General features: G+C 38.3%; 5 protein-coding genes, 1 long non-coding RNA gene and 1 other non-coding gene across 53 annotated transcripts; 3 read left to right on the plus strand and 4 right to left on the minus strand.

Annotated features, from left to right (window-relative positions):
* The first annotated feature begins 2,366 nt into the window (after positions 1–2,366).
* On the plus strand, positions 2,367–32,225 carry BCLAF1 (BCL2 associated transcription factor 1). 4 transcript variants are annotated; one of them, XM_033406538.2, is made up of 13 exons: positions 2,367–2,521; positions 8,780–8,883; positions 10,645–10,758; positions 11,616–12,527; positions 13,808–14,473; positions 14,617–14,786; positions 17,150–17,255; positions 18,354–18,438; positions 20,915–21,090; positions 22,204–22,384; positions 23,468–23,614; positions 29,196–29,408; positions 29,567–32,225. In XM_033406538.2, the coding sequence occupies exons 3-13, from the start codon at positions 10,655–10,657 to the stop codon at positions 29,570–29,572; spliced, it is 2,766 nt and encodes a 921-aa protein (XP_033262429.1). In that variant the 5' UTR covers positions 2,367–2,521; positions 8,780–8,883; positions 10,645–10,654; the 3' UTR covers positions 29,573–32,225. The 4 variants fall into 4 exon arrangements, with proteins under 4 accessions (XP_033262429.1, XP_033262444.1, XP_049551534.1 ...); XM_033406545.2 differs by lacking the exon at positions 2,367–2,521 and adding an exon at positions 2,894–3,034; XM_033406553.2 differs by lacking the exon at positions 23,468–23,614.
* Positions 32,226–41,402: 9,177 nt separating this feature from the next.
* Positions 41,403–59,071, plus strand: MTFR2 (mitochondrial fission regulator 2). The gene is made up of 7 exons (XM_004263788.3): positions 41,403–41,871; positions 42,497–42,609; positions 46,522–46,626; positions 47,081–47,193; positions 48,483–48,718; positions 50,192–50,543; positions 55,652–59,071. Exons 2-7 carry the CDS (start codon positions 42,547–42,549, stop codon positions 55,836–55,838), a joined length of 1,056 nt encoding a protein of 351 aa, XP_004263836.1. The 5' UTR covers positions 41,403–41,871; positions 42,497–42,546; the 3' UTR covers positions 55,839–59,071.
* Positions 59,072–91,262: 32,191 nt separating this feature from the next.
* On the minus strand, positions 91,263–571,561 carry PDE7B (phosphodiesterase 7B). 9 transcript variants are annotated; one of them, XM_033406591.2, is made up of 16 exons: positions 571,120–571,561; positions 568,868–568,924; positions 482,459–482,508; positions 457,980–458,205; positions 313,856–313,916; positions 175,352–175,435; positions 136,024–136,175; positions 133,956–134,019; positions 131,899–131,994; positions 129,740–129,840; positions 128,166–128,297; positions 112,872–112,963; positions 107,427–107,571; positions 105,368–105,464; positions 100,380–100,460; positions 91,263–94,965 (listed from the first exon to the last, which is right to left on the minus strand). In XM_033406591.2, exons 5-16 carry the CDS (start codon positions 313,860–313,862, stop codon positions 94,730–94,732), a joined length of 1,287 nt encoding a protein of 428 aa, XP_033262482.1. In that variant the 5' UTR covers positions 313,863–313,916; positions 457,980–458,205; positions 482,459–482,508; positions 568,868–568,924; positions 571,120–571,561; the 3' UTR covers positions 91,263–94,729. The 9 variants fall into 9 exon arrangements, 7 of the variants coding, with proteins under 7 accessions (XP_033262482.1, XP_049551554.1, XP_004263837.1 ...); XM_049695597.1 differs by lacking the exon at positions 457,980–458,205; XR_007470664.1 differs by lacking the exons at positions 313,856–313,916; positions 457,980–458,205; positions 482,459–482,508; positions 568,868–568,924; positions 571,120–571,561 and adding an exon at positions 240,649–241,564 and having other exon boundaries at positions 91,263–91,689; positions 91,781–91,860; positions 93,095–94,965.
* Positions 571,562–700,196: 128,635 nt separating this feature from the next.
* On the plus strand, positions 700,197–946,666 carry AHI1 (Abelson helper integration site 1). 32 transcript variants are annotated; one of them, XR_007470456.1, is made up of 34 exons: positions 700,197–700,353; positions 700,735–700,797; positions 705,448–705,515; positions 707,382–707,506; positions 719,580–720,151; positions 723,418–723,596; positions 730,038–730,142; positions 730,979–731,198; positions 732,185–732,377; positions 735,785–735,880; positions 740,241–740,426; positions 741,562–741,714; positions 745,503–745,635; positions 749,198–749,321; positions 753,257–753,486; positions 755,075–755,181; positions 757,736–757,854; positions 760,173–760,303; positions 761,821–761,961; positions 773,350–773,546; positions 777,299–777,325; positions 790,992–791,109; positions 819,875–819,930; positions 852,454–852,616; positions 856,237–856,337; positions 882,947–883,012; positions 884,500–884,549; positions 907,443–907,615; positions 910,323–910,587; positions 911,833–911,913; positions 912,562–912,714; positions 916,982–918,880; positions 937,573–937,861; positions 946,569–946,666. XR_007470456.1 is itself a non-coding variant. In XM_049695194.1 (29 exons), exons 3-29 carry the CDS (start codon positions 705,506–705,508, stop codon positions 907,443–907,445), a joined length of 3,708 nt encoding a protein of 1,235 aa, XP_049551151.1. In that variant the 5' UTR covers positions 700,198–700,353; positions 700,735–700,797; positions 705,448–705,505; the 3' UTR covers positions 907,446–908,678. The 32 variants fall into 32 exon arrangements, 17 of the variants coding, with proteins under 17 accessions (XP_049551155.1, XP_049551151.1, XP_049551153.1 ...); XR_007470451.1 differs by lacking the exons at positions 937,573–937,861; positions 946,569–946,666 and having other exon boundaries at positions 916,982–917,153; positions 918,197–929,694; XR_007470452.1 differs by lacking the exons at positions 937,573–937,861; positions 946,569–946,666 and having other exon boundaries at positions 916,982–917,153; positions 918,752–929,694.
* LOC125960617 (uncharacterized) lies at positions 932,966–953,732 on the minus strand. Its single transcript, XR_007470464.1, has 2 exons — positions 953,307–953,732; positions 932,966–934,520 (listed from the first exon to the last, which is right to left on the minus strand). It is a non-coding gene; the product is annotated as an uncharacterized LOC125960617 (long non-coding RNA).
* A 12,497-nt stretch (positions 953,733–966,229) lies between these two features.
* On the minus strand, positions 966,230–1,001,273 carry MYB (MYB proto-oncogene, transcription factor). 5 transcript variants are annotated; one of them, XM_004263790.3, is made up of 16 exons: positions 1,000,836–1,001,273; positions 996,295–996,412; positions 994,197–994,268; positions 992,601–992,693; positions 992,136–992,356; positions 990,190–990,424; positions 988,779–988,859; positions 988,220–988,324; positions 986,669–986,923; positions 985,400–985,762; positions 983,746–983,888; positions 982,420–982,534; positions 982,202–982,327; positions 980,972–981,082; positions 978,482–978,589; positions 966,230–967,504 (listed from the first exon to the last, which is right to left on the minus strand). In XM_004263790.3, exons 1-16 carry the CDS (start codon positions 1,000,856–1,000,858, stop codon positions 967,388–967,390), a joined length of 2,286 nt encoding a protein of 761 aa, XP_004263838.1. In that variant the 5' UTR covers positions 1,000,859–1,001,273; the 3' UTR covers positions 966,230–967,387. The 5 variants fall into 5 exon arrangements, with proteins under 5 accessions (XP_004263838.1, XP_004263840.1, XP_033262597.1 ...); XM_004263792.3 differs by lacking the exon at positions 985,400–985,762 and having other exon boundaries at positions 1,000,836–1,001,264; XM_033406706.2 differs by lacking the exons at positions 985,400–985,762; positions 1,000,836–1,001,273 and adding an exon at positions 999,703–1,000,568.
* A 38,213-nt stretch (positions 1,001,274–1,039,486) lies between these two features.
* On the minus strand, positions 1,039,487–1,039,593 carry LOC117197222 (U6 spliceosomal RNA). Its single transcript, XR_004477761.1, has one exon. It is a non-coding gene; the product is annotated as a U6 spliceosomal RNA (small nuclear RNA).
* Between the last annotated feature and the right edge of the window lie 68,018 nt (positions 1,039,594–1,107,611).

Raw genomic sequence — 1,107,611 nt, forward strand, 5'->3', positions numbered from 1 at the left:
CACGCGAGCTCAGTAGTCGTGGTGCGGGGGCTTAGTTGACTGGAGGCATATGGGATCTTAGTTCCCCTACAGGGATAGAACCTGCATCCACTGCATTGGAAGGCGGATTCTTTACCACAGGACCACCAGGGAAGGCCTGCATTTATCTTATTAATAAGGTTAGTCATTTGTTTACAATTTATATTTCTTCTTGGAACAATTTTCTATTTTTATTCAATGTCTTTTTGTTAAATGGGCTCTTGATTTTCCCCGTATGTTTCTCTCCACATTATTTGTATTTTCAACAGGAAACAAGAGAATGGAACAAAGAATGCAACTGTAATGGTGGAATTTCAGGTTTTGAAAGTAAAAGAAGACAATACAGTGAAGTACATAAAACATGATCTAAATTCAAGATCCTCTAATTTTGGAGGTTGGTAAAAGCAAGTATCTCAAATCAAATGGATTTAATTCAAGGGAAGCCTGGACTGCTTTTTATTGAATTCTTCAGGTATTCAGTAACACCTGTATCTTGGTATAGAACTGATCTTTTTTCTTTTGATTTCGAAATACCTGATATTAATTTGGAATGAAGATTCTGTTATAGAAAATGTATTTGAAGACGCTAAAGCAGAGAGCTGAAACAATTCTCACACCACTAGCGGTTGAGACGTACCTCTAGGTATTTTGAGGTATTTACTATTTACTAAATTTAGAAAGTTTTTATGTTTACTGTAAGTGCAGTAAAATTTACACACACCAGATACAGAGGAATTTTCGGTAGATTTTACTTGAGAGAAGGTGAGTATAAACCAATTTGCAGTCATTATTGTAATGACAAGAATACCGCTAAAGTGTTCCAATGTGTCTTGTCTCCTTTGTTATTACCTCAGGTTATTTGAAAGCACAGTTATACTACCTCACATTGAAAGGTGACTTCATTTTCAATGCATTTGCAATAGAATTGCAGAAAAAGGCTTAAGATAATATCCGAGCTTGCAAAGCACTGCTGTCAGATTTTTGTGTATTTTGAAAAAATGGATAAGGGCTTTTAGCCCTAAGGGGTCCACCCTCCCCCTCCTTTACCTGCAGAATAGTAGAGTTTTGTATTAAGCCATCAATGGTTAGGTTTTCTTTTTTTTCCCTTTTAATATAGTTTATCCATTCAACATATATTTACTGAGCACCTACTAAATGCTTGGGACTTATCAGTGCACCACATAGGCCAAAGATTACTGTTTCCACATTCTGATGGTGGTGATGGGGTGAGGGGCAGGCTGTACAACAAGAGAAAACTGAGAATACATCCCATGAAAATCACGTATTTTTTCCAATTGAGCTGGTATATTGGATTGTGAGGAGAGAACCCCCTAAGTACAGTGTTAAATTCACAACTAGGGCCCAATACTGGACTACATTTAACTGACCGAAGACTGGTTGCTAATTACAACTTTGAAATCCTTTAAGGCAGTTTACGTGCCTAAAGAACAAAGTTATAACGATTTTAGGCCCAAAGGAAGTAAGTGCAGCAAAGTATTAATAGGAAACGCGCTATATGGCTCCTGCTGAAATTCTATCCAAATCAAATGTGGCTTGCCTATTTATAACCTGATTTATATTTTTGGCAGATTAGACTGTGTTTCTCGGCCGGCACAACTGATCGTTAAGCTTCGTGCTCTGCTTTATTTTCATGCTCATGCCAACGTCCCTAGGTTCCGAAGTGGTAACGCTTCAACCACGTCCGAGAAAAAGCAGCATCCTCTGACGCTAAACAGCCAAGAAGCCTAAGCCGCTTCGGAGCACTGCGGCGTGAACTCCGCTACGCGCGGTAGACTTGGTGTGACGCCACTCAAAAAAGGGACTTAGATCGTGGCCATTTTTCTCCTTTCTAAGTGCGTCTGACATATTTTCTATCAAAGCAAAAGCAGCACTTCCTGGTTTCCAGTTGGCGTCGGAGAACTCGGCGCTTCCTGGCGTAGAGACGCAGTGTGCGAACAGAGCAGCCCCTTGCCTCCGCGTCTTTTCCTCAGTGTGAGATTATCCTTTTGCTTCTGGCCTGGTCTGAGTTGGCGCCACAGAAAGCATGGACCAGACGAACAAAAAGTGGGGGCGACAGAAAAGTCCGGAGGGTTCCCTCAACGCAAGGCAGAGAGGCCAGCGTACCCAACTGTGTGGACCATCGACCTCAGGGCCGAGCGACAAGACCCCGCCCACTGTCTACCGCCACCCTGGCGGAGGCGGCTGCTAAAGGCCGGAAGGCGGGGCCGCCAGATCATCGCGCGAGACCAGCCACGCGACTTCCCAGAAATCCTCGGGAAACATCTTTTTAACGGCCAGGGAGCCGGTTTAGGGCGGAGGGGGTGGGCGGGGCCTGCCCATATATTTAGCGGCACCGGAGGCCACGCCCCAAATCGGAAGTGACGGAGAGGAGCTAGCGCGTCGAAGATACCTCTATGGTTTTCCTCCCGTGCTTGAGTCGGGAAATGGCCGCGGTGTAGTTACGAGGAAGATAAGTCCCGGGAACCGTGCTTCGGCGTGTCAGGTAGGCCTTGCGTTGCATTCAAATCACTCAAAGGGCAGTGTATGTCGAGGAGGAATGAATATTGTTGAACCTTTTGTTGGTAGTGGCGGGTTGGCGGCGACAGGAGAACCCAGGAGACCTTGCGCCGTTATTTATGCGTTTCCCGGTCAGCTTTCCTCAGGTTTTCGAGGCACTACGGCCCGAAAAGGTGGGGGTGGGGTGAGCAGCGAGAACGGTGTGCGCGCGCGCGCGCGCACGCGGCTCCGAGCCTGGCTCGATACCCACAGACCGCGCGGCCTTCTCATGCGCTTGCGCAGATCTCTCTCTTAATCCCTTCCCCCATTTCCTCAGCCCGGACCTCTGCTCGCGCCCGACTGAACGCTCGCCTCGCGCACGCGCGCTTCCTCCTCCCTCCCTTCGCCGCCTACGGCCCCTGAGGCGGCCCGAGGTACAACTTGTGTTCGCTTCTCGCCACCTTTCTTCCCGGCCTTTGGGGCTTTGATAGGATCACTGACGTGCAGCGAAGTGCTTTGGGTAGGTTAGCTAACCCCTTTCCGCGTCGTTTGAACTCCTTTTCCCCGGCTTCACGCTCCCAGTCGGTTTACGCCTTATTTTGGTTACCTCACTTTGTCTTAGGATCCTATTCCGCTCTTCAGACCCCGGCATCGCCTCCGGGGTTGCGGGAAAATTGTCTTCGGGGCTAATCTAATCGGGCCCCCCGGTAACTCTGCTTTGAAGCGAAAGTGCACTTTTGACTGTAGGAGTTGGTGCCTAAACACGGTTTCCTAGTTTGGGTAGCGGGCCTTAGTCGATGGATCTAAGAACGGCCCCGCCACCCCCGGGCCTAAAGGGCAGTTGTGTAGTACACGCGAAGCCACGTCCTTTTTGCGAGAGTTTCAGCCCCTTGTACCTCGTTAGAAATGTTGTAGCCGTGGTTGGTACAGTTGGTGGTATACATGGAGCGGAGTGGTGAGTTGAGGTTAAGGACTTTGCCCTCATTTTATTTAAGTCCGTAGTTGGCTTTATTTACTTTTAAGGTTTATCTCGTCATAATCAATTAGCAGTACTGGCAGCTACTTTTCGATGTCAAAATTTTTTTTTTTATAAATCATTTTGAATTGAAAAAACTGAGACTAAAGTTGGAGGCAGATATGACCAGAAATGATGTACAGAGATTAGCTGCTTCAACTTGTATCTTTTTGCAGCAGCGCCTTTAAAATTTTTTTGGTATTAAAAAGCAAAACAAAATTTCTTATCTCTCAATGTGAATTTTCCTTCCGATTGGACTGTAGCTGGGAAGAAGGATTGGGCTGCAGGTCAGACAATAAACAACCTTTACAGAGGAAAAACCCCTACCAGTTTATTTGCATTATTATGTGATCCTAGCCAATTTAGGGTAGGTAATCGAATCGAAGATTTGTGTGTCTGAAATAACTCACTTTAGGTGAACAACCTAAAGCCTGTTTACTGATGGCAGTTAGCTTTTTTTTTTTAAATACCACACTTTCACTGATACATTGTGGTAAACATTGAAATCCCTCTTGATTCAGATAATTAAAATGGTGGCAAAGGAAATTTTTTAGGCAGAGCTGATTCTTGACTTGGAAGAACAATAGTATTTTAGTACTTGGAAATAGACCTGTAAAAACTTGTCACTTGCTAGGGTCAGGTCTAGTTGAGTTTATTGAATGACTTAATGTGGGCAGCTAGCTGTACTAGATTAGCTATGTGAGTCACGACTTAACAGAAACGAAGAAAGTCTTTTCAGTTCTACATAGAGCTTTGGATTGGGAGTTTCCAGAAGCTACATTCGAAATCATTAGTTGACTACTAGCTGAATTCTCCTGTGTAACTTACAGTGATTTATTAAATAACAAGAAGTAGGTAAGGGAATCAAGAAGTCCAACTTATATCTCTGGGTAGTAAGTGTAAATGTTGTTTATAGTTGTAGGTTAGGAATTTGTTCATTTTTCAACTCCAGTTTCTTAAACAGTGGTTATCAGTATTACGTCGGAGTCTTAAATATTTAATGTTTTATTTGTCCTCAGGGCTGGGAAAGAAACAGTCTACAAACATTAATGTAGTAATAATACAGGCCTACATTTGTGTATTATTTTGGAATTTTCAAACACTTTAATTTTACTTGATCCAGTATTTGTCCTTATACTAGGTGGAGGCCAAAAAAGGTAGAAAACTTTTTAGGGCTACATGAACCAGGGATTGGCACACCCTGGTCTAGAATGAAGGTATTCTTTCTTTTTCTCAGTTATGTGCGCTTTTTTTTTTTTTTTTTTTTTTTAAAGCAGGCTGACAAGGAGCTGGACAAAGAACTAAAAATTTGCAGCTAAACCTATCATTTTTTAAAGCTTTTACTTGTGGAAATTTTCAAGCACAAAGTAGAATAGTGAACTGTTTGTTATCTAGGTTAAATAATTATCAGCATTTACCAATTTTAATATTTGTTTTTTTCTGTTTTTTTAAAATTTTTATTTTATATTGGCATATAGGTGATTAACAGTGTTGTGTTTCAGGTGTACAGCAAAGTGATTCAGTTATACATATACATATACCCATTCAAATTCATTTCTTCTGGAGTGTTTTAAAGCAAAATTACTTTTTTGTAATGCTGGTTAATGCCATATCAAAAATATCAAACTTAAATATAGTAATCATTTGAAGCAGAATTAATAAACTGCAGTTAAGACTGTCACAGACCAGGTTTACCAATAATGATAGTTAACATTTGAATGCATACCATGTGCCAAACTTTAAGTTGCTTACATTTATTAGTTCAGTTTGTTAATTTTAAACCTATGAGTAAGTATCGTAATTAACCTTATTTTATAAATGTGGAAACTGAAGCTGGAAGAGATTAAGGTAATTTGTCCAGTGTTGGACAGCTAGTTAATGGTCAAGCCAGAATTTTGAACCTAGTCAGTTGGAGTAAGAGTCATGGGATATTAATTTTAGGATTATTGAAGATGTGAATAGCAATAATTTGTTTACAAAATCTGGAGCCCAGATTCCCTGAGTATGATCAAATTAAGACAGCTCAAGTATGCTTGATAGGGTAACCTAAAGAATCTCTTCTGGAGGAGCTTCAACTTGTGTATTTTGTTGAGCCCAGTTGTCTTTGCTCTTTCCATCACTTGTGTTCTAGCTGATCATTATGTTATTATTATTATTCCATAAACGATATGCTCTGTTAAGATATTTAAGAACTTTATTTATTTTTGGACCTGCTGCCTGGCTTGAGGGATCTCAGTTCCCTGACGAGGGATTGAGCTGGGCCACATCAGTGAAAGCCCAGAATCCTAACCACTAGGCCACCAGGGAACTCTCTTTAAGAACTTTATTTAAAAAAATAAAGCCTGACTCATTCTCTTGTGTTCTTCACTGGTTGGTGAATCATTTGGATAAAGGTGCATGAAGCACTTTATTCTCTATCTCTTTTTACAGTGTGTTAGTAAGTGATCTTGTTTAGAATAGAGGGAAGATTGATTTGACATTTTGAATTATATATGTAGGTTATGGCCACATCAGGCACCTGTCAGGGTATCGGAGAGAGCACAGGAGATCTTGGTCAAGTTCTGGATTAACTTTTTACAGTCTGTGACCATGGGCAGCCTAAAAGGGCAAACAAATCTCCTGTTTTTGCCCCCAAATTTGCACTTCTTCCAGATACTTGAGCCCAAAACTTAGAATTTAGGAGCACCATTGATTTTTCGTTTTCTTTTTTTTCAATTCCCTGTGCTTCATACCACTAACAATCTGTGAGCAAGTACTGTTGACTCTATGTACTTCCAAACCAGATTCTGGATTTGCTTCTTTTTTCTTTCTTTAGTGCTACCACTTTATCCAGGCAACCATTATATTGAACTTCAACCTTCTAGTTTGTCTCCAAGTTCTTCTTTCCAAGTTGTTCATGCTCTACCCAGCAGCCATCTTAAATCATATGGTGTGACTTCCCTGATCAGGCTTTCCAGGGCTTTCCCATTACAGTTAGAATAAAATCTAGACTCTTTACTCTGGCCTACTTACTAGATGCTATTTGATTTGCTCCTTTCCTGTCTCTCCTGTTTTATCTTATACCCTCTCCTTGATCAACCTTCTTACTGGTCTTTTGTCCTGAATTTGCTACATTTGTGTCCTTTGCCTAGAATGCTTTTCTTTTCTTGGGTCTTTGCAATGTTCCTTGTCTTTAGCTTAACTGTTACCTCTTTAAACACGGTTCAAGGACCCACCGTAGTAGTCCTGCTCTTCGCCTCTTGACATATTACTTTTTTGTTTTCTCTCTTCCCCTAGCTTGAACATAAGCTCCAAGAGAGTAGGGAACTTAATGTTTCACTTAAAGTGTTATATTTCCTACACTAGAATAGTTGTGCCTGGCTTGTGATAGGCACCTTTGTTGTAAATTCATATGAATTCTGAAAGCTTAAATTCATCTGAAAGATGGGGTTAAATATGTAGTTTCTAAGATTATGAGGATTAAATCAGGTGATTTTATTTAAAGTCACCTAGCACAGTTCTGGGCACATGGTTGGTAGTTAAATTTGCTGTAATTTGTTGATTTCTGTTCTTCTTTAGTTGTTTTTGGGAGGGCAGGGACCTTTTACAGTTATGTCTCCCATAATATTTAGCACAGTGCTTTGTACATAGATTTCATTAAAAAAAAATGGAGCAGATTACAGTCTTTGTACTATCTTAAATATTAATATATTATTAAATGTTAAATATAATTTACATTATATATTATTAAGTATATTGTGTGACATTTTATATATGATCATTGAGTTCTTGGTATGGATACTTGAGAATGTATTCATAGATTGTGAACAAGAATGTATGTCTCATCTACTAGTCTAACAGCCTACAGCCCCTCCTTCCTCACTGCTATTTCTAGTGTATATTTTCTTGGAACTTCAGAAAATCATCACTTGGAGTAAAGAGAGATTTGGCAGTTGGTTCTTCTCTGGATATATAGAAATTAAAATTAGCCTTTTAGAATTGTTTGGGGGAAGAGTTAGCTAAAATGAGCCTTGTATCACTTCCAGCAGTGAATCAGTAGTATTGGACTTCTAGGTCAGCATAAAGTTTCATAACAACGCACCAATTTAGATGATGAGAGGTTTCCTCTGCCCACTTGGGGGATTTGATATTTTTAAAACTAAACATGCAAGGACTTTAGAAATCTTTTTGTTTCTGTATCCATGACCTTTTGTTTTTGCTAATTTTTATTTTGGTGTATTTCCCTTAATTGCTAAGTTTCTGAAAGCTCAGATCTCTTAATCCCCTCAGCTGTAGGGCCATGGGTATTTAGGGGACATATTCTTGATTTACCAGTTTAATTTTAATTTCTTCTACTTTGTATTTTCATTGTTATTACATTTTTCATTGGATTGATAACTTGGTAAGATTCACAGATTTTCATATTAATGTTTTTTTTTCATTCAAGCTGGTTTATGAATTCCTTGAGTATAGGCATGTACAATGTTAATTGTTTAGTTTCTGCTCCCCTAGTGTTTTTTGACTGTTCTTTGCACATAATTGATAATCACTGAATGTTATTCATTAGGCTAAGTTTTTCAGTAAATACTGAAACTGCTTAATAGTCTGTGCAGAATTTAAATTTATTTGCATAGTAATGGTAAATTAGGAAGAGCATTGGCTTCCAATAGATACTTGTTTCATCTACTGGCTGTTCTTTTATTGGAACATCTGTACATGTATCAAAATGCTTTTAGGGACAAAATTAGAATTACTGTGATGGCTGTTACACGAATTTAAAAAAACAGCTTCAAATGAAACCAAACTGTATGAAAGGAAGTGACCAGGAGAGAATAAGGTAAATAGCAGAGCACTAAAGTAAACTCATATTGTACTTAAGTTACGAACTGTAGCGTTATGAATACTAACTATAGATACACGACATGTTTTGATATACCAAGATGGCCACTTATGCCAGCCACTTTGGAATTTTCTGATAGGATGACAGCATAGCTTCTGTTTTCTAAAGCCCAAATTGCTAAAATTAGAATTCAGGTGTTTGAATTAAAGGTGCTTCAGTTTCATAATGCACTACTTGATTGAAACAAAAAAAGTTAAGTTCCTTTAAGCTTTTGTGGTTAAAAATTTATTTCCTTAATCAGTTTTCCATTCCCTGAAATATTTAGTGCCTTTATTAAGAGTTTTTTATAGCAGTGTTGAGTGTGATGCCTTGTAAACAGTGGATTTTTAATTAACCATAATTCAAATTCATATTTTTTTTATCTTTGCTAGGAGTTTGAATTTAGAATTTAATTTCTCAGAACATTCTCTCCAGGAAGAATTTTACAGTATCTCAAAGACTTCACTTGATTGCTTGATCCTGCATAAAACCCAAGGTAAATAATATCCTTTATTCTAGTTTTCAGTTTTGGCTTATTTAAGAAAATGTGACTTCTGAACTCATGATTTAGACTGATTAAAAGTGATGTGGTCTGAAACTCTTGGGGGCTTTCTGGTGGCTTGTATGAAGTAAGCCAGATTTTAAAAGATAGTTTTAAGGAAAAGATTGTCTATCTCTTCTGCTTCTAGGTTGTGTGCCTGCTTCTACTTCTATAAACACATCTGCTTAAAGACTCAGAACACACAAAGTTATTTAAAAATAAAACAAGACAAAATAACTCTGCTTATTTAACTACCTTCCTTTATGCATGCAAGAGGAGGTCTGTAACTTAGCTTTTTTCCCCTTATGTGGGTGTTAAGGTAATTAAAATTGATTGCTTATTATGTGCTAAGCATTGTATTAAGTATATTACATGTATCAACTTGTTTAATCCTCACTATAACTCTGAGGAGAGTACTGTCTTTATGTATTTCCTAAGTTACTTGGAATTAAGAGTGAGAGAAGACAAAGCTGGTATTTGTCTCTTTGAAGATAGATATGTTTTGTTTTAAAATAAATACTTGACACCCCTTGAATTTGTCATTTATGTGGTTTTTTGGTGAGGAAGTATGCAGACATCATTGTCTCCTCTATAATTCAGCTCATCTTAGTACTTTCAAATAGTATTTCATAATACTGAGCAAAGTCTAGGTAGGTCAAATAAGTGCCCTAAAACATTTCGGTAGTAGGAGAAATGGTTTAAATATATGGCAATTGCAGGCTATTAAGAAAGTTTAATGAGTTGTTTTTTATGGAAAAAATTACTTATTTTGTATAAGTTAGTGGAAATTTGGAAATAGTGTAGCAGGAATAAAGTTGGGAGGCATATGTATATGTTTAATTTTGTGAAGAGTAGATCTTATAAATCATTTAGTCCTGTTACTGATTTCTGTGAGGTCTGATTATTGTATTAGATACTAGGTAGTGTTTAGAAAAGTTACAATACTGGTGCCCAAGTTCTCTTTTTCGTGTAGTTCCAAATTATCTCTTTCTTGCAGCAATCTCTTCAGTTTATTCATCTTTTATCCTTTTTCATCTTCTCACCAGAAGGCTACAGGGTGAACCTAGGCATTGTCACATAAGTCCATTTTTATTCTGCAGTCATGACTATTGAAAGCAGAGCCATGGCTCCAGCTGTTCAGACTTAGTGACCTTTATTCTACTAGGAGACTATCCATCACCATTCCAAGCAGTATTGTATACATGGAGTGGTCAATTTAGTCCCATTTCAAGGCCATAAAGCACTTATGATGGCAGTCGGGTAGGTTTATTCTGTATTTTTTAGTATTGCGCCACTTGTACTTTCTTTTTTTCAGGTTCGTTATCTGTAATACTCTGATGTTATTTATCTTTTTTACAGGAGAGGTAGGCATTTGTATTGGGCATGGAATAACATCTAACATGCTGCTGTAGTGTGATATCATTGCTCTTTCTGGCTTCTGCAGCTGCTGCCTTTTTGGATTGAGGCACATAGGTGGGGCAGTCCATAGAAATCTTCTGTTGTGTCTTCACTATACAGTACCTGTCATGTAGGTGAAAATACAGTTTTAGTTAGGGATAATTGACTGTCTTAGTACTCATATGAATAATGATGAGTAATATCCTTTGAGAAACTTACGTCTTGTAAATTCAATTTGTATCCGAAAATAAGTTAAATAATTGAAACATTTTCACTTGTATTGTGATTTTAACCTTTTTCACTCTCTCATTTGACTAGGAGAAAAGAAATGGGTCGCTCCAATTCTAGATCACACTCTTCAAGATCAAAGTCTAGATCACAGTCTAGTTCACGATCAAGATCAAGATCACACTCTAGAAAGAAGAGATACAGGTGAATTACTGTGCTTTTAATTCCTTAAATAATGATAATAATCATATCAGCTAATACTTATGAAGTGCTTACACAGAGTGCTACATTCATTAACATGTTTTATTCTCAAAGAACCCTGTGAATGGATCTATTGTTATCCTTGTTTTAGAGTTAGTTCACTGGGGGTCTTGGAATGTATTTCCTGCAGATAAGCGGGAACTGCTGTAATGTTAAGAGATGAATTGGATAATGTAAGAATTATTTGACAGTAAGCAGTCTTTGCATACTGTTTCATAGTTTCTCATTTCTGACTCTGAGGTCTCAATAGGTTTATTGTTTAAAAATTATAAACTCTGGTTGTCTTTCTTTAAGTAGTAATACATACTTAACATAGAAAATAGAGACCACAAGTTGAAAATAAAAGTGACCATAATTTCATTATGAATTAATACTTGTTTATGATTTTCCTGTACTATTTTTCTAGGCCTAAGTTTTTATTATGCATGCATTTAGCCAATGGTATTTCACTGGTGAATATTCTTCCATGGCATTACATTTTCTTTTAACACTATCACTTTAAGTGCCTGCATAAAGGTACTGTAATTTGTTAGTGTGTCCTGTTGTTGGTTGTCAATTTTTTCCCCTGTTTTCTGTGCCTTCATTCCTAAGCCCTTTATTTTCTCAATATTTACCTTAGAATTGAGATTTTCTTCATTGAAAACAGTAAACTTTTACTTTTGTATAAATGAGGGCTTTTTAAAAAATAATACATTTTTGGCTTTGACACTTTATTTACGTGTTATATTCAACCAGAAGTATTTGGGATGGTAGGATGTAATAGTTTATTTTTCTTGGATTGATATTTATTTCATTTTTAGTTCTAGGTCTCGTTCCAGGACATATTCAAGATCTCGTAGTAGAGATCGCATGTATTCTAGAGATTATCGCCGAGATTACAGAAATAATAGAGGAATGAGACGACCTTATGGGTACAGAGGAAGGGGTAGAGGGTATTATCAAGGAGGAGGAGGTAGATATCATCGAGGTGGATATAGACCTGTTTGGAATAGAAGACACTCCAGGAGTCCTAGACGAGGTCGTTCACGTTCCAGGAGTCCAAAAAGAAGATCCGTTTCTTCTCAAAGATCCCGAAGCAGATCTCGCCGGTCATATAGATCATCTAGGTCTCCAAGATCATCCTCTTCTCGTTCTTCGTCCCCCTATAGCAAGTCTCCTGTCTCTAAAAGACGAGGGTCTCAGGAAAAACAAACCAAAAAAGCTGAAGGGGAGCCCCAAGAAGAGAGTCCTTTGAAAAACAAGTCACAGGAGGAACCGAAAGATACATTTGAACATGACCCATCTGAATCTATTGATGAGTTTAATAAATCATCAGCCACATCTGGTGATATTTGGCCTGGCCTTTCAGCATATGATAATAGTCCCAGATCACCTCATAGTCCTTCACCAATTGCTACACCACCTAGTCAGAGTTCATCTTGCTCTGATGCCCCCATGCTCAGTACAGTACACTCTGCAAAAAACACCCCCTCTCAGCATTCACATTCCATTCAGCATAGTCCTGAAAGGTCTGGGTCTGGTTCTGTTGGAAATGGATCTAGTAGATACAGTCCTTCTCAGAATAGTCCAATTCATCACATCCCTTCACGAAGAAGCCCTGCAAAGACAATCACACCACAGAATGCTCCAAGAGATGAGGCTAGGGGACGTTCCTCATTTTATCCTGATGGTGGGGATCAGGAAACTGCAAAGACAGGAAAATTCTTAAAAAGGTAAGAACTAAGAGAATTTAGATTATAATATTAATACTTCTGATCTTTGAATTCTTTTTGGATTTTAAGGCTAAAAATTGCATTGTGATGTGTATTTAGCTATTTTTACTCCTGACTTCCTTCTTTATAAGATAATTCCAAGTTGGTTTTATTCGTATCTTGTTAACTTTGGAAGTGAAGTATTCTAATAAATGTTTATGAAGCTAATTCATATTCATCCTTTTCATTTTATCCATTTTTAGTCAGTCCAGAATTGAGAGTATAAATGAGAAATTGAGTAGCATAAAGCATAACTAATGGTTAACATGTTGTAAAAACAGTAAAAACAATATAACTAATGGTTAACATGTTGTAAAAACAGATTAATTTTATAAGTGTTAGCTTATTTTGTACTCTTCACCATTATAAAGTGACCTACATAAATAATGCAATTATATTACATGTTCTTGTGTGGTATTATAAACAGTCCAGCTACCAGTTTTTAACGAATGTGCCTGACTGTAGAAAAGATAATAAATGGTATTTCTTACTCAAGTAAACATTTCAGAGAGATACTTGGTTTGAATTCTAATTTCAAGCATTGCTAAAGGTTACTAAAAAGCTTAATGAAAATGGGTTGCTAAGGTAGTGTGATTGACTTACAAGTGAGGGAATACTGCAAGCATGCTATTTATGATTTAGTGCTATACAATCTAAAATTAATTTTCTTAGTGGACTGATACATAGTTTCTACTTAATGTTGCCAGAAAGCATCATTTTCTACTGCAAAGTATATATGAACTATTTTGTGGTCTAGATAGACTATTAAATATCTAATATTAATTACCTTGAAGTCCACTTTTTTGAAGTCTTATTTATATTAGATAAGTGAAATAGTCTGAGATTTTGAGTATAATCATAAGTAGAATTTTAATAGATAAGTATATTGTTTATTAGTGGTTTTTAGCCTCAGAAATTAAGCTGTGTTGTATGTTCTAGAATCTCTGGAAATTTGGATTTGTTAGTGCAGAATTGTGGACTATAAATAGAACAGGTTTTTGAGATGGCTTTACTTTTTTTAAACTTTAGGAAGTCTAATGTGTAAATTTATTTAAAAACAGTACATAAGCTGTATGGATGCTTTTAATGCTTTTTAAAAGTGGAATCTGAAAAAGCACTTTTCAGTAGGGTTTTTTCCTCTTATTACTGGTCCTGTGATATTGGGAAGCACAATTAAGTATGCAAGTGATCTGCAATGAATGCAATCCAGAGTTACCATCCTCTTCTTTGCTTATTCACAGGTTCACAGATGAAGAGTCTAGAGTATTCCTGCTTGATAGGGGTAATACCAGGGATAAAGAGGCTCCAAAGGAGAAAGGATCAGAGAAAGGGAGGGCAGAGGGAGAATGGGAAGATCAGGAAGCTCTAGATTACTTCAGTGATAAAGAGTCTGGAAAACAAAAGTTTAATGATTCAGAAGGGGATGACACAGAGGAGACAGAGGATTATAGACAGTTCAGGAAGTCAGTTCTTGCAGATCAGGGTAAAAATTTTGCTACTACATCTCACCGGAATACTGAGGAGGAAGGACCCAAGTACAAGTCCAAAGTTTCATTGAAAGGCAATAGAGAAAGTGATGGATTTAGAGAAGAAAAAAATTATAAACTTAAAGAGACTGGATATGTAGTGGAAAGGCCTAGCACTACAAAAGATAAGCACAAGGAAGACGACAAAAATTCTGAAAGAATAACAGTAAAGAAAGAAACTCAGTCACCTGAGCAGGTAAAGTCTGAAAAGCTCAAAGACCTCTTTGATTACAGTCCCCCTCTACACAAGAATCTGGATGCACGAGAAAAGTCTACCTTCAGAGAGGAGAGTCCACTTAGGATCAAAATGATAGCCAGTGATTCTCATCGTCCTGAAGTCAAACTCAAAATGGCACCTGTTCCTCTTGATGATTCTAACAGGTAATCCACACTGATACCTAATAAATAATCTGTGGGTGGTTAGTTAATAATCCAGTTAATTATTTTCTGAATGTACTTACCATTTTCATATTCAAACCAATGGTATATTTTGTTTGTATGTGTCTGTTACCGATATGCTCCAGACCTGCTTCCTTGACTAAAGACAGGCTACTTGCTAGTACACTTGTCCATTCTGTCAAGAAGGAGCAAGAATTCCGATCCATCTTTGACCACATTAAGTTGCCACAGGCCAGCAAAAGCACTTCAGAGTCATTTATTCAACACATTGTGTCCTTGGTTCATCATGTTAAAGGTATGTTTAGTATGTTTCTTATCGTGAATTAAAGTTATCTTGTAAGTAAAAAAATGAACAGCTATGTGTAATGATTAATGCACCCCAGGGCTAGCAAGTATATATAGACTATTAAAGTTTTGGAAAAATAGCACTACACGAAAGAGCTAACAGTCTGGTTAACATTAAGACCTATTTAGTAAAGTGATTTTTAATATTTAATAAAGTGATTAAAATGCTAAATAGAATTAAAACATACCCTAAAAATCTGTATTATGATAAAACATGACGTAGATTTATACAATGCTAAAAGGCTTTTTGAAATGTACCGTAATACTGTATTTGAAGTGCAGGGTGCTTACAGATTATCTTTGATTGCATGCATGGGACTTGTATTAATGTACTCTTGGCATTGGATTTATAACAAAGTGGGGCAGTATTGTTATTATTAAGAATTTCTTTTTAACTTTTAAAGAAACTTGAAACCAGTGGGGAAAAACAGTATTAATTTCCTGTGTTAATTTTGTATTAGTTAACTTGTTATAATATTTGGCTTTTTTATATGATAAATAAACAAGAAAAAACATTATTAGGAGTTTTAAAGGGGAAGAATTTCAAGAAATTTATAAGTATGTTGGGTAAGTAGTGATTCTGTGAATAGTGACTGATTAGGATAATAATTATGACATTTCTTTAGGTCCTGGGGTTGATAAGGGTGTTCGTTTCAACTGAGTAGTGATGTTCTATTTTCACTAGTACGTAGTTTTAGTTTCAAAGTTACTAATAATTTTCAAAGGTTTTAGCATGTGACTTTTTGGGCAAATAGAACTTGTTTTTATTATTTTGGTTTTGTGTTTGAAAGGCAGTTTACTTTGAAATAGTTTCTTACCCAGGAATCTCCATGGCTGTTGCTCTGAAAAGCCGTTTTCTGAAAAGTTTGTCTTTGGATGTGAGAACAACTCATAATAGCTGAAACTTGCCTTTAGCAAATTCTTTATGCATTTGATATTTCAAAACAGTGACTAGTTAATGAATTTCATTTTGACTGTAATTATTTAAACATAGTAACAAAAGAGTTTTGTTATTTGGCTATAACTAGGTTTGTGAACCAGTTTATGACCATATTACTGTGGTGCATAGAATATGAAACGTTAACATTTTTTCTTTTTTCACCTTTTTTTGACCTGTCTCCACATTTTACAATTTATTGGTGAATTTTGAGATCAGGTTTTCATAAAATTTTTCCTTTTTCGTTTTCCTTTTTTTTTTAAAAAAGAAAAAGAATTGTAGTTATGTTTCATTATTCATATTGTGCAACCGATCTGAACAGCTCTTACTTAACATAGAGCTGAAAATGCCCAGTGATGTTTTCTTTTTCATTGTAACTAGGTCCTGGAATATGTTTTGAAATGGCAAATCCATGTTTCAAAGTAAAATAGCTGTTGAAAGATACAGGCAAAGTTGAATCTTCTGTCTTCCTGGCAAAAATGGCATAAAAACTGAGTTGCTAGCTCAAATTCCTGGGTTTCATGGAATTATGATTGAGGCACTACCCTTGTAGTGGCCGTTTCAAGTTTTAATGATTGGTTATGAGACATGTGCTGGATATTGGGCGGTAAGTTGACACAGATGTATGTTGACCTGTTAAGCAGATAGCTTGCTTCATAATGTAACATTTCATGACTTTATACGTCTTTCTATATTACATCTACAGCATATTTTGAAATGGTTTAAAAACTAATCAGTATTGCTATTACTAATTTTAAAGTTGTTAAAAGAAAGACAAGACAATAATATCAAATGTGCTGTCAGGTTTGCCAAGATGCCAGAGTTTTGGAGTAATTAGTGTTAATTGATTTAAAAAATATTTTTCCAATTGAAATGGCAGTATTCAGTTTTTTCTTAAATCCAGTTTTTGTTGTCAACATAGTTCTTGCTGAAATACTTTGATTAGCTTACTAAAACTAGCTGTGTAGTTACCGTAGCATTTTTTGTTTCCTGCAAATGATTACTTGAAGTTAACTTCATTGGTTCATATTGGCAAGGCTTAAGGACATTCACATATTGTTCCTTTTTGTTCTGTTTGAGGAAGTGTAGTGCATTATTGAAATGGAATTAGAGACTCAATTTAATATATTTATTGTTCTTGGTCTATATGCAATATTGACAGGGACCTGTGAGGAACTTTGCATCAGTTACCTGTTGAGGTACAAGAAGTTACAAGGGACAGGGTAGGAGTTCTTTGTAACACTTGGTTCTCTTCTGCTAGGTTTCTTGAGTATTTTTATTTTTCTTTTCACCTGCTACATGCCCTTCTGTCACAAATGAAAATGGCTCTTAAAGTAAAGATAACTAACTGGGCAGTGTTTCTCCTAAATCAACAGAGCAATACTTCAAATCAGCTGCAGTGACTCTAAACGAGAGGTTCACCTCGTATCAGAAAGCCACTGAAGAACATAGTGCCCGGCAAAAGAGCCCTGAGATACACAGGTAATGTATACTGGGCATGTAAAAATGTTGTTTTGATAGGAAGATGCTGTTCAAACAAGTTTATGTTGGAACTTTAGACAAGATATATGGAACTATGTGGATGTTATGACACAAACGAACTTTGATTTGTAGCTTGAATAAATATATTTCCAATCTTGAAAAGTTTGTAATTTACTGTTTCTTTTTAATTTTCAGTTTTATTTGGTTTAAACTGGTTGTTAGAACTTAAAACACTAATTCTTATCACTTGCCAGTATGAAATTAAATAGTTACAACATCTGTATGTTGGGAGGGGGTTGGATGCCTAGAGTAAGTAACCCTTGAATTAGATTTACTTCCAGTAAGTTTGTAAAATTAAAATGCTTGGTGAAAGGTAGAATTGTTTTTCATGAAAAGATCGTGAATGTTGAAGTCAGACGGTTGTATTCCAGTCCTTGCTCTCTCACTTAATTGCGTTGTGATAAAAAAGTTATTTAATCGCTTAACATTAGTTTTTCCCATCTACAAACAAGAATAACAGTGCCTGTTTTGCAGGATGGTGGTGACAATTAGTATTGATTATAAAATATCTAGTTCGGTGCTTAATACAAAGTAGGTATGGTTTTGGTGGTCACTGCTGAAGAGGCACTGAGAAGATGAAACTGACACTAGCTTAAAAAGGCAAGGAGAGGCACAGAATAAAACTAAAGATCTACTGAATCTGTAAAAATATTGGAGATACTTAACAAATAATCCTATTTGTGTATTCATTGATACACAATGATTATAATTGTATGATGATTAACACTTAAAATGATAATGTCCAATTTAATCAAAACATGTTTTCCTTTTTTTGATGGTTAAAGTAAGCTTGATATCTTAAAAGGTCAGGCTTCATTTATATATAAAAAATTGGTTGAAGCATTTTAATTCATTTTTAATATAGTTTTTATTTCTTAATTATCTATTAGGAATTAGATTAATAATCTTGCTGTGCTAAATTAGACAACTGGGAGAGAAACAACTGTCTAGTATTTCCTTTACAAAAATGGACAATTTTAGGAATTTGTGGAACCATAAAGTTAATGTGACTACAAATAGACTTTATTTTACATTAAGGAGAATTGACATCTCTCCAAGTGCCCTGAGGAAGCACACGCGTTTAGCAGGGGAAGAGAGAGTTTTTAAAGAAGAAAATCAAAAGGTATGTTTTGAATGGACCTTTTTTTTTTTCTCATGTTAACTTCAGCTTAGTTAATGATGTTGTACTAATAAGCATAGTTTGTTTAGGCAAAATGTTTAAGGATATCATCTGTAACTTGTAAATACATTATGTATATATTTATGGTAGCATATATAGTGTACTTTCCTAGAAGAAATTAAGCTGACACTTGTACTATATATCTAAGTTAAACCAAGAATAATTTTTTTAAATGCTACTGAAAGGAAGAAACTAGTTCTAAGAAAAGGGCAAAGAATCAATGAGTAGACAAAGGAAAATTATAAAAGCAAAGATATAAATTATATTAGGGTTTCTGTTAGAGGTGAAATGGATGAGCCAGAATATTCCTTGATTTATGTGTGCCTAAATTAATATCTCTAGGTTCTTCACAGAGAGAACAAGAAGTAATCTCCATGCTACTGGGCATTTTTGATCTGGACTAAGAAATAAGCATTCTAAGAACTGGTTTACAGATGAACATTTGGAACAAAAACTGTGTTATGGTTTTTGTGGATTGTGGGGAAGAATGCTTTTAAACTTGAGAAAGGAGTCTGAATGACTGGAATTACTGGCGTTGGGGTCGGCGGACTCTGAGTATGGAATTCAGTCGTTAAGGGACTCTGATTAATTGATAATTTGAAATTGACATTTTCAAAGTAGATTATATGACAGTCCATAAAAGTCTAGTTGAAATATGGAGCAAGGTTAAAAGGGAGCAACTGTCTGTTGTAGTGAAAAGGCTAGGGAACCTGGAAGCGTATTGCTTGGTTCCAATTCTGGCCATCACCAAGTACTGTCTCTGTGATATTAGGAAAGTAATTATCTTCTTGGACATTGGTTTTCTAATAGGAAGAGTGAGAATACATCTATCTTGCAGAGTTGAATAATTGGGCTGTTATGAAAACATTGGCATTTTTATTACTAGAAGCTGTTATTAATGGTTGTAGTATATAACCATTTTAATTAGGCATGCTATTAATTCATTAGATAAGAAATTTAGAGCTTAGGAAGAAAGTGGTTTCTTTGCATGGGGCACATTAATCTTGGAAAACCAGATTCTGAGAAGTGAATGCTAATTTTGGCTTTTACTTTCAATACCTTGGGTTCAATGTTGGTTAATTTTGTTTTGCCCACAATTTAGTCTATTCTTGTACTCTGACAGAGTGAGTATCTTCCTTCTCTCCGTTACTCAGACCGATTTTGATCGAGAGGAGAGAAAATAGTGATAACTAATGGAAGGACAAGAGGATATGACATTGCTTTTTATCCTTTATCTTCCTATCTGAGTGAACAATTAACATATATTTAGTACTATGTTGTTTATATATATGTGTATATATATGTATGCATATATATGTGTGTGTATATATATAGTTTGGCCTTTACAAAATACTTTCACTTTTATTGTTACTTGTGGACTTGGTAATAATGTATTACTAGGTGAATAGGAAGATTTTTGCTCTTGATTAGATTTTTCTTGTTACAGTGGGAGCAAATGGGTGAGTAGTTGGTATCATTTGGAGATATGAATGTTTATGAACATTATAGCTAGACTTCCCAGAGTACTTCTTATTGTTTAATAGTAGCAAGGATGTCCACATTGCTTAGCATCTTACTGATGTATAATTTTTCTTCATTCCTAGATGCCTCTTTCCATCTTCCTAAATTATATAGTATTTGAAAAAGCAATGGAACAAGAAGGAGGTGAATTGTGACCCAGTTAAACTAATGTCCGTTGCAATACCTGAATTGAGAAAGGGCAGTATATGGCCCAGATACTGAGTACAGGATTGGGAATAATATCTTTCTGGCTTTGTTTCTACCCTTGTTCAACCTCAGTTGGTTTCATTAATCATATTACGCTTGCATGTTATGGAAATTACAGAATACTTAACTTTTGAAGCGGTTTTTATTGGGTTGGTCAACTTATATGGGAAGAGCTTGATGACAACGAGGCTTAAATAATGAGAACTATTACTTTAGGATCCCTTAGCTTTATAGGCAGATGGCTACACCCACAACTGAGTATAACCTCTATCATTGTTAAACTATATAAAAAACCGTTTTGAAGGATGATAAATGAGGATGTGCTGAGTACAAAAATAATTGTATCATATTACTGTATGAAAGTTTATTATGGATTGCTTTGAACAAAAACCTATGACATTTTCAAGATGATTTACCTTTTAATAATTTCCCCAGTCCCATTATACTTGCGTACACAAATGTTTAGTGAAAACATCAAGTACATTTTTAAACAAAAACTAAGTATGGAAGTAGTATGTTACTCATTCTTTTCTGATACTAAAATGCCAGCTTAGAAATTGGCATAAAATTTGGTTTTGTGTGTGTGTATATATATACACACACACACACACATATACATACACGCACATATATACGTATTTTTGTCCCTATAGTTTCCCTGAAATCTGTATTTTATATCTGTCTTTTATAGGGAGATAAAAAATTAAGGTGTGATTCTGCTGATCTTCGGCATGACATTGATCGTCGGAGAAAAGAAAGAAGTAAAGAACGGGGGGATTCCAAGGGCTCCAGGGAATCCAGTGGATCAAGAAAGCAGGAAAAAACTCCAAAAGATTACAAGGAATACAAATCTTACAAAGATGACAGGTAACTGTTAAAACTGTCTGAGTTAGGTTTTAGCTTCTAATTAGCCTTTAATAATTGTCAGCTTAATTGCTTTCAATTTTGACTGTGTAATCGAATGTTTAAATTTAAACAATTAAAATTATTTGTTTTACAGCAAAAATATATTTGTCTTTTACACGGCTTATGGTGGATGAGGACAAAAACTTTGGAATAGCAAGCTAACACTGAAAAAAAAAATGACAAATTAATGTGTCCTATTATCCAGGCTACATCAGGAGGTTGGACTTCAATGCAGTGCATTTCTAGAAACAGTTTGTGTAAGAACTTTGGTTCGTTATGCTTGATTCCGCACTTTTTCAACTCATAACACCCAGAGTACAAGAATTTTAAACTGATGTCTAGTGGTTTAACATGGGAGAGATGGGGGGGAGGAAGGACTAGTTTTTTTGAAATAGCAATGTGTATTAGTCTTTCAAAGTAATGTTTCCATGGATACTGTTAGAAGTGGTAAGAGTTATCGCAGGTATGACCTTTTCGGGTGTTGGATTAGAATCATGTAAAATTGTTCATCATAGAGTCAAATAAATAACAGGAATACTAAGAAGTATTATAGATAATTGTTTTCCTTGCTATTCATTAGGTAAATGGTGGATTTTACTTGTGTTTTTTAATTTATGACTGGTATTTGTAATGTCATATGCTTTTTATTTCAATAACGGAGTTATGGCCTAAACGATATCAACTGTTCTCACCCAGGGTGTACAAACTGCATTCATTTTGAAACATGGCCTTAAGACCATTCTTACTTTTTCCTACTCTTCTCTTCCTTTCCTTAAAATAAAAATAAGTTTAAAATATTGAAGAACTGAACCTTATTCTTGAAGTTGCCAGACTGCTAGTTTCTAACTGGCATGTCATACCATGTTTTTCAGTAGTCATGTAAAACAAATATTGAAGGAGAATGGAAACAGACTATGTCAGAGTTTAACACCCAATCATTTTAGTTGCATAATAATTTTAATAGGGGATAGTTTTTTTGACTTGAAAAATATCCCTCTTATTATAAGATTCAACAGGGGGTCTTTTTATCTTTTTAAAAAATAGCACACATTTTTTGTTTGCTTTATTTTGCAGTAAACATAAAAGTAGAGAGCAAGATCATTCTCGATCTTCATCCTCTTCAGCATCACCTTCTTCTCCCAGTTCTCGAGAAGAAAAGGAGAGTAAGAAGGAAAGAGAAGAAGAATTTAAAACTCACCATGAACTGAAAGAATACTCAGGCTTTGGAGGAGTTAGCCGACCACGAGGAACCTTCGTAAGTAATAAAATTATCTTTGATCATTTGGTAGAACTTTACTTAAGAGTACTATACATAAGGAAAGTAAAATATATGTTTTAGACATTGTTGTGTGAGTCATTACTCGTATAGCCTTGAAAAATAAAATGGTATTTGATATATTGTCATTAAGAAATGCCATTTAGGGGGAGTGAGGAAGGGCTTGGAGCTGGGATGATGCTTTCTTTGTATATAAAGTAAAAAATAAATGTTTTTGCCTGATTTTAAAAGAATAAAATGCCATTTTGAGATTTAGAAGCATCTATATAAACTAGATAACTTTTCTTAACATTGGAATCAGTAACTGTACATAGTGCTTAGAGACCCAAGAGTCAAGCAAAGTTAGTGATTGAGATCCATTTCTTTAATCACTTAGTCCTTGAAAAAAGTCTTGAAACAAACAAAAAAATCCATATGTTCATCTCTGTATTGACAGCTATTTTCATTTTTGCCTATTATCTTCAAGTTCTTGTTTATCCGTGTATCAGTCATAGAAATTACATCTTTTCTGTTTATTCTACATAGCATATGCATTATTCCCATGTTTCCATAAATTTGTTACAATTGTTAATTTAATGACTTCATAGTAGTGCATCTTCTTGACTCTTTAATTTCTAGATTCAGATTTCTACCTTGAGCAAGTATCCAGTTTGTTATTAGTGGGGTTTACTAATTAGATGATTTGGGAAAGAGAAGAGCTTTGCCTGTATGGTGATAGGTGTAGTTGAACACTTGGGATGTTAGTGTTAGGAATTAGACAACTCTTTTGGCTAGTAGAAGGGAAACAAACCAACTTGATTATTTAAAAATTTTAGTTCAGGCCTTGAAAGTGCAGCATTCTGACTGCACTGTTAACTAATTAGGTTGACTGCATTTCTTCTTAACCTACTCAGCTTTCAGTAGGCAGAATTTTTTGCCTCCTTACTGGCCTCAGTGGCCATGAAGTTGAGATTTAGGAAAGAAATTAGGGAATGTTTTTTGTTACTGCAGTAAAATTAGAGTTTGCATGTAACTTAATACCTCTTGATTTCACTACTAAACAACTTTGTTAATGTTAATCAGTTTCGAATTAGAGGCAGAGGAAGAGCCAGAGGAGTTTTTGCTGGGACAAATACTGGTCCAAACAACTCAAATACTACTTTTCAAAAGAGACCGAAGGAAGAGGAATGGGATCCAGAATATACCCCAAAGAGCAAGAAGTACTTCTTGGTGGGTGTTAGAAATCTCTGTTTATTTGGTTTGCATTAATTTTCAAAGCATACTGGGTGAATACATTTGAGTACAGGTATCCACTACTATGGGAAGATTTCACCATCATATAGGAAACTTTTAAAATAAATCATTACCCAGATGATTTTGAAGTTTTGAAAATGTGGGTCCCTTTAGTCCTGTTTATACTTTATTGATATCACCTATGGGCTGATCAGGGTAAAGTAAAAATATACCTGATTTGATAGCCACATTCAGAGAAGAACAGTAACTTGTTTCGTATCTGTCTATAAGACGGTAAAAGTTGTAGAAGCTTCTAATTAAGATTTACTTTTCATCATCGCAGCTATTTGTTTAATTGAAAGACAAGGAGAAGAATTCTTTCACAGTACATGTAATTAAGGTTCTCAGGAGGCTGTTAACTTTTATTGGAGTAAAAGGAAGATGAAAAATTACATTATGGAAAAGTTGCTAGATACACATTAATTTAGTGCTTCCTTGTGATGCTCTTCTCTCTGAAGTAGTTTTATAAGGGATGAAGCCAGAGGAGGTGGGTCCTGAAAGATTCTCTAGGTAATGATGGAAATTTTCTGCACTTTGGCATGGGAGAAGAGGGTTTTTTCCTGTATTATAGAAACTTGAGGAAACACCAAAAACTATTACCAGAATACTCATTTTTGTCATAGCTTCTCAGGGAAGTCATGTTTTAGAGACTATTTCTGAAGACTAATTGTTTTGTCGAAGCAGGGAGGAAAATAGTACTGGATTTTATAGAAATGTATCTTTCATTTGGCTTTTTATGAATATATTTGAATAAACCTGAATGTCCATGCCATCAGCTAAATTAGAGTTATAGAGCTGTATTCTGAAGTAGATCTATATTTTGTTTGAAGAATGGGCATTGTAGCTGTTTCAAAAACTAATTTCCATTTGCCTCTTTTTGGGATACTTTAAGGACCAAGAGTCTGAAAAAGTTAAGCATAATGTTTGCACAGCATATGCTCATGTGAGGAGAAATTTATGCTTGAGTTGACAGTCTGGAAAGTGAAAGGCATTTTATTCAGTTACAGAAAAGTTTAAAAGACCTATCTCCTTTTCGATTTAAGAATTTATGAATAGACTGCTGTTTATGCTGTAGATGGAAAGATAAATATGATTTCAATTCTTGGCTTACGAGACCTAGTAATGGAGAACATTCTAAATACATATGGTGGATTATTGCAAAGGAGATACTGATTAGAAGAGACTTCGTAGACGATATTGGATTGAATCTTGAGCTTAAAAGATGAGCAGGTGTACTGTAAGAAAGCAGGAGTGAAACATCCTTAAATAGAGAACTCCAATACTCAGATGGCGAGATGATTGGTGTAAGTTTGGGAAAATTAAGAAAAAGCGGGAGCCAAATTTTAGAAGGCCATAATACTTTAATAAATTTGGATGTTAAGCAGAGTTTGGAAAATCATGGTTGTGACAAACATATCTGGGAAATAATTGTTTGAACTAAGGGGCTATAGGTTTGGGAAAAGTTTAAGGAACATTTATGAAGGCTTATTCAGGGAGCCACTAGTCGGGTGTTGGTAGTGAGAAGATGGAATCTCTCAAAGATAGGGAATAAAGGGGAAAGCAGCTAATTTGAGGTGAAGATTAAGTTCTGTTATTGAAGTGCCAGGCAGAAATTAAGTGGAAGTGTGCAGTAGGCAGTTGCTAATGCAGATCGAGAGAGAAAAAAGTCTAGGAGCCATCATTCAGTCACAAAGCCACAGTAAGATCATCCAGTCAGAAGAGATTAAAAGGCCAACCTTGCAAAGGAGGGGTGAGGAGTGAGTGATTGTAAAAATGCCAGACAAATAGAGCAAATGTGAAAGGACAAAAAGTTAAGAGGGAAATGAGAGGTGAACAAGTAGATAGTAATTGTTTAGCACCCTTAAACATTTTACGAATATTTAATTGAGGCCAGACCTTCATTTTTCTATGGTGTTCTTTCAGTCTCCAGTATCATAGTTTTTATCTTAAATTGGGACATAATTATTTTTTATTGTCATACAGCTAGGCGTTATAGTAATTAAGAAGAGTGTTATTTAACATTTTATATGTTGCTATTCTGGGTTATGTTTTAAAACCTCCATTTCTATATAAATATAGGCATACACGTGCATTTGTCACAGACTAATGCTTACTAGAAGTAAACTTAACGCATCACATTTTTTCTTATAAATCAGTTTCCAAAATTAATTATTTTGTTAATTAATGAGCTATTGGAATGACAACTCTGGTTTTTACCTGGGAATTTAAAGTTAAAATATTTTGCGTAGTCTGAATAGGTCTGACTTTTCAGACAGCTAGTGTTGAGAATAGAAATATTAAAAAAAATTTTTTTTTTTTTTTTTTTTGCGGTACGCGGGCCTCTCACTGTTGTGGCCTCTCCCATTGCGGAGAACAGGCTCCGGACGCGCAGGCCCAGCGGCCATGGCTCACGGGCCCAGCCGCTCCGCGGCATGTGGGACCCTCCCTAACCGGCGCACGAACCCGTGTCCCCTGCGTCGGCAGGCGGACTCTCAACCACCGCGCCACCAGGGAAGCCCTTAAAAAAAATTTGAGACTAAATGAAGTTGAAAATTATAGATTCCCCTAGGTTTTGACACACATGGAAATTTTGTCCAGAGTAATGAAGCATTTAATACTTAGTAAAAATAATGGATAGCATTTATTGAGCATATATTATGGTAGGCACCATTCTAAGTGTTTCACATATATGAATTTATTTTCATGCTTATGAAGTCCTTTTGAGGTAGGACCATTATTCCACTTGTATAGATGGAAAACGCAGAGGTACAGAGATTGAGCAGCTTGACCAAAGGTACATGGCCAGTAGGAGTGGGGTCAGGATTTGAACCCATGCCTTGGGCTCCAAAAGGTTCTTACAGCTCGTATCATTTTTCCTCCAGTACTGAGTAATAGTAACATTTGTTGCATTCTTAATCTGAAATTTACCTTCTCAGAAGTTTGATTTATGCAAAGATAAGGTAATGTTTTCAATAATAAGTATTCCAGGAAAGATAATAGTCTTTAGAACCTGAAATTCTCTGGAGAGGTGAGAGTACGTGAAGAGTTGGAGCAAGTGGAAAAGTACTAAAATGGGCAAGTTCTCCATGTTGAGTTGAAGTCATCTGAGGAAGAGAAAATCCCTGTGGGGAAGGATGTTTGGGTTGGCGCTTTAATAAATTCACTCTTTGAAACTTGATCATTCTATACAGAAGAGTTCAGAGGATTCAGAAGGTCTTGGTTCTAACATGGCCTCCTTTGTTAACATATTGTTGGCTGTGTATTATAACTATCTGACATCCTCTTTGTCATCTATGAAGTAATTAATTTTAATTAGTCTGTAACAGGACTAAAATCTTGGATGTAAGAATTTGAGGATTAAGAGTTAGTATGCTTAGGGACTTCCCTGGCGGTCCAGTGGTTAGGACTCCGTGGTTTTACTGCAGGGAGCATGGGTTCAATCCCTGCTCAGGGAACTAAGATCTCGCATGCCTCTTGGCGCGGTGAAAAGAAAAATTAAAAAGTTAGTGTGCTTAGCATCAAAATGTCACTTAGGTATCTGCCGGGATACCCTCTGAAAAACACAGTGTGATCTTGGAGCTTTTGTTTTCTTTAATTTCAGATGATTGTATGTTTAAAAGTAATTGCTAGTTTAACTGTAGTGTCTGGCTTTGCCACTGCTTTTTCTGTTTCAGCTCTTAGCTACCTCATACGGTAACTATTTACTGTCACCAAGATACCTAGAAAACGTATTCTGTGGATGATGGGCATAAGGGGCAGTGGAAAAGATTGACTCTGTGGCTTTGGGCAAGTTACTCAGTTTCTCTGTGCCTCAGTTTCTTTATATCTAAAATGGGGTTAGTAACAGTATTTTACAGGGTTGTTGTGAGAATTAGATGAGTAATAAGCACCATATAAACTTTATCACCACCGTTGATTGCTTGCTTGTCAGGCACTGGGCTGGGCACTTTTTAACAGATCGTTTATGTTTCTTCAAGGCTATCTCTGGTTTTTTTAAATGAGGAAGTAAAGTCGCACAGTTTCTGTTAAGATTTAAACCCATGCCTCTGGCTTCAGTGGCTGTTTGCTTCTTCCTACAACTCCATGGAATACTGTGTAAACACCACAAACAAGAAAGCATAAAGGCTATATAGAGTTAGTTGTGTTAATACCAAAAGGGAGCCTGAAATTATGTAATTGTGTGTGCATATTATTTTGAGTGGCAGACTATTTTAAAATAGTCTATTTTGGGTTTACAATTGAACTTTCTGACATACTGAAATTTACACTTTTGATAGTTCCTAAGTTCATTGTTTGAGTCATGCACACCTCTGCCTAGTCATCTTTTATTGGTTTGATAAAGCTAGATTATTAGAAGTGGGTAAGGACTCTTTCATATAGTCTGTTAATTACATGTGTGAACTTTTCAAGTGATTCAGGAGGGTGATCTGTATTACATGAATATGCACAAAGGCACATTGCATGTTTTGAAAATGTGTTCATATTATGTGTTTGAAAAGTTTTAGTGACCTTTGGACAGTTGATCAATATCAGTACTCCATAAGTTGTACTTAATGTATGTAGATTGTACTTGTGTACAGTATGCAACATTGTTTGCATTATGCCTGTTGTCTCATAAAGGGGTGTCACTCCCATTTTTGTAGGTACGAACTTAAAAGTAAGTTTGAGGTGGGCAGCAGTTAAATTACATTACAGGAGAACTTTGGCTTTTTGTTTTGTACTTTGGGATGTAATACTCTTCTGCTTGTCGACAAAGTCAAGTACTTTTCAGTTTTACAGATGTTTTGATTAAAGGAACAATTTGTAACTTGGGGAACATGTGTTTTTGGATGCAGCTAATGAAAAATTAAGGTTGGGCTGTAATAACTGCAGTATTTTAGGTTAGTGAAGAAGAAAGAAGTTGAGATATTACTCTAGGGACCACGCCATCATGATTTGGCTTGTGAAATTTCCTTGCCAAGAAGACTGATGTGTAATACACATTGATTTAGATTTAAATCTCAGTAGGATTTTTAAAATCTGTTGCTATATGTAAACTATAATTCTTACCACCTGTTTTATTTAGTAAATGTTACTGATAATGTAATGATATTTTTATGCTTTGTTGCATATTTATGACTGAGGTAATTTTTTGGGGGAAAATATCGGTTATTTTATCATTTATACACAGTATAATATACTTATTAATAATAAGTGGACTTAGACTGAAATAAAAACGGAAAGCAAAAATAAAAATTTTGAAAATTGGCAGTAATTTAGCAGTTGAGATTCTCCAAAAAAATTGGACAGCTCTCAAATGCTTGGGTTACGAAGCAATGATGTAACTGTTTGCTTTCATGATGGAGTATGTTTTTGTTGAAAAATTCAGTTTTATTGGTTTTGTTTTGTGTTTTGGAACAGTACCAATCTCATTTACCCAATCTTCAGACAATTTATACCATGACTTATGATTGGGGATATAATCATCTTCCTTACAAGAAAGACATTTCATTGATGATTGTTTTTAACCTTTCTGTAGCATGATGACAGAGATGATGGTGTGGATTATTGGGCCAAAAGAGGAAGAGGTCGTGGTACTTTTCAACGTGGCAGAGGGCGCTTTAACTTCAAAAAATCAGGTAGCAGTCCAAAATGGACTCATGACAAATATCAAGGGGACGGGATTGTTGAAGATGAAGAAGAGACCATGGAAAATAATGAAGAAAAGAAGGACAGACGCAAAGAAGAAAAGGTAGAAATTTCCAACTTGTTAGTGATTCTTATATTTTCTTATGTTACGGGTTTGGTGGGCCAGTTAGTTAATTAATTTTTAGGAACGATGATTATTTTGGATCATTTTCACTCTTCATATCTTTGCTAATCTTTCTCTTTTTTTTTTTTTTTTTTTAGGAATAGTAAATCTGAAGTGAGATTGCAACAGAGAACAGAACTTGCACCCACCATTTTTTTACATGATTTTTGTTTTCAAATAAGAATGTAAGCATTTTACTTAAATTTTACTGTTTGCAAGTAGTAGTCTAGAGAAATTTTGTTTTAAGTCTTCAAATATCCTGAAAAATAGTAGACTGTATGTTGGAAATTGTACTGAAATAAAGTAGAAAATTGTTACGTACCATATTTGTAACTATCAACTTTTAAAAAAAATACTTTTACTGTTTTTGTTACATGCATTGTAATTCTGCTTTGTCTATAAGATATGGTCAAGTACAGCTCTGTGAAAGTTATGATTCTCTTCCCTCCCTGTTTGTTAATGTTTATTCTGAAGTAAACGTTAGCTCTACATACAAATCCCTGAATAGCAGTTGTTTATAGAAACCACACTAACTATTTTAACTGTATACATCTGTTTAACATTCTCCTTAATTCAAACACACTACATTGTAGGGTGACTAATTTTTGAAGTGTACCATGGAAAAAGTTGTTATTTTGGTAAACTAAGCTAGTTTAACACCTCAGCAAATGTTTAAGAAGGAAAAAGAAACTTTGCCAATCGTGAAAAAAGTACAAGCTGTTAAAAGTTAGATTGAAAAGTATGAGAATATTTTTCTTTTTTCTTTTTTTAACTGAAAGCAAGCAGTGGCCTATATACAAACCATTCTTAGGAGCCTTTACTATTTGAGTTCAAAATTCAATATTCTCTTTCTATTCTTCCCTGAAAGTTTGAGTCATGGTCTTAGATATCAGCTATTGTTTGAGAGAGGAAACTGGTTTGCAATAGTACAAATAAAAACTCCCTTCCTACTGAACGTCTTAGACTTTAAAAAAAAAAAAAAACAGAACAAAACCTGTAATCCTGGCGTTGGTATGGAAGAGGATTATTCTGCAGAGTAACTTGATACATTAAAAAGACGTGTACCTGATGTCATACCTTACATATTTATTTGAGCTTTTGGACAGCCAAATCATTAGTTTGTAGTCTAACCATAAGGAAAAATAGGCGAACAGAATATACTGCTCATTAGTGGTATTTTAAGTAACTTGTTTTTCATATGTCACCAATAAAAAGATCTGACAGGAAGTTTGTCACAGCATTGATCTAACTTGTTTTTTATTTTTTTCCATATTTCAGTTGCAGTTTGTAAAATGGGTTTTCTTTTTCTTCCCAAGGGTTCTATTGTTCAGGAAGATAATCTTTCAAATGTGAATTGCCTTTATGTTTATGATATCTCTTAGAAGGAATGAAAATCCAAAATAGTAAATTTCAGTGTTTAAGTCTGTCTGCTCTTAGAGCATATATAAAAGTAGTCAAATTTCACTTGTTAATTCAGCAACTGAATTAGTTTTTATGTTTGCATTAAAAGGAGATAATGCTTATTCTGTTAGTGTAAACTTTTAAACATCTTAAGTGTATGGCTCTTTCATCCTCACTGATGGTTTGTTTACAGGTGCTCTTCTAGCACCTTAACTGCAGTCAGAGGCATTAGCTAAGAGCTGTATGAGGGAAAAACATGAAAACAAAACTCAGTATATGTGATGTTCATGGCCCTAAGATCCTTAAGTATTGCATCATTATTTTTATTTTGTCTTTCTGAAATTGTTTGAGCAGAGGAAATACTGTCAAAGGAACTATGTGTTGCATTAATCAGGGCATAACTAATATTCTCCTAGTCAGAATAATAATTAATTACATGCTAAAGCAACATGGATTTGATCTCTGACACAGGAGAATTTTCACGACCATTTTATTTTATACAAATAAATTTAGCTTTTATTTTAACAGTTATTATTTGGTTAGATACTGAATCTCTATGCATGTCTATAAATGTGCAGTTTTGCTTTTCCATGTAAGACAACAGGAAAGGGGAACCTACTGAGAAATTACTTTAGGGAGTAGGAATAAAGCTACCCAAGTCCTACCAGCAGGTTATATTTTAAGTGCAAATGCGTTGCTTTAACCCAAATATGTTAATGATTTGGTTACTTTTATTAAATAAAATTGAGGAAGGAGTATCCTATTAGAATATAGTAGGAAGGGTGATTGTGAAAACACTGCAATAGAATGCCATTGTGGATGTTATTTTTTTTTTAGAGCCAAGCATATAAAAAGCCTGTGTGAATTTTTTTAAACCGCAATTTAACACCCTACTTCATGACATGTTATAAAAGCTGAATGGTTCCTCTTGGTAAGGATATTTGTTTACAAGTGCTAGAAAATAGTAACTCCTTGATAACCTGCATTAACACACTTCCTTTTGATTAGAGAAGGAAAATAAAAATGAACCAAAGGATATTTCCAGAAGGGATTAAGAAAGCTGTTTTAAGAAGGCCATGACTCAGTCCTTAGGTGTGTACACCTTTCAACATCGTAGGAATTTTAATTAAAAAAGCAAAATTTGTTTTTCCAGTTGTAGCCTACTTTAAGGAATTACTGTTTTTCCCCTTTTGTCACAGTTAAAATCAAGTGTTGGGAATTCAGTTATAATTTGAGTAAAAATATATCCAGTAAGAATGAATGTAGATGGCTAACTGATTCTTACTCAGTGTGATGTATAATGCAACAGGGACCCTTGTAAATTGTCATATGCCAATAAAATGTCATAAGTGGTAATAGCTGTTGTTTGTTTACCTGATTTTGAGACTGTTTCTGTGTGTGTTCTGTACAACTGATGGCAATGGCTTATGTCTCATTTTAGAATACCAGCTTATCTGTTAGTAAAATTACTAACAGGGATGATGTGGCTTTTTGAGGGTTGATAAATACTTTATAAAACTGCTCAAATCCCCATTTATTTTTTATTTTTTCTCCTGGGAAAATGGGAAATTTTACAGTGAGTAATTCTAAGCCATTGTTAATACAGGAATTTCAGACTTCTAGTCTAGCCTTCCTGTTCCTGTGTTCATACAGGAACTTGTCAGCCATAATATTATGATGGAGAAATCAGCATTACTTCTCTTTCTTTCTAGAAATAGTAGTCAGTCAATAACTAAAAAGTGTTTTTTCTTGTTTTTTTGGTTTTTTAACTTAGTCTTTGTTCACTTTGATTTAGATCTGGTGTGATTCTTACCATGCCCCTCGCATTTTCACAGAAATTTGTGTGCTAAGACATACATTTTAACTAATACAAATGACAAGTTATTCCTCAAAACTTTGTTAAAGAAGTAAGAACTCTGTACATGTATGCTGAACTATACTGGGTAATTTTAACACTATGTACCAGTTACCTACATAAAAATGTGCTATTTTATTTATTAGGGACATTTATTTTTAAAGAGAGTTAGTTGCTTTTTTCTTTTTCTCTTTGGATTTTTTTTTTTTTCTTCCTTTTTTCTTTTTGGGCACGGCATGTGGCATCTTAGTTCCCTGACCAGGGATCCAGTCCTTGCCCCCTGCAGTGGAAGCGCAGTGCCCTAACCACTGGACCGCCAGTGGCTTTGGCTTTCAACTGGAATCCCTTTGGGAAATACTTTGTTCCATATGGAACAGTATTTCTTTCACTTTCAGAAAGAGAAGTACAGAGACCTAAGTTTATGAAGTTGCTGAATAGGGAAGGGACATGGAGAAATAAACTTCACCTTCATGGGATTGTATTTGACTAGACTCAGTCTGTGAGTAGTAGATTGTGATACATCCTTTAACAAAATTTTAGAATATTATCTGTTACATACATTTAGGGTTCTCAAATAGTTGAAGCCATTATTGTTAAATCTGAATGTCAAGGGTCTAATTGTTCGGTTTATTGAGGTAGATGTTAAAAATTTGGAGTCTATGTTAATGAAGTTTTAAGTGAAAAAGTTATTAGTTTCTTCGAATTCAGGAATATATTGAAATTAGTTATTGTATTCCATTGTCTGACTTGAGAGCTTTAGTAGAGGTGTAAATTTATGAGCTGGACTCATGTTTTAGAAGCATTCAGTAGTGATTAGTGTGTCAGGTACGCAAGTGAAGCCAAAGTTGTACATTAAGTGTGCTAGCTTTCTTTATATTGTTGTATTACCTCCTAGTACTTTAGCTTTTAAAAATGGATCCCACTGGTTAAAAAAGAACAGGCATTAGGATGCCACTTACCACCACTACTAGGAGAAAAATTCCAAACAATGTGTCTTAATTATAATGATCTGTACATAAAGATTTTTTCCCAAGGATGTGTTAGGCATTTCACAACAGTGAGCCGATTTACAGTGCTCTTAAAGTGCAGATGTTAATCTTGATTCTTGCAAGTAGAAAAGGGTTGGGTAAGTGGTTTTAATGGTATTCTCCTAAGAATTGGGATCAGATTTTTCTTAGTAATCTCTTAGGGTTGCCCAACTTCCTGATTCAGTAATGAGTCGTCCTTTTAATGAAAGTAGATGATATATATTTAAAATAGATAACCAACAAAGTCCTACTGTATTTGTACAGGGAACTCTGCTCAATATTCTGTAATAACCTAAATGGGAGAAGAAGTTGAAAAAGAATAGATAGTTGTGTATGTATAACTGAGTTGCTTGGCTGTACACCTGCAACTAACACAACATTGTAAATCAACTGTAGTCCAATATAAAATAAAAACAAAACAACCCACCCCCCAAAAACTACCCCCAAAATAAATTAGGAAGAGCAAAATAAAAGTAGATGATAGTTAAGTACAGCGTACAGTTAGGTGACGAAAGGCTGTACTTTCACAGCATGAACTCTGTATTTGGCAATGATAACTTCTTGGTATTGTCATAGTAATTGCAAATTCCATGGCTTGTAAAGCGCCACTTAAAATTAAGAATACCACTCTCACCCAGTCTAGTCCTTGAGTATGGGAGGTCGTAATTTTTTCTGTCTTGTACTGGAAGGGGAAAACTAGAAGCCTTTTGTTTTTTGGCCGCACCACGCAGCTTGTGGGATCTCAGTTCCCTGACCAAGGGTTGAAACCGGTCCCCGGCAGTGAAAGCGCCAAATCCTATCCACTGGACTGCCAGGGAATTCCCTAGAAACTTTAAGCTTCCAGGGTACTTCTAAGCCTGCCATGAGGGTAATGTTAAATACACTTGGAATATTTTTGAAAGATTGAGTATCACCAAATGTAGACATAAAAAGATACTTACAATACAGAATTTAACTGGTTAATGTCAGTATACAGTTATTTTTTTATGCCTTCATTTGGTGATACTCAACTTTCAAAATCAACGTGTTGGCTGTTTTTCACCCCTGTGATAACTGTGGTAAAGATGCTCATCATTTGCCCCAGTTGCTGCAGTATAGTCTTCTGTTGACCTTTTAATTGCCATCTGTGGGATGTTTTTCAACTGGAAGTTGTCTTTTTTAAGCTAAAAATTCTTCGATGACTTCTCGTTGCCTAAATCTTAGGATGACCTATAGGAATTTCCTGTGAGCAGCTTTTTTTTTTTTCCTTTTGCCTTATCCCACTCCTTGTTCACTTACCTATCCTAAAATCTTACACCCTACCAAAAATCCTAAAAGTTCCTCTTGTCCTCATTCCTTTAGGCTGGCAGCTCATTCTGTGTATGTGTCATGCTTTGCTAGAATAAATGTTTAGTACTTAGCATTGTGTATTGTGTAAGACATACATACCATAGGTATGCAATAAATGCTCCTTGAGTGTATAAAAGAAAGCATGTTAACTGCGTGTGGATATATAGAAATTTGATTGGTATGAGTCAGTTAACGGCTCCTGCTAAAACTTAAGTCAATCTAAGCCACCTTAAAAATGAGCTGAACTGGAGAGAGTTCAGATTGCTATGAATAGAAGAGTTGGAACCTTAATCTTTTTATACACGGCTCAAGTTACCTCTTGTGTGTTGTTTTGGAGTACTGTGATTTTAAGGGAAAACATTTAGTATATTTAAAGGAAGGAGAGCCAGAAGCTTGAGGTCTGAAATATTGTCATATGAATAATTGGAAAAGGTACATTTACTATAGAAAAGTGATGACCTGGATGAGTCCTTGATAGCAGTCTTCAAGTACTTAAAGGGCTGTCCCTTAGAAGAGGAAATACAGTAAAATTCGGATCACATAGGACCAGGAAGAGCATTTGATATCACTTTGCCTAGCCTCATCGTTTTAACATGTTCCATATTTGGAGGGCAGAACCAGAGCCAGTGGATTAAAATCATAGATATATAGACTTTTGTTGACTCAGTGAATTAATTTTGATAACCAGATATTTAAAAAGAGTAGGCATTGACATAAATCACAGCAATATCTTTTTGGATCCATCTCCTATAGTAATAGAAATAAAAATAAACAAGTGGGACCTAATTAAACTTAAAAGCTTTTGCACAGCAAGGAAACCACAAACAAAACAAAACCCCTACAGAATGGGAGAAAATATTTGCAGACAATGCGACCAACAAGAGATTTGATTGGTATAAGCCAACTAATAATAATCTCCAAAATATACAAGCAGCTCATACAGCTCAATATCAAAAAAACAACCCAAAGGAAAAATGGGCAGAAGACCTAAATGTTGATGGCCAAAAGGCACATGGCAAGATGCTCAACATGGCTGATTATTAGAGAAATGCAAATCAAAACTATGAGTTACCACTTCATGTGGGTCAGAATGGTTGTTATCAAGAAGTCTAGTAATAATAAATGCTGGAGAGGGTGTGGAGAAGAAGTAACGCATTTACACGGTGGGAATGTAAATGTAAATTGGTGCAGCTACTGCGGAGAACAATATGGAGGCTCCTTGAAAAACTAAAAATAGACTTAACCATGTGATCCTGCACTCCCACTCCTGGGCATATATATGGAGCAAACCATTCTGAAAGATACATGCACCCCAGTGTTCATAGCATCACTGTTTACAATAGCCAAGACATGGAAGCAACCTAAATGTCCATCGACAGAGGTATGGATAAAGAAGATGTGATATATATGCACAATGGAATATTTCAGCCATAAAAAAATGAAATAATGCCATTTGCAGCAACATGGATGGACCTAGGAATCATATGATATTGCTTATATGTAGAATCTTAAAAAAAAATACAAATGAACTTAACACAAATAGAACCACAGACATAGAAAACAAATTTATGGTTACCAGAGGGGAAAGGGTGGGGGAGGGATAAATTAGGAGCTTGGGATTAGCAGATACAAAATAGATAACCAACAAGGACCTACTGTAGCACAGGGAAGTATGCTCAATATTTTGTAATAACCTATAAGGGAAAAGAATATAAATTATTATTTTTCTGTATACCTGAAATAAATACAACATTGTAAGTCAACTATACTTCAATCAAAAGTAAAATTAAAGGAGTAGGCAGCTTGTGAATATCATAGTTTTCTGCTTATAGAAGTATGGAGAATCTGGATATCTCCCTAGCAGGAATACTGGGCTACCTGAAGCTGAACTTTTTTCTAGCTATCTGAACTACTTAACTACATTTTACTCTCAGGTGCTTGCTTTATTAAACTGTGTGTTATCAACTGAAATTACCTGTGATAATTAAAAAGAAATGCTGTATTATTGCTACAGTTTTCAATGTGATAGGAATGAACTTCAATATTTAAGACTTATGCCGTATTCTTTTTTGAAATATGCTAAATATTTTGATGACTGTCTTACAGTAGCAAATTATTTGCTACTGTAAGACAATATAAGTTATTTGGAATTTTTATGAAGTAGAGTTTTTTTTTCTTTTTCCTGTTACTCAGACCATGAGAGTTTTGAAAATTATGAGTTGATTATTGCTAAAAAATGAAAAGGACTAAATGGAAGTATTAGGAGTAAAGATGTTTAACGGGACTGTCTGGATGATCCAGAAGCAGAGTAAAACCAGGACATCCTTTAACTATGTTTTCTGTGTTCTAGGTTTTAATCAACTCTTTTTAAGTGTTTGAGAAAGTCAAGGCATATCTCTGTGGACATACGATTGTATCAGAAAACAGTATAGAATCTATTAAGTCATATGGATTTTCTAAAACTAATGGAACCAGAAAAATCAAGCTGCCATTCACCTTTATGCTTTTAGAGAGGTCTAAATATTTTTGTTCAAAAATAGTATAAGTAGCCAATAAACACATAAGACCTTTGGATTCAAACACTGCAATAACCTAGGCTTTTATATGTTATTTAAAGGTTCAAATAAAATAATTCCTGCATTTAGACTTATTTAACTTAGATTTTGTAATTTTAATATATCACAAGTAAATAGCAATTTATAGATATATAGTAGGTATAGATACATAGGTAGTAGTTCTCAACTGTGTTTTACGTTACTTAGTCATTTTTATTGTCAATACAAAAAGCAGAGATTTTCAGGACAGTTTAGTTTGAAACATGATTTTAATATCAAGGAAAATCTTGGTCCTAATTAATGTCAACTAATACTTAAAAGTTTTGAATAAACAATTGTAAAGTTTTAATGAACCTTTAAGAAGTATGTAATCTTTTAAATAGTGCTGGTTGGTTTAAGTGTGCTGCATTACTACTGCCCCTGAGAGGTTTCAAGCATAGGTAGCAGAACAGAAGGAAAAAGGCCCTAAGTATTATTTTTTTTGAAATGTAAAACTAAGTGAACTTTCTGGGCTGGGCATGTGCATCCCAATCTGGATATCACCTTTTCATGACATCCTATGGTTAAGGTTGGAGAGGCTATTGCCTACTTGTTAGAATGTTACATTGTATCCTGCCCCATTAAGATAATTATAGTAATTCCAGTACTCCTAATCACCTAAAACTTAGCCTTGTGTCAGAGGCTAATGGGGTTTCAACTGGGCAGTTGGCAAGATTGAGTACACATCTTTCTAGCCTCTGTTCAAGCCAGCCCTCAGCCTCCATTTGTTCACTGGGAAAGTATGCCTAGCATTGGCTGTAAAGTGAATAAATTATTGGTCTCGGGGATCCAGTACATAGTGTGATGATTAACTATAATGTATTATTAATGGTTCTGGGAAAATGGAAAAAATACATCTAGATAACAAAACCAGTTATTTTTGGACAGCATTTACAATTAAACTAGGTTACAAGCTTTTCCCACGAACCCACAAATATCGGGATGGGGACAAAACACCAACCTGCCTGGTACTGATATGTGAGTAGGAGTTAAGAATTGGGGTAGCATCTGACAGGCTTGAAAAGGAGAATCTCAAGTGAGCATACTAAAACGGAGTTTTTCCTCTCCAATAGTGAGCACAAGGTACCCACAGTAAGGATTAGAGAGACTGGGATACTTTACCTCAGTGAACTCTCAAAATGGACCTGTCAAGGCAAGACTCCTTTTAAGGACGGGACCCCACACTGAGGAGAAAGAACTGAAAGTGGAATCCTAATTCGCAGGGTAGACACGGTGGATTGAGAGGGCCTAGATTCAACTGTGGGAGGGGAACACAGCCAGGAAAATCTTAGAAAGCATGCCATCAAATATTTGAACACAAAAATGACAGAAAAGGTAAAAAAGATTTACTGAAATTCTGCATCATTCTAAAAGTTCACGAAAGTAATTTCACTTAAAAGTAATAGAAAAAAATGTCAAATCGTAAAAGGTTGTCAAGATGTGGTATGTATGAATGCTTTAGTAAACAAAATGGAGGAAGGATCACTGGAGAATTAATTTTAGAGGGAAATTGTCAGCAAAGCATTCATGGAGATGTAGCATTTGACCTGGGCCCACCGTGTTGTTACCTAAATCAAAGTTGAATATTGAGCTCTATTAATAATGCACCCTGGGGCTTCCCTGGTGGTGCAGTGGTTGAGAGTCCGCCTGCCGATGCAGGGGACACGGGTTCGTGCCCCGGTCCAGGAACGGCTGGGCCCGTGGGCCATGGCCGCTCAGCCTGCGCGTCCGGAGCCTGTGCTCCGCAACGGGAGAGGCCACAACAGTGAGAGGCCCGCATACCACACACGCACACACACACACACACACATACACTAATAATAATAATAATGCACCCTGAAGGAGGCTTTAGTACCACTGGTTTCCCTTCTCATGCTCTCAAGGGATATTCTCCTTTTGCACCTATTGTGTGCTGTTTGATATCAGATTGGAAAGGGAGGCGGTTATAAGATCATTATTTATGAAGGCAAAAGGGAAGGACAAGGAACTTGAGAAAATGCTATGTAGGGTCGCTGATCCATTTGCATTCTTTTACATTTGTCCAGCACCCCTCTCCTGCTCCTTTAATCCTTATCTAGCCTAGACTACTGGGCCTGTCACTATAATCACTGTTGTTCTGCCGGTTTCTTCGTTTCAAATCATTCTTGGTGTCTGTTTTCTCTCATCCCATATCCAATTATTTTATTCAACAAATACTCAAATAATTTATCCAACCATTTTATTGAACGCCCATCAAATATACCAGGCAGTCTTCTAAAGCTCTGGAGATACAGCATGGGTCAAAACAAATTTCCTATTCTGGAGTTTTGTTTGGCAGTAGGTGGAGCATAAATATACACGGTATAAGTGCTATAAGGAAAAATAAATCGTGGAGAGAGATGCTCTTTATATATATTGCTCAGAGGAATCGTCTCTGAGGTTTCTACTAGAATGTAAGCTCCAGGAGGGCAAGGACCTCAGCTGCCTTGCTCATTACATTCCCTGTGCTTTAGAATGATGCCTGGGACATAGTACATTCAATGTTAGTTTAATGAATAAATGTTATGGACACACAGAAATTAGTTGAAAAATTCTCCCTTTTTTTTTTTTTCTTTTGCTGTACGCAGGCCTCTCACTGTTGTGGCCTCTCCCGGTGCGGAGCACAGGCTCCGGACGCGCAGGCTCAGCGGCCATGGCTCACGGGCCCAGCCGCTCCGCGGCATGTGGGATCTTCCCAGACCGGGGCACGAACCCGTGTCCCCTGCATCGGCAGGCGGACTCTCAACCACTGCGCCACCAGGGAAGCCCCAATTCTCCCAGTTTTTGACAGTGTTGCTCAGCAGCAGACACAGTTGATCCTAAATTATATGTCACTCCAATGCATTTCTCACTGAAATGCTAGAAGCAGTAGCTGTTTTTTTTTTAATAATTTTATTTATTCTTGGCTGCATTGGGTTTTCGTCGCTGCACGTGGGATTTTCTCTAGTTGCGGCTAGTGGACGCTACTCTTCGTTGTGGTGCGTGGGCTTATTGCTGTGGCTTGTTGCAGAGCATAGGCTCTAGGCGCATAGGCTTCAGTAGTTGTGGCACGTGGGCTCAGTAGTTGTGGCACACGGGCTTAGCTGCTCTGCGACATGTGAGACCGAACCCGTGTCTCCTGTGTTGGCAGGCGGATTCTTAACCACTGCGCCACCACGGAAGCCCAGTAGCTGTTGTTTCTTATGAAGCCAGTAACCTCAGATCAGAATTGAAAATTGGGATATCACCTGCCAGGACTTGGTGGTCACTTTACCATCGTAGGCTAGGCCAGATCAGCATTGGCAGCCTGGATAACCTGGAGCGTTTCATGAACGAACATTGTAAGTACTGCAATGCTGCAGATTCCTCGATGACAGCGTTTAGCATCTGCTAGTCGCATAAGCATAAAATAGATGTTTGCTGAATAGACGAATGAATTATTAAACAAATCGCGACATTCCACGGCAAGCGGACTTGGGAGAGCGGCCCCACTTCGGGTCTGTATGTAGAGGATGACACACTTTGCCTGCGAAGATCTGTGTGGGGCACGAACTCCGGATCGTGGGCCTGATCCAAGGGCCATAATGGCTCCATACTCTGGGCTGTAGACACCGGTATTATGGGAGCACCCGGGAAACCCAAAGGCGAGTCTTGAGCATGCGTCATCGTCCCTGCGCTGCCTGCCCCGCCCACCTGTGCCTCTAGGCTTCTATTGGCTGCCTCGCTGAAGGCCCGCCCTCTTGAAGGAGGAAGACACTCAGTAGCCAGTCTAAATAACCGTAAATAACCTGACGTCATTACGTAACCAGTCACAAGCAACGATCTTCAGCCTTGTCCAATGAGGTCGGGCACGGGTCATGGCCCGCGGAGTTTAAGTTTAGTCGCGGGACCCGGAAATGGTGAGCCCATTGTGGAGGCAAGGAACAGGTTCGGTGGCGCACGGGCGGAGGGCCGCGCTTCCAGCTGAGTTGCCCCGGCCGAGTGAGGGGCTACAGGGCCAAGCCCTGGGCCAGTGGAGGCGTCGTCACCGCCCGTGGCAGGCAAGCCGAGGCGCACGGGCGGACACGTGTGGACGTCTGAGCGCTCCCGGACCAGGACGAGTGCACGCCGGGCCTAGTCCTCTGCGGATTCCGCGGCAAGGTTCCTTAACGACTGCTTGAAGTTCCCGTGATTGCCGAGAGGCTGGGCTTCGGAGGAAGGTAAGCCAGGCGACCATGCTGGGTTAGGAGAGACGCCGAGGGAGCTTGGGGCCAAAGCGAGTGATGTGACTGGGCGCTAGTCTCGGCCTGTTATTTAGTAGTTAGGTGACTAAGTCACGTCGCCTATCTGGGGTTCATATTCTTGAAAATAAGCAAGGAGGTGGGTGGTACTCCGATACGTTAGTGAGGAAGAGCTACCGTTCCTTTTGTCAAAGCCTTGAGTCGGCCCCCTGACTGCTTTCAAGGATGGGTTGAACTCATCCCTTCTAAGAGTCTCAGCCCAAAGCTTTCGGAGAGAGGGCGCATCGCTGTTGCAACTAACTTGAAGGCTTCCCTGCTAAGTTTCCAATTTCGCTGATTGATATTTATTAACCAGGTCCCTTCAGAGGCTCAAAAAAATCCTATGAATTTTTAATGCAACTTAACTGATAAATTGAAGTTTCTTTTACCAACCCTTCCCCATTCCCCCGTTCCTCTTTTTCTCTCCTCTCATTAAAGTAATGCTGGCCAGAGAGATTAGTTGATGGTGTAATGTGTAACCAAAGGAGTTTTCCAATTATTTAATACAATTTTGTGCGGCAGTTATTTATCAAGAATAATGTTTTCTAATTTTTTTTCCCTTAAGGTATCAAGAAACAATGTTTCCTTAAATTTGCTTCTGTATTTGCCTCATCAATGTCATTCATATTGAGTATCTTAAGAGAGATGCTGGAATATTTTGGTGTTCCTGTAAACCAGGTAAATATCTTTTAATGGATTTGAATGAACCTGTTGTATTTGTTTGAGGTCTTATTTTAGAAATGATTTATATGTCAACACTCAAGGCAAAATTGTTACTTCTCTATAGGTGTAACAAAGGCGAGTTTCCTTTAGTATAGCTTTGATAGTTTGAGTTAAAAAAGGGATAAGATTATCAGGAACCCATTTATTTGATAGGTCAAATGCCAACGAAAGATACAACCGAAGCAAAAGATAGACATGACCTTCATAGATAAAATATTTAAAAAATATCTAGTGGCTTTATTTAAGGTAATTTAAGTTTGATACTTGGATATAGAATGGCAAGTTATAGCTCAGCAAATTCAGAATAAATATTAAGGAGAGAGGTTGGCTTAGGTGCGAGAAGCATAAGCAAATCAAATTTTGTCTACTTACTGAGTAGCTATGACATCTAACACAATATGCTTGTTTCTGTAGGTGATGCAGAGTAGCAGTACATGGTTCTTGTATTCATGATGCTTAAAATATAATATGAGATATAAGAAACGTATAGAGATAACTGTAATACAGGACTGAATATAAGAGAGACACAAAAATAATAGGGGGGCTTACAGAAAATGGGCAGATTGTTGCTGTTTGATGTTGTGAATTAGAATAGACAAGGATAATTAAAATGTTTTAAACAAAAGTTGAAAAATGATGGAGCCATTAATATAAATGGACAATTCCATACGTGAAACTACTTTGAGTAGGGAGATAAGTCATATGTGCTGTTGGAATATATAAATACAAAGGTCCTGCAGATAATTGGGTATATGGTTCTGGAATGTAGGAAAGAAAAGAGATTCAGATTTGGAGTGATCGACATTCTTTTGATATTTGACTTTGATGACACGTAATGGAGGATGTCACTGGATGTTATTGAAGCATTTTGAATTTCAGAATTGGAGAGATTTAAAGACAACAAAGACTGAGTGATTGTTGAAGATTTGCTTATCAGTAGATTATTGATGCCTTTAGGGATTTCTGTAGGTGGAGGGTGGCAGCTGAACTGTAGTAGTTTGAAGAATGATTGAGGAAGGGAAGTGGCATCAGCATCCTTCTTTTGAAAAGTTTGTGAAAAGAAATTGAGAGAGGCCATCAATCTGAAGGAAAACTGCTTAACCCAAAAGAGCATGTGTTCTTGTTAATGGATAGTGGGAAATTAAGTTGGATAGATAGAATAGGGCTAAGTGGCAGAGGACCTTTGAGAATGATTGGAGAATGAATATGCAATTCATGGAGTATGTTGTGGCAACTGAGCTGGCAGAATTGATGGAAGGTTGTGAGGCTGCCTGATGGAATCAGTATTTAATGGTTAGAGCCGGGTGCTTGGATATGATCAGATAAATTCAGAACCCTTGCCATTTAAAAGCAGAGGAATGGCATGACTTTGTGCAGAAGATTCTATGAGCTGATGACTTTCAAATCATTCTCTCTAGCCCCAGTTTTTCTCAACTAGTCCTATGGCTTCGATTTTTACCTGTCATGTATTCTGTATGCTGATGATTCCCAAATCCATCTTTCTAATGCAGATTGTCCCCTAAGTTCTAGAACTGTGTATCCATCTGCTTACGGGATGTTTCCATGAGGATGCTGATAGGATGCTACCTCTGTATCTGTGGCTTATAATAAACTTCGTTTTCCTTATGGGATCTCAGGAAAAATGAAAAGGCCAATTTTTAATGCTTTTTGAAGAGAGAAAATGCCTCCTTTGTGTTGAAATCACTTCCAAAAGAACAAACGTTATGTCATATTTTGGGGGAGGTTTCCTGTGGGAATAGTTTACACTAATAGGGGAAACTCCAAGCTAAAGAACAAAGTTATTATTTGAGTTATAGAAGCACATTTCATTTCTGTTATCTTAAGAACTGACTACTAGAAAATGTATTCCACTGTAAGTAAAGCATTCTTTTTTTTCTCTTTTTAAAAATTGAAATATAGCTGATTTACACTATTGTGTAGTTTTAGCTGTACAGCAAAGTGATCAGTTATATAATATTTCAGATTATTGTCCATTATAGGTTATTACAAGATACTGATATAGTTCCCTGTGCTATGCAGTAGATTCTTGTTGCTTTTCTGTCTTACACACAGTAGTTTGTATCTGTTAGTCTCATACTCCTAATATAACCCCCCCTTCCCTTTCCCCTTTGGCAGCCATAAGTTTGTTTTCTACGTCTGTGAGTCTGTTTCTCTGTTTTGTTTATAGATTCATTTGTAGTATTATTTAGAGTCCCCATATAAGTGATAATATTTGTCTTTCTCTGTCTGACTTATTTCACTTAGTATGATATTCTCTAGGTCCATCCATGTTGCTGCAAATGGCAATATTTTATTCTTTTTTATGGCTGAGTAATATTCCATTGTGTGTATGTATGTGTGTATGTATGTATGTATGTATATCTACATCTATATCTATATCTGCCACATCATCTTCAACCAGTCATCTATTGATGGGCACTTGGGTTGTTTCCATGTCTTGACTATTGTAAATAGTGCTGCTGTGGACATTGGGGTGCATGTATCTTTTTGAATTAGAGTTTTCCCCAGGAGTGGGATATTGCTGGATCATATGATAACTCTACTTGTATTTTTTTAAGGAACCTCCATGCTGTTCTCCATAGTGGCTGCACCAATTTACATTCCCACCATCAGTGTAGGAGGGTTCCCTTTTCCCCACACCCTCTCCAGTATTTATTATTTGTGGACTTTTTGATGATAGTCATTCTGACCCACATGAGGTGATACCTCGTTGTTTTGATTTGCATTTCCCTAATAGTTAGGGCTGTTGAGCATCTTTTCTTGTACCTGGTGGCCATCTGTATGTCTTTGCAGAAATGTCTATTTAGGTCTTCTGCCCATTTTTTGATTGGATTGTTTGTTATTTTGATATTGAGTTGTATGAGCTGTTTGTATATTTTGGAGATTATCCATTTGTCAGTTGCATAGTTTGCAGATACTTTCTCCTATTCTGTAGGTTTTTTCATTTTATTGATGGTTTCCTTTGCTGTGCAAAAGCGTTTAAGTTTAATTAGGCCCCATTTGTTTATATTTGCTTTTATTTCTTTTGCCTTAGGAGACTGATTTAAGGAAATATTGCTACAATTTATGTCTGAGAATGTTTTGCCTATGTTCTCTTCTTGTTTTATGGTGTCATGTCTTACATTTAGGTCTTCAAACCATTTTGAGTTTATTTTTGCGTATGGTGTGAGGGAGTGTTCTAACTTCATTGATTTTCATGTAACTGTGCAGCTTTCCCAACACCACTTGCTTTTCTCCATCGTGTATTCTTGCCTCCTTTGTCGTAGATTAATTGACTGCACATGCGTGGGTTTGTTTCTGGGCTCTCTGTTGTGCTCCATTGATCTATATGTCTCTTTGTGCCAGTACAACAGTAAGTAAAGCATCCTTAAACTGTTTAGGGCCTGCTTCATTTATTCCCCTTTTTATTCCTCCTTTAAAGGAAATTACATGAATATACTCTGTATTACTTCACTGCTTGAAAAATTGAAATTGTCCATTTTTCATTGGGCCCAAAGATGGGATTTTTAGCTGGGAGGAGGGGAGACAATTTTTCTGAATAAAGTTCCCCAAGATATTTGGCCATTATCAGAAATAAAACAGAATGAATTTGTGGTGCTTTCTCAAAAGATCTTTCTTCCTGGAATCTGTATATGTTAACTCCCATCCCCCTGCTTCCCACGTTTTTAAAGACAGATATGAATAAAGTTTAATTCTTTGAAGAAAATACTTTAGAAGTATGCCATTCTATATTTTCTTTTTAAAAATAAATGATATTGCATATTTTACATTTTTTCCATAAATAATATCAATACAAACATGCTCAATAGGGTACTACTTTTTAAACAATGCTTTATGTTTAAATAGGTTTTGCAGATTTGGGAAAATAAAGACTATGGATCAGCTCGGAGTATTGTTCGTATTATTGGGAAAATTCTTCCTTTAGAACCTTGTCCCAGGCCTAATTTTGAGGTAAGTCAGTCAACATGCATTGTTTAAGTACCATGTGTAAAATTATCCCAGGTACTCCTAGGGACATAGGGTAGAACAAAAGAAGAAATGTTTCCTGCAAGCCAAAAAACCTTTAGTTTATCCTGGAAACAAGTCATTTCACGTGTGTCTTTGTCTTTATTTTTTTAAGTAATTATATCCAAAGATTGGCAGATGCGAAGCAACCCCTGAGTAGCTTATTTCATTCTTCTAGTTTATGTTTTATGTTGGATGACATTCACTAAGGGAGAGAATATTGCCACATGTGTAGACTTTAGAATAATTATTTTCCTCAGTTTTTTTTCTCGCTAATAGGTGTATGTTTTTCTATTGCATATCCTTTTTCCTTTTCACTCTTGTGGATTTTTAATTTACACAAATAGTTTCCACGGGCATGTGTCTTTCCCCGACTCCCTGACTTTCTTTTTTCCTTTAGCTGATCCCACTCTTGAACTCTGTGGACCCAGCTAACTGTGGATCTGTAGTCCCATCTTTTGCTGACGTTTTGTATGTGACGAATGATGAAGAAGCCAGTTATCTCAGATTTCGGTAATTTTTCTACTTATCTTGGAAAGTGGGGTGTGGGCTATAATCTGAATTCTTCCACATGGTGAAGTATGTTCAGACTGATCGAGCCTTTTTATTTGTCTACCTCTGTACTGCGCTGTGTCCTGCTAATGTCTTCCTAATAGGGATGACTGGTGTTTTCTCATTTTTAGCCAGTTTTTTCTTTTTTTTTAATGTATTTTATTTTTATTTATTATTTTTGGCTGTGTTGGGTCTTCGTTGCTGTGCGCGGGATTTCTCGCAATGAGCTGGGACTACTCTTCGTTGTGGTGTGAGGGCTTCTCATTGCAGTGGCTTCTCTTGTTGTGGAGCACGGGCTCTAGAGTATGTGGGCTTCAGTAGATGTGGTGTGTGGGCTCAGTAGTTGTGGCTCATGGGCTCTAGAGTGCAGACTTGGTAGTTGTGGCGCACGGGCTTAGTTGCTCCGCGGCATGTGGGATCTTCTCAGACCAGTGTTCAAACCCACGTCCCCTGCACTGGCAGGCAGATTCTTAACTACTGTGCCGCCAGGGAAGCCCCTAGCTAGTCTTTCTTAATGCACATTTAATCCTCACCCCAGGCCTAGGAAGGAATGATATTAAAAGGATATAAAAATCACCATGTTCATTTTTGGAGAAAGCTCTTTCCTATACTAAATACTATATTTATTTTATATATTTAGCCAAAACTTATATAGTGTTTACTGTTTACCAGGCAATGATGTTAAATATATTTCAACATTTGGATGTTTTACTGCTTGGTAATACTAACTTAGCTGTTAGTGTATTCAGATACAGGCTGAAGTACAAAAGGGTCAGTTATTCAGAAAAACTGGCTAAATTTATTCTATATCAAATTGGTTTATAAATTTTCAAAAAATTAGAATACGGTAAACTTACCCCAACATAACAAGGAATCCTGTAGGACCTTATATTCCGAATATGTAGAATTTCTAAATAAATTAACTTTATTTCTAAATAAATCAATTTGTACTGTGTTTGAAGTTAATAGATAGGATCATTATTTTTGGTTTACAGTCTGTAAGCAAGATGTGTTCCTTCATTCACTGACCGCTTATTGGTCACCTATTAAAGTCAGCATTTGTTCTGGGTACTGAGAATATAAAGTTACATAAGATGTTTGTCCTCAGTGAGTCTAGAGACCATTATAGGGTAAAGAGAGCTATTCTGGTTTTGTTTTGGTATCTTTATTCTTTAACTGAAAGAATTTATTTCTAGAAAATTTTTCTTCCTCCTTCTCTCTCTCTTTCCATTTTTTCCTTCCACCTACAGAAATAGTATATGGAAAAATGAAGAAGGGGAGAAAATTGCTTCTTTCCATCCTTTGCAACTAGTTGAAGATCCATTGACACCTGCTCTAAGGCATAACAAACCAACAAAAAGTGATTGGCCTGAAAGTGAAGCTGCAATTAAAAAAATAGCTGCCCTTGAAGATGAGCTAGCTTTTCTTCGCTCTCAGATTGCTGCAATTGTGGGAAGGCAAGAACTGAGAAACAGTACAAATTCTGGTGAGTAACGCTGGATTTTTATTTCAGTTGGATGATACTCATTTAGTATTTCAGTCAGTGTGGTTCTGAGTAAGAAAAGAATGTTTGCTGCTAATGTATCTTATGAATGACATTAAATATGAAACGATGTTGGGTGTATATATGTGTTACCTCTGATGTTTATTGAGAATAAATTAAGATGCATTTGTAGTGACAGGGATGGCTTTGGTTTAAAGAAGAGCTAGCTATGCTGCCGAAGATTGTAGTTTTGTATTGAAAAGCCTGTTTTCTAAGTACAGTTGTCCCTTGGCATCCGTGGGGTGTTGGTTCTAGGACCCCTGTGGACACCAAAATCTTAGGATGCTTAAGTCCCTTATATAAAATGGCATATTTACATATAACCTATACACATCGTCCATCCTCCCATATACTTTAAATCATCTCTAGATTACTTATAATACCTAATAAAATGCAAGTAGTTATAAATATAATGGAAATGCTTTGTAAATGGTTGTCAGTGCATGGAGGATCAAGTTTTGCTTTTTGGAACTTTTCTGGAGTTTTTTTTTTTTTTAATTCATATTTTTGATCTGCGGTTGGTTGAATCTGCATATGTAGAGCCTGAGGATATGGAGGGCTGACTGTAAGCTTTTCTAACTCCGTAGAAAAGTGTTGGACATTTAAGCGGAGGGATGCATTAATTTGAGACAAGAGTATAGATTTGAGGCTTCATATATATATATTTGTAGTTTGAAGTTATTGCTGCTATACTTCCACCAAATCTAGGTGAATACTGTTTTCCAGATGATTCTTTTTAAAATTTTTAGAGATGTGACTTGCTTTAAATAATATACATACACACACACTATCTGTATGTATATAAAAACATCCATATAAACATATATATAATTTGTGTATAACATAATACTTATATAGTATTGTATATTTATAATTTATATTAAATATTATATATACTACTGGGTAATAAATGAGGTATGATATATACACTTTTTTAAAAGCAGTCGTGTTACACATGATTTTAGGAGCAAATCTGTTGTGAAAAAGTTAAGTATTTGGTACCCATCGTAGGCTCCTGCCTAGAAAATATATGCCTGGGTGTTTCTACAATGTCATCATTAGAGTGAATATATCAGTTTGCATGTTTCTAGCCACAAGTTGTTGATCGTGTTTTAGCTTTTGTAAATAGAGGATGAAATTCAGATTGTATGTGAAAAAAGCACTTTTAATTTTCTCTTTAAAATGCATTCTCCCCCTTCCCCTACACAGAGAATCCTAATTGGATTAAAAATGAATTTACTGTTTGCTTGACTCTTTCAGAAATTACTAAGCAGATGGGATTGCTTCACCTTCCTGGCCACAGTATCATTATTTTAGTAGCATTACAGAATTGTTCCTGTTTTGATTCTAATTAGTGTTACGTGTTATATTGGAGAAAATTTTGCATGGTTTTTCAACAGACCACATTTTCTTTAGGCTCCTTGGACTTGAAGAACGACGGACCTAGTGGTTTGGGACACATGCCATCATCAGGGACTACTCAACTGAGTGTCGAACCAGATTCGTTTTCAAGTTCAGTGTTTCCCTCTCGTCCTCCTCCACCACCGCCTCCTCAGGTTTCTTCTCTACGGCCTCCATGTTCTCCTCTCGTGCAAACAGCCTCTAATAATATTTGTGCATCAGATAATTCAGCAACTGAAGTGAAAAAACAGCACCCAGATACTAGGAAAACCAATTTTAGTCATCATTCAAAAAACCATAAAGATGTTCCAAACATGTTGGATGTTCTGAAGGATGTGAATAAGGTTAAGCTACGTGCTATTGAAAGGTATGTTGTCATAATTTGAGAAATGAACCCAAATTTTATCAATGGTGTTTAAAGAAATTATTATATTTATCAAAGTAAACATATATAAGTCTTCTCTGATTCCTCTTTACCCCAAATACCCCTCGAGAGAGAATCATTTTCAGTTTTTTGTGACTCTTTGTTCTAGTGTCCTATCTCCATATTTTTGAAACAACGTACTATTTTTGCTATTTCTTGATATTTTAGTTATATTTACTTGCAATTGTTAAAAATCTGGAATACGTTCTCTTAGACATTCTACCCCCTAACACACGTGCACACACACTTCTTATTACATCTTCCCGATATGGTTAAGTCACAGTCTTTCCTTAAATCCGTGTTCAGAATTTATATCCTTACTATAACAGTAAACATTCACAGGTAAGCCATTTCATATACTATGACTACATTTTGTTTGTTACTAATTTTATTTTTTATTGAAATTAATAATTGCCTCCTTGAATCCCCCCCACCCCGGAAATCCCCTCACGGAGCCCTCTGTCCTGTTCTAATCTCACCTGTTGCTCTAAACTTCCTACATTGTCATCCTAAGAATTTCCTTCGTCATCATGGGCATTCTCTTTGTCCTGTGTCGCATCACCCATTTCCTGGGTGTCATATCTTCTTCCTGCAGCTTCCTGAGGAGTGCATGAAAGGTAGATTTAAGACCTTGTATATCTGAATTTCTTTTTCTTTTATTCTCACACTTAATTGCTAGTTTGGCTGGGTATATAATTGACAGAAAATCATTTTTCCTCAGAATTTTGAAGACATTTTTCCATCGGTTTCTAGCTCTCAGTGTTCTTGTTGAGAGGTTAATGTCGTTTTGATTCCTGATGCCATGTATGAAACCTGTTTCTTCATTTTTTTTTTTTTCTTGCGGTATGCAGGCCTCTCACTGTTGTGGCCTCTCCCATTGCGGAGCACAGACTCCGGACGCACAGGCTCAGTGGCCATGGCTTATGGGCCCAGCTGCTCCACAGCATGTGGGATATTCCCAGACTGGGGCACGAACCCGTGTCCCCTGCATCAGCAGGTGGACTCTCGACCACTGCGCCACCAGGGAAGCCCCTGTTTCTTCATTCTTGAAGCATTTAAGATCTTCTCTTTGGTCCTGGTGTTCTTAAATTTCATGGTGATGTGCCCTGGAGATTTCTTTTTAAGTTTCTTGTGCTGAGCATTTACTTCAAGTTCCTTATGCTGAGTTCACTTATTGATTGAACTCAATCAGTTTAGAGTTTTATGTCCTTTATTTTTGGAAATTTCTTATAACATTTCTCTGATAATTTTCTTCTATTCTTTCCTTCTGTTCTCTTTTCTTGGAAAGCCTATTAGAAGTTTGAATGCCAGAATTATTTGCCTTATCTTCATATCTTTCCTTTACTGTTTTCTTCTCTTTGCTTTTTTTTATTGTACTTTTTGAGAAAATTCTAACTCTTCTATTGTTTTTCCTGTCATCACTTGTTTTTTGGGGGTGTGGGTGGGGTGTGGGGAACTGTGCAGCTTGTGAGATTCTAGTTCCCTGACCAGGGATTGAACCAAGCCCTCGGCAGTGAAAGTGTGGAGTTCTAACCACTGAACTGCCAGGGAATTTCCCCCATCATCATATTTTTAATTTGTGAGACCCATTTCTTTTTCTTTGAGTGCTCCTTTTTTATGTCTTCTTGCTTTTGTGTGTCTTATGCTACTGAAAATATTAACTACAGTTTTATTCTTAGTTTTCTTCTGCTCTTGAATTATGTTCATTTTTCCTGAGTTCCTTTTTCCTCTTATTGATTTTGGTCTCCATTTATAGTTTTGGAGCCTTATTTAAGTATCTGGTGATTTGCAGCTATGCATTTATATTTAAAAGTGAGGTACGGAAAAGCTGATTGAAGTTTCTTTGTGTGAGGTGGGATTGCCAGCTGGTGGGCTTCACAATTTAGTGACTGAGGAGAGAACCTTGCCATTTTGTTAGCCAGATCCCATATTTCAGTAGCTGTATGTCTTTTCTTTGGGACTAGAGAGTTTTTCTAGAAAGTTCTTCATTCTCCTTGGTCAGAAGAGTTGGGGATTTCACAGGTGGTGCAAGCTAGGTAGTTTGAGAGTTGAGTGGGGAAAGGGCAAGGGAGGAGCATATCATTCCATATGTGGACTTTTCCTCAATCCGTCTGTTTTCAGGAAGGCAGCTTACCTCCCATTCTCTTCACTGTCATCAGCTTTCCAGCTTTCAACATTTTGTTGCAATTCTTATCTACTCTCTCCTCTCGTAATCTCTTTGTCTTTGTGGGTTTACATCTTTTTCATTTCTTTGCTGTCATTTTAGTAGGCTTTCACAGAGATCTGCCATGTTCACCTGGAAATTCCTCAATGAAGTTTTGCTGAGAAAATAAATGTATTTTCTGTGTAATAGTGTTAGGACAGATAAGTCATTTCATTATCAATGAGGTTATGATTGATCCTTGTATGAGGCAGCTAGTACAGAGAAAAATCTTACGGTTGTACGTACCCATTTAGTCCCAACTAGATCTCTTACTGGTATCGTCGGGCACAGTCAGTGTAAAATGATGACTCTGTGGCTGTTACCATCACTGGAGAAATGACTGAAACGCCAGTAGACTCGACCCTCCACCCCTCTATTCTCTCATTTTTCTAACAACCGATCTTGTTTCATACATTACTGCTAAATCCGACGAGACTTCCCACATCTTTACATTTACAAATTTACTCCCCATGTTCTCTGCCTTCCATTTTGTTATTGCAAATGAAGCATCCTTGATCATGTCCATTGCTCTCCCCTTGGTCGCTGGTTCCCCTTCTCTCTAAGCATTTCACTTAAAATTCTCTCTTCTGTCTTCTGCACAATCAAATTTTCCATCTTTATTCTTCTCTTCACACTTGAGCATTTCCCATCTTCAAAACATGTATACCCTCAGCTATTATAGTTTCTCTGTTCCCTGTCTGGTATAAATTCTTGGTGTTGTTTATAGTTTGTTTCCATTTCTCACTGCCTTCTAGTCACTGTAATATGGTGTCTGTTCCCATCACTCCATTGAAAACTGTTCTTTCAAGGTCTCCAGTGACTCCATGTTGCTAAATCCAGTGGTCAATTCTCATTGCTCTTCTTACTTGACCTCTCAGCAGTGTTTGATACAGTCCTCAGTTCCCACCTCCTTGGAACACTTTCTTCACTTGGCCTTGAGGAAATCATGCTTGGTTTTCCTCTTACCTCATTGTCCACCTCTTATTTCTTTGCTGATTCTTTCTTCTGGACCTGGTCTCTGAATGTTGGCATGTTCAAGGCTCAGCCCTCAGCACCATTCTTCTCTCCACCCACATTGTTTCCTTGGGTGATCTCATCTAGTCCTAGGCTTTAGATACCAGCTAAATGCTAATGATGCCCACATTTATTTTTCTAGCCCTGACCTCTCCTCTGAGCCCCATGCCTACTTCACATCTTCATTTGCCTGTCTCACAGGTACCTCATGCTTCACATGTCCAAAACAGAACTCTTCCTTCCTACCTGTTCCGTCCTCTACCTTGAAAACTTGTTCTTCCCCCAAGTCTTTTGCTTCTCAGCAAATGGCAACAATATCACCCTCAGTCCAGACATCTGGAAATCATCCTGTTTTTTCATTTCCTTTCTATCCCACATCCTTTCCGTCAGCATACAGCTCAAATTTATGTACCCTCAGTGGTCCTCACTGCCACCTTTCAATCTAAGCCACTATCTTTTTTTTTTTTTTTTGATGTGGACCTTTCTTTTTTTAAGTCTTTATTGAATTTGTTACAATATTGCTTCTGTTTTATATTTTGGTGTATTGGCTAGGAGGCATGTGGGATTTTAGCTCCCCGACCAGGGACTGAACCCACACCCCGTGCATTGGAAGGCGAAGTCTTAACCACTGGACCACCAGGGAAGTCCTGCCACTATCTTTTTTTTGCGGTACGTGGGCCTCTCACTGTTGTGGCCTCTCCCGTTGCGGAGCACAGGCTCTGGATGTGCAGGCTCAGTGGCCATGGCTCATGGACCCAGCCGCTCTGCGTCATGTGGGATCCTCCTGGACCGGGGCACAAACCCGTGTCCCCTGCATCGGCAGGCGGACTCTCAACCACTGTGCCACCAGGGAAGCCCCTTGCCACTATCTTATATAGCTTGGACTTTTGCAGTTGCCTCCAACCTGGTCTCTCTTTTCATTCTTGCCTCCTTATCTGTTCTTCATATAGTAACCAGAGTGACCTTTAAAAATTGAAGTCAGATCATACCATTCCGCTGCTTAAAATCCTTTGGTGGTTTTCCATTGCGCTTAGAATGAAATCTTGACACCTTGCTGTGGCTTGGAAGTCTCTCTAGGATTCAGCCCTTATCTCTCTGACCTCACGTCCTACTTCCCATCTTACTTAACTGCACTCCAGCTATACCTGTTTTTCTTTTTTCTTTTCTCACAGGTGCCAACCTCCTTGCGATGCATCCACTGGATGTTTACACTAAAATTGACTGCTTGTCATTTCCTTAAAGAGAATGTCACCTCCTTTAAGAGGCTTTTCCTCATCATCTCATTGAAAGTGCTTTCAACCTAGCCACTATCACATTTCCCTCTTATTTTATCCACAGCACTGGATAATTGCTGTCCAAAATGTTCTTGCTTACTTGTTTTGGTGTAACACTGTCCTGCCACCAGTGTTCTGTGGAAGTAGGATACTGCTCTACCCCTGAAGCGTAACATAGAACCTGGTAAAATAGGGGGCATTAAGATTGAATGAATGAATGAACAGTTAGCCTGATGTTTTTCTTTTCTTGAACTCCATAGTCCTTTTAAAAGCTCTTAAATATTTCTTTAAATTTTTCTACCGACTGGAAAATTAGAAAATAAAAAATAAAGATGATATTTGATAAATCCCAGGTTACAACGGATTGTGGTAGAGCCTCACATGGGCTCTCAGCTTTCTGATTACTAATCCATTGTGCCCTCCAGATTTGTTTTTTTTTACAAGGCAAAACATTCCAATCTCTTGAAGATTGTAATATATTATGCTTATATTTCTGCTGTGTTTGTCAATAAGGAACTTAAATTACACAAAGTTTTAATTTATTCCATTTTTTTTTAAAGGTCCCCTGGGGGCAGACCCATTCATAAAAGGAAAAGACAAGACTCACCTTGGGATCCAGTGTCTTTAATATCCCATGCACTTAAGCAGAAATTTGCATTCCAAGAAGAAGATTCCTTTGAGAAGGAAAATAATTCCTGGGAGTGTTCTCCATTTTCTAGTCCAGAAACTTCAAGGGTGAGATTATAAGTTTAAATCTTCAGTTTTTCTAATGCGTATTGTTCGTGATGTATCTTTGCCTTCAAGTTCCTTGAAGTAATTAATTATGCAGAATGGGCTTAAAATTGTTGATGCTGTGTGCTGCTAATGTTTCTGTTGTTTGTGTTGACTTTCACGTTCATTTTTAGCTTTTAGCGTACTATGAAGTTTTTTTGAGGTGAGACACTTGATTTGAAAAATACTTGTGCATAAGTTTATAATGGTTTATCCTGGGCACGTGCTAACTTGACATTGCTGTCTGCAGTATGAACTGGGTGTCTGAAACTTTGAGAGGACCAGAGAAAAATGGTGTGATAGATTCAACCTAACCATATTTAAATGTGAATATTCCCAATATTTTTTCCGGTCAAATATGAAGATTGAATTATTTAGATAAATAGGACATTAACTGTGCTTTTAACAAAGCAGATGAGGTCATAATTACTTCAATGACCATGCTCATTGGATACTTAAAAAAACTCATATTTCAACCCTTGACCCTTAAGATTGCTTCTTTCTTGAAGTGTCTTTTCTTTGGTTTAGATACAATCCAAATCTGGGGGGGGTGGTTTTCCATCTCATAAACTAGTTGAGGTAGTAAATAAGAATAAGCCTTAGGAATGAGAGGAGAGTGAAAGATGGACAGTATATACAGTCCAGTGGGTGGCTTTAGAGTGGCGGACATCAGTCAGACAGCAAAGGAGATGGAAAAACTAAAAAGCAGATGGCAACTCAAAGAGCACAACAGAGCAGGGGAAAATCATTCTACTCAGTTTCAGCGTGTGTGTGGTTTCTAAGTTACCGTTGTGCCTGTAAAATAGCTGATGCTTATCATGTTGACTCAGAAGATTATATTCTTAACTCTAAGAAGGCAAAAAAGTATATAGTTTACTTTAGAACTGTTACAATTAAAATTACAAATGTGTCTAAGTGTTCAACATTTGCATAGAAATTTGTAACTGGCAAAGTACTTTTTTTACTCATCTCATTTGACCTTTGCAGCAATATTTTTTTCTATCGAAGTATAGCTGATTTACAGTATTGTATTAGTTTCAGGTGTACACCATAGTGATTCAGTATTTTTGCAGTTTATACTCTATTATAGGTTATTACAAGATAGTGGCTATAATTCCCTGTGCTATACAGTATATCCTTGTTGCTTATCTGTTTTATATATAATAGTTTGTTAATCCCATACCCCTATTTGTCCCTCCCCACTTCCCTCTCTCCTTTGGTAACCACAAGTTTGTTTTCTATATCTGTGAGTCTGTTTCTGTCTTGCATATACATTCTTTTTGTTTTGTTTTGTTTTTAGATTCCACATATAAGTGACATCATACAGTATTTGTGTTTCTCTGTCTGGCTTATTTTGCTAGGCATAATATGCTATAGGTCCATCCATGTTGCTGCAGATGGCAATATCTCATTCTTTTTTATGGCTGAGTAATATTCCAGTGTGTGTGTGTGTGTGTGTGTGTGTGTGTGTGTGTGTGTGTGTGTGTGTCTGTGTGTGTACCACATCTTGTCAATCCAATGATCCGTTGATGGTCCTTGGGTTGCCAATATTCCCTCTTTTACACATGAGGAAAATGAGTGTGAAAGTGGTTAAGTGATCTGCCATCTGACATCTAAGTGGCAGAGCAGTGAATAGAACTTGGTTTATTAAAATTCTAGGATATTTGAAAACCTTCAGTTATCTCAGAAATTCACTTAGGTGGAACACATAGTTTCCCAGTGACAGTGGATCAAGGAGGTATTACTGGTTTGTCTTACACTGTTCACTGTTCTTTTCACATTTTCTTTCCAGCCAACTACAAGCATCTTAGAGAAAGAGCCATCTCTTTTTGTAAATTTTATAGCACCTTGCTTAGGGATGGGCACATAGAGACTCAAATTGTAGTCTACGGAGAGCTCAGTCTGTGCAGCTGTGACTGTCCTGCTCACTTTCATGTCCTCAGCCCTGACTGAGCACAGTGCCTGACATGTAACCCGCTCTTAAACAATTACTTACTGTTGAATGAGTTAAGCCTCAAAGGGTTATTTGGTGTTTGTGTTGCCATTCTTTTTTTTACATCAGAATAGTTTCTGTGTTAAATATTTGCTTCATTTCAGTTTGGACACCATATTTCACAGTCAGAAGGACATTGAACTAAAGGAAGAACTGACAAACACAGCAGGTATAGCCCAAGCCACGAGCTACAGGGCTAGTGTCTGCACCTACAAGGCAGGATTGCAGAAGTATGCCAGCATACGTATCCCTACATGTGAAAGGATCTCACCTCCTGTTAAGGAAGTTAAATGTAGTCTATACACTGAGGTATATTAGTGCAGAGGTCTGAAGGATCTTGACTCTTAAGAATACCTGTCTCTGGTTTTAGAAGATCCAGCAGTTAACTGGCTACTGATGGTAGTTAGGGAAATGGATCTTTTTTTTTTTCCCATGTATGTTAATGTTATTAAAAGCTGAATGTATACTTTGAGTGATTCTCCTAAGAGCTAAATAGTAAATAATTTAATGTTTCTCATTAGAGAAGAGTAAGGTCTCATTATAAGGTGACAGATGCCATTTAATGGATTAAGAAAATGTAAACTAAGTCTGTATTGTACTACTCAACAGATGATAGTACATTTGGATTTTTAAAAACAATTTCTTAAAGCAATTATGACTTTCTAACTTAAGAGCCTTTGAATCTTTTAAAAATTGGTAGTGATCGGGGCTTCCCTGGTGGCGCAGTGGTTGGAAGTCTGTCTGCCGATGCAGGGGATGCGGGTTCGTGCCCCGGTCTGGGAGGATCCCACATGCTGCGGAGCGGCTGGGCCCGTGGGCTGTGGCCGCTGGGCCTGCGCGTCCGGAGCCTGTACTCCGCAGTGGGAGGGGCCGCAATGGTGAGAGGCCCTAGTACCGCAAAAAAAAAAAAAAAAAAAAAAAAATTGGTAGTGATCTGGTTCACTTGGCCTCCAGCAACTTGGAGATTTTCAAAGAATATAAAATTATAATTTGTTCATTAAGATAGTCATACTTTGAATCATAGATTGAACCTCCTGAAAAATCTTCCTGAGGTGATAAAAGAATTAGAAGCTGATTTTGACCGTTAAATGCTAGATTGTAGAAGTATTTAAAGAATCTTCTTGATAAGTTTTGCCTACACTTGCTATGTAAATATGTACGCTTACCACTTTATTTCCTCTGTTCCTTTGTAAATAAATATGATTTTTTGAACTTGTTTGTGTTTTATAGCAGTTCCAATTCACGTTCTCTCCTCACTACATTTAGCACGTCTGAACTGTTTTTGGAAAGAGGGTTCTGTAGTTAGTTTCTTGGTCAATGCAATGAAACACAGAAAAGTTTGGAATAGGTGTTTTGTCCTTCTGCCAATACTAATGTGGTGTGGGAATTTACATGTTTCCCTAGAAATGGAGCTTAGGTTCCATTTGGAGGAACTCAGCACCCACCCATTTTACAGGCTCTCCCCTTTCGGAAGAGCCCAGTTTGCTCACAGGTTTCATGTTATTGTGGTAGAGAGTTGGCTGCCTGGTAACCCCTATTTCCGACCCCTTTCTCCTGGCACCTTCCAGTTAGGGGTGGCTGTGCAGCATCCATCTTATAGCCATGAGAAACGGGCTTGAATCACAGAGATGTAAACCCTGACATCACTGAGCTGCTGAACTAACACCAGCAAGAGCCATCTCCACACTTCTTGTTACATGAGAAAGAGAAATAAAAAAATATGCATTGTGGGTTTTCTGTTACTTGCAGCCAGAAGCATTCATGATGATACAGCAAGTACAGCAGTGTGACTTCCATACCTGCCTGTTACTCCTTCTGTGTAGTTTTCTGATACTTCTTATCCTGTGTCAGTAGTTTGTTCTTGCTGTTGTTCCTGCCCCTCCTAGCCATTGCTCCCACCCTGCCTTTTCTTCTCTCTTGTCCTTGTAATTAGAGTCCTCTTCCTCTGAAATAACTGCTTTTTATCCCCCGGGGTAGTCTTGCATTTTCAGTTTTATTGTTTCCTTATTTAGAAATGTTTAAGGAACAACCCCTCCCCAACAGCCAGCAGAAACCTTTGGAAGATACCATTTTCTGCTGAGTGAAATCGATTTCTTAAGAAACCTCAAGTTAGTTTTTGGGGGGGCTTTTCTGTTCTACTTCAGAATGAATTTCCTGCTTGCCCAAAGCACATGTCAGCACCACGATGCATCAAGATTGAGTTGCCTTTAGATTCACCTCAATTTAGAAGTCTCACTTCCGATGTCCTGGGGGACACGAGACCATGCCCTGAAAGTCCCCTTCAGGAGGCCTTCTGAATAGCCTACACTTGGGCTCCTGGTGACTTAATGTTGACTGTAGAGTTCGTGAGGGCTTAGGCTTTCATTATGAATCTATCTGTAAATTATCTAATACCTAAGTGTTATTTATAACATTTTACTCTATTTTAAACTTGTCTGAACATATAGTGAGTGCTGACACTTTCTGTTCTTGCAAGGTATATAAACGCCAACTTCTTTTCCTGGCTCTAAAGCATTAATCCTCCCACTTGCCCTAGAAGAGTCCCTCCTCTCTCCTCCCTTTTCCTTGGATGCCTTAAACTAACTTGCATTCTCTTTCTTGATTGGCTGCTAGTTAATCCCTAGAAAAGAATCAGGGCATTTGACAAAACATTCTAACACTATTTTATATTGGAAAAAACACTGGCTTGGTAATATAGACCACAGGAAGTTAAAGCTGTTTAAAATCTTGACTGGTTGAGATGTGCAGATGATAGCAGTGATTGTCAAGGCAGGGAGGGGAGATGGGACTTCCTAGGAGGATGTAGCAGCATCTGGAGGGCACCCATAAATTGAAAATATTGGCATGGGACTGTTATGGGGATGGAGTATCAAAAGACTTTGCTTTTACAATGAGAATGCATTTGTGCTTTAATTATGAAATTTACATAAAAATTGGATTGGGAGAGAATTACTTGGAAGATGATTTAGATGAGAGCAATGGGGAAAGAAGACTTTTAAATGTGTTTTGCTGGATATTAAGCACAGACTCTCCTTAGACTAGAGAGGTTGCATATGCAATTGCGTTTCTTATAAATTGAAAATCAATAAAACAAAACGAAAAATGGGTCAGTGGGAATGAGGTGTGAAATTTTTATGTCAGAAAAGGGCTACTGCAGGTTGGGTCCTCTGGGAGGTGGACTGTGAGATGGCGATTAATGTGAGGAAGTCTATCTGGGTGTGTTCTCAGGATCACACCCCTGCAAGGGAAGGAAGCAGAATTGGGTGAGGGAGAAGCTGGGCTGTAATGCAGCCTCGGCAGGGGCCTCAGCACACCCTGGAGGGTGCTCTGAAGCTGGGGTAGCCCTCATAGTCGTCTCCCATTGCTCTGAGGGTGCTGGGTCTTTATGTCTTTACATTGACCAAACATTGAGGAGTGGGGCATGACCTTGAGCAAGGCATCCTTCAGCCAAGGGCATTTCCACAAGAGGTTTATCATAGTGGTGCATCACAGTCCATTAGAAGATTAGCCATCCACAGAAGACATGGGTTCCAAAAATGTTGCAGGGCCCAGCGTGCCTTCCACTGCCATTAGCCTTCAGTAGTATTGACTGTCCAGAATTACCAGAACCCATTACCCTGTCATCCTTCTCCCAGGCTAGTTCTTATACTTATTTTCTTTAAAATTTTTGCAGTTTAAAAGTTGGGGACGAAAGAGGTGAGAATGCCTTTCTGTCTCCAAATATCCCCCTTCAAAACCCCCCACCCCAGGGTTTCTGTGTGGGTAACCTATGGTTGGTCTTTCACAGCTTTGTCCTTTTCTCTTCATGGAAATTACTAATGTTTCCAAGGACTCAGAAGCATTAAACAGTTATCTCATTGTGTGGCATTGGGAACCAATGGAAGAAGTGCTGGAAATGTGCCGGGAGGACTGAGTTATTACTTCTTTGGACCCCAAGCTCCTCAACTGTAAAATGAAGAGGTCAAGCAGGGTGTGCCCTGGGGTCCAATGTGTGATACTAACATTCTATGACTGACTTGCTTGGGTAAAAAGAGACATAATCATAGCTCAATTGAAATGGAGAATCATCTCCTGCTTCAATCTACTGCTGGATAGGAACTAATCAGAGAGAGAGGCAGAAGATGGAGAAGGAGGGCATCCAGGGCTTTCCTGATCACAAATCTCACCTCCATTCCAACTCTCTTTATAGTTTTCTTGCAAAAATAATAATAGAAATAAGGAAGTGGTGGGGTTTCCAAAAACAAAAATTGTAACTTTCAACCATCTGGGGAAGGCAAAAATCCCATCCACCGCAGCTCTCAGTTTGAAAGTAAAGTTGTACCGCACACAATCAGGATGTTACTTAAGCGTGCTCTTAAAAGAACACATTGTGTGTGGCTGATAGGGTTTTGGTGCTTTGGCCGGGTGTCAGGCCTCTGCCTCTGATGTGGGAGAGCCGAGTTCAGGACATTGGTCCACCAGAGACCTCCTGGCTCCACGTAATATCAAATGGCCACATAATATCAAACGGCGAAAGCTCTCCCGGAGATCTCCATCTCAATGCTAAGACCCAGCTCTGCTCAATGACCAGCAAGTTACAGTGCTGGACACCCTATGCCAAACAACTAGCAAGACAGGAACACAACCCCACCCATTAGCAGAGAGGCTGCCTAAAATCATAATAAGGTCACAGACACCCCAAAGCACACCACTGGAGGCAGTTCTGCCTGCCAGAAAGACAAGATCCAGCCTCATCCACCAGAACACGGGCACTAGTCCCCTCCACCAGGAAGCCTACACAACCCACTGAACCAACCTTAGCCACTGGGGGCAGACACCAAAAACAGCGGGAACTATGAACCTGCAGCCTGCGAAAAGGAGACCCCAAACACAGTAAGTTAAGCAAAATGAGAAGACAGAAAAACACACAGCAGAAGAAGGAGCAAGGCAAAAACCCACCAGACCAAACAAATGAAGAGGAAATAGGCAGTCTACCTGAAAAAGAATTCGGAGTAATGGTAAAGATGATCTGAAATCTTGGAAACAGAATGGAGAAAATACAAGAAACGTTTAACAAGGACCTAGAAGAACTAAAGAGCAAACAAACAATGTTGAACAACACAATAAATGAAATTTAAAATTCTCTAGAAGGAATCAATAGAATAACTGAGGCGGAAGAACGGATAAGTGACCTGGAAGATAAAACAGTGGAAATAACTACTGCAGAGCAGAATAAAGAAAAAAGAATGAAAAGAATTGAGGACAGTCTCAGAGACCTCTGGGACAACATTAAATGCACCAACATTTGAATTATAGGGGTCCCAGAGGAAGAAGAGAAAAAGAAAGGGACTGAGAAAATATTTGAAGAGATTAGAGTTGAAAACCTACCTAATATGGGAAAGGAAATAGTCAAGTCCAAGAAGCACAGAGAGTCCCATACAGGATAAATCCAAGGAGAAACATGACAAGACACATATTAATCAAGCTATCAAAAATTAAATACAAAGAAAAAATATTAAAAGCAGCAAGGGAAAAACAACAAATAACAAACACACAAGGGAATCCCCATAAGGTTAACAGCTGAACTTTCAGCAGAAGCTCTGCAAGCCAGAAGGGAGAGGCAGGACGTATTTAAAGTGATGAAAGGGAAAAACCTACAACCAAGATTACTCTACCCAGCAAGGATCTCATTCAGATTTGACAGAGAAATTAAAACCATTACATACAAACAAGAGCTAAGAGAATTCAGCACCACCAAACCAGCTTTACAACAAAGGCTAAAGGAACTTCTCTAGGCAGGAAACCAAAGAATAGGAAAAGACCTACAATAACAAACCCCAAACAATTAAGAAAATGGTAATAGGAACATACATATTGATAATTACCTTAAATGTAAATGGATTAAATGCTCCAATTAAAAGACATAGACTGGCTGAATGGTTACAAAAACAAGACCCGTATATATGCTGTCTACAAGAGACCCACTTCAGACCTAGGGACACATACAGATTGAAAATGAGGGGATGGAAAAAGATATTCCGTGCAAATGGAAATCAAAAGAAAGCTGGAGTAGCAATTCTCATATCAGACAAAAGACTTTAAAATAAAAACTATTATAAGAGACAAAGAAGGACACTACCTAATGATCAAGGGATCAATCCAAGAAGAAGATATAACAATTGTAAATATTTATGCACCCAACATAGGAGCTTCTCAATACATAGGGCAAATGCTAACAACCATAAAAGGTGAAATTGACAGTAACACAGTCATTGCAGGGGACTTTAACACCCCACTTTCTCCAATGGACAGATCATCCAAAATGAAAATAAATAAGGAAACACAAGCTTTAAATGATATGTTAAACAAGATGGACTTAATTGATATTTATAGGACATTCCATCCAAAAACAACAGAATACACTTTTTTCTCAAGTGCTCATGGAACATTCTCCAGGATAGATCATATCTTGGGTCACAAATCAAGCCTTGGTAAATTTAAGAAAATTGAAATTGTATCAAGTATGTTTTCCAACCACAATGCTATTAACTAGATATCAATTACAAGAAAAAAATCTGTAAAAAATACAAACACATGGAGGCTAAACAATACACTACTAAATAACCAAGAGATCACTGAAGAAATCAAAGAGGAAATCAAGAACTACCTAGAAACAAATGGCAATGAGAACACGACAACCCAAAACCTATGGGATGTAGCAAAAGCAGTTCTAAGAGGGAAGTTTATAGCAATACAATCCTACCTCAAGAAACAAGAAACATCTCACATAAACAACCTAACCTTACACTTAGAGCAATTAGAGAAAGAAGAAAAAAAAAAAACCAAAGTTAGCAGAAGGAAAAAACTCATAAAGATCAGATCAGAAATAAATGAAAAAGAAGTGAAGGAAACAATAGCAAAGATCAATAAAACTAAAAGCTGGGGACTTCCCTGGTGACATAGTGGTTAAGAATCTGCCTGCCAATGCAGGGGACACAGGTTTGAGCCCAGGTCTGGGAAGATCCCACATGCCGCGGAGCAACTAAGCCCATGCGCCACAACTACTGAGCCTGCGCTCTACAGCCCGTGAGCCACAACTACTGAAGCCCGCCTGCCTAGAGCCCGTGCTCCACAACAAGAGAAGCCACCGCAATGACAAGCCTGTGCACTGCAATGAAGAGTAGCCCCCGCTCGCCTCAACTAGAGAAAGCCTGCCTGCATGCAGCAACGAAGACCCAACGCAGCCAAAAATAAATAAATTTATTTAAAGAAAAAAAAAAACCCTAAAACCTGGTTCTTTGAGAAGATAAACAAAATTGATAAACCATTAGCCAGACTTATCAAGCAAAAAAGGGAGAAAACTCAAATCAATAGAATTAGAAATGAAGTAAGGAGAAGTAACAAATGACACTGCAGAAATACAAAGGATCATGAGAGATTACTACAAGCAATTATATGCCAATAAAATGGACAACCTGGAAGAAATGGACAAATTCTTAGAAAAGGACAATCTTCTGAGACTGAACCAGGAAGAAATAGAAAATATAAACAGACCAATCATAAACACTGAAATTGAGACTGTGATTAAAAATCTTCCAAGAAAAAAAAAGCCCAGGACCAGATGGCTTCACAGGCGAATTCTATCAAACATTTAGAGAAGAGCTAACACCTATCCTTCTCAAACTCTTCCAAAATATAGCAGAGGGAGGAACACTCCCAAACTAATTCTGTGAGGCCACCATCACCCTGGTACCGAAACCAAAGAGGTCACAAAGAAAGAAAACTACAGGCCAATATCACTGATGGACATAGATGCAAAAATCCTCAACAAAATACTAGCAAATAGAATCCAACAGAACATTAAAAGGATCATACACCATGATCAAGTGGAGTTTATCCCAGGAATGCAAGGATTCTTCAATATATGCAAATCAATCAATGTGATACACCATATTAACAAACTGAAGAATAAAAACAGTATGATCATCTCAATAGGTGCAGAAAAAGCTTTTGACAAAATTCAACACCCATTTATGATAAAAACTCTCCAGAAATTAGGCACAGAGGGAACTTACCTCAACATAATAAAGGCCATATATGACAAACCCACAGCCAACATCCTTCTCAGTGGTGAAAAACTGAAAGCATTTCCTCTAAGATCAGGAACAAGACAAGGCTGCCCACTCTCACCACTCTTCTTCAACATAGTTTTGGAAGGTTTAGCCACAGCAATCAGAGAAGAAAAAGAAATAAAAGGAATCCAAATCGGAAAAGAAGAAGTAAAGCTGTCACTGTTTGCAGATGACATGATGCTATACATAGAGAATCAGAAAGATGCTAGTAGAAAACTACTAGAGCTAATCAACGAATTTGGTAAAGTAGCAGGATACAAAATTAATGCACAGAAATCTCTTGCATTCCTATACACTAATGATGAGAAATCTGAAAGACAAATTAAGGAAACACTCCCATTTACCATTGCAACAAAAAGAATAAAATACCTAGGAATAAACCTACCTAAGGAGACAAAAGACCTGTATGCAGAAAACTATAAGACACTGATGAAAGAAATTAAAGATGATGCAAACAGATGGAAAGATATACCATGTTCTTGGATTGGAAGAATCAACATTGTGAAAAATGACTCTACTACCCAAAGCAATCTACAGATTCAATGCAATCCCTATCAAACTACCAATGGCAGTTTTCACAGAACTAGAACAAAAAGTTTCACAATTTGTATGGAAACACAAAAGACCCCGAATAGCCAAAGCAATCTTCAGAAAGAAAAATGGAGCTGGAGGAATCAGGCTCTCGGACTTCAGACTATACTACAAAGCTACAGTAATCAAGACAGTATGGTACTGGCAGAGAAACAGAAATATAGATCAATGGAACAGGATAGAAAGCCCAGAGATAAACCCACACACATATGGTCACCTTATTTTTGATAAAGGAGGCAAGAATATACAATGGAGAAAAGACAGCCTCTTCAATAAGTGGTGCTGGGAAAACTGGACAGCTACATATAAAAGAATGAAATTAGAACACTCCCTAACACCATACACAAAAATAAACTCAAAATGGATTAAAGACCTAAACATAAGGCCAGACACTATAAAACTCTTAGAGGAAAACATAGGCAGAACACTCTATGACATAAATCACAGCAAGATCTTTCTGACCCACCTCCTAGAGAATGGAAATAAAAACAAAAAGAAACAAATGGGACCTAATGAAACTTAAAAGCTTTTGCACAGCAAAGAAAACCATAAACAAGACGAAAAGACAACCCTCAGAATGGGAGAAAATAGTTGCAAATGAAGCAACTGACAAAGGATTAATCTCCAAAATATACAAGCAGCTCATGCAGCTCAATATCAAAAAAACAAACAACCCAATCCAAAAATGGGCAGAAGACCTAAATAGATATTTCTCCAAAGAAAATATACAGATTGCCAACAAACACATGAAAGAATGCTCAACATCACTAATCATTAGAGAAATGCAAATCAAAACTATAGTGAGGTATCACCTCACACCAGTCAGAGTGGCCATCATCAAAAAATCTACAAACAATAAATGCTGGAGAGGGTGTGGAGAAAAGGGAACCCTCCTGCACTGTTGGTGGGAATGTAACTTGATACAGCCACTATGGAGAACAGTATGGAGCTTCCTTAAAGAACTAAAAATAGAACTACCATACGACCCAGCAATCCCACTACTGGGCACATACCCTGAGAAAACCATAATTCAAAAAGAGTCATGTACCACAATGTTCACTGCAGCTCTGTTTACAATAGCCAGGAGATGGAAGCAACCGAGGTGTCCATCGACAGATGAATGGATAAAGAAGATGTGGCACATATATATAATGGAATATTACTCAACCACAAAAAGAAACGAAATTGAGTGATTTGTAGTGAGGTGGATGGACCTAGAGTCTGTCATACAGAGTGAAGTAAGTCAGAAAAAGATAAACAAATACCGTATGCTGACACATATATGTGGAATCTAAAAAAAAAAGGGCAGGACAGGAATAAAGATGCAGGCGTAGAGAATGGACTTGAGGACACGGGGCGGGGGGAGGGTAAGCTGGGACGAAGTGAGAGAGTGGCATAGACATATATACGCTACCCAATGTAGATAAAATAGCTAGTGAGAAGCAGCTGCATAGCACAGGGAGATGAGCTTGGTGCTTTGTGACCACCTAGAGTGGTGGGACAGGGAGGGTGGGAGGGAGACACAAGAGGGAGGGGATATGGCGATATATGTATACATATACCTGATTCACTTTGTTATACAGCAGAAACTAACACAACATTGTAGAGCAATTATACTCCAATAAAGATATTTTAAAGAAAAAGAAATGGTTGCCATTTCAGTTTCTGTACTCTGTGCCAAATATTCTTACCAAGGAGATGTGGTCTTGGGGTGGACACTGCGGGGAAATTGTCTGTGCGTCCCTGAAAACTTCTGTTACTTGGGAGTGGGCTGTAATTTACGTTTCAGGTGATAGCAAATAGCTGTCATTTTGAATGGCACTGATGTGTCAGCTCCTGTTCTCTTAGTGCTTAACATATATTGACTCATTTAATCCTCATAACAAGACAAGGTACTATTGCTATTCTCATTTCGTGATGAGGATTTAGAAGTGGGGAACCGGAGGAACTCCCCCAGATTTCCACAGCTGGTACGTGGCCGAGGTGGGATTTGAACACAGGCAGATGGGTTTTCAAGCACACACACACGCACACACACACACACACGCATATATTTTCAAACACATATATTTAACCCCTGGGAAACACTGCCCATCTTGTAAATTTGTTTACTTGGGTGTTTAGAGTTTGCCTTTTTCTTGAAAGTATTTAAGGCAGGATAAAACCTGGCAAAATAAACTGAGAGGGAAAAAACCTATATACTGCAGTTTTCTGTATTTGCCACAAGAGGGAAGTATAGCATTAGAGAGCACCTAGGCTGATGTTAAAGCTACTAACTAGTTATAACATTTGAATGTCAAATTTTTAGAAGTTATAGAAAAAATGGGGTTGGATTTAGTATAACGTGCAAAAGCATCTTATTTTAAAGCATAATAATGAATTACAAATGACCATGGCCTTTATCAATCTGAGATTACATATGTTATCAAGCTAATTCAACTTTTTAAAAAAATCGAAGTATAGTTCATCTAAAAAATTTCAGGTGTGCAGCAAGGTGATTCAGTTGTACATAACAGAATCAGATTCTTTTTCAGATTCTTTTCCATTGTATGTCATTATGAGATATTGAACTTAGTTCTCTGTGTTATACAGCAGGTTCATATTGTTTATATGCAGTAGTGTGTATCTGTTAATCCCAAATACCCAATTTATCCCTTCCCCCTCTCCTTTCTCCTTTGGTAACCACAAGTTTGTTTTCTATTTCTGTTTTGTAAATAAGTTCATTTTTATCATGTTTTTAAGATTCCACATATAAGTGATATCACATATGTCTTTGACTTACTTCACTTAGAATGATAATCTCTAGATCCATCCATGTTGCTGCAAATGGCATTATTTCAATCTTTTTTTATGGCTGAGTAATATTCCAGTGTATATATTTACCACATCTTTATCCATTCATCTGTTGATGGACATTTAGGTTACTTCCACATCTTGGCTGTTGTAAATAGTGCTGAGATGAACATTGAGGTGCATGTATGTTTTTGTAATTCAGCTCTTTTCCCAACTAAAAATAAATATTCTATAATTCAAAGATAAAAGCAAGAGATAGCATTACTTAATTGCTAAACTTAAAGATTGCAGTGAGATTCTCCTAAGTTCTTCAGTATGAGTACAGCTATTATTTCACTACTAGAGAAAAGCACAAGGCTTATTATGAATAATAGGATTATAGTTTTTGCTTTTATTCCAGTAATAATTAGTACCTTAAAGTGGTGGAATTTTTATTAGGTATACCATAACTTACACTTGCAAATATGTGTTGCAAAGACATTATAATTGTTTAGAAGATCACCCTCCCTCCATTCCTCCCCCACTTTTGTGTTAGCCCGGCATCTTCCTGCAGTTGAGATAAGCCTTGTCAAAAGCTAATCCGGAGAGGGGTATCAGTGATTTCAGATCCACCTGCTGGGGCATGGAAGAATGGTGTGGTACTGGAGGGTCCCCTGAGTGGGATGGCACTCTGTCCCATGTGGTTTCAGGCTTTGACTAGGTCTCTGCCTAGTTCCCCCAACTAAGGACACTTGAGTTCCCCCCTCACGGTCAGGTTTTCAGCCTTGCCCTAAACAGCTGGTAGCCAGGGAGCCTGTATTGTGTCTGCTCTAGCCAGCCCTTCTTCTGTGGAAACCAGAGCAAGTCTTCTGCCCTCCATGGTTCTGCTGCCTATGGTCAGTGGTGATGATAATCAGTCATGGTAGCTAAATTCATTGAACATGTAATTTGTGCTGGTCTCTGCACTAGACACTTTACAAGTATTAACTTGGTAAGTCATATTCCCTTTTTTACAGATGAGGAAACTGAAGAGCAAAGAGGTTAAGTACTTTACCCACATTCACTTTACTAGTAAGCCGCTAAGCTAGGGTTCAAACTCTGAGTTCTTGCATGATAAACCAGCCCCTTTCAACAGATACCAACCACTTCCTCATCTAACCTCCAAAGGCAACAAGTAATATTGGTCCCCAAAGCGCCATGCTAGCCTAACTCTGCTATGGCATTTGCTGTTTTTGCAGTATGAGGATTCCTACTCATTTAAAACCCAGTTTAGACAGCACTTTTCTCAGAAGCCTTTTTTTTTTTTTTTTTGGCCATGCATGTGGGATCTTAGTTCCCTGACCAGGGATCGAATCCATGCCCCTGCAGTGGAAGTACGGAGTCAACCACGGGACCACCAGGGAAGTCCTCTTGGAAGCCTTTTCTGACTCTCCCTTTCCTCTAAACCCTCCAGCAGATGTTACCACTTACCATCAACCGGGCTCTTCTCTCTAATTGCTTCTGGGGCTGGCTTGTCCCAACTCCACTGGGTGCTTCTGAACAACTTGAAGGTAGAAACTGGGTCTTACTCATCTCATTTCCTTCTACATCCAAGTGCAATCATAGCAGCAATTAGTGAGCACTTCGATGTGTTAAGAACGATGCTTAGGATATAAGTTATCTCATTTAATCACAACTCTTCAAGAGAGATATTTTTATCATTTTACAGACAAGAATGGAGCTCAGAGAATTGCTACCAACTGGAAGAGCTGGGCTTGAACCCAGGTTTGTCTGACCTCAGAGCCTGTGCATGTAACTATTGGACTCTGCGTCTTTTGTTGACAAATGTGATAGAAAATGACTTGACCTAAATGTATTTAGTTAAAACTGCATCTGTTATTTAGTAACAGACTTTATCCAAAAGTATAAAAAATAATGCAAGTTAATTGCTGAAATTCAGGAAGCCAGAAGATTTCAGAGCTGGGGTTTAAACCAGGGCTGCTGAGGCCAGGGCTGTTGCCCTCAGTCTTTGTGGCACGTGTTTGGAGGGAAAGAGCTTGCTCAGGCCAGGCTTTCTTGGCCGGTAGGTCAGGCTGGAACCACTGACTGCCTGAACCACCCACGGGATGGTGAGGCCTTCGGCCCTCACAGGACCACCAGCCTTGGGCCCCTGGTTAACACCCCTGACCATGCGTAGACCCTGGTGAGCAGGTCTGCCCCGCCTAGATTCCCTCCCACTTTCTGCTAGGTCTGTGTCCCAGGATGTATAACAGGAGAGCCTGCTCAAGAATTGCCTCAGAGTCTTTGGAAAACTACTTCAGCAAGAGTATCTTTTTCTCCTCTGAGGATGAATTTGATTTCTGGAAATAGACAAGTGCCAAATCTGATGAATGAGTGGATGATCAAGCTGGATGATGTCATGACTGGTCACGAGTGACCTACGACTTGCAAGTAATTCAAGTGATTTTTCTTGCAAGGACTGTTGTAATCTGGCCCTGAAGGCATTTCCTGAAGGCTGGTTCCAAAAATATTTTTGAGCAATGGCTACATTGGGTACATTATCCGGGATGACTTTTGGAAGCAAAATACTCATTTAAAATATTTTAAATATAGAATTTCTGATAGAAGTGTCAGTGCATCAGTCATAGGACTTTAAAATCATCCATGTTCTGTGATTGGTATTGCTTGGATAGGTGTTTGGTCCAAGATTTAAAATGTTAGTTTTAACAGATGATAGAGTAAAATTTTGGATGAAGATAAAATATTCTTGTCTACTTGGGTCCAAAGCAGGTTAGTTTTGATAAAAGCTACCGAAGTATTACATCATAAATACATCTGTTTTCCTATATTTTTAAAGATATATGTGGGACTTTCATACCTATCTGTTATTTTCTACTCGAACTGAATATTCTGACCAAATTTAGTCATTAAGAAGGTAGATGGAAGGTAAAACATCACAGATGTTGATTTCTTTTCCTTTAATGAAATCTGCCTGTGGTCAGGAATCCCTAAACTCATAAATTGTTGACACTGGTGATAATCAATTGAACGTGAAAAAAACTATTTTCTTGAATTCTACCAGTCTTTGTACATTTCACCTACTACGTGCTGTGTTAAGTATTAGTTTCATAGTTTTTATTTTTGAATTTGTTTTGGCTCGCAGCTTGTGGGATTTTCATTCCCCGACCAGGGATTGAACCCGGGCCCCCTGCAGTGGAAGCGTGGAGTCCTAATCACTGGACCACCAGGGAATTCCCAGGTTCATAGTTTTTAGTGCAAACTTTATTTTGTAAGAATTCCAGCTTTAGTCTTTTTCCACATAATTTCAGAACTAGAGTTTTAGGAAAGCATATTAAAATGGGCTCCTGTGCATTCTGTTACAGTGGTTCGTTTCCTTTTCCTCTGTCCTGATGTGACGGGGGCAGTTGTGATGAATTGAAAGACCACAGACTGGACATTGGGAGACTGGGGAACTAGTCATTGCAGTGACTCAGATGTATCAAATAATATTAGCTAAGTCTTAAATACTATATGATATCATTTATATGTGGAATCTAAAATATGACACGAACTTATCTACGAAACAGAAACAGACTCACAGATATAGAGAACAGACTTGTGGTTGCCAAGGCGGAGCTTGTTAGGGACATCAGCCTCAAGACTATGTAGTTGTATGTGCTATTGAACAGATATAACCGGGAAATCCTCGTTTCCCCTGGACTGAACCTTATTTTCTCTATGAGTGTTGGTTATCCATCTGAGATGCCTTCCTGGGGTTAGATGTTTTCAAAAACGTAGGGAAAAATATCAGTTGTTTCTGCGTCTGAGGTGCTCTTTCCCTCTCCTGCTCCCCAACCTTTCCTTCTACTCCCGCAGCTCAGACTTTCTTCCAAACACGAGGGCAGAAAGAACCAAAACCCCTGAGGATCTGAGAAAGATGAAGGGTTCATTACTAAGCCTTCCTATGAATCTCTTCTGCGGTACCTCCCACTGCCTTCTGCAGCTGGAACAGAGTTGCTTCTTTATACAGCTAAACACTGATTTTTTTTTAGAAGTATAGAGGTAATAAAATCATATTATCCCAAATCAGGAAATAAAGCAAATTTGAGGAATCCCTTGCTAATATGACTACTTAACAATTTACCGTAATTTATTTCGGCCCCCTTTCCTTTTTTTGTACATTGTGGGAAAACCTAGGCTTGGTTGCTTCTTGTCTTTCTATGCCGTCTTTGTGAAAAGAATCCATTCAATTTAGTCATTGGGAGTAAAGTAGAAATTACTGACATTTTCCCTGAGAATTTGGAGGAGAAGCCCTATAGGTTCAGCTTCTGCCCCAAAGGGCTTATTGAACCACTTCCCAGCCAAGGTAGGTCCCCAATCCCACCTTCAGAAGAAATGCTCATGCCAGCTGCTGAGAAGACAATTTTTGTTTATGTTACTGCGATTGCAATCACACTGCACATACAGTATTTTGCTCTTTCATTAACATTATCATCTAAACATTTTCCAACTTTTAGTGATTGTACAGTATTCCACTGAAGACGTATCCTCTTATGTACTTATCCATTCCCCCAATTGTTAGACACTTAGATTGCTTTTTTCTTTTCTTTTGTTTCCGATTGATCAATAATGAATATTTTATTTTCATTGGGTTACTTTTTTAAACATTTTAAATTTTAGTTTTTTTAAGGTATGCTTGGTTCACACATATATGTAAAAATGTAAACATGACCTAAAGATTTACAAATCAAACCACATTCCCCAGCCCCCAGCTCTCCAGGTCCCCTCTTCAGAGGCAACTGTGTCATCAGGTCCTTCCAGAAGCAGTCTAGGCACACTCTATTCGTGGACGTATGTGCGCCTCTTTCTGTTTTACTGCTATGAGGCTATAGGGCTGCTGCGTGCAATGTGTGGTTTGTGCAAGGACCCTGCCCTGAGGCTGCTTCCACTTAGAAAATAGGGCATGGTTTACTTCCACCAGACGCTATCCATTCTCTGAGCCGCGCGTCTGCAGGGGGCAAAGGGGCAGAGCAGAGGAGTCAGCTTGAGAGACTAGAGCCCTGGGTGGCTAATCCTGTATTTAACTAGTTAGCTCCTGATGGAAATTTGGGTTATTTCCTGTACAAACTACAACCTTGTACCAAAAAATGTCTACATGCATATTTGTGGATTAAATTCTTGGAAGTGCAGTTGCTGACAAAAAAGGCATATGTAACGGTACCCCAGTTCACACTGAGGAAGTTCATGACCAGCGCTGGCTGGTGATGTAAAGACTTGCCTGCTTCGGAGACTTCAAGCAAGGGCACTCTTCAGGGAGAGTCTGAAGGGCCGTCCAACCCTGTCAGGCTCTGGAGCCAGGTGGCCTGGTCTCAGTGCCGCAGACAGTGATTTAACCCTTTGGTCCTCAGTTTTCTCACACTAGAAGAAACCAGAGGACCAACTTCACAGGGCTGTTGTGAGTTAATTCATTCAAAGCTCTTAAAACAATACGTTGAAAAGTGCTTAATAAATGTTAACCGTTATCATTATCGTGATCGTCGGCCTGTTCCTGGAATTTTGGGCAGGCTCTCTGAGAACCTCAGTGAGGCCTGCGACGCGTTCACATTTTAGGTCCTTTTGATTTGAGTAGCATCTCAGGTCACTGGATTTCAGTTAGGGTCGACATTTGTGACGAGTTCTCCCTCTGATTCCCTGTATAACTTGCCACTGGGTTAGCTGTCAAAATTTGAGACTCTCTTGGGCTTATGCTGTGTCCTCTCTCCAGTGTGGAGTTCTTCTCTGCCTCTTAGTAAGACCGCAGCAGTGTGCATAGTTCCAGCAGTGTGTGTGAGTGTGTGCGTGCGTGAGTGCACACGTGAGGTTGGGGCATGGGGTGATTGCAGTTGTCGGCCTCGTTCTCTGGACTGTCCCTAGCCAAGATCCAGTTGCAGGGACCTTGCCAGTGTACTGCCAGAGGCAAACAAGCGGTGGGCAAGGAGGAGCAGGTGTCCCCACTAACTGACTAATTGGCCTGGCTCTTGACCTCATTTTTCCATGTTCCGAAAGGGTTTCGGCAGTAGCACCAACTGCCAAAGTTAGCTGAATGCTGCATGTGTATAAAACAGCTTGTGCTCCATCAGAGGTTGAAAAATTGCTTTTCCTAAAGGTGATGACAATTTTCAGTGTTGCAAAGGGAACAAAGGCAATATTTGCAAATTATATTTACACGTACATCAGTACGTGTAGATATAATTCAAATAGCAGAAACAAGGCATGGGAGTATGGTCAGTCCTTTTCTCCACATGGAGATGGTGGGTGTGTGAGTTGCCTTTTCATTATGGTGTGGCTGGCAGTACCCACTCGGGGCCTGGGGCTTCTGTTGGTAGTTTTTGTTTATGTCATTTTTGCAAAATCAATGCGGGTGTTTGAAGCACTCAGGTTTCCTAGAGGCTATGTACTTGTTACAGATTGCCTGTGAGCGTTCCACGAAGGTTCACAGAGCTGCCTTTGGCCAAAGGGGCCTGTTTCAATAGCTCTAAATCGCTCTCGCCGTCTGAGCTCATTCATGTCTGGCGCTGAAGACAGATTGTGCCCTTTCTGTAGAGCCTGCATTTTTTACTCCTTCCTTTTTTCTTCTTCTTTTAAGGAATGGGGCTCTGTCTCCTTTGTTTCTGCCTGTCTATGAGATGTGTATGGGACTGAAGCTGTGTCATTACATTTCCCACCCAATTAATTACACAAGTATTTCTGGGTGGGCGCAAAGTTAATATGGTCTCATTTCTTTCTGTGTTCCCCAAATATTTCCCAGTGATCTCAGCAGGGTCATTTCTGTGGCTTGCTTCTGGTTTCACTAGTCTTTTTGTGAATGTGTTTATTTATTTTCATTGTGATCATACGTAAAATGCAATTTTAGAAACATGTTCTTGTTTTAAAGAGCAAACCAGATGTCAAAGCCCTTTGGTTTTGTTGGTTTGCTGTTCGATTCTCTGGTAGATGTCACAATGACTGTTAATCCTGGGCAGGATTTTACATGAGAAAATTGAAAGGAGTCGTCATTTTCTTGGAAGTTGTCAAAATATTACAAAATCAGGGTTCCACATTGAGCGAGGCCTTTGTTCACTCCAGCCCTGTGTCCACTTTGCTATTGACAATAAAGGGTCATTTATAATAATGATGATGATTCTATTTGTAAACTCTCTACTGTCTACTGAGTACTCTCATGGACGCAATCTTATTTGTCCTCCAAACTGTGCTATGAAGTATGAGGTAGAAGCATAATAATTATCTGTGACCCTTTTTGACCCCCTCCAAAAAAAAGGCAATTTTAAAAGACTCTACTAAACAGAAAAGGTGGCCATGCAAGCTAAGTGACAGAACCTAGTCCGAAACCCAGGCCTTGTTTCTGATGCCAGAGCTTCTGCTCTATTGAGGGCTACTAATCACTGGGTTTGCCTGAGACTTAGGGAGTTCCCAGGATGTGGGCCTTTCCATTTTAAAATGGAGACAGACCTGGACAAAGCAGAGTATTGGTCACCCTGCCACTCTCTGTCACCCCAACAGACACCTGTGAACGAGGTTGCTGCTCTTCTTTCAGGGCTCTCCATTCATCACACTGCCCCTTACTGACCCTACCTTCTCATATGGGGGTCCCTGCCAGGCCTGCCTCCCATCCCCTCACCAGCTCTTATTTTCTATTTTTCTAGGGCAGGGCTTAAATCAGAGAGGGCCCCCATTATAGGAGAAAGGGGGCTGAACTCAAAACCAGACGTCTAGTCCCAGCTCCACATTTTACTCTCTGTGGGACCTTGGGCAAGTAACTAATTAATGTCAAGTCCCAGTTTACTTGGTTACAAAATGGGGATCATAAGTCCTACTCTATCTACATGACAGGGCCCTTTTGAGATTCTGCTGAAATAATGTATGTGAAAGCAAACATGAAGAAATACAAACTTGCTCATTTTTCACTTTGGAATAAAATTTCTGTGTGATTAAACTTAGGACACCTGACTAAGTTTTCTAGTCTCGTCTCTCTCTGTGGATTTGCCTTTTTACCTTCAGGCCTTTCCCGTTTGCCAGATACCCTTGCCCCAGTGACTAGTTGTCTGTTAGTTCCAGAAGTGACCGTGAAGCAGTCATTTGTTCTATTTGGAAAGCTCAGCTCTACATTTGTCTTGGTAGATTATCAAAGTCCCCTTTTACTACTACCTGGAAACTTCTGTAGTTTCTATAGTCTTATTATTATTACTAACTGGGCCTAATTTTCTTGATTATATGATAATGCATTATCTCTTTTACAAAATGTGTTCCGTAAATACAGATTTCCTTCACAGAGAATTTAGATTTCTTCTGCTCTGCTGTCCCATCCTCTGGCCCGCTGCTCTCTGTTTTGAATTCTCAGATTTGTAGCTTGGCGATACCTCATCCCATGGCCACCTTCCTTCCACCAACTTCTGAGAGCTCCCAGCCAATGAGGGCTCCTAGAAGATGAAGCATTCCAAATTCCCCCTGTCAGTTCTTATGTTCCTAAGGAAACAAAAATATCTTGATTTCTCTCTCTCTGCTTTATCTTTCATGCTTTATCTTGGGGGCTAACCACTTAGTCAACACCATTTCCCCCACGTCCTGAGCACTCCAGCAGGACCTTTTTCCTTTGACCATGGTTACACCTTCAAGCTGGGCCTGTTGTGGCTTTTTCGCTGGCCCTACAGTTGTACAATGATTGCTTTGTTGTTTTACTATTTACTGAACAAGTTCTTGTAAAAATCCTTCTCACAACCCATTTATAAATTCATAGATACTTGTAACTAAGTTCACGCACATATCTTTTCTCGTCAGTGGGAAACTTGCTTTCATTCTTACAACTCCAGAATCTTTTTTGACTTCTGAAATGTGGAAAAGTATGGAAGCATCAAATTAAAGGACTAAAGCTCATGAAGCCACTTACAGCCAGCCGATCTGGTTTCCAGGTGTTAAATCATGTGCTCATTCATTCATTGTTTCATTTTGACAAACTTTTCTTGAGCACTGTTGTTTTAGGTGTTGGGTTTCTAACAGCAAATAGTACACAGATTATATTCTCAAATTGCTCAAAGTCCAGTCAGTGAGACATGCACATAACCAATGGTGAGAATACTGAATAGTAAGTGCTATGGTAAAGGGTGCTATAGCTGTCCAATGGAGGGCCGCCAAATCAAACAGAATTGTTTGAATTGGTCCAGAAAGGGTGAGTTGAAGAATGAGCATTCCCATTGGAGAAAAATGCAGGTGGGAGGGCTCATAGATGGGAAATAACACGGGAGCTTCAGAAATCAGCAAGCGTTGACTGGACTCAAGACTGGGGGGAGCTGGGGAGGCAAGAGGGAGGGTGGGTGGGATAGTGATTGCGAGAAGGCTATAGAGATTGGGAAGCATTCAGAGTATGGACCTTAGTGTTCCAAAGAGTTGAATTTTTCCATGAAAGGCCACAGGGGGGACCATTAAATGGTTGCAGAAAGGTTAATTAGCTTAGCATTCTAGAAAGACTACTGGATTGGCAGAATGACTGTGATATATTTCAGATGGGGAATTATGAAGCCTGAACAAAAGCTGTATGTGTGAAATGGAGAGGGGCGAGGGATGAATATCTAAAAGGTAGAATCAATAGGGTGAGAGAGAAGGAGGAATTATAAAAGACTTCCAGATTTGTTTTGGTTTGGCTGACTAGGTGGATGGACACCTTGATCATTCACCAAGATAGAAAATAAGCTTCTTTTGTGGAGAAGATGTGTTCTGTTTTGATACATTAGGCTATATTGGCAGTTTGGGTTTGGAGAAGATGTAGATTGGTAACCATCATCCAAATATATCAATAGTTTTTAAAGTCTTGAGTTGAATGAGGTCACCAACGAGACTTTATAGGGTGAAAGGGTCAGAGGGCCAAGGATGGTACCCTTGGGACACTGACATTTTAGTAGTGAGTGGAAGACACAGAGACTTCAAAGGAGACTTAAGACTAGGGTGACCAACTGCCCCACTTTGCTCTGGAGTAAGGGGTTTTTCGGGATGAGGCACTTTCAGTGCTCAAACTGGGATGGTCTCAGACGAACTGGGATGGTCGCCCCAGAAAGGAATGGCTAGAAAATGTAGGGAGAACAATCTGGAGAATATGATGTGAACAAGAGTGTTCAAAGGAAGAAAGAGTGGGCCCCAAATGACAATGCAGGGAGCATGTCAGGTAAGCATAGAAACGCCCTCTGAATTTGGAAAGATGAGACGTTTCAGGAGCACTTTTTTCTTTTTTAAAAAATTTATTGAAGTATAATTGATTTACAATGTTGTGTTTAATTTCTGCTGTATAGCAAAGTGACTCAGTTATGATATATATGTTCTTTTTCATATTCTCTTCCATTATGGTTTATCACAGGATATTGAATATAGCTCTCTGTGCTATACAGTAGGACTTGGAAAAATTTTTCTTCATTTTTAGAGCTGAGTAATATTCCATTGTATGTTTGTATGACACTTCATTTATCCATTCATCCTCCAATGGAAACGAGGGTTGCTTTGATCTGTTGGTTATTGTGAATATTGCTGCTACAATCATGGGTTTACAAATATTATTTCAAGTCCCTGTTTTTAATCCTTTTGATATACACTCAGAAGTAGACTTGCTGAATTATATGGTAATTCTATATTTAATTCTTGAGGAACTGCCACAATATTTTCCAAAGTGGCTCCACCATGTTATGTTCCCACCAACAATGCATCAGGTTCCAATTTCTTCACATCCTCATCAACACTTGTCTTTTTTTTTTTCATATTAGTTATCTGAATGCCTGGCAAGTGGTATCTTGCTGTGGTTTTTATTTGCATTTCTGTAATGAAGAGTGATGATCACTTTTTTCATGCTCTTGCTTGCCATTTGTACATGTTTAGAGAAAGTTCTCTTAAAGTTCTTTTCCCACTTAAAAATAAGGTTGGTTTCCTTTTGGTTGAGATGTAGGTATTTTTATTTTATTTTTTAAATTTTTATTGGAAATGGGTACTTTTAAGATAGAAGATAAGAGTTCATGAGAAGTGCAGGCAGAGCTATAGGATCTTTTGCAGAGCTTTTTAAATAACAAGATTCTAGTCTTTTTGCAATCTTGGTTATTCTGTGCCAACTATTGTAGAATGTACACAAGAAGTGAAAATGATCTCAGGTTCCTGGGTGAGGGAAAGGTAAGTTTTCTACTTTTCTATGCCTAAATTATATCTGGTTATGTTTTGATAAGCTCTTATGATTCCCTAAGTGAACATATTTTATTTGAGCCAAGACCGTGGACGACCTGGCCCTTGAATCCCATTGAATCTGGTTTAGGAAGTTGTCCTTTCTCATTCCCCTTTCCATAAACTGTGCAAGCCTCTGATGGTTATTTTTCCTTTACATGTTTCCTACATGACTGGAAAATGAATACTTGCAGTATTGAGATATTAGAGTTCTTAAGATGAAAAAAAAAAAAGGCCTTTAAACATCTTAGGATATGCCTGAAACTAACACAACATTTAAATCGACTATACTTCAATTAAAAAAAAATCTGAAATATGACCACAACTAAAAATTTTAGGAAATGGAGGAAAAATCAGAGAAGAGCATGAGGTGAGAACTGGAGAAGAGATGAAGGAATTCTGCTTGGAGCTTTGTGAAGAGTACCTCTGCCACTGGAAGCAGAGAGTCCTCATTAGCACAGACAGGGCTCCATCCTCCTTGGCAGTTGCTGTCTGTGTCTTGTTTGGGACTCTTCCAAATGTTGTGCTTTTGCTCCCATCTCACCAAGACGTTGGAATTTTGCCTCATTTATTCCTAGTAAGTTGTATGGCTCTGTTCTAAGCAACTTAGTGATTATGCTTTACCAGCATGGGCAAACGATGATGAAGGGAACATGATCGGGTAGGAGATACTTGAAACAGGAGCTGGAGTTACAATTCTGCTCCCAGGTGTTGATTTACAGGTTGCTCTGCCCAGTCCTTGGTTGGCCGCTCCTGGATATTTCCTTTTTTTTTTTTTTTTTTTTTTTTTTGCACTCTTTCTCCTTTTGATAACCTTAAGTCTTCTATGACTGTTTTGTCTGAGGTTCCATTTAGCTGAACAATCATTCTTGGAGGACCTATTATCTGCTAGACATTTTGATCTATTCTGGGTTTGAAGAGATGAATCAGACAGTTTCAGGGAAGACAGGTATCTGGAAGCATCGACCCCAAAGTTAAGACAGTAATCTTGCAACATCTACCATGGAAGCAAAAACTGAAATATATACTGAAAATACTGCATACAGTAACCCTCCCTCCTTAAGCTCTGAGCAAGGTGAGAAGGTCAGGAGAGCATGTTTTCATGTTTCCTGTTCATATGACCATTTAACAACGAAAAAACTTATTAAGCTGCTGGTATGTGATCCACACTCCCTTGATCCTTGTAACAAACCCATGTGTGGTACTGTTATTACCCCATTGATGTAACAGGGACACAGAGGGATTAAGAAACCCTTCAAGGGGTAAACAGCTAGTAAGTGGCTGAGCCAGAATTCCAGTTCAGGCAATCTGCCTGTAACCCCTCCTCTATGCTGCATCTCCACTGCTCACCACTAGAAATCACTGGAGTGGTACACAACTGCTCATTAATCATTAATCATGGGGGGATGGGGGAAGGGAAGAGTTACGTCTCAAATGTTGCATTCTTTGGGTGCGTGAGAAACGGTAGTAGCCATCTAAAGCCATCCTCTATTTTTCTACCAACGCTTTTTTGGACTAATCCAACGTCCTAGTATAACTTCAATACATTGTATTTCAGTGTAATGATTACCGACTTGGGTCTTGATTTGGAAATTACACTGTAGTTGAAATTGGTGCTTGTTGTTGGTAGTAGAATTACCATATAACCTTTTCATTTCTAGAGAATATTGGATTATAGACCCTGTGATTCTAGGAGGAGGAGGGCCTCTGCACATAATGTTAGCAGAAGATGTGGTTGCATTGGAAAATCTTGACTGAACTCTCTGGGATTCTAAATAAAAATTCCAGGAAGGCTTGAAGGCTTCTGGGCAGCAAGATCACTTCCAGGGAAAAAGAGATATTTTCTAGTGAGTTCTCAAATTTCAAGAATGGCCTCTTTCTTAAATTAAATGTTAATAAGAAATCACTGTACACGGGGTTGCTGTCTAAGCAATCTCTTTCTCTTCATGTTCTCCATTGCTTTTTGAGAGCCAACTCTGATTAAACGTAAGAGGGCTTGAGTGGAACCATTTTTTCCCAGCTATTATCTGGGGCTCTTTTTCTCCCTGAACTGAATGTGGCCGGGCACAGGACCCTGAACTTAGATTAAAATATGGAAGTTGCTTGATTTATACTTTACAAAGGGATTACATGCATTTCCAATGTAAGTATTTATCAAAAATCATTTACTTATTAGTATCCTCTTTTAGTCTTTGCTGCTACTTGATGTTCTCCATCATTAAAGAGTGGCCCACTTGCTTGGTCAGGGGTAAATTTCTTTCAATTTTTCAGACTTACTCTACCTTTCCATTTTATCCAGAAAACTGGCAGGTTTGATGACCCTTCCTATTACAGCAAGCTGCCTGGGCTCACAGTTGATCTCTGGAGACACAGTACAAAGGAGACTTAAAAAGTGTTAGCTACAGACCCTATCTCTGCCTCCAGACTACACACAGAATCTATAACAGTAGCATTGCTGGGCTTGGAGTCCCCAGAGAAGAAGCAGAGCTGGTTGTATGCCAAGATCTCCAGGTCATTGCTGTTTCTTAAAGAGCCTGATCCCACCACCCCTTCCTAGCCTAGGTTCTCTGGGTTTGGAGCCCCTAACCACTCTCTGGGTAACTGCATGTAAATTGCTGATGCCCAGAACCTCCCTGGGACCATCACAGTCAATCCAGACCATAAGTCACCTCGTCCAAGAGCTCCGGGCTCCCCTTTCCCCTAAGGCTTGGAAGTGGATCTAGGAGGACTCTGTAAATCCCTGAGGGTCTCCTTTCAGCCACAGAGGGAATGTTCGGACCAGTTCTCTGGGCAGTTGAATGTCCGGCTTAACCCACCCTCCCCCACCTGTTTTACCACCTAAGAATAATGCTTCCGCCATTCATTATCTTCTTCCATTGCCTCATACCCCATGTTATTCTGATCTAACCTTCTTTTACCAGAGTCCTCCTTCCTGACCCTTATATTATGTTCTCTGGAGCTCCCAGAATAGGATAAACACACAATTATGCACTCTATCTCTGCACCTGACATTCCTTTATCCTTTATGCCTCAATAGAAAAACTGTCCCACCCCCAAGACTCTGCTTTCAAGATGCCTCTCAAATGGAGGCCATTCGTTGCCAACTGTCCTTCATGTCAGTGTTGGGAAATAGGATCAGTTCCCCCTTACATCTTACTGCCACTTCTCGACCATTAATTCTCTACCCTCATTAAGGGATCAAAAACTCTAAAACTCTTCCTCCTGGGGTTCTTGACATGTAGCAGTACCACCCCTTTGTCTCTGCCATCACTGATGTTCCATATTCTCTATTTCAGTTACTGGAGAGGTCCCAGGCTTCTCACCCCAAGTCCTGCCATCCTGTGTGTCACGATTTTATTACCAAGTCGATAACTCATCTGCCACCAGGTCCTTTTTTTTCTTATCTACATTAACTTTCTCCTCCATGTCCTGAAGCTACCCACTCCTGTGGCCAACGCTCCTGGATCTGTCCTTACATCTAATTGCTTTGCTTCCAAAAGAATAAATGAATAAATAGATTGGAGTATCTGGAACATTAATGATGATGAGAGTGAAGAAGCTGAAATGTGGAATAAGAATCACATTGTCATCTCCAGATGGCAGACGCTAGAGGGATTTTCAAGACTTTTTTTTTTTTCTAAGACAGATCTGAATTAGTAAGGGAAGAATATAGGAGAAAGAAACAAAGATGTGCTTTCGATCCTCCTTCCTGTAAGACTTCTCCAGACTTTCCCCCCAAATATGCAAAAACAACCATATCTCAGACCTGAAGCAATCTGTCCCAGTAGCCTCACTCAGGGGAAATCTGGAAGACGTGTAGGTGCTGTGTGTGTGTGTGTTGGGGACGATGCCATGGGAGGCAAAGCACAGGGTGGATGGGTGAGGAGTGTCAAGGCTGAGCAGCAGCCCCCTTCCCCACAACATTCATGTCTACCTAGAACCTCAGAATGTGACCTTCCTTGGAAATAAGATCTTGTAGATGTAATTGGTTAAGATGAGGTCAGACTAGATTAGGGTGGATCCTGATCCCATGACTGGTTTCCCAAGGAACACCTGGAAACCACCAGAAGCTAGAAGAGACAAGAAAGGATTCTTTTCTGGAGCCTTTAGAGCACCCAGGCTCCGACAACACCTTGGTTTCAGGCTTCGGCCTCCAGATCTGTGAGAGAATACATTTCTGTTGTATTAAGCCACCCGGCTTGTGGTAATTTGCTACAGCAGCCCTAGGACACTGATACAGCAGGGGAGTAGTAATTTTGTTTCTGCTTGGTTATTCTTCCTTAAATGCTTATTTTCCTTCACATGTTAAAGAACAATCAATACAAGCTCACTCACCTTGCCATTTCTCCTCCTTGCCTCCTGTCTCCATCGACAGCCTCATTTGAGTTAGAAGAATTGAATAACCTCTTGCAGCAAACGGAGCATAGCTCCACCAGTGTTTTTAGTTGATAAAACCTACTAAGTGGCAATAGTATACAAAATAGTGTGCAAAGCACTCCGAGTACATTAGCTCTAATTCTCACTCCAAAGCTGCAAAATAGGCTCTATTATTATTGTTTCTGAAGCAAAATTAAGCCTCAAAGATCACTTTTTACAAGTGATTTGTTTTATATGGACAAAGTTGAATGATATACTTGCCATCTGGTCAGAGCCTTTGCCAACCATGTGTAAAAAATTTGTGTCCCTAAAACAGCTCTAAATATAACAAGGAAGAAACAAGGACTATGTCCAGTCATTGCTTGCTCCGTGCTTTGTTTTCTGGCCCCAATAAAACTTTATTAACATATTCAAGTCAGGTGTCCTCCCCTTCCCCCTTAATCCCAAGGCAATTTTCCATGACACTCGCACAGACCCAAACTCTCCGCAGACTGAGGCGTGCACACAGCCCTTGCTCTGTGGGCTGCTTCCCCCATTGGAGGCTCTTCTCATCTCATCTTGCTCAGAGGCTGGTACTGGGGCCTCCGGGATTCACTGTGTAGAGACTGCGATCACCATCAGGGCAATGGCCTTTGGCTGTCTGCCTGGCTCTTATGTAGGTGGTTGGTAGAGTTAAATGTTCCCTCAATCATGCTAAGAACTGGAAACCTGCTGTTAAAGTGAAAGTTGATCAGAGTGAAAAAAAAATCTCAGCCTTCCCATTAGAGTTTAAGATCAAGAAAGCTTCAGTTGCAAAAAGTTATTTTTTGGTAAACTTTTAGTGGGATGATTGATACATTTTTAGTAACTAAAGTCAGTAGAAGCATCTAAGAACTACTTCACATCTTGTTACATAACCTGAGAATTGAAAGATCTATCAGAACTTTTTGTTCTTCCCCAAGTCAGTCAGGTTAACACTTGAAAATTCCTCTGTAATTCTAGAATATATTTCTCACTTATGCTAGTATGTGATACCGTTGGTATTTTGTTTGCATTTATAAGTTATTTTTCTTCAAGTGTGGATGAAAGTCCATTGATATGTTAAGTCTGACTCTCTGGTTAGAAAGGTCCAAACAAAAATGTAACAGTGGGAAGTGGAAAGGGATAAATAACCCCAAGAACTGACCCTTCATTTTGATCCCTTAGGCATACTTTGCTGACAACTTAAAAAATGCACATGTAGTTGCTTCCTGGGAAAAAAAAAAGCAGGAGTCAGTTATGTGTGATTGCAAGTGCTTGAAACAAAGATAAAATAGGAGATTCATCTGCTGCTCTCATGTTCCTTTGTAAAGATGAGGGTTGGGATTTATCTCTGTCTTTTCTTGGATTGTGTATTACTTTTATTAGCTCTGCAAAGCTTATTAGCTCTGCAAAGGAAGTAATTTAGTGGTCCTTCTGTAGGTTTTTTTCTATTTGGATGGGAAAAAACTAGAAATCTTTGGGCATCAAGTTTTTTCAGGGGAATTATCTTTGCCCTCACCACTCAGAAGAGTAGGCTCATAAACTGGGAGGAGAAAACCTGTTGTCTTCCTAAATCATGTTCCTAGAAACAAAGCAAGTCTACTGGATAGAAATCAGCAAAATCAAAAAACAACATCTGCATTCAAATTATCGGGACATTTATTGTTCCAATAGGAACTTGTTTGTTTGGATTTAAATGTTAACATATTTTTCTGATATGATTTTCAATTTATCAGTCAAAAATGTGTTTTTTCATTTAAGAAACATTTGTTTTGTACTTTCTGTACTACACTGTGGAGAATATATTAAAAAGGATAGTTATTCCTGTTATCAAGGAACTTGTAGATCAGGGGGCGAGGGAGATGTTGGGTTTTGCTAATACTTAATTGAGTGCTTTCTGTGTGCCAGGCACTGTTCCAAGTGCTTTATATGCATGAAATCTTTCAATCTTCAGAAACTCTGTGAAATAGGTATTATTTTTTATCATCATTTTACTGATAAAGAAACTGAGGCACAAAAAGTTTGGAAGCTTGCCCAAGGTCAGACACCTAGTAAGTGGTAAATTCAAGCCACAAACTCAAGCAAGTTAACCACAATGTTATATTAAATCTCAAGTTGGGCAGAAAATACACACACATATCAATAATAAATAATAATCACTGACAAAACTAAAGCAAATGATAAACAGGGAGATCATTGTGGGTTGTGGTCAAGGAATCCTTCATGATATGAAACCGAAATTAGATCCAAACAATATCATTTATATTGTCTTCTTGGAACTGTGCATTAGCATATGGGAGGTTCACAGAAGCATGCAGGAGAGGAGCCTGGGTGTTTAATCCATTGTTTCTTAAATATCTTTGGCTATGAAGCCATTTTTTTTCAAGGAATACTTAGCACCTTTTAGCATATGCATTATCAAGCATAGTTTGGGAGAAGAGAATCTCTTTTAGGATCATCTATTTACAGAGACTCTCCTGGATTCTCAACCTCTGCTGTCAGTGGCCAGAATCTAATATTACAAGAGGAAGGGCCACTGGAAATTTCTATGGATAGAATTTATAGGATATAAATGGAATTCATGAAAAACTTGACAGTGTATCAAGTTTTGTTTGTTAACTAAATAACCGGGTTGTATTATCATTACCTCTAGGAAAGCCTTGACAGACTGGTTCTCTCTGGTTGGGCTGAGGAGTACTTACTTTACAGTCAGAAAAGACAGTTCCTTGTTTGTCCCTGGTCTTATTAGTGTATCCTTAGTACCCTAGGGACACTGTCTTCCTCTATAATCATTTTTTACAATATTTTGTCCATATTATAAGGATTGTTTTATAGTCAAACTGGTCATCTGTATATACAATCATGCTCAATGTCTAGTAATGGGTCTTGTGTTTTCTTTTGCACAAAAAAGTACAACCTAGAGAGAGCAAAAGTCATATCCCAACTCCCACTTTGTAGATTTTTGTTCTTTAAATGATGTAAGAATTTATATTTGCTGAGTACCCTCTTTCTGCTAGAAACCATGCTATATGTTTATCTATGTCCTCTAATTTTGACCTCACACTGCCCTGGGAGGTAGGTGTTCCTCTCGATTTATACATTTGGAAATGGAGGCACAGAGAAGTTAAACTGACTGCCTGGGGTTAAACAGCATGTGATAATGAGGGATTTGAATTCTGGTCTGTCTGACTCCAAAGCCTTCACTTTTGAAACTCCACCGTACCACTTCCTTAAAAGGAAAAAATTATTGGAGATTAAATCAGCACTTGCAATACTAGAATTTAAAGTGTTTCAGGCAATTGAATCAAAAATACACTTGCTTAGATGACTAACTAAGCAAGGCAATCATGCATCTGCAAACCATATCAGCTAAAACTTAAAATTTGTCTAATAATCTCTCTGGTTTACTTAAAAAAAAATCATGGACTGTTTCACAGCTAAAAGCTCCTCATTTAGTCATTATTCAAATGTTTGTCTATTACATTCCCACGGAGGCAGGACGGAGTCTTCTCCCTCCTCGGACACGTTGTTAGGAAATGCCTCTGCATTCCGCGCCCTGCTCTAGGGCAGGCAGTAAACTTTAGCTGAGAACACATTTGGAGATGTGTGAATGAGTGAACCAAGTGTATCCTGGAAGCACCAGCCCATGCCTGCTCCTGCAGAGCCTGTGAAAGCCCAGCAAACTTTTTGGGGACTGACGCAGAGGACCAGAGCTATCACCAGCTGGATTTGGGGCTTTGGTGGCATAGATGAAAGGGAGATAAATGCCTCATATTTTGTTCTTAGGAGCTGTTTCCTTCACAGAAATTTCTGACAAAACTGGTAACAAAAGATACACTATCTTCTACTCTAGAATATAGAGGACTAAACAGAAAAGTAGGCTGTAGTTGAGGCAAGAGTTTTCATTGAGTAATCTTTTTACCCAATCTTGTAATAAATGAGTACATAAACTAATCAATCTGTTTTAAAAAAATATATAGAAATGAGTTTGTCTTCCCAGTGTAAGATCACTAGCATCTCTTTACTGCATTATTCTCCATATATTCTCCACATTCTTACCACGTGTGAATGGCTATTTGTAAAGCATCTTATAATTTAAGAGGAGGGAACTTGCGTCTCTGAAAAGCCTACCACGTACCAGACAGAGTGCTAGGTGCTTTTTGTATGCAATCTCTTTTAATTGCCGTAACAAAACCAGAAACAACACCAAAACCATAACAAAACCATTATTGTCTAGAAATAATTTTGTAGACGTTCAGTAACTTGCCTGAAGTCACAGAATATGTTAGTGACAGAACCAAGACTGGGACCACTTTTGTCTCCACATCTTATCTGCACTATATTACATTGTTCTCCAGGAGGTAAGCCCTCACAGATGTCCTCATGAAATCTCTAAGAAGAGTTCACTGGTAGTGCCAATCTCTGACACAAGTCTGAACGCTCTGGAGGGATTGGGTCTTTTTATATCCCAAGTATCTAGCCCAACCTCTGGCACATAGTAGATCCTCAATCAGTATTTGTTGATTTACATTATTCCAATTTCCAATGAGGAAAAGGCAATTGTGGCTTGCTGATCTCACAAGGTTACTGACTTTGGTTGTGATAGTCCTAATTTTTCCAATCCTGTTTTCATTGGGGTAAGGCTACACAGTTATGGAATCACTCTGACTGCCCAGATGGCATTTGCTTTTACTTATCCCTGTATAGTTCATGTGTGTGTTACAATCCTAGGTCAACACATTTTACACAATAAATAGATTCTTTTTTCCCTTGAATTTCCTACTTTATGGCAGTGACCAATATTGCAATCATGACGAAGTTTAAATCAAGCAATGTTGCAGTAAGCTGAAAGGAATATAGACCCTTGACTTGAAAGACCATGGTCTCATAAGTTCTACAGGAGTTAACAATTGTCAAACGGAAATTTCTTTTTAGTGAATTCTGTTTTCCAAATTTTTGACTGTGTGACATAGCAAAACAGCTTGTACAAATACACTTACTTGCTTACATTTCTACATGTAAATAAAAAGATATTTTGTGAGAGACTGAGAGCAACAAATATTGTTTGTTGAAATTTATAGTTTTACACAAATGAACATACATTACCAAAGAGAAGAACGAATGCCAGTGTTTTTCTGTATTATGGAAATTCACACACACACACACATACATACACACAAAACAGATTAAAGGACACTACAAAATATTTTGCTTATTGGCACCACGTAGATTTTCACACTTAAGACATTTTCTGTCATTTTTAATATTAATATTTGGATAATAAAAATTTGCCAATTGAACTATTCTTTAAAAATATACTTTAAATATAAATACAAATAAATAGCTCTATTTTGCCTCTTTGGTATGAAACAGCATATACTATATTTATTGCAATAAAAGATTTTTCTTTAAAAAAAATTGATTTAAATTCAATTGCTTACATAGGCTTGGCCTATTTGACGATGTGTCTGCTAGGTTCCTGGGTACATTTGAAAGTCATGTCTGACCTTTACTTGGGAAACCACTGGGGGTCCCACTTTTTTTTTTTTTTTGCGGTACGCGGGCCTCTCACTGCTGTGGCTTCTCCCGTTGCGGAGCACGGGCTCCGGACGCGCAGGTTCAGTGGCCATGGCTCACGGGCCCAGCCGCTCCGCGGGCATGTGGGATCCTCCCGGACCGGGGCACGAACCCGTGTCTCCCGCATCGGCAGGCGGACTCAACCACTGCGCCACCAGGGAAGCCCTGGGGTCCCACTTTTGATTTTGATTGGATGATACGGAGTATGGACAAATGAAAAAAGTGACTTTGCATTCAGACATGGAGAAGCATTAGGGTATCAGTGAGATTCTGAATACAAATCTTAACAAAATGTACGTGAGGAGACTATGTAAAGATATAAGACTGTTCCTGGGAACCATGGGTGGTGGGTTTTTTTTTTTTCCTCTATTTCCAGATAGATTTAGACACTCAGTTGTCCTGCCTGAACTGTTCTATTGTTCTTGCTGGCTTTCAATCCTGAAATGCAAGACCATAGTTTTCACAAGTAAGTCCACTATGTTTCCACAACCTAAAACATTGTACCTCATTCTCATTCATATATGAATTTGACAAATGTGGATCAGAAAAATATCAGAACTCAGGGGAAATGCAGAGCTGAATGGTGGCCCTTTTTCCCTATCTTGGTACTAACTGGCAAATGATGGCTTCATGGACATGGCTGTTTCTGCAGTCCCTGGTGGAATGAGTCCCGTGGATCATGGCTGCATCTGTGCTCTTGACCTTGACCTTGAATCTGATTGGTTGGCTGGTAACATGTTACCTGGTGAGAATCAGAATATTTTCATACTGCAATATTTTTAAGAAATTATCTTTATTTTTAATTGTTTATCTAGACATGCCAATGGATATTTCGGCCACATTTTGAGCAAAAATTCACAAGGTGTGTTTTTTTTTTTTCCCAAACCTCACGTGTGTACACAAAACAACACAATTGTAAGGGTTTGCGTAAAAGAACAAAGCATAAGAAATACAGTGAGATACAAGCTCATAACCAATGTTCAAATCAGTGAGCAGATCTGATTCAACATGAGAAAAGTTTACAAAACAAGTCTGTGGCTTGTAGGAAGCACTACCTGGTGACAGCTTTGCAGGACACGCTCCACATCCCATTGCGGGAAGCCTTAGGCAGGTAGAAACAGAGCAGGATTTTCACTCAGCCTAGCAGGGAGTTATGGGGAGGTCAGCGTTCCAGGAACAAGGTTCTGACTGTTCACAGGTGCTGTAAAAAGAAAAAGGCTTTGCCTATCAGGCCTGGCAGTGATATCTATTCTCTCTCTCTTAATTTGATTTTAACTTTAGCTTTCACTTACTAAAAATAGCTTTTTGATTCCTTTCTTCTCAAGCATTGACGGAATTAAACTCGGAAAGTCAGCTTGTGATGGTCCAGGGACTAAGAGAAAAAGAATGTGAAGATAAAGCCCACGGATAATCCAACAGCTGTGTCTTAACTAGTAATTGGACACTGGACACCTTCTATTGAAATATTGCTAGAGAGCCACCAGTAGGCAGGAAAAAAAAGTTTTCATATTCTTTTTCTTTTTTTTTGTCAAAAAATGAGAAACTCAAGAAATCTCCAGATGGTTGAAAGAAGGAGACAAATGTATCTAGTTTATGCATCACATCTCATTTTGCTTCAAATTTGTATTGTACTAGTAGCTGCTTCATAGGCTCAACTGTTAGATATTTAGTAGTTTTCTCTGTGAGCTCTTCTTCAAGACCTAATACACTTTTGTCCTATAAATTTGGAACTACTAAAACCACGTCCAGTCTTATTTATTTAAATTATTACATAAATATAGTTTAAACAAAGTCCATTTCCTAAACTCAAAGTAGAGGCTCCATTAGCTAAAATAGCATCTTCTTTCTTATCTCTACTGTATCTTCCCCAGTAATTGCTTTCCTTGATTTGATCTCATGTACATTAAAAATAGACTACTCAAAAGCCCAAACCAAACCAAAATAAGAGAGGTTTGGAAGCAGAAATACATTCAATACATTCTCTTTCGGGGCTTCACCAAGCTGAGAGCTTCAGAGTATTAAAGCAATAAAAAAATCATGTGTCAGTTCATAGTTATTACAGGAAAAAACCCAAAGTTAGTGTTAAGTTTTCACAACTTCCTTTCTTACCCATATCAATAATTTCAACTCATCATCCACCCATTTCATGAAGTTTTCACACTTTCTTTAGTACCATCTGACAATCTCTTCTGCTTTAATGAAAGTACGACTAACTTTCCAAATTTCCTCTAAACCTTTATTCTGCAAGCCTCAGTCTTTCTGCAGGAACTTAATACAATCCAGTCAAGTTTCTAACATTTCATTTGTACGTTAGGAGGAAAGAAAAAAAAAAAGAGTTGCACTTAGGAAATGAGAGTTAGCTGACATTCTATCAGCTTGCGAAACACCTTGATAGTGGCAGAAACAATCATAGTATCATTCTCCCACTACCACATTGTTTAAGGTAAAAAGAAAGGGGGCATTGCCAATTTTCATCTAACATTAGTTATGCTAGAGCTTATAAAGAAAATGTTCAATGCACAGAGTTTAGCTGACTAGAGAAGAATGCTGTAATAAATTGATTTTCCGGCCAAGTATATGCAGAAAAAATGGCAACAAAAACCTACCCAGGAAGGTAAATTCTATCAGACAACTGAAATATTTTCTTTCCTTAAGTTATGTTAACGTCTGCTAAACAGTTGCGTAGTTGTTCACATGAAATGAAGGAAAAAGGAAAATCCAGTTACTATTGACACCAAAGAAATGCACGCCAACCATAAACCAAAGAAATGCACGCCAACCATAAACCAGAGATGCTTTGGTACTGTAGCCAGAACAGATGACAGCGTGCTAGGGGAGCAGGGAAGTCCCTGATGGATAGATGACGGGGTCACGGAAGGTTTGTGAGACCTGCTATGTGTCCCGCGAGGCTGACACACTGCCATGTCCATGACAAGAGTCGTATAAACACAAGCTTATCAGCTGGCTTGTTAAAACAGAGTGCAACATCGCTGTGTTGAAAGTGACTTCAGGCTTGCTGAAGGGTCTTGTTCATCTGAGGAAACAATGCTTGGTGCCACAGATTAAACACTATGGTCTCAAGCGGAATGCATGTGAAGTTTCCAAAATATTTCCTCAAAGACTTTATTCAGTTTTGCTTTGTGACCTTAGCTGGAAAGCATAAAGATGGACATGGGAAGGCAGTTCAGAAGGACATCTGTGAGGATTTAAGTTGGGCAGCTTACAGAAGATGAAAGATGTTTAAAGTTAAGGCCTTTATCTGCAAACAATAGTATATTAATAAACTCTATACCATATTTACAAATGCATTCTCTTGTATTAAAACTAACAGTATTCTGTTCACAGTGCCATTGTTTATACAGGTAGCAATCCCATAATACTCATGTATTTTGGCATGGGAATCAGTAGCGCTTGATATTTACAGAGAATGTACAGGTGTGAATATAAACATGTCACTGAATCTGAGTTATTGATAAAAGACAGATTGGCAAATGGTGCAGAGGAATGAACTGTACAGCACCTTCCCCTTGGATCGGATAGGAAACGTGGTTTCTTAATTGAGAAGATGCCAAATCTCTGACCCAAAGTGGCATAAAGTCCGTAAGAAAACAGTGAACCCCCTGTTCGAGTTTGGGTACATTGAGTAATGTTTGCCCATAGTCTTAGATCCATTGTCTAGTGCATAAAATAGAAAAGTTAAAAAGATTTATTATTATTTTTATAATAATAATTATTATTAAAATAGAAGGTACTTTCTCTCACGCTCTCATTTGTGCTCTTGCACCTGAAACCAATATCCTTGGAGTTCCAAATATGCTGGTGTTTTTGTCATGCAGATCAGCAGTCCGAGGGCCAACGCTAAAAATTCTCTGGACTTAGGAAGTGCCGCCTGTCTCAGTGTGACCCAGGACCCGAGGGGCCCATGGCAGGAGCACCTCTTTCTTACTCCCCAGTCTTCACCTCGAGGGCCAAGCCGGCCCCTGGAATCAGCTCCCTCATGGCGGAATGGAGCTGCTTATTTCGGCAGCTAACGCTGAGGTGACGGATGGCTTCTGTACACTTGGAAAAAGGGAGGCAGGTGAGCGGGAGGAGGGTGGCGTTCCAAAGAGCCCCAGGACGACACCCAGAGAGGGGCTGGGTTTACCGGCAAGAGCCCCTCAGAGCATCTGCCCTCCCAGAGGCCTCTGCGCGAGGAGGCTGGCACTCTCAGTGTGCAGAGCAGGGGGCAGGCCTGGCTGGCACTACGGGGCGTCGCCTTCGGTCACGGTCTGCCCCTCAGCCTCGGTCCCTGGGCCGGTGTGGTCTGGGCCGCCGCTGCCACCGCCACCGCTGCTGCTTCTGCGCTGGTTGGGCAACAGCCTCTTCCACTGGGCTTTGTTGTGCGCCAGGTGGCTTAGCATGCTCTCAGACAGGGCGCTGTGTCCCGTGAAACGGGCCCATTCACGGAAGAGGGGCTCCACGATGTAGGTCATGAAACCTGGAACAGGCAAGGCCAAGCTCATCACCAGCAGGGCAGTAAGACCTACTTCTTCCTCCCTAACAAACATGACTGGGCCCACGATGTGCTGGGCCCATGTGTAAGAAGGTCACCAAGATGCAGTCCCTGCCCTCAGTGTCGAAGCATAAGATATGTCACCTGGGGCTTGGCATCTAACCTCCCAGTGCCTCAGTTTCTGCAGTTGTAAAAAGGCGTTAAGAAGGGTACCAAACCCATAGGGTTGTTATGACAATCAAATGTGAAGATGCTTAGAAAGCTCCTGGCACATAATAAACACTCAATAAATATTGGCTATTATTATTTGAAGAAGGGAGAAGACATATAAAGAAAAAAGTAAAAAACAGTTTGTGCTAGAACTAAGGAGGGTGGGTGGGGGATGGGAGGAAAGAGCAAATGATACCAGGAAGGGGCACCTCGTTGGTTTAGACCATCTGAAGAATTGATACATATACTCCGTAGGGTATTTTTTCAGGATTATCATTTCACAGTTTTGTCTTACTTTCAATTATGTTAAACAACTAGGTGTAGGTAATAAAAGTTCATTCGTCTTCAATACAGATTTTTACCTGCATAAATGTTCTGCTTGAATGACTAGATAAGATGGATTGATATGAGACTTCTTTGTTTGCATGTCTGTTCTCTTAATTATTTTAGCCTTGTTGCTTTCTAACCATGTTTCACTGTTAATGTGCCTTCCATATTAAACATGATTTATTAAAGCAAAGATAACTTCCAGTCTAGGCTGGAATAACTGAACTCATCACAAATTTGGATATATTTAGGTTTTATTGTATTTCCCTGAAATGTAGGTATGGGGAGAAAAGGCAGGTGTTTTTCAGCTAACGAAATCTTCCAACAACTAACCCTGTATGTTTACAGGCATGTGAATTATAAGGCTTGATTTGATTATCCTTTTATTGGACGAACAGCAGATACTTGGCCTTTGAGGATGCTATACAGATGAAAAAAGAATGCAGCAAAGCAAAATTTTATTGTACATGCCTGCATCATCTCATCAGATGTGAAATATGATTTCAATAGTATAAGATTATTTTAGATTACCTGAACCTGAGGAGGAAGGTTAAGCCAGTGACTTACTGTCTACATCTTGATAAGGTTATACAGGGAGACAGCAAGAAAGGATTTCATTTTGGAATGTCCTTGCTTGCTATTCTTGAATTTTCTTCACCTCCTTCACAATCTCCATATCTAATTTTGATATCTTTCATCTTAAGAGAGATTAGATATTAGGTATCTAAAAAGATAGTGTGCAATATTATACTATTCTAAAGTTTAAGTTGTGAATATTTATCAGGTTTACCTTAAGTATAAAAAAAGTTACAAATCCCACATTTAAAAATCCAGTACTTAAAAATCAACTCATTTTCTTCCTGAAATTACTCTGGAATTATACCTCTGTATTTCTACTCGTCAGATACAAAGACCTCTTATAGGAGATAGAAGAGTGATTTTAAAGTCTGAAGAAACACCATGAGGCAGTTTTTCACATGAAGAAAGGCTTCTGCACTTGGGAGCCTGCCCCATAGGTTCCTTGTGTATTTGTGCAAACCTCCCTCTTCTCTTCAAGCGATGTAGAGCCTGACTTTGCCGGGATATTATCTTCCTGGAGTGGTGGGAGTGGGGCAGGGGAGAAATGATGGCTTCAGAGTACACAGGGATTGAAGGAAAGCCTCTTTCTCCTCATCTTTCTATAGGCTGCACCAATTAGAGATTCATTTGATTTAATGCCTTCTTTTTTTTTGCGGTACGCGGGCCTCTCACTGCTGTGGCCTCTCCCGTTGCGGAGCACAGGCTCCGGACGCGCAGGCTCAGCGGCCATGGCTCACGGGCCCAGCCGCTCCGCGGCATGTGCGATCTTCCCGGACCGGGGCACGAACCCGCGTCCCCTGCATCGGCAGGCAGACTTCCAACCACTGCGCCACCAGGGAAGCCCTGATTTAATGCCTTCTTTTTAAAATGTAGAGTTTGATGGGGAGAGGGGAGGAATATGGGTGTGTGTGTGGGGGGTGGATATTAAATCCCTGTCTCACTTGGGTAAATATGAATTACTTAAACAGAAAATCAGGTCTAAGCCTGAGATGGCTCTCAGGAAATCCTCACTGTGGATTGGGAAAGGAAAAAGAGAGGGGACATTTTCAATCCCAGGGTAATCAGAACGGAGGAACTAGCTGCATTATTTAGCACCCACTGGAAAAATCTTTGTCTGGGAGCCTGGAGCCCACAGTTCCCATTAGATTCTGTTGATCTATTTGGGTTTTTCCAGTTTAGTCTGATCTACCTATGCACACCACACCTCCCAGCCTTGAACCTACAGAGCTGGGAGATGTGGAACAGAGACAGAAAGATTTATCTACTAAGGGTTGTTTTATAATCACCTCTTTCTCTTTATTGGTGTGCTGGTGTAGCATCCATGGGATTTTCCTTTTCATTCAATCCCCATCCCATTTTAAAAACAGGTATCTATGGTAACCACATTTTCCTGAGCTGAAAATCAGGACATATGATCTGACAAAATAAGTGTGTTCTCATGACAACAAGAGAATAGAATCTCCGAAATCAAGTCTGTCTTGTAAATCTAGGTTGTGTGCTTAATAATGTGAATGCTTTTCTCTGGGGGCTCAAAATGTCTTTAACAGGTGCCTGGCAAATTTCTTTCTAGCCAGAATTTAGCAAGCTGGGTCCCAGGATTAGGATTTTGGTTGGGGGTCTATTCCTTTTGAATTGCATCTGCAGAATTTCCTACTTGATAGGGCATTGGATCCAAAGAGGCTGAGGCTGCATTTCTGTTGATGTTGATGCCCTTCCCCCTCCCCTGCAATTCTGTAGCTTCATCTGCTCTGGATTCTTGCAGGGTTATATTTTTTATAACAACACCCCTCTCCCTTTTTCAGGTGGATGAATCGGTTTAATTGTAAAAAGAACGTAACGATATTAAGGGCATTTTGGAAAAAAAAAGATCACCAGTAATCTCAGAGTTCCAACACATCTATTTTAACATTTGTATATTCCCTTCAAATTTTTTAAACTAGATAAATTTTGTTCCTATTTCCTTAGGTTGACTTTGTGACTCTTTTGTGGGACTGTGGGTTCAACTTGACCCTCAGTAATTGGAAGCATATCTTTCTAACTGGCTCTGGTTTTCTCAGTTTTCAACTGATGTTTTCAGGTGACCCTTTCACTCCCAATCTCCAGGCATTAAGCCTTGAGCTTGCAGAGGTTTGCAACACTGTGAATGTGTTAAGCTGTCTGAGGTCTGTGGGAACTGGTGAAGAACATGAAATGGTACATGTCAGGGCCATAGTTTATAAGTAAAGAGTTAAAGTTCTGAGTTTTTTTTTTTTTTTTGTAAGTTTATTATCTCTGCTCTAACAAATCTTGAAATTAACATGCAGCCTTTAACTGCTATATTTCACTTATGTGGCAACATGTTTTTATTTTTTAAATTTTATTTATTTATTTATTTTTTATACAGCAGGTTCTTATTAGTTATCTATTTCATTTATTTTTTTACATTACCCAAAGCAATCTATAGATTCAATGGAATCCCTGTCAAACTATCAATGGTATTTTTCACAGAACTATAACAAAAAATTTTACAATTTGTATGGAAACACAAAAGACCCCGAATAGCCAAATCAATCTTGAGAAAGAAAAACAGCTGGAGGAATCAGGCTCCTGGACTTCAGACTATACTACAAAGATACAGTAATCAAGACAGTATGGTACTGGCACAAAAACAGAAATATAGATCAATGGAACAGGATAGAAAGCCCAGAGATAAACCCACACACATATGGCCACCTTATCTTTGATAAAGGAGGCAAGAATATACAACGGAGAAAAGACAGCCTCTTCAATAAGTGGTGCTGGGAAAACTGGATAGCTACATGTAAAAGAATGAAATTAGAACACTCCCTAACACCATACACAAAAATAAACTCAAAATGGATTAAAGACCTAAATGGAAGGCCAGACACTATAAAACTCTTAGAGGAAAACATAGGCAGAACACTCTATGACATAAATCACAGCAAGATCTTTCTGACCCACCTCCTAGAGAAATGGAAATAAAAACAAAAAGAAACAAATGGGACCTAATGAAACTTAAAAACTTTTGCACAGCAAAGGAAACTACAAACAAGACGAAAAGACAACCCTCAGAATGGGAGAAAATGTTTGTAAATGAAGCAACTGATAAAGGATTAATCTCCAAAATATACAAGCAGCTCATGCAGCTCAGTGTCAAAAAAACAAACAACCCAATCCAAAAATGGGCATAAGACCTAAACAGACATTTCTCCAAAGAAGATATACAGATTGCCAGCAAACACATGAAAGGATGCTCAACATCACTAATCATTAGAGAAATGCAAATCAAACCTACAATGAGGTATCACCTCACACCAGTCAGAATGGCCATAATCAAAAATCTAGAAACAATAAATGCTAGAGAGGGTGTGGAGAAAAGGGAACCCTCCTGCACTGTTGGTGGGAATGTAAATTGATACAGCCACTATGGAGAACAGTATGGAGGTTCCTTCAAAAACTAAAAATAGAACTACCATATGACCCAGCAATCCCACTACTGGGCATATTCCCTGAGAAAACCATAATTCAAAAAGAGTCATGTACCACAATGTTCACTGCAGCTCTGTTTACAATAGCCAGGACATGGAAGCAACCTAAGTGTCCATCAACTGAGTTTGGTTTTAATTGGAGGGAACTGCAAGGAACAGAAAGACTTGCTTTAAACATAGATGGAATTGGTAGAGTGTTTCAAGGAGTGATAGAAACAAACAATTACTTTAGAGGCATTAACATCACCGTTTAACATTTTAGTGCAATTGACACTTGAGAGTGTGGTCCTAAGAGAATGAGACTGAAAATCCATTTTGAAGTGAAGACTAGAGAAGCATGGGATCCCATGTCACATGGCTGGTGGGGCCTGGGCCTGGGGACCAAGCCCCTAGTATTGAGCATTGAGGATGAAGGGTAATGACCAAATTGGAAGGATCCTGAACTGCAGATTTCCCACCCTTCATGTCCTAAAGAGAGTGCGAGCTAATCCAATCTTCAGCAGCCAATAGTTGATTCTTGTTACTTTCCTCTACTCATTTGGTTTTGATTCAATTCTGAACTACAAAGTTAATACAGGTTAGTTATTAAGGGTCTGTAACAAAGCCTTTACCCTATTTTTCATCTCAGTTGGTAATTAGTCATGACTAGAGTGTTCATTTGGACTCAGCCATTCAAAGGGCCATTGATTAAACCTCTCGTTTGGATCTTGAGAAAGCTGTGTGTAGATCTTCTTAGTGACTCTTAGCAGAGGTGCTGAAACTGTTGATTTAACATTAAAATTGAATTCGACTCACCAATTTGTATACTAGGGATTGAATCTTTCTGTTGATTGCAAAGAGGACTGATTTCCAGTTCAAATTTCTGTTCAAGGTCACCTAAGAAGAAAAAAGAAGAAACACATTGGTAATCGAGAACCTATAAGAATGAGTGTTGATAGTTTTAATGATCTAGTTGGAAGAAGTTATCTGGGAATTACTGTTCCCTGCCTTATCACTAGGAACCCTTTAGCAACAACTGGCTCTGCCCTGCTCTGGTAGCTTCTGCGAAAATTTAAAATATCAGAGTATCGACGATCATTTACAATAGGCTCATTGTAAATAGGTATGCTCTGGGATTAGAATAAGCTTTTGAACAAAAATCTATAAAAACAAGAAAATGAATGGCCAGTTTCCTAATATGAGATGGAAGTTCTGGTTTTAAGTTGCAGATTAAGAAAACAGGTTTTATGCTTTTTCCCTCCTTTCACTCTGCCTGACCCTCATCTGGTTTCACCTAAACAACCGGGAATAATTAGTAGGCAGGAAATCGGGAAGAGGAAGTAGAAAGATCTCATTTGAAGAGCATCTCTGTAGCTACAAAATTAATCCAAAATAAGGGTCTGGTATCTTTCATTCTTACTCCTTAGAGTTTTACTTAGTGTAAATGAAGGTTAAAGAAAGTATAAAGCTCAGGATGATCTTTCTTTTTAATGTCTCCATCAGCTAGAGCAAAAAAGAAATACATCATGCAAAGCTTTATCAAAGTATTTTATCAATTCTTCCTGAAGGTGAAAAATTGTGCATAATTACTTCATTGGGAAAAACAATCTGGTTAATCAGTACAGAAGCTGGGTCTCAGAAACACTTAGCTGAGTTCAGTTGTGAGTGCACTCCTCTAAACTAGAGGAGAGAAACACATAACATTTATATCATGCTTACTGTGTGTCAGGCACGTTCTAAGCATTTTACCTATTTAATTAATTTAATCCTCATAACAACCTCACTATAACCCCCATTTTACAGATGCGGAAATTGAGATGAAGCGTAGGGAAATATGTTGACCTAAGGTCCTTCTGCCAGTGAAGAGGGGAGCCTGGATTCCAACCCAGAAAGTCTGGCTTCAGAGGGTCTGCACTTAACCATTAAGCTAGGATCTTTTGAGATGCCACATGTCTGTCATTTTCCCTAAGACTTTAGCCATGGCTCCCATGGTCTCTCGGGCCCTCGTGATTCTCAAAACTGATGTGAGGAAATCACTTTGGCTTAACTGAGGAGTTCAGGGAAGTCAGATGATAATAGCCTTCTGAGGGCAGAGCATGACACCATTTAATATTAAAATGAATTCTCCTAAAGTTGGTTTTACTCCTCACCTCCATAGTTCTGTTAATAGTGATTTTTCAGTTAAGTCTGACACTTTGGAGGAGTTGTCTTTGATTTTTCCCTTCCCTCTACCCTCTGTATTGAGGAAGCAAATCCTGTTTACTCCTCTGTTGAAACATCTATTTTCCCTACTTTCACTCTGCCTGACTCTAGTCTGGTTTCTTTCTTTCTTTCTTTCTTTTTTTAAATTGAAAAATAGTTGATTTACAATATTATATTCATTTTAGGTATACAACACAGTGATTCAATATTTTTATAGATTATACTCCATTTAAAGTTATTATAAAATATTGGCTATATTCCCTGTGCTGTACATTACATCCTTGTACCTTTTTTAAAAAATTTAATATTTATCTTTATTTTATTGTTTTTTTTGGCTGCACGGCATGTGGGATCTTAGTTCCCTGACCAGGGATCAAACCTGCGCCCCCTGCAGTGGAAGCACAGAGTCTTAACCACTGGACCACCAGGGAAGTCCCACATCCTTGTACCTTATTTATTTTATACCTAGAAGTTTGTACCTCTTAATCCCCTATCCCTATCTTGCCCCTCCCCCTTCCCTCTCCCCGCTAGTAGCCTCTAGTTTGTTCTCTGTATCTGTGAGTCTGTTTCTGTTTTGTTATATTCATTCATTTGTTTTATCTTTTAGATTCTACAGATAAGTGAAAACATACAGTATTTGTCTCTCTCTGTCTGACTTATTTCAGTAAGAATAACACCCTCCAGGTCTATCCATGTTGTTGCAAATGGCAAAATTTCATTCTTTTTTATGGCTGAGTAGTATTCCATTGTACACATACACCACATTTTCTTTATCTGGTTTCTTTATAACTCATTCTGATTTTTTGCTTCTTAGATAGTTTCTTTCGTATTTCTTCTGCTTCAGTTATACATGTTGCCCTAATTGTACTTTCTAAGATGACTCCCATTGCCATGTTCTCTGCTTCATCATGGTGTACAGGGGCCTCAACAGATCCTCATATTCTCACCTTCTATGGGATCAAGCTGGTCTATGAGGCAGGGGGATGGTCTGCAGTGCTTCTGTCCATTTCTGCTCCTCTCTGTCTAGACCACTGGGACTGTCTGCAATGATGGAAATGTTCTCTGCACTGCCCACTATAGTAGCCCCTTGAAATCAGATCAAGAAAACTGAGGAACTAAAATTTCCATTTTATTTAACCTAATTAATTTAAATTTAACTAGCTACATGTGCCTCATGTTTATCCTATTGGAAAGTGCAGTCACTACACATCCTTGAATACCCAGCTCAGATTCTGCCATCCTCAGCACTAGGTCTTCTCCTGTGACCTCTACCATAATTGGTCTTCCAATTGGATCATTTAGTCATTCACTTATTTCAACATATATTTACAAAGCACTGCACATTTCAGACACTTTGTTAATCAATGTAGAGAATACAAAGAGGAAGATTGGAGTTTCTCTCCTCCAGGAACTCTACTGGTTAGTATTTTGAGCTTATGAAACATTAACTATAATTCTTTGCCTCCTTCATGACACCCCCAGTGGGTCTTTGCACATAGGAAAATCACAGCTTTGCTGAGGATTAGACAAGGCTGGAAGCAGATGTTCGACGAAAACTTCTGGGAATCTTGGTTCATTGAGAAATACCAATCTGCAGTTACAATAGGACAGAAATTCTACTTTTTTAAGGCACTGAGGGGACGAGGGTGAATGATGTCTGAATCCTATGTCTGTTCTGAGAATTTAACACTGTCTTCCTAATTCATGGGATCTCATCTTCCTTTCCCCTTCTGTCCCTGACCTTGATTTTAGGGTTTTTCCTTTGCTCAACATCACAAATCATTAAAGATACTTTGGCTGGGACTGTTAGCAGTCTGTGGAAGCCCAAATCCTAAACTGAAAGCCAGAAGAAGATTAGTCAAAGTGATACAAATGGTGCTTTACAGAATTTCTAAAAAAATAATTCAGTATGGAGGACAGGAAGTTTGGATAACCCGAGAGTCTGGTCTTCTCTTAAATAAGCTGAACTTCTGCTAGACCATAAGGCTATTAAATAAAAAGGACCCGACATACCCTCTGAATTCTCCTTTCTCTGCTAGGAAACATGCCACAGCAAAGTGTTTGAAAGCGCACCTTTAGTGATCAGAGTTACAAATATTCTAGGTTGTTCTATCTTATGATGCTGCACATGCAGATTATTATGAGGACAAGTTTTTGCCAAGATATCTTACAGATTACCTTTATTGGTAGATCCCACTGATTCCACTTAGTTAACAACTTCCACTCACCAGCTCTGTGGGCCTTACCATCTGCCCAGGGGACATGGTCCAGGCCCCAAACTGCTCATAATCCAAATAGGGCTCAAGATAAGCAAATGAAAGGGTTAAACTCCAATCAGTGCCAACAAGAATGCATGACTGAGTCAAAACCAAGAGGGACAGAGTAGAATCATTGCTTGATCAAGGATGAAGATCCCAGCCCTTTTCTCGCTATGCTATTTCCATATTTTCTGTATCTTATAGTAAAGAAAGTATTTATCTTATCTAACCTGAAACCTCCTTGCTCTAAGTTCATCATATTTCCTTTTGTTTTTCTCTCAGTGGAGATTTTATATCATGGGCAAGTAGAACTGGCCTTTTGTTTTCTAACCACTCACACTCATTTGAAGTGAAAGGACACAGAGAGGGAGCTCCGTGAGTGCTTTTACTCAAAGGAAAGAGATGCGGAGCACAGCCTGCTGGTCCCACATGAACCCTATCCGTTCTGCTTTGTCTTCTGTCTTTGGGACCATCTCAGTGTCACTGACACATCTTTCCACGGAGGCTTCTCCAAAAGGCTCACTGTTGCTACTTGACCTCCCCACAGAACTGGTATGTGGGACACTTCAGGCTTTATTTGTTCTCAGCCTCTCAGACCTGATCCTGTCACTAACATCAGGGCACTGTTGTGCCTGAAAAAACATCCCGAGCCCTGAAACCGGGCCTGAAGAAACAAGCTGTGTTTAAAGGCCAAGATCCCACCCAACATCAAGATCCTGCTGTTAATTCACTGCTTTACTTCTGAATGAGGTTAATCTCTTAAAATTTATACCCTAACTTGGGGCCACTTGTCTTTTCACTGTATATATTTGAGAGGACGAACACTGGCCAGCTGTGCTCTATTTCATTATTCACTTTATTTAAGAAAGTGAGGGAAAGGAATACAAAAAAAGTCTAAGTCCTTCTGTCAGAGTGGAAAACATTGATCCCAAATGGCATTTAGCCTTTAGGCTGTGCTCAGCTCATAAAAATGAAGGTCAGAGTAAAAATCAAACAGTCCTGCACATTCTTATATCCACAGAGAAAAACCATTAACAAATTTTATATATATATATATATATATATATATATATATATATATATATATATCGCCCTTTTGCTCATTTTTACTGTACCTCATTATTACCTGTTTCCACAGTAAATCAGTGTTATTTATTAATATTTTCAAATTATTTCCAGAAAAGGGCTGGATGGTTCGCAAGAGGGTTAAAAGAGAAAGGCTGGGATAATACGAGTTGATGAAAGAACAAATGTCATGATAGATGATCCATTCCCTGTTTTCTTAGGATAAATGCCTGAAAGGAGAAGGGGCAATGAAAAGTCAGCTGTCGGGTCACTACTAACCTTGCCTGTAGAATTCTTCACAGACCCTTTCACTCCATTGCTTGCTCATCTCCCAGATTCTACAAGGATTGCAAATGTCAGCACACTTCAAGGCAATCTGAGGAATGACAGGGCAGGGAGAGAGGGTCAGAGGATGATCTTTGAGCAGCAAATGCACCCCAAGCCCAAGGGGCCATCAGACCTGCCAGTCGGCCTCATGGTACCAGTCCTGTATTTATAGAGGCTCCCCTGACGTGCCTCTTCAGGAAAACAGCACTTATTCATCATGGCACAAAACCTTCATTCAGAACTCCCACTTTATAGCAGTGAGAAGGAGAGAAGAGCCATCACCCAAGGACACGGAGCTACCTGGAGGAGACTTGGGGCAGGCAGGCCAAGGAAAGCCGTGGCCTGTTCCTGCTGCTCCACTCCTTGTGGGCAGGGAGGCCGCAGGGGCCCCAGCCAGGCTCAAGTGAGATCATTGGGACCTCACTCACTCTCACAGTGGCCACACTGACCGAGTCCATACATTAAATTATTTGTGTTTGCATTTATATGCCCGTGTCTGTGTGAACAAGCTCAGACTGCCAGCCAGGGAGCTGAGTCATATCAAGCCTAGGAGTGTTTGGTTTGCAGAGATAAATCTGGGCCTTCTTGGCTTTGCCCACACTGTTCTGCATCTGGGATACAGCTTTTGTCAGAGATGCTGACCCTAGGAGGGTTTCCTTGGATTTCCAGAGAAATAAGTTCTCCCCCTTAACTACCAGCTGCCGAGAGCCCACTGCCCAGATGGGCTTCTGGTGGTGTGCCCGTCCATCAGCAAGGTCTGTTGGTTTGGACCGAGTTCTTTGGGATCATAGAACTGCTAGCAGTGCTGGGGTCTGGGAGAGCCTGAATCATATTAAGTTGCAAACCTGGTTGGTTCTTCATTTCCTGGTGAATGGGGACACCAGTACATGTTGGAGTAGGTCAGGGGCAGAAGTCCTCTCCAGGTTCCGCCCTTGAGGGATTTGTGTGTGTTAGCAAGCTTTCCTTTTGAAATGCAAGTGTCCAGGCCAAATCTTTCAGCTAGTCACAACTAGGCTTGAGTCATTAAAATCAGGCGTCTGTGGCACTCAGGGACGAGAAGACTAGTTTGGGAAGAAAGAAGGAGGGAGATACAGTTTTACAGCTGGGAGGAGGGTATTTCCTTAAAAGGATGGAGCAGTTGGACAGCTTCCAAAGGCAGCCTGAAGGCATGGAAGGGAAGAAACAGTATGGTTCAGTCTACCACGTGCAGGTCCACGTCCGTGGTTAAAGCTGGCCTATCTAGATGCATCCAGGATTCATCCATTCAGTCTTTTGTGCCAAAAGGAAAGAAGGAAAATGAGAGAAAATGGAAGATCAAGCAAAAGGCTCTGGTTTGGATACAGCAGGTCAGACTTCTGCTTCCAAGGTCCACTTCCTATCTTGTTCTTTCTTAACTTTCACAAATGGCTTTTTGCCATGGAAGGAAGCAGAAAGGGTTGGGCTTGATATGATTCAATGCATTCAATTAAACTTAAAATCATTTATTTATTGGTGCCTAAAAATGGTAAGACTAGGTAAACACGTCTGAGCCTCAGATGAAAATATGAGTTAAGGTAGTAAAAGGAAGGAAAGCAGGGTTTAATTAAATAGGCTTTAGGTAGAGGAAAGATACTCGTTTTTCAATTTTCGTTAGTACTATAGTTAACATAATATACTTTTGTATTAAAGAAACAGTTTTCCACATTGCACAGGTGTGACAGTGATCAGCTCTATATCAAGGCACAAAATGTGGTAGATGCTTACTGCATGCAACTACACAACTCCGTTGTGGTGAAGCAGTTACCAAACAAGGAAAAATGAGATATTATCAACTTACTGATGTGAAACCCAGATTTTACTTGCTTGGAAACCACTTAAAAATTTCATGTCTCAAAGTTTTTAATAAAGTAGGTCACTGCTCTAGCTTATACCATGGGAGATCTTTCTTCTCAGATGCATTAAAATGATGGATCGTGTCCTTAAGTGTTATACCCAGTGAGGGTAATGACTTCTTTTTGTTGTTGTTGTTTACCTGAAGCATAAAGTGCCTGTCGTGTACATCCTCCAGGCTTAAGTCTTTATTGTGGAGGTGAGCTTTCAATCTGGTCAAAAATTCATTCTGTCTGTTGATGTCTGTTGCCAAGATCAAGGAGCCCAGCTGCTGTTCAATATTCTGTCTGCATCCACAAGAATGAAAGAGAAAACACACACACAAAGCAAATTCCTTTGAGGAGGGTGATGGATTCTGTCATCATCAGGTGGCTTGTACTCTCATTTCTGCCTCTGATTCTGTTTATTACACAGAATCCCAGTCCTTGCAGCCCAAGAGTGATTCTTTCACCCACCATCGTTTCTGTCCTTGGATGGGATGTATGTCAAGGACTGGACAGAGAGATTGAAACCATGGGTGAACAGAGTTGTGGCAGTTTATACATTCCCATGGTTCCTATGGGTGGGAAGATCGAAAGCCAACGAGAAATGTATGCTTTAAGGAGGACCCAGAAAGAATCACAGGCATTTGAATTGTGCTTTTTATAGAGTTCAAACCAACTCAAACTTTAAGATTTGCATGGGGAGAGAAATGGGCATGATAATAGTAACAGTAATGAAGACAATAATAGCGACTGATTCTGTGGAATGGAAAGACCCATCAAGGGGACAAAACTGATAGGTTGGAAAGAGATACTGGAACTTAAAAAAAAATCACAGTTGATTAAGGCACCATTCAAAAGCAGTGGTCAAGCAATATATTGGTCAACAGATGGTATATGGAAAATGGGATATTTTGGAAAACTAAAATCAGAGCTTATCCTCACATATGGAAAGTAATCAATGGGAGGAATATCCGTACCTATTTTTAAAATTCACCTTTAAAAATGAAGTATACTTAAGTAGAGAGCATAGAGTACACATATACAATTTAATGAATAAATATCAAATAAACATCTTACAATCACCATCCAGGTCAAGATCGTTGCCTGCCAGTACCCCAGAAGGTCCTCATTGTGTCTCTCATCCAACCCCACCTCCCCTCAACCCCTGAAGTAACCACTCTCTTGACCTTTGTTTTAATAATTTCCTTGCTACTTACAACAATTTTACCACCTGTGTATGCATGTTTAAATAATACGGTTTAACATTAACTGCTTCTGCACGTTAAGTTATGTGATAAGTATCAGTTTGTGACTTGCTTCTTTAGCCTAACATATTTTTGTTGTTGTTGTTGTTTTTTGCGGTACGCGGGCCTCTCACTGTTGTGGCCTCTCCCGTTGCGGAGCACAGGCTCCGGACGCGCAGGCTCAGCGGCCATGGCTCATGGGCCCAGCCGCTCCGCGGCATGTGGGATCTTCCCGGACCGGGGCACGAACCCACGTCCCCTGCATCGGCAGGCGGACTTTCAACCACTGCGCCACCAGGGAAGCCCATAGCCTAACATATTTTTGAAAGTCACCTAAGTTGATGTGTGAGCTGTCGTTCACCCATTTTCTTGATTATATTGTATCCTATTGTAGGACTATACTTCAATGTATTTATCTGTTCTACTTTTGATGGTAACTTGAGTAGTTTCTAGCTTTTGACTACTATGGAAAAAATGACACAATAAACACCCTCATGTACCTCCAGTTACACATGTGCAAAGTTTCTCTAGGGACTATATCCAGGAATAAAATTATTGGATCAGAGATGTTCATCTTCAATTTCTTAGATATTGCTGATTATTTCCAAAACAGTTGTGTAAATTTACACTCCAAACAGTAATAGATGAGGTTCTCATTGCTTTATAGTCTTACACTTTACTTTTTTTTTGCCCATTTGCCAATGTCATGTACCTCATTATAATCTTAATATGAATTTCCTTGATAACTAATGAGGTTGGACATATTTTCATGTGTTTATTGGCCATTTCTATTTTTTTGGTGAAGTTTCTATTCTCGTCATTACCTACTATTCTATAGGGTGGTTTCTGTTTTGTTTATTGCTTCTAAGAGTTTTTAATATATTTCCAATAATGGTCTTTTGTCACTCATGTGTTGCAAATATCTTCTCTCACTCTGTGGCTGGTCTTTCTGTTTTCTTTATGATGTCTTTTGATGAAAGGAAGTCTTAATTTTTAATATAGCTTAACCTAAAAATATTTTTATTTAGGTTAATATTTTTCTCCTATTTAAGAAATCCTTCCTACCTCTGATGAAAATATTCCCTACATTATATTCTAAAAGCTTTATAGTTTCATCATTCACATTTTTGTTTTTAAGCCACATACACATCTTTAATCTACTCCTGGACATTAGAAATAATCTCAGAAAACAGGCAATTCACAAAAGAACTTTAAAATGTTCCCAAAATATGAAAAGATATTAAATATTCTTAGTGTAAAAAAATATTAAAACAGCTATGTGATACTATTTCCCACACTTTTATTGGCATGGATTAAAAGCAACTGCTAAATAATATGATGAATTAATGAATTATTGTGATACTTAATGCTGTTGACGATATGGGGAAATCTTCCTTCTTATTCTCTGTTAGCCAGAGTGTAAACTGGTGCAGTGTTCCTGAGGGTAATTTAGGAATTAGTGTTAAAAGCAATAAATATAAATAATTTGACCAACAGTTCATCTACAAATTTACTATGAACATGTTAGTAAAGATACAGTTAGTAAAGATATATGTTATGAGAATGTTTATCCTATTGTTTAAAATAATGAAATCTAGGGAGAAAAATATCACAAGAATTCATAAATAGGAGATTGGTTAAATGAACCATGTTACAAGCATACTATGCAATTATTTCATATGATGATGTATAGCTATATTTATTGACATGGAAAAATACCATGTTTTATTGTTATGTTTAAAAACAGGATACAAAGTATGTAAGACATGATCTCTATGGTCATAGAGAAGAATTTGGAAAGACATATAGGGGAATTATGAATGATTTTCACTTAAAAAATAATTCTCAATATTGTATGAATTCTTTAAAAATATGAATATTTATTAAATTTATAACCAGGAAACATAACTATTTTAGTTAGGTGAAATATTTCATGAACCAGGTTAAAAGGCAAACTAAAAGCTTCAAATAATATTTACAACATATAACAAATGGTTACTGTAGTTAAAATACAAAAATTTCTTACAAATGAATAACAACATTCAAAAGAAAATAAGAAAAGATCAAACGCAAAATTTTGTTCTCTGAAGAAATAACAGTGGCCAGTAAATACATGAAAATTTTTAGTCTCTTTTGTTATCAATGAATCTCACTCTCTCTCTCTCCTTCTTTTTCTTTCTTTCTCTCTCTCTCTGTCAAATCTGCAAATATTTTAAAAAGGTAATAGAGATAAAACTCAATTTTGGTGACGGTACATTGGTAGATTTTCTCATAATCTACCAGTGGGAATACAGGTAGATGCAGCTTTTTGGAAAAGCAATTTGATAGTATACAACAAGAACCTTAAAAATTCACACCTTTCTTTCTGCAATAACTCCTAACCACAAACAGTTTCTGAGAAAATAGAATATCGTAGTTTGGGATAAAAATATATGTTTAAGGATGCTTGTTAAGCATTATTTGTAATGACATAAATTTGGAAATCATCTAAATTCCCAACAATAGGCAATAGTCAATACAATTTGATGCAATGGAATGCAGTACTTTATTTTAGCAGCAGGTTTAATGATATGGAAAAAGACCTTTACAGTAAGTGAAAAATAGCAGGACATACACTGTATGAGATAACTTCCCCATTTCTTTAAAATATAGTTGTACTGAAAAAAAGACTAAAAGGAAACAAACCAGCCAGGTTAACATTTGCTATTCCTGGACTGCCGGATTACCAGTAATCTCATTTTTCTTCTTCCTATTAGGTTGAATCATATGAAACTGCCAATATTCTACTGTTCTGGGCTCTCAAAAACAGCAACTTCATATGGTGCAAACTAATACTTTTCTGATTTTTTCCTTAGTGTGTATGGTTAACCTGTCTTTCAGAATCAGAAAAATGATTTGAAGGCATTTACATGAGGACAGGATACTCACTATGAGTAGGATGACCGTAAATTTCATTATAAAGTCCTTTCACGTATATTATTGCATAACAGTTTTTCTTCTAGCAAAAGCAACTTATAACACTATGTTCCACAAAAACATATAAAATATAGTATTTTTATTTGGAATCCATAGGGATGAGTAGAAGTATCTTAGGAAATGAATATTAATTGAGCAATGAGCAGGATTAAGGAGGGCATTACAGGGACAAATCTGGTCCCAGGTTCCTCCTCCCTTTTTCCTGTTGTTTTATTCCTTCCTGTCTCCTTCTCCTTCCTTCCCTTCTCTCTTTCTTTGGCTTCCTTACCATTCACCTCTTCCTTCCTCCTTCTTACTTGATTTTTTGCTCTAGTTTTTAGTTCTTTTTGCACTTAATTCTTTCGATCTTTGCAATGTATTGTTTTAGTAAGAGGCACGAGTTTTTATTCCATGTGTGAGGATTGGTTTTATTTGGTTTCGGGGGTAAAATGTTATCAGAATTGAAGTTCCTTCCACAAATTCCACTTCCTTCTGGGTGCTAGGGAACAGCATGAGATAGAATCAGCGTGCCAGGGGTAAACGTGCGAGCCCAGAGCATCCTGCCTGCTTTACCGAGAGACACCACGTGGTCCTTGACCTTAAGTTTTGTGCCCTTCAGAAACATGGTACAGGGATCTATTTACTTTTTCCCTCCTAGCTACCCTGGGTTCTGTGCATTTGAATTAAACAGAGAGGAATTAGCGGTGACCTTGGAAGACAGTGCAGCAGCTAAATTAAGGCCAATATGGTACAGCAGCTAAACTGAGGCCAGGTGGAAATGAGGCCATGGTCTTGGATTTAGTAGGACTCGACCTAAATACCCGGGCTAACAAACAGTGGACCAGGAAACTAGTTCCCTTTCTGTTTAAAATGCAAGAGACATAGGTAAATTCCTGGTGAAAAAAATTGCTGGGGCCAATTCAGTTACTTAACAAAAGACATTTTAGAAAAGAATTCCTGACTTCTTTTGCTAAGACTGGCAATAACAAAACACGCTTTATTGAACTAGGCTTCAATCTAGCTTGGGAACTCCTGTGTTCCTTCTTGATAAATATTTATTATTTGGATCTACACAGGAGGACAATTTTGCTAACATAAAAGACAGGAATTTGGCAAAGCACAGCGTTGATGCCGAAGAGTGTGAAAGCTGAGAGCTGTTTATTATCTCTTTTCCTGACGTTAGGTCCTACACTCTCCAGGCCCTTTCAGAGTTCACAGAGGGATTCTGGTTTCTGGGTTGCTGTAACTGACACCGCATCTCCTCTGATAGGCAACCAAGGCAGCACGGGCCGGAAGCACAGCGGGCTGGCTCCCTGCCATTAACCCTGGCGGTCTCAAGCCCAAGAGAAAGCGGCTTATCTCTAATGTGTGGACATCGGTATGTTTCATCTCTACGTCACTTACGTCATTTCCTTTGGCAAGTGAGCCAGAAGTCTTGATTCTCGAAGCATGCCGATCGTAGATCGCCAGTGGTGATTCTCCAGCACAGACATATTCTAGAAAGAAAGAAAATTAAAACTATAAATGGGGGAGAAGCCAGATACCGATCTCTCTCACTGAACACAGCTCCGTGGAGGCCAGTATTTTCCCTCTGGCCAGTTGGTACCTGATGACATAGAGGCAGAGCAGAAATACAAAATAAAACAACCGCAGGCCTATTCTCAAGGCTATAATAATAGTGTGTGTGTGGGTCAAGGCCCCGCTGACCTTCCACCAGAGGGCTGAATGCGGGTCTATTTCTAGCAGCCGCAGTCCTGTCTCTGTCTGGTTTTGAAAGCGCATTCAGGTAACAGTGTAGAAGAAAGAAAGTGAGGCAGTAAAAGTAGGTAGTAATGGATACCGTAGGGCTACGTGCATAATATAATCCCAAATCACACTACTCAACAGAGCAGAGGCAGGCCTCACAACCTCTGGTGTGATATGCGCCCCAGTCAATGCAGTCTTGTTTTGGTGGCTTTGTGGTGATTTATTATTGTGGACACTAAAGTCTGAGAACCACTGTCAGTTATCTTCGTGATCAGTATATCGGCACTTAGCCCATTAGGTCTGGGTTTGAATCTACAGTTGCTTCCTTGTTCAACTATCTTGATATTTCTTCCTTTGTGGAAACGTCTACTACATCCAATCTCTCCTTTGACCTTAAGCATGCTGCCTGTCTGAACATTAGCTAACCATTTAAATAATGAATATTTCTTACAACCTATTGTGTTTTGTTCTATATTAGCAAACATTATGGCCTTACCACTGACTTCATTTACAGAGAATAGAACTCTTCTAGTCCCCAAGAAATCTTTTCCCTTTGTTTTCTTATTTATTTATTCATTCTCCATTTTGTTTCAAGAGGTGTTATAAACTTACAAAAAATACGGGAAGATAGCATTTATTAAAAGTGAGGCTAAATTGTCAAGGCATGGAAGCAACCTAAGTTTCCATCAACAGATGAATGGACAAAGAAGATGTGGTGTATATACATACATATATATGTGGTGTGTGTATATATACACACACACACACACACACACACACACACACACACACACAATGGAATACTACTCAGCCATAGAAAATAATGAAATTGTGCCATTTTCAGCAACATGGATGGACTTGGAGGGCATTATGCTAAGTGAAATTAGTCAGACAGAGAAAGACAAGGACAGAGATATCACTTATATGTGGAATCTAAAAAAAAATACAACAAACTGGTGAATAAAACGAAAAAGAAACAGACTCACAGATGTAGAGAATAAACTAGTGGTTACCAATGGGGAGAGGGAAGCGGGGAGGGGAAATGTAAGGGAAAGGGATTAAGAGGTACAAACTATTATGTCTAAAATAAGCTACAAGATATATTGTACAGCACAGGGAATATAGCCAATATTTTGTAATTGGCTATACTGGAGTATAACCTTTAAAAACTGAATCACTATAGTGTACACCTGTAACATACAATATTGTATATCAACTATACTTAAGTTGAAAGAAGTAGGGGGCAATTGTGTGATTCTGCTTATATGAGGTACCTGAAATAGTCAGATTCAGATTCATGGAGACAGAAACAATGGAAGTTCCCAGGGGAGCTGAGTGAATAGGGAGTTATTGGGTTGGCCAAAAGGTTCGTTCGGGTTGTTCCACACCATCTTCCGGACAAACCCGAACGAATATTTTGGCCAACACAACATTGTTTTGTGGGTACAGAGTTTCCGCTTTGCAAGATGAATTCTACAGCTTGATTGGGGTGATGATTGCACAACAGTGCGAATGTACTTAGTACACTGAATTGTACACTGAAAAAGGGTTAAGATGGTAAATTTTATATTATGTGTATTTTGCCACAATTAAAAAAAAGTGAGGGGGGCTTCCCTGGTGGAGCAGTGGTTGAGAGTCCACCTGCCGATGTAGGGGACACGGGTTCGTGCCCCGGTCCGGGAAGATCCCACATGCCGCGTAGCGGCTGGGTCCGTGAGCCATGGCCACTGAGCCTGCGCGGCCGGAGCCTGTGCTCCGCAACAGGAGAGGCAACAACAGTGAGAGGCCCACGTACCGCAAAAAAATAAAAAAAAAAAAAGTGAGGGGAAAGAAGGAAGGAAAATAATATGGAGACTGATGGAGCCAGGACAGACACTGAAAACTACTCCATCATTATGCAACCCCACTCTTCTTGCCACTGTATCTGTGCCATCCGTGTAATGCTCAACTTCTTCAGCAAATGGGAAAAGAGAATCCCCCAGGAGTGACACAATCTAGGGTCTATTAGGAAAAAACAAGTTCAAGAAAACTGCAACTATTCTTGGTTCTAAAACCAGGTCATGATTTCTCCCCAGGACTTTGTAGAATGAGTTTCACGAGGTGGAGTCTTATTCCAACTCTCTGTACAGGCTGCTCTATTGCCATTCATTTCTCTTTGCCAAGGAGTCATTATTCCTTATGCACCACTTGACCAGGTTTGAACCTGTGATGAGATTTTGTTACTTTTATCAACCAGTCTATTATCTCCTTTTGGGCATGAGCTACACACAGCAAAAGACAATGTTTATGAGAAATAACATACTAGACTAATTTGTTTTGATTGTAAAGATTTATGAGAGCAGAGAGTGATAGGTTAGTGTGATGTAACAGATGTTCTATCCCTGCTGTGACATTTAATTCAGTCACTCATGAGCATTCACTTGCAAGACTAATTCAAGTGGATGTGACATGAGTGCCCTCACGTGAGTTTTTCAAGGGGCCAGAAAACTGTAACAAGACCTAATGATAAATGACGCCATATCCCTGTTGAGTGGAACAAAAGCGTCTGGAGAATTGTCTTAAGCATTGTTATTTATGCCAGCCTGACTTAACATCTTCATTAATAATCTTCCTGAAGACAGAATAAACGGATACTTGGGAAATTTGCTGGTGAAACCATATTTGGAGGTTAGCACCAGAAAAATGGGAAGAAATGGAGGAGGCCTGGACGCTGGCACAGAATAAAAGAAAATAGCATACATATTACAAACACAACCTTTCATGGAGCTGTCTTTATAAATAAAGTATGTTTTGGCCAGAATTGTGTTGGAGGTAGGGGTACTCCACTGGATGCAGAAGAAGAAAATAAGAGAAGTTTAGGGAGGGGGGATTAACATTTCTGAAGCACCCACTGTGTGCCAGGCCCTTTACATGATCTCATTGAATTCTCACATAACTGTCTACTGTTTTAATCATTAACTCACAGCAAATGAAACCCCAGGTTTCTCTGACAGGCCACATAGCTTAGTCAGTAACTGAGAAAGGCCTTCAACCCAGGTCTGCCAGGCGTCAAGACCTAAGCTTTGCACACCTCCACTTGCTGTCTCCTAAGAATTACCTCTGTTCACCCACATCCAAGCATTCAGAGGCCTGACATTTATAAACTGATGAATGCCTACAGTTATACTTAATTTTCCCCCAAGTCATCTATAGTTGCTGCTTTAAAAGTCAATGGTTGATTGTTTTAATTAGATGTTAGTTTCTAAATCCACACTGGAATCTTTGCACATACCTCCAAATCTGGTGTCACTTCAAAAAATCTTGTAGTTTGAGTGTGTTATGAGTTGAGGAGATTTAGATTGTCGTGGGGGAGAATTCATCCTTCAGCCACTCTCGACCCTCACATCTGAACAGTCTCTGAGTTCTGTTGGTTCTTCCATCATGGCGTCTCTTATACCCATCCCTTCCTTTCACTGAAGTGACCATATTTTAGTGCTTTATTATCCTTAATTATCCTTCCTTCTATTCATCCTCCCTACAACTTCCAGAATGTGACTTGTTTATTTGACAAAATTTTTTACCATCTCCCTAATCATTGGTTGAAATATAAACTAATATTTTTTTGAACACCTCCTAATATGCCAGGTGCCATGGCAGGCACTGGGGGTCTAAAGGTGAATAAGACAAAATTGCGGCCCTCAAGGAGCTCACCTAACTTCAATATGATTGTGCCATCTGCCTTCTCCCATGCCCTGCTCCAAACTCTACCTTGGTGTCCTATCAGATAAATTAAGCTTAACTCCTTAGCTCGGCATTCAGTGCTCTCTAAAAATTGTCCCAACTATCATTCTGTTCCTATATGTTTGAGATAATTGAATACCTTTACCTTTCCTTTCCTACAAAGGTCTTATAGTCCAAATAAATGACACCATATTAATAAAACTATAACTTATTATTTACATTATTAAATTATTAATACATGAAAATGTCCTTTCCTTTTGCCACTTTCATGCCTTTCAAGGTAGTTTATGTTCCTCAAACTCCTCTATGTTTCCTTATCAAACTAAAACCTGTCTTCCAAAGTCCAATTCAAACACTCCATCCACAAAGCCACCTGCAATGAGTCCAGTTAGAGGCGAACTTGCTCTCCTCTGAGTCCTATAGCTCTTCTTCTCGGCATTCCTCAAGTCCTGAGGCCAGTTGGTCTCAGTCCCGTTGATGTGTGTGACAGTTGTGTATGTACTTCCTGTTCTTCTTACTAGATTATAAACTGTATGTGAGTAGGAACCCTGCCTCGTTGCTTTTGTATCCACTCAACTGTGTGCCTTGCACAGAGAAAGTGCTTTCTATTAATTTGCTAAGTATATAACTGAACAAATTACTTGATTTCATTCAGCAAACATATTGGACACTTACTATGTTCCAGGCACTGTAATATGTGCTTGGAATATATCAGTGAACAAAAGAGACAGAGAACTAGAGGTAGCAGGGATAGAGAGAGATAGATAATAAACAATAAGCACAAGAAATACTTTGGGAAAAAAAGTATAGCATCCAGAAGATAGCAAATGCATGGAAAGAAGGAAAAGTAGAGCAGAATAATGGGGATTTGAGAGTCTTTGGAGGGGTGGGATGGGGAAGGTTAAGTAGTCAGGGTAAGAGGTGAGATGAGAGCGAAGACTTGAAGGTAGGAGGGAGCTCACCATGCTGATGAGGGAAGACTGTTCCAGAGAAAACAGCTGAAGTAAAGGCCCCCAAAGGGGAGCAAACAGCTGTGAGGTCCATGTGCAGCGAGGGAAGAGAAGTATGGGTACAAGGAGTTAGAGAGGTAATTCGATACCAGATCACGTGAGGTCTTCCGGCCATTGTAAGGATTCTGATATTTACTCTGAGAGAAATAAGGATCCACTGCAGAAGTTTGGGAGGAATGCAATTATATGGCTTAACCGTAAGTAAGATCACTTTGGTTGCTATGTTGAAAATAGACTTTGGTAGGGGATAAGGGTAGAAATAGGTGTAGAAGGTGGGGGGAGAGGGCAGTTATCCAGGCAAAAGCTGATAAAGGCTTGGACGAGGAAAGTGGAGGTGGTGAGATGGTTGATTTCTGGATCTGCTAGGATGGCTCAGTGTTTAGAGGAGTCTCATCATTGTCCAGAATAAAGATAACATTTCCGAGTCTCCTTTACAGCTAAGTGGAATCATCAGGCTAAATTCTGACCTATTAAATGTAAGCAGAAATGTTGTGTGGGATTTTAAGGAAAGTTGTTTAAAGGGAACTGTTTCATCTGGGAGAGGCTTCTTTTGCTTTATCCCTTCCTTCCCTCTCACTGTCTGGAATGCAGCAGGAATGGCTAGAGCTCCAGCAGCTAGCTGGGCAATGAGGACAAGTGTCATACCCCAGTGATAGCAGATTGAAGAACTGAAAGGATCTTGGGTCACTCATTCTTAATTTTGTGAAGCCACCACGCCTGCCCTGGACTGCCAGTATCCAAACTTCTTTTATAAAGGATAGAAACAAACTTCTACCCTTGTTTAACTCACTAACACACCACATTATTTAAAGTTGCTTTATTATCTTCCATATCATCCCAAAAGAGTTGATAAAAAGACCTTTTCAATGTCTTAATCTAGAATAATGCTTGGGTTTTGCATAAGAATCTTAATAAAGAATTTTATAACTAAAAAAGAGTGAGGTGAAATCACCTTAGTAAAGTCTGAAACACACGCGTGGGCTCACGCGCATCTGCGCGAGGGCACGCACACACAAACGCGCACTTCTTATTCCTGAGATCAAACATTGCCATCTACTAGGAAAGACTTTCCTGGTTCTCCAAACAGAACTGACAGCTCCCTCGTCTAGCTCCCCATTCCCAACCCAAGCTTCTATCCTACTGTCCAAAACACCTTATAACAACTTTGTTCACTGGCCTTGCTCCTACATATAAGTAATTTTCACATGTTTTGTTCATTTACTCTTAAAATAGTCTTGAAAAAATTATGGTCTCCCTATGCTTTTAAAAATTGATATCTAAAATCACAGATTTCTACGGTAACAAAAGATGTAATAATGTCTTGCATTTTTGTGAATATTGGTGTTTTAATATAAAATCATTATATAACTCTTATGCATTAAATGTATCTAAGGGAATCAAAATACCAATGGCATTTAATACCTATTAATCACATGTTTAAGAAAACACATGAATAATTTATTTTTTGTCAAAAATTTTAAATTGATTTTTTCCCTCTAGAACTACATTTCCATTCTATTTCCCCATAGAATTTTATTTTAATGCAATATATTTTGATGTGTGAAATTCTTTCATCATCACCCTATCATATCTCTCTGAAACAAAAATAAGTATTGATATATAAATTGAATCTTTAATTTAACAAATTTACTTAACATCAGGCTCTAAGTAGTAAATATTTTTCCAGCTTGGGTTTACAGTGCAATTGCTATTGGTAACTAATTGATGAAAATACACGTATACTGCAAATTTGGAAAACATTATGCTTAAGAATAAAAATGTTTTGGGACTTCCCTGGCGGTGCAGTGGTTAAGAATCTGCCTGCCAATGCAGGAGACACGGGTTCAAGCCCAGGTCTGGGAAGATCCCACATGGCGCAGAGCAACTAAGCCCGTGTGCCACAACTACTGAGCCTGAGCTCTAGAGCCCGCGCACCACAACTACTGAAGCCCGTGTGCCTAGAGCCCGTGCTCCACAACAAGAGAAGCCATCGTAATGCACACCGCAATGAACAGTAGTCAGAAATAAATAAATAAAAAAAAGGAATAAAAATGTTCTGACAATGCATTTATTCATGAGATGGCTGGGAGCATTATAGTACCTCAGTTATAGGAGATTTCCTTGAATATTTTTAGTTCCTTTGGTATTTTTTCACACTGGGGCAATATACAATATTAGTGCAATTGGAGCAAGATGCAATACGCAGAATGGATAAGAGATATGTCTTTCTTTTGTACGGTGGGAACAGGGTAACTGTGAAAGAGGAGTGGAAAGTAGAACTGGCTTGACTGTCCTGCAAGCACATTCCAGGTAGTTCAGTTTGAGGAGCTGAAAATGAATTCTGTTAGCACTATTCATGCCTGTGTACTCCTGGGAAAGTCTTCGCGTATCCCCACGGGCACACATGCCTGGTTTGAAGCTGCTGCCATACATGATTGCCATTGAGAACAAGGAGCATATCTTATTCATCTTTGTGCACCAGTATGTGGCACAGTGCCATCTAAATAAATATTTGCTGAATGGATACTAAGTCATTAACCTCCAAACCCCCAAAGTTCCGTAACTGCAAAAGTTTAAGTAATTGTATAAGTACCAGAGTCCTGTTAATTTTTTAGTCAATAGCTGATAAAAGCCAGACTTGGAATCTCCTGCAGTGAAATCCTTAGACTCAGGTAAAAGTCAAAGAGGCTTTTACAATTATTATAGCAATGGGCTCTCTCACTATTCGCTCACAGATGACCAGGATCAGGTAAACGACTCCAGAAATAACATATATCAGATAGCATTTGTCAATTGCAAGGTAAACAAATAGGAAGATCATTATAAAGAATTTTCCAGGATGCTTCTCAGTCTTCATGGTGTACTCTTGATGTAGGGAAGTAATAATGCAATAATTAGCACAAGTACCTACTAAGTGGACAGTACGGGGATGTGCTTTCTCGTCTGTGTGCTGCTGTCTCTCAGATTTCCCCTCTGGGTCCCTGTGTGCGCTCACTGTGGCCAATATTCCTCATTTTTCAGTGTTCCTCAGGTTCTGTCTTTCTTGCTGCATGGGTCCAAACTGTGCGTCCATCCGTCTCTCCATCCATCTATCCATCCACTTACTCATCCAGCAAACGTCCCAGCACCCAACGAATATTCACTAAAGGTGAGGACTGTGCCAGAGGCTGAGGATACAGCAGCGGACGAGGTAGATGCCTAGAAGCTTGCAGGCTATGGGGGATATGGACGTCTAATCAGGAAATGGCGGTTTAGAGAGAGAAACGCCGTGATAGGGGAAGTAAGAGAGGGCTGTGAAATCATATAGCAGGGGCATGGAAGATGGATTTTTAAAGAAAAAGAAGGCTTTCAGGAGGAAGATCTGTCCAAGTTGGGATCAAAAGGATGAGTAAGTTAGAGAGGAGTCCGGGAATGCAGGCAGTACAGAAACTATAGCACTGCCATGGTTACATTTCATTAAAACAGGCGGAAGGAAGAAGAGCACGTGTGTGAAGACCTGGAGCATGAGGGACACTTTATACCTTCCCTCCCTGTTTTATTTATTTTTTAATCATTAGAAATGATCACTTTCAAACATACTACATATTTCACTTATTTTCTGATTCCCCTAGTAGAAAGCAGGGATTTCTATTTGTTTTGTTTATCTTCTGTACGGCCAGCACTTGGCACATATGTCGGCTCTGGGATTCTGAAAGCGGTTCAGACTGGATGATGCATAGAGCCTGGGAGAGTAACGGTGGGAAGTGGAACTGGGAAGCGTAGTGAGGGTCAGATCATAACGAGGCTTGTAAACTGGGTTAAGATATTTGGACTCAACCCTGAGGGCAACGGGATTTTAAGCGGGCATCCAAGTGTCACAGTTGAGTTTCAGGAAACTCATTCTGGCTGCACAGTGGCGGAAGGGTTGGAGACAGGCAAGGCTGAGTGTAGATGACAGGATGAAAGATGATGGTGCCCTGCTCTAGGGGAGGATCTGGCATGAGCAGGCTGGGAGGTACTGGTATTTCATAGGCAATGGCCAAATTATCTTTGTCTTTCTTAAGAGGGAGGTGGCTCTGCTCCTACAGACTCACTGGCTTTCACAGCAGCTCAAAGACCAATATCAGCAAAAGGTAGATTGAAAAAAAGGAGATGCTCATCAGAAATGCTCATGGAGATCTGAACATAGGATGAGATGATATTGCTTTAATAGCCATTTAAATCCCAGCACTGTTTTGGAATCCCACAGTAGGTACAACACCCCTCTACTTTCAGAAGCAGCAGCTCAGCAATCTCACATCATTCCAATGAGAATGTGTTCTAGTGTCACAAACTCTTCATACCTGTAGTTTTATTAATAAGAATAATCTTCACTGTAAAGTTGAGAGAGTAAGCATCCACCTTTGTGGCAACAAAACCTACCAGAATTTATTTTGAACAAAATAAAACTCTTCAAATCGCTACTGCAAAACCTTTATTTCCCCTTTTATCTGAATAATCAAGTATTTTCCACCCTAAGAAAAAACAATCTCTTTGTTCTAGAATAACAACACATCTGGCATTTAATAAACCACCAACACAGGTTTTCAAGTTAAACCGAGAGTCTCTTTGTCAAAGAGAATCTGGCAGAGCAGATTTGCTATCATACAGAGCAGCTTTAAACTGTTGTTGTTATTTTCTCCTATTTACTGGACACTTTCTTTGATTAAAATACTTAGAGTGACGTTGATAAACTGAGTCTGCTGTACAACAAGACTCAGAGTCAATTATACCTTTTAATCCAGTGGAGGCAGGAAGAAAAACAACAACAGGAACATAGTCTGTGTTTTCATTTTTAATTGCTCACGAAACCGGGAGGCGAGACTCCAGAAGATAATGAAGTCACTGAGTTCTTCCCTAACAAGCCCAGTGGTCTCCTTGGTAACGCTGCAAGGGCCCCAGCCCAGGAGGTCTCAGAGGAACAGAAGCTCCTTGAGTCCTAAACAAGAGCTTGGCCCTTGAAGAAACTATAGCACTGCCATGTTTACTGCCTGTTGGAAGATGTCTTTCTCTTGTTTGATCTGCATCTGCCGAAGACACTGCTCTCACAGGGAGCCCGAACATTGATTGCTGTCCACGGGGCGGGCCTGTGTTCAGATCAGGGCCATGGATGTGCCACATGCCAGCTACCTCACTATGAACAGTGGAAACTTTATGAAACAGAAACTCAAATTTGAACCTCCTTTTTACAATTTTCACTCCACTTTCCAAAAACACCTTTCATGAGACAGAAATCATGAGGTTACATATAATCTTTGCAATTGCTTGTTTGAGTAGAGGTTATAGGACCATATGGAAGGAACATGTCTTCTGGCTCTAACTTCATATTTATGGTGCAGAGTCATTAAGAATAAAAAGTGGTTAAAAATGCTGGCCTCTTCTAAGTGCTTGTGGTAAGTGACCAAGAAAAATGATTATAAACTTCTGCAAGACAAATAGAGAATGTAATAAATACAATATTTCATGGAGCAACTAATTATTAATTATTTTATTCATTAGGTTGTTCTGTCACTAGTTAATATGTAGTTGGACTCTATCAAAAGGAATCAACTTTTTTATATGGTTTATTACAAGATATTGAATATAGTTCCCTGTGCTATACAGTAGGTCCTTGTTGTTTATCTGTTTTATATATAATAGTTCGTATCTGCTAATCCCAAACTCCTAATTTATCCATTCCCCCCGGTTCCTCTTTGGTAACCATAAGTTTGTTTTCTATGTCTGTGAGTCTGTTTCTGTTTTGTAAATAAGTTCATTTGTATCATATTCTAGATTTTAAATTGAACTGAAAGCAATTCCTTTTGCAATTGTAATAAGCAATATCATGTCTGATTTAACGGTTACTTTGCAAAACTGCTGAACCCACATGTTGGAGGATTGGAGGGTGGAGGGACAGAAAATAAATTCTCAGCTGTATCTCTCACATCCTGTTAGGTACACTCAGTCCACCACGGACACCTGGACTGCTTCCAGTCTGATGAGAGTGGTGCCAGGTGGAAATGCCTTTATGGTCTTCATGTTGAACTTGGGTTGGCAGTTCAGCTAGTGAGTCTGGCCCACTAGCTGAACTGGACAATGGAGAGAACTGGACAATGGAGAGAACTGGACAATGGGAGAGAGCCCTTTAACTTGGCCTTCACTCCAGCTGCCCTGGCTCTCTCTTTATCTCAGGGCAGAAGCACAGGCTGGGCCTTATGCAATGAACTTCTTATTTATTAGAACTAAAAGAGCACAGCCAACAAAAGGAGGGAGAGGAAGCCCTCTTCCATTTTATCTCATTTATAGTAAGTCTGGATTGTACAAAGTCACGCACAGGGTGTTCTCAAAGCCCCATAATTCCTGGCACATCTTCTTGGCTATTCTCGACCAAATGTGTGTTCATGTGCATGTACAGTTTTTGTATATATATATATGTATATATATATATACACACACACATATATTACACAATATGTGTATATGTATTGTGTAATATATATGTATATGTATGATGTGTATATATATTTTTTCACTCATTATCACAGTTCTTAATATATTCTGGATCTATAACTCATTTTAAAATATAAGTCATGGATCCTCTCCCTAGAAAAATGTGTAAAGGTACGTCGTCTGAAAAGCTGCATATAGTTTCCTGAAAGCTTATTTATGTCTCAACCAACAGGCCCTTGGTAGGCTAAAAGGCTGTATTTCCAAAGATTTTAAAGTATCATGTGTTGTTAATGATCTTGCTGAGTTGATATTTTATGTAACACGATTTTTTTTTCTTGAAATTGAAAACCTAAAGAGTTATGCCAGTTCTTCACTGACAATGTGAAATGATTTTCTGACCCAGATCACATTCTGTACAGCTAATCTACAGTGTGTACAAAAGGGAGAATATACACTTCATCATAACATGCCCAAGTCATTGAACAGAGAGCAGGGGCCATTCATGACAGGACTATATTCAGCTCAAGGACACAGAAACAGTCCATTTGCAGTTACTCTGGAGTTGTGGGTTTTCATCCCCAAAGTACACCAGTTTATGCTGCCTTTGGTGTCACACTCTCTGCCCTGCTACTCAAAATGTTACTCACACTTCAAGGCCCAGTTTATATTACTCTCCCTCCATGAGGTTGATTTTTGTTTTTTGTTTTAATTTTTTTTATTTCCAGAAACCATCTGCAGAATCAATTTCTCTTTCGCCTCTGTCTTCCCATCACATTTTGTTTGTAGCTAACTACCGTAGAGCACTTAGCAAAGGCTCTCCCACCTTAAGCTATTGATACACGTCTATAACCCTCCTGTCTCTCTCACTGCGATAGGAGAACCTGGAGGAGAGCTCTTACTTTCCTGCACATCACAGGTGATCAATATGAATTTTAGAGGCAGTATGTGTGGTGCTTAGGCACATGTGGCTCTGGAGATAACAGTCTTGAGTTCTAATTCCACCTCTGCCATTAATTAGCTGTTTATTTTCGGGAAAACCCACTTGGATTTCCTAATAACAATTTTCCTCTTTCTGGAAAATAGGTATGATGATAGTACCCACCTAACTGGGCTATTGTGAAGATTAAATAATATAATAGATAAAATCACTTAGCCCAGTGTTTGAATCATAGTAAGTGTTGAATAAAGGTTAGTTATACAATTCATTGAACTGAATTTTAAAGGGAATTTTCTTTATCTTTTTGGAGCTCCTTCATATAGTTAATAAGAACGGTATATAGCCAGATGTAAAAGCCATCATATATATATTTTTGGACAAAATTAAAATCTCATATTATTTTTAGGTCCTCTTAACAATTTTTACTTTAATATGTAAAGTCCCAAGTTGGCTGATAAAATTTCATCTTTTATACTAGCCAGCTCTAGGATATTGGAAGTATCTTTATGACATTAAGTGATGCTGGTTTGCCCTCAACACTGTTCCTAAAACTTAGAGACATGGATCTCTAGCCTCCAAGAGAGCCTAAGACCATTTGAGCAGGGGACTGATGAAGACAGTCTCTTGAATGTGGCTTTTGAGTCCTATATGCCAACTTCTGTCTAGTCATTATGAAGAGGATCCTTCTCTTCCCTATCGAGCATCAGGCCAGACAATTCAGATGGATAAATTCACTGCTAGAAAAAAAAAAAAATAGCTCACTTTATTGTTGTAACATCTTTGGATACAAAGAACAGCATGGGGAAATTTTGTCTTCAGAGGCTTTACAGAAAAGCTGTTTCTAGGTATGCATGCGGAGCTATCCATGCGTATCTTTGGCTCTAACTCCTCCAAACTTTTTCAAACTGGGATTAAGTTTTCTTGGATTTCGCACATATTGAGCATGTGAGTTTGAACCAATGTCCAAGGGCTGGGATTGTATTTTATTTATCTCTGTACTCCTAGATCCTAGTATATCATCTGATGCACGCAATCAATAGTTGCTAGTTCAAAATATACAAGACTGTACGTTGTGTTGAAAAGCCTGCAGAATTTGGTTGTATAGGAATGTTTATTTTTAACAAAGAGATTAAATATTATCAAAAATTATCTGTACTTCTTCAAAAGTTTAAGGAATCCATTTATTTGAGAACATTTTTAGTATATGAACAAGTAATTGCAGTAGCTTTCTTTTGAGAATCAGTTTTTGTTAATTAGCAGTGAGTAGTTAATGAAATTCTACATTCTTGGTTTTTACATCTTTAACATCTGGCATATTTCTTTCTGACTTTCTGTCTAAATGTGCATTCGTTACGTCTTTTATATACGCTACATGTCAAAGCACAGCTTTATGATCCTTATTTTCATGGACAAATCAGTCAGTAGCAGTACATACTCTCTTAAACTCCATTGATGTGATCTATTTGATGATAAGAAATTAGAATTAGGTAAGCATTTACATTATATGGAAGTAGATCAAGTAGCCAGTCTTGTTGCTTGATTTTCTTTATTTAATTAAAGACATTTGAAAAGTCAGAATTAAAATATGACAGGAATAGAAACTCTATTTGGGAGCTCTCAGTTCAGTCATTCATTTTTTTTCCGCTGGTCAAATTTTTAATGTTTTCCCCAAGCAATAAATTTAGCTTCTGAGACTGTTTAGAAAGTTTAGTTTTCATTTTATTTGTTTAGTTTTCAGCTCATCATCAAAAGTTTTTCTAAATTATGTCACCCTGTCCCCTCTTTATGGTCATTTCTATCCCCGCTCCAGGTGCTGGCTGACAGACCAAGAGAGCCGAGTGCTGAATTATGTCCCAGGGGATCCATAAACCTCGGAATGACAATTCCTACCTGGACCAAAAGCTAATCAACTGGATGGAAAAAAGCTCTCTTTCATGTTTCAGTTGTACTTTATCCTCAAGCTGCACTGTTTTGTATAACGCAACTGTTTTACGGGAATCCTTTAGAAATTCCTCCCATACTGAATTTTTTCAAAAGATGCACTAAAATTGAGATCAATGACTCCTTTGAATGCAGTGATTTTGTTAATGACAACCAAAGGTCTCCCCCAAACCATGTTGAAAATTCTGGGAGTAATTCATTTATGATATAGGGTTATAATATCTGAAGTAATATCACAGATAAGAGTTCTTTGGGCCAATCTACTCGTGCTGTTGAACAATTTTATAACAACAAAGTACGCCTATTGTCTTCGATAACATACCTCTGACTCAGAGGCCAAAATGTTCAGAAATGGCCCTGGAGAATATAGCCAATATTTTATAATAACTATAAATGAAGTATAATCTGTAAAATCTTTGAATCACTATATTGTATACCTGAGACTAGCATAATATTGTAAGTCAACTATACTTCAATAAAAAAATAAAAACATGATTAAAAAAGAAATGGCCCTAGAGACGTAAATCTGAATTAGGATTGCACCTGGTAGTATCATTTATAGAAGTTCTACAAGGACTGGCTTCAACTGGCCATTCTATATTAGATGGTTCCTATGGAGACAGATAGTCTAAGACCATGAGACAGTAGACTCAGGAATCCTGTTTGACTTAGAACAATTTCAAACCTGCTTCAGAGCAAATTGAATTCCTTGGATATCCCTGTAAACCAATTTAATCTTCCCTGGGGGACACTCTGAACCTATTTCAAACCCATGCTCTTTGGCTGTGGTCATCATTGAGGCTGACCCTGAATGAAGGCTATCTCCAAGGGTGAGATTCAGGCTACAGCACTGGGCCTAAAGCAGTTAGCCATATTGTATCATGTTGGCTCCCTTACCTGATATAGGTTGGCAAGGTGGTGGTTTGTTTTGATCAAAAATGGCTGGTTTACCCCTGGATGGTCAACATCGTGGGCTGCGGCAGCCAGCAGTCCAAGCATGATGTCCAGAGGTGTGAGGGAGCTGGCGAGCTGTTAAAGAATTGAATGGGGAGATTGACTGGTGTGTTTCCAAAAATAGGTTAGCATTTGTTTTGGCTAAATCGCACTGAATGAATCATCATAGTATCGTTCAGGCCTTTCATCCAGACCTTAACCTTCTGAAGCTGTCAATAAGGTAATAAAACCATGGAATCGCAGGAATAAAGAAAGGGCTGTGAGGAAAGGAATTAAGCAACTCAAATTGTGTAGCTCATCCAGGTGGCCTCCCCTTCCTGCTGCTACTGTCTTGTTTTGTTGTTGTAGTAGTATTACCTGTTGGCAACACTGCTCTATAGTGGGCGGGGAGAAGGCAGAGTCTAAAATCAGCCTTGCTCCTAGGAAAGCTGTAAGTGAAGGAAAAAGCTGAAGCCAAAGCGATGGAAAAAAATCCCTTGTGTATTTCAACCATCCAATATATCATTGCCACTTCTTCGAATATGAAATCCACAGTGGGCTGAATTGCAAAATTTGCATATTTCTTCAATGTGTAATAAATAAAGTGGGGGAATGTGTGAGAATCTGTCTTTTTTTTTTTTGGCTAGCTAGGAAAACAAGCAGGAAAATGGGAATCTAGTGTTAGCTTTAAATACACAACTGTGCAATCTATACAATTTTCAAATTACTTAGGGATTAAATAACAAAACCTTTAATGTCTTTGGGATATTTTATAAGGATAAGGCATACCCAGTTTTGTCTTGGGAATGCCTATCTGGCATCTGTATATTTAGTGGTTGATGTTAAAACTGATTGAACTAAACAGAGTCTTGGACTGAGATATAATTTTCCTTGGATATCCAGGGTTTGATAACCCTAAAGAAACCTCATCCTGTATGTTTTAACAGCTAGGTTTTATATGTCTAAGAAATGCCTAGGTTTTAAGTAACGAGCGTTACTGTAATGTTTTAAATTTTGGATTAATATATTGCATCTAGGCATATTTTTAAAGAGGTTTTTGATGATCACAATTTGTCTTGGGCCTGAATCAGGATGCCTAGTTGCCTCAGTAGGAAATGCAGCTGAGTCTTGAGGAGTTTTAATTCTATTTGTTGATCAAAAACCACGAGGTGGGAGACTTCCTAGAAAAGTTCAGTTCTGGTACTGTTGGTGGCAAAGGTTCAAGGCAAAAGCAGCTAACTTTTGTGATGGTTGAAGATATCTAGGACGTAGATTGTCATAGAGACGGTTGTTTTCATCCTAATGCAGCCTTGAAAATATATAAATTATGAAACAGAACCTCTGAAAACTTACATCCTCTTTCATGACTATTATACAGTTTTCAGAGCTGATGCTGAAACCTTAATAGAAGCAATATGTATTCATGCTATAAATTGGCCCATAACCCAGTCGCTCTGATATGTCAGGTGATCTGGGACCCGGCAGGTAGTTTACATGGCATTTCCAGATGGCCGAGGAGGCAGCGGGTCTTGCCTTACCTTTGGCTCCTTTAGGTAGCAGTGCATGGCCTGGGTGACGTCGGCTGCGTGAACAGCATTGTGATAAGGGTTTTGGCTGTGGTAATCTTCTTGGACCATGACTAGGAGGTAAACAGATAACTCAATCAGCTAAAAACAAAACACAAAGGACATACTAGCTCAGACTTATTGAGGGTCCCTTTTGCTTAAAAATAACAGTGTCTCCAAAATGTGCAGCCTGGGGATGCTTTAGAAATGGACACGATTTGCCAGCTTGGCAGTTCTACTAGGTTGATTTCAGTGGAGAAGGAGGGGGAGGGAAGAGGGAAGAAAGGCTAAAAGGATTTGTGAGGCCCTTGGGATTCCTCACCACCTTCATAAATCACCCCTCTCTGGCATTCATGAAGGCTCTCATTCATTGGAAAAATAAATATGTAGGAAAAGGGCAACTTTATTTCACACTATAGTTTAATTATTTAAGTTTGCTGCCATTTAAGAATAATGTGCCAATAAAAGAGGTTTCCTTTTAAAGAGACCTACTCTCATCCAAAGGTTGCTTTATCACTTAAGTAACAAATACTGACCAAAGCAAATCTGGGGATTCTTCAGGCAGAAATTCATAGATCCAGCTGAGGAATCCTTGGATTTATTTCTATCTTATTCAGATTAAATGATCATCTTTCTTGCCCTTCCAATCTAGGGACCGGAGTGTTCTTGGAACCAAATAGAGACACAAGGAAGGCAATTTGAATTTGCTATTTACAGAAGCTACTTGCCTGCTTCAGCTAATAACTAAGGCAATGTCTAGGATGCAATATATTCAGTGTGTATAGAATGTCCTGGCTTTCAAGTGTGGCTTTGTTCTCTCAGTCCAGCTATGACTCTGGCTCTGGATTCCAGTGTTATTTCTGTCATTGAATCTTTGCCTTTTCCCCATGTACTCTGGGTGCATACACACGTCCAAAGTATCTGTGCTCTCTCTCTTTAGACAAATCAAGATTATTTGGCTCTATTCATGGCCATTACCTTTGCTCAATCAGTCTGAACACAATTAGCTTGAGGTTATCTGTGTTTCTGGAATGAGCCATGCTCTGGCTTGTTTCCAGTATTTCTGTTGTGCCACATGTACCTTTTAATCAGCAGGTTTATTTGACTATTATATGAACCCTGGCTCTATTACTTATCTGTATTGGGCAAGTTACTTAACCGAAAGTTTCCTCCCTTTCCTTCTCTATAAAATAGGGATAACAACAGCTCTGATCTCAAAGAGGTGCTGTAAGGATTAGATGTGTTAATATATGCAGGTTCTTAGAAGACTTTCCAGCGTATGTAAACACTATATAAGCCTGGTGGTTGCTGCTGCTGTTGTTATCACCATCACCATTATTTTGTCCTTGATGCATCAAGTCAGCTTCCAAATGCAAAGCACTGCCATGTGCCAAGTCAAAGAAGCCAGGAACACACTACGAGGCAGAGGAAAGTCATTTGGTGACTAAAAATGTGCCCTGGATAACTCACTGGAAGATAAATAAGAATATGCATGAAGTCAAATGAGATCTGGGGCTGCTTCTTGATGAGGAGAGATGGTGGAGTTGAGTGGGAAGACGGTAGGCTTTCAAATCAGACAGACCTGGGCTTGGACTGCAGCTCTGCCAATTATATGTTGTTGACCTTGAGCAAGTTACAAAACCTCTTTGTACTTCTCCTTACTTATGGGCCAAATGGTGATAATAGCCAACTTGCAGGGTTGTTGAAGCTGTTAGAAATAACATACCAAAAGCCCCCTGCATACAGTGGGTGCTACACACATGGTAGTTCTTATCATTAAAAAAAAGCCTGTTGAATATTTCAACAACTCATATCCAGAGTGGCATTATTTGAGGAATATTTTCTGGGATTTTGTTCATACGTGAGCAGATCAGTAACTTCTGTGACAGTTATTTGCTCTTGAAGGTTGTCTTTACATAGCCTTTATCTCTTTTAAACATAACTAATCAGGTAAGCATTTTTTCCAGTGATTTAAATAAGTAAACTTATTTTAAAATTAAGATGAGATAATTTAAGACTAATATGAGGTCTTCATCTACCAGGCTATGGCTCTTGCCAATTTATGTTAAAGAATATTGTAGACTGCCATTTTTCAGGGGCAAGGGGGTAGAAATAAGGATAAAAGGACTTACCTAAAAACCTGTGTAAGGTCACCATATCTAACTTGAAGTGGTGAATGAGCCCATGGGCGTTGAAGAGGTGGCACAGCAGTGTTACCAGGCTGTTTCCTATAGGGGAACAGCCACCTGTTTTAATCCATTTTCATCACCATTAAAATACCAAGACTAGCAATAGGATCCAAAGTTTCTGTAATGAAAGTTCTCTGATAGGATCATTTCTTTTCCCCTTTAGATTTAAAATTATTCAAGTATAAAGATATTATTACTATGTTCTGGTCCCATATTTTCTCTTATTGTACAAGTGAAATTAACTCAGACCTTCTCCCTATACTAAAGGCAATGAAAACATTAAGAGTTAAAAGGAGTCTGCCTACTGCAGTATCAGGGACACATACACGTGTGTGTGTGTGTGTGTGTGTGTGTGTGTGTGTGTGTGTGTATGTGTGTGTGTTTGTATGGTTACTTTTTAAAAGACATAGTTTAATGGTCACTTGAAATGTGTCTTAAGTTGCTTCCAATTGACTCTTACATTTACAGGGGTATCTAAGCCACCACAGTGCCTATTCTTCTTTTGGAAAATCACCGAAGATGAAATTTGACTGTGAGATATTTTATAACTCAAGCCAGCAGAGGTGCAAAATTGAAGCTACAATAACTTGTAAGCATTCAAGAAATACTGTTCATTAGAGATAAGGATTTTAAATATTAAAAGCATTATAAAGTTTATGAAAGACTTTGAAATGTACCAAGAAGATGACTGGCTGTCTTAATTGGAAAACTAGGTGTTGCCCAAGCACACTCTTCCAGGGTACCTGGTTCTATGTGTTTCTGTAGCTTTCATCATCTTTGAGCTATTTCACAACAATCAAAGTTGTAGATAACTGATATTATTGCAGATGATTCTTGGCTGTATACATGCAAATGAAATTAGTGAGGTGGAAATACAATTGATTTCCCCCTCCCAGTTTCTCACCTATTTACAAATTCATTTTGCCATTTCTTTCTGCTTTTATATGTATGGCTCTTTGAATATTCCTTTGAACTAGCTGTAACATTTTACTGGATCTCTAATTAATTGAGTTTAATAAAATCATTGATGTGATCACTTCATATCTTTATGAGAGTCGTGATTATACTCTCTTTTTAACAAATACCATTGAACAAATTCTTTGTTCATGGTTAATTTCATATACTGGTCCCCATCTCTCAACTGATTTGAGCAAAGCGAAATGCAAGATTATGAGATACAGCCCTATATGGTCTAGTTATCTTTCCACAGTGTAAAGCTCAGTTTCATGGTCTTAGGCCGTATCTCTCTCCACTGTGTGGTGTTTGTCAAGAAACAGAATGGTGAGAAAACCATCTGTAATGACTTAAAACACAAGCCTGTAGATGACAGGACATGTGACGGTCAGCATTAAACGTGACGTCTTTCATTGGCTCCCTATTATCAGCATTCGTTTAATGGGCAGATGAAAATATTATAGGATTTTGTTGTTTTCTTAAGGGAAGCCTCTATAGGCACAAAAATTTAAAAAGTGGAAACAATAAGAAGGTCTACTTTTCCCTTCAGCTGCAGCCTAAGTGTTTACACTCTATCCTCAGGAGTTGTTTTCTTCTCATGATGCCAAACATATCTGAACAATACCTGTAATGGGGCAGACTCGCTCACTTAATAAAAGTGCAAAACCATTGGCCCAGTAAGAGTCAGGACTGATCAGATGTGTTTTTATGTTTCTAGTTTTCATTGACTCACAACAAACTCCTTCCTTTTGCATGTGGCCAAAGTATTCTGCAAGGAAGGAATCTAATCTGTGGTTTCTAAATTGCTTTGGAAACAGCAAGACCAGAAGGAAACTGTCTTAAGTTTTGAGGTCCAAATTCAACCCTTCTTCTTCATTTGAACTAATTTTCCCTTGCCCTGGTCCTTCTTGAGTGGCTGTAGATTTATGAATGTGGGAAAAGAAAGAAAAAAGAATAACAGTGTTTAAAAATATATTTTGTTTTTCACAAAATTAATCCCACTTTAATGGTGTGTACTTTAGTGAGAATTCTTTTGGGTGACTTACCATTTGTCAAGCGATCAAACAAGAAAATGTCAAAATCCCACATTCCCACTTTGGAGAGCATATGCTGAAAAGACAAACAAAAGCCAGCACTCTCATGAATCATAGCGGAGACTCAAATATTTACTTTGAGACATCGTGAATTAAACAATTAAACAGTTGAAAATAGCATACTACTATCTATGTATAACTGGTTTGTAGTAAGACAAATCTTACTCTGCAGCCTAATAACAACAGTGTTAAAGGGACAGGCTCCGGAATCAGACCGCCACATCCTATGTTGGCTGCATCGCTTACTGGCTGTGATACCTTGGGCAAGTTCCTTAACTCTCTGTACCTCGGTTTCCTAATTTGAAAAATGTAGCTGATAATACTATTGCTTCAGAGGGTTGTTGTGAAGATTAAATAAGGTAAAACATGTAAAAGTGCTTAGAGCGGTGCGAGTACATAGTAAGCACACGATAGATACCTTTTAAAATTGTAGTTCCGTTAAGTCTCTACATCACAAACTACTATGCACTTAGGGGAGGAGGTTTACAGTGAACTTAAAAAAAAAAGAAACCTAGATGACTGATGAGCACACTACTCTGCTCAATGTGGATGAAATGTGAAATTAACCCCTGTAACAGACAGGAAACTGAAGTGTGGGCAATTGAAAATATTGGGTACTTTAAAGACCTACTGTTCAATGTAGACTTACTGTGCTATTTTTCTTTTTAATAATACCCCCTGATTGGAATTAGATGGTGTTAACTCTCAGACACAAAGTTGCAGTTGCTGATTCTATCCTCACTGTAGCTCCTGCGACTGCTTTCCTCTCCTCTCACAGGCCCTGCTTCCCGTAAGGACCAGCTCACTCTCCTCTACCTGCCCTTGAATGGCCTCCCTGTGTCTTTTGATAAAATCCAACGGCCTCATCATGGCACACAAAGGCCTTCAGAACAGCATCAGAAAAATGAAGGGATAGTAGGTTTTTGGTGAAGTCTAGTTTGAGTGAGTTTTTATCCAAAAGTCACACAATTCTAAAGGCGGAGCCAAAATTCGATCTCTGATCCTGACCTCTGGTCTGTTGTTCTTTCTACATCTCACCGTTGTCTTTCTTGAGAGGTCCCCACAGAGAGTGCTCTGTCGTGGATGCTCCAGCACTGGGAGCTTAGCCTTGCTTTCTCCTCCTCTCACCAAATGAAACCACCAACCAACCAACCATTCACTCAATCTCAGACCTTGGGCTGTTACAAGGAGTGATATTTGCTTTCTTTTTGTAGACCTAATGTGGGAAATTAGTTCTTCTAACATTACTTGCTGCTTATTTCTTAATAGTATATACCATTAGAATGTATTTCTTAATTGCATATAGACAGCATAATATTCCTTATCATAGGAACTATAAGATATTACCTTTGACTTCTGTTTAAACTGAGGTGGTTTATTCCTGAAATTTAAATTCCTTTGGGAGTTTGGGCTAGAGATAACCTTTGAACTTTTTTTAGATTGTCACACATTAGATTTCTACCCTCTGTTGGATCAATGCATTGCAAAAATAGTTGTCAAATTAGTAAAATTTTTTTGAATAAATTAAAAATTATAAAAAAGACAGTGCACTGTATTGATAGCCTAAAGTGGAATTAAGAGTTGGTAATTACTGGGTTAATTTCAGGGTAGCTATTATGGTGAGATAATTCAACGGGTTAAAAAATTCATTCCTTCACTGGTAATCGGCCAGTCCAAAACTTCATTTTATTTAGTGTTGTGCAAATGTGTTTTGCACATTTATAAAAATCAAAATAGCTAGCATGTGCTAGGCATGAGTATATTAAGCATGCAAACATGCTTTGCCTTGTGTAATCCTTGTACCACCCCTATGAGGTGAGCGTTTCTATTACTTCACTTTATATTTAAGGAATATAAAAGTCCAGATGTGTTGAGAGGCACGGAGCTCTTCAGTGACAGAAGTAAAGACTCAAACCTAGGTGCTATTGGGGGGTGGGGGTGGGAGGGATGGGGAGTAGAGGGGGGCACATGCTCTCAGCCACTGGCCTGGTATGAGGCGACAGAGGGGTAACTAGCTCACCCTTGCTTGTCCAAGGTAGTCTTCATCCAGCAGGTGGAGCGGGGCTTGCGGTATAATTCCACGAAGCAGCCTTGATGCATGGAAGTATCTTTGAAAGCTTAACAGTCTTTTTACCTTTTTCTTGGTGCCAATTTCCCCTGAGTGTGTTGTATCTGTGGAAAGTAATCAAATTCAGAAGTTATATATTTAAAAAGCCCCATTTTTCTCCACTATGTAAAACTACAATGTACTATATAAAGGAGAGAAATCCAAGAGATGCTCTCCAGTGCTTTCTTAATGCAGACCATTTAACCCTGCATTTGCAATTTTTCTAGAAAAAATGATATTTCGTATATGTTACATTCATTAAAATGAGATATTTCTGACTAATTTTGGAAGACATGAAATACATGAATTAAAAACTTCATTTTCTTATGAATGATGCTGATAAACTTAGTGAGTGAATTCACATCCTTCTGCATGCATTTAAGGAACAGTTATGCTTTTTTTCCTGCTATACTGGAGCTGAGGTTCCAAAATTTAGAACACGTTCTCATCCTATCCTCTCTCTAGTCTGATGAAATCCTTCACCTGAATTAGAAGAGCTGAGAATACACTAGCTTAGACATGAGGAGATGTTTCCTAATGTCCCAGGAACATCAGCGGTAAAGGAATTAAAAATCTCAGCGCAAGAGTGACCTAGATTGCCATGACGTGAGGCAGAGTGGGTGTTTATTTCTTGATGGAGTATATTCTCTTTTACTGGTGGCCATAAAAATCTGATCCTGTCAGTACAGATATTTTAATACTCCCGTCACATTTGCCTTTTAAAACTTGACTGTTGATTGTCCAGAAATACCCCAAGCACATTATTTGAATGTCTGTCAAGGTATGTCTCATCTCAGCTGAAATTCTATGAATCACTCAGCCACATAAGTGAATTCTGCTGCCAATTTTAGATCTGGAGTCAACTGAACAGTCCTAGTAGGAAAACGTACAGTTCATATACAAAGACATTTTGGGTTCTCTCGTGCCTCCTCCCATGTCCCCTTTTCCTTTATAGAACTCAAAATCACAGTGGATATTAGAAGCCCAGGAATCAATGGGCAAGGGTCTCCTTGGCAACGTGGCACTCCCCAAGGGCAGGGAGTGACCAAACTCAGTTCGTTACTTGGATTAATTATGCATGCAAGGACTTAATTCAGGGCAGACAACACCTACTACTTTCTGAAAATGCCACCTGATTAAAATTCTTTTTATTTTTAAAATGGTTCTAGATTTCATGTGTGGGGAGATGTAAACAAAAACATAAGGAGATAAGAGGCGTAAACTGAAGTTGGGTGCTTAGGCTCACATCAATATTAAAAATGGCATATATAGACTCAATTCTACTGATGGCTTCTCACTCATTTCTATTTGTTTATCAAGTTAAGGTACAGGATAAAGTGGTTCATTCATTAAAAAAAATGTTTTGAGGGGGGACTTCGCTGGTGGTGCAGTGGTTAAGAATCTGCCTGCCAATGCAGGGGACACGGGTTTGATCTCTGGTCCAGGAAGATCCCACAGGCCACAGAGCAACTAAGCCCGTGCGCCACAACTACTGAGCCTGTGTTCTAGAGCCCCTGAGCCACAACTACTGAAGCCCGCGTGCCTAGAGCCCAGGCTCCGCAACAAGAGAAGCCACTGCAATGAGAAGCCCGTGCATGACAACGAAGACTAGCCCCCGCTCGCTGCAACTAGAGAAAGCCCGTGCACAGCAAGGAAGACCCAACGTAACCAAAAAAAAAAAAAAAAAAATGTTTTGAGGGAATTCCCTGATGGTCCAGTGGTTAGGACTCGGCACTTTCACTGCTGGGGCCCGGGTTCAAACCCTGGTCGGGGAACTAAGATCCTGCAAGCTGCTTGGCATGGCCAAAAAAAAAAAAAGTTTTGAGTGCTACTAAGGAACAGGCACTGTTCTAGATGCTTGGTGAGGTCCCTCAGTTCTAGATCCTCCAGTGAGCAAGACAAAGATCCCTGTCCTCAAAAGCTTGCATTCTAACATAGAGAGATAGACAATAAACAATAAACAACAAAAAAGAAGTAATGTATAAAAAGGTATTAGAAGCTGGTATGTGAAAGGGTGAAGGAAGAAAGGCAGGGAATGAGGGATCCAGGGTTCTGTGTTAGCGTAGTCAGGGTTGGCCTCATTAGAGGCTACGATTTGATCAAAATTGAAGGAGATGAAGGAGCTGGCCGAGCAGATATCTGGGGAAATGCCTTCCTTACAGAGGGACCAGCTCGAATAACCCTAGAGTGGGAACGTGCTTGGTTGGCTGGCATGTGGGGTGAGCAGCAGTTCAGCGTGGATGGGGAGGAAAGGAAAAGGAAGGAGTAAGAGATGTGGTCATAGAGCAAAATGGGTATGTGTGTGAGAATTATGCCCTGAAAGCTATTGTGACGGCTTGGGCTCTACTGTCAGTGAAATGTGAAACCACCACAATGTTTTGAGAGGAAGAGTAATATGGAAACACTTAACATTTAAAAAGGGTCACTGTGGTTTCTGTGTTGAGAAGAGATTGTAGCAGCAAGCTTTGATGCAGTGAGATCTGTTATGAAGCTATTGGAATAATCCAGGCAAGAAATGACGGCTGGTTAGATCATGGGGGGAACAGTGGAGAGTAGAAGTGGAGGGATTCTGAATATACTTTGAGTGCCTTCAAGTTTTTGGCCTAAATAACTGGGGGAATGGAGCTACCATCACCTGAGATGGGGAAGGCTACAGGTGGAGCAGGTGTCGGGTGGATTTCAGTTTTGTACATGTTGCATTTGGATGTCAATTGGAGATTCAGGTGAAGATGTCAAGTAGAAATAAGTGGATATAAAAATCCAGGGCTTGGGGGAGAAGACTGGGTTTGAGATACAAATTTGGGAGTTGTCAGATGAGATTAACCTAGGGAGGGAGTGTAACTACAGATGAGAAAAGCATCAGAATCTGAGTTCTGGAGTACTTCAACTTAAAAGGATGTGGAGAAGAGTAGAGAGAACCAAAGGAGATTGAGAAGAAGTTATCCTGCGGGGATGGACGAAAACCAAGAGTATCATTTCCTGGAGGCCTAGTGAAGACAATATTGCAAGGAGGCAATATTTGATCCTCAGTTTCAAATGCTGCTAATAGATCAAGTATAATGAAGACTGAGAATTGACCATGGGTGTATACATCTGTCAAAATTCATTGAACTATGCCCCTAAAAGAGCACGTTTTATTGTATGTTTAGAAGCAACAACACCCAGTAGCTACAGGCACATCTAGCACTCAAATTTTGTTATTTAAATACAAGTTATCACTAAAATGAACCAGATAACCTTGGTGAAATGGCCAAGTCTAGGACTCGGGCAGGCAGAATCAAGATGAACTGTAACTTCTCGTAATGCCAGAAAATAAGGGAGAGCTCAAAAAGTGGTGGGCTCATAGAAAAATGACAGAGACAATGTGAAGGGGGTCCCTCTGAACAAATACGGGAAAAGCTGAAACTCAACCTGGATAATAGAAGAGTGGATTATAAACCATCGACTGAAAGAAGACTCCAGCAGTCCATACTGTTAGTAAGCAAGCGAGTAAATAAATAAGGGAAAGCTCTTCCTTGCAGTGAGTGCTGACCAATAAGGTAGAAGAAATAATAAGCGTTAGTTACCATTTTGCAACCTTTATAGTAATAAATGATTCAGGCCAAGATCATTAATGGACAATAAAATTGTTAAGTGAAAGCTTAAAAAGCAACAGGATAATTACATAGCATCAAAGTATCTCTTCACAGATAACTTATTAATCGGAAAAGAAAAAATGGACAAATATAGAGGGGGCACCATCTTCACTAACTATTCAAAGTTAACATCACCGGTCATAGGAAAAGCTGGCATCTTACTCTTCCTGATGTAATTCACTGAGGACACAACATCACCTATTCAGTGTTCCTGCCCCAAATGCACATCCCATCCCCCAAAAGAGAAAACATTAGAAAAACCCAAGCTGAAGCATACTCTATAAGTAAACAATCGGCCTGTACTCTTAAAAAAAAGTCAATGTCATAAAAGGCAAAGAGAACCTCAGGTATTGTTTCATAATAATGGATACCAGATATAGTGCGCTAAATGCAATGCACGGCTCCAGACTGGATCCTGGATCAGAAAAAAATTTCCATAAATGACATTATTAGGACAATTTGTAAAATTTGGATATGGACTTGTGTATGAGATAATAATATCCTATCTATAAATGTCTTGAATTGGATAGCTGAACTGTGGTTACATGAAAGAATCCCTTGTTCTTAGAAAATACATGCTGAAATATTTAGGGATAAAGGGGCATGCTGTGTACAACAAACTCAAGTGGTTACGAAGAAAGTAGCAGCAAGGCAAATTGGGCAAAATACAATAATTGGTGCATCTGGGTAAAGGGTATATGAATGTTCTTTGCTCCGTTTTTGCAAATTTTCTATAAATCTGAAGTTATTTTGTAATAAAGAGTCTAAGAAGAGAGGGACTGGGAAGGGAGAAATCTGAGGCAATGACATGGAGTATATTCAGCTCTCAAGGAGTTTTGCTACGTAGGGGAGCAAAGAAACTTGGCGATATTTCTATATAGAACTATATAGAATGAAATCAAGTGTGTCAGTAAAGAAATGAAATTAATTATTCCTGTGTTATGTAAACCTAAAAGGAAATATCCATACAATGATCTTTCCTTTTTTTTTATAGTCTATGAAAATCGCCCAATTTTAAAATACTAAAAGAGAATTTCCTATGTGGCTGAGAGCATGCTGTGTTTACATAATAGAATGTAAAGCAAGCAACTTAAGACTGGATTATGGAAATATGCCACGAACGTAGCGAATTGAAATTATGGATTATTTCTTTGTCAACTTCCATTCAGCTTCGCAGGTGGTATAATATTTTAAGCAGAGTCATAGTTAAGATAATGACACTTGTCATATACAGTAAGCATAGGTGATAGGAAACAATGGTTTTTAGCCACTAAAATTATCATTTTGACTCAAATATTGCTAATCTAATGATGCTGTGAGCTGGAGATATCAAGTTGAGAGCCATTTTTTTTCCTTAATCAAAGAGGAAAACAGCAAGATTCTCTCCTTCCCTACTTATTATTTTCACCTTGTCAAATAGATGATAGTCTACCAACATGATAATGTATATCTCTTTCAATCTTTATTTCAATTTTTGATATTTTTTGTCCTAATTTTTATTTTAAAAATATTATGTTAAAAAATGAAATATTTTAATTACTGAATTATTTGGTACCTTCTAAAATTTTGAGCCTGAGATAAGTGCCTCACTTGTCCCACCTAGTTTTGGCCCTGTCTTGCATCTTTGCAGCAAAAGCTCAGATAATGTAAAATATATTTAATATTGAAATAAATCTATGTATAGATAGATTTATTTATAAAAACTTCTCATACTTAATTTTTTATAGTAGTGTGTAGGTTAAAAAAATGTAGCATATAATGTCATTCACCGTGAGAGTTTCAAAGTTTTGGAACCAATTAGCTGTAATGATGTGTATTGTTATTTGTGCAATTTCAAACTTATTGTCTGAGATGAGCAGGTAGATATCTGCCAAGTTACAGTATTCACTGGTGGCCAATATTTTCTAAAATACCAAGGCAAGTCATGACTATGCCATTTAGTACTGCTATCTGGGTTATTCCTTAATACACAAGAAAATAATTCAGAAGTGATGCTGGGTGACCATTTATAAAAACAATAGGGCTTAATTTTCTTATGTGAGGACGTTCATAAAGCTAAATGAAAAATAAAATCCTCAAGGTAGCTCTCTAAAGAAGAAGAGCATTCCATAATGAAAGAAAAATAAATTTATTTTAAAACAATACTGATAACTAATTTATCAACTGTCATTTAGGGAGCATTTTGTGCTGTGAGATAACGGAAAAGTAGGATATAAACTGAAGGTATAGTTGGGAGAAAAAATCCATATAAAGAACAAATTGTGAATAAATCACCATGCTGTATAATAATCCTAAGTATTACTTTTCAAAGTGCCAAAATGTTTTATACAGTTATTGAATCAGACCTGACACATTTGTTTCCAAAAGGACTTTCAGTGAATAACTAACATATTTTTGCTTTTATTATTAGGGGTAAGTGATAGGCATTTCTGGAAAGAAATTTAAATGATTAGCTAAGCTAAATTTTGCAGATAGCTCAGTTAAAATCAGCTTGCAAAAATTTAAAAAATCTTAATGTACGTAATAATAAAATACTGGGTTTATTTAATACTTTTATATAATTAAAAACTTATTATTTAAAGGCATTCACAGCTATCTTAATGGTGTTTTTTGTTTGGATTTTGTTGTTTTATAGGCTATGGGTCTCCATAGTCTCATTTGGAACAGTTATAAAATGGTGCTCCAGAATGTTTCATTGCCTAATCTATGTGCACATTGACCCTGATTGTGAAATTCATTTTCTGTTTACTTGTTCTTTTACAAATTTCACAAATTGTGCATATTAACACATTTCTGCACTATTTAGAAACTAATTTTAGGGTTATGAAGTTTATATTGGCACTGCTGATATGGTAAGTTTTAAATTTCACAAGTTGGGGTCGGCTTAAATGCAAAAAATGTTAATAAAAATTATTTTCATTTTGAGTATCTTCTCTATGGCATATTTTCTTTACGGGGGGCTGATAAATTTTGGTACTTGGAGAAATCTTAAACCTAGAATAAGTATCTGGGATAAAAAAAGTTATAAGCACACTTATATGATGAGGCTGTTTCTGTCGACTGTATACATAGTTCTCCAGCAATGTCTATATCTACTGTTCCCAGAATTTGAATAGTTAGTAATTGGTGCAGAAGTAGCTCAGGTGATAGTAAGAACAAAAAGCGCTTTTAGGTTTAAATGAGCAGAACTTGCTTCAAGCAAACATGGAGACCCAACTCCACAAACCTAATATCAATACTTTCAGAGCATTAATTCTACTGAATACTTAAAATAATGTTATTAATAAATGCCCTAGGGCTTCCCTGGTGGCGCAGTGGTTGAGAGTCCGCCTGCCGATGCAGGGGACACGGGTTCGTGCCCCGGTCCTGAAAGATCCCACATGCCGCGGAGCGTTTAGGCCTGTGAGCCATGGCCGCTGAGCCTGCGCATCCGGAGCCTGTGCTCCGCAACGGGGAGAGGCCACAACAGTGAGAGGCCTGCGTACCGCAAAATAAATAAATAAATAAATAAATAAATAAATAAATAAATGCCCTAATCTGATAATTATTGTACTAATAATTATAATACTTATATATTATGTAAGTATTATATAATTATATATAATTGTTATATCATAATAATTATAATGAAATTCCTTGCTGGGTTAGTGGCTATTCATATGCTTTCTATATTCTTACAGGATTTTAAATATGTCGTACTATAGAGATATTGGTATAAATAACTTATTACTCCTCTAGGTCAGAAACCATCTTATCAAACTTTGTAACCCTTTGTATCTAGTGCATAATCTTGCTCATAATGGAAGCTCCATACAAAATTTGTTGCTTTAATCTGAATCAGTTCTCTCAATTAGTTTATAGAAATATCATTTTAAAATAATAAGCCAATTTGTAAAGTGTGATTCTAAAACTTACACTTGTACGTTAGCTTTTTTTGGAAAAATTTATTTATTTATTTATTTATTTTTGGCTGCATTGGGTCTTCATTGTTGGGTCTTAGTTGCCGTGCGCGGATTTTCTCTAGCTGCCGCGAGCGGGGGCAGTGCGCGGGCTTCTAATTGCGGTGGCTTCTCTTGTTGCAGAGCTTGGGCTCTGGGTGCGTGGGCTTCAGTAGTTGTGGCTCGAGGGCTCTAGAGCGCAGGCTCAATAGTTGTGGCGCACGGGTTTAGTTGCTCCGCAGCATGTGGGATCTTCCCTGACCAGGGCTCAAACCCGTGTTTCCTGCATTGGCAGGCAGATTCTCAACCACTGTGACACCAGGGAAGTCCCTGTACCTTAGCTTTTAAAATCATTTTCTCAACCCCGCAAACGGAGTTCCAGGGACCATGTCCTCCTGCTACTGCCATTTCCTGTGAGTGACCTCCACTATAACATTGTGCCCCGTGTGACTGCAAATTTATTTACACATCTTACTTTCTTATTAGGCTGTAAGCTCTCAGAGGCCAGATTCCTGCTAGTTTTCTTTGAATTTCCACAATATACTGCAAGATATAGGTGTTAAATATATGATGATGGAATTAAATAACTTTCCTGTGTCTGTGCTCCAGTTTTAAGTTCAAGAATGATGAGTCTTGGAGAAATCAGGTTAGGATTCTAGTTTTAAATATGTAGTTTTAAAAAAAGATGAAAAAAGTTAGTGTGATTTTAGGGGCCCTGAAGCACAAATAGCAGATTTACAGAATAGCTCTTTCTCTTTTATTGCCAATTCTACTAGTTTAGGATTCAGGATTCCTGCAAAGTGGGAAGGTTAGTGGAGTTGTCCAGGATGGCAATTTTCTTGAAAACATTCATGAGGGTTTTAAGATTGAAACAACCACATGCTGAGATGCAGTTTCCCTGTAGATATAATTTTTAAGTAGACTACTTTAAAAAAATGAAAAAAAAAACCTAGTAAAGAGGTTATGTGTAGAAAACAATATCAGTGGATTTCAAAAGTGTATAATGTGGACTTCTAGTTTTTTTGACGAGGTGCTGAATGAGACTAGTGCTCATTTCAACATGTATTAAAGACTTCAGTTTCATGTGCTTCAGTCAAATCCCAGCTTTCACAGATTAGTATCTCTAGACATTAAAGTCTCCATTTCTTCCTAAAATAACCAGATGCTTTAAAATATAGAAATGATATTATGATTTTGATACATGATATATATAGAAAGCCCTAAAGACTCCATCAGAAAACTCTTAGAATAATTGAATTCAGTAAAGTTGCCAGATAAAAAATCAATACACAGAGATCTGCTGCCATTCTGTACGCTAATAACAAACTATCAGAATGAGAAATTAAGAAAACAATCCCATATACAATTGTAATCCCATATACAATTGTAATCCCATATACAATTGTAATCCCATATACAATTAAAAAGAATAAAATGCCGAGCAATAGATTTAACGAGGGAGGTGAAAAATCTGTATACTAAAAATTGCAAGACGTTAATAAAAAAATTTGGAGACAAATAAATGGAAGGATATTCTGTGCTCATCAACTGGAAGAATTAATAGTGTTACAATTTACATACTACCTAAAGCATCCTACAGATTCAATGCAATTCCTATCAAAATTCTAATGACATCCTTCACAGAAATAGAACAAACAATCTGAAAACCACAAAAGATCCTGGATAGGAAAAAACAACATTGAGAAAGAAGAACAAAGCTGGAGGCATCACACTTGCTGATTTCAAACTATTTTACAAAGCTATAGTAATTACACAGTATGGTACTGGCATAAAAACAGACAAATAGATCAATGGAACATAATAGGGAACCTAGAAATAAACCCTTAACATATATGGTCAATTAATTTATGACAAAGGAGCCAAAATTATACAACGGGGAAAAGATTCTCTTCAATAAATGGTGTTGCCATTTGTGACAATATGGATGGACCTCGGGGGCATTATGCTAAGTGGAACAAATCAGTCAGAGAAAGACAAAGCTGTATAATCTCCCTTATATGTGGAATCCCCAAAAAAATCAAGCTCATAAATATAAGGAACAGATTGGTGGTTGCCAGAGGTGGTGGCTGGGGGTGAGAGAAATGGGTGAAGGGGGTATTAAATGTTAAAAAGAAAAGAAAATACTATGTCTATCCTGATCTTTCAAAAATCATCAGTGCTCATAAATGACCATATTTGTTTATTTTTCCTGTACATATTGCCAGCAGTCAGAAAATGGTGCATAGAAACTAATAATGACCAAAGATATTATTTGTCCTGTAACATCAAGTGTGGAGACTGTTCTCACGTGGGTCAACATATATTTAAGACAAAGTCAGTACAAGTGACCTTTAAGATCCTGGAGTAATTGGATTGAGATAAAATGTAAATTAAATTCCTTCTGGAGAATTTAATCTGGAGCATTTTCTAAGGTCTTTAATAGAAAAGTAAGAAAATCAGTTGTGATATCAAAAAACAAACAAAAATACACACAATGTAACATTAACAACAATAAACACACACACACACACACAAAAGGAAAGAAACAAAAGGAAAACAAACCCAAACCAAAAGAAAACTCATCATTACCTTAAAATTTAACTTGAAGTTGGAAAATCAATTTGGGTTGAAAGGAGCTAAGTTATTTTAAGTTTTCTAAACTCAGGTCTTGGACAGAGATGTATTAAAGCTGCACGTCATTAGCTCTTGTACGTATGACAAATACTCACGACTTCTTGATGGCTGTCACTAGAAGAAGAGTTTTGCTTCAACACTGCCACAGAGTGGGAAGAGGTGGAGGAAGAGGAGTCTTCTTTAAGGCAAAAGGAGAATTGTTTCTCTAGCTCTACTTTCTAACTTGTTTATTTATTTTATTTTATTTTTAAAAATTTTTATTGGGGTATAATTGCTTTACAATGGTGTGTTAGTTTCTGCTTTATAACAAAGTGAATCAGTTGTACACATACATATATCCCCATATCTCCTCCCTCTTGTGTCTCCCTCCCTCTCACCCTCCCTGTCTCACTCCTCTAGGTGGTCACAAAACACCAAGCTGATCTCCCTGTGCTATGCGGCTGCTTCCCACTAGCTATCTATTTTACGTTTAGTAGTGTATATATGTCCATGCCACTCTCTCACTTTGTCACAGCTTACCCTTCCCCCTCCCCATATCTTCAAGTCCATTCTCTAGTAGGTCTGTGTCTTTATTCCTGTCTTGCCCCTAGGTTCTTCATGACCTTTTTTTTTTTTCTTAGATTCCATATATACGTGTTAGCATACCATATTTGTTTTTCTCTTTCTGACTTACTTCACTCTGTATGACAGACTCTAGGTCCATCCACCTCACTACAAATAACTCAATTTCGTTTCTTTTCATGGCTGAGTAATATTCCATTGTATATATGTGCCACATCTTCTTTATCCATTCATCTGTCGATGGACACTTAGGTTGCTTCCATGTCCTGGCTATTGTAAATAGAGCTGCAATGAACATTGTGGTACATGACTCTTTTTGAATTATGGTTTTCTCAGGGTGTGTGCCCAGTAGTGGGATTGCTGGGTCGTATGGTAGCTCTATTTTTAGTTTTTTAAGGAACCTCCATACTGTTCTCCATAGTGGCTGTATCCATTTACCTTCCCACCAACAGTGCAAGAGGGTTCCCTTTTCTCCACACCCTCTCCAGCATTTATTGTTTGTAAATTTTTTGGTGATGGCCATTCTGACCAGTGTGAGATGATATCTCATTGTAGTTTTGATTTGCATTTCTCTAATGATTAATGATGTTGAGCATTCTTTCATGTGTTTGCTGGCAATCTGTATATCTTCTTTGGAGAAATGTCTATTTAGGTCTTCTGCCCATTTTTGGATTGGGTTGTTTGTTTTTTTGATATTGAGCTGCATGAGCTGCTTGTAAATTTTGGAGATTGTCAGTTGCTGCATTTGCAAATATTTTCTCCCATTCTGAGGGTTGTCTTTTCCTCTTTATGGTTTCCTTTGCTGTGCAAAAGCTTTTAAGTTTCATTGGGTCCCATTTGTTTCTTTTTGTTTTTATTTCCATTTCTCTAGGAGGTGGGTCAAAAAGGATCTTGCTGTGGTTTATGTCATAGAGTGTTCTGCCTATGTTTTCCTCTAAGAGTTTGAGAGTGTCTGGCCTTACATTTAGGTCTTTAATCCATTTTGAGTTTATTGTTGTGTATGGTGTTAGGGAGTGTTCTAATTTCATACTTTTACATGTAGCTGCCCAGTTTTCCCAGCACCACTTATTGAAGAGGCTGTCTTTTCTCCACTGTATATTCTTGCCTCCTTTATCGAAGGTAAGGTGACCATATGTGCGTGGGTTTATCTCTGGGCTCTATCCTGTGCCACTGATCTATATTTCCCATGTTTATTTTTTAAAATTGCCATTTCTCAAACCAAGCTATGGTGACAGATTGAGAACAGTGGTTATTTTTGGAAGGTAAATACCTGAAAGGAGACACTAGGGGAGTCTTGGGTGCTGTAGCTTATCCGTGTGCTCGTTGCCCTGGTGTGATCAGCTTGTGGAAATTTATCAGGTTGCAGTCTCATGGTATGTGCACTTTTCTGTGTGTGTATTATATTTTCACTTAAAAAACTTTTTTAATGAACAAAAGTGAAGGGTCAACTGCAGATGTCCAGCCAGGACCAAATCACCCAGCTGGCCCTCAGAGTTATAAGCAATAATAAATTGTTGTTTTAAGATTAAAAAAAAATTGCCATTTCTCTTTTATGTTCTTGACAGTGAAGAGAAAACCAATATGGCTGATATCAGTCATAGAATAAACTCCCCCAGTTCACTGTACCCACACCTGCTGCTTCATTTCTAGAAAACGTGCTCAGAAAGTTTTCAAGAGGGTCAAAATTCTTGTCCTCCTCAACCATCCAATGCACTGGGTTTTGGCAAAATGTGCTGGTTTTAGTCTATTGTTTTGCCTACCAAAAATTCCATTCCAACCCATGGATTACGAATCTCTAACTTCTGGGGTTCAGGGATAGTTGGAAAACTATTATTTCCTTTTTGTAAGGAGGGGAAAAGTCTTTAAAAATAAGCTCTTAAGATTTCTCTGGGCAATAGAGAGGTTTTTCAAAATCCCAGTTTGAATGAAATTTAAATGAATTAGTAAGCAGATCAAATTTCCTCAGTTTTAAAGGAGAAATATGTGCCAGGCACAATGTGGTTTTATTGAACCCTCTGCTTCTCAGAGTTTGAAATGTTTAGCAAATCCCAAATTTTGAGGGCAATGGTTTGTGGTGAGCAAATTGAGGTGACCAAACTTTCAGTTGATTCTAAGTCTCCAGAGGTTAAAAACTGCTGCATTAACTCCCTAGTTCTCAGCATATATTTAAAATAAGTGTGGTCTTTTATCTGGTGATATGTGTTTGGATTGTTATATTTCACTACAGAAATTCCAGATGTGTGTTGTAATGTACGTCTGCTCCTTGCCTTTCACTCTGTCTGCCGGTCTACACTCCCTGCCCCAGGAGAGTAGACTAACCCTCTGATTGTCTCCAGTTGTCCCCTCCAATCTCTCTCACCTACCACTGACAGATTTATTCCCCAAGCTCAACTCCTACCATGTCAGCACCCCCCACCCCACTCCAAATTCTTCACTGGCTCCCCAATGTCTACTTAGTTATATTTATAATATTTATTCTGGTATTCATGGTCCTCCACAATGTGATGCCAACTTAGTTTTCCATTTTTGTCTCCCACCAGTCCCCTTGCAGATAGATAGGTCTCTGTTTTCGCTGTTTTTTCCCCTGCCAGGTCCCTCAAACTTCTGTATGATTCCCATACTCCTTCTCAGTTGAATACTATCTCCATCTATTGAAATGCCATCAGCCTTTCAATAGCCCACCTCAAGTAATCCCTTCTCACTTCCCAGTCAGATGTATTCAGATCCTCTGTGAGTCCCCCTAATGCTTTACAGTTGGTATTGGAGTAACCTGCGTTCTTAGCTCTCCTGCTATGTAGCAGTTGCTGCACACACTACTGTAAGCCCTGTCAGGCTAGGATCATGTCTTGTACAGTACGGTGGCTGGCTTAAAAGGTGTTCATTGAATGAGGGAATGAAGGAATAGGTGATTATTTATTATTAATTTTTAATCATTTAAAAAAATGGAAGTATTTACAATGTTGTGTTACAGCAAAGTGTTACAGCAAAGGTGTACAGCAAGGTGATTCAGTTATACACATATATACATCTATTCTTTTTTCAGAATCTTTTCCATTATAGATTATTACAAGATACTGAATATAGCTCCCTGTGCTATACAGTAGGTACTTGTTGTTTATCTATTTTATATATAGTAGTGTGTATATGTTAATCCCAAACTCCTAATTTATCTCTCCCTGTCCCCTTCCACCCCATCACTGTTGGTAACCATAAATTTTCTTTCTGTATCTGTGAGTCTATTTCTGTTTTGTAAACAAGTTCATTTGTATCATTTTTTAAGATTCCACATATAAGTGATATCATATGGTATTTGTCTTTCTCTTTCTGACTTACTTCACTTAACATGACAATCTCTAGGTCTATGCATGTTGCTGCAAATGGCATTGTTTCATTCTTTTTTATGGCTGAGTAATATTCCATTGTGCATATATATCTATATCTATCTATATATATATATCTCACATATTCTTTATGGAATAAGGTGATTATTGGTTGAGATATAAACTTTTTATTTTTCCTTTCTCCTGTGGCACATTATCTTTCTCATGATAGATACCACCACAGAGTTGTTGAATTGAATGAATTGTCCAGAGCAGGGAAGATTCATTCATCTTACACAACAAATAACAGGGTGATCTGCTGTGCAGAAGAACTTGAACTTCTATTTCTTTTCTGAATTTGTTGGGTTTTCTGAAATGATTTTAAGTATATCTTTAGAATAGTGGTAGATTAGTACTAAGTGTATCCATCAGTAGAGGCCTGGATAGGAACATGGATCTCCAAAAGCTTTCGGAAAAGGATCATTTATATTTTATTCTTTGGAAAGGAAGTTCATCTAAGTGAATTCCTTTCTCTTTATGGGTTACATAGCTGCTTGAATTATAGTTCACTTGAGTGGATCCTCTGATTCAATGGATTGAATCAAGTGGGTATTATATGAAGGTGGAATATAACTCTTTAAATGCAAATATCCACTCTAGTAAAGCTTGAGATTTTTACTTGTACATTGAGATTTGTCTCTTATGGCACATGGCTGTCTGTGGGTTACAGTGGCATCTTAGTTGTAATCACATCTGCAGCTCTTGGTGTAGGACACTGTTAAGGAAACGCTCCCACTAAGACACCATTAACAGGCCATGGAAAGCTATAGATTTTCATATTGAGTTAGATCAGAGAGAAGAAGGAATTGTTTTAGATGGTTATTCCAGTGTCCACTTGCATGGGTACCTGAACTGTCCCCAAAGGTATAACTGATATACTTAATCTAGAACAAGCACCCCTGGCCTCCTATTCCAAGCAAAAACAGGGCTTGGGGCAAGGGGGTGATGGGACTAAGAAATATTGAGCACCTACTAGTTAGTTTACATACGTCATCCTACTTAATTTTCAGAAAAGTGGGTATTGTGAAGTTGGTATTACTAGGTATATTCTACAGATGAAGCAATGGATTTGGAAAAGTTTACTAATTTATCCAAAGTTGCACAACTGATAAGTAGCAGAGCAGGGACTGGAACCCTGGTCTAGCTGATCTTTCAAGATGCTCTGTTCATTATATTCTGCTCTTTATAGGAAAGGACAAAGGATAGGGGACATGTGGCAGCCCAGCACGGGATCCTATTTTCCCTGAGGCACAGTGATGCATCAGTACTCAAGGAATCTCAGATTTCCTTCCTTTTTTAAAAACATAGTAAAACAAAAGCAAAAGACGGACATTTCAATGTAATTCATAAATACAAGTGTTTTAAAAACAAAGATTTAAAGGTTGAAGATTAAAATCGGTATCATTGAACAGGAATGTCAGAGTGAGAAATACTGTAGGGCTAATATTGAAAGACAACCTGTAAAATAACTAGAAAACAACCAGAGAAATAAATTCATAGCAAAACTTGGAAGTGATTCTTTGTATGTAACTTTCCTGTTTCTCTCACTAAATGTACAAATGGAATATTGGGAGGTAAATAATAAATCACTTGTGGGTTTTAAAATTGAAAACACATGTATTACTGACACTGACTTAAATGTGATTTGATTATTATGTTATTACACAAAGAAATTCACAGACATTGGTTAGTACCTCAAGCTTTGGAAAAGACAAACATTTTTGTTGTGTACATAGAACAGAGCGGCAGTTTCTGGGGAAGGGAAAGAGTGGGAGGTACTTGGGCAAACAGGCTGCTCAAAATAAAACTGTGACAGGATGCACACAGGCCTCGTGTTTAACCATTTCTGAGCCGGGCCTTAAAGTCTCCTAGGATTTTTACCTGAAGGGCGTCTGCTGATTCCGACGTGGTCTGAGAGTGTAATCTTACACTTGTTTCACATGGCCCGTGGGCTTTCTCTCCTTTTCTCCTGTCTTCTTCCCTCTAGAAGACACATCTATCTTTTATGTGTTTTCTGAATATTTCTAATTACCTCTATAACGTTAAATAATATTCTAACCAGGAATGGTTATTTAATAAATATCTAATATCCTTTGGTAGGTGTCAATGAATGAAAATGAAGTCCTTTAGGCATGAATTGGCCGGTTTTTTTCTGAGTCTCTCTTGGTGCTTAGATCTAAGCAGTGTGGTAAACACTGGGAAAGCTCCACCCACAGATATTCATTGAGCACTTACTCTGTGCAAGCTACTGTGCACTTGAATCCACAGAATTTTCAAGACAGTGTTTCTGCCCTCAGCTACTCAGAGGAAGGTGGTGGGATGGCCTCGTCATCACCTTCATTACTTTTGTTTCCACTTCAGCTGTGGTGGGTAAGGGATACTTCAATATAAAAATGCCTCGAAATTATCATATAAAGTGGAAAATATGAGCAAGAGAAAGATTATTTGTCTAGTGGGCTCTACGCTCAAGAATATGATGATTCACTTTGCCCCTTGCCCTGGATGGAGTCAGAAGCCTATCTTTCCACAAGGGATAAAGGCTAGATGGTGCCTGGGATGTACGTAGGGGACGTGGCAGGGTGGAGAGGGTGAGAGGACAGAGCAGGAGAAAAGGAATGAAGAAGGGAGGTCAAAAGAGGAGGGACAGGGGTTCCCTGGTGGCGCAGTGGTTGAGAGTCCGCCTGCCGGTGAGGGGGGCGTGGGTTCGTGCCCCGGTCCGGGAAGATCCCACATGCCGCGGAGCGGCTGGGCCTGTGAGCCGTGGCCGCTGGGGCTGCGCGTCCGGAGCCTGTGCTCCGCGGCGGGAGAGGCCGCAGCGGTGAGGGGCCCGCGTAGAGGAAAAAAAAATAGAGGAGGGACATACAAGCACCCGTTGGAGGTGGTCTCTGTACTAACGAAAGCCAATCTGAGAAGAAATGTAAGGAATTTGTTGTAGCACCCTCTGAGTCCCACATGGGTTTGCGATTTCCTACCAATGAGGTCATGTTTTTCCTGGCAATGGACTGGGTCTTGCATGTTCTTCCAGATGAGGTGAAGCCTAACTGCAGGGGTAGAGTAGTCAGTAAGAAATATGTTCTTATTCTTAGGACTACAGAGTCCATAGAGCTCTAAAAACAAGTTTATAGCAGCCTGTGTTAAAAAAAAAAAAAGTGAATATACGTACAACCTGGTAAAGCTGTAGAAAAACCCACTCAAGTAGGAGCTGTGGAGATGCAAATGGCAAGGAGTGAAAGTGGAGTGACAAAGAAATGCACGAAGAAGTATATGAAGTGTCTGTGCTGAGGTTTCTCTTGCCTTCCCCATCGTTCCTCTTTAGCACTGGATTGCTCAGAGCGAAGAGTTTAATTGATGCGCCTGAGAAGAGGCAGAGAGGGAGGGAAGGCAGAGACATGACAGCTGTGGAATCAGTTCAGCTAAAGGACTTGTGGAGAGACCCAAAGAAGGACTGTCCGTGATTGTCTCAAAAGCTCATCTCTCCTTTTCCTTCCCTCCCCTTCCTTTCCCTTTCCTTCTTACTTCCTTCCTTTCCTTCTCCAAACATTAAATAAGGGTCTACTTTGGTCCAGACGCTGGGTGGTGTTGGGGGTGAGAGATGATGATGACATGGCCTCTTCCCCTCAGAGAGTTCCCTGTCAAGAGGGGAGCCCACTCCTGTTCCTCCACGGCAGTAATAGTAGAAAACCGTAATCCTGGCTTTGGAGGGTGATATCTCTACTCTCTTGGGACCTCCAACTGCCCTTCTAGCAGGCAGCTAGTGTCGCTGGGTAACTAAGCAGTGCCCTCAGGGTGTCTGGGTCTCCAGGAGCGGCTATGACGCCGTGATAGTGCTTGTGCCAGCGTTTGTCCCTTCTTCACGTAGGTGAGCCGTGTTAGCACGATCCTACCGCTCTACTTGGAGTCTCAGCCAGTGGGGCTATCTAGCTAGGCAGAGCCAACAGACTGTGATAAAAGAGTGTAATTCCAAGGAAAGAGCCTTTGGTCTATAGTGAGCTTACCAGGCTCAAGCCTTGGTTTTCCCATTCATCAGTCTTCTGGGTAAAAGAATTGAAATTAATCCACACAGTGCATGCTCAATAAAGATTAGTGGAATGGGTAAGGACAGCCCTAGTCAGAATGCAACTATCATCTGGGAAGAGTCACTTAACCAATCAATGAATACCTTAGTTGACTTAGTTCACAATTAGATAGGCAACATCAAACAGATTCTGATGGAAGGGGCAGAAGGAACAGTCTCAAGCTTGGGGTTCTATCTCAGAAGGGCAGCCTCTGCTTTGGGGAGAGCTGGAAGTTGGGGTGGAGAGGCTGAGAGAGGAGATAGAGGATGTTGGAAAGTCTTCTCCATCCTTCCCAGTGGTGGCTGGTGTTCTGCACTGGGTTCCCATAGCAACCCCACCTCTCTGTTCAGCAAAGCAGTTATTCATGCACGGCAGAATTGTCATATTTACTTGTTTTCTCACCCACTAAAATGTTAGTTCCTTGAGGGCAGGAGCTATGCCTTAATGACCTTTTAATCCCCAGCATTTAGCACAATGGAATGAGTTAAAGAAGGTGTGAAAGTCAAAGAAAAACTTCATCGATTTGGTAATTTTGCCCAGAGTTCCCAGTTCTCCAACAACAACAACAAAACCCTGAACTAATAATAGCTATCCTCATTCCAAGTTTATAAGCAGAGAAACAGAGTACCGAAAGGTTAAAGAACTCGGTTAAAAAAAACCAAAACAACAAAAACCTAGAACAAGTAGAAGAAGAGGCATCAAGAGTTCCCACCTCTCAGTAACTGATATTGTTTCTTTGTCTCCCACAATAGAATTAATAATTTTAAAAAATCAGGTTCTGCTTCAGCTGAGGTGTTTTAAACTTTTCATTTTCTGCAAATAAAGCTCTGTTAGTTGTTTTCAATGATCAGCTTTCTGATAAGAATTAAGAGGATGGATGTCAAATGTCACTTGGGTAGCTTGTGTTTGATTCAAGTGTATGTGCTAAGCCAGCTTTCCCAATGTATAGAAATCAGTCCCTTTCTCAAAAAGCCAGGGTCTCACTCTTGGTAAAAAGCAAAATCTGCCCAGCTTCTTCAGTGTCCTAGAGAACATCCCTCTCTATGACAAGTCATACTCTGCCCTCTTGATGACCTGGTTGGGTTGACAGATTTCACACTGTTTAAGAATGAAGAGTGAGGAGTGTGCTCTCTGGAGACTCTCCAGAACGATTCTTCAAAGTGTCAGAAAGATCACAACAGGGCGTAAAGTTCAGAAGTTCAGTTAAGTTTAAGGTCCCTCACCCTGGAAAGTTTTCATTAATTTTTTTTTTCTCTTTCTTGTACATCCCAATGAATGCTGCAGTTGCAAATTTCTCAGCATGACTTGGTCAAAACCCACTCAAAATTATGCCAAGAATCTGCTTTTAAAGCTATGCTGTCAAAATTTGCAGCCCTAGGAGGCTTAGATAATTCGGAAAGTATCCGATTTTCAGTAACCAGATTTCTAGCTATATTGAATTTCAGATTCTTTCAGGAGCCCCAACTCTGAATATTTTTCGTAAAAGCAACAAACTCTCTGAAATTTACGTTGAGTACTTATTCTTTACCAACTGTAAGCCAACAAACTTTCCAGTTAACAAGCTGTAAACAATAAAACTCCTGTAATAATAATAAAATAGAATATTTTTATAGTTGCTTTAGAAGCCATAGAGCTAATGTTTTATATTTAAGATACTTTAGAACCAAATGCTATCACTGATAAACAGAAAGCTCAAAGTGCATTAATGACTACCCATTAGTTAGCAGTGAAAAGCTTAAACAGCGAAACCCAGGAGCGCTACTGGATTTATGAGATCAGCGTGGGAGGCACTTGGGAAATGTTGGGGGCATTTTTGGTCACCACAACGACAGAAAGAGCCTGAACAGAATTCAGTGGTAGGGAGCCAGGAACACTGGATGTGCTGAAGGGTGTGGGATAGTTCCACACATCAAAGAGTTGTCCTGTATCTTGTTCCAACTTTTCAACGGCCACTCAGGTATTCATGTAGGTGAAAAGTCTGTTTATAATTATCTGAACCTGGAACCTAATCCTGTTTCCTTGTTTTACATACAAGCACAAAATATTCTTTTGCAAAGTTTAATATTCCTTTTTCAGGAATGCAACTACTATGCAAATTAAGGGAGGAATGGAATTTTGGCAGGGAGGGGTGGTGGGCAGGACTCTATCAGAAGTCGTTCTCCATCTTGGGAAATCACCAGTGGCAAAACTGCTTATGATGTTGGATTGCGTTACCTACGTAACACCCTTGCGCCAGTCTGTAGTAGGAGCTGTCATTCACAGCGATTCTGCATGGAGATGCAGTATTTAACTACATCATTGTGCCTTCTAAGGTGATTATCCCCAAGGATTTACATATTGAAAACATGATTTAAGTCACATGTTGCTTGTATTGTACTTTTGCTTTCTAATACAGCCAGGACCTTAGATTGATTTTCTTTCGAACTTATGTGAACAAGTAGGTTACAGATTTCGTTTCAAGATAGTATAGGAGGACATTATAAATTATGTGCTATAAAATGGAAGCACTGAGTCTGAGAAGGTTAAAAGCCATTCTACCATATAAAAACTTAGCTGGTGAAGGTGGTAAAGCAACAGACTTCAGTCTTGTAAGACGGTCCTCATAAGGATGCAGGATGTGTCTTGCTCCACGCAAGAGCTAAAGTCAGAGTCTCCCCCAGTTTCATTCATCCACCAGCCATTATTATGGTCTTTACCATATCTACTTACACCACTGTGTACCTAGTACCTTTCTTTAAATCAAGTGAGTTCATTTTTACTTAAGTGTATCTTGTATTAATTTGGTATCAATAAAAAATAGATTTGATGTGCTAGTTACATTTTCCCTAGTACATTAAAATAAATATGTAACTATTAAAGGAAAAGATCTTCCTGTAACAAGAAGATCTTCTTGTGTACCCTTTGGTATGTACATCACACTTTGGGAAATGGTGCTATAAATGATACATACTAACGAAGGCTATAGGCTTGAAAATACAGCTTAAGGGCAAAGGATGATTCAGTCATATGTTTGTGTTTTTTTTGTGGTACGCGGGCCTCTCACTGTTGTGGCCTCTCCCGTTGTGGAGCACAGGCTCCGGACGCGCAGGCTCAGCGGCCATGGCTCACGGGCCCAGCCGCTCCGCGGCATGTGGGATCCTCCTGGACTGGGGCACGAACCTGTGCCCCCTGCATCGGCAGGCGGACTCTCAACCACTGCGCCACCAGGGAAGCCCCAGTCGTATGTTTTAATTTTCTTTATTTACAAAGAACATATGTTCCTTTTGCTAAAATATATATATTGCATTTCAAGTATTAATGCTGTGTCACAAATACGACTACTTTAGAATGGAATATATGTAATATGGTAGCTGTACCACATAATGTTGCTAGTCTTCATGAAAATACTCTTTACTGAACTCTTATTTGAAAAACTTCTTGTAACAAGGCAAACCTTCAGCCACTGTTGTCAGCATATTATGTACAAATTAACTTTAGTAAAAATAGAGTATGCCATCCATAGTAACAAGTCTTTTTGAATAAACACTTTAAATAATATATTTATTCATTCAACAAATATTTGTCAAGCCCCTACCATGTGCAAAGCATTGTTCTGGGCACTAGGATACAGCAGTGAACAAGATAAAGTTTCTTTCCTTGTGTAGCTTATATTTTATTGACATAAGATGGGAATAAAAGCAAAATTGATTTTCATTAGTTCCAAGAAGGAAGACTAAGTTTGGCATCAGGGGATGTGCACACATGATACTGTCATTTGGCATAATTTTATACAGCAAAGTGATTTTAATGTTCTTTTGTTTAATGTTTAATGTTCTTTTAACAATATACTATTTTGTTGAACTCATACAGTTCAGTACCAAAAAAACAAACAACCCAATCAAAACATGGGCAAAAGATCTAAGCAGACATTTCTCCAAAGAAGACATGCAGATGGCCAATAGGCACATGAAAAAATGCTCAACCTCGGTAATTATTAGAGAAATGCAAATCCAAACTACAATGAAGTATCACTTTTTGATGATGGTCAGATTGGCCATCAGCAAAAAGTCTACAAACAATAAATGCTGGAGAGGGTGTGGAGAAAAAGGAACCCTCTTGCACTGTTGGTGGGAATGTAAGTTGGCGCAGTCACTATGGAGAACAGTATGGAGGTTCCTTAAAAAACTAAAAATAGAGTTACCATATGATCCTGCAATCCCACTTCTGGTCATATATCCAGAGAAAACTATAATTTGAAAAAATACATGCACCCCAATGTTCACTGCAGCACTATTTACAACAGCCAAGACATAAAAGCAACCTAAATGTCCATCAACAGATGAATGGATAAAGAAGATGTGGTATATATATATATACACACACATACATACATACACACACACACACACACACACACACACAATGGAATATTACTCAGCCATAAAAAAGAATGAAATAATGCCATTTGCAGAAACATGGATGGACCTAGAGATTATCATATTAAGTGAAGTAAACCAGACAGAGAAAGACAAATGTCATATGATACTGCTTATATGTGGAATCTAAAAAAAAGATACAAATGAACTTATTTACAAAACAAAAATAGACCCACAGACATAGAAAACAAACTTATGGTTACCAAAGGGGAAAGTGGGGGAGGGATAAATTAGGAGTTTGGAATTAACATACACACACTACTATATAGAAAAGAGGTAACCAACAAGGATCTACTGTATAGCACAAGGAACTATACTTGATAATTTGTAATAACCTATAAGGAAAAAGAATCTGAAAAAGAATATATATATATCTGAATTACTGTGCTGTATACCTGAAATTAATGTGACATTGTAAATCAACTATACTTCAATTAAAAATATATATATATATTATTTTGTTGATGCTTTGCACATATGTCTCATCCTGATTTAAAATTCCACTCCACAATGTAAGAAGTGTAATTTAAGAATTCCTTAATACTTCAGCTCAAGTTTTCATCTTTCATATGCAATTTAAATTGTCCTTAAATCACCTTGAGTCACCCTTCCTTAATATTCATGCCATTAATATCATTGGTAAATGGTTATCAGAGCCTCTTAATTATCATTTAAAGGAGTATAATGTGCCTTCTCTTCATCTTCTCTATTTAAAACACTTAAAACATAATACCAATGGGTGATTTAAGGTGGTAAGAGCTGTTAAATAGGTAGGTCAAAAATACTCTAAGAGAACATTCCTGTCATAAGACTATAGTGACATGTCTTACTAATTTCCATATAGTGGGTGCTTTTTACTTACCCAACTATTAATTTTAGATGAAATGCATCCATTGTATTACTCTGTTAGTCATTTCCAAACAGCTGAAATAAAAACCCACTGCTTTAGATTATTTTCAAAGTCTCAGGTGGTACCACTGGCCTGTGCAAGTTCAGCAAATGGGAAGTTTACACATAAGAAAGCTAAAGTCTTCACAAAGATTGTTTTGAAGTTCCAGGTAATAATTGCTATTAAAAATAATTGACTCTGAAGAATTCTAAGATTCTGAGAAGTCATGAGTCACTGAAGAAAAACTAAAAGTTACATCTCAAATAGCTTTTGTTTTAGGAATTTTTGGTTCTATTATAATTCTTTCAAAACAGGTTATTTGTGTTTGGCAATTCCCAATTAAGAGAATATTCAACTGACTAGAATATGCTTGTCTTTCAATATATTGATAAACACTTATCTTTTAAAACATTTCCCTCTGAGGTATTATCATTTATTTGTCTTTGAAACTAATTTTTTACATGAAGATTAAGATGCTTTGGCAGTGCTATCAAGAATAGTGTTTACATTTTGGAGACCTAATATTTCCCCTTAAATAATTGTTGCTATAATCAAGAGGGACAAATGTGGTAGAGAAAATACTCTAAGAGAAGAGGTCCCTTAAAAGAAGGAAGTTTGTTGTTTGTTTCCTTTCCACTGTCAGAGCTAAGCCCTTAGAACACTGCCTGACAGAGTAGGTGCTCAATACATATCTATTTAGTGAATAAATCAATGAAAAAGAGGATCCCAGCAGCCTTAGTGTGTCTGGAGACCTGCCTAAGGAGGATGCCATCGTCATCAGGGCGCGTGGTGGGGAGCCTTCCAGCAGAGGGTTATGGGGGATGATCCCTAGAATCTACTGTGTGGCTTTGCAACCTGTGTCCCATACAGCTATGTGGACTTCTGCATCTTCTTGGTGCCTCCACTGCCTCATGTCAATTGAAGATAATAATAATTAACAGAACCTACCACATTGTTAAGAGGGATAAAAAAGGTTATACATAAAAAGTGTTTAGGGGCTTCCCTGGTGGCACAGTGGTTGAGAGTCCGCCTGCCGATGCAGGGGACGCGGGTTCGTGCCCCAGTCCGGGAAGATCCCACATGCCGTGGAGCGGCTGGGCCCGTGAGCCATGGCCGCTGAGCCTGCGCGTCCGGAGCCTGTGCTCCGCAACGGGAGAGGCCACAACAGTGAGAGGCCCAAGTACCGCAAAAAAAAAAAAAAAAAGTGCTTAGCACATTGAACCCTCTCAATAAATATCAGCTAATTTGAGTTATAATGATACATTTTATATTGATATCAGATTGAGATCCTAGACTTTCTATGTAACAATTTGAAATAGAATTGGACATCAAGAGCAGTATATGGGGTTTTTATAAAGCATGTCATTAAAGGAGTCTTGCTCTTAGGTATAGGAGATTGGACTAAAGGTGTTGAAGTGGTACAGAATGCACTTTCATTGTACAGCCAGGAATCACTGGCCATTCCTTTGTAACTTAGTTTTAATATTAAAAAGAAGCAACCACTTGCTGTGCAAGGAACAAGGGAGGAGAAAACGTATTTTTCTTTACACACAAGCCTTCAGTGAGTCTCCATTTTATTTTTTACAAAGTAAATGACAAACTGATATTCAAGACAGCCCCTGGTATTGTTCTGAACAATCCCCATGGTTTAGTAAAAGTTCAGCCTAATTTTACATCAATTCTGATTACATTCCCTCCAACCGTGCAGCTCTCTCCCTTCAACACTGCACATTCACTCTAGGATTTGAAGGCACTCAGCTTTTGAATGAACCCAGCTTTTCCCCACCTCTGGTCTTTCTTTTGAATGCACTTTAAAAAATTTCTACTTATAAAAATCCAACTGTTGTCCAAGTACCAATGCCAACCCCTCCATGAGGTCCTTCACTAGAATGACCAATGCTCTCTCCATGGGAGCCTCCTTGGCACCTGTCAGTTTATCTGGTGTTAATTTCGCTGGTGTTTGTCTGAGTTGTGTACCAGCCTTTCCCCAAATGTTTTGTTTATCTTTTATCTCCTGTAGCTCATATCCTGGCACTCAGTATATTCTCGATAAATATGAATTGTTTAGTTTACCTTTTCTTCTTAAAAGAGAGAGAGAGAGAGATTTACTCCAGGTCTTCCAAGGAGAAGGTGTTTTGGGTGGATTTTTAGTTTCCTGGTCTTTACCAAGAATTGTCTCCAAAATAGAAAGCAAAGCGAATCTGCTAAGGCAGAAAAGGAAAGAATGAGAAAAGAAGAGAGGAGATGGGGGGACTTTGCTTTTTCACTTGGCAAGGATTGTCAAAAAATGGTAGGTGGGAGAGGGAAGGGGGGTACTAGGGCTTGCAATCTACACTAAGGTTAAGTTTGTTCTACTTGACGGATTCTTGGTGACTCTTGGGAGAGAAGGTGCTAGAAATCTTCACATTGCCACAGAATCCACAGACACTGGGGGAAGAAGAGCAAGGAGGAAACGTCTCCCAACCCCCGCCTAGACATAAACTAGCTGCTGCCACAGCTGTCTTCATGTGATGAATTGGCTCCTGTGGGTGGTCACCGGGTGGGTGTGCAGGGCAGAGACACTGGAGACAGAAGTAAAACTTATTTTCATCGACATTCCTTACAGATTATATTACCCACAGAGCACAAGTAAGCCCAAGAACGAAGAGAGGAGTCTTTGACAGGAGGTTATCATTTTCTTTTGTTTTCAGTTTTGCACTGTGGGAGATGTGGGAGAGCGGGGCGGGGGCGGGGCGGGGCAGGAATGGTGACAAGCTTATCTATACTGTGACAAGCTTATCTATACTGGTCCACGCTGTGAGAAAACGGGAAAGCAATGACACCGACTTAGCTGTCCCAGGTGGGGCCAGGCCACCATGTTGTTGCTGGAATTTTCCTTTAGTGGCACCACAGCTGTGGTCCAGCAGACGCTGAGTGCTGGTGGCCAGGTGGAGCACAGAACTCTCTCTGGGCCACAAATGCATGGCCGTCAAGCTCAGAGGGTCCTCCAGTGCCCTGTCTCTACCACCCTCCACCTGGCTTCCTACTTCATGGAGAGATTGAAAGTCACTAGGTGGGACATTCCTTACCATTTTGCTACAAAACCTATAAACCTATAAAACCTCCTACTCTGCAGACATTCTTGTCTTCGTTCTGTCCATTCTATTAGATGAGCTGCCTCCTTTTCTAAGGCCAGTCCCCCTACTATGTTTCCAGGACATTTTGCTCTGTTGGGGCCCCAGGCAGGTCACCCCAAAATATGCCTCAATGGCATATTGATTATTTTGAATTAAAATTACTTAAGAAACGGCCAATGTAAGAGGGATGCTCTGATTTTCCTCTCTGTCGCCCTGAAAGCAGGAAATCAACCTCTCACCTGAAAGGTGCACTCCTTGTATCTGGAGGTAGACGGACACCCTGATCATGGACGACTGGGAATTTGGGCTGAGACGCTTGCATAAACAAACCTTATTTCTTCTTCTAATTTACAAGCCCAAACTCTGTTTAGTTTCTTCACTAACTGGGCACCTCAAACCTAAGTTTCTTCATCCTGTCAATTCCTCACAAATTTATTCTGTGTAAAAAAGTATAAAAGTAGCCTGCTTTGGCCACTTCTTAGGTTCCATTTCTATGAGTCCTTCATGCACATGAATTAAAATTTGTTTCTTTTTCTCCTTTTCATCTGTCTTGTGTCCATGTTACTATTTGTCTCTCCACAAGAACTCAAGAGGGGTAGAGGGGGAATTTCCCCCTCCCTAAATAACAACTCCCAGTTATGACTTTTCTCTCTCATATATTCCATTGTTTTTTCTCAACTAGATCTTTCTCACCATAATTTCATTATGCTTCAATGTCTTGCAAAAACAAAACCAAAATACTTCCAGTCCCATGTTTTCAGCTACCATTTTCTCTCTACCACTTTATTTAGAAACGTTCTTGGGAAAGAGATGTGTCTGGCATTGCAGGGGGAAGCTCCATAAATATTTGTTGAAAGAACGAATAAGTGAAAGAATGAAAAACTGAAGAGGGTTAGTGAATCACTGCCTTCAGTATAAGTCAAATGTGTTATGTATTGTATACTCTTCCCACAAAGCACTTCTACATATGGTCATAGAGAAATAGAAGTATGAATAACCGTAATAATAAAAGCCCACAGTTATTGAGGACCTGCGCTAGCACTTTACACACATTTACCCATTACTTTTCACAATAAGCCTATGAGGTCTGTACTCTTCAATCCTTTTCCGGCCCAGGAAGCTGGAGCACAGAGAGGTCTGGGAAGCCGCTGCTGCCGGAATCGTAACCCAGGCAGCTGGCTCCCACCAGCTTCAGGGAGAATCCTTGTTTTATCTTTCCTCTCATCACAAGTGGTAAAAGTTATTTTATATCTTTAAGTTGACGTTTAAATAAGGAAGGCCGTGTGACTGTGTGGAAAAACAATGTCAAACGGCCTGAATCCTTACTCTTTCATTACCTTGCAGTGAGTCACTTGGCCTCTCTGTTGTTTTGCTGGTTGTTTTTTTTGCTTGTAAAACTGAAAAACAGGGCTGAAAGATCTCTTGAGTGCCTTCATTTAAAAGCTTTGTCAAATGTAAAGTGCTGTTTAAATGTGAATTAGAAGTTTGGTTTCATGTTCTTTGGAATAAACCATCTTTAAAGGACAAGCCATCATTGTGAAGTACCATACGTGGCTTCGATAACTACCCAACCTCACAACTTCCAATCAGTTTTCCAAGATAGCCCAGTAAATAATGTTTTCTGGACCATGGCTGCAACTTCGTTTGCTGTGTGCTGATATTACTTTATTTAGGAAAAAAGGTAAAGATTCTATTTCTGGTCAACATTGAGTTTTTTTCTTTTCAATAAAATTTCATTTTTTTTCTGAATATAAAAGGAATAAATGCTTATGATATAACAAATAGAAAAAAAGAAAAGAGGGAAATAATAATCATCTAGAAATAATTCCTGTTAAAATTCTGGTGTATTTTTAAAAACATAACTGAGATCTTCTTTTAAGTTACGCGATTTGTATCCTGCTTCTTTTTACTTCATGTATTATAAACATTTTGAGAAACTGTCTTTCAACGATGCAGTTTGCATGACAGGAAATAACCAACTCCCCCTGGAGAAAAATTAAAGCAACCGGTGGCAGCCTCAAATCTGACTTAAATTTGTCACAATAGTGATTCCATTTCCTTCTTTGTGGGGACAGTTGACAAGTGTCCTCAGCTGTCACCACCACACCCTTCTCTTTCTTATCAAAGAACACAAGGTCGGGTGATGAAATGAGCAATTTGTCACTCGGCACTGTCTGCCAGAACAGTAGGAATATTGAAAAACAGTTGAAAAGTTGCAAAATCTAGTATTTAGGTGTATAATTACACATTTCTTGTTAAGTTATAGAAACATTTGTTCAATGATATTGAAGCATTTCATACCAAAAAGGGAATTGTCTAAATGTACTATAAAAAGAAAATAATGATTATAATGTAAGAAAAATACTTCATATGAGTAACTGGCACTTAAAAGGAATGTATGGCATACATGTATTGCCTTTGAATATGAAAAGCCATATATAAAGAAGAATTATAGTCCAGGATGGTTAAGCACTTGTGCTCTGGCATTGTATTTTTGAGGTTTGAATTCTGACTAACAAGTTATTTTCTGGGAGAGTTATTTCTCCTCTTTGGGCTTCAGTTTCCTCATTTTAAATAGCAGTGCCTATTTCATAGGGATCTTGTGGGGATTAAATGAGCCGATCTGTGCAAAGTATGTAATACAATGTCTGGAACCTAAAGGCTCCACACATCTTGGCTATTATTATTATCATTTGATATGATATGTGTGTGGCATAACTGACCTATGTCAGTGGTTTCCAAATACTCATAGAAGGTCCAGGTTTGCTGCATCAGATCACCTCAGGATGTTTTGAGAATATACTATCTGGAGATTCAGGTTCAAAGAGTTTGCAGTTACAGTGTGATGGATAGTTTCTTGGAGATATGGTGGGAGCACAGAAGCGGGAATAATTAGTTAGCTGGGAGGGTTGAGGGAGTCTTCACAAAGGTCATAATGCTGGGCCAGGGCTCGAGCGGTGAAGACAGACAGACAGCTCTCCCTATCCGCAGGTTTCGTATCCGCGAGTTCCGCATCCGCGGACGAGGAGGACGGATTGTAAGGGATTTGATCATTCGCCGATTTTGGTATCCGCGTGGCCCAGGGCTCCTGAAACCAATCCCCTGTGGATACGGAGGGACGAATGTAGATGTCTCCTAGGAGGAGGTGGCCAGGTAGGCGTATACTCAGCAGAGGCAGTAGGTACATCTAAAGTTAAACTACATCTATTGAGGACCTATTAGGAGCCAGACGGGCTGCTGGACACATTGATCTCATTTACCTCTCACCGTGACCCAATGAGTCTGATGTTACAATGTCCTTCCATATGTGTGGACATTAAGTAGTTTGAGCATCTTTCCCACACTCACAAAAGATGTAAGATTGAAACTCAGGTCTGCCTTGCAAGTTCATCGTCTTTTTGCCAGTCTCCTTTGCTGACTGCGGTTCAGTGGGTGCGGGGATCTAGGTGGGCAGCCATGGTGGACCCGGCAGAGAAGCAGCCTGTGGGGGTGTGAAGGCCTCTTATTTCTAGTGCTCGCAGCAGCCCTCCTGTGCTTCTCGGCCTTGGGGAGCCTTGCCTGAGAGGGCTCCACCGCCAGCCACCTGCATCCTGGACCTGGGGTTAAGCACCTCCTAGGTTAAGGCCGTTGTGGTGACCGTTGTTAGGTGCAGTGACATTGGCCACCTTCCCTTGGGATTTTCCTCTGTAATTGCTGCCCCTTTCCTCCGCATGTGTTCTACTGCCCTCCCTCCTAAGGTTACTTATCAGTAATAAACCACCCAGGTGCCCCAAGGCAATCTGGTTTGCTAGTTAGAAAGAAATCAAGATCTTGATCTTGTGTGTTAACCGTGAGATCTCAGTTTGGAAACACACAAAAGATTTTACGGATGGAAACACTGTATTTTTCCATATATAGTTCAATGGGGACCATGGTGAGTCTTTTAGATCTTCTGAAACTTTGAGAGTAGGGTGGCAATCAGAGGACATAACCCCTCATTTTGTTTATTTAATGAAGCCACAAGAGATCGGCTGTGACTGCTTCTGGGTAGGTTGAATTTAATTTTATTTAACAAACAAGTCATTCTAGCTCAGTGACTCAGAGGGAAACTTCAGTCAAAAAAACTTGACTTACTCTTGCTTCCCTCTATGTTTTACTGTCTCCAGAAATCCAAAGGCACCACTATGCCAGAAATACTCCAGGTGGGTTAGGGTTTTATTCAAGGAAATGCTGCAGTAGAAAATTGCCATTTCTCTGTGCTGTGTTCAGGTGAGTCAGCAAACCCTCTGGGCTCTGATATAAGCAGCCACGTTTGTACCAAATAGAATCCATGAGGGGAGGGTTGGGGAGAGGTGTCTGAACTGTGATGTCTAAATTATTTCTCACAGAGGAAAAGAAATTGCTGGTGAAACTTCCTTCCTTGTGGGCTTTCTTGTCAACTGTCTTGTGCTTTGCTAAATCAAGCTTATTCTAAACTAATACTCTAGGAGCATTTGAACAAAGTAGTCGTTGATTTTGTGATACCTATTCTGGCCATATGGCTCATGGACGGATGTGACTCCCAAGTGGAGCTTCCAAAACAGGCCTCTCTGCCCTGCACTGCAATCCCTTATTTCCAGCTTTCTCCTGGACATTTCCACTTGACTCTCCTGCAAACAACTTGTCCTGACTGAGCTCACTATACTTTCCCCACCACCCTCCACTTTCCTCACCACTGACCTCACCTCCAGATTTTCAGATGACCAGACCAACCCCTGGAACGCCCAGTCTTCAGTATCAGCATTTTATCTCCTTTTCTCCACATCATGTCTGGATTTATACTTTATTTCTACTGCCATCATAGCCTGCCACCTGACTATATTCCTTTTGATTCATTGGGTCTGTTCCCCCTAACATACGGATGTGACTTAATTTTCTGAAACACTACTTAATTCACGTTTTTCTTAAAATTCTCTAGCGATCCTCTTTGCTTTATGAATCAAGTTCAAATCCTTTATCTTGGCATTCCAAGTCTTTTCATTTTCTCTCTAGTCAACGTATTTTACTACTTTTTGGACCTTCTTCCTACTCAGTGCTTAATATCTCCCATATGTCAGCTCAGTCTCGCTTCTAGGCAACTCCTGAACCAGCCAACACTCTGCTGTATCTTTTAGATTTCAGCATGAGACCATAAAGTCCTGTTCTCCTGCTCAGGGCAATTCAGTAATCTCTGCCTTCTCTTGTCTCTGATTTACTGTCCAGTGTCATTTACTTAAGAACTAGTTCATTTATGCTCTTGTATGGTCCTTGGTATAATGTATATTTGTCTTATCCATCTAATAGGGTTGTTAGTTCTTTGAGGGTAGAGGAATATCTCAAAGTTTCCTTTTAAGCACTCGGAATCTTCAGCCCAGGGATGTAGTAGGTGCCATCCCACCACCCCCCAGTCTTTGTTGCCTGGAAAGGAATTATTTGGATATTTGTGTTTGGTGCATCCAGCAGACTCCAGTCCATTGTCATCGGAGACAGGAGCCAGCCATCATGTAAAACGCTGTCTCAGCCCGGTGGTTATTGGTGTGGCCCACGGCACCTTGGCCTCACGGCCTGCTGGGCATAGAGCGAATGTTTGGTGAATGCATGGATAACAGCCCAGAGGAAATACTGGGCTCACGTATTCAATTTTCTGTTTTTCATCACTCAGATAAAAAATCAATTTGTTAAATGATGTCAGCCAGGTTAATAGAAGGCAAGGGCTATTTTCAGTTCTGGCTTTAGAGGGTGAAAACTCTTTCTTTTTGAATATGGTTTTCCTCAGACAGTCAGGGCTACTGCATGATCTCTCCTGACTTCTCTGGCTCCTCCTTGAATATTGCATCCCCCAATAACATTTACAGCTAGTTGAGTAGAAGGGTGGACGACTCTTTCCTGGTTCCTGAGGTCCTGAAGCCCTAAACACTGGCCTCTGTGTGCAGCCCTCCTTCACATCATCGTTGTTTCAGAGCTGCTCATGTTTTAGTTCCTCCGGAAAGCCTTCTCTCATTTCCCAAGATAGAGTTAATTCTTCCTTTCTTTAACTTCCCCCAAGTTGATCACGCTCTCCTCCGAATCTCGTTTACACATATGTTTCTCGTATTATGTGTACTCTTATTCTAGACACATGTATTATTAGATGTGTCAGTCATATCAAAATGTATTTGCTTATGTCTCTGTAAATTCCTTGAAGGCAGTGGTTATGTCTCACGTATATTCGTGTCTTTGGGGCCTGGCATACTGCTTATCCTAAGAAGTAGTCCGCTGATGGCCAGTGATAAACAGTGAACGGGAGCGAGGGAAACAGTGTGGACACCATCAGGTCTGTCTTCTGCAGTGCAGTGGCGTTTCGGTGGCTGACCATCCTACTGGTCTGGCGCTTCCGCATCTGAAGTGCTGGGAGCCTGCAGCCAGAAACCCCGAGTGCCCATCACGGAGTACGTTCCAGGTGAGTCAGAAGGCATCACAACCACAACCACAACCAACGCCTTGCCTTTCTCCCAGGGGAAGGCAAATATTGAACTTTGAAATTGTGGGGCGTTAACCTTGGAGAAGTCTGAGCTGATCCCAGCCAGCGCCTCCCTCCTCTGTTTGGGGAGCACAGGGCTGGGGGCCGGGGTTTGGGGCTGGTGGGATATCATCCTCTGAGCATGACTCCTTTCAAATCACAGTAACATTTTTTAAAGGATGTTTTTATTTTATTTTCTGTTTTTAATATATATATTTTTTTGGCCGCGCTGTGCAGCATGTGGGATCTTAGTTCCACGACCCGGGAGCAAACCCATGCCCCCTGCAATGGAAGCACAGAGTCTTAACCACTGGACCGCCAGGGAAGTGTCTATTTTCTGTTTTTAAATGTTTATTTTTTAAAACAATTTGAGATATAACGACATAGAACATTGTGTAAGTCTAAGGTATACAAACGTGTTGATTTGATACCTTTATGTATTACAATATGATTACCACTGTAGCGATAGTTAACACCTCCATTCCTTCACCTAGTTATCATTTCTTTTTTGTGGTGAGAACAGTTAAGAGCTCTTGGCAACTTTGAAGTATATAATACAGTACTGTTGACTAAAATCACTATGCAGTGCGTTAGATCTTCAGAACTTATGCATCTATTACTTGCAAGTTTGCACCCTAAACAATATCTCAGCTGTCACATTGTAGTTTAGGTTCTTTACATTTTGTGTGGCTCTCATAGGTAACATTAAAAGTTATCATTCAAGGGCGGGTGAGGGGAGGGATAAATTAGGAGGTTGGGATTAACATATACACACGACTATATACAAAATAGATAACCAACCAGAACCTTCTGTGTAGCACAGGGAACTATACTCAGAATTTTGTAATAACCTATAATGGAAGAGAATCTGAAGATAGTATGTATATTTATATTTATATCTATATCTGAATCGCTGTGCTATACACCTGAAACTAACATGATGTTGTAAATCAACTATACTTCAATTTAAAAAAAGTTATCTTTTAGAAGATTACTGAAAGGCTGTTACCATCTGCTACGAATTCTCTCTTAGAAAACGGAGTTTATAATCAAATTGCCGCCCCTCCCTCTTTAAGATGGGGATATCACTTAGCACCAGATGGTTTGTAACATGCAGGGTGGCTTTTGGGTGACTCATTTTGTGAATGTATTTTATATTTCTGCAGGGTGTAATGTGTTTAGATGGAAGCTTTTAAAAAAGCATTAAAAAAAAAAGCATTTGAGTCTCGGGGTCAATTCTTCATAAAAAGGTCAATATATACATGTTTGCAAATATTCTGTGTTGGAAATAATGATCAAAGGAAAATATTTTGGTAGTGCTACTAAAATTACCTCATGCTTGTGCAGCTAAAATGGCCCTGCCTGGAGAGGCAGATCTGGAGGAATAGAACTTTAAACATCAAGATTAGCAAATTAACTGACAGGAAAAGCCAAATAGCCAATTAACTTACTATTGCACAGCCCCGGGGCTGGTCTCGAGCTCCAGGCTCTCTGTGGCAGCTGATCTCTGGTGCCCTAAAACCTCCAGCTGATGCTCCTTCTTTCTCTCAAGCTCCACAGTCACTGGGCATGTTTGTTTTGTATGTCACTTCCTTTGCTGAGCCAGTGTGGAAATCACATCGTGTTGCTCTGAAGTGGTTGCCACGGGAACATCTCCACCTAGTCATTATCTACTCAGGCTCCTGATTATATTAAGCCAGGAGACAGAGATGTAGCAGGGGTCACTGGAGCCACCTGCTCTGCAGAAACTGTAATTGCTTCTGCGACGTTCATCTCTGGCCACCCGTCTCTCCGAACACTCCTCTACATTTTCCCCTCTCTCGTTTCCCCCCAAACAAAGTCAGTAAATGAAGTCAGTATGTAGGAAATCAGCATGGGGATAAGATGAGCCATTACATTCCCATCCCTCCTGCCCTCCTCCAGTTCTCTGTTTTAGAACCTCATGTGGATTAAAAATAACTGTCACCCTTTTTTCACATTCTGTTCTGCCCCTCCATGCTTAGAGATAAAGATGACTCTCTTCTTTAAAAGTCTATAATTCCTGTGTCCCACACAATGGTGCTGAAGTCACAGTTTCCTGCTACTTATCCAGAGAAGCTTCTAGAAATTCACATAGATGCCTCTTTTCTAAATTGTATGAAATATCAATAGGACATGAAACTGGCTATTAACAAGTAATTTTATCTCACATGTTTCTATTGATCTGGATGAATTTCTTATGAGGAGGATTTTCTGATCTTTATTCTCAGATTGCATGTGACATAGGAGGGGTGTTGTCTCAGAGTACTTTTTGGGGGAAAAACCATACAATCCATTGGCCTTGTAATTTATTGTCCAAATAAGGATGTTTTGGGAGTTGAAAAGTGGCATTATTAATGGGTATGCCTAGACAACAGGTGTAAATTAGGACCATCTCCGGCAAACCAGGTATATATTGTCACCTTAAATGTAGATGACAGGTACATGGGCATGGTAGTACTATGCCCTCACAGAATATGGGGAAAGGAGCACCTCTTGCAAGAAAAATGTGTGCATTTAGAAATTATACTTGCGGAGTTTAAAATCTGGATCAGCAAGAGTTTCCCTTTTTGTTTATACTTCTACTGCATGTAAATTTTGTTAATGTGAGACCATTCTTAATGTAACGTGATGGCACTGGGAATTGAAAAGAAAAAAAATATGACATTAACAAAGGAAAACAGACTGGACTAAATGTGCCTATATTGATGTCATAAACTCTTTTACCCTGATTAAAAATCTAACTTAAACGTTGGTAACTTTTTTCTGTAAAGGGCCATATACTCAGTATTTGGGGCTTTGCGGGCCATATGGTCTTTGTTGCAACTACTCTGCTGTTGTAGGGTGAAAGTAGCTGTAGACAATATATAAATGGATAGGCATGGCTGCATTCCAATCAAATCTTGTTGACAACAACAGGCAGAGTAGGGACACAGATTTGGCGCATGAGCTGTCGTTTGCCCATCCTTGTTCTAGTTCTCTGTTTGAATATCTAGAGACTGTTCTGATAGAAGGAAAGTTATGTTAGATATGAATTCTGATGTCTCCTGTCCTGTTGTGACAGGTTGGGGGCTGTGGCTAATGGGGCCCATGGAGAAGTACAATGGGTCTTACTACTTAGTGTACAGTTTTGCTTAGGCATGTTTCAGCCATTCAAGGCATAGCTGAGGTGGGTGGTAGAGGGTAAGCCATCAGGGACACTTTGGACAGGGAATGGCAGCCATGTAGGTTTCAAAAAGCCTTTTAGGAGGAATGCTGTAGGGATGCAGACACAGGGAAGAGAGGCTACGGTGATTCAGTTTTTCGTACAAACTTTTTTTTTTTAAAGTCCTAGATGAGATTCTACCTTGGGAGAGTGTGCAGAACTGCAAGCACCTGAGGAAAATGTATCTGTGCCTATTCTTGGAAAAAACTGACTCAAAATTAAGGTAAATTACATTTAAAAATCACTTTAGTTTGGCACTTATCACGTAGAATTGGAATCAGCTGGTAAAACTAAAAGCTTTAGGAGGAAGTCTCAAAATATTCTCAGGGGTTTATTTCAAATTTTTTATAAAGTTATATTTAAAATGTTTCCCTTTAGGCAGAAAGCACACACTAACAACTCAGGCAAACCACAGCAAGGACATGAAAGAGATCAAAGAGAATTAAGTAGACTGTATATGATAAGGCAGTAGGAGATGTGACACATGTATTATATCTTATGTGACTCTATATAACATAGATATGCACACATCTGCTGCTACTTGGTGACAATCTGCTTTAACTGTAGACTAAGGAAACTGTGGAGAGTGACCACAGTAATGTCATTGGTTCTAGACAATGGAATGGGTAGTATCACAAATAAGGAAAAATCTCAGAGGGCTTCAGTTCTATCTGATTTGTTTGGTTAAATGAAGAGGATGATTGACATTTATAATTATTTAATATAATCTTTTCAAGGGGACCCTTTAATTGGTCAGTTAACAGGAGTTACTAAGATGTCAATAACTCTAAAGAGAATATCCTTTCGGATCTTGTAGTCTATCTTGGGATGTGGTTTTCTGTATAGAGGAAAAAAAATTGAGACCACTTAGAAAACAAAGTACAGTGAAGGCAAATTATTATTGCCTTAGCATATGTTACTGATAAAGAAATACGAGTGAAAGAGTTATCCAGAGTGGAGTGCTGAGCAGAGGAGAAAGGGAATTGCAGGATGGATGGCCAACACTCACTCAGCAGGTGGGAGGTCATGAGCAACAGGCAAGGTGAAATGGGGATGGAGGGCAGAGAGTCAGGGGAAGGAGGCTAGGGTTGAGTCCAGGTACCAGGAAGTTCCTGGAGGACCTACGGCAGAGGGATGACAGGATGGCATCTGCTTACGATGGTCTAATATTATGTTGTGAATAATATAACAGCGAAGTATTATCTGCATTGAGTTTCTCTTCAAATTTTTATAATTTCCAGTTTTTTTCAGCTTAAAAAGTATTAAAAAAGTATTAAAAAAATCCAAGTGTTACAGAAACCTAAGATGTAGACAGTTAAATATTCCATAATCCCACCTGCAAGGATAACTATCATTAGTAGTTGATGTTGCTCATTAACACTAAGATAAACAAAAAAAGTTTATCATTTGGAACCTTGGAATTTTAAGGAGAAATGTCTCCTATTTTCCTAGTTTGTTCATGGCGTATATTAGGACCCATGATATAACATCTCATTTACTATTGAAAAGAGGCTTTTTGGTTATTTTCTGCCTCTGACCCTAGGTATGTGATGCCGTTGAGAGTCCTGGTCTATATAAGACAGTGAATTGGACCCTTGCTTATCCCCGCACTGCTTGGTGGGACCATATGGCTGGGACCTGGAAATCCATACAGGCTAGGGGCTGTCAAAAGGATAACTTCCATGGGTAGCTGGAACAACGCGTTCAGGGTTATAAGGCGGGCTAAGAGACACCATCAGAGCTCCCCATAGGCTGTAACCAATATTGCATTAGTCTAGGAACTCGACTGTATCCTCTAAAATGCATTTTTTTGGGTCTGGGTGGGGAACGTTGTCTCTAGTATGAAAAGATTTACTCCGAATCCCTGTGTCTCTGAAAGAGCTGAAAAAACAGATACTGCACAGTGATATGGGAGGTGGACAAACCAGGAGAAATACACACGTCCATCTTTCCCTGGCCTTTGGCAGATCTAAGGATCAGAAATAGCAAGTTGCAGTTCCTCCTAGTAATTTTCAGGGGTCAAGGTAATTCAAATTACCTCTTGAGTTGAACTCGTTTATGCCAAAGGGAAGTAATATTTTGTGGGTACAACCCAGCACTTTGAAATTTATGGATGAGAAGTGCTATGAGAACCACATACCGAAAACCTTGGAGCAAGTTGTGAAATTTATCCATTTTCTTCATTCCCCACCCCCAAGTCCCAAGTGAAGGATGATTGTGACAGTTAGAAGACATGAAATCTGGAGGGGTGGCTGGTACTGGTTTGGGTTTCCAAAGGAACATGAAATTAAGAGAATTATAAATCAGAGGTGGAGCAGATCTCCAAAGGAGGAATAGTATATGAAGGGGAAAGTTAGAAATAAATGAACTTCTGAAGTAGTCATACTGGAGGAAGCAGCAGCAAGTGCAGGCTGAAAGGACTTTGCCGTGGTGAAACGTTTTACCAGGGATGCAAGAACAGACCTCAGGACTTAGATTAGATAAAGAAAGTAAAATTAGATAATGGATGGTTACTAAGGGCAGCTGTACAATAGGTTACCCTGTGGGGTTTTAAAAATAAAATAGAATCTCCTCTAGTCTAGTCCCGGCTGAAGGTGGAGAGAGTGTCCTGGATAATGAAAGGAATAGCTTCCTCGTGTCAGGCTTCACTGTTTTCAAGATTTACATTTCTAAAGCTGGCGTGATTTCACTGGACCCTCATTGAAGCTCTGTGAGGTAGGGCAGGGCCCGAATGACTTCACTACTAAGGAAATCTAAAGACCAAGGGTTAATTTGCAACTGGGCAGGGAGAGATGGAGGAAGGAAGGCGGACCTCCAAGGGTTTTGAAGTTCAGAGGGAAATGAGAATTTTTTTTTCAAGGAAACATTTGTTCCTTTCCAGGTACACTTGATTACTCACTGTTAAGGAGGCGGAAGTCAATGAATGGGTAGGAGCCGCGGCGTTCAGCAGGAACCCCCGTCTGACCCCTCAGTCGTACATCTCCTAGAAAACAAAATCCAAGCAAATGTTTGAAAACGTTGCCAAGTGTATTCACTTTTCCTCTGTAAATCCTCCTACCCACTTATGTCACTGGAACCTACACCAAATAACAGGGGAAAAATGATTCCATTCACCTTGTTTAAGAGAGCGCTATGTGGGAAGGGATATTTAATGAATGCTGAGTGTAATGAACTTGGCAATATTCTAACAAATGAAGCAGCACTCCTTTCTATTTGCCTGGAAGATAGGTCTGTGAACATTTTGGTAACTTACAAAGTTTCCATAGTCCTTTTTATTCTTCCTAGTGCCATAAAGATGAAGCATCTTAATCTGGAGGACAAAACGGTGTGCTGGGATTATAGCTTTTATTCTAATTAGAAGTTTTAATTGCCCACAGTGCTATTTTTCAGCACAGTTTTTGTTTTTTGTTTTTTTCCGGCTGGCATCCACCTTACTTGTTTCTCAGGTTGTATCATTCATTGACCTGCTTGAGAATCTGCTCAGATCAGGGCCAGTCTAGCTCCGGGTACTTTAGACCCTCAGTCTCCCTTGCACTTATGAGTCTGTAGAATTTCTAGCCCTTATTCATTTGTAGGTTTCCTTTAATGTCTGTGTTCACCTTCCCTGATTAAGGAAAGTAGTGAAGTTGAGTGGAAAGGTTTCACGTGGACTTCAGAACAAGGTAGACCTTGGATAAACCTGGCTCAGACACTTGCTAGCTGTGTGAGCTTAGAAAATGTATTTCTCTGAGCCTCAGTTACTTCACTTCAAGGTGTCATTGGTTGGAGAATCTAAAATAACACTTGCTGCCTGGAAATAAATGCTGGTTTTCCTTCTACAATCCTGCAAGGCAGGGATCATGCATATTATGTGTTTTGCATTTCTCTGTAGTGCTTTGTGTGTTGTCTGGTACTTAGCAAACTCTAAGTGAATGTCTTCTATTAACAAGAATAGATATAATGACCAAATTCACTAATTAGTACATATAATACGGAATCAGAGGAGAGGTAAAAATATAGTAGACCTAATATATTTCCGGAAGACTTGAATTGGGGAAGGTTTCAGTTCCAAGAGTGATGCTTCCATTTCCATAAACCACTCTTTCCAAGACAAGAGGTGGCACTAGGGCCTCAGCCTACGAGTACAAAGCAGGAACAGTCTTCTCTCATTAACTCCTGGAGTTAACCAGAGCCTGGATGAGATCTCCATCAGCTATAACCCATGCAATTTACAGTGTTTAAAATATCCCTCACAGATGGGCCTTGTGTACACATGGGCTTGTAAACTGTAAGCTGTGAGCCCTTGGGCTATTCTTTGCTTTGAATTTTATACTGATGCTTTATTTAATGTTTTGTATAATCTGATACTGTAGTGTCATATTGATATTAAAGAACATTACAATTTATGGAACACAGTAAAGTGGGAGGAGGAGAGAAGAGATGGAAAAGTATATTTAAAAATATGAATATAATCTGACATTAAAAAAGAGAATGCTAGTATTTGATAAATTCGTGGGGCTGGATGGTCAATAGTCATAGGAAAGCCACCAGAAAAAGCTGAGGAGTTTTCCTCTCCTCGAGTTGTCTTCAACACCTTATGTTTGTAACTTTCTAAAGAGTTTACAAAGCACTTTCACAAACATCACTGTATATTTATTTTCTTGTTTTTCTCATTGGATCTTCACAATAGCCTTGTGAGGAGAGTCATATTATTACCCTTACTTTATAGGTGAGAAAATAGAGGCTCAGAAAAGAGGGTGAACGATTGCTATTCACCCTACTGGCCCCAGCTCAGGACTCAGACCCCTTAAAGGCACTCAGTAGACTGACTTTATGTATGTTTAAACTTTTATTATTTTTTATTGAAGTGTTGTTGATTTACAATATTATATTAGTTTCAGGTGTATAGCATAGTGATTCAGTGTTTTTACAGATTATATTCTTTTAAATGTTATTACAAGATAATGACAGCAATTCCTAGTGCTATACAGTATATCCTTGTTGCTTATCTATTTTATACATAGTAGTTTGCATCTCTTAATCTGATAACCCTACCTTTCTTCTTTCTCCCCTCTTCCTTCTCCCCTCTGGTAACCACTGGTTTGTTTTCTGTATCTGTCTCTTTCTGTTTTTGCTATATACATTCACTTGTATTAATTTTTAGATTCCACATATAAGTAATATCATACAGTTTTTGTCTTTTTCTGTCTGACTAATTTCACTAAGCATAGTATTCTCTAGGCCCACCCACGTTGCTGCAGTGACAGAATTTCATTCTTTTTTATGACTGAGTAATATTCCATTGTGTATCTATACCGTATCTTCTTTATCCATTTGTCTATTGACTTTAATTGACTGCCTGAGTTTATGGTGCTTTAAGCTTATAATTAGCAGGGCCAGTCCTTAAATCTAGCTTGTTAAACTTCATAGGCAAAGATCTCTCCTCTCAATACCATTGATTTTTTGTCTATGAAGTGTGTGCACCTGGTTTTTAAAGTTAAAAAAAAGTCATAGACCTCCACATGATAGAAGCTGTGCTTTTAGTATTTATCAAGAAAATACAGCACGTTAAAAATGATACAACAAATGCAGCATTGCCTTTGAATGAATTTATATTTTATGAGTGACAGTAAGATAGACACACACTTGAAAACCTAGGCAGACTGGGACTTCCCTGGTGGTGTAGCGGTTAAGACTCCGCACTCCCAATGCAGGGGGCCCGGGTTCGATCTCTGGTCAGGAAAATAGGTCCCACATGCATGCCACAACTAAGAGTTTGCATGCCACAACTAGGGAGCCAGCAAGCCACAGCTAAAGAGCCAGCCTGCTGCAACTAAGACCTGGCTCAACCATATAAGTAAATAAATAATAATAAAAGAAAACCTCTGCAGAGATGAGACTGTCTTCATTTGGTCTAAAGCTGGCTCGGCTTGTGGATTTGTTCACCTGTTGTGTCATCCCTTTGGGCTTCTCCTATGGGTTTCAAGCTCACTAATTGGAACTCACTTCCTCACTAGTATTTGCTTCTCAGTGTTACCAAAGAGTTCATCCTGACTTTGTAGTTCTGAAGATACTATTTTCCCAGAAAATTTCTGTCTAATATCAATGTGGGTTTTAAAGCCTCTTCCAGAGTTTATTCCATTTGTCCATCTGAGGGTCTAAGGCAGAGGTGGCCCGTCCTCATGACTTTAGATTTAGACTTCAGATTTAGAGAAATCGTGAGGAGACGGCACCAGGTGGCGGAACGGGTAAAGGCGGGGTGGTGGTGATACGCTGAGAGTCAGGAAACTCTTGTTACTGAGAGGATCAGAATTTTGCCACCTTGGTGACCTTGGGCAAATCAATAACTACTTCGAGGTCCAGTTTTCTAATATTTAAATTTGCATTATATAGCATTCCCCCCCCCACCTCCCCACAGGATTGTTGTGAGGAAATTATCAGGTGCCTGAAAAATAACATGATGATTAACATTATTGAATACTTATGCTGTGCTGAACATTTCACATGCGTTATCTCATATCATCTACCCAACAACCCAACGAAGGAGGTATTATTATTATACCGTTCACAGATGAGGAAACTGAAGCTAATGGAAATTTGATATTTTGTCTGTGCTCAGAGCTAGTGAGTGGGGAGCTCATGCTCAAACTCAGAACTGGCTCCAAAACCCATGTTCTTAACCAACCATGCTCCTATAGCATCAGGATAAAAAAACTGTATAAACAGTTAAGCATTAACTTTTTATTGCATAATGTATGCTCTGATTGCTAGTTGCCCATAAACCAAATATATATTCATCATGATTCCAGGAAACTAAATACCAGGGGAATCTACCCCCTTGATGAATTTGAGATTCAATCAGATAGATGCTGTTTATTCAAACAGCAGTTCAGTGGAAATGGGCTGCATGAATAAGACGACCAAATCCTGCTCTGGATCAACAAGGCATTTATTATTTTCAAGTAAGAAATGGAAAGCGATTATTAAAAATATTATTCAGCAGAACTCAAACGACCTGGCAACTAATTTACCGAAGCTCTTAATTAAGATAATTTTTTTATGATGCCAGCCCACTTCTGAGAAAAAGAGACAAGTAACAGTGAAGCATGTTGATAGAAAAGATACCTAAACAAACAAACAAAACAAATCAACAACAACAAACTACAAAACCGGAAAGGTTCCGTTGCAGTGTTTATTCTTTCTGTAACTATTATTATAGTCTTGGAAGCAGATACTCATAAACCTATCCATGGCCTTTAGGTGTGGCAGCTAATTGCTTTGAAGAAGGATGAAATCATATTAAAAATACTAGTGAGGCAGGAGGCAGGACAACTGTAAGTGGGCTAACAATGCATTTTAGAAATTCTTCAACATGAAAAGTTAAATACAAACAAACCAAAGATTCCGTAGCTTCAGTGTTCTATTGAATCGAAGCTTGAATGGGGTAAAACGAATGTTTTCAGTATATATTTCTCATATAGAAAGTTCTTGCTCCTTCTCCCTGCTTTCATGAGCCCCTTCTGATATTAAATTGCTTCAATATGCTCGTGGGAAGAGAGAAATCATTCAGTAACCATGGTCCCTGGAGGAGCAGAGGCCACTGGTCCGAAGAACAGAACGAGTGGCGTCCTACTGCACTGCTTTTACTGGCCCACGGTCTCAAGCAATCATCTGTTTACCTAAGGCCTTATATCCAAGCTAAACAATTACTTTGACTATTCATTAGACCCTTGTTTAACTGAAGCAAATTTTTTTCTGGCAAACGGAAGGTGCAGTGGAAGCAGGGAGGAAGCGTTGACAGCTCAGAATCGTGTCCTCGCTCTGTTCTTATTGTGTGCCAAAAGGAAACAAACAGCGGGGGAATTCTTATTTTGAAAGGGCTGCTTCTCTTTTGCCCCTTCAGGCCGAAAACATAACATGTCGTCCTCGGGTATTTAAAGCTGCCAACACAGGCAGAGAGCTGAGACAGCCACTCACCCTCCCGGGGGACGAGGTTCCAGGATGGACCTCTTGCCCACTTGGCCTCTCAGGCCGTCTCTGCTTAATAAAAGCTTGGGAGGGAGCAGACGTTATGTGGCCTCTTATGTAACTGGCAAAGAGGGTGGAGACGCTGACAGCGATGACAACTTACAGTGGCTGAAACACGGGCCACATGACGAGAACCAGACTTTGGCCTCAGTCATGGTGTCAAGGTCATTTCAGGGTGGGGAAAAGAAGCGAGAAAGGAACAGAGCAGTAGCTACTGTGCTCTGATGGCCTCTGAGACGAAGGAAGAAGATAACGAGAACAGCTGCAGGGACCACGGGATAGACATTCATGGGGCACCACAATGAACGAGGAAGATGGTCGTAGAGTCAGAAAGGTGCTATTGGGCCACCATTCTGGCAGGAGAGAAGACGCTCCCGTGAAAGGTATTCCTTTGAGCCTCCTTAGACATCTCTAATTCATGTCACTGCCACACACTTGCAAAATGAAGGCAGAGAGAAGTCAGATCCCCAAATCTCACACTGGAACTTTCAACAGGCTGCACTGCCCCAGAGCTGGCGGCTGTGAATATTTCAGATGACTACTCTCAATTAGCAAAGTGAATTATTTCTCCTAAGACGTTTATCTAGCCAAATAAAAAGGAGAAAGTTTGTGCAATTTAATCACTCCACAGATTTATGGGATAGGACAGGCAGCCAGTGTAGATGAGTCAGGCAGAGAGGGCTGTTCTGAGTACTGTGAGCCCACGTGAGATCCAAGATGGCTGATGACACCCCAGTTTCCCACCCACAGGTTCAATCTTCTGCTTTACTTTCCTGAGTGGGGCTGGGCCTGTCTGGTTACTAAGAACCTCTCCAGTGGTCTGTTGCACTAATTGTGTCTTTCTGGGCTGTCGCTGAGAGAGCTTTGTGTGTTGGAAAGAGAGGAACCAGGAGTTATTTGTCCAGAAACCATGCTTTTGGCAAAAGGAACAATATAAAGTTTTCCTTGCATGTGCAACAAGTCCTTTTTTTTCTTCTCTTTGAAAAAACCTTGCACTTTCTGTCAAAATCAGAGAAAGGGAAATTTCACCAAGTTAGAGTTAATGTTCTATTGCCTGTACTTTATTACCTTGCAACTTCAGAATTATTAAATACTTCGTGACAAATGCACATTTTGGGACTTAAATGCTGCAAAAGTGAATATATAAATAGCAGTGCTTTTATTCTTTAAGGCGGGTATGGTATGTTTTAACTCAGACTAGACATTCTTTAGCTTGATGGTTTTACAGGGGGAAATGAGAAAAAAAGTTACAATCACTAGGAACACAGAAGACTAAGAAAAAAAGATATTGAACAAGAAGCAGCAGGAATGCCTAAAAAGAATTCCAAGAAGCTGTAAAAGAACTTAAAAGGACACCAAGCACATGTCTTCTTGCAAAGATTGAGAATAAGGGGAATAATCTGAGGAGTCAGTTTAGGGAAGACGTGGTCTGGATCTGCCTTAAGTAATGAAAACACCAGTGTAAGCTTGCACAATATTCACTTATTTCTGGGATAATGCTTTTTACCTCCAGAATCTCACCGAAGCAAAGCTTGCTATTTTTTAATAAATGTATAATACACACACACAATGCCTGGCACGTCATAGGCACTCAAAAAAACCTACAAAAGAACAGTAGCTATTATTATTATTTTGTTGCTGTTCTGAGATTCCTGTGCCCTCCCCCACCACAGTAGGTATTATTTAGGAGAATTTCAAAGTCAGGAACTGTTTTAAGGACTGTACATGTATGAGCTGGTTTAGTCCTCATAACCATCCACCTGAGGTAGGTATGTCTAACATCCATGTTGTGCTGAGGAACACAGTTTGTAAGTCACTGAACTGGGATCAGAAGCCAGGTGGCCTCGGGAGCCATTGCTCTCTAAACCACTGCTGTGCAGAGCCAATGTCTCCATTCTTTACAACAGTGACCAGTCAGAGCACCCATGATGTTTTTCATGGCTTTCTTGACCTTCCAAGGCTGTGTTTTTCCTCCCTCTGCTGGGCAGGTCAGGGTTAATGAAAGTCAGTACCAAAGGTGTGTCCTGAGGAAATCAAGATGCTTCATGTCTGTACTATAAGCCCAGGACCACAGGGAGTGCCACAGATCATGACACTAGAAGCCACGAGTCTCAGATGATGCAGGTTAGACTACAGGGAGTCTAGACTCCACTGGAGAGCTAGGTATCTTGTAGGGAAGTAGAACTTTTGGGTAAGTGTGTCAGCAAAGGGGCCAATTCTAGAGCAGGCTCTGAGGAGACCCTAGACTAATTCAGTTCCTTTTGATAAATTGTCATGCAAAACATTATACAAAGTGTTGGAAAGTAGGTGGGGAAAGGGAAACGCAAATGAACAGAAGATGTCATCCTGGCACTAAGATCATTAATAATCTAGAAGAGATTCATAGAAATGAGTAAATATGGTATAAAGCCAGAAGGAATCTAACTTTTAGTGATACTGGGATATTTGGGTTTGGATCCCTGTCTCAGAAGTGCTGTGAGGTTTTATGATTTTATATGGATAAATAACTTGGACATTTCTGGGTCTAAAATAACTTCCTAGTAATCTACAAAACTGTTGCAGTTAGTAGAACTGAAAGAGAATCATTTAATGTTCAATTAAACAATTTAATATAATTTTACATTTAAAAGGACTTCACATTTAAAAGGACTTCACATTTTAGAACAATGATTGAAGGTATGATTTAGACTCTCATACCAGGTCTGCAGTAAGCAAATTTCTGTGGGTACAGGTGAATAATTTAAATTAGAACACTCTTTCTGAAACCACTTGTCACTAGGAAGAGACGTCCTTTGGATTTCATGAGTATGTTAGCTTTCTGGAAAAAAAATATACAGACAGCAGAAGAGGTGGGGGAGGAAGAAGCACAGAATGAAGAGGAGGAGACAGAGAAGAGGCTACAAAGAAAACGGACACAGGGAGGGACCGAATCCTGCAGCTGAGGGAAAGGGAGGCGTCAGAGATAATTTGTAGATTTTTGTCTTGCATAACTGGATGGTTGGTTGTAGCCATCACAGAAAAAGGAAATTCTCACAGAGGAGTCATTTCATGTCCTTCATTTGATAAATGATATTTAATATAAATGATATTTATGAGACATGATATTTTTGGCAGGCAATACAATGGTGAAGAACCTTGGGAACAGTCTTTGCCTCATGGAGTTTACATTCTCTTGGAGGGGACAGCATAGAAGAATTATATGCATAAATGTAAAGTTGCAACTTTGGGTACTGGAACAAAAGAGAGGTCTATTGATGTTAAGAAAGTTACAATGAACTTCACTTTGCTAGGGAGGTTGTTGTGAGCCTCCCCGAGAAGGTGACATTTGATCTGAGATCTTGGGAATAAACAGGAGTTAATTTAAGGTGAACATATGTCCCGATTTGCCCTGGAAAGTCTTGATTTAGGCCTATTGTCTCTCCTGGTGTAATCAGTAGTAGTGCCCCTTTCACACTTGGAAGTATTCTGACTGGATCATACATTACATGATTACCCCGAGTGCGGCAATCCAGGCAGACAGGTGTGCATGTCCAAAGGCTTTATTGCAGGAGGATGGTGTGTCTGAGCTCCTGTAACAAGACCTAGTGTGTATCATGGGAAAGAACAAAGCGGATGTGGTGGGGCATGATGCACAATGAGGCTGGAGAGGTGTCAGGGCTTTGCAGGACAGGCTGAGGAGTTTGACCTTATTCCAAAAGAACTAGGAAGCCATGCGATGGTGTTAAGGGGGAGATGATATAACTGGATTCGCATGTTGAAAAAAACAACTTTGGGTGCACAATAGAGAAGGATTGGAAGGGGCAAGAAGGACTAGTTAGGGGATCATTGTATTGATAGTAGTCCAGGTGAGAAAAAGTGGTGGCTTGGAGTATGGTAGTGGTCCTGGCAGAGAAGTGAATAGACTTTAGACATATTGAGTAGGTAGAAATGACATGTGGAATTGCCTGGGAGGTCTGAGGGAGAGGGAAATATCAAGGATAATTCCTAGATTTCTGGCTTTTCGTAACTGGATGATTGATTATGCTAACCACAGAAAAAGGGAATTTTAAAAGGACCAGATATGGGAGAAGTTCATGTGATCAACTTTGGCTACACTGAGTTTAAGTGTTACTGTTATTTCAAAGCAAAAATGTCAAGTAGGCGGTTGGACATATGGGTCTGGACCCATAGGGAATGTCTGGGATGAATATATAAATTTATAAATCAAATAAAACTACAGGCATGTATAAATTTGCCTAGGAAATGAAGTGATAAGTGAATAGGGCCTGGCATCCAGGGTTAAGCAACTCTAACATTTAATATCTTGCTGGAGGAGGAGTCTGTAAAGGAGAAGAGGCAGCCATAAAGATAGGAAGAAATCCAGAAGCTCATTTTGTCATGGAAGAGAGTAATTCAAGAGGGAGGGAATGGCTTTCAGATAGATCTTGGTGAAAGCGTAAGTGAAAGGAGGATTGAAAAAAGTCCATTGTGTTTAGCTGAGTGACAGTAGTGTGAAATAGAAGCAGAGTCCTTTGGGCATCACATGGAGTTGGGAAATTGGGAAGGTTTTATTAAGGAGCCAATATTTAGATGATCTTAAAAGATATGTAAAATTTTGAAATTTTACAGTGTTGGCTTGCAGTCGATCCAGCTATGATGATTGAAATGAAGGGAAGAGATTTTAAGGAGAAAATCATGCTGATCTTAAGAACATTGGTAATCCATAAGATTGATATTAATAACAAAATATAATTTGAAAATTGCACAGAGGATAAAACAGCCCTGGTCACGAAAATGCCTGCAAATTTTTGCAAAATATAGTGATACCCCGTCTAATCACTTCCTATACCTAAATATACTTCAAGAAAAAATAAACAGCCTCCTGGAAATCAGTGTCAAGGAGAGTACTTGTTGGGAAGAAAAGGATGGGCACATTAACGAGAAGAAATATAATTAATAAGATAAAATACCAAGTCCTAATATTGTTGAATAATTTCTTGTTTTCTTGAACTTTGAATAATTTGAGAGAAGTGTTTCAATGTATTGTTTGTTTTCATGTGCTTCTGAACTTCCTGATTCTGGCCGGGAACAAGGACAGACCTGCCAAAATACTGCAAGAAAAGATGTTGCTGATCACGGGCAGGAAATACTCAAAGTCCCACGAGATAGCCTGTTCTTAGGAGACTTCCACATGAAGTCTGCTGACCTCAGAAGGACCATCAGGCCACCACACTCACTGCTGGAGCCTGCTCAGGGTTAGGAGGTGTTTGGGAGTTCTTCATTCCAGGCATCCGTGCCAACATGGCACTGGAGATTCTTTTAAACTCCAAGTGTTGTTCATTTTTTGTTTTTCAGAAGGGAAACAGATGGCAAAAACTGGACTGAGTTGGGAAATGGTCGAATCTATTATGTTACATCCATGTTATAGGATGTTATTTTGCTATTAAAACCTGTCACTTATATTTCTATAGTAATCGCTAACATTTATTGAGCATATAGTATGTGCTAGGTAATGTTTGAAGTACTTTTCATGAATTAACTCATTTCATCCTCTCAATAGCCCCCTTAAATAAGTACTGTTGTCTATGTCGTACCTGGGAGACAGAGGTGTTAAATTACTTTTCCAAGATGATGTAGTCAGTGAGTGTGAAGGCAGATTTGCAACCAGGATGACTGGCTCCACAGCCTGTGTTTTCAACTAATATGGTACAATATGTCTGTTCAAATATGTCTTGATCTGAAGTGAGAGCCATGGTATATAGTTAAGGGAGGGTGGGTATTATGTAGTATTGAAAAACTATCACAAAGAAGAAACCAATAATATGAGAAGCTATTTACTACCTCTATGAACTTGGTAACTATTAACCGTTCTGGGTTTCATTCAATCTTCTGTTTTGTTAAATAGGGATAATAATATCTGCTCTGTATACCTCATAGAAGGTAGGAACCAAATCATGTGGATAAAAGTGCTTTGTCAGTCGTCTTGTAATAAAGTTTATTATTAAGAATATTCTTATTGATATTGCTATATAAAAGTTAAACATACATAATATACTACACATTATATAAATTCTATATTGAATTATATTTTGTATATTGTATAAATAATATTATTGATATTGCTATATAAATCTAGGTCATTGTTAAAATAGATTCAAACAGAGTAACATTACTGTTTGATATATAATTAAATGTGAGTTGGGGCTTCCCTGGTGGCGCAGTGGTTGAGAATCTGCCTGCTAATGCAGGGGACACGGGTTCGAGCCCTGGTTTGGGAGGATTCCCACATGCCGTGGAGCAACTAGGCCCGTGAGCCACAACTACTGAGCCAACACAGCAAAAATAAATTAATTAATTAATAAACTCCTATCCCCAACATCTAAAAAAAAATGTGAATTAAGGGTGCTATAGTCAAATGTGCTTGTGAAATGTAGAGGTTTAATAAAATTAAACTTTTAAAAGTGGCAATATTATGGGCTAAATTGTGCCCTCCATTCATATATTGAACGTGTAACCCCCTTAGTACCTCAGAATGTGACTATATTTTGCGATCTGGCCTTTAAAGAGGTGATTACGTTAAAATGAGGCCATTATGATGGGTCCTAATCCAATCTGACTTGTGTTTTTATAAAAAGAGGACATTAGACACACAAGGAGACACGAGTTTTGTGTGAGCCCAGAGAAAAGGCCATGTGGGGACATAGTGAGAAGGTGGCCATCCGAAAGCCAAGGACAGAGGCTTCAGAAGAAACCAGACATGTTGATACCTTGATCTTGGACTAACCTCTAGAACTGTGAGAAAACAAATTTCTGATATTTAAGACACTCAGTCTATGGTAGTTGTTAGGTAGAGAGGCTGCTTCTACTGTCAAAGAAGACTCGTCGGAATTTGGGGGTTCAATGTCCCCAGCTTCATCAGGGCCTTCTCATATGTCTCCATTCCAATTTTCAGGGTCCCATTCCTTCCCACTCAAGGCCCTCACTTTAATAGTAAACACCCTCCAATGTTGGAAATTCAGTTTGTTTTGTAATTCAGCCATTAGCCGGATGAGATTCTGGGCTTGGCTTTCAGGAATCTCAGCTTTGCAGCTACAGGAAATGAGTCTCTTTCAAGGCAGACATAGAAGCTTTCAGGGTCATTTATACAGCACTTGAGCTGGAAATTTGAATCCCTGAAGTCATTCTTTTCTTTTCCCACTTTGTCCAGTAACGTTAGGAGTAACCAGCCAATCTCATTATTCTTGTTAGTTTGACAAAAAATTTGAAGGGATTACATACATGCGTACCCAGAAACTTGCCTCTTATACATGTTTGGTTAGGAAAATCTATTGTTGATATTTTGCATATCTCTATTGCCACATCACACTATGAACTCATCAGTGTTCCCTTTACTAATGGGAATAATTAGCATCCTTAAATCTAATCGTATTAGACAGCCAATCCCAGACAGCCCAGACCAATTGAGAAAACCCATCCTTAAGATTGTTCCTCTCGAACCACTCTTGTTACCAAAATCTGTTATTAGTCAGGGTTTTGTTTCTCTGAAGAACCCTGACTAATACGTGTGAGATTTTTTGGATTCTTCCAATTATTGAGCTTTATTGTGAAGGTGAGATCATACAGAATTTCCCAAACACCTTTGTCCACAAAACACGTTTTTCAAGTATCTTCTAAGATGACTATTTTGAGGAAAATAATTGGGTATATACTGTTCTACATGGAGCATGTGTGTGTGTGTGTGTGTGTGTGTGTGTGTGTGTGTGTGCGCGTGTGTGTGTGTGCGTGTGCGTGTGCGTGTGTGTGTGTGTAATACTTAGGTCAAAATCTCAGCACTGGAAGGAGCTTAAAGGTCCCCTAGTGCCCTTCTCTGGTACCATCACTCTTTGCATTCTTGTCCTGTATGACTAAGTCTACACATCTGGTTCTAATTGCTTTTTTGGGGTACAGACCAACTGGATATTTATTCATTTATTCCTCAAATTGTTTTGAGTGCCTACTATGTGCCAGGCCCTGTTCTAGACTCTGAGAATATGGCAGTGAAGAGAATAGACAGAACATGCCTGCTCAGGTTCCAGTGGAGGCAAGACAGATAATAGACAAAATTAACAAATACATTGCTGATGGGACCTGATGTAAGTGCTCTGGGGTGAATAAAGCAGGGAAGGCGTGAGGGAGTCCTGGGTGGGCTGGGTGGGAGGTGGGACTGAGGTTTAAATAGAAGAGGGTGTGGGAGGGCTGCTCGGAGGTGCCTTGGAGCAAAGACCTGAATGAAATGTGAGAGGAGCCATGGGGCCATCTGGGAGGAGAATTTCAGGCTCAGGGAAGAGCAAGCACAAGCCTGATATGTTCTAGAAATAGCAAGGAGGCCAGCATGCTGGAGCAGAGAGAGTGTGGGGAGGAGATAAGGGCAGAGAGGTGACAAGTGGGGAGGGGTGGGCAAGGAGGGGAGTCAGAAATATCAATAGTTTAGAGACTCAGAGAGAAACGGAGACACAAGAAGGTTTTGAATAGAGAGTGACATGATCTGACTAATGTTTTTAAAGGATGGCCCTGGCAGCTCTGTTGCTGATCTCGGGTGGCCTCTGTCTGCAGTGGCTTGAAGCAGGATTTCAGTTCCCGGCCAGAGGCCAGACATTGAAGTCAGGCCGTAGCAGTGAGAGCGCTGAATCTTAGCCACTAGACTATGATGGCCAGTGGCCAGTGACAAGGCCCTGGCCCATCAGCTTTGTAGAAATAAATTTCCACAAAGAGACGGAAAGAAGTGAATCAAGTGAAGTGTTTATTAGGAGGAAAAAAAGGGTATGTGTGGACAGACACACGGGCGGACTCAGAGAAGGAGTCACTTGTGGTAGTTTGAATCACTTATATGGGGCATTTCTTCCGGTTTCCTTTGGCCAGTCAACTTTCTTTGCCTGGTTCTGAGTCCGTATTTGGTTTATCTCAGGGTCCTCCCATGTTGGTGTGCGCATCTCTTAGCCAAGATGGATTTTAGCGAAGAGGGCTTTGGGTAGGTTGACATCACTCCCTTTTTGACCTCCACGGAGCCTTTCTGCGCGTGTATAGTCGGGAAGGTCTCCTTGAGCTTGAGAATGAGAACTATGTGGTCTCTATCTTTTACCTGGGCAGGGCTCAGCTCTTCTCTCCCTCCTGCTATTTTGGAATATCTGTCCACAGGGGACAAACTCCAGCTGCTCAGCCCATCTATCTCCTGCCTCATTGGGAATAGACTGTTGGGGAGTTTATACATTTAGTAGATTCCCAAACAAATGTGGTCTCTTTTCCTATAACCCAGGTGCTGTCTTGTGTCCTAGTTAGGACAAGTCCAGTCAGCCACCAAGGCCCGTTACTGTGTGCCGCTCCCCGACCCCCAGAGTTGGTCTTATCACGTAGCAGGGGTAGGCGCTCTATTAAAGCGTGTATATGCAGGGCCCTCTCTAGGAAAGGGGGCTAAGGCCCAATCAACATTCTTCTGGCATCATGGAGAAGGCAGAAAATTGGTCAAGTCGCATGATCATGTGGCTACTTCATTCATACAAGTTCCCATCAAATTTATAAGTACGTAGGATACAAATACATCTATTTTAGGGAGAGGTGTATTTTAGAATATTTTATTATCTGTAAAATTAATTAAACTGGTCCTAGCAGAATATATACTTGGAAGAAAGACCTTGCAGCATACTGACTTGGAATAGGAACTATTTAAGAAGCAGATAAAATATAAAAGTCAAGAAACACTGGCTCCTATAGAAACGGTCCCTGAAACCTGCCCTTCCGTGCCTGGACTTTACTTACGATGGGGTTGATTGGAACATACATTAATTTGCCCACTCAGGACTCTGCTCCCTTGCCTGTTTACACAGCCGTCATAATTACCCTTGGCGACTAAGCTGAAGTAGAGGTACTTTATAAACAGAGATCATTTGATTTTTTTTAACCAAATAATATTCAGACAACTTTTGCCTTTTTTCTAGTTTTCTGACACTTTCCAACTCTCCATAATTCCACCAGGATTATTGACAGGAGTTTAGCAGATATATCTGCGAATAGTTGGGATTATAATTCACTAGACCCAGAAACTTGAATTTTTGCAAAGTGGCCCTTGTTTTTGTCTATTGTTTGTTTTTTTGCTTTCTTGGGCTTCCATTCCAACCCTCTACACTGACCCTGTTTAAAACAAAGCTATACCTTTTCTACTTTGAATTCATTCTTTTGGACAAAAAGAAAGAAAAAAAAAGGGGTGGTTCCTGGGCCATAGGCTGGTTCTTTTCCATCCTTGTTCTTTAAAAAGCATTTTAAGAAATCCTTTAAAAAATCCTTTCTCATTGGTTTGCATCACGCATTTGTGTTTGCCTTTGGTTACATGAATCTTCCTCTGTCTTTTGTGCATGTTATTAATAGTTTAAAAAATATTTGAACTCATCAGAGAACTTTTTATACACCTTCATTGACTTCTTCAGGTAAACCTCTCTATTCTTGCTTACTGAGATACCTTGTGATCTCGATATAATGTGATTTCTACGTTTCTTTCCTACAAACCCAGAAGTCCGAGAATACATCTTAGCTATCACTGGGAAAATTATGCCTGAATTAAATGAATAAATACACATTCTAATAAGTTTGTATTTTAGATTTTTCTGTCCTTATCAAGTCTTACAGCCTTTTAGAATCTATTTTGATGGCAATATACATTTCCCTTTATGAAATTAAAGTCTAACAATGTCCCGAATTCCTTTCACTACATCATTTTCCTCTTGTGATAATTAAACCCAGAGAAACAGTTCTTCATGTCCAAACCCAATTATGTGATTTTAATCTGTTTGAATTTGAGAACTGGAACTGAAAAACAGATCCAAATATATGAACTCATTCTTCTGGAGATGATAAATGAATAAACAGTAATATTTGTTTTCAATCAATGTTCACTGACTACCAATTATTAATCTATTGTACTCATGTATTATTATATTAGGAATTTGTGAGCAATATAATATAATGTTCCCCTCAAGTGATATTGGGGGACAAGTCTTTTAGTATTAATTGCTTAGTTTTTCACATCTGATATGCTGCTGCTTATGGCTTTACTCTTAGTATGATTGTAACTGATGGATGGATTTTGGCACAGTATGTAATTCCTTCTGCACTGAGTAAAACCTGGTGCTCTGTATTGCTTCTCACTTTAGACGCTCAAGATTCTACCATCTGTATTTCTCCAGGACTTCCCTGCTTTTTCACTTCATATCATACATAGAAAATAACATTTGATTCCCACTGGGTTGAATGTATCTGGTTGCTCAAGTTGAGAGCCTTTAGAACTGGGATCTTGGCTGCCCCCCGCTTGCCTGGATACCCCAGGGACTGAGGGTGATCAACATCTCAGCACACTGGAAACCCATTCACAGCACATTGGTTGGGGAACACTGATCTGTACAACTAAGATGAAGCTACCTGGATACAGCCCTCAGAATAGCTTATCATATGTTTGATTTATTAGAATATATACTTCTTGAGGTCAACAGACTTCACAGAATCATAGGCTCAGTCTTCAGAAAACTATTCATCAGCAGGGATTGGGCAGGGTGGGGTGAAGGTCATGGAAGATTGGAGTAGAAGGAGTGGACTGTCATTGAAAGCAAATGTTTTATTTCTCTGAACTGACATGGCAGTGACCTGGAAAAAGATAAGCTCTTGCCTACCTTTAACTTTCTAGTCATATGATTCAGCAGGATACTTAAAATTATTTTTCCCATTATACTTTCAAACTGGTCAGAATTTTCCCTCTGCATCCCAGGATGGGAGCGAAAAAGAAATTAGACTAACATTCTACTCTGTTTCACAACCATCAAAGATCAGTTGTTTTCAATCACATCTTCTGACTTAATTGGTCTGGGGTGAATTTGGGCATAGGTATTTTTACAAAGCTTCCCCAGTGGCTCCAATGGGAAGACATGGGTAGGAACTACTGATGAGTATCCCATTTTGTAACTGAGCACATATGTGAAAGGACACATCCCAAAGCACAATCATCCAGCAAAACAGAGATGAGACATGAGGCAAAAGCAAATAGTACAGGAAGCAATATTTATATTAAGCGTCATCTTTGGGCATTTCTGAGTTGTGTCTCGTGGGATTTGGGCACCTTAGTTGGGGAAATGGATTGTCACTGCTCTGGTGAGCTAGGAGAGGTTTTGTGGAACAAATCAACTTAAAGAACATTTTGAAAGAAAAAGGTAGTGAAAATTTGGGGTATGAATTCACAGACCAGGAAAAAGAAGGGCCAGAGCAGCAAATGGAGAAACAGATGGAGGAGTGGTTTGCTTAGTGAAAGAGAATTTGCAGGGGGTGGGTAGTAGAGAAATGGGAGATAAAGACCCTTGGCCTTCCAACGAGGAGCTCAGTCACTGAGCAAAAACTAGGGTGCTCCACAGGTGGCCTGGTTCAGATTTAGAAGGGGAACTGGCACATTTTTTCTTGGATTGGGCAATCAGAGCTGAGGAAGGACTTTGTCAACAATAATCTGTACTCACACTCAAAGAAAAACTACATCAAAAATAATACAGAATACTACCATGGAAAATGTTTACTGACAAGATTAAGAGTGCAATAAGGTACAGGTATATTTCATATTATATAGTATAAGGAAGTTACAATTCAGGTTCTGAAGAAAAATACAGGTAACGATCCAAAGCCTAACTTTATTATACAGCATCTGTGAAGCCATCTCATATCTCTATAATCCCTCCAACGAGAAGCACAAATTCTCCAAATTCCTAAACAAAGAACTTTAGCAACGACTTATTACCAGCTTTATTGAGGATTTACTTTTGGATCTTTTCTAGAATTTTCAGTGTCACTTTTTTCTCTAAACCTTAATGCTCCACACATGTTCGGGCTTTCTCATAGCTAAGTGAATGGCCCCATGCTCCCCCGTCAATGGAAGGATATTATTCCTGAGGGTACAAAATGAACAGTCATTTCTGGGTTTTCAAGGTTAACGCTGATAGAGCACTCTTTGGATTAGTTTAAAAACCTCATTTGGTGTCTTGCAGTTATCTCAGAGGGTCTACACAATCACTAGCCATCACTGTGTGTATCACTAAGACAGTTCAGAAAGACGGACAGTTCCAGGGGGATTATATGCCTGTGACTGGGCAGAATATTCGTAACTCCAAATAGCTAAAAGTGCCTTCTGAGCACTAGAAATAGAAACTAAGGTAGAGAGAAAAAGACACACAAAGAAGGAAATGTTTAGAATGTTAAGTCCCCGAGGGTGAGAGTTCTGCCTAAATGTGACAAATATATGTCATAAATTAAAAATGTTCAATAAATATTTTGTTATTTTATTTTATTCAAATGCATTTTTTCCCACTTGGGAGTATGCCCTATATAAAGATGCATAAAATGTTCACTTTGGCAAACTCATTTCCATTCATTTCTTGTTTTTCGGCATTCGGAAAATCTACAACGGTGTCAATATAACATTCTGATTTTGTTTTTCAACTTCCCCATTCATTTACTTGGCTTTATACAAAAATAATATTCAAAAGATGGCCCCAAAGAAAATATGCTGGGTACCAGGGTCATCAAGTGAACAACTGCATCTTTCTCTGAGAAGGGAGCCGGGGAAATGGACCAAATTGCAGGAGGTAGAAGCACATGTTTGTAGTCTTCTCTTTTCTCCATTTTTAATAGCACGGAACCATTTATTTATTGACTGCTTGAAATAAATTCAAATAGAAGAACTTTGTAAATGCTGCAGTCTCTGGTAAGACCTACCTGGTGCCAATCTTTTTTGTTATTTATGAGAGGGCTTCAGAGAGCTTGAATGTCTACTCTTTTCATCCAAGAGCTTGTGTTGTTGTCAGCTAACGCGCTTTTGTCTGGAAAAGATGCTGGACGATAATTCACAGGCTCACAATTCTCCTAGGACTGAATCGGGACCCCATCGAGCCTTACACTTAAGCGGGTTCTCTGAAGAGTATTTCACTGTTTCTAAGCAAGCAAGAGCATTTCACAGCTTCCTCTGTTTTGTTCCCTGTGGGTAGGTGAGAAAAGAGGGCAGGCTGTGGGGTCAGGGTCCTGACAGGGAAGACTCCACCCCTGGAGTTCTTATGGCTCCTTTCATTTACTTGGCTTTTCTTTCTCCAATTTTTAAATTACCTTAGATTTTTAAATAATGGCTTTGTTAAGATATAATTTACATACCACACAATTCACCCATTGAAAGTGTACAATTCAATAGTTTTTAGTACATTCACAGATATGTGCAACCATCATGACGGGGAATGTTCAACTTTACAACATTTTCATCACCTCGAAAAGAAACCCCGTACCCTTCAGATATTACCCCCGTAGTCCTCTATCCCCGCCCTCCTTGGCCTCGAGCAGCCACTCATCTACTTCTGTCTCCACAGATTTCCCTGTTCTGGACATTTCATATAAATGGAATCATATAATATGTGGTCTTTTGTTCACCTGGCTTTTTTTTTTTTTTTAAGAAATTTCATCTTTTTTTTTTTTTTTAAAGAAGATGTTGGGGGTAGGGGTTTATTAATTAATTTTTGCTGTGTAGGGTCTTTGTTTCTGTGCGAGGGCTTTCTCTAGTTGTGGCAAGCAGGGGCCACTCTTCATCGCAGTGCGCGGGCCTCTCACTGTCGCGGCCTCTCTTGTTGCGGAGCACAGGCTCCAGAAGCACAGGCTCAGTAGTTGTGGCTCACGGGCCTAGTTGCTCCAAGACATGTGGGATCCTCCCAGACCAGGGCTCGAACCCGTGTCCCCTGCATTAGTAGGCAGATTCTCAACCACTGCGCCACCAGAGAAGCCCCTGTTCACTTGGCTTTTAATCCCATTTTGTCTTATGACATTTGTAGTCATGTTGTCTTGCATTATTGTGCTTTGAAAACTTTTAGTGTGTCCCTGCCTTTTCGCCTCACGTAGCTTATGGTCTCCCTGAGTGAGGGCCACCCGGCAGAGACGGCACACCTTCAATCAGTGTTTGTGAAATTTTGAACCAGCTTCTCTTGTTTCCTTTCCTAATACAAAGAGAAGTTCTCTGCAATCTCTATCTAAAGAAGGTCATCCCGCTTCACTCCCGCATCATGAAGCAGTCTCTTCTCCCTCCAGCACGATGAGACTTCATAACACCTATAGTACATGTACAGTACGTGTGACAACATGCTAAAAACCCAGGTCTTCATCTCCTGTCCTAAGCTTTCACTACACCTGTCTCCGTCTGCTCCCATCTCTATTCTGTCCAATTTTCAGGAATGTTCCTTAGCAGCCTACTTGCTTGGTTTGAAGCTATCCTGGTAAAAGAAATCAGAATAACACTGAACTTCAAGTTGTGTGGATACTGGTATGCTGGCAATAGGATGGATTACTCCACAGGAATGCTACTGATGGTCTACTCTTCCTTATGTGATTTAGAGAAAAGACTTCCTCCCACCGGGAGTGACTTGTTGAAACCATGGAAAGTATGATCGTTTTACTTATCTATTTATTTGATTTTCTGAGATAGTTCTAAGAGCAAAAGATTTACCAATTTCAGTTGTAGAACATAACTCCTCTTGCTGCACATCCACACTGCATGACCAACTAAACAGGCCTATGAGAACAAATTGCGCTCAAACTAGGAATACGCATATGTATATATTTCTCAAAGGGACATATGCATGTATGAGCATTCTTTTTTACTGCCCTTTTGGAGAAGACTATGCTATTTAATTAGGAAGCTTTGCATGCCTTAGACATATTGGAAAGGAGGGACATGAGGTTACTACTTTCTAATTGTTTGTCTAAGTTAACGCTTCGGATCTCAAAGAACTGCTTACGTACAGCCAAAGTGAAAGTTAACTAGGCCTCATGTTTACAGAATTGACTTAAATTCCAAGCCTGAATAGAATTTGGGGAAAATATCTCTTGCTCTTCCTACTCTGTGGTAAACAAACTTAAAGGAAAATGTACTTTGTCCTCTCTGCTTGGAGGTAAAAAAGAAGTTTCTTAGGGAAATTTCGAAGTACTGCTTTTTGTTAGCCAAAATTTCTGGCTCCCAGCTAGCGAGCTTGAGAAAATGGATTGACCCATATGGGCTGGTGCATTAGTCACCCTTTGAAGTTCGCTTGTGTTTGTTTATATCTGCACCCTTCATCAACCAAAGATGCCAGCCAGGCTATAATCAATATTTAAATCGTAAAGTTATTTGTTATAACAATGTAAAATGAAAGATTTTACATTGTTTCCCTCTTCAGTATCCTCTCTTTCTCATTCCAACCTGTGAAGGGAGAATGCGTGATTAAAGAAAGGAAAGGACGTAAGTAACTGCTATAATTTTGACACATAGACACGATAGGGCCCCTTTCTAGTTGGCATGGGAAGGCGCTCTTTCCCCCAGAACTTGGCCCAGCCTTCCTGCAGCTTGGATGGTGATTGGCGCATTCCCTTGCCAATGGGAATAACAGCTGGCTTCTCAATATTCTCCTACAGCAGCTGCCGCATCCACCTTGGCGCTGGTTGCACACAGCTTTAGCCGCTGACGTTCTCAGGCTGTTGCTAAGTGTCTCTAATAACAGTACTTTCCATTTTACGCTTTTTCTTCTGAGCAAAATACATGCATCTTCAACCCTTAGTCAAAGGGGGTGCAATGAAAAATAACCCTAGGCTGAAAGGCACGCTCAGAGTCAGGTCAGTGTCAAGCTTTCTGTAAATTACTGTGGTCGGGAAAAGAGAAACTGGATTTCTATATTTACGAATATTGTGATACGTGCCTTTTGGAAAAGTTTCGACTTGAGGCCGAAGTGGAATAAAAGAAGAGTGAAGAAAAGCAGAAGTGTATGGGAATATTTAAAAGTCATTAAGAAATGAATTAAAATACTGAAAGTGTAAGTTGCATGTAGACAGGGAAAGGAATACTAGCATAGGGGGAGATGCAAGACAGGTCCAGACTATGCGGAGTGGTGCAGAGTACTAGAATATTCTCCAAGTGCAGGAGTTATAACTCCAGTTACCCAGATACACAATCCAAACAGAGAAAATACAATAATTGGAAAAGGTCTCTTCTGACACAAACACATCTTGATGGGGCCTATCGGGAAGTGCTGCAAAAGAACTGTCTGTTGGACAATAATTAAAAATACCTATGTAAGCAAGAAAGCAATCACAGCCTAGCAGGGGATTGTAAAACTTGGCCGATAAAGCAACACCTTAAAGCTATCTGGGGTAAACATTTTGTGGATAATACTCCAAAAATCTTACAAAGCTCAGAGTTTAATAATCACCTGCAGGTGACATGAATTCTAAAATACTGCTGAGTCCACAGTGTGGTCTCTGCAGCTCAGTCAGACTCTGTCATCTCTGCCCAGTGAGGTAGAGTACAGTGAAACCAGGGATTAAAGTGGGCAAAGACACGCAGTAAATACAACACCTAACATTCACTTCCCAGTATTACATGGGGAGCTGTTCTGGGAAAAGGGTGAGAGCTTCATAAATTCATTTTACTTTTCAATATTGACTTTTCTTTCCACCACTTTGCCTCAGTTCTTTGCCTTTAGCCCTGCATCCCCTGCATAACCAGCATCCTCCTGATGAAAGTCAAGATTTCCAAATCTGCCTGGGGATGTTAATTGAGTCCAGCAGCCAAAAGTCAGCCTGGCAGGGAGCTGTTTATCTGAACACCCAGCCGCCCCATGCATCACAAAAACAAGACCAACTGGGCTACCAGCTTAGAAGTTTTTGTCTTTGCTTTTCACAAATCCCCATAAATTTCAAAACAGACTAGTACCAGGACAGCACTTTTGGCATAAGAATGCAAAGTCAAGACACAAAAAAGAATTTCCTGACTTACTCTCTATGTGTAGTTTCTATGAAAAGAAAAATTCCTTTTTTTTTTTTTTCCTCCTGCTTCTGAGAAGTGAATGGTGTGGCAGGAAAGAGTGGTAGAATTTTTCTTTTCCTGTTTCAGAGTTGGGAAGCGAAGTCAGACTGTGACATAAAAGGCTCACCAACAATAAGGTCCTATATCTTTGGTGCCTCGGTTACTGCTTTAAGACCCTATGAAACGCGTCTCAATGCAATAGTGCACTTTTGAAAAGATTTATTGTCAGGCTTAACTGGGGTGGGACAAATGCCAGAACGATCATCTCCAGGATGTGCCCTGCCCATTCCACCTGGCTTTCCTGCAAGTACTAGAACTAAGCCGTAGAGACCGGCCATCAGCCGGCCTGGAGCTGAGACCCGGAAGGTAAAGGAGGGTGGAGAGAAAGGGAGGTGGTGATGGGTGTTTTGGAGAGAAAAGGAGGGCATGGAGAACTTGTGGAGTGTTTTTTCCACTCCTTGAAATGAGATGAAATTAGTGTCTCCTTGCCCCCAGATTATATGGAACCCGTATTATTCCTAGGCTTTGATTTACTAAAGCATAACAAAAAATTCTCCCTAAAGGGAGAACATAAATACTTGTACATTTTAGATGCCCTGGCCTGCAAAAAGACTCCCTAAACCAGTTGAAATACGATAGATTTCACAGTTCTGAGGCAGTGTCTGGCACTAGCTTTCTACCCCTAATACTTATACAACACTTTATACTTACAAAATGTTTCACAACCACCTATATTAGCTAAGCCATAATTAACCATTCTGACAGAGACTACTGTTGTTTATCTTAAATCTCAGAAACATGAAATTGCCCCCAACTATGAGGTAATTAATCATTGAGGCAATAGTGTTGATCTTTCAGGCTGTGAAGTTTCTCTTCCTTGTTCTTTCCTTCCCTTCTTGGAGATCTTATCTCTAGAGTTCAAGCTGAAAGTACATTTCTGGTACGGTTCTCTTGATATTTCATATGTAAGTGCATTTCAATCCATATTAAGTAATTTCCCATGGTATCAATTGATTTGAGATAGCATAGATTTGGCCAGTAAAAGCTTCTGTGTCAGGAAGACCACTCAACTTCATTGAGGTTGATCTAACTTTTTTTTTTTTTTGCGGTACGCAGGCCTCTCACTGTTGTGGCCTCTCCTGTTGCGGAGCACAGGCTCCGGACGTGCAGGCTCAGCGGCCATGGCTCACGGGCCCAGCCGCTCCGCGGCATGTGGGATCTTCCCTGACCGGGGCACGAACCCGTGTCCCCTGCATCGGCAGGCGGACTCTCAACCACTGCGCCACCAGGGAAGCCCTCATCTAACTTTTAATGAACTGGGATATTTGGGTTTGACTCTCTTTCTCAGAAGGTTGTGAGGCTTCATGACTTTATATGAATAAATAACTTTAAAATTTTAAGGATCGAAGTGACTTCCTAGAGACTCTATAAAATGTCCCAGTTAGTACAATTGAAAGAGGAATATTTTAATGTTTAATTTTTAAGTCAAACAAAATTGTACATAGAAAAGTCCTTCACATTAAGAACTATGATTGGAGGTGTGATTCAGATTCTCACACCGGGTTTCCAGTAAGCAAGTTTTTATGAGCACAGGCAAACAATTTAAATTCACCAACTCTATTTTCAGAAACCGTTTGATATTTGGGAGATATGTCTCCTGCGTCTGATGAGTTTATGGCTGTCTGAAAACCAGATAGAGCAGGGGAGCTGAGGAAGGGAGAGAAAGACAGAGGAGGAGGGCAAGAAGGGAGAAAGGAGGAGGAGAAGGACATGAGGAGGCTCCAAAGAAAATGGTTAGTGAAGGAGAGCCAATCATAATCCAGCTGTTCCAAGCCAACCAAAGCATCTGGTTTCTTTAATTCAGGACACTTCATACTAAAAGGCCGGCTGTTTACACTGTATATTTTGAGTTATTTAAACACTCTCTTCCAAACCATGGGTTTGCAACTTCAGGGGAGGCTTTTCAAATGTGGCTGAAAAGTATCCCCACATCAATATCACATGGCATGAACGATATGGAAAGAAAGAGAAAAGTTATAGACATTTTAATAGTCGTTAGCATGCCATTTCAGACTATTTTATTATAATTTTCTGAGAGGACTGAAAATGTCCCCAAGTCAGCCTCTATACCATGCAAATGAAGCCCTGTTCTCTATACAGGTGGGCACAAATGCAAGTGGGCATGTGCATGCCCTCAGATGTATGGGGTATCTATCCATAGGCTACTCTAGCCTGTGTTCCAGAAATACTATTTACATTTTAACCAAAACACGAGCCGAAAATACACAAAGGTATCAAATCCAAGAAGAACCTATTTGGAACCTTCTGGAAGGACTGTTTGGGGTTCAGTCCTCAGTCCTCTCACTGTTTCTTCACAGACCCTCTCTCAGTGAACTCCTCATTGACAGGGCTTCAGTTTTTCACTTCTAAGTAGGGGTGACCCAGCAGGATCCTCCAAGCCACTGTTCTTACCCAAACTCTAGTCCTAGATTTCCAACGATTTCCAAACACTTCCACTTCATCGCCCCACTATCACCAAGATGTCCAAGACAGAACTCAGCATTGTACCTACACCAATCCTTCCTCGATCTTTACATTTATGTAACTGATGCCATCCTTCTCCTGGTCAAAAGAGCTGGAAACCTTAGAGTCCGTTTCAACTACCTTGTCTCATCCCATATAGCCCCCATGTTAGAGAAGCCAAGCCTTTTACCATTTTCTTTATAATATTCTTTAAATTTGTCCCTTCTTTCCACTCCCATTGCTCTCTCTTCACTTGATACCCAAATTACTCAAGAATTTCTTGCTTGATTTTCCTGTATGAGAGACTGAAAGACATATACCTGAAAGGCAAAGACCAGAAAAGCTTCTGAATATCATGAGTAAACAGAAGGAGCTTAACTCTGCCTAGAAGCGATCCACAATTCAAAACCACTCACAAGAAAACAAATTCATAGTGAGGCATTTGGCAAGCCATTACGTTCACAATGATACCGTGAGACAGGTTCTTACCCATTTATCTTTTTTGTGGTCCAGGCCAACTGCATGACTGGACCTGAGCTGATCACTGCAGCCCTTCCAGTGTCTGGCAATATTTGGCAAACCTTGCCACTTTCTCCAGGTTTACTGATCTTTGACTTTTAAACTCAGGTAGGATAGAAGTTCAGACAGAGGAACGTTTGCTGCCATTTCTCAAGTCTCTCCAGCTGGGACTGTTTGATCTCATCAAGAGCCGTAACTGCAGCAACTTACAGACCAATAGCGACAGCAGTGCCCAAGGGGGAATACAGCTGATAAACAGGAGGCGAGAGCTGCGTGGTGAGGGGATAGCCATAAACACTTAAGGCCTCAGTGTGACAACTTTGTGGCCTATGTAATTCCCATTGACGTCAATTCCATGTTATGGATATGGAATTGTTTAGGACCACAGGAAGAAAACCTTACATTGCTTCACGGATCAGAGTTACTCTCACTCAAAGCTCAGAGTGTGGTCCTTAGACCAGCAATATTGGTAGCGACTATAAAGTTGCTAGGAACGCACATTCATGGACCCTACACAGACTGACCTCCTGAATCATAATCTCTGGGATTAAGGCCCAGGAAATTAGTTTAACAAACTCTCCACCTGATGCTTATTCATGCTATAGTTTGAGAACCACTGTGCCAATGTATGATGATAATAACCAGATATTAGCAAACAATCAAATAACTACGCAAATAAAAATGAGATAAAGAACGATTTGAATAAAGGGTCTATTTTCTCTTGTACTTACAATTCTTAGCACAGAATAAATTTCAGTAAACATTGTTGACTAAATGACTGAAAGGGTCTTATATAGGTTGATGCCAAAATTAAAAATATTGCACATAGCAAATGATGTCTTAGATTTCTTTGTTTTGAGAGTCACTGAAGTCTAGAAAACAGAACACTAATCTGAGAGGCAAGGCTTTCAAGGATAATGAGAATCAGTTGTGATGTGCATAGAACATCCAAAATGTGCTCTTCTTCTGTTTCTTGCCTTAAGAATGTTTCAATATTTCATATTTCAGATGCCAGTGTAGATGTTCTGATAATAGCCACCCCTCTCTCAAAGCAACTCTTAAAAGACTAGTTTATTTTATAATCACTCAGTTACCCTTGAAACTATTCTAGTTCCCTTCCATTTGTCCAACTGGTTATCAGATCCTGAAAATTTTACCTCCTAACATTGAAATCATATCACTGGGCACTTTCTAGACCTTCAATACTCCCTTAATTTAAGCATTAATTTCTCGTTTGAGGCACTGTAGTCACAATCAGTATGGTGTCTCTCTCTCTCTCTTCTCATGTGTGTCCCCTTTTAGTCCAACCCCTACAAACACACCACATAAATCTCTCTGAAATTATGAGTCTCTCTTGTCATTGCCATGCTTAAAAGCCTTCAATGGCTTTATATCACTTTCAGAATGAAATACAGGGTCTCTCATCATCTGACCCTGTCTGACCTCCAGCCTTATTGGTTTATTGTACCAACCTCACCACGTTATCTGCCCTTCTGCAAACATTGTGCCATTCTCCTTTTTCACTGTGCTGGGACAGTCCTTCCCACCATCACTGTTTGGCTAATTCTTAGCTATCCTTTAAGACTCAGTTCAAGCATCCCCTCCTGGAGGAAGCTTTCTTAGACCCCCTCCCCCTCCCCCATTTTTCAGTGGGTGCCTCTCCTCTTTGCAGTATTCCCTCTTAGCATTCATCACATCTTACTTCTCTTTTTCCTTAGAGCTTCTTAAGGATAGGAGCCATTTCTTATTAATGTTTGTAAAAATGACATGGCTCTCTCCCTGGTGCATAGCAACTGCTCAATAAATGTTTATTAAGCAAAGGAATGAACAAATTAATAAGTAAAGACAAGAGCCCTTCCAAAGACTTGCTCCTTAGGATGCAGAGATGAGAAAGACCTCCATGTCACATGGGTATCACTGAACACAAATGGCTCATAAGCAGAGATAAGACAGTTCATATCAAATGAGAAATGACTCCAAGTCTTCCTACAGACCTCAAACTGGGCCATTTTGGGAACCTATAGAAATTGAAAATCGCTTTTCATGCTAATATTTTCTTCTCATATTTCCATACTCCTATTAGGACTGGGGGAAGATGTGTTGAAATGAAATCCAAAAGGCCATTTGGAGGAAGTTAAAATTTAAGTGGAAGGAGGAAGGATAAGAAACCTTCTGTGAGAATGTTTGTTCTCACTGCCAAACTTTTAGTCTCCAGAGATTTAAGAAGGGAGTTTGTGTGAGACTGGAGAGCACGTAACTTTAGGTGCTTATTCAAGCTGAACATAAATTTTGAAAATCTGAAAGTTTATCTTCTCAAATTATTGGAACAAGCCTGTGTATTATGTTCCCTAGAGACACAGGGACCAAGAAGGGGGAGGGGTTATTTGCTCAGCCTGAGAACATGATACTGAACACATGTTTTTTTTCCCTTCTATTCTTTTCCTCATCGTGATAGCATAAGACCTAGAGGAATTTCAGGTGGATGGTTGGTTTGGATCCAGTTCCCAGACCCTGCTGCTCATTAATTGTCCTTGTTTTATTTATATTCTGAAATTTGGAGTGATTTTCCCACGCTGAAGTAGGATGGGACCCAATCTACCAGGCAGCACCTACCCTCAAACTCTCATACTCATTCTGAGTGAACAAGAGCCATGATATCTCAATCAATGGAGCCGAGTGTTATGAAGAGCGTTATTCTGGTCACAAGAACATCTGGAAGTCAGGATCTTTGAGAAATCACTGGAAATGGTGGGAAAGGCTTCCTCTTTGCCTTCTTTATCCAAATGGCTGGTTGCTGAGTTGTGACTTCTGGCTTCTACAGTGGGATTTAACCCTGCATTATGTTGACAAGAGTCAAAAGTCAGAGCCCTTGGAAAATTCAGGTGTTTCCATAAAACCTCAGCCCTTAAGTGGTCTGTGTCTGAGAAACATCTGGTTCCAACACAGTACTGTCCAATAGGATGTTCTGCAATGACGAAACTATTCAGTCTTGTCCTATAGTGTAGCCATATGTGGCTGCTGAGCCCTCGAAGTGTGCTTAGTGTAACTCAGAAACTGAATTCTAAACTTTATTGAAGTTTCATTAATTTAAATTTAAGTAGTCACACATGGCTAGTGACTACTGTATTGGACAACGCAGTTTCAAGATACGGTATTAATGTGTAAAACAGATACCCTGAGCGTGCAAAAGGACGGTTTTTAAAAAAGAGAACACATCTTCTTTATCCATTCATCTGTCGATGGACAAGATATGGTACATGTATACAATGGAATATTACTCAGCCATTAAAAAGAATGAAATAATGCCATTTGCAGCAACATGGATGGACCTGGAGATTATCATATTGAGCGAAATAAGCAGACAGAGAAAGACAAATATCATATGATATTGTTGATATGCGGAAACTAAAAAAAATGCTACAAATGAACTTATTTATAAAACAGAAAGAGACTCACAGACTTAGAGAATGCACTTATGGTTACCAGCGTGGAAGGGTGTGGGGGAGGGATAGATTGGGAGTTTGGGATCGACATGTACACACTGCTATATTTAAAATAGATAACCAACAAGGACCTACCATAAAAAAACGTAAAAAAATAAAATGTGCAGGAGACTGAGGGAAGTACCCTCACCCCAGAAAAAAAATTAAAAAAAATAAAAAGGAGAAAAAAGCCAGGGTACTACCACGCCTGATGGAAGTTTATCTACCTGTTAAGAGTATAGAAGTCTCCCAGTTAGACAACAGTATGAAGGGCATGGCCCCATTTGTATAAAATTGCATGTGTGTTCATATAGAGACGTCTGGAAAGGTATTAACAAAATAGGTTTTCCTGGGTGATAGCATTTGGGCTATTTTTTACTTCGTACTTTTCTGTTTTTTAAAAAATATCTGCAATAAAAATGTATAATTAAAAAAAATTTAAGGCTGTTTTATAAGAATGTATAGTGTACATCTTTCAACATTATTTAGTCTAAAATGTATATGTACTTTTTAAACATAAATTCAGCTACCTCTTATGATATGATTTAAACTGACCAAAAGAAGGCTATTGGGCTTCCCTGGTGGCGCAGTGGTTGAGAGTCCGCCTGCCGAGGCAGGAAACATGGGTTCGTGCCCCGGTCCAGGAAGATCCCACATGCCGCGGAGCGGCTGGGCCCGTGAGCCACGGCCGCTGAGCCTGCGCGTCCGGAGCCTGTGCTCCGCAGCGGGAGAGGCCCGCGTACTGCAAACAAACAAAAAAAAAAAAAAAAAAAGAAGGCTATTTAGGAGTTGGGGTAGGTTTTCGCACACAAAGTTGGGTGTCCCTCTTGCTAATCAAAAAACCAAAGAGATTCTTTTTCCTCTTGTCTCCTTCAGATACTAGCTTTTTTTTTTCAGGGTATTTAAAGTTTTTCACCATCATTGGAATTCTGGGATACCCTTGCAGTATCGTCACTCATCTGGAGCTGGGATGCTCAGATACCCAAGACTACTTTAACATTGAGGTTTTTCAGGGAATCAGTTAGGTGTGGACTAGATAGGATCTTTCTGGGGTGGGTGCAGGAGGCGTTAATGTCTGATCACAAGAGTTGTCAGGTGGGCACTCGTCTATTTTCCTTAAATCAAAGGTGTTGTGAAGGATGAGTGGTCTTAGCTAAATGTTGGAAAGGCATTCTAAGAATGCAATCTTCATCAGACACCTATCCAAAGACGAGTATAGCCTGTATTGAGCCCTCACTGGCATAGGGAGTTTTTTCCAGATGAGTTAGTCCTTTGAAGTCCTGCTAAGCCGTATATATCCTCTTTGTACCTAACTTACAGCTCTGCTCAGTATTCTTGCAGAAGAGGACCTATGCTAAAACATCAACCTCATGTGATCTTTCTTTCTTCGATTTATCACCTGGCTTCCTGAAGCGCTCAGCTCACACGGAGCTCAGCGCCAGGCTCACAGTCAACTGAACTGAACATTCCGTCTAGTAGCTAACCTCAATTCACCCTGGGATGAGATTAGAATCAGGCAGCCTGGCCAGGTTTGAATTAGCGATGCATGACTACATAGGATTTCAAATAATCATGGAAACCATTGTGCATGTGTGTGAGCCAGACTGGACCTTCAATGTTCATGTTCATGATCAAGGAACTCAGCTTTTCAATAAACAGCAAAAGAAAATATGCCTTACATGAAAAACATAAAAGTCCAGGATTGATGGAACCTCTTTACAGGCATCATTACAGGAACATTATACAATGTGATAATAATTTTAAAGACTTACATTTATAAAATTCTGCTTTTTGGAATCTTTAATATTTATTAAAAATACTTTTTCATTTAGAACCATGTTGAAATATGTACTTCATATGGGCTAATTAACCTAATATTTTAAATTTAATTTAAACTTTTATATAAGTAATATGGCACATAGTTTAAAAAATCAAGTAATATTAAGAAGCTTACAACAATCAAAAAGCCATCCCTCTTCTCAACATCCCCTCCCAGTCCCCAGTCAGACACGCTGCTGGTGGTTACTTTTAAGAGTTTCAGTTTTTTTAAATGATAGCTACCTCCATACTTCTAAATAATATTTTTATATTTCTGTATCTTGATTTTCAGTTTTAGACAATTGGGCATTAGCACTCTTATACATCCTTCTCCCCCACACTTTCTGTTCTTTAATCATTCCAATTTGAGTTAAATCATAGGCATTATTATAGTCTTAATATTTCACAGCTGAACCACACTGGGTACTATGTTGACATTTTCTTTACTGTATACTTTTTTTTAGTTTGCTTAGCTTTCTGTGAATCCTAAATAATGATAAACCACATTAATATTGTCCAGCACAACAGGTGTGATATTTTTCTTATCTTGTTCATTCTGTTTTAGACCTCCTTCCTATAGCTCTTTGTCACGGTTCTCCTGGTCATTCTCTCCTTCTCTCCTGTGTTGGATTTTCTAATTTTTGCTTGCACTCTCTTTCTCTCTCTCTCACACACACACATTCATCTCTGTCTCCATCATCTATCTCTCTGTTTGTTTATATCCTGATTTGATGGAACACATTCTCTTCAAGCTCCCTGACAAAGAGTACATGAGAAGAAAAAAGTTGACATCTTGCATATCTACATATGGTTTGTTGCATCTTTATTCATTGTCAGGGATTCAGAGGGACTTAGCCATTTTTTTCCCAGGGACTCCCAAATATGAATAACTTGAGATCTTTTTCCTGGCTGGACCACTTTCCACAGTGAACTGATTTCAGTGCTGCTAGTTAGTAGACATATTTTGACTTCATTCCTGTGACTTTAGAACGGTGACCCACTCTCTCCCCAGGTGTCTCCATGTTCCATTGTCCAGAACCTTGCTGGCTCAACCTCCCCAGAGAGTAAACCCCAGTATTATGCCAGGGTAGAAGGGGAGGATTTGCTTGGGTGTGTATGTGGGCGGTGTGTGTAGGGAAGAGATCTGGGGATCTAACTGCAACCCACATAGACTTTGTACCAATTCTTTTATTTTTAGCACTCTCATATCTCCTTTACCCCTTGTTGATGGCTTCAATTCCTGAGGGTTTTAAGGTTTGAGACACAAATCTTCTTAGTTTGCCCAGGTTTCCCCCTTCTGAACTTAGTGGTACTAAGAAGTAAACATAACTCAGGCATCACCCTCCCATCCATTTTCCATCCTCCAAATGTATCTCTTGCTTACTGGTGTCTCCTACACTCTTATGTCTTTGGGGGTTTATTCATTTCTTTTTACTGTTGCCCCATCATGGGCTTTTTGGGATAAACAGGTGTGTTCCATCTACCACATTTATCTTCCCTATTAAAAAGTAAAGACAAAACATGTTGTCACTGCATAGATGCAGAAATTGAGACACAGAACATAAGATACATAATCAACACCCTAACTAAATGAGTGACGTAGTTAGGGCCAAGGTTTGCTTTCTTTGCCTCTGAGCAGTCCTGCCTTTTCTTGAGGCATTGTCTGTCCTTGAGGGTTTGTTATGTAACCCAGGTAACTCTTCTCAACGGTGAGTACCATTCCCAGGGATCACTCTAACAAGAGGGGTTCCTAGAAGAGGGAAAGGATGAAAGGGAAGGGGCAGTTAGGGAGAAAAGGCCATCAATCCATATGTATTGTAGGCATTCTGAACTGTAATCTGCAACCACACTTCACCCAGTATTAGGTCTTCAAATGGTAAAATGGTGCCCCTGCAAATTAGAACACACAAAACCCCATACAGCTGGTGGAGAGACGGCACAGCTCTCATCCTTGTTATAATGTGGGACAGTGAGAGCATCGTGGTCATGAGTGTGTCACAGCTTTGTGCCAGCTCTAAAATATCTCATTTATTATGTACAAAAAGGAGAAGTCATCAACAGATCTAAGCAATACAGTTCAACACACTTGCCTTTTTGTGAGAATCTCAAGGGGGCGGGTCTTTCACTTTGCCTAATGCTTTGTAATCCTGGCACATGAGTAATAATTTACATGATACTGCAGCTGTCAGAGGACACCAAGATAATTTTCTGATTCCTCCAGTGCTTTAATGTTTTGAACAATTCAAGTTTCAAAGAGTCTAAAATATGCTTTTGCTGTGGCTAAAGAGAAGCACTCAGGAGAGGAGAATCAGAGACATTACACTGAGGGAGACCGTGGCTTGAAAACATTTTATTCATTAACAAAGATGTTGATCAAAGTCTTTGATTTGTGAAGTTGTTTCAGAACTTTTCCCTCATTACAGTTAACAACTGAATGATCTCACGTAGAGGAAAGAAACCTAGTTTTCCCAAATTTCTTTTTGTCATTGGAATGGGGTGGGAATGGATTCTCTACCAAGGAATTAGGTCTATTGGGTAGCATGTGGGGAGTAAAAGGTTTCATTTGATTCACATATGGAATTTCTGGTGAAATTTCATTTTTTTCTGTTTGCATTTTACTTTCATAACAAGTTTTTAGAAAATAGGTTGAGATTCTTAGCTAGAAAGATTTAAATGATCATCACCCATGGCCACTTATACTCTGATACGCTTTGGTGATTTCTTTCTAGATTTATACTATATGTGGCTATAAAGATGCTGATATGGGCTGAATTGTGCCCCCCCTTCAATTTCATATATTAAAATCCTAATTCCCAGTACCACAGAATGTGACTGTATTTGGAGATATGGTCTTTAAAACGGTAATTAAGTTAAAGTAAGAACCTTAGGGTGGATCCTAATCCAACATGACTGGTGTCCTTATAAGAAGAGAAAATTTGGACACAGACAGGCACAGAGGAATGATCGTGTGGAGAGAATGACCATCTACCAGCGAAGGAGAGAGGCCTCAGGAGACACCAACCCTGCAGATACTTTGGACTTCTAGCCTCCAGAACGGTGAGAAAATAAATTCCCATGGTTTAAGCTACCTGGTCTGTGGTACTTTGTTAGGGCAGCCCTAGCAAGCTAATACAGATGCCCTTATTTTGGGACTCAGGAAAGAAAATTTTCACCTTTATTTAACCCAATCACATTCTTTACACAAAAGGGGGGATGTCTTTAATATATGTTGTCCCAAGACCTACCACAATGCCTGGTATAGAGAGGCACTCAGCAACACACTTTGAGTTAGGTACACCCTCCTCAACATCATTCAGATGGAGATCCTCGGCTGTGGGCCTAGTTGTGTGATATTGTGGGATGGGAACAGGGCCACAGTGACCTGGATTGTGAAATGGAAGGCAGATGTAAGGGCAGCTGCCCCTATTGACACTGCCACTTCAGATACTCCGTTAACACGCTTTAACCAGGAGAGTAGGCCAAAGTGACGTAAGAGCCAACACTGTTCTCAGAGCAGACCAGCCACAAGCAACACTACTCCCTGGGACTTCTCCAAAAAGAGGAGGGTGAGCTGAGTGGCTCTTAGCTGTTCCTATCAGAAGGTACAGGTGAGCCAATAAAAACCACATGACCAGCTTTATCGAGAGCTGCTGACAAGCCCAAAGGTCCAAAATGGACACCTGACCCATGTCTGTTGTCAAGACATTATCCACCATGGCAACCGGGCCAGTTTCCACTGCACATGCTGCCCTACAGCTCAACTGAAAAGGATCAAGAAAGTCAGGATTCCAAATATCAATAGCATCACCCTGTCAAAACCCCTCCTGTGACCTTTCTCAGAAGAGGAAATGTAATGACAAAGTGAAAGCTAGCCGGACTATCCATGTCCAGAAAAGTCTTCAGTGGTCTAGCTTCTATCTGAAATACTCTGTCCTACCAGTCGGTCACAGTCTTTCCAAAGGGTAACGTGGCACTGTGAAACTTATGCTAAAACTGATAAGTTTTTGGAAGACATGTTTTTTCTTTCTTAAGATCAGTGGAAAAATAAAGCAACAAAATTCAAGCATCAGCTAATGCTTTGAGCTATCTAATCAGGTCCCCTCCTCCCCTGCTATTTCCTATCTGTGAACCTTGTTCAATCCCTTCATAGCACTGATGACAATTTCGATCTGTCTCTCTCCCTGTCTCTCGCCCACCCTCCCCCTTCCTTACTTATTTTCTGTTTTCCTCATTAGATTGTGGCTTCCACGAGGGCAGGAACTATATTTGTTGTGTTCGCCAATGTATATTCAGAACCAATTATAGTGCTTGCTGCATAATCGTTGTTCAAAAAGTATTTGTTGAGTGACTGGAAATTAATGAAAAATATCAATGGAAACTAAGGAAAGAAATTGATATCTATTTAGTTCTTACTGTGCTGTGTACCTTATAAGGCACTGTCATAAACTCATCTCATTTAATCTTAAAATATGAAAATGATGTATTCTGAACACCATTTTTCTGATGAGAAAACTGAGGCCCAGAGAAGTATCATTTCTTGGTGCTCCTGTAATTAAAGTGGAATGAACTATCTCTCGTTTCCTCCCTAGTACTTTGAAAATAAAATTCCTAATACTTTGGAATTCAGCTTTATTTTATATGCATATGTGTGGCTTCCCCCTACCTGCCCCATCTTTTCCTCTTGTCCAAGCTTTCTGATGCTTTAGTGATTCTAAACTTAGAGAAATGCTGAGGTGAAGGTGAAGGTTGGCTGCAGAGACCATGGCAGCTCAGCTACAAAACAGCCTGTGTGATTTTATTTTCATTGGTTATTTTCAATATATTTATTGGTTGGTAAACTGAACCATGTTGACTTCCTCAGCCAAGTTTCTTACAGTGCAAATGGCACATTAACGATGCAGGTAGTAGTGAAAGGAGTTAGTACTCTTAGGTGAGTGCCTGAATCTGAAATACAGATGGGTAAGCCATGAGTGGGTCGAAGGTTCAAGGCAGTCTTTTCCAAACCTCTCTGGTTTGGAAATCTAACTAGAAACCTCCTGGGGTCAAGGTTTCTGATGAGATTCCTGGAGCTTCTTGGTCCAGGCGTGGGTTTGGAATACTTGGGAAACAGTCGACCACAGGGATCTCAGGGCTCCTCATTCTGGCTCGGTTGGGAAGTGCTGAGCTGCATGAAAAGTAGGACACTTGAGGGGGTTGTGGAGACTTTTTCAAACCTCAACAGGAATTTCAATTGTTCATTTTGGGTAGGAGTTTGGGTTTGGTTCCTACTAAGCCCAAATAACTTGTTTTCTACTGACTTTAGATTTTTTGATTTGAGTCGTAAGTGTTCAAGTAATATTACGGTATTTTAGTTTGCTGATAATAAAAAAGTCAATATGCTGCAAATTAAAAAAAAGTCAGAGTGCCATTCTAAATGATCAGAGAGTTTTTTTTTCTTTTGTGTTCTAAAGTATACAAAAATATGGCATAAATGAATGTCTAAAATGCTCTTCCAGCTGGATCAATTACTGACCTTTTTAAATAAAGGAGATTAGAGTACACTTAATATTTTTTTCCTTTGAACAATATTGTCATTAATGAGATCCAATTATGCCAGTATTAATATTTGAGAACCACATATTAATATAATCATACAAAATGTGAAAAATGTAGGTCTGAAAGCAAACTGTGTGGGTATTCATAGAGTTTAATAAATACTCTACCTGGACACCATTGTGAAATTATACATAATTTGCCTTAACCTACTGAATCTCATCCAAAGGAACTCAAATGGGATGGATTTCTTTCTCCTGTTCAGTTGGAATCTGAAGACTCAATCCACTTCTAATCAAACTTTTCTTGGTATCACATCAGTATGTTATGTTACCACCTGTTTTTCAGTATAAGTAGCTGTTTCTTCAAATTGGTTTTAAATCTTGCTTCTGCTTTTTTAGGCTTTGATTCTTTAAAATACAGTGCACTATATTTTAAATTGTCTGTAGCGTAATATGTATGTTCAGGAAGAGTTGACCAGTGGTGGTAGTGGGGAATTTCTAATTTTTGATATTTATCAATTTAATATTCAAATTTCGGTAACTTTTGTGCTCAGTTTAGCTTAGATTTGCTGTTTGAATAACACTTTTCCTTAATGGTGAATCAGATTGGAGATAGAGAGAGGATATACCACCTCTTTAACTTTAAACCTTATATTTACCATTCTGAATTTATTTATTTATTTATATTTGCGGTACGCGGGCCTCTCACCGCTGTGGCCTCTCCCGTTGCGGAGCACAGGCTCCGGACACGCAGGCTCAGCGGCCATGGCTCACGGGCCCAGCCGCTTCGCGGCATGTGGGATCTTCCCGGACCGGGGCATTAACCCGTGTCCCCTGCATCGGCAGGCGGACCCTCAACCACTGCGCCACCAGGGAAGCCCTGAATTTATTTTTTTAACATTCATTTTTGTGATATTTTTACCAAGGCAATTTATCTCTGAGTTATTTCCTGATGGAGATACTGTGATTTTAACACAGTAATAAAAACAGAGAAATAAACTAAATTTTAAGATTACTTTTCATATTTCATGATTGTATATTATAGAAAAACGTTTTCAAAAATGTTGGAAGCAATTCATTCATGAGACCCAGTTTAATTTAATTGGCTAGATATCAATTTAAAACATTTAAGATAGACAGTACATTACTAACTGCACTCTTGAATGCCCTCAAAACTCTGCACATTTATATAACCAAATGCTTTGCAAGATACCAGTCATGCATTTTTGGGGACAGGTTTAAACTGGTTTATTTCAAGGATTTAAGTTGAAGGGGAAAATCATGACTTTCTGTTTGAGGACACGTTCACTGCCGATTATTTTCAAATTCCTCCTTGAGTGTGATCTAACATGACCTCACGTGTCCGTATTTACACACACGCGTGCAGTCACACGCAGTCTTTCAAATGGTTTAAAGATTGATTCACAGTGCGCAGAGAGCATTTTCTCTCTTATGATTTGTCCCGGTTTGCTTACTGCTTCCAGCTCCTCTGCCTTTCAAGTTTCATAGAGAGCACATTTTCAAGTTATTTCAAGATTGTTTTTCCTTTGCTATGAGGATTAATGCGATGTGGGGCAGCTAACCATTGAACTGTTTTTAGGATGAAAACATAAATCACGAACTTTCCTTTCAGACTGAATTTCTATTTCTTCTTCTCCTGAAGAAAATCAAGAACGAGAATTTCAGTTCCTTCTACATTAATTAGAAGATCATTGTTTTCTGCTTTTCCTCTTCCTGACCTTCTCTTTTCATTGACTCTGAAAGGGAAGTGTGTGCAGCACTCGTTTCAAAGGAATGATTGCAATTTGGCGGTAAATTATGCAAACTCCAATTAGTGATCCACAAGTTGTTGAAAAAACAGGGTCCGATGTGTGGGAAATACTGGGCGGCTCACTTCCAGCAACTTGAAAAACACCTTCCTTGCTTAGATGTGAAGCCACATCTATATCAACATGAAATGCTGGTCAAAGTCACATCTGCAATAGTTGAAATGGAAAACCAAACCAAACCAAAAGAAGAAAAAGTAGTAAAACACCTTCATTCTAATGTTTGGTGCACAGAAGTCCTTACACATTGCTATTCAGGTCTTAATTAGAATGTCCTATATAGTTTTTGGTTTTAAAATTTATTTTTTAAATTAAAATTTTTTTTATTGAAGTACAGTTGATTTACAATATCATGTTAGTTTCAGATGCACAGCACAGTGATTCAGTTATACTGAATATATATATATTCTTTCTCAGATTCTTTTCCCATATAAGTTATTACAAAATATTGAGTATAGTTCCCTGTGCTATACAGTAGGTCCTTGTTGGCTATTTTAAATAACAGTAGTGTGTATATGTTAATCCTAAACTCCTAATTTATCTTCAGGTTTATAATTTAAATACTGTTCACTTCTCATTCACTCATTTTGATTAAAAATATTTATGTTAAAAAATATTTATGCTCAGTTATGGGTGTACAGCTCTTCACAGAGTGTGGAGTCCAGTGAGATGGGGGTGAAAGTGGACAGTAGAAAACAACAAATGCAGATGGTTAGAGTTGAGAAACAGAAATTTCATGCTGTCTCACTTAGAATTGGGATTATTTAGTCTGGAGAAAAGTGGGTAAACTGTTACTATAAAGATGTCTTGGGCTGAAACATTTTATATGCATACCTTATCTTTTTATCTGAAATGTTTCTGAGAATGAAGGAGAAAAACATTATTTCTAATGTGTGAAGGAATTTTCCTACAGAGATAAGAAGTGGGTGTCCAGAGGAATACTCTGGGAGTCATTGACAAAGATGCAGCCAGAACTGGCTGGTTTGTGCTCTATCTCCCCGTCTCTTCTGCTTTGGTTGCTATGTGATGTTGTACAACTTTAGTTTTCTTTTTAAAGAATATTTACCATGGTACTGTATGTAACAGAATATACTGCATACCTGACAATTTTTTTTAAAAATTCCCTTTTATTTTAGATGTCTTTTTCCATAATTGGTTTGCATTTGCATAGTGAGGGCTGATTAACTATTTTTTCTGTTGCCGAGGCCATGCCTGTTCCATTAATTTGTCCAAAAGCATCAGATTCTCTAAGGGCTTTGCATTTCTCATAATTTAAGGATGCTCTAATAAGAAAACGATGGCTTTGTATATAAGCATCAACAAGGTTTCATTTCTGTTCAGGGTTTAGTTCAGAATCGTCCCACATTCTCTGACCATACAGCTGCCTTCTAGAAGTACCAAATCAAACCCAAATGGCAAACAAGACATCCAGGGTGCACCTTTGTTCTCAGGGCTCACTGAGTCATCCTGGGGTGGGAGGGCGGGTTGCCCTCAAGGACAAAAACTTGGGCACAGCACTCAGTGCTGCTGTGTAAGGAGGATGCGGACGACTGCACTGCCTCCCTGGTACTTCCTTCTGGACTGCGACTACGTCAGACTGACTGAAAATAAGAAAAGAGCCACATGTGGACATGCCTGGATAGCACTTAAAAAAAAAAGAAAGAAAGAAAAACTTTTATGGAAACCATTGGAATGTAAGACGCTTTGAGGAAGCCCTGTGGCAGTGGTGTGTGAAATTGATGACCTGATCGTAAACCACCGGTTAGAACTCCGAAAATCATAGGGGGAAATACTATTTTTGTATTATTACTAAGAACTGATAAAAATAAAGAGCATAGCTTACTGCTTAACTGCTCAATGACAGCTGTTACTCTAGAAAATGGATTTTCTGAGATTTATGAAAATCCTACTCAAACATTTTTTTTATCTAGAACAAAATATTTAGATGAACACATCACAGAACCACCTTTCCACCTGATCAGATATACTGAATTGTGTAATTTAATAACATTATTGCATATACAGCCATGCACCGTGGATTCCTTGTCTGCTTCTTGGGTTGGGTTGGGTGTACCCAACCCAAAGGAAGGCAACACCTTTGGCCTCAGGGTATTTGGAAGTGGTGGGAAGATTCTGAACAGAGTCCTTCAATGCTTCCTAAACTGGAGGTAAGGGAACAATGCTCCTGGCACCTGGGATCAGATTAGATGCTTGTTGAAGATCATTAGACTATCATTAATTACAATAGAAGCAGTGGACTTACAAAATAGTCAAATCAAGTCCAAGGTCTCTTCGTAAATTAGGCTGACGCTCACAAGCCTTCGCCTGGCTTCTCATATGAGGGAAAAAGGATGTCAATTTCAGTTTTTTCTCATGTCATTTTACTCCTGGGACTTCGCCTCAAAGGTAGTTTTGTGAAGCGAATGTTTAATTTGATAAGCTTATTTGTAGGAGAAATGGTTATTAACATAATGATGTGACACCTTCAAGGTAAACTGAGAAAACCCTGCCAGCCCAGGTTTCAGCAGCATTCCCAGGGAGCTGCTGCTAAATTCTCCCGTCCCCAGCTGAGTCTAAGTAGGTGTCTCCTCCATGGACTTCTAGGCACATGTGAAATTGTGCTCTGTGGTACTTGGGCTTGTTGTCTATAAAGGCTAAGTGTAAATGTCACACACACACATACACATGCCACCCTCATAAACCTACAAACATTTGGACTCTGTTACTTGCATTGTTTATTCATTATTCACAACCAATATTTACTGAGACTCTACCATGTGCCAGGTACAAAGCAGTGACAAATACTGTTTTTGTCCCTAAGGGGCTTACAGTGTTTTGGGAAAAGGTAGAAATTAAACATATAATTACCGGCTTCATAAAGGAGAAGGGAGGGTGCAACAGGAACATGGCTTAGAGACCTAACCTATCAGGGGCATCAGGGAAGATCTTCTGGAAAGAGCGACCATTAAACTGAAGACAAGGAAAGCAATGCTTTATGGGCTGTGAGATGGACTCCCTTTTAGAAGGAGGGGAAGTAAATGGAGCTGATGGTCTCACCTCATTGTCAAGTTCTTGGTCGAGGTTCCAGACGTGAAGGTAGAGACAACTATTTGAGACAGCTGAGAAGGGGTCAGATCAGGCCAGGGAACCAAATAGGACTCAATCTGAGACCCTCAGAGCTTCAAGAGAAGAATGGTATCCACTCAGGCCCCACGTTTGAGGGAAGAAGTGGCCTGTTGTCGGTTCCTCCTCTTGAGCCCCTTGTCCCCAGCCTCGTATCCAATGAACTTGCCACCAACAGAGAAGCAGGCGGGTAGCTTTTGTATTTACGAGAATTTTTTTTTTTTTTTGCCTACTGTTGGGTGATTTTGGGCTCCTCTCACACACAGACAGAAAGTCATTAGAGGTAATTTGGTTCTTCTTCTTTTAAAAGCATTTGTTCGACCTGTTTGTGCTTTTCCTTTATAGCTGCAATGTTAATACAGCTGCACTTTCAGAAAAATTTTAGCTACTAATAGTCTTCTGTTGTACACGAAAACAAATCCCCGGGTAAAAAGATGTACCGTTAAGAAGTTGTGAATATTTTGATAGTTTTATCATATGGTAATAGAATCCTAAACCAGATGCTATTCCACACGTTGTATTAAAAAAAAGATTGTGTTCTTCGTTCAACCTTATTAATTAATTAAATAAACGTTAATGGGTATCTGCCTTGCCTGGGACAAATGGGTGTTGGAGGGAAATTTATTATGTAGCCAGGGAAATATAAAATATACAGTAATAACTATAGCACAAGCTAGAAGGTAAAAAAGACAATGTGATGGGTCACAGGTGTGGAGGTGTTTATTACTGAGATAGTAGGGAAGGCGACAGGAAGGTGGTGATTGGGCTGATCATTGGACAATAAGGGCATCTGGAAATTAGAGGTTTGGGGATGAGGCATGAACGTCCACGGGAGATAACTTTGAGTAAATGTTCAGAGGGAGGAAATAACAGTGAGTATGTGAAATAAAAGTATTCTGTTTTGCTGGTGCAAAGGGGAGGTGAGGCAGAAGAGTGGAGTAAGGAGTGGGGCCAGCTCATGGTTTGTCTCAGATGTCAGGTGAATGGGAAGCCGCTGGAAGACTCTGCGGCGGAGCGGTATAAGCAGAACTCTGCCTTGGATGGGGTAACCTGTGTTTAGGATGGATTCGTCTTTAGGACGTACTGAAAGCAGGGAACTCAGATAGAGGACTAGGGCAGCAATCTATGTATGAAATAAAGAGGTCCTGACTTCCCAGGGTGGTGGGAGACATGGGCTGGAGTGTGTGGGTGGGAAAGATATTAATGGTTGTATACAGTTCCTTTGACTTTGTAAGATATTTCTGGTTTACTTTTTAATCTCAAAATATCCAGTTGTGGTTTTCAAGTGCTATCTGTGAGCTTTATCAGCTACTGAGCCAGATTCTCTATGTGCCTAAGTTAATCAGATGCTGTTAACTCAGGCAAACTCTGCTTACTCTTCCAAGCCACTGGCTACAATTTTGTAATTCCTTGCATTATTTTTTCCCTGTATTTACTTGAAATTCATTTTCACATATATTGTCCCTTATAGAGCCTTGTTTATGTAGGCAGGGTAATTAATATTAGTCTCATTTTACTGAAAACCTGCCCAAGGTTATAACAAATATTCGATTAAAGGTTCTTTTTCACTGTTTCTTATTGTCTCTCAATCGGCCTCAATTTTGAGGGTTCAAGCTGATCTTGAGACTCTGGAATGGCCACAGGAAATCTACTCCAAACTCAGATCAGTGTGGTCGGTTCCTGCTTCCCTTGTTTCTCCTCCCCATACCTTCTGCCCCACAAGAATTCAGGATGGCCTAGAATCAACTGATAGATTCTAGTGCATTCCTAGGACTATCTCAGCCTTCAGTTCAATCTGGGGCCTTGAAAATGACTGCAGATCCACCCTCGAGAGGGGTTTGGACTTTGAGGTTGGGCTAGAGCCTAGCTGGGCATTGGAGGTGGAGAGGAGGGGGTGGTGGGAGGGAAGGGATCTTTTCAGGACCCCGGAGCTGCTGTTCTCAGGCCTAAAATGGCCTTCTTCTATTTTGTTTACTTGGCAGCTCTCTGATCCTCTGAAAATCCTCCACGGAAAGAGGCTTTGTGCCATCCTGGTTAAGTGTGGGCTCTAGAGACCCCAAATGTGAGTTCAAATTCTGCCTCACTAGCTGTGTGGCTTTAAGACAACTATCCTAACCTCTTGGTGGCTTCATTTCCCTATCCACAAAATAGGATAATAGGATTTACCTCATGAGGGTGGTGAAAGGATGTAAAACATTAGAACACAGTTTAGTTCATCACCACACTGCACCCTCCAAGGCCATTAAGCTTTCACTCCTCTGTTTTCTCACAGACCCTTGCCTTCTATCACAACAAGCATCACATAGTATTTTATTATTTCCATTTCTGTCTTTTCACTAGACCATGAGCTCCTTAAGGGCTGGTTCAGTAATGCTAATAACCCATGTTTGAGGTCTGGCAATGTACCAGGAACTGTGCTAACTTACACACTAGAAGACTGAGGACGAAGAGGTTAGATAGTTTGCCAAGAATCACATACGTAGTAAGCAACAGACCAGGATTCAAAGCTGGGTAACGTTGGGCGGCATTCTCAATCGCTGGCCTGCAGTATCCTAGTCTTAGTCATTTTTGTACCCCCTGGGGCCTGGTGCAGTGCCCAACATGGATTAGATGCTCATTTAATGCTTAATGCTTGATGAACGAGTTTGATGGCTTCTACCCTATGGGTGGTCGAGTTTGAATACATCTCATGTGACCTCTGTGGGGTATTGCTAAGTAGCTGAAAACATTGAGAGGTACTGTTGTCCTGGTTTTCACAACCTCTCTGACTTTCAGATTTGGCAGGCAAGCCCCTTTTTCCTTAGATGGGGGAGGGAGAGAGGAAGAAGAGTCATTAAAGGTTAAGTTCATTGCCTAAGAATTCCTGATTTTAGACTAGTTCTCAGGCCTCTCTAATCTAAAACAACTCTCCTCGAATTGGTGCAGAATTTCTTATTCTCTTGATGAGACTCCCCTGTAAACAATGCTATTAACACTAACATTGATTCATTCGGAAGTAAAGCTGTTTGTTATGCTACTAGCTAAGAACTGAATTTATTTAAGCGTCAAATAAAACAGAGGGTGGCCGTCATTTGTGTCATTCATTTACATTCATGAATTCAAGAAATCATTATTGAGCATCTATTACATGGCAGCCACCACGCACAGCATCATGTTCTAGGAAACAGTATGACAATCCTCCCGCTGGGGTTTGCCCTGAAAGAGCAACCAAAACAACTCAAAGGACTTTACTTTTCTTATAGAAGTAGAATGTATCAGAGAAGTGAAAAGAACCCTAGACTTGGAATCAGATGCAGAGGATTACGGTCCCTACTCTGTGGTAGAGTGATAAAACCTGGAGTTTACTGAGCACCTACTCAGTGGCAGGTATTATTCAAAGCCTTTTCATCTACTATTATTATTATTAAATGTAAAAAACAGCTTTATTGAGATTCATTGACACATAAAAATTGTATACATTTAACATATACAACTTGATGTTTTGTTTTATGTATACATCGTGAAATGATCACCATAATCAGGCTAATTATCATATCCATTACCTCCATGTGGCTATCATCATGCGTATGTGTGTGTATTGAGAAGATTTAACTTAAGATCTATCCTCTTAGCAAATTCCAGTGTACAATACAGTATACTGTTGGCACCATGTTGTGCATTAGATCTCCAGAATTTCTTCACCGTGTGTAACTGAAACGTTGTACCCCTTGACCAACATCACCCCATTTTCCTCTCCCCACAGGTGCTGCCAACCACCATCCTAACACTCTACTTCTACGAATTTGACTGTTTTAGATTCTACATATAAGTGAGATCATGCAGTACTTCTCTTTTTGTGTTTTGCTTAGTTTGCTTAGCGTAATGTCCTCCAAGTTCATCCATGTTGTTGCAAATGGCAGGCTTTCCTTGTTTTTTTAAGACTGAATAATTTCATATATATGTTTATGTATATATGTTAAAAATAAATATATATGTATCACATTTTAAAAAATCCATTCATCCATCGAAAGACATTATATGTTGTCTCCATATCCAAAGACTTATTTCTCATTTATCCTTTCATCAGCTATGTGCTTCGGTTTCCCGTTCATGAAGTGGAGTAATAATTCTGTATCTACCTCACTGGTTGTTACGAGGATTAAAGGAGTTGCTACAAATGTGAAAGCTCCTTGCACACACTAAACCTCTATCTCAAGGAATCCATTATAATAAGCTTTTTTTTTTTTTACCACAATTTATATTTTCTTACAATTCATTCTTTTTCTCTAATTTATTGCCTTTCTTATTCTGTTAATAAAGTGATTTTAGGTTCTTGTTTGTAAGCTTCTTTTTAAAAAAATTTTATTGAAGTACAGTTGATTTACAATGTTGTGTTTAATTTCTGCTGTACAGCAAAGTGACTCAGTTATACATATATATGTTCTTTTTCATATTCTTTTCCATTATGGTTTATCACAGCATATTGTACATAGTTCCCTGTGCTATACAGTAGGACCTTGTTGTTTATCCATCCTATTTATAATAGTTGGCTTCTGCTAATCCCAAACTCCCAATCCTTCCCTCCCGCACCTCCCCTCCCCCTTGGCAACCACAAGTCTGTTCTCTATGTCTGTGAGTCTGTTTTTCTTTCGTAGGTATGTTCATTTGTATCATATTTTAGATTCTACATGTAAGTGATGTCATATGGTATTTGTCTTTCTCTCTCTGACTCACTTCGCTTGGTATGATAATCTCTAGGTCCATCCATGTTGCTGCAAATGGCATTATTTTGTTCTTTTTTATGGCTGAGTAATATTCCATTATATATGTATACACCACACCTTTTTATCCATTCATCTGTCATGTTAGCTTCTTACATAAAGCCACTATCTATCCTAATTTGGCTGTTTATTTATAAATATGACTTTTAATATTTTAAGTTTTCTTAAGATGGGCAGTGAAGAAGAGAGGGCAGAGGAGACAGGTGGAGAAGAAAACACAGGGAGAGAAAAAAATGACATAAATCAAATGTAAGCAAAAAGAATCACCCCTTCCTCCATCAAAATTAGGGACAGGATGAATGTCTGGGATTATGACCCAGATTTAGAAATAACCCTTATTCAGGAAAAAAGCTCTGCAAAATGGTAATTAGCTAAGGAAGAAGGAGGGATTAATTAGATATTCATTTTTATCAATTAAATTTAAAATAATGATTCATTTTGATTCTGATGCATTCTAATTTTTCAAACTAATATTCTACATCAGAACACAAGGGTTTGAATTGCTACTTAATGTTTCATGCTCAATTTCTTGATTCCAAACTGCACTGTAAATTCTCAAGAGGAGGGGGTTGTAATCTGTATTTCTTCGTATCCCTCTCCAAGTTTGGCAGAGGTCTAAGTTTCGGTAGATGGGGAATGATCAATTTATAGCAAATACTTTCAGTAAAGTGATGTTCAATGTTCCTAATAGCATCATCACTATTTTCTTAATTGAAAAATAAGATTTTAGCCTTTTATGTATGGAAGCAGTTCATTTATTTCAACTGCGAGGAGGTGAGAGCTAAAATCCTGAATGTGAAATAGTTAAGAAAACTGAGAAGCATGATTTGGGGAGATTAATCAAGTGGACTTTAGGATAGTATTCAAACAGCCACTACGTTCTTGGAGTTTGCATAATTAAAATGGAGAAATTTATGCCTAGTGCCTTGGTTTTTCTTGATCAAATGCAGCAAAACACCCCCTCACCCCTACCCCAGCCCTTGCCCAAGTTGTCATTCTGAGCTTAAATCAAACGTGGGCTCGGTTTCAAGTGACTGTGCCCTCCTGGCACGATTCCACCAGAGTTCCGATCTCCACGGTTCACACTTCGGCTGGCTGTGGTGCAGAGAGAGGAACGTTTACATCTGCATAGCAAGTAGGAAGGTGCCTTTTGATTCCACATCCAGGGATTTGATTAATTCTGCATAACTGCATTGAGGAACTACAGAGCGATCAGAGCCAGGGGTGGAGTCTGCATACATTCTTCTACCTTCTCTCTGCCTCAACAATGAGTCACTTCTAATTCCTACCCTGTAAAGTTACTATTACACCACCTCTGGTCCAAAGCACAGGTCAACCTGACATGTCAACACCGCTCAGGCTGAACAAGTGCTCAGGGTGGCTCATTCATAATTCATGCATCTGAAAAGTAGATTGTGTGTATTTAGGTTGCTGACTTCCCAATCCTATTTCTGATACTTTCATAGAAGAACCTAAAGCCTTACATTCTATTAAACGATTTTTTATGTAAATCACTTTTTTCTTTCAAATGGAATTCATTTTGGTTTAGTAAACGTTTAAAGTAAATAAACATGGTATAGTATGTTTTCCTCTGCATTCCGTTAAATACCACCTATGAAAATCCCTCTTCCCTCTGCCCCTCCCTTTCATCTTTCCCAAATCCACGTTTTACAGCACGAGCGAATACCAACCAAGACTTGAGCTGATAAGAGGTGAGGTATATAAGCTTCCTGAAACTAATATTGCTCAAAATGTTGGAATATCATATACTAGGGCTACAAATGAGTTGTTCATTCTGAACAACTGGGATAATTTTTACTAGTCCTATTCCCCTAAAAGCAATTAGCCAGATATTCTTTTTCTTAATCCCCTTTGATTGTTATTTCTACCCTGCTGCTCGGTTCCCAGGAAAGAGACCTTGGAGGTGGGGTGGAGGCACAGTCTTTGTTCAACAAACATGCTGGTAGTTCTGAATATTTTCAGGTGTCCTTGGACATTTTGGGGAGAGCAGATGTTATATGATTTCAGGGTGTCCTTTGTCTCCAGTTGAAGATCGTCCGACCTCTGAAATCTCATGAGGAAATCTAATGGTTTTTCTTCGGCATAACTAGAAGACATCAACTCCTGCCAGTTTCATTAGGAAATGAGCTATTACGTTGATCTCCTTACAAAACCCCTGGTCTCTGAGAAGTTTCTCTCCCTGTGGTAATTTGGATAGGTCTGCTGCTTGTCAAAAGTGATCAGTCTTGATTCCTAAAAAGCTGTGGCTGGAATTCTAAGGGCAACCTGTTATGAATTGGCTTTTTGCATTAATAAGTCTTAAGTAGATATTGTCCCAACAAAATGGTAATCTAGAGGCTAGGTTCAAGTAAAAAACCCTTTGTGATTAAATAGGTTTTTGATGTTAAGTGGCCATTCATGCCATAAATAATTGACTACTCAAAAATAACACAAGCCTCTCACATTTTACCTCATTTTAGCTAAGGATTTAGTTGACAAATGAATACTGGCAAATTCAGTGTGCTTTTAGAAATTACTTTTGCATGTACTTTGACCCAACCAAAACTTAAATTCCATTACTTCACCCCAAATCAATCACAACATTTTGGCAACTGCATGATTAGAAGTATTAGTTTTCATTGTATATGCTGATGTATAATGGATGAAAGTTTGATTAAGAATGATAAGTAAAGGGTACTTTCAAGATTGTATCACTGGAATTGCAAGTATAATTAAGCCAAAATTCTGTTCTATGACTTTTCTTCCCACTTTATTTATGACTCAGAGTAATGCACCTTAGATGAGGGAATATTAATTAAGTGCTCCCTGCTTTTTCAATGATAAACTAAAAAGCTACCTTAATACTTCTGGGTAATTATTAGAAATAAGAACAGTGTGGGATAATAATCATTAACACTTACAGAGTACTTACTATGTACTAGGAGTATGCTAGTTTCTTTACAGAGATCATCTGACTTAATCCTGCACCTAAATCACTTTCTATTGTTATTTCCATTTTACAGATGAGAAAACTGAGGTCCAAAGAGTTTAGTAAAGATACAAAGCAGTCTGACTCCAGAGCCCATCTTTTAACCATGATAATGAAGTAAAGAGAAGTATCTCCAATGACAGGGCTAAAGGGGAGTGTAGGGTAGTAGGCAGTTATTAATTTTTCATAAGATTAAAAGAAAAGAACATAAACCAGAAGCATAAACCCTATAAAAATGGAGTCTATTCCCCAAGGAGTTGAGAATTGAAGCCTCTCTGAGAAGTGCAGCTCTTTATAGTCTTTAAATTTCAGCTTCGCGGGGGGCAATAGCAAATATCAACAATGACTACAGAAAGAACTCAGCACCCTCACAGGTAGGTCCAGAATTATCCTGATTCAAAGTAATCTTACAGTAGTGAGTATACCGCACACATGGTCTGCATGCATGTTGGTTGGTCCTTAGTTTAATTTTGGTTTTCAATTAAAGTGCAAAGTTATTCAACTTGGTTAGTTTGGCAAAGACTGTTAATACAAGTGTATAGCAACTGTTGATAATAAAGGGCTCACCTTGACCTTGGCGAGCTGTGAGGAAGCGCAGCTCAGCTCTAAGAAGTTAGAAGCTATAGTATATGTAACAAGCCTTTCTACTGCATCCAGACTCCACCTCCTCTATTTTCTGTGCCACCTTTGGCATTATCTAGCTCAGGCCTCTTTCTTCCTTTTTAAACCCCATTGTTCTTTTCAGAAAGCAGGTGTTACCCTGCTCAGTTATGCTTCCCCTCATCTTTCAGTCTTCTATTCTTTTCCTTACTTATTTTGCAAGATCATCGTCTGGTATATTATACTTGGACAAAGCAAAAGCCTGTTTTCTTTCTGACATTAATCTGCCCCAACATACACTGGTAACCCTCCTCGGTAAGTTTATTTGGAAGTGGTCTCAGAAAACATGTCTGGACTGCACCTCTCAATACACTTAATACCCAGCGGCTCATCACTTTTGCACTGAGTAGGAATAAATCCACTTTTTTTTTTTTTTTTTTGGCGGTACGTGGGCCTCTCGCTGTTGTGGCCTTTCCCGTTGCGGAGCACAGGCTCCGGACGCGCAGGCTCAGCGGCCATGGCTCACGGGCCCAGCCGCTCCGCGGCATGTGGGATCTTCCCGGACCGGGGCACGAACCCGCGTCCCCTGCATTGGCAGGTGGACTCTCAACCACTGCGCCACCAGGGAAGCCCAATCCACTTGTTTTCAATACTTACTGTGCTTCCTTGAATATAGTATTTATCTTTTAATCTAGACACACACATTCTTTCCAGTTGTCTGAATCCTTGGGAAGTATTAAAATGATTTTGACTGAGCAGAATGTTAGGCGAAGTGTGGGAAGTGGTTTCAAATAAAATGAAATATGCATTCAGATATTATTAATGCTGAACTTTTAATACAACATGTGTGTTTTGAGTTGTCTACATGGGTTCATACACTGTAGAAACACTGATGAAATAAAGGGCTTAGTTGTGGTACTCAAAGTAAAGCGTATCAGGTAAAAAACCTGGTAGAGTCAAGACTCACCTATGAGTTAATTAGGACCCCTTATCGATGTGTATTTAATTAGAGCCAAATGTCCGGCACAACCAGAGACAAATATAAAAACACTTCTACCATCTAAGAGCAGGAATCTGCTTCTTAATTTTTCTCTTTCCATTTTAATGATTATAATGGCAGGTATGACCATTAGGAGACTGGTAGAACTGTTTGACATTCCAGGGGCTATGACCTAACTTAATACATTCACAAGAGCTGAACCCTTCGCTGAAGCTACATGCTTTCATTCTCACTCCTCACAGTTTTACACATGTTCTTGACCCTGTTTTATGTCTGACTCCTTATTGCGTCAGACCACCCCAAAGCCACAACGAGGCCGCCTCACTTTTGGCTCCCAACGAATGGTCGCTATGGAACCATCTTTCACTGAGAAAGTCTGTAAAACTCCCTCGTGGTGAGGCACCTCTTCACAGCTGCATATCAAACTCCTTGGAAGGACATCCTCCATTATTATACAGAGAGCTCTTGTCAAAACTTGCTCCACATACCCAAAGCCAGGAAAAACTTTTTTTTCCCAGCTACAATGAACGCTGTAACCATCCTGTTTCCCATTTTACCTTGCCTGCTAGTAAGTTTATATCTCAGTTTTGCTCAATTACTTTGCATATTTTTTCTCCTTCCCTCCTACTTTACTGTATGGTTTTTGTTTTTTATCAGGACAGGATGGTTTTATGTCTTTGGGTCCTTATGTTTTATTATAACCTTCTTAGAAGCTTACAAATCTTTTTAGAAATAGATGTTATATAAATAAGTTCTTATTCTCAACTTTTTTTATTTTCAATTTACATGTAATGCAATATTGATTTAAATCTTGATTTACCTCATCCTCTGGGCAGCCCATACATGTACCTCTGCTTACGATCTAATGGTTGAGTTCCATAGTTTTGGTTCTGAACTTATGAAAACTTTTCATAGGGGAATTTATTCCCCATGTCATTTATATCTAACCAACCCATACATATTTTATTGCTGTGGAATGGAGGTGGTGGTGCCCAAAGAAAGGTGATAGTAATGATGACTGGAGTTACTGAATACTTTGGCATATTTTGGGTACAGTAATGTATCTTTTAGCATATTATCAGAGACATTTCATAGCCAAGGCTTAGCTGTCAAGATTGGAAATGTTAAACTTTGGGAAGCAAACTCATTTTGAGACAAACCAGTTAGTTTCCTACGTCTTACTAACCGTCAGCTTCATCCAAGATTTACAATGCACGAAGCAAGCTGAATTGACTATAGGACCAATATAGAGGCTCTGTGTAATATCTTTGAATACCTTCATGTTGACATTCATCCATAATTCACAATTTCAGGATATGCTTCTTGGGGGGAAAGAGAAGAGGGCAGGGGCAGAACAACAATGAGAGAGTTCAAAAGGGTTGAAGATGCACTTGGGGTATTTGGATTGGCACTCTAGCGCTCACGGATGCTTGTGATTGCTTATCTGACCTATCTAAACTGCTGACGTCAAAAGAATTAGGCTAGAAATCTTATGATTACAGCTTTTCTTGTGATCTTTTCTGGTATTTCCTGTTTCCTGTCAGGCCAAATATACTTCGAGAGAGGGTTATTTTATGGCATCTCACCGTTTCTGTCTCAGGGAGAGCCAGAGGTACAGGGAGCACCAAGTAAAAATAATGGACGACATCACAAAGCTCTATCCGCCACCACTCCCCCATAGTCACTGACATTTCTTCTTAAACATCAAAAAAAGTTTCTGTAATGGTTCAGAGTAGGGTCTTATTTTTAATGGAACGAGGTCTATTATTCATTAAAAAGAAGCCACTTCAATTGTGTTTCTAACTATTACCTTACTTGGGTGACAAGAAGCAGGCAGGCTGTGCCTGGTAAAATGCAGGCTGCCAAGGAGGCTGCTGAGAGAAGGCAGACAGTTTCGGAGGAAAAAGGAGGAAGAACAGCCTCGAAAGCCTACACTTTTCCTCTGGAAACACAAACACCTTGTAGAAGCAGGAAAGAAAAAAAGGGCGGTTGGGGATGAGCTTCATCAAATCTTGCCTAAACGTTGCTAAATCTTCAACTTGCTTTCTGAGCTTGGCACCGTGTTTGCAAAGACAGCCCGAGGGATTGAGAGGTTAACCCTCAATGGTTTATGGGCAAATGCACTGCAGACCCAAGCTTCCAACAGCCACACGTACTGGCTCTGTCTGGCCCACACCCCCCTGCAACTCTATCTCCAAGCGACAGGCGGAAAGAAGAACCACGGAACAGGATCACAGAAGCATCTCATTTATGATGGTTTTAGCAACCAGCAGCTACCATCTCTATTTATCTCATACGTAACTTCCTTTAACCCCACGATCCTGTTTAAATTCTCAGCTCTAGTATTCTTTCCTGGTGAACAACTCACCTTTCAGTGCATCGCAGGCCCTCTAGATGGGGAAATTCACAAAGAGAGGGCTTGGGATATGCCCCCCACCACAATTCACAGTCAAAGTACGAAAACAAGAAAAAGATGTGTATACATACACACGTAAGTATGCGTTTACGGGTACATATATAACGAACTTTGTTCGTGTAAGATGAACACCACACGCTATTGAACGCAATCACAGAGATGTTGGCGCTCGGCAGTGAAAAGGACAGAAAATTAGAATTAGAGAGATTATCATGTAGAGAGGCATTTTTGGAGTGGGGAGACTCAAAGTTTGGACCACGGCAGAAAGCATGACTGAGTCAACGGCACGGCTGTACATCAAGGAACCTCGAATTGTCTCCAAGCATGTTGTGTAACCTCCAAGTACATTTAATTTTCTTACTTAAGAAAATGCAGTGGTTTAACTAGAAGATCTTAAAGGCACTTTCTATTATACAATGCAAAGAATTCTCTACTTTCCACTTAACAGTTTTCAATGGTTCTGCAAAAATTAACATTTCTTGTTCAGGGGCAACCTGGTCTTATTAATGTCATGTCTTTCTATTTTTCTGTATTCTTTATGCCAAATATCAGACCAAGTTAACTTGACTAATCTCCATTTCTCCATCATTTCTTGTGATTTTCTGCTTCTGTACCTACATTCATGTTAATTCACCAAGAAAGTCACCTTGTTACACCTTGTTGAGATCTTAACCATTTTAAAGACATAGTTGTAACGACCAGTCCACACAAAGCCTTTGTAGGTCACTCTAGAGAGGGATGAGTTAACATCCAGTCCTCAAGGATTAGCTGTCACACTTGGTTTATATTTGAGGAAGTAGTTTTACCTAATCAATACATAATAAGCTACATAAGAATTGTGTTTTTCTTATACGTTTTCTCTTGAAAGAACAGTTTGCTTAAAACAAATGGCAACCTGAATTCAGGGAGAAACGTGACTTGACAAATTAGGAGGGATAGGCTGTTCCGAGATTGTGAGGATAAATTGTGTCAGGTTTTGAATTTGGGGAAAAGATAAGCACGACTTTGAATGGGAGGTCTGGATGAAAGAACATTAAGGATGTAAATCCTTCAGGACAGGCTGGTATCAGGTGGCACAGGGTGTTGGCTTGATGATTTGCGTATTATTTCCTGTAAAATGCTATAGCACTTGGGAAAGTTGGTTTGTAAGTTAAAGAAAAAATATTCATCATCTCAAAATTCTCAATATCTACCTAATACGGTCAATGAACACCAAACTGATGGTTAAAAATCCATTGGTATCCTTACCCCAAGTCCAGCTCTCCACCAGCCATTGTTGCTAGAGCGACCTTTTGAAACTAAAATTTATCACTTCCCACTTAAATTATTTGAAGCCTTCTCATTGCCTGGAGGAAATACTCCTTAGAAAGGCAGATGAAGCCCTTGGTAACCTGTCCCCCAGTTTGCCTTTCTAGTCTCATCCCTAGCCGTCTTCCTGATATACTTCATATCTCACGACTTGGCATTGCCCAGAATTTCTTGCATTTGGTCCTACTATTTCTTTTTCCTGAAATGTCCTCCATTTCTTCTTCATTTGGAGAAATATAACTTACTTTGAATGGTACCTCAAAATAACCTCCTGTCTGAAAACTTCTTTACCATCCATAATACAGAGAGAATTAATCGCTCCCTTGTGTGTTGGCACAGACTTTGTGTAGCTACCTCCAGTGTAACATATGTCACCTACCTAGCCTGCCCTATCTATCTACCTGTGACTGTCTGTCTGTCCAACCATTCATTCGTCCATTTACCTCAACTTTCTTGGTTCATGAATTTTTATTTTTTTAAGGAACCAAAACGGTGTCTGGCACATGATAATCACTAAAAATCTTAGTTGAATAAGCAGTCTTAATCTTTCTTCAGTGTTCCCAGAGAGTATTATTTCTACTGTATCTTAAAACATATGCCATTCTGCCTCGGTATCAGTAAGTTACTTATAGATCTGTGTGTTCTAACAGGTCATAATCGCTCTTCCTTCTGCTTTCCTCCCTGGTACATTAACAATGCTACACACTGAGTAGACACTCAAAAGATAATTATTCAATTGAATAATTGAATAAACCTAGAAATTTGAATTATTTACTTCCTTTTCTAAGTATCTTGAATAAACAACCAGTAAATATAGGTCTCAATTTCTTCTATTTCTAAATGGGGAATAAATTCCCATTCAACTGATACTTATTGTACAGTAGAATAAGCTAAATACTTGTATGTAACATCAAAACATCATTTTCTATTCTGTGACCTAGAATGTTCCTAATTATTTTTGGAGTGTTGGAGACATTTTCAAAAATATTTTCAAAGCAAAATTTGTTTTAGTCCAATTTTGTCTATTCACATTCTAGGTGCATTTATCACCAAATCAAAGAATAGGGCATTTAGGATGAGAGAGGGCAGAAATCATCTGCTTGAGAGTTTATAAAGTCCAGTGAATTCACAATTCTTGATTTTCTATACCAATTTAATTGACAAGGAAATACTTTCTTTTGTTCTACTGTAGAATTAGGGATTGATCCAAGAAAAACAGTGCAGAACTCAACTAATATTCAAGAGAGATAACAAGGGCAAAAAAGATAGGTGTACCTAAACCTCAGGTGAGTTACAGAGAGGATAGGGAAGGAGACAGCAGTTTCTGTGTACCACCTACCACGAAGGAGGCAATAATGGCTCCTATGATGACACTTGAAAAAAATATTGATCCCTGTTATCATATGTAAGGCTACTGTTCTTTCTACCAGTACATGCCTCCCACCCCATCTTCTCCCTAGGGGCCAAGGTGCAGAGAAAGGAGAAGAACTCTAGAAATTTCCAATTAGCACATTTAAGCGATGATAATGTAGCAGACCTGACCAGAGTACAACGCACTGTATGATTATGACGACAATCCTAATTTGCATTAGATAGAAAACCTCAGCTTTCAATGTGGAACCTGATCATAAAGGTGTGACTTGCACACATCCTGCTTTGTGCATTACGATCATTCAGCTGAACTTTTCAGTGTCAGAGTCCTGAGATGGTTACTGAAATGCACATGCATATTTTTGGAAAACGTGAAAGAGGGAGTAGAAAGCGGAGAATGACTGGGTTCGGCACATGCATGGGAATGTAACTAAAATAAATAATATTGAGCATGCGGTACTCAAGTACAGGGCTCAGCACATGGTAGCACAACCAGTGGATAGCGGAGAGCATGTTTTTGGAAATATATCCATGTGATTTTTCTTTTGCCCTCTCTTGTGTGTATCTTCCCCATCCGTCCCACCAGAGGCAACCATTAGGGATGATTAGGAATGCTATAGCAAGAAGGAAAGGAGAGTGAGTCAATATTCATAATTTCATCTTCAGAGTAAGGGTTTTCATTTTTGTTTGTTTGTTTTCATTTGTGTGTGTGTGTGTGTGAGAGAGAGAGAGAGAGAGAGAGAGAGAGAGAGAGTTTGTAGCAGAACAATGATCTTAATAACTGGTCTTTGTGGAAAGATAAAGAGACTCTCTACAGTCATTTGTCAGGTCTCATTAACATTGAGAGGTAGGCTGTGGATACGGTTTCTTGTCCCTTCCACGTTGAGGCTTCTTACTGGAAAAGAGGATATGGCACAGAGTAAGGCCATCTACTCCTGACACCCTGAAGAACTGTGGGAAGAGAAGCAAAGGCAGAGCCCAGTGGTCAGATGGACATGCTTCCCCGTCTCAGACCGGCACTTTATGTTGCGTGTGGTCGAAACATTCAGTTGAGTGTGCGGGAGCCCAAGACACATTCACCAGATAGTACCCTGGAGAGGAGCAAGGGGAAGGAAAGTATTTATCCAAAAGAAGTCATTTAATCCAGAAGAGACTGACCACCACCTCGTTAACTAGTGAGTTCAAATTTTCTTACCCCTCATTAGGGTGGGTTCAAGGAAGCTTTGATTAGTTGAAGAAAAGAAACAGGCTACATGTATTGTACATTTGAGTGTGGGAATTTGAGATCCCTGTGACAGATGTTTTTAACAGTGACTGTTTCCTCTTCATTTCTGTATGTGTTTTTGATTCCTCTTCTTACACTTGGATCCACTTTCTTCGCAGTGTCCTCACCTCACTTCCTTCTCCTTGGTGCTCTATGCTTGGCCCCACCTGTCTCCTTCTCTTTTCTTTCTCAATCGTTTTCTTCAGCAAGTTCTATTTACTTTTCTGAATACATTTTTTGTCACCGATCCTCTAAATGAGTATGTCTTTGGGTTTTCCTAAGTGCTCATCAAGTCTGTAGATTTCTGTGCCATCCAAAAAAGAGATGGAGAAGGAAGCAAGAAAGAGAATCTTGTGCTTTGGCTTTAATTCCAGAGGTCGAGGAACATCTGGAGATTTAATGGGAAAAGTTCTAACGATTACATTATATGTCCTATTACCCTTGGTTATTGAATTTTCTTTTAAAATACCCTGACTAAAGTTTGACATTCATTCCCATTATATCTCTCACCACGATTTTACCTTACAATTTTCTGGATTCTTCACCTTTCAATTTCTACTACCGGGTACGTGCAACCGCATCCTACTCAATCTCTCTTGAAATCTGTCCTTTTCTTTCTAGGGATTTTGTTTTTCTGGAGTAGTCCTGGACCCTTGGACTCCTTTTAAGGCCATACACAGCTAAACCCTGCTTTGCCTTTGTCAAGTATGCCTTCCAACTGCATACAAGGTTGACTTTTAGGGTTTATCTTGTTACTAATGATACAGACTGTCGTGTTCCCTTAGCACTGTGTGAGAGCCCAAGAATAACAAAATGTTCAGGACAGGGGCTTGCTTTATAATCTATAAAATATCATGCCATGTGGATATTTTAGGTGAGGAGAAGTACTCTGAAGGAAGGGTCTCTGATAATTTTGTATTTTGAGGAAATCTGAGACAAGTGCACAGATACAAATCCAAACTCTTGGGGTGATCTCTTAACATTTTGGAGATGGAAGTCAATTCTAAATAGAAATCCATGGAAAGGCAGAGAGAGATAAATAGAAAAACAAAGAATAAGGTCTACATTGTGTGTACATCTAGGCTAGAGCATTGTATTAAATCACAAGTACTTTGAACTTTGCTCCCTATCATATTTTTGATATGGTGATACGCACTACTATGTATTATGAAGTAGACTGATAATTAAAGAGAGAAAATGTCAGATAATAGGAGAGGGCACACACTTTGAGTTGCTTTTGGTCTTTTAACAATAAAGCTTCTAACGTTTTCCTTTTAGAAATTAGATGCAAAAGTCAATGCTTTGCTGCTCAGTGAAACCAGTCTTGTTAAAAAAAATAAGAAAAAAGAAAAGAGAAGCTGTTTCCAGGCAAAGAGCAGAGGACATGGGAATAACATCCTCTATTCAGCTCCATGCCCCCAAAAGCTCATTTGTAGAACCGGGTAAACACACACCTTCCGCATTCTATTTTTGAAATTACATTGAGGAATATACAGACTGTTATCTGTAAAAGAAGCAACTTTTGATACTTTAGTTGATGTAAAATGTTCCAAGATTTATGAACAGAGTAATTATTTTAAAAGTATATAAAAGCAGGCATAATTTACATGCATTACTCTAAAATTTGGTAATTATCAGTAAATGACAACTCTTCTATATGAAGAGAGAACTGTCTCGTATTAGTTTTGCACATACTTTATACCTTTTAAATGGTTCTGACATCCACTCTTGTGTATTCTTTTCTTTTACTTTAAAAGCCGTAATGACTAATACTGATCTTCTGCCACAATATAAGTTTAAAAATGACTCCATCAAAAGCAAGAAATAGAATTCATATTTCTTAAGTAATCGTGCCTAGAAAAGAATGTTCATTCATGCATTTAATGGCAACTCATAAGCTATTTTATTCCTTCTGATAATTTTCTTTTTTTCACTTATCAAAGTGTATTGAGTGGCTGACATGTGAAAGATGATAGGGAGAACACAAAGAAAATAGAATGTTCTCCAGATTCTCAAAAAGCTGAAAGTCTAGGAGGGGAGGAAGAAAATGTATATTAATTATAATAAAATAAAGTGGTTTGCCTGTGAAATAAATACAAAGAAAATTCTGTAAGACTTCAGAAGAGAAAGGCACACCCTTCCTCGGTAATCTCAGAAGGGCTTTGTGTGGGGAACGGCGTGTGAGTGAGGTCTTAAAAGATGGCAGAAGTTGGGGACATGGAGGGAAGTAATTTTAGGCATTGGCAACAATGAGCAGAAAGCACGTAGGAAGCTGTGGGATGCTTGTCCTATCCGGGTGGAATATAAGTGACAAGTCAGGTGGTAAAAGTTAGCGAGTTTCAGAGTGTGGAGTGCTTTGAATGCAGGATGGTAGAATTTGGATTTTCTCCACAGACAATGGAAAAATCATTGAAGGATTCTGAAGAGGGGGGAGATCTATTCTGATTTTTCTTTTGATGTTATTGATCTAAATGATGGAGGAGAAAGAAGAGGGGTGGAGAGAGTACTGGAGTTGGAGGCTATTGGAAGATTAGACCAAACAACATGAGGTTTGGCTAAGGGCCATGTAACTGAATAGAAAGAAAGCAATGAATGTGAGTAAGTTGTTGAGGAAATAGCAGCGATATCAGTAATTATGCTAGTGAGCACTTGCTGAGCCTGTGGTAGGATGTAGGCTCTTTTTTAGGCACTGTTTTGTATTATCTCACTTAATCCTCACCTTTTTGCAAAGGTGCTGCTGTTATTCCCGTTTTTTAAAAGAAGGGGAAACAGAGGCACAGAGAGGTGAAGTAATTTGCACAGTTCACACAGTCCATAAGAGAGAGGCAGGACTTAAAATTAAAAAAATCTCAACTCTGCCAACGACACTCTTAACCTATTCTATGGAATTGGAGAACCGGTGGGAGCGGTTTTTTGTTTTTGTTTTTTTTTAAATGAACAAGTGAAGGGTTATGTAATCCACATGAACTGGGAAGTACGAGGGAGCAGTTTTGAATCTGGGTTTCTGCAGGAGTGATGCCATTTATGAAAACTAGGAGGTCTGGTGAAGCACAGGTTTAGTTCAAGGAGTGATGACGTGTCCCAGTTTTCACTCAAATTTGCATTCACATTTAAAGAATGGATTGACTTGTCAATGGTTATTATCTAGGATAGCTACAGGATGAGTGGAGGCTAATGTCTACAAGAACATAGAAAAATGCTTTGAATTAATGTCAAGTTATCTACTGTTAAGACTAATTGATTCTTTGATCAAAGCAATTTGTCCTGCTTTGAATGAAATCATTAATATTGAGGAGTATTTGAAAGTGCGCTTGAAGTTTTTACTAGTGTTTTTGAATTTTACTGGCCAATTTTTATAGCCAGTACTTTCAGTTGACATAGAGGTTGAAACTAACAAATGCTTGTTTTCACACTGAAGTTCTAGATAGAATTCTGATTCATAAATTCATAATTGTTCTCTTCTTATTAAGTTTGATTGCCCCCTGAATCTTTGGTGCCTACCACAGTCCGTGGTATACACTACACGTCTAATAAATGCTCCTTGATTTATAATAATAAAAGTGTTCAGTCTTCAACATATTTAATTTATATCATGCTTGACACTTGAGATATTTAAAAATAGCCTCTTTGTCAATCTGAATTGTATAGTTCTGGAATCAGTGAATTGTTTCAGAGATTTTCCCTTCCGAAGCTGTTTGATTTTTAGGGTTCAGTATAAAGCAAATTTCTGATATTTTTATTCTTCTTGAAGACAGGACAAGTTACAATGGCTATGGGGAAAATGAATGCTTTTTTCTTTTGAGGGAGGTGTGTGTTTTATACATTTCTGTAACCAAAGGCTGTTGAAATGGAAACAAGCTTAATAAATAAGTAAAACATAATGTAAAATTTAGACCAGAGATACCAAAATGAATGGTAAGTTCCACAGCTGCAGAGTTTGCAGGTATTTGGTTGAATTCTGAAGTCAAATTATTTATTCAACTAAGACCAAGTCCTGCTAGGGGATGTCTAGTCTTAGGTTGCTGACTAGAATCACAATTAGAATAATATTTGCACTCAGAGCATTTAAGAAACCGTTTATTTATTCCCCATCCTTCTTCCCTCTCCTCACTCCCCACTTCTGGGCACGCTCTGACCACCATGCTTTGAAGCTTATTTCCTATTGGTAATAGATGGATAATCTCCCCCTGGGAATCTTCTCAGCACTGGAAACTTGGACCTAAAACTAAAGCCCACAGAATGAGTTTAAAAATGTAAAGGAGGCACAATTCTTTGACTTATTTTCCATGGTAATATTATTTTTCTGCTTTGACCAAGGCTTATATTGCATCCACAGCCTCCGTGTTTGTCCAGCTACATGTAATCAGTAAAACAATATCTTGGTTTAAATTGAAATTACCCAGCTTGTGCCTCAATCATGTCAGTTCTGTGGATTAGACTTGGATGACTGAGATGGTCTGGTTCTGACACAATGTCAAGGTCTGGACAAGTTGTTTAGTCTCTAGCTCATTATTCACCTCGTTTGTGTTAACTAGACAGTTAGACCATCCTTTGTTTGCTTCATAGAGGGAAAATGATGTGAGTATTAATACAATTAAATACTTGGGTAAGGGGTAATGAACTGAGCTGACACTCCAACTTTGGGCATGCCGATACGTTCCAGAGTCCCTCTCCAGGGCAAACAGTGCCTCTGCCCATGTCCAGCTCCTGGGGGCACGCTTAGAAGTATGCACCTGGAGGTGTGACTTTGAAGAGCCTCTCTTCCTCCTATCATCCCCCATTCCCTCCTCCAACCTATTGCTTTAAAAGTCGCTTTAGTCTCCAGCAAAGATATTCCCACTTCCTCCTCCCTAGCTCGTCCTTGCTCTCTTCAGGGGACTCTGTTCCTGTCTGTCTTCCATCACTCACAGTTCAGTATATTTCATCTTAAACATCTCTCATGAATACATATGTATGCATTTATTTTTCCATAAATCCTTTTGCTCTCTCCCTTTATTACCTAAGCAAAATCTCAGAACACTTTTCTATTTCCCTTATGAGAAACAAAGTTCCAGTCTTGACTAAGGAGTATGAGGACAAATAATGATGCCCTTCACTAAGGAAAAAAAAAGCTGGAACTTTTAAAGTTAAATTCAACTTATTAAGAACGGTGACATCCGTCTCTAAAGTTCTCTGGACTGTTGGTTCTCTTCAGAAGTTCTGCAAGTTCATGGTTTTTAGAAATGTAAACTCATTTATCTGTTATCACAAGCAGTTGAAATATACATAGAATGTTATAGTATTTAATTTTCCTGTTTTTAGTTACTAGCATGGCAAAAAACTGTGTGCTGTAAGTGTAAGATGTTAAGTTCCTACAGGCAAAGAGAGTAAAGGAGAGGGAATAAATGACTGTGGGAGAAGATTTGGGGGTGGGGATGGAGATCAGAAAAGTCATTACAGAGAAAGGGATGCCTGAGCTGGACTTTGTATTTGAATAAAAGTTTTCAATGGCCCAAGCCAAAAAAAGACATTCTAAGCATAAGGCAAGGCTCAGAGGTAGGGCACCAACTGATGCATGTTGATGAACAGTAAACTGTCCCATGTCGTCAAAGCATAAATTGTTCGAGGATTCTGAGGCAAGGGTCAGATTCCAGAAAGAGAGGGAGGGAGGGAGGGCGGGAGGGAGGGAGGGAAAGAGAGAGAGACCACCATGTGTCTTGGTGTTTTCTACTTAAACCCCTGTACTCAAAATGAAGACAGTTTAAACCATCTCCTTCTAAAAGTGGAAAGATTCCAGGCTTTTGGAAATATTCTACCCTCACCATCACGCTGTTACGGTGAGAATGGCACAGAAACTTGATGTGAGGAGGAAATGCAGCCTCAGCAACAAGATGAGAGAAACAATAAGACAATTTGGAAAGTGAAGCAACTTGCCTTTGGGGTTTCAACATATGGCCCCATGCTGCGTATATGAACGATAATGGCTTTATGTCCATGTCAGAAAGTGTGAGCCCCTCATCTCCTTGAGGCTGGGGAGGCAGGGAAGGAAGAAGAGAAGGTAAACAGATAGCTTGTGGGGAGGTGTTGAAATAGAGCTTGGCCTCCTGGAAGGCAGGATGAAGGGACCAACAAAGCAGGGGCAGTCTCCCTGGGAAGCAGCATGGCTGCTGAGATATATTCCACAAAGGGTGAGGCAGGGGTCCAGGGGCACATTAAGACTCAGTTAGCTCAACTTCATAACATCCAGAAAAATGTAGCTTTTAAGTGACAAAAAGTTATAGGGGTTTTGTTTTCTCTCTGTAGTATTGCTTTTTCAGGAATTAGACACCTGCTAGTATATAATATAAAGAATAATACACACATATCTCTACAGACATGCTAACATCTGTTAAATTAAGTAGTTTTACCAAAAGTGTAATTTGAAACATGCATTTTAATCATTTAATATACTGAAACAAACCAGAGCAGCAGAAGTTGAAGTGTCACAGTTAAGTTTTCTGCCCAGGTGGGTTTTTCCATTTTTCTTGTACTCACATGAAATATGGGATGGCTTTAGCATTACCTCATTTTTTCTGACCAGGACCCACTTCCCTGGGCATCCATCTCCCAAATGCCACATAAACATCAGTCTCATTGGTTTCCTTCTCTTTCCTAAGTATTCGTTGTTTACTAGAGACCAATACTGTTGTTTTTTTTAATTCCTTTCCAATCTTTTTTTTTCTTGCCCAGAGCATTATTTTTTAATAATGTTCGTTTTAGATCATCAGGCAACTTAAAAAAGGTTTCTGCATAAATGATTAAAAACAAGATTAGCTGAGTTTTGATTTCCTAGTCTTTTTCCACAAGAAAAAAAGAGAGGTACTTTTTGGTATTGCTTTTCCATCTAGGCCCCCATCTCTCACCAACAATGGCATGTCAGGATTCCATGCATAGGGCTAGCCAAAACTTCAAATGCATAAACACATGCTCACATTCGTTCTTCTAAAGCAAACCATCACTTTCCAAATATCTACCAATATATTCCCCTAAGGAAGAGTGCATCTTGTATTCTTAGTGTACGGAGTTATCAGAGTCCCATCCTCCACAGGGATCCTAGGTATGTTTGTGGTGTGGTACCGCCTGTTAAAAACACAGCAAAGTGCTCCTCAACTGTCCCAAACACAGCACATTCTTAGAACATAACAAAGCTCCTATGAACCATCATTTCCAGATCTGTGAGTTGATTTTTCCTGATACCAATGGAGAAATTTGTATTATTGTCATTTGTCAAAAGGGAAAACTGAGGCAAGGAAGTTTATCAACTTTCTCATGACATAAAAAACAACCAGGCCAAACTCAGTCCTGGGAAGATTTATACATGCTGTAGTTCCACAGTTTAAAATGAGAAAATATATTTTAGTTTCCATAAAGCATTACAAAAAAGCAACCCAAGAAGAATATTCTCTCAGAGGTAACTGTCTTGTCAATAAGAAACTGCAGAGGCAGGATAGACACCCAATTTAAAGAGCACGCAATTTCATCCCCTCCCTATGGAGACTGAAACTGAGGAAATTTCACTTGTTTAAGCCACAGGGCAAACAAGTGACAAGCTAAGCCCAGATCCCAGGTTTCTTGATTGTCCGTCTGTTCATGCTCCTACTCCCACATCGCTCTTAATTTTAAGATGCATTTCTATAATAGAGCAAACGTTCATTAACCACAGCCCTCGGGCCCTATGCTGCAGTTTGTCTTCCTTCCTTTTCCCATTTTTATTTCGTGGGCTCTCCAAGGAAGGGACTGAAAGTCATGAGACTTGGCCCTGGTACCTTTCACACCTCCCACAGCTGATTTACCTGGAAGGCTGTGGAGAGCATCTTCATTCTCCAGAATGCCTCTCTGTTTGGTCGCCTGCAGCTCACTTTTGGATTTCCAAACCAGCTTTACCATCCTGATCATCTCTGGCAAGTCCCAGGGCAGCGGCCCCTGCTGGCACACCGGCCGGCTGCCCAGGGAGGAGGGCAGCACACCTTCTGGGGCCGTCCACCTTCTGCCCAGCTCTGCCGAGTGGAAATAGCGCTCGAGCACAGGCATTCTGCCCTGGTCTCCAGAAGAGGAGGTCGCGCTGCTGCTGCGGCTGCTACCAGAGGGGAAATTCTTCCCAGGCAGGGGAAGGCGAACCCCCGGAAAATCCTCTCCAGCTTCGGAAAGGCAAGCCTCCTCCAGCCTGGCAAAGCCCTGTCCCTCCAGTCCCTCCACAAACACTGACGATGAGAGCGACTCACTTCCCAAGGTTTCTCACTGGTGAGAACGGTTCCTGTCCTCCTGCCTTAGAGAGAGAAAGCATTTTTTTCCCCCTTCTCTCTCAGGCACTGACTTTGCAGCACTTAATTAATCCCAGGCTACAGCTGGAACGACAGCAGGGGGGAAAAAGGCCATGGAGGCTTTAGCCTTCGCTTTTTCTCTCTTCTGATTTATTTGTTCTCGAGTCTCTTTTGGTGCTTGTCAAAGTTTGTCAAGTGGCTTGTTTAGCCCTCAGGGACTTCAGGCAAAGATGTGGGGCGGCGCCCCTTTGCCAGCCTCCCAGGGGGTCCTCCAGAGACCAGTTACCTGAAGGTGTCAGGTAAGGAGTCACCCCTGTGGTGCAGGAAACCTAGACGCTTCCCTGGCTCCAGCCCTGCAAGCATCAAGGAGAAAACAGGGGAAGCTCAGCATCGCAGCTGCTTCTCTCCGGAAGGTCTGGCTGGGGGCCACCTTACCCTCTCACCACAGTGTGCGCTGGACTGGGGCTCTTCAGAAGGCTCTTGGGTTGGTCCTGGGCACCACGGTTCACACACTCCCCTCCTCCACACCCCTCCCCCTTCGCTGTCACTTGCTTTTCAGCAAACTTAACTGGGTTTGGCCTGTTAGTCAAATCCCTTTGTAACCTCAGCTGCCCTTCAGCTGGAAGGGAAATAACATTGAATCACATTCCAAAGCTAACTCTGAAAGAAGTGAATTGGGGCAGCATCAAGGTCCTCGTGCAAACGTGCGGTGCGGTTGCAGAGTCTGGACAAATAGCTGGGCATGGTTAAAAACTCATTTCAAAGGACTGGTAATTTCCTTTAATAATAATTTTAAACTAGATTTGTTGGGGGCATAAATGACAGTGAAAAGAAAGTGTTGAAGGTTCACTTTCCAGAGACAGAGCGCTGTGGACATAGTATTTTGGCCACAAACTGCTCCCCCCACCTGACAGTGGTTCAGTTGAGGCCGGTCGCGGGCCATGTGTCTTGGATCCTGAGGCTCAGAGCTGGAGACACTTACCCTAGAAGTCAGAACCCTTGCAACAGAAAGGGATGGCCCCTGGAGCTAGTGTGCAAAGCCCTGGACACAAACAAAAGTGGGATGCTATTATATTTGGTACTTTTGCCAGCAAATTGGGTTTGTAGGAACAATTTGAACTTGTGCATTCACGTGAATAGCTCCTATTTTCTTGGGGAGGCCATTGTAACAATCCCATCTTTCTCTCCTTTTCATGTCTCCATATTGCAAAGTGCATTATTTTGCTTGGCATTTTATTTTCCTGATGTACAATCTGTTGCTTCTGCTCTACATTCTTTTTGGGGCTGTTTTATCACACAATCATCTGATGTTTCTTTAGGGGAGAGCAGAGGGGACTTGGAGGAGAGGAGAAAGACCATTGTAGGGTGTGTATTATTTTCATCGCCCTTACCTCATACTTTAAAAGTTGAAACTAGCAAAGGCTACTGTAATTTTGTTGTTGTTGTTATTATTATTCCTCTAAACCCATGGTTAAGGAGTTTAGTTTTCCACACTGAATTAAGTGGCTTTTCTTTTTTCTGGATGGAAAAGTACACTGGCAAACCTACTGTCTTTCCTAATAGGCAAAGAAGGGTCAACATCTTTTTTTTTTTTTTTTTTTTTTTTTTTTTTTTTTTTGCGGTACGCGGGCCTCTCACCGCTGTGGCCTCTCCCGCTGCAGAGCACAGGCTCCGGACGCGCAGGCTCAGCGGCCATGGCTCACGGGCCCAGCCGCTCCGCGGCATGTGGGATCTTCCCAGACCGGGTCACGAACCCGTGTCCCCTGCATTGGCAGGCGGACTCTCAACCACTGCGCCACCAGGGAAGCCCTGGTCAACATCTTTTAAGGATAAAAAACAACAATAAAAGACATTTAAGACACTGCTTCTTGTGAGTTTCATGATTAAAATATCGATCAAACAGCTCTTCCTATTAACAACCAGATATTCATAAACCCAACTAGGGAATAATCAATGATCCACTTATGAGAAAGATGTGCCTTTTTAAACTTCCCTCTTTATAAGGGATGAAGGGATTTAAGCCTCAGTCTGACAGTTTCACCACTTCTGACAGCCCTCCCAATTCTTATCTTACCCTTCCATCAGAATGGAGGCATTCAGGCTCTCTAGAATTGAGACACTTTTATTTAATAAGCACATGTAGGCTGTTGTACTCCATTAGCATATTTCCTGAATAATGTCTTATACTCACTCCTCAGTCACAAACTTCCTTGACATAACAACCGAAGAGTTTCCTAAGTGTTTGACTATTTTTATTTTTGTTCAGTTATTTTGCAATAGTACTTTGCATCAGGATATCCTGACCCTCAGAACAAAGGGGTTAAGAACAAAGAAAACAAGTATATGGTATAATATGTCACATACGCTAATGTATTAAGAATATAACTCTTCATTGCACATATTTCTTCAAGAATGGCTTTCTTAAAAAATCCAAGGATATGAGTTTCCACTGTATTTTCTATATTGTCTTACATATTTCCTCGTAAAAATATCTCAGAGAAGTTGCAAAACACTGAATCACTGAACATGAATACTTCCTAGTGGAAATGGATTAGGGCCAAGCAAATACCATCTTAAATTTTCATTCTCAAAGAGGAATCTCCTTCATCTGGATATTTGAAAATTAAAAATATTGCACAATTAAAACCAAAAATTCTCCCCAACATGGGATTATCTTCACTCCAGGGTAGAAGTGCAGAAATACCACAAGGAAGGTCATTCTCATGGTATTTCTGGCTCACATAGAAACAGGAAGTACAGGAAATCTTGCAAGAAAGCTTGGCTCAGGAGAATTTTGGCTCAACTGCAGGTTCAAGAGAGTGGGATAAACCGATGAGATGCTAGCACTTGTTGGACTAATATTGCTATCCCTCACAAATTCTCTGAAAGGTGGCTTTGTTCCATTCTGTAGGCTGGCATCTCTTTTGTCTTAAAGACAGTTACTTTAGAAAAGCATGTCTGTAAACCTATGATTTTTCCCTTACTCAGTGAACATCATTCACCTATTATTATACTAGGGATGGGGAGAAGGGGCTGATGGGGAAGTTCTGTGCCCTGAGGACTCATGGAGCAAAGAGGTCTATGTGACTCTGTGACTTGTAAGATTCTTATAAGTCTTAATATTTGTAACTAATGTGCTACAAATAGGAAATTTAAAATGGACTTTCAAAATAATTGCATTTTTTTTCAGGCATTGTGAGTCAACCTAACATCCCGGTAAGAGGGAAACAGCGTAGTTCTCTTCTTGTGTGAAGGAAATGTAATGAGAACTAACAAAGTCAAAACCACTTGTTCCAATGGATACCTAATTCTATCAAAAATACTTTGCTGTGTGTTTGCAGCTATAAAGGAAAGAATTGATAACCACAATGCTGAAGTATATGACCAAGAAAAAAGATTTGAAGACATAATGTTTTAGAACCTGGATTATCTTGAAGAATTTCTAGTGTTCTGGGGGCTATGTAAAAATCTTGTGGACTTATGGCTAGGCAGATAAGCCCTTATTATATATGATTTTTAAAAGAAAATATTAACAATATTAAATATTTCTAATCATTTCAGAGAATGTACATTTTTTAAAAATGGAAACTTAGAAATACACATTCATTTCAATTTTAGATTATTTTGAGTCTAGCAATAGATTTTCACAAAACGTCATTTTAATTAAAGTATTCTCACTCAGATATTTTGCAAGTATTTTAAATACTTATTTTTTTGCGGTACTAGGGCCTCTCACTGTTGTGGCCTCTCCCGTTGTAGAGCACAGGCTCCGGACGCGCAGGACCAGCGGCCATGGCTCACGGGCCCAGCTGCTCTGCGGCACGTGGGATCTTCCCTGACCGGGGCACGAACCTGTGTCCCCTGCATCGGCAGGCGGACTCTCAACCACTGTGCCACCAGGGAAGCCCTTAAATGCTTATTAACCCTCATCCTGCTTCTATATTTAAAGAAAAATTTCAAACTATTGTGGGAGTTTATTCATTTTGTCCTGGCCTTTTCTCTCCATCAGTTCAAATACGGATGTGTAAACACACACACACACACATGACCACCCGAGGTTTCACAAATGCAATTCAAATGAAATTCAAAACGAGCAAGGGAGGAAAAACCGGTCTTTCAACTTTGTTTAATGTAGTCTAAGTAGAAGAAGCTCAAACAATTTACAGTGTCCTTCAGGAGAAATAGAAATGTAATAACTGTGGCCTTAACTAATCTCAAGGAATCATGCCAGCAAGCAGGGAAAAGGACTTGGTCTACAGACCGACCATAGAAGGCAGCACATATTTCCCTTGTCACGTGGAAAGGGAGGAGAGTGGTGGGGCAAGATGAGGAAAGGCGAGGTGGGGGGAAGTAGAAGGGGGCTGAGCTGACAGATTCATAGTTTGATTTCACAACAGGTTTCTAAACTACAACCAATTATTCCCTTATTCACTCTGCAAATATGTATTAACAGCTAGAGCAACAGCAGAGGAGAGAACCTCTTGTACCAGCCCTTGGGTCCTTTCTCAGGCACTGGGACCTGTCTGGCTTCCCTCACCTTGATTCTGATTTTCACTGTGGGTTAGGTCTTCTATTACTTTTCTTTGGATATTTAAAGAGAGAAATCAGGGTTTGAGCTGGCATCAGATCTCTATCCTGGCTCTCAGATATCTAACTAATGCTGTTTACTGTCTCTGACAGTTAACCCACAACAAATGAGTCCAATAACACAAGGGTTGAGAACAAAATGGCTGGAAGGGGCTTCCCTGGTGGCGCAGGGGTTAAGAGTCCACCTGCCAATGCAGGGGACACGGGTTCGTGCCCCGGACCGGGAAGATCCCACATGCCGCGGAGCGGCTGGGCCCGTGAGCCATGGCCGCTGAGCCATGGCCGCTGAGCCTGCGCGTCCGGAGCCTGTGCTCCGCAACGGGAGAGGCCACAACAGTGAGAGGCCCGCGTACCGGAAAAAAAAAAAAAAAAAAAAAAAAAAATGGCTGGAAGAGTTGATTTTCTCCATCTGGCTCCTCCTCCCTGCTGTTCTTTCCAGGACTAAACACCCGATGCTTTGCTGTGTGATGATGGCATCCTCTGGCTGAAACCTTCCTGGGATTTCAGAAATATTTCTGATTGTCAAAGATTGTAAGTGGTGGTAGAGTACATTTTTCATAGTTTCATGTTTGAGGGCGTGTCACCTTCTTAAAAAATAGCTACAATGATGAAATCTCCAAGAAGTCCATCAAGACTACTTATCTTAGGGTTATAAAAACTGTACTTCAGTCTCAGTTCACCACTGAGCTTTGCCTCAAACGTAAGAGATTTATTTATAAATGGGTATGACAGCAGTAACGACCTCATCTATCACATGGGGATCTTCTAAGAGTAAAATAAGATTAAAATGTGAGTGATTCGTAAGCACTAGTGTGCTGTAAAATTTCTGAGTGATTGTTTTTAAGCTAAGAAATCATAATTGACAATTTATCTAAACTCAAATTTTGGCTCTACTTTCCTGGGATCTATAAGAAAACTGACAAGTCAAACCCCCCATCCTTGAGTTAGGTCCCGCTTTGGAAATTCATGTTCCCCATGAGGATGGAGGAGTAGAGGAAATCAGAGACAGGGGTATTAGAGAGAGTATTGGAGAGTGGCCCCATGGGAGAGATAGTGAGGGATTTAATGGTACAAAGGTGAGGAAAGGTGGGCAAAGCGATTGACGCGTGAATGAGAGCAGATAGATAAAGGACAAAGTATGTGTTAAAAGAAGGGTCCCAGTAGGATAAATATTCACTGTAACTGCATTTTGGAGGTGTGATAACGGTCATGAGTCCTGTCTAGGGTGTAAGCCTGCAACCCTGCTTTACCATGGGTTATTTAGTGTTCTGTATCGATTCCCTTGATTGGGAATTTCAATTTCAGACCACAGTGACTAACGGGTATGTTTGATGTTCATGAGCTGTACAGCTTTGTGTCGTGTGCTGTGGTAGTGAACATGCGTCTTAGGCCTCCCCCGGCCTCATTTCTCTAAACAAGTTATGTGGGCCTCCAATTTTTTGCTTGGGGTCTATATTCCTCAAACATTTTAATAATTTTGACAGCTCCTAGCTCATCTCCATTTAATTGACAAGTGTTTTTCAAGGTAGTATAGTATGTAAAACCAAATACAGTGTTTCAAAAGTGGCTTAAAAACAGTCTGACATATGCTTTACTTCTTTTTTAAAAAATTTTTTATCGGAATACAGTTACTTTACAATATTGTGTTAGTTTCTGCTGTACAGCAAAGTGAATCAGCTACATGTATACATATATCCCCTCCTTTTTGGAGTTCCTTCCCATTTAGGTCACCACAGAGCACTGAGTAGAGTTCCCTGAGATATACAGTAGGTTCTCATTAGTTATGTATTTTGTACATAGTATCAGTAGTGTATATATGTCAATCCCAGTCTCCCAATTCATCCCCCCCTTCCCCCTTTGTTCTCTATGTCTGTGTCTCTATTTCTGCTTTGTAAATAAGATTGTCTATACCATTTATTTTGCAAGTGAGATACATGGATTCTGGAAGCTCTCAAGAATTAGCCCAGGCTGAGAAGACCTCAAGGAGGCAGGAGGGGAGATTGTCCAGACATCTTCAAAGACCTGCTGGGAAATGCCCGAGTGAGGATTTTTCCCTCTTAATATAATCAAAATAAACTAGTAAGATAGAAAAATATTATTAGTATAAACAACATAAAAGGAAAGTGAGAAAATGGTAAGGAATAAAACCTTCTAACAGTACCAATTTTCCCCCCTTGGCATTCATTTATGTTTATGTTTACAGAGTTCAAAGTCAATTTGGAAGAAGGAAGTTTCAACTATATGTGTATGAAGTGTAATCCTACTGCCTCTTCAAATTATTATTTATTTTTCCCTCTTTCTTTCACTTATTACCTCCTGGTGATTATGAATTACGTAAAACATCTATGCCAAAAGGTGTCTCTCACATGCTGTTTTGAGCAATGCTTTTCAGATGTTAGTGTGCAAACATATCACCCGGAGATCCTATTAAAATGCAGATTCTGTTTGGGCAGGTCTGGCTGGGGACCTGAGACCCTGCATTTACATGAAGTTCTCTGGGGATGACAAGGCTGCTAGTCTGCGGTCCACACTCTGAGTAGCAAGGCTAGAGGATTACTATGTGGCAGGTATTTTCTGCCTCTTCCACGTTAGTTATTTATGAAAGAAAATGCAGCAAAAGTGCCTACCTTTACGGGAACATTTTTTTTTTAACATCTTTATTGGAGTATAATTGCTTTACAATGGTGTGTTAGTTTCTGCTGTATAACAAAGTGAATCAGCTATACATATACATATATCTCCATATCTCCTCCCTCCTGCGTCTCCCTCTCACCTTCCCTATCCCACCCCTCTAGGTGGCCACAGATGTGTTAAGACTTTTGAAAACAATCAATAGTGGCTCAGGATAAGTACTCTCAACTGGAAATAAGCAACCAGGACTGCAATATAAGAGCAAGGGCTATATGTGCAGGGACATTCATGATATTGAACCACTGCTTGGCTTTTGAATTTTGTTTCATTAATTTCTTTCCCTTAGAAATTAACTTTAAAGATAAGGTTGAACATCCAGTATTGGCCACTGTGATGAAGAATATATACAATGGAGTCAACTTCAAAACCAAATGGTAATTTTTGAAAGTCTTTCCTCACCAAATGTCAAACAAAATTTACTTAGGCCAATTTTGCCAACCCTCTGTCTTTCCAGCATTTTGTTGGGCTACTACTATTGCTATTTTCAGAATGACTGAAATACAGGCAAGGCTCTGAGTCTTTGATCTTCATCATCAGGGATATTCTCACCAAGACCTACTCCTTCATTTGATTTATTAAAGTCTATGTAAAGCGGTCTTTGGATGAAGCCTGGTAATCTTTCCCACTGTAATATTCCATGCATGAAAGAATGGTGACCAGATGATTCCACAAAGCAAAGATGGAAGAAAAGAAAGTAGGCATTCATGGCACTATAACCAGCGAGTGGCCCATGGTGCTGCTGACTCAGAGAGATGTACTGTAATTTCACAGCCTCGGCGAAATACGAAACAAAACACAAAAGATAAATAAACTCTGCAATGGGCTGCGCTCTTTACCATGTATCACCTGGAATTCATGCAGCTCCTGGCATGGTATTCGTGGGAAAGTGATGCCAGAAGCAAAAGGCATGTGAAATCAACTGGGAGACAAGAGTAAATCCAAAGCACAAGGCTCGAACACTACCAGGTTTATATGATTAAAAATTTGTACAGTTAACTGAATAAGAACGCTTAGAATAAATGGAAGCATCTGCTGGTAATTGGAAACACAGTTTGCTGTATTTTTTTCCCGTTGTTTTCCCTGGTTCTTTCTAAGGCTAAGCGCTTTGCTACAGTGATGAACACCTATTTTCCTGTCATCTACAGGAGTAACTTAAAAAAAAAAAAAAGGGAAAGCTGGAAGATAATGGATTAAAAATGAATATATATCATGGTTATTTTTAAGGTAATTTTAGAACCTGTTTTCCTCTGTGATGGCAGGAGAATCAAGGGTGAAAAGTAAAGGTGAAGCTTTTTAATGTATAATGTATAGACAATATATACTACTCTCTGTGTAGTATGGTACAGGGGATCCAACGGAACCCCCTCCCCCACCCCGCTTTTTTTTTTTAACATCTTTATTGGGGTATAATTGCTTTACAATGGTGTGTTAGTTTCTGCTTTATAACAAAGTGAATCAGTTATACATATACATATGTTCCCATATCTCTTCCCTCTTGTGTCTCCCTTCCTCCCACCCTCCCTATCCCACCCCTCTAGGTGGTCACAAAGCACCGAGCTGATCTCCCTGTGCTATGTGGCTGCTTCCCACTAGCTATCTACCTTACGTTTGCCCCACCCCGCTTTTTTGATATGTAGTGTTGCTAGAAGAATAACAGCAGTATCATCAATGAAAGAAAGCCTAGCATGCTGGAGTAATCGACAACACTGGTGCACGTATGAGATCTTAACCGTCTAAAGATTCTCTAAGAGTTTCATTGTGGTAACTTTCTTTTCCATCCCACAGTTAAATTCTAAGATTTGCTCCTTCTAGTCCATAAAATATCTAAAATGATTGCAAATCTTTCTGTCTCTAAGATATCGTTACCATGGGTCTCACTCTATTTTCTCATCTGGACCTCTGGGCCCTCCTACTCTCTGTCTTCCATGACCTTCTCCCTGAATCCGTTCTGCAGTCTGATCATGAGACTTCTTGCATTCTTTGTCCTCTTATACATCTTTGTTTTTGACATTCATGTTCTGCTGCCTGTTTAGTGCAAGGTAAAAATACCTACCTTTGACTTGCATGTGTTCACATACCTTGCGGCTCTTAGGTTTGTGTGTCTGGATTAGAGTATACGGGGTCAACTCCAGAACCACTATAACTAGGTTTTTAATAAATACCTTTTTAATGTTGTTATTACTTCTTTGCTTTCAAAGTTTGAGGAGTAAATTGATTGAGCTACTTCTAAAACGTGTTTTTCAAGTCTCTCATAAACCGTTAAAAAAAGTTCAGTGAAGTCTTATTTATCTTTAAAAGTTTTGGTATTGTGAATTAGACATACCTTATAATCATGTCATTTTCTAATGTGTAACAAGTAAAAAGTGATGGCAGATATTAGTACTAATTCGACACAAAGAGAATTATTACTTAAAGAAACAGTACAAATCCCTTTGCTGGGCATTCAATGTTTTCAAAAATAAGTTGCCACTGACCTAGTCCTGTAAACTCACTCAAATTTACATTTAACACTCAAAATTCCTATGGAAATCACACTGTTGCCCATACATGCTAGGTGCACTGTGACATTCTGCATGGTAGGCAGAATAATGGCCTCCCAAAGATGTCCACATCTTAATCCCTAGAGCCTGTGAATATGTTAGTTTACATGGCAAAGAGGAGTTAAGGTAGCAGATGGCATTAAGGTTGCTAATCAGCTGGTGATAAAATAGGGAGACTCTTCTGGATTACCTGTATGGGCCCAGTGTAATCACAAGGGTTTTAAAATGTGGATTCTGGGGGCAGGAGAGTCAGTGTCAGAGTGACGGGATGCGAGAAAGACTCAACTAGCCAGTGCTGGCTTTGAAGACAGAAAGGAACCCCCAAGCCAAGGAATGAGGGCAGCCTTTCAAAGAAAAAAAAGGCAAAAGCTGGATTCTCTTTAGAGCCATCAGAAAGGAATGCAGAGCTGCAGACACTGTGATTTTGGCCTAATGCACCCATTTTAGACTCCTAATCTCCAAGTCTACAAGATAAAACATTTGTGCTTGTTTTAAGCCACTGAGTTTGCGGTCATTTGCTACAGCAGCAATAGACAACTAGTATGTTATTGCTCACATTATTCTTCTCTTTATTGGGAAAGAGTTTCCCATTCACCTAATCTGAAAAAAGTCCCACTTTCTTCATGAAGTCTTTGTGCCCCACTTCAAATTGCCTCTTTTATTTAAATAAAGCAGCACCTCATCCATCTTATTTATCTGTAAGATAACTTGTATCACTATTTGCCTTTGATGCTCTGGCTTGCCTTTCAATTTAGACTGCATTGTTTCATACTTTGTAACATAAAATCCTGGTGATGTATCCTTCCTTCCTTCATTCATTCTGCATTTACTGAGTGGTTAATAATTTACTGAGTGTCCCATGCTAAGTGCTTTATATACCAAACCATAGTCCCTGTCTTTAAAATTATTTACAAATTTAGTGGAGAAACAAACATATATATAACTAACCATAAAGCACAGTGAACTGTAGTGTTAACATATAATTGTGGACAGAACAGGTCTCAATTAGTGTTTGTTATTAATAACGATGAAAACCAACTTTCTTCATTAAATTTTTTCTCATTATCTTGACAATTAAGACAATGTCTAGAACTCCTTTTAAAACAAACAAAAAATCATGAACTATATTATATAGAGTTTGTATATCTCCAGGATAACATGGATAGTTGATTATATTTTTGTTATCTTTTACGTGCTGATAGGATTTCTTTAAAGTTTAGCTGTAATGACTTCTAAAACTTCAAGAATCTTCTCACCACTTTTCTCAGGTGAGGTGGCACCATGTTCCTAGTGAATTGGCAGCTTAGGGAAAGTTCTTGCTCCTAGATAGCCAAGAAAGACAAATCATGTAATGCCAGGGTTTTAAGGGACTTTAGAGATAAATTAACCATTTCAATTAGATCATGCCTTAGCTCAGGCTGACGACAGGCTGGGTGGCTTAAACAACAGAAATTTATTTCTCACAGCTCTGGAGTCTGAAAGTCTGAAATCAGGGGGTCAGCATGGTCGGGGGCGGGTGAGGCCCCTTATCCCAAGGCTGCCTTCTTGCTATATCCTCATGTGGTGGAGAGAGATCATCTCTCTTGGGTCTCTTCTTATAATCTCATGAGGGCTCCACTCTCATGACCCAGTTACTCGCCACATTTGGATTAGGGTTTCGAGATAGGATTTTTGGGAGGACACAAACATTCAATCCATGGAAGATCACTTTCTAATTTTACCAATAATGACAGCATAAGCCCTGGATTCTCACAGACCTGAGCTTAAGCATTTCCTTTGAGTGCTTATGTACCCAATACGGTACTAAGCATTTTATATGAAATGCCTTATTTTATCCTTACAAGAACCAGGATGAGGTAGGTATAATCGTGATCCCCTGCGAAAGTAATTTGCTCAAGATTCAAATGCTATGACGCTTTAGAAGAGTGACTTGAGCCAGGGCAGGCTGATTCTAGAGAATGCTCTCTTGACACTACGCTACGCTATCTGTGTGGCTGGGTGTTGTATAAAGCAGTAGGAACTCTGTTGGATTCATGGACTGCAACCATATCTGGCTGTATCATAAACATTTACATGAGGCAAGTCAGAAGGAAAGAAAGAAAAATTATGACACCCCAGCACCTATTTCTATAACTGTTCTGCATGGCAGGATTATATCTTGTGTTCCTCAAGCCATATTCACTGTGGTTATGACTGTAGCCACCAGGTGGGACTTTAGATTTCTGCCACAACCTTCATCCAGGAAGTGCTGAAGAAGGTCTTCCTCTCTCAGGATCATTGGAGAGAAAGAACGTGGTGCACACAGACATTTTTTTAAAAATTAGATGAATGTCCGGTCTCCCTTCAGTAATGGGATGGTTTCCTCAAACCAGAATGTACACTCCTAAAATTACCTTATCCCTTATGAAAAGTGACTTGATTTACCCATACCATCCCTTGTGATTGCCAACGCCTTGCACTGGAACTATTCGGGGGTATCAGAGTAGTTTCTATGTGATTTAAACATAACTGCAGCAGCAACTCTGCCGTCTCTGACCTAAATCTTGGATCTGAAGAACCGGAGAACAATGATGTGAAATTGGTGAATGGAGACGACTAGATTTACTCAAGACATTGGAGGGATATTTTCCTTTTGGAGTCATTTAGCAAGGCTGCTTACAATATCACAGTGCCAGCTGCATCTGTGCTTTCTAAACAGCTTGGCTAGAAATGGGGGAAAAAAGAGCCTTAAAGTGTTTCCAAGTGTTAAGGAAATGACTTGGGTCACTTTTTGTATGTACAATACATGTGGGGAAATCCAAATCTGGTCCCCAGCTGATTTCTGTCCTGGGGTAATAGATCAGAGATGAAGTTGAGGACAGCTACGTTTCCAGTGGGCCAGGCATCTTCTGTTTTCTGCCTCAGCTCCTTTCTTTGGGTTTACTTCCACATGGTAGATTTGGTTACCTAGTCATTTATATTCACAGTCCTTCTACTAGGGAAATATAAACCTATAAATTTCACATCTTTATATAGGAACTTCTTTATAAGTTGTTGCAAAGTGACAGAACTCTTCAGAAATGTCCCTAAAGAAAGGAAAGTTCAAACCCTGGGGCAAATCATTCCGATGTTCAGAATGCTCAGTTTCTTTTGGTATTCACCTGGTCCTGTCCCCAGTAATAATTTATCAATAAATTAATTCACTTATTTGAAATAACAGTAAATACTCTAAATCTTTGCCTGACAAGACCCAATTAAGTCTAACTATTCCATTTGTCCTTCTACACATTTGTCCCTCTATCAATTATAACCGATGCCTTGTTTTATTTAACAGCTGTCTCTGTGTTCATCTTGCATGTAAATTCTGTATTTCATTTTTGTGATGTTACATTGAGTACAGGTACTCGTTTCTTTGATAGCTTCCTTAGAGCACCTCTCAAGTGGTCAAGGTTACAGTGAATGCTGAAATAGCACTATTGTTTCTGTGGTAAAAATAAGAAGAAAATTCTGTGGGGCATAGCCACTGCATTTCTGGGAAACCTCAGAAGGGATACTTGGTGTTGCAAAATCAAGTACTCTTTTTGACCTAAACCATATACTGGTTTTCCTGAAATTATTGAAGGGTCAGAACTTTTCCCCACTAACATGGTTGGTAAAGTCACGTTTTCCCTCCAAAAGCACAAATGTGCAAATAAAAGATTGGTTATAGAAATCTACTTGAGATTTCTTACAGGCCCTACCCAGTTGTTTCTTATCTCTAACCTATTGGACAAATGTGCCTCTTACATTGATTTTCTTCAAGTTGGCATGTCTTGGGAACTTTTCCTTTACAATCTTTGGAAATAGAGTTTTCAGAAACAAAACAAAAACCAAAATAGCCTCTATCTTTCAGTAGAACCAGGGTGTTGGAAAAATTAGACTGAGCTCTTGGGACAATTGAGAGGACTAAGTGAGAGCATTCGCGGAAAGTACGTAGCGCAAGGCCAGGCGCAAAGTAGGCATTCAGTAAAAGCCAGCTATGATCATCTCCTCCAAATTATCTGCTCTCTTCTGCACGGAGCTGGCACCAATAGCCCCTTTAGCTCTGGGTGTTATTGGTAGAACCAGAAAGTGATATACAGAGGGTAAAAGATAGAAAAGGTAAAAGTGGAGGTGGGGGGATAAATTAGGGGTTTGGGATTAGCAGATACACACTACTATATATAAAATACATAAACAGCAAGGACCAACAGTATAGGACAGGGAACTATATTAAATATCTTGTAATAACCTATAATGGAAAAGAATCTGAAAAAGAATATATCTATATGTATAAATGAATCACTTTGCTGTACATCTGAAATTAACACACCACTGTAAATAAACTATACCTTAATAAAAGATTTTTAAAAAAGAAGTAAAACTAAGGGAAAAAAAGGGTGTGTGTGTTTGGTATGGAATGGTCAAGGAGATGGGGGAAAAGAAGACAAATAAAAAAAAAGAAACTACAGACAAAAGAAAAAAAAGTATGGCTTTTCACTACCAATGATCATAAAGGTTACTCCAGGACCCTGGAGAACATCAGTTGCTGGGCCCTTCTGTTCAATAGTGGTCTGTTTCTATCTCTTTTTCTCATGTTCTAACTTCTAACATGAGTTTCTGATCATCTGGAAGGTTCTCCAGATCCAGTTCTATAAAACATGGGTTAAAATTATTTTTTTCTAGTGTGGTCTAAATAGACAGCCATAGACATTGAGTACTGAACTAGTTTCTCTTTAACTCTCTAGAAACCCATTACAATGTAATTATTCCTAGAGAAGAATTTTTTTTAAAGTCATTATTTCCTCACTTTCCATCAAAGGATGTAGTTACTGAAGTATCAAATCTTTCTTGGTAAGGCACAGTCATCTGTAAATCAGTCCCTTAGGACTTTGCAAGAAGCATGCTCCTGGCTGGTAATTAAAGCACTCTGGGAAACTCCTTTACCTCTTCAGGCCTTAAGAACATCATTTAGGGCATTAAAGTACCAATTTTCTAAACAATATCCCTGTGGTCTGAAAAAGGTAAAGCAACTTCAAAAAGACTTCTTTTTTTTTTTTTTTGCCATAGGACGGTTCCTATAATAAGAGAACTCAGAGCTTTCTTATGAGAGTGTGAATTGACTTTTGCTCTAAAAGAGATTGTAGAAACTGACTGTGTTAAAACAAACTAAGAATGGCTTTCTTCTCCACCATCAGGGGATCAGGATGGTGAAGGAAAGGTGCTCTGTTCAAGGAGCTTTGGGGAGCTGTAATTATAGAACCACTCTGAACTGTCCTTTCCTCAGCCCCTCTACTGAAGACTGGAGAAGGGCTGTTGGTGAGACTAGTGTCGTGTGGGACCAGGGGACAACTCCGGAGATTTGGGGACCTCAGTCCTACATCAAAGATTCAAATGGAATAGTTCTAAGCATCAACTTTTCTTTAGGGTTCTGTTCAACCCACTTTAGGGGTTGAAGAATATCTTTGAGCTTGTCAGACCTGGCAATATCCTGCTGTTCTGGGGTCTTCTGCACTGAGAGATGAGCCTGGACCAAGAGTGACATTACTACCATACCATCGATCAGAGCAGACTGTTTTCATCAGGTGTAGTAGATACCTGTTCAGTGAATGAATGACCATGTACCCCCAAGGGGCCTCATGGGCAACTAAAAACAGTTCCATAATTTGGGAAAAAAGCAGGAGTGTCACAGTGGCCTGATGGTAACTCAGACAGTGTAGGACTGTATTAGCAAATAGTTGGAAAGAAAGAAGGTTTCAGGGTTTCCTGGCAGTGGGGTAAAATGGATGAGTGAGCTGATTTTTTTTTTCTGAGACCACCCTGTTTCTCTCTGTCCCTTTCTTTCTCTTTCTGGTTTCCACCTGTAACCTCTGAGACGTAACAGAAATAGTGTTTTGTAGTTTCTCCCACCCTCTCTGCCAGCACCCTCTAGTGGGACAAGTAAATCTGATCTCAGAAGGAGCTCAGTCACTACCCACCCGAGGCCTCAGGCCAACTCTGGGAAAAGGTCAGGACTTTGTGCGCGGCACACACAGGCTCTGCACTCAGCCCCCACCAAGCTGCTGGCGCCGGGCAGGGAGGTCAGCCCTTCTCATACCTGAAGAGCGGTGGCTTCCACCTCCTGCACTGCGGGTATCACTGCACATGGTCAGGGCAATGGGACAAAAGGGATCACTCTGGCTCTACAGGCGCCAGGATGAGGAAAATCAACGACAGGGCCCAAAGAATGCAACTGCTGGGGACAAAAGGTTACTACACATTAACAATCAGTCTTCACAGAACATTGAGTAGGTGCTCGAGGGTGGAAAAGAGATCTTTTGACCCTAGATGACAAATGGTTTTCAGGTAGACTCTGAGGCACAGGACTTCATTCATCTTGCACTTGTCAGCGGCCACGGCAGGAAGGTAAACTGAACAGCGCTGAGCAACAACTATTTATGAAGCACCTTATGAGCCTGCACTAGTCTAGGCAGGAAGCAAAGCTTTAAACAAGGCAGACTTTACATTCCAGTGAGGAGAGCCACAAAGTAAACACATAAACGCGCACAAAAATACATTAACAAGACTATAAGACTATATTCGGTCGTTATAAGAGCCATCATAAACAAAATTAATTAATTACTTAATAGACGCTAAGGGGGTATTTTCATTGTATGGTCAGTAGAGGCCTCTTGAACTAAGTGATGTTCAGGCTGAAAATTAATGACAAGGAAAAGCCATCCAGGCAGAGATCTGGGGAAGAAGATTTTAGGCAGAAGGAACAACCGAGGGAAAGACCCTAAAGCAAGAACTAGCTGGTTGTGACTGAGAAACGAAGAAGAGTGGGTGACAGGGAATCAGTGAGTGAGGGAGAAGGTGGTGTGAGATGAGGTTCTGAGCAGACAATGTTGGGCTGCGTAGACTAGTGATGATCTTGGATGTCGTTTCGAGTGGGATGATAAACCGTTAGAAACTTTCCAGAGGAGTGGCAGGATCAAATGTAGTCTGTCTAAGATCATGCTGGTAGCTCTGCTGGGAAGGGATTTTATAGGATCAAGAGTAGAAGCAGACATTCGCTAGCAGGCTAATAAAATTCAGGAAAGAAAGAACAATGGCTTGTCTAGGGTGAGGCTGAAGGAAAAATGCTTCTAGGAAATATTTTGGAGGTAGGTCTATAGAATATACCCATGGATTGGCATGTGAGGGAAAGAGGGCAGCTGAGTTCTAGTATCCTAGTTATTTGTTGGAATGGGAAGAATTATAGTTAGATGTGGTGCTAGTCAAGCATTTAGCTGGATATTGGGAGTTTGGGATGCCTTTCGGATACCCTAGTCAATGTTAAGTAGATAGTCCCAGTATAGAGTATAGGGGGAAAGTCAGTCCTTACATATTAATTTGGGAATTATTGGCATATGAAGGGATTTAAAGAAAAGAAAACAAAACACTTTGTCCAGTTCAGTCCAACTGCTTCCATCCCAAGTCAACACTTATGGAACTAAGTACAGTAAGTGCTGAAGGTAAAGAGATCAGAAAGCCCATAACCCCAGAGGGAGGGGCAGAACAAAGTGTGTATGATTGGCATAACGCAATGGTAAAATGGAGGAAGGAATAGATACAAAGCAAGCTATACTGTGGGACAAATAATTATTCCTGGAATGGCCAGGGACAGCAGAGACAAGAGGTGATCTGAAAGACAGTCATTTGATAGGAACAATTTTCTTGTGAGTTCCTTGCTTTTAAAGTAAGAACTTATTTAGAGACCATTGAAAGTAGATGCGATTGGTTGCAGAAGTTTTATGGACAAAGGAAAATTCCATTTTTAATGGCTGTTTGATTTTGGAGAAGGCAGTAATCACTCTAGGACTTATTCTCCTCTGTGAAAAGAGAAGATTGAGTTGAAAGCAGTTTCTTGCCCCAGAGAGATGGTAAGATAGGGAATCATGGTCTGTAAGTTATTTTTCTGATATATTTAAAAGCTATCTTATATTATCATACATATTTCAATATAGCAAATGGCTTAATATATAGATATGTATATATTTATAAGCCCATTATACATATGTCTAGTAGAAATAAAATATTTAGCCTTGATATACTAATAAATTAATAAAATAAATTGCCTTATGCAGATTGCCAAAAATGTCAAATTTTTAACTTTAGTTATATCAGCTCAGTGAAATAAAATTGTTAACACCTTGTTGAAAATAAGGTCTAAGTGATTGTAGTTAATAAAGAAGGAAAAGGAAAAACGAAATAATTATTGCCAAATTAAAACAGTTTCATAGACAAAATATTTCAAACCGTGGAGTACTTTGGGGGAAAATGAGAAAAGGCGTATTTGGAGGTGCCCATTTTGAGCCTCTTGTGGCTGGGTGATAAAAGTATCAATGTCAGCCCTGACAGCTATACTAGATGCTTGACTTCTTTGTCACTTAATTTCACTCTTTGTGAAATTTAAAAATTTGTTTTCTGGGAATTAATTTCTTAATCGTATAAAACAATGTAATTCTCTCAAGGCACCCTGTAATTTACCAGAAGAACGTTGGTTACAGAGTCCTGGAATGTCCTTTACTTTATTCATCTTACAGGGTTGAACCATTTATTCCCAGAGAGTCATTTACTAACCTCAGAAGCCGGTCAATTTTAAGAACAATACTTGGCATTTCTGTAGTATTTATTTCCAGGATTGTATTTAAAAAAAAAAAAAAATCCACTTAGTAGTATGCATATTGACTCCATGAAGTGGATACAAGCAGAGACTACATTTTTATAAAAACAGAGAGTAAGCTGGATGGGTGGCCATGAGACAATACTGGGCCTCCGGGGGGAAGGCGGGGAACCAGGCATACATCACCGAAGGTGAGAGGTGCTTGGCCACCAAGATCAGTTAATACATAGGCTAAATCCATATTTAGGGGATTAATGAAGCAGGGTCACCAAAATTTTCTTATAATAAAGATTTGTTTTTTGATATACATTTTTTTAAAGTATGGAAATAAATATCTTAAGAAACATCAGAACTTTGCCGGACTTCTTTTTTTTGCGGTACGCGGGCCTCTCACTGTTGTGGCCTCTCCCGTTGCGGAGCACAGAGCGCAGGCTCAGCGGCCATGGCTCACGGGCCCAGCCGCTCCGCGGCATGTGGGATCTTCCCGGACCGGAGCACGAACCCGTGTCCCCTGCATCGGCAGGCGGACTCTCAACCACTGCGCCACCAGGGAAGCCCTGCTGGACTTCTTTAAGGAGATGAAGATTTCTTTATTGTTTTGTTTTGAATTACTTAGATGAGGGGGCGCCGTGTTCTCTTCGTTGCTTAAAGGGTTCAAAGGTTCTCATTTGACTTTAAATGTCACGATGGTCCAGATACATGCTAAGTGTTGGCCTCCTTTTTCTTGACTGGGTTGGGATCAGGATTGTTCATGATGCTGAGGGGCTGATCACATTTAGTCAGGTTGGCCATAATGCTCAGGTGCTGAGTCCACTGTATGATTTTTCCATGTCTGTCTAAGACCACCTAGGATAAGGACCAAAAGTCTTCAGGGGAAGAATGTAGTCCCAGAGTGATCACCTATTGATCTAATCAGCCTGGAGCTACCAGGAAATTGGGATATATAATAGGAGTCTGAGACTAAACAGGGAACGTGTTGGAGTAATGCTCTAAACAAAGAGACAGGTGAAAGGAAAATCAGTCCATCTCTCAGGTGATGTTTTGTCCGGTCCTCACTTATGAGTTTCCCAAGGACTCTGGTTGGGTGGGGGGAGGTGTGTCTTGCTGATTTACGCTGAATTCAGTAATCTGCATTCTGGGGCTGAATATATTATGTCTGCCCATCATACTGAGATTGGAATTCTTCTGGGGATCAAATGATTTGTTCCCAAACGCATGAAAAACTACAGATAAAAGTCAGAAGACAACTGTGCTTTAAAAAAATCCTGTTACTATTTAATAATTAACAAAATTTTAATTAATTGAAATTTTCCCTGGTTACCTTATCCACAGACATCATAGTCCCTAACTTCTCAGGGCTGTCAGCTAATGTTGTCAAAGTATGTTGAAAGAACCTGTTCAGTCCAAAATGCTCAAGGTAGGTGGGAGGGAGGGAGACTCAAGAGGGAAGAGATATGGGAACATATGTATACGTATAACTGATTCACTTTGTTATAAAGCAGAAACTAACACACCATTGTAAAGCAATTATACTCCAATAAAGATGTTAAAAAAAATGCTCAAGGTAAAAATTCTTAGGAGTTTCCTTGTTTCCAGACAATGTGCTCATTTTCTTCCTGACCACACTTTATGATAAAAGTTGCCAATTCCTTCTTAAATGGTGCAAGAACCCATTTCCCATGCTAGTCAGTGAATGTTTGCATACTGCCTGACGTAAGAATTGCCTTTGGTACAACTTTGATCAACCAATTCAAAAAATTATACACAGTGAAATAAAGTCCCGCAAGCCAGAAATTAGCTTATGTGGTCAAATTTTCAGGATTAATAATGAAAAAATTAATTTTGTCAAAATCCTTTAGCTAGCTAATACTACCAGCAGAGGAAGTGTATTTAAGTGATTTTTTTTTCCTGCTGATACTTCTTATTTAATTCCCTGACCCAAAAAGAATAATATTTGGATGGAATTTGTTTTTTATATGAACTGTGTAACACATTTCTCTTCTAACAATTTAACAGTTTAAATGACTTTATTATGACAATTACTTCAAGGACTCCTATGCTAAATGGATCCAGGCTACTATGGTTTTTAAAAATTTTGGGTCAGCATTTGGCAGGATTTTGGAAGTCATTTTTCTTGCTTTCAAGGCAATTGGCTGTAGAAACCTGTCCCTACCTTCTATTGCTTCAAATCTTTTAGAGGTGAAGGAGATCTAGAGATATAAACTCCTCATTATAAAATAAATATGTCATAGGGATGTAATGTACACTATGGTTACTATAGTCAATGATATTGTATTGCAAATTTAAATGTTGCTCTCATTATAAGAAAAACAACCTTTAACATTTTATGGTGACAAATGTTAACTAAACATTGTGGTGATAATTTTCACTGTATACAAATATTGAATCATTATGTTGTACACCTGAGTGGAATGTCATATATCAATTATACCTCAATTAAAAAAAAAAATCTTCTAGAGGCTGTGAGACGAGATAACCAAGCTGGTTAAGTATACTTGAAGCGCATTATGCTTGTGAATAAGTAGGCTTAGAGATAGCTACTGGGACTTTCTCTTAGAACGCACAGGTGAGAATGCCAGCTACCTTGTCTTTTATTTTATTTTGGTTTACTTCTGATTTCCCTGTTCTGTTCCAGATGATTGAATTCACCCAAGGCCTGCCTGACCAATACTTCATATACTTCAGTAGGTGTGGCGTGTGCAGGGTAAGGCCAGGAGCTCTGGAAAGGATCTCAGTTGAAATTCTGGCTCTGTTATAATCCTGCTGTATGACATTGGGCAAGTTACTTTACCTCCCAAGCCTTAGTTTCATCGACTGGAAAATGAGAATGAAAATAAACACTCTTCTGAGTTATTGTGAGGATAAAACGAGGTGTGTGGTACGATAATAGCTAACATTTATAGAGCATTTATTATGTGCCAGGTATGCAGTTAGCACTCATAAATGGTAGCTCCTTTAGACATAACTGGCTTTGTGCCCTTACCAGTTGGACTTAACACAATTAATCCACTGAAATCCTCACACACTTTTTTCAAATGCCATAGAAAATAACAAGAAGATAGTAAGGAATGCATCAGAAAGAATCTACTGTGTACATTCACCAGGTTAGAAATTTTACTTATATTGTATCATCTAATCATCTCCACACCCCTTTGAAATGGGACCTATTATCTCCATTGTACAGATGAGAAAAGTAAAGGCCCAGAGAGGTTGTTTTATATTTTCTTTTACATGACAACAGAGAAAGCAGCCATATAAACAGAACACATACAGTACAATTGAGAACTTAATTCTGTAAGAGTAAATTACAACACTGACATTAATAATCTAGTTAATTTCTTCTTGTTTATTGGCAAATCATCACATTTTCTCTTATGGAGTTAAAATAATAAAATGTAAAGCATCTGTCCACATATTAAAAATAGAGATCAAATTCATTTTATTCTGCTTAACATAGATGTTCTCATAGATCCTTGCATGAGTAAAAGGCTAAATTACTTTGTTTCAATCATAATACATACTGAGGCTTGCTTTTGCTGCCAAAACTGTTCTCTGGTTTAGAAAATTTCCCCTAGGTCACTTAGAAGTATTCCCAGAAAAGATGAAAATGCCAAAAACCTGGTCAAAAAGTTTTTCAAGTATTGCACCAAGTATGGAAAGAATCCGGGAATCAAGAATGTATATTTATCTGGTCACAAGGAGAATAGGGGTTATCTGAACGCCACCGACTCAGTGTTTGTCACTGTCATAGTTGGCAATTTCCCCCTCATTCTCTTGCTAATTTCATGTACCGTGTGGTCAATCATCCTACCTTTCTCTTATTTTCAATTTTATTACTTATTCTCAGGAGAAAAGGCACTTGAGAAAAATTTCTTTTGGGGGCTCCACCTTTTCAAAGGAAGATGCAAATTCAATGTAGTAAATTTGTAATTCTATTTCCATCTTTAAAAAGAAATAGCGTTCAGGCATTGGTCTGCTCTGTCACCTTGAGTCAGAAAACAGCTCCATCTGGTTTATTTAGTTTTTGATAGCTCACACTTCAAAGAAAGGCAAGGGTTATATCCTCTGACAACTGTGCAAGCCTGCGCAAGCAAAAAAAAAAAAAAAAAAAAAAATCTTCCCCAACCCCTGCAGTGATCAGTATGTATATCCTGAAGCACCAGAGATCTGATGACGTCTGTTGTGGTTTGCTGACTCCCAACAGACTTGATTCTGCAGGCTTAACTCAGGAAAAAAAAATCCCACTAGCTTCAAGTGAAATTGTGCCCAAGTAAAGATTACTAATAAAAATATCGTGGAATTGGGCCCTGGTGCTACTTTTGGTCTTAAAATTCTGTGTGTGTAGCTGTATGTTTGCACATGGGCACACCTATGTGTATTTTAACTTCATCATACATATTCAACGTAATCTTTTAGCATTCCCTGTAGCTCTAACACACCATTTAAGCTTTCAGGCAAGAGCCTGGCAGCAACTCTTCATATGCAACTGGCTTAACTTTCCATTGATACCCATGTGGACTCCCCAAGGTCAGATTTGTTTCTTAATTCATGGAAAAGTAACAGAGGGCCGGTATGATTTATGCATTATCATTTCAAAGAGATGAGGCTTTTGAATAGAAATATAAATCACCAACTTTTAATTTCACCTATAATTTATATTCTACCTACTTTCACAATAACCCCAGTATATTTCTAGCTTTGCCTTGGTTATGCAATTGCTGTCTGCTTTGGATACCCCATCTGCAATACAGTGATAATAATACTTGCCACCTACGTCATTTCACAGTGGTGTCTTAAAACTAATGAATAGAGGCCGGCATGAGCCCAAGGCTCTTTGAAATACAACAGCTTTATAGCTTACGAATTATTTTCAACTGGGCTGAAAGTTACACACTAGATATAGTTCTACAAAAAACTGCAAAATAAGAATGTACTTGTAAATTATGTAATTAAAATTGGTTTAAAAATAAATGGAATATATATTACATTGCTAAAATTTTAAATTGCTAAAAAACTTATTATGAAATATTTCTATAGAAAACCTGAGAAAATAATATAATGAATATTCTATGCAAATTAATACTGACGATGGTTATCAGCATTGGTGGTGTTGTAGGTAATTTTATTTTCTTCTATATAGGTTTCCTCTATATTGCAAGTTTCCTAAAATGAATATGTAGTTTGTCCAAAATCAAGAAAAAAATCTCAAATATTTTTATAAAATTTAACTGGACAAGATAGAAAGCAAATGTCAGAGCTTTTAAGAAAAAATCCTGGGCTTCCCTGGTGGCGTGGGGGACACGGGTTTGAGCTGTGGTCCAGGAAGATCCCACATGTCGCGGAGCAACTTAAGCCCGTGCGCCACAACCACTGAGCCTGCGCTCTAGAGCCCGTGAGCCACAGCTACTGAGCCCACGTGCCACAACTACTGAAGCCTACGCCCCTAGAGCCCGTGTTCCGCAACAAGAGAAGCCACCACAGTGAGAAGCCTGTGTACTGTAACAAAGAGTAGCCCCTGCTCGCTGCAACTAGAGAAAGCCCAGGCACAGCAACAAACACCCAATGCAGCCATAAATAAATAAATAAAATTTATTTAAAAAAAATTCCTTTGCATTTTTTGGGATTCGACATTAATGACATAAATGCCAGTCCTACAGGACTTGAGTTTGAACCCAGTTTATAATAGGAAGCTCAGAGAAAACCTATCATTTAAGGAAAATATTCAGTGTCTTTGTCCATATCCATATCTAGTTTTTCTTTTTATTCACAAGTTTGTATGGTGTGTCAGCAGTTAAAATTAGTCTTATCTATTTAACTAGCACACTACTGAGTGTTCATAAATTTAATGTATTCAAAAAGTGCAAAAGGGAGACTCTAACAGGTAAGTTATTACTGCTCCCCATCACGCCTGTCACACTGGATTTCTCTGGATTCTAACCAATATGCTGCCAGCTCTCTCATCTCCAGGTCTTCTCACATCCTGTTCCACCTTTCTGGAACATTACCCACACTACTTCACCAGGCTCATTCCTACACATATTTTAGTTACTTTGGTCCTCACCTCTTCCACAAATTGTATCCTGATCCTTAGACCAAGTTTGATGGCCTCCCATATGCTCCCCAACATGGATGGCCGTCCATGTTCACCCCTAAGAGCATGCTTATCTTACCTATAACCTCTGATCTGAAAACCACTTGAAGGCAGAGACCTCTGTACCTGGCACACAGTAAGTCTAACTCACTAGATAAGAACTGCTGTGACTTCTCCAGTGCAACAACTCTTTCTCTCTACTGGATTTGGGAAGAAAGAGAAAGACTTTAGTCTTGGTCATTGTCATCATGCCTTGTGTTTTTCTCCCATAAAAGAAAAGAGTGAACGAAACTTTTAAGATTTATTACAAGGAAATTTTAATTTAACTTGTTGCATAATTTATTTAGTTAAATTTTTTATTCATAAAAAACACCTTGGCTTTGTCTTAGAGAAATGACTACATACACAGAGGAATTTTAAAATAAAAAAGATGAAAAAGATTTTTTTCCCCTCTGACTATTGTAAGTCTCAAAGGCAGGCATTTTGTTAGTTCTACACATGTTACATCAAAGATAACATGATTTGTGCTTCTTCTTTGAAAACTATCCTACATCTGTAAGTCATTAGCTTTTGTCTGGCTCTTTTGTTATACTGGATGAAATCCTTGAATGCTCTGTGTCTCCATTTTTCTAACTGTAGAATGGGGCTAATTTCACTCTCCATAGTGGAGATAATGTTAGAAAAAAGATCATGCCGAATACAGATGTTAGCTGGCTACTAATTAAAATGGAGAAAATTACCTTCACATTAGAGTTTTTTTGGTCAGAGTATTCTCTTTAACCAAAGGAATTATAACCTTCTTTTTCTTATATGTTTAACTAGCTCTTTCTGCATATAGACTTTCACACTTCCTTTCTTCAGTTCCTAGCTAAAATGACGGAATTGCTGAAAAACCACAGTATGGTTGAAAGGTGGCTCCGTAAGCACCCACAAGAAAGGGGAGAAGACATTAACACATTTTCCTCGCTCCTTAACTTTTCCATATCACAACTCTGAAACCATCTGTGAACAGACACATTCATAAAATGAGTAAGCTAGGTCAAAGTAAGCAGTTACTTAAGCCAGTCTGGTTGCATCTCTCTAGGTTAAGTCTGCATGTCTGTCCCTGAAGGAGTCTTGATTTCTCCCATTCTCTAGAAGGAGCCACAGTTCACAGTGCACGGGGCCGAAACCAGACCAGAAGAGTGCAAAGAGAGTCAGAGGAAAAAGTGAGCCCCGAAGGCCTCATTTTGTTCACAGTGGCTCCTCCTGAGCAAAGAGAAGGTGGGAAGGTGACTGTGGGCCGTGGGCTGGGAAGGGAGTGGGCCCCCAGTGGAAGGTACTGAGTTGAGGGAGAAGCTGGTAAATCAGGGAAGTGAAGGGGTTGCTTGAGTGCTTTTCTTAGTTTATTTTTTTCTTCAATTGTCACAGATATGTTATTGGCTTGGAATTGGATTTGCCATCTCATGAGACAGGCACACACAGAACAAAGACACTAAAGTCTTAACCAAGGGAGACACATAAACCATATTCTAAACCATTATCATTTCCTAAAAACTTCAATTCCCCCAATCCAATAAAAGCTACACTCTTAAACTTCTTCCTCTTCTTCTTCTTTTCCTTTTTTTTTAAAACAAGAATCTAACAACAGATGCCTACACAGCCTATGAATCCAAGCCCAACAACCCTGGATAACATCAGAGATGAAGACCTAACTGAGGCTATTTCACCAAGTTAGCCACTGTCCATACGGCTTGTCCCATGTTAGTTCAGGCACTTAGAAATATACACACACCTTAATGCTTCCCAACTCTGATCCATCCACAGTAAGCCTCTGGTTAGCCAAGATAGACAAGTTCGGGTAAAAAAGGAGAATATTATTCAAAAGGCCAAGATCCACATTTGGACACAGGGATACTGCAGTCAGGCAAAAGAGTGATTCCAAGGTCAGGCTGCTAATAATAAAGGATCTATTATGAAATGATAATTATATTTTCCATTACTTTTTCTATATGATTCAGATCCTGTAATATTTCAAATAAAGAGTGATAACTGAGCCTTTTGTGACCTCAAGTTAGTCTTACTCTGAGAGGAAAGATGCTCCATGTTTAAGATTCACTCGAGAAGGGAGATGACTAAATACTGGGACTCACTGAGTACAGCCAACTCTGTAACAGAGTGGCTTGGGAATTCAGGGCAAATTGTACACATATTTCTGCTATAAAGAAGAAAAAGGAAAGTAAAAACTATATATATATATTATTTTTTACTGTTAGAAGTGAAAAAGCACTATTAGGATGAATTTCTTTCCCCATCAACCATGTGCAAAAGTAAAGCAAACAAACCCCAGTTTGTGATTAGGCCTGAGATGCGAGTAAAATGTAAATTCAACGGGAAAGTGGTCCATTCAGCACATGACATGGACTAGAATTCTGGGTGAATGAACCTCCCCTGCAGGAAATCTGGGAGCGCACGTGCAACCTCACCAGGCCTTCAGGGGCTGGACTCTCAGACTTGTTTCTCTGGCCTGACCTTGTTCTAGCCCTAGAACTTGGACTGTGATGGTTTCCCCCTAACCTTCTGACCCTGACCTCCTATGCTCCCAGTTCTGGAATCCATTTCTCATTGCTGTGTTTCTGACCTTACTTTCCGTTTAGAGCTTCTTGCTCTCTTTGATTCAGCTAACAAACCAGAAGCTGACTTCACATCTTATTAACTTTGTCAAATTATTGGCTAAGCCTAAAATATTTCTTTTAGGAGATAAGAAAAAAGCTAGAATGTGAATTGAAGAAGGGCAGGGTCTAGGAATGGAATTAGGTCCAATGCCTACCCTTGCCCCTGTGGGTTAGAAGTTCCTAAATCCTGGTATAGACTGTTGAAGTGTTGACCTCAAAAGGCAAACAAAGATTTATGAACTCTGTGATTTTTTTTTTAATTGTCACCTGGTGGTTTGTGAAAGTTTCCAGAAATATCTCTCAGGATATACACTATCTATTCCCTCCCCAAACTAGACTGACCCCCAGGCAACTTAGTTGCCAAAATCCTTTGATTTTTCTAGTTCCGAAGAGTTGTTACTTGCCTCTTCACCTAGGAGTCTGCAGCACAGAAAAGGTCATTCTGTTTCCTCTTCCTTAGCATATAGGAAAATTATATTTCCCAACCTCCCTTGTAGTAGATTTGGGACCCATATTTCTGAGTTCCTTCTATTTCTTTCTTTCTTTTTCTCTCCTTGCTTCCTTTCTCCCTCCCTTCCTTACTTCCTTCTTTCCTTCTTTCCACTGTTTGAATCAGTGATAGAAAAGGAATGAGAATTGTAATGTTCTAGTATCACCTTTTGGAGTTTTAAAGCTATGGCTGTCAATTTTAAGGAAAGGTTGAAAAATAATGCAAAATGTATATCACATTATATAAATAAATGGAAACATTTCATTTATTAAGATAACTAATTTGCATTAGTTTTTTACTTAGTCTACAGGAACCAGGCTCACTACAGTCTTCACAGTTTCCTTCATTGTGGTCAGAATTCCAACCGGTGGCAGAAGGAGTGATGGCCAAACTGTCTTCACTATACAGGCTGACCTGCAAAAACTATGAAAGGCCCTCTTCCTCTACCTCCAAGAAATATATATATTATATATATATAATCATATGGGATTTTTTTTTTTTTGCGGTACGCGGGCCTCTCACTGTTGTGGCCTCTCCCGTCGTGGAGCACAGGCTCCGGACGCGCAGGCTCAGCGGCCATGGCTCATGGGCCTAGCCGCTCCGCAGCATGTGGGATCTTCCCGGACCGGGGCACGAACCCGTGTCCCCTGCATCGGCAGGCGGACTCTCAACCACTGCGCCACCAGGGAAGCCCTAGGATTTTTAAATTAAAATGGTTTCAAAATACATTATATCAGCTAACTCTAGCATAGTCTTATGAGATAAAATTACCATAGCGTATGAATAGAGCATTGATTAGAGATTTTCCTAACATCACGCAATTTACAATGGTAGGATAACTTGGAAAATTAGCTTTCTGACTTCATTTCTAGTGGTTGCGTGCCTGTGTGTGTGTATTTGTTCGTTTTGTAAAATGTGAGAAATGCTTCGTGTAATAAGTGGGAAATAAAAAGGACAATATTAGGACGGGAAGAATCATGTATAATCCCCCGCCCACCAACTATTGTTAACATTTCCTGTTTTCTTTCTAGTCTTATCCTGATACATGCATAGCATATATTTTATATTATACATATATAATAGTTGGCATGATATCATGTATACCATTCTGTGTTCTTTTTCACTTAACATTGTAAGAAAACAGTTCTCTTTGTCATTAAAACTTTTCACAAATGTAGCGTTTAATGGCTGCATGATGTTTCAACATATGCTCCTATGATAATTAAATTCATCTCTTCCCTATTCCTAGGCATGTGGATTGTCATTAAATTTTTGGTTCTTATAAATAACACTGCTGAAACATCTCTGTACAAAAACCTTTTATGTATTTGAGATTATTTTCTTAGGATAAATTCTTAGTAGTGGAATTACAGAAAAAGAACAAATGCGTATGTTATCTTTCCCAAATGAACTACTTCCTCTGCTTCTTGAAATTATTACACAGTCAGTAAACAACAGCAACAGTAACAGTCTAGCTCAGGAGCACAGGCTTGAAGCGAACAATGATTCCCAGCTTCCTTCTGGACCCGGAAGATGGACCTGAGTGATGTGCCTGAGTGTTTCTTATCAGCCTTAATATTTGGCCACAGTATTATATTTCTAAAGAACTGTAATTGGAATTTATTGTGACTAACCCTCACAGCACCCCTGTGCTCTAAGTGGGGATTGTTATTTCTTAGGGAGGGAGAACGCCAAACAATATATTCCCTGTACTCTGCTCTGGGCCCTTCAGATTTATTCATACAACTGCTGTGCACACTGGAAAAGAATTAGGGTAACTAGCTGGATTTTTCTTCTCTGTATTGGATCGAAACAACCAGGTCAAGATAAAAGACTACATTTGGGGTCAAATGGGTATATTTCTGCTGTTTAGCATTCTACAATGGGACAGAGAATGAGTTAAAAGAGAGGATAGGACACATCTCTTCTCTGCAACAAAGCTAGATTGTTTAAATGGGTTAAATCAACAGTGAATGAAGTCACAAAACACTCCGCCTTGTCCTATATTGATAAAAATCTGCACTTTTGTCTCTGTCATTTTCCTGTCCTTTGTAATGGTAGAATACTAATATATTACTTTCTCTATTAGCTTTTGGGAGTCTATACAAATATGTAATTTAAAGGAAATCTAAATATATCATATAAAGTAGTTGGTGGCTGGATCATTTGGTAAATCAACGGGTTTCTGAGTGAGGTTAATTTTTGCTCAAAAATATTTATGACCTAAATAAGAGCGAGTATCATTGCTTGATTTATTTGAATAAGTAAAGCTAGAACTCTAGAAAAATCAGTTTGAAAGACAGGTTTGTTTATAAATGAGCCAATAATCATGTCAAAATGTAAAGTCATGATTTTGAAATTAGAAAATTCTACGCTATTATTCTCAACATATTTATTTATGTTTGCATATTTGACACTAAGGAATCTATGTCTTCTGGGAAAGGTTCTTACATCTAAACATATATCAGCAACAAGTAGAGATGTTTTTCTCAGTTAAGGGTGAACTTTAAATGAGATTTAATTAACTTGGAGGAACAATGTTTTTAAATCAATCTCTCTCTTTCTGTGTGTGTGTGTGTCCCTTTATTTAAAGAAAACTGAGAAATTAAGTGTTAATTAACAATTAAATTAAAAAATAATTCCTATATAACAGGATTTTAAAGAAAACAAACTTTTAAGTTTATTTTAATTCCTTTTCCACTAATTTTTATTTTCATGTATACCCAACTGTTCCGCTGACAAATATGTTAACTAGAATATTTATTTATAACTCATTAAAATTATGCTTTAGTAAAAAGCCTTTATATGTAATAGATAATGGCCAAGGCTTTGAACTGGTGTCACTGGGCTGGTAAGATTATCTGTTTCAGGCCAGTCAGCCACTCAGGACAGAAGGTACCTTGTTCTGTACATGGCAGAGATAGTAGGTACGTTAGTCAGCTTTAAGAAGTTCGCCATGGCTATCTTTTTCTAACAGCAGGGAATACTTTCCTGTTCTCCTCAGAAAAGACCAAATTTCCATTTGTACACATGGCTTTCCTTGCCCACTGTCACCCCTGAACTAGCTCACAAGAAGGATTCTTACTGGCTATGGTTCCAACAAAAAATAGTATTTGTATCTCTTTCAGAAGTGGACCTTTTAAAAAATAGCTCTTTTAGAATCTTTAATGTTTTCAAGATCCTGGGATTCAGGCACATTTCTAGGGACACACACTGCTTCCTTTTCTTGGACCTGTCAGAGCAAGTTTCAGGTCTGGGGCTGGATTCTGATGGACAAGTAGGAACTAATTAGGTCTAAGCATGTGTGTGGCTGGGGGGTTAACGTTTGGAAGGTGGAGGTGGGGGCCAGAGGACCCTGAGGCCTGAAGGAGCCACGTAGTAAAGGCCAGGGCAGAGGGGGCTGTGAAGGGGCTTGGTCTCATTGACTATAAACTGCGGAGTTGGGGGGCGGGGGGAACACAGGACAAATCACAATGAATGGGTCTAATTCTGAATAATCTGATTCTGGGGTGAGGAAGTTCGACTTGATTTGATGGTAATGGGCAGCCAGTACTTACTCCTGATGAGAGCGCTGTTTTATAAAGGTTTGCTAGAATGAGCAAAGAGTGAAACTGAGCCCTAGGGCTCTTGACCAGCTTTGTTTTCTGTCCTTCCAACTGCTGACAGTACTCACTGTTTCTATTCCACATTTCTTCTTCAGTAATGGCATAGATTTAAATGAGAACTTTATTATCTGCTGTCTTATATAATATGTCTATTATATTGGGTAGCATTCTCTGCTTATTCAATATGTGTTTTGTAGTTATTATGAGGAGGTCCTATGTTATTTTTTACTCTCAGCAATGTCAAAACCATGATGGATCCTCAAGAAGCACGTGTTGGATAAAATTAAAAACATGAACCTCTTTCCCCTTCTAATGTAATAAAGGCAAGTTCTTGACTTTAGAAAGTCTACTCCAGTTGCTTCTTTTTGGTGTATTGTGGGTTCGTCTTCTATAAATCGTGGAGACATTTCAGTTGATTTTGAATGAGTCAATGGTTTTCTGATTATGAATCCATTTATATAAGGGCTTAGCTGCAAAAGGTTAATTAGTAATTAGATATCTCCTTACTCCAGGTAGGGTGCAGTCAAATATATCTTTGGTGAAATAGAAACTTCAGATGCAATTTGTATATTCAACCCTATTAAGGAGCACCATCTAATTTTTTCCTCTAGTACTGTAACTTTGTATGATACATTCATCTCCTCATTTTTATATGAAATGAATTATTTCTTTCTACTCATCCACTTTAGTAAACTTATTTGTTCTTAGGTGTTTCCTTAATGGGACTCTCTCACACATATGTACACGTAATCCAATATAGGGAGAGGAAAGAACTATTGATAAAATTTCTAGGGGTTTCCTTGTGCAGGGGATTAATAAAGGAAGGGGTAGTTTAAGGACAGACCCTAGGTCCCTCTTAGATTTCTAGAAGTTGTTTTTCAGGCTGCTGTTTATTACTTTGCTTACTCAAGTTAATTATAGCTCTCCCCCTATGTCTATCTGGATAGACCCAAGTTTTTAAAAGGGCTGGTCCATGCACATTTGACTGGTAAAGGAAAGAAAGCATCCTTTTTATTACCACCAGTGCTTGTCTTGTGAGAGATAGGAAACTCAAAGTTAAACTTGAAATCTGTACCTCCACATTGGTCACTTTGTTAATCTGCCCGAATTTTGAGGTTCAATCTGCCTTAATGCTCACCATTAATTCAGCCCATCAGTTAACCATAAGCCCTTTAATAATAGCCCACAGGAATTCCCTGGTAGACACAACTTTCTGGCTTGTTTGGAAATTATACAAGGCCTCCACATAGAAATGGCTGGGACCGTCAACAGACATGCTCTTTTTACCTAGTTTGAGGAGGAAAAAAGGCAGCTTCTGTGCCAGTTTATAACAGCCTCGCTTCCATTTCAGCTGTATCAGTGGATCTCAATCCTGGCTGTACATTCGTCACCTGGGGAGCTTTAAAAAATATCAATGTTTGTGCCCCATCTTAGATGCACAGGGGCGAGGCTAGAGCATCTGAATTAAAAAAAACTTCCCAGGTGATTCTAAGGGTTAGTCAGGATTGAAAAATCACTGAGTTTAGGACCAAGAAGATATACTCCTCTGAAAGAGGACATAGGTGATACTTTCAGTGTTACTGTGGCAGGCTGAGATGTTGATGAAGACTAGACTTTCCATGTCTACTTTTAGAGTCAGATACAGGATAGCTTCCATCTCCCTCCAACCAAGAGTCGACCTATCAGAGAGCTCTCTCCTTTCCTTTTATGCCACCTACTGAAATGTGACCTGACCCAATACTGTGGAGGTTGACCAGACTTGGGGGTGTGGGGCTGGGAGAAGCTCAGCTCACAGTGACAATGGATGAGGTAACTGAGCACGGGTGACACAAGCATCTGGGCCAATAATTGGTTTCATAACTCATTGTGTGACGTTGGGCAAACCACTGAATCTTCCTAGACTCTTTTTTTCCAGTCAAGTACATAAGAGGTAATAACCCCATGCCTACTTCACAGGGCTGTTGCGAGCATCACATGAAATTACGTCCCTGAAAGCACTTTATAAACTCTAAAGTTTCATATTTCATTGAAGGTGATATTCCCACTTGTGTAACAGAGTTATTTTGAAGTGTCTTGTGTGTTCTTTCGATGGACCAAACACTGGAAAATAATATTTTAATATCTGTAGATGAAACATGAACAGACATGGAGCTCATATCTTGCATCATATTTTCCTACATTTGTTATCATTTATCCCGATGGTAAACCATTCACGAAATCTAACTACAGGGAACAATTAAGTAAAAAAGAAAAGCCAATCTGTTTATTCTGATATTTCAAAGCTAGAACAGAGAAAACCTAAAGTATTATATTATCACAAATGCTACTGAATATTTATTGCCCATGACTATGTGTTAGGCATTGTACAATGCAGGCTTAATTTGACTTTAAAGAGATTATAAACTAAAAATAAACTGAAGCACAAATAAATGATACATATTTGAAATCTAAAATGATCTGGAGTTGTCACCTAAAACAGACTACTTATGAAGTGGAATTTTTTTCAGAGGCTGCTTCGGTGAAAATTTCTAGACTAACATAAGTGGGAAGAAATGGAGAGGCAGCCACCTTCAATCTTTGCTTTGATTTATCACAGTAACGACGAAGATGGAGAAACTATGGATTACAGTGACAATTTTGACTGACGTATTCTTCGGCAAGGAAGTTCTTTTGTGGATTCAACAACAATAAAAATAAAAACAAACTAAAAATCCTCAAGAATCACATGAAACAAAACAGTTTGATTTTGTAGCTACAGGGGGGAAAAGAATCCGTTTTCATGAAGGTCTTCAAATGAATACACTTGCTGAAGGTAATTCGAGGCATGGCTGTAAAGTCTTGAAAGTTCACAGCCTCTTTTTTCTTATAGCTCCCTGATCACTCCCATCATTGGAACCCCTCTCTTTCTGCCTTCAGCTAGTATTCTCCTGTTTGTCATCACACTTAGAAAATGATTTGTTACGCATGACTAAAAAGCATCCACAGAAAATACTACCTAAACCATGAGCTGTTTTAATCTATTATTATAGTAGGTACTATAGTAGGTGTAGTAGGTACTATAGTAGTATAGTAGGTAAGCCCTCACCCTGGGTTTCCAAGAGAACACAAAGCTCATCGTTCTCAAAAGTGAGTGTGCATCAGAATCACAAGGAGTGATGTCGAAACAGATTACCCTGCCCCAATTCCAGAGTTTCAGATTTAATGGGTCCCATGTTGGGCCAAAGAATTTGCATTTTTAACAAAATCTCCAGTGATGCTGAAGGAAAACACTTTAAGCACCATCACTTTAGACTGACCTTCTGTGACTTTGTCTTGTCTCCCATTTTATGGATGAGCTACCTGGGGTCCAGGATGCTAAATGACACCCAAAATGTTGATAAAAACCGCGGGTTCCTATTACCAGGCCAATGTTTTTTCTTACTGAGTTCTCTACCTTCATATAATGAGAATGTGTGTTCTATTCTCTCACTTCAAGGCATTCAAATGCATATTTTTTCGTCTCAATTTCTTTTTCATACTGTAACCATAGTCTGCAACAATGCACTCCCTATATAATCTGTATTATCCATGCTTTTGCTTTTTATAACCTTTGTTTCTGACCCACAAGCATTTCAATGAAGCAAACTTTCTTCCGTTAATGGAATCTGTTAGTAAATTTCCCCCTAAATCTAACTGAACTTTTTAGAAGAGGCATAACCAATATTCAAATCTAATTGGAATTTCACATCTTATTAAACATCTGCTGCTCATGCAATAACGCAACAGCAAACAGGAGGAAGAAAACAGAAAGAAACAAAAGGCCCTGGATGATGCACTAAGTGGGTAGTTCTTGAAAAACCAACATGGACCACTGTAGTTGAAGCAACTTTCTAGCGTGAATTTGATTGATATGTTTTTAAATACCTCATCAGATGAATCATTAGCGCTCTGAAAATAATTTTTCATTAATTTGATAAATTTGTATTGAGCTCCTGGTAGCGGGCACCACAAAACACAAGAAGGAATACAGTGAGGGATAAAACAGATACTGTCCTGTCTTCATTATTTCAAATTCTAGTAAGTTTAGTCAGTCATTGGAACCACACACCTTTTATCAAGGTCTAATCGATATCCATTAGGTTGGTTGGATTTTCAGTTGGTTTAAACAGAACTGATTTTTTCAGAAGAGAGAGTAAATTAATTTGTATCTTTGTTAGAAGAAAGTGAACTCATATATTTCCAATATAAAAAAAGAGAGACCGGGTGCTTTATTCTAGAACTTCGATTATTTAAAAGTAGGCAAGATTACATAAGGGATACATTTCCTTAGTACTGGCAGATAACTGATAAGACAGACCAATCTTAGCTTAGATTGAGATTAATTTTTCTTACAACAGGCTTAGTTACTATTTTTGGGGTCATGAACCTCCATCCGTCTGTCCTTTCCATAGAAAATACACAGTTCATGAAATAAACAAAACGTATGCCCTTAAAACAAAATAAACAAAACAACAACAATAAAACTCTTATCTCATGATTCACTTGAGATGAGATTTTTCCTAATTATCAACCAATTCCTTGGTTTATAATTCTTTTCAACCACTTGGTCTGAAAATTATATTTCCTTTGAATGCTTTATCCTAAGCGCATCCCTAAAAGGAAGAGCACATTTTGGATCCCCTCTCCTACCCTTCATTAACACAAAATAATATTGTATATTTGGCCCTTATATTCTTTCTCCTACTCACATTTGGATCATTTAAAGACTATCATTAGAGGCTGAGCTCTTAAAACATAGCATCTTAGGGTCAGAATGGACTCTGGAGAGATCTGGTCCCAAGTTCTGCCTGATTCAAACTCTGCCGCTAGAATGTCTCTGAAAGAACATTGTCAGTCTGAATGAGTTCAGCGCTGAAGACCTTACTATCTAATTTGGGGGCAGTTCTCTTTATTAGAAAGTTCTGTCTTATACTTTTCCAAAATCTACCTCCTTCTAATTTCCACTTATTCCACTCTGGAACTATAAAGAAGTCAAGTCCTTCTTCAATATGCAAGTCTTCAAATATTTTCAACAAATACTTGTGGGCTGTGTCCTCTCAGATTTTCCTTCTTAGCTTCAAAGAGCTCTGGTTCCTTCAACATCAATACCGCTTATGATATGATTTCTAGTACTTTGGCTGGTTAATCTCTTTTCTCTAGATTCAGTTCTCCTTTTCATCAATCCACATGATCTACAGTGCTTAGATTGGGCATAATATTACAGGGAATAGTACCTCTATAAGACTTTGTGTAATTCGCAAATGTGATAAGCATGTGTTATGGACTGATTGATCGGGTCCCCTGACCCCCAAATCCATACGTTGAAGCCCTAACCCCCACTGCGATGGAATGTGGAGATGGGGGGTTTGGGGAGGTAACGGGATTAGATGAGGTCATGAAGATAAGGCCCTCATAATGGGATTACCGCCCTTATAAGAAGAGACCCCACAAAGCTTGCTCTTTCCCCCTCTCTGCCACAGCAAGAGGGGGTCCTTCTGCAGACAGGCTCTCACCAGGACCTGACCGTGCTGCCACCACAATCCCAGACTTCTAGCCTCCAGAACCGTAGGAAAATACACTTCTGTGGTTTAAGCTACCCAGTCCATGTTATGGCAGCCCAGACAGACTAAGACAGTTAAAAAGAGAGGGAAAATATAATTTTGACTGCTTGGTGAAATTACTGTGATTTACTCAATAGATTATTTGAATTTTAAAAATACACAAATACCTTGAAAATCTTGCTTATGATTTATAATTTTCACTTTGAAGTTCTATGACTGTTCTGAAAATAGACAGCTTTGATATATAGTTTCCTTCCCTTTTATCACTTACATAATAAATGTGTGTGTGCATATGTGTGTATGTATGTATACACACACACACACATATATGCACACACACGCATATGACTTTATTGTTTGTTTCCTGCTTGGCAAATGTTCACCTTCTTATGTATTTATTAGCGAATCAAAGCAGAAAGATGAGCCACCCTATGTGGAGAAATGCACCTTGTTCAGTTAAAGTGTCTTATTCTTTCTCCTTTGGAAGAAAGAAGTGGGAGTAGTTTTTGCAACAGGTTACTAGCTGTCATCACTGTGATCATGAACACAGCCTACCTTGGGAGCAGATAAACATCTCCAGTAACAAGTGGGATCTGTCATATGTAAGTTAACTCAACTACCACTGTCTGCGGGCGTCCAAGGAGGGAAGGCTCAGGTCTGGTTGCCTCTACACACTGCAGTTACAGATACAATGCACGTGTACGTAGTGTTGGACTCTAATATTAACTGTACAGGGAAATCCCCAATAATCTAATCCGGGAGCCACACCACTCATCTCACAAGTCGGAGGCCTGGGACTCACACTCAGTACAGACTCCAGAGGGATTGTGCCCCCAATTCCTGTGAATTGGCATCACCTTATCCTTGCTGTTAACTCAAAGGGACTCCTTGCAATTCTGACCAACTTTCACCTGAGCTGAGACTATGATCCGGAATCATTTAAAAATGGCTAAACTCTGTTCATGATTGTTCCTCTAAATGTGTCAGCCATTATAGATCTGTTACAAGGTTAAGGATCACTTTTGTTACTGCGGGGAAAGTTTCAGTTACTAGTAAAGATAACCTATTCTGGACAGAGTTATTACTTCAAAGATATTAGGTCTACACACACCCTCCTTTAATAAGGTAGAGCAGCAAGTTTACAGGATTATCATAGCTCCCTCCTAGAAGTTTCCAGAGTAAACTTATTTGGAGGTAAATGTACCAACAACAATCTTGTTTCCTCTTCTCACCCCTTCTGCTCCACAGGTAACAAGACTGTCCCTAAGATGAGGCAGATCATAGAATGGGGATATTTTATTCTCTTCTCCCCCAGACTGTGGCCAGCCTCATCAGATTCTTGGTCTGAGACAGACTGGAACTTTGGGAGGAAAAAATAGGCTATCCTAATGACTAGAACTTTGACGAATAATATAAAACATTTTATTGGAACATCAACATTCAGAATTTGTTTCCTTCATAACACCCCTTTCTGAAAGAAGCTTCTTCAAGAAATTGACATGAATACAGGTTCACCACATAAAGGAGATTTGGGAAAAATAAGCAGGTAAAGAATTGGGATTGTATTGTTCTCGTTTCTCCTGTGTTCTTCAGACCTGGCAGATGGAGCTGTCCAGGGCATATTTAGCATCAAATATGAACAGAGTACCTGTGTCACCCTGCGTGGGGCCATCAAGTGAGGATGCCGACACTGAAGACATAACCGTATTTTAACTTCCTAAACACTAGCCTGGTCCTGTTCTGTAAGCAAAGCTTCATCTAGTTTCTTTAGTATCCAGTTTGTAAAATGCTTGCTTAACTTGGTTGCCATTACACTTTAATAAATGTTTTCCCTTAAATAAACTATATTAATAAATTGACCCAAAGTCCACCATTTTGCAGTGTTCAGGAAGAACATTTTGGTTTGGACATTTTCACACAATGCACTCAGAGGAGAGGGCGAAAAGGAAAATGTCATCACCTCAGTTACTGAAATTACTCTCATTTTAGAGATATTTTGGTAAACGAGTCAAGGCAGCTCACACAGCCATCAGCCAGTCTTCCCTGCACGTATTCAAAACAAGCTAGGTTTGTGTTCTCTGCAGATTCAGTAATTCGAAAGCTTCAGCGACGACGAGGAAGCAGACACTGAACAGAGCTTTGATTCCAGGGTCTCTGGTGAGCAGCATGGGTACCTTCTAAAACGTGCAAGGCTGAAATCTCTGCTAGAGAAGTAACTGCACTGTAATTGGATCCCAGGAGTTTTATTAACAGTGGGAGGGGAGGGGAGTTGAGAGCATCAGCTGGGTGCCTGAGCGACAAGCCTTGCAAACACCCTGCTCTACGGGATCCGGAGATGGAAAAGCTGTTCTCCAGGGCTCAGTGGCCCCTGTGTGCTGCTGCCCTGATCAGGACTATCAACAAGGGTGCTTCTCTGACCCATAAACTTGCCAGTGCATTGAGGAAGTCTTCAGTTGCTCTGAATATGGAATGCTTAGAATTAAGCCAGGCTTGACTTGAGCTAGCTAAAAGATCACTGGTTCTATCTTTCCTACATTCAAAAGCCATCCAGGGGACAGAAATACTTTTGGGCACTCCAAACTATGTTTATCTGTCTTATCTTTTGTGTGGATGCAGAAATGTGGTTATAGATGAACTAAAATTGTCCAGAGCAACTTTACTTTTTTATTTTGATGCAGCAACTTTGCCAAAGTGGAGTCTATGTCCAAAGAAATTGTTCCCTTTCGAGATGTGAAAGAGAATCTTTGGACTAATCTTTTTGCTCCTTCCCAGCCCCCTCTTCCCCATCCATTTTCATTTCTCCACCAGTCTAGAAAAATGGTAGAATACTTTGGATCCCCCAGAGTAGTGACATTTTGGGGACTGTCTGAAGACTTCTAGTTTTCTCTCCTACCCAACTACAGAAAGCTGCAGCCTGGGGGTCTTTGGGGCCCCCAACAGCTTGGTTCTGCTCAGCCAGGAGGGCAGAGGGCACCATAGGACAGTTGTGGCTGAACAGGGGAAACCAAACTATTTGGAGGGTTTTGTTAATTTCCCAGTGGGGTTTCCCCTCTGAATTTGTGGCAAATACAGTAACACGACACTCTCTTTCCTTTCAAGAACAGTCACAGAGAGAGGAATGCAAATGATCAAAGTGTAAAGTCTGGTGCTTAAGCAGGGTTAGCCTGGTAGCAAAAGGGCAGGTGAAACGGGTGGTGGTGTCCAGTTTGCTTACGGAAGACTTTAATTTCATTCCATGGCTTCTAAGGGGATGACAGTGGTTCTAGAAATTTCTCCAAAGCTCCTCCCATCTTCCCTTCCATGTAACCTTTGAATTTTTATTTGTTTGTTTCTGTTCTGTTTTCCTTAGGATTGGTGAAGACTGGGTGGAGCTAGGCAGGTGGGATCAGAGCTGTGTAGCACCAGACTTAGTGCTCTGAGCTCTCCCCAAGTGCCCACTCTGTACTTCACCCACGTGATCTCAGCGTACCCTCACAGTGACTGTTTCCATAATTGCAGGCGACGAACCCAGCATGTTACAAGCAAGGAACTTTGTTATCAGAATTCAAGCTCATGTTTGATTCCAGAGCCCAGGCTGTAACAACTGCAATAAGGAATCATCTTTGCTCTTCTCATTTTTCTTACATTAAACCCCAGTCTAAATCTTACTTTCTATATGAAAATTCAATACTCTTTTTTTGGCCTGGAATGGCCCTGGATTGGGTCTGTACAAAAGCCACCACATGCCATGTGAGACACCACTGGTCATTCATCCCATGGGCCCCTTTAATTGGCAAATTAATATAAGCATTTGTCAACCAATTTCTGTAATCAGGGGAATTAACTGTTCAAACTGAAAATGTCTATATCACTTAGATTAGATGAAGATATTTTGAAAGAGAATAGAAATATGGTCTGGGAGGTTCTAAGTTAGCAGTAGCCAGGAGCTATCATTTCTGAATGTGTGCTAGCATCTGAATGACATGACCCTTTTTTTAAAAAATTGGGAGATTACAATCTGCTTCCAGGTCTTCTGATGAATAACCTTGATGTCTTAGGCAGGGACTCCAATATGCGTCACTCCTTACCTCAAGCAGACTGTTTTATCAACAACGCTGGCTGATGAAAAATCTTCCTGCAATTGTTTTATTCTTATTCAAAGCATGCCACTTTCCCCCATTCCGGCTGGTCTAATAGGTGGATAAAAGAATTGCTAAAAACACACTGCAGGAGCATCTGCTTCTGAAGAAAAACACACCAAGCTTATCTGCTTCGTTCCTGTTCCTTCAGAATTTGTAGAATATTGAGGAAGTCTATTTTGCAAGAGGTTACTAACGACGGGAGTAAATGCTCTTGGCTTGGCGTGCAAGCACACACGTATGGGAAGTGAAGAAACTTGATAAACACTGAGCCTTGATGGCAGCAACTGATATCTTCCAAGATTTTCAGGCCCCAGGTGCAAGAGGCAACAGATGCCTGGAGCGTTTTGCAATGGATTCCAGGTGTTTATACTGAAGATCAATACATTTTTATCTTTAGGAATCAATGAAATCTTACAGAGTCTGCAGAGAATTTGGGAAGGCTTAGAGAAATGCCTATAGGATAGTTGGGAAGTATTTTCATTAAAATGCTCAGATATGAGACAGGAAAAAGAAAGCAGTTCTTATTTAGAAAAGTTTAATGCCATGACCAAAGTATTTAAGTTGGCTTAAACATTTTTTTAACAGGCTTTAAGACAAACTCAGTAGTTACTTAAGACGCATATTAAACCCTGCAATGACTAAGAATTCAGGTGCACAGCCTTGCCCCTCCTTATTCTTCTGCTGGCAGAGTGTTTATATAATGTGGGTAGTTTTCCTCCTGAAAATGCTCAGCTGCTATTATGCACATCAAAATGTAGTTTTGAATGTAGGAGACAGATTCTGCATAAATTACCTGGATAATTTCAGCTGGGACATAGCCAGGACGCTTTGGCTACCATCCGTGGTTCTGATGCTGGTTCAGAACCCCACAGGTATCGCTGAGCCAGCCAGAATCCATGGCTTCTGTAGACCCCAGCTGAAATTTGTGCACCTTTACCTGTAATATTTTGAGACAATGGGTAGCACTGTGCCTATCTTGTCTTAAGATTTTTCTTTACCTACTTGCCACAGTGACTGAAATGGCTCCATTAGATATTCATTCCTTTGGGGATATAGCATATTCCCTTAAAGAAAAAAAGCAAATATCCAAATATTTCTTAAATATTTTGATTTAATCAATGTTTGCCAATTAAATTACCATTAATGATGTGGATTGGTTCATCAAATCTCTTTTCTCCATGAAAACTAGGTGAGAACCAACACTTAGGGATTAGGAGTTTTGATGAGGTGAGTTGTTAGAGGATGGTGAGAAACTAATTATTTAGAGAACATAAGGGTCTTCTCAGAGAGGACAGGCACCCCTGAATAAACTCCACTCCATGACAAGGGGAGATGAGCACCCAGGGGCCAGAAGAAGGCCATGAAGTTATGTGCTACACTTTGCAGGGAAAAAAAATGGAGTCACTGTATTGGGAAACGCTCCAGCCCACATTCCATAACTGCTATATGGGAACCACAGACCAGCAGCAGCAGTATTACCTGGGGGCTTGTTAAAAATGCAGAATCTCTGGCCTTATTCCAGACTTAATCAGAATTTACATTTAAACAAGATGACCATGTGATCTGTATGCACAGAAGCACAGGTCTCTAAGACTGGATTCCTCTGAGTTATGGTGTCGTACGTGAACCACCCCCTAGTGGGTTCTGATTGGGCAAGAGATGTACACCAGATCCAAGCTGGGCCAATCAAATTCTCACTCTGTATTTCTATATTAAGACAAAAGCAAATAAGAGACAGGGAGAGAGGGAGAAGCTAACATGTGGACCTCAGAGTCAGAGGAAGCTGGTCTGCAGAAAGAGAAAAAAAACGAAGCAGAGGTTCAGAGAAGCAGACACAGGCTCTCTAATTCCTATTTCCAGTTCCTTCCAAGTCTGGCCAAAAGATTTACTAACCGTGAGTTCCGCAAAGCCCCCCTGGGTCCTTATAATAACCCCTCCTTACTTTGTGCTTAAGCCAGCTTGGCATTATGTTTGATACTTGGGGCCAAGAGTCCTAATATATAAAGCTGGCATGAGTCTGAGTTGGGTCTAGAAAGGGGAGGCAGGTAGGGGCCAAAATATAACTACAGGTTTGTCTGATTTAGCCCAGGTAGGCACAAGCGATAATATACTCATTATGTGTGAATGCTCCACAGACCTTCTGAACTAATGAACTGAGGTATTGTTCTCAATCTTTTGAAGTGCATTTTTATGCTAATCTCAAGCAATCCCACTTCAAATTCGGAGTGCTTGAGAGATGGTCATCTGAGTTGGCCAGTGTTTTTTAAACTACCCACCACTTTCCTCTCCATTTCTCTCCTTTCTTACCTCATCCTATTCACTGCTCCTGTTCTTGGCCTCACCAGCTCTTAGTGATAATAAATTGGTCTCTGTCCCCAGTGTGACCCAATGAGAGCTCTGTCAATCACGTTAGAAGACCCATCTCACCTTTGACTAGGGTCTGGAAGCTACTCTGTTGCTACTTTCTCTTTGATGAGCATAACCTTTAGGGTCTGGGTGAGTGAGAGGTGGCATCCTTTAATGTCAAGAGAAGTAAGCCTGTTTGACTAGTTTTCTGCTTGGGTCTTTGGATACTTGAGTCTATTCAAGTTTTCTTGGTGGAGCTATATGTAACCAAATCTGAATCCCAGCAGAGGGCAAAAGGATTCTGGCCCCTCATCAAATTCCTTCAAGCCTATTTCTTTGGAGCTGGGTGATGTGTCCACCCATCTTCACATGACCAGGGCTGGATCCCCAGACCTATGATCCCATAGTCATCACTGATACTATGAACCTCCCAGAAGTCCCTCCCCCATACTCCAGACTGTTCATCTGCTCCAATGGGTTGGCTACTGCCATTGGATTAACCAGAAGCAGGATGACTCTGTCTCTCTGGACCACGTGATGTAGACTGTTGGCTTCTTGCAGGGGCCTGTCCTTGTGCCCTAGCTGATCTCAGCTCCTTTTCTCCACCATGTTAACCATAATACTGATAGTTGTGACAAGTTGACCTTAAGCTCTATTAGAATACACAGATTTCAGAGGATAGATTTCTCTTCCTCTGTATCTGAACATGCTCATAGAGGTCTAATGCTAGGTAAAGTCACCAATGCCCATTATGTAGTGCTTATATGTAAGGACTTCTAGATAATGAATGGGTAGTGAGTACATGATTTCAGGACCTAATATAGCCTGGGTGAACCAGCAAGAAGCCCAAACCAAGGGAATGTTAATGCTGATATCGCCAAAGTCATTACTGTATTCCTTGGATATCACAGACTATTTGAGAATCGTGAGGAATTGACTGCCAAAGCAAAAAAAAAAAAAAAAAAAAAAAAAACCAAAACAAAAAAACAAATTAGGGAAAATAGCCCAAGAACTGAACTCCAGGTAAAGAAATCACACAGGACCTCTGAAACATTTCCTGACATTTGCTGCTGTTTAAAAGATGACTGAAGAAACCTTCCCATTTCACTGTTTAAATTGTCTAGATGCCTTTTCAGAGATCCAGAGAAAGGTATAACAAATGAAGTCTAGAGATCTAAAATGATCCAGGGAAAAGTATAACAAATGAATTCCAGAGACAAAAAAAAAAAAAAAGACAAAAAGAATCCTGCATCTTCCTGGAGCTCTGTTGCACCTGCTTCCTCTCTGCCCTGCTAACAGGTGTCTTATCACTGTAGAGTCTCCCCTGTGAGAGGTGTGGAACAGAGCTCCCAGAAGCAGTCATCAGAGAAACAGTGAAATTGGCCCCTAAGGACCACTGTGAGAGCTGAGAGACTATGGTGATGACCAGAGGACCCTCAAAGCTCCCCCTTTTCCCTCTTCTCCCCAAGTGGTCCAGGAAAGCAAAAGTTGAACTGTGGAGAACACTAGCTAAGGAATAAAGAGTAAAAGTTCAGAAAGAATTAATTTTCAGTTCAATCCTCCTTGATAAAAATCGTTCTAAGGGATTACATAGTCCCCTGGCTTCTATGAGTATGCCAAACTCATTTTAAAATACTCAAGGTCCCTGACTGATGATGGTTTGGCTAACGATTTTTCGACTTTACAGTGGTGTAAAAGCATTATGCATTTAGTAGAAACCATACTTCAAATATTGAAGTTTGATCTTGTCTTGGGCTAGCAATATGCTTGAAGATCCTCTCTTATGATGCTGGGCAGTGGCAGCTCCCAGTCAGCCACGCAATCAGGAGGGGAAACGACTGATACACTTACAACCATCCTGTGCCCAGACAGCCATTCTGTTTTCACTTTCAGTACAGTGTTCAATAAATTACATGAGATATTTAACACTTTATTATAAAACAGGCTTTGTGTTAAATAATTTTTGCCCAACTGTAGGCTAACGTAAGTGTTCTGAGTACGTTTCCGGTAGGCTGAGCTAAAGCTATCATGTTCAGTAGATTAGGTGCCTTAAATGCACTTTGATTTAGAACATGTCCTACTTAGGATGGGTTTATTGGGACATAACCTCATTGTAAGTTGAGAAAGATCTGTAATTTGATTATCTGTGATTTAATAAATGGGTTGTTTTCAGGGCCCCCTATAAATAGATTTCTCCGATGTCTGCCGTGGTTTGGATACTAGAACGCTACCATTTCTGACTTCTCTGAGCCTTGCTTTTCAGTAAAAAAATCTTCATATAGGGTTTCCCAACGTTAGCAAATGCTGCTTTCTGTTGCCATTCACTCCTTTGCCTGGTTGGAGACATCCTCTGTAGGTTACTGTAATATCTCACCACTGTGAGTGAGTCTAGGTCAGGTCCATTTCTTTACCACCCCAGTCCTGGCGATGGCGCCATATTTGCTATGGGAATTATATCGGTTCTCTTGATTTAATTGTGTTCTCTACTCTCACAGCTCCCAAATCTGTACTTTTGAGACTTGTATTTCATTTAAAATCTACCCTAAATTTCTTAAACTTAATTTGGAAGGCTTGCTTTTCCCTTGAGCCCGATACATTGAAAATAGAGATCTTGTTTTCATTCTCCTGACTTTCTTGTCTCTGTCAGAGGCCCCACAGTGATCTGTTAAGGGCATGTGAACACTGTAAGGCTCTCCCTCCTTGGAGAAATTCAAACCTGCACTCACTCTTGTCTGTGATGGTATTAAATTACATATGGCTCTATCCAAAGGCAGGAGGGAAGGGGCTGGATTTGGGTCTTTAAAGGACCTACTTTTCACTTTCTCCAAAGCTCATACCCTTCCCAGTGGAAGGGAGGTTGCTTCTTGTGATGTCCCTCTGGGTGTGAGAGAGCAGAGAGGAAAAGCCCTTGAGGGGAGTGGGGCAGAAACATTTTGGAACATCTCTCTTCCCCCTGAGAATCCCTAAAGCAGAAGTTGCAAAATGGTGGCCTAGTGAACTTGGCTGCATTGTATTTAAAAGAAAGGAAAATGACATGACCTGCCATCATTTACAAATCAGGGTATTTGCACAGATATCTGAATTTCCAGATTTTCTTGGAAAACTCGTAGACTTCGCTACGTGAAGTTGGCATTCCCTCCTGGCATCGTGTGCAGGAGCTGAGCTGCGTGCTGCAGGCGGGACACTTACTCTCCAGGTGGCCTCAGCACTGCCACTGTGCCTTGTATTGAAGCCACTCAGTTTCACTCTTATACATCACGCCTCTGGCCTGGAGGCATGCGAGTGTGTGATCTCCAGGAGCATCCCTGGAGAGGGACATTTGGAGGTTTGCAAATCCACTCATAGAATCAGCAGCACCATATTTGGAAACAATAAGAACTTGACACATGCTTATTGAATTGATGTGATTTTGAATCTTTGGACGAGAAAAGGTTACACGAGGAGGACTCTAGACTTGAATGATAACAGTGATTATATAGCTGTAGTTAAAGAACTATAAATCTTGATTTTGTTCAAGTACAAGAAATGTCTGTCACATATTCCTGACATATTGAGAATACACTTTCTGGGATTTAAGTGCCTTGTTATTTTATCAAGCGTCCTGCTAAGAAGTGACACACGTTTCCCAACCACCCAGCCTATAAAAGAGAGCCAGATTGCTGCATATACAATGCTGACTATTTCCCAGTTTGTTCAATCTGAGCCACTGGGGAGAAATAGTCTACTTTCATTTCTTTCACCTTAACCAGCAACATCTTTGAATATAAATCACTAAAATTTTCAGCGGTAATTGCCTGGTATCTCAGGGTCAGTGTCTTAGGGGACAAAGTGAACATCCATAGAATGAAAATAAGAAAATCTAGTTATTTGGAAGATAAAGAGGATGAGATAAAAAAAAAATATATATATATATATATATATATACATTTCATTCAATTTGAATGAGAGGAAATTGATAGCATTTAAAATATTCCAGGTTTATTTTGAGGATTGATGAAAAATAATGCATGGAAAGCACATTGCACAGTCTGGCAACTAAAAGAGTCCAGTAATTGTTAGCTATTGTTAGTTAGTTTATAGATTAGCCTTGCTCTAAGTATCTGAAAAGAACCTATCTTGAACACTATATTGTTAAGATGTTAGGGGTGATTTAGTCTTGGTCATTGATTGGTGTCACTCTCCAGTTTGGAATTTCCAAGTCTCCACATGGGGGCTGAGGACCCCTTGGACATGGAGACTGAATCATCTTCCTGCTCCTGTAAGTGGGGCTCAAAGAGCCAGGTAGCAGAAGTAGCTGGTGGTGCCTCAGTCTGGTAATTGTTCTCCATGAGGTGACTAAACTGTCACAATTCTAACGGTCATCTTCTAACAAAACATAATTTATTACAGAAAATGAAAGACAATATTAAAGGGATTAAAATAAGCCCCAAGACCTTGGGCGGAGTGGACAATTGTTTTAATTGCAATTTCTGTACCTTCCTCTCCCCATACCCTCCCCCTTCCCACCTTAACTGGGCCAAGAGCATCATAGCTGTCATCTATCTGCCTTGGGTTTCCTTTCTATTCAGTCCATCACCAAAGCTCAGGAAAACCTCATGGCTTATTTCAATGAGCTGCATAATTTGATGCAACAGTGGTAGCTAAAATGGTTCACTTTCAACCAACAGAGTACTGATTTATAGAATTGACACGGAACTTATTATTTTTTAAATAAGAGTTCCTACAAAAAATAATACTTCCCATCCAAACAGTTCTGAGAAACAGAATGTGATTTTTTGCTCTTGTTTTTGTTTTGTTTTTTTTTTTTGAGGGGGAGTGATTTAGCAAATAAACACACTAACTTCAAAGATTTCCATCTTGTTTTCATGTAACCTAAATGAGATTAGATGACTAGTGATTTATGCTACCACAATCTTCTGTTGCTCCCCACTTTAAATAAAAATATGGTTATAATTAAAATCACATGAACTTGATTTTTTTAGCTTCTAAAGAACAAGATGGATGACTTGATGATCGCCAAGAGAGGCTCTGGAGTGTCCTCATAACATCAAGCCACGCGGCTCTTGCGCTGCATGTCTGGGGTGTGCGTAATGTCCATTCACTAAGGCATTAGAGCACAGTCTCTATTAGAGCGGAAACAATAACCACAGCAGTGGCAACAACCAAACAATCACCACAACTCACACTTACATAAGGCTTTGTACTTTGTGAACTACTTTCACTTGTACTTTTATTTGCTTTGGACCTCTCAGCAGCCTGGTGGGGTACGTGCCATGGGTACTCTTGTTTCCATTTCTGATGAGAAAACTAAGGCTCAGAGAGTCGAAGGGACTCCCTCAACATCGTGCAAAAAATAAGTGGCAGACTTAGAACGTACTATGTCTTTGGAATTCTGATCCAAGGATCTTTGTACTCTAACCCTGCAACTCAATCATGTCACTACTTTCTGGGGTTTAAAATAAAATTTTCCTGTCATACAGAGTGAAGTAAGTCAGAAAGAGGAAAACAAATACCATATGCTAACACATATATATGAAACCTAAAAAACAAAAAAAATGGTCATGAAGAACCTAGGGGCAAGACGGGAATAAAGACACAGACCTACTAGAGAATGGACTTGAGGACACGGGGAGGGGGAAGGGTAAGCTGGGACGAAGTGAGAGAGTGGCATGGACATACATACACTACCAAATGTAAAACAGAAGGCTAGTGGGAAGCAGCTGCATAGCACAGGGAGATCAGCTCGGTGCTTTGTGACCACCTAGAGGGGTGGGATAGGGAGGGTGGGAGGGAGGGAGACACAAGAGGGAGGGGATATGGGGACATATGTGTATGTATAACGGATTCACTTTGTTATAAAGCAGAAACTAACACACCATTGTAAAGCAATTATACTCCAATAAAGATGTTAAAAAAATAGATAAATAAAATAAAATTTACCTTTGGACACCACCCATTCCCATGTCAGGGCTTTCACACATGTTCATGGGCTGTTCTCTCTTCCTGGAATGCTCCTTCCCCAGTCATTAAAGTCGACTCCTGCCCAGATAGGGTCTGCCTCAAACAGTGCCTCCTCTACTGTTTTAGTTTGCTGCTATGACAACGTAACACAAACTGGGTGGCTTAACCAACAGACATTTACTGTCTTACAGTTCTGGAGGCTAAAGTCCAAAATCAAAGGGTTGATTCCTTTGTGGGCTATAGGGAAGGGTCTGTTTTAGGCCTCTCTCCTTGATTTGTGGATGGCCATCATCATGTTCATATGGCATTATCCCTACAGACACATATCTGTGTGTCCAAATTTCTTTCTTTTTTTTTTTTTTTTTCAGTACACGGGCCTCTCACTGTTGTGGCCTCTCCCGTTGCAGAGCACAGGCTCCGGACGTGCAGGCTCAGAGGCCATGGCTCACAGGCCCAGCCTCTCCGTGGCATGTGGGATCCTCCCAGACCGGGGCACGAACCCGTGTCCCCTGCATCGGCAGGTGGACTCTCAACCACTGCGCCACCAGGGAAGCCCCAAATTTCTTTTTTGTATAAGGACACCAGTGATACTGGATTAGGGCCTACCCTAATAATCTCATTTTACCTTAATTATCCCTTTAAAAACCCTGTTTCCAAATACAGTCACATTCTGAGGCACTGGGGGTTAGGACTTCAACATACGAATTTGCGGGGGGACACAATTCAGTCCTGAACACCTGCCTCCTCAACGCATGTCTCTCTCGACCTTCAACCTCCTGCTCCCATCTCAGTCAATGGCATCACCGTCTGGCCAGTTGCTTTGGCCAACTCTTCACGATTCTCTCTTTTCTTCTGTTTCCTACATCCCATTCATCAGTTAAGTTTCATCAGCTCAACCTTCAAAATATTGCCTGATTCCAAACTTCTCACTACCCCACTACAGCTTTCCTAGCCCAAACTACTAATCTGCTTGAACTAAGGTCATCATTTGTTTCCAGCGGTCACGTGCAATCTATTTTCTGCACAGAAGCAAGTGTGACCTCTTTAAAACACAGGTTATGTCATGCCACTCCCTGTTCAAAACACTGCATTTCGAACAAAATCTGAACTTTTTGTCATGGATGAAAGACCTGCTACTTAAAATGTGTTCCTGAGATCAGCTCTATCAGTATCACTTGGGAGCTTGTCAGATACATGGAATCCTGGGCCCCGCTGAAGACTTACAGACACAAAATCAGCATTTAGCAATATTCACAGGTGATAGGTGTACATTTTAAAGTTTGAGAAGCACCGGCCTAGAGAAGCCTGCAGGACCTCCCATGTGTGTCTTCCAGCTCAACTCCTTCCCACTACTCTTACTCTTGTTCTTCCCATTCCAGACTCTGGCCTTGCTGTTCCCACCCCTTCCTGGCTCCGTCTCTCCGCCTGGAATGCGTCCTTAGAGACGACCCTACCTCCATCTCTCCTATCTCTAAGGCTACCTCCTCCATGTCACTCTGTATCCTCCTTATCCTGCTTTGTTTTTCCTGCATAGTCTCTATTACTACCTGAAATTGAGTAAGTATGTGTTTACGTAATTTTTATTTATTTCCATCAATCAAATGTAAACTTCACAAGATCAGAGATCTGGCTTACTTTACTCATGGCTATTTTCTCCTAGGCAGAGAAGAATGGCTGGCACGTCGTAGGTACTCAATAAACATTTGCTGAAACAATAAATATCTAGACTTTTGGTACAAGATAGGTCGTTGTTTTGGTGCTGATTCAATTAATTATTTTCTTCAGTAAACACTCAGGCTACTGTTGACTGTAGCATGGCCTTTTACTAATTTACCACTCTTCATAATTATCCCACTTGGGTTATTTTTCTTCTCTTCTCATCCCATCTCCCCTCCTTCCTCATTGGAAGAGCCATGGGGTTATTTTCCATTATACAGTACATTAAGAATGGCTAGGAATGATAAAACAGGCAGCTTCTACTAAACTTTCCAAAACAACGTGAAATAATATAGGCTTAATAATGATTTTATTGTACGGTAGTTACTGGCTAGAACTTCTGAACTTGAAGTTTTGAAATCTAAGAAACTTTTAAAACTCCAATCTTACTATAAGATCTTGGCAGTAAACTCAGCACAGATGGTAGCAACATTTCAAGCTGTGCTTGCAAACTAGTGACCTTATCTTTTGATCTGTGAGACCCCTTTGCTCTTTAATGAGCCAGGGAAGATTCCGAAATACCATTAAATACCAGTGAGCTCTGATTAGTTCTTCCTTACAGAGAAGGTTCTTTTTAAAGCTATCCCTAGAAAAATACATATTTTAATACGTGTATATGATGCGTAGGAAGAGGCCATTTTAAATTGAGATTCTTGAGTCGTTTGTTTCAATATGAATTTAAATCTGCTTCGGTGTGGTCAAAAGCAGGCCTTTCTTCAAAAGCCACAGTATTCTTGCCAAGTCTTCTGAACAGAATATTTCTTCAGAAGTCACTGACTTTCTCTTTTCTCAGCTACCTTGGCTTGGGGGCTTGGGCACTTGCAGTCTCAGTGGGCCTTCAGGTCCAGCCCAAGTGGCCCTGGCTCTCTTTGGTTCTCACTTATGTCTTTTCTCACGTGATCTCTTGCTGTTACCTCTTTATCCCAGGGTTCATTCTGCCAAAAGCTTTCCTACAGCATCAATGTGTATTTTTGCAACCAGAGATAAGCCAAACCATTCAACTGAATACAAATTAAGCATCGGTGATTTTTAAAAAGGACAAATATGGACATAGACCCTAAAAAGTTAATCAGGAAATTTATTCCAGGGATATTTGCTGGCCAAGTCTGCTAGTGGCAGTGCCCAAAGGCAGAAATGTTGTCACTTCTGATCCCAGATTCAAGACTGCCTCCTTCAGATCACTGTCGCAGCTTTTTGAAAGTTGAAATATTGGTGATGGCAAGTCTGTTCAATTAGTTATCTTGCACTGAAGGTAAACTACAGCAAAAGCTAGTTCACTCAACTACCTTACCTGGGTCTAGACAATTGTTTTTTCCCATGTGCTTTACTCATACCACTTTATTTTCAAACTCATAAGCAATGTAGTTAAAGTAGGAGTTGGTTAGGGGGTTGTTCGGAACATTTGAAGGACAAGGCATTTGAGACAGAGAGACATTGTGACATAGTTCTTAGGGGAAGAGGCAGGACATGAAATCAGGTCTCTGGACTCTCAATTTAACACATCCATTAGAGTTTTCTGGGGCCATCAGTGCTTCACCAGGATTAGCATGAAACAACTCAGAGGGGATGACCAGGTCCTGGGCTGATGTGTGTCCATGAATATCCACATGTTTTTAAGAAAAATGCCACTGCAGGGAAGGGACCAATCATGCCCCATTCTCTGCTACTACAGCCTTTATCCTTAGAGCCAAAGGGGCGGATGGTATAATGTTAGAAAATAAGAAGGCTGGGGAAGGGGGACATCACTGTTTCTTCCTATCTCTGCTATGAAGCATTAGTTCTAGGATTACAGTAGATGCTCAATTATTGTTGGCTAAACTGAACAGACAACTGTATATTGTGTTTTGGGTCTCTTTCTCTGAGTTACGTTATATTGTTTTGTCTTAAGAAATTCTCACACATCTTTCTTTTGAGGTAAAATTCAAGTGAATGGGAGCGGAAGAATGATGGTATTCTCATTTTCTAACTGAATAAGTCAAAGAACACGTTGGCATCGGTCCATGGCTCTCAGACAAAGTGGGCTTCAGAGAAGCCAAGTCCGTAACGATGTACTTCATCCTCCTTCTCAGGGCCCACGTTGCAACTCCAGGGGGCGCCATTCACATTCAAGTCTAGGTCAAGGGCACGGTGGGGCTTGTGGGTGTGCCGCCTTCCAAGAACCCGGTGTCTCTGCTCTTTGCCATAAGACTCTCGGGCCTTGCTTAACTCTGTTAGTATTTGTAGACCCTTATTTTACTTTTTTTAGCTTTTTTAAATTTATTTTTTTAACATCTTGACTGGAGTATAATTGCTTTACAATGGTGTGTTATTTTCTGCTGTACCACAAAGTGAATCAGCTATATGCATACATATATCCCCATATCCTCTCCCTCTTGAGCCTCCCTCCCACGCTCTGTATCCCACCACTCTAGGTCATCACAAAGCACTGAGCTGATCTCCCTGTGCTATGCGGCTGCTTCCCACTAGCTATCTATTTTACATTTGGTAGTGTGTATATGTCCATGCCACTCTCTCACTTCGTCCCAGCTTACCCTTCCCCCTGCCCGTGTCCTCAAGTCCATTCTCTACGTCTGCGTCTTTATTCCTGTCCTGCCCCTAGGTTCTTCAGAACCTTTTTTATTTTTTTTAGATTCCATACATATGTGTTAGCATACGGTATTTGTTTCTCTCTCTCTGACTTACTTCACTCTGTGTGACAGACTCTAGGTCCATCCACCTCACTACAAATAACTCAATTTCGTTTCTTTTTATGGCTGAGTAATATTCCATCGTATATATGTGCCACATCTTCTTTATCCATTCATCTGTCGATGGACACTCAGGTTGCTTCCGTGTCCTGGCTATTGTAAATAGTGCTGCAATGAACATTGTGGTACATGACTCTTTTTGAATTTTGAAAACACTTACTTTTAAAGATAATAGAAAAAGGAGACTTTTCCCTTTCCTTTGGTTTTTAATGAAACTGGTTTCCTGAGTAGACCATTAACTATGATTCCAAGCTACTATTTAGGAAAGTAAAGAGTCTAAGAGGGAAATGTAACAGAGATGGGTCCTTCCATCAAAACAAACAAACAAACCAAAAAAAGCCACTCTAAAGACAAGTTAAATAAAGAAAGAACTCCCTTAAGGAGGGAAAATTTTCTAGAGGTGAGATTGCCAATCACCTTTCTTTTCTAAATCCTAATCACTTTAAAGTGATAGTTCCTCTAGTTGAACTTTCTAAGTTAGATGAACATTAACCATTTCACATATCTGGCGCATGTATATAACATACGGTGTTAAATCTGTTCACCGTTATTTTCCTAAATACATCCTTTCAAGTACCCATTTCAGGACAATGGGAATATACTTCTCCAAAACCATAATGCAAGCACTCTTTCTTTACTTTGTTATTTTTTCAAACGAACATAATATATCCAGTACTTTAAAACGGAAGTCAGCTCATGTGACACCAGTGCTCAAAAATTTCTGATGGTTCCTCCTCTCCGGCTGAATAAATCCAGAGGCCTCACAATGACTCACAAGGACCTGGCTCCCAGGACCTCTCAGCTCTCTTCCTCGTCCCTGGGCCTCTGCGCACTCCTCTCCCTCTGCTCCTTGGGTTGTCCAGGCTGCCTGCTGCTTCAGGACACTCTTCTGCAGAGCCTGGCTATGCTCACCTCGGGGAAAGCTTTGTCAGCTCTAGTTAAAATCTGCACCACCGCTTCCACCCTAACCATCTTTACCCTACCCTCCATAGGCACCCTGCCTTATTTCTTCCTTAGTAGAATTTCTTCCATTGTCATCTTTAAAATTCAATATAAGATTTATATTATTTACAGCCCATCCCTCACCCTCATATGCCCCTAGAATCTAAGTTCTGTTAGGTAAGGAGTTTTGTCTGTTTTACTCACTGCTGTTTTTCTAGTGCACAGCAGAGTGTACACACTTGCTAGGTACTCAATACCTATTTCTGTTGGACAAATAGCATTATCAGATCATATAGTTATACAATATTATGTTTTATAAACTCTGGATTAACCAGGTTCATATTATAAGCAAAATGTCACACAATTTTTTCTTCCCTAATCATTAACTTATAAATGTAGATTAGAAATCTCAGTATAGTGCTACTGTTTAACTCTGCCCTTTGTCAAGACAACGGTTATGGGTGCGATTTAGAAGCTGTGTATTTTTAGGGAAGTCACTGAATTTCCTTCCAGTGGACGGTTTACTTTAAAAATGAACCCAGAAAACCCTTTTTATTTGAAAAACAGATGGATTGCTAAAGGGGTCACAACACATTTTAAGCTGCCTGTGAGAAGACAGTAAATGATAGAGCCTGAACAAAGGCTCGCCTGTCTCTTAGTTCTCAGAAAAGCTTGACACCAAGGTCCTGTCCCTGGACAGTCTCTGAGAGCCTCTGCGGAGCTCGCCGAAGCACCACTACACACTGCTTTCAGCCTCCCCCCATGTATTTTTACCCCTCTTTAATGTTTTTAAAGTTACCAGCAGCCCCCTTCCCCCCCTCCCCAGATATACATAACTTCCGCCATAATCAATATCCCCCATAGAGGGGTACATTTGTTACAATCAATGAACCAACACTGACACACCATCATCACCCAAAGTTCCAAGTTTACATGAGATTCACTCCTAGTGTGGCACATTCTGACTTTGGACAAATTTATAATGACATGTATCCACCATTATACAGAGTATCTTCACTGCCCTAAGGTCCTTCTTTTATGTTTATGTTTTTCTATTATAAGAGTGATACACACTTGACATACACACGCACACACACACACTTCCAAAAAAATACAAATAAATAAAAGTAACACATGCTGATGGTAGGAAAGCTGTGAAATACAGAAAAATATGATGAACCAAGTAAACTTTTTCCCTACCACTAAAAATTGTACACGCACGTATGCAACCTTTCACATTTGGAAAACCACAGTATATGTGTAGTTCTTTAAATAGCTTTACATCAGCAGAATCTTTCTTTATTTGAGACAGACTTTAGGACACTCAGAGCCATTAAACATTTCTCCTTGTCTATTCTCCAAATACTGCAAGTAAACTAACTGGTGGTGCAAAATAACTACCTACATACCTTTATTCCCTTAGACAAAAACCTTGTGGTTTTTGGGTCCCAGCTGAGAAGAAAGGAACAAAATAGAGATCTTGAGCTTGGAAATGGGCAATTGCCTTTGTGCGCTTTTAGCCTAATGAAAGCTGCACTCTCTTGAAATAACTGAAGCACTTCTTGGTACCACCTCGAGGGGATCTCTGGGGTGAAGGCAGACTACGTGTGTGTGTGTGTGTGTGTGTGTGTGTGTGTGTGTGTGTGTGTGTGTTCCTGCATGCATGTGTATCTGTGTGTATGTTACATCTTATAATTCTGAGAACCTAAGGAAGTTCCACAATGTTTTGTTCTGCATTGGTCTATAGCATCTGTGCAATGAGCTCTCTCCCATCCCTGATGCAATGGGCTCTTTAGTGTGTTTGTTCTGGAAGGCTTCCATTTGCCACAGAACCACAAACCTCAGTTACTTGACTTTCATATTGTTTGGCGACTTCTGTGCTATTTCATGGGCTGTGTTTCAAGGGATGGCACTTTATTTTTTATTATTAGTTAAAAATTTTTTATTGGAGTATACTTGATTTACAATGTTGCGTTAGTTTCAGGTGGACAGCAAAGTGATTCAGCTATACATATACCTATATCCACTCTTTTTTAGATCCTTTTCCCATATACGCCATTACAGAGTATTGAGCAGAGTTCCCTGTGCTGTACAGTAGGTTGGATGGGACTTTAATCTGTGACACAAGGCACAGGATTGCTGGGATGACATGCATTCTGCAAAGGGAATGGCTGATCTCAGAAAGTCCATTTGTTTGGGAGAAGGTGACTCTGTGAGAGAGAATTCAATAAGAGCCCAACTCATCTCCAAGATGTAGCAAACGGAGTAGTGGTTCCCCCAAGGCACAGTTCATGTTACAAACACCTCTTCATCTATGTCTAGTTCGCCACCAGGATAAGTTTGGCACTTGTCAGGTGTAGGTTTTAGTAAAGGAAACAACAATAAGAAACTATCTTTGTATCCTTAGAAATCAGAAAAAATCTGCCTAAAATCTCTCTTATTACAAAATGAATGCTTAATTTTTGTTGAACACTTGAAAAATATAGAGAGACAAAAAGAAGGAAATAAAAATCATCCATTATCCCAATATCCAGGTAGCCAAAAACACTTCTTGAGTATTGGGAAATTATAATTCTCTCATTCGACTCAATTCTGATATTGACCAATGGTGAGCTTCCTATCTCCACCTGGACATACCCAATACTGAGAGAAACTCATAAAAAGAGAAAAATGGGGCTTCCCTGGTGGCGCAGTGGTTGAGAGTCCGCCTGCCGATGCAGGGGACACGGGTTCGTGCCCCGGTCCGGGAAGATCCCACATGCCGCGGAGCGGCTGGGCCCGTGAGCCATGGCCGCTGAGCCTGCGCGTCCGGAGCCTGTGCTCCGCAACGGGAGAGGCCACAACAGTGAGAGGCCCGCGTACCGCAAACAAACAAACAAACAAAAAGAGCAAAATGAAAATGATTTGTTGCTTCATTCCTAAAGCAAGTGTGAATAAAACCCACGAAAACAACATATGAGGGTTAAACTTCGAATCCCTATGGCCATGTGATTTCATAGTGAGGGACTAGCCTCTTGAGTTTTCAGAATTAGATGCTGTAATTATAATTTTCTAGTATAACTTCTATTTTATAACTTTAGATCTGTAAAAACGATAGTTGTGTATTTTTTAGCGAAAGAAAAAAAAAGGAAATGATTTATCTCAACAAAAAAGAGTGTTTATTTATGAACTGGGGTTTTGCTGTGGGCGGGGAAGGACTAATTAGGATCATTTGTGGGATATATAATTCCAAGTGGTCAACAAAGAATAACTGTTCGTTTGGTTTAAGCAACAAACTCCATCATCTCATTAATGTTCATTGATAATCAAAAAATTAAATGTACCTGTTTTATTGCTACTATTATCAACGTGATGATCTGTTTACATAAATGCTAATCGTGATCTTCATTAAAGGCTATTACATGAAATGTTGTTTGTGTTGAGTTGAACGATGATTTATGTATTCTAACTTTTACTCAATGATAATTATCGAGTGTTAAATTGTTTATGGGACTTTCATACACAGCTGGTGGGAGGGTAAGTGGCTACAGCCTCTTTGGAAAACTGTTTGGCAGAATCAGTCTAAGTTGAATATGGACATGCCCTATGACCCAACAGTTGCAATTCTAGGTAAGTACTCAAGAGACAATGTGTAATTTTGTGCACAAAAAGACTTGTACAAGAATGTTCACAGCAATGTTATTTGTAACAGTCCCAAACTAGGGAGAGCCAAATGTTCATTACCACTAGCATTAATAAATAGTCACATGCACATACACATACATACACATACACTGGAACAGTCTACAGCTGTGGTCAGAAATCTTTTTCTGTAATATGTTAGACTTTGGAAATCATGTGGTCTCTAACACAGCTACTCAACTCTACCAATGCAGTGCGAAAACAGCCTTAGACAATATATAAATGAATGGCAATATTCTAATAAAACTTTATTTACAGAAACAAGCGACAGGCCAATTTTAGCCCATAGGTCATTATTTGCTGATCTCTATTCTGTAACAAAAGAAAACAGAGAAAGAATGAACTATAACTGTGTGCAACAGCATGGATGAATCTCATAGACAATGTTGAGTTAAAGAAGGTAGACAGAAAAATATATATACTTTTTGATTCCATTTATAAAAATTTCAAAGGTAGGGGATAGTGATAGAAGCCAGTGAATTAGTATGGATCTTTGGGAGGTGATGTCTGGGAGGAGGTGTGTGTGAAGCTGTCTACACTGGTCTGTGTGGTTTTACATGCATGTGTTAACTTTGCAAGAATTAATGAGGTGTACACCTAAAAATTGGGTATTTATCATAATTTAAGCTATATTGCAATAAAATGTAAGAAAAAATTTTCTATCTAAATATATCAGTAGCTAAACAAACTAATAGCAGGGGAGTTAGAAGTGCCAATAAATATGCGAACTACAATTTCAATTGTTGAGGGATATCAGGCTATTGATAAATATAAGCTTGGACACATGTACACATATTAGTTCATATATACCAATGTTAAATACATTAATTGAAAACTTGCTCTTTTAAAGATGCTAACATTTGAAATGCATCTTCCAAGAAGTTTTCCCTAAAAGAAAGTAAAGAAAATTGACATGCATAGTCAAACTTTCTTTTTTAAAAAAAAATCAGACACTTCTCCATTTCCAACAGTACAATTGCTACAGGGAAAAAATTCTTTATTTATTGTAATGGCCTAAAATTTACACGACTCTGTGTGGTTACAAGTCTGAGCCCTGACCCTGAACTTCTGGAGTCCAGGCAGGTGGATTAGGTTGAGAGAAATGACTGGCTCCTTCTCCTACTTGACTCTCAAAGCTGCTTTCAATCTTAAACGCCTATGAAAGCAACATCTGAAAAAACTAAGCTCCTTCAAATATTGAGAGGTTTGCTTTAGCCTCTGTGATGACCAAGTTCCAAATGTCTTTGCTAAATTACCCACAACGTGATCATAGTCATTCATATACTGCTTCCCAGAATCATCTTGGCATTTCATTATCGACCATGTTGTACGCATGATCCATGAAAGAAGACTCCTTGACACAAAAAGTGAGACAGCAGACAGAGGACAATACCTTTTCCCACTGACTGCTTGGTAGAATCAATTATTAACAAACCCGTTCTATAAAGAAAGTAGTAATTCAGGAATAAGATGTTGTACTTTTCCTGAGAAATGTGGAAAATGTATTTCTGAATTCAATATCTACTTCCAAAACGTTCAACTACATTTTTCCAAGTATTTGATTTTCTAAAAGAAGACAAAATATTGAAATGCATTCTCTTGACATTGCTATATAATTTTATGGTTTAAAAAATTTTTTCCAGCTCTACTAAGGTACAATTTAAAGAATGTATATATTTAGGTTGCACAATGTAATCTGTTAAAGATTTATGACCTGATGGTTTAACATATACATATATAGCAAAATGATTACTACAGTGAAGTTAATTAGCACATCCATCACTTCACATAGTTACCATTTTTCTTTTGTGGTAAGAATACAAGATTTACTGTCTTAGGAAATTTCAAGTACACAGTAGTCTTATTAACTATACTCACTATGCTGTACATTAGAACACTGTAACTTATTCATCTCATAACTGGAAGTTTGTATTGATGGAAGAAATTTTCACATATTGAGGTATGGGGAAATCATTCTGGCTTATACATGATTTAACTTGAACTTTTGGCTAACCAAAACAGCCTGTCTGTGGCCTATTAAACATGCATGGTGCATCTGTTTGAACCATTAAAGAAAAGAATGCATTTAAAAATCAAAATGGAGTAACTGTGGTTCAGGCACCCAAAATGGAAGTAGGTGGCCATGGTGGATGTGGTTTCAGACACGTTCCTGTATTACTGAGAACTTGAATATTTTGAACTGTATCAGACTCAAGGACATCACCAGCTGTTCTCAAGACAATATCTGCTAGCAGATGCCAGCTGCAACCTCAGAGTCTCAAGGGCTACCCTTGTAACTATGCAATCATTTCCAACCCCAATCCTTGCTTAATAAACACTCTTACTTCTCACCAGCTCCAATGTTAATTCTTGACAAATGACTTATATAATTTTGTGGGTTTTACCTTTATAATCTCCCCCGCATTTTGTAGTCTAGCAGAGCACAATTCAAGTACTTCTTGAATCTGTGCAATATGATTTTAGAAAGAAGCTTGGTATGGGAAATATTTTTATAAACTTACTATACATATTGCAGACACTCTCAGATTTGTAGTTTATGATGATCACTGAAGATACTCATGTTCTCCAATCTTATGGAATTCTATATCCTATTAACATTTCTGGCGTTATTTTCTTACACTTATGAATGTGAGGGTCTCTTTCGGAATGAAGTTTTCTGCTGTGCCAAATAGAATTAGAACCCTCAGAGTCCAGAATTTAGTTAAAGATAAAATGACAAATATACAAGATTTCATAATGTTAACTACCTCATTAGGTTACACGCCATAAAACCTTTTAAATGTTGACTAGACACCAAATGTAGTAAACTCATATGTGGTTGACTACCCAAACGTAGGCAAAAGCAAATTCTTTGCATTTGCTTATTGTTATATATAACATACCTTTACATTTGCTTTTAAGATTTTTGCAGTAAAAACTCAGTAATTAATTTTGATAGTGTCCAAGCTAGCCTCACAAAAGTTGAAAACTTGCATTAATCTGTCAGTGTAAAAGCTTTGGGCTTATGGAAACTGAGCTTTTCTTTATTACCAGTTAGCTGTCTCGTTGGAACTGATATCCTGGCAAGTTAATAAAATATCTTTTGACATTTAGATATGACAAAATCTTATAGCTCAAAGACAGCAATTGATATAATGGGAGCAAATATTTATTTCATCTAAAATTATCTTTTGGTGTATCTTTGATAATATACATTACATTGTCTCATTCTTTGAAAATTTCTATATTTGTGAATGTTTATTATCTAGACACATTAGAAAATATTATATACTTACAGCTGGCAAGGCAGGTGGTTTGAGATTGACAAGTTGGGACCTCTTAAGCCATGCTGAATAGCTAGCTATCATGTATAATTTGTCTGTTAAAAAGATTGAACTATTACAGGGAAATACAATTATAATCTGTATTCCTTCCAGTAAAAAGCCCAACACTGTTTTGGGGTCAAAACAGAGATAACATTGTCTCTGGAACATTATAAAAAATGCAGTTTGATGTATACAAGGATTCCTAGGGGGACTCATCCTGAGATCAAAAAGCCTTTGAATGAAATTTGTGAGAGGGGAAAGTGAACTGGAGAAGGAGTAGCTGAGGAGGAAGAGGGAGTTTGGATGTGATTGGCCAGCGGTGGGCGCAGCTCAGGAGACATTGGTACTGTCAGAGCTCAAATGGCTTAGCACCTTTGGTCTCCTTGACAACTGGGAAGTACAGGTGGAGGCATCCCCTTTATGAAAGGCAAGTCAGAAAAGAGAGTTCTTGACGCACCACGAGCTCAGAGGAGGACTTAAGAGGCGAATACATAACCTTACGCTTTTCTTCTATCTTCATTCTGAATTTTTTTGGTGCTTCTTTGAAGTTTTAGGCCAATTCTGGGTGCTAGGGATACAAAGATATTTAAATAAAATGGACACCTGCTCCCTTGAAATATGCAGGCTAGATGGAGGAATGGAGAAATAATTCAATATTTGCAGTATGAGAGAGAGGCGCTTGTGAATTAGGGTCAAGGAAGGCAGCCCCCTGACCATTGCAGAAGGAGCAGGCATCAAAAGGAGAAAAGGGTAGGGTGTCCGTGAACAGGGAGCATCTGAAATGCGTGTTGGAACACATAGCTTGCGTTTTACATTTTATGTTTAGTGACTGGACATTAGTTCATAAATTCTAACCTTAGAACTGCTTCAAATAATTACCCATTTACCCCTCTTTAGTTGGTTCTTTCTCATTTCCGTCATTAATTTCAGACCTTCACCTACCACTTTCTGCTTGCCTCCGCTACTCTCCTTACTCTCATCAGAATATCATGCTTTCTTCTTAGAAAGAAGGGAAACAATTAGATGGATTAGTCTCAGTTTCTGCCCTCAGATATGTGTCACTCCGAGAGATGTGTCTCTATCCTTACACTTCCTTGTCCACCATCACCACCTTTGCCCAGTCACAGTGTGAGGGGGGTTTAAGGCTCACAATTACTCTCTTTCTCTTCAGAAATATCCAACCACTTCCTCTACTCGCTCTTTCCTCTCTGCATCAAAATATCCTCAAACCTTTCCCATCTTGAGAACTCCTTCCAGGCACTGTCAGATTACCCACCTTCCTTTCTAAGACAAATTTCCTGAGAGAGTAGCACCCCTCCTCGGTTCTCTTTATTTAGCTCCATGCTACCCTCCTGACCCTTTGCCCTTCCACTAGCTATGCTCTTGCTGATACTATACTACCTTCAGGTTGCTCAGTCCAAGAACACCTTTTAGGCTTGATCTCATTTGACCTCTATGGTGTTTCACATTTTTAGCATGACCTTCCTTTGGAAGTCTTTCCTCTTGATCAAGATGATAGCATTCTGTTTTTCCTTCTGTTTCTCTTAATCTTAATCTCCTACCTACTTAGGCTTCTTTAGACTCCTCTTGAACCTGCCCAACTCTCCAGTGATGTTTCCAAGTGTTCTAAGGTGCATCTCCATCTCACTCCTCGCCTTCCCCGGGGCGTCATCATCGTTGATAGGTAGTCACCACTGCCTACCAGCAGATCACTCTCTGAGCTCCAGACTCTCTTCTGCACCTGAGAAGTCCTTGGGCATCTCAGTGTATTATGCCCAAATTGAACTCATCATTTCCCCCATTGCAAATCTGATTCTCGAATACTCTCCACTGGGAGTAGGTGGGGGGAAACACATCTCTATCTGTTCTCTATCTACTTAGCTATATTTCCTACATTCACTCCATTGTAAAGTCCTATCATCCTCTCTCAAAGTCCGCTGAATCTCATACCTTCTGTCCTCCCTGACACTGTCTTAGTTCAGGCACAGACTCATCATTTCTTTCCTAATTATTGCTGCAGTTCCTTAAGCTGGTTTCTTTCTTCAGTCTTGTCCTCCTCCAGTGCATTCTCTATTCTGACCAGGTGATCCCTCTAAAAACTGTATTTCACATTGTAGCTCCCCTGCTTAAACATCCCTAAATGGTCTTTACCCTGTTATAAGATTCCTTATAATCTGCCCCACCTTCCTCTCCATGCTAATTATCTTATCATTTCTTTCCTCTTATTCTGTTCTCCAGGCATAATGACTTCCAGTTTCTCTAACTGGTCACATTAAGCATCCTGTACCCGCTGCTCCTGTTACCTAGAATTGCCAATGCCTTTCACAGCAGGCTGCCCTTTTCCAGCCTCACAGGGCTGTGAGTTGCTTCTCTTTGACACTCAGCTCCTTATCACCACTTGCACAGACCTGTCCTGACACCCTTCTCCCTCCCATAACACCCTGGCCCATCCTTATTATGGTTTCTCATGCTATGTTGTCATTGCCTGTGTCGTTGTCCATGCCCCACTGGATTGGGAGCTTCTTGAGGGTAGGAACCAGAACTTCAATGTCTTCGTATCCCTACACTGGCACACAGTATGTACCTATAAATGTTGGTTGATTGAATACTTTTTTTGAAGTGTAGCTTTGTGCGAAGGATGATAGGTCTCATTTTCTCTTCCTTCAGACCGAAAATGAAGCTAATACAAGACTGGCACATTTATATTTTGGGCGTTTGATAACTTCAGTTCTGATAGTTTGACCTTTGCTTGTGTTGTTGTTCTGCAGCTAGCTCTTATCTGAGTTCTGGTTTTCAGCTGCAAACAAAAGTGTGGTGTTTGGTTGCTGTGGAAATGCTGCCACATTCCTCGGAAAACAACTGTGAAACTAGCAAACTTATTTTCCTTATGCAAGACAATATTGATTTCCAAATAAAAATTTTTGAAAGGCAGCAAGAGAATGTAAAAGCCTTTTAAATGATAAACCTCAGGGTGAAATAATACTTTGTATGTTCTTGTAAATATAGAGAAGACGAAATAATAATCCTCCTCCTGTTTTCTTAACCCAGTGTTCCAGCTGCAGAATAAAGGGTGGTGACAGGGATTCTACCTAGCTCACTATTACATCAACTTTCAGAGTAACACTAGTAGGGGGGTAGGCATAGAGTAGTGCTCAAGAAATAATTGGTAATCACCTATATTTTTAGGATATGTTCTAATTGCCTATTTGTAGAGAACTATGTCTTTCTCATCCTGTAACCCAGAGTAGTATGCTTGGGAAACTCTCACTTAGTTCAATTAGGAGATGACCCATTCCTTGGCTGAGTTAGCAGAGGGTTTTAAATGCTATACCCATCAGTCTTTGGCACATCTGGGCCATGCTTTACAGACAATTGTGCTGTTTTGACAAATGCATCAGCATGTATCTCTTCAGCAAATATTAAGCTCCAGTGAGGGGCTAGGTGGCTGGACCCTCTTCCAGATGCTGGACCCTTCGCAGTAAATAAACTAATTCCTTGTTTCCATGATATTTACATTCTGTATATATGGGTGTGTGGTGCAGTGAGACTGGGAGAGAGCGATGAACAAATCAAACGAATATAAAATACATCATTTGGGGCTTCTCTGGTGGCGCGGTGGTTGAGAGTCCGCCTGCCGATGCAGGGGACGCGGGTTCGTGCCCCGGTCTGGGAGGATCCCACGTGCCGCGGAGCGATTGGGCCCGTGGGCCGTGGCCTCTGGGCCTGCGCGTCTGGAGCCTGGGCTCCGCAGCGGGAGAGGCCACAGCAGTGAGAGGCCCGCGTACCGCAAAAAAAACAAACAAAACAAACAAACAAACATCATTTGGTGATGAGTACATTGAAAAGTAAAACAAGGCCAGGCCCTGGGTGAGAGATGAGGATAATGCTGTCTCTGTCGTCCCTTGGGAATGTCCAGGTTTCAATTTGTTCTCTTTTAGATTTAGAAAATATCATCCTTGGACATGCATATAGGAGTGAAATGATGTACTCACATGATAAGAATGAAGTGCTTCGTAAGTGTAAGACGAAATTAATTAGTGGGAATGTAAATTGATACAGCCACTATGGAGAACAGAATGGAGGTTCCTTAAAAAACTAAAAACAGAACTATCATGTGACCCAGCAATCCCATTCCTGGGCATGTACCTGGAGAAAACCATAATTCCAAAAGATACATGCACCCCAATGTTCATTGCAGCACTATTTACAATAGCCAGGACATGGACGCAAACTAAATGTCCATCAACAGAGGAATGGATAAAGAAGATGTGGTACATATATACAATGGAGTATTACTCAGCCATAAGAAGGAATGAAACTGTGCCATTTGCAGAGATGTGGATGGAACTAGAGACTGTCATACAGAATGAAGTAGTCAGAAAAAGGAAAACAAATATCGTATATTAACACATGTATCTGGAATCTAGAAAAATGATACAGATGAACCTATCTGCAAAGCAGAAATAAAGACACGGACATAGGGGGCAAACGTATGGACACCAAGGGGGGAAAGGGGGCGATGGGATGAATTGGGAGATTGGGATTGACAATATATACACTACTATGTATAAAATAGATAACCAATGAGAACCTACTGTACAGCACAGGGAACTCTACTCAATGCTCTGTGGTGATCTAAATGGGAAAGAGGGGATATATGTATACGTATAGCTGATTCACTTTGCTGTACAGCAGAAACTAACACAACATCGTAAAGCAACTATGCTCCAATAAAAATTTTAAAAAATTAATTCAAACTCCCAAGGCATTTTAATCTCAGTAAATCAAAGTTAAGCAACTTGAAAGCTTTTGTCTTTGAACATAGACCTTCACTTTTATAAAGTTAAGTGCACATAAAATAGTCCTTACAATAATCTTTCTTTAATAACCTATGATGATAATATGCTTATTTCTAGGTTGCAAACATGTACTTGAAAATATCTATTCACTTGAAGCAAACTGAAACAGTTTAATATTGAAAGTATATCAAAGCTGTCAGTTTGCATAAAAAATACTACTAATATTAAATTAAATGCAAGAACTTAGAACATTTTAGTTATTAGTATAAATAAAATAATATTTATATTTCTAGGACTTCTAACAGTTTACTGAATGCTTTAATATTTGTTGTGTTATTTGATCCTCAACAAACCTAATAAGGTAGATAATAATATTGTTATTATTACTTCTTATTCCATTTTAGGGAGGAATAAACTGAGATCTATAACTCTTAAGTGACTTTCCTACGACCACACAGTTTTTAGCTGGTCCAGATATTTAAATGCCCTGTTCTTTCCACTATGCCACCAAAGTAGTGACCTACTTTGATAACAGATATTATGTTGCCTTCAAACAGACTGCGTATTAATTTCTAAGAAAAAATGTATAGACCTCAAAATTGTCCACATACAAAAATCACAGGCAGATGCCAGTGATAAGAGCAAAATTTTAAAATAAAAAAACTCCCAATTTTATTAGATGAAAAAGTGAAAAAATATCAATTTTTTTCCAGTATAAAAGATGACAATATTGTACTTCTTAAATAAAATACTATGATATCTGATATCAAAGAGAAAAGAGAAAAGTAATATTCATTAAAATAATCAAGCCTAGAATTCAGGCCATCAGTTTCAAATATACATTGGGTTAAAATTATTTAATTTCACAAGTATTTGGTGAACAGCTGTACTCAATACTGCCCTGCAGACACTAGTTTATAGAATATTCTATAATACCCTCTATGTAAATTAAAAAATGCTCTCTAACTGACTAAATAAAAGAGACCAGAATGCTCTTTCGTTTGGTACTTCTGTCCTTTTTATAGCCAGTGGTAACAGTCAAACTGTCTATAATAAGGCCTCAAATTCCTTTCCAATTTATCCTTTTATACTGCTTGTGGCCTGAAACACTTACTTCCCTCTCCACTCCTCAGTTTTCTTGTATTTGGGCTTTTAAAAATGGTCATGTATCTACCTAGAATGCTGCCTCTTTCTTGGTCTTTGCATATCAATCCACGTGTCTTCATATCCCAATTGTATGCACTCTTTTCATCTTCTGAAGTTCCAACACACTTTATTTCTTTTCTATCATTTGTCACTCTCAAGCTAGCATTGCAGATTTTGGGGTTTGGGGCTTGAATCTCTGCCTGGAATGTAAACCCTCTGAGTGCAGGGCCTGTGCTCCACTGGTCTTTGCATTCCCAGTGCCTAGCATAGTACCTTGCATATAGTAAATGCTCAATGAATATCCTTTGAATGAATATTAGATGATGCCTTTGAGATATGACAAAATTTTGAAGAACATATTTAATATTTTTTAAAATTGATCTCACATTTGCATAGATTTGTCTTTTCAATTGCTTTGAAACTGTTAATGTCATAATAATTTACTGTTTGTTTATTATTGTTTATCATCAATTTGCTTATTTTCAGTTGTTATTATTTATTTATTAATTTATTGACGCATAAACCATATCTAGGGCATCATAGCAGGCAACATCTCCTCACAGAACATCACATTCTGTATTACCAGGACAACCCCTGGGCTGGAAGGGACAGACATTTTTATTACCACTTTGCAGAAAAACTATAAATTGAAGTCTGAAAGATGAAGCAACTTCTCAAAGTACACAGTTAATTTTTCAGAGGTTGGACTACAAAGTAAGTCTCTCTGTGCTCATGTTAAATGTTAATAAAATATTGATCTTATGGTATTCTATTTCTTTGAAAACTGACGATCTCTTGAAATGATTTATAAAAAATTTCAAACAGAAACCTGACAATATGAACACCCTTTTCTAAGCCATGGCAGATAAGAAAGTACGACCTTACATTCTAATGCTATGACACCAATCAGCATGAAAGGAATCACCCATGAAACAAAAGCAGGGCCACTGAAAATTTCAAATTGTAAAATTACAAGGGAAAGAAGGGCACCAAGTCTGATCGGGAACTCTTTTTAGAAAGTTTCTTTTCCCAGGATTTAGCATTTCCCAGACAGAAGTTAGCAAATGAACTAAGTGAATTAACATCGATCATTTTATGTAGTTTCTTTAAATACTCTTGGCTCTTTGTACCCTAGCAGTTTCATTATACTTTGAAAAATAAAATCCTTTTAGGAACCGGCCACACCTCATACATCAATTGTGTAATGAGAGATAATTTCTCTTTCACTTCCTTCTTCCCTTGGTTATCAATTCATTATACCTAATTAAGGTACACATCTTACTATACAGTTGAGTACCCTTTGATATAGTTCTGTAAACTTTGAGGTCTATCTTGATTTGAGAGAAATCTTATGGCTAAATTGAGAAAAAGGAGGGAGATGGGAGTTAGCAGTTTTGAACTCCTTAAGGGTGAAGGAAAGAACAAAGCCGCATTTATTACAATTTCGTACTTAACATTGTCTACATTTTACCCCTCTGACAGAATTTTAAGGAATAAATAGTAAATACTCAGTGTAGCCAGCTCTGCACTACATCTTTATTTACCTTCATATCCAACACGAACTATTCCCCTGAACATAGAAATGATTGCCTGTAAGGCCCACCTATGACAAGAGTTTGCTCTCACTTAAAATTGCTTTGAATTCAGTACTTCAGAGTAACTTCAGATGAATTTTACACTTATGTCTCATTGAATGTAATGAGCCAGAAGTATGGGTTTAATGAGGATGACTTGTTCATGGATGTCATGAGGTAAACGACTCAAAGCATAAAAATTGTATTTTTCAGAAAGGTCTGGGGAGACACTGGTGGGACAGAAGAAAAGTGCAAATGGCGTGCCTGGCTAGTGACCGTCTTCCCTGTTCCATCTCAAATGTGCTGAAGCACAGCTGGGGCCAAGGCAGGGGCCCCAAACCTGGTGTGTGAGTGGGTAGAGAGGGAATGCCGGAGGGGGTGAGCCAAGAACTTGACACTTCAAAGCTCTGAATGTCTTAGGTTGGCCTCCATTAGGGAATCTCAATATTGGGGTGGCATAAAGATCAGAGTGAAGTTTTGGAAATGCAGACTTTATATATTTGGTTTTCTTGTTTCAAAATTTTGATTTGTTCATAAAAAGGTTATAATGTGATCTGCAAAAACACAAACTACATTCATGACTTAGAAACACTTAGAAAACTTAACAGTCCCTTTAAGCAGCAGAGACTCCTTATCCTTTACTGTTGAAGATATAAAGTTTTCTCAAGAAATGCTTCGGGAAGTCATAAAGGCACGATCACGGGTTCCTCTCAAAGGAAGCAACAAACTAACTCAGATAAGACCTCAGACAGTGGTGAAGCGGAGGTTTGTTGTTATTTCCGTGTTACGCAGATGCCCCTTCTTGATAAAATATGTGGTCTAAGATGTGGTCTCAGTTTTAGTGAGTTACAAGTTCATGCCTTGAGTTTCTCTTGTTTCTTTTAAGGGAATAAATCATTCAACTTTTTTCATTATCTTGCACACTATTGCTGTGAAATGGTAGCCTTTGGCTTCAGGTGGACACATGCTAATGGCGGATTGATCCATCTGTATTGATACCCATAATAGTTTTATTTTGGTATTCTCTTTCATCTAAGATTTCAAAGGACTCTGTAAATGTTTCAGTTAAATTTTGTAGCAAACCTCTTAAAAAGAGAAGTAGGAAAAAGTCTAAGCCTTCTTATGTGTAAGCTCCTTGAGGGCATAATTTTCATGATCGGAGTAACTCCAGCTCACTAGACATAGTAATATCTTCAACATTCAATAAATATTTACCATCTACTTTAAAGGTAAAATGTACAAGTGTTCTTCCTATTCCATCTTTAATTATCCCACGCCCTTAAACTAATAAAAACTTCCATTTTCATGGTTCCTTTATATTATTTAGTTCTATGTCCCTAAGAAAATAGAAATCTAATAAACTAATGAAACCTACAAGCTTAATAATATACTGCTATTGCCAAAGATATCTATATTTTGAAGGAGAGGCTATGTCTTAATTTACTTAGAATAAATGATCTAACTATGTAAGGTACTCTGGATGGACTTCATCTGTGACATATTTAAGTACTCAGTTAATTGTAAATCTTATGACAGTGGTAGTAATAGAAAGCTGATTTATATAAATATTCTTCTAATTTGGGGAATTTGTGTAATTTGTCAGATTCATTGGGGGAATGCATTTGGTGGCCAGGAGTGTCTTCTGGTTAGGGTTATAAACCACACCATATTATCCAGAAGAGATGGAAAGATGATTGACTTTAAGTGAATTCAAGTCTATAGGCAGTAGTAGACAGTCTACTGCTGTCCTTGTCCTAGCTATAAACTAATCAAGCAACTCACATGAGAGCTCGTACAAGGAAAAATTCATCAAAATAAGTTATATGTTCATGTGCTTAAAGTCATCATGAATTAAAACTGATTCATGTTAGTAGATCATGTAGAAGCTATAAACAAATAATATTTTAGTGGGATTAAGGTCCTATAGTATTCGATCATTTGTCACAAATTTCCTTCTGTAAAATGAGGATTATAATAGCACCAAACCATACTGCTATTGTGAAAGTTAAATGAGTGAGTTGATGAATAGATCTGATGCGGTGATGAGATGGTCTCCCACATCCAAAGCTGGGATATATGGCTGGACAAAGGAAGTTTTTCTGCTTCCATCTCTCTCTCTCTGTCTCTCTCTCTGTGGTTTGTACCCTGCACTTAGCATTCTGAGGCATTTTCATGGTTAAGGGAAAGGAATACTGGACATTTGAAATGGATTTATGGATGCTATGCTATATTCACTGTTCATGTGCTTCTAATAGAATGTTCATTTTCCAGTGGCTATGTTACTATATAGCCCCATCCTAATTAAAATAAAAACATATAAGAACTGCATCAGAAAAGTTTAAAATACTAGCACAAGAAAATAAGAAAGATCAGAAGACCAGGAAAATACAGTGTTTGTGTCTGGTTTCTGTTTTTGGTTTGTTTTTAGGTAATGAGCAACTTCTGATTATTTATTACCTGATTATCTTGAATTATAAATTACCAAGATGTTCCCCTGCCTCTATCTTGCTGTCTGCTTTTGAGTCATCTTACCAATAACCTAGGCTGCCAACATATGAGGTAGCCAGAGAAAACAGAAGGCGCTAAAATGAATAATTTTTTTCTTTGCTTATGAGTATGGTTCAAAGTTGGAATGGATTAGGGTGAAATTTTGGTGGAAGTCAAATTTAAGGATTATTTTTATTTATTCATGCTACTGCTTTGTTCTATTACTATAATTACTGAATTAAAAGTTCATTGAACATAGTTTAGTGGCTCAAATAAGATCTAAACACTAGACCTAAATTTTTACAGATTAGAAACTTTCATATCATGATTTGGCTCATTTCTCATTTTGAGGTTAAGTGCATCACTTATATTCTCTGTACTAGTTTTCTACTCTATAAAATGAGGAAAATAATATCAACTTCATCTTTTAACGGAATATTATATATTAAAGAGTTTGTGAAAGGCACTGATGATACATCATCCCACAAGAACAAATGATTATTCATTATGATGCTGCAATTTTTATTACAAATGCAGTGTGGGTAACTGCGGTGCTGACTTCAGTTTAGTTCAAATGTATATTCCTCCCAGGCACTGTAAGTAAGGGCTTTGTGCTGTGGTGTAAATACTTAATAGTTTACTTGCCTAGCATATGATCTCTAGTTTAGGAATTACAATGTGATTCTTCTTACTTTCTCATCACAGTTGCCTGAATACAAAGCACCCAATACTATGTTATGTTGATGATCCAAGAAAAAATTTGAAAGACTCAGAAGCATGGTTCCTGACTTACTGACAGTTATTAAAATCAAACCCTTCTTTATCATCAAGTGTTCCACATACAAACGTGTTATAGCTGTCTATAAACCTATAAAATAGCCTATTAGCCTCTGCAATATGGAACAAGAGACAATCAGTAAGGCAACAGAACAACAGTAAGCTCACATGACATCAGCATGCTTAATAGATTTTAAATGAGAAGGCTTCTTACCTAGCATGCAAACACATTTGACATTCTGATCAGGGTTTTCAAACAAGATTTCGCCACACCTCTGAAATAGAAAGAAAGCCATCATTATTTTAAGATTTCCTATCAGGGTTCCCAAAGCAACATGTCCATGCAACCTGACATCATCATGACATTATTCTGCTCTTCATGTTTTCTTTAGTTGCCTGAGTCTAGGGACTTATGTCATGAGCAGAGACTTTCCTTGTAGCAAAATATTTGAGAGGTAAATTGGGGACAGACTGTTCCTGCATGCCTCATGCCCCTGCCTCAAGCTGATCTGTGTTTTCCTATGAGGGGTCATGGCCAGAGACGCACCCAGTGTCCAACAGTTTCTATTTCAATGGAAGATACACAGTCTATTAGATCTAGTAATCTGAGGTGAATGACTCTCAAAATTGGCTCTTATTCAGTACTGAAATTATCCTAAGCTACCTACTCTACAATCAAGCAGACATTTTCAAGTACAAACCTAGGTGGCCTACACTTAACTCTCTGAACTTGGGAACTCTGAACTCTCTGCACAAATAAGGAAATGATGAAAAAGTGGCATTCATAATCCTTTTCCAGAAGCATCGACTCATGGAAATATCAACTCTCTTATCTACATCTCAGTTTTAACTTGCATCTTAACATTTCTGTACAGGGCAAACTCCAGAGATACAATCAGTTATTTAAGAATAGGCCACATTTATGTATATGATTGACAAATGGTTAGTACCTGAATGTATAAATAAATCCTCCAAATCAATAAGAAAATAATAAATAATCCAATGGAAAAGTGGATAAAGGACATAAGCAATTCATGGAAGAGGAAATCTGAATGGTCACTAACAGAGAGGACATATTCAACCATACTAATAATCAGGAACCAGCAAATAAAAGATAAAACGAAGCCTATTTTGAGCCCATTGATTTGGCAAAACTTAGAAATCTGGCAAAAACAAGTTTATCAAAAATGTAAAGAAATGGATCTTCTCACACACTGTGGGTTGCAGTATAAAATGATGGAACCATTTTGGAGAAAAACTGGCAAAATCTTACTAGATTTCTACTTATTACTTACTAGATTTCATTCTTACTAAGTTGAAATGTGCATACACTATGACACAGCAGGTCATCTTCTAGAATGATAACTACAGAAACTTTACTGTTCAGCTACAAAACAGATAAATGTTAGTCATACATTGGAGTGCTATATGGCAGTTAAAAGTGAAAATGGGAGGAACACTCCAAAACTCATTCTAAGAGGCCACCATCATGCTGATACCAATACAAACATGTCACAAAAAAAGGAAACTACAGACCAATATCACTGATGAACATAGATGCAAAAATCCTCAACAAAATACTAGCAAACAGAATCCAACAGCATATTAAAAGAATCATACACCATGACCAAGTGGGGTTTACCCCAGGAATGCAAGGATTCTTCAATACATGCAAATCAATCAATGTGATATACCATATTAACAAATTGAAGGAGAAAAACCATATCATCATCTCAATAGATGCAGAGAAAGCTTTTGACAAAATTCAACACCCATGTATGATAAAAACACTCCAGAAAGCAGGCATAGAGGGAACTTACCTCAACATAATAAAGGCCATATATGACAAACCCTCAGCCAACATGGTGGAAAACTGAAACCATTTCCACTAAGATCAGGAAAAGACAAGGTTGCCCACTCTCACCGCTATTATTCAACATAGTTTTGGAAGTTTTAGCCACAGCAATCAGAGAAGAAAAAGAAATAAAAGGAATCCAAATTGGAAAAGAAGAAGTAAAGCTGTCACTGTTTGCAGATGACATGATACTATACATAGAGAATCCTTAAGATGCCACCAGAAAACTACTAGAGCTAATCAATGAATTGGGTAAAGTAGCAGGATACAAAATTAATGCACAGAAATCTCTTGCATTCCTACACACTAATGATGAAAAATCTGAAAGTGAAATTAAGAAAACACTCCCATTTACCATTGCAACAAAAAGAATAAAATACCTAGGATTAAACCTACCTAAGGAGACAAAACACCTGTATGCAGAAAATTATAAGACACTGATGAAAGAAATTAAAGATGATACAAATAGATGGAGAGGTACACCATGTTCTTGGATTGCAAGAATCAACATTGTGAAAATGACTCTACTGCCCAAAGCAATCTACAGATTTAATGCAATCCCTATCAAACTACCAATGGCATTTTTCACAAAACTAGAACAAAAAATTTCACAATTTGTATGGAAACACAAAAGACCCCGAATACCAAAACAATCTTGAGAAAGAAAAATGGAGCTGGAGGAATCAGGCTCCCAGACTTCAGGCTATACTACAAAGCTACAGTAATCAAGACAATATGGTACTGGCACAAAAACAGAAATATAGATCAATGGAACAGGATAGAAAGCCCAGAGATAAACCCATGTACATATGGTCACCTTATCTTTGATAAAGGAGGCAAGAATATACAATGGAGAAAAGACAGCCCCTTCAATAAGTGATGCTGGGAAAATGGGACAGGTACATGTAAAAGAATGAAATTAGAACACTCCCTAACACCATACACAAAAATAAACTCAAAATGGATTAACGACCTAAATGTAAGGCCAGACACTATCAAACTCTTAGAGGAAAACATAGGCAGAACACCCTATGACATAAATCACAGCAAGATCCTTTTTGACCCACCTCTAGAGAAATGGAAATAAAAATAAACAAATGGGACCTAATGAAACCTAAAAGCTTTTGCACAGCAAAGGAAACCATAAATAAGATGAAAATACAACCCTCAGAATGGGAGAAAATATTTGCAAATGAAGCAACTGACAAAGGATTAATCTCCAAAATTTACAAGCAGCTCATGCAGCTCAATATCAAAAAAACAAACAACCCAATCCAAAAATGGGCAGAAGACCTAAACAGATATTTCTCCAAAGAAGATACACAGATTGCCAACAAACACATGAAAGAATGCTCAACATCATTAATCAGTAGAGAAATGCAAATCAAAACTACAATGCAATATCATTTCACACTGGTCAGAATGGCCATCATCAAAAAATCTACAAACAAGAAATGCTGGAGAGGGTGTGGAGAAAAGGGAACACTCTTGCACTGTTGGTGGGAATGTAAATTGATACAGCCACTATGGAGAACAGTATGGAGGTTCCTTAAAAAACTAAAAATAGAACTACCATACGACCCAGCAATCCCACTACTGGGCATACACCCTGAGAAAACCATAATTCATAAAGAATCATGTACCACAATGTTCACTGCAGCTCTATTTACAATAGGCAGGACATGGAAGCAACCTAAGTGTCCATCAATAGATGAATGGATAAAGAAGACGTGGCACATATGTACAATGGAATATTACTCGCCATAAAAAGGAACGAAATTGAGTTATTTGCAGTGAGGTGGACGGACCTAGAGTCTCATACAGAGTGAAGTAAGTCAGAAAGAGAAAAACAAATGCCATATGCTAACATATATATATGGAATCTAAAAAAAAAAAAAATGGTCATGAAGAACCTAGGGGCAAGAGAGGAATAAAGACACAGGCCTACTAGAAAATGGACTTGAGGACACGGGCAGGGGGAAGGGTAAGCTGGGACAAAGTGAGAGAGTGGTAGTGTATATATGGACATATATACACTACCAAATGTAAAACAGATAGCTAGTGGGAAGCAGTTGCATAGCACAGGGAGATCAGCTCGGTGCTTTGTGACCAGTTGGAAGGGTGGGATAGGGAGGGAGATGCAAGAGGGAAGAGATATGGGGATACATGTATGTGTATAACTGATGAACATCGTTATAAAGCAGAAACTAACACACCATTGTAAAGCAATTATACTGCAATAAAAAAGTTAAAAGAAATAAAAATAAAAGTGAAAATGAATTAGGGCTACATATAGTGTAAAAACATGTTATATGTATAATATACACATATAAATATATAATATTCAAATTGTATAATATTTAAATCTTATAAAATATATAATGTTCAAATCATGTAAAATATATAATATTCAAATCATATAAAACATATATAATGTTTAGGGACTTCCCTGTTGGCACAGTGTTTAAGAATCCACCTGCCAATGCAGGGGACACGGGTTGGATCCCTGGTCCGGGAAGACCCCACATGACGCGGAGCAACTAAGCCTGTGCGCCACAACTACTGAGCCTGTACTCTAGAGCCCGGGAGCCACAACTACTGTATCCATGTACCACAACTACTGAAGCCCATGTGCCTAGAGCCCGTGCTCCGCAACAAGAAAAGCCACTGCAATGAGAAGCCCGCGCACAGCAATGAAGATCCAACGCAGCCAGAAGTAAAATAAATTAATAAAAAAACCCAAACATATATAATGTTTATATCATGTAAAAGTATCATACTAGGTAAAAAAAACTGTCTCCATGTTTTAATGAAGTTAAAAATATCTAAAAATAGCACATGTTGTTTATGGATACATTAATTTACAGAAAAAGCATAAAAACAGGCAATGAATAAGGAACATCAAATTCAGGGTAGGGGGAAGATATACAGAGTAATGAAATGTTGGAGGGCATACAGGGGTTATCAACTTTTTCTATAAAGATTTGTTCCTTATTCTCTGTTTTCTGTGCTTGAAATATTTCATAATAGGAAAGAATTGTCCCCATTTGCAACACTGTGAATATAAAAATGGCCCTTCATATTCTGCCTCTCTACACACGTCTCCCATGGGCTTATGGATGTCATTTAGTACCAGGCTGGACTTGTTTTTTTTTTGGACTTGTTTTTACCATTTATTTCCTTGTCTTTAGAAAGACTGAGGGCATCTATTTTGGTCCATTTTCCTCTTTCTTTCACTGTTCACAACTTGGTTAATTCCACTCCCGTCAATCTTTATTGTACTTACACTTAAAATATTATAAGACAAAGTAATTTCTGGGCAAAACGATTCCCAGATGAAAGAATTCATATTCTTCACACCTAATGATGCAACCTCCTGGTACACAGAGGCACAGGTTGAGAGGAGAAAGGATGACCCAATTACATTCAAATCAACCCATTTTCTGGGATGACCTACACTGTGCACAGAGATGGACAGTTGGTTCAGGACCACGAAAAGGAAGGAAGCTGCTGGCTTGTTAGACTCCCTTGGGCAGGTCAAGCGAATGGACTGTGGAGGAGGAAGGCTGGGTGCACCCGAAGGTTGCAAAAGTGCACTGAATACTAAACAGAAAGTACATAGCATGAACTTTTTCCCTGGCTATTCTGCTGAACTAAGTATCATGTGATATTTATCATGTATTTAATCTCTTCAGACTTCATTTCTCTGTAAATAACATGGGGATGCTAATAGATGCCACAAAGTCAGATCAGAGAGCAAATGTGAGGATTAATGATCCGTGGAGTCTGATCTGACTCTTGCTGTTTTGTTTGTGTTTTGGCAGAGTTTAAACCCTTTCGAATTGCTAAGATCCATTTCCTGTATTACCTGCTTTTTAAAGTGGTATTTTTTTTATGACCTGAGTTAATCATTATTTTTAATTGAAAGATCAGATGTTTCTAAAGTGTTTTCAGCCTCTTGGTGAAACAAAGTGCTAGGAAGCTCTATCAGTCCATATTCTGGGTCCTACAGGGAAATAACTCTGGAGTGATTGCCTGCCCTTTGTTAAGGATGAAAGCCCACGCATGTGCTAGGATGGAAGAGCTCTCCTTCTTTAATTGCAGGGGCTTGCAGTGGATGGTGGCTAACTTCCCACAGCTACCCAAGTCCAAAGGCAGCCTTACATATACCCCTTCTAGATGCAGGTGGTGTGGGTGTGGGTGTTCCATGGGGGTCTTGCTCCCTTTCCTGGATGCTAACAAATCCAGGAGAAGTTTGTAAAATTCCCGTGAAACTTGCATTCATTAAAAGCCATGGCCTGCCTGGGTTCAGTGACCACGCAAGCTAATGACCAAGCAGCAACAGTGGGTGCAGTGGCCCTTCCAATGATCACAAGACAGTCCTTTTCCTTGTCTTCATCTCCCTGGCTATCTGGGAAATGGATGAGGCACGTCTAACTAATTCTGTAATTGCCCTGCTTTGTAAAGTTACCTGATGATGGTACCAGATTTTAAAGCAACGCCCAGAAGGGAATCTGATTGTTCTCAGTTCTCAGGACTTGAAAAAAACCAGATTTTTTCCAGTGCTTTTACTCATTGATACCAGTGTTTACAGGGCCTTTGCTGCCAGGTTCCTGCTTGCTGTGCAACCCAGGGTGATGACCCAGTTTAGGAGATTAATTGGGCTAAGCCACAGGCTTCAAGTCTCAGAAAACCACAGGATCTGCCGTGGGGGAAGGTCCCATGCCTTCCTGGGTTCTCAGGGCTGCAGCCCTCCTCGCTTGTGGCTCTTCCTGGTCATGCATGCTGGGACTCCCCAACCCAGCACCTTGCTGCTGGATGACCCTGACTTTGATCCGGTTCTGATTACCAAGCTTCTGCCTGATTCTCAGAATCCCATCTCTCCAAAGAATCTCCATCTTTGTTTTGTCTTCTGTGCCTAAAATAATGAGACCACCTTGCCTTGCTTGTTTCCATCACTCCCAGCTAGCAACGCCCCTACATAACGACATGGTTACTGAAATTCCTATCCAAGGGGCTGGAGCCCTGCTAGCAACAGGGAGTCTCCTGGTACACGCTCTCCTCCCATAGCACAGAGGCTATGCTACATATGAGCTCAGGTGTTCGTATGCCTATTTTCCTCATAGACCATGACGAATCAAACCACTTTCATTGTTAGCATTTTTAACATGTCTCATTATTATAACCTTTGTGCCTTATATATACCAGACCCTTAATAAATATTTGTGAACTAGCTAAAATTTCTTTAGCCCATACTGTGGGCTAAGCACTGTTCTATGGGCTAAGCTATGCATCTACCATCTTGTTCTCTGATCATACCCTTTTAAGAGAGTAGAAAATTGAGGCACAGAGAGTACTACTCACTATAGAATATACCCTGCACCCCCCTGCACCCCCGCCAATGAGTGAGAGAATGAAAGCTGACAGCTTACTTAATGCTTGACTAGATTCCCAAATACTGGCTACTGCAGGCTTCGATATTGCCTTGGCCAAGTACACCAGGTCTATTTACAGCCCCTCCTCTCATTCATTAGTCACTGCTGTTTGCACGAGTTGCCACCTGTTAGAATATAGGCTTTGGATCAGACTGACCCAAGTTCAAATCCTGTTGCTTCATGCGCGTACTTACTATATCATCATGGGCAATTTATTTAGTTTGCTAAACTTGCTCTCTCATCTGTAAAGTAGGGTAATATTATCTACATCATAGTATCATTGCAAGTTTAGTTTTTAATTATAAGCAAGAATGTACCAATTTAAATTACTGTAGATGACATAATAATACAAAAATATGAATTAATAAATTGAACTCATTCATTATAATTTGATTTTAATACCCATATTATTAAGATTAAAAATGAAGAAATACTTCTAATTTTAAAAGTCAGAATATTTCACAAGTTAGTTGCTAATTTTATTTACTAAGAATTTTCTATATTAAATCTTAAATTTATCTTTTAGTCAGGAAGAACAAGATGGATGTTATAAAATACTGCATCTATTCTAATACATTAAAAATTTATATCAAAAACACTTAATTTTCATTAGTTTAATTATGTGTTCCAGCAAAATGTACAATAAAGTATATTTCTCTTAAGTAGACTGTATATTTTCCATTACTTTCATCATAAAATTAGTTGTGAAAAATTAAGTGTGATTCAAAGAAATCACATTTAAGTACTCGGCAAACCTGTTTTCTTAAGGGAAAGTTATATCTGAAGTGAAAATAATATTCAAATATTAATAATAGTACCAGATTATACTCTAAAGAAAAAAAGTTAAAGATAGTGAAAAGTTTACACATTGTTCAATTGGCAGCACTCCTAACTTTCTTAAATCAGTTAATGTTTTTTTTTTGCTTCACATAAGATTTCATACTCTTTTTTTTCTGAATATTTGTTAGCACTTGAATGTACAGGCATACCTCATTTTACTGGGCATCGCTTTATTGTGTGTTTTACAAATTGAAGGTTTGTGGCAACCCTGTGTCAGGCAAATTTATTGATGCCATTTCCCAACAGCATTTGCTCACTTTGTGTCTCTGTGTCACATTTTGGTAATTCTCACAATATTTCAAACCCTCCACCAGCAAAATGATTACAACTCACTGAAGGCTCAGATGATGGTTAGCATTTTTTACAATAAAGTATTGTAAAATTAAGGTATGTACATTGTTTTTAAAGACATAATGCTGTTGCGCACTTAATAAATGATAGTATAGTGTAAACCTAACTTTTATATGCACTGGGAAACCAAAAAATTCATGACTCGCTCTATGGCGATATTCACTTTATTGCAGTGGTCTAGAACTGAACCCCTGATATCTCTGAGGTATGCCCATGTTGTTCTCTCAGCAGGCCTGTAGCAACTAGTCTTTTCAGGTCAGGTATCTTGATATTTTTGGATGGGAGGAAACATTAGCAAACAAATAAAACCCAAGACAGAAATCTTTTTGGCTTGGAGGTTTTCTCCAGTATCAGCTGAAGCAATAACTGTTTTCCACAAGCAGGTAATGTTAAATATTATCAGCAAATAATTAATAGGCTGTGATTCTTTGATTATTTCCTTCCCACACTTACAGCTTTTTTTTTTTTTTTTTTAGCAGAAAGGAAATTAGTAAAGGAAATTAGGTGTTTATAAAATCATTGGACGAGCAGGCTATAGGCTGGGCCTCCAGGAATGACTCAGACAAAAATGCAGAATTGATTCGTGAGGGGAGCTGATGGTGGGCCACAACTGGGAAAGTGGACAAACAGAAGGCATCGCTGGAATTGTTGGTCCAAGGTCACATCACCATGGCAGTGATCCAGGGATTAGATAGCTCTGGGCACAATTGCCTCTTGACACCCACGGAGCTAGTGACTAAATGTTGGAGGCTACTGTAGATTTCAGAAAACCCAACATCTCCATGACTGTACTTGATGGACCATTCAACCAAACAGAGCAAAAAGAGCCTCTGACATATGATTAGACCTTTTTTAAGAACAAAAATAAAAAGAAAACTGAGTTTCCTGATCTGAAAAGTGCTAATCATGGTCACTGGTGGAAAGGGAAGCCTATCTCATCTGCCCCCAGAGGCAACCGAGACAACCTGGAAGAGGCACGTCCTCAGCACAAGTTACCTTCATTCCACCCTCACCCCATCTTTAAGTACTTGGATTCTGCAAGTTTGCCATTCAATATAAGAATTTCTCTAGTGAGGATTTTAGTAAATAAGGCAAATGCCTGTATGCTGATGCATCTGTTTTCTTTGATCATCCCTTACGTGTCTAGCACAATGACTAATGCATAACGGCACTCTCACTGCTAATTAAATAAGTGAATAAATAAATTTTTACTGCAATTCTGTGGGATATAGTTGAGATTTGGGATTATCTGGGGTAGCATGAGAGGAGAGTTTTTCTGGTTATTTATGTATACACACCAGTGAGTGCTGCCATTAGATGCAGCCATGTGATGTGGAGCTGCAAAGGGGTGGTGAAGGGGAAACTTGACATTGAGAAGACATCTCAAAACATCTGGGTCACTTCCCATCTCACATTTTCCCCAACAAAGAACTGAATGGTACTAATTAAAGACAGACTCCTGGAAGATCAGCCTGGAGAGAACATGGCTTAGGTCTGCAGATCATAAAAAGATAGGCTCTGTTAAGGGACTGCACTCCCTAAAGTCTAACAGGGCCTGGAAGCCTGGGACTACATTACTATCTGTCAAATTAATGAATGAACATTCAAAAAGACACCATTATCAAGTGCCTACTCTATGTAGGCATTATATTGTGAGGATGGCCAAAAAAAATCAAATGAGATTTAGGCTAGATCCTGTCCTCAGGAAGTTTAGAGCCTGGTCTGAAGTCAGAACATGAAAGGCTATGGGCACCCTCGATGGTGGGCACCCAACACTGCCTGGGGCTACCAGAAGGCTTCTAAAAAGAGATGACAACAGGAAGAAGTTGGCTGGCAAAAGAGAGGGCTCCTCCTGGCAGAGACAGCTGGCTGTGCAAAGCCCAGAAGCCCTGTTAGAATCCTTCAGTGGCCTTCCAGGATGGGAGCAAAACTGTGATGGGTCAGGGTGAAGGGCTTAATCAAAGTGGCCATCACTGGTAGATGGGAGGAAAGTAGAGGATAACAGTGATTCTAAAATATATATATATAAATACATATCTATTTCTTGGCTGGGATAGTGAGGCTGGGTTTGCTTTAGAAGAGCCAAGATGCTCAATGAATTCTTTTAGCAAGGTGACAAATAATTACAATACTGTGGTACCAGACATCACTCACCAACAGTATTGGCTGCAATCTTTCTGTCCATTTCTACCTCAAAAAAGGTACCAAGCCTGAGGTGTTTTTTAAGTCCTTTTTCTTGGATCATATGCCTACGGCCAAAAGAACAACCCCTAACTACCCAGCTGAAACCTCACGAGAGGCCGACTTCTGCTACTGATGGAGCCATTAGCACCTAGTGTTGATCCCCAGCTCCCAGAGGTGCATCTTCAGAGGCTCCAACTTCCCAGTGGCCGAGTCCCTTCTACCCTGTGGGTGGCATAGTCAGGCCTTGATCTCTAACGACTGTGCAGCCCTCGGCACCCTGGTGCCAGAGGACGGCGGATTTGGACCTGGGGATGATTTCAGCTCAAGCTCATGTTTTCCTTTCTAAGTTTTTCCAGTGAAAGAGCAGATTTCCACCCCATTGCAGGCTGTTAAAACGTCAGACTAACAAGTTTTCAACAATCTGTCAGTGCAGATCTCCAGCAACGACCTGGCACTGTCTGTGAATCGGGGCCTCATCGTCCAACCCAACCTCAGCCAGTCAAAATAAGAGACGCACCAGCAGAAGAAAGAAAAAAGATAATCACCTCGAGCTGAGCAGAAATTCTTCACAAAGCCATTGTTGCCAACAGTCAATAGCAAATCTGTGGGCTGCCTAACCTGAGGTGACCCATCAGGAAGGGCCATCCCTCATAAACCTCTAATTAGCTATGGTTAGGAGTGACTTGAAAGATAGTAATGCTATTGCTGTTGGAAAAGGAGCCTACCAGCTTTTAACAGCTTTGTTTTTTTCTTCAGTCAAATGTTAGCTCAATGCGTATGCTTTCTATCAGCATTTTATTACACACCCCTGTTTTTAAATGTTTAAAAACTACTTATTATAAACCAAAACTTGGAAAACCCAATTTCAGCCCAAGAGTAAAATTTTTTTTTTTAAGTTATTAAACTAACATCCAGAATACAGAACTGTGTTTCCTGTCATGTCGGCCCTGGACAGTAGAGGGCACCAGGAAGGCTGTATCTCTAACATGCAGTTGGACCCCCCTCAAGGGAGATCCCGGGATTAGATGGCTCACAGGTTCAGCATCACTGTGTTAGGTTATTTTACGCCCTTCGGTTCCTGCAGACCTTCTCCTCGTACCACTTTTAGTCTTGAACTCCACTGCACACATCAAAATGCACATTGAAAACCACATTTTTCATCGTGCAAAACAGTGGCAATAGCCTCTGGGTAAGCCCAATTTTAGCAGAACCTGTACCTGTGAGGGCTGATGGCATGTGGAATATAACTGGGGTATCTCTCTAACGCACCCAGTTATAGGAACTGAGTGGGGATCTTGGTCCAAGGCACTTTGGGTTTCTGGTATGAACTCTGAGAATTCTCCTCCATCAGACACAAATAACTATGCCACAAATCTTGATAAACAGAGCAAAAATTGTGTCAGAATTTTGCAATATAATTTCATCTTTCATCCTCTCAGAGCCCCAAGCGTTGATAACAAGCTACAGCTAGTTTTCAGTGAGAAAGATAGACACTTCTGTGAAAGCAAACAACTAAAGCCATAACCATTTCGCTCTACATAGGGACTTCTGAAAGGTGAAGTCCATAGACGCTTTGTGTTAGAGCAAACAGAAAGCAGTACAGAGAGAGGACAGATTGGTACATATAGTGGAAAGAACTTAGAATACCTGGATTCAAATCCCAACCCTATCCCTCACTAGCTGTGTGATCTTAGGCATGTCTTATCTTTTTGAACCTCCTTGTAGAAAAGAGAGAGTAACAATGCTCACCCTTCTACTGAAATAATGTAATATGTGCGAAAGCATCTTGTGTACTCTGAAACCCATCATGGGGCCTGGTGTGTTCGGTGTTTTGTGGAATTTCTTCCACAAAACAGGTGGAAGTAGGAGAGGGCCGTTTGGTGGTACTGTGTACAAGAGAGAGATTTTATGAGGGATTTTATGAGGAGAAAACGTTTGCTCCTCCCATAATGGAGAGCACTGGTCCTTCAGAGGGTAACCTGCAAAACCAGAGGTCTAGAGAACAGAGGTCCGTGGGGCAGGATAGAAGTAGTAAGCTCGGGCTGGGTACGAGTAGCAGCCTTTGAGAAAGTATTTGAGAAAAAGCAAAGTCTAGTGTGAGGTGCAGATCTGAAAGAATGCAGGAAAAGGAAGAGGGCCTGTGTGAGGATTTGCACATTGGACAGGGCAGCTCCAGTACCATAAACAAGCACTGTTAATCTGGGAGGGACCTGGGAGACCATTGTGGCCAACTAAGTCACTTTATAGATGCAGCAAACCAACAAGTCCCTGTGGGGTCAGGTGACTTTCCATTCCAAGGTGTTATGACGATCAGAGTATGGGCTCTTGAGTTCAAATCAAGACTTCAGTATTTACTAGATGTATCACCTTGGGCAAGTTACTCAGTAATTCTTTGCCTCAATTTCCTCATATGTAAGATGGAGATAACACTACTGCCTACATCCTGGGTCCCTCACGAGGATCAAATGAGGATTAATATAAACACCTAGAATAGTGTCTGGTAGAAATAAGTACCCAATAAATTATTATTTTTAGGAGTATACAATTATTTAGAAGCAGAGAAGCCATGAAAACCATAGCTTTTTCAACTGCCATTCAGTGATGTTCCATGTTACCTCCTTATTTTGGACATTAAGCCATTGCCCTGGGCTCAGGCCCTCTGAAGCATGCATAAAGGGACAGAAGCCAGCGGTACCTGTTAGATGGGAGTGCCCAACAAATATTTATTTAATGAATGAATGGGAAATCAGAGGGCAAAGAGCAGATTGAAAACTGGACCAATCCTTACTAGACAACTATCTCCAGTTCCTGCAAGGGAAGTGTTTGAAGGTCTGAAGTCAGGTCTCATTTTTTTTACTGAATATTTCATTCAAAATATCCATTCAGCAAAACTTCATTGGGGGCTTTCCAATTCAGTAAAGATGCTGACATATCTGTAATCAGCTGCTTATGCTGAACTTATTTATTAAGTTCAGTAGAACCTATCTCCATTTTGATTACATTATTTTCAAATAATTCTTGTGTGCGTCTGAAGTCCTAATTAAGGAGGAGTAAGCAGACTTTTTGTGTAGTGGAGCTGCTGACTGTAGGAGGTTCCTATAGACCATTTGGTTACTGGACTAATGCCCAGGGACTATCTAGCCCTGCCCGATGCACCCTTATCCTTGGCATCAAGGAAGAAGGAAGAACCCAGATAAGTTTGGGGAAGTGGAGATTTCTCATAGGTGATCAGGTACACTGGCTACATCCTGATGGGTGTGGAAAAGCTTCTGAATAGCGTATTCCGATTGGATAGGGGAGAGAGGAACTTGTTATTAATCAAGTCCTCAGTGGGCGGGGGGAGGTGTTGAAGATCATGCGATAAGCTGGAAGGGTGTCTCTTCCGGGTACCATAAACTGTAGGTGCAAAAGTCTAAAGGCGATTGAAGAATTGAAGGAAGTTAAGAATGACTAGAAGGGGGCTTCCCTGGTGGCACAGTGGTTGAGAATCTGCCTGCCAATGAAGGGGACACGGGTTCGAGCCCTGGTCTGGGAAGATCCCACATGCCACGGGGCAACTGGGCCCGTGAGCCACAACTACTGAGACTGCGCGTCTGGAGCCTGTGCTCCGCAACAAGAGAGGCGGCGACAGTGAGAGGCCCGCGCACCGCGATGAAGAGTGGCCCCCACTCGCCGCAACTAGAGAAAGCCCTCGCACAGAAACGAAGACCCAACACAGCCAAAAATAAACAAAAAAATAAATCAATCAATTAAAAAAAAAAAAGAATGGCTAGAAGGAGATGAGGTTCAGAGAATGAGGAGAACTGGGGAGTGGAGAGACAGGAGGCTGGGGAAGTTGGCAGGGACTACATGATGCACGGCCCTGTGGGACTCCATTTAGTGATTGGACAGCAGCCTGGATTCTGTAGACCCTGGATCTGAAAGAAGTCACTGCAGGTCATGAGCCATCTGTTCAAGGCAGTAGAGAAATCCCAACAGTGTTTAGAAAGCTTTTGTAACAGGAATACACGTTTGCTGACCCGTGTTGTTCTTCACAACTCTTGGCAGTACCCTTCGGTGGCGAGAGAGTTCTGCTACGTGAGGGAAGCACCATCTTATAATTGAGTGTTTAATGACATTATCCCAATTATCCCTAATACTTCTGGCACTCAACGAAGGCAGGGAATTCCACAGAACTGCTCACCCATTCTCACTCTGCAGTATTACCTCACACAGGGTGTTTGCAATCAGATAGATTTCTCTAGATTTAGTGCATTCCATATGACCCTTACGAAGGGCAGATCATGGAAATGAGACTGTGACTTGCTATATTTCCGAGTCTGGCAAGAATATATTATGGAGACCAGGGCCTTTCAACTCCTGAGTATGGTGAGGGCTGGGAAGGCATGGAAAGGGGTGATTAGCAGTCAAGACCCTGGATGCCAGGAGGTAGAGGAACTAGGCGCCTGGAGCGAAAGTCCTTCCCTAACACTTGAAAAGAAATCTCCTCAGAAACGACTGGGAAAGCATGCTGTACTTCAAGAAAATCGTTCCTTTATTGGACTGTCACCTCCAGAGTGAAACTGAACCAGAACAGGACTCCACGTTCCTGCCCTTCAGGCCGACGCAACGTGCAGCAATGCCCCGCTCTGTCCTCCCGCTGCCCCTGGAAGGCTGACGCTGAGCGCCTGGAACAACAGCCTTTTTGTCTGACCTGTGTGCTGCCAACAATATGTACTCACAATGGCTCAACTCCAGCCATCTGGTCGAAGGGTCCAAGCTTTAGACATTGTTTTTCTTGATTTACACTGCAATTTCCAAGCTACTTCATATGACCCTATAGACAGCAAAACCTTAATAGATAATATCAACAGTATCTCCAAATCCTCGCACAGACGTCATGATTCAGAGATTCATGGGACCTCATCCAGCCTGTAACTGAATGAATATTTACTCAGGACAAAGGAGTACTTATAATGTGCTCCCTGCAGCTCAGGGCAGTAATGCTCCTGTACATAAACCAACAATTAAATGTAATCCTATACACTTATAGTTTTAAAAGAAATTCAAACCAGTCCTTGGAATTAAATAACCCCAGTGCTAGAGAAAATGACTTCCAGAACATCAAGCCTAACATGCAAACACAGGGCCTCTGAGCCACAAAGGAACAAACACTTTTCCACAGGGATAAGGGCCTGTTGTATAACGACTTGTGAGGTCAAAGATCCAGATGTTCCCGTAGACAATCAAAAAACTATTGCTGGTCAAACTGTATTGACCATCTCCATGTGGACAGCTCTGAGACATGGCTCTGGCCTCAGAAAGGAGATTTCTGTAAATTCTACTGGCAATCAGTGGCAACCCCAGGCTAGAGCTGGAAAATCCAATATCTTGGAGAAGTAACCTGACGGGTTTTATAAGCTGCAAGTGAAAATGAAAATCCATGAAAATAAGTGTTTATTTTGCTAACAGTTATATTCTGCTTTGGTATCGCTTACTCATTCTCACAATCTACTTTGAAAAGAGCAATATTAGATAGTCACCTCCTCTTGGGTCTCTCTCACTTCATGAAGGTCAAGACTTTTGGTCTAGAGCACTGCTGTCCCCCAGCTAGATCAAGGTCTGTTACATCCTAGGCTCTCAATAAATATTGCTTGAAAAAAGAATGAACAAATGAGTTGGGACACAAATATACCCAATCCCTTCATTACTATATAGCAGTCAAGTTAAAAATCTGTGAGATGGTGTAAATTTAAATTGAAAGACAAGAATAAAGGACTAAAGTTATACTTAAAATTTAAATAAGCTCATTTGCAAGTTTTGATGCCATTACTCCATTAAGAAGTTGGCATCTGGGGTTGTGCAGTGAATCTATATACTATGAATTCGTTTAAGTGGAGTCCAACCCGAAGGCAAAGATTTCTCCAAGTATTATAGCTTTGAAAGATAATTGTCCCTGGGGAAAGCAAGAATCATAAATGCTTCTATTCTTTAACCAGCCTCCCTTTCCACTGACAAATATTACTAAAATTAAACAATGAAACAAAATTTCTCTTAACTCTCCTTGTCAGTCCATGTCAGGAAAATAGAGGTAATACCTATATTTTATCTCCTTAGTATATGCTGAAGGGTTAAACCAGCAAAATGCTTCCAATGTCTGAGAAGAAGAATTGTATAAAAGTCACTTGGGGATTATGTGGACGGGCTGTATTGTTGATAGGTTATGGCTCTCATTTTAATCACTTTATTGCCTCAAGATCCTCTGCAGCCTTCTTACAAGTAGAGATGATCACTGATTTAAGATTTAATTCTTAATGGTGTCAGTGAACTCGAGGAATACTGAAGATCATGCTTTGTTAGCTTCCCAGCAAATCTCCCTGTGAAACTGACATTGCAGTATGACATACATTCATCAAATAATAATGCTCATTAATTAACTAATGCTCTGCAAACTAGTAGGTTTCGGCTTATACTGAATCTTTTTAACCTAATGACGTAAAACTGTTTTCTCTATGTATTTTTAGCAAAGCAAGAGAGAACTTGAAACAATAATAGCAAATAACCCTAGAAATAAAGTAATGCTTATAGACCCATTGTATTAATTTAGCAACCTTGAATTTCAAAAGGGTAGGCTATTTAATTATAGAGGCTGTGTCTTAGCTTTGAATTCTGGTATCCAGCAGAATGTTTGGCATAAAACTAGTGTCCAATAAATGCTCTTTAATGCATGGCAGAATGCAGAAAATAACACAAACCAAGGAATGTGATCAGCACTTACGTTCTACTAAACTCAAGACATATCAACACAAGCATTTCTGGATATCACTGTTAGGTATGAAACATGTGTTTGTGTGTGTGTGTGTGTGTGTGTGTGTGTGCATATACACATATGTATACACACATATACTATATATATATCATATTCATACACATACATGATGTATATCACATAACTCTGCTTTCTAGGGCATTGTAGTTTAGCAGTTAAGAGTCCAGGCTCTTGTCTGGAGTCTCATGACAGTGAGTCTGAACCCTAGCTTCACCATTTCCTAGCACTTTGACCTTGGAAATTGGCTTACTCTTTCTCTCTAAGCCTGTTTCCTTACCTAAAAAACTGAGACAATACAGAATTGTTAGGAGATTAAATGAGATAACACACATAATATTCTTAGCGCAGTGCCTGGTACACAGGAAGTGGACAACATATGCCATCTATGACTATGATACCCTTACCCTCTGGCCTTCATCAGGTCAAATAAACAAAGAAGGAAAAGGCTTCCTTTTCACTCTGGATATTGTGAAATTCACCTTGCCCTCCAATCAAAGTGCATATTTGCTGTTTCCTGAGTTTGTCTTGCAAGTTCATGTCTGCAAATCTTTGAGGAAGTGTAAAGAAGTGGCAACAGAGAGCTTGGGCTTTGGAGTCCAGCGGCTGGTGGGTGATGTCTACCAGCCATGTGACCTCAAGAAACCCTCTGAACTTGCTTCATTCTCTCTAAGTTAATGTGATAAAATCTACCTCACAGGGTTGTCCCGAGCATTAGACGTTATCAGTAAAATTCTTGGATCCACAGTATTATGACATATATGAACACATCTATGTAGTTATCTATCTCTGCTCTAGTTTTTTAACTTCAGTATCTTTCCTTCTCCATATGTTCAAATTATCCCTATTTTTCATGGTCCGAATAAAATGGTGATCCTTTATGAAGCTTTCTCGATTTTTTTGGAGCCTAAGTTAACCTTTTTCCCTTCTGAATTTCCTGTAATTCTTGTAGCTACCTTCCACTTTTTTTTTTTATTGGAGTAAAATTGCTTTACAGTGTTGTGTTAGTTTCTGCTGTACAATGAAGTGAATCAGCTATATGTATACATGTATCCCCTCCCTCTTGGACTTCCCTCCCACCCCCTGCACATCCCACCTATCTAGGTCATCACAGGGCGCCACCTTCCACTTTCTACTTGACATTTTCGTTACTTTGTCTATTAGGCCATCTGGATTAAGACCTAAATCCAGATCTACTTTATTTACTTATTCCATTTATTTCCCATTCAGCCTCTGGAATAGTGTATATATCTCTCTCCGTGCGTGTGCACGCGCGTGTGTGTATGTGTTTATGTACATGGTAATGAAAAATATTTAACAAGCATCTGTCTTTAAAATCTTGTTACTACTCTGCCTTAGTCTACAAAGATGTTGAGGTAGATGTTTGTTTCTCTTTGTGCGCATATGTGCGTGTTTATACACCGATCATCACCCCCATACACACACCTACACGCAGGTATATTTCAACGGGCTTAAAGTCTGGAATTAAAACCTCAAAATGTTCCAAAAAAGAATATGTAGTACACAGTGTTAAACTCATTGTGGAATTCTGTTCTTCATGTTGAAATCTCCTATTTATTTTGAAGTGATTAAGAGAGGACACATTCTCTTGTAACACTTCCTGTAATATATTTTGTTATTATTCCAGGAAAATTTTTGATCACTGTTACTCACTTATTACAAATGAAAATACTAAACTTTTGGAATCAAGGAAGTAATAGTCAGTTGCTTTCTTGGCCTGCCACCGTTCATACCTTTCACTTTTACCGCTGCCAACATTCTTTTAGAGCCCTTTGTTCCCGAAACATTTCTTCATCTAAACCCCAAGCGTAATTCTTTTTATTTTCAAAATGAACGATCTTGATGTTGGATAACACTTTCAATGTCATCTCTACAAACAGGTCATCAGTACTTCATATGCTATTATCTACATCAGATAAAGAATATTCTTTTAAAGAGAGCACTTAGTTGAAATTGATGAACAAAGGAATAGAATTACGAAATTTGGTTAAAAATAAAATTCTAAAATCAAGATCTGATTTTGAGTATTTTTAAGTTAACTACTCATTGGGTATATGTGTTAGTTTCATGAAATAATTACTAGTCTTTATTTTATTTTCAAATTTTAGACCTTTATGTGGCTTCTACTCCCTAAAAAGGAAAATTAACATCTTTTCTGACCTTTAATGTGCAAAACCTTTAATGTAAGGCAACTTTTAAGGAAGACAAAGTATCAGCCAACCTATTAACAACTGATGTTTCAAATAAGTGGTTAGGTGAGTTGGCAAGAATGATTCCTCATAAGGAAACTATTTTGATGGTCAGAATAATACAGCCAAAGAGTTCTTTGAAAAAATGAACTATAACAGACTTTCAATTGCCCATATAACTCCAAGTAGCCCAGAAATCTTATGGTGAGTAATAAAGTAAATGTATATTAAACTTTTTGTCATGAATACACCACTAAAATATTTGGAATCTGGGCAATAATTTTATAACATTTTTGATTTCTCCCTTATTTGCTAGCTCAGTTGCACAAGCCAGCGTCCTAGGTGTCTTCCTTGATTTCTTCCTTCTCCTGCTGCTTCCCACTCTTATCTCCTTCAGCCTCAAAACAAGTTAATGAATTTTCAAGTGCTTTTGTTTCTACTTCTCAAATCCATCTACTTTCCCCTGTCCCACCTCCAGCACTTCAGTTCCCATAGCACTCTCATCCTGTGCTTAGATTTCTGCACAGCTGCCTCATACATCTTTTCTTCGCGTCACCTCCCTCCATTCTAATTGTCACATAGCAGCTAGAATGGCCTCTGAGTCTGATTCCATCACTTCTCTGCTTAAAAGTCTTCCGTGGCTACTTTTCTTATCATCATAACCTAGAATTCTTAGTCTGGCACACAAGGCCCTTCATCCACAGGCTCTTGCTCCCCAGTTGTGCACTTGCTCTAGGCTTACTAAGCTACTTTTCCAAAGCCTTACTGTTTTGCCTCACCTGCACCTTCACCAAGGTGAAGCTCCTCCTTATCTATCTTTCAGGTTACAGCTTTGACATCACCTGCTCCTCCTACGGGCCTTCTTCAACCTCAAGGTTCTACTGAGTGCCTCTTCCTAGCCTAGGTAAGGCTCCTAGCTTTTGTCCAGTTACTTTCTTGGTGCCTAATGCAGTGCCTCCTACTTAAATGTTTGCTGAATGAAAGAAGGAAGGAAGGAAGCAGGGGTAGAAGGACATATGACACTAATAGAACAAAAGGGAATACAAACAGAAGTCTACCTAGTAATCCAAGAGTATGTCCAAAGTATGAGAAAATTTGAATTCAGAACAACAGCCAAATAAACAATAAAAACCCTTGACACTTTTTTGATACCAGAGTTTTTGTCTTGCTGAAGAACAAAGACTTTTGGGACTGAGAGTAACGTAGGCTAGGTGCATCACATATTTACTATTTGTTAACAGCACCCAAAAATATCATTAAAAAAGAGCAGAATCCAGTGTAGGGGGATTGGTTTTAGTTTTGGACCTCTGCTTATTGTGTAAATACAGAGACATAACTTGCATGATCTGTTGGCATTTTAAAGTTTAGATTTATTAAAGAAAAACCGTCACGATCAGAAATTTCAAGACTAAGTACCTCCTTTCTCCATATCAGCACACACTAATATATTTTGGGACCAATCTTATATATGACTAAACATAGAGCTAAAAAATTATACAAGCAGTTACAAATTTTTATGAGGCAAATATCTAATCACTTGCAAGTTTTAAAATACATATAATTATCATGTTAATTTTATGGTCTTGCCACTTTTAGTTTGTGAACTAGACTCTGCCTTTTTGCTTACTCTCCACCCAAAAGAGATAAGGAAATTTTATATGTTTTTGAAAAATAAATTCAATTAAGAAAAAGACACACTTTCTATTTGAGGCGACCTCATTTAAAATGGCTGAAATTTAAAACACAAATTCAATATTAAGCAGCGACAGTGGCCTTTTTAGGTGACCCATACCGATATATCATTGCATGTGAATAAATTTCACCTGTCCACAAGATCCAGCTTAAAGACCACTTCCTGGTCTATCACCCCACCCCTCACGTCACACTGTTGTATTAGCCATATGTGATTTCTCTTTCCTCCAGATCTTCAGGCCAACTTTCATTTTCCTCTAAGCTGCCTTGTCTGCATTATAAGCAACATCTTTATGCTAGGATTCATTACTCCTATTTAGATTTTAAGCTCATTAAAGGGTGGAAATACTTCTCTTTGGATCCACAACATGACCTAGATAACACAATTAATTGTTGAATTAAATCTCTGAAAAATAAAAGTAACAAACATTTATTTGTTTTTGCTATTGTGTTTCTCATTTCATTACTAATAACACTAATAAAATTCCAAGGCTTCTAGTAGCATGAAAACTCGGCAGTTACACAGTAACGCTTCTCTCTTGAGAATCCCTTTCTATGTAATCTCTTTTTTTTCCTCGCTTCCCAGAATGATTCCTAGATCCTACGGATACAATATTCTCCATATATATGTATATATATATATGATTTATTCATAACCACTTCTGTGCATTCATCCAAGATGAACTCTTACCTCATCTAACTTCAGTAATGTGGGACCATGGCACAGTGCACTGGCTCACGTACTTTCCTCCAAGAAGGCTCTTATAATTAATCTCTCTTAATTTGGATCAGTTTTCCAAATTGCCTACTTCAATATGTATTTTATTTAATATACTTTTGTATTTAAAGAAAATATTCTGCGTGATATGTAAGATGTGTTGATTCTCAAACTCTATTTGGCATAAAAGTTATCTGATGTGTTTGCTAAAATGGGTGGTCCTGGGCTGTACCATGAGAGAGAAAAAGAAGAGGACTCAGGAATTTAAACATCTAAGAAGCACTCCTGATGATGCTGATGATAGTATCCTTTGATGTTACCTTGGGAGATGCTGGCAAAGCAGAACACATTTCTAAGAGTGAGGAGATCTGGGTTCTAGAGCCAGCTCTGATCCTGGGCAAATTCCATGGCTTTTGTGAGCCTTAGCTTCCTCATTGGGAAAACAGGAGAGTTAGGCTAGATGTTTCTCAACTCCTTCTGATCCTAATTTTTTTTTCTTTTGTGATTTTCTTCCAAACATAGTCTAGTAATAAGCAAGGAGCAGACCTTCAAACTGCCCCCAAGTCCCAGGAATATAGAAATCCTGAGTCCCAGGTCCAGCTCTGTGACCTTAGGCAGGTTTCTTACCACTCATGGTACATGGTACAAGCAAGGTACATCAGGTACGTAGAAAAACAGTCTGACTAGAAGTATACTGTTTTGTAAGCAGTAAGCCCTTTAGTGACTACATATTCTGATTTTTTTTCCAAAAGAATCATTTTTAATTCAAGGAAAATGAGTGAAATTAGCTAGGAAAATGAATTTGAATATTATATTGCAATGACCAGATTTAAAATTGGCAGAGTTCATATATTTTTAACAAAAAGGGAATTTCCCAGTAATTCTGTAAAACATCACTCATCTTGCCAACTTTTACACCTCAGAAAAATATTCAAAATATACTATCAACTAAATTTTCTCCTCCCAAGATCAGTATTAACAAACATAACTAACCTTATGAACTACAGGAATTACCGTACTTTTATAAATGAGCTGAAAAGAGTGGTTTAAAAATATAATGTGACTCTTTGTAGCACTCTGTATTGTAGACTGTAGCCTAGAGAAATAGTCTAGAACTGAAATTTCATTCTACCTTAGCACGATAGGAACTATTAAAAATATACTCTATTTAAAATTGATGGATACACACAAATCACTGAAGTCAAGAAAAGTCTAAGAAAGGCCTGTTTTTCCATCTGGATGGAATATAATCCAGTGGATTGATAACAAAATACTGGTTTTGGTTTATATTTTTTGTGTGTTTTATGTGATATTTCACTGCCTTATGGGAACTCTTCTGTTAGTCTATTAAGAAACACCTAGTGTTGACATTCAATTCACTGTTTCAGAAAACATCTTACTAATAGCTTGCTTCTTGCGAATAGAAATTTGCTTCTTTTGGCAATTTTGTTTTTAGTCATTGACAGAAGTTAAATGGCATGTAGCAATAGGATTTAGAAACCCCAGAAAGACAAAAAGACTGTTTTGATAGTCACATTTAAATAACCATAACCTGTGTTCATGATTAAACAACTTCTTAGTTTCTATACATATCTATACATCAGAGAAATGCACATCAAAACCACAATGAGATACTACCTCACACCTGTCAGAATGGCTATAATCAAAAATTCTAAAAAATAACAAATGTTGGCAAGAATGTGGAGAAAAGGGAAACCTGGTACACTGTTGGTGGGAATGTAAATTAGTGCAACCACTATGGGAAAACAATATGGAGGATCTTCAAAAACTAAAAATAGAACTACCATATGATCCAGCAATTCCACTCCTGGGTATATATCCAAAGAAAAAGGAAAACACTAATTCAAAATGATACAGGACCCCAATGTTCATGGCAGCATTATTTACAATAGCCAAGATATGGAAGCAGCCTAAGTGTCCATCAACATATGAATGGATAAAGAAGATGTGATACGTATCTACAATGGAATATTACTAGGCTATAAAAAAGAATAAAGTGTTGCCATTTGCAACAATATGGGTGGACGTGGAGGGTATGATAGTGAAGTAAGTTAGAGAAATATAAACACTATATATTTTCACTTATATGTGGAATCTAAAAAAAAAGAATGTAACAAAACAGAAACAGACTCACAGATATAAAGAAAAAACTAGATATTACTGTGGGGAGAGGAAGGGAGGAGTGTCAAGATAGGGGTAGGGGATAAGAGGTAAAAATTACTATGTGTAAAATAAGCTATAAGGATATATTGCACAACACAGAGAATATAGCTAATATTTTATAATAACTTTAAATGGAGTGTAATCTATACAATATTGAATCACTATACTATACGCCTGAAACTAATATAATATTGTAAACCAACTATAATTTAAAAATAATAAATAATTTGTTTAGAAAAAAACTACAGTGAAGAAAAACAAAGTCTATAAAACACTTAGAAAATTTGCCTGTCACATAGTAAATGTATAATGAATTTTAATTACTGAATGAATACATGCATTTAAAAAATTATTTTAGTGTTTCTGAGACTTATGCACTTTTTAATATCTCAAGAGCCTTCTCTCTTGTCATTGTTATTAAAAATATTTCATCCTATGGATAGACTTTAATATCTATATTTCCGTATAACACAACAATTAAGCTGTTCCCAGTTTTTTAAATAATAAAGAGCACTGTGATTAATGTATTTTCTTGAACTTTTTATCTTTTGCTCATTATATATTTATTTACTTATTTTTTTAACATCTTTATTGGAGTATAATTGCTTTACAATGTTGTGTTAGTTTCTGCTGTATAACAAAGAGAATCAGCTATATGTATACATATACCCCCAATATCCCCTCCCTCGTGCATCTCCCTCCCATCCTCCCATCCCACACCTCAGTGGTCACAAAGCACTGAGCTGATCTCCCCGTGAGATGCAGCTGCTTCCCACTAGCTATCTATTTTACATTTGGTAGGGTAGATATGTCAAAGCTACTCTCTCACTTCGTCCCACCTTACCCTTCCCCCTCCCCGTGTCCTCAAGTCCATTCTCTACATCTGTGTCTTTATTCCTGTCCTGCCCATAGGTTCATCAGGACCATTAAAAATTTTTTTATTACATTCCATATATATGTGTTAGCATACAGTATTTGTTTTTCTCTTTCTGACTTACTTCACTCTGTATGACAGACTCTAGGTCCATCCACCTCACTACGAATAACTCAATTTCGTTTCTTTTTATAGCTGAGTAATATTCCATTGTATATATGTGCCACATCTTCTTTATCCATTCATCTGTCCCTGGACACTTAGGTTGCTACCATGTCCTGGCCATTGTAAATAGAGCTGCAATGAACATTTTGGTACAAGACTCTTTTTTTTTTTTTTTTTTTTGCTGTACGTGGGCCTCTCACTGTTGTGGCCTCTCCTATTGGGGAGCACAGGCTCCGGACGCGCAGGCTCAGCGGCCATGGCTCACGGGCCCAGCCGCTCTGTGGCATGTGCGATCTTCCTGGACCAGGGCACGAACCCGTGTCCCCTGCATCGGCAGGCAGACTCTCAACCACTGCGCCACCAGGGAAGCCCAAGACTCTTTTTGAATTATGGTTTTCTCAAGGTATATGCCCAGTAGTGGGATTGCTGGGTCATATGGTACTTCTATTTTTAGTTTTTTAAGGAACCTCCATACTGTTCTCCATAGTGGCTGTATCAATTTACATTCCCACCAACAGGGCAAGAGGGTTCCCTTTTCTTCACACCCTCTCTACCATCTACTGTTTGCTGATTTTTTGATGATGGCCATTCTGACTGGTGTGAGGTGATACCTCATTGTAGTTTTGATTTGTTTTTCTCTAATGATTAGTGATGTTGAGCATCCTTTCACATGTTTGTTGGCAATCTGAATATCTTCTTTGGAGAAATGTCTATTTAGGTCTTCTGCCCATTTTTGGATTGGGTTGTTTGATTTTTTGATACTGAGCTGCATGAACTGCTTGTAAATTTTGGAGATTAATCCTTTGTCAGTTGCTTCATTGGAAACTACTTTCACCCATTCTGAGGGTTGTTTTTTGGTCTTGTTTATGGTTTGCTTTGCTGTGCAAAAGCTTTTAAGTTTCATTAGGTCCCATTTGTTTATTTTTGTTTTTATTTCCATTTCTCTAGGAGGTGGGTCTAAAACGATCTTGCTGTGATTTATGTCATAGAGTGTTGTGCCTATATTTTTCTCTATGAGTTTGATAGTCTGGCCTTACATTTAGGTCTGGAATCCATTTTGAGTTTATTTTTGTGTGTGGTGTTAGGGAGTGTTCTACTTTCATCCTTTTAAATGTAGCTGTCCAGTTTTCGCAGCACCACTTATTGAGGAGGCTGTCTTTTCTCCATTGTATATTCTTGCCTCCTTTATAAAAGATAAGGTGACCATATGTGCGTGGGTTTATCTCTGGGCTTTCATCCTGTTCCATTGATCTATATTTCTGTGTTTGTGCCAGTACCATACTGTTTTGATTACTGTAGCTTTGTAGTATAGTCTGAAGCCAGGGAAATGATTCCTCCAGCTCCGTTTTTCTTTCTCAAGATTGCTTTGGCTATTCGGAGTCTTTTGTGTTTCAATACAAACTGCGAAATTTTTTGTTCTAGTTCTGTGAAAAATGCCAGTAGTAGTTTGATAGGGATTGCATTGAATCTGTAGATTAATTTCTTTCATCAGTGTCTTATAATTTTCTGCATACAGGTGTTTTGTCTCCTTAGGTAGGTTTATTCCTAGGTATTTTATTCTTTTTGTTGCAATGGTAAATGGCAGTGTTTCCTTAATTTCTCTTTCAGAGTTTTCATCATCAGTGTATAGGAATGCAAGAGATTTCTGTGCATTAATTTTGTATCCTGCTACTTTACCCAATTCATTGATTAGCTCTAGTACTTTTCTGGTAGCATCTTTAGGATTCTCTCTATATAGTACTATGTCATCTGCAAACAGTGACAGTTTCCCTTCTTCTTTTCCAATTTGGATTGCTGTTATTTCTTTTTCTTCTCTTATTGCTGTGACTAAAACATCCAGTGCTATGTTGAATGAGAGTGCTGAGAGTGGTCACCCTTGTCTTGTTCCTGATTTTCGAGGAAATGATTTCATTTTTTCACCATTGAGAATGATATTGGCTGTGGGTTTGTCATATGTGGCCTTTATTATGTTGAGGTAAGTTCCCTCTATGCCTATTTTCTGGAGAGTTTTTATCATAAATGGGTGTTGAATTTTGTCAAAAGCTTCTTCTGCATCTATTGAGATGATCATGTTCATTCTCCTTCAATTTGTTAATATGGTGTATCACATTGATTGATATGCATGTATTGAAGAATCCTTGCATTCCTGGGATAACCCCCACTTTATCATGGCGGGTGATCCTTTTAAAGTTCTGTTGGATTCTGTTTGCTAGTATTTTGTTGAGGATTTTTGCATCAATGTTCATCAGTGATTTTGGCCTGTCATTTTCCTTTTTTGTGATATCTTTTTCTGGTTCTGGTATCAGGGTGATGGTGGCCTTGTAGAATGAGTTTGGGAGTGTCCCTCCTGCTGCTATATTTTGGAAGAGTTTAAGAAGGATAGCTGTTAGCTCTTCTCTAAATGTTTGATAGAATTTGCCTGTGAAGCCGCCTGGTTCTGGGCTTTTGTTTGTTGTAAGATTTTAATCACAGTTTCAATTTCAGTGCTTGTGATTGGTCTGTTTATATTTTCTATTTCTTTCGGGTTCAGTCTCAGGAGGTTGTGCTTTCTAAGAATTTGTCCATTTCTTCCAGGTTGTCCATTTTATTGGCATATAGTTGCCTGTAGTAACCTCTCAAGATCCTTTGTATTTCTGCAGTGTCAGTTGTTACTTCTCCATTTTCATTTCTAATTCTGTTGATTTGAGTCTTCTCACTTTTTTTCTTGCTGAGTCTGTCTAGTGGTTTATCAATTTTGTTTTTCTTCTAAAAGAACCAGTTTTTAATTTTATTGACCTTTGCTATTGTTTCCTTCATTTCTTTTTTATTTCTTTCTGATCTGATCTTTATGATTTCTTTCCTTCTGCTAACTTTGGGTTTTGTTTGTTCTTCTTTCTCTAATTGCTTTAGGTGTAAGGTTACGTTGTTTATTTGAGATGTTTCTTGTTTCTTGAGGTAGGATTTTATTTCTATAAACTTCCTGCTTAGAACTGCTTTTGCTGCATCCCATAGGTTTTGAGTCATCATGATTTTATTGCCATTTGTTTCTAGGTATTTTTTTATTTCCTCTTTGATTTCTTTAGTGATCTCTTGGTTATTTAGTAGTGTATTGTTTAGCCTCCATGTGTTTGTATATTTTACAGGTTTTTTTCCTGTAATTGATATCTAGTCTCATAGCATTGTAGTTGGAAAAGATACTTGATACAATTTCAATTTTCTTAAATTTACCATGACTTGATTTGTGACCCAAGATATGATCTATCCTGGAGAATGTTCCATGAGCACTTGAGAAGAAAGTGTATTCTGTTTTTGGATGGAATGTCCTATAAATATCAATTAAGTCCACTTGTTTAATGTGTCATTTAAAGCTTGTGTTTCCTTATTTATTTTCATTTTGGATGATCTGTTCATTGGTGAAAGTGTAGTGTTAAAGTCCCCTACTATTACTGTGTTACTGTCATTTCCCCTTTTATGGCTGTTAGCATTTGCCTTATGTATTGAGGTGCTCCTATGTTGGGTGCATAAATATTTACAATTGTTATATCTTCTTCTTGGATCGATCCTTTGATCATTATGTAGTGTCCTTCTTTGTCTCTTATAATAGTCTTTATTTTAAAGTCTATTTTGACTGGTGAGAATTGCTACTCCAGTTTTCTTTTGATTTCCATTTGCATGGAATATCTTTTTCCATCCCCTCACTTTCAGTCTGTATGTGTCCCTAGGTGTGAAGTGGGTCTTTTGTAGACAGCATATATATGGGTCTTGTTTTTGCATCCACTCAGCCAGTCTATATCTTGTGATTGGAGCATTTAATCCATTTATATTTAAGGTAATTATCGATGTATATGTTCCTATTACCGTTTTCTTAATTGTTTTGGATTTGTTATTGTAGGTCCTTTCCTTCTCTTGTGTTTCCTGCCTAGAGAAGTTTCTGTAGCATTTGTTGTATAGCTGGTTTGGTGGTGCTGAATTCTCTTAGCTTTTGGTTGTCTGTAAAGGTTTTAATTTTTCCGTCGAATCTGAATGAGATCCTTGTTGTGCAGAGCAATCTTGGTTGTAGGTTTTTCCCTTTCATCGCTTTAAATATGTCCTGCCTCTCCCTTCTGGCTTGCAGAGCTTCTTCTGAAAGATCAGCTGTTAACCTTATGGGGATTCCCTTATATGTTATTTGTTGTTTTTCCCTTGCTGCTTTTCATATTTTTTCTTTGTATTTAATTTTTGATAGTTTGCACAACATGTGTCTTGGTGTTTTTCTCCTTGGATTTATCCTGTATGGGACTCTCTGCCCTTCCTGGAGTTGATTGACTATTTCCTTTCCCATGTTAGGAAAGTTTTCAACCATAATCTCTTCAAATATTTCCTCAGACCCCTTCTTTATCTCATCTTCTTCTGGGACCCCTATAATTCGAATGTTGGTACAGTTAATATTGTCCCAGAGGTCTCTGAGATTGTCCTCAATTCTTTTCATTATTTTTTCTTTATTATGCTCTGTGGTAGTTATTTCCACTATTTTATCTTCCAGGTCACTTATCTATTCTTCTGCTATTGATTCCTTATAGAGAATTTTAAATTTCATTTATTGTGTTGTTCATCATTGTTTGTTTGCTCTTTAGTTCTTCTAGGTCCTTGTGAAACATTTCTTTTATTTTCTCCATTCTATTTCCAAGATTTTGGATCATCTTTACTATCATAACTCTGAATTCTTTTTCATGTAGACTGCCTATTTCCTCTTCATTTGTTTGGTCTGGTGGGTTTTTACCTTGCTCCTTCATCTGCTGCATATTTCTCTGTCTTCCCATTTTGCTTAACTTACTGTGTTTGGGGTCTCCTTTTCACAGGCTGCAGGTTCGTAGTTCCCGTTGTTTTTGGTGTCTGCCCCCAGTGGGTAAGTTGGTTCAGTGGGTTGTGCAGGCTTCCTGGTGGAGGGGACTGGTGCCTGTGTTCTGGTGGGTGGGGCTGGATCTTGTCTTTCTGGTGGGCAGGCATGCGTCTGGTGGTGTGTTTTGGAGTGTCTGTGAACTTAGTATGATTTTAGGCAGCCTCTTTGCTAATGGGTGTGGTTGTGTTCCTGTCTTGCTAGTTGCTTGGCATGGGGCGTCTAGCATGGAGTTTGCTGCCCGTTGGGTGGATCTGCATCTTTGTGCTGAAATGAGATCTCTAGGAGAGCTCTTGTCGATTATTATATGGGGTCAGAAGGTCTCTTGTGGTCCAATGTCCTGAACTTGGCTCTCCCACCTCAGAGGCTCAGGCTTGACACCAGGCCAGAGCACCACGACCCTGTCAGCCACACGGCATTTAAATTTCAAGTACTTCATCCATTTCGGTGACAAAGGTGGTTTAGCAGCTATCATTACATTCCTTTAAACTTCAAAGTGCTTTGGGTCCTTCCAAGATGAATGTCCTTTCTTCCTTGCCTCTCATTCCTTAACTTATTTTCTGAAGATAGCAATGTTTACAACATGCCATCCCGCACACCCCAATCATCACACTTCAGGATACAAATGCCACACAAGTAACACCCCTTCCTAGGGAATCTTTTACCAGGTCAGGTACAATGATGAACTGGTGAGATCCCTATGGTGTCCTCCCTTTCGTCTTTGCCCTCACACAAATTCACTCCCCAGTCCACAGCAATATGACTTCTGCTAATACCATTATATTAATCCAAGAGTTCTTAACCTAGGACAGTAGAGTCTTAGGTTTTCAGACAAATCCACAAAGAAATGTCTACAGTGTAAGTTCCAGTTTAATCAGATACCTGAGGGGCTCACACGCTGCTGCAGTGACTACCTTCGCCGGCCGTTCCGTACCCTTCCTGGTGATCACAGCCGCCGCCACCGAGGAACTGACACTGACTAACAACAGCTAACTACTCGCCGCCACCGAGTCCACCGCGCGCTCCTGGCCGCCCACAGCCCCCAGCCCACCAGCCTGCCCGCCTCCTCCCAGCCCCGTGCGCCCTGTATTTTTACATAAATGTCTTATTATTTGTTCAACACACTTTTCTAGAACTGGCATTATTGGATCAAATAATATTATAATTTAAAAATTTTCTTAATACTTACTGTCGAACAGATTTCCAGAAAATGTATTTTAGTGTCAACTAGAATTGAATGAGGTTGACTGTGCACCTTCGTAATATTAATCACTGTGTATCTTAAAAAGCTGTCAGTTTGATAAGCAAAAAAATATTATTGTTGCCTTAATTAGATTTCTTTGATTACTAGTGAAGTTTAATGTATTCACCATGTATTTCTAACTGCTATTTTTCTCTACTACATGGTTAGTAGTATTAGTTGATTCATATCAAATCTTCACTTATTAAGGATATTAATTTGTTGTCATATTTTGTAAGTATTTTATCAAGTTTGCATTTCTGTTTTAATTTTATAAAATTTCTACATACAACTTCTACATTTTTATACTATCAAGTTTAACATTTGGTCTCTCCTCCATGACTTTTATACCTAGAAAGACCATTTCATATATACAATATTTTCTTCTACTTTATATGGTTCTTAATATGTACAATCGACTATTAATCTAATTTTTTTGGTGTTCTGCTTGAGGCTGGTATAATTTACGTTTTGTTCTAAATAGTCAGTTTTTGCTGTACCATTTATCGAATGATCCACCACTTTCTCATTGCTTGTGAAGCTTTGCTCACCACATATTAGGTAATTTCCCATGTAATAAAGTCATCTAGCCTCAATTTTATACACCTTTAAATACTCTACCAAATATGACGTTATACAGATATCTCCACACATCTCATAAATTACTTTTGATTATTTGACTCAGTTTTTTCTGTGGAGCTCCTCCAAAACAGGCCAGACATCTTCTTGGTGTCTGCCATACCTAGCGCAGAGTTTGGCACATAGTAGGCACTCCACATACAGTTGTGGAATTGCATGAACTTTTTTCATGAGAAATGTTCTGTTCTGTGCAACAAAAGGAGGAGCACAAAGCAGGCTACATAGACTGTGTTAGCTACTTTAGTTTCTTTTCCTTCTTTCATTTTTAAATAAACACTAATAAAACAGGATTGATATCTCTTGAGAGTTCTAGTAAAGCAAGGAGATTTTCCAGAAGGTGGTTTCATCCTTTTATTGAAAGCATCTGTGTCACAGCCCCTGGCATAGACCCAAACAACCTGAAGTGGCTGGCTCTGGGAAATCACAGAGATAGAACACAGCCAAATTCTGAGACGGAACAACATGTAAAATCATACTGCATCTTAAATTGATGACCAAGAGGAAAGATCTTTCTGCCTCATCAAATCTTATAAAGCAAGGTGATTTATGATGTCCTTGTGAGCCTAGTAGGTAACAAGAAAAATATATAATAATGCTATTTTGTAGACTTGGCATAAGACTCTTACGGTATTTTGTAGTTAATTTTTCTACTTTCATTTTCTCTCTCTATGTTTGGTTTCATATTCGGTGTTTTATAATAGATATCCATTTTCCATGAAACACTCTTAAAGCATGAAAAGAAATCCTCTGCGAATATCATCTTAGTGAATAGGCACAGCAATGAAGTTATATATCTCAGAAGATGAAAATGCCATATACTTCCTCTCCAATACGATACATAATTACTGAGAGTCAACCCTAGATGATCTGTATAGTAGGGTGGTAGACAGCATTTAAAATCATAGCTGAACTCCGACTGATTTATTTATTTATTTATTCTGGAATGGTTCCTGTACTTACATATGAAGAAGAGAGTGACTTATCCCCTTGGGAATTCACAGCACATCAAACCAAATTAGGCAGCCAGGCAGCTGTGACCTGCTTTTGTAAGGGCCAAGAAAGCTATAGAGTTTCACTATTGAACCCTGCAACTCAAAATGATTCCCTGGTTCCCATGCCATTTGGGACCCAGAAGCAACTCACTGACCCATAAAAAACACCACTCTGGGCCTGTGTTTTCTCTTACAGTATCCAGAATTGTACACGAGGAAATAAAGACTTTGATGTGAGAGGTCTTGAGAGTGGCAGTCTGCAGAAGAAATGGACATAGGAATTAGAATGAACAATGTTAGCTAAGAAGAACTTGGATTCAAATTTTACCTTACACAGTGGAAAGATTTACCTCATGTGGTGAAAATAACCCTCGTGAACTGAGTTCTAATGCCAATGCTCATTTCGTGGATGTTGAACTGCAGGAGGCAGAGTCAGTCAGCTGCCTATTCTGCTGAGTCTGACTCCGTACATTTTATTTTTCATTGCTTTAGGGATGATCTTGGGAAGGATAGGAGACGGAATGAGTATTGAAATTAGAGGTTGGCATGAGAATGCAAGGGAGAGTTGAAGCTTTCTTTGGTAGTTGGAAGGGAAATGGAGAACAGGTTAGAAAGAGACTCTAGGTTTTTGTTATTTGGGGTTTGATAATATTCCTCCAAATTCTGAAGCCCTCACAACCTACAAGTAAGTGTAGCTTTTGGAACCTAGTTTAACATTCTCTGAAGGCACTGAATAAAATTGTGAGCTATATTTTATTCATCTTTATTAGCATATCAGCCTTGTTTCTTGAAGAAAATGAAAATCCCTTCCTACAAACAACAATTCCTCAGGTAGTCTTCCTTGAAAAAATAAAAATACCAACACTTGGAGTATCCAGTTTGTATTCTGTTATGAAAATTTTAATATAAGGGAACCTATCATAATGGAAACAGTTTAATAAGCAGGGAATTTTCATGTGCTCATTTCTGTAAAAACTCTACTATTATTTTTCTTCCTAGTTTGGTGACAAGCAATATGTTCTCTTGGCTTTTGTTCAGGGATAAAGCTTGCAAAACCGCCTGTTGGTTTCTTTCATTGTTATTGTTGCCACTGGGGGAGCTTTCACCACCACCATGTCACCCCATCAGCCTCCTGAATACTCCCATTCATCTAAGAAAAGCGTTCATTCCAAGATAACCTTTGCCATCTGGATTCTACCACAGAGTGTTAGGATGGAGACTGAAACAGGAGACAAGCGGTGGTTAGTTGGAAATAGCTTATTTTCCAAGAAACTCCATTTCTTTACTGATGTTGTACTCAAAGAGGAGTGAAACCAAACCAAAATATTGTCCTCAGCGCTCCCTGATTTTAATAGGTGATTTCATAGGTGGCGTCTGACCACTCCCAAGCTCTTTCTGTCTTACTCTCTGTTGCTCTTTAAACAAAGCTTAAAAATGAATTAGGAACTTTGCTGGTTCCTCCTAAGAGAAAAAGAATTCACCAGTGGCAACTACCAGCACCACATTGTTTATCAGAACATAAAGTTCGGTAGAAATCCCACAGTGATGTCATCCCCCAGCACTTGCTGATGAAGCTGGAGACGTTTCCAAGACATTTTCAACTGGATTGGACACTCTTTGCAGGAAATGGTCAACCAGCTCACACTTCAAAGGCCTTTCCTTTACTAGGTTACTCATAAAAGAAGTGGAAAGTAACCTAAATCATAGACTCAGTCTAAATCGGTATTAGAAGGATTCCAAGAAATTTCATGTGCTGGGATTATTTTTCCATGGGTCAATAAGTTAACTATAATTACTGATATTTAGGTGAATCTCCTTCTGAAACATCGTTAAACTAGTAGAGCCTTGCTATGGGAATGGAAAAATGCTTAAGAAGACATACATGGATAACACACAAAATCAGTCCTAGAGAGAGACTTATCTTGCCAGAGGTCAAGCCATAAATGGTTTGAAAGGAAAATTATCCACATTGGTAGAGGGGACCATGTGTAGCTGGGAGCTGAACCCTAGGATCAAAGAAATAACTTTTCAGAAGATTAAGAAATCAAAAAGTTGTATATATTTATTTAGAAGGAAGAAGGTGCATGGAGAGGAATTGACATGCTATATGCCAGCTGAGGTGCTACACCTTTAACTTGTTTTTCATCTATTATGGTAAGCTGTTCTATATTCTAATTGTAAAGGATGTTATAGGGGACTCAACAGATACAGCCACATTGTCTATTAGTAGAAATACATCATAATCTTGAACTCTCTTCTATGAAGGAAATTTTTGGTTGACACTAAAAATATCCTTATTAAATTATTATTTAAGTTAAGTAGATGACCAAGCTACACTTAGCAAAGGTTCGTCACCAGCATGAAAAATGTCTGAGTGTTTTAATATTCAGAGGAAAGCTGAGACAAAAATACAGCCTTTTAGAGTTAGAAGACCTACAGCTAAGTTTGGTTTTCTTATTATAAAATAAGGATAACAATATCTACTTGAAAAATCTATTGTAAGGACCAAATAATCTAATTTTAAAGAGCTTTGTAAATGGTAATAGTAATGATGATGATAAAAGCAATAGGTTAAGTTTTACTGAGTGCTTGCAGTAATGCCAGGCAGTATTGCCGCCTGAATTAGTTCCTTTAATTTTCACAACTCTCTTGTGAAGCATGTACTATCCTAATAACCATTTAACATATAAAGTGAGTCAAAGAAAGGTAAATAGTTTGCTCAAGGTCATTTAGCTATTAAATGCAGAGTCTGAATTTAAACTTGGGTCTTGTGTTTCTGGAGTTACTTCCCACTGTAAAGTTCATATTGAAATATTAAGAAAAACAAAATACAGCGTGTTTTGCCTAAAGACCGCCTGTGTAGTAATCACAAGTGCTCTAATGGGGCTTGTGCAATCACAGCAGGAATGTACTATTGTCATGTTGAGAAAAGAATATATCTAAAAGTGGTTCTAGGGAGAGATAGAGCAATTTGCAGCAAATTGATTACTTAAGTGTATAATTTACATAATCTGTAATAACATTTTATTAGGTGGCTGTATCTTAGATTTTTTTCTCTTAGCAAGATTCAGGAAGTCATAACAAGACAAAGTTACAGACGTAACATCCGGAAGACTGGATCCTTAGGTGAGCCTCCTGAAAGGCTCCTTGTTAGATCAAAAGGCATGGAATGTTCATTATCTGCTGCCCTTAATTTTCAATTGAAACTGAAGTAAGAGGCTTTCAAAAAAGGAGGCGTACGGTAGCACAGGTGGAAAGATTGGCTTGGATTGTTATCCTCTCATATTATAGCCGGAGGAGTTCTTTTATTTTGAGAAGACATCTGTGATTCTTTCTACAAGCTGAACACACATTTACCCTGGAGAATGACTCCCACATGTGGTTGACCTGAGAACGTGGTATGATATCTTGATGCTTTCATATTTCCCCCTATTAGGAATAATAATTTGGGGAGTGTTTTAGATTAGTACACAAGGCAGTTAGCTTTAAAAAGTTCCCATAAGACCACAGAGGAAATAAACACAACCAAAACATTCCCCATGTTAAAACATAACAGCAGACTTATAGCGATAATCTGATTGGGAATGTTTCATTCTTTATAAAATGTTAGATGCTTTATTTCAAACATGATAGGACTCTGTACTTACTCTCTGCCCAAGCAGAAATGGAATGCCTTAAAAGCCATAGATATTGTATGTCTACTTTAAACAAACACCTTTGTGACATCTCTATTAATCATACGTAAGAACTGTCTATGATAAAAAAGTAAATTTGCTTCAAATAAAATTGAAATTTCAAATATTTTTCCAAGTTCCCTCATAAAATACATTCTAACATAGAATCGCATCCTACAGGAATATAAACTTTAGCAGGACATATGCTATCCTAGAAAATACTTTCACTCTGCTTTATAGTTGCACATATATAAGTAGCAGTAAAGAAACAAAATCGGAATTCTGGTTTCAGAGATGACATCAAATGTGAAAGATGGAGAAAATGCCTGAGGCCTAAGGCTTCATATGCTTTTTTTTCATATTCATAAAAAACGACGATGGGTAGCTTCCCTTGCAAGCCACAATGAAGGAACCAATAGTGATGAGCTCATCTGGCCATAAACAATGGAAAGATGGCAAAATACGTGAAGCAACTACTCTTGGGTATTGGAAGATACTTAGCACAGAACCATGGTCGCTGAGAGGGAGGAATCACATGATGAGAGCTCCTTGATTATCCCAGATATATGCATAGACACAGGGAAGTGGAGCCAAAGCAGCACACAGTGGTCTTGCCAAGCTAAGGAGGCAGATACTCCTTGGGGCTGATGGAGTGGCTAGAATTCTGGAGGAGGCTCCTGGAGAGAAGAGAACTGGGAAGTGCATAAAGAAGAAACAACAGAAACATCCAGGAAGGTTGCTTTAAGGCTTCGGAAAAATACTAATCTGCTCATGCCCAGGGCAAGACCTGTGAGGTACAGCAGGGTGGAGCTACTAGGGAGCTGGGAGCAGAAGGAAGATGCCAGGGGTACCTTGGGCTGGGAGTTGTAGGAGGTTTCACCAGCTAGAGTAGAGAGGCCTCACTGACACTCTTGATGAGCAGTTGAGATCTGAAAATCACCACACTTTAGGAGGAAGGCCATTCTTTTCCTAGAGTAAGGGTTGTACAAAACCTACCCTAATGAATCTTAATAACAAGCCTTAATAGAGTTAACTGATTCATAAATAACTTAACCTTCTAGAGAACAGAATTTGATAATTATTAAAGGAAGACAACAAAATTCAGATTCACAGCAAGTTAGAATTCAAAAAATCCAGCATACCCCCCCAACAAAACAAACAAAAAAACCCCCAAAACACTAAATGTACAAAGGAATAGAAAAATTTAACCTGCAACCAGAAAAAATGTCAAGAGGCAAACCTGAAATAACAAAGATGCTGGAATCAGCAGAAAAGCTAACACTCCAAAACGCCTCTTTTTTATACCTAAATCTTACTCAGCCTTCAAGGCTCTGGCCTTGACGAGATGGTTTGCACAATAAACCTTCCATATTGGGCAAAACAGTATTATTCACTTAAATGAACAGTAAGTTTTTGAAGGCAGGGGCCATAACTGTCTCTAGCAGAAAAGCCAGTCTATTTCCAGCAAAAGCCATTAGAAGCCTAGCATAAGAGTTTACCATGTTAAAAAAAAAAAAGAAAAAAAAAAAAAGAATATAATAACTAATATCAACATGCTAAAGGATTCAAAGGAAAAAGATCAATATAATGAATAAATAGATGACAAATCTCAGTGGAAAACTGAAAAAGACTACTAAATGAAATGTTTAGAACTGAAAAATTCAATATCCTAAATTAAACACTTGCTTGGTGGAGCTTGGCAACAGATTCGATATAGCAAAAGAAAAAAACAAGTGACAGTGAAAACTGGAAAATTAAAACTACACAAAATTGAAGCACAAAAAGAAAAAAAAGTTTAAAAATTCCCTGCAGACTTTTGTCAACTTTAAAAGTTAATTCTAAACCATATATGAAAATGCAAAGGATCAGACCAACCACAAGCGCTGAAATTGAGACTGTGATTAAAAATCTTCCAACAAACAAAAGCCCAGGACCAGATGGCTTCACAGGCGAATTCTATCAAACATTTAGAGAAGGACTAACACCTATCCTTCTCAAACTCTTCCAAAATATAGCAGAGGGAGGAACACTCCCAAACTCATTCTACGCGGCCCATCACCCTGATACCAAAAACAGACAAAGATGTCACAAACAAAGAAAACTACAGGCCAATATCACTGATGAACATAGATGCAAAAATCCTCAACAAAATACTAGCAAATAGAATCCAACAGCACATTAAAAGGATCATACACCATGATCAAGTGGGGTTTATCCCAGGGATGCAAGGATTCTTCAATATATGCAAATCAATGTGATACACCATATTAACAAATTGAAGGAGAAAAACCATATGATCATCTCAATAGATGCAGAAAAGGTTTTTGACAAAATTCAACACCTATTTATGATAAAAACCCTCCAGAAAGTAGGCACAGAGGGAACTTACTTCAACATAATAAAGGCCACATATGACAAACCCACAGCCAACATCATTCTCAATGGTGAAAAACTGAAACCATTTCCTCTAAGATCAGGACCAAGACAAGGTTGTCCACACTCATCACTATTATTCAACATAGTTTTGGAAGTCCTAGCCACAGCAATCAGAGTAGAAAAAGAAAGAAAAGGAATCCAAATTGGAAAAGAAGAAGTAAAGCTGTCACTGTTTGCAGATGACATGATACTATACATAGACAATCCTAAAGATGCTACCAGAAAACTACTTGAGCTAATCAATGAATTGGGTAAAGCAGCAGGATACAAAATTAATGCACAGAAATCTCTTGCATTCCTATATACTAATGCTGAAAACTCTGAAAGAGAAATTAAGGAAACACTGCCATTTACCATTGCAACAAAAAGAATAAAATACCTAGGAATAAACCTACCTAAGGAGACAAAACACCTGTATGCAGAAAACTATAAGACACTAATGAAAGAAATTAAAGATGTTACAAACAGATGGAGAGATAAACCATGTTCTTTGATTGGAAGAATCAACGTTATGAAATGACTATAATACCCAAAGCAAACTACAGATTCAATGCAATCCCTATCAAACTACCAGTGGCATTTTTCACAGAACTAGAACAAAAAATTTCGCAGTTTGTATTGAAACACAAAAGACCCTGAATAGCCAAAGCGATCTTGACAAAGAAAAACAGAGCTGGAGGAATAGGCTCCCAGACTTCAGACTATACTACAAAGCTACAGTAATCAAGACAGTATGGTACTGGCAGAGAAACAGAAATATAGATCAATGGAACAGGATAGAAAGCCCAGAGATAAACCCATGCACATATGGTCACCTTATCTTTGATAAAGGAGGCAAGACTATACAATGGAGAAAAGACAGCCTCTTCAACAAGAGGAAAAACTGGACAGCTACATGTAAAAGAATGAAATTAGAACACTCCCTAACACCATACACAAAAATAAACTCAAAATGGATTAAAGACCTAAATGGAAGGGCAGACACTATAAAACTCTTAGAGGAAAACATAGGCAGAATGCTCTATGATAGAAATCACAGCAAGATCCTTTTTGACCCACTTCCTAGAGAACTGGAAATAAAAAGAAAAATAAACAAATGGGACCTAATGAAACTTAAAAGCTTTTGCACAGCAAAGGAAACCATAAACAAGACGAAAAGACAACCCTCAGAATGGGAGAAAATATTTGCAAACGAATCAACTGGCAAAGGATTAATCTCCAAATTTACAAGCAGCTCATGCAGCTCAATTTCAAAAAAAACAAACAACCCAATCCCAAAATGGGCAAAGACCTAAATAGACATTTCTCCAAAGAACATGTACAGATCACCAAGAAACATGTGAGAGGATGGTCAATATCACTAATCATTAGAGAAATGCAAATCAAAACTACAAGGAGGTATCACTTCACACCAGTCAGAATGGCCCTCATCAAAAAATCTACAAACAATAAATGTGGAGAGGGTGTGGAGAAAAGGGAACCCTCTTGCATTGTTGGTGGGAATGTAAATTGATACAGCCACTATGGACAACAGTATGGAGGTTCCTTAAGAAACTAAAAATAGAAGTACCATATGACCCAGCAATCCCACTACTGGGCATATACCTTGCGAAAACGATAATTCAGAAAGAATCACGTACCACAATGTTCACTGCAGCTTTATTTACAATAGCCAGGACATGGAAGCAACCTAAGTGTCCATTCATAGATGAATGGATAAAGAAGATGTGGCACATATATACAATGGAATATTACTCAGCCATAAAAAGAAACGAAATTGAGTTATTTGTAGTGAGGTGGATTGACCTAGAGTCTGTCATACAGAGTGAAGTAAATCAGAAGGAGTAAAACAAATACTGTATGCTAACGCATATATAGGGAATCTAAAAATAAAATTAAAAAAATGGTTCTGAAGAACCTAGGAGCAGGACAGGAATAAAGATGCAGACATAGAGAATGGACCTGAGGACAGGAGAAGGGGGAAGGGTAAGCTGGGACGAAGTGAGAGAGTGGCATGGACATATATACACTACCAAATGTAAAACAGATAGCTAGTTGGAAGCAGCCACATAGAACAGGAAGATCAGCTCAGTGCTTTGTGACCACTTAGAGGGGTGGGATAGGGAGGGTGGGAGGGAGACGCACGAGGGAGGAGATATGGGAATATATGTATATGTGTGGCTGATTCACTTTGTTATAAAGCAGAAAGTAACACCATTGTAGAGCAATTATACTCCAATAAAGATGTTAAAAAAAAAAGATGATATGAAAGATAGCTATGACACTTGGTAAGAGGAAATAGCAAGGCCCAAACAGTATGTAAAGGATTAAATTAAATAAAATCATGTTTAAAAATAAAAAAGAAAATGCAAAGGTTCTAGAATTGCAAAAACAATCTTGAAAAAGAAAAATGTTGGGGGATATTTGATTTTAACTTTTACTATAAAGCTTCAATAATCACGATAGTGTAGTATTGCTCTACCATACATACACACAAAATAATTTTATGTATCTCAGACCTAATGTAAAAGTGAAAACTACAAAGTTTCTGGAAGAAAACATAGAATATTTTTGCAACCTTGGCGTAGGCAAAGATTTCTTAGATAGAATATTGAAAAGACTAACTTAAAAACATTTTTGATAAATTAGACTTCATCAAATTGAAACATTTGCTCATGAAACATATCTGTATTTTATAAAATATATCTATTAATGTATATTATAAATTACATTTATATATTATAAATACATTATGTAGATATACAAGTAATCTATAATATTATATTATTAATATATCATATATTACATTACATTATATTTACTTATATTTTATTATGCTTTTTCCAAGCCATACATAGAGAGAAACATATATCTGACAAAGGAATTGTATACGAAAATATGTAAAAAAAACAACTACAACTCAGTCAATGAATTACAGTTCAGCAATAAACAGATAACCCAATAAAAAAAGACAAAATACCTGAGCAGATACTTCATCAAGGAGAATATACAAACGGGCAAATAGCACAGGATTAGTCATCAGGGAAATGCAGTACCACCACAACGAGATATCACCACACACCCATTAGAAGGGCTAAACTTTAAAAAAAAAAAAAAAAAAAAAAGGAAAACAATTTGGCAAGGATGTGGAACAACTGAAACTTATACTTTGTGGGTGGAAATGCAAAGTGGGAAAGCCACTTTGGAAAACAGATTGGCAACGTCTTCTAAAGGTAAACACGTACCTACTCTATGACCCAGTAATTCCACTGCTAGCTATTTGTTCAAGAGAAATAAAAATGTGTCTTCACAAAAATGCTTGAACAAAAATATCTGTAAGCGTTTTAGTCATAGTAGACAAAACCAGGGAACAACTAAAATGTCTACCAACAAGAGAATGGATAAACAAATTGTAATTTATCTGTATGAAGGAGTGCTAGTCAGCAATAAGAGGAAATGTCCAACAGATACTCGTTGCAACTTGGATGACCTTCTGAACACATCAGGCTGGGTGAAAGAAGCTGGCCATTGATGGCTTCTGGAGGAGGAACCAAGATGGCAGAGTAGAAGGACGTGCTCTCACTCCCTCTTGCGAGAACACCAGAATCACAACTAGCTGCTGAACAATCATCAACAGGAAGACACTGGAACTCACCAAAAAAGACACCCCACATCCAAAAACAAAGGAGAAGCCACAATGAGAAGGTACGAGGGGCGCAATCACAGTAAAATCAAATCCCATAAGTGGTGGGTGGGTGACTCACAGACTGGCGAACACTTATACCCCAGAAGTCCACCCACTGGAGTGAAGGTTCTGAGCCCCACGTCAGGCTTCCCAGCCTGGGGGACCGGCAATGGGAGGAGGAATTCCTAGAGAATCAGACTTTGAAAGCTAGTGGGAATTGACTGCAGGACTTTGACAGGACTGGGGGAAACAGAGACTCCACGCTTGGAGTGCACACACAAAATAGTGTGAGTATCGGGACCCAGGGGAAGGAGCAGTGACCCCAGGGTAGACGGAACCAGAACTACCTGCTAGTGTTGGAGGGTCTCCTGCAGAGGCGGGGGGTGGCTCTATTATACCGTGGGGACAAGGACACTGGAAGCAGAAGTTCTGGGAAGCACTCCTTGGTGTGAACCCTCCCAGAGTCTGTCATTAGCCCCAGCAAAGAGCCCAGGTAGGCTCCAGTGTTGCGTTGCCTCAGGCCAAACAACCAACAGGGAAGGAACCCAGCAACACCCATCAACAGTCAAGTGGATTAAAATGTTACTGAGCTCTGCCCACAAGAGCAACAGTCAGCTCTACCCACCACCAGTCCCTCCCATCAAGCCTCTTAGATAGCCTCATCCACCAGAGGTCAGACAGCAGAAGCAAGAAGAACTACAATTCTGCAGTCTGTGGAACAAAAACGACATTCACAGAAAGACAGACAAGATGAAAAGGCAGAGGGCTATATACCAGATGAAGGAACAAGACAAAACCCCAGAAAAAACAACTAAATGAAGTGGAGATAGGCAACCTTCCAGAAAAAGAATTCAGAAAAATGGTAGTGAAGATGATCCAGGACCTCGGAAAAAGAATGGAGGCAAAGATCAAGAAGACGCAAGAAACGTTTAACAAAGACCTAAAAAATTAAAGAACAAACAAACAGAGATGAACAATACAATAACTGAAATGATAACTACACTAGAAGGAATCAATAGCAGAATAACTGAGGCAGAAGAATGGATAAGTGACCTGGAAGACAGAATGGTGGAATTCACTGCTGCAGAACAGAATAAAGAAAAAAGAATGAAAAGAAATGAAGACAGCCTAAGAGACCTCTGGGACAACATTAAATGCAACAACATTCACATTATATGGGTCCCAGAAGGAGAAGAGAGGGAGAAAGGACCAGAGAAAATATCTGAAGAGATTATAGTCAAAAACTTCCCTAACATGGGAAAGGAAATAGCCACCCAAGTCCAGGGAGAGCAGCGAGTCCCATACATGATAAACCCAAGGAGAAACACGCCAAGACACACAGTAATCAAATTGGCAAAAATTAAAGACAAAGAAATATTATTGAAAGCAGAAAGGGAAAAACGACAAATAGCATACAAGGGAACTCCCATAAGGTTAACAGCTGATTTCTCAGCAGAAACTCTACAAGCCAGAAGGGAGTGGCATGATATCCTTAAAGTGATGAAAGGGAAGAACCTACAACCAAGATTACTCTACCAGGCAAGGATCTCATTCAAATTTGATGGAGAAAGCAAAAGCTTTACAGACAAGCAAAAGCTAAGAGAATTCAGCACCACCAAACCAGCTCTACAACGAATGCTAAAGGAACTTCTCTAAGTGGGAAACACAAGAGGAGAAAAGGACCTACAAAAACAAACCCAAAACAATTAAGATAATGGTCATAGGAACATACATATTGATAATTACCTTAAACGTGAATGGATTAAATGCTCCAACCAAAAGACACAGGCTTGCTGAATGGATAAAAAAAAACCAGACCCATATATATGCTGTCTACAAGAGACTCACTTCAGACCTAGGGACACATACAGACTGAAAGTGAGGGGATGGAAAAAGATATTCCATGCAAATGGAAATCAAAAGAAAGCTGGAGTAGCTATACTCATATCAGATAAAATAGACTTTAAAGAATGTTACAAGAGACAAGGAAGGACACTACATAATGATCAAGGGATCAATCCAAGAAGATATAACAATTATAAATATATATGCACCCAACATAGGAGCACCTCAGTATATAAGGCAACGGCTAACAGCTCTAAAAGAGGAAACTGACAGTAACACAATGATAGTGGGGGACTTTAACACCTCACTTACACCAATGGACAGATCATCCAAAATGAAAATAAATAAGGAAACAGAAGATTTAAATGACACATAGACCAGAGAGATTTAATTGATATTTTAGGACATTCCATCCAAAAACAGCAGATTACACTCTCTTCTCAAGTGCGCACGGAACATTCTCCAGGATAGATCACATCTTGGGTCACAAATCAAGCTCAGTAAATTTAAGAAAATTGGAATCATATCAAGCATCTTTTCTGACCACAACACTATGAGATTAGAAATCAATTACAGGGAGAAAAACGTAAAACACAAACACATGGAAGCTAAACAATACGTTACTAAATAACCAAGAGATCACTGAAGAAATCAAAGAGGAAATCAAAAAATACCTACAGACAAATGACAATGAAAACACGACAATCCAAAACCTATGGGATACAGCAAAAGCAGTTCTAAGAGGGAAGTTTATAGCTATACAAGCCTACCTCAAGAAACAAGAAAAATCGCAAGTAAACAATCTAACCTTTCACCTAAAGGAACTAAAGAAAGAAGAACAAACAAAACCCAAAGTTAGCAGAAGGAAAGAAATCATAAAGGTCAGAGCAGAAATAAATGAAATAGAAACAAAGAAAACAATAGCAAAGATCAATGAAATTAAAAGCTGGTTGTTTGAGAAGATAAACAAAATTGATAAACCATTAGCAAGAGTCATCAAGAAAAAGAGGGAGAGGACTCAAATCAATAAAATTAGAAATGAAAAAGGAGAAGTTACAACAGACACCACAGAAATACAAAGCATCCTAAGAGACTACTACAAGCAACTCTATGCTAATAAAATGGACAACCTGGAAGAAATGGACAAATTCTTAGAAAGGTATAACCTTCCAAGACTGAACCAGGAAGAAACAGAAAATATGAACAGACCAATCACAAGTAATGAAATTGAACCTGTGATTAAAAATCTTCCAACAAACAAAAGTGCAGGACCAGATGGCTTCACAGGTGAATTATATCAAAAATTCAGAGAAGAGTTAACACACATCCTTCTCAAATTCTTTCAAAAAACTGCAGAGGGAGGAACACTCCCAAATTCATTCTTTGAGGCCACCATCACCCTGATACCAAAACCAGACAAAGATACTACAAAAAAGGAAAATTACAGACCAATACCACTGATGAATATAGATGCAAAAATCCTCAACAAAATACTAGCAAACAGAATCCAACAGCACCTTGAAAGGATCATACACCACAATCAAGTGGGATTTATCCCTGGGATGCAAGGATTCTTCAATATACACAAATCAATCAATGTGATACACCATATTAACAAACTGAAGGAGAAAAAACATATGATCATCTCAATAGATGCAGAAAAAGGTTTTGATAAAATTCAACACCCATTTATGATAAAAACTCTCCAGAAAGTGGGCACAGAGGGAACCTACTTCAACATAATAAAGGCCATATATGACAAACCCACAGCAAACATCATTCTCAATGGTGAAAAACTGAAACCATTTCCTCTAAGATCAGGAAGGAGACAAGGATGTCCACTCCTACCCCTATTATTTAACATAGTTTTGGAAGTCCTAGCCATGGCAGAGAAGAAAAAGAAATAAAAGGAATACAAATTGGAAAAGAAGAAGTAAAACTGCCACTGTTTGCAGATGACATGATACTATACATAGAGAATCCTAAAAATGCCAGCAGAAAACTACTAGAGCTAATCAATGAATTGGGAAAAGTTGCAGGATACAAAATTAATGCATAGAAATCTCTTGCATTCCTATACACTAATGATGAAAAATCTGAAAGAGAAATTATGGAAACACTCCCATTTACCATTGCAACAAAAAGAATAAAATACCTAGGAATAAACCTACCTAAGGAGACAAAAGACCTGTATGCAGAAAACTATAAGACGCTGATGAAAGAAATTAAAGATGATACCAACAGATGGAGAGATATACCATGTTCTTGGATTGGAAGAATCAATATTGTGAAAATGACTATACGACCCAAAGTAATCTACAGATTCAATGCAATCCCTATCAAATTACCAATGGCATTTTTTACAGAACTAGAACAAATCATCTTAAAATTTGTATGGAGACACAAAAGACCCCGAACAGCCAAAGCAGTCTTGAGGGAAAAAAAAACGGAGCTGGAGGAATCAGACTCCCTGACTTCAGACCATACTACAAAGCTACAGTAATCAAGACAATATGGTACTGGCACAAAAACAGAAACACAGATCAATGGAACAAGATATAAAGCCCAGAGATAAACCCATGCACATCTGGTCAAGTAATCTATGACAAAGGAGGCAAAGATATACAATGGAGAAAAGACAGTCTCTTCAATAAGTGATGCTGGGAAAACTGGACAGCTACATGTCAAAGAATGAAATTAGAACTCTCCCTAACACCATACACACAAATAAACTCGAAACAGAATGTAAGGCCAGACACCATCAAACTCTTAGAGGAAAACATAGGCAGAACACTTTATGACATAAATCACAGCAAGATCCTTTTTGACCCGTCTCCTAGAGACATGGAAATAAAAACAAAAATAAACAAATGGGACCTAATGAAAGTTCAAAGCTTTTGCACAGCAAAGGAAACCACAAACAAGATGAAAAGACAACCCTCAGAATGGGAGAAAATATTTGCAAACGAATCAATGGACAAAGGATTAATGTCCAAAATATATAAACAGCTCAAAAAATAAACAAACAAAATAAAATAAACAGCTCATGCAGCTCAATATTAAAGAAACAAACAACCCAATCCAAAAATGGGCAGAAGACCTAAATAGACATTTCTCCAAAGAAGACATACAGATGGCCAAGAAGCACATGAAAAGCTGCTCAACATCACTAATTATTAGAGAAATGCAAATCAAAACTACAATGAGGTATCATCTCACACCAGTTAGAATGGGCATCATCAGAAAATCTACAAACAACAAATGCTGGAGAGTGTGTGGAGAAAAGGAACCCTCTTGCACTGTTGGTGGGAATGTAAATTGATACAGCCACTATGGAGAACAGTATGGAAGTTCCTTAAAAAACTAAAAATAGAATTACCATATGATTCAGCAATCCCACTACTGGGCATATACCCAGAGAAAACCATAATTCAAAAAGACACATGCACCCCAATGTTCATTGCAGCACTATTTACAATAGCCAGGTCACGGAAGCAACCTAAATGCCCATCGACGGATGAATGGATAAAGATGTTGTGGTATATATATACAATGGAATATTACTCAGCCATAAAAAGGAACAAAAGTGAGTCATTTGTTGAGACATGGACGGATCTAGAGACTGTCATACAGAGTGAAGTAAGTCAGAAAGAGAAAAACAAATATATTAACGCATGTATGTGGAACCTAGCAAAATGGTACAGATGAGCCAGTTTGCAGGGCAGAATTTCAGACACAGATGTAGAGAACAAACATATGGACACTAAGGGGGGAAAACCACGGTGGGGTGGGGATGGTGCTGTGCTGAATTGGGAGACTGAGATTGACATGTATACACTGATGTGTATAAAATTGATGACTAATAAGAACCTGCTGTATAAACAAACAAACAAACTGAAAAAACAACTAATACTAAACTTTCTTTGGGTTATTTGCATGGAAATATGTTAATATAAATGTTTTAGACATTACATGAAATTTCTAAAAATCTTGTATGTTCTGGTATAATGTTATGTCATAATTCTAGTTATTACTTTAAAATTTATATCTCAGAAATAACTAAATTTCCTTGTCAATTGCATTATTATGAACTTTCATCAAATCTTTAACCGTGGTCATTTTTAAGTCTTTTGTCATTTACAGATAGTTCTGGGTATACTCTGATGCTTTTGCAAATATGTTCCTATAAAAGGGTTTCATCTTCAAGGAATTCATGGAAAAGACTGACAAGTACAGGTTTCTGGTAACTGACTATACTGCTGAACTGAATGAATAAGCCTTTTCAGAACTCTAATGGAAAACTGATGAACTCATAAAAGTGCTAACAAAAGATCAAGATGAAAAAAAAATTAATTACATGGCACTGAGTGAACTGATGAGGATGATTATAATTTTTGTGACTTTCTGTTTGAATAATAATAATAAAAATCCCACAAGGACTCAGAGGCAAAAAATATACAAATCAATTTTCACGGCAAAGTAAAGGAGCTGTTACAGTGGAGCATTACCGGACTGACTAAGTGGGAAACACAACATAATATGTCAATATTATGACCTAGTATGAGTGTGTTTCGTGTTTGGTAATTGCAATCATTGTTGCTTTTGTTGTGGTCATCCATTTACAATGCTTGGTGTCAGTCTATTTATCTCTTGTAAAAATAAAATACAGTGTGTGTGTGTGTGAAAAGAAAAAAAGCAGCTGGCCATACAAAAGTATACTCTGCCTAATTCCATATATATGAAGTTCTACAATAGGCAAAAATAATCTATGGTGGAAACAATTCACAACAGTGGTTTGTGTGGTGGCGGGAGACTGACAAGGGTACGAGGGATTCCTGGTGGGTTGGCCGTGGTTTATACCTTGATCTGGTGTGGGTTACATAAGGGGTGTGCATTTGTCAACTCACCCAACTGTATCATGTGAGACCATTGTACTGTATACAAATTATGCCCAAAAAAGAGACCTATTAGTGACATTTCCAAGGGAATGCAAATTAAAACCACAATGAAATACACCTACCAGACACGTCTACAACAATGGTTAAAATTAAAAAGACAGATGCCGAGTATTGGCAAGGATGTAGAGAACCTGGAATTTGCCCATACTGCTGCTGGGAATGCAAAGTGTTATAGCGACTTTGGAAGACGGTTTGGCCGCTTCTTATAAAGGTAAACTACACCCACCCTAGGACCATTCCTAGGTATTTTTTCAAGAGAAGGGAAAACATACATCGACGCCAAGACCTGTTCACTGCAGTTTTATTTGTAACAGACAAAATTCCAAATGTCCATCACCTGGGGAATGGATGATTAAATTTTGGTATATCCATACACTGGAATAATAATCAGCACTACAAAGAAGTAAATGCTGAGAGACGCAACAATAGGGATGGATCTTAAAAACATTATACAGAATGAAAGAAATCAGTTCAAAAGGCTACCCACTGCATGATTCCATGTTTCAGAAAAGCAGATCGATAGGGACAGAAAGCAGATCGCTGGTACCAGGGGCTCAGAGTGATGAATGGGATTGACAATAAGGGAGCACAGGGAATTTTTTGGAGTGATGGAAATGTATATTTTGATTGTGTTCTATATGCAGTTGTGTGCAGTTTTCAAGCTCAATGAATTCAAAAGGGTGAATTTTAGTGGATGTAATTATACCTCAATAAAAAGGTGAACCATTTGAATATTCAACGTAAGTATTTTTTCCCTCTGAAGTGGCAACTACATGGCAACACTGCTTAGAATATGCAACTACGGAAGACTGAGCTGTGAGGAGAAAGAAGCGACAGGGCTTAAAGCCATAGGTAATAAGGGAATCAAATAAATCCTCTGGCCTCAGCCATGGGCCAGCAAGATCTCTGGTGAACACTATTGTCCACTCAATTCTGCATTTCTGGAAAACTTTATGTTAATCACTGTGCCAGTGATGAATGGGTTACAGAGAAAAGAAAGAGACACAGACACTGTCATCCAGGAATTTATAGTTTTAAGAAACCGACAAGCTTGCCGACAAGCTTGTCATTCACATAATGATAACAGGAACATGGAGTAAGCTTACATATCTGTTTTCATACCTCAAATGGCACCAAGAAGTTCTGTTCTGTGAATAATGCATATTCCTTCAAGGAACATTTATTTTAAAAAGCAAACTATATCAGAGAGGATAACAAAAAGTAGGCTTTTATTAAAGCAAGCATAATTGCTTATAATTTTAAAAACAAGTTGTGTGGCGACTCTTTCTGGTACATGTCAAATGAGAAAGGGTACTTTTTTTTTTATGTACCTTCGAAGAACTCCTTTTGAATCAGAACACCTACTAGAAGGTAGGACAGGCATCGGCAGGATTTCAATAAGAGAGGTTATTTCAAATGGAGACCGGCAGGATAAAAGCCAGGGGGAATGTTTCATGCAGTAAAGTGTAGCTGCAGTAGAAGCTGGGTGCTGGAGATGAAACCTATGAATTCCAGTTAAGCTGGGTTTTCATACTAACATGACAGAACAATAAATGGATGAGGCAGAAGGCCCAGTGGGGACTGTGGTCCTGTGCCAGTGTATGAGACGGCAGCTTGCGTGGTGGGTAGCAGTGCTGGCCCTGCACTGGGATGGCCTGAGTTTGAATCAAGTTTGAATCCAGGCACTTACCAGCTGTGTGACTGGGTAAGTTGCCAATGACCTGGGAGACTTAATTATTTTTTTGTCCAGGTTTTTTGGAGAGAAAAATTAGTTAAACTTATGAGATTGTTTTGCAGATTTAAAAGATAATTATGTGAGGTCCTTACTATAGAGTTTGTGGCACACAGAAAATATTCAATAAATATTTGTAATTATTAGTAATGCAAAGAGAATGGGACTTAAGAGTCAGAAGATATAGGTTCAATGGAGGGTGACCAGCCGCCCTGGTTTGCCTTGAACATTCCTTCTTCTAGCACTGAAGCTCTGGTGTGCTGGGAAAACCCAGTCCTGGGCAAATTGGACCATTGGTCTCCCAAGTTCTGGACCCACCATTAACTGACTTTGATCTTAGGTAACTCTTAAATTTGGGCCTCAATTTCTTATCTGTAAAATGGGAATAATAAAAACAGATTTCTATTATGATGAAATAAAACAATGCCTGAGATGAAATCTTTGTAATCAAAAAGCTATTTAAAAATATTAATTGTTGTTATCAATAGCACATTTGTCACTATTCCTCCTAAAGACCCAAGATTATGTTTTTCTTTCAGCTTTTGCTCAATTTATTTTTCTTATCCATAATGCCCTTCTACCTTCCCTCCTATTTTCCCTCAATGATCTCGCTTGCCTGTCCTCTCAATTTCTTCTTTCAGTTATGCTCTTCTTCTAAGTCTCCAACTTATGTCTCATAGAACACTTAGAAACACTAGGTAGGAGATTCTTCCCAATAATGTCAAACTCTTTTATATCAGTTCTTCACTGAGACTGCTCATAGATGCATGGAAATTTGTGTGAGTGTGTATGGTGGAAAATGGGGGCTAAGGTGAGAACATATAAGAACTTTTACATCATTCACTTTTGAAAGTCTCTTCTAGTTGGAAATTCTATAGCTCTAAGACTCTGACTTCTTTTTAAAAATACTTCCACATGTGCTTTCAGCCCACAAATCCAAAAGGCCGTTTAACATAAATATATGCAAACTACAAATACAAGCCACATATGAAATTTAAAAATTTCTAGTAGCCAAATTTTTCTAGCGGTCAAAAAATTATCATTTCAACATAGAATTAATATAAAATTATTCATGAAATATTTTCCTTTTCTTAATTCCAACTCGATGTGTATGACCTGTGGTGGACGAGACCATCCAATAGGAGAAAAATTCACTACCCATCTAAAATCAGAGCACATGTTGGGTTTGCTTATATTTTCCCCTGAACAGCTGTGGGTACGGAGATTTAATAGACCACCTGGAATTTTCCTGCCACAGTCAATTACTCATAGGGACAACTTACGACTTAATTAGAGCTCTCCAGCCTTCTTGCAAATAAAGACTATGTTTAATGAGGTGTTCACTGTAATTACTGAATCCTTTTTCATAGTCAAACGTTTTTGCTTTTTTCTATTATTCTAACATTTCAAATATTTTTCCTTCTGTACTCTTTATTTATATATACAGGCCTGGTAGAACCTTGTGCTATCAACTATATAATTACTATTATGTAATTATATACTAACTTATTAGTTAGTAACTTATTTTTTAACTCTTTCTTAGTCATGCTTCTGACACAAGAATGTAGGTTAATTACGCAGCGTAATACTCTGATATGTTTTAACACTGTGGTCACTCTTAGAGAAATTTTCTTTAGATCATAAAATAATATCCTTGGCTGTGTAGCAATCATGTAATCAAAGAAAGATTAAAAATACAGTTAGTGAGGATTTGAGTGTATCCATAGGTGGTACCTATATTCCTAAAGTAGTGACTGTGATCTTGGTTTGTAGAGGAGTGGGACACGTGGATACCAAGACTGCCCCAATGTCATCTCAGCACAAGGTACTGGCAGATGAGAAGTTGGACGCATGCTGGATGTTGCAGTGAGTCCTCTTTGGAATTTATGCTTCACACTCCCTGGTGTGAACTCATCTGTAGTCTTAGTTTCGACTGCATATTGATAACATCTATGTGTCAAGCTCAGACATCATTCCTAAATTTCAAGCTTGTATTTCTAATGGCGATATTGAACATCCTCACCCGTTTCACAGACACCTCAAAAGCAATACGTCAATCAGGGATTCCGGTCGCAAGCAACAGGAACTCACTCTGGCTTATGTAAGCAGTTAAGTATGTTACTACTGTGATAACTGGTAGCTTCTGGTATATGTAAGTAGGACAGAGTGCTAGATGTGGTCTACTCATCCTAGAACCACTCCCAAGATCACATCTGCATGTTTGTTGAGGATCCCAATGCTGTAGCTGCAGGCTTTTAGATGCTGACCCTTACATTCTTCTCCCCAGCAGCCCTGGGCTCTGTACCCTACCTTACCACTGGCCCTTGTTGCCCAGACACTTCATTTTCCATAGCAACTCCGGAGAGCACTTAAAAAAATTATATAGATAAAATAAAAATATAAATATGGAAAATAACATATATTATTGTGAAATCTGTATATATATACCCAGAGAAGAGAGTATATATATTTATGCACAATTTAAAGACTATGGTAATAAAGCACCCAGGTACCCTCTGTAAGCACAGAAAACAGAACATCACAGCACCACATTTTTGAGATCCCTTCTGTTTTCTTCTACACTCATATTCCCCTCATTCCCTTCCATCCATCCAGAGGAAACACCCATTATAAAATTTGTATTATAATTATCTCCCTTTTCTTCTTCACTAGACCCATCCATATAGATATCCCCCAAATAATCTGTTACTTCATGGTGCTTGGTCTTGAACTTTATGCAAATAGAAACAAACAGTTTGAATACTTGTGCTTCCTTCTTCCAAACATACACATTTCCAAGCTTCCTCCATGGCTGCAGCTGTATTTTTTTGCATTTTTACTGTGGTATGGTACTCTAATGCGTGAACATGCTACAACATATTTATCCTTTCTGCTGTTGATAGACATTTGGGTTGCTTCTAGTTTTTTTTTTTTTTTTTTTTTTAACTATTAGCAATGATAGTCTTATGAACATTTTCACCCACATATGTGTAACAGTTTCTCCAGGTAAATACTTAGGAATAAAATTGCTGGCTTGTAAACTAGATGATGACTTAATATTTTCTAAGGAAACGGAACTAATATATATTCCTATGAGCAGCTGATGAGCCTTTTTGCTTCTCCACAATACTTGACGTTATCTGATTTTTAAATTTTTGCTGATTTGGTAAGTGTAAAATAATATCTCCTATGAACTTAACTTTACATTTCCTGATTTCTGGTGCAATTGAGCATCTTTGCAAATGTTTATGGGCCATTTTCTATTTCCTTTGCTGTGACACGCCTTTTCAATCTTTTGCCCATGTTTCCCCTATGGGGGAATTAATTTTTTTCGTCTAAGAACATGACACATATCTTTTTAGCTAAATTCTTCCAAAACTGTTTATTCAATAAATTTCATCATTTTCTCTGTAAAATTCTTATACATCTTCTGTAGTGTTGTTAGGTCCTTTATACCCTTCTATTAAATTATAAATGTAAATGAAATTACATTGTCTAACTGCTTTTTTTCCGGGTATATAGAAATGGAGTTGATGTTGTATATTCAATTTTTTATCCAGCATATTGTGAATACTCTCTTGTTAATTATAGTAATTCAGGAATTCCAGGCCTGAGCATGGTAGAGTAGCTCGTATTGGACAAAACTTCCTTCTGATAATAGCTAGATAATCCTAGTTAAAATGCAAACGATTGACTGAAGGCACTGCACAGCAATGAGAGCAAGCAGCAAATGGAATGAGAATGATCCTTGAAAGAAGGGGGCTCCATATTTCTTTGGGGTGCCAGGGAAGAAGTTCAAGTGGAAAGGCACAATTTTACTGGTTTAAGGAAACGAGGTCAGAGTTTAGGGCTTCAAGAAGAGATGGAAATAGAAGGGAACTCCAAAAAAGAAAAAGCCATATGGGAGGAACCCTGCACAAATTCCTCTTAAGTTATTGGCTGACTCTTAAATTGTGCACGTGCAGGCAGCGTCTCCAAGAATCCTACAGGAAGCAGCACAAAGCTGTAGGCAGGAGTTAAACCAAAACTAGGCAAAGATTTCAGCAGAGATTTCCTGGTATGAGAAGTTCACCAACTGTGAGGCTACGTCAGTTATTTGCCTCTTGACTTACCAAGTCATTCTTCTCTTACCAAGCTTTTCATGAGCTGGCAAGAGCAGGTGGGATGGGCAATTAGGAGTCATTTTAGCTGGTTCAGTTGGGTTACCCTACCAACTGTAATGTGGAAGTTAAAAACGCACATGGGCTCTAGAGACACCTCATTAACCACATTGGCAAAATGACATCCTGAGAAAAGCCTAGAGGATTCAAAACAAAGCCTCGTTAAAATCCAAGTTAAACTAAGAAATGTAAATATTCATGTCATTGAAAATATTTGTGTGATTCATTATGTGAGGACACTGTGTAAGTATGTTCATACTGTTTTTTGCAGTATATGCTTACAGAGAAAATGATACATACTCCAGAACTTCAACTCTCTCTTAAACCGAAGAATAAAATCCAACAAAAACTAGCAAAATAGGGAAGATATAAGGAACCTCTTTCTCAGGGAATGTTTTATATATAAGGTCAGTTCTCAGCAGAGGAGACTGTGTGGGCAGGAGTTGAGTTTTGGTGGCGGGATGGGGGAGTGTAGCATGCTGAATGTTCAGAGGACTGAGACCCAGACTGACCAAGTGTTGGCCAAATACCAAGCATCAGGATAAAAGCAGAACTTGGCATTTCTCCAACAGTGTAACACTGTAGCCAGTGGATCTATAAGCAGACCAATAGTAAAAATTTTGATTACTGTTTTGTAAAGAATTTTGAATATTTTTTGATAAACTTTAAGATACCTTGAAAAAAATTCTGAATTTTTCTCTTGCGATTCTGTACAAGAAGTTCTCTAAAATGTTATTTGTTACAGGGCTTTTTACTCTCCCACCTCAGGCTTCGTCATACGACTGACTGAAATGCCCCCTGAGTCTCTACAGGGCCCTGTTCTGCTGGGTCCTCTATCATGTCATTCTGAGCACACTTACTGAACCGTCTACGTCCAAGCAGCCAGAAAGGGAGGGTTGCACTTTCGAAATAACAGCATCCAATTGAGAAAACTGGGTTGAAGAATTCTGAATGTATGGGATTCCTGTTTATAATCTGAACAAAGAAGAGGAGGAGAATTACAGGGCCGCAGAAGTACAGAGAGGGAGGCTTGCTTTCTGTCCTTGTTCTGCCACTCCTTGCACGATCCAGCAAAACGATGTCCGCTAACACCGCTCCAGAAAGGAACCGGCGGGCATTCCAGCGGCTCGGCACACAATCAGTCCTTTCTCTGCACATGAAGGCCTGGGATTCATGCTGGCTTTTGCACAGTGCATTGAGTGTCATGTCGGCCAACTCCCCACGCCCTTGCACCCACACAGAGAAAGAAAGAGAAACATGGTAAGACTGTGCTCGCTGATGGCTAAGAAGGCCTTTAGGCCCCTGTTTGTCTGGCCATATGCAATCTCAACTTTGGTGACATTGCACATTTGCAATATTTTTATAAACAACAATAGTCCAAAAATAAATAAGAGAGGATTATAAATTCTCTGAAAGAGAAGAAGTCATGTAATGATTATCCTGAAAGGAGACAGTACTGAATGTTTTAAGAGTTTAGGTAAGTTAAAAGATTTTGGAATCTGGTTGGTCTTTCTCTTTTCTCACTTCCCTCCCGCTCAATTTACAAAGCTTGTATATATACATCAATATACATGTGTGCATGTATCACATAATACATTAGAGAATTAGATCAGTTTAAAAAATAGAAAAAAAATCCAAGTATATTTACTAAATGGGACACATCCTACTTGGGGAAACTCTCAAATATGTTAGTGGCACTTCAGTTAGCTTTTCATCTTAGTTCTTATACTTTAAATCAACTCTTTGTACTTGCTACATTAACATTACAATGTGACCAGGACTAGCTACATAATTTGCAGATAATACAGCAAAATGAAAATGCAAAGCCCCCTTGTTCATTAAGGGGCTTCAAGGATTTCTAGATCCCACAACAGACTGTTAAACCAAGTATGGGCCCTTCTGAGCGCTAAACCCTTCTGAGTGTTAAACCATGTATGGGGCCTGTGCAACTACTCAGGTCGTGTTCCCGTAATCTAGCCCTGAATGGCACTTGCAGGAAGCTGAAAGTTCTAGAACCCAGGTTTACAAAGGATAAATAAACTTTGCATCCACAGAAGGTAAATGAACTCTGTGAGGTTAATGAACAGCAGTGGGTCATATATTGCGTTACTCATGCGAGATGAACGGGAAGAGCTTATCTCTGATCTTGGGTGTATGCAGACCTGTTCAGAGATCCCTGTATATCCCAGGAAGGACAGAGAAGTTAAAAACTGCATTCAAGTTGTGCTGATGCTGTGATTAAAGGGAATACTATGTTCCTACACATGTCAAAGGTACTTTACATCATAACATTCGATGTAATATTACACTACAGCTAATATATTGTTGGAAGGCCATGATATAGTTGGGAAGACTGTTTATTGAGCCCATTTTGAGTGAAAGTTGTTTAGAAATGTTATTTCTTAGCAGAATGTCCATTCAAATATGGGTAAAGTATTGACCGAGGTGACTTGGTGTCTATAAGTATTTCTGGGTTTTCAAGAGCTTGTGGTGGCCTGGAAGGTGATGAAATTTGCAAGATCAAATGCATAAGGGATGTGGGCTATGAATGAGGGAGAGAGGTTCTCCAGGAGACCCTCACTCTCAATATGTATAATCCAGCCCCACCACTAACAAGGGAACAGCTGTCCCTAGGCTAATAGATGGTGTCTGGGGTCTCAGGGACATTTGTTTCCATTTCCAGGTGGAGGTATTTACTTATTCTAATTCACCACAAGATCAGGTGCTTGCTCCACTTTGCAATAATTTAGTCTTTGGCAAAGCAAATATTCTGGCCTTAAAAGTCTTGAAAAAGTCCAGTTTAAACATACAATTTCTTGCCCATTCCCTGTGGTATTTAAATATAAATAAGACATTTGGTGTGATGTGAACCAACTCTGAAAGGAGAACAATTTAAACCCAAACTGCCTTTTATTTAATTGGTAATATTTTTGAGGAAAAGTGTTCTATTCAAATAGAGGAAAAATAGAATAACTTTAAATGTATATTACATTTTGATTTTGAAAAACTTAAAGTACTTAAATATTTCTCATATATTTCACCTTTTAATATTTATAGAATGGTTGTTCTAGGACATCATATACTGGATGCTGATTTCCATTTCTGCACATACTCATGGAAAACTGCAATTTAACTCAAAATTTCTATTAATTCATCTAAAAATACCAGAGCATATATACAAAATACTGAATTCACTCACAATTGCTTTAAAAGGGAATTTAATGTTATGATGCTTTTTTTAGATCAAATAGATACTATTAATCAAAATTATGTTAAAATTTGTCCATGGACCACTTTGGACCTAGACTTGTATGCAGTCCTCCCAATACTGTTTGGGCCATGCAGACTACAGTGGAATATAATAACAGGCATTCTCAAACATAGAAATACCTTTTGGTAGCAGCACCTCTAAAACAATTCTAAGACCTTCCCAAATATTGGAGGCACTTGTGCGTGCCCCCCTGCTTTAGCCAAGACAGTGAACTCCTAAGTATTTTGTTCACTCATGCTCATGGGGGCAGTGTGTGTAGAGAAGAAAGTGCAGGTTGTAGAAACACACACTTGGGTTAAAATTCAAGCCTTTATCAGCTCTGTGATCTTCAGCAAGTGACAACCTCCCTAAAACTCAGTTTCTTTATCAATAAAATATCACCAATAGAACTTTGCTCATACAGCTTTTATATAAATTAAAGAGATGGGAGTCGTCTAGCACAGTGTCTGGTCCAGTATAGATGCAAACAAAATCTGAATTCCCTTCCCTATCTATTCACTTTGTTTCCATGTCTCTATTCCACATCACCTAGTAACTGACTGTTCTCAGAATCTGGAATGGTCAGGTACCATTAAATGATTTTTGAATGGAAAAATAAACAAATTACTCTCTGGATAGCACAGTGGTTAGATTTTGAAGCCAGACTGCCTGGTTTGGAATCCGAATGCTACTTGCTCAGCAGTGTGACTGTGGACAAATGACCTCACTTCTCAGATCCTCAGTTTCCCAGTCAGAAGAATCAGGAGACTAACAACACCAACCTTACGGGGTTACTGTAAGAATTGAGCCAGGCTGTGCCTATAACATGTTAAGAGCCACGTGAGTGTTAACTATTCTTTTTCTTATAGCCTTATTTGTATTACGTAGAATGCAATTACCAGATCTATTTGACTTTACTGTGTGAAGCTGAGCTGAGGACAAAACACAAGTTATAATTTCTTGCCAGGAAAGTCCTTTAAAATATTTTCAAGAGCTAAGCCATAAACCCAAGAGGTATAATAAAATCAATAGCACGATTGGTGATCAAAACTAGGATGAAAATAAGAATAATTAGGTGTGTTTTTCCAGTTGTCCATCTAATGATTACTTATCAGCCTTCTATATTAAACTTAGGAGGAGGTATGGCAAGAGGAATATTGCTTAAAGAGCGTTCAAGAGTCTCAGACATCCTGTGTTTCACACAACTAAGTCCTGTTTTACTTGATGTGTAAAAAAGGAGATCTTGCTTTATTTTCCACAGTATGTCTATTGCTGACTCAGGGCACAAAGAAGAACAAATTGTGTAATTTAAGTTGAGAGAAATCATTTTTGCAGTTGTTCTTTAGAAAAAGAAAAAAACCCTCACAGAATGAGCCAAAGCTTGCCTAGAGATCTGTGTGCTCTGCTTCCATTGACGTCACTTGGAGGTTGTGTGGGCAGAAATTGGCTGCCTTCCTCCAGCGTGTCTTTTGAAAACGGAACATATTGAAAAAAATGCACCCTTTGAATCTCAAACTACAGTGGGGAGAGGAGCATTCTAAGCAATTTTCCTGTTTACATCTAAACAAACACGTATAAAGTTCTGAGAGACACATTCACAGAACAAACCTTCTTAGTGTCCAAGTAAAGGAAACTGTGTGTTTTCTGAAAAAAGAACTGTAGGGTGTTACAGCCAAAGCACCTTTAGAGATGATCGTGTTCAATTTCTCCATTTTTCAGATATGGAAACTGAAGTTCAGAAAGATTCAGAAATATTCTCAAGGTCTGACAGGGTCTAAGGCAGGGTTAGAACCCAGGCATTCTGCTTTCCAGTTCCTTGCAATTGGGCATATAATAATCAAAGTTTCTCTACACTTATCTCTCATTATATAAATCCCAAGCACTGAAGTGACTGTCCTTGAAAACTAGGGGCTTTGTTTACTGCAAAATTTATCAATTGCTGCGATACAACAAACTGAACATGGTCTGTAGGAACTGAATAGATTGTGGAGACAACTGGAGGCTGCTGGGTACAGTTGCTCCCTGGAGATGATGCTGCAGATAAACATGGAGCTTGCACCTTTCACCTGGGCCCTTCTCAGCGCCATGTGTCCTACTCCCCACGGCTCAGAGATGCTACCTTGTGGGGACAGGAAGAAGGGAGTAGCCCCAACTTCACCTCAGCTCTCTACCTCTTTTAGGTTTATTTTTCCAAAGTTATGGTCTCTACTCATTCAGGCACTCATTGAAAAACAGTTATTGAACATCTACTATGAACCAGGCTGTGAAATTCCAGCAATTGTAAACATATTCAAATTCAGTTTAAAGAATCACTTAATAAGGTTATATAATTACTATTTCTCCCACCAAATAAAGATCCCATATAAACCACAGTCAATTGCAGCAATCGTCCATCTCACATACATAGGAGAATATACAGGTTTACGTGGCTCCTGAGTATGAATTATTACCTATTATTTAACTAGCCTTGTAAACTTAAATCCATAGGAGAAGCTCTCATTGCTGCTTAGCTCCATTCCATTTCTTCCTAAAATGAAGCATTCGTCATTGGCAGTGGGTCACCTCCTCTGTGGCCATCTGGTTTGAAGACCCTAGCAGTGGTTGTCACTTTAGTTTCTTTGATAAATGTCTGTGATGGTCAAATACATAGCAGTCCTGTAAGTGGTGGTTCAACATCTAATTTTCCCCACTCTAGCCATTGGTGCTACATGGACTGTGGCATCCAAAAATCTTTGGGGAAAAAGGCTGGGCAAGGCTCTTGAAGGCCCAAGGGCATTCAGATTCATGGTGTCAAAGAGCCAGATATTGAGAATAGAAGATATTGCATCAATCTAACAGAAGTAATCCAGTTGAATATTACCTAGACACTAGAAATGGAGCTAAGAGGATCTGCCACCGATCATCAACACTGAAATGTGAGAAGGTCCAAGTTCAATCAAATACTCTATCAGTTTGGAAAAACTGAGTATGCAAAGCTATTCTATATATGAGGATTTTGAAAAAAATTACAGAATAAGGTAATTATCTAAAAATACATAAGAAAAATAATTATTGTCACAACTAAGAAAAAATATTTAAGAATTTGGCTCCTAAAACAGGCAGCAAGTAGGCATGCCTTTCATGAAATAGGAGCAGAAAGACATAAGGATGCAGAAAAGGCAAAAAAAGAAAATCAGGATGAAAACCAAAGACAACAAGCTGAATTAAAGATAACTGGGTGAAATAGGGTAGAAGTGAAAGAAAGCTGTAAGTGCAATAGAAATATCTGAATTCTCATTGGGAAGAATAAAGATCAGAATTAATACTGTAGAAAATTGAGTCAGAGATAGAATAAACAAGAAACTAAGAATGTAGCTTAAAAAAAGACCTGAAAACAATGATGGCAAATATGATAGATATGGAGGACAATATGGTAAAAATCCAACCTAAAGTTGTTCCTGAAAGAACAACTGATGCTCCTAAAGAATACAACATGGAGTAATGAAGACACAGCTAAAGAAATATTTTTTGTGCTAAAAAGACACATAGACTCAGATTGAACATGCTCGCTATGCCCTAAGAAGTTAAATTAAAAAAGTAAGAAAGAGAAGTGTTAGTGTTAACAAATGACCTGGCCAGAGGTTTTTCCTTTATTAAAAAATAAAGAAAATGAAAAACAGGAGACAAGAGGGAAAAGTTAGTTACAAAGGAACAATCTTAGACTAATTTTAGATCGCTTGTGGACAACATCAAATTCTTGAAGTCAAATAGAAAACAGCTAGAATTGGAGGTTTAAAAGGGTGTTAACAAAGAATTGTATACAACATTAAATTCCAGAAGTCATGTAAGGAAATAACCAAGAGTTTTGAGATGAAATGAAGGCTAATAAAGAATCACAGATGCAGAGAGTTGTCATCCATGGACATACGTGAAACCAACAGAAGGATTCTGTGGTATGTGAAATGGCTTTGAAAATATACTGCCCATGGATTATTTCTTTAAAAGTTTGCAAACGGCCTTTGTTGCAAATGAAAGAGGGAGGAATCAAAGACTACTATAAACGAAATTGAGTCCCAAACCAAATAGGTATATCCTTGTTCTTATTTCATAATTAAAATTACTATTCATAATAAAGAGCTTTTATAAATCAATACAAAAAATATAAATATGTCAGTGGAAAATAGATGAAGGATATAAATAGGCAATATGGACAAAAACACATATAATTTTAATAAGCCATTTTAGACTATGTTTAGTCATACAAGTATATCACGTATATAAAAGTAAAACTAATAAAAGCAAAACTATAAATTTATTAGTTTTTAACTTATTCAATTGCAAGGTAGATTTCAACTGCAAGGTAGATTATACATATGGTGTTGGCAAGGGTGCAGGGAAAATGGGATTCTTATTTACTAAATTGCAGAACTCTTCTGAAGCATAATTTGGCAGTATGTGTCAAAAATCTTGAAAATGTTTATAACATTTGTCATCAGAATTTTACTTCTAGGATTTTTTTCCCTAGGAAATAATAATAATATACTCCCCAATGTAACTATAATATTATTAATCCTAGGGTGCTTTATAATGGAACATAAACAACCTTAATGTCTAATAATAGGAGATTAAATAAATTTTGTACACAAATTTCTAACCATGACAGATGATGTTGTGTAGGAATTTCTAGTCAAGATAAATGGCTACGATTTTTTCCTGTTTTTTAAGTATGATCTCAATTTTGTGAAAATGTTATTCTTTCTCTCTCATCAAAATGGCTAAAATTTATCTATGTTTTATGGATGGTAGAACTGTAGGAGATAATTATATGCTATGTGCTGAGTAATTTCTAAGTATTCTACAATAATATATATAACTGCCTTCTTCAAGATCAGGAAAATAATATTTTAAATAAAATACTCATCACCAGAGGGCATGATTATAGATCCTTATTGCCTTACATTTTATAAATTTATTTTCCAAAATTTTCAGTTACTTTTATAAGCAGAAAAATAAAGTTTGTGTTTTTTCCGAAGAGTTTAGTTAGGGGACCAAATTTGTGTTTATTAATTCATCAAATAATTATTGAAGTGTGTGACAAATTTCTGCTGGAGTTTATATATTTATTGGCAGACAATGAAAACTACAAACTACGAGTGTCAGTTTCCTATCCAATACATACTGCTTTTTTCTTCCTTGCAAAACGAATGCCAGTTTTGACCTGGATAGCAATGAGTCCTGCCATAGTAGGACAGATGTGCTCTAAAAAATTTATTATTTTTGTCAAAGAGTGTTCTGCCTATGTTTTCCTCTAAGAGTTTTATAGTGTCCGGCCTTACATTTAGGTTTTTAATCCATTTTGAGTTTATTTTTGTGTATGGTATTAGGGAGTGCTCTAATTTCATTCTTTTACATGTAGCTGTCCAGTTTTCCCAGCACCACTTATTGAAGAGGCTGTCTTTTCTCCATTGTATATTCTTGCCTCCTTTGTCATAGATTAGGTGACCACAGGTGTATGGGTTTATCTCTGGGCTTTTTTTGACCAATCTCCTAGAATAATGAAAATAAAAACAGAAATAAACAAACGGGACCTAATTAAACTTAAAAGCTTTTGAACAGCAAAGGAAACCATAGACAAGATGAAAAGAAAACCCTCAGAATGGGAGAAAATGTTTGCAAATGAAGCAACTGACAAGAGATTAATCTCCAAAAGCTTATGCAGCTCAAAATTAAAGAAACAAACAACCCAATCCAAAAATGCGCAGAAGACCTAAACAGACATTTATCCAAAGAAGACTTACAGATGGCCAAAGGCACATGAAAAGATGCTCAACATCACTAATTATTAGAGAAATGCAAATCAAAACTACAATGAGGTATCACCTCACACCGGTCAGAATGGCCATCCTCAAATAATATACAAACAATAAATGTGGAGAGGGTGTGGAGAAAAGGGAACACTCCTACACTGTTGGTGAGAATGTAAACTGATACAGCCACTATGGAGAATAGTATAGCGGTTCCTTAAAAAACTAATAGAACTACCATATGACCCAGCAATCCCACCACTGGGCATATACCCAGAGAAAACCATAATTCCCAAAGATACCCCAATGTTCACTGCAGCACTATTTACAATAGGCAGGACATGGAAGCAATGTAAATGTCCATCAACAGAGGAATGGATAAAGAAGATGTGGTACATATATACAATGGAATAATACTCAGCCATAAGAAGGAACAAAATTGTGCCATTTGCAGAGAGGTTGGATGGACCTAGAGACTGTCATACAGAGTGAAGTAAGTCAGCAAGAGAAAAACAAATATCGTATATTAATGCATATATGTGGAATCTAGAAAAATGGTACAGACGAACCGGTTTGCGAAGGAGAAATAGGGACATGGACGTAGAGAACAAACATATGGACACCAAGGGGGGAAAGAGGGGTGGGATAAATTGGGAGCTTGGGATTGACATATATACACTACTATGTATAAAATAGATAACTAAAGAGAACCTACTGTATAGCACAGGGAACTCTACTCAGTGCTCTGTGGTGACCTAAATGGGAAGGAAATCCAAAAAGGCGGGGGATAAATGTATACATATAGCTGATTCACTTTGCTGTATAGCAAAAAGTAACACAACATTGTAAAGCAACAATACCCCAATAAAATTTTTAAAACTTTTATTATTTTATTTTTTCATTATGGTAACATTGGTTTATAACATAATATAAATTTCATGTGTACAACAAACTAAACTTTTGGAGGACATATGCTTTTAAGACTGTCTTCCAGCTAGAAGTGACAGTTTGCCATAGTTCTAATCAATAAAACGTAGGAAGGAGTCTGTAAAGGCTTTTCCTTTTCCTGATATAAGCAGCAAACATGGCTTTTAAAGTGTCCCTTTCTTCATGCCTTAAACCTGGATGTGATGTCTGGAACAGCAGCAGCAATCCTGAAACCACTACAGGTGAGAAGCCTGAGGAAAAGACCAAGAGTCTTGCAGAGATGCTGGCTGGCCCTGGCACAATTCAGCCATTGAGTCAAGGTTGGCAGCCACTTCAGACCTCCGTGAGAGGAATAAACTCTTATATGTTTAAACCACTGTGAGCCAGGTTTCCTACTGTTTGCAGGCAAATGAATACTGATAAGCCATGGTACTGAATGGTTTCTGATTTTGTTTTAGTTGCTAGGGAGCATTACTAAATCAAGTGCCCACATTGAAGTAAGTAGTTCATTTCAAGTGAACTCTTCCCTTTATGTTGTCTCAGTCCAATATTTATTCTTAATTGCCTAGCTTTACATTGTTTAATTGTGTTAGAATCTCAAATCCTTTAGCAAGTGGGTGAAATCCAAATACTAAATAAATGTGCACTTTTCTCCGCTGCCATCTACCCCCTCACTGCCTTTCTCTTCTGTAGAGTTCACGCTCATGGGTGTATTCAATGCTGACTTGAAAATAGGGCCATTTATTCTGGTGCCTTCAGCAGGCAAGGGGCTTTGAAAGAGAACGATATAAAACTAGAAGACACTGTTCCTATTCTCACAAGACATGAAATCAAGTTGGGAAGATGAAAGCACACACTTTTGTCCTCTGTATCTGTCTCTTTCTCTCTCTTACACACACACAGACACACACACCAATGGGAAAACCCTTTTAAAGCTTCAAATAAGCTGCATTCAGCAAGCACTCGCAGTCTCTGCCTGTGCCAAGCTCTGTGCTGGGTTGCAAATGTGAAGGTGAGAAATACCTTCTTACCTCCTGAGGCTTATTGCCTAGGTGGGAACTCACCTGAAAGCGGGCACTGTGACACGATACTATTGAGAGTGCTCTGGGAGGGGATGCGCATCAGCTGCTGTATATAAGGGGGGTACCAGGAAGTCCTTCTTGAGGGAACTCACATCTAGAAAAGCGAGGGGTGCTAAGCTACATTGGTGACAGTATTTCAAGCAGAGGAAAGAGCATGAATACACGCTGAAGAGGACGGAGTTGGTGGACTACAAGTGTTTAACTATTACTGTAGCATTAAGTGAAAGGCAGGGAGGGCCGGAGATGGTGCTGGCATTCAGGCAGCAGCAGAGTTGTGGGGGGCTTTGGGAAGCATGCTGAGGAACTGTTACATGGTATGAGTTTGACAGCAGTGAGCCTCGACTTTGAAGCCAGACTTATTTTGGCTGAATTCTCAGCTATATCACCATTTTTGCACTCTTAGGCAAATTCTTTCATCACTCCATGCATGTCTCCTTTTCTTCATCTATAAAATGATGATAACAATATATACTTTAAGTAGCAATGATCTTAGTAGATATGTTTCAAGCATTACAGTAGATACATGTAAAGCATCTCACATATTCCAGACACAGAGTCGATACTCAATAAGTGGTAGCGATGATTATAACGGAAAGTTTTTAAAGCAGAAGATTGACTTGGCCAGATGGGAACAGGGGTACAGTAAGAATTTGGGCTGTGAATGTTAGTGCTAAAGTCACAAGGCCTAACGAGGTGCTTACAGTGGCATTCGTTGGGCCAATTCTAGGGAGCGGTGGCTTAGAGTAGCTATCTTGGGACCCAAGGAAGATGTTTCTGGCAGTGACCCAAAGGACTGAGTCAACCTATTCTGTATGAATAGGTTCATGTGAACTAAGGCTCATAAACGTTAGTTCTGTCTCTGGCTCCAATCCTCCGCAATCGTGAATTCACCAAAGCAAGGATAAGGAGCTGTCCTCTGCCCACTTGCTCACATATATTGTCCCTTGGCACATTCTAGGTCCAACCTCTAGAAATTGTCCTCTATTTGCTCAACAGTTAAACTTCTCATAAGTGGCTCTAAGTTTTAAATCTAGTTTCAAAGAAATATATCAGAAGCAGAGAAAGATGCGTGGAAAAGGGTGAGACATTCTCAAGATGTCTGTTTCACAGGACGTAAGAAGATTGGTACAGCTGAACAGGAAGGAACACTTGGGGCAGAGATATGGAAGGTGACGGAGCGTGGGCTAGTAGAAGAGAGTGGTTGAAGGAGAAGTACGAAATACAAGGCTATGTTTTTTTCTGTCAAAATCTCCCTTGTATTCTTTTCGCTTTCTACCACCTTCTCTTGGCCCGTTCAAGAACACTTAAGCTAATGACTTAGCAAGCGCTCTCAGTAAGCAGCAGAAGATTTTATTTACAGGTAGAAAGCTCTGCCTGGTCCTAATGCTTTAAGTGTTTTCATGAGGCCTTATTTCCATTCCCAGGCTACAATGAGTGTAACTTTTAGCCAATATTCCCAAACCGTTCTTGCCCACAGCAGCCCTGAAGAAACGTACAACCACATTTAATTCTGATCTTTGTTAAAACTCTTACTGGCAGGCCAGCCCTGAACTTAAAGAACATTGGATAAAGGACTTCTTTCTGGGTTAAGAATGGGCATGCTAGTGTAACTGAATCACCCACGGGCCCAGCAATGTTGGCAGCTATCGAAGAGAGGTCACGGGGCACTGGGTCTCTTTCTAGTCCAAAGGCAGATCTTTCTCTCCCTGATCCAGTTATCATGGCACCTCACGTTTGGTAGCAACTTCATCTGGTGTGGCAGAAGTAAACCTGAGTTTGTTTTCCAGGGCCTGATGAAACAGCATTGACTTTGGACGTGAAATCCTTCGCTTTTCCTGCTCATTATAATTATGAGTAGATTTCCAATCATTTGTTGGTCTCTTTCTGGATGATATAAAGTTTTTTTTCTTCTTGCATGTGGGCCTTCTAAAAGCTGAGGGGCAACCTTCATGTTATTGTCAATTCAGAGCCTAAATCTCAAATATACGTTCATCTAATTCCTTAATTTTTTAAAAATTACGTGATTGTCTTTATTGAACAAACAGGATTTGTCTGCTTTATCTGATCTGACTGCTTAACCATATTTTTAATGAGAATTCATTCATAAAATTTTATTGTAATCTCACCTAAAATAAAAAGGCATTAAATCAAATGATCCAATATTTAAAGGCCATCTACAATTCTTTTTCTGTGAAAATTTTCCTTAAAAAACTCTAAAATCACTTTGTAGTTTTGTAAGCTAGATTGGAATTTTATTTCATAGTGTTGTAGAAATTTTGATTGAACCCACCTGGGTAAAAATGTTCCCACATTTAGCAGTATCCATCTTGTACTGAGGTGTCTAAATGTTTCATTTTCAATTTAAACTACACGTTCAATATGTACTGTACATTTCAACATAGCTAGGCAGAAAGTTAAATCTCTGCCACACCCTTTGGATAGGTTAATTGTGCAAAGCTCACTGGAATCATGCAATTTGGTAAGTGCACTTTGGATGGAGGGAAGATGGGAGCCTTTTGTTGGGGGTCTCCTCTCCCCCTGTGTCTCCCTCTGCCTCATGTCTTTCTTAGAATAGAATTCTCTTGTTTCCTTGGAGTCCTCACCTTAAATCACCTTTCAAGAAAAATGGGAACAAGTTATAATTCCTGTTATGTAGCTTTGCTGAGACCTTAAAGTGTTTGACTTCCCAACCCATTGGAATTCTCCATATTTAAACTCATTTGAAGCCAGGAGTCAAGGTATTTAAATTCACTGTACAGTTCATAGCATTTAAAATAGTGTAAATTAATGGTATGGATTAAAAAATAATATAAAATGCTATATTTGAAATAGAATCATAATAACTAGCTTACAATATTTAACAAATACACCTCCCCAAACTCTATTTGATGTAGAAATAATGCATATAGGTATGGTCAATGTTTTGACCTATAAACATTTAAACATTTAAAAATACCAATATCAAGGTAAGTATGGGAATAAAACTATTTTGTGATTGGTTTTGTTACTGTATTTCAGTAGTTTTCATAATTGGCGTCATCTTAATGGCTCCTTCAATTAATTTCTGGAAGTAGGTGGGATATAAATTATGCATGAATATATAAGTGGATCAGGTTTTTAACTAGAATAAATGCCTTTGGTGACAGCTTAAAAGAGCCACTTTAAATCAGCTTATAGCATCTATTTTTAAAAGGCTTCCAAATTCAAAGTTAAATGTTCTCTTTTTACTTCACTGACAATGGTGTAATTATTCTTGGGATTAAGTACATATTGTCATTATTAATTTCTGGATAACAGATTATCAAGTCAAAGATTCTATAATTGCATACCTGCTATGCACTTGTCATAGCAGGACACCCAGGATGAATAAGAGTGACTCCTGTTTCTACAGGTGTTTGCAATTTGGTAGAAAGTCTAAAAGAAGACAGAAAAGGTAAGTGCATAAATGAGCTACAGAATCAGTGTATGTGGGTTCAAAGAGAGGCAAGATCATAGGTAGAGGGAAAACAGGAAAGACTTTATGGCACATTAAGTTCAATAGTGAAGGTGGAAACAAAACACGCATCTCGCTTATACATCTTCTACTTGGTCGATTGCAAATATACTGCACCTAAAGCATAAGCATCTTTAATAAAGACATTGAGAAATAGTCTCAATATCTTATTATAATTCCGTGACGTTAACTAGCTGAGCATTTCAATTCATATCTTCTATATATGAGCTTGGATGATGGATTATAATAACAACCCACATTTGATCAATTTTATCATTCCTGGTTATTTTCAGTTATCAGTGAATGTATTCAAATAACATTGAAAAGATGGGCTATTGTGTTACCTTACCCAACACCATGCCACTGTTGATTGCAGTAATTATTTAATGACTAGAACGGCTCTTATTTCCTTTCATGTACTTCACTAGAACATATAAGAAGTATCTCCTCATAACAGAAGAAGGTTTACAGGATCTTAGAAGTCATGGTTCAAATAGTTTTTGATGCATGTGTTATAAAAATAAAGCAGTATGCTAGTCCTGGGAGGCAAGATTGATTACTGATGCTACTTAGGAAGGTACCTGAAGGAATAGCATCAACTGTATCTGTGTGTTTTGTTGCTTCAGGTTAGTTGTTTGATTCCCAAGTTTCTGAAAGGAGGTACAATTGAGTTATTCTCACCAAGCCTGGTAAACCAAAGATGTATTTTACAATAGCCCAAAGAGAGAACATGAATATAAAGTAATAAGGTTGATTTCTAGAAATACCACTCAAAAACCCCTTAAACTTCTCTCTAATTTTCAAAACTCAGGATGTTCAGTCAACAAACATTTGAGGCCCATTAAGTATATAATGAGTAATAATAACAAGAGAAAAGAAAAAATTAAGTCTGTATATAGATAATTAAAGTCTACTATTCACTTTTTTTTTGGCCCCATGGCATGTGGGATCTTAGTTCCCCGACCAGGGATCGAACCTGGGCTCTCAGCAGTGAGAGCACAAGTCCTAACCACTGGACCACCAGTCAATTTCCCCTACTATTCATTTTTAAAATTCAATTTCTTGGGCACCAACCACAGACCTCATGCTCTTCTATCTGGGGGGTGGGGAAGAGCATGAGAAATTACAGTAATGAATAAAACTAGCACACACTCTTCTTTTCTGAGGCTCATAGTCTCGGTGGGCTAATGACAGCAAAAGACACAAGGTAAAAATGGCAGGCTCCTTTCAAAGGAGTTTGTGATCTAGTGAAGATGGTACATATGTAACTACAAGGTAGAAAATGCTTTCTTTTCTTAACTAGAGTTATCATAAAAATCACCTGGGGAAAAGTTTTCAAAATTCATATGCCTGAGTTTCATTCCAGATCTAAGTGAATGAAAACGACTGACAGTGGAACCCTGGATTGAACATTTTGAAAGGCTCTCTCCAGATGATTCTGTCTTGGACCTCTGGTTAAGAACTCCTAGTCTAGAAGTCGTTCGAATTGCTTGTCTTGGTTTGCTGACTTCATTACAATGCGTTCATAACTTTATAATGCTCAGAAGGTTGCCTTGTTTTTCCCAGCATTATTGAGACATGTAGATAGAATTCTTAACCCGTGGTAAGAAAAGATACAACTCACTGGCCATTTCAATGTCAGGCACATACATTCTTCCTTTGGTCCTAATGACCTATGACTTTATGTGCACTCATCTCCACAAAGATTTTCATTTTAATGAGCCTCACTGTTTCAGATTCTCTTCATCCACCATTTTTATTATTCTTTATAACTGTTGCTTCCACTTTGAAATCTAGTTTTCCCTAATTCAGCACGATATTATAGTTAAGTTAATCAGAAAGATTAAGACTGTCTCTACTCTTTGGCTTGGGCTGGGAGAAAATATATTGTACCTGTAAATGCAGCATTACCTGTGGAATGTGTCCCAGTAAAGCCAAGGCACATGGTACTGTGGGAGGGTATACATCCCTAGCCTATTTGCAGTAGAAATCCTCTGAATCCTGGGAGCAGGTGAAACAGCTTTTCTGCCATGTGGCTTATGATTACAGAAAAGGAAAATATGTCTTTCTTTTATACTATTGACTTTTAACAATAACATGCGAATAAACACTTCAACTTTTAGTCGTTTCTTGAAGGACGGGTTGCTCAAGAGTAGAGAGGCACCAGTAGAGCAGGGGCACCCAAAATATCATAGTACTAAGTCTACCAGACTCATTTTCACGTTAGCAATTTGCATTTTCCTCCATGGACCTTAAAAAGTGCATATTTGCTTTCCTGGACTTAATGCAACTTATCTCACACCAACAAAAAAGGGGAGGCGTCTTCATTTGATCCTTCTCCACATTCTCCTCCTACTCATTTTTGTCGATCTATAGCAATTTTAGGGAAGATAGTGCTGATTCCTTGGAGAGTTTACGATGCATACTTTAAAATGCCAGGTATACTGATTGCCATGCTGGGTTACCGGTGGAACCAAACTGCACCTTTGAAGCTATGCACATTTTCTTCCTTCTGTTTTATCTCTGGTAGGACATATCCTGCTGACCATGAATCATTTACACTCACCAGAGTGAAACAAATCAATAGCAGTGCCCTGGTCTGCTTCTTTGGCCAGTTTGAATGCACAGAAGACCCGCAGCTCCAAACACCACAGGGAATGCCTAGAATCTGTCTAATAAACATACTACGTTAATAAATCAGAGAGTAAAAAACAGTTTTGTCGGGAAACTCTGGACTTGTTCACCACATCCCAACATTATGCTTCTTCAGAAATCTCTGATAATAGAACTTCTTTTTTGAAAATGTCATTGGTTTATCACAGCAAGTTTATAAATTCTTATGAATCATGTGTAATACAGAGTAAAAAAGGAATATAACTGGTACCCTCATGTCCCTGATCTAGTCACACTGTGAGGTTGGTATGACAAAGAAGTGAGATCCTCCAGCTGCAGCAAGCTGGATGGGATGGGCCAAGCCAGGGTCCTCCCGCTTCAGCAACAGCCTGATTGCATTTAGATCTACACTCTGATGTAAGCCTGGGGCCTCTGTTGGTGGATCATATTATCCAAACCTCAGGACTTCTCTAGAATGAGCCAGTTTCCTGAAGAGAACTTAAAGATGTTCTTGAGAATCTGCAAATTGGCTTGACCCATGGAAGATCAGACTGTTGAGAGAAGAGATTCCATTTATATTCTCAGGCAAACTCCAGATAGTTTGTTCTGCTCCAAACAAGTTCAGCTCAAAAACAAGTATTGTAGAATATGTTGCTATCATAGTAAAGGAAGATTAGAAACAAATATTAAAATTAAGTGGGGTAGAAGAAAGACATGAGATATAGGGACTCCCTCACTGTAGGCTAGTCAGTATAGGTTAGTCATCTTTCTTTTTTAAAGCTTTACTGAGGTATAATTTATTTACCATAAAATTCACCCACTGTAAGTCTAAAGTTCTATGATAGTTAGTTTATCCAGTTGTTCAACTATCTCCACAATCCAGTTTTAGAAACCTTCTATCATCCCCTAAATTACCTGTTGTCAAGATTGCAGTGAGTCCCCACACCCAGCTTCCACAGTCACTCATCACTCATTTGCTCTCTGTCTCTATACGCTTGCCTTTTAAAAGACATTTTCCATAAATAAAATCAATATCTGGTCTTCTGTCTGGTTTATTTCACTTAGCATGATGTTTTGGAGGTTATCCAATTGATGAATAGTATTCTGTTGGATCGATATTCCACATTTTGTTTATCCATTCGTCAGTTAATAAACATTTGTACTGTTTCTAGTTACTGGCTATTGTGGATAGCCAACAACTTATATGAACATTTACATACAAGTCTTTGTGTGGACATCTGTGTGAATTTTTCATGTGTGGATAACAAGAAGTAGAATTGCTGGGTCATATGGTAAGCAAACATGATTTATCTGTTTAAGAAACTGTCAAACTGGTTTTCTAAAGTGCTTGTACCATTTTACATTTCAATCAGAAAGGTATGAGAGTTCCAGTTTCTCTATACCTTCACCCACATTTGGTATTGTCACATTTTTTGGAATTAGCCATTTCCAGTGGGTATGTAATGGTCTCTCACTGTGATTTTAATTTTCAGTTCTCTAATCACTAATGATGTTGAGCATCTCTTCATGTGCCTGTTGGCTATCTGAATATCTTGCATTTTGGAGACAGAATTTACCGACCACTTCATGTCACTTTAGCCAAAAGTGCCACTCATTTCCTGCTTCTTGAAATGTTCCCTCTCTTTGTCTTCTGGGGCACCATATGCTTATGTTTCTCATCCTCTCTCTCTGGCCACTGGCCATTCTTCTTTGTTCACAACTCTTCCTCCACTTGAATTTTAAAAGTTGTGTTTCTCACAATAGCGAAGATCAATAAAACTAAAAGCTGGTTCTTTGAGAAGATAAGCAAAACGGATAAACTATTAGCTAGACTCATCAAAAAAAAAAAAGGCAGAAGACTCAAATCAATAGAATTTGAAATGAAAACAGGAAAAGTAACAACTGACACTGTACAAATACAAAGGATCATGAGAGATTACTATAAGCAACTATATGTCAATAAAATGGACAACCTGGAAGAAATGGACAAATTCTGAGAAAAGCACAACCTTCCGAGACTGAACCAGAAAAAAATAGAAAATATAAACAGACCAATAACATGCACTGAAATTGAGACTGTGATGAAAAATCTTCCAACAAACAAAAAGCCCAGGACCAGATGGCTTCACAGGCGAATTCTATCAAACATTTAGAGAAGAACTAACACCTATCCTTCTCAAACTCTGCCAAAATATAGCAGAGGGAGGACCACTCCCAAACTCATTCTACAAGGCAACCATCACCCTGATACTAAAACCAGACAAAGATGTCACTAAAACAGAAAACTACAGGCCAATATCACTGATGAACATAGACGCAAAAATCCTCAACAAAATACTAGCAAACAGAATCCAACAGCACATTAAAAGGATCACACACCATGATCAAGTGGGGTTTATTCCAGGAATGCAAGGATTCTTCAATATACACAAATCAATCAACGTGATAAACCAAATTAACAAATTGAAGGAGAAAAACCATATGATCATCTCAATAGATGCAGAAAAAGCTTTCGACAAAATGCAACACACATTTATGATAAAAACCCTCCAGAAAGTAGGAATAGATGGAACATCGTCGTCAATGGTGAAAAACTGAAACCATTTCCACTAAGATCAGGAAGAAGAAAAGGTTGTCCACTCTCATCACTATTACTCAACATAGTTTTGGAAGTTTTAGCCACAGCAATCAGAGAAGAAAAAGAAAAAAAAGGAATCCAAATCGGAAAAGAAGAAATAAAGCTGTCACTGTTTGCAGATGACATGATACTATACATAGAGAATCCTAAAGATGCTATCAGAACACTACTAGTGCTAATCAATGAATTTGGTAAAGTAGCAGGATACAAAATTAATGCACAGAAATCTCTTGCAGTCCTATACACTAATGCTGAAAACTCTGAAAGAGAAATTAAGGAAACACTCCCATTTACCATTGCAAAAGAATAAAATACCTAGGAATAAACCACCTAAAGAGACAGAAGACCTGTACGCAGAAAACTATAAGACACTGATGAAAGAAATTAAAGATGATACAAACAGATGGAGAGATATACCATGTTCTTGGATTGGAAGTATCCACATTGTGAAAATGACACTACTACCCAAAGCAATCTACAAATTCAGTGCAATCCCTATCAAACTACCAATGGCATTTTTTACAGAACCAGAACAAAAAATTTCACAATTTGCATGGAAACACAAAAGACCCCGAACAGCCAAAGCAATCTTGAGAAAGAAAAACGGAGCTGGAGGAATCAGGCTCCTGGACTTCAGACTATACTACAAAGATACAGCAATCAAGACAGTATGGTACTGGCACTAAAACAGAAGTATAGATCAATGGAACAGGATAGAAAGCCCAGAGATAAACCCACACACATATGGTCACCTTATCTTTGATAAAGGAGGTAAGAATATACAATGGAGAAAAGACAGCCTCTTCAATAGGTGGTGCCAGGAAAACTGGACAGCTACATGCAAAAGAATGAAATTAGAACACTTCCTAACACCATAAACAAGAATAAACCCAAAATGGATTAAAGACCTAAATGTAAGGCCAGACACTATAAAACTCTTACAGGAAAACATAGGCAGAACACTCTATGACATAAATCACAGCAAGATCCTTTTTGACCCACCTCCTAGAGAAATGGAAATAAAAACAAAAATAAACATATGGGACCTAATGAAACTTAAATGCTTTTGCATGGCAAAGGAAACTATAAACAAGACAAATAGACAACCCTCAGAATGGAAGAAAATATTTGCCAACGAAGCAACTGACAAAGGATTAATCTCCAAAATTTACAAGCAGCTCATGCAGCTCAATATCAAAAAGACAAACAACCCAATCCAAAAATGGGCAGAAGACCTAAATAGACATTTTCCAAAGAAGATATACAGATTGCCAACAAACACATGAAAGGATGCACAACGTCACTAATCATTAGAGAAATGCAAATCAAAACTACAATGGGGTATCACCTCACACCAGTCAGAATGGCCATCATCAAAAAATCTACAAATAGTAAGTGCTGGAGAGGGTGTGGAGAAAAGGGTACCCCCTTGCACTGTTGGTGGGAATGTAAATTGATACAGCCACTATGGAGAACAGTATGGAGGTTCCTTAAAAAACTAAAAATAGAACTACCATATGATCCAGGAATCCCACTACTGGGCATATACCCTGAGAAAACCATAATTCAAAGAGTCATGTACCACAATGTTCACTGCAGCACTACTTACAATAGGCAGGTCATGGAAGCAACCTAAGTGTCCAGGGACAGATGAATGGATAAAGAAGATATGGCACATATATACAATGGAATATTACTCAGCCATAAAAAGAAACGAAATTGAGTTATTTGTAGTGAGGTGGACAGACCTAGAGTCTGTCATACAGAGTGAAGTAAGTCAGAAAAAGATAAACAAATACCCTATGCTAACACATATATATGGATTCTGAAGAACCTAGGGGCAGGACCGGAATAAAGATGCAGACATAGAGAATGGACTTGAGGACACAGGGAGTGGGAAGGGTAAGCTGGGATGAAGTGAGAGAGTGTCATGGACATATATACACTACCAAATGTAAAATAGCTAGTGGGAAGCAGCCACACAGCACAGGGAGATCAGCTCGGTGTTTGTGATCACCTAGAAGGGTGGGACAGGGAGGGTGGGAGGGAGACGCAAGAGGGAGGAGATATGGGTATAAATGTATATGTATAGCTGATTCACTTTTCTGCAATGCAGAAACTAACACACCATTGTCAAGCAATCATACTCCAATAAATATGTTAAAAAAAAAAAGGTGTGTTTCTCAGGGTTCAGTTTTTAAATTCTCTTCACTTCTAACTTTATTGTTTTCTCATTCATGTTGTTTTACTTCAAATGCCATGGTCATGATGTTAATTTCCAAATTTATAACTGTAACGTTGTCTTCTCTTGAGAGGTATAGTCAGTATACTGACTGCCTTCGTGAATACTTCACTTGGATATCTCCTAGAGATCTTACATTCCAAAACATGCTCCAAATGGAACAATAATCTTCCCTGTAAAATCTCTTGCCCCCCTTCCTTCCCCCTACCTCCCTTACTTTCGCCTTTCCTTCCCTCCTTCCTCCCTCCTTCTCTCCCTCCCTCTCCCTACCCCTCCCTCCCTTTCTTTATGCTTCCACCTTCTTCTCATCCTCCTCCAGTCTTTCCATCAAAGTAAATGATACCATATGCTCAGCTGCTCCGGCCAGAAACCTGGGAGTCATACTTGATACCTTTTCTTTGTCACATTCCACATTCCACATTCACCAATTCCTGCTAATTCTATCTTCAAGGTATGCATCAATCTGTCAATTACTTTCCATCTCCTTTCCCCCCACCCTAGTACAGCCATCCTTTCCAAGGTTGACTGCAAGAAGCTCCCTACAAATTCATTCTCTACACACCAGTCAGAGAAAGATATATACATTTTAAAATATGATCATGTTGCCTCCTTTTACACACATTCTTAAAATCCTTTAACTGCCTCCCATTTCTCTTAGACTAAAATCTGGAAAACATAACATAACCTAGAAGGCTAGCACTCAAGTCTTGTCTACAGCCACTTGAGAACCCTCTCCCTTCTTTCTTCGGAAGTCCTTCTCTTTCTCTTATGAAATTGGGTAGGTACTATTCCCTCTGTCAGCCATGTCTCTCCCCGACTTGATTCAGCTGATCAGCTCCTACACATCTCTTGCATCCCTCCTTGCATAAATGTCTCCTCGTCAAGAAAAACTTCTTGATTTACCCATTATTTATTCCCCCACTTAAACACTCCAGTTATAACATACACGTCTCTTTAAAACACTTAGCCCAGTTGTAAGCAAATAGCTATTTGTGTGATTATCGATCTAATGCTTATTCCTCAGATCCTCAACTCCATGAAAACAAGAACTCTATCTTTTCACCACTATGTCTCCTGAGCCTAGCAGAAAAGCTAGCTCAAAATAGGTGACAATGAATATTTTTCACCTAAATGAAGTTATAAGTGAATTAATGCTTTTAAGTTCTCTTCAAGAGTACCAAGACTATTCTCAGAAATATTTTCTCTAACCAAGAGGGATAAATAATTGGAAAAAGCATCTGGGCTGGATATTTTAAAGAGTTTACTTCTAACTTTCAGAAATCACAAACTTTAGATATATTTATAGCATCTATGTTTGTTTTCCTTAAGTGTATATTCTTTGGGGTAGATCATATCAATCACTTTTATCTTCTGGGTACCCAGAATTACACAGATGGAAACAGATTTACAAACACAGAAAAACAAAAACAAAGCTACCATACTTCACTGTTGACACTAGTTTTACTTCTTTGATCTATGTTTCTAAATAATCCAGGATAGTGACATTTGTTTTATACCTGTAATAACCATAAATGAAATATCAAGAACCTATTTTAAGGGTTTACTGGGGCTCAGAGATGTTGGATGATTTTTCTGAGGTACAAAGATAACTACCCAGAGCTGTAAGTCCTTGGAAGCAGCAGAACATAATGGTTAGACACCTAGACTTTGCAGTTAGACAGATTTGATTCATTTTGTTTTGTCATTTACTGATTGTGTGACCTTGGGCAGATTACTTAGTCTCCCTAAGCCTTAATATTTTTAATCTTTATAATGAGGTTCACTGGGTTCATAGGCTACCATAACAATTACATGAGATAATACAGGTGAAAGCACTCAATGCAGCAGTTGACATATAGTAAGAATTAAATAAGGTCAGTAGTACTATAGTGGAGAGAATTAAGAGATGACATTCCAAAAGAAGAAATTATGTAAGTAAACAAAAAGATATATCCAGGGAAATCATAAGCATGGTGGAATAAAGCGTTAGAGAGTGGTGGGAGATAAATTATCAAAAGACAGGTTGTGACCAGATTATGGAGAAATTGAAACAGGCTGAAAGACTGAATTTGGTGCTAAAAACAATGAGAATCCATTGAGAGAGGACTATGTGAGATTTTTTAGTTTATAGGTTTAGACTTGACTACAGCAAGAAACTGCCATAACTTATGCTCATTTAGAGCAACTAACTACACTTTTCCCAAATGTGGATAACTGAGAGGACACAGATTAACATAGCCAATCAAGCATTTTCAAGAAAAGCCCTTAATTCAAATATTCTTCATAAATACAGGTTAATTACTAAGTAGAAGCTTTTGCTTAACAATTTTGAAAGCAGAATATAGTACAAACATTTAAATACATACCAACACCTCAGTGTGTATTTAATATATACTAAACAGATCCTTTCATGTTCTCTTATTTTTCCTGGTAGGATTAGAGTTTAGGGAAAAATTCTTTTCTCTTAGGCCTATGCAATTAATCTGCAGAGAAACTGTAAGATACTTAAAAGCGAGACATTGTTTTATATATATAGTCCCTAGTACACGGCCTTGTACAGTACAAATGCTCAGCAAATACGTGCAAATATTTGACTAGGGAAAGAAGATAGAAAGGAAGCAAAGAAGGAAAAGGAAGGAAATATCCCTTAAAATATTGTTACTCTCGCAGAGAGGTCTATTTGTCACAGATGTTGCCTCCCCAAAGGGCTGTCTTTTATTTTCCTGAACGTTTACAAACATTTAAAGAGAACTGTTTATAAATGGAGATAAACACTGGTTTTCTGACAGGCTGATATAGGAAAAGTGATATTGCAAATATTGAAGCATAGAATGGGCTGATAATGGAGAGACCAAAGCCTGGAAGATCATTGAAAAGGTGTTTACCATTACATGTACAGGTTCATCAAGATGCAGCTCTAGGCCAAGGTGGTGGCAGTGAATTAAAAAAAAAAAAAAAAAAAAGCAGATTCTCAAGGCATCGTGAAGAAAGGCTCTACTGGACATTGTAAATATTTGGCTCCAAGGGTCGGAGGGAAGCAAGAAACTGGGAGATGCTGAATGTGACTAAAATCTAGGCTCTGAAATCGAGAAGAATAGAAATGTGGTGACAGAACAAGAAAATCAAGAGGAGAGTTGGGTGTGGGCTTTAGAAGATCCTGAATGACGTTCTGCACAAGTTGAGGAGACAGCGTGTAAACTCTCTGGCTTTTACGTTAAGTTGATGTGGGCTCTGCCACTGACCAGCTGCAAGATCTTAGGGAAGACACCTAATTGACTGGGTGTAATCTCCTCATCTGTAGAATGCTACTTGGGTTAACTGGTACTATTGTTCCTTCTAACTCCAAGTTTCTATAATTTTACTAATTTGACTCTTAGGAAGACAGCTCAGACGAAGAGCATGAAAAACAAACAATGGATACGAGTTCAGGGATGATGAAGAACTATGGAGAAGACAATAGGAAAGATATACACAAGTAGGACCTTAGTGTTCAGTAAATACCTGTTGACTAATCAGTAAGATCAGAAATAGAGAATGTCCCCACGAACAGGGAAGGGAGGGTTCCAGAAATACTGCTAGTTGCCAACAATATGAAATGCTACAGTTACTAAAAGAGAATAAAACCCAAAAAGGGCTCTGGGATTTGGTGTGTAGGATGCCAGTGACCTTAAGGAAGCATTGGGACCAGCGTACACATTCTGGCATGAAACCCAAGAGCCATGATTAAGGAAGGGTACAAAAAGGGTCCAGTTTGAGTGTGGAGAGCCCAGGGATCTCGGGAAGCATTTCTGTGTTGTAGAATCAGAAAAATTATGAAAATTATGAAAAATCAATACATACTAAATGGTTACTAGGTAGATCCAATTTATCTAGTGTAAATCACCTCTGTTGTCTAAGGGAAATATGAGGCTAGTGTGAATCTATAAAATATAGAGAGGTTTTTCTATGTTTATTCCACATGGACAGTATTGGCACCCAAATTCTATGAATGTGTGGGATGTGAGCTGCTAAGATTCAGAATGGGCAAGAATTTATCTATATATACTAAGATTCAGAGATTATTTTACATAAAACATTTATAAAATAAAGTCATATTCTGTGTATCAAATGAGTTCTTCCTAACGAATACAAAGCAAAGCTGAAACCTGAAAAACTTTGCTGATATAGAAGTCAATCATGCAGATTTAGTCATGTCCATTCAACCTGGTGAGGCTGGGCAGAATCTGATGAGAAACCAACTCCCTTCACTGGTGATCTGAGTATATCATAGTGCAGGGCCCCAGAGGGTAGGGGCTCAGCACTGCCAGGGAGGCCCTGAAACAAATGCTGTAGGTCTCAGTGGAGGACATTTTGTGACCTGAGACTATGTGAATTTTCCTTGTTTACTTTGACCCACATTTAAATCCCTATAAGAGTCTGCACTAAGGGCTGAGAACACAGCTTAGCTCAGTGGCTGGCCCATGTGAGCACTTGATGAAAGTTCTTTGAATAAAGCAGGTTTCTCCTTAATCTCATTGACAAAGCTTCTTCACTATAATTGCCCTGTTGACTAAAGCATTGTCTATTCCAGGCCCATATTTCAAGCCATAAACATCATCAGATTTTGCAGACACAATTAGAAAGCACTTTTCTGAGAAATTTATTTTACTTTCCAATGACTTGATGGCCCAGGAGAATTAATATAGCTTATTAATAAAGATTAGACATCAAGAGATGCTCTGTCTCACTTAGCTCTGCTGAATTATTTGATCGATAGAAAACATAAGCCTATGTGGGCTGGGCAGCCTTCAGGGTCTCCCATTGAGGGCTTAATGTCACCACCTTCAACAGAGCTGTTAGGACACCTAGTATATGTCCAATTGATGCAGCATCTTCTTTAGCTGACAGTGACCCACGTTCTTGGGCTATGTGTTTAACAGGTCTTTGGGAAGAATGTCCCACTTTTAGGATACACATTAATATTTTAATGGCGGTCATAAGTTGTGTATGACCAATCCATTCCCCCAGATCAAAGACAAGATTGAAATAGGAAACTTGACAAATTTCAGTGTATCAGTAAAAGGAAACCATGAACATGAAGGACCTGGATCCTTTGGCATTTGAGATCCCTTGGCCTGGAGTCATTAAGGATGCTTAGTCTGAAGAGTGGGAGATGTATCTTCCAGTTTCAACCTCTGCCTTATGAAAGGAAGAGGACATTTGTTCTCTGTTGTAGTAACAGAGAAACATAGACATGGATTTCAGCTCAGTCTAACGGATACTTTATAATAACTGGAAATGTCAAACTACTGGCCTTCTAGTGAAATACCGGGGTCCCCACTGGTCACTGGAAGTTTCTAATAGGGAAAAGTGAAAATCTTCATTCTCACTATAAAATAGATCTAGGTAACAAAATAAAAATTACAAATCAAGGATGGTAAAGATCTTGCCTTCTGAAGTTGCATGGCACACACAGGGCAAAAACTGCTTTAAAAACCTGCGTAGACACTCTGCAAGGGTTGAATACTTTATCATCATCACCATTATTTTGTTTGAGAAGTGAAAATTGCTATACATGGAAATCTTAAGGGAAAAAGTCCTGTAATCCATCTGTTCAGTCTGTGAAGTATGTTTGTTATTGAATAAGGTTTAAATTGGGGAAATTCTTAAGGGAAAGTGGCAGAAAAATTGATGAATGGCAAGGGGGAAATTGAGAATGTTCAAACTGAAAGAAACAGTGACTTCTGATTTGATATTGAAGGGAAACAAACAAAAATTGGGCAGGAAGCAGGAGAAACACAGAGGGAAAGAAAGTTGAAAACAACCTTTTCTCAGTTGAAGACTTTTTTTTTAACATGAATTACATAGAACATTTTAGTCAGCACTATGAGGAACTCAGGGAAACAGGAGACAATTTAACAAAAGTCTTTGTTCCGAGGTGGTCACACTGCATGCTAACAAACAAGAACTTGGTGTGCTGTGGATATCCAATAGGAGAATTAACTGCAAATCTTACACTTAACGGGCTTTGAGAGATTCCTCTAGACGAATCAGGCCAGCCGCTCCTGCTGGCCTTACTTCCCATCCCAAATCTAATCACTTGCAAATTTCAATCTGACTTAAGGAATGGTTCCAAAGCATATTATTAAAAATACAGTAAAAGAATTTTAGCTCTACATAATAAAGAGTACAGCCATCCCTCCTTATCTGTGGGGGATTGGTTCCAGGACCCTCCACGGATACCAAAATCCATAAATTCTCAAGTCCCTTATATACAATGGCATAGTATTTGCATATAACCTATGAACATCCTCCGCTAAACTTTAAATCACCTCTAGATTACTTATAACACCTAATACAATGAAAATGCTATGTAAATAGTTATTAGAGGTAAATTAAGCTTTTGCTTTTTTGGAACTTTCTGATTTTTCTTTTTTTTTTTTTTTTTGGAATATTTTTGATCCACAGTTGGCTGAATCTGGTAATGTGGAACCCGCGGTTATAGAGGGTCAACTGTACGCTTATTCTAACCCTGTTCCACAAATTAAAGCAAGTGGGAGGATAGAGGAGGTTAAGGTAAACAAGTTTTTCTCAATTTTGTTTTAGAAAAATTTTCAAACATTTTTAAACAATGTGTCATGAAATAATTGTGTAATGACTTCAATTACACGATACAATTATTTCAACTGCATTCTTCTAGAATATTTTGAGTCCCTCTAAAGTAAAATCCCATATAGCATACAGAAAGAGAAGGGAAAAGTCCAGAGATGCTAGCGACTTGCTAACAAATTGGGTCCTGGGGTCAGCACGTTGCTTTATTTACCTTAAACTTTGGCTTTATTAGTGTATAGCCCCTTTGGTCTTTAGGCCAATGGCCGCTGTAGATTTACAGGTCACTCCAGTAGGTATTTGTTATTAAAAACATATTGCAGGACCTGGATATTAGCATGCAGCCTCCAGCACTGGACTTACTATTTTTTTTATATATTGTGTTTCTAACACAAACTCTTTCAAAGATATGTAACATGATAAAACAGCACATGCCACTTGCATGTTTCAAAACTGAAATGTCATGAAAGCAAATGATGCACAGCCTCTCTGTGGGGCCTCTGAAATACACTGAGGAAAATGTGCAAACACCAAACCTGGTCTGAGATTTACCCTGAGATGACTCTTGCTTGGAAAAGAAAAAAAAAAATCCTCTTCAGCATCTCTGGGATTGGCACTATTAGCAAACTTATAATTTTGTTTATTCATTTGCTGAGCTCTAGTATTATCTAGATTTTGCAAAGAAAATATCCAGACAACTGCCTTCTTCCTGCTTGTTTCACCCCCTGAATGCAACTCTCCCTCTCTTTACCGGCCCCAAATGGAAATTATTCAGCTAAGTTCTTTGAAATCCCCTTTGCTGAAGGATTTCTTTTATGTTGGAAACTTGGCGTTAACTCCCTCTGCCTTCCTCAACTTCAGGGCCAGTGGAAGATCAGCTCCAAATTCTCTTTTTCTTAAGCTCCAGGACAGAAAAATAAAAATTCACTTCTTCATATTCATGATGGAGCTTCCAAGCATTGCTTTCAACACTGTTTTACTTTCAGTTTTCCCACTGTCAATCTGAAACCTCTTCCCCGCCATCAGACTATGTCTGTGGTGTTTTCCTTAGATCCACACATCCAATTTACCATTCCAATTTATCCTACTCTTGCCTGACAAATCACTTCTTAACTTAAAAAGTGACTCTTGATCCCACCCATCTAAACATATGGTGCTTGCACTATGCATTTGGTAAGTGATTAATAGATGAATAAACTCATGACTCCCTCAGTTATACACCAACATTTCTGCTTCCAAAGTATGTGGCCCAGAGCAGAGAATTCCCCAATTGGACTTTGTTTGGTGGATTATCTGTAGTCCACTGTTTTCTCCTTCTGATCTTCCCTCTGAATCCCCTTATGTTGACAGGCAACTCAAGCCAAAGAGGGTCAGGCTGGGCAAGTGTAGGAGGAGTGACTGTCAGCAACGTCACCATGTGATTTGTGGGATGGAGTTTTACTACATATACAAAAACAAAGATAAGTGATTTTTCTAGGGCATCTGCCTTCATGGCTTACTCACTGTTCTGCTCTACTACATTAACATAAAAAAATCAAGATTTGGGGGTTGTCCTTATTTCTTTAATTTTTTGGTAGATATTTATATTTTTACATAATTTTATACATATAAAAACTTAGTTATATTTATATCTTTCCCACTGTCCAAAAGTTCTTTATGTCAGCAAATGTCAACATGGTCTACAAGATTACAACTACAGGATTCTCTGCATTGAACTAGTATAATACTGTCGATCGCTACAGGGCCACTGAGTACTGTTTTCCTAAGCTGTCAGTATGTGTATATACACAGGGTCTGTCCCACACTATTTGTCTTCAAATTATTCTTTGTTTCATTTATGGATATTTTGCCTCCCCTGTTATATATTTCCTTAAGGGAAGGGATTGTGTCTTAAACAGTATTCCCTTTCATCAACATTTAGTGAAATCTGATCATTACAGTAGGTGTATAAAAATGCTACTGAGATAAGTCTTGGTTAAACATACAAAAAAATACATTTTGAAAAAACCCCTCTTTTTGTAGGTCTTTCAGGATTTACCTCAGCTCATAAAGAAGTGGCACTGTTTGACAGTCTTAAAGTATCAGTATGTAAACAGACCTTGAGTTCTAGGCCTGGGTTTTCTTGCTGATGACTTCTAAATATTATTATTTACTGTAAATGTTGATGTTTTGACTGGTTTACGATTTTCCTTAAAAAAAGATACACAAGTTTGGAGAATTGTTATCTGTTCCCTTGTTTGTTTGTAGAGGGGAAAAGGTCTATTTACTTCATTCCTTCTACAGAACAAAATATTTTATATTTAATATGATACTTTTTGAAGCAATAAAAGGCTTCTCATTCATCTTTGTCCTTTTCCTTCATGCCACGGTATATACAGTTCATAGTGAGTATTCAATAACTGCTTACATTCTTTTTATAATTAATAATTATAGAAGGGTTTTTTAAAAGCATGATATGAAAATGAGAAACCACAAAATCAAAACTGGATGAAATTGGTTACATAAAATTTTACATGGGTAATAAAACACAATAAACAAATTCAAAAATGAAATATAAACTTCAAAAAATATATTTGAGATATATAACAAAGGGGTAGTGTTCATAATATAAAAAAGCTCTTATGAATCAAATTTAAAAATGAGAAGACCTATAAAAATATTAGCAAAAGTCATACAAGTGAATACCAATGAACAGAAGCATATAAAATTACTTGTCTTCACTAACAATTAAAATAAAACAAATTAAGTAACCTATTACTTTCACTCTTAAGATTATCAAACAGTCAAATGATTGATATTACACATTTTTGGCAAAGATAAGGGAAAAACCTTCATTTGCTATGGGTGAGAATAAAAATGGTTAAAAAAATTTAGGTGGATTTGGTAATATCTTTTAAAATTTAACTGTGCTAAAAGTTTGACTCATAAATTCCAGTACTAGGAATTTATTCCAGAGATATACTATCAATAAATATGTAAGAATATAGGTGAAATAATGTTTATTGCATACTTTGTAATAGTGACATCTGTAAAAAATTATCTAACTGTAAGAATTTGGAGAAATAAATTTAAAAGAATGAGTAGACCTACCTATATGTCTGGTTATGGAAAAAGTGTCAAAGTTGTTTTGAGTATAAGAGCAAGTTATGATGGCATATTTAGTATGACCTTATTTTATAAAATTAAAGTGTACATTTAAGTATCTTAGAATATTTGTTTCAGCAACATGAAATCTGACCTAGACAGACCTCTTTCCAATTATAAACACATATAAAAATAAAAGTTTGATTAAATATGTAACAAAAGTTGTAAATATCTTGTGAAATATAAAAGAAAAGAAAGTCCCAGGACTTCCCTGGTGGTGCAGTGGGTAAGAATCCGCCTGCCAATGCAGGGGAAATGGGTTTGAGCCCTGGTCCGGGAAGATCCCACATGCCATGGAACAACTAAGCCTGTGCGCCGCAACTACTGAGCCTGAGCTCTAGAGCCCGCGAGTCACAACTACTGAGCCCACGTGCCTAGATCCCGTGCTCCACAACAAAAGAAGCCATTGCAATGAGAAGCCCACACACCACAGTGAAAAGTAGACCCCCACTCGCCACAAGTAGAGGAAGCCCGGGCACAGCAACGGAGACCCAATGCAGCCAGCCAGCTAGCCATCCATCAATCAATCAATAAACAAACAAATAAATAAATGAAAGTCCCTAAGAACCAGAGTGAAGAGGGAACCTGAATCCAGGTGTTCCAGTCATGAGAGAACTGTGGCAACCAGCGGGATGCTGTAGCAGATGCTGTGAGCTCCCAGGCCACATCCCTCGGGCCTCTTAGGGTGCTCCTGCTGCTTTTCAGTGGCCAGGATCCACATCTCTGACTTCGGGCTTTCTTTCCCTAGAACTCTGGAAGCTGCTCTGATTAAATGCACATGGCATTTTGGAAATGTCAAAGATATCTCCTTCTCCCCCAGCCCTAGTAACCCTCACCCAGTGATTCCTCAGATACGACATATAAATATAGCAGCTCCCTCACCCTTTGTGGTGGGTTAATTGTGGGCATGTGTTTTGAACCATTTCCCAGAGTTTAACACTTTAATTGTCCACTGACATGGCTGGTGGACACAGCCTATTGGTTTCCTTCACCTTTCTTCCACTCACTTTCCCTCTGTCTTACTGGGGTTCTGTGTACCCCCCAAAGGGTCTATATGTCCTTGAGTCCTTGTCTCAGGACCTGCTTCTGAGGGAACCAAAACTAAGAAAGATGTTAATGACTTATAAGATCTAGGGTACAGGACTGTGGTTTTACTATCTATTCAGAAGAAAACTGGAACCGAGAGGCTTATAGTAGCATGACGCTGGGCTGTCCCTCGGGGAAAGGAGAAATAAAGGTCTTGGCTCATCATTCCAGGGAAATGACAAGCCAGTTTCTCTTTCTGTTATAAAGGGAATATAGAAAAACTCACATGAGAAATGGAAAACCAAGACCTGAGCCTGGCATTTGAATGGTATAGGATCGTAAAGTGTAAAAAATGAATGTGTGGACTGGCTCTACAATGGCAAAATTCCTAGGACACTGTTTGGAAGAAAACACAAAACACGTAAGACATGAGAAAAGTAACTCTCTGCTGAATATAAGCTAAGCAATGAAAAATATAATAAAAAGGAAAGAAAATTCATCAAGAAAGAGTCAGCAGACAGGAGAAGTGGAACGTTTTGAAGGAATCCATAAAACAAGTAGGCTAAACATTATTGGAGATTAATGAAAGGATCAAAATTATAGGGAAGGAACATGAACACTGACATAGGAATGGGTAACTTTTCCAAATAAGACATGAGAAATAAGATAATTGAAGAGAAAACTCAAATATGGGTCAGAAGCCTTTTAGACCTAGCTCAAAAGATTATGGAGCTGGAAGAGAAATTTAAGGAAAATTTTCACAATAAAGTCTAGTGAAATAAAGATATGGTAAATATGAAGGAGTGTTTGAGAAAAATGGATAATGGAATGGGAATGCAGCACATATATCTGTAACAGACATTCAAGAAACTGAGAAAGGGTAGTAGATACAATTTTCAAAGAAAATGTGGCTAAAATTGTACCATATTTGATGATATATGTGAAACGTAGGATAGGAGAAATAAGAGTATAAAGCAAGATAAATAAATCTAGATGTTTTAGTGAGCCTGCAGAATGTGAAAGACAGAGGGTGGCAACCCTCAGCTCTCATCCCAAGAGAGGACCTGCCACCAGCAGGGCAGTCAGCTGACAGCCTCCAGTGGCTGCACCTTCAGGCTCTACAACAGTGGTCTCACGGAGGCCACTCTCTCCAGATGGCTCCCAGCCAATGTGGGGCATGATGGGCTACCACAGCCGAACCCTTCTGGTCCATGCCAAACTCTTCCAACTTAGGAGATCCCCACGAGCCTGGCCAAGGATCTCAGAGCTGCCCTGCAGGCTAAGTCTCTTCCTACACCAAACGCCTTTCGCAGAGTCAGATCTGTATTGTGGTTTGAAGGCTCTCACCATCTACTCCTGCTCCCTTGGCCCTTTATCCATTTTCCCCAAGAAATCCTTTGTATTTCTGTCTTGGAATGTACGTTGCAGAGGGCCTGAGCAGACACAGAGGGAAAAACCTTAAAAGCAACCAGAAAAGACAGTGCACTACAAAGAAACAACAATTAGACTCACAGAAAAAATTTATCAGCAACAATAGAGACTAGAATGCAAGGGAATATTACCCTCAAAGTGTTGAGAGAAAATGACTCATACTTGGAGAATTCTATATCCTGTTAAATCATCATTCATGAGTGAGGATTAAAAAGAATATTGACAGTCTAAACATTGAAAGTATTTACCACTTTCGGATCCTCAAAGAAAGAATGTGAACCTAAAAAGAAAGAATGAGATGTAGGAAACAATACTGAGCAATGTTGGAAACCATAGGTAAATTTAAATAAGCATTCACTATAAAAATTTTAAAAGATGATAGCTCAGGGTTTAAAAATGAGGTAGAACTCAAATACAGATAAAATAACATAGTTGGGGTGTGTGTGGACATAATCTAAGATGATTTAAGTAAGTTCCTTATATTATTCTGGGGTGTGATGTTAATAGAGAATACATATAAATTTACTTATATTTTAACTCTACTGTGAATGTTAAAAATTTAAGGGTAATCACTGAAACCATAAAAAAATGAAATGTCTAATCTCCAAATTAGTGGAGAGAAAATGAATTAACAAACTCAAATCCAGGGCGTGGGGTGGGATAAATTAGGAGTATGGGATTAACAGATACAAACTACTATACATAAAATATAGGTAAGCAACAAGGATTTACTGTATAGCACAGGGAGCTATATTCAATATCTTGTAATAACCTATAATGAAAAATATTCAGAAAAAAATATATATAACAGTCATTTTGTTGTACACCTGAAGCTAACACAACATTGTAAATCAACTATACCACAACTAAAAAAAAATCCTCAAATCCATCCAGTAGAAAGCAGAAAGAGTAAATAAGAAGTAACAGAAAGGGAGGACCACTCCCTAACTCCTTCTACGAGGCCACCATCACCTTGATACCAAAACCAGACAAGGATGTCACAAAGAAAGAAAACTACAGGCCAATATCACTGATGAACATAGATGCAAAAATCCTCAACAAAATACTAGCAAACAGAATCCAACAGCACATTAAAAGGATCATACACCATGATCAAGTGGGGTTTATTCCAGGAATGCACGGATTCTTCAATATACGCAAATCTATCAATGTGATACACCATATTAACAAATTGAAGGAGAAAAACCATATGATCATCTCAATAGATGCAGAGAAAGCTTTTGACAAAATTCAACACCCATTTATGATAAAAACCCTGCAGAAAGTAGGCATAGAGGGAACTTTCCTCAACATAATAAAGGCCATATATGACAAGCCCACAGCAAACATCATCCTCAATGGTGAAAAACTGAAAGCATTTCCACTAAGATCAGGAACAAGACAAGGTTGCCCACTCTCACCACTATTATTCAACATTGTTTTGGAAGTTTTAGCCACAGCAATCAGAGAAGAAAAGGAAATAAAAGGAATCCAAATTGGAAAAGAAGAAGTAAAGCTGTCACTGTTTGCAGATGACATGATCCTATACATAGAGAACCCTAAAGATGCTACCAGAAAACTACTAGAGCTAATCAATGAATTTGGTAAAGTGGCAGGATACAAAATTAATGCACAGAAATCTCTGGCATTCCTATATACTAATGATGAAAAATCTGAAAGTGAAATCAAGAAAACACTCCCATTTACCATTGCAACAAAAAGAATAAAATATCTAGGAATAAACCTACATAAGGAGACAAAAGACCTGTATGCAGAAAATTATAAGACACTGATGAAAGAAATTAAAGATGATACAAATAGATGGAGAGATATACCATGTTCTTGGAATGGAAGAGTCAACATTGTGAAAATGACTCTACTACCCAAAGCAATCTATAGATTCAATGCAATCCCTATCAAACTACCACTGGCATTTTTCACAGAACTAGAACAAAAAATTTCACAATTTGTATGGAAACACAAAAGACCCCGAATAGCCAAAGCAATCTTGAGAACGAAAGAAGGAACTGGAGGAATCAGGCTCCCTGACTTCAGACTATACTACAAAGCTACAGTCATCAAGACGGTATGGTACTGGCACAAAAACAGAAAGATAGATCAATGGAACAGGATAGAAAGCCCAGAGATAAACCCATGCACATATGGACACCTTATCTTTGATAAAGGTGGCAGTAATGTACAATGGAGAAAGGACAGCCTCTTCAATAAGTGGTGCTGGGAAAACTGGACAGGTACATGTAAAAGTATGAGATTAGATCACTCCCTAACACCATACACAAAAATAAGCTCAAAATGGATTAAAGACCTAAATGTAAGGCCAGAAACTATCGAACTCTTAGAGGAAAACATAGGCAGAACACTCTATGACATAAATCAAAGCAAGATCCTTTCTGACCCACCTCCTAGAGTAATGGAAATAAAAACAAAAATAAACAAATGGGACCTAATGAAACTTCAAAGCTTTTGCACAGCAAAGGAAACCATAAACAAGACCAAAAGACAACCCTCAGAATGGGAGAAAATATTTGCAAATGAAGCAACCGACAAAGGATTAATCTCCAAAATTTACAAGCAGCTCATGCAGCTCAATAACAAGAAAACAACCAACCCAATCCAAAAATGGGCAGAAGACCTAAATAGACATTTCTCCAAAGAAGATATACAGACTGCCAACAAACACATGAAAGAATGCTCAACATCATTAATCAGTAGAGAAATGCAAATCAAAACTACAATGAGATATCATCTCACACCAGTCAGAATGGCCATCATCAAAAAATCTAGAAACAATAAATGCTGGAGAGGGTGTGGAGAAAAGGGAACACTCTTGCACTGCTGGTGGGAATGTGAATTGGTTCAGCCACTATGGAGAACAGTATGGAGGTTCCTTAAAAAACTACAAATAGAACTACCATATGACCCAGCAATCCCACTACTGGGCATATACCCTGAGAAAACCAAAATTCAAAAAGAGTCATGTACCAAAATGTTCATTGCAGCTCTATTTACAATAGCCCGGAGATGGAAACAACCTAAGTGCCCGTCATCGGATGAATGGATAAAGAAGATGTGGCACATATATACAATGGAATATTACTCAGCCATAAAAAGAAACGAAATTGAGCTATTTGTAATGAGGTGGATAGACCTAGAGTCTGTCATACAGAGTGAAGTAAGTCAGAAAGAAAAAGACAAATACCGTATGCTAACACATATATATGGAATTTAAGAAAAAAAATGTCATGAAGAACCTAGGGGTAAAGCAGGAATAAAGACGCAGACCTCCTAGAGAACGGACTTGAGGTTATGGGGAGGGGGAAGGGTGAGCTGTGACAGGGCGAGAGAGAGTCATGGGCATATACACACTAACAAACGCAGTAAGGTAGATAGCTAGTGGGAAGCAGCCGCATGGCACAGGGATATTGGCCCGGTGCTTTGTGACAGCCTGGAGGGGTGGGATAGGGAGGGTGGGAGGGAGGGAGACGCAACAGGGAAGACATATGGGAACATATGTTTATGTATGACTGATTCACTTTGTTATAAAGCAGAAACTAATACACCATTGTAAAGCAATTATACCCCAATAAAGATGTTAAAAAAAAAAAAAAAAAAAAGAACTCATGGGGGAAAAAAAAAAAAAGAAGTAACAGAAAAATGTGATGAATAGAAAACCAAAGTTTAAATTGAATAAATAAATTTTAATGTATATTAAAATTATATATTAAAAATAAAATTAGTTTAAAAATAACTAAAATTTTAAAAATTAAATTATTTTTTATTTTTAAATAAAAAAATAAAATTCAGCTATATGTTATCTAAAAAGACACGCCAAAAATATGTACTCACAGAAATGTTGAAAGCAAGAGGATGAAAAAAAGATATGTCAGGGAAATAGTAACCCCAAAGAACTGGAATAGCAGCTTTTAATATTAGAATATTTTCAAAATATTAGTACTATTTTAATACTAGATGGGATAGACTTCATAGCAGAAATAAGAATAACGATTACCAGGAAGATAATCATTCTGAACATTCATTCACTTACCAGGCAAAGCTCGAAGTGCACAAGGCAAAAACTGACAGAAATACAAGGAGAAATTCACAAATCCACAATTACAGCAGGAGATATTAGCATGCTTACTGCCATCACTGATCAGAGTCAGAAAACTAGTCAAGGGAATAGACCATTTTGACAACACAGTTAATAGGCTGGAGCTGACGACTTTATATAAACAATTACAGGAAATATATTCTTTTCTGTCTCATATTGATTTTTTCACAAAAATTAGCAACTTAAGCTACAAAGGAAGTCTCAAAACTCTCTAAAAATAAAAATAATCTAAGAATCATTTTACATAAGCAGGATTCCCTGAACACAGTGCATCAATTTTAGAAATCAACAATAAAGGACAGCAATCTCCTTTTCACTCCTCACACTTAGAAATTTAAAATAACCACTTCTAAATCATTATTGAATAGAATAAAAATCATGGAATTTACAAAATATTTAGAAAGAAACCACAATGAATATATCATATTTCCAAGATTACAATGTCCAGCTAAAAATACACTTGGAGGGAAATTTATAGTTTGAAATGTATGAATTAGAAAGGAAGAAAGATTAAAACTGAGCAATAGAGTAAACCAAAAGTCAGTAGAAGAAAGAAAACCACTGGATTAAAGACAGAAATTAATGAGGCAGAATAAAAGAGATAAAGGAGAAGTTCCACACATCAGCCACACACCCATCTCCGGGCATTGGCCTTGCTGTGCCCTCTGTCTAGAACTTTCTTTCCCCAGGTATCTGCATGGTTCACTCTCCCAACACTTTCCCATGTCTTTTCTAAAGTCACTTAGTGGGATTTCTCAAGCAACCTGTTTAATATTTCATGCCCAGCTCCCCAATATCCCCTAACCATCTTCCCTGCTCTCCTTTTTGGACAGCAATTTTCACTAGCTATCATCTTTTACACATGCATTTTACTTATTGTCTGTGTTCCCCCATTATCTGTTTTGCTCACTGCTGAGTCTACAGGTGCCTAGAACAGTCTAGCTTAGCAGTTTTCAATAAATGTTTGTTAAATAAATGATTTTATAGCTATCTAGGTGGTGCGTATACAGATGTCTGTCACATCATTTTCTATACTTTTCTGTACATTTGTAATATTTGTAGTTAAAAATGTAAGCTTTTTTAATAAAAGAAAAATATCTAGGTCTATGAAGTATTAACAATGATTACCAATATTTACACTTTCATATTTTTCCAATTACGTTTATATTGCTTCTATAATCACAACAAAATGAAAGTAATGCCACCAAAACAAATCATATATGCCTAGTTCATATATTCAATAAATTTTGTTACTGTTTTAAAGCACCTGTTCTTCTCCAGAATTAGTGAAATTTCCAGAACTATATCATACTATATTAAAGATTGCAATAAAAGAACATTTAAGAATCCTTTAAAAACACTTTAGGCAAAAAACTCCATAATCAAAATATTCACAGGATACTGTATTATTTCAGTGAAAAAATTTTTGAGAACATTCGTGGACTCAAATGTTGACTCCAAAAAACCTAGAAACTAAGGGTCACTTGAAAGTATAGGGAAAATATCTTTACCCCCATTCTTAGATATTTTCATCTATCATGTCATTTTGTGTTTGCTGATGGTTCAGGAATTCAGATATGTTTTCTAACAGGGAAATTTAGAAGCTTGTGGTAGAGAAGAGGGAAGGAAATGAAACAATAGTTGCCACTTATTGCTAGATCACTGGATCAGTTTTGCTCTCTGCTCTGTCCTTCCATCTTCGGTGTAAGTACAATAATCTGATACCTTTATTGTAGGCAGTGATTGTGTACATGAACTGTTATCAGAGTGAATTTTTCATGCTTGAAAAATTTTTTCATTAATACAGGAAGAATGACAGAAAATTAATTAAAATCAGATGATCAAAATACTAATGCGTTAGACAATACACCAAGACACAAAAATGGTTCTGTTACATAGAACCCTTTTTATTCATAGAATAAAATATAAACTGAGAAAAATCCTCATTAGTCCAAGATAATTGTAATCTGCTGATTGTGAGGTTTTTAAGAACAATATAAGTGAAAGATCTGGATATGAAGAAATGAGAAATACTGCATGTTCACTCTATAGTGATATGTAAATGGTGGTGTTAACTCAGGTTATGTTTTCCAAAGTTCACACGCACAGTGAGTACAATTTATTACGTATGAACTAACCAAAAAGTCGAGTAAGTGGGCAGAAAAGCGAGATTCCAGGTGAAACTACTGTGGTAGACTTCAATTAAGAAGTTCACACAGTTCTTGGTAGTCTTTATCTAACAGACCCACTTCAAACATAGAATGAATTTGCTCTATGAGACTTCTTTAATTACGGAGACTCCGCAAAGTTGTGTTTCCTTCCTTGTGTTGTCTTGAAGCAAAGGGCATTAATTAGACAGAATAAAAAGGAAACATCTGATTTCTAACCATTTTAAAATATTCTATGAACACCTGTCCTTGATGTCTGACAGTACCTTAAATGAAATCGAAAGTATCCTAAAAAGACAACAGCAGAGTTACTGTGATGTGGACAATACTGTATGAGAAAAGTTCAAGTAGTGTCCATGTTGGAAAGTCACTGATAAAATTATGAAATCTTAAACAGTAATTCTCCCTGGCTGAGTACACAGGGCAGCACTAAAATGCTAAATAATGATTTGTAATGAAATTCTAGATTGCTTTCCTGAGGTAAATTATAAGGCTGCTACTGATTATATTTACATAAGACAAAACTTGCTAAGGCAACTGAACTCTTCTCTGCAAGCACTCAAACCCTTAAGAAAGCTGGAATTAGATCATTTTTGACAACTCACTGAGCCATCTGTTAGGAAAGACTGGAAGAGCTAATGAGGTGACCTAGGAGATATGGGGATATATGTATATGTATAGCTGATTCACTTTGTTATACAGCAGAAACTAACACACCATTGTAAAGCAATTATACTCCAATAAAGATGTTAAAAAAATGTTATTATGAATAGAACTTATTCTGTATTGTTGGAATTAGCTGTTTCAAATTTCATTTCTGTTATTATTGTTCCACATTATTAAAATCCAGCCATTCATATTTTCCTAAATGTCATGAATTAAAATAAAAACCAAAGAGAGGGTATGAAGATATGAGATAACAATAATGATAAACAGTAATTAATAGTTACTTAGATTTTTCTACCATTCACAGTCACACACAAATACATATTTTACATATATATGTATCTCAACATGTTTATATATACATACAGATAATACATATACATATAATGAATCTATTTTTAAAATAACACTTTGAGGGATTATTATAGCCAATATAAAACAAATGGAAACTGAGCCACAGAACACTTAGTGACTTCCTTGGAGTCATAGCTTTGGTGAATGTCAAAGCCAAGACTAGATTTTGAGCTTCCTATCTTTCCCCTGGATTCTTCTCCTCAATTCATATACCTGTGTTTTTTTTACAATCACTGACTATCTTTTATGTAAGTGACCGTGGTCACGGGAGCACCGTAATCTGCCCCCGACATCTCCATCCAATAGGCAACTCTCTATCCTTACTTGGAGGAGAGGAACAACGTATGCCTGGTATCTTAAGAAACCAAAGCAAATATTTCCATAAATGTTGTTCCTTGTGTTGTTTAGGGTCTACGTATTCTTTGCACTTGAATTTCACATCCTTGTGGGTTACATAGGCTTTGGTGGGCTGACTGGAAATCAATAATATAATATAGTGTCTAGGGAATGATTCTTTGCCAGTTCTAGACTTTTGTATCAAAAGTCTTTGTAAATTGGAGGCGCCATACTTTCATGCGAAGGAAAATATATAATAATGGCACAATTTAAAGCAGCCGAGCTCTCATTAGGGGCCAAGTGTAACTGTGATTGTACCTAAAAACATCTACGAGTAAACATGGAGCGGCATATTTATACCACAGTTTCTTTGTGCTACTCTCAAGTATGTATGGAAAATTCCTGTCGTCGGGGTCCAAGCTGGAAGCCTCAGCCCCTTCATACTAGGAATTTATAAAGAGGCTTTCATGTCTACAGAGTCTTCTGAAGCACAAGCTCTGGCAAGGCTCCAATAATATAGGCAGCACCATGTAAAACCCAGATGCGTATATATTTGAATCATTTCCTGGCTCCTCCCCCTCTCCCCACCTTTTGATGTTGATGGAAGGCTCAGTCCTCCAACCTCTTCCTGTTTATTTACATTGTCTTCCTAGGTGATCTCATTCAGTGCCAAGGCTTTAAATAGCTAATGTACTGATAGATCTAAGTACAGTTCTGATCTCTCCCCTGAACACTGCACCTCAAACTTAATGCGTCCCAAATAGGACTCCTACTTTCTTCCTGCATCTCCCTTCTCCAACCTCATCGTCCCTCAATCTTCCCCATCTTGTCAACGGTACCTGCAGTGATGCAAGCCAAAAATCTAGAATTCATCAATTGTTCTTTATTTAATTGACATGTACGCAATATAAGTAGCACTGACTACTGAACCGAGTCCTAAGTGCACACACACACAGATGCACACGCAGACACACACTCAATCTGTATAGCAATCCTATAAGGTAGGCATGGTTAGCTTCTTCCTGCAATTTTACAAGTTGGAGAATAGATTATTCAAACAAGGCTACTTGTCCAAGGTTACAAAGCTGGTAGGAGGCTGAGCCAGAATATAAACCCAGGGAGCTTGGCTCCAGAATCTGGGCTCATAAGCACTGTGTAATGCTGTCCTTCCTTTACAGCCAATCCGCCATCCATTCCTATCCATTATACTGCCAGATACTCACATCTGAACACTAACCATCACTCCACTGTCTCCGCCTCAATCCAGGCTGCCTTCACCTCTCCTCTCCTGCAATAGCCGACAGCTGCCCATGACGGCTTCTATACCCCAGCCTGCACAATCCATTCTCTGCACGGGAGCCAGAGTCATCACTTCAAGCACAAATCAGTTGAATCTCTTCCCTGTCGCCTTGGTTTCAGTGGCTTCCCATTCCCTGTGAGAAGAGTAGAATTCAGACCATGCCTGGTGAAGGTGCACACGGTCTGGGCCCTGCCTTCTTAGGCTCACACATCTCCCTCCATCCTAGCATGTCATTTTGCTCCAGCAGCCCTGGCCTTTCTGTCTTTCAAACAATGAAAGTTGTTTTCTTTTTAGGGCTTTGCTCTTGCTCCTTCCTCCACCTGGATCACTCTTCTTCCAGGTCTTTGCATGGCTGCATACATTTAATTATTTCAGACACAGACAAGACTCCACTGACCTCCCAGTTACACGCCCACATCTCTACTGCCAGCAGCTAGCCATCACACTACCCTGCTTTATTTTCTTCACAGCATTTAGCAATATCTGAAATGATCTGTCTTATCTACTTGTTTACATGTTAACTGTCAGGCTTCTCTCACTAGAATGCAAGTTCCATGGAGACAGGGACTTTGTCTTTTCTACTTTTATATCCCCAGTCCCTATACCACATTAGGTCCCCAAATACTTGTTGGTTGAATAAATGAATCCTGACTCTGTCATTTAAAAGCAGTGACCTTAGGCTAATTATTTAATCAATGGGAGTCACAGTTTGCACATTAAAAGGGGACAATTATACCTATGTATTGCAGATTTTATGAGGATATTTAGAGATTTAAGCAGAAATTAGGATTTTTCTCAAGACCTTAGTGCTCGTGAATATAATATACAAAAGTTTTGGGCTGATTAATAGTTTGTTATATGTGCACAGCCTATGTTTCACATCAATTAAAAGAAGTCTATACCTATCCCACTTCTAAGATCTAACACAATTACTTGTAATTCTAGATTATCTTAATTAAAGTACTAATATTATGTGCCAATCATCATCGGGCTATATACTTTCATATGTGTACATGTATATACACACATATATAGATATTTCTAGCTATATCTGTATCTATATTTATATATCTATACCTGTCTACCTATATATATTCACATGGACACACACATATGTACATAAACTTGTAGCATATGATTATCTGAGGCACGCATAGAAAAAAAAATAATTGAGCCAGCATACTTAAGGCATCTAGGCCAAACTAAACAAGAGAAAATGTAAAATATTTGGCCTAAAATTCAATTTCAGTTAAGCCTGTGTAAAAATTCACTTGGATTGAATACTGGGCACGGTTCTGATGCTGCCTGTGCATGATGGGAAAGTCAGAAGAGACCCACCATATTACAGCTCTGGGTGTTCATGCAAGCCCCTCAACCAATATTCTTCTTAAATCGTTTCCACATGCTGATTTGTCAAGCCTGCTTCTTGATAAAATATAGGCACTAAAAGGAATGATAGTCAAAATATTTAACCAGTAGTTTGACCAGAGGCAAAAGATGGGTATGACCATCCTGGCATCAAGCAGTAGAACGCTGGCTCAGGAAGAGGGCAAGGATGCAGAGAACCCTCACTATGTGGAACATGAAACTCATCTCAGCCATACAGGAAAACTTCTCCTAGCCTGAAACTATAATTAAAAAAAAAAAAAAGCTATGATATCAGATTCTGGTTTGGAAATAGTGACATAATTTTAGGACTGTTTCACAGCTAGAAAATAATTGAAGTCATCTTGTGTGCTCAAGATTGCATGAATAACTTAAATGCAGGTCAAAATTACCAGGTTTATAAATTTTTTTTAAATTTAAGTTCAACACATTAAATAGCTTAAAAATTATTTATGACTTCCTTTTTGATTTCCTTAAGGAAGAAACTAAATACCTGTGTTAGAAACAGAATAAATTACTCATGTACCTTTTCACAAGAATTTGCAATTAAAAACTGTGCAAAAGTGCTATTTAGTTACTCAACAGTTTGTAATAACTCCTTGTTGTTACTCTATAACGTAAATATCTTCTCAGTTTAAAAATTCATGGAGTAACACATAAAACTTAGTCTTTTGGCTTAAATATTAAGTCAATTCTCCTTCTTTTCTGTTACCTGTAATGTATGATATTATCAATTCAAAACAGCATATTTTATAAAAACATACCACTTAATATGCTTTTAATTTAATATGCTTTAGCATACATATAGTAGGCTAAACACTGATTCTTTTTAAATCCCATTTTTTTAAATTTCTATTTTAAAAAGAAAAAAATGACATGAAAACTAGAAACACACCTATTTAAAAAGAAACTCAATAAAGCAGGATATTTCAAGCATATTTTTCTTAAGTGTTTACTGTTTTTTTCTCTAAAAATATATATTTTCTAACTATTTTTAAATTGCTTGTAAATAATTAATGATTGGACTCTAGGTTAAGGACGTAGCATATTTTGCATTTATTAGCTATAATTTCAAGTTCACCTGTGCTCCAAAGATAACCCAGCACTGGAAAACCTGCATAAAGTAGTACTAGGAAAACACAAATGCCCAAGAAAAGCCAGCAAACTGGCAGAGGCAATAGATAAATACAGAACACCAAAAACCTGGTTTTACATAACTAGACGAGGATTTGACTCTAGCGTAGCTAAGTTTAATTCTGGGTAGAGTATTTTTCTTGCAACTATTTAAATAATAATTTGCTCATTCCACAGGACATAGCTAGTGTACTGAAAATAAAAATTTTTGAGTGTTTACGTCTCATTCAGAGACATTAGGTTTTGCTTGCATGGAGCTATAAACTGTGAAACAATTTGGATAATGAAGAAAGTTGCTAATAGCTCATCGTACCTAATTTATATCAGCTACTATATAAGATAACATTAGCTTCCATGCAAAAAAGCCATAAAGCAAGACTTAAATGATACATTTTGGTAGGTATCCTTGATTGGAAATGTGAGGTGCAGATGAAAAACTGTCTATTAACAAATAGCTATTTGACCCAAGATCTCTTTAGGATACGAGCAATCTCCAAAATGATAATGTTTCTCAAAGTACTACTGGCGAATAATAATTATAAAATAAGGTAATTATACTGATGCAATCGTAATTCTGTTTTAAAATTTTACGTAATGGATATATGCCCACAGTGAAATATGGGAGGTAAACACATACTTATCTTTATCTACTTAGTTCATGATTTTGATGAATACAACTTCTCATTTTTAAATTTATTTCAGATATAAGAAAAAGACAATAAAATGAAAAAAATGAGAATTACTTCTGGTGCATACTGGAGTTTTTTAATGCCATGTATGTTATCCTTAGTTCTTTCTTCCCTTTCTCTCTTTCCACATCCTTTAAAGGAAGCAATGAAAGGAAAAAAGAGACAGTTGCACAGTACTTAGTATGTGCCAACCACTGTTTTAAGCATGTCATATACATTCATTCAACACAAAATCAGGACTATTAAGACAATCAGGACCATTAGTGCCACCAGTTACTTGGCAGAAACAAATGTAAATCCTATCTGGAGAAAGATAATATAACACTAGGCCTCAATTTATCTCCATATTTTTTATTTATAATGTCCAGTGCCCCATCGAACATAACCAAGCATAAGAAAGGCAAGAAATTTGAACCAACCAGGAGCACTAGCAGACAACAGAAACAGACACTTATAAGATATAAATAAAACAAAGACTTTAAAATAATACATATAATATATACAAGGATATGATAGACAAGATTGAGAATTTTTCCAGAGATCTAGAAACTACCAAAAAAAACCCAGATTCTAGGACTGAAAATTACCATCATCATCATCATAATAAGAATATATAATATAATAAAAAAGTATAATAATACAGAAGACCTAAATAGACATTTCTCCAAAGAACACATACAGATGGCCAACAAACACATGAAAGGATGCTCAACATCACTAATCATTAGAGAAATGCAAATCAAAACTACAGTGAGGTATCACCTCACACTGGTCAGAATGGCCATGATCAAAAAATCTACAAACAATAAATGCTGGAGAGGGTGTGGAGAAAAGGGAACCCTCTTGCACTGTTGGTGGGAATGTAAATTGACACAGCCACTGTGAAGAACAGTATGGAGGTTCCTTAAGAAACTAAAAGTAGAACAATCATATGACCCAGCAATCCCACTACTGGGCATACACCCTGAGAAAACCATAATTCAAAAAGAGTCATGTACCACAGTGTTCATTGCAGTGTTCTATTTACAATAGCCAGGACACGGAAGCAACCTAAGTGTCCACTGAGAGATGAATGGATAAAGAAGATGTGGCACATATGTACAATGGAATATTACTCAGCCATAAAAAGAAACGAATTTGAGTTATTTGTAGTGAGGTGGATGGACCTAGAGTCTGTCATGCAGAGTGAAGTAAGTTAGAAAGAGGAAAACAAATACCGTGTGCTAACACATATATATGGAATCTAGAAAAAAAAAAATGGTTCTGATGAACCTAGCAGCAGGACAAGGAATAAAGACGGAGATGTAGAGAATAGACTTGAGGACATGGGGAGGGGGAAGGGTAAACTGGGACGAAGTGAGAGAGTAGCATTGACATATACACACTACCAAATGTAAAATAGATAGCTAGTGGGAAGCAGCTGCATACCACAGGGAGGTCAGCTCGGTACTTTGTGACCAGCTAGAGGGGTGTGATAGGGAGGGTCGGAGAGAGACGCAAGATGGAGGGGATATGGTGATATATGTATATATATATATAGCTGATTCACTTTGTTATACAGCAGAAACTAACACAACAATGTAAAGCAATTATACTCCAATAAAGATGTTAAAAAATAAAATAAAATAATACCTAAATATATATATATGTATATATATAATAATAAATACAATGAAAACCACACCTAAGCAATCATGATAAAAATACTGGAACTCAAAGATATAAAGAAAGAATTACAAACAGTCAAAAAAAAGGACAGACTGCTTTTAAAAGAGTATTTTCTGACATTAACAAAAACAGTGAGTTATAAGACAATGTAATAATGCTATAACGTGGGGAAAGAAAATTACCAATCTAGAATTTTCTTCCCAGGAAAAGTGCATGTAATAAAAAAAAAAGATAAATATATTTCAGATAGAAAAAACAAAACTGAACCAAATTGTCACTATACTAAAGGAAATCCTATATGTAATCTCAGAGATGCAGGAAGGAAGAAGAGTATACATGACTGTATGAGACCATAATAACAATAATCATTATGGAGCTTAAATTACATAAAATTAAATACCTAAAAACAGAATATAATTCTGAAGAGTCACAAAAGTAGTTAAGGTATTCATCTAAGGTTTTCAAATTTCCCACAAAGTGATAGAAGTACTAATTTGCATTGTACTTTCATTAGGTCAAAGATGAATCCTGTAACCTCAATAGTAACCAGTAAAACAATGTAAAAGAATGTAAAAATAACAAGCTAATAGGAAAGGGGCAATGTAATTATAAATATACTCAATCCAAAGACAGCAAGCAAAGAGATAAAAAGAAATATAGAACAGGAAGGGCAAATATTGGGTTGACGAAAAATTTCATCCAGGTTTTTTGTAAGATGTTACAGAAAATCCCGAACAAACGTTTTGGCCAATCCAATAGCATAGTAAATCAGCATATTTAACCTCAAATATATCATTATGACATTAAATGTAAAAAGACTAAATACTCCACTGACAAGACAAATATCAGACTGAATGATAGAACAATATTTACTTATCTGATGCTTGTAAAGAGAGACATCTAAACCATAAACATATAGAAAATTAAAGACTAAGAGAATGAGAGATAAGTCACACAGACACTAACTAACAGAAAGCTAGTGGTACAGATTTTAGTATTAGTCAAAGTAGACTTGAAGGCAAAATCATTAATAGAGAAAAAAAGGGATATTTTATTATGAGAAAAGTTTCAATTCAACAGGATGATATAACAGTTCTAAATTTGTATCTAACTATTTGTCAACCTTTTTTCCATTATCATCCCATTTCCTTAAGCAGACTTTTTAGATTTGTTTCTCCTAATCACTTCCTTCCAAAAGAGGAAGTGATACAGTGTATACCATAAAGAAGAAGTGATACAGTGTATACCATATACACTGTATATCTGTTTATGTACAGATTATATACATATGGCCCTCTTTGGAAGGCCATAGACCATTGTGATATGTATTGATTTTTTTGCTTCCTGAGAACCAACTATTAGACTTGAATTATTGAATTAATAATTTTCTAATTGACTTGTATAGAGCGCTGTACCTAACAACCACAGAATCCAAACTCATTTCAAATGTATATGAAACATTTATAGAAGTTGGCAATATGTTGAGTCATACAAATAAGATACAACAAATTTCAAAGATCTAAATCATGTATGATCAATTATGATCTATGACCATGGTAGAATTATACTAGGAAACAATGACAAAAAGATAACTAGAAAACCTCAATATGTCTGAAAATTAATAAATGCATTTCTAAATAATCTAAGTCCAAAAAGAAATTACAATTGAAATTGTTTTGAGCTACCTGATGATGGAAACTCTAAATTTGGGGATGCAACTCTGTTAGAGAAAAATTTATTGGTTTAAATGTATTTATTCAAAAAGAAGAAAAACTGAAATGTTATGAGCCAAAAAAAAAAAAACTGAGAAAATAGAAAAAAAAAAAGCTCAGAAAAGAAGAAAAAAAGGAAATAATAAAAGACTAAAATTAATACATATAGACAATACATACACATAAATAAATAGGATTTAGGGCTTCCCTGGTGGCGCAGTGGTTGAGAGTCCACCTGCCAATGCAGGGGACATGGGTTCGTGCCCCGGTCTGGGAAGATCCCACATGCCGCAGAGCAACTAGGCCCGTGAGCCATGGCCGCTGAGCCTGCGCGTCCGGAGCCTGTGCTCTGCAACGGGAGAGGCCACAACAGCGAGAGGCCCACGTACCACAAAAAAAAAAGAGGATTTAAAACGTCGAAAGTTGTTTACTTGAAATATCTAATAAAGTTGATAATCCTGTCAAAACTGTTGGAGAAAAACAATAAAAACAGAAATGGCACAGTAAACTAATAGTAAATATAGAAATTTAGACTAATATTAAAGCAGGGAATTATGAACAACTTCATGCTAATTACAAAATTTTGATAAGATAGTTGACCTAGAAATATACAACTTACCGAAACTGAAAATAAAAGTAGAAAACCTGAATAACCCATAAAAATTAGTGAAATTAAAACCGTAATTAAAATCTTGCCCACAAAATATTCCAGGACCAGATGGATTTGTTTACAATTTCTAACAAATATTTAAGGAATAACATGAATCTATATAAATCTACCTCCTCCAAATTTTTAAAGGGTAATATTTTCTAACTATTTTTATGAGGTCAATGGAACCTGGTTGTTACCAGAAAGAATAATTTTAGGCTAATTTTTTTATGAACATAGTTGCAAAATCCTAAAAATTATTAGCAATCCAGAAACAAAGTAATAATGGATTAAAAAAAAAAAAAGCATAACACATCATGACCAAATTGGGATTACTCCAGGACTTCAAGTTAGATTTGACATTGTAAAATCAGTCACCACCACAGAAAAATAGAGAAAAATCACATGGTAGATATCAGAAAGAACATTTGATAAATCAAATATTTATTCATGATAACCCTTAGCAAACTAGAAATAGAAGAAAACTTCTCAATATTATAGAGACTATAATACTGAATGACAGAATGTTGAAAGCTTTCCTTCTAAGACTGAAAATAATACATTACCCACTGTTACCTCTTCAACAATTTACTGAAAATCCTAGCCAGTACAATAAGACAAAACTGTCAGTATTAAAAAAGAATATATATGCCTACCATTATTCTTGGATAGCATGATTGCCTACATAGAATATAAAAAGAATCTACAGATAAAATATTTGAGAATTCCCAAGTGAGTTTAGTAAGGCTGCTGATAACAAATTGACACACCAACAATTAATTGGTTTTCTATATATTAGTAACAAAAAGTAAAAATTGAAATTGAAGAGATAATATTTAGAATAGCATCAAAATACTAAGTGTTTAGTAATATATCTAGCAAGGAATGTGTAAAATGACCACAAAGCAAGCTAGAAGATATTATTGAGAGAAATTAACAAAGACCTAAATAAATAGAGGGATATACTATGTTCATGAATTGAAAGACTCAGGAAAGATGTCAAATCTTCCAAAATTGATCAATAACCAAAATTTCATTTTTAGGTAAGAATCTTAAGTTAATTCTAAAATTTATATGGCAATGTAGAGAATGAAGAATGAACAAAATAATCTTGAAGAAGAGAACAAGAGATTTTATGAATGGGAGATAACATATATAGCAATCAAAGATATTAAAATATATCAAAAATTCCTATAAATTAATATATAAATGACTTGTTTAGACACGTCACAAAGAGGATATTTACATGGCCAATATATATGTGCAAAAGTGCTCAAACTTGTCAATAATCAGGAAAATGCAAATTAAAACCACCATAAGCTCTCACTACACACCTCCTAAATGCTAATATGTAAGGTTAGTGAGGAAGGGAATTATCATACATACATTGTTGGTGGGAGTGTAAATTATTTTAACCACCTTGAGCAGTTTTGAATTTTCTACTGAGGTAGAACAGAAACATTCTCTGTGGCCCAGCAACTAATTCCTAGGTGTATGCTCAGCAGAAATACATGTACAGGTGTATCAAAAGAATGCTCAGGCCAGTATTATTCATAATATTAACAACTAGATAAAACTGAAATGTTTTTCCACAGTAGAATGGGTGAATAAATTGTTGCATATTCAAATAATTAGACACTATGCAATAATGAAATTAAATTAGAGCCATATGCAACAACCTAGTAAGTCTCACTGTATAATGGTGAATGAAAGAATGGAGGAGGCTTGATGGGATTTCTGAGGTGGCAATAATGTAATAATGTTCTATTTCTTGGCTTGGGTAATTGTTATATATTTGTTCACTTAAAATTAGTGAATCATTCTGTACATTTATATGTTGGGTATTTCTCTGTATGTGTGTTACAGTTTAAAAATAAAATAAAAAACTATATTTCTCTTAAATGTTTAAAACATCCAACAGGACTACGCCCAAAATAGTTACAACTCCATGAAATAATTTTTATAACTGTAAGCAAATAATACCAGTTGATACACACATGATGCTTACTACCTTTCATGCACCGTTCTAAGCATTTTACAAACAAAACTCATTTGATCTTCTCAACAACCTTATGAGGCAGATATTTTAAACACCTTCATCTTATAAATAAGTATAGTGCGGGCCAGAGAGATTAACTGGCTTAGGATCCCAGAGCTAATGAATGGTGCCAGATTCTGCACTGTTCATCATTACGGTTACACTGCCTTTCAGAACAAAACTTCTGAAGTTTAAAGTGTCAGATTCACCCACTGTGGATGCACTTAAAATGAAATAATGTTTCCTCTATACACTGGAACCTCATATAAATAAATATATTGTGTAGATTGCTTTAACATTTTGAAATAGATATTTTTATGTTTTGTATAATAATTTAAAAAGACTTTTCCTAACTCATGCTTAGAATGATCGAAGATGGATTTAAACACAGTGCATTTGAAACGTGTAAAAACAATAAAAAACTGTCATTAAAAAAGCTAGGGTTGAATTTCAACTCTATTAGTTTTAACTTCTGTAAACCTCAATTTCCTTGCCATTAAAGTGGGCATAATGGGGTTTCCCTGTTGGCGCAGTGGTTGAGAGTCCGCCTGCCGATGCAGGGGACACGGGTTCGTGCCCCGGTCCGGGAAGATCCCACATGCCGCGGAGCGGCTGGGCCCGTGAGCCATGGCCGCTGAGCCGGCGCATCCGGAGCCTGTGCTCCGCAACGGAAGAGGCCACAACAGTGAGAGAGGCCCGCGTACCGCAAAAAAAAAAAAAAGCGGGCATAATGAATCCTCTCCTAATAGGAATGTTGTAAGAAAGAAGTGACTTGACATTTGTGCCCTGAACTAAGCGACTAATTACATATGAAAGCTAATCCATCTGCGTGTGTAGTGAGTAAACCTTCGAAAGTTTAGAACATAAAGGCACCTCATTTTAAGTTCACATTTAAGAGACTTAAAAAGTCAAAAATGCTAAATAACTCGCCCAAAGTATTACACTTAGTAAGGCTAGCATCCGGAGCTTGAACGCAGGGATTTAGGTTACAAGGTCAGTGTTCCTTGAAAAAAGTTTGATTCTCATTTTTTTCTTCCAGCTTTCCCTTCTCTCTCCACATAAAATACACATTTTTATAAATTACATATTGTTGCCAATTAATTCAATAAATGTATCTGACCTATTTTTAAAAAGATTTACGTTAAAGGAGACATATTTTAAGTAGGCTATATTCTCCAACTGACTGTTTTTGACACAAATACCATTAAAAGTTTTTATAGGGCTTCCCTGGTGGCGCAGTGGTTGAGAGTCCGCCTGCCGATGCAGGGGACACGGGTTTGTGCCCCGGTGCGGGAGGATCCCACATGCCACGGAGAGGCTGGTCCTGTGAGCCATGGCTGCTGGGCCTGCGCGGCCGGAGCCTGTGCTCCGCGGCGGGAGAGGCCACAGCAGTATATAGTTTTTACATACATTTGTCTTCAAGTTTGAGAAGGGTTTGCCCTCTGTCTCTCTCATGCACTCACAGAGACACTCAGGGGCAACATATTAATGAAAAAGAAGATAGTATTTTTCAATTACTTTATTATTAGCCATTGGATTATTTTTAAATGATTAATAATTTTTTTAAAAAATTAGAAAGGATTTGTAGAGAAAAATTTAGAATGTCATTCAAAACTCCTATCATACATTAAAAGCAGATAAGTGGTTATTTCAGAATGGAGAGAGGGGTAGAGGGAGGGACTACGAAGGCACAGGAAAAAATTGGGGGATGATGGATATGTTAATTATCTTGAATGTGGTGATGGTTTCACAAGAGTATCAAACTTATCTAATTGTACACTTCAAATACGTGCAGTCAATTGTGTGTCAATTATGCCTCAATAAGATTGTTTAAAAAAAAAAACTCCTATCATACAAATTCCGATCTGTTTTGTGTTTATCCCTTTTGTTTTAACTTAAAGATTGTTCTTTACTCCAAACACAATAAAAGTCTAGAAAAATAGAAAATAAAAATTACTAAATAATTAAAATAACTAATACTTATATTTTCCAAATCAAACTAAAAACCAAATTAAAATTGTTTTCATTTCATTGAAAAAGCAAGAAGACTAGTCTGAAAGACATGGAAATATACTATATTTCTATCACATGGAAAACAACTTTTCCTTAAATTTAATGACCTTTTCTAAATCAAGGCATTCTTTAGACCTCTGTATTACTGCAGCATCTCCTTTTACGAGAATACATCTACACTTTTGTGAATGACTGAGTTCTTTCATCTGGCTGGACACAGCTGGCAAGTGGCATAATGGGAAAGGGAAATGAAAGTCTTTTTTTTGTTTCTCCTGAAAAACCAAGAAAGGTATAAATCATATTGAAACTGAAGCATTAGTTGCTTGTATTACTGCACAAACTACACATCTTAATACAAACAGTGTTTTCTACTGTTTTATGAATAAATGGTATTATAGCATACTTTAATTTTAAAAGTCCATGATGTGTGGTTTCCTTAAACACTATTTGAATAAATATAAATTGTGCATATTTAATTAATTTGAAAAATTAAACCAAATTGACCAATTCTAAAAGAGAAAATTTAGTTAAAGTGTTCAAAGCAATAAAATACATAGTCAAATATGTACATTTAGTTTATGGAGAAAGGTCTCAAATAGTTGGGCAGGCAACGGGCCAAAAAGTTTTCTTATGAAAACTTTGAAACGTCTATGAAAGCTGGAAGGAACGTTGAACTTGACTAAGCCTCTCCTTTTGTACATGAGGAAACTGGTGCCCTGAGAGATGACTGGCCCAAAGTTACTCACGCAGGAGACCTGGGCTATCTATCTCCTCACTTCCTGGACTCTTTCTTCCGGGGCACGATGGCCTCCCTACCTGTGTTAAAGGCACACGGGAGAAATTCAATATGATTGAAGGAAGAAGCTAATGAAGCAATTAAAAAACAGAACTCTTTCTTCTTTTACTTTCTAATTTTCCTCTCAACTTTAATTTAAATATCACGCAGTAATAAATAAATATACATAATTTTTCCACTGTGTATGTAATAAACTTATGAGGAGAAAAGCTGAACAATTCTAAAGTATATACCTGAACAGATAGTCGTTCCCATCCCATGCTCAAAGTTCTCCTGCCAGAGGCTTCCACTGCTAAGTTTTTTATTTGAATTTCTAGAAATTTTCCATCAGTGTGTGTGAATGTGTATATGTAGTTATACAAATGTTAATGCAGCTTTTTTTCACTTAACACATCTTGAAAATCATTCCAGACTGTGCATGTAGATCTAGCTTATTCTTTTAAGTAACTATATAGCATTTTATTGTATGGATTCAAAATAATGTACTCAACAACTCGCCTATTATTAGTTTAGGTAGTTTCTGAGTTTTTATATTACAAAAAAGGCAAAAATAAACATAATTTGATATGTTCTTAGACTAAGATTTACTAGGGTCAAAGAATATGTAAAACATTGAAAATTTAGTATCTTTATTTTAGATATCAAATTTTGACCAATTCAGGTATATGTTAACCTCCTTATGTCTACACCTGAACCCATGGAAATACCTCTCACCCCAGACTAACCCTGGACCCGACCTCCCATCCCAGGGGAAAAGAAGAATGTTTTTTAAAACTCAAAACTCTTAAATATCCTTCAGTATATTTAAATTATATACAAACTCCTGTTTTGAACCGAATCCTTTTTTGTGTGTCTGAAGCAGTGAGAAGATAATGATGATTTTCATCATGTAGAAAGGATGCCTTATATATTTATTTACATGTTAAATATGAATGTAAAACACAAAAGGTATTAATAAGACAAGAATCTGAGCAGGAATTTTAATGAAAAATTTTGCACATATTCACCAACAATTAGAAAAGAAAAACTAAAACAAACATTACTTCAAATTTTACAAAAGGAAACTCCATCAAAATCTCATTACCAATCTTAATTTTTTCCATCTTCTCCTTACAAATGCAAGAAAGAGAAGAAAGGGAGGCAGGAAGGAAGGAAGAAAGGAAGGGTGAAGGGAGCGTGAAGGATGGAGGGGGTATGTATGACATAAACTTTCTTTACTGGTATATTGACTAAGGCTATTATTTTCATACTTCTATACTGTATGCAAATAAATTTATAAAGCATTCATGAAAGGGTTTTGATTTTCAATACTGGGGTATTTATACACTAATATATTAAGAATTATATATTGCTTAATAGACTTATGTGTGTTTTGTGTCATGTTATTTTTAGGTTTATCCAAAACTACAAACCCTGTCCCCTATTCTCCAAGCTTGAGACGTTATCTGTAAACCATACCCAGAGGAGATGCCAGAGGAATGCTCTGACCCAAGTAGGATCCAACCAGTGCCTGGATTAGAGTAACTCAATTGCATCAAATTCCACCAGCAGGATGAGGCAGCCACCTTGTACCATAGGCCCCAGGTCTCAGAGCAGATACTCAATGGACAACCAAACCAAAAACATCTTTCTTCTGAGGATTCCTCCAAGTTAGTTATTATCAAGTTTTCAGTTATTCCCTAAAGAAACCAGAATTGGAGCGGAAGAGATATTAAAGTGAGATAGCACAGAAAATCTAGGACAATGATTGGCACTTAGGAAAAAGACACTTGTCACATTAAAGTCTCCAGCTACGGTGAACACAAAGCACATCCCTTTACTGTCTGAAGGGGAGCTACAGCCACAGAGCAGCACATCAGCCTCAGAGGAGAGAAAGGGGGCGAGGACAGGTGGTCTTCCCTGGGGAGCAATAGTCCTCCTGCAGAGAAATTCTCCAAAACCCAGGGACTTGTTTTTGTTTTTCCTTAGCAATGAGGGTATTTTGGAGGTGAAATTGCATAAATTTGGATAACTGAGTAAAGGCAAACTTTTAAGGGAAATGGTAGAAATAAAGGATGGGAGAGGTGGGAGAATAAAAAGAAATTAATGCTAACTAGTCAACGTTAATCTTGTCAGGGTGAAGTTCAGAATCTGGAAAGGAAAAAGGCATCCCAGAAGTATTCCAAAAGCCTCATTTTAAAGAGGAGGCAGTTAGGGCCTCCAAAGTTTAAGAAATTTGCCTTAACTCACACAGGTCTTCTCTGAAACTTCTGAGCCACTTTGGGAGGTTTCCTGCCACCAAGAACATTCCTGCGACACTACAAGGCATCAGTGGTCAAGCCCATCACAGCCTGGGAACCCTCCTTGCTTGCACCAAATGGCTACTGGAACCTGGGGCTGTTGTCAAAGTTCTCGAAGGACTCCTGCTTTCTGGAACTCCTAGGGGTTCCAAGTCCAAGTGATGATGGAGAAGATATCAGTGCACTGACTTAATTCACCATTTCCAACCTATACAGTAGCTTAATCAACAAAAGGGAAAACTTTGGCTTCCTTTCACATTATATTTTTTAAGGACAGCATTACAAATATATCATTTCAAAAGAATGACAATGCTTCCGTTGGTCATATTAAAGACTACAATAATAGGCGTAAATATCTATATAGATGGAAAATTTAGATTTTTTTTCTTGAATTCAGTTGCATAAAGCCACCTCTTTTGTTTTTCTTCATCACCACCTCCCTTCCAAATTCTCTCTGTTCCTCCATTTCTCTGCCCAGGCTCCACTATTTGTTTAAGTTCAACCAGAATGTAAGTTTCCTGAAGGTTGTAATCATTGCTTATCTGTCTTTTTACTCACTTTGCCTCAGTAGACATAGCCCTTGACATGTTGAAAGCACACAGTAATTTTTTTTAATAAAGGTTTAACACTCACATTTTTATATACAAATGGAATTAAAAAAAAAAAACTCCAAATAAGAATACTGTAAAAAGTTTCATCTAAAAAAGGATTGTTAGAAATAACCCAATACAACCAGTTTCATTTACAGGTGATGAAACTGAGATCAAGAGTGAGCAAGTGGCTCAGAGTCATCCAACTAGTTAGATCCTGAATAAGGGTGCCCACTGGTCCCCTGCCTCTATCTACTGCTCTTTTTAGTGTGCTCCATGCAATCACTTTCTACGTACAAATTAAATCATCTAGATACCTAAGCGATTCTTGGGAAAGTATAACTACATTGATTATACACTAGAACTTTGACGCATTTTGTTGTACTCTTTGTTCAAATCTCTAACAATGCCTGGAACGTAGTAGATATTGTCAGTTTGGGTTTCTACATCCCTTTATCCCTTCTATCCCCCAAATTTCCATATTGACCACTTTAAAGATTGCTAATATACCAAGTATGCATCACCTCAGGGATCAAAGTTAGCATGTTGACAAAGCCACCTAGGATGCTTGTAAAGCCAATGGTCCTGATGCCTGTAAAGCACCCCAAGGCTTCCTCCCACAAGAGGGATGGGCGTGCTCCCCAAGACGCATTCTTAGGAGAAGTGAGGATGCCCAAGGGGAAGCTCTGAGGAGGAATGGGGATGCCACCACGGGGCGGCGCTGATAGAGAGGGTCTCATCTCGTTTCCAAATGCCACATCTCTTCTTCTTTAGCTAGACTTGCCTCCTAGAAGAGAGATTCCTACTTGTCTGTGAATTCTCTGGGATATACAAGCTGAATCCATGGCATGATGGAGTCTTTGGGTAAAAAGTTCTGATCATTGAGGGTCCTTCAAAAAGTTACCCCCCAAAAGTCAAGGTAAGTTGAACCACTTAGAATACCTGTTAGCGTCTACATTTAGATGTTCTAAAGTCTATTCTGATTCTTAATTTTGACACTTCATTTTAATATAATGAGGCCCTTTTAGTCTTGCTTGGGATTAGTTTACTGCTTAATAAATTCCTTCCAGCACTATGTTCTGTCAGTCAACAAGCAGCTTCCCCTGTGATTTGAGCCTGCTTAACAACAAATTCAACTTTGGAAGATTAATTACTAGGCAGAGGCATTTCCATGTGGTACATGCTCACTTTGAGGAAACTTGGTCATTTTACTTTTGCATCTGTTTGGGGTAACAAGGTTCTCTGGCTGAAAAGAACACCAGTCAATGTTTGCAATGCCTTCCTAAATAGATTATACTTTAGGTTGGACTAACACAAAAGCTTTTTTCAAAGACAGTTGAAAATGCCATATTTGAAATTTATTTAAATAATTTACAATATATGAAGGGTAGTAAATTCTCAGCAAACATTTTAACTAGGTATTTATTGAGAACTGACAATGAGTAACTTTGTGCTGAACATCGTGAAAGGCCTTACAAGATGTACTGGTGCAATTAATTTCCCAAAGTTGGTGTCTGCTCCTGACACATCTTGGATTTTTCCACCCTTGCCCTACGTAACTTGATTCAAAGCAGAGTTTCTCCCAGCTAATTGGCTGACATATAGTCACCACTGATTTTGTCTCATGGTCAACTGAGTACACTCTGAAATCATACAGCTTACAGTGTCAGGTAAAAATCCTTACAAAGAGGATACAGACTTTGGAGTTGCAACTCGTCAACTCTGGGCTTCTACTTCAGACAAAAAGCGACTTCATTTTATTAGAGAAAATGTCAATCAAGACGTTACTACTGACACCCGTCTTTGTTTCACCAGCCAGTAATAAAAGATAAAGCAGAGGAAATGGAGGAGCTGCAGTTAGGCATTTGCAACACACAAAGTCCTTGTTTTCCCACTAGGCGCTGCAGAAAAGCAATTGTCCATTCACAGCACATCCTCTGCATTTCAGACCTAATATTTTTGCAGTTCTTAACTTGGTACATTACACTCTTATGAAGTTAATTTCATTAATTCTTTGAAATTCACTATGTGTTTTACACCTTGATTATTAATCTTACTGCTAACATGACCCAGTTTTAAAAATTTCTCTTAACGTTGAGAATAGAAACCTTTGGGAAAAAAATCAAGCAATTCTGGAAACAGTAATGGTTTCAAACAATCCTGTCTTACTTGCTATTTTACAACTTTGAGAAGGGTAATAAGGAAATCCATGTGAACCATATATTACTTGAATTGCTCTTACAATAACTGACTCTAGATAGGAATGATTTTTAGCAGGGGTCCCCCTCAACCCGTAATAATAATGTGTCACTGAAAACAATATTAGCCCTGGGTTTAATTGCCCTGCTTCCCACCCTGGCAACGTTTAGGGGTTTACTGTATATAAATGCACATGCCTGCCTTCAGGGGCTAAGAGGTTTACTGTAACATTTTAATAGTCATGCTGGCTGAACACATGAAGAACAGAATCTATAGAAGATTAATTAGTCCCCAGGCTCAATCACTCAAGTGCCTAATTAAATATCTCACTCTGCTTTCAACTATTGTAGGAAAAGATAATTAGCAAATTTGCAGTGCTAATAAAGAAGTTTTATTCTCCTTTATAAATAATGAGATCTAAATCATTGGTCATGTAACTCAGTACCTGCATCTCCCCTGTTGACTTCTAAATCCAGAACATTTAAAAAAAATGCAACAAAACGATAAAGTGCATTTTCCTCAAGAGTTCATTTTTCTGACACACCTCGTATAGGTTTTTCTACCTTCAATCTCATTATTAGCTTCCTCCTCTCTTCCTACTAATTTCTTCATCTTCTATCAACCAACATGACAAACTCAAGAGAAAAAAGGATTTTCTTTTTCTCTGTTCTGCAACCCTCACTAATCTCTTTACCAATATTTTCCTGTCCTGTCCCACCAAAAAGAAAAATTGACTCAACTCTAAGATTTACATTGGAGAAGAAATATTGCATTCATTAAAAAAGAAACCAAAGGAAAAAAAGCAACCCTCCTCAGGAGGGGCTCAAAGTGCAGCGAAAAGGCCAGAGTATCTCATTAGGCTGCTTGGAATGAAACAGTTAATTCAGGGTAAGTGATAATGTTCGCCTAGAAAAAGGAAGGAAATTCAAAAGCTGGTTGCTGTAGTAACAATCACAGACCAAAAAATATATACATACAGGTTCATTTAAAATAAAACTCCTGCCATCGCTCTGTGACTCTGTTCTCTCAAGAAAAATGTTGCCGCTGAAATCTCTTGTACCTACCTCAACCATTAAACAAGACATTTAACCATAGTGGCAGTTCTGTGACCTTTGAATGCCGTGAAATCTCTGAGCGGTGCTGCTTGTTCATGAAGACTTGTGCTGCGGAATCCAGCAACTTCATCCAGGATTAGGAAAATAATTAAAAAAAAAAAAAAAAAGTAACACAAAAGCACACAGAGAGATCGGGGAGGAAGGAAGGTAGAAAGAAATTCTCTCTGGGTGAGTATAACACGTTTCTTTCTCCCAGGCAAGTAAGTGCTGGGATGGAGCCGAGCCTGCTGCAGTGCCCAGACCCACCGACTGGCTGGGGGAGCAGGCAGCCGGCCTGCTAGGCTGGGAGGTGCTGTCAGTTGCCACAGGCAAGGAAAAGCGGAGACCAATCGGCTTCAACTCTGGCAGCTTACTGGAGTGGAGCCTTTTCTGTGTCTGTTTCCTCATTTCAAGAGTGACGTCAAAGGGTTTAGTTTTCCTCTGCATGTGCTATTAATTTTAAAGTGCTGTGCTATGGGAAGAATGTGTGTGTGCCTGGGCACCCCGCTCTCGGGAGAGCCCAAGAGACATTTTCTGTTTTCGGGAAAAAATTTTAACAATTGAAACTACCTTGTGGTGAGGTGTGTCAAAAAAACAAAATAGACAAGAAACACTGAGCTAAAAGATAGCAGCAAGATTTATATTTTTCTCCAATGTGAGTGTATGTACTTTTGCCCACTTCCCAGCTGTTGCTTGTGTTTGAACTAATTCGCTTTTACCCTTACCTAAAAATGAGTTGTTAATCTTGAGGGCTGTGGAGGGAGACCTGCGCAAACGAGCTGGTGAACAATATTACGTGCAGTGAAAAACAGAAATCATGTTGATGCTGCTGGTCCCTGCTTTCCTCTCTTTCCTCCAGCTTCTGTGGTGAAGCGTCAGGATTATTCATGCCAGAGCGATCCCGCCTGCAACTCCCCACAGAGAGTCATTCAAGAAGCAGGGCCACACAAGCATGCCTGGGGCTTCAGCACGTTCTCTCCCAAAGTGTGCGAAGGTACAGTTGTTCAGGGCTATTTCCCCTACCACGGCCCCCAGCTCATCTCTGTATTTCTCTTCCCACTCTGGAAAATCTCGGCGGTGGCCATCTGTTGTTTCTGCCTTCTCCATATCCTCTCCCTTCTCCCCCCGCCCCATTCTGCTAACAGAACCTCTTTTTTTTCTTCCGGAACCGTTCCCTCCTCTATCTAGAGATTGCATAGCCTTCACCCTAAGACCCTCCCCTCCAAAAGAACCATAAGGGGCACGTGAACCAGACTGATCAATCCAATTTTTCCGTTGCTTTCGACACGGAAAATGTTTTGGGGTAAGCCCAACATTCGAGAAAGGTGAGTCCTTTTCCAAATACGAATGCTGATTCTTTGAGAAAGAAGGTATTTATACCTCCCTGCGATCCTACATGCTAGGGTTAAGCAAGCCGTAGTGCTTGGGGTTCCCCTTTGACGCTGAAGATACAGCAGTGAATGAAACAGGAGTTTACATTTTGGGGCAGAGGGAAGACAGGCAATAAAAAGAAGTAAATATATAATGTCAGTTGATCATAAGGGCTTTGAAATAAAGGAAAGTAAGGGCACGGAGGTGTGTGTGTGCTGTTTCAGGAATGACGATCAAGGAAGCACACCTTTAAAGCAACTGGGAGCAGAGGGCTGAATGCAGTGAAGAAGCAGGTCACCTGTGGCGCTGCATGCCAGGTAGGGAAGCAGTGTAAAGGCCTGAGACAGGTGAACGCTTGGCATATTCAAGAAACAAAAGGGGAACTAGAACGGCTGGAAGACAATGAGCAAAGGGAAGAAATGAGTTCAGGGAGATGTGTCTGGGACAAGATCAGGAAGTATCTTACAGGCCATGTAAAGGACTAGAATTTATTCCAAGATGGAAAACCTATCAGAGTGCGTTGAGCTATGGAAAGCCTAGGATCTGACATAAATTCTATGGGATTTCCTCTCTCTTCTGAGTGGAAAACGGCTCTAGGGGAGCCAGGGTAGAGGCAGGGAGACCAGTAATGAGGCCATTTGCAATAATGGCTTGAATTTGGGTGAAAGCAGTGAAGGTAAGAGGGCCAGATTCTGGAGGATGTGTGTGTGTGTGTGTGTGTGTGTGTGTGTGTGTGTGTGTGTGTGTTGCCTGTATGTGCACATAGAATTGGCAGGATTTCAAGATGTGGGGTGTGAGAGAAAGAGAGGCATCAAGGATAATTCCCAGGATCCTGGCTTGAGCAAATTGGAATAGAGTTGCCACTTACTGACATGGGGGAGACTAGGGGAAGAATCTGGTTTTGAGGTGAACTAAAGAGTGGTTTTGGGGCTTCCCTGGTGGTGCAGTGGTTGAGAGTCCGCCTGCCGATGCAGGGGACACGGGTTTGTGCCCCGGTCTGGGAAGATCCCACATGCCGCGGAGTGGCTGGGCCCATGAGCCGTGGCCGCTGAGCCTGCGCGTCCGGAGCCTGCGCTCCGCAACAGGAGAGGCCACAACAGTGAGAGGCCCAAGTACTAGGAAAAAAAAAAAAAAAAGAGTGGTTTTGGACCTTCGTTCAACAGCGGCAAATATTTATTGATTGCCTACTCCGTATCAGGCACTGTTCTAAGTGCTGGGGAGAAAGCAGTGAAAAATACAAACAAATTAACCAAAAAGCTCTTGGCCTCATGAAACTAGATTCCCTAGATTCTTCTGAGGGGAGACAGACTGTAATAGGATATTGAATAGTGATAATATCGTGGAGAAAAAAATTATGATAAGGAAGGGTTACTGGTCAGAAGGGGGCTTGCAATTTTAAATTGAATATCTAGGGAAGGTCTCACTGCAAAGGTGATATTTGAACAAGACTTGAAGTTGATGAGGAAAGATGTAGGGAAAGTGTTCTGAGTCGGGGGTGGGGGGTGTCGCAGGTGAGCAGGAGATGGCAATAGGCCTAGTGGGCGCAGATCATGTAGGGCTTTCTTGGTCATCCTAAAGACTGGCTTTTACTCTGAAAGAAGCAGGGTTTTAAGCAGAGGACGGAGGTGATCTGACTCGCATTTTAACAGGCTCACTGTGGCAGCTGTGTGGAGGTCAGACTGGAGGAAGGGGAACTGATGGAGGGTTTAATGCAATAAAACAAGCCAGACATCATGGTGGTGTCAACCAGGATGGCTTTGGTGGAAGTGGCTAGAAGGGTTTGGCTTCTGATTATATCTTGGTGTTAGAAACAGTAGGGTTTTTTAAATGGCTTGGACACTAGGTATTAAGGGAGGTAGACTAGTGAGAGGAGCCAGTAACATTTCCAAAATGTTGGGTTCCATTAAATGGAAGAATGGAGCTGGCATTGACCAAGAGACAGTGGGAAGAACAGCCTCTGTAGGGAAGACGAGGCGTCTGACAGTGAACATGTTACCTTTGCCTATAAGATAGCTACATGAATATATTGAAAAGGTAGTTGAATATACAAGCTTAGAGTTCAGGGGACAGTTTTAGACTACAGATATAAATTTGGAAGTCGCTGTATATTCACGGTATTTGACGCCATGAGATTGGATATGATTACCAAGGAAATGAGCACAGATAGAAAAGCCTCAGGTAGTCTAAGTAGTCAGGAACATGAGGAAGACCCAGTAAAGGAGACTGAGAAGGAGTCTCCAAGAGTTAAGAAAAAACCTAGAAGGGTAATGTCTTGGAAGCCAAATGAAATTTTCAATGATGAGTTTTGCAAAATGAAAGTTAGATGAAGAGTGAAAATTGACCCTTGAATTTAAAACGTGTAAAATCATTTGTGTGCATGACAAAATCAGGTTCAATATGCTAGAAAGGGTGAAAGATCAAGAGAGAATGGAAGAACAATTGGAGATAGAAAACTATTCTTTCAAGGTGGTTTTCTCCAAAGAGAACAGAGAAATGGGGCAGTAATTGGAAGGGAAAGTGAAGTTAAGGAAGCATTGTTAATATAGGAGAAATATCAGCATTTTGTGTGCTGTTCAAAAAAATCCAGGTGAGAGAAACAATGTTGAAGAGAAGAGAGGGGGAAATTGTTGGAGCACAAATGGAGTGTGGGATAGGCAGAATGGCCCTCCAAAGATGTCCACACTCTAGTCCCTGGAATCAGTTGAATATATTATATTACATGGCAAAAGGGAATTTGAAGATACAATTGAGGTACAATTGAAGATACAATTGAAGATACAATTGAGGTTATGGATCTTAAGAGAAGGAGACTGTTCTGGATTATCTGGGTGTGCTCAATCTCATCACATGAATCATTTTTATTGGAGTATAGTTGCTTTCACATGAACCATTAAAGCAGAGAACTCACTCTGGCTGGAAGCAGAAGATTGATGCAGCAGAGTAAGTTAGAGAAATTCCAAGTATCAGAAATATTCAGCACACCACAACTGTCTCTGAGATGTAGGACCCATGTGCAAGGACCAGAGAGAGGCCTCTAGAATCTAAAGGCCATCCCACTGATAGCCAGCAAGGAAACAGTCACCTTAGTCCTATAGCTGCAAGGAATCGCATTCTTCTAACAACGTGAATGAACTTGGAAATGGATTTTCCCCCAGAGCCTTGAGAAAGGAACACAGCCCAGCTGATACCTTGTTTTCAGCCTTGTGAGACTCTAAGCAGAGGACCTAGCCAGGTCCATCTACAGATCCATGAACTAAGTTTGTGTTAATTTATTACAGCAGTGATGAAACCCTAATTAAAAGTGACTGGCTTTAGAAAGCAGCATGGATGATTCATCCATAGAAACAGAAGAGAAGGCAGAGTAAATGACAGAGCTAGTGCTGGGTGCATTGTGGTGGTATCACAAGATTGTGAACGGAAGTTCTCTGTAACTTCTAATGTCTCAATGGAATGAGAGTTAGGAGCATTGACTAAGAGAAAGGATAGGAGAAGTGGTGGAGGTTTGAGGAGACAATATGTGAAGTAGTCATCCAGAGAGTAAAGTGCAGGAATTATCAAAGAAGTGTAATATAATGATCAAGAGCAGTAAGGGCGTATTTGAGTTCAGTTGTCATGACTTAAAATGATACCACACAGCATGTGACCTTTACAATATGCATGAGACATCGCAATGGAAAGACCACGTGGGCAATTTAGATATAATTCTGGAGAGCCAAGGGCAGATAAAATGTATTGAATGCCATGGGTGAGCATGAAATCACTTAGGGAATGAGAAGAGATTCAAGGTCTAAACTCTGGGATCTCCCAATGTTTAGATATTGTGCAATTGAGGATGATCGGAAACCACCAAGGAGTATCCACAGAGGTAGATGCACAGCCAAGATAATGGTCTCTCAGAATTCAAGTTCCAACAGTCAGTGCTATGGACTGAATCGTGTCTCCCCTGTCCCCACTCCACCCAAAACATACAGTTATGCCCTAACCTCCAATGTGACAGTATTTGGAGTTAGGGTCTATCAGGAGGTAATTAAGGTTAAATGAGGTCGTAAGGGTGGACCCTAAATCCAATAGGTCTGGTGCCTTTTAAGAAAAGGAAGAGACACCGGCACTCTCTCTCTCTACCATGTGAGGATATAGCCAAAAGGCAGCTGTTTACAAGCCAGGAAGACAGCTTCCACCAGACATCAACTCTGCTGGCACTTTGGTCTTGGACTTCCAGTCTCCAGAAGTGTGAGAGAATAAATTTCAATGGTTAAATACCTAGACTATGATACTTTGTTATACAACCCGAGTGGACTAACCCAGTCAATCATGGGAGTCAATGAATTCTCTTTCTTGCCTGCAGCCATTTCAGTTGGCTTTCTGTTACTTACAACAGGAAGAGTCCTAACAAATTCAATATACAGTGTCAATGTTTCCTGGAGGTGACTCTTCTCTCCCTGATATAAATACTACAGCACTTGCAGCTCAAGAAAACTTTAAGGATATATCTATATCTATCTAACCATTTCTACCAAACACAGTAATATCCATCTGAGACTACTGTGTTTAAAATACTAACTGGTTTTCTCAGGCATCAATATTTAATGCATACTTTGGAATGTTCTTTGAAACACGATTTGGAGTGACCACATTTTCTACAATTTATTAGGTTTTTTGTTTGTTTGTTTGTTTCTTTTTTTGCGGTACACGGGCCTCTCACTGTTGTGGCCTCTCCCGCCGCGGAGCACGGGCTCCGGACGCGCAAGCTCAGCGGCCATGGCTCACGGACCCAGCCGCTCCGCGGCACGTGGGATCCTCCCGGACAGGGGCATGAACCCGTGTCCCCTGAATCGGCAGGAGGACTCTCAACCACTGCGCCACCAGGGAAGGCCCCAATTTATTAGTTTTAAAAATAATCTTAAAGGACCCACCTAATTTCAGCCTCTTCATTTTCTTCCCAAATCCCCTTCTTAAATAGCCTATGACTCATAGAAATGACCACTCTTAGTCATTTTCTCTGCTTTACAATTCAACTCTCTATTTTCTCTATTAATAGAATAGAAAATATGATCCTTCTCTTGCTGCATCTCTAGGAAGATAAATTTCTCAGTGACCTTATAGATGTTAAATTTGTTCTAGAAATATTGAGTATATATTACTGGCAAAATCCAGTGCTATACGTTCAAGACACTATTGGGGTCAACAGGGATCAACAGGATGTGATCTCTAACTTTAAAAGGTATATACTTGGCTTCAAAAAGAAGACACATGTTTTTTCATAGTGATGTCATAGTGATAAGAGGAAAGATGCAACAAGTGCTCTTAAAGTAGAAAAGATACAATGGAAATTCAGTACAATACGATACAATACAAAGAGAAAAGGGAGATTACTTTTACGTGGGGGAATATGGGAAGACTTTGCATAATGTTGGAGATTTCATCCCTCAACATAATGTGTGTCCCGGATAAGAAGACACACATTATGTTGAGGGATTGACCTGTAGGTTAAATATAATGGGAATATGAAAATAATAATACATTGTAACCCCAACATGGTAGATTAGTGAAGAATTACAGAAAGTTAAATCTGGAATCTGACTTTTACTGATTAAGGAATGAGGGATTACTAAAGGTTTGTGAATAGGGAATTAAAATAGCACTAGTGTATTATCAATACTATTAGCAAAATGGCCTCATGCTGGATACAGACATGGTGATTACAATATGGTGGAATATGTAATGTGAGAGGGGAAGTTCAGGGTGATTTGAGAGTATGTAGGAGAGAAATCAACACCAGATTTTTAAATCAAAAAGACTTCTCCCTGAGGAAAGTGACATCTGAGATGAGGTCTAAAGGATAAGTAAAAGGTACTCTGGTAAAAAGGAGGGATACTTGAGATGAGTAGGAGAAATGCCAATAAAAAGAGGGGGTACCAGGGATGCAAAAATATTGCACGCTGAGACGATAACACAAAGACAGACAGGTGAAGATGAGCATGGTTCATTCTAGGGACCAAAGCGAGCTCAGTTTGGCTGTAGTGTAGTGAAGACACTATGGGGACTTTTAATCGTGTTAAGAAATTTGGACTTTGTTCCAAGAGAAATGGGGATATAGGGAAGGGTTTTAAACAACAAAGAACATGACCAAATCTGTATTGAAGTATTAGTTTGACAGTTGTGTGGAGACCGGAAGAAGGAAGTCTGGAGACAGGAAGACCAGAAGAGAAAGTAGGGTGGCTTGGAATAGAGTGGTAGTGATGTGGAAGGAGAGATATGAGCAGGTTTAACAGTTCGTTAGGAAATGTCATCAATAAGATTTGGCGATGGATTGAAGGTAAAAAGATGAAAGATTTACTGTGAGATGAGAATAAGGAATGAGACTGTCAAGGATGGCAAGTTCCAGGAGTGACAAATGGGTGCCACTTGCTGGCAGGGAAGATAATAAGTTCAGTTTCAAACTTAACATTAAAGTGAAGATGGATATGTTGTTATAAAACTCAGCAGAAAAACTAGGCTAGAAGCTTTCATACCATGATATTGGTGAGAGAAGCCATATGAGTGAATGGGATCATTCAGCAAGTGTGCCTAGTGTGAGTCTGGGGAAAAACTGAAAAGGAACCCCAATATTTAAAGGGTAGACAAAGGAAGAGAAGCCTATAAAAATATGGACAAAGTGGCAACATGAGAAAAAAAGGAAGAGAATGTGACGTTACAGAATCTAAGGAAAAATGTGTTTCAAGGTGTAAAAATGTTAATCTGCTAAGAGGGAAACAGAAGAACACCTTTTATATCTACTAAGTGGCTATAAAAATTATAACATTATGGCATTGCTGTAGACATAAAGAAATAGAAAAATAAACCAATGGAACAGAATAGTCTGAAAGAGAATCAGTGTATACACCAAAACTTAGTACATGACAAAGATGGTGTTTTAAATGAGTGGAGAAAGAATTTACTTAGTAAATGAAGGTATTTTCAACCTACATAAAACATATATAATATGCATTGTAATAAACATATAATATATAATATTATAGATTAATATATCACTCTCAGATTTATAAACCAGAAAAGAAGGTCTGGGAGAAAAAAGGAGCACCAATATTTAAGGGGTAGGCAAAGGAAGAGAAGCCTGTAAAAGGTAGCAATTTAAGATGGGAAGAAAGAAAGTTGTATCACAGAACCCCCCAAATGTGTGCTTTGAGAAAGGTAAAACAGCCAGGGTTTCAAAATTCAGAGTTTTAAGACTTTAGAAAGGTAAGATGGGTATAACCCCTAACACCCTCAGGGGGTCCAGGGCAGCCCCTCAGCCTCTCAGCCCATCTCTCCTGGTACAAAGTCCCCAGGCTCTGGTCCTCACCCTCGTGTCCTGGACCTGACCCTTTGGACACACGCCACCCTTCCAAATCTATCAACTCGCCATTTCGGTCAACTGAACCTATATTCCATACCAACCTCTCCTTTCTGTTTCATTATAATCCTATGTGCCAATCTGAATCCTTCTCCTTGTTGGTGATAGAATAGTGGGGCAGTAAGAGCACATCTTAATGCCTTTGAAAATGGAATTTTTACTTCTTTACAGGAAAGCTATTGGTAAGCATAAAGTAAATAATATTTACAAATATTTATTGAGTTAGGCGTCTACTATGAGCCAGGGCTTATATCATCGACAACAAAATACATTAAGAATGAATTACTTAAATTTTGACGAGAGAGAAATATTGCCCCACTACCAGATTTCCTCCTATGCATTTAAAATCATCTTCTCTTTTCCTTCTACCACTACTCTCCTTTCACCAAAACTGTTTCCTAAATCAGTTTTTGGAGATCGTGCCTCCAAAGTGCTAATTCAGCTCAGAACCATGGCAAAAACATCAAATAGAAAGACTGGAAAACAAGAAGTAAAGAACTTCTAAACTCTACCATTTAATGTTTAACATTAACCATTCCCCACCAGGGCAAATTTGTAAATTACAATTTAGCTTCAATTACACACTTCCTCCTGTGTAATTGGACTCTTTCTCAGCCTGCAGGCATCAGGAGACATTTTCTGCAGCTCTGCCTTCCTCACCTTCATCCAGCCGCCCGTGAGCACACCTTCTTGAAGGCAGCTCCTTGGCAGCATTTTCGAGCCCAATTCTTCCACTCATCTTCCACCCATTTTGGGTCCATTTTCCGTTCCTCTTATCTCTGCTGTCCATAGTGGGAGCTGTTACCACATCATCAACCGATTTTCAGAAAGTGTCTATTGTGAATGTAGCAGTTATCTGATAACCTACTCAACACTGAAGTTTTTATAGGAGAAAAGAAAGGTTGCATCATGACTTCTATGGCTATTTATTTTTGAAATGGAATTGTCTAATCTAGAGACATGTTATGGGCTGAATTGTGGCCCCAAATCCAGATGTTGAAGCCCTACCCCCAGCACCTCAGAATATGACTGCATTTGGAGCTAGGGCCTTTAAAGAGGTAATTAAGTTAAAGTGAGGTCATAAAAATGGGGCCCCAATCTAAAATCAGGTGTCTTTATTAGCAGAGGAGATTAGGATACTTACAGGTATAAAGGGGACAACGTGAAAAGACATCCATCTACCAGCCATAAAAAGCCGCCTCAGTATAAAACCAACCCTGCTGACATCTTGATTTTGAACTTCTAGTCTCCAGAACTGTGAGGAAATAACACTGCTGTTGTTTAAGCCACCCAGTCCGTGGTATTTTGTCATGGCAGCCCTAGCAGACTGATACATGGCAGAACATAGGTCCTATGGCAAAGACTTTGGGGAAAGTTGTTTCCTCAAACACAAGAGGTAAAGGTCCTTTGTATTGGGCAGCTTGTGTGTTTCTTTTCATTGTATCAATGTGTATTTTTGCAAATGTATAATTTACATTTTGTTTTTCCTATTGATTAAGTTTTTATATTGCTAAAATTTTTGCTTTCTGTAATACAGAAATTATAATTTTAAAGTCCTAACATTAAAAATAAGTTAATGGTTAATTACTTTCTTTGCATTGTCATATCAGGATTCCTTTAAATCGCAATTACCCTGGGAACATTTAAAATAGAGATTCCATTTATAAAGGTTTACTTTTATGCATTTTTTTAAATGCTGGAATTTTTTGAGCTATTTATAAAAGTGACCAACATTAAGAATGATTATTACTGCAAAAGTTCAGATTCATAATAAAAATTTTAAAACTAAAGTTTGATTATTAACCTTATAGGATTCTCTAAAATAGCAAGCTTGCACAAGGGCATTTAAAATCTGAATTCCATTTAAGAAAAGTTCAACTCACATACTGTTTTTTAGTAGTCTTCTAGTGAGCAGGAAAACACTTTATCTGTATTTTAGGAAAGCACATACACATCTTTCTTAAGTATTCAGTAATATACCGCCATTAGGTAGTAAGCTTTATGAGGTCATTGAACCAAGTCTAACTAGATATGTTATATGTTCCCGGCACCTAGTACAGAACCTGATGCCATCAATAAGTAGCTCTCTTTGATGACTGAATTGATGAACAAGCGAGAGTAGGTGGAGAATTAATGTGTGTCAAAGGATGTAATTCAAAGAGACTACAAGGAGGTCCTTACGACAGCATATCCAGTAACGCAGGAGCAGTTAAACTCTGCTGGGAGTCCAGATTATGTGAACCCAGGGAAAAGAAACTGGATACTTTATTGAGTGGCCAAGGCATGGGGCTCTTATTTTACAGGAGGACAAAGGTTTTGATGGGGAGGGGCAGTGGAACAAATATTCCACTGAGCATTAAACTAAAGCTATAAGAAATTACGTCTCAGGGAGTGTTGCTAGCAGCCGGAAACTCCACCTTTACATTTATTTTGGGGACCTCAGAAGAACAATGGAAATACATGCAGAACTGGCATAATGTGGGTGTAGACAGTAAAATGAGAAGTAGATAATTCTAATGATAGCAAGCCAGATATTTCCTGAGGAATAGATCCTTGTATTAGAGGGGCCAATTTATTCATCTCGGGTCTCTTAACTCAGTGTCACTAACTGGCTTTAACCAATCACTTAAGAAATAGAACAAGTGTGTACATCTTGCAGCTTCATGACCGAGGAGATGACTAACTTTTAATATTATCAGATCTACCTAGATATGGCTAAGTCCCTACCACATATACTACAGAATCCCTCTGTTAAAAACCCCAGGGGTGTGTGATGACTTCCCTCTTTAGATTTACAATCACACTGTGGTGATTTTGAACATTTATCTGAAGAGAGCGGCAAGTGGAGATGCCCGGGTACAGTGTGGATCCTGCCATGTTGGCTATAACTCATGTATTATGTAAAATTTATTTTAAAATGTTTACATCAAGTAAATCACATTAAAATTAATTTTGTGACATGAAAGCTATTTCCAGTGTTTACTATGTGAACATACAGACACATGCATACAACATTTTCAATGCCTAGAATGGCTCTTTCACCTTACTGATTGAGGTAGACATCTGTCAACAGGAAAATATTCTTGATTCTCAGGTTAAAAAGTAGCTAGGGACATGTTTCAGCAAGAGATTGAAAATATGGGTGAATTGTTCTCTAGAGTGGTCCATTTTTTTCCCGTTATCTCCCATGTCTGCTGGCTGCCATGACACAAGCCATCCCCACATTTTCTATGCTGCACAATCTTAAATCAATACTGATTTTCGCACCTTCTCCCTATCATACACGTGGCTGACCAATGAATAAGCAGGGGGGGCCTGTAACTTTCTCGTTTCTTAAGAAGCTATAAAATTGATCCTATATATATCATTCTCTGAGTCTAATTTGAACAATGGTAAGCTTTCCATTCTTTCCCAGGCTTATTCCCCAAGGCTATGCCAGAACTCTCTCACCCAGTTCCACTGAGAGTTAATGGAAACTTTCTAGCTGATTTACTATTGAGTTCAGGCCGAATTGCAGCCCAGGGAATTCCTATCATCCCCAGGGGTCCTCCTCCCCTGACTCCCACTGAAGTCTCCGTGAACTTCCCATTCCTGGTCATAACCTACATTGACTTCCTTGAATGGGTTCTTGTTTCCAAACTATTCCTTACCCTCTCTTCCCCTGAACACACGCTTTTCTTCTTGCCATGACAGCTCTCTCACCCTGATTAAAGTGTCAGGCTGTAGAACACTTGCTTCTCTCAGTTATTTCCCGTTGCCCCCGCTTCTGCCCCATTTCTGGTCACCAGCCTGCAAGGCTGTTATGATCTTCTTATTCAATTTCTGGGAATCCTTGCTTTCGTGTTTATCACTCAATTATAAAATAAATCTCAGGGACATTCCATCTTACGTATGACAACATTTTGTTTTCTCCCAAAGCAGGAGATAAAACGCAAATGTATGATAGGAACATTTTCCCATGTTTTCATAGGTAGTATTATGGCTTTAAGAAAAGCTAGAATGCTAAAGATAGCCAAGACTCCTACACAGAAACAAATGGTCCATATTTATCATCATTTGTTGTATAGTTTGTATCCTTCATTGTGCAAATCCTGGTTCCCTGCATGTAATAGGTACTCAGTTAATTACTCAACACTTTTCTCAAACACCTTCCCTCTGCTACTCCTAAATGTCGCATCAGATTGGATAGCCAGCCTGTTGTATCTGCAGAGAATACATAACCTTAGCATGTACAGCACTCATCTCCATGGATACCAAATTTCTGTGAATGGCTCTTCGAGTGAAAAAATCTATAGGGGGGAGGCTGAATTTTGCTCATTTTTCCAATTCAGGTCCTTCTCTTCCTAACCCTTTTTTTCCTCCTCCATTTTCCATCCCAGTCTATGTAGGGCAAGGATCCTGGCACACTTCATGCAATAGATAACCCTTGTATTAGGATCACAGGGAATCATGTTTGTATCTTTTTGACCCCGCTGTGAGCATCAACCCTTGGAAACTGAAGCTGCTGCCAGAAATGGGACAGTAAAAGTCTAAGTCTATTTTTGACAAACTCTAACCAGGGATCCCCACCTTGAGAAGCTCAAAAACCTGGGGTTTAGTAAGAACAGTAATTGCAGAGGAGGAAAGGAATCCTAGAGCAGTTTTTATATCTTTAAAAAGCTAAATTGCAAAAATAAGCCATCACAGCCCCCCAAAATTGTCAAGGTTCTTCATATTTGGCTGGAATATTATTAACTTAGTTAGCAAATCCCTGTTTACCATCTTGTGCTGCTTAAAGCTGTGATAGATTGTTACTTTTATCCTTAAATAATAAAAACAGAAAACATGTCTATTACTATAGCAAAAGGGGATATATTTATGTGATATGAAGAGAAACCTAAGGAGGATGTCAAACTTAATTAAGGTAGTATGCAGTTTTCTTTACAGATGAAATCTTTCAAAACTGTAGTACCCATTAACAAACAGAAAAGGGTCCTTGATGATCAAAAATTTTCTTTGAGAATAAGTGTTTTTACCCAATGCTTTGTTGGTTGGTATGTTCTATTTTAATGCCTATACTTACTTAAGAGCCGCAGAGACACTAAAGGTAATTTCTGACATGTTATCATCTTGGCTGTTTGTTTATTTTGAACTGAAGAAGGGAAAGTAGATCTCTGACCGTTAGGTGAGGAATCAGATATGACGGCCCTTGCTCAAAGACCCCATGGCAAGACACTGAGGGGCCTGAGCATGGGTGCCTAAGAGACTAAAGCTGAAGAAGGCAAGGAGATGAGTGCCCCACAGATGCCACTGGGACTGCAGGCAGTTGTGACCTTGAGCATGGCATGGTGCCAAGTGTATACCTCAGCCCCCATGGCTCTCAGGGTACAGCCAGTTGGGACTTCCTGGAAGGACTCTAATGGAAGGAAGGAAGGAAGGGCAACCTGTTAGGGAATGACTGTTCTTTAGGGATCAGTTTGGATTATGCTGGGGTCAAGAATAGGGTTCAACACCAAAAATAGTTTTAATTATCAGACTGTCTTCTTTTTTCTCACAAAAATATATGCTAAGCTTGGGATATAAAGAGGCTTTCCCAATGAAAAAGAACCCATCTCCATATACAAAAATCTTGCTACCCATAGGGAGATCAGCTCGGTGCTTTGTGACCACCTAGAGGGGTGGGATAGGGAGGGTGGGAGGGAGATGCAAGAGGGAGGAGATATGGGGATATATGTATATGTATGGCTGATTCACTTTGTTATACAGCAGAAACTAACACACCACTGTAAAGCAACTATACTCCAATAAAGATGTTAAAAAAAAAATCATGCTACCAACAGTGACAGATACCTACAGGTGAGAATGGCTAAAAATTCCTCCCTGCATACATCTGTCAGAGTCAAGCTCCCTCCCACACTGTAGGGATGGTAGACAGAGCAGAAGGGAGTTCTGGGAAACATTCTTGCCTCTGCCATCGTTTCAACATTTTGAAGCAAATCGAAGGAGTATCTCTTCTCCTTTTCTCCCAAGTCAGGCAAATACAGAAGCCCACATATTTCTTTCTTTTTTTTTTTTTGCGGTACGCGGGCCTCTCACTGCTGTGGCCTCTCCGACCGCGGAGCACAGGCTCCGGACGCGTAGGCTCAGCGGCCATGGCTCATGGGCCCAGCCGCTCCGCGGCATGTGGGATCTTCCCGGACTGGGGCACAAACCCGTGTCCCCCGCATCGGCAGGCGGACTCCCAACCACTGCGCCACCAGGGAAGCCCCACATATTTCTTATTCAGTAGCAGGTCACTATCAGATACGCCTGAGAGAGACATGGGCTTCGTTCCTGATCTGTATAAAATTTAAAGCTGGGAAAAAGATAGTCTCAAAAGAGAGCAAAAATGTGTAAAGGGAACTTCAGAAGCCATCACTCTGGGCACATCCTGACTTCAATATCAACACACCCAGTGAGTATAAAGGAACATACTAGTACTCACCACAATGATAGGAACATTTCTTGAAAAGGAAGAGTTTATGAATTGGATGACATCAACTAATTACATCCTGGAAAATGTCTGTCAACTCAGACAAGAACAATTCAAACAAATGCTAGGAAGATAGAGTGGGCTAAACAGCAGTATATTATTCACTTCACTGAAAACTGCAGAGTACATTCCACAAATCAAAGGTGAGTTTAACTTTGCCTTGACTCCCAAACAGAAGTGAACGCCACAGTTTTCTCTGTTTCATTATATACAGCATAACTAGCTCTATTATAATTATTTTTTACAAATTCATTTTTTTATATCAATCAACTTTCAAGAATGTAACAAAAGCAAATTTTTCTTTTTGTTTTTACTTTTTTTTTTTTCCCCCAACTCTTTGGTCTACTTCTCCTTTCTCTCCAAAGCTGGAAAGCAGATGGACCACAGTGAGGAGAATTGGTAAGTTCCTCAAAGGAGGAATCATGTCTTATATTTCTTTGTCTTATATTTCTTTGCATTGCTTCATACCATGCTTGGCAGATTTAGGGACCCAGAGAGCGTTGTTTAAGAGGTTCAGTAGATGAGCTGAGGAATGCGTGAATGAATAAATATATGTATTTTATCCTTCTACTGTAACTTAGGGAAAAAAAAAAAACACGTTGCCTGACTGTTTATTACAACTCTTTTGTTAACACCATAGAGGATGGGTCGATGGACCGTGTAGAGGTAGAAGGAAGGGAATGGCATTTGCTACACACTCAGAACATGTCCTGTGCTGGTGTTTTCACACGTGATCATAGTCAATCACCATGGTGGCTCTGTGAGAAAGTATCATTATCTACCTTTTACAGATAAGCAGATAGGGTCCCAGAGAGAATGCTAACCTGTCCAAATGCACATGGCTAGGAACTAGGATTTTAAACTCGAGTGCTTCTTCAAGCAGCACACCTTTCCCTCTGTTTCCTCTCTAAACAGAAGAGCAAAGTATAAAAGATTAAATCACTAAGAACTCAGGTTGTGAGACTGTTAAAACTCTTGGCACTTTAAGTGGCCCCTACCAATTAATTTATTTATTGAGCACTCACTGTCTACAAAGTGCATTTGCAATGCAATGGGGCACAAGAAGGTAAATGTCTACTCCCTTTTCCTAGGGGCAGTTGAGTCCCAGTGTCCATGATCCGGATAACACAACATTCTGAGTGAACGAGATGCTATCAAGATGATTAAAGAACTTCAAACATCTTTTAAAGTAGTCAAAATAATCTATCCTGAGACTAACAGCAATTTTCTCTCATTAGTATAAATCAGATTTAGTGCTAAAATATTATCTTCATACGTGTAATAAACATTAGGCTAATTTTGTATCCAAATAAACTTCTGAGGCTAAAAATGTCATTAAAATGGATGAACTTTTTGGAGAAGTTTTTTTTTCTTTTTTCTTTTTTTTTTTTTTGCGCTATGTGGGCCTCTCACTGTTGTGGCCTCTCCCGTCGCGGAGCACAGGCTCCGGACGCGCAGGCTCAGCGGCCATGGCTCATGGGCCCAGCCGCTCCGCGGCATGCGGGATCTTCCCGGACCGGGGCACGAACCCGTGTCCCCTGCATCGGCAGGCGGACTCTCAACCACTGCGCCACCAGGGAAGCCCTTGGAGAAGATTTTTAGAGAGTTTTCTGGACATCTAAAATTCTTGCTGGGCCACTAGAGGTACCCGGATCCTGATGGTTACCACCTTCCTTTCTGCTTCCTCAGAATCCAATCAGAGACAATCAGGATTACAGAATTTTGAGAAATGCTGTCCTTTTTGCCATTTGTTCCAGTTCTACCACAGAGAAGCTATGGAAACTTGGACTATCACAGAATCAGGGTGGTTTCTTAGAACAGTCTCTGAGAATGTTTTGACAATGTGTGAAGGGGGTATGTTTGCCAGGGGTTCTACCCTTCCAAAACTCAGTGCCATTCTGAGAGATAAAATACTTGTCTAAATAAATAGCACTTCTGGAAAGAACTTTGCCCTGAATCTCTGCCTTTCTTGCCTCCTTTTTGTCTTTCGTCTAACCTAAAGTTCTCCTTTCTCTACCAGGATGGGTACAAGCTTAATGCTGTTTGGCAGCTAAGACTGCGAGCCAGTTGATGTCAGGACCAAGAGGCCTTAATTCTCACCTCAGTGGGGTACCCAGGAGCACACAGAGGGTCACAGACACAGTTCTGGGGGAAGCAACACCCGGATACAGGTCAGGGTAGAGAACAGTGGAACTAGACGGGGTTGGTCCATCCCCTCTCGGTAGACTGAGCCAGTCCTGGAGGTGGGGCTGGCATTTCTCAGATGCTCACCACAAAGTAAATGTGCTGCCCACAGCTGTGATCCACCGAGGCCTCTAGGTCCTGTGCTGTTCAGCCATGGACGGTGGGCGAAGGGAACGCTTCCCAAAGCAAACAGCTCTTCCTCAGCTAACATTCACCTGGGCGGTGGCCCAGGCCAAACTGGGGAGCAGAAGTGGGAAGAAAATCCATTCCAGACCCTTACTGGGCCACCGACGCAGAAGGCTACATGCCAAGCTACTAAGTGTCAGGGTCCAGCCAACCCTTCCTGACAGGGCACGCACCAGGCAAACACTGTTCTCAGTCAGACCTCACATCACAAGAAAAAACTCTACAGCGTAAGCATGGCCAGATTCTCTCCCTTGTCTGAGATGCTATACTGCTGCATTCGTGTCCTCCCTGGGTCTGGGGAATCTTATATCCCTCTCAAACCTGTCAAGAAAAAGTCCCAGCACAATATTAAATGCATAGTTTTCTGGCTGTGAGTGAGTAGAGGTCCTCTTATCTACCTTCCTGAACTGAGAGAAAATCTTTCAGGAAGTTTTCTAATGAAAACCTCAGGGAGACAGAAGGAAACTTTAATTTTTCATGATTTATTCTTCTCAAAGTTTGATTTTTCACAGGAAGCATGCATTACTTTGTAATAATAATAAAAAGAAGGTCTAGAAGGAAAGAATTCACTTCACCCATTTCACAAAAATCACTATTACGAATGGGTTTAAAGATATTACATCTAATGCGTGTATGTTATTGAGTGCTGAGGGAAGTGGTACAATTTGATTGAGGATTTCCTGTGCTGTCTGGAGCTGAGAATAAGGGATTGTATTGTGGCCTCCCTGCCCGTTTTCCCTTTCCCCCAGAGCCTAATATATCAATCACATAAAATTAGTGTAATTAGGAAGTCGACTAAAGACAGAGAGGCTCTTCCTGTAAATTTTTCAAATGAAAACCCAAGCACCATTATCAAGCAAAGAGATTAATCTATTGATTGAAATTAAACGAATATGATTGTGGTAACTTTAAGGAACTCACATAATTTCAGATTCAGATCATTCAAAATACAGATGAATTCTTAGAGAATGAACACAGGCTTTGATGACAAATGACCCATGTTTCCTTTGGGGCATAACTGTGTGACTCCCGGGCATGTGTCCTTTGTCTTTCCACGGATGCCTGCTCGCATCCCATAGTTAAGCCCAACTCACCCTCTTCCTACCTCAGAGGGCAGGGGTCGGTGATGGGGTGATGGTGTGACCACTGGCTGGGCTCACAGAGGGCTGTTCCTGGAATATCAGCTCAGGAGAACGTGGAGCCCTACAGGGGCCGCGGGGAGCAATTTTAAGAGGGTGGCAGGAAGCTCAAAAGGTCGAGCAGTGAATGGGAGCGGACGAGATGGATACAGTCAAGGAGGACTAAGTTCCCTTGGCTGCAGAGGAGAGGGTGAGGGCAGCCGCAGCTTGAGGAGGCTGCCAGGTCATAATCAAGTTACTTTAGGTTCGGATGAATTTAGTCTGTTTATAACCTGAGGGAAACAGCCAGGGAAGATGGGGACCTCTAGTTTTATGTTCATCCCAAATTTCCAGTGAGTTACTTCAGATTGCAAAATATTTGATCTGTTAATTGTTTATTTTAAGAAACGGAAATCTCTTTTAAGTGAGAGAATAAATCCTCCACGCACCTCACTACCTAAATTGCAGGTGCCGGGGTCTCTGGGGGTCAAAAAAGAAGACAAACCCTGGCAGTCACCCAGTGGCGAAATCATCACAGAACTTACCGTGTGGCTTTTAATATGATTTTACTGTATTTTAAAATAATAATGTACTTTTTTCCCCTTTCACTATTCAGTGCATGTAAGGTACTTTCAAAAGATGCCTGTATTTTTCTTAGAACACTATTCAGATAGTGGTCTTTTCTGAAATAAATAAAGCAATCTACAGCTTCTTTATAAAATCTGAAGTTATTTTTGTTTTTCAAACTCTGCTGTAGACAGACCACCACTATGAAATGCTTAAACGTGGAAGAATTAGTGGCTGGTAACTGCCTAAATATATGCTGATAGTACTAATTTTTTTTTAATTTATTTTTAATTGAAGTATAGTGGATTTACAATGTTGTGTTGATAGTACTAATTTTAAGATTTCTTATAATTAGTGCTAACCAGTTGCTGAGGGATTTTTGACCTATGATGCCAGGTGGTGTCCTTGATGTCCCTGCAAGAGATATTAGCTAGTAGGAATCAAATACATTCTGGTCTGTGAAGTGAGCATCGCCAGGCCCATTTTATGAAGCAGAAATTGGAGGCATAAAGGCTACAAAGCTCACACAAATCACATGGCTGGCTGGTAAGTGTCAGAGCAGGACTCAAATCCAGGGAGGGCTGGCCACAAAGCATATGCCCTTTCCCATTATGCTGTAGCTCTCGCCTTCTCAAGGAAGAAAGGGAAAATGAAAGCACCAAAGGTCACACTGTACAACAGCAGAGATGGGCTTGTTCGAGCAGGTCCCTTCTGGGATAATAACTGTACCAGTAAAGCCGCACTTGATTATCTAAGGACATCTGGCCCAGCCTGGCACTACTCAGATCTGCTGCAACCTGCTCCTCATGTAACCTGATTGCTGAAATTCTCCTTTTCTCTAAATTAGTTTCACTTCACATGCATCAACATGCAGCTAATCCAGAAAGATGAGATCTGTGCTCTTTCCCATATCTGACTGTTTCCGTCTATAATTTCAAAATCTTTGCGATCTTCTTTGTCCTATTTCATATCCTAAATGGCTAATATCCAGGTTACCTAACTGATATACTAAAATGTATCCTGCCTGTTCTTTCAGATACAGGTTAATGGTGGAATCAGAATTGAATAGGCTTTATCATGCTTCTACACTATGGTGACTTGCTAAAAATTTAAAATCTGGGCATGTAATGTACAGTATGGTGACTATAGTCTATAGACTATAACAATACTATATTGTGTATTTGAAAGTTGCTAAGAAAGTAGATCTTAAAAGTTTTCATCACATACAAAAAATCTGTAACTATGTGTGCTGACGGATGTTCACTAAATTTGTGGTAATCATTCCCCAATATACGCATACATCAAATGATTATGTTGTACACCTAAAACCAGCACAATGTTACCTGCCAATTATATCTCAATTTAAAAACTTTTAAATCTACCTCTTTATTGGCCATGGCTATCCTCTCTGATGAGACTTTAATGAAGATTTGCTGAATGAATGCACAAAAGCCTATCAGGTAAGCTTTGCTACAACAGTATATTCCAGCTGAAGTGATGATCTGAAGAAATCATGCACTGATATATGCCAGAACTCTGCAAAATCTACTTTTGCCTTGGAGGAAACAGAGGTGTCAGTTGCCTTATATCATTTTTAATTTCATAAAATAGATAAGGACAAGAAATGTTTGCACATTATGACAGAGCCGTGAAAGTGCAATTTTTAGACATTTGCTACTAGATCGGCTTTTGCTGAAAATGTTTTCACAGCCTCTGGTCTTCATGTGCTTCTCCATGCTGTCAGGCACAGAACAACTTTTCCACGAAAACAAAACACTTCCCGAGGAGTGTTCTCAGAAATTCTCAAGAACTTTAAAGGAGCATCCTAAATCCTCACGTTCTGATGGTTTCACAACTCTTACACTGCTTCCAAGTTCCCCTGTCCCTAATTTGTTCTGGTGAGTTTTTGTTTGTTTTCACTTGGAGGGTTTTCTCAACTGGGCTCTATAGCTCATGTCAGCAGAGAGTCAAAAATATCCTTAACTGGGTGCCAAGAAAGCGGTAACCACACACATACAAAATAGGACCGTCCTACTGGCTTTCTGCTCCATAGACATGAAGGCAAATTTCTTGTAGCCTAGCTGAGGAATTTATACGAGAATTCTATTTGAGGTGGGAAAAGTATTAGCTTAGTTACCTTGAGTCTTACCTGTATTAACAGAGAGAGAAAAAAACAAATCAGGACGTGGTGGGTTTTGCTTCCGACTGCTCTGGGTTATTTGTGTGGAACATGTCTTACGAAAGTAGCACTGGCAAAAATGTACCCACAAATATGTTTTGAGAAGTAAGCTATAGAGTATGTACACAATATGACACAGAATTACTATGTGAGGAAGTCAAACTCCTGCTGCAAATGTTTTGCATTTATAATGTCAGTGATTGGCCTTGTGTCTCTCCTCCCAACTACGTTTATTCTCCCAGCGCCCCCCACCCCCTTAACCCAGTCAGATCGATGAAAAATTAGCCACATGGTTCATTCTCTTGCCATTTAACAACTATTTATTGCATCATTACTACTTGTGGATACTGCCTAGTGCTATGTTCACTAAGGATAAGACCCTGTCCTGCATGAAGGTGCTTTGATACCTTGCAAACCTAAGAAGAAAGGAACCAGGCAGAGCATGGTGCGTGCAGGAAGGGAGGCCCGGCCAACGACAGGGAGCTCTTTCTCAGCCACAAGTTAGGGAAACTGCATGTGGACCGTAACTGTCATTTCACCATGTTTGTATTTCTGTTGTTTGCTTTTTATTTCTCCTCAGTAATATTTTTAAAAAACATTAAAATAAAGTAAAAAGAGAGCCATTGACTTGCCTTCTGGACTGAGTTCTACTCTGCAGCCAGATGTGAAGACAAGCTAGCAAGGGATGAACTCTATGGAGGAAACTCTGAGAAGAGCACTGAAGGATGGAGCTTCTGCGGGGCTGACCTGCACCATGAACTGATCCTGTAGGCACACTGGTGGACTGGTCTGTTCACGGAGCTGACAGCTGAGCTTCACTTATGAATATCTGAAATGATCCTTTCAAAAGAATTTTTCCCTTTTTGAGCTAGATATCTTAGAGAATGTGTATTAAACTTTTGAATCAATTGTTGAGAAATGGAATGTTTAAGAGAAAATTTCTCTATCATATTGAGGTCAATCAGCACATCCTTTATGTAGCAGGTACCATGTTAGATACAGAGGACCCAGAACTGAATAATGTGTATGTTTCCTGCCCGCAAGGAGCTGACATTCAGGGTGGGGAAGACAGGTGAACAGCTGACACGTATATATGGCTGGTGTTATCTATGACTTAACTCTGATATGTTCATTTTTCTGCTTGAATAGTTCTTAAGTTCAAGTTTTGAAAACAAATTCCTTTATGTCATGAGACAAAAAAGAATGTTCTCTTTAAAAGATACACATATTGAACATTTATTATATTTTGTACATTTCTTGAATTATCATTTTTCTGAGAAGTTTATGGTCAATTACTCAAATTTTTTTGGTGTGAGGCATGGTGGAGAGGGATCATTCATTATGGAAATTGTGTTTGCTAAAATACTGAGAAACTAAGGTTGAGAAACTTTAGGCTGACTTCTTAGCTCACGGTTGCATCTTCTGAAGAAAGAAATTAGCTTGGACCCATTAATTTTCATTGGAAGAGAACAATTGGACACAGCAGGGAGAAAACAACAACCCAAGTGCCTTGTAAAAAGCAGGACCAAGGAAAAGAGAAAGAGGGAACAGGATAAGTTAACACAATATACTTTTTTATGAATACAAACTGAGATTCCAGCCATTGATGAGAAAAATTATTCAGAGATATGGTATTAGAACTCATTTTTTGGTTTTTTTCTTATGTTCTTATGCTATATTTTCTACTGCTAAAATGTTAACATCTGAGGAAGCTACGCTAAGGATGCTCCAGAACTCTTTCAGTAATTCCTACAACATTTTTATAAACCTAAAATTACCCTGAAATAAAACCCTAAAAAATATGGACAAGTAATAAGTTCAAACAGAAACTAGCAGAGCCAAGATTCAAACCTAAATATATTTGACCACAAAACTCTGCATTTTGACCACTGTATTATTCTATTTCCCTTTCATTACACCAGATGATTCTATTCCTACTTGTTCTTCAGTAACTGTGTTTTGTACCTTTAACCTTAGCTAGAGGGGCCCAAATTTCTAAATCACGAGCTCCAGTTATTTCTATGATTGGGTGGCTTATTGGGGGATCTCCTGCCATCACTTACTACTGAACATGATTTACTAACCTCTTCAAAATAATCCCTTTTAGTCTTGGATATAGGATTAATTATCTATTACGGTCTAATAAATATTCCATAAATGTAGAGACCTAAACTAATGATTATTCCCGTTTGTCTGGAATTCAGGAAGGGCTTGGCGAGGTGGTTCTCACTCAGGGTGTCTCATGAGGTTGCAGTCAAGGTACTGACCAGAGCTCAGTTATCCGGAACTGGAGGGTCTACTTTCAAGATGGCTCACTTGCAGGGCTGGCAAGTTGGTGCTGGCAGGTGGCAGGAGAACTCAGTTGCTCTCCATGGGGCCTCTCCCAGGGCTGCTTGAGTGTTTGCAAGACATGGAGGCTAGATTCTCCCAGACAAAGTGGCTCGTGAGAGAGGAAGCTAGGTGGAAACTATCTATTTTAAGACCTAGTGTCAGAAGACGCATAATCATTTCCGCCATACTTTTTTTTGTTAGAAGCGAGTCACTAAGTTGGGTCCATAGTCAAATGGAGGGGAAATTATATCCCACTTTACGAAGGGGTGTGGAATGTCAAAGAATTTGCAACATATTTTAAAATTACCCTATGTGGGTTGGGGCCAAGGACGCATATCCTATCTATACTTCATGCCATGGGTAGGTCTGGCTATGGATTAATATTTCTGATTACTGTTCCTTGAAATAATCTGTCCCAGAATTTCTTTCCATTTTCACACCTAGGACTTTGCCAAATCCTCTGAATGGGAATCTTTATTTAAATGACTAATAACCCAAGCAATACCCACTTAGGACAAGTGGGCATTTATTGGCTCAGGTGACCCAAGGACGTGTTGAACTAACCAAATACCAGGATCGGCAGTGATCCAGAGAAATAAGTGGAACCAGGGCCTTGAATACCAACAGGACTATCCTCCATGTCCTGCCTTTGTTTCTCCTGGAGTGTCAATCTCCCTCACCTTGGAGCAGTTTTCCATACACGGCAGGAACAATGGCTACCTATACCTTCTAAATTTTACATTCCACAGCTTCTGCCATGGGGGAGGGTCTTCCTCATACCCTGTTTGATTCCAAGTTACACCAAAGAAGAGCTGGGTGGCTCATGTTGGGGCCAAACGAGGGGCAGGACCCTGTAACATGGTAGCTCCTGCAGTTACCACAAGGTGACCATGGAGGAATGAATGGTCAGCTTTCAAAAGAAAAGGGTGCCCTGGAGGAGTGGGGTGGGACTAGGGGGAAGAGTGATGGAGAGACAAACACAAGAGTCCTTTAAAGTGTCTCCAGAAAAAGTACTGATATTGATAAGTATTGATATTAATACTGAAAGTAGAAATAGCATTTTTATGTGTATTCTGCATAGCTCATTTAAAATCAAAATAGTGACAGAAAAAAAATAGTGACAAACATTTATGTGGAATCCACACACTCTTTGTTTTGATGAACCTCATTTGTATGGATATTCACAGTCACAGTTGGCATTAATGTTAATAATACATCTTAATTAGAACAGCATGGTCAGTGGGTATGTTGCTAAGTCTGGATTTGAACCCCCCAGCAAGGATGTAAGAACTGGTTCTATTCTTTTGTCAATTATAAAATACATTTCCTCCCCTTTGGCTTTTTAGCAATGTAGGAGCCACTTTGACAGTATTTTCATTTATGACAGGTAGACCACATTTCCCAGAAGGGCAATGAGCAACCGGTAACACCCAACTTCCAAGAAGTGAAAATCACCAGACTTTCACAAGACAGCAATTCTGCTATCAGTTGAGTGTGTGTATGGGTGAAGGGGAGATAGGGAAATACTTAGAGATGCAACTTTAGGAAGCTGTACACACACCAATATACCTATTTATTTTTGAATTTTAACTAGTCCAAATATGATGAGTCAGACAGTTTGAGGAAAAAAGTCTATGAATGCTAGCTGCATAAATAAAAGTTTTCAAAGAAACACACACCACATTCTTTATACTTTATAAAATGCACATATATATGCACTCTCTTTATAAAATTATATTTACTTTAGACGTCTGACTTTTGGGCAGGCAATTTCTTCAGCTCTTGCTATGGCCTGGTTCACAAATATCACCTCTCTACGATAGTTATTTGTCACACTTAAAAGGGGCTGTAGCTGTTTTTAAAGATCTCCCTTTTTTTCGAATCATCATAGCAATCGACCTTTCCCACTCCTAGCTCTCAAATGAACTTCCTAATATCTCCTCTTTCGTTCTGACCTCTCCATAGGTTCTTCAAAGATTCCACATACATACAAATGCTACCCTGGGTTCATTCTATTTCATCAGCCATTTCTGGTCAATGCTTCTAGTAAAGCAATAGCTCTTCTTTAAACATGTCTCCCAGCAGCCTAGATACTATGACAGCCCACATGCCAGCTACCTACTTCTTGGCTCCCTCCTCAGAGTAACTGATATGTACAGAGCTTCATTCAGCACTTCTCATTCCACTCTGTGGTCCAAGCTCCTGCCAACCCCCAGGGTACCTTATAGATGCTGATTGCTCTTCCCTCACCCCCACCAGTTTACATTCCTACCTTCCTCCCTTCAACTAAAATCTTAAACAGTAAAGCCATTCATTGATATGTAAGCCTGAAATAATAGACTAGAAGAGGAAGAACATTAACTTGTAAGCCTGATGAATGCCCCCAAACTCCTAAGAAAGTTGACTCTTAGTCATTGGACTACATACACAGTGTTAACATTTTAGTCCTTGGCCTAAGTGGAGCAAGTCCACTTTAAGAATGGAGCCAGGGGGCTTCCCTGGTGGCGCAGTGGTTGAGAGTCCGCCTGCTGATGCAGGGGACACGGGTTCGTGACCCGCTCCGGGAAGATCCCACATGCCGCAGAGTGGCTGGGCCCGTGAGCCATGGCCGCCGAGCCTGCGCGTACGGAGCCTGTGCTCCACAACGGGAGAGGCCACAGCAGTGAGAGGCCCGTGTACCGCAAAAAAAAAAAAAAAAAAAAAAAGAATGGAGTCAGGGACTTCCCTGGCAGTCCAGTGGTTAAGACCCTGTGCTTCCAATGCAGGGGGCATGGGTTTGATCCCTGGTGGGGGAACTAAGATCCCACATGCTCATGGTGTGGCCAAAAAAAAAGACAAAAAGAAAGGAGTCAGGAGCAGTAGGTCTTGCTCTCCAATTTTCTTTGTCTTGTCCTCAGAGAAATTGCCTCTTAGAGACTTAGAGATCATGCAAGTCCCCTTTACTTACCCACAGCCGAGCCAGGTCTTTCCTCAATAGCACAAACAGCCCTGACAAATCTATAGCAATTGTGCAGTAAGGACATTGCTTTGAAATTGCCGCCCATCAGTCAGAAAAGAAGACACTCATCTTTAAGACGTGGGCCCTTCGACTCATGAAAGAAAGGCTTCAAGTGCAGCCTGGGACCAGGCCCCCCAAACGGCAGCACTCCTCACCAAGTTATCTCTCGGGTATACTTTCAAGGGCCAGACAGACAAGGCCCTGCCCAGTATCTTAGCTCCCATTCAGCCGCACCTAGGGCTTCAGCTGCAGGCTTCTTCACTGCCCGCCTGCAGGTGGGGGTTGTAATACGCTGCTTCACAAAACTGGCCTCGGCGTGGTTAACGTGCTAGGCAGAGGGACATCTGTTGTCACTTCCTGGAGTTACTGGTCTAACTCAAGGAGATATCTGAAGACAACAGTGTGGGAGTGCCGACCGCCAGATCCAGAAACTCATCTCCAGGTCTGGCTCAGCAACAGAGCCCTACATCCTGATCAGAGATGAACATAAATGAACTTGCTCATTCAGTCATTAAGTCATTCAAAAAAACAAAAAAGAACTGAATGCATACCAAGTACTTTGCACTGTGCTCACAGATGAGTTCCAGGAGGGCTTACTCACTGCACTCGGGCCAGCCCTCTTGGGTGCAAGTAGCTCTTCCTGTCACTCTGCATTCTTTCACCAATTCTTTCAGATTAAGGGCTCATCGTGATCTTCTTCTGGGGTCTTCTGCCCAGAAGTCTGCTTAAAGTCGGGGGTCTCAGTGAAAGCCCACCTTGATGCCAACCAAGTGCAGTCTTTAAAGACAGTTTGAGAGAAAACTGAGAAAAAACATGATAAGAGAGAAGTCCCTTTCAAAAAATATTCTTGGTCAGGCCAGATACAAAATAGGTTTATCACCCAGTCAAATGATAAACCTGACCTTTCTGCTCCACCTACCCAACAAGCCTAAACGACAGATCTATCCCTTTGGAAAATCTGGAAAGTTTATGGACTTGGGATTGACAATATGGAACCATAAGCTTGTGTCTGGCACTGGGTGGAAAAGCCTTTCTGTGGCCCTATCAAATACAAGACATTTAAACTTTTTTTGTTTTGTATTTTATTTCATTAAGACATTTAAACTTTAAGGCTTTTTTTCTGCACAGTGTTGCTTCAGCGAGGTCATGCAAAGTCAGCCTCATACATTTAACCTTCAGGTTTTAATACTCTATGCTAATATGCAAAAACTTCTCTTTCTAAAGCCACCAAAGACTCATCAGAGAGATAGTTTAAAAGAAAACACGTTCATAGTTATTATCAACAAACCCATTTATGGAACTGTCCAAGACACTTAGATAAAATAAATCAGAGAAAAAAAGTGTGTTTTCACGACCTCAAGAAGGTTAGAACGATAGACAGAAAACACTCACAAGGACATGTGGTGTTTGGTCCTCTCTTAAGGGGCCCTTAGGGTTTGGGTAAAGAGGTCAGAACAAGGTCAGGGGAAGCCTCCTAAAGCTGTGAAGACTGAGGAAAGTCCCCAGAATGCTTCAGAAAGTGGGACCAGCCTGTTGAGAAATCCAACAGGCCTGGGGCTTTCACAGTTCATCTGTGATTGCTCTACGAGCCGAGATGTTACTTCAGTGTAGTTTTGAAAAATATTAATAACAGTAACAACTAAAATTTATAGATGAGTCACTTGTGAGAGACCCTGTTCTAAGTGTTTCCCATGTATAAATAATATGAGAATGAGGGTGGTGTGAGACAGCTTCAGTGGGAAGGAGGCATAGCACAGAACCTGGAATTTGGGGGGGCGTGGAATTTTGAAAATAGGTATGAAAAGAAGAAACTCAGCAAGTATGAAATTTTGTTGCTGTTTGTTTTTGTTATTTCAGGCATGTGCAACTCAGTCTCACAACACAATTTGACTTTTGTGATGCTAAGCGGTGATCTACTCAATGGTGTGATTCTCGCCATGGTATCCCTGAGGCCCTCTCTAAGATTGTGTTAAATGACTAAGATCGGGGCTGGATCTTTTGGTTAGATGATTGCTAATACTGATAAAGTGTAAGGCTGGATATAGACTTAGTGGGCAAGACCAAGCAATACTGTTTCGCACTGGCTCACAAATCCCCTTGAAAATGGAGGAATCGATATACAAATAAGGAGAAAGTGCAGAAAAAAGACTCAACTGGAAGGATAACTGTGGAAGGATAACTACCTGGGGAGGAGATGGGTAGTTGTTGGAAATGCACATTTCCAGGTCCCTCTTCCAGAGAACCTGATTCTGTTGGCAGTGGGTAAGAAGTGGGGACTAGAAACATTTTGGGCAAGTACACAAGCGGCTCTGATGCACGTTTCAGAAATACTTTGAAAGTCTCAGGAAAAAAACAGTAGAGAAAACAGTCCACACAAAATCTAAAAGGAAGAAGGACAGGAAAAGCACAAGATCCAGTCATCAGGAGCCCGAATAGGAATTATATTACAAAATCACACAATCAGTGAGGAATTATAATGAGCAATCATGACTTCTTATTTAGTTATTGTTTACTCTCTGCCTACTTCCATTAAAATGTCTAGGAAGGAAAAAGTTTTATACACACACACACACACACACACACACACACACACACTTGGGAGAATAAAAGAATAGAACATCTATTTTGAGAGAAGATATCTGGGACAAGAGGAAGGAGTGATGGAAAATATATCACCTGTTGCCTAGTATGAATGCCACATGCCTTACAGAGCTCCAGAGCCTGCTTTAATTGCTTACTTATAAGTCTGCATTCCTGAACCATTTCCTAGCTGCCCCGGGGCCTGGGGTTCATCTCAGGTGTGTGAATCTAATTGATTCATGCCCGGTAGGATAAGAAACACACAAGGAAATGCATCACTACTGATAATACTTGATATTTGAGGAGAAGGAAGGTAATGAATAATTAACTTTGAGGAATGTAAATGAGAGAATTTCTGTTTTAAACTTTTTATCACTGGAAATATTGGTCCAATAATTACATTTAGTATTCTATAAACAAAGAAATTATTAGCAGTTTTCAAAAAATCAAGCAGTGATAAAAATAATGGGCGTAACTATTTAATCTCTATTGACTTTCTTTTTAAGGCATCCATATCCTTTCAAGCACTGAATCAAATGCGTAAAGAGATTCACTGCACGGAGGAGCACATAAAATGGATAGAAATGACTGATTAATATGAACAAAAAGTATAGCATAATGTGATCAATATTTTTTTTTTTTTTTTTTTTTTTTTTGCGGTACGCGGGCCTCTCACTGCTGTGGCCTCTCCCGTTGCGGAGCACAGGCTCCGGACGCGCAGGCGCAGCGGCCATGGCTCACGGGCCCAGCCGCTCCACGGCAGGCGGGATCCTCCCGGAGCGGGGCAGGAACCCGCGTCCCCTGCATCGGCAGGCGGACTCTCAACCACTGAGCCACCGGGGAAGCCCAATCAATACATTTTAACTAAGCAAAATATATTATTCCTTATGTTTAAAGAAGTTTTTAATATTAACATCCTCAGTATCTATCCCGTCACATGTTCTATGAAGAAAGCTGTGGAGATATGATTTTTTTTCAGTAGAGTCTTCTTGTATTATTTCACCAAGACTCACTATGTAATGAAATAAATTTCCTTAAGAAAGGTGACCAGCCATACTTGATTGAACTGAAGGACAAACTGTATGAAAATATCTTACAGTGAAAAAAAATAGACATCAGTAAACTGTTGCCTTTTTAAGCATCATTTCCCCTGTAATTCAAAATTCTTTTTCTGCTTTCTGAGCCCTGTGCCACTGAGCTGCCAGCAAGAGCCATAATCATGGGCAACACAAGCCAGACACAGGGTCAGGGCGAGCATGTGGCCAGCGCTGGCTGATGGAGGGCTGGGCCTTGTCTTCCTGGAGGAGTGGCTCCTTCTACAGGGGAGAGTGGTAGAGATTTTATTTGAAAGTCAATTACTTGTGAAAGAGAAGCGGATGTAAAGGGTAAATCTCAAAGGGACGTGGAAACAGTAACCGTTGCTCTCATTCCTCTTAAATAGTAAATGCTCCAAAAACTGAAAAACAAACAAACAAAAACAACCACCACCAGAACGAACACGATGGGAAAGTTCGAGAAGACCTGTATCTTGGGTCAAACTATTCTTTTCAAAAATGTCTTATGTAAATAGAGTAATAATGAAAATGCCTAGATTGAGAGTGCTAGACACACACAGTGACGGAACAGAGTAAAGTTGTGTGGGAGTTAAATACACCAAAACTTGCCCACCACTGATTTGAAATAACCAGGCGGAAGGGTTGGGCATGGATTTTGGGGTACAGTGAATGGTACTCCAGGGTCCACTTACGCTCAACCTATTTGTAAAACCTACTATTAGTGGCAAGTGACGGAGCAGGGGGTGGGCTGGAGCAATGTGAAGACTTTTCCCTTAAGAGCACATTGGCAACTAATGTTATATAATTTCCTTTTACTGACCACAGAATAGCTGGTCATTATAGCATCTAGGCACTATGCATCGTTGTCATGTAATACCATACACAATAGAGTTTACCACAAATACTGCAATGAAACTTTAAATGGTAAAATCCTAGTAAAATACTATGATTTGTAGAGCAATAGTTCAACAGGAAGGAAATGTGTGACTTTCTGTGGGCATTTACGGTAAGTGGGGAAGCATAATGATGATTATGGGTATTTGAAATGTGCTTTTGAGTAGAAAATTTCAAAATAAAGAATAATAAATAAAAATACTATGCATTAACATTTTAAACCGTTTCATACAAAATTATTTATACCAGTCATTTTATTTTGTTCTAACAATTCTGGGTTCAAGTGTAATTATGTGCAAGTTATCTTTCACATTTCCCATCTTCCTGCTCTGCCTAACTCCTCAAATATTCAGGTTATATGAACTGCATCCTACTCCCCTCAACACACACAGATTAAAATTTCCCTTCTGAAAAAGGATCTTAAAAGCTAAACCATACTAAGGTGTAACTGATAATGATCTTGATATCCTACTTGTTTCAAAACATTGGCCATTTAAGTTTTAGAAGGCTTAACTCAAAAGACTGAATCAAAAATGCTATAATGTAAAGAATTCCTGGATAATTTCTCCTGTATCTCCACACACAGTCCCTATTGGTTTCTCCTTCCTGCCTCAATATGACCATTATAGCTATAATTTCTCATTTTTCCTTATTAAAATGCCAATATACTTGGGAAGAAACCGTTATTATGCCTTATTAGCCAATAATACACAAGCTGAATTTATATGATCTTTTCTCTGAAAATTAATCAAAAGTGGATTTGTTAGGGAACAAGATGGTGAGATCAGCTCTAAGAGGAAAAACAGAGAAGTTCACTTATTGAGATCATTATACGCCAAGCATAATGCTGTATCAATATGGTACAAGGCTATGTATATTATTTCACTTAGTTTTCACTTAAATGGCATGATGTAGGTAGCTTCTCCATTTTATAAATGAGAACACTGACATTCAGAGAGGTAAACCTGAAAGCAGAAGCTCATGAGTGACAGAGATTCAAACGAAAAGATGTGTGAATTCAAAGGCCTTCCTTTTTCAAGGAGCACTGAAATCCGAAGGCTCGAGGCCCACAAGCCCCACTAGAGTCCAGCAAAGTTGACCCTGCCATTCGCCCTCAAAACTGGACCAGGAACAGATCTCTGATTTCCTGACTCCTGGCTGAGTATTCCTTCCACGAGACCACACAGAAGTCTCTTATGCAATCATCAGGATTAGGGCTTGGCTCCCTTGCCCAGCAGCCAAAGCCAATCTCCATGAGTCAAGCCAGACCTTTTATACTGGTATGGGGCAACTGGAGGTGAGAGTCAACCTGTGCAATGCCTCTTCTGGAAATGCAAGGGGAAGGGAGCAACAGGAATTTGGCTTTCTCTTCAAACGCCTCTGGAAAAGTATCAATTATCCTTCAAGACAATTGTTCTTATATGTGGTGCTGAGACATAGGGGTGTGTGTTGCACTTGACAGAGGCAAGGCATAGACAGTGAGTCCTCATCAGTCATGGGGTCACCGTCCTGAAAAGAACCATAGCTGATGAGACTATAAGATCTCACCAAAAGCAGGGGGAGGGAGAATTAAATTAAATTAAACCAGTTATTTCATTTGAGTTAGAGCAGTAGAAAGTCTAGGAGAACATCCACTTTTTTATCTATTGAAGTTACAAATCTTCTCCAGAATGCACTCCCATAAATCAACTTCCTTCATCCATCCAGTGTTACTGAACCATCTAATCAAGTTTGATGTTTATAAAGTACAAATGCAGGTAAACAAAAAGATTTTCTTCTCCAACTGAACAATTTTCATAATTATCTGTACAACCAACCCTCTATTCTAGTTCAGGTGATTGTGAGATCCAAGCTGACTGTAATATTTTCTTTAACTTCACATTCTTGTGAATCCTACAGAAATTTCCAGTATAATAAATAACCTGTACTTCTTTCATCCTCGTGGAATGAAAGGAAGCTGAGAGACCAGTATGATACCTTTGCCATGTTTTCTCCTGGGGCTTTAGATCACTCTTATCAATTTGTACAAACTCATTGTGTTTTACATACACTAACCATTGTATGTTATATTTGTGTGGATATTCCTTCTCAATTAGTTATTTTAACTTTGGTAATTTTAATGTAATCAATATATTGATGTTTTGTAATTTCTCCAATGATTTCTAAGCTAAGAAACTCCTTCCTACCCAGAGATAAGCTAAATATTTATCTATAGACTTTACAGATAAATCTATAGATTATCTTTTGTATTTTTAGTGTAATTTTTTTAGCAATTCATTCTTAAATCCTATTGGAATTAATTCTGCATTTGGAATAAAGTGATGATGTAAAGTGATTTTTAGACAAATAATTAAACAATTTTTATTAATGCTGTCTACTGAATAATTGATTCAACTTCCATAATAATCTGTGATTTTTATTGCATCATACCACTATATATATTAAGATGTACTTTGGGCTACATATATTTTTTCCATTGGTTTGTCTGAATTCTCTTGTAAGCTGACACAAAAATATGAACTATTTTATGCCTGAAAAACCAAGCTGACCTATATTACTTTTCCCCAAACTTTAAAAAAAATATATATGAGTGTGTGTGCATATGTATGTATATATATATGGCTATGTGTACATATATATTCACATGTATACATATTCTCATGCTACATTCTCATATGCGGTTTGGTTTTTCTTTTTTTTGGATTACTTGATTTTTCATGCAACAATATCTAAAAACATATGATAGAGGGGGAGCTTCAAGATAGCGGAAGAGTAAGACGCGGAGATCACCTTCCTCCCCACAAATACATCAGAAATACATCTACATGTGGAACAGCTCCTACAGAACACCTACTGAAGGCTGGCAGAAGACCTCAGACCTCCCAAAAGGCAAGAAACTCCCCCACGTACCTGGGTAGGGCAAAAGAAAAAAGAAAAAACAGAGACAAAAGGATAGGGACAGTACCTGCACCAGTGGGAGGGAGCTGTGAAGGAGGAAAGGTTTCCACACACTAGGAAGCCCTTCGCGGGCAGAGACTGCGGGTGGCCGAGGGGGAAGCTTCGGAGCCACGGAGGAGAGCGCAGCAACAGGGGTGCGGAGGGCAAAGTGGAGAGATTCCCGCACAGAAGATCGGTGCCGACCAGAACTCACCAGCCCGAGAGGCTTGTTTGCTCACCCGCTGGGGCAGGCGAGGGCTGGGAGATGAGGCGAGGGCTTCGGTTGGATTCCAGGGAGAGGACTGGGGTTGGCACCGTTAACACAGCCTGCAGGGGGTTAGTGCACCACGGCTAGCCGGGGAGGGAGTCCGGGAAAAGTCTGGAACTGCCAAAGAGACAACAGACTTTTCCTTGCCTCTTTGTTTCCTGGTGCGCGAGGAGAGGGGATTAAGAGCGCTGCTTAAAGGAGCTCCAGAGACGGGCGCAAGCCGCAGCTAAAAGCGCGGACCCCAGAGACGGGTATGAGACGCTAAGGCTGCTGCTGCCGCCTCCAAGAAACCTGTGTGCGAGCACAGGTCACTCACCACACCTCCCCTCCCGGGAGCCTGTGCAGCCCGCCACTGCCAGGGTCCCGTGATCCAGGGACAACTTCCCCAGGAGAATGCACGGCGCGCCTCAGGCTGGTGCAACGTCACACCGGCCTCTGCCGCCGCAGGCTCTCCCCGCATCCGTACCCCTCCCTCTCCCCGGCCTGAGTGAGCCAGAGCCCCCGAATCAGCGGCTCCTTTAACCCCGTCCTGCCTGAGCGAAGAACAGACGCCCTCCGGCGACCTACACGCAGAGGCGGGGCCTAATCCAACGCTGAACCCCGGGAACTGTGCGAACAAAAAAGAGAAAGAGGAATCTCTCCCAGCAGCCTCAGGAGCAGTGGATTAAATCTCCACAATCAACTTGATGTACCCTGCCTCTGTGGAATACATGAATAGACAATGAATCATCCCAAATTGAAGCGGTGGATTTTGAGAACAACGATATATATATATTTTTTCCCTTTTTCTCTTTTTGTGAGTGTGTGTGTGTATGCTTCAGTGTGTTATTTTCTCTGTATAGCTTTGCTTTTACCATTTGTCCTAGGGTTCTGTCTCTCCGTTTTTTTTCCTTTCTTTTTTTTTATTACTTACAATTTTATTCTTAATAAATTTTTATTTTAATCACTTTATTTTATTTTATCTTCTTTCTTTTTTTTTCTCCCTTTATTCTGAGCTGTGTGGAGGACAGGCTCCTGATGCTCCAGCCAGGTATCAGGGATTTGCCACTGAGGTGGGACGGCCACGTTCAGGACACTGGTCCACAAGAGACCTCCCAGCTCCACGTAATATCAAACGGCAAAAATCTCCCAGAGATCTCCATCTCAACACCAAGACCCAGCTCCACTCAATGACCAGCAAGCTACAGGGCTGGACACCCTATGCAAACAACTAGCAAGAGAGGAACATAACCCCATTCATTAGCACAGAGGCTGCCTAAAATCAGAATAAGGCCACAGACACCCCATAACACACCACCAGACGTGGACATGCCCACCAGAAAGACAAGATCCAGCCTCACCCACCAGAACACAGGCACTAGTCCCCTCCAGCTGGAAGCCTATACAACCCACTGAACCAACCTTAGCCAGACACCAAAAACAACAGAAACTATGAACCTGCAGCCTGCGAAAAAGGAGACCCCAAACACAGTAAGTTAAGCAAAATGAGAAGACAGAGAAACACACAGCAGATGAAGGAGAAAGGCAAAAACCACCAGACCCAACAAATGAAGAGGAAATAGGCAGTCTACCTGAAAAAGAATTCAGAATAATGATAGTAAAGATGATCCAAAATCTTGGAAATAGAATGGAGAAAATGAAAGAAACGTTTAACAGGGATCTATAAGGATGAAACACCTAACAAACAGTGATGAACAACACAATAAACGAAATTAAAAATTCTCTAGAAGGGATCAATAGCAGAATAACTGAGGCAGAAGAACGGATAAGTGACCTGGAAGATAAAATAGTGGCAATAACTACTGCAGAGCAGAATAAACAGAAAAGAATGAAAAGAATTGAGGACAGTCTCAGAGACCTATGGGACAACATTAAACGCACTAACATTTGAATTATAGGGGTCCCAGAGGAAGAAGAGAAAAAGAAAGGGACTGAGAAAATATTTGAAGAGATTATAGTTGAAAACTTCCCTAATATGGGAAAGGGAATAGTTAATCAAGTCTAGGAAGCACAGAGAGTCCCATACAGGATAAATCCAAGGAGAAACACGTCAAGACACATTAATCAAATGATCAAAAATTAAATACAAAGAACAAATATTAAAAGCAGCAAGGGAAAAACAACAAATGACACATAAGGGAATCCCCATAAGGTTAACAGCTGATCTTTCAGCAGAAACTCTGCAAGCCAGAAGGGAGTGGCAGGACATATTTAAAGTGATGAAGGAGAAAAACCTAAAACCAAGATTACTGTACCCAGCAAGGATCTCATTCAGATTTGACGGAGAAATTAAAAACTTTACAGACAAGCAAAAGCTAAGAGAATTCAGCACCAGCAAACCAGCTTCACAACAAATGCTAAAAGAACTTCTCTAGGCAGGAAACACAACAGAAGGAAAAGACCTACAATAATAAACCCAAAACAATTCAGAAAATGGTAATGGGAACATACATATCGATAATTACCTTAAATGTAAATGGATTAAATGCTCCAACCAAAAGACACAGATTGGCTGAATGGATTAAAAAACAAGACCCATATATATGCTGTCTACAAGAGACCCACTTCATACCTAGGGTCACATACAGACTGAAAGTGAGGGGATGGAAAAAGATATTCCATGCAAATGGAAATCAAAAGAACGCTGGAGTAATAATTCTCATATCAGACAAAATAGATTTTAAAACAGACTATTACAAGAGACAAAAAAGTACACAACATAGTGATCAAAGGATCAATCCAAGAAGAAGATATAAGAATTGTAAATATTTATGCACCCAACATAGGAGCACCTCAATACATAAGGCAAATACTAACAGCCATAAAAGGGGAAATCGACAGTAACACAATCATAGTAGGGGATTTAACACCCCACTTTCACCAATGGACAGATCATCCATAATGAAAATAAATAAGGAGACACAAGCTTTAAATGATACATTAAACAAGATGGACTTAATTGATATTTATAGGACATTCCATCCAAAAACAACAGAATACACATTCTTCTGAAGTGCTCATGGAACATTCTCCAGGATACATCATATCTTGGGTCACAAATCAAGCCTTGGTAAATTTAGGAAAACTACTATCAAGTATATTTTCTGAACACAACGCTATGAGACTAGATATCAATTACAGGAAAAAATCTGTAAGAAATACAAACACATGGAGGCTAAATAATACACTACTTAATAAACAAGAGATCACTGAAGAAATCAAACAGGAAATCAAAAAATAGATTTTGAAACAAAATGACAATGAAACAAATGACAATGAACACACAACGACCCAAAACCTCTGGGATGCAGCAAAAGCAGTACTAAGAGGGAAGTATATAGCAATACAATCCTACCTTAAGAAACAAGAAACATCTCAAACAAACAACCTAACCTTACACCTAAAGCAATTAGAGAAGAAGAACAAAAAACCCCAAAGTTAGCAGAAGGAAAGAAATCATAAAGATCAGATAAGAAATAAATGAAAAAGAAATAAAGGAAATGATAGCACAGATCAATAAAACTAAAAGCTGGTTCTTTGAGAAGATGAACAAAATTGATAAACCATTAGCCAGACTTATCAAGAAAAAAAGGGAGAAGACTCAGATTGATAGAATTGGAAATGAAAAAGGAGAAGTAACAACTGACACTGCAGAAATACAAAGGATCATGAGAGATTACTACAAGCAACTGTATGCCAATAAAATGGACAACCTGGAAGAAATGGACAAATTCTTAGAAAAGCACAACCTTCTGAGACGGAATCAGGAAGAAATAGAAAATATAAACAGACCAATCACAAGCACTGAAATTGAAACTGTGATTAATAATCTTCCAGGGGCTTCCCTGGTGGCGCAGTGGTTGAGAGTCCACCTGCCAATGCAGGGGACACGGGTTCGTGCCCTGGTCCGGGAAGATCCTACATGCCGCGGAGCGGCTAGGCCCATGAGCCATGGCTGCTGAGCCCGCACATTCGGAGCCTGTGCTCTGCAACAGGAGAGGGCACAACAGTGAGAGGACAGTGTACCGCAAAAAAAAAAAAAAAAAAAAAAAAAAAAAAATCTTCCAAAAACCAAAAGACCAGGACCAGATGGCTTCACAGGCGAATTCTATCAAATATTTAGAGAAGGAATAACACCTATCCTTCTCAAACTCTTCCAAAATATAGCAGAGGGAGGACCACTCCCAAACTCATTCTATATGGCACCATCACTCTGATACCAAAACCAGACAATGATGTCACAAAGAAAGAAAACTACAGGCCAATATCACTGATTAACATAGATGCAAAAATCCTCAACAAGATACTAGCAAACAGAATACAATGTCACATTAAAAGGATCATACACTATGATCAGGTGGGGTTTATCCCAGGAATGCAAGGATTCTTCAGTATACGCAAATCGATCAAGGTGATACACCATATTAAAAACTTGAAGGAGAAAAACCATATGATCACCTCAATAGATGCAGAAAAAGCTTTCGACAAAATTCAACACCCATTTATGATAAAAAAAACATTCCAGAAAGTAGGCATAGAGAGAATTTTCCTCAACATAATGAAGGCCATATATGACAAACCCACAGCCAACATCATCCATATTGGTGTAAAACTGAAACCGTTTCCACTAAGATCAGGAACAAGACAAGGGTTGCCCACTCTCACCGCTATTATTCAACATAGTTTTGGAAGTTTTAGGCACAGCAATCAGAGAAGAAAAAGAAATAAAAGGAATCCAAATCGGAAAAGAAGAAGTAAAGCTGTCACTGTTTGCAGATGACATGATACTATACATAGACAATCCTAAAGATGCTACCAGAAAACTACTAGAGCTAATCAATGAATTGGGTAAAGTAGCAGGATACAAAATTAATGCACAGAAATCTCCTGCATTCCTATACACTAATGATGAAAAATCTGAAAGTGAAATTAAGAAAACACTCCCATTTACGACTGCAACAAAAAGAATAAAATATGTAGGAATAAACCTACCTATGGAGACAAATGACCTGTATGCAGAAAATTATAAGACACTGATGAAAGAAATTAAAGGTGATACAAATAGATGGAGAGATATACCATGTTCTTGGATTGGAAGAATCAACATTGTGAAAATGACTCTACTACCCAAAGCAATCTACAGATTCAATGCAATCCCTATCAAACTACCAATGGCATTTTTCACAGAACTAGAACAAAAAATTTCACAATTTGTATGGAAACACAAAAGACCTTGAATAGCCAAAGCAATCTTGAGAAAGAAAAACGGAGCTGGAGGAATCAGGCTCCCTGACTTCAGACAATACTACAAAGCTACAGTAATCAAGAGAGTATAGTACTGGCATAAAAACAGAAATATAGATCAATGGAACATGATAGAAAGCCCAGAGATAAACCCACACACATATGGTCACCTTATCTTTGATAAAGGAGGCAAGAATATACAATGGAGAAAGCCAGCCTCTTCAATAAGTGGAGTTGGGAAAACTGGACTGCTATATGTAAAAGAATGAAATTAGAACACTCTTTAACACATACACAAAAATAAATTCAAAATGGATTAAAGACCTAAATGTAAGGCCAGACACCATCAATCTCTTAGAGGAAAACATAGGCAGAACACTCTATGACATTAATCACTGCAAGATCCTTTTTGACTCACCTCGTAGAGAAATGGAAAAATAAACAAAAAATAAACAAATGGGACCTAATGAAACTTAAAAGCTTTTGCACAGCAAAGGAAACCATAAAGAAGATGAAAAGACAACCCTCAGAATGGAGAAAATATCTGCAAATGAAACAACTGACAAAGGATTAATCTCCAAAATTTACAAGCAGCTCATGCAGCTCAATATCAAAAGAACAAGCAACTCATTCCAAAAATGGGCAGAAGACCTAAATAGACATTTCTACAAAGAAGATATACAGATTGCCAACAGACACATGAAAGCATGCTCAACACCATTAATCATTATAGAAATGCAAATCAAAACTACAATGAAATATCATCTCACACCGGTGAGAATGGCCATCATCAAAATATCAACAAACAATAAATGCAAAAAGGGTGTGGAGAAAAGGGAACCCTCTTGCACCTTCAGTGGGAATATAAATTGATACAGCCACTATGGAGAACAGTATGGATGTTCCTTAAAAAACTAAAAATAGAACTACTATACAACACAGCAATCCTACTACTGGGCATATACCTTGAGAAAACCATAATTCAAAAAGAGTCATGTACCAAAATGTTCATTGCAGCTCTATTTACAATAGCCAGGACATGGAATTAACCTAAGTGTCCATCAACAGATGAATGGATAAAGATGTGGCACATATATACAATGGAATATTACTCAGCCATAAAAAGGAACAAAACTGAGTTTTGTTTGTAATGAAGTGGACGGACCTAGAGACCTTCATACAGAGTGAAGTAAGTCAGAAAGAGAAAAACAAATACCATATGCTAACACATATATATGGAATCTAAAAAAACAAAACAAAAAAATGGACTTGACGATACAGGGAGGGGGAAGGGTAATCTGGGACAAAGTGAGAGAGTGGCATGTACATATACTACATACATTACCAAATGTAAAATAGATAGCTAGTGGGAAGCAGCCACATAGCACAGGGAGATTAGCTTGATGCTTTGTGACCACCTAGAGCGGTGGGATAGGAAGGGTGGGAGGGAGTGAGATATAAGAGGGAAGAGATATGGGGATATATGTATATGTATAGCTGATTTACTTTGTTATAAAGCAGAAGCTAACACACCATTGTACATCAATTATACTCCAATAAACATGTTAAAAAAAGAAAAAGAAAAATGATAATTCAATACTAACATACATAATAACTAACATTGGTTGAGAGTCTGCATATGCTAGAAATGATTCAAAGTGCTTTGTATATTGCAGCGGTCAATTTTACATGTCAACTTGGTTGGGCCACAGTGCCTACGTATGTGATCAAACATTATTCTGGATGTTTCTGTGAGGATGTTTTAGGATAAGATGAACACTTAAATTGCTGGACTTTGAGTAAAGCAGGTTTCCCTCCATTAATGTGGGTGGGTCTCATCCACCTAGCTGAACATCTGATTACAACAAAAGACTGACCTCCCCAGAGCAAGAGGGAATTCAGTCAGCAGATGGCCTTTGGACTTGAACTGTAACACTGGCTCTTCCTTTGGTCTCCATCATGATGGTTTTTGGACAGGTCTGTGGCACTGACTTTTCCCTGGATATCCAGCCAGATGGCCCACCCTACAGATGTTGGACTTGCCAGCCTCTATAATCACATGAGCCAATTCCTTAAAATAAAATATATTTCTCCTCTCTCTCTTTCTGTATGTCTGGGGAACTGTGATGCACATATATGTATAGAGTCACTTTTTTCATGACAACAATCCCAATGGGTAGGTATATTTTTACCATTTTCATTTTACAGATAAGGACACTGTGTCTGGGAAGCTTAAATATCTTGCCCAACATCACTCAATCAGTTGGTGGCAGGATGGGGCTTCAAACATCATTGTCCACAGTTATAAAAATGGAAACTACTTTTTAAGATCAATGAAACTAACTTAAAAATTATTTTATTTCTTGCTTGAGAAAAAAGAACAAAGCTAGAGATGTCATGCTTTCTGACTTCAGACTATACTACAAAGCTACAGTAGTCAAAACTGTATGGTACTGCCATAAAAACAAACTATAGATCAGAGGAACAGAATAGAAAGCCCAGAAATAAACCCATACACCCATGGTCAATTAATCTATGACAATAGAAGCAAGAATATACAATGGAGAAAAGACAGTCTATTCAATAAGTGGTGCTGGGAAAACTGGACAGGTATATGTGAAAGAATGAAATTAGAACATTTTCTCACAGCATATACAGAAATAAACTCAAAATGGATTAAAGACCTAAGTGTAAGACCAGATACAATAAAGCTCCCAAAAGAGACTATAGGTGGTACAGTCTTTGACATAAATCATGGCAATAGTTTTTAGGATACGTCTCCTAAGGCAAAAGAAACAAAAGCAAAAATAAACAAATAGGACCTAATAAAGTTAAAATCTTTTGCACAGCAAAGGAAATAATCAACAAAGTGAGAAGACAACATACTGAGTGGGAGAAAATATTTGCAAATGATATTGACTAATAAGGGGTTAATATCCAAAACACATAAACATCTCATACAAGTCAATGTAAAAAACCCCCAAACAGTCCAATTTAGAAATGGGCAGAAGATCTGAACAGACATTTTTCCAAAGAAGACATACAGATGGCCAACAGGCACATACATGAAAAGATGCTCAATGTTGCTTATCATCATAGAAATGCATATCAAAACCACAATGAGATATCACCTCACACCTGTCAAATTAGCTATCATAAAAAAGTCTGCAAATAACAAATGTTGGCAAGGATGGAGAAAAGGGAACCCTAACACTCTATTGGTGGGATTGTAAATTGGTGCAGCCACTATGGAAAACAGTATGAACGTTCCTCAAAAAACTAAAAATAAAACTGCCATATGATCCAGCAATTCCACTGCTGAGTATATTTCCGAAGGAAAAAAAAACACTAGCTCGAAAAGATACCTGCACCCCAATGTTCATAGCAGCATTATTTATAATAGCCAAGATCTGAAAGCTACCTAAGTGTCCATCAACAGATGATAAAAAAGATGTGATATACATACATAGGATTATTACTCAGCCATAAAAAAGAATGACATTTTGCCATTTGCAACAACGTGGATGGACCTAGAGGATATTTCCCTTAGTGAAATAAGTTAGACAGAGAAAAAAATAGTCTATGTTATCACCTATATGTGGAATCTAAAAAAATAACACAAACGAATGTATATATCAAAACAGAAACAGACTCACAGAGAGAGAACAAACTAGTGGTTGCCAGCGGGGAGAGGGAAGGGGTGGGCAAGAAAGGGGTATGGGATTAACAGATGCAAACTATATTTATAAAAAAAAAAAATAAGCAAAAAGGATATATTATACAGCACAGGGAAATATAGCCATTATTTTGTAATAACTCTAAATGGAGTATAATCTATAAAAATTTATGTTATACACCTGAAACTAATATAATATTGTAAATCAACTATACTAAAATAGAATTTGTAAAAATTATTTTGTTTCTTTAAAAACAAAATAATACATTGTAGTTCCTTATTTGGGTTTGATACCTTTTTAGGAAAATCAAAATACTTCAGAAGGTAAGTTCTTAAAGTGGTTATCAAAAAGCAAATACAAATAAATTATTTGCCTTTCTCACTCTCATTCCCTCATGAATGTACAGTTGACGTTTTCAGTAGCTACATGACATATGATGTCAGTGCTCTGATGTTAACAAGTAGTATGTTTATTTTTGCTAATTTTGAGTAAATAAACAAATATTTAGAAACTTCTCAAGTTTAACTTTTAATTTAGTAAATACTTACTGATATAATCCTCATAAACAAAAGCCCTTTGGTGTACTAAATAATTAATGAATTTAAAAGAGATTCCAAGGCCAAGAAGTTTGAGAACTGCTATTTTAGAGACATTACAAAAAGTAAGACACTTTTGTTAAGTGAATACTGTTATTTACAGTTTGGCAGAGGCATTTTTACAGTTTTTACAGGGTTCTTCAATTCTTCTTACAGTCAAATCTGAGCAAGAGAAGGAAAAAATAAACCAAAAATGAATCTTCACAAATATCTTCAATGCTATTTTCAATTTTGAATGTTTTTACTTGGCCACAGTCAGAATAATTTTAGGCCCCGGGTCTATAGTTCAGTCATAATTTTTCCAATTTTATCCAATTCCCATTGGGTATATGTTAGCTTATCTTTTTACAATGGTGAATAAAAGACTAACAAAACATAGCCCCATCTTTCTCAAACGTCAAATAGCGGACATTAGCAGGAGAGGCCACTGAAGGTGTATGTGGTGGAGAAGAGATCTGCATGCTGGCACTTGGGTGCATGGTGACCCTGCACTTTCTGGTCCAGCCTCCTGTGGGCTGCCCTGGGGGCGTCCATATCCCCTGGGTATTCTCCCAGGGTGGAGCAACAGCCATAACAACTGAACATCACTTTGCTGAGCACTGCAGAGGAGCAGCAGCAAAGCTGAGGCAGAGTGTTCTTAGACCGGTGACCTCCTCTGGAGATGCAGCTTGGCTCGGCTCCAGAGGCAGAAACAAGAAGGAGTTCAGAAGGCTCATCTTCCTTCTCTATATTTGATAAATGTGTGCTCTCCCGTACACCAGGGAAAATGCAGCGTAGAGTCCTTGCCTCAGTGTTATTAGATGAGTCAATGAGATGGAACAAAGGAATCTCGACTGACTCCTTTCTCTCACCACTGTTTGTGGAGAGTCTTGTTCTGTTGAAATCCGGTGCTTAACACTCCACACTTCCACTGCAGGGAGCCTGGTTCCATCCCTGGTTGGGAAACTAAGATTCCACATGTCGCCCTGTGCGGCCAAAAAAAAAAAAAACCATCGACAACACCATTGCTCCTTGTGTTTGTATAGAATGTCACAGTTTATAGAGCACTTTCACATTCATTATCTCTCAAGGACACTGTGAAGTAAACCAAGCAAGTATTGCTATCCTTTTTTATGGATCAGAAAACTGAGAATCCAGAGTGTCGAGCAATTTACCCAAGGTCACAGGTAGTAAGAGCTTTGCCACACCTGGAAGCGAGCTCATCTGATTTCAATCCCACATCAGGTCCACTGACTATGCAGATAGTACACCTTGCTGGTTTCCTCATTATATCTGAAATTACCTAACCGCAGGCATGTTTTGGCACAAGTGTATTTGGAAAGAAGGTAGAGAGACAAAAAGAAAAAAGTGGAGATTGAAAAGGAAAAGAAAAAATAATCACAGGGAAATGCACATCCTTTTATAAAATTTGTGACTATCCTCATTTCTTAACTAATAATGCAAAGGAAGTCTGAGGTCATCACTGTCAACTTCCAGAGATTAAAACAAATTTTTTACATGCACCGAAGTAATCATTTGAAATAGTAATGAAAACACCTGTTGATACAAGTTTTCCTTTATGGGTGTCAGTGGCCAAAATAAATCAGGGTGCTTCGGAGGTTCCAAGATTAAGATAGGAGTCCTCTGGCATTCGCCAGGATGCTCTCTTGAGGTCTACTAGCATGTAGAGGCAGCGGCTTTGGTTTCACAGCTCGTGCTGAATGCAGAATGGCCTTCTGCAGGATGTGCTAGAGTTTCTTTAGCCATTAATTACTTTTACAGCTGCAGCTCTAAAAATGGAAAGGATAAAAATTGCACTGTTTGTTCCACTGAAAGTGCAAAGGGGACCAGCAGAAAGAAATCCACGGACTCTGCCTTGCAAATGAATCAAATAAACTTTTCCTTGAATGTATTTTTGATTATCTGAAAATCACTTGTAAGAGAGTGTTAACAAATAACAAAATATGCATAAAAGAAAGTTCAAAGTCATTGATGAGGTAGGAAGTGAAAAACTGATGGCCCGGTGAGTGTGAGGACTTGCAGACATGGCATCTGGAGTGCTTTTTTTGCTGAGGAATATGACCACACTCTGTCTCGGTAGAATGAGGGTTCACAATAAATTAAATTAAAAGGTACTTTATAGAAAAACAAAAATACATTTCATCTTCACTTTGTTTTACAGGTTGAGATGGGTACTTGCTCCACACATAAAGACTTGACTATCCACCCTGAACACCGTTACCTTACAGCTGTATACAGTCATCTTCGTTAGTTATTTCTACCTTATTTCCCATTCTCTATCTTTTAGTCTCTTCTCCATTTAGCACCAGCTTTTCACAGCTGCAGTTTCAGGGCAGATCTCTCATTCTTCCCTAGGAGGGACATTTATTTGCATGACCATTGCTGCTTCCAGTTACTCCACCGAATAAGTGCCACTTAGGATCCTCGTAAGCCCGTTGTTACTGCTATTCCAAAGTAGTAGCAACTTTGAACGCCAGGTTTGAAAAATGTGTTTGAAACTAGCGAAGACATTTTAGAAGAAATTAAATGTGAATACCTACTCTTCCAACAATTCCCTTGTGAGGGTTTTTCAAATGGCGAGTTCATTAATGATAACATGAAAATCATCAACCGAAGCCATCCCCATACTTTGGAGATGCTGTCTTTAAGTTACTGACCTCTATACACTCTGATTTCTGATTCACATGGTCTTTTTAAAACTTCTTTAATTGGGCATATAGTAATTGTTTTATATAGTCAGACCTCTTCATGGGGTAGGTCACACACTGACATTCTGTTCGTAAGTGCACACCTTGAAACTACTTTATGTTTACATCTGGGCTAAAAAGATAAATTATTGGATGGGGTGCAAGATTTTCTAAATCATATCAAATTCTCTTTCATAGGAAATATGTTACACCTACGTTCTAGTACATTAATGTGTGGTGACAGTCTTCCTTACACACAGGTCTGAAATAAAACCACTGCAACATTCTTATTTGACAGGTAAACTATAGCAATAAATAAGCCATTATATAAAAAAGAATGTCAGACTTTTCCTTTCAGTTAGAAGATTTTCTTCCAAATGAATTTAGAACCAACGATCATATTCCGTTATTAATAGTGGCTAAGAGTATGGGCTCTGAGGAGACAGACAAGGGATACACTATTGGCTTGTCACTTTGGGCTCCTTTGACCTTGAGGAAGTCCCTATACTCCTCTAAGCCTCGGCCTTCTCACTTGTAAAATGCAATAATAGTAGTGCCTATCTCATAACGTTGCTATGGGCATTAAATAGATGATATATATAAGAAGTTCAGCACAGAGGTAGGTACATAATAAGAGTTCAGAAAGGGAGAGCTACCATTTTTCTCTCCAGAATCCCTTTTTGTGCTTCCCCTTACAGAGAGGCGGCAGAGAGTACAGCATGTACTCTTATTAATTCTGCCCCATAATAAGCCTATATATGAATATGTATTTGGGAATGGGGAATGAGAAAAATGATAATATCAGGATCGTTTAGCTGAAAGGGTAAGCAGTTAATGGGAATTTAAACAGCAATGTTTACACTGACGATAACACAAGAGGAAGTTTAAACTGAGGAATATAAAATTTAGGTTCAGATTAAATAATTCATTAACCACAGCTTCTCAGTTACCTATTTTTGTTGTTGTTGTTGTTGCTGTTTGTTGATTTATTTGTTTTTCTTTTAGTAGTTCTCCTTATTATCTAGCCGTAAAATCAGAGTCATTATTTTTACTTCCCACTCCAATCAGTCAATGTTTCCTTGTTCACATCCATCGGTTCCTTTTAATTCCCATCTTACCTCCCAGGCTGAGTTTCCATCCTGTCACCCCTAGATTAATGTAATACCCTCTCAGACATTGCCTCAGGCTTTAAATATCTTCCTCCTTCTATTAAATCCTGCGTTCTGCTATCAGATTAATTTTCCTCAAATACCACTTTGTTTCATCTCTCTGACTCCAGACTGCCTACATGGTAAGACTGGAATTCCTTGGTTTAGCTTTCAAGACGCTATACAACTTTAACCCACCTTTTTAGCTTCTTTCGCCCCATCCCCCCATCCCCTCTAATCCACCCGAGTAAGAGGGAAGTGGTACAGTATGCAAATGAAAACGTAGACTCCAGAGCACGCTACCTATGAGTGAACTCCAGCTCCACCACCAAACAGTTTTAAACTACAAGTTCAGATATTCTGAATTGTGGAACAAGCAACACATGTACCTGCTGCAGGTGGAAATGAGGGCTTTATCCATTGGTAAGTGTCCTACTTAAACATGCCAAATGGGCAACTAACCTAATTTCCATGTTTAAAGTAATCCTCTAGATGGAGATTGCAAAAGTTCCAATTCTAGAGAGACAGAGAATGGCTGGCAGCCAGAGGTGGGATTTAGGGCATCAGCAATGAGAATCTTTCATGAGTCCCTTTGCCAGATGCAGGAGGTCTGCAGAGTCAGTGGAGGAGGGGTGCTGGGATGGAGGAAGCTAGAGATGGCAGGGCTGGGAGAGTAAGCTCGCTAGAGGGCGAAGAGTCTGCCTGTCCCTTCTGTACTCTTTTCTCCCCACTCCCAGACAGAAATGAAAATTACAGTGTCCCAGGGGTCTGGACTGCTACCAACTCAGGCGCCTGAAGCGCTAAGAACCATCCAGTAGGTGTTGCTGTCACAGGTCACAGAGAGCCATCGCGTTTGGGTCTGGACCTTACTCAGCAGACACTGAGGGCAACAGCTCCCTGGCCAGTTTCTTAGAATCTGTGGGAGAACAGCTCTCCACGACTCCGTTGAAGCGCAAGACCTCAACAGTTCCCAGCTTTCTTCAGCCCCACCGTGATTTGCTCATGAATGGGCTTTGGGAGTGGTGTTTAGACCATAACCTGCCCAGAATCCCCTATATTTCCTAGATGACATCTATTATTACTTTTTTTTTTTTTTTTTTGCGGTACGCGGGCCTCTCACTGTTGTGGCCTCGCACGTTGCGGAGCACAGGCTCTGGACGCGCAGGCTCAGCGGCCATGGCTCACGGGCCCAGCCGCTCCGCGGCATGGGGGATCTTCCCGGACCAGGGCACGAACCCGTGTCCCCTGCATCGGCAGGCCGACTCTCAACCACTGCGCCACCAGGGAAGCCCTATTATTACATTTTTATATCAAACGTTCTTTGGAATAATAAAAATAACATTTGTGAGCTCCTACTATATTTAGAACCCAACCATATCGCCTCTAACCTTCACACTCAGTAGCAGCTCCTCTTCATCAGTGAAGAAACGGAGACGCGTTTAGCTTAAGTGGCAGAACCAGGATCCTAACCCACACCTTTCTGCCTCCAGAGCAAGAAGCCTTGCAGCCTTCCTCACACGGATCTCTTGATCTCTTACTTTCCCATTTGTTTCCCACAGCTCTGACCTGCCTCTCATCCCCAGCCAAGTCTGAACACGAATTCTGGCTCTGAGCTGAGGCACCCTTCATGTAACTTCCTACGGCTCCTTCTCCACCCTCTTTTCACATACGATGGGCTGAGAGGATGTGAAATGTAAACGTTACAGTTCCTGTGCTATTCCTCATAAAGATTTAAAAGAAAATACAGAAAGCAAAGCAAAGCAAAGCTAATAACTCCAGGTTGTGTGTGGTAGTTACAACACGATAAAGGGCAGAGTCAGTCCTACCATACAGCTAAAGTTACATTTAGAAGATAAATGCAAGATATTTAGAAAGCACCTCATAAAAAATGTATGCTGTACTATTATGGTCTTCAAGCCAAGCAGTCGGCGTGTCAACAAATCTTTACAGGGAAGCTATTATGTGACAAGCGCGGTGCAGGAGGCTGCAATACGTCTGCATTGATTTATGAGTTTCATCTTTCCTACTGAGTTTCTCATAAACTTTTCAATATTCCTATATTCAGGTTAAAGATGCTAAAATTTTGAATAAATTATGTTAAATGACATACTAGCATACTAGTGACTACTTTTATAAGACTGGGTTTTATTCATTCTATGCATTTTTATGACTCTTTTGCAGGAAAGATGAAACACTTTTTCATATGCAATGACACTCTTATAACTTATAAGTTGGTTAATAACTACAGTTTAGAAATTTATTTTTTACTATTTTTTTACTTCAAGAGCTGATATTTGAAGGCTGGATCAAATCGCTAATGACTTTTCTGTAGCTCTCTTTTCTCCAGATCTACTTAACTGACGCTCTATTTAAGAAACAAACCAAAAACACCAACACTGGCTCCGTCACTAAAGTTTTATCAGACTGGCAATCCAGGTCATAGAAACACCTCATAACGAGTATCATTAAAATATATATATAATAATAATATCCTTTACCTGTTAGAAAATATTTCATTAGCAAGGAAATGTCTCATTTTTTTAAAGCTCGACTTTAACCACTTTATCCTCTTGATTTATGTCCCGTTGATGCCTAAATTATCGGCTTAGCTAATTTGGTCCTGTGTCAACACACACTGTGAAATCCCACTGAGCGGGGCCCTAACTGATGTTCTACTTGTCAGGTGGCCTTCTGCTTGGCTTCCCTTTTATCTTTTCTCATGCCCCCTTTCCTAGGGGAGTTATATGACTTTGTGTGAAGCACTCAGTTACGGAACAGAGCTACACCAAGAATGTACACACAGACAAGTGGGTGAGGGGTCCACCAGAGCTGAGGGGTCTTTCTCTGTAAAACTTAAGGACAACTGGCCTCTCAGTTGAAAAACATCAGAACTCTTGCACTGAAAACAAGGCAGCAATCCAGCTATACCCGGTTGCTATTTTTTTTGGGTATCCATTCTAAGAAGTTATCATTTTCATGAGAATGAGGTGCTTATTCCACCACAGAAATTTTAACTTTGGAAAGCATCTCTGTGTAGTTCTAATTTCTTCGAGGGCACTATTTTTCAGGCTTGTTTTTGTCTTTCATGTTTGGACATCTAAGTTCTCACTTTTTGAGGCTTCTGCTTCCTCAGTACTCTATCCTATGGCAGTTATGCTAGCACTCTATAATGAAAGCAAAAGCTGAAATGGAAGTTAATTCACACCCAAATCTATTTTCCTCATTTAACAACTTTTCTTTTGTGATACCTATAAAATGGCTTCAATCACTACTTCATTTAGGACATACTAATTTTTTATACAGTGCTGCTTCTTTTTGCTCTTCCTCCAGAAAAGTGAGTGATATAGTTCTAAAACAATATGGCTTATTGATAGCACGTCATTTTACTTTCATTAATAGCAATCCCTAATACATTGAACATTACACAAAAGTTAATAAAATATCTTTTTATGAGTACTGTTAATAAGGTAAGCTTATCAACAGCTTACTAGGATATTCAGTTTATATCATTTTTATATAATATCTTGAACATGAAATTATTTCTGTTCGATCCAATGACCTAATGAGAACCTGAGCTTTGAGAATCAGAGGTTGGTCCATTCCTGTTACGTAAAGCCATGCATTATTGATTTTGGAGTTAAACCAAACTGACATTTTCATGACCATTATTGACCGAATGCTTGTGTTCCCCCACCTCAGTTCATATATTGAAGCCTTAACCCCCAGTTTGGGAGTATTTGGAGATGGAGACTCATAAGGAAGGAATTAAGGTTAAATGAGGTTGTAAGACTGGGGCCTTGATCCAATAGGACTAGGGTTTTATAAGAAGAGCTACCAGAGAGCTCACACTCTTTGCTCTCTCCCCATATGCATGCAACAAAGGAAGGCCATGTGAGCACGTGTGAGAAGGCTGCCATCTGGCATCCCAAGGGGAGAGGCCTTACCTGACACCAATCCTGCTGGCACCTTGATCTTGGACTTCCACTCTCCAGAACTAGGAAAAAATAAATTTTTGTTGTTTAAAACACTTAGTCTATGATGTTTTGTTATTGTAGTCCAAGAAAACTAATACAGTGACGAACCTATTTTCTTGAAAAATGTTTAGCTAGTTATTCGTAAATTGGGCAATGCACAAAATAAAGATAATACAACTTTAAGTTTTCCAAAATAAATTTCTATATTGGGGTATTCGAAACTGTGATCACTTTTTGCTTTGGGTTTTTATCTGTGAAATACCACTGTAAAATGAACATGACAGTTGAAATCTCATTAAAACCAACTTAAAACTTATCTAGGACTATCTCAGCAACGACATTCAAGTTCTGGCATAGTTTTTAACTTCCAGATAAGGTGTAGCAAGACTGTTCATTATCATATATAGAGCTGTAGAAATTGACAAGAAATTGAAAGTAAAGAAAAAACGTTCATGAGTTCTAGACAGTTTATAAACAAGAATCTTGCTTTCTGATATTTATTAAATTATTTATAGTTAAGCAATATTAACTATATAGTTCCATAGTTAAGCAATATAGTTATATGATTAGGTCAATAAAATTGAGCAAATTAAGTAACAATTGCACTTGCAGTATGATTTGTACCTAAGAGACATCAAACAAAACTTGCAAGAGTAATGATTTTTTTGTTTGATAAGAAAACATATAAATTATTTGGTTGTTATAAAACTCAGAACTGTATCAATCTTTAGCATCTTATGCTATAAAAAACTAATTTTTTCCCACTGTTTTCCACCAAAGAATGAAGAAATATAATTTTCCTAAGGTCACAAAATACTGTCTTTGAGGAAATAACATTTAATAATTATGTATTTTATCTCTGGACTTTTTCTTGAGTCAGAAAATAAGGATTAATTTTGTACTTAATTAGTGGAGAAACAAGCCTAAAAAATTGTAGATGAGGGACTTCCATGGTGGCACAGTGGTTAAGAATCCTCCTGCCAATGTAGGGGACACGGGTTCGAGCCCTGGTCCAGGAAGATCCCACATGCCGCGGAGCAACTAAGCCCACGCACCACACTACTGAACCTGCTCTCTAGAGCCTGTGGGCCACAACTACTGAGCCCACGTGCCACAACTACCGAAGCCCACGCGCCTAGAGCCCATGCTCCGCAACAAAGAGAAGCCACCGCAATGAGAAGCCCGCGCACCGCAACGAAGAGTAGCCCCGCGCACCGCAACTAGAGGAAGCCGGCGCACAGCAACAAAGACCCAACGCAGCGAAAAATAAATAAGTTTTAAATAAATGGTAGATGAAATTTTCAATCAAATTGTAAATAAGAGGGAAGAGATATGGGAACATATGTATATGTATAACTGATGCACTTTGTTATAAAGCAGAAACTAACACACCATTGTAAAGCAATTATACCCCAATAAAGATGTTAAAAAAAATTGTAAATAATTGTAATCCAACCAATAAAAACTAGTTCATTGCCATACTGAGCAAAAGTATCAAGTCAATATGGTATTTGTTCAACACCAGCAGATGGACTGGAGCCAATGTGACCAAAAACTGACAATGCTGTCACAAAGTAACTATACCTGGAAATAGTGTACTGCCAAATTCAAACTAATTGCCGGTACTAGAAGGGACCTTGATAAAGTGCCATTTCCACCTCCAACCAGGTTAATTTGTACTCTCGTAATAATACACTCTCAGGCATACCTTTGCTTTTTCTTCATGATATTTGTCATATTTACAATTAAAGAATCATTTGTATAATGCCTTGTGTGACAAGAGGCTCTAAGCTCCACTGGGGTGGGGCTACATCTGTCTTGTTCACAGCTGTGTCGCCAGTGCTTGCAGCAGTGAGCTCTCAGTAACTATTTGTCAGATTGATGAACAAATGGAAGGGAGAAGATAGGAGTATCTATAGCTTAGTGGATCTATAGATGAATGCAATACTGCCAGATAAAGTTGTCAAAATGACGGACACGACAGAAAGAAGACTACACTTCAAGGTCATTTGTACATCAGAAAGTGAAGAAAACCCTGAGGACCTTCGGAAAATGATGCATTCTATTTCCTAATGGAAATCTCCCACCTAGTAAATTCAATCGATTTTTTTAAAATAGCAAATACCTAGTTCATACTAAGTTTGGTCAGGAGGCAATCTGTAAGAATATTCTCCATATTACTGTATGGAGTGGCTCCAGGGTTTACAAATATTTCCAACTAATTTAAATGAATGAATCAGGAATTTTTGAAAACTCCAAACTGTAGCATGAAAAATCATGGCATACTGAAAGGCTTATGAGAGAACATAAAGCCAGGATTTAAATAGTTTCTTACTCACTAGATTATTAGTGAACTTGATTCTTTGTGAAAGATGTTATTCTTCGTTATTGAGAGAATTTTCTGAATGAAAGCAGTCAAATCATGGAAGTGTATTCTAAAGGCCTAAATTATTTCTCAGTGTGGATAACAGAGTTATGTGTTTTAAAGAAAAATTCAATGCAACTATTCAAAGGCAACTTGTAAGAACAGAGATTGAGGGGACATTATGTGCTTCATAATAAATATGCGTGTGTTTTCCTTCTCATCCTGTTTCCCTTTTTGTTTCTTAAATTTGCTTTTTGGTTTTTATTTTGTTCCGTTCTTTTAAAAATTCAGATTTTCTCTCACTATCTTTTATTGAAGTATTGCAGTTTTTGTTTATTGTCCTAGGAGTTGATTTCATTCATTGATTGACTAAGAATGGTAAGGTCATCCAGCAGATGTTATGGGCAGTATTAGTGATTATTAGGTTCGACAGATTAACAGCCCCTCATAAACTAGTGGTCACTGAAATTGTAGCCCAGGGAAGCAGCTCGTGAAGATGGGCTCTGAGTCTGCTTCTGGGTGTCAAACGTAACCATGGCAAGAGGAATCTTAGTATGCATAAAGCTGCCTAACTAATGAGTATTCATGCTAGATAATCCCGCCAGGTTTGCTTAGCTTGTTTGCAAATGATGGACATATTTCCTAAATTAGAATTTCAGTTTAACCTGGTGCACAGGTGAACTTGAACAGCTATTGTGCAGATGCATTCTCTGCATCATTTTGACTTTTCTGATCTTAGTAACTTCCCTTATTCTGGAATACTTAGTCAATCACAAGAACTCAGTGAGAGTTGTTAAGAGGTCCTGAAACAAACAAGGGCATGAGAATAGTAACTGCTTAGCAGGGCCTGGACAGGAAATTTTGACTTAGAAAGGCAGGAAACAGATGCTGAAGATAGTTCACGACTTAAAAAAAAAAACAACTGTGTATGGGAGCATAATAAAAAATAATTTAGTCTCAAATTAAGCAAATATTTGAGCACTTATTATATGATGAACCTCACAGAAATATAGTCACATACAGTAAAATGACAAAGATTAAATGAAAGGCCCATGCATTGTGATAAGTTTTGACAACTGTATATAACCATGAAACTCAAATTTCTATTGAGTCTATAATCCTATCTATAATCCCAGAATGTTCTCTCATGCCTTTTCCCAATCAACCTCTATGCCCTCTACCCACAGGTACCACTATTCTGATATCTTCAATCATAGATTAGCAGAATCACACAGTATGTACTCTTTTGCTCTAGCTTCTTTGACTCAGCATAATTTTTTGAAGTTTATTCGTGTTGTTGTTAGTATCAGGAGCTAGTTCTTGTAATTGATGAGTTACATGAATATATTGTATGAATACACCACAGTTCCTTTATCCATTCTCCTGTACATGGATATTTGAGTTGTTTCTAGTTTCTGTTTATTTATCAATAAATTTGCTTGGAACATTTTTGTACGAGTCATTTTATGTATATGAGAAAAATATTTCTCTTGGATAAATGCCTAAGTATAGGACTGCTGGTCCTATGGTAGGGTATATGAGAAACTGCTAGACAGATTTGCAAAGTTGTTATATACCATTTTACAAGTCCTATCAGCAATGTATGACAATTTCAGTTGCTTCATATCTCCTCCAACATTTGGTATTGTCAGTCTTTTTAATTTTGCCATTTTAGTGGATTTGTAGTCCTATATCATGATCATTTTAATTTACACTCCACTGATGATTAATAGGACTGATCACTTTTTAATGTGCTTATAAATTGTTGTGCATATCTTTCTTTATGAAGTATCCATTCAAGTCATTTACTTATTTTTATTGCGTTGTCTTATTATTGAGTTGTAGGAGTGTTTGTAGGTTTTTAATAAAAGTCCGTTGGGTTGCAAATATTTCCCCCAATCTGTGGCTTTCATATTTATTTTCTAAATGTTAGCTTTGATAAGCAGAAGTTTTAAATTTTGATCAAGTCCACTCTATAAAATTTTCCCCTTATGATTAGAACATTTTGTGCTCTAAGAAATTTTTCTCTCTCCAAGGGTTGCAAAAAACACCTCTGTTTCTTCAAGAAGTTTTAGAATTTTATCCTTTACACTTTGGACTATGATCTATCTTGAATTAATTTTCGGTATGGTTTGAGGTATTTTTGTTTTCATATAAGTTGTTATCTTTTGCAAAACCATTTGTTAAAAAGACTTTCTTTACCCTATTAAGTAATGTTGGTACTTTGGTTTAAAAAAGAAAAATCAAGTGACTATGTAAATGTGGATCTGCTTCTGGATTCAATATTTGTTTTCATCTATCTATAAGTCTCTGTTTATGCAATATAACACAATCTCGATTACAGTAACTTTTGAAACCAAATTGTATAAATACTCCAAAGTACTATTTTATTTCAAGATTGTTTTGGGCAGAGTAGTTTATATTTCCACATAAAATTTAGAATTATGTTGTCAACCTCTATCAAAAAAAAAAAAAAAGAACCCTGCTGAGATTTAGTTTGGGAACTTTGAATTTATAGATAAATTTAGACACAATTCACATCTTAAAAATATTGAACATGAACATGATATATATCTCTATTTATTTAGGTCTTTTATTTTTCCAGTAATATTTTTAGTTTCAGTGTAACAGATCTTGCACCTATTATTCTTAAGCATGTTATTTTATTTGATGCTATTATAAATAGTATTGTTTTTTATTTTCCAATTGTTCTTTGCTAGTATATAGAAATAAAATTGATATATTTATATTGACCTTGTATCTGCAACATTGCTTAAATCACTTGTGTCAGTTGTATTTTTTTAGATTTTTAGTGTTTTCTACACACTTGATCATGCTACCTGTGAATAAAGATAGCTTTACTTCTTTCTTTTTAATATTAGAAATTAGAATACTTCTTTTCTGTCTTTTCTCTTTTGCTCATCTTATAGAACTGACTGAAACTTTTAGTAGAATGCTGAATTTACTGAACAAAGAACACATTCTTGCCTGCTTCCTAATCCTTAGGGAAAGTTCTGTGTGAAAGAGATGGCTAGATATATATTGATACATGGGCTGTGGCTAATGGCTTGGTTGGATGATCATCAGTGAAAAGGAATGTGATTGGAAAATTGATAATAGTGAGGTCTGGGAAGAGGTATGTGGATAGACTTTGGGCATAGATCATGAGGATAGTTCAATCCCACACCAATGCTCACAAAAGAGCTGTTGATTTGTAAACCGGCCCCTGGACACAGAGAGCAAGGAGAGACCAAAGAAAGAAGCAGACCACTCCAGGTTGGGAGGTGGTAGTTTTAATCAACAAGGGAACTTACTTAGGAGATTTGTCTCTGCATCCACCTGCCATAACCTTAAAAGTTTACCTAGAGGCCTTAACCAGGTTCAGTCATGTAAACTGTCCAGATGGGCTCAATGACACGTTTATCTCTCAAGACTGTGTCCTTGGGACAGCTTCTAGCGCAGGGAAGGCAAGCAGAATGCACATTCCAAGGACGGGGAAGGAGTGAGGAGCTGCAGATTGTCTGGGTCCAGCTTGCAGCAGGTCAACTGGTGGTCACAACCTCTCATGACCTCCTCCCACAAGAGCCACTTGAGCAGCAGAGGAGGACACGATAATCCACTCTGTGGGCATGAGTGAACCTGTTTTTGCAGCTCCCCCTGTCTTTGTCCAGTGGGCTCATAAACAAAGTGGCGGTGGGCAGCAGGGAAAGAGGTTTTGCACGGGCTAATCTATGTACACTTCCATGCATCAAGGCTGATTTGACAACAGCTACTGCTGAGTGCCCAATCTGCTGTCAGAGATTAACACTGAGCCCCGACAGGATACCATTTCCCGGAGGATCAGTCCAGCTACAGGGTAGTAAGTAGATTATATTATTTCCATCCTAGAAGGTGGATACTTTGTTCTCACTGGAAGAGGAATTTACTATGGATACAGATTTGCCTTCCCTTCCTGCAACGCTTCTGCCAAATCACCCTCTGTGGACTTACGGAATGCCTTACTCCCACCGTGACATTCCACACAGCATAGCTTCTGACCAAGGAAATCATTCTACAGCTAAGGAAGGGCAGCACTAGGTTGGTGTGCATGGAATTCATTTGTATTATTATCTTGTCCATCACTCTGAAGCAGCTGACCTGACAGAATGGCCTTTTAAAGACGGCATCCATGCCAGATGGATGACAACACCTTGAAGGGCTGGAGTAATGTCATCCAGGATGGGGTATACAGTCTGGGTCAGTGTTCAGTTTATGGTGCTTTTCCTCTCATAGCCAGGACTCACAGGTCTGGGAATCAGAAGAGAAGTAGGAGTGGCTCATGTCACTATTAACTGCTAAAGCGTCACCAACAAAAATATTGCTTCTCATCTCCACAAACTTGGTTCTTCTGGTTTAAAGGTCTTAGTTCTCAAGAAAAGTATGATTCCACTGGGGGACACAGAAATGGTTCCATTAAATGGGAATTTGACACTGTCATTTAGCCATGTAAAAATACTCATGGTAGTGAACCAGTGAGTAGAGAAGGATTTTAATCTGGCTGGACTGATTGATTCTATCAACAGGATGTGAATTTTCCACTGCATTAGGAGGGTAAGGAGGAGTGTGTCCGTAATTCATAAAACCTCTCAGGACACATCTTAGTACTTCCATGCCCTGTGGTAAAAGTTAGTGAAAAACTATAGCAAAACTGCTAATGGTTTATACCCTTCAGGGGTGAAGAATTGGTTTATCCCACTAGGCGAAGAATTATGACCAGGCAAGGCGCAAAGAGGATATGGGCGGCAAAATGAAGCTTACAAATACTAAGTGAAAACATGTGACCAGTAGCAGAAATGAAGACTGTAATGTTTGAGTATTTCTTCGTTATATTTATATGAATAATTTGTATTTTTATTAACCAGCTATATTTTTCTCCCCCCACCCTCCAACATGTAAGATGTGTTAAGAGTAGCTAAACTTATATCTCAGGATTTAAGTTAGAGTATATCAAAGAGGGAATGCGATTCATCTAGAAGAGAAATGAACATTAACAAAAATTGAGTAAAGGGATTTTATATCTTCTTTTTGGGAGAGTGTTAGCATGATTTTATTTGTGTATGAGATATTTTTATGCTATGGAGAAAGATATTTTTACTATTACATTTATTTGGAAATTAAGTATGGTTAAAAGAGGTATATATGGGTGCCAAGTTGTGAAGGGATGGACTGTAGTAGTTTTGTTTTGTGTCAATTTAGCTAAACTGGAACCATTTCTCAGAATTACATTCACTGTATCATTGGCCACAACAGAGATATGCGTGAGGTTAGGAAGGTGGAAAAGAGGCAAGAGCCAGTTTTCACACACTGAAGGTTGGCATAGGGCAAGGCATGTTGCAGCTCGTGTGTGCAGTTACTGATCTGCTGGTCCACCTTAGTGGTGTCGGGGAACAACAGGAGGGCTTAGAGTTCTAACCAGAGCCGCTCTTTCAGATCCTGTGAATCCCAGGCCGGGTCATGTAAATCTTCATTAAAAAAGTTGACAACTTAGCGTTTAATTCACTCACATCATCAAAACTGAAGGGGATGAGATAAACACACGTTTTATTTGTTCCAGTGGGTTCTAGTTTTTCCTCATAGATTTCAAATTTCTGCCACAGGTTCCTTCAAGGTTCATCCTTGCTTTCTTCTACTTCATGTCTATTATTTTCTTGCTGACTTCAGGCCCAGTACCAGCACAGAGGCAACAGCCTTATGGAGACTGCTAACGAGCTCCCACAATGCACAAGGTCTAATCCTCAAAATAAATTTCTTATGTATATCACTTATAGTAGTTCTTTTACTTGATTGGATCCTGCTATGCCCCGGTATGGACTTATTTGTGTTTATTCTGCTTGGAATTTGTTGAGCTTCTTGATCTGCTTGAAATTATACCATAAGTTATGGAAACTCCTTATTATTTTTCAGCTGCTTTCCCATGCTTTAGTTTTGATAATTTCCATTGCTCTATCTTCAAGTTTACTGATAGCTTCTTCTGCAGTATTTAACATGAGGTTAGGCCCATTCAGTGAGTTTTTAATTTTTGATATTGTATTTTTTACCTCTAGTATCCCCTTTTTTATAGTTATCATTTCTCTGTTGAGATTTCATATTTCTCTTTTTAAAATCTTTTTTTCCCTTTAAATTCTTGAGTATTTTTATAATAGCGCTTGTAAAGGCATGGTCTACTAACTTCATCATCTGTGTCATTCCTGGGTCTGTTTTTATTGAATAATTTCTTATAATGGCTATGGGTCACATTTTCCTACTTCTTTGCATGTCTAGTAATTTTTAATTATACACTGGACATTACAGATGCTTTACTGTTGACTGAATTTTATTGTTTTCCTTAATAGAGTGTTGTGTTTTGTTCCTCTATGCAGTCAATTTACTTGCAGTAGAATCTGATTCTTTCAAGTTTTGTTGATAAATAGGTCAAGAGTAACATTTTTTCTAGGACTAGATTAGCCTTTTTGGAGTTTCTACTGCATGTGCACTGTTCATAAAGTCCTTTCATCTTGGCAGGTCAGCACACAAATATCTACCTGCTCTGTCTAGCTCTGGGAGATCAATTCTCTGCCCTTCAGTATTTGTTCTTTTCTAGCATTATACTTTGTCCCACCTCAGGGAGTTTCAACCTGCGTATACACTGCTTACTATTCAGCCAAAGATTCAAGGGGTCCCCTATGAAGATTTCTGGAACTGCTTCTCTGCACAGCTCACTTCCCTCAAGAACCTTGCCATACACATTCCAGCCACCTCACTGGCTGTGAGTTCTGACCTCTGTCTCCTCAGCTCAGGGAGACTGGGGTGCTCTGTTTGGGTTCCCTCTTTCCTGAGCCACAGTCTAGAAAGTGATGCCAGGCAGAAAGCCAGTAAAATTGCAGGGCTCATCTCATTTTTTTGCCCTTCTTTCAGGGGTCACAGTCTTGTGCTGCCTTTTGTTCAACATCTAAAAGAAGTGATTTCACATGTATTTTTCCAGTTTTATAGTTGCTTATGGCAGGAGGCCTACTGTGATAGCAGTTCCTTCATCATGGCTAGAAGTAAAATTTATTTGCTCTACTCTTGTTTAATCCTTAAAACAAACAAATCTATTTACATATATTATGTTTTTAGAGACTTAATATTAAACAAATTGGAATAAACTCCACAGCAAGCAGAATCACTTAAAATTTGTCTCTCATCCCCCTCTTCACCCCAAACTGCTGAGGGTTTGATCATCTTAAAAGCAGAATCATTTGAATGCTCAGATACTTGCATGTAAGTTTTTATTTTGTTCCTTTTGTTCGCTCAGTGGTTGTCAAAATTTACAGTGCATAAAAATGACTATACAAATCAATGATCCCCTACTTAATGGGATATTTAAAGGTTGTTCTAGGGTAGTTTTGACTACAATGCATTCAATTTTAGCCCCAATGTAAAATGTGAGTCTCTTGTATGTCTTTTGTAGATACCGGGGTGGACTGCATTCTGATTTGCTTTTCCTAAGAAAACTTTCAAGGACAACTCAATCCTGTGGAAAGGAGATTTTGTGTGTGGAGTACATAGAGGGGAAAAAACCCACAAAGAAGAACCTAGAACTGAGACACTAGACCTTAGAAAGAAAAATATAATCTATGTCTAAACTTCTCTTCCAATTTAGATTGAAGATTATATATGTCTAAGAAATGCTCTAGAAAAGTAGAGTTAAAGACAGTCTCCTACACATGGAGGAAAATGAATGAAGTTGTTTTATCTTATCAGTATATGCCACTCTGACTATATCTGTAACCTTAGTATTTGTTTCCCTGATGCTGTTTCTTAATAAAGCCTTCTTCATTATTTCAGCTTCCAAGCAGTGCTTTCAAATAATTTCTTACCTTTTGAAAAAACTTGAGTTTGACATAATTTTAGACTTACAGAAAAAATACAATAGTGCAAAGATTTCTCCTATACTTTCACTCAGATTCTCCCAATTAATATTTTATCATATTTGCTTTCTGTGTATATATGTGTATGTGTAATTTTTCTGATTTTCTGAGAATAAGTTATAGACATAATAACACTTTATCCCTAAATGCTTCCACGCTATTTCTTAAAAACAAGAATACTCTTGTATATAACCACCATACCTGATCCAGGATGCAATCCAGAGTCACAATTTGCATTTGTCTTTAATCTTTAACCTATGCCTTTATCTTCTTTAATTTAATACAGTTCTTTAGTCTTTATTTGACTCACACGATCTTGGTATTTTTGAAGAACACAGGTCATTTATTTTCAAGGATATCTCCCAATTTGGCTTTGTCTAACATTTCCTCATTAGATTCAGGTTATACATTTTTGGCAGGAATATCACAAATATAACCTTCTAGATGCAACACATCAGGACATTGCCATATGGTGACCAGCTTCACTTAGTTTTTTAAAAAGAAAATCCTTTTTACTATTTACAAGGTACCACATGATTTGGCCTCTGCTCACTATTAAACTTCACTCACTGTGCTATCTCCTTTCATTCTATGATCCGGCACTGGACATACCTGTTACTTAAAGAAAAATATTGCTGAAAAAATGCCAATTTCTACTATAGTTACTATCTCTAGTGAGATCTGACATATGTTGAAGTTATGTTTTAATTTGGCACACAGCATGTTCAATGATGGTTACTCGCCTAGTACAAGAAATGGAAAGAAACCTTTGGATACAAAACAGATGACACATCCTTCTGTTCTGCAATATATTCTGACATCGTTTTCTGTGAATGTGGTCAGATAGAGTTGTTTGGGGACTTTCTTTTTTTTTTTTTTTTGATCTCTTTTGACGGGGCAGGAGTAGGCTAAAGCCATAAGAGGAAAAATGTGATACGTGTGTCTAGTATGTACTATTTTATCTTTGTTTTGTAAGAAGAGTTGAACTGTTTTTGAAACATGAATAAGTGGTGGAAAATGCTAAAAAATAAAAGTTCCTTCAAAATATCATGTTCTCTAAGGTCCTTCGTACCTATGGCCTTTGTACCTATACTTCACTTCTCCCTCCTTTCAGCCCCCTCCATTTTACCTGGCTGATTACGTCATTTGTCAGCTCTTCCTACCCTGGAATAGTTTTCCTGTTTTTGCTCCACTAGCAGCCCTAACCCTATCAAATCATTTGACATTATTAAGTACTTGTTTTATGTGTTTCATCCCTGGTAGACTCTAAACTTAAAAAGAGTGATATTGATATATTCTTAGCGCCTAAACTCCTAGTGCAGTATTTGGCACCTAGAACATTTTAAAATATAAATTTGCGTAAGTTTCTTTTATGGTGTAATCCCTTGGGAAGTTTGGGAAGAAGAAGTTCAAGTGTAAAAATGAAGGATGCAGGCACTGAAATAAAATAAATCTGAATTTGTACCCAGTTCTACCACTTCTTAGTTCAGTAACCTTGGGCAAGTTTATTAAACTTCATGGGCCTTTTTTCTTCTTCTTTTTTTTAACATGTGTATTGGAGTATGGCTGCTGTACAATGGTTTGTTAGTTTCTGCTTTATAACAAAGTGAATCAGCTATACATATACATATATCCCCATAACTCCTCCCTCTTGCGTCTCCCTCCCACCCTCCCTGTCCCACCCCTCTAGGTGGTCACAAAGCACCGAGCTGATCTCCCTGTGCTATGCGGCTGCTTCCCACTAGCTATCTATTTTACGTTTGGTAGTGTATATATGTCCATGCCACTCTCTCACCTTGTCCCCACTTACCCTTCCCCCTCCCCATATCCTCAAGTCCATTTTCTAGTAGGTCTGCATCTTTATTCCCATCTTGCCCCTAGGTTCTTCATGACCTTTTTTTTTTTTTTTTAGATTCCATATATATGTGTTAGCATATTTGTTTTTCTCTTTCTGACTTACTTCACTCTGTATGACAGTCTCTAGGTCCATCCACCTCACTACAAATAACTCAATTTCGTTTCCTTTTATGGCTGAATAATATTCCATTGTATATATGTATGCCACATCTTCTTTATCCATTCCTCTGTTGATGGACACTTAGGTTGCTTCCATGTCCTCACTATTGTAAATAGAGCCGCAATGAACATTTTGGTACATGACTCTTTTTGAATTATGGTTTTCTCAGGGAATATGCCCAGTAGTGGGATTGCTGGGTCATATGGTAGTTCTATTTGTAGTTTTTTAAGGAACCTCCATACTGTTCTCCATAGTGGCTGTATCAATTTACCTTCCCACCAGCAGTGCAAGAGGGTTCCCTTTTCTCCACACCGTTTCCAGAATTTATTGTTTGTAGATTTTTTAATGATGGTCATTCTGACTGGTGTGAGGTGATACCTCACTGCACTTCTGATTTGCATTTCTCTAATAATTAGTGATGTTGAGCATCCTTTCATGTGTTTGTTGGCAATCTGCATGTCTTCTTTGGAGAAATGTCTATTTAGGTCTTCTGCCCATTTTTGGATTGGGTTGTTTGTTCTTTTGATATTGAGCTGCATGAGCTCCTTGCAAATTTTGGAGATTAATCCTTTGTCAGTTGCTTCATTTGCAACTATTTTCTCCCATTCTGAGGGCTGTCTTTTCGTCTTGTTTATGGTTTCCTTTGCTGTGCAAAAGCTTTTAAGTTTCATTAGGTCCCATTTGTTTATTTTTGGTTTTATTTCCATTTCTCTAGAAGGTGGGTCAAAAAGGATCTTGCTGTGATTTATGTCATAGAGTGTTGTACCTATGTTTTCCTCCAAGAGTTGGATAGTGTCTGGCCTACATTTAGGTCTTTAATCCATTTCGAGTTTATTTTTGGGTATGGTGTTAGGGAGTGTTTGAATTTCATTCTTTTACATGTAGCTGTCCAGTTTTCCCACCACTACTTATTGAAGAGGCTGTCTTTTCTCCACTGTATATTCTTGCCTCCTTTATAAAAGATAAGGTGACCATATGTGCGTGGGTTTATCTCTGGGCTTTCTATCCTGTTCCATTGATCTATATTTCTGTTTCTCTGCCAGTACCATACTGTGTTGATTACTGTAGCTTTGTAGTATAGTCTGAAGTCCAGGAGCCTGATTCCTCTAACTCCGTTTTTCTTTCTCAAGATTGCTTTGGCTATTCAGGGTCTTTTGTGTTTCAATACAAATTGTGGAATTTTTTGTTTTAGTTCTGTAAAAAATGCAATTAGTAGTTTGATAGGGATTGCATTGAATCTGTAGATTGCTTTGGGTAGTAGAGTCATTTTCACAATGTTGATTCTTCCATTCCAAGAACATGGTATATCTCTCCATCTGTTTGTATCATCTTTAATTTCTTTCATCAGTGTCTTATAGTTTTCTGCATACAGGTCTTTTGTCTCCTTAGATATGTTGATTCCTACAGATTTTATTCTTTTTGTTGCAATGGTAAATGGGAGTGTTTCCTTAATTTCCCTTTCAGAGTTTTCAGCATTAGTGTATAGGAATGCGAGAGATTTCTGTGTATTAATTTTGTATCCTGCTACTTTACCAAATTTATTGATTAGCCGTAGTAGTTTTCTGGTAGCATCTTCAGGATTCTCTATGTATAGTATCATGTCATCTGCAAACAGTGACAGCTTTACTTCTTCTTTTCCGATTTGGATTCCTTTTATTTCTTTTTCTTCTCTGATTGCTGTGCCTAAAACTTCCAAAACTATGTTGAATAGTAGTGGTGAGAGTGGGCAACCCTGTCTTGTTCATGATCTTAGTGGATATGGTTTCAGTTTTTTACCATTGAGGACGATGTTGGCTGTGGGTTTGTCATATATGGCCTTTATTATGTTGGGGAAAGTTCCCTCTATGCCTACTTTCTTGAGGGTTTTTATCAGAAATCAGTGTTGAATTTTGTCAAAAGCTTTTTCTGCATCTATTGAGATGATCATATGGGTTTTCTACTTCAATTTGTTAATATGGTTTATTCCATTGATTGATTTGCGTATATTGAAGAATCCTTGCATTCCTGAGACAAACCCTACTTGATCATGGTGTATGATCCTTTTAGTTTGCTAGTATTCTGTTGAGGATTTTTGCATCTATGTTCATCAGTGATATTGGCCTGTAGTTTTCTTTCTTTGTGACATCTTTGTCTAGTTTTGGTATCAAGGTGATGGTGGCTTCACAGAATGAGTTTGGGAGTGTTCCTCCATCTGCTATATTTTGGAAGAGTTTGAGAAGGATAGGTGTTAGCTCTTCTCTAAATGTTTGATAGAATTTGCCTGTGAAGCCATCTGGACCTCTTTTTTTCTTATCTGGAAAAGTGAAAATAATGCCTCATTTGGGATTAAATGAATCAGTGTATGACAAATGGTCAGTATAAATGTACATAATTTGAACAGTGCTCCACAAGTGGTGGCTGTTATTATATTTGTTAGGAGTCTACTGTGCACACTTGGACCATGGTGTGAAAAGTAGTGTAAAAACTTGAGGCCACAGTGGAGGAAGCAGCATCTGACAGCCAGAAACCTTAAGGAGAAAGCAACCTCAGGGAGGCAGAACAGTCCCATGTGCAGCCTTTCTGTTCCTGCTTAGGTATTCCCTTGCAGGAGTCAACTTTGAAGTTACAGGTGTTTGTTTATAGCAGTTAAAGGTAGCCATATGATAAATGCCAATCCTAGGCACAGTGATGATTAAACGAAAGACAAAAGGCTTTGTGTGATAAAACCTATACAGTCCAGTTTGTGACATCATGCTGGAGAGGCCACTTCCTGAGTAATATATGCGTAATCTGATGGTAGGATTGTCTGGCTGGTATCTTTATTCTCTGCATCTGTATGTGCATGTATGTGAGATAGCATGGCATAACACAGTGATTTAAAGTATGGGCTCAGAAGTCAAAATGCCTTTGAGACCTTGGACATATAATGTGACATCCAGTGTGTCACATAGTTTTTTATCTCTTAAGTGGTGAGAAGAATGGGCTGTGAAGATTAAATGAGTTAGTCTATGTAAATCACTTAGCCTAGACAGAGTAAGCATTCAAAAATGTTAGCTATTATTGTTCTGTATGTGTGTATATGTGAGTTTGTATGTGTGCAGCTATAATCTCTCTGGTCTTTAATGGTGCCACATCATGCAGAGATGTCCCTGCTTTTCAGCTTTATATAAACATCCTGGTCTAATCGTTTAGCAGCAATGCTTAGATTGCATTCTCTCAAATATGCTCATTTGTGGATTTAACATCTTCAGTAGAGAAGCACTGTATTTTTAAATGCTTTGTTTTGGATACAGTAGAGGCATCTGATTGGAAATATGCCAAATTTTCTGTCATAGGCCTATAATCAGCAGCTGGCATTCTTGCTAAATATTTGTGGTAATGTTAATGTGAAGCCTTTTTGTTTAATAAACAAATAAAATATATAAATAAATTTTATGGAAGTGAATTTTTCTAAATAATTTTTTAAACTATTTCAAGATTATTTTCTGAAATACACATTAGTCCTTTTGTTGACACATTACATACTTAGGTTTGTAGAATGTAGCTTTACTTCATTCTTCGCTAGAAAGACAACATTTGGATATGCTTATTCCTATGCGTCTGGGAAAATATTTGTCTTCAAATCCTCCAAGATTAGATTCTTTTACATCCAGTAATTGTAATCTCAGCCAGTTTTATTTGCTTTTTCTGAGAAAAGGTAATGTTATTTTTTAATGGGTTTAGTGGAATCATTTTTGCACATACAATCTTTTTATTTAAACTGTTTTAAAAAGAATTACATACTTTTTACAATTCCAAGAACTCAACTGCTGTGAGATTCTGTGCTATGGAAGGGAAAAAACAAAGCATGTAGAGAGATTTGCTAATTTATATTAATTCAAAGGGAAATTGTCCCATATGGTTCTGAAACCTTAAAAATGCAGTTAAATCACTAGACACAGAAAAAAAATGTCTTTGTCTTGCTAACACACTCATGGGTTCCGGTTGAACTGACAACAGAAGACAAATTTTCTAAAGCAAATTTCTCTTGTCTTTGTGCTTACAGAAACCTGTAGCTCCCAAGCCTGTTCTGCGTGCTCAACAAATGGTTACAGCACCTGGGATAATTTTAGAATTCACTATTCTTATTACATCCAAAATATGAGGATTTATTAATAAGAATATTTAGTGGCGTTTCACAGTCTGAGTTATTATGCAATAAAGTTTTGTTGCCTTAAAATGCAAATAAAAAAATTCAAGTTATACAGAATTTTCCATTAACGAATAATTGAGCATTAACTAGCAGGGTGATAGGTATTCTTCAAAATAAATGATTTTGTGTAAATAAATGAATAGATAAAAACATGCTAATATTTTATTATGATTCTATTTGCTATAATCCTGCACAGATAAGCACAGCTAACTAAAATCCAACTTTCTGGCTATAAATCTGATATTGAAATAATAAAATACTGATTTTAAAAACTTGTTATTTAAATAACTCTCTAGTAAATATATTTTTTGTGTGTGTTTTGAAAAAAAATTATCATAGGTTGGATTAAATCCCAGTCTTTTTGAATAGAAGTATTAGATCCATATTTTTTAGTCAGAAATAGAAACCAATATTATGACATATAACCTAATGAGCCAGGCAAAATGTTCACAATTGAGAAGTATACTAACCATAAATTTAATTTCCCTGCAATGGCACTGCATTGTGGGGAAATCCCTATTTGTCAGTAAAATAGATAATACTCCTTGAATATGTTGGCTTAGAGCATACAGACTTTCAAAGTTGGCATTACTCATTAATGGAGATCATTATTTCAACTTGTGGAACTGGTTTGATAATATGAAAAAGCTCTGGTTTTTACTAGTTTCAAAATGGGTGTGTTCAAAAAATGAAGCTTCTTATTTCCTTAATTATAGTTGAAATAGGTTAACTTTTTAAAACATATGACCAAAAAAAACAAAAAAAGATCTGGGATTAAATTTATCTGTTTCATTTTTAAAATAAAGAGCTTTATGGAATATACTCATTATTTGCAACTCTTTTCCTCATGATATTGTGTAAAGAACATATGTTGTGCCTAGCATTTGTTTGATATTTTACATTTTTCAAAGAGTTTTAAAATACTTAATTACATTTGATTCTTACCATAGACTTTGGAGTAAAACAGGATAGATACTGTTAGCCAGGTTTTATAGATGAGTATATTATTCTAGGGGTATATGTTATTTTCTTCCCTAGCAGATGTGTCTGTGTGTGTGTGTGTACAACACACATGTAAATGACAATGTTTGTACTACTGTAGAAATTACTGAAATTATAGGAAAAGCTCCAAATTCCATTAACATTAAAAAAATTATTTCACCACATAACACTTAGGTTAAAATTTTATTCTATAAACATTTATTATTGAGAGGTCAAAAGCACTTTTGCTTACATCTTGTGGGAACAAAAAGAGATCCACCAAAATCCTAACATTTATAGAAATAAGGAAATCTTTTGGAATCTTTAGGAAGGTTTCCTGCAAGGAAACACGACTGTAATCCATTCACTTAGTCAACAAATACGTTTTGAACACGAACTGGGTGCCGTCAGTGTTCTAGGTATCAGGCACGTAGCCGTGAACAAAACAGACAAAAATCCTGGTAGTCACAGAGCTTGCTTTGTTTTCTGATCGAAGTTGGCAAAAGTGATTTTCTGGGAAGTGTGTCTATATAAGGGATCAATGTAAAAAACCTTAGGATCACGATTCCTACTTTTCCTAACTGGCAGGTCTCCTAGCAGCCCTAGGAAGTAAATTTTCAGAAGGAAAGAAACCAAATTTCACCCCATCTATGCAAACATGCAGGCTGATTCCTAAATTTGTAACAGAAGTGGCAGTATTTCAGTATATCTGTCACACCAAAACATAAATTTACACACTAATAACTGATAAACGATATGGAAGAAATGTCTGTTCTTTCTATACTTAGAAAATGGACCCTGAAAATGTCATACCTCATCCAGAAATACTAGTGTTAGGTCTAATCTACATCCCATTTTGAGATGTAGGATCAGGTTAAATCTTGTCTCAGTAAAAGAGGTAATGAACCTGGATAGTCTGCAACAATCTCAGTTGGACACAAAAATGGCAAAGTGAAAGATCAAGATCTTTCCAACTGAGTCTATCATCTGGCTGATTATTTGGGGATATTTGAAATGTCCTTTCCCAGGAGACTTCCTATACAAATAAAAACTTTGATTTAAAACATTGAAAACACACTGAAGATATAGATGGTTTGCTCAGAAATCATTTCTAATGATAAAGGACAAAAATGAAAGAAGACTATTTCCAATGATGTTTCTTATTTGACCTCCCTTATGGGCTTTGCTCTCTGATAATTTGTACTCACAAATGTTCCTTCTTCCCTCCTCTCTTTTTTCATCTTGAGCTACTATCATCTTACAGTAAGAACTGAAAAGTTAGAGGAAGTAGGGAAGTAACGTAGTCCATATTAGCTAGGGCCATCCAAGCTGCTGAGAAAGATAAGAATCCAGCCTCATTTTCAATATGCACAGAAAGAGCCACAGAAGCTTGTCTTTGCAACCTGTGGTAATATTTAAGAACTCATAAAACTTGGGAAGCGAGACTTATATTTAACTAAATTTCTTTTTTTTTTTTAATTTATTTATTTATTTTGGCTGCGTTGGGTCTTCATTTCTGTGTGAAGGCTTTCTCTAGTTGCGGCGAGCGAGGGCCACTCTTCATCGCGGTGCGCGGGCCTCTCAACTGTCGCGGCCTCTCTTGTTGCGGAGCAAAGGCTCCAGATGCGCAGGCTCAGTAGCTGTGGCTCACGGTCCCAGCCGCTCCGCGGCATGTGGGATCTTCCCACACCAGAGCTCGAACCCATGTCCCCTGCATTGGCAGGCAGATTCGCAACCACTGCGCCACCAGGGAAGCCCTAACTAAATTTCTAATTGTTATGAAGGCAGAAAACAGCTGATTCTCATGTTTCATATAAAAATTAAATCACTTTTCTAGCTTCAAGCTAAATAATCTCGCTTTCTTTAAACTTTCTTATTATGGAATATTTCAGAAATGCAAAAAGTTATAAAATGTTTACTGTAATAAACACCCCCAAATCTACCACTTGCTATAAAAATGTTAAACGTTATCAATATAATTGAATATTTCTGTCTTTCTCTCTAGATACAATTCTCTTTTCTCTCCCCCAATATAAACACGATTCTGATAACATGTTTGTTGTTTACATGCATGTTTTTATCCTTACATGTGTATGTCCCTAGTAAAAAAAAAAGATATAGTTTTCAATGTTTTCAACCATAAAAATAGTATCATGCCAAGTGTATCTCCATGCAACTTTGTGTTTCCAATGTAATGTTTTTGAGATACTTGTTTTGAACCAAATTACTATCCAAATTGGTGGAACCAATTTATACCACTACACCTTTATGTATTTTTAAAAACATCATGATTTATGCTATTTATATTAAATACAAAAAGGGAGGGAATCAGAGGTGAAAAATAATGAATTTTCTTTCCTTTTTATCTTCTCTTACTTGATCTATCTTATTGGAGGGTGGAGAATGGAAGAAAGGTGACTAGAAAGTGATACCATTAAATACTAAATTTTCTGTCAATTTGGTGCTTATATTCTTTATGGTTTGGTCTCAATATTGAAACAAAACAAAATCAAACAATGATAATGACCAAGAATCTCATAATTGAAAGTGACATGGACATGTCCTCTGGTTCATTATTCCATTTTTAGACTACATATTTTAGGATAATAGAATAATGATATATTTGAGTTCGCTGAACCTAACTAGTTGAGTCGCCACCTATTAGTGATGTGAAGACAAAGGAACAAAGAGGTTACAGGCCAGCACTTTAATGTCTATTTGGGACAAGCACTTGAGCCATTGCAAAAAGACAAATGATAAATGCTTATTCCTGAATCTACATTAAACAATCAGCACTATCTATAATTTCTGATTTATATGTTACTTAATTCTCTTATTCAATGGTTCTTAAATTTATTTGTTACCATTTGAATCAGTCTAGATTCAAAATATGGTGAAGTATCTTTTCTCAATTTCCAGCACATTGTTCATTATGTGTTCACTGAATGGCTCATGAGATCTCTCTTTATACTTTCACCTTCCTCACATGCAAGAACATAGCTACCACCAAGTTATCTTTAAAGAGAATTTTTGACCTGACATTTCTTATGATGATTTAGAATTTTTATAAGAAAGTGTTAATCTACCTTGGAAAGTTTTATTCCTGCTATAGGAACAGAATAAAATGAAAGTAGCTTTGAGTAAACTTGCACATTTGGAAGCATTTAACTATTTAAAAAAATCTTAAACTTGGAGGCTGACTTATTTCTAATTTTTGGCTTCTTTGGCTCTGCAGGCTCCATGAAAAATGGCCCTGTCCCATTACTAGCCATGAGAAGCATTATGTTCTAGTGTTTATATTGTATTTGGGTTGCTTCTCAGCTACTCATCAAAACCTTGACTTTGTGGTTTTAATATAATTTTCATAGAAACATTAAGAACAGATGTATGAGCCAATCAAAAGGCAGAAAATATGTAAATATGACAATTAAATCAGCATAAATAAGAGTAGTCTGCATTTTTTCTGATTACCACAAAGAAATATAAGATTATTATTTACTCATCTGCATAGAAGTATGTTCTGAAATAAAAACAAAAGTGACATGCCTATACTTTTTACAATCTTACATAATTCAATGGTATTAATGGAAATTACTATAAAACTATATGTTTTTTCCTAAAATATAATCAGTATCAATTTAACATCTACTTCAATATAAAAAAATTATTCCAATATCATGGATCACATTTTGACTGTTAAAATTGTTATCCATCTGTATATATTATAAAGTGTCTGAATATAACTTGTTTAGATAATTTAATAAATTCTCTAAGTAAATTTTCATCAGATGTGCATGTTAGAAAATATTTTTGAAGGCTCAGTAAGAAGCAGTTACTTTTGATATTACTTTTCTTCTACTCTACATCACAATTTCAGTTAGTGAGAGAATTTTTAAAGTAAAAACATCTTTCAAGATTAAATTCAACTACCTAATTTTAGAGATCTGACAGACAGTTAACTGAGAAAGGAAAAAGCAGATTTTAGCAGTCTGATTTCTGGTTCTTTGGTACCTATGATTTAGTACCTGTGAAAGGGAACAAAATAAAATTCTAATTATTAAGTTTTAATCTTTGATCACAAGTCTAATAGCTTGTTTGGCAGTGATGAGAGAAATTTCAATGATCAGTTAAACTTTACTGTTGTCAAGCATGAATTCAATAACTTCTTTACTTTCCACATTTCCTGTTGATACAGACGATAGGAATGAAGCGGAATGATGAGACTCTGGCTCATAATAAGTAATCAGAACCAGGGGGCAGAAATAAGTAATTCTTGCAGACAAACAAGTCCCCTGGTATTTTTTTATTGCCAACAATGACAAACTTTAATTCTAGAGTCACATGCAAACCAAATGATGTGTGTTTTTTTAAAAAATTTACTTTCAAACTAAATGTGGGAAACCCTCTTGCTATCTGACTGATTCATGTGACATTTGTCTTACTTCAGACTCAGCTGCCAAACAACTATAATACTTATTATATACCATGAGGCCGATCAAACTTATCTTGAGAAGTAAAATTTCAGCTAATTTCCTTCTCATCTCTCTATGCATTGTAAACAGTCAAAAAAAGCTTAGTTCACTGCAAGCTGAGCAGCTGTAACTACAACTTCTTCATACCACACACATATGTAACTCTTACTATGTGAGACACTTTGGGAAATGTGTGACTTTATAAAAATCTTCTATAAATTTGTGACTTTATTTCTAACTAACACGAAGGTTTGAAAGATATTAATCGGTAGTTTAGTGAAGGACTACTGGGGCAGGAGGAAGTTAAAGGGACTACCTCAGGTAAACATGGAATTCTTCCAGATTGGCAGTTTCTGATTCAAATAACAAGTGGGTAATATTAATATAGAATATTAGTTTATATATACCTTAATTATTGTGATTCATTATGATTTTAAAATCAACTTTATGGAGGTATAATTTACACCAATAAAACGATGTAAAAAATCCAAACTGTACCCACTTTATATGTACAGTGTGAATTCTGACAAATGTAAGCATTTGTGTAACACTACTCCAATCAAGTTACAGAACATCCATCACATCACCAGGTTCTCACCCATCCCTTTCAAGTCAATTCCATACCATTTCCTTCTCAGCCCCAGGCCACCACTGATACGATTTCTGTCACTCCAGATTAATTTTCTTGCTGTAGAATTATATTTAAGTGGAATCATGGAAGATGGACTCTTTTAAGGCTGGCTTCTTGGGCTCACTGTAATATCCTTGAGATGTATCCATGTTACTGCATGTATCAATAGTTTGTTGTTTTTATTGCTGAGTATTATTTCATTGAATGAATATACCAAAAATCTTTATCCATTCCCCTACTGATGGACATTTGAGTTGTTCCCAGTTAGGCTACTGTGAATAAATCTGCTACGAATATTGTTGAATAAATCTTTTAATAGACATATGTTTGGGGTAAATACTTAGAAATGGTCAAAAAGTAGGTACATATTTGGCTTTATAAGAAACTGCTGAAGAGTTCTCCAAAGTGGCTGTAAAAGTTTACACTTCCATCAGCCATGAATGAGAGTTCCAATTGTTCCATGTCTTCAACATTTGTGCCAGCATTTTCAAAAAACAAGTTTCAGCCATTCTTGTGGGTATGTAATGGTATGTCATTGTGGCATTCATTTGCATTCTCCTGATTACAAAGGATACAGAATATCTTATAGTGTCCTTTTTGTCCATTGGTCTCATTTGTTTTTCGTTCCTTCTTTCCTCCTTTCCTATTTTCAATGAACTATTTTTAGTATTCTGTTTTATCCTCTAGTATAGATTATTAGCTATACCTCACTGCTTTATTTTTAGGTGGCTACTCAAGAGATTACAATTTTCAACCTTTACCTTTTTACAATCTACCATCAAATATTATAGCAACATTTGAGACAATGTGATAAAAAATACTATATTTGTTTCTCTACGCTTGCTCTTTGTAGTATTATTTTCATATATTTTAACCTATAATACAGTCTTACTATTCTTTATGCACCAGTCAATTTTATTTTAAAGACACCACAGAAAGAGAAAAAATTATTATTTACCCACATATTTACATTTCTGGGGTTCTTTATGTCTTTCTGTAGATTCAAATTTCCATCTGGTATCATTTTCTTCAGCTTGAAGAAGAGTAACAAATTCTCTCTGCTTTTGTTTGTGTTAAAATGCCTTTATGTTATCTTAAAAAGGATATTTTCACCGGATATAGAATTCTAGGATGACAAATTTCTTTTTTCTTTTATTGCATGTAAGTGGTCATTCCAGGGACTTCCCTGGTGGCGCAGTGGTTAAGAATCCGCCTGCCAATGCAGGGGACACAGGTTCAATCCCTGGAAGATCCCACATGTCACGGAGCAACTAAGCCCGTGCGCCACAACTACTGAGCCTGTGCTCTAGAGCCTGCGAGCCACAGCTACTGAGCCCGTGCACCACAACTACTGAAGCCTGCGCACCCTAGAGCCTGTGCGCCACAACTACTGAGCCCACATGCCACAACTACTGAAGCCCGCACACTCTAGGGCCTGCGTGCTGCAACTACTGAGCCTGCGTGCTGCAACTACTGAAGCCGGCATGCCTAGAGCCCATGCTCTGCAACAAGAGAAGCCACCGCAATGAGAATCCTGTGCACCACAACAAAGAGTAGCTCCCGCTCGCCACAACTAGAGAAAGCCTGCACACAGCAACAAAGACCCAACACAGACAAAAATAAATTTTTTTAAATAAATTAAAAAATAATAATAAAATTAAAAAAATAAATAAAGTGGTCACTCTGTAGCCTTCTAGCTTATAATTCAGTTCAGTGATCATTCTTATTTTTGTTCCCCTGTATGTAATATGTCTTTTTTTTTCATTTTTTAAAAGATAGTTTCTATATTACTGGTTTTACAAAAAATGATGAAATATGCCTTGTATGTAGCCCATTCAGAGATTTTTTCATCTCAGATCTTTTTTAACTGTAGAAATTCCATCTGATTCTTTTAAAAATAACTTTCATTTCTCTTATAGCCAAATAAAATGTCTGTATATTCATTTTTTTTTCCAACTTGGCCAAATGTCTACCACTTCATAGAAGAATCCTAAATAGCATGCTTATGGTCAGAATTATGTTTTTGTTTGTATGTTTGTACTACAAATTGGAATTCCTACCTATTGGAGTCAGAAAATCTGCCTGTGGTTCCTGGCTCCAATCCTTACTACTCACTGATCATGAACAATTTAACTTAAGTCTTGGTATGCAAAATAAGTCTACAAATCTCATTCTGGTGTCCTGACTCAATAGAATAATGTGTGAGAAAATGTTTTGTGCAAGAACTAAAACATGCAAGCTATTAATTTTTCATTAAACTATTTAATAAAATATTTACAAGAAATAACTATGTAGAATTTTGTTTACTTGGAACATTCAGAGCCTGGTTGCTAGCTATCCAACCATTAAAGAACTGTTTGACTATTAATATTCACTTTATTGTATTGCCATGGGGAAAAAAACACATAAAAGGACTAAATAACATTTTCCAAATATCAAATTACTTCCATTGGCATAGTGTAAATCTATATGTACCTATCTTGAGTCTTGATGTGTTGTGGAAAATTTGAAGAATTGTCCTTAGGTCCAAAGAATACAAAACCTTTCTTAGAGAATGCTGTAAGAGGAAAATGTCTTGCTGCTTCAGAAGACTCTTGTAGGTGTTTTCTTCAATTAAAGAGATTCCACATTATATTTTAGTATTATAGAATAACTAGTGAGATTCTACGGTCTAAGAAAAAGGGTGACATTAATGGGTTTTACAGTTAATCCATGGTTCTTAGATTCTAGTAGATGTCTTCAATTTCAAGTAAAAGAAAATACCAACTCAACTTGCTTACACAGTATAAAAATATTTATTATCTCATATCCAAGACCCAGGTTATTTTCATTGATCTTCTCTACTATTGTCAGTGAGCTGGTTTGCCCACAGGATGGTGTTATGAGTTGTATTGTGGTTCCCCAATTCATGTTAAAACCTTAACCTTCCATACCCCAGAATGTGACTGCATTTGGACATAGGGCCTTTAAAGAGGTGATTAAGTTAAAATGAGGTCTTCAGGGTGGGTCCTAATTCAATCTGACTGATATAAGAGAAAATTTGAATGCACAAGAAGAGACACCAGCTGTGTGTGCTTAGAGAAAAGACCACGTGAGGATGTGTGAGATGGCAGCTGTCTGCAAGACAAGGAGAAAAGCCTCAGAAGAAATCAAACCTGCCAACACCTTAATCCTGGACTTCCAGTCTCCAGAACTGTGAAAAAATAAATTTCTGTTGTTTAAGCCACCCAGTCTGCGGGATTTTGTTATGGTAGCCCTAACGAATGACTACAGGTGGTTTTCTTCAGAGCTGCAAGATACTGCCACAGTTCTATGCATCACATCCGTACGGGAGCTATACTGTTTCTTCTGGTATCTTCAACTGAAAAAGAAGGATATTTTTCCAAAAACAAAACCTAGTCCCCCATGTTCACACTGACCAGAAATGAGTCCCATGTCCATCACCCAACTGGTCAGTGGCAGGGGGAATGAGATTAACTACCATAACTGGCTTGACCAAATTAATTTTTACCCAAGGCAAGGATGGGATCAGTGCTTCCCAAATAACACGAAGCATGGGTGTACACCGGTAGAAAATTGAGATTCTGTGGCAAGTGAGTATAGAGTGAGCAGTATCTGCTACAGATGTGCTATGACATTCTACATTCTGAACTGAACCACCACACCTTGCAGTGGACTACTGTGACTTACAACTCTTTTGACTATACCCATGATGACTTTTTAAAATCTTGAGATTATAATCAGTGATTCCTTTACTCTTATCCTGGAGAAGGTGTTAATGCTGATTTAGACTCCCTTAGAGGAATATTATTTATCACAGTTCCATTGATACTTAACTTCAAAGGACCAGAACAGATATGATACATATACCTTTGTGTCATTCTTTGTGGAATAAGGGCTTTCCACACACACACAAACACAAACACACCACGCAGTGAGGAAAATAATATTTGAGAATATTTAAATGGATTTTCAAAATTATTTAAAAGAAACTATTTAAGGTACCTTCAAGTAATTTAAAAACATATATTTACTTACACATATTTTATATACTAATTATAAATCACTTTTACCAGCCCTGGTGCATGTATCTCCTATTCAACAGATTTACCTAGTTCTCAGTTACTGCACTAGTTTGAAAATGTTAATTATTCCTGCTCCCAAAGGACTTTTGTCAAGATATTTAGATTTTACTTTGCCCGTCCTTCCTCTGTTTTTTTTCTCTTAAAAAAAAAAAATTATCCCTTCCTCAACATCCCCAAGACACAACTTGATTTTAACACTTTAATATGTGATCTTGAAGAAGTATTTACTAAATCCAGAATTATGTAATTGATGTCTCTGGAATGGGTAGTGCTAACTCATCAACTACTGGTTGCTAATATAGTTTCAGCTTAAGATACTACATTTTGCTTACAAACTGTACATATAACCAGCTCCTCATTGCATTTCCAAAGGAAGAGAAGAGGACTACAATTAACCACCTAAGACTTTCTAAAGCAGGCAGACCAAGTATTTACATCAATAAAGAAAATTATTAAAGTGTGTTTATATGTGAAAGAAAAGCATTTCCTCTTGGACAACTGAAAGAGTTTCACTTTCATGTAACTTTTACTTTATAACATACTAGTTTGTAACTGGAAGCAAAACTATATTTCCCTCCAATCTCTTGAATAAGCTTCTCAAATAAAAACACGATCCAAGTCCTTATTTTCTACATTAGGTTTTCATTTTTATTGTAATTATTTTTATTATCTTATTTTTATACTAGTACAAGGATCCCCAATTATACCAAGAAAAAAAAAGCTCAGTGGCAGGATCTGAAGAGATTTGAAGTAAATCTGTATTATAATATTCTTTTTAAGTTAATAAGTCAGAGAAATGTTTCTTTTGGTTTGATTTATTACGGCATGCTACAAAGTACAATTTAACACAAAAATAGATACATGTTCTTTGATATTGCTGCTGCTATTTGCATATCACTATAGTTGTAATCTATAACTCATTATATACGCTTACTAACTTCAAATTCTAAATAGCTAAATAATACTTAATATTTATATAAGAGTTTATAACTTAAAAATCATTATCTTGTTTGGCCTACATTTAAAATGAGCTGTGGGAAAAAGTATTACCAGAGCAATAAGGACGGAAGGAAGGAAGGAAGGAAGGAAGGAAGGGAGGAAGGAAGGGAGGGAGGAAGGGAGGGAGGAAGGGAGGGAGGAAGGGAGGGAGGAAGGGAGGGAGGAAGGAACTGAGATCTACAAAAGATACAATTTCTCCGAAGTTTCAGAGCTGGTAGATAGCAGAATCATGACTAGAAATCAACTTCTCATTCAAAGAAGCATCATTTGGTAAAAAAATTAAAAATTAAAATAAATAAAATCACAAGCAAATGATATTATAAAACCACAATATCCTAAGCCAGGAGTAAGATTTCATCAGTGTGTACAAAGCTTTACATATAGAATACAGAATGTATGTTATTAAATGAGTAAATAACCAATAATCAGCATCTTAAGTTAATCGATATACAGTGGTGTATTTTGCCTCCTACTCATTTTCTGCTTCAATCTCTTCCCTTTCTTGGTCGTATGCTAGAAACTAGAAGAAGCAGAAGAGTAGTGCCATAGGAAGAGCATAGGCTTTTGAGTCACAAGTTTGAGAACAAGCACAGAAACAAGTCTTATCACCTGCTAGCTCTGTGACAGTTAAATACATGTATATACCATATATGTATTCATATGTATATAAATATATATAATATACATTATATATATTATATATATATGAACTTTGAGTCTAAGTCTCCTTATCTGTAAAATGGCTAAGATAATATATTCATTCATTTAACAAATATTGATGAAGCACCAACTATATGCCAAGTACTGTTCTGGATGCTTGAAATACACTGGTGAACAAAACAGGCAAATACCCCTACTGTATCGTGCTTATATTCTGGCAGGATGGTGGGAAGAGGCAGACAACAATCCATGAATATCTGATAAATAATTATTTAATATGTTAGAAGGTAATAGGTGCATGTTTAAGAAAAAGGAAAAATAATAAAGTAGGGGAACTTTCATTTCCAGCTATGAATGGAGTAACTAGTACCAGACTAGCCCTACTGCGATAAACATCTATAAACTTAGACAATGTATATGAGTTAATTGTTTTCAGGGAGTGGACAAAGGGCCAAGAGAGTACTGTGACTTCTGGAGAAGAATAGCTCATGAGGTTAGTCCCATTACTTCCTTGAATCTCTGCTTAAAGACAATTTCCTGATTGCTACACAGACAGCAGGGTGCCACTCTAGCCCATCAGTCCCACTGAACCAACGAAGTTGAGTTAAGAGGGTGGGGTAGCTTAAGCAGCTGAAATCTGAGAAGCATGGCTTTGGAATAGAAGGAATCTTAAAATTCTATGAGTGGGTTCTCTGCAGGTACCTAGCAGAGGCTGGGCTGTACCTGCAGCAGGCGGCACCATCCAAGACTTACAATTAAACCAAACCCTACACGAATTCAAAATGACTGAATTCCTTGTTAAAATAACAATATCAGCATCCTTTGTGGAAATATAATGGAATCCAGAATCCCTAAAATGTATTATTTGCAATAGCCCGTGTTCAGTAAACAGTTCCTTAGACATACAAAGAAGCAGTCAAGGGAAAAATAAAGGGAACAATAGAAACCAAAACCAAGATGGACAAGATAATGGACTTAATAGATAAAGAGGTTAAAGCTGCTTTTATACACATGTTCAAAATTTAAAGGAAAACATGTTAAATAATTAAAGAAAAATATGATCTTAATGAATGAATTGATGGGGAATTTCAGCAGAGAAATGCAAACTATAAAAATGAATCAAATATCACCAGCAAGTGGATGGCTAAAGAAATTGTGCTATATTTACACAGTGAAATACTACTCAGCAAGAAAAAGGGACTACTTCCACATGTGGCAACCTGGATGAACCTCATAAACATTACACTGAGTCAAAGAAGCCAGACATGAAAGAGTATACATAGTGTGATTCTATTTATACGATTTTCTAGAATAGCCAGAACTATCCTACAGTAATAGAAAGGAGATTCTTGTTTCTGGAGCAAGAGGTAGGGGACTGACTATAAAAGGGCATGCGGAAACTTTCTGGAGAAATTTAAATAGTCTATATTTTGATTTGGGTGATGGGTACACAGAGGTATCTATTTGTCAAAAGTCATCACCTGTTCATGTAAAGTATGTGAATTTTATCAGATGCAAATTATACCTCAATAAAATTTACTTTTCAAAAATAGAATAGGTTAAGGAGAAGTGTTTAGTCTGATAAACGCTTAGGCTTCAGTTAACTATTCAGACAGAGAAAGAGTCAAATGAGATTTGGCTCTTACTCTATTGTCTACTGGAGGATGCAAGGGAGCAAATGGATGACTTCAGAAGATTGTGATGGACATTGGTCAGCCTGGGGAATCACAGAAGCTTCCTAAAGGAAATGGATTTTTTTTACGCAGGCCTCTCACTGTTCTGACCTCTCCCGTTGCGGAGCACAGGCTCCGGACGCACAGGCTCAGCGGCCATGGCTCACGGACCCAGCCGCTCCGCGGCATGCGGGATCTTCCCAGACCGGGGCACGAACCCGCGTCCCCTGCATCGGCAGGCGGACTCTCAACCACTGCACCACCAGGGAAGCCCAAGGAAATGGATTTTTATATGTTGAACTCAGGCACTGGCAGTGAGGATGAGAAGAGATATGAGTGATGTCAGCTGGTTAGCCTTTGAAGATTTGAGTAATTAATCAAGTGGAGTAGTGTGAGGGGATAACTTGAATGAACAAAACAGGACAAAATCCTTTCCCTCTAAGAGTCTCACTGTTGTATCGGAGAGAGATAAACAAGAAACTCCAGTTCGATGTGATTTATGTCATAGAAATACATAGAGGTTCAAGAGTAACCATCTCAGTAAGATTCTGGAGGGTGAATGGGAGTTTCCAAGAGCTAAAAGAGCACACTCATTCTAAGGAGAGGAAAAGCCCTGTCCAAATCAGGTTATTGTGAGCAAATGAGCGAATTCAGAGGTACTCATGATGATGCCTAGCATATATTCAGCAATAAGTGTGCTGCCTTAATGGAAAGGGTTTTCTCTCACTAAACCGTGAAATACTTGACAGCAGCAGGATTTATTTTTGTTTGTGCTGACAGCACTCTTTAAGGAGATTCTAGCCCATATTAGACAACTACTCTTCTTCCATAAATGGGAATGTTCAGTTCTTATAGAAGGAACTGTGGTATTATTCATATCAATAACATCCTCAATTGTTTACATATTCCTGGCTAAATTTCAGGTAAGTGTATATCCGACTACAACACAAATATAAGATCCAAACTACACAACAGAAACATAGGGTGGTTAGCATTAGAAATAATGTGAGCTTTGTCTAAAAATGCCTATTTTATGCCCATGATATAGGCCTAAATTCAGATTTTGATAGATGTAGATTTTGCAAACAAATAATATAAAGCTCTAATCTCCTCGCACCTAAGATAAAATATCTAATGATAGTCTTTAAGAGAAAAATGCTCAAGGTACACACTTTAAGTTGAACTCTTCTTTTTAGAGCAAGAAAATTTCACCAGCACAAGCTATCAACTTAGACATTTTAAATGGCTACACCACTTTGTACATTCCTAACAGGACTTGCCCAAGATAAGGCTCAGCTTTAGCAAATATATGTTTCAGAAAAATAATTCCACTAGTAGTTTGCATAAAACCATAGAATATTTTTCTGTCCTGTGTTACAGGGAAAGAATAATGAGCTTTATGTCTGAACATTTGACAAGGTGACCCTGTGCTTCCTGGACAATTGCACCTCCTCAGAAAAATGTGACTAATGATCAATAGGCATTCATAAACATGAAATACAGTAATGTTTTAAAATTGCCAGGCATATAGCATCACTCCACTTATGTTTACTCCTTCCTTTCTAAGAAAAACATTCCAAATTTATATTTCTCCTTTCCTTTAAACAGCATTCTTAGAAGCTGTCTTGCAATGCGAGAGTAACTCACCTAAAAAGTTAATGGAGAACATGCACACCCCTGGCCAGAGGCTGCACAGCACGGAGGGGGCTGTTGCCCACCCCCACCCAGTGGGCCGCCCCCAACACCTCCCCTCAGCCAGCAGCCCTCCAGCTGGGGCACCCCACCGGCCCCCCATGTCCGACACGCAGAGCCGGCTCCCACTACCAGGTATAAAATATTGGAAAGAAACAAACAAAAATTAAGAGACGAAAAAAGAATAGGCCTTTAATTGTGGTGTACAAATTCATATATTTGGAAAAAGAAGAATGGAAGCCGAGAGAGGAGACTGAGAGAGATAAATTGAGAAATATTTGGAATTCCTGGAGCAGTGGTCTTTAAACTGGGCGGATGGAATAAACCTGGCCTGGCAACATCACTTCTCCTGGGCTCCATTTTATCATTCCAGAGTTGGAAAGAGGGAGCAATTCTCAGATCCCTTGCTGGCCACTGTGGGTGAACCCCAGACCATTAGCTCTGGACCTCAAAGGTATTATTAGTCTCATTTTAAAGATGAGGAGGGAGACTTTCAAGATGGCAGAGGATTAAGACGTGGAGATCACCTTCCTCCCCACAAATACATCAGAAATACATCTACACGTGGAACAACTCCTACAGAACACCTACTGAATGCTGGCAGAAGACCTCAGACCTCCCAAAAGGCAAGAAACTCCCCACGTACCTGGGTAGGGCAAAAGAAAAAACAGAGACAAAAGAATAGGGACGGGAGCTGCACCAGTGGGAAGGAGCTGTGAAGGAGGAAAGGTTTCCACATATTAGGAAGCCCCTTCGCGGGTGGAGATGGGGGGTGGCAGAGGGGGGAAGCCTCGGAGCCACGGAGGAGAGCACAGCCACAGGGGTGCGGAGGGCAAAGTGGAGAGATTCCCGCACAGAGGACCGGTGCCACCTAGCACTCACCAGCCCGAGAGGCTTGTCTGCTCACCCGCCGGGGCAGGCGGGGCTGGGAGCTGAGGCTCAGGCTTCAGAGGTCGGATCCCAGGGAGAGAACTGGGGTTGGCTGTGTGAACACAGCCTGAAGGGGGCTAGTGCGCCACAGCCAGCTGGGAGGGAGTCCAGGAAAAACTCTGGAGCTGCCTAAGAGGCAAGAGACCATTGTTTTGGGGTGTGCCAGGAGAGGGGATTCACAGCACCACCTAAACAAGCTACAGAGACGGGTGCGAGCTGCGGCTAACAGCACGGACCCCAGAGACGGGCATGAGATGCTAATGCTGCTGCCGCCGCCACCAAGAAGCCTGTGTGCGAGCACAGGTCACTCTCCACACCTCCCCTCCTGGGAGCCTGTGAAGCCTCCCACTGCCAGGGTCCCGTGATCCAGGGACAACTTCCCCGGGAGAACGCACGGCGTGCCTCAGGCTGGTGCAACGTCATGCTGGCCTCTGCCGCTGCAGGCTCGCCCCGCACCCCATACCCCTCCCTCCCCCCGGCCTGAGTGAGCCAGAGCCCCCGAATCAGCTGCTCCTTTAACCCCGTCCTGTCTGAGCGAAGAACAGAGTCCTCTGGTGACCTACATGCAGAGGCGGGGCCACATCCAAAGCTGAGCCCCAGGAGCTGTGCAAACAAAGAAGAGAAAGGGAAATGTCTCCCAGCAGCCTCAGAAGCAGCGGATTAAATCGCCACAATCAACCTGATGTACCTGCATCTCTGGAACACCTAAATAGACAACGAATCATCCCAAAATTGAGGCGGTGGACTTTGGGAGCAACTGCAGACTTGGGGTTTGCTTTCTGCATCTAATTTGTTTCTGGTTTTATGTTTATCTTAGTTTAGTATTTAGAGTTTATTAGCATTGGTAGATTTGTTTATTGATTTTGATGCTCTTTTCCTTTTTTTTCAATATATATAGGTATATATATATTTTTCATTTTCTCTTTTTGTGAGCGTGTTTGTATGCTTCTTCGTGTGATTTTGCCTGTACAGCTTTCTTTTACCATTTGTCCTAGGGTTCTCTCTGTCCTTTTTTTTTTTTTTTTAGTAGAGATTTTAGCACTTCTTATCATTGGTGGATTTGTTTTTTGGTTTGGTTGCTCTCTTCTTTCTTTTGTTTTTTTCTTTTATTAAAAATTTTTTTATTTTTAATAATTTTTAAATAAACTTTATTTTATTTTTTTCTTTCCTTCTTTCTTTTTTTTTTTGCTTTTCTTCTGAGTTGTGTGGCTGACATGGTCCTGGTGCTCCAGTGGGGTGTCAGGGCTGTGCCTCGGAGGTGGGAGAGCCAAGTTCAGGACATTGGTCCACCAGAGACCTCCCGGCTCCGCATAATATCAAATGGGCGAAAACTCTCCGAGAGATCTCCATCTCAAGGGTCAGACCCAGCTCCACTCAATGACCAGAAAGCTTAGTGCTGGACACCCCATGCCAAACAACTAGGAAGACAGGAACACAACCACACCCATTAGCAGAGGGGCTATCTAAAATCATAATAAGGTCACATACACCCCAAAACACACCACCGGACACGGTCCTGCCCACCAGAAAGACAAGATCCAGCCCCATCCAGCAGAACACAGGCACCGGTCCCCTCCACCAGGAAGCCTACACAACCCACTGAACCAACCTTAGCCACTGAGGGCAGACACCAAAAACAACGGGAACTACGAACCTGCAGCCTGTAAAAAGGAGACCCCAAACACAGTAAGTTAAGCAAAATGAGAAGACAGAGAAACACACAGCAGATGAAGGAGCAAGGCAAAAACCCACCAGACCTAACAAATTAAGAGGAAATAGGCAGTCTACCTGAGGAAGAATTCAGAGTAATGATAGTAACCATGATCCAAAATCTTGGAAACTGAACGGAGAAAAAACAAGAAACATTTAACAAGGAAATAGGATAACTAAACAGCAAACAAACACTGATGAACAACACAATAAATGAAATTATATATTCTTTAGAAGGAATCTATAGCAGAATAACTGAGGCAGAAGAACGGATAAGTGACCTGGAAGATAAAATATTGGAAATAACTACTGCAGAGCGAAAAGAAAAAAGAATGAAAAGATTTGAGGACAGTCTGAGAGAACTCTGGGACAACATGAAACACACCAATGTTCGAATTACAGGGGTCCCAGAAGAAGAAGAGAAAAAGGGACTGAGAAAATATTTGAAGAGATTATAATTGAAAACTTCCCTAATATGGGAATCGAAATAGTCAATCAAGTCCAGGAAGCACAGAGAGTCCCATACAGGATAAATCCAAGGAGAAAAACACCAAGACACATATTAATCAAACTATCAAAAATTAAATACAAAGAAAAAATATTAGAAGCAGCCAGGGAAAAACAACAAATAACATACAAGGGAATCCCCATAAGGTTAACAGCTGATCTTTCAACAGAAACTCTGCAAGCCAAAAGGGAGTGGCAGGACATATTTAAAGTGATGAAAGGGAAAAAACTACAACCAAGATTACTCTCCCCCACAAGGATCTCATTCAGATTCGACGGAGAAATTAAAACCTTTACAGACAAGCAAAAGCTAAGAGAAACCAGCTTTACAACAAACGCTAAAGGAACTTCTCTAGGCAGGAAACACAACAGAAGGAAAAGACCTACAATAACAAACTCAAAACACTTAAGAGAATGGTAACAGGAACATACATATCGATAACTACCTTAAATGTAAATGGATTAAATGCTCCAACCAAAAGACACATACTGGCTGAATGGATACAAAAACAAGACCCATATATACGCTGTCTACAACACACCCATTTCAGACCTAGGGACACATACAGACTGAAAATGAGTGGATCGAAAAGATATTCCATGCAAATGGAAATCAAAAGAAAGCCGGAGTAATAATTCTCATATCAGACAAAATAGACTTTAAAATAAAGACTATTACAAGAGAGAAAGAAGGACACTACATAACAATCAAGGGATCAATCCAAGAAGAAGATGTAACAATTGCAAATATTTATGCACCCAACATAGGAGCACCTCTATACATAAGCAAATGCTAACAGCCATAAAAGGGGAAATCGACAGTAACACAATCACAGTAGGGGACTTCAACACCTCACTTTCATCAATGGACAGATCATCCAAAATGAAAATAAATAAGGACACACAGCTTTAAATGATACATTAAACAAGATGGAATTAAGTGATATTTATAGGACATTCCATCCAAAAACAACAGAATACACTTTCTTCTCCAGTGCTCATGGAACATTCTTCAGGATAGATCATATTTTGGGTCACAAATCAAGCCTTGGTAAATTTAAGAAAACTGAAATTGTATCAAGTATCTTTTCTGACCACAACACTATGAGACTAGATATCAATTACAGGAAAAAATCTGTAAAAAATACAGACACATGGAGGCTAAACAATACACTACTAAATAACCAAGAGATCATTGAAGAAATCAAAGAAGAAATCAAAAAATACCTAGAAACAAATGACAATGAAAACATGACAACCCGAAAGCTATGGGATACAGCAAAAGAAGTTCTAAGTGGGAAGCTTACAGCAACACAATCCTACCGCAAGAAACAAGAAACATCTCAAATAAACAACCTAAACTTACACCTAAAGCAATTAGTGAAAGAAGAACAAAAAACCCCAAAGTTAGCAGAAGGAAAGAAATCATAAAGATCAGATCAGAAATAAATGAAAAAGAAATGAAGGAAACAATAGTAATGATCAATAAAACTAAAAGCTGGTTCATGAAAAGATAAACAAAATTGATAAGCCATTAGCCAGACTCATCAAGAGAAAAAAGGAGAAGACTCAAACCAAAAGAAATAGAAATGAAAAAGGAGAAGTAACAACCGACAATGCAGAAATACAAAGGATCATGAGAGATTACTATAAGCAACTATATGCCAATAAAATGGACAACCTGGAAGAAATGGACAAATTCTTAGAAAAGCAAAACCTTCTGAGATTGAACCTGGAAGAAACAGAAAATATAAACAGAGCAAGCACTGAAATTGAGACTGTGATTAAAAATCTTCCAACAAACAAAAGCCCAGTAGCAGATGGCTTCACAGGCAAATTCTATCAAACATTTAGAGAAGAGCTAACCTTTATCCTTCTCAAACTCTTCCAAAATATAGCAGAGGGAGGAACACTCCCAAACTCATTCTACGAGGTCACCATCACCCTGATACCAAAACCAGACAAAGATGTCACAAAGAAAGAAAACTCAGGCCAATATCACTGATGAACATAGAGGCAAAAATCCTCAACAAGATACTAGCAAACAGAATCCAGCAGCACATTAAAAGGATCATACATCATGATCAAGTGGGGTTTATCCCAGAAATGCAAGGATTCTTCAATATACGCAAATCAGCCAAAGTGATAAACCACAGTAACAAACTGAAGGAGTAAAACCATATGATCATCTCAATAGATGCAGAAAAAGCTTTCGACAAAATTCAACACCCATTTATGATAAAAACCCTCCAGAGGGCTTCCCTGGTGGCGCAGTGGTTGAGAGCCCACCTGCCGATGCAGGGGACACGGGTTCGTGCCCCGGTCCGGGAAGATCCCACATGCCGTGGAGCGGCTGCGCCCGTGAGCCATGGCCGCTGAGTCCGTGCGTCCGGAGCCTGTGCTCCACAACGGGAGAGGCCACGACAGTGAGAGGCCCGCGTACCACCAAAAAAAAAAAAAAAAATCCTCCAGAAAGTAGGCATAGAGGGAACTTTCCTCAACATAATAAAGGCCATATATGACAAGCCCACAGCAAACATCATCCTCAATGGTGAAAAACTGAAAGCATTTCCACTAAGATCAGGAACAAGACAAGGTTGCCCACTCTCACCACTCTTATTCAACACAGTTTTGGAAGTTTTAGCCACAGCAATCAGAGAAGAAAAGGAAATAAAAGGAATCCAAATCGGAAAAGAAGAAGTAGAGCTGTCACTGTTTGCAGATGACATGATCCTATACATAAAGAATCCTAAAGATGCTACCAGAAAACTACTAGAGCTAATCAATGAATTTGGTAAAGTGGCAGGATACAAAATTAATGCACAGAAATCTCTGGCATTCCTATATACTAATGATGAAAAATCTGAAAGTGAAATCAAGAAAACACTCCCATTTACCACTGCAACAAAAAGAATAAAGTATCTAGGAATAAACCTACCTAAGGAGACAAAAGTCCTGTATGCAGAAAATTATAAGACACTGATGAAAAAAATTAAAGATGATACAAATAGATGTAGAGATATACCATATTCTTGGATTGGAAGAATCAACATTGTGAAAATGACTCTACTACCCAAAGCAATCTATAGATTCAATGCAGTCCCTATCAAACTACCACTGGCATTTTTCACAGAACTAGAACAAAAAATTTTGCAATTTGTATGGAAACACAAAAGACCCCGAATAGCCAAAGCAATCTTGAGAATGAAAAAAGGAGCTGGAGGAATCAGGCTCCCTGACTCCAGACTATACTACAAAGCTACAGTAATCAAGACGGTATGGTACTGGCACACAAACAGAAAGATAGATCAATGGAACAGGATAGAAAGCCCAGAGATAAACCCACGCACATATGGACACCTTATCTTTGATAAAGGTGGCAGGAATGTACAGTGGAGAAAGGACAGCCTCTTCAATAAGTGGTGCTGGGAAAACTGGACAGGTACATGTAAAAGTATGAGATTAGATCACTCCCTAACACCATACACAAAAATAAGCTCAAAATGGATTAAAGACCTAAATGTAAGGCCAGAAACTATCAAACTCTTAGAGGAAAACATAGGCAGAACACTCTATGACATAAATCACAGCAAGATCCTTTCTGACCCACCTCCTAGAGTAATGGAAATAAAAACAAAAATAAACAAATGGGACCTAATGAAACTTCAGAGCTTTTGCACAGCAAAGGAAACCATAAACAAGACCAAAAGACAACCCTCAGAATGGGAGAAAATATTTGCAAATGAAGCAACCGACAAAGGATTAATCTCCAAAATTTACAAGCAGCTCATGCAGCTCAATAACAAAAAAACAAACAACCCAATCCAAAAATGGGAGGAAGACCGAAATAGACATTTCTCCAAAGAAGATATACAGACTGCCAACAAACACATGAAAGAATGCTCAACATCATTAATCATTAGAGAAATGCAAATCAAAACTACAATGAGATATCATCTCACACCAGTCAGAATGGCCATCATCAAAAAATCTAGAAACAATAAATGCTGGAGAGGGTGTGGAGAAAAGGGAACACTCTTGCACTGCTGGTGGGAATGTGAATTGGTTCAGCCACTATGGAGAACAGTATGGAGGTTCCTTAAAAAACTACAAATAGAACTACCATATGACCCAGCAATCCCACTACTGGGCATATACCCTGAGAAAACCAAAATTCAAAAAGAGTCATGTACCAAAATGTTCACTGCAGCTCTATTTACAATAGCCCGGAGATGGAAACAACCTAAGTGCCCATCATCGGATGAATGGATAAAGAAGATGTGGCACATATATACAATGGAATATTACTCAGCCATAAAAAGAAACGAAATTGAGCTATTTGTAATGAGGTGGATAGACCTAGAGTCTGTCATACAGAGTGAAGTAAGTCAGAAAGAAAAAGACAAATACCGTATGCTAACACATATATATGGAATTTAAGAAAAAAAAAATGTCATGAAGAACCTAGGGGTAAGGCAGGAATAAAGACGCAGACCTACTAGAGAACGGACTTGAGGTTATGGGGAGGGGGAAGGGTGAGCTGTGACAGGGCGAGAGAGAGTCAAGGACATATACACACTAACAAACGTAGTAAGGTAGATAGCTAGTGGGAAGCAGCCGCATGGCACAGGGATATTGGCCCGGTGCTTTGTGACAGCCTGGAGGGGTGGGATAGGGAGGGTGGGAGGGAGGGAGACGCAAGAGGGAAGACATATGGGAACATATGTATATGTATAACTGATTCACTTTGTTATAAAGCAGAAACTAACACACCATTGTAAAGCAATTATACCCCAATAAAGATGTTAAAAAAAAAAAAAGATGATACAACCAGATGGAGAGATATACCATGTTTCTGGACTAGAAGAATCAATATTGTGAAAATGAATATACTACCCAAAGCAATCTACAGATTCAGTGCAATCCCTATCAAACTACCAATGGCATTTTTCACAGAACTAGAATAAAAAATTTCACAATTTGTGTGGAAACACAAAAGACCCTGAATAGCCAAAGCAATCTTGAGAAAGATTCCTGAGAGGAGTCAGGCTCCCAGACTTCAGAGTATACTTCAAAACTACAGTAATCAAGACAGTATGATACTGGCACAAAAACAGAAATATAGATCAATGGAACAGGATAGAAAGCCCAGAGATAAACCCACACACATATGGTCAGCTTAATTTTGATAAAGGAGGCAAGAATATACAATGGAGAAAAGATAGCCTCTTCAGTAATTGGTGCTGGGAAAACTAGACAGCTACATGTAAAAGAATGAAATTAGAATACTCCCTAACACCATACACAAGAATAAACTCAAAATGGATTGAAGATCTAAATGTAAGGCCCGACACTAAAACACTTAAAGGAAAACATTGGCAGAACGCTCTATGACATAAATCACAGCAAGATCCTTTTTGACTCACCTCTAGAGAAATGGAAATAAAAACAAAAATAAACAAATGGGACCTAATGAAACTTAAAAGCTTTTGCACAGCAAAGGAAAACAAGACGAAAAGACAACCCTTAGAATGGGAGAAAATAGTTTCAAATGAAGTAACTGACAAAGGATTAATCTCCAAAATATATAAACAGCTCATGCAGCTCAATATCAAAAAAACAAACAACCCAATCCAAAAATGGGCAGAAGACCTAAATAGACATTTCTCCAAAGAAGACATACAGATCTCCAAGAAACACATGAAAGGATGCTCAACATCACTAATCATTAGAGCAATGCAAATCAAAACTAAAATGAGGTATCACCTCACACCCGTCAGAATGGCCATCATCAAAAAATCTACAAACAATAAATGCTGTAGAGAGTGTGGAGAAAAGGGAACCCTCTTGCACTGTTGGTGTGAGTGTTAATTTATATAGCCACTATGAAGAACACTATGGTGGTTCCTTAAAAAACTAAAAATAGAACCACCATACGACCCAGCAATCCCACTACTGGGCATACACCCTGGGAAAACCGTAGTTCAAATAGAGTCATGGGGCTTCCCTGGTGGCGCAGTGGTAGAGAGTCCGCCTGCTAATGCAGGGGATGCGGATTCGTGCCCCGGTCCGGGAAGATCCCACATGCCGCGGAGCGGCTGGGCCCGTGAGCCATGGCCGCTGAGCCTGCGCGTCCGGAGCCTGTGCTCCACAACGGGAGAGGCCACAACAGTGAGAGGCCCGCGTACCAGGGAAAAAAAAAAAAAAAAAAAAAAGAGTCACGTACTACAATGTTCATTGAAGCTCTATTTACAATAGCCGGGACACGGAAGCAACCGAAGTGTCCAATGACAGATGAATGGATAAGGAAGATGTGGCACATATATACAATAGAATATTATTACTCAGCCATAAAAGGAAAGGAAATTGAGTTATTTGTAGTGAGGTGGATGGACCTAGATTCTGTCATACAGAGTGAAGTCAGAAAGAGAAAAACAAGTACCATATGCAAACACATATATATGGAATCTAAAAAACAAAAAAAATGGTTCTGAAGAACCTAGGGGCAGGATAGGAATAAAGATGCAGACGTAGGGAATGGACTTGCGGACAGGGGAAGGGGTACGCTGGGATGAAGTGAGAGAGTGGCGTGGACACATATACACTACCAAATGTAAAACAGATAGCTAGTGGGAAGCAGCCGCATAGCACAGGGAGATCAGCTCAGTGCTCTGTGACCACCTAGAGGGGTGGGATAGGGAGGGTGGGAGGGAGAGGCAAGATGGAAGAGATATGGGGATATATGCATATGTATATGTGATTCACTTTGTTATAAAGCAGAAACTAACACACTATTGTAAAGCACTTATACTCCAATAAAGATGTTAAAAAAAAGTTAATGGAAAAAGAAACCGTACATCCATCTGTTTAGTATATCTTTGTAAAGCATTGCCTCTCAAACCCTTCTCCCAAAATTACAGTTTGATTTTGTTCTTAAATTTAAAACTTAGAAATAAAGAAGAAAAAGTTATTTTTTTGAGAAATAAACATATTATTTTACGACTCTTGGTGAGATCGAGAGACTAAAATGTTCAAAGTGTTACTCAGAGACTTAACATTTTCCCAGACTCCACAGTGTAAATCTATGTCTTGCTCTCTTTAAAAAAAAAAAAAATAGACAACAGTATTTCTGTGACTTTAACTTTGGAAACAGAAATTTAAATCCATTTACTTTCAGATTTCTTTTACTCTGCTCTTGACACTAGCAATATATACTAATGTCTTTAAAATATATTTTTAAAGTAATTATGTTCCTGAGAAAATTCTTTCAGTACATCTAAATGTATTTTTATGGCTCATATGATGTATTTTAACCTAAAATATCCTTTTTTATTCAACAATATATCATGGGCTTGCTTCTATGCCAGTTCATTCTAACCTCTCTCTTTGCTTTTAATGAGATACAGTAAAATATATTTAAATAATGAAAGATGTTTTCAATTTATTGTTACAAGGCAATGTGCTGGAATGAACATTAATATACATGTATCTTTACAACTTTAAAATTATTATTTTTTTATTTTTCTTTTCTTTTTAATTTTGTGTGTGTGTGTGTTACGCGGGCCTCTCACTGTTGTGGTCTCTCCTGTTGTGGAGCACAGACTCCGGACGCGCAGGCTCAGCGGCCATGGCTCACGGGCCCAGTCGCTCCGCGGCATGTGTGATCTTCCCGGACCGCGGCACGAACCCGTGTCCCCTGCATCGGCAGGCGGACTCAGATTAAATTCCTAAACATTGAGTTGCTGGGTCACATATACACACATTCAAATTTGACAGGCACTGCCAAACTCTCCTCTTGAAATAATGTTTGAATAAAAGTTACTAGGGCTTCCCTGGTGGCGCAGTAGTTGAGAGTCCGCCTACCGATGCAGGGGACACGGGTTCGTGTCCTGGTCCGGGAAGATCCCACATGCTGCGGAGTGGCTGGGCCCGTGAGCCATGGCCGCTGAGCCTGCGTGTCCGGAGCCTGTGCTCCGCAACGGGAGAGGCCACAGCAGTGAGAGGCCCACGTACTGCCAAAAAAAAAAAAAAAAAGTTACTAGTAACATGGCCTCTATATGGAAGTTGATAATTGTTTTTAGCTTGGGTTTTTATTCCTCTTAGCTTAATATATGAATACAGATATAGATACATACACATTTATACACACATACATAAATTAAAGCACATCTATTTATATTCTTTAATATAATATGTACCACTTAGAATGAAATATGTGTATGTTTACATAAAATCTCCAAATCTCCATGAGAATCGATTCTGCATTCATTTATATACAATCGTGAGTCCCCTCTCTGGGAACTTCAAATGTTTCAGATGATTGTTCTTTATTATGAAAGCTTATATTTGATTGGAGAAAGTTGTTTGAAGTATGGAGGAAACAGGATGCAGAAGATTCTTCATGTAAAAGACATGTCTTTCCTTCAACATTGTTAAAAATATAAAGTATCACCTGAAATTTTACCAGAGGACAGCTGAGTGTTATCATTTGAGCATGGGGGTCAGGCTGGTGTATTAGTCTCCTACTGTTGTGATAACAAACTACCACAAATTTAGTGGCCAAAACAACCCCAATTTTTTCTCTTACAATTCTGGAGGTTAGAAGTCCAGAATGAGTCTTACAAGGTGTCTTAGTCTGTTTCAGGTGCTGTAACAGATACTATAGACTGATTGGCTTAAAAAGAACAGAAATTTATTTCTCAGAGTTCTGGAGGCTGGGAAGTCCAAGATAAAGGCACCTTCAGATTTAGTGTCTGGTAAGAGTTCCCTTCCTGGTTCAGCTATCATAGATGGCCATCTTCTCACTGTCCTCACATGCGGAAACGGGTGAGGGAGCTCTCTAGGGTCTCTTTTGTAAGAACACTAATGGTATTCATGCAAGCTTCACCCTCATAACCTAATCACCTCCCCAAAGTCCCACTTCCAAATACTATCAATTTGGGGATTAGTGTTCAACATATGAATTTTGGGGGAACACGAATAGTCTATGCCATGAGGCTAAAGTCAAATTATTGGCAGGGCTGTTTCCTTCTCGAGGCTCTAGGGGAGAATCCACTTCCTTGCCTTTTTCAGCTCCTAAAGGCCACCTTCATTCCTTGGCCCATGGCCTCTTCCTTACATCACTCCAACCTCTTGCTTCCGTCATTTCATCTCCTACTACTGCATTTGACTTTCTTGAGTCCCTCTTACAGGACCATTATGGTTATATTTAAGGCTCATCCAGCTAATCCAGGATGATCTCCCCATCTCAAGACCCTTAACTTAATTGTGCCTGTGGTTCTGCCATATAAGGCAACATATTAACACTTTCTGAAGATTAGGACATGGACACCTTGGCAAGGGTGGGGGAGGAGCATTATTCTGTTTACCACTGTTGGTGAGGGGCACCTGGGCCATAGAGCTGGGTACGGAGGGGTCTTCTTGGGAAATTATTGGTGATTAGACCAAACCTCTATGTGAAGCAGGCCCAAGACATGTTGATCTGATGTGCCAGGCCCCATATGAGGCCCCTATGGTTTGCTGTAGTAACTCTAAGGAAAACATGGGAAAGTTCCAGAACCCCAATGGAACCCAATTCCACATCCTTGATTGTGGCTCCTTTTCTAGGTTACAAATCAGCTCCTATTTAGTATAAACTCTTTAAAAATCAATAATTCTACTTCTCACTCCATCACTGACTTACTCATTTACCAAAACATCTTCTTTCTGAAAAGGCACTTTTTTCTTGGATACAAAGATACATATTTACATGTTTATTTGTATTTCTTTCTTGTCCAAAAATAATTTAAGACAACTAAAAATGAAAGACAAATTTGTAGAACAGAAACAGAAATATGATTAGGTCCAAGGAGACCTATTTAACATTTAAACATAATACTTGTGCATAAGTGAAAAATAGGCTTTGAGGAAATGAATTATTTCTTCCTGGTCCTGCACATAATTTCCTCTGAACCTGCTGTACCCATAAGGGGACCAGTGAAACTATAAGATTAAAAACTTAGAGATGAGCTAAGAGATTCTCAAACTTTATTACTAAACTTTTGCTATCTAAAGTTGTTCACCACTACTTTTTGTTTTCTCAAAACTTTTTCAGGCTTCCTAATCTATTATGTATCAAGAGATGAAGTAAAATCTTAAACTAACCTTCCTAGACCATATTTGAATAAATGTCATCAGAAAGATGGTTTGTAGAGGGAAGAACTCTAACTATGGGAAAGATCAGAGATATGGTGACTTAATGAGACTATCTGTTAGACAGGTAAGGCCAACTGATAGACTGAGTTTCTACTTTTTACATATACTGAGCACAGTGAGTGGAAATTTAAATATACAGGACAAAACACATTAAGTTTGTGGAATTAGCAACTACTTTCTATGTATTAATCAATGAATTTTTCAAGGATTGAAGCTTCTAATATGTTGCTTAGTTCTCTGATAATGACGTATATTAACTATATATATATATATTTTTTTTTTTCGGTACGCGGGCCTCTCACTGTTGTGGCCTCTCCCTTTGCGGTGCACAGGCTCCGGGCGTGCAGGCTCAGCAGCCATGGCTCACGGGCCCAGCCGCTCCGCGGCATGTGGGATCTTCCCGGACCGGGGCACAAACCCGTGTCCCCTGCATCGGCAGGCGGACTCTCAACTACTGCGCCACCAGGGAAGCCCCCTTTATTTTCTGTATTCTTGATGCTCTCATATCTGGGGCCTTGCTGACTGGGGAGGGATTGCCCCTACCCAGAGATAACACATGTGAGCATATTTTTGATATACAAACCAACCAATCTGGAGTCCATACCTGTACCTGCTTTCTTTTATCAGGATACTGCACTTTGGGGCTCTAAATCACCCATGGCCCAGGCACTAGACAAGTAGGGACCACCACTATAGCTCAGATCTAGCCAAAATCATTCAAACCAGTCAACCCTAAACCTGCTTAGCTTGCCTACCATGCCTCGCCCATTTCTTTCTGCAAAACCCGCATGCTTTCCCTTCACTCCTTCTGCCTCCTGACAGACCCTGGTGCTTCCCCGTGTGGCTCTGCATGGTGTGTGGGCCCACTCCTCTTGGGTACTGTGAGAAACAAACCATCTTTTCAATGGCAATCATCTCCTGATCTGTTGGCCTCATCATACCTGAATGAAAACAAAATCCTGGGTACGTTCTAAAACATAAAGCAAAAGAGAACAGAAGACATCCTTAGTGATGGGTGGCTTCTCAGTATATTCGTTGGTGTGATGTTCAAATGCAAGTTTAATGTGGTAGGCAGGTACCTTTTCCTTGCTGAGTCTTAAAATTCTAGGGCAGGAAAAATAAAGATATGGCTGAAAAATAAAGAGTTTTTTTTCATATTGAGTTTCCAGAAAATTCAAAGACAAATCAGAAAAACCTGCAGAAGCCAGGTAGGAAATTTGGAGAATTATTTGACACACACTTAGGGCTATTTTGGGATTAGATGGCTGTTTACTATATATTCCCAGGTCCTATAAATTCAGAATGTGTGGGAAGCTATGAACTTTGACTTCTTTTTAAAAAAAAAGGTTAATGTTATAAAAGTGTTGCCTTTTCACAAACAGTGCCATCATAAGTGACACAGACTCTGTCCTTCCTCGAGGGAGGAACATTTTCAGCCAGAATCCCTGTAGGTGCCCTGTGTTTACTATGTTATTAGTGGCAAGATTTCCCTTGACTCAGTTGAATTGAGCTTAGGCCTTTGAGTCTACAGAAACTTAGACACATGAAGCAAAGAAAAATTGGCTGGAAGAGATACTGAGACATAACAAATCTGCTCACAGTTAAGTCAAGCATCCCATGTAAAAAGTTAGTTCCATTCAAAGATAGAGCTGTAAAATATATTACACAGAGAGTCAGGCCAAATTCAAGGTCTTAAAAGTATTCATGTAGAGTATAAAATTGCTTTGTGTCTTGCAAATGTAGAATGACACTTGGTTATATAATAAAATGAAGTATAGCATTTCTCTTTTTATTTGAACTTATAATTTCTATCTACAATATTGAATCCAAATTACTTCCTACATTAGTTGCACATGAAGATTATTCTTTAAAGGTTGGAGTAATTATTTCTACTTGTCTCTTCCCACAATTTTCTTTTTCTCACCATCTGCCGTCCAATCTCAAAACATAAAGTTATTTATTTTTTTCTTTTAAACACTTTGCTAGGCAAACCAGTGTGATTCTGGTCCCCGTCTATATGTTTGGTGCTTCATATCTATCTCTGTGGATTGATTGGTTGAACGATGAGAGTGTTCACAGCATAGAACTGTGGCTCTGCAATCCTCCATGCTCTGTGCTCGCTCCTGCCAGCAGTGTTACATGATAGAACATGTCACTGCAGCACCAATGGACACATGTCCCAGAAATTCCCTACTGGGCATTCCACCTTGTGATTTGGTGCTAAGATCTACATATAGGTGATGACGGAATCTTATAGTACTAGTCAAAATTTCTTCCAATCCTCAAGGTCTCTGGCTTCTTGAGGCCAAAGTTATTTGTATGACAATACCAGGTTTAACATTTCTCTGCTTAGAAGTAACATTTAAGAAAATATTACTACTTTGACCCATCAAACAACATCCCATATTTCCTTTGAAGTCTTTATCTTTCCATTGGCAGACTAAGTAAAATACTTCTGAAAATGCTGATTAGTAGTGCATATTTTTCTTCCTGCTTTCAAATTGTCCATCAGAGTAGCTGAAGTATTTCTTTAATTACCTTTTCTGGTGTTCACTCATAGTCCCTGTAGTATTTTAATATGGATGACGAATGAATTGTGTTTTTGTTTTTTGGTTTTTTTTGCGGTACGCGGGCCTCTCACTGTTGTGGCCTCTCTGGTTGCGGAGCACAGGCTCTGGACGCGCAGGCTCAGCGGCCATGGCTCACGGGCCCAGCCGCTCCGCGGCACGTGGGATCTTCCCGGACCGGGGCACGAACCTGTGTCCCCTGCATCGGCAGGCAGACTCTCAACCACTGCGCCACCAGGGAAGCCCAAATTGTGAATACTGATTATACCTGAGGTACTTGTAAACTTGGAATCACAGAAAGCTTACTGAGTTAGTTTGAAACTGTCCTCAAATAACTGGCCTTTGATTGGACTCCATTTGACCAAGTGGCACTTCTCTAGATATCCACCTTCTCCTCTCTTTCAATCCTTCCTTGCTGGTGCTCCTTTCACCCGGCTTGCCAACTCCAAGCCTTTGCAGATGTAATGATGATTTGAGCATGCTTCCTTGGCTTCTTTTGGCTCCCTGTCTGGGATTCAGTTGGAATCCTCCTCTCCCCTGATCCTAACATACACAGCCCCCAGGAAAGAGGCAATTCTGCCTCTGTTTCTGGTCAAGGGTACCCCGTTGCATGGGCCAACTTAATCTAGCCTCCCCAGGGAGGGAGGCTGGTAGCAGGGAAGACAACCAGCACATGCTTACTGATGTGCAGAAAATCATTTTTGGCTGGACAGAACTGGAGCACTAAAGGTAAATGGCTCACTTAACTAACATTATCATATAGTCAAGGAAGTACTATTGTTCTTAGTTGATAGCATGAAGGGTAAAATGGAATAGATCAAGGAGTTCTGAGAATCCTCTGAAGACAGTTTTATTCATAACTCAGTGTATTTCAATCAGCTGAGTCTACCTTTCCAAGAGAGATGCTTTTTACATTCAGCACTGGCATAAGAGATGGCATCTCTATCAGTCACATGGCTGCATCCAACTGCAAGGGAAGCTGGGAAATGTAGTATAACTCCGTGCTCATGAAGAAGAGGAGATATATTTTGGTAAACTGCTGACATTCCCTTCCATAGTTTTATGCATTTGCTATATTCACAGATTTCGTTCCTATAAAAATATACTTGTCCTTAAAATATCATACCATAATAATGAATTAATACTCTCTCTACATAAATTTTTAAAATAAAATCATGATAAAAAGAGAAATGGTGATCTAAGTAATAACAGTCATAGTAAAGGGAGAATAACAGAAAAATGTGTTTTTCAGGCTAAAGCACACACCCTCATTAGACGAAAGTAGATACCTTCATCATATGAAAAAGCCAAATATTTTATAAATATATAATTTTTAACCCAAGATTATCAGGATAATCTTCCTTATTCTATAGTTTTAATTACAGAATTTCTTCCCAACATGCAGTTCTATTTTTCCAATATTTTACATAAAAGTTTCTGAATCTTGAGACTATTTATATACTTTTTCTGACTTTAGTGAATTCTGTATTTTTACTGGCAAAAGTATTTCATTCTGTAATTCTATGAAAGTTCTATTCATTAAATGTTAACAGACTAATCTTTATCAGCATCATACACATTTTATACACTATTATGTAAAATATGTGTTCCAATGGAAAATTTTCAATGCATGTACAGAATTATTTTCTTCTATAATAAAGAGAAAACAAAAAAGCTTACTCAAATTCCTATTTCTCATATCCCCTAAAATACTGGCACACCCCAACTCTCTTTTTTTCTCTTGGTCCTATAGTTGGGATATAATTTCACCCTCTTGAAAATGTAATTTCATTCAGAAATAATTTATTACTGTTTGGAGTGCCAGGTTTTTATGTTTTTCTTCTTGTTGCCAGATTTACTTAGCCAATACGTTACAATATTAGTTTTTTTGTTTTTAAGGTATTATATACAATTTGAAAGCACCAAAAAGGAAACAAAGTATTCCGCCTTCTGAATAATCCAAAAATTGAGCACAGCTGAAAAGTGGAAATAAGACAATCTATTGCCTTCGGGAACCTAGTCAAATTCTTAAAAATCAATGTAGATTGAATAACCACAAATATCAGAGAGAGCTCCAAAACTGGAGGAAGAACTCCCTACAAAAATAAATAACTAAATGGCTTTCAACATGTGTTTCATTAAGTATGAAGTATTGAAGAACATAAAGACAGTAAGAATAATAAAAAATTACCTTAGAAGCCAGCTAAAAGAAAGAGGAGAGTCGTAGGTACAAAAGTGACGCCAGCATTTTGTCTCCTAGGCTTTTTTTCATCCTATTTTCCTTAACTTTCTCTTTTGCCAAGTAACATGTGTCATGATCTAATTCTCTCTCTTCTCTCAGTCTTATTTTCTTTGCCAAAAACTGGAGTGGAAAGTTTCCTTCGGAAGTTTCAGTTTCCATATGCTCCATAATGTCATGGTTACGACTCTGAACCTCTCTGTACCAACCATAAACTCTGCCTGAAAACATAACCTTGACAGCTGTCATGCTGGGAAGGGCAGACTCCCACTGATTTTACCTGGTGTGTTTCTAATGAAGTTAATGTCTTGAGCAGGAAAAAACCACCATTCTCATACATCATCCTCCCTAGAAAGGTACAAGGATGAAGAAATAAACTGCAGAATTATCTTAGGGAAAATAGCCCTCTAAGAAAAGGGAAAGAGGAGGGGGCTCTTTTGGGGGAGGAAGGGGTATAATCAACAAGGGAACAAGGTACAGAAGCCAAAGGCTCAATGAACATAACATATATTTGAAAGTTCACAGAATATGGCCAAGTAGCTTTTCTGAGTGTGTTGAGCAATGTTTTCACTGTTTCATTTTATTTGCTGTATGTACATTTTGTACTTTTTATCCCCAAATGCATACACATCATTGGAACTCCAATAAAATTCATTTATAATTTTAAACTGATAAAATATCTCCATAGCTAAAGTTTATACACACTAAATAGTTACGAAATTCTGCCAGCCCACGTTTCCCTCTTTAATTGGCCTGCCCTGCCATATGGGGATGCTCTGTCAAATCAATGAGCTCACCCCTCTTTTCTACTTGCTCAGTAGAGACAGTTGTTTAAATCATCTTTCTTTTGTAGGTGCTTCCTCTGATTAAAATGGTGTCTGTAACTGTGTGCCTGATTTAGAAATCAATTGGTTGTATATGCTTCCTGTGCGTTCATTGTTCAGATTTGTAAAGACATCTTTTGTAAAAAGTGGGCACCATGAAGGCTACCCAGACTGCAAAAACCAATGAACCCATAAAGTAGTTTAAATTTATTTCTAGAAAAACTAGGTTTAGTCTGTCTCCCGTTGGTAGAGGGACACTTGACCCAGGTGAGGATATAAAGGGGTGGAGATGGAGTAGAAATCAATGAGCAGGAAGAGATAAAAGTTGGAATTTCTCTCATCTGAATCAAAACCCATTTAAGACAAAATATGGAAATAAGAAGTTGGTCTGGCACTAACTACCTCATGCCTTTTTCTATACTCCAGTCTTATTTTGTGTGTGTGTGGTGCTACCCTAAGAACTTCACACACAAACATCTTTTTACCATCCCATCTTCCATGTTCTCTCTTTCTCTCAAAGTAAAAATCTTATTCTTTCAGTGGGTGATCTCAGGTAGGAATTCGGATCAATCGATTGCTTAAAATATTTTATACCAAGTTAAAATAATTATAAAATTATATTTGACTGATATTTGCGATTTTAAAATAAGAGGCCTGTTAGTCTAAATGGTTCACGAATTTGAGATATTTCAACTTATGCAATAAAATAGAAATTTCAAAATTTCTAAGCTTTTTCTGGAAGACATTAATCTCATCAATCTCAGCCTGATAGGGTGAAGCTGGGAACAGAATGGAGGCAACCCAATAGTGGTCCTTTGAGAGGCATGGACATATATACACTACCAAACGTAAGGTAGATAGCTAGTGGGAAGCGGCCGCATAGCACAGGGAGATCAGCTCGGTGCTTTGTGACTGCCTGGAGGGGTGGGATAGGGAGGGTGGGAGGGAAGGAGACGCAAGAGGGAAGAGATATGGGTACATATGTATATGTATAACTGATTCACTTTGTTATAAAGCAGAAACTAACACATCATTGTAAAGCAATTATAACCCAGTAAAGATGTTAAAAAAAAAAAAGTATATGGAGTTTGTAAGTAAATAAGTAAATGTTAAAGTGTAAGCTTGCTATCACTTTAACATAAATACCTATGTACTCAGGAGGTCCCTGTTATTAGAATTTTATAATAATGGGCAAAGGAAGAGGGTATGGTGCTTTTTTCAAAGACCATAATATTTCTTCAGAAGGAAGAATTAAGAGTCCAGGGGAAAACACTGTCACACAATTGATCTTCCAGAATTAGGGATGGTTGCTTATATTTTACAGGGAAACTTTCAGAGAACATCTAGAATAAGGCAAAATAAAAAAGGAAGGTATATGAGACAGATGAAAGTAAGTTATTTGAAGGCTAGACTGATTTTAGGCTTCAGAATTTAAGGTTCAACACTGATCAAAACTATATGTAACTATAACTATGGTCTATTTTATTCAATTTTCAAAGCTGTATTTTATGCCTTCAAGCCTCTGTTCCTGTGCTTTACTCCAATAAAAGACACATTTACTTTAAAGAACTGATGAGTATTAACTTCTTAGGGAGATGTGTATTTTAATAGCAAATAGTAATCAATCGAAGTAATAAATTCCCAACTGGCATTTTAGAATTCAAGTGTTTGGACCCACTCATGGGGGTGGTGGCACCTGAAAGCATCGCCCCTACGTGGCTGTATACTCACCTACTAGGAGAACATCCAGGTTATTATACTGATCACTTTGTAACATATTTTGGGTCAGTTACCAGTAATGCACTATATGGTCTCATTATGTTCTTTGCTGGACCTTTACAGCGTTAACAATTTTTAACTTTATTGACCCTTAAAGTGTTAGAAATATCCTTTCACACTGATTCTCTGGCAGTGCAAGAATAATAAAACTTATTCAAATAGGAAAACTTTCTCCACTTTTCTCCTTTTGTAGTTTATTTTTAAACTTCCCTTCCCTAAACATAAAGCTGGATCTAATGCTATTTTATTCCTAAAAACACAACCCATCATTGATATATTAATTTTTTATATTTTTAAAGTAATAAATCTGGCAGATTTCTTTTTAAGAAAAATTCAACTTGCAATTGTAAATTCTAATGGGTGCTGGAAACCTCATTCAGGAGTTTCCATCTGCTGCCACAAAAACTTCAATTCTGTTAGTATACGTACTTTCAATTTTTGTGTTAGAAACTACCTTCTCCTTGTTACATTTCTCTACTCAGTAGATTCTTTTCTCAAGTAAATTAGATTTCGCAGAAGTCTGAATCAAACGTGTAAGGCATTAACTATGATATTTGTCATCAAAGTTCAATATAAGTTTATTACACCTCACTGGTTTGCTTACTTTAGTAATTAAAGGCAAAGTTTTGGAAAATAGTATTTTGTTGTCTAATATTGAGGAAGGAGGAGAAGAAAATTAGTTTCGCTTTTTTATAGAAAATTATTTCATGAAACATAAATTGAATTACAGTTGCTACATCTTACCATTATGATTTTCTTTTCCTGCTAGGAAATCCATTTCTTGTGGAACAGAAGTAGAATTGACTACAATTTAAACCTTGACTAGTTCAAGTCAATTCCACAAACGTGGAGCACTTATTATGCGCAAGGTACCATGAAATACTCTGTAGAGGATTCAAATATAAATAAGACAAAATCCCTGCAGCCAAAGAATTCACCATCTACCCGAGAGAACAAGAAAAGCACAAAAATAGTAAAACACAAGGTTGACTAGAGAGAGCTATTTGGCTTAATGCAAAAAGCACAGTCTTTATACCCGAACACACTGCTTTCAAACTTGGCTGTGACATTTGGTAATAGTGTGTCTTTTCTGAACATAATTTTCCTCTTTTGCAAGACAGGGATATCAATGATTGCCTTAAAATCTTATTGCAAGACTTTTGGGGAGCAACAGATGTAAAGTGCCCAGCAAACAGTAGATGTTCCATGTTAGTTTCCCTGGAAAGAGACTCGGAAATGGAAATGTCCACCTAGGAAGTTGATTACGATGTGCTCTCAGAATTGACACCTGTTGGGGAGTGAAGGAAGCAGGACTGGACAGGGGAAGAAGATTGGATATGAAGCAGTTCCAACAAAGACTTCAGCACAGAGACCTCTGGAGCTGGATGGCCCTGCAGCGATCTCTCAAATTGAGGGAGGGGAGTGAGGCCTTTAGAACTCTACAACTGCAGCCATAGGAGGCAAACTACCCAAGGGCCAGGGACCTAACCTTGGAAGAGGCAACTCTTTTCAGCTGCAGCTTAGTTTTGGTAAAGGGCAATTGCTGGAGTCGAGGGCAGGGGGTCCCAGCTGGTAGTGGCCAGCCTTCAGTACCTCTAGCAGCAGAGGAATGAGCACTTTGGTCCTAAACGATGAAGTAGTGGGGAGAGAGGAGAAGCAATCTGGGCAGCATACCACATGGTCCATTTTAAATGTTAGCATCAATTTTCCTGCCACTTTAAAAAAATTTTTAAACAAAATACACGCACAGGACAATTTGGAAAATACAGAAAAGCACAACATTTTAAAAATTTGTATCAACCACAATCTATAACACCATTGCTAACATTTTGCTATATGTCTTTCTAGTATTTTTAAGCATATTTATCTTCCTCTGAAATAAGGGCATTATACTGGGAAAAATTATTTCATGTCCTGTTTTTTTATACCGTGAATATTTTCTGAGGTAAGGAAATATTCTTTTACGTGATTATTTTGGTTTTACTGTCTTCTATTATACTATGTTCCAAAATTTGCCAAACTAAAACTTTCCTTAGGAAAAATTCGCAGAAATGGAAATTGTTACACCAAAAACTATTTACATTTTTAAGGTTTTGATATATGTTGCTAAATTATCCTCTAGAAATTCTTACCAACAAGGCTTGAGACTTCCCCTTGCCAAGATTTGGAATTATCATTCTTTTTAATCTGTCCCTGCTTTAAAGATAGATTTTTATTATTAATGAATATAAATGCAATAAGAGTAGCAGAAATCAAACAGTATCTATGAAGATTCAAAAGTGGAAGAGATTACATCAAATCAAGGAGAATGAGAAAAGACTGCCAAGAAAAGAAGACCTTAAGTAATAGAATTTCAACAAATAAAAATGGAAGGGATCCCAGATAGAGAAAACATCAGGAACAAAGACAACATTAGGGAAATAGTGAATACCTTGTTTGATTAGAATATAACAGTGAAATAAGACTAAAAGTAGAATGAGACCCTAACAAAGCAAATGGCAAGTAGAGTTCAAATCTGAACAACAATAATTGCCTGACACTGGTGTTGATAACAGTTTGGAAGTTGTCATTAGAGTCATTAATTTGTTTAAGAAGCCTTTATTCGTCACCTACAATATGTCAAGTGCTTATATCATTGATGAAAGCACATGGAAATTCCTACCATTCTGGAGCGCACAGGAAGAAAGCACACAGAAAGAGAAGGAGGTCACAAAAACATTATGCTTGCAAATTGGGAGAATAGCAAGCTAAATAAGAGGCAAAGAGAGGATAATAAAAAGGAAAGCCAGGAGACTGAAATGCCACAGACACAAATGGAGGAATGTTGAGATGGACGTAGGAGTCAATGTAGAGAAACTGAGGAAGACACAGACTGAGAAAGAAATGATTGGATTTGGAAATTCAGGGATCATCAGTAATAATATAGAGTAGCTTTTTACAATGATGGAAAGGGAAGCCACACTGCATGGGAATAAAGTAAATAGTGTGGAAATGGGGGAAACAGAATCTCCAAGCTGGTCATTCAAAAAATGGACGGTTTAGGGAATTACAGTAGCAGAATGAGAGTAGGAGAGGGAACTACGTTGAAGGAAGGGGTTTTTTTCAATTAAATACTAAGTATCTAGGAATGAATTTAATAATACAAACAACAAAGAAGTGTGTGCAATTTTTGTGGAGTCAATTTTACAACCTCCCTGATAGGGATAAAAGAAGACCTGAATAAGTGGAGAGGTTATCACGTGCACAGATGAGAAGACCCACCATGTAAAAGATATCAGTTTTCTCCAAACTAATACACGAAGTCAACACAATACTAAACAAAAATCCCAACAAGATTTTTCTTGGAATTTTTCTTGAATAAAGTAAGTGGGGGTAGGGTGGGGCAGGGCAGACTTGTTCTACTAGGTAGCAAAACATATACGCAACAGTGTGGCATTGGTGCAATATTAGATAAAATGGCCCAAGAAAACAGACTCATTCCTATAATGGTATTGATAAATGAAAGGGGCAGCGTTTCAAAAAATGGTAAAAGATGGACCATTAATAAGGATAAAATAAAAATTAGATACCTACATTACAATATATGGAAAAATTAATTTCAGCAAGTATAAATAAAGAATAAAAAGTGTTTAAACCTGAAAAGCATCAAAAGAAGACAGTAGTATCAGTTCATGACCTCAGGGTAGAAAAGGCCTTATTAAATAGTAAACAAAAGCCAAAAAATGATAGTGTAAAAGACTGATGACCTTGATTATATTAAAAAGATACCATATACATAGTTGAAACACAAGTAATAGACTGCAATAAAATAAAATTATTGTATAGTAACAAATGAAGGATTGGCACCCAGAATGTATAAAAATTCTTATCAATCACTGAGAAAGAGACAAACAGATGTGACACTGATTGTCAGCTCACACAAACGAAAGGCAAACAAATGATAATATTAAAAAACATGCCCAGCCATACTGGTAATGATGGAATAAAATAATATTCCAATTGACTAAGTGAGATACCAATTTTTTTACCCAAGAGATTACCTAAAATTTTAAAGAATTTAAAATATTGAAAATGGATGAGGTAGAATTTGAGCTTGGGTCTCTTTGATTACAAAGATCCTGCTCTTAACCACTTATTTCTCTAATAGAATAAGAGTTTGGTTACTGAACAAGAACAGTGACTCAGAGGGTGGTTCCCAGACCAGCAGCATCAGCATCACTTGAAACTTGCTAGAACTGCAAATTCTCAGGCCCCATCTCAGATCCATGGAATCAGAAACTCTGGAGGTGAGGCTCACAGCCTATGTTTCAACAAGCAATTCTGATATACACTAGGGTTTGAGAGCCACTGAACTAGAAGACTGAAGGATCATTAAGGAACTGAAGTAGAAAAGAGGGATAACCAATTGATCAGCAGAGGTAAGAAAATAAGTGGAGTAAAAAAAAAAAAGCCTCTGTGGGGGGGAAAAATGTTAGAGTTTGGGGTATTAGCAATAAAATAGTTCTAAATGATGATGAGAGTTATGATGAGAGAGTGGCTAAATAGAATGGAGATGGAAATCGTGCTTTTTGTAAAGATAGAGGTAAGGTCAGAGAGTTGGAAGAAAAACAAAGAGTAGTGTTGAAGTCATTGTACTGTCAAGAAGAATGAAGAGCAGATGTGTGCTTCCATATAGAAGCTATAGAGAAATGCTGGAGTGTTTCCTGGATGTCAGCTGACTGTGACAATGAAAGATGAGTACTCTCTTGTTAGGTGGAATTCACTTAGAAGAGTCTGGGATGTTTAGTGATACGGTTGGGCAAAGTATGAAGGGCATTAGAACCTCATCTCCATGGTTCATGAATCTATAGGAAAGAGACATATTTCCATTGAAAAGATTTTTGCAATATTCCATGACAGCGAAAATTATAATAATTTTGATTAATTACTGATATTAACTGATATTAATTTATATGCTATTGTTTGTTATGATTATAACATGATATTGATCCCATTTTACTTTGAACACTATAGTAATTGTCTATCTATTGAAATCAGTAGTTGGAAACTACATTTAACATATAATGGAATATATTAACCAAATGTATGCCTTTTCCATACATTGCTTCTGATTCCCTGTGTCTCAGATTTTCAAAAGTTTAAAGCTTAGGAAAAAGTTTAAAAGGTTTCTTTAAAGTTGAAAAGTTGAACTATTTCTACTCTTAAAACTTATCCTGCCAAACACAGCAAAATTACAAGCAGTATCTTTAAAGAAACTTCTTCTTCCATATGTTCTCAGATCCTTGGTTTCTGCCTTTCTGCCTTGCTATTCCTAGTGGCCTAATCAGAAACCTCTGATCATAATCCTTATTATAGACCGGGGGGACTAATTCTTAGATCGAATTCAATTAGAACAGCATTTTTAATCTTTAAGAGTTAAAGATTTATACCAAAAACTTTAGTGCTGTCTACCGTAGGGCCTGGCCAGTCACCAAATAGAAACAGGAAGTGAGTGTGTCACAGCAAGGCAGCACCATCCTTCCTCATCAACGGGTTAGTGAAGGGGACATTGCAATGTGCAAAAGTCCACAAAATGTCCAAGTTTTAGACAAAATTCTTCAAAATCCAAACTGGCTGCTTTGTATTGGGAAGAACTTTTTTTTAAAAAAGGAGAACCACCACACACCTTCTTCCCCCAAAGACTATGGGGGCAAGCTTCCAATGTTCACCATGAAACAGTGTGTGTAAAGACTGCAAGATCAACCCTGGAATTAAAAAGCAAATAAACAAAACACTTTATAGGGTCAGACTCAAAAAGGCTGTACTGTTCTCTGGACAGAAATGAGGCTGCAGGTTGGTATTTCAAAAAAGCCACAAATTCTGTATCTGTCCCAAATGGGAAATAATAATTTTATTGAATAATAAATTAAAAATGAATCCACTTCTTTCTCCTTATAACTTTAATAAGTACTTATGATGTGGTCTTTGTAGCCAGAGTGCAACTCATCAGTTAATGAATGAAAGAAGTATTTTGTGAGTCTGTGTGTATAATTATCCAAAATGAAAGTGTAAGAACAAAGTGAAAAAATATTTCAAGAAACTTAAATTTTGAACAAAAAACAAACTAATGTCCTTCAGGGTTTCATATATGCTGGTGGTGCTGGCACTGCCCCCATAAGATTTTAGCCTCCTCGAACAAGAAGCACAGGGCAGCTCTGAGTACCTCTCTATCTCCATTCACAAGAGGGAAATACAAATAAGTTTATAAAGATCAGTTTAGGATTTTATCACTATCAGCCAAAGATCATTTGAAGTCTTGTAAAGTCATTGTCATATGGTTATTTAAATAAAAATCAAGAGGGAGCAAAGTTGAATGCTTCCTCAGTAGTAATGGTTCAAAACATATTTAATAAGAAAGATTAATAATTAAGTCATTATGCTTTTAAGTGGTAACATGAAATTTTGATTCTTATAGGAGTCAAGCTATATTGAATATTAGAATTCTGATTAAAGATATAGTTATCACACAGTAAATAACTTACATTTTCTGTTATAGTTTCCAGTAAATGCTAATTTTATTTTCACCCATGAATATTCTGGCTTTGCTCCAAATACACAGAGAACACTAAAATTTAACGTGAAAGGCCTATTTGGTCAAAGAGTTTATAAACACAGAGTCTTTGAAATAAGAAGTGTGGAGACACCTATTTTGAAATGTCATTATGACAGGATTTAGAACACGTTGTTGGAAAGCAGTTTTTTCCTTAGGTCTAGAGGGTCACAGACCACTTTGACAATTTGGTGAAATACGGATCCTCTTCTAAGAACAATATATACACAAACACACACACAACATCGTGCACAGCAAGTCATAGGATTCACAAATTCTTTGACACCTATCCATGGACCTTCTTGGAGCCCAAGTACTCTGGGTGAAGAATGCCTGATGGCTTAACTGAGTTCAGAATGTCAGCCTGTCTGAATAGGACAATCTACTGAAACATATACTCATTGTAGAAAATTTGGCAAATACTAAAAAGCACAAATGATCCCATGTGATCCCATGTAAGTAATAAAAATCACCATGATTCCATTACTCTGCTTATCATTTGGATGTGTATTCTCCCAGTCTCTTTTCCAAGTAACAATACATTTTTCCACAAATAGAATCATATTGCACATAGTAATTTATTATAGCTTTTTAATTCAAATATTGTGATCATATTCCTATGCTATTAAACATTCAGTGATATCACTGTATTTTATCAAAATTCAATAATTTATTTAACTAAGTTTTATTATAAAACATTTTTGGTTCTTCTGATTTTTTACTTCTCCAGTCACTGCTGTTATGGAAATAATTGTTTGTATGATCCATGCTTATTTACCACAATCACTTTATCTTACATCTTCTAAAATCACTTCATCTCAAATGGCCAACCAATTGAACATTTAAGTCTGAATCAAAGGCTTTGTTACTTGCTCATGAAATATCATGTAAATATAAGAAAGCAAGATAACTAAATTTGTCTCCAGTGTTTTTCACCTAAGAACTTACCAATCAAGATGTAGTATAAATTGAGCAGGTCATTCTCATAGATCACTTTGGTGGGAATGAGGGGAATGGGCAGGATATTTGGATGGTTTGATTGCTGTGATATAGTTTGGATTTTTAATTCTATAATCATTTACCAGTGGGTTCTAATTGAGGGGAGTTCAAACTCTATACAAATTCAAGTTCCTGTGACACTAAAATGTTGGAAGGTTGTGTTTTCTTTCTTATCATTTTATGCTTTCCGTATTTCCAGCCTGATTTATCTTCCCCAACTTGTTCTTTCCTTCATTCTTTTCATAAGGCAGCACGAAGTACTAGAAAGGACAACAGACACGGAGATAGGAGACTTGACTTAGAATGAGCCTTAGATGCATTCTCAGGGCTCTCTTAGTGCTAAAAATATTTTATTCTAGACTGAAAGGAAATTAATACACCAAAAGCTGAACACTGGTTGGTTCTGGATAAGGGAGTATGTGTAGTTTTTTCTTCCTCTTTACATGTTATATTCTTTCTAAATGAGCTCATATGAGGTTGATCATCAGAAAAACACAAGCAAAATATTTAAGTGCGTTCTATGATCCTACTTGAACAATACTAATTTCATCTTCAGTTGGTTTTTCAGTCCTAATGCCTCCTAGTCATTTGTCACTCCAAATAATAAGGTCATTTCCCATTAAAACCAAAGTTTTACGCTCTTATAAATGAACAGAATTTATGAGACCAAACACCTACCCCAGCTTCAAATTCCCAGAATAGGTCTGTCCAAGATACCATGGCAGAAACTGGGAACCATTAAATAACAGCATTATGTCCACCCTTTCTTCATTCTATGCACATTTTGGGTCTCAATGAAGATAGGAGGTGTAAGTAATAAAACTGAAAGCTTATGACCAAGAAGATGAAAGATTTCATCTTACACAAATGGCTGATCCTAAAATTCAAGGTAGGTTCATTCCAATCTTGGCTCATTCATTCTTCATTCATCAAACATTTGTTTGTGTTTTCTAGGTGGCAGGCGGTGTGCTAGGTGCAGGGTATAAACTAGAGCACAAAGCTGACATGGCCCCTGCCCTCACGGAGATAAAATATTAAACAAATAAACGTGCATATGAACAGATACATTCTTATCATAGAAATGGCTTACATTGCCTAAATGCTTACCAGGTACCATGTAATACATCGAGTGCTTTAAATAAATGATTTCACGTATTCTTCCCAATTTCCATATGAGGTAGGTATCATAGATGAGAAAGCTGAGACTTAGAGAGTCAAGAACTTTGCTCATACAGGGGTATACAGGGGCACAGGTTTGAATGCAGGTTATTTGATCTCCAAACCAGTGCTGTGACAGAAGAAAAGTAGGGTGCTACTAGAGAGTGTGAGAAGGGAAAATAATTTCCCTTGGGGGTAAAAGGTGGCTTTTTAGAAGAAATGGCATTCAACTGAGACCGGAAGTCTGAGGTGGAATTAGGGAGGCTAACTAGCTGGTAAGGAATGTTTAGCTTTCATGTAGATTTCAAAGTGTTTCTGACCTCAATTTCACCCAAATTAATTATTCATAAAAAACTGATTTGCTTCCTAATATAGCCCTGAGATTATAATGGATTGGCTATATCCATTATATAACTATAATGGATTTGGAATAATGAGTAAGAGACCTTGGCTTTGGAGACTTCTTTTTCTTTTTTTTCTAAATTAATTATTTATTTACTTATTTATTTATGGCTGCATTGGGTCTTTGTTGCTGCGTACAGGCTTTCTGTAGTTGTGGCGAGTGGGGGCTACTCTTCATTGTAGTGCGTGGGCTTCTCATTGCAGTGGCTTCTCTTGTTGTGGAGCACGGGCTCTAGGTGCACAGGCTTCAGTAGTTGTGGCATGCAGGCTCAGTAGTTGTGGCTCACAGGGTCTAGAGCACAGGCTCAGTAGTTGTGGCGCACAGGCGTAGTTGCTCCGCAGCATGTGGGATCCTCCCGGACCAGGGCTCAAACCCGTGTCCCCTGCATTGGCAAGCAGATTCTTAACCACTGTGCCATCAGGGAAGTCCTGGAGACTTCTTTTATTCCTTTTGTTGCTGTGCTTTAAAATAGAGCACTCCAGGGCTTCCCTGGTGGCGCAGTGGTTGAGAGTCCGCCTGCCGATGCAGGGGACACGGGTTCGTGCCCCGGTCCGGGAGGATCCCACGTGCCACGGAGTGGCTGGGTCCGTGAGCCATGGCCGCTGGGCCTGCGCATCTGGAGCCTGTGCTCCGCGGCGGGAGAGGCCACGGCAGTGAGAGGCCCGTGTACCGCAAAAAAAAAAAAAAAAAGGTAAAAGAGAGCACTCTTTAGGGACAGTTGTTTGCCCATATCCCAAGCAGTCACACCCTCAGTGACTCGGTCTGGGGCACTGCGCCATCAGTGGTCTCTTGCATTCATAACAGTCAAATTCTGTCAGCCTAATGCTCTCTCTCCAAGCCAGCACCTCTAACCCTAACCTGCAAGGGAGATGGTGGTTGTGGGTGATGATATACTAGAGAAAAAGCAAAATATGTTAAATATTCACATCTGTTGAGTATTTGATATCAAAAAATTTAGGACTCTTTTTGTAGAGACATAAAAACAAATGAGTTGATGGACAGTTAAAGAGACATATAAACAATCACAGACTAGAAAAGAAGCTGAAATCTTTCACATGTAGTTTCCCCAAATGAAAACATACTCTAAAGCATGGACCATAGAAGTCCCTCACAAATAAGTCCAATGTTAAATAATCAGCTGTTACACTTTTAAATGCCAAAAAAGTCTACTGTATACACCGTATAAAGCAAATGTATCCTGCTTTTTCTTTCACTAAATACTATTTCTCTCTGTCACTAAATAGTATTCTAAAACTTCTATCACATGGCATTATAATTTATTTCTCAATTATTCTATCACTGAACATAATGATTTATTCCTGATTTAATTCATAAATAAAAATAGGATCATATATACAAGTCTTGATATACTTCTTTGGTTTTTTTTAGGCTAGATTCATAGTGGTTCAAATGTATGATTTTTTTTGTGTGTGGGGGGGGGGATACGCGGGCCTCTCACTGTTGTGGCCTCTCCCAGTCAAAAAACCTTCTTGACTGTATTTCTGCATGTGATTCTCTACTGAAATATAATGAAAACGTTCTGTTTTTAAAGGAAATTGTGATGGGTGATGAAAATCGGATACTGTACAACAATGTGGAATGGAAGAGATCGTGGGGCAAGTGAAATGAACCACCACCAACTACACCAAAGGCCAGTCTTCATCCAAAGAAGGTGATGTTATGTATATGGTGGGATTGGAAGGGAGTCCTCTATTATGAGCTCCTTCTAGAAAACCAAACAATTAATTCCAACAAGTACTGCTCCCAATTAGACCAACTGAAAGTGGCACTTGTTGAAAAGCATCCAGAATTACTCAACAGAAAATGCATAATCTTCCATCAGGATAACACAAGACCGCATGTTTCTTTGACAACCAGGCAAAAACCATTTCAGCTCGGCTGGGAAGTTCTGATTCATCCGCCGTATTCACCAGACATGGCATCTTCGGATTTCCATTTATTTTGGTCTTTACAAATTCTCTTAATGGAAAAAAATTCAATTCCCTGGAAGACTGTAAAAGGCACCTGGAACAGGTCTTTGCTCAAAAAGATAAAAAGTTTTGGGAAGACAGAATTATGAAGTTGCCTGAAAAATGGCAGAAGGTAGTGGAACAGAAGGGCGAATACACTGTTCAATAAAGTTCCTGATGAAAATGAAAAACGTGTGTTTTATCTTTACTTAAAAAACCGAAGGCACTTTTTGGCCCACCCAGTAAATACGATGTTGGGTCTTGGCTTGTGGGCAGGACTGCCACGTAAAGCTGCTGTGCACTGCACAACCGCAGGGATGACGTTCTCATAGATCATGATTCTACTGAGGAATATTCCACTCATATCCTTAAGCAAAATGAATCTGATGTTTTGTGTGCTACTTCTGTCGCTTTTTTTGACATACATACTTCCATACAGACATAAATTATTGCCTGCTCATCACAGCACACTCTTAGGGAACTGTCCCAGCCACAGCTCCTGGGATTTAGGTGATCATGCTTGGTAACTGTGACTCTTTCTCCGAAATACCTGAAGAAGGGCAGAATATGATGACCTGAGCCAATCATATTCCCTTCTTGGGAATATGAACTAAAAGAAGGCTCAAACAGATGATGAAGGATACTGTGGAAGAAAAAGAGTGATGGGGTGGGGAGGGGGATCAATGAAGCTGTATCCATAAGCCAAGTTCTGAGAAAGCAGAAACTCAGAGGGAGGAGAGGAACTGACTAGTAGAGCAGCAATTTTAGGAGAGGAATGATGCCACCCGAGAAGGAATCCCCAGTCCCAGGGCTGGTGCAAATGTACTTAACAGGAAGTCCACATTTTTGTGACATAACGTTATTGATTCTCTCTTCCTTAAAGAAAAAAAAAAACTACATAGAACAAAGATCTTAACAGCTTCTGCGAAGGAACTGGACACTCCACATATCTTCCTAGGGTGTGGAATTAGTTACATATTTCAGAGTTGCTGTCATAAACCTTGAGAGTAATCACTGGTAATAAAATTGATAGCAGGTAAAATTTTTCCCACATTACCTAACAGGCTGCTCTAAGCACTTCACGTAGTGGACCCTCTTAATAATTACAAGTAGTACCCCTAGAAGGTAGATAATACTACCATCCCCCCTTTCAAGAGTAAATTGAGGCGTAGGAAGGCTAAATGACTTGCTCAGATGCCTACCATTAATAAAGGGCAATGCTGGGTTTTCCTGGTGGTGCAGTGGTTAAGAATCCTCCTGCCGATACAGGCAACGTGGGTTCGAGCCCTGGTCCGGGAAGACCCTCTTTAGTCATAGGATAATATGAAGCTGTTTGCTTCAATTTTATTTTGTCTGAAATTCATATTGCTACCACTGCTTCCTTTTTTATTTTCTTTTACCTATTGCTTTTTTTTTTAATTTTTATTTTTTAACCACTGCTTCCTATTGATATTTCCCAAGTAAACATCTCTTGTGCCTTCATTTTTAGCCAAGTGGGGGCTTAATGTGGAGAGCCAGTCTAGGACAGCAGTCACAGCAAGAGTGCCGGAGTCACATGGCTTACTTGATGTCCTGGCTCTGCAGTAGAAATTAAAAGACTGTGTATGAGGAAAAGTCCTGACAAATAAAAGACTAAAGGGAACTTTCTTAGCTGATAAAATCTATAACAAATGCAATTAAAAGTGAATGTTAGCAGCATTCCTTTTAAAATCAGGAATAAGACAAGGATGCTCTTGGGTTGAATTGTGTGTCCGTGCCCCCAAGTTAATTGAAGTCCTAACTCCCAGGACCTCAGAACGTGACCTTATTTGGAGATAGGGTCTATACAGAAGCAATCAACTTAAAATGAGGTCATTAGGGTGGACTCTAATCTAACATGACTGGTATCCTTATTAAAAAGGGGAAATTTGGAGACAGACACTTTTACAAGGAGAGTGTTAATATGAAGACAGCCATCTACAAGCCAAGGAAAGAATCCTGGAAGAAAACCTTTCCTCACAGCCATCGCTGTCAACACCTTGAGTTCTAACAACCAAAAGTGTAACATAATAAATTTCTGTTATTTAAGCCATTCAGTTTGTGGTACTTTGTTACGGCAGCCCTAGCAAACTAATACACCCTCTATACACCCGCTACTTCAATTAAACATTTAACTGGAGGATTCATCTCAGTAGGAATAGAATAAGAAGTAAAAAATACAAAGATCGTAAAGAAACATTACTGTCACTTATTGCAGAAAATATAATTGTATCTATAGAAAACCCAAGAGGATCTACCAAAGAATCGTTAGAATCAATACAGTGAATTTTAGAGTTCAACAAGGTGGCTGGATATATATCAGTATATATATCAGTATAGGAATCCATTACATCAACAGAAATCAACAACAACAATAGAAAACGAAATGACAATATACTGTGATAATCATTTATCATAATGAATCAGAAAGTACTTAGGAATCTAAAAAATGAGCATGGTCTTTACAGATATAATTATGAAACATTTTTGAAGGTCATTAAGAAGGCCTAAAACATAGCTGTCTTTGTGAAGATTAAATAAAATAATCCACACAGAGTTTAGAGAGGATGCAGGCCCTTTTGGGCACTCCGTAAGTTGTGGCTATTATGTTTATTGTATTTTTATATAGTTTATATTTTTATAGTTGTGATTAAACACTTAAAGTCCTTTTATTCAGGTGCTCTTGTAAGGAACAAATAATTGTTATCCTTTTGCATTTTGGTTTTACCAAATTTGCGAATTACCTTTCCCGGCTTACCTTGGTAGATAGTGTTTATTTCATGCTAAAAACCCTCTAGACAAATAGCATTTGTTACATTCCTCAAACATACTTATATAAGGCTTTAAAATATGCGAATAATACTTTCTATTGCTTGACAATACACATAAATACGTAGTAAAAATGGAAATAAATTTAGGTTAGAGGTAGCTCTGCGTGGAGAGAAGGAAACAGAAGCAGAGAGCAGTACACAGGGGGTCCAACTGGAAGTTTAAAGTTTCGTTTTTTTAAGCTGGAGGTGGATATCTGGGTATTCATTATTTTATCCTTTTTTTGATGTTTTGTATATCTGATATATGTCATAATAACTTCATTGGAAAGAGACCTGGTAACAGCTCATGTGAAACAAAAGTTGGGGAATTCCTTTTAACTATAAACTCAGCATGAGTCATCAGTAAGATGTGGTTTTACAGAACTAAGGCAATCTTGGGCAGCAGTAAGGAAAACACTGTCTCAGTCAAGGCTGATACTAGGAACTCTGTTATTTACAGATTCTCATTTCTTTCTCTCTGCTAGACTGTAAGAGATCTTTGTGTACCTGTTCTCTGATGTGTCTAAAGTTGTTATGTTGCTGCTTGGCACATACTGGCTCAAAAATATTTGTTACATGATGAATGATTTTGTTCATGTGTATAAACACAAATATATTTTGTTTGGATTCAATCTGCTATTATGTTGTTTAGAATTTCTCCATCTATTTCATAAATCATATTATTCTTTTCTCATACAGTTTTCTTCTGGTGTTGGTATTAAGGTTATTTTAGCCTCATCACTCTCTTATTCTCTGGAATAATTTATGTAAGATTGGAATTAGGTGATCCTTGAACATTGGTCAAAGTTGTCTGTGTAATTATCTGAGATGTGTTTGTGTGTTTTTCGGTGGGGAGGATTATAACAGCAGCTACTGTCAACATTCCCTAAATATCAGTTGCTTCCCACACAGAAGGTTTCTTTGTCTTTCCTCACTCGTGTAGCAGTTGGATGTTGGTCTAGTGCCTCTCCTGGGTAGCTCTCTTTCAGCTTTTTCTATTGCATGGCTCTACCACCTAAAATTTTTTTTGCCTTCAGCTGCAAGTGAAAGCAAGCCAAGAACCCTAAGAAAGATTTTGGGTGACAGTCCTGTGTTATACTCATTTTTGTACTCATTCTACCAGCTAGCACCAGACTTATAGATTCAACCTAACTCAAAGGCAGATGTATTTCTAGGGAAAGGAAATGGCCTTGCTGAGCATCCAGCCAATCTCTGTCATATGACTGATTTCAGTTTCCCTATTACTTATAATTCTATTTAGGCCTTCTACTTCTTTCTGAGTCAGTTTTATAAGCTATATCTTTCTAGGGATTTTTCCCCCTAATTTTTAAAATATAGTGCCATAAAGTTGTTTTTTAGGATTACATTATGAAACAGTAAATCTCTGCTGTTTCTGTAGTTATGTTGCACTTTTTATTTTTAATATTATTTGTGTTTTTTATTTCCTATTTTTCCTTGGCTCAAATTTATTACAGCTTTATCTACTTATCAGTATTTCTTTTAATAAAACAGCTTTGGCTTTGTTCTCCTCTCCTTTGTCACAGATTCAATTAATTTCTGTCCTTACCTTTATTAATTCTTTCAACTTCCCCTGGGCAATTTCCATTGTTCGTTTTGAAATTTCTTAATCTGAATGTCTATCTCATTACTATCCAGGCTTTCCTCTTTCCTAATGCAAGCATTTAATGGTCTAGCTCTGTCTCTGAAATTTCAATACCGAGTGTCTATAACACTGTACAGTTCTTAGTGCTCCCTAAATTTCTTTATAATTTCTTCCTTAACTCATAAACTAATTATGAATTTTTAAATTCTAGCTTCCAAATGAATAAGTTTATTCAAATTGTCTTGTTGATTACTAATTTCAGTTGATCAGGTAATCAATTCTGCATACTATAATATTTTATATTTATTTTATATTATACTATATTTATATATATACTATATTTATTTTATATTTATATATATATACTTTATAAATATATATATACTTTATATATATATATACTTTATAAATATATATATAAATATATATATTTATAAATATATACTATATTTATTTTATATTTATTTTATATTATACTATATTTATTTTATATTTATATATAAATGGTAACATTTTATAAAATGTTTAATGTGTGGTTGAGAATGTAACATGTGTTCTTTCATTTTCGGTTGCTGGCTTTTTTATATGTTTATTAGATCTAGCTTGTTAACTATGTTGTTCAATTTACTGAATTCTTCTGCTTGAATTGTTAGTTATTAAGAAGTATGTTATAACCTCCTACTATGTTGGTAAACTTGTTAAGTTTTCTTTGCAATTTGTCAAGGCTTGCTTTGGGTGTTTCAAAGGTATGCCATCAGGTATATAAAAGTTTGAAATGATCAAACACTTTAGGCATGTCACCTGTAAACAGTAATAGCTGGACTCTGATTTTTCACTTAGTTTGATCATCTCTTGTAACTGGTGAATTTAATATATTTATATTTTTATGATCACTACTGATGTATTTGTAATTATTTCTACCATCTTATTTTGTAATTTCCACTTCATTCTGCTTTTATTGTTTCTTATTTTCTCCATCCATGATCACTTTTAGAATCTTTTATATATATTTTCCTTCTATGGTTAGGAAATTATATAGCTTATCTATCCTTTCCATGGTTGCTCATAGAAGTTTAATATGCATACTTCATTTAACAAATTAATCGGGTTTCTACCTTTCTGCAAAAAAGCGCACCTTAAAATGCTTTTGTTTCAAATGCCTTCCTCCTTTCCTTTACATTATTGGTATCTGTATTAGTTTTCTATTGCTGCTATACCAAATTTTCACAAACTTAGGAGCTTAATAAAAATTTTATCATCTTAGAGTTCTGGGGAGCTTAAGTCCAACACAGATGCCATCAGGCTAAAATCAAGGTGCTGCCAGATCTGCACCCCCTCCTACAGGCTCTGAGTAGGATCTTTTTCTTTGCTTTTGTCAGCTTGTAGAGGCCACCCATATTCCTTGGCCCATGGCCCTTTCTTTCCTCTGTCTTCAAAGCCAGCAATGGCTGGTCAAGTCCTTCTCACATTACATTCACTCTTACTTTATCTATAGTCACATCTCCCTCTTACTGATTCTCTTTTCTGTCTCCCTCTTCCACTTTCAAGGACCTTTTTGATTATATTGGGTCCTGGAGATAATCCAGGATAACCTCCTTATTTTGAAGTCAGCTGATCAGAAACCTTAGTTCCATTTGCAACCTAAATTTCCCTTTGCCATATAACTTAATGTTTACAGATTCCAAGGATTGGGACATGGACATCTTTAGGAGTTCATTATTCTGACTACCACGATAGCTTGTCTTTTTTAAACTTCGAAAATTATACACTTTATAACATGCTTGTTTAGCTTTGCCTACTACAGATTTCTTTGTTCCCTATTCCTGCATCTCAGACTTTTGCTCTGGGATTATTTTTCCTCTTTCAGAAAAATATTAATTACAAGAGACTGTTAGTGATAAACTCTTTCAAGTTTTGGTTTGCTTGAAAATGTCATAGATTCCCCTTTAATCTTGAAGGTTAGTTTTCTGAGTATGCTAATATAAGTTGACAGTTTTTTCCTCTCAAAATTTGAAAGCCACTATTAAACTGTCTTCTGACTTCCATTATTGTTATTGAGAAGTCAGCTCTTGGTCTAATTGTCACTCCTTTGTAGATAATCCATCTTGTCTTTCTAAGATTTTATTTTTGCCTCTGATATTCTGCATATTTTAATTATAATTATTCATGGTGTGCATTTCTTTTAGTTTGTCCTCTTTGGGATTTGTTCTGTTTTCTGAATTGAGGATTAAAGTCTTTCACTGCCTTTCCTAAATTCTCACCTTCTAAAATACTGAGATGTTTATTGCACTAAATCATTTTATTCTTCATGTTCCTTAATCTCTCTTTCATAGTTTCCATGTTTCCATTTCTCTCTGGTGCACGTTGGGAAATATATTTAGATTTATCTTATATCTAATTAATTCTCTTCAGCTATATCTTACCTGTGTAACCCACTCAATGGAAAATTCATTTTAATAAGTTGTTTTTAATTTCTAGAAGTTGTATTTGGTTCTTACATTTGTCAGTCTTTTTTTATAATACCCTTTTCCTTGCTAAGGTTATTAAATTTCTATATAATTTACTTAAATATTTTAAAATTTTTATCTTGGCTATAGCAAATCCAGTATCTGAAGTCTTTGGAGTCAAATTGTTCTTGCGCAAACAAGTGCAAGGTTGCTTGTTTTTCTGTGTAAGCTTGCTCTTATATTGCTAGTTCATGTTTTTCTGAGCTTTTTCTGTGTGAATCCTGCAAGTCATATGTAGTAGTGCATTCCTCCTGGACCTAGTAAGATTTTTTTTTTCTACTGGGAACTCTGGGGAACTACCAATTCAGCACCACTTAAAGTCAGTATCTTCACTTGGGGGTCTCCAAATTGCGCTATAAGGACACGCCTGCAGTCACCAGCTTTTACAAGGGGATTTTCACCCACTGAGACTCAGTGAATTTCCTTGTCTTCTTCCTTTATTGGTAATTGAAAGTTCTTTTGTGTTTGTTTTTGTAATCCACCCCTTCACTGACTGAATATGTAGCTTTCGAAGGATTCTGGCTTTATGTAGGGATACATTTCTCCACCTTGCACTGGCCCAAAGCTTTGACAAGTGCACCCATTAAAATTCAACACTCTCAGTTACTGAGAGCAGTTTATTTCCCCAAGATAGCTTTATGCTGAGTGTCAGTTCATTCTGGTTTCAAACTTCCCCTTTAATCCTCTGCTATTCGTAAATTTACCTTACTTTCTTGCATGATCAACTATGTATTTTAAAACGTATTTGTTATACTTTATCCAGCTTTCTACTATATTGTGTGGAAAATTTTTATTGTATATTATCCACCCTGATTCTGGAAAGGAGGCCCCCTAAGATGAATATTTACCTTCTGTAATCTCCTATATTCTTGAACATTTTTATAGTTTTTCTTCATCATATTCTGGCTTGTAATATAACTATATCTTTATACATCTTTTTATCTCTATGCAGTGGTTAGGTTTCTTGAAAAGGAACAAAATAAAGAGCAATACTTTCCATTTATTTTGCTAATTTCAACTGTGATCATGGAGAAGTGAACGTTTGCATCTATTTCTGAAAAGTTGACATTTTCACACTTTATTATTCTATTCTTTCTATTCTTGAGCATTTTAAGCTGAACTGTTCTGCTCTGTAATTCAAACGATGCCAGAGTACAGATCCTTAAAGAAGAAATATTACCAAAGGTTAGATCAGGACATGGAAGAAGGCCAGAGAAGGGGAAGTCCTTTATTCTTTCAAAATATTGAACTTTCATGTGATACAAAAATTTGACCAAGAAAAGAAAAGTCTATACTGATAGCCTGGAGGTGGGTGGGGTGAAGCTCTATTATATATGCCACACAACCAGGCTGCAATCTAAATGCTATTTCTGGGACTTCCCTGGCGGTCCAGTGGTTAAGCCGTAGCCTTCCAATGCAGGGGGTGTGGGTTCGATCCCTGGTCAGGGAGCTAAGATCCCACATGCCTTGTGGCCAAAAAACCAAAACATAAAACAGAAGCAATGTTGTAACAGATTCACTAAAGGCTTTAAAAATGGTCCACATCAAAAGATAAATAAATAAATAAATGCTATTTCTGTTCCTCTTTCACACAGAAATTTGATTGTTATTCCATTAAGTTTATATATTTATATGAGAGACACATGTAATTTAACCACACATATACTGTGCTAGTGCTCAGAAGGGTTTCTGCTTCAAAGATGGAGACTTTTTTCCCAATACAATCTGCAAGACAACTTTCAGCATTTTTTCAGCTGGACCAGAAAATAAGCAGGCATTTGCTAAGCAAGAAGAGTACCTCAACTGACTGGGATTTAAGCCACTGATGTCAGCACACATTAGCCAAAATATTTTCCCCTCCTCCCCAAACTGTAAACATCAGCTTGTATGAAATTAGCCTGACAATGACTTTGGGAGAGTGAATAAGTGAATGCGAAATGCACTTCCCCAGCACGGCGGCCAGATTGCCAGAAAGCATTTTCATTCCTCTAATACACAGAATTGTCCATGTCTACTTGGTGCACAGCATGAAGCAGAGAGATAAAAATCTAAACGACGCAATCCTGGACATAGATGCAGGAGGATCTATCTAAAGATCTAAAGAGTGCCTTTCCTTCGTGAGCAAGCATAATTTCTTCATTTCAATTTTCCTGCATCTTCTGATTTCACATTTCAGGACACTGATGTTAAAGGATGAGGATATTTGATTGCTTTTATGAAGCCTGATCATGATGACTTATTTCTGACAGGATTTTTATTCACAGCATTGACTTTCTGTAAGGAATGCACATTAGGAAATTCTTGGTTTGTGGTTTGTTACAATACAACAGAGATTACATCAAATTTGCAAATAACCTTACACAGAATGGATCATGGGAACAAAAATTGAAATGAGCTGCTGGAAACCTAAAGGTATTACCCAGAAATGAGGGAGGTCTCAACCCTCCTGCCAATCTTCAAAGTTCTGCCTAGTTGTAGAAAAGCCTGAGTGGTCTTTACTCATAGAAGGATGAGAGAACATTACTAAGTGAGCTTTCTTCCCCATAGTCGAAGTATACCTCCTACACTGGGAGGAATGGACCCAAACCTAGCACTGTGAGGAATGGACGCAAACCTAGCCACCACAGGAAGAAGAGTAGGAAATGGGCAAAGAGAGAGGAGGTTACCACTGGGATACTTTATTGAATGTTAGGCTCCTAAAAATATACAATATTTCTTCTCTCTTTCATATGCAAAGAGAAAGTACATTGCATATTTTCCAAATTTTTCTGTCAATATCAAAGTACAAATCTCAAAGAATCTACCAGCTAAAAGATCATGAGAAACAGGCACAAAATTCTAGTACCATGTCACAATTCAAAATCCTCAACAGCACAAGAGAACAGTGATGATACTTAAATGGCACACTAAACATTGTTGGGACTTCTTTTTTGGAGCACAGTCTCCGGATGCGCAGGCTCAGCGGCCATGGCTCACGGGCCCAGCCGCTCCGCGGCATGTGGGATCTTCCCGGAGCGGGTCACGAACCCGTGTCCCCTGCATCGGCAGGCGGACTCTCAACCATTGCGCCACCAGGGAAGCCCCCACTGTTGGGACTTTTTAGAATATAAAGCTCTTCTTACTAAATATGCCAGAACCAAGAGTTAATACACATGGTCAGGACATTTGTAAGAAAGCAGAACATTATATCTGTGCTATTCTGAGAGGCTCACAAGCTCTGGAGTTATGCAGAACTGTGCTGGAATCCTAGCTCTGCCTTTTACTAACTGTAAGACAAGCTACAGACCTGCTCTGCTAATTAACTTATAATTTTTAAAATGGGAATAGTAATGCTTCTATTCTAGTTCCTAGAAGCATTACTCTGCAGATAAAGAAAACCCATGTCGACATCTGGTATACAGTACACACACAGTAAGTGATAGGTTTTATTCATATACCAAATGTTAATAAATTACTCAAAGTTATGAATTTTTTAAATATTTGATGCACATCTCTGTTATGCAAGGGTTCTCAAACACCTGGAGAATTTATAAAAGCAAGCCAGATTCCCAATGTCCATCTTAGAGATGCTGAGTTAGCGGTTTGGGGTGGAGGCCATGAATCTGGACCCTTCATTAAGTTCCACAGCTGTTCCTGATGATTAGCTAGGTTTGGGGACACCAGGATAATGATTCCATGTGAGAACTAAGTTCCAAAATTTGGTTTTCAGACAGACAAGAATTCTAGCAAGTGATCTGGGGATGTACATTAGAGTTTAACCTTGAGGCATCCAATAAGTAAAATAATTGTATTAATCAAAGTGACTTAATTCATCTCAAAGGACTCATTTCTAATTACGTTCCTGTTTATTAACATAATCACCTTTATCAGTTGTGATGGCCTGAAGAGAAGCCTCCATGTCTCACACTTATTTCATGAAAACTATACTCACGCTTTAAAATTTCTAGGAGAACGGCATGTACCCCAAGCCCATCACTAATACTAGTATTATCAGTGCTTTGTATAATTTTTCAAACACAATTATGACTGATAACACAAATTTAAAAACATTATTAGCTATCGTTAGAACTCCTAGACATGCTATTCCTGGGATCATGTCAGATCCAGCTCTCTGTTTATATTCCCTTCTCTGTTTCTACTTCTCACAACTTTCCTCATCACTCCTTGGTTAAAATGCTTCTTCTAATTCTATCTTCTGGTTTTCCCAATGGCCATTTTATAAGATCTCCATCTTTGGTCACAAGTCTGGAATTAATAAACTTTTACTCCGAATATCTCAAAATGCTCTGCAGACATTAACATATCCACATACCCTAAATGTAGTATGTGACAGAGGAATAGATAATCACTCTCTTAGAAGCAAGCTTGGGCTGTCATCCCAGATCACAAGTTCCAAGACTGGATATAATATCCAAGCAAGTCAAATTTATAAAAATTATAAAATTTGACTCTACATACATTTACATGAGATGTCAAGTAATTACAATGGAAAAACCAGTTCAATGTATAAAAGAAAAAAAGTTTATTTTAAACATCCAGTTTTATCAAATTCTTAAAATTTGGAAGAACATTTTTGGGTCCAAACATTTATGTTTCTGCTTCCTGGTCTTTTTCCAATAAAGAATTGTTTTGGAAAATCTGAGTAAGGTCTATTTAGCTGCTTTCAAATATACAGTGAGCCAAAGCAAAAAATGAACAGGGATGCAATAGGATGATTCAAAGCATATTTTTTAAAATGACATTTTGAGTGGAGATTATTTCTCACAGGGGAATACTCTTTTAAGAATATTTTCTCACAGAGAATGTTCTTTTAAGGTAATATTTTAAGAGAGAAAACACATCTGAAAGCACAATATATGAGGCAGAATAATAAAGCTGCTCTTATTCCGAATTAGCATTCAAGAAGATGTAAGAGCTTTTTTAATCCCGAAGTATTAGCATAAGTGACCGCTTGCTATTAGAAACACATTGCTCTTTGTATAGAATATTAACAGATTAACAGCATATTGAGTCTTGCACCCAATAGAAATTCTCAGGAAGATCTACAGCAAATAAATGTTCCAGATTTACACTTGAGCAATTATCACTGAGTAAGAAAAAACTTGGATTGCTTTTTGAACAGAGTTCAAAGTTTTTATCTAAAGCAACACACACACAGACACAAAACCACACAGCCAACATAAGGTCTACTTGACAATCACATGTAAATGTCCAAGAATATTTAAGTGCTTCTTTTGGCTTCAATTCTCATTCACTATAAACGCCATATGATGTGAATTGCTTAGGAAGTCCTGTGGGTTTGAATACCTTCCAAGTTTGCTATCACTATTGATCGAGGCAAAGAAAATGATTAGATTTCATACTTTTTAAAACTTTTATCCTAAGAGAGTACTTTTTAACAGACTGTAACTCATTATACTTACAAAAAACAGGAAATATATATTTATATTTATTAACTGGCATTTATTCTTTTTTTAATGATGCTACCAAATGAAGTCTATAGGAAACAGACCTAAGCTGCTAGAATTATTATACAAGATTGGGAAGCTATCTTATTTCTTTAAAAAATATTTCCTTCTTAAAATAATTATCATATTAAAATGACTGAAAAATACATAGAATAACAGAAAAACACCCATGTTTTCACCAATAATTGAAAATTGGTAACATCTTCTCATATTCGTTTTTTTCCCCAACAAATACTGCAGATAAAGTTGAAGTCCTCTTTGACCACCGCCCTTTCCCCCTCCCTCTCCCGAGAGGAACCACTAGCATGAGTTTGATGGGCCACAGTCTGGCCCTCTGGGTTTCATGGCTCCAAACTTGGGCTTAAATTAGAGCCTTGGGGATCCTGCTCTACACAAATTGTGTCATTTGGAACCCCATGTAAGGGATGTGGGCCAGGAGCCAATCCTTCATGGTGACTCTTCCTTCTCACCGAGTGGAACTAATTCAGGCCCCCACTCCCTATAAGGTCCCCCGCAGCTTTCCCCTGGTGGTCCCCCCCGGCCCCGCGCTGTGGCCAGCACACAGTCAGCTCCACCTCCTGAGCAGACACTGAAACCCCAGGCCCTTCTGTCCTAATTTGGTCCTGGCTTGCTGTCAGGCACACAGCTTTAGTCCCCACTCTGAGACTTCCTCTTTTCTAACCCCTAACAATTTTTCTCTTTTCTTTTGAGCAGAATGGCTTGCATTTAACGTTTGTAAAAATAATGGTCTGTGATTTTTTTTGTTCGTTTCAGAGCATGGCAGGTGGTTTTAATATATCTTCCCACTCCCTTCCTGACCTAAAAGCCACTTATTATCTACAGATTTAAAATGGGTTTAGAAAGTTTAGAATGAAACAAAACATCTTAATTAAAATATATACATATATATTTTATAACCTCTATAGATAATACCATTCATTCATCACCTAAATATTTATGGAACACTTGCTGGGTGTCAGGGACTTAGCAATGAATAAAACAAGCATAATAGTAATGAAATACAAACAAAATGGGTCTGTGTTTGGTATAGCAAGGTTAAAAGAAGTTTAGTAATTCAGAAAAATCAATCAAATCCAATCAATTTTCAATCACAGAAGCATAATTATAACTGTATTAACCCAAATAACTGAGTAATAATATTGGCAAAAAATTAAATGTCAGATTAAGTCTTATATTCAGTAAAAATCATTGCCTGCATTAACAGATCAGATACCACTGCTCCATCTTGCAAACACTTCTACAAGCACATTTTCTTCTTGTCAGAATCATAAAATTACAAAGGAAAATAAAAGATAAGCATTCATTGAGTGTCTACTATATGTTCCTGGCATTGGGCTGGTGACTTACAATTTGTCTCTAGAAACTGAAGCTCAGCAACTCTGCATAGGTCAGAAATTAGTAAGTCTCCGAGTCTGCGTTGTAACTCAAAATCTATAATACGAAAGCCTTCTCCCTTAAACTACCATTTTTAAAAATCTTAATGTAGAAGGAAAAAGAACAAGTCTGTTCAAGGACTTGTTCTTATGTGTCAGTTTGACATTTTCTATAATGCCTATTGTATTGGAGAGGTTGTTAACTATAATTTGCTTAATTAAGACATCTTTTGCCAATCTACAAAGTTCTAGGGCATGAGAGAGTGATTTCCTGCAAAGAACTCCTTACTCATCTAGGCACCCAGAGCCTAATACAGTGCCTGGAACATAGGAAGCACCAGTTCACTGAATGGATGAGAAAACTGGAAAGATACCAATCACTGGATTTGGTGATAACGAAACCAAGGTTTTTGTTCTTGTTTTGCCAATTATGGTTGTTGTTGGTTTTTTTGTTTGTTTGTTTTGTTTTGTGTGTGTGTGTTTTTTTTTAACTTCTGTTATTTTGTTTTCTGTTATTTCTTTCCATTCCACCTTCTGCAAAATAAGGATGACTTAGACAAGATGGTCCTTTCCAGTGCCAAACTCCTATGACTTTAAGTATCACCTTAGATTCTACATGCTGGTTGGATAATTAAGAATCTTAAAGACACTCAGCCTAGACTTTAAAGGTCTAGAAGATGAAGATTTGGTTGGGGATTTACTGACACAAAAACCTCACTTATAACAAAAATTATATCCAACATTCCTGAGGTTAATCTACAATCAGAATGTTTACCCAAAGTGCATATTTGGGAGAACCTAAGAAAGCTGATGTTTTTCCCTATATTAAGTTTTACCCCTAGTTCAAGAATGAGGGTAAACTGAAAGGCATGAACATATAAAACCTATAAAATGACTAAAATTTTTTTCAAAAGTAATTTATTTCTAAAGCATTGATAGCTTTTCCTCCCCCTGGGCTGTTTTTATGATGTCTATAATTTCCTTTGCCCCCAACTATGCGATAGTTGCGTTCATAATAGTTGTCGGACTCATTACTGTCATGCTCCTCCACGTCACCCCACGCCCAGAGGGCTCACCTGGCCACACGTGCTGGTCTTGTCCAGTCACTCCCTATTATTTTTTTTCTTCTCTTTTCTTTTTTTATTGAAGTATAGTTGCTTTACACTGCTGTGTCAGTTTCTGCTGTACAGCAAAGTGAATCAGCCATATGTAAACATATATCCCCTCTTTTTTTTTTTTTTTTTTTTTCGGTACGCGGGCCTCTCACTGCTGTGGCCTCTCCCGTTGCGGAGCACAGGCTCTGGACGCGCAGGCTCAGCGGCCATGGCTCACGGGCCCAGCCGCTCCGCGGCATGTGGGATCTTCCCGGACCAGGGCACGAACCCGTGTCCCCTGCATCGGCAGGCGGACTCCCAACCACTGCGCCACCAGGGAAGCCCTATCCCCTCTTTTTTGAATTTCCTTCCCATGCAGGTCACCACAGAGCGCCGAGTAGAGTTCCCTGTGCTATACAGTAGCTTCTCATTAGTTATCTACTTTATACATAGTAGTGTATCTATGTCAATCCCAATCTCCTAAATCATCCCACCTCCACCTTTCCCCCTTGGAATCCATCAGTTTGTTCTCTATGTCTGTGTCTCTATTTCTGCTTTACAAATAAGATCTCTACCTATTATTTCTTTATTCTTTTCTTCATTAAATACCATCTACATTTACCTTCTTTATCTGTTTATTATTTCCTGGCCTTTCCCTTCATTTAAACATAGCCTGGCAAAGCTCAGAGTCTCAGTGCTTTTATTCTCTGCCACGTTTCCACCACTAAGACAAGCCTCTGCCCTTTGATAGGTGCTAAATAAATATTTTATCGAGTGAATGAATTTCTCAAGAGAAGCAGCCTTATTTATCTTTGGATCCTCATGCCAAGCACAGTAACTGACATGTGGTAGGCACCCTATAAATGCTTGTTACCTAGAGGTGCCATAATAGGAGGTAGTTCTAAGAATAATTTTGAATAATGATAAGCATGTATGTTGAAGCAGAGAAATAATAAAATGTCATTTTGAAAGTTTTAAAAACTTCTTCTCTACAAAAACCGAAACTGATTTTACTGAAGCAAAATACTTTTTTCTTAAGTGCAGAAGAACTAAGGGGAAAAAATTAAGTCCACATGATTATCTTTGCAATATAAACCATTTGTATCTGGTAAAATTGTGTGTCACTCTTCTGGCTCTTTTCATGATAACAACTTCTATTTACTGAGCACAAACTGTGTGCTAGAGACCACTGAGTGCCATATATATACATATATATATATATATATATGCACATAGACATATATATGGTACGATATATATATATAATATAGAATTATCTCATCTAATCACAAAAATTCTTTAAGGTGGAAATAATTAACCTCAATATGTACCTCAAAGAAGTTGCATGGTCAAGGTCACAGAAATTAGGTGAGTCTAGGTTCCAACTCAGGTCCCCTCATGCCACAAGGTCATTCACCTACATGTAGTCCATGTTTCAAAGAGTCAGATCCACAGAATTCTGTACATTCCACACAACCTGATTTCTGCAGTTTTTCTCAAAAGTGCTCTGTTCATCTCCCTACCTTCCAAGTAGATGAATGGCTAAACTGGGAATTGAGAAATCTAAAGGGGACATTCCAAAGAAGGGTAAATTTTTAACAGTTTTAAAACAGGAACAGTTTTTAGTTGACAAACACTGCTGCTTCCTCTTCTCTTCTATCTACTGTTTAAAAATCAGTGTATTCAAGGACTGGACTCCATTCCTGGCTTTAAAAGTTCTTTCTGACCAATCATATCCCTTCACATGATTCCAACAACTCCTTAAGTGCTACCAGTGACCCCCAGACCCTGCCTTCACACCACATTGCCAAAACCACTACAAATTTATTTTTTTTATATCTTTATTGGAGTATAATTGCTTTACAATGTTGTGTTAGTTTCTGCTGTACAACAAAGTGAATCAGCTGTATGTATACATATATCCCCATATCCCCTCCCTCTTGAGCCTCCCTCCCACCCTCCCTATCCCAGACCTCTAGGTGGTCACAAAGCACCAAGCTGATCTCCCTGTGCTATGCAGCAGCTTCCCACTAGCCATCCATTTGACATTTGGTAATGTATATATGTCAATGCTACTCTCTCACTTCATCCCAGCTTCCCTTTCCACCCCTGTGTCCTCAAGTCCATTCTCTACATCTGCGTCTTTACTCCTTCCCTGCCATTTGGTTCATCAGTACCGTTTTTTCAGATTCCATATATATGCATTAGCATACGGTATTTGTTTTTCTCTTTCTGACTTACTTCACTCTGACTCTAGGTCCATCCACCTCATTGCAAATAACTCAATTTTGTTCCTTTTTATGGCTGAGTAATATTCCATTGTATATGTATGCCACATCTTCTTTATCCATTCGTCTGTCGATGGGCATTTAGGTTGCTTCCATGTCCTGGCTATTGTAAATAGTGCTGCTATGAACGTTGGGGTGCATGTATCTTTCTGAATTATGGTTTTCTCAGGATGTATGCCCAGCAATGGGATTGCTGGCTCATGCGGTAGTTCTATTTTTAGTTTTTTAAGGAACCTACATAATGCTAGGTACCACTCCAACTTTATAAGCCCCAGAGACATGCCCAGAGTTGAACCTGACATCCTCACCCATAAAGTGCCACACTCCCTATTTTTCATGCTTCGGCCTACGCGTTGCTGTACAGTCAGTCATGAAGCTGAAAACTTTAATAGTTCTTGAGTCTTTTCTATCCTTAAGTTATAATATCCCATCAGCCATCAAGCCCAATTCATTCCACTTCCTAGATATTCCATTTATTCATTCAGAAACATAACATTTATGGAGCCCTCGCTCTGTGTCCAACATGCTGCCCTGGTCATCTCTATCTGCCCTCTGCTGCATCCCTACTGTCCCGGCCCGGATCAAGGCCTTCACCACCACTTCCTTAAATTTAGAAAATACTGTCCTAGCTTGCATGCAAGCTTCCAGTTTCCTGACACACCCAATGCATATTTTCTACTGTCACAAAAATTATCTTCCTAAAACACAAATCTAATAAGTTTGGGCTAGAAACCATTCCTCCCTCCCCTGGAGTCCATAAGGTTATGTCTTAGCACAGCATTCAAAGTCCATTACATTTTGGTTCCAACCTTTCTTTCCTGGCTCCTCTTCTGCTCCCACACCAGCCTATGCTCAAGCTTCTCTAGAAGGTCACTGCTTCCTGAACACAACACAAACTCGCCTGCTTGTTTCTTTGCAAATGTTGTATCTCTGGTAGCAATTTCTTTTCATATTCCCTTTGCCTTAGACTTCAAGATTCATCTCAAATATTGCCTTCACTGTGAAACCTTCTCAGATGTTCCCAGGAGGACTGAATCACTCTTTTCATTATACTATCAAAATGAAGAGTGTATCACTATATCATTTATTACTAAAGGACTGAATATACAAACAGATGATGGCCAGACCGTATGTGAAAACAGAACTTTGGCTTGCAACCTGGCCAGAAAATCAACCCCCTTATTCACAATAAGTAGTCCAGAAAGCCAGCTTACTACACATCGGACTTGTAGGACATCAGACAGCTATCTCTAGTACAATCCAGGAAGCTAAACAATTACTTCTCTAGCAACCAGCCCCAGATGTCCAGGACTTGATTAATAACTGACAGTTTCCTTAATTTCTGTCCCCGCTTCCAACTTAGGATAAACCAGGGTAAGTCAAACTTTCTACCCTAATTAATCACATAGAATGCTTTGCTTCTAGCTGGTCAGCCTATAGCTTCCCCATGCCAACAGCCTCCAATTAGGATACACCTGAAGACTTCCTCTTTTTTCCCCAATATAAAGCTTTCCCACTCTTCTGCTTGTCTTAGAGTGTCTGTCAAAGTGCAGTTGATAGTGACTAACTCTCTTGGTATAGCAGGCTTTGAATATAATAACCTTTGCTTTCCTCATTTGGTTGGTCTTTGTTTCTACCTTGCCTAGCCAGGACCTGCCACATAAAATTACTCAATAAATGCTTTGATGTTGTTATTTTGTTTTTTCTTGGTCGGCCACTGCCACTACAGGATGCTTTCAACAATGATCCAACTTTACTGTCATAAAATTTTTAATAATATTCCCTTATTATCCAGTTAAAGTCTGTAGGGTCTATAGTTATGTTCCTTCTTTAATTCCTGATATTGATAATTTGTGTCTTCCTTCTTTTTCCTTCTTCAACTTAGTTAGACACGTTGTCAAAGACCGGGCTTTGGGTTGCTTGAGTTTTCTCAGTATTTGTTATTTGTAGTTTGATTTCTGCTTTTACCTTTTTAAATTCTTTCCCTTCTACTTAATTTAGGTTTAATTTTTCTTCTTTTTCTAGTTTCTTATGATAGAGACTCTAATAAACTTAGACCCTAATAAATTTATATCATTTTTTGTTGATATTTACTCTTTTCCAATATATGTACTTAGATCATTTTGAGGCTTGTTTTTAAGTTTTGTTTGGGCAGCTGTAAAGGAACCTTTACTGCAGAAATAATTTAGCCTACTAGTAAAGTGTAGCCCTTCCGGAGCATTCCCCAAGTGATCGGTGAGGGCTCTCCATCCTATCTGGTAGTATTAGAAGTGATACTATATAATAAATATATATTTGATACTAAACAAAAGGCATCTGTATAGACAGTTCTGGGAATAACAGCCACTTTCTCAGTGGTGGAAAACTGTGTTTTTTACCGCCGGCCTCTGTTCCCTCCTTGCCCAACAGTTAGACCTCCTTCGTTCTTACCTTCCACTTCGGCTTCATCCCAGTTCCCAGGACAGGTCCCAACCTTAGACTTTGGGGATTAACTACCTCCAAATCAGCAGCATAGGGCCCAACATCCTTTCACTCTTCTAGCTGGTCTTAGGCTTTAGTACAGATAAACAGATTTTTCCTGTTTAGCAAAACAGGATAAGCTTAGATAGCAATAAGATACATTGCTATCTTATTTCTGTGCATGACAGTCCTATCTTGGAGATCCGCCTCCTGCCTTATCTTTCCTAGGACCTTCCTTCCCTTGAAATCTACCTTGGTGGCTGAGACCCTGCTTCACGCTTGCAAACATCCCTAACACTAATAGCTTGCCTATGTAAATTTCTTAGCCCCCTTTCTGTGCAATTCAGTTTTTTAGAAAGGTGACCCTTTCACTTCATATTTCACTCTCAACACGTATTACTTCTCTGTACCCTTTACCACACTGTATTCTGCTAAGCAACGTCCAGTTTCCAAATTCCAAAGCTAGGTCCACCCTCTCCACCACCTTCCCTCTACCTCCTTGCCTTAAACGGCTGACCAAGTTCCAGATCCCAGCCTCGCAGGCTGTACTCAAGAAGGCTCCTTATGGCCATGTGCTGAGAGAAAAAAAATGGTACACCTCTGAAATTCTACACTGAAGACATAATTTCTCTGGGTATCCCATTCAGGACAACTGTCAAATATTACAAAATTACTTTTTCTAATACAAATATAAAGATGTATTCTCCCGACCAGAATGTCCTTTCTGGAATCTATAATTATTTCCCAATAGCTCTCACCTCCACCAAGGAGCCTCACTTCTGCTGCTAGGGCTGGGGAAGATGTATTTTGAGTTTCCTGAGGTCACCCTCAGAGGTACATTGCCAGAGAAACACTATTATAAAATATCATTATGTGTAATCGATAGCAAAGTTCCTCCTATCCAGAATCATATAAAACATAAATCTGTAACTTGTGATAAGTCCCAAGAACCTAACCAAGATTTAAAATATTGTTTCAGTGAAATATCATTTTGATTTCCAAATAACCAACTCAAAACTAACATTTTGTCTCTAACATTCATAATATAAGACACTTTCCAATTCTGTTTTATAGATCGCCAAAATTATTTCCACAGTGATAGCTGTGGATGTGCATTATTGAAAATAATTCAAGTAAACATTATAAATGAAAGCAGGGGCCCCAGTGTAAGCACATATGAAACGGTTAATTTGAATTTGGGTTTGTCTTACTAAGGCAAACTATCTTGTAATCCATGTTAGTCTTAATTCTCCCACGGGGACAGAAAACATAATCATGGAATAAAGGCTTCTAAGTAATGAGGAAGAAAATTCTGGTTTAGTTTTCACTCCAGATGGTGGCCTCTTCCCACCAAAAGCCATAGATGGTACTCAGTAATTCTTGCTATCCCTATTTTACAAATAAGAAAACTGAGAATAAAATAGAACTATCTGAACCAGAAATGAAATGGACACAAATTTAGTGTTTCACACAGCATTTACATGTTAGTAGAGTGTAAAGCATTAAAAGAACCAATTCAACCAAAATTAAAATGCAAAAAATTAAGCCATAATAGTACTCAAGGAAACCACAGAATTCTTAATAACCTTAAAGTGGGAAGACTATCTAAGAATGACACAAACCCAGAAGCTGTAAGTGAAAAAAAACTGATGAATGTGACCATATTAAAAAAAAAAACATTTTTTAAACTACTACATGGCCAAAAACAAAGAGAGAAAACATTAAAAAGTCAAAAAACACATGATTAGCAAAAAACACATTCCAGGAAAGAGCTAATTTCTTTAATCTCTAAAGAACTTCCAATAATTAATAAAGAGAAAAAAAGACAAGCCCAATATAAAAGTGGGCAAAAATTAAGAATAAGTAGTCGATAGTAAAGTAAATGCAGATGATTTTAAGCACGTATAAAGAGGCCCAACCTCATTTACAATAAGAGAAATAGTACACCTGCAGACCATTTTGTACATACAAAACTGGCAAATATCAGAGTGGATAATCTATTGTATTGCAAAGGGTTTGGAGAAACAGGTACTCATACTTTCATAGTGGGAGCAAACTGGCTTCCAGGAAAAAGAGTGAATCTTACTTTTCAACCACATACTTTTGTATCTTTCATATTTTGCACCATGTGTGTATTACCTATTCCAAAAACTGGATAAAATCTGTTCACTTGTTATTGAACAGAGATACCTGAATCATGTAAGACATATAATTTTTAACTATAATCCTGGAGGCTAGAATAAATGGACACGTGAAGTAACATCTTTGATAAGTTTTCTTCAACAAGCTATTTTCCTATTTGGCTGTGATGACCCATGAAGTCTAGTCTTTTCTTACAGATGAGGCTGCTGTTCGCAGAATGAGACATTATGTATAGGTTTGTCCCAGCCCCAGGTCTATACCTTGTGAAGTTGGACTATACATATTGTACTAGTTTTATTTTTTTCAATTTATTTTAGTGAAGTATAGTTGATTTACAATGTTGTGCTAATTTCTGCTATACAGCAAAGTGATTCAGTTATACACATATATACTCTTTTCCATATTCTTTTCCATTATCACAGGATATTGAATATAGTTCCCTGTGCTATATAGTAGTACCTTGTTGTTTATCCATTTTATACTAACTAGTACATACTAGTTTTAAAACTTGCCCATAAAGTCTTTGATATCCTTTCAAGAGGGGGAGCTTAATTCCCCTCACTCTGAGTGGGGATGGACCTAGTGACTTGCTGGTGACTTTCAGAATATGGTGGAAGTGATGCTGCATCACTTCCAAAGCGAGGTCATAACAAACAGTGCAGCTTCTGTCTTAGTCTCTCTCTCATAAGTCACTTGCTCTGGGGAAGCCAGTTCCATGGCTTGAGGAGAGTTTCACGGGTGAGGAACTGAGGCCTCCAGCCAATAGCTGTATAAGTATGCCACTTTAGAAGTGGATTCGTCAGTCCCAGCTTCAAATGACTGTGGCCTCAGTAGACAACTTAACTTCAATTCCGTAAGGAACCCTGAGTCAGAGCCAGCCAACTAAGCCATTCTTGGATTCCTGATTCTCAGGGACTGTGTGAGATAATAAATGCTTGTTGGTTGAAGCTGCTGAATGGTGGCATGATTGTTATGCTGCAATGGATAGCTAATATACATATCTTCTGCCCTCCCTTCCACTTCCCAGAGAATAGATGTGTCTTTAAACTCACCACACTGCTTGCCCTTCTGTTTGGTCCATCTCCAGGGACAATGAACTCAGGTAGCCTCTAGAGCAACAAGTGGGAGAAAAAGAAGAGGTCAAGAGAGGTGACATAATCACTATAGGTTCTGGCAGAAGAGGGAAAAAACATGTCAGAACATTCCTTACACGATCCTCAAATTACGACATAATAACTTGTCTTGGAACCTGCTGACTTGAACAAATCTAGGTGGTTTCTTTCAGGATACTTCCAATCATTTACTTCTCTAATTTCATTTCATCTTCCTCCTCCCAACCCAGGTGGTATGCACTCTTAGATAAGAGCTAGAAATGTGGGAAAATTCAGGGCTTATATAATATTACAACATCAACAAAGAAAACAGATGCTAGCCTATTTAGCTATTTTTTCTAAACTGCATTTTGTTACAAATATGTAAATTTTGTTCCATTAAATTTCCCTGTACACATTCTGGGATTCACAGTCAATAGAGTATGTAGCAGTCAATACTTTGCCTTATAATGCCTTTATATTCTCCCCCTCCCCCTCCCCTCTTCTCCTCACTCTCCCTCTCTCCCTCTCCCCATGATTTGGTTATAGTAACTCCGAAAATTTCTTTGTCTCTCAGTGGAACTGCACTTTTAAAAGGTTATAGTAGAAGCCTTTTGGAAGTTCAAAACTGAAAGAAATGCATTTCACACTACTAAGGGCAATTCCTAAACACACAGGAAAGCATGGAACTGTACATTCATTCCCTTTGCATGCACACTTCTATTTTTTCAGTTTGCTTACTACCAGAAAAACAACACTGTCTAGGCATTATTTCTGCTGAGACTCACACATCATAGTTTGTCCTTTAGCCCAGCTGCTACTTTACCTGACAGGGGAAGGAAACCAGCACCCTCGTTCCTACCATGCAGTGGAGTTTGAAATCACACTGTTCTGCCAATAGAGCCCATATCTAGAATGCCAGAGATGAGGCTGTACCCATGTAGCTACCAAACTGCCACCATGCTTACAGGGCTCTCACCTAGTTTCTGGGTCTAACATATACTATTGACGCTTCACTACCAAGACCACCAATCTTGCTTCAAACCCTTACCTGCATGGTTGGGAACTGATTTAATAAACCAAGAAGATCATGCCTACATTTATATATCTGGCATCCCTCTCCTGGATATTTCTCCCTCCTAACAGGCTGGTTCTAATGTCCATGCTTATTATGCTCTTGGGACATCCTGCTTTGAGCTGCAAAGTATCAGAGGCCCAGACTCTAAGGGTAATCCAGGGACCCCAGCTCTTGAACCCTCAAATCTGGGTTTCTCCCCACCCCCCTCCCCATCTACAACAGTCCTGTGACTGAGTTCCCAGCATGTTTTGTACTCGACATCACTCCCATTACATCAATCCCCCCCAAACTGAAACTGAATCTAGTGATCCCTCCACACACAGGCTGGAAGGATCAAAACTTAGTCATTTTCCCCTATTGAGGCAACAGGAAAAAATGCACCAGTGCTTCAGTTTTGTTTGAAAAAAAAGGTATTTTTGAAAAAGAGGAAGAAGAGGGGAAGGAGAATAAAAGTGAATATGAAGAGTACACATTCTCTTTTAACAAAACGGTTGAACAGCAAAACAAGGGCACGGAATTATGTAAGCTATTACTCCCACTCCCAGGAAAAAGTGTTAGGGAGAAGCCAAAGTGTGTCTACATGTTGGTTGATTATTTCAATGATTTTTTCACATTAGGCATATTTCCAAATATCACCAAGAGGAATAAAAAATAACTCTGCCTAGCTAGTTAATAAGCACTTCTGCGGTAATAAGGTCCTATCAGGAGAGTGATCTGCATGCATCTGTTCACAAAGTTTCCAGAGCTCACCATTGCTCACGAGCCAAAAAGTCTTAGCCTCTGCGTGTCTCCTCAGGCCTCTGACAGCTTCTGACTCATCATCTTGACATTCACGCCCTCGCTTTCCCACCAGGCCCTATGCTCTTACACACAGAACGGTTTGCAATGCTCGAGGAGCGCCATGTTCTTCTGTCTCTCGGCCTTTGCACGCTCAGGACTTTCTGAAATGTTCACCCCTGCCATCATCGCCACCCCTCCCACCCCCCACTTCGTTTAGCTGGGGAACTCTCGCTTATTCCTCAAGGCTCAGCTTCCAAGTCGTGTCCTCAGTTAAGGCTTTCCTGACACTTCACACTGGCCTGAAAGGGCCGAACATTATGGGCTTTGTGCCTGGTGCGTACCTTCAAATACATACCTGCCTCCACGTTAGACACACAGACGGCTTCCTAAGGTCAAAGCTCACATCGTACTTTTGTTCATAGCTCTGAAATGGAGGGTAAGTCTTAGTCAAATCCATTTCACCCGCCTTCGGTAATCAAGGAGCTCTACAAAACTTGCATGTCCTTCAACTGCCGCGAAGCCTAAACAGTAAGACGTTTGCCCGAGTTGTCTTCCAGGAACTTGGGAGTCAGCCGTGTCTAGTTTCAGCTGAGCTGGTTAAAACTGTCAAGGACCACCGACCCTCCTCCACCTGGGCACACGTGAGCTTGAGCTTCGGCTCAGTGACTTCTGACGTCAGAGGACTGAAAACTCCACCCTCAGACGGTGCTGACCGCCGGCAGTCTTTGCAGAGGCCTTTGTTTTTGTTACAACTGTGCAGGACGCTCTCACACCTTTCTCCGATCGCCGCTCCCGCACCCTGCACCGTGACCACGCCCCACACGCCCCCACGCCCTGCAACGTGACCACGCCCCACACGCCACACGCCCTGCACCATACCCACGCCCCACACGCCCCACGCCCTGCACCATAACCACGCCCCACACGCCCTGCACCGTGACCACGCCCCACACGCCTTGCACCATGCCCACGCCCCACCCGCCCCCACACCCTGCACCATACCCACGCCCCACACGCCCCACGCTCTGCACCGTGCCCACGCCCAACACCGCGACCACGCCCCACACGCCCCACACGTCCCACACGCCCCGCACCGTGCCCACGCCCCACACGCCCCCACGCCCTGCACCGTGCCCACGCCCCACACACCCCACACGCCCCACACGCCCTGCACCGTGACCACGACCCACACGCCCCACACGCACCCCACGCCCTGCACCGTGACCACGCCTCACACGCCCCACACGCCCTGCACCGTGACCACGACCCCCACACCCCACACGCCCCACGCCCCGCACCGTGCCCACGCCCCACACCGTGCCCACGCCCCACATGCCCTGCACCATGACCACGACCCCCACGCCCCCCACGCCCCCAGCCCTGCACCATGCTCACGCCCCACACGTCCTTTACCATGACCACGCCCCAGACGCTCCCCGTGCCCCCCACACCACTATGCTTCTACCCCCTCAGACTGCCCTGCTTCTTTATTTTTTATCTCATATAAACCCTGAGCCACTTGCCTCTGGGGGCAGATATGAGACTTGTTCTCCCCTGTCCTCACTTGGCTGCCTTGCAAATAAACCCTCTCTTTGCTGCAAACCTCGGCATCTTAGCATTTTGGTTTGCTGGGCAAAACAAACCTGGTTCGGTAACAATGCTTCTGACAGAAACAGTGGCTGGCACTTGAAGTGTTCAGTAGGCATTTAGTAAAAGGATGCATGGATGGATGGTGAAGAGTAAGAATCTGTTTCCCAAAGTAGCAGACACTGAGATACTGTACTAGGTTTTAGAGAAATGCTTTTTACATATATAATCTCAGCAAAAAGGAAACTGAGGCTCAGAGAGGTACAATCACATGTTATGTTCACACATTAGTAAACAGTGGAGTTAGAAAGGTAATGGTAACAATAATACTAAATAGTAGAGTAGGTCTGTTTGACTACAAAGCCCATGGTCTTTTCACAGCACCATAATTTTGTATTCTACTGAGTATAGCCATGACAGAAATAATATATTTAACAGGGTATTTCAAAACAGAAATATCCTGAGAAAAAGAATTTAGGGAGCTACCTTAGCTTAAAGGAAATGGTTAATACCTAGGTACCTTTGCTTTGCATCTATTCACACCAATAACTTACCAAACTATAAGGTAGCCTCCTGAAGGACTTACCTGTCAGGAGGTCATACCTGAAAATGACTGGTGTCCAGTTTTCTCTCTCACTACAGAGTAGGATGAATCTTGTCACCAAGCATACATAGGTTGCTAGTTTTTAAATCAGATTTGTCTGTCTTAACACAAACTGATGGTCTATAGGGTCATCAGTATATGAACTGTGGACAGGAAGAGGCTAGGCAACAGAGTTGCCTAGTTTGCAAGTGTGTAGGGCTAAGGACTTGATCGACAGTACACCAGCTGAAGCCTCGTCTGCAAAGTAAGCCAGTGGGCACCATTCTCTTCCAGATGCAAAGGTCTTTTAGCTATATGACAAGCTGGAGGGCCCTGAAGCAGTGGTCAGCTGCACTGCAATTTGTTCCTAAGATGACAAAGAGCAGAAAGTACAAACAGGGCAAGGTTGGAGACTTCGGTCAGAGGCCCTGGGTGATCCCAGTGTTGCCAAGAGCCTGAACTTGGTAGTGTAACTTCTTTGCTTGAAAGCCCTCCATCAAGGGGGACCTCTGAGGCGTACAACTGTAATTTCAAACCACAAAAGAAAACAGAACCCTTTCAAACTTTTATTTTGCTGAGGAAGCGGATGATTTAAATAAGTCTGTTTGACATATGCCTATCTGACTTCCCAGTTCCCTTAGGTTTCTTGCAAGTCAGCCATAAAGCTATTCCCCACTTGTTCTGACAGGATTTATGCAGTCTACATCTGGTATTCAGCAAGCATATTTTTCTTTCTTTTTCATTGAACTTCTGCCCATACACACATACAGGGTCTCATTTTAATAGTGGGATTATTCCCTGTGTATTTAAATACACAGGAAACAGGAAATCATCTAAAAGAACACAGTGATCTCATGGTTATATCACTTTTCCCCACAAGCCCGTTTGGAATCACAGACAAAGAGAAGATTCTGGAGCTTATAGCTTAAGAGTTTCTCAACCTGAGAGGCTGACTGACCTTAAGTTCCCTCTTCTGGTTCTTAACATAGCACAAATTAAGAAAATGAAATAGCACATTTATTCCAAGACACAGAAAAGAAAAGGATAATTATTTTCAAAATAAATCTCTGTTAAGCTCTCAGAAAAGTAAAAAGGCATTTTCACATTTGGTTGGCTGATAAAGCAGGAGTCAGAAGGTGTAGGGATAGCCCTCTAAGAAGGACTCAGCCCTCTAAGAAGGTCCCTAGACATTCCAACATAGATCACAGTTGGACATAGGTTCTCTCAAAGTTGAACTGGGAATGTAGAAACCTGTATTTACTGAGCACTAACATGTCTTGACCAGGTTCCACTTAATCCTTACGAAGGCCATATAAGATAGGTATTATTAGACCCATTTTACAGATGAAGAAACTGAGGTTGAACTCCTAAAGACTCAATACACTTTAAGGGAGAGTGTTTCTCCCAACTAGCAATTCTCTTCATGGGATAGGGTTGCCTAGGATGCTCTCACACCACAGCCTTGGGAAAAGGCTTGAGAGCACACTCTTCTCACAGCACCCTGGGAACGGAACTTCCAGGCTCCATCCCTGACTCTACCAGAATAGGTACCAAAGGTGCTCAAAGCGATGGCTCTGAGAAATGACAGCTCTAGAAGTCTTTTCTCCACCAAAGAACAAAGAAATTAGGCTCTGCATACTTCAGTGTATTTTATTACTTTAAATATTGGTATCTCTTTCTGGTACCTATGTCAACTCTGTTAACTTGAATGTTTAATTAATCTGAATATTTTATTCCCCAATCATGCCAAAGAATAAAACATCTGTGAAAGCAGAATGCCTTTGTTCTGCTCCTGGAACAACCACCACCCTGCTCCCAACTCTTTAGTAATGCCAAGGTTTTCCTCCATCTCGTTTGATTCAGACATTTTGCTGGTTCTTACCCTACTTCCTTTTCTGTGAATGTTCTTCTTTCCCATTCATCGGAAACTGCCACCATCAAAACCTGGTTCAAATCTCCCTCAAAGTTTCGATTATTGGCCCCAAGAGGATTTTAACTTTTTAAACATACCCTGAATAGACGTATATTCAGTCTATATAATCTTGGAACTACATTACTTTGAATTGATTCTCAACCCTTTTTAACTACTCTCTGATCATTTTCCCTATAACGTTCTTTGTTTCTCTAGCCTTATTAAAATTCTTTGCAGAGTGGAACAGCATCATTTGCTATTTTGAATCTTGAAATAGGGTGTGCTTAAAATCGCGTAGATCCAATGGTGTGCTGAAGCCAGGTTATGTCTGCTTGGGAGAGCCCATTGTGTGCGTTATGCCGCACAGTCTCTTCCCAGCTCGGTTTTCAGTGACATCATGTTGGTAGCTTGAACTTGGCCATTGTGGGAGGATTTATAGCATGGAAATTAGCAAATGCTACAAATCAAGGCTTGTTTTCCTCCTTTGAACAGCCAGTTTACCAGCACAGTATCCTTGCTACTCAAAATGTAGTTCACAGGCCAGCAGCCTACATCACTTGGGATCTTGTTAGAAATACGATGTCCAGCATCTCACCTCCCACCTCCTAAATCACATTTTTGCATTTTTTAACAAGAGTCTAGAGGGATTTGTTTGCCACAAAATGTGAAACAAGGAACTCTTAAAATCTAAAATTGATTCACTATACATAGATGGTGTCCCATAAGTTTGTTACATTGATTGAAATCCACAATATGAAACTATTGCAATTCTCAAGGCTGCTTGCCAAAGGCTGAGATGTATTTGTCCTATTCACATAGTTACTGCTGTAAAACTCTGAGTAATTTGCTTTTAAAAGTTTGAAATGGGACAATGTCCAATAGCTGGAAGAAATCTGGATTTTTAATACTAAATTAAGGACACACTAAACTAATAAAGGAAATTAAAAGGATTTTCACACATGACACTGACAAAGATTTGGGAAGGGGCATGGAGACTCTTTTCTTGTTTTTTACATGCAACTTTGTTGGACTTAAGGTACCTAACATATGCACAAATCAAAGAAATTTTGAAACCGTGGGCTGTTATTAAGAAAGCAGCTGTAGCATCTCTTATTAATGGCTTCTTCAGCGCAGTAGAAATAGAGCAAATACCCTGAGTAAAATATGAAGAATCAGCCTAGAAGCACACATGAAACTTGCAACATCAAACTCCAGTCTGCCCATAGTAGAAATTTCTGATAAGCTTCATCAGATGAATATTTGTGAAAAAAAAGTCTCGATTATTGGCAAAGAATGAACCTCAAGTCAAGCTGCTTGAGTTCAAATTCCAGCTCTGCCACTTATTATTAGCTGTGTGATCCCAGGAAAGTTACTCTGGATCTCAGTTCCTTACCTGTGATATGGAAGTGTAAGAATTACCTACCTCATTGCATGTGATGGTTGTAATACCCAATTCCACGCTTGTGGTCTGTGGTGTGGCCCAGGTGTCAGGAGTCCTAAAATATCCCAGGTGATTTTAATGTGCAGCCAGGATTGAGAACCACTGGTCCAAGGGCATGATTAAGCAGATGTAAGAAACAAGCATGTAATAATTTGGGGGAAGTATGTTGAAAAACTGTAATGGTCTCGATGTGATTGTTATCTACTTTTGCTTCAAGGGTTAGCCTGCTAGCACTGTAAGTCTGGAATCTTGATGAGGATAAGCTTACCCAATGCGGATCAGCTTGAGGGTTGCGAAAGAAGAAGGACACTACCTCTCACGGGTCGACTAACCAAAGACTAATTTGACTTGAAAGTCAATTAATCATTTACAATGAGGACTATCTCTTTCCAGAAGGAATACCTACTTGGGAAACCAAGTTAACATCACAAAACTATTTGACAAACCTATGAAATCAGGAAAGGGTTCATAGTCTGGAGGAGGCATGAAATAAACTAGATTCTACATTCTAGATTGATGTTCTCAAACTCTGCTACGTGTTAGCATCACCTGGCCTGGGCCATACTGCAGACCAATTGAATCAGAATCCTGAAGGGTTGAACTCAGGCATCAGTACTTAAAAAAAAAACTTTCCAGGTCTTCCCTGGTGTCGCAGTGGTTGAGAGTCCGCCTGCCGATGGAGAGGACACGGGTTCGTGCCCCGGTCCGGGAAGATCCCACATGCCACGGAGCGGCTGGGCCCGTGAGCCATGGCCGCTGAGCCTGCGCGTCCAGAGCCTGTGCTCTGCAAGGGGAGAGGCCACAACAGTGAGAGGCCCGCGTACCGGGGGAAAAAAAAAAACTTTTCAAATGATCCCAAAGGACATCCAAGTTTGAGAACCAAGGAGATTATTCTTCTTCCCTTGTGCTCCCAAATTCCTCTTTTCAATGCTTCAGTTCATCTGATAATGCTTAAATTTACATTAAAAGTACTTGAATGATATAGGAAATGTGTTAATATACTCTAATCCCCCACCCCCTAAATATCTACAAGCTTCTTTTTTGATACAGATTCTTCTAGATAATGAGACTATAATTAATTATTGAATTCATAGAATCCATTAACTGTGGAAGTATTCCAAATATCAGTTATGGGAAGTATTTGTTTATGCCTGATCTTTAGAAGACGAACTTACTCATTTGAACTTAATTTGCATTTACAGTATATATCATAAAACTACAGAGAAAAAGTGAACTAAGTCACAAGGTTTTGTGACTCCTTTTATGACACTGTATTGTAACTACAAATGATCGTGAATTGGCATGAACAATTAGCAGGGCATCTTGTCACCTGATTATAACAGAAATGCTCTTTCCTTTGAAGAACTGGCTGAGAAAAGAGCTTCTGCCTCTCTCTCATGTTCATTACCAAGTGCAGCGAATTGCAAATAACAGGTACTCAGTAATGTTTTTAGAATTAAATTACCTTAAATCCCTTTCTTTTAAGACTAAAGCAAAATCAATAAAGCAGGTCTATTGTTGTGAAGACTCGGGCTTTGCTTCTTGAGTATACTGTGGATGTTACATGCACACATTATTTGAGTGATGTCACGAATGAGCATTTGGAATCAAGTTGAGCACTCTATACTGTTCACAGAAAAGCATTTCCTCTTCTCAACTTCAAAATTGTTAGTTAAATTCTCAGAAACACAGCCTTCCTAAGGTCACCATCTCCTACCTGGCTCCTCCCTTTCTTGCTCTAGTCTTCCCACTACAGATTCCTTGGTTCAAGGGATTTTAGGCAAATGCTGAAGGTCACTGTAATCAGAGTTCCATCGTCATAAGGGCCTGGTCATTTTCCATTTGCATATTCAGTCTCCAAATTAGAATTACAAAATTCAGTCAAAAAATTTCTTAAACCTGATTGGGAATTTGAGGCAAATGACTACCTTTAGCTATTTATGATTTTTGTGAAAATTCATACATGCAATGATGGAACATATGAAGAGGATGATCAGTTCTCATTTTTCCATCCTTCTTACTCAATCATTTCTTTCTCATGAATTTTCTTGTCTGGCATTATCAAACAACAAAATAAATGGCCTTCATGAGCACTGATTTTCAAACTCAAATAAATAGCTAATTAATACAATAAATATATTTTATTTATGTTGTATTTATTATAGTCTATTCTATTATATTTATCTTATATTTTCTAAAAAATATATATTTAAAAATTTTAATAACATTTTATTCAACTTAACATATCCAAAATATTATCACTTTAATATGTACTCAATATAAAAATTGAGATATTTTACACTTTTTTGTTACTAATTCTTTGCAATCTGGTATTTACAGCACATATCAATTCAGACCAGCCATTTTTCACGTGCTCAGTGGCTACATGTAGCTAGTGACTACTATATGGGTAGTTTAGTTTTAGGCTATTTAGTGCCCATCTTTTGGGTCTCAGCTTATTCTCTCCCTCCTCCAGGAAGTAATCTCTTCCTGTCTTCACATGCTGCTGTTAAGACGCCCCTTCTCTCTCTCTCTCTCTCTCTCATCAGTGCAGATCTCTGTGTACAGAACTGAGGGGAGGGGCTGTGTCTCCTTCCACCCTTAAATCTTTACTACTGCACCTGCCAGTAGGTAGCAGGTACATATTTGTTGAACAAGTGAATGGTCCTAGGTCACACAGTTAGTTGCAAAACTTGAATAATGTCATGTGTGGTCTCCCACCACAGAGCTATTTCCATGGTTGCCACCCCATTAAGATCATTGGTCACAGAAGATCTCAACTCATGGTGGATTCTGGCTGGAGAGCTGGATCCCGGGTCCATCTTGATAGCAGCCACTCTTCACTGAGCCCTTACCATGGGCGGGAACTGTGGTAAGCGTTTCGCGTACATTCTCATCTCTACTCCCACCATGCAGGCTCTACTGTTATTAGTCCTACCTTGCAGATAAAACTGAGCTTCCACAAGGTTGTAGCTTGTCAGAGAGATTGCTGAGATTAGAACTACGTCTTTCCGACTCTAAAGCGTTGTTCTTAAATAAACAGCTCCTTTGAAAGATAACTTTTTATGTGTGTCCTTGGACAAGTTCTACCCTCTCTTCAGGTTCAGTTTCCCCAGCTGTAAAATGACAAGTTGGAGTAGATGGGCAAACCTGCAGGGGTCCATAGGCTCCCCAAGGTCTTAGAGCCTTTGGTAAAGATCTGTAAGAATGATGTAACACAGGCAGTCCCTGGGCCCACATAGTGCCTGTGAAATCCCAACATCCATATTGAATATTTAGGCAGGGAAGCAAAAGTCATCATTATGTGAAAATAGTGACTATGAACTGACCACTTAAAAAAAAATCAGGTTCCCCTTCAAAAATTTCTCCTCACTAACATCAGTATCTAATCCTAACCATTGAGTCATTATACACAAAAGATATGCCTTTTGCTGATTTTTGCAGATAAGTCAAGGCAAATTCCGTCCAGTATAAATGGACTGCAGAGAGATGTATAATGTCTTGAGGAGGATCCAGGACGTCACGTACTCAAAGCCACTGGCAACTTAGGATCTGGCAGGCTGAAGCCAGTTAACTGTAAAAAAGAAAAACCAACAAGGATTAAGATGCAAACGTTTCTTTAGAAATGGATTAAAGCCCTCACAGTTAGCAAAAAGAATTCTTCGTGCTGTGTAATTCAACATGAGGTGAAGGATGCCGATTATGCTGTCATACCATTTTGAAAGAAATATGTTTGCAGCTTTGTTCAAGTCATCAGCGTGTAAATATTAAATATGAGAAACCTTGTACATTTCAATTTCATATTTTAAAGTACACCCTCAATCAAATTTTTTAAATCTACAGTTTACTCTGAAATTTTGTCCCATGTTTTTAAAAAGTGGATTCACTTTTAAGGGCCTTTATCCTGGTGCTAATTATTCTCAGCTAACCAGGCTGACCTGGTTTGCAGGTGGCCTTCTGTTGGCCCAGAAGATGAGACTAGAGGCCAGGGCTAAGGTCAGGGCCACATCCAGGGTGGTTACCAAGCACTTTCTCCCCCTTCTCTCCACAGGCTGTGGACAATGTGAACAGGAAGGAGGTGAGCAGGTGGCTGCTCTATGCAGGGGAGGGGGGCTCTGGGGTCGGTGGAGTGGTGGAATGAGCTGCGGCTCTGGTTCGAGCAGATGAAGCAGTTACCAGGTGAGTCAGACCTCTATATATGGAGGGTCCTGAATGTGACTCCTTCCTCTAGTCCCACTTGGGGACCTGGCTCAGGGCAGGGATAAATTAGCACTGGGCTGTTCCTCACTATCTTGTGGGTAAAAATGGAGAAAGACACAACTCAACTGCCCAGCCATAGCGGGGCTGGTTGGGAGTGCTGTCGACCTCTTTTCTTAAGACTATTTTTTAAGAGCAGTTTTAGGTCTATAGTAAAGTTAAGAGGAAGGTACCGAGATTTCCCATCTCCCCCCACACGTGCAAAGTCTCCCCCATAATTAACACCCCCCCACCAGAGGGGTACATTAGTTACAACTAATGAATCCACACTGACATATCATTATCACCCAAAGTCCATTCTTAGTGTTGTATATTCTATGAGTTTGGACAAATGTACAATAAGTATCCACCATTACAGTATCATATAGTATTTTCACTGCCCTAAAAATCCTGGGCCTATTCATACTTCCCCCACTCCCCCAACCACTGATCTTTTTACTGTCTCCATAGTATTTTTGTCTTTTCCAGAATGTGATATAGTTGGAACCTTTTCGGTTCTTTTCTTTCACTTAGTAATATGCATTTAAGTTTCCTCCATGTTCTTTTAGGGCTTAATAGCTCATTGCTTTTTAGCTGAATAATATTCCATTGTCTGGTTGTACCACAGTTTATCCATTCACCTACTGAAGAATACCATGGTTGCTTCCAAGTTTGGGCAATTATGATGAAAACATCTATATGCAGGTTTTTGTGTGGACATTGAGTTTTCAATACCTTTGGGTAAATACCAGAGAGAGTGTTTGCTAGATGTTATTATAAGATTATGTTCATTTTGTAAGAAACCATTAAACTGTCTGCTAAAGTGGCTGTATAATAAACATATATTATATATTCTTTAAAATGTAATGCATCAGGCTCACCCAAAGCAATTAATTCAGAGTCTTGGGGCAGGAAGGGAGGGTAGAAGGGGAAGATCCAGAAATCTTCACTTTTATAAGCTCCCCAAGATGAGTCTACTTTATCCAAAGTTGAGAAACTTTGTTGTAATTTAGTGTGCTGCTTATTTTATTGGTGACCCCAACATCCTTAACTTTCCCAACAGCATGGCATATTTGTATTTACAGGGATCAGAAGGTTGCTTCTTTTCTTAATGCACATTATAAAGGCCTATATTTTTCATTTGGAGTAGAATCATAAATAACAGCAACAGAAAGTTGGAAGGAAGCTTAAAATGCAGTGAGTTCATCCCCCACTATTCCATCTTAAGGAGTACAGGTGAAAAAATTTTAAGGATCTCTAGAGAAGTTTTCAAAACCTTTCCCAGTAATATATTCTGTAGTTAAAATAATTCAGTTGAACGCAGTTTATTTATATTAGCCTTATTTGTTTTTTTCTTTTCTTATTCAAAATTCTCTGAGTTTAAATATTGTTTTAAACAAATATGAAATCTAGTATCTAGTCCTTTATTAAAACAGGGGAAAAAAGCAGTGACTATATCCTTCCCTTAAATAAATCTGCTCTAAATATTATAATATAAGCTTTTCAGAAGTTATCGTTTCCAAACTTTATTTCTTTGCCAGTCAATATTTAGCATATAGCTATCCAAGAAAAAATATTGCAAGCAGGGGTTCTAGACACACAGGATAATTTGTAACATGACCCCAGATAGCCAGCACCAGGATCCAGACTTGCAAAAAGACAAGCTGGATTGGGATGTGGGATGAAGAAAGCATAACGTATACAGGTATGATGGGACAGCTAACAATGGGTTTGGGAGTCATTGTTTTTTAATTTACATTTAATCCATATCAGATGTGCCCACGTTCAGACAGTAGTTGGCACCCATCCTTTTACATCTAAGATTAAATGATAATGGTGATTAAATGATTATGGTAAATAACTTAGTTTAATTTAACGGTGATAATGGAGTTTCCAGAAAGAGAGGGTTAGAGGAACTTTATAATCAAACTCAATAGGAAGGGATTGAGTTTAGAATGCCAACAGGTTAACCAGCACTGCTGTTTTCCCTTCTAATCTCAATAAAATATAAATTCTCCCAGAGAACCCTGGACAAATATATCTTCTAATGTAGGGTCATGAATAGGAGGCCAGTAAGAATTTTGTAAAGTAGTTTAAGACTACTTTATGACTTGGGTAAGATAATTAACCTTTCTGAATCTCAGTTTTCCCTACCTGCACATGGGAAATAACAATTGTAGTGACATCATAGAGTTATTTAGGTATTAAATGAGACATTCATGAAGTATAAGAACATAACTTCTCATAGGAAATTAAATAATAAATGTTAGCTATTGTTTTTATTAACGTACCATGTGTTTTACTCATAAAGTATGGGAGAGTAGGGGTCGGGAAATGGCCAGAGTGTTTGAATTTGGAGTTAAAGGTCATTTACATACACTTATGACTGGAAAGGTCTTAACCTTACCTGAATTTTATTTTCTTTATAGACTGTTACTATAAAAAGACATCCTTTAAATTTCTACCAAATTAAACATCCAGGACTCTTTAGAACAGTGTGTTTATTTTTAATTTGAAGGTGCCCTTGGGTGTTTCCATGTTCACAGGCAAAGCCAAAGACCTCAAAAGTGTTCAAGGCTTGATTGGCCGGTTCATGTTGGAATGTAATTTGCATCCCGTAACTTCCTGATTTCCCATGAACTGGAACTCAGAAATAGTTTTCTGCGAAAGTGACTCTGAGAATCAGCTGGTTGTTAGTTCATTTACTCAGGACCAGATTCTAAGCAGACATCCATAAAAGTAGCTAAATTTCCCCACTGGTTTAAGGAAGCCTCTTTTGTTGGCACAAATGCATTCCCTTCAGATTTTATCTATTATATTAATTCTATACTGCTTGAAATAAATTCTTTCTGTTCTCCTTCAGTAACCTAGGACTTGTATGAAATCTCTCTGGCCATATAAATTCATGAATTCAGAATAAAATGATTAAGCAGAAAACAAAGGAAAACAAAATTCAAAAAAAAATCTTGTTTATCTGGATGCTTGGATCCATTTAAATTAAATCTAAAATACTGTAAATTTCCCTAATAATTAGTGATGTTAAACATCTTTTCATGCGTATGTTGGCCATCTGTGTGTCTTCTTCAGAAGAACATCTATTCGGATGCTCTGCACATTTTTAAATCAGGTTCTTTGTTTTTTTGCTGTTGTTGTTGCTGAGTTATATGAGTTCTTTATATATTTTGGATATGATTGGATATATGATTTTCAAGTATCTTCTTCATTACCACAATGAGATATCACCTCACACTCTTTAGAATGGCTATTATAAAAAGGGCAAGAAATAACAAATGTTGGAGAAAAGGGAACCTTCATATACTGTCGTGGGGGTGATGTAAATTGGTGCAGCCATTATGGAAAACAGTATGGAGATTCCTCAAAAAATTAAGAATAGAACTACCATATGATCCAGCTATTCTACTTCTGGGTATTTATCCTATGCATATGAAAACACTAATTAGAAAAGATATATGCACCCCTATGTTCATCACAGAATTACTTACAATAGCCAAGGTATAGAAACAACCTAAGTGCCTACAGTGGATGAATTAATAAAGAGGATGTGGTATATATATATATATACACACACACACACACACACACACACACACACACACAATGGAACACTACTCAGCAATAAAAAAGATAAAATCTTGCAATTTTCTGCAACATGGGTGGACCTTGAAGGTATCAGGCTAAGTGAAATGTCAGGTGGATAAAGATAAGTACTGTATGATTTTACTCATATGTGGAATAAAAATACTCCCAAAATATAAATGACCAAACCAAACAAAAATAAATATATAGATACAGAGAACAGATTAGTGGTTACCAGAGTGGAAGCGGGGTTGAGAGAGGGCAAAATGCGTAAAGGAGCTCAGATGCATGATGACAGAAGGAAACTAAACTTTTGGTGGTGAATCTTGTGAAAACAGTGGAGACAGAAGTCAAAATATGTTGCATGCATGAAACTTTAAAAAAAATTTATGTGAAATTATTTTTATTCTAGTGTATCTTTTATTTCAGTCATTCTACCACTAGAAAGTATTTATTTGAGTGCCCAGTTCTATATATATCACTATGGAGAAATTCAAGAAGTTTAAGAAATGGCCCCAAATCTCAAAGATTTTATAATCTCACTAGAAGACAAATAGTCAGAAAACAATTATAACAAAATATGATTAAATATCAAATGGATGTCAAAGGAGTACAAATAAGGAACTGATTAGGGGTTAGTTTGGTCCATGGAGGGAAAAAAAAGCATTGAAGAGTTTACCTTCAGCAAGTCTCAAATCCTGGAAGGTTAGAATAAATTTGCAACAGGCAGAGATACCTGGAGAGATTATTCAAAATGGAGGTAACAGTAGAAAAAAAGGACTACATATTTAAACAGTCAAAAAATAGTAGGCAGTTTTCCAGCTAAGATCGATTGAACACAACATTTGCAAATACATAGAAAGAGGGACAATGGGTATTTTTAGATGTTAAATATATAGCAGAACCCAAAAGCAAAATAGGAAATCTCCACATGCTAGAAACAGGGAATAGAACAATGAATCAGGAACAAGACAGATTACAGGTCACAAAGCCTGGTGATGTTTTCATGGCCATTCAAGACCAGAATCTGGCCCAGGAAAACGTGTGCATGGCTGGAATCAGAACTGGTCCCTGTGCAAAACTGGCAGAACCCCAGAAAGCAATGCACAAACCTTGAAGACCCCAGAACATCTCTGCCTGCAGACCCAAAGTAGCTACTGGAAATGAGCCAGCTGCCCCACCCTGTGGGTGAAAAAGGAGTCTTCTAAGGCTGTTAGACCCCCAAGACTGAGCTGCTTTTGGGAGTGGGAACTGGATTCTTATTATGGATGCACTCTGAAAACCTAACACACAAAATAATTCAGAACAAATGTCTTGAAAGTAGACATTTCCAGTGGAAATCACCCCAAGGTAGTTAGCTGGATCTCCAGAAAAGATAATTTCCTCTGAAAAAAATTCACAAATGGTAACCCTAGAACAAAATAGGACACTCAACGTGAAAGACAGTTCACAGAACATGAGGAACTAGTAACAATAGAATAATATGAAAGGGAGTTTACAATAAGTATGTTTACAATGTTTAAGCTATAAAGGAAGAATTGCATCTATAAATTAAAAACAGGAAGTTATGAAAGAAGCTCTAAAAAGTCAAGTAAAAGTATAATCATTAAATTTGTTTTAAATTTCAGCAAATTGATTATACAGAAGACAAGTCATACTTAAAGATGAATTCAAAGATAGAACAGAACATCTCTCTAGCATGTTGGAGAAAGATAAAAAATGAAGGATATAAAAAAGAAGTCAGGAATCATTGAAAGTCTCATAATTCCCTCGCAGAAATTCCACAGGCATGAACAAAGAGTAGATAGATAATATCTAAGATGTAATGATGGAGAATTTTCCAGAAATAAGAAAATATAAATCATCAGATTGAAAATATCCAGCAAGAATCAAGTAGAATAAATAGAAATATGAGGGGGAAAGATCTAAGTAAGGCAAAAATAATTGTGTCAAATTTTGGCACAATTAGTGAGTAATGTGGTTGAAAAAGTCACTTGGGGTCAAATTACAGAGGATTTGGGAACCAGGCTAAGGAATGTCAACTTTATCTTGTAGATAATGGGTGCTATTAAATTTGTGGCTGGGTCACTACAAAAAGAAGTAATGCTTTAGGACATTTGAAACAGGTAGGCTGCCCTGATATTTTCCATTAAAGAAGACCTTTCTATCCAAATTCTTGTTTTATAACTTTTCTATATTTTGTATTTTTATTTATATTTTAAAGGGTCAAAAAGTCTCTCCTAATATTCTGAAATGCTATTTTCAAATATTATGTTTACATGGGCTATTAAATTCTAAAAAACAAAAAATCAAAACAATATAAACAAAACCTGAAGAAGCCATTTGGTCTGTATTTATTGACCAAACCTTTTCAAATGAGTCAAGCAGATAAAAGTCTATTGCTTTTTAATAATTTCCACAAAGGGAAACATTCATTCATGTACTTGTTAAAAACAAGGTTGAGGCCCAAGTGCAGGGCCAAGGTCTGAGGGAACTGAGGTGATGAGCCAGCCCCTTCCCCAAGGTGACTGCTCAGGTCCAGTGAGGAGACAACCAAAACATCCAGTAACACAAAGTGCGGGATATTTGCTGTCAGAGAAGTATGCATTTCGCTGCTATGGGAGCTTGGGAGGAGGACTCCCAACGAAACTAGTGGAGGTGAGGGAGACTTCTAAGAGTAGGTTATGCTGAAGCTGCATCAGAAAAGTTGAATTAGCTAAGCAGACAGCATTCTACACCTTCGGGGCATTGCAAGTGCAAATCGTTTGTTATGGTTGAGGCACAGGTAACAAAGAAAGACATCCTGAAAATGGAGCTGGAGGGAGGGAAGTAGAGGCTGGTCATGAAGTGCTTTCTAAGTGCCATTCTGTAAAGTTTCACTTTATACTAAAGGTGATAGGAAGGCAATAAATGACATGTATATAGAAAGAAGCAGATGCTAGGACTGAATTTGCATTGGAGAATGATCACAATGGAGCAGTATGGAGGGTGGATTACAAAGGGAAGATGAGATAGGGAGACCAATGGGAAGAAGAATAAAATAATCCGAACAAGAAATGATGAAAGCCTCAACTGTCTTAACATTGTAGCTGGAGAGGCAAATGTTTTTGTTTTTGTTTGTTTTGTTTGTAGTGTGGAACTCTCTAGCAAATGATATCTTACGATATGAAACAAGTCACTGCTGAGCTGGTAGAGGCTGAGGTGGAAGTCGTGAGTTGCTCTGCTCCACCCTCCCCGGCATCCTGCAGCATCTCCTGAAGACCCTCTGAGAAACACAGTGTGAAAATGTACATGCACAGAGAAGGAGCATCAGTGTGTTGACCCATTTTGTTTAATAAACTCTTCTAGTGTCTAATAATCTGTAGTGTCAAGTTGCTCTTCACTATCTAAAGTAAATCTCTACAAGAGTTCACAAGAAGCCTCGCTTTATTTCTTTATGTATCAAATAAATATTGCACTCAATAAATCTCTCAGTGTATCTCTGGCCTCTGTAACCATACATCAAAACATAGTTAATGATAGCCTTGTTTAAGCAGACATTCTGACCCTCCACTTTCTGAATCAATCTGAGAGTGATGACTCTGGATCCAGATTGCATAAATGATGCAACATTTTTAGATCTCATTTATTCTCATTCTATATCCTCTCCTTTAGAAGAATCATCGGCCTGCTTCTTTCCAATCTCTAGCTATAACTGCTGATTGTGAATATCAAGAGCTAGCCCTGACTCTATTTTGAGCTCCAGACTTGCAGTTACTACCAGACATGTTTAATTAGGCTGCACAGACACCAGTACTGGCCAAAATGAACCTTATCACCCTCTACTCCACATCTGGGCCTCTGCCAGTTTTACTCACGAAGCTGAGTACACTGGCACCCCTTATTACTTACCCAATAATCACCCTGTGCCATTCCTCTCTCCCTCCGCACCAAATTACCATGGTTGTTGCTTCTACCACCTTAACACCACCCACAGCTGATTGCCTTTTCTCCGGTCCCATAGCAGCCTTCATGTTGTTATCGGAACTTACTGTGGCAAAGACTGTGGTGCTCGGCGAGCATTCCATCTGCTCTCCTTCATTTCCCAGCCTCCTGTGGCTGGGCAGAGCCATGTAACTGGTTGTGATTGTAGGAAAATGACATGTGTCACTTTCATCCTGAAGCATAAGAGAGCCATTGCATGACGCTTGGTTGCCTGTTTCCTCACTGCAGTGATTGAAAAAGCCGTGTGTTCCAGGTGGTGCAGCCAAAGCATGGTGGAGCCTGAGTCCCTGACTGACGTTGTGGAACAGAGACCCTGAGACCTGTGTGGGGTGCACAGAACGAGTGGGTAATACCCTTTGGTTTCACTGAGCCACTGAGATTTAAGCATCGTTTGTTACCACATCATAACTCAGCTTATGCTAACACTTACCAATTGGTCTCCTCATCTTTGGGACAGTCCTGCTTCAATATTCTACACACCCTCATAAATGATCTTTCTAAAATGAATATATTATCATGTCACAAACACTTCGCCCCCTTGTCCTGCTCGACGACTCATAACACCTATACCATGTATTCCAAAGCTCCTGGCATGGTCTGTGAAGGGCCATGGTCTGCCACAGCTTGCCTTACAGCCTCACCTCCCAATGGCCGTGGACATTCTCAGAGTCCAACTACCTGCATATCCTCAAGTGGGCTAGTTCATTCACTTCCGGGCCTTGAAGAGGGCTGCTGCCTGCATGTAACATTCTCCCCATCCTCTCCCTAGTCTGCCTGGCAAACTCCTATCCCTTATTCAGGACTCATTTCAGATACATTTTCCCTAGGGATGCCATTCTGACTCCAAGGGGCTGAGGTAAACCCTCTGTTTTTTTGGGCTCTTCCATTCTTAACACAAATTCCCAGTCACACAAAATTTCTCATAATGAGTGCCATGAAAACAACCTACCAAAAAATGAATTAAACACAAAAACCAATACTAAAGTTTTCACTGACTGCATTTTTCAAAAATGTAACAGGTTGCTTTCCTTTCTTTTCAACTCAATTTATTGAGAATAGGGAATATAGATACCACAGGATAATTTCATATACATTTAGATATTTGGTTCATTTCTTCTTAATGATGAGCAGAATTATATAGAAGGGAACTTGAAGGAAAAGGCACTAAGTTGTTGTCTAGTTTTATCTATCTGACTACAATTTGCTACTGATGTGCAAGCAAAGCTCAAGCAATTACCATTACCAACATCTAAAATTTAACTCTCACAACAATGCTTTTGGCTTGGTAATGAGGAGCATTTGCTTTTTAAAAACTTGAATGTTTTCTATTCTCTTAGTCAGTAAGAAATTTAAAAATAACTTAGTTTTAAAAACACATAAATTTCATCAAACTTTGATCCATCACAAAAATAGTTTATGCTTTGTAATAAACATGCATAGAAAATATGTCTTGGGAAAATTATAAGAAATTGATTAACTTTTGCCTTATTTCTGACTAACCAATTAGTGGAACTATAACTATTAAATTGATTCTTCTTCTGCTTTAATTTTCTGAGCAGGCACTGCTAAGGATTTCTTATCTAGGGATCCTGAAAGTCACTTGCTTTCAGCAGCAAAATGGGAAAACCTCTGAAACTAAAGGCTTTATGGCTTTAATAAAGACTCAAAGATCAAGGAGTTTAAAAATTCTTTATGTTGTTTGACTCTAAAGCAAATGCATACAAAACAAACCTTCAAAAAACTGCAGAGAGAGGGAAAAAACCAATTTAGAAATTAAAATCAGTTGGCGTCTAATAATTGGTCAAGGAATCACCTGACATAGTGGTAGGACTAGTTAAAATTAAATCACATCAGAATGTGTGGAAAATTCTAAATTTAATAGAATTTCCCCTTTGTGGGGATGAGGCAGGGCCAGAAGCAGACTCAAATGGTAAAACTGTCCTTTGTACTTCTGAAATCTGTCTATTTATTTTTGTAGATACACATTCTTTCTTTCATTAAGTGACTATTGACCAACTGTATTGGACAAAACATTGTAATAGATCCCTTAGCTTAAATAACACCTGACCTAGTTCTAGCTTGAAATTTATAGGAATTTTTAATACATTAACACAGAAAGACTGAAATTCTCAAATACTTCAACTAAGATCATGCAAAGGAAATGCCAGTGACCCCCAGTGATTCTCTTTGCCAGCTCTCCAGGGAATTCCTTGTTCTCCACATCTCATCCATTTACCTATAATTTACAAACCTTCTCATTAGCTTGGACCATTTTGGCAAGGATTTGATGTGGCAGCTTAACGTGTAGGCTTTTTCTGCCCTTGAAAATGTAATGTAGTACTCTGTAGCCATAATACATAACCAACTTTCATGATCCATGTGAAATATGTAAGCACAAATGTAAACACGTTGGAAGAAGATGGAAGGGCAGGGGAGTGGAACTGGAGAGAGAGAGAGCATATCCACAGCTCTCCTCTCTCATTCTGAAGTCTGGGCACATGAAAGAGCCTTGGGCAGGGTGGGTGCCAGCTGGCCAGGAGCACGTCTGACTGCGGAGGCAGAGGCCACTCCACAGATCTGCATCCTCCCTAATCCCACGGCTCATTACACAGTCCCCTCACTTGGCCTTCCTTATGCTCTGTTTTCCTCACTTCAGTACAGAGGAAGCCAACGTTAAAAATGTTTTCTGCATATCACATTAACTTTATTTTATCCTGATTTACACTTCTCTCTCTCTCTGAGGAAAACGGAATGTGGTCTGGATCTCTGATTTGCATCCATTAAACTCTCTGTTCTCTGTCAGGTCACTTAACCCCAGGAAGGTTCATGATAGGTGTATGCGTACTGCTTCATGTTATTCTGAACCTTGTCACCTTCATTTCCTTTTTGAATCATGTTTTGTTGGTTCTACTTCAAATTATGAAATGGATTGCTCCCCAGAGTATATGACATCATGCATTTTTAATGGATGTGACATGGAAATTAAATGCTTTTAAACCCTTCTGAAACAGTAGTAAGATGGATCCATTACCACAATGATTCCATTTCTTGTAGAACATTTAATTTAAAAATTTGTAGCAACATGTCAGTAAGTGGCAGGCTTCCAGCTAGTGCTTGTGGAAACCACCGTCTGGAAAGAAATGCGTGGACAGTAATGACTGTCACTGTCACAGTCATTACAACACTCTTGTCAACCTGATCATCCTCTTGTATATGACATATGATGGTTCCCAGAGGACAGGAAACTACCTTTTTCCTTTTCCACAGCCCTAACATCTGTCTCAGGTCTAGAGCACAGTGGGTGCCTGATAAACGTTGACTGAAAGAATGAGTAAGTAAATGATGGAACACAATAAACTTGAATAGGCATTTATGGATGGCAAAAATGACGAAAGACTTTTTTTTCATCTTCTCAAGGCAAACACCTTAATATGATAAAAGTTTTTTTTTTTCTTTCAGAAAATAAGAATACATAATTGAATAGTTTCCATCTCTCTGATCTTTCTGGATAAAGTGTCCTTTGGCTACCTCTCTGACCTAATTCCCTACTGCTCCCACCCCTACTCAAAATTAGTTCCAGGCCCCTAGCCTCTTTGCTGTTCCCTGAAAACATGCCAAGAACATTGACACTCCAGAGCCTTTGTTTTTCCCATTCTCCTGTCTGGGGCACTGCTCCTTCCAGTATCTCCCTGGCATGCTTCCTGGCTTCATTCAGGTCTCTGCTTGAGTGAACATCAGAGATGTTGTGGCTAATAACCCTAATTAAAAAGCACACTTTTCCCATCACTTTCTCTATAGTACTTGTTGTCAAGTAACATCATATATATTTATTTGTTTATTTTCTGTTTCGCCCACTAGGACATTAACTCCATGAAAGCAGAAACTTAACTATCTTACTCACAGTACATCCTCTGTGTCCAAAACAGCGCCTGTCAATAAATACTTGGTGAAAGAATAAATAAATTTAGGTCTTGTTCACTTAGCAAGATGTTTAATAAAGAGGTAGCACCTATGGTGGAAAGAAAACTAGTTTGTGGTGAGAAAGATTCAATTCTACCATTTACTGACCGAGACCTTGGACAAGTTATTTAACCTCACTGAGTCTCAACTTTCCTCTCAATAAAAAAGGTATAATAGTTCCTGCATTGAGAGAACATAAGAGATCAGTGGTTTCAGGAAGGATCGAGATAGATACAGACATGTATTCCAGAGCATGAAGCCATGAATATCTGGAGGTGAGGAATGCTAAGTTAGGAGCAGAGTGAGATTTCTAAAACTCTGTATTTTATCTATCATTTCGAATCTTATTTCTCAGTTTTCTTCAAAGCGATTATTATACCAAATTAACGCTATTTAATAATTACAGTTTAAAAATTGCAAAGGCATTTAGAAAACCTCAGAATGTCCTTGATTTCAAGAAGCGCAGGACAAAGTTTTTTCCTTGTTGTCTCCCCTGTGTATCTCTAACAACTCCTCTATTGCATTCCATGAGATTCTTCAGGTGCTTCCAGTCAGGGACCGTCCCCCCCCACCCCCCGACCTTTTCCACTAAGGCATGGGCATGTGACCTGGGCTGGAAAGTTAGCATCCTTTAATCTGAGACTGACATTAGCATTGACAAAAAGCAAATCTCTCTCCTCTTTCCTTCTGGAAAGACTGCATTCTGGTTGCCATATTTTTCACCACATGGGAAGGACCAGTTTAAGTAGGGATGATGTCAACACAGAGAAGGTAGAGTTGAGAAAAGAGAAAGAAAGTCTTGAGACATCTAAACATGTCTAAGGCCAATTCCACTTTTTATACTCAGATCTTACGTGAGCCAAAAAGATTATCTTTTCTTTAAACCAATTTGAGTTATTAGAAGCTTAAGAAATACAGGAGCATATGGAGAAAACAGTGAGATTGAGTTTGCTCTGCAGAAAACACGAAAATAAGATGTGATCCAAAGCCCAAAAGCAATAAGGTGGAAAAAGGTTTAACTAATTCCTGCACTTCATAAAACAAAGTCACTTTACCTCCCACACACTCTAAGTCCCTATTGGCATCATGTTCTTGCTTCTAGCTGCTTGGAGCTGAAGAAATTCCAAATTTCACTGGCCGTTGAGGAGTGATGCAGAGATAGAGGTTCCAACACCACTGCTAGTCAGCAAGAAGGGAGTCACATTCCTGTCTTCTAGGCTTGGACTCTGAATACATTTTTACATGCAATCATTAACACAACAAATAGATTGATTCTGAAATATTATTAGTGCAAGTCAATGGATCTAGCAAGTAATCAGGTAGTTTACAAACAAATGTTTGAAACATACTACCTTCTAAATTGGGGACCATCAGTAATTTTTACCACTGTAAATGTGTGTGTTTGTGTATGTCTATATGATATATAAGGTTAATCGTTCATTCTCAGTTACAAAAAAGTAGCAATTTTCAAAGTGCCTCTGAGACCCCTTCAGAGAGTACATAAAGTAAAACATACTTCCATAATAATTCCAAAACATTATTTACCTTTTTCACTCTCATTCTTTTACAAGTGCACCGTGGAGTTTTCCAGAGACCTAATGATGTGTGATATCGTATTAGATTAAATGGCAAAATAGATGAAAATCTACTGTTTCCCACTGAACTGAATTAGCCTGTTGAACTAAAGAGATTTGCAAAATAATGTCAAATAATGACCCTCTTTGAAAATTATAGTTATTTTAAACAAAATATCTGTTATTTATATTAACATGAAATGGTTTATTGTCATTGCATAATAAATACATATTTTTTAATTTCTCAGTTTTTAGTTCTAATCTGATAAATATTGATGGGTATAGCCCACATTAATAAAAGAGCTTTGAGGTCCTCAATAATTTTTAAGATTGCAAAGGGCTCCTGAGATCAAAAAGTTTGAGACATTGAAAATAGATTCAGGTAAAATTTGTAATAACCGAATATTGCACAATTTAGCTACCAAATATAAACTCTCTATATTTTTAAAAGTCTGAAAGTTACTTGTGGTGATTCTCAGAAAGAAATTCTTATTGTAATTTATTAAAATGGGTATTTTACATGTCTATATTGACTTTAAAGTGTCTCTATGAGAAAACATTGATTTGCTATGGCATGTTGTTATCTTTAACACACCTGTACTCATCCAAAAAAGATATTACTGTTATTATCATCTTGCAGATTCAGAGGCTAGGCCTTTTTACCAGTGTCATCTAAAGTAGGTGCTGGCAACTTTTTTGTATAAAGGGCCAGGTTATAAATATTTTCATCTTTACAGGACATGTGATTTCTTCCTCAACTGCTCAACTCTGCCACTGTAGCATGAAAGAAACCATAGGCAATACATCTAAATGAGTGTGGCCATATTCCAGCAAAACTTTACTTATGAACACTGAAATTTGAATTTCATATAATTTTTATGAAATATTATTCTCCTTTGTTTTTTATTCTTTTTTTGTTTTTATTCATATCATGAAGTGTTATTCTTCTTTGGTTTGTAATCACTTAAATATCGAAAAACTTTCCTTAACTCATGAGCAGTACAAAAACAAGTAGTGGATTGAATTTGGTCTGCAGGCTGTAGTTTGCCAACCGCTGGTCTGAAGTATGTTCTACAGAACTTTAATCCTTTGAGATCCTCTGTGACAAAGGGTTCCATGACTAAATGACTTTGGAAAATGTTGCAGTGGAGATTCAAACAATATGCTGTATTTTAAAGCCTCTGAAATACCCTTCAAAAAACTTTTTTGTTTCACTCAAACCTAGTGGATGACAGAAACATTTTTTCAAATAATACTTGTTTAGTGCTCTCAAAATACTGTTCCATAGAATTTACATTGGGAATTACTGCTCTAAAGGATCCCAAACTCAAATGCCTATAGATATGTTGTGTGATACCTATGTATGATACAGGTTCTGTGTAAGAAGATAGGTATTAATCTTTTCACACCTGCTCATTAACATTGCCTTTTGATCATGTGCGAGACAAACAAAATGACCAACAAAACATATCTTCATTCTTTACACAGCCCTGAGACACCAGTTTGGAACCATTGGTATATTGGTAGTGGAAATGACTTCAATATTTCAAGATTCAGTACACAAGGGAAGGTAGTTCAGGCAAGCTACTTATCTTGTAGCTTGAATGATACTACACACAGCTGCATCCTTATGGAATAATCAGAAAAGGACACAGTAAAGATATAATGAAAGACGGTATAATAATTGTGCTTTTGCTTTTACCTGATTCTGTGTGATTTTTAGCACAATATTTCCCAAACTTCAATGTACAAACAAATTACATGGGCTCTTGTTAAAATGCATATTCTGATTTAGTAAATCTGGGTGGTACCCATGTATGTACATTTCTAACGAACTCCAGGAAACACTGGAGATCCTTGGGGTCAGAGTTCAGGAAGGGATTACTTTCATTGCACAAATTCAGTGAAACTCAATGACCTACTGATTGGAAGAATTTGCATGTTCACAAGATCCCCGGGCAATTTATACGAATATTCAAGTCAGAGAAGCACTGCTCTAGAGCCAATTTCCATGAACACATTCTTAGTGCATTGTAAAGTCAGTCCAGCTGTACTAAATAATCTCCACCAGTAGTGAAATATAGTTTGAGTGTCTTTGAATAAGGAAGGAATAAAGAAAAGAAGAATATTCTTCGCTTCTAAGACTCTGTTAAGGGAGCATTGCTTCACCTTGAAAAGTCCAGAAATGATTTATGAGGTAACCCTGGCCTAACATCTAATGAATCCACATTTATACCCAGGAGACAAAAGGGAATACAGACCAAGGGCTCAGAGGTCAGTTATAAAAACTTCTGATATCAGGGATTGGCAAAAAGAACTACATAGTAGAGCCACAAGAAAATCATTTCAAGAATGCTAAGTTTCGATAGAAATATTCCCATTAATGAAAATTGGCAGGATCAGAAGTAGTGAGTAATCAGTAAAACTATGCCCTACACCTGCAGCCCATCCTTTAGTGAGTTGGCATGAGGTGGTAATCAAAAGCTAGGTGCTCTTTTCCCAACCAAAGGTCACCGAATGAGGACACACACCCTGAAAGGCTTAAAGATGTTATACAAAGCACTTGTACAAAAAACAGAAACCATATGAGGATACTTGATAAATATTTGTTGAATGAGCTCAAGAATAGCAGACTTGTGTTCTGAATAAAGGAGTTGTAATTCGTGTGATTGTTGTTCTAATTTTTGGGGTGACAACTGTAACATTCCTTGGACTCGAGAATGCTATATCTTAGCATTTTGATTTGGTGAGTGCTGAAAGGGGGGCTTAAGAAGGGTATTATGTTTGTAAACGAAGTATTAAAAATCAGCAAAAAATGTCTGGGACATCATGCTAAGATGCTGGGGGTAAAAAGCCATGTTCTTATTGATAAGAATACTGAAATATCAAGAATGGAACCAAGAATATTGATCTCTTGAGAAGCAGTCACTTATGGATAATAAACAAAGGCACCCACTCAAATGAGAGAGAGCAGCACAGTTATAATTTAGCTCAGCATCTCGCCTGGCAGAGTGGTGCCTTTAGAGGCCGCTTAAACCCTGTAACGCTTTCGCTGGGCCATGCATGAAGGAAGAGCATTGGTACATTCCCTTTGTTCACAGACTCAGCTTCCTAAATCACCCAACTCTTTTATTACCTTTCCCCTCATTTATTCTTTTCATCCCCTGGCTTCAGCCCTGACTTTTCCCCCCATCACAATTAAGTTTTTATCCTTACCCTTAGAGCACATTCTACCTCTTCTGCTCATGACCCCAGTCACCCATGACAATAGTTTTACTTCTTCATTTTTCCAGTGAATTAATGAGCTTCTTTGGTAATGTCTCTCTTTATTTCACCAGCCGCAGTATCCTTTAATACTTGGCATCTGGTCCACCTTCATAAGTAGGGTCAAGGTCTGATCAGAACAGACCACATCGAATAGTCTGTTATCCGTGGTTCACCCTCAGCTCTCATTCTGCATCTTTTCTTATATGTTTTCAGTTGTGTTTCTCTTGACTCCACCACTAGATCATTTCTTACATGGGGGGAGGTCTTCTTTTACTTTGTTAACTCTCTCAGAAAGTAGAAATCTTATTTACCAAATACTTCCCAAATTTTTATGATTGAGTGACTCTTAGGAAACAAGAAATATATATTGAATGCCAAGCATAAACCCAGATTGAAACTAGTTGCATAGACTTTGGCTAACATGTTCTCTAAACTAGCAGAGAGAAATCATTCATTATGAAACAACATTCCCCTTCATCAATGGCCAACACATTTGTACATTTCTTACCTGGGTAAAATCAGACAAGCAGCTAACTTTAGGCCAATAGATGTATCTTCCTTTTACATTTCGGATGACATGCTTTACACCTATATTTATTATATAGAACAAAGCCACTGTAACTTAGTTGAATAAAACTATTGAACCTTGCTCATAAAATAAAATAATGTCTGCAGTTATAAAGAGATACCTTTTCTCGATAGAGCTAATCATTTTTACACACATATTAAAAATTTTAAAACTTCAGGGTCAAAAAATTATATTTTCACCCTTAAAATACAAAATGCTATACATAAGGTTTTTCCCTATTAGTCAAAACATGAGTCATACAATCTCATTTAACTTCAGCTTTTTTTTTTTTTTTTTTTGCGGTACGCAGGCCTCTCACTGTTGTGGCCTCTCCCGTTGCGGAGCACAGGCTCCGGACGCGCAGGCTCAGCGGCCATGACTCACGGGCCCAGCCGCTCGGCGGCATGTGGGATCTTCCCGGACCGGGGCACGAACCCGTGTCCCCTGCATCTGCAGGCGGACTCTCAACCACTGTGCCACCAGGGAAGCCCATCAGCTTATTTTTAAACTAAAGCTAATATTAAACTTACTTTGTGTAAGAGCCAAGCTTTATACAGCTATAACGGCTCTCAATATGTGAATGAATGAAGACAGATTGATAAGGCATACTGCTCACTCATCAAAACTGAGTAAGTTTACCTACTGTGTAATTTTATCCATAATTATAAAATAATTAGAAGGCATATTTAGGATGAAAAGAACCCACTCTAAGATTGTCTTTGAAGTCACTTGTTTTTCTTGTTAATATTTAGTTTTAGTTTGTTATTATAGTTAGATTGGAAGCTTTTGGACATTTGAAAATATTCTTATGGCTTTTGAAGTATTTGCCCTGAAACGTCTGCCTACCGTAATGTAAACAAATTTTCATGGTGGAAGTTACCACTCTTCACTTCTTCTACTTGGTCTTGCTCTGCCAGCATCTTCCATTCTTCATCCTAGAGAAAACCATAGATATTGAAGGAATCAAAATAACAAAAATTCCCAATCTTTTAAGCATTCACTATATACAGACTTGCAATATCTTAGTGAAAACACCACACAGCAGCTCTATACCTGGTTTTCACCGTTGTACGTATAAATAAACTGCAACTCAGAGAAGTTAGCCACTTTATCCAAAATCTCACAGTAAATGATGCAGCAAGTTAGGCTCATATCTGACTCCAAACTGTAAGTATCAATAATAATGACGACAACAAAACCAACTAATAAATTACTGAGTAACTACCTGCCAGCTACTTTACTAATAAGCATGTCCCAAGATTATATCAAATCCTCACAACAGCAGTATTAGGTAGATTCATTTTAAATCTCAATTTTGTGGATTTGGTATAGAGAAGTTAAATAGCTTGTCTAAGTCTACAGTGCTGATGAGGGGCAGCACAGAGACTTGAATCGAGCTGGTCTGAATCCAGTGCCTACTACTTACTTAATACTCAGTTAGGGACAACCTATTTTAAGAATGTATCTTAAACTATCCAGTCACTGATATTACTCTTATTGATACAATTCATTATGTGTAATATATTGCCAAGAAATTAATGTATTTGTGTCTGTGTTTATTTGCACTTTTATCCCCTACCGTGCATCAGGAACGCTAGGTTTTGTGGATACAGAAGCAAAAGATACCCTCTCTGATCAAGAAGCTCTCGGTGGAGCTGGAAAAGATACAGGCTAATAAATGCTGTTGGAGTAGGTGAGAGAATAGCTCTTTTCCTGCAGCAGCACCGAAATGCTTTACAGGAGAGATGACGTTTAAGTACTGTAATAGGTAGAGAATGAGGTAAAACGGCCCCGCCATCCACATTTGGTGTGGAGGATGCTAAGCAGTAGAAACACATGTAAGAAGATAACCTGGACTGTAAGAGAAATAGCAGTTGTCTCATTACTCAAGTGGAAAGTATGTATGACACTGACCCAAGAAATGGGCACGTAAGCAGCATCTGACCTCAAAAGTTCTTCATCATTTTAAATTAATTAATTATTTATTTCATATAATTAATAAATATTTATTCAATGTCTTCTATATATCAGGAATGACACCCATTACTTAGGAGGCAAGAAAGACATAGTTCTGACTCCCTAACCAGGTACTGTACTATTTGTTACTCTGAGGAGTTTGAAGTTGGGAGGCAGTGAAAGAATTTAAGCAAGATGATATGATTGATTTCACACGTGGAAATAATTATTCCTGAGTAGTGGTCTGTGTTGGAAAATCTGACAAATATTTTTAAAATTAATTATATATGTCATGATTTCTATCATTTTTATTCTTTCCTTTCTCGTACTTAATTTCAGTATAATTTATCTTTGTCTAACTTTTTAAGGTGGAAGTATAGAGCACTGATTTTAAACCTTTCTCCTTGGCTAACATAAGCATGTAAAGCTATAAATTTCCATCTAAGCACTGCTTTAGCTACATCTCACAAATTTATAACGTTTTTTCATTATCATTCAGGAGAAAATTACCATCATAATTTCTTTTATGACCCATGGGTTATTTAGAAGTGTGTTGCCTAATTTCCAAATATTGGATAATTTCTAGTTATATTTCTATTATTGATTTTTACTTTAATATAGGTGTGGTCAGAAAAACCACTCTGTATGACTTCAATCTTTGATATTGAGGTTTATATTATGACCCAGCATATGTTTATCTTGATGAATGTTCCATACGTACTTGAAAGAATGTTCTGCTTTTGTTGATTAGATCAAGTTGGCTGACAGTGTTTTTCAAATCTTCTATATTCTTACAGATTATTTTGTCTACCACTACTACTAAGAAACTGTATCACTCAGGTTCTCCAGAGAAACAGAGCCACTAGGAGATATATATAAATAACTCGTGTATATATATATATACAGGAGTTATTTTAAGGATTTGGCTTATGCAATTGTAGGGGCTGGCAAGTGTGAATTTTAGGGCAAGCCAGCAGGTTGGAAACTCAGGAAGGAGTTAATGCTGCAGTCGTGAGGCAGAATTTATTGTTCTCTGGAAAACTCAAGTTTTTTAAAAGCCTTCAGCCATTGGATGAGGGCCCACCCACATTATCAAGAGTAATCTCCTTTATTTAAAGACAATGAATTGTAGATGTTAACTACACCTACCAAATACTTTCACAGCAACACCTAAATTAGTGTTTGATTAGATAACTGAATACTGCAGCTTGACTGAGTTGACAGAAAACTAAACATTATATCAACTGTGAATGAAAATTTGTTTTTTTCTCTCTTCGTCCTATCAATTTTTGCTTCATTCACTTTGAAGCTCTGTTATTAGGTAAACGCATGCTTACGATTGATGACTGCTATGTCTTCTTGATTAACTAATCCATATATCATTATGAAATACCTTTCTTTGTCTCTGGTAATACTCGTCTTGAAGTCTCCTTTGTCTTATTTTTGTATAACCACATCAGCTTTGAAAAGCTTAGGTTTTTTTTCATGGTATACTTTTTTCCACCTGTTGCTTTCAATGTCTGTGTCTTTTTATTTAAATGTGTTTTTTCTAAAAGAATATATAGATGGAAATTTTTATACAGCCTGAACATCTCTGCCTTTTAGTTGGAGTGTTTAGCAGGAATCTGTTTATATTTAATGTAATTACTAATATGGTTGCGTTTTAATCTCCCATCTTGTTGTCTTATACCATTTGACCTTTATTCCATTTCTCTTCTTGCCTTATTTTTGAATAAAGTAGTTTTTAGTATTTACTCTATTCCTATCTGTTGACTCTATTGATATGCTTTTTTGTTTTTTACAGATTGCTCAGTCTAGAAATAATAACATATGTCTTCAAAGTTTACCCTCAAATAATACTATGGTACTTGGCAAACAATATGAGAACCTTATAACTTCAAGTTTATAATTGTAAAAATGTTCCCCTTTTCTGACCTTTGTGCTCTATTTTATTCTACACATGTAATAGACCCAACAGATTGTTATTACTTTTTTCATATAGTCAATATATTTTTGAAGAAATTAAAATACTGTTTTAGTATTTTAATTTTTTATTAAAAGATTGTTTTAGTATTCTTATTTTTAATACATACATTAACCAAATATTTACCCTTTCTGGTTCTCTTCATTACTTTCTGTAAGTCTAGAGTTCCATCTGGTATTATTTTTCTTCAGTCTGAAAACCTCTCAGAATTTTGTGTAGTGCAAGTTTACTGAAGAGATGCTCTCACCTTTTGTCTATTGGAAATGCTTTTGGCTTCTTTTTTTTTTTTTCAATTTTTAGGATATTTTTGTTGAACATAGAATTCTAGATTGGTTTTTTTCTTTCAGTACTTTAAAGATAGTATTTTATAATTTTCTGGCCTGTAAAGTTGGCCGTCATTCATTGTTTCCATATGTAATGTGTCCTTTTCTCTGCTTACTTTAAAAATTTGTTCTTTATTCTTGGTTTTCTGCCATTTAAGTGTGATATACCAATAAGTGGTTTCCTTTATATTTGTCCTACCTTGGGTATGTATGAGTAAGAGGAAGAATTTTTCTAGGAAATGTATTGCACAAATCCAAATACATTAAATAGAACATAGCGAGGAAGATTTTCTGTCCCAGACATTCTACAAATCCAGGTTTATTTTACTAGAGGGTAAGACTCCTATGCTCAATAGGTCTCTGAGAGTCCCAGGTTATAACACTCTTAAATCATGCTGGCCAGAAACTTCTGGAAAACAAAACGCCGTTTTGGAAAAGATAAGACAAACTTTTAAAATATGTTAATCTCTTATATTACCATTAGGAAAACGTGAGGTCAGACAAGTAATTCAAATCAATAATTTGCATATCTGACATTCTTTGGGGGATTTTGCTTTGGTTGTCACATGTTCATTCCTTGGAGCTGGTGAGAACAAAGCATTACACTTTCTATAACCATAGTAGGTTGTTCTAGTCAAAATATCCTTCAACTGATGCAGTCATGTTCAGGCAACCAGCAGGGAGTTAGTTAGCCATCAGCAGTGGACAGCCACAGTAGTGCATCAGCCTGGTGTGGTGTGTTGAAAGCGAAGACTAAATAGGGCTAAAAACTTTAAAGACCTTAAAAGCACATTCTTTCCTACTTCTGATTTTGGATTCCTCTCTGATAAATACCTATCCTGCTTTTCAAAAATATGGTGGGGGAAAAAAGCCCTCATAATTCACATCAGGAGATTAATTTTTAATCTTTATACTTAAGCAATAATTGATCACATCTTGACAACTTTTCTTTTGCGATAACTAGTCAACCTAAGTGATTTCAAGCTGAAATAACAATATTCGTTAATTTGTCCAGAACTGCTAATTAATTTTTTCTTAAGTCTTGACATAAATCCAGTCTGCAAGAACTAAAGCCAAAGTGAACATCCTTTGAACCCTGGATGAACAGTTCATTTACATCTGGATGTTCTGACTGAATTTGAATAGTGTGTTCTTGTATCCCAGGAGAAAAGAGCTCAGTTCATGTCTATGCTGGTTTGTATCCAAACAGAAAAGAAAATAAATATTAATTTTGGCATATAAATTTATTAAAATTATATATTTGGGTATTTTTCTTTATAGGAAATACTGATTTCAAAATGTCATTTTCTAGATAGTAGTAAGAGAAATAAAACTGTGAAAATGATCTTTCTATTTTCCTTGAACTTTTCAAAATTATGCCCTGCAATAATTAATGGGTATACTGAAATACTGAACAGCTGCAATGCTAATCTCAAATCAATATTTATATTTCCTCTTACAAATAAATGAAATGATTTTTCATGCCAATAAATGAAGCCACAGATAATTATTTTTATAACTTAAAATTTCATGTTGTTTTTTAATTTGCTGCATATTGAAATGTATTTTATCACATAAAACTTGTAACGCACATGAGATTGTAAGGTAGACATCACTTTTAAAAAAGTTTCAAATGTTAAGCAACTTGCTTACTATAAAAAGTCTAATTAATTTACAAAACCAAAATAAAAATTCAGGTTTCTTTTATGTAATGGTTATGGTAGTTCTATTCCTAAAGATGACAGCTGTAGCAAAGTAGTGAACTTAAATATTCATTCATTTACTAATTTATCCCACCAATTGTTTTTAGCATGTTTTAATGTTGGAGATAAGGTGGTAAACACATCCAATACATTCTCTGCCTTCCAGGAGAATTCAGAGTTGCCTCGGGGATAGAGAATAACCAACAAATCGTGCAATTGTTGTGAGTGAAATCAGGCAGAAGTACACAGTCCTAAGGAACTTCCAGCTTCTCTGGGGAAATGACATTACAACTCAGATCTGAAGGATGAGTAAGAGTGAGATGAAAGGAGTGGGAGGTATTTAGGCAGAGGGTAGATGGCATGAGCTCGGCACAGTGACTAACTAGAAGGAGCCTCTTCTAACAGGGAATTTTTAGGTCTACACGAGTGGAATGCAACAAGAAGGGATAGATCAGAAGTGATGCTTGTGAGGTTAGCAGGCGCCAGATCTTACACGTCACTCTAAGTCTTATTGGGGTTTGGGTTTTATCTTAAGAGTGATGCACTGGAGGTTATTAAAGAATCTCAAGCAAGGAGAGGCATGATAAGGTTTTGCATTTTAAAAATCACCATATTGGCAACATAGTAGAGAATATACTGGACAGGTTAATAGCAGATGAGGAAGACCACTGACGCGTGTTCTGGAAATTCAGCCCAGAAACAGAAGGGGAGTCTGATGAGGGGTGGCAGGGATAGAGATTAAGAACATTGTCCAACTTAGTGATATTTAGGAAGTAGAATCAACAAGAATTGGAGATTGGCTAAATATGGAGGTCAAGGAGATTGAGAAAAGAATGATGCTCAGGTTGCTGATGTATGCAGTTAGCGGATAGTGGTGTATTTCCCACAACAGTAGGAGCGGCTCACAGTTTGCTTTTTTGAGTGGTGGGGGAAAAAGAAGAGACATAATTGGGAATTTGGGTTTTGGCATATTGAGTCTGATGTACCTATGAAATGTTCAAGTGCAGACAGTGAGTAAGCAATTTATACACCCAGAAGTAAGAAGAGGCATGAGAAGTGAAGCCTGTGAGCAGGTGAGATTGTCTCAGCAGGGTTTCTCAATAGATCTGCAGAATCCTAGGGTCTGTGAGACATCCTATGTGAAAGAATGACTGTAAAAATACTAAGTCAGTTTTTGAGCTTCATGTGTTGCACGATGTGATGGGCTGTGGCTGAGCATTCCTACTAGCAATTTTGTTAGCAAATTTTTGGCCCCATACAGCAGTCGGCAGTGGGACAGTGTTCATCGGGATGAGTCCATGCTCCGATTTTGATGCCAAGTTGGGGAGGCTTTTGAAGTCTGATAGGTGCTGTTGTTACACAAAGTAGAGGGAGGTAGGAGAATGATGTCAACCTCTCCTTCTCAAATTATCTTCTGCAACTCCCTTTATGCACAGCCAACGAACTTAAAGCAAATAAGCTTTACTGATGTAACAGAAAATCAGAGGGAAATTCTCCTTCTAAAGAGCACACTTCTACACACCAACAGTAATGTGCGCCTCCTGCTTGCTCTCATAGTGAAGGCTGCAAAATGTGGGTTACGTTGGTTAAAAGTAAATTGTATTGTGAGGTTTTCCCATTTCTCGAGATTTTCTCACTTAGTAGTTATCGTGCCTTTCTGTTTTATATTTTATTTGCATTTGTGTTTCACAAATATGCCTGATGGTTAGGAAGGGTGATTTCTGAAGATGAGGTATGAGACGGAAAAAGAGGCTTCTAGGCTTAGGCCCATGGACAGTTTTGATAAAGTTAATGAGGAGGAGTTACAATCTTCTGGGTCAATTCACCGCACGAGTGCAGCAAGGGACCCAAAGGAAGATCACCTTCACAACAAAAGCTACTTAATGAGTTTTATACATCCCAGCTGTCCTATCCATTGTATACAATCTGTGGCAAACAACTAAAAAGGCAGCAATAACTCTGGCAAAATTGAAAAGACAGGCACAAATCACAGCCATTTGACAAGGAAAGATGCAGTTTGAATCTGAAACAGGATAAAGAGTTTGGTTGAAACAAAGTCACATCCAGTGAAAAGGTTCTGGAAGCAAATTATTTAGGAGTTATGAGGAGCATAATTTATAACCTAAAAAAGGAAAAGTTGCATAGTTGGTGGGAACTTAATATCGATAGCAGGTAAAGGTATAGTTAGTAAAATACGAGGATGGGATTCCATACAAGAAATTGACAAAGTTTCACTCTCATCTAGTAGGATATGTTGACACGCTGATGATACGCTACTCGATGTTAAAGAGGTTTTGTATAACTGGAAAGCTGGTAACAAGAGGCTCTCCATCCATCTATTATCTTGATGAAGAAACAAATCTCACCAGCAAATGTCACGTCGTAGAATTTGTAAGATTTGTAAATGATAGTGAAATTCCAGAAATTTTTTTCTCCTACAAAATGCTGCCCAAAACAAGGACAAGATATAGTTGATGTTTATGTTCATAACTGAAAACAGAAGTTCTATTTCACAAGAATTGCACTGGCATCTGTATTGGTGGTGCTCCCCAGAAAATTCACATTCACACTGACATCACAGTACCCTGATTTCTTTCCAGAGAGCTACTAATGTCAAAAACTCTTGAATAAAATGAAAAAAATTTCTGGGTGATACTACAAAAATGGTTATTCAACAAAGACAGGTTCACTTAAGTTAGTTTTAAGACAATCTGAAAACCTGGAAAGGGAGAATCAACACCTTCTACATACAGAAATCCAGGCGGTTAACAGAGAAACAGTTCTCAGCAGGGTGTCTTAGCTGAAAGGGAATTATTGGAGCACTTTCCAGATATTGATACACGGCCAGATTTTGCTGACTGTTTTGAAGACAAAGAACGGCTGCAGAAACTAGCCTACTTAGCAGACATTTTTCATCACATTATCCATTTGAACAAATCTTTGTAAGACCCAGGATTTTTTTTTATTGCAAGTGAAAAGATTCCTGAATTTAAAAGAAACCAAGTCTCTAGAAAAAATATATATTGCAAAAGGAAATTTTGAAATAATTTAACTGCTACTTGGGTTTGAGGCAGAGGGTGATACGAACAAGTCTCAAGACATACTGAAAACCATCTAGAGAACTTTGGAATATCACTGCAAGTGTTTTCCCTTTTAATCCAAGCAGATGGCTGTATTAGGGACCCTTTCTTTAGATTTCCTTCTCAGTATGAGAATTTGAGTTTGAGAAAGAGGAATAACTTGAGCTGAAATTTGCTTATATACTCAGGATGATATTAATGCTCTGCCTCTAGATGAGTCCTGGATTTCCATGGCCGCGGAGTATCCTGCCACTTAGAGGGAAGCAATGAACATTTTGCCGTGGTTTCAACTTCTTTCATTTATGAGTGTTTATTTAACCAGCATCAAAACCAAAGACAGTAGTTGCCTAATTACAGTTAATAATGAAATACATGTATGGTTGTCTCAAAAATTTGACCCAGAATTGTGTATTTTTGAGGCAGAAAACAAGCACAATTTCACATTACATATGTAAATTTCATTCTTTCTTTTCTGTTTAAATAATTTTTTAATCCAAATACAGGCCTTTAAAGAGATCAAGAAACCAACACATCGCATAATAATATTGTAACTGCTAGGCTTATATTTGAACCTAATCATGTCACTCAGAAAGAAAATATTTTGTCAAAGTCTTATATAAAATATTTTGGGTTTCATATATATATCCTAAGCTACATTTTATTTATATTGCTTTGGCTTATGATTTTAGGAAGTTTACTATTCAGCACTGACAATAAATCTTCGTGTTGTAAATAACAATTAAAATCAATTTACAAATTTCATTTGAATTAAATTGATCAAGTCTACCTTTAAAAAAGTAAGTTTCGGGCTTCCTTGGTGGCGCAGTGGTTGAGAGTCCGCCTGCCGATGCAGCGGCGCGGTTCGTGCCCCGGTCCGGGAAGATCCCACATGCCGCGGAGCGGCTGGGCCCGTGAGCCATGGCCGCTGAGCCTGCGCGTCCGGAGCCTGTGCTCCGCAACGGGAGAGGCCGCAACAGTGAGAGGCCCGCGTACGGCAAAAAAGTAAGTTTCGTTTTGAGTTAAATCAGGTATTTCATAGACATTTATTCTGTTTCCCTTATGAGTTTTAAAAATTTATGAAAGTAAAATAAAGCAATTAATATTGTAAAGGTAAACTAAGCTTAATTACACTTTCCTTTTTCAATAAAGGTAAACTAAAAAATCATTTCTGGCCATAAATAGGGAAAAAACACTCTTGCCATATGCTATATATCATATAGCACATCTAATTCAAATCTTGTATAGTAGAAATTTGTGAAAAATCTTTTAGGTCTTCTTGGATGAGGTTTAAAAAAATCAGGTAGGAAACAAAAAAAATACAAAAAGAAAAAACTAAAGTTTCCTCTATGACCCTTCAAGTTGATATCGTCAGTGAGAAGGGCAACTGCACAAAATGAATAGGCTGATAATAAGTTGGCCAAAATAAACATATCCATAGAAAACTATCATTCTCTTCTCAAAGAGAATTAACATTATTATTGGTTTATTATATCTACAACTTACTGATCATGCTAATTTACCAGGACATGTAGGAATAATAATTTTTATGTTGGGATTCCCTCAGACCAGAAAACTATTGAATAAGGTTGGTATTGGGAAAAGAGAAGAGGTCTAGAATTGAAGCTTGAAGTTCAGTGTTTACAGATCAGATGGATGAGGATTCACGGTTAAAGGAGAATGAGGAGCAAGTAGAGAGTTAGCTGAAAATCTGAGGCTCTAGTGTCATGGGAACCAAGGCAGTAGAGGTTTCCACCAGGATGGAATGATTAGTATACTTTGGTAGGAGGTCAAGTGATATGAAATGTTAATAATGTGTGCTGAACTTAGCATTGATCAGAGAAGTGATTAACAACTTTACCCTTTCAAACCCTCTTGCACTGTTGGTGGGAATGTAAATTGATACAGCCACTATGGAGAACAGTATGGAGGTTCCTTAAAAAACTAAAAATAGAACTACCATATGACCCAGCAATCCCACTCCTGGGCATATACCTTGAGAAAACCATAATTCAAAAAGAGTCATGTGCCACAATGTACATTGCAGCACTATTTACAATAGCCAGGACATGGAAGCAACCTGAGTGTCCATCGACAGATGAATGGATAAAGAAGATGTGGCACATATATACAATGGAATATCACTCAGCCATAAAAAGAAATGAAATTGAGTTATTTGTAGTGTGGTGGATGGACCTAGAGTCTGTCATACAGAGTGAAGTAAGTCAGAAAGAGAAAAAGAAATATCGTAGGCTAACACATATATATGGAATCTAAAAAAAAAATGGTTCTGAAGAACCTAGGGGCAGGACAGGAATAAAGATGCAGATGTAGAGAATGGACTTGAGGACACGGGGAGGGGGAAGGGTAAGCTGGGACGAAATGAGAGAGTAGCATTGATATATATACTACCAAGTGTAAAATAGATACCTAGTGGGAAGCAGCCGCATAGCACAGGGAGATCAGCTCGGTGCTTTGTGACCACCTAGAGGGGTGGGATGAGAGGGTGGGAGGAAGACGTAAGAGGGAGGGGATATGGGGCTATATGTATACGTATAGCTGATTCACTTTGTTATACAGCAGAAACTAATACAACATTGTAAAGCAATTATACTCCAATAAAGATGTTAAAAAAAAACTTTACCCTTTCAGAGGAAGGTTAATTAACAAATGTGAGCTAAGGAAATGGAACCATTGAGTAAAGACAACTGTTTTCTTTCTATGCTATTTGTTGTGTGCAGGTAAAGGTAAAGAAAGCTGGGGTCGTAACTGGAGGGAATGAAGAGACTTTTTAAAACCAAAAGACTTGTACAAGTTTAAATGCTGACAGGAAGGATCCATTAGAAAAAGAGAAAGTGAAGAGATAGAAGAGAAAAAGGACTATAGAGGATAAGAAGAGGATGGAATTCTGAGCACGGTGGGAAAACTGGCCCTGTGGCAAGGAGGGTCACCTCCTCCACTGCAGTGGGAGAAGGAGGGAACAGTGGGTACAGAGGAAGATAGGCTTGTAATGGGGAAGGAGGGTTAGGGTTAGCAGACTGGAACCCCATCTTTTTAACTTTTAATTTGTGCTCTCTCCATTACATAACAATGCCTAAGTGTAAATTAAAAATGAAACTTTCAGGTTTGAAATAACTGCATTTTACAACATTCATATCCCTCGCCTTCCTTTCCCTCCTTACCCCCTCCCACTATACTTCTCTGCTCCCCCTGTCCCCAAGGCACCAAGCACTCTGAAGTCTCTTAAGGTTGTTAAATAAGGTCAACAAGTCAAAGCCCTTTGTGGATTTCTGTAGTGATGGACATATTTGCCAGGAATCATAACCACAATCAGGCTTTGAATAAGAACAGAATCTATATGCCACTGCTCTTATCAGCCCTTCAATTAAAAAGAGGGGGGTAAAAAAGCTCTGAATTGAAGCACGTACATGTAGCTCCCCATTCTAGCACCATTCTAATTTCCTGAACCATGTCAGTGTGTATTATGAAAGCTCTGGCATTTAGAAGGTATCTGGTAAGGGAAATTATTTGTCCTTTTGAAAGAGGGTAAGTAGGGATATGGAAAGTTAAAGATTAATTACTTCTTCCAAGCAGGACAAAACCTGGGCTACTATTCAACTCCTCACTTTAATTCTGATTCTAAATTAGCTTTTAAGATTTCAACAAAGTGGATAAATAAGTGATTCTTTATGGTACAGCACAGGGATTAAGAAATCATTTGTTACCCTCGGATGCTTAACATAGAAAACAAGTTCCTCTAAATGAGACTGGGTACCAGAGAAACAGTGTCATTACACAGAAATACTTTTGACCTATAGAATTTTACATTTTCATGGCCACAAAATTTCTAATCAGATGTAAATAAAATTTTTAAAGGCATTCATTTTTTTATACATCTAAAACTTTATATTCTATTGAAAGCTCTTTAAAGCAGAACTTGTTTTTTAATAAATTGAACCATATTAAATTTTTTATTTTTTAGGCAATAAAAGCTGAATTATCAACAGTTGCACAGGATTCAACCTAATATCACAAGCACTTGGCACATGATAGTCACATGATAAATTCGTAAATGAATGGATGAGTCTGAGAATTCAGGCATGTATTCTACTCCATGTGGGAAATGCTTTATAGAAAAGGACATCATCAGCAAGTCAACATCAAATATTCAACAAAACAGTGTATTATTGCAAATTAACTACTATGCAAACACAAAAACTTACAATAATCCAAAGAGCTCTTGACAGTTTCTGATAGTGTCAATGAAAATCAGCTGGGGAGAGTCCAGAGTAATCACTTGGTTGACACTCTAGAAATGCCATTATTGTAGAGGTCAATGAAACATTAGCCAAAGGGAGAAAAATCCATGCTTAAGGATTTACCTTCAATTACTGAAAGTAACTTTGTTTTTTCCCCTAATTTCATTTTCAAATGAAAGGAAAATAAAACAGCAGGAGAAGTCTATGAACCCTAAAATAAACAAAATTTAACTTTCCAGAAGGAAATGATTAATTTAAATTTGAAATATTATTATACATCTAATGACAGCTTTTAATTTAAACATACTTAATAGGAATTGCAGTTTTCAAGCAATTTGAGAACTTAAGCTTTAGGACTAGCTCCCAATCTAAATTGCAGAGCACCACCCCTCCAACACACACACACAACCCACTCACTCTCACATAACCCTACATTAGTTTTTTATAGATGTATCACTAAAAAAATATTTGTTGACTAAATGGATGGATTTATTCATTTTAAAAGTTATTTATTGAGCCCCTCTCATGTGAAAATAATCATCTCTGTTTCTTAGTCATAAAATGTTTTTAGCAGATGAAAGCCCTAATTCAGAATGCAGAAAATCTTTTTGTCCTTTTGATATCCTTGTGTTGAAAATATAAACTGCATTATGTAATAAAAGCTGATTATATTAATGCTATATTTTGATGAAGCCATCATGAATTACTAATTTTAATAAAAATTTCTAAAAGTCATGTGTGTCCATTTTTGTAAGCAAGACTGTGCCGAGATGCCTCAGTAACTCCTCTAGTTGGTCACTTTTGAATCTGGGCCTCCACAAAATATTATGGGCACCATGCTAAACATTGTACATACCTCATCTCATGTAATCCTCACAAGAATCCTTGTAATAGGGACTATTATTTACCCTCATTTAGCTCATGAGGAAATTGAAGCTCAGAAAGATTAAGTAACTTTCCTAAGGTGACATGACTAATAGGTGACAGAACTGTAACTTATATCCACGCTGCATCCCAATTCCTGCCTTTAATCTTTATATTATATGACCTCTTACTAGGATAAAAGAGAGAGATGTTTAAATAATTGAAATAATTATAATTATTGTTTAAATAATTGAAATATATATTTTTTTCCTATAGGCTCACTCTACTTATTGCTATATGGTGTTTTATACCATGTTTAAGAACCTCAAAGGTTTACCCAAGTTCCTGAGCCCTATTCACAAATCATTCTCTCTGCCTCACAGCTATGGTCTACAGCAGTTCCCTTTAACTAGAATGACTGCACCCTTCTCTCCACCTAAAACATAATGTCATTCTGTTTCTCCTCAACTCTTCTCAAGACTCTCCTCAGTGAAGAGATTCCTGAATAGCCTTACCTGAGTCCAGGGCACTACTGAGCCTACCACACTCTAAGGCAGCAAAGGCTGGGTCTATTTCTGTTTGTCTCCCCTGACTGAGTCTGTAGTTGTCCTCTCTATTAAACTGTATCCTTGAAAGTAAATATTCTGCAGTGTGTTCCCAGTAGTTCTTAATTGAGTTCAGACTGAAATTTGACAAGTGATTGTGTCATTCTGCTGAAAAGCAAAACTCTGTTGACAAGGTTACCAAATCCCTTCCCACTTTGGCTGTTTGCTTTTACTGGCTGCTCCACAGCCCTGTGCCACCTCCAAAACCAGGAAGCACATGGTTTTTCCTGTCCCTCATGCTACCTTGCAGGAAATTCCTGGCTTTGGGTCATCTGGCATGCATTGGCTGGACATGCTAGCAGAAGAGACAGAGGAGGAGCTGACAGCAAATCTAGACAGTGGAGGGACTTTTGCCTGGCCAGGTGTTTGACTTTCTCTACTTCCCTTCGGCTGGCCCTCCTGAAAGTCATGTCTACAGCTAAATAGTGATCTTGTACACACCAGTGTAGATTTTACTAGTCCAGTTAGATGTGAGGTCTAAGATTAAGTGATATGAAATACTTCCACTTAAAACGTTCATTTCTTCTTAAAATTCTTCAATTCTAAATTATCTTCCTCCTAAAATAACGAATTGTTTTATAACCAACAGGAAGATCACTTCCACTTTTCCATTAGAAAATAACATAAAATTCCAACTCACTTTAACTCTATATCCGTCAACAGAAGGAAACTGTTCACAGAAAGAAAGCAAATTAATTTGGAGTCATAGAGGGAAGAGTAAAATAGCTAAAATTTAAATAAAATAGCTAATATTTATTGTGTGTTTTTTCCTGTGTCAGTTCAGACCATCTAAGAAGCAGACGCCAAGACAGCATAAAATGGGAAAGGGATGTGCTTAGGGAAACGCTTGTAAAAGAAAGAAGCAGAGGAGCTGGTGAGAACCTAGAGGTTCTAGGTTGTGTTGCAGCTTCTTATACTTTTCTTATTTAGACCTGAATGGAATTGTCTGAGTTTTGACAACTTTTAACTTATTTCTGGTTATTTTATTTTATTTCTGATTAATCAAAAAATAGCTAGTTAGCATGCCTTAAAAATTAGTCATGGCTGACACTAGCATGTGAATTTTTTATTGTAATTTCAAAACTAACATCAGTACTCAGAAAATCATAGGATGGAAGTAAGTTTGAGTGCCTGGGACCCTCAAGGTCATCAGATTCAGCTTTCCACCCAGACAGACATGGTCGTTCAAGTTTTCCCTAAATACTACCCTTGTGAGGGAGATAGCTTCATCACAAAGCAATCCAATTTATTACTAGAGAACTTTAATCATTAGAAAGCCCTCTTTTATTTATTTTTATGTAGCCTTTAGGAAAATCTTATAACCTTCCCCCTAGAGCTTCAAGAAGAGATATTAGAAGAAAGTTACTGGGAGCCTCCTTCTTCTCTGGCCTGGGATAATAAGCCCTAGCTCATCTTACAATTTTTTTCCATAATACTGTTTCCAGAATCATAACCACTTCAGTCACCCTCCTCCAGATGCGCTATTAATTTTCCCATATCCTTCCAAATATATGGCAGCCAGAACTTGATTGTCCAGCCAAATGAAGTGACTAGTGTTGAATACTGTGGGATGATCTAGTCTCTGTACTTCTCCTAATGAATTAGATTTTGGGCATCATATGTCACAGCATTGCTGCATGTTGAATCTGTACTTAGTGAAAGCCTCTAAACTATAAAACTATAAAATTAAATCCAGATACAATCCCAAAGATGGTCTTATCCCACATCCTCTTTCTCAGATAGGGAAATTAAGAATCTAAAAGATTTTGTGCCAAGAGTCACACAGTTAATTTGTGGCAGAATCAAAATTAGATCTAAAAAGTCCTAACGTAATGCTTCCTTTCACTTTTTAAAATTGTATTTTCAGGCAAAGTGCTAAAGTGCAAAATTTTACACTTATCCTGTTGCGTGTGATATTTATGGCTTTATGGACTCCATGAAATCTCCAGTCACAGGCACCTTTTTAAAGATTAAGTGAACGCAAAAAAAAACCAAAAAAAAACAAAATCATCTGGGATTCCCTGGTGGTGCAGTGGTCCGGGAAGATCCCACATGCCGCAGAGCGGCTAGGCCCGTGAGCCATGGCCGCTGAGCCTGTGTGTCCGGAGCCTGTGCTCCGCAACGGGAGAGGCCACAAAAGTGAGAGGCCCAAGTATCGCGAAAAAAAAAAAAAAAAAGATTAAGTGAAGAAAATTGGAGAAAAGGTAGTGAAAAGCCCTGAATCTTTGTATTAAAATGGTTTTCTGGTTTTTCTGGTGGGAAATGCTGTTTAGTTCCAATCACCTCTTAAGGGCAGCCCTGTGTACTACTCTGCCTGGGCCAGTCCCTTGGTCTTGCCTAATTTCTTGATCTGACAGCAAAACACCTAATATTAGATAACACTTCTCGCTCACTTGTTAAACACTGACCATCCTTGTCTTCATCCAAGGCACGTATGCCACCTTAGAAAGGACTCTATTTCTGTTCATCTTTGAGTCCTTAATAACCTCACCTACTCACTTCATTCAGTTGGGATCTCAGCAATGACTGAGCATGACGTTTTTTTGTGTTTGTTTTTGTTTTTGTTTTTGCAGTACGCGGGCCTCTCACCGTTGTAGCCTCTCCCGTTGCGGAGCACAGGCTCCGGACACGCAGGCCCAGCGGCCACGGCTCACAGGCCCAGCCGCTCCGCGGCACGCGGGATCCTCCCGGACCGGGGCACGAACCCGCGTCCCCCGCATCGGCAGGCGGACTCCCAACCACTGCGCCACCAGGGAAGCCCAGCATGACGTTTTATTAGTTCACTACACCTTCCCAGAGCGCTGAGCCTCAATCTTCCCCAGTAGAATCTCAGAGTTTGGCACCCTGAGTTCATCTGTTCATCTCCACCTATTCATGTCCATCTACATTTTCTCAATTACTTATAGCATGTCTACTATGTAAAGCACATATTAGCTGTCATCTTATTGATTTAGTACCTGTTTTGGCTATTTAAAACTATTGTCAAAGCTACCAATTTCTTCCAAGTAATATAGAAGTATATATTAAATCAAAGAAAACCAATGTACTATGTATACATCTTAAAGGTATAAATAATCAATCTTTTGCATTCAACTGTAAGTATTGATTTGTAAAGTATTTCATAGTACTCTGGCCAGAGTTCCTTGCTCTAAGATACTGACTGGACCCACCCTATAGTAATATGGCCTGCAGAGCCCATAAATTAAGCTGTCAGTACCTAGTTCGCAGTTGTTAACTCAGTGATTTCATTTTACCTACTGTGTGATTGTTATCGTTATTCTAGTTTCTATTCCTCCTTATATCTATTCCTAGCCCCTTACCAAGAATAATAAGGAGATTATTTTTTCCATATTTTGTGACAACTATGATTGAGAAGAAGAAAGAAAACTACCTGGATAGCACTACCTCTCTCTACAGCCCCTCTTCCCTGCCTGTCTATCAAGGATTAGGAGAGGACAAAACTATGAAAAAAAGAAAATCATTTAAAGATTGCCTGGCAGCCACAATGAACCATGGCATGTACTTCGGTTCTCTTTCTTTCATTTTTCCATTCATCCATTTATCCATCGAAAAGCTAACACGCAAAAACATTTTGGGAGCCCCTTCTGTGGTCTCAGCTCTTTGACCTAGTTAATTTAAGGGAATATCAGGATGATATAACCTTTAAAGGCTCTGAAATTTAGCAAAAATTCACATGAGAATTATGAGAGTTTTGCCCTTGGTTTTAGAAAAGGTGGTTCCTATGAAACCTTTGAATTACTGGAGCCTAATGTAGTTAGTAATCTCAGCTCAATGCACTCTGCATTTGGTTGACATTGCCTGGTACACCCTGATATGCCCTCATTTTGACCTGGCTGATCCTTTAGATAGAAGCTTTTCTACCCCACACTAGCGGTCCCTAGGAATCATGAAAAAGTGTTCAACTGGTTTGGGGGAAGTCAATCAAACATACTAAACACAAGAATTACAGAGGCACTTGCGACTAGATGAATTCTGAAATCATGAATCTAGTTAATTATTACTGGTTAATTACACACTTACTTTTGCAACAACTCAAGGGAGTCTAGTGCAGGGCAAAGAGCTACACTGCCTGCATTCAACTCCTAGCTCTTCCACTTACGTGCTGTAGGATCATGTACAAAGTTCTTAATGTTTCTCTCTCTCAGTTTCTCTAAGACAAGGATGGTAATAATAATAATTATTATCAAGAGGATTATTATGATAATTATCAAGAAGATTAATAAGTTGATACATGCAGAAAACTTAAATAGCATTTGGTAAATATTATGTGTTGATTATTATAATTTAAATCTGCTAATCATAAAAATAAAAATATCAACATACTCCATTACGTTTCAACACTGTAGCTAGTGAATCCTGAATAATAATACTGATATACTATCTGTATGTTTCTGGTTTATAATTCCTTGATCTATCTGACCCCAGGCCATACTCAATGTGACAAACCAAAGGATTTTCTCCTGTTGGTGAAACTCTGCCATCAGGCCAGTGAAGGCACTAAATAACTGAAGCTGCTGTTACCTGAACACAGTGTTTATTATTGTGTATAAACTTGTAGGCATATAAATGTCTCTTCTTTCAGGGTTGAAGTCTCCAACTTCAGTGGTAAGTGGGGAACTGAGGCAATCATATAAGTTTCACAGAATAGTGAAGGGCAGATGAGAGAGGTGAGTTTTAATTAGCCTATTAATACTTCCAACGTTTTCCCTCACTTGAACATGGGACCATTCTGGGCAAGCTTCGACAAACATTCACATACTCATAACAGCAATTAAGAGAAACCATTTAAAACATGTTGGATTAAACTAAAAACCTAAAATAAACAAAATCCCAACCACTACCTTGAACCTACAAGCAATAGTTAATTATCCTTCAGAATCCCAAGTGATGTATAAACTTAAAGCAGAGAGCTCACAAGAACCACAATGGAAAGGAAACAGCTGGTTAGCAGCTGCACAATAATACCAAAGGTCAGTTTTCATAAAAAAGAAAAATAACACTTTCAGTTAGAACCTATAAGCTCAACTTCTTATCCCTGGTTATTCTGTGGCTAAACAGGAAGGTTCTCCCTTGTTTTATTCCCTTCACATTTGGATCCAATCCTACAACCCTAGATTAAAGGCAAAGAAAAGACATGAGTTTCAGTCACGTTATCTACTTTCTAAATCTAAATTCAAAATTCATATTCATTCAAAGTAAATATGCACAGCACATCATGAGAGAAAGTGTTTTGTTCAGGGAAACCCAAAGAAAGCATGTTAATTATAACTTGTATTTACACAGCACCTAACTTCGGAGGAGTTCAAAGCAAATGCAAGTGTGGAAAAGGTTAAACCCACCAGCCAAACAGGAAAGCTGTGGAGCTTCTTTTCCATTCCAAGTCATCCATATAAGGTGGGGTTTCCTTTTATGTTTAAGTTTAGGCATCATCAGAAAGTCAAACCACAGGAGAATGATGAAAGTTGTGCTAAAATGTGGTTGAAGTTTACGTCTTCTATGCCCAACACAATCCTTTGGTGGAAAGTCTGAATCAGCTTCTCTGAGAACTTTTTTAATTACATGGCATTATTAGAAGCTTTCATTGTTTAAAAAAATTAGCACACTTCATAAAGCTCAGCTTGATACCTAAGGAGCCAAATAAATCACTAGTATGATATAAAAGGCTGTTAATGACAGTTCTTTAACTCCTGAAAATGCCAAGTAGAATAATGAATTAGAACCCATTCTTATTTCTTTCTGATAAGAAGGGAAAGTAATAATTTAACAGCATGAATTTAGGGGAACATACTGATTGATCCCAGAATTTTGCTAGGCACTTTGAGGAATATAAAGTTAAATCTCACAATTCAAGAAATCCTTAAGATATAGTAGAGAGATATAGTCTGTATAATCAGAAAACAAAGACATAGCGCTACGTGAGTTTACCACACACAAAAAAACAACTTTGTTTCTGTGGTGGGAGAAGTTGATTATATCCACAGCCTTGAAGGGCAATCATTTTTCAACAGAGATGGGAAAGAGAATTTGAAAGAACTTTCAAGGAGAATGGTATGACAATAAGACAAGACCATGAAGTGGAAAAAGTATGGCATATAAAGGGAGCAGTGAGCTACACAATGTTATATGCTAATTATGTCTCAATAAATCTGGGGGAAAAAGGGTCAGTGAGTGGCACAGTATAGTTAAAGATGGGGTAGGGTCAGAATGATGGCAAGGAGTATATTATTGGACTTGAAAGGGAGGATGTGAATTCCACCTCTATCACTTAGTAATCTTGTGACATTGAATAAGTTATACAAACTCTCAAGCCTCAGTTTCCTCTTTGGTAAAGTGGAGTAATTAATAGTACATACTGCATATGATTTCTGTGGAAATTAAATGAGAGAATCATTGTGATGCTCATAAATGCATACAGTATGTTATATTAATCTTTATGTGAAGCACAGTGCTTCAAATGTAGTAAGTGCTCAATAAATGTTAGCTGCCATGATTGTTATGAATTTTTAGGTAAAACTAGAAAGGTAGTTATATCCAAACCACCAAGGCCTTGACTGTCAGACAAAGGGGTTTGAGTGTACATAGAAAAATGGAGAGCCACTGGTAGGTTTTGCTGTCAGAGCATTGTGTAAGTTAATCTAGAAAATAAATTGTAAGTAGTCTAGAGTTAGGACTATAACTGAGGAAGCAGAAGAGAGCCTAAACTAGATTGGTGCCTATAAGCATGGAAAAGAGGAGAAAGATAGCAGAAATATCGTGGAGGACTCAGGAGTAAACCATAAGAAAGTCACAGAATATTCTCTGTATCTTTATACAAACAAACAGAAGGGCTGAATTCAGAAATGACTTAAGCTCAACATTAGACTGACCACTGGGTAATAAAACATTCTCTAGGGCTTGAATGTCCTTAAGATATAAATTCCAGATAAATGAGACATTTACTGGCAGGAGGCTTCCATCCTAACCAAAAAAAAAAAAAAAAAAAAAAACCAGGAAAACATTATTTCTATGACTTAGATCTAAGTCTAAATCCTAAGGGAGACATTTATTTAATAAAGTAGTTAAGAGTGCTGACTGCCATACCGCCAGCATTCAAGCCCAGCCCCATCGCTTTCGAGCTTTATAACAAGTTACGTAACCACTCCATGCTTCAATTTGCTTTATTTGTGAAATACTCGGACCTACTGGTATCTAATTAATGCCAATACCTATTTCAAAAGTTTTTTGTTAGGATTAATGATTTCTATACCTTAAACACGTAGGACTGTGCCTGGTATATAATTAGTTATGGATAAATGTTAGCCATCTTAATTCTTAGGTTATTTCTATTTGATCTGGGCTGAGATTTACTGGTGACATACATAATGGATCAAATGCTATACAACTTCCCTGTATCTTGCAACGGTTGATTCACACACCATGATGTACATCTACTCTAATAAGACTAATTAATTTTCCACTTTGCCTCACCTGCCACATCCCAAAGATATAAGATTTAACAATTTTGCATGCAATTTGAAATATTATTACTCCTTGTGTTAACCATGCATATTCAAATTATACAGTGAAAGGGCTCTAGGGACCAAGTATTATGGCTTCAGATGACTGGTAACAAATTTCTTAAAACCAATTCCTTTTTGGGTTTAAAAACTCAAAGACCTTCAATGCGAGTGTGATTTTAAAGTGACATTTTCAAATATGTGTTACAGAACCAAAACCCATGTTGAAAGTTCCTCCTGTATAGGTATTTAAAAGAAAATGAACCAACTTTGTGTTATCTTCTTGGATAATGCATTTTAAAATAATGCAAAGTGTTCTGCTGTTTATCATCACATGGTAGACAGTTATTGTATACCTACTGTATAAATATAAAATGTAGATAATGAGTTCATACGTAATAAAACGTTACACTATTTATACCACATAATTACTATATAAAATAGAAAATGTATACTAATTCAAGTATTTTATATTATCATTCTAATACACATATTTTCCATTGCTTGTCATGGGCCTTTTCAAGTCTTTGGTAATTACCAAATTACTATTTAATGATGGACCAGTCATTCCAAACAACTCACTAAACTAAGACTATTTTTTGGATCAATACAGCATCTGTGGAAATTTTAACTACCCTGAATTATTAATTTAGCATCAACATAGACATGCTAAATGAATTAATTCCTTCACCCACTATTGGGAATAGCTAAGTGCACTGGAAATCCCTATTTCTTGATATCAGAAAAAAAAAAATAAGGAAGAATGAGCTACAGATTTTAAAAACAGCATTCAGAAAGCTGAAGAGTGAATTATTGTAAGAAACCACAATTCTACTTTCTAGGCAACTACTTTATTGCCTTAAACATTCTCCTTTAAAGCAAAATATAGTTAAATGTATCTCAGCCTGTTAAATGGATCTCAACCTGATCTCACACTGATGAGAAAGTAACAGTCATGAATGCCTAAAGAGATCCATTGGAAGTCCAAGTGACCTTTCCAGAAAGTATACTTAAGTTTTGTGTAAAATGATTCTGTAAATCAAACAAAAAGACCATTCATGATTATTTTATAAAACCACATCTGTCTAGATAAAGCCAACCATGTTTTTAATTTCACTTCATAATATTAAGGAACATGATTAAGTGTTCACATCTGTTATCTTCTTATTCTTCTCCTTTATCAGAAAATAAAAAGAAAACATGAAAGAAGTGAATTGATCTTTAATCAAAGAAAAACGGAAAATGCTCCACGTTTTGCTTATCAATATTGGTAAACATATTGCCAAGCTCTAGACTCAAGAGACCTTACCATTACCTGCAGACTAAGGGACAGTAACGACATTCAAATTCCTCCCAACAGAGCTACCCAGATGCAATTTATCTCATTACCTCCTGGAAACTGGGTGCATATGTTTGGTTTGCAGTGTCAGTTCCTTCTCTCTTGTTCTTCAATGCAGGGAATTAGCAGGAATCAGTAAGAATTCTAAGAACTCAGGCTCGCAGTTAGAATGCCCTTATATTCAAATCCCAGCAGCCCTACTTACTAAATGTTTGATACTGGGCAAGTCACTTTTCTAAACCTCAGCTTTCCTCTGTAAAGTAGGTGCATGTAAAGGGTTTAGCACACACCCTGGTATAAAAGAAACCCTCAGTAAGTAGTAAACAGTAAAATTACTATTACAACCTATTTTCCCCCAAGTAAAAGAAGTATAGCCTTATCAGTTGCGCATAGTCAAGAGTGGTACATTTATTCAGTATCAAAGGCACAGTGAGTATATCTGTGTGAGTGGATAAGAGCCTTTGGTTAGTTACTTTCAGTTAGTTGGAAGGGACAGCAGTAGACAGGTAAGCAAGGCTAGGATTCAATTTTTAGGAGGATTGAATAAGACCTATTGTTACTGAGCAGCCATTAATTATTATTTTTTTTATTTTTGGCTGCATTGGGTCTTCATTGCTGTGCACAGGCTTTCTCCAGTTGTGGCGAGCGGGGCTGCTCTTGTTGCGGCGCGCGGGCCTCTCATTGCAGTGGCTTCTCTTGCTGTGGAGCACGGGCTCTAGGTGCACGGGCTTCAGTAGTTATGGCATGCGGGCTCAGTAGCTGTGGCTCATGGGCTCCAGAGCGCAGGCTCAGTAGTTGTGGCACACGGGCTTAGTTGCTTCGGGGCATGTGGGATCTTCTGGACCAGGGCTCGAACCCATGTCCTCTGCATTGGCAAGTGGATTCTTAACCACTGCACCACCAGGGAAGCCTCCCATTAATTTTTTTTAATCAAGCAAGTAAGTGATCAAAATCATTCTAGCAGTGAGTGTAGAGGATGACACAGATGAAGAAGGGATTGAAGCCTAGTGCTCAGTTAGAAATCAACTGTAATAATTCAAGCTAGAGAAGCTTAGGACTCGAATTAAGGCAATGTAAGGAACTTAGTAAAATGCAAAAATCTTAATGCAATTTCAATACACTAGTTGTTGTTAGATTCCGGCCTGTAAGGAAGATGTGTCTATATTATGTGGAGAAAGGAAAAAAGCATTGCTCATAGTGAAGTTTAAAGAATATGAAAAAGAATATACATATGTGTATAACTGAATCACTTTGCTATACACCAGAAACTAACACAGCATTGTAAATCACCTATACTTCAATAAAGTAAATTAAAAAAAAAGACCAGTACTCAATTGTTGGTTTTTTAAAAATAATATTAATAAAAAGAATAGGAAAATAAAATGGTTCCTTAGTTATATATTCCATAAAATGAGAATAATAATGGTACCTACCTTATATGTTATTGTAAGGGTTATATAAATTAATATGTAGAGAATGTCAATGCCTGACACATAATAAGTAATTTTAGTTACTATTAAAATAGTAGTAGTAATAGCATTGTTGTATGAATGTTATGAACCAGATAAGCCCATATCTAAAAGAAGTAAGAAAAAAATCCAGCAAGTTACCATAGATCTCATCTTAGCGCTCCATTCAGATCTTTACTGTTTTTAACATATAATTCTTAGAAAGCTTTTAAAAAATCTATTATTTGAGTAAAACTGACAGACAAAAAGAATGCTAAACATGAAAACTAATGGACACTGAGGAAGAAGACAGAAAAGCTAGAAAGTAAAATGCCATATAGGAAAAGCAAGCTAATGCTTATTAGGGTAGTTGCTTAATATATATGAAGTCATTTAATCCTCAACTTTTTTATTCCCAAATTTATCACAAAGGAGGCATTGAAAAGCAAATTAGACATAGCAAAAAAAACAAAAACCAAAAAAACAAAACCTGAATTTGGGAGGTAAAAGACAAGCTAGAAAAATTCTTCTACAACTCAGACCACAAGGGTAAAGAGATTGAAAAAATGTGTGTGTGTGTGTGTGTGTATATATATATATATATATATATATATGTAAATGTATAGATCCAAAAAACCAATCAATGTATAATGGGAATTCCAGAATGAGAGCAGGACAAGCATCAATATTCAAAGAAATATTAGGAAAAGTATCTTCTGATATAACAAAAAAAGGCTTTAGTCTAAAAACTGAGAGTACACATTGTATTTTAGATGGATTTAGCGAAAACAGAACCACACCTACATGAATCTAGAACTAACCAATATTTTTTAGGTGCTGAAGTTCTACTAGTAAGCATGGGCCTGGGCTACTAACAGGTGGGCAAGAGACCACCGAGCCAGTAGTCATCTGTGCTACAGTCTCACACATTCAAACCACCACAAGTTCTTCCTAGAATGAGTTTGAGTAGTAAAATATGTGTGTATATATGTGTGCGTGTGTGTGTGCACACGCCCATTTATGCACACTTCTGTGTACCCACAGGGAATAAAGACGGAGAAATAGTGAGTGTAGCTCATTTTCAAACTTGTTTTTAAGCAACAAAACCATTTCTTAAAAAAAAACACTCTTGGGAATTCCCTGGCGGTCCAGTGGTGGTTAGGACTCCACAGAGCGGCCAAAAAAAAGACAAAAGAAAAAAACACTCTTATCTGTAAGCTCAGTACAGAAATAAGATTGATGTGGAACATTTTTGGTTGAACTTGGTGGAGTGAACAGAACTCTACTCTCTTAATTGTGATTAAGGATCAGCAGCTGAAATAACAATAGGTTAAGCTAGAAGAATTTTATTTCTCCTTGTTGTAAGCAGTCCCAGTCTCTTATGATCAGGGACCCAAGTTCTTTCTGTCTTATTGACCTGCCATCCCTAAGGCTCTGCCCACACCCACATGGTATAAGATGGCTTACCACCATATCCACATTCTAGGCAGCAGAATGGACAAACATACCCTTCCCTTTGGGGAATTCACAATTCACAACTTGTTGTACAGAGCGTGGTCACATGGCCATATGTCACTGCAGAGAAAAATGAGAAATGTAATATTTAGCCAGGCAGCCACAGGCCAAAATAAAGATTCTATAGAAATAGGAAGAAACAGATTCTGGGGGGACAACTACCTTCCTCTAACACAGTCGCCTATCAACCTTTCACCTAAAGAACCCTGAGGCACTTCTGCAGTTTCTCCAGGGCACAGCACGAAAACCTAAGTGACACTAAGAGAACATTTATCGAACAACGGCAGTCAACACATTTTTAGAGAACGTTCCATGACCATTTGAAAGACTGTGTTTTCTACCATTGTTGGGCCATATGAATAAAAGTTGGGTCATTAAGTATAATTTTAAAGAATTGAATGAAATAGAAAAAGATTTATGTTCTCTGACCAAACTGGAATTAAGTTACATATCAAAAGAGGGAAATCTGTGGAAAACCCCCAGGTACTTAGAAATTAAACAAGGTTTTGAATTACCCATGGTCAAGGAGCAATCACAAAGAAAATTAGAAAATATTTTTAACTAAGTGATAATGAAAGCACAGCATGTCAATATTTATCTGATTCAGTTAAATCAAGATGTATAGCTTCAAGTGTTTACATAAGAAAAGAAAAAAAGTTCTAAAATTCACAATCTAAGCTTCCCCCTTATCAAGTTTAAGCCAGTTAAAACTAAAATAAGTAGAAAAAAGAAAAGAATAAATACATAAGCAAAACAATCAATGAAGTAGGAAACAGATAAACAACAGAACAGTCAATGACATAAAAAGTTAGTTTTTTTAAAAAAAAATCAATATAGTTAATAAGCATATAGCTAGACTTATCAAGAAAAAAAGAAAAGAAAAACATATTGTCAATACCATGAATAAAAGAGGAGCATCACTATATGTTTAACAGCTATTAAAAGGATAATAATGGAATATTATGCATTTGCTTATTTAGATGAAATAGAAAATTTTCTAAAACACAAACTATGAAAATTGACAAAACAAGGACTTTCCTGGTGGCACAGTGGTTGAGAGTCCACCTGCCAACGCAGGGGATATGGGTTCGATCCCTGGTCCGGGAAGATCCCACATGCCACAGAGCAACTAAGCCTGTGCGCCACAACTACTGAGCCTGCACTCTAGAGCCCACGTGCCACAACTACTGAAGCCCGCATGCTCTAGGTCCAGGGTGCTGCAACTACTGAGCCCATGCTCCTAGAGCCCGTGCTCCACAACGAGAGAAGCCACCAAATGAGAAGCCCACATGCCGTAGTGAAGAGTAGCTCCTGCTCGCCACAACTAGAGAAAGTAAATGCGCAGCAACGAAGATCCAACGCAGCCAAATTCATTAATTAATTAATTTTAAAAATTGACAAAACAAGAACTACACAATTTGAATAGTCCTTAATCTATTAAATTTACTGAAATTGTGATTATATTATGCTCACAAAGGAAACTTTAGGTGCAGGTGGCTTCACTGATGAATTATATCAAATGTTTAAGAAATAAATTATACCAATACTATACAAATTTGCTCAGAAAATTTCTCAACGCATTTTAGAAGGTTAGAATTTTTCTGACACCAAAACCAGACAAAGGCATTACTAAAAGCATTTTTTAAAAAAACTACAGACCAATATTCTCATAAATGTAGTTGCAAATATTCATAACAGAATATTACCAAATTGAATGCAGCATTATATAGAAATGATAATACATCATGAATAAATAGTTTATTGCAGGATTTCAAGATTTGGATAACATCTGAAAAATCAATAAATGTAATTCAACACATAAAAAGAATAAATGAGAAAATTCATAAGGTCATCTCAATTGATTCAAAAACCAACACTCCTTCACGATAAAATTTCTCAGTGAACTAGGAATAGAAAAGAACTTACTCAACTTGATAAAGGGTATTTGTGAAAGTCTTACAGCTAACATCATACTTAATGTTAAAATATTAAATACTCCCCCCACCCTAACCCATAATGAGAACAAGAAATAATGTCTGCTTTCACCATTTCTATTCAGTGTTGTACTGGAGGTCCAAACTAGACCAATAAGGGGAGAAAAAGAAATGAAAAGCATGAATATTGGAAAGAAAGAAGTAAATTTAAATGTCTTTGTTTGCAGGTGACATGGTCATAAAAACAGAAAATCCTAAGGAATCTACAAAAAGCTTACTAGAATTAATAAGTACATTTATAAAGGCAGCAGGATGTAAAATTGATATATAAGAATTACTTGTTTCTACTTACTAGCAAGAAACAAGTGTAAAATAAAAATTTTCAAATGCCATTTCTAGTAGCATCAATAACCATTAAATTCTTAGAGATAAATTTAATAAAATATGTGTCAGACCTGTACAAGCAAAACTATAAAACATTGCTGCAAAAAATTAGTGAAAAATTAACTAAATGGAGACATATACTATGTTCATAGATTAGACGACTAAATGTTAAGAGGTCAATTCTTTTCCAAGAGGTATATATTTTCAATAGTTTCAGTGAAATCCCAGTAAATTTTCAAACAGCTTTACAATAAAAATAGGCAAGCTGGTTTTGAGATTTAAATAGTAATGCTGAAGGCTTAAAATAGCCCAGACTAAAATTTTTTAAAAGAACAAATTTTAAGCACTGTTGTCCCAGAGGTCTCTGAGACTGTCCTCAATTCTTTTCATTCTTTTTTCTTTATTCTGCTTTGCAGTAGTTATTTCCACTATTTTATCTTCCAGGTCACTTATCCGTTCTTCTGCCTCGGTTATTCTGCTATTGATTCCTTCTAGAAAATATATAATTTCATTTATTGTGTTGTTCATCACTGTTTGTTTGCTCTGTAGTTCTTCTAGGTCCTTGTTAAACGTTTCTTGTATTTTCTCCATTCTAGTTCCAAATTTTGGATCATCTTTACAATCATTATTCTGAATTCTTCCTCAGGTAGACTGCCTATTTCCTCTTCATTTGTTAGGTCTGGTGGGTTTTTCCTTGCTCCTTCATCTGCTGTTTGTTTCTCTGCCTTCTCATTTTGCATAACTTACTGTGTTTGGGGTCTCCTTTTCGCAGGCTGCAGTTTCGTAGTTCCCGTTGTTTTTGGTGTCTGCCCCCAGTGGCTAAGGTTGATTCAGTGGGTTGTGTAGGCTTCCTGGTGGAGGGGACTAGTGCCTGTGTTCTGGTGGATGAGGCTGGATCTTGTCTTTCTGGTGGGCAGGTTCACGTCTGGTGGTGTGTTTTGGGGTGTCTGTGACCTTATTATGATTTTAGGCAGCCTCTCTGCTAATGGATTAGGTTGTGCTCCTGTCTCGCTAGTTGTTTGCATAGGGTGTCCAGCACTGTAGCTTGCTGTCGTTGAGTGGAGCTGGGTTTTGGCATTGAGATGGAGATCTCTGGGAGATTTTCACCGTTTGATATTACATGGAGTTGGGAGGTCTCTTGTGGACCACTGTCCTGAACTTGGCTCTCCCACCTCAGAGGCACAGCCCTGACACCTGGCTGGAGCACCAAGAGCCTGTCATACACATGGCTCAGAAGAAAAGGGAGAAAAGAAAGAAAGAAGAAGATAAAATAAAATAAAATAAAGTAAAATAAAATAAAGTTATTAAAATAAAAAATAAATAATAATTAAAATAATTATTAAGTAATAAAAAACAGAAAGAAAGAAGGAAAGAAGAGAGCAACCAAACCAAAAAACAAATCCACCAATAACAAGTGCTAAAAACTATACTAAAAAAAAACAAAAGCAAACCAAAAAACGGACAGACAGAACCCTAGGACAAATGGTAAAAGCAAAGCTATACAGACAAAATCACACACAGAAGCATGCACATACACACTCACAAAAAGAGAAAAAGGGGGAAAAAATATATATATATATATATCTCCTGCCAAAGTCCACTGCCTCAATTTGGGATGATTCGTTGTCTATTCAGGTATTCCACAGATGCAGGGTACATCAAGTTGATTGTGGAGATTTAATCTGCTGCTCCTGAGGCTGCTGGGAGAGATTTCCCTTTCTCTCCTTTGTTTGCACACTCCTGGGGTTCAGATTCGGATTTGGCCCCGCCTCTGCATGTAGGTCGCCTGAGGGTGTCTGTTCTTCGCTCAGACAGGACGGGGTTAAAGGAGCAGCTGCTTCGGGGACTCTGGCTCTCTCAGGCCGGGGGGAGGGAAGGGTACGGATGCGGGGCGAGCACCAGCCTGAGGCACGCCGCGTTCTCCCGGGTAAGTTGTCCCTGGATCCTGGGACCCTGGCAGTGGCGGGCTGCACAGGCTCCCGGGAGGGGAGGTGTGGAGAGTGACCTGTGCTCGCACACAGGCTTCTTGGTGGCTGCAGCAGTGGCCTTAGCATCTCATGCCTGTCCCTGGGGTCCACACTGATAGCCGCGGCTCACGCCTGTCTCTGGAGCTTGTTTAGGCGGCACTCTGAATTGCCTCTCCTCGCGCACCCCAAAACAATGGTCTCTTGCCTCTTAGCCAACTCCAGAGTTTTTCCTGGACTCCCTCCCAGCTGGCTGTGGCGCACTAGCCTCCTTCAGGCTGTGTTCACACAGCCAACCCCAGTCCTCTCCCTGGGATCCGACCTCTGAAGCCCGAGCCTCAGCTTCCAGCCCCCGCCCTCCCCGGCGGGTGAGCAGACAAGCCTCTCGGGCTGGTGAGTGCTGGTTGGCACCGATCCTCTGTGCGGGAATCTCTCCGCTTTGCCCTCTGCACCCCTGTTGCTGCGCTCTCCTCCATGGCTCCGAAGCATCCCCCCTCCGCCACCCGCAGTCTCCGCCCACGAAGGGGCTTCCTAGTGTGTGGAAACCTTTCTTCATTCACAGCTCCCTCCCACTGGTGCAGCTCCCATCCCTATTCTTTTGTCTCTGTTTTTTCTTTTGCCCTACCCAGGTACGTGGGGAGTTTCCTGCCTTTTGGGAGGTCTGAGGTCTTCTGCCAGCGTTCAGTAGGTGTTCTGTCGGAGTTGTTCCACATGTAGGTGTATTTATGATGTATCTGTGGGGAGGAAGGTGATCTCCACGTCTTTCTCTTCCGCCATCTTGAAGCTGTGCCCCAGGGCTCTCTTCTTAAAATGTGTGCTTTTCCATAGACTCCCTGACTTCTCAGCTAATAAATCTTTGGGGATCTATTGCAGGTTTTCAGGCATGGTTCAACCTACAGGAAGGACACGCAGCGTAGGGAAGGCAGAGACACACATTTTCCCACCCTGCAACCGTACCCCTAAAAGTTGTAATTGAATTAAGCAAATGTTTTTAATGAACCTACAGAATCATAGGAATTTAGTTCTCTTGAATACAATACACTATACAAAGAGGAAATCAAAATCAAGAATATCATTAATATTTGCTGTGAAACTAAAGAAACTTTATGCCTACAGTGCAAAATTATAGGTATTTAATATAACTTCTGAAGTTACAAATATACCCTTTACCCACTACAGAAGAAAAACACATAAAGCAATTTGCACAGACACACTCTCCAATCTTGTAAAATTACCAAGTAAAACTTTTATACAATTCTGAGTATTTACTGGTTAGAGTTTGTCATTGCTGGACATATTCATACACAGGACTACTGTTTTGAGATCAATCATTTCTAATAATAACAGTTTCAATGGAAAGTCTTTTAAAATAGTATGAATTATATGCTATGACTTCCCTGCTTTGGAGCATGTACAAACATCGAGAACCACAATGGAGAAGAGGCAGCCTGCTCAGGTAGAAAGTGCTTTGGAGAAGGAATGGGAGGAGGAGAAGCAGGATGGGAGTGGAGACAGGTCTACTAGCGCTTGGGTAGGTTGTTGAACCCCTCTGAGTGTTAATTTCCTCATCTGGCAAATGGTGGTAATTATATCTACCCAGCCTAGGTGACAGGATTGCTGTGATGACCAAATATGTCATGAAAGCACATGGAATTACAAACCTATCAGGTATTAATAAACACTGAGCTATAGTGGGACACTACTCAGAACCTTGGTTTCTTCATCAATACACTTTGGGGATGAAACAAAGGTTTTTCAAAATTGTTTTTGCAATAGACTCAGTTTTCAACCCAAATCTCATATAGAACTTTGAAATACAAAACCTATGGAACACGAGTCCCAAACCTGCAAAATCTGTCACTGAAATTATGGTTCTTTCAGTAAAAATCATCACCTGCATGCCTGCCCCTGTCCCAGTAGTCTCTCATTACCTTAAAACATAAAACAAAACAACCTACTGCTGCTTTTCTTTAAATATATATATATATATAATATATGTATATAATGGCTTGTTCAGCTCTAAATTAATTTTCTTACTTTGTTCTCAAAAGCAGAAAAGATTTAATGGATCCTCAAGGTGTATAATAAAACAAAATGATTTTTAGAGAGTTTTATTTTTAACTAGTATTCATTTATTTATTAAATGTCTACATTAAAAAGAAAATGGTCTATGTACCTTTGGTTGGTTAATGACTCATGCTAAGAGGAGGATCCTTCATCAAAGTCATATGACAAATGAAAAGCATAATAAGAAACAGGAATATTTTCTGACTTCTAACAATGTTCCATTCATCAGATCAGACTCACTTTTTTATGAAGCATGAAAGAAAGCATGACAAATGTGGAATCCTTTCTAAAGCAGCCTTCTGTACTTCCAAAATGACTTTACCATAAACGTTGAAATATTTCCTCCTTTTACAGAACGAAGCAAGCACTATTTTCATGACAACCATGGCTGGTGTGTATGTGTATATAACAGTATAAAGCATCCATGCCTTTCTTACTAATACTCTACTTTTTACACATTTGACTTTCTCCTATTAATTTTATTAAGAGTCATGTCCCTCTGCCCCAAAGAGAACAGGCTATCATTTGTGATGTGACTGGACAAGTCTTTTCTTTAAGAACTGTAGCTAAATATTTTCCATGAAATGTTTTGACTCCATAACATAGAGTATCATACCCATATATTTTCCCCCAAGCTAATTATAATGAAATCCTCAATATCACTTTTTAAAAATAGAAATAGATTTTCAGTCTTTTTGTGGTTATAAAAAAAATGCCTGTTAAGTGCATGAAACTACAAATAAAATGTATTAAAAAAAGTAAGAAAATAAAATTACCCATAATCCTCTACTTAGAAATACCTTGATAAATACCTTTTCATATTTTAATGCACATATAACTGTGTGTATTATTGAAACAGGACCTATTTTCACATAATCAATATAGCATGAGTTTATTTTATGACAATAAATATAAGCATCTTATCTTAACAGTTCTCTAGTAACCCACTGTGTGGACATACCAACATATATTTTTACCAATTTTATACTAATAGAAGTTACAATATTTCCAAGGATTTACTATTATAAAAACTTCAGTGATTAATATGCTTGCACTCTTGAATATATATATTCAAAATATATAAACAGGCCCAAGCATCAATCAAACAATTAAAACTGATGCCAGCTTCAGAAAAGAAAAAGTATAGCTTTATATTTGCAACTAACTGGAACTACATTAGCCTGGTTTATACTTTGCACATTTGCTTTGTACAGAGAATTTCCATAATTGATTAGTATAGTCCATTGATTCCAGGGCATACTTTAAGAAATTTTATAAAAAATTTTTAACACCTTTGAAATTAGAATGCATCTTATAATAAGTGGTATGTCATTATTTAAGTGGCAGCATTCCTTATTTCTTAGTAATACACTAAATAATGGTACCTTATAATCAATGGTATTTAAGATTGGATGTGCTATTACATATTAAACATAATAGAGGAGTTCAGTAGTTTAAAGGTGATTATGCAACATTTTATTAAGGATCCTTTTGTAAAAAGTATTATTTCTCTAATCTAGACTTTTTAAATCAATGGATTGTAATATTTTAGGAGTTATCAGCTCTTTTGTTTTTTTTTTTTTGGCCACAAGTCTTGTGGGATCTCAGTTCCCTGACCAGGGATTGAACCGGGCCGCAGCAGGGAAAGCGCAGAATCCTAACCACTAGGCCACCAGGGAACTCCCAGGAATTATCAGCTCTTTTACAAAGTAATTGATAGCTATGAACCATCGCCCCAAGATCGTGCACACACACAAAATTCCCACACAATTTCACTAAATTCATACAATGAAAGAGTTCTTTCCTGAACCCCTGGAAGAGTGGTTCTTTACATCAGTATCAGCTCTAAAGATTTTAAGACTACAGATGCACAGAAATTGTACCCTTAATGAGTTGCAAGGGATTCTAACACATAATCGGGACTAAAACTGCCTTCTAGCTGGACCAAACTCTGGTTTGAGGTTGCTTCTGTAACATGCAGTTTCCTGGACCCCACATTAGACACGATGAATTCAAATCTGTGGTGAGTTGTGGCATCTGTACTAATAATTTTTTAAAGCTCTCTCTCATTGCTACTCAAATTGTGGTCCACAGACAAGCAGCATCAATATCACGTGGGAGCTTATTATAAATGCAGACCCTCAGGCCAATCCCAGAACTTCTGAATCAAAATCTGCATTTTAATAAGATCCCCAGATTCATATGCACATTAAAGTTTGAGAAGCAAGAGTCTAGGAGATTCTAAAGTGCAGCCAGTGTTGAGGATGACTACAAGTAAGCAACACATCTTCCCATTCTACAATTTAATAACAAATTATTGTTTCTAACTTTTTTCCTCTTTAAAAACAAATAGTTTGCACTTAAAGAGAACAAGAAAAATTCACCTGGCTCTCTAAGATAGAATTTGCCATAAGGAGATAAAATGAGAAAGAGGAAGTCCTGTAAGGGGGAAACATCTCTCACTAACATCTTAAAATTCTCTTAGAATATTAAAAGGAGATTTTGATGTTGGGAACAACTAATTTATTAAATTTACTAGGATACTCATTTAATTAACCTTATCAGGAGATATTTCTAAGTATTCTTGAACTACCAATAGATTTACAGTCTGGATCACTTATCCTTGCTGAGTTGTAAGGTCTCAATCATCTTTCTCTTTTTCCACCAATTACTATGAATTAAAGATATATAGTGTATTATATTGTGCTTTCTTACATCAAAAATACCACAAAATGTTCTCAGGCTTTAGAAAAAGTGCAGCTGAACAATACTATAAAAAGAGAGAGATAAGAGCAGCAGGCATAATTGAGGGATTTTTGTGTGTTGTGTGTTGTTTGTTTTCTTCATACTCTCAAGAGCATTATCCTGCACTAATAATTTCTCATTTTATTTTTAAATTTCTGGGTTTTTTTTGTTCTTAATCATGGAAAAGCCAACTAAATTTACAAGATTACTAAGCACCAGCATTTTAGAAAAGTTTTACTTTGTTCTATGTCTGGGAAGATAAACTGATCTACGATCTTTTGCACAATCTGTAACTCTCCAGACCTGTAAGAAAACCACAGAAACAGGCACAATTATGCACATCAACACCGTAGCAAAACCATGTGAGCTACAAGGTGGAAATAACAGGCTTGGGCCAGTGCCGTTGGAATGCACTTGTGACAGAAACATTCAGAACTGACCCTCCAAATGGAGTCCCATGAACAGCAAACGGTATTTAACCTGTGTGTTTTGTCGCATGTTTTCTCAGCAACAAGTGCTAAAAGGAAATGGCTCCTTATCATCTTTATTGTATACCTTCTCCTTCAGGGTTTTAATAGAGGGTTAACTATTAACTCAATGGATAATTAATAGAATTAACCTATTAACTATCAAACTGGCCACAGCTATTTTACTAAGCTTCTCCAGGTAACCCACAGACTAGTCTCCTGTTTACTATGCAAGAATGCCAATTCTGTTGTTTCTGCCATCATTGTGAGTAGTTAATAAAAACCAGTGTTACCAAACAGTGTGTATATGACCCATTTGTGACAATGAAATTGGGGCCTAACCAACAGATGGGGGAATGCTAGGTAGTCTCTTGATTATTTTGCTTTGATAAAGCAATCTGTGATTTGTGCAATCTCTGTCTTGAACAGCCTGGTTCTTTATGCTTGGCTGGCAGCTCTATCAGTTCCCCTGCCTGGAATGCTTTTTCATTGATTCTGAACAAGTGGTTCCTGCGGCCGTTCAGGTCTTCCCTGACCGCCTCCTCCAAAGCAGCCCCAGCTCCCTCCACATCATAGGACTCTGCCTTATATCCTTCAAAGCACTCATCTCTATCTGATATATACATATATTTTAACTTTTGAATACTGTCTACCTTTCCCCATCAGAGTGTTTGCTCTAAAAGGGCAGGGGCCTGTCTGTCTTATGACCAACTATATCCCCAGAACCAGAAGAGAGCTGGGTCCATCAAAGTCTTTAAATGAATAGTCATTGAATAAAAGAATGAGCCATGATAGCCAAATGAATCAACTGTTAGGAATATCTAATAATCTGATGTGTCAAAATCAATATTAATCTGCAATGAGAAAGCTGTGGTCAGTTAGAATAATTTGCTTAAAATTAAAACCTGGGCATTTATAAACTCTGCCGTGTTACATCTATTTAGATTAGAACAGGTTTATTTAACTTGAATTGCTCCTTTTCATTTGTTCCTCACAGAAAGAAGGAATTGCCTTGGCCCCAACCATTAAAACTTGACCCTGTGGTTCTTATGGCTTAGGCCAAACCAGGGAGGAATATACTTATTTTAAAATGCTGGAGATGTTCCTATTCTTGCAAAGCACTTCCAAACAAATGGGTTTTCAACTGAAATTTAAAAAGAATTGTCATATTTTGGGTGCTTACTTTATTGCTTGTAACCCTCTACAAATACATCTATTTACGAATTTGAGTGATATTTATTTGATTCCAAAACAAATTTATTCACTGCACAATCTTTCAATCTAGGAGGTTTACAACTGTCAACTCTCAGGAATTTCTGTGGTAGCATTTTATGCTAGGTAAGTTTTGAAACGTAGCCTCCCCAGGGAGAAATGAACTTTGCCAAGACAGAATTCTGAATCAATTACCTTTCCTGCTGGGCCGAGGCACCAGAAACTCTTATTTAACACTTGGTGTGGTTCATATGATCCAGGTATCCACAAATATCAGTACCTGAAACTGTACTATACCTGGATTACTTGCAAATGACACTCACATAAAATCTGTTGCAAGATGCTGAATCTACACTCTAAATAAAGTTTTCTCTACCTATACTTTCCAAACTCTAAGGAACATGCAGTAGGTTCTGATGAATTTACAACTGCTCCTCACATAAGATTTAAAGATGACGTACAGTCTGTTTGGAAAGGCAGTCTATGTCATGATTAAGAATGCTGACTCTGGAGTCACACCACTGGGTCTGACCCAGTCCTGCCAATGGTCTGCTGTGGGACCTTAAGAAAGATGCTTGGTCTTTCTGAACATCAGCTTTCCAAATGAGGGAAATAATAGTACCTACCTCAAAGTGTTGTGAGAAATTAAATGTACCAAGGCATATAAACTGCTCAGCACAATACTGAATGCAAGTTCAGAAACTATTTCCCCAATTTGTAGTGTATCTTTTAATCATATTGATTATATTAGTAATATACTGTACTATACATGTCACAATTTCTCAGTTGCAGGTGGCTTCCAGCTAACTATTAGTACCAGCTGAGGGCTTAGTACTGATGTCATTTGGGTCCTTTTACTGTGTACTACACTTTCTTAATCTTGTCTCACTCTGATGCATTGTTTCAGCATCTTCGTGTTTTTTTCTTTCCATTTTATTCCTTAATTGTTCACTTTCTGAATCATTAGATAGTATTGGCTGATTACTGTGGAAGGCTCTGAATCCTGCCTAAATGATCTCTGCCCAACAGTCACACTCAATATCTCCCTGTAATCAGTCTGTCCTCTCACATTGGACAGGTCCCTCTGCTCCAGCCACTGCATTCTCTCTGTGGCAGGAACCTGGCTTTCCATACGTTTTCCATATGGAAAGGGGGTTTGGGATTAACATACACACACTATTATATATAAGATAGAAAACCAACAAGGACCTACTGTATAGTACACTACTCAAGAAAAAGAATGAATATATGTATATGTATAACTGAATCACTTTGCTGTACATCTGAAACTAACATTGTAAATCAACTACACTCCAATAAATTTTTTTTTAAGTCAGTGAATGGAGAAAAATATACCATGCTAACATTAATTGAAAGAAAAAAGAAAGGAAGGGGGTTTGGTAGAATAAGCCTTCTTTTGGTAGAAAGAGATGTTTCCTTGTTGAAGTTAGAGCTGAGAACAGATTCTTCCTGCCTCCACTGCTCACAAAAGTGAATGTCATGACATTTCCTGTATGACTTATTTAAGTATCTATCTACCAGCCCCCAATAACTTAGGATATTACCACTGAATTTCTACTTGTTAATGTCATCTGATCATAGATTTGCTAACAAATAAGCATGAGCTCCTTAGTAGGAACTCATTCTCCAACTACTTACTAGTGATATATATATGCCAAGAAGCAGGAATTTTGTTTTTAATTTTCAGGAGTTTGTTAAAAAAAAAAGAGTTGTCAGTTTTATGGTATAAATTGATATTAGCTGAGAAAATATTAACAAGACTAATTTAAGTATGTTAATCAGTTACCATTTCTATTAGGATTCATTTAATAATAATAACTGTTTGGTACAAGTTAATGCCAGTCATTGTTACTCAGTATTGACCTTTCAGTACTACATTTGCCTTGATGACATTCCTCTAAAGTAATGCCTATATTTTACTGATTACAAAAGTAATACATATTTGTTGTATATTTTTTAACATACAAAGATGTACAGATAAGAAAATTTAAATAACCTGGTCTTCCTCTTTGCTTGCTCTTAGACCATGCTCCCATCTGGCCATTGTCAATACTTCTAATTATAAGGCTGAATTTTCAAGCCATAAATTTGGAAGCAGATATTTTCTTTCTTTTCTTGATCACTGAAACTATTTTCTGTTTCAAGCCTTTTTGGTGGTAGAGACATAATTTGCCAATACGTGATACACCTAGTTACTCTAATTTTTTCCAAAGTAAAATCAGAATTTCCCTACCTACTTTCTTTTTTGTCAGGATTATAGTTTCATTTCAGAGGCTTATGTAGGACCAAGGCATCTGGAAGGATGTGAATGTGGTGGGTATCTGGTCCTTAGTCACCATGCCCCAGGCCAAGTCTGAATGATGCTATTGCTGATGTCACCATGGCACCATGCTCATGGCCACCACAGAAAACTGCTGCCAGGAACCAACCCTAAACTGCCCCCATCCAAAAGAACCGTACTATTTAGAATATTATTTTTTCCCTAAAAGACTATCTTAGCTTGAATTACCAGGCCTGAAGAAGGATGAGGGTGCGGACGGGGATAAAGTGAAGTGAGTCAAATTTCCATCCCAAGAAGTACAAGTGAAGATTGAGACAGGGAAGGATAAAAAGCCAATATAAAGGGTTGTTACTGAGATCAGTGCTATGAACAGTGGTTTTAAAGAGAGAGAAAAACAGCCTCTGACAGGATTGGCCTAGAACTATCAGCTAGACTGATACCTGGCTTGGAACTCACAGCTAGGTCTTGGTGTTCTCCTCCTAGACACGAAAAATTTCACAGAGCATCAACATCAGAAAAGGCTACTCTGCAAGTATAATAGATTAGGACAAAAAAACTACTTCATAATTATATCTCAAAACAAAAACACGAACATTGTCCAAGCCATAAAACTCACAAAGCATCTCTCTAACCTCACTAATATAAGTGACTGCAACTTCTTTACCAGTTATTGATATAGCCTCACTTTATTCCTCCCACCTTATAGAGAAGATTTAAGATACCTAATCACAGAATTTTCCTCACTTCCTGACAGCACTGGATGCAGAGCCAAGCTCCTGTCTTGAACTCTCCTCAAAATACCTAACACAACTAAAAATTCTCTAAGTCCTTCCTAATTGCTTCTTACAGAGCTGTCGCACAGTTCCCCGTGTGGTATATTCTCTCTGTCTGCAACAAGTGTGAAACCCAACTTGTTCAACTACAGACGTATTCCTGGTGGTCTTTGACTGCAGGATATTGACATGCAGTACTGCTGAGACCTCCTGATGAGTTTACAGAATGCCTCCCAGACTTGCCCATGAAAGAAGGAGGCAAAAGTAGCGTGCATGGACTCCAGCCAAGCCAGTTCCTTCCAGCTTCCTTGGTCATGGAGGAGCCATGAGGCAGAAAGTGAAGAGCCAAATTTCAATCCCAGCTACCTCTTGAGTCAGAGGTATGAGTCTCCTCCACAACTCTCTTATCAGCTCTTACCATAGCATTCTGATCTTCTACAGACACTTTAAATAACATGCGATTCCCTTGGACACAAGAGCCAAGTGGTTGGGCTGCTTACACTGCAGCCTGGGCCAGTTGGAGAGCCTTCTCTTGCCCTGGGCATTACTCAAAGCTGGCAGCTTTTTAGGTCATCCAGTTAATAAATTAGGCAGTACTTCAATATGTGGAATAAACTGCTTCCAAAATTTAAACAGTCCTATTAAATGTTGAAGAATTCAACAACTCATTTGTGAAGATATCTATCTTTCATGCTCAGGATTCTTGGATTCCAAAAAACTTACTGAGGTGTCAGACCCCTGTATTTTTGGGAGCATATGTACTCCAACACACCCAGCGTACAAGCAAATTTTCTTGTCCTGTCAGCATGATATCATCAATGGAACAAACGAGTATGATGTCGTAAGAAATGGCCAATGCCCAGGAACTAATTGACTCAGGTAGTGAAAAACTAATTCTTTGGGTACCTTCTGTATTTTGACATAGAAAAAAGAGAATATTTGTAAGATCCAGAAATGGAGACCATAAATGGAACCGTTGCTGTAGAGTGACTACTTGATTAATCCAACATTATTTTCCAAAATTGTCATCTTTGATTCTGGCCAAACTACAGAGTTAAATGGACATATGAAAAGAATCTCTATTCTTATATCTTTCATGATGGCGCCAGTCTCTGTGATAATTAATTACTTTCTGTTTTGAGAAGGATAAACAACAAATTTTATGTAAGATGTACACTAAAACTGACAAACATCCTTGAGAGAAATGATATACATAAATGGATAAGATATACATGTTTATGACTCCCCAAATTTAAATTGTTTAAATTTCAATCCTACCCAAATTGGTCTACAGATTCAGTACAATTTCAATTGATATTCTAACTGGCTTTTTTGGTATAAATTTTCAAGCTGATTCTAAAATATATGAAGAAATTCAAGAAATATGGAGAATGCCAGAAAAAAATGGAGGACTTTCACTAGTTGATCTCAAGACTTACTATAAAGCTACAGTAATCAAGCAAGTGTAATATAAAATATGACAAGAATGGATACATAGCTCAATGGAATCAAACTGAGAATCCAGAAATAATGTCCACACACATACATAGTCAATTGATTTTGAACGAAAATGTCAAGATTATTCAATAGGGGCAAAAGATATGCTAGAACAATTGGATATTCATATGGGAAAAAACAGAGTTTAATCCTTGCACCTTTTACAGAATTAACTCAAAATGGATCACAGATATTACCATAAATGTGAAAACTATAAGACTTTTTACATGGCTAAAATTTTTAAGAAGTGGCAATAGCAAGTGTATCTTACAATTTGGTAGTCTCCTAAAAAGTTAATAGCATAATGAAATAGCAACTATAAGTATACTCTCTAAAAGAATAGTAAAATACACTGAATTCCCCACATTACATTAGAGGTAGCAAATTCTCTTTTTTTTTTTTTTCATTCTTGAAATTGAGAGGTAGAGAAATAGAAAAAAGATGCAAATGTATTTTTGAGTGTGAAAGAGATCACTACTAGAATTAGACATAGAGCTACAGATGCCTTCCAATTCCGTAGACAATACAAAAGCAAAAAAAACGTGGTCCACTTAGCAACAGCAACACACATGCATGTACATAAACCAAGTGATATTCCCTAAAACTCAGAATACGAAAGTACTGGCATAGAAAATGGAGCTTCCGAAACTATAAAACAAAATGACAGGAGGAAAACTCAATATATTTATTGCATCAATAAATTCAAGTTGCCTGAAATTCAACTCAAAAAAGGGCAAACACTCCAGAATAATTTATAAAGCAGCATTCAAACTATCCTCCTTGGAAAATGTATGCCTAAACAAATCTATTGGAAATATTACCAATGAAAAGATGAGAAGCAGCTAATTTTGGCAAAAATAAAGTAAAATAAGTAAAAATGGCAATATTGATTTCAGATAAAGTAAATTTCATGGTAAAATACATTAGATTAAAGGAAGAATGTCAACATTTATAAAGGGTTATAATCAATAAGAAAAATATAACAGTTATGAATGTTCAGCCTGAAGAATTTTCTTAAAACATTTCTTGTTAGGTCTACTGGTGACAGATTTTCTCAGCTGTGTGTGTGTGTGTGTGTGTGTGTGTGTGTGTGTGTGTGTGTGAGAAAAGTCTTCATCTGCCCTAGTTTTGAAACATATTCTCATTTCACCGCCAAAGGCCCGAGTTCAATCCCTGGTCGGGGAACTAAGATCCCACATGCTGCATGGCACAGCCAAAAAAAAGAAAGAAATCAGACAATCCTTGGTTTGCATTACTGATTACTGATATATTTACTTCCTATGCCAAGAATGATGCTCGGCATATAGTTAGTTTGCATAATTTCTGATAAGAAATCTGTGATAATTCTTCTCTTTGTCACTCTACATACTGAGTCCTTTTTCCTCTGGTTACTTTTAAAAATTTGTTTATAATCAAATTTGGAAACATATTTGGCCCTTTTTTGTTGTATATTTTTCTGCTACCCCACCCACCTTCATCTAGGACTCTAATTACACGTATGTCATACTGCTTGATGTTGCCTCAGTCTTTTTTTTCTCTGTGTACTTCATTTTGGACAGTTTCTATGTCCAAAATTTAGCTGATCTTTTCTTCTACACTGCTTAATCAGCTGTTGACCCCATAAAATATTTTCCATTTCAGATATTGTATTTTCCAGCTTTAGAAGTTCCATTTGGGTTATTTCTCTCTTATTGTGTTTTCCTCTACCTACTTAAATATATGGAGCACATTTATAATTACTGTTTTAACATCCTTGTATGTTAGTTTCATCATCTTTTAAAATTCTGGGTCTATTTTCCCAAACTGTTTCTATTTTCATCTGATTATAATCACATTTTTTGCTTCTTTGATGCCTGGTTATTTTGTGTTTGATGCCATTCATTGTGAATTTTATGTTGTTCTTTGCTAGGTTTTGTTATATTCCTTTAAAAAACATTGGATTTTGTTCTGGCATGCAGTTAAGTTCCTTGGAGTCAAGTAAATCATTTTGAAGCTTTAATTTTAAGCTTCATTTTAAGTTTTAATGGGTGTGTCAAGAGCAGCCTTTAGCATAAAGCCAATTTATTCCCACAGCTAAGGTGAAACTCTTCTGAGCATTCTACCCGCTGCCCTTTGTATGACAAATTATCTCCACTTGGATAGTGGAAACATGAACTGTTACAAGCCAGTCTGAGCTCTGGGAATTGTTCTGCCTACTCTCTTTGTGATGTGTTCCCACTCCTCCATTCCCATCTCAGGTAGTTTCTTCCCATGCATTAAGAGGGTCAGTATTCAACCAAGGACTTATGGGAGGTCTGTGCAGATCTCAGAGCTCTTTCCCTGTTCTCCTTTCTCACTGGTACACTGTCTTGCAAATTTTAGCTGACTTGGCCTTTATGGACTCAAACCTCTTTCTCCTCAACTTAGCAAGCCCTGTGGTCTCTGATTGCACCCTCCCTAAGTAAGCTAAGCAGTAAACTGACACAACTGTAGATCTCACTTTATTTCTTTTCTTTGAGGAATCACAATCCTGTGTTATCTTTTGTTCTATGTCTTTATAAATATATTACCTAGTTTTCTGTTTGTTCAATTGGGAAGTCCTTTTTACTAAAAGAGAACATGTTATACTTGGTAAATCATCTCTTCAAACATCCCAGCATCTACAAAAACATTCATGGGTGTGTTCAATCTAATTTTAGTTGTTCAAGGGAATGAGGATATTTTACAGTATTGCTTTTCTCTTCAGTCATATGACATTTTTCCAAACTCTGAATGCCTACTTATTAGGGAACATTCTTTTTGAATCAGTAATAACAACTAATTCAAAGAGATTGAAAATAAAAAATCTTGCTCTGATTATCTCTTCTACTCATAGAAGGAGAAAGAGATTTCTAGAAGTTACTTTTGTTCCATCTTCCTCATGGAATCAACTAACTGTTTCATGATGACAAACTGAAAGTTAGTAACATAATATTGTTATGTCCTGTCTGGTTTCCAGTGCTCCTTTCATATTAAAATTGCTTCCTGAAAGCCTTGCATAATTTCTGCCTCTTTTAACTAGACTGGCAATTTCACACTTATGAATTACCCAATGTAGACCCCAGAGACTCTTAAGTGCCTACATGTTCCTAAAGAGTCATTAAACTCACCAGCATTTGTTCATAGTAACTCCCTCTGGCCAAGCCCTTGATGAGTAATTCACCCTGCTGATCCATCTCTATATTTGCTCAAAGATAAAAATTACTTTGAGAGGTGCTCAGCCTTCTAAGTCTGTTCACCAAAATAGTGCCACGACTGATGTCGTAGTAGTAAGCACTGTGGGATGACACTTACCCTCATGACCGTACTGTTGCTTTTTAGTATGGTTTTAAATGTGCCATAGCATTTCACTTTTCCCACAAAAGTCCCACATGCACAAGGTGGCCAATAATGTTTGTTCCTCTCCAATGGGAACCAATAGAAAAATAAAAACAAAAGGAATCTTGCCTCTCAAAAGTAAAAATTAAATGTGAACTTGTGAACACAGAAAAATCCTAGGAATTAAAAAAAGCCCAGCATAATGGAAATCCTAAATCACAGAATTTTTTAAAAAGTAATTGAGTACTGTAGCCCTAATTGTTTTGTACAAACATCATTTGAGTGTGCTTCAGTAAATGACTGAATTATTAACAAATTTGCCAACAATAAAATAGCTTGCTTTAAAAGATGAGTTAAATACAACCACCATCACTCTCAAACTCTCAAGCTTGCCTGTAATGTTGTGTAATTATTACATTGATTATAAAATTATTTCTTCAAAGTGAGTACCAATGTAAACTTTGACTGAAGTGAGATATCCTAAATTATGAAGTAGTGGTAATCTTACTATGAGTTTTAAAATCTTTGAAGATGTTGCTTTTTAAATATACAAGAAGGAAGTTACCTAAAAAGACAAGCTATTAATCCATCTTCCTAATTACAATAGAGAAATTATGTTGGAGTTCAACTTCCAGACTTATCCTTGATAACTTGAAGGCACTTGAAATAACTTAAATGGCTGTGAAATACTAATTTATTTGCCAGGGTTGTATAAAGCAGAAGCTCTCTGTTTCATCTGCATAGGTGAATCCAGTAGAGGGCTCAAAGGGCAAGCATGCTTGCATTGTTGGGCCATTTTTATCGACCTATTCAAAGTGACTGGATTTTGAAATCAGACGGTCTTGGGAATTCCCTGGCAGTCCAGTGGTTAGGACTCTGCACTTTCACTGCCAAGGGTCCCGGTTCAATCCCTGGTTGGGGAACTAAGATCCCACAAGCTGCATGGCACGGCCAAAAAAAAAAGAAAGAAAGAAAGAAAGAAATCAGACAATCCTTGGTTTGCATTACTGACTACAGATACATTTACTTCCTGTGCCAAGAATGATGCTTGGCACATAGTTAGGGATCAGTAAATATATGTAAAATGAGTAAAGAAATGAACTGGGCAATTAACACACCATCTCTTTCCCATAAAATGGAGGCAATATTAAGTTATTCTCAAGGTAAACATAGTAGGTTATAAATATTAGAAAAAATTCCTGAAAAGACTTCAATACAATGCCTGACACTGTTAGTACTCAAAAAATGGCTTTTAAAAACACACGTACTCTTGAACAAATATCTAACTAGCACTTACTATCATCCCATAATTACCTTTCTCTTTTCTCACCACTCTTGTTACCAAGTCCCCTCATTCTAGGCAGACAGACTTGCTTCAAACTTCAAATAGAAAATAGGGGTCATTATGGAATGCTCTCACCATCTGCATCCGAAACGATAAACGTTAAGCACAGGTGCATCCATCCTTTGACTCTTCCCTCCAGTCTCAAGAGAAATGTCTCTCCTTTCTCCTGACCATTCCTCCAGTGCATTCTCAGTTCCTCCTATCTTCTCAAGGGTCTTATTTTGTCAATCCCTTACCTCCTTCCTCTTTTCCATGTCTTCAACACTTCACTTCCACTCTATGTTCTTTCAAATGGACTCTCTCCTGTGAAATAACTGTTCCTTGACACGACTTTCCTCTTTGGTCGCTCTCTTCTCTCTTGTTTCCAGTATAGCTACACTTCTTGAAAGATCCACTTCTCCATGCATGTTCTGGAAGCAATTCTTCAATGGTTCCCATGGGCATCTCTTCCTGAAAGGAAACTTAGAAGAGACAGATCTGTGGGATAAACCACAGTTCCTGTCCTTGGCCTCAGAGGTGCTATGGATACCCATCTCTCCCTTCTTTATTCTCCATTCAAGATTCCTTTCATCTTCAGCTGTTACCTCAGAAAGCGTTGGGGCTAACCTGGTAAACTGACCCAGTTTTTCATTCTAGAGGATCCTGAGCTCTTTCTAATTATAGCCTCCTCAGTTTATGGTTGCTGAATGTGTCCATTCAGAGTTACAGTTGGGTAATGGATTGCCCAGAGGATCTCCTTGTTCCATATGTGTCCCTCTCTGCTCCTACTGTGGAAGAGCAGGCCTACCTTCTCCTGCTGATTGCCCCTGCCAAGGTGGTGACTCCTCTTCTCACTGTCTGCTCCCTGGATACAGAGACTTCAAAGTATTCTGACAGTAGCCATAGCTTATAATTCAGTGGGAACTTTCCTGGTCTACCCTCTTTGGGAACTCAGACTTTGTGGTGATTAATTTTATGTCAACTTGACTGGGCTATAGGGTGTCCAGATATTTGGTTAAACATTAATCTGTGTGTATCTGCAAGTGTTTTGGGATGAGATTAACGTTTGAATTGGAAGACTGAGTAAAGCAGACTGCCCTTCCCCAATGTGGGTGAGCCTCATCGAATCCATTAAGGCCTGAATAGAACAAAAAGGAAGAGTATAGGAGAATCTGCTCTCTCTGCTTGACTGTCTTCAAGCTGGGACATCAGTCTTCTTCTGTCTTCAGATTTGAACGCAGATTGGAACTTACACCATCGGCTCTCCTGGTTTCAGGCCTTCAGACTTAGACTGAAACTATACCATTGCTCACCTGGGTCTCCAGCTTGCCAACTACAGGTTGGCAAATATACATATATTTGTTTCTGTTTCTCTGGAGAACCAGACCAATACAAGTTTACAACCCTGCAGACCCCAAGGTTGCAGAATGGAAAGCACAAAGGCCCCAGTGGATCACTAGGAGTAGGGCTATACCTGGTTCGACCTTTGGTACCCAGGACCACGTATTCTTCCTATTAGGGTCACAGCGCCATAAGGAAGTCTCTGAATTAATGCGTATATGACATCCAGAAGGATGGCACCCCATTCTCACAGAGTATTTTCAAACTGGCACTACCACTGTACCTTTAGAAGGCCATTCCAACACTCTATGCTTCTAGATGGTAAAGGAAGTGATATAATCAGTGGATCTCATGGTCATAGTCTCACCCCCACAACTCCATCACTGTGAAATGGGTCCCATATCTGATGCTATGCTGTATAGGATGCCATGCCCATAGATCAAATGTTCTATATGCCCCTGGAAAGCAGTGTTGGCTGAGTCTCTGGAGACAGGAAAAACAAACTGACACTCATAATAGGCATCTATCTGGCCTCTCTAGGAGGCAAGAGGCCCAAAATTGTTGACTTGCCACCAAGTGGCTATTTGGTCTCCTAGAGAAATAATGCCATATCAAGGGCTCAACATTGGTCTTGATTGCTGACAAATTTGATGTTCAGAGGCAGCAGTCGATAGATCAGCCTTGGTAAATGGAGTCCCTGCTGTGAGGCCTATCTCTGCCACCATGGCCACTCTGTTTATGTCCCCATCCTGTCAGACCCAGGGTAACTAATCATGAAGACTGGCTAATGTCAAGTGGCCAAGTCATTTTGTCTTCTTTTTGATTTAGGATCTCTTCTGTGATGTGTGCTTTCTGGCAGACATTAACCTCTGATAAATATCTTCACTGTTTGCCCACTTCCCTTAGCCTTTGTATTCTTTCCTCTACTGTCTGCTATTTCCGCTTCACTCAAGACTATTGCTTTCTTCAGGTTTCTAAGATCCACCCGAGCAGCAAGTTTGTTCCATTGCCTGGGGTCCTTGCCAGAGTGTTAAATCCTATGTCCCGAGAAAGTACCCCCAAGTCAATAAAATTTTGTTTAGACAGTCTTACTTCTGGGACCCTTGATCAACCCATCCAAATCCCAACACAAGTGCACTCCCCTGGCTCCTGCCACTACATGCTAACTAATTCTGGCCACTCCTTTGCTGTGCTGTTTCTTTCCTCTCTTATCAGGCCCACCACATTCCTAATGTGGGTGTGTTAGGATTTAACCTTAGTTACCAGCTTGACAACCAGGAGAAAGGGTAGGGGCATTCCCAAAAGGGACACGTGCTGCCTTGCTGAGGAGAGGTTTTTGTAGCATCTTCCAACAAAGAGAAGTAATAGTCCTTGCTAGGGAGAAAGGGGGCAGCATCTATAATTTCTGAGGCTTTATTGGATCTGTAGAGTCAAAAGTCCCTGGGGACATTCTCCCAGATGTCTCCATCCCATGTGTCTGGGTCTTAGGACCTGCTTTGGCCTAGCATTTTGTCAGACACATTTGTCTCTGAGGCTCTGTAACTTTAACTACAAAACCTTATGTCTACACATCTGTTGGGTATATTCCTCCACTGTAGAAGACAAGGACTTATTTGTAACCTGTGAAAAAGTCCCTCTGATGTTCACAGTTATCTCTTAACTATGTGCTAATCACCCCTCAGTTTCTCATTACCCCTTGTAGGACATCAATACAATTTTGCAATAATCAGTCCTCTGGCTGTCTGGTTTCCCAAATCACAAGTGAAGTCTTAACTGTGCCTCCAACTGTACCAGGCCTCACATTCCTCTCAGGATGAGGTATTCCTCACCTGGCAAAGAGCAAGCCAGTCTCCAGATCCCATCTTAGTGCCTGCTTCTCAGACCCCTCCCAGCACCCCTGTGCCAATTTACGACCTCTAGGAAGCAGGTGTCAAGATGAGATTAGACATGCAAGATATTTATTGGGAGAAATGTCTGTGATGCATAAAGGGGGATGGAGCAGGATTAGGCATGGAGACCTTCAGACTGGGATGCTGATTTGACACCTGTGAAAGGAGAAAGGGAAGGAAGGATTTGGTAAGAAATCCCCAAACAGCACAGTTGTGAGAAAGCTTCAGCTAAGCCAGTGGGGATGGAGTCCCCAGGCAAAGACTGCTCATTGCTATTCGGGCAAAAAGCGGCCCTAATACCCCTGCCATGCTCCGTCATTGGCTGGGAACAACTCAGGGAAAGAGTAGCCTAATCGTTCATGGAAGCAGTAACTAAAGGTGCTCCCCATGCGCCCTGTAGCTGGCCCTCTCAAAAGAGATCTGAGCAGTGCCTGTCTGTGGCCACTGCACTTGGTGTGTTTGAACATACTGAGTGGTGAGAGGAGATCTGCAGTCCTGTTGTGGAGCTTGGAAATAAATGAATGACGAGTGCATAGAAAACTAAATTGACAAAAGTCAATTAATAGGGAAAATGAAAAGTTGTACAAGAAAGAAATATAATTCCCTATGGTTCAGTGGTGAATTGTATTTGACTAATCATAATAGGCATGGAATTTGACCAGGAAAAATGTACCAAATGATTTAATCAAAAACTATTATTGGAAGGATGGGAAAAGAAAAGAGTAAACAGAGAAACTGGGGGTAGAAGACACCAAAATTCATATCTTCTATAACAGGAAGTCACTAGATAATTTCTAACAGTGAAGAATTAAGAAATAGCAATGTAAGCAGTTTATTTTTAAAATATTAAAGTAAATAATAAAAGCTACGATTAAAATGATTGAAAGTGGTGTCTCTCAGGAGGAAGAATCTGTGGTGGAAAGAGGTTTAGCAGAGAACTCCTGTTTTCCTTTTGAAGCCTGTGGTATTATTTGACTTTTTAAACTCTTATCAATGTTTAACTTTGATTAAAATATTAAAATTAAATTTTAAAAGGCAAATAAAGACTGTCCAGTACTTTGTTGTAAATTCTATTGAATGATTTATGCAATTCTCAGATATTCTGCTATTGAAATACATGACTGTGTACCTAGCTCATATTCATTAAAGGGACATTACTTTACTCTCATTTCATATTTCACTGGAAGTGTTTTAGCATGAAAAATTTAAAATATCATGAGAGTGGCATGGACATATATACTACCAAATGTAAAATAGCTAGTGGGAAGCAGCCGCATAGCACAGGGAGATCAGCTGGGTGCTTTGTGACCACCTAGAGGGGTGGGATAGGGAGGGTGGGAGAGAGGGAGATGCAAGAGGGAGGAGATATGGGGATATATGTATATGTATAGCTGATTCACTTTGTTATACAGCAGAAACTAACACACCATTGTAAAGCAATTATACTCCCATAAAGATGTTAAAAAATAAAATAAAATAAAATATCATCAGTCATTAAGCGATTTTAAAAGGAATGTTTTCAAGTTAGGCAGCGGGGAGTTTTATGGGGTTTTTAGCTCATTTTCTGATAATACACACTTGGCTTAAGATCCACATGTGTCAGCTGTTATCAGCTGCCTGTGTGCGTCACTGAGTTCGCTTTGTGGTATTATCTGCAGCCAAAGGAAACACAGAGGAAATCATCACAGCAGCTCCACACATTTTAATCAGTTAAAAGAAAAATCTGCTCCCCCACTGGTATTCTCACACATACTTTCAACAGCAAGTCTATTGCATAACAGCAATTTTAGAAATGCAAAACAAAAAACTGTATACGAATTCTGATAGCTGCTAATTCAGTCTTTAAAAAATTTTGTATAAAGTCAATAATTCTGGGAAACCTTCTAGTCCCCGGATTTGCACTGACCTTCTCCCCAGTATTGCCATTTATACTTGTGCTCAGAGATGTTTCCCCAATCTTCCCCTCTTTCTCTCACATCTGATTCAGGGAAAGCTTTTTCTGCTAGCAGGTTAAATCAAAATAGGTCTTGTGAAAATCAATTTTGCAAAATATGGTAAGCAATATACAACATCATCCATCATCATATGTACCATTCATAATTTGCTCCATAACATGAGGTACGAGAATTTTTTATCTTCTATACCAAATTATACCTAGATCTAAGTCCTCAACCACCTAGGTGCTCAAAATCAGCCTTTGGTATTTACTCCCATTCTGCCCAAGGGACTGTTGATAAGGTCCAGAGGAAATGGGGAGGGCCCAGGTTCTTATTCCATTTTGATTGCCATCTTACTGTTCCTCTTTTGAGCACAGTGATCTGCCATGGCATACTTATCCTTCCCCATCATCAACGACTGCTGACGGAGTAGCCTGCAGATTACAAAGATGTATCTTACCTATCCCCGCAATGGGCATCATCTTAACCACAGAGGCTCTGATGGCTGCCCAAGGGCTGTAGCTTCTAGGATTTCACTTTCACAAATACTTTCATGACAATCCTCCCTGGGAGCTGTCAGCTCCTTTTTTTTTTTTTTTCTTTTTTCCTTTCTTTTTTCTGGTAAGTATGCTCCAATAGGGCAGGGAAGAGGTGGGGCATAGGGGAAACTGCTCCATTAAATTATTAATGCCTTGTCCTGCTACCCATATTAAAATGTTTTCAGTTACTTGTCCAATTTTCCTTAAGGTAATGAAGAGTGATTGTATAAATGCTTATTTTCATTCCTGAAATAATTACAGTAATCATTTGCCAACACTGCTCTTGAAAATTTCTGGGGCTGGCAAAATGGATAGCAGTATTTTTTCATAGAAAATAAAAGGTTGAACAGGGGAAAAAGTTTAAATAGCTAAATATATATATATATAATATTTTAAAGCAGAGTAAGTAAAAGTCTGGAAGACATCTTGTCCAAAACAAATCATATTTGTTGTTAAAAACCTGCCCTGGTACGAAATCTTCCATGAGTTCCTCCTTCAATTATTCTAGAACCACTGCTGCTTTCCTGTGATCTGTTGATGTGTACGTACTCATAAGCCTGACCATCCAGTTAAAAAAAATCAAGAATCATCACCTACTAGCTTGAAATTTAATATCTTGCATTTGCATTCTTCCTGTATATAAATCTCAAAAGCCCTGCCCTACACAGCTCTCATGAAAAAAAGCACTATATATAGTGCTCCACAACATTTGAGGCATTAGAACTGTAAAACTGTCAAATTTCTTTATTTTTCTATATCAACTAATACCTGACTATGAACCTCCACTCACCAAGGATGGCAATAAATTCTATATTAGTTATTATTGGTGTTTCCCTATTCCCTTTCACAAAATGCTTACACCTTTTTTAAGTAATCAAGACGATTAAGAAGTATTATTTCCCCAAATTAGTCTACTACACATTTGTTAAAAGGATAAAATATAAAAGATCTTTTTTCTTTGTGTGACTTCTCCCCCAAAGACCTACACCCAGATCTGAAAGAGCAAAAATAAATCTGAGGCTTTAGTATTCTTTTGCTGAATGAGGATCATTGAAAAAACTGTTAAAAGACTAATTTTTGGCTGCCATCCCTGGAGATTATGATTTTAAAGGTCTGGAGCAAGGCCCAGAAATTTGTATTTTGTTTATTTATAAAGTTTAGTAAGTGATTTTGATAGCCAGATTTAGAAACACGTCTAAAGGACTGAACTAAACCTTATATATGTAAAAGATCTCAGACTTTTAAAATTTTTTATGAAAATTTAAATCACTGTAAATGGACCCTAGAGTTCCAAAAACTGTATTTGGCAAGAGTTTACTATAATTTTGTGAGATACAACTTCATATATATGGCCCTCTGCTTTTTATTATTGTGGCAAAATATACATAACATAAAATTTACCATTTTAACCACTTTTAAAAGTATACAGTTCAGTGGCATTAAGTACATTCACATAGTTATGCAGCCATCACCACCGGCCATCTCCAGAACTTCGCATCTTCCCCAACTAAAACTCAGTACCCATAAGACACTAACTCCCCATTCCCTGGCCCCACAACCCCTGGCAACCACCATTCTACTTTGTCTCTATAAATTTGACTATTCGAGGTACCTCATATAAGTGGAATCATAACAGTATTTGTCCTTCTGTGACTGGCCTATTTCATTTAGCATAATGTCTTCAAGGTTTATCCATGTTGTAGCATGTGTCAGGATTTCCTTCTTTTTTAAAGTTGGATAATATTCCATTGCATGTATATATCACATTTTGTTTATCCATTCCTGAAGGACCCTTAGGTTGCATCCACCTTTTGTCTCTCATGAATAATGCTGCTATGAATGTGAGTATATAAATATCTACTCAAATCCTTGCTTTCAATTTTTCTGAATATAAACCCAGAAGTGGAATTGCTTTAATTCTTATAATACTCTTAATAAGATAGAGGAATTCTAGCATGTATTTTATCCTAAAATTCTTAGTACATAATTTAATTCTGATTTTCTAAAGTGACAAATGTAGACTTTTGTAGACTAAAGCAACCATGTAGACAAAAGACTGAACTCACATTCATAAGTTTTCTCTCCACTTGCTCCTTCTTTTCAGGTCTCCACATCTAAGTTTATTTTTAGTTTTTCCATCTTCAGCATGATCTCCCATGACAAGTTCACCACTCCCATGACTTCAGTTATTTTCTCTCGCTCATAGTTTCCAGATTCACCATCAAGCCCTGGAATGTCTCCTCCAGTTTCTGTTGTCCAACCAGCCATACTTTTGTGAATGAATAAGCTATCTCCCAGGAGCATTGTTCTATTAGCCATTCCTTCTCTCTCCTGGATCTTCAAACTCTCTTGTTCTACCAGCTCTTTTCCCATAGGCTATATAACTCTACTTAAAAACAGAAATTCCTTTTCTTTCTTTAAAAACAAAAACACTCAAGTCATGTTCAGTTTAGTGTGTTACCACACCTATTTCAAATGCGTGTGTGGGCACACACGCGCACACACACACATACTCGTCAAGGTGGCAGCCTCTCACAGACTTTCCCTCATGCCTGAGATACAGTAAGTCCCTGCCAGGTCCCTTTGTCCTGCTTGCTGCCAGTTGCAAAAGCTATTGAATCACTTGCTCTAATTGACCAATGGCCAAATGGCCCAAGGCTGTTTGAGGTCTCAGGGCTTCCAAGTACCAGAACTCATAAAACATACTTCAAAAAAAAATCTACTGGAGTCTCCAAAGTCAGACTTTCCATTCAAAAGTTGCCTCCTCATCAGCCAGGACTCAGAAAGCATCTGCAGAACTCTATGACAGTAGAGCTGTGACAGTGGGAGTGTACAGGAGGGTCCAGGTTAAATTTCAAATGAGACCCTATCTTCAGCTAACACACACAACACAATGTTTGAGGGGATGAAAGTAATAAATCTCTTATTAAAGTGGCAGGTGGTAGAGATTGTTTCTTTACTTCCAACAAATTCATAAGAGAATAGGAGAAGAGGAAAAATTTTAAAGCCCAAATCCAAAAAGTAGGAGGTAAACCCTGGGGTTTTGAATGGAAACCCTTCTATACTCCATCCGCAATTTCTCACCCTCACCTTGCCTTACTGATAAACTCCACCAAAACTACCTTGAGTCTCTTGCTCCATCATCTCTAACCACAACTGTACTTCCACAGCAGCACTGGACCTATTCTGCCAAGAATTTAAAACAAAATTCAGAAAAGTATATTGAACCTATTCAATTAGTTTCTTTAATAAATTATATTTTGATGGTGGTACAGTGAAACTGGCAGATTCATACATTGCTAATTGCACTCTAACATTGTTTAATAGTTTTCTAAAGCAATTTGGCTGCATGTGTCAAAAACGATAAAAAATACTACACCTTTTAACTTAGTAATTATGCTTCCTAATAATATAATCCAAAATGGGTAAAAATGATTATGTACATCTACATATAAATTAATACATATTTATTGTAGTGATCTTTCAGTAGAAAAATGGCAGACTATCCAACAAATGAGCAATGTTTAAGCAAGTTATAGAACAAAAACTTGGACTATTGCTCTGTTTACCATTACAAATAAGGTTGAAAAATATAGTAAATGCAAAAATGCATTTTATAGGCTACTGAATACAGATAATACAACTACAACTATGTAAAAATCTGCCTAAGACAAAAGCTTTTGAAAATGGATAGCAAAATTTACACACAGCGTGTTAAGGTAGTGGCACTGTGCTCTTCCCTGTGTTGGAATAGTTTGTAACATTTTTGCATTATTTTTTATAATAACAAGCATCTGGCATTTTTAAATGGTTAGCATTATACAGCTGTATAAAATCATTATTAAAACAGCTTTACAATGATTATAAACACACATTCTCTAATATGGAGTAATTTTAGTTTCTTTTTAATGTATATGGATTATTTTTCTCATTTGGAATTCATCTAAGATGATTCCAACAATCTAAAAACCTAATGCATTTATTCCATTTAGTCTGCTAAACAAGCTATTTTATAGTCTATTGCCCAAATGGATGTCTCAAATATGTGCAAATACAATGGGTTTTCAAGCTTATTCAATTCCTAACCATATAGCCTGACTGAGGCTTGAAGTTTATATTATTTTATCTCAGATACTAATGAAATGGTTCTGACTGTGTAATTTTCAACAAGACCAAATGAAATCTGCACAAATTATACAGTTATGATGCTTTTATCACTATGCATATGTGAACATAAGTATCAAGTAACAGTAGAAAATATAAAAAATAAAAGGAGCAGAGGTGAGAGATTTTGTTCCGCTGATTATATTCTGGACAAAGAAATGGGAAAGATGCAAACTGGCTGAGAAACACTTTTGTTTATTTAAAGATAATAAAAATGTTAGTATCATATCAGAACAAATCATGCAACATTTCATCCTGTTTGCATGTAATGCTAATGAAAGATGCATGCAGATCATAGCACAACATAGAGGCCACATAGATAAAGATGAATAAGTTATACAAGGTGGCAATTTGGGGAGAAGGAGAAAGAGTTGCAAAAGCAAGGGAATATATAAACTACCTTTTATCAACCACTCCTTCCCCATCTCTTGCCTGAGCTAAAGAATGAGGAAAGTTCTTCCTCACCATGAGTTTCAGAACTCTCCCATCTCTTCTATCTTTTGTAAATGAGTTGTCACTCTCAAGAAAAAAAAAAAGAAAAAGAAGAAGAAGAAAATGTTTGTGTTCAACTGTTTGTGTTCAAAGCACATTGCAGGTGGAGTTTCAGCAAGTTGCCATCTGTTTCCTCTTTGCCAATGAAAAGCTCAGTTGAAATCAGTTTGACCTTTCCAGGCTTCTTGATGTCCTAGATGCCATTCACACAATCACTGGAAAACCAGACCACCACCACAAAGGACATGTCCTTTCTCTCCTCAATGTCTTCTGAGCAGCAGTCAATTTGAATTTTTGTACTACTTAAATCTGTATTTTTTATGGTTTTGTGGTACTTAGTCTCATGGTTTTCTCTTAAATTTTTGTTCTTAATGATATCTAGCATTTTTCCAAGAGTCAATTTAAATTTGTTGTCAAAAGGCTCCCATCCCATTACATCAACTGAAAATTGATCAACACACAGGGTTGGAAGGAGCTTAGCAGGTATCTAGTAACAGCCTCATCATTTTATAGCTAACAAATGTAAAATCCAAAGAAATCAAGCAACTGGCTTAGCTTCTGTAACTATAACATTACTGTAACTGTAATCCATTTGTTCTGGCTTGCAATACAGTATTCTTTCATCTTGGCCACCAGTACCCTATTCTCACTCCACTTTAGTTCCTTTCTGAACTGAGTAGAATCACAGGATTTGAGAGTTAAAATTATCTTTAGATTAAAAAATCTGATCATATACAATTTTAAAATTTCTATGTAGCAAAGAAAAAAAAACATAGACAAAATCAAAAGGAAAAAGAAACTTAGAGAAATAATTTGAAACATGACAAAGGCCTATCTCCTTAAAAAATAGTTCTTCAAGTCAATAAGAAAAAGATCAACAGCCTAGTAGAAAAACTGGCAAAAGATTTAATTTAGCAACTTGTCATCATACAGGGAATTCCCTTTGCTACTCTGCTGTGATAAATCTCCTATTTCCTGGATCCTCTTTCTTGATCTATTCCCTCATTTTCAAGGAGTGTATCCTCCAAGAGCTTCCTGAGAAAGGTTGCAAGAGAGGTAAGTATTTTGAGACTGTGAAGGTCTGAAAATATTCTATCATACAATTGACTGATGCATAGACCTCTATGCTTGAAAAATAATACACATAAATTGAAATGAATGTTTTTATTTCATTCTTGATTAGCCACAATTACTTATTAATGGGATGTGTTTGGTATTGGTCACTGCATACTTCTCAAACCCTGGAATCAGAGTGGACACCATCACCCTCATTTCCTGTCCTGCGTTGACTTTCACAGAGTACTGCTTTTAATTACATCAACCCAGCTTTGTTAAGTTGACATCACTGAAATCCAAAGTCGGCTGTGAACCACCTCAGTCTAGTAGTTCACAGGGTATCCAAGAGATATCATTATCACTGCATTTCCTTCAAGGTTTTAAAAATTACAATGACGCCCTGTGAGTTTGCTGTAGTGCCCTAGGGTGTGTCAGTGTATGGCTTGGGAACCTCTGGGCTAGCTGATAGGTAAAAAATTAAGTTGGGTCCCTTTTAGTATGCATGTATAGTATGAATACATTTTTTTCTTTGTGGGTATAGACACTAGACATACACATAATATGTGTATATACATATATATATACACACTAAATATACACATAATGTGTATGTATATACACATACACACCTATAAATGCACACAGACACAAATGTATGCCATTTTTTCTGTGTATGTCTGTGTATATACTATATATACACCAACATATATGTGCTTTAAAAATTATGGACTAATATACATCAAAATGATGTTTATCTCTAAGTGCTGATGTTTATCTCTAGGTGATTCTTACCTTTTTCTTTATGCTTTCAATGTTGTTTTATACTTCCTATGAAGTTCTATTTTATAACCAGTGAAGACAATAAAGCTCCATTCTGAAAAAAGAAATTAAACCAAAAACTAAAAACATAGACCCAAGTTTCACCCAGCTTCTTCCCTTAATGAGGAAAGCGAGATTAGAACTTACTCAACAAAAGGATATTCTTGCTGAGAATAGATTTGAACCATTATAAATAATCATCACATTAGAGACAGATTGGGATAAAAGTAGAGCCACTCTATAGTTCAACCAAGAGCTGAGAAGAACCTCCCTCACGCATAAATCAGTCATAATTTTTTAAAAAGGAACAAACATGGGATTAAAGCAAAAACACTTTAAGACAGCAAAGGCATATAATAAAAAAAATAGACATAAACCCACAACACACATCTCAAATATATTGCCATGAAGCTGGTGAAGGCTTTGAACTGTCCTCCTGGAAATCAGAGAACTTAATGAAACAGTGACATCTATAAATGCTGGAAGAACTTGGGGGGGTGGGGTAAATAAGAGCATCATAAAAATGAAGTCACATTTGAGAAGCAACAAAAAAGAGAATAAGTAAAACAAAATCAGAGTCATGAAGGGCAAGCCTGAGAACACTGAGCCAAACAAAAAGAGTTTAAAAAGACTAGGGAGCAAATAAAAGCTATAGAAGACAAAGGAAATCAAATTTACACTTACCTGGTATTTCTGAAAAAGAAAACAATATGGCACAAAAAAGTATTCAAAAATATATTCAAAAGTCATTTTTAAAATAAATATTTGAATCTATCAATTTGAAGGTTACATTATGTTTCAGTAAAAATGCATGCAACTGATCAAAATGGTACAGTCTCTTTCCTGGTAATGATACTAGACTTCAAAGATAAAGAAAGAATCTAGTCATCTATAAGAGGTAAAAGTCAGGTAAGCTTCGACTTTCCCACAGACATGATATAATGTTGAAAGATGATGGAGAAATGTCAAGTCTTCAGGGAAAAGATCATGGACTCCAGAGATTTTTAGTCAAAGTATTGTCTAGGCACAAATAGACCAACATCAGATATTTCAAACATGGATGAGCTTAGGAAATATAGTCCCATGAAAACTTCTTAAAGAAACAAACTTTAGCCAATCAATAAAAGGAAAAAGTTGTGGCAAAAGTGACAGCAGTGAGCAATGAATCCTTTTGAATGTAGAACAGAGATTGAACTGCTATGGCAATGATAGTCAAGGTCAGCCTGTGGACTTTATTGACCATGCGATATACAAGGGACCACAATCCATCCAAGTAGGTAGGTTACTGTGAGAGAGGGTGAGGAGTCAGGGGGACAAACTGATAAATGTTGTTTACAGTAAACAATTTATGTATAGTCTAATTAATAATCTGTGAATACTATTTTATGATATAAAAAGACCCATTAGAAACCTAAGAATATACATCCTTTAGAAAAAATAAATGAAAAGGTAATAAAAGTAAGCAGATGGGTTACATAATAACACATGATGTACTGAAAAGCTAAGTTTAAAACAAAGTGACACAGTAAAATTGAAAATTAAAAAAATCAGCAAAGACCTATCAGAAAAACTGAAAGAAAGCAGGATCATGAGAGTATATCAGATGATGTTGAACACAAGTCAAAAAGCACCAGATATGACAAAGAGGGGCACTTTAGAACAATAACTACAACCCACAATATAGATCTGATATTCATGAGTATTTATGCACCAAATAATAACAAAATATCCTTAAAACAAAAGCAAAAAATACAAAAAGAAACACACAGAGACACAAATAGATATGGGAGACTAATTCATCTCTCTCAATGATAACAAATCAGCTGGAAGAAAAAATAATGATGAACCAAATGACCTAACCAATAAGGTAGACACGTTAATTTAAATCAAACTCAATGCACTTCTCAAGTGCACAAAGAACACTTTTTTGAAATTGACTATATATTAGGCAACAAAAAACTAAGTTCCTAAAAGTAAAAATAATATAGATGATGTTTTCTACTACAACAAGCATGGAAATTAATCACAAAATTAGAAATATTAACTAACCTACTACATGTAAATTAAAATTTTTTCCTAATATAATTTTTTTACCAAAGAAAAAATTTTAAATTGAAATCACCAACTAAGAAACAGCAATAGTTCAAATACAACATATCAGAGACAATAGGATACAGCATGAGCAGAAATAAATTTATGTACTTAAAAACATACATCTAAATTATAAAGAATTGAAATAAATTCATAAGGAATTCAAATAAGAAAGTTGGGGAAAATAAAATAAGCAAAAGGAAACAATAAGAATGAAAAGAGAAAATAATGAAATGGAAAATAGAATTAACAAATAAATAGAAAAGGTCAGTCTTTGGAAGAAAAATAAATTTCATAAATTATTAGCTAAGCTAATAAAGAAATCTGAGAGAAGGTGCAAATACATAAACAACAAATAAAATGGATGGCAGCATTTAGCATAGGGTCTTGCACATAAAAGTGCTGAGTAAACATTTGCTGAATGATTAAAGGAATCAACTACTGAAACTACCTCAGGCAAACATTTTTTAATTATTGTATTTCATTCAGTTCTCAGATGCACATTTTAACATCTTTGAAGTTGAGAATTTACTTGCTGTGATGATATCTCACAATAGCTGTGGGTGAATTTGGTTGTTATTTCTGGTGGCACGATGGGATAACTACAATCCCTACAAATCTCCCTCAACAACGACCATTTCAGAACCACTTTGGAAGAAATACAAGTTCTACTCATTGGCTGAGCACCTTCGACGGTCACCTTCTAGTAAGATAAATACAGTACCATCATCAAAACGTGCAGCATGGGTACCAGATACAACTTGGAAGAAACTCCCAGAGGCAATAGTAGAGTTTTGTTTTAGGAGGTGCTGTATCTTCATCTCTCAGTTGGCACAGAACACAGTGTTGTGGGGAAAAACATGACATCAGTGACTTTGCCTCAAAAAGTAAATCAGAAAAAGTCAGACATTGGATGTGAAGTTTCAGTAACTGTCTCTAGAACCTAAGTCCATTCCATCTCTACTTTGTTTGATCCCTGTTGTAAAGTTCCTGATATGATAACATAACATGCCTCCTAGGACAAGAACGCAAACTGTCTCTTCCATTCCTCTGACTCCAATTCTACAGCCAAGCTCTAAGACTCGGCCCTGTGCCTGGCTCTCTGTATCCTCTGAATGGACCCTTGAAACCGACTGCCAGATCTCAGGATTTCCAAGTCACTGTGTCTCCAAGGCTGAATTCCATTCTGCTGGTGGAATAGCCCGATGCGACTTTGATGTCAATATATCAAACTGTTTTCTAGAATTATGACTGGAGATGACGATATTCTTGGAGTACCAGTCCTAGCCAAACCTCCTCCATGATCTGAACTCCTCCATATTACACGAGACCCAATTCACTAGAAATCCTTTGGCAAGACATTACTCTTGGCTCCAGCCAAACAAAACAGTAGGAAGGAGTTCACACTTGGCATGACACCCACACATCAGGGGGCTGAGAGGAAGGTCCAGAAAAAAAGTATTAAAATGATTCGATTTTTCTAGGGCTATACACTGGTACTTAGGGTCCATATTTTGAGTATTTTAAAGAGTAATCAAATGTTATGGTTTTAATATACATTTTTATTCATTTTGAGAAGTTGAAACTAAAATAGTGGGCTACAGGAGCTGTAATTTTGATGGCAAACAAATAAATGGATGAATAAAATTGAACACTTTGGTAGCAATATAATCAGCGTTTAATTACAAACAAACTCCATCCTGGAAGGAGGGCCAAACCTTAGCAGTAAGCTAAGATTTGCTGACAAGAGCTCTATAAAGGCTAATAAGCGCACATTAATAAAGCAATGGTAACTATTGTTTGATTAATATAGGAATCATTAAAAACAGTATCAATATGACCTATTTACTTTTTTCTATGTAGGGATTGCCAATATGATTTCTACATTTTTAATGGGAAAAAATTTGATGCAATTTTTTGCATGATATTTAGAAATGTCTATTACAATTTTAAATGGCCACACCCTTTGACTCGATAATTCTATCTCTAGAAATATATCCAGCAGAAAATACTTGAGTAAGTGTACAAAGATGTATGTTCAATGACATTCACTGTAGCATTTCTTATAAAACAAATATTTGGAAAAAACCCAAATGGTCCTCAGTAAGGGATTGGTTAAACAAGTATGGTACACTCATTCAATGAATACTAGGCAGTCAGTAAAAGAGAATTAGTAGCTCTTTATGTACTAATATAAAAAGATGTCCAAAATGCACTTCAAAGTAAAAGAAAAGGATGGCTAACTGCAGAAGAGTATGTACAGTATGATTCCCATTTTTATTAAAAATACATATTCCTATATAGATATTTAGATATTAATCTATTACTGCTAAAACTGGTTCTTTCTGTGGAGCGATATAATAATTTTGTTTCCTGTGTTTTATAATGTAGTTTTTTACATTATATTACACAACAATTAAAAAGAAGATTCATAAGTATTTTAAGAGTCTGTTCCACATGCCTTTATTGCAGCATTTTCTTATAACTGAGGTCCCTAAAATAGAAGACACCTGTGAGATGCTGCCAATGCAAGAACAATTCAGAAAATGTCACTCCTCTATTCAAACTCCCTGTTATGGGTTGAATTGTGTCCTCCAAAACTTCATATGTTGAAGTCTTAACCCCTAGTACCTCGGAATGTGAACTGATTCGGAAACAGGGTCATTGCAAGTGTAATTAACTTAATTAGTTAAGTTAATATGAGGTCATGAAGCTGGGACCCAATCCAATACGATTGGTGTCTCTATGAAAAAGGGGAAATTTGGACACAGACACACGCACAGGGAGAATGTCATGTGAAGATGAAGAAAGAGATTAGGGTGATGCTTCTACAAGCCAAGGAATGCCAAAGATTGCCGACAAACCACCAGGACCTGGGTGGGATGCTTGGAACAGATTGTCTGTCAAAGCCCTCAGAAGAAATTCTGCCTCCAGATGTAGAAATTCTGTGTGAGTTTCAAGACTTTGGACTCAAGACTAAAGCATTAATTCTTTTTTTTTTAACATCTTTATTGGAGTATAATTACTTTACAATGGTGTGTTAGTTTCTGCTTTATAACAAAGTGAATCAGCTATACATATATATATATATATATATATATATATATATATATCCCCATATCTCCTCCCTCTTGTGTCTCCCTCCCACCCTCCCTATCCCACCCTTCTAGGTGGTCACAAAGCACCGAGCTGATCTCCCTGTGCTATGCAGCTGCTTCCCACTAGCTATCTATTTTACGTTTGGTAGTGTATACATGTCAATGCCACTCTCTCACTTCATCCCAGCTTACCCTTCCCACTCCCCATGTCCACAAGTCCATTCTCTACGTCTGTGTCTTTATTCCTGTCTTGCCCCTAGGTTCTTCAGAACCATTTTTTTTTAGATTCCATATATATGTGTTAGCATATGGTATTTTTTTTTCTCTTTCTGACTTACTTCACTCTTTATGACAGACTCCAGGTCCATCCACCTCACCACAAATAACTCAATTTCGTTTCTTTTTATGGCTGAGTAATATTCCATTGTATATATGTCAAAGCATTAATTCTTACTGAATCTCCAGCTTGACAATTTACTCTACAGATTTGGGATTTGCCAGCCCCCAAAATCATATGACCCAATTCCTTAAACTCTCTCCCTCTCTCGATAGATAGATACAGATAGATGATAGATAGATACATAGATACATAGATAAAATACATATCTTAGTCTTCCTGTTTCTCTAGAGAAGCCTAGTACAGCCTCTTCCCTCCCATCACCCCACTTCTGCTGAGTGGACTCAAACTCCATAATTGCCATTGAAGACCTTTCCCCAGGCATTCATTGGTCTATACAATCTAACCAGGTAGAAATAGCCCCTGCTTTCCCACTTCCATATTTTTATTTGCACATTATTTCCACTCAGTACAAAAAAATGATAGTATGTGAAATGAGCATGACAAATTGTGAAATATAATTGTGGTCTTGATTTTGTGCTTTTAACAACCATAATATTGATTTCATGGAATTTTATTCTTTCCTTAAAAAGTCAGTAACGACACACTCTGTTAAGACAGTCTCCCTTTAAAATTTGCCTCAAATAGAAAAGAATCATTCAACTCTTCAGGTACTCCCCTCTTCTTTCCTCCTTTTTCAAAATGTCCAAGTGCTTCCTCTCAATCTGTAAACACCCTGCCATTCCACTAACTTGCTCAAATCTTACGTCCTTTCCTGATTACCTCAATAGCAGGGTTTCTCAACCTTGGCATGATTGTTGACATTTGGGGCTAGAGAATTCTCTGTTGGAGGCAGGACACTCCTCTGCACTGTAGGATGTTTAGCAGCATCTCTAGCCTCTTCCCACTGGATTCTAATAGCACCCCTTCCCCCTTTCTCCACCCCACCAGTAGAGACAGCCAAAAATGTCTCTGGAAACTGTCAAATACCCTCGTGTGCAAAATAGCCCCTGGTTGAGAACTGCTAACCCATAACACACACACTTCCCCTTGGGTCAGGATAACATCAAGGGCCTCCTTCTGCTTTGCCAGGGAAAAGCTTTTACCATAGCTCACTTTATCTATTTTCTCACCTCGCTTTTTTCTCAGGTGAAGGATGAGAAGAACAATATTAGAAAATGGAAGAGATTTTAGAAATAGAATCATTGCATTGTTCTTGTTTGGTTGAAGGAGAATTATTCAGCACAGCTGTTATATTAATATTTCCACAAAATCTGCTATGTATTAGAGGAGGGATACAATTATATAAGATAAATGTGTTATTGCTCCATTATTTCACTAGTTCTATGTTAAAGAAAATGAAAATCTCTCTCAAGAGCTTCCTAATGAAACCCAGTGATTCACCCTTTCTCAATTAAGAATAGACGCCACAATCAAATGAAGAAAAAGCAGTTCTTCAAAATGAACAACAGTACATTGCAATGAAGCAAAATCTACAACACGGAATACAAATAACTCGTTATAACACTTGCCTACCGTTGGCAAAATGTAACTGTCATACTTGGGATGACTGAGAAGTGAAGTCAGCTCTGGATTTTCCACACTAATGGAGACGAATATATCTGACCTAGAAGGCCATCAATCTTCATCCATAAACTCAGGTGCATGAGAAGTTGTTTTATTTGACTCAACCTAATTTCGACGTCAAACTCTGATGCTGCAGCAGGGATAGAAGGCTGTGAAAATTCTATTCAATAAATTTAGGGCTCTCCTATCTCACAAATCTACCCTGGAACTTTGCCACTTCCCTGGGTTTCTGCCAAAGCAGAGCTCGTGGACCTGCCTGTACCATGGAGGGAGATGAGGAGTACAAATGGAGGCCCGAGGGCTACAGTTGGTCTCCCCTCCCAGCACCCCCATACCAGACACTCTTGCCAGCTTCCCTGGGATCCACCCAGGCCTGCACATGGCTGTGCAGCCCATACGTCACATCCTGCACATCCCAGGCCAGGGCAGGTGCAGGAAGCTTCTTGGGCCCAGCCACAGAACCCAAGAGAGATGCCCTAGCCAGGCCTCCAGGGGTTCAGAAGCCCTCTGTCTGGAGCCCACCCATATGTATTGCTATCACATCCTCTCTGTTTGCATTTTCCCTTCCTTTACTATATATACCCTGGAGAATCTTTTCCTCTCCAGAAAGAAAAAGCAACACTTATCCACGATATTTCACTCAAATAATTTGCCTATACCCAGAGACCCACCATCATCTTAAAGATGTGATCTTTTTGCCAGAAGTTTCCTGGATTTGTGGGGTTTTTTGGTTTCTCTGTTTTGTTTTATTTTCTACTGTGTTCAACCTTTCCCTAAGATAGAGAGAGGAAAGCAACTTTGCAGTTTAAATGGCAGGGTGTGGGATTAATAAGAGGGAAAAATCTATTTACATTTCTAGAAATATTAGAAAGTCAAAATATTATATGTATTTATATTTTTATTTGATTATGAGTCTGTATTTGATAATATCTGATATTTTGAACATTCAACTCAAACAGAATAATGGAACATATTACAAAGGTTTTCTCTCTTGAACACCTTCATGCATTTCATTTGAATTAAAAAGTACAGTAGTGCTGCTACTGTGTAAATAAAAATTGAAGAGTCTACATGAGATAACTCATATATTATATGGGTAATTCCAATAAGAGAATATAAAAATCCTAAGTCCTGAAGTCCCCTGGTATTTATACCTAGGGAAGACACAGACCTGCTGCAAAGTGAAAGTTTTAGACTCTAATTGCCTTTCTCAAGCTTCTAGGATTTCTCCTACATCAGGACAAATTCAGGTCATAGAGGGTGCTATTAAGACAGAGTTCCCATCTTCTGCCAGGTGTCTGGTATTTTCACTGTAAGGCAAAGATCCTGGGAACTAATTTACCCTGTTCCCTACACACCTAAGGAAAGATTTCTTCCAAGCGACTTTATCACTTAAGTTTCTTTGGCTACAAGCAACAAAAACCAATTCTAGCTAATTTAAGATTTAAAAGAAGGTATTGACTCGCATAGCTGAAAATTTCAGAGCTGGAATGGTTTCAGACAAACTTGATTAGGACCCCATCCTTAGGGGCTGCCTGATGGCTCTCGACACCCACAGCTCACCTGAGGCAGCAGAGGAGATAGCCAGCTTCCTCAATAGCCCATACAACGTTCTAGATGTGTAATCCTGGGTCTTATGTTAACCCACGCACTGAATCATGGGACTACAATCATATACTGATAGTCTAGGGTAGGGGATAGCAAATGTTTTCTGTCAAGAGCCAGAGAGTAAATATTTTTGACTTAGCAGGTCATATGGTCTCTGTCACAACCACTCAACTCTGCCCTTGTCCATGCATAAATGAAGGATCATGGCTGTGTTACCATACAACTTTATTTACAGACACCAAAATGAGAATTTTATATAATTTTCACATATCTGGAGATACTATTCTTCTTTTGATTTTTTTTTTTTTTTTGCAACCATTTAGTGATGTAAAAACAATTCTTTGCTCACAGGTTTTTATAAAACAGGCAGCATGCAGAACTTGGCCCATGGGCAGTAGTTTGCCAACTTCTGCTCCGGAGAACCCACTTCACTTGAAGCGTGCAGACTGAGAATGAAAAACTGGGTCCCTCTAAGCAAATTAGGGTAATGAGTGTTGAGCAACAAACACAATATATCTTCACCAGAGCACCATTATGTTTCACAATTTTAAGCCAGGAGAGCTTGAGAAGTTGTTGCCCAGTGAACTCTTAGAATTCATCCAAAAGCTGGAAGCATAATGAATGGCCCACCTCCAATTCCTCACTGCTGCTCCTAAACCCCCATCACTCACCACTAGAGTTGTCCAGGAAGCAGAGCCCATCTAATTGTCTATTTTCTGTGGCATCAGCAAAACAAACAAGTCGCCAATCAGGATAGCTCTGCACGTTCTGGATGTGGGCCACGTGGTCAGTGCCCGGTTCTGACACCAGGAAATCATATGGTTTGGAGCTAATCCGCGTATCCTTTCATTTTATTCAACAAAGAGCTAGTTATTTATCTCCACCCATTGTTCTAGGCTCCGGGGATACACCAGAGAACAAAAGAGGAAAAATCCCTGCTCTCCTTGAGTTTATTAGTTAATTAAAAGTAAATGGGGGAAAACAGAAAACTAAAGCAAGAAAAGGAGTTCGGGAATGTTGGGTGTCATTTTAAACAGGTGGCCAAGGAAAGCCTTACTGCAAAGACAACATTCAAGCAAAGAATTGAAGGAGAAGAGTTTCCCAAATATCTGGGGGCAGAGTATTTTAAGTAACAAGACTAGCAAGTGCAAAGGCCCTGGAGCAGGAATATGACTGGCATTTAAGGAGGCAAGGATGGCGGGAGCAGAGTGAGTGAGGGGATAAGCAAGAGAAGATGAAGTCAGAGAAGTAGAAGGGGAGGGGCCACAAGTCACAGAGAGCCTTGGAGGCCACTGTACCAACTTTGATTTTTACTCTGAGTAGAGGTGGCATGGAAGGGTTTTGAGTAGAGAAGACATGATCTGACTCACTCTCTTAAGAGATCATTTTGAGTGCTGTGTTGAGAATAGAGTTATGGGGGGAAGGGTTGGAAGCAGGGAGACCAGCTAGGAGACTACTGTAATAACCTAAGTGCCCACTCTCAAGGAGAGAATATTCCACCAGTTGAACTACAAATCTGTCTTCGAAATAATAAGCCTCCATGTGCAACCTATACTAGACTAAGGCGGGCTTCCCTGGTGGCGCAGTGGTTGAGAGTCCGCCTGCCGATGCAGGGGACACAGGTTCGTGCCCCGGTCCGTGAAGATCCCACATGCCGCGGAGCAGCTGGGCCTGTGAGCCACGGCCGCTGAGCCTGCGCGTCCGGAGCCTGTGCTCTGCAATGGGAGAGGCCGCAACAGTGAGAGGCCCGCGTACCGCAAAAAAAAAAAATAAAAAAAAAAAATAAACTAAGGCATAACATAGCTTTGAAGAACAGATGCAAGCAGTTAGCCCAGATATCCACTACCCCAAGCTGGATCCCATGTGAGCAGACATTATCAGAGGAGCCCCACTTGACACCCCTGGCACTACACACAAGGAGCTGAGAGAACAGTGCTAGAGAACCTGTTGTCTACTATTATCCTCAGCCTTTGCAAACCCACTCCTCTTTTCATTCTAGAATATGTCCACCTCACACTTTGGCTCGAATGTCTATGGCCAGCATTGTGTACACTCACTCAAGTTCCTCACTGAGCTGTGTTTCTCACTGCTGGGACTGGGCAAGGTTAACCAACCAGAATCATATTTGTGTCAAGAGGTAGCAGAGATGCCACCACTCATCTCATTACGGATGAGTGTCCACTTTCTTACCCAGCATGCATATGCTCTCTTTGAGCTTAAGAACTCTGCACAAATACCCCGACACTAACCTTAGGCTATTTCTCTCACCTTGAAGAACCCCTTACTCTATGAAAGGGAGGAAATAGCGCCACTGCCTCTACCATTTTCAAACCACGACATGACAACCAGTTCAGCAGCACCACCTTGGGGCTGCCATGGGAAGTGCATATCTAAGGGCCTGAATGTGAAAGTTTTTTACGTCCAAAACACCCCAAAACCAGATTTGTTATCTTAGTGTGAGAGGGTTTGAAGATGATCAAAGATGTTTGGTGAATCCTAAGACTCACAAGATAATGGCAGAAATTCATCCCCCATTTCCCCACAATATCTGCCCAAATAATAACTGCCTTCATCTAAAAGGGCAAAGGTTTGAATAATGCTTTACTTCCTCTGTGGCCTCATGGGCACTGAAGTTCACATTTACGGCTGACCAGCTGCTCATCTACCCTAACTCACTCTGACCCTAAGCCTGTGTTTTTAGAATAAGCTGCACAGTAGTATCACAGGGGGAGAGGGTAAAGAATTCCAATGGCCATGCTTCTCCCCAGGCAGTTAACTCAGAATTTCTGTGAGTGCGACCCAGGCATCACTGGGGATGATAACAATGTGCAGATAGGGTAGCTATCAAAACTAATGCTTCCATTCCTTAAGTGGGACCAAACTCACTCAAGAAAAATCCAATAAGAGAGTAAATTTTGTCTCTGAACACAGTTCAACAGAAAACTGGTCCCAGGCAAGGTCAGTTCTCCCTGTGGGCTTGGGAGCTGTTAGCTACAAAAGCCCCCTTGGAGGTATGGAGACACTTCCCTCTGCCTTTGCTCTGTAACACTGCAGCAAAGGCAAAGCTGTTAATCCAGCATCCTCTGCCTGCATTTCTACCCCAAGAAAAAACTTGCTTCCATTTCTCCATCTGCTTCTTGACCAGCAGTCTCGCTGCCTTCACACTTGTAATTCCCTCTTCTCGGAATGCTCCCCTCTCTGCGCCTCATTTCACTCCACTCCCTTCTTCACCTGCCTAACTTCTGCTCAAGGCAATAAACCTTTCCCGATGATGACAGACGGTCTCCTATTTGCTCCAGAGCAGTCCCTGCTTCTTGCAATATAGTACTTAGCACACTGTGTTGGGCTGCTTTTCATCAAGTCTAAGACACCATCAATTATGAGATACACTGTGATTTTAAGGAATGCTAAGGAACCAAAACAGCTGTCAATAAAATTACGACAATGTTTTCTTATAGCTTAGAATTTTCATTTTGTACATATTGAAAGAATTCTTTTAGTGCAATTTTGAGATATATCAAATAGCCCGGGGTTTGTTAGTCTTTCTTATTTAACCAACTCATAGTCTCAGTTTTTCTTTAGTAGAATCACATGTCATAGAAAGTTAAGCAGTTGCTGTTCAAACTCAGCAGGAAGCTTCTGATATTGGCGTTTGACCCCTGAATGATAGTCCTGCATGATGAATGAATTGATCACATCAACTCCTTGTTTTGAAATTTATTCCATCTCTTCAAATGGATTAGGCAATTCTTCCTGCCTTTAGTTGAAGGGCTTGGCATGTAATACCAGTATTTCTCAGAATTTAATGTGCATATGAATTACCTGGGAATCTTCTTAAAATGCAGTTTCTGATTTTGTAAGTCTGGGATGCAGCCTGAGATTCTGCATTTTTCTTAAGTTCCCTGGTAATGCTGATGCTCTTGGTGAGGTAGCAAGCTGATGGGCAATTCTTTGCACATATCTCAGTCACAACACCTTACACAACTAATTTAACTTGTATTTTCCATTTTTAGGATCCATCAAGCATTTCATTAATTTGCAAGGAAATAAGAAATGGAGATCATCGCTCCAATGATAATTACCTCACTGGTATCAAATAGACATCCACTGCACGGTTTCTAGCCTTTCTACACACACAATAACTTTTCGTTCTAATGCTGCATTATAATGTAATCTTTTAAAGCACTTTAAATGGCAATTAGCTCAGCTCATGCAGTATCAACAATGTACATATCAATGAAGGAAAGACAACGTGAACAGCTGTGACCAAGTTTTCTCTTGCCTCCTTTCCCCAACTATACTGTGAGCTACTTGAATGCAAGGACTAGGAAAACCTTTGTCCTAAGGCACAGAACTCAGTGCCAGGCAGGAGATAAGTGCATGAGGCATTCATGCAGTCCTAATACTCTCCTAGCAATGTTTGTCTGCGCTAAGAGTCAGTGATTCGTACTTATTTGTAACACACATATTTGAAATCTTGTCTGGCTGTGCCTACCCAGGGCTTACTGTGAGTAAACTGGGACAATTAACGTACCTTGTGAGCTAAGACTAGCCCAGGGTGGTGGAGTAGATGGGAGTGGTATTTAAAAAGACTAACTGTTGGTGGAGTAGATGGGAGTGGTGTTTAAAAAGACTAACTGTGTGATTCTTTGAGATACTAGAACTATGATTTGCTTTTCTGTACATTATGACTGGTTCACTCTCACTCTCCTGCCTAGCCTGTGTTTCATCTATCCTTTTTTTCTAGGTGATGGCTCAAGTCAAATAGAAATTCATATCCTTGTATTATTATTTACTTGGAGACTTTTAGTTCATGAGCATCTTGATACAAGTATATGAGCTTTGCATATTCCAAAAGGAAATGAGGGAAGAATTTATGTTAAGCATATTACAAAAGCATTTCATGAAACAGTGTGTTCATTAACACAGAAGTTTGAAACATACATTAAACAAAAACTGCCAAGGAAATCATTAAAAAAATCCCAGTAAGTGAAGAATTTCATGATCTGAATTGTAACTCCCAAGCCAGGTTGCATAACAAGACAGCTATTCAAATAAGAAAAGCCCTTCACCCAAAGCAATCTCACTGAAATGGAAATGGCCATTTTATATTCCAAAATACGGAATTTAAATAGAGTCATTATATTTCCCAGCTGGAAAGGACCAGAGAAATCATCTTGTCTAAAGCCCTTTATGTTCATAGGGTTGGGATCTTTACAGGTCTTTTCATCCTTACAATTCTAATTTTCTTTATAATTTTAACACTCTTTATTCATATGAAAACATGAGTGTTCAAACACTTGATTCACAACAATAAAACTTTTCTTTTCATATACATTTAAATCACATTACTTTAAGTTAAATATTCCCCATTTAGAGAAGGGAACTGAAAAGATTGTTAGAGACGGTTCTGCCTGTATCCCCAGCCTGGTATAATATAACACCTGTATAATATAACCCATTAAAAAATGCAACCAGTGACCCTAGCTAAGAAGATATACAGCCAATAATGTTACTATTCGAAAGTCCTAAGACAAACATTATTTCTTCTAAGATCTGGGGAATGGGGAAATCAAAGAAAGATCTCATTTTTATATTAGGGTTATATGCTTGTAAGGGTGGGGGGAAAATAGCCTCAAAAGTTAAGGTTACTTTTCTCTAAAACATAATTTTAAGTGTCTTTTTTAATATTCATGTTTGCTATGAAGAAAATAGAGGTTGTTCCTAAAAGAACGCTTTGTTTTAAACCAATTTCTTTACAGGAATCTGACTGCTTGTCTAAAAATCCTCCCAAGAAGTAGTTAGATCTAGCAGCAACTTTCCATCACTGAGAGTAATTTTAGTATTTCTTTATTCAATCTTCCCCAAGCAAATATTTCTTGAGTTCAGGCTTCTGTTAGATCTCCGTTCTATCATTCTGGTATGTACAAGAATCTGGAATGTCAACCCAGGGACTTTAAAAGGGTCTAATTTACGGTAAGGGAGCTTAGTTATTGAGGTCAGAAGGTGCATGGTTGTGTTTCCCTTTCTTTTCATGTTAGTCCCTCCTGTGGATCTCCACACAATGGACAGCCCATGCAATGGCAACAGCTGGCTACAAACCTCCGTTAGGTGCCTTGCCCCTAACTAAACCCTGCTTCTCAGTTACTTACCTTCATGTATAGCTGGAGCAGACTGGCAGATCTGCCTACTGAATAGGCAGCAAGCCAGGAAACAAAATATTTTTCAATTCCTTTGCAGGAAGGACAAAAAGTAGAAAAATCACACTCCAAAAAAAAAAAAAAAAACTGGAGCTTTGGTGACCTCTTGTGGGATAATTTATTAGTAGTCTCTAATAAAACAGTTCCAGAATGGAATCTGAGACAAGTTTTCTCTGTAGGTCTAGTACACTGATGGGCCTGCTGAGACCCAGTGGGCCTGTTACAACCTAGAACTACCTATACGTACATAAAATTATCAATAAAGTGTTAATAATTGCATTAGGTTATATGTTCAAGAGAGCTTATCTGTATATACACGTCGGGGGTGATTTTTTAAAAGTATTAAATGTATTAAGACATCTTTGAAACTTCTATCCATAGGATAGGAAGGAAACTTCCAACCACCTATCAAATATTTGACATTCTTCTGCAAGAGATCCAGTCACAAGGGAGTTTGGGAAGAGATTATGAATAAATTAAAGCTAAACTATCAGGCATAGTATAAGTGCTCAATAAATGAATTCATTAAAAAAATAAATAAAACAAATCAGCTTCATTACTTAATAGTTAACATTAATATCATTAGGTCTACAATGAAAATGACTTGGGACATCTTCCGGCTATATTCCTGATATATTTATGGTTGTTGGAAAGTAGAACATATTATCCATTGGTATCATATATGAGGACAGGATTCAAGGCTCAATGAACCAGGGTCCTAACCAGAAACATAATCACTATGGTAATTCTTCTGCCTTTTGTGATTAGCAAATACATGCAAAATTTGAAGAATAAGTCAAATTTGGTTTTTCTTAATTTAGTTTTTCAAATTTGCTTTATTAATTCCAATTAATATTAAACCTATTTGTTAACTTTATGAGGTTGGTTAAGTTAGAAAAACAATTGCTGTTAAAGAAATTGGTTTTCAGAATTTCAAAATTCTGCTTTTCTTCTGAGTTTTTTTCAGTTTCCTATTATTAAAGTCTTTTTCTTGTTTTTCATACTTAGAGATTTTAATGTAATATAACCACATGCTAGGAGCAAGAAGCATTATTGTTATTTTGTAGTCCTATTCTACATATTCTGCATCACTTGTATAGATTTGCATGTGGTAATATGGTACCTGGTAAAAAATACAGAGAAATACATGGTAAATATGGACAGTATGAATTAATAATTTTATATTTTAAAATTTTAACTGGATTTGCACTAAGAGAAATTTGTCTCAATTGGTCATTTTGGCAGAAAATATAGTTGCAGTGAAAAAAATGCATCTTGATTATTTGGTAAGAGTTTTTTAAATAAGAGAATTTGTACCCATATAAAGAGTGGACAGGAGAACAAGTAAGCTTGCTGAAAACATCTACAAATAGTAAGTAAGAAAAATAACTCCCTGTTTAGTACTGTAGCATTAAAATGAAACATGTATGTTATATCTCTTTTAGTACATTTTGGTCCTTTCACTCGTCTTCATCACCTGTATGATAAATTACTTCATTCATAGAGACCATTGTCAGAAGCAAAAATAGATTTCTGTGGTTCATTGAAATTAGAGTTGGATAATATTGATTACATCATCTGATCCAATCCCTACTAAAGTAAATCAGTATTCCTTCTACATCAAGGGTATGACAATTTGCTATCTGATGATTCTGGACACCTCAAGTGTGACAGTTGATGGAGAAGATTAAGTCATTGTCCTACACTTAGAAAAATATTAGAATATTACCTGAAAAGTAAAATAATTAAAAGTGAATTAAATTAAAACATCAGGCAACCAGATCTAGGGTTGTGATGGCTTAAGCAGGGCCACTTGGACTTTTATCACTGGCATTTCATCAGAATATCTCAATTTTCTATATACTCTGGAATATCACTTTTCAGAATTCTCTCTCGAGAGTGTTTCCTTAAGAATCAGATTTTTTTGTAAATTCTTGATTGAGGAATCTAAAATATACCTAAAGTATATTAACAAGTTTTCCTCTGTTTATACTTAATTCTAAAGCTGTTTGTTTAAGAGATTGTGCCTTGAACACAAGCCATTAGAAACTACCCATAAAACAATATTTTCTATTTAAAAAAAACTTATTTCAATCTTGGAAGTCAGGGTATGTTAATAATTTATAGCTAGATTTTATAATTAAGATGTAAGAAGAATAATTTAAGAAGTTAGTAATTGCTTTTCCTTTGCTTGGAGCACTTATCTTGGTTTACATAAGCATAATAATTTTTATATCCTAATATTAATAAACCATTTAAAATAATTTTAATTTTTAATGATCTAAACTTCCAAAATTAAAAAAATAATCAGCAGATTCCACCACCTAAATATAATTATCTTCATACTTGCATATTACCTTTTAGTTCTTATCCAAAGACTGTCCTCCTCCATAGTTGCAATGCTAGCATAGACACATCCCACTTAGAATAATTTTTTATTTCCATATTTTCTACAGTCTTAAGTCTTACTGTAGAAACAAATAGTATTTTATCATGTAGATATAACATCATTTATTAATCATTTGCTTTATGGTTATATAAGCTGCTTGTAATTTATTTTCTATTGAATACGAGGCTGCTATGAGCGTCTTTATAGTTTTTGGAGGGCTTTACTATTACCAATTGTTCGTGCTATATCTCTTCTGAAATTGTTTAGGAGCTGTCAGTGTCATAGCAAAAAAAGGTGATGGTGTGGGACTCGAGGGACATTGTTCCAGCTAATGATTAAGAACTCTCCAGACAATAGGGGCTTCTTAGACAATGGGTGAATTTCCAGGATGTCCGGCCCCCTTCCGAGAAGGAGGGAGATAAACAAAATGTAAAAAAGGTATCTGTCAAAGACCAATCAGGAAGCTGGGGACAAGTTCCCTCTCTGGTCCGAGCCTAAGCCGGGACCAATCAGCAGGAAAACACAACCAAATCTATAATTTACATACGGGGAAGTGGGAACCTATAAAACTGACATATTCGTGCCCAAAAGGGGTTCCTTCTTCGACCTCCTGCGTGAGGACCAAGGAACCCCGGTGCACCGGCCTTCAATAAACCTCTTGCGTTTTGCATCGACTTCCGACTCTTGTTGTTTCCTGGGCGAGTCGAAACTCCTAGGAGACCGCGCAGGTCTAACAATGGCATACTCCAAAGGTTTTTACTCAAGAGCGTTTAATGAAAGGATTATTTACCAGCGTGTGGGCAGGATTAAGTGTACCAACAAGAGAAGGTGAAGTACACAGAAGCCAGCAAAGGAGAGACACCATTACAAACCCATTAAAACTGAAGTGCAAGGATAGGGAGTCTGGTAAGAGGTGGAACTGTAGACAAAGGGATGCCCAAAGACAGCTATGGAACACAGCCATTACTAGAACTGTGGTGAAGGTGGGAAAGGAGGGATAAACACTGCTCCCTCTCTCTCCTTCTGCTTTCCCATCTCCTGCCTTGCCACCTACCAGATGAACTCAACTAGAACGCAGAAAGGTGGGGGGGGGGGTGAGAAGAGAGGGTGCCTGGTGATGCAGCCTATAGAGGTCAGCTTCCTGGGTCACAGAGAATGTATCTGCATGAGGAGGTGGGATGATAGACAGAAAACACTAGTACAGAAGGCCTATATTTTATTAATTCAAAAATTGAATCAGAACAATATCTACATATTTAAAATTTCAAAAGTTTCTCAGCACCTTCTGCCCCCTTTTCTGCTTTATTTTACTCCATAGCACTTGTCATGCTTTAACATATTTTATAATGTATTACTTTTTTTTCTAACTCTCTCATAAGAAAGTAAGCTCTTTGAAGACAGAATTTTGTTTTTTCTCCGCTGCTGTGACCTTAATATGCATTTGAATGAATGAGTATATTAAGGATGCCTAGTGAACCAAAGAAGAAATCTTCATATAGGATTCTTTAAAAATATAGATAACTGTAAAGGTAAGAGACTCACTCTGAATTTTATAAGTTATAATATGGTTTTTTCAAAGTAAAGCCCTTGTATTTAAGCCCTTTTCAAATATTCTATAATATTCACAATAAATAAATGCACTCAAATTTAACATAACATGTAAAAATATTTCTAACAATGCATATTTACTAATATGCATTAGTAAAATGAACAGAGTGCTTTCGTATTTAAAACTAATGCCATTAATATAATGTAGTGCCAAAAATAATTAACATTAAAATAAATAAATGCTTTATGCGAGTTGATTGTCCTATAGAATGGCATATCTCTGAACTGAAAATTAAGACACATGAATCACATTTTTAATGCTATTGCTTTTCTGTGTAAGCTTAGATCTTCTGTTTACCTGTGTTCTTCATTTAAGGTTAAAGTTTTGAGAGACTAATGGTCCCAGCGTAAAGCAGATGTTTAATGCATATCCAGTCCCTACTATGTGCCAAACACTGTAGCAGAAGCATCACATACAAATTGTGGCAGGCTGATATTAACTAATGTGTTTCCCATTTCACCCTCACCTCCACCTCACCCCCAGACACTAGAATTTAAGCTCCATAAAAACGGAGACCTTATCTTTCTTGTTCACCATTGTATCGCCAGCTGCTTCCGTAGCACATGTCACACGGTAGGTGCTCAATAACTGTTTGTTTGATGAAAGTTTGCACTCCTTGGCAGCAAAACTATATCAGGGAATTTATAGGCCATTTTGTTTATATCAGAATAGCAAATGACTTTCTGATTAAATCAATAATAATATAGTCAGTCTAATATATTGGACAAAGTGAGAGAGTGGAATGGACATATATACACTACCAAACATAAAATAGATAGCTAGTGGGAAGCAGCCGCATAGCACAGGGAGATCAGCTCGGTGCTTTGTGACCACCTAGAGGGGTGGGATAAGGAGGGTGGGAGGGAGGGAGATGCAAGAGGGAAGAGATATGGGGACATATGTATATGTATAACTGATTCACTTTGTTATAAAGCAGAAACTAACACACCATTGTAAAGCAATTATACTCTAATAAAGATGTTAAAAAAATAAAATAAAATAAAATACATTAGGCAATAACCGAATGAACCAATCACATTGGTGACCCCGTTTAACCCTTAAAAAGTAAAAAAATAATAACTATTACTATATATGAGTATTATTCTCACTACATTTTTATTGACATTCCTTCTACCAAACATGTGTAGATCCCTACTGTGCCCAAGGCAAGTGATGAACGTAAAGGTTTTAGTCTTTCCCTTCAATGAGCTTATGAGTTAACAAAGATGAGACATACTTGTGTAAGAGAGACACAAGCAAGATGCTATTGGAACAGAGGAAGCTGAGTGAGATTACCCAGCTCAGGATCCCTGGCTGTTTGTCCTTAGGCGTTGTGCTACTCCTCTTTGCAGCAACAGCTTCAGCAACATTAGAATGAGGATAACAATAGCACATACCTCATAGGGCTCTTGTGCAAATTAAATGAAATAAGGTATATAATGTGCTTTTTAGCAAAATACCAAACATATAGGGAGGACTCACTAAATGCCAATTGTTAGTGCTTCAGTTCCTATCAAAGTATTCTTTGACTTAATTAACTTTTATGAAGTTTATTTTATGTAAAGTTGATAAAACATTTGCTGGTATTACTTCTGATAATTGATAATTACAATCCATTCTTATTTAACTAATTAGTTTGATTGGACCAAATGTAACCTGCATCTGAACTTCACGGCATGCCTCAACAAAGAAGAAAATTATTACTCATTAATTAACATTACTGAGTAAAAAGTGATTATGTGGGAATGGGTAGCTTTCTCAAGTAACTTCTCATCCACTGAATTATGGGGAAAGCAAGGCTTTTATTAAAAATGGAGAATTGTTCATAAAACTAGGAACTTTTGCTAATCTGTGGAAATTATCTTTAACCATGAGAGTTTAACTCATTAATCTGCATAAATGTCTATTTTGTAATACTATATTCCACTTACTTGCTTCTGGCACTATTCAAGGCCAAATGCCTTCCTCTGCAAGGTAACTATGCTTCAATCTATAAAATATTGTCTTTAACCATAAATGTCTAGGTCAGAAAGCCTTATAGAGCAAAATACTGTAGGAAATATGTTGGAATAGTGTAAGAATTATATACAACTTGGATCATTTATTAGTACTTGAGCAAGATTTTTTTCCTGGAAAGTAACAGTCATGTAGGTTTTTATGTTCACACATATAACATTTCAAGTACAAAATCAAAAGTTTGATATTTCTAATTCAGGTATTGTCACATAGATATGTAAAATCATTAAAGAGACTTACCTGGTGCATCCCATATTTCAATCTGTTTTCCACTGATAAATATTTGAGAAACAAAACCCAAAAAGTCCTAATTACTTGAGCAATTAAATTCAACATTAGAGGCTTTCTGAAAGAAGTCTGATAGTGACACAATTAGCCTGTTTTTCATCCTATACACACACGAAAATTTTGTCTCTCCATTTATCTTTATTACAGCAAGAGTATTACAAAATGTAAATATGTGTTAAAACTGCTAAAACTCTGGAACGACATTTTTAATCTAAAAAGTCAGAGCTGATTTATTTGACATCACTTGACAGAAATGGTACATCAAAAAGAAGTAAAATATTATGAGATTTTTGTTGCAAGTAGGGCTCACGTATACTTTCAAAGGAAAAGAATAGGAAAAGCGAGCATCTTTAAATGTCTTCAAGATTAATGGTAAGATACTCTGAATTGACCTCGTCACAAAATAGCAGAGGAATGTGTAACTGAATTACAGTCTTCCCATACATATGCTATGGTTTTTAGAGACAGTTTTCACTTCAGCTATTTATTCAGATAGTAATATACTCCCTGAAATAAATGTTTTATTTCATCATCAGATTTAAGCACACAGCTGTAGCATGTTGAATTTTTAAGAAGCAAAGTCAGTCCAGTTTCATGAGTTTGGGCTTCTCATTCCATATTTGAACTTATTTTTCCTGGGAAGGAAAAATAGTTCTAGCAGTACCTGGTATGGTGCCATAAACATAGTGGAGAATTAATAAATATTTATCACTGCTGAAGTTAGAAGAAACACTGATCTGCACTCTGCACGATTATGTTGGAATAGGACCATATTGCTTGCACAAAAGTATAAACAGTTGGTGCAGCATCTGAGTCTCAGACAATTTTTTTTAAATCATTATTTTGCAGGAGGCCTAATCTGCTGCAGAAAGGATAAAACGTTACTGATAACTATAATTAAGATGCATTAAAATACAAAGAACTGTTTAGAAAAGCAGACTCTACAGAATGCTGAGAATTCTTACTCTTTTGTGTTGTGAGCTGATTGGCCTTAGCAGCAGATCCAGAAGAGAACCTCAGCTGTAGACCTGTAGGAGAGAGGGAAGTAAGCCAAGACTGTGGGGACAGGGCCGGCCTGATGGATAGAAATCCCCCAATTTCAGCTTCTAAGGGGACCCACCAAACTTCAGTCCAGTCCAGCTTAATGTTGATAGTCATCATCTCAGATGTGTCAGGTGGGAGCATGGCACCAGAAATTAGTTATGTGGGAAATGTTATTATCCGATGGATGACAGTTTTCTTTGTGGAGTGGAAGGGGATGTCTGGGTCGTAAGAGGGCCTCAGCCAGTGGGCTGCAGAGAGGAGAACATTGGGATATGATCCAGATCCCCCAGAGAGAAGGGGCTGGCAAGACTAGTGAGGTTCCTAGGCCCAGACAATTTGGCTGGGGTTCAGGGCTATAATCCATTAGCAGCAAAAAATGAAGTGCAAATGCAGAACAGAGGCAAGAGTCTAGGTACACAGTAGGGCTGGTGTCAGGACCAAGGAGCTTAATATTGGTGGCCACAGAGATGTTTACACAGGCTCACTCAACAGCAGGCTTAGGGCAATAGATGAGCTCCAGACACTGTTTACTGACAGGAATGGAACTCCTGACATCCTGCCAAGCTTGAGTCTCATTTGAGTAACAACTTGATGGTGTTGTGTCTATAGGTTGATTTCATGCAGTATCTCCTTGTTGGGCATAGCCATGCAAGGGCTGTCATTAATTTTTTTTATTTTGGAATAAACTTAAATAAATCCAAAGCTATATTAAAATTGGCAACTCACTTATATACTAGAATGTCAGCTCCACAAAAGGTACCTTTGTCTTTTTGTTCACTAAAGTATGTCATGTGCCTAGATGGAACGTGGTTAGCAATCAACAGGTATTTGTCAAGTTAAAGAATAAATTAGGCAAACATTAAGTGCCACACAAATGACATGAAAGCATGCCCTGAAGGCGATGCTTACCTCCTATAGCTACAGGGCTGAAATTGCTGAAAATCACACTCAGAATTCCATTCTACAACTGGCTGAATTACGATGCAGCTAAACTCCCAGCCTTGCAGGGTGTCTAATGTTAAAGTGGGGGCATTGATTGGGAAGGGATGTGATCCTAAAAGTTGCAATGAGGATATGTGGGAAGACTCTGATGATGCTGGGGACACTGAGCTCCAAAATTCTGATGAGTCTTCTTTGCCAGTGGGAGCAACCTCTCCATTCCCAATGAATGGGAGAGAGGAACATATGCATAGGCCCAAAGAAGAGCAAACAGGAATCATTCTAGAAACTGAAAGTATTACCACTATATTCCCAGCACTGGAACAGTGCCTGATAAACACTGAATGCTCAATCAATATTTGCTAAGCCGATGAATGAATGAATGAATGAATGAAGTAGTTGCACTCAGTTGACACATCAAGTATAGGGAAGGAAAGTGGTAAGATATGATGTTGGAAAGGCACACAGGTGTCAGCTCATGAAGAGTCTTCCTAATGTGTCAAGGTAAAGATTTCAAAATTTATTCTGAAAGATACGGGAAATTTTTAAAATCTAAGCATGATGCCGTGATCAGAGTTGCTGACAGTTGTGCACAGAATAGATTTAGAGGCACAACTGAAGGCAAGGAGTCTAGTAAGGAGGGCATCACAGTAATCCAGAAATAATGAGGGTTTGAGAAAAGAAAGCAGAAATGGGGAAATAATAAAGATCAATGAATTATGGAGATATTTAGGAAGTACTATGAACAAGACTTGGGAAAAATCTTTTGGGTGTGGGTCCTTGGTGAGAGACGGACACCATTTACTTTGAAAAATCTTAGGAATTTTATTGGCCATTTTGTGTCCACAATACAGTGTGAGTTAGTCAGTTGTCCTAGTTGAGACTGTCTCCGAAATGGAAACTTTCACAAGGTTATTATAATCCCCAATCGTACCATGTCTTCTCTGGTTTCCTACCAGTGGCAAGTCCTTCCATTTCCATGGTAACCCACATAATCAAGGCAAAAGAAAGAAAAGTTTCTGGAGTTTATATTTTCGGGGCTCTTCCTTCATTCTTTGGTCCTTAACACCAAATTTAACTTATTCTGAAGAAATAACATGTTAACTAAATATTACCAACGGGGAAAAATTTTTTCTGTACCTTTCCCAGTCTATATTCTTCTTCAAAGGAAGCTGTAGTTGGACCCAAACAGAGATACTTACAGACCTTAATAATGTCCCTAAGAATGGCAGGCTGGGATATATAAAAGCAACAGGAAGGGAGGCTGGACACCCAACATTATGCCACCTTGAAGTGATGATCTCTGATAGCAAAGACAACTGGGGAAGGGAAAAATTAAAAGTTTTATTCTCTCCCAAGTTCACTTCAGTTGTTCTGTTCCAGTATTAGACCTTATGATCAATATCAGTCCTCTATAGCCAATTTCAGAAATCTGCAAACTTAATTTATTGATACTCCTACATAGGGCTATTGATCAATAAGTTCAGGATGGGGCCAGGAGACAATGATTTTTTAAATGACATAATATGAGCTAGAAAAAAGTATCATCATTACTTTATTCATATAAATTACTGACTTTTCTCACAAATAGGTTCGCATTAAAATGAACAGGGAAGGAGGAAGAATAAAAACTCTTCAACCTTAGTCCCAAGGCTAATCTTATATATGTTAATAGTTTCAATCCCATTTATTAAAAATTCATGTTAAGTGACGTTGAAACATCGGGGGTATAAGGCATCAGGTGGCATCATCAAGCAGATGTAGGCCACATCCATTAAAAGCAGACAGGTCTGTCCAGCAGCAGTAAACTGGACCACGCACATGGCATTTCTTCCATATGCCCTATTTCCTATTGCGTTATCTTTCTTGCTGATTCCTATTATTTGGATCTCATTTTGGGTTTCTAGTGTTTTTTCTATTTGACTCTTGGCATACCTCAATAACAGAATAATTGCCTCTGAATCTACCACACAGCCACTTTCTCCTTACATTAAATTTGAGGGAACCAGCAGATTGCCAGGATAGACTGCTCTGTGCCCAGGTCTGGTGTTGCTATGGTCTGTGCAGTACATGACGTTAGGATCCATGAGTGAGCCATGGAAAATACATCAAAACTTGGCATACGATCTAAAACTGGATTGTAGTGATGGTTACACAATGCATAAATTTATTAAAAACCATTGAACCATACACTTAGAAGGGGTGAATCTTATAATTCATAAATTATACCTCAGTAAAGCTTAGAAGAAAAAGTTTGGCCAGATAATAGAAGTTAGGTGGGACAAGATTGGACTGATACTGAATTCATCTGAAGAATAAGTCAATTTAGGGGGGGGTCTATCATCATGACAAGAGCTGACCACACAGAAATCTAGCTCATTGGAGCAAAGCATGGGATGTGTTAGTTACATCAGTTCCCAGTCATGGGAATATTGGGAAACTATTAAAAACTCAATTATTTTTGGTGTTGCTCATTCAGTATAGTTGAAATTGGGATTCCAACACTAGGTCCCAGTTGCTGGGAAGAACATTGCAACAAGAATTTGCATCTGTCAGTTTGAGCTTCGGGATGTAAACCAACTCTGTCTAGTTTAAGGACACAAAAAAATGATTTATTGCAAAGCTATGAAGTCACTCATAGAATGGAATAAAAAGCTGAACAATCAAGCACTGGGTAGAAGACTACAGGAACCAGGACAATTCCAATAATCCAGTAGTCAGAATTAATGAATTGTCTCTTTGGAGAGCAGCCATCAGACTAATCATGAGCAACTGTGTTACTTTATTCAAGATTTAATTTCCAGAGAGAGATCTGACTGTCCTTGCTTATTTCAAGTGTCCATGTCTTGGCCTTAAAAGGGTGAGGTTCATTCATTGATATCTCCTCCAAGACCACATGCAATGAGAGAGGCATTATTTTCCATATGAAAATCAATGTATTTTCACCAAAACAAGAAGGAAGAGGTGCTGGGCAGAAAACACACACACAAACACAAACACACGCGCGTGCGTGTCCACTATGCTAAGATTTATCAACGCATGAAATTAGAAGTCTCTTTTCTAGATAGTCTGACAATTAAAGGCAGGGCTTTTGCAACTAGTATGAGATTAGAAAAATTGCTGTAGTTTCTCAGAAAAGAGGCTAGAAAGAACACAACAGGGACTCAATTCTGTAAGAGTACTGGAGTTACTACAAGAAAAACTAGAGATTGGGGATAAAGCAGTTTAGCTTTATCAACAGGCTGAACAAGGGTCACAAGAGGAAGATTCAGATGTAGGAGAAAAGAGAAAGGAGTAGCTTTCTCCCAAGAGAAAAGAAAGGAGTAGCTACGACTCAGAGAGCAAAGACAGAAGGTGGTGATCGTTCCGGGGCAGCAAGAGCGCTCAGCTCACATTAGACCAGTAGTCAGCCTGGAGCCCCCTCATCTGTCCTCCCCTGTTACTCCCAGCCATGGCCTCAGTGGCTTTCACTCAGTGTAATCAAGCCTTTCTTTGTTAGAATTAGCTCAGTAATTAGGGATCAGCATTTATTAGTAAATACAGATGTGTTTTTTCCAAGATATTTTCAATGTGTTCAAGAAATTAAAGTTCTTGAATTTCTAAGAAGTACAGATTAAAATAAAAACTAGTGGGAAGGAGGTTTTGAGTTTTGTGAATTTTTACAGTCTTTGACGTTTTCTGAGTGATATGGAGAGAACGAAATTCAGTCAAGATAGAATTAGTGCCTGTTGTCTATAGAGCACTGTGATAGATACTGGAAATAGAAAGATGAACAGCCATCATCATTACCCTCAGGGTACTTGTTATAGACTGAATGTCTGTGTCCCCCTCCAAAATTCATGTGTTAAATCCTAATGCCCAAGGTGACAGTATTTGGAGGTTGGGCCTTTGAGAGGTGATTAGATCATGAGGGTGGAGCAGTGATGAACGGGTTAGTGCCCTTTTTATGGAGGCTCCAGAGAGCTCCCTTGCCCCCTCTGTCATGTGTGGACACAACAGGAAGATGGCAACCAGGAAATGGAACCTCACCAGACATCAAATCTGCCAGCACCTTGATCTTGGACTTTCCAGCCTCCAAAATTGTGAAACATAAATTTTCTTGTTTATAAACTGCTCAGTCTCTGGGTATTTTTGTTATAGCATCCCAAACAGACTAATAAGACAGTACTTATACAGTAAGGGTATAGAAATACCAGCGCTCATTGTATATATAAATGTAATGTGGTATGAGTGCTCAAAGGCATTAGAGCATAGAATAAATACTCAAGTCTGCTCTGAGGAATTGGAGACCATGTCAAAGAAGAGGTGACAGGGAGATGTGAAAGAGAAACAGGACTTTTTTAATTGAGGTAAAATTGACGTATAACATTATATTCGTTTTAGGTGACAATGATTTGATATTTGTATACATATACATATTACATGTATATTATACATATGCACATATACATATATATAAACACATTTGATATATAATGATTAGATATTTATATATGCGAAATGATCACCACAATGTCTAGTTAACGTCTGTTACCATACGTAGTTACAAGAAAAAAAATTTTTTTCTTGTGATGAGGGCTTTTTAAGATCTACTCTCCTATGGTCACCTAATCTATGACATATAAGGCAAGAATATACAATGGAGAAAAGACAGCCTCTTCAATAAGTGGTGCTGGGAAAATTGGACCAGCATAAAAGAATGAAATTAGAATACTCCCTAACACAAAAATAAACTCAAAATAGATTAAAAACCTAAATATAAGGCCAGACACTATAAAACTCTTAGAGAAAAACATAGTCAGAACACACTTTGACATGAATTGCAGCAAGGTCTTTTTGATCCACCTCCTAGAGTAATGAAAATGAAAACAAAAATAAACAAATGGGATCTAATTAAACTTAAAAGCTTTTGCACAGCAAAGGAAACCATAAACAAAACAAAAAGACAACTCTCAGAGTGGGAGAAAATAATTGCAAACGAAACAACTGACAAAGGATTAATCTCCAAAATATACAAACAGCTCATGCAGCTCAATATCAAAAAACAAATAACCCAATCAAAAAATGGGTGGGGGGGAGGAAGATCTAAACAGACATTTCGCCACAGAAGGCATACAGATGGCCACCAAACACATGAAAAGATGCTCAACATCACTAATTATTAGAGAAATGCAAATCAAAACTACTACTACCTCATACCGGTCAGAATAGCCATCATCAAAAAAATCTATAAACAATAAATGCTGGAGAGGGTGTAGAGAAAAGGGAACGCTCCTACACTGTCGCTAGGAATGTAAATTGGTACAGCCACTATGGAGAACAGTATAGAGGTTCCTTAAAAAACTAAAAATAGAGCTACCATATGACCCAGCAATCCCACTCGTAGGCATATATCCAGAGAAAACCATAATTCGAAAGGATGTGTGCACTCCAATATTCATTGCAGCACTCTTTACAATAGCCAGGACATGGAAGCAACCTAAGTGTCCATCTACAGGGGAATGGATAAAGAAGATGTGGTACATATATACAATGGAATATTGCTCAGCCATAAAGAGGAACAAAATAGTGCCATTTGCAGAGATGTGTATGGACCTAGATATTGTCATACAGAGTGAAATAAGTTAGAAAGAGAAAAACAAATATTATATAATATCGCTTATATGTGGACTCTAGAAAAATGTACAGATGAACATACTAGCAAAGCAGGAATAGAGTCACAGATGTAGAGAACAAACTTATGATTACCAAGGGGGGAAAGGGGAGGTGGGACAAATTGGGAGATTGGGATTGACATATATATACTACTATGTATAAAATAGATAACTAATGAGAACCTACTGTTTAGCACAGGGAACCCTACTCAATGATCTGTGGTGACTGAAATGGGAAGGAAATATAAAAAGGAGTGGATATATGTATACGTATAACTGATTCACTTTGCCGTACAGCAGAAACTAACACAACACTATAAAGCAACTATACTCCAATAAAAATTAATAAAAAGATCTACTCTCTTAGAAACTTTCAAATATGCAATATATTATTATTAACTATAGTCACTATGCTGTACATTACATCCCTGGGACTTACTTATTTTATAACTGGAATTTTGTACCTTTTGACTCCCTTTTGACAGATGGACAAGGCAGGTGATAGCATTCCAGCCAGAGAAAATAGTATGCAAAATTATGAAAGCATATTGTATGTTCCTCCTTTAAATATAAGAGAAACTGACATCATCCAGGAACTACATATAGTGTTTCTGGGAAGGGTATGAGAGAGGAATAATGTGGCTGGGAAGGCTCGTTGTAGGCATACCACTGGAAAATTCTGAACAGGTAAGTGACACATTAAAGTGCCTTGGAGGGACTTCCCTGGTGGTCCAGTGGTTAAGACTCTGAGCTTCCACTGCAGGGGGCATGGGTTTGATCCCTGGTCAGAGAACTAAGATCCCGCGTGCCGCAAGGTGCGGCCAAAAGAAAAAAAAAAGTGCCTTGGAAAATCATACGGAGGATGTTGATTAAAGAAGAATGAGACCTTCTGCTCCCAGGGGCTTCTTACCATCCAGGTAAGACATAATGAGTAGATATAGAGAGAATGGAATAGATATTTAGCAGGTAAAATGGACAACAATTAATATAATAACATTTAACATTTATAAAACTCTATTTGTTGGGCACTGACACAGTGCAATAACTAAGAATCCAGGTCCTGGAATCTGACTTCCTAAGTTCAAACATTCTCCATCCAGTATTTGCCACCATAGAAAATTGCTCAGCTTCCCTGCTCCTTAGTTTCCTTATTTGTAAACTAGGACCTACTTCACGGGACCGTGAGGATTAACTGGTCACTATATGAAAGGCATTTAGAATAGCGCCTTAAAAAGTTAGCAATTATGGTTATCTCATTTTATAGATGAGTAAACTTTAATACACTTAGATTAAGTCTATTCCCAAGGATAGATACTAAATATATTAAATGTTTTTCAAACTTATGTTTGCTTAACTCTAGAGCATGAGCATGTAGCTTCTAGCATGACCCCAAGTCATCTAAAAGACTGTGCTCAGTGATAGAAGCCTGAGAGAAAGGAGAAAATATTTCAGATGATTGATGATCTATATATGATTTAAAAGTTTTATTTACACTTTGGATTTCCTATAGTTTCAGGTTTGGGCCTTACATAATCTTTAATTGTAAGAATTTGTTAAGATACTGATTTTACCCTCCTACCATACTCTCTTCCAAGAGAAAGGTCCCTCTTCTCTAATAGTGTTTGCTGTCCCCAGTTACCACTAATTAAACCGGGGGTGGAAAACAGACCTAGAGGCTGGGCTGGACCAGTCAAATTCTTTTATTTGAATATTTGCACTGAGAAAGTTAGTAGATGACGAGATTGACAGTGAATAGAACAGACCATTCAGGGGAAGAAATATTGTGTTTGAGGTTAACAAGATTAAATCACAGGCAGACTATGGAAGGCTTTGAATTGTAGACTAAAAGCTCTGATTTTATATTAGCAAGGGAAAAGTCACCAAAGATTCTGAGTAGGAAAGTCACACTGTGAACATAAATAAGGATATTGAATTTATGAGGTCGTAAGGTGAATTGAAGGCCAAAGAGGTCAAGTTTATTGGGAACATAAATTCTTGGATCAAAACAGTGATCTGATATGCAAAATAAGAGAGATAGCTGCAAAAGCCTTTCCAAGGGAGAATTTACAGGACTTGGTGATAGATAAAATATTAAAGATAATTTTAAAAAGGAACAAAGAGTAACTAAAAGATTTAAGTTTAGAATGCAAATTACTAGAAATACAGAATCTAAGAAGCAAACATGCTTTTAGGGCATTGGGTTTTTTGACAGGTTGAGTTTCCAGTAATGATAGAACATTTAAGTGCAGATATCTAGTGGGGTGCTTGACATTAAAAGATTTCAGGGGGCCTTCCCTGGTGGCGCAGTGGTTGACAGTCCACCTGCCAATGCAGGGGACACGGGTTCATGCCCCGGTCCGGGAAGATCCCACATGCCGCGGAGCGGCTAGGCCCGTGAGCCATGGCCGCTGAGCCTGCGCGTCCAGAGCCTGTGCTCCGCAATGGGAGAGGCCACAACAGTGAGAGGACCGCGTACAGCAAAAAAAACCCAAAAAAACCCTAAAAGATTTCAGGGCTGGAAAGTACCTTAGAAATTATCATAGTCCAATTGCTTTATCGCTCAAGTGAGAAAACTGAGATCTAGAAGGATAATTTATCCGATACAACACAAGTAATTAATATAGAAGCAGAACTAGAACCCAAGCCTTCTGAATCCCAATCCAGTGCTCCTCTGACTACATTGCACTGCCTTCTCTAGCTGATTGGTGAGAGCAGAAGATATATCAAAATTATAACACTGGGAGTGATCTACAGTGATAAATTATAAAAGTCATGAGATCTGTAGAGAGCTTAGATCAGAGATGGCAAACAATTTTCAACTTACATGCCAGCTCCAGTAAATAAGTAATGACTGCAGGAATACTGCATTGAAACCAATTCTGAATCTGTGTCCAGGCTTACTGAGAACAAATGATATGACTATTAGTGATCCTGGCCAACAGCAAAGTTGATGTGGGCAGCATGTATGCCACCTATTGCTATCAGTAGTCAGAAAGAAAACTAAAGTCATAATCATGAGAAAGAACTGAAAATATTTTAAAAAAAATAACAGCTAAGGACTTCCCTGGTGGTCCAGTGGTTAAGACTCTGTGCTTGCACTGCAGGCGGGCATGGGTTTGATCCCTGGTCGGGGAATTAGGATCCCATATGCACAGCGTGCCCCCACTCCAAAAAAAAAACAGCTAGAAAAATATCTAGCTAATAATGATTAGCTTTGCATAAGGTAATAACATTTCCTTTTTATTATTTGGTTCCTATCTTAAATGGGAGGTGTTGGATAAACTGCTGAATGCTTATTGGAAACATGAAGGATTTGAATATTTGGGGAGTCATGATGGAAGAGGCTGAAAAAGATTGAGACAGAGAGAGAGAAACAAACTATTGATTGAACTTTTTTACATAAACAGGCTTATTTGTTCAGTGTGTCCCAGACTTTAGCTTAATTTGATTTTATACAGAGACTACCTAATAAAAATTTTTCTGAAATAAATTATATATGCCAAAGTCAACATTATGAACTGACCACACACATTTATCACCTCTTCTTCCTAATAATCCAGGACGTGGTAACAAAGAAAATACCCATACCACACAAACACGTATATTGATATGTACTATATATGAATATGTACTCAAAATCAATAAAGAAGACAGAGAGTAGGTCATCAGCAGACAAGAAATGTCATCAAATTTCTTAAAGAGAGTACCAGGTAGAAGAGTGGTATAGTGAGTTGAACGGTGGTCCCTCAAAAGATACGTCTATGTCTTAATCTCCAGAACTTGTGAATGTTACCTTATTTGGAAAAGGGGTCTTTGAGATGTAATTAAGTTAATGATCTTGTGATGAGGAGATCATCCTGGATGTTCTTGGTGGGCCCTAAATCCAAGGACAAGCATCCTTATAAGCATGCAGCAAAGGGAGATTACACAAACAGAGAGAAGAAGGCCATGTGAAGACAGGAGCAGAGACTGCAGTGATGTGGCTACAAGCCAAGGAATGCCAACAGCCACCAGAAACTGCATAAGGCCAGGAACATATTCTCCTCAGAGTCTCTGAGGGAGTGGGGCCCTGCTGACACCTTGATTTTGGACTTTAAATAAAGTTCTGTTGTTTTAAACAACCAAGTTCGTGTTAATTTATCATGGCAGCCACAAGAAATCAGTGCAAGTGGTTTCTAAGGAAGCTGAGAAAATTGGCCTTGCAGAAATACAGAGAAGACTAGAAAACAGCAATTGGAAGCAAGGAGTGGAATGTGGAGTTAAAACGGGGGAATTAATATAAAGTGAGTATAAATTATAATTGTCCCTCCCACCACTCCTTCATTCCAACAGGGGGAATGCCCAGCAGCCAGGCATTCTTCTCTATAGAAATTGCACTGTCGAGAGATGCAGGGCAGCTGATGTGGCCGTTCCCCAGCCAAACACCCTAAAGCAAGGTTGATCAGTTGGTAAGCCCAGCCCACAACCATAGAGCACTCATTGCCTTATTTTAACAGATAACGAAGAATGAATATACTGTAGCCGTTTTTAAAGGTTCTGGAATTAAAGAGAGGCCAGAAATAAACAGGGGAAAAAAGTCCACAAAGAAAGCTGAAATAATTCAAGGAACAGGAGAGAACGAAAAAAAGGAAGGCAGTCTGTTTATCGAGTATATTCAGAGATAATTATGCCAGTTACTAATTTATCGCCTCTCACTCCAAACTCATCCTTCTTTTCCCTGCTTGTGATACTCAAAGTGGACTCTGCTGTCAACGTTTGGGCTTGGCTCGCTGCTAGATGTAGGCTCTGCCGATAGAGGGCTCTGTGAGTGCACTGTAAGGACGGAGGGGAAGGTGCTTTCTGTTCTGATGTTCTTTTTCTCTCAAGGTCCTGCAGGGGTCCTGCTGTGTGCCCCTGTGGCAACCACGTCCCCTCCTCAGAAGTTGAAACTCCGCCTCTGGACCTCATCCTCTGGAGGTTCCAAGTTCCTTCCTTATTCACTATTCCCTCAACTTTGGGAGTAGTAGTAGCTCTTTGCAGGTACTACCTCTGTATACCTTAGAATTCTCTTTTACCCATTTTAGTGGTGAATACATCTTTTACTGAGTTCACAATTTACTTAGTTCACAATTAGTTTCTCAATTCAAATTACTGGTGTGGTAATTTTTGTCCCCTGCCCAGACCCTAACTAACACAATAGTCAGTAAGGTTGTTTTTTTTGTTTTTATTTTTGTTTTTTTTTTTCTGCGGTACGTGGGCCTCTCACTGTTGTGGCCTCTCCCGTTGCGGAGCACAGGCTCCGGACGCGCAGGCTCAGCGGCCGTGGCTCGCGGGCCCAGCCGCTCCGCGGCATGTGAGATCTTCCCGGACCGGGGTACGAACCCGTGTCCCCTGCATCGGCAGGCGGACTCTCAACCACTGCGCCACCAGGAAAGCCCAGTCAGTAAGCTTTTTAATATTTAAAATCAAATAAAAATAAAGACTAGAGATCACGTAAAACTCTCAGATTTTAGAGTAAAATTTTCAATAGATGGTTAGAAAATAAAACTGAGTAAATGTCCCAGAAAACAGAACATCCAGTTAAAAGATGGAAAATATGGGAGGTGAGACTGAGGTGTGGAAGGGGGGAGGCGGTGAAAAGGAAGTGTAAGGCTGCCAGTATCTTCATTTTAAAAGATGTGGTAACAAGAGATACAATACATAGTTGATCAAAAATAAAGGGATATGGGGAATTCCCTGGCGGTCCAGTGGTTAGGACTCCATGCTTTCACCTGGATTCGATCCCTGGTCAGGGAACTAAGATCCCAAAAGCTGCGGCGTGACCAAAAAGGAATATGTATATTATTTAAACTTACAAAGATAACCAAAAAAGGAATTAAATAACAGTAACACTTGCTTACTGCTTTAGATGTATTGATCCATTTATTCTCATAATAAATAGTTATTCTGAGGAATGGACTATTACTTTCTCCATTTTACAGAAGAGGAAAAAGGTGCAGAGAGATTGAGTAACTTGCCTAAGGTCACACAGCTGGTAAATGGCAGAAGTGGGATTCCAGAGTGTGTGCTCTTATCTATTATACTCTACTGTCTCCTTATATGACTTATTGGGAAGAGATGGTTAAGGAAGGTAGAAGGTGAAGCAAATGAGTTAAATTGTCTCTTAGCAGTAGATTAAGGTAATATTTAAAACTCACAAAATAAGAAATGGTGATAAGAGAGAGGTAATCACTGGAAGAAAAAAAATACAGAAAATGTTTAAAGCAGTTTACTCTCAAGGGCAGCACTTTGGGAAGGAAGTGGTGAACCAGGGATTTGTCATTTTCCCTTACAAGTCTTTATGTACTATTAACACATTAATAATAATTTGTTCTAAGCATTTTAAAAGACATATGTTGGGGAGGAAGAAATTTTCCTCTACCCTTCTAGGTTCTGCTGGCTGGTCCAAGAATTAAATTCACATAGATTGCCAGGATGAAATCAAACAAAAGTTTAATAACATGTATACACGGGAGAGACCCAGGAGAACTAAGTAACTTACCAAAATGGCTAAAGCCCTCACTTAAAATACAATCTTCCGCTTAAGACAAAACAGGATGTTGGGGATAGTGTCTTGGGACCTCAAAGGGGAGGAAGGCAATTGACCTGGAGATGGAAAAGCAAATGTTTGGCAAACATGGGACCCAGAGTGAACTCTGATCTCTAAGCCCAGCCTGAGTCTCCCTCACCACGCCTAGTCCACACTCTTGGCAGACGTGTCTGGTGAACGCTGGGACAGGCCCTCCATCTAAATTTTTTTAGGCTGTTGGGGGAAAGTTAAAGGTTCTTCCTGAGTCTTTAGGGCCTTGATTATTTTCAGCTTGAAATAATCCCCAAGCCAAAAAGACATTTCGGGATGGCAAATTTTGCTCCCCTACACATAAAGTTATCAATTATCTTAGATAAGGAGAGAAGAATAGGATCATGAAGCTAAATTATGTATTTAAAAATTTTACATACTAAGTATACCAAGATAATCTTACATCTGCAAACAAGGAAAGTCCCTCCTCACTTGCAGTAGAGATATCTGACCTGAGTCCCTCAGAGGAGGCCTGGTAATTAGTCATAGCAGGGCTTGGGAAGCCCCTCTTTTCACACTTCATAAGAGAAATGAAGCTAGTTTTCAATCTACTAAACAGATACCATTTGAACAATAAGATGAAATTTTAAGCATTAGCAGTCACAAGAGGTCTTATAACTCAGGAAGAGGAATGAGTGTCCAAAAGGTGCCTTTTGTCCAACCAGAGGGTCTCTGGTCACAGACGAAAGATAAGCTTAGAGAGTGATCTTTAATGACAGGAAAGAGCTCTGGACTCTTGTAAGTGTTGATAAAAAGACTCTGGTAGTATAAGCACTATTCTCTACTGTATTTATTAATCTAGAGACTATATTTTCAGCCCTAGTGTTAAATGCATCTCACCAACTCTTACAAATTCAAACTAGTAGTAGATTAAACATTAGTAAATTAAGTGGTTTGGATAAGAAATGGGTGCCTAAGGCCTTACATATCTTTAAACTGGGATCTTTTAGGCACAAATAATGATACATATCGATTTGTTGCCATCTAGTGCTCACCACTGTAGAGACCTGGATTCAGTTTATGCTGAATTTTTTTTTTTTCTTTTTCTTTCCTTAGTCTCTGCAGCAGTTTGTTTTTCATGGGGCCCCCTGAGACCCAAATCGAAACATTCTCCTAATAAAATGGTATTCATATGTAGACAACAAATCTATAAATAGCTTTATACACTGTGGGAAGCTCAGTGAATTCTGACCTAACCCATATCTACAGGTTCATCAAGTTTTCTTAGCATGCCACCCTACAGAAAGTTTATAAAGGAGGCTCAATTCCTTCAGCAAGTCATCAGCTAAGCTTGAATGACAATCACTATTACAAGATAATTACTATTCACTCATAAAATTCCCTGCAACATGTATTAAGAGTTGAGAGAGAAGGAATTCCTTTTTACCCAATATGTCAAAGAGATATTCTGTGAAAAAAAAAACCAAAAAACTTCTGAAAATCAGCTAGAAATGCTGACTAAATTGCATCATTGAACTCATTGAAAAGCAAATGAAATTCTCAAGGGCCAAAGAGAAGAGAGAACTGAAACAACTGTGGTAAGCAGGCACTGAAGATGTGTCTAACCTCGAGGCATTTGCTGATACCCTGAATGTAGTCCGAGAATGTAATGGCCTCCCAAGACACAGGAGATGAGGCCTTGCTCAGCATAGGAACTGAGATCTTTGCATAAAACTGGAATCCTCAAAAGACTACACTAGCAAAGAGAGACAAGGAGGCTTGAACATCTAGGCTAAAATTTAGGTAGAGAAAAAAAAACCCTCCCCTTTGAATTATAAATGTGGCCTTTCTTACATGGGATTCGGATTTAAATCTATACTAACCTGATAGGTTGCATATGGGTTATAAGAAAAGGAGAAAGGTCAAAGATTACTCCAAGGTGCTTGGTGTTTGGCTTGAGTAACTGGAAAAAAATGGAGATGCCATTATGTGAGATGGAGAAAGCTTCAAGTGGGGTTTGTCTGAGGAGGCGGAAGATTAGGAGTTCAGTGTCAGAAAAGATAAGTTTCAGATACTACTAGACATCTAAATAGCGATATCTAGCATGAATTTGGATAAATGAGTCTGAAGTTCAGGAGAGAAGCATGGGCTGGGGAGATATCTTTCGGAGTAGTCTGTATGACCATGGGGTTTTACAAACTAGAAGAAATCACCAAAGGAGTAAGTATAGAGAAGAGGTCCAAGAGGTTAGCTCCGGGATGTTCCAATATCAAGAGGTAAAGAAGATAAGCAAAAACTAGCAAAGGTAACTTAGGAGGAGGAAAAGCAGGAAAATGTGCAATCACCAGTCAGAAAATATACTAAGAGAATTGACTGCATTAAAAATAGCACTAAAATTATATAAAATACTGAGGAATAAACCTAATAATAATATGAAAGACTTAAATAAAAGTTCTCTTAATTTTAAAAACCCACCATATTTGGCACTTTTATTATAATTGATAAAGAAACTTTGGAGTCAAAATAACATAGTATGAATCATTAAAATGAATGAAATAGATGTATATTACTGACATAAAAAGCCCTCTGGAATAATTATACATGATAAACACAAAAACGATGTGGCAGGACAAAATCTATAGTATGAAGTTATCTTTATAGTTTAGCATATTTAGTATATATGTGAAAGAAAGTCTGGAAGAATGTATAAAAGACTATTGCCAGTGATTTACATATGGCAGACTTTCACTTTCCACATTATAAACATCTGGATGATTGTTTGAATTTTTACTGTAAGCACATATTAACATTATTAACAAAGTTAGAATTTAAATGATATTTGTATGGCGTGTATAATTGCATGGAAAGGTATAACATAATGTTAATTCAAGAAAGCAGAAACAAACAGCTTACATAAGATATGACCAAAATTAGAATATGCATGGAAAACAGACTGCAAAAAAAAAAAATCCAAAATAGTTAACTGAGAGTCTCTTTGGGAATGGTACTGCTTATTTTTTCCTTTCTCCTTGATTCTATGTCTTTTAAACTCTCTGTAACGTGAGTTTTCTTACTTTTGTTTTTCCTGTTTACTATGAAGATTTCCAAACACACAAAGAAAAAGTATAATAAAATACCAGGTACTTATCAGCCAGCTTCAACAGCTATCAAAATTTAGATAGATATGTGTCATCTTTCCCCCACCTGTTTGTTTGTTTGTTTTTTTTTCTGGAATATTTTAAAGCAAATCTCAAACATCTTGTCATTTTACTGTATAGACTTAAAATGATCACATTCTTATATTATCACAATACCATTTTTTCATCTAAAACAAAAATTCCTTAATATTGTATAATACTTAGCCCATACTGAAAAATCTGGGATTGCCTAAGACATGTCTTTATAAAGTTAGTTTTGAATGAGAATCCAAACAAGGTCCCATCACTGCATTCTGTTAAGCTTCCAGAATCCTTCTCCAGCAGTGTTATGGGCTAAGTTAACCCTCCAAAGTTCATATGTTAAAATCCCAACCCCTAGAACCTCAGAATGTGACTATTTTGGGAGATAAAGTCTTTAAAGAAATAAGTAAGTTAAAATTAGGTCATTAGGGTGGGCCCTAATCCAGTATGACTGACGTCCTAAGAAGAGGAGATTAGGACACACACAGGTACAGAGGGAAGACTATGTGAAGCCTCAGGGAGAAGGCAGCCATCTACACACCAAGGAGAGAGGCCTCAGAAGAAACCAACACCTTGCTAACACCTTAATCTTGGACTTCTAACCTCCAGAACCGTGAGAAAATAAATTCCTGTTGTTTAAGCCACCCCGTCTGTGGTACTTTGCACGGCAGCCCTAGCAAGCTAATACAAGCAGTAAGGCCACCATCTGTTCTAACTGGTTTAATGCAATCCTGTACTGGGGATAAATATTTTGTATATCAACCATATTTTTGTTTTATTCAATAAATTCACTATTTATATTTATTTAATGTTTTGAATACCCTAAATCTATTTTCATGAATGATTAGCCAATTTTATGATAATTACCACCACTACTACTCAATTGTTTGCCTCTCCTAGTACGAGTAGTGTCCTCAGTCTTGCAGTCTTGGTTAATGGAAGTGAAAGCAGCATATTAGCTTTCTCCAGTGTGAATGGGGTTCATGAATATGTTAATTACATACTCAGATGCCTAGGGATATATTATCCTACTGAAAACAAACATCTTTTCCTCCGTACCTGCTCTTCCTGCCTTTCATTGTTAATTAATTAGCCATTTTCCATCCAGGTACCTAAGCCAGAAACCTCAGTACATTAAAACCATTTTCTATAATTTTAAAATACTGTTAAACTTACAGAAAAAATAAAATTGCAAGAATAGTATAAAGAACATCTTTGCCCAAATTCTCCGATTGTTGATATATTACATTTGCTTCATTGTTCTCTCTCTGTATGTATATTATTTATATTTTTATTGACTTATATTTTTATATATGCTTTTTTTCTGAACCATTTAAGTAAACTGTAAACATGAAGCTTCATGACCTTTAAACTCTTCAGTGTGTATTTTCTAGAAGTGAAGGTATCTCCTACATTACCAGAATATAGCCATCAAAATCAGGAAACTGATATTGTTAAAATACTACCATCTAGTCCACAGACCCCCATACACACTTTGTCAACTGTCCCAGTAATATCCTTTATAGCAAAAAGATCCAATTCAGAATCATATGGTCCATTTAATTGTCATGTCTCTTTAGTCTGTTACAAACTGAAAATGTTCTTTAGACGTTCCTTTGTCTTTCATGATCTTGACACTTTTGAAGAGTACAGGTCTATGATTTTGTAGAATGTCCCTCAGTTCGGGGTTGTCTTATCTTTCTTCATGATTAGATTCAGGCTATGAATTTTTTGGCAGGAATATCAAAAAAGTGTGTTCTAAGGTTTCTTACCATATACATATACATATATATGTGTGTGTATAATCTCTTAAAACTCTCACCCTCTAGTTTTAGCATACATTGATGATTCTTGCCTGAATCAGTTTTTACTATAATGGTTGCCAAATGGTGATGTTTCTACCTATATCATTCTCTCTACATTTATTAGTTGGCAGTCTAATGTAAGGAATAGCTTTTCTTTATCCCCATTTTTTTAAAATTCATGTATTTATGTCAGCATGGACTCAAGTATTCTTATTTTCTTCAGCGGATCATAATTTATTAACATTATTATAGTGATGCTCAGATTGACCCAGATGTGGCTAATGGGGGCCCCTTCAAGCTGACTTCTTTGTCCCCTTGATATGTTCCATCATTCTGTGAGAGCTTCTTTAACTTCTGGTGCCAAAAGGTTTTCCAGGGTCATGTTATACTTGCAATACTCCTGCTCTGAATCAGCCATTTCTCCAGCATCTCTAGTCCCTTTTAGTGGAGAATGGTGTTTAGAAACCAAGATCTAGGTTCTATGTGCTCACTGCTTCTAGGATATCATGCTCCTAGACCTTTTGAACACAGAGCAAGGGGAGAGATAGAAAAATATAGATAGATAGATAGACAGACAGACGGGAGACACACAGACACACAAGTATGTATATATTGAAAACTTATTTATTTCAATATACTTATTTCTGTATGTGTTTATGTATATATTGAAAACTGTGAGTTCACACTGACTTAACCAATTCCAATCCACTACTACCACAAAAGTCATTCTGGAATTCCTTTTTTTCCTATTTGTAACTCCCTTCTCTGTCAGAGACACTTGGCTCCCATTAGCCTCAATATATATACTTATTTCCTCACTCCCATTTCATGTAACCATTGTAGCCCTGACGTGCTTGCCACCTCTTCACCTGGCAAGGGAAGAAGCTGTTTATCATTTTCTATTCATTCCTATCACTCATTCCTCCATCCAATCAATCACCAAGTCCTAACATTTTCTACCTCCCCAAATCTCTTGAACTGATACACTTCTGTCCGTTCTGACCGCTCCTAGCCTTGCCCATACCACCATCATCTCTTACATGGTCTGGTCTAAAACAACAGCGTCCTAACTGATATTCCTGGATCTATATTTGCTTTCTTCCCATCCATGTTTCTACACTACAGTCAGAGTTATCTTTCTGAAATGAAAAGTTGACCATTTACTCCATGGTTAAAACTCTTCAATGGTACCCCATTGACCTCACAACATATTGTCTGGGTTTCTTCATAACTTGCTTATCTCTCTTGTCTTACTTCCTCCAAAAGCCCCCAGTCTCATTCTCAACATTTCAGTAAGCCATGCTGGTTCTTTGATTATGCCAAGCTTTCTTTTAGTGAGGATTATACTCCATTTTTTTCTACCCAGAAACCCTTCCCGACCTGGACAACTCTACACATTGTTTAGGTCTTTACTTAAATGTCACTTCTGCTATGAAACATTCCCTGACCACACACACACACATACACACACACACACACACATATACACGCTGTATATGTGTATACAGCTTACCTCTGTAAGCTATTGTGAGGTCCAGGCAAGAGATGATAGCAGATGTACATCTCATCCAGTCTGATAGACTGGGGAATGTGTTATTAAAATGCCTAATAACGAGCAGCTAGAGTTATAACCTCTCTTTGTAAAGTGGGTCCTTACGTCACAGTTGTGAGGACAGATAAAAAGTACATAAAACACCTACAATGCAAAGCCAATATATGACATCTATTATTCATTCAACAAATGTTTATGAAGTACCAACTACTTGATATGTTCTGTGGTAGATACTGGGACTTGGAAAGTTAAGGTATAATGCAAACAATTAAAATATAACTTACAGAATCAGTATCCAATGCATAACAAGATATATAGCAGGAACGTTTGGTGAAATCAGTCAACCTGGTTAAGATTCAAAGGATGGACAACATTTGGGCTGAGACATGGAGAAGTAGGAGTTTACAAGGAAGGATTCTTCAGGGAGAGGGGACAATATGCAAGAACTGGGGCATGAAAGGGTATGGATTGTTTTGCATGGTAAACGTAATTCAATATTGCTAAAGCATAAAATTGAAACAATGCAATGAGAGATGAAACTAGTCAGGGAGATGCAGTGTCTTGTATCCTAGGCAAAGTAACTCGACTTTCTCCTACAGATCATCTTTGAATAATTTTCAGGAGAGTGGTATTATCAGATTTACATTTTTAGTGAGGTCATTCTGGTAGCAGTGTGCAGAATGGAATTCAGTGATCAAAACTGGAGTCAAGAGACTGGTAAAGAGGCCAGCTCACAATAATCCCTGTGAGAAGTGATGAAACTTGGCAGGAGGCAGTAGAGTTAAGATGGACAGACTATACCCTGCGGGGGGGGGGTGTTAAAAAGGTAGAATGGACCTGATTTGATGTTAAGAGGCATTTAGGTTGGTCTACAGGCATTTAACTAGAACACTGGGAGGATAAAACCAAGACAGAGATCCAGAAAGAGAATTAGATTTTAAGTGGAAAGATGAACATCCATTGGATTGGTAATATTTCTCACTGACTTGAGAAATTTCTCACAGGATTTAGAGAAACAAATGAGATATGCTTTGTAGGGTGTGGTGATGCTAATAGCAATGGAAAAGCAGGCCTCCAAAGAAATATGCATAATGCTCTTACCGTACAAACGAAGCAACAGGTTTTAGTGTGTGACTACAACTGCAGAAAATTCAAGAGTCCGGGAGTGACTTGACTAGTATTTTTCCATCCCTGGTGACTCAGAGTTAAAGATGGCGCTGTGGCAAAAATTAGAAGATGGGAGGGGGCACTGGGTGTAGCAAAAGATGACTTTTGGGGGGTTGCTGTTCTGCTTTAAACACATAGTGAGATAACTCAGCACCAGATGAATCGTGGACAATTTTTTCCTTAAGATTTGGTCTGTAGTACAACTCTGCATTCTCCACGCTTAAAAGGAGGTTTCATTTCGTGGGCGCGATCGCCTGGGGGGTGACGAGAGTGTTTCTTTGCCTCATTCATATTTCCTAGCCTTGGCGGGTTCCATCACAGCCTCCATCACGCTTTGCCACCTCCCGTTTTTCCCAGCGCTGGCTATAGTTCTGAGGAGCAGAGCGCTTCTTCGGGGCGACAGTGGGGACACGAGCACGCTCCGAGAAGCACCTGAACATTTCCATGGTCCCTTCGCGCTCCAGAGGGAACGTATTCTTTCTCTTTGGAGGGCGGCGGCCTGGAGCTTCCCGCGCGGGCGCGAGGAGTCCAGCGCTCGGCCCCTGACCGCGTGCCCGGCCGCAGCCTGAGGGCCCGCGGGCGGGCGCGCGCGCGCGCGTGCGCGCCCGGCCTCCGTTCCGTAGACGCCGCGACGCAGCGCCTCTGGGCCCAGGCTTAGGTAGCGCGGGGGCGGGGCCGCGGGAGGGGGCGGGGCCGCGGAGGGGCGACGAGATCCGGCAGAGGTCCCGGCGGTGAGTCGACGCCGCATCGGTTGTCATGGGAACGGCGGCGTAGGCAGGCGCTGACGTCAACTGGCGGCGCGCTGCCCACACTGCGGCACCCAGCGGGCGCTCAGTACCGGAGTGTCTGGCGGCTGGGGAGGCGGTGCGGCCGTCTAGGTCTCAGCCCACCCCGCACGGTCCCGGCGTCGGCTCCGGAGGGACCCTGGGCAGGTCTGCGCCCTCTTCGTGAGTACCCTGCAGGCCTGCTGGTGGCGGGAGCCCGGGCTCGGGCGCTCGGCCTGCCCTGGCCCTCTTCAGGGACAGTGGCGTGGAGGGCTGCTCGGGTCCTAAGGCGCGGGGGCGGCGGGCCGGGGAGGCCGGGCGGGGGCTTCCCTGCACCACTGCAGTCTGACCCGCCGAGCGCGGCAGAGTGGAGGGATGGGGTTTCCGAGAGTTACCTCTTCGTACTTAACTTTTCATCTCCCATTCCTGGGCTCCTTTTCTCCGGAACGCTGAGCGTGGTGTCGTGAAAGAGTGAATGCAATCTTTGCCTTTCCTATTCCCGGTTCTGGTTTAACAGCGTTTAAATCAGATGCGCACTAAGTACGTACGTTTATTTCCTTTTAGGGTGTCAACCTGGTGCTGAATCTTGAACCCGTGAAATACCTTCTTAATTACATCTGAGAAAAGGTGATCGATGTGTTACGTTTCTAAGAGTATAGTTACATTAACAGGGTCGTTTCGATATGTATACAAATAGAAGAAAACGTATACTATTTAGGGATCCCTGCCAAATGGCTGTGCTACATTTCCGCATTACTGTGAAAACATCTACTGACTGGAGCATATGGCTTCTCCTTCTTTTGAGAAAAGGATGCTAACAGTTTTTCCACCTGTTGCGTTTACGATTGCTGTTACTGCTTGGGCGTTCCGGAAGAAGATTGCTTATTATGAGCACTCTGATAAATTAAATATATATATATATATATATATTTGAAAGAAGTTCAAATACCAAAAGTTTTTTTAATCGTATTTAGAACCTTATATATTTATGGAGACTATTCTGATATATTAGTTTAATTATGTATACGGGTTTTGTTTGTTTCCTTTTATCCCGTGCTGTAAAATTCGGTCAAGGAGCGAATCATCCAAGCCTCTGCTTTTTCTTCCCTTGATCTTTAGTCATTTATTGGCTGATAATCAGGCTTTTAGAGAAAACATAAAATGAGATGAAATGTAATGCAGTTAATTTCCCTATTTTGTATCTCTTAGCAGGTCCTGTAAAAGGGTTTGTGAGGGAGAAACTTTTAAATATAATGACATATATGAGATTCACAGATGTCATTTTAAGTTTGACCTTAATTTTTGCTGATGATCTTATCAAATATTAGTCATTCTATAATGTATTTGCCATAGTACACATTACCATTTAGAGATGATCATTTCTGTAATGTATTTGCTATGTTTATCATTACATTAATATTAGTGTTTACTAATTGGATTGTACGTTAGACTACTAAATAGTAGTAAACAATGTGAATACATAATTTATTTAATTTTTTTTGACTATCGCATAATTGTTTATTTTTAATACTATAATAATGGACATAAAGTAATGGGCCAGCCACTGTGCTGATAACTTTGCTTTTCAGTATTTCCTTTTCTCCTTACAATAAAGTAGGTGCCGTTTTAATTTCCCAGACCAAAAAAAAAAAAAAAAAGCTTAAGCCTGACTCATTTTGACCCTAGAACCATTATTACTGCCCGCCCCCCACTTTTAAAATGGGATACATAGATGAAGAGAGCACAGGCCTAGCGCTCCACAGCTAGCAGTTTGGTGGGGGACGGTCAGAGAAGGTTTTACCAGAGTGAAAATTCAAGGCCTAGGTAGGAGGTATGAAGATCAAGGTGCTGTCGGAGCACAGAGGAGACATATTTAACGATTGCTGTTACTACTTGGGCTTTCAGGAAGAAAATTGCTTGTTATGAGGACTCTGGGAAATTTAAAAAATATACATTTGAAAGAAATTCAAATACCAAAAGTTTTTAAAACCATCTTCAGAATCTTGTTTATTTATGGAGACTGTCTCTAACCCCTCAAAGTTAGTGAGCTCCCTAGAGAAGATACTGATACTGACCTGGATCCTTGGACTCTTTAATCAATAGAAATTGATACGAGGGCAGACAAAAAGTTTAGGTGAGGCTTTATTGGGACTTCTGTTGTTTCACGAGGGAGTGAAAACGGGAAACTGGGTGGTGGGTTGGGATGTGGGGCAGAGCTGGTTCCTTAAATGGGGAGAGGTTGGGGCCAGATTTGTGGGCTGGGCTGGAGGCGTGGCTCAGGTGTTCTGCCCACCCCATTGGTGGTGCTGTGTGCAGGGATCCTGCACAGTATGCTGCTGCTTTTGTTCCCAGCACCTCAGAAGTTGGGTTTTGGCCCTTTTGTATCTTACTGCTCATGATTTTGCCCGAACTGTGCATGCATGCAGTTGTTTTTAGTCCCTTATAGTTTATGTTTGTCCAGGTGCAGACACACCAGTAAAGGGACCCAGGTCCCAGGTCTTAGCCTGTGTCAAAGGATAGTTAGGAGTTAGAGAGACAAGAGAGGAAGGGCATTTTTCAGGAGAGAGGGGTGTATGTGTAATGGTACAAAGGCAAGAAAGAGTTTGGCACATTTGAGGGCCTACAAGTGGTTTCACAGGGCTGGAGCCCACAGTGTGGAAGTGTGGCTAGAGAAGGGGAGGTGGAGAAAGGCAAGGGGTCAATTCACTAGTAGCTTTGGACCCCAATGGGAAGGACCTCATGTTTTCCAGTATTGGGAGCTACTGAAGAGTTCTAAACAAAGAAATGATTCCATCACATTTGTATTTTAGAAAATTCCTCTGGTGGTTTATTTTTTAAGGGTAGTGTGATGGAGGCATGGAAACAGTCTTAAAACAAACAGCAAAATCCTTCCATAGTCTTTCTGTACCTCATAGCTACTGCCTCATGTCACTGCCTGTGCAGGGTGGAGGGAGACAGTTGGAAGCAGAATTGTAGAAAGAATTATCTACACATTTCTTCTACAGGTCTTACCTTCCATTCATTCCTCCACCTGTGGCTGCCAGGTTTCTGTCCCTCCACAAAAAGCTTTGCACATGTGACTTCCTGACTGCAGATCCAGTGGACACTCTTCAAATCTTGCAAGAACTCTTCGTACCACACAATGTATACCACTTCTTTCTTGAAACTCTTTTTCCTTTGGTTACTTCTCCCAGTTTTTCATCTATCTCCCTGATGTCTTTTTAGTGTATTTTGTGGGCTCCCAGAATTCTGTGTTTGGCCCTTTTTTTTCTTGCAACCATCACAAATATAAATAAATGATGCCCAAATCTTTAGACTCTTATCTCCTTGCTGGATTACTATATCACCTACCAAACATAAACTGATTTTATATATATATATTTATATGAATCTCCATACACACACACACACACACACACACACACACACACTCTATATGTGTATACAGTAATAATAGCTATCATTTTTGAAGAGCTTGCCATGCTCTAGGCATTGTGCCTAGTGTTTTACCTGCATATTCTTATTTCATCTTTACAAAAACACTGTAAGTGATTTACTGTTATCATTGTCTTTTGAAAGAGTAGGAAATTGAGATTAATCTACTGACAGGTAGAACTGAGATTTGAATCCAGGAATCTGACAATAGAGCCAATGCTTATAGCTGCTTAATACCCGTCAGATATCCAGCTCAACATGCCCTGCTAAAGCTCACTGAGCGTCCCCCTAAGAAGTATCTATTATAATTGTAGCTAATGTTATTGATGCTTGTTCTAAGGCACTGTTTTAACCTTTTAATCATTTAACTCTTGTAACAGCCCTTTGAATAGTCACTGTTAGACTGATTTTACAGATGAGGAAACATTGCCCAGCCCATACAAGTAACCGTGGGAGATTACAGTAATTCCAGGACTTGTGTTTTAAACTACTTCACTACACTTGTGCTATACTGCACTATATTCCAATTAATGATACTAGTGGTCTAATTATTTCCTTTTGAAAAAGAAGAGAATCATCCTTGACTCTTTGTTCTATCTCTTCAGTAGTTTTTATTTAATCTGTCTAAAATGTCATACATTTTCTGCTCAAGATAAAACAGAAGAATATAAGTAAACCTTTTCTTGATGACTCAGTCATAATATAGTTCAGCTATTTTCCTATATATTGAATCACCATGGAATACTATAAATATTAAATCCTTATTTGCTTTATTATTTTTTTTTCTACTTATGTGCTGTCAGGTTTCAATTACTGATACAGTTGTCTTTGCAGCCTCTCTTCTAATTTGGGGTAGATTGGAAAGATGATCAGGCTTATTGGATCTATTATCTTCTAGAAAGTGTTAATGCTGTTTCCTATCAAAAAAGAATAGGAGGTTTTACTCTGTGTATTTAATGTTGTCTATTTTGTCTGTATACCAGATAGTTGTTACAGAAGTTAACTCACATAATTAGTGTATTTGTATAATCATTATTTTCTTTTTAGCATTTGTTATCAGACTTTTCTGTCCAAATTACTCCTAATACTAAAGGAACACGAATGTGGATCCCCAGGGATCTGCAACCTTAACTGATAATTGTTGAGTCAAATCAATTTTTTTTAACAGTCTTCATTTTTATTCTTAAAAATGTATGCATATTGTGTTCTAATGTGAGAATTAATGTCTGTTTTGGACACACACCCTCATCTTTTACAAAAACTGGAAATTTAAGAACATATATACTGAGTTTATCCATGGTTTTGATACACAGTGAAACACACCCAGGTATTTATTTGAGAAGATGGAATGAATGCTTGTGCTTAACCTTCTCTGTTGCAGCATTTTCAGTGGCAGGTACAGAAATATTTAAATTATCTGTGAATGTGCTACCCAGAAGCATACTTTACTAGTGTAATAGTGTATGTGCTTGGGAAAGTCACTTCTGATATGGAGTTTGGTTTCTCAAAAGTACATAGAAGTGTTCATTTTTTTTTACTTAAAATACTTTAAAAGATGTATTAATATACTAAGATGTTTATTGCCTTTCAAAAAATTTTTAAATTTTTTGTTTCAAATATATAAATATTTTACTCAATTATGATCCAGTTTGCTTTACTTTAAGACTCTAAACTGATTCAGATGTATTTAAGTCATTTACATAAGGTTGTAATAAGAGAACTTAGTTTTATTGGTATAAACCTGATGAGGTAGTAGACAGTCACATAATCTTGTGTGAAGAGTATTTTATAATTTTTATTTGGAAATTCCATATTACAAATAAATCCTCTTTGTTTTAATAGGATCCTTATTGAATCAGTGCTTTACACTATAACTCAATGCTCTCCATGAAGCTGAGATATGCCCACTGGTAAGATTTCTATGAAATTTATCTATGCAGTACATATTATTTATTTTAAAGTTTGGATTATTTTAAGGGATTCTTCAATTAAGGAATGAAGTAGATGTCATCAACCGAAAATTACATTTAGAGATATTTCATAGTTTGATATTTAGCTTTCTATGTAATGTTGGTGATAAAAGTTAATATGTATTCATTGGCTGGCAATTTGGGACTCAGCTGGGCAAGGTAAATGATAACATATGGTTAGTTTTTATTTTTTATTGTCAAAATGGATTTTTCACTTTAGAGTAGACTGTGGCAAACTTTTTCCTAAAAGGCAAGCTAGTAAATATTTTAGGTTTGGTCTCTGCTACAACTCCTCAGCTCTTCCATTGAGGCACAAAAGCAGCCATAACAGTTCTTAACAGAATGGGCCTGGCTGTGTTTCAATAAAACTTTATTTATTAAAACAGGTGACTGGCCTGCAGGTAGTAGTTTGCCAATACCTGCTCTTGGGCATTCATTCATTGAGCATTTATTTATTTGAAACATGTTTATTGAGTACTTACTCTGTGCTAGACCCCATGATAGTAGCTAGGGATGTAGTTATGAACTACCTCATATAATGGGAGAGACACAGTATATTTATGTATATAGATATACAAATAATTACACAAATTCAAGTTGGGTTAAGTGCTGTGAAGGAAAAGAACAGTCTGTCTTGTCAGAAACAGAAATTTAGATGAGGTTGTCAGGAAATGTTCCGCTTTAGAGGCAACATTTAAACAGGTATCCTTTTTTTTTTAACATCTTTATTGGGGTATAATTGCTTTACAATGGTGTGTTAGTTTCTGCTTTATAACAAAGTGAATCAGTTATACATATACATACGTTCCCATATCTCTTCCCTCTTGCGTCTCCCTCCCTCCCACCCCTGCAGGCGGTCACAAAGCACTGAGCTGATATCCCTGTGCTATGCGGCTGCTTCCCACTAGCTATCTACCTTACTAAACAGGTATCTTAACACCAGCCAGCTGTGAGGAGTTAGAGGAAGTTTGCACCAGGTGGAAGCAGCTTCACATGGGAGATTGCTTGTTCTGGCAGAAGAGCTAAAAACAAGGATGTCTGGCTAGAATGTAGGGATCTAAGGGGATATTTATTTTTTATTTTTTTTAAATAGATCTTTATTGGAATATAATTGCTTCATAATACTGTGTTAGTTTCTGTTGTACACCAAAGTGAATCAGCCATATGCATACATATGTCCCCATATCCCCTCCCTCTTGAGCCTCCCTCCCATCCTCCCTATAGGGATATTTGTTTTAATTGAAGCTGTAGAGGTAGACAGACCAGGAAGTAAGAACCATGTAGGGCATGTGAAGGACTTGCTTTATTTTGTCCTAAGTGAACTGGGAAACTTACAGGGTCTTAAGCAAGGTACTAGCATGATCTGATTTATGTTTTAAAGGGGAAAACAACTTTCAGCTTTTAATATTTGTTGAAGGCTGATTGTTGGCCAGGAAAGCACTAGTCATTTTTCATGAAAAAATGATCTTTGACATAGGATTATTCCGATTTTACACATAAGGCAAATGAAGTTTAGAGATGTTAAGTGACTTGTTTAAGGCCATGTAACAGTCGTAGGTGCTACTGTGCATCATAAGTAAAGAGTTAACTTAGCAAAGGAAACGTTTAGAGGGAGTAGCCCGAAAGGTAAGATGGATATAGGTGAGTGTGGTGTCACCAAAGCCAAAAGAAGAGTTTTTAAGAAAGAAGGACTAATCCTTTTAACTCCTGCGGGTATTTACAAGGCTGTGGGGGTTTTATTTTTTAACATGATATGTGTGATAATAGAGTTGCATAGAAAATGACATGAGTCATTATCATTTGTAGTTGAGAGTGAAGCAAAGGTGAAGACCAAAGTTCGCTTTGAGGAATTGCTTAAGGCCCACAATGATCTAATACGTGAAAGAAGAAAACTGAAGAAAAAAATTGGCAAATCTGGAGAAAAAATCTCAGTGAGTAACTGATCATTTGGTAATAGTGTCTTGTATATCTGCATAAAATTATGACTTTCATATGAAAACTCCAAGGAACTTTGGAAATTAAAAACAGTAAATCTGTGTTGTGGTCAATAACGTGGTAAAGTAAAGCTTGCATTAGAATCAGCCTCACTCTTCACTCTTTGAGTATTGAGTTCTTGAGTGCTGTCCTACAAGAATAACAGACCAACTGGTTAAAGTGATTAGGGATAACAGGGAAACGCAAAACTAGACGTATTACACGTTCTTGAAGAAAACCAAGATTTTTAACCCAGAATTGTGAAGAACTTAAGAAATAATATCTTACTTTGGATATTTAATGGCTTATCTGTATTTAGACTTATTCATCTGATTCTACCCAGCAGAGCCAGGAGAAATCAGTGGAACCTTAAAGAAATACTTATCCTTTTCTACTTGAGGTATACTTTCAAATGATAGAATTTTTGGTAGCACTCTTGAAGGGATTGAAAATACAGAACTCAAAGCAATACTAAACAAATCAGCAATTAACTACAACCTGATTCCCAAGGTATTATAGAGTCTGTAATAGTATCCCAGTTAATGCACTGTTCACTCTTCAAACCTATCTCGCTATTTCCATTGCACCTTTTACCTCTTTGACCATAATCTCCGCACAAATAAATAACTTCATGCATGTTCTGGTAATTGGTACATGCATGTCCTGGTAATTGGTACAAAGAATACATACATTTCTTTGGCAGGAGTTTTATGAGTTATATGCATCCTACATTTTACTTGTAGCATATTTTACCCTAGTCTGTATTTTGTCATGAGACCTGTTCATTTTAATACTGTCTGGCAGCCATCAGTGTAATAGTTATATTCTCAAGTGAGGCAAAAAAAAAAAAAAAAAGTTATAGCATTGGCTAGAATGCAGCTGCACACATGTGAGGGGTTCATAGTATACCAGTACTACTGCATACTATTGAAGAACTGCTGACAGAATGGATCAGATTAGGTCTCCCATAGTGGATGCTGCTCTAAAATAGAATATGCCACTTCTGGTGTACCAGTGTGCAGCATGGTAGGGAAGAGTGGCATACGGACGATGCAGCATTGCTTACTGGGATATGCCCTCCCCTTGAGTAAGGTGGTGTACATTTCGCAAAAGCAGAAAGAACCCTGGACACAACTGTCTGCAGAATATTTTTATGGACTCAGTCAAAGTAGAAACTCATACTTTCTCTCACTGTCAGAACTGGGCCTTTTGTGCATGAACAAGGTGCAGTTTAGGCCAGGAATGCTAAATTAAATGGATAACTAGAAAATGGGCAGAAGATATGTTTATTTATCCAAGGTCCAGTTTAGATGTTGGGGACACACAAGTGGGAGGTGATTAAATGTAATCTACTCAGCCTCTTTTGGCACACACCAGGCCATTCAAGGTCTCTCTTAATTCAGAGATAAGTATTCTTAAAAAAAATATTTAGGAAGAGATTTTTCAGCTCAACGGAAGAGGATTATTCCTGGAAAACAAACTATTTTTGAAATGATTTACTTTAGCAAACAGAGGAGGAATACCTGCTTTTATTTACTAGATAACGGTGCTCTCTATCTTTCAAGCACTCTTCTAAACATTTTATATATATTCACTCATTTTCAATACAAACAATAAACTTATGAAGTTTTATATCCATTTATAGATGGGGAAACTAGATCACAGAGAGGTTGAGTAACTTACCCAAAGTTAGTGGCATAGTTAGTGGTAGAACCAGGATTCAAACTCTGACAGTCTGACTGCAGAATCCATTCTCTTAACCACAACCCAATAGGACCCCTTTTAATAAGGCATGAAGTGATGGGATCTCTTCAGAACAAGAACAAGGACTCCCATGTGCAGAACAGGCTGACACTGAAAAGGAAGCAAGCTGAAATAAGAAAACTAGGCAAAGAGAAAGCCATAATAAAATTCGTAATAATGGCAGGTTCATTTTACTGTTTTTCCACTGCCTATCAGGCACTCTGATAAGAGTTTTACAAATATTATTTCTGATTTTTATGTTAATCATGAAAATAGATATTAGAGCTCTTATTTTGCATATGAGAAATTTTATGAACATCTGAACAGAAAATGACTTACCATCTTTGCCAGGGCTGTATAGGCAGAAATAGAGTAAGTAGGAGTTATTTTATATATATATATATATATATATATATTTTTTTTTTTAACATATAACAAAGATTTTATTTAAATCATTAATTAATGAGGGAACCAGTAAGATGTTATAACCAGTTCAGATGGGTTTAATTTACAGAGATTTATCTAACAGACAAAATTCAGTTGCATTGTATTAATAGAAATCATTTACATAGCTATGGACAGGAAACATCTGTATTACTATCAATTTTCTACATGTTAACCCTCTTTCTCTACTGAGTTGTAAAATAGTCAAAGACAGTGAAGCAGAAATAACCAGAATGGATGAGCTAACTTTCACTCATTAGATTTCAGAGACTTTCTTACACTGGAGTAAAATCAAAACAACCTGCAGTCCTTCTGTTCAGGGATAACCTACATATACGAATTTTGTGCCATATTTTTTAATATCGTGTAAGAATTGTAGAATAAGGATTTAAAACCACAGGCTCCACGTTCTCTCTTCATTGCTTCCTTAAAACTATATCTCAGGCCTAAGTAATAGAATTGACACCATGGAAGAATTTAATTAGTAATATGTCAGACAAATATGAAGCATTGTTCATGAGAAGAAATGGCTGCAACTAAAATGAAAGCTGTAAGAAATAACAAGGACATATAGAAATACTTGACCTACAAGTAAGTGTTCCCAGACGGCACTAGTGGAGCAGAAACAGTAAAAAGAGCATGAAGAGGAACCCTTCCTGAGGTTAAAAAAACATCTAGGAAGAGATGAACACATCTTGCATTTCAGGTAAATTTTATGAGATGAGAACTATATCTGAAAACTGTAATAAAAAAAAAGATAAATTTTGGGAACATCTAAACAGAAGAAGAAACATCTAGTGCATTTCAGACTTCTCTCTAAAAACACTAAGGCCAAAGACAATGGAGCAATATCTCTACAATATTTAGGGGAAAATTGTGTTCCAAGGAATCTACTTGCCTAAATTGTCAGTCAGTTGTGAGGGCAATAGTGAGCATGTGAATTAGCAAAAAATTGCTCTAGTGTTCCCTCCCTGAAAAAAACAAGAAAACTACTGAAGATGGATTAGTTGAATGTGTAGTACCATTTCCAGAGACATGAATCAAAATGAAGGATTTAAAATATATATATCTGGTTGAGCCTTGAAACCAGTTAAATATGTAGAAGTTTCTTAGGCCAGGTGTTTCAAGACGCTATGATACAAGAACTAGTATTGATAGAGTTGCTTTAGCTTCTGGGGGAAAAGGTCAGTTACAGTCTCATTTTATCTCACATTAAATTACACTTCAGACATCTTAAAAAAGTAAATGTAAAAATCTAAATTAGTAGACAAATACCTAAATAAGAAAATAGAAATGGACTGGTTCAGTTTTCCAGTGTAGAAAGATACTCTGATCTTAAAAGGAATGAGAGACATCCCAAGTAACGAGAATACTCCCTGTCTGCACACAGAAGACTCACTAAATATTTGTTGAATGAATAAATCTGATGTAGAAAATACTTTTTTGAGTCAGAAACAAATGCAACTAAAAGCCAATTCACTGAGGAAAATATGTGATTTTTTTTAATAGCCACAGATCTAATACTCTTTTATATAGCCAATAATATATAATAATTGTTAACATTTATTGAACATCTATATTCTGGAATTAGAAGGATCTTTTCAGTGTTTTATAGTTATTACCCTATCAATCTTCAGAGCAACCTTATGAGTAAGTTCCATTCCTATTGTTAACATGTAAAGAAATGCCACAAATAAATGCCATAAATAGTAAGATACTAAATCTCTAAGTGAGCAAAAGGCATGAAAAATAAAACTAATTACAAGAGAAAATAACATTGACTAATAAAATATAGAAACACTTTAAAAGCTATTCAGATTGGAAACCAGAGATGGTATTTTTGCTTACCAAATAAGTATTCGAAAGTTTATTAGCAGGGTAGAGAGCAAAGCTTTTTAATATAAGGTTCATAGAAAGGTGAAGCAGTACAACAAGTATAGACAACCTTTTCAGGAAGTTTGGCTGTAAAAAGGGATATTGTGAAGATGATATTGATTGCATTCAGGTATTTAAATGCTGATAGCTGGAAGATAATGGAGAAATTGATGATGCGGGAGAGGAAAGTTTTCTAGAACACAAGAAAACCCACCTCTTTATTTATTTATTTTTATTTTTATTGGGGTATAGTTGATTTACAATGTTGTGTTAGTTTCAGGTGTACAGCAAAGTGAATCTGTTATACATATACATGTATCCACTTGTTTTTAGATTCTTTTCCCGTATAGGCCATTACTATAGGCCATTATAGTTCCCTGTGCTATACAGTTGGTCCTTATTAGTTATTTATTTTATATATAGTAGTGTGTATATGTCAGTCCCAATCTTCCAATTTATCCTTCCCCCTCCCCTTACCCCCTGGTAACCATAAGTTTATTTTCTACATCTGTAATTCTATTTCTGTTTTGTAGATACGTTCATTTGTAGCCTTTTTTTACATTCCACATATAAGCAATATCATGATATTTGTCTTTCTCTGTCTGACTTCACTCACTGTGACAATCTCTAGGTCTATCCATGTTGCTGCAAATTGCATTATTTCATTCGTTTTTACGGCTGAGTAATAGTCCATTGTATATATGTATCACATCTTTATCCATTCCTCCGTTGATGGACATTTAGGTTGCTTCCATGTCCTGGCTATTGTAAATAGTGCTGCAATGAACATTGGGGTGCATTTATCTTTTCAAATTATGGTTTATATATCTGGAGAAAACCATAATTCAACCCACCTCTTTATAATGAGAAGGAAAAGAAAAAGGTCATTTGGGGTGCATGAAAATTTGTAGACTTGGTAGCAGAAAGTTGCTACCAAGCAGCTTCCCTTTTTTTAAAAAAATATTATTTATTTACTTATTTATTTACTTATTTTTTTATTTTTGGCTCTGTTGGGTCTTCGTTTCTGTGCGAGGGCTTTCTCTAGTTGTGGCAAGCGGGGGCCACTCCTCATCGCTGTGCGTGGGCCTCTCACTATCGCGGCCTCTCTTGTTGCGGAGCACAGGCTCCAGACGCGCAGGCTCAGTAGTTGTGGCTCACAGGCCCTGTTGCTCTGCGGCATGTGGGATCTTCCCAGACCAGGGCTGGAACCCGTGTCTCCTGCATTAGCAGGCAGATTCTCAACCACTGCGCCACCAGGGAAGCCCACAGCTTCCCTTTTAATGGCTTTTATCTGTGAAAGTGAGTCAATAAGTGACAGTACTGGACATCAGAGGTGAGTGAAGGAAGTTTGAAATAGCCACAGAAGAGTGCATATGAACAGATTATGCAGCATAGAAGAATTGTCCATAGCTTTGAGGCCTCAGTTGAATTTGTAGACTAAATGTTTACAATAGTGCCAAGTTTTGAAGTGGTTCTTCCAGCAGTATTCAACAGCCTGGTTATAGTTATAGAGATGAAAGTCAATTTGAATAGTACCTGGAGTTTTTCCAGACAGGTGTGATGGATGGAAAGTACATGATAATGGTGAGTGATGAATGAAGTGATGGATTATGGAATCAAAGCATCAGGAACTAAAGATGAGAGGAATGATGAATAAGGAGAATATATTGGGTTCAGAGCATAATGAATGATTTATTATTTTATACCACTAAGTCTGGAGTGGTTTGATACTCAGCAGTAATAGGTAGAACAAATACAGTAAGTCCCTGACATACGAACCTTCAAGTTGCAAACTTTCAAAGATGCGAACGTGCGTTCATGTCCAGTCACGTTAGTTAATTCACGTGTCTGGCATATATTGTCACGTGTGTGCATCCTCTACAAGTGGTTGTGCTTTTGTGTACTTTACAGTACTGTATAGGGTACAGTAGTACAGTATCTTTATTTCAAGCCCAGGATGTCTAGAAGTAAGTGTAAAAGCAGCGGTATATAGCCGATTGTGTTAGTTGGGTACCTAGGCTAACTTTGTTGGACTTAAGAGACAAATTGGACGCGCTCTCAGAATGGAACGCGTTCTTATGTAGGGGACTTACTGTAAATATAAATTCCTAAGTAGAGAATAAACACTCAAACTGTAGCTATTATTAATTTTGAAGATGCATCTGAATTTTTGCCTTTTAAAGGGGGAAATTTAAATCATGCTCTGTTCATTATCATTGTCAGTTTTATATCACCTTGATTTCATTCCTTTATTTTTTCCTATCTCATTTTATCCTAATAACTGGTATTTAATAGAGGCAATAACTTCTTTTATGAATGACAGCTTGTGAAAATGTTTGTGTTAAATTAATTTTAAAGGGTGGAAAATATTCTAGATTCTCTAGCTGTTAATAATATCCTTTAGTTGATTTATGTATTTATTCACCTTTATCAAGCACAACATTCCAAGGGCTCAGAGCTCAGTTCCCAGGAGCCGGCCACGGGCTGGTCCTGAAAACAGGCCTGTTTTGGGATCTGAATGACTTGAGCAACCAGGGCTGCTGAGTTAACCCTTTTCTGCACAACCTTTAACCAGACTGATTAGAAAAAAAAGGAAATGAGCACAAATTACCAATATTAGGAATATAAGAGGGGTTCACTGCACATGTGTTAAAGAGCTTAAAATGGTAATAAGGGAGTAGTATGAAATAACTTCATTTCAATAAATTTAGCAGCTTAGAAGAAATGCATAAATTACTTGAAGGACACAAACTACCAAAGCTCACTCAAAAAGAGACAGATAACTTGAATATTGTATATCTTTTAAAAAAATGTGTCTGTGGTTAAAAACCTGCCCACAAAGAAAACCAGGTGGCTAGTTTTCTCAGCTGGCTTCACTGATAAATTTTACCAAATTATTTAAGAAATCATAATAATTCTATATAAACTCAGACTATGCAGAAAGAGTGACTACTTCTCCACTCTTTTTGGGGGCAATTATTAAGTACCCTAAAACAAAAACCAGATGAAGACATTACAGGATACTACACCAGTATCCCTTTTGAATCTAGAGCAAATATCTTCCACAGAATGTTAGGAAATCAGTCTTACATTATATAAAAAGGATAATATGCTGTGACCAGTGGGGTTTATCTCAGGAATATATCACAACATTTGAAAAAAGTAGTCGGTGTAATTTGCCATATCATAAGATTAAATAAAACCATATGATCATCTCAACAAATGCAATAAAAAGATGACAAAATTCGTCACCCATTCTGATAACTCTTAAACAAAAAGAATAGAAGGAAGCTTCCTCAACTTGATAAAGGGCATCTACAAAAACCTACAGGTAAAATTGTACTTAAAAGTAAAAAACTGAAAGCTTTTGCCCTAAGCTTGAGCACATCACCATGCATATTCATAATTGTGCAGGTGACCCTGACTAATGCAATAATGCAATTTTTTAAAAAGAGCATAAAGATCATAAGTGAAGAAGTAAAAGAATCTCATCTGCAGTTGACAAACTCTCTAAAAAGTGCTGTTAGAACTATTAAATGAGTTTAGCAGAATATAAAGTCCAAGTATAAACCAATTGTATTTCTATACCAGTAATGAATAACTTAATTAAAATTTAAAATATCATTTATAGTAGTAACAAAAATATGTAGCAGTCAAGGAAGAATTTATCAAAAAATATGTGAGACCTGTATACTGAAAATCCCCCAACTGCTGAAAGTAAAAACCAAATAAATAAAGAGATATCCATATTCATGGATTGAAAGAATCATTATTGTCAAATAATTATTGACAGATTATTATTATCCATTCTCTGAAAGTTGATCTATTGATTCAATTCAAAATGCCAGCAGACTTTTAAGAATTGAAAATATAATTATAAAATTTATTTGAAAATTTAAACAACAGACCTAGAATAGCCAAAACAATTTTGCAAAGGAAGAACAAAGTCAAAGGAATTTTGTCATCTGATTCAAAACTCTCTGTAAAGTTTTAGTAACCAAGACAACCTGGTATTCTCATAAAGGTGGATATGTAAGTCATAGATCAGAAGAGACTCTAGAAATCGACCCAAATGTGTATGGTCAATTGATTGTTGACAAAATTGCCAAGGTACATCAAAATGAGGAAAAGGACAATCTTTTCAACAAATTGTGCTGGGACAATCAGATATACATATACAGTATTACAAACTGACTATATCATGTTCAGAAATTAAATAGAAATGGATCAACGACCTAAAAAACATAAGAGCTAAAACTATATAACTTGTAGAAGAAACAGGATAAAACCTTGGTAACCTTGAGTTATAAATAGATTTCTCAGGATACAAAAGCATGAACCATAAAAGAAAAAAGGGATAAACTGGGTTTTGTGAAAATTCAAAACATTGCCAAGAAAATGAAAAAGTAAATTATAAATTGAGAGAAAGTATTTGCAACACACTGTCTGATAAAGTGTATTTAGGACATTTTAAGGACTGTCAGAACTCAATGATGTGAAACAACCTTACAAAAATGCACAAAAGATTTGAACATTTAAGCAAAGAAGAGATACAGATAGCAAATAAGCACATGTAAAGATTCTCAGGGTCATTAGCATTTAGGAAAATGCAATTTAAAAAAATGAGATACCATTATACACCTGTTACAACACAAAAAGATGAAAACTAACAATGTGGACTGCTGACAAGTGTGTTAAGTAACTAGAACTCATACATTTGGGAGTGTGACCTGGTACAGCCACTTTAGGAAGCAGTTTGACAGTTGTTTAAGAACTTAACTGTGTACTGACCATATAGTATATTAGTTCCACTAGTGGGTGTTCACTCAAGAGAAAGGAAGACATATAATATGCAAAACTGGAAATAACTCAAATGTCCATTAATTGGTATTTGGAGAAATAAAATGTAGTGTCTCTCCACACAATGGAATACTGCTCAGTAATGCAAGGGAATAAATTACTATAATCTCAACAACATGTATAAATCCCAAAGCTTTAGGCTGAGTGAAGGAAACTAGATGCAAAAAGCTATATACTATATGATTCCATTTATATGAAATTCCAGGCAAGTCAAAATTACAGTGATAGAAAACAGATCAATGGTTGAGCGGAGCCAGGACATGGAGGGGTAGGAGTTTACTTTGTAAAAGAACATGTGGGGTCATGGGTGTTTAACATCATGATTGTGGTGGTGTCACAGCTGTATACATTGCCAAAATTCATTTAAGTATACACGTAAAACTGGTGAATATTACTGTACTTCACATAATTTATTGTTATGTGTCAAAAAGTGGATTTAAAAAACAAACTAAAGCAAAAATCCTAAATGAGGCACGGACGGTAAAGATAAAAGGATGGGCAAAGATATAATAGAACATGAACAAACGTATTTCGGACACTTTAGAATTCAGTGATAATCCATGAAATATGAAATACCATGAAGTAGACCTTTTTAAATTATAGTATGACAAAACTAGAAATCAGTAACAAAAGTTTAAAATTTATAAACTACTCGAAAATGTAAACACTATCTCATGAAGTTGTTAGCAAGACAAAGGAAATCCAAACCACAAAAACAGGAATTTAAAAAGTAATGAAACTATCAATTCAGTGCAATGGAATTTTGGGATGCTACCACAGATGCTCTGGGAATTGTATTTAAAATGATGTTATTAGTACAAAGGTTGACAGATCAGTGGAAGAGAGTAAATAAATAAATAAACTGAGCCTCATCTATTTAGCTTCCCCAGGGTTTTGTTTTCAAAACCATAATTTGTTTTTCTATTTCTAATTCTTGGTTATCTTTTTCCAGTTATTGGAGTGTCCTCACAGTTTTTATCGATTGCCACTACGTTTCTGGTTCCAAGAAAATAGAGAAATTTGCATTTGCCCCATTTTGACATAATGGAAATTCAAGGTTATTAGGTATGACTGTGTTCATAGAAAAACAACAAAAATAAGTTTCTGAAGAGATTAGCAATGACTTTCCTTGTGTGAGGGAACCCAGGATTGAACTTTGGGTCTTCTTTTTCTAAGTAATTTCTGAATTTTTTTTACTATTTTTAATTTTTTGTTTTCTTACTGTTTTAAGTTAAGCATATATTGCTTCTAGCAAAAGAACATGTGAAAATAAACTTTTTTTTTAAGAGAGAAAATATTTTTATTAGATTTGATTAGGAAAGATTTTTTTGAGGATATGGATTCAGAATTTATCCTTGAAGAATAGATAGAATTTGGAAATACATTTTAGGTAAGCAGAAGAGTCTTGGAGATGGTAAAATATTGGATATATAATGGGTTACTAGTTCTTCTAGCATTTTCCCACCTTTTCACATATATTAGATATTTTCTAACCACTTTCAAACATGAGGATTTTCGAAAATTGAACTTCAGTCTTCACTGGTAAGCTCGTCCATTTCTGGGAGAATTCTTCATTTTGGTATTGGCTTCCATCTTATAGCACTTCGGTTTTGCCCTTTCTGTTTTGTTTGTTTGTTTGTTTGTTTGTTTGTTTTTTCCTTTTGCGGCACGCACGCCTCTCACCGCTGTTGCCTCTCCGGCTGCGGAGCACAGGCTCCGGACGCTCAGGCCGAGCGGCCATGGCTCACGGGCCCAGCCGCTCCATGGCATGCGAGACCCTCCTGGACCGGGGCACGAACCTGTGCCCCCTCGCATCGGCAGGCGGACTCCCAACCACTGCGCAACCAGGGAAGCCCGCCCTTTCTGTTTTTGAACATATCTCTTAAGCTTTTATTTCTGTCGTTTGAAATTTTAATTCTAACATATACTTTTTTTTATCTCATACTTTTGAATTTCTTCATTATATTAATTCCACTTTTTAAAAATTATTTTATTTATGCTATTTATTTTTCTTCCTTGTTAATTTTTCTGTTTTATTGGATTTGGTGGCTTTTCCTTCATTGTGCTGCTTTCCTTCCGTGTTTGTTAGTTGTTAGTCATCTTTGTATTTGAAAATTTTTCTCCTGCCTGTTGGTTGTTTTCAACATAGTCTGCTTCTGCTGTTGGTGAGGGTTGTACCTACCTAAAACATGAAGCCATATCTGTATTCAGCTGCTTTGGTCTCTGGGTGAAAGTCACCATGTAACACGAACGGAGGAGGAAGACAGAGCTGTCCCTCCCAACTCCTCAGTTGGTCATCCTCAGGCTTGTCCCTCTTCCTGAATTACTTGATTCAGCTTCTCCAGAACCAGCCTTTTCTCTGGAGAAGTCTTTTCCTATGTGCTGTGGTTTTCTCTGGTAGTTTACTAGATCTAATCCTGCCTGTTTTTTTTTTATCCTTGGGGAATTTCTCAAAATGTTTATTTCATTACTAGTAACATTCGGTTTTTATTTCTAGCCTGATTGTCTATTAAAAATATCTCTCATTTTAAATAATTTTGTTTGTAGAAAGAGGTACAGGTACGTGCTTAGTCTGTCATTTGATCCAACTTGATAATATTTAATACTTAGCAGCATTTTCAGTGATACATTTGGACTAATTGCAGAGTAATCCTAGAGCTATAAACCTTTGGTTTTTGAATGTAATTATGAAGCAAGTTAAATGACCCGTGTGTGTTTTCTATTGGGAAACATGAAATGGTTTAACCATGGCTCTTTTAGCATTTTCACAAATATCTAGATTAGAGTATGGATCATTCTGCCAAAGAGGAAACTAGCATTTGAGATTTGAGCAGTTAATTCACTTCTGAAAAGTCATTAAGTACTTTTTCCTTTGTTAACTAGTTAATTCATTTGACCTGAAGTTACTCTCAAGATTGCTAATGCAACGCTGGGAGAATAACTAGGAAAACGCTCATCAGATGCCGTAGAATGGTGTCACAGTGCTCAAGTAAAAAGTGACATAATCCTCCCAGTATTACACATTGTGGAACACTTGTCATTATTTTTATCTTCACGTAACTAAACTGTGCTTAGCTGAAACTTTGTTATTGTATCGTCTTCTCCTAGCTTGATGCAGTCAGAAGCAATCTTCAGAAAATCAGAGAAACTAAAAGTGATGATATAAGTGCTGCTAACACTAAGAACCCAGGGAAGAACATGCGAGTCACTAAAAACAAACCAAGAGATCCGCAGCCAGCAGCTGAAGATCCTGATAATGATGTTACTGTGGAGGACGACAAGCAAGAAAAGGCAAATAAAAAGGTTATAAAAACAGCACTCCAGGTGACAACACAAGAAGTGGAGCCGGAAACTCCTGAGAAGAAGGCGGATGCAACACCCCAGAAAGCACGGACCAAGCCACTGCCAGGTGTCACTCGTGAGAAAAGTGAGAAGGCCGAGGAAGGAGAAAATAGTTTAGGTGAGGAAGAACTGATGCAAGTATACCAGCTCCAAGTAGCTGAAGAAATGGCAAAGGAGATTAAGAAGAAAATCCGAAAGAAACTCAAGGAGCAGTTGGCTTACTTTCCCTCAGAGACTTCCTTTCCTTCAGATACTTCATTGTATGATGACAAATTGAACGGTGAAAAAAGAAAAAAGAAAAAAAAGAAGGTTCCAATCCTGTCTAAATCTGAAACAAGGTATGTTACATTGATAAATATAAAATGTCCTCTTAAAAAAACACTATTATTTTCAGCTTTTGAGTGATACCTGTAGTTTTGTTACTGAGTCTAAGATCATACTGCTCGCCACATGACAGGCCAATAATCGAGAGATGAGTTGCTGGGGCAAGGAATGACGGCTTTATTTGGAAAGCTGGCAAACCGAGAAGATGGTGGGATCGTGCCCCCAAAGAACCATCTTGCCTGAGTTAGAATTCAGGCTCCTTTCATACTAGAAGGGGAAGGAGTAAAGTCAAACACTTCCTGGTTCCCATCAGCCTCCAGAGGGGATGTGTTGATTTCTTCCTCCCTGCAGTCATTCACAGGTGGGCCTGGTCAGGATGTTTGCTGTGAGCTAAACAAAGGTATTTTAGCTTAATGCTCATTACCTGGGAAGCAGGGCTCCCAGAGATGGGCCATTATGTATAATTTAAGCTTATAGGCAACATCCCTTTAGTGATTAACTTGTAATAGAATACAAAAGTTTCTTCCCTATTACATTTTCACAAAGAAAATGTTTAGTCCTCCTTTTGGACACATAGCCAGTACAATACTAACAGCTAACCTTTATGTGGCCCCTTCCTGTGTGCTTAATGCTTTACAAGGAATACATGCTTTTTCCCTTGTAACAACCCTATAAGGAATAATATTATCATCCTGTTTTGCAGGTGAGGAAACTGAAGGGTTTAAGTCACAGAACCAGTAAGAAGCTGAGTAACCTTGGCAGTTTTGCCTTAAGAGTCTTTACCCTAACTATTCACATCTGCTTATTAAATAATTGAAACCTAAGTAGCCCCTTTATTGAGCTACAAATGCCTGTTTGGATATATGAAAATAACATTTTCCCCTTAGTTTACAAATAACGTTTACTCATTGTAGAACACACAGACACAGAGAGGAAAACAAAAGTAATCCAACCGTACAAAGATAATCACTATTAGCAATTTTGTATTCCTTTAGTCTTTTTTTTTTTTTTTTTGTGGTACGCGGGCCTCTCACTGTTGTGGCCTCTCCCTTTGCGGAGCACAGGCTCCGGACGCGCAGGCTCAGCGGCCATGGCTTACGGGCCCAGCCGCTCTGCGGCATGTGGGATCTTCCCGGACCGGGGCACGAACCCGTGTCCCCTGCGTTGGCAGGTGGACTCTCAACCACTGCGCCACCAGGGGAGCCCTCCTTTAGTCTTTTTTTATATACAATGCTTATACATATATGCTTACATATACAGTGTGAGCATCTGTGAGTATATTCATATTTATATGTCTCTCCTTGGGGAAAACAAGACAAAAAAAATCTTTTAACTACTCTGATTAAATTTGTTTTTCATAATCTACATCTGGATAGACAACTTGAGGTGGGAACAGTCTGTATTTGACTATTCTCTGGCATTCAGAGTCAGTTTCCCTTAATGTCCTCATCTAAAAATAATTCCCTTCCTATCAAAAGCTAGACAACCAGTTGTAGCAAAGAGAGGGCAAATAGAGTTGCTAACAGGGACACGTTAGTATGTGAATTAGTTATCGGTTGCTGCATTAAAAAGTTACCCCAGAATTTAACAGCTCAAAACAACAAACACATATTGTCTCACAGTTTCTGTGGCTCAGGAATCTGCACATGGCTTAGCTGGGTGCCTCTGACTCAGGGTCTCACAGGCGACAGTCAGGATGTCAGCTGGGGCTGCAGTCATCTCAAGGCTTGGCTGGGGGAAGATCTGCCAAATGATGCAACTGTTGGAAGACTTGGATGATCCACTGCTAAACTCACTCATATGGCCATTAGCAGGTCTCAGGTCCTGACTGGCTTTTGACCAGAGACATCAGGTCCTTGCCACATGGACCTTTTCATGTGGGCTACTCACAGCAGGGCCACTTGCTTCCCCCAAGCAAGGGCTCTGAGAGGGAAAAAGCAAGACCAAAGTCACAGTCTTTTTGGAACCTAATCTTAGAAGTAGCACCAATTACTTTTCCTATATTCTGTCTATTAGAAGTAAGTCGCTAGGTCCAGCCTACGATCAAGGAAGGAGATTACACAAAGATATGAATATCAAGAGGCAGGGATCATTGGGGACCACCTTAAAGGCTGCTTACTACAGTATACCATAAATCCTATTTCTTCTCATAACTACCATATCTATTATGAAGTGTAAGTCATACTCAGTAAGATCAGTTCATGAGTTTTAAATAAAACCATGCTTTACATGACAACAGCATACAAAGGGTAATTGTTCTCTTTAAATAATAGTATTTGATGATGTGATAAAATAACATGCTTTCTAGAATGACTAGTTTGAGACATTTCTTTACTCTTTATTTCTCAACCTCTTTGTTTTGAAATATGACTAAATATATTGGAAGTCAGTTTTTGATTATTAAATGCAGATTTCTTTTTTACTTGATAAATCACAAACTTTAATAGGCTGGTTTCTCTTTACAACTCAGTATGCTTCTAGGCTGCCACCCCTTGCCATTTAGTAGTTCATGTGATGCATATTTTAATTTTAATAATAGCCTTCTGAAAATGTAGTGACACACCAAACATTGGAAAACACAAATTAATTTTTACATAGAAATCAAAAGTTGACTATCTGAAGCCTCTTGAAAAGAGAACAAACAAAATTAGAACACTTTTTTTGCTTTTAAATAATTTAGAAATTTGTTCATTGTTTATTTACTTGGCAGTAGAGCGAGGATGATTTGACAATCCTATGTAAAAACAGATCCATCGGGCTTCCCTGGTGGCGCAGTGGTTGAGAGTCCGCCTGCCGATGCAGGGGACACAGGTTCGTGCCTCGGCCTGGGAAAATCCCACATGCCGCGGAGCGGCTGGGCCCGTGCGCCATGGCCGTGGAGCGGCTGGGCCCGTGCGCCATGGCCACCGAGCCTGCGCGTCCGGAGCCTGTGCTCCGCAAAGGGAGAGGCCACAACAGTGAGAGGCCTAAGTACCGCAAAAACAAACCGAAAAAAACAGATCCATCAATCATAAAATACAGTTTCACTTTTCCCTGGAGTTTAGAGATGAGTTTAATGTGGCTCATGGGGTATATAATGTATCACCAAGCGTAACTGAGTACACATAATACCTAGTTTGGCAGCCAACCATTTTTGTGTGTAAGAAAATATATGTATCTCCCAGCAGGAAATAATATTGATTTTAGGATTATCTTTGCCTCTATTCACTGTTTACTTTGCTGCACAGTAATAATAATAATGGTACATTTCCAATGGCTTGAACTTGGATTATATTTGCAGTACATTGATCATCTCTGATGACCCAGTTGAAGGTGAACAAAAGAAGGAATCTCCAGTTGGAGCAGTTACTTCAGATTCTCATCAAGATGATGAAAGAAGCTCAAAGGAACAAAATGTAGAAGACAATGTGCAAGATGACGCAAAATCCAAACTGAAAAAAAAGAAGGCGGCTAAAGCAGGTTTGTTACCCAAATTAAATGAAAAATGTGTGCCTTGGTAAGAATAACTTGATTCTAGGACTGTTAGTCCTTAAAACTAAAGAAAATCTAGTTCCAAAGGATATAATTGAAAAAATCCAATATAGAATATTTGGTACTTATTCTTGGATTCGTCCAGATTATAACATTTATTTTTAACTGTGGACCTCTGTGATGAGTTAGTCTTACTTGAGTCATCTCTAATTAACGACTTGATTCACCTCTAGAATGACATTGACTTTGTTGTTGCTATTGTGGCATAGAAGATTTCTTCTTTATGTTATTGCCCCTAAATAATTAAGACTTACAGCACTGAAAGCTATAAAATGGTCAACAACCGATAAACATTTCAGATGTTAAATTGCATCCCTCTGTCAAACATGGTATCTTCACAATTTCTCCTAATTCAGCTTCTCTCCTTCCTGCCCACTTTTCATTTTACCTCTTGCTTTCTACCTTCCTCTTTACTCATTTCATTTTTCTTATTTTTCTTTACTTATTCTTGCCTTTCTTCTGCTTGTTACATTTCTTTTTTTTTTTTTTCTTTTCAATTCCCATTTAACTGGCCAAAAATTGGGACTAAAATAGGCAATTTTAGACTTTATGGTACTTATTCATTAGATGATGCAATTTATGGTGTTTTGTGGTTCCATAATTAATTTTTTAAAAAGTAAAATGTACATGTTACAAGTATACTACTTAGTGAATTTTCACAAACTGAACGTGTCTGTAAAGTCATCATCCAAATTAAGAGCCAGAGCATCATTAGCACCCAGAAGCCCCCACAAGTTCCCTTCCTGTTCATTATCCTACCGGAGTAAACGCTGCCTTTTCATCGAACACATAGCCAATTTTTCCTGGTTTTTCTGCTTTAATATAAATAGAACAATAAATACTGTGCTCTTTGTGTCTGGCTTTTTTTGCTCAAAATTATTTTTGTGAGATTTATACTGTTGTTGCATGCACTTGAGCTTATGCATCATCAGTCCTGTATTTGTACTATATAGATACCCATTGTGTGAATATACCACAATTAATTACCTATTCTGTTGATGGACATTTGAGGAGTTTCTAGTATTAAGCGATTATAAATAAAGCTATAATGAACATTCTGTTCACATCTTTGGTGAGCACGTGTATACATTTTCCTTGGGTACATTCTTGGCATTCTTGCTATGCCATAGAGTATGTATATTTTTCACTTTAACAGGCACTTCTCCCTTTCCAAACTTGGGTTACCAATTGATACTAGCAGTATTTGAGAGCTTCCATTACTCTACATCTTCACCAATATTTATATTGTCAGTGTTTTAAAATTTTAGTGATTCTTAGGAGTGTTTAGTGATTATTCCCTGTTGACTTTGATTTGATTTCCATGGTAACTAGTGAAGTTGAGCATCTTATTCATGTTAATTGACTACTTGGATTCCTTCATTGTAAATTTGTTCACATCTTCTGTGTATTTTTTTAAGAAATGGAATTGTCTGCCTTTTTCTAATTAATTTGTAAGAATATTTTATATAACTAGATAGCAGTCTTTTCTCAGATATAAATACATATATATATTGCAAATATCTTCCCACTCTGGGTTTTATCATTTTTTTCCTACTGGTATCTTTTGAAAAACGGAATTTAAAAATTTTATATAGCCCAGTGTATCCATTTTTCCCTTCGATGTTAAGTGCTTTCTGTGATTTTAGAGATCTTTCGCAAGTCGTGAAGATGTTTCTCTGCATATTATTTTCTAAAAGTTTTTTTGTTTCACTTTTCACATTTAGATTTCCGGTTTATCTGGTATTGATTTTTAATAGTGGTAGTGGTCCAGACCCATTTTTTTCTCGTATGAATATATAATTGACCTAGTACCATTTACTGAAGAGAGCTTTTCCTCTGCATTTCAGTGTCACTTTTATCATAAATAACATGACTGTGTAAGTGGGTCAGTTTTCACTAGTCTCTATCCTTAGATGGTTTGCACCAACACCACCACCATGTCTTAGTTCTATAGCTTTATAATAGGTCTTTCTGTTAATAATGATAGTTTTATTGCTTCCTTTTTAGTTCTTATGTCTTACTCCTTATTCTTACCTTGATAACACTGGCTAGGACTTTGATTACAGTGTTAAATAGAAGTGACAATAACAAGTATCCTTCTCTAGCTCTCAGCCTTGGGGAAAGCTTCCATTATTTCACCACTGACTGTGATGTTTGCTGTAGGTTTTTTTGTAAATACCTCTTATTGGATTAATTACTGGCTATTCCTAATTAGCTAATAGTTTATTATTATTATGACTAGATACTGAATTCTATCAGGTGCTTTTTCTGCATCTATCAACATAATCATATTAATTTTCACCCTTTTTTCTATTAATGTGGTTAATCGTTACTTGATTATTAAGCCATCTTTATGTTTCTGGCAGAGGTGGGGGGCACCCACTTTGTTGTGGTGTATTAGCTCTCTTTTTAAAAATCTATTACTGGATTTGATTTGCTGATACTGTGTTAAGGATTTTTGTAACTGTAGTCATGAGAGAGATTGGTTTGTACTACTCTTTCTTAAAATACACAGAGTTTTTAATATCAGGGTTTTGGTGGTCTCAAAAGGAATTGGGAAATACTTCCCTTTTCAATTCTCTGTAAGTATTTGTATAAATTGGTGTTACGTCTTCCTTAAATGTTTGAAGAATTTACTAATAAAGCCTCTTAGGCCAAGGTTTTCTTTGTGGAAAGAATTTTAAATCAGATTTAGTTTCTTTCATAAATACCAGACTCTTCATATTTTCCATTTCTTCTGTCAGCTTTGATAGACTGTATTTTTTGAGGAATTTGTCCATTTAATATGGATTTTCAAATTTTGTATGTCTATAGTATCTGAAAGGGTACCCCTTGATATTGGTAATTAGATTCCTTCTATTTCTTCATTAGTCTCAGGATTTTCAATTTATAAATACTTTTAAAGGACCAACCTCTAGCTTTTATTTCTATTATACATTTGTGTATGATTTTGGTAATTTCTTCTATCTATATTATTTCCTTTTTTCTACTTTCTTTGGGTTTGAGTTGCTGTTGATTTCTAGCTTTACAGGTGGATTTTTTAAGATTTCAGTCTTCCTTTGTATGCATCTAACACATTAAGTTACCATCTAAGCACTACTTTATCTGCATCCCACAAATTTTTGATATGTTCTATATTCATTATCATTCCATAAAAATATTTCCTAATTTCTATTTAAATTTCTTTGGTCATTCATTATTTAGAAGCATATTGTTTAGTTTCAGGCAGCAGGTGATTTTCTAGTTATCGTTTTTTTTTTTTTGGTTTTTATCTTCCATGGTTGTCAAAGAACATATTGTGAATGATTTCAATCTTTAGAATTTATCACAGCTTTCTTTATGACCACCTTATGATCGATTTGGTAAATATGCCACGTGCACTTGAAAAGAACATGGATTCTGATGTTATTGGGTGCGGTGGTGTCCTGTGTATATCACATCAAGTTTTGTGTTCTCATCTTACTGATTTTTTGTTTTTGTCTGCTTATTGTATTGGCTACTGAGACGAGTATTAAAATTCCCACTATTATTTTGCATTTCTGTTTTTATTTCTGTCATTTTTTTCTTTATATATTTTGGAGCTATGTTATTGAATATATATACATGCTTAGGATTGTTACATCTTGCTGTCAAATTGACACTTTTATTATTGTCTTAGTTCATTCAGGCTGCTATAACAAAATACTATGACTGAATGGCTTAAACTATAAACATTTATTATTCATGGTTCTGGAGGCTGTGAAATCCAAGATCAAGATGCCTGCAGATTCAATGTGGAAGAGGCAAGAGAGCTCTCTGGGTTCTCTTTTATAAGGGCAGTAATCCCATTCATGAAGGCTCTACCCTCATGACCTAATCACTTTCTGAAGGCCCAACCTCTTAATACTATTTCATTGAAGGTTAGGATTTCAACATATGAATTTTGGGGAGTCATAGGCATTCAGTCTATAGCAGTCATTATGCAGTGTCCTTTATCTCTGGTAACCATTCTCCCTTAAAGTCTACTTATGGTCTGAGTTTGCATAGTACAATTTTTCCCTTCCTCATTTCTCCAGCATCATCCACAGTGTACCCCTAGGTGGTGCCAACCTGGTTGAGAAAGGACAGCCTTCAAATCTGTGCTTGGTTCATGGTCTCCAGGTCTAGGCAGGGCTTGCCAGTACTTCATTCCTCTACTAGCCCCTAGGCTCCCTGTGTGTGCCTTCTTTGTACTTCCTTTGTTTGGGCCACAGTATGTCTGTATTCCTTTCCTTTTTGACTTCACCTCTTTTCTTCTCCTACTCCAGCACATGTGGGGTCTCAGCCCCCAGGCTGTGAACTCCTTGGGGACAGGTGCCCAATAAATGTGAAGTGCTCTTGTGCCTCCCCCAATATCCTCTTGTTTGCGACCTTTCTGTGTCCTTATATTTATCACCTCACTGTTAGTTTTTCCATATGACCTAAGTGTTTTTTTTTTTTAATTTTTATTTATTTATTTATTATTTTTGGCTGTGTTGGGTCTTTGTTTCTGTGCGAGGGCTTTCTTTAGTTGCGGCGAGCGGGGGCCACTCTTCATCGCGGTGCGCGGGCCTCTCTTGTTGCGGAGCACAGGCTCCAGACGCGCAGGTTCAGTAGTTGTGGCTCATGGGTCCAGTTGCTCCGCGGCATGTGGGATCTTCCCAGACCAGGGCTTGAACCCGTGTCCCCTGCATCGGCAGGCGGACTCTCAACCACTGCGCCACCAGGGAAGCCCTGACCTAAGTGTTTTATGTTCCTTATTCTCCTTGCCTTCTTTTGAATTATTCAGGTCACTTTAAAAATTTTGTTCCCTCTATTAACTTATTAACTTATTAATTACACATATTTCTACTGTCTGATACCCTGAAGAACATTAAGTTTATTCTTGACTTATTATAGTCTAATACAAACTAACTCCCTAACAAAATACACTTCCCCGACACGACTAAAACATGAGAATAGTTTGACTCCATTTGGATTTTGTCAGGTGCTTTCTTTCTCTGCATCTATCCCCCCTCCTGCCTTCTAGGTTCTTATCCTGTATTTTAGGCCTATATATATTTTAAACTTCACAGATGTTACAGTTACCATTTTGTACAGTTGATATTAATTTATATTCACCCCCAAATTTACTTTTTCCTTTATTTCCATTTTTCCATTTTTCATCTGCTTGAAGAATTCAGTTTATTCTCTCTCTTAGTGCAGGCCTGCTAATTCACTCAGATTTTGTTGTGTTAAAATGCCTTTACCTTCATTTTTGAAGCATATTTACTAATATATAATTTTAGGTTACAGGAAATCATACAGTTGTCTTCTGGCTTCCATCATTTTTGTTCCCAACTGCAGTCTTATTTCTGTCCCTTTGAGGGGACTGTTGTCTTTTTTTTCCCTCTGGCTGTTCTTTAGATTTCCCTTTTGTCTTTGGTTTCAACGTTTTATCATGCTATGCCTAAATATAGCTTTGATGGAATTCACCCTGCTTAGAGTTTACTGATTGATACCATTTATCAGTTGTGGAAAATTCTTAGTCATTATTTCTTTAAATATGGCTTCTTCATCATCCTCTCCTGTTTTTCTAGATTATAATTTCACAAACTCTTTTGAGATTGTCCACATGTTTCTTATGTTTCTTTTTCCCCCATATTCTTTTGTTTTTTTTTCCATTATGCTTTGGTTTGGATATTTATATTGATTTTTCTTCTAGTTCACTAATAATGTCTTCCTTTGTGTCCAGTATGCTTTTAGACACATCCATTGAATTCTTAATTTCAGACATTTTTCAGTTCCATAATGCCTGTTATTTTTATGAGTTTTAATTCTCTGTAGAAAGTCTCTATTTTTAAAAATAATTTTGTCTGTCTTTCCTGTGCTAACTCCAGGCTGAATCATCTGTGGGTCTGCTTCTGTTTTCTGTGTTTTCTCCTGGTTATTGGTCATACAGTCTTGCCTCTTTTATGTCTAGTAACTTTTGTATTATATGCTGGACATGGTGTATAGAATCCCAGAGGCTCCGGATGATTTTATCTTCCACTAGAGAGGGTTTCCTCTTTCCACTTTTAGGCAGACAGGGTGGGCAACTGATTTCAACTAATCTGAGCTAAGTCAGATCTGGGTTGCAGTTTTGGTAAGACTCTATCTCTGATTTGCCCTGTTCCTAGGATGTGCCCTTCCAGGTGTTTCAGATTGAGAGCCTGGCAGGTATTTGTCTTGTCCACTCTAAAAGACTTTGGGAGATTCAGTTTTGCCTTTCAGAGGTCTCAGCTTAGTCCTTTAGCCTTCTGCCCCATGCAACTTCAAATTTTGGCAAATGTCTTGAGGGAGAGACTGGCCGTGTGTTTGAGGCCCCTGAAGTCTCCAATTTTGTCACTCCAGCCCTGCGTGAATGCCAAAATCTCTGCTGGTTTCTCTGTCCCCCAGTAGGGGCCTTCTGCCAGGGGGTACGCCTGGATTCTCAACCTCTAGATGCGCCCAGAATTGGTAAGTGACCCCAGGTGAAAAGTGGCTGTAGGCATAAAATGACCATGCCCTCCAGGGCTTCCTCCTTGCCTGTTTCGTTTCAGGCCCCTCCCTCTGGTGGGTCATTGTTTCCTAGTACCACAAGACTGGGAGATTTTACTACCTCTTTAGCCTCTCACGTTGGCCTTGTGTTTGAGGCTGATTTTATCACTTAACCCCATGCACCCACTAAAAATTTTGCTGGTTACTCTTTCTCCCAGTAGTGACCTTCTTCTTGGGTCCTCTGCTCATATGCTAATCAGCAAATGTCCCCAGACACTGAAACAGTTGCCAGTCCATAAGCTTACCCCCGATTGATTCTCCCTCTCTGGAATTTTAGTCCATCTACTATACATTGTTTCTCTACTTTTCTGATGCCTTTAAAAATAAGGTTTTCAAAATTTATTTGGCTTTTTCAAGTTGTTGTTACCAGAAACATTGACCTGCAACATCCTACTGCATCCTACCCAGAAGCAGACATTTGAGTGATACATATTCCACTTAGAAAATTTCTAAATGAAATTACTTTTTTGTCTTTGGCTCTCATTTTTTTCTTTCTGTGTTGTTAGTCCTTGTTAGGGAAAAAAAGAAAGATACCTCACCCTATTTTAGTGCATTAGTAAATGCAATATTTACTCTCAGAGTGTAGTCTGCTATTATCTGGCTTTTTCTTTCTTTTTCCTTGAAGTGCCTTTGTTAACAAAGACAAATAATCATGGATCACTAGGATTAGAAAATCTGTAAATTCAGTGTTTATTGTTGAGTATATTGTTATGGGAACAATTAATTATAACATTGATTTTCTTCCATGCATGTAGTTTCAGATGATAATGAAGACACTGATGGTGACGGTGTTCATGAAATAACAAGCCGAGATAGTCCAGTTTATCCCAAATGTTTGCTTGATGATGACCTTGTCCTGGGAGTTTACATTCACCGAACTGATCGGCTTAAGTCAGATTTTATGATTTCTCACCCGATGGTGAAAATTCATGTGGTTGATGAGAATACTGGTCAATATGTCAAGAAAGATGACAGGTAATTTTTTTTTTTTTTTTTGACAGGTAATTTTTTAAATTGTGCAGCCAACCCTTGAAATTGAAACTGTCTACCATAGAAGTCTCTTTTCTGCCATTGACAGTCAATGGGAATAGAGCTATATATAGATGTGTATTAGAGAATGGTATACTAATTGTAGGTGTTATCAACCATTGATATTGATCAGTATGTTTTATAGAAGAAATGGAGAACATGTGTTAATTCAGTAATTCATTTTAAGTGAAGGGGAGTTGAGAGAGTTTCTCCCAAGCTTAACTTTCATTGTATGGCATTTAACTTGCATTGTAAGTCATCTGATGTGGCACTGCTTTAATTGTCTCTAACCTCATTTTTTTCTTTTGAAGTTAATATGTTATCTGTGCCTCAGATGAGACAAATGTCGTGAATTTAATTTTTCCTAATATTAATTCTATAGCTAATACGTGTTTGAAGGCCCAAATAGGAAGTATAATATTGATAAAATAAATGACAGTACTAGAATTCAAAAAAAAGTGTTTGTTTGGAAAAATGGCAGGCCTGGGAAACTTGAAAATTATCAGAAATGTTATTCACTTATTCATTTGTCTTGGAGCATACAAAGAAAATATGACACACCTCAAAGTACTTACAATCCTGTTGTGATCATTTTGTTATTTAAATCTAATGTACTAATTTATCACAAACTCATTTAAGATTCTGAAGGTGTTACTTAATTCCAGCTTTGTATGCCAAAGGTGTAATCACACCTCTCACTTTATGTGTAAATAATAAAGTAATTCTATGAAACTGACTGATAGTATGTAAATACAAGATGAAACTAAGATACTACTACTTTTACGTCGTATAAAATTTGTAGTTTTCTAGATAGATAAAATTTTTTTCCTTATGTATCATGGCTGTTTATCATCTTGAACACTATCACTCTATTTTTTTCTTGCCTTAAAATTGTAAAGAGCTGTGTTAATGGAAGTATCTTTTCTGAACAGTGAACGGCCTGTTTCATCTTACTATGAAAAGGAGAATGTGGATTATATTCTTCCTATTATGACCCAGCCATATGACTTTAAACAGTTAAAATCAAGACTTCCAGAGTGGGAAGAACAAATTATATTTAATGAAAACTTTCCCTATTTGCTTCGAGATTTTGATGAGAGTCCTAAAGTCATCCTGTTCTTTGAGGTATGAATTGAATAGAGCAGTTTAAACTAAATTTTAGTTAATATTTTAATAGCACAGATATAAGCTATTATTTTAGTAGATCAATAATACAACAAAGTAGTGTGAGAATTTGACCTCTAGGAATAATGTATTTGTAATGTGCTATGGAGATACAAGTAATCGTGTCTTTGCTGAGCCTTTACTAGTACAAGTAGTTAGCCATTTGATTTATTCTGTATTATTTAATCCTTACAACAATGCCATGACTATTCACTGAAGTGATGAATCTAATCTATGTCTAAGCAGCCTTCCATTTTTAACCCTCTTCACAAAGAATAAACTCATTTAACTGTATCAGACTTCCTAAGATTTTGTATACTACTAGGAGAAATAAAGAAGAAAATACACAGATCGCTTGACTAATACAATGTATCATATAACCAAAATGAAGTAGAACTTCTTAGATGTCAAGGGTTAGTGGAGGGTCATAGCAGTCAGGGAAAGCTTTATGGAGTAGAGCGCCTGTGAGCTGACCTTTTTTAAAGAATTAAATTTATTTAAACTAAAAAAAACCCAAACCAGTTCACCTATTCTCTTAACCCCCACCCCCCGCCCCTAGCAACCATCAATCTGTTCTTGTATCTATTATCTTGGTTAGTTTATTTGTTTGTTTAGATTCCACATATTAGAGAGATCATACAGTATTTGTCTTTCTCTGACGTATTTTACTTAGCATAATGCCCTTGGGATCCATCCATGTTGTCACAAATGGCAAAATTTCATTGCTTTTTATGGCTTAATAATATTCCATTTTGTGTGTGTGTGTGTGTATGTGTGTGTGTCTGTGTGTCTGTGTCTGTGTGTGTATACCACAATTTCTTCATGCATTCATTCATCAGTGGACATGTAAGTTGTTTCCACATCTGCACTGTAAATAATGCTGCAATGAACAATTTTGCATTAGGGTTTTTGTGGGTTTTTTGGATAAATGCCTAGAAGTGAAATTGCTGGATCATATGGTAGTTCTACTTTTGATTTTTTGAGGAACCTCCATATTGTTTTCCACAGTAGCCTCACCAGTTTACATGCCTACCAGCAGTGCACGAGGGTTCTCTTTTCTCTACATCCTTGCCAACACTCGTTCTAATCTTTTTGATGATAGCCATTCTAACAGGAGTGAGGTGGCATCCCACTGTGGTTTTGACTTGCATCTTTCTGATGATGTTTGATGTAGAGCATCTTTTCATATACCTGTTGGCCAGATGTCTTCTTTAGAAAAATGTCTCTTCATATCTTCTGCCCACTTTTTAATCCGATTATTTTTTTACTATTGAGTTGTAAGAGTTTTTTACATAGTTTGGATATTAGCTGATTTATTATTTCTAATTTTTTACTGCAAAGGAAATGAAGGCTCAAAGTATAAAGTGATTATCCCAGAGTTACTCCAGTTTTAGATGAAGGTAATTAGTATTTAAAGATAATTTGAATCTAAAATATCACATTTCTTTTCCCTACTTCATGTTATCTCTCCATAAGCAAAGGAAAGGAGAGAAAGCCTCTCCTCCAGTTTAAGCAAGATGGGGAATTTTAGCATGGGAAAAAGCAAGGCATGACCAGAGCCAATAACTTATTTTGTAGAGTCACTTGTTTTTATGATCCTTAACTTTCAGATGATCTAGTGTGCTTATGGTATGAATCCACCATTTACAATTGTGATTATGTTGTATGATTTGTACAAAGCCATGCTTTTTAAAAAAATGATATAATTTGTATATAAAGGTACTGTTTCTTTGTCATAGAAATTTGTCCTCCATTATCATAATATTATTTTATACTCATTTTAATAATATTATGAGATTTAAGAAAGTTAGGTTGTTGAATTATAAACACTTTTGGTTGATTCTTTTTTTAAAAAATTTTTTTTTTGGGTGTTAAACCCAAGTCTTTTTTTAAAAATTTATTTATTTTTTGCTGTGTTGGGTCTTCGTTTCTGTGCGAGGGCTTTCACTAGTTGTGGCAAGCGGAGGCCACTCTTCATTGCAGTGCGTGGGCCTCTCGCTATCGGGGCCTCTCTTGTTGCGGAGCTCAGGCTCCAGACGTGCAGGCTCAGTAGTTGTGGCTCACGGGCCCAGTTGCTCCGCGGCATGTGGGATCTTCCAAACCAGGGCTCGAACCCGTGTCCCTGCATTAGCAGGCAGATTCTCAACCACTGCGCCACCAGGGAAGCCTGGATGATTCTTAAGGTTTGACATAAAATGTTATTGTCTACAAAACTAATTTTTGATTTCAACTTTTTAATGGTGTATTGAGGACCACTCGATAATATCTATCACAGGTTCTTAAAGCTATTATTCCATTTTCAGGTATTTCACCTAAGGGAAAAATGACAAATGCACAAAGATGTGTGTGTAAGGATATTTATTTAAGCAGTGTTTATAATAGCAGAAATTTTAAGGAAACAGATCTCTTCAATTAGCAAGAGGTTTGGTTAAATAAATTATGTTTTTTAATTAAATTTATGATATTTCTAATACAGAAGAATACTAGGCAGCCATTAACATGATGGTATACATATGTATGTATTGACTCGAGCTATCCACTACATATTACATGAAAATAGTTTGCAGATAGCATTGGAACACACAAAAAGGTTTAGTTACCTATAAACTAGATGTTAATGTTGATCAGCTATGGGTCTGGATTATAAGTTTTTACTTTATTTTATATTTTTCTTATACTGTCATTTTTTTCACTGAGAATGTATTACATTGAAGACAAGTTTAAGTATATAAAGAAGAGGAATAAATGGAGTGCATATTATGTTTTAAGCAGTCCTCTATAAAGATTTGTTATCTCAGCTGAGCTTTTGATAAGCACCAGGAAGTGGTAGTCTCTGACATGTACCTAGAATACATGTAGTCTCTGTGGCAGGTTGGTTGCAAATCCATGAGCTTTAATATCCAGTTAGGGTAGAGATATGAAAGAAGTTCTCTTGAGAAGCCTAATGACAACATATATCCAAAGAGAAAATACCCAGTTTCAGGAAGCTGATCCAAGGAAAAACCCACAGATTAAGGCCATGAGTTTTTTAAACAAACAATTCTTTGAAGTCTGCACTCATACATTAAAAAAAGAGCAAAGCTTAAGAATTTTGTGCCTGGTTATTTTTGCCAGGACTATATTTGAGGTAATTAATGCTTTGTCTTGAATTTTAAATAAATCTTAAAAGATTTATTGATAAAAGATAAAGTGGTCAAAAAATGGACCTTACTAACTGGATGAGTTAACTCAAAAGTGAGTGAGATGAAATAAAAATGTTTTTCTTCTCTAAGGGAGGATTTTTAAAAATTTAATAATACATTATTAGGAAATATTAAATTTTAGATAGCCTAGTATACTGTGAAGTAATTTGTTATGCTTATTTACAGATTCTTGATTTCTTAAGCATGGAAGAAATTAAGAACAGCTCTGAAATTCGAAACCAAGAATGTGGCTTCCGGAAAATCGCCTGGGCATTTCTCAAGGTATGTTTTTCATCCATTTTAAAGAATGTTTAAAATAATCTTCAAATCTGATGCGCTACTTTTTTCCAAGTTAGTTTGGTTTCATATAAGGAGTTATGATAAGGAGGTAAGATTGCCATGGTAAAGAGTTATTAATTCAAGCTCAGGTGATGCTCATTCAGATTCTTAAATATTTATTGAGTGCTTAGTGTGTGCCAGGTACACTATTTGGCTCTAAGGATCCAGCACAGAGAAAGACACACACAGCCCTGACCTCATTTATTCAACTCAACAAATTATTTATTATTTATGTGCCAGCCACTGTTCTGGTCAGTGAACAAAGAAGATAAACTCCTTGACCTCATGGCCTTCATATTCTAGCAAGAAAAACAGACATAAAACAATTGATTATACAACTTAGCATTTATTACAATTTTTATAAATACTCTCAAGTTGGATGGGGTAGATGATGAAAACATCCTGCGGGGTCAGGAAAAGGTCTCCTGCAGAAGAGACATTGAACCTGAGCATGAGCTGGATGGCAGTAGTGGGAAAGAGAGAGTTCTAGGTAGAGGCTACAGGCTATGCAAAGACCCTGATGTTGGGAGGAACAAGGAATACCTAGATAACCACAAGAAGGCCACTAAGATTGGAGGACAGAGACTGAAGGGGAAATGGTGCCTGAAGAGCTTGCTGAGGTAGACAGGGCCTTGATAATACAAGGTCTTTGAGCCATTATAGCAACAGGGCACCATTATAAACTTTAAAGAGTAATGGGGGGCTTCCCTGGTGGCACAGTGGTTGAGAGTCCGCCTGCTGATGCAGGGGACACGGGTTCGTGCCCCAGTCCGGGAAGATCCCACATGCTGCGGAGCGGCTGGGCCCGTGGGCCATGGCCGCTGAGCCTGCGCGTCTGGAGCCTGTGTTCCGCAACGGGAGAGGCCACAACAGTGAGAGGTCCGCATACTGCCAAAAAAAAAAAAAAAAAAAAAAAAGTAATGGGAAGCCGTTTAAGGATTTTAAACAAAAGGATGAAATAATCTGATTTATTTGTTAGAAAGATTACTTTGCTGAGTGGAGAATGGATTAGAGAGGGTACAAAGGTATGTACTGGAAATCAAGGTAGAAAATTCTTGCTGTAGTCTAGGTATAAAATGATGGTGTCTTGACTAGGATGTTTCAGCAGAGATGAAAGACGTGGATAGATTAACGTTTAAAAAGGGGGACATTTTACTTACATAATTCTTTTATTTCTGACTTTAAACATAAATTTGAGTTTTAAAATGTCTTGAGTAATTAACCTGTTTTGTATTATAAAACTTTTCCATTTGTGCATCCATCCATTCAACAAGTATTTACTATTTGAAATGTACATGGTAAATAGTCTATGAAAATAGTCTATGAAATGCCAGGTACTCTGCTAAATATAGGGCATTCATAGATAAATTAGACATTGTCCTTGGCCTCCAGTTCAGTTTCTGTATAAACGTATTACCTATATGATTACGTGCTATGGAGTAGATGCTGTGAAGACCCAGATGGGGCACTGAATCCATGTTGTGGGTTAGAGGCTTTAGGAGAGGTGCAGTCTGCTTGCTGAAGGGCAGTCTGATAGGCTGAAGAATCACTAGTCCATTGTACCTTCTAAAATCTCCCTTCTATAACCTGTTATACCTTTTTCTAGACCCCCTCTCATACCAAATAAAAAAGAAAAAGGCAAAAATACAAACAAACAAAAAAACTGCAAAGAAGGTCACTTTCACATAGTAAACATTGCCATCTTGTGGTCTTATTAGAAACTTTTCATTCCTTTTATGCTATGGTTTGTGCAGAACTGCAGTATTTACTGTAAACTGCACTTGGGAAACAATGTATTTCACAGCATTTTTACCTTTGTGTCATATTAAGTTTTATTTATTTATCCACTTTATGCCATTGATATAAATGGCAGTCAGGAATAAAGTGTACATTATTCTATGTGAATCCTCTATTAGAACACATATCTCTTTCATTAGACTGTAAGCTTTTCAAGTCACTGGTGATTCTTTTTGGCCAATTTGTTGAACATATTTTAGTCCTTATTTTACCAGATCTCTTTGCATTTAATATATCACTCTTCAAACTCTCTATTTTATAATATCATCACTCTCCGCATATTAATGGCACATAGAAAGTGCTCCGTGAATATCTATTGAGAAAGTGGCATGAATCAAATTAAAATGTGAATGTTTTAAAACCTATGCCATTGGTTCCAGGACTGTCCTAGATAACTGTAAAGTTATCATAGTGGTCCAAATGAACCCCAAAGGATCTTTGTCCAGATTTAAATGAGACTTTATCCTAATTCTCAGGTAGAGGCGCTTTTGATTCTTTTAGCACATATATATGACTGATCTTTTAAACTAAAAAATAATAAAGCCTTATTTATTCAAGTTCCACTTTGTAGTTTGTAATCATAATGGCAGGATCTTGGCTGAATCTTAGTTGTTTACTCATACTAAGTAGCATACTAGTATAAACTAAATTGCCTGGTGAATATTAATACAACTTATGGAAAGTATGATTTAGAATCTGGGGAATAAATATCTTCTAAAAATGATATTATTCCCTTATGATAAGCTTCAGGCAGATAGTAGTACGGTTTATGAAGGGAATCTCGACTGTTTAATATTTAACAACTGAACATCTCAATTGCTCAATTTGAAACTGGTTTTTTACGCCTCTATATCATAACATCACCTCTCAGCTTACGACCTCCATTGACTTTACATCTTCCCCTGAGAGGGGTAGGGAAACGATGAGCTATATTTTTTGTCAGCTCTGTTTCTTTATTGATGCCTCATTCCTGAACACACTGCAATCTGGATTTTGCCTCAGCTACTAAAGCTTCTCCAAACATATCACTATGACTTCTATTTACCAAATTATTGAACATTTTCTAGTTCTTCTTTTATCACACCTGTGTGCATGATATCACTCTCTTGAAACTCTTGTTACCTTGGTTTTCTCGACACCATCCTTTCCTGATTTTCCTTATCCCATTCCTTCAGTTCCTTCAGTTTCCTTCCTGGTCTACCACCTATCTCTTTAATATCAATCCTACTCATGATTCCATCTTTAATCCACTTTTCTTAGACCCACTTTTCTTGTGTGTGCCTCAGAATTCAGACATTTCAACTTGGGTGACCCATAGATATCTGACCGCCCCCATGCTGAACATCTTCCCTAGATCTCTTAACTTTTCCACATCTGCTGCTTCAGTTGGTAGCACCACCATCTGTCCAGTCTCCCAAGTTTACAACCTTAGAGCTGCCCTATCTGTTTTGGTAGCCACAGGTCATAAGTGACCATTTGAATTCAGATTAATTAGCTAAAATTAAATATAATTAAAAATTAATTTCCACAGCTGCACTAGCCACACTTCAAATGCTCGATAGCCATGTGTGACTAATGGATACTGTTTTGCATGGCACAAATAGAGAGCATGCCCATCACCACAGAAAGTTCTGTTGGATAGCGCTACCTTAGAGTCTTTCTTGATTCTTCTCGTTTTTACTTTCCAAGTTGCATGAGTCAGTAACAGTTATTAAATATTCCCTGTACTCGGTCCCTTCCTACTCTTGGAGTTTGTCAGCTCCACCTGCCTAAACTGCTGCAAAAGCTCCCAACTGTCTCTACTAATTTGTAAAGGGCACAAAAGTTAGCAAAGGTATTTTCTACTTGAGTCATAGTCTAGTGAAAGAGGACCTATTTTGAGTTGGTGACATTATTTTTCTCATAAGAATCTCCATTTATGTAGCTGAAACATACGTTGTCTTGTTTAATAGTTTCTCTTGATTGAATAGACCTTTTTAAGAGGGTAGACTAAAATATTTTAAAAATGTAGTAAGGGGCTCAAACAAGTTTAAGTATCTTAATTACTTTTTTAAAATAATTTTGACTTTTTAAAAATTTAAACATCATGAAATTTTACCACTAAAAATACTGATGCTGAACAAATGGGAAATTTGTTTCTGTTTAAATAATATGCATTTTAATCTTTATTACAAACAGTATTATTACAAACAAATGTGTATTGATCACCTCCTTTGAACAAAGTAACACCCAGCACAGTAATGTAAATGCTTTACCAGTCTGAAGTTGTATAGGGGAAAAGACACAGCCATTGGGAAGATATTTTAAGTCATTTGGGCTATCTTGTCAAAATGACCTGGAACTGTGCTTGACCAACTGTGTCAGTGTTCTTTCCTCTGCTTTACAAATCTAAAGAATTTCAGCATGCCATGTTAATCTTTTTAAAATGAGTTTTTGACTATATACTATTGCTTTATTGGTTGTATTTTCAATGAAGGTAACGTTTTATTTGAATTCTTATTTTAAGCTTCTAGGAGCCAATGGAAATGTAAACATCAATTCGAAACTTCGCTTGCAGCTGTATTACCCACCCACAAAGCCTCGATCCCAATCAAATGTCGTTGAGGTTTTTGAGTGGTGGTTAAAATGTCCAAGAAATCGTTATCCATCAACGTTGTATGTAACTGTAAGAGGATTAAAAGTTCCAGAATGTGTAAGTTAATAGCACATGCAAAAAATATATCTTCCATTGTTGAGATTAAATGGTGACATGTTTCTATTTCTAAAAAGGTAGAGTCTTTAGAATTATTTTAATAGACTTCTGAAATAGAAAGGGACCTTCAGAGATTATATATTAAGCCTGTAATAGCTGATACTTAAAAGATACTTAAATGAATTTTAAGTACTAAGTATAGATTTCAGTTTTAGGAAAAAAATACATTTTTTTAATAATACTGATCCTTAAAAATTAAAGATAAGAGAATGATTTAAAGTGGGAGTTGACAAATATTTTCCATAAAGGACCAGACAGTAAATAGTTTAGGCTTTGTAGGCTATACAGTCTCTGTTGGAGCCACTCAACCTTGCCTTTATAACGTGAAAGTAGCTACATAGACATATGTAGGTGATAACTAAACAAATGGGTTTGGATGTGTTCAAATAAAACTTTATTTACAAAAATATCATCAGGCTACATTTGGCCCAGACCATAGCTTGCAGACCCATGAATTACAGGCACATTTTTTTACAATATTATTTAAATAATCAGTAAGTAATATTTCTACTTCTGTTTCACATAGGTTAAAATTATGAATATCTTAGCGAAGCATTTGTCCTAAAATGAGGTGAAACTTTTGCTTTTGTCTCATTGCTATAAGACATTTCAGGCCAGTTGCATATTCTGTAGTTGATCTTATAAAATGTGACCATAGGGTTGGTTTCATTGGTTTGAGTGTAGTTAAACCTATTTTAAGAAATGGAGGATTTAAAAATCTTTAGATCTTTATGTTATCAGTTTCATGATCCTAAAGCCAGAGATACCATAGTACAATGTCAGAGCCATAATATAACATCTGGTAGGTATTGGTGAAGAGGCAGAAACAAAGGGACAGAGTTACTAAAACTATTTTATGTAACTATTGGAGTTCTGTTTTATTCCTTCCCACTTTTAAGGCTTTTGGGTTTAGGACTGTAATTTCAAGCAAAAAGTAGGATTTTTTTCTGGATTACATTTTGAAAACATTTTCATATTATAATGTTTGTTTCAATATTTTAAAAACCATATATGCTAGAAAAGAGAAAAAGATTAACGTGATATATACATTTTCTCACTTTCTATACATATTTAGATAAAGCCATCTTATCGTTCTATGATGGCTCTTCAGGAAGAAAAGGGTAAACCATTGTATTGTGAACAACACCATGAGGCACGTTCAGTAGACACAGAACCTGGATTAGAAGATTCAAAGGAAGTGGTGAAGTGGAAACGACTGCCTGGGCAGGTGAAGTGGTCTCTGACACTGGATTCATTTAGATATTTACTCATTTACCTTAAAAACGCCAACAGCTCCTATGGTAACTGGCTTCCTACTTAAAACTCCCAGATTATCCTTGTTTTTAACCATGATCTTGTCTTTCTATTAATTCATTTGGTAAATAATAATAGAGTGCCTATCATGTGCATAAAGACACTATCGTAAGTTCTTTAGTGACCTGGGGAGTTTTATTAGTTTGTCAGAGCTGCCATAAAAATATATCACAGACTGGGCCTCTTAAACAACAGAAATGTACTTTCTCATAATTCTGGAGGCTGGAAGTCCCAAGATTAAGGGTTGGCAGCGTTGATTTACTCTGAGGCCTTTCTCATTGGCTGGCAGGTAGCTGCCATCTTGCTGCGTCTTCATGGTCTTTTCTCTGTGTGCGTGCATCACTGGTGTCTCTTCTTATTATTATCAGATTAGGGCTGTACCCTAGCAACCTCATTTTAACTTAATCAGCTCTTTAAAGACCTTATATCCAAATACTGTTACATTCTGAGGTACTGGGGTTAGGGTTTCAACATATGAATTTGGAGGGACACAATTCAGCCTGTAAATCTACAATTTATGGATTCATGAACTTTTTTATAGCTCCTGGCTTCTTCCTGAGTCACATTTTGATAGAGATAGGTATATGTATATATCTTTACCACAAGTTGAGCTGTATTTAAGCTTTTTCTAAAGTTCTCTTACTTGGTTAGCATATTTTGTAGTGGCAAGAAGCATTACTGATAAAGTTTTGCAAATCTCTTATTTCCATGAAGAGTGGAGTGGTTCATTTTATATACTCAGTATATACAAAGAATGACTATTTTCCTAGACCTGTTCACATTTTGTTTTGCATGATATCTGACTTTCTTTCTGAGGCTAATTTTACAGATACATCTTAAAATCAATTTTAAATACTTCAGACATAATAATATGGAGAGAATAATACTTAGACTGTGGCCTTGGGGACCTTTCACGTCAGTTGGGGACACGGGAAGTGGTTACAGTGTTGTTCACTGTCAGGTTTGCTGCAAAGAAGTCTTGAGGAAATATAGCTATAAAAATAATTGTTTAGATCAGTAGTTCTCAAAGTATGATTTGGGGACTGCTGGGAGTCCTGAGATACTTTCAAGGGGTCTGTTGAAGTCAGTCTATTTTCATAATAAGATCATAATGATTCCATAATGATTTAGTTTTTCTTTTTGACTTTCATTCTCTCACAAGTATACACTGGAGTTTTCCAGAGACTAAATGATACATGATATCACAAGAGGGTGAATGCAGAAGCAGTTATGAAATTCCAGCTCTCTTTTATTAAGCCAGATGTTAAAAAGATTTTCAAAAATATAGAACAATTCCACTTTATGTAGTTATTTTTCATAAAAAGAAATTATTTATGTTAACATTTAATAGGTTTGCTCTGTTGTTTTTTAAATGATTAACAAATATTTTAAAAATTTCTCAATTTTAATTTCTAATATAATAAATATCTGTTTATATAGCCACATAAAAGCTTTTTGGAGTCCTCAAAATTTTTTTAAGACTGTAAAGCACCCTGAAACTAAAACAGTTTGAGAATTGCAGCTATGTAGAAGGTGATCTGGAGTGGTGGAAGAAGGGTTCATTCAACAGGTTGGTGGAACTTGAGGTAGACTTTAAAGCATGGCAAAGTTAGGAGTGGGTGAAGAGGACAGGGAGGAGTATTTCATATTGTGGCAATGTTGTAAATAAATGGGAAAGCACCTGCTGTATTCCTCAGGCACTCAAAACTTGGCTGGCTGGAAACCCAAGTTTGTATAAGAGGTAAAAGTGGTGTGATAGATTAGGCCCACATTGTGGAGTGGCTCTAATGGTAGGTAGCCTAATATTTGATTGTGTGGGATATAGAGATAATGGGAGGTTTCAGATAGGGAGGAAGCACGATAACCGTTGTATTTTAGGACAGATTAACGCTGGCGATGGCAGGTAGATCTTGAGGTAGGATACATCAGAATGAGAGAAAGGTAGCCATTGCAGTCATTGATGTGTGAGATGAGAAGGGTCCAACCTTGAGAAGGGTCCAATACCCCAATACCTTGGGGTATTGGTGGCAAAAGTGAGAAGTAAGAGGTAAATACAAAAGGAAAGACCTAGTGTGAGTTAGTGACTGACAAGGTAGTGAAGAAGGGGAAAGAGTTGAAAATGTTGAGGATCTTTATTGCTGTTATTAAACGATCATCAAGTGCCTCTTCTGCATACAGTGTCAAACTCTGGGAATACAAAGAAAATGATGGTGCTGTTAGTAGTTTGGCTTAAGTGATGAGGCACAGAGTTTTCCTTAACTACATCTCCTCCTCTAAGAGCAGCAGCAAGTGGTTATGAAACTTCCTAACTTTTCCTTCAATTTTTGTCTTCTTTTTATCCCCGTTTCCCTTTTCTATATCATCCCAATAGAGAATGGAGGGAAAATGGTGTCTGGTACATTATTGGCACCTACTAAATGTCTGTTGAATTTTTCGCTTTTCTAGTAGCTGCTCATAATGCTGCCTCTTCATAATGCTGCTAAATCTTGATGCTACTTATGAAAAAGCTGATACCAATCTAGAAAGCGGGCCCTTGAACCAGTAGTCTTTGACTCGACCTGTTAAGCTGGGCTTAACCCTCTGAATAATCCTTATTAGCTATATATAGTAATAATAATTACAGGTTTACTGTGATGAATATATAAAAAGACATTTGTAATAAAGTGCCACATTCTTGGCATATAGTAAGGGCTCAATATATGTTCAGTTGAACTTTTTGAATAATAAGAAACACAGGAACTAAGGCTCACAAAAGTTTGAAAGAGAGAATTAGGACAAATAAAAGTAAGTAGTGGGCTTCCCTCGTGGCGCAGTGTTTGAGAGTCTGCCTGCCGATGCAGCGGGCACGGGTTCGTGCCCCGGTCCGGGGAGATCCCACATGCTGCAGAGCGGCTGGGCCCGTGAGCCATGACTGCTGAGCCTGCGCGTCCGGAGCCTGTGCTCCGCAACGGGAGAGGCCACAACAGTGAGAGGCCCGTGTACCGCCAAAAAAAAAAAAAAAAAAGTAGTATTTTCTACAGCAGATAATAATGTACAGAAAGTTTTGGTTTCATCTGATAATAAGGAATGAAACATAAAAATTATGAAGGAATTTTAATAAAATTAGTGAATGAGAAATCAATAGGAGGTGATTGATTTACTTTGAAAATACATTTTGGAAGGCAGTACAAATAGTGGTTATTTTAAGAGAGAAAAAAAGAAAGAGAATGAATATTCATACATCATGGACTTCAGCTAGGCCTATATGGCATTTATAGACTCAGAACAAGTTTATGGTTCAGCAAAAATCACTTATTAGTTGCTGTCATTAAATAAGGGTGTAACATACATTCATTTTTGTGGCTGTATAAAAATAATGTGGTAGTGACAGCTTTGGAGTATCAGATATTGAAATTTTCTATTCATATTTTGGGTGAATAGTGCTATTAGGCATGGAGTATAAATTCATATAATTTTCTGGAGAATTGAAAGTGATTCTCTGCTTTGAAAGTAATTTACTATGGTTTTCCATCATTTGCTTACTTGCTTCTTCCTCTGCATCACAGTAGAGGGACTTTTTAAAAAACCAGAAACTGCAACAGCTACAATAATTGAAGTTAACAGCTAGCTTTCATATTTTCATCTTTATCTATATTGGTAAAATATCTATATATCTATATATCTATATTCTTCATCTATATTGGTAAAATGTATGTTTTTCAGGCTTGCCGTATCCCAAACAAGCACCTCTTCTCACTAAATGCAGGAGAGCGAGGATGTTTTTGTCTTGCTTTCTCCCACAATGGAAGAATATTAGCAGCAGCCTGTGCCAGCCGGGATGGGTATCCAATTATTTGTGAGTAATGATCCTTCTGTTTAAGCTGATTGTAGTCTATACGCAGGATGTTTTTTGGTTTTTAAAATTCATTGAAATCTTAATTTGAGTCATCCACTAGTACTACTAAATTAAAATAGATTTCCTCAAGTAAAGTAACAGTTCTTTTATAATAATTTTGCACTTTGCTATACAATGTCGGTCCAGAAATAGAATGAAAATGATCAAATGAAGGAAGATAAATTTATTTTTAAAACATTCAGGAGGTATTTTTTAAGCATTTTCTACTTTAAATATAGAAATTTTGCAACATGAAGGATTAATAAATCTCTTGACGAATTTTAATCCAATTTTAGTCAGTTGATAGTAGTGATAATTTGATTATGAAAGCCCTCAAATTTGTTATGTGCAACTAAGACCTGGCACAGCCATATAAATAAATAAATAAATATTTTTAAAAAAGAAAGAAAGAAAAACTTGAATTTAGATATACTTACTGCTTAAATCTCAAAAAACAAAAGAAGAATCTTTGTTGTTTTTTGATTATGGTGTGTCTACTAGGAATTCATTTAGCTTCTGGGATGTGCAGATTGATGTTTTTCACAAGTTTGGGAAGTTTTTCATCTTTATTTCTTTGAATGTTCTTTCTACCCCTTTCTATTTCTTCTCTTCTTCTGGAACTCCCATCATTTCTATATTGGTACACGTGATGGCGTCCTACAGGTCTCCGCACCTTTATTCATTTTTCTTCATTTTTTTTTCTTTCTGCCCCTCTGACTGCATAATCTCAATTGACCTGTCTTCAAGTTTACTGACTATTCTGACAGTTCATATCTGCTGTTGATACCCTCTAGTGAATTGTTTATTTCAGTTATTGTACTTTTCAACTCTAGAATTTCTGCTTGGTCTTTTTTTATATGCTCTATTAATTGGTAAGAAATAATTCTCACACCTTCGTTCTTTAGATGTGGTTTTCTTTATATCTTTGAACATATTTATACAAGTGAATTTAAAGTCTTTATCTAGGAAACCAGTGTCATAGACAGTTTCTGTTGACTGCTTTTTTTCCTGTGTGTGGCCATACTTTACTATTTTGGGGTTTTTTTAGGGGTGTGTCTCCCTAGAAAATTGGATATTTTAAATATTACAATGTGGCAACTCTGGAAATCAGATTCCCCTCTTTACCCCCCTCCATTTGTCCACCTGGGATTTGTTGTTGTTTGTTTAGTGATGTTCCTGGACTAATTCTGTGGTCTTTATCCTTTGTCAGGTTTTACCCCTGGAGTCGTTGCTTGGTTAGCTTAGTGGTCCGCTAGTGGTTAGAGAGGGATTTTTAAATGCCTGAGTGAATGGGTCTCCCAGCCTGTGCCGAAGTGCTGTGCGTGTGTGTGTGTGTGTGTGTGTGTGTGTATGTGTGTGTGTGTGTGTGTGTGTGTGTGTGTGTGTTGGGATATGGTTTCAATTCTAAAGTAGGGAGTTTACAACTTTGCCTTAGCCTTTACTTGCACAGCCCTCAGGGCAGTCACAGTAAGAGATAGGGCCTTTCAGGTCTTTCTTGCACAGTATATACACAGCCTTTCATGTGTAAGTGTCCTTCTAGATTCCCCAGAATGTATTGGAGCTTTTCAAAGTGCCCTATGAACATCTCATTCCCAGTTTTTCCTTTTGAATTTTTTGGTCAGCCTCTTCTTAGGCCCACCTGGTATCACTGTGTCAGATAGCCACACCACTGATTATTTCATGTACCCTAGAGTTTCAGCTCTTCACACAGATCATGCTCAGAGCCAGGTCAGATAAAGCCAAGCCCTGAAAATGGAGCCTTTCCGGGAGCTGCCAAGCTGTCCAGCAGTGATAAATCTTGGAGGTGGGGCTTTGGAGATCTTCAGGCCTCTTCTGCCCCATCCCATAGCTGCTAGGCTGCTGGTTTTCTTCGTGGTTTCAAGGCTGTTGGTTTTTAAGTCCACTTTGGAGCTTGGGAGAGGGGAATGGGAACAGGACAAGTTAAAACACTGCAGAGCTCAGTGTTCTTACCAAGATTCAGCTGTTTTCTTTAATAAATGCTCCTCAGATTTTTGCAAGCCTTTCATTTCCAGAGTTCTGAAAAAGTTAATTTTGACAATTTTTGCCAGTGTTCTCGTTGCTTTTATGGGGAAGCAGATTTTCCGAGGTCTTTATTTTGCTATTACAGAGGTTCTTGTGTACTGCTTGATAGTTTAAAGAGCAGTTGGTTTTACCACTAGGTGGAAGTAGAGACTTGGAAAGTATTTTCTGTGTTAAGTTGTTATCTTAGATTTCATTGTATATATATATATATATATATACCATAGCCATAACACAATGCCTTGTTTATCAGATTAAATCTCTGTTCATTCTCTCACAGTAGTGTCTATCATTTTTAGTATTAGAATTTTTTTCTCACAATAGCACAGTTTAAATTTCTCATTGCTTCGAATAGTTAAATTTTGGTTGGAATTTGATTGATTTTCAGATAAGATAATACCTTATTCATGAAAGACCAAATTACAGAATCTTTGAAGTGAATTGCAATTTAAAAGTTATTTGAGGGACTTCCCTGGTGGTCCAGTGGGTAAGACTCCACACTCCGAATGCAGCGGGCCTGGGCTCCATCCCTGGTCGGGGAGCTAGATCCCGCATGCATGCCACAACTAAGAGTTCGCATGCCGCAGCTAAGACCCGGCACAGCCTAAATAAATAAATACTTTTTTAAAGTTATTAGATTAATAAATTGATTATCAAAGATTATTAGGATTGCTTTGAAGAGATAAGAATAATTGTTAATTGTAGCCCATTATAAAATTTTCGGTATGTAAATTCTTGTGTCTAAAGCAAGTGAAAACTTACTTTTAAATAGATTTTGACTTTTTTTTTTTTTTTTTTTTTTTTTTTTGCGGTACGCAGGCCTCTCACTGTTGTGGCCTCTCCCGTTGCGGAGCACAGCTCCGGACGCGCAGGCTCAGCGGCCATGGCTCACCGGCCCAGCCGCTCTGCAGCATGTGGGATCTTCCCGGACCGGGGCATGAACCCGTGTCCCCTGCATCGGCAGGCGGACTCTCAACCACTGTGCCACCAGGGAAGCCCGACTTTTTTTTTTTTTAACAAGATGTTGGGGGTAGGAGTTTATTAATTAATTTATTTATTTTTTCTGTGTTGGATCTTCGTTTCTGTGCGAGGGCTTTCTCTAGTTGCGGCAAGCGGGGGCCACTCTTCATTGCTGTGCGCGGGCCTCTCACTATCGTGGCGTCTCTTGTTGCGGAGCACAGGCTCCAGATGCGCAGGCTCAGTAGTTGTGGCTCATGGGCCTAGTTGCTCCACGGCATGTGAGATTCTCCCTGACCAGGGCTCAAACCCGTGTCCCATGCATTAGCAGGCAGATTCTCAACCACTGCTCCACCAGGGAAGCCCTAGACTTTGAATTTTTTAATACTGAAAATGTCTTTGGTGATAATATTCTTATAGACAGTGCTTACCTGGTATACAAATTATTATAAATTATGAATTTTTATGTTACTCGGTTAAGAATCCTCTATCTGGAAACATACTAATTTTTGAATATTTTCATTAGTATATGAAATTCCTTCTGGACGTTTCATGAGAGAATTGTGTGGCCACCTCAATATCATTTATGATCTTTGCTGGTCAAAAGATGATCGCTATATTCTTACTGCATCATCTGATGGCACTGCCAGGTTAGTATCCTTGAGAAGTACTCGCTGTGTATGCTGCTTGCCCTCAAAGAAAGCAGAGCGAATGAATATAAAGTGATATAACTACTCTTATGCTTCAGTGATGTTTTGCTTATCAAGGAACCGTCATAAACATGCATCATACAGACTCACTGATTAAATAAGAAGTAATGAAAACTTTTTTTCTAAAGGCATTCTGTTAAATATATTTCGTTTATGTAATATATAATGTTTCTAGTCCTCACTGTCTTTAAATGATCATTTTGTACACTCTTTGATTAATATTTTGAGATGAAGTTCTTAAACAACTGAGATTTTTCCTGGAATATAAACTCTTGATGGCAGGGATTTTGCCTCCACTGTTAGCTGGATGCAGAGGCCAGGACATGGTGCTGCTCAATGCACAGTGTAGGGTCAGTAAACGAATATGCACCTTATGTTTTAAGAGCTTAATAGATTGTCAACTATTTGCACTGTTCAAAATGTCAGTTTTGAAAATAATTTAGCCCCTTCCAATTTAATAAGTATCACAATAAAATATTTTAAAAGTTACTTTTTTAATCTGTTACGTTTATTTCCTACCTCTGTTGTCTCTTTAGTATCTTTCTCTATTGATTTTTTCCTCTCATCTTAGAAGTATGTTTAAATCTCCTTATCTTAAGGAAATCTTTTTCTAAACTCCTCCTGCCTTTCAGGCTACCACATTATTTTTCTTTCTACACCATCAAGAAGCATCCTATACACACTGTCTTTACTTTCCCCCAGTTAGTCTGGCTTTCACTTCAAGCGTGCTATATAAACTTCCTTTGAGAGAGCTGCAGTTTCTTACTAATTTTCGGATCCACTGGCTAGTTTTAGTCCTTACCCTGTTTGCCTTCACTGCAATAATTCATTATTGACCAGTCTTGAAATATTTTCAAGTCATGGTTTTCATTGACAACCTCTTCTGTTTTCTTTTTATCAGTCTGACCAATTCTCATTCTCTTGTTCCCTTTCTTCTGCCTGTTCTCTGTACATGCTATCCCCAAGATCCTTTATTCGATGTCTTCTGTGGTTTGGTGTGCTTATCCTGGTCTCTCTCATCTCCTTGGCTTTGAATCTCACTTACATGCTAATGACTTGGAGCTCCTTCTCTTTTTCCGAATTCAACTTTGTATTACACACTTCTGCCTGGATTGCCCAGTGGCACCTCAGATCCATAACGGAAATCACCAAATTTTGTTTTCCTTTTTTAGCCCTCATATAGTTTTTAATGGCATCCTTATCCACCCTGTCTCCCAAGCTGGGAACTCAGAGTAGTACTCGTGTTTCTTTTCTACATACAGGTAGTTCTCAAGTATATCAATTCTGCCCCCTAAAAGTCTCACATTCTGTCACATTCTTTCTATCCTCATTGCTGTTGCGTTAATTCAAGTCCTTGTTATCTTTTGCTTAAACTGTTGCTGCTAAGCTTTCCCAGTGTTCACCCTCTAGCTCCTCCATCCCTGCTATGCTAAAATTCTTTCCAAAACCATCTTTCATAATGTCTTGACTTTAAAAATCTTTGCGCTTTGGAAAATATTCCAGTTCCTTAGCGTGGCATGACAGGCATGACCCTCATTGACCTTCTGTCGTCCCTTGTGCACTTCCCATGTACCCTCTGCCTCACCCACACAATCTTTTGAAATACCTTTAGCATCTTATCTTCTTTGGCATCTCCATGTTACCTGTGGGCTCTTCCTATGCTGACATGCCCTTCTCCTCCCCTTCCTGCCCAACTCATTCACTCAACACACGTCTAAATGCCTTTTGTAAGCCAGGGTGGGCTCCTAGTCATCATTTAAAACCCAGCTCAGATTTTACCATTTCTTGAAGTCAACTTGGGTTTCCTCGCACAGCATATATTGTAGTAAAGGATATTTTTTTCTTTATGTAGCTTGGAAGTTGATACTAATTTAGGACTCTTTACATCCTAAAAATACTGTTGTGAAGGATTAACTGAGTGAAGAGAGAAACGCTGTGGCTAGAACAAAAAAGGCAGTGGGGTTTTTGAAAGAGGTGAAGAATACTTACACTGAATGAGCTAAAGTCAAAAGGAAGAGAACCAGAGTTGCTAATGCTCAGAAGTGGCAGGAGTTCGGGTTTCTGCCCAGGTCCTCTGTTATCTTCTGGGGTCACCGTCACCTTTTATTGTTAGTGTCTCCTGAGTAACTGTTTTCCACTGGTTAGCTCTCTGCCAGATGGGCTTAACCTAAATCTCCGTCTTTAGTTACCTTCAGTATAATTTGAGAACACTACAGTTCAGCAGCTCCTAATATAATCAGAAAGACTTATCCATGTGTAATGGCTCCCAGATAGACCCATAAGGCCCCACTCTGCCCTCTCTTCACACATACTGTTTTAACTTTGGAATGTCTTTTTTCTTTCCTAATTCTGATAATTTTTGTTTGTGTTCATCTGGTCTTTACAGATTTGTATATCACTGTTCTTCTCTGTCTACGGTCAATCTGATTTTTTTTCACAAACCCATTAATACATTTCTTTTGATATTGGATTCTACCATTGCTTGGGTGATGAAAGCCATCATTGGTACCGATTCCGCTTTTATGTAAAATGCTTCATTTTTATTTTAAGATATTGTGTCTGTTCTAATTATATTGAGCTGTTTTTAAGGTACAGTTGCTTCATTTCTTCTTGTTGTATAGTATTTCCGATAATGCTGCTAAGATTTATTAGCAGGCCACTGAAGTTTTTATCTTTTAGCATCCTCCTTAATATTCCCTCCAAATTAGTGATTTTGTTCTTTCTATACGTACTATATTTCATGTTACATATGTTCATTGAAAGTATCACTGTGGTAAAAATGTTTATACAGTGACACACATGCTTTACTTTTACTTGAAAACATGTTCTTTCACTTCCTTCATTTATTAGGTTGAATTCTTAGTAATTAAAGATCATATCCTGTATTTTAAGCAGCTGCTGAGAAAACTTATAGAATGTTATTCTTGAATAACAACTGTATTTTTTTTATAGATAATTTTGAAAAAGACTTAATTTGCTTCAGTTCTTAGACAGTAATTAAAAGGATGAACTATAAATCCCCATGTTAAAAAATTAATAAATTCTTCTAATTCTGATAACTTAAATTTTTAAAAATCGAGTGCTTCACACTCACAAAGCACCTGTTTGTTCCTAGATTTTGCCTATTTTTGCATATTGACTTGCAGAGTATCTAACTCTTAGAGTTTACTCTTGTCAAGACTGTAGCAATAACAATATTAATTTCTTTCAAATCACCTATTATATAAAGGAAGAGATAACAAGAGTATTAAACATAAAGTGAGTGCTCGATGATAGCCTGTTTTCTATAAAATATTGTAATGATTTTAATGTTATTTTACTCAAGTATTTATATAGTAATTTCAGTGTGCCTCACAGTCTTTGAGATGTTTATGTTCATTATCTATGCTTTGAAATTACAAATATAAAGTTAATAGAGTACCCTTTTCTCTAAACCCTCAACTGTAAGCACTTTGGAAAAACAATATACACAGCCTAAATGGGAAATCATTGAAATTTCTCCCTCTGTTTTGTTTTTTACTTATATTGTATTAAATGCAGTATTTTACCAACTATCCAATGTGTTTACTCAATGCCAAAAATAGGTAGGTTTAAAAAGTACCGACATATACAAGTACAGTTTTTTCATTTTACAGTATAGATTACAATTAGTAGAGGAATTAACCATTATGCTTGAAAATAACTATAAGAAATAGCTTTGTCAAACTGAAAGAACTCTGGCTATCATATAATGTCATCACATTATTTTTACTGTTACAAAATTTACCATTGGTTGTTGTCACTTGCTTACTTTTATAAAGTCCATTGCTCATATTGGTTCTTAGAGAAATGTCTGCCTTTCAGAAGCAATATGTAACTTTTTTATCCTTTTCCAGGATATGGAAAAATGAAATAAACAATACAAATACTTTCAGAGTTTTACCGCATCCTTCTTTTGTTTACACGGCTAAATTCCACCCAGCTGTAAAAGAGCTGGTGGTTACAGGATGCTATGATTCTGTGATACGTATATGGAAAGTTGATATGAGAGAGGATCCTGCCATATTAATCCGACAGTTTGACGCTCACAAGAGTTTTATCAACTCTCTCTGTTTTGATATTGAAGGTATGTCCAAGAATATATGCCAGTTGAAGGCTAGTTACATGAAGAATTTTGAAAAATTTTCTGTTTCACTAGGATAATAATTATTTAAGCTTGAGGGTGACTTTATGTATCAGATAAAATTAAATATGTTTGTGCATATTTAGATTTATGCATATTTTGAAGATCATATGATAGACCTTGGTATAAATTTGGCACTGAGGGAATTGTTAGTTAATTTTGAAGTCAATAAATTTCTAAACATTTTGATTCAACTAATCTTTGCTGTAACAACCAGTCCTGTTCCAAATTGCAAAATATATTTCATTGGATTGGTGATTATTCCCTTAGTAGGTTTTTTAAAGGGCCGTTTTATGTAAAGGGTAAAAATGAGGAAGATGGGGGGTGGAAATCCCAGAGGAATATTGAAAATATATATTTTAAATGTAGCAACAGGATTTTTTTTTAAGTACAGAAACATATAGAAGGGAGATTTGCAATTATTTAAAGGTTTAATCTTAGAATATAAGTATTAAGGATAGTGTTTAAAGGACATAAAATATAGGTTATTTTGTCAGCTGGAATAATAAAGAAATTCATTATTAAATAGTCACCTTTTCTATTATTTCAGATACTAGGTGTGTATAGCTATAATAAATTGGTATGGGATCCAGATCAAGATGATAATACTGCTAATGTACTCCGTTCAACCATAAGGATGTTTATAAGTAGGAACACATTCAGGAAAGGTCAACCAAGGATAGAAAGGCGTCTGAAAATTCTGTCATAATAGAAGTAGCTCATAAAAGAGAGATGAAGAATTTCTTCAAATATTTGGTTAAGATGTGGAAAAAAGAGAAGTCCTTCTACGTCGCTCTGTAGGTAGAAGTAGGGCCAAAGCTGCAAGAAACAGATTTTCTTTGCTCAAAATTAGAAAGAACATTCTAATATACAGAGCATTTCATCAGTTGAATAAGCTACTTTTGTGTAAAATATTACATTCACAGTTGCTGAACAACCATCTGTTCATAATGGTTTGTAAGATATTCCTGACGGGTTATGAAGTTGAATCTGATGATCTCTGAGGTCCCATTCAACTGTAAGATGGTTTGACTCTAAGAAATTGATGCTGAACTGAAGCACCTGTTATTTATTATTTTATTCATTCCCTGGTCATTTATTGAGTTCCTACCAGGTCTCAGGTATTATGCTAACAGTATATATTAGAGTATAGGTGTTTTTCCAGGAATATAAAATAGATTATATAGGTTAATGAAGGTGAGCAATACAGATCATATTGGATATTTCAAATAATTTGTTTAGCTTTGGAATTTGAGCCACGTACACATAAACTGAGATGCTCATTTCTTTTTGTATTCAAATTCAGGTAGGTGACAAAGGGAAATAAATCATCAAAAATAATTCAAAAGGGTGAAGAATTCATTTAAAGATAGTTGGGATCTGACTGCCTTTTGGACTTTTTAAAAACTGTAATGCCTTTTACTAGCCCTTCAATTCTTTGTTTTATTGGGATGTGTTTTCCCAATTTCATAATATTTGTTTCAACCTCTGTGTGACATTTATATGTAAGTAATTTTATTTTTTTAAATAGGTCATCACATGTATTCAGGAGACTGCACAGGGGTGATTGTTGTTTGGAGTACATATGTCAAAGTTAATGATGTGCAACACTCAGTGCGTCACTGGAGTGTAAATAAGGTATAGAACCGTTTCATATTTGGGGATTTAATTAAAGAAATGGGGGAAAAAATTGAACCACATGACTTTAAGATGTCAGGACAGATTCACTTTGTTATAAAGCAGAAACTAACACACCATTGTAAAGCAATTATACTCCAATAAAGATGTTAAAAAAAAAAAGATGTCAGGACATTCCATTCGTTCTTTTCAAAGAAATTAAGTTTTTCTCAGTCCCTGAGAAGTCAATTATCATGTCTTCCTGATGGCTAATTGATAATATAGTGACGTAGTGAAATTTTCTTCATTTTGGCCAGGCTTTTGTTTCTTATTTTGAGCCCTAATTTGCCCTATGGTATTCAGGGATCCATTACTGAAATTTATGCAAAATGAGGTATATGTTATATCACCATCTGTACATAATAACTTATATTTTCTGCTATTCATATTATTTTTTTCTTGGTCTAATAACATCACTAAAAACACTGTGCTCAAGGTTTTGTTAACAGTGCTATCCCTCAAAATTGTGTGATCAAGATTATATAAGTATGAGAGGGCCTATCATTTAATCACAGTAATTGTTTCATTTGAAATATACTAAATTGGCAGAAACAAATGAATGATCTCATTTTTGAAGCAGAGTGTTTTAAAGATGGCTTGTATACCAAGCAACTTTGTTGGTGTATATTTAGCATGTTTAAGTTAAAAATACAAAATGAATCATTAAACCTGAGTTGTTTTTATATGTATTGATATAATTTTTGTCTTATATGCTATACCTGTGTTCTTCGGTTTTGTTCTTCTTCATAATAGATTATAATTGTCCCTGTTTGAAAAAAAGACATTCTACATGAAAAAGAATTTCCAGGAACTTTAGTTAAATCTGTTGAGTCTGTCAGATCTGTTTAAAAACCAGTCTATTCTATTTTTAGTCATTCTCATCTAGTCTGTCAGATTAATGAATGATGGCTTGGGATTCATGTTGTAGCCTAATTTCACACACTTCGAAAAGAACTAATTACTTATATATTGATACCTAAAGGATTGGCAAGGCTCCAAAGGCACCATTTCTAATCATTTGAGTCTACAATGCAGAGTCTATTATTTGTATTAAAAATCATGTGTTTCTTTACCTCAATATAGTAACCAAAAGGCAAATATACCTTGGAAATCTGCCTCCTGGTGGTTACTTGAGACAGTTGAAAATAGAAAGTTAGGAAATGAGCTGGGATGTCTTTTTAGTAGCTTATGTCCTAGGACAGATGGGAAACTGCGATTTCTTACGTGGTTCTGTTCAACCAACAGTGGGGGGAAGGATGCTGGGTTATACACATCTGTCCCTTAAGATGAGGTGTCCATGTGCTGTTGCACACACTCCTTGGTATAGGGCGTGGTCTTTAGAACTAGGGCTTGAGCATGAATATGATAAAAATATGAAGGAACTCATTAACAGATACTACAAACACTGAAGCTACCAGCAGCTTTCTCAAACCTGTACCTAACACTTAACTTGTTATGCAGCCTTGGTTTTGATTTTGCACATTTGCATCTGTGTAAGTGTTGCTCCAATTGCTCACACCTTCAGCAGTGCATCTCCACCTCCAAATCATTGTAGTTGGGGTCAGTAAAATCCCCATCTATGGTATCAGTATTTGACTTTATTCTGTAACTTGTAAAAAGCTGACAGCAGGTTTTAGCACCAAATGGCAGTAGGAGGGGCTCAGCTGCTGATACTAGGATTGTAGCAGTTTGTACCCCACCTCAGCTGGTGCCAACCCACCTCTGAAGAGGAGACCCTCTAAGAGAAGCGAGCAAGAATAATAAGGGGTCCTCGAGGGAGAAGAAGGCTAATTCAGAATTCTGCCTACAGGTTAAAGCAGACCCTCTCTTGACTCTTTAGACTTTAGTTTAAGCAGTTTTGCATTTGCAGTTTTTTTCTTTCTCCTGGTAATCGAAACAAGAACCTTTGGAAATTGTCCTTATACACGGCTTGTTCAGGCAGATTCTCCTTCAGTGTTTGTGTCTTTCTTGACATCATTAATCAGGTCTATTTATAGTCTTCTTCTATAAGTAGAAGATTTAGCTGCCTTAAGTATCAAAAAAAAATTACAATCTAAACTAAATTATTTCAGAATAAGATGCTGATAATTTACCTTTTTCAGGACAAGTGGAAATAGATGTATGAAGAAATAATCTGAGACTGAAATAGAACTTGAGAGCTAATTCTATACTTAATTTTGAATTTATAAAAATTGGAAAGTTTCTTATCTGATGATAAACAGACAGTGTAGTGTTAGAAGATGTGTTTGTAGAAAGTGCTTCTTGTTTGGGAATATACTACAAAAACACTAATTAAATATGGTGTTACATAACAACCAAAAAATACATTTTAGCAGCTTTATTTTCATCCTTAACCTGAAGTTACTTGGAATAATTTTGCTAACAATTTTTAAACATCCTGTATTGTGCAATTGAAAATGACATCTTAAAATTAAATTTGTACACTTAAAAGGGCTTAACTTTAGACAAACTTTACAGTGGTAATATTTTATAATCTTTTTTAAAATCATTTTAGGAAATTAAAGAGAGTGAGTTTAAGGGGATTCCAATAAGTTACTTGGAGGTTCATCCCAATGGAAAACGTTTGTTAATTCATACCAAAGACAGTACTTTGAGAATTATGGATCTCCGAATGTAAGTATATTTCAGTATTTGCAGGTTAAGTGCTCATAGAATAAGTAATGATTTAATTCATATTTATAAAGTGCAGCTGTGGTTCTCAACTAGAGAATTTTGTCCCTCAGGGGACCTCTGGCAGTGTCTAGAAACACTTGAATGTTTATTCCAGTATCTGGTGGATAGAGACCAGAGATATCACTGAGCATCCTGCAGTGCATGAGACAGGCCTCTGCAACAATTATCTGACCCAAAATGTGAATAGTTCTTAGGCTGAGATGTAGTCTACTGTTTTTTATTTTCACAATAAAAAAAAAGAAACTACTGCCACCACATATCTTTTATCTTTATGATATTGGTTTAACATAGTATTATGATCTATCATGCCTGAATGAGAGGGCTTTTGATTCATACATCCTTGTTTTTCCTTTTTGTTTTGTTTCTAAAAGAGGCAAATGAAAAGAGATATTTTTAATGTAAAAGGCAGAAGCAGAGTTCTAGGAAAAGCAGCATGGACTTCTGGTGTGCTTTGGTTTTGCCGTTAAAAGTTCCTGTAAAACAAATGAGAGAAAGCTATTTTATTAAATTTCATTATTGTATTTAGGAAGGCAAATGTGGTAATCCAGGTTAGTTTATTCTGCAATCATCACTTTAGGGCTAACCATTAAGCCCTTCAGTATTTATGTAGAACTGTTTGAGACACTGGCATGGGTGCTGTAGGAGAATGATAAGCAGAATTTGTTCATCAGGAATTTATAATCTAGTTGTACTACCTCCAAAATAACATACAAAACACTTAGGCTACATTGTGAGATCTTCAAGGACTGGAATCTGCTTATTCTTTTTTTCTATACATCGTACCCACGTCATACCTAACAGATAGCAAGTACTCAATAAGTATTTTTAATGAGTATAAATACATAATAAAAGGATTGTATTTTTCATGGCAACGGTAAAGCTGATAGCTATAATATAGTCTTCTGTTAAAGGCTCTGTGGCAAGACTGGTCTTTGAGCTCAATCTTGAAGGATGGGTAGAATTTAGACAAGATGGCAGCATCCTCACTAGGGTGGAAAACATGAAAAGCCTGGAATAAAGTTTGGAGGTAGAATAATAGAAGCTGTATTCAGGGCAGAGTGAGTTAGTCTGTATGAGCATGGGTTTCTTGCTAAGGAATGCTGAGAGAGAATCCAACAGAAATTAGAGCCAGACTTTAGAAGACCAGGCCTGCAGAGTTTGCTTGTTCTCTTTTTAAGCAGTATAGTATTCAGCCTATGATCATGCTTGGGCTCTAGAAGAAAACTGCTTACAGTCAAATACTGCCTGTTCCACCCCTTACTAGCTGATTAATCTTCCTGTGTCTCTCTTTCCTCATCACTCAAATGGAAGAAATAATATGCCATCCTCATAAGTGTTTTGTGAGGGATAAACTAGTTTATACATTTAAAGTACTTAAAACATTAACAGACATAGCAGAAGTGTTTGACCCAGTAACCTTAGGTTTAGTTATTTATGTTAAGAAAATAATTATGAGGCAGTGCAAAAAAATATATATATACACAAGGTTGTTCACAGAAATCATATTCATGGTAGGGGAAAGCTGGAAACATCCTAAGTGTTATCGAACAATAGAAAATTTCTTAAGATACATTTAGACAATGGTATAGTATATGCCTATTAAAATGATAACGCGTAATCTTTATTTTCTGACATGGTGGCCATTATTCATGACTCATTGTTGACTGAAAAAAGCAGATAACAGAGCAGTATATGTAATATCTTCTCTGTAAACCAGGGATGATAATAGTACCTACCTGGCACATAATAAGCACTAAAACAGTGTTAGCTGTTATTATTCATAAGTTAAAAAGCCTGGAAGATTATATACCATATTTAATAGATGATTCAATAATGTTTTGTCTAATACTTCTGCAATGATCAAGTATTTCACATGGAGAAAATATAAGAATATAAAAATTCTGTTCATTTTTTAGTAACCAATACAAATGCTACTTCCAAAGTAGTCTTTTGCTCCATAGCTAGAAATCATCTCTCCTATCCAAATCTGAAAAGTACTCCTTCTGTTCTTTTGTGGCACTTTCTACATCCACTTTCTATTTTACTTTAATGCATTTCTTCTCTCTCCTGCTAAATTATAAGCTCCCTGAGCTCTGGGATTATCTCTTCTTTATTCTGCATCCATCATAGAATGTATCCTGCATAACAGATTCTCACAAGTTGTTTGTTAAATGCAAATGAAGTATTTAAGTTTTCCTACCACCAGTCTTTTAAATGGGTAAGACAGGTTTCATTTGTAAAATCTTTTTGGTTCCTAGATTAGCAGCAAGGAAATTTGTAGGTGCAGCAAATTATCGAGAGAAGATTCACAGTACTTTGACACCATGTGGGACTTTTCTCTTTGCTGGAAGTGAGGATGGTATAGTATATGTTTGGAACCCAGAAACAGGTAAATAATATTTCATCGAACTTAAACATTTGTTTTGTTTTGTTTTTGATGAAGTATAAAAACTACAATTTTATGGTGTAATTTTCAAGGAAATTCTGATTTCAGGTTCTCAGTTATGTTTTTCAAAATTGGAAAGCTGATAATGGAATTCAGCTGCAGTCTAAATTTATATTAAATTCTGTTCTTTATGGTTTTGATATCTTCATGGATTTAGAATTTCACATTGTAATTCAAGGTGTATTCTTTCCTTGCTGGTAATGAGATATTGTTGAACTTAGAGAAGTGTTTAATGATGACTGTAATACAAAACACAGTATTATAAACTGAATTTAGAGTACAACTAGGTATACAAATGGTTAACCATCTACATTTTTATTAGAAACAAACATACTTCTGTCAGTTTTGGATGTCTGAATCTTAATAGCAATTTTACTGTAATTCAGCTTTTGTTTTTTTTTTTTTTTTGTGGTACGTGGTCCTCTCACTGTTGTAGCCTCTCCCGTTGCGGAGCACAGGCTCCGGACGCGCAGGTTCAGCGGCCATGGCTCATGAGCCCAGCCGCTCCGTGGCATGTGGGATCCTTACGGACCAGGGCACGAACCCACGTCCCCTGCATCGGCAGGCGGACTCTCAACCACTGCGCCACCAGGGAAGCCCTATAATTCAGTTTTTTTTTGAATAACATAAGCTATTATATTGGGCAATTCATTTGTGCTTCACCTTGCTTTTTAAAAGAAAAGCCAAAACTACATAAACATTTTTTTTTAGCAGTAGAAAGAATTTTATAAAAGTTACTTTAAAATTTCTTTAAGGAGCAGTATTTGACTTCAGCTTTTTATTTTCTTCATCTTTCCCTTTAGGCGTTTTTGACTAGTCAGTTCACTTATAGTTTTTTTTTTTTTTCTTACTATATTTTGATACTTCAGCATCAGTTCATAAGTGTTCATAAATCTCTTTTCCCCAGCAATCCGTGGAACTGGATTCTTTGCTTTTTGAGTTCTGATTTTCAAACTTAAACTTCTGCTGTAGGCCTCTTTTAGTCATTAATAATCATATGCATCTTTAAAGCAGATGGTACGTCAAACAGCCTCTGGAAGAAATATAGAAAAAATTAATTCCTCACTAAACCTCTCCCAAGCAGAGTTTCTTTAGTTTTAATCCTGACATTCCTCCCCTAGTTCTCCCTGGAGTTCTTTGTTAGTTGTCATTTGCTCAGCTCTGTCAGATCTCAGAGTCAGGTCTCTCTACTTCCAAGCTCTTTGTCTTTATTTCGTACCTTGAATACCTCCGTGAAGAGGTTGGACTGAGAAGTAGAAAAAGGAGGGCCAACAGAATGAAAAATAAAGATAATTATTTAATATAGTGGTACTCAAATATTTATGTTTTTAAGGTGTTCATATAAATAACGTGAGCTTTATCATTACTTACTATAAATCTTTTTTAATAAGCTACAGAATAATCTTCTAATGAGAAGTATCTGAGATGGTACAAATTATTGAATGTCTTTTCTTATTTAGGAGAACAAGTAGCAATGTATTCTGACCTGCCATTCAAGTCACCCATTCGAGATATTGCTTATCATCCACTTGAAAATATGGTTGCATTTTGTGCTTTTGGGCAGAATGAGCCAATTCTTCTATATATATATGATTTTTATGGTAAGTCCACTACTTGATAAGAGGAGAATATTTAGAGTAACCTTTACATTTAGACTGAACCGGAAATTATGAACTCTGTGAAAACTGTCATCCTTTGTATTAACAAAGCTCTCTTGAATATACTATGAAAGCCAAGCAACTTAAAAAGATCATATTATTATTATAACATTTTATTTTTCCATGAGCACTATTATTATGGAGTTTAAATATCAAAAGTACCCATAATGGTTGTGCTCTTACGTTGTAATCACAGAAAGGTAGTCATCACTTCCTTTGTAAATCAATTTAAATAAATAAAATTCACCTAAAATTATTTGGGAATATGTCTAAATTAAAAGATAAATAACATTTAGGAAATATGGATCTGTAATGTTTTTAGTTGAATATTGAGTTAATTTCCTATTTGTTTTTCTTTTTTACTAAAGCACATAGTTTAAATAAGTTGTAATTTTGAGAGTTTCTTAACATAAAAGAAGGCAAAAAAATCAAGCGTCAATGAAAATGAGATCTGGAATTAGAAATCTAACGTCTTTTTCTACAGTAAAATTACACTATTCTATAAATTTGGAAAATAATAAGGAAATAAAGACTTTGGACACATTTTTCAGAAATAGTATGGCATTATTAGAATTATCTGGATTTATGCTATTTTTCATATATTTCTTTAATTTTTGTCCTGAAATTAGGATTTCATTGTTCTGCATGGTATCGATAGTGCTGACACTCTCAAAATTGCAGTTCCATTTTTTCATATATTAATTATTGTACAAAAATAAATGGTTTTTATTACTCTCTGCTTTGTTTATGATATCATTCACTGTTTTTGCTAAGCTAAGATGGCTTCCACACAGTCATAAATGCATAAATATGCAAATATGTATACAGGTAACATTGCTGTGGAACTATCTAGACAGAGTGTTTTAAGTTAATGAAATACAAGTGGTTAAGCTTACTGCATTAATACAGTGTGAATTGGTTAATGTTTGTGATAAGTGCTAAGTGTTGGACAATTGAGTTAAGCTCTAAACCTGAAGTTCTTGATCATAGTATGGATTTTATTATGCCTTTACAGGTGAATTATATAAGAAAATAATGTGTAAAATTGAGATTTATCCTGTTTTAAAGAATTTTACAAAGAATAAATAATAAATTTCTCTGACACATATTCAGATTTACAGAACAGTATTACTGATGGTGGAATTGTTAAACAACACAATACCACTTACTATTACAAACAAATTTAGCAAAAGTAAACACTGCCTGACTATGGGAAAAGACAAGTGGATTTCTCAAATCATCCAGTGTCCAAGTTTGTTGTCTAGTTCAAACATATGTCCTGAAACAGGTCTCTCTTTTATACACTTTAAATCTTCACAGAAAGAAGAGTTATACCTATTTACTTTGTAATGGGAACTGTTATATAGGAAATAGGCACTCAATTAATTTCCTCAAACTCTTCAGAAGTTTCACCACAGTTTTCATTGAATTTCTATTTTGCTTTTTAGGCTTTTGAAATTTTCACTACAAACTGCAGTTGAAAGCTCCAGTCTCATCTTTTTTCTTTAGTTTATTTTTTGTCTTTGATAGAAGTTCATCAGTAGATTAGACCAGTTAGGTTTGTCCATTTGCTTTTGTGACAATAGACATTTAGACTAAGAAGTCCATTCTAGAAGCATAAGTAGAAAGAGCCAAGTGTTCAGGAGTTCAAAAACATTTAGTTTTAGGCTCAGTTCTGTTTCTTTAGTGGCCTTGCACAAGCCTCTTGCCTTCCTGAAGCTCCATTTCCCTATCTAGTAAATGGTCCTACAACTACTAATATCTGTCCTACCTAAGAGATTTTTTTGCGAGGGTGCTATGAGACAGGGACTGTGAAAGTACTTTGTAAGTTGATACGCACTATACTAAAACAAACAAAAAAGATAAAGTGGGTTGTTACCGTGCTCATCCAACCTGTATACACTTGACTCTATGGGAACTTATGTTTTAATATGCTGATAAGCCTCTCTGTGTGGAATGAAATGGAAAAAAGGTTTTTTTCCCTTTCTTTCACTCTTTCTGTTGGTCAGCCTTTTCCTTTTATTTATTAGAGTGTGTACCTTTCTAGGTCAGTTGTATTAGAAAATAAATGCATAAAGTTAAGAACATTATGTTATGTCCACAGTATCTTAATGTAAATGAGGGATTTCCATGAGTGTTTTAGAAATTTAAATGTTCAGTTAATACACATATTAAATAAAAATATTTTGTGCAGTGTATTTCGAACACAATTTTTGATATACTAACACACCTTTACAAACAAAACTCAAAATGTTTCAACACATTTTCCCAACTCTTTGCTGCCTATTTTTAAAAGAAGCAGTTTAGGAAAAAGTTATGTGATCTCAAGCAGTCCAAGATTTAGCACAGTTCTTGTGAATGGTATATAACCATGAAAAAATGAAAAGTTGTTTCAGACTCTAAAATATTTTGCTCATTAAATACAGGCCAGAATCATGAAGGCTTTAAATTTTTTCAATGAAAATTATAACATTTATTACTGACCTATGATACCTTTGCCTTATATTTTATTTAACTTTTAACACAGGACTATTTTGCTCACACTTTCTTGTCTGAAAATAAAGTTTATAAGTAGTTTTACATAAATGTTTTAATGGTAAAAAATTTGAAAGATACAAAACAGTTACATGATTTTTTAGATAGTGTTTATCAGAGCAGCTGATACATTTAGGCAATTTTTAAGGAAAATGGAGCAAGCTCATTTTTATCAGTTAAATAAGCTGTGAATGAGACCACAGTGGTAGCTAAATGTATCATCCATCTTTCAGTTCTAGCAAAATCTGTGAAGAGTCAGCAAGCGTCTTTCCCTGTTAAGCATGTGTTCAGGTTGTGGTCTTTTGGGTCTTTCATTCTACTGACTTTTTGCTTTTTTTGGTAAGAAATATGATTTTTACTTTCAGAAGGCAGTTTTATTTGCCTGATGTTGAAAGGGTTAATCATCTAGTAATACAAAATTTAGTCACAGTGTACCACAAATAATGTACTTTTAGGATTCCCATAATAACAGAATACTAGTCAGAGAAACGGCTTCTAATGAATTAAATGTATGAAGCTAGACTTCAGCAATTAATGTTCTGTTATTAATCAATCTCTAGGATCCTGTTCTACATGTAATGATAATTATGTCTAATACTTACAAAGCATTTTCCATGTTCCTGGTACTATTTTAAGCACTTTACCCATATTTTTTAAAGTTTTCACAATAATTTTATGAGATAGGTATTATAATTATTCCCATTATGGGAGCCAGGACTTGGATCCATACAGGCTGGACTTGGAGTCCATGCTCTCATTTGCTACACTAAACTGCCTTTTTAGCAGATTTCCTGAAATATTAGCTTTTGATTGTCTAATATGCAAACTTTTTTTTTCTACAAAACTATTTATTTTATGCCTCTCTGTGGAGTATGCAGTTTCTTTATATTGTCTATACTTTGTGGGAAGCAGAGTTGGAGGCTTATTTGTCTTTTTATTACTGGTACCTAGTCTGAATACTATTGAATATACATGTAGTATTTTAAGCAGGATCAAGTCTTACTTTGGGAAGTTCTCAGCATTATACGGTAATCCCAGGTAATGAGCATAATTTTTCACTAGGTGGCAGTATCTCCTGTGAATCAGTATTAACTCTGGAGTGCTTTTCAGTCATAGTGTTTTAGGTAAAACAAATCTTCATTGAGCATTTATTGTGTGCCACGTTGAACAGCGCTGTGAAACCCAGGAATCAGAACCATGCTCTTTTCCAATCTTTTGTGCTTCCTAAGTAGTTAATTAAACCTCTGGGAGAATTTTAGTTAAACTGAAAAGCAGTCTACCATTGACACTAAACATGATTTTATTTATAGAACTCATATTTATTAATGATCAGCTGCATCGTCATTGTTGATAGGTTTATTTTTCACATTGTGACATGTTTTACCAGAATTCAGGGCAATATATACCTTTACATTCCTATATAACTTGCTCAGTAACAAAAAGCCCATGGTGTTTACAAGGCCCTATGTCTAACATCCTACCTGTTATATTACTGATGTGCAATAAATACTTGAAATAAGAATTTAAAATCCCATAGAATAGCATTTTCCCCTTACATTTTATAAAAATATAGAATTAAAGGCATGATCCGTTAGTAAATTTGGGGCTAATAATGATAGTGGTAGTAGTAGTAGGTAATATTTATCAAGTATTTATGCTATCAAGCATTTATTTATTTATTTATTAAGTATCCCTTACTCTCGTGAGTATTTTATATGCATTTTCTCATACAGTTCTCCCAAATCCCCACAAGACAGTTGCCATTATTATCCCCATTTTGCAGATGAAACTGAGGCACAGGGAGCATGAAGTAATTTGCCTGAGGTCACACAATTGGTAAAATGACAACACTTGCCAGGCTGTCTGACTCCAGAGCCCATGCTCTTAAAACATTAAGCTATCTGCCACAGCTACTTATTTAGCCTTTGCATTTCCTATTTCATGAAGGAACTTAAGAAGGTAGCCAAATATACCTGTGGTGAAATGTAGTGTTTGTTTTCAATTTTAATATTTAGGAAGACCCCTTAAGAGTAAAAGGAGCTTTGGTTGTCTAGTATCGTTATTAATTGTTCACTCCTTTACAAATGTTGGCGGTAATTATAATGCATTAAGCCATTATATTCTCAATATAGTCCAAAATATGATTTTTCTTTATGTAATATCAAATTTTAATGTAACTACTTTTACAATATTTTTGCAATAAGGTAATGTCTAGTTGAAATAAATTTAACATCTGTAGTTGTCTCTATAATTTAATGGCGTTCTTGAAGTACTAATTGTGACTGATTCAAAAGCAAACTCAGATGTTGTAATCCTCATACTTGGATAAGACTAAGCAGTAACATATATAACTGATTGTAGGTTAGAGTTTTAGATATCTATTATTAGCTTAGTAGGAGAAATTGAGATAGAAATGCCAAATTTTAAGACATACTGAAGCTACCTATTTCTTGGTTATATCCTGAAGCATCTTTTTTAATATTCCACACATGAGGGATACTCTCATTGAAAGCTTATGTCATTCAAGGATTCAGGACGTATGGAAAACATAGTCAACTTAATGCCTTTGAGCACAAACCAGAGCCCTGAATTCCTCATCCAGGCATTTTCTTATGCTTACATTGGTGCTTTTTAAAGTGCCGCCAGGGGACTTACCTGGTGGCACAGTGGTTGGGAATCCGCCTGCCAATGCAGGGGACACAGGTTCGAGCCCTGGTCCGGGAGGATCCCACGTACAGTGGAGCAACTAAGCCCGTGCGCCACAACTACTGAGGCTGCTCTCTGAAGCCCGTGAGCCACAACTGCTGAGCCTGCGTGCCACAGCTGCTGAAGCACACACACCTGGAGCATGTGCACCGCAATGAAGAGTGGCCCCCGCTCACTGCAACTGGGGAAAGCCTGCGCGCAGCAACAAAGACCCAACACAGCCAAAAATTAATTAATTAATTTAAAAAAAATACAGTGCCCCCCAAAAGAAAAAATGGTACAGTTCCAGATAGACAACAGTGTGGAGGGAAAGACTGAAGTAGGAATTAGAGCATTTTGGTCCTAGACAAAATGCCATCACCTTCTATTTGACCCTGGTCAAAAAATTTATCATTTCTGGATCTGTTCTTTCACCTGAAAAGTTAAAATAATACCTGTTCTATTTTACCTCAGTGTTTTATCAAAGGATAAAATGAAACTAGAAAGCAAGGCACGGAGCATAGATATATGAAGCAGGCTGCAGTAGGGAAATGCTGGCTATTTTCTGTAGCAGTATATATGTCCCACACTTTCAGTTGAATAGCGTGATGTGTGATGATTGATAATGGAATAGGAAACCAACAAAACTACAATGCATGTGCTCCAGGGGATTTGGAGATAGTTTATTATATTTTTGATGTTCAACTAACAGATTTGCTGAATGGTTGGCTCCCATTTGGTTGGCTATGAGACATGAGTCTTTTACACTTTCTTGTATAGCTTTTTGAAGTTTTATTAGTGACACTTTATAAGTTCTACATGACATAAAATATTTCAAGAAATACAAGATTATGAACAGGCCCTGAAATACACTCAGGCTACTAGAATTGAAGTATTACTCAGTAGAACTTCTTTGATCTATTGACACAGTTTCTTAAGATTCACTGAAGCAGGAGCAAGTCAGGCCCAGTGAAATACAGTAAAAAATTATAAGCCCTTGAACATTCTTGTCTTAGTCAGTTTGGACTGCTATAACAGAATACCAGAGACTAGATGGCTCATAAACAACAGACATTTCTTTCTCACAGTTTTGAAGTCTGGGAAGTCCAAAATCAAAGCACTGAGTCTTTGTCCAATGAAAGCTCACTTTCTGGTTCATAAACAGCACCTTTAGCTGTACCCTCACATGGTACAGCTAAAGACCTTATTGGGGTCTTTTTTATAAGAGCACTAATCCCTTTCATGAGGGCTCTGCTCTCATGACCTAATCACCTCCCAAAGGCCCCACCTCCTAATACCATCACCGTGGGGGTTAGGACTCCAACATAGGAATTTTAGGGGAACACAACATTCAGACCACAGAGGTTCTCTTCACACCGCAAGTGTGAGAGGAAGAGAAGGAGGATGCTGTATAACTGCTGAATGCTAGGAAACTAGAGCAGTAGACCTACCAGCTTACAGTAATCATATTATAATTAGAAATAGAAATATTGATAAGTAAAGTAGGTATCCAGTAAGATGACTATACACAGTAACAGGGGTATGTGTAATAGCAGATCTTGACCAAAGGTATTAAATGTTGAACCACAAAGAAATATTACTGTTAATATAGTGTAAGAAAAAGACCATGCTATTTTTTAGTTGTACTTTATTATAAAGTCAATAATATAAGTACACATAGGTTTTAATAATAACAAACCTTGTATTATTTTCAAATGCAAAGGGCACAGAATTGAAATATCTTATTTCCTCCATTCTTCCTCCTATAAAGATAAAGATCTCCTGAGGAAAACCACATTATTTTTTTATAATTGTTTAAGGCCAGAACATACACAGAAGCACTGAACTTACTATATAAATCAAGAAAGAGGGTCAGTTATGAAAACACTTTAAGAATTTTTTTAATTGTGTAAAGTCTAGAATCCCAAATTACAGGTGATAGTAGGTAAATTTAGAAGTATTTTGATGGATATAGGAAGGAAAGGAAATTGCATTTCCTTTAAGCAAATGTAGTTGCCACCTCTGTGTTCTCAGCACCATGTCCATTGCTCTGCTGTACCACTTAGCACATAGCAGTAATTTCTCGTTGACCTCCAAAAATTCAGACCCCCCAAGAGCGGGGCAGTGTTTTTGTATTCCCAGAGGCTGCTCTAGTGCACTCCTCTAAGAGTCATGAAAGGATAGGGATGAGACTTAAAATTGTGAGTTTTAAACGTATTAGTTAGGTTAGAGCTAAGTTTTAAACATACAAAGTTAAATTAGTACAAGGAAGAGAAAATGACTAAGTGAAGAAATACAGTTACCTAATTGCAACATCATTCTCTAACCATGGCCTCTATGAAAATGATTTAGAAACCTTTGAACTGTTAGAAGCATAGAGCTTGAAGGAGTTTCAGAAATCATCTATTTTAACCTGTTTTACAGGGAAATAATCTGTATAGTCTTACACAAATAGGTATTTGTGGAGGGCTGGGGAAGGGAAAGAATGCAAGACCTTGATCGCAGCTTGTTTGTAGTTTGTGGTATCTGAGAAGCTAGGTCTTTATGAATATTTCTGCAGATTTTTTTTATGGCTGTCTTCACAGAACTAGAGGTGCTAAAGGTAAAGTAGGGTGTTAATTTGCCTCCTTGAAATCCAGTCAGATGGCTTTCGTATAGAAAATTCCCTTTAGACAACAGAAACAAGTATTCATAATTGTTTGGGGTTTGTTTTTGTCATCTGCATCCGTTTAGGCCATTTTAATCTTTTCTGAAAGGCATCCTTAATGCCTGGAAAAATAAACAGATAAATATGCAGGCAATTGCCTTTGGTTATTTTTTACTAGTTAAATAAATTCCTTTTTTAAAAAAGGAAAATAATACATGTTTAGCACAGCATAAAACTTAGAAAATACAGTTTGGCAAAAAGAGTAAGGTAAATACCCAAATCCTACTGTCCCTTATAACTGTTGCTTATATCAGCCTCTGTGCTTCTAACGCATACTCACCCACTCAGGGCTTGAGGTGAAATTGTAGTTGTGTATCTGGCAAGTACAAAAACATAGGGAGTCAGAAAATGCCATTAAATAATTAAACCCAGTTTTACTTTCCATTCATAGTAGCAAAAACCAATGAAATGTTAAGAGGACAATTTTGAAAAGCAAATCAGGCAAAGATCATGGAACGGGATTTTTATGTGTTGATTCATTCATTGCTGACCCATCTACTAAAGTTAAACCTCCAGTCCATTGAGCACTCTTCTTTAACAGCTTCAAAGTTTCTCTTTGTTCTTTAAACAATCTTTTATTTGAGGTAAATAAATGTTCTGAGTGCTATGAAAAGTCCAAACTATATACTGAAAAATAGTAGTCAAACCCACAAAAATCTAAGTGTAGACACAGCTACACTTCCATCTGAAAACAGTAATTGGTACTAAGGAACCTGCATCACAGCAAGGGTGGGCTGTAAGCAGGTCTTCTCCCTCAATTACATCCCCTGGTTCTTACCACCATCAAGGTCTGCAGGGAGAGAGCCCCAGTTATCATTGAGCTGTTCTTCACTTAGAACATGTGAATGAAGTAGTACATGAATATAAAGATCAGAGACCTAAATTTTTTTGTAGGCGCTCTTTCAAATTCATGCTTCATGAAACCAAGGTTGGTAACTAAAAAAGAAAGTGATCATCATTTTGTATATTCATTTTATTGCTTTATAAATGTTTTTCTTCCAATTAATAATATATTATGAACAATTTTCTAACATGATAATTATACATCTGTACATAATTTTAGTGGCTGAATTCTCTTTCTTTAAATGAATACACCATAATTTAAACTACTGTTGTTGCATAGTTCCACTATTATATGTTTTTCAGTATTTTAAGGAACACTTCAGTACACATCTGGCTACACTTACTCAGTTTGTTCCGTGGGAACAAATATCTTGAGGTACAGTGGGATAGTTGAACAAGCAATAAAAGAAACATCACTTTCTAATTTGCCTTTTTCCTCTTATTTCTTCCTTAATTAGTAGTGAAGTTGAATATATAGTTCTCCTTTTTGTGAATTTTCTGTAATGGTCATTTGCCCATTTTTCTGTTGGATTATTCATTTTTAATTGATTTTATGGGGACTCTTTGAATATTAACTCCTATCACTTTTTTGTGAGCAGTTTTATTGAGGTATAATTGACATATAATAAACTGCATATATTTTAACTGTACACCCTGATAAGACATATTTATATACTTGTGAGACTATCACCTCAGTCAAGATAATGAACACATCCATCATCCCCCAGAGTTACTTTGTGCTCCTTGGTCATCTGTCCCTACCTCCCCCTCCTGCCAGACAAACACTATGAATTAATTAATTTTCATTCCCTAGAATTGTATATGAGTGCAACAGTATATACCACGTACTTTTTTTGATCTGTCTTCTTTCACTCATAATTACTTTGAAGTTAATCTGTGTTTTCAAGTTTATCAATAGTTCCTTTTTATTTCTGAGTATTATTTTATTGTATTGATATATCACAGTTTGTTTTTCCATTCACCTGTTGATGGGCATTTGGGTTTTATCCAGTTTTTAGCTATTACAAATAAAGATGCTGTGAATATTCATTTACAAGTGTTTGTATAAACATATGCTTTTATTTCTCTTGAATAAATACCTAAAAATAGAAGAGCTGGATCCCAGCGCAGACATATGTTTAAGAAGCTTCCAGACTGTTTTCTAAAGTGGTTGTGCTGCTTAACCTTCCCACCACTAGTCTGTATTTCAGTATCTCCGTATCCTTGCTAAATTTGAAATGGCCAGTCTTTTAAATTTTAGCCCTTGTAATAGGTATGCTGTGCTATTTCATTGTGCTTTTAATTTGCTTATCGTTAATGACTAATGATGTTAAGCACCTTTTCATGTGCTTATTTACCATCCATGTATCTTCTTCACTGAATCATGTGTTCAGATCTCTTGCCCATTTGTAAAACTGGCTTGTTTGCTTTCTGATTATTGAATTTTGAGAGTTAGGTTTCTTATATACAAGTGATGCTCTATTAGGTATATGATTTGCAAATATTTCTCCCAGCCTTTGGCTTTTCTTCTAATTGTCTTAAGAGTTTGAAAGAACAGACGTTTGAAATTTTTATGAAGTCCAAAATTGTCAGTTTTTTCTTTTATGGATTTTTAAATTATATAATTGTATAATCAAGAAAATACTATTTTAAATGATTACTTTTTATTTGTTCTCCTTTGTACTTACAGGCATTTAAAAATTTTCAAATTCATTTATTTAAATGATCAAATGAGATAATGTATGTGAAAGCATCCTAAACATCATAAAGTACAATACAGGTGCTAATACCCTTGTTGTCGTTGTCATCATCATCATCAAAAACATTCACCCTTTGAGCCATCTATTCCACTCTGGGGTATTAAATCCAAAGAAAGGATTCTTATAAAAAATAAATTACGAAAGTACTTACGCATAGCCTATAATGAGGGAAAACAGAAAGCATTGTAAATATTTAGCAATAGGAGAATACATAAATAAACTATGGCGCTTCCTTAGATGAGACATTGTAAAGCGTTTATAAATGGTAATTACATAGTTGTAGAAATATGCAAAAACTTACATTTAAATTGAAAAACTGTTCAATTGTGTTTACACTATGATATCTTACATAAAATGTATATATGAATAAAGATAGAGGTATGAAGATATGAAAACAGTTGTTTTAAGGAAATGGGTTTGTGAATAATTATTGTTTTTGTGTTTTCTTTATTATATTATGCCTTTGATTTTTTATATTGTGTTTTCTGTATGCATCTCTTCAAAGTTAGAGTCCCCTTCCAATTTGTTATGTTTACCAGACTAAGATACTGCATGGCCTTCAAGGCTCAATTATACTACCTGACATGAAGTTATCTATGAAATTATTATATTTCCTTTTTTATGGTTTACAGTATTTAATAATTTCACATTTTGTTCATCATGTTGCATTATTATCACCCAGGATTTAAAATGTATTATGTACTTTCTGATCATTCCTTTAATGCTACAATTTCATGGCTTAATTATTTCATTATGCTTTTGCTGTGATGATTTGAACTAATTATGGACTAATTTTTCCAGTTGCCCAGCAGGAGGCTGAAATGTTCAAACGCTACAATGGAACCTTTCCATTACCTGGAATACACCAAAATCAAGACGCTTTATGCATCTGCCCTAGACTGCCTCATCAGGGCTCTTTTCAGATTGATGACTATGTCCACACTGAAAATTCTTCAGTGAAGATGCAGCAAGTGAAACAGAGGATTGATTCTGTCACAGTATGTTTACTTATTTTATGCAGTTGAGAAGTTGGAAACTTTAAAACCATTTCAGTTCTGTTTTCCATTGCCATGCCAATAAATATTAACTGAACGAAGTAGTTACTTAAAACTAGGCTTTCTTATACTTTTATAGTTCCTTTCTGGTACTTGTTCTAAAATCACTTAACTGCAGTAAACAAACTGAACTTAGGATAATCTATTAGACTTTTCTGACTTGATATCTCTGTAAAGATCAGCCCAGGACTTGTTTCTCTATTTTAAACTATATGTGTGTATATGTGTGTATATGCATATATACAACATGCAGACACGCACACACAGCAAATACCAACCTGGGAAAATGTCTACACAAAATATATAAATGGAACAGCCTTCTTAATATGCAAGAACTAAAAAATAAAGAAAATAGTGAGACTTCAACAAAGAAATGGATAAAAGAAATAAACATGTACTTTCAAAAAGAGTAGGTACAAATGTCTCATAAGCGTATTTTAAAGTTCTGTCTCACTTCAGAGAAAAGTAGTGCCACAGAAACCAGATATTGCCTGTAAAACTGGAAAATAGATGATGAAAATCAGGAGGAGGATGCTTGGTTAAAAGTCGTGTGGTATTCTGTTGGTGGTAAATTACTATACAGTGTTTCTCAAAGATAAGTGGTAAAATGTATTGAGAAGCTTGAACATCCTTAAAAATACTTAGGCTCTTTGACCCTAATAGTTCTTTTAGTGAGAATTAGCCTGAGCACCTTGAAGAGAGGGACTTTGCGGGCTTGTTGTGTTCCCCCTTGTGACACAGTGCCTGGCATTTAATAAATATCATCCTTCCCCCTCCTCCTTTGATAGGGATACTGACCGGTTTTAAACCCAACATAGGAGGAACTACAGTGAGACATCTTTTAGTTCTGACTGTACTTTCTTCCTCTCTCCTTTCCTTTCTTTAGAAAGTTAGAGAGTGTGGGGTATACAAGAGTGCAGATCACTCAGACAACGGGTTCAGCTTTAGTTGGAATATGGGGGAAATTTTTTTATATTTATCAGTATAAATTTTAGAATAATATGACTATAAATTAATATTTCAGTGTTGTAAGACTTTATATTTTAACATTTTAAAATAATTGAATAATGAATGTGTTCCAGATTTTAAAAGGAAGTATGAATAGATAAATGGAGTTCTAAAAATTAGAGAAAAATATTTATTCGCTAGGAAAAAAAAATGGCCCATGTCTAAAGCCTTGCATTGCAAGATGATTTCATCTATAGACTAAAGAGCAACTCACAGATAGATATATAAACACAAGTTTCCTACAATATGTCAGTCTTTACACTGTGAAACTTAACAGCCTGGAATCACCTTGGGCTTGTAGCTTTTCTCCTGCATCATTTTTTATAGCTGTCATCCTCAGATAAATGAAAGGAAAGTAGATGTAAAAGAAAAATAAAATCAGAAAAATATTTTTTAAGATATGAAACCAAAGGCAAGGGGAAAGTAAATTGATAATTTATTATAAGAGAAAAACTTGTTTCTCATAGAATCATTGATTTATTTAGCTTTTACTAAACTTTTCCTTTTAAAAATTATGCTTTGGGATTGTGGTAGATTGAGGCTGCCTTTGGAAATGAAAGCTTTGTCTATTTGCTGTGGTTTTTGAAAAACCATATATTTCCCGTGTTAAGAGAATTCTCTGAACTTTTTTTTCAAATGCTATCTGCAGTGTATTTTCTCTGAGAATGTATGTAGCATATATGGGAATCAAAACAAAATGTCATCTTTGTTCCCACGGAAGCTCCATTCTTTTTATGTTTTGCAAGCATTTAGGTTGACTGGATTCTCACCTTTTGTCACAATGCCTTTTCTCTTGTTTCCTGAGCTGTGTTTTGGTAGACCCTAAATTCCTTTTCCTGTTAGGTTTGTTACTTAGTCTAAAAGACTCTGTCACTGGTCTTCTATGTAGAAGTCTAATAGAGAAGACTATATTACTTCTATATTGTAGAAGACTGTATCCCTGGAGATACTCCTTTCTTTGTAACCACAAAAGGAATGCTTTTCTGATAAAATACAGTTCAAGTTTAGGGTGTGATTTGTGTGTGTGTGAATTGCATAATAAATTCAGTTCCTCAGGTATTTCATAGGTGTTTACTCATGAATGAGAAAAGGATGCCATAAATAGACAATTTTCTGTTCTTGGTAGCTTTATCATTTACTCATAATAAAACTCTTTTAACTGTTTCGTACTTAACAGAGCCGACTTTGTGCTACTACTGCAGCAATACCTAAAAGGCTCTGCAATCCAGATAAGACCTCACAGGTAGACAGTATCTTGAGAGCAGTGACACAACTCTTTCTAAGGTTTCAAACCCAGAAATTTGGTCTTATTAGTGTATCCAGAGCTGCTCAGAATCTGGGGTACCTGGTAATAGTAAAGAGTTCCACAAAAAGTTGATTTATAAACTTAAACATCTTATAATGGAAGGTATACCTCTCCAGCTGCTTGAGCACTCAAGACCACTTGCCCTTTTAAAAATTAACGTGATATCTGGGTCAGTGATCACAGAGCTGATTGTTAAGCAGAGTCATAGGAATAGGGATTGAATGGGTTTTTAAATGTTTTATGCCAATTTTGAAAAAAAAAAGATTAATTTTCTCTACCCCACAGGAGATTTCACCGTATAATAATTGGTGATGATTAACATCTGTTTAATTATGAGTAGAAACTGATATAATGAATTCCTGGTACTGTGCTAAGTGTTTTACGTGTTCACTGTATTTAATCCTCAAAACCATCCTATAATGTGGATGCTAGTATTATCCCCATTTTACAGAAGATGATGTTGAGGCTTACAGAGATCAAGCAGTATTGCCAAGGTCACACAGATGGAAACATTGGAGCTGAGATTCAGTCCAGGCAATCAGAATCTCATGCCCACAGTCAGTTTTACTGTCTCCTTTTAGTGATTGAAATGACTGATATCCTTTAGATGTAGTCTATGTCCCTTAGAAATTTCAGATTAAAAAAAAAGGACACTCTTCTTTTTCAGTTCTTTTTATCTAAACTACACATTGATTGTTACCATTTTTTCCTAGTGCTGTACTAGGCTGATGATATATGCTGGTTAACAACCTTAATTGGACTAGAATATTATTTGTGTCTCCCTAGCAGCAAATTTACAAGTCATCTATTTTGTGTTGCCTTTGACTAATTTCTTTTTCAAAAGTGACTTTTTCTTGGCCTTATCCTATGAGTTGTAGGCAGTCCCCTTTTGTAGCTCCTCCAGTCATATCCTTTACTCCTCAGAAGTGTTTACTATTAGATTTCCTCCGAAGTAAATTATTAATTTGAGAATTATATGTATGGGTATTCTTATTTATAGAGATAATTATACACTGCAGTTCAGAGTGTGTCTTTTAGATATGTTAGTGTCCCAGTACAGAATTTTAGTGTTTATGCGAAGTTTACTGAGGAGGCAAATTTTTCTTGAGGCAGTTACATGTGGGCCCTCCAGAGTCTTGTTTGTCAGTGCGTTTTGCTTTGGCAAACCAAAATCATGTCATTGAGTCTCTTTAATTTATACTCTTTCCAGCTCATTGGAACAGTGCAGAGTGACACCTGCAGGTGATAGATTAAAAAACACTCTCCCAAATGTTGATTTTGGTTATTAAGAGATTAATATCTGAATGTGTTAAAAAGAGTTGATATTTTATTAAATGAAATTATGAGTATTTCTTTACTTATTTTATCCTATTTCTTTTAGGAGGTGATACGAGCCTGTGCTGCAAAGGTGAGTGGTTTTTGTTGTTGTTTTAGAATTTTGTTTATTTTTTTATACAGCAAGTTCTTATTAGTCATCCATTTTATTCATATTAGTGTATACATGTCAATCCCAATCTCCCAATTCATCCCACACCCCTCCCCCACTTTCCCCCCTTGGTGTCCATACGTTTGTTCTCTACATCTGCGTCTCTTTCTGCCCTGCAAACCCGTTCATCTGTACCATTTTTCTAGGTTTCTATATGCGTTAATATACGATATTTGTTTTTCTCTTTCTGACTTACTTCACTGTGTATGACAGTCTCTAGAGTGAGTGGTTTTTATTACCAGGAAGATAACTTTAGTTTTCATTGTGATGCACCAAAGAATTGAAATGTACCATTCATGGTTGTAATAGAACTTTTACAAAGTTCATCTGATACATATCTTCTGCATTTGAGCTCGGATTTATCAAGGAATCGTAATACTGGCACCTGAGAATTCAGCAAGTAGCTTCATATTTCTGAAGATTTAAAAATATTAAGTGATTGGGTTATACTTTCAGTAAAGGGCCAGCAAGATCATTTCCTTCTCTGAGAAAAATATTATATGATACTTTATAGGTAAGAGACAGCAATACAGTTCCAATGGGTGAATGCTGAGTAAAGTGTATAAGCCTTGAAATGAACGTAAGCCACACGTAAACGGCAGTGATATATTGTGCTGATAATGCTCTGGATCATTTATACCGTGTTTCATACTTCCTTTCCCATTTAACTGTATAACAATCCTGAGAGACAGATTAGATATTATTGTTATTCCAATTTTAGAAGAGAGGAAACTGAGGCTGAGAGAGGTTAAGTGATGTGCCCAAGACCCCAAAGTTGGTCTGAAGATGGAGGTATACAAAAAGGCCCTTGATTATTAATCAATTTCAACTAAATTGTATCTGGGATGCTATCAACACAACAGCTTTCTTCCTTCTACAAGCAAGGTTATTTTATGTACAACCTTTAACTCAATTGTCAAGAAAATAAGTTTTATTTAAAAGAGCTGGAATAACACCACATGTTCGTCCTTCCCTCTTATTTTCTTCTGTCTGTTCCCAAAATTCAGCTGAATAATTAGACATCCATTTATTTATCAAATATGATTATATATGTCACAAAGTGAAAGGTGAGACCTCCAGAAGGGAAAGAATTAAAGTGGTATTAGTATATTCAGAGACTGCTTTATATAATGTCAGTGCAGTGGAAATACTGTTTTTACTCAGTAGACACCTCCTACCATGTGGCAGGTGCTTGGAATACAGCAGTAAGTAGGCTATTGTCTCGTTCCACATGGGGCATCTTATGGAGGAAATGTGTCAGAAAACACTGGGCTTATCCCATCACTGAGCTGTCCGGTATCAGTCAGGACCCATCACTTTTTTACCTAATTATCACAAGTCAACAGGAAATAGAATATAGACAAGGGGAAGGAAGATGGGGAAAAAGGAGAACAAGCTATATTCTGACTTAGGCTGCAGATGTTCAGGAAACTTGTTCCTGATAGCAATGATTGGTGTAATGATTGTAGCTCTAAGATTACTAAATCTTCTTAAGTATGTATAGAATATAAAACTGGAGTCAAAAAAGTAGTTTATCCTCTTGATTAGCAGTTCAGAGCTATTTCTCTTTATTTTAACACATGTATTATGTACCCCTCTTTTGTAATGCTGTCTGAATGTCCAAAGAGTAAAGTGTTCTGCACATATTTGGCAAAAGGCTTTATGGAGAACGTCCTCTGCTATTCTGAAAACTTCCTGAGGGTGGAGGTTCATGTCATTCATCTTTGTATTCCTAGTACTTAACAAAAGTAGCATAGTCATTGAAAATACGACATTTCTGGAAATTAATCAAGGTCTAGAAAGATTAACCTATTAGTGTATTTAGTTATTTTTTATGACAGTTTTATTGAGATATAATACACATACCATAATATCCACCCTTTTAAAGTGTACAGTTTATTGGCTTTTATTATATACACAGAGTTGTGCAACCATCACTACCATCTGGAGTTCTTTCATTCCCTCCAAAAAGAAGCCCCGTATCTCTTAGCAATCATTCTCCATTTCTGGGTAGGGACATGCACACGCACACACACACACACACACAAAACACTCAAACTCCTGCTAACCACTAATATACTCTCTGTCTCTATAGATTTGCCTATTCTGGACATTTTATATAAATGGAATCATAGAATATGTGATTGTTTGTTACTGGCTTCTGCAGATTAGAATAATGTTTTCATGGGTCCTCCATTTGTAGCATGTATGAGTACTACTTTTTATTGTCAAATAAGATTCCATTGTATAAATATATTGCATTTTGTTTATCCATTCATCAGTTTACAGACATCTGTGTTGTTTATACATTTTAGCAATTAAGAAGAATGCTACTATGAACATGTGTGTACAAGTTTTTGTGTGGGCATATGTTTTTATTTCTCTGGGGTATATATCTAAGAATGGAATTGTTGGGTCATATGGTAACTCTATGTTTAACATTTTGGGAAACTACCAAACTGTTTTCCAAAGTGGCTGCACCATTTTAGAATCCCACTAGCAGTGGTTCCAGTTCCTCCTCATCCTTGGCAACACTTACTATTTTCTGTCTTTTTTTTATAGCCATCCTAGTGGGTGGGAAGTGGCATCTCATTGTGATTTTCACTTGCATTTTCTTAATGACTAAAGGTGTTGGGTATTTTTGTTGCGCTGTTTTTATATCTTCCTTGGAGAAGTGTCTATTCAACTCCTTTACCTGTTCTTTAAAAAAAGAATTATTTATTTTTATTGTTCACCTTAAGAATTCTTTATATATTCTGGATACAAGTCTCTTGTCAGATAGATGATCTGCAAATGTTTTATCCCATTTTGTGGGTTGCCCTTTTAATTTCTTGATGGTATTCTTTAAAACAAAAAGGCTTTAATTTTTATGAAATTAAGTTAATCTATTTTTTTCATTTGTCACTTGTGCTTTTGATGTCATATATAAGAAACCATTGCCTAACCCAATGTTCCAGAGATTTACTGCTCTGTTTTCTAGGATCTTTATATTTTTAACTCATATTTAGGTCTGTGATTATTTTGAGTTTTTTTTTAATATGATGTGATGTAGAGGTCTAATTTTATTCCATTTGCATATGGCTGTCTAGTTGTCCCAGCACCATTTATTGAAAAGAGTATTCTTTCCCCATTGAATGGTCTTTACGCTGTTGTCAAAAGACTTTACTCTTAAAAGCAGAATATATTTGTCATTTCTCATCTGTTACATCCAGAATAATAAATTTTTACCAGGTACCTAAGTTTTTTCTTCCCTAAATCCCATCTAGATTTTTATATTGTTGAAGATTTATTCCTTTTTTTTCCATTAACAGTCTTTAAACAAATATTTATTGAATGCATACCAAGCGTGTGTGCGCGCGCGTGTGTGTGCGCGTGTGTGTGTGTGTGAGAGAGAGGCCATGTGCGCACATGGAGAATACAACAGTGAATAAGAACATTCTCTTGTAGGGAGACAAATAACAAAAAAGGAAATAAGATGATTTCAGCAAGAAGTGATGTGAAGAAAATAAAATAGGCCCATGGGACAAAGAATGACTGGGGGAAGTTATACTCTAAAGGATGATCATGGAAGGCCTCTCTGAGAGAAATACTTGACAAGGAGCTAGTCCTGTCCTGCAGAAGTCCTCATCTAGGAATAAAACTGGCATGCTGGAGGAGCAGAAAGAACACCACTAAGCTTAAGTGGGATAGTGAGCAAGCAAGGAGGAACAGTGTTTCCTGACAAGTTGGAGAGAAAATCAGGAGATCAGGCGTGCCTTTTAAAGGGCCTTGTAAGCATGGTAATGTAGGGGAGGAAAAACTTTACCTTCTAGTTTCTGTGGCTAGTCTAAGGATTAAGTTGGCATAGACAGATTAACAGGAGAAAAAATACAATTTTAATTACATACATACATGAGCTCCACGGAGTTATGGTATTCCAAAGGCTGCCAGGTAGCTGAGGCTTATATACCATCCTGAGCCTAGAAAAGGGATGGAGAGATCTGGGGCTTCAGAGGCAGAATGCAATGCAAGGGAAGGTGAGAGGAGGAACTGGTTAGTAGACAAGGTTACCCTGCCATGCAGATAAGTCTCTCAGGTGAAAAAGTTGTCCCTGATGATAGCTCTTTTCATGGTATAGTCGATCCCCTTTCTAATGTATTGGGTTGGTCAAAAAGTTCGTTCAGATTTTTCCATAACATCTTAGGCAAAACCTGAACAAACTTCTTTTTTTTGAGGAAGGCCAGTGAACATTTTTTTTTTTTTTAACACAACTAACTAAATTTATTTATTTATTTTTGGCTGCATTGGGTCTTTGTTGCTGTGCACAGGCTTTCTGTAGTTGCGTCGAGCAGGGGCTACTCTTCGTTGCAGTACGCGGACTTCACATTACAGTGGCTTCTCTTGCTGCGGAGCATGGCCTCTAGGTGTGCGGGTTTTAGTAGTTGTGGCATTCGGGCTCAGTAGTTGTGGCTCACGGGCTCTAGAGCACAGCCTCAGTAGTTGTGGCACACGAGCTTAGTTGCTCCGTGGCATGTGGGATCTTCCCAGACCAGGGCTCAAACCCGTGTCCCCTGCATTGGCAGGCGGATTCTTAACCACTGCACCCAGGGAAGTTCCCCGAAAGAACTTTTTGGCCAGCCCAGTATATTTCCCTTACAAAAGGGTAACTTCCACTCTGTTTTCAGAACTCCTGTGTCTAAAGTTTCTCAAAGTAATCCTTATACCAAAGAGACATATTTTGGGGTGGCATATTCTGCTATCCTTCTGTAAGGAGTTTAGGATGTTGATTTAATTAGAGAAACAAGTGATTAAGATGTTAAACTAGAGAGAATGTGAGAATAGATTTTAAAAGGAGATTTCTCAGTTCAAGAAAGAGGAGATCATGGCCTGGACTAGGATGGTATTAAAAGATAAACTGAGGCATATTAAACATTTTAAGAGGGTTTTTGGAGCAAAAAATGATTCGAATTGGGCAGGGCCAAGCCAGAAATCATTAGAAGCATTTCACCAACAGGAGCTGGGGAAAGACTTCTATAGAGAAAAGGCAGAAGCAAAACAAGGAAATTATTGATAGGCTATAGTTTAAAGCCTAGTTGGCTGTTGTGATTAGTTGTCCTTAGGTTTCAATTTTGCAACCTTGAAGTATTTACAGGCTTAGATTTTGTGGTCATAGGCTGCCCTGACATTAGTGCCACCTCAGTCTAATGGTCTCCGTGATTAATTAGCTTAACAATGATAATAATGGAAATACAAGCAATGGACAGATTTGGGGTATATTTTGGAAGTAGATTCAACAAAACTTGGTGATGGATTAGATGTGGTGTAAGAGAAAGAAATTAGAAATAACTTCTGTGTTGCTGCTTTCAGCAGCTGTGTAGATGGTAGCAGTGCTTTTTAATGAGGTGAGGAATACTGGAGTGGAGTTTTCAGTATGACTATAGCTGAGAAGTAGGCAATTGGATATATGAGTCTTAAGCTCAGGGGAGAAGTCAGGGCTAAAGTCCTTTTTGTTCTAAACTGTCAGATTTGGTAAGATCACCTGGGCAGAGATTATAGCTAAATACCTGAGGTCCTGGTCCAGGAGAGGGTATGTCAGAAAATCCCAGAGGAAGTATTTTAAGAAAGAGGCGTGATAAACAGTCACATACTACTGAGAGAAAGAGTAAAATGAGGACAGAGAACAGGCATGGTGGTGTCCTCTGGTTACCTAGATGAGTGCTGTTTCAGTAAGTGGCTGAGACAAAAGCACAGTTGAAGTGTGTTGAAGACAGAATGGGAGAATATAAAGCAGAGACTGTGTAGGCCATTCTTTTAAGACATTTTAACTGGGGAGCAGAGAAGCAGCAACTGGAGGGGAACATTAGATGGACAATATTAAAGCATATTTATTTGCTGATGGGAATAATTCAGTGGTGATGGAGAAGTTGATAATGTCCCATGGAGGTGGTAATTGCTGGACTCAAGTCCTAGAAAATGTGAAAGGGGATGTAATCCTGAATACCAATGGAGAAACTAGCCTTCAGAGAAGGGCGTTTTCATCCTTTCTGATAGGCAAATAGGTAGAAAGTATGGGTAGATGCTCAGATACAGATTTGATGATGGGAAGATAAAAGAGTTCTCATCTGATTACTTCTGAGATAGTAATTGGTATTAGAAGTCTGTTACATTGCTCTGAATTTCAGTAGCCCTGGACTACTCGCACATAAATTTATAATTTACAGATTTCCTTGCACTTTCCTTTGTTTAGGCGTGGACTGAAGCATACCAGAAATGGTATGAGTCTATTTCCATTAAGCTTTGTATGATTCCTCACAAATGGAATTAGTCTGTTTTTCTCATGTTCTCAGACATATTTATTCATACCTGGCATGTTATATAATTGGGCTTACTCTGCCTTAAATTGTAATTAATTTTGCCTGTCTTTTCCAGATTTAAATTATGAATTCCCTCAGGGAGGAACAACGCTTTTCTTTCTTCCCTCTCCCTACCCCTCCTCCCCTCTCTCCCTTCCATCTTTCCTTCTTTTTAAATTTTACATGGTATTGCTTCCACCTCTAATCTTTTTTTTTTTTTTTTTCCCCCCCACCTCTAATCTTTACACGTCTGAATTTCCACACGCCTCTGTAAGCTTCTGGAAGCCAGGGGACTTCATCTTTTTTTTTTCAATTATTGATATCATCTACCCTAAATGAATGTAAATGTAACCAAGCTAAAGCTTATTGAAGAATGCTATAAAGGTGAAGTAATAGTCTGTATTATAGTTTAAACTATCTTGGAGCATATTATTTACTGAAAAATAAGAAGGTTTAAAAAATTAGAGACTCCAATGAAAATAAGTTTTTAAAACTTCTTAAAAAAAAAGTATTTTGACGGTATTTGGAAGACTGGCTTGGCTGTAGGAGTAGTACAAGCTACAATAGGCCACGAAAAGAAATTATGGACTTTTGTTACTGGATATCTTAGAAAACAGGAAGAACCCTTGTTTTAGGAAAAACCAGTTTTCCTCCCATCTCCCTCACTCTCACATTCCTACCACACTCCGACATTTCTGACATCAGAGGTGGCGGGGTTTCCCTCATCAAGCAGTTCTGAGACACCAGCTGGGTGAACTGCAACTTAATTCTGACACTGTCTACCTGAAGATAGCATCAAATCCTACAAATTAAAGGCTCAGTCGCACCCCCCTTCAAGCGCCAGTTGCGAGTCCAGGTTACTCACCCCCCTTCAAGCGCCAGTTGCGAGTCCAGGTTACTTGTGCTTCTGACCAATCAGCTATAAATCGAGATTCCACCCACCCCCTCCTTGGGTTTGATTGATTTGCTGAAGCAGCTCACAGGACTCAAGAAAACAGTTTACTTGCTATCTCTCAGGTTATTATAAAATGATATGATAAAGGATGGACGTCCAGGTGGAAGAAATGCGTAGAGCAAGGCATGTGGGAGAGGGCGTGGTCCTTCCTTGCCCTCCTCTGGGTGTGACATTCTCCCAGCACGTCCCTGTGCTCACCATCCTGGAAGCTCTGTGAACCCCATATTGTCGGGATTTTTATTGTGACTTCAGGTAGGCATGGTCAGTTATTAACTCCATTTCCAGCCCCTCTCTCCCCCCGGAGAGTGGGTCTGAAAATTCTAAGCTTCTCATCATTTCTTGGTCTTTCTGGTGATCAGTCCCATCTAGAAGCCCACCAAGAGTCACTTCTCTAGAACAAAAGACATTCCTATCACCTAGGAAATTCCAAGAGATTTTGGAGCTCAGCTTCAGGAACCAGAGTCAAAGATAAAATATGAGGACAAGAGATGCTCCCGGTGCTCTTATCACTTAGGAAACCACAAGGGTTTCAGGAGCTCTGTGCCAGGAACCGGGGGCAGAGACCTATATGTATATATTCTTTTCTATTATTTCACACTCCTGTTTCTAGATTTACATAGGAGTATTAAACCATGTAAATTAATGAGTTTCTTACTTTTAAGCCCATTATTCTGTAATTCTTATCATCAAAAAGTTACTTACATTTGAGAAGTCTTGAATACAAATACCACCTTAAATTTGGGGAAGGTTTTAAAACATGCACTGTTTTCATATGTATTAATGCATTTGGCTTCTGTGTAGTTCTTATTAGTGCTACACCAGCCACTTACTAAAGAAAGGTAGATGAAACCTGTTCCTTGCCCTCAAGAAGATTACAGTCTGATGGATGATAACTAACAATGTAAGTAATCGTACTAAAGTGTTACCAGTGCCATAGTACTAGAAGATGTGGGGTTAGTGGAGAGACAAAGGAGGGGGAGGTAAGTTCTATTGGGAGAGTCTGAAAGGCTTTTCGTACATGATATAATACTTGAGGGAAAGCTTGGAGAAGGAGTTGGTATCCACAAGGAAGATGGAGCCAGGAAGGAAGCCCATTCCAGGAAACAGGAACAGCATGAACTAAGTCACAGAGACATGCAACAACCTGGCACGTCTGGGGAGCTGTATGCAATTTGTTGTAGCTTGAACATAGGAGATGGAGCAGTAAGGTGGGAAAGCTAGGTAGTTGTTATAATATAGAAAGCTTTGTATGCCATACTAAAAAGTATGGATTTTATCCAGTGGAACAGTTGATGATGGGTTTTAAACAGAAGTATTGCTCAATAAAATTAGCATTTTAGAAAAATCATCCTGGTAGCAGTATAGAAGAAGAATTAGAGAAGAGACAGGAGATAGGAAAACAAATCAGGAGACTATTGCAACAGTAACACTAACTGTGGAGGAGGGGCATCTGATGCCAGAGCACCTGATTGACTTAATGAGTGACTCTGTGTGAAGCAAGAGGAAGCAGTCCAAGGTGATGCCCATCTGTCTGGCTGGGGCAGCTGGGGGGCTGGTGATATCTTTCCCTGAGGAAGTGAACAGCAGGGGAAAGGTTAATTTGGTTTTGAACTTACCAATCAGAAGAGTCTTATTGGGTTGGCCAAAAGTTCGCGGTTTTCCATAAGATCGTGCGGAAAACCCCGAACGAACTTTTTGGCCAACCCAATATATTGAAGAATCATCAGCATAAAAGACAGATGAGGCAGTGACAACAAATATTACTGCCCAGGATAACCATGTGTTGTGAGGGAAGAAGAGGGCCCAGGGGGTCTAGCAAACAACACTCATAGGCAGTGGCAGGATCACCAACAGAAAAATGGTTTCCCAGAAACAGGAGAGTTACTGACAATGTCAGCTATCTCAGAGGCCTCAACGAATCCGCTAAATTTGATCATTTGAAGTCCACGATGACTTTAACTTCAGTTTTAGTGTTCTGATGGATAAAAGCTTTGTTGTAGCTGCTTGAAAGTGAATGGTTGAGGTATATGGATAGCAGTTATGTGCTATTTTTCAAGAAATTTAACTTTCAGTGAAGCATAAGGAAATCATGGAATCACAGTGAGAATTTGTTTTCTATTTTTATAGTAAAGTAGAAAAGTTTATGCTTATAGCCTTTAGACAAACAGCCAGTAGAGAATTTGGAAGTAGAATTTGGAAGAGTTTTAAGGATATCCCCAAGGGGGACAGATGGAGGGATTAATCTTGAATGGTGCAAGAGGTATGTTCTTAGAAGTGAGGATTTCGGGGGGTCCAGCACCAAATTTTCTCTCTGGAGTAAGGAAATATACTAAGAGAGAAAGGAGGTAAACGTTTGTTATTGCAAGATGCATCGAGGTAAATTGGCTTTCCCTAAGGCATATTACTGCTGGATAAGTGGTTTGAACCAGGACTAGATCTTAATTCTGAGCTTCTCACAGAGGAATATATCAGTACTTTTTGAACCACCAGTCCTTGGTATATGTATCAAGGGTTCAAAAAATCTTGATTAAATATTACAAAGTAAAACTTTGTTATGGCTGATCCCAATTAGAATTCTAGTTTAGTTAATACAGCATTGGTGAACTGATTTGGGGGAGATTTTCTAGCACGTTACCTCACTGTAAAAATTTCTCTTTAATAGTAACAGTGTTTCTTTCTAATCCCTCACTTCACTGTCCCAACTTGCAAGGAAATTATCTGGGGCCTAGAGAACATGTTGTATTTCTCTTTATGACACCATAGCCAACTCATTGCTTAGGTTTTACTAACCTAGATATCACAGAAATGTAAGCTGCTTTTAGAACTTATATTATGAGATGTTAAGAGACCTACTTCAGATAACTTGAATCTCACTTTGGCTCAAGTTTCCTGTTTAACTTGTTTTGTAATATTGGGATTTTAATTTTTACAACACACATATAACTTGCAACAAAACATTTCCTACATACTGTCTAGGGTTTTGAACTGTCTTCAAATTAAAGTATTATCTGCGTTGTTCAAATTTAGTTCAAAAAATAGACAGTTGTCTGGAGGACGTGGGACAAATTTGTTAACATACGCATACAGACAGTATTAATATCTTTTCCGTTATCATTTAAAACCATTTGAAGTGTCTTCACAAGTTGAAACTTTAAAAACAGTTCTTCAGGTGAATATAGCATATAAAGTCAGCTGAAATGATTAGACTTTTAAGTATATGGAAATCAGTGTTATATACCTCCCAGTGGTTTTACAATTTAGTCACTAAAAGGTAAACTATTGATGGCCTGTTTAGTTTTGTGCATTCAATTTTAGGTTAGAGCAATGACTTTTTTAACATGAAAATTAACCCCCTCCTAGAGAATTAGTATTTGCATATTTTACACAAAACTATTTATATCCAGAAAGAGTAGGCAAAACAGTTGTGTGATTAACTTGGCAGTTCTAGGTGTGTTTTTTTTTCTTTTTCTCTATTATGAATTTCCTTAAATTTTTATGCTTTTCTTTTTACACAGTATGGAGGTATTAAACTGACTTTGGCAGACTGTGGTTTTTGCATGAAGCAAGCAGAAAAGTGTGTTGTAAAAAGAGGATAGATTGTTGTAGGGTAGACTATCTTAGCCAACCTTTCTGTTGTTGTAAAATTATTAAGCAATTCTTTTCCACAGCATATATTTCAAAAATAGATATTGCTTCACTGTATTTAATGGTTGTTATTATTTTTCTTCCTTTAAATGAAGTAGTGAATATGTGTAAGCTAGCTTTGAAAATACTTGGAGTTCTAATTTCAAATCACTATAATAATTAACAATTATCCCAGCCTTAGAAACTGAATCCTCTGCTCTGTTAGGTTGCCACTTATCACTTCATGGACATTCGAATAGTCTCTAAGAAATGTGTCCTTGGGCTTCCCTGATGGCGCAGTGGTTGAGAGTCCGCCTGCCTATGCAGGGCACACGGGTTCGTGCCCCGGTCCAGGAAGATCCCACATGCCGCGGAGCGGCTGGGCCCATGAGCCATGGCTGCTGAGCCTGCGCGTCCGGAGTCTGTGCTCCGCAACGGGAGAGGCCACGACAGTGAAAGGCTAGCATAGCACAAAAGAAAAGAAAAGAAAAGAAATGCGTCCAGAAAGAGCAAATTATAAAAATGCTTAGGAAAAACATGTAATTGTAGATTATAGTTGAGGTTTTTTAACAGCATTTTACTTAAAAAGAGTGGCAAGTCTTTCTGTTTGAGTGGAGGCATTTAAGTATCTTCTTCTAGCTTTCTTGGTATCCATTTTTGTTTTAACACAAGTAAATTAAGGCAGATGGTGTGTGTGTGTGTGTGTGTGTGTGTGTGTGTGTGTGTGTGTGTGTGTGTGTGTGTGTGTGTGTGTGTGTGTGTGTGTGTGTGTGTGTGTGTGTGTGTGTCAGCATACACCTGTTCTTTTGCACCAGATTTCAAAGAAGTAAAACTGAAAAATGATTCTAAAAAGAGAAGTGGATTAAATAGTTAAGTGATATATATGTCATTTTGTATATAGTACTTCCATTTAAAAGCATAGCATTCTGAAAAATCTGCATCTTCGTACTGCATTACATATTTTTAATTACGCTTACTTGTAGTGATGTTAATGATAGCTAATCTTTATGTGGCGCTTGATTTGTATAGCACTTCAGGTTCCCTTTACCAACGTACTTTGTTTAATCTATTTCATATTTAATATGTTATTTAGTGCTTTATGGTTAGCCTATGTGAATAGCTCTTTATAATACCAGTTCATTGTTACTGCTCTTCAGGTACATTTCCTTTGAAGCATACGTACTATTTTTATTATCTCCATTTAAAGATGGAAAATGAAGTTCAATGATGTTAAGTGATAGCATTGTTACTTTAGCTGTTGTATCAATATAGTCAACTTTAATTTTGGTCAATGTTTAATAATGGCTCCTTACAGAATTTTTCTGGCTGGGTAATTTTTCTTAGCATTGATGTAGTATTTGACCCCATCTAACTACTTTGAAAAATATTTTTATTTTTTATAAGATGATACCACAATAGTTTAGGAACTTTAGAACTATATTATCATCTGGTCTTAATGGACTTTTTCACCAAATTATCTTTCCTTCAAGAGAAAAACTTAATCTAAGATATACCATTTACTATCACTGTTTGAAAGAAGGGAAGCATTTACAAACATTATGTAAATACTGAGTCAGAAAAGGGCATGTAACCACAACCCAGTACTACTGTATACAGAACACCAAAAGGGAATTTTTAAATACTAATACAGTAGAAGTCCTCTGTGTAGTTTTGATTATTGCAAAAAAAGAGAGAGAAAGGAGCTGTTTTCATCTACTGATATTTACATACCATAAACTATCATTTAACAGTTTGTTAATTCACAGATTACTTTTGAAACTGTTTCAAAGTTTTTCAAAATTAGATCATATTTTATCGTGCTTTTTGAAAGTGATAAAAATAATAAGATAAATGAATGATTTATTAATAATGAGTGACTAGATCACTGCTGAAATTGTTTGAGCTACAAAATGAATTTACTAATTTACTAGACATTTAAAACTTTTTTTGTGACATGTATTTTTCTACAATAGCTGTAGTTATAATGTTGCACTTGTTATTCTTTTCATTTCTGTGAAACTATTGTACTCAGACAACTATAGTAGGATTTTTGTGTTGTAGAACATTGTATTTACTTACAGAAATTTTGCTTGTTCATTATTTTAGTTGTTCTTTGACATTGTCTTAAGAATGAGATTTTTTGATGCAGTGGAAACTATTTCACTTGGCAAGTTAGGTTGCAGCTGTGTTATCTATGTCACCATGATGTATATAAACATGAATATTACAGGTGTTTTCTGTGCAGTCTCTGAAAAGGAAGTACCTGCTATTTCAAAAATGCTAAAGAAATGTGGGTGTGAAACATTTTAACCCTTTCTTAACTGAAAGCAGTCAAGGAGTCACTTTTATTTTTCACGTTTTGTTTGGCATAACTTTTAAGACCACTCTGAGTTACTAATAAAGTCAATTCCATGCTAAGCAAACTTGTTTTCAAAGTAAGGCAGATCGACTTTAATATAGTTACGCTTTCACTACCACTGTATTCCTTCTTTGATAAAAACTATTCTGTAAAATCTTTAAAGTTTTGTAAACTCTTAAAAACTAAGCATATAAATCATTGCCACTCCTTTTGACAAGTGTCCTGGTTTGCATCGTAAGCAACTATTTCTCATCCAGTTTTTGCATCAGTAACCCAGGAAATTACGCTTTCGTTTCTGATTTGCCTTTCCTATTACAGGTTAACAAAAATCTCTCATTTACTTCAGTATCAGCCTCCTCACAACAGTTGAAGTCAAAACAATCAAACGTGCTGGACGCTCATCAGATTCTGCGTCAGTTTGGTTTCACTCAAACTGGTGAGCCCCTTTCTTGCTTTGACTGTTCTTTCAATGTTCAGATTCTGTTTTTTAATGGATATCATTTATTTCACTTCAGAAATCTGGCTCATAGCATTGTAATGGTCAGTTTTCACACCTGATGAATTATATTCCAGCATTTTTTCTTTCTAAATTATTTCAAAAGCAAATTTGAATTTGGTAATTTTAATAGTAGACACTCCCAACCTCTATTCTATTGAGCAGATAATAATTTAAAGGTAGCAAAACGTGTGAGTTTTAAACATGTATAATATGAAATCTGATTCAGTTTCCCTTGGGTAAAGGAACCATAGTTTATGGATAATCACATTTTGTAATTCATTTCAAGGAAAGCCTACATAAAATGCATTTTGGCAGAAACAGAATACATCCTGCCAGTACTATCGTGTTTCTTTAAAATTAGAAAATATGCAAAGAAGCTAGTTATTAAAATGTATATCAATCACAGAGTTGAACTATACAACTGCAAATTTTTAGGCTAATGTTTTAAATTAATTTGAATAAGGTTTTCAGAGGATATCGAAGAAAAAGCATCTAGGTGAGAAATGTGTATTTTTGGTATTGAAAGATGACTATTTCTATTCATTAGCTTTAGGTTTTTTATGGTATTTTTTCTGCTATTGAAGTCTTTTAGAAAGATGAGACAGCTGAGAATAACAAAACAGTTGTCTTTGACAGAGAGTTATAAGAAGAAGAAGAAACTTGAGCTTGAAAAGTTCAACATACTTTATTTAGAAATTTAGGAACAATATTACTTTTCTACTTTGAAGGTATTTGGAGTTGTGCAAGTTATTTTAATATTGCTACATTTTAATATCGCTGAGTTACGTATTACAGTGGGAAAATACTTGGTTCAGGAACTCTTATGTTCATTCTGGCTGTGCCTTTTATTATCCTTATTACCTGCAAATGTTAGAATCTTCATTTTAAAACTAGAAATGATGTTTGCATTATATATTGTTGAAGTTCAAATCACGAAGCACATATGAAAGCACTCTATAAGCATAAGGTACTATATGAGTGTAACATACTTATCTCGTAAACAGGATGAGTGTGTACATTAGCTTTGAAAATACTTTGAGTTCTAATTTTAAATCACTATAATAATTAACAATTATCCCAAACCTTAGAAATTTAAAATTTCTAGTGTTTCAGATACCGCTAGAAGTTAGAGGAATAGCTTTGTTCTTGTGTACAGTGGGGGGCCCACCGTGGTTGCTCCTGTAGACACATTCTCTGCACCTAACTCGATACTTGGTTTGCCTTCAGACCGCATCATTTTAATGACTAGGAGGGAGGGAACCTGTCTCCACCACTTGATCCCTATCTTTCTGCTGAGGTCTAAAATTCTTCCAGGAACAAATCTTTCCTTCCACATTTCAGGATTAAGGGGATAGAACATAAATGTCTGATTGAGTTAGCAGATTGATTAAAGTTCATTCAAGTAGTGTCTTAAGTTTATCAACCAACAAGGTGTAGATAATAGATATAAAATTCTTTTTCTGTAAACGGAAAGAGCAGAGAGGATAGATGGGAAGGCCTTTGAAATGGAAGAGCGATTACCACCATGACAGATAAAGACTAAAGATAAAGAATAAAAGGAAAGCCCGATATGATAAAGGCAAGCCTTGCAAACTTCACAATTATACGTAAGATTGGCTCCTTTTACCTTCAGCTTTCCATGGCCATATAGGCCTTGAGTGGGCCTTTTAAATCATGCATGTCCCTTGGTGTGTGCACTATCGCAAGAGCATTACCATTAAGCCATGTAATACATGGTAAGAATGCTTTGCTTGATTTTTAGTTATTAATATGCCTGACCTCATTTTAAGGCATATCCTTCCTATAAAATTTATTGAGATATTGCTGTATAGAAGAGTTATAAAAGCAGACTATGTAGTCCTTTGCAAAATGGCCAAATCCATCTTATTCATTAAGAAGCCAATCTTTGTGGAAAAAAATCCTGCCCTAGGAAACAGGTGAACTAGTTTCTACACCTGACTTCACTTCTGAATGACTATAGAATCTTTAGTAATTTCTTCAGGCCTCAGTTTTCTCATCCCTGCAGGTAAATGAGGGCTCTGGATTTGGTGAGTTTCTGTCTTAAAAATTCTGTGAGTCTATTCAATATTCAAACCAGTTTTAAAAGGGGATAAATAGTTAAGTGTTCTTGACTGTATAAATAATCTATTAGAATCTGAAATGAAGGACTATGGAAACAATGTAGATAGGATGTTTAAAAATAAAAATCTTACTGAAAAGCTATCAGCTTTTGGCTTTGTACAGTGTAAAGAAAGACTATTTACACAGAACTAGTCAATATGGGCCCACTGGCCTTCATGCAAGAGGCTTAAGAGGAAGGGTTGATTTGATATATATTATATATAAGTGAGTTTATATGCTGGAAGACAAGACCCAGAAGTGCATTTACGGTCTGCTGTGACTTCTATTGACCTTATTCAAGGTGAGTTCTGGGTAATGGAGACTGCTAGAAAAATAAGACTTTCTTCCTTGGTTTGTATTCTTCAGAGTTTCTAGAATACTATCTTTATTCATTCTAAAATCATTTTAAGTGGCTACTTTGTTTAAGTCCCTTTCTTAAGGATATGGACTAAATATGGCAGTCTCTGCCCTCAAGGAACTTTGGTTGGGAAGACAAATGAGCACGCAACAAATTATGTCAGAGTGTGATAAATTCTAAAATCACAGTATAAACAAAGTGTCACTGAAATATAGAGGGATAAAGCAGCTGAGCGATTTCTCGTACTTTACATGTCCACGCAGAACTCTTGCCCCCAAACTGTTCCTCCACTTCCACTTCCCCTGCCCCACACCAGGTCTTCCCACCCAGCACTCCGGCACATGTACCCAGTCATTTAGGTTGAACCAGAAGCCATTCGGGATCCCTCTTCTCCCTCCACTTCCCTGCTTTTACTCCTGTCCCTTAGCTTATTCTCCCCACAGCAGACAATGTGATTCTCTGAAATATAAATTAGATCCTGTTACTTCCCTGCTTAAAACTCTTAAATGGGTTTCTGTGGCGGTCAGAATGAGTTCCATACTCATTGGAAGGTAAAACCATACCTTCCAAGGTCTCGCCTCTGTCTTTGTCATCGGCCTCCTCAGCAGATGGGGCTGCAGGAGGGCACGCTGAGCCGAGAGGCAGGCAGCTAAACAAACAACTGGAAGCGAGCTTGACTTGGCCAGGCAGTGGTTTGAATCTTAGGTTAGCTGGAGGAAATGGTGAGATGGAAGTGTTTGGGAAGAACTGAGTTGCAAAGTAGATTGGGGTCAAACTGTGCCCTACTGAGGAATTCACATTTTATTCTCTAGATAAAATAGAGCTATCCAAAGGTATGAGGATGAAAGAGAAATGATAAAATATGTTTCTAAAAAATACAGCTCGGGCTTCCCTGGTGGCGCAGTGGTTGAGAGTCCGCCTGCCGATGCAGGGGACACGGGTTCGTGCCCCGGTCCGGGAAGATCCCACATGCCGCAGAGCGGCTGGGCCCATGAGCCATGGCCGCTGAGCCTGCGCGTCCGGGGCCTGTGCTCCACAATGAGAGAGGCTGCAACAGTGAGAGGCCCGCGTACCGCAAAAAATAAATAAATAAAATAAAATAAAATAAAAAATACAGCTCGTGTCTTAGTGAGGGATGGGTTAGAGAGGAAAAGAGCTGGATACAACTCTTATGAGATACTTATTTTAGGAACTGTTCATTAGGCTTTTGCTCTAGGTTCTTAATGAACAAAATAATAAATCAGCTAATTTTATTAAAATTAAAACCATAAATCTTTTCTGAGTAATTTGTATAAGAAAGAAAGTTATAAAATTATATTTGTCAATTATACCTTTATAAAGCTGGGAAAAAAGGACATTTTAATTTTAACATTTTAGATTAAATTGTAGGTTATAGTTCATAAATGTCTCACCATATGGTGAACATGTTGTACTGCATCTCAAAACTGTTTCCAAACTTCCTTAGTATAATGAAGAAAATCTGTAAAACAACAACAGTAACTTCTATTTGTATCAAAATCTATTTATATACATCTTCATTTGATCCTCAACAAAACCCTCTGAGAAGTAGGGTAAACATTAAAATCATAGAGTGTAAACTCTTGAGAGCTGCTAGGACCTTAAATCTTTGACTGTCAATCCCTTTACCGTGAAACTGAGAAGCAGAAGGGCTGACGTGTCAGAGTTCACATAGCTAGTGGCATTGGTATCTAGAGCAAGATCTCATCGCGCCTAGCTCAGTACTTACCCTCACCATCCCACGCTGCCTCTGCCTTTGGCTGGAGGAGGGCACTAGTTCAGAAGTGAAGTGGACCCTCAGTGAGGCTATGCCTAGAGCCACTCCTTCATTCCTGGCCCATTGTCCTCCCACTCTGCCCAGAGGTCCTTCTGGCCACGGGCGTGTACTTTTCTTACTAGCATTGGAGGTGTGTGATATATTGCAAAGTAATAACCTGGACAGTACTATTTGGAATAGGTGTAGTTAAAACTGAGGTGTCACGAAGGTATTTTCTAAGAATTAATGAAGTTATCTTTTTATCTGATCTTTAAATATAATTCTGTGTTCACCAGTTATTAGATTACTTAAAGCCTAGTTCCAGTGAAATTGTGGTATTTAGTTGCCAGTCAAATCAAGAGATTCTCTGCAGAGAAATTTTGTTCTGAGACAGTTGGTCTGAATCCCAGATCCCATTCAACTATCTTGAGAGTCCTTATTATATTAATAGTAGTAAATTTTAACATGTGGATTATTCAGTAATAAAATCAATCACAGTTATGAGGGTGGAAGTTAGAGGAAGTGCTTATCATCTTTGTATGACTATATTTGAAGGACAGCATCATTCATTTTTGTGTACTTAGTCTATCTTTTCACAGCATTGCACTAAATTTAATTCATATTAATAGGTAAGTAGAGGCGTGCAAAATAAAATGATTCATTTTTATTAATATGACTATTAATGTAATCTTTATATCCTCTTTTTAAATATTTTTATTTATTTGTTTTTGGCTGCGTTGGGTCTTCGTTGCTGTGCATGGGTTTTCTCTAGTTACGGCGAGCAGGGGCTACTCTTCATTGCGGTGCGCGGGCTTCTCATTGAGGTGGCTTCTGTTGTGGCGGAGCTCGGGCTCTAGGCGTGCGGGCTCAGTAGTTGTGGCACGTGGGCTCAGTAGTTGTGGCGCGTGGGCTCTAGAGTGCAGGCTCAGTAGTTGTGGCACACAGACTTAGTTGCTCCGCGGCATATGGGATCTTCCTGGACAAAACCGTGTCCCCTGCATTGGCAGGCGGATTCTTAACTACTGCGCCACCAGGGAAGTCCTATATCCTCTTTTTAAATTGTAGGCTTGGAGTTTGATGGGGTGGCAGATTGTGACTTGGTTTTTAAAAGTGATCAATAGCTTCCGTCTTCTCCATATTTTGTTTGCACTCTCCATTAGATCATGTAAACATATACTAATGTTTTTTCCATATCCTAAACAGTCAAGATATTTGACTTAAACAAAAATATAAAATAATTCAGATGACTCCAGTATTGGTTGAGAGGTCTGTCAAGTTAACTTTTGTGCTTCTACATGTTGGATAATATTTGAAAAACTGTATCTTTCCGTTTCTTTTGCGTGTCTTTGCCAAGTATACACTTATTCCCTTGACCAGTTCTTAAAATTAGGAGCTATTTTTCCAGTCAAATTTTAGTTTTATTGTTTTCACAATGTTAGTATTTCTTAAGGTTTCAACTTTTTATGGAGAAGTGCAAAACTTTTAAAATAATGTAACTGAAATCTATTATTTATGTATCATAATTTCACCAGAGATTCTGTGATATCCTTATATAAACCCATTGTAGAAGGTAGATTACATGTAAGCTGGAAATATGATGGTTCTTATATTTCAAAGGGAGAAAAAGAAAACATTTAGGCAAAAATTAGGTTAGAATAACTCAAACACAGGTGATGGTAAAAGGGGGTTTCCGTTTTAAGGAAGGCAAAATGAGTTCGAAGACTTCCTCATACTATCAGAATTGGCAGAGTTTTCTGTTAGTATTACTTAAAGAACTTTAAACTATTAATTGAAAAAGAATGTTTCACTGAATTCTGATTTCAAACCTCCATAATTACGAGACTTCAGTTCAGGTGTGGGATGAAAGGAATTAATTCACTACCAAAGATAATCTGCAGAATTAACTGATTATCTGTAGACACATGTCCTTAAATGTGCTTAATGATGCTAACCAACCACTCTTCTGAATTCAGCACTTGTGTGTTTTGGTGAAAAAAGTACTAAACCTGGGGTCAGAAGGCCAGAAGTGTTGGGGCTGAGCTCTAATTCTGCCACTTCCCAGCTGTTATCTTGGGTAGTTTCTCTCTGCCAGTACAGTGTCTCTACTTTCTACTTCAGATGAATTTTCTACTTCATAGAATTGTGAGGATGAGATACTTTGAAATCCATAAATACTGTGAGAATAAACAACATGAAATTTTGGGGAGATTCTTTTTATATTATTATTTTTTTAACTTTGAAATCATGCAGTTTGCATTGTGGCCAAAGGAATGGAGGAAATCTTATTTTAAGACATGATTTAATAAATGTGAGAAGTGATGATGACAGAAAAAAGAACATGTCAGAGAGGCAAACATGGATTCTCAAAAGAGAATTTTGAGAAGCATGCCAAAAAAGACATTAAGATGAAGTAATTAGAAGACAGGTTTTCAAACAAATATCTCAAATATAAATAATCCACCAGAACCCACTTAACTTTTGAAACTTTGGCTTTCCACGTAAGTACTAGCCAACACAAAACCCCTGGAGGTGGGAATGTTTTAATATTTGGATTTTTCTGGACACTGAGAAAAAGACCTTGATCACATGGCTTTTTTTCTTTAACACATCACTATTTTATATTCCCTTCCACAAAGAAGAGAGTTTATTTGTTAGATATTTTTTGTTATCAGTCTCTAAAATTGTTGTTTGATTGGTATATTAAAGATATAAGGTGCTATTTTAGTAACCAATATCAGGATTTTACTAGTTCTCCAGTGATCTGAGTTAATCTACTTGTTGAAGGTTGAAACTTATCCTTACTTGTAATAAAAGTGCCTATATTTCCTGAATAATAAATGTCACTTGAATTAGTGAAGTGTTTCTAACCATGTCGATAACTTAAAGTGTATTCTACATATTTATTGTTTCCTAATTTAAACATCATTTTTATGAACTCTAGTAAATGTTAATATACTTAATGAATGGTCTTCATGCACAAGGGTATGCACTTGGTCCCCATTGAGATAAGAAATTTCTTATCATGATCCTCATTGAGATAGGAAATTTCTCCTAACACCCTCTGAGGGGAGAATATAAATGCAAGCATTTCTCCTCATATGAATCTGATGATTTGAATAAACTTAAATTTGTGCACTATTTCCTAGCCATTTATTTTGTAAGAAGCTGTTTTATAGAATATTTATATGGTGTATATGGTTCTAACCTTACAATTTTAAACCTTTTCCCTCTGTTAACAGTAAAAAACTTACTTTAAGTTTTTCTTCTTTTTCAGTCACATTTCTCTGTGTGTGTGTGTGTGTGTGTGTGTGTGTGTGTGTTTGTGTGTGTGTGTGTTTTGTTTAAGAACCTACTAAATTTAGTTGTCAAATTATACTGTGACATTTGCCCAGTGTATTAATTTTTAAAGTAAAATAATTAACAGTGAAAAATAACAAGAAAACAACTGAAAACCATAAACTATGAGAAATTAAAATGTCTTACTGATTTAATGAATATGAAAAATACATAATTTCTTTCTAACATAGCCAGAGTACATGCCAGATCATTGAATTTATATTTTACAGATATTCTGATGTTTACCTTTTCCAAAACTTTCCAATTGATGTAATAACAACTTCTTAATTTGTCTTTTTTGTATTTTAAAGATTTATAGAAGTTATTTGCATATGGCATCTTTTTTAAAAGATCAAATATGAAATTTCTGAGAGTTTAGGCAAAGTTAAACAGAGCTATTGTAGTATATGTGGCTCTGAAATATGAAATCTAATCTCAGAAAAGATTTTCAGCCTCAAACTTGTGTAGCAAGGTATATAAGCTAACCACTTTTTGTCATGTATGTGACAGAAATGTAATCATTGCCATGAGCGAGGTTGAGTTTCCTGAAAGGAGTTTCTGTATTTTACTCTTGATGTTAGCATTACTGTTTTTCAGGTAGAAACTATGGACTCCTTCTCCTTTCCTTTTTCTACCTAGTCAGTCTCAGAGCCCTCTCATTCCTTTATTCTAAGTCTTTCTTAGTTCACCAATCATCCATTTGATCTTTATGGTTTCTTTCTTGTCCTGTTTGTTCCTTTTTCCTAGTATCAAAGTTCTGTGGATGTCATTATATCTTCCTAGATCTCTAAGTTCTCTTCTCTGAATTGATATTTCCTCTATGTTCAGTTTTTTCATCTGTTAATGTATCCTGTGTTTTTCTTTTATGCCAATGATTTTTCCTTTATATCTGATGATCCTTGGTATCTGGTTTTCTTTAAATGAATGACTGGATACAAATATGGTGTCCCTCCCTCTTCTGTTGTGTACATAACTCTATAATCTAACTGTTTTGTCACCTGAGCAGAAAGTCTATTGAGAACTTTGTATATATGGCTAAAACATATTAACTGGCAGGCTTATATTTAGGGCAGTAAACAGGTAAGATACATGAGCCCACCTGTCAGGCTGTCAGAAAGAGAATAAGTAGGACAGCAGTATCGGCTCTAGAAGTCTTCACTCTGTCCAGATGGTTTGTTCAATATTATTTTTAGAGACAATGCCATTGACTTTTTTTTTTCTTTTTGCTTGTGGTTGATGCTCAGCAGCATCCATTTTATGTGGGATCTGCAGCCTATTTGGCCCAAGTGTTTTATATGTGAACCTTCCATTATTTCTCCTGGATTATGTTTTGTTCTGCTCCCTACCAAATATGCTGATTCTGTGTTCTCAGCTCCTCTGAGTTTCATTGTCAGATTCTGTGTCTACAGCAGCCCACCGTAATGTTTTCAGACAGATGTTTCTAATCACTTTTCATCTTCCGTAAATTTGTTGAAATTTCTAATCTGTTCTTTCAGGCTCACCAGTGACCTATACACATTGCTGATTCCAGTGGTCAATTCTTTGTCCTTATCTTGCTTGACCTATCAGCAGCATTTGACACACTCGATGGCTTCTTAATACATTGGTTTCTGGGCCACCACGTTCTTGGTTTTTTCTCTTATCTCATTAGCTCCTGCTCTTCATTCTCCTTTGCTGATTCTTCCTCTTTTCTTCCATGTCTTTTTAGACTGTTCCACTGCAATCTGATCCTCTTTTATTCCCTGTACTTCACTTCCTTGATGAACTCATGACTTTAAGTAAAGCCCACACACCAGTGATTCTCAAATGTCTATCTTCAGCCCAGACCTCTTTCCTGAATTCTAGACCAGCACAGTCCAATATGGGAACCTTCAGCCTCATGTGGCAGTTGAATACTTGAAGTGTGTCTTGTGTGACTGAGGAACTAAATTTTTAATTTTTCTTCATTTTAATTTAAATTTAAATAGCCACATGTGGTCAGTAGCTATCATATTGGACAGTACAGATCTACAAAACCTACTTTGATGTAAATCTTCATTATCTGACACCAGACAAATCAGGTGTTACAATATAAAGAATGGATTACCCATTTTTTAAATTAAATACAAATAATGCTTTTAATATTAAAACTTTCCTGAAAGTATTATCCTGAAGATTTCATGATATTTCATCATCACGATTGTGCGTTGATTAACTTTAATAGAGACTCCAGAAGTTTCTTATTTTTCATATTTAAATTAGTACCACATATTCTGGTAGCACGTAGCCAAGAGGTCAGAGACACCTGAATTTAGATTCAGATTCTGTTTCTTATGCTGTGACCTGGAGCAAGTGATTTCATCTTAGTGACTTGTCATTTGAAAATAGAGGATAGGAAACTGTTTACTGCAAGTGAAAGTTTTTAAATACCAGCCTATGTTTGACTTACAATGCAGTAAGAGTTATAGATAGTATCTTTATGACTATATCCAGAACTATTTTAATCATTGAACCTTTTGATTTTAAATTTACTTAACTTCCCACTAAATTTTAGAAAGAGAAATCACTATGCTCTTAGAATTAAATTTAGTGTATGTCTTACGTTAAAAATCCATAGTCTTTCAGTATGTATTTTTTCAAAATACAACTTCTAGGCATACTGATTAAAACACTTCCAAGACAAAAGTAGTTTTCCTTATATAATCCTGAAGTAGGAGACTTTGAAGGTTTCAGCCTCCTTATCAGAACATAATTTATATCATGGTGAAGATAGTGAATGTTTTATAATTTACTGCTGTGCCTCCAGGGAAAATTGCTAGTATCAGTAACCAATCCACTCAAAGTGAGGATTAGAGGAAGAATTACAACAACTTTATATTGACTGCAACAGGCAAGGTGAGAGGACAGGTTATAAAATGGCAAAATTATTTTTGACCAGGCATAACTTTATTGTTTGTTTTTTATAGTTTGAGAAAGACTATGTTTAACATTGTTTAATATCAACCATAAGACACATTTTACTATTTTATAATTTTAAACTGAAATGACAGTTTTTCCATTGTTAAGGCAGTTAGGCATACAAAAAGATGTGGAATGTATTCCCAAATATGTACTTCTTTGGTTTTCTGTAACTTTTTCTGATAATAAACTTAATGCCTGGTCTTAAAGAAAAAGTATTCCATAATTTTGAAGCCTTTCTTCAATTGCTAGAGCTTATGAATATTTTTAGTTTTTCAGTATTATAGTGAATACATTGTATATCAAAATGTTGACCACATCTATGATAATGAAAAGTATTTTAATTCATGTTTAAAGTAGAATAAATTTTATTCCATATGAATCACATATACTCATTCCTTCCCTTTATATATCTACACATTAGCATTTTCACAGATTTTACATCACAATCCATTTCAGTCTTTATGTTCTGTTATTCTTTGAAAAGTTATGAGTTTAAAAAATCAGTAATTATTTTTTATTTACTAATCTTGCTTAGGGTAGGCACTGCTTAGAACCAAGGAAGCAGCTCCTTATGTTTCCACTCCCCTGGTCATGGGGAAAAAAATGAAATACTATTTATATCATAAAAATAATTTTTATTTCCTTTGTAAATTTCTATGTCCCAAATTAACTTTTTTGTGAATTAAGTCTATGATAAGAAATACTTTAGTTTTTAAACATTTTGGTTTGTGTCTGCTGAAGGCCCTGGAAATTCAGAGTACGAGGGCTATCTAAATTAAGTTTTCAATTACTCTTACTCAGTTAGATTATACTTTTCTAAGACTGTACTCAGAATAGCCCTAAGGTTTTGTGTAGAGTAGCTAACTGCATACTTTTTGCATTTTGTGGTTTAGTCAGTTTGGTCTAGATAGTGAAGAGACTATGATATCATAGAATTTACTGGTAATGTTTTCTGGAAATGAATATCCATCACTTATTGAAATGCCAACTAACAGTGGAAATTAGGTTGAGGAACCAGACCTTCTGGTAATGATAGAGATGTCTAGATAATGCTGATTTGTATTTTCCAGAATTTTAAACATGTATTTTCAGGAAACTTTTTCCTTAGTGAAAAGTGAATGAAAATGTAAAGAATAACTCTGTGTTTTTCTGCAAGTCTTGAGAGCAAAGTTGATGACAAATATGGAAACTAAGAAATGACTAAGTGGAATGACTGGTCATTTTTAAAAAATAATTTAAGTAGTTTTTTCAGTGTAAATGTTTGATAAGTAAAAAGTAGAACATTATTTTAATGTTCTAATTTCAGTCAGTTTACTTTTTTCCTCAACTTTCTCCTCTGTAAAAACATTCAACTATAATTTCATAAGGAGTAAAATTGAGAATGATTTTTGACTAGTGTCCATCTTTTTCTTTTTTATCAAACCAGAAATACTGTATTTTAGTAGAAGCACCCTACAAAAAAGCTGTTAGTTTAAAAAATAAAAACCTTTTTATACTTGATCAAAAATTAATTCATACAGGTTATCAACCAATGTTTATGGCGAGCTTACTATGCACTAGGGACTGTGCTAAGCCCTGGGGAAATGGAAGCTGAAAGACTGCTCTCAAAGTCCTCCCAGTCTAGCAGGAAAAGAAATAGGTATAATATGTTGGGGATGAGTTCAGCAGGAGATAAGCATAAAACACTAAGAGAGCGCAGAGAAAGGAATCCGTTCGATTAAATGTATTAATTCTGTGTTGTCTTTACAATACAGAACAATATTGTCCATTTAAGACTCCTCTAAATGGCAGTTTAGAATGAGGAATCTGGATTTTGTTGCTGGCCTTTTAGGACACTAACATGTCTCAAGTCATGTGAGAGCCTTAATTACTATGTTACATCTTTCAAACGTGCCTCCCAGTGGTATTCTGGGAATAAGTGAGTTAATACATAAAAAGCACTCCAGTTTCTTTTATATTAATGTGTGTGAGTGACACTGTGTGTGTGTGTGTGTGTGTGTGTGGTGTGTGGTGTGTATTGTGTATACCTGCCCTTCTTTTGAAAGGAATCCAGTCTTTCACATCTCACAGCTATTAAATTTTTCTGAGCAAAGTAGGCAGTGAGCAGGTTTTTTATTTTGGCCACTTCAGAATCAACAAAGTTTGAGGTTTTTTGGGGAGAGGGTAGTCTCATTTTCCTCTCTTTCTTCTTTTTTCTTTTATTTTTGTAGTAATATTATGAGGCTTGATACTTAATGTCTCCTCAGTCTTTTCAATCTGTATATTTTCAAGTTTGAAAGCAAAACACTTTAAAAACTAATGTTAAAGGCAGTGTAAAGGCATAGTATAGCAGTTAGGCAAATTAATGTACTTAATATTCAGTGAACTTTAACAGGGAAAAAGTTGATATAGCATAATCATATTTTTAAAATGACTTCTCATTGCTTTGAGTTGTGGAAAACGTCTTCTAAATTATCATGCTTATGTTCAGAATTTAAATTTATTGTCTCTGTCTAGAATTTAAATTGGATCTTTTATGGATGGACCCGGGAAAATGAATTCTCACTTTCTTATATTCTCAATACTGTACCACTACAGATGAAAATAGTTTTCCCTTATTCAATCCTTTCTCATGTTAACTTTCTTCTATTTTTGTTTTTAATTCTAAAGGATGTTTAATTCCTGCATATACAGATTCTGGGAATGCAAGATTCATTCATACATTCAGTAAGTACCCAGTGAGTACTTACTTTGTCCCAGGCACTGTTAAAAGTGTTATGTGAATGTATCAGTGAACAGAACAGATAATAATCCATGTCCTTGTTTAAGCTTACTTCCAGTGGAGAGAGACAGACAATAAGCAAATAAATACAGGATAAATAACAAAACAAGGAAAGGGGATAGGGTGAACTGGGGAATGGGGTTAGGTTGCTGTTTTTAATGGGTGGTAAAGGAAAGCTTTACAAAGAAGGTGACACTTGAGCAAAATTTTGAAGAAGAAAGAAAGCCATGTTAGGAAGAATAGCATACCCAACCAAGATCCCAAGTCAGAAATTTGCTTAGTGTGCATTTTGCGCAGCAAAAAGGCTAATATGTCTGGTGTGGAGGAATGAGGGGGAGAATAGAAGTCAGAGGGGTAGCGAGAGGCCAGATCATACAGAACCTTATATAAATGAGTGCAAAGCACCGCCCTATCCCCAACACTGGCGTTATTCACTAGAGATGTATTTTTAAAAGGGGGAGGTGGATGGGATTGTACAGTTTAATACTTGCTATAAATAAAAATATGAACAAAGTGTACAGGAGAGCAGATACGACGTAATGACGAATAATTCCATGTAGAGAAAGCAATATTTAAAGTAATTGTTGCAAGATGAGAAGACTGTCAATTATAAAAAGTATTAAGGCATCCCAGCTAGGAAGGCCAGTTAAAATATAATTTTAATAATTGAGATGGGAGAACTGGACTGAAGTAAGAAACTAGAGATGTTAAGTTATTAAGGTATTAGAAATTTGGAATGTGAATGGTAAGAGATAGAGAAGTAGAATTTGAGGATAACTAAGGATTCTAATTTCGGTGAAGGAGTGGATGGCAATCCATTAACAAAAATAGGGGCATATAGGAATATTGGGAAAATGATAATGAATTGTATACAGTGTTTTGGATATATTGAGTTTGAGATGCCTGGCAGACATCTAGAGCAAGACATCAAATAACTTACACATCTATTTGAACCTTATTTATTAAATGCCCTACTATGAGTCAAGCCCTGTGCTAGGAACTAGACTACATACTTTGAAATACAGGCTTGGAGCATAAGTATAGATTAAGGAGTCAGTGGTGTATGTGTAGTCTTTGAATCCACAGGAGTAAGGGAGATAAGCTTGAAGAGGCTATTGAAGAGACAGAACCATTAGGATGACTATGAGGTTGATATCTTGGATATTTGCTACCTAAAAAAGGCAGTAAAGGAAACAATTGAAAATACAGGCAAATACAGAAAGCTTCTGTTGGTGCTAAATGTCTTTTTTTGTTGTTAATTCGTCACTGCAGTAACAAATCTGAATAAAAAAGAAATACCTGAATTATATGAGTATACCCTTCATCTTTTTTGTAGCTGTACTTGTGATTTGCAGAGTTCTGTGACATTGTTCAAATAATATCAGTGTTAAAGACTTAGGCTAAATTATATTTTAAGGATTGAACACACAGAATTGAAATAATTTTGTCCTTGTCTATATAATAAATATGTGTCACAATTTTGTTAGAAACATACCTGTCTTCAGATTGAATATCTAGAGCATGTCACAAAAGATGTGATTTGAACAGACTTCAGTCTCTTGTTAGAGTGAGAGGAAATTGATCAAACACTAAAAATTGTATGCAGTTCTTGGTAGTTTTTAAATAGAAATAAGTACTCTAGGATTTTGACCAGTTATTGGTTAGCACAATTAAATTATTTGGATATCAGTTTATGAGCCAGTTAAAGAAATGCTAACTTTATATATTCATTGGATCAGTGAATTTAATTTTTTGACTAATATTTGGAAATAAATAGCACAGATCATTAGAGACTAGCATAGCCAGGAAATCTTCCCAGAAGGTATGAGATGTAACTGAAGCATAGAAAGACTGAATTGTATTCACTGTTGGTGGTGGGGCTGAAATCAGGAGTCACATTCTCATTGATGTATTGTCCACCATGTAGCTACTCACTTCTCCCTGCTTGCTTTATACTTTTTCATAAGCACTAATTTACTAGTCTCAAAATTTAGGGACCCCTTACCCCACTTCCTAGTGTCTTACATACTCATTCATGTTTACATACTCCCGGTCACTACCTGATTCCATGACTAACACAGAAAAGCCTACTAATTTGTGGTTTGAATATTCACTGCTATACCTCTGTGGTCTGTATAGACCCCCAGACATTGTAGACTTAAGGCCCTTAGCCTTTGATGTTTCTGAGTTTGGAGAAGTTTTTTCATATAATATATGAAAAGTACAGTTTTCAAAGAATATTCTCTTTCTGAAATCTTTGAAATATGTAGAGGACTTTCCATAGCATCCAGAAACATCCAATATGAAATAAATATTAACATTTTACCAGGTTAAATAAGGATACACCACTTTAAGATTCACATTTATTAAAAATTCACTTTTAGATGAATATTTAGAAAAATATGTAGAATATGGGATGACTGTACCTGTGGAGACTCTGTAACCTATTCTGCTGCAAGATGTTTTTATAATTCTCATTTTCTCTACTCATGTATTCAGTCATTCAACAAGCATTTATTGAAGATGAACTATTTGAGACAAGAAACTAAAGTTTTAATAACTATAGTGAGGAAAATGCTGTGATAGAGGATTGCACAGGAATACTAAGGGAAGGAGAGATGGGGAAGCGTATCTAAATCAGAAGTGGGATGAGGGGAAGAAAATCACATAGTGCTTCCTAAAGAACAGAATGTTTGACCTGAACTATAAGTGATGTCCAAATAGCTTTGCGTGCCATTTTGAGTTAAGCAGTTTGAGTTAAATACTTGAGGAGGATGATGTGTATCCTGAAGCTTAAGCTGTAGAAGGACAAGGTAACAATTTTCCCTTCGGAAGAGTCTCTCTGGCAGTGGGGATGTCATTGGAAGATTCATGGAGCAAATCAGAGAGTTGTATTAGGAAGCTATTTCAATAGTCCAAATGATGAGAGAGCATCCAAACTTAGTAGTGAGACAGAGAGGAGGGGGCAGGTTTTATATAAATATGTATATATGTATGTGTGTATACATATATCTATACACACATATATATGTATGTGTGTGCATATTTTATAATTTTTTTAATTAAATGTATGATAAAGTCATTATTTTCACCTCAGGTTGTATGAGAGAAGCCCTTGAGTTCTAACAAGAACTCATTGTTAGAATAGCTAACCTTTGTCATATAAATATTTAATTATAATGCTTACTATCTCTTTTTTCCTTTAAACTTTAGTTCTACATGTATTTAAAGGCTGTTGAAAGCATATGAAAAATATAGAATTTTTTAAAATTGAAGTATAGTTGATTTACAGTATTGTGTTTCAGGTGTACAATATAGTCATTCAATATTTTTATAGATTACACTCCTTTTAAAGTTATTATAAAATATTGGCTATATTCCCTGTGCTGTACACCATATGTTTGTAGTTTATTTATTTTACACATAGTTTGTACCTCTTAATCCTCTACCTGTATCTTGCCCCTACCCTCTTCCCTCTCTCCACTGGTAGCCACTTGTTTGTTCTTTATATCTGTGAGTCTATTTCTTTTTTGTTATATTAACCAGTTCGTTTTACTTTTTAGATTCCACATATAAGTGATATCATACAGTATTTGACTTTCTCTGTCTGACTTATTTACTAAGCATAATATCCTCCAGGTCCATCCATGTTGTTGCAAATGGCAAAATTTGATTCTTTTTTATGGCTAAGTAATATTCCATTATACACACACACACACACACACACACACACACACACACACACACACACACACACACACACACACACACAGTACACCTTCTTTATCCATTCATCTGTTGATGGACATTGGGTTGCTTCCATACCTTAGCTATTGTAAATAATATTGCAATGAACACGGAGGTGCATGTATCTTTTTGAATTACTGTTTTTGTTTTCTTCAGATATATACCCAGGAGTGGACTTGCTGGATCATATGGTAGTTCTAATTTTAATTTTCTGAGAAACCTCCTTACTGTTTTCCATAGTGGCTGCACCAATTTACATTCCTACCAACTATGTCCTAGATTTCCCTTTTTTCCTCATCCTTGCCAACATTTGTTGTTTGTCGTCTTTTTGGTGATAGCCATTCTGACTGGCGTGAGGTGATATCTCATTGCAGTTTTGATTTGCATTTCTCTGATGATTAGTGAGGTTGAGCATCTTTTCATGTGCCTGTTGGCCATCTGTATGTCTCCTTTGGAAAAAATGTCTATCCAGGTTTCCTGCTCACTTTTTTAATCGGGTTATTTGTTTTTTTGATATTGAGTTTTATATGCTGTTTACATATTTGGTATATTAACTTTTTATTGGTCATATCATTTGCAAATATTTTCTCCCATTCAGTTGGTAATCTTCTCATTTTGTCAGTGGTTTCCTTGGCTGTGCAAAACCTTTAAGTTTAGGTTCCATTTGTTTATTTTTGCTTTTGCTTCATTTGCCTTAGGAGACAGATCCAAAAAACAATTTGCTCAATTGATGTCAAAGAGTGTTCTACCTACGTTTTCTTCTAGGAGTTTTATGGCTTCCCTTCTTTAATTTAGGTTTTTAATCCATTTTGATTTTTTTGTCCTATATGGTGTGAAGAAATGTTCTAATTTCATTTTATTACATGTAGCTATCCAGTTACTGCAGTACCACTTACTGAAGAGTCTTTCTTTTCTCCATTGTTTATTCTTGCCTCCTTTGTTGTAGATTAATTGATCATAAGTGTGTGGGTTTTTTTCTGGCCTCTCTATTCTATTCCATTGATCTATGTGTCTGTTTTTGTGCCAGTAGCATACTGTTTTGATTATTGTAGCTTTGTAGTATAATCTGAAGTCAGGGAGTATGATACCTCTAGCTTTGTAAAGATTGCTTTGACTGTTCAGGGTCTTTTGTGGTTCCATATAAATTTTAGGATTATCTGTTTTAGTTCTGTGAAAAATGTCATGGCTATTTTGATAGGGATTGCTTTAAATCTGTAGATTGCTTTGGGTAGTATAGACATTTTAGCAATATTAGTTCTTCCAACCCATCCATAGTATCTTTCCATTTCTTCGTATCATCTTCAGTTTCCTTCATCGGTGTTTTATAGTTTTTAGAGTCTTTTACTTCCTTGGTTAAGTTTATTCCTAGGTATTTTATTCTATATGAGGCAATTTTAAATGAGATTATTTTCTTGCTTTCTCTTCCTGATAGTTCATTATTAGTGTATAGAAAATCAACAGATTTCTGTATGTTAATCTTGTATCCTGTAACTTTGCTGAATTCATTTATTAGTTCTAATAGTTTTTGTTTTGGGTGGAGACTTTAGGGTTTTCTGTATATAGTATCATGTCATCTGCAAATGGTGACAGTTTTACTTCTTCCCCTCCAATTTGGGGAAGAAGTAAATTTCTCCAATTTCTTTTCTTTCTTTCTTTTTCTTTTGTCTGATTGTTGTGGGTAAGACTTCCAATACAATAATAAATAGAAGTAGTGAGAGTGGGCGTCCTTGTCTTGTTTCTGATTTTAGAGGGAAAGCTTTTAGCTCTTCACCATTGAGTATGATATTAGCTGTAGGTTTGTCATAAATGGGCTTTATTATGTTGCTATATGTTCCCTCTATACTAATTTTGATGAGAATTTTTATCATGAATGGTTGTTGAATTTTGTCAAATGCTTTTTCTGTATCTATTGAGGTGCTCATGTGATTTTTACCTTTGTTAATGTGGTATATTGCATTGATTGATTTGTGGATATTGAACCATACTTGCATGCCTGAAATAAATCCCATTTGATCATGGTGTATGATCTTTTTTATTTATTGTTGAATTTGGTTTGGTAATATGTTGTTGAGGATTTTTGCATCTATATTCATGAGAGATATTGCCCTGTATTTTCTTTTTTAGTATCTTTGTCTTATTTTGGTATCAGAGTAATGATGACCTTACAGAATTAATTTGGGAGTGTTCCTCTCTCTTCAGTTTTTTGAAATAGTTTGAGAAGGATAATGCATATATTCTTTGTATGTTTGGTAGAATTCCCCTGTGAAGTCATCTGGTCCTGGACTTGTTTGCTGATTCAATTCACTACTGATTCAATTTCACTACTAGTTTGTTTAGATTATCTCTTTCTCCCTGATTCAGTTTTGGAAGATTGTATGTTTCTAGGAATTTATCCATTTCTTCTACGTTGTCCAATTCATTGGCATATAACTGTTAGTAGTATTCTCTTATGATTTTTTTGTGTCTCCGTGATATTGGTTGTAATTTCTCCTCTTTCATTTCTTATTTTGTTTATTTAGGTCCTCTCTTTTTATTCTTGATGGGCCTGACTAAAGGCTTACCAATTTTATCTTTGCAAAAAGCCAGCTCTTGTTTTCACTGATCTTTTCCATTGTTTTTTGGTCTCTATTTCATTTATTTGCTCTCTGATCTTCATTATTTCCTTCCTTGTGCTGAATTTGGACTTTGATTTTGTTCTTTTCCTAATTCCTTTAGATAGTAGGTTCTGTTGTTTATTTGAAATTTTTCTTGGTTCTTGAGGTAGGCCTGTATTATGGTAAACTTCTCTCTCAGAACTGCTTTTGCTACATCCCATGGATTTTGGAAAGTTGTGTTTTTATTTTCATTTATATCAAAATATTTTCTGATTTCCTCTTTGATTGCTTTGTTAACCCATTGGTTTTTTAGTAATAAATTGTTTAGTCTCCATGTTTTTATGTTTTTTCCATTTTTCTTTCTAATTTCTAGTTCCATGCCGTTGTGGTCGGAAAAAAATACTTGATATAATTTCTGTCCTCTTAAATTTATTGAGACTTGTTTTATGGTCTAGCATGTGATCTCTTCTGGAGAATGTTCCATTTGCACCTGAAAAGAATGTGTATTCATCTTTTTCGGTGGAATACCCTGCAAGGTATCTACTAAGTCCAACTGGTCTAAGTGTAGTTTAAGACCACTGTTCCCTTATTGATTTTCTGTGTGCATGACCTGTCCATTGATGTCATTAGGGTGTTGAAGCCCCTACTGTTATTGTATTATTGTCAGTTTCTCCCTTTAAGTCTGTTAGTATTTGCTTTATATATTTAGATACTCCTATATAGGTGCATATATATTAATGAATGTTATATTCTCTTCTTGTATTGATCCCTTTATCATTATATAATGCCCTTCTTTGTCTTTGTTTTAGACACTATTTTAATGTCTATTTTGCCTGATATGAGTATTGCCACCCCAGTTTTCTTTTTGTTTCATTTGTGTGATATATATTTTTTCCATCCTCTCACTTTCAGTCTATGTGTGTCTCTAGCTGTGAATTGAGTCTCTTATAAGCAACATATTGATGCACCTTTTTATATCCAGTCAGCCACCCTATGTCTTTTGATTGGAGCAATTAGTCCACTGATATTTAAAGTGATTATTAGTAAGTATGTACTTATTGCCTTTTTGTTGTTTCCTGGTTGTTTTTGTAGTTCTCTCTTCTTTTCTTCTTTTAGTTTCTTCTCTTGTTTGATGATTTTCTTTAGTGTTATTCTGTGTTCCTTTCTTTCTGATTTTTGTGTATGTGTTGTAGGTTTTTGATTTGTGGTTACCACGGGGTTCGTATATGTTGACCTATAACTATATCTACTTGTTTTAAAGTTCTAACACGTTCTACAAGATCTTCCTTTTTTACTCCCCTCCCCCACGTTCTGTGTTTTTGATATCATATTTACATTTTCATGTCTATCTCTTAACTGTTTAATGTAGTTATAGTTGATTTTACAGTTTTTGTCTTTTAATCTTTATACTAGCTTAAGTGGTTGATCCATAGCATTTCCTATATATTTGCCTTTACTAGTGGGATTTTTCCTTTCCTATAAATTCTTACTTCTTTTCTTGTTGTAGCCTTTTCTTTTCCACTTAGAGAAGACCTTTTAACACTTCTTGTAGGATCAGTTTAGTATTGATGAACTCTTAGTTTTTGCTTGTCTGAGAAGTTATTTCTCTCTCCTTCAATTCTGAGTGATAACCTTACTGGGTAGCGTATCTTAGGCTGTAGGTCTTTCCCTTTCAGCGCTTTAAATATATCATACCACTCCCTTCCAGCCTGCAAAGTTTCTGCAGAAAAGTCAGCTGAAAGCTTAATACCTTGTATATGACTATTTTTCTCTTGCTGCCTTTAAAATTCTCTCTTTATCTTTAACTCTTGCCATTTTAATTATGATATGTCTTGGTGTTGGCCTCTTTGGGTTCATCTTGTTTGGGACTCTGTGCTTCCTGTACTTGGAAATCTGTTTCTTCAGCTTTGGGAAGTTTTTAGCCATAATTTCATCAAATATATTTTTAAACCCTTTCTCTTTTCTCCTTCTGGGACCCCTACCATGTGCATGTTAATATGCTTGATATTGTCCTGGAGGTCCCTTAACTGTCCTCATTTTTTAAAATTTGTTTTTCTTTTTGCTGTTCTGATTGGATGATTTCCATTGTTCTATCTTTTGGATCATTTATGCATTCTTCTGTATTACATAGTCTGCTGTTAATTCTTTCTCATATGTTTTTCATTTCAATTATTTTAGTCTTTAGCTCTGACTGGTTCTATGATTTCTAGTTCTTTGCTAAAATTCTCACCTGTTCATCTGTTCTTTTCCCAAGTTCAGTTAGTATTCTTATTACTAATACCTTGAACTCTTTATCTGGTAAATTATCTGTTTCATTGGTTGTTCTTTCAGGTTTTTTTTTCTTGTTCTTTCATTTGAAACAAAAACTTCGGTCTTCTTATTTTGTTTACCTTTCTGTGTCTCTATGAAATTAGGTGAAACAGTTAACTATTGTGATCTTGAAGAGGTGTTCTTGTGTGGGAGCATCCTATGTAGTCTGAATGTGCCCAGTGGCTTTGATGTTAGAGCTGGATCTGAAATGAGCAAGGGTCATGCCTTCCCCGAGGGTGTGCTGGCAGCTATCACCTTGGTGGGAGGTGTGGCTAGAGATGGAGGGGCTAGCGATGGAGCGGCTAGAGCTAGAGCCAGGTGTGAGCCTGGGCTTTTCCTGTGCTCATTAGGCATCACCACCATATCAGGGGTGGGGGTGGGTCCCAAGGAGGTGGAGCAGAAGCCCTGAGGGTCAGATCCGAGCTTATTCCATTCACTTTAAGTATGTGTTCTCCCCACTCCTGGCAATGGCACCTTCTTCCCAGAGGAGAACAGTGATGGAGCAGGAGGAGCCAGAGCAGACACGCAGTCTTGGGCACATGCTGGGACGGTCATGGCACACCAGTCAAGAGTTGCAGACCACTCCTGATCTGCTGCCTCCATGAGTGTCAGCCATGGCTGCCCTCACCCTGTTCACATGCAGTGCCAGGTCCAAGCCGGCTCCAACCCCTACAAGAGCCCACTCTCCTCAGCATCAGCACCTCTGCCCTAGAAGGAGCTGCACCAGAGCAAGAGGGGCTGGAGCAGGCACCTGGTGCAGGCTGGGTCATGCACTGAGCCAGTTGTGGGAAACTGGCCAGAGCCCCGTGCAGTTTCAGTCTGCTTCCTCTGCCTTTTTCAGGGAGTAAGCAAGCACGTGCACACTCTGCATGAGTGAAGTCTCGATTTCTTACAGTCCTCCTTTAGGTCCCACTGGTTTTCAAACCCACTAAGGGTACTCATCTTCCTGGTTTTGAACCTTAGGGCTGGGGTGTCCAAGATGTGGTTCAAACCCCTCACTCTTCAGGGAGGATCTTTGAGCCCCTGATATCCCCCTCTTCTTCTGTGTCCCCGCCTTGGAGCACAGGTCCCAACCTGATCACTTCCCCTCCCTTCCTCCTCGACTCTGATCTTTCTTTACAAGCTTGGTTGTAGGAGAGTCTTTCTGCCAGTCTCCCATTTGTTTTCAGTGAGAATTGCTCCACGTGTAGATGGTTTTTTTTATGTGTTCATTGGCAGAGGTGAGCTCAGCATCTTTCTACTCTGCCATCTTGATCTCCTTCTGGATCAGATATTTTAAACATTAAAATCAAAATAAACATTCTGAATATATATATCAATTATGTTCAGCGTTCAGTAGGCCAGGTATAATTTGAAGTATTTTTTATGTTAATTAACTAATTTAACCCTCCCATAAGCCAGTGAGATGCATATTGCTTCCCCCGTACTGAATAAGGAAATGAAGGCACAGAGTGGATAAATAACTTGCCCAAGTCACATATCTAATAGTTGCCAGAGCCAGTCTTTGAATACATTACAGAGCGGCTCCAGAGTCAGGATATATTATACAAATAAATTGTTCTGTGGAATGGATTTTTTCCCTGATTATAAAGGAACAAAGTCTAATAGTAGAGATTATAAACAACTCATATCTCTGAACAGGGTGGTAATTTTATTATTATATATAATAATATTAATATTATGTATAATAATATAATTATTGTTATAATTTAAAATTATTTTTAATAAACATAGTAGATTTATTGAGTGGTGCTATCAACATGTCAAATATAAATACATTCATGCATTAATTGTGGAGTTTTCTCTCATTTTTAGGAAGGTGTTCTAATCAATCCAGAGTGAGTGTTTTGATTTTCTGTTGGCTCTTTGTTTTAAATAATGCTGAGAAATTTTTTCAGTGAGAATTTTAAACCTGTTTACTCTGCTTATATGGAAGATTTTTCAATTTTCAAAAATCTAGAATCTTTTTTGTTTGTTTTTCATGACATTAACTTTTTTAAAGAGTCTGCCTGAGCCAGTTGTCCTGTAGAATAGCCACTGTTTTGATTTTGTCTATTTTATCATGATTAGATCCAAGCCAGACTTTTTTTGGCCATAATACAGTAAGTGATGTGTGCTTTTTTGCATCACATCAGGTGGTATATAATGTCAGGTTGCCCCACTATTGGTGTTGCTATATTTAGTCCTGGATCTTTTTCTGAGCATTTTAATACATTCTGTTGATCTACATGTCTACTCGTGTGTCATCCCCACATTGTTTTAATTACAGAGACTTTTTACAATATATATTGATACTTAGTATTTATTTTCAGTCATCACTCTTTTTTTCCCCAGGATTTTTCTAGCTATTCTTGCATAGTCTTCTATATGAATTTTAGAATCAACTTCTCTAGTGCTGGGGCAAAAACTATTTTATTGAAATCACATTAAATTCATATATGATCTCAGAGAAAATTGGTCTTTATGTGATGTTACATTGTCTTAGAACAAGGGATGTCTTTCCATTTGTTCAAGACTACTTTTATGTCTTTCAGAAGTATTTTTACATTTTCTTCATACTGTTTTATGTATTTTTTGTATTTATTCAAGTATTTTCTCTTTTATGATAATCTTATAAATGAGGTATGCTTTTTAATTATATCTTCTAACTGGTTGTTTGAAAATGTAAAGGGTATTGATTTTTATATATTAAATTTTATATTATGCTGACTTTCTGATTTTTTAGTTCTCTTATTGGTTGTGTTAGTTTTAGCATTGATTCTTTTGGACTTTCTGGGTATAAATTATATTATCTGAGTAACAGATTTACTTCTTTTCCAATTCTTGAGAAGGGCTTGCAGTTTTCGTACAGACGTCTTTATATTGAATTTGGCAGGAAAGATCTTTGCCTTCTAAAATACTGTATTTTACTGTAATATAATAAATTGTATTTCATTTCTCTTAGCCATAGATAATCAAAGCATAATTCTCCCTGTGCCCCATATAGAGATTAATGGCAATTTCCAAAACTCAACTAGGATGCATAGTTATAGTGTTGCCTAAAACAAATAACTCTTTAGAAAGTTTCATAGAACGGAGGAGAGAAGTTCTCCTGTCCTTAGCACAGTGCCCTGTGCTTGGTGGGATGCCCATAATCATTTGATGATGATACATAAGGTTGCTGGATATATGTTCTGGCTTCAGAATTTGGCACTTTGTTTGGCCTGCTTTGTTTTTGCAATAAATCTGATCATCTTTTTTCTTTCTTTCCTTTGATCATGGTCCTGACTTGAAGATTGGTAGAATTTAAGGAAACTAAAAAATATATAATTCTGCTGTTCCAATCAGTCAGGTACAAGTGGGGTATAATGTCATGTTCTGATTTTCCACAAAGTAAAATACCCAAAGCATCTCCCAAGAAGCATAAAATTTCTTCATTATCTTCTCCAGAGTGTATTAATGTCTGGAAAATTAGGAAAATTTTAAAACAATACATTTCAATTTTTTAGTACGTTTAGAAACATTACCAAAGGAAGTAGTTAATTAATGTTTTTAAAAAGAGTCCTAGAACATGAATTCAAACATTCTGATGACTAATACACACAGTTAACACTGCATTGTAGAATATGAAGCCGGCGGCTATGGCATAGATTAATTCATTCAGTTAATATTTGAGTTAACTCTTGAGGGCCTTCTGTGTTTCGAGCATTTGGACCAGGCACTATGGATACAAAAGTGAATTAAATCAGATCCTGACCACAGGGGCTAGACAAACACACAAATGGGTGTGGAGGTTTGTGACTTAGATGCATGGGTTTCAGTAATGGTACTGCTGCTCCTTGGTTGTGTGACCCATCTTCTGACTTACTTTCTGAAAGCTGCTATTTCCTCCCTTTAAAATGGTGTTATCTTTGTTGTTTATTAATTAGCTGTCTTAAAATTCTTAATAGTTGTCAAGTTTTGTTTGTTTTGTTTTATTTTAATTTAAGAGATTCTCTAATTTTTCCATTGTTATCAGTGGCACTACCAGTCGTATAAGGTTATTTGCTGATCTTCAAGTTACTGAAACTCCTTACCAGAGTTTATTTTCTTTGCATGCTCATGGTTGTGGTCCCAACTATTCTGCTGGAGGTCTGAACTACAGCAAAAAAATGAAAGCAAACCTGTGCAACTCTTACCCCTGTGCTGAGGCACAGGATTAAGCTTCTCCTCTCAAGTCTCATCAGTTGCAGGTTACAGCCATCTCCCAGTAACTGGTCCTAGAAGCAAACTCCTCCAGGTGGATGGGCGTATAAGGCCTCTGTTTAAGGACCATTGTGGTCCATAGGATCTGCCAGGCCCTTAATGTACTACAAACATTGAACTGACAGATAATAGCCAGTTACCCAGAGGATTTATAGCTTCTGCTGGCTGAGAGCCCTCAGTGAACTCTGGAAAACCCATTTTCTGCCCACACCTTGAGAAGAGGCCTGTTTTCCATGCACAGCTCCTTGCTCAGCACCGAGGAAGACACAGCCCTCCCATTCCCACACCTTGCCTGACACACTGGCTCTGAGATCCCAGGGAAAAAAAAAAAACTTCATCTTCTGAGATACTGTCCAGCGTTTGCCATCCCTCTTGCCTTAGTCTTTGTAGGCCTCTGGAAAGGAGCTAAACATGATTTCAGATTTTAAAATCATTAGACAAAGTGAAAAAGAAGATGCTCACCTAGAAGATTAAGTGGCATAATTATCAAAAGATAAAAAATTATGAAGGTAAAAATAAAATGGGCTGCAGAATTAAACAAATAACAGAATAAAACTTCCCTGAGCAGGACAATGATAAGATTCTGCAGATTAAAGGGCTATCAAGTCCCAAGAAAGATTAATAATAACAAAGACACACTTGGACATACCCTGGTGAAAGCAGTCTGTTGGCACAATTCCCTCTTTCAGGGGAAGTCAGTCTTTTTTCAGGCCTTCATCTGGTTGGATGAAGCCCACTCACATTATGGAAGGCAATCTACTTTACTCAAGGTCTGCTAACTTAAATGTCAGTCCCATCCAGAAACATCTGGAATGTTTCATCAGATAAAAGTGAAATAAAATATAGATTTTTTTGGGTAAAATTTACTTAAAATAGCAGAATATTTGGGGATGCTTTTCCTTAAGCTTATTCCTTTCTGTATATTCTCTACTGAAAGCTTAAACAAACATGTATGATTGTATTTCTAAATGATATTATTTCAGTAGCAATCTAAATTTAAAACTAAGCTTATATCGGGTTGGCCAAAAAAAGTTCGTTCAGGTTTTTCCATAAGATGTTATGGAAAAACCCAAACAAAATTTTTTTGGCCAACCCAATATCTTTAGAAAATTCATTTTAAAATTCTAGTTTTCAACACATTCTTATCCTGAAGTTGAAACTGTAAAACATGTAATTTTTTTCTTTGTACTTTCATAAGCTAAGGATGTAGATTTGGGGGTTTTTTAGTTTTTTTTATTTTCATCATTTTGAAATTACTTTCTAATTGGATAAGAATTTTAAAATCAGTAGTCAGCCTAGGCCTATTTTATGGCAGTCAGATTATAGTAGTGAGAACACGTATGTAAGATGTTGCTAATTCCTGAACCCCGTGGTATGACCACTCTCATTTTAAAGCCAGTGTGTCGTGCCAGACTATTCTTAGCAGTTGCAGCTAGAGAGGGTTGTGAGAGCATGAGGGCTGAGGAGGTGAGGATTTCACCATTAGTTCTGTATACTTCAGTGTAAAGTCTTACAATAAGAATCAGCATTATTTGAATATTTTCAAAAATATTTTTCTTGGGTTTTAAAAAACTTTTCAAGGCCAGTGTTATCTAAGAATAAAAAATGAGTTAAATGCCTATAAATGAGAGGAACTAGTGTTTTGTTTCAACTAGGAATTGTGCTATTTGCTCTTAACAGTGCATTGCAATTCTCACTTCTAACCACCCCTGCGTGGTTAAGCTTTTAGCCTTATTTAACAAACTGTTAAACTACTCACATGTTAACTATTCACATGTTGGTCTGCTGATTGACAGAGATTGAAAAGTAAATGAGAGCCACACCTGTGTTCATTTTAAACTTGCGCTTGATTTTGAACCAGTATCTTTCAGATGAGATGCAATGTGTTACATCCTTAGAAGCTGTTTATTACAAAGAAATGCAGTAGAGGACATGGGGAACAAAAAGATAAATGTATACATGATAAAATGATTTTTCTCAAGGTTAGCAGTCTATATTGTCATTTTAAAGGAGAGAATCAAGGGAACTTTTTTTTCTTCAGTACTCTGTGGTGATTGAATAGATAGCCGATTGTATCATAGTAGGAAATCAGATGATCAAAGAGAAATTCAAATAGATTTACTTTTTGTTTTTGAGAAAATAAGGAAGCGATTCTTTTCATAGACTTTGTGATATTTCTTTATGAAAACTTGATGACCTCAAGACAGAAGCAAAACTTTCATTGAAGAAATGTAGCAGAGGGAGATAATGGTATAATTTTTGAGCTGAGAACAGAATAAGAGCACATCTCCTGCTATTGCTGGATGCCACTTGAATGAGGAAATTGGCTTAGCTCACCTTGAGTCAGCTCTCTTAGTTAGCTAAACTCTCCAACTGTTTCTGACCAAAGAATTCATGATACCACTTTAAAGGATTCTGCCATCCAAGGAGGCTTTTTTCTTGTAAGCTGTAGGAGTCATGTCTTGCTGACATAAATGTTTTCAAAATAAAATGTATAGGTATAATAAGCAAATATTCACAATCTTTTCATTTCACAGGGATTATCAGTATAGAAAGAAAGCCTTGTAACCACCATGTAGATACAGCACCAACGGTAAGGCAATCTATTTCTACATTGTTAAAACTGTTAAGAAGGCACAAAATAATACTGGTTATAGTGACACAAAATGCCATTGTAGAAAACTCTTGTAACCTACCTTTTGCCAAGAGTTATACCCCTTTAAGAAAATTAACCTTATGTTTTCTAATTAATCAAGATAACCTATCAATTTTTACTAAGATATAGGAAAATAAGATGCTGTATCATTTTTACAAGTACTTGTTTTATATTAATGTTATGAATAGAATGGTATTTAATTTTAAAATACTTTATACTTTTGATAAAGTACTGTAAGTCTTTATGCAAATTGATTTACACCCTTGTAAAAATGAGTATTATTTTCTGCACTAGCATCATTATTTAGCGTGAATGTTTTGTAATAGTGAAAGTAAGCCATTATGCTTCATTTCTCTCGTAGACTACTATGCCTTATTATTATAAAAGTGAAATCTAATCTTTTACCCCACTACTATTACTACCAGATAACAAAAGGCATTTAAGAATTATAGTATCTATTTACTATATTAAAAATAATTATAGAAAATAATATAAAAGGAAGACAAATAAATTTCCCTTTTAATCTCTGTATATAGTATTTGTATGTATGAAATACACTTCAGTTGCTGGTTCCCACTTGAAAGATTCACAAGAAATAGACTAGAGTATATCTCTTCACTAAGCATATTCTTGTTTCTTATCCTTTCTATATAATAAATCTTTCAAGTACTCCGTACAATTCAGCATTTCCTATTGTGAGAAAGATTTAGTAATATCTTTTTTAAGAAAATAAAAAAGTATTAAACTATATTTGAATTTTATTGATAATTAATATTTTCCTCACGGACAAATTGACTCCATTTTTTCTATTTGTTATAAATCTATATAATTGATTCAGCATGTTTGGTAACTTAATACGTGGGGCTTCAGAAACGACTGATGTTTGAGGAATTAATCATTAGCATAGTCATAAAAAGGTACATGGATATAGTGTGTGTGTTCCAGTTATCCTTTAGTAAGTATGCTAAAAGAATAGCCATAACATTACGTAAATTTTATTCATTAATATTAAAAATGGAAGGCTAGCAATTATGGAAAATTAATTATTTTAAGGTATTTGAATAATCTACTCATTTGACTATTTTATATACTTTTGAAATTTATTTTATTCCTGTAGGCTTTCCTGCAGCACCTTGTTTGCATTCTGGGTGTTTTGTACATTTTGGAGCTCAGAAAAGTGTAACCTGCCAGGTTTTTTTGTTTCACCCTGTAGGCTGATGGCAGATTCCCATGTGAATTAAATCATAAAATAATAGAACCAAATATTCATGAAATCATGAGAAATAATGGCATGAACAAACTTTACAGTAGTGCCCTGATCTCAACATTACTCCTGTGAATTAGGAACAAAATCTAATGCATAATAGTTTAGGTATTGTTGGTTTTTGGTTATGTTCTCCCAGTTGGATTATTAAATGGTGGCTCCTAATATATTAATAACATTTCTACTCTGTATAGTTGATAAGTTTTAAAATACTTGGTTTATACAGATGCTCCCGTAACACTCATTAGATCCCCAGGTTTGACTTGAGCCAATCTTCCTTTCTGATGTCTTTTTCTGAGCTGTTCTCCTTCTGTCTCTTTACTATAGCTTAAGCATATTCAACAACCTTTCTCCTCTCCCCCATAGTTCCCCAGCTTGCTGACAGTTAACCTTGGCCCTTTCTCCATAACCTCTAAATAGAATCACAAGTCTGTTCATTACCCAATCTCTGCTGGGCCCCAGGACAGATAAAGTCTGATTTTCACAGAAATATAATTTTACCTAATTTTCATCCTTTGTGTCAGTGTGCCCTTATTTTCCCTAAAGGGTTTAAGAGAAGAAAATATTTAGAGATAAAAGAAATAGGAAAAAGTCTGTCTAAAAGTTTTACAAAGTGGGATGTTTGTGAGTTCAAACTTTGTACTATACTGGCTAAAAAGGAGAGAGACTCTTTGGGCCTGAGAAAAAAAGTAGAAGGGGAGTGGGCCAGGATTTCACAATGGCTGAGGCTCTGAATGACTCTTGTCCTCATACCTAGCCACCAGTTTCCAGCCTACCAATCTACAATTCCTTTGGCTCTAAGTCCTACCGTGAATGGCTGGGGTCTAGGAGAGTGCTAGATGCTACTTACGACTAATTCAGCAAGGGAGGGAAGCAAAACTTTCTTAGGCCTCTGTGACAGGGAAAGATGTGTTTCTTGACGTTTCAGGTTGGAATGAACTTCTCTGTAAATATATGGTTATGATAGTTTGATCTTATAGCGTTATAGTGGGATGCAGTAGTGTTCTTTAAGTGAATATAGGTTAGCCTGAGAACAAAACCCCTTTTGTCCCTTGGTTCTGTGTTCTTTCTCACTCTCTTTTTAATTTACTTGTTTCCCTTTTTTTTCATTTATTACATGAATTTTAATTTTTTGTTTGGAATTTTTTTTCTTTTTGACATAAATAATACCATATCTGTGTTTGAGGTTCCTTCAATAGAAAGCAAAACAGAATATCCCCCCATGGCATGACCCCCTCTACCAAAAAGAATCAAACCTTCCTGCTTAACTGGCTATAATCACTACTTACTTTTTTTTGCATTCAGAGCTCTGAATTTTGTTCATATCTAAGAGTATATTTTCAAGTTATTTTTTCAAGAAATATAAATTGAGAATTATATTACCTGAATCTGCATATTTTAAAATATCTCTCATTTGTCTTTGCATAAGACAGCTTGCCAGGGCTTTTGATTATTTGAATATAACCTTTTCCCTTCAAAATGTTGTGGAAATTGATCATCATTTTGCCTTCTGTCATTGAGTATTTCAGGAGAGACATTCAAATCAGTCTGATAGTTATTCCTTTGTATAGGTAGCATGTTTTGCCTGTTCCTGTATTACAGATTTTCTTTTATTTTCTTTATATGTAACGTCTTAGCTCAGATTTGATGCATAAACGTGTGGCTTTCTTTTCACTGATTTTTGGACTAAATGGTATTCACTCAGACGTGTTACTATTATAGGAAAAACAAATAAGACATCATACAATCATAATATTAGATTACATGAAGATAATTAGATCATGCCACTTTAAGAGCTGGTTGCTGCACCTGCTTATAGCCTCCAGCAAGTTAAGGATAATATCAGACTCAGATTAATCAGAGGTCATTGTCTGAACCCTGAAAGGCAGGTGTAAAAGTAAGTTAATAGTTAAATCAGCATAGGCTTGAGTCCCATAGTTACTTTAAGTGGAGGACTTATTTGCAAACCAAAGAGAAATAGCAGCTAGCATAAGGAAGTCTTCCACCCACATGTCTGGTCTTTTCTTACTTTAGGTTATTACACAAAGGACTTAGTTAAAACATACCTGCCTTTTAGTGTACAGTCATATGCACAGCAGTTCCCATAGCTTTTCCTACTTTCTGGTGGAATTAAAACATGGTAAGCCATGTTGAATATATAAAGTATTTTTAGTGATTTGAGGAGAACTGTTTTTGAATTTCTTCCAGTGAAAACTGGTATGATAAAATTCAAATAACATCAACATGGCCTATTGTAGTCAATCTTTTTTGTAAAGCTTCTGCATTCCAAACCTGTAACCCTAACTTATACTATTTCTTTCTTCTTATTTTATTCAGTGATCCCACAACCCCCACTAATGAGAACGAATTTTCTTTTAACAAAGGGATTTTTTGTCAGTTTATAAAATTACAGCTTATGTTTTCGTAGAAGTCTACACATCTACCACAGCAGGTTGAAACAAACTCCTGCCTGTCTCATCAGAATTATACCAGTTATGGAACACTTTTGCCATCTGTTAAAGTGTTGCATAAATTATTAAGAATTAAAATATCCTAGCTTGATTGGAAATTTAAATGTTGGTTCATTATTCTTCATTGTTATAAGACCAGTTTAACAAGCTGTTCATTCATTCTGCGGTTACACTCCTTCTAGGTTTTCTAAGGGCTTGATTGATAAATTTTTGTCACATGATTTTTCGTCAATGGTAAACTTTACTGTGTTTTAGAGTATTTTATTATTATGAAAATATATCTGAGATGTTTGTGGTGTTGCTTGCCCTTAACAGTAAACTTATTCATAAATGTACATACAAATTAAACTTTATTCTGAGCCTCTTTTGGATTATATGATTATGGATTATATGATATTCATTCTACAGCATTTTGAGTTGTTTCTGCTGTTAGATTATTATCATTGTTTAGCCCACTCTAGGTTCACAAGATTGCTACATATTGCACATTAGTTTAATAAATGTATACATATGTTTACATAAAATATGTCTTTCACATTTTAACATACTGTTGGGGACAGCCAATCTAGAATTTTCCGGGAATTCATAGTATGTAAACTAGGGTGAATGTGCCCCTATAAAACTCATAAAATAGAACCTATGGCCAATCTCTTCCTGAAGGCAATTGTAGGGTGGAGAGGGAACTGATAAACTATAAGCTTTTATAACTTGTCATAAAAGAATCTGTTTTCACTTATCAATAAAGTAGCAATTCAGAGCAATTCTATTGAAATTCAAATGTAAATGCAATAAATTCATTCTTTTTTAAGACCACTTGTGAGTTATCCATAATATAATATTTTTCTTAAGTATTTGCACATTGATTTTTCTCCAGATATTGTAAATTATGAAGCTTATGTTGATTTTTCCCATTAGCATACTCTGCTGACATTTGTTTTTCTCAGGCTTTTTTCCACCAGTTCTCTTTTGACTTTGCTAAATTTCTCTACCTGAGAAAGTTTTAAAATTCTGAAAGTATCATATTACTGGAGGACTATAACATAAGAGTGGCATAATAGGAATTTATTTTCTAAATTATCAGCAAACATTAGGTGTACGGTGCCCATAGGACAGTACAGTATCAAGTGCTGGGTAGGTGTGGGAGTGGTATGGGGGAAAGCAGAAATACAAAAAAGTATAAAACATGCTTTGTGTCTTTGAGCAGCTCTTGGTCTAATTAGAAAAGTGAACTGTAAATAGTTAAATCTCAATACATGAGATGGATAAAAGTTCAGAGCAATATAGTACAGATGTCATGTCAACAAGGCAGCTTGTACTCAAGTATAGGAATATGGGATGGGCCTTGAGTGCTTTAGGAATTCCCAGGGCTGTAGTGATTTGGGAAGGCTGTTTAGAGTATGAAGGTGCTAAACTGGATCATAAAGGACAGATGGGATTTTAAAAGGAATAGGATGTTCTAGACCAGAGTAACAGTGTGACAGAAGATCACAGAAGGAAAGTACACAGAGTTTATAGATGGAGACAGTTTGCCTGAAGCAGAGCATTTCAGAACATGAGATAGATTAAGAAAAGGTAATTTGGGCATGATTTATAAAGATCATTGGATGTTAGGTAAAAAATTAAGACTTTATCAATATAAGCAACAGTAAGGCATTTGAGCATGAGAATAAGATGATCAAGGGGTAATGTTTTTAAAAAATTAAAATAAAAGCAGCTCATGAAATTGCAGGTAGATGGAGATTAGAAGAAAGTAAATGATCTGTGAAGCTACTATTAATCCACATTCAAGGTGCTAAGCGTCTGGATAAGGAAGGGGCAATGAGAAATCTTTATGAGAAAGATTTGGAAATTGGAACTGATGATAGAAATTCAAAAGAAAAAGAGGTAAATGATGGCTGGAGACATAGGTTACTGAGAAAATGATGACTCTTTTAACAGATTTTTAAAAAAATAGGGACGAAGGATGATTTTTAGAGAATAATAGATTCAATTTTAGACATGTTAAATTTCAGGTAACCAGAAGCCATGAACAAGTAGAAATGTTCAGTAGAGAACTGAGCATATAGGCTTGAACCTCAGAAAAGAGGATGAGTTTGAAGATCTAAATTTGTTGTGTTTGATAGAGCCACACTGAACAGCTCTGGGGTCCTGAAGGGAGATCCAGTGGTCAGAAGCCTCAGACCTCGGTTGTGGGAAGTCCTGTGTATCATTATAAGCGGAAAGCAAGCAAACTCTTCACAACAGGTGTCCAAAGGCCCCATCCGGGAAAGGGGCAGATATCCAGTCTTTAGAAAAAGCTCAGTCAGGAACCAGTCTCCTCTGACTCACCTCCCAAATTCGTTCTCCGCAGAGTTATTTATCCAAGGCATAAATGTGATCATATGTTAAAGATCTTGTGGTACACCCCATCTCCTACCAGTTGAAAGCTAAGCTATTTAGCATGTGTTCGGAAGCCTTCTGCTACCTTTGTAGACTTATTTCAAACTTTTCCCCAATACTCAATGCTGGCCACTCGGAGCTACTTGTAGTTCCCTAAACATGTCTAGTCTCTCGCATTGAGGAGTAATTTTAGAAGAGGGCTTAAGAACACTGAGTCCAGACCAGGTGTCCTGGCTTCAAGTCCTGCTTTGGCCACTTTTACTCCATATGACTTCAGGCAGGGTTCTTTACCTCTTTGTCTGCAAGTGGGAGTGATACCTACCTCAAGGATTGTTGTGAGGGATAAATGAGTTGAGACACATTCCACTCAATATTTTTCTGTATACCAGATATTGAATATTATTTCACCACAAGAGATGGCCAGATAATATGGACAAGAACATATCCCAAGCCTGAGGTCAAGAATCAAAGGGAGGACGCCGGGGTCCCAGCTAGGGCAGGGACACTGGGAACAAGGGAATCTGATGAAGGTTGCCGCAATGACCTGCGTGTCTCTTGACCAACCTTCTTTCTTTTTCTCTTTTCATTTTTTAAAGTGTGTTTATGTATTTATTTATTTATTGCATATTGTGACTGTCTCCTGCTGTCGATGCAGAAATCCAGTTACACCAAGACAACAAGCATATAAACTGGGATTGTCTTGGGCAGTCCTAAATGTGTGATCCCTTTATTCATCGATTCTGTAAGTCGTGGCAGCCAGGGTGATCTTTTTAAAATATAAGTCAGAATGGGTTATCCCTCTCCTCATTAACACTCTTCAGTAACTTCTCCTTACTTGTAGAATAAAACCCAAACCCTTTCCTGGGGCCTACCAGGCCTTGCCTGATCTGGTCTCTGCCTACCTCTTCAGCATCACCTTATGATACTCTTTGCTCTGAGTTTCTGGAACACAGCCAGCCTTTCTCCTACTCACCTATCAGCTTTGAACATTTGGTCTCTCTGCCAGGAATATACACCCCCTTTTGCATAATGGGCTTTTTCTTTAGATCCCAGTAAATGTCAGCTTTTCAGAGGATCTTCCTTCACCATTCTATCTGAAGTAGATACTCCCCACTTAGTCTTTTTATTGCACCTTTTTTTTTCCTTCTTAATACTTATCCCAATTTGTAATTTTTTTGTTCAGTTATTTTCATGTTTATCTCTTGTCTTCCTCGATAGAATGGATGTAAGTTTCATGAAAGTAGGGACCATGTCTGCTTGAGTCACCATTGCTTATAGACTGTCAGTAGATACAGCTTAAATGAATCAATGAATATAGGCTGAAACTATAGAAATAAAAAAGCACAGAACTAGACTGGACTTCGGGGATGTCCATATTCAGAAGGTTGGAAAAAGAGCCCTCACAGAAAACAGACAGAAAAGAGAGACATAGGAAGTCAGGAATAGTGTAGCATCTTGGAAGCCAAGGGAGTCTAACTGGAGGTTTTGTGCCATCATAGGTAGTCAGAAAAGTTTGGGAGAAAGGAAGCCAGATGGTAACATTAGGAGGCATGATGAACTGGAAGCAATTCGGGAAACCTGTCATGAGAGGAGTATGGAAAATAGAATAGCAGTTAACTTAGCCTTGTGTGTATATTGCTGACTCATTTCACAAAAGAAAGTAATGTTTTGCCAATAGGGCTGCCATGAAAGGAATCTATGTAGAATATGAAGTAAATGTTTCTTTTTCCGTGCTCTTCAAAAGTGAAAAATTAAGCTTTAGTATTTATGCAACATTATTACTTTCAAAAAATTTCTCAGATGGAAGGAAAAATTCAGGAACATAAATGGGGAGAAGGATGCACACTGTATTTTAGCATTAGACAAAGGAGTAGAGTTAGGCAGTTGTAGCAAGATTCCTTACTAAGTATTTAAAACTTTTCTAGTTGGTAAAATGAGGAAAGTTGAAGAAGTTGATCTTTTAGGTCTCCTTTGGGTCTTTTTCATCTGCTCTTACTGTTCCAGGACAACATATTAAAGAAGAAAAACTAAGCAAATTTCTGATAGTCATCTCTTGAATGCTCACTCATCATTTCTCTCATTCTTCCTATTCTCAGGATTCAGTTAGAGTTCACCCATATATTATACACAGGGCAGTCGTGTCCACTGGGTTGACTAACAGATTGCCTATCACCACCATTGCTATTGGAAATTTCATGCTGCTTAATTAGTAGACGTGGGTTAGTTGTCTTCAGTAGATCAAAAACTAGACGTGGGTTAGTTGTCTTCAGTAGATCAAAAACTAAGTCCTTTCACTACAGACCAAATCTCTCCACCTTCATAAGCCCAGGGCTTGGTGAAATGATGCCAAGCAGTAGGTTATGGTGTTCAGATAACTGGTGTAATTTAGCCAGCAGGGGTTAGAGAGCATGTGCAGTACAGTGGGGAAGAGGAAGGGCACTGGTCTGGCTGCCTAGGATTCTATTGAAAGAGAAACCAGTAATCTTTTTTGCCCATTTCAATCTCTTTCACTATCTTTCCCAACACAAATAAAGTCGTGTTCAGTTACACAAACTGGTGGAACTTGAGGAATCGGCTAATCAAAACTGTGAATCAAGAACAATTCAAAAGTGCACAAATATTCTAAAACAGTACATCTGAAGCATTAAAAAAACTAAAGAAATTAAAATCATTCCATTTTAGACTCTAGCTGAAGTACTTCCTTATTCAAGCTCTAGTGAGATGTCTAGAAGTATGAACACATGGTTCCCATGAGACCTGACTCCAGAGGAATTATTTTGGTCATTTTTTCCCCTGAGAGCAGCAAAAAGAGCAAGTGCTGGAAGGGAGTCTGCTTCCTCAGGAGCTTAAACTGGGAAGACAGGAGCCAGAAAGCAGGAGCTCTGTTAAATGCCATAAGGGGAGGTGGTGATATGCCCCACCCAAAACATTTACTTCACCCCCTAACCTGTTTCTTTGGAGTAGTACTTACTGTCATTGTAAGTACAGTCTGTGTTTCTGTAATGCAAATTAGGCAACGTGCAGTTAATAAATAGATGAATGATGTCAATAAGATTGCAGAAGATTTATTTATGCATGTTACAAGTTTAAACCCATCAGAGGCAGGCTTTCTCATAATCAAATGGAAAGACTGAGTCATTTTAGAAAAAAGCTGAAATGCCTTTTGCTAATGTCTAATTTAGTAGCTTCAAGAACTGCTAATACAAATGAAGAATTGTTTTGTTTGATGAAATCTAAAACCTGATTGGGTTTTTAATTTTGATAAACTGGTCTCTATTGAAAGGAAATTCTTTCATGGACCTGACTTACCCGTAATGCTGGGTACAGATGCCAGCAAAGATTTAATACCACATTAGTACTTTGATTAGGATTGTTAGTTTCTTTCAGCACCCTAGTTACAAGTTCCATAGATTTTAAGTAGTCTGCAACAACTGCATTTTTTTTTCATAAGCCTCATTCTACAGAATGCAAGACTTTATAGCAGAAAGGCCTATAAAAAATTATGGAATTTTGTCTCCCCTCGTAAAATGTAAACACCGCTAAAAGAGAGGTTTTCCATGTTCTTGTTCAGCACTGCAGTCTGAGAACTGTCCAATACCTTACACATAATATTACTAGCTATTATATTACTGATATTCATAATGATCCTGAATCTCTAAGAATAAGTTAATCATAATTATATCAAACTTATTTAACTTTGTTGTGAGCATCAATGATACACATGTATTGAATACCTACTATGTTGCCAGTGTATCTTTATATCTACTTTCTTTTCATCTGTATAATCTTAGATAGGTATTATTATCCCCATTTTATAAATTATGAAACTGAGGCACTGAAAAGTGAAGAGTCTTCACTAGGGTCACACAGATGGTAAATATAGAGCCAGGAAATTCTTTTCTATTTAATTAACATGTTACCTAAGAGCCTCTGGAGTTCTTGATATTTGCCAAAGACTACATTATCTGCTAATAATGGGATATTTTGATAAGTGTATTGAGACGTTTCTAATCTCTACACATTTTTAGTCATTTAGCTTCAACGTATGAGAAGGATGTGTCACTGGTTACAAAAAGAAGTCCCCTTGCTTGTGGATACGGTCTTTCGTGGAAAACAAAAAACTACTTCTGCCTTAGAAACACTGTGTTTTCATAATTACTCAAGTTTTGTGCTTTACCTACAAATGATTAGTACCTTGGTTTTACTCTGCTTCTAGATCGTTATAGAACAAATCAATTTCCTCTGCTATAAACACAGCTCTTGAGATGCTTGAGAGTGTCTGTTTCATCTTGACATTCTCTTTTTTAGACTAACTCTATCCATTTTCTTCTACTTAATCTATACTGATTCCGTCCAGTTTGTTCATATTCTTTGGAAAAGTGACATCCAGAACTAGATTTAATATTCTAATTGTGATACGAAAAATAGTGATATTATTGGTTTCTATAATCTGCATACTGTGTTTGATATTGAATTATGACCTACCATAACTTCTTGATATTTTAAAGATTTACTGTCAAGACCTGTCTGCCCATTATTTACCTACTTGTGCCTCAGTATCCTCATCTCTAGAATGGAGATAATAATAGTACCCTCCTCATTAGTGCTGTTTCCAGTACTGAGTACAGTGTCTGGCACACAGTAATCTCTCAGCTTTCCACTATTACCGTTTAACCCTAAGTTCAGTGGTCCATTTATCCTTGCTGAATTTCATTAGTTTATTTTTGACTCATTTTTCTTTTGAATGCTGATTTTTTTCAGCCATGGTCGCTCACTCCTGAACTCTGTAACATGAACAAATTTTATAATGCCCCTTATTTATTGTCTTTATTCACAACATGAGGAAAATATTGAACAATGAACAAAATCAAAAAGGCAACAATTTCTTTACATGTGGTCAATTTAAGTATTTATTTATCAACAAAATGCCTTATAAATAAAAGTCATTTTGGGGGGGGATGTTATTGTTTAAAAGCAATTTCAATGTTACGTTGCATTGTCCTTTAGCAAAGCATTTACTTACCTGTCTTTAAAAATAAGATTTGGTGATTACTTGAAATTTTCCTTTTAATCAATATAAAATTTGATCCCTGTAAGGAAGCATTGAATATAGTACATAACAGAAACCAGAACTTGAGTTGATCATGCCATAAAATGAAGCAATTATTTAGAAAAACTTTTCAGACTCATCATTTTATGGAATATTATTTTCCACTTTGGGAAAATTTAATCAAAAGTTATCAAACTAGTCCTCTATTCTTCCTGCCTAGATGGGCATTTGCCATCTGCCACTCCAGATGTTCCATAGATTCTTTTCTTACCTTGATAAATATCCACGAGTTTACCAGGTCTCTTCTTCCCGTGATGCCCTTTATCCTGCCATCTTCTCAGCGTCCCCAGGGATCAATCTTTGGCAGAGATCATAGTGCAGCAGCCAGTAATGCAGACACGTCTTGGTATAACCACATTATTGGGTCACAGATTAGTTTAATGCATAAAGAGTAAGTAAGATAAATCCCTAGAGGGAACGAAACTTCTGTGTTTTTAATTAAACTTCATAAACTTTTCTTGTCACCATATCTCTGCCTGGTAATATGGCAACATGAGCAGACTTTTCTGAGGGCACTTTATGGATTCAAAGCTTATTTTGCCAAACCTAGAAATAAATTTTCTTTTCAGAATGGAGTTGGAGTTAGTAGATCTATATTTTTTTGGAAAATATGGTTACGTTTATAGTACTGCAGAAATATTTTACTACAAAACGCCATTCCTCTTTGATAAAGAACTTTAGGAGTTGAGTAATAACAATCATACCTCTAACATTTATTGAGCACTCACTATGTACCAGGCACTGTGCAAAGTGTTTTATGTAGGATATCTCATGAATATCATAATTCTGTATCATAAAAGTATCATCATCATCACCACCATCATCATCATCATTCGCCAGTAGGGAAACTGAAACATAAAAGGTCTTTAAGAGTCTTTTAGAAACATTTAAATTAAATGTGTTAATGCATTATGGTAGATGAGCCAAAAATATTAAGAGCAGAATAAGTTTATATGATTAAACCATTAAATTCAAGTGTCACTCAGTGGCACAAGGCAGATTCTGTGGAAACTGGGAGCAGTTCAGATAGTATTAACAGCAATTAACACTTATAAAAACAATTTTTAGTTTTAAAAACCCTGCTTCATGGTGTGTATTATTTCATCTGATCTTTGTATCATCACTGTATCTTGTAATGGCATTAGGCAGGGGTGGTAATGAAGAGAGTAGACAACTGAGCAACACTGGTAGGGCTGACCAGAATGACAGCCAAGAAGGGTCATGAAGACCTTGAGGACAGGACGGCCAAATACAGATTCCTCCCTCTTCACCATCTACCATGGATGTTTTCTAAGAAAGCCAACTGCAGAATTTTTTTCTTGGAAAACATCCCATCCACACACCAAGGAGTTTTAATCAGATATGGTTTGGGGTTAGTGGATAGAGTCTTAGATTTCCTCAGAATAGTGGCACTTCAGTTCTCAAAGCTGTGGGGTGGGTTAAAGACACATAAGTAACAGAGAGTAATCTGGATGTGAGAAGGGGATCTTGGGGTTTGGTGGGAAGAAAGGGGCCCAGAAGCTGTGGTTTTTCTAGTGCACTGGCAGAGTCACCTGTGACCTTGAGAAAGGAAATTGCAAGCACCTGTTACACTTCAAACTATGCTACCCACATGCCACAGACAGCTGTTTGAAGAACAGGACTAAAAAGAACAGGAATGAAAAGGTAATTGTATCACCCAAGAATGAGGTGATTGGGCTTTGTCCCTTCTTCCTTGAGACCTACTTGTAAAACTCACTGTACACACCCAAGTGTCAGCTGGTACCTAAGCATGAATGACTCCTCAGTTGATGTTTCTAATCTTAATTATTCTTTTCTTTCTCCATTCTACTAGAAAAATCTTCATAATAAATACTTAGGCTGTTAACCATTTGGGAACCAAAGAACCTGAAAATGAGTACAGCTCAATAAAATTCCTGTCTTTCCTGGGACTTATATTGGGCCTTTCCACTTTAATCTTCTGTCACTGGTGCTACCAACTGCTTAGTTCTTACTGACAAAACCTTGGTAATATATTAAGCTTATCTATTTCTCTTATGTACCACATGTATTGCTTTCCTCTTCTGTTATATTTCCACAGTCTAACCTCTTTTGTCCACTTCCATAGCCAGAATCAAGACTCCCCTCTCTGACGTGAATCGCTATGGTCTCCACCTCTGTGTTTTTGCTTGTATCTGTTCCTTTCTTCTGACTAACCTCACCTTCCATAACCATAATTTCTATGATGTTCTTTTTTTATAACAGCTTTATTTGGATATAATTCACATAGCAAAATGTTTACTCTTTTAAGGTCTACAATTCATTGGGTTTTAGTATATTCATAGTTTTGTACACATCATCAGTGTCTAATTTTAAAACATATTCCTCACCCCAAATAGAAATCCCATACTCAGCAGTAGCCACCCACCCCCCTACATTGCCTTCTCTCCCTAGCCCCTGGCAAATACTAATCTACTTCCCATCTCTGTGGATTTGCCTATTCTGGACATTTTGTATAAATGCAGTCATATCATACGTGACCTTCTGTATCTGGCTTCTTTCACTTAGCATGCTTTCAGAGATCATCCATGTCATAGCATGCATCAGAATCTCATTCCTTTTTATGGCTGAATAATAGTCTATCATATGGATATGCCACATTTTATTTATCCTTTAATTCATTGATGACCATTTGGGTTGCTTCCATTTTTAGCTATTATGAATAATACTGTGCGCACATTTACATACAGGTTTTTGTGTAGACAGACATAGGTTTTCAGTTCTCTTGGGTGTATATTTAGTAGTGAAATTGCTGTGTCACATGGTAACTCTGTATTTAACATTTTGAGGAACTGCCAAAACGTTCTCTAAAGTGCCTGAACCATTTTACAATCCCACCAGCCAAGTAAGAGAGTTTCAATTTCTCCACATCCTCACCAACACTTGTTACTGTCTTTTTTATTATAGCCAGTTTATTGAGTGAAAAGTTATATCTCTTATATCTCCTGATTTTGATTTGCATTTCCTTAATGATTAATGATGTGAACATCTTTTGCAGTGCTATTTTTATATCTTCTTTGGATAATTTATTCAAATCCTTTGCCCATTTTCTAGTTGGGCAAATTATGTTCTACTATATAATTGTATAAATAGGATATATTTTAATGACTGTGTTATGTATTTATGTATGTATGTATATATGAGAATCAGATCTTATTATACCAAGGGTAGCAATACAGTTTTGTTTTTAGACATGGGGTTGAAGTTAGCACATCTACATTTAATTTGGAAAATAGGATCACATTTATAGTTGCGGGTGTCCTATAGAAATATTTTTATTTTAAAACACCATTCCTCTGTGATAACTCAAAGAACTCTAGGAGTTGAATAATAATAATTATACCTGACACATATTGTATACCTACCATGTGCCAGGAATATAGCATATAAATATATATTATATAAAATCAACTGTATAAATTATGTAACTCATACATAAATATAGATATAATATAGATATATTCATATTATTTATATCTAATGGGGTTTGTCTTAGTATTGACTTGTAAGAGTTCTTTATATACTCTGGATACAAGTCTCTTATCAGATACGTGATTTGCAGATATTTTCTCCTGTTCTGTAGGTTGTCTTTTTCTCTTTCTTGATCATGTCCTTTGAAGCACAACATTTTTAAAAAATTTTTATGAAGTTCAATTTCTCTACTCTTATCTTTTGTTACTTGTGCTTTTGTTACCATATCTAAGAAACCATTGTCTGATCTAAGGTCACAAAGATTTACTTCTATGTGTTCTCAGAGAGTTTTATCCATTTAGCTCTTACCTAGGTCTGTAATCCATTTAGAGTTAATTTTTATATATGGTGTGAGTTAGGGATGTAACTTTATTTTTTTGCATGTGTCTATCCAGTTTTCCCAGCACCATTTATTGAAAAGACTATTATTTCCCCATTTAATGGTCTCGGCACCCTTTTCAAAAATCAGTTGGCCATGAATGTAAGGGCTTATATCTGGACTCTCAATTCTATTGCGTTGATTCATTTGCCTATCTTTATGTCAGTAATCCACTGTTTTAATTGCTGTAGCTTTGTAGTAAGTTTTAAAAGCAGAGCTTGTCCTCCAGCTTTGTTCTCTTTCAAGATTATTTTTCTGTTCTAGGTCCCTTGCATTTCCATATGAATCTTAAAATCACCTTCTCAGTTTCTGCAAAATTTTTAATAGGGATTATGTTGAATCTGTAGATCAAAATGGAGGATTTTCATCTTAACAGTATATTAAGTCTTCCAATCTAGTAACATGGGTCTTTCAATTTATATAGGTCTACTTTATTTTTTTTTTTTTATTTTTTTATTTTTTGAAGTCCAACACTCTAGGGTTTTTATTCTTTTTTTATCGAAGTATAATTGACTTACAATGCTGTGTTAGTTTCAGATGTACAGCAAAGTGATTCAGTTTTATATATATATATATTTATGTATATTTATATATATATATATTCTTCAACACTCTAGTTTTTTTTTTTTTTTTTTTTAATTTTTTTAAACATCTTTATTGGAGCATAATTGCTTTACAATGGTATGTTAGTTTCAGCTTCACAACAAAATGAATCAGTTATATATATACATATGTTCCCATATCTCTTCCTGCTTGCGTCACCCTCCCTCCCACCCTCCCTATCCCACCCCTCCAGGCGGTCACAAAGCACCGAGCTGATCTCCCTGTGCTATGCGGCTGCTTCCCACTAGCTATCTACCTTACGTTTGGTAGTGTATACATGTCCATGCCTCTTTATTGCTTTGTCACCGTTTACCCTTCCCCTATATAGGTCTACTTTAATTTCTTTCAATGACATTTTGTTTTTATTATGTAAGTCTTAGACTTTTATTTCAAGTATTTTATTCTTTTTGATGTTGTAAATGGAATTGGTTTTATATTCAGACTTTTCATTCCTCAGGTATAAAAATATAATTGATTTTTTTATATTCACCTGTATTCTGCAACCTTACTGAATTTGTTTACTACTTCTATAAGATGTTCTGCAGGATTTTTTGTAGATTCCTTGAGATTGTCTATACACGAGGTCATTTCATCTGTTAATATAGTTCTACTTCTTTGTTTCCATCTTGATTCCTTTCTTTTTCTTGCCTAATTTACTGGCTGGAATCTCCAGTACAGTGTTGAAATAGCAAGGGTGAGTGTCTGTGTCTTCTCTTGCTCCTAATCATAGGGGAAAAGCTATCATTCTTTGACCATTAAGTATGTTGTTAGCTGTGTGCTTTTGTGAATAACCTTTATCAGGTTGAAGCAGTTCCCTTATATTCTTACTTTGTTGAGTGTTTTTATCAGGAAAGAATGTTGGATTTCGTTAAATGCTTTTTCTGTATTTATTGAGATGATTATATGGGGTTTGTCCTTAATGCTATTAATATGGTCTATTACATAGACTGATTGTTATATGTTAAACCAAACTATCATTTCTGGGATAAATCCCACTTGTCATGGTGTATAATCCTTTTTATATGTTGTAGATTCTGTTTACTAGTATTTTGTTGATGTTTTTACATCAGTAGTCATAAGAAGTGTGTAGTTTTCTTGTCCAGCTTTGGGATCATGATAATACTGACTTCATAGAATGAGTTGGAAAGTGTTCATTTCTCTTTTATTTTTTGGAAGAGTTTTGTAAAAGATTGACATTATTTCTTCTTTAAACATTTGGTACAGTTTGCCAATGCTGCATTCTGTACCTGGGCTTTTCTTTGTTGAAATTTTTTAAATTGTTAATTCAGTCTCTACTCTTAAGGTCTATTCAGATTTTCATCTTCTTCTTCAGTCACATTTAAGTTGTCTCTTTCTAGGAATTTGTCCCTTTCATCTGGGCTATTTAATTTGTTAACATACAGTTGATAATAGCACTCCATTATAATCCTTTATATTTCTCTAAGGCCAATAGTGATATCTTCTCTCTCATTCCTGATTTTATTAATTTGGGTGTTACCTTCCGCTCCACCACCCTTGGTCAGTATAGCTAAAGTTTTGTTAATTTTCTTGATCTTTCAAAGAACCAATTATTGGTTTTGTTAATTTTCTCTATTCTTTTTCTATTTGTTATCTTTTATTTCCATCCTAATATTTATCATTTCCTTCCTTCTACTTGCTTTGGATTTAGTTTTATTTTTCTAGTTTTAAAGTATAAGGTTAGCTTATTGATTTGACTCTTTTTTCTCAATTAAAGCATTTACAGCTATAAAATTTCCTCAGATCATTGCTTTTGCTGTTTCCCATACATTTTGGTATGTTGTATTTATCTTTTCATTTATCTTTTTTAAATTTCCCTGGTGTTCTCTTCTTTGACCCATTGGTATTTAGGAGTGTGTTGTTTAATTTCGACACAATTTCCCAATTGTCTTTCTGTTACTGATTTCTATTTTCATTTCATTATGGTTGGAGAACATACTTTCTGTCATTCAAGGTTTTTTTTTTTTTTTTTTTAAGGCTTATTTTATAGCCTAGCATATTGTCTATACTAGAGAATGTTCTACATGCACTTAAGAAGAATATGTATTCTACTTTTATTAGGTGGAGTGTTCTATTGATGTCTGTTAGATCTAGCTGGTTTCTAGTGTTGATCAAGTCTTCTGTTTCCATGTTGATCTGCCTAGTTCTAGTCATTATAGAAAGTGGAGTATTGAAGTCTCAACAACTATTGTTGAATCATCTATTTCATCTTTCAATTCTGTCCATTTTGCCTTATGTATCTTGAGGCTTTTTAGGTGCATATATATTCATACTTATTTATAGCTTCCTGATTGATTGACCCTTTTATCATTTAAAATGTCCTTCTTTATCTTTACTGACAGTTTTTGTCTTTAATTATATTTTACCTGGTATCAGAATAGCCTCTCCAGCTCTCTTTTGGTTTCTGTTTATATGGCATATCTTTTTCATCCTTTTCAACTTTATTGTGTCTTTAATCTAAAATGTTCCTCTTGTAGACAGCAGATGGTTTGATCATGTCTTTTTCCCATTCTGATGATCTCTGCTTTCCATTTGGAGTGCTTAATCAATTTACATTTAATTTAATTACTGGTAAGATAGAATTAAGTCTACAGTTTGGTTTTGTTTTCTTTATGTCTGATGTATTTTTTTGCTGCTTTCCTCTTTCATTACTCACTTTTTTGATTAAAGTAATATTTTTAATATACCAATTTAAATCCCTTTTACTTTTTGTGTATTTACTTGAGTTGTTTTCTTAGTAGTTACCCTGAGAATTACAATTAACATCTTAACTTAAAACAATATAGTTTGGATTAATACCAACTTAATTTTAATAGTATGTAAAAACTTTAATACAGTTATTTTCCCTTCTGCCTCCTTTGTGCTATTATGGTTGTACAAATTACATCTTTTTTTTTTTTTTTTACCATCTTTATTGGAGTATAATTGCTTTACAATGGTGTGTTAGTTTCTGCCTTATAACAAAGTGAATCAGCTATACATATACATATATCCCCATATCTCCTCCCTCTTGCGTCTCCCTCCCACCCTCCCTATCCCACCCCTCTAGGTGTTCACAAAGCACCAAGCTGATCTCCTGGTGCTATGCGGCTGCTTCCCACTAGCTATCTATTTTATATTTGGTAGTATACATAAGTCTGTGACACTCTCTTATTTATACATTGTAAGCCCATCAACACAGTTTTATAATTCTTTACGAAGTTGTCTTTTAATTTACATGAGGAGTTTCCCAAAAAGTACATTTATACTGTCCTTTGTATTTACTTATGTAATTACCTTTATCAGTGCTCTTTATTTCTTTATGTGGATTTGAGTTACTGTTAAGTGCCCTTTTGTTGCAGCCTGAAGGACTCCCATTAGTTTTTCTTGAAGGGCAGGTCTACTAGCAACAAACTCTCTGTTGTCATTTATCTGGGAATGTATTAATTTCTTCTTTTTTACATGGTAGTTTTGCTGGATATTGAATAGTAGGTTGAGTCTTCTTTCCACACTTATTGTTGAAAGCATCATCTTACTAACTTCTGAACTCCAAGGTTTCTGATGAGAAATTTATTGTTAATCTTATTGAGAATCCTTCTATGTGATGAGTTGTTTTTCTCTTGCTGCTTTCAAGATTCTCGGGCTTCAGTAGTTTGGCTATGATATGTCTAGGTGTGGATCTTTCTGAGTTTATTCTACTTGGTATTTGTTTAGGCTCTTGGATGTGCAGATTAATATTTTTGATCAAATTTGGGAAGTTTGGGTCATTATTTCTTCAACTATTCTTTCTCCCCTTCTTCTGTTTTTTCTCTTTTTGGGTCTCCCATTATTCATATTTTGGTACACTTGATGGCAGCCCATAGGTGTCTGAGGCTCTGTCATTCTTCTTCATTCTTGTTTCTTTTTGTTCCTCAGACTAATCAGTGAAAAAGTTCACTGATTCTTTCCTCTGCCAGTTCAAATCTACTGTTGAGCCCCTCTAGTGAATATTGTACTTTTCAACTCTAGAATTTCTGTTTGTTTTTTAATTCTTTTTTTTTAATTGATGTTTTCAATTTGCTGAGATAGCATTCTCATTTTCTCTTAATTCTTTTTTAAAATTTTTGTTGGACTATAGTTGATTTACAATGTTTTGTTAGTTTCTGCTGTACAGCAAAGTGAATCAGTTATACATATACATATATCCAGTCTCTTAATTCTTTAGACATGGTTTCCCTTAGGTCTTTGAATATATATATATATATATATATACACCAATTTAAAGTTTTTGTCTAGTAATTCCAACATCTGGACTTTCTCAGGGATAATTTCTATTGACCTCTTTGACTCCTATTAGGGTTATACTTTACTCTTTCTTTACATGTCTTGTAACTGGACACTTGAGATAATATAATGTGGCAAACTTAAAAATCAGATTTTCTACCCCTACTTCCCTATGATTTGTCATTTTTGTTATTATTACTTTTACTATTCGTTTAATTAGGGACTTTCCTGGAGTAATTCTTTAAAGACTGTACTTTTTGTGTTGTACAACCACTAAAGTGTCTGCTTGGTTAGCTTAGTGGTCAGCTAATGATTGTATTAAGATTTCCTTAAATGCCGAGGACCTTTTCCAAAGGGCTGTATTTGTGTGTTAGGACATGTTTTTAGTGCTTCAACATGCAGTTCATAACCCTACCATACTTAGACTTCACTTTCTGCTTGCATCGACTGTCAAGGTCAGCAGAGATGAAAGATTTGAGCCTTCTCTGGTCTTTCCTGGGCATACACAGAGTTTTGCACATGCCCATGGCCTTCTAGATTTCCAGGAATCTGTTGATGCTTTTCAGCAAACCCTATAGACAGACATGTTATTTCCCAGTTTTTCCTTTTAATTTTTTGGTGAGTTCCTTGTCATAACATGTGTCACCACCTAAGTTGCCACTGATTTTTTCTGACAAATGCTCGAGGGATATGGCTGTTCAAACAGCTGACTCTGAGTCACATCAAATAAAGACAAGCCCTGAGAATGGAGCTTTTCAGGGCCTGCCACCTAGGTCATATAGTGGCACTTCTCTGGAGGTGGGGATTTATAGGCACTCTGAACCTGTTCTGCCTTCTCCAGTGACTGCTAACCTGATAGTTTTCACAGTTAACCATGGTTGTCAGTCTGTTTTTAAAGCTACCATGGGGCTGGCAAGAGAGTAATGGGAATAAGGCAGGTTAAAATTCCACAAAACTTGATGTTTTTTACTAAGATCCAACTGTTTTTCTTGAATACATGCTCTTTGGATTATTGCAGTCCTTTGGCTAATTTTTCAAGTTCTTAAAAGTTGATTTTGACAGTTTTGCCAGTTTTCTTGATTTTATGGAAGAGCTAATTTTCATTACTCGGCCATTCCAGAAGTGCTTCCCCTCTACTCATTTGTTCTTAAGGTCAGTGTTTTCTGGTTGCTTCTTTAAAATTCTATTTGCTGATTTCTCTTTTGCCATTTGAAATACTGTTTGGTAGGTTTTAGAGCCCCTTACTTGACCATCTACATCTCTGTATGTATCATAATTATATTTATATACTAAAATAGAGACCTTTTCCATCAAGCTTCTTCATTATCCTTCTATTATATTCTTATCTTCTTCCTCACTAAACCAAATACTCACATGTGTGCACATGAGCTTTTCCCAGAATATTTGGATTGATATTAGAATTAGACAAGCCTCAGTGTTTTAAATAAGATGAGCAGTTAATTATTGATGTCTTACTATCAGCAGCCTAAAAAACTTTTCCCTTTCCATTTAAATTTATTACTCAAGATTCCTTCACAAAGCCTTTCCAAATTAACAATGCCTAGTCATTTCAGTATAAGTGTAAATATAAACTATAGTGATCAGATGGACACACCTGTTAGTATACATACGTCTGCCGTCACTTTGGCGTTATTTCAGTTTACCATATAACTTCCCAGTTTGATGGGCTCAACAAATTGTGACTGAGAAGATAATATGAAGAAAAGTGCTTTGATGATATTCTTCAGGTGCCTTCTGTAATAGAAATACCAAGTCTTAAAGATCCTTCTTTTGGCATAAATCTTAGCGAAAGTTATAAGCAGTGAACCAAGCAGACTTAACGTTTACTTGGTTCCACGAAGGCCTCTAACTTCAAACTTAAATATGTAGGTTTAGTGATTGAGAGCATAGATTTAGGAGAAAAGCAAACCTTCTAACATCTAGAATCTGCCAAACTGTGTGATTTAGACAAGTAATAATTCTTTTAGTTTATAATTAAGGAAACAAAGGCGTGATAAATACTAAATAGGGTGTTTATGAACATATGTGTGAACATGTGTATGTACACAAATGTATACATGTGTGCTATATATGTGTGTGTATATTTGTGTGTATGTACACATATACACATGCATACGTATATAGTGTAAAATGCTTAGCACATGCCTGACACATAACAAGCATTAAATAATTGGTAGATACATATATTTCTAGATACATCTAGAGAGATAAACAGACATATCTATAGCATAGCAGATTATTAAATAATAACAGTAGATATACGTTGCTGAGAAAAAAATAAACTGAGATTTATATACTTGTTTTAGAATGAGTGAATTAAACTTTCAGGATAAGAATTTTTAAGTATATAATATTTGAAATAGTATGTTTTTCTTAACTATGTCTTAAGCAGCTTCAAGTCAAGAACTTTATGCTGCATTTCTTTATATTTTCCATACTATGTACAGTGCTATATATATAGCACACACCTAAGGTATTTATTATATAAATGAGTTACTAGTTAATTCCTCTTTTTAGAAATTGTTTATAAATTATAGGAATTCCCTGGCAGTCCAGTGGTTAGGACTCTGCGCTTTCACTGCCAAGGGCACGTGTTCAATCCCTGTTCAGGGAACTAAGATCCCACAAGCTACATGGTGCATCGAGGAAAAAAAAAAAGAAAGAAAAGAAATTATTCATAAATTTAATGAATTCTGTTAATAAATGTCCTTAGGGGTGCTCTTAAGTAGTTCTCAAAAATCTCAAGTACTGTAACTCTTTGCACTTATAGTTAGTGCCCAGGAAATCCTGAAGATGCTATTAAGCATTAAAAAGATTTAATTTCATTCTCAAAAGATTTGTCTCCAGACCTTACGTTATTTTTGCAGTACGCGGGCCTTTCACTGTTGTGGCCTCTCCCGTTGCGGAGCACAGGCTGCGGACGCGCAGGCTCAGCGGCCATGGCTCATGGGCCCAGCCACTCCGCGGCATATGGGATTCTCCCGGACCGGGGCACGAACCCGTGTCCCCTCCATCAGCAGGCGGACTGTCAACCACTGCGCCACCAGGGAAGCCCCAGACCTTACGTTATTTTTAAGTGATAAGTCTGTTATCTCTATTATGTGTATTTAAGCATAGAGAAATGCACCCATACCTCACTCTCAAAGATAAATGGAAATGTAGCTCATACAAACATTTTTTAGTTCCTGTAGGTGTCTATTCAGTTTTAGAAAAGGCTTTTCCAAACTAGTTTTGCAACAATACAAGTCTATTTGAAGACCCTTGTATAACTTACTTATCTATCTATATGTTTATTTTTTTAAATATATTTATTTATTTATTTTTGGCTGCATTGGGTCTTTGTTGCTGCGCACGGGCTTTCTCTAGTTGCAGCGAGCGGGGGCTACTCTTCATTGCAGTGCGTGGGCTTCTCATTTCAGTGGCTTCTTCTGTTGCGGAGTATGGGCTCTAGGCACGCGGGCTCAGTAGTTGTGGCTCACGGGCTTAGTTGCTCCGTGGCCTGTGGGATCTTCCCGGACCAGGGATCAAACCCATTTCCCCTGTACTGGCAGACGGATTCTTAACCACTGCACCACCAGGGAAGTCCCTATATGTTTATTTTTAAATTTTTTATCATTTATATATTCATGTGTTTATATCCTTAACAAACTTGAATCAATAATTTTTATTTTAGTATTTATAAATTTGTATGTTTATGTATTTTTTTAAAAATTTGTACTAACTCTCATAACAATATGGCAACAGAAAGGACCTGGCCAGGAAAGTAGCATCTAAGGAAAATAGAAACAAGTTATAAATGCAACAGGGTAAAAAAAAGAATATTCCATTTATCATAAGGGATATATTTCTGTATATAATCTCTATAAACCACTGCTTTGAACTGTGAAGTATAAAATTTATAATTACTAAAACTGTGTATAAACTGAATAATATGTTGTTTGCAATTACTTGAATTTATTTTTGTTTAAAACTATCTTCAACTGATTCTTTTTTTACTGATTTTATATTTACTCATAGCTCATGGTTTGCTAAGAGAATTTAAAGAAATTTATTTTACTTTTCTGAAGTAATTCATAAATTATTATTTTAATATTCAATATCAGCATGCACCCTAGTACTCTTTTATTGGCAACTGAAAAGTAGAGAAACAGCAGAGTAACTTGTACAAATACTAAAGGTATCCCGTTTTTAAAAAGGGCCACCAGACCAAAAACAATGAAACATAAAACGGAATATCCCAAGGACAGGAACTGTGTTCACTTCTGTCTCCTCAGCCTATAAGAGTACCTCAGACACAATATGTATCTAATAATTATTGCTAGATAAACAGATTTAATCTTTCAATTTTTGCTTGTTTTTCTATTTTAAAAATTTTGCTAATCCTTAAGAGATGGTAGGGGAACCTAAGAAATGTTTACTATAACTCCTAGTTGCAGTTTGAGCATGAGCTTGTTGAAAAAAATGATGAAGTAGATGTTATATTACTCAAATCTGGACCTAGTCAGCATTTCAGTGCTACGAGGGAAACTAAGAAACATAAGTAAAATAGGAAAGGAGGAACAGGTTTACGTTTTTAAGTTTTGCCTGTTAACAATTTGTTATAAGATTTGGTTTTATATTTTAAATTATGTTTCTTAACCATTCAGTCACATACTTGATATGTGCAGAAAATAAATGTACATGTTTTATAAAGTAGGTCATCGAAATAAAGTTAATTAAACCTTAAGGTACATCAGAATCACCTGTAGCCTTGTTAAAACAGATTACTGGGTCCATCCCCAGAATATTTCAGTTGGTCTGGAATGGGGCCCAAGAATTTGCATTTCTAACCAGTTTCCAGGTAATGTTGCCACTGCTAATCTAGAGACCACACTTTGAGCACCCATGTCTAAACCAATGATTCATAATTCTCCTTTTGCTATCCCTCCCAAGAAAAATAATTAAAGTACACTGTCATCTTTCTTCAGTAACAAAAAACAGAACAAAAATCTGTAGTCCAGTCTATAAAGGTCTTCATCATTCTCTTGATTTTTTTTGTTTTTTTAGGAAATAACCAACACACAGATACATTTTAGAGCCTTTTTCAATGAAGCACTAATGATTCACTGTAACAAAGTATGTGAATTGTGATTTCCAGTAAGAAGAGGTTTAATTAATACCAGTCATCATATAAAATGAGTAGCTTCATTTGTGAAGTCCAAAAGTTCAATCATTTCTATTCATCAAAGAAGAAAGAAGTATTTCCAACCAGTAAATTCCAAAGAAATGCTTTATCACTGTTCTTCTTTAATTATGACTAAGAGGCTTTTCCTGTATAGTACTGCAGCAAACAAACAAGCTTTTCTAATTCATGTATGATCACAAATAATCAGGCACACTGTTATCCAACAAATTAATATTTTGAATTTACATTAATATTTGTGAATGCCATTCTTTTGGAATAGTTATTTGAATACCTGATATGATAGAATTTTTAAGCTGGAAGGGATACCACCTAGCATCTGGTCCAAACCCCTTAGTTTACAGACATCCAGCTTGAGTGTTTTAAGATATGTTTTAGCCTTGGAGGCCCAGGCAGGACTGGAAACTCACTGTCTTGATTCCTCGTTTCGTGTTTTTTTCCATTACCCTTAGTAGTTACTTTACCAGAAGGTATTTGGAATTAAATATTTTCAAATATTTGTTTGATGAAGTGTTTAAGGTTCATATATACTAGCATTATGTAGCAGGATAGAACAGATAGTTTGTCTGGTACAGAGACAATAAACTTTGTGCAATTATTTACTTTATCTCTGTTTTCTTAATCTATTATTATCCAGATAAGATCAGTTAAAAATAACAGGACCTTAGTTTTTTTTTATGAATATCTGTAGAGTTGTCTTTCTTAGTGTTCATGGAAATAATTATAAGAGACTGTATATATTTCTACCACATGGTGCTAGAAGTAGGGTTATATGTTTTTCCATTCTTCTTATGGAATAAAATATAGTCCCAGTGTCACTATTAGTAAAGGAGTCATTTGAATGTTTAGTAATGTACTTCTGTACAATTTAGAATTTGTTGTTAAATTTGATTTTCTACTACCTTTTTTATCTGCTCTTTTTTTCTATTTTAGTAATAAAGACCCAACATTGCTCGACATAATTGAGAAATGAGACTTTCCTAAAGCTTATTTTATTTCACTTGTTAAATATTACTGGGGGACAGCAAGCAGGCACAGCCAGGGAAGGGACTGGTGGAAGTGGGGAGACCATGCCCAGCGTAGCTCATGGGCCAGTGCAGTGATGCTCAGGTACATGGTGGTTGGCGACTGGGAGGTGGGCAAGATGTGCCTACCCATGAATTATGCCAGCGACGCCTTCCTGGAGGATTACATGCCTGCCATCTTCAACTGCTACGCAGTCAGTGTCACCTTAGGGGACAGTTAGTACCTCCTGGTTCTCTGTGACATGGCCAAACAGAAAGACTAAGAGCAGACAAGAATGCTGTGATCATCTGAGGCTTTTATCTTATCCGATGACTGATGTCCTCCCTGTATGCTCCTCTGTGGTAAATGTAGCCTCGTTTCAAAATGTGAAAGAGGAGTGGGTAACAGAACTTAAAGAATACACACTAAATATACCTGTTGTATTAATAGGAACTCAGATCTCCGAGGTGACCCCAAAACTATAGCAAGACTGAAAGATATGAAAGAAGAACCTGTGTCTGGAACAAGGGTGGAAACTAGCAAAAGAAATGAGAGCAAGGACTTCCCTGGTGGCGCAGTGGTTAAGAATCTGCCTGCCAATGCAGGAGACACGGGTTCAAGCCCTGGTCCGGGAAGACCCCACATGCCTCAGAGCAACTAAGCCCAAGCACCACAACTACTGGGCCTGCGCTCTACAGCCCGCAAGCCACAACTACTGAGGTCACGTGCCACAACTACTGAAATCCACACGCCTAGAGCCCATGCTCCACAGCAAGAGAAGCCACCGCAATGAGAAGCCTGCACACCACAACAAAGAGTAGCCCCCACTCACCACAACTAGAGAAAACCTGCGCACAGCAACGAAGACCCAATGCAGCCCAAAATAAATAAATAAATTTATTTTTTAAAAAAATTTAAAAAAAAAAGAAATGGGAGCATGCTGCTATGTGGAATGTTCACCTTTAGTCCATCAGGGATTGAAGTGTTTGGTGAGGCTGTCACAGCCATTTTAACTCCAAAGAAACACACAGTTAAAAAAAAAATAGGATCAAGATGTATAAACTGTTGTTTGATTACATGAGAAGCATCTCCAGTGGCCAAGAAAACGGTCCATTTCTCTCAGAAAGCATATGAAATGCTACAGCTGTACCCAGACCTCTTATAAATAATGAATCAGTTTAAAACTTGAAAGAGATTTTTTTAAAAACCCTGCCATCAGAATTCTATAAAATTCATTAAGGATGTTTCTCCAAGGTCGAAAAAGCAGCAAATGCATCTGAAGCCACAATCTATTCTAAATAACTTTATTTCAACTAGAAAGTACAATCTCTCTGGGCTTTCATAGTTTAAAAAGCTACAACCACACCATGTTAACTATGTGAAAAACAGTGCTGTCAATATAACTGCCTGGCTTAGACCATCCATACTTCTGCATAGTCCTTATGGAATCTGCACGAAGAAGCATCTTCTCCCTTTGCTCCAATGAATTGTTCTTGTATGTAAGTTGCTTTCTCTTTTAGTATATCCAGAGTGTTGAAACAACAAGGCCAACCATGTAGCCAAAGGTCCCTCCAAGCCTACAAGAGATGGGCCATCCCTGAGGGGAACATGTATAAGATCAAAAAAGAACAAAAGTTTTATTACACTTGAGCCAGAAGTTAAGTGTAACCTAAATATTTCTATATTAAAGCTTGATGTGCTTTTTCTTTAAGAATACCAGATGTGTAATAAAGTCATAATTGCATTTATTATGAAAACTGAAAATGTATATATTTTAGTTAATGTGCATTAAATACCTGTAACAAGAGTTCTGACAAAAAATAAAATAATTACTAAGACATTTCTTTTTGTTTCACCTCATATTAATTGGTAATAATCCTGCCAGTAACCATAAGAAGTACCCTTAATAACTCGTTGGCTGAGTACTGATCTGCACCTACATGGGGTTAAACTCCATAAGGAAAGAACTATCAGAAATTAGTAGCCTACACAACAGAATGGGAATAATTCACAGTCCTGCCAGCCAGAATGGAAAAACCTCCTAATAATGTGGGGCATCAGGGGGAATTATCAGGAGAATCATATCTTAGTAGTGGAGTTTATTGAGTCCTAAAGTCTTCCTGCATCTGCTCTAACACAACTTAAAAGCAAACCTGGAAGGGGTCAAACTGATCTCAAGTAACTACATGCCAGAAAAACCTCCAATACTCTTTAAAGGAATACAAAGAATCTAGTACTCACGAAAGTAAACGTCATATGTATTAGTTTTCTGGGGCTGTCATATCAAATTACCACAAACATGGTGTGGCTTAAAACAACGGAAAAGTATTCTTTCACTGTTCTGGAGGGCAGAATTCTGAAATCAAGTTAAGCAAGTAGGAAGCAGAGGGAAGGGGGTGGGATCCAGATGCTTCATTGGCTGCAGGTCGGCGCAAAGAAGTTCCCCAACGATTATGGAGCCAGCAGAAGCCCTGTTGGAGGAGAAAGTGCTCAAGCGTATGACTTATTCAGCACAGCTTGTTGAATGACTTGGGGTCATCATGAATATTGATTTTTGGATTGCATCACAGATAACATTGCAAGGAACATCTGCTGCTGCTGAGCAGTACAGTGGTTAATGTTCCTTAGGTACAGTGGTTTCAAGAACCACTGAGAATTCTAGAGAGACAACTGTAATAATGAAAAATCTCTCAGAAGATAATGCAAAAAGGAATTCTCCTAAATGTCTTATAACAGCCTGGCAGACTCTGCTTAAACCAAGAAATAGTATCTGGCAAGCACTGCTATGAAGACCGAAAACTATGTCCAAAAAAAAAAAAAAAAGCTTGCCAGTGGCACTTCCATCGTGAGTGATTGTGCCCAAGCAACTCGGCAAGCTTTGAGAAAAGGAAGGAACTCTGTTTCAAATATGTGGATAGTGGTCAAATGTGACCAAGTGGATTTTGTGGAACATTTTATTTCCCAGACCTATCATTACCAACATGGGCACATGGGCACCTATTTTTAAACTTACGTCTAAAAAGAAAGATTACTGAAAGATTTCATAACCGCCCTGTCAGCTCAAGATCTGGATCATAGTACTGAGGATGTTCTGTCATACCCACGTGCCAGACCACCGTGTGCACAGAAGGGTACATTGTAGAAGATACTTCTCAAGAGAATGGTCAAAACAGATTTTCTGTGACAAAACCTACCAAAATAAGGGGAAAATAGAAATGGTATTAATTCAGCACAAACCTCTGCATGGGACTGTGTCTTCCAACACTTGGGGAATAAAGCTCCCAATGGAGCTTTACTTTATCCTAAAACAGCGAGATGACGATGAAATCTAACTGGAGACAGGGAAGACGTGACTTATGCAAAATCCACTACCAGAATAAAACAAGCAGAGTTTACTGTGTGTACTGTGATGCTCAGAAGAGAGTAATGGTCTTCCAATGATGAGAACATTTTGATAAAAACACACACTGGAATACCAGCAGATTCTCATGAGCCGTGTGGATTTTGTCACGTGTCTTCAGTATGATGAGAGAATGGTCACAGCTCCACTGCCGCCAACCTGTGGGCTGTTGGCACGTGAAACACGCTGACTCCTCATTGTGAAGCTGTTTTGTGCCTAAATGTCAGTAATGGTGTGATGGTGACAAAGCAAGACTGCTTTGGGGGGTGTAGTCTCCCTCCTAAGGATCGTAGTTGTGGAGTTTGGTGTCAAGGACATTATTTCTACATCAGGAGATAGCAGCATGAGAGTGTAGAACACAGTACTGTAAGCCAGGAAGGACCTAAGATGGATGCAGATGAGGCATTGCCCATTTGCAGTAGCGTAAGAGGCTGGGAACACGTGATTCACCTGACACCATCAGGTTGGGAGGCTGTATTATGTATTGGTCTGACAGGTCTGCTGTAACAAAATACCATAGACCGGGTGACTTAAACAACAGAAGTTTATTTGCTCACAGTTCTGGAGGCTGGAAGTCCAAGATCAAGTATCCGGCCAGGTTGGTTCCTTCTGAGGCCTCTCTCCTTGCCATGCAGACAGTCTCCTTCTCGCTGTGTCCTCAAGCGGCCATTTTCCTCTGTGCACGTATGCTCCTGGTATCTCTTCCTCTTTTTATAGGAACACCAGGATGAAGAACAGTGGGAACAAATCCCCACGCAGGTTCTCGGACTGGGTTTCAGGTGTCGGGAAAGGGGCACAATGGGGCCTGCAGGTGACCCAGGGGAGCTAATCTTCTCAGCACAGCCAGCTGCCCAAGTTTTGCTGTCCAAAAATGTGTCTTATCTTTCATGAGTGATTAGGATCTCCTGTCCCTCCTCCCTTCCTCTCTGCTGCTTTCCCATGTTTGATCCTAGGTAAAGATGGCCTATAAATGTATTTCATTTAAAAAAAAAAATGAAAGAAAAAAACCACGAGTTTAAATCCTGATTCTACCACTTAGTAGTTTACTTTAGACAAGTTACTAGATTTCCCTGTGTATCAAATTTCTCATTTGTAAAATTGAAATAAGAATTTCTGCCCTCACAGGATTGTCACAAAGGTTGAGTAAGATAATTCACATAAGCCACTAGCAAGGGACCCAAAACATGGCAGGCACTCAGCACATTTTTACTGGCTTTCCTGTTCTGTGCTGGTGCCATGCAGGAGAATACAGGAGAAGAGGTTTGGAGAAGGAAGAATGCACGGGAAAAGTTAAAAGTTCCACTTTTACATAAGTGAGTTGGCATCAATATACTGAGAGTTACAAAAGATTTGTAAATTTTAAACAGCGTCCTGCATAGCATGTTGTAAACTAGGGACTGTGCTAAGCAGTGCAATAAGAATTGTATTTTTACCACTTAAATTATCATTACTGCCCTTATATTGTATAGTGACAGCAGTTAATTCCAGATTTATCCATTAAAGTCTTCTGGTTAATGTGTTAATAAAGATTTTAAATTAATTTCAAGGCACCACAAAGAGTTTTGAGAACTGAGAACTGTTATGGCATTCCTTGCTTCCCGTTGCCCATATTCTGAGTCTGAACCTTTCAGCGTGTATGATCTGGTGCCTACTGACTCTTGAAGCCTCAGCTTCTCCCACCTTCTGTCTAGACTCTTACCTCTAATGCCAGGCTCCCACCATATTGAACTATTGGGGATTTCTCTTCCCGGGACTCTCACACATGGGGTGCAGTCTGCCTGAGACACACTTTGCATCTCTTCAGCTGGCTATTTCCTGATTATCCTTCATTCACCTGCAAAGCCTAAGCGAGGTACCCCTTCTAGAAATTATCCTGTTTATCACAGTATGTTCAGTCCCTAACACAGTACCAGGTACATTAGGATTTCAGTAAATACTTGTTAAGTGAATAAATCAGTACTCAGCCTAAATGCAGAGGACTGCAATGATAATTTTCCATTGCGTATGTAGTTGTATAACCTGTAAATTTTCAAATTCCATTTACATAGGAAAAAAAGTAGAAGTAGTTTATTCTTTAGTGTATGTATTATGTCCTACTTTATACACTGCATCACGTCTAAAATGGGTTGAGGTCTGCTTCCTTCTTGTAACTGCTGTAAGGGATTTGTAGATTCCTATGCAGCCATTCATTTTGAATTTGGTTTTTCAAAAGAAAAAATACATATAGTGACTACTGTAACAAAACAGAGAAAGAGGATTCTCATAGAAGGGTTTTCCTCTTAAATTTGTATAAGCTTATAAAGGTATTTTTAAAGTATGGGAAGATTTAGATTAGTCATATAAAATACCCCAAAAATGGTATTTGTATAGAAATACATCTCAAAAAGAGACATTAACAATAAACCCAAGTGATCACAATGAAATTATGTAAACTGGTTGTTCCATTGAATTTTTCCTTTTTGTAAAAGTGTTGACGTTCTGGAGAATTTTTTTTTTTTTTTCAGATGCGTCTGCTTAGCACAGGGAATGGGACCAAAGGTGGAATGAAACAATTTTAAGAAAGTGAATGATGTGTGAGCTTTTTTTTATTTGCCTCACAAGTAATTTACTTTAAAAAAAATTAACATCTGCTATTTTGAAGCTAATCTTAGTGTATTGAATGATCTTAACCATTTCTCAATCCCACAGTCTTTTATCTTGCTTCTCCTGCTGTGTTCCCACCACCCCTGATCCCATTAGCAAACCTTGAGACAGCCTCAGACTCACCAAAGTACTGCTTTGGTTTCAGCTGCTCTTCTGCAAGAGGAAGTGAATGTTGGGGGTTTTCTCTGTGGTACAGTTGTGATAAAGCTGTGGTGGTCTTATCTCTTTCTTAGGTAGTGGCCCTTTATGACTACACAGCGAATCGATCAGATGAACTAACCATCCATCGCGGAGACATTATCCAAGTGTTTTTCAAAGATAATGAAGACTGGTGGTATGGCAGCAGAGGAAAGGGACAGGAAGGTTATTTTCCAGCTAATCATGTGGCTAGTGAAAGTAAGTTTTATGCTCCCTTCCTGGTTTACTAATATGGTATAACTGATAGTCCAAGATTTTATCATTTTCTACGCTTTAACTTGCTGTCTTGTTACTTTTGCATACATTTACCGATGGGTATTGCTCTTCATTCTCACGTTGCAAAAGAATAAAAGGGGAGGGGGGCACTAGTACACTCAAAAGCTATTACATTCTGAGATTGGAATATCTACTTCATGGACTTCCCATCCCAGGGGACCTGCCCGTCTAGCTACCACCCTTCTTCAGCCCCTTTTCCCCGCCACCTGATGCTCACACACTGACATCACCTCTCCTCTTGCCGCAGAGACTCCTCAGTTGACAGACACCTAAGAACCTCTAGCTCCCAACTCCCATTCTTTTTACCTTGTATCCCCAGGCCTAGCTGGTACCTGCTCAAAGAAAACTTCAATAGATTGTTCCACTCTCAAGTAAATTAAGCCCTCATTTGTGAAAGGTAAAAGAAAGGAGCCCGAGAAGAAATTCTAAATCTGAGTTTCTGAAAGCTGTAGATTTGCTTCCAGGCCTTGAGAGGAGAAAATAGAACTAACACAGAGAGTTTGAAAATGAAAGAGTTCAAAGACTGAAGAAAGGAGAGGAGTATAGCAGTGCTTCTTCAGAAGAACACTTCCCATCAGCCATTAACTTGGTGTGTGGTAGGAAAAGCACGATGCCCAGCGGTCAGGAGAACTGACTGCTAATCCTAGCTTGACAACTAATAGTGATATGCCTCCGTTTCCTCCCATGGAATGAGGGAGCTGAGCTCCATCATCTCTAAGCTTTCTTCCAGAAACACTAAAATCGTATAGTTCCGATTTAAAAATATAGAAGAAGCAGCCTTGAGAGCACGCTACATTTTGAATGTTTACTGTTAAGTCTTTTGTTTCTGCAAAGTAATTATTATAAGTGGTAGTTGGTTTTCAGGCTAGTCTCTGAAACCCCATTCAACCCGAACTATGGTTGAACAAAAATACGATTGATTTCTAACCTAAGTTCTGAACTTTGAAGGGAAAAGAGATGAAGAAAAGGAGAAAGAATCTCTTCCATGAATCCTGGGTGCTGGGCCAGGCCCAGATAAAACTATTTCTCTTGGGCCACCTTCCAGGTCTGCACCCGGCCCTTCTCAGGGCTCCCTCCCCAAGAGCTCTAGATCTCACTGCAGCTCCTTCCCCAGCTTATCTGCCACTTTCAGCATACTCCTCCCCTCCAAAGCGCTAATTGTCTCGAAAATTACCCACTTCTTTCTCTGTCATAACAAAATTCTTAATTTCCTCTGTGCCATGGTTTTATTCTCTGAGCAGTAAATGACTAATAGCTCTTAAACTCTATCTGAGGTATAGTTTTATGTTTAAAGGAGGATGCAGACTGGAGAAAAGTTAAGGCAGTGTGGAAGGAAGAAATTTGGGGACAGGTTAATTCCCAGTCATCTCCTGTAAACTCAGCACTTCTCACTTGCAGGTCATCTCAGATATCCGGGCTGCTTCCCTCCCCTCCCAGTGAGGGCTTCTCTCAGGACCAGCAGCTGGAGTTCTGCAGCGGTAGCTTCTGTTTTTAAATCAAGAGCTGCCTGCACAGTCTTAGTCACTCTGGAGTATATCTGTCATTTTAACTAGCTATTACAATCTGTTGTTTCTTTCAGATACAAGTGGAAACTTGACAGTATAAAAAGATTGTGTATTTCCAGGCAACATGGTGTTATGTGCTAACTTTAGAATCTAGTTAGTTTGCAGAAATTACCTCTTAGGCTTGCAAATATTGAGAGGCTATAGATGTTTGATCCACAGGGGATTAAAGATTCAATAAAATTTGGTTTTCTTCCATAAGAACCAAAGTGGGACTTCTGAAGCATCCTGCAGCGACCATGGTTGGTGGCCGAGTACAGAAATCAATTCCGTGTCTCAGGCGGTGGCCATCCTTCAGTTGCCGTGACTCCTTATTGTACCCCGGAATAATTGATGGTTTCTTTTGGCATCAGTCACTGCTTGTTGAAAAAGCTTTTGCAAAAGCCAGAAAAAACAAAAATTTTTCAGAAAACCTGAGAATACGATCGAATTCTCAGTTCATCAGGGGTTCTTTTCCTCTCCTTTTTTTTTTTTTTCTTTTTTTTTTTTTTTGCGGTACACGGGCCTCTCACTGTTGTGGCCTCTCCCGTTGTGGAGCACAGGCTCTGGACGTGCAGGCTCAGCGGCCATGGCTCACGGGCCCAGCCGCTCCACGGCATGTGGGATCTTCCCGGACTGGGACACGAACCCGTGTCCCCTGCATCGGCAGGCGGACTCTCAACCACTGCACCACCAGGGAAGGCCTTTTCCTCTCCTTTTATCCTACTTTTTACCTGAATTTAACAAAAACTCACCTTCCCAGTTTTAACATTAGAGAAAAAATGACTGTCAGCAGCATATTCCGCTCTGAAAATAGTAGGAGAAATTGTCCTTTATCTGAAGCCAAATATGCAAAGCAAATGATCTAAGGGACTGTGTGTGTGTGTGTGTGTGTGTGTGTGTGTGTGTGTGTATGTGTGTGTACATACTATACATACATACATAATCACTATCAACTGTTCAGTTGAAAGCCATGTCCTTTAAGAGAATGACCCAATAGAAGACATTGGTACCCTGTTATCACAAAGGACATTCCCTTTGTATCTTAAGCCACTGGAAAGGAAAACTTGATCAATTTCCTTAATCACATCTAACATTTCCAGTAAGAGATAAACCCAATGATAAAGTCCACCCACACACAAAGCCCATTAATGTAGCTTATAATTTTAGAATTTTGATCAGGTGTATTTTATCACTTTCTCTCAATTCGGAGTTGCCCAAGTTATTTAACCAGAACAGATTTCCTTTTTAGCCCTTTAAAATTCCCACATAACTTTTTAGATTCAACACCACATGTAGATTAAGTAGATTATACAGATTATAATCTTATAAGAATCTTAGATCCAACACTGAGTGGATCCTGTGTCATGTATAGTCCCAGCCCTGTGCTTACTTGTTTCATACCATCTTCACAAATTATCCTTTATCCACACCTCCGCCTGGCAAAATCCTCCCTATTTTTCAGTCTGACACACCTACCACTTTTTCCATTAAGCATTTGCTATCCCCACATCAGAACTTGTCTTTGTTATTATCTCTCTTCAGAATAATGTCACAGTCAGTTTTATATTACAGTTAATTGTGAACATATCTGTCTCTGACCAGATTGTAAGCTCCTTGAGAGCAAAGACTGTCTTTGGTCATCTTCGTATCTCCTCCAGTGGTACCTAGCTGATGTCCCTGCATATAGCAGGTTCTTGGTAAATGTGGATTAAGGTAAAATAAGCATCTGCATGACCACATACATAGTAAGTGAAAATGACACTTTCTGCATTTCTGAAATCCTGCTGATCAAAAGTTGCCAATCATAAGTTGTGTTCTTTGGATAAGGAATGTGTAAGACTACAAATCGCCTTAACAATAAGTTCTGGGTAGCTTACTGTTACACCAAGGAAGTGTGAATATCGGTGTGTTTAGTTTCCTGTCTGCCCCCCATTGCTGTTTTGCCCCGTGGAACGGTGCTCATCGATTTGATTGCATGAATTCTTTGTTCAATTCCAGCACTGTATCGAGAACAGCCTCCAGAGGTAAAGGAGCGATCCCCTCCTTTAACCCCTAAGGAAAAAGCCAAAATGGAAAAAGCTTTTTCAGCTCCACAAAAGGTAAATGTTTGCAAGACTATGTATTCCACGTACTTTGATTTTCACTCTCTCTGGATGAAATATTACTTTATTTTTCATGTTTACATCCTTCATTGTTTACATTATTATTTCTTCTAATATTGGCATCAACATTTTGAAATATATAAGGCAAATATTATTATAGCCATTTTCCAGATAAGGAAACTGAGGAGGCTCAGAGAAATTAAAATAAACCCCAAGTCACAGCCCAAGTGATGGGACGAGAACCCAAAGTAGAACTTGTGACTTTAAGTGTGACGCTATTTCCACTCTCCACGTTTCTGTAACTGTGATACTGACACTGTCCTCAGCCCCACCTGAGGGGTCCACATTTATGCTAACAATGACTGGGGCTCATAGACTAAAGATGTCATATCTTCCCGGATCATTCCTCTTAACTTGCTAGGAATTTTAAATGCTTTCAGGTTAAAATAAATACGGATCTGTTATTAGCCAGAGAAATGTCATGTTTTTTCACCCTATGCCATCAGCTCCCTCCAGGATATCAGGCAGAATTCTGATGTTGGTAGTGCTTTGATAGAAAAGTTTATAAGCACTGTACCACCATATATATTACCTTATTTAACTTATTTTATTATGTGACATTAGCTCTTGCCTTAGACTGAATAACTTCAGTTCTTTTTGACTCCATGAACTAGCAGGCATATATATATATATATATTTTTTTTTTTTTTAACAAATACCGTGTCGTGATAGAGTTTTTTGACAGTTGAACCTGTCATGTATCATCCTGCCATTCATTCTATATTTGTTGAGTGCTCACTTCCATGCTAAGCACACTATTAGTCCTCACTGAAAAAAGACTGAGTAGTCAATGCACCTGGCCTTGAGTAGCCTACAGGCTGGTAGGTGAGACTCCTACAAGCAGGTGATTCCAGCACACTATGGTAGGAGCTGTCATGAAGATCTGTGCATGATGCTTTGGACACACACAGGAAGAAACACTCTAAATCTTCTCCGGGGAGTCCAGGAAGTTCCCAGAGGAGGTCAGGCTTGAGCTGAGGCTTATAGGATGAAAAAGTATGTGTTAGGTAGATGATCATAGGAAAAAACATTCTAGCAAAGGGAATAACTTGAGTAAGGTGTGGTATAGTATGGTTGTGTTTGGTGAGCATGGGGTCTGATGGAAAGAAGGATAAGAGAAATACAGGAGCCAGGCCTAGTGTGCTCTGCTCAGATGCTTAGACTGTAGCCCTCAGAGAGAGGGGATTCCCGGAGAAGGTCGCCCGGGGAGTAACATGTACAGATTTACAGGATGAAAATGCCATTCTAGTGGTAGCACGGTGGTTGAGTTAGAGGTAGCTGAGACCTGGGGCAGGGAAATTGGTTATGAGTCCATTGAAATAAAATACAAAAGCCTGAACTAGTGCAGATGTGGAGGGTTGTGGTCATAAGGTAAAACTGACAGGATTTTGTGATTGAGTGGATGCGGTTAGTGAAGTTGGAATCTAGGCGTGTGCTAAGGGCCCTGACTTTATTATACAACTGCATGGATACGGTACCACAGAAATAATAAAAGAGCAAGGAAGATTTGGGGAGATAGAGACAGGGAATGGTGGGAGTAGGATGTGATGAGTTGTTTTAGATATCCTGATTTGTTAGTGGTGTCTGTAGGGCTCCCAGGTGGAAGTATTCACTAGGAGGCCAGAAATTCAGGATTGGAATTTCAGAGAACATAGGGCTTCAGAATACAGTGGGAGAAGTTAATGTATCCATTGTATTATATCAGGAAAGTTGAAGCTTGTAATGAAGGAGAGAGCACAGGAGAAAGAGTTCTGAGAGGAGGCGGCCAAGGACAGAATCCCAGTGGAACACTTACTGGTATTCAATATCCAAGGGACAGTCAGGTGAAGGGAAGAAGATTAAGAAAGAGTAATCAGGGCTTCCCTGGTGGCGCAGTGGTTGGGAGTCCTCCTGCTGATGCAGGGGACACGGGTTCATGCCCCGGTCCGGGAGGATCCCACATGCCACGGAGCAGCTGGGCCCGTGAGCCATGGCCGCTGAGCCTGCGCATCTGGAGCCTGTGCTCCGCAACGGGAGAGGCCACAACAGTGAGAGGCCCGCGTACCGCAAAAAAAAAAAAAAAAAGAGTAATCAAAGGGGAAGGAAAGAAGTGGCCTGGAAGCCAGGGGAAAATAGAGGTTCCAGGAGGGTACAGACAGGAGTGTCAGAAACAGGCAGTTAGTTAGGGTCTCAGCATGTGGACATCAGGAGGATCCTGACACCTTTGCACTAGTGTCATGGATTCATACTAGTAGGAGGATCGAAGAGTAGAATGGGCCTCAGCAAGTGAACTCGTGGAAGTCATTCCCAGAGCCTCTTCACTTGAAGGAAGGAAGGAAAAAAAAAAAAAAAAAAGTCAAGCAGTGGCTGGAGGGAGACCTGGTTCCAGGAATGACTTTTTAAATATTGGAATGACATAAAATGATACCCTAAGGAGTCAAAGCCAGTAGGACAGGTTCAGGTTGAAGGTAGATAAAGAAAGCACACATGGATCTTAGAGGAAGCAGGAGGTTTTCATTGGGAGGACAGGTTGATAGATTAGTCTTGGCCTAGAGCAGTGGTTCTCCACTGAGGGTGATTTTGTCGCGAGGAGACATTTGACAATGCCTGGAGAAATTTTTGCAGATATCTGCAAGGAGAGGGGTACTACTGGCATCTAATGGGTAGAGGTCACAGATGTTGCTAAACATCCTAGAATGCCCAGGACAGCCCCCTCAGCGAAGGATTAGATTGTCTGGCTGTGCTGAGCATAGAGCATCAGCCCCCCCGCCGAGACAGGTAAATGTGGAAGAGGATGCAGGTAAGTTGATAGCGTGGAAGTCTCGAAATTGAGGATATCTTCATGTTCTCCAAAACTGAAAGGAAGGTCCACTTCAAATGTGATAGGAGTGAGATAGGAAGAAGAGTAGTGACTGTTAGAATACCTGTAAGGACAGCAGGAGCAGGGGCTCATGCGGGACATATAAGGAGATTCCTGAGTAGTTCTGGGAGCTGCTATTTGGATGCCATAAAAATCCAGGTGACGTCATTCTGGATTGAATGTGCAGTTGGGTTTTTTCTCAGTAGCGCTTAGCATCTAGGGCCTAGCAGTGGAGAAGGCAGATTTAGTCGGATGCATAACTGGAGCTGTTGGGGGGTGGTGATGGGGAAGAAGAGGATAAGAGGCTCAGTAACACTGGTCAGACAAGTCACTGGAGTGACACACCATGGAGGGTCACCCGGACCAGAAAGGACGTGCAGTCGGGAGAAGACCAGCAGACTTAGAAAGGGTTCTCTGCAAGCTTGCAGCAAGCCACCCACGCCCAAGTGGCAGCAGGAAAGTGTCAAACGGGAAAGCAGTTAACAGACTGGAGCTACGGCCTGTAAAGCCAGATAAAGCTAGACGGGCTTGAGCTCCTTAAGTCATACCATTAACTTAAACCTAATTTTTTGGAGAACAGGAGCCATGGTTACCTTCCCATCTATGGAGAAGATACTGATGTACTATGCAGAGCAAGAAGGCAGGAACTCATTAAAGGACTTTGTAAGCCAACTTTTCACGACAGTGTGAACTGCTGCAATGGGGGCTCGCCTGTAATTCCAGGTTTTTCTCCCATTAGCTGAAAATAAAGTGGTTTATTTGCTTGGTTCCAAAAAAAAAAAAAATTCTGTAAAGCCAGAAATTCTTTCACTTATTTAATATTATGTATCAGATGTCAAGCAACCCAAAGTTATGGTAAATCCACAGAGTTGTGTATAAGAGCTGGAGTGAAATCAAAGGACGTGTTATTAGAATTGAGCTGGTCAAGGAATTAGGACCCAGACTATCGGGCAGGTTGTTCTCTTGGACATTAAAATTCGAGGATGGTTGCAAGAGTTGGGATGAAGAGGACACAGGTGAACCTGGAGCTGAAGTTCTTAATTCTTGTGTTAGAGCAGATGTGCCAACCTTGGCTTCACATTGAAGTCACATGAGAAATTTTTTAAAATAAATAAATAAATGTCTGTCTCCACACCCACAAATTGATTTAAGTGGGTTGGAATGGGACCTTGGCATGGGTAGATTGCAAAAGCTTTCCAGGTGATTGTAATGTACAGCCAGCATGGAGAAGCATTGTGTTAGAGTGACCACAAGGTCCAAAGGTAACAGCTGCAAAGATAAATAGAGGGTGTTATAGCCAATGTCAAGGCACCCAAGGAGGAGCGCTCTTAAAGTATAATAGCCTAAAATCAGCAGCAAAGAGCTAAGAGGAGGCCAGTATTAATTCCAGCCCCCATGGTTCACGGTTGGGTTCTGTGTGAATGAACAGCTTATGCTGCAAAAACTGAAACAAAAACAATTCTTGGTAAAACTCCAGTTTCAAATCCAGCAAGGATTTATGGTGATGGTTGCCTATAACAGTATGGGACTACAAGGGATACAGTTGAAAGGACTGGCATGAAATGTGGCTGTGAGCAAATGTTGCATGTATATTAGTATCCATTGTTTGGAATTCACCAGATTTAAGAATTTAGGAAGATGCTAATATAAATTTAACCTAAAGACATATAATGCAATGAAAGCATTTATAACATCGGCATAGAGTCGTTGTGACAGCTAACAAGACTTGTAGTCTATGTCAGGAACTGTGTGAGATGCTAGGAAAGACACAACCTTTACTTGTAGTGGCTTACTGGCTTACTGGTATTCCCAACTCTGCATCATGCTGACCTTTGAAATTAGGGTTACCTACCCCCCACCTTTGTATATTCCTGTCCAACAGCCTCGAGCTCATTCTGCCTCAGCCAGAGGAGATATAAGGAACTCTGTCAGTGTCTTTCTGGCTGCCTCTTCCTGACATGCCTGTGTTCCTGTGGATGGAAACCTCTTACCTGCTTCTAAGACTCCCCAGTTCTCACTGCCTGTGCCACGCTCTACTTAGCAGAACTCACTGCATCATAGTCTTAGTTTAGACTGTAATCGATTTTTTAATTCTCTGTGCCTTTTCTTCTCACAGACTGATCTCCATGCTTGAAATAGACCTTTATATTCATATTCCAACAGACAATTCTTCAGATATCCAACTTGACCCTTGAGGTCTGCTTCAGGCTATCCCACTGCTTCCCAAATCCTAATTCTAATAGATCTCAAAGAACTTGTAGATATGCAAGTAAAACATTTAAAAACATAAAATAGGTAAAGCAAGGAAGTTGCAGAGGATAAGAATACATTTAGGGAAGGAAGTAGAAAAGTTCTCATGGAGAAGATGGAGCTCGAATAAGGCTTTAAGTTTTAAGATGCAAGGATTTCTTTTGTTGAAGAACATGATTTGATCTGCTTTATCTGAATCCATGTGTTAAAGTAGAATCTTACATATATGTATTTAACTTTACATGTGGAATGTACCACATGTATAGTTAGACAGTATTTTGCTTCCCTGTGGGAGAAAGTGTAAAGAATGACCTACACGTACGTAAGAAGTCCCTGGGAAACGTTAATGTCATCCCAGGTAACCAAAATGCCTTGGGTACACTCTGAGTCATGACACAAACAGCCAGCCCTTGAGAAATGTGTAACTGGGCTTCCTTAGCACCTGGCATAGTTGTATTTCTTCAGTTTAGTTTCTTTATCAGAATATGTTATGGTTTGATTTTTATCAAGATCCTGCCTTATAAACCTACCACAAATTCTATCAGATGTTTAATTTCATGTGCAAGTTTTATTTTTATTATCATATATAAGGGTTTGGTTTTTTTTTTTTAAAAAAGAAGGGCATGAAAAGTGATCTGTGATAAGTGACTAGAATTGGGGCGTGGGGGGGTGGGTCCTAAGTTCGTAGAATTATAGAATTGATGACATGGAAGGAACCTTAGAGATCAACCCTGGTGATTCTAGTCAACTCCTTCACTTTGTAGATGAGGAAATCAGGGTAGATCCAGGAAGGTTATAAGGGGTTTGTTCAGAATGACCCTCCTGGTTGGAGCTCGGCCTCCATGCTCTCAGGCTGGTGCCCTTTTTCCTCTACCACCTAGTCAGCAACACAGGTAGACAGCTGTTACCTGCACAGCCAGCCACGTTTTGCTTTTTTACCTCCCTGTTTTATGTTTGTTTCATTGTACCCTTTCTTCATGTGGAGGTCTTTAGAATTGTATTGTCTATACTTCTTAAGGAAAAAAGGAAAGAAACCTCCTCAGTAGTTTTTTTTTTTTTCTTTTTTAAGTTATTTCTATTCAAACTATAGAATAAGAAGTAAAATTATACCTTTTGGTAGCTGCTGAATCTCCTAAGTCCTTCCAAGTGGAACACACCTGTTCTGTCGCTAAATGTACCAGGTACCTTCTAACATTTCGTCTGGGTCATTGAAGTGTTAGCGGGTGATGGCAGCATTTGACTTCTCCACTGCAAGAGGAGGGGACGGGCCTTGTTCGTTACTCTCCACAATTGGCTAGAGAATCCCCAGACAAATTAACCTGTACCACAGGGGTATAGGAGAACGTTTTCCTCAAGCTCATTCCAGAACATTTTTATCACAGTGTGCTGTAAATTTGCATCTCTTAAAAGGAAGAAAATTGCTGCTATCAGGGAGGAAAGAAACTCAGAAGGTTTGGGAAAAAAGAAGTGCTGACAGTCTTAGTTTATTTGTGTTTGTATCATGGACCATTTCTTTTTTAGGCTCTTTATTTTTGATAGCCTAAGCATTAATCTGTAGCATTCATTTATTTGGGGAGGAAAATTGTCATTAAAGTTCCTTGTATAAAAATTTTAATTAATTTGAGGATTTACACTATAAAAGTAATATACTTTTTTTTTCCTTCATTGGAGTATAATTGCTTTACAACGGTGTGTTAGTTTCTGCTTTGTAACAAAGTGAATCAGCTATACATTTACATATATCCCCATATCTCCTCCCTATCCCACCCCTCTAGGTGGTCACAAAGCACCGAGCTGATCTCCCTGTGCTATGCAGCTGCTTCCCACTAGCTATCTGTTTTACATTTGGTAGTGTATATATGTCCATGCCACTCTCTCACTTCGTCCCAGCTTACCCTTCCCCCTCCCCGTGTCCTCAAGTCCATTCTCTACATCTGCATCTTTATTCCTGTCCTGCCCCTAGGTTCTTCAGAACCATTTTTTTTTTTTTTTTTTAGATTCCATATATATGGGTTAGCATACGGTATTTGTTTTTCTCTTTCTGACTTACTTCACTCTGTATGACAGTCTCTAGGTCCATCCACCTCACTACAAATAACTCAATTTCATTTCTTTTTATGGCTGAGTAATATTCCATTGTATGTATGTGCCACATCTTCTTTATCCATTCATCTGTCAATGGACACTTAGGTTGCTTCCATGTCCTGGCTATTGTAAATAGAGCTGCAGTGAACATTGTGGTACATGACTCTTTTTGAATTATGGTTTTCTCAGGGTATATGCCCAGGAGTGGGATTGCTGGGTCATATGGTACTTCTATTTTTAGTTTTTAAGGAACCTCCATACTGTTCTGCATAGTGGCTGTATCAATTTACATTCCCACCAACACTGCAAGAGGGTTCCCTTCCCTCCACACCCTCTCCAGCATTTAGTGTTTGTAGATTTTTTGATGATGGCCATTCTGATTGGTGTGAGGTGATACCTCATTGTAGTTTTGATTTGCACTTCTCTAATGATTAGTGATGTTGAGCATCCTTTCATGTGTTTGTTGGCAATCTGTATATCTTCTTTGGAGAAATGTCTGTTTAGGTCTTCTGCCCATTTTTGGATTGGGTTGTTTGTGTTTTTGATATTGAGCTGCATGAGCTACTTGTAAATTTTGAAGATTAATCCTTTGTCACTGGCTTCATTTGCAAGTATTTTCTCCCATTCTGAGGGTTGTCTTTTCTTCTTGTTTATGGTGTCCTTTGCTGTGCAAAAGCTTTTAAGTTTCATTAGGTCCCATTTGTTTATTTTTATTTCCACTTCTCTAGGTAAAAGTAATATACTTTTATATTACTTTTATATATTATACTTTTTTACATTTTATATACTTTTATATTACTTTTATATATTTTAAAACTCATAGTTTTAAAAATCCAAACAATAAAGAATAGTGTAAATGAAAAATAAAACTCCTCTGTCCTGCTACTAATCATGTTTACTCTGTTTCTTGCATATCCTGTTAAAAATGTTCTCTGCATATGTATACATACATGTCTATTCATGTCTGTTCTTTGTTTTGATGAAACTGTGATCATACTTAATATTTTTATTTCGCCAATATATCTTGGACATCTTTTTTTAATCTCTTGAAGTATAGTTGACACACAATATTAGTTTCAGGTGTGCAACATAGTGATTCAGCATTTAATAAATACATTATGATCACCACAGTAAATCTAGTAGCCATCTGTCACTATACAAAATTATTACAGTGTTATTGACTGTATTTCTTATGCTGTATATCACATCCCTGTAACTTATTTATTTCATAACTGGAAGTTTGTACCTCTTAATCCCCTTCACCTATTTCACCCAATCCCTCATTCCCCTCCCCACTGGCAATCACCAGTTTGTTCTCTGTATCTATGAATCTGTTTTTGGTTCGTTTTGTTTGTTCATTTGTTTTTTAGATTCCACATGTAAGTGAAATCATAGGATATTTCTCTTTCTCTGTCTGACTTATTTCACTTAGCATAATACCTTCTAGAACCATCCATGTTTTCACAAATGGCAACATTTTCTTTTTATGGCTGGGTAATAGTCCATTGTATATATACCACATCATCTTTAACCATTCATCTGTCAATGGACATTTAGCTTGCTTCATATCTTAGCTATTGTAAATAATGCTGCAGTGAACATAGGGGTGCATACGTCTTTTTGAATTTGTGTTTTCTTCAGGTAAATACCCAAAAGTGGAATTGCTGCATTATATGGTAGTTCTATTTTTAAAACCTCCATACTGGTTTTCCACAGTGGCTGTACAAATTTACATTCCCACCAACAGTGCATAAAGGTTCCCTTTTCTCCACATCCTTGCCAACGCTTGTTATTTTTGGTCTTTTTGAGGATAGCCATTCTGACAGGTGTGAGGTGATATCTCATTATGATTTTGATTTGCATTTTCCTGATGATCACTAATGTTGAGTATCATTTCATGTACCTGTTGGCCATCCGTATGTTTTCGTTGGAAATGTGTCTGTTCAGATCCTCTGCCCATTTTTCAGTTGGATTGTTTGTTAGATATTAAGTTGCATACATTATTTTGAATATTAACCCCTGTCAGATGTATCACTTGCAAGTTATCTACTCCCTTTCAATAGGTTGCCTTTTCATTTTGTTAATGGTTTCCTTCAGTGTGCAAAAGCTTTTTAGTGAGATGTAGTACCATTTGTTAATTATTGTTTTTGTTGCCTGAGAAGACAGATCTAAAAAATATTGCTGAGACCCATGTCATAGTGTTTACTGCCTGTGTTCTCTTCCAGGTGTTTTATGGTTTCAAGGCTTACCTTTAAGTCTTTAATTCATTATGAGTTTATTTTTGTATATGTTGGATATCTGTTCTTATTAGCACAGACAGTTCTATTCTTTTCATAGTTTCAAGGTACTGAGATGCCCTATTGTCTTTTTATTAATACCTAAAATGCCCAGGTTCTTTTTAAATTTCTGAAAATGCTTGGTTTTCTTCTTTTTTTAATTTCTAAAAAATGAAACCCATGATAGAAGAGTACTTTCTACCTTCAATAAATTTTTCAGTGTTAACACAGCCAATTATGTTTTTGTATAAATGCCAGGTGTATAGTAATAATTACAACAAGAATGTTAGATTATTTCTGTGAATGTGAAGAGATTAACTGTGATGTTTTATTTTTCTTTCTCTAAAAACTCATTAAATGAATAATAGTTATTAGTTTTTCTATTCCAAGATAATTATTAAAATATCCATTATAGCTCATCTCTTCATTTGAGAAAAGTGTTTTTGTTATTTTCAGTATTTTGCTTAGCATATAAAGTCAGTAAGAGCAGGCTGGGTTAATTCAAAAGAGCTGGCTTCCTAACTAAACTGCATACTCCAGTTGTATTCAGAAACAGCTGTTTTCTTGTTTAGTCCAAAACAAGAGCACAGAACCCCAAAGCATCAGATAACTCCATTGTGGTTCCTCTTCCAGCCAAACACATGCACACAAAATTTTACATTGATAATTCTGTCAACCTATCAGGAAGACAGTAGGCAATGAATAAGTTGCCTTCAGTGTGCATGTGTCTGCTTTATTCTAAAAAACATCTAATTTTTATTTACCCTCTTCATCCCAAAAGTAGACAGTTTATTGAAGCCTGGATTAATTGTGCTATATATCACTATTTTCAAAAATCACTTCATATAGAAAAAAATTTTTCCCGTTTACTTCTCCATGTACCAGGAGTGCATCTGAATTATTCCTAACCATGGGAATTATATGATTTTATTACTGTGTTAAAGTCCAACAGCAAATTTATAATAGACAGTGGTAGCAGATTTTCCAACTACCTAAAAGTTCATGTGCACTAAATCATTGAATACAATCATAATTATTATTGCCTTCTTCCTAATGCTAAAGAATAAAATCAATTTATATATTTTTTACTTTAGTAATTCATTTATCAAAGAAAATACAGTTGATTTAATCGCTAATTTATGTTAAATAGATAAAAATTAATATATGCTTAGATTCACTTTAAAATTCCAGGAATATGTGAAGTTTTCTTTATCTGAAGAGAATTAAGGCAATATTTTATCTTACAAGTAAATTAAAGCTAAAGTGCTTATTGGTGTCCCTCAGTGCAGATGACACTGATACGTATTTCTTTTTTCTCCATAATTTGGCTCAGTAATTTATAAATATTTTGAGGAAAAATGTTAATTTCAAAAAAAAAAACGTTATTTACATTTGAAAACTATCTTTTAGTCTAGAGAGTGAGTGGGACCCCGATGATACGACAGCAAAGCCAGTGTGAGTCACCTCACACGCACAGATTCCACTCCCAACAATAAAGTCCCTAAACGTTCTACAAGGAGGAACTCTAAAAGCTTCCAGAATCTCTCCTGCCCTGCAAGGAACCCATAAGGTTTTGACTCTATCACAGGCCTGGTAAAGTTTTACTACTCATTCTCCTCTTACACCATTGCCTCAGCCATTGTCCATGCCAAGTGTACCTCAGCCTGTGCTTTGTCTCTTCCCCCGCAGCTATTTTTCTTGCTACTTTGGGCAATGCCCCTCCATGTTTCCAAGACCCTCTCACCCTCAACAGAGTTAGACCCCACAAACTGCTTGTCTTCTCACTTTATCTCTCCTGGGAGCAGGACCTAGATCATTGCCAGTGGTTCTGAAATAAAGGGACTGTGAGATAATCCCCCCATAGTCTCTACCGCAAAACTAGGTTTGGGGAATGTTTCATTTTCTTGATGTCTTCCTAACTCGCATTACTTAAGATTTGTACAGAATAACATAAGGGCAAAGTTGTTTTCCAGTTTAGCAACCCACTGATTATTCAGCTGGTTTGAGTCTCTGAGCCCATCCTCCATCACGTCTCATTTTCTTACACAAATCTTCCATGAAAACTCAGTTTAGAGAATAATATAAATTCTCAGTAAAGACTTGGTAACTGTTTCAATAAACCATTGATAAGTATTTGTAGGACTCCTTCATGACTCTGAGAAGGCAAGTTTGGATTCTAATCTTTGAACGATGAGATACGTGAAAGCATAAAATAAGTGATGCTGTACTGGATTAAACCAGTATTCCCCTTGGTCCATACTCTCTCCAACAGTGACTTTAAGGGCCGTTTGATAGAATAATACAGTGTTTGCTCTCCATGATGATATTTGCAAGTTAACCTAAATATCAGTAATATCCCTCCTATAAGCTATTACAAATCTAAAATGTGAACCATGTTATTGGGAAAGCTTCCCACCAGTCATTCCTAGTCATAAATTGCCCTTTAGATAGTGGCAGAATTGATTGTTATCAGTCCCCCTGTCTTCTGACTTGACAATCAGCATGACCTTTTTTCATAAGTTCTCTGATACCCTAACTCTGCTGTCCTCTTGTTTTGTCAGGCACTCCAGGGTTTCTCAGCCTTGGCACTATTGGCATTTGGGGCTTGATAATTCTTTGTTGACGGGGAATATGTTGTGTATTGTAGGATGTTTAGCAGCCTCCCAGGCCTCTACCCACTAGATGCCAGAAGCACTAACACTCTCCAGTTGTGACAATCAAAAATGTCTTTCAGACATTGCCAAATTTCCCCTGGGGGTCAAACGGACCCCACCCACACCCCACAGTTGAGAACTACTGCTCTATTTTAAGGAAACTTTGCTTTCATTTTCCCATTACGTGCACATATATAAGTAGTGATGTTGGAGTTACAGACTACCCTACTTAAAAACAACAGCTTCATGTAAAGATGTATCCAGCTATGTGAGGCTCAATGTGATGAATATGATTAAGATGTCTCTTAATCAGATTCAGATATCTCCTGACTACCATTTATTTCCTTTGCTTAAGAAACTTAGCTGTATGCTAAATCTTCACAGAGACCATGGAAAATTAACGGTATGCTAATGTTATTATTATTATTACTTAGCAATCCCAATAATGTGGTCATAATTGTCCCTGATTTTAACATGGTTATCCTTCAGCTGACATAAAAAAGGAAGTCTTTTTTTATTTGAATGTCTCTTTTATCCTCATAAACCATGTGCACAATGCAAGATCTCTGAACATACTGGAACAGCTTTGTTTTTACCACTCTTTTACTAAACTTTTTCGTACTTGATGAGTCTTTTCTTTCTTTTACCCCTATTTCTGCTTCCCTGTTACTGTGGGTGTGTTTAAGCAGCAGCCTCTTACCCACTGCTGTATCTCACACGAAGGAGAGAGAATGTTTGATAGACCTCCAAATGTTGGCATCTCCCTTGTGAGAAAATGTTTTGACCATGTCTGCCTGCTTGCATAGTCACTGACTGGAAAAGCAATATCGTTCCCAAGATCACAGGAGAAAACATGCCTGGGCCAGGACCATAAAGGCTGAATACTGCCCTGTCCTTAAACTCACTGGCAGGCATAGGTCTATATTACATTTCAAATTGAATTTTTCCATATGAACAATCTTAGTATATGGGTCACATTTTTTTTTTAGTTGATTTAGTTTGATTTAGTTTTTTATTGTAGAGACATAAAACACGGAAGACTATATGACTTAAACTGGTCATGAAAGTAATTATATGCCCAAATATCTAAGTTATGAAATAAAATTTCATGTTTTATTGTATTTTGTTTGCTTTTTTTTTTTAACATCTTTATTGGAGTGTAATTGCTTTACAATGGTGTGTTAGTTTCTGCTTTATAACAAAGTGAATTAGTTATACATATACATATGTCCCGATATCTCTTCCCTCTTGCATCTTCATCCCACCCACCCTCCCTATCCCACCCCTCTAGGTGGTCGCAAAGCACCGAGCTGATCTCCCGGTGCTATGTGGCTGCTTCCCACTAGCTGTCTGTTTTACATTTGGTAGTATATATATGTCCATGCCACTCTCTCACTTTGTCCCAGCGTACCCTTCCCCCTCCCCGTATCCTCAGCTCCATTCTCTAGTAGGTCTGCATCTTTATTCCCATCTTGCCCCTACGTTCTTCATGACCTTTTTTTGTTTTTTTCTTTTAGATTCCATATATATGCGTTAGCATACAGTATTTGCTTTTCTCTTTCTGACTTACTTCACTCTGTATGACAGTCTCTAGGTCCATCCACCTCACTACAAATAACTCAGTTTCATACCTTTTTATGGCTGAGTAATATTCCACTGTATATATATGCCACATTTTCTTTATCCATTCATCTGTCGATGGACACTTAGGTTGCTTCCATGTCCTGGCTATTGTAAATAGAACTGCAATGAACATTTTGGTACATGACTCTTTTTGAATTATGGTTTTCTCAGGGTATATGCCCAGGAGTGGGATTGCTGGGTCTCATGGTAGTTCTATTTTTAGTTTTTTAAGGAACCTCCATAGTGTTCTCCATAGTGGTTGTATCAATTTACATTCCCACCAACAGTGCACGAGGGTTCCCTTTTCTCCACATTTATTGTTTGTAGATTTTTTGATGATGGCCATTCTGACCGGTGTGAGATGGTACCTCATTGTAGTTTTGATTTGCATTTCTCTAATGATTAATGATGTTGAGCATTCTTTCATGGGTTTGCTGGCAATCTGTATATCTTCTTTGGAGAAATGTCTATTTAGGTCTTCTGCCCATTTTTGGACTGGGTTCTTTGGTTTTTGATATTGAGGTGCTTGTAAATTTTGGAGATTAATCCTTTGTCAGTTGCTTCATTTGCAAATATTTTCTCCCATTCTGAGGGTTGTCTTTTCGTCTTTATGGTTTCCTTTTCTGTGTGAAAGCTTTTAAGTTTCATTAGGTCCCATTTGTTTATTTTTGTTTTTATTTCCATGTCTCTAGGAGACGGGTCTAAAAGGATCTTGCTGTGATTTATGTCATAGAGTGTTCTGCCTACGTTTTCCTCTAAGAGTTTAATGGTGTCTGGCCTTACATTCTGTTTCAAGTTTATTTTTGTGTATGGTGTTAGGGAGAGTTCTAATTTCATTCTTTGACATGTAGCTGTCCAGTTTTCCCAGCACCACTTATTGAAGAGGCTGTCTTTTCTCCACTGTATATTCTTGCTTCCTTTATCAAAGATAAGGTGACCATATGTGCGTGGGTTTATCTCTGGGCTTTCTATCCTGTTCCATTGATCTGTAATTCTGTTTGTGTGCCAGTACCATACTGTCTTGATTATTGTAGCTTTGTAGTATAGTCTGAAATCAGGGAGCCTGATTCCTCCAGCTCCATATTTCTTTCTCAAGATTTCTTTGGCTATTCGAGGTCTTTTGTGTTTCCATATAAATTGTGAAATTTTTTGTTCTAGTTCTGTGAAAAATGCCAGTGGTAGTTTGATAGGGATTGCATGAATCTGTAGATTGCTTTGGGTAGTAGAGTCATTTTCACAATGTTGATTCTTCCAATCCAAGAACATGGTATATCTCTCCATCTATTTATATCATCTTTAAATTCTTTCATCAGTGTCTTATAATTTTCTGCATACAGGTCTTTTGTCTCCTTAGGTAAGTTTACTTCTAGATATTTTATTCTTTTTGTTACAATGGTAAATGGGAGTGTTTTCTTAATTTCACTTTCAGATTTTTCATCATTATTTTATAGGAATACAAGAGACTTCTGTGCATTAATTTTGTATCCTGCTACTTTACCAAATTCATTGATTAGCTCTAGTAGTTTTCTGGTAGCATCTTTAGGATTCTCTACATATAGTATCATGTCATCTGCAAACAGTGACAGCTTTATTTCTTCTTTTCCAATTTGGATTCCTTTTATTTCTTTTTCTTCTCTAATTGCTGTGGCTAAAACTTCCAAAACTACGTTGAATTGCAGTGGTGAGAGTGGGCAACCTTGTCTTGTTCCTGATCTTAGTGGAAATAGTTTCAGGTTTTCACTATTGAGAATGATGTTGAATGTGGGTTTGTCGTACATGGCCTTTATTATGTTGAGGAAAGTTCCCTCTATGCCTACTTTCTGGAGGGTTTTTATCATAAATGGGTGTTGAATTTTGTCGAAAGCTTTCTCTGCATCTATTGAGATGATCATATGCTTTTTCTCCTTCAATTTGTTAATATGGTGTATCACGTTGATTGATTTGCATATATTGAGGAATCCTTGCATTCCAGGGGTAAACCCCCCTTGATCATAATGTATGATCCTTTTAATGTGCTTTTGGATTGTGTTTGCTAGTACTTTGTGGAGGATTTTTGCATCTATGTTCATCAGTGATATTGGCCTGTAGTTTTCTTTCTTTGTGACATCTTTGTCTGGATTTGGTGTCAGAGTGATAGTGGCCTCATAGAATGAGTTTGGGAGTGTTCCTGTCTCTGCTATATTTTGCAAGAGTTTGAGAAGGATAGGTGTTAGGTCTTCTCTAAATATTTGATATAATTCGCCTATGAAGCCATCTGGTCCTGGGCTTTTGTTCGTTGGAAGATTTTTAATCACAGTTTCAATTTCAGTGCTTGTGATTTGTCTGTTCATATTTTAAATTTCTTCCTGGTTCAGTCTCGGAAGGTTGTGCATTTCTAAGAGTTTGTCCATTTCTTCCAGGTTGTCCATTTTATTGGCATATAGTTGCTTGTAGTAATCCCTCATGATCCTTTGTATTTCTGCAGTCTCACCTGTTACTCCTCCTTTCTCATTTCTAATTCTGTTGATTTGAATCTTCTCCCTTTTTTTCTTGATGAGTCTGGCTAATGGCTTATCAATTTTGTTTATCTTCTCAAAGAACCAGCTTTTAGTTTTATTGATCTTTGCTATCGTTTCCTTCATTTCTTTTATTTCCGATCTGATCTTTATGATTTCTTTCCTTCTGCTAACTTTGGGGGTTTTTTGTTCTTTCTGTAATTGCTTTAGGTGTAAGGTTAGGTTGTTTATTTGAAATGTTTCTTGTTTCTTAAGGTAGGATTGTATTGCTATAAACTTCCCTCTTAGTACTGCTTTTGCTGCATCCCATAGGTTTTGGGTTGTCATGTTTTCATTGTCGTTTGTTTCTAGGTATTTTTTGAATCCTCTTTGATTTCTCCAGTGATCTCTTGGTTATTAAGCAGTGTGTTGTTTAGCTTCCATGTGTTTGTATTTCTTACAGATTTTTTCCTGTAATTGATATCCAGTCTCATAGAGTTGTGGTTAGAAAAGATACTTGATATGATTTCAGTTTTCTTAAATTTACCAAAGCTTGATTTGTGACCCAAGATATGATCTATCCTGGTGAACGTTCCATGAGCACTTGAGAAGAATGTGTATTCTGTTGTTTTTGGATGGAATGTCCTATAAATATCAGTTAAGTCCATCTTGTTTAATGCATCATTTAAAGCTTGTGTTTCCTTATTTATTTTCATTTTGGATGATCTGTCCATTGGTGAAAGTGGGGTGTTAAAGTCCCCTACTATGATTGTGTTACTGTCGATTTCCCCTTTTATGGCTGTTAGCATTTGCCTTATGTATTGAGGTGCTCCTATGTTGGGTGCATAAATATTTACAATTGTTATATCTTCTTCTTGGATTGATCCCTTGATCATTATGTAGTGTCCTTTTCTTCTCTTGTAATAGTCTTTGTTTTAAAGTCTATTTTGTCTGATATGAGAATTGCTACTCCAGTTTTCTTTCGATTTCCAGTTGCATGGAATATCTTTTTCCATGCCCTCACTTTCAGTCTGTATGTGTCTCTAGGTCTGAAGTGGGTCTCTTGTAGACAACATATATACGGGTCTTGTTTTTGTATCCATTCAGCCAGTCTATGTCTTTTGGTTGGAGCATTTAATCCATTTACAGTTAAGGTAATTATCGATATGTTTGTTCCCATTACCATTTTCTTAATTGTTTGGGGTTTATTTTTGTAGGTCTTTTCCTTCTCTTGTGTTTCCTGCCTAGAGAAGTTCCTTTAGCATTTGTTGTAAAGCTGGTTTGGTGGTGCTGAATTCTCTTCGCTTTTGCTTGCCTGTAAAGGTTTTAATTTCTCTGTCTAATCTGAATGAGATCCTTGCTGGGTAGAGTAATCTTGGTTGTACGTTTTTGCCTTTCATCACTTTAAATATGTCCTGCCACTCCCTTCTGGCTTGCAGAGTTTCTGCTGAAAGAGCAGCTGTTAACCTTATGGGGATTCCCTTGTATGTTAGTTGTTGCTTTTCCCTTGCTGTTTTTAATATTTTTTCTTTGTATTTAAGTTTTTGATAGTTTGATTAATATGTGTCTTGGTGTGATTTTCCTTGGATTTATCCTGTATAGGCCTCTCTGTGCTTCCTGGGCTTGATTGACTATTTGCTTTCCCATATTAGGGAAGTTATCAACTATAATCTCTTCAAATATTTTCTCAGTCCCCTTTTTTTTTTCTCTTCTTCTTCTGGAACCCCTATAATTCAAATGTTGTTGTGTTTAATATTGTCCCAGAGGTCTCTGAGACTGTCCTCAGTTCTTTTCATTCTTTTTTCTTTATTCTGCTCTGCGGTAGTTATTTCCACTATTTTATCTACCTGGTCATTTATCTGTTCTTCTGCCTCAGTTATTCTGCTATGGATTCCTTCTAGAGAATTTTTAATTTTATTGTGTTGTTCATCATTGTTTATTTGCTCTTTAGTTCTTCTAGGTCCCTGTTAAACATTTCTTGTATTTTCTCCATTCTGTTTGCAAGATTTTTCATCATCTTTACTATCATTACTCTGAAATCTTTTTCCGGTAGACTGCCTATTTCCTCTTCATTTGTTTGGTTTGGTGGGTTTTTACCTTGCTCCTTCACCTGCTGTGTATTTCTCTGTCTTCTCATTTTGCTTACCTTACTGTGTTTGGGGTCTCTTTTCTGCAGGCTGCAGGTTCGTAGTTCCCATTGTTTTTGCTGTCTGTCCCCAGGGGCTAAGGTTGGTTCTGTGGGTTGTGTAGGCTTCCTGGTGGAGGGGACTAGTGCCTGTGTTCTGGTGGGTGAGGCTGGATCTTGTCTTTCTGGTGTGCAGGACCATATCCGGTGGTGTGTTTCGGGTTGTCTGTTGCCTTATTATGATTTTAGGCAGCCTCTCTGCTAATGGGTGGCATTGTTTTCCTGTCTTGCTAGTTGTTTGGCATAAGGTGTCCAGCACTGTAGCTTGCTGGGCGTTGAGTGGAGCTGGATCTTAGCACTGAGGTGGAGATCTCAGAGAGAGCTTTTGCCATGTGATATTACGTGGGGCCCGGTGGTCTCTGGTAGACCAATGTCCCAACTTGGCTCTCCCACCTCAGAGGTTCAGGCCTGACACCTGGCTGGAGCACCAAGACTCTGTCAGCCACATGGCCAGGCACGTTGGGAGTTTCTTGCCTTTTGAGAAGTCTGAGGTCTTCTGCCAGTGTTCAGTAGGTGTTCTGTAGGAGCTGTTCCACATGTAGATGTATTTTTGATGTATTTGTGGAGAGGAAGGTGATCTCCACGTCTTACTCCTCCGCCATCTTGAACTTCTCCTATACATATCTTTGCCCTCCATAAATTACGAGCCTGAGAGTTACTGTGTCTGTTTAATGTTGTTTGTTGGGAGGGAATTTGAAATCCTTGATGGATAGTGCTGGTAAGAATTGAGATTCAAACCAGAGGAAGGGGAGAAGGCAGGAATGGGAGGAGTTGACAGGGACCACACCATTCCATGCTTACCAGCTACTAAGCAAAGTCAGCTTCACACACAGAGATCAGGAATCAGTCCTGAGCTCTCCAACCCCCACAGCTTATTGGTTTGTTATATGCCAGAGTAGGAGTTCTCAAACAGCTAGGCCTTAGAATCACCTTGGGCACTTGTGTGAAAATATCAGTGCCCAGACTCTACCCTAAACGTGCTACTCTTTGGGAGATACTCCTTTATATTTGTGAAAGCTCCTTTGTAGACACAGAGTTACGGAATTTTGCTAGAGAATGTTCTTCCAGCCTCATCAAAGGAATAACATATCTACTTCAGGCCCTTTGATCTCAGGCTATAAACTTCCAATTGACCTGACTAAATATGAGTCTATAAGCCATTACACACAGCCATGTGAAACCAACAGGAATCAACTTTCCAACATTCATATTCCCCCCAGAGTTCCCACCTTAGTACTGGACGTGTAGGATATTCTCTATGAATGATTACAATTCGATTGAGACAGAGCTCCCCAAAACTTCATAGATTTGTCAAGGAATAAGATTAGGAAAGGTAGCAAGTAAGAACAGTAAAATAGTAATATGGTGGATGCACAGAAGCCATGCCTAAAAATACGCAGTCAATTTTAGTCATTTACAGTAATTATGTTTATAAATTCACCATGAACACTGAATTAGTGAATTCTAAACCAATGCTCCTAGAGGAAATGCAGGATTAGGTTCTTGAGAGCCTCTGGTCACAAGATTTTCATCAACCAGTCAATACATAACCTTGTTTTACGTGTATGTCTGTCTAAAGACACTTAATTTAATACAGTTGAGTCATCAAAATTGAACTCATGTACTGTCACTTGCACCTAAACAAAGCTTAACTAGTACACATACTTTATCTGTGGGACAGGCACCTCAGCCCTCTTGTACTTAGTCACACTAGACAACACTGCAACACTATGCTTAGGGACCATTTTAAACAGCAAAATCACCAACAAAGAGCACAAAAATGTGAAAAACATGGCACTAAATAGATCATAAAAAGGGCACTTGTTTACTGTTTGAGAGCTGAAACAATAAGACGGAGCATGAGAAACATTGCAAGACATTGGGAGGTACTAACATTCCTCCCTCAGCTGGGAATATGTGCATTGGGCAGCTCAGATGTGTCACCACTCTGCGCCAGTGCATGTATTCAACTGTGACAGCACCACACGCGTTGATTTGGGGGTTACAAGTAAATTTTAGTGAGTAGGCAAATTTGCAAATAGGAAATCCACAAATAATGAGGATTAGCTGTATTTTGAAACTATTAAAAGTACACAGTCGTTTTATAAAACCTGTAAGTCTTTATAGTAAAGATGAAGAAGGAAAAGGTCAGGCATAGGAAATTGGATCGAAAGTGTAACCTACTATATTCCTAGCATGGCTCATGCATACGACTTTTTTTTTTTTTTTTTTTTTTTTTGAGGTACGCAGGCCTCTCACTGTTGTGGCCTCTCCCGTTACGGAGCACAGGCTCAGCAGCCATGGCTCACAGGCCCAGCCGCTCCGCGGCACGTAGAATCTTCCCGGACCGGGGCACGAACCCGTGTCCCCTGCATCGGCAGGCGGACTCTCAACCACTGCGCCACCAGGGAAGCCCACGACTTTTTTCTTCAGTTCTTTTCTTTGTCTTTGGATGGAATAAAAGGGCCATAACTTCTTTAAGGCAGAGACTGTGTCTCGTTTAAAATTGAATCCCCAGCATCAGACACAAAGCAGGTATTCAGTAAACGTTTACTGAATGAAGGAAGGATCAGGCAAAGAAATAGGAGCAGCTGTACTAAGGTGTGTATTAACCTTCCAAATCAGACCTGACCCTGTCGAACGTCAGCAGTGATGGTGTTGCTCACGGGCAGATGGTCAACAGTGTGCAGAGGGCTGCAGTGGGCTTGGTAAAATTGCCACGTCTCCTTCAGTCTCTTCAGTTTCCTTCCCTTATCGCCCATCACTAGGGAATAGTCCAGTCCCAAAAGAGGCAGTGGGTGACCCAAATGATTCTTTAGTTTGCAGAAATCTTTTTTCAAAAGGGGGAGTGGTGGCATTCTGATGTTTCCTGCCTTCTTGGTTATCTGCCATCAGTTTTCACTCTCCCCAAACCAGCTCACTTAGATCACCAGGAAATAAATGCATGGAAGCAGCACTTATTTAGCACTTTGATGTCGTATACATATGGCACTTGGTGTGACTTGGCATACAGGTCTTACCAGTCCCCAGGTCTGGGGGTAAACCAGTTGTCCATTTCTCTCACTTCTACTCTGGAATTCATCATTGCTAAAGAAAAGCACAGAATTGTGGTGGTTGTCTCTGTGTCTTACTTGTGGTTCCCAGCCTCAGTGAGGCCCGTGGTCTTGATCATCTTTTTGTTCTTCCTGACTGACTCCCTACCCCATGCTTTACAGTGCCTGGTCATGGTAAGGTCCACGTAACCTCTTACTCCAGGCTGACTTTGTCTCCCTGCTTTCTCTGTATTTCTGTTACTTCCCCTTCCTTCTCCAGCTGCTTTCAGATCATAGAAAGAAGTGCCCTCCTTTCTATGGCCGACCTCTCCACTTGTATTTTTGGTCATTTTCCCCTCCCACATTTTTCTAGCCTCACTCAACCAATGATCTGCATCCTCACTCCTCCACCCCTTTGGTGTCTTTATAGTTTATTCATTTAACACATATATATTGAATGCCTGCTGTTTTTCCAGGCACTGTGATAGAATGTTGTCTGGATGGTGTAATGGTGAATTAAACAGAAATAGTACCTCCACTTACAGAACTTACAGCCTAAGGAGTGAAAATAACTGTAATTAATGAGTCATAAAACTAAAACATAAGCAGTGAAAGGACAGTGAAGGGAAGCTGTGAGGCCTTGTGGTGAGAAGTGGATGGGGTGGTTTTTGTAAGGGGGTGGGGGGCAGGAGGATACATTTGAGGCATTAGATACAGCTTGTGCAGAAGCCCTCAAGTAGCTAGAAGTGCTCATCAGAGAAACTGAAAAACCAGCTGGTCATAGGGGAAGGGATAAGGGATAAAGCACCCGATGGAGGGAGGGACTGTTTCCAGCAGTTTACAGACCGTGTAAAAAAATCCTCCGTATGCCAGCTTTCTGGGTCATTAACACCCCTGCTTTTTTCTGTTTCCTTAATGTTTGTAACAGTGCGCTTACCTCTCCTGTTTCTCTCTCGTTCTCTGGCTTTGCCTGCCACTGTAATACCAGCCTTCTACAAGCTACATGCTATGTCTTTTATTTTTCTCTAGCACTTTTTTCTGGATTATCCTCTACCCCTATCATTTCAAATATTACTTTGGTATTTCAGATGTATCAAAGTCTACATCCGTAACTTCGGCTCCTGTTCTGAATTCCCCAAGTGTATTTCTAACCACCTACTAGAAATTTCCACGTTCACGAAGGTGTCATTCTGGAATCTCTGGTCCAGTGTGCCCAAAACCAAATCAATTTTTAAAAACCCGATTTTTTTCTTCTCTACTCCAGTGTGTTACGGAATCATCATCTACCTTCACCTTTAAGGACTTCTCTCTTGAAAGAACAGTCAAATATCGGGGGTTTTACAGCATAAAAGTCTGTTTTGGGAGAGTTCTATATGAAATGCAGGGGAGCAAATGGAAGTGGCCCCTGACCCAAGCTTAATGAGGTCAGGAAAGGCTTTCCAGAGGGGTTGATTTCTAAATTGAGTTTTATGGGAGGAAGAGCATTCCAGGCAGACTGAACAAATATGAAGACATGGCACACAGGCCACCACAAATATTTCATCATGGCTGGAGCCTAGGCTGCAAAGTTAAAAAGAGAGAAAGCTGAACCTGAACGAGGAGATGGGATCAAGAAGATCCTTGTATGGCATGTTAAGGAGCTGGATTTGATCCTGAAGATACTGGGGAGCCATTGGAGGATTTAAAACATGGAGGATGGCATGATCAAATCAGTTGTTTCAAAAGCTCATTCTCTAAGCTCTGAGAAGGGGGGAAAAAAAAAAGCAGTGAAATAAGACCAGGAGAGGCTGTTGCAGCAATCCAAGCCAGCCATAATGCGAAAGTAGGGTTTGGTGAGGAAATCCATGTGAAGGAAAAGGAGCAACCTAGGTTTCTAACGTGACCATCAGTGTGTAAAAGCAGAAGGGCACTTCAGCGTAAGTTGCGCTGTGTGTAGCACCTGTGCAGCAGCCAGGGGGCTCGGGAGAGATTTGCTGAGAACTCAGGCTTGCGAGGTAGTTCTGATGAAGATGGATGGTTCCAAGTGTATGTTCAGAAAAACGACCGTATTTACAAGATTTGCTGAAAACTAACGATTGCCAAATCATTTTGAAGAAAACTGGAGATCCAGGCTCTGGGTATTGATTTGGAAGTCTTTAGCATAAACATACCTGTCGAATCCATGGGAACAGAGGAGTGTACAGAACTAAAGGGTAGAAGACATTAAGGAGCACCAGCTTTTTTAAAGAGTGCACTGAGGGGGAGGAACCTGGGAAGGAGATTGCTGGAACCAGCCCCCCAGCCCCTACCTGTGGAGGTCTCCACGCTCCCATTCTCCAGTCTTTACTGCACCGTTTACCTGCCTACCAGAGGTACCTTCCTAAAATAGAAATCAAGTTGTGATTTACCAGCTCAGACATCTTAGCTGATGCTGTATTTGTCTTTGAAGTCCAAATCTCTTAGGTTTTAATCTAGCTCTCATCCCTCAGAGATTGAACAGAAGTTCTGACCCACTTTTCCTCATCTCCCAAATCACCCTCCCGAGTATGCTGCCCTGCAGACACAAAACCTCAAACCTCTGCTTACCCTGTTTTCTCCAGCTGTATAGTTTTTGTGCTACGCCAACTATCAGAAATTCAGTTTATCCCTTAGGAGACAGCTAAATGCTCCCTCTTCTGAGAATCCTTCTCAAAAGCCTCCAGTTGCAATTCAAGGCTTCTGTTCCTTTATATCTGCACATTTTTTTCCTTTATCATAATGTGGATCTCCCTCTGCCTTGTTGGTTGTCTCCATGCCTTCCCCTGTTAGAGTATAAGCTCTCAGAGCCTATAGCTTTGTATCTCCAGGGCACGTAACGCGGTGCCTTGCCCCTAGAGTGGCTTTCCGTTAAGTATTTATTGTTGTTGTCGTTTTTAATTGGCATAATTAGTATCCCAAACTACAAATCATGAATCAAGATGAAGGCCTTTACTTTTTGTTTTAATATACTTATAGAAACTGCATCTTAATGCAGAGGAATATTTTGTCCTTAAGGAAAAGCATAATTGGAGGATTTAGCGTCAAATACAACTCAAATAATCAACAATAAATTCTAAAATCAAAGAATCAACAGCAAACTTGTATGAATATTTAAAGTCATAAAATTATGCTCCCAGAAACATAATTTTAGCAACAGAGAAAACCTGAAAGAGCTTATCTAGTCGAGTGGTTTGTAAACTCTCTCCTCTGTAGAGCCCTGTTCCTCAGGGCTCTGTGGGGTAGGTCTGGGGAGGCCAGGTTTGCCAGACCACCAAACCTAGCTTCACCTAGAGAAATTCTACTTTTCAGTGTTTGTATGTGAGGCTTTCAAACAAAATTGTATTGAAAACTAGTTTTGCTTTTAAACCAGTTTGAAAAACAGGATTGTAACCTTCAGGCTACTTCTGTAATCTTGCTGACTCTGGGCCTCCATTTCCTCATCTGTAAAATATAAGAATGGTGCTATGATAGTTCATGCTTTTATTCTGAGCACCTCCTGTACATTTTCAAGTAAGAAAAACAGACCTCAAGAGAAGTTAAGTGGCTTACTGAGGCCATAGAGAGTTAATGACAGAACCAGGATTAGAATTTAACCGACGGCCCTCGTTGTTGGGTTTTTTTCTTTTAAATAAAAATTCCTACAAAGTGGATATAAAACAATTGCAGATATTAATTCTTTGGAAAAGGTAGATATCAGGAGGTATATAAATAGCTTTAAAAATAGAGTTCTAGTATATCATAAATTTGCCTTATTTAAAGCTGGTGTGCTGCTGCAACAAACATAGATTGAACATTTACTTAATTTTACATTCATGCTTCAAGTTTATAGAAATATTTGGGGGAGTTGTTTGCATGGCCCATTTCTCTTTTCCAAAGTTATTTATGAGTTGTTTCTTCTTGGTAAATCTCCATGTAATCACTGGAGGCACTGAAAATCATTCCATTAATCATTCCTTTCACGTTTGTCTCACTGCATCTAAACTTAAAAATATCACTATGAAGTTGTGAGGGTTTGGGAAGCAAGAGTCTCCGGATTCTGATCCTTTCATTCAACTCCTTTGCTTTGCTCATCTTCCTCTCTCTATCCCCTCCTCTCCAAATCAAGGCTATCCATGAAGAGGAAATGAAGTTCACAAAACAGCTGAGAGGTGTGTGGGGACAAGAGGGCAAGAAGGGCAATCATACTCCTTGGCCTTGATGGGGGGTGAGGGTGCTTATGGGCTGATTGTCTCATAGCCTTGGGCTTTTTTGTTTAAAGATAAAGTGAAACAAAACAGCTCACAGAGACACCTCCTTCTTCCCTCTCCTTCTGCCTCCATACCCATATGGCGCGCTGCTGCTGAGACCAAGGAATGAGTGAGTAAAGGTGTTGAGAAGTGAAGTATTGGTCCTAAAGAAATAAGTGGTGTCCTTTTATAAATCAGTGTCAAGACTTTGTAATGTGGATCTCCTACTAATTTGTGATTCATAGCATTTGAACATAGGTTAAGCCAACCTTTGCATCATGAAAAAGGACTTGGATATGCCCGCTACAGTAATGCAGTAATACAGTAGGAAACAGGGCAGGAACCATGTTTAACCTGCTTAAGACATCACAGCACCCATTTCATATGAAGAGACTACTAGAAGCAGGTTTGGTAAGACCTGCACCTAGTAATATGTTGTTACTCATTAGTCAGGGTCACAACAAAGGAAAAGTAACGCTGACGTAACAGTGATGTATAATTCAGTCTGACTTCCCTTCCCTCAACCTCTGGAGTAGACTTATATTCTGATTAGAGCCATTATGTTGGGTTTTTTTAATCCAGTAGTTTTACAACATTTCATATACAGTTGGCCTTCCTTATCCACGGGCTACACATCTAAAGAGTCAACCAAACAGGGATCGAAATTATTTGGAAAAAAAATTCCAGAAAGTTTCAAAAAGCAGAGCTTGAATTTGCCATGCTGGCAACTATTTACATAGCATTTACATTGTATTTACAACTATTAGCATAGCGTTTACATCCTATTAGGTATTATAAGTAATCTAGAGATGATTTAAAGTATACAGGAGGTTGTTAGGTTATATACAAATACTACACCATTATATGAGGCACTTTACCATCTGCAGATTTTGGTATCTGTGCAGGTGGGAGTGTCCTGGAACCAATCCCCCTTGGATACTGAGGGCCAGCTGTACATACATGTATTTAAGGTAAGATGTTGCTCTTGCCTTGGGCAAAGAGAGAGAAGTAATACTTAGACCATGTAAAAGAAGCATCTGACCTTTAATCTGTTGGCTGTGTTTGGAATTTATTTCATAAGTCTGGGGAAAAAACTGAAGAAATTCAGTTACAGTTGATGCTCTCTGAGAGGTTTTGATGGTTTTCTTTTGCTCTATGGGTTTGAGGGCAGGTAGACTATTCTGCAGTCTGCATTAGTCCTTGAATTTAAATTTTCTATGTGTTTGTACTTTTTTCCCCAAACACATTTTAACTGAGTCAGATCATCTTCAAATAGTTGAGAAAAATCCGAGATTGGTTCTTTTGTTGTTCTTTGAAATAGGCTCACTTACTACCACATTCAGGTTTTGCCACTAAGTCTCCTTGCCCTTTAACTGTTGTTCTCATTACATGCTTGATTTAAAGGTCTATAGCCGGCAATAATATTACATAATTATGGTCCAGAAAAGTACAAAATCCTCTTGAAATCTTTATGATAAGAAAAGTAATACTTGTTTAAAGGGACTCAGTGCCAAATCTTGCTGAAATCTGATTGTGAAGGAGGAAATCCAAAAAGGCAAACAAGTTTCAGTAGAGATAAGACTGGGAAAGCAGTAGTTACTCAAAGAAGTTAAGACTGAAAGAGATAGTTGTACTCCTTGTCTTTCAGTTCATTTTGGCTTTTTGTTTTCTGGGGTTTTAAAATTTTAATTAGGTAGATATGGTATATCTCTTTCATTTGTATGTAATTCAAAACTTTAACATAGTAGTGATTTATATTTTCTATGTGAATTTTAAGTAGATCCTTCCCATAACATGTAATTATCTGTAAAAAAAAAAAAAATTGCAAGTCTGTCTTATAGCAAGATTAAGTTGATTTCTAAACTACTGTCTCATATCAACCACCATTTTCCACAGTATCCTTTCATTTGGAATTAATGTTCAAACTCTAGAGGAACCGTCTAACACTCAGAGTATAATCTGGCACCGCTGAAAGTGCTTATTTGATTTTCTTATGGAGGTGCCATTAATAAAACAGACATACTAAGCAAATTTTGTAGAAGATTTAAAGAGCTTGCAGATTCAAAATTTTACACATAGTTCAGTGAGTAACACCATGAAAATACAGTGTACTGACAGGATTACAAAGGAAAGATGCAGTGTTGAAAGGTAAATTTAGAACTTAAGTAATATAACATAGTATTACCGAATTAATTTAGGCTGACTCACAACTGACTCTTTTTGCCACACACCTGAAAGCTCACTTTCTTTATGAAGAGCGCTTAACCAATCTGGAGAGCTGTTTCTTTGGTTTTCCATGGGCGTGAATAGACACTTGTGATAGACATGCCGATAGACACTTGTGTTCAGAACAGGCATGCTCTCTCCTCATTCATCTAGTTGGTGGGTTTTCAGCGTGTGAATATTGCCTGTGTTGCCTTCTGTGATTTGTGATTTACTCTTTGTTCTTCTTTCACAGCAGTCATTCAAGTCCCAGGATTTCAGACCGGGCTCAGAGTCTATGACACAGTAAGCAGCTTTTCCTCCTAAATAATTTGCAGTGATAAATAGTTGTGTTTTTTTTGTTTTTTTTTTTAAGGACAATTTATCCATTTCCCTCTTCATAATACCACACTAAAAAAAATTATGAAATGCCTATTTCGAGGCATTAAAGAAAAAAAGCTAATACCCAAAACATTATCATTGTATATGTCTTAGAAATGCCTAAGGTAGATGAGCAAGTTTTGAAGTGTTTATTTTAAAAGATCTCTAGGAAGTTTTTGTATTTTTTTGATACTTGCTATATTAATAACATAAATAGAAAACCTCAAAAAAAAACACCGAAAACCTTTGCAAAGCACTTCTCAATTTTTATCATTGCAGATGAGTTTGTACATAATCTGAAGCCCTGACTTCATATTCACACGTCACTAGCAAACTATCACATGAGTGTAACAACCTTGAACAGCTCAGGTGTCTGCTGTGCCCTCCCATCCCACCGCCACTGTCCCCACATTGGGTGCATGCCTACACACACGTGCACACAGAGAATCCCTGCTGAATGTCCTTCAGGAAAATATTGCGTTGGCCAAAAAGTTCAGGGGTTTCCATAATGTCTTACAGAAAAACCCGAATGAACTTTTGGGCCAACCCAATATTTATTCGTTAACCCTGCTATGCACTTTGACATTTAGAATATGTCTCTTCCAGGTCAGAAATTCCGATTTACATGACACTCTAATTTACAGGCATTATCAGATAAAACCGTGCATTATTTTATAATATTTCATTCTACAGATGAAAGACAAATAGAATTTTTAAATGGTATTTTTAAGAGTCACAGAATCATGACCTAGAAGATCCCTTAGAAATTCTACATTCCCTCTGTTTTACATTCAGGAAAACTAAGAGGAAAGACCTTGTGCAAATGTCACAAGGCACATTTATGTCAGCGCTTGAACCAAGCAAGACCTAAGTTTCCTGATTCTCAGACTACCAGGGTGTGTGTGTGTTTGTTTTTTATACTATATTCAGAGTTATTAGGCTCCTTGGTAAGATGTCATCTTTTTGTAAGTTTAAAAAATCTTTCTTTTTGAGAGATAAAATTATATTGATGATTATGTGATTATATATAGCCCTGTATTACATCAGAGCACAGTCACTCACATTATCACATTTGAGTCTCCCCATTTCCTTGCAGACCACTGCTCTGACCCCTCTTTTGCACGTGGAGAACCATGATCTGAGGGAGGTAGTAAGAGGCAGACCCAGTGCCAGAACACAGATCCTGTGTTTCCCAATCTGCTGTTCTTTCCATGCTTTCTCTCTGCCTATCACACGACACAAATACACATCCCAGGTCTTTCAGTTTTTTGTTTTTGTTATATCTGCCAGGTATGTTTTCAGTTCCGATCTCTGAACAATTGAAATTTTACATAATAATTGATCACATAATAACTGGCTCTGAGGAGTATACTCAGTGACAGATCACCCACGTAAAAAAATACGCTGGATCAGTGAGGACAAACTCCGTTTCAACAATCAAAAATGACCATATTTTAATACATTATGGGAACAGTCCTCTCTATGAACATTTTAATAAAATTTTTTAGAACTTTTATCTAATATGTGAATGAAAGGTTCTGTAGTCACTCTGACTACTTTGGATACGTATTTTCAGGTGACAGAGAGATCCACATAATGCTCTCCAGATTAAAATTCAAAAAAGCCTCAAAAACCATCCCAGCTTGTTTCTAAGGCTGTCAGGGTAGCTTGGCTTCTCTTTTTGAACATAGAGCGCTTAAGAAACTTCTGAAAATAAATTTTCATGAGAAGTTCAGATATGTCTAAATGCTCAAGTTCATCTAAAGCCTTTGGGCTTTCCCTGTACTCATAATTTCTTAGAAGTAAGGATGAATTAAGATACATTTCTCATGACTTAAGAACTGTAGGCAAGTTGAAGGTGGAAATACTATAGCCCAGTATGTCATTTCTTTATTTCTCTAATTTACTTAAATGAGTCCATTGTACCCAAGTAAATGGATAGAGGCTAATTTTTTTGTTTCTTTGCAGCCTTGCCATTCAGTTACTAACATCTGCTTATTAGTTGGTTGACCAAACTTTGTAAATGAGCCACATAGGACTGCCTCTCACCACTTTCCACTTGAATTTCTTGTCTCATTTATACTTTTTAATTTTTTTTCAGAAATGTCAATCGCTTCTGTGCAAACAGTTTTTACACATTTTAATAAAGCTACACTCTCTTATCTTAAAAAGATACCAAGAAGAAACTTTTATAGGTTAATTTAAAGGCATTTTCTTGAAAGTCTTAAACTTTTACCTTTTATATCTCATGCCCCTATGATGTTATGATCTGCTGCCCAAGTCAGAGTTTGTAACGAAGCTTCCACAAATATGTTATAATCCATTAGTATTAGTATTAGTGTTCCCTAGTTACTAATATATTTTATCTTGAGTTTGTTGGGTTTTTTTTTTTTAAACATAGAATGTTTTATTTCATTAACAGGTTTGGTCAGAGAGAAGTTAGTTCAGATGGTCAATAATATTAAAGGCCTTTATTTGTGAACACTCATATGTGAACTGAATGAATGAATGAATGCAATCTCTTCTTAATGTAGTGCAGCCATAAGTGTTAACTCCAAGTATCCGATCTCTCCTCCACTATATATTTTTCCATCTTTATAATAATCCTATTCCAGACTTCTTCAATTTCTTCTTCTTTTCATGAGAAGAAATTAGTTTACCCTTTTCCCCTAAAATACCCTACTACTTGCAACTTTTTTTTTAAATTTCTTCTTTTGATTATTCACTTTTCAGCCTTTTTCTCCTCCTCCCATTCCCCGCCCTTTCTGAAATCAGAATTATCCATTGTCAGGAGTGTGACATCACAGAGTTCCTTATATATTCTAAATATGTTCTTTATCAGATACATGATTTGCGGATATTTTCTCCCGGTCTCTGTTACGCCTTTTCATTCTTTTAACAGTAGCTTTTGAAAAGCAAACTTTTTTTTATTTTGATGAAGTCCAATTTGTCAATTTTTTTCTTTTATATGTCATGCTTTAGTATAGTATCTAAGAAACCTTTGCCAAAGTTACAAAGGTTTTCTCCTATGTTTTCTTGTAAAAGTTTTATAATTCAAATTGGTTTCATATTTAAGTCTATGATCTGTTTTGTGTTCATTTTTGTATATGATGTGAGGTTTGGATCAGAGGATTCTGTTTTGTTTTGTTTGCATTTGGATATCCAGTTGTTCTAGCATCATTTGTTGAAAAAATAGCCATGTCTCAACTGAATGGTCTTTACACCTTCATTGAAAATCAATTGTCATTATAAGGGTAGGTCTGTTTCTGGACATATTCTTATCCATTGATCTACTTCTGTCTTTACACCAGTAACACACGGTCTTGATTACTGTAGTTTTATAATATGTCTTGGAATCAGGTATTATTGGTCCTCCAGTCTTGTCCTTTTTTAAAGTCGGTTTAACTATTCAGGGTCCTTTGTATGTCCTCATCAATTTAGAATAAGTTTTTCAGTTTCCACAACATAGGCTTCTGGAATCCCAACTTGTATTGCCTTGAATCCAAAGATAAGTTTGGGGAGAACTGACATGTCGACAATATTCAGTCATCTGCCTCATTAACATGAAATATTCCTCCATTTATTTAGGCCTTCTTCAATTTCTCTCAACACTGATTGTTAGTTTTCAGCGTATAAGTCCTGCACATACTTGGCTGATTTATTCCTGTATATCTCATTGGTAAATGGTACTATTTTTCAATTTCAATTTGCAATTGTTTGTTGCTAATTTATGGGAATACTACTGATTGTTGTATGTTGATCTTGTATCATGCTACCTTACTAAACTATCTTGTTAGTTTAATAACTTTTTGGTAGACTTCACCAGGTTTTCTATATAGACAGTCATACATATAAAAGCCAGTTTAGCTTCTTCTTTTCCAATCTGGATGCCTTTCCTCCCTCCCTCCTTACTGCACTGGCTAGAACCTCCAGTACAATGTTGAATAGAAATGATGAGAGTATATATTCTTATCTTCTTTTGTCCTGAAGGGAAGTGAGTGGGAAAGCATTCAGTCTTTCACCACTAAGTACATCATCATAGGTTTTTTAATAAATGCCCTTTTTTCCTTCATTTCCTAGTTTGCTGAGAGTTTGTATCAGGAATGGATGTTGGATTTTTGTCAAATGCTTGTTCTGCACCTACTAAGATAATCATATGATTTTTCTTTTTAAATGTGCTAATATGGTAAATTACATTGGTTTTCAAATGTTAAACCAACTTTTCATTCTTTGAATAAACCCCACTTTGTCATGGCGTGTTATCCTTTTTATAAATTGGTGGACGTGATTTGCTAAAATTTTATTTAGAGTTGTTTGTATTTTGTTCAAGAGAAATATGGGTCTGTAGTTTTATTTTCTTGTACTGTCTTAGTCTGGTTTTGCTATCAGAGTAAGCTGGCTTCATGGAATGCCATTCTTAAGAAGAATTCTCTCCTCTTCAGTTTTCTGGAAGAGTCTGTGAGGATATGATATTACTTTTTCCTTTTGTAATTTCTATTTATTTATTGATATTCTCTATTTGATGAGCTGTTGTTCCCATACTTCCCGTTAGTTAAGTATGTTTTTCTTGCGTTCTTTGAATGTATTTATAATAGTGGATTTCAAGTCTTTGTCTAGAAAGTCCGATGTCTGGGCTTCCTAAGGGACCATTTCAGTTGATTGCTTTTTCCCTTGTATGGTGCGTACTTTCTTGTTTCTTTGCATGTCTTGTAACCTTTTATTGAAAACTGGATATTTTGAATGCTATAATGTGACAACTCTGGAAATTAGATTTTTCCCCCTCCCCGGGGTTTGTTGTTGTTGCTACTTATTGTAGTTGTTCGTTGCTTGTTAACGTCTCTGAACAAATTCTTTAATTCTTTAGTTGTAATGTGTTTGTCCACAGGAGTCTTTGCTCAGTTAGATTAGTGATCAGCTAATAATTGGAAACCGATTTCCTTAAACACCTGGAACCAGTAGGTCCCCCAGTCTTACCAGGTAGGGGCTCTGTGTGTGCTGTGCACACCTTCAACACCCAGCCAGGCAGTTGACACCTCTGTCTTAGCCTTCACTTCCTGTTAGCATAGAGTGTTAAGGTCAGCCAGCGGTGAGGGCTTAAGGCCTTCTCAGGTCTTTCCTGTGCATGCACACAGCCCTACACATGTGTAAGACCTTCTAGACTCCCAGGACTAAGTCTGAGCTTTTCAAAACCCTCATGGACAGCTTATTCCCCCAGCTTTTCCTTTGAAGTTTTTAGTCTGTTGTTTGCCTACTGTTATCCACCACTCATGCAGCCCTGAAGTTAATTGTAATTGCCTCCCAGGGAAAAGGCAAGCTCTAAGATAAGTCAAATGCAGACAGCCTTACAAGTGGTATCTTCCAGGAAACCACCAAACAGGTCAGATAATGACAGTTCCTTGGGAATGAGGATTTGAAAGAGCTCCAGCCCTGTTCTGCTCCTTCCAGTGGATGCCAGGTTGCTGGCTTTCACCATAAACGCAGACTCTTCTTTTTCAAGGTACCCACAGAGCCAGACAGTGGGGATGGGATAAGGTAAGTTAAAATGCCACAAAGCTCACTGTTCTTACCAAGTGTCAACCATTCTTCTTGAATAAACATTCTCCAGGTTACTACAAGCTATTGGCTAATTTCCAGAATCTAAAAAAGTTGATTCTAACTATACTTGCCAGTTTTCTCATAGCCTATTTGGAGCAGAAATTTTTCAGAAGTCCTTATACCACCGTTTTTACTGATGTCACTCTATTTCTTCTTCAGATGTTGTGTAGACTCACCAGTAAAGCTACATGGGCCTGAAGTATTCTTTTATGGAAGATTTTTAACTACAAGTTCAATTTGTTTAATAGAAGTAGAGCCATTAAAGTTATTTCTTCTTATATAGGCATTGATAATTTGTATCTTTCAAGGAACTTGTCCATTTCATCCAAGTGGTTGAATTTGTTGACATAAAGTTGTTCATAATATTCCCCCATTATCTTTTTAATATTGAAAGAATCTGTAATAATGTTGCCTCTTTAATTCCTAGTGTTGATCATTTATTTCTTTACTCTGTTTTCCTCAGTCAGCCTGGCAAATGGTTTATCAATTTTATTGAAAAGAACAGCTTTGTTTTGTTGATTTCTCTTTATTGTTTATTTATTTTGTTTCATTGATTTCCACTCTGATCTTTATTTCTGCTTCTTTGGGGTTTAATTTGTGCTTCTTTTTCTAGATTTGTTAGGTGGGACTCGAACTGTGTTTAATCTAGGGCTAATTATTCCTCACTACTGATACAAATCCCTTTTGGGTATTCTACCCAATGCGTTCTGAGTTTTGAGGTTTTCCATCCTGGCTGATGGGAATAGGTACTGTCCCTGGCCTCGGGAGATTTCCTCCGCTGTATATTCTCACCTGTACTCTGCTGAATACTTGAAGAGAACCTTTGCAAGTCTCCAAGTTCTTTCACTCTGAAGCTGTCTCCTCTCTGGTAGTCTGTGAACTATAGCCTACCTGGTCTCCTCAGACTCCTAGCACTCACTCAGGGAGCCCACCAGGCTCCACACAGTCCCCATCCCCCTGTGCTGTGGCCTGGAAGCCCTCAAGGCAGTAAGCTGGGCAGTCATAGGGCTCATCTCATTTATTTTCCATTTCTTGGGTATCACTTTCCTTTGTTGCTTAGGATTCAGTGTCTTGAAAATTATTTCATATGTTTTGCCCCATTTTTTTGGTTGTTTTAGGTGAGCAGTAAATCTGGTCCCTGTTACTTATTCTTGGATGCAAGCAAAAGTCCAGATGTTGTATTTTTCAGGGTAGCTTTCTGTTAGATCATATGTACATTATGAGAAAGAAAAGGTGGAGAGGATCACACGGTCTGATTTTCCCACAGTGATCAGGGAAAGCCAAAGATGTAAGATAGCATTTAAGTCTTAAAAACCATGTAGAGACAGTGTGAACAAAAAGAAAAGGACCTAGAAGTCAGAAGTATGGCAGGAGCTAAGGCACAATTGCATGAAAGTGCCTGGAATACCCTGAGACTAGCAGCGTACTCTACAGGGTGGGGGAATGCACAGACCAAAAATATATATATATTTTTTAAATTGGGCCTGCCAGCAAGATACAGTCCAGGTCCACTGTGTCTGTAATCTTACCAGTTGCCCAAATACAAAGATTTCACATAAATGTAGATTTCTTATTTCTTCTGAAGTTCTGGACCACAGTTCCACATTCTTTGCTGGCTTCCATCCACTGGAGCTGAGTTAGTGGTCTCCTCCCTAAGATGAGTCATCCACTCTCCAGTTTACCAGGGTCCTGCTGTATTATTCCTGGCTTGCTTTCCTCGCTCTCCTTGTCACCCTGGCATCCACAGACATTTGAATTTTTACTTTAATGCTAAGCTGTAGGTTCCCTGGAGATAGGCAGTAAGTTATCGATGCTTTTTGCTTCAGAACTCAACTTTTCCTTTCTCTCTCATCATTTTCCTCCTTTCTAGACGTACTTTATTTGTTCTTTCATCTTTGTGGCTTCTGAGCCTTTTCCTTCTCAGTCATCTGACTTCATTTTACTTACTTAGACATCTCCATATTAGTCTTCTCGGGCTGCTGTAACAGTACCACCAACTGGGTGGCTTAAACAATGTAAATATTATTTTCATAGTTCTGGAGCCTGGAAATTCAAGATCAAGGTTCCAGCAGGGCTGGTTTCTGGTGAGGCCTCTCTTCCTGCCTTGCAGGTGGCCAGCTTCTTGCTGTGTCCTCACATGGCCTTTCCTCTGTGCATGTGTGGAGAGAGAGAGCTCTCTGGTGTCTCTTCCTCTTCTTATAAGGACACCAGTCCTGTAGCTTAGGGTCTCACCCTTATGACCTCCTTTAATTTTAATTACCTCCATAAAGGCCCGATCTCTAGATATATTCACTTTGGGGGTTAGGGCTTCAGCCTGTGAAAGAATACAATTCAGTCCACAGCAGTCACTGTTCAGTCCTCTTATTGCCTGATTTTGAAATTCTTGTACCTTTTTCAAGCTCTGTTGTGATGTCTCCCACCATTCCTAGACATCCTAGAAAGGGGACACTGCCTTCCATTCTCTGAATTTCCCTTTTTTCATTGTTTTTGTATTTTCTTTTTTCTAACATAACTGGAATTACTAAACACTCATCCACAAAATATTTGTTTTCTATGTTACTGTTACACCATTTGAAAAGCTGCATTCCCCATCTCACAGGTCAGGATATCACTGTTTTCTTATGCATAAACTTCACCCCTTCTTTCACCCCTTCACCCCTTCTTTGTCAGTAAGGAATCTCCTGCTCTTTTACACACACACACACACACACACACACACACACACACACTTTCTTCTATTTAATTTGATAAAATCTTCCTGGTTTTTCCCAGGCAGCTAATATTTTTCTAAAAGAAGTAAAATTTATTTTATTCTTGTCCCTTGATACAGTAAAAAGGAGCCAAACCAGCTAAGGTTTATTGTCTCTACGTTATTTTCAGTGACTCCCTGCTGCCCACCCACATATATAATCGCTCATATCATCTGTCAAATATTTTTCTCTCAGATCCTCCCCTTTATCTCCCCTTTTTATTCCCACTGCCACTTCCCTAAGTCTGAGCCCCATCTGAGCTATTGCATCAGCTTTCTCACTGGCTCCTTGTCTCCAATCTTCCCCTCCTGCAGTTCTGAGGTGGGCAGAGAACAGAGCCTTGAGGACCACAGACACATCATGGATGTGCAGGGGAAGAAGAACGAGCAAACTGGCCGGAAAGTCACCCTCATAGAGGTAAGAGGAAACCAGGAGACAGTCATGTCACGGAGTCAACAGGAAGGTTTAGGAAAGGCATGGTCAACAAGGACAAGTATCAAAGACAGCAGAAGTAATATAAGGGCTGAAAAATGCCTTTGGGATTTGCAACCAAGAGGCTGTTTGTGACCTGGGAGAAGATGGTTTTGAATGGAGGGTCCTGGAAGCATGAGTCAGATTGTCTCCAGCCCGTAGAGAGAAGGCCCGTCAGGAGAGGCTGCTTCTCCCAGAAGTTGGACTTCAAAGGAAAGAAAAAGCTGTGCAGAAACTAGTGGAAAACACAGGATGTAAGGAAGATCTTTATACAGGAGGGAATGACAGGAATATTTGTAACCCCAGAGCAAAGAGCCCCTTGAGAAGAGCCAGTCAAGGTGTAGGATAAGGAGAATAATTAAAAGAGTAGAATTTGAAACAAGAAGGTGGCGCTACTTTCTCCACTGAGACAGGCAAGTGAGACAAAATGAGTTTGAATGATGATGTTTTCTGGTGAGAGATAAAGTATAAGAAGGACAGGAAAAGACTTTCTAAAGAAGGTGGCCTCCGTTTTCTCTATTACTAGAAGTGAAGTTTGTCTGCTGACAGTGAAAATGTTAAGCTCTATCACGTACACTTTTATGAAATTGATACTTAATGAGAATTAGATTCAAATTTTTCATAAGTATTTTTAGATTTGGATGGCAAAAAATAAAATCTCATTATACAGAAAGTTTATAAATCAATAGTTTTATAATCATGGGTGTTAAGGAATGACTTTTTATCACTGATACCAAAATCGGAAAACATATTTTGAAACAGATTTTTAGCTCTAAATAATAGAAACTTTAAAATCATTTATGTCAGAGAGAAAAAAATGCCATAAGCAGAATCTAAAAACAACCAATAAGCTGGGATCAGGAAGAATTTCACAAAACATGTGACAGACGAAGCGTTAATACCCTTAACTTATAAAAAGCTCTAAAAAGTCAAAAGGGAAAAGAAGTATATCAGTAGGAGAACTGGCAAACGGGGTGCACAGGACGTTCTTAAAGGGATATATGTGTGTATATATATATATATATATAAAACAGTGAACATACGAAAAATGTCCAATTACAGTGATCGAATTAATAGAAATTAAAACAATAAATGAGATGGTATTTTTCCCTCAGAAAATGGCAGCAGGCTTCAAACTGATACAACCTTGTGTTGATGAGAGTATGGGGAGGTGGGTTTCCTCATATGCTGCTGATAATAGTATATATTAAAACAATCCTTTGTGGAGTATAGCTTGGTAATACTTGTTTATTTTAAGCTTTCAAATTGTTCATGTCTTTTGACCTGAATATTCTACTTCCAGGAATTTACTGTAGGAAAATGTTTAAGTATACATGCGGAGATTCAGTTAAAAGGCTACTCCTTCAAGCAGTGTTTTAAAAATAGAAGGAAAAAAAATTCAATTTCTATGAATAAAGGATTGATTAACTTTTTAAAATTTTATTTATTATCATTTTTTTTTGGCTGCGTTGAGTCTTTGTTGCTGCGTGCAAGGCTTTCTCTAGTTGTGGCGAGCGGGGGCTACTCTCCGTTGTGGTACGCGGGCTTCTCATTGCAGTGGCTTCTCTTGTTGCGGAGCACGGGCTCTAGGCATCCGGGCTTCGTTAGTTGTGGCATGAGGGCTCAGTAGTTGTGGCTTGCGGGCTCTAGAGCGCAGGTTCAGTAGTTGTGGCACACGGGCTTAGTTGCTCCACGACATGTGGGATCTTCCTGAACCAGAGCTCAAACCCGTGTCCCCTGCATTGGCAGGCGGAGTCTTAACCACTGTGCCACGAGGGAAGCCCAGGATTGATTAAATTATGAAGGATTTATGTAATAGAACACCATGTGAGAACACCATGTGACTATTTCAAATAGTGAAAATATTATAGGAGTATGTTCATAGATGTGGAAGGAATGATGAAAAATTTTTAAGTTAAAAGAGGATGATTATAAAATAGTTTTTATATAACATATGCATAAAATATGGAACAATATACATCAATAAATGTCAGTAGTTATCACTAAGTGGTGGAATTGTAGTGATTTTTTTTCCTTCATTTTACTGTGTGTATTTTCTAATTTTTCTACTCAGCATATATTGATATATATATATACACTTGATCATTTCTTTTTTTTCTTTGCTTTTTGTTTTTTTATTTATTTTTTATACAGCAGATTCTTATTACGTATCTATTTTATACATATTAGTGTATATATGGCAATCTCAATCTCCCAATTCATCCCACCACTGCCCCCCGCATTCCCCCCTTGGTGTCCACACGTTTGTTCTCCACATCTGTGTCTCTATTTCTACCTTGCAAACCAGTTCATTGTACCATTTTTCTAGATTTCACATATATGCGTTAATATACGGTATTTGTTTTTCTCTAACTTCACTCTGTATGACAGTCTCTAGGTCCATCCACGTCTCTACAAATGACCCAATTTCGTTTCTTTTTATGGCTGAGTAATATTCCTTTGTATATATGTACCACATCTTCTTTATCTATTCGTCTGCCGATGGGCATTTAGGTTGCTTCCATGACTTGGCTATTGTAGATAGTGCTGCAATGAACTTTGGGGTGCATATGTCTTTTCGAATTATGGTTTTCTCTGGGTATATGCCCAGTAGTGCAATTGCTGGATCATATGGTAATTCTATTTTTAGTTTTTTAAGAAACCTGCATGCTGTTCTCCATAGTGGCTGTATCAATTTACATTCCCATCAACAGTGCAAGAAGCTTCCCTTTTCTCCACACCCTCTCCAGCATTTGTTGTTTGTAAATTTTCTGATGATGCCCATGCTAACCGGTGTGAGGTGATACTTCACTGTAGTTTTGATTTGCATTTCTCTAATAATTAGTGATGTTGAGCAGCTTTTCATGTGCCTCTTGGCCATCTGTATGTCTTCTTTGGAGAAATGTCTATTTAGGTCTTCTCTCTGTTTTTTGATTGTTGTTTGTTTTTTTAATACTGATCTGCATGAGCTGTTCATATATTTTGGAGATTAATCCTTTGTTGATTCGTTTGCAAATATTTTCTCCCATTCTGAGGGTTGTCTTTTCGTCTTGTTTATACTTTCCTTTGCTGTGTAAAAGCTTTTAAGTTTCATTAGGCCCCATTTGTTTCTTTTTTTTTTTAATTTACATTACTCTAGGAGGTGGGTCAAAAAAGATCTTGCTGTGACTTATGTCAAAGAGTGTTATTCCTGTATTTTCCTCTAAAAGTTTTGTAGTATCTGGTCTTACATTTAGGTATTTAATCCACTTTGAGATTATTTTTGTATATACAGTTAGGGATTGTTCTAATTTCATTCTTTTACATGTAGCTGTCCAGATTTCCCAGCACCACTTGTTGAAGAGACTGTCTTTTCTCCATTGTATATCCTTGGCTCCTTTGTCATAGATTAATTGACCATAGGTGTGTGGGTTTATCTCTGGGTTTTCTATCCTGTTCCATTGATGTATATTTCTGTTTTTTTGCCAGTACCATACTGTCTTGATTACTGTAGCTTTGTAGTATAATCTGAAGTCAGAGAGTCTGATTTCTCCAGCTCCGTTTTTTTCCCTCAAGATTGCTTTGGCAATTAGGGATCTTTTCTGTCTCCCTACAAATTTTAAGATTTTTTGTTCTAGCTCTGTAAAAAATGCCATTGGCAATTTGATAGGGATTGCACTGAATCTGTAGATTGCTTTGGGTAGTATAGTCATTTTCACAATATTGATACTTCCAATCCAAGAACATGGTATATCTCTCTATCTGTTTATACTTGATCATTTCTTTTAAAACAAAAGTAATTTTGGAAATTTTTTACTACAGCCCATTCTTTATGCATTTAAAGAAATCAAGGTCTGAGAGTCAGAGTTAAAAAATGCCTGAACTAGGACTTGATCTTCTGGCTCCAAGTTCAGAGTTATTTCTGTTACAAATGCTTTGCCTTTTTCCCTTTTTTTTTAACATCTTTACTGCAGTATGATTGCTTTACCATGGTGTGTTAGTCTCTGCTTTATAACAAAGTGAATCAGCTATACATGCACATATATCCCCATATATCCTCCCTCTTGTGTCTCCCTCCCAACCTCCCTATCCCACCCCTCTAGGTAGTCACACAACACCAAGCTGATCTCCCTGTGCTATGTGGCTGCTTCCCATTACCTGTCTGTTTTACATTTGGTAGTGTATATTTGTCCATGCCACTCTCTCACTTCATCCCAGCTTACCCTTCCCCCTCCCCATCTCCTCAAGTCCATTCTCTACGTCTGTGTCTTTATCCTGTCCTGCCCCTAGGTTTTTCAAAACTCTTTTTTTCCTTTAGATTCCATATATATGTGTTAGCATACGGTATTTGTTTTTCTCTTTCTGACTTACTTCACTCTGTATGACAGACTCTAGGTCCATCCACATCACTACAAGTAACTCAGTTTCATTTCTTTTTATGGCTGAGTAGTATTCCATTGTATATATGTGCCACATCATCTTTATGCATTGATCTGTCAGTGGACACTTAGGTTGCTACCATGTCCTGGCTATTGTAAATAGAGCTGCAATGAACGTTTTGGTACATGACGCTTTTTGAATTATGGTCTTCTCAGGGTATATGCCCAGTAGTGTGATTGCTGGGTCATATGGTAGTTCTACTTTTAGTTTTTTAAGGAACCTCCATACTGTTCTGCATAGTGGCTGTATCAATTTACATTCCCACCAACAGTGCAAGAGAGTTCCCTTTGCTCCACACCCTCTCCAGCATTTATTGTTTGTAGATTTTTTGACGATGGCCATTCTGACTGGTGTGAAGTTATACCTCATTGTAGTTTTGATTTGCATTTCTCTAATGATTAGTGATGTTGAGCATCCTTTCATGAGTTTGTTGGTGATCTGTATATCTTCTTTGGAGAAATGTCTGTTTAGGTCTTCTGCCCATTTTTGGATTGGGATGTTTGTTTTTTTGATATTGAGCTGTGTGAGATGCTTGTATATTTTGGAGATTAATCCTTTGTCAGTTTCTTCATTTGCAACTATTCTGAGGGTTGTCTTTTCATCTTTTTTATAGTTTCCTTTGCTGTGCAAAAGCTTTTAAGTTTTGTTAATTCCCATTTGTTTATTTTTGTTTTTATTTCCATTTCGCTAGGATGTGGGTCAAAAAGAATCTTGCTGTGATTTATGTCATAGAGTGTTCTGCCCATGTTTTCCTTTAACAGTTTTATAGTATCCGGCTTTACATTTAGGTCTTTAATCCATTTTGAGTTTATTTTTGTGTATCGTGTTAGGGAGTGTTCTAATTTCATTCTTCTACATGTAGCTGTCCAGTTTTCCCAGCACCACTTATTGAAGAGGCTCTCTTTTCTCCACAGTATATTCTTGCCTCCTTTATCAAAGATAAGGTGACCATATGTGTGTGGCATTATCTCTGGGCTTTCTATCCTGTTCCACTGATCTATATTGCTGTTTTCGTGCCAGTACCATACTGTCTTGATTACTGTAGCTTTGCAGTATAGTCTGAAGTCCAGGAGCCTGATTCCTCCAGCTCCATTTTTCTTTCTCAAGATGGCTTTTGCTCTTTGGGGTCTTTTTGTGTTTCCATACAAATTGTGAAATTTTTTTGTACTAGTTCTGTGAAAAATGCCATTGGTAGTTTGATAGAGATTGCATGAATATATAGATTGCTTTGGGTAGTATACTCATTTTCACAGTGTTGATTCTTCCAATCCAAGAACATCGTATATCTATCTGTATCATCTTTAATTTCTTTCATCATTGTCTTACAGTTTTCTGCATATAGGTCTTTTGTCTCCTTAGGTAGGTTTATTCCTAGTTATTTTATTCTTTTTGCTGCAGTGGTAAGTGGGACTGTTTCCTTATTTTCTCTTTCTGATTTTTCATTATTAGTGTATAGGAATGCAAGAGATTTCTGTGCCTTAATGTTGTATCCTGTTAATTTACCAAATTCATTGATTAGCTCTAGTGGTTTTCTGGTAGCATCTTTAGGATTCTCTGTGTATAGTACCATGTCATCTGCAAACAGTGACAGTTTTAATTCATCTTTTTCTGACTTGGACTCCTGTTATTTCTTTTTCTTCTCTGATTGCTGTGGCTAAAACTTCCAAAACTATGTTGAATAATGGTGGTGAGAGTGGGCAACCTTGTCTTGTTCCTGATCTTAGTGGAAATGGTTTCAGTTTTTCACCATTGAGAACAATGTTGGCTGTGCGTTTGTCTTATATGGCCTTTATTATGTTGAGGTACGTTCCCTCTGTGCCTACTTTCTGGAAGGTTTTTATCATAAGTGGGTGTTGAATTTTGTCGAAAGCTTTTTCTGCATCTATTGAGATGATCATATAGTTTTTCTCCTTCAATATTTTCATATGGTGCATCATATTGATTGATTTGCGTGTATTGAGGAATCCTTGCATTCCTGGGATAAACCCCACTTATCATGGTGTATGATCCTTTTAATGTGCTGTTGGATTCTGTTTGCTAGTACTTTGTGGAGGATTTTTGCATCTGTGTTCATCAGTGATATTGGCCTGTAGTTGTCTTTTTTTGTGACATCTTTGTCTGTTTTTGTATCAGGGTGATGGTGGCTTCATAGAAGGAGTTTGGGAGTGTTCCTCCCCTGCTATATTTTGGACGAGTTTGAGAAGGATAGGTGTTAGGTCTTCTCTAAATGTTTGATAGAATTCGCCTGTGAAGCCATCTGGTCCTGGGCTTTTGTTTATTAGAAGTTTTTTAATCACAGTCTCAACTTCAGTGCTTTGATTGGTCTGTTTATATTTTCTGTTTCTTCCTGGTGCAGTCTGGAGAGGTTGTGCTTTCTAAGAATTCCTCCATTTCTTCCAGGTGGTCCATTTTATTGGCATATAGTTGCTTGTGGTAATCTTTCATGATCCTCTGTATTTCTTCAGTGTTAGTTGTTACTTCTCCTGTTTTCATTTCTAAGTCTGTTGATTTGAGTCTTGTCCCTTTCTTTCTTGATGAGTCTGGCTAATGGTTTATCAATTTTGTTTATCTTCTCAAAGAACCAGCTTTTAGTTTTATTGATCTTTGCTATCATTTCCTTCATTTCTTTTTCATTTATTTCTGATCTGGTCTTTATCATTTCTTTCCTTCTGCTAACTTTGGGGGTTTTTTCTTCTTCTTTCTCTAATTGCTTTAGGTGTAAAGTTAGGTTGTTTATTTGAGATGTTTCTTGTTTCTTGAGGTAGGATTGTATTGCTATAAACGTCCCTCTTAGAACTGCTTTTGCTGCATCCCATAGGTTTTGGGTCGTCATGTTTTCATTGTCATTTGTTTCTAGGTATTTTTTGATTTCCTCTTCGATTTCTTTAGTGATCTCTTGGTTATTTGGTAGAGTATTGTTTAGCCTCCATGTGTTTGTATTTTTTACAGATTTTTTTCCTGTAATTGATATCCAGTCTCATAGTGTTGTGGTCAGAAAAGATACTTGGTACGATTTTAATTTTCTTAAGTTTACCAAGGCTTGATTTGTGACCCAAGATATGATCTATCCTGGATAATGTTCCATGAGCACTTGAGAAGAAAGTATATTCTGTTGTTTTTGGATGGAATGTCCTATAAATATCAATTAAGTCCATCTTGTTTAATGTGTCATTTAAAGCTTGTGTTTCCTTATTTATTTTCATTTTGGATGATCTGTCCATTGGTGAAAGTGAGGTGTTAAAGTTCCCTACTATGATTGTGTTACTGTTGGTTTCCCCTTTTATGTCTGTTAGCATTTGCCATAAGTATTGAGGTGCTCCTATGTTGGGTGCATAAATATTTACAGTTGTTCAATCTTCTTGGATTGATCCCTTGATCATTATGTAGTGTCATTTGTCTCTTGTAATAGTCTTTATTTTAAAGTTTGTTTTGTCTGATATGAGAATTGCTACTCTACCTTTCTTTCGATTTCCATTTGCAAGGAATATCTTTTTTCATCCCCTCACTTTCAGTCTGTATCCCTAGGTCTGAAGTTGTTCTCTTGTAGACAGCATATATATGGGTCTTGTTTTTGAATCCAGTCAGCCAGTCTGTGTCTTTTGGTTGGAGCATTTAAACCATTTACATTTAAGGTAATTATCGATTTATATGTTCCTGTTACCATTTTCTTAATTGTTTTGTCTTTGTTATTGTAGATCTTTTCCTTCTCTTGTGTTTCCTGCCTAGAGAAGTTCCTTTAGCATTTGTTGTAAAGCTGGTTTGGTGGTGCTGAATTCTCTTCGCTTTTGCTTATCTGTAAAGGTTTTAGTTTCTCCGTCTAATCTGAATGAGATCCTTGCTGGGTAGAGTAATCTTGGTTATAGGTTTTTGCCTTTCATCACTTTAAATATGTCCTGACACTCCCTTCTGGCTTGCAGAGTTTCTGGTCAAAGATCAGCTGTTAATCTTATGGGAGTTTCCTTGTATGTTATTTGTTGCCTTTCCCTTGCTGCTTTTAGTAGTTGTTCTTTGCATTTAATTTTTCATAGTTTGATTAATATGTGTCTTGGCGTGTTTCTCCTTGGATTTATCCTTTTGGGACTCTCTGCACTTCCTGGACTTGATTGACTATTTCCTTTCCCATATTAGGGAAGTTTACAACTATAATCTCTTCAAATATTTTCTCAGTCCATTTCTTTTTCTCTTCTACTTCTGGGACCCCTATAATTTGAATGTTGGTACATATAATGTCCCAGAGGTCTCTGAGAGTGTCCTCAATTCTTTCCATTCTTTCTTCTTTATTCTGCTCTGCAGTAGTTATTTCCACTACTTTATCTTCCAGGTCACTTATCTGTTCTTCTGCCTCAGTTGTTCTGCTATTGATTCCTTCTAGAGAATTTTAAATTTCATTTATTATGTTGTTCATCATTCTTTGTTCGCTCCTTAGTTCTTCTAGGTCCTTGTTAAACATTTCTTGTATTTTCTCCATTCTATTTTCAAGATTTTAGATCATCTTTACTATCATTACTCTGAATTCTTTTTCAGGTAGACTGCCTATTTCTTCTTCATTTGTTTGGTTTGGTGGGTTTTTACCTTGGTCCTTCATCTGCTGTGTATTTCTCTGTCTTCTCATTTTGCTTAACTTACTGTGTTTGGGGTCTCCTTTCTGCAGGCTGCAGGTTTGTAGTTCCCATTGTTTCTGGTTTCTGCTCCAGTGGCTAAGGTTGGTTCAGTGAGTTGTGTAGGCTTCCTGGTGGAGGGGCCTAGTGCCTGTGTTTTTCTGGATGAGGCTGGATCTTGTCTTTCTGGTGGGCAGGGCCACGTCTGGTGGCATGTTTTGGGTTGTCTGTTGCCTTATTATGATTTTAGGCAGCCTCTCTGCTATTGGGTGTGGTTGTTTTCCTGTCTTGCTAGTTGTTTGGCATAGGGTATTCAGCACTGTAGCTTGCTGGTCATTGAGCAGACCTGGGTCTTAGCATTGAGATGGAGATCTCTGGGAGAGCTTTCGTCGTTTGATATTACGTGGAGCCAGGAGGTCTCTTGTGGACCAGTGTCCTGAACTCGGCTCTCCCACCTCAGAGCCTCAGGCCTGACTCCCAGCCAGAGCACCAAGACTCTGTCAGCCACACGGCTCAGAAGAAAAGGGAGAAAAAAAAAGAAAGGAAGGGAGGGAGGGAGGGAGGAAGGAAGAAAGGAAGGAAGGAAGGAAGGGATAGAAAGGAAGAAAGAAAGAAGAAAAGAAAATATAATAAAATAAATTTACTAAAATAAAAAATAAAATGTAATTTAAAAAAAATGAAAGAAAGAGGGGCTTCCCTGGTGGCGCAGTGGTTGAGAGTCTGCCTGCCAATGCAGGGTATATGGATTCGTGCCCTGGTCCGGGAAGATCCCACATGCTGCGGAGCGGCTGGGCCCGTGAGTTATGGCCACTGAGCCCGCGCGTCCGGAGCCTGTGCTCTGCAACGGGAGAGGCCACAACAGTGAGAGGCCCACGTACCACAAAAGAAAAAAAAAGAAAGAAGAGAGCCACCAAACCTAAAAACAAATCCACCAATGATAACAAGTGCCAAAAACTATACAAAAAAAAAGAAAAAAAAAACGGACAGACAGAACCGTAGGACAAATGGTAAAAGCAAAGCTATACAGACAAAATCACACAAGCATACATATACACACAAAAAGAGAAAAATGAAAAGATATATATATATATGTCTATATATATTTTAAAAAAGGAAGAGAGCAACCAAATCAGTAAACATATCTACCAATGATAATAAGCTCTAAATACTAAACTAATATAAACATAAAACCAGAAACAAGTTAGATGCAGAAAGCAAACCCCAAGTCTACAGTTGCTCCCAAAGTCTACCGCCTCAATTTTGGGATGATTCATTGTCTATTCAGGTATTCCAGAGATGCAGGGTACATCAAGTTGATTGTGGCGATTTAATCTGCTGCTCCTGAGGCTGCTGGGAGAGAGTTCCCTTTCTCATCTTTGTTCACACAGCTCCTGGGGCTCAGCTTTGGGTTTGGCCCCGCCTCTGCGTGTAGGTCACCTGAGGGCGTCTGTTCTTTGCTCAGACAGGACGGGGTTAAAGGAGCCGCTGATTCGGGGGCTCTGGCTCACTCAGGCCGGGGGGTAGGGAGGGGCACGGAGTGCGGGGCGGGCCTGCGGAGGCAGAGGCCGGCGTGACGTTGCTGCAGCCTGAGGCGCGCCGTGCGTTCTCCCGGAGGAGTTGTCCCTGGATCACGGGACCCTGGCAGTGGCGGGCTGCACAGGCTCCCGGGAGGGGGGGTGTGGATAGTGACCTGTGCTCGCACACAGGCTTCTTGGTGGCGGCAGCAGCAGCCTTAGCGTCTCATGCCCGTCTCTGGGGTCCGCGCTGATAGCCGAGGCTCGCGCCCGTCTCTGGAGCTCATTTAGGTGGCTCTCTGAATCCCCTCTCCTCACACACCCTGAAACAGTGGTCTCTTGCCCCTTAAACAGGTCCAGACCTTTTCCCAGACTCCCTCCCGGCTAGCCGTGGCGCACTAACCCCTTCAGGCTGTGTTCACACCGCCAACCCCAGTTTTCTCCCTGGGATCCGACCCAAGCCCAGTCGTCAGTTCCCAGCCCCCGCCCGCCCCAGCGGGTGAGCAGACAAGCCTCTCGTGCTGGTGAGTGCCGGTTGGCACCGATCCTGTGTGTGGGAATCTGTCCACTTTGCCCTCTGCACCCCTGTGGCTGCACTCTCCTCCGCGGGACCGAAGGTACCCCCTCCGCCACCCGCAGTCTCCGCCCGCGAAGGGGCTTCCTGGTGTGTGGACACCTTTCCTCCTTCACAGCTCCCTCCCACTGGGAGGTCCCTATTCTTTTGTCTCTGTTTATTGTTTTTTCTTTTGCCCTACCCAGGTACGTGGGGAATTTATTGCCTTTTGGGAGGTCTGAGGTCTTCTGCCAGCGTTCAGTAGGTGTTCTGTAGGAATTGTTCCACATGTAGATGTATTTCTGGTATATTTGTAGGGAGGAAGGTGATCTCCACATCTCACTCCTCTGCCATCTTGAAGGTCCCTCATGCTTTGCCTTTTAACTCTGATTAAATGGTAAGTACTTGCCGGGCGGGGGCTATAGCATGCTCACATTTTCTCTCCCCAGTACTTAGCCTGGTGTCTGGCCACATAGTAAAACTTCAGGGAATACTCATTGGATTGAATTTCTTGTGGAGTAGGGCCCAGTATTTTTAGGAGTCTTATTTTTCACACATACCATACACACAAACACTAACCTGGTTTCTTACTCATTTTCAAAATCCTGCTGTGAGATTTTCCTTTCTCTTTTCACATGATTTGCCTTTATCGGCCCTCACTCTGTTACTCTCTCCCTCTGTTATGTTACGAGGATACTTTATGAGGAGATACCACAGAGAAAACCTGGGTTTGTGTTCCTGCTGGTGTCTTACTTAGATGACATCTCTTCCCTTGTCAGCAAGTCTCTGCTGCCTCTTAGGTGTTCGGTCCCTGTGCTGTCAGCAGCCATCATCGTGCTGCTGTGTCCCTCTTGCTCGTTCCCTGTTGTCAGAAGGGGGCTGTTCCTTGTCCAAGGTGTGCACTTGGAAGTTTCTTCTCCTTTTCCTTTTATTCTGTCCCCTTTCTCCCTTTCATAGATAGTCTTTGTCATTCTGTATTCAGTGTTCCTTCCTCTTCTTAGTCTGAGTCATTTCCCTTAAATATGTTATCTTTACTGCCTACTTTAGCTTTTTCCAGTTAAGTTTCTCTTCAGGTTCCCCCTCTTGAGGGTCCTCCTGGCTCCTGTGTTTACTTCTCACAATGCAGCCTCAGTCTGATTGATTTAACTTGTCCTACTGTCTTGTGCAGGATCCATCTCACTCGTTTCCAGCTGTTCTCTTCCTCTCCCTCCCTTTTCTGTTTTTCTTCCTTGGTTTTGTCCTACCGCTCTCATAAACTCCTCCTCTCACCCTGTTTGTCTCATTACTCCTCTGAGGTCCTTTACCTTCCTCGCTGTTCCTTGCAGACGTTTATAGGGTCTCTGGGTGACTTGAGCTCAGCATCCATTTGAGCCTTTCCTTCCCCACTTTTGTCAGACCCTAATTTGAGGCAAGTTTTATATGCTGTACCTATATACACACCAGGACAGTATGATGCCCTTTTTTGCCCCTGGTGAGATTGTACCTTACCTCACCATAGCTGTACCATTTTATGGTCTACCTTAGTTGCGTTTGTGAGCGTGTTCACTTGAAACATTTTGGGGCTTCTATATATTATATAATACTGGTTTAAAAATTTTAAAATCAGAAAACAAGGACTGACAAAGGATTTTTTTTCCCTCATATGGAAAGGCAGTACAACCATTTATTTAAGATTGGGCCATAAACCATAGCAGAAAAGAATATGAAAAAGAATGTGTGTGTGTAATATATATATATATATATATATCCATATATATATATATATGTATACACACACACACAATATATGTATAACTGAATCACTTTGCTGTACGGCAGAAATTAACACAACATTGTAAATCAAATGTACTTCAGTAAAATAAATTTAAAAAGTAAAAGATTGGGCCTGTCCCTAAAGGCACAGATGTTCCCTAACCTTCCGGTTTAGGGTTAGGGAATGGTTATTAGCACATCCTTTTTTGCCATGATGCTCTAGCCTCTACTTTTCTCAGGAGTGATCAATGGAATTGACCACCACCTAATCAGCTTGCCATTATCCTTAGATTGAAGTTGTTTTCTAAGAGCAACCAAATGTTAAACCCTTTCTGTTCAGAAGAAGGACAACAACAGTTTTGTGTAAGTCCAGATACTCATCACTGATATGTAAATAATTGCATCAAAAAATTTCAGGCTCAACCCCTAGTTTATCACCCTCTAGTTTTGGTGTACTTACTACATGGTCTCTAAAGAAGCAACATCTTGTTTCATCTGCCTATTGGTTCTTGACTTTTATTCATGGTATAATTTGTTTTATTTCAAAGCTGCATCTAGATACATAGTTAACCGTCACTACCTTTGTCAATCAAAAATGCCACATACCATTTTTTGGATTTATTTGAAAAGCTATAATAGTTTACTCACTTCTAAAAGAAGACATAGCCATAGACTAAATGAAAGAGTGCTGTTTAATAAAATGGCCTATATGCTTTCCAGTCACTAACCTGAAGCATCTTCCATGACAATTTTTTTTCCAGTGAATGAAGAATGTTATAAACTCTGATTGCCTGCACTTAATTTCTGGAAGTTACTGAGGGTTTGCAGTGCTTATTGTCTGTATTTGAGAAATGTATTTCTTTTTTGCTTAAGTTAACTAGTCAGTGCTGGATCAGGCCTTTAGCAACTGCTGATGACACTAAAAGATGTTAATTTAACTGTATGTTCAAGAGGCAAGCTAGAAGTTAATTCTAGAAGTTAAACTAGAAGTACGTTCAAGAAGACAAATTAGTATTTTGGTCGTGTGTGTGTGTGTGTGTGTGTGTGTGTGTGTGTGTGTGTGTGTGTTTTATTACTTGTGCTGTTGCCTGGGCATGCCAAGATTTGTTGTAACTAGAAGGTATTGTTTAAGTTCATTTAGTACATTTTGTGTCATTTTCTTCTAGTAAAGAGCTGAAGAAGAATGAAGGGGCAAGGAACCAAATATACAGAAATGAAATGACAAATTAAACCAAATGGAATTTCTCTTCAGAGTTCAGAAATTTCAGATGGCCAGGAAGAAAGGAAGGCTCTACTATTTCTTATCCTTATGAAAGAATCTAGAAAAATCAGAAACAAGGTATGGGTGGAAAAATAAATGTGGCCTTTTGAAAAGCTTAATTGTTATAAACCATTGTGTTTGCTGTTGATCAAAGTATTGGTACTTGTATTTATTAGTAACTGCATCAAAATTACATTACCATTCTTGGAAAAATCAATAAAGAAAAACCATAATTGCCACACAGCAAATATGAGGAAAAAGTGTTTGCATTGTTAGGATGTCCATAAAGTAATCATTTAATATTATATCTGTAATGTGGTTCTGTGTGTGATGATATACTCAGAATATGAAATATCTGCTATTTAAATTTAACTTTATTTAAAATAAAGATAAGCAGCTTCAGGATTTTGTGTATTCAAAATGGTCCAAGTAAGAAAGGCATTAAAAGGTAACAAATGTTTACCTTGTTTTTAAATTTTTGTTTTTAAATTTTTTAATTTGTTTTTAAATTTTTACATTGAATTATTTATTTCTTTAGTTCCAGAGTAACAGTGTCATTACTATGTGACCATATATTTTGAAGTGAGATGTTGTAAAATGGGAAAGTTCATCTCTTTGTTTTTCACTTGACTCTTCTTAAAACTGTGTGATTTTAAGTCTGTCAATAAAATATTTAACTTCAAGAAGGTCAAAACTAATATAAAATTAGAAAACTTATTTACCAAATTAGACAATTGATTCCATTAAAGTAAGAAGTGAGAAAAACAGTGTTGGGCATTGAGGTGTAAATTTTGCCCAGATGTATACCGGATGTGAAAAATCTTCTAGTAGAAATATATTTGACTCTTACCCCTGCACATGTTGTAGAGGCATGAAAATTGGTAAACTTGCCCGTGCTGTGTAGAACTTGGGGGGAGGGGGGCATTTTTGAAAGTGGTGAGTGGCATTGATGACTGCTGAAGCCCTCAGCCATTAGCACAGAAATGTGTTCCGATAGTACCAAGCTCCCCTGTTCTAGATGCACACGTCTGTGCTTCAGGTACAGCTGGACCCAGCCAGCTTGAGTCACCCTTGTACAGGCTTGTTTTTTCTTTCTTGTTAATGCACTTGATAATGAAAAAAATAAAAATATGTGACTCTCTGCAGTTTCAGCTCATAGTTTTGAGATGTGTGTAGATTCTCTGATTTTGGTTTTAATTACAAAGAATTTCAGCAAGTTGCAAAATGATTTTAAATCAAAACAATAATAAAATAATATGTCAGAGGAGCTAAACATTTGCTGAAATCCCAATGTTCATATGAAAAATAAAGGGTTATTTTTATATTGTAACTACTGAAGGCAAAAATAACAATTGAGGCAAACACCAGGAAAAGTTGTTTCTACTCAAAGCCCATTTCTTTTCTTTTTTGTCCTGTTGACAAAGCAAGATTTGGGTTATGTTTGTGAATAGATTAATTATTATTAATTAATAATCTTCACCACCTTCTAAGATGAGATGGGGTGGGGGAGACCATAAGAGTGCCCTCCAAGTAATAAGTCCAAATTATAATCAAGCAGAGAAATCAGACTATTTACTTAGTAATAAATTAACTTTGTTTTATTTTTATCCTAAAATTATTGAATTCTATCCCATTTTATAGTCTCTTTTCTACAAACAAGTAGCAATTTGACACTATCTTTTCTAGATAATAAATAATGTCATTCTTACAAATTAATTTCCCAATTATTGATTCTACTCTGTCTTGAAGATTCGAGTTTCTTCGGTATCAAAACTATACAATGAATAGGATTTGCAAAGCTAGAATAAAAAGCAAGTTTTAAAAAGATTTAAAACTTGAAATATTTTACACCATGAATGCAAATTCATGTTTAAGATGCACCTTTTAAATATGAAATCAGTGTTTTAAATGGTTAACACTTACTACTTTTGAAACCTTTCGTAAGGTTTCTTTCCAAAAAAAAATGGATACTTGACATTAATTTTATTTTTCAGTTACAGAAAAGTTTTATTAGAGAAAGATATTTTCTCTTTAGGAAGTTCAGCAAGACTATCTGGGAAATAACTTATCATTTTATAACTTTATATGTCATGTTATTTTAGTCATATATTTAACTCACAACTATTTTTCAGAGGGTTAGAAAGTTCTAGAAACTATATAAAAAACTCATGACCTTATACTTTTATACGTATTTCAATGATTTCCATCTGAGGTCCATATCTGTTAAGTAGATTATGGGAACATTTTTCACTAGTCCAACTTTTGAAGCTCTATATTTGTTGATTTCTACCTCATTGGACTTGACTACAGAAGAGATTCCCCAAATCTTCACTTTATGTACGTGACCTCATTCAGTCCTCACTTCAAACCCAGGAGGAAGATAAAATCTTCCCTGCCCTGCAAATAAGGAAACCGGGGCTTTGAAAGTTAAGCAACTTGTCCAAGTGCACACGGTCAGTCAGTGTGTTGCTTGCTGTCCATGGAGGTTTGTCATACTCCACTGGGGCACCTCAAAGGTCCCCACCCACCTCAGGTGCTGGGTGCAGTGAGCCAGTAGCACCTAGAGTTGGTCTCCAGCCCACACAGAGTAAGGAAGCAACCTGATGAACGTACAACCACACTCAGAGACTAGAAACATCTCATATGTCTTCCATACAGCCGTGACCTACATAAAATGAAATACCATATCTGAGTGAATTTTTTTTAAAAAAACTGATAATGTCTTTACCCCATATTTGTTTTGCAAAATCTTTACTCCATACTCTAATTCTTACATTTTTTTAAGGAATCGATTCTGTGGACTCAAACTAACACATGGACAGTAACATTTTATTCAAGAAACAGTATCCCAGTCACATAAGAGAAAATAAAAACATCAAGAGTCACGTCAATCAAAAGGCTCTGTTGAGTGGCAAACTCAGTCTGTGGATGGACCCAATTATCTGCAGGCGAACTGAATGTCAGCATCATTTAGGGTTAACAATGGACCAGCTAGGCAAAAGCAGACAGCTACTCTCTGCAGAGACCCGGAAAGCAAACTTGGTAATGAGGTACTTCATTCATCATATCCTTCTGCTCTAATTATTAAAGTGAATAGGGAATACTTTAACTTAAGGCGGGAACTGGATAACATAAAAACATCTGTTTTGTAAACACAAAGAATGCTTTTTTTCTAATGATCTCTTCACATCTACATCAAGCATATGTTGTGAGCCCCCTGTTTTCGAAAGTTGCTCTTCTAACACCTCAAATTCATTCTGATTATGGATGGGTTATTTTGATTGTCTCAGAAAGTTAGGGAGGATAAAGCTGCTAAGAATCTACAGTTTTACTATCTACTCACAATCTAAAGAGGGGAAGGGTGTCATAAGTAAGTACATCTATAACCATGCATAACACATGTTCTATTACTTGTGTCAGAATGGTCCAACTATATATCCTTCAATGTCATTCACCTCTAAAAGTACTAAACAATCTGATTTTTACTCATTCTAGTTCACTTTTTCTTAACTCATCACTTGGATCCTTGTGAAGAATTGTGAAAGAATTTGGTAGAGGAAAATGTAGGATTTTTTTTTTATACAGCAATTATATAAGTAAACATATATTGCCAATCTTTAAAGTTGCTTGGAACGAGCTGATTTACTGTTGAGAGGGAACAATTATAGTTAAGAAAAAAAAAAGTACAAAAGGAGGAAAAAGGAAGGCGAGGAAAATAGCTTGTTGCTGGAGCAAAAATGAACAACTGAAGCTTGTGAAAAAGCAGTCGCTAGACCAAAGGAAGAAGGTTCCCTGGAGAAAAACGTGGTCGCTACGGTTCAGTTTTTCAGTGATTTCAACTGAGAATCAGTAGTTAATTTTTCTTCTGTTTAATTTGTTCATGGGACCATTTTATGTAAACACTCCACACAACTTTTTCCGGAGCTACAGTTATTCGATTTAAAATAAGTGGAAGATGGCTAAGCACGGTGATGTTTTTAACATCCCTGCCTGTTAATACAGAAGAAGTTAATGTTCAGAAGTATCTGCACATGCTACTTTTAGCAACTAAATATTTCCATCGTGGTAAAGAAATGTTAGTGAAATCTATGCACTTTACGAACATCAAATTCTTATACTTATCATGTGTGCAGGCAGAGTACATAATAAGCTAGTCTATAGCAGCTGTAAATTTCTGAGGATTTATCTAACCACAAATACATTGAAATGGGGAAACGGGGCTATATTAAACTATGCAAGATGCTGCTGGAGCTTTGCCATTTCTGCAACATCCTGTAATTAATTTCTCATGACAGGTCTGGCAAACTGAAACATCCAATACACTTGCGACAGACAGACTAGAGTTGCTGCAAATCCTACAGTCCCATGAAGTGAAGGTAGTTTTTTTCTTTCAAACATGAATATAGCTCTGTTTAGAGTGTCCCATGGCCAAGGACAAATTTGTCACTTTTTAATTCCAAAATAAAGAAAGTCTAGAATATAGGAAAGATCCTGAGCTGAGTGTTTAATCTATTCTCTGTGTTGCGCAGTCTTTCCCTGAAGAGGGACGGCCCTGGGTAGGGGATGATATCGTTAGGTTGGCATGCATGCCTGTTGTAGTTATGATGGGATTCTCTCCTGGGAGATTTGAGGTCAGTTCTCTCTCGAACACATCCTCTCCCTGTAAGCAAGACTCACAAGACCACCTTCTCCATCTGTGTGTCATTCTCTCCTGGAACCCATAATCCTGCCATCTTGCAAACTTAGAGCACAGATAAATACAGAAATGATCCCTGCTGCAACACAGAGAAAGAAAAAAAACGTAAATTTTTTTTTGCCAAAATAGATTTTCCTGTATAACAGTAAGTTCTTTGTCAGTTCATATCGATGTGAAAGAATGACCCTCTCTTTACCTGATGTGTGTAATTTGATACAGGTGTTAAGTGTTTGGTGTTAAGGATGGACCTTAGTAAGCAAGCCTCCTTCTTGCTGGGGGAGTGGAGATTCTGCCCCTAAAAATGAAATCAGCATATCAATGTCCACAGCCTCGCGCATTTCCTTTGGAAGGTCGGAGTTCCTCGGACTACAAACAAGAGGACACAAGGGAGAGTGGGAACCTTGAATCTGGAAGTTTTCATGAGAAGGGAAAGGTTCCAGGTGGTAAAGAATAGGATGGGTCTTGCTCAGCAGAAACAGAGGTGAGAAGCCAGGCAGGCAAGGGGCAGTGGTTTCAGCCCAGTTGCCAAAGGCTAACTGTAAACACCTGATGCTCTTTGTATTTTCTCCAGTGATTGTCTTTCCCTTTATCCTTGCTATTGAAAATGTATTCTGTTCAGAGGACCAGAGAACTTTGTTGCTTGGGCTTAAGTTTTAGAGAAAAGCAACCACAGAACCCCAAACTGAATAACCCAAGGGGAAAAGTGAGCAAGAGACCATGTAGGAATGCTTTTGTATCCTTCCACTCCTCTCCACTGGAAAAGCTCCCTTCAGAGCTCATCTATGTAAAACTCTGGAAATGGAAGGGAGAGATCAAAACATAAAAAGGAAGACCCTTCTTTTTTGTACTTGTCCAGGGTCACAGAATCCAGGGCCAGGACCCCACCTCCTACTCCTACTGCTATTTACTAGGTAACATTCTCAGTTACCTTAAAGCTGAATTATTCAATCCTAATTCTTGAAAAATCCTAAACTTCTTCAACCTCCTACACAACTAAGAATAACATCCCGTATAGAGCGTGGTCTACATTCAGGTAAATTCCTCTTTAACACTAGGTTGTTATAAGTGGTGAATTTGAATGAGTGAGGGTTGAAAGTAGGAAAAGTATAAGGTGATAGCAGAGAGTCCAGAGAGAGGCATTTCGGTGCACGCACAAGAGGTCGTTTTCTTTGATTTTTGGTTTTTTACTATGTTGACAATTGGATACAGATAAAGACTGATTCTATTTACGTATCAATAGCTGGAGTTACTGACAGTTTGCCTAAATATATCCTTATAGTTAAAGATCATCAATAACTTTAACACTTTTCATGTTTCTTCAAAGCCTGTATGATCGCTTTCAATTTATTCACCAGCTGATTATTGAAAGCCTGTTTGTCAAGCAGTGGGCAGGAGCTGAGTGGACAGTTGAACCAGGAGCCTCAACTCTTCTACTCTGTGTTTCACCTTGAAATTGCCACATGTTTACTGCCACCATCACCCCACAGTGGTTTTCAGAGGACTTCCACATACATTACTAAACTTGAGCCTCATGACAATCTTTGTTAAACAGAAAAGTCCCCCATTTTTCAAACCAATCGCAAAGAGGTTGAGTGACTTGCCCAATAACTGCTAATCAGCGTCCAGCTGTCCTCCTCCCAGTGCTGTGTTCTTTCCAACCAGGAAAACCCATCACTGACATCTGAAAACTGTGGAAATAAGTTATATGGAAAGCCAATATGTTCCCTGTACAAAAGGCAACATTATATAATAACACTAATTTGGATGTGGGTCTTTTCGGATCAATTTATGATCTCTTCCTGTAGTCAGCTATAAAGTGTTTGTTTTTGCTGCCATCCTATATTTAAATATATTTTTAAATACAAGAACTTAAAATGTAAAGTTGTAACAGAGGCCAAATAAAAACATGTAAAAAAATATTTTTATTGTATTTTGTAGACAGAGGAAGAAGGAGATGTGCAGAAAATGCCAGAGTCCCTTTTCAAAACCTTTTCACAAATCAAGTAAAACAAAATCATTTTGTGCGTTGTATATTGAAGCCAAATAGTTTTTATTCAAGTTACCAAATAAATTACATTTTCTATTAAAGGGCAGTAAATTCCCATTTGACGTAAAACTTCATTATATCAACTAACTTGGAGATACCACAGAACCTTTCATTAAATGCAAACCTGACCACGTCACACCCCGTTTAAAACTCTTCACTGGTACTCCCATCCACTCTTACTAAATCTAGTGAGTTTTTCCTATTTGCTTAACAGTTATTCCTAGAAATTCAGTCCTGTGCTCTCTGATATCACAGGAAACTCTCAAATGAAATTCAGTCACCTTGGAAGTGACAGCAAAAGTAAGAAACTTGGTTGATATCTGAAAGTCCAAACCACAGAGCACAGCACAGACCTCCCTGATCTGTCCCCTCTGTTCATCCATGTCATGACTGCATGTGGAGGTCCTCTGTTCACACTGCAGCGAGACCATACTACTGCCCTCCAGGGACCGTTGCTGCTTCAAGCCCTTGACTTATTCTCTTGACTTGAAGACACCTTTTTCCCAAAGCCTCTGCCAAGTATATTTCCATTCAAGTTTCATCTCAAATAACACATGCACTAAGATTCCTTTCCTAATTACTAACCATGGATAATTGTATTCTCACAGTGTCCTATACCTAATATCTATAAAGACACTTACTTAGCACATGACATTGAAACTGACAGTCTATTGATCAATGTACTATTTAACATTTCTTGTGTGCCTGAGATAACGCTTTTTTAAATTGAAGTATAGTTCTTATATATATATATATATAGTTTTATATATATTCTTATAAATCTGTGCTTGTGCTCAATATCAAAGGATATTCTCAAATGGAATTTAATCTTTTTAAAAATCTTAAATGCCCAGTAAGACTAGGGAATTTAGGAAGGAATCTAAGAAAATGTCATTAGTCATACTACCGCGCCTTCACAGCTGTCTTTTGTCTTTTTTCATTCTCTCTTCTCTTTCTCACACGCTCCCCTTTTCTTCTTCTTTTCTGGCTCCCTTTTTCCTTCTTCTCTGCTTGACATCAGCAGTGGCATTCACTGAACTCCCCATTAAACCATCACTGACCCATCTCAGTCTGCTCCTGAAACTGGGAATCCAAGATGGAGGATCCATCCTGACAGTGACTTTGGCTACCTCTATCCAAGCCCCCAGTGCCCTCTGAGCAACACTTTACTTACATAAAAACACAATCTTTAAATGTGGGTGTAGTCTTCCTTTCATGTCTTTAACTGTTTTTATGGAGGCAAACTATCTGGAAGAGTATCTATCTGATTTGCATAATATTTTACATTCCCATTCATCTGAGGGTAAAAATCCTCCAAAAGCCTTCTAAAATTTGTATATCTAACCCCATTGCCTGTGAATCTGATATCTTTACCACTTTTTTCTTAAAATTTCAATAATTTTCTGGAGAAAAGATTCCTAGATTCATAAACAAATTCCACGATATCACAATGCCTGAGTGTAAGCATCTAATTGTAAGAATTCACCACCTCACGCTATATGTGTTTATGCCAGTAAATGAATCTAGTCATTTTCATCCCCTATATTTTTATCACCTAAAGAATATCTAAAAACTTCAAACAATTCTTTGACCTTATTTGGTCTTAAGCAAGACCAATATCCAGCCCAGCAGTGTTTACACAGAAAGTTTCAGGAGCCCCCCAGAGCCCCCGAGGCAGAGGTCTGTGAATCACACATAGACCTGGCTGCCTGGCATAGAGGGATGAGGCTCGACAGTTCTCAGCTTGGGTTCTGCTGAGAGTCATGACACTTTGCATCCAGATTTCTATGGGACTGATGTTACAGATGTTATTGAACACCCTTAACTTTTACTCATGTGCTTTCAACTTTGGATCTTCTATTTCTCCTTAGGATTAGTGCAACTACTCCTGAATATAAACATTAATCTGGTCAGCTTCTTGAGAAATGCAGGCCATTGTGGTAACCCTGCTGTGACACTCATGCCATCTACACAGCCAGGAAAATGTGATTTTGACATTTATCCTCTTAAATAAATCATTCTTCAGCACTATCAGATCATTCCACTCAAAAACTTATTTAACCTTTTTAGTAGGCTGTAGCCATTAAGTTCACTCACAAAAAATGATCATTATTCCAATTCACTTTGTCCTATGCATAGTCATAATTTAGCAGGGAAAGGGAAAGTATTTATTATTATAATTATTCATGATTATAGACTAATTTTAATAATAGCTACCATTTGCTGAGCACAGGGTAGGTACTAGGCTCCTTGTCAGGGGCTTTATGTGCATAATTATCTCATTAAATTTTCAAAATAAGCTTACAAGGTAGATACCATTATCATTACTCCTGTTTAAAAACAAAAACTCTGAAGTTCAGAAAGGTAACACTGTATGTCGGAGATCACACAGCTTGTAAGTCGGGATGTCAGGATTTATATCTCTGGTTTGTCTGACTCCAAAATTCCCCTCTTAATTACTAAATTACTGCCCCTGAGTTTGCCAAACTACAGACTGTATGTTCTTTTAAAATGAAATGGCTTCTTTTTAAAATGCTTCTTCCCCTCACAGTTGAAAAAAAGTGACTTTTTGTTATTTTAGAAATGCGTAAGAAAGTTAAACATTTAATATTTTCCAAATTTCTAATGTGTTTTGCAGAACAGTCTTCAACAAAATAGTTTGATCAAAAATGAATCTCACGCACCCCAATATTCATTGCAGCACTATTCACAATATCCAAGACATGGAGCAGCCTAAATGTCCACCAGCAGATGAATGGATAAAGAAGATGTGGTACATATGCACAATGGAATATTAGTCGCCCATAATAAGGAATGAAATAATGCCATTTGCAACAACATGAATGGACCTAGAGATTATCATACTAAGTGAAGTAAGTCAGACAAAGACAAATATCCTATGATATAACTTATTCGTAGAATCTTAAAAAATGATACGAATGAATTTATTTACAAAACAGAAACAGACTCACAGACATAGAAAACAAACTTAGGGTTACCAAACGGGAAAGGTGGGAGGAGGAATAAATTAGGAGTTTGGGATTAGCATATACACACTACTATATATAAAATAGATAATCAACAAGGACCTACTGTATAGCACAGGGAACTCTACTCAATATTCTGTAATAACCTATATGGGAAAAGAATCTAAAAAAGAATGGATACATGTATAACTGACTCACTTTGCTGTCCACCTGAAACGAACAACATTGTAAATCAACTGTACTCCAGCATAAAACTAAAATTTTTTTAAGTAAAATGAAAAAAGGAATCTCAAAGGTTCATATTGAAATAGTCACACCAACCTTTAGCATTTAAGAAAAATGTTTTCTTTCCAATTTTTATGTGCTACGGAGACGTTACCCTAGTCTAAAAGAAATAAATAATAAAATACCATCACCAATGCATTTCACATCCCTGTAAGAATTGTGTCTATTAGGGTTGCGTTTGGGGTGAAGAAGAGGGTTGTGTAAGGTCTTCCTTCTTGTGTTTCCTCTTTAGTGTCCGTTCACCACCCTCAGGAGACATAGCTGGCCCTTTATGTCATCATGGCCCGTGTACATCATCATGGCAACCATCTCATAAGTGTTAACTTGCCGTTTGCAGAGAGACAGTATCTTTTCATCATTTATTCCCAATGTTACCTTTAGTGCCTGGTGCATAATAGGCACATTCAGTACTCAACAAGGCAGATCACAGGTCCAAAGGCTTATTTTCTGTATATCGATAAGTTGGGGGTGAAATGTAGGTAGGGATATTAACAGATCATGGAAATTATGCAGCAGTATTACACCAATCCAAATTTCTGTGTATTTTTCTATTTCCTCTAGTAAATCTATTTCCTTTCCCCTCTCACTCCCTCCCCTCCACACCCATCCTGGCTTTTAAACTCTTACTTTCTCTCTATTTACAGCCAAAATTGTTTGCAGTGCCCCACACCTGACTTCCAGCTGGTTCTTGTATTCAGGCACAAACAAAAGCAAGACAAACACACACTGCATCTGTACTTTGAAACAGCCTCAATTCCAGGTGGTTGAAAGGACTCCCTGGGGCACCTGAAACTCAGGTGGGACCATAGCAGTGTTTCAAGCCCAGCCCACCTGTAATTCCCCTTTCCTCAAGGTTGCCAGGCAGTCAAGAGCTGGGTGTGCAGAACTGGTGACTCGAGTTCTATCAGGTGTCAGCCTCTGGCACGTGCAGTGGCAAGAGGCAGGCTGATCCTCCAAAACGTCCTCAGCCTGCGCTTCACTGAGGTCACAGCCCGAGGACCTCACGTGTCCCCATCCATTTCCCAAAGAGCATTTTCCTCCAGACTGAAGGGGAAAATCCAGCTTCCTGAACTAGCGTGTGCAGCAGGCGAGCTAGGGAGCCTGCCTTCTGGTGACCAGGGTGCTCAGCCATTCCAGGCCAGGTGTGGGTGCCTGGTGGGTCTCAGTTCTCCCCGTCACTGCTTCCCATTTCCTTGCAGTGCCAGTGGACCTCGAGGCATGTCTAAACTGCCATCACAGGCTTTCTTCGTCAATGATTTACAGCATCAGCCAAATAATCATCTGGCAAGAAGAAAAAGATAACACGGCGTGCTTAACAAGAAGGTAATGTGTGTGAGTGTTTAGGTAGTCGCTAATTATTTTCTGACTGGAGAACCAGATAGACTGTGGCAATGCTGTTTCTAACCCCACTGCTTTAACGCTTTCCTAAGTGGACAAATGGATGTGAATCAGAAAGGAGCGTAAAGTGAGGTGGGCTTAAAAAATAAAGATATCTTCTTTCGATTTGCTTGAGTTCCTGTCTGCCAAGAAATGAAGAAAGCTTCGGAACACCTTACACAACATTTCCCGTTTTCTACCGAAATGCTTTTATTTAGAGTTCAGTTTTATAAATTAGCAAATCAAGTAAGAAGGAAGTCCCTTTCCTTGTAGCACAGCTTAACAAGAGACCCAGGATGAAAACCTCTGCAGAATCTTCATTCCCAGGACCATGGAGGAAAAAATTTATAAGATTTATGCAAAACTTCAAAACAAGCCCCTCCCTACACACACCTCCCCCTTGCGTGGGTGTTTCCTTCACCCCACTACCACCAGTGTTGGTTTTTATGTGAGCATAATTGTGCTTTTGTCTTGGAGTTGGCTCACCTCAATACACTCTAGTCTGAGATCCCTTGGCCTCAAGCCCAGGGTGGGGCTTTGCCCTCAGTACTGTAAATAATGGTAATTACCTTTACAAACTTAAAAAAAATATTTTTTTTTCTTTCCCAAGGCCAAGAATATCCAAAGTCTAGAGCATTCTATATAACCCCTTGTGCGTAAATCTGTTAGAATCTGTATGGCAATGAGAAAGAGTTTCTCCCTCGTGCAATGAATGTCCAAAGTGAAAAGATGGTCACCAGCGCTTAGCTGCCCCGTGGATCACTCTGGGCCTGTGTGGTCTCTGCTTCCAGATTATAGTGGTGATGTAAGTCCAAAAGAACGGAGTAAATTATGAAGTAGAATTTAGCGTTTATTCTCACCGCTGATGCAGAAGTTTCTGTGAATTAGATTGAAACAGAAGCATGTTCCATGTGCCCGCTATCAACTCACAAGGAGAGGAGTTAGGCCGCCTGATTCTAGACTGGGCCATTTCCAAGGCATTACTTCCTGCAGTATCTCTGTCTGCTTGACAGCACCTATTGTTCCGATTAAGTTGACATGCATCCAAGCTTTTGCCTCATTAGATTATCTCCATGGTGCTGAGGCTATAATTTCTGCATAATCTTGGTGTTTTATTTCATGCACAATCGCTAGCAGCTGTTATCCATGTCTAAGATCAAAACAATTAATGAAAATTCAAAAATTTTAAACTCAATAGCTTTTGGCCACATCGACATATCAAGACTCATACAAAAGTTTTGATTTATGAATGAGATAGATTGGTTTCCCGGGCCCCAGAGTTCCTTTGATTATTTTACTTCCAGATTAACTGGCTTGAGTATGGAGACCTGAACATCTGGACAGATGCCCTTAACCTAGCATTCACTCATTTCAAAGGCGAACGACCCAGAGTGGGAAGCCTCTTGGGCATGTGTGATAACTGGAAATTTACTAAGACCCTCAAGGAAGTGTCAGCCTTGTCTGCATGTCATTTTTTCCATTCAGAAGTCAAATTATTGCTCCATGGCTGTGAGAGTTATTGAGGGCATGCTCTGTGTTCATGTTATCGTGTGTTCCAGGCATTTAAATGATCAAGAATATTCATCTGTGAGGTTTCTTGTGCTAAGAGGAGGTGATTCATAATGCAGCTACCAGAACGTGAAGCTCTGTGATCCATCATATACCATCACTTTATTAACAATCACTTTCCCTTGGCTCAGGGCCCTGCTGAGGATCAAGAGGGGTCCACCCCCGGGCTCTGGAGCCTTCCCCTGAAGTGCTAACTTATAATCAGCAGTAATAAACTTCCCTTCTCACTAGGAGGGCTCAATGTTTAGGAGGTAATTTCTCTTTGGCACTTGGCCTCATTCCAAATGTTCAGAACTTCTTGTGGAGGTTCTGAGAGCTATTCATGCAGCCCTGCTGATGCTTGCTCATCTGTTTGTTAAAGACTCCCTTGTCCCCATGTGACCCCTCAATCCATCCACCATGCAAGTTCCAAAGACTGACAGAGAGAGCACCATGCAGATGGCTGTCTGGACTCTACACAAATTCAACCCTCCTGGGGGACTCCCCAAATGGCTAATGTCCTTGTGCACAAGAATGAAAAGTGACTCCATGTGAGGTACAGTGCGAGTTATTCTGGGGGAAACAGACACAACAGCACAGAACTGGTGAGGCGAGGCTGCCCCGTTCACCATCTTTGGAAATTTTAAAATTGGGCTGCGTCTCAGTATCTCTTCTCTCTGCTGCACAGTCTCTAAAATAACTTGTTTGATGGTGATGGAAAAAAAGCTGAGGGCAAACAGGAATTGGTTTTCTAGGTCACGTACTTTAAGACTTACTGAACACCTAGAGAATCCAACACACAGTATCATCCCCATTCTGGAGGAGCGTCCATGGAGCGCCGTCTCTGAGGGTCTATCGATACAAAAGGAGTGTCTCAGCCTTGGCATCCAAGCTGGAAAGGCTTAGGGATAATTTTTCAAAACTTCTGTCTGAAACTGTTTCATTCTTTCACTGAAGGTTAACATTGGTTCGAAGTACTATTGCCATTCATTTGTGTTGAACTTCATTAGAACAGAGAGAGGGGTAGGGGTAGGAATTGTTTTCTAAACCATAAGACTTGACTCTGGTTCTTTCAGGAGAAAAAGGGGTTAAGTCCTCTGGGTAAAACATTGTCAATCACTAGTGACTGCCACCAAGATGAAAAACAAGCTGCACCTGTACATGGGCAATTTAAGAGATTCTGGTCAGCTATTTTTCTCTGGTGCTTTGTTCTGCCAGCTGCCTCTGCTTTGGATGCAGGTGGAAGCATGGACTTTGCTATCTATAAAAAAATTTAATGGTGAAGATCAACTTCCGCTTCACCTCCCCAGGGATCAAAGTTTTGGGGCTCTTTTTTTTTTTTCTTTCCCTGAAAGACTAGTAGAGCAAAGCTCAGATCAGACAATGGACATGTTGTTGAGAAGCCCATTCTCCCCAGAGAAGTAGCAGAAGATCTTTGGTGGGTTATAGTTTTTTTCTTCCCAATTTGAAGAAACTAATAGAAGCAGAGAGATGCATGCCTCCACAGGGTGAGGTTAAGCATCTGCTGGGAGGAGGGCTGGGGAATGACAGCTGGGGAAGACTCGTTACCACCACTACGTTTACAGTCGGCCACCATCGTGAGCCTGACAGGGAGCGGGCAAATGCGACATGGAAGTGACAGTCTCTGCGCCTGCCAGTGGGAGAGATGTGCTTCCGTGCAGCCTCATCTCTATGGAAGCGGGATGTCACAAATCTTACATGGGTTGGATTACTTTCCATTGCACAATCAATGACAAGCAAAATGTGTAGGTAGAAAAGAAGCTTAAAAATTAAATGCTGTACGGGCTTCTCTGGTGGCGCAGTGGTTGAGAGTCCGCCTGCTGATGCAGGGGACACGGGTTCATGCCCCAGTCTGGGAGGATCCCACATGACGCGGAGCGGCTGGGCCCATGAGCCATGGCCGCTGAGCCTGCGCGTCTGGGGCCTGTGCTCCGCAACGGGAGAGGCCACAGCAGTGAGAGGCCCGTGTACCGCAAAAAAAAAAAAAAAAAAAAAATTGAATGCTCTGGACTAACCCATACAAGAAGCTTAAGTGACGTGCCTCACCAAAGACATTCTCAAGGTTCTTGTATTAATTCAACAAACACCTGTTGCTACCATGTGCCAGGTTCTAAATTAGTTATTGGACATACAGTGGTTGTTACGAGCTGAATTGTGTCTCCCCAAAATTCATATGTTGAAGTCCTAACCCCCCAGCACTGTATTTGGAGGTAGAGCCTTTAAAGAGGTAATTAGATTAAAATGAGGCCATTAGGGTGGGCGTTAATACAATCTGACTGGTGTCTTCATAAGAAGAAGAAATTTGGACCCACAAGGAAACACCGAGGAAAGACCAGGTGAAGAGACAGAGAGAAGGCGGATGGCCATCTGCTTGCAAAGCAGGGAGACCTCAGAAGAAACCCAACCTGCCGACACCTTGATCTTGGACTTCCAGCCTCCCAGGACTCTGGGAAAACAAATTTCTGTTGCTTGAGCCACCCACTCTGTGGCAGCCGAGCAGATGATTACAGTAGTGAATAAAGCCAGGTCCAAGTCCTCACTGAACTTACAATCAGTTGAGGAACCGACAATGTCATGCCCATTAAGCAGAGGAGAAAGTGACTAAGGGCACTTTTAGGCATTGCCTGGCGAGCCTGACTTAGTAAGAGAACCAGGACCAGGAATTCCAGCTAATCTTTGGACATACTTCATTATGACACCTATGGTCATTACCCTTTATATTTGAATTAAGGGTTAAACAGAATTATCACTGTGCTTCAACATGAGAAAGCAACAAATCCTGCACTGATCACGTGACAGGGGGAGGGGAGAAATCTAACAGATACGACCTAAAAGGTTAAATGGAAAAGAAGCATGTGCCTAGATGAGCATCACATGCAGACACATCACAGATGTGTGGGCTTCAACATTACCAGTAGAAGGAAAGGAAATCTGTATATTTTTATAATCACTACACAGGTGCTTATTTTAGATTGTTTTCTTGAACGTTGTTAGTTTGTTGTTTTTTTTTTAACCTCACTGCCCTATACTTGTTGCCTCAAAGGAAGCATAACATTAGATAAAAATACAGAAGCTGCTATCTGGAGTTCAACAGGTTAAAACAGAGCTAAAAGTAGCTCCTAGGCATGTCATATGGTTGGCTGACTATTTAATCCCCTGATATGTACGAGAAATGGAAGCGTTCTCGTCTGTGTATCTGCCAACTGTCCATGAAGCTTTACTCTTCTCGGGATTTTGGGGGACATGGTCATTGGGAGACTGAGTTTACTAACCCAATGAAAAGTACAAAGTTCTCCTATGCTGACTAGAGAAAACTGTGACAGAATGTATACTTTCTGTTGTGTGGCTGATATACTCATTGTATGTTCAGATATTGTGATTCTGTCCAGACAGGCAAGGACCCCTGTGTGTGTAGAATTGGAAGTAGGTAGGGTCTCAGATAAAGGGAGAACTCACTTACAGTTGTAAAAACACCACCACAGCCCTGAGGGTGGTGTGGAGACCTCGGGCTGGAACCCAGAGTAAGGATCTAATGGAAAAAACTTATGCAAGTGACAGAGTTAAAAATCTCTTTCTCGGTCTTAAGTAGGTCTTATTTTGCCAGATAAAATAAGACCCTCCAGTCAAATCTGAATTTCACATGAACAACAAAAATCATTTTAATTGTAAGTATGTTTCATGCAATATTTGAAACATACTAAAAAAATGTTATTTCTCTGAAATTGAGATTTAACTGGGCGTATTTTACTTGCTAGACCTGGCAATGCTATCTTAATGGCAAATACTAGCTTCATTGTGGAAGGAAAGTAAGATTCAGTCATCTCTGTTTGGGGAGCTGGGCCTAGAGCTGGGTTATGTCATCTGTGAGACTGTGCCCATCTTTCGGGACTGGAACTGAGTAGCCTTTCTGCATAGTATGTGGCACCAGAGTCAGCAGGTTAGAAAGATGAGAAAACTATGCATCATATTACTCCCAGAGCATTTAATGAACCTTCAAGAATGCCCAGGCCTGTGAATTCTCAGCTGTGCCAAGGTGACAAACCTAAGGAAAGGATTTGGGACCATACTTCGGCAGGAGCATTAAAAGCAAGTCCCCTAGGGGACAGCAAGGGCTGAAATCAAGGGGACAAAATTGCAGTCAATTGGCCAGTTAACTTCCCACCTGGGAGACTCTGGGACTTGTTTTATGGAGAGAGGCAAATACTGCTCCCAAGTGTGAAGAACTCTGGAAGAGGGACTTCCCTGGTGGTCCAGTGGTTAAGAATCTGCTTTCCAATGCAGGGGACACAGGTTGCGGGTTCCATCTCTGGTCGGGGAACAAAGATCCCACATGCCACTGGGCAACTAAGCCCACAAGATCTAGAGCCCACGCACCACAATTAGAGAGAAGCCCGCGTGCCGCAATGATCTCGTGTGCCACAACTAAGACCCAATGCAGCCAAATAAATAAATAAATATTAGAAAAAATAAAAAGGAACAAATCTGGCAGAATGCTAAGGCTCCCTGGTTCTGCTGTAGTCACTCCCTCCCTCTTCAGCCAAGGGATTCCTTGATTCATCAGCGAATATTTATAGAGCACCTACCATGTGCCAAGCACTGTGCTAGGTCTGGGAATACAACTACCTCCAGGCATCACCCTCACCCTAGGGAGCCTCTGGTCTCAAGGGGGATCCTCATGCTGCTCTTCTTAGACTCAGCCCTGCGCCCAGGCCTTGCCATCCAGCTGGCATCTCCATTACACAGGCTCATTCAGTTACGATCTTCTCCTCTTCAGCATTGGGGAACCAAAGAGTGCATCACAGACACTTTTGTTGTGGTTTGGGTCCCTGTAATAACTCATCACATGGGCCTGGAGCTCTTTTCTTTCATTCTGGCTTGGAGACGAGCACAGCAGCTCAGTTCTCCCCTCATCCTAAGGCTGTCTGGTCTCTACGTTCAAAGGGTTCCAGGTGTATTCAAGTTAAATAACCACGTCCGGGGTAACCCCCGCTTCCTGTCACTCTCCAGCACATTTCCCTGTTTCATGGTCCTCACTGCATATGTCACTATCTGGAATTGTTTCCCTTGTTCATTTGTGTATTTGTTTATCACCTCTTCCTAAATTAGAATGAATACATCACGAAAGAAGTAAACTCATCTCTCATTCACCATTGTACCTCCAAAGCTTAGAATAGTACCTGACACTGGTGGACACTTAAATATTTATTGAAGGAATAAGAAACAATTAAGTGATCAAACAACCAAATTACCTGTTCCAGGCCACCTGTGACATGCATGGGGTGGATCTCATGCACTGGAACATGGCTACATTTGGAAGATGTTAAACTGTGTCTTCTAAGGATGATGAGCATGTGCTCTGTTTTCTCATGGGGTTATCTGGTGTATCTATCTTCCTTATCATGGTCAGGGCCACCAGCTGGTCACCCATACTGGGAACCTGGAATCAACATAGTCTCCCCCTTCTCTCTTTCCCTCCCTCTACAGTGAAACTACAACTGAGTATTGTTTCTTCTACTTCAATAGTGGTAGAGCTAGTGAACCTGCTCTCTGCCTCCATCCCACCTCCTCCAAGTATATTAGTCAAGGTTCTCAGAGAAACAGATCTAATAGGATCAATAGGATGTGTTGTACATATGTGTAAGAGTCTGCTTCTCTTGCCATTCCAGAAACATTTGAAAGAACCCACCTCCCTACACTATGTCCCTTTCTGGCTGAAATACCTAGAGAGATTGCTGTTGTGTGTGTGTATGTATATGTATATAAATGTATTTTTATATTATAAATATATGAGAGAGATTTATTTTAAGGAATTGGCTCACAAAATTGTAGAGGCAGAATTCCTTCCTCTTCGGGTGACCCCAGTCTTTTCTCTTAAAGCCTTCAACTGATTGGATGAGGCTACCTACATTACGCATGGTCATCTGCTTTAGTCAAAGATTTAAATGTTAGTCACATCTAAAAAATACCTCCACGGCAACATCAAGACTGGTTTTTGACCCAAAAAATGGGCACCGTAGCCTAGTCAAGTTGACACATAAAATGAATGGTCACAGATGACTGTCTGCCTCCATCCCAACCTACTCTGGGGTGCTTTCAGGACAGCAGAGGATGGAAAGCTAAAAATTATATTTCTAAGACTCCCTTGCAGCTAGGTAAGGCAGCTCAGGCACAATATTTAAGGGGGTATTGAAAACCTTAGTAATCAAGATAAATAATCTTAATGAAGTATTTTTAAAAATTAAAATATAATGCAATATTACTGTTGTCTTTTGCCTTTGTCCCCAGTGTGGCTTGGCATGGTACTTGGTCCTTAATGTAATTAGGTTTCATCAGTGAGATGCACTCATGTGATACCTGGAAGGCAGAAATGAGGTGGAAGTTATCTTTCTATGCTAGTCTCTGCTGGCAAGTCTAATTGTGCTCCAGCATGCCATCTCTTGCTGTAATGAGGGTTACAAAGTATGGGCTGGGGCATGTACATTTTGCTGTTGCAGATGGAACGAGCACAGCAAAGCTCTAGAGCCACTACTAGCAGTGACAGCAGCTCCTGCCACAGGTAGGGGAAACTTCCTGAAATCTGAAGGTGTCCTCTTGATTCCCCACTTCTCTTACTGAGGCAGGGGTACAATTCCCAAATGGGTCATTCTGCAATTGTGTTCATTCCTAGAGATTGACCTAGAGTCTGCTTCTCTTGTCCTTCCAAAAAGTTTGGAGAAAACTAAATTCCCTATATTATGTTCCTTTCTGGTTGAAATACCTAGAGAGGTCACTGCTCCTTGCACCTGAACCCCGACCAGTGCCATCATCCTTCACATATTCATCCTATCCCTTCCAGCGCTACCATCCTGTTCTTAATTCAGGCCCCCTTTTTAATCTCTCCTCTGCCTTCTCTAGTATGGTTTTCAGATCACTGTCAACTCACCCTCCTTGTGCACTTATTTTTCTACATTCTTTATTCTTCACCAAGATAGAATTATCCTCTTCCCTGTGAGCTCACATCACACTTTACTATATAGATTGACCCTGTTCCCAAAGATTTAGGTAACATCAGCACATCATCTGGGAAGTGTGATGTTAAAAATCCAATATTGAAAATCTATAAAATTTCTTTAAATTCTCAAGGAGCTTACATTTATTTTCTACCTTCCATCTCTGCTGAATTCCTCACTTCTTGATTTCACACATTCTGCATATTCTCACAAGGCCTTTTTATGCACAGAAGAACTTACTGAACAGTTGAGTGTAAGCAAGTTCTTAAAAAAAAAAAAAAAAATCCTGTATCTTCTCTGCCATGCTGCTCAGGTCTCCCTGATTTCATCCTTTCTTGTCCGTTCACTGCCCTGCTCTCTCTCAGAAAGAAAATTCTTCAATTTTCTAATGTACTTCATTTCTTCCACCCTCTCGTTATAGACCTTGTCTTATGTTTCCACATCCAGTTGACCAATCATGGTTTTCTTCCTATGAAATGGCATTGCTTCCCAAAGAGGACTTCTTCTACAGCTCAGTTTGGGTAGATGAGCGGGCGAAACTAAGTTACTCTAAATAATTGTATCAAGATTGTGGGAGTTCACAGGAGCAGTCTGGGAGAAGAGGTGAGAAAGGCACCAGTGAGGAGAAGGACCAGGAGAATGACTGGAAGCCTGGATACTCCATGAGGTCGTCTGGCCAATGAGAACTCCTAAGGAGGTAGGGGAAGGACATTCAAGAACAGAAATGTATGCTATTAAATTGAAGCGCTGGAGACAGAACACATAGTGTTCAGGAACTCTGGCTGTGGGTTGCTGACTGTTCAAAATTCAGCTCTACCACTAACTAGCTCTGCAACTGGCAAGTTCCTTAACCTCTTTTATCTTCAATTTTTTGTGTAAAATAGGATAATAATTGTTTTTTTAAAAGCCTATATCCAATGACTACTGAAGGATTAAATAAGATAATATATGAAAAGTGTCTGACAAAACAAGCCAGTTGTCTGGAAATGTTGCTATGATGATGATAACAGCAATGCTGAACAGGTGCTGTTACTGCTGCCATGTAAATCATCATTGCATCCCCAAATCTTCAATTAAAAGTCTATGAATTTGATATTAAAATATTTAAAATATTAATAACTGAATTTCCCATTCTGGTTGAAGTAATAATGAAAACAAGGGCAAGAAAATCCATAAACTGACCTAATGTAGCAGAAGCAATTGCTCTTGAACACAAGCATGCAAGCTCCTTGGGGAATAACCAGAATCTTGGAGTTTGACTTTCCTGACATTGGGGATAGAGGACTGAGTCAATTGTACCCACATCTTGAAAGGGCAGGAAGAATCCAGCTGATATTTGAATAACTATTCTTCAAGCATTCACTATGGAGATGGCCATTGCATGGCAGGCAGGCTGCCCTTCCCCACTTCTCTGGTTGTCACTGGCAGCACTGCTGTGTTGAGAAGGATTCTGAAGTCATGCCCAAGCTCAAGTTGAGCCGGTAGGGCCTTGACTGATTAAGGACCCCTGTCATGACCCAGAAATGTTCTATGTCTGGGGTCATCAAACTATAGCCCAAGGCCAAATCCAGCCTACCACCAGTTGTTGTATAACCCATGAGCTAAGAACGCTTTTTACATTTTGGAATGGTTGAAAAAATGTTTAAAGACAATACTATTTTATAGAGCATGAAAATGATATGAAATTCAAATTTCACTGTCCATAAATAGTTTGAATTTGGTCAACAAAAACAGTTGTAGAAAATTATTTTTCACTCTTGTCATAAAAATTCTGATTTTTATCTTTTGGCCCAGAAAGTCTAAAATATTTACTATCTGGCCCTTTATAGAAAAAGACTGCCACCCCTATTTTACCTGATCCAGAGGAGTCAGTGTATTGCCACAAAGTGTCTTCTCTTCCTCTCACCCTCAAGGCTGTGCTTATTTTTTTTTATTGGAGTATAGTTGATTTACAATATTATCTTAGTTACAGGTGTACAGCAAAGTGATTCAGTTTTATATATATATACGTATTCTTTTCAGTTTATTTTCTATTGTAGGTTATAGTAAGATATTGAATATAGTTCCCTGTGCTATACAGTAAATCCTGTTGCTTATCTATTTTATGTATAGTAATTTGTATCTGTTAATCCCATACTCCTAATTTATCCTTCCCCTCCTCCCTCTTCCCCCTCTCCCCTTTGGTAACTATAAGTTTGTTTTCTATGTCTGTAAGACTGTTTCTGTTTTGTATATAGATTCATTTGTATGTGCTTATTATTTTTAACTTGCTTTTATCATATAAATATTGTGGGTGGGAGCCCAAGAGACCTGTGGATTTTCTTTCTTTTGGTAGAAAATTTCTTTTTAAAATTATTCCTTAATGACAAGTTTGGGATAAGTCAATAATGCATGCTGATTGACTTTTTTTAAATCAAATACTAAAAATGAGTCGGTCGCTCTCATCATCCTCTGCGTTACAGGGCCACACCATTTTCATGATGAAACATTCTTGGTGTTTCTTCTACTTTCATGGTGACTGCTGGGTCTACTTTATCTAATTTTTATGCCTTTATTTTTTTTAAAAAAGCTTTCTTAGACTCTGCACACCACCACCCACTCCTCTCTGACAAATTGCAGACACCTGAAAAGTATTTTCTTTCTTAGTGAGGAGTAGAACTTGGATACAGTACCTGCTGGATGGGTACAGTGCTTTCACTACAGCCTTGACCTTGCACATTCCCCATTCCCAGAAGCCGGGCACCTTCCTCTTCCACCTGAGCTACCCGTTGCCCTTTCTCTAGAAAAACTGTGTGAACTTTGAATTTTTTCGAAGTAATAATTTTCCTGATAATTACATTATAATATCGCTGGAGCTTATCTTTATTTCTGATTGATCTTCAGTTGGCACCAACTCCTAAAACTTTCTCCTTCTAGGCCCCACCCCTGTGTCCCCCACTGCAGTTAATGATCTATTAACAAATGCATAAGAGCTTTAATGGAGTTGCCATTTAAAAAAGAAGCCTGTGGAGATTATTTCAGAGGAGAGAAAAATCCTTCAGGGAGTGAAAATAATACCCTAATTGTAGGTTCTGGGGATTTTGATTTCTTCTTCAGAATTTCTTATCCCTTCTTTTCTGAAAACATATTTCCTGAAGCCTATTTACTCATTTATCAACCATTTACTTTATTTTTCTTAATTGATTTTTACAAAAGCAACATCTGCTCTTTGTGACAAGTCAAACAATGGAGTTATAAAGAAAATCACCCTTCCCCTCCTTTCTCCAACCTCTCTTGCTGGGTTAACCGAGGATTGCACCTAGGATTTCTTTCATCCACTTCACTACATTCAGATAGACAAAAACAAATGCAAAGAGTTATTTGCTGTCTACCTTTTACAAATAATAGGGGTGTTCCATACATATCACTCTGAAATTATAATCAGTATGCATAAATATAACTCATTCTTCTTAGTAGTTGTATATTATTTAATGGTAGAGCTCTTGATGTCTCTGTTGATAGACGGTCAATTCAACAAAGATTTACTTTGCACAAAATAAATGCTAGACTCTTTGATAAATGCTGGGGAGAGAAAAATTAATAATGCATCACCTTTGATGAAGTCAAGGTCCTGTGGAAGAGATTAAACAAATGATTTCATGTGAACACAGAGTTCTACAATGAGGGGTGTACAGTTATACTGAGAAGAGATAGAGAACTAGAGGGAGATTTAGATTCATCTAAGGATGAAACTTGACAGACAAGGTGGGAAGGCACAGGCTTAGAGAACAGCATGTGCAAAGCCAAGGAAGTCTGATGGAACATGGCACCCTCAGGAAACTGGCTAATGCACAGTGTGGAGCAGCTGGAAAAGGGCAGAATGGTAGGTTGGCACAGAAGTGAATGGACTTGTATACCAAGCTAAAGAATCTGAACACATCCGGTGGGCTGAGAGTAAAAGAAGGACATTACAAGGATTTTAGCAAGAGAACAAGGTCCTGGTTTTAAAAAGATATCTGGCAGATGAACTTGGGAGGAAAGACCAGATATAACAGGAGATGGCAAGAAGCCACTGACATAATCTAGTCAAGAGAGGATGAGGGACTGAGGCAGGGCAGTGGCCAAAGAAGGGAGGGTAGAGAATCAGATTCACTTTTTGAGTTTGACCCAGTAGGACTTGTGGGTAGACTGGAGAGTGTTGGTGCAGGAAAGCTTTTAGCTTGGGCAATCAGATGTACCCATTGAAGGAAACACAGGAGAGGTGATAACTTCTGTTTTGTACATGTTGAGTTTGAGGTGCCTGTGGAAACATCTTGGGCTCTTTGAACATTTTCCAAATATGTGGCAAAGATGGCCATTGTAAAGTATTCATTTAACTTTGTGATAGGTTTTCCCCCTTCACAGAGAAAAAGGAATGAAATGACTCAATGGGGTTGCAACCATGGACTCTAATCTCAGGAGGTGGGAGCCACACAGCCCCAGGGACTCTACTGCATGCTCAGTGCCCCTGAGTAAATTCACAAAGTGCCTCTTCTAGGTGACAACCTGCAAAAACATGATCTCTGTGTAGATTAATAAGTAAATGACATCCTTCCACTGGGCGGAAGCATGCATGGCAGAGGGTGTTGCTAGGAGAGTGGACTGTGGGTAAGATTCCATCGAGCCACCCCCACCAGTCAAGCACTTGTGTGCAGGTCCCCATCTGCACAAGCATAGGCAGAAGCCCACGGTCATCAGTGACCTCTTAATTGCCTAATCCAACTGATACTTATCAATTCACCTCTTACTTTATTCAGTAAACACACAATACTCCACTCTGTGACACCAAGAACACCATAATGAGCAAGACTTGCCCTCAAGTTGCTCTCAGATCAGTAGGCAAGTCTGAAGTGACAGCCCCCAAACCTCACTATCACATGATGAATGATTTCAAACTGATAGGTGCAAAGTATAGCAGTGTGAGAAAAAGAAAAGCTACATTGGGCAGACTTACAGAAAGCTTCAGGGAGCAAAAGGCAGAGAGAGTCTTCTGGCGTTAGCAGGAATCCCCAAGGTGGACAGGGTTCCCAGAAGGATCTTCCACAGAAGGGAAGGCCGTAGTTCCCAGACACGGTCAGGAGAATCATCTGGAGAGTTTTAAGGTATCAGCAAAGGAGATATTTGCAATGAAAAAAATCTGACAGTGTATGGAATATTACAGAATTTATCTGTGGAGAACACTGCTCTTTCTTTTTTGGGTGGACACACATTAATATTGTTTTTTAAATACAAGGCCCAGGAACTTGGCTGGAGGGGGAGACTGATGCAAAAAGGACTAACCTCCTCTGTGAACCAAAGGTGGGCCTCTCAGAGGCTGAGGAAGATGCCTCCAATTCAGACATCTTCTGGGTTGTTCCCAGAGGAAGACCCAGAATAGGAGATGATTTTGGAGGGTTGGAGAGGAGAGGCAGTGACTTATTAGCTTGGGCTGCTGTTAAAGAGTACTGTAGACTGGGTGGCTTAAACAACAAACATTTATTTCTCACAGCTCTGGAATCTGAGAAGTCTAAAATGAAGGTGCCAGTGGATTCAGTTCCTGGTGAGGGCCCTCTTCCTGGTTTGTAGACAGCCACCTCCTTGCTATGTTCTCACATGAGAGAGACAGAGGGAAACTCTGGTCTCTCCTCTTTTTATAAGGGCACTAATCCCATCGTGGGGCTCCATCCTCATGACCTCATCTAAACCTAATCATCTCCCAAGGGTCCCACCTCCAAATAGATATGCATCACATTTGGAGGTTAGGGTGTCAACATGTGAATTTGGGGGGAATACAAGCATTCATTTGATAGCAGGTAGGAACCTGATACTGGGGGAGGGGAGGAGAGAGAAGATGGGAAGAGGGCACTCTGGGGCAGGGAGCAGATAAGGTCAGGGCATAAAGACAGCAATAACCATCCTGTTACTCCTCTAATGGTGGGAAGGGTCAAGTCCTTCAAGGAGAAGTGGTGTCATATTGAATAATACCTTGTTTCCTATTCTGCCTTTAGTCTTTCCTGTGTCATTAGGTAAGCTTTATTATCCACTAATTAGTGTCAGCCTGGTGGTGGTGATACCCTGGGGAAAGTAGGGAGGTGGGGATCATTTGAAACAAAGACAGGACAGGGAGGGGCTTCCCTGGTGGCACAGTGGTTGAGAGTCCACCTGCCGATGCAGGGCACACGGGTTCGTGCCCCGGTCCGGGAAGATCCCACATGCCATGGAGCGGCTGGGCCCGTGAGCCATGGCCGCTGAGCCTGCACATCCGGAGCCTGTGCTCCGCAACAGGAGAGGCCACAACAGTGAGAGGCCCGTGTACCGCGAAAAAAAAAAAAAAGTAAAAGAAACAGATCCAACATGTAGTCAGATTTGGCTCTTCCCTGTTACAAGACCACCAAACTGATCAAGGAAAAAGTAAAGGGCAGGAGTTGGGGTAGTAGGAAAAAGAAAAAACAAGGAAAATCTCAGAATCTCTTTCCCTTTAACCCAGGAATCCTCAGAGGCTTTTAGAAGGAAAATGAAATTCCCATGGAAATATATATCATGGAAGATTGATTTCTTTCTGGTGGTTAGAATTATTTCTTTGATTCCGAAAGGCTGAAGGAAAAGTAAAATATAAATACAGATTTCCTTTCTGTGTCTGTCTGTCCCCGAGAATTCTGTTTCTGAAGGTTTGGGGTGGGGTCGTGCCCAGATGGCTCTGATGGAGCACCGGGTTTGGGGACCACTGCCATAGACTATGGGGACCAGGACCGTTTCAAGGAAGTGCGGTTTTTGTTGTAGAAAGCTCAGTCTGGTGGCAGGGTGGCGGTGGAGTGATGGGGCAGAGACCGGGTGGAAGGCCGGGTCATGAGACCTGGTGATGGCCCTCCTGAGGCTCGCTGTATGTGCTCCCACCATCCGTCCTGCCGGTTTGCATTCTCATCGTCTCCCTGGGAGTGAGCGTTCTCCCTGGCAGCAAGGTGTCTTCACTTGAATTCCCACTGTCGTCGAACGAAGATAAAGAGCGGCGTGTTTGTCTTTCATCAGGACGCCATCTCTGAAAGACAGGGACAGAGTCAAGGCCACACGGACCTACTCCTGGCTTTGGGATCCTGCTAGCTTCTAGTTTCTGTATCTTATCAGAAAGTCAGGAAATTGCTAAAGCAAATACCTGCTTTTTGCATTAGGCTGGGCACAGCTTGAGTTTCAAAAGAGGAACCTGGCTCCTTCCTTAATTAAAGGGTTTCTGTATTTCCCTACTTTTTAGTAAAATGCTGAAAAGAAACGCGGATGCTGCTGTTCTTACAAAATGATATTTTAAATGTGTCCTTAATTAAAGCCGAGTCTTAAGGCAAACCTTTGTGGGGTTCCTTTTCCCCTTAGAAGTGCATCCCGTGCTCTAAATGTGAGGGACAGAACAATTACGGGGCATAATAAAAGGAATTATGTCTAAATGTACCCAGCCTCCACCCCCTGCATCTCCCTTTTTAATGTACATGTGGGCAATACCAGGAAACAAGCCGGGCACAGTATTTGCTGTCTTCATATCTCCACTCCTCTATTTGGAGTCTTGGGTAAACATGCCCCCAGCCACGGAGCTCAGCCGTGTCTGAGCCCCGCAGCCTTCCACCGTCAGGCACCTCCCCTGTAAATTCTGATTAACATCTCTCAAATCCATGGCAATCTTTCGGAGTCAAAGAACAAAAGAGACTGTACCGGAACTTAAAACAGTACCTGCCTTACACAGGAAAAGCCTTCAATACATCGTTCTTTTACAAACATCAGGAGAAAACTTCTACTAGAAGAGTCATCTCACTCTGTTCATGGGTACTTTAACACATAGGTCTCAAACATATACATACATATATATATATGTATATGGAAGCTGTAGATAGTATAGGCATAAATGTGATATTATTAATGCTATGTAATCCTTCTGCTATAGGATGGAGTAATACATGTATCACATATAAATACATGCCTCATAATATGGACTGTTACACATCATGCTAAGATCTGTACTATTAATAACTGTGTATCATTCCAAATGCTAATTGTCATTTTTCAGAGTCCAAGCATTTGTTTTGGAAGAACAAGGCCACAGCTCACATTGTTCTAACCGTGTGGCCAGCTGCTGGCTTTACCACAATGAGACCCATTGTTGGGTAAATGGAGTCCCTCAGGTGAATGTAATTATGCAAATCCCTCCCTAACTACCAGCACTCCCTTGACCCCCCCCCCCCCCCCCCCCGCGGCCTCCCACCAGTGGGAACACTGTCACATTTCATTATGGGAGGCTTCCCTTATTTGCTGGGAGTGTCCCCCTCCTCATTCTCAGGCCTGATGGCCAGAACTGGCTATGCAGGCTCTACCCCCATAGGCCTGCTGGTCTCACTAAGGACCTCCTAGAAGACCAAATCCTTTTCACCAGCCGATAAATTTCTTCACAATGTGTCAGACATTGGCAAACATATCCTTTAATTCCCTAGCGTGTCTACCTCCTTATTCAAGGCAGGCCTGCACACAGATAATTCTAAGGTCAGAGGCCAGAGAGGTGGAATGAGGCTCCTTTGCGAAAGATGCTGGAAGTTATGTAGCCCCGTGGTTAAGTGTCACACACACACACACACACACACACACACACACGCGCTACTCTTCTTAATTCACTCTAGAACAACCCTCTGTGGTGATTGAATATTAGCATCCCCCAATCCACAGACAGGAGAAAACTAAGCTACATTTGCTTATTTATTGACACAACCATAAACATACCTAGAAACAGAGAACCTGGACAAATAGATCTCTTGAAAATCCCCATCTTTTAAAATTTACATGAGTCGCAGGGCTCATTTTTTCCACATTTTTGGTGATTTCCCACAGTCACCAAAATAGAATTCTGCCTACAGTGGGTCCTGCATAAATGTGAGGGAACACAAATTAACCCCTTTTTACTTTCTAGAACTAGTTCAATGAAATAAGAATATTCATTTAATAAATTACTTCTCAACATTCTGTAAGTCCTCGCCCTACTCTCTGCTAAGTTTTAACTATTGAGAGAATTTGAATGTAAAGTCAGATGTAATGACAGTGAACCAAAGAATACTTTTCTGGAGAAAATAAAATATCCAAAGCAGTTTAAAAACACAGAACTGCTAATTACAAAATTTATTTATGTTAAATCTAACTTAGCTTTGATAGCAAGATGATCATCAAAGAATGAGATATTCTAAATGCCAGAGGCTCTGTAAAATTTGTAAATTATCAGTGAGGATATGAGACTAAGCTTTGGTTAGCAAAATGAGAGGGGAGGGGCTTCCCTGGTGGTGCAGTGGTTGAGAGTCCGTCTGCCGATGCAGGAGACACGGGTTCGTGCCCTGGTCCAGGAAGATCCCACATGCTGTGGAGTGGCTGGGCCTGTGAGCCATGGCCGCTGAGCCTGCGCATCCAGAGCCTGTGCTCCACAACGGGAGAGGCCACAACAGTGAGAGGCCCGTGTACCACAAAAAAAAAAAAAATGAGAGGGGAGGAAAGAGGTCAGACTTACTGGCAAAGAACTCTCATAATTCAGAGCCAAGACCAGACATGAGGGAGATTATCAGGGAGGATGCTCCCTTATTCCTTTATTCACACAAAAGCTGTATGACTATTGTGGGATGGAATTGGAAGAAAGAGAATATATGTGGGAGTAAATGAATAGGTTTCTGTGTTTTTTTTAAGCTTTTCCTGGATCCTGCAGTTCTAGTTTTAAAAAAGAAAAAGAGATCTGGGCTCTGGTAATAAAAGATATTTTTGCATCATCTTTATGTTAATTCAAGGGCTCTTAGGTTTAGGTAGATGAAATAAAAATAAATTCATGTATTGGAACCTACTGCAAAAGAGTCAAGATTTCTTTAATGGTATCTATCGCATGTAGGAAATAAGCAGATTTTCCCACTGAACTGTTTAATCACAACCAGCTTATCATAGTTTAAATTTTTCATTATTTTTATCTGTCATTTGTTTAGTCCTTTGCATTGGCCATAAACTGTGCCAGGTACTTTATTCATCGGAACCTCTTTACTCCTCAAAGCCATCACATGAAGAGTTATTATCTCCGTTTTACGGAAGAGGAAACTGAGGCCCAGCTACATCAAGGAAAACACATAAACAAGAAAAGAAATAAATCCATCATGAAACAGGCCCTAACATTTCAAGATCCAGGGGATTCCTGCCTTTTGTGGCCTCTTCTCTGCCGTTCCCTCAGGGAGAGCTTGGTGGAAGTGACTCCGGGCACTGGAGTTTGGAGCCAGGAAAGCCCATGTGTCAACTATCAGGGTCCTGAATGAAGATGAGACGGGCCAGCCCTTGCTAAAGAGGCCACCAGTAAAACCTGCCAAGATGTCACAGGGACATCCTGCGGTCAGTCCTAGGGAACTGAACTTCTTTTTTCTAAAATTGCAACGATATTTATTAAGATTTCTTAAAACTGCTTTTAATTCTCTTTAGTGTCATGATTCCATTTGGAAATTTTTCTTGTTTCCTAGATGTACCTGGTATGTTGTGATATGTTTACAAATGGGATAAGGAAAAAAACTAAAATAATGGGAAAAAAGCACCTGTATAAAAAAAATGGCCTCGGTGAGGCAGGTAAGGAATTGCATCCAATATTCCTTATATGAAACACAATTTTGCATCTTTTTGACCGGTTGTGTACATGGATTTTAATTGATCCTGGCCGCAGCACTGTACTGACAGGTATCTTGCCCTAAGTTTATTATCCATATCAGTTTCATTAAGGGAGTGAATAACCAAGAGCCACATCATATCAGCTCTGTAATATAGAAGAGCAAATGATCTGTCAGTCTTGGGTAAGAACTGCACTGAAAGTATTTTTGAGGCCATAGGTAGTTATTTTTATGAAATTCTTACTGCAGTAACACCTTGCTAGCTAACAGCCACTGCTTTCTCCAGGGCTCCTTTCTAGAATCGCCACCTCAGGGCTCAGTGGCATTCTGGGAGACCAGGGCTGGAGCTATGCTGTCTTCAGAAAGCTCAGTTGTACCTGGTCTTTCAAGATATTCGAAAACCAAGAATGTGAGCACTTCAAAAAAAAACCCCACATCTCAACTTCAAAGATTTTAATAACCCGTCAGAAAGACAGTTTTGCCACTACAGGAGGAGGAGGCAGGAACTAGAAACCTCTTTCTTGTGTTGTAGTTTTGGACTTTGGTATTAAACGGAGATGGGCACTTGTAGTTTTCACAGTGGAGAAGGCAAAAGCAGGTGGGTTGTGACTCTGACATCTCTTCCACCTAAAGTTGTCAGCTTGGAAACACTGCTGCCTATTGATCCCAAGCCAGAGCAGTGGTTTCAGGGTTGTTCGAGGGGTTTTTTGGGGCTGCCAGGTTGACAACAATGGAAAGTGTAGAAATGTCAACCAAACAAAAGAAAAATCCCACCATGTTATTATTAATCTTTAAAAAGGAAAGCCTGTTCCCTGATACCAGTTGGAAAAACCTACAGCAGGGCAGTCAATCCCTTTGCTCCCTCCCCTCTGACCAAACTGGGGAACTAAAGCAATCAGACAAGTGTAAAATGGATGAGAGGTGGGACAAAGCATATCCAAAAGGTCAGATTTTCCCATATTCTTAGAAAAAAGTATCTTTGTAACTAGGGTAAAGTGCACAGTTATCAGATAAAGGCCAGTGAAGCAGCATATACAATGGAATGACTAATAAATAAATTATTTATTATAAACTATTATTTATAAAAATAAATAGTTTATTATTTGATGGTGATGATTCATACAACGAAGTGCCAATACGTGACTCAATACTCAATCCCTATTTGGAAGATTTTTTGAAGCTTGCATGGAAATGAGAACAGTCATTTACCTGAATAATTTTCTCATGTATATATAGAAAGTCGACGCATCTCCTGGCTTAAAAAATAAGTAAATAAATCAATCTATTTAAAAAAATTTTTTTTTCCTATTTTTTTCTTTGTTATCCCTATTCCAGAAATTTCTAGGGTCCATTAAAAGCTGTTCTTTGAACAATGAAGAGTTGGTGACTGCATCAGCTTTCTCTTCAGCACTACCTATGCTTTATTACTTTTATTAAGGAAATATAAAGTAACAGTAAAGAAAATTTGGAAGATAGAGCAAATCTCAACTACTTTCACTTTTTAAAATTCCCTTCTAATGCTAATGATACACATGCTCAGGTTTTGCATGATAGCTAGTTTAGTATCTGCCAAAGAATATACCCTGCTTTCTTCTACTGAACATTGCATAGTAAGCATTTTACTTGCTTTTTGTAGGTTACATAGTACGTCATAAACTGCCTTGTTCCACAATTTAATTAATGCCCTAGTGTTTTCTTCCTTTATTTCTTCCTTCTTTTCTTCCTTCCAACTTCTTAACCTTCTACCCTCTTTTCTTCTTTCCTTTCTGCCTGTCACAAGTCCCACTGTTTCTTATTTATTTTGTCTTTTTTATGCCAAGTTTCCGGAAATACGATTACTGTGTCAAGGCAAATGATGATTTTTATGGTTCTTTATATATGGTGCTAACTTGTTTTCCAAAATATTTGTAGCAATTCCCACTGCCAGCAGTGGTAGATGAGTGTACCAAATTCCATAAGCCTCCTCTGACAGTATGTTTAAATTGTTCAAAAATCCTAATTGTTATTTTTATGTATCTTTTAAGTTTTTAACAAGGTTCATAATTTTAAGTCTTTTTGTTTGCTAATTATGCTTCCTCTTGTTCAAATCATTCATTTATCTACTGGGATTTTTTTTTTTCTTACCAATTTGTATAAAGTCTTTCAATCGTAAAGAATGTGCTGTCTTTATCATATGTGCTCTATCCATCTTTTCACAGCCTTTTGTATGTCTGTTTACTCTGGTTGAGGAAGATGTTTTTATGGAGATGTAAAGATTTGCAAAGTCTCTTTAGCTAAATCTATAGACTTCTAGTTTTTAGATTCTGTCTTTTACTTCTAAGGTAATCAAAAGCAATCCAGCATTTAGATATTTGATAAATATTAAACTCTTTTTCTATACATTAAAATATTTAGGTTTTTACTGTGTTACACAGTGTACAATTCAGATATACATGGATTTTCTGCTCCAGTCATTAATCACTAACCACTATCCCTTTTCTTCCTGGTCATTTTATGAGGCTTGCCTTATGATGTATTAAATTCTTATCACTGTGAAGTTATCCCAGCCCAGCTCTACACATGTATTTATTGTGGCTAATACAAGGCAGTACTGGCTCCCCTTCTTAGTCTTTTTCTTTTGTAGAATATTCTTTGATATTTTTACCTATTCCTTCTTTGAAAGAAAATGTAAAATCATATTATCGAATTTAAAAACATCATGTTGGGATTTCTTTACACCTGAGAAATTCTTTCTTGTAATCCTTGAGATGAGGCGGCATGTCATGACTGGGGTATTTTAGCAACAGATGACCTGAACCAAACTGGGTTAGGTGAATTTTTACTCAGAACAACCTGAAGAAGACATGAACTAAGAGGCCAATATAAAGTATACCTAAGGAGAGGCTTCCAGATCCATATTTGAGGGAAATGTAAAGAATCAGGGCCACAGGGAGTGAGTTAGCCTTGAAAAGTAGAAAGGGCACTGGGAAATCTAGAACCCAGGAGAGCAAGAATAAATCAGAAAACGGACTTAACATAACCATGGGAACCTAACCAAACTCTTGGTTTTTTCTTGGTACTTTTCTACAATTCCATTGAATTTCTCTTTGTGTTAGCAGTGTCATCCTGAGCCTGGCCATGCATTTTATAAACTAGAAAGAAGCTCTTATAATCTTGTGAAAACTGTCTCAATAAAATCCAAGCATCTGTCAGATTTCCATACTGTTTGATGTGTTCTGCAGGAATCTTACATAAATTCTCAATGAATCTTTCATTGCAGTTGCCTTATTACAGATTTTTGAGTAAGCGGAGCGAACATTTACTTTGTGATGTTCTGCAATATTTTGTTTTGAAATGTGTACTCTTTTGAAATCAACTGTAAGTCATAATATTTGTCTTTATTTTCCAACTTCAAAATTGCCTTTTTTAAAATCAGAAAGACATGTGATACCCTCTTAGCTATAAACATTGTTTTCTAGGAAATAAAATACTTTCAGCAACAAATTTCACGTATGTTCTATTTCCTGAAATGTAGATCAAGATAACGAAAATAATATGCCAGATCAGTTCTCCAGAAATCAATCTTTACTCAAACATTGTTACGAGTGCAAATACATTTTATTTATGAATGCTTTTTGACCTTTTCCAGAGCTTTTTCTTTCCATTAGAAACTCTTCATTTTAAATGACATCTCCATAAGTAAATATTATTTAAAGGAACAAGTATTATAAAGAACAGAATGTTGCATCCTTTATAATTCTGTATCCTTGTGTTAGACCTCAATACCGAAATTCTTCGAAGCTTCAAAGTTATCTGCAGAATTCTGGTGGAAAGCGCTTCACTCTTCTTAATCTTTGGGGAGAAGCTATGGCAAAAGATTATATTTTATCTATCATATTTCTTTTGGGGGAACTTCTCCTTTCCCCATCTCTAATCATGAGATCTATATAGCAGCAGCCATCATTTATGTAACTTCATATACTTGGCCACTGTGACTGTGCAAGAGGGAAGTCCCTGAATCAAATGAAGATACATCAAATCCCAAGGCACTGACCTTAGCACTTGATCCTGAGAAAGCCACACGTAACAGACACTCTTGGTGTTTTGCACCGATCCCCTCTGGTACCTATTTTTATGTACCTGTGTCCTGGCTTTGATGTACTTTGTATCTAAGGGCTTGCATCTGTGACTCTCTTCTGAGGCCTGTCTTGGGCTACTGGAGATGCTTTGCTTTCACACATTTGCAAGCAAGTGCAGAGAGTCAGAAGCATCTGGAATGGGGTGACCTTTAGCCAATGACCAGCTGGTCAGTTGAAAAGTGCCACAAACTTGCCCTGTATCTGGACAAACTTTGAGCGCCGTTTGCATTCCAGAGCTCCCAGTAGGATCAGGCTGAAGCTGGAATTTTGCTTGAAATCACTCCCTTGTTTGGTTTCTTTCCCCTTGCCTGTCCCTGCTCCCTCGTTCCTTTTCTCCTGAGAGCACTTTCACTGTAAATGACTTGAACACATAGCCCCTTCACAGGCTCTGCTCCTAGCAAACCTGACCCAAGCCAGCATTGACTCCTGCACGGTCCATGAGTTTCTCTCCCTGAGATTTTCACTCCTGGAGTTGGGAGGTAGAAAGCTTGTCAGGATGAGTCTGAAGCTGACCCACAGAAAGCTGGGGAGACAACCCTGAAATGCTACAGTCCCCACCTCCAGCTGTCCTTGAGGCATCTCAGGACACCCCCAAGGTGTGGTTGAGATAGAAGCTGTGGTTCAGGTAGTTAATTCCATCCCTGTCAACAGACGTTGGGGAACTTTTCGAGACCTGGGAAACTTTATTTCCCTCTGACTGTGTTATCTTCTGCTTTATGAAAAGCCATCTTGGGAGTGGGGGGAGGGTGAATGGGATGAAGGTAGCCAAAAGGTACAAACTTCCAGTTATAAGATAAATAAGTACTAGGGATGTAACATACAACATGCTAAATATAACATGCCATATGTTATAGTTGAAAATTATTAAGAGAGTAAATCCTAAGAGTTCTTATCATAAGGAAAAAATATTTTTTTCTTTTTCTTTTCTTTTGTATCTATATGAGACAATGGATATTCACTAAACTTATTGTGGTAACCATTTCATGATGTATGGAATTCAAATCACTATACTGTACACCTTAAACTTAGTGCTGTATTTCAATTATATCTCAATAAAACTGAAAGGATACAAAAGAAAAGCTGTCTTTATAAAATGTAACTTTATATTTAGCTATCCCTTGATTTTACAAAAGAAAGAAAGACAAAAGGAAAAAATAAGAAAGAGGAAAAGAAAGTAAGCCGGACCCTACACTTGATAATGGTATCTGTCAGCATCTTTCTGTTGAACGCATCATCTTCTCATTTTGACAAGCGCATGGCAAACGTTAACGCTGCCCTCACTTCTGTGCCTTAACTGAAACTTGGTTTTGCCTAATGACAGTTTTCCTTATGACCAGTTCTCAAGAATAGACTACTCATATTCCCTCTCCTCTTTAAACTTCACACCTTTAAACTGCAGTCATATGTTGCCGCATAACAAACTACCACAGGCTTAGCAACTTCAAGCAACACCTAATTATTAGCTCACAGTTATGTGGTGAGCAATTTCGGAAGGTCTGGCTGGGTTCTCTGCTTAGGGCCTCACAGGCTGAAGGTGCTGGCCGAACTCAGCTCTTATCTGGAGGTTCTGGGGAAGAGCCTGCTTCCAAGCACGTCCAGGCTGTTGGCAGAATTCTCTTCCCTGTGGTCCTCATTTCCTTGCTGGCTGTCAGGTGGAGGCAACTCTCAGCTTCTAGAGACTTCTCTCTGGTCCTGGCCCAAGGCCCCCTCTATCTTCAAAGCCAACGATGGGCGTGAATCCCCATGATGCTTTCTGACTTCCTCTTTTGCTACTTTCTGGAGAAAATTATCTGCTTTTATAGGGCTTACCTGTCTGGCTCAAGCCCACCAATGGAATCTCTGACTTGGGGCTATAATTACATCTGCAAAATCCTTTCAGAGCAACACCTAGATGAGTGTTGAATAACTAAGGCACAGGAATCTTGTGGGAGGGGTCATGTTTAGAATTTTGTCTACCATGGCTACCAACTTAGAAGCATTTTAGTACCCCTTGAGGGTCTTGGATTAATGTGGAAGTCTCCCCATTCCATAGCTGGGGTGAGTATTTTCTCCTAGGGTAACTTCAGCTTTTGGAATTATTTGCTGCTTACTGTTTGGATGTTGTCTGCTACTTCTTCATCATCTTATTTTTGTCTTCGTTGAGTTGGGTGGAGGGTTTAGAGATTCCTTTTACTTTCTTGTGAGGCTAAAAAATATTCTTTAGAAAGTATGTTTGTGGAAATTTGTATAGGATCTCGTTATGTTGTAATAGGAAGGCATATTGGAGTATATAATCCCCTATAATGATGCATTCAATGCCCACCGATTCTTTAATTAAATGAGAGAGAGAGAGAGAGAGAGAGAGAGTGTGTGTGTGTGTGTGTGTGTGTGTGTGTGTGTGTGTCCTTACGAATGATACAGCATGGCTACTGAGCAATCAGAGTGGACACCAGCCATGAATGCCCAGTACAACTAAAGAGCGGCCCTGCTAGCTCCAATATCAAAGAGGCACTTTATAAAGTGCTACGAGAGACACAAAGATGAACACAAAAAAGAAGATATGACAAACAAATCTTGGGAGGAAGAAGAGCTATGTGTATAAAAGATAATGGAGAAAGTTTAAGCATTAAAAGAGAGATAAAACACTTTGTGTAAGAGGGGAGAAAGATTATTTCCAGCTAAGAAATCCAGAATATTCTATGGGAATACAGCCCCTGAGGTGAGACTGGTGGAAAACAGGCATCCCAGGCCTTTCAGTCTCATCTAGAGAAAAACCATTTTTCAAGATCCTGCTGGAGTGCCCTCTGTACCATGCATGTTAATGTGCTGGTAAACTACTAAAGATACTTTTGTGTCTAATGCAGGTATAACTCTGTTTTCTGTGTGAGGTCTAATTTTGATTATTTAAAGATAAACCATAACATCAAGACATCAGTTTCTTGACATCAAGAGACTCAGAGACTAGCCATCAGGTTATCAATTGCTTTTTATTCTCTGTCCAAAGTAATATTATAAAAGATTCAGATATTATCGCCTTGATGTTTTAAATTGAAGTATAGTTGACTTACAGTATTATCTTAGTTTTAGGTGTACAACATAGTAATTTGATATTTTTATAGATTATACTCCATATAATGTTATGATAAAATAGTGGCTATATTCTCTGTGGTATACATTACATCCTTGTATCTTATTTATTTTATACATAGTAGTTTGTATCTCTTAATCCCCTTCACCTATCCTACCCCTCCCCCTAGTCCTCTACCCCCTGGTAACTGCTAGTTTATTCTCTGTATTTGTGTGTCTGTTTCTGTTTTGTTATATTTGTTCATTTGTTTTATTTTTTTGGATTCTACATAGAAGTGAGAAAGATTCAGTATTTGTTTCTCTCTGTCTGACTTATTTTATTAAGCGTAATACCCTCCAGGTCCATCCATGTTGTCGCAAATGGCAAAATTTCATTCTTTCTTATGGCTGAGTAAAACGCCATTGTATATGTACACCACATCTTCTCTATCCATTCATCTGTTCATGGACAGTTTGGCTGCTTCCATATCTTGGCTGTTGCAAGTAATGTTGTTGTGAATATTGGGGTTCATGTATCGTCAAATCAGTCTTTTCATTTTCTTGGGATTTATACCCAAGAGTGGAATTGTTGGATCATATGGTAGTTCTATTTTTAATTTTTTGAGGAACTTCCATACTGTTTTTTATAGTGACTTCACCAATTTACATTCCCTCTAATAGTGCATGAGGGTTCTCTTTTCTCCACATTCTTGCCAACACTTGTTATTTCTTGTCTTTTTGACAATAGCCATTCTGGCAGGTGTAATCACATTGGTTTTTCATAGCTCAGGCCTCTCACCTTTTTTTTTTTTTGCGATACGTGGGCCTCTCACTGTTGTGGCCTCTCCTGTTGCGGAGCACAGGCTCCGGATGCGCAGGCTCAGCGGCCATGGCTCATGGGCGCAGCCGCTCCGCGGCATGTGGGATCTTCCCGGACCAGGGCACGAACCTGTGTCCCCTGCATCGGCAGGCGGACTCTCAACCACTGTGCCACCAGGGAAGCCTGGCCTCTCACTTTTTGACGGTCAGTCCTGAAACAGAGGATTTGGTCCACGACTGCACAATTGCTTTAAAGAGGATGTGCTGACACTTTCAGCAGCATCTTTCCCGGTAACAGTGATGAATGTGGTGATTGCTTTGATAGACTGCAAACATGGCTACAATTATTTGGCTCCCTTTGCAATGTGACTTCATAGCTCTTCCCATCAAGAGGTGGGGGGAGCCTATTTCTGCTCTCCTTGACTCTCAACTGACCTTGTGACTTGCTTTGACCAACAGAATGCAAAAGATGTGACATCATGCCTGGTCTGCAGAGACTGTGCCTGCCGGCCTGCTCTTTTGGAACTCTCTGGAGCCACCAGGTAAACAAACCCAGAACCCCATACAGCCAAATCCAGAAGCAGAGCTGGATTTCAGGTACTTGAGGAAACACAGCTGAGATAAGCAGAAGTGTAGGTTCCCAAGAAAAAGTTAATGGCTGTTATTTTAAGACACTAAGTTTGGGGTTGCTTTGTTATACTATCACAGTTCCATTTCTTTTCTGAGGGAGGTTAAAAGGGCAAGTCCCACCCTATTCCTTAGTAGCAACATTAAATAGGGACCTGGGACAAAGATTTCTCACAGGAACTTTGCAAGTGTATTTCATTTGTTTCAATAATGGGCAAAATTTCTTTCTGTGATAGGTACACATAGATTTTGTGTAATTACTTAAGAACTACAGTTAAAAGTCACAATATTTTATTTCCATCTATTTTTTTCTCTCTGAGTGAAAAAAACCCATTAAATGTGTTATGAGTTCCAGGTGCTTCAGAAGAAAAAAGGTTAAGTTTAATTGAGAGTCTCCTGAACTTTTAAGCTTTCAAAATGCTCCAGCAATGCTATTAGATAGCGTTGGGCAAATTGGTGGGTGCAGTGTGGGGTGGGACGGTCTGAAACATCCGAATAACATAAAAGTCTTTTTAGTCTTTGTAATTCTAATAGTTGATTTCTTTTTCTAAGTAACATTTATAACTCTTTAACTGTAAGACGTGGGCATCATCCCTCACTCCTGCCCTCCCAGCCCATTTTATACGCAAGAATACCAAGGCTCAGAGAGATTGTCACTTGACTTAATGGTAGAGTCATGGCATTTTCCCATTACCAGCTGACACCAAAACCCATACTTTTTCTTTGTGTTAATAAATGATCAGTTGTTTGAAATTTGATAGTATGTTTCATTTAAGTTCCTTAAAGTGGTAATAACTTTTCTTCTTGCATAACATCCATGTCTTTAATTTGGAAAATACTGAGTAGGGAAATGATTAATTATAACAATATATCATTTAATTTAAGAAAAAACACCTCTACAGTCCTACTTGCAGGCTCAGCTTTCAAGTATTTATAGTCTACTACTAACCTCACTACTAGCTTTGTGCTCATCTCCCCTCCTCCCCGGCAATATTTGATTTGTGAATATTTTAAACATCCAGAAAAGTTGACACAATTTTAAAGCAATCACGCATCCACCCACTGCCTTGATTCTATAATTAACATTTTATAATACTTGCTGTATCATATCACCTACTCATTTATCCTTTCCTATCCATCCACCAACCAATCTTTTTATATTCACCTTTAATCGGACAGCTCCATAGCCCAGGACAAAACACTGCTAAGAACATTGCTTTGTGGACAAAGGTTTGTCACCTCACCTTGGCACCAGGGTCTGCAGACAAAACCACTGATGATCTAAAGTCAACTTCAAAAGAGGGATGCCAATAAAAGCTCCAGCTGCAATCAGTTTCAAAATGACTTACATGGTCTGAATGGAGGCATTGCCTGCCTGTTAATGGGAAGGGTTGGCAAGAATGCAACTCCTGCCCACTGGCCTAGAGGATGTTCCTTTACTGCAGCTCTAATTCTGAGTCATATGTTGGCCCTTTTCTCTTCCTTTATTTTCTTTTGTCCTTCTTTTCTGTCTTTCTTTCTTCTTACCCTTGGGACTTTCTTCTCAATAGTGATATAAACAAAAATAAAGGACAGGGAAAGGAATCATGGAATCACAGGATATAGAAGGACAGGAGAACACCCTATGACTCTGCCAAAGGGGCCAGGTGCCTGAGATTAGGGGTAAAGTTCACTGAACACAAAAAGCTAAACAACATGTACAATGATGGAGAGAAGAGGCAAGGCAAATCCAGAAGAGTGACACAGCTAGATGTTAAGGAAAAGTGGTCAATACGTGCTACCAGGGGTCTGGAGGAAGGGCCCTGGAAATATTCCATCCACTACTGTTTTAAAACCATAATGCCCACATAGCCTGATAACTGATTTTTTGTCCCTGGAACATGCTACTTCATGCTTTATTCCATTCACTAAACACAAGTATTGAACCAAAGAGAACCAGTCTTACAAATGGATTTGAAATTTATGGCTTTGGGAGCCCCAGAAATTCCAGTGTATGCCGAGAGTTTTTGTAAATCACGTGGGAAGTTCTGTGGCTGCGTGCCCTGGCTGCTGGGAATTTCTCCAGTAAGTGAAGCCCGTTGAGTCCTCCCGCTACTAAAACCACAACCATCCTGTTCAGGGATACGCAGTTAAACAAAACGTCACTGCTTACCAGGAGAGCACTCAGAGGGGAGCATTTAGAGGAATAGAAAGAGGGAATTCTGGAGGAACTTAGACAACTGTATTGCAGTATGAAGGGTAAGGAAAAAATCTACTTGACCTAAGTCTATTATTGATGTAGTACATTACTTATGGGTTTCCCTATGCACAAGATTACTTGGAACTTTGCTTGAAAAATGAGAGTTTCTGATAACAGTTTGCAAAAAAGAATTTAAAAATTAAGCCCAGGACAAAACCAATCGTGTCATTTTATGGTTATGGAGATAACATGAGGCTATATCTGTTGTGAGAGAAATGGACCAGGACTTGGAGAGAGCACTCATGGTGGGAAGGGCTATAGAACCAGAGTGGCTAGGAGAGAACAGCAACTGACCCATGGGAATGGAAGATTAGTTGGGGCAATTGGGCCATCACAACTGCCTTGATATCCCAGACAACCATCTAGCTCTCTGCATTCCTGAGTCTGAGTATGTCTTTGGTCTTTATAGTCTTAAGCAGCTCAAATAACTGAAAATGATGACTTTCTCTCATATAAGGTGTGCCAGCGTTCCAGAAGCTCTATGCGTGTGAGAGAAGCAGAGAAATGAGCCATCTCATCTTTACTCACACCTCCATGTTTTTCCTCCTAGGAAGTATTAGGATCTCAGCTATATTAGAAACAATATAATTTTATAGTTGATTAAATAAACCTATGTTTGTAGTCAGTGGTTGCTATGGACTCAACCACTGACTAACAAAATATTGAGTGTCCACTCAAAATTTATATAAAATTCATATGTTGAAGCCCTAAGCCCTGATGTGACTGTATTTGAAGGTAGGGTTTTTAGGAGGTAATTAAGGTTAAATGGGGTCATACAGTGGGGTCCTAATCTGATGGGATTGGTGGCCTTTTAAGAAGAGGAAGAGAAAGAGAGATCTCTTGCTTTCTCCACATGTACATACTGAGGAAAGACCATAGAAGGATCCAGTGAGAAGGTGGCCATCTACAAACTGGGAAGAGAAGCTTTACCAGAACCTGACCATGCTGGCACCCTGATCTCAGATTTTCAGCCTCCAGACTGTGACAAAATACATTTAAACCATACAGTCTGTGGTATTTTGTTATGGCAGCTTGAGCTGACTAACGCAGTGGTAACAAGACCAAAATAGGAACCTAGATCTGACTCCTGATCAAATACATTTTTACTCTTGTTTAAATATATCAACCGCTCTCATTCATTCTTGTTCTCTCTTTCTCTTTTCTCTCTTTCTCTGACTTTCTCTCTCTCCCTCTCCATCCATTTTCCCAAGTAAGTGTTGTGTTCTTGGATTCTAGCTGACCTAGTGATGACAGAGCTTGGCAACATGTAATTTAAAAGGGGCTTTTCAGAGGTCTAGGAACCATTAGGCAGGGGATTTCTATGTGCTGCTACAGTATTCCATGTTTCCCTTTTGTAGTATTCATATTCACCCTTAAAGTTTTGTATTTTTCCCTAGAGCATAAGCTCCATGCGGACAGAGGCTTTTTGTCTTGTTCATTGCTGTATCTCCAGCACCTAGCACAGAGAAAATCACCAGCTGTACCTTCTGTCACAATTCTCCCATTTTTCATTCAACAGCATTCATGAAAGACTTACTTTGAGCTAGGCACTGTGCCCATGGAAAATAGTAATGGTATAGTGGTTCTCAAAGTGTGGATCCTGAACCAAAAGCATCAACATCGCCTGGGACCCTGTTAGAAATACAAATTCTTGGGCTTGGCCCCAGACCTACAGAATCTAGAACTCTGAGGATAAGGCCCAGCATCTGTGTTTTCACAAGCCCTCCAGGTGATTTAACTCAGATTTAGGTTTGCAGTAGTGATGACCTCAGTCTTTCATTACAATTGCCCTCATTCTTCTATCTAGGTGGACGGAGTCCTTAACACACATCACCTGGGTATTGCCAAAAGCTCAGCTCAGAACTGCTTGAGCCCGATTGCACATTGGAATCACCTGGGGCGTTTTCTAAAAATACCAAATGTGGGGTTCCTTTCCTGGAGGTTATGCTTCAATCAGTTCTGGCTGTGGCCTGGGCATTAATGTTTTAAATGCTCTCCAGGTGATTCTAATATGTAGCCAAGACTGAGAACGACTGAGATAGTTGGAAGGCTACAAAAGGAAAGGGGAATTGAAACTGAGCATACTGAAGGAGGCTGAAGTATTAGATTGAGTCACATGAAGTTACCATAGTTATAGATCAAACTCTGTCGAATGTCGGCAGTTATATATGATTTAACATATAAGATGCTCTCAACTCCCAAACAAAAACGGTCACGGCATATAGCCAACAAAAGGGCCCAGAAATGAAGAAATTATATAAACTCAATCTGTTTAACTGAAGCAAAATCCATTATCTTCACCACTAATAATGAAACTGCTGGGAATTCCCTGGCGGCCCAGTGGTTAGGACTGGGTGCTTTCACTGCCAGGGTCCTGGTTCGATCCCTGGTCTCGGGAACTAAAATTCCGTAAGCTGTGTGGCACAGCCCAAAAAAAGAGCTGCTATTGTGATTTTTGGTTACTTTTCCTCAAGGGCTGGGGTCACAAACTTTTCTGCAAAGGGCCTGATAATAAATATTTTAGGATATGCAGGCCACATGGTGTCTCTTGCCACTACTAAACTCTGCCATTGTAGTAGGAAACCAGCCAGAAACAATATACAAATGAAAGGGCATGGCTGTATTCCAATAAAACTGTATTTACTAAAACAGGCAGATTTGACCAGGGACCATAATTTGCCAACCCCTGTTCTACATTATGAATTTTCCATAAGAGTGCTAGATATGAGTTGCCTAAGACTTTTGCATGATGAAACAGCTGCCAGTTGACTTAAGTAAAGTTATACAAATCAGCCATAAGACACAAAGAGAGCTTCCATATGTCAAGTAGCTTTCAAGTGATATGCTGTAGTATTGTTGAGTTCCTTGGAATAGAAGGACTCCCATGTAAGCAGCAATTGTGAGCCTTGGGGACAGAGATGGGAGGAGTCCCAAAGTGTGGAAACTCCTTTTCCCTTCTTACACAATTAATGTTGAGCAGATATTATTGTATTAGGCTGCTAGGGCTACCATAACAAAGTACCACAGACTGATTGTATTAAACAACAGAAATTTATTTTCTCACAATTCTGGAGGCTGGAAGTCTGAGATCCAGATGTTGGCAGGGTTGGTTCCTTCTAAGACCTTGACTTGTAGATGGCCATCTTCTGCCTGTGTCTTCACATGATCTGTGTGTGTGTGTCTGTGTCCTAATCTCTTCTTCTTGTAGGGACACCTGTCATATTGGCTTAGGATCTACAGGTATGACCTCATTTAACATTAATTACCCCTTTAAAGGTCTTATTTCCAAATACAGACACATTCTGAGGTACTAGGAGTTAGGACTTCAACACACACATGGGGGTGGGAGCATAAATTCAGCCCATAACAGTTATTAAATGCATTACCTTCATAAACAATGCACACATCAAATAAGTCCTCTAAAATCACTGTAGTTTCCCTTTGCAACATCTTAATGAATGACCTCTCCTACTCAGAGATGGTTAGAGCTGGAAGGAGTCTATAGCTTAGCTCATTCAAAGCTCATTTTGTAGCTGAGCAAACAGACCCAGAGAGATGAAGTGGTTGACCACAGTCATACCGATAGGGCAAGGGTAAGATGTTGCAGGGATATCCATGTTCTTTTATGGAGTTTCTAAGTATTTATTGAGCACCTACCACATGTTGGGAATTGGGTTAGATGCTAGAGATAAAAGGGGGTTCCTGCCCTGGAGTGGTTTGGACATGGACCAACCCATGGGCCATAGTTAAGCATGTGGTGCTGATGTGCATGGGAAAAGTGTAAAAAGTTTGTAGGGATGCTGAATACCTGTTGTTTCATCACTAATAAAAGGGTGAGGAGGATAGTGGTTCACAATGTGGAGTAGAAGGATGTGCTCTCACTCCCTCTTACAAGAACACCAGAATCACAACTAACTGCTGAAAAATCATCAACAGGAAAACACTGGAACTCACCAAAAAAGATACCCCACATCCAAAGACAAAGGAGATGCCACAATGAGACGGCAGAAGGGGCGCAATCACAATAAAATCAAATCCCATAACTGCTGGGTGGGTGACTCACAAATTGGAGAACACTTATACCACAGAAGTCCACCCACTGGAGTGAAAGTTCTGAGCCTCACGTCACACTTCCCAATCTGGGGGTCTGGCAACGGGAGGAGGAATTCCTAGAGAATCAGGCTTTGAAGGCTAGTGGGATTTGATTGCAGGACTTCAACAGGACTGGGGGAAACAGAGACTCCACTCTTGGAGGGCACACACAAAGTAGTGTGCTCATCCGGACCCAGGGAAAGGAGCAGTGACCCCATAGGAGACTGAACCAGACCTACCTGTTAGTGTTGGAGGGTCTCCTGCAGAGGCGGGGGGTGGCTGTGTGTCACCGTGAGGACAAGGACACTGGAAGAAGAAGTTCTGGGAAGCACTCCTTGGCGTGAGCCCTCCCAGAGTCTGCCATTAGCCCCACCAAAGAGCCCGGGTAGATTCCAGTGTTGGGCCACCTCAGGACAAACAATCAACAGGAAGGGAACCCAGCCCCACCCATCAGCAGACAAGTGGATTAAAGTTTTACTGAGCTCTGCCCACCAAAACAACAGCCAGCTCTACCCACCACCAGTCCCTCCCATCAGGAAATTTGCACAAGCCTCTTAGATAGCCTCATCTACCAGAGGGCAGACAGCAGAAGCAAGAACTAGAATCCTGCAGCCTGTGGAACAAAAACCACATTCACAGAAAGATAGACAAGATGAAAAGGCAGAGGGCTATGTACCAGATGAAGGAACAAAATAAAACCCCGGAAAAACAACTAAATGAAGTGGAGATAGGCAACCTTCCAGGAAAAGAATTCAGAATAATGATAGTGAAGATGATCCAGGACCTCGGAAAAAGAATGGAGGCAAAGATCGAGAAGATGCAAGAAATGTTTAACAAAGACCTAGAAGAATTAAAAAACAAACAAACAGAGATGAAAAACACAATAACAAATGAAAACTACACTAGAAGGAATCAATAGCAGAATAACTGAGGCAGAAGAACGGATAAGTGACCTGGAAGACAGAATGGTGGAATTCACTGCTGCAGAACAGAATAAAGAAAAAAGAACGGAAAGAAATGAAGACAGCCTAAGAGACCTCTGGGACAACATTAAACACAACAACATTCGCATTATAGGGGTCCCAGAAGGAGAAGAGAGAGAGAAAGGACCAGAGAAAATATTTGAAGAGACTACAGTGGAAAACTTCCCTAACATGGGAAAGGAAATAGCCACCCAAGTCCAGGAAGTGCAGAGAGTCCCATACAGGATAAACACGCCGAGGAGAAACACGCCGAGACACATAGTAATCAAATAGGCAAAAAATTAAAGACAGAGAAAAATTATTGAAAGCAGCAAGGGAAAAATGGCAAATAACATACAAGGGAACTCCCATAAGGTTCACAGCTGATTTCTCAGCAGAAACTCTACAAGCCAGAAGGGAGTGGCATGTATACTTAAAGTGATGAAAGGGAAGAACCTACAACCAAGATTACTCTACCCAGCAAGGATCTCATTCAGATCCGATGGAGAAATCAAAAGCTTTACAGACAAGCAAAAGCTAAGAGAACTCAGCACTACCAAACCAGCTCTACAACAAATGCTAAGGAACTTCTCTAAGTGGGAAACACAAGAGAAGAAAAGGACCTACCAAAACAAACCCAAAACAATTAAGGTAATAGGAACATACATAGTGATGACTACCTTAAATGAGAATAGATTAAATGCTCCAACCAAAAGACACAGGCTTGCTGAATGGATACAGAAATAAGACCCATATGTATGCTGTCTACAAAGGACCACTTCAGACCTTGGGACACATTCAAACTGAAAGTGAGGGGATGGAAAAATATATTCCATGCAAATGGAAATCAAAAGAAAGCTGGAGTAGCAACACTCATATCAGGTAAAATAGACTTTAAAATAAAGAATGTTACAAGAGAAAAGGGAGGACACTACCTAATGATCAAGGGATCAATCCAAGAAGAAGATATAACAATTATAAATATATATGCACCCACCATAGGAGCACCTCAATACATAAGGCAACTGCTAAGCGCTCTAAAAGAGGAAATCTACGGTAACACAATAATAGTGGGGGACTTTAACACCTGACTTACACCAATGGACAGATCATCCAAACAGAAAATTAATAAGGAAACACAAGCTTTAAATGACACAATAGACCAGATAGATTTAATTGATATTTATAGGACATTCCATCCAAAAACCACAGGTTACACTTTCTTCTCAAGTGCACATGAAACATTCTCCAGGATAGATGACATCTTGGGTCACAAATCAAGCCTTTAAGAAATTTAAGAAAACTGAAGTCATGTCAAGCATCTTTTGTGACCACAACACTATGAGATTAGAAATCAATTACAGGGAAAAAAACGTAAAAAGCACAAACACATGGAAGCTAAACAATACGTTACTAAATAACCAAGAGATCACTGAAGAAATCAAAGAGGAAATCAAGAAATACCTAGAGACAAATGACAGTGAAAACACGATGATCCAAAACCTGTGGGATGCAGCAAAAGCAGTTCTAAGAGGGAAGTTTACAGCTATACAGCCTACCTCAAGAAAAATCTCAAATAAACAATCTAACGTTACACCTAAAGGAACTAGAGAAAGAAGAACAAGGAAAACCCAAAGTTAGCAGAAGGAAAGAAATCATAAAAATCAGAGCAGACATAAATGAAATAGAAACAAAGAAAACAATAGCAAAGATCAATAAAACTAAAAGCTGGTTCTTTGAGAAGATAAACAAAACTGATAAACCACTAGCCAGACTCATCAAGAAAAAGAGGGAGAGGACTCAAATCAATAAAATTAGATGGACTTCGCTGGTGGCGCAGTGGTTAAGAATCAGCCCGCCAATGCAGGGGACACAGGTTCGAGCTCTGGTCTGGGAAGATCCCACATGCTGCAGAGCCACTAAGCCCGTGCACCACAACTACTGAGCCTGTGCTCTAGAGCCCATGAGCCACAAATACTGGGCCCTCGCGCCACAACTACCGAAGCCCGTGCGCCTAGAGCCCATGCTTCACAACAAGAGAAGCCACAACAATGAGAAGCCTGCGTACCACAACGAAGAGTAGCCCCCGCTCACCACAACTAGAGAAAGCCTGCATGCAGCAATGAAGACCCAACTCAGCCAAAAAAATAATAATAATAATAAAATAAAATTAATTTTAAAAAATAAAATAAATAAAATAAAATTAGAAATGAAAAAGGATAAGTTACAACAGAGATGGCAGAAATACAAAGCATCCTAAGAGACTACTACAAGCAACTCTATGCCAATAAAATGGACAACCTGGAAGAAATGGACAGATTCTTAGAAAGGTATAACCTTCCAAGACTGAACCAGGAAGAAATAGGAAATATGAACAAACCAATCACATGTAATGAAATTGAAACTATGATTAAAAATCTTCCAACAAACAGAAGTCCAGGACCAGATGGCTTCACAGGTGAATTCTATCAAACATTTAGAGAAGAGCTAACACCCATCCTTCTCAAATTCTTCCAAAGAATTGCAGAGGAAGGAACACTCCCAAACTCATTCTATGAGACCACCATCACCCTGATACCAAAACCAGACAAAGATACTACAAAAAAAGACAATTACAGACCAATATCACTGATGAATATAGATGCAAAAATCCTCAACAAAATACTAGCAAACAGAATTCAACAACACATTAAAAGGATCATACAACATGATCAAGTGGGATTTATCCCAGGCATGCAAGGATTATTCAATATATGCAAATCAATCAACGTGATACACCATATTAACAAATGAAAAAGAAAAACCATATGATCATCTCAATAGATGCAGAAAAAGCTTCTGACAAAATTCAACACCCGTTTATGATAAAAACTCCCCAGAAAGTGGGCATAGAGGGAACCTATCTCAACATAATTAAGGCCATATACAACAAACCCACAGCAAACATCATTTTCAGTGGTGAAAAATTGAAAGCATTTCCTCTAAGATCAGGAACAAGAAAAGGATGTCCACTCTCTCCACTACTTTTCAACATAGTTTTGGAAGTCCTAGCCATGGTAATCAGAGAAGAAAAAGAAATGAAAGGAATACAAAATGGAAAAGAAGTAAAACTGTCGTTGTTTGCAGGTGACATGATACTATACATAGAGAATCCTAAAGATGCCACCAGAAAACTACTAGAGCTAATCAATGAATTTGGTAAAGTTGCAGGATACAAAATTAATGCACAGAAATCTCTTGCATTCCTATACATTAATGATGAAAAATCTGGAAGAGAAATTAAGGAAACACTCCCATTTACCATTGCAACAAAAAGAATAAAACCTAGGAATAAACCTACCTAGGGAGACAAAAGACCTGTATGCAGAAAACTATAAGACACTGTTGAAAGAAATTAAAGACAATACCAAGAGATGGAGAGATATTCCATGTTCTTGGACTGGAAGAATCAATATTGTGAAAATGACTATACTACCCAAAGCAATCTACAGATTCAGTGCAATCCCTATCAAATTACCAATGGCATTTTTTACAGAACTAGAACAAAAAATCTTAAAATCTGTATGGAGACACAAAAGACCCCGAATAGCCAAAGCATCTTGAGGGAAAAAAAACGGAGCTGGAGGAATCAGACTTCCTGACTTCATACTATACTACAAAGCTACAATAATCAAGACAATATGGTACTGGCACAAAAAGAGAAATATAGATCCATGGAACAAGGTAGAAAGCCCAGAGATAAACCCACGCACCTATGGTCAACTAATCTATGACAAAGGAGGCAAAGATATACAATGGAGAAAAGACGGCCTCTTCAGTAAGTGGTGCTGGGAAGACTGGACAGCTACATGTAAAAGAATGAAATTAGAACACTCCCTAACACCATACACAAAAATAAACCCAAAATGGATTAAAGACCTAAATGTAAGACCAGACACTACAAAACTTTTAGAGGAAAATACAGGAATAACACTCTTTGACATAAGTCACAGCAAGATCTTTTTTGACCCACCTCCTAGAGTAATGGAAATAAAACCAAAAGGAAACATATGGGGCCTAATGAAACTTAAAAGCTTTTACACAGCAAGGGAAAGTATAAACAAGAACATGATGGAGTACAGGCGATGAAAGTTCATGTGGCATGGGCTGCGGGAGGACACAACAAGAGGAAGTGGTGACCAAACCCTCAGAATGGGAGAAAATATTTCCAAACGAATCAACAAAGGATTTATCTCCAAAATATATGAACAGCTCATGCAGCTCAATATTAAAAAAACAAACAACTCAATCAAAAAACGGAGAGAAGACCTAAATTGACATTTCTCCAAAGAAGATATACAGATGGCCAAGAGGCACATAAAAAGCTGCTGAACATCACTAATTATTAGAGAAATGCAAATCAAAACTATAGTGACGTATCACCTCACACCAGTTAGAATGGGCATCATCAGAAAATCTACAAACAGCAAATGCTGGAGAGGGTGTGGAGAAAAGGGAACCCTCTTGCACTGTTGGTGGGAATGTAAATTGATACAGCCACTATGGAGAACAGTATAGAGGTTCCTTAAAAAACTAAAAATAGAATTACCATATGACCCAGCAATCCCACTACTGGGCATATACCCAGAGAAAACCATAAGTCAAAAAGACACATGCACCCCAATGTTCATTGCAGCACTATTTACAATAGCCAGATCATGGAAGCAACCTATATGCCTATCGACAGACGAATGGATAAAGAAGATGTGGTACATATATGCAATGGAATATTACTCAGCCATAAAAAGGAATGAAATTGGCTTTTTTGTAGAGACGTGGATTAATCTAGAGACTGTCATACAGAGTGAAGTAAGTCAGAAAGAGGAAAACAAATATCGTATATTAATGCATATATGTGGAACCTAGGAAAATCGTACAGATGAACCGGTTTGCAGGACAGAAATAGAGACACAGATGTAGAGAACAAATGTATGGACACCAAGGGGGGAAAGCAGCGGGGTGGTGGTGGTGGTGGTGTGATAAATTGGGAGATTGGGATTCACATGTATACACTGATGTGTATAAAATGGATGACTAATAAGAACCTGCTGTATAAAAAAAAGTAAAATTAAATTTTTTTTAAAAAAGAAAAAAGCTGAGGAGTTCTTTCTGAAATTCCTGCTTTCCAAGAATCCTATGCTCTTCCTTTATTTTATGGTATCATCAATTTTATGGCTGTACAGATTTAATAGCAATTTTCAAAGAAAGAAAAAAATCAGACCATGTTAAAGACATATCCTGATGTAAAATGTTAAAACATGAAAAAGGACATTTTAGGTTTAGAAAAATATGGTTATGGTTATGAAGATTTAGAGAAAAATGTGAAATAGACCATTTTCTTAGTACTTTGGGGGTATCCAAGACCATATTGCTCTGCCAGTTATTTGAAATTTATGTATATCAAATTATGTATAGTTTTGAACTCTGCCTTGCATGAGAAGTGCTCAATAAATATTCAACAAATATTACATTTGTTGGATAAGTGACTTAGATTCTTGGCAAATATCTCTTACCTGTTGTTTTCTGTTCTCTGACTTGTATATTTATGCCCCTTATTTGTCTCCTCATTGTCATTTGGTGGAGTTTCCTGATGGAGTGTCATTAATTCATGTCTTCAATACACTATGTTCAACCAGAATGCATGTTTCTAATGTCTTTTCATTATGGAAGATTTGAAATAGGGGAGAGAAATGGATTTGGGATGATCTGAGTAAAGCCAAGTGGCTATGACCTTATGCAATAACCATCTTTCCAGTGTGCTTCAGGCTGGTCATTGTTCACTGCTTGCACTGACTCAGAAATTGACCAAGGAAGGGAAGGTGAAAGAGTCTTCCCATCATTAGGTAATTGGGACCAATAAAAAATAGGTGGATGAATTTACATTCTTTAGGTGAATAAAAGAAAATCGTAGCTCCGTCCTTAACATCTGCTCCCAAACACAGGCTAAGGGTGATTTATTAATTTTCAAATTCAGTTCAGAGGATGTTTTCCTTCAGGAAAACCTAACAATCTTAAGTACTCCAGTGTCTTTGGGTTACTAAAGCTTTCTTTGAATTTCATTTGTCTTTGATCTGAGGACCTCTGTGTGCTTTGTAACTATATACAGGATTAAATACTTCCTCCATTTAAATAGAAATCCCAAAGCACAGAGGTGTAAAGTGACTTGAACAAGGATTTTCAGTAAGTTGATTAGAGACTGGTTTAGAACCAGGGGCTTCTGGATTAAAATAGTGTTGTTGTTTTGTTGTGTTAATATGCTAAACTTCTTGAGCTTAAAATCCATTTTGATAGATCATGTGCAATAGAATCATACTATTAAAGAGATTCAGATACACGGTGTATAAAATTATGCTTCCCCACATCTTGTAAAAATCAAACAAAAGGTGGATCTGAAGGCCAAGGTTAGCATTAATTAACAATATCTGTCACATAGTAATTCTCTGGATTTAAGAAACTCTTGTTATAGTTATGGGCTTAATATTTTTCAAATATTCTATAGACGCGTGGGCATTTTAATGAAGAATTATGGGCTCCACTGGAATTGAACGCTATGGGGAGGGTTAGAATGAAAGCACAGGGTTGGGGGACTAGAAGGCTTTTCCTAAGGCCTTAGTGTGATCCCCTAAGACCACCTGCCTTGGAATCACCTGGAAGCTTGTTGAAATATTTCTAGGTCTACACCTGACTCATGAATCAGATCCCTGTGGGTGAGGTCAAGAATCTTCATTTTAAGTAAGTTCTCAGTGTGTTTCTGATGCCCCCAAAGTCTGAAAACCACTGGAATATAAGAATATGTTCTAGATTAAGGAGTATAATAAAAGAAATGTTAAAGTAAGCTGAAGATACCCTCGAGAGCAATACTGGCAGGATTCCTTAACAGGCAAAACACCAGGCAAATCAAGGACTATGCCATATTTTAAAAAGTCAGTTGAAGATCTGGTGTTTGAAAACAACAAGGAGGATTTTAGATAAATTATTGGTTGAAAATATTCTGCTCTTAAAGGGGAAAAGTGTTTTATGCAAACGATTCTTCCAAACAATTCTTCCTTAACTAATTACTTTATATAAGATAAACTGTGAAAACAGCCTTGATATACTTCAGATCAAAGGATATTTTTCAATAAGATTTTCTGGGATTAAAGCATATTCTTTTGAAATTAAGAAGCAGTAGGAAATATACTGTGTAGAATCCAATTAACTGGGTATAAAATTCAGACTGCAATCATTTGGTCCTGCTAACATGAGGTTTAAGTTTATATTATGTATAAAAAAGGGATTTGAACAGAATTATTTCTATAAATCAGGGGTAAATTAATCATTTTATTTCCCTGAACTAAAATCATTCAATGACCCCCCATATCTCTAAGGACTAAGTCCAAACGCTTGCAGAATATTTATATGACTTCCTTCTCCAGCCTCATGTCTTTCCCCCAGGTTTCCCATTCGGTTTCTCCTCATTCTGACCTCTCAGATCTCACCAGTCTTCTTCTCTCTGCTGGGAACCTTCCCTCTTTCTCCTTTCTTCTCCAGCATGTAGTCAGCACTTAACACATATTGTATTATTGCTAATAATTTCATTACTGACAATGGAGAAAAGTGGACACATTAAGATATATTTTCAAGGTAATAGTAGTCAGGTCTTTCTGAGCCCTTGGGTGTAAGAGGGGTGAGACATCAAGGATGATACTTAAATTTTTGGCTTGAGAAATGAAGAAATTAATTTAAAAATTAGGCCTAATTACTGCAAATGAGAAAAAAAGAAGCATTGAGTGATTGCAAGTTTTGTTTTGTTCATACTAAGTTTAAGATACCTATGGGTGAGGGAGAGATGTTAACATGGAATAGGATACAGGAGTCTGGACTTTCAGAACAGGGTTAGAGCTGAAGATAGAGATGGTACTTAAAGCAACAGCAGTCTTGAAATCTCTTGGAAAGAATGATGTAGAGAGAAGGTGGAAAGGACCACTTCAAGGCCAAAGGGAGAAGGAGTAGCAAGCAGAGGAAACCAGTGAGGAAGGGAAAAAAGCCAGAAGGGGGTACCCTGGAGCCAAGAGAGAAAAGTGATTCAAGAAAGTGGGAGTGGGACTTCCCTGGTGGTCCAGTGTTTAAGACTCCGTGCTTCCAATGCAGGGGGCGCAGGGGGCGCAGGAACTAAGATCCCACATGCTGTGGCGCTCGGCCAAAAAAAACCGAAAACAAAAACAAAAAAAAGTGGGAGTGTCGATTCTGTTGAAGGCTGCCAATGAGTGAAGTAAAATGAGGCTTAAGAAGTAACCACCGGATTGGGCAACATGGAGGCCATTGGTGACAATGACGAGGGTGAACATGATGGAGTAGGGGCGATGAAAGTTCATGTGGCATGGGCTGCGGGAGGACGGCAACAAGAGGAAGTGGTGACCAAAACCATAGAAGATCCCTTAAGCAGTTTTGCTGAAAAGAGGAGCAGATAAATGGGGCTTTATGATGGTGATATGGGATAAAGAGAGTGTTACTTTTTACTGCTGGGAGATGTAGACCATGTTAATGTGATAAGAATGATTTGGGAGAGAGGAAGACACTAGCATATAGGAGAAAGATAGTATCTGCAGGATGAGGCCTGGAGGATATAAAGGTTGCAGAGGCCAAATGGAAGGGCCAGCCCTTGTTTGCAGCCAGGAGTGTTTGTCCATGCTAACAAGAGGGAAGGCAAGGATGTCAGTACATGTGCTGGTCTGTGGGTGGCTTTGGTGTGGGATGGTGAATACTTATATTTTGTCATGGATGTGTATGAGTCAAGGTTATCAGTTGGGAATTGGATGGAGATGGGATGGAGAGGGCTGAGAGAAAGTGGTGTGAAATGGTTGCCCAGAGGGAGGGAAGAAAAATACACTAGAGAATATCTCCAGGCAGTACCATTGCCTAAGTGTCCCTTTGCAATTTGTCATCATGAATTTAAAGTAAGGCAAGTCATTATATTTGGGTGTTTTTCTCCAGTAAACTTCAGATGCTACCCTCACCCTGCTGCCCCCCTCTTTAGATTGGCTTTGTCTGTCAGTCCTGCTAGATTCTTCCATGGAAACTTGTGTGGCTCCCCCAAGTCTAGATCTGGTCCTCTCCAGTGGTTTCTGTTACCCCTATACGAACATACCACTTATGGAATACCATAAGTGGACATACCATAATTGTCCACTTATGCATCTGTCTCTCCCATCAGAACATAAGCTCACAGAAGGCAGGGAAATTTTTTTTTTAGATTTATTTATTATTTATTTTTATTTATTTTATTTTTAAATTTATTTTTGGCTGGGTCGTGTTTTAGTTGCAGCTCGCAGGATCTTCATTGAGGTGCACGGTCTTCTCTCTAGTTGTGGTGCACGGGTTCCAGAGCTTAGTTGCCCTGGGCATGTGGGATCTTAGTTCCCTGACCAGGGATCGAACCTACGTCCCCTGCATTGTAAGGCAGATTCTTTACCATTGGACCACCAGGAAAGTCCTGGGATTTTTTAATCTATGTTGTTCTGAGTTCTAACCCCAACTTCAAACACAGCACTTAGCATACAGTAGGTGCTGAACATATATTAGCTGAATAAGAGAAACATGGTCCATAAGGCAGATATCAGTCTCTCCAGTTTCCACATTAGCATCAAGAACATTTGTGTCAAATGCTAGTTAAAAAGAATTCTAACCTATTTGTTGCCCAAACGCTAATTTCCCTAAGATTTATAGTTCAGCTTCCTCTTACTGTAATTCCCAAAGTTACTACGTATAATTGTATACAATTTCACTTCATTTCTTAAAAGAGGTTTTGCCTTTTGACTGATTTCTTTCCTTTACCCTCTAAAAATGATGAATAAGGAAGACCTTATTTTATAATAGCAAGATTAAAGGAGAAAAATAAGCACCAAACTTGTAAGTATTTTAAGTGCAGTGTAACAGATCTGCCCGTCACATTTTATCTACTAGATAGTTTTCTTTTTCGAACTAGAAACCCATGCGTTTAAGGAAAATATACCCCATATTTCCCACATACAGTTGTACAAGAAGGAGAAACATATATTTAAATATGTTTAGGAATATTTTGAATGATTAGGAGTATTTTGAAAAGATATAATTTAGATTTAAAGTTAATTTTAATACAAAGAGTAGATTTAACACACAATCAAGGATGTGGGCCTCAGTGGTACTTACTTCTCCATTGCTAGGTTACAGACCTGTTTTTTCTTTGACGATAGTCATCATAGTGACTTATGTCATCAATAAGCATGACAACATTTTACAAAGACGCAAGAATGCATTTACTATTTCATATAATCTTCACAATACCCCACAACCTTGAGATGTATTTTTATCTCCAATATAAGTAAAGTAAAGTTTAGGGAGATTAAGTAAAACTCTTACCAAGTCACAGAGCTGATAAAGGGCAGAGTCTGAACTTAAAACAAGACTGTTTGGGCTCCAAAACTGATTTTCTTTCAATGAAGCAGTGTGGAGAACCTCTTATTGGAAGCCCCTCATGTTGTTAAAGGTCCCTTGCAGTTCTAATGTTGTATACTTTCTAAAGAGAATAAGTTCTTCCTTGTACATTTTATTCACCTTGGATTATCAGCCCTATTAATGGCTGAGAGACAGTTTAGGATATTCTCTGTGTCTCTCCTAGTCTCCGGATGTGCACATGTGGACTCAAACTTTACACATAGTGACTCAAAAGGACAACCATTGTTTGGGTAGTAAGTAATGCTGTTTCCATTTATTTTAGTACTGGAATCTCTGCGGTAGACAGCAGGAGGATTAAAAAAATGTCCAGGACAGATAAAGGTTTTAGAGTTGCTTGTGAAAGGGGTGCTACATTAATGTATTTATACATAAAACCTAAATTTACACTTCTTTTCATTAGTTTAGGTGCTTAGTCTCTAGTTATTACGTTATGTGCTTATTTCAAAAGTAAATATTTTGGTTCTATATAATGCTGAATTCACTCTTGCCATTAATTTATTTTAATAGATATTCAATGACCCCTAAGTTGAACTCTGCAATTGGCAATGCACATTATCGATGAGATGAACATTTGACACACCACACAGCTTGCATCACTTAATTATGGAAAGCTTATGTAATAACGAACATTCGTATAGTGCATTATTTAACAAAAGTGCATTGTAGGAATGAACTCATTTTACAGATGGAGAAAAAAGGCTCAGAGAGGTTAATGACTTGTTCAAGTTCAAGCTCCTAGTAAGTGGCAGAATTAGCACCTCGAAAAGACTCTGCGGGTGTGTGAATGTAATAAGCTTCCTAACACTGAGATGTGTTATTATCTATTAGAAAGACAATCAAAGAATACTAAGCGATCTTAAAGACTAATAATTAGGGGCAACAAATCCTTGGCTCTAGGAACACCAAGTGCATCATGCATATGAGAATTCAAAATCTGAGTTGGAAAGGAGTGACTAAAGGAAATTGTAAGGAAACTATGTGAAAGGGATATTGTAGCACAGTGAGAACACTGAGCTGAGAGATGGAAGCCAGTGGAAGTTGGACAGATGGATGCCTCGGCTGGGTCGCCCTGTCCTTACCCCAGTGGAAAAATGTCCTCTGGCTCTGCCCCAGGAGGCTGATCAGCTGCCTTGCATCCAGGTACTCCTGTACCTTCTAGCTTCCGGTTGGTTCTGCCAATGAGGACCCTTGGCAGATATGGGAGGGACAGGGAATATAAAGTTAGGGGTTACCCTTGGCTCTCTTTCTGTGAGAATTCCAAAGGTCGCCGCTCCTCTCAAGAGCTCCTGCTTTCCATGACTCTCCCCTTCCACATGACAGTGTCCTTCAGGCCTGCATCCATGAGCACGCACTACCCTTTGTGGCCCTGCTACCCCCTGCCCACATCCGTGGTATCAGTACCCTTGTAAACGACCTCTCCTTGCATTATTCTAATTCAAACACTGCTGGGACCCTGAATGACAGATTCTGGATGATTCTTCCCAGCTGTCATTCTGCACGTGATTATTTTGGGAACTACTGAACTTGGTTTGCTTGTCCTTCTTTCTCCAAAGTTATAATTCTTGGCTTCTTCAAGTGAAGTTCAGATGGTGTGCAAATTATTAACAGAGGAAAGTGCTCTGCTTTCACTCCATTTTCTTAAAATTGTAACTATTGTCCACAGTCGAAAGTAAGACAGAAGTCAAAAGTAAGTAAAATAAGGGCACAGCTTTATTTCACTACAAGGCAGTAAGTACACTGTCATATCAAAAGTTCAGTGCCGGCCATCTTGCACCGAATGTTCTTAAGGCAGCAACTGGCTATCGACCCCAGCTGCAAACACAGGTTCTGTGTGGCAGTTCTGAGACTATACACTTAGAGACCACGGGGAATGCTGATTAAACACATAACCCCTGAATTAAAGAACAGTCAGGCTGAACTCAAAACAAAACATAGGACTTCAACAACACAGATCTCCCAAGAAAGAAGTGCAGTGCATGCTCTTATAAACCAACAATAACAAAAGACAAAAAACAACCACAAATGCAAAATCTCCCAAACAAGTTTTCCAATGTATTACAAAAGGAAAAAAAGTATATATATATAAAAAATAAAAAAGTTTGAAATACTAGTGCATAGTCAATTACCTAACACCAAGTTTCTTTTCTCTCCGTCCCAAGCTCTACTGCCCCTCTGATACTAGCAGCATGTCTACAGGCTAAGACCATAGCAGCAAAACACTTTTTTTTTCATTTGGCATGTACAAAATTAAATTACTGAATAAAAATATAATTTTTTATAAAACTATTTCATACAGTAATAATTTTTAAAGCAAGCTAACAAAAAAACCCTCATAAAATGGTTTAGTACAGTAAATGTACCTCCAATGTTATTAACCATAAATGAGCATTTACAATATTGATTACTTATTCCATGGTGTTAAGCCAACATTTATAGTAATGCATTGTGTTTAGTGATTGAGAAAAGTGAAATATTGGAGTACCTTTTTGTGTAAAATTTCAAAAACCCTATCACAGAAAAAATACTGGTCCTCTTAAAATACAGATAAATCACTTTATTTTTTTTTTTATTTTAAAAATCTGCAGTAAGATACTAACTGACTACAATTCATGACCTAATAATTTAGGTAAGACTGTTATTTATTAATTTTTTTAAAAAAATTCGTTTAGTTGGGTGAAATCTGATACGATTTCATCCACCTAAATGCACTTGGTGCTGTTGTCAACTGTTGTACCACAACAAAAATAGGCTCTTCTCCCATTCATGAAAAGTTTCATGTAGAGGAATGCTATATCCCAAATCAACTTGAAGTGTTCTGAAAACCATAATGCTTGTCTGCAAACGTCTCACATGACCAGAGTCCGGGTTGAGAAGGCGTTCACGTATTTACGAGCCTGACCGGAAGCCGTCATCTGATCGTCTGTCTTCCCACAGGATGCAGTTTCCCAGGCACCGCTACAAGGCTAATGGGGAGAGAGAAGGCAATGGCAAGGTCAGACCGGGAAGCACACACTTTAGCCCACAAATGGATTCCCAGTCCCAGCAGGGCCAGCAGAAAAAAAGGGTGACCTCCAGACAGCAAGTAGTAGACACCAGGGAGCCTTTGTCAGATAAAATCTTCCCTCTGACAACCAGGAATCCAGCATTCTTAAGTGATATTAATTATCAGAAATTGTTTATCGCGAAGAGAGAAAACCCACTCCAAGCAGTATGATAAGATACAGCTGTATCTTCACACTTGAGTGCCTTTTGTCTGTTAGGAGATTTTACAGAGTTGGAGACAGGAATGAGTGTAATCCCCCAGATACCTAAGGTGAGCTGTGGGCATTTACTTATTAAGCAAACTGGTGAGTGCTTGAGCCACCCAGCAAGGAAGCTCCTGTAGGTGCTGGAATTGATCAACACCTACTAAACATAGTGTATCTTTTTAAACAATGAAATTGATTAAGTTGAGTTATGAAAATTTAAATTTATCATTAAAATGGATATTTATCAATTAAATACCAACTAATTAAGAAATATCGGTTTACTTGGATAGCTTACTTTTTAAAGATACATTGGAAGTTACAGGATGGAACTAATATCTCATGGGCAGCATCTGGATCCTTCACACACATGATCTCATTTACACAGCACAACTGCCCTGGGTGGGAGGTTCATTCTCTCTTAAACTGGGCAGGAAATGGAGACTCAGAAAGTAAGGATAACTTGCCCAAGGCCACTCTATGAGTAACTAGAGTAATGGTTTTGAACGTGTGTCTGTCTCCTGCGAGCCCTGGCTCCTGCCTTCCCTCCATGTTGCTTCAAACCATTTCAAACTATTTGTGCCCTACTTAGTTCCCAAAAGGATTTAAGATGCTTACAAAGTAAATATAAGCAAAGAGAGTTTAAAAAGTGGACAAGGCAGGGTCACAGAGAAATGTGGAAAAAATAAATAATACGAAGAAGAGGTGAGATTTGTATTCAAAACACTTGCCATGAACTATAATGCACCGGCAAGATGTAAACTCCAAACATGGCTCTGAGCTCTCTAGCAGTCAATGCAAAGAAGGAAACAGAAACACAAGCAGATATAAGATTTGCTGTCTGTAAGCTCAAAAAGAAATCAGTGGTTTTAAAAAGCACAACTATTCCTAGTGTTGATATCTAAGAGGGATGCTTTTCATGGACAAAAGAAGAATAAGAAAAGAAAGGCCTCTGCTGTCCTTCAAGAGAAAAAATGAACACATGTGAAACCGGTGGAGTGACGACAGGCAGATGAAAGGTTTGTGGTCCCACGGCCAGAGGAGGAGGAGAGGGGACACCAACGAGCAGCCAGGGCCATGCTCTAGGCAAAGGGCATGAATAGGCAGGGTTTAGATAGACAAGTGGTAAAGAGGGTAACCCAGGTGGGAAAATAACATGAAAGAGTCAGGAAGCTGCAGTTTGTACACTGCTTGTGGGAGGGACTGGGAGACAGAGAGGAAGGGACACAGTGGATTTAATGACAACATTTAACAAGTGCTTACTACGCACCACTCACGCTTCTAAGCATTTTACATGTATCATCTCATTTAATTCTCATACAAAACACCAGTGGCATAAATATGGCTCATTACACATGTTTTACAGAGCAGGCAATTTTAAAGGAAGAGAGAGCTGAGGCAACACCCTTAAAGTCACCCAGCTAAGAAGTGATGAAGTAGAAATGTGAATCCGGGCTCTAACTCGCTGCTTCCATTAGAGTTCTTATCAGTGGGAAATTGTAGGGTCCGGTCAGCAGGGCCTTGGAATGCAGGAAGAAGTGCTTAGATGAGGTGTCAAAGTCATCAGACTTTTAGCAAATAGGTAAGACAATTCCAAATGAACGTGGTATTTGTATGTGAAGGGGCTTCCTTGCCTAGGGTCTGGAATAAATTTTCAGTGACATAAGGTTTACAGTGCTATGTTTCTAACTTGTAAACTTTCACAGGACACAAAGTAGATTACCCAGTTTCTGCCCAGTCTGTTGTGCCATCTCACTGCCAATGTAAAGGCACCATCCAAGTTTACACATATTTACTCTCAAGGCTCAGAGGCTCAATACATAACTTGAAATACTACATAGGCAAGATTGATTATCATAATATTTTCCCGGAAGTGTGAATCACAAAAATGACAGGACAAAGATGACAAGGCGTTCTGGGCTGACTTCTGCCATTGAGTCACATTTAATGTTTTACTAAGTAAAATCACCAGAGTAGGTTAAGCATTCTTTGATACAGTTCTGAATAAATGATGTTTGTCTAGTTTGAAGGAAGTGGGTTACATATACATATTTCTTTGGTGTGTTATCTGCCCATCCAAGTCTCATATTTTAGTTTAGTTGACTGCTTACATGTTGTTGCTAACATTTTTCAGTGCAGCACTGAAACACCTAATTGACACAAGGAATCCAATTAACAAAATAAAATTTAATGTTATCACTGTAATTTTGAGCTTGTATTTGTAGTGACACACATAGAACATATATGACAATGTGACATATAATAACAATGTGACATCCTAACATATGACAATGTGACATACAATAACAATATGACATATACTAACTACCATTTGAGAGTCAATAGTTAAAGATGATGGCTGTCCATGATGAGTACTATGCAGGGCTTAGAATCAGTGATGTACACAGAACAAAGTACATGGATCTTAAAAGCAAGTGACTAAAGAAGATGCAGAGGGCTTCCCTGGTGGCGCAGTGGTTGAGGGTCCGCCTGCCGATGCAGGGGACATGGGTGCGTGCCCCGGTCCAGGAAGATCCCACATGCCGCGGAGCGGCTGGGCTCATGAGCCATGGCCGCTGAGCCTGCATGTCCAGAGCCTGTGCTCCGCAACGGGAGAGGCCACAACAGTGAGAGGCACGTGTACCGCAAAAACAAACAAACAAAAAGATGCAGAATAAAATATCTTAATATGCTAATATCTTATATGTAAGCAAAACATAACAAAGATACACACAAAACCCAAAAATACATATTTCAAAAGAATACATACAAACAAATGAAGGGGAAGGGAGGATGTAGGTGAAAATGGAGATAAAAGTGAGGAACAAGGAAGAAAGGATTGTTTCTGTTTTTCTCTGGTTAAGAATTTTTCTACTTAGCTGTGCTTCAATTAACATAGGATTAATTTTCTATATTAAAGTAAATTAAGTATCCTAAAATCCTGTATTAATAGGATCTCATGCTTGCTTTTACAATGCCTCTTGGTAAAAGTCAAGTTCTGATCCTTGACAACATAGTACTTAATTCGGGATTCCCAATGTCTGTTCAAGAGAATCTAACACAGTTATCGGCTTAGTATATTTTCAACTTGGACTTTAACTGTGTTCTTGTTGGATCTCCCAGATGGCTCATCACTTATTCATGTTTGGCTCTTCCTCCAGGACCAGATATTTAAAACAAGATCAATATAAAGAAGGTACCATATATTTTTAGTTAGTACTTTGAAAACACTTTTCAAACAGTCAGCTTCCCCCAAGTCAAAATGAAATTTATGAAGAAATAAATCAAATTGACTGACCTATCCGAACTTCAGAAAGCAGAGCATTTGAGGGGCACCTAAGCCCTGAAGCTCAGAGTTGAGGGAGGGCAAGACGACTTGGAACACCTGAACCTCCCAGTGTAGACAGACACCAAGACACAGTAGCCACTGTGTGCAAGAACCACTGAGCGCAGAACAAAAAGGCGAACGTGAGTGGGCAGCTCCTTTTCCGCACCGTGAGAGTACAAAGCAAGCACTTCTTACAACCATGAATGGAAATACTGGTCAGAGCAGACACATACCTACTTTGTGAAGGTAAAGGAAGAGCAGAAGTTTGAATACTCGGGTAAGAAGCGAAATGCTGAGGTCCACCAGCCAAAAGGGCAGCTGCCTCCTCCTGCTATTTCTTTCTCCCTCCTTACCTTGAAGCCCTGGGGCCCTGGGCCAACTTTTCAAGCTGATGGAATAGTTCTGACAAAGGAGGATTAAATGTCTTCGTGCTAGAGGATGTTTTTTAATACTGTCATATAGATCCTTGGGCACCCTCTTCATTCCCTCTCCTTAAATGTTAGTTTCATTTACACTAAAGAATTAGTAAGAATTACAGATTTTGGGCTTCCCTGGTGGCGCAGTGGTTGAGAGTCCGCCTGCCGATGCAGGGGACACGGGTTCGTGCCCCGGTCTGGGAAGATCCCACATGCCGCGGAGCGGCTGGGCCCGTGAGCCATGGCCGCTGAGCCTGGGCGTCCGGAGCCTGTGCTCCGCAACGGGAGAGGCCACAACAATGAGAGGCCCGCGTACCGCAAAAAAAGGAAAAAAAAAAAAAAAGAATTACAGATTTTGGCACATGAATTCTTGTTAAATGACTAACCCATGGTGCTGTTGCAGACATGTCACTCTACCCTAATTCATTACAACATTAATAATCCTACTGCACATCTTCCTCCTCTTGCCCGCGAGTTATCTTACTTATCCCATAATTTACCTTTAATTGCCCCTGGGCAGAAGTGAACTGAAAAAGGACTGTCAGAGGTCTAACTGGGATATCCTGCTGAAGCACTTTAAATAAATACGCAGATCCTTTATATAAAACAGAAGACAAAACATGAGACAAGACCATGTCCACAGGTGGTTTTCTGTCAGAATTAAATTATCTCCACATTTTCACTTAGAATATGAATGGTTTTTTCATCATGCTGAACAAGAACTGCCATTGTCGTTCTATTCATAGAGCAGCTTCACACAGTAGCTGCTGCCGTCAATAGCCTTGGCAGGGTATGTGCTTTACAGTTCACAGACCTCATAAGAAACTTGCGTGAAGTCATGAAAAAATGATTTTGCAAAACCAAAACAACTTATAAGATGGTGTTATGTTTTTCTGTTTCATTTTTTAAAATAATAGGCAGATATAAATGGTGTCCAAAAGACTAAGAATTATTTGATAATTCCATTTAACCTATCTGAAGAAAAGAATTACTCTGGACTAAAATTCTAAAAGTCAGAATTCCTTCCCAGTGGGGCATCTTTTAAAATGTATTAGTTATCTAAGAGATAATGTTGAAATCTTTAGCTGTATCTTGAGAGTCAAGAATAAACCTGAGATGAAGTGTGGCTAAGGTAAGGTTAATGGTTATCAAACTTTTCCCACGCATAAATGCTTCCCTATGTCTGCACAAAACAATTAAATGCTCCCAACTTCAGAGTTGCTAACTTTTCATAGAAAAGAGACCTAAAAGTTAGCGTGGGTCAAAGGTCCAGATGGTGATGGAGGGTGTTCCATCCACCAGCGCCTTCACATCCCACCCACGTCTAAGTTAACAATCGCTAATAGGGATGGACTTTTACCAAATTTGGAGTTTGTCGCCAATGTCTCTAGGGTTCTTTTCATTTTACATGTTGATAGACTTCCCAACAGTTGTAGTCACATAGCCTCAGATGTCACAATTTTTTGAAAGAATAGCTCTTTCCTTAGTCACATATTGGTTTTCAACTATTGAGATTAAGATAAGTGCCAAATTGCTCTAAAGCAATTCTATCTTTGTTGGCCCAAGGAAGATTCAATATCACAGTGTTTACCAAACCCAACCAAACAAAAAAAAAATCCAGGTCGTGTACTCTCTGGGGTAGAGCACTCTGAATTTGAGCTCAACTTGCCTTCCCCACTCATTTAGCCTTTCTCAGTTCACCCCAAAAACTGTACACGGTAAACTTGCTTATTATATAAGATATATTGAAAGCAGGTCACTGAAATATTATTGACAGCTATGTGAAATCTTGCCAGGGCAAGTGGAAAAAAGTGACCCAAGGGAGAACCAAATGGATACAGAGGTATCCAGGGGAGTAGGTCAACAACAGCACACTAACACTAAGAAATGCCTGGAAAGATCTATGTCACATGGAGACGGACTGTTTCTGTGTCAGTTGACATGCCAACACAAGCAGCAGAAAAATAGAGAAGACCAGTAAATCAGTTGTCTCATCTCCATAACACCAAAGAGATCTGACTACCTTTATTTCAGGAATCAGTTGAATCAGCAATCGCTTTTGGTGACCCACTGACACAGTTCTGCCAGAGTGGAGCAAGGAATGAGAAAGAACATGTGAGAGGAAATAATACACCAGAGTGCAAAGTGAGGCCTCCTTGCCTATGTTTCTAAGGACAGGGACAGTGCATACCCTTTGTCTGAAAATAGGTACCACCAATGTACATTGGCAAGTGTGCCGCCATTTTTTTTTTTTTTTTTTTTTTTTGCGGTACGCGGGCCTCTCCCGTTGTGGAGCACAGGCTCCGGACACACAGGCTCAGCGGCCATGGCTCACGGGCCCAGCCGCTCCGCGGCACTTGGGATCTTCCCAGACCGGGGCACGAACCTGTGTCCCCTGCATCGGCAGGCGGACTCTCCACCACTGCACCACCAGGGAAGCCCTGTGCTGCCATTTTGAAAGTAATATTATATCCATTTGATCTTCATAGAAACCTTGTATGATAAGTGGAGGAAATAACTATAGTCCCCAATTTAAAATGAGAGCATTTTCATCTGAAGAAGTTAATGAATTAAAAACATGCAGTTAGAAACTGCTGATGTCTGGACTACAACCCAGGTGCCTGTTGCCTGCATGCTAGCTTATTACACTCCTTAGCAATGCCAATCATGCAAAAAGCAACGCAAAGCACATGGAACTGAAGAAGTGAGCTTCAACTGCTTGCAATAACATCGTAAGATTCTTTGATGCTGTGCAAATGTGTTTAAGTGTTAATGGCTTGAGAAATTTACTTAAATTAAACTCACTGTTTTTAAAAAGTAAGGCTAGGACAAGCCAAGTCAGGAAATTAAAATTTAAGGCTGTCATTCTGTGGTTACAAAAAAGAGGAAAGTGAGTGAGTAAAAAGCATATGAACACATCTTTTACATTTGGGTTTTAAACAGGAATAAAAGGAAATTATAATTTAAGAGAAAAATACAGAAGTTCAGAGGCTTATAACTTAAGTACAGTTTCAGATCTACCAATGAAAATGTCTACCTTAGGAAATGTTTATTGGCATAATGTATTTATTTCAAAATGTAAAGCAAATTGAAAGCACATTGAGAAAAACAGGCAGTTCTTTTCTCCTTGCTGAGGGAGCTGTGTGTGTGTGTATGTGTGTGTGTCTGCCTTGGGCTCTTTCAGGGTGACTTTCGAACAGCAGAATCCAGTAGTGTTCCACAGTGAATCTGCCTTTCCTGCTCCAAACTGCAAGCTTTCTAGGCTGAATGTCTATTTCCTCATTTGTGTATAAGCTTCTAGACTCCATTCTCTACTACCATACAGCATGAGGAAAACAGCACAATGGTCCGAAAAGCTCACATATTCTGAGCTACATGAAAGACACAAATATCAAAAATGTCTCAGGACATTTTTATTATAAGAGTCCCTGTTTGTTTTTACAATTAAAGTTAAGGCAACTAAAAAAAAGAAGAAATCCAACTATTATACTATTATGCAGCTGCTGCAAATTCCTTTTAAAAAAAGATCACGCATAAATAATTTCAAAACCAAATATAACATTGTGCATAATGGTTTATAATAGCCTCTAAACATTATAGCTTATGGACTAGGGGTTATATGGAAAGCTCTGAGTTATTAAAATTCTTTGCTTCTCAATGACAACCCGCATGAAAAATGGGCATACTTAGCACCCTGAGTTTGGTCTCTAAATACCATTTCCCACTAAAAGGATCACAGCACCTTAGGGAAATGGCTGGTTCCAAGAAGAGAGGAAGGACATGTAACTATTATACGTATTCATGTATAAGCACATGCATTTATATGTGTATTAGAAGCTGAACTATTAAGCCCCAATATTTGGGGCCTCAAAACAATAACTACTCTGTCTAAAGTGTTACAGCTATAATTAAGCCAAGGATCATTACCACTGAAATGACAGAACACAGAATTGCACAATTAGTGTAGTCTTCAGTAAACTTTTCTTGTACCTAAGTAAATTTATTTAGTCAACTAGATGGATAGACAATCAACTGTACTATACAAATGACATTTTACATTTTAGAAGTATTGGAAATTTAAAATATTTTAGGAGTCATATTTAGTTGTTTTAATTAAATGCACTCTAACAAAATGTCTAGATTGTTTGGTTAAAATCCCATTTAACATTTGATTTATTATAAGTACAAATGACAAAATTTCTAGTCATATAAAGTACTCAAGTTGAATAGCCAGATCATTTAACAAATGCACAACATGTTCAACAATACTGTTCATGAGAAATCTGCCTAATTAGGTCAAATTGAATTATCAATGGAAATATATGATAAAGCATAATGGTTTTAATAAAAAATTACCAAATTGCTTAAAATTACCTACATAAATATTGTTGAGTCAGGGTTATATGAAATATAGGCAATATATGCTTAAATATTTAGAATCACCTGACGCATTTTCTGATATTTATCACAAAAGTTTGAAACATTTTAGAAATCACATATTTCTATGGTACGAGAAGCTATGTTTCCATGACACAAAATGAAGGAGATACATGGTGCGTGCCATTCACTCATTCATTCTTAAAATGAATTAGTTATCTATTATAGCAGGTTATTAAAATATATTTGAGTGGTGTAAATCACTAAAACCATATAATGTAGATAGAAGCATTGATTCCAAAATCAACTTATAGGTCTCAATTATTTAGTTTAGTGGAGCCGACAAATGTTACCTTCATCATGTGATGTACGTAGGTGGCTTAATCTCAATATACAATATCAGAATCTGTAGAGTGCCACATATGGCTCACCGATATACTAGAAAATACTGACTAATAAAAACAGAGCTACTAGACTTCCCTGGTGGTGCAGTAGTTAAGAATCTGCCTGCCAATGCAGGGGACACGGGTTCAAGCCCTGGTCTGGGAAGATCCCACATGCTGCGGAGCAACTAGGTCCTTGCGCCACAACTACTGAGCCTGTGCTCTAGAGCCCGAGAGCCACAACAATTGAGCCCACGTGCCACAACTACTGAAGCCCGCGGGCCTAGAGCCCATGCTCCACAACAAGAGAAGCCACCACAATGAGAAGCCCGCGCACCGCAACGAAGAGTAGCCCCCGCTCGCTGCAACGAGAGAAAGCCCGTGCGCAGCAACGAAGACCCAGTGCAGCCAAAAATAAATAAATTAAATAAATTTAAAAAAAACAGAGCTACTACTTAATACTGAGTTTCAAAGATAAGTAATATTTCCATCAAATAAAATATAAATATGCTGATGATAAAGTTCCATACTGATTATTTTTTTAATTAGTATCATTAAAATCTTCAAGGTAAAAATTAGACAACCTATTTTTTAGAAATCTGACACTCTTGCCAAATTTTATGTAATATATATATTTTATATCTGTACCATGTTTGGCTGGATATATTTTATTTATATCTGCATAAAGGTTTAGATTTAGGTTTTGCTAAACACTATTTGGTTAGGCCAAAAGCTTTAGGATTTAGTTTTAGGGAAAGAGCCAGGGGTTTTCAACCTACATAATGATAACTGTCCCTAAATATATATATATGTTGCACTTTGCCACTTAGAATGCACTTTTTTTATACTATTATAAATATCGGTCAGATCCTAGCCTATGTTACAAAATATACATAAAACTCAACCTAGTTTAATTAATGCACTAATAGCACTAGTCAAATTCTATGCTCTGGTTATAATCCTTCTAATCCCCTTTCTTTGTCCCCCATATGTCCCCCTTCTGTTCTTTCCCTTCTGTTCTTTTCCTCATTTTCCAGTTCTTTGCCATATTCTGAGTCTTCTTCACATGGCTACCCAAGCCTGATTGACTCAGGAAGGACTCCAGATTCCCCGCAAGGACAGACTTTCCCTAGTCCACACTCCAGTCAACAGTCACCTTTCATCAAAGCAGTTGGATCAGATAGAAGCCACAAGGAGAGCAATCTGATGGAATTAAGACACAAAGTGTGCCTACAGCCCTTCCAGCTGTACTTGTATTTCTTAAAAATAATGCTAAATATCACAAATGCTTTAAAGGAGGTAGTCTTAAGAGTCTCACAATTTGGAGAGAGAAGGCCTACTGCAGTGATGGGAAAGCCCTTCCAGGAACAGGACACTCTTTCAAATCACACTGCCTAAAACAGTGCCTTTCCCTCACAGGACAACTGTGACTTTCCACTTCCTAATCCAGGTTCTCTGCATGCTGCAGGGGCTATGGCTTTTCCCTCAGTGTAGCACAGGAGGATGGAGGGGAGGAGGGCTCAGCAGGTGGCTGGGTATTGGGCTATTGAATGTTGGGAAATGCTTTAAATAATTTAAGGGAACAAATTTGCATTCTTATTTACATTTGGCTGGGGATTAATTTGGAATTTGTTGTATTTCATCCACATAGACCTCCTTCAAAAAAGGGAAACCTCTTTTGATATTAAAACCCGTGAGCAGATGTTCAACTACAGATTAGCCACATAACACTGACAGTTGAGTTTGTCATTCTGATAGTCAAATATGTTGTAATTCTTTTCTAGCTATCTAATTTCAAACTTCATTGAAAATCTAAACAGGGTCTGAGCTTTGATGGCTTAGTGAGGGAGCAGAAAACATAAAAAATTTTGAAACTAAAATTAAACTATACCAATTTTTTATAAAACCTTTAAAAGTAGAAGAAGGAGGTATTGACACATGTGTAATTAACAATCTTAGTCTCAGTCACAGTAAGAAATGTTTCACTTCATCAGGCTTTGGGAGCCTGCTCTAATAAGAAATTTCTGGTGAGTCTCATATGAGTGGCAACAAGGAATTTTAGGAGTTTTTTAGACATTGGGAGTTGTTTAAAAGCATCACTCCTCTATGTCTAAAATGTTTTTCTTTTTTTTAAAAAAAAATTTTTTTTAGTGAATGACTTTTAAGATACCAATGTTGGAATAATAATTACCTGCAAGGGACTCGCCAGGGACCTGTTTTTAGGTACTGTAAATGCTTTGAGAACATTGTCTTCATCTTCTGATACTGGTGTCATTAAAACGGAACTTGTAAGAATATTCTAAAGGGAAAGAGAATAATTTGAAATTTAAATGAGGTTGGATAATAGGAGAGCCGACACAATTCTAACACTTTAGAGAGTAGATTACTATGAGTTGACACACATTGGCAGGAAAAAAATGCAGGTATTTGCCAGAAATTCTCTTCCCAATGAGCTAAACTGAGAACTCAACTATGTACTAACACTAATCCCACTGTGGCAAACATCACTAAAGCAAAAAGCTTCAGGGTCCCACACAGTTCTAGGCATGAGGCAGGCACTCAAAATACATCTGCTAAATGGATTAATAAATTTGTGCTTTTAAAAATTTATTAAACTCTGGTGAGAGAACTGTTTATTTCATATATTGGTAAAGAAATATTTTTGACTTACAGACTAATGGCAGTATAATATAATGGTGAAAAGTATGGAATTTAGAACTAGGCTAAAGTTCTAACCCAGAACCGCCACTTATAAGCTATACAATCTTGAGTAAGTGACTAAGCCTCCCTGTGCCTCAGTTCCCCCCCTGGTGTAATGGAAATGATAATGTCACCAACCTTGTGAGGATTAGATGAGTTAATGTATCTAAAGCTCTTAGACTATTACTCACCACTTAGAACACACTGAATAAATATTAGCAATTGCTATTAGCTTTGATTCTTCCTAAGAGGAAAGGGCAATCATTCACAAGTTACAAACTTTAAAATCCATGGTTAACCAAGGGCAACACAAAAGAAAACAAGACTACCAAGCCACGAAAAGACACAGAAGAAATTTAAGAGCATGTTACTAAGTGAAAGAAGCTAGCTGGAAAAAGCTACACACTGTATGATTCCAACCGCATAATATTCCAGAAGAGGCAAAACTAGAGACAGTAAAAAGATCAGCGGTTGCCAGAAGTTGGAGGGATGAATAGTAGCAGAGGACTTTTAGGGCACTGAAACTACTCTGCACGATACTACAATGGTGGATAAATGTCAGTACAAATTTGTCCAAATCCATGGAACGAATAACACCAAGAGTGAACCCTAACATAAACTCTGGGCTTAGGGTGATGCTGTATCAATGTAGGCTCACTAGTTGTAACAAATATACCCCTCTGGTGGGGTGTGTTGATGATCGGGAGGCTGTGCATATGTGAGGCCAGGGGATATATGGGAAATCTCTGTACCTTTTGCTCAACTTTGCTGTTAACCTAAGACTGCTCTGAAAAAATAGTCTATTAAAAAAATGGTGGTCAGCAAAGCAATGCAATATCGGGTACAATAAAGGGAATTTACTATAGACACTGTGATTAGCACTATGCTAGATACTACATAAAACCAAACAGGAGACAACTTAGCAAGGAGGAAATACAGGCATCCCCTGCTATTCAAAAGTTCGCTTCACACCACTTTGCTTTTATGAAAGTCCTCCATTAGCACCTAATATTTTCGCTAACTGCTAACCAAAAGAAGCCTGAAGAGAATTTTTGCTTTTCTTTTGCAGCCACAACTGTTACAGAGGCAGCACACACCCTGGGCAGTTAGAGAGGCACCGCCAAGCTCCTTCCCCAGGCACTACACTCAGCATCTCAGCATCAACCCCATAGTTTTGAATTGTGTGAGCACCTGTGCTTTATCTCAATTTCCTTATTTTTATTCACTTTTTATTGAAGTATAGTTGATTTAAAATATTATATTAGTTTCAGGTGTACACCATGGTGAGTTGATATTTTTATAGATCACACATCATACACAGTTATTAAAAAATACTATCTTATCTGTGCTATATATTACATCCCTGTGACATCTACTTTATAACTGGGAGTCCGTACCTCTTAATCCGGTTCACCTATTTCGTCCTTCTCCCCACCCCTCTCCCCTCTGGCAGCCACTAGTTTGTTCTCTGTATCTGTGAGTCTGCTTCTATTTGTTACATTTGTTTCTTTTTTTTTTTTTAATTTTATTTAATTTTTGCACCTGTTAGCAAGATATGTCCGAAGGTAAACTGCTTCTTTGCTTTACGTCATTTTGGCCTACTAAAGGTATCATAGGAATGCTCTACTTTCAGATAGCAGGGGAAACCTATACTACATTTAGAAGACAAATAAGTAAATTAAAAGAAAATGTAAAACTTAATATTCTGTTTTCATGGAAATGTGTGTATACATGCAGCAGATTTTTTAAGTGGCAAGGACTCAGATCATAAGAAAATAAACAAGTCTGCAATGGAACACAGTCTATTTCCAACACATGTAGAAAATCTCACTTTATATTCAACATTAATAATCATAAGAAAATAAGCCTGTGAGAGAATATTTAGAAGTATGAGGCACTAAATGCCGAAACCACAGTGGTCCCACACGCCACACACAGAATTCTGTGAGCTGCCCACATCTCATAACATGTCATAACTTACGGGCACATCTGCCACAGGCGATGCCTGTGTGAACAGCTGAGTGTTCAGACTCTCCCCTTCCCAGTGGTCTGAGCAGAAGAAGTTTCCTGCTTTATCAGTTGGAGATTCCACCTAAAAGCAAACAGGAAGTGCTTTGTTGTTTCTAGAGCTAGAACTTCCCATGAAACTGTTAAACTCAAGAGTAAACTTCTGTAAGATGAATAAGGTCTGGGGATCTAATGTATAATACGGTGACTATAGTTGCTAACACTGTATTGTATAACTGAAATTTGCTAAAAGAGTAGAACTTAAATGTTCTCACTGGAAAAAAAAGTAAATATGTGAGGAGATGGATGTGTTAATTAACTCAACGGGGGAGAATCCTTTCATAAGGTACACGTGTAACAAAACATCACATTGTACACTTTAAATACTTTATAATTTTATTTGTCAATTATATCTCAGTAAGGCTGAAGAAAAAGTAAATCTATGGCCAATCTCTCAACCACTTATCCTTATATGAAAATAAATTCAAGAGGCACTGTATCGAACCTGTTGGAAATGCTTCTTGACACCAATGTAAAACATTTAGCTAGTGGGAAGCAACAGCATAGCACAGGGAGATCAGCTCGGTGCTTTGCGATGACCTGGAGGGGTGGGATAGGGAGTGTGGAAGGGAGGCTCAAGAGGGAGGGGATGTGGGGACATACGTATGCATATGGCTGATTCACTTTTGTGTACAACAGAAGCTAATGCAGTATGTGAAGCAATATTATTGTGAAGCAATTATACTCCAATAAAGAGCTATTAAAAAAACTACAATGAGGTACAATGCCACACTCATTAGAATGAATAAAATCAAAAAGACTTACCAAAAAAATAGATACTATTAATTAGTTTCAATTTTCCATGATGTCCAAAAATTAAATATCTATGTATCAACCAGTCATCCATCCACCTATATATCAGTGATTTTAAAAAGTACAATACAAAACTGCTTCCTTCTCTTTCCTTTGTACTCTCTCACATGTTTTCTGTTCAAACAGGAAGGAAATAGAAGTGGCTCGGCTTCCCAAATGCAAGATTGCATGCCTACAGCTTGGCAGTACCTCGTAACTGCATCTTATATGAAAATCTTTTATGAAAAGTGGTGTTGTTACACAGTGCCTCCCCCCCTCCCCCAGACACATCAAGCTGCCCACAAGGGACAAAAACAGCAGGGTTGTTCCTTCCAAAGAATCTTGTGTTTACCTCTTGTTTGATCTTCTTCAGTAAAGGTGGTCCATTTTCTTGAAACTCAGCAACAATTCCAGATTCATCAGATTCCTGTTTAATCACATCTTGTAGGTCTTCTACTAGATGAGATGGTGTCTGAGGCTGAAGGGATGATTGGGTACATTTGTATCAGAGGAAAATTTCTGTCTGTGCTAATAAACCAACTAAACCCCAAGAACTTTGTGAGAACTTACTAGCATCTTCAGGGGACCATATTTAATTTCTTGAGCTGCGAGTGCATGTTTGAATGGTGTAGGAGTTCTCGGAGAGCTTTCTAGGATTGACCTTTTGATAGCTGGAGTTCTGAAACTTTAAAAGGAAAACAAGTTTTGGTTAAATATAAAAGAACATATGTCCCTTACATTTCTCTACCTATTAAATTTAATATTTTTCTACTGAATAGAATAAACTCATTGATATGGAATAGGGTATGCTGATGAATCATATATATATTGTTAGGGAAAAGATAATATGTACATCACATATTTCAAAATATCATACCACAAAACTAAGAGCATTAAAATATTTCTCATCTTTCTTTAATCATTCTGAAAACACATGTAGTACCCCTAAGCCTTTATAATGACCATAAGTATTGTGAAGATCTGATGTCATTTAAAAATCAATTTTATCTATTCATTATCTCTTATCTACCCACAACAGAAAACATATGTTAACCTTTTAAAGTGTATTTTATATTGGAAACAATAAAATTGCTTTTTTAAAAGGTTTCTTATAATTCTTATTGATGTTCTCTCCCATTTCTTTGAATTGGTTAAGGCTTTATTGACTATAAATGACTACTTAATCACTCCTTGGCTTCTAATCATTTAATTTTCCTGGGGATGGCAAAAGAGGTCCTATCTACAGATAAATTTCAAAAAGAAAAAATAAGATTAAAAAAATATGAACTAAGTAAAGAACCATACTCATTCTTAAGTTTATAATCAAAGAGGAAAGAAGGCTGAAAAAGCTTGTTTTTGGTGAAGAAGAAAAGGACTTATTGAACAAACAGAAAAACTGAATGGAAAAGTTATTTTAAAATTACCTTTGCATATATAGGAAATTTTTTTTTTTTTTTGCAGTACGCGGGCCTCTCACTGTTGTGGCCTCTCCCGTTGCGGAGCACAGACTCCGGACGCGCAGGCTCAGCGGCCATGGCTCACGGGCCCAGCCTCTCCGCGGCATATGGGATCTTCCCGGACCGGGGCACGAACCCGTGTCCCCTGCATCGGCAGGCAGACTCCCAACCACTGCGCCACCAGGGAAGCCCATATATAGGAAATTTTGAAATGAACTACAAAAGGTAATTTAGTTTATTCTCCTACCTTCTACCTCTAGGTAGTTCTAACATGCCCAGGACAGGCATATTCAATGTGGAGATACACATGACTATGTATATAAAAGTGGATCAGTAAAATTACATACATATAAATAGATCAGACATTTGGAGACTATATTCTATTAATTAAATATAAGTAAATAAAATAAATAATTTTTTTCTTGAAACAAGGACTTACATAGTATTTTCCTTTTGAGTTTTCACAGTCTGGTCTCTATGAAATGGTGTTGTAACAGTCAATTTGTGACCATTGAGAGGGGTGGAAGTTAAAGAAGGCATTTCCAAGTCTAAGTTTTCATGGTTATTGGAAGTGTTTAAGAACTAAATATGGGAAGAAAGAAAATATACTTAAATTAAACAGTGATTCTTTACTCAGCCCAATTTAAAAATGACATGTTGTTAACAAGTAGGTATGTTTTACTGGACCATTATATGAGATAACAATGATGTTAACAAGCACATAGTGTTTTATTTCAATTCAGCACCTGGGATTTGGAGTATGATTTCCAAGAAATAAAATCTAGAGTCAATGCTGAAAAACTTGCAAAATCCTAAGAAAACATTCTCAACAAGGACACTTGTCATTAAAGAGAATGAGATGCACTTCTTATTAACATTAAAGGTGTTAAAGTGATTTTTTTGGGAAAGTAATCATTTTTTTCTTTCATACTTTGTTTTTTCTCTTTAATGATCTAGGAACCATTATTATATAAAGTTGACATTATGTGGAAAATTCTTGAATAATTTAAGCTGTATCTCTCAGAACACTGATGTTCTGGGAAAGTAATAGGTGTTCCTCAAATGGTTCCAAGGTAAAACAAATTTGGGAAACACACATATTGTAATCTCCTCCTGGAAATTCACAATGCACATCCGTATATTAAAAACTTTGAGAGGTCCTGCAGTAAACAAACCATTTTAATTTTGTTTGATTCAGTGTTTCCCAAACTTATATACCTATATATTTAGATGTTTTTCTGGAACATCATTAAAGTCTTGTAGAACTAATATACTTCAGAACAGGGTTTGGAAAATACAAGCAAAAAAAGATCTTTTTTTAGTGGGCATATCATTTGCTCATACCTAAGTTGTTCTTATAACAGACTCGACAGGCATAATTGGAAAAATGTTTTAAGGTGCCAAATTATCCTTTAGCTTCAATTATTTTCATAATTAAGGAACACAAGTCTTTGATAAAAATTATAATTTCCATGCCTTAAAAAAGCTGTACGAAATAAGAACATTCATTGGCAAAAACTGCCAATAAAATATTATGGCACGACTCAGAAGAGCCAATGTTGAGAAATTGAAATTAAAACATACGTTGTTTTTTCTTAAGCATTTGTTCCTCATTTTCTCCCAAAACTTTTTCACTTAAAGATGGACTGGAACCTTTAAATTTTCTCGTTGCAGCTCAAATGTTATCTAAACATAATTTGGTTCCCTCCTCCCCTGGGTCAGTGAATCACATAACAATAAGTGAACAAGGAGGCAGAAAATCTGTTAAAGTTTTTAAAGGGATGGGAGAAGAGGAAGGAGTAGAAATGTTAAACTCTAGTGTTGAAGGAAATAAAAGCACATCCCAGGCAACTAACTCTCTTTAGAATCACCAAAAAGTCAGAGAGAGAATTATGACAAAATCATCAGTCCGTCTACAAATAGCCTACACTCTGGGAGGCAGTATGACTTAGCAACAGCCAGAGGCAACAACGGAATGAAATCAGTGAAGACAACAGTAATGACTCATTTGTTCCAAAGGATTAGTTTCTAGATTATTAAGGGTCAGGTGTCTGCTGAAAATTAGTAACAGCTGTGCAGAAATTGTGCTCTACCTGCGAGGGGGAGAAAGGTAGGCTTTTGACAAGGGAATGCTTGGGAGTTGAACTGCTGACGTCAGCAAATATCAAGGAACTAGAGTGTCCAGTGGCTATGGGGCTGGCTTGGCCCCGCTTTTTTCGAAGGATGACCCGTGGAATTGTGCTGGGCCTCGCAGGAGGGAAGGGCTTGGGCAGGTCAAGTGAACCCTCACTCAACTTGCGTTTGTTCGCCCTCCTGCTAGGCTCTCCTGCAGGCCTATTCACATTGCCCTCTCTTTGCTGAAGCTGGAGGGCTTTGCCTGCGTGGTGTTGGCTAGGTGAAAAAGCTGCTTCTTCAAAGAATTCAAAACTGCTGAGATCACCCCACGATGAAGGATCCTGAAACATTGTGGGAGGCGCAGAACTTTGAGACAGTGTGTGCATGATGTGTGCCATCATCTGAAACACAGCACTGAGAAAGAGATGCTGAACGCAAAGAAAACACCTGGCCCACTTGCTTGACCTCCTGAGAAACAGCTTCAGGATGAACAGTTGTTCTGGTACACTGCATGGTGCGTCTGCCATGCTGCCTCAAGGCTGGCCCTACCCTGGTGCTGCAGGGACCTCCTGGCACTCTATCATTTGCATGCAGTTCAAAGCAAAAAGAAGACTTTTTGATAGCACATTTTGGCAATGTTCATCCTCTGTCTGATGGGGGATGCAGTAAATGCTTTTTAACCAAGTAGGAAACAAAGGAAATGAATTGAGTGTCTGCTTTTGTGATACCGAATTCAAGTTTGTTTCACCAGAGATGGTTTGTCTCAGTGGATCCGTTGGGACTGGTAATCAATGTTTTGTGCAGAAAGCCATGTGCCAACAAATGAACATATTACCAATTCAAATATATTGAAAGATGGCTTTAAGCTCCGAGTGAACATAATTCTTAATGTGCTATCCAAAAGCAAAGCACAATTTTAGGGAAACACAAAGGAGTAAACAAAGTACAAAAAAACAAGTTTAAAATAATCCAAATATCATTCCTATTACCCAAGCTCTACTTATAGGTCATTAACTTTACTATTTTTAAAAATATGCATTTTGAAGGAAATATGGGAAAAGCTACCTTTTTATCTGGGTAGCCTAAGAAATCAGATATTGAAAAAATATATACACAGAAACTAAAGTCATACGTTTACGTTAACATATGCTAGTAACATGATATTCGCCATAGAAAATGGCAACAATTTGAGGAGTTTCCTAATCCCCCTTCCAAAAACATTAGCTTGCCTTAAAAATTCTACTTACAGAATCTATAAATTGAAGTGTTTCTGCAAATTCTAAGAGGTTCTTAACATTGTCCAGAATGGTGCCTTGGTGGACGATCATGCACCTGGCTGGAGAGGCGCTTTCTTCAGGTAGGGAACCAGGATCCACTGGCAGAGATGGAGTGGAGTGGTGGTCTTCCAAACAGGAAACAGGTGCACTGTCTCCATGAGGTCTGGTGTGGTCGGCAATGGTGGTGCTGTGCCACCCAGGGTAGCTGCATGTGTGGTTCTGTGTCTAAGGAGGGGGTGGGGGAGCGGGGAGGAAAAAGGGAGAAGGAACTTAGCAATGAAGTTGCACAAGGTATCAGATGCTGTTAGAGGAAAGATAAAAGTTGTTGCATCATCCAAAACTTGCGCCTATGAGACAGTTGTCAAGATGTTTCCTTCTATCAATGCAAGACCCTGCTTTTTAATAATGGTATAGCCTGTCATCTATAGGATTACCTTCACTGTCATCATTTTGTTAAAACTGCAAATAGAGGGATTATGTTACCAAGTACAACTCTCACGTGGAATGTCTTAAAAATCTACTTTAACATAATTTCCAATAGCATCATAAATGTTTGCTGCAAATTAAGAAGTGGGCTATTCTCATTCTAACCTACAAAAAGGCTGGAGGATTCAAGAGTTAGAGCTGCTTTTATTTGCATATATTCTTGTGGCTTCTACTCCTTTTTTAATGCTACAGATTGCACTGATGCAGTGAAGGGCTGCCAAATCAACGTGGTTAGGAAAGCAGAAGAGCAAATTAACAGAAGTCTCCTTTCAGCATGACCATGCAACAGGAGAAATTGCAAAACATTAACTAAAGTTAAAAAGTGGTCGAACTATCATATGCACATAATCATTTTATTATTTAACCAAAAAGAAATCTACTCCTCAGAATACCTACTGGGTATCCCATCTTTCATTCTCTTTGTTGGTTAATTACATACGTTACAAAGTGCAAGCTGCTTTCCCAGTTTGCTGCCCAAACACTAGAAAAGATGTCAGAATTCAGTAATGGTCCACACAGCTTTTGTGTGTGCAAACAAAAGAGAGACATTTATGTTGCTTATGGAGAGATTTAATATATATCTTTTTTTACATGTATATACTGGACATACATCAAATCATATTTGAAATTATAAAGTACGAAAATCTAGCTTAAAAGAATAATAGAAAAAATCGAATGAATAGGCACCCGACAGATACACAGATTTGTAAAAAAAAAAATTGCAAATTTTCATTTTTTCTCTGCTAGTCTTTGAATTGATTACAGTCCTTCTGAAGAAAAGAAAAATCAAGAATGAGAATCACAAATGGATATTGAGTTTCTATGGCAACACAAAAGGACTACTTCCAACTTAGTCAACACACATCGTGATACCAACTGCATTTTATTACAAGCAACCTCTAGTGTTTAAACATTGTTAGTGGATATACGGAGTCTTGATTAGTGTGATATTTAGAAGATAAGGGAAAAGATACAGAAGAGCGCTGGGGTCAAGCGTTATCCCCCGCCCAGATCAAGTAGGCAGTGACATCTTACTGGAAGTGCCTGCTGTCCTTTGAGTTCATTCTCAGTTGACATTAGAAGCAACTCTAGCTCCTTTATTCGCTTTTCTTTCTCAGGGTCTTCATCGTTATAGTGTCTCTGAAATTAAAAGTTAAGGGAGAAAAAAAGACAAAGATCTGGTGGGAAAGTGTAAATACAATGATCGTGGCCCGAGGTTCACGAGGGACCACACAGAACCCAAAGAGCCCTGGCGTGGAACAAACGCCAACGGAATCTGGCCACTGTAGAAATCTCTGAATGTTATCCCAGACATAAGGGAGGGATGTGAAACCTGAGGCTAGAGGAGATGCTGACGGAGGGATTGTTTCAACTTCTAACATCAGAGAACCTGAGAATTCTGGCACTAATTCACTCCGGAAGTGTAGCTTGCTGGCCAGAGCTTGCTGGCCAGAGCTCTGCCCACCTCCCCACAGCCCCCTTTTCTTTTAACTTCAGTGGATCAGGTGCAAATAATCGTTGGGATGAAAGAAACAGAACTGTGCCTTGAGTAGCTAATGAGTTTCTTCATGAAATGATCTTAAAATGGGCTTACCTGAATGGCTGCAGCAGCTGGCTGAGGGACATTGACTATATTTACATGTAACGCTACAGGATATGGGACGTGACTGGAGACCTACATCAAAAAGGCAAAACATATATACACTAATATGTATAAAATAGATAACTAATAAGAGCCTGCTGTATAAAAAAATAAATAAAATTAAATTTAAAAAAAAGGCAAAACAAACAAAGGCCGAGACATTCATGGTTACACGTGCTTCAGGGGACTTGTTGGCTTCCTGAAGTTTTGCTCTAGGACTAAGGAAAACAAACAAACACTTTTCTGATAAAATTCACAAAGCAAAATAAATAAATAAAACCCAACTCCAATTTGAAATTTTAGCCAAGCCTTTAATAATTGTTAAAGAGCTAAAGCAACAGAGCGAAAGAAATTTAAGCTCATCGATCCTGATAGGAAGTATTCCTTAGAGTAAAACAGAAAGAAAAATATAATCTAAAATACATTCACGAGTGTATGAAAGTTTTGATGGTAAAAACGGATGGCACTAGCTGTTTATAAATAAAAATATGTTTCTGTGAATTATTATGAGCTTTCGGAAAGGGTATAGCACCTCTTAAGATAGTTCATTCACCTGAGACCAGTCAGGAAGGTCTGTAGTCAAATATATGGAACAGACAGAGAAGAGTAAAAGCTACTAATATGTTTTGCATAGAATTTGCTTATGAGCTCTGAATTCTTGGATAAGTTTCACCATTTATTATTGCTGATTTTAAGATTCAAGTTTCTTGATTTTTTTCTCTTTATTCTTCTTTTCCCACCCATTTTGAAGATTTTTGTCCATAAATATAAATATCAAGAAATGAAGAAAGAATCACACCGATTCAAAGGAAGACAAAAGATGCCAGATGTCAGTCACAAAACTGCTCCTGATTCACAGTAAGAAGGTAAACACTTACTGAATGAATAAATTAAGATACTTCAGCTAGATCACTACCAGAATTGAACTTACAATCATCTGTTAAATTTCAGGGTCAAACTATTTCCTCTTTAAATGTAATATTACATTCACTTTTCATTTGAGCAGAGAAAAGTATTAGATACAACTGCACCTCCATACCCCCATTCTTCTTCAGCAGTACCTTGATAAGTAAATTTACATCCAAAAGCTAACTTCCCAAATTAGATTCGAAGCAGCAAGTTAGAAGCAAACAACTTGGGTTTTAGTCTGTACTATCTCTATGAGCTGTGTAACCCTGGACAAATCACTTAACATCCTCATTTCTGGATCCGTATCAGGGCTAACAACACCTACCCCTCTCGATTGATCGTGATCATGGTCATGTTCATGAAAGCTGAGAAGTATGCACCTGAAAGGTACCATTATTACCTGGAGCTAAAATAACATCTCTCTCATTAAACTAAATTCTGAGGAATGGCTTACGTTTTGTGCTTCAGAAACGTGGTAATAGGAATAGTCATTGTTAACTGAGGGCTGGCCAGTTGGAGGGAGTTGAGCTGAAGGTAGAGCATGGGCAAAACCCATCAAATGGCTGTTCTTCTGAAAACTTGTGGCCACTGGTGGCTGGCTGGCTTTAGAAGACTCCTGCAGATAACCTTCCTGCTCGACCTTGCGACGCATGGTAGAATTCCAGTGGTTCTTGATAGCATTATCAGTTCTGCACAGAAATATATCACATACACATTTTACAAACAAAAATTTCAATTCAGATTACAGTTAATTGACAGAAAACTGTTTCTAACAGAGACCCTTTCTTTTGGTCCACTACGAGTGTTTTTTTCCTTTTAATCGTTTCTGTCTTCTCTGCCTCCTAAAAATCATGCTTCCACTATCACCTAATTAAAAATTGATAGGTTTCTCTAAATTACATAATATGGAACTTATATAGTTTTCTATAAATGCTGAAATCTTTTAGCCATTTTGTTTTCTTGTTAAGAATATTTCCAATAAAACACCCTTCATGTTTATTCTGATTGTGATACAAGACTCTAATACAACTTAAAGTTCTGGCTGTTCTAGAAAATTACTCCTTTGAGTGTGGCTTAGCAGGGCCTACACATCACAACAGGCACTCAGTAAAGTTTGGTGAGCAATAATTACGTTGCTGCCGTTTCAGCGTCTACTCTTTATCTAGAATAGCACTAGCCAGAGATTTTGAGTAAAAAAAATTCCCACCTTTTGAAAACTACCTCAAATGGTTCCATAACCAGGCAAATGGAACCATAACCAGAGGCGAAAATGCAAAGTGGGATCCCGAAGGGAAAGAGGCTAACTCCCCAATATATTTTCAAACTGCAAAGCATTTTTACTAAGGTTTTTCAATTCTCAGGAAAACAGTTTCTCAATTCAAAAAAACCGTTTTAAGCCTCCCTTTTACTATTTCGATGGGGGTGGGGGAATGTATGCTAAAGAAAGAGGAAGTTCAATTGCCCCTTAAATTTTTGGAAGAATTAACAGCATATCCTTTCAGACCATATGGGAGAAAAGGCCTCCTTTTATCAACCTCTTGAATTCTCTAAGCTTATACTGAACCAGGAGGGAGGAAATGTTTCAGAACATCACAAGAGAACACTGCATAGACCATGAGAGCCACAGCCTTCTTTGAAATGACCCTTTCTCCACTTTGGGGTTATGAAGCTCAAGAATAAAAATATTTAAAATGTTTCCTATCCTACAATATTTTAATGTAAGATTTATAATTAGTATCTTCCAAACTAAATGACATCCGTTATAAACTGTTTAAATGGGGAAAGTGGGACAAAAATAAGCTTCCATAGATATCCCTCATAATGAGGTCATTTTCGTGCTTTGTTCATTAAAAAGAAAGCTTAACAATGACATTATTTAAAAACCTGGAAGCAGTATGATAATTCTAGAAATACAATCTTTCTTTATTCAAAAGAAAAAATTAAGCCAAGTGGTATAATGAAATGAACATGGTATCAGGAAAATGGTAGCCAAATTCCTTCTGGTCACTTAACAAGCTGTGTGAACTCAGACCAAAGACAAACTGTCTACCCTTGGTTTGCTTCTATGTGTTTAGAGTTTCGTAGTTTACAAAGTGCTCTGACATTTGTTTTACTTGATACTAGCATTGGCCCTACGAAGTAGGTTATACCCCGTTTTGCAAATGGGGCAACTGAGGCTGAGGAAAGTTGGCCCAAGCTCACTGTTGGGTGGATTCTGGAAGTCCTCAACCAGGTAAACTCTAAGATCTCCTCCAGTTGTAAAAGTTATGGATCTAGTTTATCTTGTGAAACATTTACCATCGATAAAATGTAATTCACTCACCATACATTTTAAAGCAGAATGTTCAATACCCACTCCCTCATTCTTCCCAATCAATATATTTTTTGACATATTATTACCGTCCAGGCAGTAGCTTTGCGATTTCTGCCCATCTGTTCCCCAGTCTCTTGTGTGCCTGGTAAATAATTCTGTCTTCCTCTTCTGTCCAGGAGGTTTTCTTAACTTCTGGATTCAAGTGGTTATGCCACCTCTCCCTACATTGTTTTCCAATTCTCCCCTTTAAGTGCTTGGCAATAACAGACCAACGTTTCGGACCGTATTTCTGTACAAGCTCTATCACCTTCAGATAAACACACAAAAATAACCTATGTTTTAATGTTATGTAATGAGTCAGTGTAATCATTCTTCATGTTACAAGATCTTTAGAATTTCTAAAAATCCTCTTTCATTCATGGGAAATATGGGAATGGAGTCCTCTGCTTCCTGTTTGCACACTTTACCTGTTTCTTCAAGTTGGGAAACAGTCAACAATGTTGGGGAATATTCATAATTGTGATTCACACACCAACGGAGAAAGAACTTACTCTCTGATCTTCTTCTTTGGTCCAAGGACCCTTGATAAGCTCAGGGTTTAGTACTTTCTGCCATCGGTGCTGGCACTGCACATCTGTTCGATTCTAGGCAAATAAGATAAAGTGTGCACTGTCATACAGATACGATGTGATAAGCACATGAAGACTGCTGTAATAAAAATCACACACGGACAATATGCAGTGAAAACATTCAAGAATATAGTTTAGGGCATATCTGGAGAGCCCATTATTTACAGCTAAAGAACATACAAAGAATATATCAAAGTTGCATCTAAAATTAGAAGCTCTGCATCCTCAGAGAAATAGTCCTGCCATGTGAACTAAAGGATCATCGTGCTGTATACCTGGTTGTCAATTTAACTTAACCTTAACCTCAGTGTATTGCATTTGGAAGTACCCACATGGATTAGAACTTCTTAGCGATTCCTTATTGATGTTGGACTTCTATGGAAACCCACTCTAAATGACTCAAGTTTGATTCCCATTCAAACTAAGAGATGTGCTTCAATTTAGGACCACAAGTGTTAATATTGTGGAAAGAACAAAGGTGAATAAAGATAGGCCCTGTTTTATAAGAGTTTATAGTCTGGTAAGAAGTAAAAGACAAATATATAATTAACTAACAGAGGGCAGAATTTGATTCATATGCAAGAAGAGACCAAAGTAAAATGATATTGGGGTGGAAAAAGGAGCATCTTCTGAGGAGGAGAAATTATGTTTCCTTAGAAGGAGTACAGAAAAGCTCTTGGCATGGACTTTGAAGGATGGCTAGAACATTTTAGGAGGTGGCATCACCAGGGACAAAAGCCCTCAGGAGGGAAAGCAGAAATGAATTCAACCAAACCTGCTTACAGAGGGGAAGTAGGAAACAGAACTGGGGCTGTAAGTTGAGGCATATGGGAAGGCCCTCATGTGCCAGGCAGTTTACCTGATGTGTGAGACTCGAAGTTACTGTTGCTAGTTTTGAAAAGTAAAGTACAGCTGCATTTTATGAAGCTCCATCTGTCAGTGGTGTCTGGAATGTATGGGAAAGTGGAAAGCTACAAGTAGGAAAGCCAGTTATGAAGGCAATGCAATCGGCCAGAGAAGAGGGAAAGGGGCCGAACATACGGAACGGTGAGAAGAATAAACAAAGGAATCCCAGATTCCTTAATCCTCGCTTGATTGTAGGGGATGGGGGAGTATGATAAGCCTAAAGGAATGCCAAAATTTTAAACCAGGGTACCAAAATTATGGCTATTGAAAAAATAGGAAATTTAAAAGAAGCTGACTTGGGGGAAGTACCATGAGTTTAGTCATCTACCATACAACAAATCATCAAAATGCTAATTTATATTATTCTAAAAAATTAAAAGATAAAATAAGAAGCAAACGTTTAAAATACATTGTAAAAATCCTTTAAAAATATATTTAGAAATTTTAATTATATGCATTACAAAAGAAATATAAGTTACAGATAAGGCATTTCTCCCTTACTTCTTATATACAAGCAAATATGTAATGTCTTAATATCATCTCCTACAATATCTTATTTAAATCTTTGGGAGAAGATTTCCTTTTACAGAAAGAAAAAAATTACTAACTCACCGGGAGATAATTGGCAATAACTTTCCAGTCATCTGTTCCATTCTGTTCCACCAGCTTCTTTAGTTTTTCATCCTAAGACATTTAAAGGTAATCCTAGGATATCAGTCATTTACTGTACAACTCTATTCAAGTTAGAGTTAAAGGGGAACCAACCCCTCACCAAAAAAAATCTCTCAAAAATAACCAAATTCAACAAATATTAAGGTGATATACTGGTTTACAGCATAGATTTATTTAGAGTCAGACCAGAGTTTGAATCTTAACTCAGCTACTGATTAGCTGTATAAACCTGGGTATATCATTTTGCTTTTCTGGACATTAGTATTGTCATCTGTACAATGGAAACGATGATGTCAGCAGGGTTATTTGGGGATTATATGAGTTAATTACGCAAAACTTTAGCATAATGCCTGGCGCATTGAATGTTTAACATATGGTAACTTTTAAATTTTTACTTTGTGGGAAAAAAGTAATGAACGCCAGTGTTTGACGTAAGAGACACTGAACTATTAGCAATAGATAGACTCTCAGTAAGAAATAGTTCAAGCTCTAGTCTAACATTTAGTAAGTTCAACCTCTTTCATATAAAAAAATGTAAGATCACTTTTCTTAATTACACCCGAAGGCATGTATGATGTAAGAAAATCATTCAGCTTTTGTATGAATGTGTTGACAATTTAAATGAGACCAAACTTATTAGAACACAGAAGACGCTAAACGTCAGGGTGAACTCTTTCAGTTCACAAGTGTCTTTCCAAACATGTTCAAGCAAAAGAGAATCCTCATGTTTCTGCAAAGGTAACTTTCACACACAATGTGAGTCCTCGCTATGACACAGTCACAGCAATTAGGAAACCAGTGTTACAAACAGAACTTCTAAATCGCTGAGAATCACCCAAGTGCACAATTTCCATAGGTAAATTATGGATTTCCTATGGACCTCACTGGAAATCCCGTCTGCCTGTCAATCAGAGTTCTGGTTTATGTGAAGGAGGACAGGATGAAACCGAAGAAGAGTCAATACCATTTATTCTAACATGAAATCTTCTACAATTGGTAGCAAAATTTTTTTAAAGAACTTGGAAGAAAAAAGCAACTTTTCTCTTACATTAATAATTTTGCCTCCTAAGCATTTTTCCATTCCCATAGAGATCAAGATTTGATAAGCTAGCAGACAAACAGAGGTGAGAAGGAGACATACCTCCATCCATTTTTGAATGCTTTCAGAACAGACATCCACATATATTCCTCTGTGTAATATTATATATCAAGAATGTTAAATGAACCCATTATAACAAGACAAGTTCTGTGAGTGTTTTGCTTTATTCTTTTGTTTTGTTTTTGGAAATAGCAATTCATTCATTTGTTCAGGGAACATCTGTTAATATTCCACTTTGTGGCAATCGATTCTGGGTTCAGGGAACACAAAAATGAATAGACGTTTAGCTCTGCCCTCAGCAGACTTACAGTCTACTGGGCGGGGGGGCATATACATTACAGCAACAATAAATAAGAACATGTATGTATCCATTGGTTGGAGGACGAATCCAACCTGTCTGGGGAAGCCAAGGATGGCTTCACAGAAGAAGTGATGTCTTCACAAGTGATGAAGAAGTAGTAAGGGGCTTCCCTGGTGGCGCAGTGGTTGAGAGTCTGCCTGCCGATGCAGGGGACACGGATTTGTGCCCCGGTCCGGGAAGATCCCACATGCCGCGGAGCGGCTGGGCCCGTGAGCCATGGCCGCTGAGCCTGCGCGTCCGGAGCCTGTGCTCCGCAGCGGGAGAGGCCACAACAGTGAGAGGCCCGAGAACCCAAAAAAAAAAAGAAGTAGTAAGAATTTGTGGGGCAAAGGGACAAGAACAGAATAGGCAGAAGGAAACACAGATAAAACAAAGTGAGGAGGGGACCTTCAAACAACTGCAAAAAGTTTGGAAAAGGATGGTATAGTGTCCATGTGGGGGAGTGGTGAGGCAGGCTAGGATAAGAGTCAGAGAGCCCGCTAAGGAGTTTGAACATCTGTAGTTTAGCTGAAATTTTGTCCTTTATAAATGGATGCACTCTAGGTTTTTCCCCATGTTTTGATTACGTGATTAGTTACCTCTTCCCTGGTCCACCTAGTTTTCCCCAAGTGACGCTTTCCAGACTTGGGAAGCAGCCCATCATAATCATGGTCACACATCTCAATGTCTTCATCATCCTCGTCACTACTGTAGATGCTGCAGAAATAAAAATGGGCAGATGTGGACTGAAACAAGAGGATTCAAACGACTGGATTACAAAACTTACACCAAAACTCCTCAACAATCTTTTCAAAGGTTACGAAGATAAAACTTTGAAAACTTGCATAACGAGACTGTTTTTGGCACTCTGTTGCTCTAGGATTGTAAACTGGTTCTGCTGTTATTGGTATCCACAGATACGGCAAAGGACCTGGTACTTTCTATTGCTCTGCGTGTTTAAACCTGCTGTTAATGTTAGACCAGTGACAAGTTACACAATTGGCAACCTTCCAACCAATGAAGGTTTAAGTTTAAAACTTAATGTTAAGGACAATAAAAGGAACGAGAGCCCATGTCCTTTACATAAGTACACTCGCAAAACCTTTGGTATACGTCCCATCATTTAAGTAATATTTCCCAAATACAATTAAAAAAACCTCAATTATGTTATCCTAATGGGACTGGTGTTTTATTAAGAGAAAAAAATTCAAGAAGTAATGCACCCAACAATGTAATTATAGTCATCCCTTAAAGATTAGAAGATTAAGAGAATCTAAAAGGAAAGGATTTAAAAACCTGACAAAGGATAAATGATCAAGTGATCAAACTGCTTTGTAGATAACATTAATACCAAACAGTTCAAAACTCCAGGCCAGGTTGATCCAACTTGTGGCCACGTTTACAATCCTCAGTTTCCAGAGTAACCAAGTGAATAATTAGGCCACATGATAGTCAGAATCTTACTCATGTTTTTTCTACCTCTGACTGAATGGTTTTTGAAAGATCTTAAAATGTACCTAATTCAAAACTGAGGGATTCCCCCAGGTGGGTTTAAAAGGAACCCATTACTGTTTTCAAAAGAGTTTTTTCTTTTACCTACTTGAGCAAAACTATAAATTTTGATGACTTTTGAAGTAACTTTATATGTAATGTTTATTAATGGATAGGTGAGAGTCATTTTACAGCAAGTTTACTTTTAGTTATAATTTTACTTATAAAACTTAAGATATGAGGAAAAATTATACTATCTTTAAAAATTTACTAAAATTTATAATTGTAATATTGAGAATTCCATCAAACTGAGAACGATAAAAATAATGATATAAAGCAATATCATAATGCAGATCATTATTCTAAAAGGAAAATGTATGTTCATATCAGGTTTTGTCTTCCAAAAGTAACTTACAAGTATATATTACCCATCCCTTACCAGCAAGCAAAAATGCTTACCCAAAATCCTGAATTTGAGGTTCTTATAATTTAAAACTATTATTTTGGGAAAGAATCTGAAGGTCCAGGATGCATAGCGATAAGTAGGATGTGATCCAAACTTAAAACGCCACCACAAAAAAGACCACTAAACTGTGTTTATAATCTATAACCATCTTTCACTTAGTACCTATCCTTTTAAACAAGAGCCTGATCCTGTTTCACATTGTCAACAAGGGGCTCTAAACCAACTTCTGATTAAAAATTACAGTAGTTTCCCTTTAATAAAAAGCACAAGCATCATAAGGTGGAAAAAAAAAAGTTATAATCCTAGAGCTTTTGAAAGGTTCATAGGGAACTCCTTGGAAAGCCCCCCAAGTGAGGTGGCACCCTTGTGAAATATCAGGGATACCAAGAAAACCAGAGTAATCTGAAAGTGGAGTCATAGATTCAACTGAATTCAACTTTGGGGGTTTGGGTGGATCTGGAGATCACGTTTTCAGAACTGAGGACTATATATTTTTTTCAGGTTTTTATTAGTTATCTATTCTATACATACTAGTGTATATATGTCAGTCTCAATCTCCCAATTCATCCCTCCACCACCTCCCCCTTTCCCTCCCTTGGTGTGAGGACTAGGTTTTCCAAATCAGTAATTGGACACCACTGTCTGGGCAACAGATCAACACTCAGGAATAAGCAACAAATTCAGCTGCCCATAGGGGGCAGCCTACACCAGGTGAGAGAGAATAGACATCAAACAGGACTAGGGTTCTGGAGGCAAAGGTGCTAGTTCTGCCTCCACCTAGCTGCGTGACTTGGACAAATCACTTCCTCTCTCTCACGACCTCAGTTGCTCGCCTATACAAAGGGCTTGGATTTTACTTGTAAGGTATTTTCCAGGGCTAATAAGGGATAATTCCACATCTTCCATGATTCTTAAAAATTAAGCAGAAATGTGCAAAATCAGAGATGTGCAAAAGCAAAGTCTCGGGGAAAACTTGGTGTGCAACTTCCGCAGGTCCTGAAAAGGCCATGAGGGGAGCAGGGGGAGCCCAGGGCTGCTCACACTGTCAGCTCCTGGGTCCATCAGCAGGCTAGGCGCGGGTCTCGCCTTTGAGCTTTGCATGAGATTTCCTCGTTCTAAATTGTCCGGGTCGTCTAAGCATGATTAATTTCTACTAAGGACCTGAAATAACTTTTCCTTTATCTGCTCTGAGAAGATCTCAGACCCAACAGTCAGAAGACTCTCAAAGGCTGATTTCAAGCTTGATGCACCCGACTCCCCACCTGCTAGACCTGGTGTGGTTACAAGAGTACGACTATGAATATTACATTCTGTCAAGGAAACAAACCGTGCAAAGAAACGAAAAAGAAAAGAAGTGTTGGGGGTTGGGAAAAGGGAGGGGAGCGGGAGGAAGTGCCTTGTGGCCGCTACTGTGATTCTAGAAACAGGGTTCAGACTCATTTCGCTGACCTGGTTAATAATCCCTGCCGAGCTGACGTTCGCCTTGCAAGAAACGGCTTCGAGCCCGCAGCCGGGTTTCTCTTCCCCCTGAAGCAGGTTCAAGGCTCCCGCCCCTCCTGGCCGCCTCCCCTCTCTGCTACCTGGGAGCCACAGGGAACCTGCGCGGCCCCGCCCCGCGGGGACAGTCGAGAACTCGGGGCGCGGAGCCTCCCCCGCGCCTCCTCCCAGCACCCCTTCCCAGCTCCCTCCTTCTCCTATTCCTCCTAGTTTCCGCTCTCGAAAAAATAGGTGACCTCCGTTGCTCTACTGTTAAGTCCCAAGGGCGAAGGTGAAACCACTTAATGGGCAGCACCCCTGCCCCGCGCGGCCGGGCCCTGGACGAAGCTTAGGGAGCCAGCGGCCCCCCAAGTCGCCTCCCTTTTTCTCCGGCACCCGGCCATGCCTTGGTGCCGCTCCCCGCCCGGCCAGGCCCGGCCGAGGGTGCTGCAGCGGGGCCCACACCCACGCTCTTTGCAACTTCCTAGCTCTGCAAGAGGACCCGTGATCGCTGATTCGAAAACAAATAAGTAAAAGAAAATCAAAAAACCCGAGGAAAAGAGGGTGGGTTTACTTTGCCTCCGGGGACTTTTTCCCAAAACCTCCTGGCGAGGGTCCGTCCCGTCTCCCCTCCTCCGACAGGGCGACCTGAGGCTGCAGAGCTGGGCGCGGGGAGGAACGGCGACCTCGGCCGGGTCCACGTGCGCGCGCCGCGCCGGGACCTCTTGCACAGGGGAAGAGCTCCGGGGGATTGCGTCCCGGTTGCGCGGCAGCGGCCTTGGGTGCTGCCCGCCTCAGTCCCTTTCCGTTGAGTGGCAACCGTGACGGCCGCCGAGCGAGCGACTACACCCGGCCACCCGCAGGGAGCTCCGGCGCGTCCAGTCCGGGAAGTCCAGAGACTGGTGGAAGCGGGAGCTTCAGCAAGTGACAGTTCGGACCAGTCTTTTCCTCCTCCGCTCCCTATTCCCCTCCTTCCGGCCGAAATGTAAGGGCACTTCATTCAAGATACCCGGCGAGCCTCCCCAAGTGCGGTTGACATGTGCGTCGCGGGTGCGTGGGAGCGGGTGTGCAATGTTTGCTTTAGAAGTAAAAGCCTCGCAGAGAATAATGATTAGAACCTTCAAAACCAGGGCTTAAAACAATTTGCAGATGTAGAGACCCTTTCCTCCCCTACAATCTTCTTTCCAGCCGCCTGTCAGCTGACACTCTTCTTCGCCTCCATAAAGAATGAATGAAATTTACATGAACTACCTGCAGCTACTATACAATCCGGCATTTTCCCTATATCTGCCATATGCTCTGCACTTCCAAGTCCAAACATATCGCAATGCATCCAGCAATTACGCTGCGACTCCCTCGCCGACATCCGCGGCATCAAGCCAGGGACCTAGTGGGCTCCCCGGGAATGGTGGGCACCGCTCTGCCCCCGGCTGGAACGTGCTTTTTTCCCCCTAGAGAGAACGTACCCCCGTGCAACTTGCAAAATGAGCCGCAGGGCGTGCTTCCCAACGTCCTAATGTGTTTCTCGCATAGGCTCTTCCATTCATCAGTCCCTCGAGCGGCTTCTGCTGCCAAGGCAGGGGCTCTAGGTCCTCGCAGGATCTGACAGCCCCGCAGAAGATCCGGGAACCATTTCCCACCTGCTCTCCCGGCGCCTGGCGCCCAGCGCGCCCCCGCCCGCGGCCGCCCGCCCGGGATCCCCGTTACCTGTGCCGGGGTCTCCGGGCCATGGCGCGGCGGGCGCGGGGCTCCGCTGGGAGCCGCGGGAACCGCACTGGGCTGCCGCCTCCCGCTGCCCGCCGCCTGCCTGCGTCCCTCCCCGGCTGCGCAGTGGCGCTCCGCACCGCCGGGGCGAAGTTTCTCAGGAGAAAGAGGAGGAGGAGGAGGAGGAGGTCGCGGAGGAGGAGAAGGAGGAGGAGGAAACAGGTTGATATTAAAGTGTAAACTCTGTAAACAGAGATGCCATCAAACAAAGAGCTTTGGACACTCCCCCTCCCGCCAAATCTGGCGCCCCTGCAGTGCGCACGCGCCCTGTCCACCGCCTCCGCGGTAGCCTTGTCTGCCGCCCGCCGGGCTGCCCGGCCGGCGGGGCCGCCGCTCCCCTTCGGCTCTCGCGCCGCCGAGCTGCTCCTGGCGCGCTGCGAGGCCCAGGCGGCGCGCGGGCGGATAGCCCGGGGCCAGGGAGGGGCGGCCGGGGGCCGCGGCGGCGCCCTTTCCTGAGCAAAACCCGCTCCGCGGCATCGGCCGCGCGGGGTCGCGCCACGTCCCACTGATGCCTCCTCCCCTCCTTTTCGGTGGCCGCACCGCCGTCGCCCCACTCGGCTTGCTCCTGGGCACCCGAACCGAGCTCGCCGGGCTCTGCCTCACTGTCGCAGAGGCGGCAAGGGGGGTGGGGGTGGGGGTGGGGGACTCCGGCATTTGAGATTGGATTTTCTGCAGGGTTTAAAACTCAGCTCCCTGGCGATGGGGCAATGTTGGATTGGGGGATAGGTAGTAGGGGATGGGAGCATACGTTTGCATAGAATGTTTGGCTATGTTTTTGTTTTTGTTTTTTTTAAATAAAGATCATGTCTAATTTAACTTGATGACCAAAGACACTTAAGTACGAGTGGGGCTGGAGCTATCACCGCTCACACATGGCGCACCCCGGCGGAGCTTTCACTCTCCACCCAGATCCTGGAGCCAACACGCCACCTTCGCATTGTCACATGCCTTCATTCTCACCGGGGCACACGCCCGGCCCCACCCACCCTGCCCGGCCCAGGCGGCGCCCACCACACACCTCTGCCCGTGCAGAATGCAGCGCGCGCCCTGGATTACACACCTGCAAAATCCACAGGGTTCCAAACAGCCCGCCCCCAGCAGAACTCAGGAAACCCCACGTGTGCTTGCATGGTTTTAAAAGTTCAACAGTTTGTGATACGGAGGTCGGTATCCACGTTGAGCATAGTTTACGACTCTTTGTTTTACGAGATAAAAATCACGAAAGACCTTCGTGTTCATCTAAGTAGGGGCTCCCGAAGAAGCAGAGGGAGAATATAAGTGCTGAATTTATAAGGATTGATGATTGGGGGATTTTAGGGGAGTTTTAGTTTTACTTCCGTTTATACACTTGTACCATCGGGGATTTTTTTTTTTTTCATTCTCTGTACACACTAATTTATTTTTCCTTTAATCTTATAGGAGTTTGAGACTTCTGCTGACTGGGTTTGTGAGTGTCCCATGTGCCCCGGCAGTTCAAACTTAGCTCAGAAAGCATTTTTCTTACTAAAAAAGCATTTTCTTACTGAAATGAGTCACAATTTTATTAAATGGTGAAGCATGCTTGGTTTCAAGATTTTATCTGGTGTTTTAAACTTTGTTTCTTAACATTGTAATATAGTTTAAATCCTTATCAAAAAGTGTTAGTTTCTAGTTAGGTTTTAACATTCCTTTCTCCCTGAGGAAAAAAAAATAACACTGAAACAAAATTATTGTGAGATAATTCAGTTCACAGTCTTGAAAGACAAGTCACTTGCAAGTTAATATATTTTAAAAGCCAATGTTTATTTCTAGTTTCTATAATAAAGTTTCTTTCTCCATATCAAAAATAAACAAATTAAAAAAAAATACCTAGAACAAACATCTAGAACCCACCCTTAAAGTAACTGCATCTGTCTTTGGGATTATTATGAATCTAACTGGCATGATTCCCAAATGCTGAGCCTGTTTGGCACAATAAGAGTGTCTGAACCCTTCCCAAAGTGAGCTCACCACCTCTTTCCCAGGATTTTTAGGAGATGGAAGTGGTCTATGATTCTTAAACTCCTTTTAAGTAGAAAATACCAAATTCAATTTTATTTCCTTTATTCCCTTTGTGCATCATTTTCATACATGTTGTTTTGAGAATTTATAATATTGTCATTCCCCAGACATTTTGGAGTTTAGGTTTACATTTTTTCCCTCATATGTGTGACAAAAATATGGATGGGGACAAATATAGTCTGATAAAGAGTATGCATGCAATGATTTTACTAGGCTAATTTGGGATATATTGCCACCTGATAAGTATGTGGAAGGATAGAATCAAATGGAATTATAAATTCTTGTATGGATGAAAATGTATTTTCAAAGACATTGCAGAATATGAACTGTAACTATATTTATACATTTCCTTTCCCCACTTATAATTATTGCAAATGCATTTTTAGATGACAACATTATATATTTCATTAGTATCAAAATCTTTTTTTTTTTTTAAAGATCTGCTGCATCAGTTATTTTAGTGTGGCAGGCCTCGGTTAGATCTAAATTCAGATATAGCCTTTTATTTGCAATGTGCTAGATGGGGGTCAGCAAACTTTTCTGTAAAGGGCCAGATAACAAGTGTTTTAGACTTTTTTGGGGCTGTGTTGCATCTTCTTCTACTTTTCTTTTTCTTTTCTTTACAACCCTTTAAAAATGTAAAAACCATTTTTAGCTTGAAAGCCATATCCAGCCTGCAGGCCATAGTTGGACAACATTAAACCAGTGATCCTCAGTCTTTAGAATAAGAATCACTAAGTGTATCCATGAAAAATGCACAGTCCCAGGCCATCCCCCTAGAGACTAGATGATTCCATAGGTTTGTGGCAGGGCCCAGGAAACTCTGCATTTTTAAGAAGTATCCAAACAGTTTTCACGGAAGCCGTCTCTGAATCAGTCATTGACTATCTTGGTATTAGAGTGAAGTCAGCCTGCTTCCAAACACTTTTCCCTCTGCCTGTTGCCTCTCACCACCTTCCCCTACCTCATTCTCTTTCACCTCTCCTGGGCTAAGGAATCAAGCTCTCAGAAACCCAAGACAACTTAGGTCCATGGGAAAGTTGGTGCCAGTGGCCACTGGGCCATGGCCTCCTATTTCTTCTTCCTTTACTACTAAACTTCAGCCTCATATTTGAAACTTGAAAGAAAAGGAATAACTTGATCACACGCTGGTCATCATTATGATCATCTTCTCCTCCAGAAAGTAAGCACTTAAAGCATTTTATTTTACTCTAAACGCTGAGGGGAAGGGCTGACAGAAGAAAGATGTAGATTCCAGCGTTTTTGCTTCTGACTGCTGAGCAATTCTGGGCACATGGTGGATCTGTAATACCTGTGAGCAGTGTCCCAAAGATGAATGAGGATCAATGGTGGTGACAGACCAGGCCCCAGGGGCCCCATGTCTCTAACCACCCACCATTTCCCACCCCCTCAAGCCAATTTGGTTCAGAGCATTAAGAGGGAAATAATTACAGTAAACACCAAATGGTTAAAGTACAGACAATGCTTGATCATTTCAGTTAATGAATGACAGCTGTAGCATGTATAATTGAAATCCATAGGTTTGAGATAAACCTCATGTTGGCTCACAGCAAACCTTTTAGTAATAACAATGGGGAAGTGCTTAGTGCAGTATGTTTCACAGAGCCTCCATACAGGATGGTGACCAAAAAAATTGTATCCTTAAAGGATTACTGGGTTTGGCATTTCCTGTTTGTTTTCAACCTCCAGATCTTCATAAACTTATATGTGTATTCCTGTGACAACCAAACCGCATATTTTCATTGCCATTTGAACTTTGTCTTAAATAAAAGGTAGGAGGGGTTTTTTGTGTGTGATGTGGGAAGGACATTCCAGAGGAAGGGAAAACTGTGAGCAAAAGCACATGATCGGGAACCACAAGATGTATTCCAAGCACAGGGAATAAGGAGGTGGCCAGATTTCCTGGAGCAAGGAGAGTTTTGAAGGCCAGGTCAGAGTGCATGTGTTGAATGGAAGATCTACATTATCAGAGCGGTGCATTTGGAAGTTTAATCTAACAGTGTCACAAATAGATTGGAGTGAGAAAAAGGGGTAGGAGAAGAGGTCAGTCAGTTAATTGGGCTGGACTAGGACAGTAACCCTATTTAGAATGGAAAGGAGGGGGCAGATCCTAAGAACACTGCAGAGGCAGAACCTTCAAGACTGTAACAACTGATTGGATGGCTATTTGGAGGCACCATTAATAGAAATAGGGAAGTCAAGAGGGGAAGAGAAGTGAGTGCTAAGGAGATTCAAAGAGGAAAGTGAGTTTAGATTTCGGTATGTTAACTTTGTGGTTTCTTTTGGAAGAGATCCGGGTAGAGCTGGTGAGCAGGTGGTAGAGAGTGTGGGATCAGAGCCTGTGGGAGAGGTCGAGCTGGGACAGCGGTGTCCTGGGGCAAAGCTTTGGGAGCCAGTCCTTAGACACGGACATTATTAAATGCTAAATTACATAAACCTACAATTAAATAGATTTTAAAAGATAATAAATATTAAAAACTCATCATTTCCTAATTATTTTACTACATTTCACCGTTAAATATGCTTTTGAGTTTATCTCTATTACCTCTGCATGATGGAAATACGATGTAATGTATGCGAATGTGCATTTCTTTCCAATTTTGTGTTCAGTGAAGTGTGAGTAGCTTGAAATTGGCTCTGGTTGGAGTATTTGCCCCATAAAAAGTGGCAAATGCTACAACAGTTAAGAGTTATCTGCGCGAAGGCAGTAATTGTGGTATAGCCTGGCTTTGCTAATAGGCATTGTACAGAGAGATGGCCAAGGGAAAGTCTTTGGAGAATATTTAAGAGGTTGAAAGACAAGGTTGAGACTGAGTGTAGGAGCTAGGTGGAGAGACCTGTTGGGAAGTAAAGAAAGTTTCTAGATATATATAAATAAATGTTATTATCTTTTCTTCTTCTTTTTTTTTTTTTTTTTGCGGTACGCGGGCCTCTCACTGTTGTGGCCACTCCTGTCGCAGAGCACAGGCTCTGGACGCGCAGGCCCAGCGGCCATGGCTCACGGGCCCAGCCGCTCCACGGCATGTGGGATCCTCCCGGACCGGGGCACGAACCCGTGTCCCCTGCATCGGCAGGTGGACTCTCAACCACTGCGCCACCAGGGAAGCCCCTCTTTTCTTCTTTTGATAGGATTCTGTATTTTATCAGCTGACTTTGAAAGGTTTTCCTTTATTTATTTATTTATTTTTTTGCAGTACACGGGCCTCTCACTGTTGTGGCCTCTCCCGTTGCGGAGCACATCTCCGGACGCGCAGGCCCAACGGCCATAGCTCACGCCAGCCGCTCCGCGGCATGTGGGATCTTCCCAGACCAGGTCACGAACCCGTGTCCCCTGCATTGGCAGGCGGACTCCCAACCACTGCGCCACCAGGGAAGCCCGCTTTATTTTTTTTAAAGAATGCTTTTTAGGGCTTCCCTGGTGGCGCAGAGGTTGAGAGTCCGCCTGTCGATGCAGAGGACACGGGTTCGTGCCCCGGTCCGGGAAGATCCCACATGCCGCAGAGCGGCTGGGCCCGTGAACAATGGCCGCTGAGCCTGCGCGTCCGGAGCCTGTGCTCCGCAATGGGAGAGGCCACAACAGTGAGAGGCCCACATACCGCAAAAAAAAAAAAAAAAAAAGAATGTTTTTTAAAAAATATTTATTGTATGTACGTATGTATGTATGTATGTATTTTGGCTGTGCCAGGTCTTAGTTACGGCACTTGGGATCTTCGTTGCATCATGCGGACTTCTTAGTTGTGGCATGCATGCGGGATCTAGTTCCCCAACCAGGGATCGAACCCGGGTCCCGTGCATTGGGAGCATGGAGTCTTACCCACTGGACCACCAGGGAAGTCCCGGTTTTCCTTTACTTTGAAAAAAAGTATTTATTGGGCAGTGGCTTTCAAACATTTTGGATCATGACTCACATTATTCTACTCCATTCCATTCCAACCCATTCCATTCTATTGTTAATACATCCTGGTTAGGAACCCTATGTTGTTTTTGTGCCCTGCTTACAGGTAGTGAAGGACAGTTTGAAAATCGCTTCTGAGAGGATGAAGACCTCACCTCTTTTTGCTTTAGACAGTAACTTTTCCCCAAGTGGCAGTCCTGTCTTTTCAAAGCTTTGGGAGAAAGTCCTCAAAACCAGTTTACAGAAGTAATTTTTCTCCCCTCTCTTCTCACAACTGTTCGTGGCCAATTCCTCCTGCCTCTCCATACTTCCTCCACATGTGTAGTAAATGTAAACTAGCAGCTTTCAGAGTCAGTAAACAAACTAACGAGATTTTTTTTTTTTTGGCATTTAAAATCTTTTTTTTATTATTAATTTATTTTATTTATTTTATTTTTGGCTGCATTGGGTCTTCATTGCTGCAAGTGGGCTTTTCTCTGGTTGTGGCGAGCAGGGGCTACTCTTTGTTGTGGTGTGCGGGCTTCTCATTGCGGTGGTTTCTCTTGTTGGGAGCATGGACTCTAGGCGCGCGGGCTTCAGTAGTTGTGGCTCGCGGGATCTAGAGCTCAGGCTCAGTAGTTGTGGCGCACAGGCTTAGTTGCTCTGTGGCATGTGGGATCTTCCTGGACCAGGGCTTGAACCTGTGTCCCTTGCACTGGCAGGCGAATTCCTAACCACTGTGCCACCAGGGAAGCCCAAGAGCTGTTATTAATAGAAATTGTAACAGAAACAACAGTCACACTTAGGGGCTTATGAGAGTAACGAAATGACAAGGTGGGCAAGGCAGGTCATCAAACATACAGCAGACGGCAATTTCTCTGAGCCTCATATTCCAAACCTTCAAAATGTGGAGATTGCAGGAGAGAGCTTGAAAGGTGCTTCCAGTCTTTAATATTCTGTTTTCCTCCAAAATACCTAGGTCTCCCATTTTACCTCTATATACCTGACAATGTTTCCACAGTTTTTTTTTGTTTTTTTTTTTTTGCGGTACGCAGGCCTCTCACTGCTGTGGCCTCTCCCGTTGCGGAGCACAGGCTCCGGACGCGCAGGCTCAGCGGCCATGGCTCACGGGCCCAGCCGCTCCGCGGCATGTGGGATCTTCCCGGACCGGGGCACGAACCCGTGTCCCCTGCATCGGCAGGCGGACTCTCAACCACTGCGCCACCAGGGAAGCCCCCACAGTTTGTTTTTATTGCACTGTGTGAAGCACGAGCTTGCAGAAGGAACGGGGCATTTTGCTAGATGATTCTTGATCGTTCAAGGCCTCTGTTCCACTCCTATCGTCACCACCTTCTCCTAGATTATCATTACTTCACCATGAACTACCATAACAGCCCCGCATCAACGAATTTCCCCCCTATGATCTCTTTCTCCCCCATCCATTCTCAACTCACCACAAGCGAGTCAATCTCACTCTAACCACTTTTGGCAGTTCAGTCGTATGTTAAAATCCCATAACTGACTCCCTAATATTGAGAAGATAAGACCTGAACTCCTCCACTTGGCATTCCCTGTCTTGAGCTTGCTCTGGCCTCTGTGCCTACTCGGCCTACCCCCGGGGGGTTATGGCATTTAATAACTGGGATGGCTCATGTACCGACCAATCAGAAGGCCTGGCTAAGCACAACCTGTATAGCTCCAGTTGGGCGCACTGGCTGAGTGTCGTTCTGCTTTACAACACACCTCCCTTCTAACCTTATCTCCCGCCACGCTCTGTTCACTCTGCTTCCTCCCAAAAAAAGCATTGGCAATCTCAGGGCCTTTGCTTACACCATGCCTCCTGCCTGCAATGCTTTCCTTCCTCCTCTCTGTTTACATAAGTGCCCCCCCCCCATCCCTCAGGCCCCGCTGAAGCCCAACCTTTCTTCTGAAATCCTCTTAGACTTCCCTAATCCACAATCAGCGTGCCCACCGGTGAGTTGTGTTCATGCCTCTATTCCCTGCCTTTTATTGAGCATATGGCCTACGTTACCTTCCTTTGATATTTACTTATCTCTTTTCTCTGTCTTTATTTTTTATGATGTGCCTTATCGCATGTTGAGTTTTGATTATAAACTAGAGGAGAGGGGTGTATCTTCTGACTTTCTATATACTCAGTTCCTGTGTGTTAAGCAAACATTTTACTTTTCATAAAGAAAATAGCCTCTAAAGAAAAATAGCCTCTAAAGAAACTATATCAAATTGTTTACAATCTTTTTTTTTTTTTTTTTTTTTTTTGTGGTACGCGGGCCTCTCACTGTTGTGGCCTCTCCCGTTGCGGAGCACAGGCTCTGGACGCGCAGGCTCAGCGGCCATGGCTCACGGTCCCAGCAGCTCCACGGCATGTGGGATCTTCCCAGATCGGGGCACGAACCCGCTTCCCCTGCATTGGCAGGCGGACTCTCAACCACTGCGCCACAAGGGAAGCCCGAAAGAAGATACTTTTTATCTTCAGACTATTACTTTTTAAAATTCACAATTTGCTATATATCGATATATGAAGTTGGTGTTATTAATGTTTAAAAGTTTAAAAAAAACTCACTGCAGTGTACTTAAAGATACCTTTCAGTATGTAAATATCAGAATTTTCATGATGATAATGTTGATTCAAATCCTAAAAGCATTTCACAGTAAATAGGTTTCTTTGAAAATGTAACGTGGGAACAGATGTTATCAATGCAAAACCTGATGTGTTTCCAGCGTAGTGGTATAGAGTCTTGTGCCATGTTATGGATTTATTGGTTTCTTTTGAAGACTGTCAAAAGGTTTTGCATAGAATGACTCATTCCAAAGAACATGCCAAGCAAAGTTTTGAAATCAGAATAGGCTAAGTTGTTGGTGTTCTCTCTCAGTGAAAGGCATCGCCTCCCTTTCAGTTAGTCAAACCAGGCACTTGGAAGTCACCCTAGACTCTCTCTGCCCCAACCTTCAATCAAGCACAAATTCCTGCTAAACTTATTTCTTTAACATTTATCCAAGTTTCCCTCCTTTTTATCCCTTCTACTACCACTTCAGTTTAGACACTTGTCAGCCCCCTGATGCTGTGCTAGCATCCTTAAAAGCCATTTAAGGATGGCTTAAATCTCATTTAGTTTCATTTGCTTAAAATCCTGCTTATAGCAGTGGCTCTGGACCAGAATATCAGGGTCATCTGGAAACTGTTTTCAGACTACACATGCCTCCCCTACCACCTCCACCAATGTCCCCTTCACGCTAAAAAGTGACCTACCTACAGGGTAGAGATCAAAATCCTTAGCATTACATCTAAGACTCCTAATAGCCTCATATCATTCTTATGTCCTCAGAACAGTCCACTGCTCATATGTCACCACAGGGCACACTGTGAATCAATGCCTCTAACAGAGTGCTTACTTTATGTTTAACCTTTGTTTCATTCTGCCTGGTCCTCTGGAACAGTGGGTCTCATTGTTAGTGACATAAGAATTACCATTCAATATGCAAGATTCCTAAGTAACCATGTCTGTTCAATAGATCCTAGATTCCATAGAGTCGATAGACTCCAATTCAATAAACCTTCCTGGAATTGAGGAATCTGCGTTTTTAATAGGCAGAATTCGGTGATGCTGATTCGATGGTTTATGATAAGCACCTCAGAGACCAGCATTTTGGGTTCTATTAACCTGCAGGTAACAAGTCACTTTCACTTTGTAGATATTTCATAAATATTTGAGGCACTGAATTAGACTGAACATAGCTTTTAATTCAAGAGTTATGTCCATTTCAGGATTTTTTTAGGCCTTTCCCCTGTCTCTCCATTCCTACCACTCACATACACACACACACAAACCCCAAAACCAAACTAACAAAAAACAAACAAAAAGCCCACATTCTTGCCTTCTGTCTGGCTGTCTCAGAGGAAGTAGCATCCCTGAAAGATCTTAGTAATGAAGAATCTGAGACTCAGTCTGGTCAAAAAATTAAAATTTATCAATAAAATGAAAAGTGATATTACCTGTAATTTTCCCCTGATACATAGATAATTGAGTTTTCTGTAGACTACTGCTGACAAATAAAATTTAACGCCAGCCACATATATCTACCTCAAAAATTTTTTGTGGCTGTGTTTTAAAAAAGTAAAAAGAAACCGACAACCCTAATTGTAACAATATTTTTATTTAACCTAATATATCTAAAATATTATCACTTCAATGCACCATCAGTATTAAAAATTATTAAGAAAATACTCTGCATTCTTTTTTTGGTACTTATAACGCATCTCAACTCACATGCTAAATTTTTATCAGAAATATTTGATCTGTTATGAGAATTCACAAAATGTACAGTTGAAAAAGTAAATTTACAGAACCAGAGTGTTTCAAACACACTTAAAAGTTTTCTAGTAACTGAAGCAAGTGTCAGGTTTTAAATGTAATATTAATTTAAAAATAACTAAAATTTAAAATTCAGTTCCTCAGTCACGCAAGCCACAGTTCAACTAATCAATGGTCATATATAGCTAGTGGCTACTATATTAGACAGTGTAGCTATAAAACATGGAATTGTTCAAGATCAGATACTTATTAATAAACTATCTTCCTAGAAACCTTACAACTATCCCCCCCTAAAAAATGGTAAAATTCCTCAATTTCTTTTTGGTTACTGGAGTAAGATAATCTAATGATGATTTTTGGAAATACTGAGTGAGCTGAGAATATCACTCATTTTGAGAGCGATTGTGGAATTCTAGGCCTAGAAGAGGTTTAACCCATTTGCAGCAAGTAGAATGGAGAATAACTCCACAGAGATTTTTGAATAAAGATTTACTCCACATAATTTTCCAAAGGAGCATGTCACCTTCGAGGTCAGTCATTGTTTTGCATTTCTGGCTTTGAGTCATGCCTGGAGCCATGGAATTAGTTGTCAATGATTAGGCATACCCTCTTTAAAGAAAACAACTGGGCTTCAGTAGAGTTGTATCAGGTTTCATGTAAATCTAAGAGCACTCCTTTTATGGAATATATGACTTGATGTTCAGAGAAGAAAGGGAATCAACCACAAATACTCAAACCATCAGAAGTAACCAACGTCAGCTACTTCCAAAAGTCAAAAAGGCAGGGCTTGAGTTATACTTACTTATTTAGATATCCTCTTGATCCCCCATTTGTACCAAAAAGGATGTAAAACAGCTCCAGCAAAGTGGCTTACAAAATGTATGTTGCTTTGGTATAGCAAGAAAGATTTGTATTTTATTTCTGCTTCTGGGATTTAGAAAATAATTTCCAGGATTCACAGCAGTGTCATGTTGGCTGTATTTACATAAATAGAGCATCTTAGCACTTCGTTGGAGGCCAGCAAACATTCCATCAGGGTTCACTCTGTGATCACCACAGTAGACTGTATACCCCATCCATCTCCCCCTCAGAAGAGAGGCTCTCCACTGCCCTGGTCACTAGCCCCATCTCCTGGGTGCTGGGCAGACCACGGCCCGCTTCAGTGGGCTGCCCCAGAGGGCAGCTCCGATGGAAGGCCTTGAGCACGTTCCTCAGGGTCAGCAGGAACAGTGTCAGCAGCAGAGTGACAAAGCTGCAGGCCAGCACAGCTGCCAGCAAGTCCTTCAGCGCTGGGGACAAAGATGAACATGACAAGTCCCTACCTTGAAGGAGCTCAGCGTAGGGAGACTAGCATGTGGTAATTATCGTACAAGGTGCATGAAGTTCTGTGGGAGAGAGCTTAGGTTGTCCATAATTATCCACCAACCGGAGAAGATGTCGGTGAGTACTTGGCCTGTATTACCTGGTCTAATGTGTTCTCAGTAGACTGTCCTGTCCAAAGATACTTTCCCTGTCTACCTGACACTTAGACACCCTAGGGTGAGATCAGATTCCTGTTCAAAGATTGTTTTGAATTGAAAGACCATACGGATCCATTTATAACTATTACCTCTAAGGGTGCATTCATTTTTGAGTTGGGGGTTTGGTCGAGAATAGGCCCAGATTAGATACTGGAGTGAAAAACCTCATTCGGTAGGAGATAAATCCTAGTGAGAGTACCCCATTTGGTGGACTTGAGAAGCAGCCTAGAATTAACCTGGGTTTTTTAGTTTTGTCTAATTCTTCCTCTGCCTCTAATAAATACAGTACCCCTAATGTGCACATTCTATTCAGCGTTTTAAAAAACATTTCCTTCAAAGACATGAAGTCTTTAAGATTACATATTAGATTCTTATTTTCCTTTTTTTTTTTAACAACCCTTATTTAAATCCATTCGTACTTGTATTTGAAACTTTTTTTTAAAAATTAATTTATTTATTTTTGGCTGCGTTGGGTCTTCATTGCTGCAGGACGGCTTTCTCTAGCTGTGGCGAGCGGGGGCTACTCTTCGTTGCAGTGCACGTGCTTCTCATTGCAGAGGCTTCTCTTCTTGTGGAGCACGGGCTCTAGGCACGCAGGCTCAGTAGTTGTGGGCTCTACAGCGCAGGCTCAGTAGTTGTGGCGCATGGGCTTAGTTGCTCCAAAGCATGGGGGAATCTTCCCGGACCAGGGCTTGAACCTGTGTCCCCTGCCTTAGCAAGTAGATTCTTAACCACTGCACCACCAGGGAAGTCCCAGATTCTTATTTTCCTTAATGTAAAGGGTCATGCTGAGGCCACTTGAACTACTGTGTGAGAACAACTACCTACCTAAGTGAGGTGAGTTAATCCACTGATGGTATCAGAGACTCCATTTGTTGTCCTATATCCTAGGATAAACTCTGTGGCCAAGTATGTGATCCTGAAGTCTTATTTACTGTGGTTGATCAAGAGATTAGCTCCTGCAATTACTTGGCAGAAGGCATAAAACTTCAGGTCAGTATGAAAAATGCAGTTTTCACATCGCTTTTTCATCTCACGATAGATCTCAAAGAACCTTGATTTGGAAGGTAGCATTGCACAGCTTAACTAAGGGCTTTCAAATAAGATCACGGCTTGGCTGTCACCAAGTGGAAGAGAAGCAGCAGGAGATGCAAATCCCTTCTCCGAGGCTGGTGCAATATCTTGTACCCAGATGCTCTGTTTATTGAGTTACAACTTTGGGGATGATGCTCCTAGGGTTTCAGAAAATGAGTAAGATCGCTCCTATTTTGTTTTCTCCTCACAGGCAGGCCCTCCAGCCTTTACTGGGTTTATTTGGAAAGGAACCTGTCTTCAGAGACACGCTTCGCCTTGAGAAGACCAGATTGCTCTTAAGGTAGGTGAATCTTTTTTTTTTTTTGTGGTACGCGGGCCTCTCACTGTTGTGGCCTCTCCTGTCGCGGAGCACAGGCTCTGGACGCGCAGGCTCAGCGGCCATGGCTCACGGGCCCAGCCGCTCCGCGGCATGTGGGATCCTCCCGGCCCGGGGCACGAACCCGTGTCCCCTGCATCGGCAGGCAGACTCTCAACCACTGCGCCACCAGGGAAGCCCAAGGTAGGTGAATCTTGATGTGCAGACAGAAGCCGACAACCTGGAGCCTATGGAGAGATCTGCTGAGGCTGCCTCACTCGGGGCAGGGTGGGGAGTGGGGAGAGATAGGACAACACTGATAGATCAGAGAGACAATGTTACCTCAGGAGTATGTTGAAAAATAGTTTTTATATATAAACTATTCTGAGCCTTATGAAAATTCATGGAAAGAAGGAAGGATGGGGGAGTGGAACAAGCAGTATTTGTAGTATTTGTGTACTAAAAGTTGGTCTGAGTTCCTGACCAGTGTTTGCACTGAAATATTGCCAGTATTCTGTATTACACATTATCATCAGCCATGATTTTCTCTCATTAAAGACTTTTGGTTAAAAAAAAAAGCAAGAAACTTTCAGTTGATTTTTCACTTCAGTCCAGAAGTCCTACAGAGAACAGTCACACATCCAATAAATATTAAAAATTCAAAGTGTATTTTCTGGGTTCTCAACCTGGGTCCATGAGTAGACTTTAGAGGACACTTTAAATTGCATGTAAATTGTAATGAATATATTCATTTCATTTTTAAAGGGGAGAATTTTGTAGTAATCATTAGATTCATGAAGTCCTTGGTGGACCCAAAAAGTGAGGTATGTTATTATGTGTCATTTTGTGGAATGAGTTTAATTCTGCCTCAGGAAATGAAGTTGAAAGAAGGCAGAAATCATAATAATTCAAATCTAGTTTTTAAATATCTGGTTAGTCCATAAATGTGAATTTGATGGAAACTTAGTCAAGTATGTTATCTGCTACATGCAAAGATTAGAGACAAATGGAGGTATTTATTATATTTTATAATTATTGAAGATAAAATCATGTGCTTTCTTCCAAAACTTAGACATTCTACTTCAAAGAATTAGAACTTTTAGAATGTAGTTGTTTGTTTCCAAAGAAGATGAAAACCTTTGTAAGATTTTGGTATAAGAACAAAGTTAACCTTTTCCTCTCCCCAGAAATAAACATTAAACTAAAGAGAATCAGAATTCTAGTCATAAGCTCTTATTTTTTGCACTTGAAGAACTGAAAGCTTTCTCTGTTTGTTATTTTCTGAGGGAGGGGGTTTCCTGTGTGTCTTTCTGAAGCTCTGGGGATCCCCTCATCTTTTTAGTCCTAGTTACCTCTTCCTATACAGCAAGCATCATTGGAACCAATAAGGGCTTTTGTGGCCATCATTTGCCATCCCCAGGCCGAGCTGTCTGCATTTTCTCTTGACTCAATCAGGATACTATTTCCTGGTATAAGGCTTGAAGTACCTCCAGGCAGTAGGGCCTGCCTCAGGGGAAGGCAGAAGCTGTCTGATTTGAGAGGATAAGAGACTGGATCCTTAGCCTCACAAATCATGCTCACAATGTCTGAAATTCTATCTTTAGAAATGTAGTACTTTGAGATTTTTCACTCTTCTGATGTTTGTATCCTTTAAAATGCAGTCTTTCCTAGGAATCCTCCTTATTAATCCAATATTTTGGTTAGGGCCATTGGGACAGCTACACATAAACGCTGAGAAAAGAGGTTAATGGTTAAGTACACGAGAATACAGGAGGGAACAGTGGGAGCCTGTCCAGCCTGGGAGGCAGACATGTCCTCCTGGATGGGCCTTGGCTGTGTCTTTACCAGGGGAAGAGCTCAGAGCTTAGGCCCTGCCCGCTTTCTCTGCAATTCTAGGAATGACCGCTAGGTCATTGGGCCCGCTTGTCAATTTGCCTTCTACCCAAGTTGGTAATAAAGGAAGTCTAAAACCTGATCAGTTTTTCAAACCATTATGGGTATAAAAGATAAAATTTTCTTTTATGCCTGGGATCTTGACCTTTAAAAATCACAAGTGGTGTTTTAAATGGATTATTAGAGCAGAGTGCTTTATTGTAATTCAGTAAAGAATTCTATGTCTCCATTACACAGACTAATGACACCTCCAGACATAGTTACAGTAGTTTTCCCAGCTGATATAATTTAATCAATGATATAAGGACATAATTACATGTTTCAGTGATCTCTTGCATATTTACAGGAACTGCTGTAACTACTTTAATTAGAGTAATTATGTAAATAGCTGATAATGCACAACAAATTACAGAAAAAAAAATCTCCTAGTCTAGTATGTTCAGTTTCTAAGCAAGCTTATAAAAGGAAAACATTTACATCTGAGGATTAAAGTTAAGACTCTATGGCCTCTAAATTTTGTTGTTCCTAAACCAGGCAGAACGTAACTGTTGGAGGTTTAACAGTTAACTTTCTTCCTTTTGTAGTTCTGTTGAAGACCTCATGTCCGTTGTTGTTCTATGAAATTGCTCATTCTGCTTTGCCACTGGCTCCAGTTTCACGATGAGTTTTCTGTCATATTGGGTAGTCTATTGCACTCACTGAGAATTGGAGAGGGTGATTAGGGAAACAGACCTCACACCTCTCTGTCATTTCCTTTCTTGGCCTTTCTTTAACTGATGTAGTCTGTTTCCATCACATGCACAAAGATGTTTCTTTGGATCAGACTCCAAGTCCTCTTTCTGTAGTTAAACACACATTTCTAGAGTCTATAATTGAAGTTCTACTGTGAAGTTCTAACTCTGGTTTGCCCATCACTCAGTTCCTTTTGATGTTGCCTTTCCTATTGAAGTGGTCAGTCTCAGAGTCCCTAGGGGGAAGCAAGAGCCTCCTTTTAAAGTGAAATAATGTCCCTCCTTAATCAGCTGGTGTGTTTCTGATGACTGGTGTCAGGCACACCCTCTCTCTTCCTTTACTTTCGAAGACTGCTGGATCCATGTCATCGTGCTTCATATGTAAGAAGACCTCAGGAAATTCAATAGAGCCCAAAGAAATATCAACCTTAAGTAGAGTAGAAGGGGACTTCCCTGGTGGTGCAGTGGTTAAGAATCCTCCTGCCAATGCAGGGGACCTGGGTTCGACCCCTGGTCCGGGAAGATCCCACATGCCATGGAGCAACTAAGCCCGCACGCCACAACGAAGAGTAGCCCCGCTCACCGCAACTAGAGAAAGCCTGCGTGCAGCAACAAAGGCCCAACGAAGCCAAAAATAAATAAATAAAATAAATAGATTAAAAAAAAAGTAGAGTAGAGGGTCAAGTTTAAATTATAATTTGCTCAAATTAATGACTCTCGCAGGCTTTGCACCATCTTCCTCTGCCTAGATTTTCAGTCTTTCCCCTGCCCTGCCTGACTTCTCATTGTCCCACAACAGGAAGCCTCATCTCTTGACTGTCCTGTGAACACATTCCAGAACCTATGTGTTCATTTCCTTTTCATAGTCTCCTTTTCTACTGGATTTTACCCATTTTTACTCCCTTCTCAAGTTCACCTCCTGCACGAAGGTTTTCATTACAATGCTTTATTTCCTCTTCCAGGACACAGTCTCCATTAAGTAAATCAGTGAATTCTGTACTGTCGTGTATTGTGCTCTTGGTGGAAAGAGGACTGTGTCTGATACCTATTTATTCCCCACCAGCGCCTATCATGGTGTTGGTTCACAGCAGGCATTCAGCAAATTCTCACTCATGGATTCAAGTGTATTTAATCAGGACTTCTGTAGGTGGCTGTACAGGCTGTGTATGCACAACTCCAGGGGTTACCTTCCAAGATCATACTGTTACAAGGTGTCAGCCCCTTTCTTCTTGGTGCCACTTGCTACAGTCACCTCTGTCTTTAGCTCCAAGCCCTTACCAGTTAGTCTCACTCTGTTGAAATCTGGAATTAGTCCCTTCACTTCCACAAGAAGATCCAGTGTCCTCCCTTAAGAAATTCACAGGCTAACAGGGAACACAGACATAGAAATACATAATTGCTAAATCTTTCGATATATGTAAAGATAAAAGTATGCAGGAATTATAGAAGTGGTATGGGGAGGAAGTCATATTTAATTGTAGAATTAACAAGACTAACTTATGTCGAGTTGAGAAAGACGTCAATAAAGGCGTTAAGGTCACTCCTAGGTTTCTGGCTCTAGAGACTTCATAAATAATGATGCATCTTGTAGGAAATGTAATTCTGGGTAAGGAGGAGAGGGTTTGAAGAGAAAATAATAGTTTGGACATGTGTGGCCTTTGAGATGCCTATGAGAGGTGGAAGATGCCCAGGGAAGTATTATTTTTGTTGGATTAATACCGAGAAATGGAAAAATGAGGAGCATCAACTTCATCAGTATATGGTTGGTGGTTGTGTGGGGTGTTTGAACTCCCAAAGAGAGAGTTAGGATGAGAAAGGGAATGGCCCAAGAAGAGAGTTCCCAGGAGTTCCTGATGGGGAGGAAAATCTAGCCAAGAGCAGAGGCAGGGCAGAAAAGCTCCAGGAGCTCAAGGTGTCATATGCCAAGTTATGATAACTGAGGATCCTGCTTTAATCAATCTGTAGGAATGATTCCTAATAAACACATTCAAACGTCAATATTTTCTTTGCACATGAAGCAAATGGATAAACGTTTCCTTTCGAAATATTTTTTACATTATTTATTTGTATAGTAAGTCCTTTAGTGAGCTGTTATCTGTTCAAAAGAAAAATGAAGTTAGAATTAAACACTGGAGTAGGTGTCCCTCAAATGAGTATGGAGAGTAGGTTGAGGTGTAAGAGCTGATAGTAAGGTGAGATCATCAAGGCCCACTGGTGTGCAAGGAGGCAGAATTGCTCATCTTTGTTCACAGCCCTGCCCCCATGGCCAATTTCCTGTTACAGTGAGCTGTGCTTGGTGCCCTTGACCTTGAAGCCCCTTGCAACAAACTATTGTAACCCATCCCCTTCCATTTCCATGTTCTTTTTCTCTGCTATCTTCTACTCTGCTTGTTCCAAGTTTGTTTTAGGTGTTTAGCCCATTGTTGCTTTAGAGTTTGTTACAAATGGTTTTAAATACCTTCTGTGTACTCCTACATGCCTCTGATTCTGAAATGTTATCTCCAGTTTGGATCTGTTTCTTGATATTCAGACTCATGTAGCGAAGTGCCTGGTTCTCACCTTTGGATCCTTCCAAATCTTTCCTTCCTCAGTAGAGGGCAACTTCATTCTTCCATTTATAAAACTTGGAGATTATCCATCAAGAACTCTTGTTGGCTTTACCTTTAAAAAATATCTAGAGTATGACCACATCTCACCACCTCCATTGCTACCACCCTGTGAGTAGCTGCCTACCTACAAATTATACTTTTCTAACTGACTGCCTTCAGTCTACTCTCAACACAGTAGCCAGACCCTCTCAGAAGACGAATCAGGCCATGTCACTTTTCTGCTCAAAACCTGATGGTTTTCCAATTTAGAGTAAAAAGCTAAGTCCCAGTGATGACATATGTGTGATTCACCACTGCTTTGCCTCCTGCCCTGACTTTGTACCTTGTATCACCCTACTGTTCTTGCCCAGGCCACTCCGGTCACCGTGACCTCTTAGCTGGTCCTGGAACATGATAGGCACATGCTCCTACTTCAGGGCCTGCTTTTCTTCTGCCTGGATGTTCTTCTTCTGTCCACATGACTTGTTTCCTCTCTTGCTTTAGGTCTTCACTCAAATTTCCCTTTTCAGGGAGATCTTCTTATGTATTCTATCTAATATTTCTGCTCCCCACCCCCAAATTCCCAATACCCCTTTCTTGCTGAATTTTTCTCTCTAGCACTTAACCACTTTCTGATGTACAATATATTTGGACTCACCCCTGTCATTGTCTTTTCCTCCACTAGAATATAAGTTCAAGAAGGAAAGAGGCCTTGTTTCTTCACAGCTGTATCTTCTTTGCCTAGAAAAGTGCCTAGCATACACTGGGCACTCAGTAAATATTTCATGAATGAATGAGGGAATTTAAAAAAAAAGGACATTGTTACTTTGACACAGTCTGTCAATGAACCCCACTTTCTTCCCTACATTTCCTGGACTGAGTGGAGAATTCCTGAATTCTGTCTAGGATAAAGGGCCTGGGTAGGGAATGACCAAAAACCATTCTCTTCTCTTTTTCCTATCCTCATCATCATATCATCTTTTCTGTCAGTATCATTCATTGATCATGTTTTCATGTTCCAGGGACTAGAACAACAGCTTGACATACATTATCCCATTGAATCTTTACAGCAACACCAGAATTTAAGTATTGTCCTTCTTTTTTTTTGCGGTACGTGGGCCTCTCACTGCTGTGGCCTCTCCCGTTGTGGAGCACAGGCTCCGGACGTGCAGGCTCAGCGGCCATGGCTCACGGGCCCAGCCGCTCCGCGGCATGTGGGATCTTCCCGGACTGGGGCACGAACCCGTGTCCCCTGCATTGGCAGGCGGACTCTCAACCACTGCGCCATCAGGGAAGCCCTGTCCTCCGTTTTGAGATGAGGAGACTAAGATTTAAATCTTCCCAAGGTCACACAGCTAGTAAGTGGCAAAGTCAAAAGGTCTCAGACTGCTGCCCACCCCAATTTCCCTAGATCCATATTTGCCTATTTGACATACACATGTAAAAACAGGGCTTGTGGCAAATGGCTTGGACTGCATGTTAACAGGCAATGTCCTGAGCCCAAACACAAAATAAAGCTACAACAACAAAACAAAGCATTCTTTTAAAACATATGCTCAGTTAAGTAAGTTGAATTATGGTAGGCACTGCTATATTAGGGAGGTCATTTATTTCAATGGAAAATGATAGACAAGAGCTCATGCTGACTAATTTATTTAAAAAGAGATAATGAACTTTGTCTTCTGAAAAGTCAAAGGTTAATTTCTCCTATGGTAAAGAACAGAAACAGATGAAAATAAGACTGTAACTAGTGTCATTTTGCCTTAAATATCCTGGTGAAATTTTAGTCAGTTTTCCAAAGGAAGCAATTTAGCTTCCTAGGATCAAGAAAATAGATTCAAGAAACCAGTTTTTAAAATATATTTATAGACTGTGAAGCCTATACATTTTGCTATTCATTCAAGTAAAATAAAACATTTAATTCTAAAAACTGGTGACAGGAAAGGATTTGATCATGATAATAGATGTTTTAGAATGAAAACGTGGAGACATACTTTCTTCCCCTCAGAATAAGACATTTCAGTTCTTCCTCTTAACATATCTACCTCTTATTTGCTTATAGAGCAAACGTTTAAGGGGCATGGGATTGAGAACGAATGTTCTGATGCCAGGGATCTTCTAACGGCATAAACTGAAGTCAGAGATATTGAACACAGGGCTTAAAGAGGCTGTTATTTCATCATGAGTTTTGTAACTTCATAGAAGATACTTGAGGAAATTAGTATCTTATACTTAGATGTGTATGTTTTATTTCTTCAACAGGATTTTGTAAGAGAGAGAACACTTTTTTAAAAAAATTAAGAGCACAGCATTAACTTGACGTTATACAACAAGCATATGAGGGTTCCTTGAAGTCATTGAAAACAACACTCCCACATAAACTTGTCACCTTACAAACGCTACATTTCTTTTCTTTCATTTAAAAACTCGGCAATTTGTCTTTCTAAGTCAATTACTACATGCGCCTTCTTTTTAAGCAGCTAATGGAAAAGAAGTAGGAGTAAATTAATAGCAGGTACTAAAAAAGATAAATTTAAATGTATGCAAGCACACATTTGTCAGAGTACTTTAGTTAGAAGCTTTAAAGGAAGTGATCTAGAATTATACAAGAGAACATGCGTACCCCTTAGAGTGATAAAGAAGAATCCATTACACAAACCAGACTACTGTTGTTTATTAGTGCAGAGTATTAGTTTTGTTGTTATGATGTGTGCAATCATTTTTACTTTTCATATATCTCATTCAGTAAACAACTGTTCAACTGTTTTCCCATATTTTTATTGTTTACTGGAATTGATTTAAGATGCAAGCATAAAAAATCTAAAGACCATGTAGTGGTAAGTGTTGCTTTGGAAATATACAGCTGAGCTCTGGTCTACCTACCAGTCAAACCTTAAGATGTTAACGAATTCAGTAATTTCCTCCCCTTCTCCTTCCTTCTTTGGTGAAAGGTTCAGAAAAATGAGAGTTACTTTCCTCTTATTTTCGTTTTTTCTCCCACAACACACATTTGGGCATTTGAACCTCTTACCTCTATAATGTAGAAGAATAGGTTTATAAACAACCCCAGAAATTGGCCTTCCTTAATTGTAAGAGCAATATGATTACATTTGAAAATGTTCTCAGCTGGAAACTATAAATATTAATACAAATGCTTTTGTATCCATATGTTTTCTTCACAGTTTTCCTCACGTGTACTTATTTTTTACCTATCTGCAGGATATGTACAATTATGTGTCCTATTTTCTGAATTTGTTCTTAAGCGAAAATTCTGCTTATATTCTTAACTTTCTTACTACCCTACTTTTTCGCCCCACTTTCAACCACTGTTAACACATCCAATGCTCGTCTCAGAAAAAACCCACTCCTCCTTCAATGTTGTGGGAATTAGTTCACCCTTTTCTATTATACCATGACTCTCTTGGAAACTTATCCATTCACTGGCACCTGTGCTAAATACTGGCAACGAAGAGGTAAATAGATCCAGATTCTTGAATTTGAGGGAACAGGTAGTCAGGGAGTTAATGCTTATAATGAACTGTAATATATTATGATATTATTATGATAACAATATATGTAAGGGATCACAGATGAAACAGGCAAATGAAGGACTTCACAGTGGAGGAGATGTTGAATTGGGACTGGCAGAGGTCTACCAGAAAGAAACTCAGAAAACATTTCCCAAAGAGGAGCAAGTATGAGGGAATAATATGGAATTGAAAGGTGCATGGCCCTATAGGGGACAGGCAGATAAAGAAAATGAGTGACTAGGCTAGGAATGATACAATGGAAAGGGGTGGGGATTGTGGAGAATTCGAGACTGCAGGCCACATCTAAAGCAGAAAGTCATTTTTTTAGCTTTGGCTGGTTGCCATATAGGAATGTAGGCCCAATGTTGACAAATTTTCTATTTCTCACAAGAAGATAGAAGTCCTATGAAATGTTCAAACAAAAATCTTTTTAAACACTGTAAGACCCGAACAAAACATGTCTGTAGGATGATTGAGTCCACAGACCTCTAGCTGGCAATCTTGGCCAATAACACACTCCAAAAATGGTTAGTTCTGGGTCAAAACAGGGCATATGCTCTGGGGGATGGGAGAGATGGTAAAGAGTGGCAAGAGATAAAGATGGAGAGATTGGTTGGAGATAGTGTTTCAAAGACCTTCTATTCCTTATCTTGGCAGTTTGGGCTTCATTCTAGAGGTAATAGAGAACAATAAAATAATTTTATGTAGAAAAATGCCATGATAATTGAATTTATTGTAACTTCCTGAAAATGTTCACAATAATTTACATTTAAAAAAATTTTTAAACAAATTTGGAAAGTAGGTTTACATGGTCTGTTCACAGAGGTAGTGTGCATAGTAGTAGATCCAGTACTTGTATGTAGTTCCAACTGGGATTAATCAAGTACTCAGGAATTAAATGAACCATAGGACAACTCTATCACCACCATCACCACTTCTGTTTGCAGATGCAATTGTGGAAACTGGGTGCTTGGCTGGAACTTTCTGCACTGTTTAAAAGGGTTGTCAGCACCCCCCCATTCTGAACATTACATAGGAATCCATCTTGCTAAAAATAACTTCACATGCACAGGTAGAATAAACAGGTAGACATTTACTTATTTGTATGCAGAGCTGGGCCAAGGTTCGGGTGACCTCATGCCAGAAGGATGTGGCTAAGCTGTACTCCACTGTTCACCTGCCCTCATGGCCATGGCTACTAGCGTTGGCTTTAGCCACAGCTGTCTACCCTAGGCCACCTCCACGACTCCCCTCTCTTTGCTCACTGAGGCCTGTTAATGAATGGGCTTGAAGGAAAGACATCTGTGTTTTCTAGCAGAGCTTTAGGGCAAGGTCAATGCATTGCCATTCCAGAACACACTGCCAGATTGTAAGTCTAAATTAAAGCTCAGTACTTTTTTAGGCATACGGAAACGGGTCTCTGATGATGTAGTCGCATAGAAATCTGACTGTGACTGTGAGTTAGTGTTCTTGACATCTAGTCCTGGGTTGGGTTATAAGCACTGTGGGAAAGATGTGTTCTCTTGGCTGCCCCGCTACAGCTCTAAGTAGGGTCTCTGGGTTTACATGGGTCCAGAGTGAGTGTGGGCTCACAGGCGGAAACTAATGACTAAAGTCGGGCTCTGAGCTCTTAGTCATGCCTAGAACTAGGACACTAGTATCCTTAACAGTGAAAATGTCACCTCAAACCTCTATCAACCCAGAGGTAATAAAGTGAGAAAAGTCATTTAAGAGTAGAGCTCTGGATTGGGAGTGATGAGATTAGCCCCATTTGGAGGTCTGTGTCAAATCATTGTTTTCTCCATTTCTCAGTTGGTCCAGTTGTAAAATAGAAATAATATTGGTCCTACCTCATGGAAATAAGTATCCCTTGAGTATGTATTGAGATGTGCAAAAGTTCTTGAAAGAATATATTATTTTTTTAGTTAAAAATTACACTTGTATAAAAAAAGAAAAGACAATTCCCTTACACTCTATCTTAATTGTGACAAATACTTCATATTAGGAGACTTGCCATATAGAGGTTAGTCTTACCATATAGAGGTTGGTAAAAGACTTTTACTTTCATTAATTTCTAACAAGTGGTATCATTACTTCGTGTCTCTGAAGTACAGTATAATTGGCAAAAGTGAAAATGAAAACAATTTTAAGAACAGATGATGCAAGAGAAAATTCCTGGCCTTTTGGGCCCTTCTGTATGGTACATATTGACATTCAGGGGAAAGACAGACCAAGTTTCCTCACAGATGTTGTCCATATGAAACCCAAATCTTCCATTCTCACTTTCACCGAAAAAGGGGAAAAAAAGATATCCATGATTAGAGGGAACTTTGGGACTCACTTTTATGGTTTGTCAACTTCCTCGTTCAAACTTTCACTACTTTCATTATCAGTTTCAAAGACAGTATATACTTTGGAATCACTTTTTGCTCATTTCCATTCCTAGTACTTTTTTTTTTTTTTGGTGACTCTTTTAACCTAGTCTTCAATTATTCTAGGAAAGACTCTGAATTCTTATTTTCCCCAACACTTTTTTATCTTCTTACCTACCCCCTACCTCAAGCTAATTTCAAGGCGCGTTTTGGTTCTTCCATTCAGTATCCAGTGCTGGTTCTTGAATCTTTCTGAGAGGAGTGAGCCATCTACTGTTGCCTTTTGGTATGACTTTTGAAACTAGAAAATTCTAATGGCAGAGCTTAGATAATCTTATAAACAACAATTATAAGCAGTCACATAAATTTACAAATTAGGCCTATTAACAACAAAAAAAATTTAAACATTGAAATTTTTTGCTGTTACCTTAGTTATACATTTTTTTCACCTGCATGGTCGGGATGGACCAGGTAGAGAAGGCAGATGACGGGCTTAGGAAGTATATAAAATCAACAAGGCCCAGGCTCCATCCCTAAGAAATTCTGATTTAATTGGTCTGGGATGGGGCCCAAATATCAGTATTTTTTTCAAAACGGCCCAGATAATTTGAATATGTCAGAGTTAAAAACTACTGCTATGATTTTGTTGCTTCTTATTTCTTGGAGCTGGGTTTTTTTTCCAGTGAGCAAAGTGACAGTGTGACAAAACGTCAGGCTTCTTACAAAGCAGAAGCTCCCTCGTGGAATATGTTTCTGAAAAGTTTCCAAAGAGAAGCTCATGCATTGACATGGCCAAATGATCAAATCCTATGAATTGCCGGTCAGAGCTTTCAAGTGAAAATTTCCTTTTTAACTTTTTGTATTTTTTGACAGTATGTGTAGAGTGAATAAGATAGAACTTTGTTGAAAATTCTGCTCCGTCTTTCACTGAATGTGTCAACTTGAGCTCATTACTTCACTTTTCTAACTCTAAGATGAGCATAGTAATAGTAGGTAGATCACAGGGATTTGTAAAGATTAAATGAAATAATGCATGGTCTACCCTAGCACTGAGCCTAGTGCCTGGCCCATAGAAACTTCTCAGTGAAAGTTAGAATTATTGGTAAAGGGAATTGTACTGAGAAGCAACTTGTAGTGAACGATGTATCTTGTTCTCTAAAAGTGTCTTTTAAATTTTTGCTTAAGTCTGGCTTTAGACCCTAATGGATTCTTTACAGAAAGTAATATTAAACTGCATATAGGCAACTTTTGACTTCTGATGCATAGCTAAGCAGTTCAACTAAATTTAACTATAATTTTACTGCCAAAATATGTTCCTACTACAATGACTAGGCTAGGGCACAGCTCATATGGCTGTAGAGGAATAAACTGAAGTCTACTTTTCCTCTTAGAATCCTTAGCAAGACGCCAATGACAGTGTGTGGGTATGCTCTATAGGTCAAAAGATGTAAGTAGGGTTTTTAGCCTTTAAAAAAACGCGTTACAACCATCTTAAATGAAGTTTTAAAAGTAAAAAAAGTCTACCTCTTACCCTATCCTCTTATTACCCCAGCATGGGTGTTTAAATTTCTTGCCTTCTTCCATTTCTATTTACATGTCTGCACCTATATCATGTCTTCCTGGACTGAAGGTTACTCTATCACTTTTGCACTTGGTCTTTTCCCCGCAGGCCACAGAGCTTAGTCATTAGAAGTATGGGCTCCAGTGTCAGAGTCCTTACCTTCCCAGTCTCCACCACTGGCTGCATGACATTGAGCACTTGAAGGTCTCTGAGTCTCAGAGACTTGCTATGAGGAGTTAGCACACAGCTACTCCATACATTTCAACTATTATTTAATAATTTTTTTGTAAACCCTTTCAACTTGCTAACTATTTGCATTATTTAAATGCCAATGTCATTTTTCACTGATGAAATATTAGTATTCTGAGGAGTGGAAATTACACATACCCTTAAACATTCCAGTTTCTCTTCTTACTATTTTCCAGATTAAATTTATTTTAATTGGATATATCCAAGTGTATTGAGCAAGTATGTATAGTTAGAAAAGAACAAAAAAATATGGTTATTTGATGAAGGTTCTATCAGGCAACCACATAAGACATTGTTGTGTAGCTCCAGATTACACAAAATGATTTCTAAACCTCTGCTGGTTTGCCGTGTGGTTCCTCAGAGATGAAGTAGTTAGTGTAGGTGCACGCTCAAGTGAGTCTGATCTAGTGAGGTCTTCTTGGTCTGAAGCAACGCCAGGTAAGGTGCTGATAAGAAGAGAGATGACCTCTTTGTGCTCTACACTTTCCACCTTCAAACGAAAAGTGACCAGCTGCTGATTTACTAAGATTGGGGGATGAGGTGTGATGCTCAGTCATTTGACAAATTGCTATCGCACACCTGTTACTCGCTAGGCCATGCAATGTGAACAAAAGCAGATGAGGCCTGACTCCTGGAGTTTACCATCAAGGAGGGGCGATAAATATAAATCAAATAATCAATTGAACAAGTGTAAAGTTATACCTGTGGGACTTCCCTGGCGGTCCAGTGGTTAAAACTCCATGCTTCCAATGCAGGGAGCGTGGGTTCGATCCCTGGTCGGGGAACTAAGATCCCACATGCTGGGCAGTGCGGCCAAAAAAAAAAAAAAATTATACCTGTAATATATTTTAGGCAGGAAAGGTGCATGGAGCAATGAGAGTCTAAACTTAAGATACTTGACCTGGCAGGGAGGTCAGAGAAAGTTTGCCTGAAGAAGCTACAGTTGTGCTGAGAACAGATGGATGAGTAAACATTGACTAGGTGAAAAGGAAGGAAAGTGCATCCTAGGCAGAGGAACAGAAAGCACAGGAGTCCTGAGGCAGGAGGAAGCAGAGCAAGTAAAGGGAATTGAAAGAAGGCCAGGTGGCTGGTCCTGTGACACAATGGAATGAATTGCTGTCACATTAATGGAGCTATCAGTGTGCTAGAGCTCGTTTACACCAGCAAATGTGAGCCGATTCCACACACCTCTTCCCAACTTCACATTCAGTGACGTAAAGTTTGTAGCTTGAAATTGGCCATGGTGGGTGTATCTACGCATAAAAACTGCCAACTCTTTTTCGCCCCCAGAGAGCTGGGTTACCAGCACACCACTGGATTGAATTATGTGGAGCTATGCCCAGATTCAGAATCCAACCATTCCAGATGGTTCTTAATCTGAGAACTGAAGTAGCCAAGAGACATGTCTTGGGAAAGAGAAAGAGATCGTGACTTCCAATGATTGTCACACCTCATGTAGCAAGAGCAGACCAATTGGTACAAGGAATGTCCTCTAGCATTCTGGCTTTAACTTTTCCTTTCCTTGTTCTTTTCTTTTCTTTTTTCTCTTCTGTTCTGTTCTTTTTTTTTTTTTACAAATAAAATGGCTCAAACATCCATGCCAAATACTGAGGAAAGCCTAGTACTCTCCCTGAGATTCTTAAGGATTCCCAGGATGGGTGCTTTCTTCCTTCCAGCCACCTCTCACCTTGACCTCTTGCAGAGTTCCCTATATGCTCTCTTCATCCTGCTGCCTCTGTCTGCTAGTGGCTCTCAGTACTGCTTTACCTTCACAAAGTCATCACTCATCACAAGGCCATCACCCATCTTCTTTCATTGCCCAAAGTAGCACCAACACAAGATGCAAAAAAGAAATCCCCTTGAACTTCAGGATTAGATCTTCCTGCCCTAAAGTGCCTGCTTTGAGTGGCCTCCCCCTGGGCTCCCAAAGCTCTACTGTATCTCCTTCACTCCTCACTCCCCCACTCCCACTGCCTCCTTCTTGTAATATTATTTGGAAATTTTTAATTTGCAATCTCTATCCCAGACGAGGCTCAATATCTTTGCACATCCAGAAAGCTTATCATACTCTTTGCTACACCAAAGAGCAATCAACCAGACTCACCCTCAGTAGAAGAAAGAGCTAACAATATGTGCGAAACGATTTTTTTTCTTTCCTTTTAAGCAGAGTTCACTTCTCCACCAATCAAGTGTCTTGGGTTTTTATTCTTCATTTTATAGGAACATTAGTTTTCCTTTACCTTCGAAAATTTGTTAGAGCTGGAGAGCCGGAAACAGCATGCCCTCTTTGAATCTTAGTAGCCCCAATTCACTTTAGACTGCAATAAAAAATCTTCCCGGGGTTTCCCTGGTGGCGCAGTGGTTGAGAGTCCGCCTGCCGATGCAGGGCACGCGGGTTCGTGCCCCGGTCCGGGAAGATCCCACATGCTTCGGAGCGGCTGGGCCCGTGAGCCATGGCCGCTGAGGCTGCGCGTCCGGATCTTCCCGTGTTGTTGAGGTTTGATGGGATTTTTCAGTTCAGACCCTGGCATGATTAGAATGAAATGGTCTGCACACCTCCTCCTCTTCCCTCAGTCTGGAAGCCTGGACGCCGGCTTGCTGCTGCAGGTCCTCAAGGTCACGTCAGGCAGCCTGCCTGCTCTCAGCAGCCGCCCTCCTGGGCGTGACCTCCTGGGCGTGACCCTGAGGGTCTGTCTCCTCCGCTTCCTCACCTCCTTACTCTCCTAACACAGAATGCCTAGGTAGACATTAAAGAAAAGATTCTATGTGCCATTTCAGCCCGAGAAGAAAGAAGCTGTCACAGGAGAATAGAATGGAACCTGCATTATTATTAAGAAAATACCTGGCCAGGAAAAATTGAGCAAATTTTGTCCCTCAGGAATAAAGATGCAGACATAGAGAATGGACTTGAGGACACGGGGAGGGGGCAGGGTAAGCTGTGACAAAGTGAGTGAGTGGCATGGACATATATACACTACCAAATGTAAAATAGATAGCTAGTGGGAAGCAGCTGCATAGCACAGGGAGTTCAGCTCGGTGCTTTGTGACCACCTGGAGGAGTGTGATAGGGAGGGTGGGAGGGAGGGAGACGCAAGAGGGAGGGGATATGGGGATATATGTATACGTATAGCTGATTCACTTTGTTATACAGCAGAAATTAACACACCATTGTAAAGCAATGATACTCCAATAAGGTTGTTAAAAAACAAACAAAAAAAGGTTTGTCCCTTATCCTCAGACTTCCTTTAAGTTTTCCTTTCCAGGCCTTTTCCCACACACATAGAATCTGTCCAATTCCTTCACACTAAGGTATAAATGACTGGTAAGACTTGATATGTTATTGCTTTTAGAGTTATTTGCATTTCATCAGGAGAAAAACATGTAGCCAAAGGAAACACACTGTTTACAGGATGGAGAAAACTATTTTGCGAAAGGGCACCTTTGTGACACCTTCAAAATTATTTGTCCCAGTTTAAGAGTTATTCCTTGAGACCAACGTGAGGAGAAATAGAAAGTTTGTGTTTTTTGGATAGGGAGGTCCTGTTATAATCAATTCAGCACTGATATGTGAAGTTAGTCCTCCCTTTTTAGAATTAGATTGAATAGGTCTTTTTTTTTTTGAGGCAAAAATCTTGGGGAGGTTGAGAGAAAGGAGTTAGTGGCTTCTATTTAATCTCTTATAAATGCATATTGCCCGTCAAAACTGGCCCCAATGCTCATCTCAGTAAACTGTAGAATAGGTCTAGAAAGGAAAGAAAACATTTAAAGCTTATGTCAGCCTCACACTGAGAGTAAGGGGTCTTCTCTGTGCTTTTAACTCTTGTCTTTCAGCAGATCTAAACCAAACGAGAAATATTATAAAAGCTGAAAGCTTTTTCAATGCCAGGTCCTTGCTCACGCTGGTAACGCACATTTTAAGGCTTCGACAGCATATTGAGGCAAAGTCAGATGAACGTCACGAGGTCATGACTGGGCTGGATTTGGCAATTTGATCTACTAATTCCAGAAATGAAGACTAGAGATCTGTGCAGATGGAAATGAAGGACAATTAGACATATTAACATGTAGATTCAAAAATAAGATAGCAGCGTTTTACTCTGAGTCTTTGCCAGTAGAGTTTAATAAATTAAAATGAAATGCAGTCAAGTTGACACATCAGAAAACGAGGTCAGGCAATATTATGCAAACATCTCAAGACTTGGTTAATGGATCCTGGCACTTTGGGGAGATGAATTCCTTAAAGCTGACAAGTGGGTTCTTTCGTGGTTTGAGTGCCTTATCCACTTTCTGACGGAAAGGACCTGCACAACGAACTGGAGAGAAGACAGTACTTTTGGTTCAGGCAAATATGAAAACCAGGGATTCATATAAAGTTTTAGAGTTGCCCAAGATTTTTAAAGTTACTAGTATTTAGGAGTAGTTGTTTCCCTTTATTTTTGCATAAGGTCTCCTACCACGAGGTCTGCTTGTAATGGCACTGCCTAGCTGCTATGAAAGGAAAACTGAAGAGTTAAATAAAAATTATATTTTGTGGATAGAGAGAGTAGGGGATTAGAAAATAGACATACGGATTGTAATTCCTGGATTATATTTTTAAGCACCGCCTTTGCTCCTCTTAAGATTTTGTTTTCATAAAGCTTTAGGCTCTTATAGTGCAAATTGCACCTTGCTTAAGGGCAGCAAGATTTACTTAATGACTATCTGCAAATCATTTTAGAATCTTAAGGGAGGACTGTTATTAGAGTGGAGAGCAGTAAATGCTCTCTGTGCAGGGGAGAGCTTCCCCAGCTCATGGCAACAGGCTTTGATCTCATCAGCCCCCATAACGAATTTCTGCCTTGAGTTTTACAGGGACTTTCTTCTAAGGAGAGCAAAGCTCTGTGCAGACATTATCTAATTCTTCCTCGTAACATTCATGTAAGTTTGGGTAGGCCAGGTGTTATTGTTACCCAACCCATTCTGCAGATGGAGAAATAGAACAGAAAGTTAAGTGACCTTCCCAAGGTCAAAGAGAAGTTGAACAAGAGCCAGGAAGATTCCATTTGGGGTTTCCCAATTGTCGGCCCAGAGTCGCCTGCTGACTCTGGGGCCACCAGGTAGCTGTTGGGGGAACTGGCAGGTCATGCAGGGCTATGACAAGAGTGCAGTGGATAAGGATTCTGAGTCAGAGGCCCCGAGTCTGCCCCTTTCACACTAAATGTGAGCTGTTGGACAAGTTATTAGTCTTTCTGGAATTAGTTTTTCTTCTTTAAAACAGGGTTATATTAGAAGTGTGTTCCCCACAAGTCTGCTGGATTAGATGAAATAATGCGTTTTCAAGTTATGGCATGTGATGAAATAGTCTAATCAAATTAATATCCTAAAGTGTAAAGACTATAACCATGAAGTTGAAATTCATAAATACAAATGCAAAAGTTGATAAATCAATCAACTTTATTATCTAGATTCATTTCAAAATATGCAATCAAAATAGTCCACCATTATATTTACAGTAGATTTTATATGATTTTAACGCAGTAAATTTGTGTCTTTGATTCTCCCAACCATTATTTCATGATCCTCACTCAGACAGACTCAACTGTGCTCCTGGTAAAGCAAATCCTACTAGTGACTACGGAACTGTCTTCTTCTTCGTTTCCAAGCTTTTCTCCTCACCTCTCTGTGTCCCCCTACCTCCTGATGGTGCCCACAAGAAGTCATTGCCACAAAGCCCAAGAAACATGCATTGGGCGTGGCCACCACTGCAGCTGGTGCTCTGGGTTCCTCAGGGAGCCTGAGGGGCACTGAGTCCTCTGGAATTTTCAAACTGCCACAGCCAATCTGTGCCCTGCACGAGAATGAGGGGCTCTGTCCACCTCGGCTGGGTTATACCTTTCCCCATGGCTTTCCCTCCTGTGTCCTCTTAGAATAACAGCTTCCAGAAGAAAACAGCACTTGGGGTCTGGATCAGGGGAGAAAAATTGAAGGACAGTTACTGCTCTGTACTTAGAACCCCTTTTCCTCTGACCACTAAGGTTTCATTTTCTAAAACTGGATCATAACTACCACGCTTGTCTGAATCTCTCTGTCTGTCTGTCTGTCTGTCTCTCTTTTTTAAGGAAGGGTTTTCTCCTAGGAGGACCTCACAATTTCTTGTAAATGATTTGTGGCAGGAAACAATCTAGAATAATAGACATGTCTAAATAGTTGGTTGAACACAGACATCATTCTCTATTTTCCCACAGAGATATAACTGTGAAGTAAATATATATGTAAAGTTATAGTTAATAAATGTAAACATAATTTTAAGGGTAGCTGTTTACTCAACATGTTTTATAAATCCTATGAACCCTTGGGCTTAATTGACTTTATTTAGTATATGAATGGTCTTCAAATTTATAGTAGCTAATTCTTACCCTTCAAACAAATGAGAATGAAAGTAAAAAAGAAATATTCACTGACCACATATACTTAAAGTTTCAGAGATTATAGCATTTATTAGGCCAAATAATGTCCCTATTCATAGCTGAGAAGTCTGTTTTCCAATGATTTATACTGTCATCTTTTGCTGAGCGGGTAAATTATCCTAAATATTTTGTTTCTTTGCCTTCTTCATCCACTCCATTTGTTCTATATCTAATCCCACATCTGGAGACATAAAATTCATAGATTCTAAAATGAGATTAACTGACAATTTGTTGTTCTTGTTTTTAGAGCGTGAAGAAATTTTCCCCTGGCTGGGGGGAATGGCTAATGACAGTATTCAAAACTGAACTGGTCAATTTCTGCCAGGTATTTGACATCTGAAAAATGATATCACTTTTTTTTTTTTAGTTTGGAATATCTACAGGATTTCCTACTTACTATACAGGTATTATTGTTTTGGGGGTTTTGTTAAATTGTATCTGAGACTGAACAGAGCAGAACTTTCATGGAACTTGAACACATGAGGGAACACACACCACTCCCCTCGCCCTCTACGTGGAAGCTTGGCTCAAATATAAATTCCTCTGTGTCCAAATCAGAAGTATGAAGAATTAGACTTTATATCTAGACTAGGCTTTTAACATATCCTCATTAGAGTATTAAGATTTATGATGTTGTTTTTTTGTAACATTCTGTTTCGAGACACTAGAAGTACTGGAACAAAAGCATTGAAATTTTGTGTCCCAGGGTTTTTCGAGGACTATATTTATATGACTGGAGCAGGGGAAAAACTCTAAAAGTTTACAACTAAATCAATGCTTGTGAAATTTCCAGTTTGTTCTCCTTGGACGAATAATGTTAGACTAAATATTAGAATGTTACACTGAATTGAACTTGGAGGTTTTCTTGAACCCTGAAAAATGTGTGTGTGTGTGTGTGTGTGTGTGTGTGTGTGTGCGCGTGCAAAATCACATACTGGTGATTACCTAAGGAAATCATTACATTGACTAAACTCCTAATGGAAGACATAATAGCTAAAGAGACGAAAGGTCTTTTATTTTATTTTTTTTTTGTGTGCTATGGGTTTTTGACTAGCAGACCTTTATAATATGTATACACAGGAACCATAATAGAAATTTTATTGCTTAACTCATTTTGAATGATCATTAGGAAGTACTTTCCCCCCAACCGTTATTTATTATGAGAGGTGAGTTTATCTCTTTGGTGATTTCAAGACTTGTATTAGTTACATGGCATATAAATAAAGGGGTTAAGAAGAAAAGCCAAAGGACTTCAGAATGACTGCAGGCTACAGGAGTAATAAGAAAGTACTAACAATGTGACATATTTATAAAAATTGGCAAATCCCAGACTGAGGCTGGGGATGGAAAGGAGAGTTGCCTTCTCTTCGTTTGTCCCAGTGCAAAAGCAGTTAAATCAAGTTACAGCCTGACCTGCTGGGAAAGTACGGTTAGCAGTCTCACAATTATCACTGTTGTTCAGTTGTAAAAGAAAGAAGGGTTTTTTGTTGTTGTTATATTTTGTTTTGATTTGAAGAAGTGTTTCAGCAAGTTTAGGAAGAGGAAGTTAAATCCATGCCAAGGTATCTCTGATTTTTGCGGGTATTCCCTTCTGCTCTCCTCCAGAGCTGGGAATTTCCCTCCCTTTCTCCATGTGTGTTCCCACCCCCAGCTCATCAGTGGAGCAGCTTGCAAATAAGCCTTTTCCTCATTCTGCCCCCTTTTAGGGAATCCATGCCTAAACAGAAAGGTTTTTGATCTATTTGAATACAGTACAACAATTCAGGTAGAATTTTATCCTTCAAAGAATCTTTTTTTTCCCACCCCAGAAGACAATTCTTCATAGGCACCATAGGCACAGAAGAACATTTTCTCACCTGATTATCTCAAAGTTAGCACATGTAAAGGAATATAATTTTGTAATTTTCAGTTAGGAATTTCTAGTTTTGTAAATTTAAATTAGTTTTGTAATTTGAAAGTTTAAACGATTTCATATTAACTATTATCATTCATTATAATATAATAGAATAAAAATATAAAGATAATAAACTAGCGCTTATCATCTATTTTCAATTTCCTCATTTACGGCACATTACTGAATAGTTATTGAACATCGGCATTTTCCATCACCTGCAATCATATTTCTTATTTAACTCTAAGATTTAAAATAATGTTCAATAAGAAAACAGTGTGTTTTTTTTCCCATTTTCAAAGATAGGAATAATTAAAAATAATTTTAATCCTAAATAATATTATTTAATGTCCCTAAGTTGACTGTAGGAGAGTGCAATACTGGGCAAGGATTGTTATTGTTCATCTTAGCCCTTGTATAAAACATTCAAGTGTGTGTATTACTTAGGTCTGTACACTGAAGTTATTAAAAAAGAGTCCTGATTCTACTCTGGGGTTGAGTATGGCCCTGAGGGCCAAAGAAATGAACATATACTCCTTGAATAATTTATCCTTCTCTACAGGACTGGACTGGGGAAAAGGATCGGTATCACTGATTATGTCTTTTGCCTCAGGCTCCAACATGGCTTGGTAGGGCTCTGGTACTGATCTTGTTTTCATTTAAAATTTTGCTATTTTGTTCATCATGACATTTCTTACCTTAATTAAGATTTAAAAAAATTATTTCATTAAAACATGATTTCTCTAGATTACTAAGTTTTGGGGGCCTCCTTAAATTTTGCACCCAAGGCAAATGCCTCACCCCCCCGCCTTATTCTGGTCTGCACCCAGCTTTTCTGTTTTGGCTCCGTTTTCCCCAGTCTCTAGAGTATCAGGGTCATCTCTGATTACTTGGGTTGCTTAGTACCTGGAACAGTGCTCTCACAGAATAGATGTCTGGTAAGTGGTTAATGATATTGCTGATGAAGACTAGCTAATGGGTCAAGCCTCGTCTTTTCCAGTACAACAAATCCAGCGATGTGGGCCCCAAGCATCACTTCGTGAGAGTAGCAGCCTCCTTCTCTACATGAGCCGTTGCAGACCCATCTCGAATGTCCCTTGAATGTGACCTGCATCTACATGACAGTAGAACACAGGGGTTGTAGAGCCAGATCAGCTCAGCTGGTCCACTCACCAGCTTCATGACTCTGGGCAAGTTACACAACTTCTGCAATCAGTTTTTTAAAATCTATATCGTGGGGATATTAATAGTACCTGACTCATGAGATTTCTGTGAGGATTAAATGAATTAATATATGCATCTTAGACTACATCCTCTACGAAACTGCCTGAGGCAAAAGCTTCGGGATTAACTCTATTAGGAAGTGAAACCCCAGGAAAAAGGGGTGAGAGGAAAAGGAATTTAGTAAAAGGCAGGAAAATAGGGAGAGAAATGCAAGTGTTCTAGTGGGCGGGCCACAGTCTACAGGTACCATGGTCTCACAGAACCTCTCCAAGAGCTGTAGGAGAGCATCTAGAAACAGGATCTCAGAGAGAGGGACGAACAAGCAATTTATCTGCTGACCCCTTCCTATCTCCTGTCTTTCACTGGTCAATGTCTACCAGTGGGGTTGTAACTCCACCTCATGTCTGAATTATATTAGCTGGCCCTCCAGGCAGCTGTTAGGAAGGCAAGCCTCTCCACGGGTCCCCTCCAGTCAGTGTGCTGGTCCAGTGGTCTCTCTGTGTCACTCAGAACCTACCATGGTGGCTCTTCCGTCTTTAGCGGCCACTCTGGCTATCGCTCTATAGCCACCGGGACAATAAGAGCCATATTATTGGCATCTGGATTCTTCCCAATGTTCCCAACCCTGGAAACTAGCTGCTGCTCCCTCAGCAAACTAATTTTTTGTATGTGTGAGGCAAGCCCTTGTTTTTTGCATGGACTGGTCCCTGCGCCTCATAAGTGGTTCTTGCGGTCTTCAAATATCAGGATTCTTTCGGTCATTTAGAGCTCAACTCGAACGTTACCTCCACAGAAAGGCCTTCAGTTGACCAGCACAGCTTCCCTCAATCTCAGATGAAGAGATACATGGATGCCCTTCTTCTTTTAGACTTTTATTTCTATTTGTCAAACAGGATGTACTTTTGCCCTACAGATGAAGGACATTTTATGTCATAGAAGGAAAAGGGCGTGAATCTGGGCCCTCAGCTTGCTCTCACACCCTGTAGCTTGGCAGTTCACACAGCCAAACCACAAATGGAACTAATGTCTCATTATTGGCTTCCCATCACATCTGACTTAACATGAATCAGTCCCCTTTCCCTATCAATATCAAAATTGGCTTGTTCAGGATGTGAAAAGATGTCATTTCTCTTCCTGTTTCTTTTTCATTCTCTTTAGAGCAATTAATTTTGACTTTGAACTCTTGGCTTGTACTAAATTTAAGACTGGCAATGGAAATTTGGAAAGAAAAGTCAGTGAAACACAAATATAAAAGATACTTTTTTACCTTGTTTCCTTCCCTTCCATCTCTTTGCTTCCCCCTCCCCATGGAACATGTGTCTGATACACCCCCTGCTACCACATCCTAGTTCTTTATTCCAGATACTTGTGTCACTCATGGTTTCTTACCACCTTTGGCCCACACAATGCTAAATTCTCAAGTCTTGAGAATTCATCTTGTAGCAAAGATAATGCATCATTAAAAAATTAGAATAAAATGTTCTAACATTTCCTCTCTAATTATAGTTTAATTTAGGGTCCTTCAAGGAAAAACAGTTAATTGACCAGTTACTGTCCCTGTTTCAAAATTAACAGGAGTCATTCTAGTCTCTGCTTTCTTGTTTATCCCACTACCAAGTAACTTCTATATAAAAGATGATAGTCAGAACTGGCATCTTTATCTAACAAATCCAGAATTAAACACACTCATCAGCAATTGAAACTCTCTGCTTCCATGCAGACAACCATCTGTTTGTTGAATGCTCATTTCTGTGACATCTTTTTTTTTTTTTAAATTAAAGAACATAGTACTTTATTTCCCCTCAAAACACCATGTTTACTCTCTAGGATATTATTCCTCCCTCTTTATTTCATTTAGATATAATACAAGACAATGTGTTGAGATAGATGTTATTTGCTTACAGTTAAAGGTACTTGACTATTAATAGTTAGTAAGCTGACAAAGGTGCAGGTGGTGTCAGGTTTTTAATCGATTTGATTGCTGGCAGACTTGGGATAGGACTGGGAAACCCACTGGTTAAAATAAAAATCAGCTGCAATTAACAGTGACAGAGCGTTGGAGATTCTTTGTTTGCAGAACATCAACATTTCAATATTATTTACCCAAATTGTATTTTCAATAACGTTTAGCAGCCTCTTTAATACAGAAACAGGAATAGATCATCATGACAGTATACAGTGTAGGAAATGAAATGTTTTCATGATAACTGTCCTTTAAGAGCCAAAAGCATTTATCAAGAGTTTTTAAGTAACAAAAAAAAAAAGATTAACATTTTTTTTTTTTGGTAGTAGAAGGCACTAGGAAATATCTTCAAATAACTAGATAGAGTGGAGGTTAAAATCATTAAGTAATATTTGACTGAAATGTTTGGTATTTACTTTAAAAGCTTATATGTTTGCATAAATATGGGGCAAATGCTCAAGAGCCACTTTCAAAAAACATATCTAGATTCAGTGTTCTACATGCCTTTTTTTGGGATAACTGAATTCATATTGCTAAAATTTTTCATGTCTTAGTTTATCATGAATAAATTTATTAGTAGTTTTACTTTTCCATACATTTCTTGAAATTTTACTTTAGAATATGGTATGTATTATAGGATCTTAGTAAACTATAATGTTAATTGTAAATCTGACTATGGCTTGAGAACATTATTTCCTTTAAAACCTGTGAGCTGAGAGCTTGGTATAACTCGCTTTGCTTAGCATTTTGCTGCAGAAGTATAAATGGAGCCCACAGAATGTCTGCATCTGTGGCTAAATGTTAGATACAGAGTATGTGAGAGGTGCAGAGTAGAAAAGAAAATATTCTTTTCAAATTTATTTTTTTAAAATAACACTAGTTAATTTGTCTACTAATAGTGAAAGGAAGGGTTGTAATCTAGAGTATCATTGGCCTTCTTCCTCACGTATGAACAGGCTAATCCCAGATTAAAAGTATGGAACTCTTCACGAATCTGCGCGTCATCCTTGTGTAGGGGCCATGCTAATCTTCTCTGTATTGTTCCAATTTTTGTATATGTGCTGTCGAAGCAAGCACTCTGTGACGTCTTTACTGCGGTCACCCAGGATCTGGTTGGAACCCACCGGTGATGGGAATGTACAACCATATGAGACAAGTCTTTTCATTTCAGAGAAGCTGTAATCCTTAGGAAGGCCTTTTTTGTATATTGAGCTGCAACCTGTCTCCTTGTGATATTGGCCCACTGATTCTTGTTCACCCTACAAAGCAGTGTTTCACAAAGTGTGCTCTGTAGATCACCTGCATCAGAGTCACCTGTGGTTCTTGTGGAAACGTAGTTCCTTGATTCTCCTCCACCCAGGGCCATTTGAATGGCAGCTGGTGGCTATGAAGCTGTGATCCCTGCTTTCATATGCTTTCATAAGCTCCCCCTGCACACGTAAGTTTGAAGATCAGTGCTCTGAAGCTGAAGAAAGTAGCAAGGTCAGTGTCTTTTATGCACCTAGCCTTTCGGATAGTTGGAAAGAGGTATTATTATCTCTGTTTCTCCATGTCATCTGTTCTCCAGACCAAGCCTCCGAGTTTTTTCAATTATCTCTCATATGAAATGGTTCCAAGTCTCATTCTCTTTGAAGTGTGCTTCATTTTAATGGAGTTTGTCCTAAAATGTGATGCTCAAAACTGCATATAAAGCTCCAGGTGTGCCCTGCAGTGGTGGGAGGTAGGGCAGAAAAAAGGGACCAGTTCCTTAGCACAGAAACTGTATTCTTGTAAGAGAAAACATTAATGAAATTAAATACATTTATTAGGTTCAAGAATATCAGTTAGCCTTTGAAATTTTGATCTAGAAAGAAATAGCTTAAATATAGCTGGATTTTCAAAGAGAAGAATATTCTTATGATAGCTTGAGCACTATGCATGGTAAAAGCTCATTACTCTGGACTGCCAATTTGGAATTTTTGGTAGTTGACACGGGGTTAAGATAAAGATGTCTTCGACCTATTTGTGTTAAGTGGATTCAGTAAGCAAAAAATAGTATAAAAGATTGCAAGGATATAATAAACCTACTTGAGAGAACACATTTTTCAAGCATGTAGTCTGATATCATCTATTTAAGTATTCTTTATATGTTACTAAAGTAATTTTTCTTATTTATGAAAGCAAGACTGCAAAAGTATCTACTTGCCAATGCTCTTTTTGGCCTAAGAGAATCTCATCGTATAGATATGAAAGAACAAAATTGCATTTATTTGAAGAATATAATTCATAGTTTTCACTAGTTTAGACTGGTCTCCTCCCCTACTTGTTTGAGTTGAATAAAAGTTGACTGCTTGGTAGACCAGCTAAGGGTTGATCATTTTCTTGATATAACTGAAGATGTTTACATCTTTGTCCTTCATATTGTAACTTGGTAGTTATTTCTAAATAACATGGTAGAGCAAGTAACTTCTGAAAATAAAACAAATGCAGGACCATTTGTAAATCTTTCCCACTAAGTCATTTAATATTTAATGACAGTAGACCCTGGTTTCTCTGCTGCCTTTCTTACAAATCCTTAGTCTCCTTCCCATGGTTCCCCTTCCTCCTACCACTGTCTGAACTGGCGCCTGAGCTTCCTCTGACTAGCTCTCTTTCTTCTGGCACATTCGTTCACCCTCATGGCTTTTCCTCTGATTATCCTCTGCCAGTGACTTCCTGATCCCTATCTCTAGCTCCATCTTCTAGGCCAACTGCTGCCATTTGATTTCAAAAACAAAGTAAATGTTTATCAAGCATCTACTCTGTGGTCCTTTCCTAATAGTTATTTTATTTTCATAAAAATATTGTGAGGTAGGTTCGGTTACTCCTGTTCAAATATAGGGATACTGAGGCTTAGAAAGTTATGTTCAACATTACTTTAAACTCAACGTTAGTTTGTGAGGATCGTTTGGTTATTGTCTGTCACCATGATGTCTTCATGATGTTTGGAGACTGTCTACTTTTTGCTCAACAATAGTTTGTATAGAGTAAGCGCGAAATAAACATTTGAGAATGAGTGAGTGAATGGTCAGATATGCATTTTACAATTAGTTTGATCTGAGGAGTTCAAAAGCAGCAGGGAGACTAGGAAGCAATTGCAAAAACCCAGATAAGAGACGATATAGTTTGGTGGGGTGGTGGGGTGCATGGTGATGGGGGCTTGGGGGGCCATGCTCCTAGTTTACAGAAGAGAGGACACTTCCTTCCGGGTAGAGAGCACCTTGCAAAGATCTTTAGGCTCTCACACTCACAGGATTTGGAGATTGACTGGACTCCCAGTATCCTGGCCGGGTACAGGTACATGATGTTGCCACTGACTCAGTCTGAGAATATGGGAGAAAAATCTTCAGGTCTTTGAGCATTGTATTCTTCAAACACCATTATCATCATGTTATTCTCATTATCAAGAATCCATAATGACCTTCTACTGCACCCTTGGAACAGATACTGATTTCTTATTTTAGTACTCAAATAATTTGTTTTGGTATTCAATAATTTTTTACCTTCTTCTTCCTGATCCCAATCGGACCATAATCCCCTTAAGGGCTGGGAGAATATCACATAGTTTTTGTTGTTGTTGCTGTTACTGTTACAGTACAGTTCCTAGCACAGTGCTTAGTAGTATGTGTGTGATACTAATTTGCTTAAAGGATTTGAAAAATGATGCCTTTGAAAGTCATGATTATAAGTATGGGGTGATTTAGAAAAACAATGTCACTCGTCTATGTTACAATTCATAATCATAGCAAAAACTTACATAGTATATTTTATATGATAGACATGAATTCTAAGTGCTTTCGTTCTATTGCCTCATTTAATCCTTATAACAACCCTGTAAGATAGATACCAGTATTATCCCCATTTTATAGGTGATGCCACTGTGAAGATTAGAATATTGTTTAGGGTTGCACAGCTAGTAAATGTAGAGTTTCGATTTGAACCCAGGCAAGTCTGGCTTAAATGTATTCTTAACTACCATGTACACAGCACCTTAGAGATAACTCAGGATCCATTGATTGACATAGTTATAAGTAGTTATCCCATTTTTCAAAGATGAACACATGATTAAATGTTAAAGGTGATCAAAATCTATAATACTCTTGTGCAAACATATGTCCTTCTATTTCTTCCATCATCTAATATGCTCATGCTTATCATTGTTAAAAATAATAAAGATTTGCTGGGCTTCCCTGGTGGCGCAGTGGTTGAGAGTCCGCCTGCCGATGCAGGGGTCACGGGTTTGTGCCCCGGTCCCGGAAGATCCCACATGCCGTGGAGCGGCTGGGCCCATGAGCCATGGCCGCTGAACCTGCGCGTCCAGAGCCTGTGCTCCACAACGGGAGACGCCACAACAGTGAGAGAGGCCCGCGTACCGCAAAAAAAAAAAAATAAAGATTTGAGTAGTACTTTTGCATCTATAACTCATTTGATTGTTACAACAAATCATATAGTGTATTGTAAACATTACTATCCTCCATTTTTAAGAGGAAGATGACACAGCCAATGCTGGAAGAGTAGAGATGAAGATCAGGGCTCCTGTTCCTAGTCCAGTATTTCCATAGCACTAGTGATTGGGTGTCTGACCCAAAGTCTTTCAACAAGAGCATACATCTTAGGGAACAAGCTAGAGAATCCAGTGTTACCATGCATATAACAAATATTGAATTTCCGGCTGAGATTTCCTAGGTCAGATGTATAAGTGGAAACCATTGAAATTCTATAAGAATACTTGCTAAAATGTCTCAAAGTAATCCTATACTGTGTCTTGAATTTCTGAAACAATTAACTGTTTATGTCCTGATCTCCAGGAGTGGTCTTTCTTTAACAGTTAGAGGAAAGTTTTGTAGCTTAGTAACCATAACGTTTAAAATTAATTAATTAATTTTTGGTTGCGTTGGGTCTTCGTTGCTGCGCGCAGGCTTTCTCTAGTTGCTGCGAGCAGGGGCTACTCTTTGTTGCAGTGCATGGGCTTCTCATTGCTGTGGGACTTCTGTTGTTGCAGAGCACGGGTTCTAGACACGTGGGCTCAGTAGTTGTGGCTCACGGGCTCTAGAGTGCAGGCTTAATAGTTGTGGCGCACGGGCTTAGTTGCTCTGCGGCATGTGGGATCTTCCTGGACCAGGGCTTGAACCCGTGTCCCCTGCATTTGGAGGCGGATTCTTAACCACTGTGCCACCAGGGAAGTCCAACCATAACTTTTCACCACCTTGTTGAATTGCTGTTATTATTGCTATCAATTTTTGTGATTTGGTGACTTGAATTTAAATAATTAATTCACCAGTAATCAGTCTCGGCTCATCAATTCACCAAAATAAGGGAAAATAATAATATGTATCTATCTCTTAACGTTGTTCTCAGGATTGACTATATTAATTTGTGAAATGCTTAGAACGGCTCCTAGTCCATAGCAATATTCAGTAAATGTAAACTATTACTATTACCATTGTTATTATTAACATAAATGTTAATAGCCATTAACGATGATCTTCTCTGGACAGTATTGCATTTTAGATAGTGGCACCAAGGAGAAAAAGGTTATCTATGTAGCCAGCTATCTTTGAGAACTCATTTGGAATCTTTCATCGCTTATTTTCTCTTATATCTTTGTTGACCCCATTTATATTATTACAGTCCCCTGTTAGAACTGATAACGTCCCTGATTTTACTTTCTGTTATATAAACGTAGAAATTTTTCCCCCAGGTATATGTTTTGGGTGACATCTGGAACCTAAGTACCATAAGTTCAAATGTAGAGCAAATAAGGATCTAGTTGTAGTTTAAAAAGCATTTTATTGCTCTTGACTACCAGTTAACAATTTATTAATTAGAGAAGATAAAAATTTTAGTTGTCTTTATCAAGTGTACCTTACAGGATTGATGCCTCTGTGTTAACCTTATTTTGTGGTGATAGCTTCAACTACTTTTCCATTTGTTATGTTACTTGACATTAATATTATTTAACAAATCAAGAAATAGAATATTCAAAACAAAGAAGTCTACAAGAAAAAGATTCTGACTCATGAAAGGGGTACCCCTAACTTTCCTTGCTGGGTAGAATGAATCATTACTGGGTAATGAACTCAGGACGAAGTTTTTCAAACAAAATGTAATATTTTCATTTTCCTTTGAATTTCACTCTTATGGATTTGTGGTTATAATGAAACATCCGTCATATTTAATTCAGAGCTGTCTTCTGCGACTGGAGCCATTTCTATGCCAAAGCTACAGGCTTCAAAGATGCCTAGCTGTGTACACTGGGAAGTTGGTGTGAATAACTGAGCCAATGGACTGTGGTGTTCTCTAAGACCAGTGGAGCAATAGTCAAGATTCCTCCCAATCCTTGGGAATTTCTTTCCTTCTCACTTCCTGCCCTTGTCTCCTTCCTCCATTTTTACCTCCCTTGTCTATTTCCTTTTCCTTTGATATTGTCAATTTCTTTACTCTCTTCTTCTTGGCTTCTATCATCAATCCATTTTTCCCTTCCCTTCACCCTTCCATCCTGTCTTCTTCTCTCCATTATTTATTTCCATGTAGGCAATTCTGTGGCAGTTTGTAAATCCAAAAGGCAAACTGCTACTTAAAAGAATAAGGGACTGGGCTTCCCTGGTGGCGCAGTGGTTGAGAATCTGCCTGCCAATGCAGGGGACATGGGTTCGAGCCCTGGTCTGGGAAGATCCCACATGCCGTGGAGCAACTAGGCCCGTGAGTCACAACTACTGAGCCTGGGCATCTGGAGCCTGTGCTCCTCAACAAGAAAGGCCATGATAGTGAGAGACCCGTGCACCGCGATGAAGAGTGGCCCCCGCTTGCCACAACTAGAGAAAGCCCTTGCACAGAAACGAAGACCCAACACAGCCAAAAATAAATAAATAAATATTAAAAAGAAAAAAAAAAAAAGACTAAGGGACTAAGGCTAAAACATTTGTTCAGGTAATCTTTCTGTCCTTGCTTGCTTGTCCTACTTACATAAGGATTCAGTTACAGCATAGCTTTCAGCTGTTGGTTTACTCTTGCATTTACAATCCTGTTCCTGGCCCTACCCATTTATACTCTGCATCTTTATGTGATCTCACTCTTACTTACTAGTAAGCTGCTGAGTTCTGCTGTGTATCACCTTCTGTGTCATGCATCAACCTAGCTGTCCTATGGTGAGCCCTTCACTGGGCCTGCCCAACCTACTTCAAGGGGGGCACAGCCATCTCCCAAGCTCACTCCTGCCCCGATCTTTGCTAAGGAAGCCTTATTCATTCATTCAACAAGTATTTACTGAGCACTATACATAATAATAAAGTTAAGAGCAACAGGCCTTTGCTCTTTTTACCTATTGAGTGTTTTTTTTTTTTTTATTTAGTTTCCCACTATAAATTCTATTGAATCTAAGAAAGCAAATATTGTTATACATTTCATCTGGCCTCCTTCAAATGATGCTGAATAATTGATTTCTGCACAAAATTTAACCCAACAGACATTTTCAAGTATAATCCACGTGGCACCAAACACTTAATTCATCTCGTTTATTGGCTCTAAATATGATGTCCTTATAAGATTAAAGAAACAAACAAAATTCCTGAAAGACTGACAGAGTTCTTCATTTCTGGTTCAGACATTTTGGTTTTGCTTAGAGCCTAAGCCTTAGATAGATGCAATAAGAATTCAGTAATATGTACATTTCCCCCAATTATTATTTGGTGGTTGTGTGTGTTTATCAAAATGTGGAAAAACTACATGAAAGATATTCAGTCCACAAGGAATCTGCCTTATCTCAAAGTGCACACATTTGCAGAAAAATAAGTTTTCCAAAGCTGTGTGTGTTGAAGTAATGGAAGAGAAATCACCCTGGCTCTAGTAAAATGACCATTTTGGAATATGCAACCCAAATGAAAAAATAGTAGACTTCTTTGAGTCTGGTGTCGTTTGTACCTCAATGCAAAAACACCACATTGCTTAGGACATTAAACAGGGAAGTTATATGAAAAGGCTGAAAATAAGCAGTCTTCTAATTTCCCACTAAACCATCCTGGTTTATGCCTAAGATTAAGATGCAGTATCTTCTCTTAATGAACTTCTTGATGGTAAAGACTTAATACGAATAGAGTCTCTGTGGCATGCATTATTTCATCTATTCCTTTTTCATTTTGATGTAGATATTAGTGTTTCCATTGCACTGGTGAGAGCTCCAAAAGGGTAGATTTGTTGTTCAAGGTCACCGCGGCAGAGATGCTGTTCATACCTAGGTTTGTTTGACTCCCAAATCCATGCTTTTTCCCACTATACATTACTTTTTTTTCTCCTGTTTGTGAAGTTGAAGGAATAAAGTAACTCTGTCACCCATATTTGCTGCAAAGTGTTGCTCACTGGCAGGGCCTGAGGACAGCCTTACAACCTCCCCTCTTGAGGAGGTCCTAAAACCCTACTGTAGTCCAAAGAACAAAAGGTGCAGGATTAGGAATAGAAAGCCTCCCTAGGCACAGGAATGATGGAAGGGGATATCACAGACCCATTTACAACACTGTTGTAAAACAGGTGCAGTGGAAAGCTGGTAGAAAAGTCCCATCAGGAAGGTTAAGAAAAGAGGCAGATGAAGAACTGATGGGGCTGGAGGACGGGTGGGTAGAGTAAAGAAAGAGAATGTGGCTCAAAGGTGAAGAGAGGAAATGGTTAGAGAAGGGAGAATGAATGAAGATTATCAGGAAGACACAAGTAGGGCTTGTGGTGAGAGGAGAGGGTGGAGGGCAAGGCAGAGATGAGAGGGGGAAGAAAATTTGCCTAGAGAACAAAGAAAAGAATAAGCACAGTTTTATCTCCATTAGAAAAAATGGAAATTTGTCTTTGGTGACAGGTTGTTCCAACCCATTGTGTTGTGCTAAGATATTGAATTATCTCAACTGTTTGCCATTAGAAAAGTGTAGATTCCCGGGGCCACTTTATAGCCAATGCTTAATAACGTGCCTAAGCTTGTGGTATATACTGTATGCAGTGAGGAGATGAAAATAGCATGTGATGGTAGCCACCTAATTTCTCAATTAGCCAGAATCTTTCTTAATTAAAAGAGTATGCAGAGATGAAAAATAATAATTTTACAAAGCATAAAATAACTCATCTCTTGGGGCCAATTATATGTGATTCATAGATTTCTTAGAGGTGAATTATAGCTTAAAATATAACATGTAGATTCTTCACCAGGTTTTAACAGTCCTGTTTAAGTTTGTTGGAAACTTTGGTAAACTTCCTTAGATATCCAAAGGTCATACTAGGTTCACAGCCCATTTTACGGAGGTTTGAAAATCTTTCAGCAATGATGAATTGGATTTCAGTTGAACTGCATGCAAACTTGGGCCAAGTTTTAAGGGAACACTGTTTAGTTCTTTCAGGTAGAAGCCAGGTGAAACTCAAAGGGTCCAAAGTGGGTTTTGCTTTGAGTTTCTTTGGGGTTCTGCTTGAACTTGACACTCAAAGTGAAACTCAGGAGATCTGAACCTCTTGCAAACTCAGGCTCAAAGGGAGGTTTTTGGAAGCAAACTTGCATGTTGAAAATGCTGAGCTAACAGTGCTAATTGGTGCTTTAGTTTGCTTTACCCAACCCTCTGAATAGAGTTTCATCTGGAAAAAAAAAAATTTCTGTTAGCAGGTCTAGAGTTTAGTAAAGATTTGCAAGAGGACTTTGGTCTTGCTGACAGATTATATGCAACGAGGAGAATGCACAAATTGCCATAATGCTAGATTAAAAAGAACAGTCGACTGGATCAGACAAGTCCTAATATCACATCCCTGTATTGGGACTAAAAGCATTTGGGAGCAACTCAGTTTATCTGGGCAATTCAAGTGAAATCTGAGTGTATTACAAGCATTACCTAAATAGTTGCTACACTATAGATTTGACCAGTGACATGAAAATCTTCTCTTACTTATGAGAATGAATAACTGGAAAGAAAACCCTCCACACTGCCCCCCACCCCAATTAAACAGATCCACAAAGAGCAATCTATGACAGTTCTTTAATATAAAGTCACAATAAGCCTATAGGTGAGCCAATCGCCAAGACATTTTATAAGATATACTTCTGATCTGATAAGGGGTTAGTGCTAGAGCAGAGGGGATTTAATTTAGTTTTGGCAAATATATCTGAATATTAAACTTAACAGAAATGAGGGTGTTTTTTTTTGAGAAAGGAAACAAGTTGGCAGAATTTTGGCATATCAACAAAAGGAAATCACACAAAGAAAAGGATTAGTCAAAATAAAGATCAAATGAAGATCAAAAATAAATTGGCTTCCATCCAGGAAACATTTACTGCATTTTACAAGCAGGTCTTTCCTTCCCAAGTGTGAAGAACAGAGGAACCACCTGATCTTCCCCTAAAGGTCATCAAGCATACCACATGCCAGGAAGAAATGCTCCCAAACCCCTGAGAAAGCCCAGCATAGGTGGTGTATTGAAAGTCGCACCTCGTAAGCATCAAACCATAAACAACATGGGGGCAATGAATGGTGGTAAGCAGATTCTAAGGAAGTGATGTACCAGCTATCCAGCTATTCATACTTCAGAAGTACACAGTAGGTGCTTTAACAAATTGAATAAACCATATCTATCTTATCTGTTGTCTGTCTGTCTCTCTCTGTTTATCATCTTTCTATAAAGTAGACATTCTGGAAGATATTGTACTTTTTCAGGCTTCAAAGGATCCTGTTTGATGCGTCATTATAACCAACACCACATAATCTGTGGGGCTCAGTACAAAATGAAAATGCAGAAAACTTGTTCAAAAGTCAGGAAGAAATGCTGTTAAAGGTATTATATATAAGGCTCTTTCATTCTTCTGGGGTCTCTGTCTCCACTTACTGTGTTTTTAAATTTCCTACTTAATGTCACTTTAAGTAAAGAAAAATTAAAAATTGAAATTATTAGCATGAATCTTTTATTTTTATTAAAAAAACTTTTTTTTTGGCTGCGTTGAGTCTTTGTCGCTGCACGCAGGCTTTCTCTAGTTGTGGTGAGCAGGCCCAACTCTTCATTGCGGTGCACGGGCTTCTCATTGTGGTGACTTCTCTTGTTGCGGGGCACGGGCTCTAGGGTGCGTGGGCTTCAGTAGTTGTGGCTCAAGGGCTCTAAAGCGCAGGTTCAGTAGTTGTGGCACACGGGCTTAGTTGCTCGGTGGCATGTGGGATCTTCCCAGACCAGGGCTCGAACCTGTGTCCCCTGCATTAGCAGGCGGATTCTCAACCACTGCACCACCGGAGTAGTCCTATTAGCATGAATCTTACTGCTCATCTTCATTTTGTTCATGGCCAATCTTAAATGCAAATTTAAGAGCGTTGACTGTGTATGCATAACTACTGAAATTGCATAGTTCGTATTTTGTAGTTCATCTGTACTCTTTTCATTCTTACCAGAACAGTGGAAAGGTTTCACAGAATTAACTCAACTGTTTTTATTTCACATCTTGATATGCACACATTCTACCAGCACTCTCTACCTTCAGTTTACTGATGAGTAAGGAAGGACTTAAAAAAAAAAACAACTAGAGGATTTACAGATGGCTTACTGGAGAAGGTGACATCCAAAGATAGTAGGAGTAAACTATAGACATGAGAGTTTCAGGATTATATCATTCTGGTGAAGAGGCAGGATTTCTGTATGAGATTAAATAAGCATTAGCACATTTGATGATTTTATTTTTGTCTTATATTTTCTTGTTCTTGAGTCTTTTGGATTCTCTGTAATCAAATGACACATTTTATAAATGAGGTGTTCATATTCATCCTGGAAATTTGATCACCCTCAGCAAACTTCAGAGTCATTCAGAAACTTCCATCGTTTGGTCACGGATTATAAACTGAATCTTGACTAACCTATTCAGAAAAACATTTGAGATGTGTTGGCAGTTTGAATACTTTTTCTAGAACCATGCCTAAAAAGAAATTCTACAAAGAACACTAAATCCTAGACTCCACAAAGGAGCTAAAAAATGGAAGGATTCTGGAAATTGAAACATTATTTCAATCTGATAGGTGACCTTCGGTGAAATCAATTCTCAGGTCTTTGCAATAATATAATCATTCTACTTGTGTAAGAAACTAATTGAGGCTACCATTTTAGGAAACCATTAGCTTTGGTGTTTATTGCACTGATTAATTTTTTAGATGAAGAAATACAAATAAGTTTTTATTTTTTTAATACAATAACCTATTAAATTTTATTTATTTATTTATTTTGGCTCCATTGGGTCTTCATTGCTGCACGTGGGCTTTTTCTCTGGTTGTGGCGAGGAGGAACTACCCTTCGTTGTGGTGTGCGGGCTTCTCATTGCAGTGGCTTCTCTTGTGGTGGAGCACAGGCTCTAGGCGTGCAGACTTCAGTAGTTGTGGCATGCAGCCTCGGTAGTTGTGGCTTGCAGGCTCTAGAGCTCAAGCTCAGTAGTTGTGGCGCACGGGCTTAGTTTCTCCGCATCATGTGGGATCTTCCCGGACCAGAGCTTGAACCCATGTCCCCTGCATTGGCAGGCGGATTGTTAACCACTGCACCACCAGGGAAGTCCCAAATAAGATTTTAATATTCTCTTAAAAAGTGTTATATACAAATTTCTGAGTTTGAAATGCATTTACTCTTCAAATTGTTTCGCTATATTGCAGATAAACATACTGCATGCTGAACCTAAATTACTTACACACACATGTACTCATCTTACTGTCATATGCAAGTAAATAGATATATCTACTTAAGGAACTATTATACAAGGATGGTTAGGTTAGATGAACGTGAAAAGGAAGGGAAAAACATTCTCAAGACGCATACAGTAGTATCTCTTTAATTTTGAAGTCTCATATATCTGGGCCATGCAGGTAGCTGATAAACTGGCCCAACGTGAAGTGATGAAGCACGGAGCTAACCCTTGGGGGAAAAGTCTGCACAGAATCTGAAGAACTTATGGCCTATACATTTTTATTGAAGGTGTAAGTCCAAGAGCTAGAGTAGAAAACACAGTTTTGCTTAACCACACCATTAGAGTTGAATAGATCATCTTTAAAAATCAAAATGAAAAAGAAAAGAGGAAAATGGAGGCTGGACAGCCAGTTATGTGACAGCATGTTTATAATGAGGGCATAGGTCCAGTCACCACTATGCACTCCACGGCCACATATATTCCCCTAAATCATAACCTCAGAGCTATGCTTCATTAGTCATATGGGTAATCACAGAAGAAAATGTGGGTTAGTTTGTGCAGATGAAACACTACTCCAGGAAGAAACAGCCCAAAGTGTGTGCTCTGGAGACCATGGTTCAGAAACATTTTACACAAGGGAGAAACGTAAACAACAAATGCCATATGCTTTTGAATTGTTTTAATAGTAGAGATAGCTTTCCACTTTCATTCAGTTTCCCTTGTGACCAAGCATCTGGTCCCCAGCTACATACAACAATGACCACAAACCCTGTATTTAGTAGGTCTACACTTACTTGTTAAACAGAAATAAATTGTCCGTTTAAATTTTTATTTATTATGACCTAGAACTTACCTCAATTATCTGCCTTACTTTTACCTTACAAGTCTGATGAGGAAAGAAGAGTATAATATTGACAGACGTTTTTGGACTTGACTTCTGGGAATATTTATTTGTGATCCTCTTTTTTGCATGTGTGTAAGTTTCTTTGTGGAAAGGACGGCCTTAAGAAGCAAGTGGTCTGCTTTAGTGGTCTGTTTCTGTAGTCTTGCCAGGCAGTGTCTATTCATTTCTTCATAGCCAGACCTAAATGCCATTGATAATGGCAGAGGCATATGTGACAGTGCAAGAAAAATGTCCATCAGATTAATCTGAATCAGTAAGTCCAAGCCTGCTTTTATTCCTGGAGTTTTCACTAATGTGTTTTTATAAATTTTAGAAAGTAGCAAAAATTGAGCAAATAAATGCTTAGTATTATCATGAAAATAGTTTGATCTTGTGGACGCTCAAAAGGATCTTGTGGTCCCCAGATAATACTTTGAGAATCATTTCTTTGACAGTGATTATCTCCTTAGTTGATTAATAGCATTAAGGGTAGCATACTATGCACTTCATCTTTACCTTGCTTGTTTTTCACTTAACAGTGTGTTCTAAAGATCTATCACCAAAGATCTATCCACATCAATGCAAGGAAAGCTTCTTAACTTGCTTTTTAACAGCCTACTATTCCATTGTCTGGATTTACCATAATTTATTGTAGTAGTTCTCCTTTGATAGACACATGGGTTCCCTTTGCCCCATTTAAAATTTTTCCCATAATAAACAATAACAATGAATTACCTCGTAAATAACAGCGTTTTATGTACAAGCAGGTATAATTGTAGGGGAAAATTGTAGAAATGGAATGCAAGTTGCAGTTTGTTAAGTCTGCCCTTCATGGAGTTTGCTCCGCTTTGCACGCCTGCCCAAGGTACATGAACAGACTTTCTTCCCAAAGGTATTGCTGGGAGCTTTGCTAATCTGGTAGGTGAGCAGTATTATCCTAGAGCAGTTTAAATGTGCATTTCTCTTGTTATGAGCAAGGTTGAACATCTCTTCATGTGTGAGGACCCTTTGTATTTCCTTTTCTGTGAACTGTAGTTTTTCTTTTAGATTGTTGATCTTTTCCCAATTTCTAGGGGTTTTTAGAGGATTGGAGAAAGTACATAGGGGCCTTTAAAGTATTGTTCCTGCTGTGAATTTCAAATGCTTTATCTCAATTTGTCATTTGATTTTAGATTTGTTCCTGGTGTCTTTTGCCATGTAGAACTTTTCCACTTTTATGTAGTCTGCTTTATCAACCTTTTTCTTATCCTCGTTTTTGCATTTTGAGAATTGGTTTAGAAAGGCTTTTCCTATCCCATAGTTGTAAAGGAATGCACTGAAATTTTCTTCTTGTACTATTACCTTGTTATACCATGGTTTACATTTAATCATTGGCACATTTGTAGAGGACCTTTGTGTACAGTGTAAAAGATTAATCCAATTTAGTATTTTTCTATATCCTACCTGCTTTTCACAACACCATATATTGGAAAAGCCCATCTTTTCCACACTGAATTGAGAAGTAACCTTTATCGTGTCATAAATTCTTGAATATATTTGGTTCCAGTAGTATATGAAAAAAAATTAAAATCTCATAAACCAGTAGGATGTGTTCCAGCAATGCAGGAATCACTTAATATTAGACAATGTATTTATGTAACTTATTAGATTAGGAGATGTTCCACCCACCGTGGTGATAAATGTCAATAGTAAGATCAAATTGACTGAGGAACCAGACAGAGACACCTCCTGATAAATCAAGAAAATTTCCTTATCTGGAACCTGCAGAAGGAAGTCATTGCAATCAGTATACACAGCAAAGAGGCCAGCAGCATTCTCCAATAACAGACAGAGGACACTGGCAGATGTACAATTGCAGATAGTAAGTCCAAAAGAGTTAGAGCCCCAGGAGAACTCCTAGAAGTTCAACTGACACCCTCCATGTCCAGCCTCATATTCCTGTGGCTGCAACAATTTTCCTGCAGACCAGAGTGGATATTTGTGAGGAACCGTGTCATCAGCGTCAGGTATCTCATCAGTCTTGGTGGAACCTAATACGTACTAGACTACCTGGCACAGTATAAGACAGTGTGCTTTATTCAGTGTATTTATCCACCTCGGCCTCTTCAAGATACACATCCTATTCCAATTATTTTTCTAAACTTAGAGCTGTGGAAAAGAAAAAGCATCAGTTATAAATTTCTTTGGTAGTAATGTTAACAACCTCTTAGCTGTAAGACCTACCCTATAAAGAGAAAACACATATAATTATCTCAACAGATGTAGAAAACAATTTGCTGGTAAAGAAAAACTCACAAAAACAGAAATCTTAATAAACTAGGACTTTACCAAGAACTTATAGCCAACATTCTTATGGTGAAATATTAGGAGAATTCTTACAAAGACAAGAATTTCTGCTAAACTACTACCATTTAGTATGTATTGAAGGCCCTTAAAAATACACCAAGAAAAAGAAATTGAAAATATAAATATAAAAAGGGAAAAGGGAAAATTGCCACTTACAGGAAATATGATACCTATACAGGAAATTTAAAAAGAAGCAATAGGGCTTCCCTGGTGGCGCAGTGGTTGAGAGTCCGCCTGTCGATGCAGGGGATGTAGGTTCGTGCCCCGGTCCAGGAGGATCCCACATGCCGCAGAGCGGCTGGGCCCGTGAGCCATGGCCGCTGAGCCTACGTGTCCGGAGCCTGTGCTCCGCAACGGGAGAGGCCACAACAGTGAGAGGCCCACGTACCGCAAAAAAATAAAATAAAATAAAATAAATAAAAATTAAAAAAAAGAAGCAATAGATAAAGTGTAATATCTGAGTCCATTAAAGTGGCCAGATACAAAATTAAGATACAAAAATAGTATTCTATATAATAACAATAACTGATAAAATAATGTAAAAGGAAAAAAGTCTTACAATATCAACAATAATAAAAAATTATTAAGATAATAATAATAAAAATAATAATAATAATAATAAATGAGTGAGATACATATGAAGAATGCAATCAAACTTTTCTTAAGGTTGTCAAAGAAGACATGAAAAAAATGGAGAGATAAGCCTTGTTCTTCAATGGGAAGACAATATTATAAAAAATCCCTTTAATTCTAAACCAATTAATTTGTAAGTTTAATGCAATCCCAAATACAATATTACCAGAATTTTAAATGAAGTTTAATCTTTAAATTTCTCTGGAAGATAATTCAAAGAGAAAAATATGCAAAAATATTTAATAAAAGATTAGGGGAAAATCACAGTCACTGGAACTTCTATTACTATATATGAAAACCTAAAGCTTTACTAATGAAAATAGTATGATATTAGTGTTAAAGTGGACATAAAGATCAATAGAACAGAATAACTAGCCCAGAAGTCAACTCTATTTGTATATAGATATTATGTGGTAATTTGAATCTAAAGGGAAAGGTTAATAAACATTATTGGAAAATTTAGCAAATGATTCAGAAAAAATAAGGCTAGACACCCTACCTCAATTCATATACAAAAACATATTCAAATTTCAGATGGAAGAGGAGCTATACATAAACAAAAACTAGGAAGTAAAAGTTAGATGATTTCCAACTTGCCTACTTAATAAATTAAAATGGGATATATTAAGAACTGGGCACATAATAGGCCCTCAATAAATAGAGACTCTTTACCTTCTTCTTCTTGCAATGCCCAGCACGTGGTAATATTGTCTATATAAATATGTTCAGAAAAGGTGATACCCTTTGCTCATCATTTAAGTCATCTTTTACTGTCTCTAGCCTTCGGTCTAAGCAGGAGCATCTCCTTATGGTAGGTTCTCTAATACATTGTTTGTCTTGTAAAATATAGCAATCGCTTAGAGTCACAGCACATCATGGATCAAGAATGCTCCTTTAGGATCTAATTCCTCAGATATAATTTAATTTTTTGTGCATTCTTGTATAGCTAGAGTGCCCATGGCTAGCACACAAATGGTCTGCTCCGTTTCCAAACAGCCTGAGTGTTTTCTGAGAAACAGAGATGAGTAAATGTTTGTTGTAGTTAAACCAATAGTCAGTCCCAGACTGCTCTCCTACTGGGACATTAAAATATTCAGAATGATTGTCTATCTTCTTCAGAGTAAAGATAAAATGGACTAACCATTGGGAGAAAATAGGCATAATAAAAGTAAAGCATTCATTTGACTAAATGCTACAGGCTCTTTCCCATAGCCCACATAATTTTAGCAGTTTTGTGTCGTATTTTAACTATTTTTTTTGATGATAAAGTTTCAATGCAAAGAGCTTTCAATGGCTAAATTTTGAAATTTTTCACAATTCAGTCCATATACACCAACTCCCATAAACTAGTACATGTTCTATATCAATGTGTGCTTATTTATTCCATATTTGTTTATTGTTGTTTGTAAATCTAATAGACATTTATTGAGAACATAAAAGGGTTTTTTTTTTTTTTTTTGCGGCACGCGGGCCTCTCACTGCCGTGGCCTCTCCCGCTGCGGAGCACAGGCTCCGGACGCGCAGGCTCAGCGGCCATGGCTCACGGGCCTAGCCGCTCCGCGGCATGTGGGATCCTCCCGGACCGGGGCACGAACCCGCGTCCCCCGCATCGGCAGGCGGACTCTGAACCACTGCGCCACCAGGGAAGCCCTAAAAGGGGTTTTCTTTTCATATTTTTGGTATCTGACCCTCCAAAGCAAGGAGTGTTGCCTAAGTATGCTGAAGTTGTCAAAACCTAGTATATTCTCTATGGACACCTGCTCCCTTTAAATCAGTGTAAAGCTACATCACATCAACATTTTTGGTGGTAAGTTTCTTAATCACTATGTGGATGTTGTAAATATCTAATAGGATAAATCAAATAAAATGCATGTTGATTATGAAGTGAAATTGGAAATCATACAATAAAGTAAATAAAATCAGTGAAAGCAATGATGGAAAACTTTTGATTTATAGACAAAGCTATTGACAAATGAGGACCTGGTAGAATTGGATCAATTAATAGCCAAAGAAGAAATAATTGACAAGAATGATAACATAATAGGCATTTCAAAGAAACTTATTTGCATGTCAATGTACTAAGAGAGCACTTTGGGAAATTAAAACTCTCGAATAATTTTCAATGACTCTTACTATGATCTTTTTGCAAATATGGCAGATTGTACACCTTGCTAGCCTGCATCTTTGTCAGAAAAATTACCTTAAAAAGAATCAACTCAATTCATTCTTTGTTCTACTGATTACTGCACAGCTACAATTTTAACATGTATACTGCTAAATAGAGATGAAATAGTTTTATAAGTTTTGGTTTTATTTTTCAAAATAGGATAAATAATCTTTCATTTACTCTAGACAAAATGACATTTTATTTCCTATTTTATGTAGATTCACTTTAAATGAGCTTTTTCCAGGACAAATTATCCCGTGATAATGAAGACTTGCTATTTGGTAAACCATTACCTCTACCCTGGAAGAAACTACGGAGAACAAATTGAATAGGACAGAATCACTATGCTAAAGATGCATGCAATTGAGTCAATATATATAACATTTCCTAGTTTTCTTATTCTTTCAGGTCATGCACACTATTTTTTTTTTTTAAAAGAATCTTTTCTTTTTTTTTAAATTTATTTATTTTTGGCTGCGTTGGGTGTTTGTTGCTGCACGCGGACTTTCTCTAGTTGCGAGGAGCCGGGGCTACTCTTGCGGTGCGCGGGCTTCTCATTGCAGTGGCTTCTCTTGTTGTGGAGTACGGGCTCTAGGGTGTGCAGGCTTCAGTAGTTGTGGCACACGGGCTCAGTAGTTGTGGCTTGTGGGCTCCAGAGCGCAGGCTCAGTAGTTGTGGCACACGGGCTTAGTTGCTCTGCGGCATGTGGGATCCTCCCGGACCAGGGCGCGAACCTGTGTCCCCCACATTGGCAGGCGGATTCCCAACCACTGCGCCACCAGGGAAGTCCCCACGCACACTATTTTGAGAGCGGAATCAATGATATTTTTCCCCTAATCCCTTTTCCTTATTCCCAATAAAACTAGTAGTTCCAAGATGGTGAAGACAATGAGCAAAATGACTACAAATTCAAGGTGAATGTTCAGCCCTTTATTAAACAAATGCTGCTTATGTTTTCTTGTTTGCATTTGTATAAAGATCTTATTTATTGTTCCTGCTATTTGATGGAAGGAAAATATTTTATAGCTATCTGAGATCCTTTACAAATAATGATATAAACTCAGAGGGAAGTTGGCTTTTATGAGGAAGTTTTATTATGTTTGAATATGAAGAGTGCATTTGAAGGTTTTCCCCTCTATGTTTCTTTGTTGAGTTCCTGTTTTTGCTTTAGAACTTGATGGGGGAAAGAAACAGAGGACTTTATTAAAGCATTAAAATAATTTAGCTTTTCATCCATAACAATGAAAATAAAAGGGAAAATTCTAAACATCTATGATATAAATGAGTTGTTACTTATACACACAGCTTAGCCAGGGCAGTTTCAGAAATGATCTTCTTATATTAAATGATGATCAGTACCTTTTAAAATGTATTGCTAACCAGGATTTTATTGTTACTAGTAGAAATTCTACTCTCTACAAAGGTTGTCAAAGCAATATTTATTTTACTTCTCTCTCCACTTCTACCTCCACCTTAATATCTAAGAAAATAGAGGTAGATAGTTGTGTAGGTAAAGAATATTCATAATCTCTGGTGCTATAACTGCAATTTCTAAATAAGAAGTTATGCTTTCAGTCTTGCTCAAAGAATGATCTTCAATTTGATCTTCAATTAGGATCTCAATCTGAGGACTAGATACGCAGGACTGCTTTCTGTAGAGCAAAGTTTGCTAAAGTCAGTGAAACCAGATAGATCACAACTCAGGAAAAATACACCAAGTGTGCAGTTTCTGAATGAGACTAAGAGAAATAAATTTTTAAAAAAAGAGAAGATTCTATTGATTAAATATTTTTTCGTGACAAGGCTGTGTCTTTGCACCTTTTAGTGGTGAAAGAAGATTCCAGGGAGGTTCAAAGGGAGCTTCACTGCTCCTTCTGTTAATTTGGTGACAAGCTGGGTCCTAAATTCAAAAGAATTGTTCTCTTCCCTGGCTTTTGAGGCTTGATATTCACTTCAGTTGTGACTCCTTAGTTATTCTGGGCAGAGGGCAATCTTCTCTAAAGCCCACATTTTGCAAGCTACTTGGGTAGAGTGCTATCCCCCAAATAGCTCCCTCTGTGAATCCTAAACAGTCAACAGGCAAGGTCTCCTCCTCTCTCACTGCTGTTGTCCTGGCTGTTCAAGTGCCCACGTTGCTCCCGTCAACCTAAGTCTTGACAGGGACACCTGAGGTCCTCCAGTCCTGTTTCCAGACCCCAGCCATGGCAGCTGCCCAGCATCATAGACACGGGGCTGCCACGAAGCTCTCTGGCGCATCTCCTTTCTTCTTTGCCAAAAATGCAGCCCTCAATGCCCATCTTTACTATGCACAAAACTGCCCTTTGTTATTGCCACAAGGATGATTTCCTTCGGTGATGTAGAGAGGACTCTTCTGCTTTTCTGCCTTTACTAGAATGACGAAGAAAAGGAAAAAAATCTGTCTCAAGGGCACACACTTTAAACTTATCTGCTGTCTTCTCGCAGATAGAACAGAGGACTGGAGTCAGTTTTTCCATCTCTTCCATGCTGTCCCATGGAAATCCGAACTTGCCAGGATGGGGATCTTCTGGCCCAGGTGCTTCTTGTTCTTTCTGATCTACTGCTTGTTCAGTTGGAAGGAACAACAGGAGGAGCCTCCGTTCTCTCTCCTGATTCCCCACCATCATTTTCAACAATCACAGTAGCCTAAAGGATAAATCAACTTACTCACTGTGGTGACCCGGGCCTCTGGTCTTAGCCTCCCAGGGCACAAGCAAATCCCTTGTGTGATTTTTGGGCCAACTTGTACTTACGCTAGTGTGCGTTTAATGTAATTACTGCTTCCACCCCTCCCCTACCCCCCATATTAACGTCGATTTTTGTAATCCATCAGTGTTTATTGAATACATTCTCTGTGTCAGGAACCGTGGTGTGTTCTATTGGCACGCTTTATGGTAGATATTCAAAGAAAAGATAAGGAAAAGGAAAGAAAAGAAAAAGGGGAAAAAAGGAAAAGAAAAATGGAAAACAGCAGTGATGAGGTTGGAAAACATCTTTGCCTTTCTCATTTTGCCTTATGTTCCTTCATACGTGCTCTCTCCCGGTCGCCACGCCTCGGCAGCAGCTCGTCCCAGATGGCGGGGGGGCCGGGGAGTAGGAGCTACTCAAGTCTGAAAGGCTTCCTCAATGTATGGGTGAATGGATGGGTGGCCATGTGTTTACTTTACTATTTTTAGTGTTGTGTTTCTGAAGTTAGATTATAGGTAGCCAAGAACCTAGCTTTTTTTTTCCACTCTCTCCGCACCGCTGTTAACACCCTCAGTCCTATTCCTTTCCCTAAAATGTGCTTTTCTTCTCAGGCTCAGGACAGTTCTTTCCGTGGTGTGTTCTCTCTGCCTCCAGTACAGTGATATAGTCTGTCTTATTCCCTCCTTGGCTGTGTCTATTCTCCAGGGACGATTCATTCTAAAGAGTGTTTTGTGCTTTATGTTCAGCCTTCCTGTGCCCTTTAAGGTATGTCTCGTGTGGGTATGTACACATACACATATGTGTGTATTTCTATATCTATTAACTTGATCATTAATTGGTATATTTAGTCCACTTACATTTAACATAATTATTTATATATTTGGGTTTTTAGCTACCATCTATTTGTTATGTATGTTATATTCTCCCAAGCATCTAGCCAGCAACATTGGTCTCCTTGCTCTTTCCTGAACATGCTGTTATATGCTTATCTCAGAGTCTTTCTACTTACGCTTCCTGCTGCCTGGATCTCCCTTCTCCTAGATACCCGCTAGGCTTTCTCCTTCACTTACTAAGATCAGATCGCTGCTCAGACATCACTTTACAGAGAGACTTTCCCCAACCATCCTTTCTAAACTAGTTCCCCTTTCCTACTCCCATAACCAGTTTCATTTATTTTTTTATAGCACTTACCATCTTTTGTTACATGGTTGTTTATGGGTCTGTTTCCCCAGTTCAGATACAAACTTCATGAGCTTGGATTTTGTTTATGGCCCATATTCCTAGCACTTAGAATGGTACCTGGGACAAAGTAGGCATTCAAACCAAAGAGACACCACCATCACTGCTCCTCCTTTGGATTGTACCATTTGAGTGTGCTCTGGCCAAATTCCAGCTGCCAATATCTGCATCTGCAAACTTGAGGGTGCTTTCCATAAACTAGGTCATTTCGTCCACCTATGCATCTGACTTGAGGATTTATAAATCCCCCCGCCTCCACTGCCAAAGAGCCACCTTCAGTTGATGATTTTCAACATTTGCTGCATAAATACTATAGCTCTCTTGTCCTTGAGTGGAGGGGGTGGGAGTAAGGAGATGGGGGGAGTACTTCTGAGACTGAGGTCACTGTCTTAACCATACCCTGTTCAGCTACCATCCCTTCCCTTCCCAGTATCAATTCTCTGACCCCCTACCAACTTGCACCTCTCAAGTAAAGATTTTGCCTCAAATTCTCATCTCAGGATCTGTTTGGGGCAACCCAAACCAAGATAATAAATACTTGCTTTTGTTGAAGGAACTACTCAGTTCAGTGGATTCTGGATACATGTTTAGAAAAAAGGCTGAAGAGGAGACAGTGCAGCATAGCTTCATGGAAGGTGGAAAGTTAGTTCAGCAACAAAAAGAAGAGGCTTCCACATCCTAGGGAGGAGACAAGATGGTTACAATATGAAAAAACGAATATGAACTCTTGGCAGCAACTGAGAATCAGTATCTGGAATTGAGTCCTCAGAAATCTATAAGGCTGAACAGAGAAACAGGGACACATAACACTGACTTCTCATGTGAAACCTGGGCAGTTGCACAGAGCCCCACGCTCAGAATGACCCTGGACTTGGCTTAAGGCTCTGCTGTTGCCGTCTTGAAATTCTTAACAATATCTTTTTTATCAAGGAGTCTTGCATTTTCATTTTGTATTGGGTCCCATAAATTATGTAGCCAACCCAAGACACGTCATAATTTCTCATTACAGTTGAGGAAGATGAATAGAATATCAAGGATTTGGAACGAAATAAATAGATTATATAGAGCTAGATGGTAGGTCACTAAAAAATCCTTAGGTTCTTCCTATAGTCTACTTTAATGAAGAGTGCTTGTTTCTTTTTTATTTTTATTTATTTTTTATACATCTCTATTAGAGTATAACTGCTTTACAGTGTTGTGTTAGTTTCTGCTGTACAACAAAGTGAATCAATTATATGTATACATATACCCCCATATCCCCTCCCTCTTGAGCCTCGGTCCCACCCTCCCTATCCCACCCCTCTAGGCGGTCGCAAAGCACCAAGTTGATCTCCCTGTGCCATGCGGCTGCTTCCCACTAGCTATCTATTTTACATTTGGTAGTGTATATATGTCCATGCCACTCTCTCACTTCGTCCCAGCTTGCCCTTCCCCCACTGTGTCCTCAAGTCCGCTCTCTACATCTGCGTCTTTATTCCTGCCCTGCCACTAGGTTCATCAGTACCATTTTTCTAGGCTCCATGTATATGTGTTACCGTATGGTATTTTTTCTCTTTCTGACTTACTTCAGAGTGCTTTTTTCTTATTTCAGATAGTTATAATTGTTTTAGAAGCAGAAATAAGTGATATAGCAATATTTCATGACATTAATTACTTGGTATAAGTCATTAAGGTACTTTTGGATAGATGTGATATGTATTCTTAGTTTATAGTTTGATTTGTTCAGAGAAAATAATACAGTTGATACTAACTAGAAAAACTGTGATGGAACACTTACAAAAAAGGCACACTCGTCATCTTCATTAACCTGCAATATTCTGTTCTTGCGGCATGTGCCCTATTTGCTGCTGGTGACTTTTTAATTGATCATTCATTTGACTTTCCAGTTCTGCCAAGAATTTTTGATATTTCCAGTCTGACAACTGGCATGTAAGATGCTATTTTTAAAAATATACCATTTTGTTTGCAAGGCAGAATAGAGACACAGATATAGAGAACAAACGTATGGACACCAAGGGGGGAAAGTGGGAGGGGGGAACGGTGGTGGTGGGATGAATTGGGAGATTGGGATTGACATATATACACTAATATGTATAAAATAGATAACTAATAAGAACCTCCTGTATAAAAAAAAAATAAATAAAATTAAATAAAATTAAAATATATATACCATTTTGTTTATTCCCATTTAAAATAGTGGAGATTTTAAATGGTACATTTAAATACTAAGAAAGTCTTTTGATATAAAAAAGAAAAAAATTTGAGAAAAAAACAATTATCCTTTATAGGAAATTTTGGTTTGTGGATTTTCAAGCAGGGTGGCAAGAAGTAATACATTGCAGCATTTTCCACTAACTAAAAACAGATGTCATGTGATGATGGGTGTTACATTTGCAGCTGACACCCACTTCAAAGAACAGGTGCCTCTAGATGTTTCAAAAAGAAAAAGCAGCTCTTGTACCAGTCTATAGCAGCCTTCAGGAAGTGATGAGTGGGAGCAATGGGAAGACTAGCTCAGTGGCAGCTCTGGGTCACTATGTCAGGAAGGTACATCAGGGCACATTGGGTTCTCTTTCTCCTGAGTGAGCTTTCAGTCAGAAGCTAAATTGCTGGATGATAACATTTATTAAAAAGCAATGACTTTTGCACTGTTTTAAAAGTGCAAAAGAATGAAGTTGAACTCTTACATTACACAAAAACTAGCTCAAAATAGATGAAAGACCTAAACGTAAGAGATAAAACTATAAAACTTTTAGAAGAGAATGAGGAAAAACTTCATGACATCGGCCTTGGCAATGATTCTTAGATAAGACACCAAAAACATAGGCTACAAAGGAAAAAATAGATAAATTGGACTTCATCAAAATTGAAAAGTTTTATCCATCAAAGCACACAACAGAGTGAAAAGGCAACCCACCAATTAGAGAAAGTGTTTGCAAACTACATATCTCTGATAAGAGATTAATAACCAAAATATATAAAGAACTCCTCCAACTCAACAGCAACAACAACAACAACAAAAACTGAAATAAAAAATGGGCAAAGGACTTGAACAGATATTTCTCCAAAGAAGATGTGTAAATGGCCAATAAACACATGGAAAGGTAGTCAACATAATGATCATTAGGGAAATGCAAGTCAAAACCACAAGGAGATCTCCCTTCATACCCACTGGGATGGCTGTTATCAAAAAACCAAAAAATAACATGTGTTGTCAAGGGACAGGACAAATTGGATGGTTGTGTATTCTTGGTGGCAATGTAACATGGTGTAGCCAACTGTGGAAAACATTATGGCAGTTCCTCAAAAAATTATCATGTAATCCAGCAATTCTACTTCTGAGGATATGCTCAAAAGAATTGAAAACAGGGACTCTGATGGATATTTGTACACCTATGTTCACATATATATACATATGTACAGTGGAGTATTATATTCAGCCTTAAAAAGGAATGAAGCTGACATATGCTACGCATGGATGAACTTTTTAAAAAATTTATTTAGTTATTTATTAAAATTTATTTATTTATATTTATTTTTGGCTGTGTTGGGTCTTCGTTTCTGTGCGAGGGCTTTCTCTTAGTTGTGGCAAGTGGGGTGCACTCTTCATCGCAGTGTGCGGGGCCTCTCACTGTCGCGGCCTCTCTTGTTGCGGAGCACAGGCTCCAGACGTGCAGGCTCAGCAGTTGTGGCTCACGGGCCCAGTCCCTCCGCGGCATGTGGGATCTTCCCAGACCAGGGCTCGAACCCGTGTCCCCTGCATTAGCAGGCAGATTCTCAACCACTGCACCACCAGGGAAGCCCTATTTATTTTTTATTTATTTATTTTTGGCTGCGTTGGGTCTTCGTTGCTGCGCATGGGCTTTCTCTAGTTGCGATGAACGGGGGCTACTCTTTGTTGCGGTGTGTGGGCTTCTCATTATGGTGGCTTCTCTTGTTGGGGAGCACGGGCTCTAGGTACGCGGGCTTCAATAGTTGTGGCACAAGGGCTCAGTAGTTGTGGCTCGCAGGCTCTAGAGCTCAGGCTCAGTAGTTGTGGTGCATGCTGCTCTGTGGCCTGTGGGATCTTCCCAGACCAGGGCTTGAATCTGTGTCCCCTACATTGGTAGGCAAGTCCTTAACCACTGTGCCACCAGGGAAGTCCTCACATGGATGAACTTTAAAAATATTATGCTAGGGCTTCCCTGGTGGCGCAGTGGTTGAGAGTCCACCTGCCGATGCAGGGGACACGGGTTCGTGCCCCGGTCTGGGAAGATCCCACATGCCGCGGAGCGACTGGGCCCGTGAGCCATGGCCGCTGGGCCTACGCGTCCGGAGCCTGTGCTTTGCAATGGGAGAGGTCACAACAGTGAGAGGCCCGCGTACTGCAAAAAAAAAAAAAAAAAAAAAATTTTATATATATATATATATATATATATATATATATATATATATATATATAATGCTAATCGAAATAAGCCAGATATAAAAGGACAAATACTGTATGATTCCCCTTAAAGAAAGGACCTAGAATAGGCAAATTCATAGAGACAGAAAGGAAAATAGTGGTTACTACGGGCTGGAGGAGTGGGGAATGGGGAGTTATTGTTTAATGGGTACAAAGTTTCCATTTGGAATGACGAAAAAATTCTGGGGATGGATAATATTGATGGTTGCACAACATTGTGAAGGTACTTAATGCCACAAAGCTGTACACTTAGTCATGGTTAAAATGGCGAATTTTGTGTTATGTATATTTTACCACACTTAAACAAAAAAAAAAAGAAACCATTTAACCAGAAAAAGGTAATGACTTTATTAGGCTTTTAGAAAATGATAAGATAGGCATATGAATTTTAGGCAAAAGAGAAAAGTACCAAGTGTAAAGCAACAAATCTCATAATTACTTCACATCATGGTGAACATCATTTCAGACATGTCTCTGCATTTATTTAAGATGTTTGAATGAATGGATAAATGGATTGGCAGTTGTTTGGACTAAAATGTAGAACATAAATAAACAATTTAATAAGAATGAGATCATACTACACACACTACTTTTTTTTTTTTTTTTTTTTTGCGGTACGTGGGCCTCTCACTGTTGTGGCCTCTCCCGTTGCGGAGCACAGGCTCCGGACACGCAGGCTCAGCGGCCATGGCTCACGGGCCCAGCCGCTCCGCGGCATGTGGGATCTTCCCGAACCGGGGCACGAACCCATGTCCCCTGCATCGGCAGACGGACCCTCAACCATTGCGCCACCAGGGAAGCCCTACACACTACTTTTAAAATAGAAATGTTATATTTAATTTGACCTAAATATAACACAAGAAAAAAATGAAAATGAAACTGAAGGAGTTATTGAAATTCAGAGAAATATTTCTCTTTACCACAAGAAGACACATTGGTTAAGAAAAGAGGTTGCAATTTTTTTTTAAAGCTACATGTTTCAATTTTGGATAATGTAGAGATTGACTTCACGCAATGAAAGAAAGGTGATCAGTACCCTTACACTTTTTTTTTTTTTAGGAAGGATATTAGTTTATTTTTGCTGTGTTGGGTCTTCGTTTCTGTGCAAGGGCTTTCTCTAGTTGTGGCAAACGGGGGCCACTCTTCATCGCGCTGCGTGGGCCTCTCACTATCGCGGCCTCTATTGTTGGGGAGCACAGGCTCCAGATGCGCAGGCTCAGTAGTTGTGGCTTCCAGGCCTAGTTGCTCCGTGGCATGTGGGATCCTCCCAGACCAGGGCTCGAACCTGTGTCCCCTGCATTAGCAGGCAGATTCTCAACCACTGCGCCACCAGGGAAGCCCCAGTACTCTTACACTTTCATCTCTGTTCCAGTCTCGCAATTTTTTGTTGCTTATATTATTTTCACTTTGTTAGAATGTATAGTATTTATATACTATTCCAAAAAGACAGTCTCCCAAATTGTTTAGTCTTAATTTTATGTTTAATTGGATTTAACGATCATCGGTCTTTTCTCCTACAGTCTCTTTGGTTGAGACTTTAGTTTTGATTCACCTCTAAGTTGGTTACCTTTCATTGTTAAACATAAGTATTTTCAAGAAGAGCTTTATTCTCTGAATGCTTTCACATTGAAGAATGCCTGTACCTGTATATCTGAACGTAAAATTGGCAGGGAACAATATTCTTGAGTCATATTTTCTCTCCTTCAGAGCACTGTAAGCATTGCTCTACTGTCTTATGGTATTGAACATTGCTATGAAGATATGTGAGACCACTGATACACCCTTACCCCCTCACCTGTAGATAACTTCACTTTTCTGTCTGCCTGGATTTCAGAAGAATCCTTTCTTTGACCTTGAAGCTCAATAACTTGACCAGTATATGCCCAATGTTGGCAATCAATATCAATCTTTCCTAGTAGACAGTGTGTCCATTTGACCTGTTGAATCAGTTTTTCCTTCTTTTCAGAAAAATTTTGTTGAATTACACCTTTCTTTCTTTCTCTTTCTTTTTCTTTTCTTTCTTTCTTTCTTTCTCTTTCTTTTTCTTTCTTTCTTTCTCTTTCTTTCTTTCTTTCTATTACATCTATAACTTTTTCACTAAGTTTGTTGAGATGCTATTTCAAGGACCAAATTTTCAATATGTTGGATAAATTATCTCTATCTTCTAATTACCTAATTATCTTTGTCCTCTATTTCCATAGTTTTTAAAATATCTTTATCTTTGGATTCACAATGGATATTTCAAGCTTTTTTTCATTGAGTATCAGACAGTTCAGTGTTCATATGTGCCTACATATATGCATATATACATTCAGATCCTTGTGACCTATAGATATTAAAATCTATAATAGTATAATTTTGTGTCTCAATTTTTTTCATTGCTCACTAAGAGCAGGGGTCAGCACGCTTTTTTTTGTAAAGGGTCAGAGAGTAAATATTTTAGGCTTTGCCAACCATATTATGGTCTCTGCCATATATTTGTCTTTGTGTTTTACAATCCTTTAAAAATGTAAAAACCAATATTTAGTTGCAGTCACAGATTGTACAAAACAAAAGCTGTAGTGTGTGTATGCCTCCTTTAGAATCACTTTATCATCTCATTCTGTTGTTTATCAGCTTGACTTTCTGTACTTTTTATTAAATCTATACACATATTAGATTATTTTATATACAAAATACTATGGAGAAATCTGCTTCTGTTGCTTCATTTTCTTCTTTCGAACAAGGTTCTTTACCTAATTTTGTTGCTAAAATATTTTCCTCCCTCCCGCTCTCCCCACCTCTTTCTCCTTTCTCTCCTTTTACTCTTTTTCTCTCTTCCTCCCTCCCTTCTTCCCCCTCTTTCTTTTCTTTTCTGTTTTCCTTCCTCTCTTCCTTCTTTCCTTCCTTCCTTCCTTCCATCCTTCCTTCCTTCCTGTTCCTTGCTCCCTCCCTCCCTCTCTCCCTCCCTCTTTCTCTTCCTCCTTTCCTCTTTCTTTCTTTCTTTTTCTTTCTTTCTTTCTTCTCTAGTGTGTTTGTCTAGTTGCTGTGACGTTTCTTTTCCTCTTATCCAGGTTTACTTGGACGGCTTAGTTCAAACACTCTGTCTTCTATAATAAAGTGTGGGTGTGTTCTCCCTAATTCTCTTCCCACTTATCCCTGGGACCTATTTGTTCTTTCCCTTCTGGGCTAATGTTTGAGGGTAGTTTTATTCTTTCAATTTGCTTTTTCTGTAACCTAACAACAGAGAGGAAGGAAGAGAAAGAGAGTGAGCTTAACTTGGGCTGGTACAGTCCATGCTGGGAAATCTTATTTTGCAGTCTTCCTAGGGTGTTACATGTCCTGTCCCATGGCCCACTCCGGTTAGCCAGAGGTATATCTCATCTATGGGCTTTGACTTACCACCCCAAGATACCACCGCACCTATAAGATGGTAAGTACTGCTAGCCTACTGCTTCAGACAAGCTTCTAAGTTAATTTTAGGTGATTCTACTCTTGAAGAATTTCTCTTGACTTTTCCCACCGCTAACAGTAGGCTCCTTGAGCCTACTCTACAAAATGTTTAGCTCATTTTTTTTACTCCTTACTGATTATGTCTGGGGAAAGAATTGGAAACTATACAATGTTAAATTGTGTCCCGTCAAAAATTTTTCCCTCCTATTCACCCCTTTTCTAATTTTATAGTCCAAGTTTATTTACTTTTCCTGGTATGCTTGGAAGGGAGATTCTGTGATTCTGCTTTATTCTACAATTTTTCCCCAGAAATCTTTAGAAAAATATATCTCCAAAATAAAGATCCTTATATGATCTACACCAACATAATGCCAACCAGTGTTATTAAATTTGAAAGCTATGATATTCTAAATCAAATAAGTGTTATAATACTTAAATACTGGTGTGAAACTATAATAAAGTTATGATTATGATTGAATAGGTAGCATAATCTTGGGGAAATTAAAAAGAAAAAAACATGGATCACAGGATTGGAAATGACCAATGAAGAACACATTTTGACTGTGTACTCTCTCTGGATCATGGGGCTAATGGCGTGTAGAGCAATCTGCTGTAGAGAGACTGGATAGATATAACACACACACACACATAGGGAAACAAGAGTGTAGCATGTGAACAAAGTGGCATTTCAAATCAATGGGGAAAGACAAAGTTATTCAATAAATGGTATTATAACAAATGACTAATCATTTGAGTGAAAAAATATAAATATATAGTATACATATCTTTTTATGCAGGAGTCTCTAATGTATATGTGTATTCCTACCTCAAGTAATGTCCAAAAACAGATGCGAGAGATATTGTGTTTGTAAATGTTAAAACCAAAAAAAAAAGTTAAAACCCAAATCTTTAACTTCCAGAGAATAACTGTTATTTTTACAATCTCTGGGTAGAGTGAAACTTTCCAAGTTTGATGCCAAAGGTAACAGATTAAATTACATAAAAGTGAAAACCTTGAGTTTTTTTGATAACAACATCAAAGATTAAAAATCAGAAGGAAAGAGACTGATGAAAGTATTGCTACGTATGTAACAAAGGATTACTGCATAAAGAGTTCACAGAAATAAATAATAAAAATATCCAATATGAAAGTGACAAAGAACATGAATAAGCATTTCACAAAAGAATATAAAAGAGAGATAAATATATTTTTAAAATTGGGTATTATTAGTAACCAAAGAAGTACAGGGGTTTAAAAACCTAGCAAGGTATCATTTAAAGAAAAACAACAACAGATAGACAAAGATTGTTTTTAGTGATAATATTTGTTGTTGGCAAGTTTTATTCACTTCTGGAAGTACTTTGGTGAGAATTCAAAGTATTTAAAATTTTGACCAGGTGATTCCACTTCCAGAATTCTATCCTAATAATTGAACTATATCTGTGCATAGGAATTTCATAGCAGTAGTGCTTATAGTAGTGAATAAATTGTAAACAACTGTATGTTCAGTTAACTAAATTATTGTGTATCCATGCAATAGAATCCCACATAGCCTTTTAAGGTGATGCTGTACAGGAATATTTAATGACATGAAGATATATCTACTGTAGAAGTAAAATGCAAATTATAAACATTGCATACACTTCAGAACAGTTCCCTACCCCGCCATACCACACACACACACACACACACACACACACACACACACACACACACACACACACACCACACAGGCCTGTGCTTTTCTCAGAGATGGCATTTCTGGACATTTTTATTTTACTCTTCTTTTTTCCTTTGTACTTTCTAAGTTTTCTACCATAAACTCTTATAAAGAGAAAAATGTTAAATTTTTTGATAGTAAGTATCAGAAGTTTTTGCCAGTAAGTGTCTTCTGAGGGAACCGCCCTGATAACATTTTGTGGTTTTGATATTGTAACATCTGCTTTCTAGAGTGAATTTAATCCTGATGTAGTGTCAGTAGAACTCCTTAATCAGAAAGACCAAATTGTTTTGTTCTCCTGCAATGTCACAAAATTATTTTCCCAATCAGGCTTAAAAACAGAACTTAAAAATGGTGTGCACTGAAACCATGGTGGTGGTGGTAGGTGAATGTAAAAGTTATTTAATTTGCCCCTAATAACCATAGAGGAGAAGAATAACAAAAGTGTCTGGGCAGGCTGGAAGAGAAATCTGAAGACCCAGCTTCTAGTTCCATTTGGTCCATCAGCTAAAAGAGTGATTTGCAGCTAATGAGAAAAAGAATAATAATTACAGGCATTATTATTATTAACCTCTTGATTACTATATATTACTTTCTACAGCACTTTATTATATTATCACTAATTCTCACAAGCTCTTTCTCAGGATATTAAGTATCCCAATTTTACTGCTGAAGAAACTGAGGTTTAGAAAGCTTGCTGACTGTTAGCTACCTTCCTAGTTTCAGAAAAAGGTGTGACAATATTTCCAGTTTGTTTCGTTCACTAAAGCCCTGATTGCCCCAATAAACACCTATTAAAGGCAGTAGCTTTAATTTACTTTAGATGCAGTGGCTTACAAAGAAAGGCTCAATAAATTATCCTGACCGAAAAACTTTCACTACTGTCATAATTCTATTCAACAAATACTTAATAAATGCTTCTAAATACAATGTACTGCATTCATTATGGCAGGAGCACATGATTGTTGAAAATGATCCTTGCTCTGTAGAAGTTTAAAATGCAGAGTGCTGGGTTTGGATTCCAGGTCCTTCACTTACTAGCTATGTGGACTTTTGACTTCTCTGTGTCCCAGTTCTTTATCCATAAAATGAGAACAATAATAATACCTACCTGAAACCTCTTTAGGAGGATTAAAAGAGTTATATATAATGTGTTTAGAATAGTGTTTGGTACTTATTAAGGTGCTAATATGTATTTATTGTGGTGAATTATATAATATTGATAGTGTTCATTGATAGAACTACTGGTCTACTTCTTTGAATTTGTAATTCCTTCAAGCCACATCCACATTTCTCTTGAGCAATGGCCCTGTGTGTGTATATATCTATGCATTGAACTAATTTATGCCTTTTTACTACCTGGTCCTCTGCTTGACTATAGTATCTGAAAAATAGGATCAGTAATATTACTAAATTCACCAGTCCATTGGCTAGGTTAAATAATACAAGATATTTGAAAAAAATTGTATTCAAAATGTGTATTTATTATTGGTATGTATCAGTCAGTTGTCTTCTCAGCAGCTTTTTTTTAAATACAGAGGTTTAAGAGAAGATAAAATTTCACTAAAAATCATAATTAGGGTCAAATCTAGAATGAACTCCCACAACAAGGTAGTTCCTAAGTGTTTGAGGTATTGCTTCTTTTAAATATGTTCCAAACATGCCAGACATTGTGAATAGATGTTCTTCTAAAATTTCACAGGATTCTGTGAGTAGGTATCGGGTGTAAGTCTTGTTTTAATACTTTAATAGGCTTGAACACTAGTCTTTTAATGAGTTTGTGATATCATACAAAGTTCTGAGTATGCATCCTCACCAAAGTTGGCAAGTACCAAGAATATAATATTCATACATTGATAAAGTCAGAAAAGACAGCCCTATTTCATAAATAATAAGAGAGTTATTCGAACAAACGTGAAGAAACAGGGGAGTAAGTGACTTGGTTAAGCACATGATGTAAATTAGTAGCAGAGCTGATTAGATAAATATTGAAACTCTTGGCAAGGAACAGTTTTCTGTCCATTAAGTCAGATGAGACTGTTAAACTATATATACAGAAATGCACACTTTCTTTCTTAATCTGGTTTATTTTTCTATGACTTCATTGCAATTTAAAGAATAACAAAGAACAAGGACTGACCACACTCAGGAGATGATCTGGTCTTTGGAAAATATGCTTTTGCTATTCTTTAGAGTATTTAAGGTAATTTCCTTATTCATGAATTATCAGGCATTAAGAAAAAAAACTCAATTACTAAATGGAGAGTTCAACTGTGACCAATCTACCTATCAAGTGAACTCACTAACGAACAAATGGAGTGGTGAGAATATCTGAAGTGGTTAGTATCTCAGAAGATTCTCAACCTCGGGCCAGGCCATTTTCACTTAAAATATAACCATAATCATGCACATGTCAAAACTCATTTACTGTGAAACTGATATTGGTTTTGAAATAGGTTTAAGTGTAGCCAGTGAAATATCTCATAGACTTCCCTACTGAGCTCTCTGTCTTCCTTTGCTTATCTTGAAATGCTCACTGTTTGAAATACATTAAAATAACATCTTATAATATAGCTTTAAAAATTCTACTTTATAGCTAACTTGCAATTTGAAAAATCTTTTTATTTTTTCAAAAAAATTCTCTAGAATAGAAACTCAAAATACATCCTGTATTACAAAAGTATAACCAAGTCTCATGTTAGACTCGAAAGGCTCAGAGTATTTAATCTTATTTACATTAAACAATGCAATAAAAATCCAACAAAGCCTCAAGTGTTTAAAAAATTGTTTTTGGAAATAAGAAAAGCTTAATTTAAGCAGTAAAGATAATTATCATGCTTAAAAAAGAATAAGTAGCAGTGAATCACCAAGGACCATTTTACTATGAGTCATAATGATATGTGATCAGAGTTTTTAGTGGGTAGACTTTTTTTTTTTTTTTTTTTTTTTTAAAGAATACCCTTTGGTGGTTTTCTCCTGCCTCCGGATTTTTCATAATTTGACATTGCTTTCTGGGGTTGAGACTTTTCATCTCTAGAAGATTCACTACACTATAAATACAGTGCTTGTGGTTCACATGGTACAACAGAGTTGATCATACAGATGAGTTCCCTTCAGTGTCACCTGCTAAGGTGTTTTCTCCACCCCACTCTGTCTCATGTGCAGACAAGTAAAATGTTCAGTTGATAAACAGGATGGTTTAAGGTGAAAGGTGAGAAGAGAAAAAGGATAATGTGAAGTTTTTTGAGGGTAGATATATTACATCTTTGTATTCACTCCTTGTGACTAGCATGGTTACTCCGCCCATAATAGGACATCAGTAAGTATTTGTTGACAAAGAGAATAAATGGATAAATGAGTAATCACTGAGAATTGTTTGTAACCTCTTTTTAAAATTTTTTTTATTTTTATTTTTTTAATTTTATTGAAGTGTAGTTGATTTACAATGTTGTGTTTAATTTCTGCTGTACAGCAAAGTGACTCAGTTATACATATATATTCTTTTTCATATTCTTTTCCATTATGGTTTATCACAGGATATTAAATACAGTTCCCTGTGCTATACAGTAAGACCTTGCTGTTTATTCATCCTATATATAATAGTTTGCATTTTGTAGCCTCTTTTATTGTATTCGGGAAAGCAATTTGAATAAAACAAAATTATGAATAAGGACATTGGAATAATAATGTATGTTAATAGTGTTTTATAGTACATGTAAAACACTTTCACATAATTTATCTCATTTGAACCTCACAAAACTCTTGTAAGGGAGGCAAGTGTTATTATAGGTGGAAAATATAAGGTTCAGGATCAAAAGATGACAGTGTTTTTCTTCAATATCTCACTAACAAAGCACCGACCTCCGGGAGTGTCTATCTTCTGGATAGCATATCATTAGTTGTGGTCATTGTGGTGAGCAACAAACCATCCCAAAGATTAGAGTTACACCAGTTTAGGGATGAAATAATTAGTCTAATGAGTAGCTTTATGTATATGTGGACAGAGTGAAAGGGAATGGAATGGAGAAGCTTATAAATTAATATTATGCAAACAATAAACATTTAATGAGAGCTTAATATGTGCCAGGCACTTTGATAGGTCCCTTCTCATACATTTTCTCCATTTTACAAATGAGGAAATAGAGGTTTTTAGAGATTGAGTGACTTTCGTGAGGCCACATGGCAAATACATGGCAGGGGTAGAATTTTAACATCCAGAAAGAGTGATAAAGTTTTCTGTCTTAAAGAGCTTGAAATTTGGTTGGAGGAAAAACCATGAGTTACATGCATCAACTGAATAAGTAGAGATACAGCACAGAACAAACTCAGTTGTTCAAATAGTGTATATGGCATGAGCTAGAAGGATGAAGTTCTTAGGAGAGGTGGAAAACTTGAGTTGACCCTTAATAGGTGGGCAGGATTTAGTTACCTGTAATGGAAAGGTGTTTCAGACAAAGTGAAATGCATCAGTAAATTGTCAATACAGGGATGAACATAACAGAGTCAAGGGACAATAAAAAACCTGGGAGGAGTTTCATGACCATTAACAGCTATCATCTTACATGATTTAGGGCATGATGCTGGATATGTCAGAAAATTCAGAGGCATCTGACATGTGATATGAGGGATCAGAGAGGGCAGTCAAGGCCTGGGTTAGTTGAGAAAGGCATCACGGCAGAGCTGGATCTTCAGCTCAATTCTCGTAAAATCTTAGAATTTAGATATGCGTAGAGGAGGAAAGAGAGACCAGGAGAATGCTCTCAATAAAGACATGCTGGGTTTATGGTATGTTTTGGTGGAGAGCAACATTGCTATGGGCCTTGGAGTTCATGCTAAAGGGTTTATGCTTTTTCAGTCAAAATTTCAAACCATTGAAAGTTTACAATTGCCTGTCAAGAAAGACCGACAGAGATAAGACTTTGTTTTTGTAAAACCTACTAAAGGAAAAAAGAAACAGCAGCTCGAGTTAGAACTATTAGGAGGCCATTAAAATAATTAAGCATTAACATGTGGAATGGGCAGTGGAAAAGGAAAAAATAGATAGAAAGACCTCAGGACCTATTGGACATGAATTGAGGAGAGGGCAAAGAGAAAAATGAAGGAGTCTGGTCTGGTGACAAGAAGACTGAGAGCATCTTGGTCATCTGCATGGTATTCGGTAATATCCACCGTTCTTCACATTTATGATGTTATTTCACCCATCACCCTTATGATGAACCTATGGAGTGGATATCATTTTTCCTGGCTACAAAAGAGGAAACTGAGAGGTTAAACCAGGGTCCCTAGGCCCCAGGCAAGTAATGCCTCTGAGCACATGGAGCTGGCGGTGGGGAGTGGTGGGGATGTGAAGAACTCGAAAGCATGGTCCCTATCTTCCATATTGTAGAGACTCTATCTGTTTACATTTCAACATTTTTGAAATTGGGAAGCATCTTGCAATGCTATCGTCTTTGTCAATGGGGTGGCAGTTGTAATGTCCTTGCCTGAGCGTGCATGAACTTGTCACAGCTGTTTATGTTCTGGTCGATTCAATTTAATTACATGCATGTTGATACTACATGTATTGAGTTTAATTGTCATATAAGATGTCTTTTAAAAGAGTATTATTTGGCATTGAAATTTGAAACTATTATTTGGAATTGAAATTAAAAGTGACTGTTTACAAAAAAAGGCATTTAAACAAGGCAGTGGGGCCTACCTTTGATATTTGTTGTATTAGTTTTCTACTACTTCCGTAACAAGTTTACACAAATTTAGTGGCCTAAAACAGCATGTGTTTATTATCTTATGGTTCTATAGATCATAACTCTGACACAGGTTTCACCAGGCTGAAATTAAGATGTTGGTTGGGCTGAATTCCTTTCTGGAGACTCTAGGGGAGAAGCTGTTTCCAGCTTCCTGGGGCTGCTCCCATTCCTTGACTTCTGGGCCTCTTCCTCCATCTTCAATGCCAGCAACAGCGGGTTGATTCCTCAAATCATATCTCTCTAACCTTCTATATTCACATCTCCCTCTGAGCCTGACCTTAGCTGGGAAATGTTCTCTGCTTTTAAAGACTTATGTGAGTAGGTTGGGTCTACCTACATAGGCTGGGATAATCTCCTCATCTCAAGGTCCTTAACCTTAATCTTTACACTTTTACTTCTTAACCTTAATCTTTACACTTTTACTTCTTACTTTTTTTTTTTTTTTTTGCGGTATACGGAATTCTCACTGTTGTGGCCTCTCCCGTTGCGGAGCACAGGCTCCGGATGCACAGGCTCAGTGGCCATGGCTCACAGGCCCAGCCGCTCCGCGGCATGTGGGATCCTCCCGGACCGGGACATGAACCTGTGTCCCCTGCATCGGCAGGCGGACTCTCAACCACTACGCCACCAGGGAAACCCACTTCTTAATCTTTAGATCTGTAAAGTCCCCTTTGTTTCCATGTAATCTAACATAGTCATAGCTTCCAGGAATTAGGACTTGGATGTCCATGAAAATTATTATTCTGCTTACCACACTGGGTAAAGCAAAAATTTGTCTTTTGAGAAATGACCACAGCTCTATATTTCTTGCAAAGCAACAACAAATACTTTATAGCACCCCCAAAAGGAAGTTATCACAAAGCAGGTGCAACTATATTATGTTTATTATTGAGATGTATGCAGAAGATTTTATCACAAGCCAAGCAATGCAACTAGGTGAAGGGGAAATTGTCCAGTCTGCCAGAATGGATATAAGATATTTCAGTGCCGAGAGGCTTTCCTGATAGAGATATAGAATATCAGAAGGATAATGATTTTCTAGACTGTGCAAAACCTGAGCCACGTGGGACTTCCCTGGTGGTCCAGTGGTAAAGAATTCACCTTACAATGCAGGGGACGTGGGTTCGATCCCCGGTCAGGGAACCAAGATCCCACATGCCATGGGGCAAGTAAGCCCAAGCACCACACTACTGAACTTGGCGCGCCTCAACTAGAGAGCCTGAGTGCCGCAAACTACAGAGCCCACGTGCTCTGGAACTCGCGTGCCACAACTACAGAGCCCACGCGCCCTGGAGCCTGCGCTCCACAACTAGAGAGAGAAAACCCACACGCCACAATAAGAGAGAAGCCCACATACTGCAACGGAGAGCCCGTGTGCCACAACGAAAGATCTTGTATGCGTCAGCGAAGATCCGGGGTGCCACAACTAAGGCCTGATGCAGCCAAAAATAAATAAATAAAATAATAATAAATAAATAAATCTTTAAAAAAATATTCAGCATTAAAAAAAAAATCTGAGCCACATAACTTCCCACTTTTTTAGTGTCTAAATTAGCTCAGCATTTTTTGCCCAGTTAAGTTCCAAATGTATATAAAACTGGCTTTGTTAGAACTATAAATTATCCTCTCTTTGCTTCTTGACCTCTTTCTATATAAGAGTAAAAGAACAAGACTAGCTTTATAAGTCGGAGTACGTGTTATTCCTGGGCAAGAGTACGTTAGTGACAATTTCCAGTGTGGGTGGATTTGAGCTTCTGAAAGATGAATATTTTCCAGTTTGACTTTCTATCAACATCAAAGACTCTATTGTCATATCTGCCCCCACTTACGGCTTCAATCTTGGGCCTCTTATAGAATATGTTCTCAACCTTAAGATCTTTTACAGAGGTCTTGTTTCACATATTTGTTTATAGTTAATTAAATGGAGGCTTTCTGAGTACCTACCTGGGCCAAAACTGTGCTAGAGGCTTCAACATGTGTCAGCATATCACAGTTAATCCTCAGAGTGTGTCCAGGAGGCATATAGCCCATTACTGGGAGCTGGGCCTTGTTTGTTCCCAACAGTGTTCCCCATGTTACCACTCACCAACATATAGCCTGGACTTGGCTCCATATGTTATTGATTACAGTAATCAGTCCTCCTTCAATATCAAAGATTTGCTAAGGTGGAGGCTATTGAAAGCTCCAGAGACTCTGGTAGATTTTAGAAATATTACAATACATAGGCAAGACCACTGCTTTTAAGAAAATAATAGTTATTTAGATAATTGGTTTCTGCTACTTTTATTTAGCAAAAATCAGTGTTAATTTTCAGTCATATACGTGTGAGGGTTGTAGGTGGTTAAAACTAACAACCTTTTGGATCTAAAGCTCTAGCTCCTATAGATTTTCTCAACACATGTGATCACTCAATAAATGTTAGCTTACATATGTGACTTAAAAGTAAAATATTAAGCGCTACCAAAACCTAAAGAGAAGTAGCTGGCTAGATAGTGCATAAATAAATAAGAAATGTGAAACAGATAACCTGTTTATGTAAATTTTCAATTCCCCTTTCAATATTTCCATCTATTGCTCCCATCTATTGAGGCCCACAGAGCCTGTTTATAGAGTAAACATTATTTTCCTAGTATCAAATGAGCGACCTTCTAAAATGAGAATCCGTGTTCCCAAGCCACTATTTCCCCAGAGTGCAAATGTGAATCTATGTTCCATCACACAGCATCTTAACTATATTTTCAATCCTACGCAGATTAAAAAATTAATATGCCATTCCTGATGGCGCTGGCTTTTCCTGGTGAATCATTCGCATGTGACTGTGTTTCATGAGCTCTCTGATTACATGCTACCAGAGGACAGAAGTTACTGTAGGTTGCTCTTTTGTCTATAGATATGATAAACCATAGCAACAATGCAATATTTAAGAATATCACGAGTATCCCTGGGTGCGTGGCAGCAGGAGGCTGCTGCTGGTTCAGACTGGCTCCTGAGAACTGACTGTGTACATTTCTTCTCAACTTAGCTTCAATGACTTCCTGATGGTAACCTGAAATTGGATATGGTAGGAGTCTTTATACCGTGGAAAATGGCAAACAATGCAAATCAGGTTCATTTGTTTGTTTGTTTATTTATTTGTTTATTTATTGGGAGCTGGCCTACCAGCTCACCACTGGTGTGGGTGATTTCTGTCTCCCGAAGAAAGAAATACACACTGTCTCTCAATATTTACTCACTTCATCCCAGCTGACCCCACGCTAGGTCAGCTGGGCTATTACCTTAAGAGTATGTAAGACTGCAGGCAACAAAAGGATCCGCAATCGTTAACAAATTTATACTGAGTGCCTGTTACACACTGTGGATGTACATGGAGGTGACAAGAGTCAGGGACGGTCCCTTGCTCCCAAGGTGCTTACAACTGGTGGAGGAGACTGATGTTAATCCAAGAAGAATATAAGTATAAAACTCAGCTGTAGTAAGAGCTGTGAAGGAGAGATAAATAATATTTCCAGCGTGTATAAAAGGAGGATTTGAACTCTTCAGGGAAGGAAGGAAAGTCCATACTAAATGATGATTCCTTGAGATTTAAAGAAACAGCCGGATTTAAACAGACAAAGATGGGGAGGTGCAGTACAAAGAAGGTGCTCAATAAAGATAAATGGTAGGTAAATTGCCTGCTTGTGTACTGGAATCTCTGTTCAACCTTGATAGCAATTTCTCGGGAAACCTGGGTTTCTTTCGATTTCAAAAGCGTATCACTCTGAGACAACAGCTGGAGGTGTCTTTCTGACCCCTCTTTGGTCTCTTAAAAACTGGCTTTCAGGGACCGTTGGCACCTGCTCACTGGAAGCACTCCAGCTCTGTGTGAGATCAGATGATAGGAAAGCCATGGCCTTTAGGTACACACCAACCACACAGGTAGCTGTGGTTTGCCTAGTTAAAAAAAAAAATTATTCTACATTAGAAGCCCAGAAACTGCCAGCCTCTTGAGTTGTTGTGACGCCGTCTGTCTTCATGTCTGGCTGTTTGTTCCCATGTGCACTGTGACTCATGTTCTGTCTTGTCCCTTTGCCATATGGTTTATAGAGGTAAAATTCCCTCAAGGAAACACACACACACACACGCTACCATTGTTAAAGTAGCGGAACTTAGGTTTGGAATGCAATTGTATGTAGAATGTCAGAATATTTTGCTGAAAAAAAGAAAACATAATCATAATATATATTTTTTGGTGGTGAAAGGGCTAGGAGGTGTGGAAGGTAGGCAGGACACAAGTATTATTTGGTGAGAGTCATTGGTAGATATGCCAACTGGGACCTGTGGTGGGAGATCTTAGTTGCCTCATGCGGGAAGGTACAAAGCTCACACAGTAGTCTAAGAGTTGTGGGCTGGGAAGGGGAAGAAGATAGGTGTGCTCAACCATCAGGCACTGCATTAATTTAACCATTGCTGTCCTGACACTTAGCCCTCAACACTCCCAGCTCTTTCTTTCTCATTGAGTCTCATAAAAGGTTTAGAAAGTTCTGTCTTAATTCCTATATCCATGACATCACCACGGAACACAGTTTTTCCACGGAATCATTATAAATACCCTGATCCAGCTCTTAACCACTGTCTATACCATGAGCAGAAAGAGCCCCTCCTAATACTAACAGCATCCATATATTGCGTGTATACTGAGTGCCAATTATTAGAGTTCACCTATCATGCTGTAATCCTCACAGAAATGCCCCGGAGGAGGTATCATCTCCATTCCATAGATAAGGAAACTGAAGCATAATGATATTAAATAGCTTCACAAAATGCACTTACGCAGGGAGTGTGGCTATATGTGGCTCTAAAGCCTACGCTCTTTCTACTATGTTAAAACAGTATTTTGTTTCTCTCTTTTTTTCCCCCATACTCTAGTCATTATGGGTAAGAATTTGGAATAAATTATTTAGTTGCTCTTTCTAAATCTCAGACTAATTTTTCCTAGTTTTAACAATGAAGTAACCATACTATTCAAGTGATGGGGTCCAGAGTAAATTTCCTTATCTTCTTTCAAATGCTGCTGAAGTTAAGTAAAAATAGGTGTTTTTTTTTTTTTTAACACATCTTTGAAATATAAAAATCTTTAAGGGTTTCTGAGAGCCTGGGGTGTTCAAGGGAAGGTTTCTGTGCTGAGTTCCTGTTGATGGAATATTTTAAACAGAGCCACTGGTGTTGACTTACCGTGATTATCTTTGAGACTTTAAAGTCCAGAGTGTAGAACCACAACAATAGTAACAGACACAAGGTGTGTAATATAGAAACACAAAGTTCAGAAACTTTGCCAAAATCATAATGAATTTAGAACCCAGCCAATCCAGAGTAAATTATTACAAAAACAAAAAGAGAAAATGCATTAAGAGAACTACAAAGCAAAGTGAAAGCAGGTGACTTTGTCTCTCTACCATATAATTGCATATGCAAAACACATTAAAACAGCAGCCTGAATTAGGTGATCTTGAGCAGGCCATCCTTAGAGTCAATCCGCAGAAGCATTTTTGTCTGTCTGTAGACGTGGATGTGCCAGGGATGTCAAATCAGCATGCTCCACCCCAGACACCCCTCTGCTGAGGGGCTCCCCTACAGGCCCCAAGGTAGTGTAAAGCAAATCTTCTGAAAGTAAGCCCCAGCCCTAAGCCAAGAACTTAACTGGAGGTAATTTTACAGCCTACCTTCTCTATTTGTAGGGGAAGAGGAGTCCCAGCTTTGACTCAAAGATGTATACCAATGTCACTGTTTTAAAAAAATGGGTTGTGGGCTTCCCTGGTGGTGCAGTGGTTAAGAATCCACCTGCCAATGCAGGGGACACGGGTTCGAGCCCTGGTCCAGGTACATCCCACATGCCACAGAGCAACTAAGCCTGTGCGCCACAACTACTGAAGCCTGCGCGCCTAGAGCCCGTGCTCCGCAACAAGAGAGGCCACCACAATAAAAAGCCCGCGCACCACAACGAAGAGTAGCGCCTCCTCGCCACAACTAGAGAAAGGCCGCTCAGCAACAAAGACCCAACACAGCCAAAAATAAATTTAATAAAATAAATAAATTTATTTTTAAAAATGGATTGTAATCATCATCCTCCACCTCTTATTTATCATGGATAATTTTTGCTTTGACAACCCAAAGTCTATCACATAGATTCTTTTTCTTTCTTAGGATTTTCTTGATGAAATATTTCCTACATATACTTTTTAGTAAAAGGCAGCTCTAAGTTACAGTGATTTTACTGCTACTTATTTTGATGATTGCAGCATCTCCACCAAGTTTACAAGATTTTTCATTAATTTTGATTTTTTTTTTTTTTTTTTTTTTTGGTCCATGCTTTAAATTTGCAGCATGAATCCAATTCTCACCAGGTTGGTTAGAGTGAAGATTGAATTTCAGAAACTACTATCTGTCTGTCTGTCTGTCTATCTATCCATCCATTTATTTATTCATTCATATATATATTTTTTGTTTTTTATTTTTTATTTTTTATTTTTTGCGGTACGCGGGCCTCTCATTGCTGTGGCCTCTCACCGCTGTGGCCTCTCCCGCCGCGGAGCACAGGCTCCGGACGCGCAGGCCCAGCGGCCATGGCTCACGGGCCCAGCCGCTCCTCTGCACGCGGGATCCTCCCAGACCGGGGCACGAACCCGTGTCCCCTGCATCGGCAGGCGGACTCTCAACCACTGCGCCACCAGGGAAGCCCCATTCATTTATTTTTTCCACTCTTCATAAAATTATGGTTTTCTATATTTGACTAATACTATAAACACTACTTCTAATTAGGACGTTTTCATGGCTATTACATCACAGTTAAAATGTATTGATTTTCAGTAAATATTTATTTGGCATCTTCCCTCTGAATAGATGAAGGGTTGAGCAACTGTTAATAAAACCTGCAAAAGATTGAAGGAAATATTCATTCTAAGCCATTATACTTATTGAAATTAGCTACCTATGCTAATCAAATAAATGAAAATACTCAATACAATTATTACTGTAGGGCTTCCCTGGTGGCGCAGTGGTTGAGAGTCCACCTGCCTGATGCAGGGGACACGGGTTCGTGCCGCGGAGCGGCTAGGCCCGTGAGCCATGGCCGCTGAGCCTGCGTGTCCGGAGCCCGTGCTCTGCAACAGCAGAGGCCACAACAGTGAGAGACCTGCGTACCGCAAAAAAAAAAAAGAAGTAGGGAAGTAGGGTGATCTTACATACCGATTAACCAGAGACATTTCCTATTTATGCCTTTTGTCCTGACATAATTATTAACAATGTCCTGTGTTACTCTCAAAACTGCTTTGATTTCCATGATAAATTTTATGGTCATCTTGACAAATAAGAACTCAGTGGTTTAATTTTACAACATTAAGCCAAAGAGTTGAATGAAATTTGATAATAATCACCTGCCTTTATGTTAAATTGGTATAGTCTTGTGTTAAGATTTTAATTCCCTTGTTGTGTATATATACATACATATATATAAATATTTGTTATTTCTTTAGTGGTTTCCTTGGGATTATTGTTAACATGTAAGTTTTAAGACCATCTATTTGTATTGAGTGACAATTTCAATAGTATGCAAACATTTTGCTCCAATATTGCTCTGCTTCCTCCCTCTCCATTGTGTTAGTGTTGTCATACTAATTACATCTTTATAGATTATAAGCCCATCGATACAGTCATATGATTGTTGTTTATACAGTTGTCTTTTAAATCAAATAGGAGAAGAAAAGAATTACCAAAAAAAATGCATGTATGTAGTCTTTTATATTGACCTGTATATTTTTCATTACTGGTGTTTTTACTGCTTCATGTGGATTCAAATTATTATCTAGTGTTCTTTCATTTCAGCTTGAAGGCCTACGTTTAATATTTTTTGTATTTTGTTTATTTTTTAATGTCTTAATTTCCTCTTCATTAAAAAAATTGTTTATTTATTTTGGCTGTGCTGGGTCTTAGTTGCTGCGCATGGGATCTTTGTTGAGGCATGCAGGATCTTTTAGTTGTGGCATGTGGGATCTTTTAGTGGTGGCATGCAGGCTCTTATTTGTGGCATGTGAACTCTTAGTTGCCACGTGCATGCAGGATCTAGTTTCCTGACCAGGGATTGAACCAGGCCCCCTGTATTGGGACCATGGAGTCATACCCACTGGACCACCAGGGAAGTTCCCCCTCTTCATTTCTGGCTGGACATAAAATTCTTGTTTGACCGTCTTTTTCTTTCAGTGTTTGAATATGTTATCACACTGCCTTCTGGCCTTATTAGATTCTGATTAGAGGTCAGAATCTTATAGTTACTGAGGATCCTTTGTACATGTTGAGTCACATTTCTCTTGGTTTTCCAAGATTCTTTATCTTTGCTTTTCTACAGTTTGGCAATGATTTGTCTAGGTCTTGATCTCTTTGAGTTTATCACATTTGGGATCTACTGAGTTTTTCGAATGTGCAGATTAATGTTTTTCATCAAATTTGGAAAGTTTTTAATAATTATTTGTTCAGATATTCCTCCTGCTTCTTTCTCTGTCTCCTTTCCTTCTGGGACTTCCACTATATTTATCTTGGTACAACTGATGTTGTCACACAGGTCTCTAAGTTTCTGTTTATTTTTTTTCATTCTCTCAACTTCTCTGCTCTTTAGGCTGGATAATCTCAATCTATTTATCTTCAAGTTCATTGATTCTTTCTTCTGTCAGTTCTAATTTGATATTGAGCCCTTCTGGTGAAATTTTTATTTTGGTTATTGTAATTATCAACTCCAGAACTTTCATTTGGTTTATATATTATAATTTCTACTTCTTTGTTGATATTCTTTATTTGATGAAACATCATTCTCATACTTTTCTGTAATTCTTCAGTATGGGTTCCTTTAGTTCTTTAAACATATATGTAATAGCTGATCTAAGTCTTTGTCTAGGCAATCCGAAGTCTGTGTTTCTTCAGGACAGTTTTTATTTACTACCTTTTCCTATAATAGCCATACTTTCCTGTTTCTTTGTGTGTATTGTAATTTTTATGTTGAAAATTGGACATTTAAAATAATATAACAAGGCCACTCTGGAAATCTAGAAATCCAAGGATTTGTTGTTTTTGCTATTGCTCTCTGTTTATTTAGTGACTTTCCAAACTAATTCTATAAGGTCTATATGTTTTGTTGGGTGTGGCCAGTAAAGTCTCTGCTCAGGTAGCTTAGTGATCAGTTAGGAATTAGAGATTTCTTTAAATGCCTTTAACTAGTAAATCTTTTGACTTTTGCTGAGGGGCTGTGTGTGTGTGTGTGTGCACGTGTGTGTATGCCTATGGGTTGAGGTATACTTTCAACCTCAGGTGGAAAGTTTTTATTATGTAAAAAATGAATTACTTTTTATACTATACATCTTCTGTGTCTTAAGTTAAAAGCAATGTAAAAATTCCTAAAACATTTTTAAACAGCAAAAATCAGCACTGCTTCTTTCTAGTCTATACATTGCCTTTGTTTCCTAATTTAAAAAAATGACTTTCTTACTGTACTCAGACATCCCTAGAACCATGTGGCAATGCTTACAAACACCTTCTTTCTATAGCAAAATACTTGCTGTTCACAGAAATAAATGTGTCAGGCTTACATTAGACTTAGAGTGTAAATAATTGGGCAAGCAGAAGTCTTGAACAGATTGTCTGCTTAAATACCATTGTTAGTATAAAAAGTGTTGCAGTGAAACCACGATCCCAAGAATTCACTGTAATTCTGCAATATGCCCTCCAGCATATGGAATGGGGATGTTTCAGAATGTTTTAAAATGTTCTGTTGCATTTGATATCTTTTTGTGTATACCCCAAAGCATGATTAGACATTTAATGTTCTTTAAATTAATAAAAATTCTGAAGAAAACACTATGAAAAGCATCTGTAAAGGCTTGCTTCATCTAATTAAAGATTAAAGGGTTCTAAAGGAAATGCATGGTTAGAATTTGGAAGCATAGCTTCCAGGTTCCTTTTCAAACATCTTAGCACACTACTTTTCATAGTAAAACATATGCTTAATGCACAGAAGCTGCTGACTTTTGGGGTTCTTTATATGAGAGACTAAGTGAGAGAAAGGCCCCCCCAAAATAAAGCATATCCTAAATACAAGCATGATATTAAATTAGCCTAAATATTTGTGATTTGTGTTTCCCATGTTTCACATAATTAGTAACGTCTAAGTTAATTGGCACATTTTAACTGCATCAAAATTTCACACCACGGATATGTATTATCAATGGGAACCTACAAAGGTTTCTGAATCTCATACAAGAGTTCATGCTTTAAACTGAAAATATCAATAGCTATTTAATGAATGCCTCGCCGAGATATCAAAATGTTACTTCAAAAGCTGTTTGTACAGTAGAGAATAATGAGGGAAGACTCTAAGATTTGTGGAAGAACTTCTCTTCTGAGTTATGTCTTTAACTCTGTTCCCTATTAGACACATGCATTTTCTGATTTTCAGCATTGCAGTGGTCCACTGTGTGCTGAACACCACCATATGTAATTTAGCTCTTATCACGCCAGTGTGGCACTGTATTTTTGCCAGAAACTGGGGTGCAGAGCACTCATTCCCTGCAGTTTGTGATACACTTTGTCATGTGGAAATCTAAGAGGTATCCCTAGTGCCTTGTGGTTTTTTTTGTTTTTTTTCTTCTTTTTGCGGTACGCGGGCCTCTCACTGTTGTGGCCTCTCCCGTTGCGGAGCACTGGCTCCGGACGCGCAGGCTCAGCGGCCATGACTCATGGGCCCAGCCGCTCCGCGGCATGTGGGATCCTCCCTGACCGGGGCACGAACCCGCGTCCCCTGCATCGGCAGGCGGACTCTAACCACTGCGCCACCAGGGAAGCCCGTGCCTTGTGTTTTATGAAGACTTCATGGATATGATCTCTTTAGCCTGTTTTCATTTTCTCGCTCTCCTTATAGGATTCCAAATTTATCAAAGAGACCAAGCTGGGACTTGAATGCCATGCATACTCTTTATTCTCCAATTTCTCTCTATAGGCACTTGATCATTAAAATCTATTTCCTCCTCCTTGAGCCAAAAGAAATAGACAAAGAAGCAAACTAACAAATATATCAACTGATATAAATTAACTTCTCTTAGGCAAATCTCAAAAGCTCAGTAAAGATACTTAGATATCCCTGAATCACAATAATGGACATAGTCTAGGATCAAACTGAGTTTTTTTTCTTCTACATGTTGTACCAGCCAGGCAGCACCTCCAACTTCAGGGCTAAGTCCCAGTTCCATGAACCTCTTCCTCTGAGTTCCTGGGGTTTCAGTACCAACAAGCCATGGCTCCTCCTCAGGGGCTCTGCTGGGTCCTTCCTCTAGGCTTCCAGGTTCTTTTAAGTCTTTTGGCAGTGCCACATGACATGTGGGATCTTAGTTCCCAGAGCAGGGATTGAACCTGCGCCCCCTGCGTTGGAAGCACGGAGTCTTAACCACTGGACCACCAGGGATGTCCGAGGCTTCCAGGTTCTGATAACTCCTCCTTTCTTTTAGCCTTTGGGTGGCAGCTGCTCCCTGGGATTGCTTATCTGTTTTACCTCAGTGTCCCCCTTTCGCTTTTTCAGTTTTCTAATACGTATTTGATCTTTCATTTCATTAACTTGGTGTTGTTTTTGTTTTCCTGACTGGGCCCTGGTTGTACCAGTGTGGGACACCACAAGGCTGACAGGAGATGAATCATTGCCTCTGCCAGGATGAGAGACCTTTGCTGAGACAACGCCAATGAAATAGGAAGCCGACAGGAAGGGGCAAGCCCTTTCTTCAGCCCCAGCCTTCCTGCCTTCCTCTAACATCTTCTGTTGGTTGAGCCCAGCAGGGAGCCAGATGGCAAAGGAGGAATGTGCTTTGCAGAGTCTCAGCCCCAGTAACACAAACCCAAGTATAAAGGGTGGGTTTGGGGCTGAAACCCTTTATAATCGGCACACACAGTTTTGATCATTGCTCTTGAATATTAGTGACCTCAGCTGGACTTCTGATAGCGTTAGAAGTCAATGTATTATGTTAGGCACCAGGAAAAGAGGCATTCCACAACATTAAAAAAATACTAATTTTTTTTTTTTTGGTCTTGAATACGTATAGAGATGTACATTTTTATTTCATTACTACGAATTTTCATTTAGCAAAAAAAAAAAGTGAATATGTGTGCATACTTTCCAAGATAATTTGATGGTTCTATAATTAAAACTAGAAATCAGAAGGTAATAAAGATGGAGTTGTAGAGCTTAGTGTAACGTTCTGTTGAAAGACTTGAAAGTGCATGTGGACTCTGAACAGCAGAAAGTTATAGTGCTGAAGTCACAGTACTATCATGTTTTAATCTTTTTTTTTTTTTAAGTAGAAGGATTTTTATTTCTTTTTTATTTTTGGCTGTGTTGGGTCTTCGTTGCTGCGTGCGGGCTTTCTCTAGTTGCGGCGAGTGGGGGCTACTCTTCGTTTTGGTGCGCAGGCTTCTCATTGTGGTGGCTTCTTTTGCTGAGGAGCATGGGCTCTAGGCATGTGGGCTTCAGTAGTTGTGGCGTTCGGGCTCAGTAGTTGTGGTGCATGGGCTTAGTTGCTCCACGGCACGTGGGACCTTCGTGGACCAGGGCTTGAACCTGTGTCCCCTGCATTGGCAGCCGGATTCTTAAACACTGAACCACAACAGAAGCCCCTATCATGTTTTAATCTTTGCTTTAAAAACTATCTTTTTATTTTACTCAACTTATTTGTTAAATTAATACTTTTTTTTCTTTATAAATGTTGAACTGAATCTTTTCATTCATTTTTTCATTTAAAAGTATTTATTGAGCACTTACCATGAGCCTGGAAATGTGCAGGGTATTAAGGATATAGTAGCAAAAAAAAAAAAAAAATCAGGATGTTTCCTGCTTTAAATGTCCAAGATAGACATTAAGCAAGTGGTATAATAAAATTGTTGGGTTTTATTATACGGAAAAATTGTTAGTTTATAGCCCTTGTACCTATGTCTATGGAGTTAGAGAAGGTCTTCCTTGTGTCCAAGGAGCATGGTTTAAGTTGAAACCCTGAAAGAGGAATAGGAATTGAACAAGGGATGTAAAGTGGGATGGAATGAAGGAGGAATGTGGAGCAAGTGAGAAGAGTCAAGAGAAAGGGGAATGGAGAAAGAGGATTCCAGGTCAAGAATAGTTCATATTCAATGACAATATTACTTTCTCTAGTTTGGACTCTCCTACAGTTTTTTTTTTTTTTCTTTTTGCGGTACACGGGCCTCTCACTGCTGTGGCCTCTCCCATCGCGGAGCACAGGCTCCAGACGTGCACGTTCAGAGGCCATGGCTCATGGGCCCAGCCGCTCTGTGGCATGTGGGATCCTCCCAGACCAGGGCGCGAACCCGCGTCCCTCGCATCAGCAGGCGGACTCTCAACCACTGCGCCACCAGGGAAGCCCTCTCCTACAGTTTTATATTATCTTTTCTTTTTCAGTTTGTATCTCTGGTTTCTAATGAAAGGCTTGTCATATAGTAGGTGTTCAACAAATGAATGAAAAATGTCTGAGTGAATGTGTTTTCCCTTTTCCCAATATTGAACCTCACTGATTTTTCTGGTGACCAAGATTCCAACGACTAGGCACTTAATAGTTTCAGGTTTAGGCATGCTGGTTTTAGGAAGCCCAGTTTAAAGTACAAAGTTCTCAACCCCTAAAAGAAAATAATACATTGACTCATATTCAGTCAATAGTAGAAAAATTTGAGACAATACTAGCATTTGAGGGTTCCCGAAAGCACTAGAGGTTCAGGACCTCAAAGAGGAAATCAGATGTTGTCATGCTTTGGCTTTACCTAAAACACTCAAATGTAAAATATCATCATTATTTGCTCAGTTCTCTAAAATGGAATTAAAAAATCCTTGCATCTAATTCACTTAATAACTTTTAAGTTTGCACTTTTAATGGACATAGGAATAGAAAGCTATTTATTTGTACGTGAATTTTTCTAATAAAATTCTTAAAGATGTGAGAGGTGAGATGCTATTCTATAAAGATAAAAATAAAAATAACATGAGTTTTTCCACAGGTCTATATAATCAAATGTCTAATTAGACAAAAGAAATAGGGACTTCCCTGGTGGTCCAGTGGTAAAGAATCCACCTTCCAATGCAGGGGATGTGGGTGTGATTCCTGGTTGGAGAACTAAGATCCCACATGCCGCAACTGAGCCCGTGTGCTACAATTACTGGGCTCGCGTGCTTCAACTAGAGAGCCTGTGTGCCACAAACTACAGAGCCCATGTGCTCTGGAGCCTGTGTGCCACAACTAGAGGAGAGAAAAACCTGCACGCCACAACTAGAGAGAAGCCTGTGCGCTGCAACAAAAGATTCCACACGCTGCAACAAAGATCCCATGTGCTGCAACTAAGACCTGACACAGGCAAAAAAAAAAAAAAAAAAAAAAAAACAGTCAAAAAAGAAAATAAAAAAGAAATAAGCACAAACACACAATAACCAACCAAACAAAAAATATTTAAAAGTGAAAAAAAACAAGTACTTTATTTAAATTCCTAAGTTCTTAACTAGAGGAAGAAAGAAATGAAGGAAGGAAGGAAAGAAGGAAGGGAGGGAGGGAGGAGGTGAGGAAGAGGGGCAAGGAAGGAAGGATAATTTTTATTCCTGCTACCTCATGTCATAGTAAAATGGTAAAATGAAGTCAAGTCAAGTAGTCAACTTCTCACCTTCCTCCCTCCTTCCCCCCACGTAACACTTTGGTATGTATTATGCAAAAATATATGGTCATGGGTTTAGCCCACTTCCTGGGCTTTTCCCACCTAAACAGCTATATTTTCAAAGTCACTGAGTGCCTGACCTATCTTTGGCCCTGGGTCTTAACAGTCATCAACTCCTCTAAAGCATCACATTGACTTTCTGATTCGTTCCCGTTCTATTCTGGTTAATTTGTCAACTTCTGGTTGCATTTTTGGTTCAAGGTCCCAACCATCGTCCTGAAGTTAGAAGTCAAGTGAAAAAGTCAGGTGAAGAGCAATTAATTATCCATTCATGAAGTAAGGATAGAGATCCTAATTTACTATAATTAAAAAAAAAATTTAGGGACTTGCCTAGCGGTCCAGTGGTTAAGATTCCTTCCCAAGCAGCGGGCACAGGTTCGATCCCTGGTAGGGGAACTAAGATTCCACATGCCCTGTGGCGCAGCCAAAAAAAAAAAGTTTTTTTTTAAATCCCTGAGAATAGTACAGAAACCTGACCAATATGTCCAATAATAATACTCCCGTTTGACTATGTATGCATAGCTCTTGTTTCTGAGGTAGGGAGGGGCTGGCTGAAATAATTAGGAAAATGTGGCTTTTTAGGGCTGGACTTCGTGAACTTTTAAAAATGTTCCTATCTTAGATTCGTTTAATTAGATTTTAGAGGAACAGTTTTGAGACCGTGTACCGCACATTGGGACTTGAACCCACGGTCTTTTAATTAGAATCACTCACCTGGTGACTAGACTTACTGAGGCTCAGCTTCTTTGTGTCTCAGCGCAGAAGGAATTCATCGAGAGGCAAAGTGATAAGCAAGTGGATTTATTAATACAGGATGCTTGTGAGAGATTCAAGCGAGCAGTCGAGGAGGCTCTGCCCCGAGGATGAAGTGGGCTAAAATTTTAAAATCAAAGGAAAGTGGGGGAGGGGAAGAGACCGCCTTCTCTGAGTAGACGTCAGGCTTACATCACTAGCTCTTCCTTCGTATTGGGCAGGAGAGTGTCTGACCCTATGATGTCAGACTGTCATAGCGCTTATTCAAATCAGTAGAAGAGTGGTAACATTTTTCTTTCACCTAATGACCTGGAGCATGTCTCATGCCTTTATTTATGTCTTCATAGTTAAACAAGCCTGCTTCGTTCCACAACGTTCCGATAGCTTTCTTGAGCGATCATCATCTTACAGTGGTCTCCCATAGTTTCCTAGGTTTCCCTATCTATAATCACCTACTGGAATTTCTACAACTACCTGCATATCCCTATCAGTTTCTCATTTGAAATTTGACATAGGTAAAGTGCCCTATTAAAGTATTAATGAATATATAGAAAACCACCCTCATTTTCAGTTATTGGCTATTGGACTTGACCCACGGTTGCTACAAATAAAATTAATTATAGTGTATTTACAACTAACTAAATAAAGACTCTGGGACAAGAAAATAGGGGAAACTGGGAAATAGAGGGGAGATAGAGCACATTTTCTACAAGAGAGCTCTCCTGGACTTCCCTGGTGGCCGTGGTTAAGAATCCGCCTGCCAATGCAGGGGACACGCGTTCAAGCCCTGGTCCGGGAAGATCTCACATGCTGTGGAGCAGCTAAGCCCTGTGCCACAACTACTGAGCCTGCACTCTAAAGCCTGTGAGCCACAACTACTGAGCCTGTGTGCATGCCTAGAGCCCATGCTCTGCAACAAGAGAAGCCACCGCAATGAGAAGCCCGCGTACTGCAACAAAGAGCAGCCCCCGCTCGCCACAACTAGAGAAAGCCTGCGCACAGCAATGAAGACCCAACACAGCCAAAATAGTTAATTAATTAATTTTAAAAAAAGGGAGCTCTCCCTCCTTACTAGTATGCAAAATGGACTACAATGTTTGAAGCAAAGAAGAATTATAGTCCCAATTTCAAGCACACCATTTGAGAATGAGTCAGGGCAATATGTTTAATCTCAATTTTAAAATAAAGATAATGGCCAAAGTAAATAAAACCTTTCTAAAGATTTACTAATTTTTCAGGCAAAATGACAGTTTGTCTCTTTGTACTCATGTAATAAAGTCTGAAAAAACTTATTAGACAATTTTTTTGCCTGGAACTTAAATAAATGTTTCTTCTTTTCATCTTGTGTCTAATGTTTTCCTATTATCAAGACTTTGCATGCTTCTAACACCCACCCAGCCCCATCACATAATTTTTTTGGGGGGGTGAGTTCTGAGTGACAAGTGCATGGATACAACTGAATCATCCTTCTGCAGGCATGTTTTTATTATCAGATTGGTTTTCAAGTAAATTTATACATTTTAAAAGTGCATCCGTTGAACAAGATTAGTCTTTGCAAGATATGACATTTATCCTAGCAATGGGTGATAGAATTTTACACTTTAGACATGTGAAGCAAACTAGATAGTAAGCTGACATATTGTTAAGTAGTTCCTTTATTTCTGGTTATCAGAGTAATCTTTCATTAACCAAAATGAAGCTGAAAGAGTGTTATCATGAAAGTTTATTGGATTAGGGCCAAGTTTCCACCCTCCTATGATGCTAGGATTTTCCAATAACCAAGCCAAGTTAGGTCTTGCCTTAATGTAAAAGAGAATTCAGAAAGGCTGACAACTGAGAGGTGGAGTGAAGAAGCAAGCAGAAGTTGATATTTTCTTGGATTTCTATGGTGAGCCTTCCAAAGAGAACCATGCAAAATATAAGAAAAGCTGGAAGTTGCTTCCTATCATGTAATTTTAGGAAAGATGCCATCTTGCTATATAAAAATAATCATATTAAATTATATTCCTAACCATGATGTTCCGTAAACATATATTGCTAACATAATAAAGATATATATTACTAAATAAAGATCCAAAATGTTATTGTTGGGAAAAATATTAACAACCTAAATTTAAAGCATCTTTTTTGAGGGATATAAAGAATCTGTGGACTTTTAGAAATCTGAGAATCACATTCTACCACATAGTATAATGGTGTGAACAACTCCAGACATGTTTTATTAGCTTTTAAGGAAGTGAAGCATGACTTCCCTCAAATAAGCAGCAGAGGGTTTAGGTAGAGAAAATAAAATTATTTGACTTGGAATTTGACCAGGATGTGGAGATATTAGCACACCTTCCTCTTGAAGTAGTATGTAATCTTTAACAAATACAAGTGTGTAAATGACTTAGATTTTACTTATTTTCCAGAAAATAATTCCCTTTGCTTGACGGATAAATAAAACCATTATGTGTAAGTTCTGCAGGCCTTTTGGAAAGTTCTCTCCCTTACCTTCACACAAATTTCTCTCATCTCCTTTTCCATCCATTTCTCCCAACTTCTCACCTTCCTCCCTCCTTCCCCCCCATGTAACCCTTTGGTACGTATTATGCAAAAATATATGGTCATGGGTTTAGCCCATTTCCTGGGCTTTTCCCACCTAAACAGCTATATTTTCAAAGTCACTGAGTGCCTGACCTATCTTTGGCCCTGGGTCTTAACAGTCATCAACTCCTCTAAAGCATCACATTGATTTTCTGATTCGTTCCCGTTCTATTCTGGTTAATCTGTCAACTTCTGGTTGCATTTTTGGTTCAAGGTCCCAACCATCGTCCTGAAGTTAGAATGCTTTATTATGTCTGTCTAAATTTCTTTACTGATCTTGTCTTTTCCTATTCCATTCTCTTTTTTTCTGCTAATTCCCCGTTTATACCTCTGTTACTTCCCCAATGCTTTTCTTTCAGTCTATTATTTGCTTAAAATAATTTCTTGACTTAGCTTACTATTTGATTAAAAATTGAATCATAGACCAGAGTTGCATGAGCTTTTGAAAGGACAACTAGTGCAATCTCTAACCAAATGAAGAAATAATCCTAGAATTTTCTCGGTAGGATGTTCTCCATAATGGGAAATTAACTATCTCTTAAGACATTCCATTCCATTGCTGAAAAACTTTGTTTAAATTGTCCTTGTAGTCAACTGAAATTTCGTCCTTGTAAAGCCCACCCTTCTAGGGCAACACAAAATCAATTGATTCCATTACCTATAGGGAAGTTCTTAATATACTTCATAATAGCTGTTGTAACTTCCTTTGGTCTTCTCTTCTCTAGACTAATTAGTTCCAAGCTATTCAATCATTTTTTTCTAGAGTGTGGTATTCATTTTCTTACATCAGCCCTGGGTCCAGAGCTGAGAAGAAGAAAGAGGGGCCAATATAAAGGCCAGTCTGTTTGGCTCTTCCTGTTGGACTTGTTGGCCAAATTGTGATTTTTAAAAAAGAATCCTAATTTCCAATATCATTTTCCTCTTAAACTTTTTATTGTTTTCTCTTTTTTTTCCTCATTGACTGTCAGTGGTTATGACTTACCTATACTTACCAGCACATTAAAACAAATGTATGTACATTAATATGTTCTGAGTGTGGGAAAAGCATTGTCTCACCTTTTGCCAGGTCTAAAACACCTGACTGGACTTCCCTGGTGGCGCAGTGGTTGGGAATCTGCCTTTACCAATGCAAGGGACGTGGGTTCAAGTCCTGGTCCAGGAGGATCCCACATGCCATGGAGCAACTAAGCCCGTGTGCCACAACTACTGAGCCTGTGCTCTAGAGCCTGCAAGCCACAACTACTGATCCCATGTGCTACAACCACTGAAGCCCACGCGCCTAGAGCCCGTGCTCTGCAACAAGAGAAGCCATCGCAATGAGAAGCCTGTGCACCGCAACAAAGAGTAGCCCCCACTCGCCGCAACTAGAGAAAGCCCACACAGCAACGAAGACCCAACGCAGCCAAAAATAAATTAATTAATTAAAAATAAAATAAAATGCCTGCTAGGGAACAATTAATTCTTAAGCATTTTATTAAAGTTTTAAAAACATTCTTATAGAGAATGTTGTGTATTTATTGAAATTGATTAAGACTATTTTAGTGACATGGGTAGTGGTCACTTGCTTAATTTCTTGCTCTCTTTCTCTTTCACTACTCAAAAAATGACTTAAGGAATAAAAAGTCCTTGAGATAAGTTTGAATCAATTATCAGCACAATTAAAACGTAATAACATTGTAATAATATTTTTTTAAAAAATCATAAATGACCCATATTAAATTACTTGGGAAGGGGGCATTGTATCAAACGTTTCTTTGTTGAGTTGTGGTTTTTAAAAAAAGCATAAACCTTTGAATAAAATATTTGTTCCTTAATACTTTTCAGGAAATTAATGTGTTGGGTAACATGTTAAAGAGTAGAGACTACAGAATTTCATAACATAAATTTTTAAATTAGAAAATCAAGTCCTTGTTACACTAGCCTTCCTGAGTTATTTTAGTATAAAATATCAATGGAATGGAATAAAAAGATCTTTTGTGATTATTCATGGAATACCTAGGAGGCAGTTTTCAGAATTGTGGCTAGTAACCAAAAAAAAAAAAAAAAAAAACAAACCTACCACAATACCAAAACCTCACTTAAAACAGACTGTTGAAACTTTTATTCTTTGTCATACAAATGATCATAATCAATAGTGTTGAACATTAACTTTAACTAATGTTAATATTTTTATGAATTATCAGTCTGTAGGTATGTGAAGTCTTTATTAAAACATGGCAGTATTTATTGCTATCGCCCCCTGAAATATTTTTGGGTTGATAATTATTCTGGTTATCTGTTGCTACATATCAAATCACCCCAAAACTTATTGGTTTAAAACAAAGACAACATTTATTTTTGCTCATAAATCTGCAATATGAGTAGGATTGGTGAGGACAGGTTTTCTCTATTCCCCTCAGCATCAGCTGAGGCATCTGGAAGGCTGGGGCCTGGGATCATCTGAAGCCTCATGGTTGTAGATGCTGGCTGTCATCTGGGACCTCAGCTAAGGCTGATGCTGAAACACTGACACATGGTCTTCCCATGTGGCTATTTGGTGTCTTTACAATACTAAGTGGCTAAGTTCCAAGAATGAGCATCCCAAGAAGATTGGGTGGAAGCTGCATCATCTCTTATGGCAGCGTAGAAGATGCATAACGTTGCTTCCACTGTAGGCACTGGTCTACCCAGTTTTAAGAGGGGATATATAGCCCCCCTTCCATCTCTCAATGGAAGAGTGCCAGCATTCACACGGTAAGGAAAATATGTTGGACGGAACACACTGGTGCAAACATTTTAGGAAAGTATAATCTACCACAATTGTGATGGGAAACCATTAGGAGTAATTGCTCAATGTTCTACTTGAAAAGGATTAATGTCTATTCAATTATTTATCTAAATGCAAACATGGCTATAAACCTTCTAGTCATATCAATGTGATTATGTACATTTCAACCATAGTCAAAGAAACTCTTGCTTATTTAAATCATACCCCTAGAATCACAAATCAGTATAAGGAAACTAAGCAGAAAATGACTAATCACATTGAGAATTTTCCTGGTTCAAATAAAAATTAGGAGCCAAGCTCCTATATTACCTTTGGTCATAAAAAGTTAATCAGTATCAAGTGGCCTCTTCTCAGTGTGATGTTTTCAAAACTGCTAACAGATTTTATGGGATAGTGTGCAAAATCAGTGGTCTAATATATAGGCAACAGTGTTGTGTGACTGTCCCATACCCCAATTTGCCAAGATGACCAACACCTCCAGACTTATACACATATTGAGATGAGAAAGAAAAAAATACTTCCCTTCTGCTTTTCCCGTTTTCCAACTTTCCTCTTAAGAAATTCTAAGAACTATCCCAGTGGCTTAAATGGTTTTGATTTAAATTATTTTACTCTTGTCTTCTCAGAGTTTTTCCAGATTTAGGTTCCTAGACAACCCATTGACACCATACCTCATCTCTGCCTTTTCAAAGAAAACAGAGCATGACAAGGCAAGGGAGGGAAATTCCTCAAACAGTTCACTGTTCTGAATGACTTCTAATGAGACCCTATTTTACCTTTTCAAACCCTACCTTTTATGTGTATGCTTTTTTTCTCCTTTAAATTTAATTTGTAAATTTTCTTTGCTTTGAATTTTCACTTGGGATTTAAAAGTGCTTTGCCCTTTGATGTGTTATTAATATTCTGCTGGTGCCTTGCAGCATTTTGTACCGTGGATACACCTCTTTCCCATGGCTAAGGTGCCGTATACGTCCCTAAACTAAACATAACACAGGCAGCATTCAAGGGGACACAAAGAAATGGACAAGCTGGAGATCCAAGAAGAAGTTATGTGTGCACTAACAACGTATTTCCAGCAAGCCTGAATCGAGACCAGAATGGACAAATAAGTATTTCATCTTCTCACTGAAGTATTTCCACCCAACTATCTTTCTTATCCAATGTTCTTCAAATTTCCAGTCAGAACTAATACGTTTCCCTTGCTTATGTTTTTTCAGACAATGCAACAATCAGACCACATGATCCTCCTTTTCTTATTTGGTATCTTCACCACTGCTCTACATTATTCCTTGTCTAAGAAACTGTAGACTTTTAAGGTGCAACTTCTGATCGATGCTTGAAGGAGAGGAGTAAAATGCAGGAAGTTAGCCCATTAATTCAGCTTATTTATCCTTGACTTTGCTTATCAAAGTAGATTCAGGTTTGGTGGGGTTTGTAGCTTATTAGCTTAGTTTTGGAGTTCTTCTTTAGGAAGAGAAACGTGAAATAATTATAAAATTATTTTGAAAAGTAGGTACATATTTAGATTGAAAAGAAGAATCTCAAAAGATTATAAATGTATTTAAAAAGCTGACAAATACCACCACCATCATAAAATCCTTAAAAATAACAATACATCTATGAATTGCCTATCACACTTCTATAATACTTTTTCCTATATCTTTATTTGCATATAATTTGATTACCTCTTCCCATGACAATAATTTTGTAATATTTCCTGTAGAGAGAATAGAAAGATAATTCAATCTTTCTATTTGTATAAAATTTTCAACAAATATTTTTTAAAAATCTATTATGTGCTTGGCATCGTGAAATATAAATATGAGTTTATAGTTTGGTGAGTTCAGATTTCTTGATGACTTGCTTTAAATTATGATTTGTTGGCATTTTCAACATTCTTTCAACATGCATCTTTCAAATGCATTTATGTTTCATGGTAGAATTCTACAGGTATAATTCAAAGCATCATTCCGTCATAAAAGCAACAAAGTACACATATTAACCATCAAATATAAGTACAAAATAATTCCATAGAAAATATGTTTTAGTGCTAAGGGAATGATCACTGTGGAATAAACTTATATTAGAAAAAAAGTTTTGAAGTTGTCTTGCTACAGCACAGAGCTGAGAAAACATTTGAGAATGATCAGCCCTGCCAAGGGGCAAGAAAGTACTAAACATTCTGATGGGCCAAGAGGCCTGAAGTAATGTTGTGAAGGCCTCATGGGGGCATTACCCCTGGAGGTAGTCGTAAAGTTCAAGGGTGTCAGTGTGATGGATGTCAGCACCAAGGCACGAAACCAGACCAATCCCATCTCAGTGGGGACTGACATAACATTCAAAGACAAGATGGGCTTCGGAACGCAACGGAAGTCAATGGGGCCTAAGGAGAATTGTTGGAATGCTTTCTATATAACAGGAGATGTTATATTTAAATCCTCACTGTCCTTTAAGGCTGTTCAGTTTTTATCCACCATCTTACAGCATGGTAAATAAGGCATCAGAGGACAAGCAATTGACCGAAGATTGCATGGTTGGTAAATGGAAGAACAAGGCTTTTCACTCAGGTAGCTCTTAACCACTGTAGTAAGTTGCCACTGTGCTAGATATTTCTCCTTCTCAGCTGAGAATTTGCAGAAGCTTCTCACTGCATCCATGTTCCTCAATTTCAAGGATGAAAATTTGATCTTCAAATTGACTAAATATTTATCTGAAAGAGATCGAATTTCACTGAGACTCTTCAAAAAAACCCAGCTTTATTGATATATAATTAACATATCATACATTTAAAGTGTACAATTTTTAAAGCGTTTTTTATGTATATTTGCAGAGATGTGTAGCCGTCACCACAATCAGTTTTAGAACAAGTCCATTACTCCCAAAAGAAACACCCTGCCCATAAGCAGTCACTCCCCATTTGCCCCTAACTTCCCTAGCCCTATGTAGTCATTAACCTATTTTCTTTCTCTACGAATTTGCCTTTGCTGGACATTTCTTATAAATGCAATCATGCAATATATGTTTTCTTACTGACTTCTTTCACTTAATGTAATGTTTTCAAGATTCATCCATGTTGTAGCATATTATCAGTATTTCATTCCTTTTTATTGTCAGATAATATTCTACTGTGTGGAATTACCACTTCAAAAAAGAATCCATTCATCAGTTAATGGATATTTCAGTTGATCCTGCCTTTTGACTATCATGGATAATGTTGCAGTGAACATTTGTCTGCAACATTTTGTGTGAACATGTGTTTTGTTTCTTTTGGGTATATATAAAAGAGACTTGTAATCTAGAAATTTCTACCCACAGCCTATATTTCCGTATTGTTCACTCTCTCTTTCTCATTCCTTGCAAAAAGTTTCTTTTTATCCTATTGATATTGATGTCTCCAAAGTTATGAAATTCTTCTACCTTACAAACATATTTATTTTATAAGTTATAAATTTACTCAACAATCATTCAACAAAATGTATTTTATTTTTTCCAGTTTTGTACTAGTCACTATATTGAATGCTGGAGATACAAAATAAGCTAAAGGATGTCCTGCTTTTAAGGAATTTATATCTAGCTGAGGAAATGGATAGATACTAACATAGACAATTAGAATATTATTAATATGTGTTATAACAGAGACTACCAGCAGGTACTTTGAGTGTCCAGAGTAGGGGTGCTTATTCTGTGAGAGTCAAGGAAGGCATCACAGAATGTGTGATGCTACTGGGGTTCTCCTGAGTAATATAAGAGGGCATGAAGATTGAAGGGAATTCTAGGCAGAAAGGGTGGCATCTGCAAATGTCCTGGGGCAGGAGGAGCATGAAACACTAAAAGCAAGAACTATGGTATAGATTGACTCAGGTAGGGTGGAAGAGTGATGGCAGGTGATGTGTGAAACCAGGCAGCAGTGAAATTACAAAGGATGCCAATGCCTTTCTAAGGATTTAAACTTACTTTGTAAGTAATGTGGCTCCATTGAAAGATTTTAAACTGGAGGATTAGTTATTTTTAGAACACTTAGAACAACATGAACTTGAAAAAGTGAATCTTATAAAGAATTCCTGAACCATATTTACTGTCATATTTTATGACAAAGTGCTTGACAGTTAGACAGCCCAGGATTGGTGGTTGAAAGAACTTACCTGTGTAGGAAGGTTTTGCCCTCGCATTATTGTTTTGCTGGTATTCCCCAATGAGTGTAGTTCACATCTAAATGTAGAACACTTTGACTTCTATTTTGTTCTTGTAGAGAATCATTCTGCCTTATGAAGTTCAGGACCCCACCGTTGCCTTTTCAAAGTTTTGATATGTTCTGCATTAAGCTCTATAATACCACACAGAAATTTTAAAATCACCCACTGAATTTCTTTGAAGATCTCTTTCAGCTTCCCTGAACACCTTCTTGTTCGTTTAGTTATGCTGTCAATGCTTCTGTCAAACAAGGAATCCCTGGATGGCCTCAAGCCCTTTGGGGGAAAAGCTTTATCTTGATGTAGCACCTATTCACTGGATCTTGCCAGTTTTCACTCATCTATGTGCATGTTTAAAAAAAAGAGAGGGGGCTTCCCCGGGGGCTTCCCCGGTGGCGCAGGGGTTGGGAGTCCGCCTGCCGATGCGGGGGACGCGGGTTCGTGCCCCGGTCCGGGAGGATTCCGCGTGCCGCGGAGCGGCTGGGCCCGTGAGCTGTGGCCGCTGAGTCTGTGCGTCCGGAGCCTGTGCTCCGCGGCGGGAGGGGCCGCAATGGTGAGGAGCCCGCGTACTGCAAAAAAAAAAAAAGAGAGAGAGAGAGAGAGGAAGAAAGTAAGAAAGAAAATAAATGAAAGAAAAAAGGAAAGAAGAGAAAAAAATGAATAATACACGAAGATAGGGGAAGTTCCATAGAGGAGGGTAAGAATATCATTAGGTCAGACAGAGGGTTACGTAACTAATTTAGAAGGTCAGTAGGAAAATTGTCACCTGTTTATAGTTTTACAGATATTTGGTAATAATAAAGATGAATAGATGTACATTATTAATGTGTAATCATAATCACAGAACTGCAAAGGACCCCAAAAGGATCCTCTACCTACATATGTTGTTTTACATTTTGGACTATAGGCCATAATTTCCTAGGCATTTAATTAGAAAACTCTAGACTTTTCTCATATGCTGTGTCTACTGTCACAATTACAATGATTCTCCCTCTCTTCCAACTCTTCCTTTCTTGATGAGTAAGAGTAATTCCTTTATTTCTTTTTAAGAAGTATGGAGTACAGAAGTCACCATAATGTATTTTCCAAAATTCCTATGAGTATTTAAGTAGGTGCCAAAGTACTGTTGTTTCAGCAACAATAGAAAATTCTAAATTTCAGTCTAAGTTGATGGTTTAGAATAGAAAACAGAAAACAAACTGCACTCTGGGAAATATTGATATATTACCAAATGAATTCTAACCCAGATATATCAAAGTTCTTAGTTTTTATATATATCTTAAAAATTGGACACTAAGACGGTATAAAGGAAACATTTGAAAACTGTATGGTATATATAGTCTCTTATTCTATATCAAAGATAGGCTTGAATATACCAAGGATTTTCCCCCATTTTTCTTTTTATTTAATTTTTTTATAGAGGTATAACTTATGTACTGAAAGGTGCAGATATCTTAAATATACAGCACAATAAAATTTTACATATGTATAAAACCTCCCTTGCTGTTTTTCAGTGCTGTGTATTTTCCTACTAAATGGATATGCCACATTTCATTAATCTAGTCTGCTGTTGAAAACATTTGGTTTGTTTACATTTTGGAGCTATTATGAATAAAATTGTTATAAACAGTCTTGTACACAAGCACTGATTTTTGTGGAGTCTGTACTTAGATGTGGCATTTCTGGGTCACAAGGCATACAAATGTTTAGTATTTGGCAATGCTGCCGAAAGTTTTCAAAGTGGTTATACCAATTTGCATATGCACTAGCTATGAGACTTCCAACTGCTCCACATCCTCGCCAACCCTTACTATTGTCAGTGCTTCTAATTTTAGTCATTCTGGTAGGGGTACACCCATTATGATTTTATTTGCATTTTTTGATGATGGATGACGTTGAGGATGCTCAATGCCCATTACAGATATTATTTTTTTGTGAAGTGCCTCTTTGGGACTCCTACTCATTTTTAAATTGTTGGGGTTTTGAGGGGGGGTGCATAGGCTTCTTTGTATATTATAGATATGAGTTCTTTGTAAGATATATTTGCTGCAAGTATTTTCTCCTAGGCTGCAACTTGCCTTTTTGCTTTCTGAATGTGGTCTTTTGATGAACAGAAGTTCTTAATTTTAATAAAGTTCACTTTATGAATCTTTTCTTTTATGGTTAGTGCTTTCTGTGCCCTGATTAAAAATCTTTGCCCCCCTTCATGCTCTAAAGATATTCTCTTATGTTTGTTTGTTTTTTCTACAGTTGTGATGAAACAACTTATTGACAAGACTATCCTCTTCCTTTCTAAACTGCAGTGGTATCTCAGTTGTAAATTAGATGATCACACATGTGATGATTTCTTTCTTCACAGTGTTTCAATAGTATATTTGTCTATCCTTATCAGTATCACACTGTTGTACTTACTATGGCATTAAAGCAAGTCAGTGATAGTGTAAGTCCTCCAACTTGATTTTTTTCTGAGATTGTCTTGGCTATTCTAGGATCTTTGCAGCTCCATTTTTATTACAGAATATGTCAATATCCATCAAAAAACTTGTAGGATTTGACTAGGATAATATCAAATATAGATTAACTTGGGAGGAATTGACCTGTCTTCCATTTAACATAATAATAGTGACTCTTCCAATCCATGGACATTGTATATTTTTCCATTTAATGTTATTTTATTTTTCTCAGCAATGTTTTCTAGTTTCAGTTTAGGGCTTACCCATTTTTCCTATATTCATCCTAGGTATTTGATATTTTTTATGCTAATATAGCTAATTTATTTTTAATTTTTATTTTCCTACTGTTTTTTCTTATATATATTTTGTGGGTATTGATGGTGCTAAACAACTTAATAATTTTAATAGTTTAATTATATATATTTACCTTGATATTAAAAATATATTATTCACAACAGAATAAAAATATTATGGAATAATTAGAATTAAATCTTCAAAAGTTGTGCAAACAAGTCATTGAAAACCAGAAAGCATTACTGAAAGAAATTAGACATATGATGTGCATGTGTTGAAAGACTGCATGTTTAAAATGTCAATTTTCCCCAAATTGATCTATAGATTCAACAAAATATTAGAGTCCCAGCCAGAATATCTGTAGTAATTGATAACCTCATTTTAAAATTCATATGGAAATGCCAGGGACCTAAAATAGCTAAGAGAATTTTGAAAAAGAAGATGAAATTTGGAGGATTAACATTACCTGATTTTAAGATTTTTGAAGCTACAATAATCATGACAGCATGGTATTTGTGTCAAGCTAGATCAAAAGATCAGTAGATCAATGGAACATAATGGAGAGTCCAGAAATAGACCACACATATATGAATAACAGATTTTTGATAAATATGCAGATGTAATTCAGTGGAGAAAGGACCTTCTTTTCAACAATGGTGCTGGAACCATTGAAAATACATATAAAAAAACAATCTTTGATCCAAACCTGACATTATATACAAAAATCAACTGAAAACAGATCATAAATCTAAATGTAGAACCTAACACTATAACACTTACTTAAAAATAGGAGAAATTTTTTGTAACCTTGGGTTAAGCAAAGGTTTCTTATGTATGAAATCAATAGCACAATCCATTATTAAAAAAAATTGATAAATTGAACTTCCTCAAAACTAACTTCTCCTATTTGAAAGACACTATTAAGAGAATGAAAAGGCCAGTTACACATTGAAAGAGGTATGTCCAAATTATATATCAAAGAAATTGTATCCAGAATATAAAAAGAACTCTCCAAAGTAAAATTAATATTGACATTAAAAATTGAAAAAAGATTCAAACAGACACTTTACCAAAGAGGATACAGAAATGTCAAACACACATAACATCTTTAGACCATACCAACTGCTGGCAAGGTTGTGAAGAAAATGGAACTATGTTGCTGGTAGGAATGTAAAATATTGCAACCACTTTGGAAAACAGTTTGGCAGTTTCTCAAAAAACTAAAGATAGGGGATTCCCTGGTGGCGCAGTGGTTGAGAGTCCGCCTGCCAATGCAGGGAACACGGGTTCGTGCCCCGGTCCGGGAAGATCCCACATGCCGCGGAGCGGCTGGGCCCGTGAGCCATGGCCGCTGAGCCTGCGCGTCCGGAGCCTGTGCTCCGCAATGGGAGAGGCCACAACAGTGAGAGGCCCGCGTACCGCAAAAAAAAAAACAAACAAAAAAAAACTAAAGATAACATCATATTGATAATCCAACCATTCTGCTCCTAGGTATTGACCCAGGATTAATAAGTTTATGTCCATACAAAGAGTTGTACATGACTCAAGCACCTACATGGATGAATCTCAAAATTACTATGCTGAGTGAATGAAGCCAGAGAAGAAAATAATACATACTACATGACTTCCTCTATATAAAATTTTATAAAATACATCCTATATCTATAGCGACAGAAAGGTGATCAGTTTTTGCCTAAGGCCAGGGTGAGGGAGGCAGCGAGGTGCAGGAGGGAGAAATAATAAAGATACTTGAGGAAATTTTGCAAATTTGGGTAAGTTCATTATCTCGGTTGGGTTGATGGTTTCGCTGGTGAATATATATGTCAAAGCTCATCAAATTGTATATTTTAAATATGTGCAGTTTATTCCTTGTCAATGATTCTTCAATAAAGGTGTTAAAAACTTTATAAGGTAGTTATGCTTTCACTTATAATTTTTTTAAAAAATTGATATTAAGATGAATTAGTTGTATAGTTGTTTGTGGTATTTGTTAAATATCTCATAGCAAGATATTATATCTATTATATATTATATCTATCTTTTCAAATTCATTAATTTATTTAGCAAACATTCAAAGTGCCAGACATTAGGGTGCTAGAGAAACAAACATAAAGCTTTCCAATTACTGGGGTAGAGAACTAGAATTTACTGAGTACTGAAGGAGTTCAGGGCATGTCACCCTAAAATATGCTTTGGTATATTGATTATTTTGAATTGAAGTAACTTGAGAAACATCAAGAAGGGCTCTCAGGCCTTTTCCTTTCCACCTAAAAGCAGGTCATAAAATTTCCTATGAGAAAACTGTCCTTCCTATACCAGAAGACAGATAAGATACCATCCTTATCAACAGAAACTAGGAATTGATGCTGAAATGGGTTTGTACAAACTTACTGAAACATCCCTTATCTTCCACTAGTTTTGCTGCCCCTCCCTTGCCCCCAGAATACTTTTCCTAGTCACAATTTACAACCCATAGCCCAAACCTTTGTCTTGTCTGTGTGAAATCCTTCTACAAGGATAATTATTCACAACTCTGTACGTTACACACTATTACTATCGCCATTTTACAGACGAAGAAACAGGCTACAACATAAACATTACCTAAAAGTGTAAACACTTAAGCCATATGAAATTAGCAACTATTTTTGTGTAAAATTTTGTCTTGGAGTTACATTGAACAGCAATGATAGTTAAAAACAAACATTTGGTGGTTAGACACATTCAAACACATGTGTAAGTTACCATTCAAGCCACTTACAAATATGAGTTGAATTTGTATCATTATTTTTTTCCATTATGGATAATAAAAAGCTAAGTAAGCTTTTATTTCTAGAATTTGATATATCACCACTTCAAAAATATAAAAGTAAAACTAAAGTGTAGTTTCTTCAGTAAAATGAGGAGGTTGTTTTTTACATAGCATCATTCACTTTGTGACCTAAGAAATGATGCTTAATAATAGGTATAGATTTATTCATTAACAACATTCATCACCATTTAAGGCCAGTATCTAAGAAGCTATATTTAGTAATCTTAGCATGTTACTGTGTTGAATGAGTGTTCACTGAATCCTCTATGATCTGATGATAATCATTTACATGGCTAAGGGCAGACAGGTGTTTACTAGAGGTATTAATGCAGGATGGAGCACATACATGAAACCACGAATTGCATACACAAATGCATGGTGACCTATTGTAGCCAGGTTCTCAATGAAAATATACCCGTTTATGAAGAGTCTTTTTTTCGCCTTTAAAACTTGGACTAATTCTTACACCAAACGTATACA

The sequence above is a fragment of the Orcinus orca genome, chromosome 12 (genome assembly GCF_937001465.1).
Source record: "Orcinus orca chromosome 12, mOrcOrc1.1, whole genome shotgun sequence".
Classification (NCBI taxonomy): domain Eukaryota; kingdom Metazoa; phylum Chordata; class Mammalia; order Artiodactyla; family Delphinidae; genus Orcinus; species Orcinus orca.

Bases quoted from the DNA above. Each gene is read 5' to 3' on its own strand.
- MYB (XM_004263790.3), bottom strand. From the start codon at position 1,000,858: ATGGCCCGGAGACCCCGGCACAG. The intron at 992,694-994,196 runs GTGAGTTAGTAA...TTATTTGCCTAG, and splicing joins TTATTGCCAATTATCTCCCG to AATCGAACAGATGTGCAGTG. The intron at 982,535-983,745 runs GTAAGTCCTTGT...TTCCTTTTAAAG, and splicing joins ACTCAAAAGGAAAATACTAT to TTTCAGAACTCCAGCTATCA.
- AHI1 (XM_049695194.1), top strand. The intron at 753,487-755,074 runs GTATGTCCAAGA...TTTTTTAAATAG, and splicing joins TCTCTGTTTTGATATTGAAG to GTCATCACATGTATTCAGGA. The intron at 856,338-882,946 runs GTAAATGTTTGC...GTATCTGTGCAG, and splicing joins CTTTTTCAGCTCCACAAAAG to GTGGGAGTGTCCTGGAACCA.
- MTFR2 (XM_004263788.3), top strand. From the start codon at position 42,547: ATGTCATTCATATTGAGTATCTTAAGAGAGATGCTGGAATATTTTGGT. The intron at 46,627-47,080 runs GTAAGTCAGTCA...TTTTTCCTTTAG, and splicing joins GTCCCAGGCCTAATTTTGAG to CTGATCCCACTCTTGAACTC. The intron at 47,194-48,482 runs GTAATTTTTCTA...TTCCACCTACAG, and splicing joins GCCAGTTATCTCAGATTTCG to AAATAGTATATGGAAAAATG.
- PDE7B (XM_049695594.1), bottom strand. From the start codon at position 240,886: ATGCCTGTGCTCGAGCGCTATTTCCACTCGGCAGAGCTGGGCAGAAGG. The intron at 175,436-240,648 runs GTAAATCAGCTG...TTTGTTTTCTAG, and splicing joins TGCTCTCCACAGCCTTCCAG to GAGATGTACGACTGAGGGGT. The intron at 100,461-105,367 runs GTTAGTAGTGAC...TTTTCTTCTTAG, and splicing joins TGAAGAATTCTACAGGCAAG to GTGACCTTGAACAGAAATTT.
- BCLAF1 (XM_033406538.2), top strand. From the start codon at position 10,655: ATGGGTCGCTCCAATTCTAGATCACACTCTTCAAGATCAAAGTCTAGA. The intron at 10,759-11,615 runs GTGAATTACTGT...TTTCATTTTTAG, and splicing joins TCTAGAAAGAAGAGATACAG to TTCTAGGTCTCGTTCCAGGA. The intron at 22,385-23,467 runs GTAAGTAATAAA...AATGTTAATCAG, and splicing joins GCCGACCACGAGGAACCTTC to TTTCGAATTAGAGGCAGAGG.